Below are 1,153,433 nucleotides of genomic sequence, written 5' to 3' on the forward strand. Positions count from 1 at the left end.
GAAACTCGCCACTACATTTCAGTCTGCCCTAACTCTATGCCAATGTGTTAAACAAAGTGCCTCTGGTGTTGCTACTAAGAGCCTTTCTCTTTATATGTTGCCAAAGTGATAAGCAATAGGTTTTAATATTTAGCCTCACAGATTCAGAGACAAATGCTGAAATTTAAAAAAAGATGAATCATAACTTCTCAACCTTTGCATGAAGAGGTCACACAAACATGCCACACACAGAGATACATACACACATACAATGCTAATTAAAGGCATGTTTCAAAATAAGTTCTGAGGATTCTGACTCAAGTTAAGGACTCTCAGGAGTGGCTTCCAGTGTAAGACCTGCTGATATGAAAAGGAAGAAAACAGTGCTGTTAGTCTCCGAAGCCTGAACGTGGCCGAGGGATGGGTTTCATATTGTTTCTCTACTTTGAGATTGAACTGCAATAATTACATGGTGTTTGGGAGTGGCAGAACATTTATTTGTGCATATCAAAACAATATGTGATGGGCTAGCTTAGTATTTTCATTAAAAATTGTTAAACAGCCCAGCCGGCCTTGGCTCAGTGGTTGAGGGTTGACCTATGAACCAGGAGGTCACCTTGGATTCCTGGTCAGGGCACATGCCCAGGTTTCAGGCTCAATCCCCAGTAGGGGGCGTGCAGGAGGCAGCCCGCCAATGGTTCTCTCATATCATTGATATTTGTTTCTATCTCTCTCTCTCCCTCTCCCTTGCTCTCTCTGAAATCCATAAAAACATACATTTTTTAAAAAAGTTGTTAAACATATATTTCTCAGATTCTTATTTGCTTTCTTATATCTTTCTAAGCTACCATACTTATCATGCTATGCACCTGCTCAAGAATTTCAGAGACTCTGTAAGAGTCTAGAATAGAATATTTAAACTCTAAAACTATGCCAGCCATAAACTGTCTCAGTTTAGCTTTTTACATGTGCTCCACTTCATGAGACCTGCATTAGCGTTTTGCTTTGATCAGCTGTCTCATGTATCTCATCTGGTCATATCATGCCCATTTCTGTTCCTGAGCCCCCATCTAGACTTCTTTGTTATTTTTTCAGCCAACACAAATCTTACAAGCGGCAGATTAATGGAACCTTGAAGTCAAATAGGTTGAGCCTGGTCCTGACTACCACCCCAGCCATTGGACCTTGGGCAAGTTACCTAATTTGGCTGGACCTCAAATTCCTCATCTATAAGATGGAAATAATAATGATAAATAATGCTGAATGAGATCGTGAATATTAAGTAGCCCAGTAAGGAGTCTGGCTTACAGTGCTGAATGAATCTTAATTTGCCTTCTCCGTATACTCCTTTGAATTGAGAATAAATTCCACCTTTGGTGTAAAGACCATTCTCTACCTCTCACCTTGACTTTAGACAATGTTAATTTCTTCACCAATGTTGCCTGAGGGCACTTCTTGTCAGATACATTCATTTCCCTTAATTAAAAAAATAAAAGGTCTTGGGCTCTGTTAAATGACAAAAATCATATAAGTGTTTCACATAAGATGTGACACATAGTAAGCGCGCCATAAATATTTCTATGCCTGCTGCTATTGCAAAGGCAACAGTCACTGGTACCCCTATGGTCGTAGCTCCTCCACTGATGAGTTATTTTTATTCCAAAAAAAAAGAAAAAAGCAGTAGAGTCATGGTTAAGAACATATACCCTCTGGACCCTGCCTACAATCTCCAGCTGTGTGACCTCTGACAGGTCACTTCACCTCTTTTGATTTAGGATACCATAATAGTCATCTACCCATAAAGTTGATTTGAGGATTGAATGAAATAAAATGGAAAATGAATGTAAATAACCTGGCAAATAAAAGTACTTTAGATGCATTAGCTATTGCTGATTTTTTTTAACCGCTCAGGTCTAACACCCCAAATATTTAAAATTCCTGAGAACAGAGATGTATATTTGTATTGATCTTATCATTTCAGGAGGGTAAAATGAAAAACAGATGGCATAGAGTAAGCCTAGTACAATGGCTAGATCACTGTAAAAGCTCTGTCATAGCTACTTTCCTTCCCCTTATCTTACCTACCACATATAGCAAGTAGCTATAGGAATTGCTCTTTGGGCATTCTTTGAAGGCAATAAATGAATATTGATTATTCCTGTATGCCAAAGAACGTCATTAAGTATGGAGCATTACAATCCAAAAGACTGCCTGTTATTCCATGGAAATCTGGTTTGGTGAAATTCTGTCATGTTCATTTTATTACTAACATTATTTATTATATCCTGACTGCCCCAAAGCTACTTGTGTATTTTGTTCTGAAGCCCTGAGTTGTAACATACTATTTAAACGAGATAGCATCTTAATTTTCTTTTAGTATCACCTTAATTTCCCTCCCTGTTTTCTCTTTCCCTTTCCTTCTCTCTTTTGCTTACTTGCATTCATATTTAAACCATTGAACTGTCACTAAAAGGCAAAAGAGCTTTCCTTTACAAAAGGCTAGCTAGAATTGTTCTCAGCTGCTTCCATCTGCAACATTTTCAACATTTCAACATTTCACAGGTCAAGCTGTGAAATCAGCACAAGGCAAAGCAACCATCACTCTTTATGACTTTGATTCTGATGTCATCTCCAGTTAGACAAGTGTAAAGTTAACCCATGAATAAACCTGGAGGGTAATAAAGTATGGGATGACTCGGACACCAATTGTTAGGTTAACTCTGTAATCTTCCCCACACCCAGCATTACTGAGATATCATTGACACATAACATGTAAGTTTAAGGTGTACAGCATGGTGATTTGATATACCTATATTTCAACAAATCACCTCTACAAATCATGAAGTCTACAAATTATGACTAATTCAGGTAGAGATCTTTGCCTCTTAAGGACAGGGTTCAACTTACCAAACCAATTTCCACCAGGACCTTTACTCTCAGGGGAAATAAGCTCAATAAATGATTTTGCCATTAATCTTTCTGTATTTCTGTAATATAGTAATAATCTACTAAAAATGTAAACCTATACTAAAAGGACAGAATGTGGTATTTTAGATATTTTAACTATAAAATTTAAGTCAGAACACCACCCAAAAGGGTTTCAAAAGTATTTGCAATATATTTTACAGGTTGAAGCTAAGAGCTTTAAACAATTCATCTTCCAGATGTAGACACACTAATGAATTTAAGTGTATTAATTTTCCTCCAGCATTTACAATTAATTATTGGCTTGGTTTGGCAATGAAATGTTAAAAGGGGTTCAAAGTCCAAGTGAAATGATTTTTAAGTGCTTTGGGAGTGATGAGTTATATTCATTTTAACAATGCCAAGTTCCTTTAAGGCTCCATGCTATCAATGTTAAAGTTCTTAAATCAGAATTTTCTTTGATAAATACCTCACTGAAGCACAGAAAAGTCTAGGATAGGCATTTAGCAAAAGAGGGAATACATTAGGGTAATAAACTTACAAAAAAGGCAATGTTTTTAACATCTTCACTGATAACCGGGGAAATAAAAAGTAAAATCACAATGAAGTACCATTTGCTGCCCAAGAGATTGGTAAATAATTTTAAAATTTGATAATACCAAATGCTGACAGAAATATGAAACAACAGAAGACTCTTATGCACTTAATTGGGGAACACCATCACTTTGGAGAATGACTGGGCATTTCTTTGGTAAATTTGACTAAATACATACCGTACAATCTTGTAAATCCACTGAAAGTACATACCCTCAGGAAAGTGGTGGATAGTAACATCAGGATACATATGCCCCACTAGTCATAGCAGCATTGTTTGCAATAGGCAAAACCTAGACACAATTTATTATCCACCCAAGCATATGGGTAAGGAAATTGTGTTACATTCATATATTGGAACACTGTATTACAAAGCAACAGAAATAATTGACTGTACTCAAAATGGCACCAGTAAGTCTCACAAACATAATAATAAGTGAAAGAAAGCAGTCTCAAAATAATACGTATTGTATATTTACAATCATGCAAAATGCAAAAGAATTCAATTAAACTACATTGTTTAAGGATGCATGCATAACTGGAACAACTATAGAGAAGAGAGGAAAAAATCGAGTATTGTAGAAGTTAGGAGAGTGATTAATGCCAAGGGGAAGGGGAAGGGGAAGGACTATAACTGGAGAGTGGAATGCTGAGGCTTCTGGGTAGCTGGCTATGTTTTATTTTTTGACCAAAGTGGTGCTTACAGCAGTGTTTGCTTAATAATTCATTGCACTCTACTTTTATATTTTGTATCATATTCTGAAGATAGGTCATCTTGCATAAAAAAATTTCTTTAAATATATCAGGAAGATTCTATATAAATGATTAGGAACAGAGAGAAAAAGAAAAGAATAGATTAAAAAGCATTAAAAATGCATTACAATGCTTTTAGTCTACAAGTAGAATAAAACAATTAAAAATAATTGAGATGATAATTTGTGGTTATCTTTTAAAACAAGAAGTTTGGAAATAGGATGGCTCTAGGTTAGATTAATATAGGGGCCAAAGACTGTCATCCAAGCTTTTTTCATCTTTTCACCGCATTTTTCATATTATACTATCTGGTTGTTATAGGATGGTGGTCACAAAGGCAGAACAAATACTGTATCCCTTTTTTATTAGTTAAGAGAACCCTTTTCCATGCATCTCCCCCATCTCCCCCCAACACACATATACAGACTTTTCCTCTTGACTCATTGGCTGAAATTGCATCCCAGGATCATGTCCCCAATTCAGAAAGGGGCCACTACGGCTGACTTAGACCAATTATGTTTTACCCTCTCACCCCCTCTGAAACGAGGTTGAGGCAAGGAGTGCAGATAACTGAATACAACTGAGCTTCTGTTAGAAGGAAGAAGTCCAAGTGTTGTCTGCTACAAATTTAAGAATATAGAAAGTTTCCCTGAAAATCTTAAGCCTTGGGATCAAAGCGCTCTTAAGGGGACTAATCAACATTACTGAAAATAGCCCATATTCAAACATTTTCTAATGTACTTTTTTAATTTAAAATTTTAAATTACTAGTAGGTAAATATCATATCACCCAAAGAGAAAACTCAATTAGATTATATAAGAATTCAAATGTTAGAAAAGGAGGAACCTCCACAAAATTTCTAGGGCAAATCTTGTTTGTTTCTAACCATAGCTATTCCTGTTATGGTATTGTTTATAGTAAGGAACAAAAACAACAAAAAACTGTCAGAAATGCATAGACTAATGAATGTCACCACCCCAAGAACCTTGTTGGAAAGACATGCCTGAAAGGATGTTCTGGTTTTCTATCTATGAAGGAGCATATCAGATGGAAAAATTTAAGAACTGGGAAAGAGTTGTATGCAAAATAGCACTGAGTAGCAAAACTTAAAATTTATATTCAGCACTATACAGGAACAAGGAGTGACTCCATGAATATTAGTTATTTTAATAATTGTTGTTAATATTGTTTTAAAAATAAACTTTATTTTTGAGAACAGTTTTAGATTTACAAAAAATTATGAAGATAGTACAGAGAGTTCCCAAAGACATGGCACCCATTCCTCCCTATTATTAACGTCCCATATTAGTATGGTACATTTGCTACAATTAATGATCCAGTATTGATGCATTATTATTAACTGAAGTCCATAATTTATTTGGGGTTCCTTAGTTTTTACCTAATGTCTTATTTCTGTTCTATCACAATGCATTTTGTTGTTCTCTTTGTTTCCTGCTGGCTGTGACAGTTACTCAGACTTTCCTTGTTTTCTATAACTTTGACAGTTTTATGGAGTTCTGGTTAGGTATTTTGTAGAATGGCCCTTAATTGAAATTTGATTTTTTTCTCATGATTAAATTGAGTTTTGGGGAAGAAAACCACAGAGGCAAAGTGCTCTCGTTACATCATATTCCATGGTTGGAGCGGGTAATTGAGAGGACATGACCTCCAGGTTGACCTGTGAGCTGGCCCCAGGCATTCAGAGGCTCCTCAACGCCTCCCCTGTCCTTGCCCACAGTAGGAGCTGTTTCAAGGATGTAGCCTTGAAGGAGTAAGGTGCTGAGTCCACCTGGACGATATACAATGTTAACAAATGTACCACTCTGGTGGGGGATTTTAATAGTAGGAGAGGCTATGCATATGCGGGGAAAAGGGCATAAGGGAAGTCTCTGTACCTTTTGCTAAATTTTTCTGTGAACCTAAAACTTCCCTAAAATATAAAGTCTAAGTAAAAGAAAAACCAAAAAAAAAAAGTAGAGAAAAAAACCACCCATACCTATTATCAATCAATCACTCATCACTCATTCCTCACTATCACCAGCCCCTGAAAACCACAAATTTCCTTTGTCTCCATGGATTTGCCTATTCTGGGCTTCCATATAAATTGAACCATGCAGTATAAGCCCCTCGTGTCTTCTTTCTTTAACTTGTAATGTTTTGAAGGTTCATCCATGTTATAGCATGTATCTGTACATTGTTCCCTTTCATGGCTGCACACCCACCAACAATGTATGAGAGCTCCGATTTCTCTGCAGTCCTCACCGACACATACTATCGCCCATTACTTTTGTGCTTCTCTACCATGTGCACATCTTCTTGGAGAAAAGGTCTACTCAAAACTTTCGACAAATTTTAAATTTGGTTATTTGTCTTTTCTTCTGTTGAGCTGTGTTATTTACATCTTCTGGATGCAAGACCTTATCCCTATCAGATCTCTATGATTTGCAAATATTTTCTCCCATTCTATGGGTTGTCTTTTCAATTTCTGATAGTGTCCTTTGATTTTCAAAAGTATTCATTCTTGATCAAGTCCAATTTGTCAATTTATTCTTTTGTCACTTGGGCTTTTAGTGTCATCTAGGAAACCATTGACTAATTCAAAGTAAAATATATTTACTCCTGTGGATACTTCTAACAATCTTATAGTTTTAGCTCTTACATTAAAATCTTTTATCCATGTTGAGTTAATTTTTTATGTGGTATGTGGTAGGTGTCCAAATTCATTCTTTTGCATATGGATATCCAGTTGTCCCAGTACAATTTGTTGAAAAATTTATTCTTTCTCCATGGAATGGTCTTGGCACTCTTGCCAAAAATAAATTGAGCATCAATGTACAGATTTATTTCTGGACTCTATTTTCTAAACCATTAACTTACGTGTTTATCCTTATGCCAGTACTATGTAGGCTTGATTATTACAGCTTTGTAGTAAGTTTTGAAATAGAAAAGTGGGAGCTCCCTTAACTTGGTCTTCTTGTTTAAGATTGTACTGACTATTGCATTTCCATATCAATTTTAGAATTAGCATGTCAATCTGGGAAAAAAAATAAATAAGTGAGAGAATCTGCTTGTTAAACTGTATTGAAGATTATTTAGTACCATAGAAAAATGCCTACAATGTGACTGTGGTCCATGAGTATACTACTGTATTACAATCAATGTGCATAAATTTGAATTAAAAGTAAGGAATTGTTATTAGGAAGATGAGGATTATGCATTGTCTTCCTTTTCTTTCCATAATTTTTTGTTCTGATGTTATTTTACAATAAGGAATATATGCTTCAAATTTTTGAAGAAAAAATTTATTTCTGGACTCCTTAAAGCACCTGTCATATTGTATTGCACATAGTAGGCACTTGGTAAATATTTCTTGGAATGAATTTTGTGCCGTTCATTTGCATATAAAAAAGTGAGTTACTTTATATGGCAGGTAGCTCAAATTGCTCTTTCAAAACAACTATTCAATCAAGCTAAATTCAACAAGTGCACTTATGCAAACAATTTCCATGAGTCCATTGTTTTAGAGACATTGTTCATCCTTCATAATACTTATTTTTCTCTATAGACTCACATTTTCCACATCACTATTATTAATTCCCTGAAAATTGAGCTTTTAAGAAATAATTTGAAATATCAGGAAATAAATTTTTCATGTGGGCAGTGTGAACTAGATCTTACGATTTTTTTTTTCCAAAAAAATTCTATTCTTTGGGAGGTTAGTAACTCAACTCTTTCTGAGATATCAGAGTCTAAGACCCTGATTAGTGATGAAACTTTGGCAAACTATTAAATTATTCTTGGAAAGCTTTTCTTGGAAAATAATATTACACTAATTGACACCCTAAAGATTTGTATCAATCGGGGGACACGGTAATTGTGGGATACTCACAGATAGTGGGTTGATTTTACCATCACTAAGGAAAGCAGGTGAGGATTAGTGGGGGAGTGAGAGGCGAGTGGAAAACAGCCTATCTTTATGGTATTCTAGTAATACCACAAACCACTCCACTTTTACTTCCATGATTGATGACGCCACTGAAAACCCTCCATGGGATGACTGCTCTTTCTTGAATTTCAAACTGTAGACTATTTTATTCATTATGCTATATATTTTCTACCCAGGCCTGATGTTGATGTACGCTGTGTTTAATGAATTATATTTATCACACTCGGTTTCAGCACAAGATGTACTGTGTATCTTATGTTACAGTCACGGTCCAAGTGGGAAATGAAGCCAATGAGGTCTGGAAATAGAAATGGGCTAGAAGGCAGATTAGGGAGCTTCAGAGAGAAAACTTGGGCTGGAATCTCCAGCTGGAACTACGCAAAGCATTCCAAATACTGGTGAAAACCAACAGTGAGTTCCTGCCACCTTCATGGTGGGAAAATGATAACATCTGCAAAAACAGATCCTCCCAGCTTCAGATTATCATCAGAAGCAGTCCAGTGGATGGTCATAACAATTCCCCCAAGCATTGAACCCATGGGTATATAACCAGAGCCACATATTCTAACCCAAATGAAAATGAAATACTTATCTAAATATTTTAAAGGAAATTACAAATGGAAACTAAGGAGAGGAAACCATCCTTTGCATATTTCTAAGCTAGTGCTTTACCTTAAAAGAAAGCAAAACAATTAGACTTAGACATGGTGTTTAACCATGTATAATTATATTATAGCTTTTCCTCTGTCCCTGGCCTGGCTAATATTTCCAACATTTCAGGGCATATGACAGTCAGGCATGATGTGTCCTCAGGCAGTGGACAAGCCTTGCCAGACCAGAGTCATCACAGTAAACACTGGTGTGGAGCCTCCTCTAAGGTAGAGGAAATTACCTGAGGACACATCATAGAAGGCAGACGGGAGAAGTAAACAGTCCCAGTGATTACTGATTTATTGTACAAACTGAAGTGTAAACATGAAACTCTTATATTTCTTTCAAGCCACTGATTCCAAATGGGTATGTGAAATCTCTCTTCCTAACCAGGTAGAAGACCACGTAACAAGACAGATTTCATAACTTCTGGGTCATTTTCAGTTACTCCCTTACCTGTATTAAAAGTTCATCAAGTTTAAGTTTCTAGTTTTATCTCCAGTTCAGAGCTCTCTTCCTGGTCACAGGCCAGTCTTAAGTCTAAGGAGCCTTCAAGTTGGTAGGGGGGCACAGCCTGTGCTTATTTCTCTTATCAAAGCAGCACTAGGATTCCAGGAGAACCGATGTTTGGTTAGGGATATCTTTTTACCTTCTATCTTCAGAGCATAACTCCTTTTTCCTCTGGTCTTAGGGGCTGGGAGGGTAGAAAGGGGAGGGGCAAATTCTCAACACTGTATTTAGCTGCCTTGTGTGGATTGGCACAGCCTCTCTGGCTAAGATGGGCTGATCATTTATACATTTTCATTCCAGACATCAAAATGCTGGCTCTCCCAGGCAACAATGTTATGAAGACACTGCCAAATTAGCCTACAGCTCAGCTCACCTCCCCATCATGACTTGAGCTTGTCCCAGCCCCCCGTTTTGCCCCCACCACCTGACCCCATAGGACATTCTGTAGTGGCTTCCATCCGAGCCTCCCTTTCCCAGTGCTAACCCATCTTGGGTGGGGTTTCAGTCGCTCAGCTCATGCCTATTGTCCGGAATGGGAAACTCACAAATTGAAAAACTAAGTCAGTGCTCCACTCAGATAACCTCAAATCCTTTTTACTATTTTTGTGTGACATCTCACCTCCTCTAAATTTCTGATATCCCATTGCTTTAAAGAGCTGGCAACCTTGACTTTCCTTTGAGGGACTGCCCTCAAGCCACTGGAGCCTTCTGAAGTACCAAGAAGTTATTTCCTCTGGGAAGTGGTTAACTGTCCAGAAAATATATTGTCCAGAAAAGGAATATGAATGCCCAGCTCTCTTAATTCAGTTTGGGACTCTTTAGAGGTTTAACTTAAGCTCCCGAGCTTCCCTGCAGGTGGAGCCTTACTTGACTTCCAGACCCTTAAGTGGCTTTGTCTTCTTCTCTATTCTGCTCTCCAGTTCCCTTTGTGGTTTCCCTCAGGAGCACTTTCTTAATCAATCACCTGCAAGATTTCTTAATAAATCCTCACTTAGGGCCTGTTCCTTGCAGCCTGAACTAAGAAATCTTCCCTTGACGTGGAGTTGGGTAAGAATGGAGCTCTGTCACCATTGCCCTTATGATTCCAAATCTACAAAAAACTAAGAGTTCAAAGCCAGAATCAATTCCTGGAGCTAGCAGTGGAAGCCAAAGAGCCCTCTCCTGTTCTCCCCCTGGCAAACAATCACCAGGTCCTCCAGGATCCATTTAATAAGACCTGAAGCTGTGGAAAGTAGAGTAGAAAAAAGGCCAGGGAGCTCACTACAAATAATGTGGTAAGGCTACGAATGGCTAACATTCATTCGGCTTTCCGTTTAAGCCATGTTGTGACTTAGGAAGTTGAAACAAGAAGCCTGGACAACAGTTGGATAATTAAAATGGCTACATTGGCAGGAGATGGTTCCCCCTCTCTGATACACAGCCTTTATGAATGAAAGTGCTCAGCATCTCAGTGGCTCTCCTTTTGAACTGGCTCATCCATTACCGGGGTAATGATTTTCCGTCTGGGCAACAGCAAAGCCAAAGGCCTATTACACAGGCAACATAAAGTTAAAAAGACATTATGAATAAAACGTTGGCTCGTGCGGGCTTTTGCCAACTCCACAGAAGATTGCCTGGTGCCGACACGTGTTTATTACACTTAATAATGTTTACATAATTCTTCCTTGAGCTCGTTAGAGCTGTCAGATCAGAAGTAAATGTGTTCCCCCCTCTGTTTATCTCTAAAGACTTCGCAGTCAATAAAGCAAGATGAATGACATCCAGGGCGCAGACAACGTACTCCGTACTCTCCGGCTTTGCAAACACAGCCAAGTTAAACCCTCGGCCGGGTGGGCTCCCGGGCTTTAGGATTGCATCTTATCAGCCCCTTAGTTCTTGCGCAAAAGAGCAGTGCTTCTCCAACTTTAACGTACTTGAAACCAGCCCAGGAGCTTGTTAAAATACTCAATGCTAGGCCGCACCCCCGTAGATTCTGATTCAGTTGATCTGGGGTGGAGCTCAGCGTTTTGCACTAAGAGCAAGCTCCGGGTGCTGCTGCTGCTGCTGCAGGTGCATGGGCCACGCTCGTCCAGTTCTAGAGGGCATTCCCCATGCTCTGCTCTGGGGAGGCCCCTGGACAATTCAGGGCACCTCGGCCTACGGGAGGCTCCGGCAGCGGCGGCCGCGCCACGGCAGCGCGGGCAGCAGCGGGAGCAGCTGCAGCCGCCCGCTCGGCGCAGCCCGCGCGGAAGCCCCACTGGGCCAGCTGAGCTCCGCGCCGGTCCGCCGGGGCGGAGGGGCGGGGCCTGCGCCGGGGGCGGGGCCTGCGCCGGGGGGCGGGGTCGGAGAGCCGGCTCCTGCCGTCCGCTCGCGGCTGAGAGGGGCTGAGGGCGCAGCCGGCGGGCGGCGCGGCGGACTCCCAGGCAGCCCTCGGAAAGGTAACGGCGGGAGAGCGCGCCGGCGGGCCTTGCCGCCCGGCAGCTGCTGTCCGAGTCCCCGAGCGTCCCCGGAGCCCTAAGCCGAGTGTGGACGCCCCGGGTATTTGTAGAGCATCCAGGGAACGGCCGCCGAGCCAGGGTTTTGCGTGTCTCGCGGCCGGGCCGGGGCCAGGGGGGTTTGGGGTCTGCGGCGGGAGCCTGCTGCCCTCGTCCCAGGACAGTCGGACTGGAGACAACTTTGCGCAGCGGTCCTGCTCCCAAGTTCCCTTTATTGCTATTGTCTTAACGCCTCCAGTCTGACAGTGTCCCCGGACTCCAGCTTTGTTCTCCTCAGGCCAAGCCCGCGGTCCCTCAGGGCGTGAACTCGGGGGGCGCCGGCGAGGTGCACCTGCCGGCGGGCCCGCCCACGCCCCCTTCGCGCCCCGGCGGGGCCCGGGCGGTCCCGCGCACGCTGGGGCTGGGCGCTTGGAGACCTGGCGCCCCAGGCGGCAGCGGTCCTCGCCCCGTTCCCACGCGTGGTCTGGGATCCGGACCAGGGCGTCAAACCTGCGGGATGCGCGTGATCCGGGGCCGGAGAAATGACGAGAAAAAGTTTGGAACCTCGTCTGGGGTGAGGGAGCCGGCGGCGCCGGGCTGCACGCGGCAGCAGTTGGAGTCGGTGGCAGGGGCTTGGCGCCCCGCAGAGGGACTGGGACAGAGGGACAACCTGGGGGACCGAGGCGCCCAAGCCTGGACTGTCAGCGGAGGTGGGGTGCTCCTTGTGCGCGCGTGTCGGCGCGGAAGGGCTGTGTGTGACTGCGGAGGACACGGGTGGAGAGAGGGAGGGGGGGAGGGACGGAGAGGTTCTGGGGGGGGTGTGAGCGCGGCGCGCGGCGTGCGCTCCCCGCCCCCTCCGAGTCTTGGAAAAGCTATGCGTGGGGAGCGTTCCGGTAGCGAACTCCCCGAGGTGAGGGTGAGGGTAAGGGTGGGGGTGGGGGTGGGGGTGGGGGTGGGGTCGGGGAGGGATAAGTTTTACCCAGCACTGGAGCTGGCTTTGAAAGCGAACAGGTGACTTCTTAGTGTGCGCGCGCGCACGGCGGCTGGGGACGCCGGGCCGCCCAGCCCCCACCCGGCCCCTTCCAGGGGGCGACCGCCCTGCGAGTTTTCCTGCTGCTCCCCGGCCGAGGGGTGGCTGGCGGGCGGGAGCGAAGTGAGGGTCTCAGAGTGCGGCAGACAAAAGGGTGCACTTGCAAGACCCCCTGAAGGCAGGCGGCTGGCGTGTGTCTGTGTGCGTGTGTGTCTGGAGGGGATCCCTTTTCTGCCAGCCAGGGAGAAAACCCTGGTAGCGGGGGGATGAGAGGGAGGGGGAGAAGAGACAGGTGAAGGGGAGCCCATGAGAAGGAACCAGACGGGGGCAAGGAGGGAGCAGAGATTTGAAAGCATCTTGCCTGATTGACTGTCAAATTGTAAGTGAATTTTAAAGAGATGCTGCTGGGGGGGGGGCGGGGGGGAGCGGGACCCTGAAGCTAAAATCTTAGAGGGTGGGGCGCAGTAAGTTTGCTTGATGAGAAGGTCCTTGGGGAGCGATGTTCGAGCAGGCCTGGAGCCTCACTGAAGTTCATTGCTGGTTTCAGATCATCTCCCCGTCGCATCTTTCCAGCACCTACTCCAGAAGTACCTCTCGACTGTCAGAAAGAAGTAAAAGGCATATATACACAAATAAAGTGCAGCTAAAACGAAGTTTAAATGAAGCTTTGAGCAGGATTAAATGGCTTGTGTAACTGCTGAATGTTGCTAAAGTACTGTCAGGGCTATAAAATAGCCAGACAAAAATAAAGGGGGGAAAAATAATTGTAACAAGAAAATGAAGGCTTTACAAGAACTTCAGTAATGAACACATAACAATTGATGGTATGATGCAGTAATTATTTTCGTATTTACGCCATTAACGATTGTAATTTAACGTTAATGTCTTGGTATTTTATTCCTTCTCATTTGCAGACAAAAGCACATCTGAGACACCATCAGGGAGTAATTTGGTAATATAAAGTCATGAATAGAAAACACTAAACCATGCTCAGAACTCTGACAACATAAAGCGTGAAACAAAATAACCTCATTTGCTGTTTATTATCTGTCTTTATAATTCTGTTTACTATCATTTGCATAAATGAATAGCTAAATTGTATAGTATATCCCCTTTAGGAAAAAAAAAATACTTGATGCTTATAGATAACTGAAGGAAATTGGTAGGCAGGTAATCTTTACATTAAGCACAAAAAAGATTTTTTTAAAACTTTGTAGCATTAGAAGCTGTCTGGAAGTAATCAGAACAGATTCAGCCTGCCTAGGTACCCTTATTTTATTTAACTTGGTTGAAGTAGTTTTGGACAATATACATGTAAATAGTCAATAGGCAGACCCTAAATTTCTTTTCTACCTAATCTTAATGAACTCAAACCAAACCAATCCAATGTGATCTATTTTGTTAACCTGAAAAACTCTTTTTTTTTTCCTAGTTAAACTTTCCAAGGGTAAATTTTCTGAAACTGAGAAGGAAGATGTTTATTGGAGGAAGCTCAAAACAAAATTCTTTCAGCAGAGACTTAAGTTATTAACATTTAAGACAAACATCAGTTCACACATTTTAAAACTTATGCATGATTTTAACCTTAGGAACTTTTCTAAAACTGCCTTCCTCATATGATTGAGGGAACGATTAATACCTGTATTAAAAGAGCTCTGAAGTAATATGCCAGCAAAACAGCTGAGCAGAACATGCAGTGGTTGAGAGGAATCAGTCAATCACATGAATGCTTAAAAAATCCATTTGTCTTGCCAGGCACACAAAATATCACAATGATTGAACACACTTTTCCCTTTCGTAACAAATATGCTGGCCTCATGTGGAACAGCACAATGAAATCACTATTACCTGAGAATGGATTCCATGTGGGATTAAGGACCTTGTATGTATTTTAAGTGCAGGGGGGAAAATAAGTGACATGTGAGTGGTTCATTATTGTGGAGACTGGTGATTGTGTAAGATTAGGGCAAGTTCTTTCTGTTTTGCTGGTCACAAACTTCAGAAATGCAACGGTGTGAAGAAAGTACATTTTGAATACAGGTTTAAGTGTTATATTCAGCCTTAACAAAAGCCATGATTTCTCTGTGTTCTCACAATATTCCAAATATTTCTAAGGCTGTCCAATTTTTCTGTATTTCTACTGTTCTTCATACTATGGCACTGTAGAGAAGTTCTGTATTTTTTCTTTGTTTTAAAGGCTAGAATTTGACTTTTGGTTAATTCATTTATTTATTTATTTCTGCACCATACTTATTAAGTGCCCATTATTAACTACCGGATGTCACATTAGGTGCTGGGGATTCAAGGATGAGTTAGACTCAGTCCTTGTACTTAAAAAGTGAGGGAGATTTTATATGGATAAATAAGTGCAATAAACTGTGATAAGTGGCAGTGTATTTTAGGGCTTTGGAAGGAGATAAATTGGGTTCAGATTTTAGCTCTGCCTCTTCCTAGCTGTGAGATCTGGATCACATTTTTTAACCTCTCTGAGCCTCAGTTTTCTCATCTGATAAATGGGGGAAAGTAACATCACTGGATCATGGAGTTGTGAAGATTACATATTAACACATTTTAATATCTTATATATTCAAAGCAAACTCTGGACCCCATTCCTGTCAGCATCCCTTCTGTCATTTCTCTGCTCCAGGCCATTGTCCGATTTCTTGTGAGCCTTGTCTCTATGCATGTTATCTCTGCTCCCTCTCTCCTTTCCTATCCATCTTACTCCACCGTGGCCTCTGGCTTCACCACTTATGGAACAACTTTAGCTGTAATTGTTATTTGGTAAGATCAAGTGAGCTGTGTTCTTACTCAGCTTCTAAATAAAGGGTGAATCTTTCTAACCTTGGGCCTTCATCCTGGGTCCTCTTCTTATATCTTCTCTCCATACCCCTCCTTTAAGTAATATTTTTCATTCTCCTGGTTTTAAATCTTATCTATGTGCTGACTCAGTTTGCATCCCTAGTTTGTACCTGGCCTCTGAGCTCCAGAAACATTTATTCAACTGTCTACTTCTTCATTTGATTATTTCACAAGCACCTATAACTTCTTACGTTAGAAATTAAAGTCTATATTACCGCTATCACCAACACTCTACATTTAGTCTTTCTTTAGTCTTTCTGATTTTGGGAAATGGCACCATCATATACCCAATCATGAAATCCAGAAATTTTACCCCTTTACCGCCTACGTATTTCTTAATTCTTCATCATGTACTGTGTGTTTTGGGTAGGTGTTTACCTGACACATACAGGTCTGCCTACCAGTGTTGATGGCTTATATTTGCATCTGTTCTGATTGGCCAGTGACTTGACCATACTAGCTGATAAATATGTTTTACTATTACTCCTGCTTGTATCTATCCTACCTCTGTCCCATTCTACTGTAATCCCCAGAATCCAAGCCAATTATCACCTCTCATCTGTTATGATTAGTGTCACTATTTAAAACTAAACTGACTTGCTAAATTATACATATTATGTGAAATACATTTCATATAATTTAGTACTAGGAAGTTGGACATCAATAAAGGACATCTACCTTGTAAAACTTCCTACTAATTTAACACTAAGAGGTTGGATACTTTTAAAGAGAAATTTATCTGTGGATGAGGAAATATGCTTGGTTGGCTTCCACACCTAAACAACAGATTATGGAATTTCAGGCTGTCAACTTTTTGCCAAATTTGGAATACTATGTCTGCATTTAACTGGGAAAATGAAGTCAAAGTTTTACCACTAAAGAAAGTTTAATCGTAATCTTGAATGGTCTATTTGTTTCTCTTGTCCAACAGAGTCCATTCAATCAATAAGCTAATCTAGAAATCTAATTAAGAGGTGGTATCAAGAATATTAAATGTTGCTGTACATATATTTTGACAAATAGCAGCAAATAAAAGCAGAATAATTGGGTTAAGCTGTATAATCACTGTCAACTCTAGAATGGCTTGTCACTCCAGTCTTGCCCTCTTTTGCTAGGAGGCCAGTATTCTTGGCAAAACGGATGTCCTCGAGGACACCTCACTTTGTATTCACCTCACTTGTGAGTTATAAGGTTTCCTTCAACAGGATAGCAATAACGTCCATGTAACCATGAAAACAAAGACTCAAGTAATTGCTCAGTGATGTCATTGGCATTTAAAGATCAAGAAAATCCAAACCTTCAGTTTTCTAAAGATAAAGGCATTTTCATTCACAGAAGAGGCCCAGGAATGTAAGAAAAATGTGTTCGATTGTGAATGTGCTTCGTGTTCTCCGTTAGCCTTACGGTGCTAGTCCTGGCGTTTACCTTCGGCCTACGCTGGGCCGCAGACTCAGCCTTTTGTAACCTTCCATTCTCCTTTCCTTTGTCCCTCGCTCTTCTTGCCCCCCCTTTCACTATTTGGTTTCTTCTTTTCTCTTCTTTAATCCTTGCTTTTTCCTTCTTAACTTTCTCTTATTCCTTCCCTTGTTTTCTCCCCTCCTTCCAGCCGTCCTCCCTTTTACTGTCTTTCACCATCATTCTTAGATAGATAAAAACTAAAAGAATGGAAAGATCTACCTGTGCCTTTGCCCTTGGTGGTTCCCCTGTTAGGGGATTTAATCTACCCCGTTGCCCCTGCTTTTTGTATCCGGCACTCAAACTCCACATCCTTCACTTCAAACTTATCTTAAGAACCTTAAAGTTCTTGCCTCAGTTTTCCCCATGTCAACAAATAAACATCTAAGAGGCGGAAGAAAGGAATTGGCTGAATTGCTTGTGGACTCACACTGCCATGCTCTAGAATGACCCTTTTCCAATAAGTAGTCTTTATCACCAGGTGATATAAAGGTAGAAATGCCTGCTTTCTGAGCTCAGTTATCATTTTGGAAGGTGCATGTCCATCTTCACAGTGAACATACCTAGAATAATGGTTTAAACGACGATACTATTTATTGAGTGCTTGCTATGTGTCAGGCTCTGTGCTAAATGCTTGATACGTATTATTTTATTGATCCCTCACTCCTAGTGGGCCCATATTGTAGACAGACTATACTATAAACAGACCAAACAAGGTGAAATTACTTGACCAAAGGTTGCAGAACTAAAAGTGTGGGAGTGGCATCTCAGATTTTCTTAGCTGCTGTGCTCTATACTATAGCAGAGGTACTTCCTCGGTACCCAGGCTCTAAACTTTGAATACATTCATAGTTATAGTGAGCAACAGGATACACTGAAGACATAGTATCTGCTTTAATAGGACACGCCTCAAAGAAATGATGGGTGGGGAGAGTGGCATTCATTGGCCCTATGCACTCAAATTGTATGGGAGGTCGGTTGAGTAAATCATAAAGTTAAGTTCTTCGCAGGAAAGCATGATAAAGCCAACTTAGTACAGACTCTCTCTCCAATGTGGTTACTGGGGAAGCTTGAAAACTAGTGGGATTTTCAGTGCGGGATGACCCAGCATCATAGTCTTTGGGAGAGTCTTAAGTGGCTGCCAGCAAATGCTCTTTTTTTCCTCTTTCAAGGCAGTGAACTTTTAAATTTTGGGACAAACATGCTATAGATAGTTTTTTATGAGAGTGAGTAGAGTAGACATTGGGTTTGAACAGAGGAGAAATAAGATAGCATGGTGTAGGTGAAATGAACCTTGACCTGGAATGAGCAAAACTGAACCCCTTATTCCGTAAACTGAGGCAGTTACAGTCAGTTGGGCTCTTTGATTTTTTGCAGTGTCAACATCCTATGATTCTATGCATGGGGTGGGACTGTGCAAAAGAGACAACAATTTATAATGAATGCTGAGTGTCTTACCACAGCTTCTAAAATTAATCCTGTGTTTTAATAAAATTTATTTCTAGCTTGAATTTCATGAGAGCATGAGCAGTCAGAAACCATGAGTATTCCAACAGCTTCCTGACTATGACCATGTTTTCATCGGTGCTTCACTAGCAAGGTTGGTCTTATTCAAATGGTAGTCACAATATGACACTTACTGTGTCAGAGTCCTCCAGTGGCCACCCATCTCTCACTCTTGCTAAAAGCCTAAGATCTTACAGTGGCCTAGGAGGCTCTTCCTGACTTAGGCCCCTGTTACTCTTCTGATCCCACTTCTTGGCTTTCTTTGTTGAATGAGTGAGTAAGTGAATGAATGAATAATATTGAGTGAATGAGGGAATAGTCAAGGTGCTCAGTAGTGCTTGTTGAATAAATAAAGAAGGGAAGACATTGTTTTAATGAAGACACTGGAGAAATTAAGCTTAGAAACAAAAGGCATAGGAACAATTTGGTGAGTGGATGAATACAATCAAAAGCAGTATAATCAGAACTGCTGGATGCTGACCTTGGGTTTTTATCATTTATGTCTTTATTTAACAAGTATCTATTGAGAATCTACTATATACCAGACACAAATCTAAAGGTTGGATGTCTAACGATCAAAAAGAAGTGAAAGTCACTGGCCCCTGTGGCCAACTTTCTATTAGGAGGCATATACTACAATAAAGTAGACAAAATTATAATTTCAGGTAGTGATATACCCTATGAAAAAAACTTTAGCATAGAGTTGGGAGCACGATAGGTTTAAGTGAAGATTCCATACCTTCGTGGTATTAAACACTGAAATGTATGGTCATCTGTCCCCATCTCTCCTCTGCTAAAAATGGTACATATTTCAGAGATAAGTATAGTTTAAACAGTCTTGTATTGAGAGAATATATTTCTTATATAAGATTCTTGCACTAGTAAAATAAGGCTTCCTTTTAAAATATTACTTGAAAACCAGAGTTTGACAAAAGAAGGTCCTGAATTGATTACTTATGTGAATGCTCTCTGCATTTAATTTTAAAACTGTAGCAAATGTTCTGCTGATACAATGGCAATTTTAGTGTTCTTTTGATAAATAATTTAATAAAGTCAAATTTAGTGTAGAAAGCTTTTTTCCCCCCTTGCCTTACACGTCAATACATTCAACATTATAGTTATAAGAGATCATTGTGAACATTTTAAATCGAAAAGGTTCAGTTTCCATGAGATTTTTACCTTACTTACTTAATTTTCTCAGTACCGATTTTGGCCTCTTTATTTTCTGGTTCGTGTTCATTTGTTATGGCAGTGATAGAAAATGATTACAGGCTCAAAATCAATATGATTGGCTTAGAAACAAAAGTGATTAATGACATAGTCACACCCGCAAAGAAATAATGATTGCTGTGGATGAAGCTTTCTGAGTCTTTCTGATACTACCCTCTGGGGTCACTAGTGACCATGGAGCCTGTGTTAGTACCCCTTTACTGCCTTAACAAGTCAACACAAACTTAGTGGCTTAAACCCTCACAAATGTATTGTGTAGTAGTTTCTGTGGGTGAGAATTCCAGGCAGCTTGATTGGGTACTCTGATTAGGGTCTCACAAGGCTAGACAAGTCAAGCTTGTCTAGCCTTGATCTTTGATCTAGAGATTCTGGGAAATAATTTTCCTTTGATCTCATCCAAGTTGTTGGTAGGATTCAGTTCCATGTGATTGTAGGACTGAGGTCCCCATTTCTTTGATAACTGTCAGCTGAGGATTCTTCTCAAGTTCTAGCGGCATTTCTTGGCTCATGGAACCTTCCATCTTCCAAAACAGCAAAGGTGGATTTGGTCCTTCTCATGCTTCAAATATCTCAGACTTCCCTTTTCCCACATCTCTTCTACCTCTCTAACCAGAGAAAGTTCTTTGCTCTTTAAGGGCTCATTTGATTAGATTGCTCCCAGCCAGATAATTCAGGATAATCTCTCTGTTTAAGGTCAACCAATTAGTAATCTTAATTGTATCAGCAAAGTCCCTTTTGCCAAGGAAGGTAGAGTACTCACAGGAATGATGACAGAGGGGCCAAAATTTTACCTATCCCAGAGCCTGTGAGATCTACCTCTGGGAATATACTTTTCAACTGAGATAGATTAGATAACCTGTCACCTAGATTGATTGGAAAACAATAAACTTTTGGGGAAGTGAAAAATTGTGTTGCTCTAGTACACTCTGTAACAGAGCCATTGCAGATTAAAGAAACCTATAGTATGAAAAAGAAAAACCTTGAGTATTTAATTTTGTAAGACATGACCTCCAAAAAGCAAGCTTAAATCACCAAGGAGACTTTCAGTCCTGGGGTGCAACATTCAAATGCCTTCAGGAGTGAGGACTCAGGAAGGGGGCAGCCTGGATGTGTGGCAATAGTGTAGATTAAGAATGTTAAGGAGGGATCCCTACCTCAGTTCTAGGTACTTGCTCTGCTCTGGAGCAATTTCAGTCCAGTAGTGACAAATGTCTGGCATGAAATGAGCGTTTCAAAATCTGGATTTTTTGTGTGAATCTGGAAATCTGCATGAAATCTCCAGGTTTTCTTTTTTGCCAACAAAATCAAAATTGAAAATAATAGGAATGCCCAGACATATTTGGGGATTAAATTGGGCATGTGGGCTGCCGATTAGCAATTTAAAGTTTTACTGACAGCAAATACTCAACTGAGGAACTGGCATTGACAGAGATATTAAAGTACTCAAATATAGTAAGACTAGGAAGTTTTTGGCTCCAGCTTCCAGATTTAACAGTGCCTTTAGGGGTCTACTTTTGTTAACCTATAGTAAAAATAAAAAACCCCACACAAACAAATGAGGAAAGTAATTAATGCTATAATGCTGTTTCCTGAGTCTTGAAACTCACACAAGTGTCTAGAATATCACTTTTTCTTGGTTTAGACTCTTCAGGTTTACACAGGCTCAAAGGGGTCAGGATAGAGTGTGATAAATTATCCGCTGAATTAGAAAGTGTGTGAACGGATAGTTTGGATAATTCAAGTGTGGATCCCCATTGGTACAACATTACATTTGTCTTTAGAGATAGGGAGACTGTCCTTTAAAAACACATAATGATTTAAAGGAAGAATTTATTTTACAATGTATAAAAAGACAGGAAGGGACTGAAAAAATTTATTGCACAGATTGAATCTGAGGTTCATAAGGGTTTTATAAATATCTCCTACTGGGTAGGAGCAGAGTATCTGATGGTGTAATGGCTGAGAGCACAGCTCTGTGAGTCAAACTAATTAGACCTTGAATTAGGGCTCTACCACTCAGTAGATGTGTGACCTTTGGCAATGTTACTTCACTTCTCTAGGACTCAGTTTTCTCACCTGCAAAATGGAATCATGAACACCTGACTCAGAGGTGGTTGTGAAGATTGAATGGACTGATGCATTTAAAGCACTTGGGTTATTGTTACATGATTCTAGATCTGGGCACCCAGCATTTTATCAGCTGCCATCAATTCTCACGCTGTGGATTTTAAAAAGACATAATGTGTAGCTGCTTAGATAGGACCTTGTTTATCGGTCCCTTATTAGATGAAACAGTGAGGGCATGAAGGAATAGTTTAGGTTTAGTTAGAATCTGAACTCTGGGGTGATGTTTTATCTCTTTGTAGCCTGTTGCTGTCTTATTTGAAGAAGATGGGAGGTTTCCTTTTGCCCAGAAATTCCCAGAATGGAATATTGCTGTGGTTTCATAGCAAAACTTGTGGATTTGGTGCATAAGTACCTAGATGCAAATACTGCTTTTACAACATTCCCGCCAAGCCACATGACTATGGGACATACACCTGAATTCTCTGAGCTTTAGATTCCCTTTGGGTGAAATAGAAAAGCAAGCTTTCTAAATCACAATAAGCTTGAAAGGATTGTTTGAGGCAATGTATATAAATGCTTTTCACAGATTTGGAATCTAAATTGTGTGTACTTGCTACTTCCCCTACTGGGCCATTTTCTCTGGTCTGGCATGAGTAAGAGCAAAGAAAATGGGAAGATGACACTCGGCACAGCCCCTGCTGGATCATTTAATAAATATTTATTGAGAATTTTTCCTCTTTTAGCTATGCTAGGTTCAGGGGCTATAAACTAAATAAACAAACACAAACCAATGACACAGTCCCTAACCTTTTGGAACTCAAGTCCTAGCCAGGAAGATAAACACCATAATACATTGTGATACACACCTTGATTCAATTTCTTGCAAAGTATTCTGGAAATAGGGAGACTGTCCTTTAAAAACACATAAAAAACACACAATGGGGCATTAGTTTGGGGAGAGAATCTAGGAAGACATCCTAAATGAATTATCATTAAAATATATTTTTGCTTGAGATCAGCATCCAAGAGATGTTCTAAAAGACAAAAACAATCAACCACACAAACCAAATATTTCTCTATTAGCTTTCCTGAACTTTAGTTATTGTACACCCAGTTGAACAATTCCAATTTTCCCAATTTTTCACCCTTGGTCAAGTTTCTCAAAGTATTACTTAAGATCTCAAAATACAACTGGAAAAGGAGGAATTTACCTATGACAGCCCCAGTGGTAACATCACTGTGGATTGTGCATGGAAATGCATACACACACCCTGTTTTTCAACCACAGCTCATGGCCATGGCCATGAGAGTCACTGTAACCTTCTCAAGCTGCTGTAGTGAATCAGAAAGTCCCGATTTAATTTAGGATATGCCAGAAGGTATGCTGTTGTGGTTTTGGTAGCTGTAAAATACCATATAGTATTTTGGCAAGTTCTCTAAGAACTAGATTTCAAAGGAGAAATATTAAAGCAAATGTATAACCTCTTACATCAAAACTGAATATTATTGTGTCCATCTCATATTTTATATGAGTAGAAAAATTAGACCAACAGAAGGCAAATAAATTACATGATTCTAATCCTAATGTCTTTCTTTAAAAGTGTCTCTAACATAACAACAAATAACTAATAAAATGATTTACTATTAATGAAATTACTAGCAAATAAATTTCATAATTATGAACAGGAGTCTTATATATTAATAATGGATGTGCAGTAGGTTTAGAAAGTATAAAATATACACATTTTAGAAATTATTATTTAAAATGTATTTATTAATGAATATATTTTGTGACTTTTATCTCCATTATCTTTTATATTATTACATGGAGCTAATAATTAAAGTTATACATGAAAGGACTTATTGAAAACTGCCCCCCTTTTTTAGTTTTAATAATCAGAACACAGAAAATATCTTTCTGGACCTTTGTTTTTAATTGATGGAGTCTATTTTTGCGCTCCAAAGGCCTAATGATGCATTAAGAATTCTTCATTTTCGTTGGTTCGATTTTCTATTGAGTAACATTCGTGAGAGTAATAGAATGAAGTAGAGAGGGAAAAGATTGCGAACTGCCCAAGATGGGCTACAGTTATGGAAATAAGCAAATGAATGCGAAATAATTCAGGTTATTTTCATTTTTCGTTCTTATCAGAGATTCATTGTATTTATATATAAAACATGGAAACTATCCCATTATAAATTCAGAGCTATAGTTCGATCAGCATATTAAAAACTACTTCCAAATGAAATTATTTTATCATTTTGAATTCTTTATTTTCCTTATAGAAAAATAAATGCCAACTGGGCTGCAAATTATAGAGGATTATCTTCTCTCCTTATAGAGTTAGAAATATGAATATTATTTTGTGCGGAATTTGATTTGGGAGCTGAGGGAGTGATCTTATTAGCACCACACTCCCTTGGCCTATAATCTCATGACTACGGGATATATATTAAATCTTTTTCTATTTATATTCTTTGGCAGGCCGTTACTCATTGTTATCGTGGAGATTTTGTTAAGTAATAGTTCTCCTGAGAAATCAGGGGTGCTTTCTCGAGGTCACGATTTCCTCTCGTCAGTTAAGAGCCCACTCTCTACCCATTTTCTTTAACACACACTTTATTTGTAAGATTTCTGACACTCCTTTCTTCTGAGAACTTAAGAGTGATATATTACTCTTTATTTTGTGAAGTCAAATTGATTAGAGGAAATGATAAACATAATTCTTTAAGCATGAAGCACGATATATTTTGAATACTTGGCTGAGCTGCCATGGCGATCGTCATGCGCTCTTTCTCCAGGGACTGCTGGGCTGTGCCAAAGGCCTCCTGGTAAACAGTCCTTACAGTATCTCTTCTTGTGGTGGGAGGAACTTCACCCTTGGCCTTTTATTTTTGTTTTGTTCTGACGTGGCAAAAATCCATCACCTTCCACATACTGATACCTGTTCGTTGCTGTCCAGTCATTGTCAGAAGGGGAAAATCAGCTAATTTGGTGGTGGTGTGTGTGTTTTTTACCACCTAGAGGTTTTAATAGTAGCTGTGTTTTTAAAAATTGGATTAATTAAGCAAAGCTGCTAAGCAGAGAATCACATATTAGAATTTACTGGGTTTTAAGACCCAAGTGAAGGCAACTCCCATTTCTAAATCTATGGCATTTCAAACAGCCTATTTCCAGATAGAAGTCGACCTAAAGGGATAAGAGGACCACTTAGGGGAGTGGCTAAAACAGGGATTTGAAAACATAGAGAGACTTAATTTCAAATCTTTACCTTGACTACTTACTAGCTGTGGGACCACAAACAAGTCACTTCATTGCTCTGAATTTTTTTCTCACCTGTAAAAGAGATGTAACAGCACCTACCTGTGAAAATTTGTTGAATTCAAATAGGCAAAGTACCTGGCAGGTCATAGACTCATTATAAAGATAGCTCCATACGCTCATTTCCTTCATGGGCACAGGTAGATTTGAATCAAATATCTACTTCCTACCTGCCAGCACAACAGCAGAGTAACATATCAGAGCAGCATGAAAATAAGGTGAGCCTCTGACTACTCTAAATGCGGTCCTCAGACCAGCAGCATCAGCATCAACTAGGAGCTTGTTAGAAATGCAGAATCTTGGGTCCAAACCTGGACCTGCTGAATCGTAACCTGCCTTTTCATAAGGTCTCTAGGTGATTGTGTGCACAGCTAAGTTTGAGAGGCACTGAGATGGACCACACCATTTTTTTTTTCCTACAAAGTCTACCCACTGTACTATTGGTTATTCATTCCTTTGCACCATTCACCTGTTGTTTTGGTGATGTCTTGGGGGACAGACGCACTCAAGATATTCTCTCAGCATCTGGACCCTGGGACAGATCCATGCACACGCACCTCCACACACACCAATGGAACATCCCTCAGCATAGGGCCTGGCACAAGTAGAGCCTCAATAAATGTTTATTGAGTGAAATAAAACAGCCAACAGTCAGACAAGCAGACTCTCCCATCTGTTCTGCAGACGCACAGCAGCCCTAGAAGGGCCTGGAGAGAGATGGATGTGCTTAAGGTCTTTGCCAGGAGGCATTACCCATGTCCAATGGGGAGGAGGGGTTTGCTCACTGCTGTTCCTGCCAGGAGAACTGCTGAGGTTCTGAAAGCCTGTCAAATGCGTGCAGCCAGAACAAAGACCAGGGAGCTGCCTTTCTTCTTTCTTTACCCTTCCTGGCGAGGCTGGTGCCACAGTTCTTTTGGTGATAGTCATTCTTGCTTATAAGGGACAAAGGAGTAGGTACAAGGGCACTGTGTCAGGGTCATATTTTCCCACCTCTGTGACTAATTGGGCTAGGTCTCAAAATGTCTCATTGGTTTCAGGGTTTCAAATTTCTTAGTTGCTGGTTCATAGGCTGCCATAGGGTGTTTTCAGGAGGAAGGAACCTGAATGTCTTTGTCTTTGTCTTCCTCTTAGCAAACTTCTCCTTTACTGCAAATTTTTCTTTCCGATCTTCTGTCCAGCAATCAAAACTCTTATTTAGCCAGCATGGCTGACCTCAGGTGGGAGTCAGGAGGAAAATAATCTGGTATTACCCAGAGAAAGATGAAATGGAGAGAGAGCTCACTGTCTTGAGCACTGTGGAAAATGGGAAACTGTAGGTTCTCGAAGGTTTGAGGAATGAATTGTACTGCATGACCTTGGACAAATCAAATATGGGACTTCCCTGATCTGTAAAATTGTGATAAACACATTTGGATCAAGTTTTGTCCACCTATACCCAGAGGGTATTTCACTAAAGTTCACACCAAGGTCCCAGGACCCTTGAGATCTGGAATCTGCCTCCCCAGTGATTTAACCCTCTAACACTCTTCTTTCTCTCTCCTCCCATGACCAGTCTTGGCAAAAATGTCATCAGAAGACTTCTTTTGGAGCCATCCTACCTTACTGTATAGCTGTTTTAGCCTGGAAATCTGATGAACTCAGAATGACAAATGTCTTTGTCTTCCTCTTAGCAAACTTCTCCTTTACTGCAAATTTTTCTTTCCGATCTTCTGTCCAGCAATCAAAACTCTTATTTAGCCAGCATGGCTGACCTCAGGTGGGAGTCAGGAGGAAAATAATCAGATTGGCACACATTTAAGAATAAAATGTCCCCTAATCCTTTTAAGGATATTTTTTTCTTTCTAACGTAGATGGAATCTTTATTCCTGAGAATTTGCAACAATCTGAGTGACATATTTAACTTAGCATACAACAGATTTAGGGATAAAAGGGATGTTGATCAGTATAGTAGTAGTTTGGCTAATACCAGCTGTGGTAACAGACAAATTACTACATCTCAGTGGCTTAAACAATTTAATTTTATATATTAAGTATGTAACAGTGTAATTATAACATACCTGGACTGAAGAGGAGCAGTAGGTCCACACAGTCATTCAGGGTCCCAGGCTGACATGGGCTCTGCCAGCTTCCATGTATGGTTTCCTAGTTACCCTGGGTATTTGCAACCAGTTGGCAGATGTGACGAGAGAGAGAGGGTCACGTATGGGAGGTATTTATGGGGTAGAATTGGAGGAGCGAGCATGACGTCTGCTCACTTCACATTCAGTCAAAAACAGATTCACATAGCCATGCTTAACTACAAAGGAGGCTGGGAAATGCAACCTCGCTGGGCGCCCAGTTGGGTGATCATCCATTCACCATTACTGCTGTGCACAGAGGAACTGCCCTCTTCCTTCTGGCTCTTTCTCCTGCAGCTCCCTAGCAAGGTTTGACATTCCCTCCCCCTCTTGAGAGTCAAGTTTCTGCAGCAGAAAGCCCCCCTCCACCCACCTGAAGAGCAGGAATAGAGTCTCGGCAAGTCACATTCTGAATGACAGTTGCCAACGATTAATCCCAGCTCAATTTCCTGTATTTCACAAGGATGTTGTGAGAATTAAGGAATTATTTTGGGTGATTATCTTCCCTTTGATCACTGACTTCATCCTGTGCTTTTACAGTTTACACGCACAGGCACAGACTTATACAAAACCTCGGGCAGAGGCACAGAGCTTTTCCCTACCCTGCCGACCACAGGAGGAAGCCGAGAGGCTCACCGGTTCAAAGGGACATTCTATCCAGTGCAGCAGGATCCTTCCTGGGTGTGGCACCCTTTCCATTATTACAGGTTTTTTTTCCTAAAAAAGCTATAATTTTATGGAGAGAAAGGATACGACAAGAGTGATGGTTTAACGTCTTTCTTATTTGTGGGCTGGCCCTGGAATTTGCTTGTTGGGTGACTTTGGGCAAGCTAATTAGCCACTCTGTCACAGCCCCCTAATCTGTGAAACATATTAGCAGCTACCTACTGGGTGGTTGTGTGGTGTAAATAAGATAGTAGATGTTAAGTGCTGAAGACACTATCTGGGACGTAACTTGTGCTTCATAGGTATTAGCTATTGCAGTGGTGCCTCGGTTTTCCAACGTCTCTGTTGCTGAACATTTCGGGTTACGAATGCCCTAAACCCGAAAGTCAATGCTTCGGTTCTCAAACACGCCTCAGAAGTCAAACCTGCCACACGGCTTCCGCTGAGGGCAAGATCCTGAGGCCTGGCTGTTGGCTGCTGGTCCCTTGGGTTTGGGATGTTTCCGAACTCGAACGGGCTTCCGGAACGGATCACATTAAAAAACCGAGGCACCACGATACTTTTTTAACTTTTGCAGGAGAATTGGTATCTAGTTCAGGGAACCCAAAGAAGAAATCACGGGGTATGTGGCCTTATGTACTGGCAACACTAATGTGGAGGTAGAAAGTGTGATGGCAGCCTTGCCTGTTTGCAGAAGGGAATGCGCTGCTTTTTAGTAAGACACACGGGGAGGAGTGAAACCTTCCTAGGAACCACAGCCAACAAATGCTGCCCCCCATTCGGAGGCTGCAGGAACCTGCAAAGCAGGGATTCTGAGGCACTGGCTGCACCAGGTGTCCTAAGGAGACCGTGGTGACTTCCCCTGAGTGGCTGCTTCCCTGGAGAGAGCAGACCTATGTCCCTGGAGCCAGTGCACCTGCTCTTCACCATCAGCGATAGAGCTTTCTCTTGTTGCTGCTGAAGGGAAGCTGCTTCATCCATTGGGCCAATGAATCTGCAGAGCTGTGAGAAAATGAGCTTTCTTCATCTTTTGTGGTTAAAATTAAAATATATAAATAAAAGGGAGAGCAGAGCTTGGAATACAGGCTCAGGGGAGATTAAGCAGTTGTATTTATACACAGGATGCAGGTTTAACAACCTCTGACAGTCCCTATGTGCATGCTCCTCCAACTTTACTGTGCAAGCGAGTCACTGGGGCCTTTGGGTAAAATACGGAGTCTGATTCAGTGGGTCTGTGGGGGGCCTGGGAGTCTGCATTCCTAACAAGCTCCCAGGTGATTTGAATGCTGCTGGCCTGGAACCACCTCTGAGTAGCAAAGTACTTCATTGCTTTGTTGTTGGGGCTTGGTTTGTTGGAGAACAGGGCATGGAATAAAGGGAGCCATTTTTCCCAGAATGGAGAAGCTGGGAGCCTTTAGAACAGTTAGTAGTTCACAAAGTGTGATCCCAGCCTCAGCATCAGCATCTTGTGGGAACATGCTAGGAATGCAAAATGTAGTCCCCCCATGCCAGACCTCCTCAATCAGCTAGTCAGAGGGTGAGACCCTGCAGTCTGTGTGTACAAGCCCTGCAGGTGATTCTGACATAACTAAAGGCTAAGAACCATGGCACTGGGGCAGCTGACCCTGGCTTTGAAAGGTCTGGTGATGATGTAACCAATCCCATAGCATGGTTCTGGGCTCCTGGAGCACGTCTCCTGGTCTCTTTCTGTTCAGTTTCAAAATCCTTTGGGCAGTTAATGTCCTGGAGCAAAAGGATTGGGTGTGGAGGAAGATTGTTTGTTAAAGTCTCAGTTTGTCTTATGAATTCTGGCCTTGTTCTGCTTTCCTTATGTGGGGTCTACACAAAACCAAATGTGCCTCCAAAAGCAAGCCTGGGAAATTGTTTCAGGGTGCAACGATCCCTCAGAGGCTGTGAATCTCAATTCTTCCCACTGAGAACGTCCTGCGGCTGTGGTATTGGGATAAATAGGTGACTAACGGTCCGGGTTGCCTTAGGATGAGAGGCTTCCCACAGCCCGGACTTTCAGTTCTCATGCCAGACTCCAGGCGGTTGATCTCCCTCAGTGTAGCCTACTGCTGCTACGGCTTTCAAGTGTGAGTCACCTGGGTGGCTTGTTAAAACACAAGCTCTGATTCAGTGCAATGAAGTGGAAGCTGCATTTCCAACAAGCCCCCAGGTGACGTCCTGCTGCTGGTCTATGGACCACACTTTGAATAGCAAGGCAGTATGTCACCCTTGGGATACAAACTTGGCCAATGTGCAAATACATTGGGTTCCCCATAGCCACTTGCCCTGCATTTGGGCTACTCTGCCCTGGTAAATTCAGAGGGAATTTTAAGGCTATCTCCAAGGCCTCAGGATTGTAGTTTTGCTTTCAAATATATAGTATCAATAAATCTCTGCCCTTCTGGGCTGTAGGTCTCTAACCCATCAAACTCAAAAACTCCGTTTTAAAATTTGTTCTTTACAAGTAGAGGTGATTGCTGTTGGCCCATGACTAGAACATTCTCAAACCTATTGATTTCTCCATTTGGGTCAAGTACTACTTAATGCTTCTTCTTGTTGGGGCTGAGCATCTGCAAATGAACTGGGATGGTGTCTCTGTCACTTTGGGTCTTGCCTCTGCCTCAGGAGTGGTACATGTGTCCTTCAGTGTACAGCCGTGGCTGACCACAGGGTTTTTGCTGCTTGCAGTGCCTCTGCTTTTCAGCATAATGAGTTCTGCTGTATCCATACCCCCTTTACAAATTGCAACACAGCAGCACATTCTATATCCCATCTGTTTCCATGATGGATTGTCTCTTACTTCAGGGTGTCCTCGAGAGTTACTTAAAAAAAAAAAATCCAGCTTTAGTGTGACCGTTAAGATCATCATAAATTGTGTTTGTATCTTGGTATATCGGTCTATGCCTTATGACCACCCAAAGCACAAGAAATAATTGATTTGATGTTGATGATGTGATTTCTCCTTGCTCCCCACTCAGGAAAGGCATGTCCTGAGCTTTGTTGCCTTGTGAGATCTACTTCATCCTGCCTATATCCCCCCAAACCAGTCTTTCTGGCTACATGCCTTACCTGTTCATGGATGAAGTAAGAGTGCATGTGGGAGAGCTGATAATGGCTCTCAAGAAGCTGCTGGTCATAGGACTTTCTGATAATGTGTAAAGTTGATTTGATATACAGTTAATTATCATTGTTCATGATAGTTATGGTCTATAGAGACACCTAGAACCCTAAATTAGTGAATACTGAACAGTTAGCCGTAGGGGACATACAGGGTTAGGTTTTTGGTCTTCTGTTCACAACATTTTTGTCGACTGATCAATACATAGTCTTATTTTATGATTGTTTCTGTTCCAAGATGCCTTATCTAATAGGTATTGTTGAGTCATTATATTGAACTCATGCCAATAGCACTATCACTCATGCTTGAATGAAGCTTATCTAACACCCATACATTTTCTGTAAGGAACATCACAGCCTTCTTGCACTTAAGACCAATAGACAGCTCTTCAGCACTAGGCTTGGGAGCCATCTTAAGCACGGCAATTGGGTATGACATACATAAAACCCTGAGGCCAGTGCATGGACCCCTGTGTTTTAAGGTGCTTACAATCTCCATGGAGGACGTGAGGCTCAAACACAACATGGTAAACATTAAGTGTCTAACAGGTGGTACAGACAATATTTGTTAGAAAATTTTAAAATCACCGAGGATTGGCTGTTTTTTGTCTTTCTTTAGACTGCAAGTTCAGCATCTTTCTTTTTACCAAGGTGTCCCGGTACCTAACATTATAGCAGTGGCTCAAAAAGTATTTATTGAATGAACATGAAAGTATTTGAGCTGATTTCTCAAGGTCTTACTTAGATCAGTTTTTCAAACTCAGTTAGATAAATTCTCATGGGATATTTATCAAGTGGAATTATACTTCACAAATCAATTGATTATGTCTCAGGCATATAGACTTTAGCTTTGGTATACTTTACCTTCCCCCCAACATTTTATTGTGAAATATTTCAAATATACAGAGAGGTTAAAAGAATTTTACAGTGCATATCCACATAGCCACCACCCATATTCTACAATTAACATTTTATTATCCTTGCTTTACCTATCGATAGATACTTATCTCTTTACCTATTCATCAATCCATCTTTTTTTTTTTTTGATGCATTTCAAGGTAAATTGAAGATATCAGGGTATGCATAACATTAACTAGACTTCTGTTTTTATTTTATTATTGATGACAATATTACAGATGTCGCCCATTTCCCTCCCTTTAGCCCCCCTCTACCCTGCTCCCACCCCACTCCAGGCCTTCACCACATTATTTTTTGGTGTGACTTTTTAGTTTGTTTGGGTAACAGTTTCCTTATCTATAAAATTATAGGGTTGAAAAATGCCCGTTATCCCTTGAGCTGAAATTTCTGTGGTTTTGTTAGTCTTTAATCCCTGGTTAGTTTAGACGGGATTAGACTGTGGGACAAGTTAAGAATAACCTATAAATTTTGAACCTTAGACCAGGAAAGTTTTACTAGACCACAGCCACACCCACTTATTTATAAAGTTTCTGAGTACTTTCATGCTATCTCAGTGGAGCTGAGTAGTTGCTAGAGACCATATGGCCTGCAAAGCCCAAAATGTTTAATGTTTATTATCTGGACATTTACAGAATAAATTTGCTGATCCCTGCTCTAACGAAATAAAAATAGACCTGGAGGAATCTGGAAATCAGAAGAAGAAGAATTTTAAAAATATTGCTAGAGTTGGCAGAGGAGGAGGGGACATTCCAATAGAGATTTCAAATGTAAGTGTGCCTCTAAGACTCCTTTCTCTAGGTGTGGTTTGTTTGTTTTTTCTTTAATTGGATAAGGGATAAACTATAGTGATTCAAGGTATATCTCTCAGCTTTTGCTAAAGTATGCTGTAACAAACTGACCTCAAATGTCTGTAGATTTCAACAGCACGTCTACTTTCCCTCCCTAGGTCGCCTTAGATTCTGCCCTGTGTTGTCTGCTCTCTGGACTCAAGCTGACAGTGCCTCCTCCATCTGGGTCATTGCCAGTCTTGTGATGAGAGAGAAAGGCTGGAGGGGGGGGCAAGGCATCAACTGACTCTTAAAACTTCTACTTAAAAATGACCCTTACCACCTTTGCTTATATTTCATTGGACAAAGCAAGTCATATAAGCAAATCTGAGTTTAACAGGATGGGTCTGTTTAATACTCCTGCTGGGAGAGGAAGCAGACAAACGTGAACAATAGTGCACCCTTCCTCACAGGGTGACAAGGTCAGGAGAGTTTTGTTGTTGAAGAGAGTGGCTTTCTTATGTTTGGAGGCAGAGAGAAGAAACCTATGAAGGCAAGAGGAAGTGCTTTCTGAACGATACATGTTCCTGCTCTTATTCCTGGTGAGGGCAGATTTTCAGCTGGGTAATGTGAGGTTCTGGGTCTGGGGGTTAGACATGGAGTCCATACCAGCTCAAGCTGAGGATCTAGCTAAAGTTAAGAATCGCCTGGGCAGATTGTTAAAATCTGATTCTGATCAGTTGGTCAGGGTCGAGGTGTGAAATTCTGTATTTCTAGCAGGTTCCTAGGGGATGCTGATGTTGTTGCCTGTCTGTGGACTATACTTTAAGTAGCAACAATCTACCTCACCACATAGTCTAAAATAAAACAGAGAAACAGGTATTCATTAGCAAAACATCTAGGTCAGCCAGGTAAATATTGAATCCAAAGGGAATAAAGGTACCAGTTCTTAAATGCTGAGCATTTCTAGTCAGTGTTCAGAGAGCATCTCCAAGACAGAAAAGAACAAGTCTTTGAGAGAGCAGGGTGTCCTTTTGAATGACAGTGAACAGATCAGATAGAGTTGGAGTCATGAGTGGTGGTAGGAGAGTGGGTAGAACAAGAGGTATGGACAGAGACGAGTAAGGTACCGATTTTGAGCTGGAGCAGTTGCATCCACTGATATCAGCCACCACCACTCTGCCAGCAGCATATTTGTAATGGAATGTGAGCCAGATGAAACATCAATACTTTTCGATCGCAGACGAGATGCCAGAAACCAGCAATAAATGTGTTTTGAGCACTCAAACATGAACAGCAGTTGTCAGGATTCACATCTTTAGACAGTAGCAAATGACTCAGTACAGTTAATAAAAACCATTCAGCAATTTCATGGCTATGAAGCATGTTTCTTTTGAGTTTTGATTGTCATAAATATCTTGCTAGTTAAATCTTCAATCAAAACTACAACTGTGGGATTTGTCATTTGAAGAGAAAATTTCAAGGTGAAATTATTTTCTAGAACTTCTAAAACTCTTCATTTTGTCAGTACAGTTTCTTCAAAAAAATAATCTGTAGTTTTTTGAAACAGATGAGTTTACTGTTTGTTGATCCCTCTTTTTGATGACATTAACAGAAGTGCCTTGGCCATGATTAATAAGATGAAACCCATGCTTATGTTTCAAATATGTCTTCACTTCTGCATGAATAACTCTTATATTTAGTTTAGTATCACACACATCTGGCATAGAATTCAGATCCTGCCACCTGCTTGCTGGGATTCCAAGGGCAAATGTTTAACCTTTATGAGCCTCATTTCTTTATTTGTAAACTATGGATGATATGTCATTGTGTTTATGATGGGCTAACAATAATATATTTAAAGAACATTACACAAAGTAGGCCCTCGACAAATGTTAGGTGTATTTTTATATTTGTGGTACAAATTTGAAATCACTCTTATTTCAACGTTTAGAGTGAACCATGTATGGCTATAGTAAAAAAGATAAGCAATAACAAGTGTTGGACAGGATGTGGAGAAACCAGGACCCTCATACATTGCTGGTGGAATTATAAGAGGGAACAGCCACTTTGGAAAAACGTTTGGCATTTTTAAAAAATGTTACACATAGATTTACCATATGATCCAGAAATTCTACTTCTAGGAATCTACCCAAAAGATATGAAAATATGTCCACATAAAGGCTTGTACACAAATGTTCATAGCAGCATTATTCATAATAGTTGAAACAAAACAAATGTCCATGAACTGGTGAATGGGTAAACAAATTATAATATAGCTGTTCAATGAATGCTGTTTTGCAATAAAAAGGAATGAAATACTGATGCATGCTATAGCATGGATGAACCTCAAAATAATATGCTAAGTGAAAGAAGCCAGGCACATAGACCACATATTTTATGATTATATTAATATGGAATTTCCATAAAGGCAAATCTATAGAGATAGAGTAGGTTAGTGTTGACCAGGGCTGGTAGTTGTAACTATAAATGAGCTTGAGGTTTCTCTTTGGGATAATGGAAATGCTCTAGGTAGTGGAGATGGCTGAACAACTATGTAAGTTTGCCAAAAATCATTACATTGTACATTCAAATAGGGGAATTCCATGTAAATTATAAATGTATATGTATATATATGCATATATACATGCAAATTTATATGTGTATATATATGCATATATACACATATAAATTTATATCTGTAAACTATAACTCAATAATGCTGTTTTTTGTAAAGAGGGATTCATGTTTCATTTTTTAAGATTTTAATTATTTCTCTGTAGATTTTTATTATTGTAAAATAAAAACAATCAGTGAAATGCTTTTGCACTTTCTGAAATGTGTTGGATTCTCTAGGCTCCTGTGAATGCTTCAGCTTTTTCATTAAGTAGGGAAGGCTTGGGCTTTTTTTAGGACAGCCCTGAAAACTAATCGCCTGCAGGCACAGACTGGGGATACAACATCTGAAAACAATAGAAAGCCCAGTCAGTAAATGCAAATCAATAACCCTGGCTGATGATTCCACATAAGTAAGAAGAGATCTGTAAGATGGAGTGTCTTCACTTTAGCCATTAAACTTCTCATTCGCCAGTTCTTCATTAAATGCCTGTCTTAAACTGGGCAATTGAATCTAAGGTATCAGACATGTTTGAATTATGGAGATCAACTGCTTCATTGTTGGCCTTGGGCACAGGATAAAAGGAACTGAATTTAATATTCCCCCAGAAAATGATGTCGGGAGAGGTAATTGGCAGCACCTGGAAGATACTCTCATAGAACGGCCGGCCCCAGATATAATGGGAGCACAAGTACATTCAAGAAGACACGCAGAGTCCCACTGTGTTAAATGGCTGGGGACCTTGCTTGGCAGGTGGTTGTAGGACCATGTAGTTCCATCATAAATAAATAAAAAAATGCAGAGATTTGCATTTGACTGTTTCTTTGGAGGGATCTTACTGTGAAGATGTAATCTGAGCATTCCCACCCTCCTCCCCTAGGCAGATAGGGGCATCTGGGCTAATCCAGAGAGGAGTTATTTAGCTTCCCTGCCAGGCAGAAATTAAGAAAACCAAATTATGTTCTCCGAATAAAAGACAATTTGGAAGATGAGGATTTATTTTTTGAGGGAAAGCTAGGATTAAAGCCCTCGACATATTTCCTTAAGATGGGCAAGGCAATATAATGAGAAGTATTTCTCAGTAGACCCTAGGACTTATTTTATCACGTAAAAAATGAAGAACCCAAGAAGATCACAAGATGTGTCCTTGTTTTTTTTCAATCTTCATTGGTTTGGATTTTAGCAGAACTCCTATTGAATCTGCTTTCAATTTGCTATCGAGTCAAAGACCTATCATGGTAGATGCACCATTACAATCACTGTCCATCAACTTTGAGAGTTCTTTTGCACAGTAAAGTACCAAGCTCACACCTGAGCCCAGTTAATGCAAAGCTTAGCACAGACAGGCTTTATGCACTCACTTGGTTTCCTCTCAACGATCGCAACTTCAGTGGAGATGTTCCAGGTTGGATCAAGATTTAGCAAAGGAGCTTGGTGTTTCCTCCTCATTGTGAAAAGAAAAAAACACGTCACATCATGGAAAGGAGGTGTCATGAGGCCAGGCAAAGACTCTAAATAATCAAATGTATTTTACATTTATTTTTCTGCATCGTGCTATTTAAGACTGCTAAATGAAGATTATTTTTATTGCAGGGTCCTGACTATCACCGTAAAGAGACTGTCACCCATCCTTCTCATCTAGACACTTGTTCTCAGGACCTACAGACAGGAGGTATGTTCAGATTTACCCCATTTAAGCTCCTAATACTCTTGTTAGCAGCCGTGTTGAGTGATTCCCTTTGTAACTGGCCTTATCTGGGTTTTGGAATATGTATTCCAGTTGGTTTGAACCATGACAATAGTTTCTTGGCAGGAAGAACTCAGAGAAAAGATAATTGATGTTGCCGTCCTATTTCCTATTGAAGTATCTCCTGAAACAAGGTTCTGGGGGTTGGACAGTTTGCCTGTTTGGGGTGGAACGTGAGTTACTACAGATAAAGTGAGGTTGAGTATCGAGGGGTGGAATTTTGTCTTAGAGCCTCGTGGTGTAAGAAAAAGTCTGTCTTTCAACTCTCATACAGTTTTAGTAAATACACATTAGAATGACCTTGCCATGCTGTTATTGTACTCACGTGGAAGTTAAACAGAAAACTCTAAAGCAGCTCTCTCACTTGGGAGGATTTTGGTCTCAAATTGCTGTATTCTGGCAACTCTAAGTGGGATTTAGAATTCTAAATCTTTCTAGGTTAGCATGTCCTACAAAATTCTAAATTCAGCTGATATCAGTGTGCTTTGCTAAATCATTAAGGGTTCCCAGGGTGAAATATGCAAAGATATTAAAATCTAAAACATGTGCTTTATATGCTCTGTGTTGGGGGTGGGGGATTTAGGAGTTTATATCAGATGTTTGAAAACTTTTCCAGAAAGTAAATATCCAGAAAGTAAATACTGTAGGCCATATGGTTTCTGTCACAGTTACTCAATTCTGCCATTATAGAAGTAAAGCTGCCCTCAACAAAATGTAATGAAGTGAGTATGGTGTGCCCACTAAGGCTTTATTTACGGATACTGAAAGCTGAAGTCTACATTTTCAGGTGTCATGATATTTTTCCCCCAGATAAAGGCTGGAATTTAAAAAAAAAAAATTGCTGGATTTGTCCCGCAGGTTGTGGTTTGCTAGCCTCTGAACTGGATCAATAAAAGCAGGCAAGTTGTCCTGTGAATCTCTGCTTAGCTTGTATGCCTTAACACTACAGAGACCTTATGTCTCCCTCACGGTACAGTAATGGTTTCCCAAAGAGAACTGGGCCCAAGTCAAGAGAGTCAGTGCCTCAAGGCTCAGAAAACGTATCTTCAGCTGTGCGTTATGGGAGAAGAAAGGAGTGTGACCTATGGAACACACCAGGGGCATTTTGGGCTTTGATGCTGTGGGACCTAGGAACACACCTCTTGCATCAGGGCCACTCCACCTTCCCAGCCTGTGGCCTTTCACCTGCTTCCATCTTCTCTTAGCCTTCTTTTTGCTCTTTAACAAGTTAGCAGGACTTAAGGGAGTTGGAAGTTTGGCAGCTGCTTTTCAACACGTCATATGGCAAAAGGTTTCTTTATGTTTTGTTTATTGCTTTTCTGTGATTAAAAGGTTTTATTTCAAACACTTGGTAAGGGTTGTTTGGACATAGGTATACATCAATGTAGGCAAGTTCAAGTATAAGAAGTTGTGTTCTAAAGATAGTTGTCAACTGAACGGTTAAAGATGTAAGTGAATGTGTCACAATTAGCACTATTTCACAACTTCGAAAAATACGGCTGAATATAAGAGAAAGGAAAAGAACTGTTTCTGGGGGCTTACATTGCCCATAGGGTTGGGGGTTTTATGTGCATGATTTTTTTGCACTCTGGTTATGGATTTGTATTTATCTATTAATAGGACTCCATCAGTCATCAAGTGTTTATTGAGTGATACTAAAGAGATAACTGATTAAAAAGTATCAGGCAGATAATTACAACTGTATGGCTTTTCATCTTTCACGTGATGAAATGAATGTCCACAGAGATCAGATGCCTTATCCAAGATTACCCAGCTAGGAAGTACTGCACTTGAGATAGAAAACAGATCTCCTTTTTGCATTATATTGTGCCATACCTGTGTTTGCTGCCCTTGAGCAGCTTATGTGTCAAACCAAATATAATTGTGAACTAAAGAGTAGAATGTAAATTCCAAGGGTGGTCATTCAGCTGCATAGACACTCGTGAAAACTGGAGTTACCAGAGAAAAATATTGGACTGCAGTGAAGTTGAGGCAAACTTTGAAGTGCAGAGGGGTTGGGTAGGAACAAAATAACACGGTGGAAGGAAGAACTTGGGGACAGGCACAGAAGCAGGGTAGCCTGAAAGGAGAAGAGCCTGGTGAACATGGAGGGGCCATGGTAAGGGAAAAGGAGGGAGGTTGATTGATGGGGTGATGGCAGCCACACGCTCTCTGAATCAGGGCCTCCTTTTGGGAGAAGGCTCATCTAACTGGAGCTGTGAATAAATGGCTTATAAAGAGAGCCGTCCTAACAGAGCTTTACAAGGGTTCCACCCAAGATTTTGGTCATTTAACTTCATGGATGAACCAACCAAGGGAGCTAACCAGCCACAGATGTTTTGTTTATAACCGAGGAGTTCATGTGAGCTTGGCGATGACATTTCCCTGTCTATAAAATGCTGATAGTTAAACAGTGATGCCGTGTGAAGCACTTGGAAATCTCCATCTTGAGAGGCAGTTCTTAAGTGTAATGGTTTAATGGTCATTTAGCATGATGGGCCTTCAGAGGGTAATATCATTTGCCTGCCAGTTAAAATGAACACTTCTCCGTGGGAAGTCAAAGATCATGTCAGCGTAACGTGGGTTAGGTGAAGGAGAACATCAAGAAGTGGATGCCAAAACAGAGAACAGGGAGTTAAACCTCTTGTATGTCCCGCCCGTCCATAAATGTGGTGTCATTAGAGACCACCACCAATTCCACTAACTGGGGGGAGGGGGGGGTATACTCTGAATTGGTGAAAAGCTTGACTTATTTTTTTAAAGACTGCTGCTGTATTATTTTCTCCACTTTTCTCATGTCCCCAACATAAAACCTTGCTAATCTTATTTGATAGCCTTACCGCTTATTTTGTTGATAAAGTTGAAGTTACCAAAAAATAAAGAAGCTGAACTTCTTGCTCAACCTGAAGCTTCCATGTTCCCCCTCTTCCTGCTGGTGTGGGGGGAAGGGATGTGCCTACTCATGCTTAAGGCTAGTCCCACACCCTAGGCTCTTGGTGCCACCCTTTCCCAATTCCTCGGGGACCTCAACCCTTCAAGTGTCCCCCCTTTCTCCTAGTCTCTTCCATCTGTCTCTGCTCCTGGATTTTATTTTTGTTTTCTCTTACTTAGAAAAGTAGAAATGTTTTATCAACTTCTCCCCTCTCCTCTGACTGCTGCCATTTAAAGGTATTCATTTCACCCAGACACTTAGCTGTGAGTACGTACGCAGTCACCCGTAGTGTCCTGACTGCAGGCAGGATGGCCACTACTCAGTGCTCATAATACTGTAGGGGCCAGAATCGACCACAGTCACATTCTGTCCTGATCCATTAGACAAAAAGTATGGAGCAGATGAATCCCTCGCCAAACATTTCAGCTTTCTAAAATGCATACACATTAATGTGTTCCCTCTTCTAAATTAGAATTATACTGTAAGTAGACAGTTCTCTAAGCAACATGTTTCCTGTCATTAACTATTCTTTGAAATTGTGATTTAAAAAAAAGGTTTGTGTATAGTCTATTATATAGATGTATGGTAGCATATATGACCATTTCTTTTTGTAGACATTAAACTATTTCAAATTGTTGTATTTCATAAGTATACAACAAATAGAATCGTATTTGTGTTTATACTGATTGTTCCTTTAGGATGGCTTTTTAGAGATGGAACCACTAGGTCTCTAAGTCAAAAAGGGAGTTTCATTCATACAGACAAAATACTTTTCAGATAAGGTAGACACATGGACACTGCTCTCAGGGTATAAGAAAGTGACTCGTTTTATGGCTCTGTTGCCAGTATGAAGTCTTATAATTTTTAAAAATGCCATTGGCAAGCCATTATCATGTGTGTCTCTATCTGGTTTCTCTATTTGGTTCCATAGATTTCTCTGTCGATTCATTATTTACTAAAACTTTATAAGCGTTAATAATTCAGTCGGTCTTCCTGATTACTCTTCTTGTCGTCTCCAGCACACTCCTTTTCTCACTTGAAAACTGGAATCAAGTTTGACTTATAGTTATAGTTCAGGGAGAATTGTCATCGCTGCAGTATTGAAATTCCAGTCCAGAATAGATTTGCCTTTTTCATTTTGGGGTTGCCCACCTATTATTTTCTTTTCTTTGAATCTGGTGACTTTACAAAAATATGCTCTAGTGTTGGCTATTTATTCTCTACCCCCCGCCCCCACCCCAACATCCACTATTCCCTTTTCATTTGTTGGTGCAGGCCTCTCTTTATTTCAGAAAAAAATTCTTTGAATATTTGTTTCTGTTCCTCCTTTTATTAAGAATAGACTGTATGCATTTCCTGTATAACCTTGATCTGACTTAGGCATCAGTAATCTTTTTCTCCATTTAAACATCTTAATTTCATTTTGCTCTGTTTTTCAAGTTACTGACCATTTTTTACCATGCTTGTCTGGTTGATTTAGTGTGATTTCATTTCTGTAATAGTTTTGTTTTACACTGCCATTCTTTTTTGAGCTAGTCTAGCTAAATTTTCATCTCTTTCTGTTGCCTTTAAAATCTTGCATCCCTTCCTTGTAATCTTGTTTCGTAAGGGTCATTTATTCTTTAATTGCTTTGAAATAATGAAGAATTTTATCTAAGATTTTCATTCTGCTTTGTAGATTAAATTTTCATAGTTTCTTTTTTCATGGCAATTATAGTCATGAAAGAATAGATATAAAAGATATGGAAGAATGTATATAAGAGATAATAAAATCATGAATAAAATACTTGAAAATAGTAGACAGGATAATAAATATAAATATTTAATGAAAAAATAAATTATAAAATATAAAATAATCAGCAATAAAATAATAAATAGTAAAATAATAAGACCAACAAATACAAGAAAAATCAATAAAGTAATTAAATAGTAAAATACATTAATAAAACAAAACTTCCATATCCCATACCCAGTTTAAGAAGCAGAATGTCATCATTACCTTTGAGACTCCTGTGTACCCTTTTACTTCCTCTGTTTCTTTTCCTAATGCAACCTTAGCCCTCTCCTGAGTTTTGTGTTAATTATTGCCTTGTTCATGATTCTGTCATGTGTATGTATGTTGGAATAATATATTGTGTATGAGTATTCTTGTGGTTTTATATATTCACCATCACTTTGTACCACTAAACTTCTTTATTTTTCCACACTTGCTTGGTGTAATAAAATATCTTGTGATCTCAGTTGGCATTGACCTAATTTATCAGTGTGGTTGTGCTTCTTTTCATGTTCAGTGAACATGTTCTGTCTTTTATGAAACATCTGTGATATTTTTCTGTCGATTTCTAGAAGTTCTTAAATATTCTGGAGACTAATTTCTTATTAATGATGTTTTACAAATATAAACTCCCAAACTGAAGCATATCTTATTATCTTTGTGGTATCTTTAGATGAACACAGCTTATTAATTTTGATGCATTGTAATTTTATTTTATAATCTATCTCAAGGAACTAAAAGTACTCTTATTTTCTTATATATATCTTGGTTTTTCCTTTCACATTATTCATTTGGAATTGATTTCTGTCACAGGTGTGAAATAGGGATCTATTTTTTTTCCCCAATATGAAAACCACCTTCTCCCAACACTTTATTTTATCGTCCGTCTAGCCTTATCTCAATAATAAATATCTTTTCCTCCATATATTTGTGTGTGTCTGTCTTTCTGGACTCTTCTTTCTTGTTTATAAATTTACTCTTTGTCAATACTGTTTTATCTAATTCTTGCTTCTACACTAAGTCTTGATGTTTGTTAGGTTAAGGCTCCTACTTTGTACTTCTTTGAGACTGTTTTGGTTTCCCTTTTACTTTGCTTTTCCTAATAATTTTCAGAAGCAGCTTGTCAAGTTACATGAAAAAGTCTGGAGGGAATTGGGTTGAAGCAGCTTTGTCTTTGTGGATCACTCTACGTGCAGATGTACCGCGTGAATATGCTGCTTCTCTCATTTTTTTGATTTCTTAGCATATTTCAAGAATGTTTATATTCTTCGACATGAAAGTGATATAAATTCTGCTTGGCTTATAATAGATACATTATTTTTATTATTTTTAATAACTGCTTTTTAAAGATCACATCTTATGCTTGTTTATAGTATATAAATATAGTTGACTTTTATATCCAGAAAATTTTAGAAACTTATATTGTGTTAAAAATGTGTTTGTAGCTTCTTTGAGATCCTATTATCTGTGGTTCTTGCTCCCCTTTTTCAATCATTTTGCCCTGTATGTTGGAGCAGGTGGGGGAGGGCGGATGAGGGCATGTTGCTGCACTGATTAAAACCTCTAGTACAATTTTTATAAAAAATATGTTTTCATTGGAGTTTTAGAGAGAGAGGGGGGAAGGAAGAGAGAGAGAGAAAGAGAAACATCAATTGGTTGCCTCTCACATGCACCCCGACCAGGATCAAATCCACAACCTGGGCATGTGCTCTGATTAGGAATTGAACCAACTTTTTTCAAGAGTAAGTGGCATTTAAAAGTTATATTGACCTCTAATAATTACAGCCTTTTATGTGCATCAGTTCTTTGATACCCAAGGGTGAAAAATACACATTTACTTGGACGTGTTTGAAACCAGACTTGCAATAATCATACCTTGGTATTTTTTGAGGCCACAAAAATAATACTTCTAAACTCAAAGGAATGGTGGTCTATGAAGCAAACAAACTTTAAAATACTATAAAGTGAAAGACTTGAGAAAGAGGGCAAAGCAGGAAAACAGTTGCTTTGACATTCTAATTATAAATACATTAGACTTGGCGCAAAAAATCATCAAACCATCAGTCTTGACGATGGTTAAGTTAATTCAGTTTTTGAAGTTCAATAATTCATCTGCGGAGTGTCAGCAGCTGGGTCTTGTTAATGGTAAGCCTTTCATTCCTGTTAAATCAATTGTAAATAATAGAACCCCTCAGAGAAAAATGATGAAATAAGCATTGATTTCCAAATTGGGTGTCAGATATAGAGCATTAATAAAACACATTGCAAGCAAACAAGTACCTAATATACCCTGATCACTGAAATAGTAATCAGAGGGGGGGAAAATCAATGATTTTTGTGTACGTTGCTAGTATTTTTACAATTCATTTGTATCTAGGTATCATATCAAATTTCTCACTTTGGACCCTCTGTGGTTATTTGATTCCCATCACCCTCACCAGCAACACCAGGGCTTCTGTACAATATTAGATTCATTTCTCCCTTCCTCCAAATAGGTGACAAGCATCTGGTCACATGGTTTTTTAGTTGCCTGACACCGATGATTTTGTTTTGTTTAATGCAATACAATCATCATTTACAGCAAGTCACATAAAACACTGCAGAAAAATGTAACAGCTCTAATAAAACTTTCAAAGGAAAATAAAGCTCTCTAGCAGGTGTCCATAAAAGTGCTTTATGCCCACAAACTCTATTAAATGTTAATGCCAGTGTCCTGTGACTGCCATGTGTGAAGTCTGGCTGAAAGTAAAACGTGCCTGTGAAGCCGTGATTCTGCAGCAAGAGGCTGGCAGGGCAATAGCATGGCATCTATTAGACTGAGATGTGAAAGCCATTAGGGCCTTTATTGATCGTGCATTTTATGAAGGACTAGTTTGAGGAAAAGTACACGAATTTCTTTTAAAGCCATCCATGGGACAAGGGTGGAAATACCGAGGGCACAACTTTCAAAAGAGCATCACCAAACTTCTCAAAGATACAGAGCACAATGTCTGTCCAAGGATGTTCTCTAAAGATTAAATAGCTGTGACACAGTGATGGTAGATTTGGGCTTGGTTTTTCTGTTTTAGTGCTGTTTCCTCACATCTCATTAATAATTACATCCTGCCTCTTAGTCTATTGTGGTTTCCTTTCTTCTGTAGATTTTTGTTTTGGTGTTGTAATTTGTTAAACTTAAATTCATTGGGGTGACATTGGTTAATAAGATTATATAGGTTCAGGCGCACAATTCTATGATACATCATCTGTATATGGCTTTATGTGCCTGCCAACAAAAGTCAGATTTCTAGTTTTCTTTACAAAATCTTTTCGTGAAGTTATTCAAATAATGTTTGAACTGTTACCAAGTGGTTAAAAATCCTTGAATGGGATGTAATGTCTTTGACCTCAATAAAAGGCTAACTCTTTGTAGGAACCTCATTTTGAAGAACAGACAAAAATGATCAACATTTCTGCAAGTCAGAAATAGAAGCTACCCCTCATCAGAAAAAAAATACAAGCTGAATACTTGATATGAAGCGACTGACTGTCAAATGTAAAACAATATATTCACACCGTAGGGAACCTGGATCTGATATCTTTTTCCCAAACTCACACAGAGACCAACTACTGTGTATTCAAAAGGAGAAAACAGGATGGTTGCAGAACTTAAATTATGCCACGTAAAGACTTTTTGAAGGCTATGGGAAATTTTAGCTGTGAGTAAAGGATGCTCAGACTCAGGCAGTCGACTAGCTGGTCAAGATCCATTATATTAGGATAGCCATTTAATTCATTTTCCAAAGGGGATGCCTTTGAGAATGAAAGGAAGGTTGTATTAACGATTAGGTTGGCACAACAATTATATACAAGGTCTTCACTGAGCAAACAAGTGGTGTGGTCATCTTAGAGAGGAGTTTGACTGCTGGTCTCAAAGGGTTTAAGTAAGATTAATGAGAGAGAGAGAGACGGGGGGGGGGGGGAAGGGAGAGAGGAAAAGGGAGAGGAATTTGTAAGGAACTCTTAGGTGGCTGAAATGGGATGCCTACCTTTGGGAATTTCCAGTTAGTTTCTCAAATACGATTATGAGGCCACTTAACATGGACATTTTAATGGGGATTTGAGCATCAGAATTATGGTTGGATCAAGTGAGCTTTGCTGTTTTTGCAAATCTTGAGAATCTGTGGTTCTAAATTTTAAACGAAGTCTCATGGAGAGCTGTGCATTCTAAATCAAGGTGTTTTAAGGTACATTCATGGACTTGTACTCTAGAACGGGTGCAGTCCAGCATGTCTGTAGTGAATGCAACTCTAAATCACTGACAGCGGAATGAACCTCAGCGTTGGTCAAGAATGTGCTGGGCAGGAGCTTCAGGATCCTAATTGTGGGCAACAGGACCTAATGTTAGGACAGGTAAACTAGAATTGGGTTAAGACACAAAATTAAGGTATAGATTGGAGACCTTGGGACTTGAAGAAACATTTCCTTTGAAGCAGAGTCTGTAATTCCTAGAGTGCTTTTCTACTGGACTTTTGAGAAGACAGTGTTTCAAAGAGCCCATCAGAAATTCTTTACACCAAAGTTGTATCATATGTGCATTTAATTGAAGCTATTTGAGCTATACAGATATATATTAAATAGTGCTATAAAACTGTCCTCCCTATTTGTATGTATTATATACCACCTACTATTTTATATGTTATTCTGTACTTTATAGAGTGAATTAGGGGATTTTCAAAGGTGGATCTTGACTTTGTGATTATAGTCTCATTTGCTGACATAGATCCGAATCCCTATACTAGGATACCTGTGACTTCTATCTATCCAACAATTCCTTTTTTTCCAGGTCAGCTCAAGCCCCATGTTCTCTGTGAACCCTTCCCTGCCAGACATGGCTAAGGCTGGGCAACCCTATCTTAGCACCCGGTGACACTTTTGTCTGAAAGACAAATTTTGGCATTGCAGTATGTCTGGTTTTATTTCCCTCCATTTGTAGCTTGGGTACCTCTGGCCTCTCCAACTAGACTGCACACCCTTTGCTGGGGGCACTGAGTCACTCCTCTCTGAAGTCCTCCAGGATGAGGTGCCGGGCTCACCTGATCCTTAATTGAGAAGACAGGGTTGCTGGAGCCTTGTGATGCCCAGTCCCCAGGTAAACGTATTTGTAGTACATGAAACTTGCTACTCTTAGGGCAGCCTGGACCACAAGGAAAGGCTAGTCTGTAAAAGGCAATGATACAAAGGAGACATTCTGTTTTAGTTTCAGGCTGCTTTCCTATATCAAGCTTCAGTGTCCATGATGTACTGAGCATGTGCTCAAAAAAGGTTTCTAATTATTCTTTAAATGTTCTCTCGTCCTTTGGGAATTTTGAACACAAAGTGGCTGACTTTATAGTTATGGATTCACATTTGAGATTCACATTTTACATAAGATACTGTATTAATATTTGAAAAGTATTCTCTCCATTAGAACCATAGATTTCTACTTCTCTAATACCTGCTGTTTTGAATTAATGCCACAGAGGCATGAAAATCGGTGCATTCTGATCACCTGCAGATTTAGGTTTCATAAGTAAGGACCATCAATTACAAAATAGTCTGTGCATAGAGGAATTGCAAAAGGATTTAAAGTCAGATGTCTTCTGTTAACTGGTGCACATGAGAAAAAATGATGTATGGTGTAAACTTTCTGGGGGCCAGGTGAAGAGACAAAAGGGTAATTCTAATACAATGGAAACTATTTTTTTTTCAGGCTTTTATCACAATGTTAGATTTATATCTGTGATATATTACAAAGTAAATTTTGGCTGAGGTCCATTTATTATAGCACATTTCTGCAATGTATTAACCCTGGGAAGTTCTTCAGGAAAGTTCACATGGAAGCTCATTTCTTTAAGTCCCCATGCCCCTTAGCATTAGGATTAGTAACTGGACCTTCTTTGAAGCCTAGAACTACTTATGAGAGAATATTGTGTGATATTTATTAAATGGCTGGTAAATGCTTTACTAAGAGACATAGCAGCAAATGAACAATAGATTGTCACTTATTGTAAGGAAAGAATATGACAGGCAGCCCAACTTCTGGAATAATCTAGCACCTTGCACAGTTGTACTTCTAGAAATGATGCTCAGTATTACAGTTGCCTGTACATTAAGATCTCTTAAAGATTATTTTTTCTTTCAATCATTTTTTAATGGCATATTCCTGTTCCTGGCCACTTGGGAGGAAGACACCATTGACCTGTAGCAACTCTGGCAACCTTTAGTTTTGCCATTGGTGGTATGACCTTGGCATTGCACTCTTGGCCAGCAAGAGGAGGAAGCTGACAGCCTCTGGGTAGAGGCAGTGCAGTGGGGATTGAAGCAGCAGAGCCCCAAAGGGTTTTATCTGGATCTTGGCCCATATGTGCTGTGTGACTGGCTGATCCTTCAGCATGGTTTGAGTGCCCATGGCATACATGGTGAATACTGTTATGATTACATGACACTCAGTGACTAAATTACCAAGGGTCTTCATTCTGGGAAAAAGAAACTCACCTTTGTTGCATGGAAATACTGGAATAGCCAGATATGACCCTTTTCATACATCCCGAAACTTGAAAGATGGGCTGTTCTACATAAAATATGAAATCGTTTTTTAAAAGCATAACAATAACAAGGATACAGGTAATAGTAAATACTTGGGTGGCACTTGGTACATGCTAAGCTAAAATATTTCACATATATCAATTTGTTAGACACTCACCATAACCCTATGAGAACTGAGGCTAGAAAAGTACAGCAACTTACACAGGTAATAATGGTGATGGTGGATTTTTAACCCAGGTAATCACAACTTTTTTTTTTTTTTAACAACCATGCATAGAGGTTAAAAGCTAAGGCTCTGTAATCAGCCAAAGCTGGGTTGAAGTGCCAACAATCCTGGTACTTGACACTCAAGCTTTTTTCTTCTTCTTTTCAATCAATCTATAAAATGGGTATAGTAGTAGAACTTAACTCTAACTGTGCCTTGAGGATTATGATATCTCTGGCATATAGTAAATGCTCAGTAAGTATTAGCTTAGTATAATTTTAATGATGGAAATACAAGGGCTATCAATTGATGAGTATAAAACAGCCTGGTGTTTATTTACATGTTTCATGAGCACACATGAAGGGGTAATGGTAGTCAGAGGCGGGATGGTAATCAGAGGGGGGATGGTACCTATATTGTTGTTTTGGAATATTTGGTTTAATCCACTCCCTAGAGTTACTCTAGCAGGAGTGTGTAGAGAAATTTTGCCTCCGGCCTATGCTTCAACTTCCTTCATTTTTAGCAAATTCACCTCACTTTACATCTGAGAGTCCTGGATCTTATTTAACTGGAAAACAGCAACTGTCAGTCTAATTTCCTCTTGATATTATTGTGAATTTCCTTCTCTAATTGGATAATAGAATTATTGAGAATTTTGAAAATAGAAAACGGGACAATCTGCTGAGGGCAGGAAGTGATAGCAATATGCTGAACTATGTAAGCACTCGCTGCAAACAATCCAAGCCACAAAATGTGTGCATTCATCAAAAGCCACAGAAATGTAGTCTGTCTCCCTTTGTTTGTACTTCCTGATGCTAGTGCTGTCACCACAAACCATCATCACCTCTTTTAGTAGTGTTGCTTTCTTTGGGCAGTTGAATTTCACTAATAAGATAGTCAGCTTCGCTCATTCAAATATGGGCTTCTCATTGGTGACTCAAAGGAACAGAGAAAATCTTAACTTTTGCAAAACCATGTTTTCTCAACCTCTAGTTACTGCAGTGTTTACATTATTTATTACCTGCTATTTGTCCAAGGGGTGAAAATTAGCTCAGGAAATACCTGGAGCATATCATAACATTAGTGTTTCCAAAGATATTATTATGTTGATGAAGAAATTATATGTACAAGTTGTTGGCAACTTTGGTGCTCCTGAAATCTTCATGGCAAATGTTTGTTTAGAATATTTTTAAATTTTTAGTTTCTACTGTTAGTGTTTGAGTAGTGTCTCTCTTCCTTCCTTTCCTCTCCAAATCTGTGTAGTTACATACTAATAGAGCATATACACACACACTCACACATACACATTTTTTTTTTCTTTAGTAAGGACACAAATTCTACTTTGTAGAGATTTTTAGGTTTTTTAATATGAGGTCCAAGATAGGAAAGGGTTCTGGAAATAAGAAAAGTTTCCTGTTATTAAAAGTGTTGTTGAGAATGGTTGGCAAACCATTCAAAGAAGTTACCTTCAAGCTAAGAGTAAGAATGTAAAAAAAAACCCCAAAAACCTTAAGTCAAAAGAGTTTCTTGGATTGCCATGAAAGAAAACCTTAATAATGTCAGTGTAGCACTCATTATTGTAATGTGATCAGTAGTACACACAGTCATTACATGTATGACAACTTTCCATTGCCAGGTGAAAATGGTGAAGAATTAGGCTCACCAAGATATGACCATGGTTTACTGCCAAGTGTCTTACCCTGTATGTTCCCTTTCCATTTTTTTCCTGGAGGTTATCATTTTTCTACCATCTAAAAGCACTGATCTTTGACTTTGGCCTTGCTGGTGCTGTCAATAACAGTTCAATAAGAATTGTGGTGACTCTCCTCTCTTCCCCGTTGTCACTGAGCATCAACCTGCATGATCTTTTAACTTGCTAAGTTCCTGACCATGCCTGGGGTTGAAGTTCCTTAGACTAGTCTCTCACAGTTATTGATGGGGTATTCCGGGAAACTCAAGACCCATGTTCATATCAATCAGGTTTTCTGGGAAATTGGACTTGTGTTTCTTGAGCAGCACCATGGAGAAATGTGATTTTGTCGTGTGTCTAATTGATGATAACCTTGAAATGTGGGTTCCCGTAGGATGGAGGGAAACCTGGCTAAACAGACAAATGGGAAGATCTAAGGAATAGCTGGCTGTATACAAATTCACAGGCCACACTTTGAGAACCAGTGCTATAGACTAGAGAAGGCTTATTTATCTAGGTGTTAATGTTTAAAATGGACTCATGGATTACTGTAAGATTTACACTTTTTTTCTATTTTCATATACTAATTATCTCTGTCCCACTTGCTCTCTACAAGTGGGCCTCTTAAGGAGAACTGTGAACACTTTAGGAAGGCTATTGGAAAATACACAGAAAATAACAAGTATTGATGAGGGTGCGGAGAAATTCGAATATTTACACACTGCTGATGGGAATGTATAAGGGTGCATATTGCGTGGAAGACATCATGGTAGATCATAAAAAAAATTAGATGTAGAATTAATGTGTGATCCAGCAATTCAACTCCTAGCTATATTCACCCCCAAATTAAAAGCAGGCATTCAAACAGATACTTGTACACCCACTTTCAACGTAACATTATCACAGTAGCCAAAAGGTGTAAACAAATTAAATGTTGATGGGTGAATGAATGAAGAAACAAATTTTGGTCCATATATAATGGAATATTATTCAGCCCTAAGTAGGAATGCCATTCTGGTACATGCTACAACACAGATGAACCTTAGGACATTATGCTAAGTCAAATAAGCCAGACACTGAAGGACAAATATTACAAGTTTCCAGTTATATGAGGTACCTAGGATAGTCGAATTCATAAAGACAAAGTAAAATAGTAGTTGCTGGGGGGAGGGGAAAATGGGGAGTTATTACTTAATGAGTACAAAGTGTGTTTAAGATAAAGTTCTGGAAATAGGTAGTGGTGATGGTTGTATAACATTGTGAATGTGCTTAATGTCACTGAACTGTACACATAAGTGTTAAAATTGTACATTTTGTAATGCTTATTTTATGACCATAAAAAAGGGGCACACACTCCCTCTTGCTCATCTCAGTCTTTTTCTAAAGCTGGACAGTCTTGCTTGAGTGACTGATGAACCTAAAACGGGAGCAGTATTTACTGCGACAGTGGAAACATGAACCTCTGCTTTAGATATGTCTTATCCCAAAATTTGAGCAGTTATGAAAACTGACCTAGAAAAGTAATGTCCACATTGAACTTGCCCAGATGTTAACTCTTCACATCCAATCTCTGGCCAGGCTTCCAGGCAAATAACATGTCTCAATTTGTCTGAATGGGAAGCCATTGCCTGTAAGCTTAGCGCTTAGGAAATGGCTGGAAGTCAGAGCCTGTCTGATTCGGCATCCCTGGTGTCTGTCTCTGACACTTAGGTCTAAATTAGACGGCTGCTAATTAAATAAACGTGTAAAGCCGGCATCATGCCCTGTCTCTCCTCCTTCATAAAGCCGGGCATTGCCATTTTGGCTAGTTGTCCAAATCCATCATTTCGTAATTTCTAACCTTAGGCATGGCTGTTTAGCTCAATTAAATGTGACCACAGTGAACTTTGTTGAAACACCTAATAGTAAAATAAATATAGGGAGTGAAACGCTCAGGGGTGATTTCTGCAACTCAAGTTAGGGCTATTAATTTCGAGCAGCCTGTGTAGGTCTTGATCAGGCGTTTCTCAAAAGAAATTTCTTCTTTTTGAATTATGCTTTGGTGAAGGGGAAGATTGTTCCTGAATTTAATACCGCACTTTTATTTTAATAAAACTTTTATTACATCAAAGTAACCAAGCTTATTAATCCTTAAAAATGCCATAACTGTATACTATAAAAGTATATTAAACATAGAAAACTATATTTTGAAACTGTAAATGATAAAGTTATTTGTTTAGGTCAAATATTGGGTACAAGATTAATATTTGATAACTTGATGTGGTTGTCATTCTTTTTCTGGGTCTTCCACTTCCTTTACGGTAGTCCCCCCTTATTTGTGGGAGATATATTCTAAGACACCCAGTCGATGCCTAGAACCACAGATAGTACTGAACGCTATATATATTGTGCTTTTCCTGTACTTGCATATCTTTTCACTAAAAAGAAGTGGGTATGCCTTCTCTTTGGCATACCCAAATGACCAGCATTACTACTCTTGTCCTTTGGGGCCATCACTAAATATAAAGGGTTACTTGAACACAGGCACTGTGATACCATGATGGTTGATCTGATAACCAAGACAGCTACTAAGTGACTAATGAGCAGGGATGTGTATACAGTCTGGATACGCTGGATAGAGGGCTGATTCACGTCCCAAGTGGGACGAACCTTGACAGTGTGAGATTTCATCATGCCACTCAGAATGGCCTGTGATTTCAAACTTATGAATTGTTTATTTCTGCAATTTTCTATTTAATATTTTTGGACTGAGGCTGACCATAGGTAACCGAAACTGCAAAAAGCAAATCCATGAATAAGGGGGGCCTATTGTATGTATTCAGTAAAGGCTTAAACTCAGAAGGGACTTTTATCTCCAGAGAACAGAATGTTCTGAGAGGTGTTGAGTTTTTTTCTTTGAAGAAAGTGTTGTTTGGTTAAATAACTTTGACAAATTTTGGTTTAAACCAAACTTTTTAAAATTACAGGACTTCTAACTGGCATTGTAAATTGAGAAGAAGATATGTGTCAAATTTAGTTCTTCTAAAACTTACTGATAATAGAACTTTTTATTTTCCTAGAGGCATCTTTTAGGGGTAGTGGGTAATAAAAAGGACTTGGAGAATGTTAGTCTAGTTCAACTTCCCTTATTGGAAAAATAAAGGTAGTAAAGACTGTAGACCTCATAATTTATTTGATGTTCTATGACCTTGAAAATAGATTTTTTCCCCCTGCTAATTTGGAGTCCAAAGGCATGAGGTTAGGAGTCAGGACCAGAGTTTGTGTCCCTACTCTGTTAGTTAGCTAGCTGGACACCCTCGGGCATTTCTGTAACTCTGATGATTCATCCCTAGATTGGGGCATTGCTCCCTCCCATACCCAACTCAGGATTGTTGGCAGCCAGTGAGATAATGCTAATGGCCATGCACACTGTGAAGCACAGACAATTTCACAGCATTGTTATGCGGATGGTAAGTATGACTGGACAACAGTTTGGGTATTTACTGTTATTGTGATTACATGTTTTTGTATGTAGTGTGATTACATAGCATTATCACAGCAATGTCTAAAAATTAACCCTATGTATAGAACAAACAAGATTGGAAGGCACAATGCCTAAATGTTAGCAATATTTTGTTTTGGTAAGGGTTTTGGGTGAGTACTTTTCAATTTTATATGGTAACTATAGTAGATTGATTTATTTTTCTGATCAGCTCTCTTTCTTAGGAAATTCTCCTTCCGTTACAGGAGAAAACCATAAAGTGGTGGCTGTTTTCAGCTTTCTGCTCCAACATGTCAGCATTTTATGTTTGTCCTCATTGTTGCAAGGTGGCTGCTGTAGCACCAGGTACCACAACTGCATTCTAGGCAAATGGGCAGGGGAAGGGCTTTGCAGACTAAAGAAGGGAGGCGCTTCTCAGTTAAAATTCTATTCACAATTTGTTTGCCCAAATTGTTTCTTGACCACCTCTTACTCGAGGTGGCTTAGAAATCAAGTATTTAGCATTCTGATTTCTAGCACATACTTCTCAAAGTGTAATCCCTTGACCAGCAGCATCAGCATCACCTAGGATCTTGTTAGAAATGCAAATCCTCCTGCTCTACCCTTGACCTTCTGTTAGGACTAGCTATTTAATTTGTGGGGTTCACAAAATGTCAAGTCTCAGTTCCAAAATTATTAAAAATTTCAAGACAGCAGCAGAGCAGTGGTAAAGGTCACAACCATGAAGTGGTCGTATCTTCTGTAACAAAGAGTAACAAATTCTCCAGGTGATTCTGAGGCATTCTCAGGTTTGAGAGCCCCTGAAAGAGAGGATTTGGCAGCCTAGAATAGGTACTTAATTATCCTTCCAGCTCCTTGAGAAACCTGCTGTGCTCCTTGTAGAAAAATTTGGTCACCAATCAGTCATGTGAGAGGCGGAAGGTTGGACAATTTTTATTTATTTTTTTGCCATTGGTGAAAAGCATCTCTTGACATCTGCCTCTCCCTCTCATTGGGGATAAAAGCCCAGTGGGAACTGAGTAGGACCCGGAGGACCTTCTGCCGGCCAACAGCTGAGGCCACGGATGAATTCCAGACTAATAAGCTGGGTAGTGTTGCTCCCCTGATAAATGGTCATTCCAAGGGGTGTAAAAAAAAATTGCAGATGAGCCTTCAATGAAAGCAAAATTAAAGTCATTTATCCCAGATCATTTGGAAATATCAACTCCCTCCTTAAAGAAGGAAAATATAATAAAGCTTCCTCATAAAGATATAAAATATTTAACATGTGACTTCTGCTTTGTACCAGCATCACCTCTTAATAGTCCCATTATTTTGTTACGTTTAACTTCAATGAAAAATTTAGGAGGCAGGTTGGGCAAATGTTTAACCCAAATCCTGAATTTTTTTTTTTTGCCTGAAATCTGTGATTACATCATTGGCACATTTATATTGCAAGACACTTTTACGATATAAGCATTTTTTCATTTGGACAGCAACCATAATAAATTGAAATAAAATTCAGTCTTGATTGATGTTGTACGTGTCACGTCCAGGGCAAGTCCCATCTATTAAGTGTGGTTTGCCGGGGCAGCGATAATAGTAGCATTTGAATGTTTTTCTTATTAAAGAGAAAAATGGTCAGGAACATTGGCTTGGTGGACTCCAAGGACGGTGGTAAATGGAAAATGCCTGCAGCGTGCACGACTCCTTCCCTGGCTGTAGGCCGAAGGTGGTCAGGAGGCTGCGAGAATTGTTTTCCCCCTTTTCAGAATTAGGATAAACTATTACAGTTTGTGGAATGAAAGAGAGAGGCTGATTACAACATAATGGAGTGTACTATATTCATCTCTTTGAAATATGACCTCAGCCAGCCTTTTCCATTTTACAATCGATTCTCTCATTCCCTTAATGAACCTTTGCATTCATGAGTCTTCCTTGGAAGTATGCACATGAAGTATGGCTGGAGCGAAGAGTAATTGTCTGCCAAGTAAGGAAGAACAAAGTGCCTCTCTTGTCGTTCAGCTCAATAACGTTAGAAACTGTTAATGCATCATGTTGGGCGCCGTATTGTTTTGCTTAATAATTATCTAATTTGCCAAAGCCTGCTTTAAGAAATGTTTCCTCAAAGCTAGCACAATAGAGTTGTTGGCCAACTTCTCTAGAGATGGCATGAGGGGGCTGATGTCGCTGTATTTAATGACAATCTTAGTCCTTAAAAATGGTGCCAGGCATGTCTAATCGGAGGCAAGTAACACATTCAGTTTAAGCGGCGATGGCGTGAAAGTGATGGTCTAATAAAATGATAGGGAAAAGTTGGGTGCTTGTAACCGAAGGGAATGTGAAACAATAAATAGCCCTTGGGTTTTTGAATAACTCATTCACGTAGTTGGGAATGCATACAGACAAGGCTCACTGTATGCATCTGAAGACAGGATGATAGGTTTCATGTAACCCAAGGCTTAAAATATGTTCAAGTCTCATCTTTTGATTTAAACGATGCTCTGTTAACTATTCGAGTTAGGTAGATGACTTGGTGTGAACTGGGTAAAGATCTTGGTGTGAACTGATGGCAGATCACATGAAAAAGGCAGGTAGGGGGTTGAGCTATATGATTGGACTTGTCAGCCACAGAACAGTTTCAAAGGCTGTGTCCCTTCCTGGGTAGCCAAGGACTACAATTGACAGTGTGTGATGGGATGTTTCCATTGAGCCCAGGAGTATTAAGGTGGATGGACACAACCAATGAAATAAAAAACAAAATCCTTCAAAAATAAAAAAAAGAGAGAAATAATGGGCTTTATCATGGTGCCCCTATTTGAAAGAAGGAAAAAAGATAAGAGAACAAAATGTAAGCCTTATGGGGATTTTAAAAATAAAAAGGTAGCCCGGCCGGGTGTGGCTCAGCGGTTAAGCGTTGACCTAGGATCCAGGTGACTGGGGTTCGATTCCCAGTCAGGGCACATGCCCGGGTTGAGGGCTCAATCCCCAATGACTCTCTCATCATTGATGTTTCTATCTCTCTCTCCCTCTCCTTTCCTCTCTCTGAAATCAATAGAGATATATAAAAAAAGAAAAAAAAGAAATGTTTTAAAAAAATAAAAAATAAATAAAATAAAAAGGTAGGCACAATGTTACCAAAGACTGTAATGGCCAATTCTTAAAATCATATGTAAATCTCAGCTCCATTCATATCTTATGATGGTGAGTAGGCTCCAAATACTAGGGACTTAAGTTCCAGCATGTCTCTTAGCTCCTCTTTATCTAAATTTTCTTGTGATGCCCAGTTGAGCTTCCTTCAGGGAGCCTTCTCTGAGTGGCCAGAGGAGGCAACATTTCCTCCCTAAGTTTTCACTTCTTTGGAAGTTCTCTTAAATTATACAATCATGAGGCCTTTATGTACACTGTATTTTATTGAGCATTTACTATACCAGGTGCTAAGGGTTCATACATATATCTTCATCTAACCCCTTAACCCCCTTACAAGACTGATGGTATTATTACCTCAGTTTCACTGAGATTGAGGAAGGTGAAGTGACTTGTCCAAGTTCCTGTGGCTGGAAAGGAACAGATCAAGAACCTGACTAGAGATTTATGTACCGAGAAACTAAGAGCACTGTCTCCAAAATACATCTCCTTATTTTTGTTAGGTTTTTATGTTAACCTAACCTCAGGGGGAGGTAAATCACTAGAGCAGAAAGCATACAAATTTCCAGGGAATCACTTTCAGGACCTCTGCGGAAACCATCTCTTCCTTCGCTTTACAAAAGAAACACCTCTTACCCTCCAGGGCTCATTGGTAGAGCTTTGCCATTGAAACATATTCTTTTGAGGACAATCTGACATGCTAAAATGGGTAATTTGCTTTATATTGAGAAATTTCTGAATTTAAATATATTATACAGACAACTGTGTATGATGAGACTATTCAACAACAACCCCCCTTTTTTTTAATTCTCACCAGAGAATATGTTTTTATTGATTTTTGAGAGTGAGAGAGGAAGGGAGGGAGAGACAGAGAGAAATACAGAGAGAGGGAGAGAGAGAGAGAGAGAGAGAGAGAGAAACATTGATATGAGATAGAAGCATTGATACGTTGCCTCTTGTATGTGCCCTGACCGGGGATCGAACCCTCAATCTTTTTGGTGTACTGGTCAACACTAACCAACTGAGCCATGTGGCCAGGGCACCTCCCCTTTTTCTCTCCTGACATCTCAAAGAACACTCGGTCCTTCTCTCTGTTTCTTTGAAATAGAGAATGATTATGGTGATCATAGGAATGTTTGTTGACATTCTTATTTGAGATAAAAACTCAAGTCCTACCTTTTCTCGTAAATGGAACTCTAATTTGGTTGATTAGTTTGACAACAAGGACTGACTTTGCTAATCTGGCTATATCATATTTTACATGAATTACATATACTCTATTTGTGGTTTAAAGGTTTTAGCAAAATTACAGTGCACATAAGATCAAAATATTTTTCTTTATATTGGTAAAGTTGTTTTTAAATTAAAAATACTTCAATTTTTCTAAATCTTGCAAAGTATATTGAAATAAACAAGGTACTTATAAGCAAAAGAGCAAGAGGCATAATTAATAGTCATTTGACAAGTCTTAGAGAAACCATTTGAGGTGCTTCCAAAGTTTACTGAAAAATTTTAAGCTCCATATCACTAAAATCAGTTTCCAATACATTTCTCCTTATGTTTAATAGCTAGAAGACTTTTTCATATTTTTTAAAATAGGATAACTAATAATAATTCAATCCAAAAGACTTTTTATTTTTCATAGTAGGACGACCTTTTGACCATGGGAAATAAAATTAAAATGATACATTGGACAGAGAAGTAGGATGAGACCATAACCATAAAAATATATTACATTAAGGCAAAATTTTATGTGAAGTAGGTCGCAGGAGACAGTTACCCTGGTCTTCTAGTAACTGAGAGCTTCTCTAAAATGCTCAGTGTTCTGTGTAAGTGATGTGTTTCTCTGGAAGCATTGAAATGATTTGACATATACTCTTTGTTTTTGTTCCGAGGTTGGCCTTGGTTTCCACATGTATCTAGTGGAATCAGTCTTTTCCCTTAAAGTGGAGGAAAATCAGAATGTTAATTCCAAAACTAAAGAGTTGGATCTTTACTCTTGCCCTTACTGATTATACAGGGCCTATTGTTGAACAAGTGTTTTAAACTTAACTCATCTCTAAAGTGGGAAAGAAAGCATTGACCTCATAGGACTGTTTTGAGGATTAAATGATGTACCATGTGTGTTAGTCTGAGCCCTCTGAGAGGCAGATGCCAAGACAGGATTAAATGCTCTAGGATATTATTAGGGGGAATGCCTGCAAAAGATGATGAGGAGGTAGCCGGGGAAGACGAGGAGGGCCGGAGACCGAAAGCTTGCAAGTCTGACCCCAAGGCAAGGACAAAGGGAGGAAGGCTGGGAAAGTTTCGGGCCTCAGTGCAGTCTAAGGCAAGCTCAGCACAGCAGCTGGGGCCCTGGGACAGGCGTAGTACCTGTCGCTGGAGGCCTGTGAGTTGCATTCCCGTGGCTGCCACAGTACATGCAGGTGTCGGCACAGAGCAGATACTCTGCTCCAGGTGCGTTGCTTTTTACTCTGTTGCCATCATGGCTCATTTTTCCATGGCTTCAGTCTAGTTTATTTTCTTAAGCTATATTTCCTTTACTCCATTAAAAGAAATTAATCAAAGCCTTTAAGGTGCTAACAGGGGCCGGTCAATCTGTGATTAATTCATTTTGCAGATGGTAGAGTGAAAAGCCATGTCTTCCTTACAGTGGGTGGCTCCTGATTTGGTAGTTTCAGATGTGACTAGAATGGTAGTAAAAATGAGTTTTCTAAAATTCGAATCCAATTATATCTCTTTTATTTCTCATTGTCTTAAGGCAAAATCCAACCTTTGAGCACAACGTGAATATCTCTCTGCCTCCTTTATGCATCTGACCACATCTGTCCTCACTCGGCTCATCTTTCTGCTCCAGTGGTAGTGTTGATGGTGCTCAGCACTGATAGGCTGACTCACGCCAATCCTCAGCCTCCCGCTCTTGCTCTCTGGGGATGGTCAAGCGACAGAGTCCTGCCCAGCACAACATCAGGGGAGACTACTGGGGTGAAACTTTTAGACAACTTTTCTCTTCTGTAATTCAAAAAAATAGAGTTAGAACAGGCAGGCATTTTGTCCTTTGTATCTCCACTCTTTTTCTGCCTGAAACCTGGAGAAGCAGCCGTCATCCTGAGGGAGGCAACAAGATTGAGGAACAGTCCCACGTCACAGGATGGTAATTGTAGACATTTCTAGAGCTCAGATCCTTGAAAGCTTCACTGGGGGTTGCACCAACCAAAGGTGCCTTTTTGACACTTCTTACACGAATTTGATTAATATCTATTTATACTGTCAGGTTTCCTGTAACAAATGCCGTTTTGACTATTTCACCAAGGTCATATTTCACCTCAAAGCACTTAATGCTTGGTGTTTGAATTGCTGGTTTTCCTGTCTAGACTAGACAAGACAGTGAATTCTCTGGTGACTTTTTTCCTTCAGTTTAGTATACTCAAAGCACTGAGCTAAGTCCTAGGATATAGAAGGTAAAACCCCAGCCCCTCTCAGAAAATAAACACAATTCAACAAAAAAAATGAGGCTGAACTATTGAGCTAGCCTGTAAAATGAGGATCTAATCTAGGCAGAGAAGGTGGAATGGATACCTGAGTATAAAAATAGACAGTTGGAGAGTGTGTGACAGTAGTAAGAGTTATGAGCAAAGCCCTGGAAGCCAGAGGATCATGTAGTATTCAAAGAAGTGAAAGGTTAGTGGGTAGAGTTGGGAAAAAACAATGGCAAGTGATGAAGAGGAACAGGAATAAGGGGGCCCTGAAGCCAATGAGAAAGCACTTGGACCTTATTTTTATGGGTAGTGGTAAAACCAGCAATTAAACACTCTTTGGAAATGTTCTCTCTGCAGTTCTAAACCTGACCATGATTTATAGGGGTCACTGGGGAGGGAGGTCTCATATGTTTATCAACCCCCCAGAAAAACTTGGGAATTGGGTGGAATTTCTTAGCTGAATCTAAGATTATACATAAGTCATAAGTACAAAGCATCCTACCTATGCAGTATTACAGCATATTCTAAATCTTAGGATGATGGACAACTTAGAGAAAATAGAACTGATTCTTGTCTAGGTATTTGGTCTCCTGGAAGTATTCTTGGATTTTTATCATGAGAATGATTTTAAAGCATTTGCTCCCTTAAGTTCTTTCTTTAAAAAATTATCTGAAGTTAAAGGTAACCTCCCTGTAACATACAGTACCTATATGATTTAATGTTACTTTTTTTTAAGCGCCTCTTTTCTTTAAAATATGTAGCAGTAAAATCTATACTAGAAGAGATTGTAGTCACCATATGCTCTGTGTATTGAAAGCCAATACACACAGCTTTAGTCAAGGCCAATCCATGAAGCAAGAACTTTAACTGTTTGGATCTTCTCATTGATAAGACTAATGCTTGTATGCAGCTTAGTTCAATGTAATGAACACAGGGCAGCTGCTCTAGCTTGGAAATGCCTCCTTGAAGAGCAGCAATGAGGTCAAATCAAGGCCCCCTTAGTGAGAGGAGGGTAAATTGGCTAGGTAAACATCAAGCCTTTCTAGCTCTAAAAGTCCATAATTCTTGAGAAGTAAGCAGTTCTGTGCTTTTGGCTAACCTGAAAGTTAACTCACATTGTATGGAAAATCTAGGGGGGAAAAATAAAACAGAAAAATGCATTGACCTAGCACTTAATAGACTGAGACTAACCCCATCTTACCTTTCTAGACCTATAAACTATCAACACTAACATACCTAGTTGACTCAGTATTATTTGAGTAAAATATAAATTTATTTTTTCACCAACTTTTGTGTCTTAATTCTTTCTACCTCCCCAGATCTTTCAGCTGTCCATGTGCAATCTCCTGTCATGATGCAGCTGAATCCTAATTTTTCCATAAAGTGTTTTTTGGCTGAGGACTTCAGCAGAAAAGCATACTATTAATAATACTGACAATTATCATTTGTATAATACGTTAGAAATATTGAAGCATTTTTCCAAAAGGTATCCTTTTTACTCTTCATGATAACCCTGGGAAGCAAGGTATTATCATGATGGCCTATTTATGGAGGAAGAAACCAAGTCTCTAAGAGGTTAAATGCCAATAGACTTGAGCTCGAGTCAGGATTTATGCTACAGATTTTATACTTCACCCTTTCCTACCTGGCTGTCTTTTTCCATTTATCCGTTCAATCAATATTTACTGAGCCTCTACTACATCCTGCTATAATGTGTGTTTCTGTAACATGAATTAGCACATACCCGTTGGTAAATAGAAGAGTGATGTTAGTAAACATGGTGTCATCTTGGTTTTCCCTGGAACACTAATGCTGGGCATTAATGAACTAACCCAGCTCAATGCAACGAGCGATGAGGGCATGTGGCCGTGTGCACGGTGCCCGTTTCCTGCTCCCCTCTCCCTGACTCAGTGTGGCGGTGAGTTTTGTCTTGGAAGGGTTAATTTGGCTAGTCTTCATCTTTTTGCGTTCTTACCTTGTCTCGAAGACTCAGGTTTAACCTTTCCTTATACCTACTTCCACTGAGCTATCCCCACCTTTCCTTTTTGTTTGTGAGTTAAAGTTCTTGTGTATACGGCAGTTTTGCTTACCTATCGTGTGTTTTAACTGGGCCTGTATTTTTATGAAGAATGTTATTTTTGCTTGTGTTCTGGTTACAGGGTGCGTACATTCTGAATGGTCTGCCTTGACCTATTTTTGTTCTGTCCCCTCCAATTTTCAATGTGTAATTTTTCAGGGCATAAGGATTTTAATAATGCATATATTGCATGTGCACATAAATGCCTATTTTTACTGAGTAACTGATGAGTATGCATGTGTGTATATGTCTCTGTGTGTGTATTCTCCACAGAAACATGTCTAACTTCCATATATCTTTCCCTAAAATATTTATGTCACAAAAGTAAAAAAAAAAAATGTTGGTTTCAGTTGTTCTAGATAGGATTATGAAAAAGGTACTGTGTGCCAGGTACTTCATCATTTTATTCAATTTCACAGCAAATGTAAATCTGGGTCTTTCTAATCCCCATTTTTGGGAAAGGATTTGAACCTGGGACAGTCTGACTCTATAACTCTTTTTTTAATTCCTCCATATTGCTTCTACCTGTTAAAAAGCTAAATATTGAATTTCATATTTTAAAAAATTGTCTACCTATACCTAGAAACTGGTGTGGGGGGAGCAGCAAAAATATGTAATTATTTGCCTTTCTTTCAGACTTTCAAGTAAATTTTATAGTTTTTCCCTCAGATGCAATACCTCTAACACTAACTCTTTTTACCCCAAAACTTCTAATATTCAAAGGTAAAAAACCTCAAGAAAAATCAAATTGCATGTAAAGTGTAAAGTAAAGAGTAAATGTAGCAAGCCTTGCAATGTCTCAGGACCCAAGGATATCTGTGCTTATAAATGGAAGCTGTGTTACTGAAAATAATACTAGCTGCTGTACAGATACACCTGTGAGCCCCTCGAGTCCCAGAGGCTTCCTTGAAGGAAGGGTTATTTGTTGCTCACAGAATAGTCCAACTTGGGCACCTTTGGTCTAGACCCTCTTTTCCAAGCTTGAACTCAAGGCCTCCATTTCCTTCCATTGGGTAATCCTACAATTTTTCGTGTATGGGCTTCAGTCTGTCCTGAGATTCATCTCTAATACTGCCAACCAGAAGCAAAAAAGACCATGGGGAGTTAAGAGGGAGGACTTCGTGCAGAGACCCCCAGATGGCGTACATGCCTGCTGCTCCATTACCCCAGCTAGCACTCAGCCACGTGGCTACTTCTAGCTCAAGGGAAGTAGTCTGTGAGCCCAAAAGGGAGAGGAACTGCATTTTGTGAACAGCTAGGCAGTTTCTGCCACAGGGTGGACATAAGTTCTTTAACAGCTCAAGCTTTACGTGTAAAACTATGGCTTCTAGCAGAATAAATTTCTCTACGGCAAGCTGTGATAAATGTTATGACTTTAGATTTTATTTTATAGCACCTCTGCTCCATTCCTTCGAAATTGCCTTATTGCGTTTCATTATGGGCGCTAATGATGAATTAAGTTGGACTGCTTAATAATTAAAAGTATCTCTAGGATAAAACCATATTTTCTCTTGGAACAAATCTATTTGGCTTCATTCACAGCTGCAATATTCAGTGGAAGATAATTAGAATTCTTAAGCAATGAACCAGCAGACCTCTCAATAAGTGACATTGACAGCCTTGTTCGGTTTGATTGTAAAAGAAAGGAACTTGTACAAAATGCAAAGAGGAGATTTTTACCAAGATAACACAAAAATGAGTAGTAAGAACTTTTAAGAACAATTTTGGGAATGCTAATTCTTGGATAAGCTGACTTATCTGAAGAAAACTCTAGAAACAACCAATTTCTGCTGCATATTTGGAGAAAAATGGAGGAAAAATAGTCCCATGAATTAGAGTCAAGCCTAAGTGTTACCTACTGTCAAAGAGTTACCTAGGTTTTATTTCTTGTTTGTTTTTGCCTTAAAGTAGTATCACTTAACACTGTAAAAATCTGAATAAATTTTCGCCTTTTGCTTCCTCCGTGGATGGCATCAGAGGATCTATGAATGTTATCAAGTTGAGGGTTACAGTGTGTGTCTTTGGGGTGTATTTTCTTGGGAAAAGAGTCCATGGCTTTCATGAGATTGTCAAAGCATCCTCTGATGGTCCCCTAAAAGGCTTAGACGCTATTGATATAAGAAGACTTGAGTCTTACGATTGGTGAAAATACGGAGCATGTGGTAGCTTGACAGAAATTCAGGTCTCCAGGCCTAGAAGATGACATTCCAGAATGCTAAGGAGCATGAACGTGGTACTCAGAACCATTCTGAGTAACATTTACTCAGGTGCATCATCATCAGGTATTACTCGAGTGCCTTTTTCATGCTGCAACCTGTGCTTAAATATCCCAGTGGATGAAGGGAAACGAGGCAGGGAGGAGACACGGCTCTGTAAGAGTGTCTAGGAGGTCGAGTGTTGGCAAGGCACCAAGGGTTCAAAGCCTACTTCCTCAGTTTATTATCTGCAGTATTGGATGGGTTAGGGAACCTCTCCTGCCTCCGTTTGTTCTTCTATAAAAGGAAGATGAATGTGCCCATTTCTTTGTATTGTTATGAAGAGTAAATTATACACCTAACATATTTAATATGATACACAATACACAGTAAAATCTCAATAGGTGGTAAGTAATATTTGGTGTCTTTACATATTTGTCAAGTATAAGTTGAATTAGTATTACTATAGGTGGCCCTGTGGGGAGAATGGAAGCAGCTACAGGAAGGCACAGTTCAGCTTAACATAGAGAATCTTTTAATAATTATGGAAATGGATGAAAGTAGAACCAGGGCACAGGGCGATGAGCTCTAGCACTGGGAGTATTTAAATAGAAGAAGCCACTAATTTTTCAACTCCAGCAAGAGATTGGAGGATAGTCAAGGAAATTATTCCATTCAGGTATATCATCTTTTAAGAAAGCTTGACCCTGAAGATCTGTGGTGACAATACACACATAAGGTGGTTATTCTTTGCTTAAAATGATGCACAACCTCAGTCTGCTGAACAGTCAATGTAAAACTAAGCCTGTCATGAACACTGGTCTTTATAGGTCATATTTTCAATGTTTTTGGTGAGAGAAGCTTCAGGATTAATCTTAATGATTGGCTCAGTAAGTAGAGATTCATGAATTAGCCTAGAAGCAACATGAGGGAATAGTGGATGTCTAGTCTAAACCAGTTCTCCAGCACTACCCACTGACATTCTGGGTTATTCACTATGTCTTAGAAACAGAATAATTTATTTTGGAAATTAAGTCAGCTTTTTGTAAAGCTAGCTTCTCTGTTTTATGCAATGGAGATAGGTACAAATCAACCGTACATGGAAGGTAGCTACAGCCAAAGGGAGGTAGATGGGCATGTTCAAGACAATGCCAACCATACAGGGAATTGTGTAGTTCATTACACTGGTTACACAATGTCATTAGAAAGAGAAGGGATCTGAGATACCATCATCCCAAATCTTATATCACTCCACCCTCTAAAACTCCCAACATATTATAGCTAAAGGATCTGAGGCACAGAATTCCTAAATGATCTAACATCACTTAGAGGCACACGAAGGACCCATTCAGGCTCTGGTGTCTTGACCGGTAATATTTTCCAGAGCTTTCCTGTGGCATCTCAGTGATGAGCAGAGTCTTGGATTACTGGAATATTGCCACTCACTGAAGCTTCAAAGCTTTTGAAGGTGGGAGATGATGCTGCTGCATTATTGGATGCAGGGCAGGAGGGGTATCGTGCCTTCTCAGATGGGCCTCACCCTGCTCATGGGACGAGGCAACTAAACTCTCTGGGTTTGGCACATGGAACACCTTATGCCAATTATATTTTAAATATAATTGGCCAGAATGATGTGGTGATCTCAGTACTAACAGAGATACTACTAGCCTGTCCTAAGAACATGCATGTTACAAGTATACTTTACTGCCATCAGTTTCTATAACACTGTAGATTTGTCACTCTGTCTATTAAAGTGGATCTAATAGTATGGCTTTGCATGGAAGACCTAGCTATCATGTGTAGCACTGTGGAGATCCATATTGCTTGGCTTTTAAAGCTGGTTGAAAGGTAGAAGTGGCCTTTTAAACCTCTGCACTTAGTGGAGGGGAAAGAACTTTCTCTAAGAGGCGTATCTGAAGCACTTATTCCCTTGGCTTTGATTGACACATGCTAAAGTTAAAGTAAACAAGAACAAACCATTTTGAAAGAAAGAGTCCATTAAAATGCTCTAGACCGTGCTGTCCAATAGAAATGTGATACAAGTCACATACGTGATTTTAAATTTTCTAATAGTCACATTGAGAAGAGTTTAGACACGGGTGAAATTTATTTTTAAAGATTTTATTTAACTTAGTATATCCAAAAATATTTTAACATGCAATCAATATTAAAAAAATGACTGGCGCTTTTTATCTTTTTGGTGCTGTCTTTAATATCCAGTGTGCACTTTACACTTACAACACATCTCAGCTCTGAGGACCTGCATCTCCACTGCTCAAAAGCCAATGTGGCTGTCATAACTAAAGGACATATTCCTAGCTTGCTGAGAAATCATGCCTGATCCATGGGAGCCGTTTCAGACTAGAGAGTAAATGTCCCAATTTTGTTTCACGAGAGAGCTTCTTAAGCCACTCAGAATGGGAGGGACGTTTTCAGGTGCTGTATTTGCCATACAGCATTGTCTGTGTGATATGTGACTTTGGATCTGCTCCAACTGACAAGTAAGATAAGATGAGTTTCTCAGCCATGGCGAGCTCCCAAAACAGCATTCTTCTGGAAACGTAATCAGTTGACCTGGGTCTGTATGAACGCAGGTGAGGAAGAAGAGCATTAAACTGAGTGATCAATCTGTAGACACAGCATCAGTGGAAGGAATGGGATTTCTGAAGCCAAGAAATGAAGTGTTGATTACAAAGCTGGCAAGGAAAGCCCTCGTGCCTCAAGGGAGAGTCTGAACTTCTAGAAGCTGGGCTCAGAGAAGGAGTCGGGGTGGGCGGGGGGCAAGGCAGAGCAGAGCCTTACAGCACTTCAGAACTAGAAAGTGTTCAGAAGATTTAAGGAGGTTTGCTGATTTTAGTGGACATGGAGAATTAATAGAAAATCAGCCTGTCAATATCAGTTTACTTCTGTGCAACGAGAACACAAACAGAGGTGTTTGTTTTTATGTCTGAGCTAAAGAAAAAATAGTTTCACAGAAAGCAGTAGACAGAGTGAACAGGAGGGCCCTCTTTAGGATTCAGAGGGTAGCACAGCATTCACCTCCACTCCAGCTCATGGGTGCAGAAAAGAGAAAGTTGGAAAGAATCATAGGGACCATCAACCTTGGCTCTCTTCTGTTGCTAATGTATTGAAGGCCCCATAGAAAGGCAGTAGGAGAGTAGGACTAATACGATCTGTGTCTCTTGATCAGTGATTTTTATTCAGCTTGTTGTGCTGAATCTTAGTGTCCCTTGCAACACCCGAGGAGAAAGTCCTGGTCCCCTATGTGTAAAATGGATGCCTGCATCAGTTAAATTACCCACTCCCTCTAGACATGTTATAGAATAATTCTTTTACCTTCTGTGGCACCCACGGTGTCTGATGTGAGTAACATACATTCCAGGAGAGTGGTGTTTCCCAGAAAGTATGTTGGTGGTGACGTGTACAACTGGGAGTTTCTTGTGTTGCTGATAGGGGTGTAAAATGGCACAACCACTTGGGTAAAAAGCCTTGCACTTTCTCAGAATATTAAATACACATCTATGTTATGACCCACCAGTCTCATTTCTGTTTACTGTCCAAAAAAACTTTACAAGGAGGCAGATAGAAGGGTGTTTCTACTACTACTCTAAACTGAGAAATAGCCCTCATGTCTGTCACAAGGAGAATGCATTAACAAAGTACATTCATACAATGAAATACTGTTCAGCAGCAGCAGATGCATAAATGTCAGTCATACTTTGAGTGAGAGAAGCATTACGCAAGAGTTCATACAAAGAGTACATACTATATAATTCCATTTGTATGAAGTTAAAGAAGAGGCAGAATCAATTTAGGTTAAAAAAATTAGAGCAATAGTTGGTGGAGTGGGGGGAAATGACTGGGAAAGGTCATGAGAAAAATTTGGGGGTGATAAATCTTTTAAATCTTGATAGGATATTGGCAAAAACTGTGTGTGAATTTTTCAAAGTGTGAAGAAAAGTATGTGAATTTTTCAAATGTATAACTAAAATTTGTTCATTTCACTGTATGCAAATTTTACCTTGAAAATAAAATAGAATTGAAACCATTTTGAACTCTAATAAGATAGATTGAAATTTACTTTAAAATGCATCAAAAAGTTAGACGAACTAATAGATGGCTGGGTATGTGGATAGGTATGTGATAAAGTGAATGCATCGAATGTTAACAATTACAGAGTTTAAGTGATAGATCTATGGGTATTCACTGTATAATTTTTCAGCTTTTCTGTGTTTTGAAAAATTTCATAAAGTCTTGCAAGGAGAGGAAAATGAAATTATTTGTAAACTCTGATACTTTAGTGGAAACAAATTTCTCTAGATTCTTACCCCATGCCATATGTAAAAATTAATTCAAAATGGATCACAACCCTAAATATAAGAGTTAACACTGTAAAACTTGTAGAAAGGTAAACTCTTAATGATCTTGGGTTAACCAGAGGTTTTAGATATGACACCAAAAGTATTCACAGAAAACAAAGACTGTTAAATTTATTAATTGTTGAATTAGTAAATTCAACACAATTTTAACCATTTATGCATCAAAAAATTAAGAAAGTGAATCACAGATTAGGAGAATATATTACCTTACGACTCAATAATAAAACAACCCAATGAAATATGGGCAAAAGATTTGAAGAGTCTCTTTGCTGATGAAGTCCACAAAACAATGTTCCATGTCATTAGTCTTCAGGGAAAACCAAAATCCACTTTATACCCACTAGAACTGTTATGATAAAAAAGACAAGGCAAGTGTTGGTGAGTATATAGAGAATCTGGAACCTTCATACATTGCTGGTAGAAATGTTAAGGGGTGCAGCTACTTTGGAAAACAGTTTGGCATTTTTCTAAAAAGCTAATTTATCTTGGCCATGCAATCCAGCAAGTCTAGACATGGGATGTGATGCAAGAGAAATGAAACCATAGGTCCACGTAAGGACTTTGAAAGGGGATGTTCAGAGTAGCATTAGTCATAAGAGCAAAAACTAGAAACAATCCTAATGTCCAAAAGGTGAAGGGATAGACAAATGTGGTATGTCCATACAATGAAATACGATTCAGCAATGAAATGGAATAAACTAATACATGCTATGACCTTGATGAGCCCGATGAGCCTCAAAACCACTGCTGAGTGAAGGAGGCCAGATACCCAAAGACTTCATATTGTAAATTTTGATTTATATGAAATATCTAGAAAAGGCTAATCTAGAGAGATAGAAAATAGGTAAATGGCTGCCCAGAGGGGAATAGAGGTTGATTGTAAATGACCAAGAGGGGTCCTCTGGGAGGGATGAAAATGTCTGAAAGCTGAGTTGTGGTATGCTTATATTCAAAGCCGTGAAGAATAGCATATGAAACGTAGACTTACTGTAGTCTCTCTAAAATGTTACGATAGTAGAGTTTTCAAATAATGAAAATGGAATGATGAGAATGGAATCTGGTATATGATTTTCTTCATCTTATTGTCCGAATTCTACAAGTTAACCTCTCTGGGATTTACTTTGCTCCTTTATAAAATAGGAATAACAGTAGTATCTACCCCATATTAATGCTATAAAAATTAAATTGGATACACAGTACTTTAGCACAGTGTTTAGCACAGCGCTGAGAGCTTAATAAATGTCCACTCTTATTACGATCATAATGATGATTTAGGGGAATTGACCGTGAACTCACTGTTTCTTTTTGACTCAAAGACCTTAATCTCAAATAATATTTGCCCCTAAGATTTGGTTTGGGGTTTTGTAGAGCTTCCTGAGAGAGCCCAGGATGGTATACTTTTCTAGTTCGTTATCTTCTAATTTTATTCCATCTCCCTCTTGGCCGAGGTGCCTTTAATTTCTTCTCATCAGACTTTTTAGTGCTCTCTCTAGCAGCATCCTGTTCCTCCTCATTTGCAGCGTCCTGTGGTGCTGCTGAACTCTGTGATCAGCCTTGATACAACTGTATATGAAAGTCCAGAAGAGCTAAATGAGGGCCTGAGGTCTTTGTCTACAAAGTCAAATGCTTGGGGTTTTAAAGGCTCATTTCATGATGACTTTGTTCGACACTCATCTGCTTATCTTTTGTAATGTAATTTTTGGTTGACATCAGTTGAGAGAGAAGCCTCAGATGAGACAAATAACAGGGTATTGTTCAATTTTGTTAGGGGTCCGTGGGTGTGGTGAGAGGATAAGAGTTAAATTTCTGTTCCCAGAACTTGGGAGAATGCCAGTCATACAAACTGAGGAGACTGAATTTAAGATTATTTGAAAATAAGAAGCAATTTTATTACTTTTCAAGAACACTAACAATGTGAACTAGCTGTTAACCAAGTGTTTTCATGAAGAGGTCCTGCTGGGACTTCTTTTAATTTGGCAATTAGCAGCGCCATTTACATACAAATAATGAATGTGCTGAAGTCCTTAAACAGTCCATTCACACCTCGAATTAAGGTTAACATCCAAAAGAAATCTCATTAATCCTATTAATTTGTGGAGCAAATATTTCCTAAATATATAATATAATGATAGACTTACAACCAGCTCTAAAAGGATATTCACAGATTTAAAATTGGAAAACATTGAATCAACACATGTAAATATTGTATTAAAAATGGTAGTCTTTCCCATACCCATTGTCACCTCTGACTTTCCAGGTCTCTCTTAAACATTTCAGCTTCAGCTGTTAGTTTCCATGATCTTATAAAATTAAATTAAAATAGGGGGATTAAAAGAATCTATTTCAATTTTCTCATTTTCCAGATAAAGAACTAAGGAGAGGGTGATACGACTTTGGGCAAGGTCACAACAGTAGTTGGCAGCTGCACCAGTCAGGAACTCTTCTTTCCTGACTCCCAATTCCGTTTTCTGTCCACTGCATTGTGTTGAGTTCTATATCTGGTTATACCATAACCCCTTTCCACTCTGTGTTTAGCTCCGTGGGTCATAAACTCCTCCAGAGATCCAACTTTCACCCGTGGCCCAGCTTTTTTCAGTCACCATTAGTCTTGCTCACCACTGGCAATTGTTTAACTGGGTGCTGCACTTATAACACATCCCCAAGAAGCAGAATGAGAGAGTCAGTCCTGCTTAGGTGAAAGGGTTTGAGGGACAAATCAGTGTCCCCTTCACTCCTAATTATCAGCTCCCTTAAGCCATCTATAGCATTACTGCCCCTCCTGAGGCCTCTAATTCCCACTGTTATAGCCATAGCCATGCCCTTAGGTGAGACGCCTACAAAACCCCAGCAGGTGAAAATGGGTCAAGGTGACAACTGTCTCTTCTGTTGGGAGCAGTTAGGACTCAGCTCCAGCTAAGTACTCTAAGTGTTGCCAGATTGCTCTAGTTTTTTGTTTTTTTTTATGGTAAATCCAGGTTTCTGTATAAAGTCTCCCAATTAGTAAATGCTGGAAGATTATTCCTAATTTTTTAAACACTGAGTAATCAATATAGCCAAAGCCAATATAGCCCAATGAGATTATCAGTTTGTGACTTCTGCATTAGGTTCATTAGGTTCATAGAGCTAATGAAAAATAATGCTGACTTCCCCAGTATAATAAACTCTGCACCCCTCTGCTCCCTCAAGCTAAGGGTTACTGGAAGTCCATACCACCCTTCCCTCTTTTCTTTCAACTTCACATAACTTCAGCCCTGAGCCAGACGCTGGAGCACATTTTGTCTTTGGTTGGATGAAAATGAAGCATCCCTGTGACCAGCATTCCTGTGACCTTGCATCAACACAGCCACCTCTGGTCCAGCTGACCATGTGCCAGAAGAATAAATGTGTTTACCAATGAGCTTCCTACCTTCCCCTTCAGTTCAGCCTTTGTTGCTCTGTCTTCTTTATCCCAGTACTCAAATCGGTGAGAAGGTCCCTGCAGCTCTCTCATTCAAACCCCTGGAGCCACTCATCCCCTCTGCCCTCCCCTCCCACATGGTCTAGTGCAAATTGTATCATTCCTCCCCAGAGAGCTACACTAGTTCTCTTGCCTTCAATAGTGCCAACTGCCATCTCCCCAATTTATCTTCACACTCTACCAGTCTGATCTCTCTAAGATACGCTACCACAGATTTTTTTAAAAAGAATTTAGAGTGGGCCGTTAGAGTTGGAGTTTTGTTTTAACTGACTTTGTCTTTCCTGTTGCTGAGACTTACTGAAATATTTCTGAACCTAGACCAAGAAGTAAATATAGCAGGAACAGAATTAATTCGTATAGAATAACTGCTATTAGTGACCCAATGCAGCAATTCTTAGATAATGCCACAATTATAAGAAATGATACATTTCAGATGTCCTGATTCTGGTATTGACTCATGCATTTGCTGACTTGGAGATTTCAGATTCGATGCAGCCTTCTGTTCCTGGCCCTACATTGCTTCTCTCCTCTCAGATCTCAGCAGACATTCCTATCCTGTGGTATGTATCTCTGGGTTCAGGAGTTGCAGTTGAATCTCTACTCTTGAATGTTATGATCCTGTGAGCTAAGGCAAGTTAATTTTACTAAGGTGCCATTTCCTCATGTAAAATGAGGATACCACTACCTTCTTTGATACTGGAAAGTGTTTTATAAAAGAACTTCTGTGTCAAATATTAAGAACATAGGCTCTAGAGTTTAACAACCATGTTTCAAACCCTGGTTCTTCCACCCCTGTCTCTGTCAGCCCATGAAATGAAGATGCATATGGTTCAATGAAAGAGTTTGCTAAGTGGTTAGCACAGCGCCTGGCACATAGGACTCTATATTGGGGGAGATGATGTGGATGATGTTGGCAGTATTTGGTTTTGCTGCTCATTGTATCCATTGTTTGCAGGGAACAGATTATAATGAAAGCTAAGTTGTGTTGAGCGCTTATATTTTTCTAGGTACTGCATCAAACATTATTAAATCGTTCAGTCCTCACATCAAGCCTATGCAATAGATGTTTATAGGAGGTATTCACTATCCCCATTTCACAGATGAGGAAACTGAGTTTGAAAGAAGTTAAGTATTTTATTCAGTCACACATACAGTGTTGGAGAACCAGAATATATAAACAGGGAGTCTACCTCTAAATCTACTCTCTTAACCACTGCATTAAGCTGCCTCATGGATGGTACAAAGAAAAAATGTATAGAAACTGGGTCAAATTTGAGCCTGAAATACAGAGCCTTGCATTCAGAATGGAAAGACTAAATGCTCATTGCTACAGCTGGCTGCTTCCAGCTCTGCTGAGAATATCCTGCTGAAAGGGAATGGGGAGGAGGGTGTCCTGGGTATAAACCCCCAGGGTCTCCATGGTCAGCATGGCCAGGAATAATGAAATCCTGGGACAACAAGAGAAGAATAAATGTATCAGAAAAATAACTGAGTAATTATAAATTTTAAAAAAGTAACTGACAAAGAGACTATATTTTTCTTTGTTCTCAGATTTTTTATTTATATCCTGCTGTCTTCCAAAATGATGACTTGTGACAGGTTGCAACAAAAGATACACAAACAATAGAAATGTTCCGACAAGGGTAAAAGGTCAAGAGACTGAGTTTTTAGCTACTCATGTAGCACATTGTCTTCCCAGATGGGAAATCTACTGCAAAACTGAACTAAGATCAGAAAGGGGCTTCATAAATATATAGGTTAATTCTAGCAATATATTTGAAGTGCTAAGATAGCAAACCTCTCCTTATTTCACTATAATGGCCCAGCTTAATTTGTCACCTCCTCCCCCCCCCCTCCTTTTAAAGCATTGCTGAGACTTTAAGATACTCATTGTGAATTAATTTGGGATTTGGCATAATAACACTAATCATGCTAAAAGAATTCATTTGACAGTAATGCAGTATAATTAGTGATGTACTAAATCCATTGAGATCTACCAATAATTATAGAATCGTTATTTTAAAACCTTATATAGGCATTCCTTTTTCTTTCTTCTTCTTCTTCTTTTTTTTTTTTTTTTCTATTCTGAATCTGCAGCATGTAGAGGCAAAGTCTCAGCTCTGCCAATTGGCTTTTTAAAATACTGAGCAAAGGTATCAAGATTAAACTCTAGTACACCAAGCACTAACTTTAGATGTCCGTTGATTAGGGCAAGGTGTAAGAATTAACTTAAAGAAGACTATATAATTCTAGAGATAGCTGGCCAAATTACATGGAATTGTTGGGATGGCTTCAGGAAATAATGTGGGACTGAACAGACCTAAGTTTAATAGCTTCTGCAGCTTAAAGGCTGTCAAAGGGTGAGGGAATACCTAGAAATTCTTATTCCTAGATTGTGGTAAATGTTTAATCTTTCTTAAAAGTACCAACAGTCAACTTGGAGTGGGAATAGGTAAATAGGGTGGTTTCTTTGGTTGTGGATTAAAAAAAAAAAAATCAACAGAATGAGATCTTAGAAACCCACAGGTCAAATTGCACCTTTCATATAATAAATGAGGCCCATTAAGATTGTATGGCTTGTTCAAGTACAAAATCTGGTGACTCGGTCAGGTCTGTACTCCAGCAGTCTGTACTCCAGTAACCATAGTCTTCTAATCATAGGCATTTGATTTCTGTTGGAGTTTAGAACCAGCCCTTCTCAACAGGAGGTACTAGAGAGAAGTAAGCCCCAATGTCCTGAAGCACCCTTTGCATCTAGAATGGTAGAACCAAGCACTATCTTTGAGAAAATTGTAAAAATAGTCATTCACAGGATTTACTGCATTTTTTGGTTCATCCGAGGAACCATGGTTGAGGAAGCCTTAGATTCTAGAACAGTCTAATAGAACTTTCTGTGATAATGGAAATCTTCTATATATGCAATGACCATATACGGCTACTGAACATTAGAAATGTAGCTAGCACGACTCAGGAAGTGAATTTTGAACTTAAATTCATTTTAATTCGAGATAGATATGATTGATTGCAACCATACTGGGCAGCAAAGCTCTGAATATTTTTGCTCAGTCAGTATATAAAGTCACATGAGAACTGTGTGTTGTGTAGGATAGTATAGTATTGCATTTGAATATATCAGTATTTTAGTCCCACTTCTGTATTTTGGGAGGAACGTAGCATTGTACTCTATAGGACATGATTTACTGGGCCTGGGTTCAAAATCTAGCTCTAGCAGCTGGGTACAACTGAGGCCAGTGTCTTAACTTACTTCTTGCAGAATAATATATCCTTACCCTCAGGAATTAGGTGAACTACTTAGCACAATGCCTGGCACATGCAAAATGCTGATGACAGTGAACATTACTCTTTGATTTCTGTAACTCAGATATGGCTTTCCAAGCCTTTAAAAAAATCATAACATTTAATTGCACAGATGATTGATGTACTGAGGAGAGGGGACAGACAGTGGCAGCGTTTGGCCCAGTGGCAAGGAGTGTTTTATCACCGAAATTGTTCAGACTTGCTGAAGCATTTGAGATCATCAAATGCAGATAGGCTTTTATTCAGTATTTTAAAAAATTATTTAAATTATCTACAGACAATGTAACCCCTTATCATCAGTTCCTGGACTGAACACGCCACTGTCCCCGTTTCCCTGACCCAATATCCTCTTGGCACAGATGAGTACTAGTAACAAGGTCGAATCTTGTCATTTTCACCTTTCCCCAGCCCTCTGATATGCGTTAATTAGTGAAAAAAAATTATATCCCTGCAACCTTATAGTCTACCTAACATACCCAAAGCACTCAAATATTTACTAAATGCAAGAATATATCATCCTCATTTTATCATTTCTAATTTGATGTTAGTTGTAAAATACTAGTAACCATATGAAAACACAGAAAACATGACAGACTCCACTTGCCCACAAAGGGTGATAGATTGTTAATATTTTGCCATATTTGTTTTAGACGGCTCCTTTTAAAGGAAATCTCATGATGGTATATAGGTTTGAAGGCCCCCCTACTCTTTTGGGAATGTAGCAGGTTGTCAATAAAAAGATATATCTTGGCATTTTCATGTACTGTGGGATTCCTATAATGTTGAGTCTTTGAATGAAGTGCATGAGGCAAAAGCAGGAGACATTAGAGTATTAGAAACTAGGTGGAGAGAAGGATCTTGTCATGTGGAGCCAGGTTGCAGTGAAGAGATATGAAACTGAAGACTATGTGGGGGTAAAGGTTACCCTAGCTGGTGGGAATCAAAGCGTGTTTCACAGCAACTAACTGATTCTCCATGACTGGCTTTGAATGCAAATGACAAAGTCCTTGCCTGCAAGTACAGGTTCAGCTAGAGTGAGAATACTGACCCCCAAATATATCTGAATTGAGAAATGGAGCAATTACCTGTGCGGTGGCGCTAAAATATCACTGGAAATGTGAGCAAGTCGCCAGGACTTGGTGACTTATGATATAGCTGTTAAACGAGAGGGATGAGTTAGTAGTGATGGCTTCAGAGTGTTTGAGCCTGATTGAGACAATGGGGTTGCCAAGGAAAGACGGGAAGATTAAGGGCTATTTTTGTGGTAAGAATGAGGAGTTTGGTTTTAAATATATCAGGATGGATAAGACAACAGGGAGAGCATAGTAGATACATAGCGTGCTCTTGAAAAAAATCAAAGCCCCTGGGTGCTTTTTCTAGGCTGCTGTAAGAACAAATTATACTGTTCAAATAGTTGTATCTTTAGATCAGAATAAATTACCCAAATGAAGCTTAATATGATACTCCCATCACTACTCTATTCTCAAACCAAATGTGCTTGGCTTAAGAAATTAAGTGAAAAGGCCAGTCTTAATATTTTCTTGCCATAATTCAGCTGAATTTCTAAACAAGAGCCATCGAAGGTTGATTTTATTAATTTACAGAGTACACACAAGACCCTTAAAGATGAGAATGGACTCCAGCCTTATTTTCATTACTACCGTAACAGGGTAGATTGATCCAATAATGTCATTACCCTAGCCGCCCTCATCCTTAAATTACATTTTTCTTGCAGAATCATTTTCATTCTTATAATACCAAATCAAATACTTCATCCAATGTCTATGTGTTTTACTAGACTCTTGGATCTGTACAGAAAATTTAAAACATGGTAATTTCCCTGAGGAAACTTAATTATCATTAAATTTATTTTTATTTATATAGGAATCACTTGTTCTTAGTCCCTCAATTGAGTCCTTGAGTAAGTACGGGGTGGGACAAAAGTAGGTTGACCATTGTTCATATGGAAAAGAATACAGTAATTAATAAATAATAATACAACAGTAAACTCTGTGTTTTGTGTCCTCACAACTGTAAACCTATTTTTTCCCAACCCTTTATATACTCCATTGACCCTAAAGGGAAAAATTTTTAAATGCCTATAGTATCCCTGTTTTTATATGAGGCAATCCTGCAGCCCACTTGGCTCTATGTGACCATGGGATGCAGTGACCATGCTCTTTGTCTTTGGTTAGGGTTGTATTGGGTTGATGGCTCTATGTAGTACCTGCTTATTTATCAGGTCTTAAACACTTGAGTGTCCGCAGCAGTTCTGGTAAGAGGCTGAAGATGTATAGTCAGAACACAGAAACATGCAAAGAAACCTGTAGTTTTGTTCATCTTGACTGAGAAAAGAAAAACAATTTACAAAAGCAAAACTCACCTCCTGGTGGTATTTTGAGGTTCACGTGGGTCTATGCTATTGGAAGTCAGTGGATAAAAAAGAGTCAGTGTCAATTGTTGATATTTCCATTGTGTGCACTGTGTCATAAATGAAGGGGTTAATGTACTTCTTACATTATCCCTGGTCTCAGTGGGCAGCAATTGAAAAATCAAATGCCCAGGGGTTATGCATATGAGCATGTAAGTTCTTAAGTTTATCTCTCCCCGCCCACTCCCCCACCCCCGCCTTCCCTCTGAGATCCCTCAGTCTGTTCCATATTTCTGTGTCTGTGGAGCTATTTTGTTCATCAGGTTTTTTTGTTTATTAGATTCCACATATATGTGAGATCATATGGTACTTGTCTTTCTCTGTCTGGCTAATTTCTCTTAGCATCATACTGTCCAGTTCCATCCATACTGTCCCAAAGGGTAAAAGATCCTTCTTTTTTACAGCTGCATAGTATCCCATGGTGTAAATGTCCACAGCTTTTTTACCCACTCATCTAACAATGGGCACTTGGGCACAGACATTGGTATGAGGAAGGCCTGGGGGTGGGGCGGATGCAGGGTGGAAGGGATCAATGGGGGGAAAAGGGAGACATCTGTAATACTAAAGGTTAAATAAATAAATATATAAATATAAATAAAAAGAAAGATCAAATGCTTTTTGTACCAAAAGTTTGATCCATCTATTACATGCCAAAGGTGTAATCCGTATTTGTACTAAAGCCCAACCCATCTGTTAACTGACTGCACCTTAACGTTCAGTGTACCATTAAATATAAAGATGCAAGGACCTAGGGCAACAGATAGTTCTTACCTCTTGAGATGTTTATGTACTTAAAATAATATATATTTTTCAATTTTAAAGAACTTTTCTTTTAGTTAAGTAATTGTTTCCTTTTTTCTATAGTCTTAACCATTTTTAACTTAGATTCAATCTCTAAAAATTCTTGTGGTTCTGATTCTTCAGAGCTAAGATGATTTCTCAACAAGAAGTATCATCTCACTGTCTGCTTATGCTTTTCAAGGTTGTTTAGAAACCAAGTGGGGTTTCCTGTCCCTCCACAGATAGATACATGTGGCTCATTCACATTCCCAGCCCCCGAGTCCTCACTCACACTTTCTCCAATTATAGGAACATCTTTCTTCTTTACAGATTCTCTCTTTTTTGATTTCGTAGATCACGTGTAGCAATTCTAAATAATCTGGTATAACAAACCATGCTTAGTTTGTATTAGTAATTCCTAGAAACTGGGTTGGTTTTAGAAACCAGCTACGTACTCAGGTAACAACACACCTTGAAACAGAAAAAAGAATCTTACCACCCAGAAATGATCACTATTAGTATGTTGATCAGGTTATCTCTTGGTCTTTATTGTATACATTGAAATGCCTATTTTGTTTAGAAAAAGGGCTTTTGAAACAACATGATGTAAAAGCAACATGAATATTTTTTCAACTACTATACTGCCAAATTAACAATATTCTTTGAAAATAGGATTTAATTTAATTAGCAAACACATGTAGAAATAGAAAGTATTTTCAAATATTTCAAGGGAAAACAGAGTGAGGACAATGGATGACTAATGGGATCCTCTAAGAGGTGAACCCGGGTACTAGCCTTACTTAATATTTTAATAAATGATTTGGAAGTTAGAGTGCATGGTGAAATCTCTGCGTTTGCACATTACCTGAGCTATTCTTATGGATAAATTATAGGCAGATCTCACCATGTTCTGAGAGTAAGCAGAAACATGACTGATGATCTTCAATAAAAATGCATTTTGGGGGAAATATGTCCTGAGCTGTAGCTTGTAATATGATGGTTTGGAACTATCACTTACGAAAGAGCACAGAAGAGCAATTTTATTCTGCTGTTAGGAATATGACTTTAGGCAAAAAAGCCAACAAATCATGGGTCATCATTCATTCATTAAACAAATAATTCTTTAATCTCTTTACATAATTATAAACACCATGGTAGATTCTGAAAATGTAGGGTTAAAACACACAATAATTTATGGCTCATATCTAACAGCTACATTGCTAAACTATTTCCTTTCTGTCTCCTTTTTATGCAGTTTCTAACATCTGCTTCTTAGCACTTCTAGAGGAAACTGAGCTTCCAAACTCTATGTGATGTTAATACCTATGTTGTCAATATGGCCCACCTAGAATACCTGGGCAGTGCTGCTACATGGACCAGTACTTCTTCTTTGGATTGATTTCTTGAGAAACATTTTCTAAATAATTATAAAAAATAATAATTATGAAGAAGTAATTATGAAGAATGCTTCTTAATTATGAAAACAATGTCTATCTCATTCTACCTATTTTAATATGCTGTTCTTATGTCTTTCTTTTCTTTCTCATTGTTAATGATAATCTGGTACACAATATGATAGCTCAAGCAGTTACAATTCTAGATATTTTTAGAAAGGACTATTGACAGCATTCTGGAATCTATCTCAAGATAGAATATTTAAATTTGGATGGAAAATAACAATGATGAGGTGTTTTCTCTTTTTTATAGGTCATAGTGTCAAAGAACATTCTAATGCACTGAGAACAGAAACAGGTCTATTAAAATAGAATTAATGGCAAGAGGAAGTATAAAGTAAAATTATAACACAACAGCTGTTTGAATTTAGGCGGAGTGCAGAGAACTCTCCTTGGAGGGCCATGTGCTAGGGGTCTTACCCTTTTATGGTTCTGAAGGAAAGGGAAATGGGTAAGAGGTGGGATGCATCCAGAGCTGGAAGCTTTACCACCGTTAACTTTGTATCTATGAGTCCTGCTGGAATTGAAAAATATGATTGTACTTACAGTCTTAAGATTCTCAACAAAATTCCCCAAACCAAAGTCATTTTAATTCACTATCATTAAAGAAAACCAAAAGCCATTTGATAGGGCCTTAGATGTTGCTTTGATGTAAATTCTGTCAGAGCAGGTGGCTCCTTGTCTTTTTATTCTTACATTGCCAAGTCTGGTAGTTTATGGGAGTTCAGTTAATACTTGTTCATCTACCACACATTTGCATAGTGCCTACTATGTGCCAGACACTGTTCTAATTGCTTTTCAAATAGTAACTACTTAATTCTTGAAGCAACTCTGGGAGATATGCACCCCGGTAAAGGCAAGGAAACTTACATACCAAAAAAGTTAATTTGCTTGAGATCACACAACTTGTAAGTAGTGGATCTGGGATTCAAACCCAGGCAGTCTGGCTGCACAGTCATGCTTTTAACTACTTGGCTGTGCCTCCATAAAAAGAATTTAGAGAAAGCCACTGATTCATATGATTAATGCCTCCATTCTCCATTCACATATTTTTAAGCATATACCCAATTATTTCTCTCTCCTGCCAGAAAATTGCCCCACCTTCCAACCACATAAGCTTGTACTTATTGGCATGTCACTTAAGTGTTTTCTTAATTTGACCTTGTTTACTTTCCACCTTATTTCTCTTTTGTTACCCTATGGCTAGAGTACAAGAATCATAAAATATCCCAATGGCCTTCGATAGGTCGTTTGATTTTATACCTCAGTCATCTTGTATATTGAGATATATTTGCCAACCCCAGTTCTACAGAACTGTCAACACCAGATTAAATGTCACCAGTTCTATGAAGTTTGCAGGGAGTTGTCTAATTTGTATACGTGACCCAGTTTCTAGCACTGTGTCTGGTATAAAGGGAGTGATGGGTACAGACTCAAAAGTGTGCACTGATAGCTTCTCTAGACATTACACGTGTCAGTGCAGTCATTTTCACACATACCTTGACACACATCTGTCTATGGCATTCCCATAGTCTAGGACATGAATGGTGCCTCCTGGACTTGGGCAGTGCAGACTGGCTCAACAAGACAGGGCAACACTGCTGGGAAACAGTACGGGCTCAATAAGCTTTCATAGAATAAGTTGGGCACTTACTTACTTCACAAGGCCCCTAGAGTGTGGCGCTGTCTTCCTAGCCGTTAATTGGGAAGTATTGAGCATGCAGTTTGTAGACTTATGTGTCTAAACTCATACCTCTTTCCACAAAATTTTACTTGGTAGAACAATTGAGGTAATCCCAACAGAATGCCAAGCTATATCTTTAGGTACCTTTGAATTCCACAATAAACAAATTCCTAAATTTTGGAGACTGTGTGAAAGAAAGGAAAAAGTTTTGGATCTTTTCACCTATGCCAAGTACCATATGCTCTGATGAGAAAGAAATGATGGTCTGTCAACCCAGGATGGTTGAAGCCATTTCCCTGATAGACAATACAGAGAAAAGGGGAAGGAAGGCAGTAATTCCCAGCAGTGTCCCAAAGTCATAAATCTAAAATTGAGCTGGGCCTCCCTCCCACTTTTGGAGCCCCAGCTTTAATTGAAGTTATTTCCCTGTATATGAATCTATTAAAAGAAAAGCAATGGAAAAATATAAAAACACTGCAAAACATTTCTTTCATCTAATCCTCTGCATCTTTTCAGTCTTATAAAGGAGAATTGTTAACTTTTGGTTTGAGGAAAAAGACCAAGAACAACAGTATTTCGCTATAAATTTTCTGCACAGATCTTCATGAAAATACTGTTTAAAACATTCATCTATTAGGAGAGAATATTGTACATCTTTTACATTATTTTTCTAAGCCTATTTCAAAACTTGTCCTAAAGGTAATTTTTGAACACTGATAAAGAATTTTTCAAGAAGCCATGTAAATAAAACTGAGTTTTCAAACTTGTTAGTTTTGTTAGGCTCTTTAGTGACCCTCACCTTTCACAGCCTTGACTCTGAGCAGGATTTTAACTGCTCAAAGCAGGACCTCTTCCAGCCGGGAGAGGCAGTGTGGTCTGATGGTTATTGCAAATCAGGACTCCACACCTAGCATGCGCATGCACAGCCAAGCTCATCAATAGCAGAAATGATTAGAACACTCAGAGAGCCCTGGCTGGGTGCTTCAGTTGTTTGGAGCATCTTCTCATACACCAAAAGGTTGCGAGTTCAATCCCTAGTCAGGGTGCATATGGGAGGCAACCCATCAGTGTTTCTCTCTCAAATTGATAGTTCTCTCTCTCTCTCTAAAGTCAATTAAAACAAACAAACAAACAAAAAACACTCAGGGAAACAAATGCCCTAGAAGGCCAAAACCCTTATTCTTTATAAAATGGCCACTTTAACAATTTTAAAACAATTTATGTAAGAAATAACACAATACGAAACATTTTTATGATCACTTTTCCATTGTCCCTTTTGTAGTATGTGATAACATGTAACATAGTAAGAGTATCACACAAATACTAAGAAACAAAACATATCAACATTATCAACTCAAGTACATACAAAAACATGTACATTTACTTTGTATTTTCCAGTAAGGTAATAAACTGCACACATCCTAATGAGAGAACAGAAACTTTTCTTAGTATCTGTGGAAACTTCAGAGAAGGACGTTTTTGTTTGGTTTTGTTGAGCCGACTTCCCAGCTTCTCAGTGAAGTTCCCTTTGAAGAGCATAATGATAAATAATGGAGTGATTTCAATTGTTATCTTGCGAAAAGGTATTGTCTGAGTTTTTGTGTTCATCGTGACTTGTGAAATTCAGCTGTGTCTTGGGCCCTAGCAGGCCAGAGGAGGAGAAAAGCAAAGCCACCCCTGTGTGGCCCTCTAGAGAGAAAAGTCAAAAGCCAAGTGTTAATGGTGTTAAGCTGGCAACTCTTTGCCTTACCATCCTGGCTGGGGTGGAAAAATTAGCTGCACATTTCAGCCTGAATTCATGTAACACAGAGGTAATCTGGCAGATCTTTCTGGTAAGAATAGCTCTTTTTAATGTATTGTTTGGCTGACTTTGAAGATTTAAATTGCCTTTATCTTTCTTACTTACACATCTGGTAAAGGATCATACCACTATGAATTTTTTACTTTTATTAAGTTGAGTTTGGTCTTGCTCTGTAAATTGTATATAAATAAACCTGAAATCTCCATTGGTAGAAACTTCTGTCCTTTTGTAGTCTAGTGCATGAAACTAATAATTTCACACCTCCTCTGCTACAGCTGTACTTAGTTTCAGTAAGTGTTTTGGTTGCTTTCATCATCAAAATAGGAATAAATTTTCCTGTCATAAATATATCAATTTTAATGTCAAAGAAGATAATGCTTGGTTGTATTTCTGCGTTGTTAGGACCAAATACCATTTCATTTCCAAGTTTTTTATTGATGAATTCGCTGCACTGGAAAAAGTTTTTGAGTGAGCTATCATAAAACATAAATGAATTTAGGGCTTATGAATGACAAATAAGATTTATCAAGCAGCAAAAAGCAAATTGGTACATTTAAAAGTTAATGGTATTTTGGAGTACCAAATTACAGTGGGGAGATGACAGAAATATTTCGCAATTTCGAAAAGCACCCTAAAGACTTGAAGTGTTTAACGAACCATATCATGCGGTATTATAATATTGGTTTACATTCCTTTTGGACTCTGATTGCATTAGCTTATGTTTTCCAGAGGTGGGTGTTTTTTGAAAGGCAGCTGTTTATTAATGTTTTGTCATTTTCTTCATAAAGCTGAGTAATGGGCTGTAGCTGGCTAATTTAATCTATAAGGCACTTTCATACTCTGTTGCAGGTTTTAAACAGAAGTCAAATTGCTTTGTTACATTTAGGTATAGAACAAAGGCATTATGTCTTTCTCTATGTATACATCCCACTGAGCTCCCATAGGTAAGAAAAAAAGGGAAGAAAATAGTACTTAATTCCTTTTCTTCTCTGGTGAGCAGTTGGTATATGACCTCCAAAGCCAACAAACAGAAATAACCATGCCTTTAAAAAAAAAAAGCAAAAGCTGTGACAGTAGATGAAAGCCTGGTAACCCATTCTATTCAAAATGTTACTTTCTCTCTGGGGCTGCTGCTGCTTTTTTTTAATCACTTCAACCCTTGCTTGGATCGTAGTCTGTTCTGATTTCACAGAAGTGAAATTAATTTTAAAATCTGTTAGCATTCTGAAACGCTCACACCCCTAATTCTGTAGGCAGATATTTGAAAATTAGGTTTCTGCTGATTTCTACAACCCTCGGGCCGCGGAATATGCTGCCATATGTTAGGGTAAGACGACTTGTGATGGCAAATTGGTGGAGTGTTTTCAAGCAGGCCTGTCAGGATGAGGGAATCTTGTTTAGATTCAAAAATTGGATTGTTTGTTTTTACTTTCTTACATGATTACTCTAATATGGCATAATCACAACTGAATTGCCACAACATGGCCGTCTGTTGGCTTATTTTTACTGCAGGCCCTGTCGGAAGAGAGCTCTGCCTGATTGTTCATTGTTTTTACTCGTTTTTTAAGCTTTCCTTGATTCCACCACCAACGAATTGGCATGAAGTAGATGAATTTTGTTTCATGATATTTTAGGAGAATGTATATAAAATGGAAAATTAATTTGAGGGAAACTGGATGTTGTTCAGAACTTAACTCTGGAAACAATGTAGTTGCTGAAGAGCCAAAATGTGCCTTAAAAAAATATCCTCTGTGGTCTCAAAATCATATTCTAGAGACAGTCCTCTCAATTAGTTTTCATAATGTGAATGGTATCGCCCTGCTCCTGTTTGTATGGAACATGACATAGATGCAAATGTTCACAGACAGCATTAGGATTTTGAGGTGTGTGATGGTGATTGGGGTTTTAGAATTTTTCCTGAGGTGCTATTTGTATTAAAAATTAACACATTAAGTAAAGAAGTTGCTTTTTTAAAATTTTGTGTAGTGACTCAATAAAAAGATTCCAAGACTATAATCTGTAACATAATTTTATACATTCTCAGGATACCCAACTTCAGATAATCTTCGTTAAAAAGTCATGAAGTAATATAGGGGATTAAAAGCCAGAAAGGCATTTTCCACACCAGCTTAACCAAGAGTCTTACCCACGGCAGCTAACAATCGGCCCAAATGACTAATTTGATTTTCTACCTCTCTTCCTTTCCCTAATCAGACTTCTGATAGAGGGATTAATTAGCAATAAAGCAACACGAGGAAGAGGGAAAGAAAATGAGGGCATAGATAATCCACAAACTATATATAATCATCCCTGCATAATCAAAAGTTAACTGTCATTAACATGACATTTGCTTTTAAAGCCAGGCAGAAAATTATGATTTTTGGCACTAACCTAATCTTTAATTATAGTGCAGTACCGTTTTTTCCCCCTTGTGTTCGTTCAGATAGCTATAAATTATATTAGTCTGGGGCTTTTGTGTCATTTCCTTTCCTTTTCCATGATTTATATAGTCAGAATACTGACCTATAATTAAGTGTACTTGAGAATGCTCTCCAGTTAATTAAATGCTGTGGAGTGTGTAGGGTGTACTTTGCCAAAATTCCAAAGGAAAAGGCCATCCCTGGGTTAAATATCTATGAGGAGCCTGGATAAGTCTTCAGTGCTAGTCTGTTCTGCTGAAGCTGTCATGAGAAGTAAAAATGAGTCTTTCTTGACTATTGTCTATAAAAGAATGCAAGATTCATCTTCTTGTATAATTTAAGGATATCACTTGAAAAAGTAATTGTTTCACTTGCAGGCATGCCCTGGGCTCCTCTTTTGCCCAGAAAATACTAATTGGGTCAGGAAAAAGGCAAATTCTTCCTAGATACTCTAATCAAAAAGAGTTTCATCAAATTTTGATCAACACTATTATTTCTCTTTTTCAAGCCCGTATGCAGCACTTTTTGGTCTCTTATGAACTATTCTTATCATGTAAGATTTACTATTGTAAAATTTAAATTCCTCTATGGAAACTACCACAGTTGATGAGCCTGTTCTTTGTAAAACTAAGAAAGTTAAATCCTCTGAGCTCCCATTCATTTAATACCGGAAGTTAGTTTGTTAGCACATTACAACACATACTACACAAATGCCTTCATGTAATCACACATGAAGAAGTGTGTTTTGAGAATGATACTAATACATGTGCATACACACTGGGGAATAATTTATACACTACAACCCACACACACAAGTAATAGTTCAGGCCATGCTTTCCCTTAATAAGCAAATGTCACTTGTTTTAAATAAATTTCACGATCCTCATCAAAACAATTCTCACTCATTTAGGCACACTTTAATTTTGTTATGTAAATGAGCTCTGGGGATGGCTGTGTAGCGTGAAAGTGAGCTCTGAAACTGCTCACTGTTGACTTCTGTAGAAAAGAAATGTCACTGTTGGCAGTAATCTCTACATGTCTCCTTTAAATGGTGGCGGTGGTCTGCATCTGCAGTCAAAGGTGTGGCGCATCGTTTCATCTGTTCATAGTACAAAAGGAGTTCATTTGACAATTTCATACCAAATAGTCCTTTCTAGTCAGCCATGGAAATAATGGGAGCAGCTCAGTGGGTGGGAGTTTCTTTACTGGCTCAAAAAAAGTCTCAGGACTGAGATACAGGTCTGTGATGTTGACAGCGTGGAGGAGATCCAACCTGGCAGAGAAGGAGCCATGTCTTTTGTTTAAAGACCTAAATTAATTACATTTCCTGTTACTTTTTACAATAGGATAAGAGAATAGAAAGGACTGCAAGCCATTTTAGTTTTCAAAATAATTATTCAAGTGAACTACCTGGCTGAGCAACAACTCAGATTTCCTCTCTAATTCCTTTCCTCTGTTTGCCCTTGTCTTGCATCTCCATGGCAATACCCCACGGGCACTGTCCTTTAGCTGGACCACCCGAGCTCCTGTCACCTGCTCCCTCAGCCTAGCCAGCCACTCAAACTCCACACACGTGGGGACAGGCAAGGGCCGGAGGATCCCACTCTGCCAGGCTGCGGCGATGGCACTTGGGGAAGCCTGGGCTCTGGTTACAAGACTCTGCGCTTGGGGTCCCATTCTGTTCCTTACTGATGCTGTCAACTTGATTAAGTCGGTTAACTTCTTAGTGCATTAAGTTTCCTCATTCAGTACAGTACAGAGATTTGGGAGAAAATGAGGATTGGGACCCAGGGAGAGAAGGAAGTCAGTGAAGAATTATCCAAAACGGAGTTGCCCAAGGGACTTTTAAAAGCAAGTCCAGGAGGCATTAAATTTTGAATTGTTTATAATTATACGCTGTAATGGAACCCCCTTCTCTTACTAATAGCTTGTAAAAAATGTATTGCCAATACTTTAGAGTGAGGATGAGTTAAAGGGGGTTCTGCTTCTGTATTAATAGAGCTGCAAAGAAAGAACAGTCATAGGTGAAGATTACAGGGTTGATCAAAAACAGAAAACGAAGGCAAATGATTATTAGGGGAAATGGGGCCTTCCTGAGCATCCTTGGAGATGTTGGACTAACTTTGGATTGCCCTGTTTTCTTATATCAAAGAGTATTTTTTTAAAGATTTTTAAAAAAATATATCTTTATTGATTTCAGAGAGGAAGGGAGAGGGAGAGAGAGAGAGAAACATCAATGATGAGAGTCATTGATCAGCTGCCTCCTGCATGCCCCCGACTGGGGATCGAGCCTGCAATCCAGGCATGTGCCCCGCCCGGGAATCGGACCTTGGTCTCCTAGATCCTAGGTTGACGCTCAACTGCCGAGCCACACCCGGCTGGGCACAAAGAGTATTTTTTTTAAAAATCATTCTTTCTTAAAATAAAGCGTATTTTAAGGCAAAAGTAAGAAATAAACAACCATAGAATAAATGAAAGACCTTTAAACCGAATTAAAAGAACTTCAAGGAATTCACTGTGTTGTCCTTAAATGTGCCTCAGTTTCCCAGCAGCTGTTGAACTCTTCGTGCCTGGGCCAGCGTTTGAGAATCTTAAGTTGAGATTCCAGTTCCTTCTTTTAAAGTGAAGGAGACTATAATTTACATAAAGTGCCTTGCCCAGTTCACATGGTTGGGAGGCTGAAAACCTAGGGGTAATTCCAAGTTTTAGATTTGTGGTTCTCTTTGTGTCTCATCAAACTTTCCCATGAGAGAAAAGTGTGACTAATCAGGAACCCAAGCTGAAGGATTTAAGGTTTTTTTTCCCCCCCCAAAGAGAAGATAAATGTTCCACAGCACAGGAATGATTTGGCCATGTTGATGTGGAAGCTTTCTCAGATTGTGTTTTGGTCTGAGCTCCTCTTTTACAGATGTTTTAACTTAAGTTCAGAAGAGTTAAGTGATCTGGTCAAGGTCTCACAGCCATTTTGGGGTAAAAAAAAAAAAATGAGACTGAAATTGAACTCATGTTTCACCATTCCCGGGTCATCTAGACATTCAACTACTTTAGCACCTCTTAGGTGCCATAACTGTGCTAAGTGCTGAGTAATAAAAATAAAACAAACTTTCTGGAACTATGGTTAGTTCAAGAGACATCCAGAAAGCAATCATTATAAATGTACCAAACCTTACAGTTAAAATGAACCTTAGGATTTATTTCCTCTAATTCATATCTGAGAGAGTAAGACACTACTCTAATGTGCTAACTTGGGATGAACAGACAGATTTGAGAAAACTTGGTGTTAAGAGCCAACAAGACCTGATGGTGAATTAACCATAGGCTGAAATTAGAGAAGTCAAAGATACACAGACAGAATTAAGAATTTGGGAGCAGAATAGTATGGCAAGTTAAAAGCATAGACTTTGGAGCTCTCTGCCATTACTACCTGAGAGACCTTAGATCATGGGACCTTAGTTTATTCATTTGTGAAATCAAGTTAATCTCAACTTCAGGGGTTTTGTAAGGACCAAGGGCTTTATTTGTTACATCTGCACTACATTGCCTGGCACACAGTAAGTACACATCAAGTGTTATTACCAAGAGCATTAGTGGTATTGACTTGTGAGAAAAAATGAGCTGTATTGGTTTAGGGAATTTCTTTCTCCATTAACTTAAGGATTCAGTTTTTAATTTGTGAAGTCTCTAGAACTTAGCTTTATCAATTAATGTTTTTATGTCTTGTATCCTCCGTCTATATCAAAGTTTTTTAATTAAGAAAATTTAGGGAAACGAGGCTTAGATTTGGGCTTCCAACTTTTGGAAAGGCCAACATTTGGAACAAGGATTCAATAAAAGATGAATTAGGAAGCTTCTAGTGCAATGCAGGCAAAGATTAGTCACTGTGGATTCCACAGTGTTGACTATGAATGTAGTGAATAATTCCAAGAGCATTTCTGGACCTAAACACCTACATCAGACCACGCAAGGGAGACTTCTGTTGGGGTGATCTTAGCGGTTAGCACAAGTTTGTAAAATACTTCTAAGTTTACCAGGAGAAATAGTAACCAAAAGCCTCACATAAAACAAACTTCTATTTCCTTTTATTGCACTTGGTGAAGGTTATTAAGAATGTAATTCTTTCTGCTTGCTATGTGATTAGCAGCCAAACCTTTTGGGGGTAAATTTCCATTGCTACGCTCTTGTTATCGCAAATGGAATTTGCATGCCTAATTCTCACCCCTCCATATTGAATCCATACCCCTTTAGGTCTAACGGCATGCTAAAAATGATTCCAAATCTCCAATGTTGATTGTGGGCCATATGTTAGCACTAATTATATAAATGAGACTTGGTGGAAATGTGACATGCTAAGCATTTGGAGCTTAAGGAATTATCTAAATGAATTCTAGCTTGAGTTAGTGCTAGCAGAGGCAAGGAAATGAGGGTGCAGGTTTTGAGCAGATGTTAACAGGTCTGCATGGCTCTTCATTGTCTTTATTTTTCTAACTATAAGGACTGCTGATGGAACATTGTGTCAGAGTATTTTAAGGTGCCATTTTCCTGAAAATTGCATTTTGCACCTACAGATGGATCCATTTTCTGAATAAGCAGAGTGGAATGACAGAATATCAGAGGCTAGAATCTGCAGTCTGGCTGTGAGTTTGAAAACTTAACATCTCTTGGGGTCAATTGCCATGGTTATTATGGTATTGAGGCTGGAGACTTTTAAAAGGATATTTTGTTTCAATATCAAACATTCTTGACTTTTAATTTTCAAGTGAAAATGAATGGAGAAAAGAAAAATGGTTCTGATTCAAAACATAAGGGAATAACAATATCGTGCGTATCTAACAGTGTCTCTGTGTGTATAACAATTAAGGAAGATAGCACCATGGCATGTACATTAATTGATATAGTCAAGGGAGCTTTGGGTCCCTATATTGTGTCAAGATCGAACTCCAGAGTGCCCCCTTTACCTGGACATGCTGAAGCCTTGGATGTGTTGATGATAGCCTGTTTCAGAGCCCATGGTAAACCTAACTTACATCCTTGCTTCCCTCAGAGGCGTCTTGAGATTGGATTGGACTGTTATTTAAAAGTGACAAAAACACACACAACTGATTGGTAACCAATCTCAAATCAATAAGCGTATTTTGAGCATCTCCTCTCACATGGCACTTATACCCCACTGTCCTGTTTTCTCATATGTTTTCCCACACATTCACCTCCTGAAGGATGTAAACTCTGCCTTTTCTTTCTGGGTCCCCAGCCCAAAGATCAGCACTTGACACAGAGCAAACATTTGCTGAATGAACATTGCTGAAATCATAGAAATAGCTGGTATTTATTGAGGGCTCACTATGTTTCAACTATTTGACTATCATTGTTTCATTTCATCTACACTGATGTGTGCTCCATTTGTCATTTTGCAAATGTGGAAGCTGAGCCTATGGGACGTTACATAGCTTGCCTACAATCACAGAAATAAACGTGATGCAGACAGAATTTCAGCCTAAGAATGTCTGACCCTGTTGTTCTGGGTGTGGATTCTGTCTTTTAGATACTCTGTGCTAAGCTGATTGTTTTCAAATTTGGGTCTCTGAGAATATTCTTGAGGGTTGGTGAGTTTCTTTTGGGTGAGTTGTTCTGTTTGTTTGCATTGCATTTGTAATCTAAGTAGAATGGATCTGAGTGTATTTTTGATCATCTGGATGACCATATTGTGGTGGTGTTTACTATCCTGCTAGTGCCAACTAGTATTACTTTAATTGCAGACCATTATTCAGGGGAGAACAGAGGCAGACTAAACATGGAGATAAAAATGTTTGTGCCAATGAAGGTTCAGTAACACTAAGGGTTTTTGAGTGGCTTAAATAGAGGACTGAAGTGGGAAAATTAATTTCCACAGAGCACAAAGCAATGGTGTTGTGACAACAGCATAGGAATTGGGCCGTTACAGTGAGGCCACAGTCACATGGGGAACCGTGACACAGTTTCAGCAATCTCATATCATCCGTTATGTTGAAGATATGTGATTGGTGTCATTTCTTTCACAATCTTAGGTGTCTGGTTTTCTTTAACTTCTCCTGGTTTTATGGCTGTAGAGCACTTCAGACATAAAGAGCTGACCATTTCATGTTTGTGCGTATTTACGTAATACGCTGCATCTTTCAAGAATGGGGAGGGACCTGTGATTCTTTATTCTCTTTTTCTTTCAAAAGGATCTCTATAGTCTTTGAGGTGATAGTGCCTACGTCACCCTTCGGGCATCATATGTTACCCAGGAGTTGAACTGAAACTAGATCAGGATAACAGGTGTGTGTGCATGTGCATGCACGCATACACACATGCACACATCCAGTGAAACACAAGTGGTGCACTGGACATTTGAGGGAAATGGTTGACTAGCATTTCCCAGGGCCCAGCTAGTTTAGGTCATGATAGAGGCAAAAATTCATGAAACATCTTACCTCTCCCATATGGTTCTTTTTCTCAGTGCCTTGTCTATTCCATTCCTATTTTCCCAAAGAAAGGTGGCTTCTTTGAATGAGTATATTTCCAGAATCTTACTCTTGGTGACCGTCCTTTGCCCAGAATTAAAAGGGAATTCCCTTGGTGTACTTGGTCATTGAAATGTCTTTATATGCTGGCCTCCAGCCAGCAGGCCACAGACTTGAACAACGATGTATTTCTTGTTCCTGACACCTGGTGCAATTCCCTGCAGCATTACTTCTCTCTGAAGTCAGTGAGGCGTCCATGGGGCTTAGGGATGGTGAGCAATGAGACCAGCTCACAGTAGTTAATATTCTGCTTTCAAACGGACACTAATTTATCCTGGGAAGTTTATCTGCCACTGTTCTTTTTGGAACTCACAGACTCCAACGTCTCAAGCCATCCTGAGAACCCCATAATATATTACTTAAGCATGATTGTAATTCAAGTGGCTGTATAGTTAGTGGACAATATTTTTCCAGAGTTGAATGTTATTTTTACTAAAATGCAGCCAGTTCTGAATTATGATTACATAACCAAATCTATTGCTTTTAGAAACTAAGGGGTGTGTGTGTGCAGTTTGGAACAGTCAGCACATAGTGAAGAGTATTATGCTTTCTCTGCAGAATGTGTTGCAAATAAGGTTACCTACTGAGCTAACTCTCACACAGACACTTTTGCTTTAATACAGTGCATACAATCTTGGGAAAACCTGGAGTGCTGAAAAACGATACATTAATAATGGCAGAATAGCCCACTCAAAAGAGATGCTATTTTGTCATCTCAATATGAATAAACCTAATTTAAAATGACTGGTGCCATAGTAATTTGAAACATGCTTAATTCCTCCTAAAAAAGTGCTTTATATATATATGTAATTTACCCTTAGAAAAGTGAAAGTGACTTGATGGTAAGGTTATTGCCAAGTTATGGAGCTCAGATTGGATGGACAGAACCATATGATTAGCCTTTCCAAGACAAAGCATGTGGCCAAATTGAGCTAAGAAGAGGAACATGAGTGAATTGTGTACAGTACATTTTCCCATAGCTTTCTGTACTAGAAGGTCTTGTGTTCAACTACTATTATTGACTAAAAATATTCATGTAGTGGGAAGAGTCATATATGAACCTATGTAATTTCTTCCTTAAGGTGATATCATTCCTCTACTTACCAATCCCATAGTGCTAATAGGGTTACAGGTGCACATTTTGTAGCAAACCAGACTGTGAGTTTATTGGGTTATTGGAAGGGTAATTTACCTGATTGAATCTCGGACATTTTATGTTTGAGGAAAAGTGTTGCTTCATTTTGAGAAATAGAACATGTGTAAATCATGAAGTCGGACTAAAGGGAGCTTCAGGCTATAAGCTGACATCTCCTCCACTACATGGAAACATGCACATTTTTATTTATGATATTTTTGTGGCAGCAAAGAAGGCTCACATATGCAGGTAACCTTCAATGAGAGTGGCTTGTGCCAAAGACTGTCCATCTATCTAATCTCGCAGGATTAGAGCAGCATAGTAGGTTTCATTACCCTAATAAATGGTCCTTAACCATAGCAGTAAGGTTACATATTATTTTTTCAAAACGTGGCTATATAAGTAACACATGTAAGGCTCCTTAGCACTACGCTTTGCTCCATCTAGAATGACAAGTACACAATTGATGATATCTTTACCATAGTCTAACTAAAACCCATGTGTCTCTTTCATATCATGACTCAAGACGCCGTTCTCAGACCAGCCTGGCATGAGGCATTATGCCAGATTACTCAAGATGCTTGAAAGGGTCTTTGAGAAGGAAGCACTGGCACCCTATGGGACTTAGTCTCAATGTGCCCATTGGAATGGCACCAGTTATAGAAGCAGACTCCTCTGCCCACAGTGATGGAAAGTCCAGGCAGAGGGGATGCAGCTATGACCAAAATTCTGGGTTCAAACCCTCACTGCTCCTTTTCTAGCTGGGTGACATTGCTTTCTCCATTTGCAAGTTATAAAAACTCAGCATGCAGGGTGTGGATGAACAGGAGCAGAAAAGATATTTGATTATGCCCAGCCTTTCCACTCGGTCCCTTTTTTTAGGCTAGGAAACCTCTAGGGCTTTTTTTTTTTTTTTTTTAAATTTGCTTTTCTAAGGCTGAAAGAAAATTTAAGAGGCAAAAATGCTCTCATGCTGTGATTCAGTGTTACTTAATGTCCCATTCATATAACTCCTATAATTGTTTCCCCTACCTGCTCTTGGTTTCAAAAACATTACCTTAGTTGTCATCTCTTTGTAAAGCAAGGCCAAGAGATATACCCAGATTGGGACCTTCCCAGCCCTGGTTACCTCGTGACCCACTTCACCAGCTGCCTACCAACACAGGAAACCTCACTGCCCATCCTTCTTGTCTCTTAGAACCATAGTTTTCCAATGTCAAAGCAGCAGAATAACTCCCACCCTAGAAGGAGAGTGAAGCTACTCCCTGCTGATGACCTCAGGTGGCAGATGGTTAGCTCCCTGAGAGGGGACAGCCATGATTGTCCCAAAGCTATGTTGCAAATGGTGCCAGTGAAAGAAAACAGTGTCACAGAATACAAACTTTCCCTCGTCACAGCTGATGCGGTCACCCCAAGCACCTTCTCTAGGATATGTAAAAAGTATATAATTCTCCTTTTCCCCCTGGAGAAAATCATGCAAATAGGTGGACCCCCCCCCCAATTCACCGTGTTGGAAAATGGTGACTAGTGAAACTGAAAATCAAATTGGTTGAAAGGCAAATTGTCAACGTAACGAACATTATGGCAATTTAGAGTTTGTAAAGTGATTTTACATGTTTTCTTGTTGCTCTCTCTGAAGACGTGTTACATTAAAAATTGAAAACAAATGTCGCTATTAAATTTTAAAATGAGAATATCTACTCCTTGAATCTTTTGGTTTGATCTAAAATTTATTTCAGTCTTTGATTGTAAGCATCCCTGGGATTTCCTCCATGCAGGACATTACTCTGGAATCTGAGCTAGAATGAAGTCCTCTTCGGTTTCAAAAGCTAGTTTTTAAATTTGACGTTTTCTGAATGGATGCAGGACACATTTGATTTGTCCCTTTAATTTTTTCTCCAATATCCAGCCACTGGGTAGAAAATGCTAGTCTAGGTTTGGCACAGGTGTAAGAAACTAATGCAAGATTCACCAGCCAACCATATTTCCGTGCCTTTGGAACACACCCAAGATCAGAGGGAAGAGGGAAGAGGCGGATTGCAGCACCCGCAACAGTGTGTAACAAAAATATTGTGCCATTGAGATGCTAATGCGAGTGAGCATCCTGTTGTAAAATTCGCATTGTTAGGAGGCAAGCCTAACCATTTGAATCACATAGACTGATTTTTATGGGAGACCTCTTATTTTATTCTTTGGATATTTCATTTTCATCCTGTGTTTTCTTTGGAATTAATAGAGCCTCTTAGAAACTGCTGTCTATAAATTTTCTCCCCTACATATGTCTCGAAACAGTTTCATTTCTTCATTTAAAACATTACAGCCATTTCCAAATGCCCTATTTTGTATTTAATTTCACCATCTCATATAAAATACATGTTCTTCCCATAATTATGTAAAAATGGGTTTGCAAATGCCCTAGAGATCCATATGATGGGCACATTATAGGATTCTAAGTAATAATAATCTCCTGTTTACATGAGACCTGATTTTCATGCCAGTTTTTACACTTTAATATATCCAGAACACGGCTTTGCTTGAATATGCTAGTTTATTCTGGTCCATGAAGTGCATTTGAAATATCACAGATTACTTTGCCTGGCAGAACGTGCAGCTCCATGTGGTATTTGAGAGGTGAACAGAGTGGAGCTGGAGATGGGAGCCATTGTTGTCCTGTCTGCTGTGAGCAGAGCTACACAGCCCAGCAGGGCTACTGGAAGGCCTAAGGCACAGGAGAGAAAGAAGCTGAAAAAAAGAAAAACAAATGGAAAAAAAGTAGAAGATTAGGCAAAAGGAAGCAAAAGAAAAGGGATGCTGTTTCATAAATGAGAGCTTGAGCAAGTAATACAAAGAAAGCAGAGTGGAGAGCAGTGGTTTTCAAGTGTGTTCCAGGGCTGGCAGTGCCAGCATCACCTGAAACTAACTAGAAATGCAGATGGTTCAGCCCTTACCCCCATCCCCACACTGAATCAGAAGTGATGGGGATGGGGCCCAAGAACCTGTCCTAACAAGCCCTCTAGATTATTCTGATGTGCCCTCCTTTACAACTGCCCTCTGCTGGTAGGTTCCAGCCACGTGAATACAGTGTGCTGAGTGTTTGAGATGCTGTGCGTGTGTGTAGGAGGGACACCAAGCCCTGCGGCAGGAGGGGGCGAGTCAGAGACCTGAAGGACACGCAGATGAAGAGCAGGACACAGCTAGTAGAGATATGTGGGAGGAGTTATTCCCCTGGAGGAAGAGCTTTGAAAGCAGCATTTTTTCAGTGACATCTAAGGTAACAGATGTCATGACAGGGTTAAGACAGGTACAGGAACCATGTGAAAAGCATGGAGAGAATCTTGTCCAGGGCTGAGGTTATGTGCTTACTCTCCCTACTCAGCGATGGTCATTCCTGTCTCCTACTGTGTCATTGCCCAGGTTCAAGTTCACCTCTAGAAGGGACAGCTGAAGGGAGAATCCAGATAGAACACACAGCCCATGCAGATGGGGGAAACATGGTGCCCTGGTGGGCAGGGCAGGAGTCAGTGCATGTAACACGTGAAAGGGTGAAGGGGCTGTGGCCAGGGACAGGGCCCTGTGTGCAAGGTTTAGGGCTCATTGGACTTCCCAAGGAAGAGAATGATGATTTAGGTCTTGTGAGAATTAAATGTGTGAAATAAAATGATTGTGGAAGTTTTGTGAGATTAATGTTCCCAGTGATGAAATTTTGGGCCTCATGGTAAATCGGTCGATAATTTCTTACAATCTCCTACTAGGCGCCTATTGTGGTGCTGTGGGGCCCATCTCTGGTGCACTCGCTCTGGAGCAACTGACTTTAATACAGTCCCAAAAGACTTGTCTATAGATATTTGAGAGAACGGAGCTCATCTAGTCAGTAGAAAACCAAAACCAGCACCCCCCTCCCCCCAAAGAAGTAGAAGATGCAGGAGGAGAGACGCTGCTCCTTAGGACGTTCCGTCCTTTTTTGCACATGCACGTATACATTCAGGGTAAACAGTTTATCAATTAACATTACAGGTAAAGTGAAGAGGGATTTGACTCATGTTTGCTTTCTTGTGAGGAATGCATAATTTCTGCAATTTGGAAACGGAAAATGTGGTAATACACTTTTCCTTTTTGTAAAATACACATCGCGATTAACTCTTTATTTGGGGCAGTTATCAAAATATTTTACCATTTAGCTGGACAGAAATAACAAATTCAGCCTTGCCCATAACTTTCCTTTTGAAAAAGTAGCATTTGCTTCTCTCGTGGTTTAAATTTAAACGACGATTAGGAAAATGTTTTGTAAATAATATTTGTATTATGAATCAATGGAATGAGTTCTCCCCCAAGTTTGTAGATCAAAGGTATACACATTTCCTGAGATTTTGTAAAACTTTGCTCCTCTCTAGAATTCTTTTCCAGGTTTTCCTTTCCTAAAATGCATCCTGTTCTCTACCACCTCCCAGTCCTAAGCACTACTTCACCCTTCCTTATGTTCAAATAGCCTCCTCTCTAAGTCCAATAAAGGCAAGGATGGATGGGCTTGGCCCGCCCTCAGCCTCCCAGCCTCTACCACAGTGCCTGGAATAGTAGGTGCTCAATAAACATTTATTAAACCAATTAATTACTAGGAAGACTGCTCTATGTACCTGCTTTTGGAAGCTGTTTTCTCTCCCATTAGCTCTTCCTTCTCTCTTCCCCACCTTGCCCTGACGGATTCATTACAAAGACATTAAACCCAGTCCTTAATTTCTCTAAATTGTTTATGCAACTCATTGAAGTATGTTAAAAGGTAACAAAGCCCCAAAGTGAAACTATTTTTTTTTTTGCATTAGAAGCTGTATAATTTAGGGATATAATATAGTTTACAGTGCACATTAATTATGAAAGGATATATAGTATATCCCATTGAAACTACTCATTGTGGCAAAAAAAAAAAGGCCCCCACAAAAACACACACAATCCTTTCTGATTATTTAGTGTCATATGAACTCCCTTTAGTTATAGCCCCTTCCAGGGAGAGGCTAATAGAGTGAGCTGGGGTTTGGGGGCATGTAGATGCATGAAGATAAAAGAGTTCATGGGCAGGGTTTCATGCAATTTGAATGTGAAGTGGTATTATGCATCTCTTTCATTTAAATAACCTAAAATGAGTAATTCACTCCCTAGAACATTTGATAAAAATCCTTGGAAGTTTGCCAGCAGGCACAGTGGGGGAAAGAAATGCATATTCAAAAGTAGGTGAGGAGGGGGAAAAAAGAGAAGATTGGGAAGCAAAAACCTGAAAAAGCAATCTATACCTGATTTATTTTCTAAAATAATTGGAGCATCTTGGTTAAAATTGCTTTAAAGGGCCGGGGCCTCCCTTCACACTGCTAAGCATTGCAGTCTTCTGGGAACACCACCTTTGTAACGCCAGTGCATTTAAGAAAGAACCCCCACAAACACTTTCTTTGCATTGTGTTCACCTCAGGTGACAGATCCCATGAACTAGAAGCTTGGTTCTGGAGTGTCAAAACACCTCCATGCAAAGGGATCGTTGCCATAGAGATAACCGGATGATAGATAGCTAGATGATAGATAGACGCTGAATAGATAGTAGATAAATGATTTCATGTGTCAGAAGAGGCCTTTGTGCCTAGGAAATTACAGATTTTTTTTCTCCAAAACAATTCTTCTGTCAAAATCAAAAATAGAACTCTCTTTGCTTTACTCCCACTCTGTATGCATTCCCTGACTCTTCCAAAGCTTTTCTCTTATTATCACATTTATGAAGTGTTCCGCCCATTCAATTCCTACTTGACTCCTTGTCTCGGAGATTAACTTTCTTCAGAGGGTTGAATGTGCTACTTGTGCTAGGGGACAAGAGGGTAGTCAGCTGACCACTAAAGTTTCTTTATTTTACAATAAATAAGGGCTTCATTTGTTCTTATTTTGTTCTTTTTTGTACTCAGACCAGCCTCCCCCCCGCCCCTTTTCCTAGTTCCTTGCTTTTTACTTATTTGTTTCTCTCCTTTTCTTTCTTTACCCTTATTTTCTGATTCCTCTCTCACCCTCTTTTTCCCATCTCTGTGTCTCCCTGATTTTCCTGCCTTAGTGTTTTCTGTGCTTGCTCTTTTTACAGGTACCTCTGTATATTTTTTCCAGTTTCAGATGTTCTAACACATTGTGATTCCACCTGATTCTTAAAATGACAATGGGCAGTTTCAGCCGGTAGAGCTATACATTTTATTAAGTGATAGTGAGCTATAGGACCTTGCAAAGCTATCTTAAAATTTGGCATGTGCCCACTGGTCTGAATCCTCGAAAGGACTCTGCAGAATAAATAGGTAAGAATGTGAGCTCAGTCCTATTATTTTCTCTGCAGTGTAACCTCTGACAGCCTGAAAAAGCAGACCCCATTTTATGGGCCATTAAATAGCAACTGAGTCCTGAATTGTGCTTGAAGCCGTGGGCAATCATGAAGAAATCAGAAGTCAAGGTGTGCTCCTTTGGGGAGCTTTAGAAAAACATAGAACAAATCCAACTCCTTCATTTTACAGATAAAGAAAAACTGGGGTACAGAGAGCTTTTAATTTGCTCAAAGGTTTATAACTGAGAATTCCAAGAATCTAGAACCTGGGTATTTCAGTCCCCCACATTACAGAAAGTTGAGAGCCTAGAGGAGAGACCATCGTTACTGCTAATGCAGTAGAATTTTGAGCCGAAGTTGGGGAAAGTGGAGAAAGGAAATATATATTAAAATTTTTTTTTTAAATAGATTTTTAGAGAGAGAGGAAGGGAGAGGGGGAGAGAGAGAGAAACATCAAGGTGAGAGCGATACATCAATCAGCTATCTCCTGCTCGCCCCCTACTGGGGATCAAGCCAGAAACCCAGGCATGTGCCCTGACAGAGAATCAAAGCAGCAACATTTTGGTGCACGGGACAACACCCAACCAATCTGAGACACACTGGCCAGGGCAAGAAAAAAAATATTTTTAAGAAAAGAGAGACACTCATGTTGATTCCGAGGAGGGTGAGAGAAGAGGGGAGACAATGAAAATAATAGTTATATATCTCAGTTTTATCATTTGTCAAACATAGATAACAATGTTTTCATTGTAAGTTGTCATGATCAAAGGAGGAGAACTTAAAGGGTTTAAATATAGAAAGCACTGGACAAATAGTAACTATTAGTAGCTATTGTTTGGGGTTTGGGACAGCTTTCTTTTTAACCAGCCTCACGGAAGAATAGTTAACGCTTATGCCTTAATGGTCTGGAGGCGCTGAGGCTGGTTTCCAATATGTTGAAGGTTATTGAAGGGCAAACTAATTCCACCCAGCTCTGAAATGCAGAATCTGAAACCTGGTCCCAAGCCCTTTGCCTTCTGTCCTAATCCCAGCTACCACTGGTGGCTTGCAGCTGTACCCAGGGAACATAACATACAGACAGGGCAACCATTTGTCAAACATGATTAACTGGTGCCACATGCATGGAAATATCTATAACTTGATCTCAATACTGATGAAGGCTGATATAGTGAATCTTCTTAACATTGTAGTGACTGATCATGGTCATAGGTCATACAAAGATTTAAGAAGTGGATTTAGTCAGCTTCCCCAGGAAACAGCAACCTTTCAGCTGGATATTGGCACACAGGAAGGCTCTTGGAAAGTTCCCTTGGGATCTATACCTGTGAGAAAATGAGGAAGACTGGATCAGGTGGAAGGAGAAATTCAATACAGTTGCAACAGTTCCTAAGGTTCTCAGCCAATCCCTTGCTGAGTTATGGAGCTGGGATGGTCCTTTAGAATTATCCAGAATTGAGGCAAAGGGGCTGGATCTTTGTGTTCCATTCAATCCACCATTAGATGCTACTGCCCCTGTAGAGGAAGAGTGACATTGAACAAGGTGTCTCTCTTCTGCTGAGAGAAATTGCCAGAAAGGACAACAGCCGACATTGCAGGCAGCAGAGGTAATGAGTGCTTCCCTTCTGAAGCGGGATCTGGACAGAACACTCCAGAACCCAACACACAAGGCCAAGCTGTTTTCTAAATAGATTGGAACGGCTAGAAGAGTGTTGGCTTGCATTTCTCAGGGTACCTCGACTTCTCAGAAAGAGACTAAGAGCCCTGGGAACCCAAAGAAAAAATATTATTTCTTCCTCTTTAAGGAGTCTAAAATCAGACCTCTTTCAAGTTTGAAGAAAAGTGGTTATTTTATAAACATCATTGAGGAAGCTAATGGGAACATTTGGCTGAACATGGGCCCATCAGAGTTGTTAGTCTGTGGCACTGGAGAGAATGCACTAAATGTGCTCCCAGTTTGCTTTAGCTTTCTATTGGGACAGTGACGAAATGGCAAAGGACAAGGTCCTGTGCGCACAACCGGAATTGTGAGGAAGAAGAACGGAAATGACTGGTTCTGTGTAAAGCTGTGATTACGCATGGAATTTAAGGAAACAAAATTCTTATCCAGATGCTAGGAGACTTATAGCTAATCTCTTACCTTGATTATTTGGAGGTTTCAAACAAAGTCATTTGCAAATTGTTAGACTTTTCCAGACGATTTATTTAAATTGGGCCTCATGTGATGTACATGGATTTAAGACCACAGCTCTAGTATTCTCGCTGCAAACTAAGCCATAGTCTTCTCACATATTCACCAAGAGTTTATATCCCCCTAAGACGGTTTTTGTGTTAACTCTAGTTTCCATTTTTGTGTGTGGCAATTTTCCCATCAGTTTTACTGAGTTAGTCCAACTTGTTCATCCATTGCACGAACAGAGTGAAATGAACGTAAAGCCTTTGGTATGGAGGAGTCAAAGCGTGTACAACTAATGTGTTGATTTCCAAAGGCAATTTGAGTAATTCAACCCCAGCCCTGCTTTTGAGACCAAATACTTTTGCCAGAAATATTATTAATAACATTTTTTTTCTCTCTATGGGATTGATTTGCCTAATAGCCACTCTTTTAGAAAACTAAACTGAATATGACTGAAATGACTAAGCTCCTCTCCTCCCTCCTCCCTGGCCCTTCATCTGCTCCTGCCTGTGCCTAGCAGTAAATACTTGCTGGAACCATTAATACATTCCATTTCTCAGATAACAGCAATGTCCTTGACTCAGTTACCAAAGGCAAAAATGTGGGGATCATATGAAACTTACTCTTCTCATGTACCTTGTATATTTCATATGTCACCAAATTCTGCCTGTTCTGTCTTCTAAATACCTCATCTAGAAGTAATTCGTTGTTTCCTTTTAACACCCCAGGATAAATTTTAGATCTCTGTGAATGTCAAAGAAGGCTCTTCACGACCTCACCCCTATCTGCTTCATTAGAGTTCCCCACTCTCATGGATTCCTGCTCCATTTACCCCAAACTATTTTTCCTCTCATCCCATGACATCTTCCACAGCGAGGCATGACCTTCATTCACAGGCCGAAAACTATTCTTTGTCCAAGACTCAGCTTACGCATCGCCTTCATGGTTACCTGTTCCTCTGATATCCCCAGCCCATGTCCCTTTCCTGTCAGATTGCTTGCCCCTCTGTGCTTTCATATATCTGTCAAGACATTCAGATTGTTTAAGAAATTTGGTCTATACACATGTCTTTATCTCCAATCAGAAGGGAGAAGGGCAGAATTATGTATTCCTCACTATTTACAGTGTCTAGAGCAGGGTTTGGCGCTTAGTACATGTCCGGAAAGTGTTATCAGTTTAGCCATTTACTGAATGAACATGCTATACATAATGCTCTTAGATTCTGAAAGACAGAGAAATTTGACTTATAATTATAAAACAATACTAATTTCTTAGTCAAATGAACATAAGGCAAAATTGTTTTCTGATTAGGTTAATTAATTGCTTTGGAGTTCTCAGAGCTGTGGATGAAAGTATTTTTTTTCTTCTATGTTCTACAGAAAGAAGAATCTATCAAAAGACATCCCTGCTTGGTTCATTCTAGAATTTAATATATAATTTTACAAAGTACTCTCTGGATGATTTTAGTAGGTCTGGGGATTTGGGGGTTTCTTTTTGTTTTTGTTCGCCTGCCTTTTTGTAGTCAGTGCTTCAGTTTGTGTCTGGTTGCATGAAAAGAAAAGCCCCTCGAGGTAACTCACATAAAGGGCATTTAATCCTAGGAGTATATGTGGGGAAGTGGGGGAGACAGGGCCCCAGAATAAGAGCCACTGTGCACTACAGGCTCAGGGAGTAAGAGGGCAGCTCTGGACCCAAGGCAGCTTTGGGAATCTCTCAGGCTGTATCATTAGTATGACTCAGGCCAGTAGCCAGGCAGCGGATTGGCTGCTCTTGGGTCACATGCCTGCCTGAAGTCCAATCAGCTGTCTGTGGGAGGGTCCAGTCACAGATACACGAAATGTGCCTGCCTGTGTAACACTTGAGTGGGCAGAGTAGATACCCTTAGAAAAGAGTGGGTAGGTGGGCAAAAAAGATTTGTGCCTCCAGCATAATTTCAGGAGTCTTTATTCCATCATATATGTTCACACCATGTAGATAAAATAGGTATAAATAAACTCAAGATAACAGTGCAATGTAACCAAAAGATTAGCAAATGAGTTTTGAAAAGCTATTACCTTTATGTTACTATAATTTGATTGGAGGTTTATATAATATAACTTTTTATTGGTGCTTATGTTTAACATTAACAACCTGCTCACCAAAATCCCCGAAAACTCAACATTTGGCTGTCATGAGCCAGAGCAAGCCAGCTTCAGGACACCACCTGCCAGGCCCAGGGAGCTCTCACTCAGTAGTTTAGGGACTCAGATATTTTAAACTCTGGTGTTCACGGTGAAGGGGGTGAGGCATCGGATGTGTTAAAAACACCACAGACTGTGAAGAGTACTTGTGCCTTCCCCAGCCAGGCAGAGATTTCCTCAACCATCAGAAAGCACCCAGCCAATTGGAGAATTAATAGTTTACTCAAACCTCTGTCTCCTTCTATGCCCTCTAATAAAGCAAAGAGAAAACTGCTCTTTCTGTTCTTAATTAGTCATTTGGTTCCTAGACGTCTGCCAAAGCGACCATAAAGGCAATTTAATTAAACAATAAACAAAGAGCCATTCAAATTCTCTCACACCCTGATTTTTAGAAATGCATGCAGCTCTCTTGGGGATTTCTTTTTCTTTTTTTCTTTTTCATGGGTCGGAAGTTTCCCTGTGGTTTCTTCTAGAACTACCACAGACAGGGCTAGATGCATTACACCATGAGGGGTAAACTTCACTGAGATGCCACTCTGTGAGCAGCAAGGACACCGAGCATGTGTTCATTTAAGAGGATTTATAGACTCCTGGAGTTCATGAAATTGAGATTTGCTAATTCGATGTTTCTTGAAGTCTGGTGGTCTTTGTACTAAGAATGTTTTGGCCATGAATGACCATATAGTCACTCTCTTGGGATTCGTACTTGAGATTTCTTTAGGAGTATTTTAAGTCAAAATGGTGGCGAGGCTTAAAAAACAAACAAAACAAAAATAAAATTGAATACTTTGACAGTGAGTTGTTTCATTTATTCTCATTAATAAAAGGGAGGTTAGAGTCAAGGAACAAGGGAAATGAGGAAGAGAGGAGAATGCACCTATTATGTTCCAAGCCCCCTATTTTTAGTCATTTTATTTCATCCCCACCACAACCCTATAAAATCAGCATTATTATCTTTACTTTTACAGTTGAAAAAAATGGGTACTCAGTGAAGTTAGGAGACATCTTCAAGATCTGGCACTTGATAATTAGATTTAGGGATTTGGGTCCCAGTCTATCCATAGAACTCAAGACAGTGGCTAGTCCTCAAAAAAAAAAAAAAAAAAAAAGGTATACAAACACCCAAACACTGAATGATCAATAAATCACAGCAAGAGAAAGGATGGTGCTGAGCATGTGGACATCGTTTTCTCTAATTTATCATCCACTATTTTTCTTTCAGGAGCTTCTAACCCTGAACACTTCCTGATAGTTATAATGGCATTATAGATAGCCTACTATTTTGAGGGTGGAAAACTCATCCAATACTTAAATTGAAGTTTTAGTGCATGGATCTTTGAATATCAGAAGACTGCATTTAAAATGTGTTTAGATGCATCTTATGAAATTAATCTATTCTAGGAATTTATCAGTAGTACAGTCTGCCAAAGTAAGTTGTACATCACAATGGCTTTTATAAATGTTGAGATGTGTTCCTGGGAAAAATAGTTTACTGCCCCCACCCCCAAATTTTTCTCACTGAAAAAGTTTTCTCCATATCTATGATGAGTTCATTCTTTCTTTTTAATTGACCAGACATCCTGTTAATTTGTGTGTGTGTGTGAATGTGAGCCCACATGCTTTTTATATGTGTACTTGTGCTCCGGGGCAGAGCAAGTCAGATGGGGTAGACCGGGTGTTGGCAGGAGCCCATATGGGAAATGGGAAACTGTGGCAGCCTTCCAGGCATGCTAAATTTGAATATGCAACCTATTGCTCCTGATTAAAACAAACCCAAAGTAAAATGCTGTGGATGAAATAATTTAATTTCTTATAGTGTAGCTACAACCATGGGCTGTATTTTAAATAATGGAAAATTGCCACTTTCAGTTGAGAATTAGGCTTTTGGATTTTTTTTTTTTCCATTTAGGAGTGTCATATAACACTCCTCATTTCTACATATTTGGAAGTTAATAGTAGAAAATTTTTATCAACCCAACCCTATCTTCCTCTTTTTAAATAAAACTTGGAATAAAATATGCGATTATTAGGACAGTATCTCCTGACATAAACATAAAATATGTGTGGTGGAACTGAGGACAGTGCAAGATGGGAAAGAGCAGGTTTCAAAATCTTGACAGTGACTAGCGGTGGTGGGGCAGAGGATTTAACTTCTCTTAGGTCTTTTTCCTTATTTGTCCAATTTAGTTAATGCAGCCTGTCCTGTTAAAACTATTACATGAGAGGAGAAATAAGAAAGCATTTTTGAAAACTGCAAAGCACTATCTGTGTGAGCTACGTTGCCATTGTAAATATTAATGATAAATAGGAACCTAAGGTTTGCTGTTCAGTAAATAAATATTTATTGAGCATCTACTATGCAAGGCACCCTGCTAGGGTAGTTATATAAGAGCTCTAATTTTCCTCCTCTTTTCCAGACCAGAAACAAATATTGTGTAATGAATAACTGGAAATAACATAATCACGTTCTCATTGAAATCTTAACAGACTAATGGCTTCATCACTCAGCTTTGTGGGTATTAACTGATGATGAAATTGATAAATCACAATACAATTGGCCATTTGCTGTATCTGAGAGAATTTGTAAAACGGGAATTAATATTTTTAGATCAAGCAGTCTGCTACTAATAAAGATAATAACTCATGATTTCTGTGGGAACAAATCATCTGCGACCCCACAGGTCATTTGGAGAGATGAATTGAGAGAAGCTCACCACACTGTGGGAGGAGTGTGGGGCAAGTGGTTCTGATGATGGTCAGCGTGTTTGAGTGTTAGACATGAAAGGCCAACTCAAAACAAGGGATGGCTTGGATAGTCTAGTCGGGAAACTGGGACTCCGAGAGGCCATTTGGCCACCAGCAAAGCATTTGACTACATTGGATTGTGTTATCTAGGGTGGAGAATATCCACTGTGCACTTAATGCCTATAAGAACAAAGTATTTTGTTTTCCAAAAGTGTGTGTGTATGAGAGAGATGGAGAGACATCTCTGTAACAGATCCTGTTTTATTAGGAGCATCTTTAAAAATATATGCTTAGATCAGGGTTTCCTAACTTTGGCACTGTTGACAATTTGGGCAAAATATTATTTATTGTTGGGGGCTATCCTGTGCATTTTTAGGATATTTAGCAACATTCCTGGCCTCTCTCTACCCACTAGGTGCCAATAGCAACCCCAGTCATGATCAAAAAATGTCTCTAAACATTGCCAATATTGCCTGGGCACAAAATCACCCGTGGTTAAAAATCACAGCCGTAGGTGGTCGCTAAGTGATGACTGTCATGTGCCGGGCACTCTAAGGTTTTTATATGTGTTAATTCATTGAATGTCATAGCTACTTTATAAAGTCTATTCTGTTGTCATCCCCATTTACAGATGAGGAACTGACACACAGAAAGGTTAACTTGCAGAGATCACCAATTATAATTTAATCCCTTCAGTCTGGCTATAGCACTCTACAATCTTAACCATTTATTCTTTTTTTGTTCTACCTAAGTGATTTGTGCCTACTAGTGAACCATGCATTTTAACACCCTGTGAACATCTCTTAGATACTATGAAATCTGCTGTTGATGTTGTTTCTATTTTTTAAAACAAAGGGATGGTGGGTCTCTCCTTGGCCTCTTGCCTGTTTGAAATGGGGTAAGCTCTGGGCAAGTTTCTTTGCAACATCAAGCAAAGGAATAAGTTCATATAAATGCCAGTGAATTAATTAAAGAGGCTCTCACAGGGGCCAGCCACTGGTAGCTCATCTATTTTTGTCCTTGGTCAGCTGTGCTGCATCTGAAGCATTAGCGCCTAATGGCTTCCCCTCCTTGTTGTCACGCTCCTGGCTTCTTGATCTAGTTTGCCTTCTCGTGCTTGCATTGGCCTGACGTTAGCCTTCTCTGAGAATGAGATTATTTTCCATTACATTATGACTATTATTTGCTTAATGAACCAAATTCAGGAAGCAGAATAACTTTTAGAACTAAACCCTCCAAATCCTGAAAACCGTAGCAGTGCTGGAGATTTCAAGTCACACAGCCAAGAACCGTTTTCTAAGCAGTAAGAGGAGAGGAACCCGGTGGCCTGGGCAGGGGGTCTCCACCAGAGCACGGTTCACAGTTCAGGCTCTCAGTCCTAGGAGTGCCCCGGGAGAAAATGTCTAAGAAAGTTAGGAAACTAGAATAAACGACTCTCTTCTCTTTAGAAAACAACTTATTTAGGTTCAATCAATATTTAATTAATCTTTGAAAGAAACTTCAGGGACAAGTCTAACTGCAATTTGGAGGGGGCAGAGTGGTAACCTCTACTTTCTCTTTAAAAAGTCTTTTCCAGAATTCTAGGAAATTGCCTTGTATACAAACTTGACCAGCAGAGGGCTTCCATACCTGACAAATGATGCTTGAACAGAACAAAAGGGACTGAGAACATTTCTTAATGTTGAGTTTTTACTCAACTACAAAACATTGAATTTTTTCTGCGTATATTGTATAGGGTACAATCAGGCTCCGTTTGTAAAAAGTAAGGTTGGCATGGTAGAAATGTTTTTTTGCTTATTTTATTAGAAAAAGCTGTGCCTAGAGTGATTGATATTTTCTAGGCATTTATAAATCAAATAGCTTCAAGAGAATCTGTTCACTGCTCACCCTCATTAAGAGAAATATCCCGTTTCTTCTACGTATATCACATGCAGCATTAGCTTTGTTAGTATTTGCCTCTGGCAACTGTTCTTGAAGCTTCCTTTCAGTACCTGGCAACCAAAGAAAATTTGTATCAGACCACTGCTTTCTGCTCCCCGTTTTATATTTAATCATTTTTAACATTCAGAAAACTTCAGATCCTGAAAAGACACTCAAGATTGTTAAGGGCTGATGCATGATTATTCTGAACATGTAAAGGAGAGTAGATTTGGATGGAGTGCAAGTATGTTGATCCCCCAAGTTGGTGCCCACCAGCCAGTGCAGTTGAAGTCACCATTAGCTAGTAGGATGAATTCTTCAGCACAAATGCAGAGATATGTAGAGGGGGACATCCTAGCAATCTTCTCTCTGCCAGGCATCCTGCACATTGTCATCAAAGTCCTCCAAAGGGCATGCCCTCCCTTGGTGTTCTCCCTTAAGGCACATCTCTAAGTCTCTAATAGCAAGTGCTTTGTGCAGGTTCCCTAGTTACCATCTCATAGGCAGGTGCTCATGTGTACTGGTCTCTTTTATGAGCTGTTTGTAGTGACAGGAAACGTTGACAAGTAAAAATGTGAAGGTGAATTGCTTTGATTCTAAAGACAGAACTGAAACTAAATTCTGGATTTAGAGAAACTATGTCTTTAGTTATATAATGAATTATCCATTTTTGGGGTTTTTTTCATGTTGGCTCACAGCCACATTTACTGGACTCATCTCAAGTAAGGGTATAGGATCTCATGACATCAACATGTGCATTCTCATTTTTTCCACTTTTTTGTATTGAATATATTTTTACCAGGTACTTTGTATATTTTGAGCGCCCAGGAGAGTATAAAAATAAATACAGAAATCCCAAATACTGGAGTAGAATGGTCCTGTCAAATGATTACAACAAAATCAAAATATTTGAGTCCAGAAATATTTTCACTGGAGTCTTTTGGGGAAGGCTGATGACATATTGTGTCTTAATAGAGGGAAAAAGTAGTTGACTTTGTCTTTCAGGTTCAGGAGTGGAACAGAATTTTTAAAATAGATTTTTGAATCAGGAAACCAGAGTTTGCCTTATGAAGAGGCAATGTTTTTGGTCATGAAGAGCATGGGCTCTGGGCCTGTTGGTTAATTTGAATTTTAGCATCATCCCAAAGGTCACTGGATGACATTGACCAAGTTACTTTACTTCTTTGTACCTCAGTTTTGTCACCTGTGAAGTACAGTAGAATTTATTACCTGCCCCATCAGGTTGTAAGGTTTAATTGAAAAATAATTCATGTAAAATGCTTAGAAAGGTGCCTGCTATATAGTAAAATCTCAATAAATCCTTTTTGTTACTATGACAGTTATCTGGTTCTGTCGCTTTTATTGGTATTGTCATTATAACTGAGTCCCAGTGAAGGGCACGTACCTGGGTTGCAGGTTCAATCCCTGGCCCTGTTTGGGGCACATTCGGGAGGCAACCAATCGATGTGTCTCCCTCACATCAGTGTTTCTTTCTTTCTCTCTTTCTTCCCCACCCTCCCTCCCTTCCACTCTCTAAAACAAAAAGAAAAGAAAAATCAATGGGAAAAATAGCCTCAAGTGAGGATTAACAACAATAACAACAAAATACAGCAGAAGCGACACCTTTATCTTTGAATACTTTGTTATTTTAGATTGTCATTAAATTATTTCTCTTTAGCACTGACTTTTGGCATTTTTAATACTTAATTGCAAAGACATTCCAAAGCAGAGAGTAGACATGTGTCTGCGATTGAATTTGAGGACATCAGAAGGAAAGAGAGAGACAGACTATGTTCGGTCAGCCAGGCATAAGATTGAAGGTGACTGAGGTGGGGAGTGGTATCTAATCGCTTAGGAGAAACAGTTCTAGAAAATGAAAGGAGATGCGTGTTGGGTTAAGGCTTGAGGATTTCTATTCATATTTGTCTCTATCACTTGTGCAATATCAGCAGGTGGCTTGCATTTCTAACCAACTCGCTCTCTCATTTCCTTAGTGATATTTTATGGTTTCCACACCTCTGTGTGTTTTTCTTAGCACACTCCTTGGTCTGATTAAGTACAGGAATGTCAAGGGTCATGTTAGCATTATCTGTGTCTGACCTTGGTTTACACTACGCTCGTCTCTCCTCTCTCTGAAGTCACTAACAAGAAGCAGAGCGGTGCAGATATTGGGCAGATGTTTAGCAGGCCAGGGATGGCTAAAGTAATGGATAACTCACTTTACAGAACAACAACAACAAAATTCAGGCTCAGCTTTTACCTTTTTTATTATAAATGCTTAAAATATTCCATAGATAACCTTAATATAGTTCAGGTGGTCCTTACATATGCTAATTAATAACACCCTGTGCCCTCCAGCTATTTTGATGCACACTCTTCCCTGAATTCACTGTACATTTTCATTCCTCTACTCTTTGCTCATCCCAGGATGCTTTCTATCATGAAAGTCACAGACCAGCTGTCTCAATTCCAAAGTAAATCCATTGATGTGGTTCTTTTGCTTTGTGTGTGTTTTTTTAATCGAGTTGCACATACTTCAGAAGTAAATGATTTCACATACACTTACAGATTTCCATTTTATCTTGAAAAATCAGAAGATCTGGCAACTGGCCCATGATCCTCCTTAGCAGTGGCCAGAACTCTGTGGTGGCTGTCACCTCTGACAGAGTACAAAGTCTCTAGTTGGTCATGGTTGCCCACCACTCCCATTTGTTTTTCTTTCCCTTGGCAGGATTCAGTCCCTTAAAGTATCTGTCTCATTCCTGTATGGTTTGCGTTTATGACCTTGGAGTAGAAGCCAGATCATCTCTCAATACTTCCTGGGTTTGCTCAACCCTCTATGTTGCCCTTAGCAAGTTGTTAGAGTGGGGTTTAATCCCTTCCTTTCTTTGATTTGTAAGGAGTTGCCTTGTAAATTTGTTTCATCAATTCACATGGTCATCCTTTCGGGGCAGAATCGAATCTCTTCACACTTTTTCTCTGATAGCAGCAGTTTCTCCCCCACACATGTGTCTTTCGGCATATTTTCCTGGATACAGAAGGAACTGGTTGAATGATAGGAGAGCCTCAGAATGAGTTATTACCCTATCACTGGCCTTTATGAGCTCCTCTGCAGTCATGTAATTAAGAAGGCATTCACAGTTTGCTTTATAGCGCTATCAAAGTTTCCAAAATGAATAAAATAGCTTCATCATTAATAATTTGGGTTCGTCATCTTTGACCCAAAGGCATCCCACACTAGAGACTACAAATATTATTTTAAGCAGTTTAATGGATTACCCGGAGAATAACTAATGGATTAACAGGTCAAATAAATTAATGGTTAAATTGATGTGAACATGTGGTTGAATGACTTTCCAATTGTAATTGTAACTGTAAAAGGCAGACACCCCGAGGGGGGATTAAGCAGTAGCAACAAACACTATTATCATTAGAGTTTCCTCCGGAAGCAAGCATAACAGACAGGATGTTTTCTAATGAAACAGTAAAACAATTATAATAGCCCTTTGGAGATTTGGTGGCTTTTTTTTTGGTTGGTTGGTTGGTCTTTTTTTTTCTCCTAGTGTATCCAAAGGAAAAAGCTGTGTTTGGAGTGCCAGCCAGTTAAAGTATCACAATTATTATAAATAACCATCTATTCAAGGGGCATAAGATGGACAGCGAAGTAGGCAATTAAACATGTGCTCCATAAATATGCATAAATCCAATACCATCTGCCACGTTGTCCAATTTGACTAGTTGTCTTTATATACCTACTACATAAATCAGTTTAAAAGGGTTCCCCTGAAGCAATGTTTCCTATAATGACTGGGTAAAAGATCTTCATTCTTTTGCTAAGACTATATTTCTCATGTTTCCCATGACAAAGATAATATCCTTTCCTTTTGAGGCTAGAGAATCAGTTAACTTTGCCATGTAATAAACCACCTTAGAACTTAATGGCTTAAAATAACAACCATTTATTTAGCTCCTGATTCTGCTGCAAGTTCTCCTGGGCTGGGTGAGGTTTCGTTGATTTTATCTGGGCTACCTCCTGCTTCTATAGTTAACTGACAGGTCAGCTGGGAGCTGGCTAGTCCGCTGTGGCCTCACTCATATGTCTACTGATTGGTTGGCTTTTGGCTAGGTTACCTATCTTTCATTCCCCAGCAGGCTAGGCTGGGTTTGTTCATACGGTGTTTATGGGGCTCTCAGAGCAGTAGGAGAAGGCAAACCCATTTGATTTAATTTTATTTTTAAAAAAATATTTATTGGTTTTAGAGAGAGGAAGGGAGAGATAGAAACATCAATGATGAGAGAGTCATTGATCGGCTGCCTCCTGCACGCCCCCTACTGGGGATCGAGCCCACAACCCAGGCATGTGCCCTCACCGGCAGTCGAACCTCAATCTCCTGGATCCTAGGTCTATGCTCAACTACTGAGCCGTGCCCGGCCAGGTGCAGGCCTATTTTAAGTTCTGCCTCACAATTGCTACTGAAACATTGGCCAAAGCTAGTCACATGGCCAAGCCCAGAGTCAGTGTGGAAGTGAACTACCCAATGACACGGATGCAGGGAGGCAAGAACCAATGAAGGGCCATTAAGCTGACGAGCTACTATAAGTATTCTTTTAAATTCATGCCAATTCACTTTTATTGCATGTGAATTACCTTGTATGTGCTAAGCAAGTTTCTGGGTAATTTTAAATATATTTGGCCATCCTTTTTAAAATGCACTTCCTATAATCAATGAATTACCTGTGTAGGCACAGGAAGGGGAAAAACTGATTTGTAATTCTGATACATTATTCACTCTGAATAATTTATAAAAACATATAAATGACAAGTGTTTTGAAGTTGTATAAATCTATGTATGTAAATGTTATATAATATGAAAATATTTGTCACATTTTTATGCATGTTTATTTCCTTCTCATTCCCAGTTTTCTCATCTGTAAAAAAGAATACCACAGAAGTGACTTTCCCAGAGAGCTGTTATGAAGACAAAATTAAAAGCTTAGCACAGCCCCCAACACGTAATGAACACTCTAAATGTTATCTGTGAGGGGCAATATGGAACAACAGTGATGCCTAGTTCTGCTGTTGTTATTATTGCTAAATAGTAGTAATAATGTCAGTTACAGCATCTTTCCAAGAAGTGAGATTTTGATTATACAAAAGCCACAAGTCTATTTAGACCAGCCATTGTTTTTCTATAACACGCCTGTCTTTCGGACATGAGGCTCAATCTTGGCATAATTGAGCGTAAGTTTTTCCTGGCCCTCAGTTATTTATGTGCCATTTCATTTCACCATACCAGAGCATAGATACTCATTATGTCTGTCTCAGTACATCACATTTTCAACTAATTTTGTTTTAAGAAGAGAGAGATAGAAAGTGGGTTGAATTTCAATTACTGCTTCCTCTCTAAGCCCTCTGTGTAATTCCCAATGACTGTGATGAGGCACAGAGTTCTGCTTCAAAGCTTTGGATAATAGGAGTTGTGGTGAAGATGTTTCCTCAGAGAGTGGCATGTCCATTTAGAGCATTACAGTTTCATTGTTAAATATAGTTTTAGCTATGCATTTCCTTCCCAGCCAAACCTTATATGTAGCTGAAGAGCCCTGTCTACTACACAATGTTCAAATCTTTCAGTAAATCTTTTATTGGACAGGACCTTATATACTATGACCTCATGTCACATAAAAGGAAAAAATAAAACTATTACCCACAATAGGAGTCAGCAAACTTTTTCTGCAAAGGGCCAGATAGTAAATATTCTAGGTTTTGTGGGCTATCAGGTCTCTGCTGCAAATCTGCTTTCGAAGCAAAAGCAGCCACAGACAATAGGTAAATGGGCGTAGCTATGTTCCAATAAAGCTTTATCAAAACAACAGTGAGTCAGATGATCAAAACAACAATGGCCATGGTTAATCCACCCTTGACCTAGAAGGAATTCTAAATCTTTTAAGCAGTCAACAGAGAGAAAAGAGCATGGCTAAGAAATTTTTCAACTCTAAGTATAATTGTTTTTGATGGTAAGAACTAAAACTACCACCAATGTCCCTGCTTTCTTCCTGAGTGTGGTGTCATTCATAAACATTTAAAATAACCAACAAGAAGGTGATTCAGTTTTAAGATTATTCCATTTTGGGGGGTCATCTCTGTGTGTCTTTCGCATTTGGAGATGGGTATTGATCATGGTCTATTTAAGTGAATTTCATAGACCTGTAAATTTAAATTGTAAAATAAGTGTTGGACAAATCCAGTTTTTGATTAAAATAAATTGTAGTTAAGTCATTTAAACACACACATGCACACCCTCTCTGCCAGTATCTACTCTAACACCTTTAAAAAGACATATGATCTAGTGCTCAAAGCAGAGAGGGCACACAAGGTAGTCCCTTCAGTTGGAAAAAGAGTATTCATACAATACTGTCTATATTTTCCTTTGTCATGGAGCCATTCTGGTGCATAAACTTGTATTTCAGACTGTTCCATCAAGACTGCTCTATTTCACCTACTCTATTTCCAAGTCAGAATAGGAAGTTTGCTCGGAGCTTTGTGACTTTAGTGTAGCTGAAAAACTTTCCATTGAATGCCCAAACCATTTTCAGTGAGGCCCCTCCTTGCTTATAGACATGCACAAGAATTATCTTTACAACTAACTGCTGGTTTGTCTCTTGAGGATTCTGATTGGATCTCCTTAAAAATCCTGTGAGCTTGGCATTCATTAAAGTAATTGATACAGGAGGAAACTGAGGCTCAGAGCATCTGAGCAATTTGCCTAATTTCATGAAATTTATTAATCTAAGCTGGGGCTCAAACCTACACCTCTGGTGCCAAGTGTATTTCTTTGGCTACTGCTGTTTCTGTTCCACAGCTGTGATGTGACCCTCAATACTGTGATTCAGCTCAGAGCTGGACACTTTCTGTTGCTTACTTTGGGCACTGTCAGTTTCTTACGTTGGATGTTATCGGTATCCATTGTCCTAATGCTCTGCTGAACTCTATTACCTGGTTGTACCAGTGCAGGAGACCTACATATTGCTTCAAAGATGGCAGCAATACTCAGAACCTAACAGATAAGATCATATAAATGACTTCCTACCAACATCTGTTGAAGGCTGATGATGTGTTGGGGACCAGGCCAGTTATCCTCATGCATTATGTCATTTACTTGTCACAACAAGTCTCTGAAGTAGATGTGATTATTATTATTACTCAATAGATGAGGAAACTGAAGTGAAGAGGTTAATCATTTAATCTTTAACTATTCATTTTTCCCTTGGGCTTATTGTTTGGACTTTAGCTTGCCGTTATCTAAAGATAAATGTGAGAAGCCAAATCTTGAACATAAATTATATTTTGGATGTTAATCACCCTTAGTTTCTGAACCACATTTAAAACTCTACTAATAGATTTAGAATAACAGTAGTGTTTTAAATAAGAAATATACCAATTCTAGTAATTTCATATGCATCTAATATTGTGAAATATCTTGTAAATGAAGCTGCTAGATAATTACAGCTTACTCTTTAAGTGCTGAAATTTAAATTAAAAAAATGAAGTTCTGTTTTCGGAAGCTGTCTCATTAAAATAGGTAGCACACACCTATCTACGAAAGTATTGATGAAGGAGATGAGCTTCAGGTCCGGGCAGTGGCTTCAACAGGTGGAGAAGTAGGGATATTACTCCTCTGGCTTTAATAACGTTTCAAAAATAGCATAACTTGGGCTTGGTGTGCTTTGGCTATTTGGTGCACAGATACATTATTTTATCCTATAACCTTCTGTATCCAGAGGGTCCGAAAATTTGGTGATTTCATGTGAAGCATGGAAGTATTTCCAATATCATGAATAAATATGAAAGTGTAGAAGACCTGCCTTTGAAAAGAAGCCCGCGTGGGGAGTAAGAGTTCAGCACAGTAGCTGTTTCATTCACCGTTTTCACTTCTCCTTGGCGCCAGCCTTACGGCCATCACAATGTCCTATGGAATGATCTGACCTGACTCAGCTTAGGCCTCTGAAGGGCAGGGGAAGAAAATCTCCTTATTTTATCCACTGTCACTTCAATCATCCCTATAAAAGAATGGGCTTCCCTTACAGCAAGGCTGAGTATGAGTTATTAGGATCCCGATAGAGGCGAGTTAACCAATATATGCATAGACAAATGTGCGCTATCCCTAAGTCTTACTATAGAAATACAAAAGAGACTGAAAATGGGTATCGGCAAATGTCAAACGTAAAGCTTTTTCTCAGTCGCTGCTCCACTAAAAGGAACACTCTCAACCATCAATATTTTGAAGGGGAGGAAAGCTTTGGAGAGGCCTTTAAAGAAGGCTAAAAGCTGTGTTTACACTCTACTTAGCACTGTCTAAGAGACTTTTTTTGCACTGATGGAAATGTTCTATAATGTTTGTTTAGTTTCTGGGGCTAAACTGGGGGAGCCGTAAGTCACATACGGCTATTGAATGGCCACTTTAATGTAGTCAGTGTGACTAAGGAAGTGACATTTAAATCTTACTTAATTTTAATTAATCAATTTAATTTAAATGAATTCCTGAAATGAATCAAGGATCCATTTGTCCTTCATTTATAGTGAATAGCATAAGGATTTGGGGCTAAAATCTGATGACTATCAGTTGAATTATTAAGGTTAAAACTTTGCTTTCATGGTGAGAGATAACATGGGTTAATAACTCCAATGATATACCCTTAATGTTGCTCAATAAATGATAGTTGTTGTTATTATAATTATTAGTATTGTTATTACTAAATGAATATTCAAGAAAAGGTTTTTGAGCACCTACTACATGCCAGGCACTGTTCTTGGTGCTAGGGATGTAACAGAGAAGAAATCAGATAAAATTCCTGACTTCTTGAAGCTTACAGTCTTGTTTATTATTATTATTGAATTAAATTCTAATTAGCTGATTCAATGAAGTGCAAATTTGCTCATGCTACACCAAGATGTGCAAAGAAAATGCTTGTTTAATTTTCCTACCATTTGATCTTATATTTCCCCTATCTTACAGGATGTGAGAAAGAAAATTTTAAATACTTAATTTGGTTCTATCCAGCAATTTTGTCTGAGACCAATGCAATAATATAAAGTTTTGATGGGTTTGAGGGTGAGGAGGTATCTTAAACTGAGCTTCGTTAGGTAAATATGCAGAGAGTCTTGTATTTTTTCCTTTTGCTCCTAAATTCTCTTAGATGGTGTCTGTGCAGCTGGATGAGTAGTAGTTTGGCTAGTGGGACTTTTGGACAGTGGGGAGAGGAAGGGATTCTTGGCTGGGCCCTCAGCATCCTGTGCTGTTCTCTGGGCCCTGGCAGACCTCTGCGGCAGAGGTATCTCCTGCCTGCCTAGTCACTGTGTGCCCTGCTGGTGTGTGCGGTCAGATGATATCTGCAGCTGGTGGCCTGGTGGCCTGTGCTCTCTCTCAGCTTGGTCAGGGCCCAGCTGTTCTTCTTGCTGACTTGGCACCACCTCTGCTTTCCCTGGCTCTGCAACCTCTCTGAGATTGGCTGTGCCTCTGACGTAGGTCACTCCTTCTAGCCTGATACTTATCCCTGATCTTGGCTAATTTCTACGTCCTCTCTCAGAGCATGTGAAAGTTTCAGGCTCCCTTCCAGGCCACAGAGGGGCTGATTTATGAAAGCTAAGCTCGGGCTCTCCTGCCTGCACACCCTGAGCTCCTCAGTGGGCTCCGATGCAGCCATTTTCCACGTGGGGTTGGGATGGGAGTGGTCTGGGGCGCCATCTCCTTTCAGAGTCCTGGGTCTGCTGGTTCCCTGCACCCTTGGCTTTCTTTTCTTATTTATGTAATCCTTTCTTCTCTGGGTATAAGAGACTGTAAGAGACATCAGAGTTTAAATCTCTGAGCCTTCTCCCTTTTATGCTCTTTCCATAATTCTCTGAAGTTGTTGGTGTTTTTTGGTTTTTATTAACTTTCCCTCTTTGGCCAGCTCCAACTTCCTCTCTGCCAGCAGCTCTTAATAATAATAATCCCCCAAGGCGGGGATTTTAGGTATGTGTTGGAGTGTTTTGTGGTTGGGGTATCATCATGATTGGGGGACTCTATGGACATTTGAGGGACATCCCTCAAATCACTAGATTCCTATCCAGCAATGCATACATCCTGTGTCTGCATGACCTTCAAATGTCCTTTGAGAAATTGGTATAGATAAGAAGCCTATTTAAAATTATCTGAGCCTATATTATAATTTCTTCTTACACATAAGCACACATGTATTAAATACATACATTAAGTTTTCCAAGAATCTAACAACCAAATAAATGGAAAGAGGATCTTGCTTTCTTTTGTTTGTAAATTTGCATACATCACTGATACAGTACCACTTCTGGTATTTCAGTTGCCAGTAAAACACACACGTGCTCATCAGCATTTGTACCTATACATCCCTGATGATATTGCATATGGGTGTATACATCTGCCAACCTCATTATGTCTTCTATTGGAATTGTACCTGAGCACTTCCGTACAAAATTATGCATTACATCATTATCATATACTTTTTGTTCATCCTTTATCCTGCTGTTAGAAACTATTAGTTTTTTAGAACAATATCTGTAGATAGGTTTTATTTTCTATGAATTACATTTCAGGATATTTTATAAATGTTTAAAAAGGGGGTACCTTCTGTCTGTCCTACCTCTCCTCCATGACCCCAGCCATGGCTAAATCATACTGTGTGGAAGAAAGTGATTAGCTTATAAAATATGGGGAGGGGGGAGGTCTTCACCTAAGTTTTAAAATAAGACACTAAAGAACATTAAACATTCAGAACAGGGTAAGTACAATTCCAAAAAAAAAAAAAAAGACATGTAGCAATAGACAATGCAATAAAATAAACCAAATGAAAAGCATAGGCAATTTCTGATTAATTCTATCTAGTTTTCATTTTTCATGATTCTCACTAATTCCACTTTAGCTGTGATGGAGCCGTTCTGCCACTACTCTGTTAGTATCATTATAGATTAATAAAATCATTTCGGAAAGCAATTTGGCTATATAATCCAGAGTCATTATAATGTGCATTACTATTGATTTGGTAATTCTTTTCTGAAAATTTAAGCTAAGTCGAGCAAAGGGGAAGAAATAAACCATACAAATGAAGGTATTCACTATAGTGTAAAAATAAGTTAAATAGCAAAGAACAGGTGGAAATATTAATAAATATATATTATATATTAATATTAATAAGTATAAAGTAATAACAACATGGAAGCAAGCATAAAACAATTATATAAGCTATGGAAAATAAGTTTTTGATCACTTACTCATTTGGTCCTTTATCATTTAACTAATATTTATTCAGTCCATACTGGTGAGAAACATTATGTTAGATTCTGGGATTATTAGAAGGGAAAGATAGGAGAAAGGAAGGGGCATGTTTTACAATTCACATAACATCTTTAGCTCAGTGAAATATAAATTCAAAAAGCAATAACCTATAACCTGCTCCTGATATGATCTCTACTGCTAACCTCTGAGTGTCCCTGGGCAAATCACGTCTCCCTTCCGAAGCTCAGTTTTCTTACCTGTAAAGTGGGGAGTTTGACTTACAGAATTCAAAGGGATCATCTCATTCATTGATTCTGCAAATATTTTAAATAAATATTTGATTTTTTTTTCCTCCATCGTATCGTAAACTGTCATATCCAGTTAATCATCAGTACTGCTTGCTAGTGTGGAAACGGTAAAGATTCTTTTCAAAAGAGTATCAGTTAATATGTTTTTCAATTCATAGACTTTTACTTGTTTATATTCTAACTTAGTAGCTATCAAACATCGCATGTTGGAATAGATCATAAGAATTTCCCTTCCTCACCATGAAATTTAATGGGGCATTGAGATTGCACATGAACATCTCACAGCCTTAGCAACAGCAATTGGACTTACGCTGTTTCCATCACTGCCACGACATTTTGCTCGTGGTTATTTTTGATGAGAATATTTCCCAACTGAACAATATTATATTTGAGTTAAAATAAGGAGACAGTTTATGTGACTTCCCCGCGAAACCTGAAGGGGATAAACAAACAACCAACACAGAAAAACCTTTGGTACGATAGCTTAGTTAATGGGTAATTTTACACAAAGCAATTTCACCTTACAAGTTTTCCTTATGGGAAAAATTGAAACAAGGATCATGATCCAAGAAACACAAAGTATATGTCAAGGGCTCTTTGGTTGGAACCTCTAGATGAGCAAAAGCAAAACGTAAAGAATTCATGTGTGGCTCTTGGAGAAAGGGGAGACGTGAGTCTTTTGTTTCCAGAAATTTTGTTCATTTTTTTCCGTTTTACGAGCCATGCCTTTTCCAGGGCAGTTCCACTTTTTTGTACTTCACACAGTAGCTACAACAGCTGTGTTAATTAAATAGATATGTCACGGCGCTGAGGCCAGTGCCTGCTGCCACGTTGGCAGCCAGGAGCCTCCATGCATGGCAGGCAGTACCCCGCTGCCGTCACAGTCACAGGCTCGGAAAGGACAGGGCAGGCGGCGAGAGGAAAAATAATAAACTAGGAGCAGAGACTTAGCGCTCAGCTGTGTCCATATTAAATATACCATAAAATATTTATGGGATTAAATATGGACGCACTTTTCTCCCCGGCCTTGGGATATTTGAATATAATTCTAAGAACCATGGGTAAGATCACCTAGAGTGGTGACAAGATGGCTCTAAGTGCTCAACAATAAATTGTTCGATTATGAACACTATGCTGTATTGTTCATTGACTCGGGAAATATTTATTGAATGTCTGTGTGTTTCTGCCCTGTGTTGAGGCTGGAAATATAGAGGTGGATAAGGCAGAACTTTAAGATTATACAGAACATGTTCAGTTCTAATCAATATTTCCAGTGTGGTAAAAATGCTAAATATATTGTGTGCGGGGGTAATCATTCAACATTACTAACAATATGCCCCACTTCTCTCCTACTTACTTCAAGAGAAAATCTGTATCGTGCAGATAAAGATCCAAGATCCAGAATATGAAAGTTATTTTAGAAATTTTATATATATATAAAATTCCCCATTCCGCAGTTGATTCTTGCCAGAGTTTTACTTTTCCAAAATTAGTCTTGGCTGTTTGTTGATTACTTTGGGATTAATGTCCAAATGGGTTTTGTGGTTTTAGTTAAAGAAATATTAATAGTAGTTAATGTTGTGTTGCTGAAATTTAATTTGTCTTCTCTGGATTCTGCTTGCATAATGCTATTTTTTGTTCTAATTGATTCATAAAGATCATTAAACAAGAGAATGAAAACAATTTGTAGTTAATTTCTGGGAGATTGCAGCATGCGTGTTTTATGGCTCAAATAACAGATGTTATTTCGGAGAAGCTGAGCGGTGCTGTAACTCGGTGGAGAGCAGCCTGGCGAGTCGCAGGGCGCACTGCCCTGTGCTCCTGGTAGCCGTGTGGTGAACTCCCGCCCTGGGCCGGGCGGACAAGCAACGTCAGCAGCTTCACCCCTCCGCAGGCCTCATGCCCCGGTTCGGCTGGAGAACCCCAGAGGAGCCTGGCGAAACCACATGACTTGAGAACGTTCAGAGCATCCAACTTTGGTCATCTTTCCATTTTTAGAAAGCTGATACTTAGAAAAATATAGGCTTGAAAATGCAATGCCTTTCTCCCAAGAAAATTCGGATTTAATAGGCCAGCTTTTAGTGCTGGGTCTGCCATTAGCCTTCAGGAAGGTACTTGACTCAATCTTTGGGCAGTGAGTGGAACATGCAGTCACAGTGCAAAGTGCAGAAGAACTTTCTAAGGAGAAGAAACCGGTAGCCGCCTGCTGTTTCTGCTGTGTCCCAACCTATATCTCAAAATCATCACCTGGCCCATGGGTCCCCCTCCACCATTTTTTATTAAAACATTTCAAGGTAAAGACTCATAGCCACTAAAACACCCAAGGGTCCTTAGGATGGAAGTCTAACTGGAAAGCCCTTTAGCGGCTGTGATCAGGAGACCAGCAAAGAAAAAAGGCCTCAGATGGAGAAATGATGCAGGGTGAGAAATGATGACCCGGAGGGGCAGATGGAATCTTTATCTTAAATACACACTGCAAGGGGGCGAGAAGCAGGAGAGAGTTCCTCTGATGGAAACTGTTATGCTATGAACTTGCTTCGGGGCAACGTAAGAAATATATTCCATTTTTAAGACAAGAGACATATTCCTCCTGAGGGAATGTACTGGACGGCGAAAGGCCAGGTTTTGAGAGAAAAATATATGTGGAGATTATTTAGGTCTAAATCCTGATGGAAAATGGAAAAGATTTCCAAATTTAACTCCACATACTTTTAAATGGGCAAGTTGAAAATAAGGTAATAGATTTGAGTTTTAGCTACGCAGCTCGCTCACTTCAAGCTCCTTATCTGTGCCCTCCTGCGCACCCCCATACACAAAGATCTCAAGCACACACGTGTGTTCACCCACATGCACACACATATACATGCATACACACAAAACCAGAACAAAATATAGCAACAAAAAATACAGCCCTTGACGTCTCTCCTTTTAACACTAATTTTAAGAACTCCATTTTTTCAGTAAATATTAGAGAACTTGAGAAGTTGTCTATACTTTGGAATGAACTCGGTTGAGATGCTGGATATAGTTGTTCCATATGAAACCCTTAATGATGTAGAGGCCCTGAAATGGATCTCTCTTTCATTCAAAGTAGCAAATGCATGTGCACCATGCTTTCTAAATTATAAAATATTTCAAATACAGGAAAAAACATGAAGACACTTAACATCATGCTCCTTTCTCTCGGACTTAATAAGCTTTAAAACACTAAATTTAACATCCACGTGTAGCTGAAGATGTGTCACATCCCATTTCTTTGCTTTGCTCCGTGGGGAGATAATGACACCCTGAGGTTGGAGAGTATACTCTAGCACACATGCTCCTGTGTTTGTACTTGGGTAACATTAGCTCATTTCCTTAAACAATATGTAGTTTGGATTCTTCTGTTTGGACATTTTACCTTAATACTATCACATTGCTCTTTCCCTTTACAACTTTATTTTTAAAAATTTGGTATTGTGTACTTGATAACATCACATTATTGGTAGATGTAGATTTAATTCTTCAGTGTATCTGCCATACAATAGTGACCTATTACGAGACTGTCCTGCAATTTTTCCACTCCCCTATGGATGGCCATTTATATTGTTCCCTTATTTTGATGATTTCGCAGTGCACTTTTTTGTATTTATCTCTTGGACACATGTTACTGCAGTGATAGTCAAACTACTTAAAAATCTGTACAGCATGAGTGCCAGCCCATCATAGTGGGGTACTGAACAATAGGAGTGGATGCCAGCCATAAAAATTGTCTCAGCTGTAATTAGGTGTGCCAGCTGAAGAGCCTGGTGTTCCGGAATACTTCTCAGGTAAATGGTTAGAAGCAGAAATTGTTGTCATAGGGAGGCACTCAACTACTCCATTAAGCTACCTTTCATCATTGTAGTATCCATTTACTCCTGCCAGGAACATATTAGAGTCCTCACTTTTCTACATCTTCAGTTATTGATACTGCAAGATATTTTAGTGTTTACCTGCTGATGGGTTTGAAATATAATCTCTTGATGTTTAATACATATTTTTCTGATTATCAGTGAAGGCAACTTTTCATTGCTCATAGCCCATGTCCAATGGACATTGGGGTATGGGGCAGATCCAGTTAAGGAATCAAAGCCTATAGATGGGTACTTTTGCGCATGTCTGCTTAAAATCAGTAGTTCATGACATCAAATTGTCAGACACAGGCGGAGAAGAAAGAAACATGGGTTTTTCTTGGACTGTAGTGTGTAAGCTAAGGACCAACAAGAAAATGGCAAAGTGAGAATGCTAGTACCCAAGACTCTTCTGGTTGTATTCATTAGCAATGCAACTTAGGCTTGCTTAAGCACAGAGGACTCTATTAGCCCTTGTAGTTAATCTCTCTAAGGGATAGAGTGAACTTTAGCGATGGCAGTATATGCCTCTTTCTCACTCCATCTCTTAACTCCCTTGTGTGAACTTTAGTTTCAGGGACATTCTCTCCACATGTAGCAAAGATGGCCCTAGACAGTTCCAGAATTACTTCTTTGTAGCCTTTGATGCAAGAAAAAGAGATGGGGGAGAGACAGGGAGTCAGACCCATTTTTCCCCCAACAGCCACATTAATCCAAGAAAATGTTTTGACTAGCTCTGCTTGAATCTTGAACTCACTCCTGAGATCTGTAACTAGGGGGAAGGGGTCACACAACCAGTTCAGTGGCAATGGAGATCAGACTTCAAACACTGGAATGACAGACAGACAATTTACACAAGGGAAAAAGAGGTGTTATATTTCCAAAAGAGAGACAGGATACTGAGAAGTCAAAACAACAGATGTCAACTACAAAATGTCTACTTTTACATGGGTGCAATGATTTAGGGATCCTGGTAGTTTCAAAAATTTAATGTACTGGTGCTTTACTTATTTCTAGAATGTAAGTTTTAACTGGCCCCATCTAATCTCAATACAAAGTAAGACAACTATTTCATAGGCCTTGCAAATTCGGGGGGAGGGGGGAGAGCAGGTGCAATAATATCATGGGCACTATCCAGGTACCTTTATGTACTCAATTAATTATCAACCACTGTTATTTTGGCTCATGTATTTTATTTAAAGAGAGACATCTTCTTTTTTGTGGCTTCTTTTATCTGGTTTTAGTTTTCCCCCCCATGGAAATCTTAAGTACTGCCTTGACCTGCAGGTCTGATTTTTAAAAATTAAATTACCTCTAGTTTGTTTTTTTAAAAAAAAAATTAAAAAACCAAAAAAAACTTTTGTTTTTGATTTTTAACTAGTAAATGTAATTTTTTCTATTCACCTGGATGTCATTAAAATTAAAAATGTCTGCTCCATGAAAGGCAATGTCAAGAGAATGAGAAGATAAGCCAGAGGCTAGAAGAAAATATTTGCAAAAGTCTTGCCTGATACAGGACTGTTATTCAAAATTTACAAAGAACACTTAAAATTCAACAATAAGAGAATAAACAACTCAATTAAAAAATGGGCTAACGATCTTAGCAGGCACCTTGCTAAAGTGGCAAACAAGCACATAAAAAGAATGTTGTACATTCTATGTCATCAGGAAATGCAAATACAAACAATAGTGAGATACCGCTGCACAGAATGGCCAAATCCAGGAGACTGACACCACCAAGTGCTGGCAAGAATGTGGAGCAATGGGAACTCTCAGTTATTGCTGGTGGGAATGCAAAACAGTAGAGCCACTTTGAACAAATTTGGCAGCTTTTTACAAAACTAAATATATTCTTACCCCATGATCCAGCAGCTGTGTTCCTTGTTATCTGCCCAAAAGAGTTGAAAACTTATGTCCATTCAGAATCCTAAACATATACGTTTATAGCAGCTTTATTCGTAATTGCCAAAAGTTGGAGGCAGCCGAAATGTCTGTCAGTAGGTGAATGGATAAATAAATTGTGGCACATCCAGACAATGGAAAATTATTCAGCACTTAAAAAAGTGAGCTATCAAGCATGATAAGACAGGAAGAAACAGATGCATACCAATAAGAAGCCAGTCTGAAAGTGCTATAAACATATAAACTATATGTCATTTTGGAAGAGGCAAAACTATGAAGACAGGAAAAACATCAGTGGTTGCTGGGTGGTGGGAGTGGGCTGGGATGAATCAGAGGAGCACTGAGGATTTCTAGGACAGTGAAAATACTCTGTATGATTTCCTAATGCTGAGCACATGTGATTATATATTTATCCAAATGTATAGAATGCACAACCCCAGGAGTGAATGGCAAGGTAAACTATAGACTTTGGGTAATTATGGTGTCTCCATGCTGGTTCATCAGCTGTAACCAATGCAGTGCTGTGGTTGGGAATGCTAGTAGTAGGGAAGGCTATAAAAGTGTAGGGGCAAGAGGTATATTGCAGATTACTGCATGTTTTTCTCAATTTTTTGTGAATCAAAAACTGCTCAAAAAAAGTCTTTTGAAAAAATGATGAGACAGAAATAAATAATCATAAAAAAAGATTCAGTGTTGATTACTTCTGGTTTAACGAAGGGTTGTTACAAAAAACCTTATACATTAATCTCAGGCAGTGAGGTTAAAAAAATAATAATAATAGGTTTGGAACATGGATTTTCATTCCTCTCTCTGTTCCTCTTGTTGAGACCATTCTCACTCCCGAGGCAGGCGTTACACCTTGGAGTTCTATTTTGAGTTTTGCTGTTTGAAGCACTTGTTTGATTTATAAATTCCCTAAATAGTCAGAACTTTTTCCCAACAACACAAATGTTTTTATGTACACAAGCTCCTTATGTGGAAGGGGATGGTTAGCGGTCTAATGTCCTCTGGTGTGATATTTAGTAAGAATCCATAGTACTCACCTACACCTCTTTATTTTCCCTGTCTTCTGAGTAAGAGTGAGTGTGAATATTACACGGAATCCTGAAAGGAACTGTGACTTTCAGCCCGGAATTTGATTTATACTTTAAACTTTTAGCATCTGCCAAGCTCAAAAGATAGAGCATAAGTGCAATGGTACTTAAGAAACCAGCAATAAAGTGAAAGGGCATGGGCCTGGATCTTCTGATGACTCCAAATAGGAAGGCAAAGGAAATTGCAACATTTGCCCTTTGATCTTACCCAAGTCAGCGGAAGTCACTGAGGGGTAACTAATGAATAAAGGATGCTCTTCGAAATGGGGGGCTCAAGGCTAGTGACCAAAACTACACTGGGATTTTTCTGAAAGCAGTTCATGCATTTGTTAGAACATAAAAATAGGGGAGAAAAGACAAGAAAACTTTAAAAAGTTCTAATAAGTGCTGGTTTAGTAAGCCTCAAGTGCCCACTGTGCAAAAAATATAATTCTCCAAAGTCACATTTTGTCTTTGGTTTCAGCTCAAAGATGTTTTGTCTTTGTTTCTGGATCTCCCACTTTAAGCTCTGTGATGCTATGCAATCTGTGTTGTTATCTTGGTGGTAGAGAGTGGTCTGCAATTGGGGTCAGGTGATCATAGCTTGATTCCCAGCCCTGCCACACACCCAGATGTTACCTTGGGCACATTACAGAACCTGGGCGATTATACCATGCTGACCATCCTGTGTATTACTCACAAGATTTTCATGGGTTTGTTAAAATAAAAAATATGTGTAAGGCCTTCACACAGCTTTCGGCAACTAAAATGCTCTTTCCTGTCATTTTAGCTGAATCTTAAAACTTGTATCTGTAGCTCTTATAATAGTAAATTATACACAGATACCTTCCCACAAGCTGAAACATGGCTCATAGAAGTGATTTGTTTGGCTAATACAGCTTTTAAGAAGTAGGAATTTGAATGTCTTTGCTTGGGCCATGCACACCACACCGTAGCAGTTTGCAGCAAACCCTATCACCCCCTGTAATTTTGTTGCTTTTGCATAGAAACCCACTTGGTGTACCCCTGACCCTACCCATTCCTCCGACCTGCAGATCACCACTGCTCTGAGCTGTATCACCATAGGTTCCTTTTGCCTACTTTGCCTCAGGAGCTTGGCCCCACAGGTCCTAGCTGTCTTAGCAGCTCTGAACTTAGGTTTGATCTTGTGAGATTGTGAAAGCTCTCCTCAGATTGCGTCTCTGCCTTCTCATCTTTGAAGCTTCTCGGGTCACTGCTTAAGTCTTTGAATGCCTTGAGTGGGAAATTTATGTCAAATATTGGGCTTGCCTCAATGGGGTTCCTTCTTGGTCCCCCAAGTCCTGGAGGCCTTGGTACTTCTCGAATGCCTTGGAACAGATGATGATGACCGTCTTCATCACAATTTTATCCATCTTTTTGAGACCTTGTCGGCAAAAAGTTTGGTTCACTGTAAGTGCACCATTTCAGAAGCAGACATTTTATCTCTTTAACCCTGTCTGACTCATACATATATTACCAACCTGACTCTAAGCATTTGATATGGCTACTCCCAATTTAATGCAGACAGTGGCAGTTTGGTCATGTGAATAATGCCCTTCCTCCTTTGTATGCTTTCCAAATTCTTATTTATCAATTCCAGGTTTTCATTATATGGAACTTTTACTAGTAAAAGATAATATTAAAGTCAAATCCTAATTGTAGTAAGTAGTATCCTCTTCAATGGTTTTCTCAAGATCTGATATTTCTAGTAATCTTGAATTTGCTTCAGAGTTAAAAACAATGAAACGAAATCTTCTTGCCCAAAGAAACCTGTTAAGAAGTTACCGATGATAGGGATCAGGAAACCAGATGTACGTTTTGCCACATCTGGTGTCTTTGAGCAACTAACTTAACTTTGGGTGTATCTGGCTAACACAGAATAAAATCTCTAAAATTTTATGACTTTAAGACAAGGACCATGGGTGTATGGGTGAGGGACAGAAAGACTGACAGAATATACTTATCTTCTTGGCTCCATAATTTCATAACTGAGTTTCATGGAGCAGTTTTCTCTTTTAAAATAATTATAAATTTCATTTTTTCATATTGCAAATATTCCGAAATTTTACCACATTCCACAGCTGAGTCTCCATGGGGTCCCCACCCCGGCCCCACCACAGCTGACCTCTCTTCACCAGGTCTCTCTTGCCATTTTCTGGGGTTGTGAGTTGGGATCAGCCTTGTTCCAGAAGGCTTCGGAGGGGGCTGGGAAATGTGCATGTTTGCCTTGTTCTGTCTGGTAAAGGTCAGAGTGGAATGACTGCGGTGTCAGGGTTAGGGGAAGCAGTGGAGGGGAGACAAGCAGGAAGGAAGGATAATTTAACTGAACCCAGTTTGAACCTTTAAGCAGTTCAGTTCAGGGACAGCACTGACGTCAAAGCTGTTTCTTATTTTATAAAAGCCAGGCTGTCTGATTCTAGGAGCCCCTCTTACCTTCTGCCTGTCCAAAGGGCTGGGTCATGACCCTTTGGCGGATTGTGTTTTATAACCTTAATTCAGGTAAAGGTTTTCTTAGGGTTACTTACCCCTTCTTTCTCCTGTGAGACAGGGTTCCAATATTGAGGGCCAGAGGACAGAGGCATGAAGAAAACCTAATGGGCTTTACTCCCTTACTCCATCAGACTCCGTATCTTAAACAACAGCCTCCCCTACAGTCTCCCATGCCTTCCTCAAACTGAACCTAAACATTCCTTTCTCTGCCTTGTATAACTAACACAGTCACAAATTTTTAAAGTTAATTAGATCACATTTTAAAGCATTGACATGACAGTCAATTTTATTGCTGTGTGTGCACAAGATTTGAAAAAACTACTTGCGTAATTTTAACATACAATGGACCTGATATGTATGTCTGACTTAGAGAGTATAATCTTTTACTTTGAATAGAGACTTTTAATCATATAACACAATATTTCCACTGTTTTAAAATCTATATCCACCATGATATTGGACACCATTTTTTTTAGGAGCAACAAATTATTGTAGGGATTCAGGTTCGACAGCCGTTGGAGAATCTTCCCTCTGGTTGCACCTGAGGTGGGCGTTTTCATTTAACCCTAAGGGTATCTCTGTAAGGGAAGTTTATGGTGTTCTGTTTTTTCTAGAAAACCAAAATGGTGCTCAGGGAGGTTTTGTGATTTGCCCAGAGTCACAATTCTTCTAGGGCCTACTCCCAGGACACCCCTCACAGCCTTCCCCAGTCCCCCTCTGGTCAGAATCAAATCACTCCTTCCTTTAATCTCACGCAGAATGCTGTCTGTGGCTCTGCTTGATATTTATGCAACTCTGCCTCTGATTATTGTCTTCTGACCATGCCTGTCTCTCCAAACTTCTCTCTTTCTCAATGTGGGACCATCAAGAGCAAGGCTTTGTGTCTGTTTTGCACCCTCCCAACGCCCAGCACGCGTCACACCTGCCTAAATGTGACTCTGTTTAGGTTTCTTGAATTGAATCGAGTTCATCTATAGCTATACCATTACTTTTTGGTGATTTCCTCACTCCACAGTTACCTGTTGAATACTGACAATGTATCTGGCTAGGTGCAAGGAATATAGAAGTGAAAAAAACAGACAGAAATCCCCGTCTTCATAGAATTTACATTCAAATGAAGAAAAATAAGCAGTAAGCAGAATACACAGGGAAATTGTGTAGTATCAGGTGGTGATAGGTCAGGAAGAAAAATAAAGAAGGTGAGAGGAAAGTTGGGCAGGGGTTGCACTTTTAAATGGAGGGGTCAGAGAAGATCTCACTGAGAAGGTAACATTTGAACAGAACCTGAAGGTGAGGGAGTGAGCTGTGTATATATACCAGTGCCATTTTATTTGTGTGAATTTAAAACATATTTTTTAAAGTAAAGCCAAACATTGGAGGATTTTTCCTTCCAGTTTTAGCTATATTAGACTACAAAGGACCTTAGGAATTACCTTGGCCTTTCTCATCTTTCTGCATTTTATAGGTAAGGAACCTGAGGCCTGAAGAGGTCAAGGGCACAAGTTTCTCTACTTGGCCTTAGATTGACCAATGAGATGTTAGCAGCTTGCTAATAATCCAACTGAGCATTAAGAGCTAGGTTATTCTTCCATCCGTCCATTCATCCACTATTCAGCAAGCTCTTATCTTAAAAACAACTTCACAGAAACCAGTGTGTCCTTAGTGGACCTTATTTATGATCTATACAGACCAGTCTCATACCTAGGATTCAAGTCTATCTAAGGCAAAATATAAGCAACACTGTGAATTCAAGTAATGAAAATCACTAAGGCTTGGGGTTGGTCAAAGCATTGATTCTTGATCCAGTACCTAGAGAAAAGAGACATTATTTTAGGGAGAGAGAAAGTCATTCGTTCCAAGTAAAGAACACAGGAGACTACAATGCTAATAGGGCAGGGAAGACTGACATCACTGAAGTTGGACTGGAAATCCCACACTGAGAAGCAGTGACAAACAGTTCCATCATAGCATATAAATTTAATGTCAGAGGAGAAAATAATAATTAAGCTTCATCTACTTTCTGACTTGGACTGAGTAAATGTCTGCATGTTTCTGGATTAAATTGGAGGAGCTAAACACTAAACAGGAAATCGAAGGCACTTCAAAAGCGTCGTGATGCATATGTTTAATATTTCATGCTGATATTAACATTCTAAAATATTATCTAAATGTGGGAAATTCACTTTGATTTTTAAAGCAGTTTGTTTCTGATAAAAAAGTGGTTCATACATCTAACAAGCTGAATCACCTGGGAAGTGTTTTAAAAAAATTCCTGCCTGGCCAGGCATGGCTCAGAAGTTGAGCATTGACCTAGGATCCAGGAGATCACAGTTCAATTCCTGGTCAGGGCACATGCCCGGGTTGTGGGCTCGATCCCTGGTCAGGGGCGTGCAGGAGGCAGCCGATCAATGACTCTCTCATCATTGATGTTTCTATCTCTCTCTTTCTCTCCCTTCCTCTCTCTGAAATCAATAAAGATATATTAAAACACACACACACACAAAACGATTCCTTGGTCCCACACCCAAGTGTTTGATTCAGAAGGTCTTGTGTAGGGCAACAGAATGAGTATTTTTAACAAGATCCACATGAGTTCAGATAATTAGCCAGCCTCAGAAATGCCCTGTAACAGAGGACTTCTCCTTGCCCAGGACTATTAGCTGCTCACATCAACATATTAAAAACTTGAATGATATGCTGATTTCAATTTTAACTGCCTTATTACACATAAAAGGCCTGAAAAGGAAAATGCCCTGTATCATCGCTTCTGCGGTTGGCATATTTTGACTTTCTAATGAGTGAGCTTATAAATGTTGTTTGAGGTGATTTAGAGTTCTTTCTCTTTAGGTAGGAGGGAAAATTAGACACTTTATCTTATTTCTAGGGGAAAAGTAATCTACACAAATAGTGATGTACAAAGTCTGTGGTCATATAATGGAATAATTTGATTATTTCAGGCTTTATTGCACATAAACAATATGATGGATACATCTGAAAAATGAAAATAATAAGGTCGATTCCATAGATCAAATAAGAAATTGATTGTAAGATATCTGGTACAGTTTCTGGTACATAGTTAGGATTTCTAAATAACACTATTTTATCCCCTTATCAACTCAAGCAGAAACAGAGCACTTTTTTTCTGGTTGTTGTGTAACTTAGGTCTTTATATGGCACCCTCCCCCCACCCCCAAAATGGCCTCTGATTCCACATACTCTTTTGCAAGATAACATTGTCTCTACTTCCATTAAGAGATGGAGTCCATTTCCCCACCCCTGGAGACAGGGCTGGTCTTTTTACTTGTTTGGACCAATAGAATGTGACAGAGTTGTGCTGTGTCAGTTCTGGGCCCATTTCTCAAGAGTCTTGGAAACGTCTGCTTTCACTCATCTTCTCCCTTGAACCTCCATGTAAGGAAATTAAGGCTATCCCTGTCGAAAGAGGGGCCACCTGGTGGGAGAGGACCTGGAGGGAGAAAGCATGTGAACAGAATGCTCTCAGGGAAGAGAACTTCGTTTCCCAAGCTGACAGCCAGTGCTAAGACCCCAGTTATGCAAGGGAATCTGCTTTAGGCCTTCCAGTTGAGCCCAGATGCCAAGGTGCAGCTAAGTGAGTAAGTCCAGCCAATGTCACACGAAGTGGAGATGGTCTAACCCCACTGAGCCCTGCCCAAATTCCTGACCCACAGACTTGTGAGCAATAAAATAGTTACCATTATAGCCCAGCCAGGCATGACTCAGCGGTTGAGCGTCGACCTAGGATCCAGGGGATTGCGGTTCGATTCCCGGTCAGGGCACATGCCTGGGTTGTGGGCTTGATCCCTGGTTGGGGGCGAGCAGGAGGCAGTCTATCAATGACAAATCTCTCATCATTGACGTTTCTATCTCTCTCTCCCTCTCCCTTCCTCTCTCTGAAATCAATAAAGATATATTTTTTAAAAATTAAAATAAATAAAATAGTTACCATTATAAGCCACTAAGTTGTGGGATAGTTTGTTATTTTAATGTTTACTCTTAGCAACTTTTAAATACACAGTACAGTATTATTACTCATAATCACCTTGTGGTAAGTGGCATCCACATTACTTTTAAAAAAAATAATGTTTCATTTTTCAATTACAATTGGCTTGCAATATTTTATTAGTTTCAGGTATACACATGACTTATTTATTTTATAATTGGAAGTTTGAACCTTTTGACTCCCCTCACCCATTTATCTCACTTTCTACTCTTTTTTCCTGTAGCAGCCACCAGTCTATTCTGTGTGTCTGTGATCTTGGCTTTTTTTGTTGGTTTCATTTGGTTTGGATTGGATTTGTTTGCTTTTGTTTCTATTCCATATATAAGTGAAATCATACATTATTTGTCTTTCTCTGTCTGACTTATTTCACTTATCTTAGTACCGTCAAGGTCCATTCCATGTTGTTGCAAATGGTAAGAGTCTAGTCTTTTTATGGCTGAGTAATGTTATGTTGCATATGTATGTACCACTTATCCATTCATTCACGCATGGGCACTTAGGTTGTTTTCATGGCATGGCTGTTCTTCAGTGAACATGGAGCTGCATATATCTTTTCAAGTTAGTATTTTTGTTTAATTTGATGAATACCCAGAAGTGGAATTACTGGATCTTACAATAGTTCTATTTATAAATTTTTGAGGAACCTCCAGACTGTGTTACATAGTGGCTGCAGCAATATTCACTCATACTGGCAGTATTCAGGGGCTCCCTACTCTCTAGTCCTTACCAGCACTTGGTACTGTCTTTTTATGATAGTCATTCTGGTGGAGGTGAGGTGATATCTCATTGTGGTTTGGATTGGCATTTCTCTGATGATTAGTGATGTTGAGCATCTTTTTGTATGCCTGTTGGCGATCTGTCTATATGTTATCTTTGAGGAAAAAATGTCTACTTAGGTCCTTTGCCATTTTAAAAATTAGGTTTTGTTTTTCTTGCTATTGAGTTGCATGAGTTCTTCATGTAGTTTGGATATTAACCCCTTATCAGGTATATGATTTGCAAATATTTTCTTCTGTTCAATAAGTTGCTTTTCATTTTATTTATGATTTTCTTTGCTATGCAGAAGCTTTTTAGTTTTAAATAGTCTGACTTCTTTGGTTTTGTTTTTGTTGCAAACAACAACAACAACAACAAAAACAACAACAACAAAAGGCTTTTGAAGTCAGATCCAAAAAAATCATACCAAGACTGATGACAAAGAGCTTACTGCCTGTTTTCTGTTAGGAATTTTATGGTCTCAGGTCTTACATTCAAGTCTTTAATTGATTTTTGAGTGAAATTGGATATTATTAGATTTGTTTTATTAAGTTGAATATTTTCATAGGAATAATTACTCAGGCAAAACCCTCACCTCCCCCCACCTTTGATTATATTTCCCTAACTTTGTCCCTGTTACTGTTTCTATATGTCTTTATGGAGCTTCTAAAAAGTAAAATCATCTCTACTTCCTTTTTTCATTTCTCTATGAGTGTGAGACATTCAGGGAAAGAGCCCTGTTTATATACAAACAAATTTGAAATGCTTACAATCAGAACTTTTTCACAATTTGTGTTTTGTTGTCTTGAAAAGTCGGACTTTGAGAGTATGGCTAGAAGCAAATTACTTTCTATACATAGCATGTTGAAAAGTCAAAATTCTGCAGCAAAAAAAATAAAGCATATGATGATGTGACTTCACCTCAAAAATACCCATTAATACTGACCACAGTAACTTATGTTAAATCAAAAAGCACAGGAGGGAATGAAACATGCTTATAGGTTGAGATCTCTTAAACACAAAGTATTTAAAATTCATGTTTTGTTTTTAGCTCATTCTAAATTTCTTATTATTGCAGTGTGTTTCGTGGAGAGGTGTGAGAAATACTTTATACTTTCCAGAAATAGAATCTTTCATGAGAGAGCATATTGTCTTTACAACTTGTTAAAACAACTGTGAAAAAAGTTGAATCTGTTAAACGTCGTCAGAGTGGAAGGGGTGGGTGACACTCTCCCTCATTTATGTTTGAGATATTTTTTTTCCTGAACAAGGCATCATGGGAAACTTCTTAATAGAATCTGTTGATAATTCCAAACTGGTATGAAGAATTCACTTATTGTAATGTTTAGACATTGCCAACAAAATGGGCCTGATTCCCATAGCCTTCCTCTTGATGCAGTCTAAAATTGCTAAAAGCCATTTATTTATTCCCCTACATGCTGTTAGTTATTCCAAGAAGGGGGCAATATTTTCTCTTTCTGGCCTTAGATGAAATAGATTTAGTGCATTTAGACTAAGTGCACATAAATATAAACTGCAAGCCATTTTTAAGAAATCAGTGGACCAGCACATAGAGTGAGAACATACAACAGTGTGAATATTACAAATGTTGACAGGCTTGATGCATGTTGACTTCCATAAATTAATCTAACCATATCATGTTGATTCTTCCCACCATAGCTTAAGTGGCCCCAATGGTTTTTGCCCCCAGATTTTTCTTTAAATCTATTTACAGAAAAGCATTCTATAAAAATTTGGAATATATTAATTTCTTCATTGATCTCATAGGATCTTCAGGTCTTTGGTAGAAAAATAGGTGCATGTGATTTGTTGGTTGAATGAATAAGTGGAGAGATTGGAGTTGAACAAGGATACAAACGGTCTTGATGAGACAGGAGTCACCTACCTGTAGTTTTGCATAACTTTGGGGAAGTGCTAGTATTGCTGAGTAATACATAGGGCGCACTGGATTTACAGATTTGAATAAGGAAGAAATGAAGTAGGAATCTGGGATTGAGATACTTTTATTTGTGCACATAAGTCTTCCTTACACTAACTCATGTCCAAGGAAAGCTATTGTGGGGAATTAGTTGCTAAGGTTTCTCAGCCTCAGTGGTATTGACATCTTAGACTGGATAATTCTTTGTTCTGGGAGGCTGCCCTGTGGATTGTAAGATGTTTAACAGCATCTCTGACCTTTTACCCAATAGATGTCAATAGCACCCTCTTCCCCCAGTTGCAACGACCAATAAATAACGTCCTTGGGCATTGACCAATTTCTGCTGGAGCAAAGTGGGAGAAAGGAATCATCTCAGGTTGAGTGCTATAGGTTTGGAACAGTCATGGATACCACACTTGTGGTTTTCAATCACATGTCATGAAATGCTCTGTAATTAAAACATCAATGATAATCATCATTTTTCCTACAAGGCTGGGCTCCAGAGAAAGTTAGTGCAGTGGGAACAATCATCTGACCACAGACTTAGGTGTGTCAAAAATATAGCTTTACTTTGGGGAAATTTTACTTAATTTCTAATGTGATACACCCTCCAGGCCCATTCCACTATGACAGCAGAAATTTAATCATGGTCAAAATAGTAATTGTTTTTTTCAGAGTATGTCAAGCCTTAGAGTCATAGTGCCCAGGAATCGAGGATGAGTTCCAACATCATTTGCCTATTCTAGTATCCTTTGCAATGCCCATCATTCCATCTGGACCTCAGCCATTGGTCTATGTTGGTCAGTATTAAATCAATTATCTCCCCTGTGTTGAAGTCTCTTCAAGATTTGGTTGCTCTCAGCTACTTTTGTGCTGTTCTTCGATATAGGGAAGTCTTTCTGCTGCTCCTACACCATCCTGAGAGGTGGGAAATTCCACAGGCTGTCTAAATAATTGGGATGGTTGGAATAAAGGTGAATGTTATCTTAAGACAATCACAATTAGGGGCCATTTTCATCTTTCAAGAACCTTTTGGTTAAACTATGGACTAGCACCATACTGTATGTGATTTTCTTGGTCAATATTGGGTTATGGGTTGTTTTCACTTTGTAATCAGTTTCCATAACAAATTTCTTCAGTAAGTTACTATCTCTACTTTCTCTTGACTGGTACCTAATTTAATTATCCTTAAATTGATCCATATGAATTCTTGTGTCCCAGTCTTTTCCTCCCCTTCCCCCTTCCTTTTCCCCCCTCCCCCACCCTCTCCCTTTCTTTCTCTCCCCCCTCCCTTTTCTCCTTCCCCTCTCTTCTGCTATTTCTTCTTCTCCCCCCCTTTCCTCATTCCTCCCTACCTTTTGACGTTGTCTGTATCCTAAATTGCCTGCGTTAGAACTCTTCTGTTCCACCCCCAGTCTTCCTGATGGCACTTCTAGAGCAATAAATATTGGTAATGGCTAACCAGTCACTAGCATTTTATTTACATTGCCTAATTAGATGCTCTAATGTCTCTGGGTTCTGAGAAAGAGCATTCATCTCAGAAGACCAAGGCAGAAGTTGCAAGGATTCTCTGACCTAGCCTTACAAGCTTCACACAGCATCATTTTCACTGTATTGGATTGATTAGAAGTGAGTCACTAAAGCCATCCCAGGTTCAAGAAGAGGAGAGTTAGACTCCAAGTCTTACTGGGGAGAGGTAGGGTCCCATTACAGAAGAGCTCATGGGATGAGAGAGATTGCTGCTGCCAGCATTGGAATATACACTTTGCCACATCTATGTTTGGATGCTGGCCCCGTTATTTACCAGTTGACTGGGTTTTTTGCCCCCTTTCTGGGCCTATGCTCCCAGATCTCTAAAGTGAGAGTTCAACTCAATTACAGTATAACTAATTTCTCTTCTGGCTATTAATAAAAAGCCTTTGTTTCCACATAGACTCCACATAACCGAGGTTATATCTTCCCAAAGTTTAAACAAGTCATTCATCATATAAAAAAAGGGGGGGAAAGAAAGAAAAATTCTGCCATTTTGATGAATCTATCAACATCATTTCAAATATAAAATTTAAAAAGAAACTGAAGGTCACATTTCCCCTAGAGCATTGGCTTGTCTGGAGCATTTCCCCTATAATGTTCTAAGAAAGCATTGCACATAATAACTATCTTGACTTCAGCTATTTGATTGATCAGATACCTTTTTGTTTAAAGATGAATATCTATATGACAGGAGATAAGAAAGCAACAGGAAGACAGCTTGTTAATACTGTGTCAAGTATAGTTCTTTATCTTTTAAGGTAGATAAAAGGCACTTTTAATAAGTACTACTAAACTTAGTGCCTCTGAATCAGAGCCAATCACTTCCTTTTTAAATGCAAGATCACAAAGAATCATCTCAACCTTAATATGTAGGTAGATTTGAAGTTTTAGAAGGCCTGTTTTTCAGTGTTTAACTGGGTGGATGGCATAATTACAACAGGCACAGATGGTTGCAGTAGAACAAACATATTGAGCACAGAGCATAACAAATACAGTCAAATCATATTTCCTGCAACTGTAGGCCATCGTAGATAAGTAGGTAAGTGCATTGTTATAAAAAATAGGAAATATAATAATTCTTCTCAATCTGGTCTCTCAATAGCTGGAATTCCAGTTGTTGAACTGGTTAGCATAGGTTGGAATCAATTATGGCAGTGGATGGGAAGAAAGTCAGTTTAGAAAGATTATTTTAGGAAATTGTCAAGCATTTTAGTATCTTGACAACATGCCTCAAAGTCTTAATAATTGAAAGATATCTCCTTTATCACAACTGATTCTCTCTTTGAAGGCTGTCACTAATAATAGGTAGTTGTTAAAAGACATTGACTCCTGTATCTTGAATCCTACGAAATACGAACAAGTCACATTGATTTAAAAAGTTAAGATGATGCTGTTCCATGCACCTAGAAGAGCCTTGTGTGTGAAGTCAGAACATTTTAAAAGTCTGACTCTAAGTCTGGGCGTCACTCACCTTGGGTAAGCACTATGCTGCCCAGGCTGAAGTTTGCTAATATGTAAAACTCAAGAATTCCTTTCATTTCTTAAGCTTTAGTTCCATTAAACTGTCCTAAAATAGCAAGTTTTCTTGGTGATTGATGTTATAAAAAACTTACCAGCACTAGCACTGGGAGCACATATGTTTAAACTAATTTCAGTCGTTTAGTCATTTTCCCCCTTACCATCCTCGTTCAAGAGTTGATGCTACAAACTCGTTTAACAAAGCTAAAGACTTCAATTAAACATGTTCCCACTTATGATTGGCATAAAAGTACAGCTTGTGTAAACCATGAATAGAAGGAAAAACAGAACTTGCTCAAGTACTGAGCTAGTTTTCAAGTTAAATGGCTTCAGCTGAGAGAGGACTCATGGGAAATCACCTTTTCAATATAGCTGTGGAGTTCCCATGTCATACCTCATTTGAACATTTCACTAGCAGCCACTGAGCTGTACTGGGCAGAGAGAATTTTATGCCTAGTATTGTTGAATGATTGTTATTTTTGAAAATGCCCTAAAAATGTTGAAACAAATTTAGAACTATATTTGAGTGTAATAGAAACTCAAGAAATAAAAGTAAGGCAAAAAAGCCAGCATTATTGTTAGAGAAGTCCAAGAAAAAGTAAAGGAAACAGAGAGTATGATATAGTATGGAAGGATAGGACAGAGGGAAATGAGATTATGGCTGGGGCTGGGTAAGGATTGGCATATGAAATCTGTTTTGTATAAAGGAGGGTGCCAGTGATTGCCAGATTCCCTTTTTCTTCATAGGTTTATAACCTTCTAAAAATAATTCTTTGTAGCTCAAGGTTCAGAAAGCTTAATTTGCATTAGTATATAATGTGTGATGAATGCAAATATGAGAGCTTTTTATCTGTGCCTCTGAGAGGGAAGCACAGACAATAGCCAGGCCTTGTAAGTAGCTCAAAAGACAGGCGGGCGTTCATTTCCACTCCCTTTGGCTGCAGGGGAAGGGTGGAGGGGGCCGAGGCTTAGCATGATGATTCCCTTGTTCTTTAGGAAGATAGCAAGCAAGGCACTCAGGGGCAATGACGGCATTTTGGCATGCTTGTTATCCAGCTGGGCTGACCCACGCTGCGTGGTCTGAGTTTCAGTTGGCTCTAAATTGTGAAATCTTCCATGGGGAACCTTGCTTCATAGGCAGCAGGGCAGAACTGAGAATTAGGACTTGGACATTAAAGAGACTCCAGGTCACTGTAGATTCTGAGAAAGTTGCCCAGAGGAGATATCCACCCATCTCGTAGCTCACGTCTCACACTCTGAACCCTGGGGAACATCATGTTTTTATTTACCTGCCCCATGGTGGCTTTTTCCAACCGCCACAGAACATGTAACCTTTTATACGTGACTCAATATAGAGGGGATTTTACCCCAAATTAGTTTTTAAAATAAAAGGCACAGATTTACATACTCAAGTCTTTATAAAGCATCTCATGTATGAGATGGTCTCATAGTCACTTTATACTGAACAACCAAGAGTCCTGTTTGGAGAAAACAGATTAGCCTAATACATTCTCCATTAATGCTGGTTTTGAATACCTGTAGGGGCCATGGGAAAAGAATCGCTTTTTCAAAAAGAGACAAATTTAACATGGTGTTGGATTTCACTGGCTGAAAGGCCTTTGAAGATCACTTTCAAATGCAACAGAGCAAGTGCCTGTGTTGTGATCACAAACACTTACAGGATGAATAAATAAGTAATGAATCCTAAGGTTTTACAAATGAGTGCTTAAGGCTTGACTCCAGTGGCATCATTTTACATGGACTCAAAAAGTCAGATCTCAAACGGAAATAAAATGACTCTGGAAATTCTTAGATGATTAAGGTATGGTTCTTTTGATGGCGGAGACATTTAAAAATGCATTTGGAGTTTCAATACTATAGTTTGAAATGATGAGGAGTATTACTTCTGAAAGTAATATATTACTAGTGTAATAGAATTTTACATCCTAAAGTAAGAAATATCCTAAATCTGTATTTAATCATTTAATCCCTAAATGATTCTATGTTCAAAACAGTCTAGCAATTTTTTTCTAGTGTTTCAAGCCTGACAAAGTAGAAGATTGACTTATTTATAGTCTTGTCATTTGGAAGCCATAGTTTATTACCTATTCCTTCAGTTAGATGCAAAGTGCCCTAAGGTGTCTCCTTGTAAGTTAAGAACCTGACAAACAAGCTGTAAACTCACAGAAACAACCAGAAGTTAATGGGATCTGGGCCCAAGAGGTGATGAGCAGTGGACATGGAGTCTGGCAGGATTGAGGAATGGGCTTAAATACTTAGGTATATATTTCTTCTAACCAAGATGGGTAGAATAAAATGGGTTGTTTATCTTGGTGTTTTTGTTCACTTGAGGGTATTGTATACCAGAAAGATACTTAATCCAACTTAATGTGCATTCAGTCTTCCACTCATTCAACAAAAGGAGGCACAAAAAATTGAGGACCTGTAATGTTCCAAATACTGTACTGAGTGCCTGAGAAATAGAGGTCAGCCCAAGAGACACAAGACACTGCTTCCCTCAGCCAAATATGTGCTGCTCTTACAAGAAGAGTTCTGGGACATAGGTCTTTGGCTCCTCAGTTTTACACTTTGGATTACTGAAGGTGGGTTGTATAACCAAATAATCAGAAATTTATACCAAATGTGAAAATGTGCACTCCTGCATTTATTCTTTTTAATTTATCAAATACTTGGTAAATAATGAGTTAGGTGCTAGAGAGTAATGACCTTATGGTCAAGTCTTTAAAGGGCAACAGAGGCATTGATCAAGCAATGACACAAATCAAGGTAAAAGTCTGAGAGACAGATGCTACAAAGAATAAGTATTTGTTATCTCCAGAACCTAAATAAAGTTCTAGAAAAATTTTATTGAAGTGTAATATACACATAGAAAAGTAAACAAATCATAGATGTCCAGCTTGATGAATTTTCATAAAGAAACAGAGCATCACAAGCATCTCAGAAGCCTCACATTGTCACCACTCACCCCAATACTGACCAATATCCTGACATCTAAATCCACAGCATATTGCTTCTATTTGTGAACTTTATATATTAAAAATCACATTGCTTGTATTTCTTATATCAACTTTTTTGCTCAACATTACCTTGTGAGATTCATCTGTATTATTGTGTATAAGTTGTACAGTATTCCATTCCATGTGTACACTTGAGTTTGTCTTTTCTGGTATGAATGGACAATGGCAGTTTCTCATTTTTGTCAATTATAAATAGTGTTCCTATGAACATTCTAGTTTATATGTTTTAGTAAAAGCAAGTAAATATTTTTGGTAGATATATGGGATTGACAAGAATGGAATTACTGGATCAAGGAGTGTGTATATTCATCACAAGTAGACATTGCCAAAGTGGTTCTCCAAAGTGGCTGAGCCGTTTGCATTTTCTAATAGCAATGTACAAGAGTTTCAGTTCCTCCATCTGCTCCCTAGCCCATGGTATTGTCCGTCTTTGTCATTTTAACCACTCCATAGTGGTATCACATTGTCATTTTAATTGCATTTCCAAAGAGGGAGCTCAGGAAAGGCTCCTGGGTTACTGAAAATTGAGCCGAGCGTGCAATGGTGAGGTACAGTGAACTAGAGGAGGAGGGGAACAAAGCATTCCATGGAAAGGGAACAGCACTGTGCAAGGATCTGGTGGCAGGGGCCAGCATGAGGAAGAAGAGCTGGCGAGGGGGCAGGTGTGGCTGGAGCAGGAGGAGGGGTAATCAGATGTGACGAGGTGGATATATAAGTAGTAGCCCAATAGACCAGAACCGTGGAGGTTCATCTTTATACTCAGGGCAACGTAAAATCATCATAAGACTCTAAGAAAATAAGAGCCCATCAGATTGGCTCTGATCGCTCTAGCTGCCTCACAAAATACAAATTAGAAGGGTGGGTGGGTAGAAAGGAGGGAGATGCATATGGAGCGGTTGCTACCATAGTAGCCCGGAAGGACAGCTTCAGGTCTTGAGAAAAAGGCTTCTTTCTGTGGCTGCATGGCTTGAGTGGGCCTAGAAGTCCATAGTAGGCCTAGAAGTCCATAGTAGGCCTAGAAGTCCATAGTAGACCTAAGTTTTGAACCTGATGTCACCATAACCTGAGGACCTTTTATAATATGTAACCTATTCCGCAAAACTGGGGTGGGGGGCTAATTATACTTCACAGTAATGTGAAATAAGTCTGGCCACAATCTTAGCACTGATCTGATTAACCAAGAACCTATTTTATGATTTCGAAGCACTTGAATAGGAGGTTGATTGACAAATGCAGTAAAAACGATGAACTCCATAGTCTTTTCTTCATTTACTAACATTGAGACGAAAGCTGGCTTTGCCTTTATATTGACTAAGTGATGAGACTGCGTGTTCAGTATGTGTTCCTGAGCACTCAGAGTATATACCGATGTAGCTGAGGTTTCCTCCAACATAAAGGAAATGTAGGTGGCCTGGCCTTATGACAAAGGGAGCATATCCTTCTTGCAGACTGATCAAAACCAGAGTCTGAGTTTGTGGTCTCTGGGTCACTATTACTAGGGACTTGAGATGGATTTTTGTCTCTGTGATGAGACATGAGCATATGAAATATGTAAATGTGCTGCATTGATGTTTACATACAATACAGAGTGAAAGGACATTGTGGACGTTCATGCTAGCTTACCTAGTGAAACCTCAGTTGATCAGAACAGCTATTTAAATGGGCATTAACTTGACAACATAATGATCTTGAGAAATTAATTTAGAGTAAATTAAAAAGTAATATTCAGAAATCTCTCTAGATGTGGATGTTTTGGGGATAGAGGATATCTGTGAGTATGACTCCGTGTGTGTGTGTGTGTGTGTGTGTGTGTGTGTGTGTGTGTGTGTGTGTGATGTTATTATGGACTGAAGTTTACCATTAACTCTGTGTTGTTGAACAGTTCATTGCCTCTCTCCAGACGTTGGTTTCTATGCCTTGAAGTAAAGGAATTGGCCTGAGATAATCCTTAAGGACTATCAAGCTCTAATGTCTGAGACTTCCATTATTAATCAGCCATGATAACATGCTCTCCAATGAGCCTTCCATAACAGCCTAATCCCTTACTCTCAAATTAGAAAATTAAGATAATTAAATCATGCAGAAAAAATAAGATTTTTGTGGATTTTTCTTTGCAGCCCCTAGAAAACCAAAGTAGTTCTATCTCTTTAATTTTTGAAGTGATTATGTGATTAGTAGATAAAGCCAAAATGCAATGATTTGGTTGATATTATTTATTGACTCTTAGTCAATAAAACTATCTGAGGATACTTTGGAAATATTTGAGTGTGTGTTACCCTAACTATGAGAATTTGGAGATACATTGTGTTGTACTTTTTAATCCATAGAAGCTGACATGATAAAAAGTAATAACATTTTAGAGTAATTATAGACTGTCATAAACATTAATTAAGCAACAAATTGAGCCTTTGAGGTCAATTTCTATTTTTCATCTTTGCAGATAATAAAAGGGGCCTAAGAAAAGTTTCTTATCAATAAAACAAACTGAAATAGTCCCTAAATATTAGGAGAAATAACCTAACAAGCTAGAAAGCCATTAGACAGTGATTTCAGCTGCAGCAAGATAAGAAATTAAATGAAATCCTCAAATTAAAAAAATTGGTTAGAGAAAACCATATCTGCCAATAAAAGATCTAAGCAGTCATATGAGTAAAGACTTGATATTCCTCCTTTGATGTTGTCCTTCTGAAATATAGTAATTATGACATTTTTATCTACATAGCACTTCCAAGATGAACTTTAAGTGTCATTTAATTGTATTCAGATGATAGCAAATGCTCATGGGAGTTGTGAGCAAATTAGTTCATTACTAACTGAGACCAGTTGGTTTGGGGTCTCAGAGCCTTTCTCCTTTTGACTTGTCTGCAGATATGAAGTAAAGTTTATATCATGTTGAACTTAACCGTATAGGGTTGTGCTAAGTTCTCAATAACCTCCCTTTCTGGGCTTGCACTCTTAACTCTGGGTGATTCATTATCTAATTTTGTATATATTCAACTGATTGATGAGATTCAACACAGGCAAGGTAGTAGAAAGTTAAAGGAGGAAATATATATTTCACAGTTACCAACACAGATATGCTTAAGGCCAGGCAGAAATTACAAATGAGTAACATGGCCTGCTTAAGGGACAGGGAAAATCGGGAGAGTGTGTCCCATTGTGAAGGATGAACTGCCAAGTGGGGCATGAGCACAGTGTTGCCTGATCTCCCACGTTTCAAACAAACCCAGAATGTCAAAGTCCTTAGGGCACTTAACTCAATTTTTAAATGTTGGGCTGATTAAAATTGCAAATAAACATGTTGTGGAACAAACAATATTTGTGACTCATGACTCTCATCCCTAATCTTCAGTTTGCTAAAGCCATTGTAAGAATAAGAAATCTAGGGGTGGTGAACACACAATACAATACTCAGATGATGTATTATAGAATTGTATACCTAAAACCTATCTAATTTTATTAACCAACATCACCTTCATAAAATTTTTTTAAAAAGAATAAGAAATCTAAAGAGGATCCAAGCTACATAGTCAAATTCCATTAAATTGAACCTGAAGACTTTGCCATTTTTATAGCCAAAAAAAAAAAAGTCAGCTATCAGCAATTTCTTATGATTGAACCTAGTAGTTTGCAATTCCAAATATTGAGAACGATAATCTGTGCTTTCAGAAACAATGTGCAAGTAAGAGAAATAGAAAATAAAGTGAATTTTAACTTCTTATTGGTAACCACCTTCTCTGATAAGTTTGTTTAAAGCTTTGGACCTTCTTAGATACCTGCACTTTTGCATAAAGTTGTGGGATACGGGGGAGGGGACTGCTAAAACATTGAAGTCAAGGATTTCAAGTGAAGGACCTGTGTGTGAGAAGGTCCAAATATAGTGGTGTATTCGTTTGCTAGGGTTTCCATAACTAAGCACTAGTTATGGATGGGCTTAAAGAACAGAAATTTATTTTCTCCCAGTTTTGGAAGCTGCAAGTCCAAGATCAAGGTGTTGGTTTCTTCTGAGGCCTCTCTCCTTAGCTTGCAGATGGCTGCCTTTTTTCTCTGTCTTCACATGTCCTCTTTTCTGTGTTTGCATACACTCAGGGTCCTTTTATGTGTCCAAATTTCCTCTTATATAGTCACCCTGTGAGGTACTGAGAATTAGGGTTTCAATAAGTGAATTTGGAGGATGGGGGGCAGAGCACAATTCAGCCCATAACAAATGGTGTGCTGGTAGATTGTAAACGAACGGCTCTCTGGCATTTGCCAATTTCTGTGGTGTAAGTACTCCCATCATCTCTGATTTCAGATTGCAGACATGACATCATTGAACACAGACTTGGGGCAATATGTTCCATAGCAATTTCACTATCCTCATTCAGTAGACAAAAATAACCTCAAGAGCACAGATAATAGTAAAGTGTAGTAAAATAATTAGGAGGAGATGAGTATTTTAGTCTTTATTATTTTGTTATTAATATCATTCATGTTTGTAAGCTGATATAATTTAATTTTTACTAGTGACTGTGTTGGTTTAACCATCAGCTAGCAAAATTCTTGAAAATTTAACAATGGTTACTCAAGAGCCAGTACAAACCCGCTCCAGCACACCACTGAGTCAGGTAAGTAGAATTCTGTCATTAGGAATGGAAAAATAGGGCAGCTTCCTGTTAAATTATCAAGAGAGGATCTATGGGACATGTGGACAGACAGAATATGGGCAAAAATCAACAGGAGCAATTCAAAGTGAATGAATGAGACCAGAAATGGAGTTTGGCAGGGAGAACTAGTTTTAGACGGGGCAGTGAATTAGTGGGGCATGATGGGAAGACAGAGCCCTGGAGTCAGGTGACCTGAATTCCTATCCTTATCTCACCCAACAAGCTGGGTAATTTGAGCAAGAGCAGCCTCTCTGAGCCTCAGTTTCCCACTCTCTAAAACGCATCCCCCTCTGGATGATTTCTCTGGAGCCTCTCGGCTCTGAAATTCTGGGATCCTATCACTTACTCTATAATTGCCAAGTCCTTTTCATTTCTGTCTCTATAAGCTAGTTTTCAAAAACAATCTAAAGGTCAGGTGTGTGCCTGTCCCTTACATATTCTATAGTCACCTGAGAAGATACATTCAATGGAAAGAAAAAACCCCACAATTCTATTGTCTCTAAAAGTATGCAAGATTTTTATTAAGAAAGTTTTTTTTTCAAAGCACTTAGTTCTTTCTGTGTTGGTTTTTGTTTGTTTGTTTTTTGTACAAGCCTTGGAAGCAATTACAAGTAACCCATTTACATGTGCACCTGGCTTAGAAGGACAGGTATGTGTGGGAACTATTTCAGAAATAGGGCGACCCCAGAGGAATTTTGCTTTCAGTTCATAGTTAAGCCTGAGTGTGTGCATGCTTTATGTTTTGACCGCATCACAGTAGGGAGCCTCCTGGCTGTAGTCTTGAAAAGGTTCTTTTAAGAGAAAAATGACAGTTTCCTGCACTTAAGACCCTCTCTGAAAAAAACCAGAGGTCTTTATTGGCTCATGGATTTTTTACTCTCCTACAAATATGCCTTCATAACCATTAGAAAACTGTTTTGTACATAACTACTTGTTGACTAGAAATGAAAATAACCAGCTTACAAAGTGTTGATCACCCCACCTACTTTATTTTGTGACATGACCCTTATCCCAGTACTTTTCAAAATATGTTCCCTGGTCCAGCTGCATTAATCACCGGGCAATTTGTTAGGCATGCAAATTCGCAGACCCACCCTCAGACCTGATAGGGGAGAACTTTGAGAGTGGAGTCCAGTGTTTGAGGGTTTTTTGTTGTTTTTGTTTTGCTAAAGCCCTTTACTTTTTCCCCAAGCCCTCAACACCCTTCCCTCTGACAGCTGTCAGCTTGTTCTCTGTATCTATGATTCTGTTTCTATTTTTTTTGTTAATTTATTTTTTTCATTAGATTCCACATATAAGTGAAATCATGGGGTATTTGTCTTTCTCTGATTGGCTTATTTCACTTAGCGTAATACTCTTCAGTTCCATCCATGCTGTTTGCAAAAGGTAAGAGTTTCTTCTTTTTCACAGCTGAGTAGTATTCCATTCTGTAAAAAAGGGTAAAGGACCTGAATAGACACTTCTCCAAAGAGGACATACTGTTGGCCAATAGACATATGAATAGATGCTCAACATCACTAATCATCCCTGATCATCAGAGAGATGCAAATTAAAACCACAATGAGATATCAGATCATACCTGTCAGAATGGCTGCCATCAATAAATCAACAAACAAGTGTAGGTGAGGATGTGGGGAAAAGGGAACCCTGCTGCAGCATTTGTGTTTTGATAATCCCTCAGAGTGACTACTGCAGGCTAATTGATGGGACATTCTATAGAAAATTTCAGGAAGTCATGCTTTCTCTCATTTGTTCATCACACTTTTCACCTTTTTAGGCCAGTGGTTCTTAAAGTGCAGTCCCTGAACTAGCAGTCTCAGCATCACTCGGGGACTTGCTAGGGATGCAGCAAATTACTGGACCTCACTCAGACCCGATCCATTGAGAATTTGGGAGACTAGCCAGTGTGGCTCCATGTTTGCGCATCAACCTATGAACCAGGAGATCACGGTTCCAGTCAGGGCACATGCCCAGGTTTCGTGCTCGATCCCTAGTAGGGGTCATGGATGGGGCAGCCCATCAATGACTCCCTCATCATTGATGTTTCTATCTCTTTCTCCCTCTCCCTTCCTCTCTCTGAAATCAATTAAAAAAAAAAAAGAGTTTGATAGATTGTGGGGTTCAACGAGAGAGAGAGAGTTATGGCCAAAGTATAATGTAAAATAATGGACTTGGGCAGCTCTGTTGGGATTGGAGAAAGGAGAATATTAGCCCGGCAAAAATACATACATTTTGGAGGAAGAGCAGGTTGAGAAGAAAAAGGAGGAGCAGTGAGAAAGAATGATTCTGTGGTTTCCAGAATATTAGGATAAAGGACAGTTGGGAGAGAGGAAACCTAGTTTAAGAGGAATCGACCTCGTGTAGGTGGAAGTAGAAGGTTAGGCTGTCCTTCCCCTTCCTGACCATACCACCCCCAGTCCACCCTGCCCTCGCCCGTCTTCCAGCTCTAGCCCACTGCATGTCACCAGCACAGAGGAGCCCTGCTTTGCCCTCAACACCATCCTAGGGGCAGGGAGTTCTCCAAAGTAAAGCACAGAAGTGCACATTCTTGTATTCTCGGACAGATCTCCTTGTAGAATCCTAACCACCATGCAGCATAGTCTAACTTTAACTTTAGGACCTTTTTTTAATCGGATAAAGCTTGTTTGGGGCACTGACAGATTCTATACTTATAAAAAGTGCATTTTACAGAGTAGGAAAATATCCTGGGGAAGACCCACTCATAATCTGAAAGCCCAGGACTTTTTCCCACCACTATCCTTCTGATTCTTATAAAAATATAGGTCAGTGTTGAAGAACCAAGGACTAGCATGACTGATATGTTTCCTCTTCTTAGTAAGCAGAAGCCCCCAGCAAATACATAAAAAAAATACATACACAAATAAAAACATAAATAAAACTCCAAGGCTAAGAAATAAATTAAACGAATTTGTCTTGAGTTTGGCCCAACTCTGATTTGCATAACTGCTTCAAAACTAGTGACCTAGGGATAAATTCCAAGTGGAAAGTATTTCCAAATTCCCTTTATGGATAAATGGCCCATGGGAGCCTTTTCCTTGGTCTTCACTGATGAGCCCTCTTAGCTTTTTAAAATGTGTGGCCAGTGGGGAGTTTCCTTTTCTCCATGTGATTCTGACCCATTTCTCAACCACTTCCCCGACACCCTGAAGCACCATTTAGCACTCCCGGAGACCTTGTGTATTAAAGATAATCCTTTGAGAGATCAGGGTCCATAAACCAGTGAATAAGTCACGTATGGCACAGCAGTGCTGCTTTTCATCTCAGGAATGGGCAATAAGGGTCATGCTACTATTTCATCCAAATGGGAAGAGGAAATTAACATGGGACACAGTAGAAGGCGGAAATCCTTTAGTTGCATTTAGCTGCCATAGAACAGTAGGTCCAAGAAACCATACCCAGAGTGAAAATATCTGCTTGATGATGTATGAGGCAGGGCTACTGAATTTGGGGACTCTTGGAATATGGTGTCAGGCAAGACAAATCACATCCTTCACTTATAGTGCAGCTGGAGAGCCCTGTATTCCTTTGAGAGACAGATATCTCATGCCATCAAATTGAGCTTTCAGTGCTAAGAATGGAGTCCTGCAGGGTGATCAAGTAGATTGCATTGCTGGTCAATACCTTTTCTATTATTATGTTACTGGAAAATAATTATTATCTTCTGCTGGAGCCTGTGGGAGATTGAGGAAGATCGGAGAGAGGAAAAATACTGCATTGTTCAACTTGAATTTTGTGTTCTGCCCCTACTAATGTTACAGCCAGCAGTGCTAGCTGAAGATTACTTTGTATTATTTTTTAAATCATCACCCTAGAGTAATTTCTTCTGCCTTTTTTCTATGATCATTTAGCTAGGTTGGGAATGCGATTCTGAAATTTATAATCACAGAAAGAGTATTGAACATATTAACATTTAATTCCATATTCTTCCACAGATTTGGTTTTGGTTAGAAACTTGATATCTTTGAGCTTTTTAATCACAATAATTCCAAAGCTGTTTCACAGAGCTTTTGAGTGAGAAAAACAGTCTTGAGGTTTAATTTAGTAAACTTTTATAATCTGTGTTATATTATCTTATTTCCCCTCCTTGCAGCTATCAAAATAAATAAATTGGGGCCTAGCGAAGTTCCAGGTTTTGGCAGTAGAGGTACCTAAGGTAACGTGATGTTCTGTCACATAGCTTTTAGACTTTCTGCAGCTTTCTGGAAAAGCTGTGGAGATGTCAGGCCTTGCTGAGAGCTGGTTGTTACTTGTCATGTTCTGGAGCTCTCTTGAATTTACTAGATGTGTCTGTCTGTTTCCTATAATCCTAAATGTAACTTCTTCAAGAGCTAGGGCCCTGCGGTATTTTTTCTAGTTTGTCCTCAGTGAATTTTAGATACTAAAATATAGGTTAGTTAGCTTTGAAACAAGCAAACAAAAATCCCTCTTCCCCCTTCAACAGGGATATGCAGCAGAAAGTCTCTGAATATTCTCGTTGCAAGATTTTATTCTGGTGGCTTCTTCCCAGTCACCTTCTGTCATAATTAGAGTAACCCTTTGTTGTGATGGGCTGTAGCAGGGTTTCTTGATCCAGCACTACCAACATTTAGGGCATGATAATTTCTGTTGTTCAGGGCTGTCTTGCTTATTATAGGATGTTTAGCTGCAGCAATCCTGGCCCTTACTCACCAGGTGCCAGTAGCACCCTCTTCCACTAAGTTGGGGCAACCAAAATGTGCCCAGACATTGCTCAATGTCTCCTAGGGGCCAGAATTTCTTCCCTCCACCCCTCATGTGAAGAACCACTAGGTTATCACAATGCTGCTTAACACACACAGGTCAGTGCTCACACTGAGAAACTCTTAGGAAACAGAGACACCTGGGACAGGCCCTGAGCAAGTTCTATTGTTCTCTTCCATCAGCTTTTCCTACAAGTGCCCAAGGGAAGAGAGCTGGTTGTTTTAATGAAAATATATGTTATAAGCCCCCCTGCTTGATAATAAAAACATTTTGCAGATATCTGGGGTAGGGAATTTGGGGAGGAGGTAGGGAGAATATACTATGGCAAAGAGAATGCAGTAGAGACTAAATAGGTTCATTGGTGTCCCCCTGCTCTGTTCACCTCCTGCTTTCTCTTACCTGATGAACACTCCCCCACCTGCCTTCACTGTGTAGCAAGCACTTGGGGTAGTGACTCAGAAGGGAACTGTCCCCGTACATCCTTGTTTTCATTAGTCACACCTGAAAATATCAGCCTTTTAGTCTTACCATGGTATGAAGTAAGAACTACCAAAAGGGGTAGCTGCAAATAATTCCGTGTCTTTATATACTTGTTCTAAACTCTTACTCCAATTTTAGGGGGTTAATATCAATGCTAATAAAACTAAAAATAAACCAAGCAATGTAAGGTTGGCCTGGATAGAATCCACATCAGAAAATATACAGTAAGAAAATTAATAAATTTGACTTTTCTAATCATTCTATTGTTATGGTTAATAATTTATTATTCTTGGGAGATTTTTGTCCTGATTAAAGCCATTAGAAAGATTGTTTTCCTCTAAACATCCACACCCATCTCCTAACCTGGTAATCAAGGCAGAGAATCAGTTAAACTAAAATTATTTTGTTTCCCCAAAACACTATTAATGGGTCCATAATTCACAAACTTGACAATTGTTTTTCTCTGCTACTAGCACTAGCCAGTGTTGGTGGCAGTAGCCAGTGTTGAATTGCATTGTAAAAGACTTATCAGCAATCAGTGAACTGTCTTATTTATCTTAATTAACCCATAGTCTGCATAATGCAGCCTGCTTTCTACACCTTCCCTTTACCTAATAGGAGTACTGGTAAAACAAAGACAGTAAAAGCTAATGTCCCTATGGGCTATGATAATTAGCAGCAACACTTTTTCTCAGAGCCAGTTCCAGTCATTAGTTGAAGTGCTACTTAAATGCTAAGCATCCCTTGTTGGTTTCTAAAGTTAATCCCATCTGAGGATGAGACTGGTTTATTGATTGATGATGTGGATCTGAAGTGAAAGAAAGGTGAGAACTTCAGGCACTACTGAGTATTCAAAAGCAATGCTCACTTTAAACACCATTGATATGCCATAGTCCCCATCAGATTGGCAGAGGTAGAAAAGTTATATAGCATTGGTCAGGATGTGTGGGAAACAGGCACTCGTATACACTGCTGGTGGAAGTATAGGTTGGTACATCATAAAAGGAGGGTGTTTCAGCAGGAGGGAAGGGACATGGGATACCAGATGCAGGAATCACAAATGAACCCACCCTTCGTTCCAGCAACTCAATTTCTGAGAATTTGTCCTACAAATCTTCTCACAAAATTTCACAAAGATGAAAGTACAAGGTTATGTTGTGGTTGCACTGTTTACAGTCATACAGAACAAAACAACTCAGTTGTCAACCATGAATGAATTACCTTGTGCCATGAATACAGTATTTTGCAACCAGACACTCAAAGAAGCCTGTGAAGTTGAACTGGAAAGTCACATATCACATCTCAGCTTAAGTCATTCTTTGAATTCATTTAATCAAATCATTAGTAAATGTCTTAGGGTTGCAGGTATTCACCTAGGTTTTTGCTACTGATAAAATTTGTGCTTTTGTTTTTAAAATAGAGAGATGATCTAATGGTACAGATCATAGTAATTGTATTTCTTTTAGTCAGTCAATATTTATTGACCAAAAAACATTATAAGGCTCTGGAGCCTTAAGAAGAAACAAAGGAGTCCTGGCTCCCCAGAAACTTGCAGACAGTTGGGCAGAGACAAAGCAGTGATCACTTACTATTGTAAAAGGATTCAGTCAGGGAAGCAGAGCCCACAGTGAGTCTCGGGATAGGGGATTTTATCACAGGAATTAGATCTTACTCAGTTGTGGGAGGAGCTGGGAAGTAAACCACATTAAACACAAAGCCTTCCCAAAGTAATGGCTGCCGCTTCGTCTCTGCCTTCCAGATCCCAAATTGTTCTCGACCAACTATAACTAGAGCCCATACAGAGAAGTGGGTTCTGGGAAACAAATTTCAGCTTAGCCAAGTTGGCTCAATACAAAATACCACAATATGTATTTGTTTGCTTAAGCCTTCTATCCCGCATTGCTGAAAAATGTATGTCCAACAAAAGTACATGGAGGTTTCTTCTCGACCTCATCTCGTGAGTGACTGAAGACTAGACAGTTTATACTTGCTAACTCTGTGTCTCTAGGTTATTGATTCTTATCATCGTTAAGTAATGCTGAGGCTGTGGGATCAGCCACCTTCAGCAGAACTCGTGTTGCTCTGAGTGTGTGTTTGAGCCTCTCATCCCTTGCTCACCACGGACCCAGCCTAGGGGTGGATGGTTTGGATATAGCTCAGGGCTCTCAGGTGTAGAGCGTTGTGCTTTGGAGGGTGTTTTGCACCATAGCTTAGAAATGCAGCCTCTTTCCCGGACAAGGTGCAGAATAAATGCTTGCATGGGTGTGAGCAAATGAAAACATGTATAGACTGCCATTTCTCTAGGCAGCAGAAGACGGATACAAGTGTTTGTTCAATATCACAGAAATACATGTGCAAAGATAAAACGGCACCAAAACAGATTATTTTATGGCCAAACAAAGGTGTTCTAGGTCCACGCCACCATCTGCCATCTTCCATGCCCGGTACAGAGAGTCCTCCCCCTTTCCTCTTTCCTCTCTTTCTTTCTCTCGGGCCAACATCAGTAACAAAAACAGGAATGAGACTACATGGATTGTTTTTGGCTCATAGAGTGATTTTAAACATTTTTCATCCATTACCAGCATTTAAAAATGGGAGGTTTTACATAAATATCCAAATGGCCGGTGTCTCTGGGAAATCCAGTGGAAACTGCTCCTGTCAGACCAAGTGCCCTCCTGATTGTCATGGCCCCCACCACTTTGAATTGTCACTTGGCACACAGGCTTCATATCCTTTGCCATTTATCATTCCACATGTGACATAATATGTCTTATAAGTAAGGAAATATTGATAGTTGATAGTAGTAATGCTGCCACAATTTCTTTAACCTTTTGCCATGTGCAAGGTGCTGTGCTAAGTGCTTTAACCTAATTTTTTATCTAATTCTCTCAGACTTACAAGGTAGCTGTTATTTCTATCTTATGGATGAAAAGCTGAGATTAAGGGAGTTAAGGACCTCCCCCTGCCCCCCCCCCCCCCGAGTCAAATCAAAGGAAATGATGCAGTCAGAAGTTGGTACAGAAAAGTAGAATCTAATTCAAGAGCCCAGGCTCATAAACAGTCAGCAGACTTTTTCTCTAAAGGACCAAGTAGTTAATAATTTAATTCTGCTTTCGTAGCTCTACAGTTTCTGTTGCAGCAACTCAGTTCCACCCTTGTAGAGTGAAAGTAGCCACAGACAATGCCTAAGGGAACAGGTGTGGCTGTGTTCCAGTAAAATTTTATTTACCAAAGCCGGCAGTGGCTGGATTTGGCCGATAGGCTATAGTTTGTGAACCCCTTGCCTACACCCAGAGCCTGTGAGCCTCAGTGGCTGCGACAACCAAGGCAGGTATACATTCAGAAACTGAATGAACTGCCAAGGAGGACAGTGGATGTCCTAACATGGTCCTTCACGTGATCCTCATAGGGGATATAATCGTGTGAAATTGCTGTTTGCAAATATTGGAAAGTTCATTGAGTTCAACCTAAGTGCTACTCCAGCCTGTGGATGAAAACTGGCTAGCATTTACTTTTAAGGTCTTTATTATTTCTGGTTCTAAATTGGAATTGTTTCTGGCTCCTTTTGTCTTTTAAACACTTGGCATGCCCCCATGGAAGCAAAAAGAAAAGTATGAACAGCGAAGGCTACTATGAAACAAGAACAGCCTCATTGCATGAGATATTGTTAGTTCCCTGGACTTTGGAGGGAACTGAGGTTCAGAAACACGTAGCACATCACACTGCTCACCAGTCCACAAGGTAGGATTTGAATCACATGTCTGTAGCCCCAAACCCCAAGCTGTCTCCATTTTACTGTGTACGCATCTAGAGTTCCTATTCTGATTCACCTATATCCCTGGAAAGAAAGTCCTAGACTATAGGTCAACTTTTCCTTTAAATATGCAATTTCAACATTATTTATTAGCGGCCTACTGTGTGCCAGGCACTGGGAACATGATGCTGGAAACAGTAGATACACAAGCCTGGAGGTTACATTTCAGTGGGGAGAGACAGCGAATGTCTCTAAGGGAAAAACAGTGCCAGCCAGCCTCCTGGACCTCAGGCTCTCTGCTCACCCTGTACCTGAGTGCGGCGCCCACGGCATGAACTCTTTGTGTGGGGGGCTGCTTTGGAAAGAGAGCAGGGGATTGCTAGGATGTCAAAAAGGCATCAAGACAAGTCATGCAGCCAACTGATTCCCAAGTGTGTGTGTTTGTATCCAGGGGATCTGGCCAGATTCTTTGGGTTTCTTTGGCGTTTTGTCCAAGAACTGCATTTTTTCTGTCTTATAAAACTGAGTATTGTCTTCAAACCTTTCAAGGTCATATATGCTAGGTGTCAGGTGTGCTCCGTGAAAATGGGGATTTACAAAAGTTGGTGTGTGTCATGGTTTTATTTCCCCCCTTTCAAAATTACTGCTGGCTCTAAAAGAGTCAAGAACTCAAACTTGCATGAACTCTTCAACACCTCTCCAAATTCAACAAAACTGACATTTATAGCTCCGTTGAAGCGGAGACATGGCATTTGGCTTCGGATTGTTTGGACTGTAGAGTGTCAGTATAAATAGCTTTGATTGACTTTTGTATCGTGCACATCTGGAAGCAATTTATGGCATTCCAGCTAGATTAAAGCGCATTTTAAAGGAATTTCACCAGCTCTTTTTTTTTTTTTTTCCTGTTGGCCATGGTGAATAAAGTTTCAAAGAAGGTTTAGCTGCTGTTCTTAATGTAGACTGCGGTGAAGTCAAATTCAGGGCAAATGTGGGGTGGGGGGTGGGGGTGGGGGCAGGGAGGGAAGGAAGAGGGAGGTTTGTTTTGCCAAAAGAGCTAAACACAGAAGTGACTTTTCCTCAATTGTTTTGTTCACACTGAAACGAGAGGGAAGACGTCAGGCACCGGGAAGCTGCTATCACTGCCCAGAAACCAGGAACTGAGTCATTTCTAAAGGCAGGAGCGAACTGCTCTAGGAGAGGCCGGAGGGGCTGAGTATGTGTCTCTTGGCTCCACAACCAGAAAGGCTGAGAACAGACATGAGCACTGACTTTTAGTTACTGGGTATGTGCCTACTGTGGCATTCATTCAGCAAGCATTTATGGGGCACCTACTATGTGCTGGGCACAAGAGAGAGCATGCAAGAAGGAGCAGAGGTAAGGATGGACTTGCTGCCTTCATGGAGCTTGTACTCTAGTGCAAGAAGGAGCAGAGGTAAGGATGGACTTGCTGCCTTCGTGGAGCTTGTACTCTAGTGGAGCAGAAAGACATTACCAGTAAGGCCCCTGCCCATCCCCACACATGATTTCATCGCCTTTGCGACCTAACTACAGGGAGAAGTGCAAGGTACCCTGAGCGCCTGTGGAGCTAACTTAGCTGCAAGACCAGGGAAGGCTTCCTGCAGAGATGTAAAATTTGACCTAAGACAAAGGGTGGCACTTCCCTGGGAAAGCCAGTCGAGGGAGAGGAAAGAAATAAGATTCCAGGCAAGGGGGTAGTTCCTGTTTTCATACCCAACGGTGGGGTATGGAACAACCCAGCATCATAGGTATCTTCCCATTTAGACCTGGGAAAAAGAAGCCCAAACTGATAAGAAACCTCTTCAGTGTCACTCAGCTGGTCACTGTTCTCCCCACCTTAAAGCATAATCTACCTTCCTGCCATTTCAACCATTAGCACCCATGCTCCGCATGGGTGGGGCAAGTCACACTACTTCCCTGTGCCTCAGTTTCTCCCTTTTTTGATGAGGGAATTTGATAGATGTTCTGTGAACTGACCCTCCCCCCTCCCCCGGGGAAGTCGAGGCATCTATGTAAAAACGAAGTTACGTGTAACATATAAATCATAATCGATAACGAAGGCAATGGAAACGCTGCTCTTCCCGACCTTAAGAGATAACAGTTTTCTGGTGGATAGGCTGGGAGGAGCAGTAACATCCTTAGGGGAAGTGAGAATGTACCCCCAAATTTCCCTAACTTAGATAGGAAAATGAAGTGTCCGTTATTAAGTCAGGCTCCTGGGCTTGGAGAGCCCGACCCCCACACATTGTTAGCACCGTAATATATAGGTCATTGTGGCCCTGCTTTCTCTTTCTGGTGCTGAAGGGAAGTGATGAAGTGGTGCCAAGAAAGTGGCAAATTGCCCTAAAAATCACATAAAAGTGCAATTTAGTGCACACAGTGCTGCCGAAGAAAACCACCTTTGTTTCATTATTAGCTTCCCAGGGATTTCTTTCCTTGGTTGGCATTTAAGTGTGGAAACTTGTCCTTTTTTTCCTTAACATAATGAGCCAGTTCTTATGTTTTAAGAACAATAGCAAAAAGCATGAAGAGTGATAGATACATTACTGGAGATTTATTAACTACCAACTGGAGCCTTATTGCCCACCTCTGGGTATGATTTGGAAAGACAAGGAGGCATAAACCTCTGTTGTTTTAAGTAAAAATAGAAAGAAGTCTAATCTATGAGACCACAGGATGAAAAATGTTCTATTAGGGATTTGCTTTGCTTCCCCCCCCCCCCCCCCCCCAATTCAGGTTTGGGCTTTGACCTATAGACAAAAGAGGAGTTACTTTGCTTAAAAGGCTTAGAACTAATAGGAAGGTAAACTCTGAAGTTATTTGTTGACACAATTTCTGGCAGTATTTTCCCAGCTTCTGTTTCAATTCTCTTTCCACTTGTCTGTACAGGCTTGACAAAAATACAGCAAAATAGAGCTGTGCTAATGTGGTCACATATCATATTTCCTGCGCCCTGTATTTGATATGAGACAAAGCAGGGTGAGGCAGGGGAGAAGGGGAGCCTAAGAATGTTGAGTCCTGTTGTAGTAGCAGGAAATGGTTGGAGCTGAGACCAAACCTCAATGGAAAATGGGCTATGAATTAAATAAGACAGTGGTGGGCCAGAGCAGTAAAGCCTTTTTAGTCTGTTGATTAAAAAAATATGCTTTTCTGTGGTAAACCCGGTCAAAGGGAGTTTATAGTTCAAATGATGCATTTTCTAATTTCTTAATTGTTTTAATTCAACAAATACTTATGAAGCACCTCCAATGTGGCAAGATTTATATCAGAGAATGGGGACACAGTGGCGAGGAGACAGATTGATCTTGGAGCTCACATTCTAGGTGGACATGGACATTAACTAAGCACACACTGGATTATGTTGTTATCATTATTTTGTGCATTATTGAAAGTTATGGAAACCTAAGAAACCATCTGGAGATGAGAGCTGAGACCTAAAGGTTAAGAAGCTGTTTTCTTTGCTTCCTTTATTATGGTTATTTTACAGAGAGAATTTGGGGCACTGTAGATGATTTTGGCTTCCTGAGTCTCATCCCTGTTAGAAGTTCCCCAGTCTGAAGACGTGTCAAGTAATGACGTAGGGATGTCTTTGGAGAAATGTAGGGAAAGTGGAGAATCATTGCAAACTTTTTTGCAGAAAATTGAATGTGGCTGCCGGGTGAGTTCATTATACATCATTTTTGCTGGATGGAAGACAAAACAGTCCTGTAGATTGGAATAGAAAGTGGAGACGCAACTGCTCACACGAGGGTTTCACTTGGCTCATAACAGAGAAATAGATGTTAACTGGAGAGAGTCAACTTAATGATGACATTCTCCTGATGTCCTGAGGGTAAAGCCTAGAGGCCAAGCCAGGGGCATTTATGGTAATGTGGGTTGCATGCTTATTTTTGTTTTCTGGTCTGAAGTGTTGTGGAAGCAGTGAAAAAAATTCTGTCAACAGAGACAAAATGAAATGGAAAATGTGGAGCTCTTTGGGGAGCAAATTATTCAGTTAGGATGTTTCTGTGGTGATGGAATCGAGACCTGATATTCAGGTCTCTGCTTGGCCTTTTTATATATATATATAGTCAGTGGAGGCACCATTCTTTCAACAGACTTGCATCAAATCGGGTTAAGATGAAGCCAATGGAAATATTTTATAGCTCATAGGAAAATAGGATCTATGACTATGGTTTCTTTTACATCCTGACTGGCCAAATGTGCTGGATCAGTCATTGACATGTTAAGAGTTTGCGACAAAAGTTTGCATAGCACTTTGATGTTACAAAGAACTTTTTCCTAGCCATTGTCTCAGGAGATAGTGACCATAGTCCCAGGTGGTAAATGGGCTGTGGGTCTGAGGTCTGTCTAGTGTCCTGGAAGGTGGGGTGGGTTCAGAGACAGTACATTGTTGGAATGTGAGCTCCTCGAGGGCAGGCGTGTTTGACTGTTTAGTTCATGCTGTATCACCAGCACCCAGAACAGTGCCTGGCATAGAGACAGAACTAAATAAGTGTTTGTTGAATCTATTAAATAATTAAAATTTTACTATTGCCCATTAGAAGTTAAAAAATGATGGGGTGGTGGCAGTGGGATTATCGGATGGTCTGTATTGTTATTTGATGTTTAAAAACAAAAAATATCTGGAGATGCTTAAACCTGAGATTGAGTTCTGTCTATTACTGATTGTCTCCAAGTCTGAGAAATGTCACTTACCCTGTTCTAAGTTCCCCACCTGTAAAATATTAAGTATCTCTTCCAGCTCTAACATTCCATGCTGAATTAATTTTTCTGCTGATACATTTTCTACCCAAATATTTTTTCAAGATTGCTATTTAAATATTTAAATCATTTGACATTATCATTAAAAGCTTGCATTTAGAAAGTTTGCAGAGCCAAGTTCATGGATTTGGCTCTGAAATGTATATTCTGTTCTTTGTCCCCTAGCCCAAATAACTTGCCTCCCATCCTTAAAGAGGAGGGGGAAAGAGAGAAAACATAGATAAGAGGGAGGACGTGACAAAATAGAAGGTCTTTACACTTGTCCTCCTACAAAATGTAGATCAGAATTAATGGTCTGACACAGGGCTCTTCAGCTAAGAATTTTCCAAATCCCTGCTACTCTCCTCTACTCTAGATTTCTCTTTCAGATTATGGAGCTCTTGAGGACAGAGACTGTGCCTTATTCACCTATTTGCCCACCCTAACCCCCAATTAGTATGAAATAATAGGTATCTATTGAATTAATAGATTCATAAGTAGCTAAAGGTACAGTTGGAACTGCAGCAGGAATGCATGGATTAATGAATATAGGTGTTCAGGAAAGTAGAGGAAGGCAAAATACTGAAGAGCCCGGACTGTCTGAATTAATGATGCAATGGAAGCTTGACGTTTGCAAAGCAGCTGCCTCCAAAGGCAGGCATGTAAAGTCAGTGACTGAAGTCTGCCTCCCCCATCCCCAAGGTGTAATAACATCAGAAGAGGAAGAGGCTATGGTAAAGTGGAAGGCACCCCCCCCCCCCCATTTTAAAGGGAAGCTGAATGCCACTGTGCACCTGCCAATGCCTGGGAATCTGAGAATATTGCCAGACCTTCCTTTTTAAAAAAAGAAAAGAAAAGAAAAGAAAAAGTTGGATATGTAGTTGCTTATGTCAAATTTGATTTGAATTTTAAGCTTTGGCAGTGATTTACAATAATTTTAAAGCATTGCATGGCCAAAGAAACCCTTCCAGGCCCTACTCATTTGCCAACAGATCTACTAATTAAAGAGAAATGACAGGACGATATTTAATGAAGACATTGGGAATGTAAATTAAGTACCAAAGCTGTGTTCAGACTAAGACTAAGCTCTATAGTCCTTTGCTTTGCAGAATGCCATAGTGTCTGCTCTTGACTCTCTCCTTGGCCAATTAATTTGAGCCCTTCTCTATTATTTGAAGGTGCCACTTTATGCTCAGCCTAGAGAAATGACATCAAATTAGCATCCAGACTTCTGATTTGATGAGACATCTTTATATGGAAATGTCACTTCGAAGAACTCTGGTTTGTGTCCCTTGACAGACACCAAATAATACTTAATGTAATTATAATAATATAATGCACTATATGATTAGTTGTTAAATACCCACACCCACCTAGCATGTGAGCTCCAAGATTATATCTATCTCCTCTCTACCTTGTCCCCATCACCTGATACCTTTTCTCAATTCTGATGTTGTGTTGCTTGTGTGGCAAGTTTCAACTGTCCCTCATCCAATACCTGTCTTCACAGATGAAAATGCTGAAAACATAAAAGCAGTTTTATCAATTGGATGTGCCTTCATAAGAAAGCAATGTGAGGGTAGGGGCGTGGCCATCAGAGGCCAGTGGGGTAGGAGGTTCTTGTGCTAAGCTTAAGCTTCCACATTTTTCTTTCTACAGCCTGATCATTTTCTCATGTCCTTTTTTTTATGGCCTTAACTCACCAAAACCATGTTTTGACAAATACTCATTCTAACGTTACTCGAATTCATTTCTTTTTTTAATGTTGAATTCACAAGCTATACTTGTATGACATAATTATTTAGCAGTCACATAAAATGTGTATCTGGTCATTCTTAACAGGCTCATTTATACATGGGCCACATAAAATTTGCATTCTTACACCAGCGACTCATTTATTAATGGTAATAAATACGCCCGGCAACAGTCCAAGCACACTTCAGAGGCTTGTAACCTGAGAATGGTCACAGTAGATGTAAAAGGTAATGTGTTTTTTTAATAACATTTAAAAAAAATGCTTTCAACAGGACTTGGAAATGAATCAGAAATAAAGAGAAGGGGGAGGGAGGAAGAGAAGGGGAAGGAAGGAAGGAAGGAAGGAAGGAAGGAAGGAAGGAAGGAAGGGAGGGAGGGAGGGAGGGAGGGAGGGAGGGAGGGAGGGAGGGAGGGAGGGAGGGAAGGAGGGAGGGAGGAGGGAAAGAAGGAAGGAGAAAGGGAGGAAGGAAGGGAGGAAGGAAGGGAGAAAGGAAGGAAAGAAGAAAGGGGAAACTTGGCGTTATGTATTAATAGATTCAAAAGAATGTCTTTCTCCAGAAAGAAAGCTTATTCCTATTCTTGAGTTCAGGGAGAGGGAAGGAAAAGTAAATGTTACAGAGTTTTTTCCTGAAAGAAATAAAAAGACATTTTATAATTACCTCAAGATGATTTCTATCTGAATACCGTAGTAGGCTTTGTAACTGCAGGCAGCCTTGAATGTTTTTATGACCACTCAGCATGCTCCCAAAGATGCAAAGAGGTTTGCCCGTGGGTCAGAAAGTATAGGAAACCTCAAGACCATGGTAGGAAGTTAGACATATTCAATAAAAGGCAATCATTTCATGAATATTGGTGAGAATTAATAGCACTTTATTTTGTGGCTCACTGAGGAAACGTGTGGTTGATGCTGTTCAGAAGTACTTCTCCATGGTTTTAATAGAAGCCATGTGCCTGAGTAAGGAACTGGAGCGCAAGTCATCCCAGATGGGAAGCTGATGCTCTGCAGACCTCTCAGGCTCTCCCTTTACTTTGTTTTACTTAGAATTTCAGTCCAATGAGATCCTCTCAAGTTAATGAAAATGAATCAACAGAAGGTAAATGAGTTCAGGGAAGAATCTGAAACAACAAACCCCTTTCAATCAGTTATTAGTAAATACTTCCCTTTCCTTTGACCCACTTCTGCTGAATGCTTCACAGCCCTCCCTCCCTCGCCTTCAAGGACTAATCACAATTATGATCTCCCTTATATGTGAAATCTAAAGTAGTCAAACTCATAGAACCAGAGAGTGGAACAGTGGTTGGTTGCCAGGGTAAGAGGCAGGGCAATGGGGAATATTGGTCAATGGGTCTAAACTTTTTCTAATGAGTAAGTTCTAGGGCCCTAATGTATAGCATGGTGACTATAGTTAATAATACTATATTGTATACTATGAAATTTGCTAAGGAAGTAGATCTTTAAAAAATGGTAACTATGTAAGGTAATGGAGTAACTTAATTGTGATAATCATTTCACAGTGTATATGTATATTAAATCATCACTTTATGCACCTTTTAAGAAAATCACATTATATAATCTAAATATATGCAATTTTTTTTTGTCAGTTACACTTCAGTAAAGCTGAGGGAGAGGGGGAAGATGTACCAAGGACAAATGATAGTTGCAGTTTTAGATGTTTGTGTGATTCTCACATTAACATCTTTTCCAATTGGGAAAAACATGAAGAAATTGGGTGTGTGTCCACTTGTCTAAGAGTCAAACAGATACTACTGGGTCTCCCCACTGTAGTATCCTCAGTGCCCAGTGTTCCACGAAACACACATAGACCCTTTATTAATATATGTTAGAATGATGGAAGGAAGAAAGGTTATTTTTATAGATTCTAAGGCTCCAAATAACCCCTCAGTCCACCCCTATCAGGCCCTACAATAGTAATCAGAGCCTAGAATTGGTACACCAAGGTTTCATGTGCAGAGTTCATGGTGTGTGGTCAGCACATGCCTGGCTTATACTCGAAATATATTGGGGAAGTGTATAAATTATGTCTCTCTGGTTCCTTGTAAATAGTGTCTGGAAAATAGTAGGTAGTCAACTTTTTGCAAAATGAATGAATAGTAAATTAAAGTAACTATCTTTCTAATATTACTGAAATATTCTACAACTATGTAAAACTTCTTACTAGTCATGATGGGATCTGGAGCAAGTGATAGTCAACGAAAAATCTAAGGCAGTCCTGGAATCTTTGAACCATGCCTTCCCACACAGCAGTCCTATTCCTCTTTATTCATCCCCTTTAGTCTCAGTGAATTCCCTTTTTACATGACAGTTCATAGTTTGAAGGGGAGTCACCAACCTGATCATCAAAATCTTCCTACCATTTTTGTTATATTTGGAGGAATGGACTATAACCAATGATTTCTGAAAGACATAGTTCAAAAATCCATAAAGTATAGTTTGGTGGTTACCAAGAGGTTTGAGGAGAGAGGAAGAAAGATGTCAGGTCTGTTTCTAGGACATCTCTGGTCTAAAAGTTGAGATAAGCCCAGGTAGAGTGCCTCCTTGCAAAAGCAACTTGCCCAGCTATTGGATGGAGAAAAGAGAGCCTTACGTTTCCAAGGTGGGAAGAGAGAATGCGGAGCGGTACATTTATAGATGTGCCAGTAAGCTTCCTGGCTTTCTTCTCTTCTTGCCTCCCCTAATCAACAGAGTGGAGAAAGATTAGGGGTCCAGGATGGAGCAGGAGAATGTTGATCAGGAGGCCCTTCCAAGAGAGAAAGTGAAGTAACTGTTGGTATCTGAGAGGTTAAAGTAATGGACAGCCTGTTGGCTCCCCTCCACACATTCCAAGCCAGAGCTGCCTCCCTCCAGGGCAGTGTACTGTTGCTGTGCATTCATTGTTTGGGGTCTCTGTTTGTGTCCCACTGTCCAAATGGCTTCAGTCTTGCTGCGTCTACTATAGCGTGTTATTTGGTTTATGTACCAGAAGAACCAGACTTGACTGAACCATTTTTCAGATTAAGTTTTTATAACACCAATGAAGCTTTTTAAAAATGTGAGCTGGGATTCTCTGGAATATAAAATTCATTGTCATGGACTTGAATCAATAATTACTTCAGTAAATTACAAGCATATTACTAGGTTCAGCTGCCCTAGTGAAGCTTCAGAAGTTCTTTAGGTTCAATATTTTTATCAGTTCTAAAATAAAATTTAATGTAGCCTTTTTATAAAAATGTTTTAATGAATATGAACTATAGCAGACAGTTCTAAATGCAGTTGAATTTATGAACATGACTTAGTATTTTGTTAAACATTGCAAAATGACTTGATCAGATTTAACATTGATTAGACCTAGCTGTTCAACAGCTTGGCTAAATATGGGTTGCTTTTTAGTAGAAACCCATCATACCCAGGGCCTAGGCCAGCATGTTGGCTTTGTAAATCATGTAGTCTCCCCAACCCTTTAGACTCCAGGCCAGAAAGAGGCTTTCATAAACCCACCATTGCTGGGGCTGGATGGGAAGTTAGAGAAAGAAGAGTCTGGAAAGGCATGAGGAGAAGACTTGTGTCTTTTGGTTTCTCAGCATCCCCGAGAAAATATCCTGGGGGTAGACTGATGTGTTCACAGGCTTTTATGATTTTCTTGCACATCCCTTTAAAAATGAAACAAAGGACTCAAACTGGGCAGTGTCCTAATCTATTCCCTAAGTGAATAGACACTGAGAGACTACAGGTCAATCATAGACAAATATTAGAACATATTGGAGACTTTGGTGTTCTAGAATGAAACATTGTCCAAAACAGGGTACATTAGGCTTCCACTGGGATATGGAAAATATTATAACTTCTACTGATATTTATGTTTTATCAAAATATAATATGCTTTTACTGATAGTTAATATATGGGTCAACCATAGCAGATGCATATAATTTATAAATAAATACACATATATCTGGGATGCTTGCTAATTTTTTTAACATATGAGATGTGCACTCAACCACTGTTGCTCTGCCTCAATCAAGAACACTCCAGCAGGGAGAACCTGCCTCATTAACTTACCTCATGCCCAAAGTCTTACAATTGTTTTCCGAATTTATTCGTGGTGTACCATTATACCACCCATATCACCAAGAACCCCAGTGCCTCGTGTGATGAAAGAGAACATTATTCTAAGTTCTCTCCTCTTTTCAAAGACTCCTGGAGAAATTTCAGCCTCGAGCTTTACAGATTACTTACTGAAAAGAGCCCGGGAGTTATTGCTATCCATTGGGTAATTAGGCAGTTCCAAGGAAAATAATAAAACTATTTTGTGCCTGGGAGATTAGAATGGCACACGGTGACTCATATTAGTCAGCTGAGTAATTATGTAATTACAAAAGAAGGGGAAGAAAACCCTTCAGATTGTTTTTCCTAAGAGGCCCTTTTGGAAGTGTTCCAGCCCATCAGGTACTTATGTAATTAGGTCAGGGGCGCAATCCATAAAGGAAAGTCTGGGGGGGGGGGTGGATTTATTTATCTTTTTAATGTTTATGTAAAAGAACCCAGTGGATGAAGAAAAGGGAGCTTTTAAAAGACTCACCCAGTCTGCACACATACTATGTAAGATGCCATAGCTAACATTAAGGATCGTGGTGTTCCATCGCAACTTGAGGCTATGTGTAGATGGGTGAAAGACACTGAGGAGCTGTGTAATTTTGGAGTAATCAACACTATTTATTAAGTCTATGCTAGGCGCTCTCTTCTAATAGCTCAATATAGTGGCTCTTGCTGTGGTTGTACTATTTCTACAGCTAAGTAAACTGAGAGGCTGGAAGGATTTGAACCTAGGCCCTTTGGGTCTCAACACCTCCTCTTCCCACTGCACCATGTATTTCTGGACTGAATTATGCGGTTGTTCTGCTTGTATACATTAGCAGGATCATTATCCATTTCATCTCTTCACTTTGTATAAATATTGTCTACACAGTGAAAAACACAAGATTGAAAAATAGTTAACTTGGTGATTTGGGCAGGTTAAATGATCAGTCTGAATTTCCTACATTGTTGGTGTGAATAGCTATATTTTGCAGAATACTTTGTACAAAGTAGCTCCACCTCCCCTCACCCAATATATAATATCCCACTTAAATGCATTCAACTATTTCAGGTTAACACATGTCAGTAAAATCAGAATGTTGATATTTTGATGGAATGTATTGTTATGATGTCAAAGGGCCTATTTCATTGCACAAGTTTTACTTAAACATATTCACTCAAGTTGTTAAAAAGTGTTTATAATTGTGTCTATGTATCTGAGACATTCTGTATGTGTTGATTAATCTTTGTGGCAGAAAACTGGCAGATTAGCTGGCCAAAGACTCTTAATCTCAGATTTCTTTACTCTTTATCTGATGGATGTGTTTCATCCAGCTATGCTTTTTTAGTTTCAGGGGATAAAAAATATACAACTTGAGAGAAAGAAATGAAGGTCATTTCTCTTCCCCTTAGCTAAGATATAATTGTGTGGTATGAGACTACAACCAGGCATAATTTTCAGCTGATTTGGAGAAGTCTTGTGGTGGAAGCCAGGTTGAAGTAGCCTCAGATGAACAGTGGGACTCCTTATGGGTGCCTGTGGAAGAACTGAGATACCAGAAACTGGGAGAAAGGAAATAGGTTTGGAAAAGCAAGCAAACGGTCATCAAGAAACATGTCCTTATGCCAATTCTAGACAAATGTGTCTTCTACCACAGACTCTAGCATTCGTGTCATTTGACTCAGAGTTGTCCAAGGTCTACCAAATATTGATTTAGAGTTTCAAGAATTTCAGCATTGAATTTGGTGGAATATGGACAATTTGGACTGGCCATCTGTCCTTGTTAATTTCTACCACTCAACCTTCTTTTTCCTTAAGATGCTTGCTACGAAAAGTTAGGAGACTTTCTGGGACAGGCTGAGAGATCCATAAAAGCAAGAGTGGATACTGTGAACATTTTAGCTCTGTTGATGTATTTGCCTGTATAACATGCCTCTTCTGTAGTGTTAAGAATTGAAACATTTTGTTTTAGCTCAGCATCTTCACATTGGTTGGACTTGCTGATGGTGGGCTGTGGATAATTTTCTGTGAAGTTGATGAACATTTCAGGTATTTTAAAGGAGCTGCCTATTTTCCTAAATCTATTTATCTGATAAATATTTTTGACACCGAATAGAAAATAAATAAAATACAGTTCTTTCTCTCAAAGTCTGTAATTGGTTATGAGTGGTGTCACGAGTACTTTAATCAAGTGGACATGAAGAGAACATCATTTACTGTTCCAGGAGGGAAAGTTCCATAGAAGAAGGAGCATTTAGTCCAGATATCAAAGACTGAGTAAGCAAGTGCCGTGGGTTTCTAGATTCACAGAATTTCATTCACAGAATAACACTTAGGTGGTGTATTGGCGTGACTGGAAGAACCAAGCCTAGGAAACTTTACCCCTCCTCCCCCCATTCCCAGGCTGTGACTGTGGATGGGGCCTAGCAGGTGGCACGCTCACTACCACAGGGTTAGCCTTCTTTGAGCACACGAGACACATTTCATGACCTTCACAACTGAAGTCATATTAAATGATTAATATGTTATACAAGGTTTAATCCTGAAGATGAGACCCACAAACTAATACCTTTAAAATAATTATTTACTTCCCAAAAGCTCATGATTTCAGAAAAGCTACGTTATGTTCGGTCACACTCGAGTAAAGTGGTTTTGTTTTCGAGGAGATGTTTCACAAGCATTGAGGTCAAGAAGGGAGGGGGTTCAACATGACTTAGAACAAAGCACAGCAATTCTGTGCACTACCATTTCCCAGCAGTTATTCCTGCTCCCTCGAGGCAATGCTTTTCAACCTTTCAGCAGTTGATTCTATTCTAATATTTCTAATTTACTTATCCATACTTTCTTGGGGGGGGGGGAGTGTTCAATTGTAGAAATTATTTACTGGCATCCAATTGTAGAAGACAAAGATATAACTTTCATATTATATTCATGGGCTCAGTTCCCATGAATATAGTTAAAATCTCGGTTCCAATATAGTTAAATCACAATTTTAACTTAATCAATATTCGATATCACACATGATTGTGCAAATATCACTTATAGATGAATATGCCATTTACTGTGATTACACTTCCTTCCATCACATAATTTGGCTTGGTTCTTGTTGACCGCCCACATCTCTTTGACACAACTCACAATTTAATGCTTTAATTCTCTCTGGTCTGATAAATTTTCCATATGCTTTCCAGCTACTAAAATTTTGTTGACATCTATCATCTGCTGTTGTCTCCTCTCCCATCTTCTTTAGCTTTGTGGATTCATGCTTTGGGGGCTGAGGTAGAGATAAATGTGTTTCTTTGATATGCCTTGTTTAACAAAAATAGAATAGAGTTTTGCATGTGGGGCCCCAGAAAAGGAAGGAGTCGGATTTTAAGTGAAGTGTTTCATCATCTCAGAGGAAAAGCAGGTGTTGAGGCAGAGCAGAGTTTAAACTGCCTGTCAGAGATAGTAAGTAACACAGATAAAGTACACGAATGGAGGAGGAATGAAAAGGTGTAATTGTCCTTGTGAACGTTCTGTTTGTAAATATAGGAGAGGAGTGTTTGCAATAAAAAGACAAGTCTTGTTCTGAGGGTTTTAAAGAAAGAAAAAAAGGAAGCTTGCAAATACTTTCGAAAGGTTGTCTAAAGGGGCTTCATGCCTAACAGAGTCAATTCCAGCCTCTTTGAATCTCAAGTGCATGGAAATACTAGAAGCAAGAGAGGAAGACAGAGGTACTTGCAAAAATTGACTTGTAAATCTTTGGAGTAGGACACTAGGCTGGAGCTACCCTTTGGGAAGAGCAATCAGGCAGCTATAGGTAAAATATATTTAGAACAGGATCGTACCGGAGGTAGGGTGAGAAGGCGGGATCCTGTGATAGCAGGAGTAGAAAGAAGACAAAGGAAAATGTAAAGCAGCTTATTGACAGTGGGTATGGGAAGATGGGGCAAACGTGAAGAAAGGGATAGAAAACCACACTCCACAAATTGCCAAATATTAAAACAGTCACGGATGTCAAGTACAGCATAGGAAATATAGTAAATAATGTTGTAATTGTGTATGGTGTCAGATGGGTATTGGATTTATCAGGGTAATCACTTCGTAAGTTATATAAATGTCTAATCACTATGTTGTACACCTGAAACTAATATAATATTGTGTTTTCACTGTAACTGGAAATATTTTAAAACACACACACTCTAGGAAAGTTGGAAGGGGGAACAGGGGGAGTCAAAGGTCAGTCATTCAAATTTGGATAACTGCATTAGTGATGGTTCCATTCACAGAAGTGGAGAAGTTATTAGAAGCAGAAACTAGAGAGGAAATGAGTTGTTTGTGGATATAATAAATTTGAGTTCTCAAACCATAGGAAAATATCCAAGAGAATATTGGAAATGTGGATTTAATTTAAGAAAGAACATCAGGGTTAAAGAAGAGAGAGGGTCTGCAATGAAACTAAGGAGCACCAGTAAATCACTAAGCCCCTTGTTTAACTCAACTGACCCCATCCCACCCCCCAAATTAAAACTACGTCAATGAAAAAGGTGATGTGTTGGTTTACATTGTGATTATTGCTCCTTGTCTCAATATCGCCTATCCCTTTTAGTAGCTCAGATACCATTACCAAACCTTTATAATGGAGGCTATCAATTAATAGAAGTAAGCCACTTGGTTTCCTTGGGCCTAGCTCCTCACGGATAAAATGAGGATGGTAAGAGCACCTCTTCCAAAGGGTTTTGTAATAATTAGATGAGTTAATATTTGTAAAGTGCTTAGAACTACATCTGACTGTGGTGAGTCCAAGTGTTGTGGTTCTTGTGTGGTTTTGTTTTGCTGTTGTCATTGATGAGGTGATGTATCCGATTACTTATTTCTGTGTTCCTCACAGTATTATCAAATTTGGCAGTAAATGCTCTCTATAGTGATTATTAGGATGACAGAGAATCATCAAGGCCATTTTTCTACTGATGTTGGGACCTGTGCAGCACTTTGCCAGACATCACAACATGAGTAAGTAGAAAGTTAAAATTTAAATGTAGGTCTTGTGATTTCAGAGTCAATCTCCTTTCTCACAAAAGCTAGGTTATTATATAAATTTCTCTAGTTTGGTCCCCCAGAATGTACTTGTCATTCATGCTACCTGCCCATTGTAAGGCATCCTGCTTATTGTACTTACTCAGGACCGGATGAATGGAGACTCCACCTCAGTATATGCCTCCATGAGCACTAAGGGAGGAAAAGGGGGAGGGACTTCCATACCCATTTCATTGGCCAAAGCCAATTGGCCACACCTAACTTAAACTTGACAGAGGACATGAATTTGTACCTTATATCCTGAGGAGAGGAGTGCCAGAGTATTTGTAAGGAGCGCTAGTTACTGTCACACTATGGAAAAAACACAGGATGCAAACTATTTTATGTATGATTCCAGAACTTCCACTCTGGATCATCATATAAAACTGCCTCCCCAGTTCTGTTATAGGCTCATTGAAACTCAATTTTGAGATGTGAAGTACAGTTGCCAGATTTAGCAAACAGAACACCAAGGTAAATTTGAATTTCAGATAAATATTTTTTTAGTGTAAAAATATCCCATGCAATCAGTGAGACACATTTATACCCAGTTACTTCTTATTTATCTGGAATTCAGATTTAGCTGGATGTTCTTCCATGTTTTGTGGCAACCCTACGGAAGACCTTTACAGATCTAAAATCTGGTAGGAAATATCTAAACTCTTTTGGATGGACAACCATACAATCATAGAGAGAAGTTGGTTAGATTCTAATTGCAAGTATGTTCCTGAAGGTTAGCAGGAAGTTCCTTCAGGGAAAAATAGTGAAAATGATTGAAACGTAACAATTACACCTCTTTCCTAAAGTATCTTTCCCTCATACCAAAGGCAGTTCCATGCTCTCCTGTAGAAAACAGCAGAAATCAGTGGCTTCTTGGGTATAACAAGAAAAAGAAGCCAGGCCTAGTAAGGGTGGGACAGCAAGTAAGATGTGAAACAGTCTGTTTCGGTTTTTGTTTTGATTTTTTTGTTTTGTTTTTTAAGAAAAAGAGAAAAGATTGTAGGACTTGGAGATGCTCAGGGAGAAGACTAGGCAGAAGCAACCAGAGATTGACCTCCCTCTGGGTTGCCTGCACTCAGCTTTTATTAGCTTGTTTACTGTTTTAGTTTGGGGCATTCCTACTTGATTAGACTGTGAGTTCAGAGTAGAACATCAAAAGTAATTAAAACTGGGAAGTATCCCTAATAAGAAAAGGCCAAAAGAGCTGAAATAGGCCAAAAGGAGAGATTATAGTCTTTAAGCAAATGAAGGCACATCTAATTTAGAAACAACACCACCCCTGTGCCACATGGGAGTGTGGCTTATGACAGGATATGATGGTGATTAATTTATTGGGTAAATATTATAGATACCCCCCTACATATACAGACTCACATAATTAAGAACGTGAGGACCAGGTCAGATAACACACTTTTGGGCCTGGTTCCTGGACATTCCATTGGTTACATGGAAGGAGACCAGACACTTATCAAAACTTTTCCCAACTCTTTGAATATACAGTAGGTTATGAAATTAAACTCAATCCCTTTACACTATCACATCAAGCATCTTGTTCTTAAAAAAAAACACTCTACAACTCCCCTTGTTTCAAACATAATTACTTACCTGTCTTTTCCCCAAGATTGCAAGCTTCCTGGGGGTAAGGATTTTGTTTATATTTACCTTGTTCCTAATCCAAATGCAGCTTCCCTTGCTTAGCAGTTCCACAGTAGATGCTCCTAAATTGAGTTGAATCCTTGGCAGCAGTCCCTAAGATCCAGATGCAGAGCATTTTGCTGCCTTCCAGCTGGGAGCCAGCTTCAGAAAAGTCAGATGGCCTTTCCTCTAGGAACCTGTGATCTATGTGGGGAAATGCTTATGACAGTCTCGAACATGACTTGCAAACAGATGAAAAGAAATCCAGTGCTGATAAATACAGCCCATGTGTTCCGTAAATGTTGATGGAGTGCTGATAGGTGAGTTTGGAAAGCACTTCGCTTTGGACGTTGGATAAAAACTTTCAAAGCTTCTGTGGAGTTCCTCAATCAAGTAGGACACAGGGGCAAGGTTAGAGTTTGTGGGTAAGGCTTCTGTCGCTCTCCCTCGATGACATTACCATGTGGCCTCTAACACAGTCATCCATGAAACACCCTGCCGGTGATCATCTTTTGAAATGTAAACTTTGAGACGGAAAATTGCAGAAATCCCAGAGTGCCATGATCCTCTTCACTCAACAGAAATGACTTAAGCTCCTGCTCTGGGCCTGGCACACAACACTGTCATTGTCCTGAGGAGTTGCAATCTAGTGGGGGCAGGGAGGGGACCACATGAACACAGTACCAGCACTTAATCGGGGCTGGAATCTATGGATATAGACATGCTCTGAGGTGAGTTGGTGAAACTTGTGTTGGAGGAACTAAAGTAGTTTCATGTGACTAAAACCTAGACAAGCCTCTCTTAACCTTAATGCCCATTCATTAATCCATCCATTGGTTTATTTATTCATGCAGACTTTTTCGGACAAGCAAAACAACTAAGCACTACATGAAATATATGAATGAATGGCTTGTCATTTGTGACCTTGAGAAGCTGATTGTTTAGTAGGGGAGAAAGTCATGTGAATGCTTCCTTTTTTTCATATATTTTTATTGATTTCAGAGAGAGGAAGGGAGAGGAAGAGAGAGAAAAACATCAATGATGAGAGAGTCATTGATCGGCTGCCTCCTGCACGCCCCTACTGGGGATCAAGCCTGCAACCCGGGCATGTGCCCTGACCTGGAATCGAACCTTGACCTCCTGAGCCATGCCAGCCAGGCTGAATACTTCTATCTAAATCAGCATAAAGAGGTAAAGGAGTGTGCGAGAGATACAAAGGCGTCCAGGGGGCAGCTGTGTGCTCTTCTACCTGGGGAGATCTGCAGAGGCTCTGTAGAGATGGTGGTCTTTGATGGGAACCCGGATCTCACTTCGTGGTGCACCTGGATGTGTAGGCAGGAAGCTACTTCAGGCAGAGGGCACAGGATGAGCAAAGGCTAGGAATCTCAGGTGTGTGAATAACTGTCTCCTATCACTTGTCCCTGGGGAAAGAAGGGGACAGGGGTGATAACAGCATGAGAAACCTGACAAGCAGGGAGACTGTGGATGCTGAAGAGGCCATGGCAAAAGGTCTGGGAGCATGCAGAGCAAACTGTGTCAACTCAGCCATTTTGCCAAAGGCCAGCTCCGCGTAGGAATCTGAAAAGAAAACAGATTATTTATGTGCTACCACGAGCAATATATCTGAGGCCAAGAGGAGCCGAGAGTTATTGAGCTAGTTCAAAGCAATCTCGATTATTGAAAATGAATGAAATTGAATTCCACTTCCTACAGAGTCATTTATTGAGAGACAAAAGCAATTAATATTGAAAATAAAATAATTGTGAACTTCTGAACTAAATTACCATGCAAATATAATGTACTGTCTCATCAGTCTTTAAATACTTCATGTATTAGAAAATTGTAACCCAGTGTTTGAACCAGCATCCTCTATAGCATTAGCATTTATTTATTCTGCTTTTGCCAGAAGGGGACTCTCAAGAGGAACAAATGAGAAACCAAAGTTTCAGAAATATAATTCAAAATTTAAAATTTATAACCATGACGTTTGGGATTTCAACTTGTAAATTAATTCTTTCATTGTGTAAAATATTTTAAAAAGCTGAACTGGTAGTGTGTCCCACAGTTCATTGATAGCAACAGGAATTTTTGCATTTTATTGAAAAGTTGACATTGTCATGGAATACCTGTTGCCAGGTGCCATGCATGCGTTTGATGAATGAATCTACTGTCAACGTCAAGCATCCTTTTGTAACTGATGTTTGTACTGAGAGATGTACATATAGTGTAACTCACACAAGTCTAAAAATTGCGTCACTTTGTTCTATGGAAACACCACAAGGTCTCTAGAAGGGTTGGTCACCCACTGTAATTATTTCTTCCCACTTTGGGAAATGAGCTGTCTTTAAGTAGGGGACCTATGCAAAGCTTATGATGAGGATTGGGAGAAAATAATTAGAAATAGTTGGGAGGCTGAAAGTGGAAAGAAAAGGGACGGTATCAAGAAAAGTACCCTGGAGAGTAACTTAGGTCCTCTCATGCTGGAGAGCTCTGGGCAATACCCAGAGTCATTGCAACCAGGAGTGAAGGAGCTGGTGTACTTATTCCTCTGATGTCTGATGATTCACCCACGAAGAATCACAGTTTGGCTATTGGGAGTGAAAGCATGTGGGGAGCTGATGTGTGGGAAGACAGGAAAGAGATCTGAGGGATTGTGGACAGTGCCCTGGAAGCTTCTGCCACATCAGCCATGTCAGATATTCTGTGATTATCGTTAAATGTGGGGAGAGAGTTTAATCTTACCAGTCCATGGGGATAGTAAAGAATTTACTATCATCTTCCTGGGAAACATACCCAGTTCTTGGCAGTTTTCTCAATTCAGAGCTTAACATGCAGGGAGAGGTTTCAAGGGGGCTAAGAGGTCGATTTCCTGCTGGTCACAGGCTGGTGGCAGAGGACCGACACATAGTAGGTAATCTACTAAGTTAGGAAAACAAACTAGGAAAGGTATGGTAGATATGTCATTGTGACAAAGCTTTCAAATAGCTGGGCTTAAGGCAGCAAGGAACAGGGGAGCCTCTGAAGAGCCAGAGATACACCCATCTTAAAGAGTACTGGCTCAAGAATACATTTGAGTGCACAATTTGGCCTGTAGCCCACCAGTTTGCAACATTGAATGTCTAAAATGAATGAGCTTCATATGTACATAAATATGGTTTGGACATTGATTGAAAACTTTCCAGAATATAGAAAGGGAGAGGAATGTTGAACCCACTAGATTCCTGCCATCTATTTAATAGTTGGGACTCTGCCTCAGAGAAATAGATGCTCTTAGTAGCAGGTTCCATTGTAGAGAAATCTTCAGTATATAGCCAATGCCTCTTGATTTCTTTAATACTTGTGTGTATCCAGGGAAGATAAATTAAACCCTTATTTTGGCTGAGAGTTTTGCCATCAGCATTTTGGGAAAAAGGAATTCTTTTAACTATTCAATTAAATGTAATGATGTTTGTCTTTAAATATGAAATAAAATACTGTTTCAGTGCAATCCTTCCTTTGCCCTTCCTCAGAGTCATTGGGGGAAAAGATCTCTTTAATGACCAATGCCCCACTAACGTCCATGTACACTGATTGAATGTAGCACTAATTCGTAAGCCTTGAAGTAAACCTTACATTAGTGTATGAGCCTTCATTGTTAGATCTTCACAGAGTTGTATTTTATAGTGGCGCTTGCCTGTATTGATCCCATGTACCACGCCATCTTTGGGGTTTTCACAGTGATTCACCATCGATGATCAGGCAGATCATTGAAATGCTAGCGTCTAATCTTTGGGCTGAGTATAAATGGTCCCACTGCTACATTTAATCATTATTAATGTTTCTTCTGGAAACTTCCATGCTTTTTGCATTCAACATGCAAACCAGGTCCTATTGGCAGTTACAAACCAGTAGGGAATAGACATTTTAGGAATCTTTTGCAGTAAGCACTCTTGTGTAGTACTGATTATGACTTAAGATGTTCCATTGTTAAGAAACTTATGGTTAGCTCCATAATTTTTCTAGTTATATTTGAGAATGGGAGTTGGGTTTTGATATCCTAGTTATTTTCCCCCCTCTTAAAGTTTAAAACAAAAATACTTACCTAGAGACCAAATTTTAAACACTTAATCTCTTAGAAAAATTATAGGCAAAAATAGGTACGAAAATAGAGCTTCAATTAATCTAGCCCTGGCTGAATTTGCCAGGTAGCTGAGTAACTTCCCACTACACTTTTTGTTTTGAAGACTTGGTGCAGGAAGGGCTTTACTCATTCTTAGCCCCAGTGGGATGAGAGCAGCTTCAAAGGAAATATGAAGACTTCTTTTGACCTTGGAATTATATTTGTACTTGCTTCTATATTTTAAGAAGATGATGACCTTTTGTTCACTCAGACTCACTAGAGGAAGACTAGTCCAAATGATGGAGAAAGCTAAACTGTCAATTATTTTAAAAGAAATAGAATATTTTTTACTACAAACAGTATTTTACTACAGACAATGTTTTTACTATGGAGCTTGACCATTAAAGTCTTTTTAGAAGGCTCTTAGAAAAATTGAGTGATTGCTTAGATAAGAATGATTTATAAAGGGTTGTTTAAAAAACGTGTTTCTTATGCTATTAATTTGCTTTGGAAGCCTGTCTTTATCGGTGATACAAAGATACACTTCTGAATAATTAGCATTATAGTTATATGTATTTTTTCTGAGTTAAACTATTTCTCCTTGACACCATCCAAACCAATGTTTAATTATGCATCTCCACTTTACTCAGGTTGTAAAAAATGTCTTTAAGGCATGAACTTTCTGCCCATTAACATTCACCTAAATGACACTGGGGTGCCATTTGGTTAATTACATTTGGAGTTCAAAATTTTGATTATAGCTGATTTATCAGAGGTAATCTTTTAAAGGCATAAAATTAAAATATGGGCAATGCAGGTAAAAAAGATTAATTTTCCCTAAATCATCAAGATTGGTTGTCTGGTTTTTCATAAATATACTGGATGTTGACATAGTATACTTGGCCTTTGTCTTGGTTAGGTTTTGTAAGCTCCAAGTGGTTAAATTTAGGGAATATTTTTCCAACCTTGGGTCATTTTAGGTTATAGGAACAGTGACCATCTAATGACTTGGCTTTAAGATGTTATAAAACTTAAGTAGTCCATTGAACTATTTAATGTGATCTATGCTAAATGAAGCAAAAAGATAAAACTCCTGCCCTCAAGGAGTTTACAATTGAGTGGATGGCAAATCTAAACCAAATAAAAAGTTAATGAATGCAGTTATTTCAATTTGTAAGAGAAGAAGAAAGAAAGCTTGAAAATTAAAGACCTAGTGTCCTAAGACAGAGGACGAGAGGGTGTGAAGCGATAGATGGTATTATTATTCTTTTCTTTATTGCTCATTATCATTAATTTTAATTTTCTTCAATACAAATAAAAAATGAGCAATTGATTATGCAATTACTTACTTAGATTCAGTTAAAATTATATACTTACTGAATCATTGAAATGATTGATTCCATAAGGGTCTGGTTATATGGGTAGGCATAATCTAGATATTTAAGTTATTTTTAGAACTATAATTTACTGCTCCTAAATAATTTTCATGATCATATAATATGTGACCAATGCAGAAAACTTGAAAATTACCAAAAGATCCACCTATAATTTTTTCACCAAAAGGGAACCAATATTAACATTTTGGCAAGTATCGCCCACTTTCTGACAAACGTATAAGTATTTCTACATATGCGTTTTTACGAGAAATAAAATCTTACTGTACACCTTTTTATACAGTCATTTTCTGCTTTTTAGAATGAACATTTTCCCCGTGACATTTTATATTGTTTTACATTATACTTTTAATGGCTGCATATAATCACATTGTTGCATCTTAACCAAGCCACTATTTGCATACATTTCAAGTGTTTCCAGTCTTTCACTTTTATAAAGAGTGGGATGCCTATCCATTTTCTTATTTTTAATTATTTCCTCTGGGAACACTCCTAAAAGTGGAATTGCTTGGTTTAACTCCCGAGGCCTTGAATTTAGAATACTACCCCTCCAAAAAAGCCGTGCTGATGTATACTTTCACCAGCTAGAGACATGTCCCTTCTCTCCACATGTCACTTTTACTAAGTTCTTCTTTTAACTTTTGTCATTTCAGTAGTCACGAAATGACTACAAAAAGAATTCTGTGTTTTTTATTTTGTGTGAAATTTGAATATATATTTAATAGTTGTTTAAGGTTTGTAATTTTGCTTTTAAAATAAAACTAGGAACAAAATCAAATTTAGAGGAGTTGGGAACTTCTAGGACATGAGCATTATGAAGACAAAATTGAAGGTTATGCTTTTTACGAAAGCAAGTCAACAAGGTACAAATGAGAACATAAGCAATAGAATGGGAACCAAAAAAAAGTATTGTTTAGAGAAAACGAACTTGGGCTCAGGGTCAGGAATCTTTGTCCCCAAGAATCAGTTTGCTGGAATTTCTGATGAGCAATTTATTTTTGGATTGAATTATGGAAATATGGTTAGAATTCCTATGATTACTCTTGAAAGAGATTGTAGTGAACCAATGGGAAAAGCAGGTTGTCTGTGAAGACTGCATTCCAATAGAAAGGACAAATAGAAAATCTTAAGTTGTATGTTCCTCTGCAAACATCTTTCCCTGTGACTGGTAGTTATCAAAATTAAATAATACTAAGAAAATCAAATGGCTGTATTAAATACAGTGACAGAATGTTAGAATTAAAAGGAACTGGAAAGGTCGTCTAACACAGCTCCTCATTTTACAGGTCAAATAGAGTAATGCAGCGATGAAGTGATTTGCCCAAGGACCCATACCTGGTGAGTAAAGAGAGAAGAAATACACACACTTGAACAATAAACATAATGAATATCTGGGGTATAGATAGAAAAGAGTTGGGTTTGAGTTTCCATTATAGCTGTGGGGACAAATGCAGCATTTTTGTACTTGCAAAAATAAAGCCCTTGAGCAAGGAAAAATTGACCAAATTTACTGTTATCTCAACAAGACAGACTTATATCTTATAGATCCCCTTAAAGGTCATATTTTCATATTGTTTGCAAAGATTGGGTAGATATGACTATACCAAAATGTTCCTGAGAAAAGATTAACAGGCTTGGCATGGAACTTTTGCAATAAAGGAAACACTGTAGTTTAATTCATAGTGATTTAAGAAGATGGGAAGTTTTTTGAGATAGGAAATCTAATTATAGTAAAAATAAAATTTCATTTACCCATCATTTCCTCCATTAGTCATTATATTTTTTATTGGGAAGATAAGTATGTACAGAGAATAGCAGGAAAAAAAATACATTAAAGTGTACTAGGGAAAAATAAGGAATTAATGTAGTGCTGCTTAACTATAAATTTCTCATATTATAATCATATGTTAATTTAATCTTCAAGGGAACGTATCAGGTAAGTTCAATTGGTTATTTTAAAACAGAATTCCTATAGCAGTTCCAAAGAACTGTATTGCTTTCTCTAATTCACTTGGAATTTAATGTATTTTTTTAATGACTTGATAACTTTATTTTCTTCTCTACTTGGTGTGGTTATACACTCAGTTGAATATTTTAAGATTTGAACACAGCTTCCTTCTGTTTTGTTGTTGCTGCTTTTTCTTAATTAGGACCTAGCTTTTCATCCAACTTTAAATGTAAACTGAAATACCCCATTAACTTATTGTTGTAGTTTAACACCAATGTATTGATTCATTTAATTTTATATTCCCGAAATCAAAGCATTCCATACTAATTAAATGTTGTTGTTAATGATGATGGCATATAATTTAGGGGGAAAAGTTAAGTGATTCAAGTTGTTTTGTTCATTTGTGAGAGTAAGTATGTGAATAGAGTTGAGACATTTTTTGAGAATGAAGAACTTGTCCAATCTGATATGCAGTGTATATTTTAATAAAGCTTAAGTAATTAAAAAATTTTGGCACTGGCTTAGGAATAAAGAGATCAGTGGAACAGAATAGGGTCTAGAAAGAAATTTAAATAGAGGGATTTAATATGGAATAAAAGTGCCATTTCAACTGAACAGGAAAATAATGGTACAGTCAAGAAGTAGTAAAGAGAAAAAAAGACATAAAAATGTAAAATGTCTTTATGGCAAAAGAGAAAATTAAAGGATTTTTGTCAACAAATATGGAACACGTACATGTAGACACATTCATAAGAATAGTATAAATAATTTAGGAGAAATAGGCAAATGATATGAATGGGATACTCTTAAAAGAAATACCATTGGCTGGTCAATAAAATTTAAAAATTGTTCAAGTGTACTAATACTAAAATACATGTAAAAATATATATAGTGTGTCTGAGAATTGATAACATTGAGCAATGGTGAGTCCATAGGGACATCGGCACTCTCATTTTAGGTGGAGCAAAATTGGCCAATTTCTATTAAAATTTCAATTATAGACATTGTATGACGACCCAATTGCCTAACTTCTCAGAAAATATTCTATGAGATTATTCAAGTTCATAGGATATATGTTCAGGAAGTTCATTGTACTTTGTTACAGAAAAAATATATATATAAAATAGAAGACTGGTTAAATAAATCATGGTACCTCAATATAAGGAAAATCTATTGTTTTTATTAAAATGCAGTCAATCTATGTCAGATGATGTGGAAATATGTCAATGGTGATTGAGAAATGCAAGGTATAATTTTTTGCTAAAAGTAACACTATAGTTTTAGACAATACTTGCCTCTGGGTTTGGAATTGGAAGAGCGGGTAGGTTATCTCTTTTATCCCATATTATTTTTAATGTGTTCTGATTATAAAGTGCTTTCTACTTTTTTATTTGATTTTGAAATATATAGTTAGCATATAAACATGGAAAATAACAGAAAAGTGAAAGTAGAACAGTACAAATAGTAGACACAGGATCTATTTTATTCTTGTACTACCTGACTGCAAAATTATGTTTTGATATATAACTTAGAAATGAAATATTCATCAAAAATGCATATCTTCAAGAAATTATAGTCCTAGGTGTATACCCAAGAAAAAATCAAAAGAGGCGTCTGCACAGAACTTGTATACATACTTTCATAGCAGCATTATTCGTAATATCCAAAGTGTGGAAACCACCCAGATTTTTACCAACTGATGAATGGATAAATAAAATGTGGTATATCCATAAAATGAAATATTATTGTAGTAAAAAGAAATGATGTACCAGTGCATACTTTAACCTGGCTAAACCTTGAAAACACTATGTTAAATGAAAGTAGCCATTCCCAAAGAACACGTTATTTAATTTACATAAAAGGTTTAAGGTATGTACATATAGAGACAGGAAGTAGATTATTGATTGCCTAGGACTGCGTCTGGGAAGGGGAGATAAAAAATTATTGCTAATGGGAATGGGATTTCTTTTGGGGAGATGAAAATGTTCTAAAATTAGGCCATGCTGATGGTTACACAACTCTGTGCATATACTACAACCATTGAATTGTACTTTAAATAAGTGAACTTTATGGCTTATGAATTATATCTCAATAAAATTTTTTTAAAATACACACTTTTAACACTTGAAATGAGGAGACTTAGGACATTCAACTCATAGAGTCCATGGAACTTTCCTTTGGCTTTTTAGACAACAAGACAAGAGCAGTGTAAATTAAGGCAATTTCTGAGATGGCTTCTTAGAAATAGGGAGTAATAAAGATTATCAGTGCTTCAGTAGTCAAGAGTTGAGACTGAAAATGTAGCACACCCTTTTAATGGTTACAGAAGTTTTCTCAGCAAATGGGATCTATACCAGTGGTGGTACCAGTGATTATTTAAATCATATTAAATCCTATAGTGAGGAAAATATTTTATTCCCCTTTCAATTGTCCTCCAAACCTTTAGATTCTCTTGGTAAGAGAAGCTACTTGATGGTGTTCCATCTTCTGTAGTTTTTGTTTGTTTTTTGCTTGCTTGTTTGTTTTTTACAAAAAGAGACCAGTCCTAAGACTCAGAGCTATCCTTAGGCCACCCCATCTAACCAGGACTCAATTACATTGTTTTGGTTTCACCTCTTTATTTTTACAATTTATCATTTACTTGAGTTAAGTGAAGCTGATTTATCACTTTTAGAGCATTATAACTTGTCCCTCGTAAACATTTATTCAAGTAAAACACACAAAAAGTGTGCTGACCTCAATGAAAATAATAAGAATGATGGCTGTTTGCCTTGTTAGGCAAAATTCATGCTGGTGGGATCTGAATAACTGAAATTTAAAGAACTTAAAGACTATAGCAGTCGTACAATCTTGGTACTACGGGACCTGTAGACCATTTGGTTCAAGACATTTGTTTGACAAATGAGATAACAAGGACCCTGGAATGCTGACATCTTGCAAGGAGTCACATTTTCACACCCAGGTTCAAGAGAAGAAAAGCACTGGTAACTCCTCTTACCTCACATCACTAGGAAGAAGTCGCAGGAGGTGTGGTTTAGCTCAGCTGCACCAGAATTATTTCCTCTGTGATTTAGCGAGACTTAATAAGGGAAGACTGTGATTACCAAATGCCAAATTACAATCTCTCCATTTCTGGTTGCAGTTGGGTGTTCTTGAACTTTTGTTGTCGGGGCAGACAGAGAGCAGAAAGATGGGATTCTGAAAAGGCAGGAAGGGGAGGAAGGGAAGACCTATCATGCCTTTTTGTAAAATGCCAAAGCTAATTTCAATGATTGCTTTAGCGATATAATGATAACCAAGATTAAAGCAAGCAGGCACCCACTTTAGGATATGAGAACTGGAATTTTAGATTTCATTATAAGATTGCCATTTCAACAAAATAGTAATATAATGGCAATGGATTTTCATTTTTTTCCTCCGTTCTGTTGAAACATTCTCATAAATATACTTAGATACAAAGGAGATCTCTCAATTCCATAAAAGCTCGGGAGCTCTGTTTTATTCTTATGCTGACTTATCTCCAGAATATCTTTTTGATGTACAGCTTCAATATTCTTGCCAATGTCCATGACATCAGCAATCGAAAACGGCATTATTTTTAGGAGTTTTTTTTAACGTATAGTTGCAGATTATCAAAAAATAGGGTGAGCTTCTGCTTAGTGCTCACTGAAACATCCTTGTACTGTTACTAAGGGATGTTTATGGCTCATGTAGCTAATTGTTCCAGGAGGGGGAAAATAACATCCATGAAAGGAGGCAGCTTTACCCAGTGCTACTCTAAAATGAACATAAGGCACAGAGAAGGAAACTAATACTTTTATATATTATTATTTCTTGTACTAGAAGAAAATGTTTTTCCAAATTATGTTTTAGAAAACTGATGTTCTGAGATCACAGAGCTAGAAAGTGACAGAGCTCTGTATCTCTTGAACCCAGTACACTCCCAGGTCCCCAAAGTGAACTCCAGACCATGTTCACATGGATCAGCCTTCCAAGGTCTCAGAAATGAAATGTTTTACCCACTGAGCCTATTAGCCTCAAAGGTAGTAATCAAATGTCATGATCAATGAGGTTCCTTTAGTTGAAGAGCATAGGAAAGCATAAATTAGTTAGGTATACTTGATCTTAACTACTCTCCTACAACTTTTCTTTTTTCCCCATTTCTGGAATTTAATTTTACATTAACTGTGAAGTCTCTTTTAGTTATTATTTTAGTTATTAAAAGCCCTTGCAAAGAATCTGAGATTCACCTGGTTTGCATATAATTTCTTCCTACATCAAATAGGGCTTTAGTGAAACTTTAACTGAAATGTTGGCATTAAAGAACTAGTTATTGGCTTACTAATTATACTTTTTCTCTAGACAGTCCTTTTGAAAAGAAATCTGAATATATTTTTACATTCAAAGAATGATGTTAAACTAATGTAATAAAATAAGTGAATCTCTGACATACACAAGCAGCACTAGCTATAAAGAGTGTTGATGGTGTTATGCTGACTCAAGCATTATAGAAGTTATTTTCACTAGATGTGCCACATCTAGTGAAGTTTTCTGTTGCTATACTCATGATCAAGTCACAACCATGACCAAGGTATGGACATGAGTATTCCCAGAAGTGGCTGCTTTCCTTACCACAGTGGGCAGAGACTAAAAGTCCCTTAAATAAATGCATAGTTATCAAACTCTGTAGATGTTATTAGGTACCATATCTGAGAATCTAGGATGTACACGCCTTACATAACCCAGCCAAACCTATGAAGAATAGTGTCATTGGGCTTCTTCCTGGATGGAATGTGTTGGCTACCTCACTGCTGGAGAGGGAGAAACTCACGGTTACCAGGCACACCTCATGATTTTAACACTTTGATAGCCCTTGAGATAGGTCTGTAGAGTCACTCTTTTACCATTAAAGGAAGAATTTGGTACTGCCTTCCTCTGTGATCCATTAACTAGGGCAGAAATGTGCCCTACCCCATCCCCAACAGGATTCAAGGATCGGGATATCAGTGCCTGCGTGTAGGATAATCAGGTTTCTTCTGAATGACCCATGCTTCCCATATTACTGCAGTGTCTAAAGAAGCTGCTGCCTTTTCATTTTAATGTGAGAGATGTAATTTCCCTGTTGTTTTCCAAGGCTGTCAGATAATAGACAAATTGCCTTTGATAAAGCATGCTTTCAATTTCTCCAATGTAATATTCAATTTTCATTTTCATAAGGGGTTGTTTACTTTAATGGCTTGAATTGGTTGACTAGGATGTCAGTGTCTAGCACTCATCAGTAAAGATTATAGTCTGAGTTATAATTCAGAAGGGCATATGTTACTATCAAATTTATTATCTCCAAGTACTTTTCTGTGCTCATTCTTGAAAATCTGGAGTGACAGGCCATTTGAGTAAATAATTTCTCTTTGCTCTATTGTTCCCTAAAAGTCACTTAGAAACAAAACCGATTTGGGCACTGTTTATTGAAGAATTTAAGCAATACTGTTTATTGAAGAAAAGTCTGCTCTAACTCCCGGAATTCCAGCTCACAAAATTCCTGCTAGTAGTTTCTGTTCCCCTTTTTCATTTCACTACCCTGCCTGTGTGTGTGTGTGTGTGTGTGTACATACACAGACCTTTCTCTCTCTTGCCCTATCAATACATAAAGCAGACCTCAAAAAACTTTAATTTTTTTAAATCCCCAATTATAAAAGTAGTATATATCCAGTGTAGAAAATTATGATAATATAGGAAAACAGAAAAAAATTAATCTGTTAAATCCCATGTATACTTCTTTTTCATCATCTCATTTAAACCACTCATAATTAAGAGATTATCATCTGAAAAGTAGTTCTCTTAGCTATTTTAGCTCAGCTGTTTGGCCATGTATTCACCTTGCCAAGGCAGAGTGACCAGCACCCCCTGTGGGATGCTGCTGCACATGCTCCCCGCAAGCCCTGCCCCAATGCCGGTCAACAGCTGAGCAGATGGTGAACCCCTACCACATGCCAGACGCCATGCTAAGCTGAGGACACAGAGCTGAATAATGTACAGGCCCTAAGTGGCACATACAGACAGACGCAAACTCATTGAGTAAGTGCCCCAGCAAGGCTGTGGTTAACCATGAATGGGCCCCTGGGAGAGGCAGGAGCTCCTCATGGGCTGCATAGGAAGAAGTCTGCCTGCAGACAAAATGTAAATGTTCTTAGTTTATTAAAGGTCATTGAAGCCAGAGGTTGAATGGCATCGCCTAAGAGAGTATGGAGAAGAAAAGTAAGCACAGGGCAGAACCTTGGAGAAATCACATTTAATGGTTGGCAAAAGGACATGAGCTTGCAAAGGTGTTTGAGAAGAAACAGAGGAGTTGTTGAAAAACCAAAGTATGTGATATGTAGTGAGCACAAGAAGGGAATGTTTCAAGTTGGAGGAAGTTGTCCATTGGGTCAAATGCTATTTGTTAACAATAAGATCTGAAAGATACTCATTGGTTTTAGCACCACAAATGTTATTGATGACACTGATGAGGGCTGTTTTAGGATGTGATGTAGGTAAGAACACCAGACAGAAGTGGATGCAGAGGTATTGGCAAAGTGTCTAAATGCCTATATCACATTTTAACATTTGATGTGCAGCTCTGATGTTTCCATTATTTAAAATGTAAGTTCCTCGTGTGCATTGACTATGCCTTAATTGGATAACCCTAGTCATAGTACCATACCTATTCTATACAAAGTGCTCAATAAATATTTGAATGATGAATAAATCTTCTGTCCTAAACCTACTTCTATATATCCTCTGCCCTATAGGTCCTTCTGGTCTTTGATTCCTTCCTTCTGAATTTCCGCATTTGATAGGCTGTCAGGTGATATCAATTCTTCTGCAACATCTTTCTGTGTGACAATTTTTGGCTAGGGACAAATGAACTCTCCCTTCTCCAGGAAATTAAATGTTAGTTAAGAATTAAAGTTTAACATATGTAAAATCCCTCCTTCTGCCCCTCCCTCTGTGTGAGTGCGTGTCCCTAGCCTGCCCCTCCGCCTGCCCTGCCCTCCCCTCTGAACTCCGCTCCCTCCCTCTCCACATCTCAGCCTGTTCCTACGAATCCCAGCGCCACTTTGAACCAGGACAGACAAGTTATAGAAGTACAAAAAAGTCACTAATCGCCGTACTTCTCTGGTGAAGATATTTGAAAGATAGCTTGAAGAGAGGGAGGAAAAAATAGATTGACATGAAAACTAAGGACAAGTATTAAAGAGGTAAATTTTGAGAAATACTTGAGATGCAACACAAAGGCTCAGCTGACTGGATGATGAAGAGTCTGCGGGTCTGCCAACTTCTCTTGTGATTAATGACATCAAGGGCAAATTTACAGAAGTTGGGAAATGGGGAATTAGCTGTTGCTTCCTTCGTTTTGTCTACGAAGACGTTTTAATCCTTAGGTAGCCCTGAGCTAAAAGGACTCCACTGAGTGCCGATGGCCTGCGGTGCAGGCCTGAGCTCGGAGCCCTGGGGCTGCAGAAGGACCAGCGGTTGGGCGGCGAGCGCCGCCTGTAGCAGGCCCGTCTTGAGGCCCTGCGCCCTCCCCTCGCCTCCTGCGATGCGCAGGGCAGGAGCCCTTATCTTCGGGATGGCCAATTCTTTACGGTTAGTATCAGAAATGAGCCTATCCATCAGCCACATGAGACTTCTAAAGGGGCACCAGGGCCATAAACTTTATGAAAAGGGCTAGAGATTGGATTCAGCCTCAAGCAGATACACAATTACCCTAAACCCAGTTCAGGGCAGGGAGACTAAATCTCCTTTAAAAACAAAAAACAAAAAGTGAAGACTTCCACACTCATCGTGACTTTTAGAGGCTAAGAGACAGGAGAGAGCAGTTGCCAGACAAATCCTTCCTCCTGTAACTATGCAAGGAAAAGAGTACTTAGGAGGGCAAGGAAGGGGAAAGAAATGGGCGGGAAGGAAAAGAAAAGCAGTTGGCTGGAATGGAAAGGAGAAAAGAAAGAAGACTGGAGAGAGGTTTTTTTGGAGTCTGTAAACACTTTCCTGCTTATGAGATAAACTCATTGATATTAAAGGATCTTGAAAAATCCCACTGATTATTCTCCGTAGGCAGAAGTTAGAGAAAATCTCATTTTCATGAGCTTTCCTTCCTATCACTCTGGTCCCTGGTGACACAGAAAGTAAACCTTTTCTAAGGGCTTTCCAAGACAGTTTGACATTTTGTTGAATTAACTGGCCTATACTGTACCAAATTTATCTGCTGCATCTTTCCATCCAAGCAAGGAATGATTTTATATTGAATAGAGTTCTTAGGCACCAAGAGAACTCTGGAAACTTCCCAGAGTAATCTTGCATTTGAAGTCTGCCTGTCTGCCTCAAATACCCCCACGGCTCACTGCCTACATGCTGGATATAAAACGGTGAGGACATTCTAAATCTAGTGGGATTTTTGTGACACCCTGCAAAAATCCCCTGAGGCTCCCTGTGTATATTCTGTTATAATATTTTACCTGGCTGACTTCAAGAACATCTGAAATATTGAGGAAAAGCTGTAAGAAGGGAACGTTAGATGAACAATAAGGCATCATTTGGGAACAACTGAGTCTGTTTTGACCCTCTAGAGGCAAATATTTCATGCATAAGTGTTGAGTCACAAAATGAATAAAACATTTTGTGATGTGGCCTCCATTTAGGAAGCTCGTGTCCTCAATTCCTGATAATGACTCAGTGAGGCATAGTTGTGACCAGTTTCCTAGGGCTTCTGGAACAAAGTTTTACAAAGTAGGTGGCTTAAAACAACAGAAATGTTTCATCTCACAGTTTTGGAGGCTAGAAGTCTAAAATCAAGGTGTCAGTGGGACCATGCTGAGACCTGTAGAGGCTAATCCTTCCTTGGACTCTTCCAACCTTTTGATTGTTTGTTGGCAATATTTGACCTGCAGCCACATAACACCAGTCTCTGCCTTGACCATTACATACTGTTCTTTATATCTCTCTGTTTCACATGAATGTCTTCATATAAAACATCAGTCATTTTGGATTAGGGGCCTACCCTACTCCACTGTGATCTCAGCTTAACTAATTGCATCTGCAATGACTTTAGTTCCAAATAAGGTCATATTTTGGGATTAGGACTTTGAGATACCTCTTTTTTTTTTTTTTTTTGAAGGGTGGAAAAACATTTAAACTCGTGACAATGACTGCAAGAGATGTTTGTCTAAAATCTTAATTGAATAGTCTTAAAGAAATATTTCTAATTCAATACAATATACACTTAACTAGAAATCATTGGTATTAAAGACTGCTAGATGCTGTCTGAGTTGTGATGATCAGAATAACACCTCCCTCCCCACCAAACTTCCAGGAACCTCCATGTACCTGAGTACAGCAGTATCCCATGATCAAAGATCTTTCAGATAAAGATATAATTATATAAACATGTTAACTTAAACAATATACAGGACACAGAGGATATAGTAGTGATTAATAATAATTGTAGCTAACATTCAGTAGCATAAAAATATTTGTCAGCGCAATTCTAAGTGCTTTACATTTATTTAACCCTCACAACAATCCTACATGGTAAATACAAGGAAGGTCAAGCCCTTTTCTTGTAGAACTTACGTTCTCGAGGTTTGTTTTTTAGTCCCTGTGGTCCTGAGTCATTTCATCTATAGACTGAGATAAAGATGAACTCCATGGTTGTTTCCTACTCTAACATGTGCAATGTCCTAGAATCTCTGTTTCCATTGCCTTGTTGCTGTAGTTTTGGGAAGAGGGAGGTAGTGGAGGGTTTTAGCATTTAAAACATAGCTGAAATGGATTTCACTGAAGGTCTTCTTTGCCCTGGCTGCTGAGTTGACATTTACCAGACTAAGTCCACCAAGTTTGTTCAAAATCTTGTGTGCCATTGACAAAAATGAGTACAAAGCTGAGTCACTAAAATAAAAGAATTATGACCATTCAAAAGTAAGCTCCACACCAGCTAGAATTTTTATCTGTTCACTGCTATTTCTTTAGTACCCAAAAGAGTAGCTGGCCCATTAGGAGATAAGAAATAGTTGTAGAATGAATGGATGAGAGCAATTAGCAGGCAATTCCAACTCAGGGAAAACAGAGGGTGTTACTGGCTTTTGGTTGTTATAAACACTTTGTTTTGGCTATAAAATTTAAAATACATATCATGTTACTTTGGATATACTGATCTGAGAGACTTTACTGAAGCAAAGCCAACAGAGAAAGTCAAGCAATACACCCTTTCTTCTACACCCGGACCAACAGTAATCTAAATGCCTCATCTGACCTAAGTGGTTGGTGCGTGTGTGGCATTTCTGGTTTAAACTCCTTTGTGCCTAAGGAGGAAAACATAAACAGGAAGCTGCTTCTTTGCAACTCAGTTATTTTACTTTCCTTTCAGGACTTAAGGTTACATCCTTTTGGTGACAATATAACCAGTGGACTTAGAGGGAAGATAATAATGAATTATGAAACACTTATGTGCGACATGACTTTAAAAAGGTAAAAGTTTCAAATGAGAAAATATTTAGAGAAGAAACTCTAATCTTACAGTACATGGAGAGACATTGCTGAAATTTACTTTTTAGCCTAAAGTGATGAAAAATAAAGTAAATGGTGGGACATTTTGGTTAAAAATTTTTTTTCTAAAGATGCTTGGGTGCCATCAACATGATGTCTCAAATGCTTCTGGAATCTGCTATTTTTGAGACGAGTCATGCTATGAGTGACATATACCATTTGGAGAATACGAGTGGAACATAGACAGGACAGGCTGTCTTTCTGCCATCTGGGCCCTGTAGATGCTCTCCTCTTGAAAAACCCTGGTTTCTGTGTTGATTATTTTAGTAGAAGGCTATATTATGGTTTTGTGCCAAATGTCCCTTGTGGTTTTCTGATCTTTCCCAATGCCTCCACTGCCTCAAAAGTTTGCAAACTAAAATATGTTTAATTATAAAATCTAGAAAAATAATTTATTTTCCAAAACTAAGACACTTTAAATCATGCAACTGACCAGTTTAGCATATCACCTCAGAAGAATAAGCATGATATTTTTGAACAAGAGGAAATAAGGACCCATTCTGGAGAGCCAGGAGCTTCCTTATGAAGGCTTCATACTGTGAAGACCCAGTGCTGTTTGCTGGTAAATGATAGAGTTCAGCCTGGAGCCCCATAGACCAGCAGGGCAGCCAATCATTGGAGTGTGAGCCTAAAAAGATCTGAAATATGAAATAAGGAATGATCCCATTCAGAAGTGAGGATCCATTTCTGTAGATAGTGATAATGTTTTATAACATCCTAAGATTCCTGTATTATTTTAAGAGAATTATGGATTTGCAAATGCAAAGAATGGGGCAAGTTTCTTTCTTTTCTTTCCTTCCTTCCTTCCTCCCTTCCTTCCTTCCTTCCTTCCTTCCTTCCTTCCTTCCTTCCTTCCTTCCTTCCTTCCTTCCTTCCTTCCTTCCTTTCCTTTCCTTTCCTTTCCTTTCCTTCCTTTCCTTTCTTTCCTTTCTTTCCTTTCTTTCCTTTCTTTCTTGAAGTTCAGCAGGTACAGAAATTATTTCTAATAGCTAAAAGGGGGGATTCATCTTTTTTATTAAATTTATTGGGGTGAGTTGGTTAATAAGATTATAGAGACTTCAAGTGTACAATTCTATGATACATTCTCTGTATATTGCATTGTGTGCCCACCACCCAAAGTCAAATCTTCTGTCATCATATATTTAACCCCCTTTACCCTTTACTATCCCCTGCTCCCATTCCCTCTGGTAACTACCATACTGTTTTCTGTATATATAAGGTTCAGTACTATCCTAGGTGTTAGCAATCTACTGGGGGTCTTGGAACATATCCCCCAAGGATAAGGGGACTACTATAATCACCTGTCTTTTTCCTGCCTTTTGAATACTGCCATTCCTATCTCCTAAAAGAGTGGTAGAACAACTAAATAATTAAGATACCCCAGGACAAGAATTCCAAAGCCACATATCTATAGGAACCAGGCAAATGATGTACATATCCAAAATTATCTGGGAGCAAGAGAAAGAGAATGCCAGAGCCATAAGGAAGCAGAGAAAGTGTGCACATTGTAAAGGGGTAGCAGGACTGATGCTAGGTGAGAATGTGGGAACCATTGTCGACAGAATGTGCTGACATTTCTCTTCCCACTCTCAGTGTGTGTGATCACTCAAGTTTAGCACGCCATTCAACTCATCAGTTTTTAATCTTTATCTTAGGATATTGTTCCAAGGATCCAATTCAGAACACTTGTTCTGAAAGAGAGCAAAAACCATTCAAAATAGGTTCCATGGTCAGGATGGTTTAAAAAACACCAGGTTAAACAGAGGTCATTGGGTTTCTTTACTGCAATGCTTGTCAGAACTTCAAATGTGTTATTTACAAAGTGAATCTCCAAGAGAAAGCTTAGGGTAGGAAGCATTTCCCAAACTCATCTGACCCCTTTCTGTGGATACCTCATCAAAGTACTTTGGAAGACCACGTAGTAATTCACTTTGCAGTGAATAATGTGAGTGTAATTCCTGTAAGTGAAAATCCAAGGGGAACAGATGTTGAAAACAAACAAGTAGCCTGGCTAAAATAAGAATGCCTGTAAGTGACCTTGACAAGTTAGAAACTAGGATTTCAGTGTATGAAGTAGAAGTAGGAAGCAGTTGTGATTTTTTTTCATCAACTACCTTGCAAATTAGACTTTCTTATCATTCATAGAGTGTTTGGATTTTTGAGTTTTAAATTGAGAGCATGACTAGAGGGTGGGAAGGGAAGCCTACTCTATAAAATAATTTATTCCTTAGTACATGACAAAAACTTGACTTCTCATATTCGTTCAACAAATATTTCTTACACACCTACTGTGTGCCAGGCAATATGTCAGGTACAGAATAGAATCTGGAACTAAATTACTGGTATAGCTAATGCCAGTTTTAATCTAAAGCCAGGGATCAAATTAAAATGTACATTTTTAGTTCATAACTTAGCAGAATGGAAAACTGCTAACAAAAAAAGAATGAGAATGGTGTTTTCTTTTTAAATAAATAGTTTGATGCACAACCATTTTCCAAGTCATATTAAGACCTGACTTGGCTTGTAGTTACATAGGTAGCTACAAACAGCATTTGCTTCCTCATCAGATGCTGAAAATCAGACTGACAAGAGTGTGTTCATTTTAGCCAGGACAGTCGCTACTGAGAATTAAGAATACCACTCCTCTTTCCTGTTAATCTCTAGAAAATCTCCACCTCTCTGTCTACTGCTTTGTTCTTCCTCGGTGTCATTCCGAACCTCCAAATATTTATAAATATTAAAGCTCCAATGACATGCCATATCTCTATAAAATCATCTTAACCCTTCCAACCGAAACCCTTCACCCTTTGAAGCCCACCACTCATACCTGTAATTTTTTTATGGTTGTTACTACTTTCTCTCTTATTAAAAAAATTAATACATTAATTTATTCAGTAAGTGTATATGAAGAGCCTATTATATCTACTGTACTACTGACAATTGGCAATGAAGTAGACAGCAAGGTAAATATGATGACTGCCAACCTGACTCTTATAACCTAGTATATATTTGAACATGTTTTTCCTCTGCCTGATTTAAGCTGTAAGATCATTGAGTCCAGGATCCCACCTCATATACATGGAGTGCAGTGCCTTGTGCATATCTGCCAACTAGTTTACTAAATACGGGCTTGATTTCCCCCACATTCCTCAATCATAGTTTCAGTCCTATGGTCTGATAATGCTTCAACAAACAAGGTTCATTTTCCTGAAAATATTGTCCATTCTGTTTCAAAACACTGTTGACTCCCTCTCTTTATTGCTCTCATTTCAATTCCATTTATAGGTATAAACCTCCTCTGTTCTTAACCATCAGGGACAAAAAAAATGTATTGCACAGTCTAAGATGCAGATGTGGGGTCCTTCCAAGGAGTTAGCAAGTGCCTGCCACTTGACAAGAAAATTACAGCTCAATTAGAGTGCGTCAACTCATGTTCTGTCCTCTAGTTTGCTAAGCTTGTTTGTTCTCCCACGAAGGTCCAGCTCTCCTCTCCTATACCCCATCTTTCTCTGTTAATGAAAATCGTCCTTCAATCTCTGTTTATCCTATAGCCAACAAACTAGTTTCAGTGGCAGTATTATGGCTACAGCCCACAGAAACCTTTTCTGTGCAGTAATTTAGCTGTCAGTCTGGGAGTGGTAAAGCAGCAGAAAGATGGATGCTGAGCCTGGGGCATGCCTGAGCATATACCCTGCATATCCCTGCTTGGATGTGCACTCATTAAAACAGATAGGAAAAATGTTTGCCCCAATTTCTCTTGACCACTACTGCATTATAGTGAGGGGGAAATATTTTTACTGGAATTCTGCTAATTGCTGAGAGCCCTCTTATAATCGGTGTTGAGCATGGGAATAAAGGGTGGAGATTATTTAGTGAGAGAATTGACCTCAAATAAAAACAACTAGAAAATAGAATCACAATGACATTTGTTGCAGAATCCCCTGATACAGTATTTTATCAACTCACTGTTTTGGAATTATTTGACAGGAAAGAACGTATGAACTTGGGAGCTAGCGCACAAAATAATAATAATTCCAGGTCCATTCATTGGCTGGTGTCCATGAGCAATCAACAAGTTGATAAATTACCTCTCTTACTTTGGTTTATAGACCAACACGTTATTTGATTGTGCTCTTAGATGTCTGAAAGAGGGTGCTGGAAAACCCACAGTGAGCATCTGGTCATCAAAGTCAATTTTTAAAAATTAATTCAGGTATAGCTTATTGCTTTGTATTCTCATCAAACTTGATTAGGATAAATCAATACTCTATTCAGGGGTTTAAGTCCTCGGTTAAATGAACAAGCCCATAAATTGAACACTCAGTAGTATCTACAGAAGAAGTTAATTTTTAAATTTGGGAGCATTGCATATGACTTATATGTGTAATACCAATTACTAGAGTGGTGTGTCTTTTTTTGACCTGAATTTGCTCACATTTAGTTTTCTTCCCTGTAGGCCTCAAGTGCACGCCAAACTTGACTCTGTCCTAAAATGTCCCAAGTGTGCTTTCTATGAAACAACTCATTGCTGACATTTTTAGTGAATAAATGACTCTATGTTCAAGTAACTTTGAAAGGTTCTCTCACTATGTTCCCATTTTTGAGGAGTCATCCTGAACATTTTCATATTAATTTTGTGGTCTTACAATAAATTAAATATCTTAAGTTTTTTCTTTAATTACACAAAGTATTTCCAAAACCTGTCAAGTCATTGAAGTCTTTGTTCAAATCAAACTAATTAATATGTGGGAGAGCAAGAGACCCTCAGTCTACCTTGAGAAATGGACTTACCTTAAGGACTGTGGTGTTTCTCATGAGGCAGAGGTTCTGAGGGTGGGGTTTCCAAACCAAATCTAAGATGATGGGAACTATAAATGGACATCATGGTAACCAAGGGCATCATATCTCTTCTTTGCTTTTCTGAGTCTTTTAGATCTTTGTGTAGAAAAAGAGCAATGTCTATTGGTCACTTACTGTGTGTCATCTACAACGAGCCAACTCTGATTTAGGCGTAAAAAGAATTATTGGTCTTCCCTCTATGCTCAAATGAAATATTGATAATTAATATGCTCCTCAAATGGAATGTTTTTCTGTTTTCTTAAACGATTTCCTATAAACCAAATACATTGAAGAAACATTTTTATACTTCTATTTATCATGCTGCAATGTACACATAGTAAAATGCGCAGGCCTTACATAGAGAATTCAGTGAGTTCGGACTCATGCATACGTGAATGCAAACAATGTTCCTCTCAAGATATATTTTTCTCATCCCAGAAAGTTCTTTCACTTTGGTAAATTTCTTTCCCTCCCCGTTCCAAGCCAACCACTGTTCTAGTTTCATTATCATAAGGTAATTTTGTTCTAAAACTTTATATAAATGAATCTTTCACTTTGTCTCTACCTTGGTGTAATGTTTTGTAGACTTCTCTATGATGTAATGTGTTCCAGTAGTTTGTTCTTTTTTACTGCTGAGGAGTGTACCATTGTATGAATATACCACAATTTGACCATATATGAGTGGGTTTATTTTGTGGACTCTCTATTTTGTTCTTCTGATCTATGTGTCTGTTTTTCTGTCAATACTACTGTACACTGTTTTAATTACTATAGCTTCGTAACAGTTTGAAATCAGGAAATGCGATGGCTCCAAATTCGTACTTCTTTCTCCAGAGTGCTTTAACTATTTGGGGTCTTTTGTGATTCTATATAAATCTTTAGGATTGTTTGTCCTATTTCTGTGAAAAATGCCATTGGAATTTTGATGGAGATAGCATGGAATTAATAGATTGCTTAGGGTAGTAAGTATGGACATTTTAACAATGTTAATTCTTCTAATCTATGAGCATGGAATATCCTTCCATTTTTTGTGTCTTTTTAAGTTTCATCAACATATTATAGTCTTTAGTGTATGTCTTTCATCTCCTGGGAAAATTTTATTCCTAAGTATTTTATTCTTTTCAATGCAATTTAAATGGGATATTAAAAAATTTTTTTTCAATAATTTATTGGTGTCAGAAATGCCACTTTTTTTTATATTGCTATGTATCTTGACACTTTACTGAATTTGTTTATTCTAAGTTTTTGGTACTCTTTAGAGTTTTCTATATGTAATATATCACCTGCAAGTAGACACAGCTGTACTTTTTTCCCATTTGGATGCCTTGTATTTATTTATTTTCATGTCTAATTGCTCTAGTTAGGATGACAAGAATTTTGTTGAATGAAAGTGTTGAGAGTGGGCATCCTTGTATTGTTCTTGATCTTAGGGAAGATTTCAGTTTTTCACTGTTGAGCATGCTGTAGGCTTGCTGTAGACTTGACATATATCACCTTTCCATTTTCATTTGTCTCAAGATATTTTTTTCTTTTAATTTCTTTTTGACCCATTGATTATTCAGCAGCATGTTGAATCTACACTTATTCTTGGTTTCTCCAGTTTACTTCTTATAATTGATTTCTAGTTTCATACCAGTGTGGTCAGAAAAGATGATTTTAATCTTCTTGCTTTTATTAAGACTTGTCTTGTGGCCTAACATAAAATATGTCCTGGGGAGTGTTTCATGTGTGCTAGAGAAGAATGTGAATTCTGTTGTTTTTGGATGAAATGTCCTGTAAATGTCTGTTAAGTTCATCTGAACTAACATGTCATTTAAATCCAATGTTTCATTATTGATTTTCTGTCTGAATGATCTATCCATTGTTGAAAGTGGGATATTAAAGTACCCTGCAATTATTGTACGGCTGTCTATTTTTTCTTTTAGATCTGTTAATATTTGCTTTATATATTTAGGTGCTTCTCTGTGGGTGCATAAATATTCAGTGTTATAGCCTCTTTTGGGTTGACCCCTTTATCATTATATATAGTGACCCTCTTCGTTTCATAGTACAGTCTTTTCTTAAAGTCAACTTTGCCTAATGTAAGTATGGCTACTTCAGCTTTCTTTCTGTTTCCATTTGCGTGAGGTATCTTTTCTCATCCCTCCATTTTCAGCCTCCCTGTGCTCTTAAAGCTGAAGCAAATCTCCTGTAGACATAAATAGTTAGGTCTTGATTTTTATACATTCAGCCACTCTGTCTTTTAGAGAATCTAGTCCATTTACATGTAACTATTAATAGGTAAGGATTTACTGCCATTTTGGTAATTGGGCTTTTTGAGGAGTGTCTGTTTAATAATTTGTTTCTTTCTTCATGTCTTGCTCTCTTCCTTTGTAATTTGATGGCTTTCTCTAGTGGTATGCTTAAATTCATTTTTCTTTATCTTTTCTGTATCTACTACAGGTGTTTGCTTTGTGGTACCACGAAGCTCAACAGGACACAGCTTATATTTATAGAAGTCTATTTTATGTTGATAACAGTTTAAGTTCAAACACATTCTAAAGCTCTGCATTTTTACTCTATCTACCCATGCTTTATATTTTTAATATCACAAGTTATCTTTTATCATGTGTATTCACTAAAATATTACTGTACTTACAGGTGTTTTTACTACTCCTGTCTTTTAACCTTCATATTAGATTTATAAGTGATTAACCTATCATCATTAGAACATAGATTATTCTGAATTCAACAATATATTCTTTACCAATGAGATTTATACTTTCATGTTTTCCTGTTAATAATTAGCACTCTTTTGTTTCAGCTTAAACAAGTTCATTTAACATTTTTTTAAAGCTGGTCTAGTGGTTTTGAATTTCTTCAGCTTTTTCTTATTTGGAAAAGTCTTTATCTCTTCTTCAATTCTGAAGGACAACTTTGCTGAGTAGAATATTTTTGGTTGGCAGGGCTTTTTTCCCCCATCATTTTTAGTGTATGGTGTCACTTCTTTCTGGCCTGCAAAGTTTCTGCTAAGAAAAACAATTTTGCCAATTCTAACACCTGTTTCATGTTTGTATTTCTGCATTTTGTTTTATTTCTCATGGTTATTTATTTCCCTGCTTCTGTTATCATCTATTAATTACTGAATATATGCTAGATATGATGACTGCTGTGTTGAACATCTCGGTTATATTATCACCCTATAGAGATGGCTGGGTTGGGGCCTGGCAGGTGTGGCTCAGTGGTTGAGCACCAGCCTGTGAACCAAGAGGTCACAAGTTTGATTCCCAGTCAAGGCTTGAGGCAACCTATCAATCTCTCCTTCCCTCCCCCTTCCTTTCTCTCTAAAATCAATAAAAACATTTTTTAAAATGGCTGAGTGTGTTCTAGTGGACTCTTAAGTAGCTGGAGTTTGGTTTTAGGTTTTATTGGGACAAATCTAAAGTAGAGCATATTATAGACTAGAGTTGCCATTTTTCTAAGGCATGACCTTTATAAAGTTTCACCTGGATGATCTTGCTACGCAACAAAGTCTATCCACTTTGAACAAAATTGAAAAATTTTAAAGTTCTATGTGACCTTTGAAATTTTCATTTATCTCCCCACTGCCAGTAAGTATTCTCTGCCAGACCTCGTGAGTTTCACCCTTTGGATAAAAATAGAATTTGGCTAATGATTAAATAATTAATCTTTCTATATAGAACAAACTATTCTCAGATTTTTTTATGACTAGAAAAATTATTGGAATTTGTGGAGGAGCATGTGAAATACTACTTAAAATGGGATGTATAAGCTGTTCTTTTAGAATTCATCAGAAAATGAAAGGGGATATATTTTCTATTATTTCTTTGACTTTAATTATATTACTCTTGTATTTTTCCCCTTTTAACATTCCACCTATTTGGGGTTTTGAACATTTGTTTCAAATTCTTTAAATTTTATTTCTATTTGTAAAATGTATATTTATTTTAATCTAAATTATTAATTGGATTTTGAAGTCAATTTATTTTGAATACTTTTTTAAAAGAGCATTTGCTAACTTGTATTTGCCACCATAAATCAGTTTAATTTCCTAAATATCAGCATTTATGCTACCACTTCGCGGAATGCTACAATACATTTTTATGTAAGAATCATAACAAATCAGAAATAACTTGTGTACTGTCCTTTCATTATAAAATTGTAAGTCAGAATTTACCGCCCTTTCAGTTGAACCTCCAGATTAAGAGGTTCCATTATTTTGAAAATGGCATAAAGTATGCCTCATTTCAGAAGTAGACTACCAAGAGACAATGACTACAGCTGTGCCACTTGATATTCAAAAATACTGGATTACTGTATCAATTGGGATTTATTCTTTAGCAAGCAACAGTGTCATCTATTTGAAGTATGAAAATAAAGCAGAATTTCTTTAAGAAATGTGGTACAAGCCAAAAAACAAAAAATCAGAAACAAAAATAAAAAACAGAATGATTAGACACCTTATCAAGGAGTATGAGGTAATCATTCTCAGGTTACCTTGTTTTCAGGTTTTCTTCTTTTTGTAATAATGGATCTATTTTTAGCAATCATATCATTGATGGAAAAAAATTGAATAAATTGTTTATGGAGGACTTTCTAGATTTTGGTAAGAACTGTTTGGTGGGATTATTGCTTTAATTTTGTTTAACAATTTTCTCATTTCTCTTGCTTGTTCTAGCCTCTTACCTGGCCCCTGCCAATATTTTTTACCCTCTTACCCATTGAATTTATTTTCTTTCTTATTTTCAGAGGACAAAACCAAAGATAAACACTTCCAATTGGAAAAATTTAATTTCTTAGTCTTGATTAGGGCCCACTTCCATGAAATTCTTGGCTTCATTATCTTTTTTCTATCTTACTTGTTCCTGACTCAGCCGCTCCATAATTATTCATATTTGTCCCCAAATCATTTTCATGATCTTAATTCTGACTAATAAAATAATCTAAACTTAAAGTATAGCAAATTTATTTGCATTCTTATTATATTAATCAGGGTAGTCTTAACAGCTGTAACAAATAGACCAAACTACATAAAGCTTAAAGCAGATGGGATTTTATTTCTTGTTTATATAACAATCCACCATGGGTATTTAGGTTGGAGGTAGCTCTCCTCCATACAATGATTCAGGGACCCAGGCTTTTTTCATCTTTGGTCCTTAATAAGTCAGCATGGTCAACACAGGTTGACCCATCCATGTCTCTTAGTAGAAGAGAAAAGAACATAACAGAGGGTCACTCACCTCTTAATGGTCTGGACCCAGAAGTGGCCCACATCATACCCACTCATATTTCACTTTGACTGTGTGAGTGATGAATTCTAATTAGGCCTGAATCATATGCCTACTACTTGTCCATTTCCTACCAGAAGAAGATGGAATGAGCTATCTACATGAAAGAGCAGTTCTGTTATTAAGACAAAGGGAGCAATAATGAGCAAGATAATTGCAGATGTTTTATATATCTTAAAATATTTCCCTTCTATATTTGTATACTCTATAATTTTGTTTCATTCTCACAAGTTGCTAAGGTAAGAAGATGATTGGGGCAAATATGAATATCTTTTCTCAGGAAAATTGTTTGACTTGTGAAGATTTTGAATCACTTTGAGTGATTTGAGGAAGATTTTTTTATTTTACTTTATCCCAAATGTAAGATTAGTTGTAGTGGTTAAGATCATGCACTCAAGAAATCATACTTCCTGCTTCAAAGCCAGGATCCACCATGTCTTACTTGTGTAACTTCTGAACCATGCAATTTCAGGCAAGTTAGCCTCTTTATGCATTACGTTCTTCTACCATGAAATTCAGAGGATAATAGTAAAAACTTCATAGGTTTTTTTCTGATAAATAAATAATACACATAAAATGCTCAATAAAAGTTATAATAGTAATGGTGATTGTTATTAGAATTATTTTTTATTCTCTCACCAAGTACATACATGCTTTACAGATGTAAACAATTTCTGGTTCTAAACGAGAAAGCTATTGAAAAATGTTGGATTTTCAGGATTAAAAAAATACCCTAGAAAACTATAGCATTGTTTATTTAATTTCATGCCTTCTGCGTTTGCTTTGCTTCCTGATGTTATTTCTATTTGTTTTCACAAAAGTCAATATTTTCCTGTTTCTCCTTTTAAAATAGATTTTTATGTGAGGCATGTAAACAGTATCTGAAACAAGTGAAATTAAATCTTTCAAAGTATAGAATCAAAATAAAAAGGAAGGTAAGAGCCTGAAGCCATGGTTCATGGGAAGGTTGAAATTTTGCTAGCAGAGGAACCAAAAGTAAGTAGGGAGGGAGGGACAGAGTGTGTTTGACAGAGATTTCACAATAAGGATCTAAAGCAAGGGGTCAAATTTATATGGATAAAAACATTATTTGGCTAAACTTTTGGTGATCAAGGAAGAGCTTCATTTAGTTTTATATTAGGTTATTCACATTTCTCTTTGCTGTTTTCTCAATCAATCCTCCCGTGACTTGATACACCATGTCTAATTCTTCATAAATCAGCTAAACTTTAGAGTGATATTGACAGTGGCTTTGCCGACTCCATTGTTTTCCGTCAGGAGTTTTATTCGGCTTCAAAACAATTTGCCATGAACGCCCTTGTTTGCTTGCCACACTGGTCTTTGTTTCGGCTGAAAACTTTGATTTATAACTGTATGTAATTGATGGCTGTGGGGTAGGGGGACTATAGCTCATGCTCCTCCTCTTTTAATCTAGCTTCGCCTAGAAATCCATGTAGTGGAGCATTCTCAAGGGAACTGGGCTGGGAAATTTTCCATATACCCAATGGGAGGCCATTAATCATGGTGAGGAGCGTGTTTGTGAAAGTAAAGAAAACAAAAGTCAGACCACCTCAAGATGGCTTATCAAAAGAATAGATGTTAAAGCTAATGTATTCATTGTGAGACATTTATTAAAAAAAAAAAAAAAAAAAAAAGCTGAGCTACTTGGTGAACCAGATATATTTGCTACTGCAAAAGCAAAATTTGACATTAGTACTTCAAATTATTAATATTGAAAAGCTGCTCCAGAGTCTCTGACAAGTTGCTCAGTCGCTGACTGGGGAGCAGTTGAAAGCTCTTTTTAAATAGCACGTCTTTTTCCCCCCTAATAATGAAAAAAGAAAGAAAATACATTTGGGGGGGAAGAGCCAGCTTCATAACAATGTAGCTTGTGGTACCTGTCATGCTAGTATTTGCTGAATTTAAGGCCATGCTCTCTCCTCATCCTGCCCCCTTTAGATGTTCCTAGTTCAAAAAGAGTCAGTGACATTTTCTCGGTTGTGCATTTCTTTAGGATGCAAAGATTGATAGTAAGGTTCTGAAAGTAATTAGAGATTTTTCTCAAGTGTTGGAAAGAATACAGTGAGCCAATTATTTTTTTAAAATATTCATTGTGAAGATATCAGACTTTATAATTCATTTTTAGTTTATTTTGGTTTTCTTCCCTAAAAATTATCCTGCCAGCTAAAGATATTTTGTGATAGTTCATAGCTTATTCAGAAGAAAAAAATTAAATATATATATATTTGCAAATAAATTATAATGCCAAATTAGAGTAATGTATCACTGAATAGAGTTGATTTTAGGTGGTTTATTTACACAAAGTATTTTGGTGATTGAGAATGTTGATCCAGCAGGGATAAATAAAGGAAGTAACAAAGAAAATCAAAGGGAGTTGTAAGCACTGGTGGGGACTGGAAAATATCCCGCAAAAACATCTCAAATTATGACAAGAGCTATGTTGAAATACTGCTTAATATCAGTTAACTGTATTTGCTAAGTAAACAGCTCTTACCATTGAAGTGGGACTTAAAGTGGTCTGAGGCAAGCATGCTGTAGTTCATTTTTTTATTTGCATATTGATGTAGGCATTATTTAAAGTTATTTGCTTTTTTTTTGCATTGTTTTATCGCGGTGAGATTCAGCAATAGCAAGCCTCTCCTTGGAAGAGAAGCCAAGAACATTTTCAATTCATTTCCTCCTCTTTAAAGGGGTTCAAACTGATAAATAGTTCCCATGTGAATGATGCTGAAGTCAGAATGGAAAGAGTACTTTTCGCAGATTGTACTCCTTGTTAAATCAGAATCTTTTGAAATTAGAAGAACGACAGTTCCCAGATGTCGGTACATTAGCACTCAGCGTGGCCACTTAATGACACAGGAATCAATGGACCTTGGAGAACAGTCCCTTAGCATTGACCTAATGTGGGCTGTAACTTCAATGCAGGTTTCCTGATGTGACTTATCAGAAAAATATTCATTAACCAAATGACAGGAAGCAGTAATTAAAATCCATAGTTAATCTGAATGAAAGCACAAAATAACAGACGTGGAACAACTCTGAAGAATTAAAAATCCATTTCCTTGAAAGAGGTGAGAGGCAAACTCTGATCTCACTTTTCATCGGAAAGAACTTGGCACCTTCGCATGTCAACAGGGGGAACTTCATTCAAAATAAACCTTATAGAGATGAAAAGTGTGCACTTCAGTGGGCTTTAGTTCTTTGCTGGGAAGCATAGTGATTGGAGGGAAGATTCTAATATGTGTAGGATATCTTTAAGCCCCTCCAACCTTCTGATATTTGTTCTTAATTCTAACAGTGTTGTATTTCAAAACCAGTATTTGACTTATTTTGCAGAAATGTTCTGATCTTAAAAACTATTTCACTACCTATGTTCAGTGTGTAACTTCCCTCTCCTTAAAAAAAAAAAAAAAAAAATCCCATCACTTTACTCAATCCTGTGCTCTTAAGAAACTGAAGCTTTGGAACAGAGTGTCATTCTGGAAGTTTTCCATTGAGCCACCTTCCTATTGTCTGATGCTGTCATATAAATGTGGATGTTTTGGCTTTGGGGGACAAGATTTCTTATTATACTTTTGGGATACAGTCCTTTAATATAGAGTCAATAAATCTCCTTTCACTTCCTGTATAAACAGTACAGATTAGGCAAAAATAAAATATTCATGGTACTTAGGAGACAAAAATGCTCCCCCCCAAAAATAAAGTAGAACATTTGAATCGTAAGCAGAGAAAAATTTCAGAAACAGCCAATATGTACTGAAATGAGTAATTGCCGTGCAGTGTATCATCACCAGCATCGCCTGTTCAAGCTCACACTCCATTTTTCATGGAGGGAAAGAGATGGTTTCCTTCACGAAATGTTTAAAATAATCCACGATCTCCAAAGTACTACGTACGTATTATTAAAATAAAATATGAAGGCTGTTGGCAGTGTTCCAGAAAAACTGAACTAGGTTAAATGACATAATGAACCATACTAGCTTTGCGTGCAATTCTTTAATTGGGGAATAGATTTTTCTATCACTGTCCCTGGAAGTAGCAGCCATTTGATCCCGAGGCTTGGATTAAACATTTCATCAGTAGTGCCTATTTAAGGATCTTTACGGAACAACAAGTCAGTCCCCTGGGCAAGCCCATGTCAACTGCAATAAAGGGATCCACACAAGTGAGTGAAAGGTTTTTGGGGGGTTTTGCAAGATGTACGGAGAATCGACCATGTGCAGTGTGCAATCCGGACTGCTTTCTGAGGTTTGAGGGAGCACTGTCTCCCAATGGCAAAGGTTGGAAGCTGAGCTCAGCCTGTCCCTGGGATTTTGTGACTTCTTTAGGAAAAGGAATTCTCAAGCTACTGCCCTCTTTCAAAGCACAGGTGAGTCCTTGGCAAAGAGGAGAATTGTGCAGACTCTGTGACTTGCCTTTCTTTTCCAGAAAAGAGCTGCTTCCAGACCAAATCTTAAACTGGACAGTTCATTGCTTTATGCCTTTGACAAAATCCACCATCTGTTTCACATGGGCTAGATGCAAATTTTATAGACTTCACAATTATCTCTTAGTTTGCTTTCAGTTTGGTTAGGTTTTCCCCACTTATTCTCTGAGTGGTCGTAGACATAAATGCACGCAGCTAAGTATGACTGGAATATTTGTGGAGTGGGCACTAAAATGCATTTGTCACATTAAAACAGTTGGATGCATTTAAAACCATTCTGGAAATTGAAATCTGAACATCTGTATAAAAAAAAAGGCAAACAATAAAATCTGTTGTTGCTACTATCAATAGCCATGTAAAAAGGTTTAATTTGGGGTTTATCTTCTCCTCTGTGATGCTGGGATCATATTGCTATGGTCTTAGTATTCTGCAAGCTATCTCAAAATTGATACAAACACATCCTGCAACGTGGCTGAACCAAAAGATGTTGTATGGAGATTTATTTTCAGGGTCTGGGGATGTGTTTGGGCATGCTGTTTCACTCAAATTAAGAAACCAATTGCAGCGCAGTGTTCTTTTATAGACTTTTAGTATTTGAATAATTGAATGGCTATGCTCTGCCTCACTATAGCTTAAGAGGCATCTTTTCAAGAGATTGGGGAAAAGTGGAAACAAGTGCTTTTACAGCCAGGCTCCAGGAATCTGCTGACGAGGCGCTTCGGAGGGAGAAGGCGGTCCTGTCGGCTGCTTAGAAAAGTTCACAAAGTCTCCATCCCATCTGTTAAGCGATGGAAAAAAGTATCCAACCAAAAAGGTTGCAAACTATTGTGATGTTTGAGCTTTTTTGAGAACAAGATGGCTAAGCAAATCCTCCAAATGCCTTGTTTTCTCTTAGCTGCACTTAGCACTCTTTGTTCATTTGTTTGCCCGAGATCTTTAAAAAAAAGGAAGCTCTGTTCCGGAATAAAGTGTCTCTATTCTGCTACTTTGCAGGCAGGCATTCCTCCAGGATTCAGAGAAAATGGAAGTAAAAATGGGTTGTCTCGTGTCCCTTTCATGTTTGCCGTTCTTTCGAAGGCCACCTTTCCCGGTGTGTCAGAAGGGTCGCAATCCCTGTCCTTTCCTGCCCCTGTCCCCTGCCGCCCCTGAATGGAGGCTGTTACCTGGAAATTGTCATCTTGACTCCAATTACATGCTTGCTCCTTTTGTTCCAGAAAAAAAGTAAGATCGCATTGCCAATTGTGCGGAAGCTTTATAAATACCTCATTTGTAAAAAAACATGTCTCTGCGAAGTATGTTGCTGTGCCATGGAACTGCTATTGGCTACGGGGACATTTTTCCCGAGTGGATTCCCAGATAGCAATGTCACCTGAACCTGAGTTCTAGGTGTTGCGGGAAGATATTTGAGACAAAGATCATTTTCCCCTATGCCCTATTCAGCCTCTAATGTTAATTTAGGGGCAGGAAGAGGGGGCTGTGCCTGCAGCTCAGAACAACTCCAGAACGTTCTTTATAGCATTACAGAGATGAGGGAAAGGGGACTTTAAGTTACAATATTCCAATTGCTGTGTTCAGTTAAGTGGCATTCCCTCCTCACTTAGAGTACAGGGTGGCTCAGAGTGGTACTGACTTTGGGTCAGTCCCCTGTCATGGTCATCCCTTGCTCTAAACAGGTGGTAAATTAGAATCCCCTCGCTCACAGTGAACATGTTCTTCTGCATGAATTTTTGGCTACTTTCTTCACTGGAAGATTAGGTTTTATTTGTTTCAGTTTTAGTTCTGTGATTTAGCACTACTGATAGCTCTGACTTTTCTCCTTTTATGCAAGCATCTGGACTGGAGTAGATTTTTGTTTTATTTTTACTTTAATTTTTGTCAGTGAAAGGAAGGAATGATGTTTCTCAGGACCTCCTGCGAGCATGGAGATTGTAAATCACCACCACAGTGTTATATAGACTAGAATATAGGACTCTTCCTGTGACCAGCACTGTGCTGGAGTTGCAGTATCTTTAGAGCACCTTCCTTTCTTGCTAAGGCACAATGAATCATTCATACTCTCGTTGGTTAATCAAATGCCTACTGTGTGCCTCTGGTGGGTGTATAGAGAGGTTTAGGACAGCTCTTTTCAAACTCTAACATGTGTTCATATCACCTGGGGGTCTTGGTAAAGTTCAGATCCTGGTGCAGGAAGTCTAGGGAGGGGCCTGATGCTCTTTGGTCCTGAAAACACCCAGGTGATGTCTATGGGTATGATCTATGGGCAGCAAGGGTACAGGACACCCTCTGTGAACTTACGGCATATCAGGCTATATGTGAACTTGTACATATGCCAGAGGGCAAACTGTGGGGAGGGAGATATTTAGCTAACATTGATCTCCTATTACATGTGAGTCACATGGTATGCTAAATGCTTATGGGATCATCTCTGATCTGTATGATACCCTCTAGCTGGTTTGAGAGACAGGCATATAAACCATTAATTGCCTTGGAGTGTGACAGATGAGGCTCAGCTCCAACATGGCAGTTGCACCAAGGGGAGGAGGCAGTTTTGCGTGTGTGGGGCAAGGAGCCATCACAGAAGTGAGTGACCTTGTTCATCTGGGTCTTACAGGGTGAGAGGTTTCCAAACTGACGAGGTAGAAAAGCACCTGTTCAAAGGCAAACAGGCACAGAGGTAGCATAGAATGACTGAGGGAGCCCACAATTCCTGGGTCAGAGAAATATATAATATGCCAGGCATTTCACATTTGTTAGTTCTAGTTTTACAACAAACCTGAAAGGAGGTAGTATTTTCCCCCATTTTGCAGATAAATAAACTGAGGTTCAGCGAGATTATGGAACTCTTTGTTAGGTACACAGCTTGTCAGAGGCTGGGCTGAATTTCAAGCCTAAATCTTGGCCACACCAAACTTGTATCTGTTGCCCTTCTGCCAAGCTTGGGAAGATCAGCAGAAGCCCGAGCACAAGGGACCTTATAAACTTCTCTAAGCAAGTTAAACTGGACCCTGTGCTCCGTGTGAAACCTTGGAAGACTTTTAAGTCGAGAGATGGAATTTGAATTTTTAAAAAATTATTCTGGAAGCTGTGTGGAGGGTAAACTAAAAGGGGGCATTGTGAAAAATGAGTTGAGAAATTGATGATTATCAAGCACCCAGAATTCTCAACCCATGGGTGTGCTAAGAAAATATGAACCTGGCCTGGCCGGGCGTGGCTCAGTGGTTGAGCATCAACCTAGGATCCAGGAGATCACAGTTCAGTTCCAGGTCAGTGCACATGCCCAGGTTGCGGGCTTGATCCCAGGTCGGGGGCGTGCAGGAGGCAGCCAATCAATGATGACTCTCTCCTCATTGATGTTTCTGTCTCTCTCTCTCTCCCTTCCTCTCTCTGAAATCAATAAAAATAAAAAAATAAAAAATATGAATCTTATGAAATTCAAGGAATTTGCTGACTCGTCCAGGAGAAAGAAATATCAGATATAAAATCTGAAGGTACCCCCGAATTCAGACTAACCACCAGTAAATACATACAGTGTCAAAGGATCAAACCAGCTTGTAAATGGGTATTGTCCAGACACAGGAGAAAAGGGTGGTAAAACTCTGTAATTCTAAGGACCCTGCTGCTTTAACACCCAGCAATAGAGTTGCTTAAACGGAGCTACATCTTTGGTCCCCACAACTGTCTATTGTTTGCTTATGGGAGATCTATTTGATAATGTTTTCTAGCCTTTCCATTGTTAATTTCACTAACCTCTCTTTGAACTATTTCCCAAGGGGATGCCTTCTCCATATGAAGGAATGATGACATATAGTATATCGTTCATCAACTATACCGTAATAGTCATCTCTTGAGCGTCCACTATGTCTCGGGCAAATAGCAAAATTTCTCTGGAGGAACCCCATGGGGAAGACAACAAACATGGAAGAGGAAACTGCAATGCAGAGTAATTAAAGTAACTTGCTCAGGTCACAGAGCTGCTCAGAATCAGGGTGCTGACCCAGGTCTTCTGAGGTCAAAGCCTTTGCATCTTACTCTGGACAATACTGCCTCCCTAGGCATGTGCTATATCTCTAGGCCGCTCCTAATTTTCAAAACCATTGTACTTGTTTTATGTTCTTTTCTTGCTATTGATTCTTGAGAGGAAAATGAAGGGATAGTCCTCTTGTTTGGCAGATTAGAAAAGAGAGACGAGGGAAATGAAATGATTGTCCCAAGGTCACAATTAGTAAAAGCTGTTCTTCCTTCTTCTGGCCGCTAGTCAGTTGCTCTTTCCCATTGTCTCTAGGTCCAGTGGTTCCCAAACTCTGCTGTATGTTGCAATAACAGGGAGACCTTTGAAAAGTACTGATTCCTGGCTCTGAAAAAAATGTGGATGCTTCCATCGATATGCTGATTTACTTGGTATAAAATGCATTGGAATTTCCCAAGCTCTCCAGGTGGTTTTGAGATGCAGCGGAGTTTGGGAACCACTGCCATAGCTTTTGAGATTGTAGGTTTGGGATTGGTTGATAGCCGTGGTTCTTACAGTGTGGGCTCTGGACCAGCCACATCAGTACTTAAGTGAACTTACTAGAAATGCAACTTTTTGGATTCCACACCAGACCTATATATCAGAAACTCTAGGGGTGGAGTCCAGAAATCTGTGTTTTAACAAGCTTTCCAAGTCATTCTGATGCAAGCCAACCCCCTTGGCCATACTTCCTCCCAACATGTTTATGGTGTGGAACATGGTGACCAGCTGTCTGCTATTTTTACTGAGGCCAGAGCTCAGGGGAAATATATTTAAACCCAAATGACAGTACAAGGCATTCAGCTTTGTATTAAAGATGGATTTCCTGGTAGTGTAGGTTGCCAACTGCAGGGATAAAAAACCGAGGGAGGATTTTGGAATCTTTCTGGGGGTGGCCAGAGTACCGCACCATCAAAAAGCAAAAAAAGGAAAAGGAAGAAATCGGCCTCTGGAGAAAAAGAAAAGCAATAGTATTGTCATCTGACTTTACTTTAGTCATTTATGGTCCTTCCTTCCTGTGCTTTGAAGTTAATAGTGATGTCTTCTTAACCCGCACCTTTTGTTTTCTCCTGAAGAGCTCCATGCGGTTGAAATCTGCATCTTCCAAATAGTTCCATGTTTATGGCAGAAAGCAGGCGCTCACTGCCTGAGAAGTGAAGGCCTGGGTTACAGATGGCAAAGGGACTTCTCCTCTGCCTCATTCCCATTACTGGGCTACCTAATTGCCATCATTTCCCTGCCACTGTAATTATTTTATTCAACATTATAATTTTAAGTAAATCAGTATATTAGCCAATTTCCATAATGCCCTTCGTTGCATGTTCATTCAATGTGGCTGGTTCTTGTCATAATTTCCAAGTATTCTCCACTGGTCTTGACTCACTAGATGCTTGGGTTAGGAGTATTACTTCTTTGACAGTGGTTTGTGAAATAATTAAGAGTCCAGCATATTGGGGTGGGAGAGGCATTAATGGCATATAATTATTAAAACTGAGAACTTGTATGAAGAGTGGGGACAGGGAAGGAAAATATTGATGCAAGGCTGGATACCATTGGAAAGTTTATAGGAGGAGTTGGGGGAAATTGTATCTAAATTTATTGTATAAATTCCAAAGAGCCAGCTAATGTTTGACATTAGTCATTACTCACCAATTCTAAGATGCTTTATAATATATGCAAAATATTTCCCTATCATTTAGTAAATTATTATTTTTAGTTGTACCATTTTCAACATGTGTTTTATATATTATACATATTGTTCTGCAAAGCTCCTGTTTTACTTAGAGATTTATCTTGGAGACCTTTCCATGTTGTTACATAATGGTCCAGCTCATTTACATTTTTTCAGTTTACCAAAACACAGGTATAAAAAGTTCATACTAATACTATTCCTAACAGCTCAAAACGAGAAAATACCCCAAACCCTCTCAGTATTAAAATAGATAAATAAATTGGGATATATCCCCAACAGTGGAATAACACACATCACTGAGAATGAACGAAGCACAACCACATACAACAATATGGATGAGACTCACTTTTATGATAGTACAAAGCGTTTGATTCCAGCGGGTAGATACACATATGCAAAACTAATCTCCAGTGTTAGAAGTTGGGGGGAGGGGAATTTCCTGGAAAAGTGGGGGTAATAACTGCAAGGGGAGCTTCTGCTTATTGGTCATCTTCTAGTTCTTAATCTGAATGGTGGTCACATGAGTGTTTGGTGAAAATTCATTCAGCTGTACATTTAGAATTTGTGAACTTTTCCATAAGCATATATAGTTTAATAAAAAGTTAAGTCCAGCTGATGTGCTCAGTTGGTTGAGCATCGTCTCATGCACCAAGAGGTCACCAGTTCAATTCCTGGTCAGGGCTCATGCCCGGGTTGTGAGCTTGATCCCTAGTAGGGGGCGTGCAGGAGGCAGCCAATCGGTATTTCTCTCTCTCCCTCTCCCTCTCTCTCAAAATCTATTTTAAAAACTTATTGAAAAGAAATAAAAAGTTAAAATATTTTGAAAGTTCTTAATGATGAAGAAAAAGTTAGTTGAATTCAAGGGTTTTACCCTAATGGTGAAATGTTTTCATAACTGCACAGTTTTCAGTGTCAGAGAATTTTTATTTGGCTCCCTGCGGTTTATACCACATGCACACATCCTGAGTCCCCGCGGAGAACCTGCGCACGACTACAAGTTATTCCTCCCGACCTAATGAGCTTCAGGATGCGCAGCCAGGCTTCTGAGACCTACTGTAAAAGGGAAAAAAAGAAAAAGAAAAAGACAGTAAAAAGACAGTAAAACAAGTGCTTTGATAGCACTTTTAAAAAATTCATAACAGGTATAAAAAGAAGGGACAGCTGTTTAGTGGATACATGTGCAAAACAACAACAACAAAAAGATTTATGGTGCTATAAAAAGCATCAGTCATATTTTTTTGCCAAGTAAGACTGTACTGCTTCTTCTAAAATAACAATCTTAGTTCTTTCCTTGGCCTTTTTCTTGTGAGTAATGGAATTGGCTGTTTATAGGCCTCAGTGCATTGGGAGAGAGTGGTTGGAAGAAAATGATCACCAAATTTGCATTCTCCTGAAATTCCCCTAGTATGTAGGGGGAAGAGTCTTCTAATACCTGCCTTGCAGTTGGGGTTGTCTCCATTCCCGGTGTTTTGACTTGTCAGGCTCCTTTTTCCATAGGCTGACTGGTCTGAATTATAAATGCACATTGGGTGATATAAAGCACATCATACCTACTTTCTCAAGTCAGTGTCATGAGCAGATATCTTCTTTTCTACACATTATCAATTTTAACATAAAAGAAAAATTAAAGCACACATTTCCCAAGTAAAGATATCAAATGTAATCTAAATGCAACCCCCAGGTAGTTTACATAGTAATATTAGTGTGACTGTTACTAATCCCAGCAGGAAAGCAGCGCAGATGAGTTGCACAGTTGACAGTATATGCCCCAAAATGACGAAGTGGAAAGGTAACTAACATCCAGAATGGGAGCCTCGGCAACAACTTATGAGGAAGAGCTCTTGTGATTCACATCAGTAGAAGTAGAAGAGGTTGCTTGTTCCAGGAAATGGGAATCCATTAAAAAGTGGAGACTGTTTCTGAGATTCTGCATTTTATCAAATGTAAATCCCATCGGAGTCTCCAGCAGGATTTATAGTTGTGATGTTTCAAAGGATGGTTTCTCAGATAAACAAATGCACAGTAATGCACCAGCATTTAGGAATTTGCCGTTTCATGTAAGTACATTTTCCAGCTAACTAAAGCATATTCCTTAGGCAGCAGGATTTTTTTAATGTTGACCATGTCAGCTGGAAAATATTCATAGGCATATTGTAACACTTTTCTGCTTTCTTAAACAGAGCTTAGGGAACATGACTTAACTTTTTGATAACGTAGTCATTATTACAGATGTCAACTATCAAAAGGAGCAATTATCCTGTGGATAGAGCCATGGCCCTGCACCAAGTGGCCCCAGATTGCATTTTTTTCTTACATGGTTCATGTGTTCCTTTGCCATCAAGCTATCAGCTGTCAGTTCATGCTGCTATCAGTGATCTTACTAACAGATAAATCTTTCTCTTTGTTTTCTAGTTTTCTCCCCCTAGTTGAATTTGAACTGTAAGACCATCTAACTAGGCTCATTTATGCCATGTGCAAAGTATAGAGAGCTTCTGAGGGATGGCCTGGAAAGGTCTTTCGAAGGCAGTTATAGGTGTTATGATGAGACCAGTTTCTAACACTATAGTAAGAGCTTAATAGATATTAGCTGACATTATTATTTTTAGTATTATTAGTGTAATTACTAAAAATCACATGTATATTCATTGAGGATAAATTAAGCAGTGGAAACAAATACACTCAAACATGAATGGCCCAGTCATAATGGAAATTCATTTCTCACGTATAGAAAAGCCCGGGATAGGGGTGGAGATCACTAGGTAGTTATTGTCCATGACATAAAACATCTATCCAGGCATCCTCCAACTTGAGCTTCTTCTATCTCCTAGGTTCTTGATATCACCTGTATCTACACAAAGGGAGAGAAAAAAGATGAAGGCTTGAGGTTTTAAGGCCCGATAAGGAAGTACCATATATCAGTCCACTCACAATACTATTGGCAAGGACTGTCATGTGGCCACACCTAACTGCAAGGGAGCCTGAGTAATGTAGTCTAACTCACTGCCCAGGAAGAGAGGTAGAATGGATTTTTATGGATGGATCTCAGTCTCTGCTACAATATTTTTTTAATACAGAAATTTTTAATATAGGGACATATCTTTATGATTATTTTTATGGTAGCTGCTGCTGTTGTTACCTAAATAAGGTAAAACTAACATAGCATTCTATAGTTTTTCAAAGGGCATTTGTATCTTTTATCTTATTTAGTGCTTTCTTCCCATCTCTGAGGAACTTGACAAATAAGGAAACCCAACCTCTAAGATGATTGAAATCACTGTGTTAGTAAGTAGAAGAGCCACGGGCTCAAATTCAGATATTTTAATTCAATACTCTTCCCTCTATACTATAAAGCTACCCTTTGAAAATGTTTTAAAAGCACCAATTGCTTCATTTAAAGCAAATTTTGTTTTAAATATTAAGACTTCTTAAGCCGAGAGAATGAAATGCCAGTTGACATTGTAAAGCAGAAAGACAATGCAATAAATTGGCTTAGTTTAGTCATGTAGCTGCAGCCTCAGAAGGCCGTAATTATGTCTTATTCTGGAAGAGGAATAATTGTTGGCTTTTCCCATTTTTAAAGATATTAAATTTCTAAATCTCAGGAAGAAGGAATATCTTGTATGTTGTAACAGTTTAAGCTGATCAAGCATTAGTAGTAAGAATCTGTTCTTAATTACCCAAATCAAATGGAATAACCTCAGCATTGCCCCAGGTATCAAAATATCCCATCCTTATTTCTCAGGGAAACAATGAGCTGCATTATGTGAAAGACACATAAAGCTCCAAATTTAAGTTTACTTTGACATAAATAGAGTATATTTTTACAAATGGGTAGGTATTATGTACATTTTTATGAGTTTGACAGAAAGGGGAACAGTGGGAATGGAGAGATATTTCTAACATCTTGGCTCTCCTTCCAGCCTCTCGAGTCTTTCTAAAACTTGGCAGGATTATTTTCATACCAGCTAAACACTTATATGGCCATGGCAGCAAGGAAGTCTAGAATTCAGAACAAATCCATCTTGTTTTTTCAGATGCAAGTAATCAGTCCTAATACTGTTTGGATTTCATTTACTGAGAGATATATTTTTATAAAGCTTTTGGAGGAAAAGTTAGTGGCATAATTTTAGGAAGTGCTTCAATTATATTTGAGAGTCAAATGATACTTAATTTTACTTGTAAATTACCAGCAGCTATTAAGTTCTCTACCATCTTTTTAAAAAATAACAATTGTATATACTTAAGGTATATAGCTTGATGATTTGATATACATATATATAGTGAAATGATTACTATAGTCAGGCTAATTAACATCATCTTCGCATAGTTGTGTGTGTTGTGAGCACCTGAAATCTATTCTTATGAAATTTCCAATATTCAGTTAGTATTATTAACTACCCATCATGCTGTACATTGGATCTCTAGACTTAATTCTACATAACTATAACTTTGTACCCTTTGACCAACATCTCTCCATTTCCCACATCTTCCCACCTTGGTAACCACCATTCCACCCTCTGCCTCTATGTATTTAACTTTTTTCGATTCCACATATAAGTGATATCATACAGGTATTTTTTTCTGTCTGTGTTTGCTTGTTTCACTTAGCACAATGTTCTACAGGTTCATCCATGTTGTTGCAAATGGCAGGATCTCGTTTTTAAGGCTGAATAATATTCCATTGTGTGTATGTGTATATTATATATAATATATGTCATGATATTTAGCCATTTATCTGTCAACAGACAAGCTGTTTTTATATCTTAGCTATTGTGAATAATGCCAATGAACATGGATCACAAATATCTGCTCCAGGTACCAGTTTCATTTCCTTTGAATATATACCCAGTGGAAGGATTGTGGATCACGTGGTAGTTCTACTTTTAAGTTTTTGAGGATCCTCCATCCATATTGTTTTTCATAATGTCTATACCAATTTACATTCCTACCAACAGCATGCGAGAGTTCCCTTTTCCCCAAATCCTTGGCAATGCTTATTATCTTTTTTATTTTTATTTTTTTATAATAGCCATGCTAACAGGTGTGAGGTGATATCTCTCTGTGGTTTTGATCTGCATTTCCCTGATCACTATTAGTATCTGTTTTAATCACCAAGAATGCTGTTGACAGCTGTAACCATTATTTCTTGTGCTGTGAAAATGCTCTCTCCCCTGCAGCCTAATTCACTTTTTTCATCATTTCTGACATGTCATGCCCTCTCATAAGGATTGTCCCAAAGAAAACTGACAGCTCTATAATATATGTTACAATTTAAGTTTCCTAAACTAAGACATCTCAATTTCCACCAAATTTTATCTTTTATCTTTTTTTTTTTTTACTCTGAAAACAAATGAAACATTTGATTTAGTTGTGATTTGAAGACATGCATTTGCTTTCATGTAGCGATTGTTCTTTGCAAGGTCACATACACATCATGCACACGTGTTTTTGTATTAGATTATAAACTTCTAGGGGGTAGGCGTCTGTATTTCTCTGTATAACCTAACCTGCCAATCCACAGATATTAGGCAACTGTTCAGTGTTTTAATTATGGTAATGCTTTTAAATAAAAGAGAGATCAGGCTCTTACAGAAGTTAACAGTTATTTGGAGATAGGTGATCTAAACCAAAATCCCTAACTGACCCCAGACATGATTCTGAGCTAGAAGTTGATCACCCTTTGGGTTCCACACATCACTAGGGAAAGACCCATCAATACTAGAGGCCACATGGTGAGCCTTGCTACTCAAGTCATTGCCCACAGAACTGCAGCCTCAGCATCACCTAAAAGCTTGTTAAAATGCAGATTCTCAGGCCTCATTTTAGACCTATTGAATCAGACTCTTCATTTACATGAACTCCAGTTGGTTTGTATACACTACAAAATCTGAGAAGCACTGATATCAGAGATATATTGACCTAGAAGCATTTTAATATTTATGGTTTCCTAATATTAGCGAGAACTAACCTTTCTATTTGAAAACATAATCCATGTTTTTAAACACCTACAAAATAAAGAAGAATCCACTTAAACTATTATGTACTAACAAAATTTCTCAAAATCTTATAACTTAAATCTGCATTTAAAATTTGATGTAAAAATTAAAAAGAGACATTTTCTTGCATTACATGCTAGTTTTCCTAACTATATTAGGGTGTATTAAAAATAAAAATTTTAAATGAAAGCTAAGATATTTTTCTATCCTGGGTATATAGGAAATTGATTTTGAATATGCTACTTTTTATGCAGAGACATGTTGGTCTGATGGTATAAAATTTATGGGACTGTAAAGTCTTCCTTGCACTTTCTTAGATTCATCTTCAAATTTTTTTCTGAATATTAAGATATTTTTCTTTTTATCTAGTAAATATCTATTTTTATATGGTTCTCGATATTCAGCATCACTGAGAGCCAGTTTTTTTATATGCTTTTGTCCTGACTTGCCATTTATTTTAAAACACAGCATAGTATAAGGTGATCTGCCACTTTGTTTATTTTTATTCTGATCTTTTTTTTCTTATTTCTCTTTCTCACTGAGAATTTCCTTGCTTTTGCCCCTTCATATTTGTATTATCTAAACTGACGTGGTCTGGTACCAATTGTTACAATTAGCAGTTAGCTTATATTCTGCATTCTCTTCAGGATTTCTTCTTAGACTTGGGCACATTCTGTTCAAAGTTTCTCTTGGAAGAGATGGAGAAGGAAATTAAATTACCTCTGGGTATGTTTCAGCATCACTGTAAATTTCCTAAAAGTCTAAATTTTCATAGTCCGTATATTTTGATAACCCTAAGAGCTAATTTAGTAATAAAATGTACAGTGTAAATATTTTGGGTTTATTTGTTTTCTTATTTGAAGAATAAAGTGCAAGAGCAAGACAAAGATAATTTTTTATTTCATAGAAAGGGAATAACTTACATTATTATTCCTTTTTGTACAACTTTCTGCTAATAATTGAGCTGCCACTTGATTTCCCATGCATTACCTTCACCAAATCCTGCTAATCTCCTTGGAACCTTCTCAGCTAGAGACTGACCCGGTCTTGTCACCCAGCAGGAACGTAGACAGTGGACTTAGGAAGGAATTTGGAATTAAAGGTGATAAGTGGAACACTGGCCAGAAATTTTCCCGGCAACAAGCAGTGGCCACCGAGGCAGGAAGAAAAGACACGGAGTGGAGAACAGGAAAGTTTGCTTGTGTTGGCAGCACCCCTTCTCCCCAGAAGGCAGAGGCCAAGTGTACGTGTATAAGGGGCCTCTCAGGATAGAAAGGTCTGCCCTGCTCCCCTAGAATGTATTGGTATCATTCCTAGACTTTATGTTTGAAGGAACTTGTGGATCAACCCAAAAAGCTTGAGAGATTCAAAGGTGGTGTATAAACAATCTTTTGTCAACCTTCACACCTACTTAACCGGTTTGTTTCTCGAATGTTTCAAATGACTGCAACTTGCATGAACTTTCTTTTTGTAAGGGGGGGGGCGGGAGAGGTAGGGCGATGAGATGTTTAAGCCAGTCGTGTGTCAAGTCTACTCTGTCCTGTCTGCCCTGTCTCTGTGTATCTGGAGAAGTGGAACTGTCGCCCTTTGGGAAACTTCTGCCTCCTCAAGATCAAGACAGCTTTCGGTGAAATTCCTTTTACTAAAGAAGATACATATGCACAAACCAGTTAGTTGGGATAGTTGTTCTGTGTTCATTATTTTACCACTAAGCTACTCTACTTGCAAGTAGCTGAGAAATTTAACTAGTTTGGGGATGCTCTAAAAGTATCCTTGAGTAAAAATGTGCTTTTCACAGAAGTGTAAATGAGCAAGCCTGTATCACCAGGGTTTTACTTCGTGTTTGTCTCTAACACTATTTTATTGCTTCCAAGATATAGTCTTCCCTAATGCATGCACATTCCATTCTCTCTAAAAGCAGGATGTAGTTTACAGTTTATGGCATCTCACAAGTGTCGTTGGCAGCAGCTGTGACATAATTGCCATTTCACATGCGTGAACATGGTTGTTATTTCTAGTCGCATGACTAGACAACCATGCCTTCTTGACATGTATGACAGCCATTTAAGGACCATTTGAGGAAGGAAGACTAGGTTATTGTCTGACCATGTTCTGTTGACACCTTCTGGTAAGATCGAGAAAGCTCTAGCATGAAAACTTGCCAAATGATGGTTGGCAGCTTAAAGAATAGTGGAGTAATCTTCTAAGAAAGGCATAATTATCAAAGATTGAATTAAAAAGTGATTTGCAAGGGTTGGACTCTGAGTGTAAAGATGGTTTCCCAGTACCTTAACCAATATATTAATCCAGCTTTCCCTTTTTATACATAAGAACGATAAATGCTAAAAATTAGTCCAAATCAAAAGAGCTATTTCAAGGAGTATAAAATAAAAAGAATACATGGTAAGAAAGCCTGTGTCACCATTTAATTGGCAGTATTATTTGTTGGTTGTTTTGTTTTGTAGTAGTGCATTTAAAAAGTATGCTTTACTGCTGATTGCATTTCAAGTCTATAAAATTCAGTAGTTAGAGGGGCAGGTAATACTTTGGTGAGTGTGTGTACATGTGTATGCGTAAAAGACGATTACTTAATTGAGCTGAATCTTTATGCAGAAGAAGTCAACATTTCTAATTATTCTTAGTATTCTTCACTTTTTCATTTTTGAAAGTTGTTTTTATTTCTATTTAAGGAGCCCCCTGATTCTCTCCCACGGAGATATCTCAAGACGTTATCCTCTTTACTTTCTCTGTGACATCCCGTACCTCAGATTGCCTGTGTGTGTCCTATCTTAAGGACTGAGTTTACCTGCTCTACTAGTTCAGATTCTCTTGGTTTCAAGTAACAGAGGTCACTGTAGAAGAGCACAGGGCATGTCTTAGAACACAGGCCAGAGATGCAGCCGAGTCTGAGAAATCGAGCTCTCTAGCCACCCTCTCCATTCACACGTAATTGCGTGTTAACTGGTTTGGAAATGTCCTATAGGCATCCTTGAAGTAGAATATTTATTTTGGCCAAAGTAAGAGTAATCGTTTTCTCTGAATTTTGTGGAACTCATGACCCACATGATTGCCACGTATCGAACAGTAACATCTCATAAGAATTTATGAATGAGCAAGAGTCAAGAGTGAAAGAAGTAAAGGGAGAAAAACCCAGTACCTATTGGTCCATCCTAAATCTACCTACATACATTCAACCCAAGAGTAGAATTTTGTGATATTGTCTTTCCTTGTAGTAGGTGCAGAAAAGGTAACAGCATAATTCATTTTAGTGAGAAGGTAGAAACTAGTGATGCCATGAGTAGGTGGCACCGTACTGGCTGCACGAGGGGAAAGTGAGATTGCCAGTGACTTTGGCAGGTCAGTGATATTTCTAAATTACTTGGTAGTTACCTCTCTTCTCTGTTTTTTCTCACACAGTCAACCAACCCCACCTTGAAGTCTAAATAACAGAGTATCCCTTGATAAGTGGAAAGATCTCTGAAGATTAGCTTTGTCTTTCATGGCTGCATTACCCTGGGCGATTGTGGCAGTTGAATAAGGGAATCAACCTAGAGGTGATGTGCTTGTGTGAATTCTCCTCTATTTTAAGGTGAAAATACTAGAAGATAGGAAAAGAGTAAGCAAAGGTAATGAAACTGTTTTACATAAAAATAAGCAGGAGCAACTTTGCAGGTTTTTTTCATTAAATTTGTGAATCCACTAAAGATATCCTTGGCCAGAAATCTTGTATTTTGCCCTTCCTAATTTCTGGTGCTTTAATGGTGATTTATCTTATTCTGTAACTCACTGAACCAGTATTTATTATGTTCCCATAATGTTCCAGGTGCCGAGGTGAAAGCAGTGAACACAAGTGTGTCCCTTTGCTAGAGTATAGCAGGGAAAACAGACTAGCCACTCATTATCTTCAAATAAATACAATAATCTGTACTTCCGAAATAATAACTGCTCCTGGCAGCACATACCTGAAATGTGTAATCAAATCTAAGATGCCAGAACACCTGCCCAAAAAAGGGAACATTTAAATTGAGAGGTGAGTAAAAGTGAGCCAGGAACATTGAATAGGACTATTCCAGGGAAAGGGAACAACAGCATGTTCAGATGTTCAAAAGAGGGAGAAAGCATTGTACTTTTGAGGAAGAAAAAGCTGTTCTATGAGTTAGATTAAAAAGTGCTCGTTCCAGATTTTCCAGGGATTTCATGGGTCTTCTAGGGAATTTGGACCCTATCGTAAAGCCAAAGGAAGGCCGATGTAGGGTTTCCAGCACAGCTGAAGTTCAGAGAATAGTTCGCATAGGAAAACAGCTTAAACACGAGGAAGTAAGACGAGTTAAGTCATTGCAGAGGCGCGGGAGAGAGATGCCGTTGGCCTAGGCGAGGTAGTGGCACTGGATGAATCTGCAGCAGCATGAACTGTGGGCGTCGGGGGGAGAGAGGAGTCAAGCGTGACTGTCAGGGTGTTTGCGGTAGTAACCGGGTCATTAGTGCAGCCAGTCACTGGGGCAACAAAACACCAAAGGAAATAATTGCTTATTCCTACCCTTCTTTGTTCAGAAACTCTTTCTAAAACGTGCGACTAAAATCTGATCAGTACAACACAATAAAATAAATAGATGAAGGAAAGAGATGATGCTTGACGCGTGAGACAGAGTCAGGAATTGGAGCAACACATGATTGAAGCCTGACCCCCTCTGTAGAGAAGGGCCCCACGTTTGACACTGAGTGCTTCAGCAGCCCAAGAGAGGAGGCAAACATGATTCACAGTGTTCATAAGTGAGATGAAGCCCAGTGCTCGCAGAAGCCACATCCTGCCTGATATTGAGACCAAAGCAAAATTTCTCCAATAAGTCTTTCTAGAAAGACACTGGATAATGTCACGAATGACATCCTCATTGAAAACGCGGTGATAACCTTCATCAACTCTCTGCTATACACTCTCTCAATATGGACCAGTGCATCTGCTATGGCAAAATTAATTGAAAATCAATTCTGTGAATGAAGGACTGTTTCCATCAGGTTCCACCTTATGTAGCCCCGATTGTCACTTTGTGATGGTCTGCCATCAATCCCCAGATGGACTGTGGCATATCTTTTTCTGACCTTGTGTCTGTGGGTATAAGTACATTCTGTGTATTTTATTGGATGTCAAAATGGGAAAGAACTTAATTTCTTCACTGTTTTTGAGGAATAGAAGTAGCTTTGGGGGAATCCTCCATAAGTACATCTTCTCTCTACCAAGTTTTTTAAAGATATTGCTGGATCAGTAACAAGTTTAAGGCTATATTCTTGGAGAAATTTATGAAGGACAGCTGCCCTGTGTTTGCCAAGAAATGCTAAGCCGTGTGCTTTTCCAGCCAAGCTAGGGGTAGAATTAATACCCTCCAATGGAATTTGAGGTGTTTAACTATGAGATATGCCTCAGTAGAAGTGGTTTTGCTTAGAACTGAGTAGTCCCAGGTAACCCAAGATCCTCCCTAGAAAGTCGTTTTAAGTCCATTATAACACAGTCAGATGGGAAATGAAGGTCCCAGAGTTCCCTGTTTTAAGGTACAACTTTAATCTTTATCTCAGGAAAATTTTAAAGCAGCTGTAACTAAATGCCCACTTTGGTCATTAAAAAAAAAATCTCAATAAATAGAGTATCCAGAGAACATCAAGTTTTAAGTAGTGTCATTTACAGTGTGGACTGAAAAAATATATATAGTAAAATTTTTAAAGTTTCCATTAAAATTTTTATCAATATCCCAGGTTCTTTAGGCCCAAGTATAGTAAATCTGTATTAACTTTTTCATTACTAAACAAGAATATGAATAGTTCTGGAATGCAGTATTGTTACATTTAGATTTTAGTATAAAAGGTGAATTAGTAGATTTCTAGCAATGCCTTGGAAGCCAGAAAGGGTTTTGCTCACCTCCCTTTCAGCTCTCATAATATGTAGGTCCATATTTAAATTTATTGAAATAGCTCCATTGACTCACTTTAATAGTTGAAAATAACACAGCTAATTGACATGTGAACTACCCAGTAAAGATGGACAATAAATATAGTTCCTAAGAAAAATGTCTAAGCACAATATAATATTTTTTTCTCAAATATTGATGTTGAAAACAATGGATATTTGATTTTTTGGCTTAACAAGATTTTAGACTCCAATCTGTGAAAGGAATGTGGATTTGTTTTTCCTAAGAATACTTTGCAAAGAATATATTCCATGTATGCATTTTATATTTATTTTAATATCCTGTAGTAATGTATGCATAGTAAGTGCTTAGTAAATACTTACTGAATGAATAAATAACCTATTCAGATTCATTTCATTCCTGCCCATTCTTCAAGATTTATCTATTGAACATTCCAGAGTCATCATTTGATAAGAGGACAAGGGAAGATAACACTAGAGGTATTTGGAGGCCTTTTGGAGGTTCACTGTGCTCTTTGGAGGCTTACACCCAAGACAATGCTGGTCACCTTCTTCCATGTCCTTCCTCATTCATTTCAGTTCGTTCCTAAAGAAGGCAGTAGTGTGCCAGGTAAACCCACGCCTTGTTCTAATTCATGTCATTCAGCTCACTTCCTGTGGTTTTCTCTGTAACTCACCAAAAGCCAATAACAAACATTTTCTCATATCTTCCTGGCCACAATATTGCAGTCTCGGACCAATCAGAACCAAGGATAACTTTTGAAAAATCAGATGCACCTCTTTAGTAGAGGTAAACCCTTCAAACTATGTAACCAGTGTTCAAGCAGGGAGGAGCGGGACAAATGTTAAGCACCTAAGTCCTTTACAGCGTCCACTACAAATGAGACTTGACAGAGCTGAAAGAGTCCCAGCACAGTCAGTGTTATGAGCTGAATGGCCTTTCAAAGTCTTTCCCAGCCTCAGACTACTGATTATTTAGAAAAGAAATTTGTGGAAAGCCAGAGAACACAAATAACTACAATTAAGCTTTCCTTTTTATCTTGAATGCATTCAGTGCCCCCCTTTTAAAATCAATACACTGAGCTCCTTCCAGTAATCTTGGCAGACAAATATATTAAACAGATGAACAGAAGACAAACTTTATTTGGCTATCCATTTTATTGCGATCAGTTTATCAGTGCCCCCCGTGATGTTAGCAATGGTGGGTGATGTCTTTTATTTCTCTAGTTCCTAAAGTTTCATTTATATCTTTATTACTTTATAATGGAAAAGTACATTTAGCAAATTAATAGGTATTTGATTCTGGACCAGGCATGGAATGGAATGTGCGCGAGAGTCCCTCTTTATAACCTTTACAGGCATAATGGATCTGGGCATTCAAATGAACCGTTAGAGAACTTTTTTTCCTTTGAAGCAAAATCGACTGTTTCAGAAATGTTTCTAAATATTTCCCCCAACTTCTCTGTGCGGCTCCCTGTGAGCCTGTTAAACATGTCCACTGAAATGCATCTTCGTTGGAGGTTTTGGCCTGGAGACGTGTTGAGATGGAGGCATTTGCTTACTCTTTCAATTAGATTCATGTTTCTTATCTGCGGGCCGTTGGTTTTATTAGCCTTCTATTTGTTGTCAGACTGGCTGCAGCTGTCCTGTGGTCCATGTACAAACCAGGACCCATTCCACTGGGTCGCCTCTAAGTTCCTTACGTATTTTCTAAATAGATCAGTCTTTTCGATTTTTTCTTTGAGTTATACCACTCATGTGGCTAATTTAGTAAAAGACAAATGATTTTCCTGGGAATTTTGGTACTAATTACTAGCACGTTGGACTTAATTGTTCAGCTCTTAATCACTGATAAAAATCTTTGGTGAGGATCACCTAGTTTTTTACTGACTTCCATATAGATTTAAATGAGAAAATCAGAAATTAAAGCCATAAAAAGTTTCTAATATCCCATGATTGTTGAATGATTGGAGAGCTGAGATTTAGATTCAGAGGCCTTAAAAATGTGCATTATCTTCTAGACAAATGCACTTTACCCAGAAACACATAGCACCGTTAAGTGAGTAAGTAGACAAATAAGAAACTTAAAGAAAAGTGAATTTTAATCAGGGCATCTGAAATGAGGAGGTAGTTGGTAGAGTAGAAAAGAGATTTGGACAGTCAGACACCTTCGTGTACTCATTCTGCAAATATTTACTGTTTGCCTGAAAGAGTGCCCCACTAGGTTGCTTGTATTCACTGGAGAGCAAATCAGACCAGCCCCTGTTCCCATGAGAAGTAGTCTAAGGGGAAGACAGAGCAAAAACAAAGACACACAAACTACAGTTAGAGCTTGTGTAAGTGCTGTGAAAGAACTAGATTAGATAAGAGAACAGCAGGAGCAAAAATTGATGTTCGATTGGGTGCACAGGAAAGATCTCTCTGAGGAAGGGACGTTTAAGCAGTATTGCTAGGTTCAGATCTTTAACAAGAGGAAGAGAAGACAATAAATTTAATACTCTAAAAGTGGGATTAAATCTCCATAGTTGTGAGCATTCTAAGTTTTAAGGAAAGTTCACTTCTTTTGTCTTTGAAATTGTCAATGTAAAAACTTCTCAATCAGCAACTTTCAGTAGCTCGTATGCACATAATTCAAAAAACGCCTAAGTGTTATAGGTGTTCAATAAATGCTTGTTGACTTGAATTGAACTTTGATTCTCTCCAAACTTTGATTAATAACCCCTGTGCAAGAGAAACAGAGGTATCAGCAGCACAGCTCTGGAAAACATCTTGATTTAGTTTTTAAACAGATGGCTTTTGCGTACAGTTTTTAGTGACTTCTCCAAGAAGGAAACCCAGATTTGGAGGGAAGTGCGCTTCTCAGTGAGGTCCCCCTGAACTCAAGTGAGCAATGAGCTATATATAAATGGCCCCATTCTCAGTAAATTCACTGCCTGTTGAAAATGTAGTTGAGTACATAGGTTTTTATTATAATTTTTTGCTGCTCTTGTGTGTGTGATATATTGAGGAGTTAGCTCCTTTGCCTTTTTTTCATTAAAAACATCATAAAACATTTAGGGGTCTGTGCAGAAATTGCTATGACCTCTATTTATAATTGAAGAAAGCAATGTTTTCTTTAAAATATTACCAGAGAGCAGTATTTCTGACCATAAGAGCCTGAAGTCTGCTAACCAGATTGTGCAGATTTCCATCCCCTTGGGTGCAATTACTAAAATGACAGGAAAGTAAGACTATTGGAAAGGGAAAGAAACCTGGTAAGGAGGCTTGAAGCAAGCTTACAAGAGCTAGCTTTAATGTTTTGTCTTATGGTGTTGTTCCATTAAAAGTAACCTCTATTTTTTAAGGTTACTAAATGAGCAAGGTGCCTCTGTATATTTCTTAAAGAATGAGGCCTCCAAGTAGTCAGAACCTCTCTTTGTCGCAGCATCTCCAACCTTAGTGAGCGTAGGAATCCCCTGGAGATGTTGTTACAAAGCGATTCTGATTCAGCAGGTCCGGAATGGGGACTGAGACTGTGCATCTCCCACCAGGTAATTTAGTGCCACTGTCCCAGACCACACTTTAAGTAGCCAAGGCTCTAAGTGATAGCTGTTATCTCCAGAACAGTAAACTCCATCATCGGTCATTCAAACACTAGCTTTGTGTTTACAATCTGACTAGTTTTCTCCATGTCCATGCCTTTTGGATAACTTGCCAGAATCACTCAGTTGAGTTATCAGCAGTTGCTTCCTTCATCTGAGAATTAGTCTTGAAGGCAACTAAAAGGCGAGACAAACCTTTAGTCGTCTTTGGTCATTCCTTCTCCTTCACACACCATATTCAATGCATCAGCAAGTCCTATCATTTGTCCCTTTATAATACACCCTCTGTCCAACCTGTTCTCTCCATCTCCACCCTCCCATCCCAGTCAGGTCCATTCACGTCTCTCACCTGGGCTCTGAAAGAGCCCCCTAATCATCTCCCTGCTTCCATTCTTGCCCTATAGCAGCTAGGTGATCTTTGAAGAGTATAAATCAAAATAGGTCACTCCCTGCTTAAAATCCTCCAACAGCCTCCCCTGTATTTAGAGTAAAACCCAAGCCCATGACCATGGCATAAAAACGCTACCTGACTGGACCCTCCAAATCTCCCTCACCTTGTCCCAGGGCCCTCTCCCCACTGAGCCTTACTTTAGCCCACAGCTTTCTATTTGCTGAACACAACTCACCGATCTTTTTCCCACCTCTGAGCTTTGCCCTGGCACTTTTTCCTGTCTGAGAGGCGTTTCCTGGTGCCTTCAGATTCTTCAGGTCACTTCCTCTGAGTAGCAGTCCCTCAAGGCCCTTTTAACTCACTGTGCCCCATTTCTCTGTGTTTCATCTGCCTGCTTTATTTCAGTTTTAGCCCCTATCATTGTCTGAAAGTCTCATTTTTGTATCTCTGTTTTTGTTTATTTTCTGGCTACCACCACCACACTAGAATATAAGTTTCTTGAGGACATTGCATTTAGTAGATGATAGAGTGGTGTGGAGAGGGATGGAGGAAGGAGGGAGGCAGGGAAGGAGGGAAGGAGGGAAGGAAGGAGGGAGGGAGGGAGGGAGGGAGGGAGGGAGGGAGGGAGGGAGGGAGGGAGGGAGGGAGGGAGGGAGGGAGGGAGGGAAGCAATCCTAACACCTTGGGTCAAAACATTCCCCTTTTTTCAGTTTGATACTGAGTACTATTAGAAATTATCCTTCTTTCTTATTCTAGGGAAGAGAAACCAAAATTACTATGTATAGTTTCTAGATTTAAAAATGTTTTCTTATCAAGAATAGTTCATTTCTGTGTTGAGTTTTAGTAACATCATTAACTTTTATTTCCACAAACACAAATGGATTGAAAAAGGCACCATTTGGGGATATTTGCATAAGAATGACACTCCTAATAAAGTTTCTCCGCTGTGGATAATGCATTCGTGCTGCGTGGGGATACAGAGGAAACAATGGCTAGGTGGTCAGCTAAGGCTCGCACGGTCCGTGGTCCGGGAAGGATGACGTGCTCTGGCTCACTTGTGTCTGTTCCCTGCCCTTGGCCTCCTTAGTGGGGTGTTGTAGCCTGCTGCCAACCCAAGACCCAGAGAGCCAGAATCATCCACCTCAGAGTGATCACTCCATGGCAGGTGGGACAAAGAATGTGCACTGTGGAGTCTATCAAGTCACATTCAAATCTCGGCTCGTCGCTCCTGAGTCACATGACTTTGAGAGTGTCCCTGAACTGTTCTGAGCCTCCTCGTTGTCAAGTGTAACATGAAAATGAGCATCTGTCACGGTGAGGCTTTGAAGTCTTTTAGATAAAGTACCCAGGCTTATATTCCTGGGGACACTGGGGACTACGCAGTTCTAAGAGGCAGCCCTTATTTTGCAGTCCATGTAAAGGAATCATCACTTCGGTTTACCTGTGTCCATGGTTTCCAGGAGCACCACACTCAGAGATGTAATTTTACATGGACCGCAACACGAATGGGGGCCCTGGGCTTGCACAGGGAGCCAGGCCTGTGAACCTGACAACCAGGAGGCCTCCCATTGAAAGCAACTAACTATGCTGGGGCAGCTCGAAGTCAGTCCCTGAACAAACAATAAGGAACTGGGGGAAATTTAAGAGATTTAGGGGAAAAAAGAAGAAGAAAAATTACAATAGTTAAAAATGAAAACAATGAATGAGATAATCAGCAGATTAGAACCTGCTGAAAGGAAAAGCAGTTAATGAGAAGCTAGAGCTGAAGAAATGACATGATTAGCTGAGGAAGGCAAAATGATAGAACATGAAACAGAAATTAAAAGGCAGGGAGGAGAGGCTGAGAAGGTCCAACATAGGATCTGATGAGGAAGAGGCAATGTATTGAAAAATATATAGTGTTTAACCCACCAGTGAATTAGAATTTGATGTTTTGGTAAATTTTTTTCCCCTTTTAGTGTTGCACTAGATTTATTTCACGCTGTTTTACTGGTTGTAGGCGATAAACTATTAAAGCAGCAGATAAGTTTGGTGCAAAAGGATTATACCAATCATTCCACATTTTTAATCAGTGTTTTTCCTGTGTATAAATATTAGAACCCTTGATTTCTATTTTTGAGTTTTCATACAAAGATGGACTTACCTTTTATCATCCTCGACAGATATTTTAAAGTTTCAGTTGAGTGTGTCTTTTTGTGGAGAAAGGGTTTCAGGTTTCCCGAGCTTCCATTTGTTTATATCAAAGTCTGGAATATAAATATATAACAGGAACATTTAGACTCAGATTCTGTAGGTTCTATTTATATTAAAATAACTAACCTCAGTTAGTCTCAGTCTCTGCATTTAAACTCATTCTCACTTTATTTGTCTCTAGACAAATTCTCAATTTGTCTAGATGATAGGTTAGAAAATATTTAATTCTAAATAAAAGACAGCTATTACTAATTCTCAGCATATAGGTAATATTTAATACATACTTGTTGAGTGATCGAATTAATGACTACTATAAGTTGATTTCAAATCTTCAGAAAATTAATTAAAAGAAAAAAATTAAATTAAAGGATGCTTTTACATCTGGTTGGATTTGCTGTCTTCCTAAATGTTAGAGTGATCATTTTTGGTGTTAAGTTACCTACTCTCTTGGTACAGAATCATAGAGGAAGAAAGTGATTAGAATTGTTTAGTAGTATTTCCTGACTATTAAAAGTTGATTTTGCCTGGCCGGGCGTGGCTTAGCGGTTGAGCTTCGACCTGGGATCCAGGTGATCGGGGTTCGATTCCCGGTCAGGGTACATGCCCAGGTTGTGGGCTCGATCAATGACTCTCTCATCATTGATGTTTATATCTCTCTCTCTCCCTCTTCTTTCCTCTCTCTGAAATCAATAAAGATATATTTTAAAAATAAATAAATAAAAGTTGATTTTTACATGATTGTATTTCAGAAGCTCCCCTTCATGTGGCCTTTTCTTCACCGAACCCTCTACAGTCCCCTTAGTCACAGTTTGGAACTTGAAAACCCAGGTTGGAACATCTGCAGGAAAACCCTATTAAAGGCGTTGTTGAGACTTGACTACCCCAGTATGGGACACTATAGACAAAATGTTCTTCCCATCCATGATGTGACCATGAGAGAACACAGACAGACACATGACAGGCCTTTTGGGTGTCTGGTCTGTTTTTTTCTTTTCCAGGTAGGAGGACAGAACAGCTGTGCCTTTAGTGGCACCAGTCACTGCTGAGTCCTTTTACCGCCTTGGAATGCCCTTCACCCAGGAGAGCCTGTCAAACCCTCCTAGTCTTTCAAGGCTCATCTAAAGTGCCACCTACAATGTGGAGACTTCTCCTAACGTTCTCAGCTGAACTCTTATTAAAATGTGCTGTCAGGTGGATAACACCTTCTATGACTAACTCGGACAATCAGAGGTTAGTGGCTTGTTCGAAGGTGCTGTGTTCCAGCACTTTTCCAGCAAGACTGACCATGTTGTGGTCTTTTTTTAATAAAATAGTGGCCAGATTAGTAATGTCTCACCTTGTATTTATTCTTTTTCTTTCCTGCCTCACTGATTTTTTTTTTCTCTCTCACTCTTGCTGTCCTGGGATTACACTGCCTATTAAGTATTAAAAGGGGGGGGAGGGGCATTTGCTTTTCTAGTTAAAAATCAAGAATGAATATCGTCACCTCTTGTAGTTACTGTTACAAATGTCCTGACTTTCCTGCAGTAATTCTAAGAGGCCAGAATTCTGTCTCACTCATCTCATCTCCCGCTGTCCCATCTTTGCATATAGAAAATGCATGACCTGGAAATTTTGAGTGAACAAATTGTTCATCTCTGCTTCCATCTCATACAGCATATCAATGTGTCCCAGCAGACACATCGGAAATCTTTATCACGAATTCTTCCAAAACTCTGTCTTTATTTCTGTGAAATGAACTTCTTTGTCTTCAGGAAAGCCAGCCTGAAGGGAAAGTCCTTTGAGATCTTAGGACACGCCCAGAAATTAATCCCAAAAGCTATGCAAGGTGAGGTGTACGCAAATGAAGCCAAGTTTTGAGCTAAGTTCATAAGCTTAGAGCCAAGGACAAGAAAAGCCAATGAAGGCCCGTGCCTTCCCCCTGAGCTTGTAATCATTTTGTGTTTAGCCTGAGTTCTTCACTCTTAAACATCAAGTTCTTCAGTGACTTGGCTCCTTCTGCCGATGTTGCACTAAAAATAAAGGACTTTGGAAAATAATCTTGGCACAGCCTAGTTTCTTTTTAAACATTTTTGATCAGATGTAGGGTTTTATGGTCTTATTGTTTGTGAAATGCCTTTTCTGTACATTTTTATCATGGCAGTGTTTATGTTGCATGTCTAATTAGCTTCAACATACCAGATGAATTGTTTAAACCCGTCTGGCATGCTATAATTTTTCAGTTTCTCATCTGCTAAGAAAAATATATTTGTAAAGGTTTTAGATTTCAGGAATCAAAAGTCTATGATGGATCCTGTTCACCATAGGAAATATTTTTAAGGGAGTGGGAGTGGGAATAGAGGGTAGAATCGTCTGCCAGGCTAGCTAGTGGGAGAGAAGACAGGGCCCAAAACACGTTTACAATTCTAATTTGAGAAACAGTGCCAAAATCGACATTTCTTCCCCTTCCCATTCCCCATCCCCCGCACCAAATTAAGGGAAACAAAATACTGAGCTGAGAAGTTTCTCACCATTACCAGCCCTAGAAAGACAGAGGAAATTGTGCGCTCATGGGAGAAAGGAGAGAAAATGGGATTAAGGCTACAAAAGCTGGTGAGGTTGGAGAAGAGGAGGGATTGAAGCCAAGAAAATAAAAAACAAGAGTCTTAAGACTGTGGCTCCATCAAGAGTCAAGTACTTGGCTGCTACACATTTCTCAGTCTTGACAATTTTCTCCATCTTGACACATTACACTGTCTCAGTGCAATAAACCTTATTGATACTCGATTTCAAAAAATCTTACAAGTGGAAGGAATCTTAGGGATGACCTAATATCAGTTCCTCCTCTTCTACTCCCCAGAAAAGGTTTCAATCTCTTCCTTCTTTCAATCTCTGCTTGAACCCAGGCAGTAAATCCTTTCTGTACCAAGGGCCTCATAACCGTGGGAGGCAGGATCGCTGTTTTTAATATACCACTAATCACTACTATAATCATAAACTATTATAGCATATTTGTTATAGCAGTTTACCATTTTGTGCTTTCATAAATATTATTGTTTGAATATCACAACAGCCCTATGAGATCACACAGGAAATTTTAGACTCAACTTGACAAGAAAACTCAGCATTCAAGACTTTTGTGACTTGCCCATATTAACACATACAGCAACAGTAGGAGCTCGCGTGTATAGAGGCCTTGCTGTGTGCTGGGCAGTGTGCTAAGGTGCTTTCCCTGCATTATTCCTTGTAATCCTCCCTGACGTACTAGGACAAGTACTTTTAGGTCCTCATTGAAAAGACAATGAAATTAAAAATCACAGATGCAAAGTAACTCATCAAAGGACTCGCAGGTAAGAGCAAGACAGTCAAGGACTTATTCCAGGTTCAACTAACTGATGCTCTGAGCTACTGTGTTATGGTATTTTGTTAAATCTAAGAGGGTATCCCTATAAGACACACCATTATTAGATGTACCAATGAGAAAAAAAGCTACTAGCAGTTAAACTGTGGCAATATGCTGTCTTATCACTTAGAATTTTTATCTTTATTGAAATAATTCTTTTAGACTTAATTTAGACAGATTCTTGTCATCTATCACTCTTAACCATATATAAAAGGGGAAGTATGAGTGAAATGCATGGTTTAAGATGTTTCTAGACTTCTGACATTTAGAGACTGACTCTTCTCAATTGTTTTTTTTAACTCAGAAGCACAGTCTTTCTAAGAGTATCACACTTTATGTCATCAAGAAAGAACATTGGCGATGCACATATATTAAAAGAAGGCTTCAGAATTTTTGCCAAGCCTCTGGTACCCACTGTGAAAGTTGTGAGATCCACACGTAGTCAGTAACGGCTACATCACAGCAGCATCCTTGAGGACAGGAACTGTCAGCAGAAATATTAAAGGGGGAACAGTTATGTGGTTTAGGATCAATGGCATGTGGTTTACTGCCTCTTTGGTTTAAAGCAGAGCTGAGAATAAATCCCAAGTATCTATCATGTCTCTTAAGTTATCCAAAAGTCAGCCTTTCTTTTTCAACGTATACCCATTTTTTTTAAAGATTTTTGTGTTCTGTAACCACACATAATCCACATGATTTTTATTTTGCCTACACAGCATCTTTTTAAGGATTCAAAGAGAGGCATCATGAAGATATGATAAACAGAGTTGTTGGTAAAGAAGCACACACACACACACATACATATTTCCAAGTAGAAAAGTTGATCAGCACTGATAAAAAATAAAAAAGTGTTTATGAATTGGGGAGAGGGATGAGGAATCATTGGGAGAACGATCATTTCCACTGAAACATTTAAGAAAAATGAGTATAAAATATCATCAGTATGTTGATCCAGCTGTGAAGTTAATTAAATATTACAGTCCTGGTTGAACAAAAACATAAACTGAGATTTCCTGGAAAGTACTGCTTTTGGGGTTTTTTTGTGTGTGTGTTTTTAAAGAGCCACTTTGCCATTATTTCAAAGAGCATTTCTTTCATTTTTCTTGCAGCAATCCCTGTCAGACCTGCTTTTTACTCTTGATATTTTCTGTCTACTTGCAAAGGCAGAGAAGTAAACCAATTGCCTAACGTTTTTTTCACCAAACTTCTTTGGTCTCCGGTACCTTACAAATCACTAGTTTAGTGAAACCCTTGCTTATAATGAAAATCAAGAGATCTGGAAACATCTGAACTGTTTTCTGAGCCAACAAAGAAATATTAAATGATATTTAGTAGAATTTTGGAACTCTATATTATGAAATCTTTTAACTGGTCAAAAACTGAATACAGGTACCCTCCTGACAGGTTTGTTGTAAGAATTAAATGAGCTACTACATGTAAAGTGCTGATACATAGTAATCAAAGGTATTAGCTAGTATGATAATTTGATAATATATGTAGATACTCACTGTCAACTAAAATATTTTATTTCCCCCAAAACTGGATTCTACATTCTACCCAATAACAAAATAGTCTATGTTAGGGACAAAAACAAAAAGATTATAAGATCCACATTGGATTAAAATTGAGTGATTTTTTTAAAACTGGACTTATGCTTGTTTCCAGTTAATATACCCATCATAGAAGAACTGGACCGTAAATAGGGATGGATTCAACCTTGACCATCACTGCCTCTCCCTGATTCTGAATCATAAAGCCAGCATTACATCTAAAGCTTTCTTGCTGTTACATAGACTTTTCCCCATAGTGGATTTTTACTCTATGAACTTTAAAAATATTAATATATACGAAGATTAAACTCTATGTTGCCTAAACATAAGGTAGTGAGAATTTGGGACAGGCAGACCCTTTGGAGCCCATCATCTCTTTCCTTTTAATAGTCTAGGTTTAATATGCCTAGAAACATGTTTTCCCTAGCCTCTAAAGCATCACTGTACAGCAAAACTTTCTGTGACTTTACAAATGTTTTTGGCACCATCTGACATAGTAGCCACTAACCATATGCGGCTGTTGAGCACTCAAAATATAGCCAGTCCAATGAGGTAACTGATTTTTAAATTTTAATTAATTTTATTTACATGTGGCTCTTGGCTATCCTATTGAACATTCTAAACATTCTACTTCATATTATTTCTGTTGTCTTGGAAATTGTAGAAACGATCCCTCTTACCCATCATCTACATTTTAGGAAATGTAAACATAATTCACTAGCTGAACAAACAGGTAAGTAGGAAAAGCCTGGAATGACAAATATTAATTAGCCTATGTTACAGATGATTCTTGGTGATGTCAGAGTGTTGTACTCAACACTTTGAGGATAGGTTGAGCTGCACTGGGACTCGCACCTAAACAATTGGGCATAAAATCAGACAGCCAGGAAAGGCAGAAACACATTGATTTCAGTGAGAAGATAAAGCTAAATGGTAGGAAAAAAGAGAGCAAAGACTTTTTTTAAAAGCAAGTACTGTATTAAGTCACTTTTTTGAGACAGGCAGTGTATGAAGCACAAATAATATAGGAAATAAAATAGAAATAGTAGACAGTAGAACCATAAGGACATATCAATCTGGGGCCATTATTTACCTAGGGGAAAAACTCCATTTAGGGCAAACTTCAGAGGTGGTCCCAGTATCATGGACAGTGTTCATAGTGTTAAAACTAATTCATCAAGAAAAAGCTTAAGTTATCTTTGAAAAATTCCTATTGTGGAGGCAGTAAAATATAAAATTGTAACTGTTTTATTAAAAAAGAAAATTGTTGAAGGAAAGTCTTGGCATTTGGAAGGATAAGCAGCATTCATATGTAGAACTACTCCTTTGTGACCCAACCTTCTTCAATTCAGCAAACTTAATTTCTGACTCTTCTGAGACTATGAGTAATGTAGTGTCTAAAACTCCAGAATACTAAGTATTTTAGGCCCACTGGTCCCTCAGCATGCCAGAACAGACTGAAACCTTGGCAGGCATATGTCATAACCAGAAGTTTTATCCTAAGGGCTCATTGAAGGCTCTATTGAAGATGGTAGGTGCTGGTTGTACTGCATGATCAGTACTTAGCAAAGCCAAGGCCAGGACACCTGTGGATAAGCTGGTTTCTTTATTTATGCTTATATATAAATATAAAGAAATTCCTTTCAAATTAAGAGATGATTGTATAAAAATTCATATGCGGTCCCTGTTTGAATAGGTTTATAGCATATTGTGAAAACTTCCCTTAGTTTTTAACCTTAAGTAGAACATCTATTTTGTGTTTTGGTTAATATAATCCATAGAGCACATTGGATTAATTTGTTTCATAAATAGCTGCATATCTAGATTATTAGATTATTGCATTAAAATATAGTGCATGACTAATTAAGTAGCCATAGAAGACTGCAATGGAAGCAGCAGCACAAAGCTGAATATAGCATATGCCTCATGTCCCCAGTTAACAGTACATACAACGGGCAGTGTGCTGAAATGAGAAAAGAAGATGGGTTAATAGATGTGGTGGGACTGGATTTCAGTACCGAAGGATGGAGAGAGGGCCTTGGGAGGACCATCACTGGCTTTCAAGTTGGGTTCAGGGCATGTTGTGGGAAGGATTAGGGCTGTTTTTATTGGATAGTTCAAGGAGGAAATAGAGTGATACATGTTCAGCAAGTGAGGATGGGCTGAGATTGCTAATGGACTGAATACCAAGCCGATCTGCTGAAAGCACAAAAGAGCCAGTCATCTCATTGCGCCTACGTTGTTGAAAAAGAACAAAGTGTCGCTCCCATCCTGTTATTCATAACTAGGTTAATTACAATGGTATCATAATCACTGAGGGGCTCAAACCCTGCTTTCAGAAGAAGGTACATCAGTCCCAGGATTTGTAATGTAGGCTGAAAGCTTTATTATTTTCTTCAAACACTGAATATTTTTACCATTTTAAAAGATATTTTACTGTAACTGAGTAGTGTTTAAAAGAATGGGCTTACAAAGCCAAAGAAAATAAGCTGTAAGCACTAAAATTCAAAGAATGCTTATAATTTCTTATTTCTTACACAGGCTGTAGGTTGGTATTGTATGTTTTCTGTTTCAGTAGCAAAATGAGTCAAGATTGTGATTTCTGTCTCCTCCTTACCTTTATAAAGCTTGGTAATGTTGAAATTCAGGAATACTGGGTCATGTATACAGTGTGTTTTGGTTTTGTTTGTTTGTTTATTGATGTGTTACAGTGGTTTACAGAAAACCCATTGAAATCGATTAGGTCAGATATAAAGAAAGCAAAAAGTTTTCAGTAGAAAATTTTATTTTCCATGTAGATGTTCAAGTTTGAAGAGCTTTCATGTTATAAGCACATTGGTGTTGAGCTTGACTGTGTTCCTGTATTTCTAGCAGAAATTAATACCTTACAGTAAGATTTACCAGACCTATGAGTGCCTCTTAGCTTTGTTTATTGCCACTTAAATGACTGTGTAATAAGAAGCCATGCAGTCCTGTTAAGGTCCCACTGACATTTTTAAAAGAATTTTGGCCAAAGAGTCCTTCCTTCCTTCTAATCCCAGTTATCCCTGTCTTCTCACCCTCAGCGGGACTGAGAGGCAGAACCATTTTGTAAGAACAAAAGGCAAGGGTTAGTTGAGTTTAAAAGAAGCGTTTGAATGACTGGAGCTCTCTAAAACAGCCATTGTCACAGGAGTAAAGGTGCTCAAAACATCCTTCTTACCTAAGATCAGACCTGAGATCTCATTCCGGGGAAGCATGGCCAGGCAACTGAAGAGATAAAGGACTCTAGCAGAACAAGTCAAGAAGGCTTTGTTTTGATTTCAGAGGCTATACCTTAGGGTTACAGGGAATTCCAGTCTTCAGGGAGCTACAAGCCTGTCTTTCAAGCTATTCCCCAGCATCTGGCATGGCCAAGAGTCAGGAGGCGTTTGGAGACTGTTGGGGAATGCTCAGATTACAGTTGTGCATAGATGAAAGCAAACATATCCCTGAAGGAGTTACTAAAAGTTAGCTATTTATATCTTTCCCTCAGGCTATGATGCCCTTTAAAAGGCAGCACCATCTTTGATGGGGTTTTTGTTGTTGTTGTTGGGTTTTTTAAAGAAAATTCTTCCAGTTTCTAAATTAAACACTGGTCCAAATAGGACCACTCATTCAGTTCCTGCTCCTGGTTTGTTACACCAAGGTGTACAGGATAATGCAAAACAGACAGTTAACTTGCGTATTTGTCTTACTGTTTCTGTTTAGGATTTCAGCCCAGGGTTCTGATTAACAATGTGAGTCCTCATTCTTGATGGATTTAACATGAGGGGACATTTAAAAACAATATTAGTTTCTAAGAAAAGAAAATCAAGGTGGCTGTTCAAGATTAGTTTATGTTATTACAGTGATTATCAATTATCTGGAGGAACTGTCAGCATAGATAATGTTTCTACATAAATCACTACAGTATTTTTAACTGAGGCCATGTATAAGCAAAAAAAAAAGAAAAAAGCCTATTAGTTTCAACCTTGAAGAAATTAAGTATTAGAATTTCTAATTAATAAGAGTTCTGTATTCAAAAAGTTTGTCTCTTTCATCATGTGATTCTGTAGAGCATATGGTTCTTTGAGAGAGAGTTCAAAAACACTGTAAACCAAAATCCACAGTATCAGGCAGGAAACTGATAAATTTCCTCAAAGATATTTGCCTTTCCCTAGATAACTGTTCACACTAGCAAATACACATCCTGAATTTACTATAGTAGATGTGTAAAGATGGTACAAATAGAATCAATTCTACGGTCTTTTGGCTTGATTTTAGCCTGATTTGTATCTCTAGTGATTTTTTTAAAAGCACCCAGCCTATTTGTTTGGACCTGTTCATTTACTTCCCAGGTGGGCACTCACAGGTAGAAAGATCTGCCAATTTTAGACTCTTATCCATTGAAATCTGCTTCCCATTGTCTAGAAGTAGCTAAAAAGCCTTAGGACAGATTTAGCCATTCAAATAGAGTCAAAGGGCTATCATTTCAATCTTGTGGTGTTTTTTCCCTCCATGTCCCAATTTAGATGTTTACCAGTTTAAATCATGAATGGTTTCCCATACTTTTATATTCAAAGTAGAACTTTTAAAAATAATTATTTTCCTAGTAGGGGAGCTTTCTACTTCTAGGAATCCCAAAGTTAGCTCTTTTCTAAGAGGTATAAATCAATTGGATAAATCCAGGTTTTTATAAAATTAACTTACCCTTATAATAAATGAAAGGTCTCCCAAACTTTCTACAGGTAGCATAGTGACATGAAAGTCAGGTGAGTGGGGTATACACATGTGACATATTGGGGGGTGTTAAGATTGGGTATTGGCAATACTAATACTTCTGATGAGGTCCGCACATAAAATTCTTAGCCTTAAGGCGAGCGTAGTCTGAGGACCAGCAATATCGGCCTCACCTGTGAGCTTGTTTAAAATGCAGAATCTCTGGCCCCAGAACTCCTGGATCAGAATGTGCATTTTAACAAGATCTCCAAGTGGCTGGAATGCATATTGAAGTTTGAGAAGTCCTGCCTTATAGCTTTATAAACTATGCCCAACACCAGCTCATTTATCTCTCACAGTAACACTATGAGGCAAAGCTACGATCTCTATGCCCTACCCTCTCTCACTCCAATCCCCTTCCAATGCAAGAAATCACTTTTTTAAATAGCCCATCAATGGCATGTCTGAGTTACATGGCCATTTGCCATCTGCGTTAGCTTTAAAAAAGGTAACTTTGGGTTAACAGGCAGATGGTGTTTCTGCCTTCTTAAGGGGGAATCCTACTTCTGAGAGAGCCTACAGGAACCAAGAGCAGAGCACAACAGTCAGCAAACAGGCTGTAATCCATAGCTGGCCACTTTGTGCTTTATCTCATGACCTGTGGTCAAGATGAGGGAGAAAATGGGACCACAGAGGAATTGTAGCTGCTTAGTAAACAACTCCAGACTATCTCCTTGGCTAGGCCTTTGCAGCATGAGTAGATCCAGCCTCAGAGATAATGATATCTACCTGAAATATACTTTTTTAAAAAAATATCCTATCAGTGATATGAATCTTCTAGACTGTTTCTGAAAGGGGGATTGAATGCTGGGGCAGGCAGAGAAGTTGAGCGTTTAGCTGGGGGGCATTTACTCTGAATGGAAGTTAGCCTGGAGTATCCACTGATATTAAGTAAATAGCCTCTTGCCAATGAATCCTTTGCTCACTCTGCCATTCTGGAATCTGTACTTACACGTGCTCTCCCAGCTCACCTAGCAGTCCGTTAGAGGTTCTAATTTAGCTAGCAGCTGCTAACACATTGAAGCAAATTCAAAGAGGCAGCTACTAAGCTTCTCTGACAGTGAGGGGCGATGAGGAAAGGTGCATTACTGAGGCACTTTAAAAATTATATTTCCTATGGAAAGCCCAACAAGATTAACCATTTCTATGACCTTTTTTATTTTTCCCTCAACATTTCTAACACCCCTCTGGTACATGACTTAGCTAAGCCATGCAATTTAGTTTGGCCTAGTATTTAGATAAATGTCAGTGCCCCCTGATCCAATCCACAATAATGCAGCCTAGATGGGGAGGTTCCCAAAGGTGTGTGCCACACCAGCTCAGGTGAGAGTTGGGGCACCTGGGCATCCTAACCAGGCCACTGTGCTCTTGGGCCTGTCTCCTTAACCCAGAAATGCCCACAGAATGCCTTGCTAGCCTCTGTAGGTCTTGAATGCATCCTTGGAAGACAGGGCATCCTCTGCTTTGCTTCTTTACCTTTCTGGGGCTTTATGGTTCTGTGAGAAATGGCAGCCCGAGCCTTGGGAGATCCCCTTACAATCTAGGGTATTCAGATTGACCAAATCTAAGACCTTAGTGCTGATGTTACCAAATCTGAACGTTCTAGATTGTAACATCAGCACTAAGGTCTTAGGTCCTTGGTTATTATCTGTACTCATGGCCTCACTTGGAGATCATTCAGAATGATAGCTTCTCCCCTGGAATGTAGAGGAGAGGTTGCCACCCTCTGGGTGAAGAGAGACTAACAGTCCTTTCCTGGAATCCTGAGAGAGAAAAGCATTGTGGAAGAGGGTTTGGAGTGGGACTAGGGATGGGTACTATAAGGAGAACTGTTCCCAAAGTGTAGCGGGGTAAGGGGGGGAGAAGGTGGTCAGCCTAGAATCAGACGCCAAAGTTCTCTGGTTAAAGAATTCAGATCAAATCTACATTACACATTTTAAGAACAGGAGGGGTGCAATGTAATATAGCAAGACCAAAAATGGAAAAGTTTCACTGACTAAGATGACTCTTCAGATAATATCTGAGTATCTGTCATGGCGCCAGATGCTAAATAGGCTTATCTCAGCTGAGGTAAATATCAAGTAGACCTGGTGCAGCTCTCCCATTGGTAACACCATTGTCAGCCCTACCCACAGCCTGACTTTGTATATTAAATATCTGGTATGCATTGCCAGCAAATAAAGCTAGAATGTGGTTCCTGGCAAACACGAGCATGGGGTCAGGCATCTCAAGGCTATATAGGTCAATCAACAATAAATTAAACCAATGGAGGAATTTTAGTGGGGTAGTAGGACTCAGGACTCTGCTCACCCTTCATTTACCTTGTCTGATTAGCACTTTGGCATACAGTATGCCTAACTTAGGGATATACAGTTTTGATTTAAAATTAATTAGTCCTTTTGTGGCTTTTGTCCTTGCACCTAAGATGATGTAAATTCTACTATTAGTGGTAGATGATCCAGAAGCTACCCCCAAGGCCCTTTTGTGGGCTAGATTATCTCAGCGTATAATTTATATGTTTTAATTGCTTTATTGGCTCCCTGTAAAGCAAAATATCAATGATAAAATTGCTATTTTTGTCTTACCAGCCACCGAGTGGTCTTTATTCCTCTTCGTTTAATGGCCGCATGCTCTCCTCTTCCCACTGCTTTGCTGTTCCCCTGACAAACAGCCACAGCCAACAAGGATTCCAGAATAATGTCTAATCTTTACCAGCAAACTGTCTATCCTGCTGACCGGGTGGAAAACTAGGAACATATTGAATATATCATTGAACAAATTAAGGGTGTGAGGCTTAATGCAGCCAAGGAAGTGATCATAATGCCATTATGTCTGGGAGCCGTGAATGATTCTTAGAGCTACAGCTCACAGAGTTACTCATATTGAGCATTGTAAATTTTAAAAAGAAAAAGAAATTGTACAGTTCAGCACTCACCATTTTTTAAGCTTGATCAGAGAATGAATCCTTTTCGGTCTGATTGCTCCAGTGGACACTAAGCACAAGGGAAAGACAAGTGGCAACTTAGATTGTTCAGACATCTGTCCTCCTGACTCACCATTGCTCCTCTTACACCTTGTCACAGAAGTCATGCCTAAGAGACATACTAATTAAATTAAAAAGGGACATTCTGAGGTCTGGAGTCGAACAGCCTGCATTTAAGTTCTGATCTTGTCTCTTGCTAGCTCTGTCACCCTAGATAAGTTTCTGAACATCTCAGGTCTTCCATTTTCCTGTTAGTAAAAGGAATAAAGAGTTAATAGATACAAGCACTCAGAACCATGCATCCTTTATAAGCAGAGCTTATTGTTATTATTTTAATTTGTTCACTACTCTCAGTCCAGATGTTCAGTGAGTTCAGGGGTTGGTAAGCTTTTTCTGGAAGGTGCCAGCTAGTAAATATTTTGGGCTTTGTGGGCCATATGTGATGTCTGTTGCAGCTGTTCAGCTCTAGGGTAGAGCAGAAAGCAGCTATAGAAAATGTATAAAGAAATGGGCATGGCTATGTTCCAATAAAGCTTTATTTATGAAACAGGCAGAACATGAGATTGGACATAGTTGGGATCCTGAATTAATTCCTTTGGCTGATTCAGCTCTTTCTCTAAGCAGTCGTACTTGCATATGGACTTCTATGCCAGAGTCTGCCTGTGTCACAGCCACACAGTAGAATTGCCAGAGATTTTTTTTTTTAAATACTAATGCTGGGCTGTGTGCTCTGATATTGTGGTTAAGGGTGAGGCTTCAGTCATTGGTGTTTTATACAAGTTCTCCAGGTAATTCTAATGAGCGGTTAGGGTTGAGAGCCACTGATGATAAAGTTTTTTGGGACAGTTGTTAAAAAAAGAAAATAAAATAGGTGTCCAGACCTCTGCCTGCAAATCCTGATTCAATTCTGTGTTTGGACCCAGGAATCTGTATTTTTAACAAGCACTCCAAGTGATTCTTATAGTTAGGCAAGTTTCCCAACCTTATTTCTTATTCTCTCCATTAAGTAGTTCTTGGCTTCTAGATTCTTCCAGCACCTAGACTGGGAGATCCATGCCCGGGCAGCCCATTGTTCTAAGGGGCTACGACCACATTTCTAGGGAAGCCACATACGGGGCAAAGGAGATACTCCAGAGTAAAGTAGGAATGTTGAAGTTTGTTCCAGTCTGGAGAGTATGGCCACCATGTGATACAGATTTTCCTGGGTGATTGGGTTGAAGTGATGTGTCTTATTTCCAGGATAAGAGTCCCAGTTTTATATTAAAGCAAAATGGTTACCATAGGAAGGGGGAGACAGTTTGGGGCTAGAAAGGCTTACCCTTTTTTTCTTAGGTATGGAGGGTAAATAGAAATAAATATAAGACCTGACGTTGGTTAATAAGTGATAGTAACTGTAAATGTGTGTGAAGATGACCCAGGCAGTCTATGAGTGGCAAAGGAAGTCATTGGAAATAACTGTTAGTGTGAATATAGTTATCTCTTGCCTCTCATCCAAAGTTTTAAAATAATAATAATAAGAGGGACTATCAGAGAGACTTATATCAGGCTTTGGAAATTTTTCTACAGTACAAATAAAGAGAGTAATGTGTATGTTGAAATCTGATATTACAAAATAACATCGTAATGTTAACAGCCTGAAACAAAATCCTCTTTTCTCATCAGCACATCAGAGAGGCACATGCTGCCCATTGCCAAGGGCCATATCAACCATCTTCTCCCACTAAACTTTCTTTGCTTCCACTAAAGAGGTTAGAAAACCATGCACTTTCCCAGTTTCCTCTGTGGCATGGGCTGGTCACTTGACATAGTTCTGGCCATAGAGACTTAAGCAGAAGTCTGCAGAGTTCTTTTTTTTTAAAGTATGTTTTTATTGATGTTTCAGAGAAAGGGAGAGAGAAATAGTAACATCAATGATGAGAGAGAGTCATTGATCAGCTGCCTCCTACACGCCCCCTACTGAGGATCAAGCCTGCAACCCAGGCATGTGCCCTGACCAGGAATCGAACCATGATCTCCTTGTTCATAGGTCGAAGCTCAACCGCTGAGCCATGCCAGCCGGGCTGCAGAGTCCTTTGGAGAAAGCGTTGGTTGTCCTGGTAAAAGGTGTACATATCCTTTTACACTCTCTCACGCCTTCCTGCATTGACTGTGGCAACCATCTGTTACCATGAGGCAGAAAGCCAACTTGCTAACAAGCTAGAAAGAAGATAAGGGGACCTGGGGTCATCGATGAGTTCTTTGAACTGTACTCCTTTTCTGATTTGCCTTGTCTCCAGACTGCTGTTTATGTCACATACTCAAACACTTTTATTGCTTAAACCACTCAGAAATTCTGTTACATGCAGCTAAAAGAATTCCTAACTGAGGTATGTAAGCTACATCTTTATTAAAGAGGGTGCAATGGTCAAGAGACATTTACACCCTGAAATGCTGATGTAACCTTCTCAGTGAGCCAGCCAGGAAGGCCATTTTCTGACAGGCTTTAAAAGCGAAAATTGTTCTATCTGCTGGCCAGAGGCAGGATTGCTTTCATTAATTGTGGGCAGAATTTTTTTGTTAAATGTAATTGTTAAATGAGATGGCAACTGCTTTACAAAAATATTGTTTAAATGCTCTTACAAATGACAACCTTGATGTGTTACAAAATCACTGGGTCAGTAGATGTCATTGAATCAGCGAGGTTGGATCAGTGAGAGAGGACCTTCCAAAGGTTTTGATGGCTCCCTGGACTGGATCAACTGTTAGTTTGACTTGCAACAGCCATTTCTACAATATTTAATGAGATGATCACTGATTACTAAGTAATAGGTATGGCTGCTCTTTATTGGAAGCAGTTGATGCAATGGAAAATGCAAGGTCAGACCCTGCTTAAAATTTTTCTAAGTTTGTGAATTTGAGCAGGTTATCTAATTTCTCTTTGTCTCAGTTTCCTCATGTGTAAAGTATGGATAATAATTCTGTGGCTCTTAGCATTACTGAAAGGTTTGAACCAAATTATTATATGCAAAACTACCAGTCATAGAGCCTTTTACCTAGTAAGTAGTTGCCCAATGTTTCCTTTCCTTCTGAAAGCCATGGCTTAGGTGTCCACCCTTGGACAGTTTAGTCAGTTTCAGGCAGCCCCTGAAAGTGAGGGGCTGTGAGCTGCGTCCTCTGCTTTCTTTTCCATTTAATTATCTTCATCATCTTAGCTCACATCAAATGTTCCTCTCTGTGTTGGGTCTATGTTCACAGCCCCTGAGTGGTAGAAAGGCACAAGATAGAAGAATTCATTTTATTTCAAAAGCTATAGATACGGACTGTAACCATCTAGTGACATGGCCATCCCACTACCTTTTTTTGAACTTCATCCAGAAATAACACTCTTGAACAGGGAAGAAAAATTAATTACTACCTGTGTGCATTTGGGAGAGAGGAGTGAAATGGGGGGAGGAGGGTGCATAGAGAGGATGATTTCATCTGTAGGAAATATTTATATAGCGGCATTATAGTGAAACTTCCACAAGATTCGGTTATAAAATCCTTGAAAAATGCCTCTATTGACAATTGAGTATTGTCAAAATTACCCTAGAAAATCAAATCACTCATAAAGAGGACCATTCATGTGCAGTTTGGCATCTACAGTCCTTTACAGTAATGTCTATATATAGATGTATAACCTATAGAATAATATATAGTATATAATAAAGAACGCATATGCTGACCACAGTTTTACCAGAAAATGTGATTGCGGACAAGTTACTTCTCTGAACTACTTTCATTATCTCCTAAGTGGGTTGATGTTATACACACACCATGAGAGCTGCTAGGAAAATAGGCCAACTAAAGATACGTACCATGGCTCCTGTTTCATGCTGGGACTGAAACACAAGCTCAAAAGGAGGAAAGATGATCACCATCTAGTATTAAATTGATTGTTTCTGTCTCCCACTTACCTCCCACATCCACAGTCCGTGTAGTTTAACTGTGCATGAATTAATGCATGTACAATGCTCTCTCTCTCTCTTAAATGAAAAAAGCCTCCATTTATATATCATTCTTTACCAACAATTCTGTTACACGCCTCAAACAGGTCAGCACAAGAATGCTGTTTATAAAGTTAACGAAACTTTAACACCCTTGACTGCATTCATTAGCATCAGAACATCATGAGCATCAGAATCTTAGACTTTAGACCTAAACAATCAAGTGCCCCACAAAGAGGCTGAATCATGTGACAGGCAGAGGTGCCAGTCTGGAGCTGGTTTCAGGAAGCAGGGGGCCCCCAGGGAAGAACAGCCTGAATTTGTAGCAGCTGCCCTCTAGTGCCAACTCCTAGAGCCTCAAGCCTGGGCCTGGCACCACTCAGCCTTCTCTGGTCACTCAAGACCATGGAAATGGCCAATTCTTGGGTTTCTCTTGGTTCAGATGCTTTAGGTAGGAAGTGGAATGAAGTACAGACTCCTAGGCATTCAGAAAGGCAGATGGAAAAAATATCGCTTCCATTCTGAGGCGTGGAAAACTCCAGACAAGGAAGAACTTTCCTCCTTCACCCTTCTGAGATATCCAGCCCAGTTGTGTGGTGGTGGTTGTTGTTGTTGTTGTTGTTTTTACATATCCACAGAGCAAAGCCATTTGAGAGAACAGTCACAGGTTATAGGTCAGTGCACTAGCTGTGTGTTCAAAATGATCTTTTCGAAAAGGATTACACAAGACCAGGAAAGAAATTCTTTGACTTTCAAGGGAGTAGAACAGTGTGCTGCAAAAAGAATCAGAACTGCTTAAAGAATCAAGGCTTCTAGTAGTTTAGGAATAGCTAACACAAGAGCCAGGACCTCAGTTAGGCCTCTGAGAAAGATGCCTAGACAGCTGTTTACATGGGAGCAAGTAACATACGAAGCGAACATCCACTAACCAAAAGGAGCTTCCTTTTTTATTTCTTTAAGGCAGGCTTGCGGGAGGTGTTGGATGGGGGAGCGAGGCCGACCTAGATAATATTTTTCCATGTACGGGCTTTGGGCAGTTGGCTCAGAGGCTCTCTGTATATTCTCAGAGCCCTCCCGGCTGGGTTGGCCTGGAACAGCCATTCTGTGTGCTGTCGTTTATGGAGGTACAGCTGGTCCACCTCCCGTTTCTCCCCTTGGCTTCCAATTTGGCAGACACCGCGCGCAGGTGCCGCATGTCATCCGGAGCGCTGCGCTCGCCTGGAGGGGGGGTGGCACCTCCTGGAAATGTTTAGCGTTACAGTTTGGGGGAGTGTCTCTGTCCTGCCCAATTACTTTGTACTGACTTCCTTTACGTTTTCCTAAGGCAAATGACCCGCGCATCTTTCGTAGCGAGCCAGCTTTGGAAACTGTTTGTCTACCTTTCCTTGAGTAGCTCGCAATGGAGAAAGCGCCGCTGTCGGGCAGGGAAGGGGAAAGACATTATGCGTCACTTGACCAGTAAGAGATCCTCCAACATCTTGGAATACTTTTCCTTTTAGAGCCTCATTTCTTCGTCTCCAGCTGCTTTCATCTCTTTGATACATAAGGGTACACTAAGTTGAATCTATAAACAGAACCCACTCACTAATTAAGAGTAATTGCTTCGGAGATTGGCCCAGACGATTCAACATCATATGCGTGTTCTTCTCAGATATCCATTAGCTGCTAATAAGATACTACAGATGTGCCCGTCTGTTTCCTGTTTCCGTCTATTGTACCTTTATTGCCATATATGGACCAATCGGATGGGCGGAACAATAAGTGGATGTCCTTTTGCTCCCTGAACATGTCTCAAAGGAATGTTTGTTATTAGATTGCTTTTTCTGTTTAGTTTCACATCAGTATGTTAATAAAGAAAACATAACACGGAGAAAGTTTTTGTTGCTCTTCTCTTCCTCACTTCTGCCACCTAACTGGTTTATTGTTTAATTAAATCCCTTCATTTAGGTTGTTGTTTTTTTTAAGTACGTAATGGGAATATGCCTGGGCAACGTGAGCAGGGGGAAAATGACATTCTTCCTCCCGCTCTCTTGAAAAGAAAGTTTCCAGCTAAATGTTTTAAGTACTTAGAAATTCAGCATGAATATCGTGTTGCTATATTTGACTGATTTACACTTGACACTTGGTAAAAAGCCTATGAATTATTCATTCCCAAGTGATTCTATAAGCCAGAACACCAGAAATCACATCCCCCGTTGGAGTTTCTAAAGTGAAATAGTTTAAATACTCCCTAGACATGTGGATATCTATAGAGTCAGTTTTCCTTGTGATTTCAAATCGCAGTGCTTTCCACTTACATGTCTTTTTACTTTAGAATAACTTAGCTAAAGATCTTACCCTTTTCTACAGGGCAATATATTTTTATTGGTACAAAATATTATGCTATAAAGTAGATTCATAATTGGTACCTTCTTTTCTCTTAGGTCCAAAGGAATCTTATTTTGGTACAAGAATAAAAAAAAACTGGGGGGAAATAATTATTGATGACTTCTTTTACTTGCATGGAACTAAACTGCAATTTATTAGATAGATTTAAACACTGTACCTAGGGAGGAAAAGAAATACATGATTCCATGAAAACTGTATAGTTATATGGTGCATGTACACACACACACACACAAACACACACACAGAAACAGTAATATCAACCAGCCTGGTACATTAAAACTACTTGTAATATTAAAACATTCTACATAGTCCCTATATCCTGGAGTCCACAAATGCGAGTCTTGGCAGCTAACTTTTTGTGGAAATACATTAAAAATCATTTAAAATGCTCCTTATAGCAGTAATGCTTTGGCCTATGTGCTTATCAGAATTCATAATCTGAACAAGGTCAGGTGCTGCCACGAGCTGGATGAGACTTCCCAAGAACATTCAAAGCCTCTAAAAACATGTGGGCCGCAGTAGTAGATAGGAGCTGTCTCTCCACGTTATTTTGAGTGGAACCATGACAAACGTTTGAGGGGAGATGAGACGTGAAATTCCTCAGGGAAAAAGTACAGAAGAGTTTTGAATCTATGGATGGGTGCCGCTCATTACAATGCTCATGTGTTTTCAGGAGACGAGAGGTGTCCCGAATTATCCTTCACCAGGAAATGTGTGTAGCAGTCACACACACACAACATAGTGAAGTGTTTTGTTTTGTACACATCATTCTCAGCCTCTTAATGAGAAATTTCCAAATTAGGTTAGTCATCAAAATTCCACCGGTAAACTCTCTGTCTGCCAAAATGTGGCTCAACATTTTATCCCCTACTGAGAACATGCAGAGATAATTTCTTCATTGAGTTAGCAATACAAAGTACCCTGACTCAAATTTTGTAAAATTTTAAAATTTGTAAAATCTTTTTGTAAAATTTTTGCTGTTAGCAAGGGACTGATCAGGAGGTGACAATTTGATGAAGTTAAGGTTGGGAAGTCATGCCTTGAATTTTTGTGGGCATTGAGCTATATATATATATATATAGCTATAATTGAGGAATGTCATTGTCTTCTAACTTGTTCTTATAAATGGTGGCTACTGTAGTTGTTAAGAATCCTCTGTTTTCAACACTCAGGCAAATTAAATACCACTATGGTCTGGGCACAGCCCAGGGCACTCAGGATGCAGTAGATCATCTGCTGGAAAGAATTTCTGTCCCCAGTAGAGGAGTCAGCAAACTCCAACTTTGTTTGCTCAAAATATTTTTGTTGGGTTCTGAAAGGCATAGACCTGTTGGGGGATGGAGGGAAATAATAGTGTTAATGAAAGTCAAAATACATACTTATGTTAAGTTGGAAATTACCCTTAGAGGAAGTGATATGTAAACCTGAGCTAATAAATAATAATCATCTTTCTCTTGCTAATTCACTGTAGAGCATTTGCTGAAAAGGAGAGCTCTCATTGTAACTATTGGTTAAACTGTTTTGAGGAGCCAGCTCTGTTCATGAGAGGGATGAATAATAATTCAGATACTGGAGTAATTTAGGAGGGGAAATCACTTTAGGGCTTTGATAATCCCTGCCTGGTTGTCTGCCTCCTGTGAATTACAGATAACTTTTCCTGAGCCAGGATTGAGATATGAGGCATGTAGGGTGCTCACCTCAGGTATACACTATGCAGGGGCACCAAAAAACTCGGCAATCAAGCTAATATTTTAACTCAATTTTTAAAAAAATAGAAATTAATGCAAAAAAATCCATGATGCAAAAATACCAAAAATTGAACAAGGACCAGCTCAGTTTTATCCCCCATTGTTTACTTTGACTTTGTCCTGTCCCCACCTACCTCTAAACTCCCGAAGCACTTAGTTCATTCCTCATCTGCAAGAAGGCTTCACTGTGTGTTACGGTCATTTGCATGCTTGTCCTGTCAACGGCATGGATAACATCTGACTGTCAGGGACAAAGCCAGGTCTGTTTTGATATTCCTCAATTTACCCAGGATTGAATATTGTATGTAACAGCTACTCACTAAGTGCTTATTAAATCAGAGAGCTGGGCAAATTAGAGTTCAGACCCTGTTGACATTTACTGTGTCTTCGGAAAGCTCTTATCTCTAAAGAGATATATAAAAGAATTCAGAGACCCTCCACTAATGGAAGCTTTTTGCATTTGAGGTTTTATCTTTATATGCTTTTCACTTTTATTATATTCATTCTGAATTACTCTGTTCTGTAATCATGCTGATTTTTAAGGAGCCTGCTATGTTGGGGTGCATAATTAGAGATATCTTGTTTTTCCTTCTTCTGCAACATTTTGACTTATTTTAACATCAGTTTGGGCTAATGAACATCTCTGCTAGTGTGCTCCTCAGGCACTTCACATTCACTCATCCGAAACTGCGTTCATCATGAGACCTGTTGCTCCTGAAGGGCACCACCCTTCATTTAGTTCCTGAAACCTCAGTTCTGGAGTAAGTCTTGATTCTTTACTCTCCTTTAATGCCCTGTGTCCAGTGCATGTCTTATTCTATCCCTAATACCCCATTAATATCCTTTGGGTTCATAATGACCTCAGACCAAGGACCAGCTCAATAGTCTCTCCTCCCGTTTTCCAGCCTCCAGTCTTTGCCACACAATTGCAAAAGTGGCCTTTGTAAAACGCAAATCTGATAACATCACTCTGCTACTTGAAACTCATTAATGACTCACTGGCTGTTACCTTCAGGAAAACAGTCCACTCTTCATAACAATGCCTCCTCCATCTAGTTCCTTCCTTGCCCGTCTCAATCTCACACTATTCCTTGGCCCATATCCTGCATTTTCTCTATTCTGTGTAGAAATCCCTTCCCTCAGTTCTGTTGTCCCACTTCCCCCACCAGCCCTCGGTTGGCTTAGGTACCCATCCTCTGTGCTCTCATAATATTGAGCACAAAAGTCCATTTGAGCATGGAGCAACCCTAATGGGTTGTTTTTCCCCCACTAGGCTGTGAGCTACTGGGGAAGGGGGCAGTGGCATGAGTATGTCTTTTGTTTTGTATCCCAGCATCCAGAGTAGATCCAGCAATCATGTGTTTATGAAACTTGCCCAATTCATTCAATCACTTGTTAAACTCATTATGTTATCTTCACTTCCATTCTCCTATCCATTCTCGTTGTGATCTAGTTTAGATTCTTATCACTTCATTCTCTATATATGTTTTATATTCCATCTAAATTGGACTAGTGCTAGTCCCAAAATATATCTGTAATCCGTCATCTCTATTTGGAGAATTCCTTTTTGTCTATTTCAATATTCATCTTCCACGTACTCTGCTCCATCAAGTTTTTCCTGCTTTCCTACATGTGCAAGTAATCCCTGCCCTCTTTGAACAGTTCTATCTCCTCCTACCGCACCCCCAGCACACATACACTTTATTTGCACCAGATTGCTATACATCGTGAGCGATGACCATTCTCTTGTTAAACTGTGGGTAGGGATTGTTCCTCCTTCTTTCGGTTCCCCCATGGGTCTTGCTCAGTGCTTTGGTCATACAAGGGGCTCAGAATTGAATTGGAACTGAACTGAATTGAATAAACTATCCATTTATGAAATAATTTGCTTTAGAGTTGCCAGAATTAAATGGCCACTCCAGTGACAATATTACTCTAACTCACTAATATCATTTGATCCACGGAGGAGCTAGTTAATTAAGTAGGTGGATTAAAAAATATAATCTGCTAGAGGAAGAATGTTTTGGCAGGCACCCATGCATTTTTTTTTTTTTTTCTGAAAAGCATTATGATCTCTCAGCTATAATTCCTCTTGCTTTCCACCCAAAATAGCAATAGGACTCTTTGCACATGACTGTTGATGGCTGGCTTAGGAATCCAGGCCATACACCTGTGTGCCAGATGTGTGCTGCAGCCTGTGTGCTCTCCCAGTCCATCTGCAAAGCATACCCCATGCTGGCTCCTTTCTATAGGAAAGAGGGCATTGGTCCCCAGCCTTTTTACATGATAGGTTCCCTGGTGCTTGCCTGTTTTCCTTAACTTAAAGCCCCCTCATTGAATTTCAATGTCTTGGATGACCTTTGCCAACACAGGAGGCCTTAGTCCATTTGCTTATCCATGAGTCTGCTTTTTCTCTGCGTGTCTGATTTTTGCCTGGTGATTTTCTGACTTGTATCACCAGTTGTGAGAATGTGGTTTGGTCTTCTGTTTACTGAACCAGCCACATCAGCATCAGCTGTAGTTAATAGCTGATCAAGTCCTCAGGATTTCCATGTGGAGGAGCCTAAAGAGGGTCATCTGATATTGAATGTAGCTTTAGCTGGAATGAATGGGGTTCGATAACGAATGGGCCCGCATTGATGGGCACTGGGGACAGGATAGCTTTGTGATCTTCTTTGTTTCTGTAAGAATGCCTCTGCAACAGAATCTGACCCATTTCTATGCCAATGTGCTAATAGTTGTGGAATTTCATTCATCTCCACAGAGGCCAGTTAGCCCTGGAACCCCATCTGTTTGAATGGATGCAGTAAAATGTCATGGAAATGTGGCCATCCATTCACATCACCAGTGAGAGCTTTCTCGCTGTTAATTTCTCTGCATTTTAAGTGAATCCAATTGCACAGATTCTTGAACCAATAATAATAATAGTAATAAAAGGTGGTGTTTCGAGTTTTCACTTAATTTTTTATTTTGATGTTTAAGTGTCGACAAAGAGAATTAAACAGTTATAAAAATAGGCACAGAATCTAAAAGAAGATGCTCTCCTCCCTACAACAGATTGAAAACAACGCCTCAGCCAGATTTTTTGAGTCTCTCTTAGCATAAGATGCCCAAGGCTGTGTTTTGGCCCAGAGGAATTCTTAGGCTGAATTTTTTTTTCCTCCTGAAAATAGAGTTTAAGCAATAGAGAAACAGGGTGAGTCTTAACGAGAGCAGGGGTAAAAGAGGTGCTGCCTCTTACAGATTACTGGAGTGACATATAGTTCAAAATGTAGCAGGCCTTCCAGTTAAACTCAGGGCTAGCTGGCCGGCAGAAAAACTGGGGCCAGTCAGGCTAGAGAGTGTGGTAGGCGCTTGTAAGATCACAGTAAGTAGGAAATAATGACCATTTCCATACATTTGTGTTTTCCTTAAGAAATTTCCTAAAATGATTTTTAAGTCAAGAATTTTGACTTTTAAAAAAGAATATATATGTTGCATTTGTGTGTACTTAAACATCTGATATAAATGGATAAATAATATAGGAGACAATAGGTTATTTGTCAAAAATAAGTATGGAGTAAAAGTATTTTTTTCCAGGCACCCGTGGGTATGAACTGGCTTGATCAATCTATTGAATATGCTTAAAATAATCAGGCACATTCATGGGCTCGACAACAGGGGGAATAACTGGCTGGCTGTTTCTAGGTACCAGGCCCAGCTCTAAGTACTTTGCAAACGTTCACTCGTTTGATCCCTGTCACAAACTGGTGAGGGAAGTACTGTTGTTATAGAATCCCATTTTACAAATCAGGCAACTGAGGCTTATTAAAATGAAGATTTTACCCTTTGCATCTCATAATAGCTTTATTGAAATCACTTGTTTCCTAGACTAAGCGTTGCCTCTTCATTTGCAAGGTATGAATTCACAAAGCAATGGGCCTGGCAGTTTTAACCCAACATATCAGAACTAATGCAGCAGACTGTTGTTTATCCAGGACGTCTATCATCTGACACATTCTGAATTAATAACTTTTCCAAAATGTGGGTCTCTTGACTTTGAAAGAATGCAACACTTGATAAATGGCATTTTAGTCCATAATATATTTCTACAATTGATGTTAAACACTTCAACTATAATTTCCTGCCCAAACACAGATACAAATAAGAAACATTGCAGCTCATGCATTACCAGCCAAACTGTCAAGATACTGCTGCTATATTTTCTTACGAATTTCCTTTCTCCTATTTTTATTCTGGGAACTGGGCTACCGTAATTTGACCTGGTGATCACATCATCACTTTACACCATACATAGAACCAAACCACACCACAATATTAGAATGTTAATTAGTGGTAATTATTTTTAAATATTATTTTTTAATCAATGGCTTGAATTTTTACTATGTTACAGTCCCTGATCAACTCAGTTATGTATTTAAGTGAGTGCTATTGGTTTCAAAGATGACCTTGGAGAAGCTATTTCGGTGGTGCTACCAATGCTTAAAATTTCTTTGGAATTCTTTTTAATTGCCTTTGTAGCAAGCATTAGTTTATTTTGGAAGGTGACCACTCTTCCTGCTAAGTATAGATTTGCTTTGAAAATATAATTTTACTTGGAAGTTTAGTCAGTAGGACAGAGGAGATTTGGGAATGAAAAATGGAACTACAAATATAGTCATGAATTCATTATTTTTATATGATCAATGGCTTTGTTAGCCAGGCTAACTAGAATATACACTTCCAAATTTCAGTTACTTAATTCAGTACCAATTTATTTCTCACTAATGTCACAATCCAATTCAGGTCAATAGTCTGCTCCATACAGCCATTCAGGGACCTAGGCTCCTTCTACATGGTGGCTTTGCTGTATCCTAGGTCATCAGAGCTCTATATTAGACCCTGTGCATCCAGCTAGCAATTGAGGGAAAGAGAGAACATGAAGAATTCCACAGCAAGTTTGGGGAACCAGGCCTAGAGGTGGCACATATCCGATCCACCCACATGCCACTGGACAGGGCTCAGTCGTGCCCCTACCTAATTGCAGGGGATGTGACTGGAAGGAAAAGGAAATGGGATTTGGTGAGAACATAGCCATGTCTCTGCCACATTACCTCTAGTGATGTTCTCTTCCAAAAAGGTGTTCCTAAAATGTCTTCAGTCATTGTAGCATAATCTGAATAAACTCTTATCACTGCCTTGAAGTAAAAATATCACTTGGAAGTACATTCTGGTAGATTTCTTATATTGGTTTTACATTTTATCCATGTCCCATATGTGTTTCCATTTAGATGAGGTAGACAAAGCAGTTTTGAGATTTGTCATCATTGATCTGTCACATCTTTTAGGGGTGGTCTCTTTGACAAACAGAGGGACAGACAGCAGGTCCTGTGATGGGACTAGGGACCACACAACAAAACTGCCAAGGGAGAAAAAAGCACTGAGATAACTTAAAAAGGAAATACCCCATTCCCTCAGGCAGAAGACCAAACTTAATGTTCAAGTGAGGTTAAGTGTTCCATTTTTCTTCTAGGCCTTGTCTTTTTTTCCTCTCTAACAGAATAAGAGAAGGTATTTCAGAAAAGTCCTTCTTTGTGGGAAAGAGGTTACTACTTTTCATTCTTCTACTCCCAAGTCTCTGGAAAACTACAGATATGATCATTAAGACAGTGAAGGAAATCCTTCAGCAAAAAAGAATAAAACAGCCCTGGCTGGTGTGGCTCAGTTGGTTGAGAGTCATCCTGTGCACCAAAAGGGCACCAGTTGGTAGCCAATTAATATTTCTCTCTCACAACAATATATTTTTCTCTCTCCCCTCTTCTCTCTCTCTAAAATTAATAAAAAACATTTCTTTAAAAGAAGTAAAAAAACAAGGAAACCCATGAAAGTTGCTATTTTTGTTTCAGTCTCTCTTTATAAACACACACATGCACTCACAAATCCTCTCATTCTTTTCTTTAACTGCCTCTGTCGCATCCGCTTCAGGTTAAACAGCTCTATCACCTATGTCCAGACTCTGGCCATTTTCAGGGAAGCTTTGAGGCTGCAGATAAATAAATGACCTTGTACAATTTTCACATGACATAGCAGAAAGGCAAAAATTGTCAAATAAACATTTTAAGCATTCGTTCAGGAATGGTTGCACATTACCAGCAAAGATACCACACTCTTGCCTCTTCTCTTGGCATGACTCTGACCCCTGACCTCTTTTTAAACCCACATCTCTACACCTGACATCACTGGGCTTCATCCCTGCTTTGGTTTTGTAGAACGTTTTAATAGACAGTGGTGAGCATCTTCAAGTTTCTCTCCCTGACCCATAATACCACACACTGGGATTTTTCCCTTGGGGGAGGTAAGTTCTATTTTGGCAAAACTGGCTCTTGGCTCAGGATGAGTAATATGGCAGTGCTTGCGGTTCGTTTTCTTAACTAGATCCTTCAAGATTTAGAGTGCGCTGGTGTATTAGTTCCCCATCGCTGCTGTAACAAATGACCACAAACTTAGTTGTTTAAAACCACATAAATTTATTGTCTTACAGCTCTGGAGGTCAGAAGCCCAAAATCAGCTGCACTGAGCTAAAGTTAAGGTGTCAGCCAAATTGGTTGTTTCTGGTTCTGAGGAGAGAATCTGTTTCCTGTCCTTTTCAAGCTTCTGGGGCTGACTGTATTCTTTGGCTCTCTACCCCTTCCTCTCCCTTTAAAGTGCATTACTCTAAGTTCTGCTTCCTTCGTCATATCACCTTCTCTTCTTCTGTAATCAAATCTCCCTTTGCCTCCCCTTTACAAGGATCTCTGTTATGATATTGGGCTCCCTGGATGATCTCCCCATTTCAATATCCTTAACTTTAATCACACTTGCAAAGTCCCTTTTCCCATATAAGGTAATATTCTCAGGTTCATGGAATTAGGATATGGACCCTTTATTCAGTTTACCACAGTTGGTTTAGGGGAGCTTTACACAGAGAACTAATCCTATGTATGCTATGGTCTGGTTGGTTTTGTACCCCCTCCACAACCAATACATGTTGACATCCCAAACCCAAGGCGATGGTATTAGGAGGTGAGGCCTCTAGCAGGTTATTAAGTCATGAAGGCAGAGCCCTCACTATTGGGATTAGTGCTTAGTGCTCTTATAAAGGAGACCCCAGAGAAATAGCTTGTCCCTCCCACAATGTGAGGACACAGCAAGAAGTCACCAGCTATGAACCAGAAAGAGGGCTCCCACCAGAACGTGACCATGCTGGACCTTGATCTTGGCTTTCCAGCCTCCAGAACTGTGAGAAATAAATTCTACTGTTTATAAGCTACCCAGCTTTTGGCATTTTGTTATAGCAGCCCCAGCAGACTAAGATAATGTCCTTTTCAGCTTAATGTAGGACTGTCATTCAGAAACACCTCCAGACTTAATTTATGGTCTCAATGGGCTCAGACATGTACAATTCTCATCATTCTCTTCTGTCCTTTTGCCTCCCCACTCTTCTTAGAGATACAATTTGGTAGTTTGTTGTAGGAAAGAGAAAAATAGGGGAAAATGTAAAATAATTAAACAGTTAAAGATTCAGGCCTCACCAAATTCCCAGTGCTGTTCTTGACACCATAGCCAACTTTAGAAGTGCAATTCCAGCTATTGTGACTTGTTTTATCTACTTTTGCAAATACCTTGGTTCTATTGTCCTCACTGTCTCATGTCTCTTGCTCAGTCATGGTTTCTCTAGCCTCTTGGCTTCTGCCAGCTTCTCCATATCTTTACAGGTGTATGCCAGTCTCCTTTCTATGTCTTCCTTGGTGTGTTAGGCATTCAAAACCAATTAATAGTAAGACTCTGATGGGATAGATGGGTCACCATCCAGTATGGAGATTCCTGGAAGACTACTTCTTCTAGGCTGCATCACAAGCCACTCACCAGCATATAGGTGGTTGACTTACCCTTGAAAACCAAACTCTAGTCCAGTCATTTTGCTTGGCTTGGTGGGATTCCATGATACAAAGCATGGAAGCCATTGTACAAGGGGTTGCCTGCTGCTACTATCCTTAAAAACAAACAATGGTACCATCAGATATTTGTTCCAACACTACTCCATAGATTATGTTTTGGAATCTACACAAAAAGACCCTAGGTATCTGACTTTTCAGGAGGTGCATGCCATGCTAGCATATATACCAACCAACTTTGGGTTGAATGTTGATTCCCTAAGAACCCATATTTACATTGCTTCTCACATAACTTTTTCAGTTAAATCTTAGAGTTCTGTACATTTTCCTGGATGTATATTTCTGCTAGTTATTTTCTGAAAGTCATATTTTCACTTTGTGTGTCTTTAGCAGATGGAATCTTATAAAAATGGCCTAAAAAGGAATACAGGGACATTTTGTATATGCTTTTAAAAATAGGTCTTTAATGTGCCAAATGACTTCCTCCTGATGCCGAGGCAGTGATTTGGATTTCACTCTCTGCTCATTTGGTGGTCTAAGGGATTCCTCGGACTGTGTTATTTCCTCTAAATAACTCTGTTCTATCTCATTCATTCCCAAATTAAATTAATAGGAGGTAAGAGATATCTCTTTTTGGTCAAATTTAAGTTACATATTGTGGTTTCCCTGGGCTTAAGTTGAACATAATTTTATCAGTAATATTTACGATGAAGATGGTGGATATAAGAAAGGCTGCAAAACTACCAGGCATGCAAAACTGACCTCCTTACAGCCATGTTTCTTTTCTATTAAGAATAGCAGTGAAAGCAACTGACACAATTTGTGCTGAGTTTGGAATTTTTGCTGAAAACAGGTATTTGGCTGAATGCATCTGAGAAATTCTAAGTGGCATTACCTGGAACCAATGCCTTAAATAAATAGGGAGGTCTGAGCTGAAAGAAACTGCAAAAAGAGGACAATGCAGGTAGTGTCTGTTGAAGCAAAGGTTTCCCCACAGCAAATTCTAAATCAGCTCACGAAACCCAGGAGAGTTTTCTGAGCTCCATCACAAGAAATTTAAAAATCTATCTTTTGTTCACTTCTGCCTGTTTTTTATGTTAGCCACAACAGTCAGTGCTGCCATTAAATTTTAGTAGGAGGAAATGGATACAATGTTTTCTCCAAAAATCTTGTCTGTTTTGTTGCTTGGACGACACTTGAAGCCACCACAGTAAAACTAACACTTCTTGCCATGTGAGAGTGTTTGGTTCCTGTGTCTCAAAGCAAACTCTAACGAGAGTCCTCTCTCCAAGTTGGAGTCTTCAAGAAAGCACATACAAAGTCATCTACGAATTAAATGGCATTTCTAATTATCCAGTATGCCTGCAGGTGCATGACTGAGGCAGATCAAATCCCACCTTTATTTGTTTATTGGTAGAAGGTGTTTGACAAAGCCCACAGCACGTTCGCGATGGCAGGTCAAATCTCAGTTTGTTGTTTAGTTTCAGATTGGGACCAGTACTGTCTTTCTTTTGCCATACACGGATAACAATTTAGACATGCTGAATTAACCTTATCTCAGCTGGGGACTGGAGCGAACCCCTTCCTCTTAGATTATTCTTTAATTCCCTTTTCATAGAAGGAATTTAGAGCTGAACAGCATTAAGGGATCATTCAGTCTAGGTTTCCCAAATTTATTGGCTCACAAGTCACTTTTTTAAATTTAGCGACTCTCCAGTGAAATATGATAGATGAACAACATGCACTTTCCCTTATTCCCTCCCAAATATTTACTAAAAGGATAGGAAGGAGATGGAAAAAGAAGAAACCACTGAAGTTAACAAGAACACCAGTGATGCTCACTGCAGACAGGAAATGGCAACATTTTTTGAAGATGGAAAGTGGATGGGCAGTAGTAATGAATACATTAGCAAAGTGCAGAATGCTAAGTGCCTAAAAAAGTTGATGCAAGAAAGACACAAGGAGATGCAAGCTGTAGGATTTGGGACAGTCCCAGAGAGCATAGGCACTGGGAGAGGGGAGTGATGATTGAGATGGAAGATTAAGTTAGAAACAGGGAGAAGATATAGCTGCTCTTCCAACTGTTACATTCTGGTGGTCACTGCAACCCAACCCCAGTGGGAAAGGTAAGTCTATTCTTTGAGGATATTGAACTAGAGAAGTTACTGAGTTCTGGACACCCAGTACCCATGTGGAGTGGGGAGGTGGTACTGGATGAAAACAGGAGGAAGAAGTGAAAGGCGACGTATTTAATAGTAAGCCCACCACAGCCCCAGGCTTACTCCCCCATTCAAATACCAGATGTATTCTCAGTAAGCCTCTTTCTTTCCTCCCCATCCTGGGCAGAACGTTAGAGGATTTCTCAATGAAGTTGCCAAAGAACCTGTGGGGGAGGAAAATAATCCCCCCTCTACCATTCTGAGTTCTTGGATGAAAGACAGATTAACAAGAGAAAAACAGGCAAAGTTTATTAACATATACACCTCATGTTTATGTTGAAGTAAACCAGAGGTAAATGAGTCCTTCCAGAGATGGCTTAGAATTCAGGATTAAATATCTTCTTAATAGGGAAAGGGGTGGGGATATGGAGCCTCTTAGAGCGCAGCAAATGACTTTTAGGAAAGATGAGTGGGCTCTTACCTGAATAGGTGGGAGGAGTGATAGTTTGTGACAGAGTTTGTGTGGGTATGATGTTGACTAGATTCTCCTCTCCGGTGATAAGTGACAGTCCGTGGTGGTTGATGAAACTTCCGAGGAGGAAATTTATGGTAACTGGATTCTTTTTGGAAGTTCTGTCTTTAGGCAGATTAGGAGAGTTCAGAAAAAGTCTCTTCCTGCTTTTACTGTTGTTGTTTTTGTGTGTGTGTTTTTCAAATGCCTACTTCTCAAAATAATTAATATACTAAAGCAACATATTTTGGGGGTGGCATATTCTCCCTTCCAACCCCCAAATGAAAAGCCTAAAACTCACATTTGGGGAATCCCACAATGAAATGTCCAAGTTAGATTACTTTTTCATGAAACTCACCCTTTTGACAAGGTTTGCTCATGAAAACAGAGCTTGCCATAGGTTTTCCCTTTCAGATATAAATGAACAAAACTAGAACTGCACAAATACAATTGAGAAATGCATATAGTATTAAAGGAAATAAAGCAACAGAAAAAAGTGAAAAGAAACAGAGTCAATGTAGAGAGCAGAATAAGATAAAAACTATTCTTAATGTCCTAAAGGTATTCAGGAAAGATAAGGCATTCATGACAAAAAGCAGAACCATAAATAGAGAAAAAAAATGGTAAAAACTCTTGTATGTTACAAATATGGTAGCATAAATATAAAAATTCAATAGAGTAAAGCTCTGGCAGGGTAGTTCAGTTGGTTGGAGCGTCATCCCAACATGTCAAGTTTGCAGGTCCATCTCTAGTCAGGGCACATATAAGAAGCAACCAATAAATGCATAAATAAGTGGAACAAATCAATATCTCTCTCTGCCTCTCTGCCTCTCTCCTTTTCCTTGCTCTAAAATCAATAAATAAACAATTTAAAAAATAAAAAATAAAACTCAATACAGTAATTGGAAGTTAAAGGTGGGGATATCTTGCAGAAAATAGAACAAATGGATGAAGAAGTAGAAGATGAGAAAAAACCTAATAAAATTAGAGACTCAATTTAGAAGGTCTATTATCTAATAAGACTTCCAAAAGGAGAAAACAAAATAAATAGTAAAAAAGATATTATCAAAGAAAGCATAAAATAAAATTCTCCCTAACAGAAGAACATGAGTTACCAAATTGAAGACCCCTCCCAAATGTCTTCATACAATGTAGGAAAAGATCCACAGAGGAGAAAGAGAAGATTGTAAAGACTTCCAGAAAAAGAAAATTATCACACACAAAGGATCTGAAATCACAATAATATTAGAAATTTCCAGAGTGATGTAGAAAGCTTGAAAAGTGGTGCAATGTACTTCAATTTTAACCTAGCCAACCCATCAGGTGTGTGGTGTAGCATAAATTTTTTAGTACATGCAAAGTCTCAAAATACTTTTTCCTCCCATGCACCACTTCTCAGAAAGCTTTTAGGAAAAAAGCCACCAAGATGAAGGAGTCAACCAAGAAAACGAAAGACATGAGATCTACAAGATAGAGTTCCAAAAAACCAGAAAAGCAATAATAGAAAGTTGTAGTTTGACAGCTATGCATGAGACTAGGAAAGCAGCCAGTCAGCCCTGGGGTGGGAGGAATGTCCCCAATTGTAGAACTCGTATATCATATGACATGTCTGGCAAAATTGTCAGAGAGTTGGGAAAGAATTATTCATAGATACAAAAAATAAATAAAAATTATATAAACAAAGCAATTATTAACTCCAGGAAAAAACAAAAATTTTATAAGAAAAGAAATGTAAATATAGGGCTGTGTGGCTCAGCTGTAACAATATTTATCGAGTCAGAATTATATAAGCATAATAATATAAATGATTGAATGATTTTTATTTTTTAAATTGTGATAAAATTATGTTGGGAGGAAGAGAGGAGGAAGAGTTTTGTATGTGTGGGCAATAGCCTGAAAGAGCTAAATCATGTTTACAGTAAAAAACCAATAGGTAGTAAAGAAAATTTTACAAAATTATGAAAAAAATTGTTTAAGTATATGACCTATAAATATAAACAACAGGAAAAAAAGTCCAGCTAAAATATTTTCAAGTAGTTGCTTGTAGGGAAGAGAGCTTAAGGATGGGGAAGGTCGATTGCTGTTTTTCTTTATGAACCTTAAGCAGGGTCAGAAAGCCATGGTTCATGGGCCAAATTTGGCAGGCTGCCGGTTCTGTAAATAATGTTTTATTGGAGTACAGCCATGCCTACTCGTTTATGGATTGCCTGTGGTTGCTTTTGTGCCCGAAGAAGTTGATACAAAAGCAGAGTTGAGTGGTTGTGACAGAGGCAGTATGGCCTGCCATCCAAAATATTTGCTTTCCTTGCGGGAGAAATTTGCCAATCTCATGTCTAGAGCAGTGGTTCTCTGCTTTTAGCTGAATCAGAACCATCTGGAGGGCTTGTTAGAACACAGATTGCTGGGCTCTCCTAGAATTTCTGATTCTGTAGCTCTCGGGTGGGGCCTGAGGGATCTGTGTTTCCAATAAGTTTCCAGGTGATGCTGATGCTTCTGGCTCAGGGGCTCTGCTTTGAGAACCACTGGGCTAAAGGAACTGTGTGGCTTTTAAAAAACTCATATGTAAGGGTCATGTTTATAAAATAAATATTTAGAAGTATAAGCTTGGAAGCATGCATGAAAATTTACTCTGAAAGGACTACAAAAACAACCCCCAGTGGATTAAATGTGACTTGAAATGATTAAAGTATAATTTTTTAAACCTTATATGGGAACAAAAACCTTAACAAATTGAACTGGAGAAAACATACTGTGCTTTATGGATAATGTGATCTCACGCATACAGGCATAGATGTTCACAAGTTCTGTGGCCTCCGCCACCGCCCTGGCACGTATCCTCCCAGCCACTGGAGAGCAGGCCTATGGCTCTGCCTCCTGTCATTCTACTGCTCGTCAAAGGCAGGCTGCTATATAACAACATCAACTATGCGAACAGTTATCTAGAAATCTTTTCTGTTTCCTGCTCTAAAATACTATTTTCAGCATTTTTAAAATTTCTTATCTCCTTATAAGACAGTTGTCTTCTGAACAACACGGTTTAAGAAACTTGATTTAAAACCTAATCGTCTTCTCTTGACCCTTTTCACAGACGAAGAAACTGACACCCAGAGATGATGGGTAGTAGAGCCAAGACCTCCTGACCCAGTCCCTGCTTCCTTCCCCTCCTGCACCCCAGCTCCTGTTTGTTTTGCCTCAGGTGGTGAAGAAAGAACCCTGAATGAGCCCAAACTCAAATCGGGCATGAAAAAAAAAGCACTGCTAATACCAGTGATCATCGTTTTTTCTAAAAGCCCGAAACAAAGAAAATTCTCTGCTTCCAGGAATAGCCTTAATCAGTCACATATGTGAACACAGACCCGGTGACTGTTCAGATGGTTTTCCACCAACATAACAGGATTTTCCCGACACATTGATTTTTTTTTTTCTTTTGCCCATTATCAGTATCAGTAATTTTTTTTTTAAGATCCTAGGCATGATACCAGACCTTTCAACCAGGCAGGCAGGATGCCAAAGATCTGAAGTGTTTGAAAGCAAAGAGAAATAAAGGCTATTGAGGGTAGAAATAGTCCCTGGTTGATAAAAACAAACAAACAAACAGCTTTAAAAATCTAAGAATTGCGCCCTGCGGGGGTGGGTTTGCTGAACTGTCAGCTCTACCAGTTAATGAGGCAGTTTGTCTAATGGAGATAGAAAAGACCACTTATAACAATGCTGAGCTTTGTGTGTGTGATTTAAAAATCAAATTGAGTGGAAATGCAGCAAACACTAAATGGTATTGTTTATTTTCTAATTAATTTGCTACAAACTACAAAATTCAAGTGCTAAATATGTTAGATGGTGTGTGATTTTTAGGAGAGAAAGCACCGAAACATTCACCTCTCATAGTCCATTTGCTTTCTTTTCATTAGAGAAACAAGCCATGGTTTGAAAGTTTGAAAAGGACATTGATATTTCGGATGGGACAACCCTTTTGAGTGTTACATAAGCCAACCAGGAATTTAGTCTCCTTTGTAAGGTTTCGAGCAGTTGCAGGGAGCCTGGGACCATATGGCCTGACTGTTGATGATGCTCATTTTTAATATTAATAGGCCAGGGATTCAAGGCCTGCGGAGAATGTCATCTAAGTGAGGACAACCACTTACATCACAACTGCTCACGTACTGTTTTTGTTGTGGGGTACAACCAGGGCAATGCAGGCCCTCAGAATAAATATAAGCACAGCATTTTTGAGGGGAAAGGGCAACGATGGTGCAACCAGGCAGATCTAGGTGCAAATTCTGGCTTAGCCACAGGCTGACTCTGTGGCATTGGGGGCAAGTCATTCAAACCCACTGAGACTTGGTTTTTTCCTCTGGAAAATAGGGATAGAAATAACTTCCTATGGGACTATTCCTAGAGCTACACAGCTTAGAGCCCATAAGTGAAGCACCTGACATGTGGTAAACAAATCAATTGAAGTTGTTACATATAAGAACATTTTAGGATTAGTAATAATCAAACTGGCTAACTCCACAAACTGAGGAATCCGTAAGCTTTTATGAGTCTTTGTTCTTAAATTTACCTAGATCCTACCTCTTCTTCTTTACTGTGATGACAAATGTTTTAGTCCTAACACCCTTCTCTTAGGACTACTGTAATGTGTTCTCTTCCCTGCCCTTGTCCATTCCAACAGGCTTGTCCTCAGGAGCATATCATTTAATGGGACAATACATGTGTTTATAGCAAGCTTTTGCCTAGTGTTTACTATTTACCTACTCTTTACTCCGCACCAGGTACTGTTCTTCTTTTGATATTACCTCATTTAATCCTCATAACATGCCTCTGAAGTAAATTCTATTACTATCTCAATTTTAAAATAAAAACGGACATATTGAGAGGTAGATAATTGCCCAAGGGGCAGAGCCATGATTTGAACCTAGGTAGTCTGAGTCTAGAATCAGGTTCTTAACTACTGGTCCTTATGCTGACCTTGACACATGGCTTACATCCAGGGCTTGCCATTCAGTGAGCTCCAGAATTTGAGATTTTTACAGAATATTGGTCATCAGGGTCAAGGTAAACCTCTGAAGTTCATAGCCAGCCCACCCTAGAATCTGTTTCAGTCTTCTTCCATTCCCAGTCTTGAGGAATTCTAAATGCTGAGCATCCTTAAAATGTCCTTTGCAAGGACAGGACAGGTTCCTCCTCCTGAACAACATGACCTCGATCAGGAGCTGTTAAAACTAGAAACTCCATGAGAACAGAAACCAGATTAGTTTACTCCACTCTGTTATCTTTGGCACCTACGGAAGCACCTGGCACATAAGAGTAAGTTGTGATTTGACTGACTGATGGGTGATTGAATGGATGGACACATGGATGATGGCTGTATGGATCAAATGATGGAGAGATGGATGGGTAGATGGTGTTCTTATAAGAAAAGTGTATATTGTTGACAGTAAGGAATTGACATAAAATATTTCTCTGATCCTTGATGACTGTATCTTGTACTTACCTTTCATTAGATTATAGCTTTCTCTCACAATTATATTTATCTTGTTGGGCATGTCCTTCCCAATGGCTGCATTAAAATCCAAAGTTCTTCTTATGAAACATGTAAGATCTTGGAAGCACAAAGGTTACGACAGCATTAATCCACTTTTCTAAAAGAAGCCAGAACATCATTTTTTCATTCATTTATTCAATAAATATTTATTGAGCATCTGTTGCCTGTCTGGTACTCTTATAGGAGCTTAAAACATAGCTGTTAACAAAACAGAAAAACTTTGCCCTCCTGGAGAGCACATTCTAATAGGGCAGACAGACAAAAACAAACACTCCCACTGTGTAATAGATCAAGTTAAGTGTCATGGAGAAAATTAAGCAGGGTGAGGACTGTAGGAATGATGGTGGGTGGAGATCGCTATTTAATAACAGGTGGAGTTATTTTGAAATTGTGTATAAGTTTCATTTTATATTAGAATGTGAACATTTAAGAAAATTAAAGTAGAGAGTGTAGGGGAACAACTGGGACAGATTAAAAGACAGATTAATATTATAGATTTTTCACATAACTTGATTAAGAGGATAATATTTTTGACTTGTGAAATATATACATGCATACATGTTTTTCTTACAGGATTAGCAGGTCTGGAGTTTTAAAGTGATAACATTTGCCAGCCTCAAACTGAAAAGAAAATAAAGAAAACAGACATCCATAATCACCGTGGCAAAATGAGAGGTGGGTGAACTGTGCTGGGAAGAAGCAAGGTCATCTGTTGAACTGTCTTGCCTTTGGTCCAGAACACAGCTCAGACTCAAGTCTTGCCCTGAACTTACCTCTCCAACTTTGGTTCAAGGCCTGGAGTGATGTGTTCCCATCCCAGAGCACCTTCCATTCTGTGAAGCCTGAAACATGACCACCAGTAGCCACGCATGTCCCGTCCCGGCAGTGAATGGACACATGACTCACTACCCAGCCGCACCCTACCCCTTACTCTTTCCGCCGGTCATCGGAGGACTTTCCCTGCCTCCCCTCCATGGCCTTCACGGGCACCCTCCTCCAAGTGGATGCAGCACCCCGTCACCTGCAAGTAAGTACCACTGGAATTTGCTCTTTTTTCTCTTGATTGGCTTAATGGACCTGAGAGAACAGGATAGTTCATATCCAGAGTGAGTTTTTATTCCATTGGACGTAGATTTCTCTTGGTCTAGAGTTTAGTGCCATTGGAAGAAATATGAACCCAGATAAATGGTGAATTTTAGAATTTGGGTAATTCAAAACCATGCTAATGTTTTGCTTGATTTTATAAAATGTAAACACAGAAAGTAATCAGCATATGTGACCAATATACCTGAAGAAATTGGCCACTTAATGATGTGAACAGTGAATTAGTATTTGGCGCCATAAAAATCACTAATGCTAATCCTGGATTGAAAATTGATTTGGGTTGTAAAGTTCCCTTTGAATCTCTTACTCATTTCCCAGTCACTGATAATATCCATAATTGTTCTTAACTTCCCAGGGACCTTTGCTACCAATTCATATCACATAAGCTTTTTAAATGTCCTTGACCACTTTTGACTCTACTAAGCTGTTTCCTACTTCCTATCTTCTCTAAAATGTTGGGTATAAAGTACAATAGAATAAAAATAGAGTTAGAATTCTTCAAGACTGATATGACTTACTCATAGAAAGCATCCATGTCATGTGATTTTAAAAAATATTTTGCTTCTTTGAGGACAAACTATGGTAGCCAGTGAGCTCTCCCACCTTTTCAAAGGTTGCCTGGTTTGGTATCTGGAGGCAAAAAGATATGTTGATTCCACTGTGCTGCGTCAGGAATCCACAGCACATATCCTAGATTCTTGCTGGTTCATAGCTCGACAGGAGCACTTCAGAGGTCTTCCTGGTGATTATTTTGCTTTTTGCAGCTTTTTAAAGAATTCCTCCAAATATTTGCTTGGTGCTTAGAAGCTTTTATTTTGAAGAACTGCCTTAATTTTTTCTGTATTGTGTTCTTTGTATCTTCTCTCTCCTACTACATTTTTAGCTCACCGGGAGCAGGGGGCCATCCCTCCTAACTAGGATCCCTTAGCTCCTGGTACAATAGTAGGGGATGTTTCAATGTCTGCATGTCTGGATGCATGGATGGACAGATGAGCGGATGGATGGACAGGTTTTCACTGCAGTGATGTTGGTGGCAATCACAGTATTGTCATGCCTGATAAACATAGACTTGTTTTCCTTCTTGGAATCACCTGACTATAACTCTTCTGTGTTTTAGATTTCTGATCAGAGCATGTGATCTATAATTATTTTTTAAGTGCTTAATAGCATCCTCCCATGCTTCTCAAGTTCAAATTGAGAGTAGACATAGTCAAAGTAACTTCTTGGGTATCAGGAGAGATAGAAAAAGTTCCTGTATTCAAAATATTGTTCAACTATTGTAAATGATATAATTAAGTTGCTTTCAGCTAACACATAAAGGGAGTCTAACTAAATGATTGTTAAAGCTGTTAAAATTTCACCCAAGAGCCTCTGTATCTAATTCTATAACTCAGCCAGCCTGATGGACAACATGTCTAATGCATTTCTTTCCCAAGATCAGAAGTATGTTTTGTAGATATAGCCAAGGAGTTAAGCAAGACATAAATATTCTTCCCAGCCTGTACCCTAAAGGAACTGGGCTGTATCATATCTAAATACCTCTAAATACAAGACTGTTCTTTTCATTTCACAATTACTAATAAAGCACACGATGCTATCACTCCTGGGTTAAACCACAAGACAATTGCTATTTTTCTATACCAAAATAAGTCAAACTGTGGCATTTTTATACAATTCAACCTTTAGAAGGAGAGGGTTTGCAGTTCAAAAAAGGGGGGTACCTAATTGATGACAGTTTTTTCTGAGGGCCTTAGGGTGCTAGGTAGCTGCACCTTGAAGGTGGCTGGGGAAGGAGCAGAAAGAGAACTGAGGGACAGAAAGTTCAGGCTGGAAACCGTAATGTTGGCTTACTTCAAACCCTGGCTAATATGTTTTATTCCTTGTAGCTACAGACAAAGCACATGAAAGCCACTCAGATGAAAATTATTGAAAGAAGTTACTGTTACTATGCCGTCAGTTGGCCCTTGGGTAGGGAGTTGTCCTTGTTAGAGCTTGTGGTGTGGAAAGACCGGGGAACAACGATAAGGTCTTAAAAGTTACACGCAGACTTTTTCTTGGCTAAAAATAAACTGAGAGTTTTATTCATGTCCTGAGGTTAATTAGGGCGGTAGCCAAATTCTATAAAGTCTCAATAACTAGCAAAACCCATGCTTGGGTGGAAAAGCCGGCTAATCTGGGATGTAAAGGGAACAGACATTTATGGGGTCATGTCATTGAACTATGGGATTTGCTGGCGTTTCTTTCAAAATCAGTACCTGTCCAGATTCTCCTGCCCTGTAACAAGGTTCTTTTAAGTATCTCGTATTATAAAAGCTCAAGAACTTTCCACCTCAAAAGGGAGTGAGAGCAATTTCCATATGGCTGCCGATGTCACACCCACTCCTTACTCCTCCGTCAATTCACTTCTGATTCTCTGGTCACCTGTCCTCGTGGATTAGAACCTGAACTCTGTATATTTAATCACTCTTTCCTATAGTACACATGTCTCCATTCCCACATATAAAGACGTCCTTGACCCTGCGTATCAGCTATATAACCTCTTGGAATTTCTCTCCCATCAAGTATAAAATATTTTTTATTTAAAGAATAGTCTTCTTTAATTACCATGTTCAAATATTTTAAGGATGAAGGAGGGTATAAATTAGAAAGAAAAGTTGTACTATAAAGGGATGAAATCAGATCATCTCCAAGTCCTTTTCAACTCTAGCAGGAGATGTATAGTCAGATTTTTTCTCCTGGCCCCCAAGCCATTTGCAGGCAAACAACCCATATTTATTTGGTTGGTGCCAGTAGTGGCAGCATGAAATTCTTAGCTGTTGGTGTAACCATTTGTCACCATTCACAATTCAGAGGGAAAGATGTGGCCACTTTTCAGATACTGTGTTCTCCAGAACCTTCTAACCCTCAGGAGAGGGGGGGAGAAAAAATGGTTTTCAGGAGAGAGGTGAACTTAAAGCATCTTCTACGTTTACACATTCTTGTCTTTGAGTTCTGACTTAATTCATGTATCATGGAGTCTCTACAAGCTTAGAAATCAGGAAACATATAAGAAAAGAGGGAGTTAAAATAAGTAATAAAAAACTGCTGTGTATCAAGCAACTCCTGGATAATCCACTGAGCATAGTATATAATGTATATCATTCTTAATTTTTTATAATAGCCTCCTAACATTGCTCCCAGGCCATGAGAGGCAGTCCCATTTTATAGATGAAGACCATGAAGCTTAGAGAAAGTAAAGAGCTTACACAGATAGTTAATGTTGGAGCCAAATTCCAAGCTCAAACCTTAGATCCACAATGAGCAATTAAAGGATATCTCTTTCTCGTGATGCTTCATGAAGTCCTTGGAGATGAAGGACATTGAAAGGATCTCACAGCCTCTTTAGTTTCACCAACTGCTGTGGAAGCAGCTATCATTTTTCATGAAAATGAAAATGGGGAGATGAGGGTTGACCCTATAGTCAAGGAGTCAATTTAGGGCATATGCCTCTGCTTAGCTCTATCCTATGAGCAGAGAGCCTGTCACCTCCAGGCAAGCGTGACGTCCAACAAGAGGGAAACTGATATGCCATGCCAGGGAACACTCAAAATTTCATGTTCCTGAGCTCTGTGAGAGTTGGACAACTGTCTGTCTGTCTCTTTATGTTCATTTCATGCTGCTTTTTCTGTTTTACTGCCACACATGTGCTTTTTTTATAGGTTGTTGTAAGCTGGAAATATTGTTAAAAGTTTTGGCTGTAGAGCTGCCCTCAAAATGATCTCAGTTTAACTTCAGCATCTTAAAATGAGAATTCTTTCCCCTGCTCCTTTAATGATCAGAAAGTGCTCCCTGTCAAAATTACAAAATGGGGAATTCGCTTAAAAAAAGCCCAACATTCTGGAGAGACAGACTGTGAGTCTCACAATTACCGACAGGACATAAAATGAGTCTTATTTCTATAACTTGTCTTAAACTAAGGGGAGCCTTGTTACTCAACTTGTCTAAAGCAGCATGTGTGGCCAGATTAAACTTTCTTACTGCATGTTGAGGACAATTGGCCCAAAGATGTTGATTCTGTTTCAGATACATGCAGATCAATGGTTACTGAAACCAATGCATTAATTCCTAATATCCATCACTCTTGCTCTGTGGTCTTGTCTTCTTCCTACTGTGAGTTATAATTGTCCTTAAACATACACAATGACCCCACTGAACAAGGATAACATCTAATTTTAAGATGTCTAGTATATCGTTGGTATTTAGTGAATACCAAATATGTATATATATGTATACATACTTAGGTCATATATATGTATCCTTCCCATTTTTAAGCCAAATAAAAATAAGGTAAAAGAAAGTGAAAGAAAATTGTTATAACAGTTTGGCCCATTTCATCTGCCTTTGGTCATTGGGTACTTTGAAGTTCTGAGACTGAGAGAGGTAAATGCTTTTACCTGAATGTTTTAGAAATAGAGTTTACATTTTTGGGATGATTGAATCGTTCTAGTGGTCTTGCATAGGCCTAGAGCCACATGTGTATTATATGAGTTAATTTCTTAAAGGTGGACAGGTAGTGATTGTTTGTGTACAGTGCCTCTCTTGCCCTAAGATAAAGGAATTTTTGTGTCTTCTTAATATCTCTACAATTTCCCCAGACTCTCTGGTTGAGTACAGTGTGTAATTCTCTGAATAGTTCTAATGAGAAGCTGGGCTCATTCTGTTTGTTGAACTTTACTCCAAAGGGATCAAGAGTATGTGAACATGAATTAGAAACAAAAAGATTATTGTTCAATTTTATCAAATTAACTACAATGCCCAAAGGAGAATCTCAACTCTGGAAGTGTGTTCTTCAATATAAATAGGCTTTCAGCCCACAGAGGATATTATAAAAACAGTAATGGATTTATCTCTAAGTTTCCTGCCAATGATTACTCCTAAGGAGAGCATGTTTGGAAAAATATACAAAAAAAGAGAAGGAAATGGAAAATGGAGAAAAGAGAGTGATGGTTCAGAAGTTATATTAGAATACCTTTTGCTGTTGTACTTATTAGTTAAATTAAACAGAGACATTAAAAAATTTTTCTGACCTTATGAAAATTGAACCTGTAAAATTTGGAATTGCCAAAACAGTTGACTATGATATATGAGAACTTGGATGTGATCCAAATTTCTGTCTTGATGAATTCATCAATTTACAGCTCCTATATATTTCATATGGTCTATTTTTCCCCTAATGAAGAAAAACCCATTGAGATGAACTTGAGTGATGGGAGATTAACCTCTGTACAGGTGGATGGACATGGGGACAGGTAGAATCGCCACCAGGTGGCCACCCTCTGGACCTTCTTCAGGGCGTATGTCAGGCAGTCCAGCAGAAGCTCTAGAGATTTATGCTGTGTCATTAAAATGATGTCATTCCATATTCCATCTTTGCTTCTCTGTTTTTCTACTTTTGCTCCTTCTGATATTTGAATGATTCTTGGTAATTTAAACTGGAAACAGAGAAGAGGAGAAAGAGGGAGGAGGCAAGGAAGGAGGAAGGGAAAGAGAAAGAGATTGACAGACAAGAAAAGACAGAGGGAGGCTAATGAATTCTGTTCTTTGAGCTCTAGGCCACCTCCAAGAACTTGAGGCCACCAGGCCAACCAATTGCCAGGTGGTACCATCAATTCTCTTGCTTTTTTTTTTCTTTGTCATGAGAATCAGTATTAAAAGTAGTTACCATTTATTTAGTGTACTACATGTAGTTATCTCTGTCTGCCAACTGGAAAAGAGAAATAGACCCAGGTAACCAACTTTCATAAGGTTGCTCAGACAAAAATGGTGAGACTGGGTTTGAAATCTTCTTGCTCTGACCGAAATCAGTCTTCTTTTAACAATTCCACATTGGCCCAGGTGGAGTGGCTCAGTTGGTTGAGCAGTGTCCTGTGCACCAAAAGGTTGCAGATTCTGTTCCCAGTTGGGGCACATACCTGGGTTGTGGTTAGGTCTCCAGGGTTGGGGCATATACAGAAAGCAACCAATCAGTGTTTATCTTTCACATCAATCAGTCTCTCTCTCTCTTTCTCTCTCTTTCCCCCTCTCCCTCCCTCTCTCCCTCCCTCCCTCTCCCCTCCTCTCTCTAAACATGTCTTCTGGTAAGGATCATCCCCCCCCCCCCCCGGACACACACACACACACACACACAAAAGCTGCATGTTGGCTGTGAATATCAAGGCATTAAAAATATTTTTAAAACACTGTATCTGTCTTCAAGGATGTTGCACTCCTACTGGGAAGTCGTAATTACCTAAAACCATTTAGATCTAAAACCATGATTGCTCTTTGCCTTCTAATGCCTTGATTTTGTAAAGCCTGTAACATCCCCTCCCACTTACACACCCACTATGCATGCTTTGATTTATAATACATGTTCTATTCTGCTGTCTTTAGTTGTTTTCATAACGTTTCCTCCTCTGCTGCTCTGTTAACCTGATGCCTGACACATGTGGAGGTATGTAGAGTGACTGACTCAATGGTTCTCACTGGTCGAGGATTTGGGAAATTTGGGGATGTGCTTTAGGATGTCACAATGAGGGAGCTCTATAGGCATTTAGTGGGCAAGGGCCAGGAGGCTGAGTGTCCTGCACTGTGCACAACAGTTGCAAATAATATAAAGAATTATCTCACATGCTTGTGACTTCTCAATGTCTCACTAGACAGTTGTGTTAAGAGCTCCCCAGGAATAAATTATGATTACCTAAAACCTAAACCATAACTCCATTTTATATATAAATGTAACATATTGTGTGCTTTTATTATACCCTGAATTATTTAGGACTGCAATTGCCATGTAAATCAAGCCTCGGCTGATCTTTTATTTGAACATTTCTGAGAGTCATCTACCATTTCAGAAAATCACATCACTGATTATTGCTATTCTTGGTATTTGAGTCACCAATACCATACGTTCTTTTTGATCTGCATTTGTAGCTAAAATATTCCTATAATTATGCACATAGGGGCAGGTATCTTATACTTCTTTATGTCTAGCCGTTACATATTGAAATAACTATTATTTTATCACAAATTACTTTGTTTGAATTCATCCTTGATATTGTAGTTAGGGAATTATATTAACCACTTTGAAATTATATGTGTAGGTGGACTTTATTATCTATAACTTTCAGTTTGAAATAGGAAAGTGGGTGTTATAAAATATATTACTAAAAAGAAGCACGGATTCCAAAATGTTAAAGATTACTGGAATGGGTGAATAGATGGATAAATACATGAATGAATCAGTGGAAAATAACTAAAAGTGTCAAGTAAACTGCTTCAAGAGTAAATTATCTACCAGTTGAGAGGAGAAGAAGAAAGTTTATAAGAGAAATGCATAGGGAGGGGTTTGCAAAATCAAAAATCCATTAATTATGCCAGATGTGGGACAATGGGCATGGCCCTGGAAAAAGCCATATTCAGAAGACCCATAGAAAGTAGGAAAATGTTTTAGGTTTCCCATCTTGGATGGCATGTAAGGTTGGCAAGGAACCCCCAGCCCTTGCCTCCATTTCTTGGTGTGTTACCAGTGACCCCAAGGTAGACAAAAGGGCATAAGTGTACTGTTGTTCATGAATTCACTCTTCCAATATTTATTTAACACTTATGTGTTAGGTACTGCAGTCGGTACCTCAGAGTCTGTCCTATGATTTGCTGGGTAAATCCATCAGAGTGATTGGTTCTCACTTGTGCATCATGTCATAGTCTACCTCTAAGGAGATGTCGTTTTAGGATTTACCAGGAAATACTTATGGGGCTATTGTGGGTTGAATTGTGTCTCCTCAAAAGATATTGATGTCCTAATCCCCAGTATCTGTGGATGTAACTTGACATAGATATAGGGTCTTCTCGGATGATCAAGTGAAGATGAGGTCAAAAGGGGATATTTGGATGTGGGAGAATGCCAGTGTAAAGATTGGAGTTACTCTGCTACCAGACAAAGAGTGCCCCCCGAGATTGCCAGCAGACCACCCAAAGCTAGGGGAGAGCTGTGGAATGGATTCTCCCCTGAGCCCTCAGAAGGGACCAACCCTGCCAGCACCTTGATTTTGAACCTTTAGCCTCCAGAACTGTCTGTGGTTCTTCGTTATAGCAGCCATGGGAAACTAATAGGAACTATACCTTCCTGTCACCGAAGAAGAAAAAACTATTTGATCTTTGGCCCCTCTGAAAGTATCTGGATATTCACCTCTCTGGTTATTTGCATAATTGTATCCTCATAGTGACTTTGTTTTTCTGTTATGTGGCTCCCTTGGCATGTGATGCTTATAGTAAGGTACATTTCTCAAACATTATGGTTTTGCTTCTGTTAATACCAAAGTACTCTAATGTTAATTGCTTAATGGTTGCAAAGTGGGCCAATCCACAAAAAGACACCTAAAGAAAAAAACATTAATAATGACATTTCATACAAGCAAATAGCACTTTGGTGAGGACTGCATGGTTACAAGGAAAGCTACCCTTCAGCATATTTAGTAAACCTTTTTTATCAGAATGGCCTGAGGGAATATTCGACAAAATAGGGATTTCCTTGAGTTCTGATGAAAATCTCCGAGATATGAAATGACCTTTACACCATCCTGGACTCCTGCCCTGATTTCCTGTAGGTAATTTCAGGATTTCTTTTTTCTTCTGCAAGAAATCTTATTCTAGAACTAAAGCCAATATAACAAATCAAAGGATGCATATGCCACTATCGATACTATTTTTTGGTTCAATTCTGAATTCCCTAATAGGTTTAAGTATATACACATTGCTGCAAAGGTTAACGTCATCTTTAGTACTTTCCACAGTCTTCTGATCTCCACTTTGAGAACAGAGAAGAGGCCTTATGTCCAGTATTGGGAAGTGCTTTGGAATAATGGAAAAAGACAAGGCTTGACTCCAGAAATTCAGCACTCACATTGCCAACACAATGAACAAAGACAGAATATATAAAGGATATGTAAAGAGATTTTACAAATCAGAAGGAAAAGACAAATAATTCAAGCCAAAAATAGACAATAGACTTCATTTTACTAAAAAAGAATTCAAATATCCCGTATCAATCTCGCATTGGTATTTAAGGAAATGCTAATCAAGATCACCACGCAATGCCATTTTGTATCAAAGTTGCACCAATTAAGAAGTGTGGTGACAATACCAAGCACTGGAGAGAATATTGATCAACAGATACTCAGAGAGAGATTGCCCCTGAGAGTGTAAATTACTACAATCACCTTGAAAATGTCTTAGCACTATCCTGTCAAATTGAATATGCAGATTGCCTATGACCAAGCAATTTGTCTTCTAGTTTCTATTAGAGAAACTCTTTACTATGAATACCAGGATCCATGTTTAAGAATGTTCACAGAGTACTGTTTGCAAATTGTTAAAAAAATAAGATACCATCCCAATATCTATGAGCAGATGAATATAAGGTTAAATCATGGCATAGTCACTAAATTCAATAATGCATCAGTGAAAATGAAGTTACAGGCAACAACATGGATAGATGATAGAAACATAATATTGAGAAAAACAAATTATTTAAGGCTACATATAGGATGCTAACATTTTTATAAATCTAAAAGAAGCATTGTTGAGAAAAATAGACTTTAAGAAATCAAAATATACTTTAAAAATATTCTTGGATGATGCTCCATTTAATTTCAGTGATGTTTATAGTAAGGTACATTTATTATTCAAGAGAATAATAAAGGCCAAATTCTAGATAATAGATATCTCCTAGGAGTTAAAGGGGATAGGTAAGTGGATGAGATAGGGGAGGAGCACACGGGAGAGGGGAATGCAGCAGAAGTGTTAGAGTGCCGATTCTTAAATGTTCCTTTTACTTATGTACTTCGTACCATATGCATATATATGTTACATTTAATTTTTGTAGTTATAAGTACATAAAAAGATAAGAAAAAGTATGACTACATATATCCTTCATGTGTTAGCAATAGACAAGAGAAAGGAAAAGTAGAGAAAAGAATGACAATAGCCTGGAACAGAAAATTTGCATATTAAAAAAAAGACAAAAGGCCAATAAAAAAATGTTAGCCTTAAAAGTAATTATACAAATGCAAATTTTAAAATGAAATGCAAATTAAGATTTTATTTCTTGTTCATGAGAAGACAGAGATTTAAATGAAAGTTGCCATTGTTTTCCAGGCTATAGAGAAATAAATACTCATATACAGCCTTGATGGTGAGAATGAAAATTGATAAATCCTTTCTATGGAATAATTTTGCAGTAAATGACAAAAGCCTGAAAATATTCAAAATGATGGCTTTGCATTTTTGCTCCAATTAATTTGTTCCTAAGAAGTAAATGTTTTGGTGTGCTTGGGAGAACACAGATATTAGCGCAGACTTGTTTATAATTAAAAAAAAAAAAAAAAAAAAAAAAAAAAAGCTGGAAACAACCTTCCTGCCTAATAAAAAGGGATTGAATAAAATATAGATATAATGAACATACTAAGCAGTTCTTTAAAATTTTGATGGAGGAGTAAATATATTGACATGAAAATGTTCAATGGGAAAAACTAGTTATAGAACTAATAGAATTTAGTTTTAAGTATTAAGAATACTTATTCTTTTTTAACAGATATAATATGTTATATGTTCATGGGTGTTAATTTGGGTGTAGGACAAAGTCTGGGGAGCGTATTAATAGTATTTGTTTCTAGGTCACAGAATTATCCATGATGTTTTCTTTATCTTTATTCAGTGATCATGATTGTCTTGCTCACTGTGGTATCCTTGCTCTTAGGTGCTTAGCACATAGTAGGTGCTCACTAAATGTTTGTTGTATGAATTAATGCATTAAATAACTTGTGTAATTAATTAAAAGAAGGGAGACCTTTTAGTGAGTTAATTCAGTTGTATTCAACTGAAACTAGTGTCTTACCTAAATCAGAATTCTTACTTTTCAAGAGCTAAGTAGCATATTAAAGGTATTCATGTCTGATTCCATTTCCAAGGAATTAACCCTTCCAAGGGACATTTGCATTTTGAAATGGTAACTTTTAAGTTAAGGTGCTGACTGCAGTGGTAGAATTTCCAAATTATTCTATCAGCTTTTTCAAAGACTTTACCATATGATAGCCATGTAATCCATCTATGCCCAAGTCCCCTTCTGCTTAAATAGACTCCAGCTAGATTACAATTATTATTAACATTACTGCCTATAAAAATTATAATTACCTCCTATATGAGAAAGTATATCCATCATCTCATTTTTTTCTGCAACAAATATGTGAGGTATTTTTAAAAATTAACTTATGTATATCCTATTTTATTTGAGAATAAAGACCTTATAACAACTTATACAAATTACATGTGCAATTTTTTAAAATCACAAAGGAGTACCTTTGGGGATAGAGAAAATAAGTATGGGGAAAATTGGTTGAAACCAATTTGAGGCAGGTGCATTAAAATATATCCTATGAGGTAGATAATAGTGTTGCTCAGATGACCTAAAAAAAAAGCCTATCCCAAGAAGAGAATTCACATGCTTATATAGTATAGGGTTCATAACATGAAGTCACTCAGCCACCCAGACAGGCATAGCCTAATAATATTGTAAATCCAACTCTGTTTATGTATGTTTGTGTTTTTAATAACATCCCTCAATGTAGATCCAATTAATCATTCTAAAGCTCAGTCAGTGAAAGCAGGTCCCTGTGGGGATCCCAAACAATGTCTCTAGGTACATAGCTCTCTCACAATCTGAACTTAATCCAAAAATAAATATTAGAGTGTCAAGATAAATAAATGGTCTTCATAGCCTTCAGGCACTTCTCCATAAAAACCATTTTCCTCAGCCAGGGATTTTTGTGAGCGCTGAGAACCCATGAATTTGAGGTTATACTCCCTTAACAAGGACCCAAGGAGCTGAAGGCCTGTCCCACCCCTAGAAACAGGGATTTCCCTTACAAAATAACGTTGAATCAGCTCCAACAAACACCAGGCCATGGAAAATATTGAGCAGCATGTTTATTTATTTATTTTTCCTTTTTTAAAAAATTTTTATTGAATTTATTGGGGTAACATTGGTTAATAAAAGTATATAAGTTTCAAGTGTGCAGTTCTACAATACATCTGTATATTGTGTTGTGTGCTCACCACCCAAAGTCAGTCTCCCTCCATCACCATTTATCCCCCTTTACCCTCTCCTATCTGCCCCCACCCTCCTTTCCCTCTGCTAATCACCACACTGTTGTCTGTGTCTATGAGTTTTTTGGGGTTTTTGCATAATCCCTTTACATTTTTCACCTAGCACCTCCAAACCCCCTTCCCTCTGAGAGCTGTCAGTCTGTTCTTTGTATCTATTAGTGTTTCTATTTTGTTTGATTATTTTGTTCAGTAGATTCCACATATAAGTGAGATCACATGGTACTTGTCTTTCTCTGACTGGCTTATTTCTCTTAGCATAACACTTTCCAGGTCCTTCCATGTCGTCTCAAAAGATAAGATTTCCTTCTCTTTTACAGTCAAGTAGTATTCCATTGTGTGTATGTCCCACAGCTTTTCTAACCACTCATCTACCGATGGGCACTTGGGCTGCCTCAGATCTTGGCTATTGTAAATAACCTGCAATGAACATAGGGGTGCATACAGTATTTCCAACTAATATTTTGTGTTTCTTCAGATATATTCCCAGGAATGGAATTGCTGGGGCATAAGGCAGTTTTGTTTTTAATTCTTTGAGGACCCTCCATACTGCTTTCCACAGTGGCTGCACCAGCCTGCATTCCCACCAACAGTGCACGAGGGTCCCCTTTCTCCACACCCTCGCCAACACTTGTTTGTTGATCTACTGATGATAGCCATCCTGACAGGTGTGAGGTGATTTTTCACTGTGGGTTTTTTTAAAAATCTTTATTGTTGAAAGTTTTACAGATGTCCCCTTTTCCCTGCCATTGACCCCTTCCACCCTCCTCCCACCCACTCCCCAGGTTTTCACCACACTATTGTCTGTATCCATCGGTTATGCATATATGCATATAAATTCTTTGGTTAATCTCTTCCCAGCTCCCCCTCCCCCCATTTGTATTTCTCTGATGATTAGTGACTTTGAGCATTTTTCTATATATCTATTGGCCTTCTGTATGTCCTTTTTGGAGAAGTAGCTATTCAGGCTCTTTGCCCATTTTTAAATTTGATTGCTTGTTTTTTTTGGTGTGGAGTTGTATAAGTTTTTTATACATTTTTGATATTAACCCCTTATCAGATGTATCATTGGAGAATATGTTCTCCCATTCAGTAGGTTATCTTTTCGTTTTGTGATGGTTTCCTTTGCTGTGCAAAAACTTTTCAGTTTGGTGTAGTTCCATTTGTTTATTTTTCTTTTGTTTCCCTTGCCTGAGGAGATATATCAGAAAAAATATTGCTACAAGAAATGTCTGAGATTTTACTGCCTATGTTTTCTTCTAGGACTTTTACAGTTTTGAGTCTTACATTTATGTCTGTAATCATTTTGAGTTTATTCTTGTGTATGGTGTAAGAAAGTAGTCTAGTTTCATTTTTTTGCATGTACCTGTCCAATTTTCCCAACATCATTTATTGAATAGACTATCTTTACCCCATTGTATGTTCTTGCCTCCTTTGTCAAATATTAATTGACTGTAAAGGTGTGGTTCATTTCTGGGCTGTCTATTCTGTTCCATTGATCTATATGTCTGTTTTTATGCCAGTACCATGCTGTTTGGATTATTAGAGCCTTATAGTATAGACTGATATCAAGTAGCATGATTTCTCTAACTTTGTTCTTTTTTCTCAATATTACTATGACTATTCATGGTCTTTTGTGGTTCCATATGCATTTTTGGAATATTTATTCTAGTTCTGTGAAATACACCATTGGTATCTTGATAGGAATTGCATTGAATCTATAGATTGCTTTGGGTAGTATGTACATTTTAATGATGTCAGTTCTTTCTATTTGTGAACATGGTGTATGCTCTCACTTATTTATATCTTCTTCAATTTCTTTCTTCAGTGTCTTATAATTTTCTGAGCACAGGTCTTTTGCATTCTTGGTTAAATTTATTTCTAAGGCTTGTTTTTTTATTTTGTTTTGTTTTATGCAATTGTAAATAGGACTGTTTTCTTAGTTTCCCTTTCTGATAGTTCATCATTGGTGTATAAAAGTGCACCTGATTTCTGGATATTTATTTTGTATCCTGCTACTTTACAGAATTTATTTATCAGATCTAGTAGTTTTTTTGGTGGAATTTTTTAAGGCATAGACTTGGGGGTCAGAAGCACCTCCATTGTCACTCAGTTGTGTGACAATTAGACAAATTACCTCAACTCTCACTGTCCTCTTGGCACTGCCATACCCAAATTTTATCTGCCTGAAGTAGGTCAGTGTGAGGACTGAATGAAAGTATGCTTGGGGAGGACTTTGCATAGAGCCTCACTTAGGCCTAATTTATCCCTTTACGTGGGATTAAATTTTATTTTTTAATAGGGAGACAAGGAGTTGGGGAAAATGGAAAATAATATCCAGAAGTAAGACTCTTTCTCATGGAAAGAAATGGATTCAAGGGTGCATTTTCTCCAATCAGGTTATTTCTATGGACACTGGAAGAAATTGTCAATGAATGTACTCCATGACCCCCTTGCCTCTCTCGGCCCCATCCCCAGAAACACACACTCAATAAAAACACTCATGGGAGGAGATGATTTATGTTTCCAAAGGATGATGCCTTGTTTTTGTGTGGTCGTTAAGGTATAGATACATGTGACAATATGTTGTTGGTTTTTTAACTTGGGGGAAATATGAAGTATTTCCTAATCTTATGGATCTTGCATTACAAAGCACAGCAGAGATGCTTAACTGGCAAGTTCCCTCTGAGGTCTCTATGTGCCACATTTTTTCATGGAAAGCTTCAACTGCTCAACTAAAGAATACTTTTCTATAACAGGCAAATGAAAAAGAAACTGTCTGGTGATTCCTTGAGGTATGCTTAGTTAATTCCCACCTATTAATGATGGTAATTTTCTAGTTTCAAATGATAAATGGCAGCATTTTCTAAAAGGCATCTCAAAGAGAAAGGATCTTCCTCCCACCCCCACCCCCCGATGTTTTTTTTTTCCTTCTTTGTCCTTGGCTACTTCTGTCCATTGCTGCTCAGAATGAGCTCACATCAGTAACAGTCATAAATGATTTACAAAAGTAATTCCTGTCTAATCACTTGGGACCTGGAGTTTTTATGATGTTGCCAGATGTGCCATCAAAAAATATCATCCGGTTCAGAAACTTGTGATAGATGGAGTCAGAGTCCCTTAATCCCCTGAAGACAACTGGTTGGTTTGCATGGGTTTGTGTTGGGGGCCTCGCCCATCTTGTTGCTATTCTCCATCCATGTGAAGAAGACAAAAAGAATTTTGTAAACTCAGAGTTACTGGAAGGTTGTCCATGTGTATTAAAGACCCTAGCATAATTTCTGTGTTTTTCTCATGTGCTAAAAGGACATTTTAGTCCAATGAAAGAGATAGGAGGAGACAGTGTGAAGAACCCCAGACAATCATATTTCTCATATAGCCTGTCACTCACAGTGCTGGCGTTAGCATCGCATAAATAACGTAGACGTTGCCTGTGGGATAATATTTTCCCCTTTTGGATAAAAGTTCCCTTCAGAATTCATGTTTACTTCCTCTGGACCCTCACCACATGAGTTCTATGTCTGTAAGAAATAATGCTGCTTATTTCACCTTATAATGTGGTCAGTGGTTTAAACCCATGAAATGCTCATCTAGCTGAGGGTAAGTCCCACATTATGTCTGACTTCACTTAGGATGATACCTTTCACCAGGGAGATTCTCACTAATTTTGTTGAATGAAAGAAAAATATCCAAAAAATGAATAACTATGAATTTTTGTTCCAAAACATGTGGGGGAATAAGTGGAGAGATCCTACTGAGCTTTTAAACCACTTTTCTGGGTTGTGTTACAGTCACTGAGTTGAGCAGTCATGAAGCAACTTGCGTGAGGGGGAGACCTGAACTTGGTTTATATCATCTGAGCAAGGACTTGAAATGGTACCTTCCCGAAGCAGGAATTCTACATTCCTAAATCACAGCCTCTCAGTGGAGATTAAATTATCTATAATCCAGTGTAACAAGGCACAGTAGTGTGCTTTGATGACAAATTAAATCTTTGGGAGAAAAAATTTTTCATGTCTCTGATTACATAGTCAGGGCATCCTGTGAATTTGCTGATGTGTACGTTTTCCTTTAATATAAGCAGGCAAGAATGTGGGGAGGGGGCATGGAGAAGAGGAAGGGGTAGAGGTGGGAACATGGAGTCTCTTAGGGGAAGAGACCGAGTGTTGACATGATACAGAGTCACAGCAGTTACTCTGCAAGGGCTTATTTAAACAGCTTTGCAGAAGTGCAACAATGACAGATGTTTGAATGCTCAAAATCTAGTATTTACGTAATTCTTTTTCTTTGGATCTTACAGGACATAAAGGTAGTATTATTGCCCAAAGACTTTGTAAATATCAGAATAGGAATCAGAAATCTTTTTGATTGCTTTATGTACAACTAAATAATGTCTCATAGTTAAATAATTTATAGATCAAATAGAATGAAACCCTGTAGCCCCTTGGGGTCTCTCATAAGCTAATTATTCTCCAGATTTCCTGCTACCCTTTTAAAAGATTTTGATTGGTAGACATCAATGTAATTATTTCAAAACTATTGGTCGGTCATTTTTGCGGAGTTAAGTACGTTTTCAAGAATGATACAATAAAGATAGATATTAGCCACTACAGCTTAGATTATTTTCTCGTGTTTATTATTACATACTATAGCCTGCAGTTTATTTCAACACGTGCGTTTATTGAATAGGATAAATGCCCCAATATTGAGTCATTAGAATGTAATTTGTCTAAAATATTACCCTAGAAAATTAAACTATATTTTCCTTGCTTTTATTTTGGGCTTGGTTCATAGGCATACACAATTTTATGTCGTTGTAGCCATGAAGCAAAGACAGTTGTTCCTCATGGTTTCCGCTTCTCTTTCTGTTACCGAGGCACACTGCCGCTTGTTGCTCTGCTGCATGTTGCTGCGGATATGGCCTGCTGTATATCCACAGTTCTCTTTATGAGCCCTTATAGGGGAAAGATCTTTTCTGATTTCTGCAGCACAAATCATCATATTTCTGGTGAGCGAAAAAACCAAAACCTTTTTTATCTTATAACCACAGAGACCCACTCGATGACGACTTTTCCCTTTTTGCATTGCTCCCTAGAAGGCTTAGTCACCTTTGTGGTCTGCTTTACATTCAGGACTTACGAGCAATGTTTTCCATACTTGCCTCCCTTCGCGCATCACATTTTCTTTCCCTCCTCCAATTCTACTTTTTCAACCAATTTTCTGTGTGTTTTTTTAATTTTGTTTTATGTTACATAAGGCACTTACATAATCCTTTATACAAGAAACTCTTTCTTTTATTATTATTATATACGCTTCAGAATTATTTTAATTTCTGAATGACATTTTATAGAGTAGAGGTAAACTGTTATATGCATCTTTAGTACTTATATGGTTTCTAACTTTTCTACTGTTGCAAAAAATTGTAACTTTCACAGCCAAGTGTTTTCTTTTCCCCATTTAAAAAAATTTAGTTTGGATAAGTTTTTAAGAATGAAATGACTGGTTTAAAAAGTTGAATGCTGACAACTAATATCAATTTTGGCCTTTTTTTGAAGGTAGAAAGGAAGATAAATCCATGGTACACCTGTATTTACAGGTTTACTAAGGGGTATAATTATTACTGGAAATTTAGTTGTCACAGGAAGTCACTGGACCTTCATGTTCCAGTCTGCGCAGTGAATATATCACTTCTATGTAGAGTTGGGCCGAAGTGAATCTGGGCCTTAAAAGTCTGAACACAATGTAAATATTCTTCTTGATCAGTGAAAGAAAAATTACTGAAATTAAGATACATCTACTCAATAAAATAACAGACACTAAAAGTGAACTTTTAATATACATGTAATAAGAATTAAAACCTTTTTATAAAAGCATTTGGAAATACGGAGGAATTTTTTGGTTTGTCATTTACAGCTAAGGGCTGTCACTGGCAACTAATGGATACCAGCCAATGATGTTCAGCATCTGTATTGTACCAAACAATCTTGTGCCACAAGAAAGAAAGAAAGAAAGAGAGAGAGGGAGGGAGGGAGGGAGGGAGGGAGGGAGGGAGGAAGGAAGGAAGGAAGGAAGGAAGGAAGGAAGGAAGGAAGGAAGGAAGGAAGGAAGGAAGGAAGGAGGAGGAGGAGGAGGGAGGGAGGGAGGGAGGGAGGGAGGGAGGGAGGGAGGGAGGAAGGAAGGAAGGAAGGAAGGAAGGAAGGAAGGAAGGAAGGAAGGAAGGAAGGAAGGAAGGAAGGAAGGAAGGAATTGCTCTGCTCAGAATGCCAGTAGCCTGCATCTGTGTTGAGAAACACAAGTGTCTGTGGGAGCAGGTGATTGACTTGGAGCCTGGTCCATTGTAGACAAACACTGAGCACCTACTGTGTGTCTGGCACTCTTCTAGGCACTTTGAATACACATACATCTGGGAATGAAACAAAGGGTCAGCCCCTCATGAAACTTACGTTCAAGAAAGAGGTTCTTAATCAATGCTACTGCAGGCCGTGTAAGTGGAAAAAGCAGTATGTAAAACTTCATTCACTATTGAGCCAGATAAATAAGCAAAAGGAAACTTTGAGTTACAGGGATGGAGGCCTCAAGTAGTAGCTATTTCCCTTATTCCAGACAATGGAAAAGCATTATATCACTCACTCCATTAACCCCTCCACTTTTGATCTTGACCATTTGGGCTTAGTTGTGTGTCTCCCTTTTCCACTGATCCCAATTTCTCCCAAACCCTCAATTTTACATTCTGCCTAATCCAAAGAAAATTAATTTCCCATGGAATGGAATCCAACATCCCACTGGTATTTAGATACCTCAAAGATTGTTCCAACGTAGAAAGAAGTCTTTTAAAAATTAACTTTCAAGCAAAAAACAAATCTGTTTGCATGGGAGTAAAAATATAAGAACATTAAGACCCTAAAAAGTTCAGGAATCACTTCTCTGTTCCATCAAACTGCAATCTGATTGTGCTTTTTATTGTTTTATATGTCTCAATTAACTCAATTGTAATTGCTTGTCAGCATTTTATTCTAAGCAATAAATTTGTCATAAAAAAGAGTAGAAATAATCAAATTTCATTGTTCATCATTTTAGTGTTTATTTCCCTTATCTGTTCATGCAACTTTGGAATATATTCTCTTGGTAGCAGCTGTTGTGATGTGTTTTGTAGGGAGACATTTTAACAATTTCCTTTCTAATTTTCTTTCAGTTTTATATGTAGATTATTGCTTTTTAGAGTAAGAAAGAAAATGATCAGATGGGAAAGGAAGATGGGAAATGGAGGAGACTATATAAAGCATGTGCTGTGATCATTTATATGTTTATATGACTTATTTTCATAACACATACTTATACTCGGTTTTTAAATATATAGCAAAAATATTTAAAATTACATATGTGATTAACCAGTTAGGAAAATTATTATTTAGCTATTCAGTTTAGACGGACACATTTGTGTATTAAGATAAGACTGTTCGATATTGTTGATATCTGTGAACCACAGTAGCAAAAAGTGACGACAGTTGTTCTGGGCTGAACCTCTTCGAAACTCAGTGGTGCTCTCTTCTCCTGACTCCCTCTCTTTAAGGCATGCTCAAAGGATACAAATTTATACTCAAGGACAAATGACTAATAGGGCCTACTATCATACACTACCCATGTGTTTTTGTTTTAACAAAAACACAAGTTTTAACCAAAAATATTAGAATGTGACTCTAAAAGTGCATGTTTGACATCAGCCAGTCTTTGAAAGACTAGAGATATTTCTCGGTACAAAAGGTCTTTATGGTACCACTAAAATCACACCACACAAACTGGTGCCTGTTCTCTCTGTAGGTCTTGAGATGAGAATTTCTTTTTCAAACAGTTTCACCTGCAGATATTTATTTCTTGAGAGCCTACTAATTCCTCATCAATGCAGGCCTTATTCTTGAAATAAAATCACTTAAAAATATGCAGTGTTTTATATACGCAATTTCTGATGCTGTAATTGATAAAAAGCTTTTTATAGTTATTTATGGCAAAGGAAATAGATTTTTAACATCATTGGATTTGGTTGGTAGGTTTTAGTAGTAACATGCTAAAGTAGTATTTCTTAATATGATTCAGACATTCAAAAAAAGTACTTGTGGCATTAGCTCAGTTATTCGTAATATCATGTTCAGTTTCTGAATTTATTCCAGATAAATTTATCAAATTTCACTTCTATTACTCCTCTTTCCATTCTTTACTGAACTCTCAAGCATTTTCTTAGCACCTTATAAAGTTCAGTGAGTTCAAAATGCTTTTAATGGAACAAAAGCACATTAGAAATTGAACTTGATAGTGAATTTCAGTGCAATGGATTATATTTTACCATTGACTTATTGTGAAATTATAGCTTCATTCTCAGGATAAAAAAAAGGGGGAGTATTAAGTCTAATTAAAATTATTTGTAGAAATTTTATGGATCTAATCACATATTTAAAGGAAAAACCATGGCTTGATAAAACATTTGCAGTGATACATCAAAATATAAACAACTTCCATAAAATATCCAAAACTGTACATATCTGAAGTATGTGCAGTCTGTTAATTTTCTAGAACCAGTGACTCTATTTAAATCAATTCTGTGTTTAATGAGTTCTTGCATACAAGGTTGCTGGGGAGTTTTGTCATTATATTTGCTTTGTTCTCCTGTTTCCTTTGAGCCGTTAAAAAACTCTTTATCATGGTCTGCTTCTACCTGCAAAGTAGGTCACCAGGTGTACCAGTAATAGAATTTTTATTAAATTTTCAAAATCTCTTATATATGTAGATGAAATTTTCTCCATAGCACTTGACTTTTAAGCAGGACATTCTTATGCCTTACTATTATTATATCTCTCAAGGGGAGCTATTACAGGCCAGAAAAACTAAAGCATACCAGAGGCCTCTGTCAGTTTCTTAGTTTGGGTTCCCTTAGAAACAGACTGTGAGACAAAGATATGAGGGCAAGTAGTTATATTAGGAGGTGCAGGCAAATGAGGGGTGTGGGGAGTTAAAACAGGTAGGAGAAGGAAGCCAGTGAAGTATGCATTATCATACAAATTACCATGGGGCAGAACATGCATTTTTCAGTTACCCCACCCGAGGGGTAAGCAGCTTGGTTATTTACCCACCATCTCACTAACTGAGATTTTGGGGAAAGATGCTCAGTGCCCAGTACATCCAGCTACCACACCCACAGCAGAAGTGGGCTCAGGTAGCAGAGAAAGCCCTCTCACAAAGGGATGCAGGTGCTGGCAGTGGGGATGCTGTGAAACGATCAGTGTCGACATGGGCCTGCCTCTTCTAGGGAGGGCATCTGCATCAGTTACTAATTTGTGGCCACCTAGCCTTTTGATCATCAGAGAAATAGTCCACTGCCATTTTCCTGTAAAATGAACACTCAACTCACCACAAATAATTTTAAAGCAGGATAGATACTACCTACCCTCAGGTGCCTTTTCCGGTTTACCTAATTGCCCAAATGCCTATATACTACAGATGCTAATACAGCTTAGTGTTTGCCCAACTCCACTTACCGGCAGTGGCCATATTTCATCTTGGATGGTCCCCATCCCTGGTTCTGTTTGCCCATGCAGTGTAAGGCTGCCTCTAGAATTTAGTTGCTGGTATCCTGTCTTTATTTGCTATTTTAAGTCTTGTCCAAGTGAAATTTCTCATTCTAAAGAGGAAATCTCTATTGCTTACTCAAGTTTTTACTCCTAAATCATTCAGGTCACATTTTAACTTTCAGGTAAAAATGCATAAATCGCTGATGCTTTCCAGTGGAAATTTTGCTGGTCGTCAGGGAGTAATGAGGTCATTTGCCTGGGGATATAGTGCCAGCTCAGGTCTCCAGAATATGTTTTTATTTTGAGCCTTAACTGAAGAACTCCCTCAGAGTCATCCCCCGTGCCCATCTTATGCAATCCAGACAACCCTTCTTTCTAGCTTCAAGTGTGCTTGAGGAACCATTTAAAGAGAAGTAGATTGCCAAATTAATAGTGTTTGGATGCAGCACAGTAGCAGAACAAGACACATAAAATTTATATTGGGATTCATTTTGCAGATTGAACTTGTTCAGTTCTTCCTGAAAAAATAGATTAGGGTGAGTACTGCCACAGTGCGAGTGTGCTATGGAGCCCCTAACTTCCAAGAGATGCCCTAAACCCTGGCTCTACTTTTCCTCACCCATGTTTACAACTTACCTAGACTGACAGCTACCCTGAGTGTTGGAATCTATTTTTAGGAATTTTGCGGTCACCCATCCCAAGCTTGTGGCTCGGGACAGTTCTTGCACTCATAAGCCACTCAGTCACGGGAGAGTGAGCAACAGTGAGTTTCATAACGGACGGGATTTTGCCCCCGGCACCTTTCTTTTCATGGTTGTTTAATTCTCTCTGATGAAAGTAATGATTCCTTCTTAGAATCACCGAGTCATGATCAAGTTCAATGCCCTTAGGCTCATGATGAGGGCATGAGATTGAGAAAGGTCATAGGCTTTGCCCAAGGAACACAGCCGATCTGGGCCGTGCTCTCACATCTCCTTTCCTCTTTTCTAGTTTAATGTTTTGCCTACATACTCAGCATAGCACTAAGCAAAGCACATATCAAACACATACAACAAGCAATCCTTCTCTTTTGACAGGTAGTAATAACTAGTAAAATTGCAAAACAAAGATCAATTAAAATGCCAATATTCCTCTTCCCTCCTATTTCATTCTCTCTGTGCTTAGACCTCTCTGTGCACCAGCGCATCTGCTTATCTTGTCTTTCTTTTTCTACTAGACTGAAAACTCTGAAGGAGTAAAGACATTTGCCTGTTTCATTCACTGAGGTCCTGCAAGCACTTAGAACAGCCTCAAGGAGCTCAGTAAATATTTGTCGAATGAATGGATGAATGTAATCCCGACTCTTCATAGAGGTAGCATATTTTATAGGGGTTTTTATTAAACCTGAAGGATCCAAAGATCCCTGTTTCTATCAGAGGAAGCTAATTATAGAATAGGAGGAAGCTCCTGTTCTAATATTCTGAAAATTTGAATTCAGGATATCAGAATAAATTCTGTTTGAAGATCTTGATTCATCAAAAGGCTCACCCACATATTGACAGTTAGGAACTGATTGCTCAGCTTTATTCCAAGGATTCAGTAGGATTTCTACTGCTGACTTTTCAGGCAAGTCATGTGCTATCATTTTACATTTCTTTTTTTTTAAATTTAAAACTTATACAAATGCATTTATCTAGATATAGATAGATAGAACATCTTCTTTATCCATTCACCCGCTGATAGACAGTTTGTTTCCATGTCTTAGCTATTGTAAATAATGTTTCAGTGAACATGGGGGTTCAGATGTCTTTTTGTGATTTTGTTTCACTTGAATGAATATCGAGAAGTGGAATTGCTGGATCTTATGGTTCGTTTTTTGATTTTTAGGAACCTCCATACTGTTTTCCAAAATGGCTGTACCAATTTACATTCCTACCAATGGTGCATAAGGGTTCCCTTTTCTTCACATCACTGCTAGCACTTGTCTCTTGTCCTTTTGATGATAGCCATTCTAATAGATTTGCATTTCCCTGACGATTAGTGAGGTTGAGCATCTTTAGATCAGTCTGTTGGCCATCCGTATGTCCTTTTTGGAGAAATGTCTATTCAGACCATCTGCCCATTTTTTAAGCAATTTTTAAATTTATATTCTTGGATATGAACCCCTTATCACATAGATGATTTGCAAATATTATCTCCCATTCCTCAGGTTGCCTTTTCATTTTGTTGACGATTCCTTTGCTGTCTGTATAGCATCATTCTGTCTTTAAAAAATAGCATTATTTCCTACCATTTTTGAATTTATTTCAGTCTTCTTTTTCTTACAAAAGAGACAGAATATCCCCTGCACAGTGCATTTGATCCAGCCTCTGACATGCCACTTTTGTCTCTTCTTCCACACTTGTGTTACAGAAGAACTGCTTTTCCTCTCTTAAACAATGTCGTGGGATCACACTGAGCCCCTCAGATTTGGCTGCCAGTTCCCAAGCTGCTGAACTTGTACCTTCTCTTAACCATCAAGGGAAGGTGACCTGGACACAGGGCCAGTCGTCCTCCTAGGAAGCTGCTCACTCTTTCATTATCCTTGCAGGTCATGAAAAGGTCTTTCCTCTTATCAAGGAGCTCTTCACTTAATCAAGTGGGCCCACAGAATGCGTAAGCAGTCAAGTGCCCGAGCTCCGTCTGACGCTAGAAAACAAACATGAATCACGGCTCCCTGTGTTGAGACAAGGGCTTTAAGTTAAAAGGAAGCAGAAGGCTGAGGACGTGCCACCTATTCTCACTGTCATTGTGACAAGTGACCACAAATATATGAGTCCACAGGCCAGCTGAGTCTATACTCTGCTGCTGTGTGTCCCAACCGCTGGACCCCCTCATCAGTCAACTGGAGCTCCATGTGCAGGTGGCAGAGTCAGTTTAGTTAGGCAAAGATCACTGGAGACCAAAGGAAGTTATTGACTCCTCCCTTTGTTTTTCCTGGCTTACTGTTACTTCATTTACGTCTTCTGTTTGGAAGCACGAGCACCCTCTTAGGTGTACAGTCATTCCTTGGGTGGGTGTTGAAGATACCTTGACCTTTCTTCCTAACAGGCACATATATAGATGCGATGAGGACCTGTAATCATATAGGGTAGGATGAAATTATACTTCTTGTCCATGCACTCATAATTAACACAAAGATTTGCCCAAGTTGCTTTTTTATAAGACAGTTGATAAACCATGGGGTGTCTTTATGAGACCCAAGAAAGGAAAAATCCTGGAGGGAGGGAGACCCCATGGATGCATGGCTGGGACAGTGCACTTCAGCCCCGCCACAGCCCCTTAGCTGGACCTGCTTCTGCTGGGAGCAACATACACAATTGTACAGCATGGACATTCCTAGCTCTCCTGTTCCCCACCACATCACTTTAGAAATCAAAAACCACTTGGGCCCAGCCGGGTGTGGCTCAGCGGTTGAGCATCGACCTAGGATCCAGGAGATCGAGGTTTGATTCCTGGTCAGGGCACATGCCCCGGTTGTGGGCTCGCTGTCCAGTCGGGGCATGCAGGAGGCAGCCGATCAATGACAACTGTCTCATCATCAGTGTTTCTATCTCTCTCTCTCTCTCCTTTCCTCTCTCTGAAATCAATAAAGATATATTTTTAAAAAAACAAAATACAAAAAAAACTGACTTGGTTCTCTAACTTACAATGCAATCCTATTTAAAAATAAACTAAAGAGTCAGTGAAAACATCTCCCTCCCTTTTGCTGGAAGGTTAGCTCATCTTCAGAATGAATTTTAGACCTTGTGCTCCTATCCGCCCTGTGGTATAACTGAAAATACTACCGGAAAGCTTTCACCTGCCATCTTCCTACATTTAACTTTGACCTTGAAGTTAAAAAACAGAAATTCTGTAGTAAAAAGTAACTTTGACTATCCCATTTATGACATATTATTGTAGAAAACATGGCCCTGAAATTAACCCACAGGGCTCTCTTGGGTATCTTTCACCAACATTTGCCTCCAGGGCTGGTTCTGCTTTCTGGAGATGAGGCTTCTGGACAGGCTCCCTAACTCTCAGGTTATCAGTTTCGGCCAGATAGTAATAGAATTAGATACTAGCTAGCAGATAAGATTTGTGAAGCCAGACAACTGAGGATGGATTTTCAATGACAGTCTACACTGTATTAGTTGAATCTAGAGAGAATATTCCTCATTCCCATCCAACATACCCAGCACAGTTCTAGGCACATAGGATAGTAAGATCTGTAGGTTAATAGGAATATCTAGACCAAGGATTGGCAAATTACACCTGTGGGCCAGATCTAGTCTGCAGCCTGCTTTTGTAAACAAGATTTTCTTGGGACACAGCTGTGTCCATTGCCTTGTGTATTGTCTATGGGTGCTTTCTCGATACAAAGTCAGAATCTGCGAAGAGAACTCATCTGACACTCAAAGCCTAAAATATTTTCTCCCTGACCCTTTATAGAAGAAAATTGGCAGACTCATGCTTTAGATCTACTGTTCAATAAATATTATTTTTTAAATATCAGTATGAATTTAGTTTCTGGTCCAGACCCTGATTAACTGTAAAGCTTTGGCAAATTACCTTTCTGCACTATAGTTTCCTCATCTTGTCAAAAAGGAGATAACCATACCTACCTGATATAATTGTGAGGATTAATTTAGTTAATAAGTGTAAAGCACTCAGACCCATGCCTGGGACATATTAAACACTCAGCAAATTGCAAAAGTAATGGAAGGCGTAATGCCCTGCATGTAGTATATTTTGCAATATATTGCAAGAGCTATTATGGTCTAACGAAAATTTATTAATAAACATCAATAACATAGAAAAAGATATATGGAATTTTTTTCTATACCCTGAGAGCATCAAGGGATAGAACAGCTGCCTATTTCATCTCCCCATGGTTCAAATCTAAAATTTGAAATCTAAATGTAAATTTTGTCATTTAAACCAGGGGTTGGAAAACTTTTTCTGTTTATGTATCATTCAGCCATTAGTGGACAGACATTTAGATTATGTCACTACCTTGGCTACTGTGAATAGTGCTGCTATGAATATGGGGGTGCAGACATCTCTTAAGATACTGATTTCATTTCTAAAGGAATGAGTATGTTGTTAAATGAGACAGTGTGCTATCCAGATCATTGTTACTAAATCTTCATATCATTTATCAAATTATGTCCCAGTCTGGTGCTTTTTTAATGATTGTGCCAATTACTTTTTTATGAATGTGAAGAAGAAAAAAACAGCTTTAAAACCTCTGATTATGAGCTTGAAGTCCATATCTGCATGAACTGAAAAAATAAAGCAATTCCACCAAGGAAATTCTAGGTAAAGCTATGTATAGTAAAATCTTAATTATCAGAGATTATTTACTTGGGAACCCAAACTAGGGCACAGAAAGGAAGTAAGGGATGTCCCTGAGCATCATGACAACTAAAGCTTTTGTTCTTGGCTCAGAAACCAACCTCTCAGGCTTTCCTCAGAGTTCACATAGTCTTAATTCAAATAGATTTTTCTCTGTGTGTTTTTCTTGCTCATTACAGCTCTTTATTTTCAACATTTTAGGGAAGCATACCACACATATAGGAAAATATACATTATATATAAACAGTTTAATGAATTCACAGTTTCCGGGTCAGAAACCAGATTCTCAGCATTCTGGAGCCCCTTCCCTCTCTCATCACTGCCCCCCAAGAGTCTCACTGTCCTGATTCCGGCAGGATAGGTTTGTGCGGCTTGTTTTTGTGCTCTGTGTACTGCGGTCACACAGTCTGGGCTCTTTTGTGTTGGCTCCTTTGACTCAATGTTATGTTTGTGAGATCATCCATATTGTTGCAGGTCCCTATTGTTTCTTCTGTTTCACTTTCTTAAGGTTTTCCATTGCAAGAGTATATAGAGTTTTACTTATCTATTCTGTTATCGATGGGACTTTGAGAAGTTTTCCATTTTGGACTATTGCAGATATGGCTTCTATGAGCTTGCAGGACTTGTCTTTTGGTTTCCATATATGCACATGACCACTGACTATACACCTGCAAGTGTAACTGCTGAGCCACAGGGTGTGAATATGCTCAGCTTTAATAGTTTCTATCGAACAGTTTTCTGATGCTCACAGCAATTTTTAAACAACACATTAGAAATGAGTCCTGCTAACGGCAGGCATGCAGATGGCAAGTGATGAGAACTGGAGTAACATTTAGGAGTGCTTAGAACAGTGTTTACCATAGGAGCATTGCTGTGCTTTGGCAGAGCAGCAATAACTGATCTTAACTATGTTGACCTTGACTGAGCAAAAATGTCAAACCATGGTCAATCACTGCTGTTTAAAATCGCAAGGAAGAACACCTTTGAAAGGCAGCCGTCATTTTTAAAGTCTCCACCCTTACATTGATAAATTTATCTTTTAAAAAAAGTCATTTTTGAAATCCTTCATTTTCCACTATGCCTCACTCTTTTTTGGTGAATAAACTAATGAATTCTGTGGTATGTTCCTAGACTGTTGGCTTATCAGAGCATGGAAGTACTAGTAAAAATATGACTTTAATAATCCAGAGGAGCCAACTCACCAAAAATATGCATACAGAGCATTTTAGATATTTCTTTGAAGCTGCAACATTTCTATTATAATTTTATAATCAGGATAGAGGACTTTGATATATGGAAGTTCTGAGGTCAAATGTAATGTGTGAGGTCTCCCAACATAACAGAAGTTCAGAAGTTTGGAACTCAGGCCTGAAAGCACATGCATGTAGGAGGAAGCTCTCCATGGGGCCCTGTCCTTGGCTTTGCTGATTTCTTTCTCTTTGTTCTGGAAGAACTTGTGTTGACTTCAAAAGGAGAGCTTCTGGCCTGGTAAAAGAAGCATTCCGGAGGGAGTGAGATGAGCCAATGGGTTGTGTGGGAGCATTTCCCACCAGTAAGGGCTCTTGCTAATGGAGAGCACTTTGCTAACTTTGAGGAGTGCTAGTTATAGGTATTTCAGCCACACACAGGGGGACTTCATCTGAGCTAATAGAGTTCAGTGGCTTTTTGCCATTTAAAATAATACAAATAGATATCAATTTAAATATAAATATGTGATATACATATTTGTGTTTAAGTCTTACATATTTTTCACATTGGGTTCATGTGACTGCAGAAGAATTTCAATACTGTAAGTATCCTGAGCACAAATTTGACAGGTATCAGAAAATGTATCTGAAAGGACTTCAGGGATTGAGTGGTTCTGGCACAAGTTACAGGCTTCCCAACGGAATTATAAGATTCAAAGTTCCCATGTTCTATGCTCTGACTATGGGCCAGTATCATTTTCTATCTTCACAGTAACCCTGAAAGGGTTACTTTATTGCTCCCATTTTACATATGCAAAGGCAGAGGCTAAGAGGGGCTAAGCCACCTTCCCAAGGTCATGTAGTTAGCAAGGAATAGAGCTGTGACCTTTACCGATTCCCTTCCCATTATCACACTCTTACCTCGGGGAGGATTTGCAGAGGCCCTTTCTGAGGGTGCATGTAAACCACACACAGCGATAGTCAGAATGGCTAGGGAAGGAGCGAATGGTGGTTGGAACATAGGTACAGTGACTACGAAATGGGAAATATGCAAAGAAATAAACACCTGTCAGATGGGGCTGATTGATTTCACCCAAGCTTGTGAAGATCCCAGCCAGTGGCTGTCAATCGCAGCTGCACACAGAGTCACCTGGGGCCCAGGCTCCAGGACCCGAGTTTCTGTCTCATTTGGTTCAGGATGAAGCCCTGGCAGCCCTGGATTTGAAACGCTTCCCAGGTGATTCTCTGCAGCCAGGGTTGAGAAGCGCAGATTGAGATGAAATGCCTTTGTAGACTAAGCAATTAAATCTAAATCATGAATGTGATTTTTAAAAAAAAGCTTGAAAATGAAATGAAAGCATCAGTGTGAGAGGGTTTGACAAAGTGCAAACTGTTATACATAAGGCATGTTAGTGAAGAGACAAATGAAGAACATAATTTATGAAAGTAATTGGACACCTGGTGGGGGGGGAGACGGGCATGTTGAAGGCTACCAAGGAGAGTTTTGTTTATGGGATGATTTGAAGCCAGCGTCTCCCGTGACTGGCCCATCACAGTCCCTCTGGCCTTCAGGCCTTGGAAAGGAAACTTGGAGTGAAGAGAGACCAGTGGTACATAAAGGTGGAAAATAAGAGGCCGCTGGGTCTCAGAGTCAGCAGAATCAGCGGCTTTCCCTGGACTGTTCTACCAAAGGAGTTGCTCTGTGATTTAAGAAAGTAATTCCTGATGTATTTTGGTAGGGGTCTCTAGTATTTGTTAAACCAAACTGGAACTAATGGTTTATAAAGAAGAAAGAACCTTGAATTTTCATTTTAAATAAGCTAGGTTTTTAAAAGGATTCTCCCCAGAAATGCACTTTATACTCTAGGCCATTACCTAACTCTTTTAGACCTCAGAGCCCTACACTACTACTTGAAAAGATGTGCTTGCAGCAAGTCAGAGAGGAGCAATCACACACACACACACACACACACACACACAGCCGTATATTTAAAAAACACCTATTATTGTTCAAGTAACAGATGCACAGCTTACTTACTAAAATGGACACCCTTATAACCACCACCCATGGAAGAACCTACACTTTGCTGAGTACCCCGGGAGCCCTCCAGCTGCCTTCTCCCAAACACAGCCCTCCCACCACCCCCAAGAGGAACCACTATCCTGACTTTATGCTAATCAACTTTTTACTTTTTTTCATAGTTTTATTATCCAAATGTACATCCCCAAACACTAGAGTTAGCATTGCTTGTTCTCATTTTTCAGTATCATTTAGCTGTCATTTAGTCGATAGTTTTGCCCCATCATTTCTCTTTTACCTCATTGCAATTAATCTGTTGAAGAAACCAGGTCATCTCTTCTGTACAGTTTGCCTCACCTCAGTTTTGCTGGTTGCATCCCCACGCTGTGGTTCAACATCTGTCTTTGGCCTCTGTATTTCCTGCAAGTTGGTAGTTGAATCTAGAGGCTTAACCATATTCAGGTTTGATTGTTTGGAGGAAGACATGTTCTTAGGTGTTGTGTTCTTTATCAAGAGTCTGATCCTTTTTTTGTCTTGGAAACAGCCACTGACTTACCCTTCACTCATTATGGGGTAAGGGTTGATATTCCAATTCTATCATTCTTTCTTCTTTTATTTATCAAAATATCCCTGTGAGGAAAAATGTCCCCTCATCTACTATTTGATTACCTAGTGGTTCAGTTTTCTCTCTAGCATTCTCCCAAAAAGGTGGCGAATTGATTTTTGGTATCCTTAGGAATTCCTAAATAAGACGTTTTATTTGTTTTAATCTATCACAGTTGTGATTTATCATCTCTTCTGGAAGAATGCTTTCATGGCTACACAATGTGCAAAACTATGCTTCCACTATCCTTGCAACAGTCGTGAGGAAGACTAAGGCAACACTTCTATCCCCATGTTATGAAACAGAAGACTGAGACTCAGCGAGGTGACTCGGGGTCACAGAGCTGCTAGAGCCGGGCTAGCACTCAGCTGTCCCTCCTCCCCATCCAGTGGTCTCTGTGCCCCCCACCCTGGGTCTCTACTTATCTCGGGCAGTGTGAGTTTCTAGCCTTGCCCCTGGTGAGATGGCTCCTGGCCCCTGCACTCGAACTCCCAGTTGATACAGACGCTTGAATCTGATCTTTCCTTTCAGTCTACCCATCAGGCAAGGGTCCATTTATTCACCTATAAGTATTTATTCAACACCTACTATGTGTCAAGCACTATGTCCCTGGTAGTAGGGAACCAAGTACCCTCAAGGTGCTTATAGTCAAGTAGAAGAATGATCATATATGTATGTATATATAATTATATATTATTATATATAGTAATTGATATATTAAATATAGTAATTGATATATAATTATATATTATTATATATAGTAATTGATATATTAAATATAGTAATTGATATATAATTATATATTATTATATATAGTAATTGATATATTAAATATAGTAATTGATATATAATTATATATTATTATATATAGTAATTGAAGACCCCTATGAAAACCAACTTTTAATGATCTGCTTTCTTAAAAGGAAATTAATTAAAAAATTGCCTCGAGGCCAATCAATCAATGCATATCCACACATCACCTTGTATTAAGAGTAAGGATCTCTGAAGCCGCTTTCTTCTCATTTTCTGGCTGCTTTGGTGAAAAAAAAAAAAAAAGAGTGTGCACATTCACACGAAGTTGGAGAGTAAGCATGTAACACATTTAACAGCTCTGAGTTGTTCTTGGGCCTGAGCCATTTTGTCTTTACAATTTGAAGCGACACTAATGTGTTGTTTGTGACCCACAATCAACAATTTGCTTTCCAGAACCTAGTGGTTCTTGGTGCCAGGACAGGATCTGCAGGGGTCTGTCCCTTGCTGTTATATCACACGGGCCAAGGGGCTGCACGCTGCCCTCCTCCCTCCCCACGCCCAAACCCTGTTTTATCAGAATCTTTGGATAAAACACGTGCTCGCTGTTTTTGTTTCAATACATGGCATTTTCTGGACACTCGTGTTGGCTCGTGAACCACAGCGTGAGGCCTCAGGAAGTCCCCGCCGTTTGTCCAGGACTGACTCGCCCCTGGCGTGGCTGAGCACGCAGGCGGCTGCACACTCGCCCGCCGGCCTCGTAGCGGCGTGTGGGCTCACGCAGAGGCTGGGGTGCGAGCCCTGAAATGGAAAGAATGTCCTGCGATCGGAAACAGGAGTAAATCTGTATAATGTGGCGCACACACCTCATTTAAAAACTAGTATCACTCTGCTCAGAGTAACACGTTTGAGAAAAATATGTTGATTTGAATTCTTTTTTTCTATAGACAGTTATTAAATAGGGTTACAGAATGATCTCAAAGAACGTGTCTGTATCATCTTACATAAAAATCAGCCGTTTAACATGTTTCACAAAGCCCTCATGTGCAACCATTGATTAAGTGTCGTAACTGAACTGCCTTTGGGCTCCTTCGCCGTGACTCTGGCTCAGTCACTCCGACAGCTGTGTCTCCCTAACCGCGTGGTTCAGCAGACACCAGCCAATAGACCGTTTGTTTCTCTTTAGAAAAACAGAGCAACCATTTTTCTATATATGAGAATTCATCCTGCACTAGCTTAGCTCTTACATTTCTAACCAGTATTTAACAGTTATCAAAACTCTCTTGATTAGTGCTGTGATTCTTTTGGAGAAAGCCCTCTAGAAGAGAAAGAGAACTGACTGATCTTGAGGTTACAAGACCCAGGTTCAAAAGCTAACTCAGCCTCTTATTCCTGATGTGATATTCGACAGTCATGTATTAAGTGCAGATGGCCATTCATGGTCTTGGCTGTCTAATGGGGTCACGGATGCAGGTCAAGTGAGATGAATAAATAGCACTTGCAGAAGTGTAAAGCGATAAGTAGTGTGAGACATTCTTTAGGTTTTGTTTTTACACAGAGAGACACACAAACACTCAACAGCTTTGCAGATCTGCTCCTGTTTTAGTTGTAGCTTATGCTCCACTTCCAAAAATTTTTTTTGAAGCGTCTTATGATGCAGGACACAGATATAATAGAATCAGTTGAACAAGGATGCATGAGCAGCAACCAGATAATGGAGGCAAGAGAAATCAGAAAGAACTACCATCAAGGAAAATAAAATTTCCTAAGCTTCCGAGCAGTTGAGACAACAGGGAAAACACACATTTTGCATAGCCTTTCCAGTCTGATTGAGAGACCCCTTGTCCTTTCACTATATCTTATTTAAAATACGACCTGTGTTCTTCATGTACTTCATTTGGTAAAGTGTTGTTGCTGCACATAAAACTGATTAATTTTTTGTGACTCAGTCTTGCTCAAACCTATTTTAGAATATTGTTAAATAAAAGCCACCTTTCTACTGATATGTCCACATGTTGAACGTATGGAAAACACCCTTGTAAGAATTTAGGTTGTGCATTTTCATAACATCTTTATATCATATGAGGGGCACACATATGCCTGGCATGTCTGCATTTGTATACTCCAGAAATGACCTGAGCAATGAGTTATATTCATAGCTCTCTATTTTTTTTACTGATTCCTAGTGTGATATCTGGACCTTAGAGGGGATACTAAGAAATTTAAAAAATGAATTAGATTATTACCAAATTCAACCATATACCTGGGTTCAAGTTGAGGAGGAAAGTTAACCTTATAGACCCATGAAGTCTTAAAGGCTGCATCCTTCATTGGAGAGATTCTGGTTTTACAGCCACATAGACAGGAGTTTATATCCAAGCTTTGGAATTTACTGGGTGGCCTTAAGAAGGTCACTTAGTATATGTGATCTTTAGTTTCCCCACCCGCACAATGGGACCACCAAATCCTACTTGTTGTTGAGTTGCTCTTTGAGAGGTACAGTGCCTGCCATCAGTACATAACAGTCATTACAGTTCCACTTCCCTTCTCTACGATTATATATGTCCAGTATTCAGAAATATTTTTTATAACTCACTTGACAGCAAAATCTGACCTATAACTCAAGTATAACCTAAACCTGAACTGATGAGTGTCTTTATGGTCTTTTGACTATTAAGTGGAATTTTAAAACAAAAGCAGAAATATTTTTAAATTAGATTTATGGGGATAACATTGTTTAGGCAAGTAATAAATGGTACTGTTTATTATTAATAGTTTCATGAATAGCCCTCCTCTTCCTCATTATTATTATGTTTTTATTGCTTTCCCGATAATGGTACTATCAAAATTCTGCACAAGTCTGGCATTGGTGGGTTTATTTTTATGTCAAATCTATATGAAAGAAATCTGTCATTGTGAAGAGAACCTGTGTAATAAATAGGTTCTGCCAGTCTTGAAGGGAAGTCACTCTGTTTCTCCCCCCGCCCCTTTGAACCAAATGCAGCTTCCAAGACAACTTGATTGACACAAGCACTCAAATCTATATCTTTCAGGCTCCTATTTAGAGATCCACAGTAGAAATGTGTTTGTTTTTCCAGCCCCAAAACCAAGTAGATTCCAGAGTATCTTGCCTCTCATCTTGAGACTGTGTGTCCTATGTGAATGTTTCCAAGTGTGCAGAGCAGAGCCATAAATTATATTTTTATCAGTGCCAAAAACTTGGTGCCAAAGAACATCTTGACATTACTATTAGCGTATGTTGTATCCTGTAATTAAGCAGAGTCGGCTTGTAGATGAGCTCTTCTGAAGACAGAGCCCTCCTTTCATGGGAGCGTAATCGGAATGAGCTATTGCTCTCATTAAGTTACTTGGCAATACATCACCAGTGTGACCTGTCATTCTAATGATGCATTAGTGTAATTCATCAACAGAGCGAATCCCACTAATAAGGTGTTATTCCAGAGGCAGGGCCATCCAGTGCAGAAAGCCTCCGGGGGCAGATTCGGCATGATACAGCCTAAGGCCCAAGAGGCTCTGTATAATGGATTTCCCCACCCTTCTTCTTACCCTATGAAGTTTAGCTATTTTTAAACTATTCAGATCAATGCCCATCTGTCCTCAGACTCTTCTGATTTTTCTATTCTGACTAATCTCAGGTTTCTTTACTGGTCTAGAGATACCCAACTTTCATTCCTTTGGGTGTAGGAATGAGCCATTGGGTCTTTCCTGAAGAGTTACACTTTGAGAATATTTAGTTTCAGAGCTGTCATCATTGAAGCACCTCTGGAATTCTGTCTGATTCCTACCCTACATGATTCTAAAGTGGATCCAAATTTTTTTTTTAAAAAAGAAACCCATACAATGATGCCACTCCAATAAAAAGAAGGTAGGAGATAATGATACTAAAAATCAAGGCCTTGCCACTAGTAGGTAGTAAGTCCTGGAGACCTAATACATAGCACAGGGATTGCAGTCAATAAAACTGTAGTATAAACATTACACTTACTAAGAGACTACTTCAAAGGATGATTTTTTTCATTGAGTTTATTAGGTTGACGTTGATTCACAAAATCATGCAAGTTTCAAGTGTACAACTCAAAAAAACATCTGCACACTGGGTCGTGTGCTCATCCCCCCAAGCAGTCTCTTACCCTCCCTATCCCCTCTTTTCCCGCCTCCGCCTGCTCCCCCATCCCTTCCCTCTGGCTAACACCACACTGTCTGTGTCTATGAGTTGTATACACGGGGTTTTTTTGCTCAGTCCCATCACCCTTCACTCAGCCTCCAAGCCCTCTCCCCTCTGACACCTATCAGTCTATTCCATGTATCCATGCTTGTTTCTATTTTGTTCATCAGTTTATATTGTTCATTAGATTCCACATATAAGTGAGATCATATGGTATTTGTCTTTCTCTGACTGGATTTTTTCACTTAGCATAATACTCTCCAGGTCCATCCATGCTGTCCCAAAAGGTAAGATTTCTTTCTTTCTTTTTTTTTTTTTTTTACAGCCAAGTAGTATTCCAATGTGTAAATGTACCACAGCCTTTTTTTAAAATTCATCTACTGATAGGCACTTGGGCTGTTTCCAGGTTTCGGCTATTGTAAATAACCCTGCAATGAACATAGGGGTGCACACGTTCTTTCACATTAGTGTTTGGAGCTTCTTCGGATATATTACAAGAAGTGGGATCGCTGGGTCGAAAGGCAGGTCCATTTTTAATTTTTTGAGGAAACTCCTTACTGCTTTCCACAGTGGCTGCACCAGTCTGCATTCCCACGAGCAGTGTCCTAGGCTTCCCCTTTCTCCACACCCTCGCCAGCACTTGTTGTTTGTTGATTTGTTGATGATAACCATTCTGACAGGTGTGAGGTGATATCGAATTGTGGTTTTAATTTGCATAAGAGGCTATATCTTAATTGTTCCTATTACTAGAAGAAATGATTATGTGACACAATAAGGATGTAAGCTAATACTACAATGGCAATCATGTTGCAATATGAATCTATGAAATCAATATGTAGTACAACTTATATTTATACAATGTTGTATGTCAGTTACATCACACACAAAAATAAAAGATTCTCTTTTAAAAAAAGAAATCAAGGCTAATATGGCTGGTATTATATTTACCTCTGAGCTTCCTGACAGCAAAATCAAAAAGGCATAATGGATTGAAAGGATAAAAACCAATTTTTTTTGAAAACTTACTTTTTAATAGTCTAAGAATGTTTATTTAGATGCATATCTTAGGAAACAAAAAATTTACTGGCTTTCCCTTCAATGGTAATATCATTGAAAATGCAGTAGTATTCTTCATAATGATGTCTCACTCTCATTTTTTGATAAAGTCAAGGATATATTTTAACTAAAACATGTTCATTTATGTGGAAAGCAAAACTAATATGATTCAGCTATATAATTTATTTTTGGAATAGAGTTAGAAACCCTGTAGGAATGAATGGAACCATTTCTTTCTACTATTTTTTCTAATATCACTTCTCTCCTCTGAAATTTTTTTGGAGGTAAATAACAATTTATGATTTTTTTAGCTTTATCGAGGTATAATTTACAATCAATAAAATTTACCCTTTGTAAGTACACGTTTTGATGAATTTCAGTCACTGTATGCAGTCATGTGACCACCACCACAGTCAAGATGTTGAACAATGCCATCACGCTAAAAAGTTCCCTCATGCTCCTTGGCTGTGGATCCCATCCCCAAACACCCAGCTCTAGGCAATCACCGATCTCCTTTCTGCCACTGTAATGTTGCCTTTCCTAGAACTCCATATAAATGAAATACACATGTAGTCTTTTGTGTTTGACTTCTTTTATGTTGCCTCTAGGTTGTTGTATATATTCATGGGTTGTTGTTTTTTTGTTCTTTGTTTTTTCATTTTTATTGAGGAGTAGTATTTCATTAAGATTTATTTTTACAAGAAAAAAGTTTAAAGGATATTAAAAATATTAGCTAGAAAGAATACCCACGTAAATTTAATAACAGGCATAGAGGTGGCAATATGTATTCTTGTTTAGAAAACGAATGCCTCTATTCCAGTATATGTAACACTTTACAGTGGCAGTCTTGAAAGCTAAGTGATGGCAAGAACCATGTTCTCTCGCTTTGCTGTTAATCTGCAGTATCTACCCAGTGCCTGCTTTTACTAGGTACTTTACAAATCATTGTTAAATGAGTGAATGAAGACATTAATAGACGCTCATCATCCATGCACAACAGCCATGTGAAAAGAGCAGTCCCTCAAGAGAAGGAATAGTAAAATATAAAAATTACATTCGTTACCACTTATTGAGCACTTAGCATAAAAGTGCTTGCAAAGTGACTTGGTGCTCTGTACATATTTCAAGTTCTTTACAGGCCTATTTTTAGCTCTATCACCTGTGCATTTTTAAAACCTTTTTGTTCCAGTGTATTTTATCCTGAACTGCCAGCTTTAAGATAATCAGCTCAGGACATTTATTATGCCCTGTCCTTTTCTTTGCCTTAAAAGTATTTCTAAATATTTAGTAATTTTCTGAATCATGCATTCTCTTCACTCTTAAGAGTTTTTCTAAACATATAAAAGTATAACCAAAGGATGCTACACTTGGAAACAGAACACCGTAGAATACTAACACTTAAAGGTGGTTTAGTCTAATGTCCTCATTTTAACAGAACAGGAAGCTGAACTCTCAAAAATGAGTTGCCACAATTCACACAATATTTGCTGGTGAGTTTTGTGAAATCAAAGATAATTTTTTTAATGGGCTATTCATCCCAATAAGCAAGCAGTTATTTTGCAGAACTGAACCAAAAACAAAGGGGATCTCTTAGTTTGCTTACTAGTTCATATTCAAACTTGACTCAGGAGAAGGGGGAGTGTGCAGTCTATTATATTGATTGGTATTTTAGAATAAGTCGAGAAAAAATAGCTTTCACAAGAAGCTACATACCTTGAACTAGAATCTGTGCCAAGGCAAGTAAAATAGATAAAAGAAGGCCAAATTCTATACTGAAACAGGCTAAACCTCAACTCAACTGGATGTCTCAGTAGGTGTCAACATTTATTAATTATATGTCTTAAACTAAACCTTTGCTTGGCCTTTAAGATGTATTCTCTTTACCAAATCACTAAATATTCCAGAAATTTCAAGTGGAATGCATTGCACCTGAAATCTTAATAGGCTAATTTCAGCTCTTGTCATACACTCTGTCTATACAACATAACATTCACAAGGATTTGAATTCAGCTGATACAACTTATTCAGATTTAGGTCTCTTCAATACTATAGATTTCATAGATGTGGTAAATCGCTAAGATACAACTGATCTGTGTTGGTTTTACAAATTCAGTAAGATTATGCCCAAATCAGTGCTTTAGTGTTCCCTTGCCACTAGATAAAACTCTGGCTCGCTCCATCCATCCATCAACTCAAAAATTACTTATTAAATATTAAGTGCTTGAGTGCTGTAACACAGGAAGGAGTAATGTTCTCTAGTAGTGTTTTTCTCTGGAAAAAAACAAAGGGTTGCAATGTGGGAAGGGAATTAAGGAAGACTTCAAGAGAAGGCAGCATGTGAGCTGGGCCTTGTACGAGGTGATGCATTTTATTAGGTTAACATCGTGAAGGTGTTCCTGAGGATGCAAAGGAACTCTATGCAAAGGGCAATAGCAGGCGTCTCCTCCCTGGATCCATTTTGGAGATGCATAAATGCTTTCAAAGGGAGTTATACATCATATTTGGTCAGATTTAAATACCAAGCAGATGAGACTCCCATACTTTCTGGAATCCTTAAATTTCTAATAATTAATTTACCATAACAAAAATGTTGAAGTCTCTCAAAATGAGATATTGATAGAACAGAATATCATGATTTGGCTTTAAAAAAAAAGAGAAAAAAGCATTACCTGGAGCTTTCTGTTATAATGTTCAATTAAAAATAAGAAATAATTTCATATGCAACATGACAACTAGATATAGATGATATGGACACGTATACACACACACGCACACACACGCACACTTGAATGGAGATAACCACACCAATATTGACAATAGTAATTTCTGATCAATAGGTTATTTTCATTTGCTTCAATAGGATATCTTTGATTGGACTTTAAAAAAAGAAAAGTTGGCCCTGGCTGGTTTGCTCAGTGGTTAGACCGTCGGCCTGTGTGCCGAAGGACCCCGAGTATGATTCCAGCCCAGGGCATGTACCGCGGCTGCAGGCTCAGCCTCTGGTTGGGGGTGTGCGGGAGGCAACCAATTGATTGGGGGGAGGGTCTCTCTTTCCCTTCCACTCTCTCTGAAAAGCAATGGAAAAATATCCTCGGGTAAGGATTAAAAAAATAATAATAATAAAAGAAAAAGGAAAAAAGAAAAGCTAGATTTGAACATCCTAGCACCCATTACAGATTTATGTGCTGCGGAGTTCTTTGGTCACCTTCCAAATAAGGATGCATTTATTACCCCTGAAACCAGAAAATAGATAAAGCAATTTTATCTATATAATAAAGTAATTTTTGAGTCCCTGGTTGTTTTAAATGTCCATGGATAGCTATAATTGATCAAGAAAACTGTAGCCTTTTCAGGCAAACTGCCCACATGAACATTCAGTTTTATATGATGCGTCAGGGAAGGAGGAGGTCCACTTTTCTAAATTATTTGCCTTTGGGTTTTTTAATGTTGTGTTTTCCTTGTTCATTTAGAGAATCCATAGAGTTATAAATATCCTCGATTAAATTTCATGGTTACTCTATAAAATTAGGCACTTCTATTATATTATTGAAGTTTTTTTTTAATTATTAATTTATTTAGAGAGAGAGAGGAAAGGAAAGAGAGAGAGAAAGAGAGAGAGACATCGATTTGTTGTTCCATTTATTCATGCTCTCATTGATTGATTCTTATATGTGTCCTGACCGGGGATGGAACCTGCAACCCCGGTGCATCTGTATGACGCTCCAACCAAGCCACCGGCCAGGGAATTATCGAAGTTTATTTTAGTAGGTAGTACAAGAGCCTTTATTAAACAAACAATGGAGCTAGGTTACAATTACTCTAAAAGCAGTGAACTTGCTCTGACTTCAGGATCATCTAGTTTTGTCCCCAAATAGCTCCATTGCACTATTTCTCTTAGGAAAAAGGTATTATGACCCCATCTCTTTTGAAAGGGAACTTAAAATCAGCTTTATGATTAATTTTACCAGCACTTTATGGAGCTCTCTATACAAGTTTTCCTGTTTTCTCTGAATAAAACCTGCACACCTGCCAATTCTTATGTCTTAATATAATCTCTGCTACATCTATGACAGGTGAACAAGTACAGCATCTGCTGAGGGACATGAATTTGATTTTATATTCTACTTGTCTTCGAGCACGTTGGCTGCTGTATGAATTGCCAGCGGGAACTCAATCAAAAATAATGTCTCTCTTCACTTTTCTGGCAGATTCTTCCAGCCTCCATGTCTCACCTCAGCAGACCGCTCTGCGCTCAAACACAGGGAGACACACTAGAAACGGATCAGGATGTGACAGGTTCAGAAAGGCCGAAGGCAGGGACTTTGGGAGGGCTTACAGTTATCCACAGTGTCACCCCAGGAAGACTGAACTCCATGATCTTCCTACTGATTCAGAAGATGTCAGAAGAGACCGATTATACCATAGCCCACAACATTTAAACTTAGCATAATTATTGTTGATTGACTTGATTAGGTGCTTTGCTTTCCTTGATGAGCCCAGTTACTTTCAAACTCTAGGGTGTGGTTTTTATTCCAGAAGCTGGCAGTTGGACACTCTGACTATTTTGTTTACAGAGATCCCCAGTACTGGGACAGCACATGTCCAGTTTAAAAGATGGCCATTTGATAGGTTTCTGAGCTCACTGGCAGGTAAATAGTTCTCCCGAAACTACATTTAGAAAATATAGAAACTAGAGAGAAATATAAGTCTGAGTATTTTACCTTGAGTGAAATAAAGGAAATATTTCCAGCAGAATAAGTTGTGCAATGAAACCGCTCAAATCATCAACTTGGCATTTTGATGAAGTGTGGAAGGTACAATATTTATCCATTCAAAGGGGGATTTCGTTTGATATTAATTATAAAAGTGCTGCAGAAATTTCATACTGGTCATAAGTTCTACTTAAAAGATCTTTATTTTACCAGTCCTACCCTTCCCCCTCAAAGTTCACAATTAGACTCATATACTCTGTGCCTGGTTTTTTTCACTTCTCATAACACAAGTACAGTCCATGCTGACACACAGAGGTACCTTTAGAGGTAATCTTTACATCTGGCTATGGAAGGCAAAGAAAGTGGCTCAGTTACATTTACTCCCATTGAAAAGTGACTGAAATCTGCATAGGGTATAGTAGTTTTGTTTTTCTTTTAATAACCAGTAGGCATTGCTTCATTGTCTTCTGGGACTTAGTGTGGCTGGGGCAAGTCTGAGGCCAGCCTGATCTTTCTATCTTGTCACTGATATAATACTTTTTGTCTCCGTATCCTCAGATTTCTTTCTCTATCCTTGCAGTTCAAAAACTGCCTCAAAATATATTGTTACTAATTATTCTGTAACTATTTTTTTAATGAAAAACAGCCGTGCCGTTTGGATCTACAGATACAGAACTTCCGTTTTCTCAGGAAATTTTTCTTCTATTAGGGCTGTGAGGGTTTTTGGATTTTGTTTGGTTGGTTGGTTACTCACTTGCCAGTTTCTTATTTTAAGGATACTTCGGTCTCTGTCTGCCATACCTGATATAAATAACTTTTAATGATTTTTTGTTTTCCTTTGCATTTATGCTGTTTCCCTGTGCTGTCCTCCATGGCATGGCCTCTATTTTTAGCAGAATCCATTCCCCTTCCGGCTGTTCTGATGTGGTTTTCTCTTCTTTAGTAATTGTTTTATTGCTTTCTTTCATTTCTTTCCTAACCATGGCCAGATTGCTTTACATCTTTTTAATTACCTCATCTCTTCTCTCATCTCCTATATTGATTCTTTGATATTCCTCCCACCTATCAAGGATTCCATGTTTCTTTCCATTTTTTAAAAAAGTATAGAGGAGTATTTGTCTGTAGTCTTCTTTATTTCCACTCTGCTGAAATTTATGGATTGCTTTTTATGTATCTTTTTAACTTTTTATTTTTTTGTAGATGGGAGACAAGGACATGTAATGGCAACCACGTGCAGGTGTCATGCTGGATCTTTGTTGAGTACCTGTCATCTGTGTGTGACTTTCTGTTCTGTCACCACTAGCATAAGCCAAAGCATGCATATGGGGAGTAGGCTGAGACTAACAAGGACACTCTCACTAGTGGACCTTCTGCTCTCAAAGACTCTTTCTCCCCTGGGGAAGCAAATCACTGAGGTGGAGGTTAGGTGACTCATAGTGAGGTTTCCTCACCAAGTTCCAGTTCGTTTCTCTTCATTTTTCCTCATTTCTTCTCCGTTCATCTCACCTCTAGTAACTTATCTCAACATTACAAGGAACTAGACGTCTGCAGGGACATTTTTTGTCCTTGATATCCCATCTACTAATTCAGTCCTCGGTCTTCCAAGGGAGAGACTATTACCTGGTCTCTCAGGACTCACTAACTCACCGTTAGGACAGTTTGTAGCCTGCTAAAGAGGTTTGCAAGGATTTATTGGCATTTTTAAAATCACAATTTGGAACCAATGTCACTGTCTTGGGTAAACTATCTTCACAGTCCTGATCTATGGTTATATTCTAATTTAATTATGAATTCTATTTTCTACCCTATTTTTAATTCCTTTTGTTCATTTCCATGAACTTTAGGAAAGAAGATACATATACTTGTACTTTGTAATCTCTGTATGAGTTTCCTGTGACTTCTTGAAAGTGTACAAATATAAAGATTCCTAAATTTTATTTGATGAATATAAAAAAAGATTTAAAGTCCTCTCTCAAATCACTGCTATACAATCATGATTCTCCATCAATTACCATCATTTGCAATGACCTTTACAAATTGGTATCTTGTATCTGTTCACCTTAATCTGTAAATAAGCATTCTGCCCCCATAATCATGGGCTATAATGGTGTAATGGTAAAGAGATGTGTGGGTCTTTTGCTACTATTTCTCTGTTAAAGACAAAGTGATAGACATATACATCAGTAAAATTTAGTTTTGTGTTTTAAATAGGTGACTTTAAAAAAAAAAAAAAAGGCAACTGACTCCCCCACCCTACCTCCCCACCCCCAGTAGTCATTGTTAGAAAGCATTAAATTGAGCATTTAAGATTAATTCCCTGGCAGGTCAAAAGGAGAACAGCATGTAGCCAATCCTACCTTAGTGTTCCTTCTTAATGGTTCCAGCACAGTGTGAAAAAGTAAACAGTTGTGACAAGAGCTGTAATGGATGAGCTGGGTGTAGCAGGTCACCCAACTGAAGCTCATCCTCCCTCCAAGGATACTTGGTTATGAAGTGTACTCTAGTCTTTCAGACCACCAAAGACTTACGTCGCAAACCATATTTCTGGAGTGAGGAAGGATCTTCAGTAAATACATTATGAATGATGGTGCCTAGTGACACCAAAGGACTGAAAACAAATAATGAATAAAGTACGCTTATCCTGAAGTTTTAGCCTAGGAATCTCTGGTATACATAAGATCTCCCTTCTTTCTTCTACATTCCTACTGCCCTTCTCTCTTACATGCAAACACACTGTATTCCAAATGCTTTCATTTCTTCATAGTTATTTGGAGAAGAGTGATTTTATAATTATTATGGACAATATAATAGCTATAAACTTATAGTTATTTTTTTCCAAAACTCAACATATATCAAGCCTCTTCACACACTGGGAACACAGAGATACATAGAAAATGAAGTGAGATAGTGGTCAAGATTTCCCTCCCCACTTCATGAAATTATAAATAAAAGTGAAACATTTCCCCCTTCCCCACTAATCTCCAAATCTCAGGAAGAAATCAAAATAATGCCCTATTCACCCACATAAATTATGCCTCCAAACTGGAGTAGATTCTTTCAAAGACAAGCTACATTCTTCAGTTGAATTATACTTGCCCAGTTGTCAATTTCTAACAATAATTATCATTATAGTTAAAATTTATTTAGTACTTATTTCATGTCAGGCATGCCAATAGGCATTTTATACATACCACCTAGTTTCATCTTCCCAGATAGGAAGCACTCTTTCTTCAGTTTACCAAAAGCTGAGGTTAGCCCAGAATTATAGGATGGAAACCACAGTCTTTGTCTCTAGACTATACTATTGCAGTGCTGTCCTATAGGCGGTAGCCACTAGAATGTGTACCTATAGAGTACTTGAAATGTGGCTAAGGCGAGGAGAAGCTGAATCATTTATTTCATTAAAATTTAAATAACCATATAGCACTATCATATTAAATACCACAGATCTAGCTGGTCTTCTATAAGATTAATTTTTTTTCTGTTATACAATACTAGATAGCCAATGACTGAACAAGAACTGTGATATCTCTAAAATTCCTCTATTGAAAATCTTATGAAAATAAGAAAATCTTACCAAAATACAGAACTTGCCTTACAAGTTTGTTTTATTGGCTCTCAACTTTTGGGAAATAGCCCCCTTCTTAAAACAAACAAACAAATATTTAATACCCAGTATCTAAGAACAAACTTACACTTTGCTGTTAAATTTGAAGGGTTATTCCAGAGAGACATTTGAAAGTAAGAACTCAGTAGTTCTGGAAAGTTTAACTAAAAGACTGTTCGTTAGTAAACAGCGCAGCAAGGAAGTGCCTGCTCTTCTCAGAAAACAGAAGAGCTGTACCTTCTTATTTGACTCTCCCACAGCAGTTCTCCTTCTGAAGCCACAAAAGCAAGGTCCCTTTGATTACTGGGTCTGCTCCAGCTCATCTGCAGTCAAACCCAGAAATGCTTGTCATCCACACATCTTCTTTGAGGGATTCTGGCTAAGGCCCTGTAAATTGCATTGACAAAAGACAGAATAAGAAAGAAAATCATACAAACTTATTTATTATAGGTTATATATAATGGGAGCCTTCACAAGGAAATGAATACCTGAAGAAATGGTTAGACTTGAGCCTTTTTAGACTAGGCTTGAGGAAGAGTGGAAAGACATGGGGAAATGGGGTAGAACAAAATGGGGGGAGCTAAGGAGAGAACCGGGGAAACTCAGCAAGGCCTGTTCCCTTGGGCTCCTGTCTGCAGCCTCCATCGTTGGGGATGAGGGGCTCTGTAGGGGGCCACCGCTCGCCACAGGGTCTTGTGAATTGCTTCAGGGGAGAAGGGCGAGTTCGGAGAGTCCTTCCTGCACCTGTCGTTCCTCCAGTTCCTGCAGCTTGAGAGTCGGTGCACCTAGGTGCATCCTTTGGGGCAGCACACTCTGAATCCTGTCATTTACGTTTGTTCCATGCGTGCATATCTGGGGGGTGACCTTGGGACCCGTATCAGCTCATAATACAGAATTCATACTGGAAATGAGCCATTCCAGTTTTTAATAACAATTCCTGTTGGTAAATGGGGCATTGCTTTGATTTCTACCTGTCAGTCCATCTTCCTGAGATGTGGGGATTAGTGGGAGAAGAGGAAGGGTCCCATTTTTATTTATAATTCCATGAAGTGGGGAAGGACAGCGTGACCACTGTCTCCCGTCACTTCCTCTGCTTCCTCTGCGTTCTCGGTCCTCTCCTCGCTGGGATGTTTCCATATTCTCTAGTTCCAGCAAGACCCCTTCTCTGTCCAGAAAGATGGGTTTCTCCCCTTAGACTCTTGCACGTTTCTGAACTGCCACATTCACCACTGGGGGAAGGAAGAAGAAAAGGGGTGAAGGAAATAAGTAACAGAGGTTTCCCCATGCTCTCCAGACTTCAGGGACCACCTTTTCTGGTTCCTGTGGCCGGAGAGGCAAGTGTTCCTCTTGGAGTTTTGTATACCCAAGTCCTGCCCCTACCACCCTCATGACTGGGACTGTCCTCAGAGCAGTGCTGGGTGAGGGGGAGAAAGCTCTGGTATTCCTCCTATGACTTCTGGCTCACAGGAACCCCTTTTTCTGGTCCTCTGGCCAGAAAGAGGGGGTGTTCTCAGTTGTTACTGCATAAGCCCGTTGCATAGCTCTGCGGCTCAGGCCTTCAGGTTGCCCTCAGTGAACCAGAAACTTCAATGGCCTGGTCATGCTTCAAGTCTTGACTTTCCTCACTCTCTGCCTACAACTGAATACTTACTTTCCACAGTCCTCAGGGAGTTGCCTTTTGTATCCTCTCTGAACTTTTTGGCTGTAATATGCAGAGAGAGAATTTCTTACAGACTTATTCTGTCTTGGCAAGTAATGCACATTTTTGCCATCAAATATTATAAGCAAAATTCGACTCAGAAGACCAGAAAAAAAAATTCTTCTGGAAGTGGAGCTTAGAATGACAGTCAATTGAAAGGTTGACAGACCTTTGAGGTGAGTTAGCATCTTTCTTGTCACCAAAAGGAGATTGGGTTTAGGTTCAGAGTCTCAGAAAAGGTGGAGGGTGTTCACTCTTCACTGTGGTTGCAGTTCAGCTGCCTTTTCCTGTGTGCCTGTGATAGTCATCATGCTTTTTACTCACTCAAATCACAGACACAACATTCCGAAGATGTAATAAGCAAATCGCCTGTTTCATGTGGCTAACCACTCTTCTATTACTTATTACAGCCCCCAGTGAGGTTACGAGGTTACAGGGCAGACAGAGAAACACATGCAGATGCACACATGGGGGAGAAATGCTTTGTTACAAAAGTCCTTCTTTGACTAGTACTCACTTTTTTATTTGTGCATTAAAATAGAAATAGAAATCTCAAGATTTTCCTCATGGTGCTTGTATCTGTGGTGCCAAAAAGTACTGCAATACTTATTCAGATACAAGAGACTTTGCTCACTTCTGTTTTTTACATTAAAATCAACTCTGGGGTCATATAAATCAAAGATCTCCAGATACCCTATAAGATCGTCAACCCCAAGTCTACATAGCCTGAGAAAAGAGAACATGGGAATTGTTTCAGGGGATCTTAGCTTTAATTTCATCTTCTTTGGCCTTTTTGTGTATCCCCCAGACATAGTCACAGTTCTGTTGAGGTCATGATGTGGTTATCTCATTATATAAACGGATGGCCTTATAAATATAGCTGTATGTCTCGCTACATTCATTCGACAGATAGTAATTGTGCCAAGAACAATATTGATTATTAGAATTAAACAGTAAGTAAAGACATTAATGTGGTGGAGGGGTGATGGGGAGTATAAGATAGAAGGAAGGAAGAAAAGGAGGGAGGGAGGGAGGGAGGGAGGGAGGGAGGGAGGGAGGGAGGGAGGGAGGGAGGGAGGGAGGGAGGGGAGAAGGGTGGAGGAAAGGAAAGGAAGGAGTATTATTTTTTCCCCTCACTATGCACTTTAAGAACTATGAAGGAGCTAGTGCTTCAAGCTATAACATGAATACATACATGTGTCATAGAGAGAATAAATGCTAAAGTTTGCATCAACACTCTTCTATTGTTTCAATGATCTAGCATTTTATATTGAATTTTGTATTTGGTAGAGGGTATTAGAGAAATAGATCAGAACTCTTCCTCATATAATATTTTTTTATAAAGAGTAGTAGGACCATTTTTTAATTTAGACATTATGATTTATCTGGAAGATCTCACATCAATGCTTATATGGTTAATGTACTTCTTTAATATTATAATATTCTTTAATATTGTCATTTTCATTTAAAACCTCAGGGATTATGAAAATAACATGATTCTGATATTTGTCTGTGCTATTATTCTATTTCTTTACCTAACTCTAAATACAGGTTAATAAGTTTCCAGTACCCAACTAATCAGACTGTGCCCTTTCCACATTTGATAGTTTTTCTGTACTTTTGGTCTTGCTTAAAAGCAGATATCTTATGCTATTATCATAATTGCCATCTTTCCATTTATTAAAATTCTCTTTTTATCTGAAAAGATTTCCTTTAACAGTTAAAAGCTTTCTTGCATTAATACCTCACAACAGAAGAATTCTATATAGAACAATATTCAGTATACTTTGGGCAATCCATTTAGAGAATTTGGTTACTAAAGAGCTAAAATGATCTTAAAATAAGTTGGTGCCCTTTATTAGACAATCTTTCAGGATGGCTTCCCAAGACAGCATTAATAAATGATCTGAAAGTAACCAGAATATTATTTTAATAAATATTCTGTTTCTTTTCCCTTTTGTCATTTATTTTCCTCTTTCAACTTAAACATTTCAAATACTGTCTGGCATTTTACTATATCTTACGGAGAGGGAGAGATGTATACTATAAATAGTCCTTTGTTTTACATAGGCAGGTAATTTTTGTTTAAAAAGCAAATCCAAAAATATGATAATGTATAAGCTTTTCCTCAGTAACTCAGATATACTCTTTTAAAAAAATAGCTTTATTAAGATATAAATCACATATCATAAAGCTCACTATTTTAAAGTAAACAATATAGTGGATTTTAGTATATTCACAAAATTGTGTAACCATCACCACTATCTAATTCCAGAACTTTTTTATCACCCCAAGAAGAAACCCCATACCCATTAGCAGTCACTCTTCATTCCACCTCCCCTTGATCTTGGCAACTACTATTCTATTTCTGTCGCTATGGATTTGCCTATTCTGGGCTTTTAATACAAAAGGGCTTATACAATATGTGGTCTTTTGTGACTGACTTCTTTTACTTATAATAAATGTATTCAATGTGTTGTAGCATCTATCAGTGCTTCATACGTTTTCATGACCAAATACTATCTATTGTGCAGATACAGGGTTTTGCTTATCCATTCTTGAGTTAATGGATGTTTGGGTTTGTCCTACTTGTTTCCTGTTATGAATAATGCTGCTATAAATATTTATGTACAACTTTTTGTGTGGACATATATTTTCAGTTCTCTTGGATATATACCTAGGAGTAGAATTTCTGAGTCGTTTGCTACCTCTGTATCTGTCTGTTTGAGGGACAAACTTTCTCAAAGCAGCTGCACAATTTTGCATTCCCACTAGCAATGTGTGAGGGTTCCATCTTCTCCACCTTCCCGCCCGCATTCGTGCTTGTCTATCTGTGGTTGTAGCCATCCTAGCAAGCCTGCCATGCATCTTGTTGTGGTTTTGACTTGCTTTTCCCTCCTGACTAATGATTCTGAGCATCTTTTCATGTGCTTATTTAGCTATTTTAATATCTTCTTTGGAGATGTCGATTAAAATACTTTGCCCATTTTTAATTGGGTTATTTGTCTTTTTGTTGTTGCATCATAAGAGGTCTTCATATATCCTGAATAAAAATCACTTATCGGTTCTATGATTTTTTCAAATACTTCCTCCCATTCTTTGAGTTTCCTTCTCACTTTTTTGATGGTATCATTTGAAGCACAAAAGTTTTTAATTTTAATAAAGTCCAATTTATCTTCCCCCCCTTTTTTGCTTATGATTTTGGTGTCATATCTTAGAAATCATTGCTTAATCTAAGGTCACAAAAATGTACACTTATGCTTCCTTCTAACAGTTTTCTAGTTTTAGCTCTTACATGTAGGTTTCTGATCCATTTTCAATTAATTTTTGTATATGGTGTGAGGTATGGTCCAAACTCATTCCATTGAATGTGGCTATCCAGTTGTCCCATCATCCATTTCATAATGGATGAACTTAACCTATCCAGACCAAACACCCTAAGACAAGAGTGTAAACGTGTTACTAAAATAGTGTATTCTAAGGAAGATATGGTAAAATGATCTGAAATAAAATGTCAACCTGTTGGTTCGCATGATATCAAGAGACATGTAATGACTCACAGAAAAAAAGAAAGGAAATATAACATTAAAAATTTGTCAGTATTTCCTGAGCATAAATTAGGTCAAGGAGAAAGATGTAGCTGATACAGGTCATCAGAGAAAAGATATGCATTTATTGTGGAATGGACATAGCTTTCCAGCCTTTCTGCAGCCTGGATGATAGACTTCAGGAATATTTCCTCTGTTCTTTGATTTCTCTGGTACCTTTACTGCTGAGAAGCAGTTCTCTGGAGAACAAGATTTATATCTGTGGGCATAGGTAGCTTCTTAACTTAGTAAATGAGTATCTGTGTTAGTATGCAGTTTTTTTGCAAGTTTGGTGATTATTAGTTAATGACCTATGGCCTGATCATCTCTGAATGAGCTAATGACATCACACTTCTGCTTTTGCAAAGCTAAGAAACTGATGGATGTCACACCAAGACAATGCCATTATTGAGGGCCTCCTCTAGCAGCCAATTGGTTCTTTTCTTCCCTTACAGCTTTCCTTACATGCATGACCTAAAAAGAAGGCATTGAAAACATGCTTGAAATATTTAATGTCAAGGCATGGCCTTGGGGTATATGTGTAGGAGACAGGGAGGGTGCTGGATAATTTGGGTGGGAGGGAACCACCTCACAAAAGTACTTGGAACTGAATCTGGGCAAAAGGAGGGAGAGTACAAGATTGAGGTAGGATGAAGCTGAAGACAGTGTAATGATATTCAAAGAGATTCTAGGCTCTGCCACTAACTGACTTCGTAACACTGGCAACTTCCGTGTTTCTAGGATGTTTGGTGATCTTGTCTATAAATTGGATATATTAATGATTACTGAATTAGTTGACGTGGAACAGCACTATTCCTGATACCTAGTGCATTCTCCACCAAAATTCATTTTTATGGTTCTCTCTCAGTCTAACCTTGGAGCTGCCCTCAATATTGGTTAAGAGGTCAACTTTGCTGATTGATTTAAATTTGGTTTTAGTTTTGGGTTAACGCCTACTCATTTCTGTCACCTAGAATGAGAATAAAGTGAGTGCCTGATGAGTTCTCTCAAAAAAACACCACCACCTTACCCCCATCTTCACAGACAAATGGGAATTTCCTCTGGGGATCAGGACTTTGATGTTTAATTTGTTGTTGGAACACAAGGTGGGTCCTTAGACCTACAACTCTCTAACTAGTGGGGGTGATTAGAGATCATTCTTTGTGAAAAAACAATTTCTTTCCCTCACATGTTGAACATCATTATAAATTCTTCATAGACTATGTTATTATCTGCTTTGTGTCGCTTTTGTGAATTTCCTCCTCTGCCTTTCCCATCCCTCAGAAAGGGTGCAATTACAAATTCACAAAACAATTGAACTTCAAGTTGGAAGCAGCATTTCACCCTTGGCAACAAGAATTCTTAATCATTATGCACCTTGTAAGTGAAAAAATAAGAGCTAATATTTTACCCTCATGAATAAGTGCCATATAGGTCTCTTACAGAGCTGATAATATGCATGGAAAAAACACACATAATTTTAGATTCTGGTTTCAGTGAGATTTTACATCAGATTAGAGTGGTTTATGCAGTATAGTTCTATTTTTTAGTTGAGCTGATAAAGTCCAAAGACAACCAGAACCTGACCTTTTAAATGTACAACTTTTTAAAAAAAATAAAGTGATTATTTTTATAACTTTGGGCTTAGCAAGTAAAGGCCACTGTGGGTATAGGGGTGTGTGTGTGTGTGTGTGTGTGTGTGTGTGTGAATTCATAACATTTATTTCATATAGGTTTGCTGACTTTTCATTGAGATTTCTTTTTTTAAAAATTGGAGTCTAATTGACATAACATTAGTTTCAGGTATACAACATAGAGATTTATTAAAAGTGAATTTCTACTAAATTTTGACTTATTTGTGACTATTTCTTGATCAATCATGTAAATGTCTCTATGTTTATAAATATTTATATGAGGAATAGTGTTACGGTTATATTGGACTAATCTCCAAGACCTTAATTGCTTCAACCAGTAAGTAAAGTATGTGTGCATCTAAACATTAAACCATGTTGTTGTTGAAGTTGTGGTTAGTTTATCAAAAATATTCACAGAGCCCCTATTGTGAGCTTAACACTCCAGTGTGATAGAAGCAAAAGGACCAATATGCCATAGAAAAGATGTGGTCCCTTCCTGCCATCAAGAAAATGCCAGTCTACTTAAGAATTATGAACTGCATATACATACATGAAGAACCCACAGAATATGCTGTTATGTTTACGTAGCTGTCTTTCCTCATATTGCTCTCTCAGTCTAGAAAATCCATTTCCCTGTGTTGTACCACCCTTGTTGACATAATCTCCTAGACTGGAAGAGTGACAATGAGGGAAACTTGTCTAATCATTAAGGAGGAATTAAAGGAATTGATGAAAGAGGTAGACCCTCCAAGGATAACCCTGTATTTCTGAAATTTATACCAAAAAACCCCCCCAAAAACCACAAAACACTATATTGGCAAGTGGCTCATAATCAGACATATAACCATAACTTCATACTTTTTAAATATTTGAGCAAACTTTAGTAGAAATTTATGAACAATGACTCAGAAGACAGCCTTCTCACAAAGGATAGGACAGTGTCAGAAATGAAATTCCGACTCTCTAGTCCAGGGAGTAGAAAAGATAAAGAAAATTCAAGAAACTAATTTGGCTGCTTCTGTAGTTCTCTCACGAACCCAGATATGAAAATGAAAGATCTTAAAATATGGGAGAAAGTGAGAATATCCAAGGTTGAAGATAAAAAGTGGCACAGACAGCCTGTGTTTGAGGGGTCTTAGGTGGCAGCTTCTGCAGCTCTGTCTTAGCCTTGTCTCATTACCAAGAACTTAGAGGAGGACATTGGCTTTGTGTGTATCATGCTTGTCCAAGACATCATAAAAGTCGAAGTACTTTCCTAAAAGCTCTTGACAGCCTGGAAAAATAGACCAAATCTTTTACCAAGGGAAATGTAAATGGATCAATATAAAATTACACTCTCACATTCAAAAACCATCTGCCCCTAAATGGAATAGGGAATGAGCTTACCAGCAGCACTCCTGATGATTGACAGGAAGTTCAGCGTGATTAGTAACGCGGTATGTCTGCTCGGTGACTTCATTTGATGCTCGAATGCAGATCAAAGATTGTGCTGGTGAACCACACTTGGAATAGCATGCTCCATCTGGGTACCACGTTTGAAGGGAAATGTTGCCTGACTTGAATACGTCCAGCATAGAGGACTGTGATAAGAAAGAATAGGGGATTAAAACCACCCTCACAGAAAACACATGAAGAGGGCATTTAGCCTAGAAAAGAGAAGATACTCATGGAGTCATAACAACTGTCTTCAGATTCTTAAAGGGCTGATCTGTGGAAAAGAAATTATGCTCAATCTACACGTCTAGAAGAGTAGAATCAGGGCAAAAGTGTAGGAGCTATGGTGAGACAGATTTGGGCTGAATATTGAGAAGGCCTTCACAACATCTAAAGTTGTCCAAATATAGCCCAGCCGGGCGTGGCTCAGCAGTTGAGCATCGACTATGTTCCAGAAGATCACGGTTCGATTCCTGGTCAGGGCACACGCCCGGGTTGTGGGCTCGATCCCCAGTAGGGGGCCTGCAGGAGGCAGCCGATCAATGACTCTCTCATCATTGATGTCTCTCTCTTTCTCCCTCTCCCTTCCTCTCTCTGAAATAAATGAAGATATAATAAAAATAATAATAATAATAAAAATAAATAAAATTGTTCAGATATAAAGTTAGTTTCATCACAACGTCTGTATCATTAGAGATTTTTAAGCTGAAGACCCTGTTTCTAAGTCCCTTCAAGCCCAACAGTGTGCTTGCTGCCTCCACTCCTTCTTGGGCTCTGTATGCTCTCTGTTTCATAGGAGTTCTCCCAGACCTTCCCTTTCTATCCAACTTCTGTTCACCTACCTTGTTCCCCTTCTATCTTTTCCAGGCCCCTTATTCTTTCATTTTTAGACCCCTTCCCTCCACCAGGCCCTTATAACACCTGTAGTCCTTCAAGCCCATTCCTATGATACCCCTCCTACCACCCTACCTTTTCAATTCTGGAAAATTCAACCTTTTCCATCAAAGTACAACTCAGTGTCTACTCTTGAAGCTCATTTAGTCCACCCCTTATTTGTATTCCACAGCAATCCCTTCCTGCCTTAGCTATGGCATTTACCTACTTATATTGTAAATATCTGTGTACATAGTGATCTTCCTTATTAAATTATGAAGTCAGTAACTGGTGTTCATCACTCCATTGTCCTCAGCTTCAAGGAAGTGCCTCAGGACATATGCTGTTGATTAATAAAGGTTGAAGGATTGCTGGCAGAGGCATGATAGAAAGGGTTGAGCATTAGGTAGAACATTGGACTAAGGAACCTCTGAGGTTCCCTCAAGTACAAAGAACATTTAAAAGAAAATTAAGACATTTATCTTAATTAATCTGTACAACTCCAAATAAATGCTTCAATTAGGATGACTTCTACATATAAAAATAGAGCTGTTAAAGCATTTCTGATTTTTTAAAACAAAACTTATTTTATTTTATTCATGAACCGAAGCCATCTCTTTTCTCCATAGAGTCAGAGCTCTTGGTCTCTGACACTATTTTCCAAATAAGACAAGAGATTGGAGCTCATTTCCTGGGCTAATCTAGGGAAGATTTTCTCAGGCTTTGTCTCTCACATTCATGTTGGGGGCCAGTCAGTGTGGAGCCAGCCTTTCAGCCTGCCTTTTTCTCTCCTCATTTTGTTTTTGGAACTTTTTTCCCCTTTCTCCTTCCCCCATGGTGTGAGTTCGTGTGTGGCTCGTTTTCTTGGGCACAAAGCCCAGCTGAATATCAGCTTTGTTTGTTGTTTGTACTGTCTCTGCTCTGAGATCAGCCTCTGATACCCAGTGCTCAGAGTTCCCTCGAATAGGGGACCCCGTTTGCATTCCTTTAAGTCCAGCTGGAAGACAGCAAATGCAAGAACCAGGGCTTTGCAAGACTTTATTCACAGAGAAGAAAGCTGCGGTATTTTGTGTAGCATGAGAAAAACAGATATGGGTTTTTAGATATGTGTTTTCATGTTCTGATTTTTTAGATATGGGTTTTCATGTTCTGATTTAAGCCAGTAGAGAATTCCTAATCTAAAGGAGAAATGTCCCAGATATTGGCCAACCATTTGGTTATACATGAACCAAATGACCAAAAAGTTCACTTAATTGGGGTTTGTTCACATTCCTTGATATGGGGGGGAGGGGGGAAAATAACAAAACTCCAAAGGGTAGGACAGAATGTTCCATAATCCAGCAGGAGACAGAGACCCACCAGGCTCTCAATCAGGAGTCAGAGCACCCATACCCAAGGGATAATATCAAGTCAGAATTGAATCAAGTCTTACGTAACAGACACCCACCCCCAACCCAGCTCAGTTCTTAGGTGGACTGGATCAGCTTTTCATCTTATCTGCCAGATAAGAGGAAAGAGGGACCCTGTGTCTTAAACAGAAGAGAGGGGGGGACCTGTGTCTTGTGAGAGATGTCATCTGGAACTTCCTCCTTCCAGTTATAATGGTGTTAATTTCAGTATGCAGGCTGGTTCATTCAGCCTGATCTCACCTGTCCAGGCCTTTCCCTGGAGCTGGCTGACCTTGGACAAGTTACTTAATTTTGTTATTCCTTGGCTACATTATCTGTTTCATTAGGATGGCAGAACCTACTCATTAGCTACTGTATGGCAAAAATTAAATGAGATAGGGCATGGCCAGCAGAACTTAAGGTTAATAAAGTAGCCTCTAGAGAGTCTTGATTCGTTGCTTACTGAGTAATTTTGGGCAAGTCACTTAACCTCTCTGTTTCTATTTCTTCATCTGTAAAATGGGGCTAGTAATAGTTTCTACCTCATAGGGTTGTTATAGGAATTAAATGAGTTAAAACTTATAAAGCACTTGGAGTAGTTTCTGATAGGAAGTGTGGGATATGCATTGGTTAAATAAAGCACAGTACTTGTCTCATAGTGAATGATCAGGAAGTGTTAGTTGCTATTGTCATTGTTATTACAATTATAGGATGGCAATGATCATGGCCACCATCACCTGTTACTATTTTTCTGAACCATGCTACAGTTGACCCAGTGTTCCCTTTCCTTATTCTTAAAACTATTTCCTTGGCTCCTGGGACGCCACCCTTGCTAGTTTTCTGTGTTTGCTGTGACAGATTACCACAACTGCAGTGTTTTAAAACAACACAAATTTATTATCCTACAGTTCTGTTGGTCTAAAGTCTACTATGGGTCTCACTGGACTAAAATCAGAGTTTCTGCAGGGCTTGTCTCTTTCCTTAGGCTTTGAATTGGATCTGTTTCCTTTCCTTTTTCAGGCTCCCCAAGCCACCTACATTCCTTGGCACATGGTCCCCTTCCTCTAGCTTCAGTTCCAGTGATGGCTGGTTAAGTCCTTCTCACGTTGCATCCTTTCTACTCTTCCGCTTCCCTCTCCCACTTTTAAGCATCCTTCTGTTTACATTGGACCCACCCACAAAATTCAGGATAATTTCCCTATTTCAAGGTCAGCTGTTTAGCATCCTTAATTCCTCTTCGACAGGTAGATAGCATACTCATAGTTTCTGGGGGTTAAGACATGAACATCTTTGGACAGGCTATTATTCTGCCTACCACGATGTCCTTTCCATGTTCCCATAAAACTCTATTATCTCTATCATAATAAATATCATCATAGTATTTGTTCCTGTTTTTTTAAAATTGAGATGTAATTGACATATAATGTTGTGCAAGTTTGAGGTGATTTGATACATTTGTTGATTTGATACATTTGTATATTACTTCAACATTCCTGTATCTGTCTGTCTCCCTGACTTAACTTTGACCTTCTTATGGTCTTACTCATTTTTTAATTCCTGTATTAAGAACAAATAGTAGACCCTCAATAAATGTTTTTAAAATAATACAGATAATTCAAATACCTAGACATAACCTAAAATCTCCTTAAGGACCAGCACAGAAGAGGGATTAACCTGTGCTCAGTAATTACAGTTATTCATGTTAATAATTCCATTTCTATGAAAATTGGTCAACGAATATGTGATATTAATAATATAAGTTGCATTACTCTTATTACCATAGCTAACATTTATTTTTTTATTACATGTAAGACATTGTCCTTTGTGCTTTTCATGTGTTAATTCGTTTAGTTTTTATAACAGTGTTCTGGTATAGGCACAATTATTATTGCCAATATTATGAATGTGGAAACTGAGGCACAAAAGAGTAAATAACTTGCCTGGTGTCAGCCCACATGGTATACAGTTAACTCTGAGTTAACCACTTTATTCTGCCAACCCAAACAATCCCTCCTGTGACCAGTCTACATGAATAGGAGGTCACTGTAGTTAATTTGAAATTTTGTTTATTTCTCATGAAACTCAATAGCCTGTAGCCTCATGGGTTTAAGGAAAGAACTGAGTGAATTAGCTGGCTCCATTTGGCATTTTTCAGCCGGCCAACTTCTAAGACACTTAGGATCTGGGCCTCAAGTGTAAAAATGAGCTGTGTATTATCTTTCAAAGCCACCTTGGTCTTCGGGAAAATCCTTGGGCCTAACCATGAGTCCACACATGATCATTTTGTCAGTTTAATGAGAGTCAGTCCCAGGGGAAGGCCAGCGTGCAGGGAGGGAAGGCGGAGGGAAGAAACGCATTAAATCTGTGGTTGCTTACAGCATCTGCCTTTGATGCTGTCTCTGGGGGACACACTGATCGCTTCCTCATAGTCAACAAATTCTGTGTCTTCTCAGCAGTTCTGAAGGGGGAGAGGCCTTTAAGGCATTTTGTACTGACAAGCTTATTTCTCTTAGGGCTCTAGAATGTAATAGAAGCCATCAAAGGGAAGGGATATTAGGAGGTTGCTTGGCGCGACAGCCACAGAATTCATATGTTTTCAGGCGACTTCCTCACTTTTTTGGTAGTTCAATTAGCGGCAGGGTAAACTAATAAAATATATGTTAGTTTGGGTACTTTTGTTTTTTTAGGGGTTGATTCTGTTTTGTTGCAGACAACTTTGTATATAAAGCTGACACTGTTTTTCACTGAAGTCAAAGCTCTTGCTAAATTGTAACCTGGTCAATCTGTGACCTGAGGAAATGGGGAAGAAAGTGTAAAGGACTCAAGGGGTACCATCACCCCAGAACACCTTGGAGAACCCTGAGGCAAAGGGGTGCTTTTTTCCTTCATTTTACAGGTAGGGTGGGCAGAAGCCACTATTTTGTTTTCTAATGTGAGAGAAAGGCTAAGATATGACTTCTCGCAAAAAGCTTGAACAGTGCCATGAAAAGTCCACATTTCTCCGGTTATGTGGGTATGTGTGTGTGTGTTTATTGGCTTAGAGAGAGAGAAAGGGAGAGGGAGAGAGAGAAACATCCAAGCGACACATCGATTCGCTGCCTCCTGCATGACCCCCACCAGTGATAGAGCCATCAACCCAGGCACGTGCCCTGACCGGGAATTGAACCAGTAACCTTTCGGTGCACAGGACGACGCCCAACCACTCAACCACGCTTGCCAGGCCTCTCCTGGGTTTTTGTTGCTGGCATCTTCCAAAAGTCTGAGAGAACTAATTGAACAGCTTATTAGCAATTAACTTACTCTTAATTACTTTAGAGACAGAATTACATATTGCTTTATTTTATTTACTTTTAATTACTTTGGAGCCAAGTTTACATATTGCTTTATTTTATTTTAGTGCAATCCAATGAAAATGTCTTCCATAAAATAGAAAATTAACATGTTTATGAATTTTTATAAACTCGAAACATCACAAATACTGGTAGAAGCTGACATTCTCCTCTGCTCCCACCTCGAGATGGAGGAAGGGTTTGACTCTCAGTATTTATTAAGCACCTGCATTTTCTTCAGACTTTAATTATAGATTATATAATATTAATTTTGAGCAGCTATAATATAGTAGGCATTGTAGGGAAACGGTGGCAACACAGCCTTATGTGATTGTTCACATGGCAAAGGGCTCTCTTTAGCGACCAGGTTGCGGTCATCAGCCCCACGGTGGCCTTTAGCGAGCCTTGTGTCCACCTCACGCTGCTGCTGCGAATCCTCTTCCCAGATGATTTCATCGTCTTTATTTTTAGTCTCTCTCTGTCTCCAAGTTTACACTCCAGGTTTTCCTAACTCTTCCACCTGCTTCTTTGATCTGTCTTCAACTTGCCACCTCTGGTTCAGGATCTTCTGGTTTGTAAGAAGGAAATTCCATGCTCAACAGCGGTGATTGGGAGCTACCACCCTACAGAAACCTTCCTTTCCCACACTTGACTGGGGGTGTTTTTATTCCACAGCAAATACGACAGGCTATTTTTGCAAAGAGATTTTTAATGTTTGGGTATTATTCTGAAATACAGTCATTTAAGTTGCTCAAATTTGGGAGTTATCTAGGTGGGAGTTCATTTTATTTGAGCTGAAGGGCTATAATTTGTGGTTACTCCAGTATTTGGTTAAGTATATAGTAAAAATCAGGCCATTATATGTAATAATGGCATAGAATTAAGTACTCTTATTTTCCAGTGTTTATAGATCGAGATATTCAGAATTAACTCTGGAAATCCAATATGGAATATTGGCAGAGGTATACACATACTACTGAAACTAATATACTTTCTTAATTTTGATAATTTCTCAAAGGTTTTGTCAAATGCTAGAAGAGGTATATATTTTTTTTTGAATTATCTGTGGTTTCCAGTGTTAAATTTCTTGGAACATATAGTTGAATGGTAAAACTTTTTCAACAAAATTTTACCCAAAAATAAAAATAAAAAATCTGTACTTGGACTCAGACAAACCCTCACACATGAATCCCCTTCTTTTAATCTTTTAACAAATCTCAACTATAGGTTTCTTTTTCTTTCTCCATTTGAGAGGTTTTGGTGACCATCATTGGTTTTTTGAAAGAGCAAATGCATCCAGCATTGAAGGGCTTATCATTTGATATAGAAGAAATAACTCAACTTCCATTTGGGAGTGTGCATGTGCAGGTAAACACATACAGTATCTTTAATCCAGAGAAAAAAGTTTTTCTTTCATAACACTTCTGAATCATGGTTGCATAGAAAATAGAAAAATAATCCAGATTCTATATGCTCTACGAAAGCGAATTTATGTTTTCCATGTTATTTCCCCATATATTAGATATGGTGTATTTCAATACTGGCCCCCATCTGGTCCGTGACTTTTGATAAATTTCATTGTTACCATAGAGAATTCAAGGAACAGCAGGGTTAATATATTTCAACCTCCTTTTCACTCTATTCCACTCACCCTGGCTTCCTTGCTGTTGCACAAACCTTCCAGGGAGGTTCTTGCCTCAGGGCCTTTGCACCAGCTGTTTACTTTGTCTGAGATGCCCTTTACCAATGTTCATTTCCTCATTTTGGTCTGGTCTCTCTGAAACATCATCTCATCGTAGAAGCCTTCCCTGACAGCCCTGTCAGTCCCTCCCTGCACCTTAGAAACTCTCTCTTCTCTTACCTGCTCTACTCTTCTTCCTACTCCCCACCATTACTGGATAATGAAATATTTATGCAATCGCATGTTCAGTGCCTGTCATATCTCCCTTCACCACCCATTAGAGCAAGGCTTTTTATCTTTTTATCTGTTTGTATGCCTGGAACCTGGAATAGTACCTCGCACATGAGTCAGTCAATAAAGATTTGTGGAATACATGGAAAAGGTTTAATGTCTCTTCCAGTATATAAGAATGCTCAATACCAAACACAATTATGACTTAGCTTTTCCGTCTAGTAAACTGTCAAGCCAAGACAGTATGGTGTTTAAAAAAAAAAAAAAAAAAAAAAGACAGTATGGTGTTGAGGATATAACTTTTCAGGTATGTTCCAAAATATATCTCATCTTTGGGATATTAAATAATAGCGAATGATAGCCATATTGCTGGATCACTTCAGAAGAACATAGAGTAGTCATAGAAATGAGTCCATGAATCTCCTTAAGTATTCTGAAATGAGAGATCATGAGCAATAACCTATTATTTATTGTTCCTCTAACATGCATGTCCCATAAGGTTCGTCAGCGGATCATTGAGCAGCATCCATCACTGAGAAATAGTAATGTGCAGTGGTTGAGAACAAGGGCTTTAGTCTGACTGCCTGAGTTCAAATCCCACTATTTCCACTTAATAGCTGCATGGGGCTTGGACAAGTTACTTAGCTTTGTGAAGTCTGTTTCCTTAACTATGAAATAGGAATACTAACAAAACTTGCTTCACAGAGCAGGTGTGAAGATCCAACAAGTCCAAGGACATTATAACTTTGCTGGTAGATCCTAAAAAAGTATTTTTTAACAAAATGTGTATACACTCATTGGCATGAAGAATGCCATGGTTAAATGGTCAAAGGACTTGAATAAAATTTTCTCCAAAGAACATATACAAATAGCAACAAGCATATGTGAAGATGTTTAACATCACTAGTAAGTAGGGAAATGCAAACCAAAACCAAAATGAGAATCCACCTCATGCCCATTATGGTGATTATTAAAACAAAAACAAACAAAAGACAGAAAATAAGTGTGTGTGAGAGCATGTAGAAAAATTGGGATGTTTGTGTATTGCTGGTAGGAAAACTGTGGCATTACTCTAAAAATTAAAAATAGAATTACCAAATGATCCAGCAATTCCATTTCTGAGTATAAACCCAAAGAATTGAAAACAGAGACTGAAACAGATATCCATACACACACATTCATAGTATCACTAGTCACAATGGCCAAAAGGCAGAAACAACCCAAAATGTCCATTGACAGATGAATGGATAAACAAAATTGGTATATTCATACAATTCAATATTATTTAACCTTAAAAATAATGAAAATCTGGTTCATGCTACAACATGGATAAAACTTGAAGACATTACACGATGCAGTAGGGATGCCAACTCCCCCACCCAACACCATAATTGAAAGTCTGCGTATAACTTGACCCCCCTGAAATGTAACTAAAAGCCCACTGTTGACTGGAAGCTTTACTGATAATAGTCGATTAACACATATTTTGTACGTTATATGTATAACATACTGTATTTTTACAGTAAAGTAAGCTAGAGAAAATCATAAGGAAAAAATACATTTATAGTACTGTACATATTTATGGAAAAAATATGTAAGTGGACCCATGAACCATCAATCCCATGTTGTTCAAGGGTCAACTGTATATTAAGTTAAATAAGTCAGACACAAAAGGACAAATATTTATATAATTCTACTTATAATGAGGTACCTAGATGAGTCAAATTCATAAAGACAAAAAAGTAGGATGGTGGTTGCCAGAGGTTAGAGCGGGGGAAGGGAGGGAGGAATGGGACCTTTTGTTTAGCGGGCAATGGGTTTCAGTTTGGAAAGATGAAAAACTTCTGGAGATGGTTGCACAACACTGTGAGTGTACTTGATGCTCTTGCACTGTACACTTTTAAAAGTTAAATATTAAATTGCATGTTCTGTATATTTTACCACAAAATTTTTCTTTTAAAGAATGTTATGTTTGAAGCAAATGGAATGTGTACATACTGGCTCATGTCCACCATAAACCCAAAAAAGAAAGGTTATATACAGGACTTACTGGGAGAGGAATTGGCTGTGTTATCCCACACTGATAATTCACACCTGGATAAAACCTTCAGTTTACAAAACATGAGAACACACATCACCTCGCGTTCTCACAGCCCCTTGAAGTAATATTGTTCCTACACCTATTGTGTAGCTAAGGAAAATGGATCTCAGAAAAGCTAAGTCCCCGAGGTTACATTACTGGTAAGTTTGGGGTCAGGATTTGAACCTCAGCCTGAGGCACCCACAGCCATGCTGTCTTCTAAACCATCCCTTGACCAGATCTTCTTTCATTCCAGGAACGAATCGCCTATTCCTCCTTTCAGTGAAATACAAAACATACTCATACCCCCGCTGACAAAGAATCAGGGGTCTCTCATAACCTCTGGTTCTACAGTAGTAAAGTGAGGTTGGTCAGTTATTAAAACCACCAAGTATGATGGGATATGGCTTAAATTTACAATTCCTCACTTTTTATTCGTGTCAATCAAGAAACACTGTCAAATATTTAAGAATGAGATAAAATACCAAGATAGAGATGGCAGCAGGTTTGTGTTTCCATCAACATGATGTGGTTTTTCATATGAAAAATAAGGTGCTAACCAAAAATAACTTAACCGTTGGAGTGTCATATAGGATAAGCATTCCAACGTCCCAAAAATCTCATTGCAAATGCAGGGCCTGAAAGAATGTCTGTTTCTTGGACTGAAAGAAGTGATCAGAAAAGTTTAGTCATGTTCCTTGGCCAAGGGCCTCTGTATTAAGAGAATTTGTTGCTTTCTGTGCTCCTGAAAGAATAAGTTGACATTGGCATTCAAATAACTTGCTTTTGGAAGAGTTTCCACGGAAAGGTTGTCATTAGCTCCATCATTCCTGCAACATAACTCTTAAGCATCTAAGAGCAAGGCAGTTGCTATGAGACCCTCGCCATTCCTAAAACTTGTTCTCATTATAGACTTTAATATTCCAAGTCAGGAATTTTCTCACTCGACTCACTAAGCTTGCTTACAAAGGAAAACCAAATGCTCAAATGGCCTTCTAAAAATTAATGTTACCTGTGCCTTTATTGTCACAGGCCACTGTCTGCTAAGGTTGTTTGTTTGTTTGTTTGTTTGTTTGTTTGTTTAATGTCCAGTCCCTCTGAGCAAGTGAATGACATGCACGTAGAATGAAAGGACAACAATGTAGTTTAAGATTAAAATGCTTATTCTTGTCATCTACAAATTCTATATCACTTAAAACAATCCTAAGACCTTTTTTTTCATTGTTCAATACAGTGGTCACTAACCATGTGTGGCTATTTAAATTTAAGTATAAAATAATTAAAATAAAGTGAGTTAAAATTCAGCTTCTTAATTATACTTGCAACATTACTCAGTAGCCATGTGGCTGGTGGCAGCTGTATTAGTGCAGATATAGAACATTTTCATCATTGAGGAAAGTTCTGTGTACAGTTCTACGCTTGCTTTAAAAACTTGTTTAACTTAGATTATGTATCACACTGGTGACATGGGGTTGGGGTGGGAAAATCTACCATTGCCCCACTAAGCACAAAGCTGGCATCAGCTGGTGGGCTGGTAGATATGCCATGATCTCCTACTATGTGCACCAGTAAGGTGACTTTGCAACTCAGCCAGTATCTAACAAAAAAGTTTTAAGGTCAAGATAATATTGCTGGTATGAGCTCCACCTTCTCTATAGCAGAGGCCTCTAGATGGATGTGGACATGACAGTCATCTCAGGCAGGTGATGCCCTGCCTTTGAAGGCTGGGTCTCCAGGATCGCTCAGGTAGCCCATTGGGCAGTAATTCTCAACTACAAATTAGAACCACCAGTAGAGCTTTTAAAAAATGAACATGCTTAAGGTCCATCCCAGAGAGTCTGAATTAATTGCTCTGGTTTATAACCAGGATTTTTAAAAAATTCCTCCAGGTATTCTGGTATGCAGCCAAGGTTGAGAACTACTACCCTAAGACCTGTTCCAAGCATCTCAAGTAGTTCTGTTCTAGGACATCTCAGCCCCTGGGTCAACCACAGGTAGCAAGTTAAACAAGAACACTGAAGAGGGACACAGGAGACTCAGGCTTCATTTCCAGCCCTCCTACTGACTTGTGGACCTTGGATGTCACTATCCCTCCTGGGCCTCAGTGTCTTCCCCTGTTCAGTGAGAGGGTTTATCTTCACTCATACCCAAATTCTATCAGTCTGTGGAACACCAGTTCCTACTTAATCTGATCAAATAGAACTCTTCATAATAATTATGGATAGAAATCTTTTATCTTTTGATATCCTAGCTACTTCATATGCATTTTATATTCATCATAAGATGATGCTATGCAAGCCAACTAGCACCCTGTGTTTACCCAAATAGCACAGCTGTCTCAGCATGCTGGGGGGGAATGGGGTGACCAATACTAAGTGGTTTCATCTACTGTGTTTAGATTCCAGCTGACTATTTAGCGTCTTCTATGTGGATCCACATGTTGCATTGAGTGTAGCATCATCACGGATGTTTGCATATCTAACAAAGGGCTCTAACCAGCCTCAGTTATTGTGCATGATCAGCTAATGTTTCTTTTTATATCCCAAGTCTTTCCAGCTGCTCATTTGTACAATCATTCCATTTCCTTCTCCAGGAGTGTTTACAACTGGCCTTTAAAATCATCACCTAATGGGCACTGAGGTGGAAGTCATGTTTACATGACATTCTAATCTGGTTATGCCTTCAGTTTCTTTCCTCTTGCCTCTTACCAAAGCAGGCTGGCTCTCTTAGAAACGGCCTAATACTTCTCCAAATGGGCCCATAGCTCATGGTGCTGTTAGAAGTGACATCTCCCTGCTCAGCCCGTCAGAGACGGTGATGGGATAACACCTTTCAAGGTGACAATGTGTGTGACAGCAGGCAGAGGGGCAAGTGTGCTCACTGGCAAAGATAAGGAATGTGATATCATTTGGTCTGTGTGTTTCATCACCATAACTGCTTATAGTTTCAAATTGCCCATGAATCAAGCTGTAAGTGCCTTAGAATAGGAGAGCGGTTGCTAGCCTGCACTTGGCTCCACTATTACAAATATTTCACGTCCTTAGTATCTTCCAGTCTCCTCTGTAGTCCACCACCAAATGTCTGTGCCGTGCACTGGCATCCTGCTTTTAGAAAGATCCTTCCCAAGCACTTCCAGGATACAGCTGCCACCTTAAACATGGTGATCAGGTCTCAGTATCCTGCCTCCGGGAGTCCTCCTGGCCTGCCACTGCCCGCACTGCTTGCCTTGTGTGCCCCAACCAAGCTCCATGTAGTTACCCGCCCCCACCCTGGGATAGTTCTTACTCTGGACTTTGCTTGTGTTGTCTCCCTGGCCTGAAAAGCCCTGTAGGCCAGAGCTGCCCCGTAGACATATGCTCTGAGCCACCTATGAATTTGTAAACTTTCTTATTACACATTAAAAAAAAAAAAAAAGTAAGAAGCAGGTGAAATTAATTTCCATAATATATTTTATTTAACCGGGCACATTCAAAATACTGTCTCAACAAGTAGCCAATATAAAAATTAATGAAATAGTTTACATTCCCTTTTTCATACTAAGTCTTGAAAATCCAGTGTGTATTTTATACTTATAGGACATCTCGGTTTGGACAAGATACATTTCAAAGTGCTCCGATGTGGTTGGTGGCTATAGACTGCCCTACTGGACAGTGCAGTTCTAGCCCTGCCCCACCCTCATCTTGTAAGACTCAGATCAGGCATTGCACTTAGGAAAACATCTCGGACCTCAGCTCCCAACACACCCATTGTTCAGGGGTTCTCAGCTTTTGCTACACATGAGAACCACCCCAGACGCTTTTTTAAAGCCTGCAGACCAAGCCTCTCTACAGATCAGTTTGATCAGAATGTTAGTGGGACCCAGGCTGCAGTTTGGGGTGAGGGGGTATTAAATTCCCCCAAGTGATTCCAGTGTGCAGCCATGACTCGGAACCACTCTAGACTGAGTCACTCAGTTGCACAACAAAGTATATATTAGCCGAGCAATTCCCAGTAGAATAGAGGATTGAAGAGGAGGCAGGAAGTAAATAAATACAGCATGTGTAAAATGGTTTTCTATAGCAGTGATTTTCAACCCTTTTCATCTCATGGCGCACGTAAATTAATTACTAAAATTCAGCAGCACACCAAAAAGTGCGTTATATTTTTTGCCAATCTGAAGGGAAAAAAAGTATAATTTTTATTTATTCACACCAGACAGCTATTGCTGTGTTGGCTGTTGTCTTTTTTTTTTTTTTTTTGACAATCTAAGGGAAAAGAGGTCAGTGCCTCTGGCCAAATAGTCAGGTATTGGACATTTTAAAAATTCTTTCAGTATACCGGTTGAAAATCACTGTTCTATAGTGTAAGGAAAAATAAAGCAGGAGAAAAAACAAAGAGTAACTGAGATGGGGGGATGGAGAGGGACTGCCCCTTTATACCAGATGACCGGGGAACAGTGGGCCTGCTGAGACAGTGATGAAACTGGTGAAAACGGAGCCCGGCTGTCTGGAAATGGGGCGCAAGGCACATCTGTGTGTATTTGCTGTAATAAGGCTGTGAAACATACCCCAAATCCCCAGGGTTTGTAACAGCAGGCATCTTTTGGCTGTAGGTCAGCTCGGCTCTACAGGGCCTTGCAGGGCTTGGTGAGAGTGAGGGCTGCGCCCAGGCTCCTCCTGTCTCCTTACTCTGTGACCAGCCTCTGCCTCTTACATATTCTTCCCACAATGCTGCCGAAGTATGAGAGGGGTAACAGGAAACACTTAAAGCATCTGAAGACTTGAGCTTGGGACTGGCCCACTGTCACTCTTATACACAGTCCATTGGCCAAGTCAATGAGCAAGACTGACAGCAATGGCATGGGGAAGGCCCTGGGCCCACAGAGACCATGGCAGGACAAAGAGGGAAGGAAACGGTGTGAGACTGTAATCAACTCCATATTCCATCTAAGGATAACTAGCTGGTCAACTTTTGCTTAGAAGCTTAGAGATGTTGTCTTTTAAAAAAAGTAACTTCTGAAGTGTCTCTCTGCCCCATGCTCTCAGGTGCTCCTCCCCTGTGCTCTCAGCGACCTGCACGCCTCTCAATCATAGCGGTTACAACATTGTACTCACAGGCTCTCCATGCAGCTCCCTTAAGAACTCAGAGCCCTAAGTCATTAGGTTCTGGATTTTTCAGCACCTGACTCATTGCCTGAAACATCCTAAAGCTGCCGCCTTATACTGTCAACCACAGGAGGACTCTGCTCTGCCCTTTGTGACAAAATGCACTACGCTCAGAATCGTGCATGTTCAATATTTGTACACCCTATAGCCTAGGAGCCCATGAGGGCAGTAACTGGGCCCACTTTGTTCATGGGTGAATCTCCAATGCCAAGTTCAATGGCTGGAACACCATGGGTTCCTAGTAAGTGTTTGTTCAGTTGAATGAGATTATCCTAAAATGAGCAGCAAGGCCCTAGCTGATTTGGCTCAGTGGTTAGAGCATCAGCCCTCAGACTGAAGGGTCTCAGGTTCGATTCCAGCCAAGGGCAAGTACCTCGGACGCAGGCTCGATCCCCCATGTGAGGGAGGCAACAAATCGATGTATCTCTCTCACGTCAATGTTTCTCTCTCTCTCCCTTCCATTCTCATTGAAAAGTAATGGGAAAAATATCGTTGGCTGAGGATTTAAAAAATATATAAAATAAAATGAGTGGCAAGGTTAGAGCCATATAGATGGCCTCATGAAACCAAAATATCCCTGGGTTGCTCGGTTTCCTATTCTGTAAAATGAGGTTTATAAAATATAAAATTTACATCGTGGGGATGATGTAAGGATTACATGAGATAATTCATGTAAAAGCCTTAAAATATATGTGTAGAGCAAAATCCTAACAAATAAATAGATAAATAGGTCTCAGTGGAATGGGAATATAGAAAACCAAGTGAAGTGAAACATATAGAAGGAATTTTATTAGACTCGTTCCACATCTTATTTTCCTCTCTCAATAACTAGAGAGTGAGTCTTAGTAATCTCAGACTATTTATTAGCTACTTATAAAGTTTCTGGAAAAAGAGAGCATGTCAAGATGTGCCCCTCTACTTTCAGAGAGTGATCATAGAAATGATGGGGGACACTTAGCCTGGGAAAGGCCTTGGGACAAACAAGGCCGGCATTTCCTTTTCTACTCTGTGTTATAAGCCCCCTCTGGATGATTTTGCCCCAAACTTCAGTAAAATTATGTTACACATCCTGTGTCAGTGGTAGGCTAAAAAATAAAGGAGGAGGGGTTAGGCCAGCCTTTAGGTTGAAGAGGGAAGATCAGAAGGTCAAGTGTCCCAGGGGGCAGGACAGGAAGTGGAGGTGGAGGGCTGAGTCAAGAGAAGAATGCTGAGTGGAAATAACCTGGACCTAAGCCTCCTCAGAAATACTTTGACATGTTGGAAAGGTCACTAGGCTTTCTGCAGAACATAGGAGATTGGGGGTCAAATCATATTAAGGGGATATTGAAAAAAGGGGTGATCCCAGAAAACTGAAAGACTTAAAGACAGTGGTTACACCAATATTTACTGAATTATTCAAATTAGGATACAAATACCTCAATCTTTGAAAAGTTTGCAGAGTTTTATTTTGCTGTTACCCATTGTTCTTCATCTACTGAAAAATGACTCACTCTAACATTCTTTGCCCCCCCCCCTTGCTTGCCTGCTCACATGACAAACCAAGGCGACATGCAAAGCCAGAATCCTATCGGTGTGGATTCTACCCCACCCTGGGTCTCAGAGTCAGGTATGTGTTTAAGGGAGAGAAAAAGCAGGGTCACAAAGAGAAGGAAGATCACTTACCAGCTTAAGGACAAACTTGTTTACTCTTCAATATATCTTTTTTTCCAGAGTCAGCAAAAGCTAGAGTCATCCTGCCTATGCAACTGCATTTGCATTTATAGTATAAATAAGAAAAATGAATGTTAGCTAGAGCATGTCCTTAAGGAGATTATAAATCCACTCTCTTGACTGGCATGCTGGGCAGTACTTTGATTGGTATATGAGGATGTGTGTTGCACTTGAAAGTTAAGGGAAGCGAGAAATTTGGGAAGGAGCCAGGGGGGACATATTACCATGAAAACAATTTAGTCACAGACAGCCATCTCTGCTATTGAAAACTGCTTCTACCTGGCTAACTCTGTAGACATTTATTCCGCAATGAAGCTTGGCTTATGGTGGGTTAATAATTAGATACTCTTTGTGTATAGTTCAAGTGAAGGCCACTAGCTATGACTTCACTTTGGCTGGGGTTTCCCTGTAATCCATTTAGCAAATTAAAGAGATTACTTTGATTGGTGCCATTATCTCCTATTCTCTTGCGGGTGAACCACTTAACCTGTGCTTAATTGAAAGAGATAGAGAGTGTACAGTAACAAATACAATCAAAAGGAAGGGGCAATAGGATCTGTAGGCCAAACAAATGATCGGCACTGGGCTAACAATAGCAGATTAGAGGTGAGATCAATTAATTAGAAGCTATTGTAGGCGTTGGGTGGTTGCCAAGGTTTCTAATAGCCTAAGCCATCCTGCCAGCTCTGTTTAGGAGGATTTTAATGACTGGGAGTTGATGTGGTTATTTCAATAATTACTTACTTTTATAATTACTTCATTAGAATACTAAATGGATTACTTCAGTAAGGAAGATCTTTATCCCCCCACGTACCCAGCCCTGTTGGAGGCTCCATCTTCCCATAGAGCAGCCTCCTGTTTGGAAGAGGCAGTGGTTTGGATATGACTATGCTTGTGTTGTCAATCATTTTATATCACGTTCCCACTCTGTAAGGCCTGGGCTAGCTGTTTGGAGTACAGAGATGAATGAGGCACTGTGTTCGGGGTGGGTGGGTGCAGACCCAAAGCATAATTTCAATGCAGTCTGATAAAGGCCAGGATAAAATTGTGCAGAGGGTATGTCAATCACAGGTTAGTAGAGGAGAGATCATCTTAGTTGTTTCAAGCAGAAGGGGATTTAATATAGGGAAATAGGTATCAGATCTGGGCTTCTGGTACCTGACTGACCTCATCTCCTGTCCTCTCCCGCCCTTCCCTGCCCTGCTTCAACCTCACTGGACTCCTCCCTGTTCTTTGAATTCCCCAGGCACACTCCCACTGACTGTTCCCTTAGGAATGTTCTCTCCTCAGAGACCATGGCCAACTCCCCTTCCTTCAAATCTTTCCTCAGATGTCCTTTGCAGCGAGGCCTACCCAGCTGCCCTCTTTAAAATTGCTACTCACTTTCACTTTCAGTACTTCTGATGCCTTAGACCATTTTATTTATTTTTTTTGTTTTTCGCATCGCTTAACTTTTAAAATACAAAATATTTACTTAATACGTTTATTCCCACATACATAGTAGAATGTCAGGTCTGCACATACGATTCTGTATCCCTTACTCACTGATGCGCCCCAAGGGCTCAGATCCATGCCTGGACTGTAGATGGTGTTAGATAAATATTTACTGAGTGAATTAGTTGCTTATAGCATCACTGGAAGACCTAGTGGAGAGGAAGCCAGGAAGCTACCGCTAGAATTACAGGTTCAAGGTCCCAGCACCCGGAGACTATGCCAATGTCCTGCAAGTGTGCCACTGGGACAGCCTGCCACTCACGTCTTTGGGAGCTTCCTCATCAGCCTTCACAGCCAGAGGACGGTGGCTTCTGCTTCGCTCCCCCCTTTCCAAACCTCAAGGAAGACAATTGGACAAGTGCGGTATCTATATTTAACGTCTCGAAATAGAAGGCGGTATAATGAGGTCCAGGGAAGCCAATCCCACCATCTGCCGTAGGACCTTATGGGCACGTGAAGGAGGGCCACTGTCACCCTTTCGGATGGGCAGGCTGAGGCTCAGGGTTGCATAATATTGCACAAGTCATTCGCTAGGTCAGGCTCACCATCCGGCCTCCGCATTCTGAAGCCCTTGTTTCCCTCCACATCATCTCTTTTGGTTGCTCACAGCATAGTCTTAATAAAGCCACAGTCAAGAGCCTAAGTCCCCAGGAAGGCTTTGTTCTCTGCTAGAATTACCACAGTGACCCTAACTCTTACCAGTGTGGACCAGACCAGAAAGCAGGGCTGGGCTTGTGGAAATGAATCTGAACCCTGAGAATAGCAACTGACAGCGTGAACCTTTTCCATGGCAGGTTCCTTGCTAACACCCAGTCTATTCAGGTCGAAGAACATTCAATGACCTCCCTCTCTATTTTGGGCCTGACCCCCAATGGAAATGCTCCGGTTCCTCTGTATCTAAGCGCTGGTGTCACATCAGTCTGACAGGAGGCCACATAATTGCTGAAATTAGTGCGTAATACCTGACACCTCAGAGGTGTCTCCCTAGAGTGTATGAATATTTATTTAATGGAAATGGAGTGAGCATGACCTTGCTGGGTCAAACTGACTGTTTCTCTCCCTGACACACCTTGTGAAGAAACAGAGAAAGTTTAAGCTGTGAATCAATAAGGTCATGTGCTGTGGGGCTGCCATACCAAGCAGGATTATTCCATTATCAAGAGAATTCACACACATTTCTAAGGGGCCAGTGTGTGGATGGCACTGGGTTAGGTGCCCAGGCAAACAGGATTAGGGTAGGGGCTCTAAGGAATTCCACCTTGGGCATTTGTATGAGCAGGGCAGGCAGCCTTCTAAAATGACTCCCAATGATCCCTCCTCCTGCCATTCACTCCCTGTATAATCCTCTCCCTTTGTGTGTGCGGAGTGGACCTAGTGATTTTCTAATAAATAGCTATGGCAAGAATGATGGGGTCCTTTCCAACATTAGGTGATAATAGACTGACTTGTGTCCTGCTGAAGCTCTTCTCTGTCTCTGTCCTTTCTCTCTCTGTCTGTGTCTCCCCCTTGTTTTGATGGAGCCAGCTGCCATGTTGGAGAGGTCTACATGGCAATTAGTCTTCAGCCAATATCCATTGTGGAACTAAGGCCATCAGTCTAACAGCTCCTGAGGAACTAAATCCTGCAAAGATACACATGAACTTGAAAGTTGATTCTTCCCCAGTCAGGCCTTAAGATGACCACAGCCCAGTCAGACCTTGATTGCAGCCAGTAGGGAAACCTAGGTAAGCCATTCCCAGATTCCTAACCAAAAGAAACTGAGAGATTATAAACGTTGTTGCTTTAAGCCTTAGCTTTGCGTAATTTTTTTATGCAGCAATAGTAAATATAATGAGGGAGGCAGCATTCTAATATATGGGTACTCAGTGCTCTATAAATTCCTATAAGATGAAAAATAGAAGAGGGTCTCAAGATACTTAGTAAAACCACTTGGATGTGCATTCAGGAATATTCAGACTTATTAATCAAAATCTTGACTCGTGTTTGAATGGTAGTTGCATTTACCAAGTGTCCTTAGAGAAGCTCTGTGAGATAAGTGCCCCAATAGTCATTCATACATGTGTTTATTCATTTATTTACTCATTTCTTTACCTGCGTATCTCCAGGTAGTGTGGGGCCCTTGTGGAGCTTCCAGTTTTACAGGTGAGAGCAGCATTGCCTCAATGATCACAATAGTGAATGCATAATTAAAACCTGAGATGAGTTTTTCAAAGTATGTGAATAGTCCTGATAAAGGAGACTGAGCCACATGTGTGATCAGAGACTGCTTCGCTGAAGAAGCTCAGTTAATGCCAATAAGGGAATGAATTAACTAGGTGAAGAAGGAAAGGGGCAGCTTTCCACTCAAAGGAAATAGTATATACAAAAGCCATGTGTTGGGAGACCCCTTGTTTGATGCAATCACAAGAGAGGAAAAGAGATACATGGGCACGTGGTAGTGAGATGATCAGAATTATATTTTGGAAAGATCACTCTGGCTGCAGTGTGGAAAACCAGTCAGAGGGAAACTGGAGCTGCCCCTGCAGCTCTCACCCTGATGCCAGACAGTTCAGTTCCTCCCCATATGTCCTTGGTGCCTTTCGGCTCCTGCGTCAACACTGGAGCTCAGAGTGAGTGAGTCCAAGTACGTCCATGTGCAGGCCCTTTAAGAGGAATGCCTGGGATGCCAGCAGCCCCCCATCTGACTCAACCATAATCCCTGCTGTTTTTGTGTGGGGTTTTGCCCGTTCATTTTCAAATTATAAGAGAAAGTTTATTTAGAAAGTTACAGAGGTAGTAGAAGTGAGTCATCTGGGCTGGATAGGCTCCAGAAACAAATTTCAGAAGCAACAGAACACCCCCTGAAGCTTAGGAGAGGAAAAGGCAGAGGTAACACGCCTGGGGGGTACAGAAGAGGGTGATGGGAAAGGCGCAGGCCTGCTCCCACTGGTTTTTACAGCCAGAAGTTACAGGGACTTCTCTTCCTGGCACTGGAACCCCGGGCTGGGGGACATGGTATGGGGCTGGGATTCCTCACTCCTCAGGGGTTGCCTCTGCAGCTGAGATATTCCTCCCAATTTTTACCTGCCACATGTGGGTGTGGAACCAGCCCTCTCCCCATCTCCGCCCCTCCTGTCAGGTTAGCATTTTCACATTTCACAGAGGAGTAGATCAAGGCTCAAGGGGTTAGACCCCCACAGTGAGTGGCACCCATACTAATTCTCTTTCAATACTCCTCTTTAAATACACCTGTGTTTTTACTTAACTATATTTAAAACTTTATATATCATGGCCCTATCCCCTATGAGACTAGAGAGGTGGTTAAGACTCATTGCAACTATAAAGACATTCTCTGGACTACAATTAAATGCAATGAAAGAAGCTATTTGTTTCTCACTGTGTGACTCAATTTTGTCATTTGTGTTTGTGTGCCACATAAATTAACTCAAATCCTACCATTGATGCAGGTTTTGTGTCTTGTGGAAAAAAATGCATTGATGAAATGCACGCCAGCCTGAACAAAGTTAACCATCCTAGTGCTCTTGTATAGATCCTGGTGTTCTCTCTCTGCAGGCAACGATTATACCACTCTCTCCACCTGAAATTCATTTCTGACTTGGCGTTGTTTCTCTCATGTACTCTTTATTCCAAGCCACATTTTCTCCCTATGTTTCTACTTATAAGAAAGAGAAAGAAGCTAAATTTTTGGAATAAGCAGTTTCTCTACAGAGAGTCCCAAGGCTGCACTCATATCAAAGCTAAATAACCTCTCATTCTAAGGGATGTTGGTCCCGCCGGCCAGAACTGAGGTCATTAGCAGGGCAGAAGGAGGAAGTGTGGATGGTAAATGCTCCCATCCATCCTGGTCCACACATAGACAGACACCCTCAGCCTCCCTTAGTATCGGGCCAGCAGCCTTCTCCAGCATCAGGAATCACCTCGAAAATTCCAGCTCCTTCTGTATGAGTTGAAAAATTTTAAAGGAACTTCTGCTTTGTCAACTGATGAAATGCATGGAAAAATCTTTTGTAAATTACAGAATGTTCTGTGTTGATATAATATCTTGTGTATTTCATATTTTTCCCTATTTAGTTTCTTTTGAAAACTAAATCCAGGAAGGATGCAAATAGACATCTTGAGAAATAATTGTAGCTTGTGATAGGAACATTTCTCTTCCATTCGTTGTCAGTCATATTCATTAGAGCTTGATAAAAGCAGATGTGCATGTAGGGGAACAAACTGAGACATTCGATGGGCATTAAAAAGCCAGGAGGGGAAAGAAAGTTTTCACCATTAAATTTTTTAAAATAAAATTTATGCTTAATAAAAATAAAATATTTTTTCCATTCATACAGTTAAAAATATTACATTTAGTATTAAAAGCAAATGGCCAATATAGCAAAACATTGTCAAAGAAATTCAAGCTGCAAATACTATAAAGCATTTACAGGAAATTGTCCACTGTGGTTTACAGGCAATACTGCATTTAGCAATCAATTCTGTTTGTGCTGTAGTCCAGGCTTGGGGGGGGGGGGGGATGGCTAAGATGCCCTGGAATATAAAGAATAAATAAACACAGAGCCACAAAATAAATGATGTAGGGAGACTTTGGAACTGAGTTCAAAAGCAGATTATAAAGCAGTTGATCACTTCTTCCCCAGCTAATCATGCCAGGCTGGTGGTGGGAGTTACTGCAAGATTTGGAGCTAATTGAGGCAGAGAGGACACAGACAATGTGCTAATTTCTTTGGTCCAAATCTTTGGTGCAGAATAGTCTCAGTATTTTTTGCTGCCCCTTGAAATCAAATACCAGCTGTGCATTCATTTAAATACCCCATGAGCGCAGGACTTGACTCCGGCCAATTTGCATGTATGAGGAACTCTACCCCAGGTGGTATCCATTTGGTAAATGATTACCTGGCCACAGACTGTCTTTGCCCTGGAAATGCTTCCACTCCTGATCACCAGCAGAACGCCCTACAGCAGAAACAATGAAAGAGAGCCAAGTAAAATCATCCCAGAGCTGCCACCTTCCAAGAGAATGTGTCATCCTCTCTTCCTTTTCTCATCTCTTAAGGACTGAAATTTCTGTTTTTAACTGCCCCTGCAGAAACTTGAAACACTGATCTTTCCCCACCTGTCCCCTTTTCTATAACCCTCCCTTTTATGCAAATTCCCATCCATTGGTCATTTTCCAACAGTCCAAGGATCAGAAACCTCCATTATCCCTCACCCTTCCTCCTTCACCTGTATTTGGAGGCCTTATGTTTGGGAATAATAATCCCATGAGCCAAAGATGATGCTAATTCAGTTTACTGTTGCACCATTGAGGCAAGGCTTTATGCCGTCCAAATGCACACCATGGCCGAGAGCAGCAAAGAATCCTTTTCAGATGGGTCATGTGTTGGGTTAGAGCCCAGGTTTAGAGCCAAAGAAGTTGAATTCAGATATCAGCTCTGCCTCCCACATGCTGCAGTACCCTGGTCAAGTTTCCTACTGTATCTGACCCTATTTCCTCATTTGCCAAAACGATAAATAAGGCATCTCTCCCAGGGATGCTCGGAAGTTGACATGAGAGACGTGTGTAAACACTGAGCATGATAGTGGACACTTTGCCAATGCTCAATGAAAACAGCTTTACGAACTATAGGCTATCAAAGAGACAACCATATTCCTCATTACTCCCATCTCTCAAGCACAAAGTTCCCTTTCCAAAAGGCCAGGCCTGTCCACAGATGTCTTTATCATGTATTCATGTATGAAGTTTGACAAAACTGAACTACAGGGAGGTTTAGATCAACAGAATGGCATGTTATCATTTATTAAACTTTGGCAAAACACACACACACACACACACACAAAAACCCTAAATGATTCTGTTCTCTATAACTCCCAACCACTTGAGATAATCTCACTTGACTTCATTAAGCTTGAAGAATTGCACTTTCCCTTCACCCCTTTCTTCCTCGTACTTACTTAGCCTCTACAACTCAAAAGATAATTGCTCTATTAACAAATGTTTATAGCATAATAAAAGAGTGGGAGGGAGGAGAAAGATTTTTTTTTTCCCCCCTGTCTGGGCCATTCCCTTGTTTCTTGGAAGTACTAGAGAGAAATGGAATAAGCCATAAATTATTTTTGGAATTAAACCAAAGGATTCATTTTTCAGCCACTAGCAAGCAGTTCTTAGCCAAAAGACTCCAAGATTCCTGAGGCTACCAGGAATTCTGAGGGGCTGAAAGGATGTCACCACAACTCTGAGCTGTGAAGAAATCCTGGCTTTACTGGAAGTTAGAAGAAGGCTTTGGCTGGTATTGGTAGGGGCTGTGGAAATCCCCCTATGGGGCTTGGAGTTGGGGGTTTAGGAGAGCCTTCTAGAGAATTTTCCTTTCTTTGGGCTGATGAAGTGCTCCACTATTCCAATAGACATCTCTTATAACTATGTGTTATGGTCCGAGTCGTGTCTCCCTAAAAACTCATCTGTTAAATTCCTATCCCCAGGACCTAAGAATGAGACTCTATTTGGAGATAAAGCCTTTAAAGAGATAATTAAGGTTAAATAAAGCCACTAGGATAGGCCTTAATCCAATCTAACTGGTGTCCTTATGAGAAGAGATTAGGACTTAGACACACAGAGGGAACCGGTCATGTGAAGACACCCAAAGAAGACAGCCATCTACAAGCCAAGAAGAGAGGTCTGGGAAGAAATAACCCAATCAATACTCAATCTTTGACTTCTAGCTACCAGGCTGTGTTTAAGCCACCCAGTCCATGGCATTTTGTTATGGCAGCCCTAGCAAACTCATACACTGTGTGTTAAGGGACTCATGCAACATACCCTCTTGGCTGGGGAAGAAGATTCCTTCATGGTCTCCCCCAAAATATCCAAGAGGCTTCATGAGGAGTAGCCCTGACACAAGGAAGCTCTAACGGGGTGCATGGTAAAAAGGTTCAGGAATCAGAAGTGACCCTACCCATGCAGGTCACCTCCTTGAAGAGACTGTGCTTTCTTGGTTGATAACCGGCCCCTGGCTGTCTTGACCTCTTTCCAGGACATTGTTGCCTTTCTAAGGACCTTTGACAGTGAGGAATGCACTCAGCTTTCTGCTCACTCACTCCCCTGCCTCTACCCTTCTCCCCCTCTCCCCCAGAACATCAGCTTTGGTTTGTGTCTGACCCATGGTAATGTTTTCCTTGAGAATTATATGTAAAATTACCCCATCATCAATGTCTAAGCCCTCTCCTCACCTCTGACCCTGGAATTTTCTATGGCTTACTCATGAGGTAGGGGATGTGGCAAGAGCATTGTTAAAGGGACAGTCTCTGCCATACTGCGTATCATCTATGTCACCCTGGGACATTCCCTCTTTTCTGTAAGACCTCAGTTTTAACTTCTGAAAAATAGAGGGTCAGGGTCAAATTATCTTTAAGATCCCTCCAGCATTGACATGCAATGATTCACATCCATCTGCTCAACAAAAATACAGACACATGCATCTCTCCCCTCAGGTCATGAAGGCACAGCCTGTGCTTGAGGATCACTTTGAATTCAAACTCCGAATGCTGTGTCGTCTGTAAAATTATTTAAGCAATAAGCTTCACTTGCAGAAACCAATCATTAATTGTCCCAAATAGAACAATTAACTTTGCTTTGTACTCATGTTTGTAAGGGCTGTAAAAAAGCTTGCCCAAAGTCTTGCATATAAGTCATCATTTAAGAGAGATGTGTGAAAATGCTTGAGCCAGATGTTTGATTTTTTTTTTTTTTTAAACACACACAGCTTGTTTGCACACGGCCTTTTACCCAGCTCCGCGGTTTGGCCTCTGAGGATAACTAAGAAAAACCTCTGAGATTGTTAGAGGGGAGCTTCACCTGCCAGTCTGGGCTGCAGGATCTCTATAGCAACCAAACATAAATCAAGGAAATGGCCCCTTTTGTAAGTTGGTTAATAGGCACAACATGCTTCTTTAGAAAATCCAACCATTCTTTCAATAGACTTTGATTGAAAGTCAGCCTTTTCTTCAGACACATTCACATTCACATCTAGTAGCAGCTTGTATGGCTGTCCACGGGCTAATTTATTACCCTTTAAAGATCTGGCTAAGAAAAAATGGCTCTCAGAACAATGTTTACATTCAGAGGCATAAGCACAGAGCCACAAAAGAGCATCCTTTTGTTCTGAACTTGGAATATTAATCTTTAACCAAGACTTTAACCACCCAACCCCCCCGGGGGTCCGACAGAACCTCTCCTCTCATTAAAATTTTTACCAATTTAATAGGACTTTGTTTTTAATACGTGGGAAGGGGGAGTAAGCCTTCCTCCCATTGTTTTGCCAAACCCTGATAGAGATGAATTGTTTCTAGGCCTCCCCGCCCTTGCTTGGAGAATACTCTGTTTCAGGGACTGCTGCTGAGGGAAGTTGGCTCTCTGGTCCCCAACAGGAGAATTGGGCTAATTAACAAAAAGACAAGGGATGCTCCTCGCTCCTCTTATGAAGAGAAGGGCCATCAGATGGTATCTTGGCCCCCTCACACCCCCATCCCACCAAAATGTAATTTGGAAATGAACCCAAGACATGCCCTGCATGGAGCCAGTCCTCCCCAGTGTCCTAGAGTATAAACACAAAGTGGGACACACTGAGGGCTTCCTTTCATGTGGGCAGGGTCACATTGCTAAATAAATGGTGCGCTTTCTCTTGGGGTGGGGGGAGGCGGCAAGCGCTGGGCCCTGTCTTCTTGGAGGCAGGGAGAGGAGATGGGGAAAAGCCTACAGAAACAAACCTTTGTAGTTTTTTTTAAAAAGTAGATTATGAGATGAAAAGGTACTTCTAAAACAAGAGGGAGCTTGCGTTGCTCTGTGTAGCTTCATATCACAGATGCAGTTGGGCAAGAAAAGATTTATATTAATGCCTCCCTCTTTAGCTTTCTTAAGTCCTCAGAAATCAGACGCTTCAGGAGTTCCCTTCCCTTTGATATGGTCAGCTGTCCCCATCGGCAAGAGGGAAATAAAGGCCCGGTTTCAAAATGTGCCTGTGTGAACTTGCCCGTTATTTTAGTCGGAGCTCTGTGTTAAGAGAAAAACTTATCTCATGCTATTCAGGGCTGGCCACTCAGAAATAGCTTGTGTCGTAGCATTAGCCTGCAGGCAACTTTGGGGGTCTGTGAAACTGAAGAGCCCCCTAAAAATGTAAGCAGAATAAGTACAGTGTGTTAGAGATCCCCTCGAGAGCAGAAAAAGATCCTAGACATTCAGTAAAGGGAGTCAGGTTTTGTTTTCTGTGGCCGGGGGCCACGTGGAGCCCCAAGGTTAGCTATGCGAGTTACTTACAGCCTGGCCGTGTGGTCACACCACCAGATTACATACTTCGTGCCTGATGTTTCACCACATGCCTATATCTGTGCTCTGATGCACCTTGGAGAGGCTGTACAGGGCAATCGTCAAAATTGTGGGCAAAGTCACTGAATTGTCAGTGTTCGAATCCTAGCTCTGCCTCTTACTGATTTCGTCACTTCTGGAAAGTGATGCCACCTCCCTGCACTCAGTTTCCTCATTTGTAAGATAAAGTTATAATAGTACCTACCTCACAGAGCTGTTAAGAGTATTCATCATGTTATAATAAATCACTTAGCCTGGCCCATCATTAGCCCTCCAATGTTAGTTCCTATGAACATGTTTAATGTTTTCGTTGTAGTTGATGCTGTTGTATTGTTGACATTGCTCACTACAGGAAGGATGCACATGACATTACCCAACATACAACACAACATTTTCCAAGTTCAGGTGACATTTTGCAGAACACTGGACAAAAAGAAAGTAATTTCCCAAGGCTGGAGTCACTCACTAAGAAAATGCAGAGCTAGGAATCAGCTTGAGTCTATGGCAACAACTCATCCAGTTTGCTAAAACCATCACAACCTGGTATCCCCATCCCTTTCTATAATCCTGTTTGATGGAAACACCTCAGGCTCTGGGGTTCTGGCTGTGTGTGTGTGTGTGTGTGTGTGTGTGTGTGTCTAGCTGTGTTTCCTGCCTCCTGTCTGTTCTCTGCCACCAAAATAAAGAGCTGGCTCTCCGCACCTACCCTTGCCAGTCTCACAGGGTCACAGCCTAGTTGCATTTTCACAGTCTAAGCAGAGAACGCTGTCCCCTAATTTCACATGTCATAGCCAGGGGTAGCTACTCAGGACCCATTCGCCCTTACCCTGCTGGTTTGTTTGAAGGGCTTTGTTCCCTTCAGTCAGCCTCCTCGGCTTCAGCCCAAGTATCAAGGAGACAATAACTTCCCAGGAGGTAAGAAGGGATGCTCACCAAAGGATTCACCAAGGAAAATGCAGCCTGCTTCCCAGGAAAGGACCCCACATTTATAAGAATTTTGTGAACAAATCAGAACTTGCCAAAAAGATCAAAGGAAATGAAAAAATGAAGAAGACTAAGGGTTTTTTAAAATATGTATATTTTGTCATCAGTTAAGAAGTGAATTTTCATCTTTGGGTACTCGCTGGAGCAGCATGTTCTAACTGGAAAGGTTTAGGTCTTGTAGAAAGCCATGTGAACCCCAAGAACTTCAGTACTTATTGTGTGGCCTTAGTCAAGTCTCAGTCTTGAATTCATCCCAGCTGTCCATCAGTCAGCATTTAGTAAGAAAAATAAACACCATTTCAGCTATTGCTAACAGAAGGAATTTAACATAGGAAACTGATTGATGGAAGAGCTGAAAGAAGAACTTTGGAAGTTGGAACAACCCAGATGTTAGCTTCAGCAGGAAACTGCTGAGGCTGAAGGGACGGTAGGAAGAGATGGTGCAACCTGAGCCTAAGAGCGGGGCAGATGGTGGGAGCTAGAACTCCAGAGGAGATCCTGTCACATAGGGAAGCCACCTAAGGCAGAGGGAGAGAGGGAGTGATGTCCTGGCTTCTTCCCTCTGCTGCACCCCACCCATTTGTGGGAACTCCTGGAAGCCAGTCCTCAACTTATTAATGTTTTCCCAGTCTTTTCCCCTCCTGCTCCTATAAAAGTAAAAGAAAAAAATCACAAGTTTTGCTGATTTGCTCTCAAATCCATTCCCTGTCTTTCCCCCGCTCTGCCCCTTATCACAGGACACCAAGGCATATAAGTAGATAACAATGGCCCAGTTAACCCTTCACTCTGTGATCAGTCCTCTACCCTAACCTCATGGGATACCAGAAAGTATTTCTATATGTTTTTCTGTAAAGACAGTCTTAATCTGTTCATTTTCCCAAAGGACCATATATAACCCTAAGTGGTAGACTTACATGTTACCATTTACCCTGTAACTCTCTTATGCTAGAGAAGCAGTATCGTGTCAAGGTTAAGAACAAGACTGCTTAGCATTTGGGCTCAAATCCTGGCCATGTCTGCTGTGTGATGTTGAGCCATTTAGCTTCTCTTTTCCTCGGTTTCCTCGTCTGTAAAGTAAGATTAAAAATAGTCCCAACCTGATGGCAGTTTTAAAAATCTGCCTAATGGTGAGGACTGTGTTCTAAGTATTAACTGAAAATTTTCTGAGGCCCCTCCTAAAGTCGTGGCCTGTCCATGTCCTGCTTTAATTGATGTGATAGGCCGATGAAATGGAATTTTTAAGGTACCAAAATACTAGGTATTAGATACCAGCCTAAGCGTGAGGCAGGCCATCAGAAGCAGAAAGGAACATGTTGAGAACAAGCTCCATGACTCTTCAACCCCCTCACCACCAGCAGCCACAGGGGAATGAAGGGGAATTAAGGTCCAGAATTCCCACCTGCAGAATAATCTGACCGATAACTAAAACATAGACTATTAGAGAAAGGAGCTTATCATCAACTCATTTAAACCTGCAGGCCCCCCCTTCCTACCCTGACATTACAGGTAAAAAAAACTGCGGCTCCCGAAGCCACTTTTCTTTTTTCCAACTTATCATTTACTTTTCCTTTTATTTTGGATTTAGACCGGTCAAAGGCTTTCCTGCCTTCTCTACCAAGATGTAATACAATATGAACTCATAAGAATCATGGTTTGTTTGTTTTCTTGTAATCTGAAACAGCTTTTATCAGAAACCCAATTCATGAGAAGGTAATCATGCAGGAAAAAGCAGATCCTTGTGGGTGTTTTTTGTTTTTTTTTCTTTCCTTTAAGATATCAGAACTATAAAGTATTATATTTTTTTCCTTTGTTTTCTCCCCTATTAAAAGCAAGAGTCGATCCAATTTTCCCCCCTCATCCTTCTGTCTAGTGTCACGCATGGGATTAATTAGACAAGACGAATCACTGAAGGAACATTTATCTTTATCCAGGAGATTGTTTTCATAATTTTTTGATGTTGTCCTAGCATTTCCACTTTTTTTAGTGGCTTTTTGTAATGACGGATGGGCTCAACTGCACTTAATGCCTGGTGAGGCAAGCATTCTCTTATGTGTGTGTATGTACATATGAGAAACATTAATTTTTAATTTACTCTGTTTACCTTGAGAAACTGCCAGTGGATGATTCAGATATTCCCCAGAAAAGGGCTTTTCTTTTGTATTATAGGACAAAGGACAGCTAAGCGTGTGTTCTTTCTTCAAAGAAGAGGTTCTGAGGGAGGGGGCAGTCGTATTTATTTGTGCAGCTTACAAAAGGACCATTTTGACTATGTAAACACTCATATAATTTTATTAAGAGTTGCTACCAGATCTTTTCATCTAGTATAGTTTAAAAATTCGGCTTAGATACAGTGATAAAGAACCAGCACAGGCTGCTCTAAAGTTCCCTTAATTCAACAACTTATTGTGTGTCTGTGTCTCAGGAACGTGTAGTGGGGAGTTTAGGCTGATCTCTGATGTCCTGTCCCAGGTGCTCTGATCACACCAACATTGGGAATGCGCCCAGTTTCATCACCTGTCCTGGATTCGAGTGCTGCAGGAGGCAGGATGCATGGGGCCTGCTGATTCTAAGGAAGAGCAAAACTTCCCAGCCTCCCTGGGAGGGCTTGGGAATGAAAACTGCAGAATTCCAAAGGCTTTCCAATAACTGCTGTATACAACCTGATTCTGGCGGTAGGAGGCCTCTTCAACTCTCCCCAGATTGTCCCAGGACTATTAGGGCTTTACTCAGGCGAAGAGAGTCAGTCCTGATTCCATGGGCCGGGAGAGAACTGGAGAGACTGAGTGAGTCACTGCTGGTGCAGCCGGGAGGGGCCTCGTGCCAAGGCTGCCATGTTTGATGTGTCAGTGTTCACGGCACATCTAAGGGGACACCCTTCACATCGTAGATATCAAGGACTTGTGCAGTTATTAAAACAGTTTTCTGGCAGATGGCATTAAGGTGACTTGTTCTAAAAAAAAATAAAAAAATCAGTATATTAGCTCAGTTTTAGGTAATATGAAAACAGTTAGTAGTAGTCCAGCTTTTATTTTTATGAGAAATTACATTTAGTGAGCTTGTGCTGGAGAATGGTGGTTCATTGCTTTTGGCCTCTCCCTTCAGGACAGGCTTCTTAACATAAATTCGGAAGATCAGTCAACTTTGATAGGAAAAAAGGATTGTATCTTCATTATCAATCACTCCTAATTGAAATTGAAATTGTTGCAATATCTCAAAATATTATTCATGCAAAGTCACTATTTCAAAGTTATGCTAATTGTTAAAAGCTACCAGTAATATATTATTTAATGAGTTAATAAAGAGGAACATATCACACATTTTTAAAAAATATTTTAACTGTCTTTTAATAAAAGTGGTATCCTTTACAATCCTATATATTTTATCTGATGAAACATTATTCTGAAGGGGGGTTCATGGTCCTCACCAGGCTACTAAAAGGTCTGTAGCACCAAAAAAAGAGAAAGATTTTGATAAAGTTAAAGACTAGGAAATATTAATTCCTTTGTCTCTCCTTTTGAGAATCATTTGCCCTCCTCGGCTGACTGTGGAAAAGTCATCATAATTGTGTGAATCCACCTGAACAGTTTGCCTTTAAGTCTAATTGCCATTCAGTATAATTACAACTACCCATGGCGTTAAACATATATCAAATTGATTTTTAGTTCATTTGATTCGATTTCAACACCGAACTGTTCATTTCAGCAGTCTTTATAGTTTCATAGTCCATGCCTTAGTAAGATATGGTGCAGGAGGAGATATCATGCGAAATCACTTGAGAATCACGACTCTGAATTTAACCTGTGCTGCCATTACCGCTGCTGCAGTCTATGATAAACACTCTCCTCTGTGACAAAAGATGACACTATTTTCTACAAAATATCCTTGCATTGTAATTTGTTCAGCACAAACAAAGCTTCTTGATGTGGAAAACTGATTAAAACCCTGCAAAGTGTGGCACAACTTCTAGATTGTGCTTTGTCGAACATGTGCCTGAAATACTCTGATTTTTCACAGCACGTAAGACGTTCTCTCGTGCAAAACACAGTGTCTGCGTAGTTTCTCAACCCACGTGGTCTCTTGGATGGACCATTAGCAGAGACAGCCTAGTCTCTGAATCATTCATTCCAAATTCTAGAAGAGAGAATGTGACTGTCCAAGTCTGATGTGCTCCTGGGTCCATGAGGGAGGCCAAGGGGACAAGGTCCTGCAATACAAGCAACCCTGCAGGGACCCCTCTAGGTGGGCAGTCCTCTGAGAGGAATGGAGGGAGCCTGGGCGGGATAGATCCCTGCCTATGAAGGCTGACAGTACATCCCCTTGGGGGGCCAGACTGATACAGAGACTTTAGCAGGAGGAGCAGGCTCACAGTTCTTTCCATGTTCAGGTATATACTCAGGGAACATAAGAGGGCCTTTTACATGAGTGACTCTGTGTTAGGTCATTTTTATGTACATCGTCCATTGAATCCTCAGATTTCTCCAGGCTGCACCTGCTGGTATTTATCTGATGGAATTTCTTTATGGGATTCTAGTCCTTCCCTTTAATGCTGACTATTTCCAGGAGTCCCGGCCTCATGCACAAAACAATTTCCTGGCACCCCCTGTGGGTGTCTGACATCCGCCTGCCAACCTCCCCCACGTGGGCCATGTTCCTTCTGCGTGGCCTCTTAAATGATGGCGATGGCTGGGCCTCCTCTGTTTCAGAGGCTGCTGGAGGGTGTTTCTCTGTCACCATGACCCCAGTGCTGATGAAATGTTCTGGAATTAGACAGTGGTATGGTTACACAACTTTGTGACTCCTTACAAGCACTGAATGTGCACTTTAAATGGGTGCATTTTGCCCTGGCTGGCGTGGCTCAGTGGTCAGAGCATCAGCCTGCAGACCGAAGGGTGGAGATTTGATTCCAGTCCAGGGCACATAAGTGGGTTGCGGGTTTATTCCCCTCCCTGTCTGGTCGCATTTGGGAGGCAACCAATCAGTGTGTCTCTCTCCCATGGATGTTTCTCTCCCTCTCCCCCCACCTCCCTCCCTTACACTGTCTCTAAAAAAAATCAATGGAAAAAATATCCTTGAGTGAGGATTAACAAAATAAAATAGAATAAAAAATAAAAGGGTAAATTTTATGCTGTGTGAATTCTATCTCAGCTGTTAGAAGAAAACAGTGAGTTCCCACCAAAGCGGGGCTGAGCCCCGTGGCGATCAGACTGGGTCCTGGGAGAGTAGCTCCTCTTATCCTGCACTTTTATGGTTTGGGTGTTAGAATGCTGTTCTCCATGGCACACAATCTGTGTACATGTGAGAGAGAGACAGAGAGAGACATAGAGACAGAGAGAGAGAGACAGAGAGACAGAGAGACAGAGAGACAGAGAGAGAGAGCTTTTCCAGTATTTTTCTTTACATCCACATTTCCCTGGTGTTAAAGGGGCTGGTCTAGAAGAGACTCTGCATGCAGGCTCCCTGCTTTCCTTCGATTGACTCTGCCCATCGACGGCCGGCAGCCTGACTTCATCCCCTTGAGTCCCCCCCCAGGAGGCTCCTTGGCCCTTTCCACAAGCAGCCACATGGCAGGCGCGGCGGGCCCGGCCCGAAGCCCAGCAGCCTCGGCAGAACGTTGCGAGGTCTTATGACCTCCGTGTGCAGCTGAGAAAACCCGAGCTCAGAGGGACTGTGACCCAAGAAGCCAAGAAAACTGACACTGGGTTTTATCCTCAAGTTTGCCGAGCCCCTTTCATCTGATTCAAGTGCGTTTAACAATGAGCCCCTGTTGGCGAACTTTGTCCTATGGCTTTCTCTTCGGTAATCACCCCAATTAAGCTAGAACATAATATTTGACAACAGTAGCAACGCTGAGCTTCAGCTGGTATTTTTGAGCTAGCCCAAAGAATATGTAAAACAGAAGGCCACGGCTGGATGAAAGCCAGCACGAAGACCCCCGTCCTGTCTGTATTTGGTTTTTCTCTCTAATCCCCCACGATCTGTAGCTGGGCGGGCACCAGCAGGCACCCACCACAGCGCAGAAACCTCTCCAAGTGAAAGTGATTTCTTCTCTGCCTGGCGGTTGGTGTTCAGCATCCCTCTTCCCTCGATAAAGGGCTTGTTTAGATGCTCAGGTTTCCTTCTCTGTGAAACTCTGATACAAGAACAAGTTGCCACACTCACTGGCGGAATTTCAATAGAGCTACTTTTTGAACCCAGTCGAGCCACCGCCAGCCTGGCAGCGTGTTTGCATTTTATTTTATTTTGTTTGGTCTTGGTGTGTTTTTTTCTTAATTGCAGATTACAGAGTCCAGGGTTCAAGGATGCAGTGGGACTGTGGGTGGCCCGCTTGTTTAACAAGGCTTGGGAATGCTGCCAGGGCATAGCCAGTACTATCCTGAGGCTTAGTGGTACCTGGTATGAAAAAGAACACAGAACAGCTACACAGTTCCAGAGAAACAAAACGTGGAAGCCCCTCCTGGGTCCATCTCACCTCTGCCACAGGCACATGGAGACGTGGGGGAAGACACACTGAACCGCCTTGTCCTCAGTAACACGGGCGCATGCACGCCATTCCACTGCTGATCTTAAAAATATCCTTAAAATAAGCAAAATAAACTTGAGTGATTCTTAAACTTTGCTGTACATTTGACTCAGAGCAGAAGAGCTGAACAATCTTGCTGCCCAGGCCTCATCCCACATCACTGAAATCAGCACCTGTGGGGCACTTATTTCTAAAACTCCCCAGGTGATTCCAGTGTGCAGCCAAGACTGTGAACTAGTGCTTGGCCCAAAGTGACATCTTTAAGATTTACATTCCCATATCCAAGGCAAAAATTGAGAATAGAAAAAATTTACTCTCAAAAAATCCTTTAAGTTGCTCATGAACTAGCATATAAGTGGCTCTACATCTGTAGCCCTGAAGGGTTAATGTAAATGTAGGTGCTTAGTGCACCCAGAAATGCAGTGCATATAGTAAATGGTGCATGTGCAAAATGTAATTACATAACCAGAAGCACACATTGTGTTGAATTTAGGTTAGTAAAATGCACAAAAGATGTGTTCCACTGTCCAAACTTGGAGTCAAAGCAGTATTCATGTAAAGGAATGATCTTTAAATTTTAGATGACCCAATGGGAATTTTAAGGTCTGAGTGTTTTCATAACATATCTCTGGTCATATATTTACAGCAATCCAGGGGTTCATAGAATAAAGTGGCCTCTAACATGATGCACAGACCATGGCTGAACCTAGAAGCCAGTGCCCAGACGCCCAGCCTGTTACTAGACGGGAGTACGTCTGGCAGGTAGTCGAGGCCTTTCAAACCCTGGCTACACCTGACTCCTTTGGCCTTATTTTTATTGTTTCTGAGCAAAACTTCTCAATTCAATTCTGCGAGTCTCCTCCTTGCTTGACATTAAATGTTTATTCCATTCCCACACCTTTGCTCAAGTTTTTCCTTCTGATTTGAATGTCCTTTAAGTCCCCACCCCTTGGCCAGGATCTCAAACCTGTCCACCTCTTTGCTCCAGGCATCAGAACCTACAGTGCTCTAGTACTATCTCCTTAGGCCACCCAGAATGGCCTGTTTCTTCATTATTCAGCTGGCCTCTCATCTTCACTCCTTTGGACTTTTTTTTATTGACCTTGATCAATTCCATTTGCTCCATCCACCTCTGGAATAATCTTTGGCTCTGTCCTTCTCTTCATTCCCCAAATCTAGTCCTGCCACAAGTCTATGGGCTACATCCTGAAAGCCATCCAGAGTCTAACCACTGCTTACCACTGCCACAAGCCCAAGGCTCCATTTGATCCCACCTGAGTTACTGTAATAATCCCCCAATAATTCTCCCCTAATGGACTGGCTTCCACATTATCAGCCAGAGTGATCCTTTAGATTGTAACTCCAATCGTGCCATTCCCCTACTCAGAGCTTTCCAAGGCTGTCACCACCCATAGGATGAAATCCCAAATCCGCCAAGTTCTGCCAAGCCACCCTAACAAGTCAGACTTTCTCCACTGAGTTTTACTATTCACATTAATAATAATAGCTAGTATTTAATGAGTGTTTACTGTTCTAAGCCTTTTACATGTTTTACATGATTGGAAACTGAGGCATGAAGAGGTTAGGAAACTTTCCACAAAGTACAAAGCCAGTAAGTGGTGAGCTGGGATTTAAACCTAGTCCATGGGCTTGACCACTGCCCCACCCTCCCTCTAGACAGAGGATACACTAAACTGTGGCAAAGCCATACTGTTAGACCCTCATTTTAATTTTAGATGTTTCTGTAAGGAGTCCAGCACTCTATTTGTTGTTTTATGTTTGCAAATGTATCAGTGTGTGACTTAAACTGTTGGAGGAAAGGTTTTAAGGAACGGGGGGGGGGGGGGGGGGGGGAGAAAGTCTGGAGCCAGAATTAATTAGGGAAGCCCAAGTTGCTCAGACAGCAATATCCCAGAGCCAAGCTGGAAGCCAAGAAATTTGTTTTAAAAATATGATCTCCCCCAAGCTGAAGATTACGTCAAATATATGGTGATATACCACCCAAAAGGCAAAACCACAGTTTGCTTGTTTAAAGGCTGTTTTAGGTTGGCTTGGCGGCTGCTCAGAGCTGCATCACAAGCAGTGGGCTGCAGGTCCTGGACAAGAGTTGAAAAGTTGTCTAGAAAAAAGGAACCGTGGTCCTCCCAGCCCTGACTTTCTGCCTTTGGAAGACCATCCTTGGCTTGCAAACATCAGGCTTTCGTTATTGCCACACCTGAGGGATAGTGTCCTCCACACTCTCTACCTTGTGAGGAGGGAGAAGTCCATTTGTTGAGTGGCAGGCTTGGGCTTCCACTAGAATTCCCCAAGAAAGAGTATACTATCTCCCAGTGGAATAATAAACAATGACAGACGCCCTAGCCGGTTTTGCTCAGTGGTTAGAGCGTTGGCCCTCGGACTGAAGGGTCCCAGGTTCGATTCTGGCCAAGGGCACGTACCTTGATTGCAGGCTCAACGATCCCAAGCACTGGTTGGGGCACATGCAGGATGCAACCAATCAATGTGACACGTCAATGTTTCTCTCTCTCCCCACGCCCATTCTCTCTGAAAAGCAATGGAAAAAATATCGAGTGAGGATTAAAAAAAAAATTAAATTAAAAAACAATGACAGAGAAGGGTCTTTGGATATCCTGGTAGAGGTGTCACTCAAGTGTGAGGAGTAAAAAGCAAGTAAGTGATTGGTTGTTGAAAACATTCAAACAGGCGAGTGATTCTACCTGTCTGGGGCCCACCTTGTCCTGAGCGTCCCAACTCTTTCTGTCGTTCCTGTACTTAAGCAACACTCAGGTGGCCCAACTGGAGCCTTGTAAGTATCTGGAAGAAAGAGTTTCCAAGGCTTAGCCTGGCCCCTCCTCGACTCTATTATAAACAGTTCTTATCTGAAACAATTGAGAACATGGGAAGAAAAGGCCAATTACACACCGGGAAGTCCAGCGCCCCATTTTCGGCGAAGGGGAGTGAGAGAGCATTGGGTTTCATTGATTGGGTCTCCGTGGCGGGCCGGCTGCCCCCCAGGAAGGCCTGGTATTCCTGTCCTCTCCGTGAACCTGCCTGAAAGGGATCCAGGAGTTATTGGGTAATCAGGACTTGTCAGCACCTCGGTTATGCAGGATGGTTCAATCCGATAATGTGAATGGAACCTGTAATAGTGCTGATGAAAAGCGCTCCAGTTTCAAAAGGGCCTTGAATGATTTTTTGTTCATTTTCTGTTTACATGTAATGTGTTATTGATGTCATTACCTTATAATACAGCGGCTTGTTTCATAGAAAAACCAGGAATTATTCATTCTTTGAAAAAAAAAAAAAAAAGACTCAGAAGGAAAAGAAAGGAGGAAAGAAAGAAACCCTGTTACGTGAGGAAAATTGCATTCGAATGCGGCAACTGAAACATATTGATTTTCTGGCACCAGACTTTTTAGATTAAAAATGCCAATACTAAATCCTTTCATGACCTATAGTTCATATGAAGTTCGCATGTCATTTACTATTATTCTGAGGGAAGAAAAAAGCTGAATCTTTAATGAAAACATAGTTGGAAGGAATGCCTGCCGTTTCTCCAATTTGCATGCCATTAGAATAATGCCTGAGGATGAGCTAAACATTGCTGATAGCAGGGTGGGTTGCACGCTTTTCTTAGTTTAAATCAAAAGCCATTAAACTGTTTTAATTGCCTGCTTGCCTTGGCGTCACCCTTGGCGAGAGGCATGGATGTACAAACTTCAACTGTCCCGGCCTGTTGAGGTTGGCGTGTTAAGCTGACCATGCTAAGGCCCATTCCTTCATGTTCTCCTAGGCTCGGAGACCTACGTCTGGTCTTCCTGTGGTCCAGAAATCGCCGATGGCCCCTATTCGTTGTTCCTCCAAGTTAGTTAAGAACTATAATATAGCCGCATACGTTCCTGGCCTAGTCCTGATTTTATTACACAGTTACTGCCCATCTCTAAAGTCCTTCGGCCAACAGGCAAGGCCTCGATGGTATCTCTGGTTTTTGTTTTCTTAAGATGTGCCATGAGCCAGGTTTGAAAGTCAAGCAAAACTATCTCTCCTCAAATCCCATTTTCTTTTACTATACTCTCCTGTGTTCTCAAGCCATTATCACAAATATCAGTGCTTTCTACAGAGCTCTCTCTACCTCTTGCTAAGCCAGGGACTATTAAGTTTCCTTGTCTTCAGACAGAGAGCAGTAGATCCTCTGACGTTTTTGTTTCAGTGTCTTTATTACTAGAAGGAAGGTGAGGCACTCAGAGAGTGTCAGTTTCTTGGACAAGCAGCTTCTCTAGCTAGAATCCTCCTCTGTGTCCCCAGCAAATTATGATTCATGAACCAAATCCACCTTGATACCTACTTTTATAAATAAAGTATTATTGGAACACAGCCGCTCCATTTGTTGACATATTGTCTGTGGCTGTTTTTGCACTACAACACCAGGGTTGATAGTTGCAATAGAGACTATATGGCCAGCAGAGCCTAAAATATTTACTGTCTGGCCCTTGGCAAACCCCTGCCATAGAGTATTGTGTTTCTTCAAAATCTTCTCCTACGTCACGGTGGCCCAGGGTAGCTGCTACTACTGTTCAGAGCTGCGTCCTGAGAAGTAAGTGTAAGAGTAGGTTAAATCATGAATTTAAAACCATGGATTTTTGAATGAGTGTTTACTTTCTTTATTCCTTTTATGGTAGAGTAGCAAGTCCTTTATCTGCCCAGTCACATTCCTCTGGATGTATTAATCCATCACCAGGTACTAATGCAATATTCCAATTGTAGTTCTACCAGTATGGAACTAGGTAACATCATTACTACCATCATTCTAGCAGTTACATTTCTGTTACTGTAAACTAAAATTTAGTTTGCTTTTGGGAGACCACATCTCACTGTTGATTCAGACTATGCATGAAATCAGCTGTCTTGGTCAGCTCTGGCATGGTGACCAGCAGCATTGAAGACGGTAGCTATTTATCAGTCTGGCTCTCAAAATATGCTGGCATGGAACAGTCTCCTGATAAGTCAGGATGGACATAGAACCTGAGTGAGAAATGATTGGTTTTATAAGTGCCTGTATTTGGGGGTTGTTTTTGCAATATAGCCTAGTCTGTCTGACTGCTAATCACATTTCCCAGGCACTCATTCATTCAACATTGGGCAACTCTTTGTCTGTTGCCTACTATATAATAAGTACTTGGCCTAGCACAGTAAACCAAACAACAGTCTCTACCCTTGTAGAAATAGATGGTTTGATCATTTAGACTTGGGCTCCTCCAAATACAATGTGGCAGACAAAATGTCACATGTTCAGCCTGAATGTCTTCAGGTGTGTGGCTATCAGGGAGTACATGAGAGAGGATCCCAGCTGGGGACAGAAGTGCCAGGGCCTTTAAGTGCTAGCTTTGCCATTTATCTACTGTATGACTTTGGGCTGACCGCTCCATCTGTCTAGGCCACTGTTTCCTTTACCCCTTTTCAGTCATGCTTAAATCCACTCTATACCATTTATACCAATGATGCCCAGACTCTGCTTGAATGTTTTCAGAAACGGTGTGCTCACTGCTTCCCGAGGAAGTGTTACATCCCTGAGCACCTTTATCTGCTTGAATGTTTTTTCTCCAAAGCTCCCAAGCCTTGGAAGCCAGGAAATGTAAGCAATTACACTTTGTGGTGAAACCCCCAATGTCAGAATTTGCATGTGAATCAATTTTTTGACTGAGCTCCTATTCTGTGCAAGTCCCCCCTTGGACTAGACACTCTGGAGATTAGAGAAGTATACACAATGGCCTGAAACTTAAAATTCAATTAGGCAGATGAGACTGACAGTTAGGTACCAGGACACGACACAAGGTGTGACATTGTGGGTCAGAGTCAGGGAAAGGGAGGTGTAGTGGGGATGAGGGTGAGGTGATCGAGGAAGGCTTCATGGAGGGTGTTGGACTTGTGCCCAGCTTGGAAGGACTGTAGATTCTAGGTAGGTGGGGGACATCAGGGAGGGCCATGTCAGACAAGAGGAAAAGCAGAGAGGGTGAACGTGGTGTATTGTGAAGCGGAACAATGTCGCACCCTGCAGGATCAGAGACTGGGAGTGAGCACCAGATTCTGACCAGCCCTGTGTGGACAATTATTGGAAGAGTCCACTGATACAAATTTTGAAAGATAAAATACCAGCCAGCCATACTATCTAGGTCTGTAGTGAGAGATATCTTCATTAATCAAAAAGTCTTACCATAGCTGAAAAAAAGAGTTTTGCCTATCTGGGCCTTTTCCTTTTATCACAGATTCTCTGTTTATTTACAGTTTTTATTTAATTAACAATAGCTACAGTATCCAGTTATAGATGTACCTCCCTGGACATGCCTTGCATTGGTGGCAGATATTGCCGTGTCAGTATAAATGGGGCCATCGAGGGCTCCCACTGGGAAGCTGGGGGAGAGGCCGAAGCCAGTCACTGCGCTGCAGCGAAACATTTGGAGAAGGGAACTGCGGAAGGAATACCTTTGCCAAATGGGGTCTGTTCTTCATGTAAGCGATGGGTTTATTTTGCCTTTCAGTGACAATGGCTTTCCCCAGGGCACATATGGCACGTAGACAGTTCAGGCTCGTGACACAAACTCTGAAAACAAAACTCATTACTGCTGTACTTGGTTAAATAAAAAAAAGAAAGAAAGAAGAAAGAAAAACAGAGATACGTGAAAAAATAAATGCTGTGTCCAAAATGTGAGTTGGGACAGATGAGTTGTTTCCTGCGGTGTAAGGGGAAGTATTTAATGAACTTAGTGAATTTAACGCAATCATTTCTGAAATGCCAAAGAGGATGGCGGTAGAAGCAGAGACAGAGGGAAAATTATTGTGGTATTTTCTATAAATGGAAGGGGGGAATTTTGGCTAATTAGCTTTTGGAAAATTAAGGTTATTATTAAAATGATATACTGACTTTTCTGTAGATCATGATGGTTTTGAAAACATTCAGATCCGTTTTTCTGTTTGACTTCCGTCACAAGCCTGGAAGGTAGGTCGAGTTCTGTGGGGAGGGGTTAGTCTTCATTATACAGATAAGAAGCTAATATGAGAAGTTGTAGGACTCACTCAAGATCATGCAGCTAAAAAGTAGGAAAGCCAGAACTAAAAACAGTTATTCTAACTCTGGTCTGGACAAGTATAGAGGAAAAGCAAAGCCTGGAAGTTAACAGTGGGTGTATAAAATGCTGTCCACTTAAGAGAGGACGTGTGGCAATGTAATTCAGTGGGCAAGGGCTCACCCTGGAGAAGAAAATGCAAATAGAAGCCTAAGGTCCTAATCTAGTAGCAGATGAGCTTGCACAATTATGGCCCAAACGATATTTGTGAAGTTCTTAACATTTTTTAACAACATTTAAAAATCAGGACAGTTCACAGTAAAATCAAGATTTTTATTCTGTTTCTTAAAAATCACCGTATCTGTCTCACAGACCAGTATTCCCCCATGGCCACAATCAGCAAGAGCCTAGGAACAGCTGTCCCTTTCTGTCGCCATGAGCGCTCTAGTTTGCCACAGTCCCTACCGCTCTCTGTTATCCCCAGTCCTGGAGACCAAGGATTAGTTGAGATTGCTCATCTCACCTGTGCTGTCATTTTGCCCCTGCTCATCTGCATCACCCCCTGGATTCTGGAGGCGTTTGAATTTGTGTCCCCAGGTCTGGAGGCAGCCTCCTAGCTCTACCGATTTCTAGCCATGTGAACGTGGGCAGATTGCTCTCACTCTTTAAGCTTTTGTTTTTATTTCAATTTATAGTGGATATTTGGGATTTTTTTTTTCTTTCAACATTATTTCTTTCTTCCCCATCTTATGAAGATAAGGAAACCCATGTGTTTTCTAAGCCTCCCTGGTATCAAGGACACAAGTGAGTGACCCTGGCTCCTCTGATCAAATGGAGATGAACCAGAACTTAGATGTGACACCTAATGACTCAAAGGAACATGCATGAGTGTGGTTCATCTCACAAGAGCTGCACTGCACCTCTGGCGACAGCTATGGCAGATGTGTCAGTGGTGCCACTCAATAACCCCCGTCAGCATTTGGCAGTGCGGGCTGGGATGTGTGGCAGGATAGGAAGCAGCTGGGCTTTTTCCGGTTCCTGGTGTGAGGTCAGCTATTACCTCTGGTTGTATAACTTCCAAGTCCGTTCTCTACCCCCACAAAGAAACTGTGAGCTCCTTAAGATCCTGTAGTCCTGTCTTCTGCCCATTGGCTCTCAGATTCATTCCCATCCTTCCCCTATTCTACTGTGTCACACAAAGCAACTGCTGTAAAGTATATTTCCCAGGCTCCTGCCTCAGCAGCTGTGTATGCAATTTGGGGACCTTCTCATATAAGAATAATTCAGAATTATGAACACAGGGTTATGTACAAAAGGGAGGATTTTAATGAGGAAAAAAATTACAGCAAATCACAAATTTTTAAAATTTACTTAGAATGAGAAAAAAATAGAACAAATGGAAAATTAAGGTCATATTTTTATTAGTTAACTACTGAATTATGTCTCTCATAATTTTTTCCCTAGAACTTTTGACTTTATACTCTTTTGTTTGTTTCTTCCTATGACAATAATTGCTACAGGAAAAAAAGCATAAATATAATTCAATGAGCTGACTGGAATAACTTTTATTTTAACGTGGCAAAGTTTTTCTTCTCAATTCACTATTAATGTGGTTCTATAAACTTTGGGGATCATTGTTAATTATGGGCAAACCTCTACCAAGTTGCTATCAAAGAAGAGCTGTAAAATTTTAAGTCAGTTTAAGTTTCTTATGCTGCTGGTTGTCAGGAGTGTGCTCAACTTAAGACATCTGAGCTGAAAACCTGGTGAAATGGCACAGTGCACAGGTGTGTTTCACTGCAGGCCATTCTGACACCGTGCAAAACCTTTTCCACCCGTCTGAATGTCCGATGGGACATTTCAATTCATGCAAGAAGTAGGAAAATCCTTAGGAGTGTGGGACCGTCTGGCGTCAGCAGGCTGTCCAGCCTCTCCAGCCTCTACATACTTAGTGGTACTACTAACCCACAACTCTTGTGGCAACCACAACCAGACTCAGCTCTACACAGAAATAAATGTGAGCCACATACAGAGATCCCACCAGACACCAACTAAAATCAACCACCCTAGCCAGCCCCTAAATGTGCCCTGGCAACTCTAATACCACCTAACTTGAGAGAAAGTCTGATGATAGGGGTGTCAGAGTACAAAGAGAAAGCAGTTGTAACCAGTTAAAATAGCATCGTTTTCAAACTGTATACATATGACCGTGTACATATGTATACAAATTGCTAGTATACAATTGCTAGTATAGGCCTTGTATAAAGGGCCTACATAGTGAGAGTCCCTTAAGCCTCGGCCTCACTAACTCCCCTCTCAACCTGCTGCTCCCAGATGGGTTTGGCCTTTGTAAGCACCTTCTCTTCGACTTATCCCTCCACCCTTAGGACAGGTAGTGGCTTCCTACCTATGTTAGTCTCCATCACCTTCCCCTTCAGTTTTTAGCTCTTACAAAACAGCTTAGACTAGTTACTATATTCAGTTCATTCCACTGGATCACATGGAATGGGATTGTTTTCCTAACTGGTCTCCAGTCTGTACTCTATTTCTGCTTAAAAGAATATGCTTAAAAATTTTTGTATTATTTCCAGATGTGACCTAAAGATTTTGTATAGGGAGATGCCTAATGTCTCCAATAAACATTTTATATGTGGCACCTAGTTGAGCTCACAGGTTAATCTGAGGGCCATTACATCATGTGTCCTTTTTATATATTTATATCATTTCTATTCTATTTATTTATTGAGAGATGGGAGTGTCATTTTTCTCCATAATTGACAGACACACAAAAGGTGACATATTGTATTAGAAAAAAACCTTAATTCTGGTTGAACACAGTTCAGAACCCCTTGAAAGCACCAGATATATTACATGTAATAGGGCCAAATTATAAAAAATGATACAAAGTGGTATTTATAAATATTTTAAGCCAAGGAATCTAGTGGATTAGAACTGGAACAGAAAATGAAATTTTATTTCATTTGGAAAAGCATGCCCGGGGGAAATATATATAATTCAGACATATCAGTAGAAGGGGAAAACCCAGGGTGGTGTTGATGCCGAAAGAGGGTTAAAATAGTGACAATGAATTTGGTGTTAGCACTATAATCAGATGATAACAATTTTTAACAGCATAACCTAGACTGCAAATGGATGAGAGAACAGCAAATCTGATGCTAGTAGTAAATGGTAAAAAGAAAAGACAAAGCAGTTCAGATTGCATTGCCGAGGACCAGCAAATATGACAATGATGAAATTGTGTACTTCTTTTTTTGTCGTGTGTGTGAGAGACATTTTCATTAAAGGACAGCAAAAGTTATGCAATCCTAGAACTTGAAAAGGGATCCTAGAAACTACCTGGTTAACCCCCTTATGGTACAGATGAAGAATAAATAATTCCTATCAGGTCAGTTAATCAAACAAGGTTCTCTCTTTCCCCTGAGAATTTTACGTTATGTGTGGACTTACAATTCTATAAATGTTGACTGAGGAAAAGTTCGTACCTAACCATACTCTTTTGATAATTACAAATGGTGTGAAAAACCACATGTTTGAATAGGTTAAAAATAAGATAATCGTCAAAGGTAGAACAGGTCTCCAAATAATACCTTTCTGTTATAACATTGATGAGAGGCCGTGGAAACCTAAGTCTTGTTTATGTCAGTTAGCCTGTGGTGAAATTCGTTTTGTTATATGTCATTTTGCTTAAAGTCACAGACCCTCCCCACCATGTTAAGTGAGGTTAAATAAGCTTGCACAGTTATGGCCCCTTAGCGTATCTTGTTACAAAGGGAGCTGCTGTGTCTGGTTCTTCATTGTATCCTTAGTGCCTACTTTGTGTCTGGCACAGAGAAGGCATCATAGATGTTGTATATTTATTAGCTGGATCACTGGTTGATTATTAGATGGTTGGGTGAAAGGAAGGAAGGGAAGGAGGGAGGAGGAGAGGGTAAGAGGGTGGGTCGAAGGACATGTGAGTGACCTTCAAGGGGGAAATTTAATCTGGGCTCTAATTTCAAGGAAGAACTGACCTTGGCGATTCTGGGCCATGTTCTCAGATTGAATACAGCAGTGAACACACTTTTTAACAATCCTAAGCAGCAAGTACTTGGTATCAGGTAATACAATAAAACCAGTCTAATTTTTATGGTCACTAGACTTGAGATTGCCAAGAGAGGTGCCCAAGAGTGTCAATAGCATGGATAAGTAATCACTTGCATAAATTACAAACAAGACCTCAGTATTTATGACTAAGTGGAGAGATACAAAATTAGTGGAGAATGGGAAGTATAGAACACAATCTTATGGCTTTTAGATACCTACAAGAAAATGGAGTAGCCCAATAAAATTTTATCTAGAAGAGATCATTGGGAAACTCTTTTCATCAGTTGATAAGACTGTGTAACTAGCATCTCAGTTAGAAGTGAAAGGATGCCTTCTACAAACTAAGGATGCTTTTAGACAGTTATCTGGTACCGAAATCTTCTCCTGGGACTTCATTTGCACTATTAATTAGATGTGCAAACCCTTTTCTTCACACCACCTGGCCTCTGGCTGAATTTTCACAAGTTTGGAATTAGTGGATTTAGTCTAATTTGATGAACTTTCCAGGACTCCACTATTGTTGGAAACAATAGACATCCTGTTGAATGGTTAACTAGAGATCTTGAACATATGTTACTCAGAAAAAGTTTCATTTGAGCATGCCTTCCCCGGGTGAATTTTGTCTGTCTCACTCACTAATTGTGTAATTATTCATCTTATACATTTTCAAAACTAATGAAGAGAAAATTAGAGGAAAGTGCCATTTCCTTCTCTCTCTGTGTGTAGCTAAGTTCAGTCACCATCAGCACTAAATTCCATTCAGAGTTCAGAACCATCACGACAGCTAGTGCAGTTTTAGGTTAAGCATATTTTATCCATAAATTGCTATATTTGGTTCTTGAGTTATTATTGCAGTTCCTTGGGGTACATTTAAATCCACCTTATTGTAATAGATTATGGAATATAGTGGCTAATGTGTCTAATGTAAAATAAATAACTATAATGATTTATGATGCGACACTTCAATTTTATTGAACATAAGGATCATTGTACTAAAATGGATGGTGTATTGCTGGTTTAGCATAAAATACTGAGTAACATATTCAAGAAAATGAATGGCTCGGCCAGTTCATAATATTCTGCCCCTTCAGCTGAGAGGTCTTTAATAAGCAAGAGTGTCATTACACTTGAAAATGTATGTATAGGTAATCTATTATCTAGAACAGTGACAGGGATCTGCTCCAGTCCTTATTAAAGGAGAGACTCTTTAGGGAGGAAAAATGCAGAGTTCTCTGGTCTTCCCAAAAGAATGATATCCACCCAACCATGTGGCCACTATAACCGTTCTTAGAAAAATTGTAAGGGGCCCCCACATTTTAAAATTATCATCTTGAGACTCTCTCATGACCTGCAAGACAAAGGGAATTTCAGGAAGGTTTTGATTACTTTCAGCATTGTCCTTAGGCCATATCCTTAATGTCCTTTTCTCTCTGTGTCCATTTGCAAACCTTTTACTTTAACTCTTGCGGTGCCCAACATTTGTGGTAATTCATGCTGCATCTTTACCCTGAGCTCCATGTTTGAGCTGGATTACTGAATGATAGGTAGTTTTATGAAGACCTGATTTAGCTGTTAATTCTTAGTAACTACAATATCAAAGGTGGTTTTTAATGATATATTGGGCCAATATATTTGTGTTCTTGGGCCAGGGAGATGAAAGGAAATTCTTTTATGACTGAAGACAGGTTTAAATGAATGGTACCGTTTTATCTTCCAAAAAGTGGGGGCATATGAGGAATAATGAAATTTACATAAATGTTTTCAGACCCTCCCATCCATGGGATCCTATGTTTCTGCCATCACAGTTCCATGACCCTCCTGGGATACAGTTTGATGACATAGGCAATTCTCACCCAATTACTAAATCTTCAAAGAATTACCTTAGTAGTATTTATCTCGTTCATGGGAAGGAATACTAGTTTTTTTTTCCCTCTTGTGGAGTGGCCATGCTGTTCCCAGGGGTGAGAGAACTTGAGTATTTTGAACCCAACTGCTGCATTATGGGTAGGATGCTCATGAACTCCTTACCCATACTACCCCCATCGCTTTCTGAATTTATACCCATGGCTCAGCCCAGACAAGCTCCTCTGCCAGCCATCACTGAGGAGTCGTCAACCACCATGCAGGCCAACGAGTGAGGGGCCTTCCCCCGCAGGCCTGGGAACTCACTTCAGCAGAATGCCATGCAAATGTGGCAGTTTTAGGTTCCTTCTCTTCGACAGCAGAGTTCAGTGCCTGAAAAGGCACGGTCATGGTGAGAATGCAATCTGAGGATGAAGTGAACACTGTGTTTGTGGAGTTAAGGAGTTTTACATTCCATAACAGAAAAAAATAATGTTGACAGTGGATTCGGCACTGTGTGGATTTCAGACATTTATTTATTCAGGATACACTCTCAGGCCATTTTTTTATTATTATTGTTTTGAAAAGGTGACATAGCCTCGAACTATTCAGTGCAGAAAGTAACTGGAGATATCTCGATAACCTTACTTAATTTGGGAGGTCAAAGTCTTGTTGTACATCAGTCTATTTCTGGAATAGTGTGGATATTTTCTCTGGAATGAGCAACTAAACATGAAAGTGATAAGGACCATCTTTTTACTAATGAATATGTTGCTTTTGGATCTCTTGATGCATCAATCTAGAAAAGAGCAAGGCAAGAGGTGCCAAGATACTTCTGACCCCAAAAAGCTCCCAACCTTAGAACTCGCTGATCCCCAGGTCCTAAACTTTAAGGTTCCTTTACACACACACACACACACACACACACACACACACACACACACACACACAATCTACGCAGTCATCAGAGATTGCCAAGATGTTTCTGTAAAGAATATTAGGGTGTTTTCTTTTTTCCTCACACCTTCACTAGTTTTCCTCAAAATATTGTAGTAAATTTAAATGGTTCATAAGGCCTGACCGCTGCCGCATAAGACCTTGTTTTCTCTGCTCTGTTCTCTCACACCAGCTTCAGTTTGAATTTCTGTCTGATCACCTTTGGGAACTGACCCACTGTATTATGACTCAGGAAAAGAAGCTCATCAGGGCCAAAGCACACAATCTAAAGACTCGCCATTGAGGGGCCTTCTTGCCCTGACTTCATCCCAATTGACCATCCCACCTGCCCAGTGTCTCCCACATCTTTTCTCCTCTGCCATTTCCTTGTACTGTGCCACCCCCATATCACTGGGTTTTAAATTGTTCCTCACGTCAAATATCTACTTTATTGCTTCTAAATTCTTATGTCTTCCTTGTAGTGCCAAAGTACCATTTAGAATTAAGGTTTTCATTTATGTGGGTCCATGGGTGGAATTACTGATGTTAACATGTCTCTCAAAAAAGTACTAAAGGGCCTTTTGCTGAAATCTAGGATTTACATACATATTTGCACCAGAGGGATTATTTGGCTTCTTTCCCAGTAAATTAATCCAACTATTTCTTTCTTCATTCTCAAAGCACATCGTAAGATCCCAGGTAAAGCCCCGCTGTTCATCATTTAATCCCTTCAACACACTTTGATTTATAGAACAGAGGCTTGTACCCGGGAAATTTTGAGGTATCCACACAACACTGATATTTAAAAGTGTTTTTTTTTCTTTATATTCTCCTTTTAATTGTGAGCTGTATAAGCCCGTCAAAGGAACTTTAGGCTTCTCTTTAGGAGCGCTGTTTGCTAAGTGTTACAGTGCCTGTGTGCAGATCTGCCTCACTGTAACAGGCGGACCTTTTAGTACTGGGCACAGTAAGTTTGAAAACCATCAAGGCTGTCAAATGCAATTATCTCTGAGCTAAACAGGACAGATGACTCATTAAAAGTTATGTGTGGCACATTTCAACTTTGAGAACTTGACTGAAATGCCTTTGAAACATATGGGGGAAAGCCATGGGTGTTTACTTGGATAGAGCAGTAATGTATCTGCTTCTTTCAAGCCGGAGCTAACTAAATATTTGTATTGTAAACTGTCTTTTTTTCCTTTTTCTTTTTTTACCAAAAAAGTTTAAATATCTGGAGATAAACTTAACAGAGATCAAATGAAAAATTTTAAATTGTGTCATCAGCCATTGTGGTTCTTGGATACATGCAGATAGGTCTTGTTCTTGGTAAGAGGGCTCAGTGTTATAAAGTTGTAATTCTCCCCGGAATGAATTTTGAGCCCAGTGTGATGCCTTCCAAACTATGAAAGATGTTTGAGGAACTTGTAGACACAGGCAGCTGGAAGATGGATACACAATTGATGCAATGATTCTTAAGTTTATCTTGGAGAATTAAAAAGATGTTAATAGTTAAAGGGGAAAAAAGTTTGTAAAAAGAGACAAAGAAGAGAGTTATTTAATGATAAGCAACCAATGAACTTATATGCATATATGAATAGTCCATGGGCAGACAATAGTGAGGGAAAGACCCGGGGAGGGAGCAGAAAAAGGGTGGAGGGGACTAATGGGGGGGGAAAAGGGAAGCTATCAGTAATACTTTCAATGATAAAGATAAATTAAAACAAAACAGCAAAAACCACTAAATTACTGGTACAGGAACAGCAAGATGAGTAGAACAACATTGACTCTAGAGGAAACCCCAATACATATGAAAAATCAGTATATTAGGTGGCCATTTAAATGAGTGGTAAAAGGATATACTATTTAATGTTGGGAGAGAAAATAAAGCAAGCTTCCTACTTCATTCCTCCCACCAAAATAAACTTCAGCTAAACCATATAAAATAAACTTCAGATAAACCATAAAGGGATAAAAAATTGTTTTGGAGGAAAAGTAGAAAGTGCAAAATTCTAAAAGAAATCATGGATACAATTTATGCTAAAGGAAGGAGGACTTTTCTAGGAGTGACATGAAATGCAGGAGCTATAAAGTAAAATATTGGTACATTTGACCACAAAACAAAATTAGGCTCTCATCAAGAGTCAGAAAACAACAAACTAATACAACATATTTGCAATACATAGTTCAAAGATCTGGTTTTCTTACTGAGCCAAGTAATTCATTTATATATGAGTATACATGTACACACAGAGCCATTTTAATTTCTCCCAATAGATTCTTAATATTTATATACTCTGGAAGGATATCCACCAAGATTTGTACCATGCCTTGGAGACAATCTTTTATTCAATTTTGTAACCTCGTTTTAATAATAGTACAGACATATTATTTTGATAAACAAAAACTAAAACCTGTGTCGATACCCTATTTAACTTTGAATGACCCATACATCAATGGCGTGCAGTCTTTTTGGAGAGAAGACTCTTTAAGAATCAGGTGAAAGCTGTGGACTCCATCCTGTGAAAAGTACACATAGGTACAGACACCCAAAATGCTTCGTGAGTCACGAACCCCTGCTCTGACTGGTTCTTCTAAAGTGAGTTAGTCACAGTTTTCATTGCTGCATGACCACCCCCAAACTGAGTGGCTTAAAACCTGAACCATTTTATTGCTCATGATTTTGTGGGTCAGAAATTCGGGCAGGACTCAGCAAGTACAGCTTGTCTCTGTTTCAGGTGAGGTTGTCTGAACATCACTGAGGTTGGAAGATCCAAGGAGGCCTTACTTCCATGTTGGGGCCATGGTCCTGTCTCTGGGCGGGGGTGCCTCGTAATCTTCCATGTGACCTCTGTTCAACAGCGTGCACTGGATTTAGCTACTTGGAGGCTTAGAGCAAACACAGAAGCCATGTAATCTCTGAAGACCTGACCCTGGCAGTCACACAGTGTCATTTTTATCACATTCTGTGGGTCAAAGCAACTTCAAGGGCCAGCCCAGATTTGAGGTGAGGTGAAATAGACTCACGGTGGGAGGGCTGGCATAGTCATACTGCAAAAAGGCACCTGGGATGTGGTGGGGATTGCTATGGCCATTTTTTAAAACAATCTTCCACAGTACGACTCTGAAAATGTGCCACATTTCCCCGAAAGATAACCTTGTCCATTTGTGCCCCAGTATTTATCCTCAACAGAAATAATCTGGGAGTGACCATAATCTTTAATAGTAGCCTACTCAATTTAAATACCCAACTTTTATTCAAAATCCCCCAAAATAAGAACTATGACAGAATGAATGGAATAAGGAAGTAGATGCCATAACTTGGGCTGATATATTACATTTCATTCATTTTGATACAAAGTATTTTGCCCATGACTTGGAAAGCTCTGGTTTGGAAACTCTTCAGAATCCCTTAGCTGTCCTGAATAATGAAGGATCACATTTTTATGCCGGACCTCTTATGCCCACACCAAGAGGAACAGCTGGGAGAAAAAAACACAAACCTCGGCCTTTAAAATGGATTAATGTGGTGATAAGATTTAAAAATTAAAGTGAATTTATGATCTCAAAGTCCAAGAGACCTTCCAGTTAAACGTGATAAATTTTAACCACAAGTTTATCTTTCTTCCAAAACCCCCCTCAGACTCTAGTACCTCACTCTTGAATGACAAGAGACAGTCAAGAATCACCGAGCATTTAAGGAAAGCTTCTGGTGTGAAATAGCATAAACAAACAAAAGAGGAACCTGAAAGAAACAGAGATGATAAAGGCAATGGAAGAAAATCGTGAAAATGACTAGTTTGTAGGCTCAGATTATTTTGAAGATATTGTTTGTTAATAAAGTGCAAGAAACTGAAAGAATAAAAACACGTTGGAAATAAAAATACAATTGCTAAAGTGAAACAGGACATTAAATGAGAATTTTCTTATGGCCTCAGTTTTAGCTAAATCCAAGATCAACAGATTCCAGATCACCTAGTTAGCCCACATAAGAGAATATAAGGCAGTTTTGCATCACTCACCTTAAGCATGTGTGAGAGGTGAGTAGATTTACGGTGAGAATGTCTTTAGAGTGAGTTACCAGTGTGTTCTTCATTGCTCCTTTCCTTCTGGGGAGAGGAAATTAGCTTACACAGAAACACTCCACGCTGTTGCCATATGTCTCCCTAAAATTGTTTTGGGGGACAGAGTAATTGGTTCCTAGCTGCCCCAACTGTAGAATCAACAGAAAGGCTGTAGTGAGAGTAGCCTGCATGCCGCTGGGTGTTGAACAAAGCTTTGTGCCTTCCACAGGTCACAGGTGGGAACTATGGAAAGGAGCAGAAATTGAGTCATCCTGAAGGGGCCCTTAGGCACGATGTCCCCAATTGTCTATGAAGACAATTGTCTGATTGAGACTATTTTTAATACCTGGAAATGGCCCAAATTTCTTTCAAAGGCAGGAAGAAAATATCAAAAATAATGTCATTGACAGACTATGGTATTTAAAAAATTAATTAATTAATTTCCCAATTTCAGCCTTCTAAGTCCAACTTTTTTTTTCAATAAACTAGCTACCTTGTGGTTTCATCAGCCTCCAGCATCTCCTTAATGGATCTGTAAGTTCTGTTGTCAGCCCCTGGAGTCTCTCTTGAAACTTGGAGACAACCTGTAAAGTCACAATTAACATTCTTTAATAGAAATTAGAATAATTAATAGGTAGGCTAAATTAAAATATCGTGAAGCTCTCCATAAATTGTAGAGTAAATACCATAAAGGGTTTGTATGAGAGGGAAAAAAAAAAGATTTAAATCAACCCAGAAGGTTTAACGTTTGACTGTTAATAATTCCAGAAAGAAAGAAAATGGATGAGAAGAATTTTTTTTAAAGGGGGAAAGTTTCCAAGATCTGGAGGACATGAAGTTCCAGACTAAAAGGTCACAATAAATGCTTAGGTAAAGTGATATAAAAATCAACAAATAAAAAGATACACACCAACGTACATCACTGGGATATTTTAAAATAACAAATATAAGAAGATCCAAAGTATTCAAAAAAAGGGGGGGGGGGAGTCGTACTCAAAGTAATTGGAATCAGAAAGGCATCAGACTTCCTATTAGCCACATTAGAAGAGAGGAAAACATAAAAGCAATATTTTTATAATTCAGAGAGGAAAGAGTTTCACTCTAGAATTCCACGCCTGCCTAAACTTTTAATACAGAGTAAACATGGAATAAATACATCTTCAGATATGCAGGGTTTCAGAATATTTATCTCTCTTGCCTGCTTTTCTAATCTGATCCATGAGGTTTAGCTTTAGCTAAATGAGGCAGTTAACTAAAACAAAGGATCAATGAAATAGGGTATCCAACATAGGGAATCAAAAATGTAAAACAATATCCAGATGATGGGAAAGCTTAAGTTGCAGGTGACAAACTGAACCATGAGTCTAGAAAGAAAGGAGTTCAAGAGAACAAGAGAACAAAGTGCTCTGGGAAGGACTTCTCCAAAGGTGGGTGAGGAGGGAGCTAAAGAAAATCGATGTATTATCTGGTCTATTTGACTATTAGAAAATAATACTAATAATGGGGCATTTAAAAGAAAATTAAAGATGGATATATAGAAAACAAAGCAAATTTTAAGAGAGAAGCAATTACGAACAGATTTGTATTAGAAATGAAAAATAATCATAGTACACTCCTTGGCTCTGCAGGAAATAACACACGGTTCTTAAAACACTGTTGATTTAACAAAACATTATTAGGAATTATAAAATATTCTTAATTTATTATTAGAAATACATATATTTAAAAATAGGGTGAGGATAATAGTATAAAAGCTAGAGTCTCATGTCTCATAAAGGATATCAGTATACAATGTATAAAACGGATACACTAAGGAATATCAACATAAGCCACTTGGCCATCTGGAGACCAGAATAAATCTCCAAAGGAGATTGAAAGGAAAGAGATGGGAGTATAGGGAGGGAGGTGGAGTTTAATCGCTCTATTTCTTTTGTCACTGTTTTTTTAAACTATGTATATGTATTACTTTGACAAAGAAATTAAAAGGACACAAAAAGAAGGATCTCCAGCATGGCTTAATTCGGTTCAAGCCAACATTATTTTTGGTCACTTTCCTGTTTTCAAATCAATGTGAGTTGTGAAGGATGTGATGATAAGACACAACCATGTTCCTTTTGGGGGTCACTTCAGGAGGGAGAAAGATTAGAATCGTGAAGAGCATGGGCCCTGGCTAACCTCTCTGTGCCTCTGTTTTCTCATCTGTAATATGGGAATGGAACTAAAACAAGCATATTGTGTAGGTTTGTTGGGAAGATTAAAAGAGTGGATACATATCTGGGGAGTGCTTCAGCTCCTAACATATATAAAATGCTCCGTAAGCAGTAGTTATCACTATATTTCAGTTAATAACACACATCATAAAATGTTAAGTGCATGCTAGAAAGCCATCCACAATGCTTAGGAAGCAAAGCCCATGGACTTTTTAAAAAACAATTTGCTGATAAAAATAATTGTTAGTTACAGGGCCCTGATTATGAACTGAAAAGCTCTGCAAAAGCAATCCACTGTTGGGCAGACCTCCTGAGCCAGCATGTGGATGCGTATGTGCTTGGCTTCGGCCTCCTGCATTTTGCACGTCAGGCCAGGTTTGTCACTTCATTACCTTCTCTTGGCTCCACTGGCTCCACTGGTGCCGTCGCCTCCGAAGGATTCTGCCCCGGCATCGCTGCTAACAGCAATCACCCCATCTTTTGGCTGTCAACTGAAAGGCCACCGAGAGTTGACTTCCTGAGAGGAGCCCTGCTGGAGAACAGATAACCCAGCCAAATAGGCAGATCCCACATGTTTACTTTTTGCAAGGGCAGACAAGCAAACACCCAGCTTCTGCCTCTAAAGACCTTGTCTCTGTGCTCCGGGCTGAATTCTTTTCTTGATATTTTCTCACCTATGTGACCAGGGAAAGCAGAGTAGTCTGTATGAAGCATGCAAAGCCAAGAAATTTTGCTGGAGTATGCAGTAATAAATACAGCCGTAGGACAACTTTCAAAGTCTAATTAATAAAGCTTTTATTTGATTACTACTTAGCCAATAAACAGAGGTTTTAAAAACATGTGAAACATGCTACGATCTTAAGAGGAAAATAGGAAATAAAATTATGTATTCCATCTGATCTTATCTATGTAAGGAGAAAAAACACACGCAACTGGAAGGAAATAAGCCAAAATGCTAAAAGAGGTCATTCTGGGTTCAAAGATTATGAATAGTTTTTATTTCCTTCCTTACTCCCTTTCTTTTCTTTGTGTTTTTATTTAGAACGACTGTTATTTCATCATGAGAAAAATCTATGTGATTAAAAAATAAGTAGTAATAACCTCTAGATAAATAACACAATTAAATTTAATTCCGCAAATACTTAAGTACTTGTTTTCTAATACCCTGTTGGACACGTTTAGGATTCAGTGCACTTTGGTAATGAAATTTACTTTATTCATTTAGCATTTAGTTTAATAGCATCTTATTAGTACTGTTACCTCAGTAGATTTTAAACCTCCTGCAGGCAAGAACCAGGGGTTGTCTTCTCTGTGACACAGATGCCTGGCCCCATTTTCTTCTGATGTTCAGTGCTTGTAAATCCCCAGCTTTGGAGAGGGAGGGCGTGGGGTGTTCTCTCTGCCCACCAGCTTAGGATACTTGGAGCCAGTTCTCAACAATGGCAGGAACTATTTGGACCAAGGGGGCCACCTCTCTCATTACCCGGAACTCCACTGAACTGTTCCTAACTTTAGTGCCAATTACCTAGAGGTTAATGTGGCTGAGCAATACCAGGGGGATTGGGGTTTTTCCAAGAAATGGCCTGTAGCACATTATGTTCAGGATGAGAGGGTGTGATTGGCACCGGAGAACTGCTCGCTGGCGAGACCCAGAGTGTCCTGTGGGGTTCCTCTCAGAGTCGTGTCCTAGTGTGTGAGGCTTAAGGGAGGAAACGGAAATGACAAGGAAGTAGGTGAAGCTGGGCAGAGTGTGGACATGCATTCAGAATCTATTTTCAAGTCCCCATGGATACAGTGATAAACAAACCTGCCCTCACGGAAACTACATTCTAGTGGGGAAACTTCATAGATCCCAGTCTTTTGGAAGGAGATGCTGTGCAACAGTGAGAGTGTGTGAAAAGGGGGAGTGGGGGCTCTTCAGTAAATCAGAAGAGGCAGGAATCAGAAGTGCATGCTTTGCTCTATCTTGTGTTTAGTTCTGAGTCTTGATATGTCAACAACTAGCACCACCATACTCACCTCTCTTCCCTCACAGGAAAAACAAAGGGAAAATTAGAGCATGTTCACTATTGAATCATATGGGAAATCATTCTAGGTAACAACAGTAATAAAGAAATTTTTTTAGGAATATCATTCTCCAATTCAGTAGCCTGATCCCCACATTTGTAGCTGAGGAAACGTTTGGTTCTTCAGAGAGGACTTAACGGCATTTATTTGAAAAGTCTCCTCAGTCTGATGGAAGGCAGGAGCTTGAGCGGCTATAGCAAGAGCAACATTTCCCCTCATGTCCTACACTGGCACTTGTTCAGTCCACTCCAGACACTGTGACTTGAATGCACCAGGCTCATTCCCACCTCAAGGCTTTTGCTTTTAGTCCCATCTATGCTTGGAACGCTTTCCAGCCAAGTAGCTACAGGTCTCCCTCCCTCAAATTGCCCAGTTCCTTGTTCAGAGGTCATCTCTTTACAAAGGGCTTCCCTGACTGCCCCAGCTAAGGTATCTCCACTCTCTGGCTTAATTTGCTTTAGAGAACTTACTATTACCTGATCATTGTAAGATATGTATTTGCTTATTATTTATCTATTTTCTCTCTAGAATAACTTTCATAAGTATAGATTTATTGTTTGCTCTTCCCTCCTATATCCCCAGAGCCTAAAAGAGTAGATAATGCAGTGGATACTCAATAAATATTGGTTGAGTGAATAAATGAATTAATTGGGTTGAATTGAGTTTACCTATGGAGAATAGTTGAAAGCTCAAGAAAATTAGATCAAAAAATTGTAAAAGTTCATTCTACAAATAATTAACGCTGTATCTTTCATTGAGTCATAGGCTTTAGAATGAAATCACCATTACTGAGCGCCCTAACACACACACACACACACACACACACATACACCCCTAAACGGAGTGCCAAAACAAAGACATTTTCTTGAGCCCATGTGCTATATTTTGGTCACACAGATGATATAACCCATAATTTCCAAACCCACCCAACTGTGAGTTTCAGCCTCTGGTGCAGCAGGCATCCCATGGGAGAGCTGGAGATAGCATCTAGAGTCTGTTTACCAAGGGAATGCTCTGGTCTGAAGGTCCCTGGCTATTGTTACACCGTTTGTTGTTTCGTGATTGGAATGTGTGACACTATTTGAGGGTGGGCTAGTGTCTAAATTGAATGGGTGAAGAGAAACAGGGAGACATTCTCTTTGCCACCTTTGTAGAAAGGCGGCTGGGGAATATATGTACTGAATTACCCGCCGTCAATTATTGATAGCTTTGGCTGGAATCATTTAACCTCTCTAGTTACTTTGACATAGGGCCAAAAGGCAGCTGCTAGCCTACTTGGCTCTTCACAACCTTTCATCCATAGAAAAGTTCCTAAGAGAAGCTTTGACAAACTGAACTGACCCTTAGAAGCTTCTATGGTTTTCTAGAGGTCTCTGGACAACTTAATTATTCATAAAAGCAAAAGTCACTCATCCATTCATTTAATTTCACCCAGGAAACTAAGGCTGGTGTTCAGCCATTTACACCAATATAGCTGTACTTGGTTATTAAAATACTGAAGTACTTGTGTCCACTTGGCAAGTATTCTCCATCCTGAGCCCCCTCCTACAGGGTCACCTGGGTTTCCCCCAACAGAGTCCCTCACCAGACCTTCCCAAAATCACCACTAAAATATTGTTGCCTGGCATAGCAGGGAGCCTTCTGTGAAAGACTAGCTGAGGTCCATTCTGAGTAGCAGGGCCCATTACCTTCCACGTGATAAATATTTGAGTGTCACCCTGCCTGAGATGTAATGGCAATGAGACTTTCATTTGAAAGTTTTATGTCCCTTACTTCATAATAAATCCAAGAGTAGCTTAACAGAGATGGAACTCACATAATCTGAAAATATTGAACTGTTTTGAGACATCCTAAAAGAGAAGTCATCCAAGATATGTTTCTGTGGCCTTGCCCTACCCGAACAAACCTCACACACTTTGCCAAATTTGAGAGCAATTCTAAAGAAAGGACATTCTGCTTTCAACACGTACACCCACAAATGCAGTGGGATCTCCTCCTCCGTTGCTGAATTGCCTCTGCAGCTGGGATATATGAGCCCAATGTATTGCATTCCCAGGCACCACAGACTTGTGCTTCCAGAGAAGGTCTGAGGACTGGGTCCAACTAATAATATATATTGCAATGCTTGGCAACCTGTTCATTTTCTGGAAAAGAACTTTGTCCTCAGCAGTTTCCATGTAACACCGCTTGAATCTCTCATAACTCTGGCCATAGTTTCTATGCTGTGATTTACATGATTTCTCCGAAATAAATGAATCAGAGCCCCACTGTGGAGATGAGCAGGAGCTTAAGGTAAGCAGGAGATCTTGAACTGGTTGAAAGGTCCTTGCATGGACATCTGAATACAAAGACCTACTAAATGGTTCGTATTCAGCCTACTAAACCATTGGAAAGGAACATGTAAAGCAAGGGGGAACACTTGGGACAAATGTCATTCATTGACATTCAAGTCCAAAGACCTGCTGATATTTTTCTTCCTCTGAGAAAGTGAGGTGTGTGGGTGCTGACCTCACTCGTCACACTGCGCTGACTCCACAAAATTCTGAATGGCCAATGGAAGGAAAGGGGGCTCTATTGTACCGCTGTGCTTACCTCATTGCACCATTTTAGTGATCTTCTTTTCTTTAGGAGCTTCCTTGATGAGTTGCTTTCACCTCCATCAGATAAAAGTTCAATCTCCCAATTATTTGAATTCCAATTGTACCTATCTCTCCATTTTGAGCCCTGTTTTCTTTAAAATTTCAATTTTATTCTTCAGTACACACGAGATGAGCCACCACCATCAAGCTCCCTTTTGTAGAAAAAGGGAATAGAAATGTGTATTCTTGTCAGTCTTTATGCCTCTGGTTTTATTTTATGAACTGCTTGGATGTGTGAATCCGTGTGTGGTTCTGATCAAAAGAAAACATTAATTAGAAAGCAAAAGAGTACTTTCTAAATGTTTCACTTCAAGTATCTGGCCCCACAAGGCAGGAAAGAAGTATTTTGCCTCCCTTTAGCTTTCCTGTCCTTGGCAGTTGACTTGGCCAGGCAGGCGATGAACAAGAGAGCTTTGGGGGGAAGGTCTGTCTTGGGGAGAAAGGATAAGAAGGAAGTATGTCAGAAGCCTAGCAAGGAATTTTTGGAGAGGTCTCACTTTGGGAAGGTATCCATAGAGCTTGAAGCCAATGAAAACCAAGTCTTAATTGATTCAGCAAATAATTATGAAGAATCATGCCTAGTGGAATTGCCAGTTCAGCTGCAGGTTGTCTGAGTGAGTTGCAGAATCACTGTCATTAATCATTTAATATCAGAGCTATCAATCAAATCTGCTAATATTCTCTTTATAATGTCATAGGTGCTGAATCATGAGCTAAATAGGCTTTGCTCTGGCCTCTCAATCTGTTTTCATTCAAAAGGACATACAGGTATCAGAATACTGATTGAACACTAAAGGTTTGTCTCTACAACTCAGTATTGCACCTGAATGAAACAAGAGAATAAATTCATGGAGACCACAGGTCTTTCCTTATTTATATTTATACTATAACATCTAGGACAGTGCCTGGTGTGGAAACAGGCGCTCAATGCCTGTCTGTGGAGTGGTCAAAGGAACAGGAGTAAGTACACAGGTTGTCCATGAAGTCCAGAAACATAGACAAATAAACATAATCTCATCAAAGACATCCTCAGCCTGTGAAAGGTGAAATAACATTGTGTTTCCAGACTTCATACTTTGTAGCTTGTGAAACAGTAAGTAGAAGAAAAGGCCATAACATTTACTATTTATTCAGGGTGCGGACCACAGGGAATTTAGCACCTGTTTTCTAGTTATTCGACAAACACTTTTAGAAGAAGTGATTTTTAAAGCTCTTTGAATAAAGCAAGAGGGTTTTAAAAATTTACCAAAGGAAGAGGTTTAGGTGAAAGATGAACTCTCTGAATTGTTGACCTCTCCCTCTTGGTGTAATAGAGTCTCCTAGTCATCTTTCAAGGCTTTGTTTAAGTCAGTGATTCTGAACTGGGGACAGTTTTGCCTCCAGGGAGTATCTGTCAACGTCTAGAGCTATTTTGGGTTGTCACAACTGGGAGAGGCGAGCTCTTGGCATCTAGTGGGTAGAGGCCAGAGAGGCTGCTGAACCCCCTACAATGCACAGGGCAGCCCATCACAACAAAGACTTATCCAACCCAGAACGTCAGCGGTACAGGGGCTTAGAAACCCTGGTTTCAGTGTACCTTACAGAAGGATTCCCTGACACACCTCAGACTGTACTAACTCCCCACAAATCCTCATCTCATTTTATACTTCCCCTTCATAGGATTTATCACAATTATAATTAAATACATTATTTTGTTCCTTTCATTAAAAACGAAGCCTCCTGTAAAAAGAAATTATAATTCATTCACCACTGTATCCTAGCACCTATCAGAATGCCAGCACCTATCACTATAGTAGAACTCCAATAAATCTTTGTTGAATGGATGAATCAACAAATGACCAATATTATAAAATGAGCAGAACATACTCAGGTTGTTAAGTAGAGCTGTAGTTTTAGTCATCACCTGAAGTGTGTCAGATAGTTTTGGATCATTCCTCTATTTCAGTTTAAGAAAGTGATGAGTTCATGGTGTGAAGGGGAAGTAAAACTAATATTCAAACACCTCTGTGTATAAAGTTTTAATTTATAGACTTATTGAGTATTTCAGCATTTTAGTGGTCTACCAGTAAAAGAACTTGGATATCAACCACCACAACAAAAAAATCTTTGGAAGTTGAACCAGGAATGACCTTGTGGCAAAGACTTACTGGCTCCCATAATACCTATCCAGGTTCATTTTCTTATGCTCTCTCCCTCCCACAGCCATGTGACACGCTCTGGTCAATGGGCTAAAACCAAGGTCTGCTAAGATAAGAGTTCTGGAAAAGCTTTTGCTTTCCTCATGAAAGGGAGAGGCAAACAGGCACCAACCTTCTTTCTCCTGGCTGGACCAACATCAGCAAAATGATTACGTCTGGGCTGATGGTTCAGTGAGGAAACTCACCCATTTTGCTTCAGCCTCTACAGTCAGAGTTTTCTCTTACCTCCAACTGAACACAGTCCTACCTGATGATACAGTCTTCTGCCTTGGCAGCTAATCTTCCTCCGTGATCATTTTAATGATGCAAGGGTAGAAACGGAGATGGTAGCTAGCATGACTTGGTCTGGGCTTAAATCTTATCTAAAGCACAAAGTTAAAAAAAAAAAAAAAAAGAATCTGAGGCAATAGAGGTTGTGGCGTTGAAATGGGGGAATCCAGTCTCCACTGTGGTGAGTACAATAGGGAGATACCAGAGCTCGAGGTGTAAGTGGGAAAAGTCAAATACTAGGGATACAAAGTGTACCTGGCTAGCTGCCCATTTACATTTTGCAGGCCCCCTTTTTTGGGTAGTGAGTGGGTGTTAGAAAATGAGAATTTCAGATGCAGGTTTAAAGGTTCTGCAGGGAGGGAAAGACCTTAGCATGAAGCAGCTGCTCTACAGATTTGCTGGATGCGGGCTTCAAAGTGCACCTCCTTCTGCGGCTCTATTTTCTCCACTAGACTGTGAGCTTCTGGGAGACAAGGGCCGTGTCTTCTTGCTGTCGTCTCGGTTCCAGGGAGTGCCATGTCTATAGGACATTTTCAGTCAGTATTTTCTTAGTTGAACACTATGGTTTTTTCCCTTTAGTCTTTTAAGTGCGTAATTGTGAAGGGACACCATTCTTTAGTTTAGGAAATACTGGCTTTAGCAGTTACTGCCTTTGAGATGCTAGTGTGTACTGTGCCTTTCTAAGAGGTATATGGTTTGCTGCTCTTCAAAACCCTATTTACTTGGGAAACCCGAAAAGGGTCCCAGGACGAAAAAATAAATTAAAAAATCATGGATTAATGATTACCAAACCATTTCTCCCTCGTGGCAGAGTCTGGGAGCTGCTGTCATGCACCATCAGGCCTGTAATGAGGAGACAAGGGGCTACAGGAAGAAGGACTGAAAGGATAGAAGAAGGCAATTCTAGAATAAAATGGAAAATTCAAGCCGACAGAAAGACACAGAAGTTCTAAGAGGAAAGTTTGAGTTCTGTGCCTGCTCTGACAGTCTCTAAATGTGTGGCTCAGTGTGGAGCCCAAAGAAAGCATTTGGCAGAAGTTTTAAGCTAAGCATGAAGAGCCTGGTGGTGTGTTCCAGAAACTTCCTCTAATGACTTAGCCACGTCTCTAACCCGGTTGCCTCAGGGGTAAGGGGATAATTGAGCCCCTTGTGCCTTCTTTCACATACTTGTATTTGAAATGAGTTAGAAGCTCATGTTTGTGGAGAACTTTAGAGTTATTTTAAGAAGAGCCAGATAACGTATGTGTCAAGAAATGGTACTTTGTGAAAAAACAGTTGTGTTGATTAATTTTTGTCTAAGGTCCTGGGATCTTGGGCAAGTTTTCACATTAACAAATCAAGAACAATTAATTTCTGAGTAATGTTTATGTCAGAGAGACTTGCCAGTGGTTGGGTCAATTAACAAAGAAATGAAATGACTTAGGAAAATGCATCCGCTGCACGCTAGTGTGGAAGGGGAAATGATCACTGTGTCAAAGTGGTAAACTGAGTCAGGATCGGGCCTAGAATTCATGTTTCAAAAGTATTGTGTTTGATACCTGGTGACAAATTTTAAAGTTCAAATAAACAAACACATGATTTTTCCTGTTGACTGAATTTGAAAGCTCTAAAATGAGTACCCTAAAGCCATAAACATTTACACAGCTAGGCGAGCTCCTCATTTATGTAAATACTTTGTGAAAACAACTTCGCTCCATAAAGTATTAATGCTATTTGATAAAAATCAGTTTTTGTTTGGTGTGTCTTTTGAAGCTAGTGTAACTCCCTGTCATTCTATATGACTATAAAAGCTTTTTGGAATCAAATCCTAATCCCAACATGTTTTTCTTGTTCATTTCAACCTTTTATATACTTGTGGGAGCCAGGGAGAGTAGAAAGCTTTTAGGGCTTAAGCTGAACTTGTTTGTCCTCACGCATGCTGGCTGAAAAGTATTCGGCATGTTTGTGTTGGTAAGTTAAAGTATACATTTGTGTTCTTAAGCATTTTCTTTCTTTTTCCCTGCCTGCTTGTTTGGTTTACAAATAGAGACCATCTTGATATGGGAGGGCAGACATGTTGAGGTTTGGATTGTTTGATTTACCACCTTATAAAAAATAAATGTGGGTGTTGATTTGCTAGGTTAGTCCCTGACTCAAGCTTCCAAAAAAGAAAGAGTGTTTTTAATTTTGTTTCAAAAAGAAGCAACTGAGACTACCGAGCAGGTATTCATAGTACTTTATTTTCCCCCTCTGGATATTATGTCTAATGGCCATATATTATGTCCATCACAGAAAAGGGTTAAGCTACATGAAGTTTATGAAAGGACTAAATTTAAATGGACTCTGGAAAAGCTTAAAAAGATTTTAAAGTGTGTTGAAGCTGCAGATGGAAGCAAATAAGTATTTGTTTCTCAAAAGGTGATTATGTGAAATGAACTATATTAGTTAGCTTTTGCTGTATACGGAACATCTGCAAAACGTGTAGCTTAAATCAAGCAATTTAATAAGCTCCTGATTCCGCAAGTCTGCCCTTTGGGGTGGGCTAAAATGAGTGGTTCTTCTGATCTGGGCTGGGGCTGCCTGATCTCAGTTGGGTTTGTGCATGAATCTGTAGTCAGCTGCTGTTAGTTGTGGGCTATCTGGTCTACAATGGCCAAAGCAAGGACAGCTGAGGCCTCTCTCCCTGTGCTCTCTCAGCCTGGTCTTTATTCAGATAAAACTTCCATTTATTTTTAATCTGTCCCTGTCTCTAAATTCCTTCTGTAAGTTCTTCAATCTGTGCCATATTAGAACATCCCCAAGCGTAACACCCTTGAACCTGGTTGCCTGGATTTTCTTTGAGACAGGGTAGGGAGAGAGCCAACATTTCGTGTGACTTATTTTTAATAACTTTTGGGGATGATTCTATTTGTGTCTTTTATGGCCATTGGCCCCAAATGCTTTCAGGAAGGAGCCACAGTCTAAACAAAACTAATTGACTGATTAATTAGATGGTCAAATGATTAAAAATTGATGGCGAAATGAATTAGCATCTTTATTGAATTTCGTGCTTTTTATTTCTCCTTCCCATTTCCTGTATGTCTCAGAGAAGCTCACCAGCCCCTGGCAATTTTGCCCTTAGAAACTTTATTCCATGGCTAACATGGGACCCCACTTATAAACTCTGCAGCCACTGCAGAATGTGCCCTAGGTTTCCCTCACCAATTAATCAGGAAACTTGAAGTGACTGATTGCAGCCTCCATCAGCACAGGATGTTGTGACACAGCTGTTTAGACAAGAATGTCTGAGGCCCCCTATAAGGCCCGCTGGCATTTGGGAGAGGGACTCGGCCCAAAGGTCAGGGTTTGAAATCAGCCGCTCCTCTCTCATGCAGCAGTAAATATTCAGATACACACTGGAGCATCTACCCTGTGCTAGACCCTGAAAAGGAGAGGATGGGGGGCACAGCAGATGCCAGCTGCCCTCATGAAGTTCTAGCCGAGCTGACGAGAGCATTGTTACTAGTAATCTTCCAAATAGGTCAATACAAGCTGCAATGAGTGCTGTGAAGAGAAAGCACTGGAAATACAGGTTTGAGGACAGGGAAGGAGGGTCAATATTGTGGTTGTTGGGAATGAAGGAGCAAGTTAACCAGGAAAACATACCCGAGTGTGAGATGGTACAACTGATGCCATGAAGCTAGCGTGAGTTTTCTTCTGCAGGGCTCAGCTGCCCCAGTGCAGAGCCTAAGAAAAGAGATAACTGGGTATATCCAGGGTCAGGGTCATGCAAGTTGGATTCTGAGGAAGTTGCCAGGGTCCAAGGTAATTTAAAGCATGGGCAAGAGAGTTCTGAGATGATGAAATGTGAAATGCAAGCTCAATCATGTAAGTGAAAAATGCGTGAGGCATCCCACCCCAATGGCACTCGACCAGTGATCTTGAGCCTGTGAAGAGAAGTACAGAGTGTCATGTTCAGTGGAGTCGCCCATCTAATGGAGCCGTTGCCCCTCGGCTGAAAATGACACTTGATGATGTTATAAAAAATGATCAGTGATCGGTAATAAAGAATATTGTCTTTAAGTACGCTTAGATTTTTAAGTGAAGTTTTATCTTCTCTATCTTATTTATTATCACGTTTACATAAAGTTCGCTTCGTTCGAATTTATTTTTCCAAACACAGTGACAAGGGAGTCTAAGTTAGCAGTCCAAAAGCAGAGGGAAGATATGGTAGTAACAAACTTTAGGTGTGTTTAGATGTTTTGTAAAATCAGCAAAAAACGTGAAAGCCCAAGCTGGTTAAACCCATGGCAATTTTCAGGATTTGTGTTTTATGAAGAAAGAAATCTGTGGTGTTAGGAAAAGTACAACTGCAGCCAATCATACATGTGCATTCACTGCCTGCAAGACAGGGTGAATCCTATTAACCAGCCCTGGTGATATTGTAGGAGAGACTCTTCTCAGGACATTTCTACCTTCTCTGGCCTTACTGTCAACTTGTCCAAAGTCTTTGTAGATTCACTGCTGGCCCTGTATCCCCAGAATTCATTCCAGCTCTCTGATTAACACAAGTCTCCAGCCTGGTTCCAATCTTCTGTGGCCCACCTATATCTTCTATCATGATCTTCCTGAGAGTCATGGGCTAAAAGGCCTCATTTAGGCAGGCAGGCCCCTGACTGGGATCCAATAGATGTTCCACAGTTTAAATCTTTCCCTTGGATTATTTTTAAATTGAGATATAATTGATATATAACATTATTTAGTTTCAGATGTACACCATATTGGTTCAGTATTTGTATATATTGGAAAATGATCAGCACATAAGTCCTGTTAACATCGATTGTCACACATAGTTACATTTTTATGTGTGTGATGAGAACTTTTAAGTTCTACTCTGTTAGCAACTTTCAAATATATAATGCAGTGAGTTTTAACTATAGACACCATTCTGTACATTACATCCCTAGGACTTATTTATTTTATAAGTGGAAGTTTGTACCTTTTAATGAATTTCCCCCCATTTAACCCACCTCTCCCACCCTAGCCCCCAACTCCAACAACCACCAATCTCGTCTCTGTATCTGAGTTTATTTTTTTTAGATTCATAAACAAGTGAAATTATATACTCTTTATCTTTGTCTGTCTGACTTATTTCACCTAACATAATGCCCTCAAGGTCCATTTCCCTTAGATTTTTGATAAATTTATGTAAGCTCTGTGAGCTCAGTTTCCTTACCTGTCAAATGGGGTTGATCAAGTACTGATTTGAAATAGGTAAAAGCTAAATCTCATTCTTATATATAAACTATCCTAAATCCTACACATGATTGTTTTTATGTAGCAATATCCACTAATTTTATGGCATTGATTCTGTGAACTTTAACCATCTTTCATATTTTATGTTTATATACTACAAAAAGGTACCCAAGTGCCACCATTTCCAAATTGTTTCTGATTATTGTATCTGATATCTTCCACTTGCCTTGGATAAAAAATGTACGTTAGCTGTACAGTCTCGAGAATTTATTGTGCATATCTGCACACTTGCTACCGAGAAATTCAATTTAAAAGACCATGATGGAGTATATCAGTATATCCTATCAATAAAAGGTATTTGAGAATCAGTTCCCAAGATATGTATAGAATATATAAAAATGTACTTCTGTGCTAATATATTTTATATTATCAAACCATATAAAATAGATATATTAGGAGATGATACAAGGTGAAATAAATAATATCTTAAATATTTTAAATTTTATTATATTGCATAAAATTTTATTTTGGTCCTCACTAAAATATTTTCAATAATATTTATGGGAAGGGGATAACATTGTGGCTTGTAAAAGTGTGAGCAGATTGTAGGAGTTGATTCTGCCCATTTTCTTATTTGCTCCAGCTTGGCAGTTTCTTTGCAGGAATCCTTTAAGACACTTGACCATTTGAGACAGGTAAATGAGCTTAAAACTAGGTACTATCATTTGCAAATACACCAGTGGGCGTAACTAAAGAGTAATGTTTTAAAAGAAGCTAAAGATGAATGAACAAGTCGGCATAATAATCTTAAATCCTTTGGGCTGTGGAAACTTCATATCACATGACACAAGACTTCAGAATCAGATGAGAATAGGAAAGTTAACTGCATTTAAATGTTAGGAAAGCTTACTGTTTTTCCTTTTAAAATGAAAAATAAATATAAGAAGATGTTCTAATTTTTCTTCCTGAGTGGCAATACATTAGTGGTTCCCAAACTTGAGTGTGCATCAAAGTGAACTGGAAGGCTGGTTAGAATACAGATTGCTGGGCCCTGCTCCCAGAGTTTCTGATTCAGTCAGTCTTAGGTAAGGCCCAGGAATTTGCATTTCTGATAAGTTCCCAGGTGATGCTAACACTGCTGGTCTCAGGACCATACTTTGAGAACCAGTCAGTCTATCATCTTAAAGACCCCTGTGGGTTGTTTCCTGTCCCAGAATTTTGATGCATATGACACAAATATAGTTAAGATCAATGCCATCAAGAAGTGATGTTCCCACTATATTCTGGTTTACATTATCCATTTGTGCCCTAAATGGATAATTTACCACCCTTCCCACATCACCCATTGCCCTTCCCCCACAATGGAGGCGGAAAGGGCCCAGAGGACAAGGGAAGGATGGCGCATCCTCTCTGTGAATACAGCTGACAGTTTGCACTACCTGGCGAATTCATAACCTCAGCATGTTTCCCCAGAGTGAATTAATTACTCTGCTTTTCCTTTTCCTTTGCATAAAGCCAGGCAGATTTGTCCCCTGTTTAGACAAGACTTTCTTGCCAGCACTTTCCGAGGATGGCCAGAAAGTGGCTGCTGTAGGAGGTTGATAGTGTTGTCAGGAATTCCAGGGCGGGGTGCTGTCACTTGAGTTGGGAAATGCTAACTGAGGTCAATTCTAGTTCAGCTTCCTACCTACAAAATTATGGCAGGACGTAAGTTTGGCCCGCATGAGAGGAATAGGTCAGCAGAAATGTATTCTTGTCTTCCTAATAGCAGACGTCCCTATCTCTAAGCCTTAAGTCATATTTTCCCCCCTATTTGAGATCCAGCAATTCATGTCCTCAAATGAGGTATTTTAAAATGAAACACATAGACAACAAAACCAAAAAAAAATCAAAACCAGAAAAAGGGTTTTTTCCAAGGGAAAACGGTGCATAAAAAGTTATTATGTTTAGCATCTGAAATTAAAATTCATTGCTTTGGTTTACTAATAACAAAAAGGCCCCCAAATTTAATGGCTTAATCTAACTATCATTTTCTTTGTTTTGCTCATGTTTCTGCAATGTGTACAGTGCTCCCTAGAACAGCTTGCCTCTGCTCCAGGTGCGGTCAGCTGGGTGCTCGACTGGGGCAAGACAGCCGACGCCAAGTTGGCTTCACTCACCTCCATTGATGAGTTGGTGCCGGGGCTGTTGACTGGCGCCTGGGTTTTCCTCTTTGTGGTCTCACCATATGGCTAGTTTGGGCTCACAGCAGGATGGCCTCAGGGTAGTAGAACTTGTTATAAGGTGCAGTGTGCAAAAGCAGAAACTACCAGCCCTCCTTAATAACTGAGCCTGCCCTGGTCAGTGTGACTCAGTTCGTTGGACGTCATCCTGTGCACCGAAAGGTTGCTGGTTCAATTCCCTGTCAGGGCACATGCTTGGGTTGTAGGCTTGATTCCTGGTAAGGGGCATGCAGGAGACAGCCGATCAATGTTCGCTCTCACATGGCTGTTTCTCTCCCTTCCTCTCTCTCTCTAAAAATCAATAAAAAAAATATTTTAAAAATCAAGTTTATAAAGAATTGAGCCTGGAACTGGCATAACATTGCTTCCATCACATCCTTTTGGTTAAAAGAAGTACTGGGTCAACCCAAACTCAAGAGGACAGTCTATACAGGGCATGAACTCCAAGAAGGGTGGGTCATTGGGGCCACCAAAGTGACAGCATCTTCTACTCCCTGCTGCTTGGGAGCTTTGCATTCCATTCCATTGTCAGGCACTTCTGCACAAACAGGGGCAGAGAATCAGTCTCGAGATGGACATCAGTGCCTCCTAAAGAGGGAAACATAGCTTTGACTTTATCTGAGAATTTTCAGAGTGCAAGGACCTGTATCTGCTGAACAGGCATCTCTGTTTAACTTCCCACTGAAACATTCCTCCAGTAACTCTCTCTGCCGTATCTTGCTGCCTTTTTTTTTTTTCTTCCTTCACAGCACTCACCACCACCTAACACTTCACTAAGTACTTGTTTACTTGGTTATTGTCTGTCTCCTCTCAGTGTAAATGGAAAACTCCCAGGGGAAGGCACTCAGTTTCTTTTGCTCTCTGCTGGATGCCCAGCCCCGACAACAGAGCCTGGCACATACAAGTCTCTGCAAAAATATCTGTTGAATAAATGAATACAGAAATGTCCTGTTTAAGAATATGCCTACGAGGCAGACAAGACAATTCCGAAGTTTGTTGTCCTGATGCAGGGCCATGGCTGGGGTTTGCGTCTTCTCCATCGGGCTTGGGCTGCGCCCCTTGTTGTGTATGGTGTGCACCTTCTGCCGGTTCCCAGGGTGTCATTGTTCAGAGGTGTCAGTGGGCATCAATCATGGGTTTAGAGGGTTTTCTATGCAGCCTCCAGCTCCTTTATTTGGCCAATTAGGCTTTGTGCTCCTGTTTCCAAATACAGAGGTGAGAGAAACATGAACCTGGCTTTATCTAATGCCTTCGTTTTAAGGAGCAGCCTCTGGTGCAGTGCTATATTATTTCCAATTAAACCTTGGGTAGCCCCCTCCTTGCTAAAACTGGTTAGTGGGCATTAGCTATTCATTCCTAAAAAGAGGCTTAACCACATAGCTTTTTTTCATTATGCTCTGCCTTTCACTGGGCTGTGGGGAGGGGGTTGCTTTCTTTCTCCCCCCCTCTCTCTCTTTTTTGCTTCCTACCAATTTTGTTTTCTTTCTGTGCTGCTTTCCTATAGCATTCCCTTGAAATCTGGTGTTTTGGGTTTGAGTCTCTGTTTCTGCTCAGTCCTCCTGTCCATTTGTTCTTTTGATTGTTTATCGATCGCAGAAAAACAGATCAGATTTGCTTAATGAATTTTACGTGCCTGCTTCTGATTTGGTTACAGGTCACCTATATCTGTCACTTGGGAGGCCTCTCATTTGAATGCCCAGCCTATTTATTATCTTTTAAGGAGTTTCTTTATCTGAAACCCATTCATCCTGGCTCCGTGCAAAGCAGCCCTCAGTGCTGCGGTTTTCAACCATTTCACCAGCCCAGAAGGCATCTGTGTGTGTTTTCAAACAAGGTTAAGTAATTGCTTTGAAAAAGCATTTTAAATGTTTCTCTTGGATTGCGTCCTGGTTGTTTTCCTCCACGTCTTTTTGTTTTCCCATGTTCCAGCCCCCACCGCGTGCCCATTCCCAGCTCTGCTTGTGTTACTGGAGTGTGACAACTTCATCCACAGGCTCAGAAGCACTAATGCGAGTGTTGTTTGTGATCATGATGACCTTAACCAGCTATAGCCGCGCATCAGAGTTTTCTGAGACATCTCAGACCCTATGCCTAGAGATGCTAGAACACAACGTGTGTTTTAGATCCGAGTAAGAGACCCTCATGGCCTGTGGAGTGTGCACCCCGTATGCAAACACCACTCCACTCCACTTAACCCAGAAACAGCTTTGAGTCTGTGTGTGAATCTGGGATTCTGCATTGAAATAGTTCAGTTGAGCTCCTGAAAGCAAACCGAGACCTGGCCATGGGTGTGGCAGAACCTCAACAAGAATGTGAACCTCTATCCCCTTTGGAATCACCCCAGATTCCTTTCTCCCTCTCTCTCTCCGTCTGAATCCCCATCTTTCCTGATGTGAACATGCCCCTTGGCTCTTCAGAACTAGGACAAGAAAACAGTCCCAAATTCTCTTGGGTTTGGCAACGGCCTTGAAGCCTCTGATAACAGAAGCGTCCCAGAAGCTAGATTAAAACACCCTGTTATTTATTTCACCTTTGGCAAGCAAGTCTCTTTTGAGTTGCTCGTGTCTGATTTCTGCAGGTTTAACCTGTCCCAGTTTTTAAGGAACATAATTTTGTTTGTTTGTTTTTTATAGTTTATTGGTTTTTAGAGAGAGAAAAAGGGAGAGGGAGAGGGAGAGGGAGAGCGTGTGAGAGTGTAACTTTGATCAAATGCCTCCTGCATGACCCTCAGTGGGGATCAAGCCCTCATCCAGGGCATGTGCCCTGATCAGTAATCAAACTGGCAACCCTTAGTGCCCAGGACAATGCCCAACCAACTGAGCCACACTGGCCAGGGCAGTAATGTTTTTTATTTATTGTCTTTTTCTTTCTCTCCTTCTGTCTGGTTCCATTTCAGTCACTAATTAGATTATTGCTCATTTCTGTCAAAACTGGCCCATTTAATGTCAGCGGCACAGAATTATGGGCAGCTCTGAACAGGATCAAGTCCAGCTTTATAACTCTCATCTTCCATGATTTACTGCATCCATTTCAGGGGGGTATAAAAAAATCACTCCTTATTTCCCACCATCCTGTTGGCCTGTGCGTACCAGGAGCTGAAAGTCTTGAGTTCTAGTCATGGATGTGCAGTGTGTGATGGTACCTTTGGGCATCCCCTTACCTTCTTTAAGACTGAGTTTTTCTCATCTGTATGAAAGGAACAATCATGATTACCCTGCTGCTGTGGAGTCGTTGAACAGCCAAGTGAGAAGTAAGAGCTTTCATCTACTCAGCAAGCACTAATGGTGCATTTATTATGTACCAAGTAATATCAGGCTCTTAGAATTCAGAGATAGAGGAAAGGTCCTTCCTGCCCTTCAGAGGGGTCAACGTCAGCAGCAGCAGCACACAGCTGCCTTCACTTTAATGTTCAGACCCATGAGAGCATGGGGCTCACAGTTTAGCTTTTGGTCTCATTTACCTTTTCCACTGATCAGTGATGATGCAGTTGACATCAACAGTCAGGAAACCTGGCTCTGAATCCCCACAGTACTTTATTGTCACCCCTGGACAAGATCTGTTGAATCAATTGAGTATCACCACACCATAGAATCTGCCACATAGTAGAGTCTCAATGGAAAGTTGCTTAAAGGGATTTATGAATAAATCATAAATGAGTGACTGAATGAGGAAATTTTATCCTGGACAATTTCAATTTGCTTCCTGTGCTTGGAAGTATCAATGAGGATTTCTGGGAAGGTCTTATTGCCCTTTTTTAGCTGATTCCAGTTAGTTTTCACTGGAAACTGATTCTCTCTTAACTTGTTCAACTTAACTGTAAGGTTGAACTTCTCTGGGGGAAAACTACTGCTGAGATTATTTTGTCTTACCCAAGTAGATTCAGTAATGTGTGTGAAAAATACAATTGAAACCAAAACTCAGATTATTCTTTGCCTCTCTGATAACAACGTTGGACGTGGCCGACCATCGCTGGGTGTTTTCATACTTCTTACCCATAGATTTTTCTCCTTTGGCCCCGTGATTATGGGGAGACCAGACAGTTGCAGTCTTTGACCCAGTTGCAACAGTAAGTCCAACCTTCAAGTAGTTCTATACGATCATCTTAAACCATCTATGGAATTCCATTAGGACCTAAATATATCACATGGTTCCTAAGGACAGGGAGTTCATGGGTTTGTGAGCCCCGTGGAATAGAATGCAGTATATTATGACTACATGCCCATGCATTTTTCTAGGGAGTGCATTGATGCTCCCCAGCTTTCCTCAGATTCTCACAGGGATCCGTCACCCTCCCCACTCCCACCACCAAAAAGAAAATGTGAAAAATGATTGATGGAGGGATTCTGGGCCACTTGGAGAATAGGAGTTCATATTTTCCTTTTCCCAGAACTGCTATGTAGCAGTAATAAAAATGTAACCCTCAAAACTGCCTGGTGGTAGGCTTCAAACCAGACAAGTCTGTCCTGTGACTCATGGAACTTTCTCATGCTTTTACTTTCAATAATCAGGAAAATCCCATGTAACTTTTTCATGCTTCTGAAGACAGTAATCAGGAAAATCCTTGAGGAGACTGTGGTTTTAAAGGATGCTAAATCAGGTTAGGATCATGTGTACCCTGATGTTATGTTTTTCCTCCCTGAAATTTCTTCTTGGGGGTGGTCTGTTGCATTTCTAAAACTCGTATCAACATCCTCTTAGACCCTGAAATGTAAGCTACCAATTTATTTCATTTTATGTTATTTTGTACAATGGAGAAAAGGAACTATCATAAGCCATGGAAAACCTGCCCGTGGTGTAAGCGAACCAGGTCATTAGGCCTCATAACGTGTAGAGCTGGAAGCGGAACTCACTGGCCTCCCCTCAACGCCTCTCTCAGCCACTCAGTGTAAACTAAACTGTGCATCCCTGTTTTCTATTCCGCGTTAAATGCCCCAGTTATTTTGTTATTGCCCTTGTTGCATTTGATGAATTGGTAAAAGAGTTTTACACACTTAGGGGACCGAAGGTACTAATATTACAAAACAACCTATGCTTTGCTGCAGCTCAGTGGTTAAAGGATGCAGCATGCTCACTGGGAGTTTCATAAAGTGGGAAAAGGAGAAGTTTGGAATCCCATAAATTCACTTGCATTGTCTTTTACCCATTTCCTCCAGCACAGGCTAGTCAGTGACCACGAGCACACACTCTGGATCCAGAATGTCTGGGTTTGAAAACCCCGGCTCTGCCACTTACTAGTTGTGCAACTTTGGGCAAGTTATAGGACCTCTCTGTGTCTACAGTCCTCATCTAAGGAATAGAGATACTAATACTGCTTACCTCATGGGGTTTATAGGAAAATTAAATATTTGCTAAGCTCTTAGAATACTGTTTGACATGCACAAAGTGCTATATATGTATATTTAAAAATAAGTCAGACTGTAGAGAGTAATATGGGTGTTTATATGGATACATCCATCCAGGATCAAGCCCGAGAAGCCTGTTATCACCATTGGGCTGGTTGGTAGTAGTGGGGGTTTTTTGGGTTTTCTGTCTTTTGGTGTTTTGTTTTGTTTTTAATCTTTTCCATTCAACTCTATTGAGGGCAAGGTTTTCCTTGGCTGGCCTCCACTTGCTCCAAGGGCTTTCAGATCTGAGACAATCTGATGGAATCCCTGTGTTTTAACCCCTTTGTCATACAATGAGGCACTTCAATCAAAGTCTCACTTAGCCTCTTCTTGACAGGAATTTCTTTAGCCACAGGGTGTTTTTTGTTTGTTTATTTGTTGGTCTTCCCCTCTCCACCTGTGGTTGACTTCCCCTCCTAACCACTGAGCCTGATCTGACCTTTTTACTTTAATTATCATTAGTCTAAAGAGAGTCCCTAAAGTAGTTTTGAGAAGAGCCATTTGCAAGTCACCATGATGTTCATGATTAAATATAACCCTCTGTTAGCAGACTTGAACAAAAAAGAAAGCAAGACATTGTGAACACAATACTTTTCAAAACCTCATAATTAGCTAAAATAGTTTTAATGGAAGAATCACAAGATTCAGTTTAGTCATGCAAATTGTAGCCTAGAGTCTCATGAAATACTCTTAGGCCAGAACACAGAGAATAGTTTTGTTTGCCTTGTGATGGGTCTCTTATTGTTTTATGAGATGGATCTATAATATACTTCACTATCATTAATTTTTAAAAAATAGTAAACAGAAACTTGGGAAAATGACTCTTTCATTCTTCCAAAGAAAATGCTCAGTGTCATTCTTGGAAACTCTCTTGTATTTAAAAGAATATTCTTTATTTGCAAGTTAGTAGAAAAGAGCTGTAGCGAAGATTACTGAATGCAAGATCTATTTCTTACTGTTGTTGATTCTGATCGCATGTTGTTTAAAGCAGAATAAATGATGCATCTCCAGCAACTTGAGTGATTTAACAGACCCATTCTGCATTTTTCAGAAGAAGTGTTTGTAAAATTTTAGATCCTTCTAGCCCAGTTTCTTTATCTTTTGGATGAGAAACTTGAGACCCACAGAGCTCATTGCACCCAGCTAAGTGTAAGCAGAGTACAAAAGCTAATTTTCAGGGAAACTATAAGAGGAGAATTTTTTTTTTTAAGTTCATTTTTTCCTTTTGGACATTTTTTTTCTTGTTTCATTTACAATAAATATTCGTAGTGTTTTAAAAGTAGTCTATTTTAAAGAGAAAATTGGCTTGAGAAGAATGGAGTCACATTAGAGAGAAAATGGATTTTATGGCAAGTCTTGATGAATAAGAAGAAAAATCTAAATTATTACTTTCAATCCATCGACAAGTCTTGGCAATTGACATATGAAAGTCTCATGGAGAGGAGCTTAAATCAATATTTTTTTTGGAGGCAGAACAAGGGATTCAGAGTTGGATACGACACAACTCTGAGGACTTTCTTTCCCTGTAAGGAGAGTGAGAAAAGTATTTAGAAAACTATAGTACTAAGAAAAATGAAAGAATGTTCACCAGGAAAGTACATCAAAATGTTTCAGAGGATCGGAGAGGGGATGGAGGCTGTTGGGAATGGCTGTCCTTAATAGCTACAATAGATGACTCCCAAATATTTGTCCCCAGCCGAAACTTTCCCTGGAACTCCTGACACATAAAGCTGCCAGCCTGACATCTCCACCTGGATATCTAATGCAGATGCCAAAGCGGAATTCCCAACCTCACCCCGAAACCTGCGCCGTACAGTCTTCCCCATCCTAACTGATGGCCAACATCCTTCTAATTGATCAGGCCACAGACCTTGGCGTCGTCCTTGGCTCCTTTCTTTCTCTCTCACACCACATCTGATCTATGAGGAAATCCTATTGACTCTCCCTTTAGTGCCCTTTATCCAGACTCGGACAACTTCTCCACTCCTGTCATCCTGGGCCAAGCCACCACTGTTTCTCATCTAGATTATTCTTAAAGTAACCTACTAGCTGCTCTTTTTGCCTCCACCCTTTCCATTTCTTGTTGCTTTTTCTCAGCACAACACAGATCAGATCCCATCATCTATTTTTCTGAATTCTCCTAGGCTCTGTTTCTCTCGAAGCTCTACGTGATCAGCAGTGCTTCTCGCTCTCTTCTCCCACTACTCGCACCTTCCCTGACTTTGCTTCAGCTACATTGGCCTCCTTGCTGTTCGTCTTACATACCAGACAGACTCTCACCTCAGGGCCTTTGCACTAGTTTTCCCCACAATCTGAAATGCTTTTCTCTCAGATATTCCTATGGATCACTCCTTTACCACCTTCAACTCTTTGCTCAAATGGCATTTTCTTAATAGTGCCCATCCTAACCATTCTGTTTAAAATAGGAATGCTCCCACCTCCAACTTCTGATTCTCCTTATAGGCTATTTTTTCCACAGAACTTACCTTTTAGCTTACTATATAATTTTTTGTTTATTATGTTTTTGTCTACATTCTTCTGCTAGAATATCAGTTCCAAAAGGGTAGGATCCTTATTTGTTTTGTTCACTGCTGTATCCTAAGTGCCTGGCATATAGCAGGTGCTCAAGAAATATTTGTGATAAATGAATAGGGTGACTCATGAGGGAATTAGAGTTATTTAAAAAAAAAAAAAAAAGAGGTAGTGAGTACTATTTAAACAACTGGATCACAGCCCCCTTTGTAAGTCTGGTAAATCTTATGTACCTCCTTCCCAGAATGATATGCATATGCAAATTTATGCAAAAAATTTGCATGCACTTCCAGGAGGCTCACACACACCCTGAGACTCATCCATGAACCCAAGATTAAGGACCTATGTCCTAGGCAGAAAGAACAAAGGCTCAGTGGAGGGAATGTGTGGCTTGTGTTAGAGACTCAGCAGGACCCATTTGGCTTGAATATGTAATAAAGGAGAATACTAGAAGGCAAGTTTGGGCTGTATTGTATAGGGCCTGGAGTGCCAGGGCAAGGCCATTTCTATTGAACATGGAAGGTGATAGGGAGCTATGAGGAGCTGCTAATTCTGCCCTGTACTCATCTCTAATTCAGTGTGAAACTTTGCACAACTTGTTTGTCTTCAATTTCAGAAATTAATAGAATTTCTGAAAGACAAGCTCCCTCTTGCAAAAGGCGTGGCTGCATACTTCATCACTATGACAATTAACATGCGCCCATAGCCCATGAAAACTATTCTAGTTTATCAGCATACTCCCATTACACTTGGGAGAGCATGTCTCAGTTGTATCATTCCACTAGTATCTGATTATTATTATGGCTGCCATTTGATTCAATGAGAACTAAGTTTTCAATTTGATATTGTCCATCTTGTGCTGTGTTTTGATTGTTATTTGGGGGATATCTGGAAGAATTGCCCCATCACCTGAAAGCCCTAAAAACCCCTCCGAACATGAGAATACATGAAGTGAGACCACCTGGGCTCCTAGCTTCTCTCCCGGAATGTCCTGTGTACCTTAAGAGAAATGAACCATCTGTGTTTTCTGTCCCCCAAATTAAAAATATGTTCCATGTTCCAGTTACAATTGCTGTGTAACAAACTTCAAAATCTGGTGCCGTAAAGCGACCATTCTGTTCTGCTCACAGATTCCAACTGAAGAATTTGGGCAGGGCATATCTCTGTTCTACAATATCTAGTCTCAGCCGAAAACACCTGCGACAAACAGGCTGGAGACTGCGATCACGTGGAGGATTACTCATGTGCGACGCCTGGCTGGGGGGCTCAAAGGCTGGGATTGTGGACTGAAGCGTCTAACTTCCCATGTGATTTGTGCTTCCTCACAGCATGGAGGCCTTGGGGTAATCAAATTTATGTGGTGGCTACATTGCAACTGTTCTAATGAACAAAGTGGAAACAGCATAACTTTTTATGACCTAACATTCACAATCACATGGCAACACTTCTGTTCTACTGAAGTAGTCACACTGTGCCTCCATTCAAGGAGAGGAGCAAAGACCCACCTCTCTGTGGGAAGAGAGTCAAAGAACAGTATGGCTCTTTGTTTCTTTTAACACCACACTCTTACAAATATAAGCAGCATCTTTATGGAGAGCGTAGGACATATTACCTATTACAGACTTTTCCCTATAGGTGTGAATCTCAACTATACTCACCATTTATTCAGTGCCTGCACAAAATTGCAACTAAGTCCTAACTGTGTGAGATAAATAATCAGATTAACAGAAACAACCTCTGTTTTGAGGGGCTGTAGAATCTATGTGCATAGCACTAAGATTCCTAGAAAATTTAAGGAGCCAGATCTCTGAAAACTGGGGTGGGTTTGGGAGGGACATGAGTTGGACAATTACAAATAAATAATTTCTAGACACAATCAAATTATTTATAGCTCATGGTTTCTAAACAGCCATCAACTACTCTTGCCAAAAGTGTACCTTCGTGAGGGCAACTTGCTCTTATTAATCTATATTAAGAGTTGTTATATTGTCTGCATATGTTGGGTCTCTGTGAGTGTGAATGAACTCTCTGTGGGACAGAGAACATGGGTCTTGAGTGAGGGCATTTCCTAAATATTATCTATACACACAGAATGGTTCATGGGCCTCACTTTACCTTACGAGGTAAGCAGATCACTCCCAGAGTGGCGAACATACGGACAGGCCCATATTTAGCCATTTTTGCCTTTCCTGCTGCAGATCCTTGGGATTATAGCAACAGACAGATGTCCTAAAGAAATTTGGATTGAGAGAGGGGAAGGAGAGAATGACTCTTAAACTGGCAGCCTCTCTCATACCCTCTTTAAACCAGACAAGAGTCCATACTCCCTCGTTTCCTTCCTGTTAACCTAAATGTGTAAAACTAGAGTTCTAAAAAGGTTGGAATACCCACCAGGAAAAGCAAAAGATGGACATGCTTATTAAAGTTTACTTGAAAATTGGGTTTTCAGCATTGGCATAGAGCTTTCTTTGACACCCGGAATAATGACATCAGTCACACTTTGTCATCAGAATTTTCTTTCCACTCTCTGGTTTTTGCCAGGAACTCCTCCCCCTGAAATGGCAAAAGCGAGCACAGGAATGAACACGTCTTAACTTACAAGCTAGCATTTCTGCCTTTGTAGCCTTTGGCGAAGCACCTACCTCAGGGCTGAGCGCGTAGTAGGGCCTCTGTAAATGCTGGTGGAATTGCATCAACCTTCTCGCCTAACTGTGGCTGTATTGGATTTCATAGAAGAAACTCAGGAGAGCCCAGGGTGTATTGAAGCAGCCAGGCTGGAGAGGTGGTTTCTCAGCACTGTGCCTGTGCTGGGGCTTGTGGGCGATCAGGTTGACAGGGCTCCTCTGTGAAACAAAAACATATAAGGAAATCTTTCTGTAAACCTAAATTTTTTATAACCTTACATTTCTTCAAACTAAAAGACTTCCCTTTATTCTGAAAATGTCCTTCTGAGCTTTTTGGGTGGTGGAGGGCATAAAAATCTTTCCTTTTATGAAATGGTGATGGCAGTAAATGATAGTTGAATTTCTTTTTGAATGTCTTCCTTTGGCGAAATGAAAAGTTGGCCACTCTAGCAGACCCCGAAGATCTGAGAACTTGTAGATCAGGCAATTGAGAATTTTTGCCATGCCGTTTTAGAGAAAGCAAAGAATTCTTTAAATAGTACGCTTGGCAACGAAGTTGATAAGTAGCTATAGCACCTTACTTGGGAAAAATAGTATTTATCCTTTATATATGCTATAATTCGGATGTATACAGCACCTATACACAAGCAGACAAGTTCAAAGATATTCATTATCATATGTTATTTAAATACGCACACACTCTCATAAAGCTAAATACCAAAAATATATCTACAAGTACAAGAGGTGACAATCTGCTTACAAGGGCTCGTTATGTGTTTTCATTGAAAACCTCCCCCATCACAAGGCATTCCTGGCCCTGCCGTCCAGGCTGCTGACACACGGGCCTGGCCTTGCTGGATGAGCTCCTTGCCCCTTTCTGGCTGCGAGCACATTTCCATGTGTGCTCCTTACATTCTAAACAAAATCTGCCTCATTTTATGTGGTGCTAGCCCAGGGATCAGCCGGTGGGATCCATTGCTCCTCTTGTCTTACCACCCATGTCTATTTCTTACCTGTAAATTCTAACCGAGGATCTGGACGGACCCTGCTCACTGCAATCAGCTGTCCACATGCACCACGGTAGGAACACAGGGGAGGAAGCTGAGCCACATCATAGTTACATGCTCTTGAAAAAGCCCTACTTATGTATTTTTAATTACATATTTCAAATGCTGGTGGCATTTTATGAGTGGATTCTGAAATCTCCAATTATAATTGTTTTCAGTTGGGCAGAGGAGTAAGTCAGGAACATAGCTTCTATTTTTTTAACTACGTAGCAATCTCTTTTGCTTATGCTGATTTTGATTAGCCCCTAGAAGGAATCTTAGAGAACTGAAAAACAGGGTACAGTTTTATACAAATACTTTGTTATTAATAAATATTAATTCTTAAAATATAGTAGCATAAAAATTAGCACTATAGTAAAGGTGGGTACTCCAAGCTGTGGAGACTCCATAGGGGAGTAATTGGTATAATAAGGGTAGAAAGATGCTGAAGAAAAAGTGAGAAACCAGAAAAATATAAATTGGGCCTTGAAATATGAGTAAGAGTTTTCTGGCTTACCTAGAGTGGGAAGGGGTAGACGAGCAGGGCCGGCAAAAGGACCAGCTGAATAAGCATAAAAGAAGAGGGAACATAAATAATCCCATCTGCCTCAAGCATGGCTTGTGTGCCTGGGAAAAGGTGTGGCATGTGGAAAGCAGTGACAGAACCTGGAGATGAGACTGGAAAAACAGGTAGAGGCCGAAGCCAGGAGAGCCTTGAGTGACATGCTGAAGAACTAGATGTGTATTGTTAAGGTACTTAGGTTAGTTTCCTGTGGCTGCAAAGGAGATTACCAGAAACTTGGTGGCTTAAAACAAGAGCAATTTTTTCTCTCACAGTTCTGAAGACCAGAAATTTGAAATCCAGCAGGACCATGCTTTCTCCAGGAGCCCTAGGGGAGAATCCTTCCTTGCTTCTAGCTTTTGATGGCACCAGGCGTTTCTTGGCTAGTAGCTCCATAGTTCCAGTCTCTGCCTCTACCTTCACATGGCCTCTTCTCTTCTGTTTGTAGGTCTCTTAAGAAATGCTAGTCATTGGATTTAGGGCCCACCTAGATAATCCAGGAGGATTTCATCTAGAAATTATTAACTTATACATCTGTAAAGACCCTTTTCCCAAATAAGGTCAAATTCATAGGTTGGAATTAGGATGTGGACAAGTCCTATTGGGCTGGGGGAGAGAGCAGAGCAGGGGGACACCCCAACCCATTACAGGGCTGATGGGGCAAATCGTAAGCAGAGAAGTAATATTATCAGATTTCATTTCTTGGAAGCTGGTACAAGCAAGCCAAGCCTGAGTGTTTCTCAAGGACTGGAGATGTTTTTGTCATTGTTAAGAGCAAAGCACCTTCCATGGTTTCTAACATGCTGATTATTAAAATACTGAACAAATGAATGAGTTTGCAAGCAAACCAGTAAAGGAAAGATTGTAAACATTTAGAGATGAGAAGAGTATTTGCCCTGTGGAAGGTGCTCATTAAGTGTTTTTGAACAAATGCTGGTCCTGGAGCAAAACTTATTCTTGCATGTAGGTGTTCCTTATTAGGCCGCTCAAAAACACACAAAGCCAGTGAAGTCTTACTGTACAAACATAAAGTTAATTCATTCAACAAATATTTACAGAGCATTTACTGTGGCGTTCTAAATAAAGGGTGAGAATGTTCTCAGCTCTCATGAGCTAACAAGCAATACATAAACAATACGCAAACCAGAAAAATATAGCAGAGTAACAAATGCTAAGAGAAAATAATATATGACAGTGTGAGACTGGGTGGTCAGGAAAGGCCTTGCTAACCTTTCCTGGAGGTGGCATGTGACAGTGAACCCTGGGAAAATCTGGGTGATGGACATTTCAGGCTCACAGCTACTATCAGTAACTTGAGGGACAAGCATAGCCTGTCTGAGGGACAGTGAGAATGGGAAAAAGGAGTATGTGATGAGGGATCACGTCATTTAATGCCTTGGAGGTCATAATAAAAAGTATGGATTTTAAATACAAGCTGAAGCCATTGGTGGATTTTAAAGAGGAGCATGACATGATATTATTTCCACTTGAATATGGTTCCTCAACCTTGACACTATGGACATTTGAGGCCAGACAATTTTTTGTTTGGGGGGCTTTCCTACACAAAGTAGGAAAGCTGCCTTCTACCCACTACATGCCAGTAAAACCCACTTTCCCTACCTATGACAACCAAAAATATCTCCAGATGAGAACCATTGATTTAATAAATCACTCTCTCGCTACCATGCAGAGAAATATTTGTAGGGGAGGTAATAGTGGAAGCCAAAAGACCAATTAGGAGGCTGTATTATGCCCCAGCAAGAGAAAATAGTGGTTTCTAATTGCAGGGAGAGAAAGAAACAAGTAAATTTGGAATACGTGCTGGAGGTAGAGTCTCAGGATTTCCTGGTGGATTAGAAGTGTGGGTGGAAGAGAAAGAGAAGACTCAAAGAAGGTCTGTGGCATGGGCAATGGGGTGAATAGCGTATCTATTACTGACATGAGGAAGAATGACAGAGGACCGAGGTTGGGTGGAGGGCACAGTGTGGGAAGGAAAGTCCACGTTCTGATTTCTGAAAGTCACGTGTTTGCTTGCAGCACCTATTAGACACCCAAGGGAGAAAGTAAGTCAAGTAGGCTACTAGCTATCCAAGTCTAGAGTTCAGGAGAGAGGTCTAGCTAGCAGTATAACTTTAGGAGTTTGGGGCATGTAAATTATCTTTAAGGCCATGGTCAAGATGAGATTTCAGCGAGGGAGGGGAGAGAGGAAAGAGAAGGATGACTGGAAGAGAGGAGAGAGTGTAGGCGTAGGGTGGAGGAAAGGGGGTTACCGGACTGAGCTTGGGGTCTCCCACTCTTGAAGTTGTGTTAGAGGAGAAGCCAAAATAAGAAATCAAGAAACAGGGCCCAGTGAGTAAAGGTGGTTCTGAAAAACAACGGAGGATCTTCTAAGGCTCATGGAAGACCTTACACTTTTTAGCTGCTGCTTTTGTTGAACCAGAAAGACAAGGAGAGGTAAGCATTTCCCAAAAGTCAGAACGAAAAACCTTAGTAGCATTGAGAGATCCAAAATGTTTCTTCTCTCCGAATCACTTCAGCTAAAAAGTCTAGTCTGTAGATGAGATGCCCGATGTTCTAAAGAACTATTCTCTTCAGATTCTTAAGACCTGCGTTTTCAAGTATTATCCTTTTCTGGTCATTGAAAGGGGTCTTAGACTCCCTTCTACGGTCATAGCAAGGGATAGACCATGTAAATTCTCACAAAGCCTTCTAACTCTGTGAATCAGTGCTAATACCCATTAGTCACCCAAACTATGTCAAAACAGAGAAGCCATTTTTCTATGTCTTGGTTTGATGTTCAGCCCCAGGTGATGGAAGACAAATAGACAGGAAAAGAATGAACCAGAAATCAGAATAGCTCACAGATGAGAAGCCAGAATAATACCTGGACGGATATGATGAGGAAATCATTGTATATTAATTTTTTTCAAAAGTGAAGGAGACTCATGATTGCATTAAGTCCTCAGGTATGTTTTAATATTTCAAGCCACTAGCAAACAAAGTCAAGCTCACATTGGAATCATACTAAGCCTTGAAAGGCCCAAGCACAGGCAGGCAGGAGCACGGTGACCGGCCAGAGTGGGAAGGCTGGGTGGACAGAGCTGGATGTGGAAGTCAGGGACTGGGGCCAGCATCAAAATAGCATAGTCAGACATGAAGATACATTTATACACTATGCTCACGCTGTGCACAAAGTAGTGGGAAACAGGAACGGGGTCCAAGGATCGAGAACAGATGAGCAAGTCTCAGGACCAGTGATCCCAGAACAGCATTTTGCATCAGGTAAGTTCCCAGTAGGAAACAGGTTGGCTAGTTGAGGAGAATCTGAAGGTGTGGGAAGGGTTCAGAGAGATCAACAGAGATGAAGAAGCATCCTGGTGCTAGCAGTATCAGGGCTTCATTATTATGTGGGGTGTGAGAAGGAAACACTTATCAGATTGTGGGGAGGGCACACCCCACAGGAGCCCCGGCCTTCTGAATTGAATGCAGCCAACCTGCTGCCCCCATCTGGGAGGGATCTGGGGAGTAAGCATCTCAACCTCAGTCTCCTGATACCTGCCAGTCAGCCAGAAGCCGGAGTAAATGTTAGCTTCTTGGGACACAAAGAAGAGTGGGGAATATAGACATAGAGGGAAAACGGAAGACTTCCCCCACAGGCTCCCTCTGGTATGAGTGGATTCGGCCTAACATGTATGTTCTGCTCTTCGGAGTGAGTAGGGTGTCTCTCTTCAGATGCTAATGATTTTAGCAGAAATTTAACCTCACTAAGCAATTCTAACCTGGACTTTGCCTAGGAAAGAACTACAGGACCACATGCAGGAAAACTCCACGGGGAAAATTCTAAGATTATTTTGTCTCTCCTTTTTTTCCTGAATATCTTTTCTGAAACCCAAACTATTTATTTATTGCAGGAAGCAGTGATTATCTCCCAGGCTGAGAATAGCCTTTTCCTGATAACTTAAAGCAGAGAGAAATAAACCAGGATGTCAAAAAACAACGAGAAATCATTACTCCAAGGTGGTAGTCACCAAAACTGTTAAGGGATATTTGCCAGGGAGAAAATAAAGCCTGGAAAATTATCCTCCATCAGCATATCTCACCCGTGAAAAATCATTAGCTTCAAACAAGGCAATAAAATAGGACCCTACGCATAGTAGGTGAGCCAGGGCCCTCTCGATGATAATGGTGTATTTCTACCACTGTGTCATTGGAGCTGAATTACCTCATAATGATGATCTATTTCATGTCTAGAAAACCATGGTGTTGTAGTCAACATCACAACCATCAACCCTCAATCGTTAAGTTTCCTGTACTAAGTGCTATTGTTGTTTTAATACCAGTGGTTACCGCCTTACTAAGGAGCTCTGCAAAGATATGATGACAGAGTCAGGGAAGGTGATTTTTTTTTTGGGGGGGGGGTGGTCCTTTGGCTTTTATGATTAATTGTTAGGATTGAATAAGTACCATTTCACACTTTTGATGGATAAAGGGACTAAATGGGGCTATTACATATCGGTTAAATAATGAATACATTTGTCTCAGGCAAACTTGGATCCTTTTGTGATCCTTCAGTTTATAAATGGACACCACCTGTTAGATGAAAGAACCTGTACAAATCCCTCTGACTACCATAAACATACAGACGGATGCTGGGGCCCATGTGCCACGGTCAACGTTGCGGTTCTCTCTGTGATAAGCTACAAGCGTTTAGCAACACCGTTTTTCTTTTAGTGAGAATGATGAAGAACATGGACTCCAAAGCCAGACTTCCAGGACTCAAGTTTCCACCCACCACTTACTAGCTATGTGTCCTTGAGGGGCATTACTGAGCCCCCTGTGGTCCAATTTCCTCATCATTGAGATGGGGCTAAAATTACATCTCCCTCTTCAGGATGAAGGAAGAGTAAATGAGCTAATCCATGTAAAGCTCTTACAACCGTGGCCGACTCACAGGGGTACCCTGTCACTGCTAGCTCTTAGAGTATTATTTTATTGCAGGTCTAATGCATTGCCCTGTTTATTAAGAAAACCTCGAAGACAAGCTGTGAGTATTGTGTAGAACCCACTACATAAAATGGCATTGTTCTCACTCCACCTTGGATATCTTACCATGCCTCTACCACCACAACACTACCTCCCTATAGGCCCATTATGAACCACCCCAGAAAAGTGCCTGATGTGTGACACAGAGTAGGGACTCCATTAATGTTTGTGGGATGTCTGTAGTCCAATAAGACATGATTCCAATTAGTTTCAAAAGGTTATCTTTTGTTAGTGCAGAGAACACTGAAAGAAAAAGAAATTTTTGTCTCTGTCAGTAATTATAGTCCTGTGGCCCCAGATACAGCCGTGTCTTTATGTCTTTTTATGTCACCTTGTAATCCATGCTTGTTCTAAAATGGAAGTCCTCCTGGGCAGGTCAACAGAACACATGCTGTTCCTGAGTAGTAGGTTTTTAAATTTGGAAACAGTCTTTGCTGACAGATGTGTAAAAATGCAAGCTACCTGTATAATTCCCTCTTACCTTGGCAGCTGTGGGTAGCAGGAAAATACACCATTTCTTTCTATTTAACACTCACAGACCCTGGAACCTCTCTCCCCAAGTCTCCCTGTTTCTGATGGTATCAGTCTGATCCAAGCATTGTTCAGCTCAGTGCATTCGTTGGGTGTCCCACGCCCCTAGTGAAGCAATTCCAACAAATATTGAAGACGTGCAGACATGAACTTCTTTTTCCTTCTGGAGGAAATGAGAACTCCACCGGGGTGTCCCTCCTTAGGCGCTGGTCCCACTTCCAGCCCTGCGTGGCCCCCAGAGCCTACCTGGTACACCACGTGTAAGACATGGACCTAGTGGGACCTGGGTGGGCTCATTTCCCAATAATGAAAAATGCCTTGTGTTTCTTCTGTGTAATCTTCTTTCAATCCATTATGTTAGCCCTTTTTTTTTCTTTTCGGTGTTGCTTGAGAAATACTGAGTAAGTGATTAATAACCCCTCTTGGTTTTGCTCTTGCTCTCACTGGCTTGTAGAGAAATAATGTGAACTGCGAATGTTTGGACAAATAGTACATTGTGTTAATGACAGATTCCGCTCAGACATGCCCCACGCAATTGAGCTTATCAGTGCTGAAAGAACAGGTATTCCTGGATTTTGTCTAATTGTCCTTTCTTTGCTTTTCTTGTTAAACTAAATACCAACCATATTGAAAGGGGACTGAACAAAACAGTGTTCAGAGCGGTGTGTTGCTTTTGTCCTGTGCAGGGCAGACAGAGGGGAAATGTGCAGATAGGCAGATGTGGACGTCACATAAACAGTCCTAACAGAATACGAACATTCTTAAGTGCTAGGCATGGCATTGCATAGGTCAGATATTTCTTCAAGTAAAAATAAAAAATAAAAAAATAATTTATCTAAAGTATGGTAGTAGGAAAGAGGGCCTCATAAGCAGATAAAAATCACCAGGCAGAGTTAATTAAGTCATCTTTTATAGTACTGTATGTAGTTTCATTTAAAATAAGTGATTAATGATAACTGAAACTCTCTGTGCTGGTTTATATATAAGGTTTAGCTGGGATTTTAGAGTAAAGGAAAGGAGAGGAGACATAAGTTACCAACTGAGTCATGTTCCCTAGATAAGAAAATTCACACGGCTTAGAGTTACCCAAGAGAGGCATGTGGTTAACATTTAGAACTCAGCTCTTTCTGTAAGTGGCCTGAGGTCCCCCCTGAAAATGGGTCACTATTCACTTGACCTAGAAACCCCCCACAAAAAACATGCAAATCAAGAGGTTCAAATCTTCGTGTTCACTTTAAGAACACTCATGAAACTGCCCAGGCCTTCAAGGGTATGCATATCCGAAAGCCATCAAGAATGTGAAGGATGTCACTTTACAGAAGCAATGTGTACCATCCGTCATTAAAATGGTGGAGTTGGTAGGTGTGCCCAGGCCAAACAGTGGTGCTGGGCACAGGGTCATTGGTCCAAAAAGAGTGCTGAGTTTTTGTGCACGTACTTACAGTTGCAGGGAGTAGTGCTGAAGCGAAGGGTTTAGATGTAGATTCTCTGGTAGTTGAGCACATCCAGGTGAACAGAGCTCCCCGGGTGCAGCGCAGAACTCATACAGCTCATGGGCGGCTCAGCCCCTACATGAGCTTCCCTGCCACGCGGAGATGATCCTACTGAAAAAGAGCAGATTGTTCCTAACCCAGGAGAGGCGGTTGCACCAAAAAAAAAAAGAAAAGAAAAACTAAAAGCAAAAAGCAAAAAAAATATATCACAGAACACAGAAGAAACTAAAGAAACAAATCTTATGGCCCGGGAGTAAATTTAGCATAAAATATATGCTGATGAAAGTTTAAAAAAAATTAGAACCCAAATTTTAGAGCTGGCAAAAATCTGAGTACCTTCATCCAACATGCCCATTTTACAAATGGGGAAAGGGGCACAAGAGGGTTTGGCCACACTGCCAGGGTCGTGTGGCTCATCGGTAGCCTAGCAAAACCCAGAACGCACTTTTTTTTTTTTTTTTTATCTGAGAGTCATATTTTTTCCACATTGCTGCCTACTGCCTCTTCCTAGTCACAGTTTTTTTAATTTAAAAATATTTGTTAAGCCCATAGTACACACAGGAGCGGAAGTGTGGCACAAAGATGGGGAAATAGAACGTGAGGGTTCATCACGTCAGCATCAAACTTATGTTTTTCATCTGCAAAAGAGAGACAGCTGCAAAGCATTTGATCTTAACAATGGCAATGAAAACAGACGCTATTTGAAGCTGCACAATCACCACATTGCATTAGCGCAAGACTCCGGCATGTGTGCGCGAGAGCACCTCGCAGATGTCTTTCAGGGGCTCCGTGCACGCAGGCACTCGAGGGAACATATGGAGCCTGGGGCCTCCGTGGCGAGTGGATTTATAGCACCCCCGGCACGGGCCAGAGCGGCCCCTTCTACCTGAGGGAGCAGCTGAGGCGATGCGATGCCTCTGGTCTGTGACTCAATGGCACACAAGCCCCTTAAGGAGATTTTGTCCACAGCGGTACCTTTGGCTTCATCCTGTACCCCCGCAATGCATCATGAATGGGCGCTTGATGTCATTTAAAGATCCATTTTGTTTAACTTTATGAAGATAACTAAGCATCACCCAGAAGGCTAGGTGGTTAAGACAGAAGCTCACATTAGTCTAAATGTTCTCTGCTTTTATCGTCAACCCAACACAGTTTTCTTTTTCTTCCAACTTTTGTATTTAGTATGTATGCTACATACTCTCTTCCCCTGATTTCTCTCTCCCCCAAAAGCACTTGAGATTAGAGAATGAAAGGAAAATACTTGTGAAGCTGAGTTTCATGAAGACTCTGCTAATAAGTAACTTCAGGGTCTTTAGTCTATAAAATACTAGTAACAATGTGTCTTGGTTCCTTATAGCATTTCAGCATCTCATAAAGAGGCTATCAGAAAAGATAGCTGGTTTGGAGAGAAAAAAACCCCCCACACAATATCAAACAAAAAAAAGATCAATGAAATGAATGCCAAAGCTATTATCGAGAATGTAAAATATCCTCTGTATGATGGCGTCTTCCTAATTATTTAAGATCGCTTGTAAAATTGATTTTATGTAAACACAAAAACACTCAGCAACAGCCAGCTCCTTGCAGGCAACATAAGTTCTTGGGAATTTATTGACCTGTCGTTCACATGTGTTACTTTACTACCACTTAATGGTCTGTTTAGATAGTCTCGGTGTGTACAAACTCCCTGCCATCAGCTCCAAGCACCACACATTGACAGGTAGCTGCCACAGAGATAAAATAAGGGACCCCAGCAGGGACATGAAACCTTCCTTTTTTCCAACCAACTGCAGGGTTTTTCTCAGCAGCTGGAATGTATACTATTTCTTGGATGTAGAAAGCACAGGAAAAGGCCAGACTCAGACCTGGCTTTAGATCTTTGTTTCAACTCGTATCGGTGCTGTGATGTGGGTACATCAGATCGTGTCTCCGAGCCTCAGGCTGGTCAGCTGTAAAACAGGGAAAATTCAGTTCCTGCCTAGTTCCTAAGTGTCCTGGGAAAATGTAAGGGCAAGACGGGAATAACATGCTCTACAAATGCATATTCAAACACACACATTCAAACTCTCCTCTCCCTCTCAATTCAAAGTTGTTAGCAAGATAGCTTGGGAAATACAAACAGCTATTTTCTGCCTTGGGGGTGGCTTAAGAGTCATGAGACTAAGGCACAGCCAATATGTGCAAAGAGCTTACAGTCCAGTAGAGGAGATGCCACATCCCTCGTTTATTTAACATTGTAACCTCTCTGAAATTGAGCATACCTGATAACCGCTAGTGTATCATGGTCGAATAAGCAGACTTTTTATTTTCTTGGTGGCACATGAAATAAATGATGCCTCTTCCTTATACTCAGTAGTGCCTTAGAGTCAATGAAACGTAGTCACATGGCCTCACAGATGACTCTTCTTGGATTGAGGGAGCGGAGGGAAGAGGGCAATGGAACCCTGGAGGGAAGATGCTAAAAGACTTTGCAGGAAAAGAGACTTTGTCAGCTCCATGGCTGGAAAATTAACTTTTGAGCTGGGTAGGAACTAGTTTGTGGAGGAAGGTGATAAATTTTGCGAGCATTCCATTGTAAAATTCAACAGTTTCCTATGACATCAAGAGAGAAGTGTAGATAAAAGGATCTGGCAGGTAAGGGGAAGGAGGCAGACTGAAAGGTGGACGCTGCCTCCCTGCCACCCACCTTCCTTTGCCCCACTGAGTGGAGCGGTTCATTCCTAGAGACGTTCCAGAGCGATCAGGTGCCCCATGCGGGACGCAGGCCCTTAGACCAGAGCTGACATCACCCATACTCTTCTCCGCGCTGTACCCCTTGCGTGAACCCGGCTCTTAATCTAAAACAGAACGTTCAGAGGCTCAGGCCCTGTGACCGGCCTCCGAGGCGACCCCAATTCAATCCCAGGGCAGAGCAAACAGCCTAACTGCAGGTTTAGTTTTCTGCAGGCCTTTGCTTTCAGGAATGCAGTTATGTGGCCATTTCCCTGACCCGGCCCTTGTCATAATGAATCCTTCCTTCCCGTTGAATTATTTCCCCCTTTTCCTCTAAAAGATTTATCCTGCATGCCAACCTTTAGTGCAACTTCTTTAGCTCAAGAAAAAATAAACAAGCAACCAAGACTCCAGTGGCCAGAGTTGGGATAAAATCGAATGGCGTTTCCTGTCTTTTAAAAGCTTGCAAAATATTTTAACGATGAAAAAGAATGTTGATATAGCTTAAATGCCCGATTATAACAACTGGAGTTCAAAACCCAATTAATGGCATCGGTTGTCTCCCTCCCCCTCTGAGTTTCCCCTCCTTCTGTTTCCTGCATTCTCCCCTCTTGACTGGTGTTACTTGGAGATTTTATATTTCTGTTTTCTCAGTGTGACATCGACCCAGAGTTTAACTTTTCTATCATGCATGTTTAGTTTTTGGGATTTTTTTCTTCTATAGAATCCTTATTTCCCACGTTTTATCTATCTCGACCTTTCCATCTGGTTATTTTTACCCTTCTTCCTATTGCTTTATTATTTTCTCTTTCCTGTTTACTATTTCTCTTCCTTCGCTCAGGTTTCCGTTTTTCTATTTGTCGAGCAGTTCCACATCCCTCGTAAAGTAACTATTGAATCAAAGATACTCCCAAAACGTCAGCGTGTAGGTAAATGAGAAGCTGTGCTCTGTTATGGTTAGTGGGTATTAAAAATAAACTGGGCCAAGACCACCATCCTGCAGCCTTGAGGCTGCTAGCACTGCATTTAGGAGACCCTCCCAAGGAGTACCCCCTTAAAGGAATGTTGTCATTTACCCAGGGAAGAAGACAAGAGGAGGTGGGAGGGCGAGGCAGTGTCATATGATGGCCGAGGCCCCCAGGGCCAGGCTTCCTGTGTCTAAACCCCAGCTCTACTTCTCACTTTAGCTGTGTAACCTTAGGAAAGTTACTTCTCCAAGCCACATTTGCCAAATAGAGATGGCAATATAATGCCTGTCTTAAATTAAATGAGTCGATACATTTAAGCACTTAGGACCATGCCTATAACACTATAAATCTATATAGAATTAACTATTATCATTTGTCTAAGTTACTTAAATTGGTCTCAAACCTAAGAAAATATACACTTTGGGAAACATATTTCATCTCGCATACGTCCACCTGAGATCAAGTTTGAGAAGGCTGAAAAAGTAGTGGTTCTCAAAGTTTAGTCCTTGGAATGCAAACTCTCAAGCCCTACCCCTGACCCACACCCTGGCCAACTGGATCAGAAACTTCAAGACTAGAGACAGGAAATTCGAGTTTTAACAAGCTCTTCAAGTGATTCTGATGATGCTGAAGTTTGAGAACCATGCCCGATGGTAGATATCCTCTCTGCTCTAAAAGTGTGTCCAAATACAAAATTTAGCCATACCCACCTCTCCCCAACCACCACCAGCAGCATGGTGAGCCTTTGTATGGTCCGTGGCATGCTCTTTGGAGCAACTTGAGTAGCGAGCAAGCTGTGGGTGTGAGGTAGCAATATTCTAACTGTATGGTGTCATCTCCTCTCACAGTAAAGAACCTGTCTCTTTGGGTCTAAGAATAGAGCTCCTAAGTGTTCGGTAGCTGAAGACAGATCAAAACAAAGAGATGGCCTTCGTTCTCAAAATAGGCAACTCATAGTCCGGACATAGGCTTCAGCATTGGCCTTTCACCTCTCAAAGTAATCAGGTCACCTGGCAGTGAATGATCAGATCACCTCTCTTTCATGTTCTAAGTTGTCCACTTTGGTTTATGTTTGGGACCTGTTGAGGTTGATACTTTTTAGGGCAAATCATTGTGTTCTCCTTAGGAAGCTCCTTGGTGGTTGGAGACGGTCCTCTTTCAGGGACATTGACTAGGTAGCCCCATCCATAGATGTGACCCGTGTGGCATTGCCTATGTCCTGATAAGCACCAGGTGATCCACCAGCACTTGTGAAACTATCTGTTGAATGTGGGGGAGGGTCACATACATCTCTCTTATTAATTGCATTAAAAAAACACAGCTGACACCTGCTGCTAGAAACACCCCCAAACACAGGCAGACTTCCCAGAAATCCTCAGAGAAGAAACAAAGTGAGAACATCTAGGCTAGAAGGCTCGGCGTGCACATTTTAGTCTTAGAGCAATAATTCCTGAATGCAGGTCATGGTGCAGCTACAAATCCATGACCTCTGAATCCCAGCCCAGGGCATTTTCCCTTCCACTACATGGCTCCTCTCTGCCAGCCCACAGCACGGAATGCCCTGCAGGTCTTCAGCATGAAAGGAGCATTGCTGCTCCAGAGGGAGGCCCCTTTTTGATTCTAAGAAATGAGAAAGTAATTTCCTTCCTAGATTTGGCAGCCTACGTATTGATAGCCTCTGCTAGCCTCCCAAACTTCAACCTGGTAGAAAGAGGGGCTGTAGAGGATGGCCACATTAGTATGTAGGCGTGAAAGCCAATAGAACTTTTGCTGCTATGGAAATGTTCTGTATCTGTGCAATCCAATATGGCAGCCATAGATGAGGAATTACATTTTTAATTTTATTTCATGTTAATTAAAATAGACCACACAGGTCTATAAGGTCATTTTTCAGTTGGGTGTTAGGATGGGTTCTACTTGGAAGAAGAAAAACACAAAAACATAATTTAACTGCTGTCCCGTCAACCTCTCAAAACAAATAAACAAAATCCACTTTCTCCCAAATATCCAGCATGTCTATTTAGAATGACCTGGGGTCCATGTGCCCCCAGAAGAGCCCCCATTGCTGCATGGCACTTGTTAAATTGTCTGGTTGTTATCTGAATAGCCAGACAGTAGCGCTCTCTCTCCCTTTCTCTCTCTCTCTAGCTTATTTATTGTTGTTATTTCCTATTAACCAACAGGGTGGGGCGAGAGTCATTGTACAGACTAACAGGGAAAGACTTGTCCTCTGTGTTGGGCAGAGGCCTCGCATTAAGAACTATAAACTGGACTCTTGAATCCTGCCTTTAAAAGTGAAAAGGCATCAGTGGTGAAGGTCATGCATAGCCATTGGGTGACAGCATGTTAGAAATTAGGGCAGGGACCAGCCCCTCAGCCTTGTCCTCTTTAAAGCGTCGGAGCCCGGGCCCAGTGGTCACACCCGCACACAGGACTGGCTCCCCTTCCTCCGGAATCCTCACCTGAGACTGATCTTTTCTCAGCTAGGAGCTTGCAGTGGCAAGAGGGGGGCTGATGTGTGACATGTTCGGCAGCAGTGAGCTGTTTATTTCAGCTCCAAAAAAGAGCAGTTTCAGACAGTCCAGCCTTCTGTATGCTTTTAAGAGTAGAAGACCAGCCAGCCAATTCTTAAAGGGTTGGGGGGGAGAAATTAGAGTGCTGATAGTAAAAAATTGTGAGGTGCACCAAATTATTACATTGCACAGCATTTACAATCTGTTCTGTCTTAATGCTTCATAAACGTTTATCTTTGGGGTCATATATTGAGTAGTACTGTGGCCCTAACAGATACCTTTAGGCAAAATAAAACACACACCTTTCCCTCCAGGCTGCTCCCGTTTCCCCTCATAGCTTGTGGCTTGCCATGCACTCCACATATGTGATACTCCAGACACACACATCCACGGGGCATCTACAGCAGACTCAGACTCTTCCCTTTGTCTTGAATGCCTTTTCCTGACCTCCACTTGCCAAAGTTTTGAAGAAAGAGAACTGGACTCCATACATCTACTCACTTATTCAATTCACATTTAGGGAGCATCTGTATTGTCAGTCGCTGAACAAGACACAGACAATGAAAAGGTGACAGACCAGTTACCTGTGTCCAGATCAGGCCCTGTCACCATCTACCTGGAGAACTTTGGGGCACTCGAGTTACTAAACCTCTTTGTGGAAAATCCTAGGAAGGCTGCCTCCCTCTCGGATGTGTAGGGGAGGGCGGTGACAGCCCGCAGCTTGGTTGAATGGCTGGCACGAAGTAAATACTCAAAGTTGCTTCTTTCTCCTTTAAAGTTCTGCTTAAATCCCACCTATTCCAAGGACACCTCCTAAGTTTACTTGATTGGAATTCATCTCTCCCTCCCCATCATACCAATAGCTTGTTGCCTGGACTAAAGGAGAGCATATTTCTTCCTTTTTCGTACCAGTTATTTTCATGAAATTCAGTCTACTCAACTTATTTCGAGTTTTTAGAGGAAGTGGTTTGAGTGTCTGCTCTCTCTGTAATGCCCGAATCACTTACATTAAATGCAACATGTAATTTTTGAGTGCATTCTGTGTGCCAAGCACTGTTAGACAGGCCTATGGAAACAGGTCAGTATTCCATATTTCCTGCCTGCACAAAAGTTAGGCCATAAGCAGGGAGAATGTAATGGGCATCATCATTTTTGCCTGTTTGGACCTATTTCATCTTTGGAGATTATATCACCCTTCCTTTGAAAAATTCTTCCTGTAATTGGAATCATTGGTCCCCAGTCTTCACCCCCTCCTGTATCCATGCCTTTTGCCTTGGGACTGTGCAGTCCCTCCCACGGAGGGGACAGTACCTTTCCCCAGCCCTTGGCGTGGTGCTCAGCTATGTGAGTTGATTTAGCCTGTAGAACACAGTGTGCCCTTTCGGAGCCTGGTCCTTAAGATCCACTGCAGGCTTTCACTTCCTCCCTTGTTGCCCTTGTTACTGCCTTAAGAACTTCTCCTTCAGCCTGGGCACCAGAATGAGGCTTGTTAATGGAAAAGGCCTGAGTTTGACCCACCACAAGGAGCCCAGCTCAGCCAGACCTGCAGCTTGAAGCAGAGTCCCCTGGTCTATACTGGCCAACACCCGGCCAACCTGCAACTGCATGAAAAATCAGTGCTTATTGTACTTTCCCACTGAGATCTTGTGGTTGCTGGTTTTGCAACTATAGGTGATCCTATGCTGACCCCACCCTTGCCCTGTCCTCCTAGGTGCTTCTTCCCTCTACCCAAGAGCTTGAAATGTGGTCCAAATGGAATTACCATCGCCTGACATCCTTCCTGAGTCAGAGTCACAGTTTTTGGTCCAGAGCAAGTATGAGGCCCAAAGAGGAACAATCAGACTTTCCCTAAGACCTTTCATATTAGAGCCAAGAAAAATGTGAGCTTAGGCCCCTGGCAGACTTGATTCCATCCCTCTGATAAGAGTGAACATGTTGTTGACAGAGGGAGGGGTGAGAGACAGACAGACAGAGGCAGGGAGCAGGAACAGACTGACACACCCAGGCCAGTCTTCAGGGCCCTGGTGCAGAATCTGGAAGGGACCCTAATTTCTGTTTTCCTCAAGCTTGATTGTTCAGCATTTCCTTCGGCTCTGTAAGCAAACCCAGTCCAATAAATTTCCTTTGTAGTTTAAGCTGATTCGAGTTGAGTTTCTGTCCCTTGCAACCTTGAAAAATCAAGAGACAAAAAACAACAAAAGAGTAAACAATACAGTCTGACAGAGCTGTCCCAGGACCGCAAAGGAGGCTACCTGACCCAACTTATAGAGTCAGAGACGGCTTCTGGAGGAAATGAGCGATTAAGCTGACACCTGAAGGATGAATAGGAATTGGCCAGAGAGAGGAGAAAGAGGGAACAGTCTCGAATGCCTGGAGGCTTATGGTGAGAAATGGGTTTGGGAAGGTTAACGGGACTAGTGTGGGAGGGCCTTGTACATCAAGCTAAAGAAGTGGGACTTCTCCTGATGGCAGGCCAGGGCCCTTGAAGGACTTCAAGCAGGGGAGTAATAGCCTTTTAGAAGGCTTCTTTTCTGGCTGCACAGTGGAGATTGAAGTCAGGATACCCACTGGGAGGCCGTTAAAAGCATCCAGGCATGAGATGAAGGTCTCCTGGATTCTGGCCAGCCTTAGGCATTCAAGTAGGGCTTCCTCTGAGTTTGTGTGCATGTGGTATTTGTCAGCTGCATTGAAAAGAGGGGAATCAAAGCCACTTTCTCAAAGCTCCCTTTGAGGGGAGCTGTGCCTTCCACTAAAGATTATGAGAAATCTTCATGCTTTGACAAGGGGACAATTGTTTGGCCACTTGTTCCATATTTCTCCTCCTGGGAGACTCTTCCGAACATGTATAACCTGGGTGTCACCACCCTCGGGCCACCAGCTCCTTCCCATTGTTCAAGATGTGCAGTGTTGCATTTACCCAGAATAAAATGATCCTCATTTACTTACCTAGCAGCTGTCAGAGCCTGAAATTTCATTCTGTGGGCGTAAGCAATTTTTCCCCCATCAGTGTGGCTTCATCTCCAGTTTGTTATCTGCCAGCAACAGTGAACAGAGGTGCTACAGTCTCCCTTCCTCTCTCCTACGAGCAACAATTACAGACCAATTCTGCCCGAGCACAAATGCATCTGTTAGCGATTGTCACTCTTGAGTCATGTGCTCGAGAGTTTTAATAGTTTTTCCGGAAGACCTTCAGTTGAAGAAATGGCTTGGTGATATACAACGGAAACCCAAGAGGAGAAAACAGGGGCTTAACTCCTTTTGGAGCTAGCAGGGAAGTATAAGCCTGTTTCCTGGGCAGACCAGAGAACACTGGCTCTGGGAGAACTCAGGATTCAGTTCCTTATTGAGGAAGATGGATTCGAAAGGAAGACATAAGGGAAAGTGCTTAGATGAGCAAAAATGAGTTCACCCAGGATGGCCTTATCCCTCTAGCACCTGTGGAGCAAAGCACATTGGCGGGATCGAATCCAGAGGCCTGAAGTGAGGAAGAGGTAAAGCAGGAAGGGAGAAACAATTGGTTTCTGGATTGTGCAGGCAATCATTCTGGTTTTCATAGAATCTGTGGTATCGCATTAGCATTTCCCTGCAGGCCCAAGTGTAAACAGGAACAAGATCTGGATACCTCCCAGCCAGTCTTGGGGACACAGGAGGGCCTTGGCTTTGAAACCCGCACGCAGCAGGCCTCTGTGGGTGTAAAGTAGCTCACCATCAGGTCTTCTTCCCCGACTCTTTAGGGCTTTTGACCACACACATAATGAGGTCGCACTTCAGCAATGCCTTTGTTCAACCCCAAATGATGTTCCCACCCTTCTGACAAAGCAGCTTTTGTGTCTTATGTCAAAATAATCACTCGCCCAAAATGATGGGCTAGACTCAGAAATATCTCTGCTTTATCCCTGGGGAATAGGGTGGGGGGGAAAGAGTGTTAAATGTTTAACCTGGATTGATGAGGTTTGCTGAAACTATTGGATAAAATAAAACTTTCCTAGAGGCATAAATCACTGGGGAGATTTTTTCCCCCCCTCTCATTGACTTTTGGCTTCGGTTAATGATCCCAGCACTGAGAACATAAGGCTGGGTGGAAGTTAAAGAAATGGAAAGGCCGCATTAACCTCTAAATTTTACCTATGTGTTGGTTTTTGACAGTGAAATACTATAATTAACCCAGACTCCTTTCCCAAGATTTAATTTTTTGCTGATGTTCAAAAGTATGGCAGAAGACCTGATTCCTAATTATTCCATACAGCATTGCATAAATTTCTTCCTAATTAAAAAGCCTCTAAATTCTAAATAATCAATTTACGAAGACTTGGTTTTGAAAAATTAGGCATTTAATTTCTAAAGATTTATTAGTAATTTGTGCCTTTAGCTAATTAATTATGGTTATAATACTATTGCAGTCATAGCAGAGATTGATGTAATGATACGATTGCAAATTTATTTTGATATGTCTTCTTTAATATCAGAGGATTACAATATACTTAGTTTCCAGTCCCTTCTTAATTATGCTTGAAAGCATTAGTTTAATGAAAGATAAGAGGGCTTGATAAGTGTACCATCAGAATTTATTTGAAAAACTATTTTCAACATGAAACAAACATTGATTTTTGCCCTGGCAAAACGAAATTTGCAGTTGGTAATAAATTAGCAGGCAGCAATGCCTTAAAATTAAATCGTATTTGATACAGAATGTCCCATTAACCATTGTGACAATTCACAGAGAGCATGGCATGAGAAGGTAGTTAAACTGTACAAAGGAAGCCTGCTGACAAAAATGAACAGAACTGAACGTAAACAATGCCGGCGTTGTAAATATTCACAGACGCATGGGCTAGGTGGGGAAGATTTTTTTCCTATTTCCTTTGCCATGTGACTTTCTAGGCATTAGAAAAAAAGAATCTAGAAACTGTTTTGGATATTAACTGTTTTTCTTTGAACTTGTCAGAGGAGAGAGATCTTTTGATTTAGTGGTAGAAAATCCACTGATCTGTTTCATTGAATAGAAAAGCATGAGCCCTTTGAATAAACTAGGCGACAGAAATGTGCTGGTTGCAGGAGAAAGGAAAGGGAAGAGGGTAGAAGCAGTTTCACAGGATGTGTGGAGCCAGCTGTGCTCAGAGAGCAGCGTGCCAGATTCAAGTTAGCTAAAGGGCACATTTCCACATGGAGGGAATCTGGAAGGGCTTCTTGGGGGAGGCAGCAAAAATTCTTAAGCTGGAGATCTTTCTGACCAAATTCCAGGTATGAGAATTGACTGGGTGGCCTATCAGTTCTCTGGCTGCCCTGCCCTTCCTGTTTTACACAGTAATAAGCTGGGAGTTGTTGTTCTATGGCTTCTTTATGGAAATCCTGGGTTTGGATGGCTTTTGTTACTGCTGTGGCTTTTACCGGGCAAGGTCCATTTGTTTCACGGTTCTAGTTTTTCCACAGCACACCATTCTGAATAGCTGTTTAAGTTTGAGAAAATCATTAAACATCCCTCAAGTCTGTTTGCTCTTCAGTAAAAAGGTGCCAGTAAGAGAATCAGCTCCATTGGGTTGCAGTGGGGATGAAATGTGGTCGTGCATCTAGCCATTGCTCTGCAGCACATAGGAAGCTAACTAACGTAGCCTGTAGAGAGGCCCAGTGAAGAGAACTGGGTGTCTAGTCTGTGGGAGGGCTTGCCATTTTTCATTTATTCATCTTACCAGTAGTCACTGTCCATCCAGTCTGTTCTCAGCAGGGCTTATTTACTGTGGACACAGAAATAAATAGACTGTGTGGCTATCTGCCCCCTCAGAATTCACAATCCAATAGAAAATAAAATTGTGTAGAGAAATAATTGAAATACTAGTGGTTAGGTTTGGGTTGCATGGGGCACAGAGAAGAGCCTTAGAGCTTGAAAAGGCCTAAAAGAGAAGATGATAGGCATCTGAGACTTGAATGAAGGCGCGCCAGGTGGGAAGAGCACTAAGGCAGGGGTCCAGCAAGACTAAAGGTCTACACAGATGAGCAGCAGCTGTAAGAAATGTGACTGGGCTGTGGCTGGAGAGGCACCGTGAGGCTGGTGAGAGATGGGGCTGAAGGCCTGGCCAGGGCCGGGCTTATTTATCGGGTAAGAGGCAGCCTGTGGGACGTAAAGCGCCAGATGTACCTGGGTATTAGTAGACACATTCATTTTTCCTCTTCAAAAAATAGCACGGGTTTTTTAATATGTAGTAGAATAACCAAATACATAGTCTGTCATCTTTATCAAGTTTGAGCATCACAATAATAAAAGCCACCATCAAAGGAAAAAGTAATGTAGCTTTAAAAATTACTCTGTTGGGGATATTTTATCTTGTGCACAATAAACTTTTAACACCCTTCCTTCAGTCAACAAATGTTTATTCAGCTCTTATTCTATGCTGGGCATTCTGCTAAGCCCTATAGGACTATTATATTAGTTTTACTTTTCCTAGTACTTTCAGTAAAACATGAATAATTTTGATTAAAATTTTTGTATTAGGTTAGCTCTGTCCTTTGCATTTAAAAATCCTAAATATTGAATTTATTTTAAAAGTATTTATTGAGTATCCATTCTGCCCCAACTATACATATATATTTTCCCAGTGGTCAAATTCCACATTATTATAATGTTTTCTATATCCATGATCAGGGATTAGAACTATTACTTTAGGTAGTTCATGCAACCACAGTTGGCCTCAATTTCCTCATCTGTGAAGTAATTCCATTATTACAGGGTTTTTTCCATCTCAATAACTGTGTGATTTTTTAAAAATAGGTGGGCTCTTTTCATTAGGAAAAAATATGCTTCCTTGTATAAGTCTCAAGAGCTTATATATACAAACTTTAACTGAAAATTATCGCATTTCATATACTCTTTCATGAAAATTCAGACTGATACAAAGGTAAATCTTTTGGGTGAAACTTCCCCTAATTTTAGATTTTGGGTGCCATACAATTTTACATGAAATTTATTATCATTCCATCTCACATAATTTATGTGTCCATTCACTAGTTTCCGCCAAAATAAAAAGGCAGAAAAAGCTCCAAGTTTGGGGGACTGGCTAAAAGAGATATGGGCAGGCACCTTTCATTCCCCTCTGAGGGTTTAGGTAATTGAGACAGGCTCCTGAACTCCAGGTGGTGGTTTCAAGGCTGGTCCATCACCATTAACTACAGGAGCCACATAACCACCCCGTATGCCCCAGCATAACTCCCATTATTATCGATAAAAGTTACACTACTATACCGAGGGGAGAAAAAGGCCACAATAAGGCTTTTAAAAAGCTATTTAATATATCAGCTTTCACAAAGATAGACGACATCACTAAGACACAACGAGAAAAGATGTGCCAACTTTACAAGGTATTGGCACTGTTAATCATATTTTGAAATATTGCTGGCATATATCTTGGAAAACACAGCACAGTTGCCATATTTCCAATGAGAGGGATGACAGTTTTAATGTTCAGATACACTGATAATTTCCAGCCCTTTCCCCCCATTATATGGGATGAGCTAAAGAAGTAAATTAGGCAACCAGGTGGGTTCCAGGAGCTGAAGTAATTATTAAAACTGAGCATTGCAAAATCCACTACATTCCACTACGAAGAATCACAACATGTTATTAAACAAGAAACTGTATGCATATGTGTATGTATGCTGTAATGTTATAAAATTACTACATTCATATATTTTTATATACAAAAGTTAAAATGTTATAAATGTATATATATTTTTAGATGAACTTATAAAAAGGTTTTTAAAATAATTAGCTGGGTTCCATTTATACTCTTCCATTTTTAGTTTTTAAATATGTCATAAGAAATAAGTAAAATGCAAAGGTCAGTAGATTTCAAAGCTTTCCGTGTTCATTATGGTGACCCGCCCAATTCTGTGAAGTGGGCAGGACCCATGTATTGGTGCCCATCTTACCGATAAGGCATGCGAAGTTCATATCTCGCCCAAGGCCCCCAGATTATATGTGGCAGCATGTGATCCCCATTCTTCTGCTGCTGCTGAGTTCAGGGCTCTTCTCGCTGTACCATCATGGCTTTAGGACATGAGGTCATTCGCGGATGGGGACATGCCCAGACATGACCCAGGAGGCTGTGGATTTCTTCCTCTAGCTCCGTGTATCACTGCGGTGCGCACTGAGGACTATGGTCTACTGCACCTGCTTCTTTCTGATGAACTTGTCTCCTCTAACTTCAATTAAGACTTTAATAACTGTGGCAGATCCTTTGGGTTGCTACTGTCCTTTCTTCCTTATGAAAAGAACCTGGCTTTTCTTCCGTATAGAATCTACCCATTTAAAATATTCCACCTCTGGTGTCCTTTGTAACGAGGTGCAGCGTGTCTGACCTAGTCCTGGCCAACTAGATGGAAAGGAAGTCCCTTAATGGGGCCTCGGAGAAAGCTATTGAAATGGGAACCCAATGGTTGGCTTGACGTTTTATCTTCTCCCCTCAATCATTTTCCTTCTTACCTGACCTGCAGACAGAAGGCTGGAGAGGTAGCAACCAGCTTGCAAGTGTGATGATGAAAGTTGCATATGAACCTAACAGAGCAGAAAGGTGGAAAGAGCTTGGGTCCCCCAGGGCGTTAGGGAGCCACTGGATGAGACCTGACTCCCTACCTCCAGAATCCTCCTTCTGCGACAAACATAAGCCCCTAGCTCATGAAGCCATTGTAGCTGCTGTGACTGAGCTCAGGCCTGATCGACAGAGTAAAACAAACTAGAAAGGAAAGGAAAAAATGTTAGATGGAACCAGAAGAAAATTCAAGGTTTGTCACTCAGGCAGAGAATATATATAGTCAGCAAGTCTCCCATCAGCTATCCACCCCTGGCTGAGCCCCATCGCCAGGATTGCCTTGAGTTAGGATGAGGGACCATGGCCAGGAATGCCTTGGGTTAGGGCCTCAGCCGATGTTTCCAGAGAGCTGAGCCTTATGGCTGGGTTTTGTAATTTGCCGCTTTATATCTCTGTTTCTTTATTTGCAAAATAGGGATGTCAATAGAGCCTACCTCTTAGAATTGCTTTAAAGATTTAATAACATAATACATAATGTGCTTAGAATACTGCCAGGCATCCTGGAAGCACATAATAAATACTACCCATTATTACTATGACCTGGGAAAAGAAAGGCCAAGCATTAACAATTCTGCATAGGCAAAAAGAACTGACCCTTAGCAACACAATCCGTGCAGTTCTCCCCTTTCCACAGACAGGATCCCCATAAAAATCGCCACTTCCTTCTCCCCATTCTTTCCCGCACAAAAGATACTAAGGGTGTGGGAGTTTGCCTTAGGAGCGATCATGATGAAAAAAAGAAAAATGCCAAAAAATCTATATTGGGTGGATTTGGAGGTTTCGGCATAAGTATCAAACGTAGTTCTTGTCTTCAAGAGAACTCGCAATCTGGTGGGTGAGGGAGCAGGGAACAGCGTGTTAAACAGCTCGCACATTGTGACATGCTGTTCTACAAGGTGCTAATAATAAGTAACAAGGTGTCAGAGAAAGAGGATCTTCATATTTGCCCGAATCTCTCAGCAAAGGTTTATTGGGGGTCCTGGACTAAGTATTAAAATGAGCAAAAAAGAGAATCAGTATGGAATGGAATCAAGGACACCCTAGAAGAGGCCTGATAGGATGTGAGCGCCCCTGGGGTAAAATATCATCTTACTCACTTTGAAACTCCAGTACCAGTATACTAGAGTGAAGTTTCCCAGTTGGGTTTTTGATAGTTTTCTGCCTCTGGGATTTTGCTTTTGCAAAAACCACAGTTATTCAACACTTCTACTTCTGGCTCTGATGAAGTAGCTTGTAGCAGACTGATGATCTCAAGAAAAAAAAGAGGCCAGAGAAAATTAAAATAAAATTCTGTCTGAAGGCATCAGATCTGCCAAGGCATCCAGGACTTGAGGGGACAAACCTGCTGAGGAAGAAAGGCCCCGGACTTTTTCCCTTTTAGTCATTTTTTATTTTTCATTCTCAATTGTATAAGGCAAGAGGTTAAAAAGCCGAGTAAAAGAAAAGCTGTTAAAAAGCAGTGTGGGTTTTCAGAATCTCATGGTACTGGAAAGATAAAAATTCAAATTCAGGAGGAGAGGCTCATATAATATCTCAGGCTCCTCATGGGACCCCTAAAAGGCAACACCATAGGAGTAGGTGAACCCAAAGATGACCAGGTCTAAGAAAGGTAAAACTCTCTCTGGTCAACTGAGTCTTTAGGGAAACTAGGTTTACCTAAATATCTAGATTTACTTTTTACCTTCAGAGAGGGTAAATATTCTCTAAAGAAAGAAGACATCATCCAGAGCCTCTAAGATTTTTCATACTCAGTATCCCTCATTCTATCAAAACTTACCAAATATACTATGAAACAGGACCAAGAAGAAATAGATAATAGAAACAGACCCATAGGTGATGAAGATATTGTACTTATCTTTAAAATAAATGTGATTAGTATATGCAAGAAATACATGGTAGTATGGAAAATTTAACCAGCAAACTAGACTTTATTTTAAAAGAATCAAGAAGAAATTCTGGAATAAAAAATATTAATGGAAATGAAGATCTCAGGAGATAAGTTTAATTGCCCATTGGACACAGCAAAAGATAAGAGACCTGTAAGATAGATTAGGGAAAAATATTCAGAGTGAAGCATGGAATAAAGCTAAATAGATAGAAATATAGAAAAGTAACATAGGAAACAGTGAAAATTTTATATAAATTTGGATTCCCAGAAGGAAAAAAGAGAGAGAATGGGACAGAAGAAATTTTAAGGAGAAAAAGGCCATGAATTTTCCAAAATTGATGGAAAACATCACTACCGGTTAAAGAATATAATCTGAAACCCCCAAGCTACATAAAACCCAATTACTCAAAGCCAGTTTCATCCAACACTATTGATTTGTTCGCAGTTTAGAAGGAAAACCATGTGAAGCTTCATTGAGTTCATGGTTCATGTGATTTTGGCTGGAGAATGAGGTACTAGAGTTAAATTTGACCTCAGCTTTGCCTTTAAACCTGAGTAAACCTAGGAAAATCAGGTTAAAATAAAGTTACCCTGGCTTACCTTTAGAATCAGAACAAAAATGAAAGTTTTAGCTCTGTGATTTTATTTTTTTTGTATTTTCTCTCATGTGAGAAGGGGCTATGTCCCAAACTGTACTGCCATCCTAATAACTTTTTCAGCTTTTTTGATCAGTTCTGATATTTTCCTGCAAAATCTTTTCTTCTTTGACATTTAAGTGCTAGTATTTTAGCACTTTATTTCAAATTATTTTTCTTTTAAGAAATCAGCTATCGTCTTTATTTTTTTAAGATGCCAGGTTTCACAAGCTGTGAATTCCATTTTATAGAAATATTTTTAAACTAGATTCCCGCCCCCCCCCCACCACCACCACCACCAAGAAGCCAATAGTTGAAAGGCAAAGCTTCCCTAATTACTTTTTAGTGAATTTCTTTTTTTCCTGGACAGGATCAGAAGCCTTTCAGAGGCTGCTGATAAGGCAAGGAAAAGCTTAATCTTGGACTATGAAAACTCTATTTAAAAAATTGCTCAGCCTTTCACTGCTTGATTCTGATTTGAGGAAAGCGGGGAGGAGTGAGATTTGTCGAAATGTCAATGGATTCTCAGGTTGTTTTACACTTTCTTCAGCAATATTTGTTACTTCATTTTTTCCAGAAGTCTATTCTCACTGATGAGTAGTCTTGGCAAAGTCTTGATGGTTTCCTTCCATGAGCACAAGGTGTTGGCTGCACTCCATCTCACATACCAGCAGAGTTAGCTTAGCCGGCCTGGAGTGTTGTGTAGCCAACAGTAACATACTCCTTGGTAGAAAGTTGACTTGCTAATGCTTGTCCCCCTTTAACTCACTGGAGCCACTGTTTTTTTCTAAGAGTTATTGCTTACTAGGGCAAAAGAAGACAGGATGGCTGACTTCCTCTCTTCCATTGTTATAAGGGATATGGTTCTAGGGAATGGAGACTTGGCCCAGTGTAGAGAAGGTAAGCAGAAATATTTCTCAGCATTCTCTCCTTTTCATTCTCTAACAGACATTTTGATCAGTAATTATTGGCAAGGTCCCACAGTGGAGGGTAAAGATGGGATGGGGAGAGGGGACCACAATGAATTAGGCAGGGCCCCTGTAGTTGAAGGATTGCCTACAACGAGAAAGATCCTCATGGATAATACATTAATGTTAGTTACAGTCACATAAAACGAGTGAAGTTTTTCAGCATTTCTGTCCTGGAAAACACCCCCCCCACACACACATACACTCTTCTTTCACACCCATCCTTCCTTTGTTGATTGCTTCTCAAAGAACATAATTTTCTTACTATGTTTTGTCAAGGATCTCAACAGGCCTCATGCCCAGTTCCTATTTATTGTAAATATTTTTCAATCCATGGGAAATAAAAGTGATTCTATAGGACCAGAGAAAAAAATACAAGGAGTATAATCCTAAGTCCCTTAAGGCAAACTGCAAATCTGGCTAAATGACATTTACAGATCTGAGAGGTGGGCTTAGCTTTATTTCTCTGCTTACTCCATGTTGCAAAAAACTGTCAGAGTCTCATGCATATACTGTCCCCCTGGCCTCGGTACACCAAAGGGGCAGCTTATGTGAACACCTGCAGTTCCCTGTCTCCCTGTCTGAAGGCATTCTTTCCTGGCCATGAGAGCGTTCTTCACTCTCAAGCAGCCCAGCTGGAAGACTCGGAAAATTAAACAGCCCTCAACAAGGGCAGATGGGAAGTTGATGGATAAATCTCCAAGCCTTTCTGTCCTTTTGGGGGGATAACTCTCAAGTGTATTCTACCTTCTCTGCCAAGATCCCAGCAGGATTGAATCCCAATTGCCCACAATGGCAGTTTCTCAACAACAATGTCCCTTCACCATGGAATTCTCCTGCATTAACTATATACACTCAAAGCCTTCTCTCAATGTCTGTTTCTGGGGGAACCCAACTAAGACAGTAACCTAACATGTGCCGTCTTTCATCAACTACACAGAACAGGCTTAGTCTCTCACTTCTTAACTCAGCAGTAACACCCAACATAATGGACTGCGGACAACTGGTGCTCACTCCAGACAATTGTCACGAGGAAGTTGGGAGCTATGGTTCATGTAGTGTCTCCAGCACCACCAGAGTCCTTTTTCCATTACAGATTGTTAAAGGGAGACGCGCCTAGCTCCACAAAGCAGGCAAAGCAAGTAGTGCCATGGTAGATGCCGCCATGGCTTATGAAACAGAACAAGAAAGGCTGGGATGCTATAAAATGCTTAAGACTGAGTGTGCCAAGGCAGCAGGTTCTTTGCGATTCTCTCTGATGACCTAGGACCCTCTGGCCACAGTGGCCTAAGCCCACGACTATAGACTTTCTCCATTCCTGTTACCGGAAGAAAATGCATAGCTCATGAATATCTTCTACTGACACAACACAATTTTTTTTTCACATTTACTTTCTTGTTGTTTTTCCCAAGAGACTGTACGACTGACTTTGCTCTTGTCATTGAGCATCTGCTAGTGAAGGCTCTGCGAACCTTCTTTCCCCCCCGGGTCGCACGCCATATGCCGCTATCTGCTGGGCTTGTGCATTTTCCTGGTGGACAGTCACCGTAAACTTGGGCATGTCTGGAACACATTTATCATAAACTCAAGGCCTTGTTCAAAATTGTATTACCTCTACAGGGCCATGGGGTGTAACAACCTTCTGGAATCAACTTGAATATTTGGGATTTATAGAGAAGGCAAACAAAATCCCAGAATTTGATTGGCCATTAGAATATCTAAAATGGGACTGTGCTTGAAATTTCTCAAGATTTGAAAGCACTAAAGAGGTACACAGAGTATAAACTGTACAAAATGTTGCTTTCTTTATTACAAAGGACTTGGTGGTGGGGTCCCCTTTAATCATATGCAGAATTTAAATTAGCCAATCAAATGTAGGGTTCATGTCCAAACCAGCTGAGCAGTTCCCCCATGTTCACCCACCAGAAATGTTACTGTTCAAGTCCCCATAAGGACAGAAAGCACTTTCATGCCTTGTACACAATGGGGTCTTACTTCCCTGTCACAAGAATTCTTCTAGCAGGGAGTTGGAGAAACAACAGAAATATTTCTGATTTGGACCCCGGACAGGTTCTAAATCAGACATGTATTTGCGTTAGACAGTTTCTCATTGCTATAGCTCTAGATCCCTTTTTCACGTTCAGGCACCATTCTCTTAGTCCATAATCCATCCATCATTCTCTCGTGCTGAGATTTTGTACTCTGGCCAAAACACACTGTGCTGATCCCTCCGTCCTAAAAAGTGACTGGTAACGAAACAACTGAGTGTGAGCTATGTTGCCACTCACACTAGATTGCTGTTCCTTTCATTTAGTGCACATTCACAAGCTAAGGGACAACCAAGTACGCCTGGTCTGCCACTCATGAATCCCCATTACCTGGCTAATTAAATGGTGCTTTTCCAGGTCCTGTCCTTAATAGTTTCACAAGTCTAAACAGTTTCACAAATCTGTCTCCAGTGTTTTCTCTCAAAGTGGCAGCAGAATAAATGCTGAGAACATATTGCCATGTCCTCTAGCTCTCATCTGAACAAGGCAGTTCTTTTATCCTGGAATTTCAACTGATATCAGCTGACTTGATAAAGAATTATTTAATTCATGCTTGTCTTCACTGCCTTTGAATCTTGGATCAGTGAACTATCTGAGCCTAGAGGCATGTGTTACCCATATATGGTGGTGACTTGTTGAGTTTTTTTATTTTTTTATTTATGTTTAATTTGTTTCATGGTCCCCTGAACCCTGTTAGAGAAAATCTAACTTATTCTAAAGTCCTGTTGGAAAAAAATAGAGTGGTGTCAGGGCAGAAATTTGATAACTAATGGGTCCTCAGGTCCCCTTACCTGTATAAGTTCATAAGAGCTAATATTTGGTGTATCTACCCAACTCTATGTCCAGTGATGTCATGTTAAATGATTCTTAAAATTGGCCATGATCAAAGTATTTACACCATAGAAATCAGCATGCACTGCAAATCTGCACTTCTCCCCCAAAGAGAGCCAGTCGTTAAATATTTACCAGCACACCATTGGGCAAAGGTCAGTCTGTATTTGGCATAAAAAGTAAAGATCTTACAAAAGCCTTTGGAAATTTTTCAAAGGAATTGGAGCTATTTTTCTATACCAGTGGATCCCAGCCCTTTGATACCTAGTATCTCCTTTGTATACTAAATATTTTACAAAACATCCCCTATATTATATAACCTATGGCTACAAACCTTTTTTTTTTTTTTAAATCAGCATCATATCCTAATGATAATATAAATAAAAATGAAAAGAAAGTTAAGTATAATAGATTCATTTATATTTTGATATGTAAATGTTTGGGCATGACTACACTAGAAGATAAGGTGCCAAATATTTATACCTTTTAGAACCAGTATGAAAGCAGAATGCCGACTGGCAGAGGTGAGGTTGGGTAATCAATATGATTTTCTGGAATGATAAACAACTCTTGGTAAAATTCCGCTCCAGACAAAATACACTCTTCCTTCAATCCACAAGGTAGATACATCTTGAAAGAACAAGTACATATTAAAACCATGCAAAAATAGTTTGTGTTTATGTACATAGGAAGGAATTTGTGCCCGGCCAGAGTGGCTGAATTGATTGGAGTGTCATCCCACGCATCAAAAGGTTGCTGGTTTGACTCGATCAGGGCACGTACCTGGGTTGTGGGTTTGATCCCAGGTCAGGGCACATATGGAAGGCAACCAATCAGTGTTTCTCTCTCTCTCTGTTTCTCTCTCTCTCCCCTTCCTCCCTCCCTCTCTCCCTCCTCTCTCTAAACATGTCCTCCAGTGTGGATTTAAAAAAAAAATTTTTTAAAGAAGGAATTTGTTTCTAGGCTCAGGTAAGTAATACTTACATTCTAAAGTCCTGTGGGACGTGGGTAGCTGTACTTCATTCTACAGAACAACTGACATCTCCAGCACCTCCCACTAAATGCCAGTAGTTCCCCAGTTAAAGAGGCAACCAAAATATCTTTCAAAGCAGCCTAAGAATAGCACTGCCCTGGGTGAGAACCATACTCCAAATCAAGGCCAAAGATTTGCCCTGGAGGGCCTGGCCTTGTATGTACCCCCTTTAACTTGACGAGCTTGTATCAAAAAGGAATTTCTTGGCTGAGAGTGATACCTAGGCATCCAGAGAGGAGGTCTCAAGCTACCCAAACTCGCAGCAAGGCCAGAGGATGCGGAGATAATGGGGAGAGACAACAGGGAGCTCTAGGGAAAGGGACAGTGCAGAAAGGCTCCTTTCCAGCAGGTCGGTGCAGCAGGAGCCTGGGAGCTGGGCGGCTGTGTGAGAAAGAGGGCAGAAGCAGCGACACTGGGGAAATGGCAATCAAGTGGAATCACCAGCCCTGCTTAAAAAATTGTCCGTCATCCAGGAATTGTAGGTGGCATGAGGAACAATCATTAAGGGGCATTACAGAGCCAGGGACTCCCTGGAAATGACTCTAAATTATCCAATCATTCTTGGCTTCTTTTAATACATTGTGGTTAAGGTGCTTCTTGGTGGGGAATTGATAGCAAACAATTACCTAGAGGAAAATGCATATCTTATTTTCCTGTTGTCCTCATTTTATTTTTTCCCCTGAATCTGATTTCTTAGATATTTATTTTAAAGATAAAAATTATATCCTGATATGCTGAGGCTTTGGTGTTTCCTTATTAGATGTTGCTATTAAACCAAGGAACCTGGTTATATCGATGCTGACATGAGGTTCCATCAAAATGCTCTTTGTACTTTAGAGTTAAATATTCAAAGCTAGTTCTGCAGTGACTTCTAAGCTCCCCAGCCCTCCTTCCCCCAACTGTTTGATGTGCTTATGGTAAGAGCTCCTCACCCTCTCAAGATTGTTGACAGGAGCAGTTGTTCTAAAACTTTTTCAATCCAAGGACCAATTGAGAGGAGTTAAAAATAAATCTGAGAGTCATCAGTCTCATCCACTCTTTATTTTTTAAGTAAACACTTTTATTGAAATATACATAGAAAGAAGTGCACAAATTGTAAGTTCACAGTTTGGAATTTTTTTTAACAACTGAACATACACATTTAACCAGCACCCAGATCAAGAAACAGAAAACCAAGAGCCCCTTTGTTTCTTCTTCTAGTCACTAATCCTGACCCAAGGGTAACAGGGATCCTGACTTCCAAAGGCATACATTAATTAGACCTATTTTTGAACTCTATATAAATAGGAGCATAGAATTATACTTTTTTGTGTGTTTCTGGATTCTTTCATTCAACATCATGTTTGTGGCATTTATCCATGCTATTGCATGTGGTTGAAGTTCATTTGTTCTTATGGCGGGATAGTATTTTAAAGAATGAATATATCATTTTATTTATTTATTCTCTGATTAATGGATATTTGGGTAGTTTTCTGGTTTTTGCTATTATGATTAGTGCTGCTATGGCCAGTTTTTTGTACATGGTTTTTATATGAACATATGTATTCATTTCTACTGGGTATATATACAGGAATGGAGGTGTGTCAGATTTCAGTAGAAATTGAAAAATGGTTTTCCAAGAAGTTGTACAAATTTCAATTCCACTGGCAGTATATGAAAATTCAGATTTCTCCACATCTTCGCGTATCCTTGGTATCACTGTTCATTGGTTTGTTCTCAGCTTAGCTGTGCTGGTGGGTGTGCAGTGCTATTGTAGATCAGGTCATTATGTTATACACCTGAAACTAATGTAACATTATATGTCAATTATATCTCAATTAAAAATTGTAATAATGAACAGATCCACCACCTTCCCCAGAAGTTTCTCTATGTGCTTTTGTAATCTTGTCCTCCTGTCCATCTCTGTTCCCCCAAATCCTGTCTTTAGACAACCACTGATCAGCTATCTGCTACAATATATTAAATTTCCTAGAATTTCCTTATATAAATGGAACCATACATTAAATATTATTTTGTGTCTGTCTTCTTTCACTCAGCATAATTATTAGGAGATTCATCTACATCACAGTACATATCAGTTCATTCCTTTTTATTGCCAAGAGTCTTCCATTGTATGTTTATCAATTCACCTCTTGATGGACAGTTGGATTGTTTCCAGTGTTTGGCTATTACAAATAAAATTTCTATGAACATTCATGTTATTCACTAAATACATACTTTAATGTTTCTTGAGTAAATACCGAGGAGTGGGACGGCTGGATTATCTGGTAGGTGCATGTTTAACTTTTCAAGAAATTTCCAAACTCCTCTCAAAGTCTTGGAGTGGTTTTAGACTTCTCGTAGTAGCGTGTGAGAGTTTCAGTTCCTCCACATCCCCAGCAACACTCGGGGGGGGTGGTCTTTATAATCACAGTGATACGCAGTCAGTGGTATTTTATTGTGGTTTTAATTTGCATCTCCGTAATAACTAATGATGTCAAGCATCTTTTGAGATGTTTGTTGTGATTGCATTTTGTCTTCAATGACATTTCTGTTCAAATCATTTGCCCACTGGGGGTGAAGGTGAGATGCTTTAATTATTATTATTAAATTTTGAAATTTCTTTATGTATTGTGGATACAAATTCATTTTCAGATTAAGGGGAAAACCTTAATCTGTTATTTGTGTTCTCATTTTTTTAGCAGAGTTTTTCAAAGGAAAGACATTTTTAATTGTGATAAAATCCAGATCATCAATTTGTTTTTTATGTGTTGTACTTTAGTGTCATATCTAAGAAACTTGTGCCCAACCCCAAGGTCACAAAATTTTCTTCTATTTTTCTTCTAAAAATTGATAGCTTTATGTTTTAATTTTTAGGTCCATAACCCATGTTGAGTTAATTTTTGTACTTGGAGTGAGCTGCAGATCATTTGTTTATTTGTTTGTTTTTTGCAATGGATATGCAATTGTTCCAGGGCTGTTTTTTGAAATGACCATCCTTTCTCCTGGTCTGCATATAGGTTAACTTCCTTATCAGTGAATTGAAAGTATAAGGCTTATGCCATAGATTTTATTTTTTAAATGATGTCTTTTAACAATTAGTCCTAATTTTATTTTACTTTCAGTGAGGCCATTCTAATTGCCTTGATACACTAGATTGTAGTTTCTGCCAATTTCAAATTTCTATCAAGTTGTCCATGGCTTTATTAATCACTGTCTTCTAAGAATGACATTTGTTTACTCACTCATTATTTATTTATTCAATATATTTATTGAATGATTATTATGTCATTATTATTTATTATTGGGGCCACCACAGTGAACTGGATAAGGTTGCTGCCCTCAAGGAGATAACTTTCTCTTATCAGAGACACACAATAAAGAATAAATGTATGCCAGGTAGTAATAATGACTATAAATTTTGAACTGTAGAACCAAGGAACAGATAGCGATGAACATGACCTAGAGTCCTATTTTAAGTAGGATCATTAGTGTTTCAAGTAAGGCAGCCTATTCATAAAGAAACAGAAGAAAGGGGTTTAAGAACTCATGTTGATATCTAAGCAAAGAGTATTCCTGGCAGAGCAAAAGGACACTCAAAGATGCTGAAGGAGTATGTTTGGCACATCTGAAAAACGGCTGCAGAGGGTTCTTGGGGCATTTTAGATCTTTGAATTGAGAATTTTAGATCTTGAAGAAACCTTCCATAGCATCCAGTTCGGGGACTGCTGGTCGAGTTCACCTTCAAAGCCAATTCAGATGGATTGGTAGTGAATGCCCACAGAGGTGGGGTAAGCAATTCTTTAAAATAAAGGTGCAGGTCATAGATATTTTCAGCTTTGTGGGAAACACCGTTTCTGTTGCAACCACTCGACACTGTTGTTTGTTGAAAGCTGTCATGGACAATCAGTAAACAAATAAATGCACACCTGTCCTCCAATAAAACTGTTTCACCACAACAGGTGGTAGGCTGGGTTTGGCCTTGGAATCTGCCAACTTCTGGGCTAGCCTGGTGCTGGGCAGCCTTACCCAGGCCTTTCAGATACACATTAGTAATTCTGGCGTGGGCTTGGAGGAGGTACTCCAGCCATGTATTTGCCACCATGAGTCACAACAGCTCCTCATGTTACTGATCACACCAGACAAGTTCTCACAAGCTGTGTGTGTTAAGATAGACCTCTGGCCTCCCAACTCAGTTCTGGTACACTAGCCTGTCCTTACCCCTCCAGATCTACCACAAATTACATATATGACCAAAATAGAGCTTTGAGGGCGGCCTCCCTCTTCAAGGGCAGCCCACACGGGCTAGAACGAGCCGAGGCCTGGATGGGAGCCCTTGCTATGAAGCTCCTGGTAATATTTAGAGTTGTGACACATTCTGTAATGCCACACAGAGAAACTCTGTCATTTTTTCTTTGAATCTAGAACATGGAGTGGATATCAGCTGTGGTCTCTAACCACTGACCAGTCCTCCCAGCAAGGAAGACGAGACCTTGGGCCAACTAGGGAAGAAAAACAGGGCTTTAACCTTTAGACCTCACAGGGGTTGGGCAGTTGCATGCGGAATATTAATATCATCTTTTTTCTTATTTTAAATTTTAAACACATCAAAGGAAATTTGATTAATTGGAATATAGAGACCCCTCCCCCCCAAAAAAACCTATGATGGCATAAGTAAAGTAGAAGTATATTTCTCTTGGTGTAATTGTCTAGAGATAAATCGTCCAGGCTGGCAGGGTAGCTCTTCTCCACAGGGACTCAGGTGCCTTCCATCTTTTTGCTTTGTCTTCCAGGTCCCACAGCATTCCAGCTGGCAGGGAAGGGAAAAGATAGCAAGTTAAACACGGGAAATCGCTTTTTAAGGAATGATGATCATATTTTGTCAATAAGAACATAGGCACATAGCCACTACCTAGCTGCAAAGGAATCTGGGAAACATCTCTATCTGGGTAGCCATGTGCTCAGCTAAAAATCGATTGTGGATTTTTAAAGAGGATTATGAATTATGAGGGAGGCTGGAGTTGACAGTTTGCCACAGAGTTTATAAAAAGTGGTGAAAATATTTTTCTGTCTGTTTTTACCTAAAGTGTGAATAGTAATGTCTAACATTACATGATACTTTAGAGATTTATAAAGTTTTTTCTCACACATTATTTCATTTCATTCTTCAACATTATCTTCCTTTGAGGTAGGTAGACATTATCATTTGAAGTAGACATCGTCTTCATTTATTAGATGACAAAGTAAGGCTCAGAAGGATTGTGAGAATGCCCAAAGCCACACAGCCACTAAGTACAAAGCCAGGGCTTCCCTCCAGGCTCAGAGCTCTGCCATTTCCATGCCTAGCAATTCCTTTTTCTTCACACGGGTCCCTCTAAAGGCCTGTGTCTTGACATTCACCAAGTGGACCGTCCCAGCAGAGCGGAGGGTCTAACACTTTAGTGTGCAGAGGAAATACCTGAGGACCTTGATTAAAATGCAGACTACTTCACCCCAACCCTAGTAATTTTCATGATGTAGCTCTGGGCGGGAAGCCCTCGAACTGCAATGCTTTGGGAATCATTGCAGTGATCTTATATTTTATCATGGCACTTGACTTAAACAGAGAGGGAGATGTTTCATAGTTCTCTTAGTTCACTTTCTTGCCCTCCCTTAAATTTGTTACCTTAAATTTTAAAACTGTTGCCTTCTGAAAAACCTTTGCTGCTCTCTTTAGGAGCACCTCTAACTCAAAACAAAAAAAAGCAAACAATGACAAAATGTCAAAAACTAATTTTGGAAGCCACAGTGGTACTGTTTGAAATAGAAGTTGCCAAAGCCCTTGGTTGAAGTAGATGTTGAGGGGTGGCTTTATACCCTGCTGTTTGAAAAGAGAGAGAAAATGACATTTTTTCATAAAAATATTTATGTCGTATTCCTATCGTGTGCATGCGCGTGCGATGTATGCATAGACATATCATTGTTTCCCCGACAGAAATTTCAGAGAAGTTCCTATCTGGCTTTTTGTTCCCCTCACAAGTCCCCGCGGTCACACTGGGCGTTTTCATTTTCCTTTTACCCTGTCAGACACCAGGGTGAATTTAAACTCCAGTCCCTCTCAAATGGCTTCTCCGAGGCATTTGTGACTTTTTCCATCCCTTTTGCTAGTAGAAGCCGATGGAAATTCCTCCAGGGCCTTCAGCTTCCCTGCGGAGTCAGAAACTTTTGTGTTGCTAATAGAACTCGGCCTCATTAGCATTTCAAATCCGGGGCTGCTGTTAGGGATCAGCGTTAGATCTGGGGGGTGCCCAGCCACAACCGCATCATCAAACCTGTTTAACTGAAACCTCCAGGGGCCAGTGCCTTTGACCTTATTTCTGCCAGCACATCTCACCAGGAAATCCTTTTCAAGGATTCTGGAGAAAGACACGTGCGTAATCTGAGGAGCTTTACTTTGTGCCTCTCCCTAACTCTGCGCATGGCCTGCCAAAAAGCCACGCTCTCTTTATCGGCACCGATCAGAGCTTGGGGTAATGGGCAGCTGGCTGAGTAAGGGGGCAGGTGCACAAGTGGGTGGGTGCGTAGCTAGAAGGGTAGAGGGTACCTGGGTGGAGGGCAGGCGGGTAGGTGTCAGGCGGATGAATGAGCAGGTGGATGGGGTTGATGGATGGAGGGACGAGTGGGGCGATGGGTGGAGGGAAGGAAAGATAAGGTGGGATAGGACAGAAAACACAAGCCTTCCATATTGTACAATACCTTTGCCATTTTAGTAGCTGTTATTGGGCTGATGTCGCTGAGGCTAAATACCACTTCTGCAGAAAACACCAAGTCATGTGATGTATTTCCTGCCTCCGGCTGGAGCAGCAGGGTGGGGCTGGTCACATAGCTCCCTGCCATTCTGACTCAGTGTCTGCTTTGTAAAAGAAAAGAAAGCACCCTCCTTTAGACTACCCATGCGTGCACTCACGCACGCTTCAGGGCAGTGGTAGGTAGCCTCTCTTGGAGAACTCGCCCTAGTTGCACGCGCCTGAGCCCCACAGCCTGGAAGTCGCGGCCTGGTGGAGAGTGACCGCCTGGCGGGAGACTGTATGGTGGCACTAGTATTTGAGCTATGGGTTCCTGACTCCATTTTCTCCTTGCAGACCTTCCGCTAACATTTTTAAAAATTTATTTTTATTGTTGAAAGTATTACAGATGTCCCCTTTTTCCCCCATTGATCCCCTCCACCCCACATCTGTCCCCTCCCTATCCCCCACAGGCCTTCTCCACACAACATTTTTGAATCGCTTATATCTCAGGCAATGCTCTAAGTACATTTATCTTGTGTTGCCTCACTTCATCTTTTCTACAGCCCTGTAACATAGGTACCATTCGTGTTTCCATTTTGCTGGCGAGAGAATTAGGCATATAGAGATTAACTTGCTTGCCGAGGGTCACACGAGTAGAGGGGAGCCTGGGATTCGGGCACAGTCAGTTGATGTCCTGACTCCATGGTCCTGCCCACCATGCTACCCTGCCTCTCTGCTCACTGAGCTGGCCTTTGAGAGCACTGTGGTCCAACAGAACTTTCTGCTGTGGTGAAAATGCTCTATATCTGTGCTGTTAAAATGGTAGCCACCAGCCACATGTGGCTTTTGAGCACTTGAAATGTAGCCAGTGTGACTGAGGAACTAAGTTTTTAATTGTATTGAATTTTAATTAATTTAAACAGCAGTTTCAGAGCCAACTTATCGCCTCTGTTCATACATAGGATCTTCAAAAAATGAAGTGTTGAGCTAGGAATTAAGTTAGGCATCTCAGCTGTAGACATTATCTTTTATTAATAATATTAACATGAAATAATTGCAAAGCACTCTTAGGATCCTTTCTGCTTCTTCCCACCCTTGAAAGAGTCTCGCTGTTCCTCTCAGCCCTCTGCCAACCGGGTGGCACATCTAATCTTAGCTCAGTGGGGGATGTATTGAGATGAGACGTTAAAACAGTTCAGGCAGAATAACGCAGGGACGTCGTGGGCATGTTGTAGCATGGTGGGGCCGCTGACATGTACTCTCAGGAATCGCTGTCAAATCTTCCATCTCCCCAATGCTGCCGTCATCTGTTGAGGGGAGAGAGGGGCTGAGGAAAAGCATAGGCTTCAAAGCAAGGGTTGGGGGTGGAGAAAAGGAAATACGGGGGCACCTGGGCTCGTCCGAAGGCAGAAATGGAATCTTACCTTTCCTTACAGAAGGGAGGTAAGACAGTGAAGTAGGATGCGGGAAAGTAGGGGCCAAGACAGAAGGAGAGGTGATTCTAGATGAAGGAATATAATAAAGACCCAGTTATTCATGTGGTACACACGCTGAAACTGGGTGAAGTTTTTAAAGGAGAAGGCAGATTAAAGTGTTAACAAAACCCCAATGTATATAAGTAGGTTTTATAGGGATAGAGACAAGGCAATGCAGAATTGGGTGAAATGTTGATTTAGAGCAGAGGTGGACAAGCTGCAGCTTCAGCCCACTGCTAATTCTTATAAAGTTTCCTTGAACCCACTCATTCCCCTTCATTTACATATATATGTACCACTATATATCACTATAAATATGTACATGTACATATATATACCGCTATATATATATATACACCACTATATATATGTATATATATGTATACACACACACACACATATATATGTAGTCTACAGCTCTTCCTTTATACTACAGTAGCAGAGTTGAGCAGTTGTAGCAGAAACTTTACAATCTGCAAAGCCTAACATATTTCCTGTGGCCCTATATAGACAAGTTTACTGACCCATATTTTAGAAAAAAAGGGGAATACATATTATATTAGCACCACCATCCCGGAGTACAGTTTTGTGGGACCATCGAATTTAAAAATGCATATCATCTTTGACCTGGCAATATTGCTCCTAGAATTTTATCCAGCAGATGTTTTAGTACACATATGCACAGTACTTCTTAGAATACTGAAAAGCTGGAAACAACCTAAATGTCCAGTAGCTGGACACTGGTTAAATGAATTAGAGCACATTAATGCAGAGACTCTGTTTAGTTTTTTGTTTTTTTTAATTCCTCACCCAAGGATATTATTTTCCATTGCTTTTCGGAGAGAGTGAAAGAGGGGGAGAGAGAGAGACATCCATGTGAGAGAGATACATCGATTGGTTGCTTCCAGGCCAGGGATCGAGCCTGCAACCAAGGTACATGCTCTTGACTGGAATTGAACCCAAGGCCCTTCAGTCTGCAGGCCCATGCTCTAACTACTGAGCCAAACTGGCTAGGGCAAGTTTTTAAAAGAGATCTCTATGTACTTGTTTCTTAAATGAGAAAGTCCTGTTTATCATGAAAAGATGTTCAGGAAATATTGTTAAATAAAAAAAATGTTGCAGAACAATATGTATTATTTGATTATATTTGTGTAAAAGCAAAAACCAATCCTCCCTAAGAGATATACAAGTATGTGCCCAACACCTATCACAGTGACTGGCACATAGTAGGTGTTCAACATTTGATGAGTGAATACATAAAGGATATATATATCCCTTTATATCTTCCAGACTAGATAGACTCTCTGAGTTTTTATGAAATATGTCTTACTTTTTTAAAAATCTAAATTAAAGAAGAGGGGAAGTAAATAAGAGGAAATAGCCAAAAATAGGTCTCTGCCAAATTGATCATTGAGGTGATGCCACCAGCAGTGGCCGTCAGCTGAGACACGGCCGGCAGCTTATTGCTCAGCACTGAGGCATTCAGGAGGGGATGTATTTAAGTTTCAAGCTGGCACCCACAGAAACTGTTGGGCTTGAAGAGGTATCTTTATGAGTCATGCACAGCAAAAGCCGAGAGGTACTAAAGAAAACAACTCAGAAGTTGGGGAAGAGAGAAGTATGCCCCTTGTCTTGGGGAAAATGATGTTTTTAAGTAACCAGGAGGAAACTGGGAAAAGCAGGAAGCTGGAGAGAAAGGAGCCAAATAAAAGAAAGACACAGTGGCCAACACTCAAAGTGGAGAGAAGTGTTTGAGGAAAACCAAATGCTTCTTGGGGCCCTAAGAGGGCCCAGTCTGCAGTGATGCGGACAGCCACCTTGCAGGTTCACGTTTGGAAAGTGCTTCGGTGTCTTCTGGTGTAAGATCCACGGACACCAACAGTCCTGGTACGTTAGCAGGTGCTCCGACTGCAGGGCCTGGAGCAGGGTCTGTGTGTGACGATGTTAGAACTTCTCCCAGCAGCTCTGCTGGTGCTATGGAGGCCCTGGGAGCAGCCTCAGCACTTGGCTTGTGCTGGCAACACATCTCTGCCTTGGCCCCCCTGTGAAACACGCACATCACTCAGTGCTAGCCATTTGTTCTTCTGGCAGCATTGTGGCAAGAGCGGTTTATATGAGATTAAGGGCAAAAATAAATAAATACTTTTTTTTTTTTAAACTTGAAAGAGGCAGGTGTGTCTTTTTAAAACAGTCAGTGTCCACCTCCCTCCACAGCCCCCTCCCGTGAGCTCCTGCACTTTGCATGACTTGTGCCTGGGTTGGATGTGTCTGCGCCTGTAAGAGTCACTTTATTTAGACATCACACAAAGCATTCGACCAATTTTGAACACGGCCGGCTGCAATACTGTTGCACAGAGACGCCTGTTCTTTCTTCACAAAACTGCCCAGTTCCAACATGTTTGCAAAGCATGATTCATGGTGTTTCCTTCTGGATTGTCCAGTGGGTAATTGCTGTGCGAAAACCAGAGAAACAGATGTAGACCCTGAACCCTGGCTATAAATTTTTGTTTTATGATTATGGGTTTCAAATGTGCTGTGTCACACTGACAAATACACAGTTACTCCGAAACAAAATGGCTTTTGGTCTCAAACTTTTGCCTTTTTTGTTTGTTTGGGTTGGAAATACGTTTATTAGAGTTTCTTTTATCATGGATCAAACACAAAGGAAATACAGGTCCTCGAATAACATCATTTCGTTCAATGTGATTTCGTTATGATGTTGATGAAATGTATTAGAAACAACTTGTTTATATCAATTAGCCTATGGTAAAATTGGTTTTGTTATACATTGTTTTGCTTACAGTCGCAGAACCTTTTGACAACATTAAGTGAGGATTTACTGCAGAGGAGATGACATGTATCCAAATCTTATTTTATTCTGTATACCAAGGGGATATTTGGGAAAGGTTTCTTCCAACTGATTAATGTTTAAAAGAGGTGTCAATAATTTAAACTTCATTATCAAGAAATAACTAGGCCATTTTTCACCTTCTACCTATTCATTAATCTTTCTAATGCATGGATATGTATTTAAAGAATTGTGGTTTATTTGTGTGTCTTTCCTTAAGATGAAAATTTGGAGTAAGAATCAAGTTTTGAAGAAGTATAAGAATTAGATTTACTGATGAAGAAATGATAAGGAACATGTGGCTAAATTGTGGGGCTGCTTTATAAATTAATACTTGGCTTAAATAATAGTTCTCATAATTGCTTTCAGCATAATTAATTCATGATGAGAAATGATGAATAGACTGAACGCTGCTGCAGTATAAGAAACCCATAGTATTCTGTTCACAGGGATTTAAATACCGATCGTTCATTTCAAGGCCCAAGTTTATTTCTCTACAGTCAAGAAAACCCTAAGGTGATTATAAATTTTAAATTTTCCTTGTGCAAAGAAATCTCCAAATCTCCCAGCCCCTACTACACACACACTTTGTTACTGTTTTTGTGCTATGACATAGTTTTGAGGGAAGAAATTTGGGAGCAGGTGTGTCCCTTTTGAGATGAGGCTGATTCTCTAGCTTCAGAAATGAGAGTGAACAGAATTCGGGGGACACTAACCCCATCTTCATTTCCCTGTGACCAGTGCACCTTACCCTGTGGAAGGATATTGAGTAAGAAGTGCCACGGCCTCTCCTGGTAGCAGATACCTGTACACACACACCTGGCAGTGCTGCCCTGTCTCATCTCTTAGTTTCTGCTGTACTTTAAATAGAGATGCTTCCTCCAATCTCCCTCAACAACTTTTCACCCACTTCCAGTATCAGTTATAAAATGAGCCCAGTTTCCAAGGAACTCTGAGGACCTTACATAAACATTTAGAGCTATAAGTCCCATGGACCACAGAGAAATTGCCACATAATGTTGTGCTTTGTGTATCTTTACAACTATCTTAACGACAGTGTGTTAAATGTTTTGTAAATTCTTCTGAACTCCTTGTTTAAAATGTGTGTTTTCTTTGTAACTAAAGGGTTTCTTAAAAGAGAGAGAGAGAACATAAACACACAGATGCAGCAAAATCTCACCCCTTTATCACTCTGGACTTTTCAAAAGCAAGAACTGAGATTGCTGGGCTGAAAATTGTTTTAATGTACTTTCATAAAGGGATCTTGAACTTGGTACGTGTGTGCAATGCATACTTTTCATGTTACACCCCAAGTGCCACTTAGCAACCCCACTAGACAGAGCAGCGTTTCAGTGTGGGGCGGGGTGCCCCCCAATGGGCTTTGTAAAAGCCTGGATGCCAGTGCACATCCCAGCACTGTCCACGGAAAGGAGATGGGAGCAGCATTCTTCCTCACCAGGGCCAAGGAGGCTGTCCACTTGCCTACCCTGTTTTCTGGGAGAATTCTAAGTAAATCTTGGAGAGGCGGTGGAAGAGGTAGGGTGTTTTAATTCCTCCCCAGAGCTCCCTTTCTTTGAAGGACAGACAGTTGCTCTCTTTAAGCAAGTTATGCAAAATGGCTGCAGGGTGGACTGGCTGTCCCCTTTAAAGCCCTCTGTCTGCCTGAGTTTATTTGTAAATACTGCATCTGTCCCTCTCAAGGTTTTAAGACTTGGTTCAAAAGCTTCTCCTTCCTCTAGGTAGGGTCAGTGTAGGAAGTCCAAAAATAATTCTTTTCTCTTCAAGCTCTTCTAAATAAGTAGCCAGATTGGGGACAGGGGCTAGTGTTGGTGAAAATTGGCCCTTGGAAATACAAAACCCTCACACTTAACCAGTTTTCAAAACATGTATTTAATTTGGTGGTGGTGGTGATTGTGTGATGAGAGAGGCCACCAGTGTGCTACCGGGGTGCAAGGCTGTGGGAACAGCAAAGTAACTTCTGCATTACACTGCGATTCCAGAGAGCTGGGCTCTAGTTGTCATTCTGAGCTGTATGACCTCAGGCAGGTCTCAGCTTCCCTGGGCTCTTATTTCCCTGGTTGAAAAATAAGAGGGTGAGGCCCTGGCCAAGTTCAGTTGGTTGGAGTGTCGTCTGGATATGCCAAGGTTGCGGGTTCAATCCCCAGTCAGGGCATGTACAAGAAGCAACCAACGAATGCATAAATAAGGGGAACAGCACATCAACGTTTTCCTCTCTCTCTAAAAAGTCAATAAATAAACTTAAAAAAAAAAATAAGAGGATGACTCACAGCTAATGTTTATTCCAGGATATGTCCTAAGTGTCATAAAAGCACTATTTCTTTTTGTCCTCACAGCACCCCACTGAGGCGGGTGGTAGTATATCCCTATTTTACAGATGAGAAAACTGAGGCCGGGAGGTTAAATTCATGTCCCAGATCCCACAGCTGGTAAGTGACAGAACAGGCACTGGACTTGGGAATCTAGTTCCGTCTGACTCCCACACCCAGGCTCCTGACCACTGTATGCGATGTTGGCTCAGGTCGGGGCCTGAAATCCCGCCTGTCATTGTTTGCGTGTTTGGGGCGGGAGTCGCTAATTCCTGACCACTCCCTATGCTTGCCCATAGACTTGAGAGTTTTTACAAAGTCACCGAATCCAGAAAGCTGGCTTTTTCACTCCAGCGCCAGTGCAACGCCTTCGGCCAGGGCTTGCAAAGGGGCATAAGAAGAAAAACACTATGAAATGGAAAGTTTCTCATCGCAAGGCTTCCCCGAGGGGTGGCTGTTCCCTATTCTACAGCTCAGGGCTTGCCTGCGCTTTTCCCGGAGTGGAAAAATACATGTTACAAGGCATTTAACAGACAGAGAGGCGCACAGAGGAATTTAAAGGGTGGGCTGGGGGCTGGGGGCTGGGGGCTGGGGGGAGAGGGGAGAGGGGAGGGCGAGGGGGAGCGGGCGCGGGCGAGCTCGGCGGCTGCAAATAAAAAGGCGAAAAGGGGGAGAAGCCGGCGCCCAGCGTGAGCCGGGAGCGCCCTGCTGGCTCCTCCCCCGCTCGCTTTAAAAGCTCTTCTTGCATTGTTTTTAAGGTGAGAAATGGGAGAGAAAGAGGCGGCGGGCGGGCGCGGGGCGCGGGCGCGGCGCGGGGCGCGGGGCGCCGCCGGCTGCTGCGTCTGCGGGCTGCGGGGAGGGTCTAAGCGCTGTGAGAATCCTGGGAGTTGGTGATGTCAGACTCGTTGGGTCATTTGAAGGTTAGCAGCCCGGGAAGGGTTCACCGAAAGTTCACTCGCATATATTAGGCAATTCAATCTTTCATTCCGTGTGACAGAAGTAGTAGGAAGTGAGCTGTTCAGAGGCAGGAGGGTCTATTCTCTGCCCGAGGGGGGACCGGCACTCCCCCACGCGCGCCGTTCAGGACTGGGATGCGGAGGACGCGAGCGAGCCGCGCGGGGCCGGCCTGGGCGCCGTCGGGGTAGGACCCGGACTGCATTCGGAAGGCTTTTTGCAAGCACTGGCTTGGAAGGAGAACTTGGGATCTTTCTGGGAACCCCCCGCCCCGGCTGGATTGGCCGAGCAAGCCTGGAAAATGGTAAATGATCATTTGGATCAATTACAGGCTTTTAGCTGGCTTGTCTGTCATAATTCATGATTCGGGGCTGGGAAAAAGACCAACAGCCTACGTGCCAAAAAAGGGGCAGAGTTTGATGGAGTTGGGTGGACTTTTCTATGCCATTTGCCTCCACACCTAGAGGATAAGCACTTTTGCAGACATTCGGTGCAGGGGAGATCATGTTTGACTGTATGGATGTTCTGTCAGTGAGTCCTGGGCAAATCCTGGATTTCTACACTGCGAGCCCGTCTTCCTGCATGCTCCAGGAGAAAGCTCTCAAAGCATGCTTCAGTGGATTGACCCAAACCGAATGGCAACATCGGCACACTGCTCAATGTAGGTTTATTTTTTCCCTTCTTCTACCAAGAAAAAAAAAATTAATTGTCTCTCTTGCATGCAATAAAGACATTGGAAACAAACTGCACTGGTAGCAAGACAAAGGATTTAATGATTTAATGCTGAAAGGGTGTGATATGCTGGCGTGTGCATATTGATCCCCTCTGCTGAAAATTTCCTGTTAGATGTTTTCTTCCCAAACAACCCCTCCGGACCCCTGCTCCCCTCCTTGCCAACCTTACAATCTCTTGAAAACAGTTTTAAAAATCTGCATGGAGGGGGGGAAAAAAGTAGAGGGTGACCACAGGACTTTGAAACATTCTTCAAGTGAGGCAGTTTGACACATTGTGCAGTTTTTACTGAGATGTATGCAGAGGGGAATTTAACTTTGCTGTTCTTTGGATTAGCTACCAGTTGTATATATCCCCCCACCCCTCCCCGTGTGTTTCAACAGTCCAAAGTAATTAAAATATGACATCTTCCTTGCAAGGAACTTAGCCTGATTAAGATGGCTTGCAGCTCCTGAAGTTCGTAAACCACCAGTTAAAGCTGCAGCCTCCAATGTTTTCCTTGCTAAGGAAAAGCAATATTTCTTAGCATTGACCCTGCTGCCACCTTTCCGAGTCACTTTGTTGCTCTAAGAAGTTGCTGTTTTGCTAGAAAACTACTGGCAATGATCACCCCTTGGGCTGAGCCATCCATTATTTTCCATATCTTGCAATTCAGTCAGGAACCTGGACATCGGTTATAGGAAAGGGAATAAAAGTGGGGTAGCCCAGCTTTTTAAAAAAATACTGACTATTTGGTTATCTGATGCTGACACGGTGCCGAGGCACGCATCTGGTCAACAGTAGCCTGGCTGCAGGCTTGAGAAATGACCAGAAGTCCCAGAAAATCCCACCTTCGGTGGCTGTAGTGGGAGCCTGCAGGATGCATCTTAGTCCTGACAGTGATTTAGATAAATGGCTCAGCTATCTATCAAAATGTTTTTAGTACTTTATTTGACAATTCATTGGAGCATTAGCCTGAAAATGACATTTTAAATCTTTGTTTTCAAAGAGGTCAAAGTTTAACTGGGAGAAATTGAGTTTTCCTAATAACATGGTGGCTTATCTAAAGAGAGAAGAAAGAGGAGAGGGGACAATGACAAGATTTAAATTGCCCTCTCTGAAACTTTTCTTAAGGATAAAGACTTGCTTCTTGGGCCAGGAAATCAACAGGTTTGCAGCTGAAAAATCAATAACCATTTGATGCCAACAGTCTGGCTGGCTGACTTAATATTTCGTAGAGCCATAACCAGGGCAAAAAAGAATATTTTCAGAAGGCGTCTTAATCTTCAGCTGCTCCCCAAATGCCTTTTCTTTCCTGCTCCCTAGTTTCTTTGCAGAAACTTAGTGTTACAAAATAATTTTCCAACTCACTGATGGATCTTTTAGACCCGTCCTCTCTAGCAATTAAAACTGTGAACAATCTCACTTGGGATCTCAGGGAACTGGGGCTCTCTCAAACTTTTTCTTATAGGAGAAAGTTCCAATGAAACATTTTTTAAGAAGGGGGAAAAATGCTGAAGACCCTGGCATAAAGCTATTAGACCTAATAGAGCTTTTACAAGCAGGCATTCTCCCTTTTGTAATTAAGCCTCCAAACATGCCCATTAAGTTGTAGGAGTAGGGGAAAAAGCTTTGTTTGTTCTTGAGCAAGTTAAACAAGGGATTTGCCTTATCTAGGAAGAGGAGCGGTAAATGTGTCATTCGCCTAGGGCCAGTCGATAAGCAAGAAGTGTTGATAACAGCAAAGTTCAGCTAATCAAAGAAACTTGCATTAGGAAAAGTAAATAAAGACATTTGACAAAGGGATTTCAGAAATTCCAGTGTCTCATTTTTGTAAGCAGGGCAATTAGTGCTCATTGTGGTCAATTTCACAAGCGTTTGGATCCCACACCCTAACTTTAGGTTAAATGAATACAATATAAATATTGCTTATGCCCCATTCAGAGCTGCTTTCTCTCTCCCATAAACCTCTCTAAGACTGGTCAGTTTAGGTGTTCAAGTGATTAACTTTTTAAGCATAAATAAAAATTCTACCAAATGTCTGCCACGGGGTGTTTGGTCCAGAGGACGTAGCTAGTTAGGGCTTTTGAAATAAAAGCATATTAGGGCTACGTTTGTGTAAGTAAGAACATAAAAGCCACAACCTTTCCATTTTACTTAATGACTGTTTTGACGAGAAGCAGATCTGTTTGTGCTCTTAAGGCAGAGGAAACAGTGGGCAAGAAGGAAAAAAAAATTTGTACTAAATTCCAACCAAAACTATTTTCTGTTTTGAGATCCTACTGATTTTTTAATGGTGTGTGTGTGTGTGTGTGTGTGTGTGTGTGTGTGTGTGTGTAGGAATTAGAGTAACCCTTTGAACACAAAAATACCAGAAGCTTTCTTTGAAAAGTGTTAGAATATTCTTTTTCTTAATTTTTAATTTTAAAGACAGAAAAATGATATGCCAACCAGCTGCTGTTGGAGTAGGGCCTGTGAATTGCTGGTTATAAAAATGCGAAGTCAGGATTAGTGGGCTACTAAGGGAATGTACTTTAAATAATACGATTTAAGACTGCCCCTGGAAGGTATGGAGTCTCTAAGTTTCTGTTCAGATGTCTCCTGGATTATCTTGGTTTTAGGCTGCTCCAGATGTTTTCAGCATTAATTGCTCAGTGGGCATAGGATAAATCCTAATATTTGTGGTCTAAATATAGTTGCTTTCAGTGAAATGAGTGTGACAATTTCTTGGCCCTTTTCCCTGTCTTCTCCCTACTCAACACATCAAAAGAAAAATGGGGAAAAAATTCTTTTTGAAACAGTATTTTGCCCATTAATGAGAAGAAATAAACTGGGGGTTTTTGTTTGTTTGTTTTTTTTTTAAAACCCACAAAACTGTGGCTATGTGTGATTAAGGAACGAAAAAAAATCCCCTTCTCAGAGCCCTGGGACCTGAATTTTAAGTATTAAACAGTATCTAAACCCTCTCCTAGTGAGATATAAATTGGGGTCAAAGTGGCAAAATCAAAGATACCCTCTGAAAGAGAGACTAAATAAAGACTGACAGCCACCTTACGAATTGAATGGGGTTTTGAATAAATATTTCGGTGAAAAGGCTCAATTGTTTTTCTAAAGTAGGACATAATTTTCTGCTGCTCGGCCACATGACGGTGGTAAGTAATACCATCAGAACAGAAGAAAAGGGACTTTTGCTTAAATCTCAGAATGTGCAGGACAGGATCGGTTGAAAACAAGTGGAAGAGTCACAAAATTTTCTTCCCTGTATTAAAAAGGACATTTACTAAAATAAGTATTGTCAGTATCCAGATAACTTGGTGCTTTGGGTAGGGAGGTATTGATGGGCAACTTAGAAGAAAAAGTGCATGAGTTCAAATTTTATCACCAGTAAAGTATAGTTTCCAAAAGTAAAACAAAACAGTAGGAGCGGTAGATAAACTTCGCCTATGGAATTGATTTGAAAGCTCTAGTCAGTCTCCAGCCCAAATGCAAAGCCCTCGAATTGGAACAGGCCTTTTTTTTTTTTTTTTTTTTTTGTAGATAAATGATCAGGAAGAGAATTTCTGATAAGTTAGCTGTCCTGAATCAGTTTTCTTCTCATTTCTAGAAGCCTGGCTTTGGCCATATATCACCAATCAGTATTGTCATGAACTTTTCTTTACAGCATAAAAGTAAAAGAAAGTTCTTCTGGATATCAGATGTTTATAATTTACTTTCAGCATGTTAAGCCCCCGAGTTGGCTGAAAAGAAAAGGAAACCTTACGATTTTCTCCTTTATATAGTCCACAAGCATCAATAAAGGATTTCAGAAGGGAAATACATGATAAATGATAAAGATGATAAATTCTGCTCTCGAGGAATTTATTATCTTTAAAGCAAAACAATTTTTTAAGGGCTTGAAATTTTTCGTTAGAAAGTAACTCTCTGGGAGGCAGATGGAGATGTAAAACCAAGATGCAAAATATAAAACTTTTTTCAACTCGCACAGGACTTACTAGAAACAATACGTGCAGTGTTCAATTTAGAACATCTTATAAAGAATCTTCTATAGAGTTTGAGTTACATGTAACTGCCAATAAATTTATCCTTAAATGACATTTTTATACTTTGAATGTTCTAATATAAATTCAGTTAACTATCAATTAAATAGACCATTTCGGAAATGGGAGTTTTGATGAAGGTTAATCAGAAAAATCTTGGCTAAAAACCTTTCCAAAAGATATTAATGTGGAATCTTGCCTTTCAAATTATAGGGTAGTTATGGCAATCATATATCTCTGGCTCTCTAGAATAACCCACTTTCAAATATACTGCCACAGTTCCCACATAAATCATTGAAATATGCCAGATATTTCAATATTACGACATCTCCTAGGCTGCCCCTTGATCCCAGGAGTGGCACAGAAAGTCTTTGTTTGGATTCTATGGTCAATATAACTAGAGTGCTCACAGCTTAATTTTTACATTATTACTGAAGATCTCCTTGTGCTTCTGGGTCATTCTTCTGAACGTGAATTCTTTTGGGGCAATTCCTTTTGTGTAAATAGAAGACATCCCTTGCAAAATGCATTTATGGATTGTGATCGTGGTTCTGACTCCAGCGCCCGCGCGCGTGTACTCGCGAGTGTGTGTGTGTGTTGGGAGTCAGGGAGGGGGTAGAATTATTAAATTGAATTACCGTGAACAAATCTGTATCAGTTTTTCTTCAGCTTCATCTTAAAAAGTTGGAATTGGGGGTGATGGAAAGAGGAGAGCAGAGTAAACTCGGGTTTCAGATTTATCAGTATTCTGTCTGTAAGTGTCTTGGCCTAAGTACCTCATGTTAAATAGGAGATGAGATAACCTGCCCCATCTGTAAGATCTAATAACACAACCTCATCAGTCAATATGTTGCCCTGAATTCTCCTCTTCCTTCCCAGCTTCCTTACTTCATAATCAAGAAGCATGATTCCTGTCCCATCCCATCCCCCTAAACCCTTTTAAATGAATTTCTTTTTTTTAAGTTGCAGAAGTTCTCTGTACCTAGGAAGCAATAGAGGGTGACTCTGCAGGCATTATGTTATTTATCCTGAGCTTTGGAGCTTCTTAGATGGGAATTCGAACAGGCGATGGAACTGCTGACTTGATTTTTCTTTGGCCTTGCAGGGTGGGGAGCTCAAAGGGGGCCATTCACTAAGATAAGACCCTTGGTCCCCAGCATGATAAGGCGGGGATAACAGGAGCTGACGTCAGCCAAGCAACTCAGGCTGGCCAAGCCTTTCCTTTCTGCAGGGCACAGGGACCCCAGGAGCCCCCAGGCCTCCCACAGCAGCTGCTGAAGTGAACCAGCTCAGACTGGGAGAAGAAAGTTCATTTGAACAGGGGTGATCGTGGGTGACAGTGTCCCTCATTCCCAAAAGGAGATTGCTCTAAACGGAACAAAGAATTATTTGGGCGGAAAGGAGTGATTTTAATAAAAACACTAAAGATTATAATGGCAGTTGGTATTTGTTTCGTGGCTGTCAACAGTTACCCTCCGATGTCTCATGAGACAGCCTATCCAGCAGCCACCAAATATTATCACCCATGAATCATGCCAGGTCTCCATATAGAGCAAAATGGGAGGGAGTTCACATTGTCAGAGTTAATCCCTGGGACTCCTGTTTACTTTTCTAAGTACCAAGCACCCACCCCCATCCGCATCATATGACAGCGTCGTCAAAGCCGTTTCATTAGGCACCAGCCCAGAAAACACTGGGCAGATTCTCCTCCCCTCTTTCCACCTTCCTTTTCTCTTAAGCTCCTTTCTTAAGCTCTTTTTTTTTTTTTTTTTTTTTTTTACTTTCGTAAGCATATCCAATTGGTGGTTTGGAGAAGGAGAAATTAGAATAGAAGTGTCCTATTTTATTTTTTCAAGTTCATAGGTTGTCTTCAGTCTACTCCTTTCGTAAAGACTCTTTTTTTTTTTTTTTAAGTTTTAGTTTTGAATAGGAGTTAGTCTCCTAATTTGATAAGACTCAGTGAAATGTTTGTTGTTGTTTTTCATCAATTACTGTTCGCCAGGAGGATGAACATCTTACCAAGTCAGGAAAAAAAAATAGCTGAATTCAAAATACTACGATAGAAGTAAGGCAGATAGGACCAGTGCATCCGTTTACTGGGACGTGGTAGGGATCACATTTATCACAATTTTTCTCTGATTTACAGAGCAAATGAAGACCTCATAGAATAAATTCCTGTTCTCACAAATATTAAAGCTTTCAGGGCTACAGTACCTTTGTCTTGTCATCAAAGTCCATAATTATGAAAAGGCCGATGATCTCAAGGTCATTTCAGCTTCAAAAGATTTTTTAGGGTCTGGTCTATTGGAAAGCTTGGGGGTATAATTAACTAAAATGGAAATGGAGGCAAGCGAAATTTAGTTCCTGATGTTTTAATTTAGCTCAGTACTGCCATGTGTTATTGAAGAGAATTCTTAAAGGCAAACATAATTATTTCATTATGGGCCTCAGAATGCTTTCATTGGCTTTAATGACAAGAAGCTGTATAAAAAGGCATACATTTTAATTAGTTCTCCTTATATTTACATCAGATAAATAACAAATAATTGATGAAAAACAAGTCTTTGGAATGGATGATTTCACATAGTGCGCTGGTTACAGTTTAATGATGAAACATTTCTCTATTGCTTTGCATTTTAATTATCCAGACATTGCAGTGGTGGGGCCAGTGAGCTAAAATACCGTTGTTGCCATTTTATTACAAAAAAAAAATCATGATTAATGCCTATGAATAGGAAGCTGAAAAAGGTAGCTAGAACCACATCTCAGAGGAAGTAAATTGCCAGTCCCATTAATTTCACTACATTTGTTAGCGCTTATTTGGATCACTTTTTATCTTTCACGCTTCATCTTTTAGGATTAAGACTGTCAAGGGTTTCACGTGCGTTTTTATGGCCACATCTCCTCCTAAGTACCTTTCTTTCTCTCTTGCTGCCCATCTTGAAGACTTGCCTAAAAGGACTTTGCCAAGTGTGCCCTGGAAATGCAGGGAGCCTTTCTCCATGGTTATAGGCCCACTTCCCCTTTGATTTTATATGAAAACCCATTTCACATGATTCATCCGTTTTGGTGTACAGAACACTAATTGTTATTATTGATTTTAAATTCCGTGACCATTACAAGTAACCCAGATGACTGGCAGATAAAGGGTAATAATCCATGGAATTCTGGAACTGTTTCATGTTTGTCTGGAGTACTTTATGTGATCAATATTAACTGCCCCATTGAAACTAACTGCTGTATCAAATAACAGTCAATCAAATGAATGTACTTAGAGATTATTTATTGAAAGCTTTAATTGTTCACTGGGGCCCTGCTTATCAGAGGAAACAATAGGAACTCGAGATAGGATGAACAGGTTTGGCTTCTGGAGAGTTGGAAGATGCTGAGGAACAGGCATCTCTCTGCTAATTGAGCGAGAGTTTCCAGAAACCCATGTTGGGCTTCCAGTAGGCAGACGTTGCAAATACTGTCACAGAGGTTGTCCTGTCACCTGTCCGCCGAGAGCTCTCTAGAGAAAGGGTAATGATTTCCTCGCCCTGTGAAAAGTTGTCACTCTCTGAGAGTTTTCCTGCCTCTCCCCTGCACTCCCACTCACATCCGTCACCCTCCCCTGCACCTCTCCACCTGTAGCCCCCTCCCTGCCTGATGGTCTGAGATAATGGAAATAGTCCAACTTGACACAGGATCGATTTCTACAGCTATGAAATGGGAATAATAATGTCTACATCGCAGGATTTGTGGAAAGATGAGAGATAAAGTAAATGAGGTTCCATTCTTGTCCTGAAAACACACATGCGCCATCACTGAGTAGCCCCTCTGCTCAGATTCCATAACACCTGTAGCTTATGTGCCTTGGCTAATAGTGAACAGGTTTTTTTCAGTTGGTCTCCCTCTTCCTCTGTGCAATGGTTCCTCTCTCTGCGGCTCATAACTTAGGTGATAGTCCTTCCCGTTTGTCACAGTTTGGATAGCACTGTGGTCCTGATTCAGCGCCATCCGTTCAGCCAAGCCCCCAGATTTAGTACAAATAGATTGACTTTTACAAGTGAGCATTGTCACCTTCGAAGTTGTCACAATACACATCGCCCAAGGATGCTGTCAGGGGCGCAGTACGTTTTTATTACTCGCTGATGGATTAGATCTTGCAGCGTTCCATTCAACAAAGGGCTCTTGGGTGTCTGCCATGTTCCAGGCTCCCTAATACGTTCTGTGGGGGACACCAGGATGAATGGCTCTCTCCCTGCTCTCCCAGGACTCCCAATGTATGGGACAAACTTGTGCATACAGTCCTTGTGATACAGCCCCTTTATTGCACAAACACAAGAATCTCCTCAGAGCTTTGAACCTGAGTTTCATTTTGGTAAGAATTAAAAACCACTGAGAACCACAGCTGGTGCGTAAGGTGAGGGATCAAGTGGGTGACACATTTTTGTCGCAAGGAGCAGGCTTGAAGTTTTCCGGTGTGTAGGCCTCATAGGTGATTTCTAAATGTAATTCACAGAGCAGAATTTTGGGCTTATCTTGAGCAACAGAATAAGTGCATACCTTCCAAACATGCTTCCTAAAGACTCTCATATGAATGTTTCTGGAGTGTTTGTTAAATAATGTTCTTTTGGGGTTGAGCCTGATTAGGTGAGGTTTTAAAACATCTCTTATTTCCTTATGATTGTTTCTGTGACATTTTGCTGTGTAACAAACTTCCCCAAAGCTTAGTGGCCTAACATCATTGTCTCATGATTCTGTGGATGGACCGGGCTCAGCTGGGCAGATCCTCTGTTCCACGTGCTGTCAGCTGAGGCTGCATCAGCCAGGCCTCAACTGGACGGGAAGCCCCAGAATGTCCCCTCCCCTGGCTGGCAGCCGATGTTGGTGCAGAGCTCAGCTGGGGCCGTCCACTGGAGTGGCTGCGTGTGTCTTGCTTCTCGCAGCATGGCACAGATCTTCCCAGAGGGAGCGTTCCTGGAGGGAGGAAGCGGAGCTCCCAGTCCTCTGAGCTGGCACAGAGTCCCTTTCATCATATTCTGTTGCTAAGCAGCCACGGGGCCAGGCCAGTTTCGGTGAGTCTAGGTCTCAGTGGGGGAGGGACAGAGAATGTGCAGCATCTTCAGTCCACCATCACAGTCATCACATATATGCCCCAGGGTAACAGAAATTACTGTTTTCTGACAATAGAGACTAAGTTGAGGCACAGTGGGATTTTAGTTTGGGGTGTGTTTTTTTTTGGCTGGTCAAATACTTAAAAAAATTCTACTCTCATGACTGTATATACATTATTGTCAGTTAATCTTCACAAACAATTCTGTGAGGACAGAATGGTTAACCTCGTTTTACAGAAGAGGAAAATGAAGCTCAGAGAAGGTGAGCGACGTGACCGAAGTCACACAGCTCTGGAGCTGGGTTAAATCCCAGGAAGCTCTCCACGCTCCACGTGCAGTTACTCACCGAGGGGTCATCAGCTTCCGCTGTCATCTCTGTCAGCTGAGTGAAGAATTCCTGAAACACTTTTTATGCCCTAATAATGCCAAGAAAGGACCACAGTGTGTTTTGATTTGGGGGCAATGCAGAAAGGAGAGAGAGAAAGAACTGTAACTCCCATAATTCCCTCTGACCTTATCTCTCTAATAGAAGCTCCAGCCTTTTAAATTGTACAAGAACCTCTGAAGCTGTTTGGCTTTGTTGTCCTTATTTTTGCCTCCTGTTTGTCGCTGAAGTCTGTGCTGGCCTAGCCCTAGGGCTCACTGGCGTTGGGTCAGGGTTAGTGTTGTATTCATCAGGAAATCAGGAAAGTGAGAGATGAGAAATAAAGGGTTCATGTTACCCTGGCTCACTCGTAACCCTCATCTAGAAATGGGTACCAGTGGTTCCTACTAGCTGGTGTCTCTTAGTTAAGCAGCACAATTGTGTCTTCTACCACTTTAAAAAAGGGGAGGGAACTTCCTAAGAGGCGATGGAGTTGAATCAATATTTTAGTATTTGCCTCCTATTTTAAGTGTCTGTTTTGTTTAGAGTGCCCCAAATCCAAGAAAACTATTACTATTTCATGAAGTTTACATTAATAATAATGAAGTTAGCCTCTTGCATAATGCTTTTATTTTGGTGATTTTAAATATATTTTAAATGCATATATTGTTTGGGATTTTTATGTGCCATATTCTACCTGTTCCTTTTGTTTTTGTTTGAAATCTAATTTTGAATTCTGTATTTTGAGGAAGTAGAGAGACAGACGACTTGAAGTGACTTACTAAAGGTCATGTAGTGGGTTGTAGATGGAAGTAGATCTAAATCTAGAAGGTGCTGCTATGTGCTACAGTGTGTCCAGCATGGTGGCCTGCAGTGGGATACAGTGGAGCTGGGCGCTCTTCATGCTGTGCCTCTGCTGTGGGAGCTGGAGCTCTGAGTTGCCTCAGTGTTTTCATCCATAGAATGGATCCATAATGCTTGCCTCGCAAGCTTATCATAGACTTAAATAAGAAAAGATGTATTTAAAGGACCTGATATATAAGACTCAGTAAGAGATTTTTCCCCCCAATACTTTATTATGAAAAACTTTTTAAATGCAAAAAAGTTGAAAGAATCCTATAGGGAACCCCAGATACTCTCACCATCTATCATTAAAGTTAACAGGTTTGTTTTCTACCCATTTCTCCGTGTGTGTGTCGGGGGGGGCTGTTTTATTGGTTGGGGTCCCTTACTCACCTGGGAAGTCTTTGAGGTTAGATCATGTGCCCTTTACTTCTGCTTTTCCGAGGCAAGTGGAGTATTTGTACCTACCTGGTCAGTACTCAGTTTACTCTGGTTGAGTCATGGGCATGTTCAAGCATATCACCACTTACTCTGCTGGGTATTAGCACTGTCCAGTTGAACTTTCTAGAGTGATGGAAATGCTCTGTAATTCTGGGTTGTCCAATACGGTAGTTGCTGGCCACGTGTGGTTCTTGAGCACTTGAGATGTGGCCAAATGTCTGAGGAACTAAATTTTTAATTTTATTTCATTTCAGTCTGTTTAGCTATAGGTAGCCACATGTGGCTAGTGGCTACCATATGGAACAATGCAGCCCTATCTACGTCAGCTGTTAATATTTTTTAAATAGTTGTTCATTCTCTAGTTCCCTTTTCCTCCATTCTTCTTTCCTGTTGCCATTACGGAGGCCTAATTATCTCTTTATGTAGCTGGTAAATAGACTGGGGGAGAATGTAAACAGAAAGCTGCGGGATGGTGATTTCAGTCATTGTTTAACTTGCTTTCCTTCTGGGTGGAACTGTTTTTCCTGGGGCCTGGCAAATACTTAGCACATATTTTGCTAGCACTTGCTTTGCCAACACTTATTTTGCGGAACTGAACCAAGATTTGCACAGGATCCCAGTGGGCTGGGCTTAATCCTGTTCTTTGTAGCAATCCTATCAGGGTGGCATACCTTTTCTAGCCCTGTGCTCCACTCCTGCTTGGTTTTCAAATAGACACAGAGTATCTTCCAACATTTTTTCAGCTGCTTTCAACTTAAACTTCAGAGAAGCAGACAAAAACAAGCTGTACTCTATGGAAGCCTCAGTGTGCATTCTAGAAAATTCCATGCTCTTTCTCCCACGGTGCCCTCTCCTGCTCATACATATGTGCTCTGCTTTGTAACCGAGTGCCTGGCACACAGTAGGTGTTCAAGAAAGATACTGAAAGTAATTCAGTGACAACAAACTTAAAATTGAGAACATAACAAGTGGTGTCAGTTTTTGTTTATTTGCGAATTTGTGGATGACTCAAAACACCTAAAGCAAACTTGAGGGCGCTATCAAAACTTAGGAGGTTCGAGTTGGCAGTTTTGGAAGCTCTTATAAATGTATTAGCTGGAAAATGGGCCTGAAGATACAAGAGTGGAATATTTCCCTGAGCTTCTGGCACTTACTTTGATTCCCTAGGAGTAGATTTTTTAATTGTGTTTCAATTAACCAACATATTGCTGCTCCTCCCTACCCCACCCCACTGTTTTTTTTCTGCCCATCCGTAGAAATGGTGTGAAGAAAGTAAATAGAAATAGTACCAAATTAAGAGGAACTGTAAAAATATATATTTTCACTGATTTTCAGAGAGAGAGGAAGGGACAGGGAGAGAGAGAAACATTGGCTGCCTCCCGCACGCCCCCCCCCAACCCCCACGCATGTGCCCTGACCGGAATCGAACCAACAACCCTTCGGTGCACTGGACGGTGCCCAACCACACTGGCTAGAGCAACAGGAACTTTTGATTTTGTGTTTTCCCCCCTGAATGTTTGCAAGCTGTAATTTTTAAAAAATGAAATAGTCACTGTCATCCTCATAATTAATATTAAACGCTTATTATCTGCCAAGTGCACAAAATGGCTTATGTCATCTAAACGTCACAGCCCCCTGAAGAGGAGGCGCAGTTATTTCTCAACTCTGCCGATGAGAATTCCCAGGCACAGAGCGGGTCAGGTACCCACTTCAGATCTCTTGAATAGGAGAAAGTGAGGTGGAAGCTCCCCGCCCAGCTTTGCATAATGTGGGTTCCCATCCCTCTGCCAACTATGCAAAGTACCCTCCTGTTTTCTTTGTGGGGAGGGGGAATGAGGAAGGTTGGAAGCCTCAGAACCCACAGAATAATAAAAGGGTTTCCAAGTGAAAGCTGGAAACAATACATTTTTTTAACAAAATGGGCAGTTACTCTAATTGCTTTGCCCCTACTGTTCAATTCCTTTTTATGTCCTAATTCATTAAATTATGTGCACACACAGGCTTATTATTTACAGATGTATGCACTTTTAACTGGCTCATATGAAACAGATGTTTCACGAAAGGTAACAGAGAGCAAGTGATCTAAACCCTCCTTAGTGGGTATCAAGTGAGTATTATGGCTCATTACCTGCAGGTCTTTTGCTATTATTTTGAGTTGCAATGTCCAGTGTGGGGAGGCTAATTCAATCTGTCCCCTGGAGGAACAAATAAAAAACAACGACTCTATAAGGAGACAGCTGCATTTCAAAATAAAATGTGTGCAGGTGATAGGCAGGTGGTGTTCACATGTGGGCTCAGGTGGATATGAGTGAGTTTTAGAAGCAATTTGAGAAAAAAATACCATTGGATTACAGTTGATATTTTTATTTTTTAAGGGCCTTGTTCCATGATGTTTTAATCATTACAGCCTTTGAATTTATAGCCAAGCAATTATCATGCTCTTTTTTTATTTATCTAGAATGTCTTAATTCTTGATTTTTTGATGGAATTATCCCATTGCTCTTGTATCTGGCAGGGATGCATGTTAAGCTTGGACAGTGCATGTGGTGTCAAACCAGGTTCTGGAAGAGTTGAGGTGGGCCCTCACCACAGGTTCTTCATGGCTCCACAATAAATAATCTTAAGTTAATAATAACTATAGAATTAATTTCAGTTATCTATTGCTACCTAATAGACCAACCCGGTACTTAGTGGCTTAAAACTTTCAAGGTTCCATCTCTCTTGAGGTCTTTCATGCGGCTGCAGTGAGATGGTGCTGGGGCTTTACTCACCTGAGAGACTGACTAGGCTGGATGCTCAACATGGGTCTCCATTCACATGTCTAGTTCCTCAGCTGAGATCCATGGAACAGCTGGACACTGCCTGAGCATCTCTGTCTCCACATGGCCTCCTCTTGTGATGTGGGCTTCCTTACAGCATGGTGGTCCCAGGGCCCTTTACATGGCTTTTCCCCCAGAATAAGCATTACAGAGAAACCCAGATGGAAGCTGTAGGGCTCCTTATGGTCTAGCCTCATGTGTAACACAGAGTTGCCCTCGCCACATTCTGTTAATCAAAAGGAAATCACAGTAGCAGCTCAGTTTCGAGGGTAAAGGCCCACACGATGGTGTGGATTCCTAGAGGTATGGTTCATTGAGCAGGCTGTCTTCAGAGCCCAGATACCATGCTAACAAGCTATAGAAATAAATGCACTCAAAACAAGGTAACATGGCCTAATAAAAATAAACAAGGACCAATTCAGATTGCCCACTGGGTGGCATATGTCAGTGGACAATTACGTCATTACTTTTTCAGAAAATTGGGGAGCATTCGTAATCACCCCTCAAAGTCATAGTGAGATTTATTATTTTTGAATTCTCAGGAGTTCTCTAACCAAACAAACAAAAGTTGGAGAAAAAAGATGGTTGAAATTGTGTCATTTTGCACATTGAAAGCTGGAAACCATCACACTGAAATATAAAGTGGGATGTGAAATATTAAGTGGCATATCAGGTTTATTGCATGTATGACCATGAGAGTGCATTTTATTTTGTCTTATGGAGCTCTAAAAAATCCATGTAATGGATTAAAGGTATTAAAACCCCCATATTCTGCCTGGCTCTAGGCCAGGGAACAAGGCGTGATAAATAATCTCAATAGACAGAATATGTAGGGAGGACTTTTAAAATGAACTTATGATAAGACATATTGACCTCCCTAACTAATAAAAATGTATGCATGAGGTTGGTTTTGAGGGAAAGGTGCAGACCTTACACATTTATGGTGTATATAAATATTATATACACTGTAGTGTGGGCATCCTAAAATATTTCCCACATCTCTGACATATGGCTATCATACTGTCTTTACCCTGGAAGCAAAGAAAAGCATGGATTTTATAGTAACATGTGCAGTTACTATATGAAGAAATAGTTTTAATATCTTAGCCCTGGCCCAGAAGCTCAGTTGGTTGGAGCATCATCTTGATAACCAAGGTTGCAGGTTCAATCCCCAGTCAGGGCACATACAAAGAATCAACCAATGAATGCATAAATGGGTGGAACAGCAAATTGACCTCTCTCTCTCCTCAATCTCTAAAAATCAATTAAAAAAAAAATTCTTTATCTTAAAGCAGAGGTTAGAAAACTGAACCAAATCTAACCTGCAGCCCGTTTTTATAAAGTTTTATTGGAACATGCCATACGTGTTCATTTAAATCTTGCCTGTAATTGCTTTCCCCTGACAATGCCAGACCTGAGTGGCTGTGACAGAAACCAGCTATATGGCTCACAAAGCCTAAAGTACTCAGTATCTAGCCTTTTACAGAAAAAATTTGCCGACCTTGTCTTAAGACATTAAAAAATTCATAGGACGGCTTAGAATATAAATGAGTGCTTTGTTTCTCATTCATAATCATCTTGTCTGTGGATTCAGGAGGCCAGTTCTGGATCAAACCACTTCCTAACTGTGTGACCTTGGCCAAGTCACTTACCTTCTCTAAGCTTCAGTTTCTTCCTGCGATAACAGAGATTTAAAAACTGGTCATGATAATAGTCCCTGCTCTTCTTTACACTTCTATCATGAGGGAGCAAGTGGGGTGATGTGAGCGAAAACACCTCAAGTCACCCACCCCCACATAATGTGTGCCGTTGGCAGATTCTGCTGAATTGGCCAAAACTGCTATTATTCCTTTGATATCTATGCAGATTGCATTCTTTTCGCTCATTAATTTTTTTCAACCAACATTTATCATGCTCACGCTCTGTACCGAGCACTCTTTTAAGCCCTGGGTGTTTAAAGGCAAGGCAGCCGAAGCCTCTGTGTGTGTAATATGCCAGGTCATGGCAGCCTCAGGCACCCTTCAGGTCCTTCTTCCAGGTTGGGCCGTTTTTACCATCTGGTATTTTTAGTTGTCCATTTGCGTGGGCCAAGAACAGTGTCTTCTAACTTCCCTATAACCCAGCCTTTAGCACGGTGTCTGGACCTGCCAGGTGCTCGATAAAGATTTGTCAGCAGCTGGATGTTGTTGGTTGGTAGTCAGTGCCCCGTGCTGCCCAGCCTCCCCATTCGGCCCATCCAAAGGTCTGCCACTTGGGGTTTACAGCAACTATGGAAGGCTCTCCAATGACAAATTTCTATGGTAAGGAGTTGTTTAAAGAAGCTGTTTCTGAGGCTTCTAGGCATGTGGGTTGGGGATGGGCCAGGAAAACCAAGAGGAAATGGTCATTGCAATACTTTAGATTAATGCCCGAGAGGCTGGGGAGGGACAGTTGAGAGTGTAAGGAGGCAAAGATGATTCAACCTGCTGTATTCATATTAGCTTGTACAGAATCTCTTAGACACATCAGGAGGGACTACTATTCTGATAGGGAAATGGAAGTGAAGGTCAGGCAATCATGATATTAGGTTGATGGGCAGGAGAAAGAAGGGAAGGTAACATTGAGATTCATCAATCCTTGATACAGTAACAGTGATAACTGCATAACATTGCTACATGACAGGCATTGTGTCAAGTGCTTTACAGTGCTTTATTATTTAATGCTTCCAATGATCTGAGGAGGGATATACTGTCATTTTATATAAGGAAAAATTGACTCTCAGAGAGGTTAAGTAACCTGCCCAAAGTCACACAACTAGTAAGTAGGAGAGTTGGAATTGAAGCCAGGCAGGCTGGCTCCAGAGTTCACATTTCCAATGACATGCCTCAATTTTTCTGCAAAGATAGAAAGTTTCCTAGAGGAAGAAATATCCCAAAACACTTGAGCCTTGGGGCCTGCTCATAGTTGGGAGATTAGTGAAAATGTCTTTGATTTTTTCAAGTTTTCCTTAGCAATTTCTTCTTTAAGAAGTAAAAGTAAAGCACTTTGAAATCTTCATTCTTCTCACATCAAGAAGTCTTGAGAAATCACTGTTATGAAAGAAAAATAATGAGTGGTATAGCGTTTCTCTAATATGAACAATTCCATATCGAAACTTAAGAATCTTTTAAAACAAAATATCCCCAAGTGTATCCTTTTGAACTGATGTGTTCTGCTCCACTCCAGCACTACCAAAAATCTTCATATTGGTCAAGGAGAAGGTTTGGTAAGGATGTTTATTTACTATCTTTCTGCTTCTAGTCACTCCCACACCCCCTGGGTCTCAGGGAAGAGAGTAGCTCAGCCCCCCATGGGGACATTCCAAATCTGCAGGCAGCGACAGTTCTCCACGCTCGTTTCATTCTTGTGCCAAATACGCGCTGGCTGAAGGAGTGCGTGTGGCCCATGGAAGAGACGAGAAGCAGCTTAGGGGCAGGGGCGGGCGGTGGTGGCGTTTTAGAGTCCCCCACCCCCCCAGAGCCCGAGGCAGCTGGCCGTAGGCTGACCACATTTGGCCCGAGTTGCTGCTCCTCGCAGCGTGGAGTCACCCGCCCTTGGACCGCAGCCAAAGGCCTTTGGAACCTGGGTCTTAGCTGCTGCCATTCTGCCTGCTGGGGTTGGTTTCTCAGCGGGGAAGATGCCGGAGGGGTTAGAGGGGGTGTGTGTGTGTGTGTGTGTGTGTGTGCACTCATTCCTGTGTTTGCGTCTGGGGACTTTCCTACTTGATTGCTCTGACTGGAAAGAAAAAAAAAGGGCTTTATTTCTGTCCCCTTAGGTTCTTTTTAGCATTCCAGTTTAACTGTTGGTCCTCACCGTGGGGTAACCGTGTGTCTTTGACTTGGACATAGTCTATATGTTCTCAAACTTGCTGCCAGATCTTGCCAACCTCTTGCGAGAAAGTCCTGTGTAGTCCTAAGAGAGAATGTCATTGTCTTCTCCCAACACCTGGTTCACACCCATTCTCTTGAATCCAAGACCAGTTGCCTTCAAATCCCTGCTCAAAGTTTCTGTCTGCATGGCCTTCAGCAAGATGCTGTGTCTCCAGTTCTTTCTAGTAAAAAAGAGAAACTAAGAGTAGCTATCTCAGGATCATTTGCGGGTCAACTGAATGAATACGTGTAAAATGCTCACAGCAGAATGGGGGGTGGCTACCCCACAGTGCACGCTCGCTCCGTAACTGTTATTAGTATTGTAAGTTATTATTGCACTAGGCTCTGGAGATGTTTCTGTCGTCTTCTAAGGTCATAATATCAGTCAGATTAAGATATGACTTACCCACCTTTTGAAGTACTCTAATAACGAAGTGCTAACGATTATTTTTATGTGTTTTTACGGTTTTGTAGTTTACAAAATGTAAACCCTGAAGTGTGGTATGAGTACTTGTCATCTCCGCCTTTCAGATTAGGCAACTGAGGCTCAGGCAGGTGAAGCGACTGCCTAGAGGCAGAGTTAGGAGCTGAGCATATGCATTCTGTCTTTTTAAAAACTTTTTATACTCACCCGAGGATACGTTCATTGATTTTAGAGAGAGAGGAAGGGAGTGAGAGAGAAACATGGATGTGAGAGAGGAACATCAATCAGTTGCCTCCTGTATGTGTCCCCACCGAGGATAGAACCCACAGCCTAGGTTTGTGCCCTGACCCGGAATCAAACCCACAATCTTTTGGTGTATGGTGTATGGGAAGATGCTCCAACCAACTGAGCCACCTGGCCAGGGCTCGTTCTGTCTTCTTGGCTGTGGCAGTTCCCACTTCCCTGGTGCTACAGGAAATGATTTTATTTACTGTCCCACTCATTTGTCCTAAAATCTCCCCACAAGTAGCATCCTTACCCTAGATCAGGGCTTTTCAACCTCTGCACTATTTATAATGTGGGCCAGATAATTCATTGTTGCTTTTTGGAGGGGGACTCTCCTGTGCATTGTGAAATGTATGGTAACATCCCTGGCCTGTACCCACTAAAAGCCAGTGGAGGCCCCCAATTATGATAGCCAAAATGTCCTCAGACACTGCAAAATGTCTCTTGGGGGGGCAAAATCTGTGTTGGTTAAGAACAGCTGCCCTGGATTAAGGAAGTAGAAGAGAAATGTGTGTGTGTGTGGGGGGGGGGAGTGGGGGAGTCAGGGTTGGCTATCACTTATTAAGCACTTACTGTATGTATGGTGTCAGGCAAGTTGCAAATACTGTCTGCCTTTCACCAATTCACCAACAGGAATTTTAGGAGTGTCAGCATGTTCAGGAAGGAGACACTAGGGCCCAGAGAAGTAAAGTGACAGAAGAGGGACTCAGATTCAGGCCCATCTGGCAGTAAAACCTGTGCCCTTCCCATCGCTTCTTGCAACACAGTTTTCTGCAGGTTCATGGTGTTTCAGTTCTTTTTTGGAACTAAGAAAACCCACACAGTGAGGATTAAATTTGTTTTGAGACCACTAAGATGAATGTATACCTATAAAAAACAAAACAGAAAAGATCCTTTGCAGCAAACATCACCGAGTAAACAGAGCATTATTTCGTTAACAGGGGTTTGGCTGAATTCTGGTGTAACTGCACTTCAACTTTCTCAGACCTCAGAAGAGTGGCAAGGATTCCCATGTGACAAAGCAAAATTTCATTTGCATCTTCCTTAAGCATTCCAAAAAGTACCTCCCCCATTGCTTTTCTGTAAGGCTGCCCCAACGTGGTTTAAAAATATATTTACAGTACAGAAGCCACGAATTGTGTATCTGAGATGATATACATTTTAATGCTTTCCTATTTTAATCTACTTTGTGTGCAGGAAATTTGAACAGATAATAGAATGTCATTTATTAGTGCAATAATAGCTTTTTAGAAATGATGAGATTCCTGATTAGAATATGGAACTGAATCGCTTGGTATGGAGATAAACTCTTCAGGGGGACCTTAATATTGCGATGCAATTAGCTTCATGCACACACGACTCCCGAGGCCCGTTCCAGCATTTGTTCAGTTAATACAGTTCCATTTCTGATGCCCCTCAGTTCAGATCATTAATAAGTACTTAGACGGGTCTGCCTGTTAAGTGATTTTAAGGGAGAATTTATTTGAACCCTGTCAAAGCTACCTTAGTATGCCCTAGAAAATAGTGATATAAGGCATCGTCTGTTAAAAACGTCACCCAAAACAACCTGTGAGATAATTTTCGACTATATTCCTTGAAGCAAGAAAGCACATTATAAAAATGAAATGTAGGTGTTGAACGTGTCATGGTCCCTTATGAAAATATGACAGCACTTCCCATGCTAGAAGTCAGTCCCAGAAATAATTTCTGCTGCTGGCCGGGAGCCCAGGCAGGTGTAGCTACAATACAGTGATTAGTGGATGCTGAGCCTCACTCTCTCTTTTAAAGGCCCAAACGATCTTGTTAGATATAATCATGTCTGGGATCAAATCGGTGTTTGGAAAATTATAACCGTGAATTAAAGGAAAGGAAGGGATGCAATTCTGCAGTTCTCAAATTTGGGTAAATAAGACCATACCCAGTAATGTTTCTAGCAAAGGAAATAAATGAGGGAGATGGAAAATGAGAAGTTAAAGAGCTGTGGGCTCTTGTGAAATAATAGTAGTATGTAGGAAGCCGTTTAAATCTCTCCTGTAAAGGCTGAGAGAGGTGCTGTCTTTTTAAATTTCCTAATTCTCAGGTGCAGAGTTCCTGGTCGTCCCCCCCCCCCCCCCCCCCCCCGTGTGGTTTTGGGAGGAGTAAATGAGTGAAGGGTATTAAGCACTTAGCACAGCCCCAGGCACACAGTAAGGGCTCAGTAAATAGTAGATACTATTAGTTCAGGCTCTTCCCGTGCAACTTTGAACCCCCTGCCAACTCAAATCCACTGCCAAAATTCCGTGGGACAGGACGAAGGCTTCTGGTTTCTGGTGAGCATAAACACACACCCAGCTTGGAGATCTTAATATATTAAGTACTTAACAAGGTGGGGCATTTAGCGAGGACCTGTGCAAAAGGGAAGCTGACTGAGTTCCCATGCCAGATTGACTCAGCACAGTGCTTGGGATTCTGGGGAGGCGAGGGCAGTAACAAGACAATTTTATAAGTCAGGGTGTCTCAGATGTTGTTCATGCTCCTGGGAATTAATTGAGGATTTTCTTAGGATGCCTGTTTTGATGGACAGGCGTTCCTGGGTGGAGCTGAGAGCCCCATTTTCACCAGTTGCCAGGTGATGGTATTGCTGCCCGCCCTGGACCATATTTTGCAAAACAAGGCTTTCTTTAATGGAGTGAGAAATCAAAGTCTCCCCCCTGGCCCTGCTTTTGTCCCCTGTCAGGGTTCCGCACCTGTTGCATGTGTGGTCAGAATAGCAGGGATTCTCATAAGCCAGCTCCAGCGCTCCGCCAGGATCCCGGGTGACCCGGGCAAACACACACTCCTGCAGGGTCACGGGCAGGTTACTGAGTCAGGGCTGCCAAAGCCCCACAATGATGTTTTCCTTTTCCCAACACCCCCTCCTTCCCCTGCCTGCCCCAAACCCGGCACTAATCTTGGAGCTGCTTAATAATAACAAAGCCAGCAGCGGTGTGCGGCAAGGCCATTTTAAAGCCGAGTTTTCCTTGCTTGGCAATTCCCTGATTTCAGAATGCAGTTCCCAGGCTTGCAGAACCCGTGCGGGTGGAAACAAACGCTTCTCCTGAAAGTTGATTAAAAGCAGAGCCCCTCACGAAGAGGCGACAGGAAAATTAAGTGAGCGACGGGATGGAGTTCTTTTGCCGCCACCCTAACATTTGGAGGCATGTAAATTATATTTTAATAAAATATCTATACGCGCCGCGCACACGCATGCGCACACGCATGCAGAGGACAATCTGGTTCTAATTACTTGTACTTTAGTTGAACTTTGGCGTTTCCTTTGACTTTCTCCCTAATGTATGTGAGCTGTGGGCCTTGCAATCCTGCAGTGAATCCACAGAAAAAGAGGGGAAAAAATCCAGACCGGCTCTCTTTGGTGCCAACAAAAATGAAGCCCAACTGAATGTTTTGACCAAATGCAACACTTTGCTCGTCTCCCTTAATTAGCTGAAATTACTCCCTCCCACAGGGTCTGGAGCTCTGGGCTAGAATTCCCTGGGGGCTGTGCAGGAAATGCCTTTTGCTTTACAACTCTTTTTTTTTTCTTTTAAGGCTCAGCTGCCCAGAGAGTGCATTAAAAGACTGTCTTAATCATGGAAGGTTCTAGTAAAAAGGCAGGGTTTTCATAATGCGAGATGCCTGCCTCTAATCAGGCCCAACATAAAATCCTGAAATCTGTCAACATGGTTTAGGCAGCAGTAAATTAGTTCTCACAAAGAAAAAGAAAAAAAACCTGTATACTGAGCTCTCTCTTAAAAATGGTATCTGCTACTTAGTCTAACCTTTAGAAAAATGCCAAGCATGTTAGGAATTGTGAAGGGAGCTATTGTTGGAGACTTTCTGTGTGTTTAAATGACACTCAGGTGTGTTGTAACAACAAGGACATTTATGCTGTGTTTTCTCAGGTGAGTTAAGTTTGTAAGTGCCAAGTCCTCTTAACAGGCAGCAGCATTAAATTTGTGGTTTTCTTTTGAATTTCGGGAATGAATTAACCCCCAGAACTGTGGCCCTGTTTCAAGAAGCTGTGTCACTGGCAGTGCAGGCATTCTACCTCGCACCATCTCTGTGGGTGGAGATTTTGTTTAGTTTGGTTTTGTTTTGCCTGCAAACAACCTGAGTTTGAAGTCCTTCAGAGCAGTGCTTCTAAAATGCCATCTTCGGACCGGTGTCCTTTCCTAAACTGCCTGTGGCCAGTCCATAGTAAGTGCAGAAACTGAGAGCAAGTGTTTAGAAAATTTTACTGTAATTGGACAGAGTGATCTTATGTCTACTAACATTTTTTTCTAAGTTGGAGCTTGTGTGTTGTTGTTGTTTTTTAACACCTTAATTCCTTTTTTCTAGAGATCCATTTTATATATTTTTTTTCCTAGGGATTTGTTTTCACTGAATTTTATCAATCCATGATGGATTTAGGGTGGGAGGGGGTAAGAAATGGTCTTTTACCATAGATAGAGTGAACATTACTAATTTAAAGCACCCCCCTCACCCCAGGAATTCTCTTGCTGGTTGCTGGTCTGGAGCACACCTTGACGAGCATTGATTTAGAGACAAACAAGACCTATAATGAATTTTTATACAAGGAAAGTGATTCGAGCTTCATTTTTTTAGTGACAGCCATCTCTGTGTTGCAGGGATGGAGGGGTTTAAAATATGGGCTGGAAGCTTGTGTCTGTCTGTGCAGGTTGGTGCAGCTTGCTGTCTCCTTCTGCATGTGTGCAGCCCAGAGAAGCCCCCTCAGCACCTCTGGTGCTGACTCTGCTCTGGGCAGGACCCACGGAGTCAAGCAGAAGTTTCTCGGTCTTGACCATTCCCTGACGAAGCAAGGCAGCCCATCTGGTGAGCAGTTTAGATGCCACATCGGAGGCTGCTGCTTGTCTGGGATGCAATCACCAAAGAGCACTGAATAGGACTATAAGTAAGCAAGGAGATAAATAAAAAAGCAAGAGGCAAAACGCAGATCCAAATCATTCCTCAAAGGCTGCTTCCCCAAACTGAAATCACATCGGGATGGCCGGAGTGCAATTGTTTGATTGAATGACACAAGCCTCCTTTTTCCCCCCTGGGAAGTCTAAAAACTGCTTTTTTGGCCTGCCCGAGATAGCTGAATGAGCTAATACAGGACGCGTTGTCTGCTGAGCCTGCAGAGTTTTCCAGCAAAAATTTTATCATTCCATAGACTGTGATTGCGCTTGCCTGGATAAGGAACGGAATGTTTGAGGCCTCTCAAGGGCATTTGATGAATCTAACTCTAATTTAAAGGGACTAATAGATTATTGATTTAAGCGGGATGACAGTGAACAAATCAATGGCCAAGCACTCTGTAGCTACCTTAAACACCAAAATGACTAGTGAAAGGGGAGTCATTAGGCGCCCTGCCTCCCGTTTCCCGCTGCCTTTACTGGTGCTGGTGGTGGGAGGGGGCGGAAGGGAAAGAGGAGCACTAATAAACTTTGCCAGAGTATTTTGCTACATTATCAAAAAGGCCAGAGGTTGCATTCAAGTAGGAATCTGCTTTTATATTGAGGCCGTATCCTGCCCCTGATTCTAGAACTTGCTGTGGAGAGTTTGTTTGAGACTAGCTTTGGCAGTCTGACTAGACCACTGAGACTTTTTCTTTATTTCTTGTTTAGTTTTGCATTATGCTCAGTGTTGTAGGCCACACAGGAAATAAAGGACCAGGGATTACCAGTTTAGAGGCTGATATTGGAGCATATGAAATCACAAATATTTAATTCTTTATTACCGGTAGGGAATTTTTTCTAAAGATGATTATTTCTTGTCATATGTAAAACGTCTCTGTTTATGTTTGTGTGGGATTCGTCTATGGCATTCTTAGGATTCAAATTCAAACCACAATAAAAGGAATCAATTTATCCTTCAAAACACAGCCTGGTCATCTCCTCCGGGAAGCCTCCCTTGATTTGTCCTGGGCAGAATAAAGCTTGCAACCACCTTTATTATTATACCAGTGGTTCCCAAACTGCTGCAATTTGGATTCACCTGGGAGTGTATTTTTTAAAACACATATTCATGCCTAGCTTCCACTCCCAGACATTCTGTCATAATAGATCTGGGATATAACCTGTGCGCTAGGATGGTTGAAAACTCCCCAGGTAGTTCTAATAGATAGCCACGTTTGGGAACAATTGTTATAGTCTAATCATTGATTTACCCTCTGTTAGGCCAAACTTGTCAAGGCTAAGGGATTATACCATGCACTGCCCATGGCATATGACACAGTGCTTGGTATGTTATAGTCACTCAGCAAAAATAAACGATCGAAGATGTGAGCATCCGTTGTCCAGATATGGGAAAGTTCGTACCATTGCAGGTGGAATCCCCACAGCTTTAATAAAAGTCCAGAGCCCTCACAATTGACTGCTTACAATAGAACATTTCCAGTCATGGCAGTCATTCAGGAAAAGCCTTCTAGAGTCATTCATTTGTTATCAATGGCTCTCATCCATAGAAAAAAATCTTTGTCCAACCTTTGTAAAATGTTTTGGGATTTTTGAGGTCTCCCTCTTTTTTGTGTACTTTGCCCGGAGTTTCTTGGGTATTAAATTGCCTGCAGTTCTGTTCCTCTCTTTGGGAGGGTGAAATGCTGGACTCCCTTGAGTACATGTATTTGAAGTGGCATATTTATGGAAATTACCACCCACTTTTGAAATTCAGGGCATAGCTCTGACAGCTGAATCCAGCCCTAACAATTCTATTTACAACTTCCCTAGTCAAGCCAGATTAGCTGTTCTACATGAGTGAGTAGGACATTAACTCCCCCTGCCATTGCTTCTGTAGAGAACACAATGCAGGATTGAGTGGTGGTGAGGACAGGGCTCTGTCAGAGTTGGGGGAGCACTTGGGTAGAAATAGAGGCACACAAGTAGAACCAATCTAAAAGTTTTGAGAAGTATCTAGGGAGGGACTCATTTATTGATTTTAGGAGTGTTAATGGACACAGCCTTTCTAGAAGTCAATTTACCCACATGAATTAAAAACTAACAAAATATTTTTAAATAACCATACCATTTGAATGAATAATTCCACTTCTGAGACTTTATCCTAAGGAAATAGTCAGAGATGTGCTGAGATTAGCTGAAAAGATCTCCATCCTAATGGAATGTTTTTTGGGGAAATATTTTTTTTTTTACAAGGAAGTAAACTCCAGACCGAAAAAGTTAAACAGACTAATTCCCAAATAGACTCTACAGTATAATTCCATTTTAGTAAACAAACAAACAAACAAACAAAAAATACTTATATGCATAGAAAAATGGGCTGGAAGGTGTATGCCAAAATGATAACAGTGATTTTTCTCTGAGTGAGAGGATTGTGGGTGATTCTGTGTGTGTGTGTTTGTTATTTTTGTTTTGGTTTTAACAAAGTAGTATATTATTTTGTACATTTTGTTGTTGTTAATGCTCACCGAAGGATATTTTTTCCATTGATTTTTTAGAGAGAGTGGCAGGGAGGGGGGGGGAGAGAGAGAGAAACATGAATGTGAGAAAGAGGCATTGATTTGAGAAAGAGGCATCGATTGGTTGCCTCATGAATCCGCCCTGACCAGAGCCAGGGAACAAACCTGCAACCCAGGTACATGCCCTTGACCAGAATCGAACCCGTGACCCTTTGGGCCGCAGGCTGACGCTCTAACCACTGAGCCACGCCGGCCTTGGCTTATTTTGTACTTTTAACAAGTACTGCTTTCTTCTTGATGTCATTAGTACTCTTTTGTTTTCAGTGACGTTGATTACTATGAGGAATGCTTTTGCCTTCACAGCCTAATAAGTGATCTGATAAGCTTTAGGGACACCTCAGATGCCAACCCATCTGTAGGACACTTGACATAATTGTGCCAAGCTATGCAGAGTAAGGGCTTTCTTCGTCCCAGATACCGAGGTTCTAACCAGTGAAGACTCAAATAGGTTTATCTACTACTAGACCTGTGCTACTCTAATGAATTCATTCCAAGATTTTTCTGAATTATGTAAATTCTATAATAGTTGGTTCTATTCCAAAGGGATAATTAATTTTTTAAGTAAGTAAAGGAGTGTATGAAAGCTATTCGATTTCCAGTTTTATAATTTCATGACTTAAAGGGGCACTTAGTGTTTGTAATGAAGAAGAAAATGTTTATGTATTAATTCAACAAATATTTATTGATTACTTACCTGTTATGGACCAGGACCTCCTCTAGGCCTGGGGCACAGTTGTAAACAATGTAGATAATTCCTTTAGCCTCATTAAGCCCATACTTGAGGGTGTGCCAGAGGCATAATATAAAATTATATACAAACTTTCTAAAGGTAGAATTTGTTAGAGAGTTTTACAGAAAATAAGATAAAATAATGGGATAAAATGACCAGGAGTGAGGAATGGGGTAGGGCATTTTACTTAGAGAAGTCATCTTTGAGAAAGTGACATTTGTTCTAAGAACTAAGAGATGAAAAGGAACCAGGGATGTGAAGGTCTGAGAATTTCCAGGTAGGGGTAATGGTTAGTATTTAGTTGCCTTAAGTTGGTATAAGAACTTGGCCTATTTAAGAGAGAGGATAGAAGCCAAATGTTTAGAGGTCAATAAGTTAGGAGAATCATTGATGTCGCTAATGGGCCACATCATGTACAGCTTCATAGAACATAGTAAGGAGTTGGGCTTTGATCTAACTGGTGACTACCAGAGAGCTTTAGACAGGTAAGTGAGAGCGAATGAATTAAAATTTTTGAACAGTTATCTTACTGCTTGTTTGAAAACTGGACTCCAGTGTAGAGGAGTAGGTACAGTGAAGAGGCTATTGCAGTAGTTGAGGCGGATTCCTAGCCTGCTGTAGCAGCAGGATTTCGAGATGAGGCTTAACAGTATGTCTAGTGGGACAGTTGACTTGACTTGCTGAAAGTTTGGCTATAGGAAAATTCAGTCAGCAGAATATCCAATCTGGGAGCCTAGGGGCAGTAGAACAACTGGAAATGTTATACCTGGGAAATCTGTATGTTGTCAAGTGGTTTGGAGATTGGAAGATTCTGGAACATTTTTTGATCACTTTCAATCACTCCTTTCCCCATATCCATCATACTTTGTGAGCATTTTTGCCTGTGATTGGAGTAGGCTGGGCTTTGCTTTGACTTTGTACATAAAATCTGGAGAGTAGGGATTGGAGAATACTTGGATCTTAAGTTCTACAAATTCCTATTTCCCCTGGAATTTGAGTGATTAAACAGTGAAATGGGGGAATTATGTATTTTTAAATCTAGACTAAAGAGCAACATGAATCAGTGCCATGGTCAGTGCAAAACAGTGCTCCTCAAACATTAATTGTACATTTGGTGTCCTGGGGGTTTTGTTAAAATGCAGATTCTGATTCCATAGGCTTAAGATGGGGCCTGATACTATGTTTTCTACTAAGTTCTGAAGTGACGCTCATGCTGCGGGTCCAGGGAGCCGTCTTTGAGTAGCAAAGGTCTTGCCAATATTATTATTGATGAAGATTGGTTATGGACACATGCCAGAGGCCCTCCTCATATACTTGCTGAATGGCAACTTGGGGCATTTTCTTCATTTGTCCTCAGGAAATTTGCTTTTGGTTAAATGAGCAACAGGGTCAAGCAAGTTATTTCTGAGCCTCTAACTAAATCAGAAGCTAGTGGAAACAAAAGGGTAGAAAGAACCTGGGGTCTGCAGTATGAAGATCTGACTGTATCTAGGCTCTACCACTGCCCTATTGATCTTGGACAAGTCACTGTGTGCCTCAGACTCTCAGTTTCTCTTAAGGGTAAATGGTGATAAAAGCATCTCCCTCGCAATGAGAGAGACATATGGATCGCTTCATAAACTGTCGGGCACCCCATCAATGTGAGTCAGTATCCCCACTGCTGTGCCTACTGTGATGACTGCTTTTGTGGACCCATCTTTGCTAGCGTTATTGCTGAGTTTGGGACAGAGTCCTATGAATTCACTGGTAAAACAGAAATGAACTGAAATCCATTTTCTCTGTTTCTCCCCTGCCCATCTCCCTTGTAGCGATTGAAACACAGAGCACCAGCTCTGAGGAACTCGTCCCGAGCCCTCCGTCTCCGCTTCCTCCCCCTCGTGTGTACAAACCCTGCTTCGTCTGCCAGGACAAATCATCGGGGTACCACTATGGGGTCAGCGCCTGCGAGGGCTGTAAGGTGAGTGCCACGGCTCTGTGCCTGATGCGCCCATTCTCCACGTGCTCGGCCAGGGTGACCTCCCGGCTCCGGAAATGGGCTGCTTTGACATCTGTCACATCACCTTCCATTAGTGTGGTGGCCTCAGTTGCATTTCATGATTTCACTTGTTATATCTCATTAGTTAAAAATTCAGAAACTTCCACAAATGACTGATGGGGGCCAAATGTTCTAGGGCCCTTAAAATAACACAGAACAGTCCTTTTCAGGTAACAAGAGCCTTTTGAAGGAGTTCTGAAAAGCATCATCCTGTTTCTCTTTAAAACGTGCCGTCTGGCGTCTCTGTAGTTTTATTTTATTTTTAAATATGACTGACAGGCCACTGAATCAACTTGCAGAGAATCCAGGGTTGAAATTGGGATTTATCTTCTGGCTGCTTCCTCAGCCCTGTGGCCTTTGAATTATAGTTTGATTTTCAGCCTGTAGGGACTTGCTACTGTGTGTGTGTCATAAATTCAGGGGGACTGGATTTAAAATTCCAGCCTTCAGAGTAGTGGAGGCTGAACATGTGTCAGGGAGGCTATGGCTGCTTTGAATCAAGCTGGACAATTGTTATCGAGTCCAGCAGGCTTAATTGAGTGAAAGAGCTTTTTTTTTTTTTTTTTTTTTTTTAAGAGAGAAAAGAAACAAAGAATGACTTCACAGGCAAATCTAAGTCATCCATAGACAATTTTTCAAAGGAACTATGGCTGTCTTGAGCCAGCCCTTCTCTAGATATACAGCATCTTTATGTCTTCTCCAATGGGTGTTCAGGTCTGCTGTTTATATACCTAAATTGCATGATTCATTTGTAATCGTAAACATGTTGGAGTAATCTTACAGGTGCTTTATGGCATTTTGCATTTGGTTCATCGGAGTTAGCACTTGTTCCTGTGTGTATTGGTTAGGCACTATTGTGTAACAAACCATCCTAAAACTGAGTGGCTTAACACAATAACTTTTTATTTAGCCTACAGTTCTCTGGGTCAGCACTTCAGGCCAGGCTCCTCTGGGTGCTTCCTCTGCTCCTAGCGGTGCTCCACTGTGTATCTCTGGTCAGCTGCAGATTAGCTAGTTGGCTCTGCTTCTGAGGGTAGTACTTCCTGTTGGCTGGGGACCCTCAGCTCAGCTTTCTTCCATGTGGTCTCTCATTCCCCTTGGGCCTGGCTGTTCCCATAGGCAGAGTTCCAGAAGAGAGGACAGGGGCACACAGGTCTCTGAAGGCCTAGGCTCGGAAGTGGCACACTGTCATTCTGACATGTTCCATTGGCCAAAGCAAGTCATAAGGCCAGTCCATACTCAAGAGGTAGGAACATAAACTCAACTTCTTTATTCAAGGAGCTGCAAAGTCACATTGTAAGAGGTAGGAATACCGGGGGAGGGAAATTGGGGTTGTTTTGACATTCACTCTACTATACTGCACGTCTAGCTGCCTATGAACACACAGTAGATAGGACTCGAGCTCTGTTGCCCAGCACCTCACACACAATCTCTCATGCAGGGGGTGCTTAAAGATGCAGGTCGAACAAACACATAAATGTCACTCAGCCCCTCAACGAAACTATGTGTGCTTTCCCTTCTTTCAAATCGTTTGAGTAAACATGTATTACTTTACAGGGTAAGGCCAGTTTGAGGACATTCATTAAAGACGTAGGATCATCTCTCTGCCTCTGGGACTGTGTTGGTTGTTTTAAAGGAATTCCCTTTCCTTCAGTAGCTTCAGGAAAGTTAACACGGCAACCAGTTGGTAGCTGAATAGAAAGCAAACATTTGTGCCTCTCATTATCGCTCTATTATTGGTAACCTCTAGCTGAATCTAGATGTATCCTGAGATTTGGCAAGACTTCAGAGTACCAGTTCACTTTGTCCAATATGTAAATAATTTGTTGTGCAATATTAACATTCTTTTCTAATACTCATTTGAAAGTTAAATGAAAAGACACTCCTTTATTTCAAAAACTTTTAAGTCATCTCATGTCCAGAAATCTTAATGAGGTTGGTTATAACTCAGCTTACCTGCTCCCATTATGCTGGGAAAGAAATTTCCCAGCCCGACTCTTCTCGTGCCAGACCCCAGGCCCTGCATGTCGAGCTGTTTCACAATCTGCATGGTACAAACTGTTGTAATCAGCCTTTAGCTAATTCCATGAATCTCTTGTTTTAATTTAGGATTCTGACTCTTTTTAGGAAAACCCCCAATGAAAACAAAACCCATATCAACACAAGCAACTTTGATAAACTTGGTTAAGCTCTTCCAAGTCATGTTGTAATAAATCTTTTAGCAGAGCTACAAGCCCGGTAAGGTCAGATGAGCTCACCAGCCAGCTAGTTGTCAAATTTGAGGATTTCTGCCTTATAGGCGGGTCTCGGAAAATGGGGACTGCCTTTTGCCTTTGGTAAAGACTGGTCAGCATTTTGTCTTGCTGGGAAAATGCAGTGACACAATTCACAGAACTGAAAAACGAGAATGTGAAAGTATAATGTAACACCCAAAGAAAAAAAATAACTTTTATTATCATTTTTTATAATTACCAATACAGTGCAGAATTTATTATATAAAAAACTACAAAACCAAAACAACCATAGTTCCACCCTGGGAGAGAACCCCCCCGACCCTGTTTTTCTATGTGTATATTTTTTTGTTTTTTACAAAAATAGAATTTTACCTTGCACATTGGTTTTTAACCTGGTTTAATCTTTCAGGACCAAAATTTAAGCTGCATAGTTTTTATGGTTATACCATTAATGTAGTGGTTTATGGTTATATCATAATTTATTTAATTAATCACCTATCGTACAATTAGGGTCTTTCCAGTGTTTCTTTGTTATAACTCATGCTTTAATGTATAGACTTTAAGTATGTATGTGGTAATTTCCTTGGGATAAATTAGTACAAGTAGAATTTCTAGGTCATTGGCTTTATACAGTTTTAAGACTTTTGATACAAATTACCAAAAGACCCTCTAGAAAAGGTATATAAATTTAAGCTGTTAATCTGTAACGACTAATCTTATTGGAAACTCTCTATTAGGAATTTCTCCCTTGTGATAGTAAGGTAATGAGTCAAGAAACAACTTCTATTCTGGAATTCTGCCTACATTTAATGTGGTTGTTCATATTGGGCCCCATGCTTGGTACCATGTTGGGATACCAGCATCCGGGCCCCTGGTGGACCTGTAAGAGCTGCCCATCCTTTGGCTGGAGATCAGAGGTCACTCCTCTGGGCAGAGCCTCTGCTCTAAAGCAGGGCTCCCAAACAGAACCCACTTGATAATTGTAAGAAGTAATGGCCTTCTTAAAGAAGTGGCTTCTACCTGTCATTACCAGGATGACCATATTGATTACTGTTTGGGGAAGAGAACCTTCTGTCTCTAGGAACCAGGTGGCAGTCTCAACCCCAGAGAATAATAGGTTGTAGTCCGCCCATGGGAATGGCCAGTGGCTGCTGTGTTGACACAGCATCACCCCGGCAACATAACCACTGGATGCGCTGCCATAGGGATGCCCCCTTGAGGGGATTTCCAGCTGAGCAGTGACAATTTTTTGCAGAAGACAAAGCGTACATAAAATGAACATGTGGTGTGGTTAGCCAACAAGGTTTAATAATATAAAGTAATAAAGCTGATTTTCATGTAAGAAACGGTCTCATTGTTCATGGCTAGAATTTATGCACAGTTTTGGCATTCTTCATATTTTACATTTCCATTTTTGTGGCTTTCAAAAGAGTTTGGAGTCTGGGGTGAGACTACCAGGGTCCGAATCTTGGCTAGCACTTGCTAGCTTCGTGACTCTGGGAAATCATTTTTAATTCTCAGTGTCTCTCTTTTCTCACTTGGAAAAATGGAAATGATAATACCGTGAAGATAAAATGAATAACTATGAAGCATATAGAATAATATCTGGAACATACTATGAGGTATACGTGCTTAGTTATTGTCATTAACTTACACTGACTTTTGCACACACTGATGTAACATTGGTTATCATCTTAGTATTCTTTCTTATCATGTTCTTCCAACAGTTCCCATTTCTTTACACCAAAATGAACACTGCCTCTTTCCTTCAAGACTCAGCTTAAGACCCAATGACTCCATGGACCCTCCCCTGATTACTAGGGCAAACTGTTTCCATAAAGAGCCAGATAGTAAACTCTTCAGGCTCTGAAGGCCATATGGCCTCTGTTGCAACTACTCAACTCTGCCACTGCAGCATGAAAGGAGCCATAGACAATATGTAACGGAATGGGCATGGCTGTGTTCCAATAAAACTCTACAGAAACAAGCAGTCGGTCACCTTTGGCCCTTGGGCCTAGTTCCCTGGCCTCTGCTAAAGTATACGGTGGTGTGTCATTTCTTACAGTTTCTGAAACTCAGAACTCATAGTCCAAAGCACTCATGCCAAAGGCGGCAGGCCAGCCGGTTCTGGTGGACTGCAGGCTTGGGACTGCTGCTCCTCCTCTCCACTGGCTTCAGGAAAGTTGCCTAACAAGAGCTGGTATCCGCTTGCCCAGGGCTCTGTGGCGGGAGCTTCAAGACCACTGTCCCTGTCTGGTGTTCCTCTACCTCTTTTTTCTCACTCAGCTCCCTCTTATCTCCCAAAGTCAGAAAAATTCATAATTTTCTTATAAGTCAGAAAGTAGCTTTTGCTACTATCTAAAGCACCTGGTATCTTACTTTGGAGTGGTTTGGGAATGTATTAGATCTTCCTGCTTAAGAAATAATCCAAATGCTTGTTGGCTTAAAACAATACATTTACTTGCTCTAATTCTGTGTAGGTTTTTTGGTCTGGCTGGCTTGGCTTGGGCCAGGCGGTCTAGGATGGCCTCGCTCCCATGACTGAGGCTTTGGCAGGATGACTGCATCTTCTTCCCGTGTTGTCGTTCCTCATGCATTAGCCTAGCCTGGACTTGTTCACATGGCGGTGGATGGGTTCTCATCAGTAAGAGAAAACATCACCAATGTACAAACCCCTGGTTGCATCACACTTGCTAATGTCCCCTTGGCCAAACCAGTTACGCGTTCAAGCCTGCATCACGGGTGGCGAAATAAGCAGCATCCCTTAAGCGGAAAAGTGGCAAAGTCACTTTACAACAGGCTGAGTATACCCGAGGTGGCATTGATTGTGTGCTCTCTTCTGTTTCCCCCGGTTTCATGAGTAAGTCTCTTCAGACAGCTATATTCACCATTTCGTCATCAGATCTTTATTGAAGACCCCCCAAGTTTCAGGTCCTGGGCCAGGTGCTGGAGATACAACAGTGAACCCCACAGACAAGTTCCTTCTTGTACAGGAAGGCAGATGATAAACAGTTCACAGGGGGAAGGAAATGAACAGAACCGTGGGGTAAAGAATAATGGAAGGGTACCTGATTTGATAGGGGTCAGGTGAGATCTCATGGCTGAGCAGGAACAAGATGTGTGAGTAATAGGGGAAGGCATCTTAGCTCAGAAACTGAACACTGGATCGAGGGCCATTTCTTCCCCTCTGGGCTGTGTCCATGGACTTGTCTGGGCCTCAGCAAATCTGCAAAACGAAAGCAAATCCACGAGTTTGAACCCAGTGCTATGCCAAATACGAACACTAAAAACAGTGAACCCCCAAATTGAACTGATTTCTTGTTAGGGATGGCTCACGGGGCATGGGAGTCCCTGGGGTGGGGGGAGCAGGGAAATGCCCGTGTTAGATACCTACTCTAACCCAGGCATTTGGGCATTTTATGCCCATATTTTATTTAATTCTCACAGCAGCCCTGCCAGGGGGTAGGCTTTATAATTTTACAGAGGCGGAAACTGACGTTCAGAGAAGTTAAGAAACTTGACTGAGGTCACACAGCCTGCCTTTGTAAGGGCTAGGATTGAAATCCTGTGCCTGTTGGAAAACACCCCATTGCTTCAGCCACTTGGAAACAGAAGGTAGGAAGCAGTGGTGTGGTATGGCCTGGGTTGGGGGTTTCATGGGGCAACAGAGTAAAAACAACAACAGGTGGGGGCATCCTTAAAAGAAAAACAACCCTATTGTTTTGATCATTTCATAAAAGAAACGGCATCTTTACAACAAAACATAAAAAAGGAAGAGCTCACAAGTCAGCCTTTTTCTAAGAAGGGACAGTTAACAGACAGACCCACCCACGGGCACCCTCCCAACTGGTGCTTGTCCTGTTCCCTCTGCTTGGCCACTGATGGGTGGAAACTTCCCATCCACAAGCAGCACTTGGGAGCCACTGTCCCCCACATGCGGAGCCCCTGGGGTGAGGCCGGGTGCAGCCCCGGTGGCGCGCCCGCTCCGCTAGGGCGCAGAGGAAATGCTTGCTCAAGGTCACATTGGCCGCCTTCTATTTAAAGCAGCCTTTAGGAGATTAAACTCCACCAGCCCCCTGGGTCCCTCCGGGCTAATTTTGTCCATTTTCTCATCTGCCTTTGTTTTCCTTGCCTCTGAATGGGGGAGCCCTCATCTCCATGACGGTGTTCGGCTGCTGGGCTGTTTTTTTCCTGGCAGACAGCAAGTAGTGTGGTCAGGCACAGAAAGTTTTGCAATCAGGAAGATGGATGTCTGTGCTTAATTTTAGAACTTCTATTAAATACTATAAATGTGCTTAGTGATTTTATTTGACCAAGGCCCTTTCAGAGGACATTGTTTTTTTAATTTTAATTGGCGTGGGTAAACATGAACATTCTGCTCTGCTTGGAACATTTTTTACTTTGTGCACCCCAATAGTTGCTTCTGTTTAGTTGTTCATCACAGTATTGGGCCCCCAAAACAATATAACACACTAAAGGCAATAATGAAAACAGGACAGCGTCTGCATGCTGTAGTAGCTAAAACTGAATTATGAAGCCTGCCATCAAGTTCATTATTCTGGTCCCTGAACCAGGGTAGTAGATCCCCTTATAGACCCAAAGAGCTGTTCTCCTTATTAAAATCGACCGACAGAGAATTTATTTATTCTCTCATTCATCAGACATTTATTAAACATCTTCTGTGAGACAGACTCTAGGTATAGGAATTAAAGATGTGTGTGTGTGTTTAAGACATGGGGATGTTTTATTGCGTAAGTTTTAAATTTCTTAATTTAAAGAAAACTTTCTGAGCTGTGACCCATGGTCACATCTGAGTGGACTGTGCTTTGGTTTGTCCTCATGGCCAAGTCTCATGGGGGCAGCTTCTTATGGATCAAAATACGTAGTGAACTTTTATATTGCATTTTAATTTGTGGCTGCATTAACTTATACAAGAAATAGGCAATAAAAACACCTTAGATCACATTGTCTTGAGCTCAAATAACGTATTTAAAGGCCTTGAATTGACCTGTTCCTTTATCTTTACAATATCACTCTTAGATAGGAGATCTGAAGTTTAATCTCCATTCTACAAAAATGAAATCAAAATTAAAACAGAATTAAATCATATACACACAAATCCAAAGGTTTTTATGTATTTTGTTCCCAGCATTGTGTCCCATTGTTTTTAGAAAGTACATAGAACAGTGCCTGTTAAATAATAGGCGCATAGTAAATATTTATTGAATGTAGGGATAAGTGAATGGGCAAGGATGTAAACACGCATGTGCCATGTGCTGTGATTCTTGTCGTGAGGGGGCCTGATGGGCTCAGAGGAGCCTCAGATCCCTCTGACGCCTTCAGGGAAGGCTTTATGGAAGAGACAGTTAAAAGGGGTGTGAGCATTTTTCAGATGAGGAAGGGGAGAGGCTGTTTTAGGGAGAAGTTGTAGATGAACAGGAAAACAAGGGAACTTGAAATAACCTATAAAAAATTTTGTGGAAAAATGCCCTGGCTGGTGTGGCTCAGTGGGTTGAGCATCGACCTGTGCACTGAAAGGTTGCCGGTTCAGTTCCCAGGCAGGGCACATGCCTTGGTTGGGGGCTCGATCCCCAGTAGGGTGTGCAGGAGGCAGCCGATCCATGTTTCACTCTCATATCAATGTTTCTATCTCCCCTCTCCCTTCCTCTCTCTCTAAAAAAAAAATCAATAAAAATTCTTTTGAAAAAATATTGTGGAAAAATGGAAACTCACCCACACTGTTAACATGAATTTTGCATAGATCTGTGCGAGCAACTGTGAATCAGCCAGGCATTTGCTCAGATGGGGCTCATTACATATCATTTCTTCAGAGGTGCCTTCTCTAGAACCCCCAGGATAGGTCCCCCCTTTTTTTACCTTTTCTGTTGTTCTACCTTGTAGCACTTAACTGTGGTTAACTTATTATTTATGGACTCATTTGCTTGATACCATCCCCTTCTGTCAGACTATAAACTCCAGGAGGGCTGGAGCTGGTCCTTCATCACAGACTTACTACCCATGCCTAGCATAGTGCTCTACAAATAGTAGGGCCTCAATGCATTAGTGTTTTTATCAGAAATTACATCTGAATATATAGTAATTAATATAGTTATAAGTGATGCATAATAAAGCAGATATAATTATATGATAATGCACATAATAGTATAAGTTTATATATTCTAATTGTGTAATGAATTGCATCTCATATAGGGTTTGTGATGATATATACATGTAAACTTTTGTGAAATTTTCCAAACTGGACAAGGCCTTTGGTGGCCAAAGCCCAGGTCATTTTCTCAGTAATTTCTGCCTCCCACCTCTGAGTTAACCCTTCACTGCAAAAGATCTGTTCTCTTTGAGGTGTCTTTAAGCAAACTGTTAAGGACTAGCAACTGGAATGATGTACTCAAGAATGCTGTGGGATCTTAGTAATATAAAGAAAATAAAAATCTCAACATCTAGAATATACCTCCAGATCTGGTCACATCAGAACTGCTGAGATGGTGGTCTAGTAATAGTTCCTACAGGAAAAGAAAACTTTTTTTCTTCAGGATAAATGTTGTTCTAAATTGAGAAATCATTTTGGGTTGGAAAGACAGGAAAATCTGTCTTTTTTTTTTTTCCTTCTGGTGCATAAATAAACAGGAAGTGGAAAGTGAATTCTGAATTAGCCCACAACCCTGAATTTGTGTGTGCGTTGGCCGGGTGATAATAGTTTGTTTAAATTGTTGGTTTTAAGTGGTTTATAAATCTTTTAATAGTTAAAAGTTTATAAATGCTTATTTAAATGCTTTGTTGTTTTAAAATATCAAGAACACTTTCATTTGCTATTTTTGGTGAATCAAGCAAGCTAAAAGTCTGCAAGTTTTGGTAAAGATTTTACCTTTGATGTGCAGTAGAAAAATAATTTCCAATATTTGTAGTTAACCTGTCGATTGAGGTCTCAAGCCTGTTTCATGAAGTTTTGGTCAACTTTTAAAAAATATCACCAGAAATCAACACTGTTTTCTGATTTACATCAAATGAAGAGTAAAATAAGTTACTTTTACAAAATTCCTAGGGACTGACCATCATCTAAAAATGAATTATGGCAATGCATCGCGATTACACCAAACAAAACCAAAAATGTGTTTTCATCAGAGAAATAGACGTATACTTTGGGGGTTTCCTGAGAGTGTTTATAAATTATGACTGAAAATCATTCCTGTTTAAATAAAATGTACACCATCATAGGTAACGATTTAGTTACTTTTGAGAGAGGGGTATTTCAGCCTTCCCTCTTCCTAAACCTTTTACTAGAGAGGTTAAATAGAAAGCTTTCAGTTCTGTGTTTCTTTTCCTGGGGGAGCTCTAGGAAAGAAGTAGTAAGAAGTGAAATGTTCTGGGAAGCTCTTCCTGTTGTATCAGCTCCTGTATTTCTCTTCATGAGGACACGGCTCTTTGCCCCCCGTCTTCCCACTCTGCATGGTTGCCTCTATCCCCACCTGCACAACTATAAAACCATAGAAACAATAAAAATATCTTACATTTCTATTGCTTCTTAGTGTTTCTAAAGTACTTTCACATATGGGATTAAATTGGGCTGAGCTTAGCCATGGTACAAAATAGGAACCTCCAAAATGTGCAGTATCTCATACAGAATTCCTTTCTATCTCATGCAACAGTTCGAGGCGTGTATTCCTGGTTGGTTTTCCACGCAGAGATTAGGCGGCCAGGCTCCTTCCAGTGGGACAGCTTGGCGTCCACTAGGTCCTTAGCGTGGCCTGCAATAGGAAGGAGAGCGTGGAGGAGGCAGTGTACCTGCTTCCTAGGGCCCAGGGCCCAGAGTGCAGATGTCACTGGCTGCAGCTGCTCACAGGACCAAAACCAACTGCAAGAGATGTCATCTAGCCACGTGCCCAGGCACAGAGCTATTATTACAGAAAGAAAGAATGAATTCAGTGAAGAGCTAACAGTTTCTGCCTTGGGTTTAGTATTTGACCCTCATAACAATTAGAGAAGTAGGTGGAATTAGTTTCCCAGATGAAGAAGCTAAAATAGAGTTCATGGGACTAAAATTTACCCTCTGAGCCCTTGATTTATAATCTGATTCTGTCGCTGAAATGGCTGTTGTGGAAACAAACATGGATTCATTTCTGCACTTAATTTTTCCTGAATCTTATCAAATTATCTTTTTTTTGGATGATTCTAAACATCTTCATATTCCTCATATGTTCTGTTTGACATTTTGAGAGGCTGGGAAAGCCTTACCCAGGAGAATGCGACCTTTATCGGGTTTGATTCCAGTGACATCTCACAAGGCAAACATCGCATGTAGTCGGAATGACCCCAGAAAATCCCTTTGGTAAGCAGACAGTTGGAGACTGACATATGTCTCTTATTAAGCCCTGCAAAGCCAGTTCTTCCTCCAGCTTTGGAAACAGATTGGGGTTCGTGCTGCGGAGCCCCAGATGAAATAGTTGTTTTCTATTGTACCAAAAATATCTGCCCTCATGCACAGGCATCAGACTAGCACAACACAGTGCTCATGTCACGAAAACCACTCATCCTTCTAGATATTTCCTTGTCACTGAGCTTCTCTTACCATAATAGTTTCTCTGGGATTGGAATTTCTCTTGATCCTTTTACGAGCTGTGTCTTTTTGATGATGTTCGGTATTTTTCCGCTTCAGGAAGGCAGCTAGATGTGTCATGCGGGTAAGCAGTGCCAGGATGGGGAAGATTTTGTCCTGCGGATCCTAGAACTCATCCCTGAAAAGAACCTAGAGAGGGCAATGAAAATCTGCGTGCATCTCCAGCCGGCACAATGCTGGCATTGTCCGGGGCGAAGGGGAAAAGCTGGGGTCCTGGCAGGCCTGCCCCATTAGAGTCTTGTTGCTTGTTCCATGCTGAAAGGATGGCATTCCTTTGCTAGCAATGTCCTGCCCGGATTTCTGGCACCAGTTCTGTGGCCAGCGCTGTCGCCTGGGGCATTTTTGTTTGCGTTGGATTTGTTTTACTTCAAAGCGGCAAAGTGCAGGCTGCTTAAGTGTACAAGGTAGGACTGTTTTTATAAAGTTGGCCATGCAACTTGTCAGGACAGTCAAGGTGGCCCGTCTGCCAGGGCGCCTGCTTCCTGTTCGCCGGTGTCCAAGTGTGAGAAGCATACACAGTAAATTTAACTCATTAACTTGTTCGCAAGTGTCCCAGAAGCGGCTCGTGGATTTTAACATGGGCACCCACCCCCCTTTCGGGATTTCACGTGATGCTTCATTTATAACAGAGATTGCTGGATTTGCAAAGTAAATATTCCAATAAAAAAAAAAGGCAAAATCTTGAGTGACCCCTTGAGTTCTGCATCTGTCGAGGCTTTTTCTGTGCCTGGAAAGTCCTTTATATTGGTTGCAGCTCTGAACTAGGGCATGTCAGATGCAGTTCCCAGGTTCTTGTGAGCCTGAATATAATGAGCTGTAGAAAACGCTAAGGTAGGTCAGTGAGGGGGAGAAGACTTTAAAGGATTGTCATGGTTCATCAAATTTGGAGAAACTGGAATGATTAAGCTGTGTGAGTTCTCTTCTGTGCTTCTGAATCTGAAAATAGCAGCATGCTAAGTACACAACACCACCATTCATGTGGGCCTGGAAAGTCCCCCAAATCAGGAAAGTTGTCCTTGTAAGTCCAGCCCAGCAGGGATCATCAGACTGCTCCTCAGGGAAACGAGAATTTCAGTTTGGATCTTATTTCTGTATGTTGTACTCAAATTGTAGATGAGCTGCTCTATATCTGGGGACTTTGAGCGTGTGGCCATACTCTTAGCCCAGAAATACTTTTGAAAGCTGATGATGTAATTTATATTACTCCTTATTAACATAAAGAATTAGTTACTGGATAATAAAATTTGGTGGGGAGACTTGTTTTTTTTAAAATATTCATCAGTTTCCAGAGTCGTGTCCTGCTGTGTAAGATGCTCCTTTAACGTTGGACCCTAAATTAGCAAATGTATAGATGCAGTACTTCATTATATCCTTTGATGGCATCTTTTCCAGTTGAATGTATAATATACTATGTTTAAGATTCCATCAAAAACATTACACTAAAATGCTTGAATAGCTTTCAGTATATTTGTTGTGTTGAATTGTGATAGAAAAAGTCTGAAAGTTATCAGTCCAATGCCAGATATTATGGAAGAGGACATAAGAGTTCGAGTCCACTAATTCTGCTTATTTCTCTGAAATAGAATTAAATGTAAAATTTCTCATCCAATATTGTATTTTGGTCTCAAATGACTACTTCCTGCTTTAAGAGTGAGGTGGGAAATAATGCTCTATTTAGATGATTATTTGGTGCTAATCCTTGCCTGTTGACCAAAAACATATAAAGATAATGAATTTATTTATGTAAATATTTATGGCAGAGAGCATCTGCACAAAATTATAAATTGCATAACAAAGCCTAAATGAGTGTAATTATCACCACCTAATGTAGTTGGTTTTAAACCCAGACTCATAATGAAGCCATTTCTTTTGCTATCCATATGATGGGATGTTTGCTGTGAGAGAGTTCACAGGATTGATACCATGGAAATGGTAGTATAAGAAACCTAAAAGAGTATTTTGATTTAGTGAGTCTAGATCAGATATTCCTTTATTATTTGATTCTACTTCATCCATCTTATCTTTTATGAGCTCTGGGCCTCAGAAGTAGCATTGCCGTTCTCAACTGTGTACACTAATAGCAGTAAGAGCATTGGACGAGAGGGGACAATAGTGACCTCCAAGAACTATTCTTTGCATGTATTATGTCAAGGTTGGTGGGCAACTGTCAGTTGCTCTAGGCTTACGGTGGAAACTGAAGATGTGTTTAAGTATTTTAGTGTTTAGTATTTTAATAACTTATTTTAAAATAAAAAAGCTGAAATCCCTACAAGGACATGTAAAACAAATTGGATAGAGAACATGATTTAGAGAGTTTTTGGAAACTCTCTAAAAGGATCTAGAAGGAGAATGGGTCTAGAAGGAGAATGGACAATGTTGATGAAACATCTCTAACGTTGAACCTGCTCTGCTCCGAGAATCACGGCGGATTGTTTCTTTCCCATATTCATGTGACTGCCAGTGCCGTAGTCTCATACATATGAACATATGACTGCATTCACATGCTGTGGAAGGAGAATTCTCTCCCCATCGGCATCAAACTCTGTTGGTTTATGGAAAGCCGCTCGGGTAAAAACACTCTTAATTGCCTGTGCCTTCTATTTGCTACACCATTCTTCTCTGCCAATTTTTTTTTTTTTACAGGTTCCTTAAGCATAGTTCACAGGATAGATTCAGGAAAAACTGTTATGTTCCACCCAAAATTTCCTCTCTCTGAACTGAGTTTGATCATAACATATCTCTAATTTTGTTTTTTAATAATTTTCCCTACCTCTCTAGGGAACACCCCAAGAAGTTCAAGGACAGTTTCTAGCCCTCTCTTTGTGTGAGAGCCCCAGCTAGGACCACAAGCTGTCCTGTTCTGTATAATCACCATTTATCCAAAGTGGCCTGTTGCATCTTCATTAAAATAAAAGTGCTGATGGCCGTCCTTCGTGCCAGGGTTCCCGTAGTGTTCCTTCCTGTGTAGTATTTCCTGCTGTTTGAAATTATGTGATTGACTGCTTTGCGTTCACTGTTTTTCTCCCCCTCCCACTAGTATGTAAGCACCATGAGAATAGGGGACTTGTAAGTCTTATTCTGTTCTGTATTTTCAGCCCCTACCACAAAGCTTGGCATGACGCAGACACTCAGTAAATGTTTGTTGGAAGGAATCTGTAATAGATAATATGTGGAAGAGGTAGGGGAAAACCAAACAGGATTAGAGCGCATTCGCGCCCAATGATTGTTAGGTCCAAGCTGTCACAGGGAGAGGCGAGGGGACAGATAGAGACGTGGTTAGAACAATGTTGCTGAGAATGGATTAGACAGGAAAGACGTGAAGAATGACAATTTCAGGAGGCATCATTATTCACCCATTTTTATTTTTAGGACGCACGTTCTCTGAGCACTCAGAAGTGTGCAGGGGGTTCACTCCATCTGTCTTGCTGTCTTTTCCCCGCTACCCATTGCCACACTGCTCTTGGGTGTGGAATAGATGACCAAGAACGACATTTGGGCTCTGTTTGCTACCTGATGAGATGGCTTGCTGGTGTCTGCCAAGGGTGACTTTTCTTATCAATTATTAAGGTCACTTCTTAGCCTCAAGTTGAACTGGTTTTGAATTTCAAATATTGGTCTTTCCCCATTTGTCATATACACCAGTGAAATACAGATGCCTTTTCATTATGAAATGATAAATCTTACAGGGTATACTGCAGCTTACTTCTTGCTTTTTATAACTCTGTTATATAGGTAGGACAGAGAGAGGGGATGCCTTCTTCCTTTGGATTTAATTTCTAATGTAAGTGTATGAGATAAAAATTATAGAGATAAAATGACCCTTGATAGTGTGTTCCAGTTATCATTACCACATAACAAACCATTGCAAATCTCAGAGACATAAAATAACTGTCTGGGAGGTGGAATCATTTGGAGGTGTCTTAAGTTAGGCATCCGGTAGTTGATCTTGCCTATTGACCAGAGCACCTCCATGTAGCTTCTCGATGTGGCTTGGGCTTCCTCACAAAATGGCAGAATCAGAGCATCAAACCTATTACGTGGCAGTTCAGAGGTCCAAAAGCTAAGGCTGTAGAAGACAAGGTGGAAGCCGCATGGCCTTTTATTTCCTTGGAAGTCCCATAGTGTCCCTTCTGTCAAATTCTATTATTAAAGGAGTCATAAAGTCACCTAGATTCAAGGGGAAGGGACATAGACTCTTTTCTCATTGGGATAGAGCCAGAGTCACTCTAGAAGAGAATCTATAAGTGAGAGATACCGTGGTGGTCATCTTTGGAAAATCCAGTCTGCTTCAAACTGGGTTTGGTTTTGCACCAGAGGCTCTTTCTCCAGGTAGCTGCCAGATGCAGTGAGTGGCTTGTCCGTAGGAGTCTATTGTAGGAAAAAATATGCATCTGTAAGTAGTAGGAAGACACATAGCTCACTTTGTAAAAGAGGTGGGAACCTAAAGGGACTGAGAGAACCGTGGCTTCCTGCCACCAGCCACCAGTCTTGCCCTGTTCGGGTGTGTGCTCACTGAGTTAAATGGTGGGGAGCATCTGGCTACCACCCACCTTTAAAGCTGCTCTGAGTGGGTTCCTGCTTCACAGGTAACTTAAAACATGAAATACACTTAGTGTGTACATAATGCCTGTGACAACAGAGAAGGAAAGAGTAAACCAGAAGGCCCAGGTTGAATCCAGCTCTGCCAGCTTTACTGAACCAGACTGCCGGCTGATCTCCCAGGGAGCCAGCCTCAAGTTCATGCCCCCTGCCCTCCCCTGGCTTGTGTCAGATCATATGATTATCATCTTATTGATTCTGGGCCACTGAGTGGATTTTTAGTTTCACGAAATGTGGGTTCTAATGTGAGATACTCTCTTTCCTGTGCTTCCCTGAGCTCCCAGCCGAGAGTTATTTATTCCTTTTTGGGCACGCTATTCCTGTGCATGGTCAGGGTGCTGAACTCCCATTGACTTGGACCGAAATTCTCTTTGGCCTCAGTTTGGAAGTTGTCTATGGGCCCTTAATTACACCCTCTGGCAAAGGAGAAAGAACACTTGAAACACGCATAAATTTTGTACATATTTCCAAGGCTGGGCTGTGTAAAAAATGCTGTCTGTCTTTCTTCTTCTTTTTCTCTTTGAACTCGGACATGAATTTTTATAAAGTACAGCATGTCAGGGTAAGGGCAGTGAGAAAATATGCAGGGGTATTTACTTGAAAATTACTCAGTGAATCCATCATGGTATGTTCATTGGTTTTACTGTGGTAGACTGGATTATTAAATGAGAGATGTTTTATTGTATTTTAGATGGCTGCTTTTATAAATCTCAACCTTGCACCCTGGCCGGTGTGGCTCAGTTGGTTGGAGTGTGGTCCCATACACCAAAAGGAGGCGGGTTCGATTCTCAGTCAGGGCACATACCCAGGTTGAGGGTTTGAACCTTGGTCCGGGCATGTATGGGAGGCAACCAATCAATGTTTCTCTCTCACATAGATGTTTCTCTCTCCCCCTCTCTCCCTTCCCCTCTCCCCCCCCTTCCTCCCTTCTTCTTGCTAAGATAAAAAACAAAAAGAATCTCAGCCTTGCTGTGCAATTCATGCCCTCTCTGACCATATATTTTATTTTCCTTTTTTTACATTTCAAACTAGATTAGAAGCCCACAACCTATTACTTAATTAATTTTTAATTGAATTTATTGAGGTGGCATTGGTTAATAAAATGATGTAGGTTTCAGGTATACAATTCTACAGTACAACTTATGTACATTGTATTGTGTGTTTACCATCCCAAGTCAAGTCTCCTTCCATCACCATTTATCCCCCCATACCCTCTTCTATCTGCCCCCTAACCCCCTTTCTCTCTGGTGATCCATCACCATGCTTTGTCTGTGTCTATTAATTTTTTTTTTTTGCCTAAGTGCTTCACCTTTTTTACCCAGCTGTGTATTAATTTGCTCCTATTTAAAATTTAAACACAAAACCAAGTAAAACGTGCTCAATTTTGTTTTTCTAAATAAATACTTGCAGCAGTGACTTTAAAGTATTAAATTTTGTGGGTTTTAAGGTGATCTATAGAATGATGGAAGTGTTTTGGGGTGACTTTTAATTGTTACTTGGTTAGGCAGAGTTGAGGGAGCTCAGACGTCTTCAGATCTATTACTGGTCTCAAACGTTTCATTGGATTACCACCTACCTAGCCTCCACTCTCTGTTATAAAAGAGGCTGGATTATCACTGGTCACAGAGTCCACAGGTCATGTTGCTCCCACCGGATGTTTTGCGTTACAGCCAAATGGAGTGAAATAGACTGATTTGACTTCTCTCCCTTCCCCTGTTCACGCATTACCTGCCAGGCGATGACCAGAAAGCGGGGGGAAATTTTGAATGGCCCACAAACTGAACATTATCTCAGAATAACAAAAGATGGGTTGTATTTTTTTAGAAAAGAGAGGTTTGTATACGTCACAGTGGGCTCAATCTTGGTGAGATGGAACATTGCAGTGGTGTGGTTCCTGCTTGTCCTATTGCTGGTTGGCGCCCCCTCAGCCTGAGCTCATGATTTTCATTGGACTGGGAACTGGGTTCAAATCCTGCCTCCTCTCCTTTCTTGGACAAGCCACTGAAACCCAGCTTTGTTTCAAAGAATGGGGAGAGTAACTCATCTGAGAGTTAGATTTTGCGAAAGAAACACTGTAGTGTAAGCCCAGTGTTTCTTTAGTGAGAAAAGCACTGATCTAACACTTACTATGTGCCAGACACATATTTTAACTCGGTTCATCCTCACTACAGCTCTGTGAGGAAGCTACTGTTGCTGCTCCATTTCGCAGGAGGTGTAAGACCTGGGCCAAGTCAGTGGGCCCCAGCTCACTTCGCTTTCTCTTTTCCTTTAGGGACATGATTCGGCACCTGTCAGGTAAGCCAGGAGAGTTTCAAATAATTACTAAGGTTACTTACTTTCATCTTTGACATCCTCTGATTCATTACTTCTTGAAAGGAGGGCAAGAATGCATTTCGGTTATGTTTCATGTAATTCGGAATGTAAAAGGCACTCCATATTTCATTCCATTGAAATTGAGTTCAGGGTAAAAGAATACCTGATCATTTTCTGCAAAAATTAGCCCCATCGAGCAGTTGTATTTACTTTTACTGTTTGGAGTTGAGAATTTGGGTTCCTTATCAGGAGGACCAGGAGGTAAGCTAATTTGGCACAATAGAGAGTGGTGGGGAGTGTGACAGAGACAGCAGCTATCTCCTCATTGATTGCTACTGTGTATTAATGGAGTTCAAGCTTCAGCATGGGCCCCACTCACCAGGATGGCTTGTTAAACTATAGATTGCTGCACCACCACCCCCAGGAGGTCTGGGATAGAGCCTGAGAATTTGCATTTCCAATGAGCTCCCAGGTAATGTGGGGTGCTGGTCTGGGGACCCCATTTTGAGAGCCACTGCCCTATGGGAAACGGGGACGAGCCTTCCCAGGGTTTCCAATACTTTAAGTGATTCACTCTATGACTTGGGGACTGTGGTTTATTCAAGATCTTGTCTGGTTCTCTTAAGACATTTCACTCCTGGAAAACCCTCTGACCATACAATGATTAATCAAGATAATATTAAGCAGAAACATTAAGCCAACCTCTTTTGTAATTGAAATCTCCTACTTTTTAAATGCTGGCAACACATTTTAAAGTTTTTAAAAGACTGTGCGGGCCTCCACCGCCTGAGCCAAAATAAACATGTCTTTTGGCTTGCAGATCAGCAGTTTGCACTTTCTGCTTTGGATGCTAAGAAGATATCACTGATGGGAGTGAGAGAACGAAGCTTTTTGAATTTCTTCCCTGCGATTAAAAATATGAAAAATTTTACATTAAGGGAAAAAAGCTAGTCCAGAAACCCACAGCATGTACTTTCCTTTTAACCTGAAATGCAAATTACGAATTGTTAAAATTAAGGTATTTCCCTGGGTTGGCATGTGCAACCTGTGAGTCATGGTCAGTGAAAAGCTCAGCGAGGGACAGGCATGCTCGTGTGAAGGAGCCTAGCAGGACAGTGTTTCTTTTCACCCTCGCCTTCCTGTACCTTTGGTACCTCCCAGACTTTTCCCCCCTCTTCTCACCTCCTACATCTAGCTTTCTTTTTTTCGTGGTCTCATCTTACTTTTGGTTTCAGCTTCACTCGCACCTTCTGCCACTTCCATTTGCCTCGTGTAAGCTGCTGTCTACCTTTAAAGGTGGACAAGCAATAATAATAGCTAATGTTTTTGAGTATTTATGTTTTTTAGACTCTTAATCTGTTAGCTCCTTTCATCTTCATAACAACCTCATGAGATAGAAAATATTACTTTACCCATTTTAAAGACGAGGAAACAAGGCACAGAGAGGTTAAGTGACTTGTCCAACATCACACAGTGAATATCAGGCAGAGGTGAGATTTGAACCCAGGCAGTCCAGCAGCAGGAGCCAAGCCCACAACCACTAGACTGCCTCTACAGTAAGGGTTTTAACCCCTGAAAATAGGACCTGGACGGGTGAGCAGGCTGAGCACACTGCAGCCCATAGAATGATTTCTACTTTCCCTCTATCTCCAAGTAAACATCTGGTTCATTGAACCTTTATTGCAATAAAAATATGATTATGCATAGCCTGCAGGCTGAGACCAGGCTTACTGCTCTTTGAAATGCCTGGAGTTGCCCGATGGGACTCATGAAGGATTTATTTGATCAAAAGCTTTACTTGATTTGGCCTCTTAGTGATAATCATTTTGGTCAATAACAGAGCATGAACTCAAAAAATTTCAGGCATCATTCCATTTAGGACCCACTACACCAGCACTGTCCAATAAAAATATAATGTTAGCCACAAATGTGACTTAGATATGTAACTTAAAATTTTCCAGTAGCCACATTTTTAAAAAAGTAAAAAGAAACAAGTTAATTTCAATAATGTATGTCATCTAACTCAATAGCCAAAATATTACCATGTCAACAATGAGTTCGTATCAAACTATTGAGAGATTTACATTATTTTTCTTACTTGGTCTTCAGAATCGGAAGTTACTTTCACACTTATAACACATCTCAGTTTGGACCAAAGAGATGTGGGAATTACACACAGAGCCAAGCAGCCCAGTGAGAAAACCCTGAAATGTCAAGTGCGGGGGGGGGGGGGGGGGGGGAGCACAAGGCAGAAAGGGATCAACAAAGCATCTGGATGCAATTGTTTTAAAGAAGTGGTTTTGGAAGGAGATAATGGGAAACTTTGGGGAAATTTTGCTAATTGGTGCAGTGAAAAAAATACATATATGTGTGTGTTTATTCTTTACTGATTTATTTGGTCAAGTTAATTTTTGTTTGGAGCTAGGAAAAAATTGCACAAACCACAGTCGAGGATGTCAGATCATAATGAGAGAGAACTTCGGAAGGAATTATTTGAGGACCAGAGTTATTCCATTTGAGTGACTTAAGCTTCTTGACCTCTAGACCCCTTTCAGTTTTTTTAGATCAGAGGAGCATAATACATTTTAAAATCATATTTCTTTTTTTTTTTCCCCCTACTGGTGAAAGAATGTGCACCCTTAGCTCTTACAGAGCTTCAGCTTCAGGTGGTACAAATAAAACCGTGGTGGTGTCCTGGGCTCTTTTTTTTTTTTTTTGGTAGTATGGAAAAATAAAAATAAAAACAGAGATAAGAGCCAGGGAGACTGGAGAATGTGATTAGGAGTAAAACTTCTCTGGATGCATAATGTCAGCAGCACAAACTGTTTCATTCTCCGTGTTAGTGAATGGCTAATGTAGACTGTTCTGCCATCCGCTGATAGAGCACAGTTTAAAATATTTTATCATTAATGTGACAGGGAGTTGGGTAAAGAAAATGAAGCGTGATTATCAAATGCTAATTATCGTTCTCAAGTGCATATTGGGCACTCACGAATATTTGCAGCATAATTTGCTTTATTTATTATTTCAGTTTGGTTATAAATGTTAATTCGATTGCAGATGGTATGTTGGCAATTTACAGAGCTATAAAGTTATTTGGAAATCCTAATATTTTCTTCCAAAATGTTCCATGAGTGATGGATGAACCAAATGAAAAAGGCCCTGCTCTTTAGAGTTAAATACATTAATTGGCAAGTAGGCTGCAGGGATTTGCAGATCTGAGCTGGCTGCCTTAACTCCTTCAAGGAAGCGAGGACCTGGTTTCTGATTTAGAGTGGGAATTTTCTCCATGAGCAAGGAGGTCTTTCCTTCCATCACCCTCATAACGCGTCTTCAGGGCAGATTTCCTTCATGTTCTGGTTCACAGCACTAAAGAGACACGCTTGAAGCCACATTCTTTCTGTACTACATCAGCGGTGCCAGAGACCATGATGTTGGTAATTAGGGTGTATTTGTGTTTAACTGTGAATGCGTGTGTGTGTGAGAAAAAGAAACAGAGAGACAGACAGAGATCCTGTTTTCTCAGACCTCACTGACTACTTAAAAATACACATATGCTTTAGACCAGAGGTTGCCAAACTACAGCCCACAGGCCAAACCTGGTCCACCACCTGTTTTTGTACAGCTGAAAGCAATGCATATCTTTTTGCATTTTAAAAGTTTGAAAAAAAAATCTTAAATAGACTATTTTATGACACGTGCCAGTGGGGTGAAACCAGATTCGGTGTTTATGAGTAGTGGTCTCAGAACACGGCCAGGCCCGTCCATTCGGAATTGCCCGGGGCCGCTGTCCCCGTGCGGAGCTGAGGGTTTGCGGCAGAGACTATGTGGTCCACAGCCCGAAAGGCTTACAGCGGCCAAGCCCTGGCTTAAACCCCCTGGGTGTAGTTTACAAAATAGAAGCCTTAGCCTTTTAAAACAACTTGATTACTAAATGTATAGAATCATAAGAACTTTGGGGGAGCAAAGAGGTTCAAAACACAGCTCTTCGTTTTTGAAAGCTGAGGAGGAAAGGTAAGTAGGAGCCCTGGCTCCCTTCTTTTGTGGCAATATCAATAATGAAAAGAAGTGCCAGTGTCCCAGTGATGCCAGTAACTTTGTGCTTCTACCCACAGTGTACTCAGAACGTTCTCTTTGCCCCCAAAAGTAAGGATGCGAGTAAAGACTGTTTTCTTGTCAAATTAAAAACATAAACTAAGCCCCATTCCTGGGATGCTCTATTGGTGTTAACAATTAAGGATTGTCCACAGCAGCTCAGTAATGTCAGGAAATACAGCTACCTTATGTAACTCGTTTGGAAAAATGTCATTCTTTCTAAGAAATACTGTGCTTAATTAATTCTTGCTCCTAGGAGGTCAACTTGGGGCACTCATTATGGCCTTAATTGGTGGTATAAATCCTGAGACCCGAGAGGAAAACACATGGCGTGGTTAGTGGTCTTTGGCCCTTTGGGTGAGCGAGCACCAGAGCCGGCCCCATTTTGGAGGGGGATCGCTTCTGGTTTTGATGGCTTCGGGTCTGGCCACACTGATATTGGGTTTAAAGGCCAATCTGCAATAAGAAAAGAAACGCAATGATTTGTCCCGGTGTTTTGCATTAAACAGTGTGAGACAACCCACTACCTCCTGACTTGGAAAAATGTGTTCCTTTGAACTCTGGTTTTTCGTATTAAATTATATTCATTATACAGCCCATCTGGAATCTCCTGCCAGGCCAGAAATCATCTTACAGACATTAGCAAAAGGAAGTTAAATGTAATTTTTTTTAATTGTATACTTTTCATTTCCATCTATTTTTTTCCTTTTTATTGGAGAAACCAGATGGAAAGGAAGGCAGGAGCCTCTCCCTCGCTCTGGTGCCCTTCGGGAGCAGAGGCAGAACATTCCTGGCTGCCTCGTCTCTCGCACGCTGGCTGGAGGTGATGAGGGGCTGTCTAGATTCCGGGGATAATTGCCGGCGAGGTCAGGAGTTCAGTCTGAAGCTCACAGTGGATTGGGGTGCTGAGGTTTGGAGAGTAAGAACAGCGTGGTGACTAACTTTTGGCTTTCACTGAAGTGGGTTGCCACAAATTATATTTGACAGTGTGGAAATGAAACTCACACATGTCACATGGGGTGCAGTTCATTTTCTGTGGCCCGGTATTGATTTGGTTATTTTGCTGGGAGTTGTCTGTCTGCTGGATTTTGACTCGGTGCGAAAAGCACCCATATTTGGGCTCTCTCCGCCTCCTTGCGTTTACCGAGCCAGACACATCACAAAAGGTACAGACCTGAGGCTCACACTGGGGACATGAGAATGGTCGTCTCCTTGTCCAGACGCGTAGAAATCTCAGGTGTCAGCGCTGGAAGGCGTGTAGAGATCGTTCCAAATGTGTGAAATGGAATCGCAAGAGGAGTTCAAGTTTGCCTGGGGCCCCAGAGCCAGTTAAAGGCAGAGCGTAAAACCAGCTCCCGGCCCTTGGGACTTCCACTCGGGTACTTTTTTCCTTTGGCCACCCCACCACCCTGCAGAGGAAGTTTGGGGACCTGAGTCACTCCCCGTGCAGCCTCCCACCCATTCATATGCACAAATATTTCCCAAAAGCCAGATAAGTTACCGGATTTGGTGCTGAGGATACAAAAGAGTTATGACGAGTCTTCAACTTAATAAAACTACATCAGAAAAAGCTCCAGCCGCTGTCTGTATACACTCTACCGCTCATCTGTCAACGAGCCAAAAGGAATTCACGAGTTGCTGTGCTTGGAAGGGGTATTTTAAATTCAGATAATGGTGACATACGTTGGGCAACATGCTGATGTGCCCCGTACCTGTGGGCACTTCTTGCTGCTAGTTTTCGGGGGTCAAAAGGGACGGGAGCGATCAGGGCTCCGTTTGAACTCCCAGTACCGCATCCTTGCATCCTATGTATAATTTTATCGCAATCAGTGATTAGTAACTTTATTATCTAAATCTCTTTCCATTGTGCTAAAGATTTCCTTCAGGTTAGGACAGGGTCTTCACCCACACCTGGAGAGGATCTCATCCGATTTATGATTTCGTGCTTTACAGCACGCCTGAGATTAGAGGGCAGACGGGGGAGGGCGATTCCCCTTCTCACCCACACACGATGGCTGCCTTTGTGCCTGGGCGGTGACACGAAGGGGCTGCTGTCACCGGCTTCCTCAGCTAAGAGCTTCTTTAGGGAACCCGGCTCCGTGTTAGCTTCATTCTTACGTGGCCCAGTAATAGATGCATCACAAACGTAAAGAGCAACCGCACATTCCCCTTCCTTTGGCGCGTGTTAGAGGCACGTCCACTAAGTGGGCGACTTTGGCTTTAAATGATAGACCCCATAGCTTCTCGGCTTCCCGGCGTGAGCGGTGGTTTCACATACCACTCTCCACTTTCCACAGAGCAGATAAGGTAGCAACACAATTAAAAGTGAAAAATAATCTGTCTGCTTCGCCGGTAGTGAATGCTTACAGTACACACACTGATACAATAGATTTTAAATAATTTACGCCCGGCACTTTTTTTTCTTTTGCCATCTGTAAATGAGGACACCTAATGCGGAATGGGTGGCGTGACACCCTACCCTTCCCCCATTAAGATAACAAGATGAGGGGCAATGATTCAGATCGGGATATTTTTGGAGCACAGCGCGTGGATAAAAATTAAAAATTAAAGGGGATGATGCTCTGAAATGCTTTGGATAAGCAAGCTCCTAAAAGCCATTTGGAAACCTGAAATTACAAATTAATTCAGACCCTCCTTGTGAGGGGCCCCTAAAAGCCCTTTCCGTTTTCTTGGCAGGATGAAAGCATGATTTTGTGGCACCGCCTGGTGTTTTCACAAGGTCTGTTCTAATGCTCGCTAAGGTGTGATGCTCAGTCCTAATGTGTCTCTCGCAGCCGTCTTTGGTCTGAACCGAGTAAACTTCAGGTGATGTTAAAAACAAATAGGAATTAATAAGTGATGCCTTTTACCTTCCCCCATAGACAGGCTAAATCTCACATTAGCAGGACGATGTGATTCACAACTTATTTTCCAGTCCTGAGCGGGTGGTTGATCCAGCCCTGAAGGATTCTTCCAGCTGCTGGTGGCAGTAAAGGAAATTGCCCCACAAATCCCCGAAGTCTAGGGACAGAGCTGTCTCACAGAAACAAAACTGCTAAGCTGTTTACAAAAAGCCTTTCAGTCCTTCGGTGGTTAAATGTAGCTTGGTGAGGATTTCTGGGGGCCCAACTCTTTTCCCTACACCTGCCTCTGGACATCTTTTAATTATCCATTGGAGAAAACTCTGGGTAAAAATATGAATCCTGAACGTGTGTGTTCCAAGGATGAAGGCCAAACACATCCAAGGAAATTTCTAGTCCTGTTTGATCTGAGAGGCATAATTCCCCAGTTCCATACACAGGCGGATGCTTAAGAGAGACTGAAGTGCTTTTAGATGAGTTCAAAATAAACACGCCCGCCAAAGTTATTTTGTTTGTCTTTCTGGAGAAAATTCGGAGGGTAAGTGCAGTTTCATGGAATGACCATCTGAAAAGAGCAGAAATAGGACAAAACACCCTCAGAGCTCCCTGGCGAGGCTTCCCGGCCAGGGAGCAGGGGAGGAGGGTCTGCTGGGCCGTTTGCTGGAGCAGGTGGCACATCAGGCACGGCCACCCCTTAACAAGCCCGACCTGGGCCGCAGGAAGCGTTGGGAAGTAGCCACCAAGGAGAAAAATGTAATTTTGATACAGGAAATACAAGAGAAACGTACCGCTTTCACTCAAGATATATGTTTCTTCTGTCTAAAGCCAGCAATTTTGGAAAATGAAGCTGAGTTTAAAAATAAGGGCTCTGTCAGGGAAAATAAAACAGGTCCCCCTACATCCATTAGGCTGCCTTTAATTGAAAACTGAAGTACAATCTAACTAATTGGCAGGTACCTCTTTTATTACGAGGACCATCTTTCCCCCTTCTCTCTGGTGGAATCAAGAGGCTGCCATTCTCTTTAGCATCTAAAGTCAGGTATGAAATGGAAAAGCGGAGAAGAAACACTTAAAAACTTAATTGCGTGTATTCTGCCCGATTTTCTCTTATAAGATCAGTATAGAAAGGAGAAAAGTCAAGTTCCCTCAAAACAGCAATAGCTGCTGGCGTGTATTTTTATACACATGGTACTTAGGTAAAAGCTCTAATGTGCTAATTGTGAGCAAGTTCATGTTGTTTAAAAGAGCTTTACCTTTTACTTTGGGGACCTATTTAATTTCAAGTCTTGGCACCGTGCTGACATAATATAGCAACTTGAATTTTAAAGATCAAGAAATAGGAGCTATGGGTGAAATTTGAGCCTATTTCTTGCTAATTTGGAATCAGAAAGAAGGGAGGTTGGGATAAATCATGAAGTTAGTATTTCTGTCTGAATTTATGATACTAGAATTTCACTGTTGAAAATATAACTTCCCTTTTCCCTTTTCCTTACATTTAAGGAATTTGGTTGGTGGTTATATTTATTGAATTTAGGTTTCTATGTTGACCTTTCATTTCCTCCCTTCCCTTCTACACGGAATCTCCATATGATATTTAAAAGGCAAGATAACTTGTGACGTGTTATTTTTAAATTATAAACCTTGCTCATGTTCCATCACAAAGATGATTAAGATACATCCCTCCCTGCAAAGGACTCCTGTTGGAGGAAAAATTAGGCACAAAAATCAGTCATTGCAATGTTGTAGAATGAATGTTGCAACAGGATATACTAGGATGGCAGGTCGGCATTCACAGGTGCCTGACCCCTCTTGGGGGCTATATCTTGGAGCATCAGCAGGTGGAAACCAAAGGATAAAGCAGGGAAAGGACTTTTGAGTTACAGGCAATAGCATGGCACAGAGGAGAGAGAGAACACTCTAGGTTTGGGGTCCTGGATAACTATGACTGGGCAAAGGGCATGTGCAACTTTGAGGGCAGGCAGACTCTAAACCATTCTGTGGATTTGGGATAATTCACTGGATCAGGTCTTAGCCCGGAGTCACCATGGCTTTTCCATACAAGGACAGAATCCATTTTGAAAGCTGGAGCTTAAGCAATATTTTCTCCATAAACTGTTAGTGAGATCTTTGCACTGTCAGAGCAGAGAAACAGAAGGCGACATCCAGTAAATGCCCATGATTTTAGTTGTCTGGCTCGTGAAGACTTCAGTGTAAATGCCCGACTGGCTTCCCTTCTACTCATACCTCCTCTGATTTCTTTTCACTTCAGATTCAGGATGTAACCACTTTTAAAATGAGTGAGAAAAAGCTTGAGTGAGAAGATCTCAGAATGACATTGAAAATTAAATTAACTTGGAAAAAGGACCACAAATTGTGGACAAGCATCTCTCTTTTTTCTAATTTAGGTCCCTTTTAACATCATGAAACAATGCAAGTACATCATAATTATTGGTGCCTGTGAAAGGCCTTTGAATTATGTGATATGTGGTTGCCGTGGTGATGGACATTGTCATCAATCTGCAGTTATGACAGAGCTAAGTCCTGGCTTTGTTGATGGCAAAATGTTGCATACCAAACTTCTAAAAGAGATTTTAAAAGTCATGCTCTTCTGCAGAGTTTAAATAGATTTGAGCACGTTTTGGCTCTGTTTTCTTCTGCCTACCTTTTTTTCCCCTCTTCAGTCCAGATGAGAATCTTTAATTTGGGGCCAGATGAGATTTAGTAATTAATGTGCAAAGCAGCTGGGGTCTGCTAACTTCTGGGCTGTAGCTTAGGAGCTATTTTGGTGCATTTTCTCAGTAAAATAATTGAGAATTAAAAAACTTAAAATGCATTGGCTTTTTGCCCTGTTATATTTAGAGTAATCCTGATAATAAATCGGTAACTATGGGTTTCGCCATGGAAGGGCACAAAATAACTGACCCAAGTAATCTAGAAAACAGATGTCTTTAGTTGGTTTAAATTCTCAAGCCCAGATTTAAAGAAAGCTACATGGAGCCCAGTGAAATCATCCATTTTAGTTTTTTCCTGTCTTAAGTTTTTTTTCTGCCACATCTCAACTCAGATCCTTGAGAACAGGGGAAGTGGCCCCCAAGCTGTATTTATAATATTTAACCTGCTGTACAGAAATTCTTTGGATAACAGATTAACTTCTCAAACCCCCAATCTTCCCCCTATTTCTAATTCACTCTTTATTTAGATGGCTCCCAAGTGGGGGTCAGAGGCAGCTAAAAGGTCTATGAATGAGCTGCTGAGCACCCTCCCGAAATTGCACCTAAATATATATGCTATTAGGGAGGAAATTTTATCCAGTTCTGAAAAAGTTCTTTGTATTCTCCCTGTTCCTCCCAGTCCCCTCCAAAGGCCATTATGCATGTGGGAAATAAAGTCCAGTAGTAGAACATAAAATACCTCCTGAATGGCTTTTCTTTCCGGTTCTTGCTGGGGTCATGGAATTGCTCTGAAGCTTCCAGGGGGGTCCTGAGGGGACAGTGTGCTTGCGGTAGACTTGCTTAATTCTGTCTGATCTACAATCTTAAAACTAGCATTAAGGTCAACCAGAGGCGAAGAGAGGCTATCCAAGACTTCCGTATCCTCACGAAGGAAAAAGGCTGGAAACCTTTGCTATAGATGGTATTCTAGAGCCAGGACTGCTTCTTAATTTGCAAGAAGCAATGCAAAATGAAAATGCTTGCCTCTTGTTTCAAAGATTCAGAATTTCAAGACATTGACTACAGAGCAATAAACCATACATGAGGTGCTTCTAAGTACGGGGCCCTTAGTGACAATACAGGCTGCACACTCCCGAAGCTGGCCCTGCCTGTCACTGGTCCCTTTTTTAAAAGAGCTGGTTTAACTAAAAGCGTTTCCTTGCCTTAGGAAACTTTCTACCCCAAAATTTTGTTTGGAGATTACTGACCATAAAACCTGATGGATTAGTTGCCTGCCAATTAACGGTTATAATAATCAGACCTATAGGATAGCCGGTCACTTTAATATATGATTATTTTAAACAAGGTCATGTGTTGGAAATACAAAAAAGACTTTCTTTTTTAACCTAAATCAAAAAATACTTTAGCGAACTGATTAACTGGCTTTGCTGCTGGTTTTCAGTTTATATTACCTAGTAGCATTTCTTCCCTGGATTGTGTTCCTCTAAAGTAAAGAACATCATGACCTGAATGCATTGGCTCACTGCCCTTCCTGGGCCATCTAAACTTTGGCATTTTAGGCCTTGATCTCTGATGTTGTGAGTTCAGGTTCTCAGTTAAGAACTTGGGCCGCCTTTTCATCAGTATTCCCAGGGAGTTTTAATTAATTGGGGATTAAAAGGATTGAGAGCATTGGCCTTTGGGTCTAGCAGAGGTTGAGCTCTCAGGGCTTCACCTGACAAAGTCCAGGAAAATGCTGTGATCACACTCTTCCGGAAAGATTAGTTCTCACGGAGACGATGTTTTGGCTAATTCTGTAGTCATTGCCTTCTTTAGAACCATCTGTCCGGGCATCTCCCAAAATAAAGGCTCGTTTTTCTAACCTAGGCAAGAGTGAACGTGCTAAGGAAACTTCTGGTCCGAGGAAGTTGAAAGGAGGCAGTGTAGGCCTAAAATACATGGTCAGGTTCAAAAGGAAAGGACAGAAGAGATGTTTTCCCAGTTAGCAGGCAAGAGGCGCTGCAGAATAAAAGTAGGGAAATCACTTGTTCTGATTATAGGAGCCATGGCTGTTAGACACCAGAGCACTCAATCTTCACTATTGTCATCCATTCATCTTCACTAAATTCTTAACAGTGAGGCCTTGTCCTGGTGCACATTTTTTTTTTTTTTTTTTAACAAAAAGTAAACAATTCTAAGCCTCTATCCCTTGGGAGAACTCAGCTTCTCAACTTTCTTGTTTGGAGTAAGAATCTTACCTTGTTTTCTTTTTTGTGGCTCAGAGTGCGGCCCCTCCCTAACTGGGTTGATTCAGTGTCCTTTGTGGTACATTCATGCCCACCCTCCAGGCTCAGGAGGAAACTCTAGGTCTCTCATCAGAATAGGAGGCTGTTTTTCTACTTTCTCCCTCCCTCTTACCCATTGTCTTTCAATGGGGTGAAAAGGTCTTTACTTTTCTCTTTCTCCCTCCCAAATCTTGCTATTAATAACTTTTTAGACGTTGTCACGCATAGACTTCCACTCACTCCGGAGGGTGTTTTTTGTTTGTTTAAGGCAACGTGTTTCCTGGTCTGAAAACTGTTTCCCAAAGTGGCTGTGATGGGATTATTCCATACTCACCTCCTACTGGCGGCCGCTTTGCGTCTGGTTGGAAATGGGAATCGCAGCTCCGTGCAGGCCTGGGGTCGCACCGCACTGCGCTCCAGCCTGTGGCCGGGGTGAAGGGCTATTTGGGGCAGCCACCTGGTTACTTTTTGGTTGAGATGGGATTGAAATCTTTTTCTTCTAATGACCAAGACAGAACAACTGATTTCCCTACTTTCTTTTCTCTTCTTTCCCTCTGGCAGGAGAAATTACCCTTTTGAACTTTACATGGAATAGAAATTAACTCTGCAAAAGCCCAACTCAGACAGATGTGCCTCCCACACTATTTTTGGGGCGAATCTCTTCTGAGCCAATGCTTTTTATGACTAATATAGTGCCAAGTTGCCTTTATTTTTAAAAAAAGAAATAGTTTTTACTCTGTCCCTTTCTTCAGATGATCGTGACGCATTCTGCACATGTGAAACCTGTTGTCAGTGGTTTTGATGCTAAAAAGCAACTTCCATTCAAAACACCGCGGTATGAATTCTCACAACGTTATAATTCAAAATGCATCAGCAGATTGCAATGTTATTTCAGAAATCAAGGCATCTTGGTCTACATTTCTGCCCAGATTTGAGGGCAGGCTTGGGGTTTCAGGTGTTTGTATTGATACCCAGAGTTCACTATCTACTTTATTATGTGTAAAAAAATAGCATGAGGAAAGCAGTGATTCACAGCTTTCTGAATAATCTTGGCAGAATATAATTCTGACCCTAGCTTTCTCCTGCACGGAAAAGGAAATGCCTCTCCAGTAAATGCCTTGTGTAGTCTTCATGATCTTACTCAGTCTGAACATCAGTCCAGTCTTCCAGCTGTCTGTCTGTCTCTCTTGCTCGCTCTCTCACACACACACACACACACACACTCCATTCACATCTCTGCTAAACTGGACCGCTGGCCCTTTCCTGTGCTTTCTCACCCCCTAAGTCCTTCGGATTCTGATGGTCTTTATGGGTGCCTACTCTATGCACCCAGGCACTATCCTGGGCACTTTTTCACTTTGTGCTTCCATTAAAATTATCACAGTGCTTGGTGTCGCATCTGCTACATTGTGTTCACTTGACTGCCACTCCTGGTGGACTGAGAAAGGGCAGAAACCATGCCTATACAGTTGACCCTTGAACAATATGGGGGTTAGGGGCACCAGCCCACCCATGCAGTGGAAAATTTGAGTATAACTTTTGACTCCTCCAAAACTTAACTTCGAATAGCCTACTGTTGACTGGAAGCCTACTGATAATATAAACAATCGATTAACATATATTTTTTAGGTTATATGTTTTATATACTGTATTCTTAAAGTAAGCTAGAGAAAAGAAAATATTAAGAAAATTGTAAGAGAGAAAATATATCTACAATACTGTGCATATTTGTTGGGGGGAAAAATCCGTGTGTCAGTGGGCCCATGCAGTTCAAAGCCATGTTGTTCAAGGGTCAGCCGTGCATCTTGGTGTGTCCAAGAGGCCCAGTTAATGGGCACTGGAGGGAAGAAGGAGCGAGCAGAGATCGAGATGGCCTTTGGAATCATGAAGCTGTCTACCCACGACAGCCTGTACTGTCCAGAGATCCAGCAGAGTGTTCTATCCTACTCGGGAATCTTGGTTTTAAACATAAAGTACATTGAAAATTACTCAGAAGAAAGCTTTGAAAAAAGAGGTTTTGTCAATAACCATAGATCCCATTCCTGGGCACTTGCTACGTGTTGGGCATTGTGCTAACACTTCACATGCATTCCCTAACTGGGTACACTCCGTCATCCCATGAGGTAGGGTTTTGTTTTGTTTTTTTAAATATATCTTGATTGATTTCAGAGAGAGGAAAGGAGAGGGAGAGAGAGAGAGAAACATCAATGGTGAGAGAGTCGTCATTGACCGGCTGCCTCCTGCACACCCCCGACTGGGGATCAAGCCCACAATCTGGGCATGTGCCCTGACAGGGAATCAAACCACGATCTCCTGGATCCTAGGTCGATGCTCAGCCACTGAGCCATGCCCGGCAGGGCAAGGCAGATATTTTTATTGTCCTTATTTTACAGAATAGAAAACTGAGGCCTTAGTGTAACTCACTCAACATCACACAGGTAGTAAGTGACAGAGTCAGAGTTTAAGTACACATGTGCCTGAACTAAAGCCTAATTCTTAATCACTAGGCCATATCTAAACTGATAAAACTCACCCTCTGTGGGAGAAGGTGGAAAATGTGATGTGTGATAACATCTGAAAACCAGAAGGTGAGACAGTCTCCATGAATGGGGGGAAAAAGACATTATAAGACCTAGAGCAGTGATCTGAGAGTATTAGCAGAGAAAAGGTGGCCCGACTTCATCTCATATCAGAATAAGGAGTGACATAGACCACTTTTAGTTTCTCCATGGTCTCTATAGATTTGGGCTTTGAGACTAGTTCATCAGGGAATTATGAATTTTAGATTTTTAGGTATAGAATATTTTGTTTTAAAAGAGACTATCTTTCCTTCTGATTTAGAATTGTTTCTGCCCTGTAGAAAGTCGTGATTGATTAACAAGAGTCATGATTAACCAACAGAAGTTCTGATTGGCTAACCTGATTACAACTCAAATCAGTGGATCTTCTATTAACCTCAGAGATATCTGGTTGCTTTTTTTCTTGTTTTCCCTGTGTCCCATATATTCGTTTTTCCAAAGGCAACATTTGCAAAACCGTAGTAAAATAGCATTGGTTGCTTGTTTTCTTAGGTACAGATAATATCACCCTCAAGGAATACGTTTCTATTGAAGAATTTTTATGGAATTAAGATATAATACATCCAGGACTGTCCATCTGGCTTTGGTTATGGCCGAGGAGTTCATTCATACATTCAACCAACGTTTATTTATTGATATCTACTGTATGCCAGCATCTGTCCCACTCTTGGGGATATGTACCAATACAACTTTATTAGGTGTTGAAGTATTGAAATACTTTCCTACCAGTTGTTTAGTAGCCGTTGCCTTGAGTCTCTCCCTCCCCTTAACCATGCCCACTGTCTTGATTCCAGAGAAACCATATAAGCAGTGCCCCGAGACCATATTGGAGCCCACTAAACTGTCCACCTTAGTTCTGGGCCCCATGACTTTTCTTCCCCTCTGTCAAGGAGGCCTGGATCCCAGCAAGGAAGATATCACACTTGGTGGTGGTACCATGGCATCTTAATGTGAAAATATATGATCCCATTTAGCTCCCTGAGGCTGTGACCACTGGCCACAGGCTGGCATTCCCCTATGTTGCCCATGGAACCTCAGAAGTAGATATTTCTATTGTTTAATATCTTCAATATCATACTTAAATAGTTGTAATAGAGAAGGGAAAGCAAAATACCAAGGTTGCTTAGAGGAAGAAGCATTCATGTGTGCTCAGATCTATCAGAGAGAGCATTGTGGAGGAGGTAATGTACATCTTGAAGACCTGATAGTAGTTTTCTGGGTTTACTCAGAAAAAGATGTCCCAGGAAAGTGAAAGAGTGAAATTGTGGTGTCAGCAACCCTAGACTTGGTGTCAAAACCAAACCTGAACACTCTCTGAAGACTGACAGCCATGAGCTTATGGGCCATTTAGTGAAGTGTTCCAGCTTCCATCTAGCCACCTGTATCTGCCTGAGGTCCCGCACAGAGGTGTTGTGAAGACTCAGTTCCAAGATAAAGGTAAAAACCATATGAAAGCACTCATATGGGTGTCTGTTAAGCCCCAGGTTAGTCCCAGGAAATTGCCATTTTGCCCACACGGGTGGAGGGTCTTTCCTTCTTTAGTCTTCCAATACCTCCTCCTCCTTGGCCTTTATCTCTGTCCACAGGAACTCCCTCATTCTCAACTCCGAGGCGATCCCAACTTGTCACTCCCTGGTGTGATTCCACATGGGAAACCCAGAAATTTATTGCTGGGAAGGATCTTAGAAATAAGCCACCCAGCTCCCTTTTCAGCAAGGAGTGAGGAGACTTGAGGCTCTAAGCCCTTAGCAGATCCAGTGTCCATTGAAAGTAAAATAACATCTGATTATTGTTTGGTGTGACTTCCATTTTATTTATGAGTGCCTTCTAATATCAACAGTTGGGGTTGGTCTTCCAATTAAGCTAGAGTTTAAAAGTTTCCATTTTAAATAATGTTAACTATAAAAAGAGTCAACCTAAACAAAAATATTAAGTAAGTAAAACTTAGCATGTGTGCACACACATACACTCACTAGGTCTTCAAGCCAGAGGTCTGAGAGGAAGCCAGTTTTATGTAACAGTTCACAATATCTACTAGAGACAAGGAGGATTCATACAACGGAAACCACTTTTTGGCCTTACAGGGCATTTCTGTTTGCCTGACCCAGGTATAAAACTACCTCACAGCGTATAGTTTCGTCAGCAAGTATTCTACCTTGGTGGAAATGATTTACTGAAACTTAGACCTTCTCCTGAAATCCAGCCAAAAATCTGATTTGGAAAACCAAGAAGTCCTATTTAGTTTCTGCTGTCATTGTTACTGAACCACATTGACTGGATAATTAGTGACATATAAAGTTCTGTCTTCTTCTTTCATCCCAGCATCGTGAGGTTGTTTTTCTCTCCTCCACGGTCACTCACTGAGAATTTGCTGAGCTGAATATTCAGTGTTTAAACGGAGGTCAGCTCTGTCCATAGCTCACTTGCTTCTCACATGCGGGAAAGACTGGGTCTTCCATTGGGTGGGTGGTTTTTGGCAGGAGAGCAAGAAGTTTTTGTAAAGTGAGTGTGTGCATGTGGCAGCCAAAAGGGTCCTGTAGGGGTTTTTTGCACAAAAAAATGTGTTTGGAGATGACCACTCTGCACAGATTCAGTGAGGGTTTCCGAGTATTTGCAACCTGTTATTTTCAATTCTGGGCATATTTGTAGCTCCCGAGGTATAAAAATAAACTGTGTTTTCTTGGAAAATGTATGTGTCTGGGATGTGACAGGAGCAGTAACCTTAAATAAGATTTCCAGGCGTTTACAGTTGAAGCATGCCAGTAAAAATATGTTTATTTAGACATTAAGATCCTAGGGTGCCCACGTAAATATCCTAAACAATGTGCTACATGAGCTTTCTTCGCTAATGTGCTTTAGCTTTGAATGTGTTTAGTTCTGGCTCCTGGAGTGTTAATGTACTACAGGGAAAGTTGAACTCAGATGGCGAGTCTTATTTGCCGTTCAACACATTTAGATGGTTGTTTCTTCCATTCAAGAGAATTGTTTCTCGTGTAGGTAAAAGTTACATGGCAATTGAGAGTGTAAAACTCCTTGCTTTTAATACTCACAGTGACATAGAGGTTTTTGTTGGGCAATAGAAGAGAGGAAAGGCAGCGGGTACACCCTCACTCCCTGTTCGTCCGTCTGCGTGTTTCACCAGCATCGCTAGGTTATCTGTTGTCTGCAAGGCTGTATCTAGAAGTGGGGAAGACAAAGAGAAGGCCAGAACCTGTGCTCATGGAGCCCAAGCCTGCTGTATTTCATCAGTGCTTCACAAAAATCAGCAAACATCTCTTCTGTTGTCAAAATATAATTTTCAAAGAGTTAAAAAACAGTAATTCATCCAAATATGCAGTAAGCACGCATTGAAGACTTATTTAACTCATTAATGAGGGAACCAGTGACTAAACTGGTCCTAGGTAGGTGGATAGGTAGGGTGGGTGGATGGATGGATGGATGGATGGACAGACGGATGGAATAAAAGGAAAAAAGAATGCTGGCATAAGATTGCAAAGTTAGATATAAAACTCGTTAATGCCCTACATGGCAATAAAACAGTAATTTGGGGGGATATATTTCAACCAAGCAGAAATCCTTTGCACCTACACTAGACAAGTATTATCTGTAATTTCCCAGTCTTCTACAGTCCTTGCAGAGTTTGGGTCTAATCAGTAGTAAATAGGAAATCAAACAAAGTAACATTTCTCAAGAGCATTAGATGACTCGGGTAAGCTTGTCAGTCAATGATGTAGTAAGTGCTGCCCAGTAGTACTTTCTGCAATTATGAAAATACTGTGTATATGTGCTGTGCAGTGTGGTGTGGTAGCCACTGGCCATTGAGCATTTGAAATGTAGCCAGTGAAAATGAGGAGTTGGAATTTTAATTTTATTTAATTTCCACTAATTTTGATTTAAACAGTCACATGTGATTGGTGGCTATTATATTGGAAAGACCAACTCTAATATGCCATTAAACAGGCAGTCATTTTGCTGTTTTATTTTCTGGATAATTTTTTTCTAAACATTTTATAAATTATATCCTGTTTTAAATATAACAGGAGTTAAATATGTAAAAGAACTCAGAGAAGACTCCTTTGAAAAGATCTAATTCTGTCCCTAATCAAATCATTTCTTTTGCAAATCTGGTGCCTCTTATATTGGGTTTCTTGATAGCGGACTCATCTGAAATCATTCTGGCCGGCAAGGGAACCACTTACGAAGTTAGCCTGTTTGGAGGGAACCCAACTCTGCATTATGTTTTCCAAGTGAATCAGCTTGGTATTAATTTCCTTTAGCAAGATAATAACAGTCAGGTCTAGTTTTGATTAAAAGGGGCTCTCTGGTTTGCAAAAAAGGGAGAACCGACTATTAATATTTCACAAGGACTTTCAGGCTTAACTAAGTTAACATTTCTGCTGCCGTCACTTCATTACTCAGAATGAGCCATTAACGCATCGATAAGGTTGCCTTTGATTTCTCACGAAGCTCCGTAGTTTCACTCAGTTTTCTCTTGCTTGCTGACTTGCAGGGGTTCTTCCGCAGAAGTATCCAGAAGAACATGATTTACACTTGTCACCGAGATAAGAACTGTGTTATTAATAAAGTCACCAGGAATCGATGCCAGTACTGTCGACTCCAGAAGTGCTTTGAAGTGGGAATGTCCAAAGAATGTAAGTGGATCTCAAAACCTTTTTTCCCGTTTGCCTTATCTATAAATATGATTTGCTCCGCTTCCCAAATTGAGTCATGGGGGCATCAGCATGTGGAATTCAGACGTGACACTAATGATATATTGCCAAGGGCAGGTGTAAACAGAGATGGCATGAAAATAGAATGACTGTGGGGATTTTTTAGATAAAACTTGAGTGGCAGTTGGTGAAAACATAGGAGTTGGGTGTCGTGGACGGCAGATTTGTATTCCAGAGCAGTTACTCACTGGGTATTTCAGAGCCAATAGTATCTCCGACATACCACACAGCTTCTTGGAGACCCCATTTCCCCATCTTGACAATGGGAATAAAGAGTTTTGCTTGTACTGGTGAGTATAAAATGAGGCATGAATATTGACAGTAGCGATAATTTGCCCTAATTTTTTAGAGGGGAGAAAGCGTAAAATTTTTGTTGTGGAAGAAGCATGGAGAAATTTGGCATGTTGACATTTTTCCAAACTTGATGTAGATTTCTTTTCTCCCAGCCACCCACTCTTCCAAACAATTATACAGTTTATTAATGCAAAAAAAGAACACTTTAGTAGATTAAAAATTAGTGGTCTATAAACATCATATAATAGGGGTTTGAATTAGACGTGCTTTAATGTAGACAGAGTACACAATACTTCACTCTCACACTCTCTCTGATGCTTTCAAATGCAGGGAATAAGAAATTGGTGGGCAAATGGCTTGGTTCAGGCAGCCCTAAGGAAGACGCTGGGATGTGTGCCGGTGAAGCACCTAATGGGATTGCTTTCGTCTCATTCATCCCATCACGGGTATTTGGCAAAGGCAGACTGTGACTTGGGCACTGGGCTAGGTCTGTGAGGGGACTCTGGAGATGACTGAGACATGATCACTGCCCTCTAAGAGTGTGGGACTAAAAGCCAGGTGTCTTAGCCACAATCCCACAGTGGGGTTTGAAGACTTATGTTACCAGTTAAGGGCTCTTGGATTTGGGCACTGGGAAGTGAGGCCACAGAGGAGGACTCTTACTGGGGAGGCAACGCCCCATAACCACGCAGCATGGCTCTGAGGGTGCTCACCTAGCAGACGGGCTCTCTGCTGGGATCTACTGCCTGGGGATGTTTCTTGGTGTCCTGCCCAGCATCCTAACTGTACCCAGAGTTTAATTTGCTTTTCTACCTCTTAGATTTCTACACTTCAGGGTTGGGAACAACTCAGTTGAATCAAACCAATTAGCACTTTCTATGTCCCAGACACAGTGATTGGTTCATGCTGTGAACATGTAACCTAGTCTAGTCCAATGGGAATGAATTTAAAACTCATGCTCATGATCCATAAAAGAAAAAAATGATAAATTAGACTTCGTCAAAATTAAAAATGTCTGCTCTCCAGAGGACACTGTGAAATTCATGAAAAGACAAGCCACAGACTAGGAGAAAATATTTGCAGACATCTGATAAAGGCCTTGTATCTAGAATATATAAAACTCAATAATAAAAAAGCAAATAGCTCCATTACAAAAAATAGCCAGTCCCCTTAAAAAAAAAAAGTCAAGATTATGAAAGACAAAGACTGAGGAACTCTTCCAGATTTAAAGAGACATGACAACTAAATGCAATGCATAATCCATATTGGATCCGAGATCAGAGGTAAAATAGCTATAAAGGACATTATTATGATAGTGAAGTTTGAATATGGACTATAGATTAGAATAAGCATTGTATCAACTTTAAATTTCCTGACTTTGACCACTGGGTTATTGTCATGAAAGAGAATGTTTTTGTTCCCATTTCTGCCCCTAACTCTCCATAGTTCAAGGGTTGTGTGTGGGTGTGGGGGGGTGTATGGATGGGTGTGTAGCAAAGAAAGAAAAAGAGAAAGAAAATGTGGCAAAATATTAAGAAATGTGAATCTGGAAGAAGGGTATACAGGAATTCTTTGTACTATTCTTGCAACTTTTCAGCAAATTTGAAATTTTATCAAAATAAAATTGCCAAAACAAAACAAAAGACCTCATGCCTAGAATATTGAGACAGACCTGCCCTCCCTTCCAGTGCACATGAACAAGGAGGCAAGTAGCCACGAGTAGCTGTTCTCCACCCCAAGGGAAGTTCACTGTGGGGCAAAGCAGGCAGTGTGGATGGGAGAGCAGAAAGAGAGAGAGAAATCACACCCTGAATGGCATCATTGAATTGCTCAACAAACCAACCCTGAAACCTCTGCCTCCAGATCATTTTGTTATATTTGCCAAGAAGTAGCCATGAAGGCAGTTGAGGTTGGGGTCTTGTGCATATTTTGGGTCCTGATAAAAAAGAATGGACTGGGTCATCAGATAGGAAAGCATCCTACATGTGTCATCCCATTTGAGAGAGTCTTTTTCCTCTGGACGGTTCTCTCTAGATGATGGATTAGTTGACCACATTTAAGCCAGCTCCTTTTGATCCCTCCAAACTTTAGAGCTATTGAATTACTTAAAATCAGTGAATGTGAAGATATGAAGCTAATATTCACTTAGCTCAGGCCCCACATCCTATCATTCAAGAGAAAAGCATGATATTATCTGAAATAGCCATATTATTTATAGGTGCAAGTGGGACTCACAGGATGATCACCTAATGCTCCATTTTTGGTCTGACATTCGGTGTGACACTTGGCGTAACATGGGTGTCACACTGTGGCTCTGTGGGAGACTTTCAGTTCAAGATGAAATTATAAATGAGTAAGCCAGATGTGGACTCAAGGAAAATCAGTACTTTTGCATTTATTTTGTGTGGGTTGGAGACCCATTTCCTGCTTACATTACTTAAAACCCATATCCTGCTGCTCTGTAAAAACTGGCAACTTGGTTAGCAATTAAAAAAAAAAAATGTTTACACCCACAGGAAAACTCTAATTTCAACTCTCAAGGAATGTATCACCTTAATTAGATTTAAAAATATAGAAATGGAAAGAAAATGGGATCATTATGCCCAAGTACACAAAAATAAATATATTTTCTGTAGAAGGCAATTGAAGGGAAAGAAATAAACACTTGGAGTATAGGGACAGAGGCTCTAATAGAATATTTTAAAAGTTGAAACAGGAGGAAGCAGGAAAATGTGAGAATCGGTAACCATTTATACCACAACATACGTAACTGAAAGGAACCCAAGAATAATAGAGACTCGTGGAATGTTAGAACTGAAAAGAGATCTCAGAGATTGATTTTCACTCACCTCTCTCATTTGACATACAAGTACACTAGGACCCAGAAAGGTGAAACGGGTTTCCCAGCGATCCCCAGCTGGCTAAGACACACCAAGATTGCAGGTCACGCCTGCCACCCCTCCTTGCCATGCTTCCTTTGCAATACCAAGATTAGCAAGATCCGCATTCAGTTGTAGTCACAGGGCAGGGCAGTTAGTTAGTTATGTGTCAGAACTCTTTGACTGTAAGTAACAGAAAACCCAGCTAAACTGGCATAAGCTAAAAAAAATAAAAAATAAATCGGCACGTGTAACTTAACAGTTCAGGGTAACACAGCTGGATCCAAGGGCTCGTGTTCCTTTTCGGGACGATGTTCTTCGTCTGTCACAGCTGTTTTTTGCCATGTTGGTTTCACTTCCAGGACGATTCTTCCTGGGGCCCGTCAAGATAACTACCAGCAGCTCCAGGCCTGTAGTCTAGCGGGCAGCTAGGGGGACTTCACCAGTGCCCAGGGACACTTAGGCCATGTGCCCCTCTAGGAGCAGATTGCCCTGGGCTGGGCTGGGAGAGGGCTGCTGTGATTACCAGGTCTGGGTGATGCGCCAGCCCCTGGAGACAGGGTTGAGTGCCACCTCGCCCAGACCAGGCCCGGCGTGGGGAGGCCTGAGAGGCAGGAGGCAGGAACTAGGTTGCGTCCACCAGGATGGTCACACAGTGCTGTCGCCAGGATATCCTTATTCTTTATGCTGATGCGAGGGGGAGGGGCAGGGAGGGGAGGGGAGGGGAGGGGAGGGGAGGGGAGGGGAGGGGAGGGGAGGGGAGGGGAGGGGAGGGGAGGGGAGGGGAGGGGAGGAAAGCAGGAGGGGGAGTGGGATGGGGAGAGAGAAAGAAAGAAACCTAAGAATCATATTATAGTAATAGCTAAGAGAAGGTGTTTCCTATGTGCCAGGAACTGGGTTCACCTCTTCAAATACTTTGTCCCATTTGCCACTCACAACAGCCCTATAAGTTAAAATCTTCCCACCCCCCCCTTTTTTTTGGCAGATGAGGAAGCTGAGGCACAGAGAGGTTAATTAACTTACTCAGGGTAACACAGTAAGGGGATTTGGACCCAGGTAGTAATATACACTGCATGCTATAGAAAGCAGCTTTTAAAACTCTGAGTTGCCTTTTCGACTCCACCTTATTGCCAGTGGTTATTAATAAAACAATAATCACCCTCCTTGCTCTATATTAGAGATAAACCCCTGGAAAATTATGTGCAAGTTTAATTTTTATAGATCCAATTTGGTTTTAAATGTATAGGGGGATTTACTAGGAAAAGAAATCCTTTAGTGTGGCCCATCAGAAAAGCATGAATATTTTTTCATTCTTCTGTAAATGCAAGTTGGTATACCTTATATTTTCCAAGGGGTTTGTAAGGCTGGGGGAGCCTTTTTACAGAGGAATAGCTATTTGTCAGAGCATGGAATTTGAAAGCGGTAACAGCAAGTGAAAAAAATCGATTTTCAGCAGCATTCTAAAAGTGGTACAAAAATTTATGAAGGACTTGGGAAGGAGGCAAAGGAAGCAAAATGCCTCAGCGTTGAGTGATGAGCTTCTGCTGGTGGGGCGGGAGGCTTATACCAGTGTCAGCACAGGCAAGTATGTGGCTAAGCCCTAAAATAAAAACAACAAATGAAAAAGAGAAACAGTACATGAAGACAAAATTTGGGATTGAGAATGAGATGTCTGGATAAGCTTATGATGCAGATAAACAGCTAATTGTCCGAGATGGGGAAGGAGAAGTTTTAAGACGATGCTGCTTAGAGACTGTAGGAGGATTGAAAGTCTGATGAAGGCATTTGAGTCAGTTACAGAAATTCAAATAAACAGTTCAAACCTTTAAGCCAGGGATCAGGAAATGTTTTTTAAAGGGCCTAATAGAAAATATTTTGGGCTTTGTGGGCCCTATGATCTCCCTCAATCACTCAACTCTGCCATAGCACAAAAGCAGCCATAGAAAATAGATAACAAATGGGCGTGGTTGTGTTCCAATAAAACTTTATTTACAAAAGCAGGGGAAGGGCTGGTTTAGACCGAAGGCTATAGTTTGCCTACTTCTGCTCTAAGTAGCTCACCCAAAGGCCGGGATGCCACTTATGGCTGCTGTGTGATCTCCTCTCCAGTTCCCACTCTCATCTACTCATCTCCTACCAATGGCCACTGCAGCTTCCAGCCCCCCGGAACCCTGGGACCCACGAGCCTCATACCTCCATATTTTCGCAGAGGCTGTTCCCTGAGCCCCAAGGCTGCTGTAATGTCCCTTCCTCTTTGACACCTCCATTGGACCCCACCCCACCCCGCGCTCTAGGCAGTTATTCATTCTTCCCCGTGTCCCTGTAGTGCTTTGAACACACCTCTGTGAACCACCTTTATTACAGTGTGATTGTGCACACACCAGGGAGGCGCCCTGGCTTGATTTAAACCCCTAAAAGGCAAGGATCAGTCTTCCTCATTCTGTAGTCCCAGGTAGCTTGGTGCTTTGCTCAGTGACAGGTTGGTCACGTGGTTCAATGTGGCCCTTTGAAGACAGCCAAATCCAGCATCTCCCTGGCTTTACTTTCTGAAAAGCTGTCAGACTCAGAACAATTCTGGGTGTGCATCTGTTCAGCTCTCAGCCATTCTCTTCTTTGATCCAGGCCCAGAACAAGTAATTCAGCTTCTTTGGGTTTGTGTTTTCTCCCAGGATCAGAGGAACATCAGGGTTGACTGAGAGCACGGGCATGATGTGAGAATCGATGCTTTTAATCCTGTTTAGACAACAGCGTTTCTATGATCTGCCTCCCCTCGCCAGCTCCCTCCGCTAGAAGACACTGCAGCCTCTCGCGCGTTTGCTGTTGAAAACGCTTGACCGGAGCAACTCTGCGTGGCAGGGGCCCCGTTCAGGTCGACAGGCGGCAGTGGACAATGGTGGGGTTGGGGCTCGCTCACTTTCGCTACTCCTTGGCTACCGAGTTGCTCATTGACAAAAGGAGAGGACCCAGGGACAGGATAGGACAGTCATCGGGGTCAGGAGGCCAGTGGGACAAACGGAAGATAAGAATTAGGCCATGCGCTGTGATGAAGGGGAAAGTAGTGGGCCCTGGATACTTCTAGCGTTTGACCAGTTCCCATGGTCCTCTGCCCTTCAAGATGGGGTGTCCCCCACCCCGTGTCTGTAACAGAGAAACTTTGCAAGGTATTGTGGCTGCCACCCCCATTCTATTTCTTTTCTTCCTGAAGACCACTGGCCATTGATTCACAAAGGAACTTCAGGTTGCTCTTTGAGCTTAGGTGTGCGTGACCCCTGCCTTTGAGTGGCGGGCAAAGCATGTCTTTGATTTTGTTTGAGAATACCGTTTAGCGTTTATTTCACAGCATTTTTTCCTATGACAGTTTCATAAGTGTACTTGTAGAATAGAGCAATTGAATAATCTCTGAATTTAAGAGTCCCTAAGCACTCATTGACACCTTCTCATTTGGGGCGTATTGAGCTTAAAAACCGCTTTTTATAAAGTCTCTAAATTCCGATTTATACTTTAGACAGGAATGTCCCCATGGGTCGATGGGATGGAATGAATGAGCTTTGTACGGATGCTTAGATACTTCCATGAGAGGTTTCTGTTGTTGTGTGTGTCTCTCATTTCCCCGTTAATGTTAAACTTACATTAAAACAAACCTTTTGGATTAAAGGCACTTAACCTCAGTTAAAATCACTTTGTTGGTGCACAAATTATATTGATGTGCGCATTGGTCCTACGGCTGGATTTTACTGGCTTAATAATGAGGAAATTCATATTGTAGGTTGCCCTGTGTACTTGGGAAATTACATAAAAATCATCATCAGGGCACTTAATGTCTTTCTAATTTTAGTTTATTTCTTCATTTGTTCCCTAGTTACATCCTAGCCTGTTACTGCGTTTCCAGGGCTCACTGTGATCATTTTGTTCTGCTCACCAGAGATGCAGCATTAACCCCCCACCTTCTCCTTTCCCCAAAGAGCCCCCACAAAAGTAAATGAAAGGCTGGAAACTTTATATTTTTATATTTTAAAATGTCATTGGAGCTTGAAACTAAAAATCTGCTGCCCCTTTCCACTTGCCAAATGTTAATGTTTTCCTGCATCTGTCCAGGAGATTAAAAAAAAACCCACAAATTCCGTTTGGGCACCGACAGCCCAGTGATGTCACTGCCACCGTGGGACTTGAAGCCCATTAACACTCAGACTGCAAAGGAAGTATTAAAATTCCTTCAGCTTTACTAACACATTTCTCCCTGCAGCCTGTATCCTGGAAAGGGGATGCTCAGCACATTCTCACCTTAGAAAAAGAAGTTTTCATTACACAGTGGGACAGAGCAGAGGAGGGAACCAAGGGCTTTGGGGTTAGCCTGAGCTGGGTTCAAATCTGACCGCACCCTGTAGCTGTCTCATCTTGGGCAAGATGTGTAATTTTGCTTCAAGTAGGACAAGCTAACCCACAACATGGGGCTTATGGAAACTTTGCAGGATTATGTTGTGCATTGAACTTCATGAGGGTAATGCATTTAACACCATGCTTGGCACCCAGTAGGTGCTAAATAAATGATAGCTGTTCTCTTGGGCTCTTCCTCTAGTGGTGACACAGGCCGTGTTCCCTGCTCTGGCTGCTGCTGCCACAGCTGTGGGGTTTTTTGGTATTTCGGGGGGGCGGGGTTATGTCAGGAGAAAAGTGATGTGTGGAGACTCTATTCACTCTGAATGGTTTATAATGCCACAGTGTAGGTGTACAGCCCCAATATCAAGTCACAGCATTAAAAATAAAACTTGAAGGCATCGTTTCCAACATAAATATCCACCTTCCTCGGCTACTGGAAACTGGGAGGCAGATGGTTCATTTGCCTGGAGATGCTGAAACGTGTGTAATCAGAGAATGGGACAGGATCCTGGTATCGTGGAACCCAACGCCAAGGGGAAAACCGAACTGGGGTGTTAGAAAGGACGCCTGGCCCCCTTCCTGCATCAGTTAGCTCAGGCTGAGGCCATCGGGGTCTCCCAGGCAGTGCCAAACCCACACCCAATCACCAAGGAGGCAAAGTCTCCCTCCCTTGCAGTATCTCCCTTTGTCACCCATTTGGAAGGAAGGCTGGGGAGGACATTGGTGATAACAGGATAGCTGATGGTCACAAAGTGTTTTACCATCAGCACAGTCTCCCAAGACTTCAGGTCATCCAATGTGGCAGGTGGGACAGGCATAGTATTATGATCCTCAGTGTCCTGAGATTCAGAGAGGCCAAGAAACCTGTCTAAAGCCACAATGCTGGCTCTAACCTACGGGTCCTACCCAAATCCAGTCCCAGTATTTACAAGTAGAGTTCTTGTGTGCTTTTAGTGCTAAAAACTTTTCAGAATCTTCACCCATCTTTGCTCCCAAATCACGTATTCTGATTTACATACATGATTTGATTTATGTACTAGTTTAATGCAGTGTTTTCCCAAGTGCAAACTCTGCACACGGTGATATGAGACATAATTTTAGGGAGTATTGAATTTAGCACGGACTAATATCAAATCATGTAGTGATAAAGTTATTCCCTTTTCAGTATTCAGTCTTTTATTGCCAGTAAGAAAATCTCAGTTTGATGCCAGAACAGTCTTAATTATTAGCTCTTGAACTTTTATACTAATCCCCCTTTTATACAGAGAGAGGACAGGTAGCCATACCTAGTCAACACTAAATTGTATTTATTTCAGAGGCCTGTACACTGTTGCTTCAGCAGCCAGATAGCACGTATTTTAGGCTCTGCGGGCCATTCAGTGTTTGTTGCAACTACTTGACTCGCTCTGCTATTGCATCATGAAAGCTTCATGAATGAATATGGCTTTGTTCCAATAAAACTTTATTTACAAAATCAGGCACTGGACCTGAAAACCCTGTTGACTTTTTACCTTCCTCTTTATGGAGAGTAAACGATTTTTTTATAGTAGTAATATAAAATTCTCTAAATTTTATTTGAGCAAAAAAAATCAATTTAGACAGAAGCCATAAGAGTATAGTGGAAGTGGAAAGGCCATGTGAGTGTGTGGAAATGGTCAAGATCGTACTGGAAGTACTGAAGTTCGATGAAATCTGTTTTTATATGTTAGCTGGTCAAGTGTTCTTGTATCCTAACAGGAATAGAGCAGAGTCTGGGGGAGTCTCAGCCCCTCAGAGCCCCCTGTAATGCCTCAGCTGTTTTTGGGATCCACTGAGCCACCCCTCAACCCTTCCCCTATCCTGAGCTGTACACAACTCGAGGATGGGCAGCTGGGTCTTGCTTTTCTTGGATCCTCAGGCTTTAGTCCTGTTCTGTACAATGAAGGGTCGATGAATGGGTGGAACTGGTAGTGTGGGATTCAAGCATTTAGGTGAACTGATGTGGGGAATATGAGGAACCAGGGAGACCTCAAGACCTTCTGAAATCCGGTAGGGTAGTGTTGTGGCATAAAGCACAGACTTGAGGGGCAGCTGGATTTGAACCCAGCACACCCCTTAGCTCTGTGTGATTTGGGGCAGGTTATTGAGCATCTTTGTGCCTCTGGTTCCCTCTCTAATAATAGGACCTACCTCATGTGGCTGCTGGGAGGAATACATGAATGAATTTCTGGTAGGAACTAAAGACATGCCAGCTCTGAGCCAGATGATCCTGTGCTAGGATTCCTGGCCCTTCATCTCTTTACAGAATCATCTTCAAGTGTGTCAGAGTGGGCAGAGCCCTGCGTAGCTGCTCAGCCTGCCCCAGCCCACCCAGGACCCTGTCAGCTCCCCAAAACGCCCCCCATACCAGCCGCTGCCTCGCCCTCGGCATCCTGTCACGGGGTGCAGCCTCCAGGTGTGCGTGCTGTTCTGTCTGCCTGGGTGCACAGCCCCTACCCTTCCCCCTCATCCTTCCGCCACCTCTCTCCTAAACACGCAAACACACAGCTCCGACGGGGCGGGTGTGACCTACTCTCACCTCTCCACAGTGTGACATGTCAGTGGCACCTCCATTGGGTGACTTTGAAAGTCACACCTATTTTTGAGTCCAGGAGGTAGGCAGGTATGTAAGTAGGGGTGTGTGTGTGTGTGTGTGTGTATGTGTGTGTGTGTGTGTGTGTGAGAGAGAGAGAGAGAGAGAGAGAGAGAGAGGGAGAGGGAACGTGCACAAGTGTTCTCTGCACTGGCTGTGAGCGTCTTAAGGGTAGGCTCAGTCTCATTCTATTCCCATTTGGTTCCTCAACTGTAAGTCCAACACCTTGTACTTAAAAGACATTTCTGGAATGGATTGGAAACAGTGCGCTTGAGGAGTAGAGATGCTAAATCAGGAACTTTTGTCTGATCTTCCCAAGAGTTAGAGAGTTGATTATGTCCCACTGATACAACGAGCCAGTCTTTGCCTTTTCCACTTTGCCGCCTCCTCTAATTTGCACCATATGGATACTAGCATTTTACCCCTTTGATGACATGAAGTCTTGACCTGGTGTGTTCCATGGGGGACATGATCAGACAGGGCTTGTAAATATGTCCTAATAGAGAAGATTCGCTTCCTCTCAAAGCTGAAACACCTACACACCATATTTCATCAAATGTAGAATTTGTTAGGTGCACTGATTTTTAAGTACCACTAAAAAGCGAACAGCAGCAATGAAACTGAGACACACTGAAGGTTGTAAGACAGATCGGGAGCGAGGGAGAAACCAAACATCAGCCCTGTGAGAAAAGGAAGCATCTCACACTCTAGGCTGGAGATAGCCTATGTTTTCATCTTGAGCTGTTTTTTCATTCTGCTTGAAACAGACTTTGGTAAAACCTCAGAGCCCAAAGACAATCCCCAGCACAGAGAGCGGGCTGAATAAACATGCAAGCGCTTCTAAAATAGCTGGCAGAGAGCCCTTGGTTTGGAAGCAGATGTCTCCGTGAAAACAGGAACCCGAAATTCTCTCGCAGTCCCTGTGTTCCAGGCGACGAACATGGCCTTTAAGTACCGTCTCCCAGTGACAGCAATTCTCTGGCGGGTGGCTACCTAAATTGCTCAGTAAATCCATGCGTCGAGTACAGTCTGGAATTTGCTCTTCTTGGAGTGGTATTGAGCACTTACCACCCGTCTCCTTTCCCTCTGCCCTCACAAAATATTAACTGCCACAGTTATTTCTCTTACTCATCTCCCTTTAAAACTGGAAAACAATGATTTGATCAGTTATTCGATGAGCTAGATTAGTGGAGACAGGCATCATTTTAGTACTGGGACCAAGGAGAGTGAACACCCAATTTCCTCAAGAGAAGGAATGTTTTTGTCCCAAAGACACACCTAATTGTCCCAACATTTCATTGCATCGACTTTTTAAAACTTTCGGATTGCTTTATGTTCAAAATGATTTTAGGACAGAAGTGTTGTTTTGATGTTGGAGAATGCAAATCCCCCACTTTTCTTTGTTTCTGGGGGGCATTTTATAACATCACTCGGTCAGGCCTGTAAACAGTATTTTGATTCAGCAACATTGTTTAAATATTAAAATAGAACTAAGGGATTTCACTGGAGCTTCTAAACGGGCCCCCTTTGAAGCCAGTCATGATCGGCCCTCCCAAAGAGAGTGGTAAATGTTGTTCCTTGTAAAGTCTGTCGGCTCAGGAGATTTAATGAGGACAGGAAGAGAGTCAAGTGTGAAATGTAATGAGTGAAGGATTCCCACTTTGTGTGCCGAAAGTGTCCGGACAAAATGCTTGAGCAGTTGTAAACTGAACGGAAACTTGGCCGTGGTGCTCTTGGACTTTGAGCTCTCAGAAATGTGAAAATAGGCAGGCTGAGAATGTACCCCCAACCCCACACAGGGGTGCGGCCCAGCGCGTGATTTCAGGATGAGAGACACCAGGACTTCCTCGTGCTGGGCCCTGGGGCTGCGCCGTCCCTGGCTCCCCAGGGTGACGATGGCATCCAGTTCTCAGAAGGCAAAGCCCTGTTCTCCAAAGAGTGCCTTGTGCCTGGCTTTGTGTTCCTGAATAATAATCATGTCCAGCAAATTGAAATGCGGTGCTGACGTTAAAAACACCGACAGTACCAAGTGTTGGCAGGATGTGAAGCAACTAGCACACATGGGTGGCTGGTGGGAGTGTAAACTGAGCCAAAAGTATCTGTGTGACTCAGTAATTCCCCTCTTGGGAACATCCTCAAGAGAAGTGAGTGCAGAGGCCACCAAAAGATATATACAAGAATGTTCACAGGAGCTCGGTTCTGAATAGCCCAGAGCTGGAAACAACCCACATGTCATCAGCAGTAAAATGCGTAAATAAGTTGTGACAGATTCAAATAACGGATATGCGCAGCAATAAAGAGGGAACTAACTACTGGTAAGTGTGACAGCATGGAGGAATCTCAGACACGTAATGTTGAATAAAAGAACTCAGAATAAAACAGAGCATTCTGTGTATTTCCATTTGTATAAATGAGCAAAACTAATCCACATGATAGAGTTGAGCATGGTGGTTGCCTTGGCCCCAGGAGCCTTGTGGGCATATACACAATTATGTATGTCATGTAAGTTTTATCTCAATCAAAAAGAAAAGAAAAGATTGGAACGTGGAAGTGGTGTTGGAGAGGGCCATGGGTGGCCATTCCCTCCTGTGGGTAGAGAAATCATGTTATCACAGATGAGAGCTATAACATCCTCTCTTTGGAAGAATCTTCCCTTTTAACACATTAACATTTGTTCAGGAGGTGTTTGGACCTCTCTGTCTTTTGCCTTTTCATCTGATCTGGACCTTTATCACAGGCGGCTTGGAAGGCAGCAATGGGATGTTATCCCCGATTCACTCTGAGTTCTCTGAGGATGGTTATGTAATACCTGTAATTGCATCAACCTACCTAACGAGCTTTTCCCTTCAGTGCCATGCCCTGCAAATTAATAGCCATGGATCCATTTACAGCATGTTGTGTTTTGGAAAACTATTTCAGCCATCAAATAATAAACAGCTTTAAAAAAAGATAACATAAGAATTGTTATTTTTAAATGATGAATTGCCAGTAGTGTCAGTAAATTCCTCTCAGATATGTAACATAGTCAAAGTAGGATTTAAGAAGCTGTGTAGAATCTAGTTTAATAATTAGTTGACTATTCCACTTTTCCATAATTAAGAAGAATCCCAATAAGATGTCTTTTCATGTTGACTCAATCATTAAAGCCAGTGAGACTTTAAACTAGTAAGTGTTCAAATGGAGACTGGCTTAGCAATGTTAACAAGAAAGTCTGGTAGAATAGACAACCTACGTTTTTTTACAGCCACCAAAAGAATTTCTCTGGGAGACTGTTCACATTTAAAGACAAAGCTCTGCATTTACAGAAACTCATCTTAATTTTTTAAAAACAGCCAAAGGATTTTTTTAAAAATGTTAGACTAATTGACTTAAGGGAACACAGGAGAATTAACCTTGGAGTCCGATCCGAGCACCGAGTGAGTATATGTTGGACAAGGGCATCCATTTGGTTCTGATGTTCCTGGTAGAGCAAAGTCCCAGGCAGGATTCTCTGTGTCCACAAGATGAAAACAGCCTCAGTGTTCAGGAGAATCACAGGTTTTCCAGATACTGATGTTGGGGATGAATGTCTCCTGGGGTCCTTATAAAGCGAGAACTGGGAGATGTTCTTTAGGATGTCCTTGACATTTTCATTGCTTTTCTTTAGGAAACCCCTCCACATCGTTAAATCTCGTGTTTTCCAAATTGGAATATAAAGGGCATAGAAAACCATGGTGCTAAATTAGAAAATATAAAACAAAACTCTGCACAGTTTGATCTCATTTATAAAAACACAGGTTTGAACGATACAGCTCAAAATACCTTGTTATATTCTTCCTTGGGCTTACCTGTATTTTTATTTTATTGTTTCAATTCCGTGCACATTTGTTAGTTGTATGATAAAGAAAAGAAGAAACGCTATTTTTTAAAAATCGGGTTTGCCCCTTAGGTTGAGGCAGAACTTCTGTTTTTCTATTTATCTAGCACTTTAGGCTAAGGAACATTGGGTGCTGACAATGCTTTAGATAGAAACAGCCGAGAAAATAGACGCCGCTACTGTTTTGCATTTGTCTGTTTCCCCCGGGGAGCAAATCCGTTCCTGTACATTCACACATCTTGATGCCTGAGGATAACGTCCATATTTACCTCAATTTAATAGACCATAAAGCAGGGGTCAGTCTGTGAGCCAAACCTGGCCGACTGCCTGCTTTTATCAATAAAATTTTATTGGAACACAGCCTCGTACATTCATTTACATATTATCTACGGCTGCTTCCCTGCTTTAACTGCAGAGTTGCGTAGTTTCGACAGAGGCCATAGAGCCCACAAAGCCGAAAATGCTTAGTATCTGGCCTTTTACAGAGGAGTTTGCCAACCCCTGCCATAATCCATTCACTCTTTAAATTTTCCATTTTAATTCAAACAATGGTTATGAGAGTTTAGTTCAATGGCAAACATATGTGCAGTTTGTAGCCATACCTTCATTTCTGTCCCAATTCCTATGACCTGCTCAGTGGTTACGTGCCTTGCAGACATGTCTTGATAATTCAATAGGGACCACATCTAATTTCAATTTGGGATTGAAAATTCACAAACAAATCATCTCCCAGCACCCCTCCCCCCCCAAATCCTTTCATGTTAGGTGCAGGAAAAATGAAAGGATTTTGTTCTGGATAGAAATGCAGCTAACCATAAAGTCATGTAACTTTTTTAAACACACACAGGTGAAGAAAACTTAAACATCCAACCAGTAGCTCTTTTGGGGGTGAAATAAGTAGAAACTGTGAATAAATGAGCTTGATTTTCTTGCCTAGAAATTGGCTGTGAAAGCTGTTCTAGACGAAGAGAGGAAATTGTTGTGCGCAGGGGCACCAGGGTTGGAACAGGTAGTGTTTCAGGATGACATCTTTTTGTCTAAATGGTCACGTTATGTTAAACCCCATACGTTATATATAGTGAAATGCTTTAACATTTACATCAACTCATGGCAAATGTATTACTCTTCACTGATGCCTTTTATAAACTACCAAAGAGAAAATTAAAACAAGCATGCTTCAATGGGCTAGCATGGTGTCCTGGCCCATTTTAAAGATGGCAGTTACAAGTTTTGTAACTTGTAATATCAAGATACACATTCCTACCCTTTTCACATCTAAGGGAGTTTGTGAGAACAAAAGTTTGGAAAAGTGAAAGTCCTTTGCCAGATGACAGTGCTGGAGAAACAGAAGATAGAATTGTGATTAATTTTACTGATCCAAGGCTGCAGAAGAATCTCTGTCTGGGGACACCCCCCCCCCCCCATCAGACAAAGGACAAGGCACTACTTTTCTCCTGCAATCCCAAGACTTCCCATCTGCGCAATGCAGAGCCCATCTCCAGTGGAGCAATGTACTCTCTGCATATTCTTGTCCCAGAAGAACTTTCCCGACCTACTTAGCTTTCAAACTTTGCTCATCTAAAAGACACAGTCATCTCCCTGAGAATTTCTTCCTAGAGTCTAATTATACAGAACCAGGGGTGCTCCAAACATTGCCTCACATCCGGTCTCATCACAGAGGGACCTGCTTCAAGGGTAAATCAACATGTGTTCTTTGCTGCTGCAGGAGCTGACAGCGTCTCTAAGATATTCCTGGTGCCTCCAACAGTTTCTGGGATGTTTGAAAAAAAGGATCCACTGGGGCTTTGGTTCTGCTGGACTGTAATTCATTGATAAATGGAGAAGAGATCCGTGCAATAGTCATGAATACACCCTCTGTGGTTTAATGTAATAGCGGCCTGTTAAAAAGCACCTCACTGAGCATCCCCAAGGTGAGACCTAGAGGCTAGCTGGGTGACCATGTACAAGTCAGTTAACCTCTCTGGGTACTACACATCTGTAAAACAAGAGCTTCAAGGCAACAATTGGTAGGCTCCCTTCCAGGCATCGCACAATCCGAAACAATAAACTGTAACATCCCTTTAATTAGAGTTGGTAAGACCTCTTCATTGAAAATCACATTTGCTTCCAGGACACAACTGCAGCGAAGCCTAATTCATCCTAGGCTCTGCCCCTCATAAAATTTTCGAACATAATGATGTACCAGGGTTGACTTTTCTCACTGCTTTTTCTTCATATGTCAGTTTTTAATGCGGGGAGTCTCTGAACGTCCCGTCATGGCCAGCTATAACAGAGTATGATCGTTTTAGAGGTGAAATACCTGAGACACAAAGAGGTTAATTACCTTGCCCAAGAAGAGAAAGAAAATCCTTCAAGCGGAATGGTCAGGAGGAGGAGCTCTATGCCTCGATGGACAGTCAGAGAAGGACAGTTGTAATTTTACACTCTCCGATTCACAGGGATCTAGTGGGAATGTATAGATTTTAAAATAATGAGAAGACTTGCACTTCTTTGTCCCTAGACTGCCCCTAGACTGTAATTGGGAAGGGAGAAACTAAGGAAATGGATGTCAACAACCCCTCGGTAGTCACAGGGAGCTGGGCATATCTAGGATTAGGTGACAGTTTACACCCATCCCCAGCCCCCTGGTCCCAGGCGAAGCCCGCCCATCGCCGGCTTCCCCCCTGGAAGCATTCTTCATTCCGCAGGCGGGTTCTCTGTATGGTCCCTGAAGAGGGAAGCTGTCCCGGGAGAGGTGGCAGGTCACTTTGGGGGACTTCAGAGGAAGTCAGTGTTGGCTCCGTCGCATCAGTGCACGTGGAGAAAGAGGAAGGAAGGAGAGTCTGAGGGGCTTCGGGAAGGCCTGGAGAACGCAGGCAAGGCCTGGCCTGGAGGCAGCTCTGGCCTGGAAGCTTGGTCCAGGGGAAGCGAGAGGTCCGGGGGCCTTCTCAGAGCCTCCCCAGCATCTCCACTCCTGAGGTGGCCCTGTCCTGCCCCCCTCGCCATGTCTGTAATAGACTCTGAGATATGTTTGGGGATCATGGTTATGGCCCCGGATTCTTGGCTCAGGGCTCTGTACATAGAGCAGGAGACACAGGCTGGCTGGTCCCCAAGTTCCCGTCCAGGGCATGGCCCCCATGGGCGCTGCATGAGGGACGAATGTACACACGCTTCTGGTCAGAATCCAGCTTCTGGTCTACACGGTTATGGTGTCATATTTAACACAGAGAAATGTTTCGATGGGTGACAACTTTTCTCAGAAACCCACTGCCCAACACACAGTGGTGTCATAATAAACAAGTGCCTGAATGCACTGAGAATATCACTGGTTTCCAGCAAGTTCTGCCAAGGTAACCAGAAGCATTCTCTCTTTATGTATGAGAAGCTGAGAGATGTCTGCCTAGCGGGATGGCTCTCTGCCCTTGTACTCGCTTGACTTCTGGCCCCTTGCAGGATAAATCAAGTCCTCAGAAATGGGGAGGGTTTTTTTTAGGTATAGGGCGGGGTGGGGCAAGTTTTTCGTAAAGTGAGGGATCCTTTTATAACAGGAGCAGTCACCTTCAGGTAACTGGATGTTGGCAAGTATCATGTGAAGCATGCAAGGGAGATACTGTTTTCAAATCCTATTTAAAGACCTAGGAGTATAAGATTTACAGAACCAAAGTGACTTGGCTGCTGTCAGTGGCGCGCGGTGGCTGTGCCAGGAATGGGACCTGGGAGCCCTGACTCCGAGGGGAGCGTGTCTTCATTTATTGCCGTCGCGTCCTGCTCTCGGGAGTGCATGTTCACCAGCTGCTCTGAGTAAACTACAAATTGGAAGCATCTAGAAGTCGGGGGCCACGTTTGCCCCATGTGCTTGATGCAGTGCCCTCAAAAATAAATAAACAAACGCTTAACAAATGCCTTTTAAACATGATGGGAAGATAGCTTGCTTGCCACGTTCCTATCTGAAAAAAGAATCAGCCCTTACTCACACTTTTCAGGATTGAAAAGGAGAGAGAACGACCATAAAACTTTCACAGCGATTCTTACGAACTCCTTTTCACCTGCACAGGACCTATTAGTAGCACGGCATAATTTTTAAAATGGGCCATTTTTAGTAACAGAAGTAAGGGGTGGGTGGATCTCTCCATCCCATTCCCATAGAAAATACAATTTGAAAACTGCTTCTTAAAAAGCTATAGCTTTATATCCTATGGGCAATGCCCAAGGCTGATGCATTTAATTTTCTGTGGGGTTTCGCTGCTGTGTCCTCAATACAGTATAGGAGACTCCTTGCAGCCAGGAGGGAATTCGTTTAAAAAGTGAAGGGATTTCTGAAGGTTGCCCAAGAAGCGTTTTGAAGGCAGAGCTAAATGGGGCGCTGCCTTTTCGCGGGCCAATGCTCGCTTTCCTTCCCGAGGAGTGCCAGCCCGGGCCCTTACCCACCTGCCAGTTCTGATGGAGTCAGAAAGACGAGCAGCCAAATCAGGGTGACCTACTTCTGTTACCACGGCACCCAGCATAAATGTTCTAACTCCTTGAAAAGTCAGAATGCACAACAACAAGGAAAGAGAGGTAAAGTGCATTAGTGCTTTTAAGGTCTCTTTAGTCAAGGTGTTGGCCAGAACAAAAAGATCAAAGGAGAATTTAATCAGAACCTTTCCCCAGGAGAAATTAGGGTTAAGTCGTCAGCAGCCTCACTGCTATCACCATTCCCTCCGTCTTGATTGGAATAAAGGTGAGGCTCCTAAGTAATTTTGCACAAGTCTTTTTCATCTCATAAAGGTAAGAATTAAAACCTCAGATGAACACACCGCCTTCAAAAGGAGTTCTTGTCTTCGCCCGCTCTCCATTTTGAGAAGGTTTGCTTTTATGGCGCTGGGGTGCAATCAGAAATTATACTTGATGTGGAACATTTTCAGTGTTCAGCCCCATGAAGTGAACCGACAAAGCTCTTCAAAGAGCCTGCAAGCTTGTGGTGGTAAATGGATGGGGGAAAACACTTAAAAATCTCTCTATCATGAAAATAAAACTCCAAGGGTGCTGGGGTGTGCTGGTGTGGGAGGAGTAGAGAGGGGCTGGATGCAGACAAGGTGGACATTTATGTGACTCCAAATTGCCCCTGTCTCCTGTCCTTAATAGCGAACCCCTTGAAGTCAGAAATTTTGCCTTCATTGTCTTTACAGATGCGTCAGAAAATCGTTTCTGGCTCATGCTTCCATGAGTTCACTTAATTATGCACATAATTCCTGAGTATTTGCCATTTTGTCTTTCAACAAAAAATACGTATTCTGTGTCTGTTATATGCCAGATACTGTTTTAGGTGCAGAGAGTCAACATTGAAGCAAGTCTCTGATGTCATGGAGCTTCTCTTTGGGGCAGGGGAGAGGGTAGACAGATATTAATAATAAGCAATTTGATGTAATACATCAGGTGGTCATCACAGTTTAGAACTGTGTTGTGCAATATGGTAGCCAGTACTTATGGCTACTGAACATTTGAACTATAAAGAAAAATATAAAGCAGAGCATTATGGGGCTGAAGGGGGCTATTTGATAAAAGATGGTCAGAGCACATCTATCTGGCACGGTAACATTTGGGCAAGGACATAAAGGAAGCAAGGGAGTGGGCCATGTAGATATGAGGGTAAGGGTTCCAGGCAGAGGAACAGCAGGTGCAAAGCTCTGTGCTTTATGCTGAGGGTCAAGTGGTAAAGGAAACAGATATAATCATGGACATGGTCTTGGACCTTTCATTTTACAAGTCAGGTAGACATTAAACTAGGAATATACATATATAGTAAAAGTACATACATAGTTCAGCATCACGCTGTGATAGGCAATAAGTGGGAGAAAGGATTCAGGGTTGCCGATGAGAGGAGACCTCAGTGAGGAGGTGTAAAGTCAGGAAAGGAGTTGATGCAATAGAGGGGTGAGGTCTTTAGAGGCAGTGGAACAGCATGAGAGAAGGTCTTGCTGCAGGGATAAGTCGTGTCTTGTGGGAGCCCAAATGAAAGATGACCAGTGGGGCTGCGCACAGTGAGTGAGGGGAGGAAGCCAGAGGGTAGGTTGGCAGGCTCTTGTAGCCCGCTGGAGGAGTTTGGCTTTATTCTCAGTGTAAAGCAGCGCACCATTGATAAGTGATAAACATCGAGCAACAGGATCACATTTGCAGTTTTAAAATATTGACTGCCCAGTGTGGGGGATGGGTTAGGGAAGGGGCCAGCAATGAGAATGGGGGGACCAGTTAAGAAGTCCAAGCAGGAGAGGATGATGGCTTGGACTGAGACGGTGGCAGTGAAAAATAGAGTTTGAAAATAAAGAGAAGTGGGTAGATTTCGATAAATAAATTGGAGATAGAACCAACATTACATTGCACGTAAAAGGCACATGGGGAATGTTGGACTGGATGGGTGGGTGGGTGGATGGATGGATGGATGGATGGATAGCTACTAGTTCTCTGGCCTTCAATACAATTCTGGCAGGCCAATCTCAACCTTTAAAGAGAATTGGGTGATACACCTTTAAATAGGGTGCTAGTGCCCAGTGATGTTCCCCTTCCTCAAATGGGTCCCTAGATTCCCATGATTCGTGACTCATGATTATAGTGATGGAGTTCTGCTGGTGAAGGTATATTGTTTTCCACTGATCTTGCCAGAAACCTGATTTGTGGTTAAGGAAGCAACTAGCTGCATGCATGTGTGCGTGCTTTCACCTGAGAGCAGGGTATGTGGAGAACCAGCTTTTGTGGAGGCTTGTATTGGACCAGGCACGTGGTGACTGTTTATCACAGGCTGCTTCAGGGCTGCCCAATGAGGTCGACACCATCCAGCCCCTTGTATAGGTGAAGAACCTGAAGCTTAGAGAAGGCAGAGCATTTGCTTGAGGTCACATCAGGTCAGTGGCAGGAATGGCTCTCTCTCTGACCCAAATTGGAACCTTCAAAGTCTACTCTATCCAACCCTCCAAATTTCCTTTTTCTGTGTAATTAAGTGACCAAAATCTTGCACCTCAGCATAAGCATCCACTGTTCTAGCGTCGTTCCTCAGACAAAGGCTCCAGGGATTCCTTGTGATGTCAACCTAGTGGTGGCCCTTTGTGACTCCGTTTCCTCTGTGGGGAGACCTAGCTGGGAGACCCTCCATTGAGAAGCACTGAAAATGGTAGTGAAAAGTAATTGTATGTTTCAAGTACACCAATTCCTTGTAGCATAGAGGTCAAGGAGACCGGGCTTTGAAGCAGCTTAGCTGTGAGTTCGATTCCAAACAACCCCAAGCTGTCAGTGAACTGGAGTTCCCGTGAGTGCAGAATGGGGCTAAGCCTACCTCAGTGGTACGTTGTGAGAGGATCTGCTTGTATAGTTAGTCCAGATCCTTTCAAGCACAGGGTAAGTGGAACAAAGGACAGTTATCATCTGCTTATGTTTTGAGGCAAGGAGGGGTTTTTGGAGGGTGACTGGATGTTCTTGGCATTGCTCTAACAAACCTACATGTGATTATTTCTCCTTGAGTGGATAAAAATTAGCTGTAGGTAATTATCTTTGCCTCTGCAGAACTTAAGAGAAAAAGCAAACAAACAGTTCACTCTGTAAACCTCAGAAGAAAAGCTCTTTCCCCCCAGATTTCTCACTGTTTGTTTCTGTACCCCAGTCTCTCCTATTCAAAGCATAATGGGCCCTGCGTTTGCTCCCGCGACAAGGCCCCTCACAGAGCCAGCGGGAGGCCTGCAGAGGAGGGAAGCTGAGCCAGGGCCTTAGGAAAACGCTTGCCAGGCACTGATGTTCGACTAATCGGTAATGTCTGGGGAGTTGGCACCAGGAGAAAGGAAACTAAAGAGGCTGGTGGACTTTGAGGAAGGAAGACAGACTCAAAGCCAGGCATCGAGATCCAGGAGAAAGAGCCTGGCCAACATGGAGTCCAAGGGAGTTTGTCAAACAGTTTTGAAATGGTCAATTAAACCGCTGAAGGACAGCGTGCCTGGAGGGGCCCAGCATTAATTACTCCTAGCAGAGCTGGACTGTGGACTGCCTAGCAGAGCGGGGCAGGGACTGGAGCCGAGTCTCAGGTGCGCCCTCTGGAGGCCAGATGACTCCGTGCACCGGCGGCCTGAGATCCTGTTAGGCAGCATTTTAGGGGCACTGAACTGGGGTGGGGGGCCAGGGGCAATTCCAGCACCAGCCACACACTATGCCTGGAGCCAGCCCTCCCCTGGTGTTGAGCTGAGGTAACGCACACGCCCAGATGTTTCCCTCTTTCAAGCTTAGTTTCATCTGGAGAAGGAATGGGGGAGGGCTCGCTTTCTACCATGTGATCCCATGTGGTGGGAAGGCCAGGGAGCTGGGGAAGAGCAGACGGCAATAAAGAGGGTGTTACAAGGTATTTACCCATGTGCAGGTGGAACTTAACCTGGGAACCATGAGGGGCAGCGGGAAATATGAGCCTCGGTTATTTCCCAAGAAGCATTAATTTTTGGTTGAGGTGCGGCTCTTAGGGGAATTTATTTCCCAGTCCCTGTGGACCACTTGCACTCCAGGGCCAAAGAAAGCCCTCAAGCAACGAAATGCAAGTGTTGGCAGTTGGCAGTCAGGCCAGAATGGGGTACGTACATATATATGCAGAGCACCAGCAATGTCTGTTACACTTGCGTTGGAATTTTGGAAATCTGAACGTAGTAGAACAGCGATTTACAACCAGTGTGCCACAAGACTTTGTAAAACATCCAATACCTAACTATTTAGTTAGGGGCACTGACCTCTTTTCCCTTGGATTGTCAAATAAAAAAATGACAACCAGCAACACAACAGTAGCTGTTCGGTGCAAATGAATCAAAATTATGCCGTGTGTGTGTGTGTGTGTGTGTGTGTGTGTGTGTGTGTGTGTGTGTGTGTGATAGGCAAAAAAATAGACTTTGGTGTGCCCTAGAATTTTAGTAATTAGTTTATGTGTGCCATGAGATGAAGGAGGTTGAAAATCGTTGTAGTAGAATCATGGTGCCGAGTGACTAAATGGGTTCCTTTAAGGAGAGTTCAGGAGCTTTCCAACTTGTATTCTGAAGGATTCTGTAGAGAAGTCCCGGGCTCCTAGCAGGAAAGTCCCTAACCCATCCCTCCTTCAGCCGAAGGCACTCACTTTTCTCTTTTTTATGTTGATAGATTTTATCTGAGAAAAAGAAAAGATACAGACACTTAAAGGAAGAAAAAAAAAGAAAGAAAGAAAAACACTTTCTTGGTCTACAAGTTATAAAAATTGTGTGTCAGGACTCTTTCCTGCCAGGTAGGAATTTGAGGGAGGCAAAGAAGAGCTCAGTTTAATTTCCCTCGGGGTCTTTGCTGAAGGGACAAGAACAGAAATCTGGATTTAGTTTTGTTGGTAAAAATAATCTTTCCACCCCCAAAATGTGAAAAGTTCCATCATTCAGAATCTTTGGACTTCATTTCAACACAGGCTGGGAGGGAGGAGTGGGGAAGGGAGATTTCAAGCTGTTTAGTTTTAATGAAATGTTTAAGGCTGGAATAATGGTCCTATGTAGCTTTTGACATAATTTATTCTACTGTGTGTCAATTTGCCTGAAGAGTGTAGTGTTGTGGGGTGTTAGAGCTTTAAAGGGCTCTTGCCGAGTCATGGATGATAATTTACATGTAGAAAGTCTACATATTCCATAATTATGGTGTGCTATGAATTAGTAGAGTAATATTGAATATCTCCAAACCCCTTATTATGGCTTCTCTCTTGAAATATGTGTTCAATATACATTTATTCAGCAGTGCTTAAACATGGCAAGTCATAAACACACGCTTTTTAAATCATGTGACTGCATTTTCTTCCTGCTTAAATGTAAGATGAGATGTTGTTAACTGGGGAGGGGGAGGGATGAGAGAGGAGCTGTTAAAAAACAAATAGCATTTTTTATTTTAGAAGAAATCTCTCCTATTTATGATACTGTTTTTCCCAAAGCGAGAGAGGAAACTACTTAGAGACTTTGGGTAGTTTCTCTGGAGACCATTTATTTTCTTTTTGAAGCCCTTTCCTTCCCAAGAGTAATATTATGTTTGAAACCTGCCATATATTACATGAATATGCTTGACCAACTGATTTGGTTAGCAAATGCTCTCTGGCGAAGATCCAGGTAGAAGAGTTAAAGATCCAGCTCTCAGATAATTAAGAGCATGGTCCAAATGGCTGGAGCCTTGACGAGGCTTCCTATAACTGTCTCTAAAGTGAGAATTTAACTTCGTTCTTAGTGGAGAGTAGCCCAGGCACTGAACCACCAGATGAGGGGATTCTTCCCAGGGAATGCAATTAAGTAATTTGGAAAGAGGCACTGCTCTCCAGAACATTTAAAGTTCATTTTAGAGGCTAGCCTCTCCGATTCCAGCGCTCCCGAACCTGCTTGAGCCCTATGCTTGCAATTTCAGCATGGTGACACCTGGTGGCAGGCAGTGCCTAGGTCATGCCAGATGTCCTATTATACACAGCTAGGGCTGACTTGAAAGGTCTTGAGGAACCAAAAGAGAATTATTTATGAAAGAATAACACTCCCTAAAAATACTACAGAGGCCTCCTCCACTTTTAGATCCAATGGATTCATTGTAAAGGCTATGTCAGTGCATACCAACAAAAATCATTGAAAAGAATTCTAATGTGGTTTTATAGGGGGGACATTATTGTGTTCATGGAAATGTACTGTGCTCTGTACAAGATGTAACAAGTTCTGGATATATGGTGGTGGTTTACTAATTTTGAATAAGAAATCCCAGAGATAAAATAAATATATTGGTATCAGGAAATAATAGAATGTAGCAAGGTTACAATAGTACTAACGTAAGTAAATCTAAAACATTAAGATAATGGGTCACACTTAACGTCTAATGAGTTGCCTGGCTTGTGGTTTGTTATTTCACAAGAAGGTAGAATTGTTTATAATTTTACAACTTGGATTTTTGGTTTCCATGGGCAGTACAGACACACAGAATGGAGGATAATGTTTTGATATGTTTTATTGGTGGGAAAGGAGAGGGCAGATTGCATTTTATATGCCAGCAAATAAAATAAGAACTTACTTTGCAAATGATATATCTAAGTTTCTACTTTGCTGCTTTGATATGCTCAATTATTGGCAGAAATCATAAAGTGATCCGAAGGAGCAAAAAGTAACTCAGAACTCTCAAGTAGACAGTGCTAAATGAACGAAGAAAATCAGTTATAAAGTTTAAGGTAAAGCAGGGACTGTCTGTAATAAAAAGTTATTAAGTTATATAAGTGAGAGCATGATTTAAAGAAAACTGAACTCCTGGGCAAAATCAAAATGTTTTACTATTTAACACTAACATTTTTGAATTAATCTTAAATTAAACCCTGGTTCTCTCCCTTGCGGTAGTGACATTGACTCCTGCTGAACCTCCAGTGCTCTTCTGGGGCTTCTCGGAGTTCCTTTAGAGAAGCCAAGACCATTCCTTCCTCATCTTTTCCATGTATCCCAACTTAAGAAATGCTTTTACCATGTGCCCCTTGAAGAAACCCCCAGATTATGTTTCAATCAACTCAGCCCTAACTTCTTCCAGTATTAAGGGTTAGATTGATTCTTTCATAGACAGTGAATGGAAATCCCAAGGAGTATAGACTTTGGAATCAATCCATTGAGTTGGAAACCCCTCCTCACCACTTCCTGGCCATGAAATCTTGAGCAAATAACCAAGAATATTTGTAAAATTAGAGTAAAAATGGTACCTACCTCAAAGGTAGAGAAGGTTGGATGGGAACTTACGTGCTTAGGTTCTGTGTACCTGTACCTGGTACATGCTAAGTACTCAACTCAGTAAATGTTGGTTATTTTTATTACTTTACCATTATGTTATTTTTATTACTATTATTATCATTATCATTAATTTTAGGTGTTCAATGACCTTTTTTGAATCTGAGGAATACTCAGGGTTCTCAAACTTGATTTTCTACTTTAGGTAAAAGCAGAGAGCGGTCCCTGCTTCATAAATCCTGTGGGAATATCGCCCGTGCTTTTCCCACTCTCCCCTTTCCATTAAGCATCTGGTGTAAGCACACAACCAGTGTCCTGGGCCCCTGTGGCACAGTGTTTGCTGAACACTCCTGTTTGGATGCAGCCTTTTTCTTGTCAGAGGCCATATTTCTTTTCAGAAAAATGTTATAAATGCAGTCGTGTGTCGCTTAACGACGGGAATAGACTGAGAAATGCACCAGTAGGCGATTTCATCGTTGTGCGAACATCATAGGTAGAGGGCACTTACACAGACCTAGATGGTAGAGCCTATGACACACCCAGGCTGTGTGGCAGAGCCTGTTGCTCCTGGGCTACAAGCCTGGACAGCATGTTACTGTACAAAACCACACAAGACTGAGTCAGGCACAAGAGAAAATGGTGAAATCAAGAGATGAGGTAGACACGAGATGTATGGTGTGACGTGGCATCCTGTTTTATAGCAGACTTTTTTTATTAAGTGGAAACATTACACTCTAAAATAACAATAAAAATTATAGTATAGTAAATACATGAACCAGTAACATAGTCATTTTTATCATTACCGAGTGCTATGTACCATACGTAATTGTGTGTGCTGTGCTTTCACATGACTGGCAGCTCAGTAGGTTTGTTTGCACCAGCATCAGCACAGCCACGTGTGTGGCGTGGTGCCCTGGGACAGCTGTGATGTCACTGGGACTTTTTCAGCTCCGTTACAGTCTTATAGGATCAGAATCATACATGCAGCTCATCATTGACCAAAACGACCTTGTGCGGTGCATGACTGTAAACACATCCAAGCGTGTTTCAGATTTGCATTTTGATTTGTGTAGAGTCCTTTGAGATCTTTCTAAAAGAACAGAAAAAAGGCAGCACAGCCAGTGCACTGAAAACTGGAGCAATTCCTGCCTCTGCTGCTGGGGTGGAGTCAGGGCTGCATTGGTCCCTCCAAGGCCTCCCCCTTAGGAGGGCAGGAGCATGACCATGAACCAAGAACCAGAGGAGCCCTAGAAAAAGAAAGTTGGGGAGTTTTCCCATGAAACTTTGGCTTGAGAAAGGGGAAAAAACCCTACATTTTGCCAAACAAGATGGCAGACCGGATTCAGAGAAATTGAGTAAGAGACTCAATTCCAAGAATCATGAGGAAAGACTCATCCAAGACGTCCCTGAGGAGCACCCGGATCAAAACGCTGGCTCGGGGGATCTCTGCAGGTTGCCGAGGGAGGGCCTGCTGCAGTTAGAGGCGGGAGGTGGTGACTTGGACCTGAGCCAAGGAAAGACCCCAAATCCACAGGGACTGAGGGAGTTGAAAATGTGGTTTGGCCTAGTGGGAAAGAAGGGAGGTTGGTGAAGAGAGGCCTGCTAACAGAAAAGTGGCTGAAAACGAGAAGCATCTGGAAAGGGCCATTTGCTGCTTTAAACTCATGCCAAGCTAATTGAGTAATGTGAGCTGTGCTCTTGTAAATTATTGCAACTGTGTATGGAGCTTTCCCTGAGGTTGCCTTACCCTGCAGGTCAGGATTGGTTGTGTTTGAATAGGCTCTGTGTGGGCTGTAACTCTGCGTGTGCGGGTGTGCGTGTGCGTGTGCACACACATGGTTTATTGATAATAGTCTCTATTCCCAGTACTGCGCACTGACTGATTCAGTTTTCACAATTCATTATTTAACGTGGCAGATACTATAATTCCCATATTGCCGGTGTAAGGGCTGTTTGGCTGCTGCACTTAATTCCTAACCCCACTTTGCCATATCCTTAAAATGCTTCTGGAATGAGAGGAATGCATGTCCCAGCGTGTATTTCTGAACTGTTTTATCAGGAGGATCTCTTCTATTGGCCCAACCTTGAATGGAGATATCATTTGACTTAGGAACTCCCTGAAAGCTGGGGACAGACCCCTGCAGTTCACAAAGCAGAGGATGGAAATTTTCATTAGAATCAAAATAAGGAATCTTGCTGATCACCTAGGACCTTGCCCCAGCCCTGATCTCCTACCTTTGCTCTCCTCACAGACAGCTCCCAAGATCTCAGCCTGCCTGTGCTGTTTCTGCATGGAAGTCAGAAAATCTAGGTCAGGTTATCCATGTAGAAAGTGTTATTTTATTGAGTTAACTGTGCAAACTGTGCCTTGATGCTTTAGAAAAACAGAGTCCCTAGTGTCCAGGGCCTTTTCTTTGGAAGTTTGCAGAGGCCTCCAAGTAATCACTTAGATTTAAAATCAACAATGAAAACCCTTCTTTCTTTTTTTTTTTTTTTAGAAATACTGTTTCCCGGTAACAAGTGTCTATCTTTTTAACGGTTTTGTCAGACTCTAAATCAGTTCAGCCTTTTCGATTGTGAAAGGACTTTAAGTGAAATTGCCAAGGCCAGTACATCAGTGTCCAGGGAGATCGCCATGCGTCTGACAGAATGGGAGGCTGGGATCCATTTCATAATTATGGACTTTTCCTTCTTATTCCTGTAATTTGACCCAGTAAATATCATTAAACTCACACTGGTTATCAAAAGAGAAGGGGGGCCTTTTGGTTGCTACATATTATTTTGAGTTATATTATCTTCTCATTTGTGTTTTAGATTCTGTCTTACAATTGTGATTTTTTTAATGTTTTCACATTCCAGTAATGCTGTTGTGTAATAATGCTTCTCAACATTTTAGAGTCAAGCAACTCAAGATGGGGTCCGTGGACCAAAGCTGGTCCCGAAACTATTACCAGACCCGATGACGTAGGTACAGAAGTCGAGAGTAGACATTTAGAAACTTTCAGCAACTTATTATTGCTTCAACATCCAAGCAGCATTTCATTTTTCTAGCGATTCCTTTTTATTGTATTTTGTAAAAGTATTTGTTATGGATTAGAAACAGGCAAAAAAAGATCCCGGTCCTTCCCCACAGGTAGTTGAGGAAAGCTGTGGTTACAGCATCCCTCATCTCACCTGATGCTGCGAGTGTCACGAGGGAGGTGGGGATCTCATTGTAAGGCCCATTTTACAGATAGATAAACCTGGGCTCAGAGAGGTAAGAAAAGCTAGCCTGTCACATGTGTGGTGTCACCTTCTAGCTCTACTCTAAAGGAAGCTCATCTGCAAATATTCTTACCTAAGCTTTGTGAAGGAGGTCTCTGTGTACAGTTGACCTTGAATGGCCTGTGAACAAATAACATTTGCGTTCTAATTCATAAAACCATTGAGACCCCAACAGACTGGCTAATTTCCTAAAGCAGTTAAAAGATTGTAACTGCTTAAATGCTCAAGGTTTGGAAGAGACCCTTGAGGTCCATGCGGCCCCTTGGCATTGATTTGTCCAGCGGACAGTCCATGTGCTGTGGAGAAATGTGCCACGGTACACAGCATTCAGTAGGGACAGTTAAAGTCCTTCCTTGTGTCGTGCCCACCCCTACCTCTCTAACTTCTACTTTTGGCCCTAGATCTACCTCTTCAAGATACTGAGAATAAGTCCCAGTACTTGGTCTTGGGCACGTGCCCCTCCCGAATCTCCATCCTTGCCCCAAGCCGAATATCTCTGGTTTTTTAATGGTTCCTCGTGTGGTGTGGATTCGGTGCTCCATCCCCAGTCTCACCCTCTAGCCACACTACATTCTCTGTAGTCGGTGTCCATCCTAAAACGGGAGAGTCCTCCCAAAGTGAAACTGGCGTTCCCAAGGTGGCCTGTCCAGAATATAGGAAACCGACCATCTCCCTCAGTCCACATGCTGTATTTCTTATGATGCAACTTAAAACTGTTCCCTATTTTGCAGCCACATCATCTTGCTGTCTCATAATAAGATAAAAAATGCTGTCTCTTTTATACGAGCATCTTCATTGGGCGAGTTTTTCCATTTATTGACCCACTAATTTATTAATCGATTCATTCCTCCCTTTGCCCACCATCCAGCCCAGCATCCAGCCAGCCAACCAACCAGTGGAATTCTACAATATCTGCTTCAGAATTTTAATCCTATAATTTATTTTGAGAAAAAGTCATGCCCAGTGGAAGGAAAGCAGTTCCATCCTTTTAATCTTCCCAGTTAATTTGATCTGGAGCCTCAGTGTCTGGGTGGGCACCTGCTCTTTGGTCCACACCTCAGGGTATGGTGAGCCAATTAACAAAATCCCAGCTAGCTGCTGAACTCTCCAGAACATGAGTTGATCAGCAAGCCCCCAAGGTGGACATGCCATTGGTTTTGGCTGCCTCCCTCATCACCCTTCCCTTGGAGAACTGCTGATCAGGGAGGTCTCTTTGCTGTGACTTCGTGACATCTGTTTCCATAACATGCAGATTGCGCATCTGATTATACCCAGCACCCCAGCCTCTGATGGCATGGTCCCTGTGGCCTAGGACCAGACCACACAGTTTATGTGGTTTGCCTCAGGGGGCCAGGGATGGAGGAGGAGTGGGCAGGAGACCATTAACATCGTTTCACATGTTATAATAAGCATGTATGACTCTTGTAATTAAGGAAAGTAATAATAGAAAAGATTAAAGGGAAAAGAAAGAACTCACCCCTCCTTGCTGGTTGACTAGAGTTCAGTTCATAGTGGAACCCTCCTTGGGGGCTGCCTGACTTACTCTGACCCACTCATTTCCTAACTCCCTACATGGGGCCTCTACCCTAACCACACTAGAGGGGGGGGAAAAACACTTTCCCAAGCCTGCTAATGACCTAATTCAGAGGTCACCAAACCACAGTCCATGGGCCAAAGCCAGTGGGTCACCTGTTTTTGTAAATAAAGTTTTATTGGAACACAGCCATGCCCATTTGTTGACCCTAATTGTCTGTGGCTGCTTTCCCAATACAACCACAGAATTGAGTAGCTGTGACAGAGACTGGATGGCCCCCAAAGCCTGAAATATGTACTATCTTGTCCTTTACAAAAGTCATTTTGCTGACCTCTGTTCTGTTACTAAATCCATTGATCTAGCCTCTCACTCGCTTCAGCCTCTCGGCTGCCTTTGGTTCTCCTGACCACTATTCTTGACAGTGTCTTTTTTTTTTCTCCACTGTGACAGTGAATCCTTATCTCTCTGACCACTCTTTTTCTGTCTTCCATTTTGACCCTTACTTCAACTGGAAACATACACGAAGGCACAGATTTTTGTCTCTTTGTACACTTCTGTCTCCCCGGTGCCTAGAACAGTTCTGGGCACATATGTGTGGGAAATGGATGAGTGAATCTAGCTCTGTCTGGAGGCAAGCTTGGCCAGAGCTATTCCTTTCACATCACCTTGTATAAAAGTCACATTTGGACTTCACAGGTGATTTTGTCCCCCAGACACATTGGCAGGATCTGGAGACATTTTTGGTTGTTACAGTTGGAGTGACTTATGGTGGGTAGAGGCCAGGAACGCTGCTAAACATCCTGTCATGCACAGGATGCATGGACAGGCCCCATGACAGAATTATCTGGCCCCAAATGTCAGTTGAGCCAACGTTGAGAAACCCTGATGTATATACATATGGATGCGTGGTTTGTGACCTCATAAAGTGCTCATAGTGTTCGGGGGTCTGAACGTGCACATGAATTAGCTCTTAGAAGATGAAACTCACTGTGAGTAGAAATCAGCTGTTAATATTTTCTTAACTGTGAGTTGTCGGGAAGAAATCTTGCTCCAAGACCCTCCAGCTTCTACTCTCTCTTGACACACATCTTTCAAAACGGACAAAGGTCAGTGGGTCTGCTCAGGCAGTGAGACTGATTAAAACCCTCGGTTTCAGGATGGGCCCTCCGTGAGCACCTCAATAGCTCTGTGTGGAGAGGCAGCCTGGCAAATCCACTCCCTCTGGGTGGCGGCTGTTTGCAAAGCAAGGCTGAGGTTGGCCGAAGGGGTCACCGTTGTCCTGTAATCAGATTATGTTGCTATATCCGCTCATTGGCCATCTGTGGCCCAATGGGGAACTATTAAGCCAGCAGCACTGACCTAAGTGAGATGGACGATAGCAATGTTCTTTGGAACAGTGGATTGACTAAAAATATTGTGTAATAGTCCTGCTAACAGGGGTTAGCAGATGGGCCGTTCTGACAGGAGTGGAACTTGTCTACTCCCCACAAAGGTAAGTGAGATTGGAAATGCAAAAGTAACCTCCATCCACAGAAGGTATCCCATGCTCTGCAAAGAAAAGCAAGAACCAAGCTTATGGCAGATAAATGCCCACTGGACACTAGAAACTGCCTGTATTTGGCCCTGTATTTCAAAGGTCTTTACACTCCCCCTTCCTGGAAGCTATTTTAACAAAATAGCAATGTATGCAATGATAATATACAAAGATGTTCATTGCAGTATTATGTATATTAGCAAAAAATATGGATATGAATATCTTTATATAGGCATGTGCCTGTTGGAAGATGCAGCTCACATGTGTGGCCCAGTGGGATTCTTAAACTTCACCCCCAAATCATATAAGCTTACCTGCCCTGTCACAGGCCATGTTGCTACCTGAAAGCCGCCTCCTACAGCAGGGCCTGCTTCTGGGAGCTTCCACATCATGGAGAGCAGGCCCGTGTGCCCTTTCCTGCAAGGCAGGCAGATAGAAAGAAGGCCTGGAAGGACTTGAACCCAGAACACTAAGTGTCTTCCCTTAGGCTCACCAAGACAAGTCATCCCCCCCCCCCCCCGGGGAAATGAGAAAGTGAGGTGGGGAGGAAGGTTAAGAGTGTCACTCTACTGAAGCAACTGCACAAAGAAACCCAAGGCTAAGGACACAGAGGTGCCCTCCTACCACTGAGGATGTAATGGGTAATGAATGTCAAGTTCTTGGTCATGGGAAATGTTCAATAAAAGTCATCTTCCGCCTTCCCCTGCCATTTCCAGGAAAATACCAAAATTCCATAAAGGAAATATTCACATGTGCGAATCTAAGGGACCAAGTCGAGTTAATGGACAGTTGTTCCTATTTGTGCCAACCTAGTGAGCTCTCTGCATGTAGGATGAGTTCAGTAACTTTTCTTTGGTCATAATTTCATTAGCCATCCTTCTGACCTTGTATACATTCAGATATACTCAAGAGAAAAAAGAGCTCCAGGCTGACCAGTCTTTTGAAACTCAGTTGGAGTTCAATAATGGTTATTGATGGATGAAAGGATGGATGGATAGATGGGTGAATGGATAGATGGGTGGGTGGATGCATGCATGCATGGATGGATGGATGGATGGATGGGTGGATGGAAGAAAGGAAGGGAAGGAGGGAGGGAGAAAAGTTCAGGATGGATGATAGGAAGGGTAAATTAACAGTCATTGTACTGTTTCTTTTTCTATAAAGATGGCGAGGGGAATAGTGTTTTTATATAAGCCAATCTCTTTTCCTCTTTTTTCCTCATATGAAATAACAACCCAATATGAAAATCCCTCATTTCTGTTGCAGGAAAGTCAGGGGAGCCACATTATGATCTAAGTAGCATATTTTGTCTGTCTGAGCTGGGGGGTGGGGAGAAAGATGAGTGATTTTCTAACTTGAGTGACATAAATCTGTATCCCCCCCCAATAAAATATATTATTATTGCTGTGATTCATTTGGCTTTTTTTAAAGTGGACCATGGTTTGTGTGCAATGGATGAAGTAATTGGATTGAGTGCTTCTCCCTAGAGACAGAATCAATCACCGTTGTAGAAGATGGTGACATTTTAGAAAGAAACTCTGAGGAAAATGTCATGCTTAAAAAATTAGATTTAAACCCACTGGCTCCAGATTGATTTTTATTACACTCAAATGGATACCCTGATTGATTATCAGTCTTACAAATGTTTAGCACATTTCTCACTTCTCTAATAATCAGAATAATCTAATTTTCAATGTCATTTAATGTACTCTATTCAAGGTTATAATAGATCATATTTCTCATAAAACACAGCAATTATATAATGAATAATACAGGAGGGCCGACATTCGGGTTCCCTTGATTTTTAAGGCACTGCCAAGGGAAAGTCTTAGGTAAGCCCATTCCTTGAAATGTGAAGTACCTTCTAAGCCTTTGACTGCATTATATAGGGTGTTTTTTCCTGCTCGTGATCTGAATGGAACTTTGCCAGACCTGACCCCCACCAAAAAAAATTCTCGGGAGGAAGCAGCAGGATTTGAATCCTTTAATATATGATATTGGTGCACCTGGAGAAGACTGACAGGCTGCCAGGTTATTTATTGAGTTTCTCTAGTAATTGCTGCTTTCTCCCCATTTTTGATATACATCCCCTGGAGAAATACCATATTTTAGTTCTAAATATTTTTCCAATATCCATTGTAGCAGCAGCTGACATTACGGATGTTTCAGGGAAAGCCACAGGATATCTAATTTTGAGGCGGTTTGACTATATTTAGAGCCTAATACTTACCTGATTGTGCTTCTTGGTTTTTTCTAAGAGGCCTGACTCACCTGGGGAAGTAACTTGTGCTTTTTATAATTGTGGCTTCTAACCAATTCCAGTCATGTCGAAATCTAGGTTAGTAATGATGGGATCCCCTATTGTGGCTGAGTTGGATGATCTGGCATGTATGAAATGATATCAAAACCCGGTCACCCAACAAGCAATAGCACTTCGGAGTTGTCCCTTTTATGAGCTCCAGTGGGAGCACCTAGGGGCAGCAGGCAGAATGAAGGAGGCTGAAGAGCTTTCAAGTCTCAGGACATTTAGAGACTCAAAAGGCTTCTCCTACAACTGGTCCCAGATATGAACCAGGCGGAATGAGAAGTTCTAAAGAACCAAAGCTTCCAGAAGGTCTAAACAGAAGCAAACGATGGGCTGGTACACACAAGATGCCATTTATTAGAGGCGAACACTGAGTCTTGATTCAGAGTCAGCCAGATCAGGAGCAGAAGGACCGGCTGGGGAAGACCAGAGCTGATGATCTGAGGGCCACAGGCTTGCTCTGAACCAGCTCAGCATAGTAACATGTCCTCCCTCTTAAGATCCTTGGTTAATCAGATCACAGAAGACTACCATAGTTCTCCATATTTGTGGCTGGTCAGAGCACATTTTGAAATATTTTTGTTGTTTGTTCCAAGCACCTCATTTGAAAAAGGAAGTTACCTAGAACCGAGAGCATGATCCAAAGCAGGGTGACCACGATGGCGTGAAATCAACACGCTGTCTGCTATGAGATAGAACTGAACTCGCTGAAAATACATAGGGTGGAGGAAATCAGATATAGGGAGAAGATCATTGCTCTAAACTGCTTGAGGGGCTCTGAGCAGAAGAGGAAAGTTTGCCATCATTTATTGAATGCTAGATCTTTGTAACCCCTCTCTTAGATTATTACCATTTCTTAATGGTTATTGCCATTACCATGGCAACTAACACTGAGAGGGACCAGGTCCGTTGCCCAAATTTACTCAACTACTGAGCCATCAAGTCAAGATTTAAACCCAGGTTTCTCTCACCCAGCCCTTGTGATCTATGCCATAACCAGGACTCTCCATAGACTGATTCTAAATGATCACGAAGGCCCCTTCCAACTGTAAAATTCAGTAGGTCTCCACTCAGGATACATATGCACAGTCATTTCTTGATATTCAGAAATGGTCCCAGCATAAGGAGGGAGTACTCTCTCATCGCACCCAAGTAAAATGTTAGAATGAGAACACTTGCTGCTTAAATAAGTGTGGCTTGAGAGAGAGAGGACCCGTTGCACTTAGGTACTTGGCAGTAAAAGCCAAGTCAGGTCACCCTGCTTTGGATCATGCTTTCGGTTCTAGATAACTTCCTTTTTCAAATGAGGTGCCTGGAACAAAAAACAATTTTTCAAACTGTTTTTCTGACCAGCCACAAATATGGAGAGTTGTGGTGGTCTTTCATGATCTGATTAACCAAGGATCTGAACCATTGAAAATGGCAGTTTCTGAGGCTGGCTTACCATCCTGCAATTTCTTAGAACCTTAAGGAAAGGGACTGTGTGTGTGTGTGTGTGTGTGTGTGTGTGTGTGTGTGTGTGTGTGTGTCTTAGGGGTTAAGAAGGAGATGGCTTATAATATTAATGAGAAAAATCATTGTGGACTTTAGGGACAGAGTTTTAGCAGATAGTACTTAGGTGGGAAGGAGAGGACTTTAATTGATGGCCTGTGGTAAGGACCCAAGGGTATCAGAGAGGTTCACAGGATTTTTTTATTTTTTTTTTTGGTGCCCAGAAGAGAACAGATGAGGACATCTGTGGAACCAGGCAGCCTGTAACAGGACTACTTTTACTTTTTATGGTATTACATTGTATTTTGCTACCTTTTCAGATGAGCTGGTGTCTGCAAAGCAGTAGTGGGTAGGCAAAGTGGACCTTGTTGGGATACATAGGACAAGGGACAGAGGAGGATGACCCTGCCTCTCTCACGGGGACATGGGCCCCTGGATGGGTTACGGTTCCAGTCACTGAGATGACAGCACCAAGGAGGAGTCATGTAAGGACAGCTGAGTGCCCCTTTTTGGAGAGGATCGATGTGAGGGGCTGAGATGTCTAGTGGGCAGTCGGAGACACACACCTGATGCTTAGGAGAAAGGTCTGGGCTGGAGATGGGGGATTCGAGCCTTCTGGACACACGTGCTTGATAGTGGGGTTCCCTATAAACATCTCAAGAAAATGAATGAATGAACAAGTACATTAACAAACTGCTACTGGAGCTCATATCTTTAATTCATGAAAAGCACTTTCCCCCCTAGTCTCTGAGGCACCTTCTGCCGCCAGATATCCACAGTACGTGCTTCTTCCCTCCCTCATCTCTTCTCAAACGTCTCCACAGAGGCCTCTTCTGCCCACACTTCATAACCCGACCTCCCCATCCATCTCTCCCCGCATGACTTTTCTCCATAACACTTATCATCGTCTGACACTATATTGTATATGTATTTGTTTATTGTCTGCCTTCCCCAAGGAGAAAATAAACTCCTAGAAGTCAGGAGCATTGCTTGATTCACTGTTACATCCCCAGCGCCTGGAACAGTGCCTGGAACATAGTGGGCGCTCAGTAAATATTTATAAATTAATGATCGCATCTAGAATCAATTGCATGCAGTTCAGGACTTCATTGTGTGTCCCCTCGTTGTTTCTTTGGGTGTGAGCTGCCGTTGCACTAGATCTGAACTTACGTCCCCAAGGTAGGATTGCTAATAAATAGGAGGCCACGGGGAGGCTGGAGCTCTCCACCGCCTCCTGTTCTAGGCACTGCCTTCCTCTCCGGAGTCCTGAGGCTCCCTCTCCCCCAGAAGGCGTTAGCAGATGTCTTTTTGATTAAAAGGAGAGAAAAGCATGTTGTGGATGTGGGTGTGGGTGTCAGAGGAAGGGAAAAGGAAGGGCAGAGGGAAGTGAGTTGTGCAGGTCTGGCAGGAACGCTGCGTTATCTCTTGAACCTCTGTGTTTTTTTGACTCCTTAGCAGAAGCATTCCCGGGAATAGAAACTCATTTCTCCGTTCATGTCAAACATCCAAGTATGTGGCTGGGAGCTATGCAGAGAATGGTGAAGATGGCTTTATTTCTTTCCCCAATGACTCCCCAGAGAAATAAATACCTGAGAATTAAAGTTCTGTAGGCCAGAAAGAGTATTTTTTGCGAACTAAATAGGATTTTAGCAATCCTTCGCCGATGAGGGCAGTTTGGGATGATCTATTTATATTGAGAAACTGATAAGTTCACTCGGGGGAAAGCTAAGTTGGCTCCAATTCTGGCCAACACTTCACATGCTGAGATTGACTTGGAGGCTGTGGCTTATTTCTGCTGTTTCATTTGTAACATTTCCTTTCAGTCACACGTGTGGCCTGAGAGTGACCCCTTGATGCCATTCAGGGCAGCCAAGACCAAGGAGGAAATTTCCTTAATTACAGTTCTCGTGCATTCTTGTTATAAACACTAATCTTTTTTTAAAAAAGCAAACCATTGTAAGAATCATTTTATGAGCAGTATATCATTGGGAGTTAGAACCGGGTTCGAATTCTGACCCTTTCAGTGACTGGCTAGGTGACATCTAAGGTCCCTTAGCCTCTGTTTTCTGGGGCAGGAGTAATAGTACCACCTGCGTCGGGTTGCTGTGAGAATTAAATGAGGTAATTTGTGTAGACCACTTAGCACGGCACTGAGAAGCCCTCCTGCTGAAGGGATGGGGCTGGCCGTGGGGGTGACATTTCCTATTATCACCAAACCGTCCTTCTGGCTGAGCCCTGGTCTGAGACAGTGAGAGATTCTGAGCTTACCACCTATGTTTACTTCTGGTAGTTTTATCGTTTCAGATCTTAAATTCAAGTCTTTAAACCATTTCAAGTTGATTTTTGTGTGTGGTGTAAGAGAGTGGTCCAGTTTCACTCTTTTGCATGCGGCTGTCCAGTTTTGTTTTGTTTGTTTTTTAACACCATTTACTGAAGAGACTGTCCTTTCCCCATTGTATCTTCTTGGCTCTTTTTTGTAAATTAATTGACCATATATGCATGGGTTTATTTCTGGGCTCTGTGTTCTAGCCCATTGATCTATGTGTCTGTTTTTATGTTAGTGCCATTAGGCTTTCATTACTGTAGTTTAAAATCACGGGGTGTGGTGCCTCCAGCTTTGTTCTTCTTTCTCAAGATCTCTTTGGCGACTCGGAGTCTTTCATGGTTCCATACAAATTTGAGGATTATTTGTTCTGTTTGTGTGAAAATGTCATCGGAACTTTGATAGGGATTGTATTGAGTGACTCTCTAATTTCTTTGGGTAGTATAGACATTTTAACAATATTATTTCTTCTGATCCATGAGCACAGAATATCAAGTTTGAATTTCCATGATGGGTCAGTTTCTTCCCTCTTGGCATTTCAAAGCCAAGGGTGAAGACTAGTCAGTGTTTTCTCATAGACAGTTTCTGATATCCAAGGTAGACCGATAATGATATGGATTCACCCTATGAATTTGAATAAGGCACTTCTCATTTGGGGGTTTGTAGACTACACTTTAAAGAAGTTTCCCTTTGGGTGCTTTGCTCCTCCGTGGTATTGCACACACACTCACACCATGCTATTTCCATGAAAGCAGGGACTTTAGATTTCCTGCTGCAGCCCAGTGCCTGACACACAGAGCTGATAATTACAGCTAAGGAATTATCAGTAGAATGAATAAATAAATGTCGAGTTCCAAACTGCTGAGTTAACTTCTCATTAAGTCAGAATCCAGAAGACAAGAGCTGGAAGAAACCAAACCCAGAGGGACTGAGCGGTTTGCCTTCACTTTCCATGGCTACCGTCCCCATCATAAGTGGATTTTCCCTGGGACTGTCTCCAGCCAGTCACTGTCCTGAGCCCGAGTCCCTGATAGCCAGCTGCGTACCACACACACCAGACACCACCACTTGGACGCCACACGGACACCTGGAAGTTAGTACATCCTTTCCTCCCCCGTGTCCCCTCACCATTGTCCAATCCAGAAAGCAGCTTGTCACCCTTGACCCTCCCCACCACCTGGCACCCCGTCCCTCCCCCACAGTCCCTCCCCAGCTCAGACATCCCTCTTTTCTTACTTGGGACTTCCAGCAACCACCTCAGTGATCTCTCCAACCGCCTCCCCCCCCCCAACCATTTCTTCACCATGAACAGAGTGAACCTTCTAAAATGCAACTCTGATCATGCCACTGCCACTGTGTCCCCAAATGAACCTAACACCCCAGTCTCCTTGGCACGCTTCACAAGATCGCATGAGCTGTGGCCCAGCCTCAACTCCGAATCGGGGGCTGGTCCTGCTCTTCGCAGAGCCCCGAAGCTGCCCCGTCGCTCGCGTGAGTGCCTTCAGACCTGCTCCGTCTCTGCCTGGAAGCCCTGCCACCGTCTGGCCTTCGGTTAGCCGGCCGAAGCCTGCCCGCGTAGACAGTTCCTACGCGAGCGCGTCTCTAAGGCCCTGCTCCGTGCTCACCTTCCACTGAGCCCTTACAAATGAAGCCACATTCCCTGGGACCGTCACACAGCCTCCTGGTGTCTGTAAACACGGGTGCTTCCGCTGACCTCTCGTGCAGGTTTGATTACAGAAAAGCAAGTTTTCCAGGACCTGGACCCTGGCTTATGTCCGAGGTTGACCTTGAAGGTCTCTCTCTGGCCTCCTCTTAACCTCCCCAGCCTGCAGCCTGGCTTCCATTCTCACTGCTCTGCTCTCAATGTTCTAGAAGAGTCACCGCTGTCTCCATGGCTGAAACCCACGAGCGTTGCTCCCTTCTTCATTCTTTCTGACTGTCGGCTGCATGGGCCTCTTGGCCGGGCTGCTGCCGCGAAATTCTATTTTTTACTGGTTTCTGTGATTTTTTATTATCCTGCCCACCATTCATCCTCTTCCCTCACTGAATTCTCTTCTCCACCAACTACTGGCAACCCCCAAGGATCAGTTTCTCTTTTTTTTTCTTTCCTCTCATCATGAGATTGTTCATCCCTCTCATGACTTCAGCAGTCATCGCTAAGGTTTTGGTTCTTAAATAATCTAACCTCAGACCTGTTCCCTCACCAAGCCCACAGTGCCGTCTCCCTAACAACCTCTGAGATTGCTGTCTGGATTTCTGACTCCCTTCCCCTCAAGCCAAGCTCATTTTTCTGCCCCAAACTGGATTCCCTATTTCCCACCAGCCTCCCCAATTTCCTTCTCTGTTGTGATCCCATCAGTCCCAGGACCGGTGTTAAAATCTGACTGTTGCCTCTGAGTCTTCCCTTTTGTTCCCCACGTTCATTACCGAGTCCAGCAGATTTCTCACTGCAGTGCCTCTCTCAGATCCTTCCTTTCCCTCCTCAATGCACCGACCTTATCTTTTCTCCCCGCCAATCCTTGTCTTCACTTCTTTTTCCAAGATGCTTCCCAGACCTCCAGGGCCCATTCCTTTAAGAGAGATTTGTTGAGCATCCCTTATGGAAAAGACACTGTCCTGTGCATGGAGGACACCTGAAGGAGTGAGACCTAGCACAGTCCTGTAGAGCATTCAGCTCAAGATTCCTCTCTCCTGCGATGCTTTTTATGACTCCCACAGACTGAGCTATCAGCTCCCTCGTCTGTGGGTCTGAGTACCATCTCATAACCTACTCCTTAGTTTTTGCATTCCTGTTGCTTAAATTAGTAAATGAATATCTCCTTCCTGATATCGCATTCACTGCATGATAGTTATTTGTTAAGGTGACTGTATCTTTTCTGGAATGGGAGTCTTTTGAATAATACCTTCTCATTCTTGGTTCTTTAACATTCATCGCAGCATCAGGTGCATTGTAAGTACTCAATAACTGTTTGAACACATGGAGAAATAAACAAATGGATGGATGGGTAGACAGATGGATGAATGGACAGGTGGATGGATGGACATTTGGATGCACAGAAAAATTGATGAGACAGATGGACAAATGGATAGATAGGTGGATGGACCAATCAATGGAGGAAAAAATGAGATGGATGGATGGATGGATGATGGATGGGTAGTTGAACAGAGCGACAGACAGCTGAATGGAAGGGCAAATGGATAGATGAAAGAATGGATAGATGGAAGATGAATGAATAGCTGGACAGATGGATGGTATAAATAAACAAATAAATGAATGGATAGATGGATGAATAGATGAATGGATAGACAGACAGATGATGAAAAGAAAAGCCTGCAGTTAAGAGAGACCTTAGTGGTTATCTCCCACCCATCATAAGAGTTCCATTTAAAATAACCTTGAGAGTTAAGTCAGCCTTCAAAAACAGTAACAGTAAACTTAAATTTATCCATAATTAATAGGAAAGGAGGTTATGGTTAATTGACTAGCCATATCCAATAGCTGGCTAGTATATATCTCATACATGGATTGCCAATTCTCTAAAAATTAAAATTAATAGAATGTATTTAGAACAAAAGCTATACTGAACAATATTCTTACTTGATGATTCTGAAAACCCTTAGGAACATTAGTGTTTCAAGGACCCCCGTGAGAATCACTGAGGGGTATAGAGGCTGACATAACCCTTTTAAATGTCTTAAAGTGAGATTTTTTCATTTAAACTAAGTGTGTACACACATTTATTTGACAATGTGCAGGAGCTTCTCTACATTAATATCTAAGTTGGGTATTTGGCAAGCATTGGGCAGACTTGCAGAACATTTGTCTGTCTCTCAGATGCCTCACTGATAAATGCATGGATGACTCAGGCAGAGAGTCATCAGATGTGTCAAGTAGTATCTGAAAAAGCTGGATCCCAAGGAGGTGAACATGGTCATATCTGTTAACTAAGCCAAGTTTACATGCAAAATCCTACCATAAAAAATGAACCCATTGAAAGTTGTAAAATTGTCCAGTTTTCCTCTAGGCTTGGAAATGGTACAACATTACTACCACTGCAGTTTAGCTGTTAACGTGAGTCATGGCCATCCAGGTACAAGGGTGTAGAAGAGTCTCCATCTATCGTTGGGAGAAGCTGCAAAATCACAATGCAAAGAGCTGCATACAGGGAGACCGGGAGGATTAGGGTCATCTTTGCAGTTGAGCCACCATGCAGGCACAGTCCCCATTTCCTGCCACTCTCAGCCTGTCCCTCTGGTTCTGCACAGTTTGCCAAGGGTTTTAGCCCCCAAGGGGAATCACAGAGGCTGCTTCTCAGAAATTTCTCCAAGCTAAGAGAAGTACCTCATTTCTATTTTTAAAAACATGTTAAGAGGGAAAATATAGGAATGTCAAGGAGAACTGCAGTTCATTTTCTGAAAATTAATTGGGTTTAGAGGAAAGGAGGCATGGGACAATTTGGTCATTAGAATTCATCATGACAGAGATTGTTGTTAAATATTTGAAAGCTCATAACTTGCTGTGAAGAATATATATTACACAGGGAAGGTTGTAGGTTTACCTGGAACAGTCTTCTGCTGGGAAGTTTGTTTTTGTCGTTTCCTCCCCTGCCCCCCTCTGTCTCCAAAAATCAATAAATTTAAAAAAAAAATGCAAAGATTGTTTTGAAAGTCTGATTAGTATAATTTACCACTTTAACTAGAAAGAAGTGTTTGGCACTTGCACATCCTGATATTCAGGCATTTTCTATAAGTGCTTTGAATAACTAAAAGCTGAGTTGGGCCGGTAGATCCCTGTTCAACTCTCCGAATGCTACGTCCAGATTATTTCCCCTAAGACTTGCATATTTAATATGCAGTAAAAATGCTACCTGTGCTCTGTACTCGGCCGCTGGCACTGTGAACGCTAAGCCGTCCCTTACACTCGGCACTGTGCGGGCCATCACTTGCCTTCTGAAGTCCTTGCACACATGCGGCCACGCAGCAGGGTTACAGCAGTCCTCCGAGGATGCTATTTTGACCTCTGTTTCCCAAACCCTGCAATCGAGGTCCAGTCACAGGACTGTATTCATATAACAGACACTCGGGACCATGCCTTCAGCTTGTTCCCAAAGGCATGCGTCTCCTCAGTGACAGAGAGACAGAGAAAACTTAGCCGTCTAAGCTTTCCAACCTCCTCTCTCTCTGTATTTGTTCAAATTTCTACTAGCTTTAATAAGGCAAGTACTCCATTAAGAGATAGACAGTCTCCACCTTCAAGGGGATTCTGATCTTGGAGTATTAACTCACCCAACTCTACCCAACTCTACAGTGGGAACCTGGTATATCAAATGCTTGAGCACCAGCCCCCAAATCCTGGAATTATGGGATAATTATGTCTGTATCATAGGTCCACCTGGCTTCAAATCCATGGGTAGCCATTTGCATAATAAATTTTTAAAATTATTTTTAAGCTCAGATTAAAATATTTTTGTGTTTTTCTTTTAAGCCTATCTGTATGTTAGTGGCAGGCCCTCTCCCACGGATGGCAGCCAGATGGCTCTAATCCCCAACCGTGGCCCGTGATTCGTACAGTTAGCAAGGAGGCCAAGAGTCAAGATGAACAAATTCCAGACTTTGATATTCAAGTGAGAATAAATAGACCATTGTGCCTCCTTTGCTAAACAAGATATAGAAAATTTTATGGACAAAAGCACTGTCGATTGTATTTTCCTTCCTTTTTCTTTTGCCATGAAGAAATTTTTCATAAAGCGTTGTTTTCTGAATCCAAGTGAAATCCACATCTCTTGCATGTTTCCTGCATTGCTTTTTTATTGTGCGCATGGAAATCAATATTCCAGGTACATGCACAAGTGCACACATTAAAATGAACATGACTTCATTTATTTTCATGATTAGACATTGAAATAAAAGTGCTGGGGTGTCTGTTTTCATATTCATAGGTCGAGATCCGTACATCAGAGGTATTTGTATAAGTGACACTTTTATTGCATTCATTTCATTTGCAATATGATAGTGGATCATAAATACGTTACTTTTATGCCACCAAATCTGATTTGTAGCACTTAGCCCTCACAAGGAGAATACTTGATATTTTATGGAGCACCTTTCGTCCAGGAAGCGCTTGGCCGACATCGGCAGGCTTCTCCCAAGTGTGTAAATCATGCACTCGACCCTTTGGATGCCCCACCTGCTTTATCAACCTCCTGACTCCTACCTTAGGGTGGAGAGTGGGGAGTGAGACCTCTGCAGGCCCCGAGGGGATGGTGTGAGCTCCGTGTTGTCACACAGAGGCCCTGACAGCTGACAGAATCCCACATTTGGTCACCTGCTCATCTTCACAGAACTGGTTTTAAGCCCCCATTGTGGGTTTGACGCTGTATTAAGCCCTGAGGACACAGGTGCTAGTAAAATCTGGCCCTTGCCTTCCAGATGTCCACAGATGAGGAGGGAAAGGCTGTGTGGACAGTAATTGCCCCACTCACCTTGTGATGTGCCCCTCCCCTGCCTCCCATGCCCTCCCAGTGACATACTGCCCCTGAAAGCAGTTTGTTAGAGCCCTTGATTTGTCTCAGGGGTATTGGTGCATGTGCCAGCCGGTTGCAACCAGAGTGAAAGAAGGGCCCAACCATCTAGCATCGCAGGCAGCGTTTGGGGCTGAGCATCAGTTTCAGAGCCCAGCTCCCCGCCCACCATCCCATCCTTCCCATCATTAATTCACCCCTCCCCTTACCCAATATCAGCCCCCTGAACCTGGACCGTCCCTCCACCCCCTACACACACCTGTGATACAAATGCGGAGCTCCTGAAGCATCCTTCATAGCACTTGCCACACTGTAGAGTCATGTATGTGTGTGACAGACCCAGCGGAGCACAATGGTTAAGAGTGGGGGCCCTGGGCCAGGTTTTCTGAGTTCAGATCCTGGCTCTGTCATTCACAGAAGGCATGGCCGTACGCAGGTCACTTACTTTTCTGTGCCTCCGTTTTCTCATCTGCAAAGTGGGCGTAATAATGAAATTTCCTGTCAGGTTTGTGAGGATCGAATGACCTAATACAGGGTTTCAGCAAGTGCCCCGGAGCGGCTATGTAGTTGTAATGAACATTTGCAGGAGTGTGATGACGGATTCTCCATCTGAGTCACAGAACGTGTGACAATAGTGACGTCAACATTACGCTCATTATTTTGTTACCATCACTGTTATTACAGGATTAATGTCTCCTACCCTAGCGAGCTCCATGGCAGGAGCAGCCATCTGTGGGCTCATCATTTTATCCCCACAGCAGATGGCACGTAGTAGAGGCTCAAATAATAGTTTGAATGAATGAATGAATGAATGAATGAATGAATGAATGGGCAAAGCAATGAGGAATGAATGAGTCCTCCCGCTCACTTGCTGTTGCTGTCAGACGGCTTCTTCAAAAGCAGCATGGCCACGCACAGCACGGGCCCACAGCAATGCCCACGAGTCCTCCGCGTCTGGGTTCCCCCATTTCCACAGTCAGGGGCCCTTACCCCCCTCTCCCTGTGTGACGGACCTCCGTTAGCCTTTACAGCAGCCCCCCTTTCCCACCTAGCGCGCGTCTGGGAGGGTGCTCCCATCCAAGGAGCGAGGCTCTGACTCCTGCGATGGAAAGCAGTGGAGCTGCTGCTTGTGCCAGGTGCCCTGCCCCCGCCTGGGTTACCTGTGTCACCCCCTGCCTGGTCCCAGCAGCTGCTGACCGTGAAGCCTGGAGGCTGGACACAGCCACGGTGCTCAGGCCCGCCTGGTGTTCCGGGCACCGCATCATCTCCTTGGTTCTGCGGGCTCTTGGCAGCCGTCCCTCACTTGGCCCAGATGCCATGTCTGCATTCCACAGCAGTCTGAAGCCACTGAGCAAAGCAGCTGCTGAGGCCACGTGCGGAGAACATGTGTCCATTAACTTAGGAACCTTTGCACAATTGGGGCCTAGTCATGAGGTGTCGCTGCATTTTGCAGTTGTGGGGAGTTCCTGAGAGTCCCAGGAGTCCTTTAGTCGCAGAGACAGTGGGGTCGTGGGGAGGCACTCTGCCTTGGGAGAGCAGGAGCCTTCTGGAAAGGAGCATGAGGCTATACACTGGTCCCCTGGCCACTGGTCAACTGCTAAGAGTTCCCCAAATTTGGGCCCCAAATCACAGAGGATGGAGCTTTGGCTTTGCAGCTATTATATTGCAAATGGTGGGAGCTGTTACTGCACAACCCAATGCAGTGCCCCCCCCCACATCCTTGCCACAGCTCCCTGAGTTCCCCTTCCCCCTGACCTTGCCTTTCACTTTCTGGCTTGGTGTACATGCTCAGTGGTGGTAACTCAGAGTGTCCCTCCTTCCATCCCTCTCTCCCAGGTAACCCTCCAAAGCTGTGGTGGCTCATCTGAGTTGTCCAGGGGGCCCTGGTGGCTCGGGAACAGTGAGGCAGAAAGCTTAGGAATGCAGACACAGGCCCGCAGACCTGCCTGGGGGTCGGATGACTGGCAGTTTGGGCTGTCATTCCTCTCTCTGCTTTTCTGTACATTCCCCTGAAATCCCGACTTGATTACTTACAAACAGGGTGATCTTGGGCCTCAGATTCCTAGAGTATAGAAACGGAGTTGGAATGTTCTCCTTACCTGGTTCACTGTGGAATTTAGTGAGCTCGATTTCTTTAGTTGCTTAAAGCCATGACTCGCCCTTGCTAAGCAGTCAATAACTGGCATGACTGTGACTGCTGGGTGAGGTGGTCCTAGGTGCCATTGGCTTCTGATTCTAGTCTGAGCAGTTTCTGGTGTCCAGTGACCTGTGGCCTCCCCCGGGGCTCTGGGTTTTGTTGTTGTTTAAAGGTATAATTCAAACAGTATAACATTCATCATTTTAAAGAATTCAGTGATTTGTTGTATACTCACAAGGTTGTACAACTCTTACAACTATCTAATTCCAGAACATTTCATCTCCCCAAAAAGAAACCCCATACCCATTAGCATCACTTCCCATCCGCCCCCACCCCAGCCCCAGGCAACCACCGATCTGCTGTCTGGGAATCTGCGTATTCTGAGCATCTTATATAAATACAGCCAATCAACATGCGACCTTTTGTGACTGTCTTCTTCACTGAGCACAGCGTTTTCAAGGTTCATCCATGTTGTCGCATGAATCAGTATTTCATTCCTTTTTCTGGCTGAGTAATATTCCTTTGTATTCCTTTGCATTACCTTTCTCCATTCATCAGTTGAGGGACACGTGGGTTGCTTGTACTTTTTGGCTGTTATGAACAGTGCTGCTCTGAGCATTTGTGTACAGGTTTTGCATGGACATATATTTCCTGTTTTCCTGGGTATGTATCTAAACGTGGAGTTTCTGGGTCCCTTGGTAACTACATGGTTAACTTTTTGAGGCGCTGCAAACTGTCTTCCTCAGGGCTCTGTTTTGGAAGGACTGTCGTTACTCTGATGTGACTTTTGTGTTGGCTAAAGAGGACGGTCATTGGCAGGACCCAGGAGAGGAGGAGGTCTTCTAACCTGCACCGAGAGCCACTGTGCCCACACACAAACCTTCAGGCCTCGGCCTCCGCTCACAAACCCAGACTCCGTCCCCGTAGAGACACAGGGGCGTCCCTGCCGCCACGAGCTGCCTGCTTCCTCCCTGATTGTCTTTCCTTTGCTGACTGTTGTGTTCTCCCTGCTGTAAACCACGCCACCCTCAGCCTTCACCCTGTGTCCTGAACCTCGGGGGACAGTCTGGGGATGTGGAAAAGACTGCCTCTGAGGCTGGGGTACCTCCCACTGCCTTTGCCCACTCATTCTAGATCAGGAAATGTTCTGAGCCAAAGAGCAGTGTCATTTCAGAGCCCCAGGGGAGGACAGTCACTTTGGAGGTTTTGTTTTCTCCTCGGACATCCACTTCCTTAGGAATAAGTGAGTGTGAGGGAGGGAAGAACTTGTCAGCTGCGTAAACGTGGGCACTTTAGCCCCTCTGAGGCTCAGTCTCTTTATCTGTAAAATGGGTGTAAAGTTGCCTCCCTGATAAGGGGGTTAAGTGAGAGACACTGCAGACGTTCTTATGCTCAAGATACTCAAGAAATGTGGGGTTTTTCCCCAGCCACCCTGCTTTCAGGTCAGACATGAGCGGCTTATATACACACTGGTATTTTTCAGTCCCCTTCATTCCCTCCCCCTTTTTTCTCTCTCCCCCGCCCTCCCCATTCCCATCTCTTCCCTTTCCTGTTTTCTCCTCTCCCATGCCTTCCTTTTATTCTGCCTTCAGCTCCAGCTCCAAGCAGGGCCTCGGATCCCCTCCCCCGTGTAGACCCAGGGAACTGCCAGTTCTCAGCTCGCCCGGATGCTCTCAAGAGGCAGCCCAGGCCCCATCCTCTTAGGGCGATTGGATTGTGCCCTGGGTCGGTTGGCAGCACAGATTCCCAGGTCACAGTGGTGGCACACACAGCTGGTCAGTGTCCAGCCTGGCCACCCCTGGGTCCCCAGGGAATGTGGATGCCCAGAGGGGGGCACCTGGGCTAGTTTTACCTGTTGGCATCCCGGGTTTCAGTTTCCTTCCCCAAGAGAGCCAGGCCAGAGGCCAGAGCTTTGAGTTACACCGGATTTGAAGTCACCTGAGAGGCCTGTGCTGTGCGAGGAAGCACCAGCTTCCACAGCCCCAGGATCCTGGGCCTCAGCTCTGCCCAGTACTGAGCTCGGTGACGCCTGCAGAGCCCAAGGCACATACCAGCTGAGGGTCTGGGCGTCAGACAAGACATGGAGCCGAGCGTCTGTGGATGAATAAGCGAATGAATGAATGGTTTTCCAGGTCCAGGGTTCAAAGTGCATAGATTATTATTTTTTAAATAACTTTATAAATAATAAAACATGATTAATACAGAAAATTCTGGAGGCAGAAAAGCATGAAGGGACAAAAACCATAATCCCATTACCTTTAAGATGAATTTCTTCGGACGTGCCAGTTAGTGCATTGAAAAACTAAAAAGCAAAATAGCAAACCACAAAGCTTAGCTTGGAATCACCGAGTATGATGCCACCAGGGCTCTGTTTGGGGATATGTCTCCCAGGCAGAAGCGGTTCCTTTGCGATGCCTCTCCAGCCATCCCCCCTGGAGTTGGGGGAACATGCTTGGGGAAATTCTGTCCATAAGGACCAGTCCACGTAGAAAGCTCTCCCCACACACAGGGACTCTCGGCCTTCTGGGCGCGCCCAGGCTCTCCTTCAGAGGCAGTTGGCACATGCACACACAGCAAGACCAATCTCGGCTCTGCCTGGCCCTCCCGGCCGCCGAGCCTCTTCCTTGGGAGATGTGTTTACAGCACCTTTCCCCGCTGTTCCTGTTCCCAGTGCCAAATGAACCCAAGGCGTGGGGAGCTGGAGCCTCCCGCTCAGGCAGCTCAGGCCCAGCCGCCAGTGACCCCTGATGTGCCCTGTCTCTCATTTCCAGCTGTCAGGAATGACAGAAACAAGAAAAAGAAGGAGCCTTCGAAGCAGGAATGCACGGAGAGCTATGAAATGACAGCCGAGCTGGACGATCTCACGGAGAAGATCCGAAAAGCGCACCAGGAAACCTTCCCCTCGCTCTGCCAGCTGGGTAAATACACCACGGTAAGAGATGTTTCCCCCTCCCTGGGCTGCCGGGGGGATGGGCTCAGGCCCTTGTGCACACATGCATGCATGCACATGCATGCGCACATACACACACACACACACACGCACCATCTGCCCTGGGTCTGGAGGGGACCTCCACCCAAACTCGGCCCAGGACGTGCGTGCTGGCTCTGGGGCCTTGCAGTCGCCACCTTCTTCCTCCTTGGAGTAGCCTTTGGACACTCTCTGAGCAGGCTGGTGTTTTGTCCGACTCAGTCACTCGTGCATGCATTCACTTAAGAAACACTAATTGAGCACCTGCTGTATGCCAGGCCGTGTGGGAGGCACTGGCGACATGAACCAATAAGGTAAGGTTGCTGCTTGCAGGGACTCAGGGTCTGGGAAGGAGACAAGTGAAACTAGTGAGGTGTTACTTGGATCAGAACAGACACCTGTACAGAGCCCAGTGGGAACCCAGAGGGGTAAGGGCTCAATCTTTTAAAAACATTGACCCAACTGTAAGATCCACCAGAGGTTATTGGGGTCCTCCCCTGGGCCAGGGTCTGGCGTGAGAAAGGGTTTGTATTCAACCCCTAAGCCAAGGCCTGGAAAAGTGCAAAATAGGTGTGGCCCTTCCCCAGGTAGGCGGGTGGTCCCACTTTGTTCCCAGGGTTCTGCTGGGAATGGCTTTCACTGGGGTTAGAAATAAAGAGAAGGTGGAGGGAGAGAAAGTGGGATCAGAGGAGGCATGTTTCCTGGTCTGGGGTGAGCCGGTAGAGACGCCATGAAGTGCTTTACTTTTTTAAAGTGTTTTTTGCATGTATTATGTTCCTTGATGTATAGTCCTAGTTTGTGGCACTCAATGAATATTTGTTGAGGGAATGAATGAATAAATATAACTAGAATGGTGTTCTGGCCTAGATGTTAGTAAACGTACTTTTTTAAAAATGCAAATATTGCCGCATTTGCTGGTTCGGTGACTGGTGTGCTAGGAAAGGACAGGTGAAAGGTCACAGACATAAGATGAAACGGTGTTGCTGGATAAAAACAAACAGTGAGTGCAGGGGGTGGGAAGCAGTTCTTGGGGCACATGCAGTCATGCATTTGGGTGTGGGTGCTACAATTTTATCTGTGAATGAGGCCAGGAGCAGGCCCAGAGGGTTTGCTGTGGAAATTGTTGCTAGAACGTGCCAGGGCAGCTTCTCAGGTGAGCATGAGACTGTGCAGTTGGGTGGCACCAGCTTCCGAAGGGCTGGCAGTAGTCCTAGACAAGTCCGCTGGCCAAACCAACCACTGGCTTAGGAAACAGAGGAAGGACCTAGAGCCCAAACCTCAGCGTGCTTATGAAGCACCTGGCATTCTTATTAAAAGGGAGGTTCTGATCAGCAGGTCTGGGTGGGACATTTCTAATGAGCTCCCAGGTCGAGCTGATCCCGCTTGTATACAGACCACACTCTGAACAGCAAAGGCCATGAACCTACTCTGAGTAGCAAGACCCAGGATGACCTTCAGGGACACACCCAGACCCTTGGTGTCAAGGAGGAGAGACCCTGGGGTGCCCTACTCTCTAATCTGTGAGGCTGTGGACCTACCTGCCAGGCCGAGGGAGGTGCTGGACTCAGTGGACAAGCCCTCATTGAGCTTGGGGAGCACTGTCCTAGCCCAAAGCAGACACAGAGCTGGACAAGGCTGAACACCATACGGGCACTTTCAGTTTAATTCGGGAGATAAAGCAGGCCCATGAACCAAGAGGGGGTGGAGGATAATGCCCCCTCTCTCCCTCCAGGCTTCTGGGATCTCCTCCCAAATAAGATGTTCGCATTCAAATCCCAATCTCACGGTCTGCTTCTGCAGGTGGGTCCCTGAGGACCTCCAGGGCTCCTTCCCATTCACTCCTCTTTGGGGACAAGACACCATCAGTCCCCAGTCGGTACCTGTTGTTCTAAGCACTTTGCAGGGACTTTGTGCACCTCTTGACCCAGCAGGGAAAATGGAAACACAATTTCGATCTTCAGAGGCTGATCCCCCAGCACAGGGCAGCCCGACCTCCCTCCAGGTGCACACGGCCTGTTTGCAGGAGCAGCAGAGGTGCTCCAATAGTGTCTCCTCCGGATGTCTCTTGATTTCTACTCTCTGCACACAGTCCTAGCTCTGTTTTTATTGTAAGCAACTTCAAATCCTTTCTGGAAGTAGGTGGCGATATAAATAAATAACAGCAGCCATAACACATTCTCTGCAAGCTCCTAGTTCCGAGGCGAGCATTTTTTTATAGAGAGCTTTTTTTAGCTAGGTGGTGGTTTCCACTGCCAGGAAACTTCCTGCCATGTTCACCAGCCTGGCATCCCTGTCGGATGCCTTGGGAATAAGTAGGCAGAGAGGAATTAAAACGGCAGCTAGCCGCCCCCCTACAGGTCTTTGATAGAGTACTTCCTTTTTCTTCCCTAATTTGGGTAGACTTGAGAGCAAGGATCAGGCCCAGGAGGCCACAGGAATGGGTAGGGGAGGCAGAAACATATGCCCTCCACCTTTTGTGTCCAGGCCTGGGCAGGGTGCCTCAGAGCTAGTCACTTTGGGAAGATTTCTAACCAGTGATCCCTCCAAAAACAAAGGGGAGGAGGGGGACTCCATGTAGAAAGGCGGTGGCAGGATCCTGGCTGTCTATACTGAACTCTGCAAACGGGATGAGAGTGAGAACAAGAGGAAGCATCCGGCTCCGAGGGTGTTTGCTCTGCTTTCTTGAGACAAACCCTAGTGACTGTCACTTAGGCTTTGGGGCCCCTTAGACCCAGGTTCAAATCTTGCCTGTGCTACTTAAGAGTTTCATGACCTTGGAGCATCCTTGGAGCCCCAGCTCCCTCATCTCTATAGTGGGGTTTAAATAGTAACTACCCGATGGGGTTGCTGGGATGGTTAAATGAGATAAATATTCCAGAGCGCCTCGTGCAGTTTCTGGCACAGGAATGTGCAGGATGAGCAAAGCTCCTCCTCGTGGCCCTGCTGTGAACATCTTGTCATTTTTCAGAGCCACGTGCCCAGGTTTTGGAAAAGTAAAGGGGAGGGCGGGAAAGCGAGGGGTCCAGGCGTCCCGGCCCCAGCCTGGCCCGTGGCTCAGAGCTGCATCTGCTCCGTGTCCCACTGCAGGGCCGTGTACAGCCCTCCATCACCTTGCAGAGCTTGTGGGACATAAGCTGCCCTCCGAGGGGCTCGTGAGCTTGAGCTATGGAGATTTAAGGAGCCTTGAATCTACTCAATAAAAATGACCGCCAACAGAATCATTAAACCTCCCAAAGACTTTCCAGGAGATGAGTGCTTTAGAAAAGGAAGGATGTTGCGAGAAGTTCCAGCCATGTGTGGACTTGGCTTTCATCTTAGCAACTCACACTGTGATCAGCCGAGAATCAGAATCTAGCATCTCCTGAGCGTCCAGCACTCATCTCCACCCTGCATCCTGCAGCTGGGCCGTTGCGAAGGCCACCCCCCTGCGCTCCATGAGGTCTCTGAACCCTGGGGTACCAGGAGTGGAGGGGCTGCAGCTGTCCAGAGGGGCCCCTCCCGGCTCCTGTGCCAGCCCAGGAATCTTAGACAGAGGGGGTCCAGAACCACTCCTAAAGCATCACCTTCAGGGAGGTCCTGCAGCATCCCCTTGCTTTTAGCCAGACCTCCAGGAAACATTTGGAGGTCCTTCGAGGTCCTCGCTACCTGCCCCTTCCCGGGGCCCAGAGCCCTCTCCACCCTGGGCTGCGCTGCGCCTTTAAGACGTCGCCTGTCTTTCCACTCACAGTCGCAGGGTGGCTGCCAAGCCGCCTGTGTCCCCACCTGTTGGAAGCAGCCGGTTCCGAGGAGAGTGTTACATATGCCCACTGATGGACACACCCAGCTGGAACATTCCAGAGGCCACGTTGTCATAGTGCCCGGATGTGTTTGTTGACCACAAAGAGGTGCTGGCCTGGCACGTAACATTTCCTTCACAGCGATGCTGGGTGTCTTTTCGCCACCGCCTGGAGGCCAGAGTTGCAGCCAGGAGGGAGGTCACAAATCAGCACGCTGCAGGAGCCCGGGAGGCAGGCTGCACTCCGCCCCAAGCCCGGGAGGGGAGCCCGATGCCGCAGCCCGGTGCTTGGTGCGGATCCTGCGCCCTCCACCTAACCGCTGGGGCGTCTTGTACCAGTTGCTTAGCCTCTCTGGGCCTCAGCCTCCGGGGATGGCAATGGTACCTGCCTCATGCAGGTGCTGTGGGCGGGAAAGGGGCTCCTTGTGAGGCACCTAAGGAGCCTGGCTGGGGCCAGCCCAAGGAAGGGGTGGCTCCCTGAGAAACATGAAGGGGGGAAGGCGGCCACCTCGGCGGCCGTGCCCAGCGTCCCCAGGGAGCCTTGGCTCTTTGAAGAAACCGAGGGTCCTCTTTAGCTAAAAAGGAGCAGGTGGCAGCCCTGCCCAAGCCCCAGGGGCTGGCCCAGCCGGGGGGTGGAGACACTGCCGAGTCCTCCGGCACCGACGGTCTTGTTCTGAGCGTGAGGCCAGTCGGAACAGCGGCACGTGGCTGCACAGAACCAGGAGAGGCATTCGGCTGCAGGGCAAGAAACGGCCATTTAATTGGCTTCAGAGTGGGGTTAGGCTCTTCTGCTGCTGAAGATGGCCCTGGGGGGCCTCGGGAGGTGCCGCCCGTCTGGGCCCCTGGGAAGGCGCCCGGGCGCCTGCCTGGAGGAGGCTCCCCTCCAGGTTGAAGGCAGCAGAGGCAGGGTGGTGAGTTTGGGGAAGGCCTGCCTCGCCTCCTCCCGCTTTGCCTCTGCTTCTCATTAGCTGCCAACAGCCCCCCCCCCCCCCCGTGCCCCATTTCTCCCGCCCCTCTCCTCCCCCGCCCTGGCCTCAGAACGGCTGCAGGAAACCCAGGCGTCCTCCGAGCCCCCTGCAACCGCCTTCCTCCGACCACACCAGGCGGCGCTGCCCACTTGCCGCAGCCGGGAGATCACATATAAGCCATTTTCAGCCCGTGCCCATGAATCCAGCAGCCAGTCTAATAAAACACCAGGTTATTTTGTGTTTTATTAACTGGCTCTTGCCTTCAGTTTGCATAATAGTGAGAGATTTACATGCCGTAGAGACGGGCGCGTTATTTTTAACAGCAGGTGCGCAGGCCGCGCCCGCTCAGCCGGTGGTGGAGTAGCCGCGTGGGGTGCTGATGGGGACCCCGCTCACGCGGGCCGCGTCGGGGCGATGCCTCGCTTCCAGATGGGTACCCCACTGTAAAGTGATTCCCCGCGGTGGGCTCGCCTCTCTGCCCCCTCAGCCGCGTCTTCCTCCGAACCGGATAAACTGCCTATTAAATTTAATTACAGCCCGAGTGGCGCACATTTTGATCTCCGCTCCCTCGAGTGCACTGCGTTCCGCCAAGGTCCTTGCGGAGGGAGCACAATAAATCTGCAGGGCGCGGGCCTGCTTTCCCGAAGAAAGCTGCAGAAGGCAGTGCTGGCTCCAGCGTTTTAGGGCGTGGATGTATCCCTTATGCAAACGTTTCTTTCGGGCTTTCCTCGCCTGCATTCAGAACAAGAGCTGGCCCAGCTGGCCGGCTCCCTGGTTGAGCGCTGACCCACGAACCAAGAGGTCATCTGTTCGTTCCCGTCAGGGCACATGCCTGGGTGGCGGGCTCCTTCCCCAGGAGGGGGCCTGCAGGAGGCAGCCAGTCGATGTTTCTCATCATTGATGTTTCTATCTCTCTTTCCCTCTCCCTTACTCTCTCTCTAAAATCAATAAAAATGTATTTAAACAAACAAACAAAAAAACCCCCAAGAGCTAGTTTTACTGACTCTGGAAACTGATTTCCACTGAGGTGAGGCACTAAAGACATTGATTGGGATGCATGGTACCCTCAGCTGAACTACTGACGTTGGGTAGAGGCCCCAGTGCCCGGCTGGGAGCCTTGCCTGTCACTGGATGGCTCAGTTCTGCCTTCAGAGGCACCTGAGGCCTTGGGGAAGCCCAGGCCACAGTCCAGGACAACTATGGTGTTTTCTCTCCCTCTTAGAATTCCAGTGCTGACCATCGAGTCCGACTGGACCTGGGCCTCTGGGACAAATTCAGTGAACTGGCCACCAAGTGCATTATTAAGATCGTGGAGTTTGCTAAACGTCTGCCGGGCTTCACCAGCTTGACCATCGCAGACCAGATCACCCTGCTGAAGGCCGCCTGCCTGGACATCCTGGTAGGTGCCCTTCTGAACTCCTACTCAGGGGCTTGGGGTGCGGGGAACTGGGGACCGAGTTGCCTTGAAGACCTCCAGAGGCTTTGGTTTCCCAGCCTCTCTTCCTGCCACCGCCTTGGCCCATGAGTCCCGTCCTCCCTGCCAGCACTTCAGCTCAGTTGCCAAAAGCTCAGAGACCCTCTGGAGTTGGAGAGCCCTTCCAACCCTCTCTACCCAGTGTGCGAACCCCCTCTACGTGACTTTGGGAACAGGCCCAGCCAGTCTTGGTCACAGGCCTTTGGTGACAGCTTGCTCACCCCCAGTCCCTTCCATGGGACAGCCTGTGGGTCTTTGAAAAGCCTCCAGGCTAAACCGACTGGAGGTGGCACATAGCAGCCTTGTCCCACCCCCTGATCTCACACCACTGCCGTTGGTGGCCTTGAAAGTCTTTTTCTTCCGTGGGCCTCAGTTTCCAAACGGCAGAGGGGATCCCTGATGCCCGTCCACGTCCTGCTAGTCTCGCATTGTGGCTCCTAGGGCCCTCGGATGGGTCAGGGCACTGTCACACCAGGCCCTCTGCTGGCTGGATGGCCGCCTCTCCCTGTTGGGGGCTTCAGGGGTGGGGCGGCCAGTGCTGCCTGGAGTGGTTTTCTTACACAGGGAAGCAGCTCCCAGGCTGGCCCCAGGGAGGCATCAGAAATCTGGAAAGGAAAATGAGCTTTTGAGATACTTTAAAAGGGTAGATTTTTCTTTTTATTACATCTTTGGGTGTGAACAATTCTGCAAAGCAAAGAGTTACTTACTATAATTAAACACACACGCAGCCCTGCTTAGGAGGAGAAAGGACCCTGGGCAGGGCAGTTGTGCAGGAAGCGTGAATGTTTACGGGTCTTTCTGCTCGCAGGTTGGATCTGAGGGGGAGTGGTAATGATTACTCGGTAACCTACAGGCGCCAGGGATCCTGAGAGTGTATGTGGTATTTTTTTCTTCTCCTAAAATCAGAGGGTTTGGGATGAACCTAGGAATGTTCAGAAAAAAAAACAAAAAACATCAGAGCAGCATCAGTCTGTCACCTACCCACACCCTGGAGAGTTTGCAGATCTCAGCTCGTTTGTGCCTCACACAACTCAGTGAGCCCGGGCATAGACATGCAGCCCATTTTACAGATAAGGAGCTAGAGGCCATGTGAGTGACCCAACTCGGGTGAGTGCTGGAGCCAAAAGTCAAGCCCCAAACCTTTGGACTCCAAAGCCATGAGAAGTGCAGACACAGGAGGATTAGACGCATAAACAGGACATGATGTGGGAGGTGTCGGCCTCGTAGGGAGAACCAGCCAGACCACCAGAGATTATACAAGAGGCAACTTGGGCAAATCAATAATGATGTTAATAATGATCTTGTAGAATAATTACCTTTTTAATGCTTGGTTTACAAATGCTTCAGATGTATTGCTCAGTAGAATTTCCCCTAAGCCTCAGAACACCCCCCAGATATTAGTGGAGACTGGAGCGATTGCCACATGATTAGAGAGAGGTGCCCCAGACCCCTAGAGCGGCTGAGAGATGGGTGAGGTGACACACAGCTAGTCAGTGTCTGCACCAGGGAAGGCTGTGGGATTCTGAGTCCCCTGTATCACGTGGCCACCCAGCGGGGCTCGGAACCTTCTGGATGCTCAGGCCCCTACTTTGGCCCTCAGCTCATTTCTTAGTTCCCCGTTTGTCTAGCTGCCAGGTGGTGACAACCTGTGAGTCCCTCGACTCCAGCCCTTTGGGAAAGATGGAATGAGAGGGATGCTTTGAGATCGTCCAGGGAATTACCGTTTCTACAATGCCACCTGCCTCGTGGTCAGATCCCCTCTTAAAATCCTATCCAACTTCCAGCAGCCATCTCCCCATGTCTCTTGTTTACACTGAACCCTATGGTGCTCCCCAGGTTTGCTCATGGATCTCAGGCTCAGCCCTTAGCTGCTTGGTGAAGAGAGAAAAGGGACTAATACTGTGACGTTCATCAAGTTATTTAACCTCTCTAAGCCTCAGTTTACCCATATGTAAAATAGGAATACAAATCAATAGGGCATTAACTAAGGTAATTCCTTAAATGGGCTTAATCGCGGTCATGGGTATAATGGGGCATATAGTAGGTCCCATCAGTGGTTTTGAAAACGGGCAAAACTGGCACAAGCCCAGGGAAGGGCAGAGACCTGCAGTCATGTGACACAAGGCAGAAGGAATACTTATTTGGCCCCAGAAAAGAACTTATTTCCAAGAATTTGTAGCAAAGGCAACTCATCCAAGATCCTGAAAATGTACAACTTCAAAGAGCATCTGTTGGTTGAGAATGTCAACTGGCTGAGCTGTTTAGAAGAATCTTCTCATCTAAACCATTGATGTACAGATAGAGTGAGACAGACCAGAAGGATGGACGGGCGGACACAGGCTGAGGTGATTCTCAGCCCCCGGAAGGGAAAGTAGAAGTTGTGCCGAAAGTCACTAGCCGTGACCCATTCTCGGCCACCAGTGCGTCGTGCATTGTGTGTGGCTGGTCTCGATGGTCGCCTGAGGCCCTGGCAGGAGAGTTGATTTATAATCATGAGGTGGGAGGCCCTCAGGAAACAGGTCCAAGGGGAAGGACAGCCTTCCTCCCTCTTCTACAAACACTCACTGAGGACCTGCTGTGCGCCAGGCGCCGTTCTAGGCTCTGACAACAGAGCAGCCAACAAGACAGACCCTAATCCCTGCCCTCGTGGGGCTGACCTCCTGCTGTGGGGAGACGGGTGTCAGGCAATGTCTTAAGTGCTACAAAGGAAAATAGAAGCAGGATCCGGAAAGAGAGCATGACTGGGGGGCAGGAGCTGGTTCTACAGTGTGGTTAGGGAGAGGTGACCTTTGGAGAGACCTGAATGAGGGGACAGGAAGAGCTGGAACTAGTAAAATCACTCGTTTGAGAGGGGTACAAGTAGAAGGGGGGCCTGGAGAAAGTGGAGTTCAAGGGCCGCAGGGCAGGGGAGGCCCTGGGAGGTTGATGAACAGTGAGGAGGTGAGTGTGCCTGGAGGGGAGTGAGTGAGGGGGCAGGAGGGCCTTCATCCGAGAGGAAAGGGGGCCAGAGATCGCAAGTAGATGATCAGTGTCACAAGGAGTCACTGGGGTTTGATCAGAGGTGAGCTGTGGTCTGGCTTTTGTTTTACATGTTCATTTGTCTTGTCATACAGCATGAGTGAGTGTAGGTTGAAGGAAGAAACTCCACACGTATTTAATGAGCACTTACTATGTGCCAGGCACTGGGGATGGGATGGTAGAGAGGAGAGTTGAGTCTTGCCCCCCACGAATTTGCAGCCCAGCCCTTGAACTGGCCCTACACCTGCTCCTACTTTTACCATAGAGCGTGTCCCTGCCACCCTCCCTTCCCCAGCATGGCTGCACATGTGTCCAAGCTCCCTTCAGCTTGTTCCAGCCGTTGGTCGTAGTTGTGAGTGTGAGCCCTGACGCCAGCTCGCCTGGGTTCAAAATCGGGCTCTGCTGCTTACAGCTGTGTGGCCTTGGGAAAACTACTTCTCTCTGAGCTTCAGTCTCCTCACACTGAAAACGAGGGTGCTAATGGGCGCTTCCTTCAGGGCCTGGGGAGAATGAACCGAGCACACAGGGGCTTGGCAGTGCTGGGAGCCTGTAGGCCTCAGCTACCTTACATAGTATTGAGCCTCACTGCACCGTCCCGGGGATTCTGTTACCATCCCCGATTGCAGACAAGCCGTCAAGGCCCAACGGGAAGCTAAAGGCCCCCAGGGCTCCCCCGAGGATTCCCTGATCTAGAATACCCTCCCTCTGCCCCCCTCAGCCCCCCACTTTTTTTTTCTGGCCAACTCCTCATTTCAGCTTAGATGCCACCTCTTCAGAAAAGCCTCTCCTGACCAGCCCCTCGATTCTTAACCCTCCCCGCTGGTCTCTCTCGTTGCACGCAAGACATGTCCTGTCGCTGGGAACGTGTTTGCTGGGTCTGCACTGGCCCGCTGCTCAGTGAGGGCAGGGCCACGCGGGTTTGGTCACTGGCAGAATCCCAGGCACCAAAGAGGCATTTGCTGGATACGTGTGAATGAATGGATGGATGGACGGATGCGTGAGCAAAGGAATTTAGGATCAGAATCGGAATTGCAGAGCATGGACTGCTGTCCGAGGACTGCGTCCACAGACGCCTCAAGTGTGAGGTCTTTCCCGATGGGACCCGGGGCTTCCCTGGGTCCTGCCACCTGCTGCCTTCACTCCCCCCAGGAAAACGTTCCCATGCCCGTCACAGTGGCACCTTGCTTCCGGTGACGCAAAGTGACTGCCCTGCCTGACTTCAAAACATGATTTGGGGCTCCTGGGGCCCTGGGGACCAGTGACTGTGCAGCGATGAAGGGCCATTCCCACGGGGACCCGGCCTCCTCGCCTTCCCAGGGACTCAGTGGAGGCGCGAACTCTGCACTCGGGCCCCGCAGCCTGAGTTCAGGCTTCAGCATCGCCTCCAGCGCCGGGCCGCTGGGAGGAGGTCCCGTGTCTCTGAGTCTCCACTTTCTCGCCTGCAGTGTGGAGCAGTCACCCTGCAGTCACCCGAAGTCACTGTGAGGCCGTGCTCACACACGTGTGCACACGCACACACGCACGCACACACACACGCGTGACCTGTGCTCTCCAGCACGTTAGCCACGGGCCACCTGTGTCTGTTGAGCATCTGAAGTGCTGTAATTATAAAAATACACACTTGATTTCAAAGACTTAAGTGTTTAAAAATGTAAAATATCTTTTTAATGATTTTTGTATTGATTAGATGTTGAAACAAAAATACTTTGGATCTATTCAGTTAAATAAAATATTCTATTAAATTTAATTCCACATAATTCTCTTAGCATTTTAAAATAACGGCTCCTGGAGCGCTGGTCTGGAAGCAGTAACAGTAGGACGAGACTGCTGCTCCGAGCTCGGTTCCTTCTCAGGAACGGCAGGCTGGTGGCAGGTCCCTCTGGGAAACAGTTTGTTCCCAGGAGCTCATACAGTAGGTGCCATGTGCTGCCAGGGAGGGCGGCTGTGCCAGCTCTGTGCGTAATTGTTACTATTATCATGACTTCAACATTCCCACAAGCACTGGGGGGTAAACGGTCAAATCAGATCAGGATCTGCCCACCGGTTGCCAAACACAATTAGTGCTCCGAATGATCTGGGTGAGCCATTTCAGCTTCCTCCTTTGCCTAAGAACAGAAATCCCCGGATGCCCCTGCAGGGCATTACAAGGTGGGAGAGATTCTGATGGGGCACCCAGTTCCTTTATTCCACAAATCGTCACGGGCCGTCTGCTGTGGGGGTGACACTGCCCTACTTGCTAAAGAGGCGGCAGGGAGCAAGGCAACAGCTCTGTCTCCTTCGAGCTCATCGTCCCGGGGGCGATGGGTCGGTGCGCTCAGAGGGGAACGGCGCTGTGGAGAAAAGGAAGCAGGGCGGTGGGCCATGCTGTGGAATACTACACGGCGATGAAAAAGCGCCGCTGTTACGTGCACTACCTGGGGAATCTCGCGGATGTGATGTGGCGTAAAAGCCAGACACAGGAGAGACTGCTGTGTGATTCCATCTGTCTAAAGTTCAAGAACAGGCAGAACTAACCTGCAGGAAGAGAAGTCAAAGTTGTGGTTACTTTGGGGGAGGGGTTTGATCGGGAGGCGCCCAGGGAGCTGACAGGGGCCAGAACCATGAGTGTTTTGATCTGCGTGGTGGTTACCCAGGCGTACTCTTAGGGAAAGGAGTCAGCTGCACTTGAGATGTGTGCACAGCTCAAGACCAGTATGTGGCAGTTATCTGTTGCTGCAAAACTAGTTGCCACAAAACTTAGCAGCTTAAAACGATAATTGTTATTAGCTCACACAGTCCCTGGAGGTCAGGACCTGACTTAGCTGGGAAATCCTGGCTCAGTGTCTCTCGTGAGGTTGCAGTCAAGCCGTGGCCTGGGGCTGCGTCAGCTGAAGGCTTGACGGGCTGGTAGGGTAGGGCTGCTTCCAAGGTCGCTTATTATGTTTGCCTAGTGAGTTAGTGCCTGTTGGCAATGGAAGAGCTCAATTCCTTGCCACATGGCCCTCTTCATGGGGCTGCCTGAGTGTCCCTGTGACAGGTCAGCCAGCTCCCCCTGAAACTAGAGCAAGAAGGGAGCCATGATGACTTTCGTGGCCTCACCTCCGAAGTCACGCCCATCACTTCCCCCGTATTCTTTCAATAGACTCGAGTGACTGGGTCCATCCCACACTCAAGGGGAGGGGAATGAAGCTTCACTCTTTAGAAGGACTCTTGGCAATGGATTTGTGGGTGTATTTTATGATAGAAGGTCATGGGTGTTAGGAAGTGGTGTTCCTGTGCTTTCCGAGGGGGTGACGCAAGCTGAGCTCTGGTGGGAAGAGTCAGCCACGTGAAGATCGGGATAAAAGCGTCAAAGGCAGAGCCAGCAGCAGGTGCAAATGGCCTGCGGCAGCAACGAGTTGTTGGAGATTCAGAAAGGGCCCTCCTTGGGTGAGCCAGCCTTGCCTGGGCTCTTTTGCACCCATCTCGTGGCGTTTACATCTTCTCTCCAGATGCAATGCCCTCCTTTCAAACAAAGGGTGTTTTAATCCTGGGGAAGCACTGGGTATTTGCCACTGGCATTTGAGGTTAGTGTGACAAAATCAAAGTCCTTGGTTTCCCTCCAGCGGCAGCCTGGCCAGAGCCGAGAGGGGGCGCTGCCCAGTGGGCCTGGCGAGGGCAGGGCGTGGGCACAGGCTCCCTAGCAAAAGAAGACACTGACCGTCCTTCCATCTGAGGCCACGCACCTTCCTCTCTGGATGGCCCGTTTGCCCTTGGTTTGGGTTTTGGACTTTCTAGGGAGGAAAGCAGCTGGGCCTAGTTTAAATGCTTCGTCAGAACCCAGATTCGAGAGCGTGTGACGGCGGTGTTTGTGCCCTGCAGTTTGGACCTGGATTCTTCCGAGCCACTGGCAGCTTGTAGATGGCGGATTCCCAGCCGCCTGTCCCTTTCCAGCGAGTCCCGGCCTCTTCCCTTCTTGCAGGGACAGAGCTCATGCATTCACATCTTGGCAGCCTGCTGACACTACACAGACTTAATTCCAGATCAGACCCGTGTCTAGAGACTTTGAGCCATGGACACTGAGCGTACTGACTGCCCATCACGTGGTCGCTCCCTGTGTGGGAAGCGCTTCCTCCTGTTTCTCCAGGAGGTTGAAGGAGCTGGACTGGGCATTAGGAGTCCCGTGTTTGCCCTGGCACCGTTATTGTGTGATCCCGAGCACCGTACTTCACCTCCCAGGGCTTGCAGGGGGAGGAAAGGCTGATACACAATGACCTCTGGGCTCCTTTGCCGCTCTGACCTTGGAAAGGCTTCATCCCCATCAGCCGCCAGCATGAAGCGCCACAGCTCAGCCAGTCGGGCTCAGAGGCCCCTGGGCAGGTACCTGAGAGCTGAGGATGAGCCCCAGCCAGTGAAGAGGAAGGAACCTTCGTGATGTTTCATAACCATTTCATTCAAGTGCCACGTGACCATACAATAGGAACATCAAGAGGTGTGAGAACATGTCTCAATTTAGAAACAAAGTGAAGTTTGTAGAATTTTCTATCTCGAGGCCACAGGCCATAGGCTCCCATGAGCAGGGAGCTGCACAAGGCCCCCAGCCGAGGGGACAAACGGGGCTGATCTCCAAATCAGGGCCGGCCACCGCAGCGCAGAGGTTAGGAGCACAGGCACTGGAGACAGACAGCAGGTCACGCCACCAAGGACAAGCTGACTGGGCTTGTTTCCCCATCTGTAAAACGGGTAACAGTAATACCGGCTCCTGGGCCGATGAGAGAATTGGGTAACATAAAAGTGCAGCACAGTAGCTGGCGTGTACCCGCGACCAGTCAGACGTTAGCTTCCGTCCTGTGTTGGGGGCTGAGTGCTAATCCCTCACCCTTCCCCGAGGAGATGTCGTCTTCCACCCAAGAAGACACCCAGTCAGACTTCTTGATCACCTGAGCACCAGCATCCGGGGAACACCCCGAGCTCCCCGCACCTGCTGGGTTTGTCGCTTCTGTCCAGGCGGGTTCATTTCTGTCTGTGCTCCAAGCAGCTCCGAGCCTTTTCCAAGGGAAATTCAAGCGCAGGACCCTGGTTGGCAGGTTCACAGTTGGCGCAGGAGCGTGCCCTGGTGGGTGAGTGCCCTGGGCCGCACGGAGCTCGGTGCCGCAGTTAGGACCCATAGGGCAGTGGAGCACGAGCCGGGGTTGTCCGTCCGTCTGTTTACAGAGCGAGACCCAGAGGCGCAGTGCAGCGAGCAGGTGGCTCCTGGGGAGCAAGTGTCCTAGGGTGGCCCAGGGCCGTGCATGTACCGGGGGCCAGTCTGGTGGGACTGGGAGCCTGCGGCAGGGAGACCGGGCTTCTTGCCTTAGAAATCCCACCATACGCCTTTCTCTTCATAAGTCCGCTCCGCTCCCTCCTGGCTGTGTCTGAACTTGCCTCCTCCTGAGCTCCCTGGCTCCCTGCTGGGTCCGCTTCTCCCCTTGTTGTCTGCGGAACTGTGTGACCAGAGGCAGTGGAAGAGGGAGCCTAACGGGTGTGAATCCAGTTCAGTCACATGTTGACTGTGTGACACTGGGCAAAATGGCTTAACATTTCTGAGCTTCAGCCCCTCATCGGTAAAATATGAATAATAATTCACTTCACCGAGTCATTTGAAAGTTTTAATTAGGGCATGTGTATCACTTGATATACACTCTGCACTTAATAAATGATAGATATTGCCCCCCCCTTTTTGTAGGCTGTAAGCTCTTTAAAAAAACAGACTCATTCATTTTTCTCTCCTCAGCACCTGGCATAGTGCCTAGGATTGTAACTAGGTACTTGGTAAATGTTTATTTGACTCAAATAGATTACTTTTAGATATTTCTTGTGTCCTATTTATTATTCCTAAAATAACTTTATCCCGTGTTGTGACTTCTATACTCCAGAAAGAGCTGGAGGAGACGTTCAGCATCCGAAAGGGGGGCAGGAGGCAGGAGCACCTTGGAAATCCTCGTGCCATCTCCTGCCCAGGTCTGAGTGATGCTCAGGACAGGCTGGCTTTCACGATCCATCAAATCTGGCTTTTTTTTTTCTTCCAGATTCTTAGAATTTGCACCAGGTATACCCCAGAACAAGACACCATGACTTTTTCAGATGGCCTTACCCTAAATCGAACTCAGATGCACAATGCTGGATTTGGTCCCCTGACTGACCTTGTGTTCACCTTTGCCAACCAGCTCCTGCCTTTGGAAATGGATGACACAGAAACAGGCCTTCTCAGTGCCATCTGCTTAATCTGTGGAGGTACCGACTACCTAGAAAACCCTCTCAAGGTTCCAAGAATAACACACTTGTCATTTATGGGGGAAACTTCATCTCCATTTTGGAGTTATTTTACTTGGAAAAAGACGTGAATAAAGCCAGGCATGCATGCTTGGGGTTTGTTGCATTTTTCCATATTGTTATAAATTAAATAAAGGTACGTGGGGTCCTTCAGCTCTAAAATATTAAAATGCTATTTCTCCCATTGCCACAGGTTTGTTTTGTTTTTTAAGGTAGGATTGGACTATGGGATAAACTGCCTAGGGACATTTTAGTGATGATCCAAGGGACCTGCATGTGCTGTTTGCCAACTTAGTGGCCGGGAATACAAGTCACTGGGTTGGCCCCGTACCAACCCTGAGATGACTGGTATAAAATAAAAGCTTTCTTCTTTGTATTGACCCCTACTGGCCTCCAGGAGGCTGAATCATAGTGGCTAAAACGTAATGGTTTTAATGAGGGGGCCGACTTACCTCGCGTTCATAACCGTCCTGCTCAAGGTTTGCTTTAATTCAGTTCAGTAGTGACACCTCCTGGTCATGAGAAGTAACTCCCTGGGACAAAAGCAACCAGCCATCAAAATGTGCCTTCCACCAGCAAGGGGGACAATCATTTCCAAGTATCACTGCCTAAAGCAGTTGCATATATCTTCAAATTCGTATATGTGATTGAATCATCAAGTTAATAAAGACATAACATCGTTGGAACCAGGGAGAACCCTCTAGCCTGGGAAGGGCAAAACTCAGTCTTGATACTAATTGTTTAATACTTTATTTCTGGTGTCTAGACCGCCAGGACCTTGAGGAACCAACAAAAGTAGATAAGCTACAAGAACCACTGCTGGAAGCCCTAAAAATTTATATCAGAAAGAGACGACCCAGCAAGCCTCACATGTTCCCAAAGATCTTAATGAAAATCACGGATCTCCGCAGCATCAGCGCTAAAGGTATGTGTTCAGTCTGCGCTGTCCTCCTGACCGGGAGCTTGCAGTCCTGACCAGGTCGTATTGCTTTTCTAAACCCTGTGTTTTCATTCAGGATGTTTGATAATAGCTGCTTTTGTGTTGTTTGTTTTAGAATTTATTTCTCATTGTAATCAAAAGGAATTAAATAGTACCCACTCTTAAAAAGAAAATAGGAAATTTTACCCGACTCAATCTTAGATTATAAGAGCTTTAAAATCCGATGACTAAGAACTGGAGAAGCTGTTTTAAGAGAACGTATGTACTAGCCATAGGGTGCGTCTCGGTTGGTTGGAGCTTCGTCCTGCTCACCAAAAGGTTGCCAGTTCGATTCTGGTCAGGGCACATGCCTAGGTCGCGTGTTCGATCCCGGGTTGGGGCCCATATGGGAGGCAACCGTCGATGTTTCTCTCTCTCTCTCTCCTTTCCCTTCTCTCTAAAGTCAGAATATATCCTCGGGTGAGGTTAAAAAGGGCACGTACCCTATGACAAGCTTTTAAATGTGCTAGTTTTATGCATCTCATTCCAGCTTTCCACACACGCTCTGGTTTATGTAAACTCGCCTCGTTTTTCTGAACATCCAAACGTCCAGAAAAGTGACTCGTGCTTAGTGTCGTCATTGGTTACGTTTCTCTGTCAGCCAGTAGCCCTGCTCTCGTGTGTGGACGCAGATTTACTTCTGCGCGCTTCTCAGCAAAGGAATTCTTGCTTCCCTGAGAGGCATGTGCCTGGCCTAGTGATTTTCAGCATCTGTGGCAATCCGAGCAGTGACAGAAGTGCCTGGAGCCCTGTCACAGTTGCGTGAGTGCAGGGTTTTTCCAGGTAGAGAACACGGCGGCCATCCCTAGCGCCAGATCCTGCCTTCTCCTTCCCATTAGCATCCTCTGTCCCCGATGACCTTGGTGGGCCAAGGAACAAGCTCCACATTTCAGAAAGCGCGTCGAGGCCCCGTGAACTTGCTTGACAGAGTCTCATTCCCTGATCTCCTAAGAGGTGTCTTCAGTGAGGTGATGAGTTCGTCCCTAGCATGGGATTAAAAGCAGGGCAAACAGTAGATACCGGTGCTTGGCCACTGTAATTACGACGTCTCGAACTTTAAAGCAGGGCGGCTATTTGACGTAACATGGTCGTTTCCTGTATCTAGCTAGACCAGTGCGAATAGAATTTATGTGATTATGGAAATATCCTGTAATCTGCATTGTCCTATATGGTAGCCACTAGCCACCTGTGGCTCTCGAGCACTTGAAATGTGGCCAGTGCAACTGCGGCACTGTCCTCTTAATTGCATTTAACAATTCAAATATACAGCGCCACACTGAACAGTGCAGTGCTACATCACATTCACCATCGCCACACTTTCATCACTCAGATCGCTCCCTCCCTCCGTTTGTTGGTTACTGGTGTCCTTCCTACGGTCTCATTTTCAAGATACATACTCATTCTGGTCTTTTATCAGGAACTTCTTTGTAAATTATGTCAAGTAAATACATACTAATACTGTTTCCTGAAACCCACTTGAGGCATGGAATTACCAAATTTAAACACGTCGCCCTATCTACAGATCAGAGTAAACCTATTTTAATGTAAAATCAACAGAGGTTCTGGGAGGCACTGGTGACACCATTTTCAATCTTGTTCAATTAGATGAAGGTTGATCCCTAGTTACTCACTTAGCTTCACTCCTTATCTCTACCGGGTTCCTATTATCTCTCTTTAAAAGGTGCAGAACGTGTAATTACCTTGAAAATGGAAATTCCCGGATCAATGCCACCTCTTATTCAGGAAATGCTGGAGAATTCCGAAGGACATGAGCCCTTGACCCCAAGTTCAAGTGGGAACACAGCAGAGCACAGTCCCAGCATCTCGCCCAGCTCAGTGGAAAACAGCGGTGTCAGTCAGTCACCGCTGGTGCAATAAGACACTTCCCAGCTACTTCCAACATTCCCAGTACCTTCAGTTCCGGGATTTGAAATGCAAGAAAAACAAACATTTTTACTGCTGCTTAGTTTTTGGACTGAAAATATATTAAAACTCAAGAAGGACCAAGACGTTTTCGTATGTATCCATATATACTATACTCCTCACTGTCTAACTTACCTAGAAATACAAACTTTTTAAATTCTAAAAATCGGCCATTTCATGCAACCAGAAACTAGTTAAAAGCTTCTATTTTCCTCTTTGAACACTCAAGATTGCATGGCAAAGACCCAGTCAGAATGATTACGCCCTGGTTAAGTTTCTGAAGACTTTGTACATACAGAAATATGGCTCTGTTCTTTCTATCCTGTATGTTTGGTGCTTCCCTTTTGTCTTGCATACTCAAAATAGCCAAGACACCAAGGTCATGAAACAGACTACTGTACACGTCCAGCTGAGAGGTTCCGCAAGGTAACTGTTGCCTTCGCAGGAAACCAGGACATCAAGGTAAGGCAACGGGACTGGCGTACAGTATGAACAGATAAGGCTAACGGCATTCTAATTTAGTTAGTGTGGAAGCTTGTCCTTGCTCTTTCTGATGCTCTCAGACTGCATCTTTTATTTCATGTTGCCCAGTAAAAGTATACAAAGTCACTGTACTAGCAGAAGAGAATTCTGTATCAGTGTAACTGCCAGTTCAGTTAATCAAATGTCATTGTTCAATTGTTAATGTCACTTTAAATTAAAAGTGGTTTATTACTTGTTTAATGACATAACTACACGATTTTTTAAAAAAGATACATTTTTACAGTAATGATAGCCTCCAAGGCAAAACACTTTTCAGTGTTAATAAGTTTTTGTTTACCTATTCACAAGCCATTAGGGAAATTTCTTGGTATAATTAACAGGCTGGTCTACGGCCTGTCCCATGTAACTAGTGTCCTTCCTGACTCATGCCTGACACTGGGGGTTTTCCCAGCCTTCCTGATGTCCAGGGGCTAACCCTAACTCCCAGGGGCATGGGCGGAGAATATGCATTCTTTGACCTTGTTCAATCACTATGAAGCAGAGTGAAAGCTGTGGTAGAGTGGTTAACAGATACAAGTGTCAGTTTCTTAGTTTTCATTTAAGCACTAGTGGATTTCTTTTGGATATTTTAGCAAGTCTGTGATGTACTTTCACTGGCTCTGTTTGTACATTGAGATTGTTTAACAATGCTTTCTATGTTCATATACTGTTTACCTTTTTCCATGGAGTCTCCTGGCAAAGAATAAAATATATTTATTTTAAAGGTGTGTGGGAGCCTTCATTACACTTTCATTTTCAGTAAAGAGACAGAAGAAACAGTTCCATTTTTAATGTTTAAATTTCATTTCAAAAAGCAGGTCTGTAGTCTGCAATCATGACAGTTAAAATCTGTGCTAATGCACGGCAATCTATAACAATACTACAAGCCAATCAGACAGTACATGACATTTCAATGAGTAAAAAAGAGCATAAAACTGTATGTGTAAGAACAAAATGTTAAAAGGCCTACCACAATAATAAAAAACCATCAATTACATCATCACATTAAAATAAGCCAGATGTACAAAAGTCTGAGACAGAAAAGACAAAAAGACAACACAAGTTATCTGCTGAAAAATGTTTGTGCTCTTTGGGCACTTAATTAAACATTGCAAAGTCAACATCTTCTTCTTCATCAGACTCTACAAAATATTTTACTTCTTTCCTAGCTCGACCGGTCCGTGGCAGAGAAGGTGGTTCAGAAGTGAAGTCTGAGGGGAAGATGTCCACATCTGAATCCTGATCAAAAGATGTTTTCTTCAGTTTCTAAAACAGTAGATTCAAAACCCCAAAGTTGAGAAAATAAAAGACAAGACTACTAGACTACTGTTAAAAAGAACTCTCATTCCTTACACTTCACTTACATTTGGGAATTATAAATAATGATGCTTTTAAAATTAGAACTGTAATAACTTAAGGATTTACCTAATCATCTTTATGAAAGGAAAAAAGGATTGAGTATAATAATTTGCCACCTCAGTAATCTTGTATTATCACCATTACTTATTTCTTTCAGAATTTATATATCACTCAGCAAATATGCACAATGACCAGATTAGTAAAAATTCAAATTGTCTAATTTGTAAGTACCTATGAGTTCATGAGAGGAAAACAAGACTTATGCACAGTAAGTCCTGCACACTATGTTTATAAAAATGCAGAGAAAAGTCACCAAGACGGACCAGAGGTGTAGAAGACTGGATGGAAGAGGTCAGTGTGGAAAGCAACATAAAGCTAAAATCACTTATGTTGTTAAGTTTTAATGGACAAAAGGAAAAAGGGGGGGATAGTTGATGTTTTTCATTTACCTAAAAGAGATAGTTACTTCTGGAGAAGGGTCAGACTAATTGGGAAAATTAGCCACAGTCAAATAAATTTAAGTTAAAAAATTAAATTAGCGCTGATCAAATAAAGAAACAGCCTTTATTTGGTCTAAGAAAGTAATATTCCAGACAAGTAATATACAATTTTTACTGCTCATTGGATGAGATACTCTTAAGTAGGCTAATTTATACCACACTTTTATCCAAGAAATAGTCCTGATTATATAGATCTAGACTTGGATGATTCTTTAACCATACACAAGCCCCCTAAGGATAAAGATGCTAGGTTTAAAGTTATTACAAGACATTATAGTAATAAGAAAACGAAGCCAGTTATAGATCATCTTAAACAAAATCAAGCATTACACAGATGCTCCTGGTTACCTTGCTTGGTGGTCTGGCTGTTTTCCTGCCAGGGTTATAATCGCCTTCATTTTCAGAGCCAGATGCTTTTCTTTTCCTTGCCCCTCGGCCTTTACCTTAAAATGATACAAAGGGGTTTTTTCCCCCAAGGTTAAGTACAATATAGAAAGACAAAAACATTACTTCTTTGGCATCCCTGATCTCTTGATATGAATGGTGTAGAAACAATTTGGCAGCATCATTTCAGTTCTGGAGTTGACATGATGAAAGAGTATTTTACAAATACATTTAAGGTCCTCATGACAAATTTTAATGACCAAGCCCCTAATGCATAAAACATTTGTATTTTGCACTTGTCATCCTTGGGCCTTAAAAGAAAAATGTCTTAAAAGAGTGCTTTTTAAATTGTATGTGATGAGAAACAAATTTAGTTTCTAATTTGTCACAGACCAAAATTTTTAAAACTATAATATGAATTACTAGAAAGTAATACATACTTTAACACAAAGTATAAAGGTTTAAATCCTTACTCTAAATTTTACTTATCACACACTAGTAACAACCAATTGCAGATCCCACTTTAAGTGGCACAATCTTAGAATAAACCCAAGTTAACAAGGAAATAATCTGTCAAATCTATATCCCTTCTCAGACCTAGAATTACCACATGTAGCCTATTGCTTTCATCTATCCAACTTCTTACTCTCATCATTGGAGAAGGGGAAGAGGTATTTAAATGTTCTCTATTCTAATGATTCCAGTGAGTGCAAGAAAATGGAACCAAAATGCAATTCTAAATTTGTAAAATTTCCTTAACAGCTGTGACCAACTAGATTGTACTAGTAAGGAAAGATAGCCTAGATGACCTTGGGATGTCCTTGGGATTCATGTTTGATGAACTGAATCAATGAAATGGCATTTTTGTATTTATGGACCTGGTTTGAAACCTTGTTCAGCAGTGACGCCCCAATCACAAGGTTCCTTTTCCACCCTGCTCTTCTCCCTGCTTTTCCTGTAGGTCTACCTCTCCTTATCCCAGCTGCCACTTTAAGAAATAAAATTAACACAGTTGGATAAAAGGCTTAACAGCTACCCTTAGAGAAAGTCATGTCTTAATATTTTTGAAAGATCTGTAAGTACTTTCTAAATATTGAAGGCAAAGAGGGGTACCAGGGAGAACAGGTGCTGGTGCCCCTGAGCACAGCTACTTCATTTCCTAGATCAGCAAAAGGCTCCGGTCCAGGAGTCCTAGCCCCCCCCTACCCCTCTGGCTGTTACACTCTCACCTACCATTTTAGTAACTGCTTCCAGTGCGCCCGCCGCATGGGGTCTTTGAACCTTACCTAGATATGCAGATTGCTTGCTTACCTCTTTGAGTCTCCATTTCTTGATTTGTAAAACAAAGTGACTAAATTGCTACATTTCCCTTTGGATTGATTCAGCACTGATTCTTAGATACACTGCTTATTGAGGAGTAAAGCAATTTAAAATAAAATAGGTACCTAGTCTTTCTAAATTCAATGAGTACAAAAGACTAGATATTTTCCACACGGCACGTTTGAGGGTTATACAAAGATAATCCTCACCTTTTGGTGTTGTAGTCTTCTTTGGAATGCCAAATTCTGAATCTGAGTCAGAGTTTATAGTCTCCACTTTCTTCTGTTTGGGGGTTCTCTTGGGCTTAGGGGCTGTATCTGAAGATGGTTTTCCTATTAAGCAAATTTCCATTGCTTAGATCAATGTAATGTACTTACCAACAAACCAAGCTGAAGTGAGTCCTAAAACAATGGAATTTCTTACAGCTGACATGAAATTGAATAGCCTTAAGTAATAAAATGGTTCTCTTCACTTGGTGCCAATGTAAAGGCAAACAATTTCTCATAGATGATAAAATGCTTTTTATTTAATTATGCATTTTCATTTGCTTTTGATAATTCAAGTGAATGTTTTAAATAAGGGCCATTAAAAAATGAATTAAGCAGTAACTTAAAAGGTGGTAAAAATGCAGTATACTCAAGACAATAAACTATTTGACATATTAATTATAACCCAAGTATAACCATATATTAAGTTCTAACTTCTAAAATATTTTAGAGGAATAAAATCATTTTTATGTGACCCTCAAATACCAAGAACAGAAACCAATTCACTTCCACTAAGTTGAAATTCAGACTTGGCACTTTTATGTGGAAAAAAATATGAAAATTCTAGAAAAGTAGGCAACAGACCCAAAGACATTTGTTTTGGTGAATTTTGTTTTAAAAATACATCTTGCTTTGAGCTTCATTTACAGTCAATGTGAAAATTATCACTGATCACTTGTGTGATTAGTAAAACCTAATTTGAAAAAAATTTTTTGAATTAACCACAGACTTCTATTTAAAAACAAACACGCTAATTCTGTGGAAAATGTATTTCCAGTGCCAATTTGAGATGCTAGAGCTAAAGCCCCTTTTTAAAACAATAGGAGGAACCCATACTCTTGTGGCTTTTCCCCTTCTGAGTCCTCATGCTGAAATCTACCACAAAAGCCACATAGCAGCTCCTAGCAGAAGTATGGCCTTGGCATAGCAGGGTGTTCTAGGGACCACCTTTTTTCTTCAGAAGGGTTTCCAGGCTTATAGTGTTAGGTGGCACTTTCAACTGTACTGGGCAAATATTAAATCATACATCAGAGTACTATGAACAGCCTTTTTCTGTAAACTTACTGGAGCTACAGAATTTAACTTGTATATTTATGTGTCTGGAGTTAGCATACATGATCCCTCAGAGGGACATAATGCACCCTCTCCTTAGTATTTTGTGGGAACTGTATTTTTGGAGGAAGGTTGAGGGCTTGCTGGGTCCCTGCAGTCACACCACACAGGTGTCACTCAGTCAACTGACATAAGGCTAGTTCAGCTCCTGGTAAAACAACCAATGATATACATCCTTTTAGTTAATGCTAAACTCTAACTCTTTAGGTTAAATAGGAGTGAATAGCTTGAAGGAAACAGGTTGATATGTTGAAAGAACTGATAAGGCTCCCAAGTTGTCAGGGTTGTTAAAAGATGCTAATATGAAGATTGAAAAAAAAAAAAAGTGCTAAAAGGGAAATAAAATAATAGGGCGTCTGGATTTGAGTTCCCCAGAAGCAGACCCCATTTGATCATAGGACAAAGACTCAATCAAGTACTTATTTGGAAGGTAAAGGAAAACGAGTACAAAAATGAGACGATGAAGAGACGGCAGCCAGTGATTGGTACGTTCTGTCAAGACTGTCATTGATCTGGGAGCCTAATCCCATGAGGAATCTCTTGGAGCCAATGTAAAACCTATCCCAGAGGGTCAAGACCAGCTTTCCTCAATCACTGGTAGAGGGTGGCTGGGTGGGGAAATGTTAATATTCCAGCATTGCAATAAAGAGCAAGTCCTGAGGCAAAGAAATACAGACATTGGCCCATGTGCGCTGAAGTAAGGGCAAGGGGATATGGGCAGGGCACGCAGTATGTTGGCTAGAGAGGCCCCTGTAGCCAACCAATTCTCACCACGTTCCTAGTGCATTCAGAATAAGTAGGGACTTTTATTATTGTTCTGCTACATCTAATACATTTGTTTCTACAATAGTGTTGTCTATTGTGCATTTTTAAGGTCCTGAAGGGACAGTCCATACTGTTTGTTTACTTGCTGTGTAAGTAGCAATTATCTTTTAAACACAAAACACTTAATACTTAACTTCTTCAAAAACACCAAGGTATGTACCTTGGTACTAGTAACAGATTCATGAATCAACTTAGTGTTTCATAGACTATCTAAGGCTATGGAAAAGAAAGACGCCCTATGACTCAAAAGAGGAACCCAACTGAACTGACCAGTCATTCCACACGAGAAGTTAAGGCATGACCCACATAGATAACACAATCAGGCTACAAGCAAGACAAAATTTTAATCTACTTTACAACCTAACAACTACAGGAGAGCTTTACTATCTGTACTATCTTAGTATCAATGCACGGGATTATCCTATAATTACAGCTTTAAAACAAGGTCTTAAAATCATTTTAAATTACCTCACATGGTTAGAAAACAAGAGGACTTCTCCTTATACACATTTATACTTTATATTCTATTGAAGTCCTAGTGCAACTAGTTTCAAATTATATTAAATTTCCTTTAATATCAACTATCTCTACATGGTTTATGCAATGCTTACAAAAATCAAATATAAGTACATACCCTTTTTAGCAGCTACTGTTTTACTTGGAACTTTATCTATTTGTTTCAGACCAAATGATGGTGAAAAAACAGAAGCAGAATCTTCTTCATTACTGTCAAATTTAGCTGAATCTAAAAATTACAAAGCTTTTTTTCAGTAAAGAGATTCTGTAAGGATCACATAAAGTTAAACTTTGATTCTTTTACTGATGACTTCTCTTTAGCTAGATAATTGATCTTATAAGTTTCTATTTTGTGATCTTATAATCCACAATATACAAACAGCTGAAAATAAAAAATATAACAATGTTATATTTCAAAAATGCTAACTCTGTTTTAAAACAGTATAGAAATGCATAGAGTAATGAATTTTTAATAGTCTTAAAAGCTAATCATTTAAAGTTAACTGACCAATTAAAAAATAAATACTGATGATTTATTTAAAAATGAAATATGAAAAAGCTCTCACTGTGGTTATTTTAGTATCTACACATCTAATGCTATTAACCATTTCAGGAATTAAAGTAATAACGGTCAAATCTAAGAGAGTGGTAATTATTCTTTTTAAATCAATTTTAAATCATTGAAGATTAATTTAAAAGGCATGTAGGCTTGTATTCAGTTTACTTTCACATTCAAATTAATTCCTCCTTCTATTATCCCCATAGGGATTCTTAAAATGGCTACTTTTATATAACTATTTTGACATGCTGTCAAAATGCATAACTATCTATACATATAGAACATGTACCAGATCTATGTATATCTGTCTATATGTATGTGTGTATTAAAAAATTCAAGACAGTAAGTCAATTCAGTCTAACCAGATTGTTTTGACCTTAAAAATTCCACACACATAAATACAGGAAATAAAAAATACACACCCTGATTAAATTTGCTTCTATGAAAGGTTTAGTCTTTCAGCTACTAGGGTTTAGTAAAACAAATCTGCATATTGGTACCCATGTAGCTTTAAAATATATTGTCATATATACATTCATGTTGCTATGAAAATCAGATTTCAATCTTCCAGAATTTCTTTCTATATTTTTTCTCTAATTAAAACACTACCCCCACACCCATACTCCCTACACACACACTGATTAGCATCTGCCTATCCACCTAAGTGCTTCCATGATGCCTATTTTTACCAAACTTTTCCTGTGATTGGGAAATCACCTCAAGAAAAGTAAATAAACCTTATTACATTGAGGAAAATGTAAAAAGAATGTAAGTTATCTAGTCAAAAAACATCCTGAAATTAAATCATGACCTAATGATTTACCTACTGTTTTCTTCCCCACTAAGTCATAGCAATAATATAAGTGACCAGTGAAAAGATGAAATGAGCATACCATCTTCTGACTTCTGAGAGTATGAAGGAAATGAGAAGAGATTCCCAAAATCCTGAGTTTTTTTGTCATGTGAAGATTTTCTATTAGAAAGAAAAATTAAACACCACAATATAATTTAAATATCTGGTTTCAACCTTGGTAAATTATATATAATATATACTGCAGGATTATAATCATAGAACAGAATTTTGTTTTTCTCTCTGTTAAAGATACAGCAACCAAACTTTTTCTCTAATACGCACAGATGCGCGTACACATACAGACACCAGACAAACCAATGATTTAATGTAAGAGACTGGAAACTGAGTAAAGGCTTAGTTATTAAAAAATGTCACTAAATTAAATTTTATGGTTGGTAAAATCATTCCAGAATTTAACATCAGTAAATTATTGGCAAAAATCCACAAAGAAAGTCAGAATCTCCATCAGAGTAGACAATAATGCTATTTTTGATCCTAGATTGCATGTGGTAAAATACTTCCTTAAAAAATCTTAACTAGCTCACACACTTCACATCCTTCATGCAAGAAAAATCAATCAAGGCCAAAGCTAGGAAAGAAAACTAAACTTCCCATTTCTAAAGATTTATTAACTTTTCTCTGAACCAGAGGGTTGTCAAACTATGTCCCATAAGCCTGCTGCCTATTTTTGTAAATAAAGTTTTACTGGAACAAAGCTACATTAGTTCTTTTACATATTGTTTATGGCTGTTTTCTTGCTGCAACAGCAGCACTGAGTAGTTGTGGCATTGACCATATGGCCAGCAAAGCCTAAAATATTTATTATTGAGCCCTTTATGGAACAAATTTTGCCAACCTATGTTCTATAACTATAGCAACAGTTATGTAAACAGCTGCAATACTAACCAAATGTACTGCTTCATGAGGAGGACCTTACCTAGAATAGTAACAGTTTCTTAGAGAGAGGTTAACTAACTGCTCCATATAACTGAAAAGCTTCATTACTTACTCTGGAATAGCTTTTGATTTGCCTGGTGAAAATGTATATTCATCTTTATCTAGGCCATCTGAAGGAACAAATTCATCTTCCCCATCATTCGTTATGGGAGATGCTTTAACTTTTAATTCCTCTAAGTCATTATTGTCATCATCATCATCAGCATCATCATCCTCCTCTTCTGAGAAGTCGAATGTGTACTTAGGCCTCTCGGCTAGAAGAGTGAAAAGTAATGTAAAAACCAAATCCAGCTTTACCCACATGAAATGTTATGATGAGTAATGCATTTTAAAAATATTCCAGCTATCTCTGAAAACACTCAAGAAGAAAAAAGAGACAAGCATTTAGAGAATAAACACCAATAACTTTATTTTAATAGTGTTGACATCTATCTTGTACTTCTCAGGAGGCTATAGGGTAATAAGGCTGTGTATGTTAGGAGAGCATAAACTGATGAGATTAATTATGAGGATGTTGCTTGTCATAGTTAAATGTTACTCAAAAACAGGGAAGTAGTCCTTATGGCCACTGTAAAAGTGACTATGAATATAAGATTTCCCATTTCTAAAATTACAAAACACAAATTTTACAGGTGTTTAAAAAAATGCTAATCTTTCTCTTAACCTTTTGCACAAAAACTTCTATCTTATATATATGATAGTTTTACTACAAAATAACAGAGATCGTAATTTTTCAGAAGAAAAAGTAGAGGTAAGACCTCAATATGAAAAACAATAATTTAATATAATATATTTAAAAAGGTACCAGCTGTGGGGAAAGACACATTGGTATAATACAAATAAGTTTTATCACAGTTTCTAGCATATGCTATGACATAAAATTTAAAAAATCATTTGGATGCTATGTAAGTTTTTACTTCATTCTAGATATATGGAAAAAGCATAAATATAATTTTGAAGAATATAATTTAATAAATAAATTTTCATGTAACTTAAGTTACACATGTTAAAAATTCACACATATTGCACTACCTGTGCACATTAGGAAAAGAAATTCAATCACTTTGTGATTAGAGAACCAAAAAAGTGTAAGGCCTGAGATATAATTTAAAAAGTATCTCCCAGAGGTAAAAAAACCATAATGCCCTATTATTCATTTTAAGTAAATTAGGACTTAAAATTTGAGAAGAAGTATAAAATAGGACACTCATCAGTTTTTAATTATTGGAAGACTTCAAGTTAATATTCAGACATGATCAAATCACATGCTTAACAGCAATATATAATAACAAAATGGGAATCTGCAGCCTAACTCTAGGCTCCTAAAGTAGGAAACTAAACAAAAACAAAACTATGAAGTACTTCTATTGACCTGCCACACTTGGTATACTACCAAAATACATCTTTTACCAAAAATCTTCAAACCATGGAGGAAATATAACCCAAACTTTATAATAAATATCAATAAGAAAACAATGTGACTTTGGGTGGTGGGCACACAATGCAATATACAGATCATGTATCATAGAAATGTACATGTGAACCTGGGAAAATTTGTTTTATGTCCAACTTTGCTAGAAAAGATTCTATAAAGCAATTTTTGTCTTCATAAACTATAACTTCTGAAATACTAATAGTTTAGTACTTTAATAACATAAATACTAAGGATACCAATTTATGTGAGTAATATTTTGTCAAACTACAATATACAATAAAATAAATATAAAATGTATCACAATACCAGCTGCTCTCCTAAGCAAAGAATCTCTTGGAATAACCACAGGTTCTGTTTCTTCCAAGTCACTTTCTGACTTGGACTCATCATCTGACCAAGGATTCCGCTTCTTCACTTTCTTTGTACTGGTTTTGCCAGATGATGTAGATGCTTTTCTTTTTCTCACCCTGGTACCTAAGACCAAAAGAACAATAATATATGTAACAACACATACAAATGCCATTAACAAAAATAAAACTGTTCTAATGAAAAGTCCATTATAAAATAACAAATGTTCATGAACATTGGAGATAGTACATATTAGAAAAAAGCATAATAAAAAGAATCTAGTAATCTGTATATATAGATTTTCTCTCTCTCTCTCTCTCTCTCTCTCTCTCTCTCTCACACACACACACACACAACACACACAACACACACACACACACACACACACACACACACACAAAACTTGAACAAATCCTCACCAGGCTCCTTCTTCTCCCTTTTGGGTTTGGGACCTTTATTTATAGGCACTGACTGGATCAATGCTTCTTCTCCTGTACCTTCTACTGGTGTTCCACTGAATTCTTCATCAAATTCCACTTTTACTGCTGAGGTATCAAGATCACCCTACACATTAAAAACAAAATAAACCATGAATAAAAATGAAAGTTAAATTAATACCATGTATTTTAGAGATACATTTTCAGCCAATATATTGCTTCTTCATATTAAATGAGAATAGTAAAATGTAATTCTATTGAGGTCTTAACAGATAACTTTGATCAGACCATATTTTACTTCATTTATCTGTAGTAAATGGTATTGCTTACCACTCTAATCTTCTGGTAAGCACTATGAGATGACAGCTACTTAAAAGCAACCATAAAAAATAAGAAAGCCACTTTTGATTATCAATGGGACTTTAAGACCAATGGCTAACTACACCATAAGTTACCTGCAAAATAAGTTGCTATAGCTCTGGTCTTTATATATTAGAAAAAGGAAAATAAGCCACACAAACACAGCCATGCACTGCTAGCCAGGCATTACAGGACAGAGTCCTCTGCCTCTAAGATGAGAGAGAGGGAGAGAGGAGAGAGCAAAAGAGAGAGGAGAGAGAGGTGGGGAGGGAGAGAGAGAGAGAGAACAAGTCATTACAATACATAACAGTGACCCATGGGTAGAAGTGAGCAACTCTGCCTAGGGCAGGGTGACAGAAGACTACATCAAGGGGCCTTTATGATTGGGTTTTGAAGTAATCACATTTGTCCGGTAAGGAGAAGGAAGGAAGAAAGAGCATCCTGGGCAAAAGACACAGTGGAATGAATTGCTACATTGTTCAGAGAATTACAAATAGTCTGCTAGGATTCAAAGTAAGGTGAGAGGAAAGATTAGTCATACAGAAACACAGGGAGGCAGGCAGGGGCTAAATCACTGTGTACAGGAGTCTGTGTGTAGTCAGCAGAGAATCACTGAAAGCCTTCAAGCACTTGTATAATAATCAGACTTACTTTTTGGAAATATCACTCTGGTAGTAAGAGAGAAGACTGAGAGGAATGAAGTGGAAAAAGGTAGAATTCATGATTAGATGACTAGAGACAGGAAGACTAGTTAAGAGGACCACTTTAAATTATCTCAGAGAAAACAGAATCCTAAGGCAGTGTCGATGGGAACCGAGATAAGGAGGTGGATTTTGGAATTGCTTCATAGGCAGTCAGTATGATTTAGTTACTGATTAAATGGGAAAATTCCCAGGTTTTTGGCTTATGTTAGTGATGGCTGATAGTGCCAGTAACTGGGATAAAGCAGAGAGGCGAAAATCATGGTTTTGGAATTAGGATAGTAAGTCCAGTTTCAGAAATGCTGAATTTGAGGGGCTCTGGGCATTGAAATGGCTGTAGTAGCCTGGCACTCCTGAAAAGCTTAGGGACATAGATGTAAGAGTCATTGTATCAGTGGGAAAAGCTCTGGGCATAGATAACGTTACTCAAGGGAACTATGTGAGGTGAAGAAAACAGCGCTAAGCTCTGAACCTGAGAAACACCAACTGAAGAGAAGGCATTTTCCCAAGGAGAAAGCAAGTCCATGTTTAAATTAACCTGTGTGGTGGGGAGCCAGGTAAGAGAGAAGTAGTATAGATTTCAGGTTATTAGAACAGTAGAAGAGAAGTGATCTCTCTGATATCACAATGCTCCTGTGCTTCAAATATTAGGTCTGTACAGAACATTCTCCAATCTCACTCCAGCTCTTAGGCTCATTTCCCAAGCTCTAATTAGACTGTTGGACCTACCTATCTGTATATCCCCTGGGTTCTAAAATCAACATGCCCAGAAAAATTAGCCTCTTTCAGAACATCAGGCCTCCTGTTTCCTCAGCTCTGAACAGTATCCTCAATGTTTCCTTCCTCTGGCTAACTCTTGCCCATATGCTGGAGGGTAGGTAAGTCTCATACTTTTAAATCCTCAATGCCAATGGCATAGGATGTGCTTAATGATTTTTTAACTAATAGTAAAAACAAATAAATAATAAAACATGGTACCTTATTTTAACAACCAAACAAACCCTTTTCCGCTGTTAAGACTTTCTTAATTGGTCATGACATAGTACTAAAGTTTATAAAGTTTATATACATCTTTTGTTGTTGTTCCATGATTTTAATTTAGAATGCTGCTGAGTAGAGTACTTCTATCTCTCATTTTAAAAAATGGAATCAAGCAGGTAGCTCTTTACATATATGTGGGTCCTTGACTAATGTTTTCCTTCTATGGATCAACTGCTCTTATACAGCAAATGCTTTCCCATTACAAGTGAATATATTAGAAACAAAATAAAGCATTATTTAAGCAAATAGTAAAGCTAAAATACATATATACATCCTTATGGAGGTGGTTTTTACTAATGAGCTAAGAGATACGTCATACCTTTTTCTTCTTCAGCAACTTTTTGCTGGCATCTGCCTTCATAGCAGTAATTTCGGGAACTATTCTCCTCCCATAAGGTGAGGGCATTGTCTCTTCCAATTGAAGTTTCTTCACCTTAGGTTTGCCAACTTTACCTTTTATTGCTTTTCCAGCCATTCCAGCCATTAAATCTTCTCGTTCTTGCGCTTCCACTTTCTAAAATACAATTATAAAGGAAGTGGGGCGAGAACAGGTGCATAAATAACTCATTAGAAAAGATAATACTACTACATAAAAAAAGAAAACTAATTTTATTCACTCAGTAAGGAATAAAGCTTTCCTTTCAAGTGATCTAAGATAAGTAAAGGGAAAAAATAACAATAATTCTAAGACCTGGGTTGTAGTCCCAATTCTGTCTAACTAGCTTCTCATTTGTAATACAAGAGTAGTAACTAAATGACTTATATGGTCCCCTCCAATTCTAGGATCCTATGTTGTATTATGGAATCAAAACTTCTGATGATATGGTATCACCAGAATCCTAGCAAATCATCCAAAAAAGGCAGTTCTGTTAAGCATGAAGCTATTCTTTACTATTGCTTTAGCAGTAACAGAAAATATGGAAAAAAAATTGTTCATAAACAAAGTCATAAAGTATGAAAATTAAAAGGGCCAATATAGTTAGATCGAACTAAGGAGGTCCTATGTAATAATAAATGAGGATATATAATCATGATTAATGTTTAAAATTCTTTATTTTACAAGATTATCCCTTCAAATAATTAGCAAACTTTGAAAGGTACTAGGGAAAATGCCATCTTAATCTCTTGAAAAGTTATTTAAGAAAACCTTATAGTATGATAGCTTAACAGAAATAAGCTTTGAAACCAGATCTGGATTCCAATCTTAGCACTTCCACTATTAGTTATAAATCCTTGGGAAATTACATTTACAATTCATATGTGCTAGGCATTAAAAATCATGTGATCCCCATTTTATGGATGGGGAAGCTGGGACTCTTGAGAGGATAAGTAATTACTCTTAATCATAATGATATAATTCCTCTTTAAGTCAGTTACTTAACCTCTCTAAGCTTCAGGATCTTCATTTGTGCACCTGTTCTCACCCCACCTCCTTCATAATTATATTTCAGGTTAATAATAAATAACCTCTCTCATTTTGGGTGGTGGTGGGAGTGAGTCACTCTAAGGATTATAAAGAATGCAGTGCCAACAGACAATAGAGATTCAATTAATTGCATCATTAGACTTTAAATGACATGGATAAACATGAAATTTAGGTCTAAATATTTTTAATGTAAAAAAAAACATATCCAGAATAAATTAGTTCTTTGGATCTACTTTGCTAACTATCAAATAATAAAATAAGTTGAGGAATTTAAAAAATAGTGTTTTATTCACTGGGATTATTTTGAGTGATGCCTTTTCAATAATAAGGAAATTTATAGGCATAACCACAAAAAATTTCTATGGCTCATGTTAGTAGCCAGAGATCAAATCTACACTGGTGGAATGGGTCATTGAGGAGATAAAGGGACATTTGTAATATTTTAAATAAAAATAAAATAAAGCAATATTAGAATGTCATTAGTATTAATCAGGAACAATACTTTCCCTTTGAATAAATATATGATTGTTTCATATTTAAAGGATATTTTTAAATGTATGTCAGCAGATTAAAAGGGTCTCAAATTTTTAAAAATGTAATTCATTGACAATATAAGAAAAGCATGAGTCAAGGCAAACTCATGTTTGTGGCACCTGGAAGATCACTAAGAGAACCCAGAACAATAGCATTAAAATATTCCAGAAATTTTATTAGGCAACTAACATACCACACTCATTGTTAATAGTTCTGATTCTGACTTAGGCCATGAAAATAAAACTAGAGTATGTGAAACAATAACAAATTTTTAAAAATTAGTATCATATGAGTAATAATAAATATTAATTACCTTGTGCTACTCAAAATCAAATGACCATATTACTACATTAATTTAATTCTATAAGTTTAAGTGAGTTAATTGCTTAAAAACAAACTGGCCAATTTTAGAAAATGTTTACATTTTATATCTTTCTCTACTTTTTTAATTTTTTTTAAAATTAGAATTCTACCTGGAGAAAAATAAGTTACAACAAAAAATATTAAAATTGTTCTGTTATAAACCTAAAGAGACTATCATTCTACTTTCTGAAAATCAAAGTACCTATATTCTATCATATATACATGATAATTGCTCTTTGGGGGAAAAACATTAAACTGAAATCATCATTAAGCTAATTTGAAGTCAGTTAAGAAATTTTAACTAATGAAATCTTAACTAATGGAAATTATTAGTATTTAATTTAGTCTAAATTTCAACTCAATAGCTTTATATATTCATTCATACCAGACATAACTTTTCTTTGTAACTTCATAGAAGCTTAATTCTAATGCAGCTTATACACACATTAACCTCAGAGAGTTAAAGGAAACAAATAATTAAAAAGAATTTTCATTCTGGTTTCATGAATATTACTTTTCTAAATATGTCTTAATGGAGACTTAACCTACATCCAGTTCTTCAACAAATGCTGCTAAGTCTTCTTTCCAAAGATCCGAAGGAGATTTTCTTTTAAGATCATTAACCTCTCGCCCCTATGATAAAAAAAGTAGTATGATTTAAACATCCAATAATTGAAAAAATGTATAAATGGTAAATCAAAATACTTATTTTTGAAAAAAGTAAAAGATATGGCTAACACTGAAATAGTTTCAATTTATTTAACCCACAAAGGTTCATACTTTTGTATCTCTCTGCTTAATCAGTTCTTCAACTTTTTCTTTAGTAAGACACCACAGAGACATATTTAAAATATAATTAAAATCAGGGCCTGAAGGAGTTCCTGAATCAGAGGAACTATCATCATGCTGGTTTTGTGTTTCTTCCTCTTCTGTTGCCTGTAAAAAAATAATAAACTTTATATTAAAGTCCTGTATAGCATAAAATCATCGTTGAATTTTATTGAATACGGATTTTAAAATTCCACTAATGCTATACTCTTAATGCTACATCTTCAGTTAGTGGAGTTATTTTACATTATCTTCAAAATTACCTAAAAAATATATTTCCTATAAAAAGTTTAAATTTTCTAAAAATATATAATAAAGTCTTCAAAAGGAGTGGTATATTCAGTCCCTATTTATCCAGGAATGTGATAAAATATTAACTGCTTTGCCCAGGCACTATAATTCACAAAATGAGAAGACACGACATTTTAAAATTAATAGAGTGGAACTAATGTTTTATCACTGCATCTTGTCAGATTTTTATATTAGAGTGAATGAACAATTTGTAACCCAAAATAAATATCCCTTATGAAAAATGTTTTACAATTATACTAAATATGTTGAGGTACAGTCAGTCTAAGGATGAATTCTTAATAAAAATTCTCTAAAGCAAGACTAGTCATGTAAGGACCAAGAGAAAATTCACTTAAGAACTTAAGAGCTGGTAAATAAGAGTATGAGATATGAGGGCTATTCTAAAGTTTGACTCATAAGGTCTTTTTCATAGAAAGGATTACAATAAAAATCCTCATGCTAATATTAAATTTCAAAATCAAGTGAATTTAATAGAAACTGTAGGTGATATCACCTTTAATTTTTTTAAAATAACAGCCATTACATAAAATTGCACCTAAATTACTTAAGGCACGTAGATAATTAAAAATGACTGAGTTAACCATGACACTCCATAAAACAAAAAGTTCACGTTTGATAACCAAAAAAAAAAAAAAAAGCTTTACAATTTAACTTAAAATGTTCAGTAAAATAATATATATAAATGAAGTCAAGTTTAAGTAAGTATACTCTAGAAGCAAAGGGATAAAAATTACAAAGCAAGATGCCTCATTATATAAACAAAACTATAAATTAAATTAAGCAACAGTAGCCAAATAAGGAATACTGTTGTTGAGCTGATAGATGATTAATAAGTACCTAGATAACTCATGGTAAATTAATAAATTCTACAATTTTAAAAAATTCATTATGAAACTGTGTTGCTATGGAATATTTAGATTGTTACACTACTATTAAAATATTATTAGAGTGTCATAAAATCCTGTTTAGAAATCTATGCTCTAGGTTTTGATGACACCAGAGTATTGTTTGTTAGTGAGCACTCTAAAAGATGTGTATCTATCATTGTTAACTTGAAGGTGACTAAGGATACTTTCAGAAATAAAAAAATAAATAAAACTTTTCAAGTTCCAATGATCAAATTCTATGTTTTTGAAAAAAACTATAATCTTCTCCAACTCTACACAATAGGACATGCTTGTCAGGGCAGCTCCTTTTGTTACTCAAACCCACAAAATGAACCCATGACCAAGATGCAGAGAACATTTTGATGGTGGCAATAAAATCATTAAAACCAAGTCCTAGATTTTACCCATCAAGTCTATTTCCACCAGAAGGGAATTCTCAGACTCTAAACACATATCTTTTAAAACTAAGCATTAAGTTCATTAGCTCACTAGTTAATTTTTTTAATATACAGTTTAAACCAACAGTGACACAGAAGGGCAAGTAGTCTATAAACTATAATTTGGGGTTTAAGAATGCAATAAAACACATTGAAAGGAAAGCAAATGCTTAGGTCATCTTAATTCTGAATGCTCCCCATGTTTTCCTACCCTTTTTTCCTCAAATGATGAATAAGTCTATTAATATGATTTGCAAAATATATAATTTACTCAAATTTTACTCACTCTAATGTATAGCATTGTATTCAGTGTTCAAAATTGAAAAAAGCTATAAGAGTGTAAATGAACAGCATTTCAATGTAGTTTGATGAAAAATCTGAAAAACATTATGGTTGAGAACTCATAAATGTAGGGAAGTTTAAAGTTTCAGGTCAAGTTATGTCACATAATCATAACTGTATTTTAAAGACTCTAACATTATCAGTATCATTTGTATTAATATCCTAATTAAGTATCAAAAAATGAATCATTTACCATTTTCTTCCTTTTGTACATTTGTGTTCTCAGTCATAATGTTGTACTGCCTTTGTAAAATTTTCTTTTAATTATACATGACGGCAAGAAACTAATTCTCGAGAGGAATGTTAAAGTTTCAATATTCCATTCACTGAACTAATATTAGTACTTTATGATCTGAAATGGACAACTTAATTAAAACATCAGACTTTTAATCTGGAGTTCCAGGCTTTAAATCTCCAGCCAAAGATCTAAGCCCGGGACAGAATACAGAAGAGATGGTGCTTGATAATTACTATAATATTGAACATTTTGCCTCTACGCTTCCCAGAAAAAAATGAAACCAGATCAAGTGAATGTGACTGGATACCATGTTGTGACCCGAGACTGACCAGTGTGAAATGACTTATGTATACCAGTGTAGTTCCCAGAAAATATACATGCACCTCACAAAAACCACCACCATAACTGTCACCCTTTAATGGCAGGCTCAGAAAAAAGGCCAAGGAGACTGAGCTACCTTCTCACACCTGGAGCCATTTCTCCAGGCCCCGGCTGAGTCACACTGGCAAAGTGCTTTGTGGTGGGTGTGCACTGCAAATTCCTGTACTGTATCTGTTCTGTGGATAAACAGAAGACTTCAGTCTCCAAACAGACAACTCAGCACCTTAAGCAGTACCAAATTTAAATTTTAGGGGTTGGGTTTTTTGTTTCGGAAGTTGCTTTTAAAAGCTTCTCTGAATGTCTTGTTCTGCAAATGATTACCTTTTCTTGTGCTTCTTTCCAGGCTTTCACTGGGTCAGATTCATAACCTCTCTGGACTAACATTTGAATCAAATCTTTCTTTGACCTATTCTCTATGTGAGGGAAAAATAAAGTTAGGATCAAGAAAAGAGATTCAATTTGTATTTGTTTATATTCTACTGATAAAAATGTCTTCTATTTAATAAAGATTTTTTTCCATTTTAACTAATGTTCAAATTTTTAAAAGTTGTGTCTTACCTATAGTAATTTTCCCTTGTATCTTCTCTAAAATGAAACGAGCTTGATTGTTAAGCTTTGTAGATTCTGCACCCAACATCCCTACAAGCCACTCCTTACGTAAACCATAATAACTTAATCGCAAATCAAAGAATTCTTTCAAAATGTCTTGTACAGTTTCATACTTCTTCAGACATCCCATATGATCAAAGAGTACCTAAGCAAAACACAAAGTTTTTGAAGATTACATAAATCTGTACCAGTATTTTTAACTTATGTGACATCTACAGTACTTAAAATCTTAATACACTTATGTAACACACACTACCCCTAAAAGCCATTAAACAAAACCAAAACTATTAACATTTCTGTAAGTGTTTCTTTCATGAATCCAAGAAACTGATGAACTGAATTCTCAAAACTGTGAAAATATTTAAAATAGAATTAATTTTGAAAGGTAAAAATAGGTTCTTACAAGAAGGTTCTTATTTAATGTGGCTATAAAACCACCTATGAAAAAAGATTTTTCAAACTAAAAATAAACACATTCTAAGTTTAAAATTGTTAAATTTAAAGTCCTCTCTCCCATATACTCAATGGATGTGCATTTTCCTCTTTCTCTTTGTTTTTATGACTGTGCTATAATTCACCCAAACTTTCTCAATTTTTTTTAGAAATTTTACTTCTCTATCGTTTTTCTTCTTTTTCTGTCAGGTTTTCTTGACATTTTTTATGGCACTTTTTCTCAGACACTGTACTATTGCTGGACTTTTTCTTTTCTTTAAATCTAAAAGCTAATTGGGAATGGATGGGAATGGAGGGGAATCAAACATACTAATTTTCTACCTTCCTCCACAATTATATATAAACACAAATACACAAGTTTTAATATCACAGGTTAGAGTTAGGAGGAGGTAAGTACTTTGTAATTAAAGTGCTAATGGAGACAGACATAAGGCAAATGAAAAGCCTGCAACAATCACTCTCATAACTTTTAGTCAGTGTGTGTATCCTGTGTGTGCAAGCCCAGATGCACAAATGCAGAGTTGGGATTAAGAGTAGTGGATAATAGTAGAGGAAAAGGCATAAATGTACTTCTGGATTCTACAGCAAATGTATGGGGGATGCGTTCAGAGTTACTATAGCCACTCCCATCATGAAACCAGTTACAAAAATACAACTTACGGCATGCAAGAAAGGTTAAGTTAATAGTAAATCTAAATAGTTACCATGGAATTACAAGTAAGAGTAGTTTGAAGTTTAAAAACTTTGTGCAGTCCAGCAGCTTCTGCTTGTGCTAGTTTCTCTTCAGTCATTTTCACGACAAATTTCACAGTTGTATCAGTGTGATATTCTTTATAATCAGAAATTAATGCTGGTGTTTTATCTGTTCCATTTAGCATAGGTTCTAAAACCTGCTCTTTGTATACCTATAAAAGATTTAAAAATAAGTAATGTTTTTCATGACACACTCATGTTCTCATACCACAAGTCATGCAATTTTTTAAAATTCTCAGCTCCTGGCGGGGGGAGGGGAGAACCACCATCACTATCATCTCCTGTCCAGTCACCATAGAAGACAGCCACTATGGGGACCTCAATAGTGAAAGAAAATATATAAGATAATGGTTCTGATTGCTCATACTCCAAAGGGTAAGGGAAAGGCTGAGCATATAAAAAACGATGACATCAACTAGAACTGACAAAAGATGACATGCATACCTTTAGATTTGTAACAGCTGATACTGACATGAATTTATTGGCCATATTTATAAGGGTTTAAAACTATTTCTTACATATATTCTACTAATTTCAAGATAAACAAAGATAACAGTCTCTTCAAAAGCTAGCTTAAGTTATTCTACATTTAGAGAAGTTAGAAAAACTTTAAAATTACTATTTGAATCTTCAAAGCACAAGTTCAATGGAATGGGTCAAAAATGTATATAGGAATTTTTAAACACTATACAGACTCAGGGCAAACAAAGATGGAATCATACATATTCTTCCCAGAAAGAACTGCTTAATGCAGTCCCTCTTCACAGACAGCTCACATACTTATACTAACCTGTGTCCAAGTCCTAACTGGAAGCTCTGTAATCTCCACTGTGTTTCTATCCACCACAAAAATTTCACCACTGACTGCATATTGGTTCTGACCAAGTTCTTGGATTGTTCCTTTAAAGTTTTTGTAGTTTGGAAGCTGCAAAGAAAAAGAAAAATAACTAAGGCTCTGACTCCTGTCCTGAGTTCCAATAGCACATCTGAATGCCTCTTAGTCTATGGTCTACTGCTACTGCCAGATGAACATAACTGAAACTCAATTCCTCATCCTCCATAGTCCCTCTCCAAAAAAAATCACTCATTCTTGAATTCACAGCTTCTATTAAAATAATCTGAATATCCCCCATCTCAAAACCTTAGCATCATCTTTCCTAGTCTTCCTAGAATATTACCTTTGTTCCCAGCCTATAGTCTCCATACCTCCTTCTCTGCTAGACTAATAACCCTTTCAATTCAAACTGCTTGGACATTGCTTTGAAAGCCTTCCACAGCCTTTATCCAATCTAACATTCTACCTCTTCTCCAGTGATTTGCCTTCCAGACCACTACTCTTCTTCCATATTTTGCTATTCTCACTTTCACTCTATCCAGAAGCCCTGACACATATTTAGCTCTCCACACCCAATTCATTTATAGAAATCTTACTCATTTTTCTCAGCCTAATTACAAGTGCTCTCATCCTCTTCTAAAATTCATATTTGTTATATCACTAAGAAGTTGGGCATATAGCACAGGACACACTAAGCAATGATCTTTTGTTCCTATAAACTTCATGCCCTGATGTCTTGTCTTGTTAACAGATTATCATTTTGAAGACAGAGATCACAGTTTTTTATCTCACCACTTAGCACAGTGTCTCAAAGATAGATAAATTGATAGATGATAGATACAGATCAAGATAAGTAGATAAATCAGGCATACAAAAAGTATGGAATGGTTAATTACATGGACTTAAATACTCTAAAATATATCTGAAAGAATTAAACACTATAATCATAAAGTAGTTTGATGGCTTCTGTTAGAAATATTTTTAGATACTTTGAACTATTTAAGAGGGAAAACAAATTTTAAATCATATAACCTAATTTTTGTTTTCTTTTAAAATACAAAAATAAAACTTGTAGAGAAATACATTAAAATATTAAGATTGTTTCTATATGGTAGGTTTATGAAGTATATTTCCTCTTTGCTTATTTATATTTTCTACAATGAGCATTACCATTTTTGCAATAAAAATACACTTATTTAAGTGTATCATGATAAAAAGAAAATTTCCAGATGATTTTAAATCATGTGGAAGAGGGATGGACACTTTTTTGAGAGGTTTTTCTTGGAGGGAGTTTTTTGGGGAAGAACTGAGCACAGTGAGTGATGTAATAAAAGGGCAAATATAAAAAGTATGGGATACATTAAAATATATACAATGCGTTTTTAAGCATCCTCACAACTCTAATATAACTCAGTAGTTTGAGAACATATCCCAAAGTTACATAATTTTGTCATAAAAACATTATTCTCTATATACTTTAGACATATAAAAGCCTGAAATACTGAGTATTTTTAAATTTCAATAGTGTCTCCCCATAAACCTTGTCTCCAGGTCTAGGCTTTTTCCAAAGTTTATATCTTTTACAATAAGTACATATCAAATTACACACTAATAAAGTGGTTATTGTTTATAATATGTTCTAAAATAAAAACGGTTCCATTACTTTACTAAAATAACTGGGCTTTGTAGTTTACACATTACTGTTTGTTAAATAAACAATATAAGCATAAAATCTAAATAATTACCATGGGATGGGGATCCAAGCCATCCAGCATTCGCCTGACATTGTTCACAATTTCCCTAGCATCATAGTTGGGTAATTTACAAGCCCATCCAGTACCAATGCCCTCAGCACCATTTATTAAAACCATGGGAATTATGGGAATATACCACTCAGGCTCTACTCGTTGATTGTCATCGTAAAGGAATTTAAGCAGGTTGTCATCCACAACAGGAAAAAGCCGTCTTGCTAAAGAGCTAATGAAAGGGGGAAAAAGGGGGAAAATGTCATGGTTTTTGGAAACAAAATTTTATACATAATTAAAGACTATATTTCAAAACAATCTTTTTAAAAGAACGCATTTTAAAAATTTTGATTACATGTGCTTCATAGTAAATATTACCTAGCCTAATTACTAGATATATTTTTCTCAGACATAAAGCCAGAATAAAATAACTCAATTTTACTTCAGTACTTATCTACCTAAATTCTTAGTACTGATAAATAACTTTTTTTTAAAAATATATCTTTATTGATCTCAGAGAGAGGAAAGGAGAGGGGGAGAGAGAGATAGAAACATCAATGATGAGAGAGTCATTGATCGGCTAGCCCGCAACCCAGGCATGTGCCCTGACCGGGAATCGAACCCTCATTGCCTGGATCCCAGGTGGACGCTCAACTGCTGAGCCACGCCCGGCCAGGCGATAAATAACTTTTTAAGAATTTCCTCTTACTCTGACTAAATCATAAAACCCATCTTCAGCCTAAAGAGTAAAGTTGGGTCAGAAAAGATCCTTACATTCATTACGACTGGTTTCACCAATAATGCATAAAACTTTAGATCAACAAACTTCATTTTATTTACTATCAAATAATTTAAAATATTCATCCTCAGTATCCCCAATCATACTTCTCCATACTTACAATTCTATTAAATATTTAGTTCCAATAAACTTTAAACAAAACCTTATACTATGACATTAGCAAACTGTTACCTTAACATTGTGAAAATGTAACGAGGGCTTGCAGCATCTTTGCCACCATGAAGCCGAGTTCCAAACTGACCAATAGGTTGAAGCAAGTTAATGTTGTTACTTCCCACAAAGTTCTGAGCCAAATTCACAATAGTCATCATCAATGCTTGCTGTAGAATTGAAACAGAATATAACATTAATATTCTGAATTTAATTTTCTATATGTATTCCCTAATTTTTATTAAAATCCAAACTCTCAATTCTTTTACATTTTCAAAGACCTTATAAAAGGAAAAATACTTTATGCTTCATTATCATTTTTTATGCCTATAAGCATAATTCTCAATTGACTCCAAACTTAATGCTTACTTCTCCATGATGATAAGCAGACATCTCAGCAACAGATCCAGCCAGCTGGGCAACTTTAACTTCGCGTTTGTCATTCCTTTTGAAACAGGTAAATAAAACTTTTCGTTGGCCTGGTTTAAAACCTATTTTTAAAAAGAACAATCCTCTTTTAAAAATATTACTTAAAATATAGTTGTAATGTTTCTTTTACAACTATATATTCAAGAAAGAAAAAGAGTTTGCTTTTGAAAAATAACTAAAAATAATTGAGATTCTCTAATAAAGTGAGTACAAACTAACATGTTTTGTTATCATTTCAATCTATTCCAAAAGTGAAGTACTAATTGAAAGACCACCTTCTGATCTTAAAGAACTGCTCAGTGGCACCAAACTTCTTTCATAGGAGAGTTCAAACACTCACATGTCCCAAAATGTCAGTTGTAATTAAAGAAGCAACAAACCATCAATGACTCTGAAACTTTTATTAGAATATCCCAAATCAGGATAACCTTTACAAATAAGAAATGTATGTGGAAGTTAATAATGCAGGGTTTAGAATCTTACTAATCTGGATACTCTTCTCAGCTAGGCTATTTATCATGTGCCTTTGCACAAATTACTAAACCAGTAAGTCTCGATTTCTTCATCAGTTTAATAGAAATAATTACCTTCCTAATAGGGTGATCATAAGGATTACATGAGATAATACAAGGAGAGCACTCCGGTTCCTTATCATTTTTCTTGCTCTAGACCAATGAGCATAGTAATACATTTTTCAGTATATGCTAGCTATAGTCATCATCATCATGGGCCCAGAGCAATGTAGAAACAAGAGGATAATAACATGGCCCCTTTCCTTGAGAATTTTATAATCTACTTGAGAAGGCAAAATTAACACAAATAAAATAACAGGCACACAGTTATTGGCACAGAAGTTTAGGCATCTGAGACCAAGTTAGACTGAAATTGTTAGGAAAGACTTCATTGAAGGGATATAACTTAAAGCTAAAACTTGATGGGCAAGTAGAATCATTTGCTATTAGCTGAAAAACCAAGGAACACAATGATCAACTTACTTGCTAAAAGTTATAAAATAAAAATTAAAAAGTGCTAGATAGAAGACCAAAATCTGCTCTAATCACAAGGTAGCAGTTTCTAAATTTTCATTTTGTCAAATAAAATAAAGTATTGAAGTATAAAGGTGTTTTTAAAATTTAGTTTCTAATAAATATTTTAGAACTTATCAAAATCCCATTTTACTATTTATTTTAGGAAGTCTACAATCAACTTGAGTCAAGAGCGTTTAAATTTTGCCTTAAAGTTAATTTTCCTGAAAAATTCAAAAATGGTTTTAAAAGATTCAAATAAAGAAATATAAAAGATTTCAGTCCTACATAGTATCTCTAAAGCAACTTCTAGATTTTAAAATTTATTATAGGGATGACTTAAAGTACATGAAATTAAATTACACTCAATAATATACAAAAATGAGAAAAAAATTTAAATGACAGCTACTTACCATCAACAAGAGATGGTATAGATCTTTCATTGTCTGAGTTTGAGAAGAGAATCAATTCCTTATTGATGAAATCATTGTATGTCAAATGCTTTGTTGCTGTACCATATAAAAATTGCTAAGAGAAAAGTTATATAGCAATATTATCATTATTACTTTATCAGTTTTATCTCTTTCTTTCTCCCCCCAGATCACCACTCCATATGACTAACCTCTGGTAATCCATGTAACCTACGCTGTCTCCGATCTTCCATAAAATTTGTTAACCATTCTTTTCTGTCATCAATCTTCTTTTTACTGAATGCCTGAAAGATTTCAGGAAATTATTTCACATATTAAAAATAAATTTCATTATAAAATTAAAATTTATAAAGGCAAATAACTAATTAATTTCTTGGAAATTTGGTTTTTCCAATATACTTTTATCAAAAATACATTTGAACAGAGGTATTTCAGTTAAAGACTATGAAAACAGGGCATAATCAGGGAAAAACACTAAAATTAACTAGTTTGGGCATTAGAATTCAAAAGAGACTTACTATAAAAAACCCAAACTGGGAAGAAACATATAGAAGGTAGGGAGATGGATATGAGGAGAGACTTTTTAAAATTAGCTTTATTACCAGCGTAATGGCAGCATCGTCTTCAGGACCAGCATATCTGAACAAGATGCGGTGCCTTTCCATATCAGCAAAATATTCCTTTGCTTCTTTAGCTGTACTGGTACCCAACCCTGCACAGTTTAAAAAATAAAAATGAAAATAGCCAGACAGAGAAAGACAAATACTGTATGATCTCACTTATATGTGGAAACTAAAAAAGTTGAACTCAGAGAGTAGAATGGTGGTTGCCAGGGGCTGGGGAAGGGGCAGGGGAAGTGAGATGTCTGTCAGAGTACAAACTCTGAGTTATAAGATGTTAAGTTTTGGGGATATAATGAATATCATGGTGCCTATTGTTAATAGTACTATATACTGTATACTTGAAATATGCTGAGAGTGGATGTTAAATGTTCTCCCCACATACACAAAAAAAAGGGTAACTATGTGAGGTGATGGATATGTACATGTCTATCAACGAATCATGTTGTATACCTTAAATGTATACAATTTTATCTGTCAGTTATATCTCAATAAAGCTGAAAAAATTTTTAAATAAATCATGAACATCAATGGTTGTTTAAAACCATTATGTGAAAAGCTGATGGCTCAAGCTGGCAACAGTTGTACCAACTGATTAATTTTAGTGGACAAAGAAGGACAAACCATATATTACATGCCCCCTGACATAAGTATACAACACAACTTATTAAATGTTTTTGCCACATAAATCTAATCCACACCTGATCAAGTCTCCAATGTAACTACCAGCTATCAGAGAATAAGGGCAGAGGAATGTAATGACACTACAGGGACACTCAGCAAAATCAAGAACGTGAAAAATGATACAGGACAATCAATCTAACTTTTTGAACAAATAAATTACAAGAAAAATATGAAAAGAGAAACAATATACTAAGATTTAAGAAACTTATCAACCAAATGCAATGTGTGAACCTTGTTTGGACCCTGACTCAACATAAATAAACAAAACAAAACATTATAAACATTTTTTTAATACAAGCAGGAGAATTTTAACGGTGACTATTTTAGATTATTAAAGAAAGATATGAAAATGGTATTATGGACTTTTTAAAAAACATTAAGCAATACATATAAAAGTATTATAGAAATAATATAATATCTGGAAATTACTCCAAATTAAAAGGGTGGCAATAAGAAGAGTTTAGTGAAACAAGATTGGCCATGAAATGGTGACTGTTTAAGTACATGGGAAGTCCATTATACTACTCTCTGTACTTTATAAACTATTCCATAATAACTATTTTAAAATTAGCAATAGCTACTTTTAAAGTCTAAAAGAGACAAACCTTCAAAATATTTTATAATGCTCTAATAAAAATAAATTTATGTCAGTAGTAACTTCACAAAAATTAAATATTTTAAAATACAAACCTTTGTAGTATTTTATTTTCCAGGCTTTCTGGTTTTCTATATGTTTTTTCCACTCATCAAATTCAGGAATACTGTAGAAGGAAAGTTCCTGCTTATTTTTGCTTGCCTTAAATTAATAAAATAAAAAAAAAATTAGTTTTCCTACTAACCTTAGGACAACAGTATAAAAATATATTAATGTAAATAGTACCTTTACAATTGGAGTAATGAACTCTTCAAGAAAACCATGCTTCAAAAGTGATGGCCAATTGTGGTGGATGAAATTAATAAGCAGGCCTTTTATGTGAGAACCATCTTGATCCTAAATAAATGTTAGTAAAGAGAGCTATAATAATTTTATGAAATATAATTACTTATATAATCAAATTTTAAAATGTATTAATGCAGCAGAGGCAAAATTCCATTCAAATTTTACAACAGCATGTTACAAAACAGTAGTTGTTATTCTTTAGATTATCACAGTCATGAATTTTTCTTAAAATTCAAATAAAAAATATAGCTAATAATAGATTGAATCTTCCTATGATTACAAAATATATTATCATTATATCTGTTTTATGGTTTACCCAGATTCCCCTAAGCCATACAGAAAACATGGTTATAATGCAACTTCACTGGGCAATGGGAGGCAAAATCATCCATGGAGAACAGGTATTCACAAGCCGCCTTTTGACATAAAAACTGCTATATTTCTGCTTAACACTGTAAGCAGCTTTTTCAGTTGAAAATTTTTCTCTACAAATGCTTTTAATTAGAGTACATAAAAGAAAAGCAGTTGGATGCATATAAAATTCTTCCTTTTCAATTTTCTAGTTCTTTCCTAGTTACTGTCATTTTACTGTTCAAGTCCTTCTAGTTTTTGTGGATACGAAATTATGCCATCATATAAAAATATTAACCAGTATCCTATTGATTAATCTTTCTTACTTATAAATTTCATCATTTCCTTCCTACTTATAGGTAGGCTTCAACCTTTTAGTAGTACAATATGTTCTACTCTTCTCATATTTGTCATATTTTAAAACATTTTTATAATAAATAACCAAAAAAATGGTTACCCAATAAATTAGACAATGTAAAATGTGCTTCACACAAACAGTGCCATTAAACAATGTTTTCTTCCCCACTGATGTACAATTACTTTCACTTGTACTATATCTTGGAGCAAGTCTCATTAAACAAATATTGAGAGGACAATCTGAAAAAGATATTAATTTTAAATATTTAACAATTTTTAAACCAACCTGATCAGTCATAATCATAATCTTTCCATAGCGCAAAGTTTTCAGAGATTCTGCATCATCATAACTTTTCTTGTATTGTAGACCAACTATTTTAATAATATTGTTTATTTCTGCATTTTCCATGATCTGTATATAAAAGAATGGAAAGTATTTTAAAGTATTGAAATATGCAAAAAATGAGTCACAATTTACATTAAAAAATTCAACAATTTCAGTGAAGTATGAAAATGTCATACTTTATATAACGTGTGAATACACAAATATATACCTGTTTATGAGAAGCTTCCCGTACATTAAGAATTTTTCCCCTGAGTGGAAAGACTCCATATCTGTCTCGCCCAATCACACCTAATCCAGACACCGCCAGCGATTTGGCAGAGTCTCCCTCTGTTAATATCAGTGTACAATCCAAGGAATGTTTGCCACCTGAGAGAAATTTAAAAAGACATATACTCCACATTCCTCAATTTTACCAATGAGAAAACTTAATAATCACAATAATGATAGTGAAAGACTGTAAGAGTCATCTTACATTACGCTCAGTATAGTTTAAATATTATATATTTTATTGAATTCCTATCCCCTGAAAATCAGTAAGATGTGGTACATGTAGCAATTTTAATTAAGTGAAATCAGACTATAGGGTTTTATGTTCATAGTATAAATGTATGTGGAAAATGAAAATTTTCTATAACTGGATAAATAAAAACTTAAATATTTTTTTAAAAATCTAAATCTTACCAGCATCATTTGCATCATCCAGTTTAGGAATACCTTTGATTTTACTATACTTTACTGATGAACACTTCTTGTTTAGCTGAGTCTGAGCCTTAAATTTCACCCAGTTCAGGATACTTTCTACAATGCCACAATTAGAGGCCTAAAAATCAAAGAATAATGATATACAAACAAGCCAGAAGTTCATACACTTACCTAAAATTAATGTAATACTTGCTATCTGTGCAGTTATAGGGCAAAACAATAATGATGATAACAATGGTACGTGCTAGTAAATTTTATTCTAACTATAGTAAAACTAATTCTAGCAGTAACTATACTGAAATATAAACACATGAAGAAAGGGTGACTTTACTAGATATGAAAAAATTCATTTATAATAAACTCCATGGAAAATATACATAGCTTTTCTTACAAGCTAATTTTGCTAAAATTAACACAGGTAAAGCTGATCCACCCTTGAATTTACCAGCTGGTAAATTCTAGACACTGACATTTTTTATATCTGTCAATACAAAAATATGAATCTTGAATTTGCTGACAAATAAAAAATATTAACATGAAGGGAACATCAGGATAAATTCGAGAATTTATGAATAGTCCTTATTCTTAATAAAGTTTGACAATGAGCATTTATTTCAACATTGCAAATTGTGTCACTCTGCAATTAATCAACACGTTTACCCAAAAAGAAAAAAAGTGAAGCACCTCCAAGTGGGAGTTATTTATTTTTCATCATCCTGGGTAGTTTGATTTTAGGTGTATGGAAGAGTTTTCTGGAATGTTTAAGATATAAAAAGAGGTGAAGTATATTGCCAAATTTAAATTTAATCTGCCAAAAATAAAAGAGTATAAAATCTAAAATCAAATCAGTTCATAATGAGAACTTATATGAGGGCATAAATTTGGGAAAGCATTAACATAGGGTCATTTGTATTCTGAATGGATTATGATCAGATCCAAAAGTACTATTTCTATAGGCCTTTTTTTTTTTTTTTTTTTAGAGAGAGATAGAAACATCAATGATGAGACAGTCATTGATCGGCTGCCTTCTGCACGCCCCCAACTGGGGATTTAGCCAGCAACCCAGGCATGTGTCCTGACCGGGAATCGAACCCTGATTGCCTGGATCCCAGGTTGACGCTCAACTGGTGAGCCACACCTGGCCAGGCTCTATAGGCCTTAAGTTACAATCTAAAAAAAACTTTTGTTTTTGTTTTTGAGAACCTACCATTGAAATTCTGATAATAGAATTTCATAAGTATGTTACCACTATCACAAATTACTCCTCCATCAAACTATAAATTGCCAAACTGGGGGAGCTATGATTTATTCAGCCTTACATCCTCAGTGCAAACTATTTAAAGGAACTTTATATATGCTTATTTAACGTGTTTGTTGTTACGGCTGAATAAGGGAACTGAGGAAAATCTCACTTATAGACAACAAATTATAAGAAGCTATTAGCAGTCACAAATCTTGGTTATAAATCTAAGATTTATTATTTATTTGTACTCTCACCTGTTTCAGAAGGGTTAAGGCAGCCTAAATAAATATGTGCAAAGTAAAATAAAATTTTAAAATATGTAGAATAAAAAAAATTTTGTTATACACATTACCACAGTTTTTTTTTAAAACTATGTAATGGTAAAAATCTGGACATCAAGTTGAAATGAGTAGAAAAGTTGAAATCAGAAGTCCTATAAGGACCTGAACAGCTGTTAGGGGATATCTAGCTTTATAATGGCCAATGCAAAGTTAAAAACACAATTAAATACATGATTACCTATTTTAATTCTTGGCAAAATAATCCATTCTTACAAAACAAAGGTTACCCTTTGAAGTCTGCAGAATTAAGTGTATTAGTTTGTAGTATAAATACACCTATACCTACAATTAATATAAGAAACTAATCACAAACAGAATAAATAAAGAAAACTACTTAACTCTCAATAAAAACACACTGAAAAATAATATAAGTTTTACTTACTGCTTTGAAAAATTTTTCTGACAGTTGGCATTTGGACCCAAAACTTTTGGGCTGCAGAGTCATGTTTTCCTTAGTCTGAGAATCAAAAGTTGGGTTTTCAATAAGGCAATTAATAAAAACCCATATATGATTTTTTACCTGTTGAAAACATACATAAAAAAAAAAAAAGGTCAACATCAGAACTGATATTATTTACTATTTTAACAGAATACATAAACCATCACTTACTTGAAATGGTTTCACTGATACACCAGCTTTGTTCTTTTTCTTGACTACTTCAATCAGTTTACCAACAACTTGATCAACTACATAATCCACATGTCGTCCACCCTAAAGAGAAAAAAAAGAATCCAAAGTCTTCTATAGTAGGGTAGCAAAGTACTTAAATATTCATTTTTTTTCTAAAATGAGTGTTTAATCTTTACAACAACTTTGTGAAGTCAGTATTATTAAACCCATTTTCCAGAAGAGTAATATGAGTGTCAGAATAGCAGAGTTGGGATTTAAAAAATAAGGTTTCTTTGGCCAGAGTCAATTAGCCAATTTCATACAAAGTAAAAACAATTGGGGGGAAAAAGACATGGAAGTGAGAATGAATATTGGCATGGGGGTGGTAATGACATTCACAATATTTCAACTTAGGGACTGTGGCAGCCATTGGCAGTTGTCCATCCAATATCCACTCTCCCCTTTTACTTTATTGACAAATCCAAATTTTTTTGTTTTTATCTGATGACATGCCCAATTACAAATATTCACCAATCTGGACTCCCTTGCAGTTAGAGGTATCCACATGACCCAGTTCTAGCCAGAGATGTTAGTAGAGGCCTACTGGATGGGGCTTCTAGAAAAACTATTACATCCCTGATAAAAAGGGAGAAATTTAGTTGGCATGTGCAATTTCCCGACCCGATTCTCTTTCCCTGGAACTTAGAAATGAGACGTAGAGGTGTAGCAGGCAACTTAAAAGGCATGAAAATAAAAGCCAGATACTAAAGGTGGCAGAAAAGAAAGCCAGGGAGAGCATAAATCTCTGATGATGCTGTGGAGTCACAGTACTAAACTAAGACTGCCTACCCCTGGTCCCTAGATAAAGGAGGAAAAATAAAATCTTTACATGTTTACATTAGGTTTCTATTACATATAATAAAATGCAATCATAATGGATGCAGTATTTCTGTTGACCAGAGAAAGTGATGCTAAATTATTTTTAAAATTTAACATTAAAAAGTTAAAGCTTAAAGAAGAGTGACAAAGTAATAAATTACTGCTTTAGATTATTCTAAGGATACATGCTTGCTTGTATTGCCTAATAATACTTTATTATGGTCATGGATAAATGCTTTTAAATGAGAAGAATTTCATTTAATTTTGAAATCCAAAAGCTTAGAGGGTTTAAACTCTGTAGAATGGCCATCCTAAACACATTCATCTCCTATTAGTCTTTCTTCTACATTTTAAACTAAGAACACAGAATAAGGAATTTATCATTCTAAATTTCAAAAAATATAAATGTATTTAACTATAAACACTAATAGTATAAACTTATTTCTCAGTGGATAATAAATTATAAGACAGCTATTTCACAGACAATAAGCTTTCATTTTCATAAGTCAATTTTGATTTCACCAAAGCAGCTTTGGGTGGTTTTTTTTTTGCTGTTGTTATTGTTTATCTTCTTGTTTTTAATGAAGCATTGTTCTATCACTGACTTAAAAATAAAAGAGAATTAGCGTACTTACTTTTGTCGTTGCAATACTATTTACAAAGCTGATTTGCTGAAATCCTTTCTCACTCAGTGTCAGGCAAACATCCCATCTTTCATTTGCGAGTTCATGAATAACTTTCAGGGCCACTCCAGTTTCATCCAATTTGTCTTTCACATAAAGATCTACATAACTTCGAAACCCATTTACCTATTAATTTGAAAAACAAAAACAATAAACAATCTTACATTGGCAGCTCAACTGGGTGAGTGCCAGCAGGTACTCTTATACTTCCATTTCCCCTTATTCACAACAGCTTATTCAGCAGACCCAAACCTTCATGACTTTCCCCTATTCTAATCCTTGATCCTTACCCTTTAAAAAGCAATTCATTTCATATGTACTTGATAAAGAAAGGTTATGAATAGATAGCTGGACAAAGTATTATAAAATCTTTCAAAAGTTTAAGTTTTTTAAATAACAAAGCAGACTTCTAGTTTGAGTTCAGACATGGAGAGGGCTGGGGGAAAAAAAGAAGCTTCTGCCCTTACAAGAGCTGGTCAGGCAAAGTGATAATTTATGAACCCTCAAAAAATTGAGATCACAAGACATCTGGCCATCCTGAGTCTGAAGAGAGTCAGGAGTCTGTAGGAGACAGAACCTAAACATTTGCTTAACTGGGCCAGAAGCTGTGTAATGTCATATAAGCCAGTAGGAACATTAAACCAGAAAATTTGATAAATTGCTATAGGACAAGTGTGGACCAATATGAGTATGTGAAGCCCCTGAGGGCTATAGTCATAAGGGGTTCCCACTCTTTTGCAGGCTTTTCCTCCAGGAACCCCAGCAGGTTCTCACAGGGAAGAGAAAATCTTTAAAAAGATCCTCCAATGGTGCTGGCTGGGGGAGGAGAGAGCAGCCCCTGGAAATTCCACCCATACCCATCTCCCTTACCAATAAAAACCTTTATTTGCCAGGAGAGGGATACTGCTGGAGAGCATTGGCAAAAATATCACTGTAGCTGGAATGAAGTAATTCTGCCCAGGCTTACCCCATCCCACCCCCAAGTCATTTAAGTTAAAAACAAAAAGAGACTTATTATTCTGCAGGGCAGGGAGCCTCAAGAATACTGAATGAGAATACTGGCAGATAACTACTGCAACTAGGGAAAGGAACAGAGGGCAAAGAAAAATCTCTACTTCTAGAAGAGGAATAGAAATATTTTTAAAGGCCAAACCCTTGAGACACAGACCCACTGTACACTCCAAAGTCTAAGACATTGTCAGGTATAACCTACCACCATGCTAGCAGGCCTGCAATAATAATGGTAGGCTTCAGCTGGAGGAGCTGCAAGAGATATACCTCCTTGAGGGGCAACTCAAAGGGAAGGCCCAAATCAAAGAGGAAAGACAAGAACAAGAAAGAATTTGAAGTCTCTGTTGCCCACAGTAACAAAACTTCAATCCCAGTAACTACAACAACAACAAACTGCAAACAAATCCCACTTCCTGTATAAATTAACATAAATCCTCATACTAAAGCCTATTTATTCCATATCTACTACCTATATAGCATGGCTGTTTTTCTACAAAAACTTGCAGGGTATGCCAAAAGGCAAGGAGAAAAACAGTCTGAAAAGATAAAGCAATCATCAGAATCAAACTCAGATAATGTCACAAGTATTTTAACTATCAGATAGGGCATTTAAAATAACTGATTCATATGTTAAAGGCTCTAATGGAGAAGGTAGGCAACATGCAACTTCAGCAGAGATGGATGCTATAAGAAAGAATCAAATGGAAATGCCAGGATCAGAAACAGAAGACATGAAGAATGCCTTTGGCAGACTCATCAGTAAACTTGACACAATAAAGGAAAAAATCATTAAAATTAAAAATAGGGCATAAAATAATTAAAATACCATTTCATCTAAAAAAAAAAAATAGGGCAATAGAACTGAAACAGAAAGAAAAAGAATGAGTAAAGCAGAGCAAAACATCCAAGAGCTTGGAACAATACCAAGTCATATAACATGTGCATAAATGAAACACTAGAAGAAAAAGAAAGAACAGTACAAAAGAAATACTGGAAGAAATAATTGCCAAAAATTTTCCAAAATCAGTGACGGGCAACAAACACCAAACAGAATAAATGCAAAAACACACACACACAAAAACACCCATATACACACCTAAGCATATTCACACTCAAAGAAAACAAAGACAAAGAGAAAATCTTCAAGGCAGCCAGAGGAAAATGAAACACCTTACCAACAGAGGAAGAAGGATATGAACTACAGCAGACTTCTCATCAGAAACCATGCAAGCAAGAAGACAACAGAGTGACATCTTTAAGTATCGAAAGAAAAAAATGTCAACCCATAATTCTGTATCCAATGAAATTTCTATAGTCTTTGAAAGTGAAGGAAAACAAAGACTCTCTCTGACAAACATAAACTGAGGGAATTTATTGCCAGCAAAAATGTCCTACAAAAATGTTACAGAAAGATCTCCAGGCAAAAGGAATATAATTAAAATCAGAAACTTAAACCTACACCAAGAAATTAAGAGCATTAGAAATGGAGTGAATGAAGGTATTGTATTTTTAATTTCTCTAAAAGATAACTGAATGCTTAAAGCATTAACACAACATTACGAACAGTGGGAAAATATCTGCAGTCATTTTCTCCAATGTTTCCTCTGCCTCATTCTCTTTCTTCTTCTGGTGTTTACACTATATGTAAAAATGAAATGTATGACGGCAGTGACACAAGAAATGAGAGGAAGAGTCTGAAGATACACTGTTATAAAGTCCTTTTACTACACATGAAGTGATCAATTATGTGAGAGTAGACTCAAAATATTTACAAGTGAAATTGTAAACCCTAGGGCAACCACTAAAAAAGTTTTAAAAAGAGGTATAACTAAATGTAGGTGATAAAATGGAATCATTAAAAAATGCTCAATTAAAACCAGAGAAGGCAGAATAAAAGGAAATAAGAAATAAGGAACAAAAACAATGAATAGAAAACAGCTAGCAAGATGTTTTAATCCAAATATATCAATAATCACTTTAAATTGAATCACCTCAACACACCAGTTAAAAGAAAGCGGTTATGATATTAGATTTTTTCAAAAATCTAACCATAAGACATCTACAAAATAACAAAGCATTAACTATTTTAGAACATGCTTACAGGCAATTTCTTTCCATTAAACATAACCTTGACCCCTTTGCATGAACCAGCCAAATCATACGCTCTTCTGGTCATGAGGGCCACAATATCCTTGTCAAGTTTTTCCATCTTAAATTTGGACAGATCTGGTTGGAATGTTATGCATGTGTAATCTTCACCATCAAAATGTTTAATTTTGGCTTCAGAAGTCTTCATCATATTATTCATCCATGTCTTTAAAAGAAAAAATATTCAAATATTTTATAACGCTTCTAAATTTTATAATACGTAAAGACTCAGTTCATGAAATACAATTACCACAACTATATACATTTTTCAGCTTCACAATAAACCAAGCAAATTTTTGAACCTGATATTAAAGATGAAAAAATTTTAAATACTACTATTAAAACAACCTCATATTGAAAATAAGCAAAATAAACTCCACAACTTTATACACTATTAATAAAATATCAAGTTCTTCAACATGACTACATAGAACTTTACAAAAATAAATAGGTATGGTGCTTTCCTAAGAAAATTATTTTAGCTTATATAAAATTTCAAACTATTTCCAAAGGCATAGAAGAGTAACATAAGTTAACAATTTTTAAATATGAATTTCATGATTTAAGGAGGAATTTTTTGAACATCCAAAGTGGATATATTTCTATTATCTTTGAGGTTCAGAGGATTTTCACTAAAGCTTAACTAGGTTCAAAGAAAAGTCTGTTAAATAAAGTACTTTGTTTTCAAGGAAAAGGAGAAAGATAGGCTTATATAAAATCTCCCGGGCATTCTAAAGTCTTTTATACTATGATCATGTGCTTAACACATAAAAATGTGTGTGTGTGTGTGTGTGTGTGTGTGTCACTGCAATTTACCTAAGGTTCTATTATCTTAGCAAAGCAACAAAACATGATTATTTTAAAAAATCAATTAGACACATTTCTATCATACCTGTTTAAAACTATGTTTGTATTCTTTGCAAGCAGTTTCTACTGTAAACTTTGTACTGAAAATATTACAAAGTTTTGCACCATAGCCATTTCGACCACCTGTAAGAACAATTAAATGTAAAAGGTTTAATGAAAATGATTTTAAAGGAACTTTGTTAACTTACCTACCACAGGACAGGTCTGTTGCAAAACAGTTTCACTTATTGCACTATCTTAACAATCATCAATTGAATATTTCAGAATACAGATTTTTTCATTTAAATAAAAATACAATTAAGATTTAGCATATATAGTAGTATAATTAAAATATGCATTTTGTACATTCATTATCTTCATCACAATTTTTAACATTAAGCTTGGTATCTCCTATAATCCAGGAAAATCCATGTTGAGTACAAAATTTAAACTTTTTATCAAAGTCACTTCTCTATTATAAATTTTTAATTTTTGGTTTTAAACACACACACAAAAAAAACTAAAAACTATCAACCTCCTTGGGTAACATAATAAGTAGGAAGACATTTGGTTGGTCTGGTTAAAACATTTTCAACTCTGTTTACAGACTCTATATTTTCAGTCTTGACCCTCTTAAAGATAACAGTTTAAGAGTAATTTAATTGATACCAAAATACATGGTGTTTATGAAATAACAAACTCACACATACAGGGATCACACATCTTACTTCCCTCAGTAATTCAAAACTCAATCTGTCAGCCAGCTTAGAGTTCCAGGAGATCTAACATTAATCGATGTACTATCAAGTTCAGCTTTTAAAACATCTATCAGACTATAATCAAGACAGTGCTTACACATGATAGTTTTGGAATTTTTCTCACAATAAAACTACACAGGTTTCCTCTTCTGTAATATTTTATATGAGAATAATAAGAGCTTTTATGTTGAGAGCAATATTTTTTAATAAAAATTCTAATTAGCCATTTAGACTTTCTTTACCTGTTACTTTTTTCTCATCATCATCATAGTTACTGGATGTTAAAAGCTGTCCAAAAATTAAGGCAGGAACATAAACTTTCTCTACTTTATGTTCTACTACTGGAATGCCTTTCCCATTATTCCAAATGCTTATAATGTTAGATTCACTGTAAATAAATAAGCAGAGTTTAGAGTTTAAATAGTTTAAAGACATTAATTTCCACCAAAAGCAAAGTAATCCAGAGTAGACCTGAATAATCAGAAGCAAAACACCAGTCATTACTAATTAAAAGACACTCAATCACCTTTCCAGAAACTACTTACTGAGGAAATACATTTCTATCCCTGGGTTATAACTCAAATTAAGATCACTAAGATCTGCAAGTAATACTGCAAAATTTCTCAGGAAAAGTTCTTCTCAACCTCCCAGAAAAGAGTGAAAGCAGTGAAGCTTTTACAGTAAGAAGTCAGCCAGAGATTCCGTTTTCTTTTCATGTACATTACCCATGATCTTCCTGCTTCATTCTACCAGTGAAACAGCTACGAACCACAAGCTAGCTCTGAAGAGCCAGCAGCCATTGTCATTTTCCTTTCCTACCAAACTGCTGCAGCAGTACAGGTGATAAAAGGATAGACAGCCTGAACTATATTCTATTTTCATGCTAAATATTAGAGGGCTATTTGTATTGTAGCAATCACTGCACTAGACTAATTTTAATGGTATTATACTATGTAGATGCTGCCAATTTCAGGTTCTTTTAGGTTTTTCTATCACAAAAAAACACACATTTTAGCTCTGAATGGTATGGAGTAGAGGATCCTATAGCTAACAGAAGTTTGATATAGGCAGTAGTCCCGATGAAAACTTTTGCCTACCCTGCTGTTTTAAGTAGTATATACTGCAGTTCCTTTACTCATTTAAGATCCAAAATTGCAAAGAAACACAGCTTCATAACAAACACTACGAATTTGCTTAAAAAGCTACCATTTGCCAATCTGATTCATATTCTTAATACACTTCACATATAACTTAATCTCTAAATAGTTATTAGAAGTAATTATTGCAACTTAAAAATGTTATAAAAGTCAAAGTGAAAATCAAAGATTCAAGAGGAAATTAATTGAATAAAAAAGTAATTTAAAACAAAAAACTAAAAAATGACTTTTAATACATTATCTTCTTTCCCCAAATCAGCAACCAACTTTTCTTTCCTCCACTTTCCATATATAGGTTCACTGTCCAAATCTCATAAGCTCAAATTTTGTATCTTTTTTATTTTTTAATTGATTTTTGGAGAGAAAGGAAGGGAGATAGATGACTGATATGATTTTACAAAAATAAATAGGTATGGCCCAGTCGGGCATGGCCCAGCGGTTGAGCGTCAATCGAGGATCCAGGAGATCGTGGTTTGATTCCCGGTCAGGGCACATGCCCAGGTTGCGAGTTCGATCCCCAGTCAGGGGTGTGCAGGAGGCAGCCAGTCAACAATGACGCTCTCATCACTGATATTTCAACTCTCTCCCTCTTCCTTCCTCTCTCTGAAATCAATAAAGATATATTTTTTAAAAATAGGTATGATCTTACTCCCATATAAAAATGTTTGTTGACTGAAAAGGGAGTTAGAAAGAGAGTAATAAAGGCATAGAATTACTCCTTGTCGAGAGCCTGTAATAACCCTAAGGTATCATGCCTCCAAGAGCTATTATTTGATCTACAGAGTTATTTTATAGTCCACTTCCTGATCACTCTGTTATAATGGTATTCTTTGTAAGCTCTTTTTAAAGTCCATGTTGTTGGATTAAAGTGGCCAAAACAATGAAAAGAACCAAACAATCATAACCATGTTCATCAAGAATGTATTTAAGGAAAGCCCCTTCTTCCTTAGTTTTCAATCAGAATCTTTCAAATCTAAATTTTAAAAATGCATAAACTGTCCTGGCCAGTGCAGCTCAGTTGGTTGGGCATCATCCCTGTGCACTGAAAGGTTGCCAGTTCAATTCCCAGTCAGGGCACGTGCCCAGGTGTGGGCTCCACCCCCGGTGAGGGGTGTGCAGGAGGCAGCCAAGATCGATGCTTCTCTCTCACATTGATATTTCTTTCTTTTTCTCTCCCTCCCCTCCCCATCCCTCTCTCCCTCTCTCCCTTCTTTCCTTCCCCCTTCTCTCTCCCTTCCCCTCCCTCTCTCCTTCTCTCTCTCCCCTCCCTCCCCCTCTCTAATCGATATACTATTTTTTTCAAAAAAATTAAACATACAAAACATTTAACATCTATTACTCCTAACTAAGTCTCCTAAAACATAATAAATTATAGTTTTTAACAGATAATTTCTTAAATATGGAAGAAATGGAATCTTGACAGCTAAAATTTTCTTAAACTTCTGTATATGTTGTAATTTATAAGTATCTTACATATCTTACCATATAAATTCTCAAGAATAAATTCATTATAAAAATGATCCAAATTTTTAAAAATAAATTAAAAAAGAAAAAGAAAAATCAAGAACTTTAAAAGCATAGTTATGTGGTAATTATTTCATATAAGATACAGTTAATTTCATGATATAACCAAATATAAATTATATTTTAATTATATCATTAATATTAACCATGCCATCTGAAATCAGATTATTGACAGGAAGGCTATACCTAAATTGTTAAATTTTCATGTTAGAGAGATATCTTAAAATCATGTTAAATTACTAATGAAATTATAAAGGATAAATGTAACGTAATATTGAATAAAAGGCATGCTAATGAAAGCAAGATAAATGTAACAACTATATTTCTAACTTAAAACTTCAGCCCTGGCTGGTATGGCTCAGTTGGCTGGAGCATCATCCCATGCACCAAAGGGTCACTGTTCAATTGCAGGTCAGGTTTCAGTTCAATCCCTGTATGTACAGGAGGCAACCAATTGATGTGTCTCTCTCACATCAATGTCTTTCTCTCTCTCTCCCCCTCCCTCTCACTCTCTCTGAAAAGCAATGGAAAAAATATCCTCAGGTGAAGATTAAAAAAAATATATATATATAATGTTCTGGCTAAAAGGAGAGAAAATAAGAAGGCCTAAACAATAGGGACACTACAGAGCACTGATAGTGTACATTATTCATTTGAGGAAAACTCATAAGTTGGGGAATATCTGAATAAAACAACTTAGCATAAAAAATTAAACTTGAAATATACTTACGGATCGATGGAAACTTTAATACAGGTCATGTTCTTATCTCTCTGTTTATTGTCAGCTGCATTAACTATGAAATTAAATATTTCAATAAGTAATCAAAAATGTAAAGTTATATAAATAAATACATGGACACAACTGCATGTGCATCATGACTTAATATAAACATTTACATATGGTAATAGTTAATGGAAATAATTACTGTTAACTTCTAATACAAAACCTTATTTTCCAAATAATATTCTTAAATTTTATATCATACCAAATTACTCTCACATCTTCTATCACAAAACAAGGAATGGGGACTATTTTATGATATATAAAAACAAATTAAATAAGAGCAAACATCTGCAGTTACAAACCCCCTACTCCAGATCTAACAGCAAAAAATTGGATTTAATTATATTTTAATCTTCGCAAAAAATAACCACTTTCTCTTGATCTCCTTCAATAAACTAGTGATTTTATGGACAGAATGAGCTAAAGCCAATCAGTTATTTTTGAATTACAAAGGCCGTCTTTAGCATCCTTAGAAATCTCTAAATCTTATGCACTATAACTAATAATAATATACTTATATACATTAATCACTGCTTCAGTAAATCTGAATACAAGCTAGCTGTCAAATTAAACTTCAATCATAGAGGGAATACGTTCCTGATAAACACCTAAAAGTAAAACTGGGTGGACAGTTGGGAGGCAATAGTGAAAAAAACAAAACGTAAGTAACCGGTTTTACTCTCCTATCCTCCCAAAGACCCACTGGAAGAAGCTCAGACCCACACAACTCTGCTGTCTAGGAAACCTCAGGTGGCACTGATGAGGACACAGCACGGTCTCTAGAAAGCCCTTGGCTAAAAACATTTCCCAAGTGCAAGTATCCCTAGGAGTCAATTAGACTAGGAACTTCATTGTGATTTAATTAATAATGTGATTTGGAGAGGAAAGAGGTCATTCAGAACTAAGGTTGTTAAACTTTACTGCCCAACAGAAATACTTAATTTGTTGGTGAAAAACATGTTTCACCTCAAACTCACTGAATCTGCAAGACTCAGGGCCTGTAATGTCTATTTTTAACATGCCCCCAGGTGACTGGGATGCAAGCAACTCCCAGATTATTGCACATACAGGACCACGAACCAACTTGGAATTACTAATCAAATATAACACATTCATTTTACAAATGAATAATTAAAACACAGAGATATAAGCAGATATGAAAATATTACAGCAAATTATATAAATTTTCTGAAGAATGTTTATATCCAACATAAAAAAAGAACTATGCCTTTAAAATGTATAGTGTAAGTCTGGCCTTAATATGGCCTTATAATGACATCAGTAGAAACAGATGCATCAAATATTAAGCAAGTACTCACCCAAGATTTCATCAAAGATCTTGTATAAACCTGGCACAAAGGTAACCTCTCTGCAATTCATTCCTACATCTTCATCATACACCCACATTAGCTGCATTGAGAAAAATTCAAAAGGACTTATGAAGTTAAAAGTGTTTACCATCAATTTCACACAGTATAAACCCACATCTGCCACTTCTGATGTAAATACTTAGATCTTCAAAGTAAAAAACAAACAAAAACACACACATATACTTCAGTGACAATGTCATTGTATTCACAATCAATTTAAATAACCTCAAAATTGAAAAATTTTTCATTTTTTAACATGTGTCTTATCCATAAAATTAGCTTTAATATAAGGCACCAAGGATTGTTAGAAACAGTATTTAAATAAAATAGGAAAAAATGAAAATATCTTATATTTACTTTACACTTTTACTTCAAGCTATATATCTTTCTATTGTATAAGAAGCTGAGAGTAAAATGATATGAACACAGCATGAGTGGTGTCACAGAGACCCAGCTTTGAATCCCAGCTCTTCTTGCTAATTGTAAATCTGAGCAAGGTACTTTAAACTTCAGTTTCCTCACCTATAAAATGGAGATAACAGCACCTACTTGGCAAAATTGTTAAAATCAAGCAAGGTAATATGTGTAAACCAAGTCCATAGTAAGCATTAAATAAGTCATTAATGTGTATGTATAAATTCTAGAATTTAAAATATCTGTAAACCGCAGCATGCATGAACTTAAGCACTTTTTAAAATATTCATATATCTATTTTACTCTATACTTCTTACCTCTGGTAGGTTTTATTTCCTAGGTTGTTTCTTTTAAATCTCTAACAAAAAATAAAGACATTTCTACCTCTCTTAGATCCCTCTCCCTATCTTGCTTATGACCACAGAGACATGAAATTATGTACTTACAAAGCATATAATCTTAAAAATTTTATTAAAAAGTAGATGTAAATATACATATCCTAATTCCAATAAAATTTAAAAATAATTACCTGTGTCAGTGGCTCCACTGACCCAATGTATGTATCAGGACGAAGGAGAATGTGTTCAAGTTGTGTCTTTTTCTGATACACTCTCTCAACAGACAACTTCTTTGAAGAATCATTTCTGTTTGCAGTTTCTGACTCTTCTTTTTTTGCAGCATTGTTCTGATCAAAAAGAGTCTAAAATTAACCAAAAAATCAAATTTAAATAACCTACCAAGGGGTAAACTAAAATGTATATGGACACATGACATAGGTTTTCTTTTTAATAGCAAAATTATCTTTCAGGCTCACTGATTTTTAAGTCCTAAGAGAACAATCTGTTTACTGACAGTGAAGTTCTTTTTATAATATAGTATGAAACTGCAGTTTTTACTGAGCTCAAAAAGTAGGTATACATAGTAACCAGAATAGCTAGAACAGGCTGTATCTGTTCAATGCAGAAATCTAAACATCCCCCAATTCTATATGATAATCAAGTTAATTTTTGTAGTTCTCAAAACTACCCAAGAAGTGTTAGCTCTGATCAGGTTACAGGTTCACAATGACTGAACCTGGCTGGCTGCAAAGGTCCCCAAAACTTCCAAATTAAGTTCCCTGCCATTAACCTACTAAAGATCATAGTAAAGAATGGGCAAAAGTAACTTACATAAAATAGTAACCTATGTAGTTAGTATATACTAATAGGGCTTAGAATAAATACTAAGCATGGCTTATGAAATCTCAAATTTCACACTTTTGCAGGTCATGTCATAATTCCTTACATTATCAGTGATGGGTGCCCCACTATTGAAGCACTCTATGATTCTAGTTTCTCTGCTAGTTCCAAGGAGGCAAAGTTTGGTGATCCTAATTCTAACCATTGCAGCAGATAAGAACCCCAAACTCAAATTCCCAACATCTGGAGATTTCCCTGTCTCCTTACAGCATCAGAGAATACCTCTCTCCTTCTGGAATTCACTAATACTGACACTTAAGAAATTCCACCAAAAGAAAGGTATTATGAGGCCTGTTTTTTTCAGAGTCAAAAAAATAACTCATATATAAGACACAATGAAAAAATGAGGTATCTTTGCAGGTCTTTGAACTTTAGTAGTAATGAAACAATCAGAAGACAAACAATGGAAGAGAGAGAGATTTTGTGCATTTGAACAAGCAGTATACCACTTCAGTTCAGGTCCTAGACACAGCCATACCATCATCGTTAAAGTTGTTTTCTTTTAAATGTCATTACATAGCCTTTACATGTATGTTTAAAAATCAAAATATAGAACCTATGAGGAGTCTGAACCAACACAAGAATTGTAACATACAAACCCTATGAAAATTCAAATGTTAATTATAATATTCTAATTCCACAAACTTAAAATCAAAGAGATTTAAATATTTAAAAATAGTAAACAGTATTATAACTCATTTTCTAGATTTTAAGCTATATTTTTATACATTCTCTCATTTATAAAGTTACCCATTAACCCTGCTCAGAGTCGATTAAAAATAGCTTTGGACCAAAGAAAATAATTCTGTTTCATAAAATCTTCATAAAGTCTTATATTTCTGACAAGAGTTAGATTATGAACTAGCTGGCCAGAAATATGAACTGTATTTTTAAAATAACAGTTGCCTGGATAGCATGGCTCAGTGGCTGAGCACTGACCCATGAACCAGGAGGTCATGGTTCAATTCCATCAGGGTGCATACCCAGGTTTTGGGCTTGATCCCAGTAGGGGGCATGCAGGAGGCAGCCAATCAATGATTCTCTCTCATCATTGATGTTTCTATCTCTCCCTTTCCCTTCCTCTCTCTAAAATCAATTTAAAAAACCATATTAAAATAAAATAAAATAACAGATAGTCTCCATATTTTAATTATGTTCCTTGCTTTTCATGCTGAGATGATTAATTTAGAGAAACAAATCTAATGATGAAAACAAAATAGAACAAAGATCATAATGACTAAGATCACACTCTTTACAAAAATGTTTTAATGATGATAAATGCAATGGAACCCAAGGTGGGTAACTTCTTACCATTAGCCTAGAACTCTTTGCAATTATTGGCGTGAAGGTCAGGAATTTGTAATACCATGCAAGTAAAGTCCTTTTTTCTATTCGAGGCTACTCTTCCAAAATAAATCCCACCACAAAGAAAGCATTTTAACGATTAGACTCAACCAGAGATTCACGTCTCCTTAATTTGGACTTCTGCATTTGGCCCTGATGAGTTACACTGAACTAAAGTGGCTCACAAGTATGGAAAACAGGAGTGAAGCTCTACCTAACTGCTTTTTCAAGAATTTACAACTTTCACCACAACCCCTTACTACCAATTGCCACCACCTCCTCCCAGATGGATACACGAAAATAAGAAATGTCTGGCTTGTACATATCAGATTCTTATAAAGTTCAAAAGGTTGTCTTTTTTGCTAGAATGTCTCAAAAATCAGACAGCATGTGAAGTGTAGTTGGCTTTGTCAGATTACTATTTGTAATTTTCTCTAGGAATAATACCGGGCGGTCAAAAGTAGGTTTCCAGTTGTTCATATGGAAAATACAATTAATAAATAATACAAGAATAAACTGTTTCACGTACTCACAGTTATAAACCTACTTTGCCCACCCCTGTATTTACATAATTAGAAATGTGAGAATATATTTAACACATTTTGTGCCACAATATATTTTCCTAAGTATCATGTGACAGGTGTTGAAGAAAAAGAGGTACCATTCTATTTAAAGTAATGAAAACCATTAAGGAATACATATTATTTATAGAATACCATAATAAAACAGAGGTTTTGAGGTCTTTTGTACATATTGCAAATCAACTCAATTATGATATTAAATAATTTCTAAAACTTCACATAAACACTCTTTCTAATTTTCTACAATGTACACATATAGAATTATTTTAAAAGCTTATTAACCTATTTATGTAAAAACATAATTAAGCTAGAATAAAACTGAAGGTTTCCTCTATCCTGAGGAAGTTTATACCTTCTTATTACTTCTGCTGTCCCAACTTTCTAACTAGAATCTTGGCAAAAAGGTGAGTGAAACCCAAATAATGTTGGTAGCCTTAAGAGAGCAGAAAGCAGAAATTCACAGTGCTGTCCAATTTGTCTCCCTCCCCATTCTCAACAAATGGTAGTTTGCAGTGTTCACTGGCTCATGAGCAACAAAGAAAGACGGTTCTCTCCAGAGAGGTCTGTAAGTTTTTCTTACAGAAACCTAGAATAATGGTCTCTTTCAGCTCCTGTTTATTAGCAAAGTTGCTACCTGAGTAATGCTCATTATGCCATTAAAAATCAAAGTCTGGGGGTAAAGCAAGAGAGGACAACATCCCTCCCCTTTCAGTGGGATGGTTCCATCCCTAGAGCAGGTGTGAATACAAACAACCACAGCCTAAGAACAGAGAAATTAAATGAGAAAATATATGTTGCTCACCAGATGTAATTATCACTATCTTCATCTTAGGAAGGAGGGAAGGAAGGAAAGGTCACCCAGAGTAGCTCTTCAGTTGCAACAGTTACTGATAATATTCAGAAAAAAAAAGATCAAGAAACTAGCCGGAACAAAAGCAGACCAGCAAACTCATACGTACACGTTTATAAAAAGCATGCTCGATCCACAGATGATGGAGGAGAGTGATATGTACTTGATATCTGTAGACTAAGAGAATTATGCTCATTTTAAATATTGAAAAGAAAGGTCTTTTGATTCAAAATGATTTAACCTTTTCTTTTTCTTATACGTTCATAGTAATGATACCTTGTACTATAGTAACTACGCTAATTATTCCACATTGCCTAAAAGTTAACAATATGTCCTTAAAGATAATCAATTACCAAAAGCATTCCAAATAAACTTTCATCAAAGTTTGATAAAAACTGAAAACATATTATTTAAGTTTACTTGTAATTTATTTTATTCATTCTGTGGTTCAATTACCAAAATGTCTATAGTAATAAATAATTCCAGCACCCAATCACACTGGAATCTAAGAAATCAGAACAACATGTTCATTCCCAGGTAAATTAAATACAATAAAATGTTAAGTAATTTCATATTAAGATAAATATCCTTCAGATATCTAAAAATGTTGTTTTAATTCTATTCTTTGGTGATAACATAATTGACTCTTTCTAAAGTTCAAAAGTTGGCTGCCAAATTAAATAATACATTAATAGGACTTTTAAATTATAACAGAAGCATCAAAATAATACATAAAATCTATTTTAAAATATTAATCTATTTTATAACACTTTTGCAATACCTCTAACTCCTAGTATAAGAATACAGATTTCATACTTATGCAAGACACAACCTTTATCAAGAATACTTCTCAACCACCAGAAAAGAAAAACATTCCAATAAAATGAACTCCTTATTTTAGAATGAGTATAAACCAAGATCATTTTGTAAAAAAAAATATTTTTCTTGCACAGAGTTGTCACCTAAAATATAGCAATTTGGGGCAATCACCCACAGTTCCTGTTTTTCTAAGGAGAATAAATTGCTGCCAAAGAGGAGAAAGGAGATGGTCTGCCAGTTGGTGCTAAAAAGGAACTGAGCCACTCATTCACATAATCAGCACAGACATCTCACCATTCTCAAGCAAACAAGAGTGGGACTAGCAAAAGCTTTAGCAACAAGTCTCTTCTGTCTTCTGTCGGATCCCCTCAGACTTTCGATTACCTTTTTGTACCATCTCCCCTTTTCTCCCTCAAGGCTGCCATGCTTGATATCCATGTTAGCCATATTTCACCTACATAACAATGGCAAGGGCCATGTTATCTACCCACCATTATTGCAAATGAAAACCATCAATTTGCCTTCCATCTATGCTCCTCCAGAAATGTCATCCCAAGGACAAAGACAAGGAGAAATGTGGAAGATGAGGGTTACTTAAGATCATAAAAAATGCTAAAATGTCTACTGTGAAAATAATAATAATAAAAATACTTTCTGTAAAAGGCATCCAAATCTGAAAGAAAAAAAAAATGATCACTATTTACTGATGACATATCATATATAAAAAACCCTAAGGACTCCACCAAAAAACTACTAGAGCTAATCAATGGATTTAGTAAAGTTGAAGGATACAAAAGCAATATAAAAAAATCTGTTATGTTTCGGTTCACTGATAACAATCAATCAGAAAGAAATTAAGAAAATAATCCAACTTGAAACTGCATCAAAATGAATAAAATACCTAGGAAAAAATTTAACCAAGAAGGTGAAGACCTGTGTACTGAAAATTATGAGACATTGATAAAAGAAACTGAAGAAGACACAAATCAATGTAAGATATACCATGCTCATGGATTGGAAGAATTAATATTATTAAAATGTCCATACTGCCCCAAAGCAACTACAGATTCAATGCAATCCCTATCAAAATTCCAACAGCTTTTTTTTTCTTCACAGAAATCAAATAAAAGTTAAGTCAAAATGGATTAAAGGCTTGAATGTAAGATCTAAAACCATAAAACTCCTAGAAAAAAAAAAATAGATGGTAAGCTCCCTGACATCAGTCTTGGTGATTTTTAGACTCTGACACCAAAAACAGAGGCAACAAAAGCACAAATAAACAAATGGGACTACATCAAAATACAAAGCTTCTTTCTACATAGCAAAAGAAACCATCAACAAATGAAAGGCAACCTACCAAGTAGGAGAAAATATTTGCAAATCATATATCTGATAAGGGGTTAATATTCAAAACATATGAAGACCTCATACAACTCAATAGCAAAAAAACAAGCAATCTGATTTTTAAAATGGGCAGAGAATCTGAATAAATATTTTCCAGAGATATACAGATAGCCACCAATCCATGAAAAGGTGCTCAGCATCAGAGAAATGCAAGTCAAAACCATAATGATATCACCTCATATCTGTTAGAAAACTATTACCAAGAGGACATGAAATAACAATTGTTGGTGAGGATGTGAACAAAATAGAATCCTTGTGCACTGCTGGTGGGAAGGTAAGTTGGTGCAGCCACTATGAAAACTGGTATGGAGATTCTTCTAAAAATTAAAAATAGAACTACCATATGATCAAACAATTTCACTTCTGGGTATTTACCTGAAGAAAATGAAAATAATGACTCAAAAAAGATATATGCACCCCCCACACACTGCAATGTTATTTTTCAATAGTCAAGACATGGAAGCAAGCTAAAGTGTTCATCGATTAATGAATGTATAAAGAAAATCTCTCTCTCTCTCTCTCTCTCTCTCACACACACACACACACAGAAATATTATTCAGCCATAAAAAAGGAAATCTTGCCCATTGTGATAATATGAATAAACCCTGAAGTCATTATGCTAAGTGAAATAAGTCTGAGAAAGGCAGATACTATATGATCTCAATTATGAAGAATCTAAAACAAAAACCCAAACTAATAGACACAGAGATTGCCAGAGGTGGGGAGTAGAGGGGGAGAAGGGTGGAAATAGTCAAAGTAAGTCCCGGAGGTATAATGTACAGCATGGCAACTATAGATAATAATACTTTATTGTATATCTGAAAGTTGCTAAGAGAATGGTGGATGTTAACTTAGAGTTATTGTGGTGATAATTGCTTAATATTAAAAAATACACTTTTTCTCAGACAAAAGAAATGAAAATACCTATCAGTGGATTTAAAAGAGAGAAAAATTTTTGTTTGAGTACCCATTTGAGAGTTTACTATGTGCCAAGCACTATAGGAATTATATGAATAATCTCAATTAATCCTCACATTTTCTTTACACATTCATAAGAATTCATAAAGTGGACATCATTATTATAACACTCTTTTTACAAGTGAGGAAACTAGGTCTGGAGAAGTTAGGTATTTTCCCAAAGCTAGCAAAGCTAGTACTTAAATCAGATGATGTGATTTTATAGCCCATACTCTTAAAGAGCATTATGCTATACAAAATTTATATACCCCATAAAGGAAATGTACTTCCTAGCTTTCTGTGTGAATGAAAAAGGTTTGTAGAAAAAGATACAGGTATATCCCAGAAGGCTTTGTTTATCCTACCCCATCAGGGTATAAAAGATAAGCTGTTTGGGTTCTTAATGTTTTCAAATGGGGGTGGCGGGGTTAGAGTATATAATGGTTAAGAACATAAGACTGATTTAAATCCCACCTTTGCCTTAGCCATGCCCTAATATTTTGTTACCTGATCTCTAGGACTGTTTCGTTCTCTGTAAATGGGAATAATTATACCTTTTCTTTAAATAAAAATCACCTTTTCTTTAAAACGGGGTCATATTTGTATTTTTTTTAAATAGGCTTATTTAAAAAAAAAAAAAAAACATACTTAGAAAAATGCAACTGTTGTTATCACCTAAGTATTAAACAGATCTGAAACCATACAGATGAACACACTCACTTCTGTTCAGAAAAGCTAGCACAGTTTATAAAAACTGTTACTAAATATTGCTATTATGTTATTTGAGAATGTATCTAAAGAACACTGCTACATGATTACTTGTTCAACTACTTGATTAACTATTTTCAGGAAGTTAAGTACAATATTAACTATCCAATTTGTTAACAATAACTGAGGTTGGATTATGTATCCAGCTCTTTGCTAAATACTATAAAGGACACAAACTAGTAAAGTACATGGACTCTGACTTCGGGAGTTTATAATCTAATTGTTAAGACAAAAGTATCCCACATGAAAGTTACAGAAAAAGACATTTACACTTTATGATCCATAGGAGTAGCAGAAGAAGATGAGTATACACTGGAGGATACAAGGTTGGTGAGACTCTCACACAGAGTAATTAAGATTTAGACTGGTAAAGAGAGAAGGAGACATTCCCGATGAAAGGTAAGCATGCAAAAGCAAACTGACCAAAATAAATACGACATGCAGGAGAATGTGAAGGGATAAATCTGACTGAGAACTACCTGAAATATATTTTGTTTAGGAGGGCACATAATTTATAAAAGAAATGGCTTTGAAAATCTGTTTGAGCAGATTAGACTTGTGATAATGAGCCACTAAAGCAAGGTTCTTAAAACAAATCCTAAATTAGAAATATTCACCATCAAAACAAAATTATGTTTCATATTTCATCAAAACTTTAAAAATACTACAGCCCGGTCCGGCATGGCTCAGCTGTTGAGCATCAACCTAGGATCCAGGAGATCGCGGTTCGATTCCGGGCCAGGGCACATGCCCGGTTGCGGGCTCGCAGCTGATCAATTGCAACTCTCTCATCACTGATGTTTCAACTCTCTCTCTCTCCCTTTCCCTTCCTCTCTCTGAAATCAATACATATATATTTTTAAAAATGCTACAGTGTTGTGGTTTAATATTTTTTAAAAAGAAACATGTTTTAGAAATAAATGCTGAAATATTTACAATGTGATATAATTCTAGGATTTACTTTGCTTCAAAATAATGGGAAAGGGAAAGGTGTGCGACCTTGAATTGATAATTTCTGAAGATTAATGATACAGGGAAAGTTTTTATACTTTTTTGGCCACCACTTTTTTTATATGCTTATATTTTCTACTACAATATTTTTAACCTTGCCAAATTAGAGTATTATTGGGGGGAAATATTCACAAAGTGATTGACTGTATTCTAATCTTTCCACAAATTTATTTTTTACTACCACTTAAAGGTGATAAAACACTGGCATAAAATAGACTATTAGGGTCTACTAATCAAAATTTTACAAACTAAAAGTTAATTCAAGAAACTCTTCTTGGTTCAGAGAAGTCTTCATAGCTATTTTAATTCAAAATAGTTTTACTGTATTTATATTTTTCACTCCTTAAAATTTTAGATAACTGCAAATTCAACACTAACCAAATACACTATTAAGAAGTTAATCTCAGTCTTAAACGACTTTGCTTTGTGGTTTCAGATATTGTGATGTAAACTTTCATGCAGTGACAATGTTAACACTACATACTGGCATGCATCTCAACAGAAGTCAATACCAGGAACACATGGCATTACCCACCCATCCCCAAAATGATGATGTCAGAGGCTAATTCCATTTTACTTCTTCCTGTTACCCACAAGCAGGTGGCAACATAACACTAGTTTCAACAAAGCAGACAAAGTTACCCTTCTTCAGAAACAGATGACCACTGCAGCAAACCCCTGAACTTAGCAAAAAATAATAATTTGGTTTCACCCTGGCTTAAAGATATTTTATGTAAGATAACTATCATTCTGATTGTGCATTTCTTGAACTTCACCAATAAAAAAATAAATAAACATTTATTAAGCCCAGCACTGTGCTATGTATATTATCTCAATTTTCAATGTAACCTTATTTTACAGATGAGAAAACAAGCTTAAAAAGATTAAGTTCCTTGTGCAAAGTCCCGTTGACTATGTGCTGGAGACAGGATCTGAATCTACATCAATCTAACCTCAAAGTCCATGCTCATAATCACCTCACTCTATCACTTCCCACAAAATTAAGCAAGTCTGTGATCAATGGTATATATTATGGACATAAAGATGCTCAGATAATCTGACTTAAATAAAGCATGCATCAAATCTTAAAGTAGACTTCTTGGGTAATTATCTTTTTAATAAACTAATTCTTCAAAAGAATATAATCTATAAATAAAATACCAATTTTTTTCTTCTCATTTTACTACATTTCCTATATTATTAGTTTTATAATGAAAAAAATAATCAATACATCAATTTCAGTTTCAAATGAATTTTTCTGATACTGAATGAGACCCTCTAAGTTTCACAAACTTTCTTATATAAATGAAAGTTTCTTACGAAGTTTCAAAGAAAAAGTGGTTGTTTAATTTACTGCTAGTTAAATAGCAGTAAATTAAAATGTTGCTATCAAATGTTAAAGCCAGCGCATTCATTCAGTCTTGGAGCAACATGTTTACCATTTCTCAGAGGTCCTCAGAGAAAGCACTGATCAGGCCCCAACACTTCCAAAGAGCCAATGAGAACCACCTGGCAAACTAAGTCCATTTTTAGAAGTTGTCTGATTTTAGTAACGCTTAAGGGCCACCCACCCATTTAAAAGGTCATTTTTTGTGTGTTTATACATCCGCCCTCTCCCCGGAATGTCCACATGGACCATTATCTTATGTCAGATGACATTTTACGTCTCTGGCCTCCGGTCTGCTCCTGTTGCATTACTGAAGTAACGCACACGTTCTGGGGAGATTCGGCAGTGAGCGCCCGGCGAGGCACCTCGTGGCACACGTACACAAGCGGTCGCAATGCTGTCCTGCTGCCAGCAGCATGCTTTGTACACGGAATACTTGTGCACACGGCAGAAGGGCCTCGCAAACTCACCTAAACCTCACCCAAGCAAAGAGATAATAAAGAAGAATGGAGTAATAAAAATGCCAGTCTGAAAGTTTCCTCAGGTGCTTCCAGAAAGGGAGGGTCTGTGAAAAGTCCCTGGAGACCGTGCCGCTTTTCCCCCTTTCTCCTGGGTACCCAGTCAGTTGGCTGAGCTGCGTCCTTTTCGGTGTCGGAAATGACCCCGCTGTGAACTCTATGCTGAGCCAGGGAAACGCCAGTGAATTATCGATCCGCCGTGGGAATTGGGTCTCTCTAGGTCTTCCCTCCGCTACCGCTTCCCAGCAGGACCTGCGCGCGGGAATCCTTCAACTCGGGGACAAACCACCCCAGTCGCTCCCACCCTCCGCACGCCCCGCCCCGGCCCCGGCGCGCCCACACCCGGGAGCGGCGAGCGCGCTTTCAACCCTCGGGCCTGACAGCCCGAGCCGGCCGCACAGTCCCGGCTGCGAAGCGGCGACCGTCCCGAGCTGGGCTCTCGGAACTGAAGTGTCAGCTGCCGCACACGTACACATCCCCCCGCCGAGTGAATCCATTCTTCTCAGAGCGGCGGAAATGGTTGCACGTTCCATACACACACACTTTCCTCTGGGATTTTCTTAAGCCGCACGGGGAGAAAGTGCTGACCCACAGAGACAGCACATGCAGGTCGCCACCCCCGTGACCTCGTCCCGAGTACCCTGGAAGAGTATGGGACAGCGGGGGGGGGGGGGCTGTCACGTCCAGGGTTCGTCCCCCAAAGTTTCAAGTGCACATTATGCTCCTGCAGCCGGAGCCTCCGCGGAGGTGAAGAGAAGAAAGAAAGGGGGCGGGGAGCTGGGGGTTCCGCTGGAAGCAGCCCGACCTGGCCCGTTCGTCCCGAGGGCCGGATTTCCCTCTCTCCCCTTCCCCCCACCCCACCCCACCCACCCCACCCACCCCGTGGCCCGGCGGAATTCCGGCCCAGCTGCGGGCCAGGAACAATGCCGAGGCCGGACCCCCGCCCCCCAGCCGCCCGCACTCACCACCCAGGTCAGCGCCCCGTTGCCGCCGGCTCCCGCGCCGCCGCCCGCCTTGGCCATGGCTGTGCCTCCGCTCACAGGCCCCGAGGCCCCGCCGCCGCTCCCGCCTCCCTGCGGGCCGCTCGGCCCCGCTGCTCCCCACCGACCGCTCCGCTCGCCGGGCTCCTAGCGACGTCGCCCCCCGCGCCCCATCGCCGAGACCCGGGGAGGACGCCCGGCCGAGCCCGCCGAGGAGGCCGCGCCGCCCGCTGCCCTCAAACTCGAGGCGCGGCAGCAGCAGCGTCGCCGGGGCCTAGCGCCGCCGCTGAGGAAAAGGCGGAGGAGGAAGCGGGAGGGCGCCAGGCGGCAGCTCCGCTACAGCGGTGCCTCCTCGTCCTCGGGTCGGCGCCTCAGCGAGCGGGGCCGAGGTCCAGAGGTGCAAGCGGCGAGCTCGGCCGGGGAGCCCGGGGCGTCCGGACGTGGCGGGGACGCAGAGGCGCCTTGTCCTTCCTCGCGCTCCGCGAAGGCGGGCTGCTCCCGGGTGCCGGAGTCGACGCCTGTCGCTGCTGCCTCCGAGGCGGACTTCGTGGCCCCGAGCTGCAGCCCCGACTTCCTCACATCCACACACCGAGAGGGACAATAAACAGAGCCTCCGCCGCGGTCGCCTCCCTCTTGTCCGGCATAACACCACGCGCACACACACACACACACACACACACACACACACTCGCACACCAGGGAGGGAGGGTGCGGCGGCCGCCCCCGCTGTCAGTCAGCACCTCGCCGCCCAATCGGGGCCTTGTGGCCCAGCCTCTTGGCCAATCCCAAAATTCCAAGCCCCTGAGGGGCGGGACCCGAAGGGGAAACGTCATTGCGGGTAGCAACCGAAGGGAAGACTTGGGGTTTTTTGTTTGTGTGTGTGTGTCGGTGGGTTTTCCATTTGAAGAGAGATCAGGGGCTGCTGTCAAGGGTCATTTGAGGGCAGCGGAGGGAAAGGGTCGAGTCCGCCTGGGGTCGATTGTAATCCTCCGAGCGTGCTGTTTACGCTAAGACCTGCTCAAAGCCAAGGCACGTCTTTGACTCGGGCTGCTGGAGGGGGGAGGGGAGGGGAGGGGGAGGGGCAGGAAGCAGCCCCGGGCTGTCCCAAAGGGAAAGTATTTTTAAAGAGCGGTTGTAAACCACAAGCAAGACGTTGTAGATCGCTGGTGCCGGGAGGGCCCTGTGACCCCGGCCTCCGCGAGGCCCCAAGTGGCCGCTGCTGCCTAAAGAATGCTTTGCTCAGACCTCCCCTCCTCCACCCCTGCGTCCCGAAAGGCAGGGTTACGGTCCGTTTGCAGACAACTGCATTGAAAGTGCTTAAATGCTTAGAGACCCGGCGTTCCCGCCGGTCGCGCCGGGGGCTCTGCCGCTCCTCTCCGCTGACCTTTCTCTCTGCCCTGAAACAATGCGGAAATGTCACTGTCCCTTCTTCCTTCTCGGTCCAGGCCGTGTGCCTGCTCCCTCTACGAAGGCGCGCTGAGTATTTCCAATGCCCGTCCCCGCGCTACGGCACCCTTCACCCGCGGGAAAGCTTTCTAAGAACAGAAAGGCCCCACGGGCCGCGCCGCAGTCGCCGGGGCTGCAAGGCGGCGTCGCCCCCGCGCCGGGGGCTGCGTCCCGGCCGCTCAACAAGTCCCGCGGGCGCGCGCCCCCTGCCCCGGCCGGCCGCGCGCAGGGACGGCCGCTGGCTGCGGACCCCGCGCAGTCGGGCCTGGGGACTGTCTCAGCTTCTCTTCCAGCTGGGCTTTGCCTCTGGAGGGGGAGCGCGAATGTCTCGGGCGCATCTTCCAGCGGCCTTCCGACCCAGAGAGGTGGGGACCTCTAGGACGTGGGAATGCTTTAAACACAGTTTTGGGTGTTTTTTTTTTCTTAATGAGCTCTCCAGTGGCCATGTCATCTCGGCGTATTTGGAACCTGGGTTCAGAACAGGGAGGCCTTTCTTTACCTTGAACTTGAGGTGCAAGCTTGTAAATCAAGACACAGCAGGGCCCAATCTGGGCTCTGAACCTGACCGGCTGAAGGACCTGGGCCTGGCATTTAACTTCCCTGAGCCTCCGCGCCTCGTTAACATGAGGGTTTTTGCTCTTAGACTTACTGTGGCTTTAGATCTTCAAAGTGCACGTATTTTATAACTTGGAAAGGGGGTAAATAGTTTTAAAGGCTGTGAGTTCTTTTTGTGTTGTTTTTTTTTTTTTAATAAAGATGCATGCACTAAGTAAAAGCCAAGCTATGAAATAGGTAGCCTTCTCATTTTTTTTTATTTTTATTTTTTTAGAACTTCATGTTTCCAGGCTCCTCAGCCTCAGATTTTGAAGTGAATAAACTATATTCGAAGTCAAGTAGGTTAATGCATGAAAGTCACGGTTATCTTTTCATTCGCCTCCTATGTGAGGCATTGAGTCTGTTTTCTAAACAGAAAACAGGCTAGTAAATGTAGCTGGCTTGACGCTTATGAAAACGCTAACTTAAAAGAATCGCAGATAAAAGTTGTTGATTATATGTGGATGCGGATCACCAGTTTAGAGCAGAGATTTGTGATAAATGAATGGGAGAAAGCGTCTAGATCAAAAGTATCTCTTAAGGTGCAATTTGCCAGGTTTCTCTACAAAAGCTACCATTATTTTTCTTTGTAACTAATACAGGGGTGGGCAAAAGTGGGTTTACAGCTGTGAAGACCTGAAACAGAGTTTATTCCTGTATTATTATTAATTATGGCATTAATTATTTGCATTACAACTCTGAACCTACTTTTGCTAAGCCCTGTAAATATTATATTCCCACCTAAAAGAAAAGAAAAAAAGTATCTCAGTTCCTGAAGAACTGTTAGCCTTTGCAGCTGTGTGCAGCAGACTGAACATATCTGTGATAAAATTGGCTGTACTCATCTTAAGCACAGCTTTCCCTTCTGGGGTTTTGTCAAATAATTTTCATTTACACAGTAATTATAGCAATAATTGCCACATTAAAAAGCTTCTATATCAGGTTTGTCTTGTTTGAAATACTACTTTATCCATACGTGTATACTATATTTAAAGATAATTTTCACTCCATAACAACACCAGCCAAAATAAAGAATTACAAAAATCAAAGTCAGGTCTATGAACTGTAAAAATAAAGGCCTTTATTTAATTAAGCTTTCTGAGTAACTTCCATGGGAGCTTATTCTAACAACTCTAGAATTTTTATTTTTAGATCTTACATTTCCTTATTCTAGTAATCAAAAAAAAACAAAACATATTTATTGTGCCTACTATGTGTTAGGTAGTCAGGACCTAGGAATTCAAAAAAGGGGTGAAATTAGGCCTCTGTCTTGACTTTACACCTTGACTTACATAGTTCTTAGCTAATCTTCCAAATCAAAAAGCAAGTTTATATTTATTCATCTGCTATTTAATACATAGTTTACCTGATGAGTCACACCTATTATGGTACTTTTTATAAAGTAGGTAATTTCATCCATTAAAAAAAAATTTGTCTAAGAAGACAGTAACTCAAAACTGTATGCCTCTGTAACCTGACAAAGTTTCAATAGTTTTCATTCAAATCATGTATTGTTCCAACATTGAGATTCCCTTGGAGCCTGGGGGACTAATCTTTACTCCAGTGAGCACTTAAATAAAATAACATTTAAATTCAAAATTCAATGTCTGCAACTTTACCTCTCCCTCTCACTGTGTTAGTTTTTATGGATCCTTAATGTAGCCAAAGTTGCTATGCTAAGAATGAGAAGAAAACCTAGAGCTTACAGTTAGCTCAATAAATGGTTATCCAGGTAATGACTACTAAATGTTTTCAGTGTAATTTAGTTGGTTATATTTTTTAGAAGTGAGCTCACGGTAGGAAAGGAAGCTACTCTCAAGCTTTGGGTATAAGTATTTCTATAGTAACTACTATAATAGATTATTAACTCTAATTTTTGTGACTATTTAATTGCTCTGAACATTTCGTAAGTATGTTTTTACTTTTAAAGGGGTATTTAAGCACCAAAGGTAACAGGTGTTTATGGATGACCGAAGACATCAATGATCACCACATTTCTGCATATTATCACCACTGGGAAAACATTTTCTACCTATAATAAGTATGGGATATTTGTTTTGTTTGACTTTTTTGGTGTAGAGAAGTTTGTTTTGATTGGTTGTGACCAATTAAGCTATAATAACCCTCCAGTAATGTCTCTAATGACTTGTACAGATGGAAGGGATGTTTCACTTGTTTTAGATTATATGGATTAGCAATAACTCAGGGCTCTTTTTTAAAAAAAAATAAACAACAGAAATTTATGTCTCACAGTTCTGGAGGCTGCAAGTCTGACATCAGGATGCCAGGGTGGCGCAGTTCTGGCGAGGGCCCTCTTTCCGGTTTCAGGCTGCCTATCTCTCATTGTTTCCTCACCAGGTGAGGATGCTCTTGGGAGGGCTCTTAACTATACTGAATTACATATCCTGGAGAATATAATTAGCACATGCCTTAGTTAAAAAGGCTATTCTTGACCTTTGAAAGGGCCTAATATTAGGTTTGGACTTTCAAAGAAGCATTTTGTTGTAGGAAAACCCAGCTTTGGGGGAACATTACATGCCATCATTCACCTAACTTTCACCAATAGATTCTAGCATGTGGATTGCTAAATTGTATTTGAAGTTTCTGGTTCCCCAGAGTCATCTGATTCAGTTACTCAGTAGGTTTAGAAGACTCAGATCTAAAGAAATAAGATAGCAGTGACTTTCCTAACTAAAATTGTTTCCATTTCAGAAGAGCTGGGGACTCTAAAGCTTGAGTTGCCAAGTTATTTTCATTCTGCAGTATGTTAAAAAATTTTAATAGGGACAGGGGAAGCCCAGGAAGTGTGAGAAATATTTACAAAAGAAGAATTTAAGATATAAAGCCTTCAAGTTAGAGGGGTTTCTGGAACAGAACCAAAAAGGCACCTGCAAGTTATCTAAGGTGATAATTAAAAAATAGAACTTTGAAAAGGTACCATCTTTTACTGTGTCGATTAACAGCAACAAAAATGCAACTGTTCCTATTTTCGGAACAGTTAAGCCCAGATGTGTTACATAATACTAGCCAAGATCTTTGTCTATAAGCTTCCTTCTTTACTTTGAAAGTGTTGTCTGATTGTCAAAAGACCCAAAAGCATGCCGACTCTTCAAGGAATATTATCTCTGCTTTAAATGGCGTTTGAGAAAAGTATAAGAACAAGACCAGCCTGTTCATGGTACACTGTGCAGTGTTAACTGACCCTAGAAAGCACCTGGAACATAGGAGTTCAATAAATAATTGCTCGTGGAATGAATTTGAGGCAGATCGAGAAGTTCCTCGAATTAAAACATCTCACCCACCGCCCCTGATGGTGCTGACACTTGGCCAGGATCCTTAAGTCTTTGGTTTTTCCAAGTGTTCTTGGTTGAATACCAGAGAGCAGAAAGTACCTTACTCTTTACCTGTTATCAGTGATCAAGAATTGGTTGAAGCCTGGCTCCTCTTTAGGAATGCAAATCAGCATGATAGGAGGAGGGAAAGAAGCCAGAGGTTATGGTACCAAGAGAAAGAATGGGGGGGCAGACATCCGAGTAACAAAGGCACCCCATCGTGTGAAACTGAGTGGAGAAAGGGAACGCATTCTGCTGGGGGGCAGATCAGCCGTAGCCCCCTCAGTGCTTACTCTTCAGTTCATTGAGGAGGAAAAGCCCATTTCCTGAGAACGCTGCTATCTGTCTGTTAATGTACCAGGCGGGCGCTTTCCTACCTATGAGCGTAATTAACTTTCAACAACCCTAAGCGAGGGATTATCATTCTTAGTTCACAGTCAAGGAAATGAAAACTCAGAAAGCCACATGCCCAGTGCTTGGTGGAACTGAAATTCAAACCCAAGCTTCTCTTACTCCAAGCCACACCTATTTGTCACACTGACAATTTGGCTAACATACTTGGCAATATAGCTTCTTTGGCAAGGGGCGAGGAACTTGGCGATACTGGTGAATGATTCTGGCCCTCGGTAGAACCCTTTGGTGGTTAAATTTTATTGTTGAACTATGATGACATGCATCTACAATTTGTATGACTAACTAGAAGTTCTTTGAAACCAGCCTGAATCTGCTTTTTCTGACCTCGTTAAAAAAATAAGTTGCTTTTCAGAGACAAAGGATCATCAAAAAACCTCAAAAAACCTGTGGGTCCTGTGACATCTCTCTACCCATACGCTTGTAAGCCTTAGACTCTAAATCAGTGTTATAATGATAGACTCTCAAAGAGCTAACCTTCAAATGTAAGAGGAAAAACACAGAAGTACCATGGGACTGGACTTTTGGATTCATATTTTGGGCAACTAAAAATTCATAGTAGAAGATCCTTAAAGCAGCATAAAAAAATTCTCAAAAGTTTTCAGTCATATAGGGAGGACTTGTTCATAGACACCTATTATAAGGATTATTTGCCTTTTTGTGATTTATTTTTATGTATTACATTTTGGCATCTCCCATTCCAATATTTTGCAAATGACGTCTCTTAGTATACTAATTCCTTGAGGTATAAATGGGTATTTCGGAAAGAATAGGTCCTAGAAACCATGCACACTATTGTATAGTACCCATGCATAAAGGATTCATAGGACAGACACATTAGCATTTTTGAGTCTTTGAGCAATCCTGCGAAAACCAAGTTAAACTTGCTTAGCTTTGAAACTCTATTTTCAGGAGTATCTATTAATGCCCTTGGAATTTTTATTTTAATGAAAAGACTTTGAGAGATACTGCCACTTTTTATATTCTCTCTGTTATTACAACATGTTTATTTTCCAAGTTTAGAAAGTATACATAAATATAAAGCAAAGAACAAAATGACCCACAATTCCACCACTCAGATAATTACTATTCACAATTTGATGAATAGCATTCTATTCCTTTTATAAATCTAGCTCCAGTAAGTGATTTAAAATTTTTAAATAAGCTTATTGTACCAGAATGGCTAAAATGAAAATCCCAACTGTTGGCGAGAGTGTGGAGCAACAGGAATTCTCACATACTGCGGCTACTATGTAGCTTAGTAATGCCATTCTGGAAGACTGTTCAGTAGCATTTACTAAAGTGAAACATCCACAGAAAGTATGAACCAAAAATTCCACTCCGAGGTATACACAAATAGAAATGCACACTTACATGTACCAAAAGACATGCACAAGAAGATACATGGCAACAATGTTGTCATAGCCCAGCCAACCCAAATGCCCATCAATGACAGAATGGATATATTGTATATACATAGACTGGAATAGTGCTCAGCAATGAAAATGAGTGATATGCTACACCTAACGTGTGAATTTCACAAATAAAGTGCTCAGATGAAGTCAAACAGTAAAACTATACTGTGCGATTCCCTATGTGTGCAATTTAGAAACAGGCAAAAGTAACCTATGACGTGAGAAGTCAGGATGTGGTTACCTGCAGGAGGAAGATTCTGGGTGCTGATCATTTCTACTTTTTGAACCAGGTGGTGAATATATTATTATATTCCTTTTGAGAATTCACCCAGCTGTATACTCTTGAATTTTACATTTTCCTATATGAATATTATCTTTCAATTTGAAAGTTTATTTTTAAAAATGCTGTATTGCCAACACTTGACAGAAATAAGGATGAGAGTATATGGAGAGACAGGGCCATGGATGCCTCTCAGTTGATCAGCGATTTAGAAGATTTATACGCTAAATGTGAAGTGGTAGGAATACCATTACCAATTCATTTCACGTATGTTTCCTTTTTATGGGTACATGAAATGATAAGGTTGAAGAGATCTTTCAGTGAGCACAAAATGAAAAGTGATTAAAAAAAAAAAAATGCTGCCACAACTGAAGCTCTGCAAAATCATTAGTGACACCTTTTAATTACTACATTTACCTGCATGCCTTCACTTCCTGAGCTAACTTCCTCAATTTTCAAGAAGAAAAAGTATACAATTTTCCTAGTAACAAACAATAATTGTAACTATTTTTTATTGGCGGTTGCTACATACTGGCACTGTGCTTACACTTTGCTTGCATTATGTACTTTAATACTCACAAGAACTCTTTAAGTTAAGAATTTATTTGCAGAAGTTTTCCAAATTATAAATGTAATACCTTCTGGTTGTAAAAACCCAATAAAAAGTGTGTCCAGTAAGAAATGCAAACATTCTTTAACATGTCTTTCCCCCATAAATGTCACTGATTAACAGGTCCATATGTGTTCTTCCAGGCCTTTTATATGTGTGGGGAAATACACACGTGCATACAGAAGAGAGCTCAGCAATTAATGGGATCATATTAATACATCTCTGTGGGTTGCTTTACTTTAACTCGATCTCCTAGAAATCTTTCTGTCTGCCCATGGATCTAGCTCACTTTTTTAATGACTGCAGTGATGGTTTAACCATATCACTATAAATAGGCACTCAGCCAGGAACTCTATTGACTTTTTAAGCTGGATAATTCTTTGAAGACCTGCCCTGTGCATTGTGAGATGTTTATCAGCATTCCTGGCCCCTACCCACTAGAAGCCAGCAGCATGCCACCTCTCCCCACCCACCACCTACCCACCCCCACTGTGACAAACAAAAACGTGTCCAGGCATTTTGTCCCCTGGGAGACCAAATCCTTCCCTCCCACCACTCTCACTGGCATAGAAGGATATTTATGTTGTTATTTTCAACAAGGCAAAAGGGATTCACTGAACATCATGATATTATTAATTTTACAGAAGAATAAACAAAGGTCAGGAAGGTTGATCTGCCCAAGGTCCCATTGCTATAGGTAGCAAAAGTGAGTTATGAACCTAGTGCCCCCCCCCCAAGTTTGTCATTTTAATGTCCTTTCTAATTCTGTAATGTTACTACCCTGCGGATTGTTTTAGAGACCCTCTAAGGGAGATCATCAGAACAGTGAATATCACTACTTGTTGAGCACAAAATAAATAAACATTAAAGATCTCTTAGCTCTGACAAACATCCTTTGGCTTCTTCGGACAGAACTAGGAGTTAAAACTTTTCAGCTTTCTAAAAGTGTCCATAGCAGAACAAGTCATTTATAATAAACATTTAAACTAAACTTTATGAATTTTAAAACAGATAGTTAATGTAGTATCACCACAGTTAATGTATTTAACTATGAGGCAGTGCCCCTGGGAGAAAGCCTAGTTTAATTTAGTAAGAGGCCCAAGGTCAGGGTTCTAGATCTTTATGGCCCAAGCAGCTTTGCTGTCACCATCGTTAAAGATTACAGATGTGTATCCCGCTCCTACTGCATACCACCCCAGATTTCACCCCCAATGCTGGGCAGATAGCTTGTAACCCCAAACAACTGATGATAAGGCAAAGCAGGAAACCGAGGGAGAGGGAAACAAATTCAAAATGAATATCGCTGTTAATATGGATTATGTATTCTGCACCGAGTATTTAAATCAGCTATTATTTTGTTCCACAAATATTTAAGCACCTATTATGTGCCGGATGGTAGCCCAGGAGCCTCAGATACAGGAGTAAACTAGAGGCACAAAACGTGCCTCTATGAACGTGTGTGAAAGACATTAAGTAACTGGTTCTTTCAATAACTGTGATTAGTGGGGGCAAGCATAATGAGGCAGGGCATTGGAGAGGATTTCCTAAAAAAAATAAGTTGGGCCCTGAGATGGAATGTGAATTAACAGCCAAGACCAGCAACAGCATGCGTGAGACTCCCAGGCAGGGTGGATCACGGTGTAGCTGAGGGAGTGAGAGAAGACATCTGTGCTCAGGCCAGATCAAGCAGGGCATATGGGACGACGTTAGGGACTTTTCTCTTTGGTCCTAAAACATCCACGGAAAAACAATGAAGGATTTTTAAGCGGTGGAGCATCATGATTACATTTGGACTTTCCTATCCTATTTGCTCTAATTATCACCATTATCTCGTTCTCAGAGAAAAGGAAATCAGAGACCAAGTCTTAGAAATTAAATAATTGGCTCATTACAATAAATTATTTCACTACTAGAAAAATGAAATAAAGATGGCCAGGGTTATTACCGCCTCCCTCTTACTAACAAGTAATGGCTCCTTTAGAGTATTAGCCTTAAATTTGTTGAGGATCATGGGACCTCTGCTTAAACAATGAACCAAGGCCTTGAGAACTTAGCAGAGGATATGTTACTATTGAAGCTCTGCTTCTAGTTTGTTCTTCAATTCTGAGACCTGTAGAATGAGACGATGCCTTCTGATGAATATTCTGATCGGGAATAACATGCTGAATAAAGAGTGATTGCTAACAGAGTTCTAGGAACAAAAAATTCCCAGGGATCCTGATACCGAGTCCAGGCAGCCAGCCTTTATAGGCTGTCATTTAAAAACCTGCCTCCCCGAATGCATCATCCATAATTTCCCTGCTTTTTTACCTGCGGTGAGGTCACCTCCTGATAGCTGAGCTGACCCATCCCAGAGGGTCTCCGACAACCACATGGCGACGGCCTCACCTGACTGTGGACATCTGATACTAAAGAGCAGCAAGGCCAGGAAGTGTCTTTGCCATCACGTCGGTCACGAATTTCTCCCAGGAAATTTATTATACCACACCATCTCCCACCTTCACTTCTTCGCATTACATTTCTTGTTTGTTCAACTGTCTGCAGGAATTAACCTCGCATGATGTTTTTCACAGCCGTTTTTTCCTTCCCTGGCCTCAGTGTTACAGGTTTTCTTTGTTGTTAAATCCACCGTTTCAAAGTATAATTTCTCTGGGTCTCTCGTGTCTTCATCTTAAAATGTAAGGAGTTTGGCTCCGATACTTCCTTCAAGCTAAATAGTTCTATGAATTTTTTACTCTCCTCGTGACCCAAGTGTTAAGAGTAGTAATTTGAGAACATGACAAATGAGTTGCCTTCGCCCCTCACCGCTTTAGAGAACCTTCTTTTTTTGTCACTTGATACCAAACATTTCACATTTTGCCCACGCTGCTGGCTTTTGAAAGAATGAATGCAGCCAGGCTTCTTTCAACAGCCCCGAATGACAGCCCCATTGTTTACCAGCAGGCCTCAAAACTCAAATATTCTCATTTAAAATTAGGAGAGAGAGACATGTGACTGGATCCATTTTGGGTGTGGTCTTGGCAATGTCAAAAATGAATTTTGCTGTTAAAAAAAACATCATTTTGTTATCTTGCCCTTAGAGTGTCCTCATCAGAGGTCGTGGTGGGGAACAGTCATCCTTCTGGGGACTAATTTCACCTGACGTCATCACCCCGCTTCCCTTTCCACTGGAGAGAGCTGAGCCTGGAGTCCCCACGAAAGAAAATTCCTAGTGCTTAGGGCTGTCCAGGCCCCGAGAGAGCTCATCACTCATTTCACTTCTGAGGAGCAGCCATCTAGACTTTGCCTGCCCCTTAGAGGCCTCCACATGGGCTGGGTGAACTTTTATTGAACGGATTTGTTTTTATTTCTGAAACTCCCTGTTCTACCCCTTGACTAATTTTTTTATGTCTTTATTGATTTTGGAGAGAGGAAGGGAGAGGGAGAGAGAGAAACATCAATGATGAGAGAGTCATTGATCGGCTGCCTCCTGCACACCCCCTGCTGGGGATTGTGCTCAAAACCCGGGCATGTGCCCTGACCGGAACTGAACCGTGACCTCCTGGTTGACGCTCAACCACTGAGCCGCACTGGCTGGGCCTATGTTAAATTTTAATCATCAGCTTAAAATAAGTCACAAAATTGTTTTCTAATAAATTTAAACTGTAAGAAAATCAAGAGTAAAAAAAAAAAATCAATGCCATAGCCTTCAGTAATTTGCTTATAATTCTATTTTCATGCCAACAAGTATGTTTGGAGAGTTATCTCTAGTACAAAATACCTTTTGGAGATTGTAACAAGAAAGACTAGCGGCCACATTGTTGTGCTTTACTGTTGGGCCTAAATTCTACTAATATTTTCGTCTGTCTACTTAGTCTCCTCGTGAGCCAGCTTTCCTTTCCTCCTTCCCACCCCAGCTTCCTAACACCAGACCTCAAGCCAAAAAAGCATCAAAAATCTGAAGTTAATGCTTTCCTTCCCCAGAAAGTTGATGATTTAGAACCAAGCAGATGAGGTGGAATGGGATTATTGGTCATCAGGCAAACATAATGAAACCGGAGCATTAGGAAAGGATCATCTCTTCAAAATACCTTCTCGCTACCCTCCTTGACAAAGTTCCAAAATTTATTTAACTAGAAATACTGCCTTGCAACCCACGTTTAGAGAGGACAGAAAAATTGCAATATCACTGCTACAGGTAACTTGACTCAATTTTACTTACCATTACGCTACGGTGTGAATGTTGGTGTCCTCCCAAAATTCATAGTGAAACCTCAATGTGATGACAGTATTTGGAGGTGGGGTCTTTGGGGAAGTGTTTAAGTCCTGAGGGCACAGCCCTCATGAATGAGATGAAGGACCTTATTAAGAAGAAGCTTAACAGAAACTGAATATGGGATGGCCTTGCCCTTGAGGAAATCACAAACTAGGGGGAACAATCTACAAAACTAATTATAGTCTTAATATTTGTTTATTCATCAAAAAAAGACTACGCAAATTGCCTTGCACCATCCCATTGGTATACACCAAGAAGTTGGCATTCTGCCACCCAGAAGAGGTCCTTCCCTGGACACTGAATCTACTGCCACCATGATCCCGGACTCACCAGCCTCCGGAACAGTAAGAAATACGCGTTTGCTGTTTATAAGTCACCCATTTTGTTACAGCAGCTCAAACAGACTGAGACACATTAGTCTTTCAGGAATTTGGTTTTGTCAGGACAGACTGGTATTTTAGAGAGAAACAGCAAATGTGTTACGGAACAAGAAGATGAAAAAAGAGTTGGGGGAACACTGGAGATAAATCCCCTGGGTACAAATTTTGCCAAGGGCCGTCTTTGAGTTCAAATAGGTGGAACACCTGAATCCACTCTCTTTAGCCCAGGAACTGGTTCCAGAATTTAAGTTCCAGTGTTCCTTCACATCAGACACAAATCTGAAGGATACAGCTAAAGCAAGTGCGAAATGGCATAATAAATACCGTATCCCTGCTTCAGGGAACAAAGCCATTTTACATCTGAGTTATGTATGTACCGTGCCATGTATTTTATTAAGTGATATAACTATTAAGAGCATTTTTAATGTGATGCAAACGAGATTTGGGGAGGCCATTAGATATGTCCCCTCGAACTCAAGCCATTCAGATAGAGCTAAGAGTCGATATGAGTATGGTCATCTCAGACCATGTTGCTTTTTTATACCTTACTTTCCTAGACTTAAAGTTACTGTATGCTTTTCCATCTACTAGTTCCCCAAGGTCCCATTTCTCCAATCTTAAATATCCTACTCTGGTCATTATGGAGTATTGATATAAACATTTAGTTAGAATTCTATTTAGAATACTTAATCCAAAGGAAAAAATCCAATAAAAATCAGAACTTTACTGGCTGAATTTAAATGTCACTTTTAAAAAAGAACTATTTTCATTGGCACCAAGAGTGCATTTTACAACAAATATCCTGACCAACTATTAATGTCTCCTCTAGGCAAAATTATGAAATAGCCTAACTTTGTCTTTCAAGATCTCAGCCACATAAATTCTGTGTCTTATCACATCTTAAGAGGGATGTAAAAATCATCTGTATTCAGGAATAAGTACTTCAAAAGAGACAAAGGGCTTTGCTTGTTATAGGACTGAAAGCTTCAGGGTGCTGCCTGACTTCTCAGGCCCATCTATATGTTTACAGGCATTATGAAGCTTTAAATTATTTGACACAGAACACTTCTTTCTCCACATAAAATCTCAAGGAATGCGTTTTGAGAAATGCTGGCTCATAGGACACGAGCAAAGTTTTCCATGCAAATACCAACAGTTGAATTTTCCTCTGTGTGTCCTTACTGAGTAAAAACAATGAATGAATGGTCCAAAAAGAAAATTAAGGAAATAAAGCTATTTTCAATGGCATCAAAAATGATAAAATACTTTAGAATAAATTTAACACAGGAAGTTCAAACTTATACTCTAAAAACTTCAAAACAGTGTTAAAGAAATTAAATAAGATCCAAGTCAGTAGAATGACATCTCATGTTCATAAAGTAGAAATCTTAACTCTGTTCATATGACAATACTCCCCAAATTGATAGATAGATTTAATGAAATCCTTAGCAGAATACTAGCTGGCTTCTTTGTAGAAACTGACAATCTGATCCTAAAATTTATACAAAACGAGAAGGACCCAGAATAGCTAAAATGATCTTGAAACAAACAAGCAAGCAAAAAACAAAGTTGGAAGACCCCCCCAAATCCCAATTTCAAGACTTAATACAAAGTAACAGTAATCAATACAATGTGGAACCAGCATAAGAATAAACATGCTGGTCAATGAAATAGAGTTCAGAGCCCAGAAATAAATCCTTATAATACAGTCAATTGATTTTCAGCAAGGGTGCCAAGATCACTCAATAAGGAAAGAACAGTCTTGTAGACAAGTGGTGCTGGAACAACTGGATAGCCACAGCGGATGACTGCAGTGGGACCCTTACTTCACACCACATACAAAAAATAACTTAAAAAATGCATCAAAGATCTAAATGGAAGTGTCAAAAATATGTAGAGGTAAATCTTCATGACCTTGGATTCGGAATGAATGTTTAAATATAACACCAAAAGCAGAAGCATCAACAAAAATGTAGGCCACTGGACTTGATCAAAATTAGTCACTTTTATGCTGCAAAAGATACTAGCAAGACAGTGAAAAGACAAGCCACAGAATAGGAGGAAATATTTGCAAATCATATACCTAATAAGGCATTTATAATTCCTGATAATAATAAAAAAACCCCAAATAATCCAGTTTTTAAAAGGGCAAAAAGATCTGAATTGACATTTTTCTGAAGATAAACAAACGGCCAATAAGCATGTGAAGGAAATGCTCAACATCATCAGTCACCAGGGAAACTCAAATCAAACGGAAATGAGAAACCACTCACACCAGTAGAATGGCCACACTAAAAAATCAGATAGTAATAAGTGTTATCAGAATGTGAAGAAAACAGAACCCTCACGCTCTGCTGATAGGAAATAAAATGGTTTGGCCACTTTGGAAAACAGCCCAACAGTTCTTCAACATACAAACACAGAATTTCCATTTGACTCTGCAGTTCCACCCAAGAGAACTGAAATCGTACATCCACACAAAAGCGTGCACAGGAAAGTTCACAGCAGCGTCATTCACAATAACCAAAAGGTGGAAACTGCCCATCTGCCCATCAACTGATGGGTGAATTAACAAAACATGTCCGTACAATGCAATATTACTTGGCCATGAAAGGAATAAAGTACTAACACATGGTACAACGTAGATAACTTTAGAAATATTATGCTAAGTGAAAGAAGTCGCAAAAGATCATATATTATTCTATTTATATGAAATATCCAGAACAGGAAAGCATATAGCGACAGGAAGTAGATTGGTGACCAGCTTGGGGAAGGAGGGGTGGGAGGACTGGCGGGTGATAGGTAATAATAAGGAATGTTAGGATGTACAGTCATACCTTGGAGATATTGTGGGTTCAGTGCCAGACCACCGCGGTAAAGTGAGTTGCAATTCTTTTGTTGGTGAAGGGTCGTGCCTTCAATTTGTAAAAAATGCAACATCTGTGAAGCACAATAAAGGGAAATAAAATGAGTTATCCCTGTAATAAAATTAAGTAAAAGCTGTAGTTTAAATCATTTTCAGCTTTTCTCAATTTAGTGTTGTAGAGGTGTGTGTCTATCAATGCGTTACAGTTAAAAAGTTTTCAATTAGGATAAGTATTGTGTTAAAGAGACCTATGGGTTAGGGTTAAAGTTTAAAGATAGCTACAAACATAGGGGGACTAGACCTTAAATAATCGACAACCTACAAGTATTTATTGAACACTGAGCACATAACGATCATTATATAGGCACCATGGAGAGGAAGACAGATTTAAAACATTGTCCTTGGTTCCAAGGATACTATAAATATGGAGAGACAAGGCATTAAATAATAAATGAGAATCATTTATTCATTCAACAAACATTTACTGAGGCTGAAGACTGATGAGCAGGAAAGAATAGTTATTTTGTATCTGTTTTATTATTCTTTATGCCTTTTTGTATGTCTGAATAGCTCATGATAAATGATTTTAAAGCAGTAAATTGTTCAGTTTTAGTGCTGGTGGATAACTAATAATCGCTAATATTATTGATTTCAGGTTTTGAAAAAAAAAAACTATAGCACTCATGGCCGAGTTAGGATTAATACTGAGTGGAAATTATGCCTTCAATTTAATCCTAAGGTAAAAAAATCTGGTAATGACTTTTAAAAAAAATATATATATGTTTTTATTGCTTTTTAGTGCGAGAGAAAGGGAGAGGGAGAGAGATAGAAACATTGATCGACTGCCTTCTGCACACGCCCTGCTGGGGATCGAGCCCACAACCCCAGCACAGGCCCTGAACAGGAATCCAACCGTGACCTCCTGGTGGAGGGGATGACACCCAACCAACTAAGCCACACTGTAGCTGGGCTGGTAACTGCATTTTGCTTTTAATTACCTGTATTTACTTTTCCTTTCAAGGTGCCTTTAGTACAAACTCTATTTCATTCATCCCAATACGTAATGGCCATACTGCCTGGTGTTGTTTGTACACCCGTATGGTGTGTATCTTGGTCTCTGAATTGAGCATAGAGAAGGGGCCCTATCTTATGTCTCTTTGTTTTCCAGTCACGCATTGTAGCACCATGTCCTAAGGATTGCTAATAATGATTTATTCAAATATAAAAGATCCTTGCTATGAAAACAGTATAACTGGACAGCGTAGTGCTTAGACTATTTGCTTGCCACGTTATTTCAGTCCTTTACTGGACAGAGTTGTGTTTCTAAGAAAGTCGGTGATGCCTTGTTCAAAAGAAAAATAAACTTTGAAATAATAGGATTACCCTGTTTTACTGAGAAAGAATGATTAGATTCATGGATCATTTAAGTCCACCTACTTGCCCGGAAGAAAAGTACTTGAATATATTAATCGGCCAAGCTCCCTGTGCAATGTAGGACTATATAAATGCTAATCTCAAAGTAAAATCTCTGCCCAGCAGAAATTTCAAATCCAGAGCAAAGATAACAAGGGACAAGGGAGTGTTAAATTAAAAAGAGAGAGGATAAGAATTTTAATGCAGCCCGGCCGGGCGTGGCTCAGCGGTTGAGCGTCGACCTAGGATCCAGGAGATCGGGGTTCGATTCCCGGTCAGGGCACATGCCCGGGTTGCGGGCTGCAGCCGATCAATGACTCTCTCATCATTGATGTTTCTATCTCTGTCTCCCCCTCTCCCTTCCTATCTCTGAAATCAATAAAGATATACTTTTTTTAAAAAAAAGAATTTTAATGCACTCAGTTTAACTTTTGTGTTTAGAAAGTACTATAAACTGATAGTGGGCAGTATTTTTCCTTTAATGTTTTATATATAGTTGTAGCTGCATTTCTGTCTCAGCCCCCAGGAACTGCATCAGTTGTTTCTGATCTGTCTTGCCAAGCACATCTGATAACTTGCACCTACCTGCTTTACTCTCACCCCACCAGACGCCTTCTCCCACCTTCAAGTCCTCCATCCTCATGAGACCAGTAGCTCCCTGCTTCAGCGTCTCCTTTTAAGCTCCTCAGCTTCCCTTTCCCCCATTCCTTCTAGTAAACCCACCTGGCAGAACCCAGCCCTGGCTCCCATTTTCCACCAGCTCCCACTTTCCCCCAGCTCCACTCTGACTCCAGGGCTATTGAGTGCAAAGCCCACCTCCTAGCAAAGGGCCTCGGCATCGGCGCCACCTGCGAGCTTACGGGCCTTGCAGAACCTCAGCCCTGCCGCAGGTCCACGGGACGGGAACCTGCACTGTAGCAAGAATTCCCGGTGATTCCCGTGCACATTAAAATGCGCAGGCATCGACTCAAAACACTGGTGCGGCTGCAAGAGTCATGGTCTCCGGTCACAACTGGCTTCGGCCGTCGCTGGGCACCCTAGGCAGGCTTTCCTAGGCAGCGCGTTACCCCAGTCCCAAGAGCTGTGATTTCAAACTTGATATAGCAGCCCCCCCTTATCCGTGGGGAATATGTTTCTAGACCCCCCACTGGGTGCCTGAAACTATAGATTATACCCACCCGTATATACACTATATTGTTTTTATACATAACTACCTATAATAAAGTTTAATTTGTAAATTAGGCTCAGTAAGGGATTAACAATAATAACTAGTAATAAAATAGATAACAATATCTTGTAATAAAAGTTACATGACTGCGGCCTCTCTTCCCTCTTTCTTACAAAATATCACACTGTACTCAAATTTTCCCTTAAAGGAAACACTTGACAGCTTCTGTTTGGCGTATCCAAATTGCCAACATCACTTCTCTTGCTCTTTGGGGCCATTATTAATTAAAATAAGGGTTACTTGACCCCAAGCACTGCGATACCTCGATAGCTGATCTGATACAGAGCTGGGCCCTAAAAGACTAAGGAGCGGGGAGTGTACGCAGGGTGGAGATGCTAGACAACAGGGTGGTTCACCTCTCGCGAGGGACAGTGTGCGAGGTTCCATCAGGCCCTCAGACCTGCGCTAAACTTTTGAAGTGATTGTTTCCGGAACATTCCATTTCATATTTTCAGACTGTGCTTGACCGTAAGTAACTGAAACCATGGAAAGTGAAACCATGGGTAAGGGGGGACTACTGCACTCTTTGTGGAAATCCACCCATTACTTTTTCCTTCTTGTCAACAAATAGCATTACCTCTTCCTCTATTGCAAAAAAGTAAATAAACCGAGGGCCCCAGGCAGGACGTCGTCTTGCTGCTCCCGCTGCCTAAACGCTGTCACAAGTTTGCTTACATCTCCCTCTGCTCAACAGCGGAGGAGATGTGGTCAGGTCGTCTGTACCCTCAAATACATTTGTCCCTCCACCTCCCGGGTTTCACTCCATCGGCAGACAAATTTAATCTGCCATCTTCGTTTAAACATTTTGTTACTGACTCAACTAACCGGCCTCTCCCCTGGCCACCTCTCCTCTGCCCCAATCCTCGATGCTGGAGATACAGTAATAATTTAGCATCCCCTCCCCCCTGCACTGAAGTTCACACAACCGGAGCCTACAGACCATAAACAAGCAAACAGACATTGGATGGTGGTAAGAGCATGAGAAAAAGAAAGGCAGGTAAGGAAAAGAAAGGAGGCTGGAGCCAAGACAGTGGGACGAGGTGTGTCGTTTTGTTTGTGGTGGTCGGGAAAGGCCCCTTGATAAGCTGGCATTTGAGTAGAGAGCTGAAGAAAGCGAGGCAGTGAGCCGCGGTGGGGGCGGGGAGGGGTGAGAATTCCAGGCCGAGGGAGGAAGCCCGAAGCCCCGAGGCAGAGGTGTGCTGGTCTGTCCCAGGAATGGCCAGTGGGAGCCACAGGGTGCAAGGGAGGGAGGGGGGAGGTGAGCCTGGAGAAGCAGCAGTGACCGACCAGCTGGTAACAGGGTCCAGTAGGCTGTAGAAAGGACTTCAGTGCTTTACTTAGTGACGTGGGAGCCACTTGAGTTTTGAGCAGGAGGGTGGCACATGCCAACTTGATTCGTATCCACCCAGACTCCACAGTCCCCAGGCTGCTCTCTCCTGTATTCTTCACCTTAGTGAGAGGCCCTTCCGTCATCTTGACTCTTACAGTTTTCCTTCTGATTCATAGGCCCCCACCCTCCACTCCAATAAAATACTCCAGTTTAAAGTATACCACTAGGCTGTACGAGGGATCCTGGTGGCTAACAGCTCCCAGTCGGTAATGCCGTAACCAGAGTTTTAACATTAATTTTCCACATCCAACAAGTAATAAAATTACTTCAAATCTAACGACTGTTGTGTGTGTGTGTGTGTTGTTATTTTTTTTTAAAGAAAACACAGGTATTATCTTAGAATCAAAATAACAGAGATCTTAAAGTAAGATAGTTGGTGTTTCTGTATTGGGAAAACATATTTGTCACACAGCAATAAATTCCCGAGTGTTACCATCATTTGACACAAGAGGAAACCAAAGCTGGAAAAGTAGAGTGACCTGGCTCAGATCACACAGCTCATAGGAACATAAACCGGCTTCTGGATCCTTGTTTTCTCCACTTTAACATATCCCTGCAAAAAAAGCCAAACCTCGACAGGTGCACCTTTATTTTTGGACAATCTTTGTTGGAGAAGTAAAAACGAAATCATCACGGTGTTCTTTTGTAGAGGCAATGGCAAGACATGTTCATTGCTGCGGCAAGGTCAAGGCACGCTAGGAGGCCGTCGGAACTGTGCTCGGACAAGTGCGCGAGTCTCTGCAATCATGGTAATCAAGTCACAACAAGGAACCTGCCCACAACCTGAAAGCTTCTCATCTAGCTCAGCCCTTCAGGCAAGGCCTAATCACACCTGATCTTACAGTTCTTTCCTGGCTAAAGCATATGATTTTTCCCCCATTCAATGTGACATTTATTTTATATAAATCCCAAAGGAAATCAATGGTCTTCTTTGTGGCCCCTTTTCGAAAGGTATACATTCAGGGTGATGCTTTAAATACAAATTACTCCCACGGTAAGAGGGTGGAGGTGGGTAGTGTACAGATGTTTAAAAGGAGTGTGCATATCCCAGGGAGACTGGTTATTCAAGAAATATTTAACATACCCCAGTGCATATAAAGAAACCAGCACGCCCAGGCATTCTTTGTCTAAATAACTCTCCTTATCCAGGCCCATATCTGGCATCATTAATGATACCTAATAAATGAATGAACATGTCCCATCCTGAAACTTTGAACTTCTGTGCACAATGACTTAGATCATAATGTTGCTGATGAAAGCATGAGGCGATGTCAGCCTAGCTTTCAATGCACTAGGCTCTAATTAGCTTTGGATGAGGGGAAGAGGCTAATGATTCCAGGTTCTTGGCTCTTGATTTCTTGGTTTTTCCCCCTCTAGGGTTTATTAATTAATTAATTCATTTATTTATTATTGTTGATACTATGACAGCTGTCCCCCATTTCCACTACCCCTTTGCCCCCCTCCACCCAGCCCCCACTCCACCCCAGGCCTTTACCACATTATTGTCTGTGTCCATGGGCATATATGCATGGACATATATGGCTAATCTCTTCTAGTCCCCCCTTCCCCTTCCCCTTCCCCTCTGAGACCCCTCAGTCTGTTCCATGCATCCATGCCTCTTGTCCCATTTTGTTCGTCAGTTTATTTTGTTCATTAGGTGCCACATATAAGTGAGATCTTGTGATGTTTGTCTTTCTCTGCCTGGCTTATTTCACTTAGCATAATATCCTCCAGGTTCATCCATGCTGTCCCAAAGGGTATGAGATCCCTCCTCTTTACAGCTGCATAGTATTCCACGATGTAAATGTCCCACAGCCTTTCTGTCCACTCATCTACTGATGGGCACTTGGGCTGTTTCCTGATCTTAGCTATTGTAAACTGTGCTGCTATGAACATAGGGGTGCATACCTTCTTTCTGACTGGTGTTTTGGGATTCTTAGGATATATTCCCAGAAGTGGAATCACTGGGTCAAATGGCAGCTCCATTTTTAATTTTTTGAGGGAACTCCACGCTGTTCCCCATGGTGGCTGCCCCAGTCTGCATTCCCACCAGCGGTGTACCAGGGCTCCCCTTTCTCCACACCCTCGCCAGCACTTGTTTGTTGATTTATTGGTGGCAGCCATTCTGGCAGGTGTGAGGTGATACCTCATTGTAGGTTTCTTTTCTTTCTTTCTTTTTTCCTGCAAGAACCTTTATTGTTTCCATTTGGTCCAATGCATGGGACAGGGCTCCAGGGTGGTTAAAAGAATGGCTAGTGGTTTCAGGGAGAGGCTCAGCAAAGCCAGACCCCAGGGGGACGCAGAGGGGCCCTCAGAGGCCTCTGGGCTCCGAGGGCTCCTCCCGGCGCTTGCGGGTGAGCCTCTCCGGGAGACACCGGCCGGCCCAGCCGGGGCCTGCCCGCTGCGGAGGCCGGGCAGCTGCTGCCCCGCTTCCCCATGAGCTCCACCTGCCCGCCCTGCAGGCGGCTCTCCCGGGGCTCCCTGGTGCGGGCTCTGTGCGGGGGGAGCCCAGGCCGCAGGCCCCGGAGCGCCCGGCTCAGGCGCTTCTCCAAGGCCGGGGCGCCCTGAGTTTTGCCCCCCTCATGTTGGGGAGGCTTCAGCAGGTCCTGGAAGAGACCCCGGCCACCTTGCTGGTTTTGTATCTTTAGGAGCCGCTCAGCGCCCTCACGCAGCTTTTCCACCAAGCCCAGGGAGCAGCGGCCCGCGGCCTGCAGAGCCCGTCCTCGCGGTGGAGCAGCGGCCCGGAGGTAGGTGTGGGGGGCCTGCAGATGCAGGGTGGCCGGGTGGCTGAAGGCGGCCTCCACCTCGGTGCAATAATTCTGATGAGTTTGGGAGCTCGTGGTTGTTCGGCAATAAGGAGTTAAGGTAAGAAAACGGCGTTGGCTGGCCTCGGAGGCTGAGGGTGGCTGAGGGGGTTCCCAAGGCGGTGCCTGGAAAAGAGGCCGGAGGGTGGCCAGAGGCTGAAGGGGCGGCTCTGGGTCTGTTCCTTCCAAACACTGTTGAAGCAAGAGACAGATGCGGGGGACCGCTGAGGGCACTACCCCTCATCGTAGTTTTAATTTGCATTCCTCTGATGATTAGGGACGTTGAGCATGTTTTCTTACGTCTATTGGCCACCTGTGTGTCCGGTTTGGAGAAGTGTCTGTTCAGGTCCTTTGCCCATTTTTTCATTGGATTGTCTTCCTGGTGTTGAGTTGTATGAGTTCTTTGTGTATTTTGGAAATTAACCCCTTATCAGATGTATCATTGGCGAATATGTTCTCCCCTACAGTGGGTTCCCTTTTCATTTTGTTGATGGTTTCTTTGGTGTGCGGAAGCATTTTTGTTTGATGTAGTCGTATTTGTTTATTTTTTCCTTTGTTTCCCTTTTGTTAGGAGATGTGCTGGCAAAAATACTGCTATGTGAGATGTCCGAGATTTTACTGCCTATGTTTTCTTCTAGGGTTTTTATGGTTTTGTGGCTTACATTTAAGTCTTTTATCCATTTTGAATTTATTCTTGTGTATGGTATAATTTGGTGGTCTTGTTTCATCTCTTACTTTTTCGCAAGTACCTGTCCAATTTTTGCAAAACCATTTATTGAAGAGACTGTCTTTACTCCACTGTATGCTCCCCCTGGGGTCTTGACTACAGAGAGAGTTGTGGCTTTGAAAGAGAAGTAGATGAGTCCTGTCTGAATGTCTAAGTATCTCCACTGGGAGGAAATGGGTCTCAGGACAGAAGCTGCTCTGCAGACGAAAGTCTGCAACATGCCAGCACAGGTTTACTAGGTGAAGCACTAAAGGTAGGTACACTGGCCCGGGAAGAGCATGCAAAGTGGGAAGAGGCTGCAAGGCGATCAGTTTTCACCAGCAGCCTGACAAACCCCAGGTATGCAGGGAAAAGCAGACCTGAGGAGAGACGGGGGTTGGTAGGTGAGTGAGGCAGAAACCGAAATAATTCAACCAGAGTCTAGGCTGGGCAGGGAAGGAAGCAAAGCCACGGGCAGGTTGAGAAGCTTGGAGCAATGGAAGAAGTCAGAGATCAGTTGTAGGTGTAACACTTACTAGCTGTGTAACCTTGAACCTGTCCCTTAACATCTCTCTCAAAATCGGCCCATCCCATGCTCAACTGTGCCAACGTTCTGGCCTCTGCCATTTCAGATGACAAATCAGCTATCTGATCAGCATGTTAAGAGGCATCCTCAAAGCTCAGTGTCTCAACCCAAACAAATAACTCTAAGAATGGAAAGTCATTTGAAAAGAATGGGAGGAGGGAAGAGGGGAGAAAATATTTCAGAATATAGATAATCTTTCTATCTCCTCATTGACTAAGTTACACACAAGTAAGTCCGACCTCAGCCGGCTCACTTATACCCATCAGGGTCCGTGGATCCTTTCTTAACATGTCTTGCACAAAACTTAGGAGTTGCAAGATACACATTTCTGGCAGCAGCAACCAGCAGAGAGGCCCCCTACTCCCATAAACTCCACATTCTTCTTCCAGCTGCATGCCAGACCAACAATAACCAAGCTATACTACTCCCTCAGGACAGGCAGGAATGTGAAAATAGAACAGAACTGAAACCTATTAAGATTCATATCCATAGGAGTTTTTATGAGGCTAACAAAGGACGTTAGAAGAAACTAAGACCAAATGTAGCTCCATCCCCCGTCTTTAAATTGCTTAGAGGTTGAATCAAAGTGCTTGAGTTAATTAGAATTTCCTTTTTGGGGGAGGAGAGCACAGTTCAACAAACCTATTAGCTGTTTGGATTTGGGGAAAGAAACCCAGTAATATATTATGCTTTGGAGAAAAGTAATAAAACCAACTCATGATCTGAATCCTGAAAACCTCAAAACCCCAATTTATTTAGTCATGGGCTCTGTTATTAAAATGCTGTGAACAATGCGAAAGGAGAAAAAATAAAGCCGTATTTCCTGTTCTTAAAAACTAAAACCTCTACCCTACACATTTGTCTGTATGTTGTTTCAGCCTTGTGCTAGAGCTCTCCAGAACTAGAATGCAAAGTTTTTTTCAGGCTTTTAAAAACTTCGAAAACACTTTAAAAGCTCTTTCGAAGATCCTGATAATCATAGAATGTAGCTGAATTTTAGAGAACAAGATGCACTAACTCCTGATGCTTCAAGAGGTACCCTACTAACAGTTGGTCAGTGGTGAACTATTACGTAGTTAATAACCAAAAGACCCCAATCTGAGTGATGCAGACTTTCTGGAATTCCCCCCACCACTCTGGTTCTGAGACCTTCCAGAATATGTGTGCACTGGTAGGGGGGTGCTGTGGTCTGAATGTTTTCATCCCCCCAAAATTCGTATGTTGAAATCCTAATGCCTGATGTGGTTTTAGGAGGTGGGGCCTTTGAGAGGTTCTTAATCATGAGGGTGGAGCCCTCAGAATAGGGATTAGTGCTCTTACAAATGGAAACTTTTAAAAAAAATTTTGTTCGACTTGGTTTTAAATAAGATAGGATGAATCTCCAGGCTGCTCCACAAAAACTCAAATGAGTTTAGTAACACAGTGTAGTAACCTATATTTCTAAATTGTGACAACTGTAGCTATGTCTACTACAGCTTAATCTATTAGTGTTGTTAAATACTATGTCCCAAGCCCTATACTCTGCATTTTACATATATTCTCTTTAAACTATCTAACAGCTCAGTAGGGAAGATATTATTCCCTTTCCACACATGTAAAAAGAGGTTCTGAAAGGTTAGGGACCTCATCCAGTTAAGAAACAATAGAACCAAGATTTGGCAGGGTCTGGCTTACTTAACAGCCCTTGGTCTTTCCACTCTGTTGACTAACAGACTTCAAACAAGACTTATGGAACACAACTTGTGGGTAAACTGGAGCCTGTATTTATGAATAGCAGAACCACTGATTTATTTTTAAAAAGAAAGAAAAAAGCCTTCATAATATATAACTTTTCCAAAAATCTCTGCAAAACATGCCTCCAATTATTGCCTTAATGCTCTTGGTTGTCTGGTACAAACAGAATCAAATCAATAATGTACATTCTTTTGACATTTTCTAATTCAAATAACAGAACAGCTTTGATAATACTAAAATAAACTAGAAAAGGCTTCTGAAGAAGGCAGTGCTCCCCGTGTAAAAATAAAAGATATTAAACATAATTCCCACTGTGAGGCATTCAAAGGAAGTCCCTGCCTCTTTCATGTATCACATCACATATTCCTGCCGACTCCCACTTGTTCAGAGGTCGCCGTCAGGTGTTTTCAGATTCTGCTACAGGTGTTGTCTTGTACCGAAGGAGAAGCTTGTAGTATTATCACACTGGCTGGAGGCAAAATTGTCAAGAAACATGTAGTAGAACTGGGCTTGACGCCCTTGGAACATATAATTACTCTTTAAGGTTCTAATCTACACAATAGCAATTTCCAGGAGCAACATCACTCCAGCACATTGCGAGAAATGTTAAACTTAGCTTATTGGCAAGAAGAATCTACCGTAGCTTAAAAGAGCTATACACGTTTTAAATAACTTTGAAACATAAGCTGACTTCCCACATTTCTTCCCAGTCCGCTTGGAACGCGGGCAACTACAATTAGAAAGCTCAGAGCGGGCACTCGGAAGAGCTAGAAGAGCTTCTGACTGCGCACCAAAGAAATACACATATTCCAGTCCATTATTAGGGAGTTAATGATCCAGAATCATCTAATATTAGCCAGAATTGATCTGGTTAACCTACTTTACTTCCCTCACTGGCAGCCACTGGTCAGCAAGTTGTACATTTTTCAGGAGTACTTACAGGAGTTAAGCTGAGAAAACAGGAAAACTTTCCCATCAGTGAATAAATATTTAGAGTTCTAACGCCTGGCTGTGGCAGAGGCTAGCAGTGGTTATCAGCTGGGATCGTAGAGGAGAGAGAATGCACCAGATTCACCTTCGGAACTGTTTCAACCCGCTCACAGATTTGTTCGACTTGTGTGCTCTTTGAGTCATTTTGAGGTGCCCTATGGCATGAAGGACTCCACAGAGATGTGGGGTGAAGCGCCCAGCCCTGCCTGGCAGTTCAGGTAGAACAGGGACCTGTGACACCTCAGGGCAGACACACATTCCCATACATCTGGGTAAGGAAAGATTGCTACCTAGGTTTGCGCTCTATCTTTTGGACAACTCCTCTGCCACCTGGCATTTTCAGGCTAATAGCATTTTATTGATAAAAATATCACATTTTTCCTTAGTGGCAAAGATGCATGACTTGATTGCATGACCATTCAGTGCTAACACTCATTCGTGAGACGAGTTGGGTCCAACTGAAATTACAGCACTCGTTTCTTCAGCCATGAATTTTTTTTTTTTTGTAATTCAACTGCTTCCGGGATTCATTTTACAAAGTCCCCCCGCCATCATTCCCCCTGAGCGTTTAATCTGTTTCAAATTTAAGTTTACAAGAAGTCTCAGAGCTTTGATGGTTCCATATTTATTAAGTGAAGATCAAAGGCTCTCTTTGCTTTTTTTAGTCTTTTACATCTGCGAGGGATGACATAACGTTTCAAATGGACAGTATTTCTTTCCACCAAAGAATGCGGCATGAGGATGCCTTCATTTTCAAGCACTTATTTCTCCCTAAGCTGAAACATCTCCAAATTACAGGCATGCTGCCATCAGGCATGGAATGCCAGTCAGGCCTACATTTCAAGAACGCCAGGAAGTCGGCACGATTCTTTATTGCCACCAGATACCGCTTTGCCCCATTTCTTCCCACAAAGCCCTTTTCCTAGTAAGACTGGCTTCGGGGGCTTGTCTATCTTCCTAAATAGGTCTTGCAGGGGAGACGGCTTTTTGTTGTGCTATGTGGTGTTTCTGACAAAGGACCATCGACAATATTAAAAGACAGGTCATATGTGCAGAGAAATACATAACAGGCACATAACTGCTGTCCCCAGTACACAAAGAACTAAAAAATCAGCGAGAAAGGACAGCCCAATAGAAAAGGGGGCAAAATATTGGACTGGCAATGACAGAATAGGGGATCCAAATGATCAATCTAATGTGAAAGGCTCCTCAAACTCATCAGTAGTCAGGGAAATACAAAGTAAAGCAGCAAAATACTATTTAACTCAGATCATAATGGCAAAAATTAGGACGTTTAACGGTGCTTCGTGTAGGCCAGGGTGCAGAGCAGCAGCGATCTGAGTAAACTGCCAAATAACACTGCAAGCTGGCGCGGAACCCCTTGGAGGACACTTGGCAATACGTTTGAAAAGCCCATAGCCCGTGACTCAGCAGTTCTATTTCTAGGAATATATCCTAGAGAAACTGCATTTATCCACAAGGAAACACAGCCAGCATCGGTTGTAATAGTAACAATACCTGCTTGTAATAAGCACTGAGAATAAGCCGACAGCCAGGAGGTTGGCAAGGGGGGAATAACCTAGGGAGCTGTTCAGTGATGAAACCCTTGCAGGAGTTAAGATAGGTCAATCTGTATCAACACAGGTTAGAAAATGACTGAAAAAGCGAACTGTAGAACATTATGTACTATTTATAATACCACTTGGGTAGATTCAAAAGTACCCAAGTCAATATTAGGTATTATTTAATGTACGTATAGAGTAAAAGTTAAAAAAATAAACTCTGAATTCCTGACTATAGTCGCTTCTGAGGAAGGGGAAGAAACAGGGAATGGGACTGAAATAAGGTCCACAGGGGGCTCCAACTTCTTAAGGGCTGCTTTTTCATTACAAGCATAAGCAAATGAAACAAAATGATAATATATTTCACTTTTGAGGGGAGAGGACACTGGATTTTTGTCACTTCATCCTTTGGATTTCTCTGTATCAGAAAAAAGTTAAAATAGTAACAAGGACTAGCAGGGGAAATGTGAAAAAACAACAAACTACAGATGCTAAGTGCTTTTTAATGCGAGTGACACGGTGGGGCTGGCCAGCCTGCAGAGCTAGTGTCACAAAACGCAATGGTGGTATTTATAAGCATTCTGAGAAGCAGTCATTATTCTTATAGTATCCAAAGGTGACTATAAGAAAGAACTAAATATATTTGCCTCACAGAAAATTGAAAGAAGCTGGGAAAGGCACACATTTTAGAAATAAAGATTTAAAAATAAAGTCTTGTACATTTGTATTTGATCATGGAGATAATTCCTACAATCTTAAGTTATTGATGGATTCTAAATTCCTGAAAATTCAAAGACAGTCTTCTCCCCAAAGGCTAGTCAACATGTCAAATTATCTTGCTTTAAGCAACTTGTAATATAAAGCAATTACTTTAAACTCGACCGAAGTATGCACAAGTGAAATAGTACATTCCCTCAGGGTAGCTACAAACTCCAACACGTACAGGCAGATAACTTTTATGAGTAAAGCGACTGTAGGTAAGAATAAATTAATGAATAAATAAAACCATGCAATCCATTTAGCCTTTGATTTTACAATTTTCGTATACGTGAGAAAACGGAAAAATATTTCTCGAAGAAGAGCGAATAGTGCTAGTATTAGAGTAAGCGGTGGCTGACGCTGGGCTTCGGCATGGAACTGGGGCAGGGTGTGGGGATACAGGTCCTGTGAGGCACAGCTACCGGTCTGCCACTATGAGCACAGTGCTGTCACATCATGCACTTTTTCCACGTAAGTTGAAACCCAGATTTTGTTAAATCTACTAATAGAACTTTAAATTGTTGTCTGCAAAAGGCTGGAGATAGCCACTCGGAGGAATGCTGTGCGCCTGCAAAAGGGCCGAGGGAGCTCTTAACACATTGTATGCGGGAAGCGTATTTATACGTTTTACGTTGACTGGTAGTAGAGCGCGCGATAAAAACTACCCGCAAACAATGTTAAATACTGAGCGATCTCATGAGGCAGCAAGTAAGAAAAGGCAATGTGCAAAACAGTGTCTGTAAGACAGTACAGTTTTTATCATGATGAAAAGGGGGAGGAAAGTTTTGCTTACATTAAAAAAAAAAAAGCCCAAACAAACCAAATAAATGTGGTTACCCATGAGGGTGGGTGTGAAAGAAATAGGAATAAGCAAGTCCGCTACAGCAGTGGTCGCAATCACAAAAACAACAAAAAGTGAAAAACCGAAGTACCTGTAAATAAGGGAATGGGTACAGGAACCCTGTGGCACAGTTAAAAACCAAGAAAGATTTCTAAATAATACATATTGTTAAGCAAACAAAAAGAAAATACACTTCCACTTACATAAAAAGAAATAAATTTATGAAAACCGATTGTGTGTGTGTATATATGTACAAATGTGGAAGTCTACAGTAAAGCTCTGGAAAGACATAACAATTTTGGCAGTTACTTCTGAAAATGGTAGTGTGTGGGGACTGCAGGCAGCACTTTTGCTTTATAATATTGTATTGCTTGAATTTTTAACAAAAATGGCTTTAAAAATTTAAACAATCGGTGAATAACAGACTTTGAGAACCCCAAATGCCCTCTTCTACGAAAGAGTATGGGCTTTACTGGTTAGACTTTATTTTAGCTCTTCAGAGGCCCTTTCTGCCTTATGGGTTTTTAGTTGCTGCCACAATTTCATTGATCTCAGAGCAAACCTTTAGAAGATTAAGAGAAGCAAGGTCTCAACTTGAGCCTGTTTCCACTTGTGGTGTAAGGAAGAGGGAATGGCAGTTGGACCTGGACAGTAAGAGGCTGGCTCTCAGCCTGTTTCATCATCTAAAAAATGGGGATAAGCCCACTACCTACTGTACAATGCGATTATCATCAAGTGAGACACTGGTCATTGGCACTTACTAGACACTCGAAAGGTGGCCGTTTTAATTTAGGTCCTTTCCAAATCTCTTCTCAGAAATAAAGCACTGTTTTGGCCAATGTGAAGAGGTGACGGAGTCCGTGCTGAATGGAATGAAGCCAACCATGACCTGTGTTGGTTTCCTCTTTTTCTTTCTCCAGGAGTACGTAAGGAGGAAACACCCCCTGGGCCAGGCCAGCACTATTAGTTTATGAGGGCACTCACTCTAACTACAAAATCAAAACCCACTTTAATCTGCTGTAGAGGAATCATAAACCTTCAAAAGTTATCACACAAATACAAATGCATCCATATCTATTCTACCATCAAATGAAAATGTATTTTCCAGAAAAGTTTAACTATAGTTAGAAAAGTCATTGGTTCTAATATCAATTTCATTACCTCCTCAAATAGCATGTTCCTATCAAAGTATCTGTATTCATGACACACCTACTAAACCAGCAACCCACACCACAGGACTCTAATTCCACAACCCTGCAACGTGATAAAGGGAAAGACAGGTGTATATGTGAATCCCGCCTGTGTTACAAACCCACTGAATTGTTTGGACGATGGTCCTGCAACTCCTCCGGGCTTGAGTTTACTCAGTGAGAAGTGAGGAGTCTGGGTGAAGTGATCTCTGACAACCCTTCCCCCCTCAACAGTCCACGATACGGTGTTCTCTAGCCCTCCCTTCATCCGAGGCACCTTCTCTCCTTGTAAACTGATCAGAGCACCAGATGTTGTCTCCTGTTCATCTTGAGAATGTGATTTTCAGCAAACGACTTACTTTAAAAAACAAAGACACTGCATCGGAAAACAGACTGTGAAACTCATCATGATGGGCTCAGACCTGATACCAAGGAATAAATTCTTTTTAAACCATGAGCAGCGGCAGCAGGCTAATCAGTGTTTCAAGAATGGGGGGCAGTTATGTCTTCAGTGCTTTGCACTCATTCTTTAGTCACAACAGACCAAATGACGGCTGTGAAGAGCGACCCCTAATATTGGCGCCAGTTTGCTGAGTGCGTCGGTCCTAACGGCCGCCGTTGCCAAGCTGCCTTTGCCTGACCAGTTCACCGTCACTTAGCTGGATACATTACCCAGGACTGTTTTGTCCCGTACCTTCTCGGTACGATTTCCAACCTTTCTCTGTGTAATAAAGTATCTATTAACATGGACTGGGGTGGAAACTCCCACGGAATACATTTGAGAAGGGTGTGCAACTACCTTTTCTCTTCGGCAGTTCAGCTCTGTAACATGTAGGACATCTGAACTCCAATCATTTTTCTGCTCAAAGCCACAGTAAGAATTACAATGTATTCTTTTTACAGATAAAATACATTCAGTGGAATTCCCCACATTTTTATTCAGGTGAGTTCCCCATCTTTATAAAACTGCTGTAGATCCTCCAGTTTTTCTCATGAGGGTTAAGAGGGCTGGTTCACTTGATCATCAAAATACTCACGTGCCAACACCAGACAGACACCTCAAGACAGAGAAGAGGCAAGTCTCCAGTTTTAGGTATTTGGTATCCATATGATGCTATTAATTCAAGGGTCTTGACAATTCCTGAAAACTTTCTAACATTAAAACATATTAATAACTTCAGATGCACAAACGACTTTTTTTGAAATTAAACTTTTTGGCAAGAAAGTGATCCTCAACTGAGTTTGACTATGATTAAAAAGCAAATATAAACCTTTGTTCTGGGATCGTAGTATATATTTCATAATACATGTACATGTTTTACTGAGGTGCACAGAGTGAGAATCTCAGAGAATGTACTTCTCTTGTATGAAAAGTGTTCTTGCAGAACATCACGAAGGCATTTGGAGGACAGGGGCTGTGCCTTCTTCCCCACTGCCTCCTTCCCAGTGACATCACAACGCTTTTGCACACACATGCTAATAAATGTACACTGAGTTTAACTGGAGAGGTTATATGAAACACATACAAACAACTCTTGATACAGCATATATAAGTACTGTATAACACAGTTACACAGTTTCAAAGTCAAGACAGAGTTTATTCAATGAGGTAGATAAAAATGCTCAAAACGAAAATCAGGTAAAGCATTTTCTGAAGTGTCTACATATTATGGATTTATAATATATCTGAACTTATGCAGTCAATGTAAAATGTTTTCATAACTCTTGTCTATTCAAGCAGTTTCCAAGATTTTTATTTAGGCAGAGTAACCACTAAAAAGATATAAAGCAAAATAATTCATTTTATTTCTTAAATGCCTATGTATTTACAATCATAAAAATTTTCATGCATTATAACTTATGAGATATGACACTTTCAGTTATTAAAAATTAAAAATATTAGAAAACCTGACTTAACTTATGAAGAAATTAATGGCTGAACAGAAAATATCAAGTTACTATTATTAGCTTAAGATTTTACCATAATCATGAACAGCATTTAATCATGAATACCTTCATTTTACTTTTAAACTATACTTACACTTTTTAGATGAAAATCTCATATTGGGGCAATAAGACTTTACTCCAGATTATAGTCACATATGGAAGGGAGCTTTTAATTCAAGGTTTCATTATGGTCCATAGTACAAAGATATATTTTCATGAGGGTTACATGATGGATAGCCAGCAAAAGAAATATGCTAGCGGAGGGTAGTAAATTGCCCACTAAGCATGCACTGAACCAACAGGCTAATTTAAAACACGGTAAGTCCTTGATTATTGCCAGCTTTTCTATAATGCTCAGGTTCTTAAAGGTCACTGAATTTCATAATTATCTCCAAACAATTTTCTTCATGGTCATTTAAGCTTTGTCTAAATAGTTGAGTATGTTGCCAAGCAACAACACCATCTCCTCTGCTCAATTCTGCTTCCAAAATAACTTCAGTGGCACCAGAAAAATCATCATATGAGCGAAGAATTCCATCTGTTGGAGGAAAGAAAATACCTTTGCTTCTGGAAACTTAAAGAACATAAAGAGTTTTGGAATGCACTTTATACACCTTACTTGTAAGTAAAAATCAACCCTTAAAAAATAAATAGAAATACAAATTATTCTTTATGGAGGAAATGCGTCCTTTGAAACAAAGAAATTACTTTTCTTCTTCCATTTGTGTTTCACAATGAAACACAAGTCCTTCTACAGAATGAGGTTATACAGGTTTAGTTAACATTTGTCTGCAACAGTATGAGGAACTCCTGGGTATCAAAAGCTCAAAGCTACCTCTCAGGTAAGTACAACTCCTCCGCATAGTGTCAAACATACCATTGCGACTAATTCTCCAGGCAAATGCTTACCGCCCCGCAGTTCTACTTGTGCTGTATCAGATCGCAGTTTCCACTGTATTTCTCCAGTCTGAAAGGTCTGACTGCTTGTTCTAATGGAAATGCTATCTAGTTTTAGGCCAACCGACCCACACTCAAACTTCCAGGAAATATAAGCAGAAGATGATCCTTCTCTTCGGGCTAAATACACCTACAAGGTAGGAGGAAAGAGAGGAATTGTCAGAAAAAATGAAATAGTACAGAAAACACATATAGTCAAAGTGGAAAACACATATAGTCAAAGTCCTAGTGTTATAGGGCACTATGTACAAATGGTTATTAAAAACCTAATTTTTTCCCCACTGAAAACATTTTTATGGCTAAAATTTTCATTAGCAGTTTTTCCTACAGTATCTTTAGCTGTGGAAGGAAGGTATTATTTGAATACAGGCAGCCCAACAAGTACAGCCCTTAAGGGCCACATGCTGACCAAATTTTGGTAAGTTGTATTTTTTAAAATAAGTCCAGCTATTTAAAATAAACTTTATGATGAATCCTGCTGAAAATGAAGAATCCTTTTAAATACAATTATTTCTTAATTTGTCTTCTTTTCAAAGTCTGGACTTTCATATAAGCTTTCCTAGAAGTGAGATGGGCCATATCCTCTAAATAAACAAACAAACAAACAAACAAAACCCACCTCAGTCACCGCTAAGTAATGGTTTAATAAACGGTAATAACCATGCTTGCCTCCTAAATAGTACACTCTGCACCCCCACTCCCTCCCCATCAATGCCCCTTCCCACTCTGAACCTATACTATTTAAGGCATCCAAGTTTATTGGCTCCTTCAGCTTGTCTCCTCTGTTTCATCTACACTCTTCAAAACGATGTGATGACATGAAAACTGACATCCCCACAGCCATGGTCTTTCATGGGTAACTGCATTCACCCAGGCTCAAACCCCTAAGGATCTGACTCTTTAATCATTAGGATTAGAGAGTCCTCAACAATAATCTATGCATTTTAAAAAAAATAAATCTTGTAGGGAAAAAAGCCCTTTCTTCATTTATACTGCACTTACCACCGCAGTCACGACTTTGCCTCATCTTTGTGCAACTGCCTAATTAATGTTTATAAAACCCCACTTCCTTCCTATCATTTGCCTGGTCTAAAATGTACAGCAAGCACCTGGCTCTTGCATTAAATCCAAACTCTTAGCTTTCATGGTCCTCCAGAATTTTACCCCACCTTGAACTACCAATATTCCCTTACTCAAATGCAACTATTTTACTTTTGTACTTGTATGATCTGACTTAGCCAAATCATAGCTCTCTTGGGGCACAGCTCTGAATGGGAGGACTTAATTAGTATTTAAGTATTAAAAATTACACACACATATTCTCTTAGAAATGCTAAATCTACTTCTCAGGGGCAAATAGCTGGAAGTACCATATGAAACACACCTGCATGAAACTGTCCTGCTCCATGTCTTCAGTCATCAAGTAAGAAATCACTGCCAGCATTCTATTGATACTCTACTGTATTTGGCAGCCTATGAATATTTTTCTTCCTGGTTAAATGTCAGTTAATCTAATTTTAAAGTTTTTTAAATCAGTGAGCTGGAGATTATAAAACAACTGAACAGTCACCCTCCAAGGAAAATGATTTGAACTCCTTAGACTAGATCTGTACAATCAACAATTGTTCTGGATGGCAAACCTAGATGTATGGCACTGTCAACTGCTCCACTGAAGTTCAGGGCAACCTCACTATAACATCCTCTAATGCTCACGTGTTCCTACTGCATGCTCCTCTTATAGCTGTTAGTAAGGAGAACCTGGGGCTCAGGAATGCACCCATGCTCCCCTGGGAGTCGTTGGTTTCACCTACCCTAAACTACGACTATCCATAGCTTAATTACTCCTTCAAAGAAGAGGCTAGTAAAAGACATTAACTCGAAAAGATGAGCTAAACAGCAGGGTTACAGGAAGGGGGTTGGAAAGAATTAAAAGACTAGGGGAAAGTAATCTTAATACAGAAATACTTTCAAATACTTAATACAGAAATACTTAATACTTTCAAATTCATATCTCAGTATATACTTCTATGTAATAGATTTTTCAGAGCTCAGTAGTTTTAAATGTTCCCTGATAAGTTTGGGTATAAAATATGATAGGCTGAAGTCGAGTAAATTTCAGATTTCTAGCTTACTCCAAGAACTGTCTTTATTATATCATGTGGCTCTGGGCCAGAATTGTGGTTTTAACTGTTACAGGAACACACAGCTGTTGAACGTGTCTGAGAGAACTGCTTGCTCTAAGACTTACACTTGTCAATCCTAAAGGCATCACCTTTTACGACTCTGAATAGTTAAATGATAAGATAGATCATCATTGAATTCTTAGAACACTTAATGTCACACATACTGTGGGCAAATAAAAGGTCTCAGGCCAAAGACATGGTATATGGAGATAAAACAGACCCTATTTATATTGAAAACTCATATCATCTTTTTCACACAGTCTGTCTGGAGCATTTTAACCAAATTATTCTAACTCAGCATTTTTAGAGGTGGTAGGAAGTTACCAAGAGCATGCATACTCAGACTGGTGATTTGAAATAAACCAAAACAATAGGATTTATATAAACCTCCAAATGTGGTCCTGTAATACCAACAGAATGAATAATTTTAACTTATTTAGAACAATATAAGGTCTCAGATATTCAATTTTTAGGTTGAGACCCCCAAAAAGCATTTTTGTAACTGCTGTACGTCTCTAACTTTCTGAAGTTATGTTAGACAACTTTTTGCCTGTCGGCTTTTTAAATTCATAGGGGTCATTATCGTATATAGTTCTGCTTCCTCGTTTTTGCAGTTTATGGGACTACTAAGAGGTGAGTGCTGCTACCCCGTTGGCAGCAGTGATATTACAGAAGCCATGGAGTTGCTCCCCTACTGCCTGAAGTCTATGCAGCAGCCCCAGCGGTCCCCCCTTGCCCTGTCTGGCATCTGTAAGGACAAGCAGGCACATCACACCCGTAGGTGGGAACAAGACCATGTGTCTGTGGCTTAAGGTCTAAGTTACAGCACTCGCAGTGTACACCAATGAAACCTGTCCTCTGGGTTGTGCCTGTAGCCACTGTTTTCAAGACGAACAATTTGCATGTCAGCTTTTTTACATAGTTCAGGTTCTACAGGAGATCTTCACCTAGAGATTTTCTGACAACTACCTGCCAGGCTGCTTTGCCAGCTGCTACGGATTCCTGGAGGCTCCTTTTTACTGCACTATTTGAAGTTGTTCTCTAGGATGCTCTTAACATTATTCCTCACTTAGGCTGCTAGGATTCACTCGAACAAGTTCACCGTACGGCAGACACCGTGCAGGCAGTCATTCCTACAGATGCCCAGCAGAGCAGCTGTACTTCAAGAGATTCTAGCTGGATGCAGTAAACTGGTTTGCTCACGGGCCTTGCATTTGGTTACTCCATTTGGTCACAGATCAGACCCCACCGTCATCTCTCTGGACGACGTTTCTGATTCTTTCTGCTTGCAGCCTCTGCAATTACCTCTGGAGCCCTGGAGTGATCATGTCCTTTCCTTGCCTGAACTCTTCCATGGGTTTCTACTACATAGCTGCAAGGTACTCAACATCCAGGGTACCTGACAACTGTTTACCTCTCTACTCTCACTTCCCACTATTCTGCCCCATGCCCCCTACTACGCACCCTTCCCTGGATGTCAGGTGTTTCTCTCCTCAGTGCCTTTGCACATGCTCTTTCTCATGCCCCCAAACACCCTCCCCTTCCACATCCTGTCCTTACACTGAGAATCTCTCCCTCTGGCGCCTCCTCCAAAAGCCCACTCAGATATTACTTCTTCTGCAAGGGCTTCTCTCAAGAAGGGACAATTGCTCCTCCTCCTGTCTTCTCTCCCTTAGCATCATATGCTTCTGCACTTACCTTACTCATCTAAACTGCTGGTCCATGTGTCTTTCTCCTACACTAGCCTATGCTCACCTTGACGCTTGCCTTTTCTTTTTTTTTAAACCCTCACCTGAGGACATTTTCTCCATTGATTTCTAGAGAGAGTGGAAGGGAGGAAGGAGGGGGGAAAGGAGGGGAGATGGGGAGAGAGAGAAACAGAAACAGAGAAACATCGATGTGAGACACATTGACAGGTTGCCTCCCACACAGGCCTGGACAGGGCAGGAAACCTCCAGCCGAGTATGTGCCCTTGACAGGGAATTGAACTTGCCATCCTTTGGTCTGAGGGCTGATGTGCTAACCATTTAGACATACCGGCCAATGCTTTTTTTAAAAAAAGACATTAAAAACCATCATATCCTAAGTGTCAAGTGTCAAACTCAATGTCTGACAAAGTGCATGTTTGCTGAATAACTAAATGAATCAATTCTTGATATAATGCCATACATCAAAAAGTGCTAAAATGACTCTAGCAACAAAGAGAATGATAAAATTGCTCAAAAATGCAAAGTATCTAAGACCAGTCAAGCGACACAGTCTGTGGTGGTCTACGTAGCCCTAGGGTGATGAAGAATTTATGCCATGTACACTCAATCATTCTTTCTTACATTCACCAAACTTTACTGAACATTTTTATATATCAGATACTATTATAAATATATGAATACTGAGAATAGTACCAAAGTGAGTAGAAAAACACAAGGTCTCTGCCCGGGTAAGGTTTATAATCTAATAGGCAAGATGCAATCTATTCCTACACATATTTGTTGAATAAACATCATGAAGGAGAGGTACATGGCGTAGTAAGTCCATAAAGGGAGAAATTAGTCCAGTTTGCTGGGACTAGAGGAAGTAAGGCTTCAGCCAAGTTCTAAGGGCAAGAGTCAGTTAATCTAACAAAAAAGCAAGTAAAGGAAGTTCTGTGGAGAGGGCCGAGGGCAGGGCAGCTACAATGCAAAGGGGAGGGTGGAGGGCTGGGGGAGGGAGGAGCACGGTCGGGGTGAGGCCAGAGAAGCAAGGGCCAGACTGGGAAGACACTTGAGCTGTTTCTTGCCCTAAGAGCATTTGGTAATGATTGAGGTTTTGAAAAAGTTTTTATGGCGACAGCAGAGAGAACATCTTTGAAGGGACCAGGACAGATGCAGGGAGACTAGTTGGGAAACTATTAACATCACTTTTATCAAGGTGTTATCACTTGCCTCCTAAAAAGTATACCGGTCTTCTTGATTTAGCTTTTTATATTCCTTTCAAGTCCACATATCACTGAAGGATGTACTTGCTAAGTAGTACAATGCAGTAAGTCCCAGTGCTCCTGGAAGGCTACCACACTGAGAGTAAGAATCTGTTCCAAATACCCAAGAGCAGGCTGCATGTGATCTATGTTGATTCCATGCCGGAGATTACTGAAGAAAGGTGTGGTGAGAAATAGACTTGAGAAACAGTCCAGGTGAAGGTATTAAATACAAGCTGGCAGTTACAAAACAGTCACGGGGATGTAGAGCACAGCACAGGGAAAATGGTCAATAATGTTGTGTTACTATGTGTGGGGCCAGGTGGGCACTGGGTTTCTCGGGAGAATCACTTCATAAATTATATGAATGTCTAATCACTATGCTGTGCACCGGAAACCAATATAAAATACTGAATGTCAACTATAATCGGCAAAAAAATTAAAAAGAAAAAAAGAAACAGGCTGCTTCTCTTCCGTGGAGCTAGAGAATCCCTAACGGGACATGCTAGTAGAGAACTAAAAATGCTGAGTTAGGGGGAAAATTCAAGTTTTAGTGGCAATATATTATTTCTGAGTTATTAGTCTCTACAATATAGTTAAGATTCTACTATTTTTCTTCATTTGGCACTAAATATTATAACTGAAAACGGATTCACTCAACTTTGAGTGAGAGCCTGTTTTTCATTTAATGGCCTCTGCATCTCATTTACATTATTTAAATCTTTCTCATGACGATACATCCCCTGGCCGCAAGGCTCTATTTAGAAATCTCAGAACATGCCACGTACTCCACGCTTTTCCCCTGCCGTTCCCTTGCCTTAGGAACGCTCCTCATCCTTCAGCGTCAGCTCAAGTGCCGCCTGCTCTGTGGGGCTCATCCCGCCCTCCTGGTGTCTCCATGGCGATGTGCTGACACCCTCACTAGCGCGCTCCTCGTCACGGTTAAGACGGCTGTTTATGCTTCAGTTTCCGCAGACTGAGAGCGCGGAAACCGTACCTTCATTTTTTATCCACGTGGCTGACAACAATGCCTAGTACGACAGGCACTCAGCATGTGTCTGCTGAAGAACCAATGAGTGAGTCACACAAAGAAGAAATAAGCCACAGAACAGACTTTCTCAGCACATCGCATCTTCTGCCATGACTTTCTGCCTTCACACTGCTGGTTACAAGAATGGCGTGCCAGGCGAGTTTAGGTCTTGGATAGAACACATGTCTATTCTATCCTGCATCTGTTCAGAAAAATTTTTAGGCCAAGGACAGTCTTCCAGAAGTTGCTCAGCGCCTCTCAACTATGTAATCAATTACAGATACAGATTCAAATCTTTTTAAAATTTTATCTAGTTCTATTTTTTTATGCCCTTCTTTACCTAAAGAAGACAATTCCTAAATCTACAATTTTAACAATGCTAAAGTTATTCTTGGTTTAATACAAAAAGATCACCAGGATGAATTTTAAAACAAAAACTTATGATTGGAATAAAGCACAGGGGCCTCATCTCTGTACATCTTCTGTATTCTGATTAAAGCCAAGGACAGTGATACGCATGGAGTAGATGCTCATCGCCCTAGCGGCTGTTCATCTGTGACTCATTCTTTAATCTATCCAATGTCTTACAAGTGAACAACTCCCTTCCCACTCAGACACTTGCCAAGTTAATTTTAAAAGCTCCCTATATAAGTTATATGCAAGCTGCCCTGTGGGAACCACTATAGTCCTAGCAACCCACTTCTTCATTCTTCAAGACAAAGTAGAAATAACTAACATCGCTGCTCAGGCATCCACATTATTATGCAGTGAAGGGGTGTTAAATGGTTAAGCTCTTAGGAATTTGACCTAATGCTATATTCCACAATAACCTGCAATCAATACATATCTATGAAGAAATTAAATAACAATATACTTTATATATTTATGCAAAAATGAGTCACATGGATTGGTCATATACTGGAACATTTTTCCCCACGAAAGCATTAAACTCAGCCTCTTTGATGAAAACAGATACTTCCTTGTTTTAAGTGCACAAATTTCTTATGGTCTCTTGATTTCAATGTTGGAAACAATTTTCTTCTACAGGTTTAAGGAATACTAAAACTAATTTTGACATACCAGTTTTCACATCATGCACAACCGAAAAATGAAGCCAATCTATACCTGTCTAAACAATGACAAAGGTTTTAAACAGTTTCATGCATTAAGTTACCATGTTCCAGTCTGTTTCAACTTTTCTGAATATGGATTCCGTTTTCCACACACCACTTTCCCATCCAGAAGTGGTTTGATGATTATCTGAAACTCGAATGTAATGATCTTTCGCAATATTATAACAAAGGTGAAGCTGTTTAGAAATCTTCTCATTTTCAGAGGGGGTGAACATGGTTTCTTTTTTCTTAAAAAGAAAGAAGAATTAGCCTTTTTTCAAGATAATGAAATATATATATATATAAATAAATATGGGGCAGGGAGGGAGGAGGCGGGGAGAGTGAGAGACTGTTATGTATAACGGTAAGAGATTCCATCAACTTGAAAATGAAATGCTGGTGCCATCAAAAATTCAGAAAATCTTTTATAGGTTAAACATGATCAGTATAATGTTGATATAGAACCAACTGCTACAAGACAGAAAATGAGAAGTACAAATAATAGATCTGACTTATGTTTTTGTGATTTTACAAGTGCATCTAAAGTAGTTTCTTTTTCTTCATTTCCACCATCACCATCTTCTAACTGGACTATTATGAAATTGATTCCCACCTTTCAAGTTTTACCTCTCCTGTCCATGTTCCACATAGTCATGAAAGTGATTTAAAAAAATGTAAATTGCAATATGTGATTTCCTTGCTTAACTCGCTACACTGACATCCACTGTACTTAAACTCTAAACCGTTACCAAGACTTACAGGGCCACATGACCTGTCCCCTGCCCACTTCTCCAACCAGATCTCACGTTACTCTTCCCCTTTGTCTCTATGCTCCCACCTACTACTTCTCCTTTAGTTTCTCAAAAAGACCCAGCCTATTTTTGCCTCACGGCCTTGACACATGCTGTTCCCCCCTTCAGGAATGCTGTGCTTTCTACTTTCCATAAATTTGATTCTTTCTCATCCTTCAAGCCTAAACCTAAAGCCATTTCATCGGAGTGTCCTTTCCTAATACCCTAAGGTAGAAGAGTGTCTGGGAGCTTGAAATAACAGTCTGCATGTGTGCAATTACTACAAAAGCTCATGTTTTACCTTAAAATTCCAGGCAAATTGTGTACTCTAGCCCCAAATAAATCCATGTTTGTTTTAATGTAAAACAGTCCCCAGAAATCCTAAAATCACTGAGTGAATCTAAAGTTTGAGAAAGATGATATATTCATCTGGTCTTTACGTACCACTGACACAATGGTCCCTCTCCCTTAGACATGGGCTTAGTAGCATTTTGAGTCAGATAATTCTTTGTTGTGGGGTGCCCTATGCCTTGCAGGTTGTTTAGCAGCATCCCAGACCTCTGCCCACTTGATGCCAGTGGCTTCCCTCCTCCCAGACATTGCCAAATATCTCCTGGAAGGCAAAATCATGCACCTTTGCAGAACCAGTGCTCTAGTCTGTGTTAATGTCTTGCTACAGTACTTACTAATCAATCAAGATAGTAGGCAATGCTTTTCTGGTCAACACTGCGTACTAGGTATTAAACATTATAAAAACTTTGAATGTACAAGAATCAGTAAAAATATATATTAGAAACAGAGAAAAAAATAATTACATATGTATATGTGTAATGATCACTGTTAGAATGACAAAATAGTAACATTAAATGTATAAATAAGATAATTCCCTATAGAACCTGTGAATATTACTGCCATAAAGGTAAAATAAAAGCAGTTTATTATTTTTAGAAATTGGTATTATAAATTAGTGTACTATACTTCAAAACAAGCATGTAAAAACAAAAATATTTCAGAGTCAACATAAGCCAAATGGAAATAAAATTTAAAGTAGCATTATCTATATTTTACAAAGGATAACTAATTGCAAAAGGGAAAAGAAAAATATATGTTACTAAACATAAAATGTATGCAATTGAACAAACAATCTGGAGTAACAATATTTCATAAACTCTCTTAAATCTAAAGTTAAGATGAAACTTCTTTCTTGAAATATCACCAATGTTTTCTTCTTTTTCCAATTCATTTCAAGGTATAGTTCCATAATTTTTTAGGACTGACATTTTTCAATTTACTTTTAAAATAAGCATCTATTGCTAAAGAGGAAAATGACACTTTAAATCCATGGCCCTAATACAGTAATTGAGAAATTAAAAAAAAAATCAGTAATTGAGAAATTTTAAAAAAATCCAAAAGGGGAAACAATCTGGGAATGTGACCCAGTTCATATTTTAAAAGTTTAATCAACTTATATGCCATTCAAGAGGAAGCACACCCATCCATAAAAAGAAAAAGAAATGAAGACCAAATAATATCAATGTTTTAAATTGAGCACAGCTGTGAATTAAATTAGATCTTTTAAATTGGCTTCATTTAGATTTATACTTGCAACTTGCACTGCATCAGCAGTGATTTGAATGACTTGTTGAATTTAGATTTTGTAATTCTATGGCTGAACCAACACTTCCAACTGCCTGCTAAAGATGCTGGGGTAAATTAAAAAGCAAACAAAGTTACTGGGGATAATTCACCCCTTTTGGACACATTTTTTACTGGAGAAATGAGTTGCAACAATGGCAAATTTAGAAAAAGTAGACATAAAACTTTAATTTGTTTAGAACTGTCGATACTGATACTGTGATGGGTTATTTTCCTTTCAAGCATTTTCACCACATATCATCTTAGACCTTCATGTAAAAATACTTTCTAGTGAGTCACCTTTAAACTCCCTAAGGGCAAGGGACAGTCATTGTATGTACTTTCTTCTTTTTTTTTTTTAATCCTCACTTGAGAATATTTTTTCCATTGCTTTTTCAGAAAGAGTGGAAGAGGGGAGAGAGAGAAACACTGATGTGAGAGAGACACACATCGACTGGTTGCCTCCCCCACATGCCCTGAACGGGGATCGAGTCTGCAACCGAGGTATGTGCGCTTGGCTGGAATCAAACCCAGGGCCCTTCAGTCCGAGGGCTGATGCTCTAACCATTGGGCCAAATCGGCCAGGGCTATTGTACTTTCTTTATGTCTGTCAGAGCTTTTCACTAAGCCGCTAATTATAGACATCATATTTCCATTATTCATTATTTAATTTTGGGAGGTTAATCAAGAGATATCTTAAAATAAGTTTGACAATATAATAGTAATCATACCAGAAGCAATAATTTCTAGCCAATACCAGATGTATGCAAGTCTATTTCTTATTCTGGCTGGTGGTTACATGGGTGCTCAATTTGTAAAAATTTGTTCAGCTGTACACTTACAATTTGTGCATTTTTCTGTATATACTTCAGTAGAAGTTATACTACACTCAAAATTTACCTAAGATAAATAGAAAAATCCTATTTTAAAATGTTTTGCCAACTCTCTTGTATGCGATTAGATGTCAGTCACTCACTGCTTTTCAAATGTTTACATTTTTTAGTAATTAAGCTGAAAATCGAAAGGTCATGGCCAATGCATTTTTCAGGAAGTAGAGAGCATAGTATGAGAAGCAGGAAAGTGAGAAGATTATCATTCTATAATGAATGAAATACCTCTAGGCCCATTTCACCTCGGGCTACTCTCCAAGCCACTGACCCAGATATTCGTCCACCAAGTTCTCCAGGTTTGGGGGTTTTGGGAGATATAAATTCAACAAGCTCCACAATTATCCTCTGGAGAAGTTCTTTTCTTCTGTTTTCTGACAAAGATATTTGCCTCTGCAATTTGTGTTTAAAAAAAGCAGTTATCAAAGGTAGGAAAAATGTTGAGGTCCATCTCGAAGTCAGAATATACTTAAAACATTTGTATTTTAAGGGAATCTTAAAAGAAAAACAAACAAACTTTATTTTCATATGTATAATTATTTGGAAAATAAAATGGACACTAGAAAATTCAAAATAATTTTATAAAACTTATGTAAAGAGATCATTGTATACCCATATCCAACCCTGCATGACTTTTACTGTCCTAGATTTAAAATGAAGGTAGCAACCTCTGTTTTTGGCCACAATAAACTAGCTTGTATCAGACCAACTGTCCTGCTGAGAAAAGCTAGAAAAGGGGGAAAACACACACACAGATATACATACAAACACCTGTTTGAATGCAACAGAAAACTACCAACGTAGCCAGAACTGAAGAAGCTAAGACCCCCAAGAGAACTAAACAGGTGGACCAAGGCTGCACCTCTTTCCCTTCCAGGCACTTGCTAATGATTAACTGAAATGAGGAGGAGAGGCTCAGAAACCAAGCACAAAGCAGAGGCTAAAGCACTGAAAAACAAAGCAGAATTTTTGGCAAAAACAAAGTGCTGGAAAATAAATAATTGGAGTTCAGAGCCTTCCAAGGTGAGGGGGGTCTCTAGTAAATACTTTAGGTTTTCAGCTTAGCATCTCTGAAGAGCTACACCTTAGAAGGTGAAATTCCAAACAGACTGAAACTTCACCTTCGACTTAATCACAGAAGCGAAAAAAAATCATACAAGTATAAAGTTAAAAAATTTCACTACCACCAAAGGGGTACGAAAATAAAAACTGAATCTTCCCTCTTGGACCCCCAGGTCTTCTCAGAAGCAGTCACTGTTAACAATTTCCTGTGTCTTGTTTCAGAAATTTCCATACTTGGACAAGTGTGTATGTATAAGTACATTCAAGACACAATTACTTGGATAATAAAACAACATACTTTTTGTCAAGTATTATATATACTTAAATTTTGTTTCACTGAACTTTAAGAGACATGACAAATTAAAGGAAAAAAGTACAATATATAAAACAGGTCATCAAAATTTTCAATGAACAAAAAGACATTTAACATTAAAATATTTCTGCTTGTAAAAGAATGCTACAACTTAAAAAACCAGCTCTTGATTACATAAAAAATTTCTAATGTCCTCTCAAAAAGGACAAATGCCCATCACCCACCTGCTTATTAAGTCCATTAATAGTTTCTCGAAGTAATTCTTCTTTAATCTGAGTTCTTCTGGAAATCACCTCTTCATGTTTACAAGAATATCGCCAAGTGACATCAACCACCTCCAATTACAGAATACAAATACTTAATAAGTTACAACCATCAACCTTAAATACCTAGAATACAATTCTTAAATATAAAATTTAAGTGCCATTCTTTGTTACAAGTTTGAAAACCTGTGGAGAACAATCAGAGAACATGCCTCTTATTCATTTTCTAAGGGGCGTGCTTCCAAGAAAGACTGTAGTAAGATGAAGTTTTCAGAACATTTAGGCTTTTTAAAACTTATCTACAAAGTTGACTTCACAAAATTCAACAAATAAAAAACCTTTTCTATCTTTACTGTATAAAATTATATGATAGAACTAATTTTTGATAAAGGTACAAAAGCAATTCAATGGAGACAAGATAATCTTCTAGAACAATCCATTATCCATATGCAAAACAATGAATTTCCGTCCACACCCAAAGTACACACAAAATTAACTCAAAATGGATCACAGACCCAAGTGTAAAATTAAAAGTATAAAACTTCTAAAAGAAAAAAGACTAAGGAGAAAATCATTGTTTCTTGGGTTAGGCAAAAATTTCTTAGATACAACATCAAAGAGCATTTGTCCTTGAAAGAACAAACTGACAAACTGGACTTCATCAATTTCTTTTCTTCATTGAGAGAATGAAAAGATAAGCCACAGATAAGGAGAACATTTTTTGAAAAGCATGTATCTAAGACTTGCATTCAGAATATATAAGGAGCTCTCAAACTCATAAACCCAATTAAAAAAAATGGGCAGAGTGGGCATGTGCATAGCAAATAAGCCCATAAAAAGATGCTCAGTACTACATGGATACGTGGAACAGACGGACGGACCTCAGAGGGGAGGGGCGTAGGGGGACTGGGTAAAAGGTGAGGAGATTAGCCAAAGAACATATACGCATGACCCACAGACACAGGCAAGAGCGTGGTGATGGCCAGAGGAGGGGGGGTGGACAAAAGGAGGAAAATAGGGGACATCTTTAGTAGTGTCAACAATAAAAATATTTGTTAAAGTAAATAAATAATGTCCATCAACAGGTGAATGAATACACAAACTATGGTAAAGCCATACAACGGAAATTCAGCAATAAAAATAATAACCATTGATACATGAAAACACACGGACGAATCTCAAAATAATTACACTGAGTAAAAGAAACCAGACTCTCCCCTCCCCGCCCACCACAGAGGATAGAGGTGCTCCCTGACTTGTGATGGGTTACATCCCAGTAACCCCATCATAAGCTGAAAATACCGTAAGTGGAAAATGCACTTAATACTAGTCCACTATAGAGTACTGGTTGGGTACCGTGTGGCTCAATGGTTTACTCGGAGCTGCAGGTCACTGCCTCTGCCCAGCATCAAGATACTGCACATCACTAGCCCAGAAAAATATCAAAATTCAAAAATTCGAAGTACAGTTTCTACTGAATGCGTATTGCTTTTGCACCTTCACAAAGCTGAAAAATTTTAAGTCTAACCATCTGTATATATGATTCCATTTGCATAAAACTCTAGATCTGTGTTTGCCTGGATAGGGACAAGCAGCAGGGATAACAAAGGGACATGTGGAAACTTCCAGGGACAGTGGCCATATTCACTTTCCTCATTTTGTAAAGGTAATTTCATAGGTGTATATAAAGGATAAAATTTATTGAATTGTACACTTTAAATATATGCCATGTTTTGTATGTCAACTATAATTTCAAAAGCTGACAATTTTTTATTTTATTCTTTTTTCTCTTATGCCCTACCTCATCTTTAGAAAATGCTAGGATGTAGGACAGCTTCTTGCCCCACCCTACTTCATAGAGGAGAGGCTTGTCACAGACATCTTCACAGGCATCACAGTGCAGCCACCGCTGCTGAGAAGGAGAGTAGACTTCTGTCCAGACATGGTCTACTCAAGTGAGACGAGAGAGCAACAGGAAAAAGGGGGGGGAAAAGTTAAGTTTATAAAACCACAATGACTTCCAATAACTATATACATACAAACTCCTGAGAGAAGAATCACAAATAAAGTTATGTGTAATATTCTAAATTTTAGTTAAGACTGAACATTTTGTAGCACACAAGACTCTAGAACACTTGTTTTCTCTGTCTCTTTGAAATCCTTGAAAATGTTTGTGGAGTATCTCCATTAGTACGGTCAGTTTTAGTCTTAATTAAAAATGATGTAAGCTATAACTTTAAAAGATGGTTAACATATTGAAAAATAGCATAAAGAAACCAGGGATCAGTTTGCTAATGTGAAGATGTTAACGCCACTTGAAAATGCAGTCTCTCTCAGCCTTTATGATCCAGAACCAGTTCTATCAGAGGATCTCTGGTTATTGATGTTCTACGTTTGACTGTAAGAGAGCAATAACTATTAAATGAAGCTTTCATTTTATTATTTAAAAAACAACAGCAATGAAACACAAGTAAAACACTGAGGACAAGGAAAACAACTTTTTAATGTGTAGAAGACAAGTCATTTCTAAAAGGGACAATATAAATTTCACATGGCTTTAATTACCTTTTTGTATATTAAGATTTAAGATTACTAAGTCTTTTATACTAATCCCTACAAAAGTGAAGATTTCTATAGCACATCATTACACATGTTCTTATCCACACTGAAACACCATTACTAAAAATGTCATGGTAAATTATTAATAAAAGAATGTTCATAGTGCAAAGTACTAGGCAAAATGCTAAGTGTACTACAAAATCTTGTGATCCTCACATAAAACCCGTGAGAGATTAGTATATTGTCATTTTACAAAAGGCAAATGGAAGCTCAGACCGACAAAGCCAGAAAGTAGTAACAGACAGAACAGAACAAGCCCAGACTGTAAAGCCCAGTCCTTAAATCTGCAAAGCCCAAATGAGCTCTCTGCTCATTCCAGTTCTGTACCTGTGTAATCCCAGACGTAGCGAGCTTCAAACCCTAAGGCTCGGCAGCACAGTGTAAAACAATTGGCCCACTCGCCACACCGTCCACGCCTCGTTTCCAAAAGTTTCTCAGGGTGATTATACCTGGTTTTAAATAACAACAGAAAAAAATTTGATTCATTATAAAAAATAAGAATTTTAAAGAATTCATGTTACCTCTGTGCTAAACAGTAATATTTCTTTCATTTGTAACGATTAAAGAGCCTAGAATATATGAGGCAGTGTACTAGAATCTTTGGAAAAAATGATTAAACAGTGGTACAATCTTCAAGGAGTTTACAGTTCTAAGATGGAGAAGGGATTAACATGACTAACTTTAATACACAGCAGAATGTGATACAGACCATACAATAGGTCAGGTTAGGGTTACAGGAGAGTGGTTGCGGGGGGAAAGCTTGTATTTGAACCTGCCTTGAAGGACAGACAGGATTTGCACAGGCAAAGGTTCTCCAGGAAATCTGCTTTGGGCATTAGTATTATCCTAACAAGTAGTATAAGTAGCTCATTGTATTTAGAAGGTAAACAACTTTAACATACTCAATAAAGCTCTTCAGCTAGGTTGAACTCAATTTTACTTAAAATACTATTTTTGTCTCTAATGATTATTTTGATTGAAATGCTCTTCTTCTGAACTACTTAAAGGCGCTAATTCGGAAGTTGCTTTTTAAAAGATATTTGCTATGTCTCCAATTATAAAATTATCACAAAACTGGACAAGAGCAAATTTTGCATTTGTGTTGAGAAGGACTTTGAGCTGATAAAGCTAAGTGCCCCAGCTGAGCAAAAATGCTGGCCTTGAGTCTGGGAGGGAAGGACAGAGTTGCATGAATGAACTGACTCTGCAATGAGAAGTTTGTCTTAAGCAGATGCTCTTGCTTAAGCTAAGTTAAATGAATTTATAATTTAGGTAATTAAGTCATGGAAAAGTTATAAATTTACATTAAGAAGTAACATAGCAGAATCCTATGCCTCCATCTTCTGTATACTACTTGTGCCAAGTTGAATGACCAACTCAGCCTCTAAATACAGTGCTCATCATCCCAGCCCTATACAGAGAGCAGCTAACAGTGCGAGCAAATGCTTAGAAAGAAAAAATGTAACACTGTATAAGTATCTTTGTTAGCCTGGGCCCCTGCACACTACATTATCAATTTACATCCAATTGCCTAGAAAGAATTTATGAAGAGAGGGATTTAATTATATATGTATATCTTTTATCTTCAAATCTTTGCAAAATGTCTGTGCAAATGTATGCTGAATGAAGAAATAACTTGTACAAATTTTAGATAATTATTGGATATTGGGTTTTGTTTATCCTATATTCTGTGTATCACAGGGATGGTTCCCATTAGGAAAGTACTAAGTCCCTAAGCCCTCCAAATTAGGTATCTCAAACACATGATATATTTTCTTGCCTGATACAACCAAACTTTGCAAGTATTGCCAATTAAGAAAACCTGATAAGAGGCCTTTATATTAATTAAAAAATTAATTAAAAAGTTCAAGCTTCCCTAGTTGAAAATTTAAAGATATGAGGCTAGGTTAGGTTGGGTGGGGGAGGCACCTAATTAGAACAAATTTCTGTAGTTAGAAATTTATATATATATATATATATATATATATATATATATATATATATATGATGGTACTCTCTCTCTATATATATATAGTATAAATTTATATAGTACTAAATTTATATATATATATATGATGGTACTATACTTTCACCTTCCATATTACCATCTGATGATAAGGTACAGCATTGTATTTGCTATCACAACCATCAGTATTATTAATGTTGTTAGTAGTATTTTTATATTCTATCAAATGCCAATATTAAAGTTATCAGAAATTTCAAATTATTCCATTAAAAGAATACAAAATTAATAACATTAAATGCACTAGGACTACACTCAATTTATATTCAAGAGCGAGAGTTGAAAAGCTTTTCCTATAAAAAGACCGACAGTATTTTAGACTTTGCAGGCTGTATAATCTCTGTTACCTGTATTCAACTCTGCCACTGTAATGTAAAAGTAGTTATAGACCACACATAAATGAAATCAGCCCGGATGTGTTCCAACAAAACTTTATTTACAAAAACAGGATGTGGGCTGGATTCAGCCTGCTAGCCAAAGCTTGTTGATCCCTGTCCTAATAATTAAAATGAAGATTAAAAAGTTCATTTAATAAAAATTCTCTTCTACCCATTACATTAAGACTTTCCTGTCTAGTGGATACCCACCTCGGGAATCGATTGCTGAACTGGCACACATCACAATAATGATCTTCCACTCTGTTTGCACCCCACTTCAACTCATCGTCAGTGGGAAATAACGCTTCACCTCTAGACTTAGTCTTGCCACCACATTTGCTGCACAAAATGTCATTCACCCATTGAAAAAATTCTTCCTTAAACCAGTGTAAAAGCTCCAGCAAAAGAAAATCCTCATCACTTAAATTAGTACCTGAGAAATTAACACAGAACCAAGTAAGAGCTAAAGCTTACAAAAACTAAAAACATCCACGTATTTTATTCTCAAATATGAGCTGAAATATATGAAAATATAAGATGATCTACAAGGTTTGCATAAATATTGATGCAAGAAGGAAACTAAACGTCAGTATACTGTGAACGAAGCTGGAATACACTAATGATACACTGCACACTTAGAGCAGTAGGACATCTACACTTTGTACCTTCTAACTGACATTACCCATTAACCTATGAGCTGAACACAACAATCTCCCAGGGAACTATCAGTTTGGAATTGATTCTGAAACACATGGGAAGTAACGAAAAAAGCCTGATTTGGAAAAACATTTTAAAATTACTATGTTAAATTTGTCAAGTACATATACAAGTAAATATGAAACAATCACAAAAGCACAGGCAGAAATCATGAAATTTCAGACACTTTAAAAATCATCTTATTAGCTTTTCTATCAGTGCTTCAACATACAACATAATTAATGGATACTCTCCACAAAACACATAAAAACACGAGCATGTCTAACCTCCCCCACCGCACCTGCCCCGGCAATCCCCCCACCCCTGAGAGCTGTCAGCCTGCTCTCTATCTATGGGTCTGTCTCTGTTTTGCTAGAGAGTTCATTTTGTTCATTAGATTCCATATATGAGTGAAATCATATGGTACTTGTCTTTCTCTGACTGGCTTATTTCACTTAGCATAATGCTCTCCAGGTCCATCCATGCTGTCACAAAGGTGGATTTTCTTCATTTTTATAGCCAAGTAGTACTCCATGGTGTAAATGTACCACAGTTTTTTTATCCACTTATCTACTGATGGGCACTTGGACTACTCCCAAATCTTGTCTATAGTAAATAATGCTGCAATGAACATAGGGGTGCATATATTCTTTTGAATTAGTGTTTCAGGTTTCTTTGGATATATTCCTAGAAGTGGAATCACTGGGTCGTAAGGCAGCTCCATACTGCTTTCCACAGTGGTTGCACCAATCTGCATTCCCACCAACAGTGCACGACGGTTCCCTTCTCTCCACATCCTTGCCAATACCTCGTTTGTTGATTTATTGGTAGCCATTCTTACAGGTGTGAGGTGATACCTCATTGTGGTTTTAATTTGTGTTTCTCTGATTAGTGATATTGAGCATCTTTTCATATGCCTATTGGCCACCTGTATGTCCTCTTTGCAGAAGTATCTATTCAGGTCCTCTGCTCATTTCTTAATTGGATTGTTTGGTTTTCTGGTATTAAGTTTTATAAGTTTTTTATAAATTTTGGATATTAACCCCTTGTTCTCCCATTCAGTGGATTATCTTTTCATTTTGTTGATGGTTTCCTTCGCTGTGCAAAACCTTTTTAGTTTGATGTAGTTCCATTTGTTTTTTGTTTTTTTCTTTTGTTTCCCTTGCCTCAGGAGATATTATCAGAAAAATATTGCTACGAGAAATGTCTGAGATTTTACTAAAATAAACTATATTTAATAAAGTTAGTCTTTCAAAGTAGTTCTAAGAGGATGGAATGTTTAATAAATATTGGGACAGGTAGCTATCAAAATAATGGATCCCAACTGTACTTAATTCATCCTAATATGTATATATAATTTTTTTTTACAGATGTCTCCCTTTATTCCCCATTGATCCCCTCCACCCCACATCCACCCCACCCCCAGGCCTTCCCCATACCAATGTCTGTGTCCACGAGTTATGCTTATAAACATGTAAGTTCTTTGGTTAATTTTATATCTTTGATATATTACATATAAAGAGGAAATACTATAAAAGTATTAGAAAGTAATAGAAGTTACAAGAGAATATGTTTATAACTTTTGTTCATGAATATGTTTATGATCTTAACCAAGACAAAAATTGTAAAATACTGAAAACAATTAAATTTCTTATAAAATTTATAACTTTGTATATGAAAATATATACTAAGTGAAATTAAACAAAGAACACTGGGGTAAAAAAAAAGTAACATGTCTAACAAAGAAAAGTACCCAGAATATATAAAGAACTTCTACAAATCAGTAACAATACTAACAAACCCATCAGAAAAAATTTAAAAGTCCATAAAAGAAGTTCAATACTTTCATTAAGTGGAAACCAATACTTCTCAGGCACTTCTGGTATAAACTGGAAGTCGATTTCTTTGGCAGAATCCACTATAACAAACACCCACTACACACTCATGACACTTCTATATCTATCTCAGGGAAACATTTGTGCACATATACCAGGAGGCATGCTTTACAAGAATCTTCACTGAAGCAGCATTTGGAATAGAGAAAACTGTTAAAAAATCTCAATGTCCTTCGATAGGGAACTGTACAAACAATAGTATATGCATACTATAGGACACCATGGAGAGTTAAAAAGATTTCTAAGACATAATAGTAAATGAAAAGCACCAAGGAGCTGAAGATACATGGGATGATAAATTTTATGTAAACCCACACAACTTAAACTATTAATTTTTACAGATAACTGTAAATGAGTAAATACAGAGAAAAATATATGAAAAGAAACACATCACGAGGTATTAGCTGTTACCTATGGAAGAAGAGTAGGACTGGCAAGGAGAATTTAGATTTTCCTGCATAATATGAGTTTCCCAACAAAAAAGATATTCATGAATGTTAGATTAAAAATGAACTTCTAGAAATATAGCACTGCCATCATCTTTCTCTTTAGAGTCCCTACAACAGCCAGATAAGAAGTACATAGAAACTCATAGTAAAATGCTGAAGTTGGAATAATTTAACAACTAAAATCTGAAGACCATTAATGATAACATATAATTATTGGTAAATGAATGTGGCAGGAATTGTTCAGAGCCATTTCCAAGTAATATCTCATTTATTTCTTAAAATTATCATCCCCATTTTAAAATGAAGAAATTGAGGCATAGAGATTAAATTACTTGCTCCGTGATGTACAGTAAGTGGCAGAGCTAAATTTATATCCAGGCACTTGGCTTCAAAATCTACATTCTTAATTAGTAAATAATGTCTCTCTCTTAACCAAAGTGAATCAACGGTCTAATCTTATGAATTGTGAATACGATTTCTGTCAAATTCACATTAAAATTAAAATTCGCTAATAATGCCATCATATATTCCATGGACTCAAGTTCTACTATACCTAAAAAAATTCACATACCAATGATTATGATTAAACTGCAAATACACATTCAGGTAAAAAAAAAAAAAAATGTTAACAGATGTGTCCATTAGGTATATGCAATACAGTTATGCTGTTATTGTATTCTTTAAAAATCCAAATAGAAATAGGTTAGATATTTACAATGTACGCAGCAAAAGGCTCCATTTAGTGTTTCTGTTTATTTAGTAATGATGCATTTTTAGCAATGAATGGTTATGGAAAGCCACTACCTTTATCCAATTTTCTAGCTCTAGATAATTTCTCTTGAGATCTCTCTTTTAGTTCTTGGACTGGAATACAAGCCAATGCTTTCTCCTGGAGAGCAAGATTCTCATAGACCAGTACATGCTGAAGGTTGGATCGAAGAACTTTCAGAATGATTGAATCAGCAGTAATCTAATAGGAAAAAAAAATTGAAATTAGTTTTTTTCTCCATATTCTACAAAAAAAACCATAAAAAACACTGGATCTATGATTTCATAAAGAGGAATATATGGATTTACTGAAATAATTATACTTAAAACTTTTACAAAATTAGTATTAGGAGATAGCCATATCTGTGTCACAGTCTAAGATATATCTACTTTTTCTCTTTGAGTATCTTATATTACTGAGAATATATTTAAACAAGGGTACTATGAATTCTTGACCAGAAGCTTGGATCATGACAATGCTCTGTGCAATGCATAGGACAACCCCTTCCACTTCAAATTCCTGTAAGTAATAAGTAATATAACTTTTTAAAACTCTACTCAGCATTAGCAAAGGAGAAACACTCTTAAAGAGGAAAGGCAGATACAAATGAATTAAAGGAAGGAACCACAGCAATATATCCTCCAGAGAGTGTTTACAAAAACTAAAAAATGTTCTCAAAATAATCCCAAAGGCAGAGGAGCCACAGAGTCCACAGAGCAGGAAGAGGCCTTGGAGTAAGTAAGCCTTAGGGAGACTGGATGGGCCCTGCAAACAGAACACCTAGACATTTTGCAACCCTTCACCCCAACACTCCTTGTCAACAAAGAATATGCCTCTGAAAAGTGCTGGGAGACGCTTAGATTCTTAAAAGGAGTGTGCACGCTAAGAACAATTAATTCTTGCAGAGCCCACTTACACAAAACAAAAACTGAAAGAAAGAAAGAAAGAAAGAAAGAAAGAAAGAAAGAAAGAAAGAAAGAAAAAGAAAAAAACCAAGAAAGCAGGAACATAGAAAATACAAAATAAAATGTCAGAAATAAGTTCAATTACAGTAAATATGAATTGGTTAAATGAGTGTATTAAAAGGTAGAGATAGATTAAAAATAAACAGAACCATTGTGAAATACTTACTTCAATGTCAGGTACTGTATTAAGCACTGGGGATGAATGCACAAGACAGACATGATCACTTTATGGTCTATGGGGGAGGGGCATTAGCAAAGAAGAATGACAGAACCAAAACAGACAAGGACATTATCCTCAAAGAGTAAGTCATCTATGGATACAGAAACAAACACACACTGAAAAACAATGTTCAATTATTCAAGCATTTAATGACCTTTTATTATTTGCTAGGTACTGGGGATATAATGGTAAATTAGAAAATTTATTCATAAGTATGATAAGAGTTACAAAGCAAATAATGAGGACAGTGAGGCTTTTACAGGGTTCTGGCCCCAGCATTCCCTGAGTATAAGATGTCTGTGGTAAAATATGAAGGAGGAGAAGCAGCTCGTAAATAGGGAAAGGAAAAGACCATTTCTGTCAGAGGAACAGCATGGAGGTAGCTAGGGAGCATGTGTACAGGGGATATGCCTATTAATAAGCAAAACTTACCCTCAGAAGCAATAAACCACAAGTTAAGATTTAAAAGTATAAACAAAAGAAAGCCATTTCCCCCATTTTTGTTACAAATTTGACAATTTTTTAGAGTTGGGGAAATTTGGATGTATTAGAATAGCTGAGGCATAAATTCAGGAATAAGTCATAACATATTTCAAAGCTTTTGCTGTTTCAACACTTTATAAAAAACAGTTAAGGAAGGTTTAATTCTAACATTACCATTGGAGCAGATGGTGGATTTGATGACCGCCCTTCACTGTTCCTTGCATGCTGGGTTAACCCATTAGGATTTGAAGACTGTGCTGTAGGAAGCTGGGTACTAGCTACAGGTTGCTGAGATAATTCTACTTTGTGGCTCTTATTTGATCCATCCAATCTGCTACTTCTCTCTGTGGCAATGAGGTCACGAATTTTTTGCAGCTGCTCCACTGACGCTTTCTTAGGAAAGATAAGGTGTGTTTCTCCCTGGAATTTATAAAATTAGAAAAAATTTTAACCTTCGCTTTATACTGATAGTCATTCTTTTATAAATATGTATAAAGGAAGCCAATACTATAGAATATGTCATATTTTAATAATCACTCTGTTTTCTTATCGTATGGCACTTTTTAAATATATAAAGGTAATGCCTAACAAAAACCAGAAAATTAAGAAAATTTGGCTTTTTGTTAGCATATAATGCTAAAGCCTATTTTATTAGTTCAAAGAACATTCAGAAAAATATTTATCTTTTCAGAAAGCCTCATAATTCCACCAAGATAACACGAAGTACACCCTGATGGTTAATTCAAAATGATGATTGTTAACAGCAATACTTGTTCCAAAGACTAGAGAAATAAAAGCTGATATATACTAGTCTACTAAGAGCATATCTTTGGTCCAAACAAAACAAAATATCAATTAAAAAAATCCAATATTTTATGTAGTTATTCATTTAATAAATATCCATAATTTTATCAGTGTGCTTTGAGATACAATAAACATAACAAAATTCACAATGTAAAATAGCAAATTACAAAATAAGAAAAAAGGTGAAATGAAAGTATGTTCAATCAATTTTCAAAGTGTTGAGAAGCAGCAGTGTTACAACACTAATTCTACCAATTGCAAATGAGATGAAACAGTTGTTACAAAGTGCAGCAGACTTATAGACTGTAAGCATTTAAATTAAACCCCACAACTGAGAATAACCTTATTTTCCTGGTGATGGCAGACCTAAAGGAATTAACTGGCCAAGATATTACTCAATAATGACATGAAAATCAGTTCCACATGAATCCTTTTAAAAAAACTGAAAGAGGCCAGCAAGTTCCATACATTACTCATAATAGCTATAAAAAAGACTATTTCCATTTATTGTGTTTATGTGTTCTAGCCTTGTGCTAAGCTCTTTACATATATTATCTCAAGTAATTGTCACAACCAGCCTGAGAGGCATTAGGTTAATCTCCACTTTTTATATGAAAATATGAAAGCTCAGAAAAGTTAACCTGCCTGATGCTACAGAATTGTCAGAGCAAGGATTCAAACTGCATGATCTTAATTAAGCTATAACTGACTCTTAGACTGAACACAGACCAAAACCCACATGTCTATACAGTTGGGAGGGCTGAGCAAAAATAATTTTTCTACAGTTGTGATGATAACCTACATGATAACTGAAACAGACTGGAACACAATGATTTTTCCAACATTAGAAGGAACCAGCTCACATCTATGATGAGGTCTGCAAAGAGAAACCAGACATCTGGTTTAAGGCCAAATATAGAGGCTTCTGATCTCATACTGCTGTTAGTGGAGGAGCACTGAGTAAGATAGCTGACACCATGGACAGCGATGGAAAAATAGCTGACAAGTATCTGGGACTGTGTCTCAGTCCACACGTCAGAGAGGCTCCTGATAAGACAGAGATGCTGCTCATGCCTTGGCTCTCTTCCCTCCATTCTTTTCAGGACCAGTTCTAATAGAACAAATGATTATAGCCAAAGTATCTGTACCAAACAGGTTTAATCAACAGCACTATATTTTCATTAAAGGAAAAAATTACAGGCTTAATGTAATAGATCCAATAACATTTTAAGACGTCAATGAGAATTCTAGTATTTAACAAACCTGTGTTTCTCAACACATTTTTGCTGAGACAGTTCTCGTTGCCAGATGTTAAGCAATTGTGGTCCCCGCCTGCCCACTAAATGCTGGTAATTAATATCTTCCAGTCACCAAGACAACCAAACTGCCCTCCTCCAATGCCTCATGTCTATTATCTGTCTAACCTACTAGAATGCAAGCTTCACGTAAGAAAAGATCTGTATTTACCTAGTTCAACACTATATCCCCAGGGCCTGGAACAGAATGTGGGGCAGCCAAGCAGAGAGGCAGGAAGGAAAAGTATATCCTATAGCAAATCAGCATGTTTCTTTAACAATTTCTACAGCCTTGTCAATTCTGACTGCTACTGACGACAGTCTTCATAACCTGGTCCAACTTCTTTCAGCATTCCATAAACTATAAATGGTCAAGCATATACAAAGAAAATTCACAATCTTGATGACTACTTTCATTGTGTCATAAAATTAAACTATGCCCCAAATGACAGAAGATGGAAACACCATACTTATCTTTTGACCTAAAACAAAAAAACACACAGAAGTTCTTTTCTCCTGTTACAGAACTTATATGCAACAACTAAGTTCAGCTTTTCTGTGTTTACTCTTTTCATTTATTACTGAGACAGTTGGTTGCACCTTATTAGTATTCATGTGTTCTCACAAATCAGGTTTTTGCTAAAAGTTTAAAGTGAGGCATAATTTAGTACTTGGGTTGCATGTCTCACCTCACAATTTGGATGGAGACTTTTCTCTGTGGGAGATTTGTTATATTTTACTGTGATTTTACAGTATATTTATTGTGACTTTTAAATGTTTAATAGGTGAAGAAATAACTAGTTCCACAGATTTCCAAAATATTATCTTATTTAGGTAATTATCCATCAATATAATAGTGAATGTTTTGTACATGAATTGAGGAGAAGGAACCCTTAAAGAGACTTACCTCTTCAAAGCCCATTTCAAATAGACATTCAACTGCTCCTCTGACGGGCAGGAGTCTAGTGGAAAAAGCTGTGTTTCCAATCCGGATAGATCTGTATTTTTCATCATTAGGGTTTCTGATTTAAAAAAAAAAAGTCTGATTACATGTTATATGTAACAGTTAATATTTTTCACAATGTTTTTTGCATTCCTTTTCACATTTTATACTAGCTATACTCCTACAGGGTAGGATAAGTCCCAACTTTAAAGAAATGGGGAGCACAGTCTGGAAAAGTGCATTTTGTGATTTGTTTCTCACTATCCATTTACTACAACCTCACTGTTTAACTTTACAGATGAAAATATTAATGCTGCCATAAGGAAATCCATGTGACATTTTAATTCTGTGCTTTTAAAGTGAGATACCTTTATGAGTTTTTAGGTTGCTAAGGAAAAAATCCATGTCAGCCTCAGAGATGTGGGGGAGAAGGTTTTGCCTATGTTGTTTTGATGGATTTCAATGATCAAGAATGGTGTATGAGCCAAGCCAGAGTGGCTCAGTGGTCGAGCATAGACCCATGAACCAGGAGGTCACTGTTCAATTCCTAGTAAGGGCACATGCCCAGGTTACAGGCTCCATCACCAGTAGGAGGGTGTGCAGGAGGCAGCCAATCAATGACTCTCATCATTGATGTTTCTATCTCTCTCTCTCTCCCTCTCCCTTCCTCTCTCTGAAATCAATAAAGACATTAAAAAAAAAAAAAAAAAGAAAGAAACACTGAGAATTAAATATATCTGATCATTTACTAGCCCTCTCCCTCTTTGGAACACAAAATCCAAGGAGGGTTCACATAAATGGAAACCTAGTACATGAGTACATCCTCTACTCTTGTATTTTCATTACTAATCACAAAAGTTGCTTTGTAGGTCATTTTGAAAATTATTTCTAGTCCTTCTGAAAATCTGTTATTCTGAGATACACATAAATTTCCAAAATATCTGCCTTAGACCCATCTCTGGCTCTAACTCTACTCATCCTCTGTAGCTGGCAGCAAGGGAAACATACAGGTAATCTAGCTTTTTTAACATGAAAAACTGAGTAACAACAATAGATGACATATGTGCCAGATCCTTTTTTCTATCTTTTGTAACAATCCTACAATGTAGGTATTTCTCTTTCCTTTTAAAAATGAGGAAACTGAAGCCCACGGAATTTACAGAAATTGCCTACAATCACACTTATAGGAAATGGTTGACTGGGATTTAAACCCACCAGCCTGATTACAAGCTTACATGTTCTCCACCATGCAAGATGCCAACAAACTCCCCAATCATTTAACTACCCTCTCTCAATGTCTCCAGGTGTCCATAGTAACCTAGAATAGAAATCTGAAGTTATTTCGGTCGTCTCCTCCCATCACCAGTTCTCCTTGCATTCAGTCATCAAGAATTGCCAATCCCTGCCTATAATACTTCTCTCTCCATTCTATCCGCATTTATGCTTATGATTACTGCAAGAGCTTCACAAAAGAAATCCATGCCTGGTGTCTTCTTACATCATTATTCTACACAAACCTCCTTCATATGCTTCTCTTTCAGTCTAGAAACTAATCACTTTGTCTTGCCTATCATGTCAAATATATGTTCTCTGCTACTCCATCAACTGGACACATCTTACCAAACCTCTGTTCTCAAAACTGTTCCAAGTTAGGTTCCCCTGCTATCTCCTCACATAAACATGTAAGTGATTAAACATTGTCTTGGAATTGTTCTCTAGATTTTATGCTGTGGCTATTTTCCACACCCGTGTCTTTCTCCCAAACATATTTATTTTCTTGGAAGGAAAAAACCCACTTTCCATTCTTGCTTCCCAATCATATATAGTGCTGTCATAACCAATAACTGTGTGAAGTTTGCAAAAGAAATTAGTGGAAAATAAAAAATTTTAAAAAGAACAAATGGAATAAATTATCTAAGAAACCCATGTGGAATGCCAGTGAAACGATTACAGATTTTTGAGAAAGTAGGTATCACTGAAGAAGGACCATTTTATTTAGAAGTCAGTGAACTGAAAAAAGGTAAGAGGTTCAAATCCATGGCCGATTGTGTATGCAAATTAGCATATCTTTTATTCTGCAATTTCATTAGCTTTATGACTCTTAGTTGGGGGAATAGGAAAAACATCATCCAAAACTGAAACTTAAAACTTGGCCACAAGTTTTATTTTCACTTGTGCGTAGTGCTAAGTATCAGTGCCGGAAAAAACCAAAACACTGCTAATGAAATTCTCATTTCAGCTCTTAGTCTATGAAATACTATGTCAGACTCTGAGGTAGAAACAAGAGATATCAAGACACCACTTACAGCCCCTTATCCCTAACACTAACAGATTTCCCCAAACAATAAAAGAGAAAACCTTGGTGTTCTCAACTCTCAAATAAGTTAGATTAGCAGATCTGTAATGTAGTGTGGCTAGAAATAAAGAAGAAATCTGAAGCTTTTCTGTTAAGAGGTTAGCAAGTCACTGGACTTGAAAGAGAAAGGAAAGGTAGTGTTCCCTCCCTGACGCCTGCAGGAGTTTAAATTCTAAGAATATGAGGACAGCCACTAATACTATTACTTAAAACAAACTAAAAGGGTAGCTTTTGTACCATCTCCAGTTATAGGAGTTCCAAACTCCAAATTCCCTTTTTAGATAAACACTTTTTAAAGATTAGAAACACAAGACTGTAACATGAACTGACAGCATGCCAGTTTTTTCTGTGAGCTTGGTAAACATTCATAATGACGACCATAATGCCAAGACATTTGCGTGCAAAGGATCTCCTTCCTCAAAATACCTTGATCTTAGAATTTTTTGGTTTCATCACATTGAAAGCAGAAGTAAATCCTCATTTCAAGGCTGCCTCCCTTTTCTGAATAGTGGGGTTTAAAAAGTTTGGTGGCTTTCCACGTAGGAGATGGGGTCTGGAGAACTCAACCTATTGAGTTCACTCATGCACAGTCCACTGGCATCCTCCTGGCACTCCGAAGACCCCTAAGGGCGAAGGTGAGTTGAGAAGGGGTCACAGAGGAGGAAGGTGGTCCCACAGAGGTCACAGCTGTGTAGCTGTGTAGCTGTGCACAGTGCGCACGCTGCACCCCATGTACCACCTGGCACCTAATACAGGGCTTGCTCTGCTTTTCCTTTCATTTACTTTCAAATCATTAATGTTACCTATATGACGACTATAACTGCCAAGGGTTAAAACACTGCACTTGCAACTAATGTCTCTAAAATTGAGCCACGTGAAATCTGTAACCGGAAACTAAGGAGGGGTTTCCTTTTAGACTTCATGCCAACAACGCCCACCACTTAGAAAATCAAGTGCACTCTGGGCGAGAACCTAGGCCAGCATCCTGACCTGATAAACAGGCAGCAGGCACAGCCCCGGGCGCCCGGAGCTCCTTCAAGCTCGGTGCCACCTCCCTCCCCCGCCCACCGGGTCCCTCCTGGGGGCGCCACGTCGGTCCGTCCAGGGGATGGGGCGGTAATGGTCCCGAATCAACGACCACACTTGCCCCCCAGTTCCCCTACAGGCCCCTCAGAGGCCTAGAGCTGCAAGTCTGCTCACAGGAGAATGAAACCAATTACTCTCACCCAAGGCGCTCACCTTCCCGAATCACTATTGAAAGAGGCGCGTCGACGGTGGACCCCAGATGTGAACATGAAAGCTGTAACTTTAAAAGCAATGCGGCTAATAATGTTTCAATCGCCAAAATGGGCAGAGAAGACCATAAAAGGGTTAAAAAACCCCCAAAAACCACCTCACTAATTTGGTATGATGCTTAATATGTTCGCAAAATGTTAGGAAGAAAATGTCTGGTGGCTGCTAACTTCTGATAAGCACGTGGAAATGGACGGCACCCCGCTCGGCACAAATCCGGGCAGTGGGCACGAAAGGCCGGTTCGCTGATGTCCCGTCATGTGAAAGTGTCAGACAGGGGGGTCCGAGGCCGAGCCTGGGGGCGCGCCTTCCCACCTCCCTCGCCCTGCCCTACCCCGGGGCCCTCCATTTCGCCCAACACCCCGACGTCAGGTGCCAAGTCGCAAGTGCAAAGAAACTCCCTCTTCTCGGGCGGGTGGGGTCTAGCCCGGACCTCCAGGCCCCCGGAGGGCACTGAGCCAGGGCCAGGCCCCCAGCCTCTCCGACCTGCCGCCCTCGGGGGCCCGGGCGCCCCCAAACCCAGGCGGAGCAGGCTCCGCGCCCGTCCCCACAGCCCCGTCCGACCCCGCGGGGGGCAACCTGAGGATGTTGTCCGCGTAGGTGAGCAACAGCTTGGAGGCCTCCAGGAAGGTCTCGGGGCTGTTCTGGCAGAGCTCGGCCACGGCCGGGGACGCGGCGTCCGAGGAGCTGCCCAGCGCCGCCGCCGCCATGCTGGAGCGCCCGGCCGTCGCCGCCCCTCGCGCGCCGCGTCCCGCACTGAGCAGGCGCCGCGGCGCGGCCGCCCCCGCGGCGAGCCGGGAGGGCGGGGGCCTGGGCGCGCGGAGCCGGGAGCCCGGAGCCGGGGCTTCCACCGGGAAGGGGGGAGGGGCTGCGGGGACGCGCCGGGGCTCAGCCGGGAGCGGGAGGGCGGGGGCCTGAGGGCGGAGGCGGGTCCTGGTCGGGAGGGCAGGGGGCCTGACCGGCAGGGGGCGGGCGGGAGCCTGGGAGGGCGGGGCCTGTGGGGGCGGGGCCTGGGGAGGGCGGGGCCTGGGGCGGAGGCGGGTCTCGGTCAGGAGGGCAGGGGGCTTGACCCGCCAGGGGCAGGCGGGGGCCCGGAGAGGGCAGGGGCCTGGGGAGGGCGGGGCCTGCGGAGGAGCCGGGTTGCGGGTTTCCGAGGGGCGGGGTCCTCGGCGTGGCGGGATGGGGGGCTGCTCCGGGAGGGTGAGGGGGCTCTGACCAGGGAGGGCAGAGGCTTGGTTGTCAGGGCTCGCGGGGCTTCGACCGGAAAGGGTGGGGTGCTTGCTGGTGGGTGTCCAAGGATGGGGGGCGGGGACTGTGGAGGACTGATGGGTTGGCTTGTGGTCAAGGCCGGGGGTGGGGTCTTCCCGACTTAAATAGAGCCAGGTACAGAGGTGGGGAAGCCCCCAGAGCTCCGGCCACCCTTTTCCCCCAATGACACAGCCCGCGGGCTTCCTCCTCGGCGAGCGGCAGCCTTCCCGCGGAGACGCGGGGCAAGACTCGGAGCGAGCAGCGGCCGACGTGCGAGAACCACCGCCCTGCTGGGTTCCTGGTATACGAATTATTTCTAGAATTAGGCGAAGAATTTCTTGAGTAAGTCCCAGCTCAGATAGCGTGACGGCTCTTTAAAGAAGTGTTTTTCAGACCGCAGGTTGCAATACAGTGTCTCGTGGACTCAATTTACCTTGTGGTGTGACCCGCACAGAACACATACATACACAGTAAGGACGAAGTAGAAGACAGTGGGGGGAGGGGAAAGGCGGTAAAAATACACATCCCACAGAGTAAGGGCAAGCATGACTTTGTGGCTTTGTTTTGCAGGTAGATGATGTGATCAGTGTCCATCACTCCTTTTAGGAGACGAATCCTAACCTCTCTAATCCATTCTCTGCCTTTTCCGTGTCCTTGAAAACGTACAGTACTGTACTTCCGTCTTTGCAGAAATTCCTTCCCTAACCTCAACAAATATTTGTCTTGACCTTATGTTTTTAAGAGAAGCTACTTGCCTAAGTAACTTCTTTAACTGTTCTTGATACTTATCTTCTGTTTGCTTTTAAAATTTGAAATTTTCTCCCAATATCTATGAGCAAGACCCTGCCTATGCCATCTACTTCAGTTACTGTTCACATCTGCCAAATATTTGTGAGAAGTTTTTAATATGTAAGTGTTGGGCCAGCTGCCAAGAATAGTTTGTTTAATTGGTAGTATGTTCCTAGCTGCTATAGCTAAAACTTTCAGTGACTTAACACAAGAGAAATGTCTTTCTTGCTCACATAACAGTTTAATAATGCAGGTGTCATTAGTCAGAGGGTTGCTTTCTTCCATGTAATGATTCAGGGGCTCAGGCTCCTTCCATCCCATAGAATGGAGGTCAACAAATACTTTTTGTAAAGGACCAGGAGTAAATGTTTAAGGCTTTGTAGCCATAGGGTCTCTGTTTCAACTATTTAACTCTGTCTCTGCAGTTCTCCTTCCAGAGACAGTACTTTAAAATGTATGGGCTTGACTGTGTTCCAATGAAACTATATATAAAAACTGCTGGATTGACCTGTAGTTTGCAAACTCCCGGCCACAGAGAGATTTATAGAGACGTCTGCATTTAGTTAACGGTTGAGCAGAAAAAAGGCCTACCTGCTTAACCACATGGGCCCAGAAATGACATACAGCATTTTCTCTAGCATGCTGTTGGCAAAAATGAAGCCCCATCTACATAAAAGGAGGACAGGCTGGGAAATGTAGTCCCTGGCTGCACAGGTACCACCTACTACTCTATAATAAATTGTTTCCTGTGATTACTCCTTGCCCACACTCTAAGGTCAAATGGTGTCAGGAACCATGCAAGTAACTTCAATGTATAAAGTGGCTTTGTTCAAGTCAAAAAGGAGTAGCAGGGACCCTGGTGAAGGGAATAAATTTACATCTTTCCTAGAGGAATATAGATTCAATAAATGATTGCAGTACAAATTAGACCAGGACTGTCTATCATCTCTGACCTACAGGCTCTAATCCAAAATCTTCAGCATGACACCCAAGACTTTTTGTGATTGGCCCCTGCTTTACCCTCATGCTTTTATTGTTGTTTTGTCCCATACCTCAAATCCAATATTGGCAATATTGAACTACTAGTAGTTTGTCTCCAGGCCTTTGTCAGGATGCTTTTTTCCACCCAATTTTCTAGGACAAACATTTACTCGTTTTCAAGATGCAGCTCAAAGACCACTTGTTTGAAGGCTTTCCTGAATTTGGAAGGGAGCATTGACCTACTTGTCCCTCTGTGTTATTATAATACAAAATTCTATTATATTCTTTTATGAAAGCACCTGTTTCAGTACTTTGCACATATGCTTCCATGGCTGTCTCCCTCTATTAGCCTGTAAACTTTTCAAAGGCAAGAGAGTGTCCTACTCATTTTTGTATGCCAGCTTCTAGCACAAGGTAGGAGGAAAACGGACACTGAAGAAAGAAAGTATGATCAAAGATACAAAGATGAAAAAGAAAAGCTAAAGTCAACCCAAAGATAGCGAGAAGATTAGTTTTGCTGGGTGGAAGTCTATTTAGCAGAGAATGGGAGCTATATCTGGAAAGATAGTTTGGGATAAGATTATAACATATTTAAGTAAACCTGGGAAGTCTGAACAGAAGGCTATGGTAAGTGGAGCACTTTTGAAGATTTTGATGCCAGAAAACACCATGGTGTTATGTAGCGAGGAATGTGGTACTAAATCACATATAGCTATTAAAATACAACATTTTCCACCCCTGTCCAAACAAAGGGAAAGGAGATCAGAGGTAGAATGAAAAATGAAATGACTTTTTGTGGTTTTACTTTTCTTTTTGAAAGAATTTTGATTTTTCAGTTCTTATCCAAGATAATTTTGTGATATAAATACACACACACACATAAAACAGCATATTAAAACTATGTTTTGTATGAGTTTGGCTTTAAAGAAAATATTGTAGTTCTTTTCACACTGTGATTTAAAAATATATTAAAATGAAAGAGTACAACTTTGGTTACTTATCAAGTTTTAAGTTATTCTATAACTACATGTGTTTATCTTAAAGTAACTATTATTATAGAAGAAAGGTCATGCTAAGAAGTGACTGAATGGGCATTGGATCAAGTATGACTTAAGGTCATACTGGGCTTCACAGAACTATTTTTAGACAAAGTACATTTCTAAACTCATTTAAATCCAGTACTAACCAGAAAGAGCTAAACTTGACCCAAATTCTTCTCTGGCCTGGGAAAGAAGGTTGAGCACTCTAATTGGAAGCGATCACTTCGAGACAGTGCCGGCCGTGGCCAGGTGGCTGAGCTGGATGGAGCATTGTCTGTACACCACACAGCTGTGGGTTCGGTTTCCGGTCCGGGCACATACCTAGGTTGCTGTCTGATCCCTGGTAGGGGGGCATCCTGGGCAACGGATGGGTGTTTCTCTATCACATGTTTCTCTCTCTCTCCCCCCCCCTTCCTCTCTCTAAAATCAATAAAAACATATCCTTGGGTGAAGATTAAGGGGAAAAAAAAAAGAAACATTGCCCAAAAAGAGGCCAAATGGTTGGAAGGTTCAGGTGCAGATTATTTAGTCAATCCTTTATCTAAAGGAGGAAGAATAATACCAAGCTCACACCTTGAGGACACGTGAGCAACAGAGATGCTTATCTACATGCCACCTCGATGATTTCTTGCCTTTTAAAATATTTTCATACTGCATTTCCCATTCACAGACTCAAAGCCAGCTCTGAGCAAATAAAAATACTGAATTTTTCAGACACTTAGAAATAAGCTTCTCCATTCTTCTGTTGTCTTTATTTTTGTCAGACATTGGGTGTGATATTTTGAGCACTGCTCCAGATCCAACAATTTTTAAAAAGTAAAAATAACTATTATTGCAAAAGCATTATTTATTGTAGAAAACATATTTAAAAAGGGGGGAGGGCGATAACATCACAATTATTGTACATCCTTGCATACTTTAAAAACTCTAAAAAAAAATGGATAAACACTTTTTTGTAATTTGTATCTCCTAACCCAGTTTCAATATCTTCCCGTATTAATAGTCATTTATAAAGTTATTTTAAACAGTTGCACAGTATTTCGATGTCCTCACAGAATACACCCCCAACTGCCTGGCACTGGACATTTCGATTAGTTCTTCTTTATTATTATCAATAACTCTGGGAGGTAGGTTAACAGCTTTAAGGCTACAGGAATGTCCTTCTTTCCTAGGATTCCAGTAGAATTGAGCGCGTTCTGCTCCCACGACAGGGTGCTAGGTGGGCATAATCATTACCAAAAAAAAAAAAAGAAAAAAGAATTCCGTTGTGATGGGCAAAAATGCCACGGCATCCGGTTCGGTGCGTGTTCTCGAGCAACTTGGGATCCCTGAGCTTGAAGGCGAGGCGATGCCTCCAGGGCTCCAGACCCCAGCGCCCCGCAGTCTGACCTCCGCCAAGGTGACGCGGGCTCGGGCGGGCCGCGTGCCTCTGCATGCGCATGCGCGGGCGGGCGGGCGCGCGTCTGCGCGTGCGCATGCGCGGGTCCTGCGGCTGCGCGAGCGGCCGGAGCGCTAGTTAAAGGTACCGGCTGCTGGGTGCTCTGGTTATTCCGCCCCTTCACCGCCGAGTCGGGGCGCTGTTAGGGCGGGACGGGGGAGTCTAAGGACCCGGGGTCTGGCTTCTTTTCCTCTCGCCTGCTTCCTTCGGGGGTGTGTGATGCCGCTTGAGAGGCGGGGGGGGGGTTGGCCACGCCCCTTAGCTCCCCGCCCGTGGCCGCCGAGGGCCCGGAAACCCTGGCTGTCTCTACTCTTTGAAAATCAATCAAGTCTGTTAACTCCTTCCCGCCTCAGAGAATATAGGCCCTGAAACGTGTTTAGTGCCCCTGGCACCGGAACTGCAGTTTGGAATAAGGCCTCGGTGATCCCGGAAAGGGGTGCTTCCCGCGGCCCGATCGGGCTCGCAGGGTGTGTGTGCTTTTTATCCTAGGGCTCTGCCTCGGTGAGTGAATGAACCGTCCTGTCCCCTCCTTCTCTCGGAGTGTCTGAGGGCACTTACAGCCTAAAAAGGAAATGAAGCCCAGGCAGGTGGTCTGATGCTATGTAACGTTATGTTCCCTGTGCTCGTTCCCAGCTCGCCCGGCCCGCACCAGCCCCGGAGCCTGTCGTAGGCCCGTCAGCTGCTCGCTCCGCCACCTCCCGGGCGCCCAGGTCCGGTCCTGCAGTGTTTCTGATCATCTCCATCTCGGCCATGCTTTCAAGCTGCTCGCAGAATATCGTAAAAATTACAACTGCTCACATTCTATATTCAGGATTCTGCCACCGGGTAGTAAATAAAAGGAGGTTTTTCGGAACCGGGCCGGCACCCGGGCGGCGCCGGCGGGTTGTGGTCACAGGCATTGGCTTCGTGACCCCGCTGGGTGTTGGGACTCAGCTGGTGTGGGACCGGCTGATCCGCGGGGAGAGTGGGATTGTGTCACTGGTTGGCGAAGGCTATCGCGGTCTCCCTTGCAGCGTGGCTGCTTTCGTGCCAAGAGGTGGTGATGAAGGTCAGTTCAACGAACAGAACTTTGTGTCCCAATCCGATTTGAAGGCCATGTCTTCTCCAACCATTATGGCCATCGGGGCTGCAGAGTTAGCCCTGGAAGATTCTGGCTGGCATCCGCAGTCAGAAGCTGATCAGGTGGCTACTGGTGTTGCAATTGGCATGGGCATGGTTCCTCTTGAAGTTATCTCCGAAACTGCTTTGATGTTTCAGACAAAAGGTTACAATAAGGTCAGCCCGTTCTTTGTCCCTAAGGTTCTGGTCAATATGGCAGCAGGCCAGGTCAGCATCCGCTACAAACTCAGGGGCCCCAATCATGCAGTGTCCACGGCCTGTACCACAGGAGCTCATGCTGTGGGAGACTCTTTCAGATTTATAGCCCATGGCGATGCTGATGTGATGGTGGCCGGAGGTACGGATTCTTGCATTAGCCCTTTATCTCTTGCTGGGTTTGCGAGAGCCCGCGCTCTGAGCACAAACCCTGATCCTAAGTTGGCATGTCGACCGTTTCATCCAAAGAGAGATGGTTTTGTAATGGGAGAAGGGGCAGCCGTGCTGGTGCTGGAGGAACATGAACATGCTGTTCAAAGAGGAGCCCGCATCTATGCAGAAGTTTTGGGCTATGGACTCTCAGGTGATGCTGGTCACATAACTGCCCCCGACTCTGAAGGAGAAGGTGCCTTAAGGTAAAGATGGTTTTTTTCTTTTCAGTCAAAATATTTATTCAAATAAGACATTTTATCGGAGTGTCAAATGAGGGGAAATTGTACTCTCTGGCCTTGGTGTATGGTATCTCTGTTGTTCCATTTTAGACTGCACATAGTGTTTTTGAGTTCTTTGCTTTAACATGTTTCAAGCATTTGAAAGCATTTGGATTTTAGTTAAGGCCAAAAGTGGTGAAGAAGACCATGTATGTCTTTGCTAACTTATCATACCTCTGATTGTGCTTAACAACTGTCAGACTGCTTCCTCCCAAAACCCTCCTCTTTGGCCCTTCATCAGACTTGGACAGTAAAGTCAACGCTTTCCTCTTGATGTGTCTGGTCTGTGCTCCATTTCTGCAGGGTTCTGCTGTTATTAAATTGGCCTTTACCAACCTTTAAGCATCCAGGGATCTTATTAAAATGCAAACTCTGACTCTATAGGTCTAGGGTGGTGTCTGAGCTTCTGCATTTCTGACAAGCTCCCAGTGATGCTAATGCTGCTGGTCTGAGGACCATACTTTGAAAAGCAAGTTGCTAGTTGCTATTGTAGAAGAGATAGTGAATTAAGTTAAAAAAAAAATCCCTGTTAATGTGTTAGCTAATAGGTTACCCTGCTTAGATCATATTATATTGTAACCAGTTAAATTAGCTAAAGGTTGGCAAACCTTTCTATAAAGGGACAAATAGTAAATATTTTCAGCTTTTTGCTCCATAGGGTCTCTGTCACAACTACTCAGTTCTGCCTCTAGTGTGAAATCATCCGTAGACAGTGCATAAATGAATGGGCATGTTCCAGTGAAACTATTTACAAAAACAGGCATCTGGCGGGGGCCATAATTTACCTACCCCTGAATTATACTTTTGCGTAGTTGCTAGTGCTAGAAATGTGATGTAGCCAGCTAGATGAAGAAGTAGTTATGTTTAGATGAAACCTTTCAGCAAACTTTATATTATATTCTGAGCTGCCTCTTAAGGAAATATATGCAGCCCAGAGATCAGGAACTAAAAAAGAAGGTGTTGACATCCATGAAATTTTCAGTGGTTCTTCCTGAGAAATGTTTTATTTTTGGATTTGTTTGTTTTTGGCTTAGCTTTGAACTTCATTTATTTAGAACTCTTATAGCCCAAATAAAGAGGATTTTGAAAGGTTATTTGAACCAGTGAAGTAATGGTGCAGACATTTTTAGATTATTGGGACATATGCCAAATTTTATATTTAAATATGAGAAAAAAATTAAAAATTTTTCTCCACATTTCAAATCTACACACACACACACACACACACACACACATGCACATAGGCACCCCCCCCCCCACACACACACATTGATAAAAATTCTAGGAAGAAAAATTATTTTAGGCTTGAATCAATGTGTTCCCCTCCCCAAGGGAAAAATGGATAATATATTTTGTTAAGATAAATGGAAATATATTTTGTTAGAGATTATATAATCCATAGGTTTATGTGTTTATGTCTTCATGATGAATCAGTACAGGGTACTGGGGGTGACTCAATATTCTCAAGCAGATGGCTTTCTAACTCACATGGTAATCCAAGATGGGGTTCTGTTGTTAGACAAAGGATTATTTTCATCCAGTGTACTTGGGTATTTCTTTCACATAAGCCATACAGATAATGAATCCCATATTAAAATTAAACTTAGTTCTGATAAATTTCTTTTGTTATTTTATTAGATGTATGGTTGCCGCTGTAAAGAATGCAAATGTACAGCCTGAAGAGATATCCTATGTCAACGCACATGCTACTTCCACACCACTAGGAGACGCTGCTGAGAACAAAGCTATCAAACATCTTTTCAAAGACCATGCACATGCCCTTGCCGTTTCCTCAACTAAGGCAGCCACGGGACACCTGCTGGGAGCTGCAGGGGCGGTTGAGGCAGCGTTTACTGCCCTGGCTTGTTATCATCGACAGCTACCACCTACTTTAAACCTGGATTGCACAGAACCAGAATTTGATCTCAATTATGTTCCACTAAAGGCACAGGAATGGAAAACTGAGAAAAGACGTATTGGACTCACCAATTCCTTTGGTTTTGGTGGTACTAATGCAACACTTTGCATTGCTGGCATGTAGGACAGACACATCATTTGTAATTAAACATTGCTTTTTTAAAATGTTATAAACTATATTAAGTGGAGAAATACTATGTTTATATAAATTTATATATTTATATATTAGCACCCAGATACCATTTATTTATGTCAGGGTTTCTCAGTCTTGGCACTACTGATATTTTCGGCTGGATAATTCTTTGTTGGGGAAAGGGCAGTTGTCCTTTACATTGTAAGATGCTTCACAGCATCCTATTCTCTGCCCACTAGATTGCAATAGCAAGCATCCCCTTCCCCTGTTGTGACAACCAAAAATGTCTCTAGACATTACCAAATGTATCCTGTGGGGCAAAACAGCCCCCATGTGAAAAGCACTGATCTAACTTTTTCTAATACTCTAGATCAAACAGGTCTTTATGACATTTCACCCGCTCTTGTCTCTTTCCTAACCATTTGGTGAGTAGCTGCTTTGCGCTAGGTAGGGTTACCACATGGTACACCTCCAGGCATGCCATTCCCATACCATACATAGGAAGGGGATACAGGTATAACAAAGCTTGTATCATCGATCAACATTCTTTGAGTAAAGCAGTCAGCCAGCAACGATCTTTTTACCCATTACCTGTCTCGTTCTCTTTTCTTCATATTATCTGTACCGAGATTCAGTAAATTAGTGGAATTTTCCTAAACTCCCAAGCCATCAGTTCTCTGAAAGAAGGAAGTGAAATTGGTTTGGTTTTTCTTAGTCTTTTTGTATTGATGGCAGCACCTAGTGATTAATGGAGATGAGGGTCCTTAGGAAGTGGAACAGAAGTTGGTGATTCAAGACACATTACCTTGTTCCACCTCTCACATTACTGCGGCTATAGTAGATAGTTTTTTGTTTCCTTCCACCATCTCACCACAAGTGCTGGTGTTACTACTCTTCTACCTTGAGGCTTTCTCTAAAGCCAATGGGTCACATTCATCTCCATTGGCTGGAAGTGTTTGGATGGAAAAGGGCACAGATTCACTAGGGGCAACAACCAGCTTCTGAAGGATGGGAGTTGGTGGATCCAGATGTCTTTCCATAAATGCTGACCCCACAAGGGCTTATTTGTGGGTCATAAGGTCTCAGTTGCAACTTCTCAGCTCTGCTGTAGTAGAGCAAAGGCAGCCTTAGACCATGCAAATAGGTGGGTGTGGGAAGATTTGCCTGCAGGGAGGGGAGAAGCAGAGTTGGCCAATGTGCTGTAGTTTGAAAACTACTCTAACTCTTCAAAGAAGCACATTCTCTGAAAGGTTTAGCTAGCTAATTTTTTGTGTTACTAGGGTATCCAGAAATTTTGCCGTGTAAGATTGGAAAATTGGATTTTGGTACTGGAATAATAATTATAATATCAATAGTTAATGTTTGTATAGTACTTACATACCCAGCATTGTTTAAGTACCTTTCTTAATATCTTTTCATTTAATTCTCACAACAACTATGTGATTTAGTAATATAGGTGTCCCATTTTATGCATAAGGAATTTGAAATTTAAAAGCTGGTCCAAAGTTAACATAACAGTCAAGCAGTGGCAGAGCAGGGACTCGAGTGACCTCTGATTCCAAAGAGCAGGCTTTTAAGCTCGTAAATATGTCAGCTGCCCAAGAGCAAGGATTGAGGCTCTCTACCAAGGGAGATCCTCTGGGGAGGGGCAGAGCTAACTCATTTCTGAGTTGGAGGAATGAATGAGGCAGAGTTTATTAAACGTCTCCTTTTGTTTGAAAAAATAATAAAGATGCAGGTACATTATATTAGAATGTATGAAGTCTGATAACCAAACCCAACTTTAAACAAAATGATCCTTCCCTAGGTATAAATATATGTAATCTTTCCAGGTTTAATATATGTACATTTTCATTTATAATTAAAACCATCATAGTATCTTAAAGAAAGGATGTATTAACTTATAGGTAAAAACACTGATGGTATATTTTTCATTTACCATCAGATGGTATGTGGTACATGCTCATTTTAAACAATTAAGGCAGTGCAGAAGAATATAAGTCAGCCTATTCTACACTACCCTCACACTGGCTAATAACATAACCTCAAAGGAATTAAAATGTGTGTTGCCATTTTGGTCTTGCCTAACTTTAGCAAACAGCACATAAGAATTTTCTTTATCATTTCACTGGTTAATTCTACCCAGCCAAGTCCTATCCAAGGCAGCCTGGTGGCAAATAACCCACCTGAAGATCTTGCTTTCCAGCATGATATATGATGGAGAATATGGGAGATTTGGACTCGATAGACCTATGGTTAGTTTTTGTTTTTGTTTTTAAGTTTCTTTATCTTTATTGTTGAAAATATTACAGATGTCCTCTATTTACCCCCATTGGTCCTCTCCACCCCGCATCCATCCCACCCCCAGGTCTTTCCCAGAGCAGTGTCTGTGTCCATGGGTTATGCTTATAAACATATAGGTTCTTTGATTAATCTCTCCCACCCACTCCCCACCTTCCTTTTGAGATCCCTTAGTCTGTTCCATGTTTCTGTGTCTCTGGATCCATTTTGTTCATCAGTTTATTTTGTTTATTATATTCCACATATAAGTGCGATCATGTGGTATTTGTCTTTATCTGACTGGCTTATTTCACTTAGCATAATACTTTTTAGTTCCCTCTATGCTGTCCCAAAAGATAAAAGATCCTTCTTTTTTACAGCTGCATAGTATTCCATGATGTGAATGTCCCACAGCTTTTTTATCCACTCATCTACTGATGGGCACTTGGGCTGTTTCTAGATCTTAGCTATTGTAAATTGCGCTGCTATGAACATAGGGGTGCATACATTCTTTCTGATTGGTGTTCTGGGTTTCTTAGGATATATTCCTAGAAGTGGGATCGCTGGGCCAAATGGCAGGTCAATTTTTAATCTTCTGAGGAAACTCCATACTGCTTTCCAAAGTGGCTGCCCCAGTCTGCATTCCCACCAGCAGTGAACTAGGGTGCCCTTTTCTCCACATCCTCGCCAGCACTTGTAGTTCATTGACTTGTTGATGGGGCCATTCTGACAGGTGTGAGGTGATGCCTCATTGTGGTTTTAATTTGCATCTCTATGATGATTAGCAACGTTGAACATTTTTTCATATGTCTCTTAGCCATTTGTATATCCTCTTTGGAGAAGTGTCTATTTAGGTCCTTTGCCCATTTTTTAATTGGATTGTTTGTCTTTCTTTTGTTAAGTTGTATGAGTTTCTTATATATTTTGGATATTAACCCTTTATCAAATGTGTCATTGGCAAATATGTTCTCGATAGATCTAGTTTTAAGTCACACTCACTGGGCCTCAGTTTTCTCACCTGTAAATAGAATCAATAGCATTACTTTCGCAAAAATGGTTTTGAGCCTCAAATAAGGTTGATTAATACACTAAGTGTAATTCCCTGTACAGAATGGCTATTATGTTAAGAGACAAGTGTCATCTTTTCCATATTAATAAGTTCTCTAGGAGCTTGGTTAATAAGTCCAAAAAACTTGGTTTAGGATTTTATTGTTTTTATATCTCTATATCTCTATTGATTCATGGTTATTATTATTATTAATTGTTATTGCATCATCCTTGTAACCTGTTATTAAATGATGAAAAGCTTTGTCAAGGTAAAAAGCATCATTCCCAGACTTTAGGAATTTCCCCTAAAATAAGTGGTGTGAAGCGTAGAAATGTTAACAAAGAAGCTTATGAAATCCCTTCTGAAGAGATAAAAGGTTAGAAAGCTGCCTCTCTTGGCTGATTCAGGCCCTGCCCTTCCTAGCAGCTGGGAGAGGAGGGATTAGATGACCTCTCAAGGTTCCTTGTAGCCTGTGGTTTTGTTTTTTTGATATCTATTTAAATATTATGCTAATACTGCTGATGTGAAATCCTTTGTACACAGTGATGGTAGAAAATACCAGCTCCTGACCTGAATCTGTCCCTGCCTGGTTACAATTGTATACTTGAGATTAACAAGACTCAAATGCTTATGTTTTATACAAGCCATTGGGTCTTTTTTTCTCTCAAGAATTTTTTAAAATTGGATTTTAGACTGAAGCAAGAGGGGGAAGGTTGATTAAAAATGCATTCAGAAACAGAAGGATTTAGATTATTTTAATAACTAAGCTTAGTTATCATATTGCAGTTCAGAAAGATGAATAAATAATAATGTAGAACGCAAAGATCCAGGAGGTAAGCCTTGAGACAAGACATTACTGGAGCAGCATATTAACTAGAAAAGAGTCATTGTTAGCAGAGAACAGATAATTCTGCTTCTTTAAGAGCTATGATTCAGGGCTGATGTAGAAAAGGGATCTGGAAGTCTCCCCGGGGTTTGATCTTAGGGTCATAGAGAAAGCTCCCCCTACACAAAATCACTCTACTTCACCCTAGCTTGTCATGATATTCTATTTGAAGTTCTTAGATTAATGATACCTTCCGTGAGATTTCAAAGGCCTGTATTAAAGTACAATTTTTTTCTGTTTAGGTTCATCCTCACTTTATAGATGAGGAAACCAAGGCTTGCAATAATTTTGAGACAGCCTTAAAGTCAGTTAGTAAATGATAGGCCTGGGATTTCTGGCTTCAAATTTTAAGCTCATGGTACTATAGCAAACACTAGAGAGGTATATGGTGAGCTAAGGTGATGGAGGGAGTGTTCTGGGCAGCTAGGCAGATAAGAAGGAAATTACACAGGAAGCCCCAGTTTTCCCATGTGTTTCCCTGGAGCTGAGTAACAGGGACAACTTTGTAGAATAGGAGGAACAAGGGCAGGTTAGTACTTGAGCAGGGCGTAGACCAATTAGAAGAACTTGGGAAGGGGTGAAGCTGAGAGCCCTACTGGGTGGGCTCTGCTTGGAAGCACCAGGATATCTTGCTTCAAACTGATTTTCAATGGGCACAGCCTCCAGGGCATCAGAGAGGAATGTGTCGGGCCCGTGATGGCCCATCTTACCTTACACAGGGTGGCTGGACCCAGCTGAACTCAGGTTGCAGCAGGTAACTTTGCTGCCCTGGTTTTGGCTAGAAATGTCTAAAGAGCAAAGATTCTGTTGGTTTATATTCTGTTCTTTGTGTCTACACTGGAGAGGGAGTGAGATGCAATAGAAAGAGACTAGGCTTTGGATTCAGAAAAAGTTTCTTTAAATTCTGACTTTGGCCCAGCTGGGCGTGGCTCAGCGGTTGAGCATCGGCCTAGGATCCAGGCGATTGGGGTTTGATTTCCGGTCAGGGCACATGCCCGGGTTGCGGGCTCGATCAATGACTTTCTCATCATTGACGTTTCTCTCTCTCTCCCTCTCCTTTCCTCTCTCTGAAATCAATAAAGATATATTAAAAAAAAAAAAATTCTGACTTTGTCATTTACTACCCAAGTTATTTAAGTTCACTGAGTCCCACTGTTCTTATCTGTAAGGAGTTCACAATACTTACCTTGTGTTTATTCATTGAGCATTTATTGGGAGCTATTATGTATAAAGAACTGTACCTAATAGATATTGGGGATAAGATAATATATAAAGTGCCTGGTGCACAGTAGTTGTTCAATAAGTCATAGCTATTATTACTGTTATTATTATTAGTGTGCATAAGTAAATCAGCAATAGGACTTTCAGAATGGTGGTAGTATAAATACATCATTTAGCTTTCCAACTGACTAACTAGAGGCCCCAGCCTAGTATCTTAGTGAAGCGTTATCTGCCTGGGAAAACATTGTTTTTCCCCTCTAATTGGAAGTACCGTGTCTTTTTGCAACAGCTATGTAACTTCTGACATCCTGGTCAACCGTGTCCCTAACAAAATGAAGCTGATTGACCTGCATATCATTCTGTTTCACGATGGTTAATATAGATTTGCTAATAATTTTGATTTGGTAAAGAGTCCATCAGTAGAAAATTAGAAATTTTAATGAAGATTCTCATTAGCTGTTCTTCACAAATATGGGGCTATAATCCAACTCAAGATTCTTGGCAAAGCAATTCTTATTTCAATTATCACAAGTGATTATTAGTTAGTGTTTATATCACTTTGTGCTCCTTAAATGCTTTCAATTATTTTTTCCATTCTTTGGGGGGAGAAAAAGCTAAAAAAACAGAAAACAAACCCTTTGAGGTATCTCAGAATGTTAATCTCCATTTCACAGATCAGGGAACATGGGACAGTTCTTGAGCAAACACTGATATATCCTGTTATCCTTACAAAAATAGTGCAAAGTTCTCTTCTAATGGTTGGCCACGACTAGCACCTACTATTTAAACAAACATATTTACACACACACACACACACACACACACACACATGGGCACGTGTGGTAGAAAAGATGCTCTTTCATCAATGCTTGTTATGCTAAGTGAAGAAATGGACTCCATGCATGATTTGTGTCCAGAAAATTCATGTGTTGAATAAACATGGATTAACGATGATGACTCTGTCACTTCTTTGCTGGTATCCTGCCTTCAAAATTCCCATTCTCTTCCTTGCCTCATCTTCTACTCTTTTAATTCAGTGTATCAATAATTCAGTCAATGTTTGCTGTGTAACAATCACAATTTCAGTGGCATACAACTGTAAGCATTTGTTTTTGGCTCATGCATCTTTGCGTTGTCCGGGCTGGTTTGCTGCATGCTAAGGAGGCAGTGTCTACCCAGGGTATGCTTTTGTCAGGGCAAAAGCCTAAGTGTAATAGAATAAGCTTAATGAAGAAGCACATTTTAAATTTTTGCAGGTGGCCTAGCTCACTGGCCAAAGCAAGGCACATGGCTCTCCCAAAGTCAAGGGGCAGGGAAGCTTACTCTTCCCACCAGGAGGCCATAGCAAGGGTTTTGGATGTATCACTGGTGGGAGCTGAGAGATAATAAAGTCCTGCAGACACAGGCAGCGTCTCCCTCTTTTCGTTTGCCCCATCTTTTCTCAGACTTGCCCTTTAGAGTGTAACGGCATCTGCAGGATTGGGCCACAGTAAGATAAAGTCACAGCAAGAACATGATCCCCAAGGATGTGCCAGGTAGGAATGCAATACCCAAGGAGGCTATCCAGGGATTTCCTATATATGTTAGATTTATAGCTAAAACACTCTAATAATATCCTACCCCAATATTTAAGTCCTTTGCCATGTGACTTTGAAGATATTCTCAAGAGTTAAGAGTTCATTTCCCTGCCTCTTGAATCTGGGCTGACTGGTGACTCGGTTTGGCTAATAGCATGCAGGGGACCTCACGGGATGCCAATATCAAGCCTGGTCACCCAGGGGCTTTCTCTCCTTGCTACCATCATGAGAATAAGCCAAGGCTAGCTTGCTAAAAGGTGAGAAGACCATTTTGGGGAGAGCTGAGACCTCAAAGTTGTTCCTGCTGAAAAAGCCATTGGTGATCAGCCAGTATCTAACCAACCTGCCCGTTGACTGCAGACACAGAAGAGGTCTCAGCTTAGCAAACTGCCTGGCTTCCCCGTAGGTGAGTGAGAAATAACACACCTGTTTTGAGCCACTAAGTTTTGGGTGGTTTGGTAGGCAGAAGTACTCATTTAAATACCCTGGCACTTCCCATCTTGGCTGCTCTGTACAGTCGTCTCACTTTCCCAGACCCTGCATATTTTGTGGGCAGGCTGGAGGTGATCAACTATCCCTTGATGCCTTCTCTTATTTCCCAAACCTGCATCCCCAGTGTTCATGAGATTTTTGTGGCTGGGGGATACGCAAACTCCATGACTCTTCCACAGTAAGCATTTATAGTGGGTAGCTATTTCTTTAGAAAGAGTATAGAACACAAATTGATTTTGGAGAAAGTGATTACTGAGACGATAAAAAGGAAACCAAAGCACACAGTACTTTCTGTTCAAGCTGTCAGATGCATTCCAATTTCTGTAACAATGGTAATTAATTTTAGCTGGGTAGAAAATCCATTTTCTTTGAGGAATCAGTGAACTATAGAGAAATTTGTCAGTAACCATTGTCTGGAATTTTAGTCTCCAGGAGGCACAATCATTTTACAATGACAGCTAATATACAGGAAAATCAACCCAAGATTGAGAAAGCTATTAGGCACTATTGTATATTTCTGTGATAATGGGATTGAAATCAAATGAAAAGGTAAGAGGCTTGATATCAAAGATCTACTTTATTTCTCTCCTGTTTTGTTTTATCAGCACTAAAATGTAGTCTAAAAAGCAAACTGTAAAGAGATAAGTGTGGTGACTTGCAGTTCAAATTTTTGCAATGATCAAACATATTTAAGGGCATGATCTTTGGGGGGTGAGGAAAATATCAATTTATGAAAGTGTCAGGGGAACGCTCCATTTTCGCAGTTCATCTGTAACTCCACTGTAAATTTTCTGCGGTTTAGTGTTTTGTTATCAATATTTTTCTGCTCATCACTGAATTCTAACAGACTCACTTTCACATTTGTGGGCATGTGTCACTGGTTTATTTTTTATGGTGTACTATGGTAGTTGAACTTTGGTGCTGGTCTGAATTAGCCTATCAAAGCAATGGGGAATTTATCACAAGTGAAATGTGTATAAAAGAAAAGATGTAATAGAATGTTTCATAGTGTTTTTATGTGTGCTGATGAACCTATTAATCTACTTGGAAAAAGTTTCTCAGACGTGGGGGTGGGTTTGCACTGTTCCATGCACATGACCTCCTGTCCCTGCTGCAGGGCCACAGATGTTATTATTCTTTGTGATGTCAGGGTATATATAAGCCCTGAATAAATGCATCAGTCATTTCAGGCTACAAAGGGGTCAGCTGCCAGCAAACCTCTTTGTAGGGACAATGGGAACAAGGAGCCGGGCCTTCTTTGCCCACTGACCCTTGCTATTAAGTTTCACCTAAGTGAAGTCTTTTCCTTGAAGTATGTCATGTGATGTTTTGGAATTCTTCCTGAGCCCTGTAGCTTGACAGGGACTTGATCACAAAAGGACTTGATTTGCATAAAAATCTGTTTTTTAAATGACTCATTAAGGGGGAGAAAATAAATGTTTCTATCAAGAATGTGAATGCAGCAATTTTTGTGTTTTGTTCATTGCACTATCTCCAGTGTCTAAAACAGTACCTGACACACAGTGGGAGCAATAAACAGCTGTTCAATGAGTGAAAAGAAATTTGAAGAGAATAGAGACCAAGAGGTCTAGGTGAACTCACACACCAGCTGAAGAAACCTTGAACAGTGACCTTTTCCTTAGGTTTTCGGGGGGGACACTAAGGCCTCGGAGAAAGGGCTACATATCAACTATTAAGATAAATGTGCTTTATGTCTCACATTACTTTCCCTTTATCTGAATCCCAGTCCTCCCCATCCTTGTTGGCTTAGGTCAAGTTCAACACCAGCTCCAACATGAGTTCTTTTATGATCCTTCCTCTCTCACAGGCTCCCCCTTATCTGAACAGGGGGGATCAGATATGCTTGTGCGATTATACTAAGTTTGCTGTGGCTACTGTGCAAACAAGTAGAGATGTCCAGTGAGAAATTTTATATATGTGGATGAAGCCGAGGAGAGAGAGCTGGTGGGAGGTGCACATTCGAGAGCCGTCAATGCATGGGTTGCGACGAAAGTCATGAGTGGATCGGATCACGTGGGGAAAATGTGTAGAAGGAGGAGCGGCAGGTAGAAAGCAGTGCTTCTCAAACCTGAATGTGCTCACCAGTTACCTGGGGACTTTGCTAGAATGCGAATTCTGATTCAGTTCTGGGGTGAGGCCCAACATTCTGAACATCCACCAAGCCCCCGAGGCTGCTGGTCCAGGGACCGCGCTTACAAAACCAAGGAGATAGATGATTAAGACTTAAGAAACGGCAACTTTTAAATAACAGACAAAGGGGGGGTGGGAAGCTGCAAAGAGATTGATAAGAGTAGCCCAAATGTAAGAAATCAGTAGAGTTAGTGGTGCCATGAAGTGAACGGTAGAAAGATTTTCAAGACAGACAGCATTTTCAACTCTTACAGGTTGCTGAGAAACAAGAGCACAGAGATAGGACAGCCTCTGTTGTATTTTGCAGGAAGAGGCGTCTGATGGTCTTAGGGCAGCTCTGATGGAGGAAGGTGGGTAGGTTGCTTAAAAAGGGCCCAGAGAAAGCCAGCAGTAGCAGTAACTCGATGTATGTGATTTTCAATAAACAGAAATTTGAGTATGTTTATATGCTGAAGAAAAACTGAAGCAGAGAAGGAAGGTTGAACGATCAGGGGGTGGTGAGTTGACGGAGCAAATCCTGAAAAAGTTGGGAGGTGGCTAGAACTGGACTTAGACAGGAGGCAAAAAGGGACGGATAAAGGTTGAAGTCTGAAGGAGGAAACATGTAGGGAAATGGAGCGCTTATGTGAGGCTCACGTTTCTCTATGAAGCAAGATCAGAGTTGTCCATGGAAAAAGTGACAGAAGGAGGTGGGATGCCCAGGTAGCCGGCTTAAGGGAAATGGTGAGGGTGTGAAATAGCTGTTGAGGACCCGGGGAAAGGGAATTAACCAGGGCTTTTGGGTAGTGTGAGTTTCCAGTTGAGGTTTGAAGCCTGAATTTGTGATGGTACCAATGTTCAGACCTGTGTGATTTTTCTCCAAGAGAGACCTCAGCAACCTGGGTGCAAGTGCAGAAGAGATGATTCAAGGTGTGTTTTCAGTGGGAGGGGTAATAGTCCCCAAGGGGTGTCTCAGACACTCGGCACACAGGCTTGGGTGCACCCACACCCACATGTAACCTTGGAATTTTCCATTTAAAATACCCAGGGTGGAATTTTATTTATTGTACTAATAAATGAAGCTTTGGATTTAAGGGAATCACGCCAATTCTCAGCTCAAAGAGATATTAGGGAGCTACCAGCAAAAATTAAAAACCAATAAATTTTATTCTCTAGACCTTCACTATCCAATATAATAGCTGTAAGTATAAAATACACATGGGGCCCGGCCGGGTGTGGCTCAGCGGTTGAGCATCGACCTAGGATCCAGGAGATCGGGGTTCGATTCCGGGTCAGGGCACATGCCCAGGTTGTGGGCTAGGCAGCCGATCAATGACTCTCTCATCATTGATGTTTCAGCTCTCTCTCTCTTCCTTTCTCTGAATCAATAAAAATATATTTAAAATAAAATAAGTATAGTAAAGTAAAAAAAAATAAATAAATAAAATAAAATTACACATGTGGCTCACATGATGTTTCTGTAGGACAGTGCTGCTCCAGATTCTTCTTTGGGTCAATTAATCTTCCCTCTCGATTGTTCCCCATTTGTGCTTTTATGCTAATCAGTGTTTCAGTGAGATAGCTAATACAAGTCATTTCTAAATTCTGCCTGAATTTAGACAGCAGCTGACTTGACTACCCACTTTTTGCTGGCTACTACTTGGAGGAGCAGTTGAGTCACATCCTTAGAATAACCAGTGACTATTTGCCATAGATCACTTGGCTCCGTACCCTGCTGGTTATGCGTGAGCTAAAAGCCTGATCCAGACAAGGAAACGCGTTCTTTCTCTGTGCTGAGCTGATTCCCTCTTATTGGAGACAGACTTTTAAAAGCATTCACACAGTAAGCCGAGAGCAGGATTCTGTGTCCATCACATGCACATTTGGAAGCAATTTGCTCCTGGGGTCAGGAGGATGTTTCGCTGGACCGGTTCAGTTTGGGTCACATGTCCAGGCCTGTGACTCGTGTGCAGAGTTTGCTACCAGAACAAAGGAGAGAGGAAAGTGTGCATGCTAAGCAGACATGAACAGTTAACTTGGGCCCGCTGTGAACAGCAAGGCCGAGCCCCGAAGGGCAGCTTGAGCTCTGCCTCTGCGTGTGTGCATTTAAACAGGCTGGAGTTCGCCCGCACAAATGCGTGAACGTCGAAGGCCAAACGATCCTCTGTGGTAGATTGGGCAACCTGAAAGTGAAACGCTTATGCTTTTCTTGAATCAGTTGCTCTGCTTAAAGTCTGTTCTATAGCATTTGCATGGTTTCATTTGGCAAAGGCATGAAAAGTACTTGGTGTAAATGCTGAGTAATTATATGCTCTTGTAAGTGACTGAGCCGACCTGGCCTAGGAAAACGGCCTTTGAATTTATCCTGTCATTAGTCTAGATTTGCTACAACTATGTTCTAGAAAAATGTCTCTTGGCCAACTTTCAAAAAATTTAAGAAAAACACAATTCGTATTATTTAAAATCATGTTATAGTATTAACATGAAAAAAACCAATTCTTGGAATTGGTCAGAACATACAGAATCAAACCAAAGCCTCCCCCTTTCATTTCTCTTTCCTCCCCCTTTCCGTCTCTCCCCCCCCCTTCACATTCTTTCCTTCTCCCCTGTCTTCAATTAGGAGGTCCATCCCTCAGAGAAATAATTCTCCATAGATCTCATTTTCCAGACCTCGGTTAATTCCCTAGCTGCCAGCAAGGCTACAAGAGTAAACATCTGGCACTTGCAGCCTCTCACCGGAGCCAGGTTTCTCGGTGACAGATGACAGTATTGGGAAGTGAATGGTGTCTACTGCATCTCTGCAAAGTTCAGAGCTCTTGTAATTTTATCTCATCGGGTTTATTTTTTAATGCTCAGAAATGGAAATAGAATTAGAATTTTCCGGGCAGCGCAGTAGGTATTCAGAAGCTTTAATAATTAATAGATGCTTGTCTTGCCTTTAAGGAATATATGATCAATGAAGGAAAGCAGGGCCTTGAAAGGAAAGAATTTAAATTGTAAATTAACATGGAAGTGCAATTGTATTGAAAAAATGAACTACGGGAGTTTAGAGGGAAGAAACAAAAGTGATCTCTAACTGGTATTTGCTGTTCAATTACTAAAATGAACATACCACCAACTCCGTATTCCACGAGGAAGTCTGGCTGCAATATGTTGCTTCATGACGATGCCAAGCTGTTGCCGACTATGTTAACATACGGATAGCTGGAATCGCCAGTTTTGGTAGAAAGTAGAGGACAATGCGTGAAAAATGTGACAGCTGAATTTGTGTGCATAGTCGATCTAAGGCAAGACCAAGGTATATACGTTAGACTCTTTTGATTTGTTTTGGCCAATGGGATGTTAGAAATGTGATACAAGCAAAGTCTTGAAAAGTGTTTTTGCAGTTGAGCTTAGGCCATTGCCCTGAGAAGGATGCTCCTAGCTAGTCCGATGGTTCCAGAAGGACAGTGAAAACAGAACTGCCCAATTAAGTGGATCCAATATAGCTCTGATCCATCAGAGCCACCTCCCCAACCCACAGACACTTGAGTGAGCCCAGCAAGATCAGCAGAACCCCATGGCCAACTCATGGACACGTGAACACTAAATGCTTGTTGTCTGCCAATGAGACTTTGTAGCTGTTTGCTCCACAGCATTAATGTGGCAACAGAAAACGGATACATTGTGATTTAGCTATATATTTTTTATTGGTACATATATTTACTTGTAGTTTTTTAAACCTTAATATATTTTTCTAGATTTTTTCCCCCAAGATAATAAATGCACTTTAGCTGAAGTGATGATGTACACCCATTACCAAAACAAACAAACAAAAACCTCCTTAGTAGTTCCTAGACTTCATTCCTATTTGTATTTACCTGGGCTATTTATTTTTCATGTAGATGAAAATATTTTCAGTGGTAAAAAGGAAGATCAATAATTACTTGTTCAATTACAGAAAGAAAATGGAAAAGTAAAATTACTAAGAACAAGGGAAAATGACTAACTCGATAAGCCAAATTTATTTTGAAAGTTGGCATAAAAGATGGTTAATTTACTTATATTTTTAATCAGACTCATCAACCCTTAAAATGCTGTGCAATTTAGTTTCTGACCACAGTGAGCATTACTCTATATAAATTTAGAGCCATGACTCTGACTTCATTTTTCGGGCCCTGCCCATGGGCTCGTATTAATATTTATGCTGAACTAACGGAAAGTTTTTGTCCGTTCTCACTTTAGACTTTGAAATGAGATAATTAGTTCCCATAAGTTAAAGCAGGATTGAATTTCATTCCATATTCAGTCCAATTATCCTTGAAATCCACAGATAATCCCCAAACCTCATTTGCGTGATTAGTATCCATGTATTAAATACCAAGCCTTCCATTCAGAATTGTAATAAAGCAGTAAGATGAACCTTTTTTTTTAAAAAAAAAAATTCTTTTGAGACAGGAAGAGAGAGAGAAATATCGAGTTGCCTCCTACCTGTGCTCCTACCAGGGATCGAATCCACAACCTACGTATGTGCCCTGCCCTGGAATTGAACCCACAGCCTTTTGGCGTATGGACGACTTTCCAGCCACCTGAGCCGCCCGGCCAGGGCAGGGGTGGGCATTTGAAAGTTTCACCTCCCTGCCTCTTCTCAAACCCATCACAGGCCGCTCTTCTGGTCACCTATTGAAAATGTCACCCTCTTACCCTCCTCCTGCTCCTTACCTTTCCTGTTTTCCATCGCATTTCATCACCTTCTAACATACTATAAAATTTACTTCCTTAGTAGGTTTATTAGTTATTTTTCTCTCGACTTTCACAGAAGGCAAGTTCCACAACCGCTGGCACCTTTGACTGGTTAGTTGGTGAATGTATCCCAAGACCTGAAATAGTGACTAGCACATAGTTGATGCTCAGAACGTTTAATTTTTGATTAAGAAAATGAAAGAGCACCCGCTCGGTGTAAATCAGTGATTGAGCATCGGCCTAGGATCCAGGCGACTGGGGTTTGATTCCTGGTCAGGGCACATGCCCGGGTTGCGGGCTCAATTCCCAGTTGGGGGCCTGCAGGAGGCAGCTGATCAATGACTCTCATCATTGATGTTTCTCTTTCTCTCTCTCTCTTCCTCTCTGTGAGATCAATAAAGACATATTTAAGAAAAATTTTTTTTTAAATGAAAAAGCAACACTCCCTGGTGGGTACACTGAAGTGAATTCCGCCCTCAGGAAAGGGGCTCACAGTCATGCTTTTTTGGGCCCACATAGCTTGTAACCCGCTCAGCACGAACACCAGCTGCCTGGTCCTAATGGGAGCAAAGACAGAGATGGGCTAGAATTTTAACCGAGACCTTCCTTAGATTGAAATTCCAGAAGAGCAGTGGTAAAAACCAAGCAATTCGTTGGCCTAACAGATTTCCAAATGACACACCACGGCTGAGAGGCTTTGAAAGGAAGGCAGAATGTGTCCCAGGAAGGAAAAGGATCATGATTGTGATATATTTGATCGTGATATATTTATACGATGCTTTAACTTACTGCATAGCCTCTAAGTATTATAACAATCATTTGCCATAGGTAGGGATTACGATCCCCACCATGGAAAGACATGTTTTGATATATTTGTACTTACAAAAAAAAACCCACAACAAAAAACCAGGTAAAATTTGCAGAATATAAATTTAACCATTTAAAGTATACAATTCAGTGGCATTTAAAATCATCACAAATGTGGTGCAACCACAGCCTCTATCTAGTTCCAAAACATTTTAATCCCCTCCTAAGGAAACCCCGTCCGTCAGTCTTCATTACTCAGCTCCGTCCCTGGCAACCGCTGATCTGCTCTCCGTCTCTGTGGGTTTATTTAGTCTCAATATTTCATATAAATGAAATCATAAAATATGTGAACTCTTGTGTCTGGCTTCTTTTGTTTAGCGTAATGTTTTTCAAGGTTCATTAGGCTGTAGCATGTTTAGTCTTTCATTCCTAGTAACAATCGACTACTGTTCCAATGTATGATACACCCCATGTTGTTACCACATCTCTTCCTGGACATTTGGGTTATTTCCACCTTCTGGCGCTCGTGAATAGTGCTGCTGTGAACACCTGTGTACAAGTTTGTGTTTGAACGTCTGGTTTCAATTCTTTTGTGTATATGCTTGAGAGTGGGACGTACAATTATTTTTACCCATTTATTTTTCATTCTGGAATATATTTCCTGTAAGACACAAACTTTTATAGTAGTAGTCAATATGTTAGCTAAACAGGATATTAGATAACATTAAGAAAGGTTGAATGTTGCGATGAGAAAGCAAAACTTTCAAATGAAAACTTGATAACCACAGGTTTCACACGGTTGCTACAATTAAGTTGAGAATTTGACTCCTAAGCACCTGGCAGATGTCAAAGGCTTTTTCCCCACTAAGTTAGAAGTGAAACCCAGGCACACAATGTTTACATAAGCCATAAAACCTAAAAGACAGGTTTGACTACATAAAAATGAAGAAATCCTGCACAATAGAAGAGCGAAAGGGAACTAGGAAGCTAAAGGCAACTATTTGCAACATGAGTAACAAAAAGTCAATGTCTCGAATATGTAAACAGTGCTGACAAATCATTAAAAATACAACCCAATATATTGAAGGGTAGGAGGCATATTGTAAAAATAAGATATTTGGGACGGAGAGTCTAGGAGATTGGAAAAAAAAAAAAAAGACAGATAACATTCGGTGTTGACGAGAATGTGGAGGAAAGGCCGATGTGAAACCGTGTTGGTGGGAATAGATACCGGTGAGCCTTCCTTGCAGGGTATTGGTGAGAGAACAGACACAGGACTGATGTGGGGTAATGAACAGAATAGGGAACTCAGAACTAGACCCTCACAGATCTTCGACAATGGAGCAAATGCAGTTCAATAGAGAAAGGACAATCTTTTCAACGGATGGTGCTGGAACACTTGGAGGTGCATATGCCAAAAAAACCAAACAAACAACAAGAAGCCCCAAGGCACTAGACCTTACACATTGTAGTAGAACCCCAAAACACTAGGGCTAAAAAGAAAGTCCTAAAGGCTATGATAAAAAACACACCAAAACACAGTACCTACAAAGGAAAGAAAATCAGAATGACATCATAGTTTTCATCAGTATATTCAAACCAAGCGTGCGGCATATTCAGAATCCATGGGAGGGTTCTGTGGGCACCAATGCAGCTTGTATACGCACCGTGTGGCTCTGTTGCATCCAGCAGCTTAGAAGGCGGGACCTGCACCTGGACAGACACCTAGAGCCTGGCCTGAGCCTGGGGACGGGAGCACAAGGCACTGGTAGGAAAGAGAAGGGAAAGCAGGGCCTGCGGGGGAGACGCTTAGTGCATTCGGTCCTGGCTAAGCTGGTTAAGTAACGTGCGTCTGGACAGCTATAATTTCCTCAGCTGTGTATTTGTTCTCTTTATACCAATAGTGGCAGAGCAGTTTTCAAATATACTCGTCTAAGCCCTGCGCCATACTGTGCTCTGTCTAGAGCCTGGGACAGCTGCCAGGTTTACTTTCAAGGCCTCTGGCGGGGTGATCACTCGGAGCTCGGAGCACCGCAGCTCCTTCTGCCGTAATGTCCACAGAAAGGCTTTTGCTCGAAAACAAAGTGGTTCAGCCTAGTCACTTAACCCCAAAGTATGATGCTTGGAGGTGCAATTTCGTCATGTGGAACACCGATGCGTTATCTCATCCACTTACCACGTGGGGCCTTGCGATGCAAATCACCCCACTCCCACCAGGTGGAATTCGGGGTGGGCAGAGAGGCCTCCAGCCCAGCCGCCGGCTCCGCCTGACGTCGGAGCAGGAGAGCTGGGTTGACATGTGAGTGCTTGCCAGGCAGCAGGCCTCTCTGTTTAGCCAGTTCTGTAAACAGGGCTGGAGGAAGGCTTTGTACCAGGCACGGTGCCGGGAGGAAGCCCTGCTGCTGCAAAGCCCTCTCCTGGGTCAGGGCTGTTTTAAGTTTCTGGCTTCCTTTCCAGTTTTGATTTGATTTAATTTTCTTGACGTGTGCAGAGGCGCTCTCTCCTCCAGCCACCGTGGGCACACAGAGTAAGACCTCTGTGGAGCTGGTAACCTTTGGAAAGACCTAAATGGGCAGAAACAACGGGATTTTAATTATTCAGATATATTTAAGGTCAACTGGTAGGAATTCTCAAGAACTGGTTAAATAATTTGCAAAATGAAGAATCACCACGTGCATTTTGGTTGTTGTTGTTTTCTGGCTCCTTGAAGCCAAATCCAATTCCAGAAGAAGATGAACATGGAACATCCCATTGGGACTGTGTGCAAATGCTCTATACTTGTGTCCAAAAGTTGTCTTGGGGACCCCCATGCATTGAAAAAGATGAATTTTTATGGCTGGAGAGAAATGTAAATTCTGAGAATAGTATGGGACTGTGGAAGAAAATCATTTTGAGCACAATTCTCGGGAATGAGTGGGGAGAAAGAGTAGGAACCCGTGGGGGTTTTCAGACTGTGCTAAGTGAGCTGTTCTGAGAAAGGCTTTCAAGGGTTGAACAGAGGTTTTCACTTCTACCGGGGAAGCTGCACCCCCCCCCCCAGCCCCTGCCCCAGCCCCTGGCATGTAGCGTCAAGCAGACAAACTCAGCTTTAGATTTTGTGCTTCTGCCCCAAGTTTCATTTGGAAAAGAGCTAGTTTGCCTGAAAAAATGTGTGAACACCACCCACTTCCTTGACCGAGAGTGACTTTAGCAACTTTAGTTCAGGGACAACATAGTTACTTTTCTGATTTTGTAAAACTCTTTTATTTCAAACATGTGTAATTTATGGTTCCCTACTCTCTTTCCCTGGGCATTTAGCAATAAAATTCCCCTGAACCGCAATCATTTTTAACAGCTTCTCTTGGAGAATAGAGAGGAAAAGTAAGAAATACATGGGTAGGTACAGTTACCAAACTACTAAAAAAAATAAGGTGCCCAATTGTTAATAATACACAAAACAGCAGATTTTTTATATAAAAGTACTAAATTTTATATAAGCTATTAAAAATTTATATAGAAAATACAATGAAAGAGTATATTCTGTTCATATTTACATCAAAACCTGTAAGATACCCATAAATAAACTTAACAAAAAAGGTAAAGGACCATTTGGAGGAAAACTGTTAACTCCACCGTGGGGCTATAAAAGAAGTCTGGAATAAATAAATTAAATACTTTGTTTTGAGCTAAGACTCTCAACATTTGTCATGCTCTTGTCATTTAAATACAAATCCTGGGGGTTCCTCTGAGACAGTAGGTGAATTATAACGGTGCTTTCATCGGTCGCATAGAACCTTCTTGAAGGTACACCCGACCATATCAGTCCCTAATGGTAAATATTAGATTGTTTCCAATTTTTCTGCATTGACAACAATGCTGCAAGAACTTGCTCATACATTTATGTCTATAGATCCACTAAATACATTTCTAGAAGTGTATCTCTGGCTCGAAAAGCCTACATATTTAAAATTCTGGCAAATTATGTCAAACTGCCCTCCAAGAAAGGTTTATTAATATACACACTTGCAATGCCTTTTTATAGTGCCTTTTTCTTTATATTCCTATTAACACTGAATGTTACCTATCCCTTTAAGATTTTTTCTCAGTCTACCAGGCTTTCCCCAATATATATATTTCTTTCAGAGTGCCTGCTTACACTTCAGTATATTGGGTTGTCTTAAAAATGATTTGTGGGTGCTGTTTACATATTATGGACATTGGCCTTTTGTTACCTATCCTGCAAATAATTACAATTTCCTAGTTGTCTTTTAACTTTGTTTCCCTTTTGTTGTGCAGAAGTTCTTCATTTCTATGTAGTCAAACCCCTCTTTTAGGTTCCAAGGCTTGTGCAAGTGTTTTACTTCTGGGTTTCATTTCTCACTGACAAAAGCCTTTGCCACCTGCCAGGTGCCTGGGGGTCCAATTCTCATTCTAATTGTAGCAAACCACGTGGAGTGTAGCTACCAGTTTCTGACTCCTGCGGCTTCTGCTCCAGGTGAGCAGGGTGTGGCCTTGGGTCCTCAGGCACCTGCCTCTCCAGATGCCAGGGTGCTCTTTGCCCTCCGACCTCAGTTCTCCGATGGGTCTTAGAAAAGTCATTGATCTTCAGTTTGTTCAGGCTTTTCTTGTTATAAGGTAGGAGTGACGTCTTCCCATCATTTTCCATATTGGAGCTGAAATCGGGAGCCTTTTACTGTAAATCGCTTTTATTTAAGTGCTGCATAGGTTTACATGGAGGAGGAACAGGCCTTGGGGTGCGATATCAGGAATCGGTTTTAAATACACAATGTCTGAAAGGGTTTTTGGACAACAGAGGAAAGATAGTGAGTGGTTGGGTCTACAGGTTTGGGTCAGGGAAAGAGTTGGGGCTGGAGATGAAAATTTCTGTATCGGCATCACTGTGGTATTTAAAGCCTCTGGGGGTTTCCTGCCCCCCAGCTCAAGCCCTGACTGTGCTCCCTACGAGTCGAGATGACCCGGCTCTTGTCATTTCCCTGACCCCCACCTCTCCCCTTCCGGCCTGGTCCCAGAGTTGGAGTCACGCCACCTCTTCGCTATTTCTTAAATAAACAAGGGCTGCTCCTGCCTCAGCCTTGGCCCTCGCTGTTTCCTCTGCCTGTGATGACTTTCTTCTGGTATCTTCCCTCGCTTTTTCCAGGACCCCAAAATCACCTCCTCAAGGATGCAGTGCCTAGAATTGCTTCCCTAAAACTCAAGCCCATTGTACTGGGGCTTCCTATCCCGCTCCTCTTTAGAATGTGTCACTATCTTACAAACTTTATTTGATGTCTGTTGTTTATCTCATACATTTTCCCCAAGACAGTGTAAGCTCCATAGAGAAAGGAGCGTTTCCTGTTTGCTTCATATCTCCAGGTTCCAGGTTCACATTAAAAAGTAAAAAGAAACAGGTGAAAATAAGTTTAATAATATACTGTGTTTAACTCATCATATCCAAAGCATGATCATTTCAACATGTAATGGCTATAAAAATTATTAAGGAGATAATATACATTCTTTTCTGTGTTTTAAGTCTTCACAGTCTGGGGTATATTTTACACCAATAGCACATTTAATTTGCACAAGTCACATTTCAAGTCCTCAACAGTCAACCGTGACTCAAGGCTACTGTACTGGACAGTGCTATGTGGTTTGCTGGGCTGGCATTGGGATATTTTTCTTAGGAGAAGCGGGATGTTATTGAAGGGTTTTAGGTAGGGTTTAGGAATTGCACGATCAGTTTTATATTAACACAAATGACTGTGGCAGCAGAGTGGAGAGTGAATTGGGGGAGTCGAGAGTATACACAGGGAGTTGGGTTTAGGAGACTCTGAGACAGGTTGGCTGAGCACCAGACACAAGTTCCTGGATGAAGGTGTTGGCAGTGGGGGAAAGACAGAAAGTTATAAGGTCCCAGTTACCCGGTCAATTTTACAGGGCCTGACCATAAATGGGTTCAAATCGGCAGGCTAACTGTGTAAGTCAGGTAGTAATTTGGTTATCATAATTTTTTTGTCCTATGTCAGACGAAGAACAGGCTCGATGGAAACACAGACTTGAAGTGTTTCCCCTTTGTTTTCAGATACTGGTTGTGATTTTGGGGGGAAATACATTCATTGGCTATGCAGAATTTACTTGAGTTTTTAGTGGATAAATCTAAATGGCCACATGATGGCGCCAAAAGCTTGGTAGTTGATACAGCTTTTCAGAACTGCCTGCAAACTCCTTCTACAGGGATGTTGCTACCCTGGCTGTTTATTTTATTTTAACACACAAACAAATTCATTGAGCACAAATTAAAAAAAAATTTGCGTTTTCAAAGTAATGTTTTATTTCTAATCATGCTCTTACGTCGGCAGGTAGACCTGACATTTCTCATTATTTTATTGTTGTAAAATTAGAGTTTTCTAAACAGAATATAGTGCATTCTCAGGGTGGTGCAGAGAGAAATACAATCCTATAGTTATTTATTTAAGAATGAGACCAGCAGAATCTGTATCGAATAGCATTCCCATTCCTTTGGAATTTCTATATAGTACTTTGGAAGATATACCAAACTTCAGTAAGAGGTATTTATAAAGCTAGTGAAGCCAGGTGCCTTGGCACAATCGTTGAGGTGATTAGTTAGAAGTCCTGTACTCATCCATAGTAGATTCTAAATTAATATGTGCTGGCACAGTGACTGCAAGTATAAATTAATGAAAGCCAAACTACCTGTTGGCCAAAATCTGTCACTTTTTCCAAATTAAGTAGCTGGCTTTTGCTGAATACAAGGCATGGAGTGTAGAAATTTGTAAATATTACAGCTATAATTTTTAGCACACCTTGGCAACCCAAGAAGGGGTGATTGATTCATTCAACAAACATTCTTTGAGTATTTACTATGGACTTGGGGCTATGATTTTAGGATTAGCAAATGACCCTTAATGCCATTAAACAACAACCTTCTAGAAATGTAGATGCCACCAGCACTCACAGCCAAGGATCCCCAGGGGCAGAGCCGCAAGTGCTGTCGAGGTCTAGAATCGTATGTGCCACTGAGCCCCAAGACGCCTTTACCACGTGCTGGTTCCTTAAAGTGCCAGAAAACACCAGAAATTAGAATCAGATGTGCCATTTAAGTGTTATCAAGGGCCCCAAAGTGCCAAGACAATACCAGTGTCAATGAAGTCTAAGAGCGTAAGTTCTATCAGCTCCTAGGCCAGGGGACAGCCAGTCCTGGTCAGCGGCCCGACGCCTGCTTTGGTCAACGCCGTTCCCTGGGAATGCAACGGCGCCTACTCATTTACGCATTGTCTGTGCTGCTTTTGTGCCCTGCTGGCAGAGGGGTAGTTGCAATAGAGGCCTTTTGCCTGCAAAGCCTATAAAATCTTTACTATCTGACAAGTGCCGTAATTCCTAGAACTAGATTTGCCTCAAATACTTTAAATCAGAGCTGCTATCAAGTGCAACCAGAAACACAACTGTGTCCACGAGTGAGCCTACAGAAAGCATCTTGGAGGAGTGATTCAGCCCTAGGGAAAGCTGCCCAGAAAATTTGTAGACTCTTTCCTTTGCATTGCATTCAGAATGCGATTATAGAATATAGCCAAAGATGATAAGTTTCATCAAAATTCTCATGATTGCTATTGACGCTGTAATTTTGACCTTTCTTAGGGATGCTGATTTTGTAAAAGAAGAAATAAAGAGGAGGAAGTAATACATTTTTTTCATACATGAACTCTTCTTGGATATTAATTCTCAGTTTCAGAAGTAATGATTTCATTAACCTTGAAATATCAGAGTGCAGATAAAAGACTATGAATATCAATGAGTTCATGTTGGCATCTACTTTAAATAGCAAACGCAACAGTGTCAGAAGGGAAAGGGCTGTTGTGGCAAGTTTGGTGACTCGGCTGATAAGAGGGCTTGAAGCCAGAATATTATGTCATATAATGTTCATTTGTTACTTGCTTCATTTAAAAAAGAATATGAAGAAAAAAAGCGTCACCTCTGGGTTTGTGTAGCAGGTTAGAGATGGACCGAGACGGACCTCAGCTCCATGAGGAACAGATGGGCCGATGCCTGGGATTTCTAGTCAGTCCGCACAGGATTATGCCCCTGAGAGTGATCAAAACTATTCTCACGTTCAAAGCCCTGGGAGATCCTTGGGTGCCATCAAAGAGAAACAAGAAAAAACACGGATCAGTGTCTGAAGCGCTATTTCCCCACGGGGTGGCACTGGGCAAGACCCTTAAGGCTGAGCCTCTGCCCTTTGTAAACCAACTGAAGCTCATCGCGTCATCACCACCTTCATCATCACCATCACCATCACCCGTGTCACTGTTCTCCTCAACATCTTTATCACCATGATGTCTTCTCCAGTGTTTGGAAATCGCTTATACGGGTCACCTTTACATGGGTTACCTTTTTAATCTTCAGGGAAAGCGTAGATCATTTTCCTCCTGTGACACGTGGGGAAATGGAAACTGAAAGGAGAAGTTACTTTCCCCGGTTCACACGGGAGAGGCTGACGGAGCTGGGCTGCTCCGTGGCCCGTTCTTCTAACTCTGCGCTAATGAAAACTCTGCTTTGGTATATCCAGGCGGTGCTGGTGGCTTTGCTGTAACTTCTTTGAAAGAAATTTCCAAAGCATATTAAAAATCGAATAGTGTTATTATTCTTTTACCTGTTAATATTGTTAATATTCTTCAGGAGGTCTATTTAGTAAAACACTGTAATGCAGAGATTCGTTATGTGGAAAACAGGAATATACCTTTCTCTCCACATTATGATGGCAATTCAGTAAAATTTTGCATCCATATGAAAAAAGGGCAGAGGAATATAAAGCAGATGTCAAATATTCTTTTCCTGAGGTGGATATTTGGGTGCATTTTTCTTCTGTTATATGTCATTATAATCTGTACAAAAATGTATATTGCATTTCAAATTTGCTCATATTTTGGTATAGATGATAGCAAAATACCTCAGAGGATCATTGTGAAGACAAAAACAAGAGAATATGAGTAAGTGGAAGAAAATTAATAAACTGTAAGAAAATTCAAATACTACTGTTAAAGTGCCAGGCCTGTCTGGCTGGAAGAAGAGCTCTGTACTCAGGCTGAATGAAGCCCTGGGAGACCAGGACAAGCAGGCTTGGCTGCTCCTGTTATCCATCCCCACGATCTCGGCCAGCGTTAGGCAAGCTACGGTCCACAGGCCAAATCCCGCCTGCCTGCCTGTTCTGCTAAGGCCTTTGAGCTAAGAATGCTCATCACGTTTTTAAGTGGTTCCAAAAAAATTCAAAGAAGAATATTATTTCACGACATAAAAATTATATGAAATTCAACTTTCAGTGTCCATAAAGTTTTATTGGAACACAGTAACATGTATTTATACGTTAGCTGTGGCTGCTTTTGTCCTACAACAGCAGAGTTGAGTTGTTGCCATAGAGACCATATGGCCCACGAAACTGAAAATATTTACCCTCTGCCTTTTACCAGAAGAATTTTCTCATCTGTGATCTAGGCCAACTTCAGTTCTCCAGATCTTATCCTTGCCTTGTGAGAATTTTATTCTTTGGATTTCTCTTAATTTCTCCTAAATAGTTAGAAATAGTACCTTTTCTTAATATTTAGGCTTTAAAAATGTTTTCACAATATTAGAGATGGGAGCCATTGAGTGGCCATGACATTGATCCTGGTTTTGTGGTGATGTTTGCTGACCTGCAAATACCTGTTGTGATAGCCACTCAGTGGGAGGTATAAGACCCGTGTTGGGCGTCAGAAGATCCAATCTCTGTTTGACTTACCTGCACCTCTGTTTCCTCATCTGTAATAATGAAGCCGACTGAATAATTTCTGAGGCCCCTTCCAGCTCTACACTTCTCCAGGGACTTGTGTCATTTTAATAGTTGGTGGTTCTTCGTGGCCATTACGCGCGTTTCTGCTTCTTTTATAATCTTCCTGATTCTGGGACAAATAACTAATCAAGGTTAATGTCAGGAATCAAAATGTAAGTGTTTCTCCCTGGCCAGTGTGGCTCGGTGGTTAGAACATGGGACCATGCACCGAAGGGTCGCTGGTTTGATTCCCAGTCAAGGGCATGTGCTTGGGTTGCAGGTTCACTCCCAGCCCCAGAGGGAGCTTGTGAGGGAGGCAACTAACCGATGTGTCTCTCTCACATTGATGTTTCTCTCTCTCTCCCTTCCACTCTCTCTAAAAATCATTGGAAAAAATATCCTCGGGTGAAGGTTGAAAAAAAAAAGTAAATGTCTCCATGGCTCAGACAAGTCAAATAAATGCTAGAACCACCTGAGGCCATAAAGAAGTCGTGTTAAGTGTGACAGCAAGCTGCCGAGCGCTGGCCCTGTCTGAAGGGAGCAGCTGCAACTAGACTCCAGCTGACTACTATGTGTCACTAGATCTTTCTAATTTCAAGAGATAATAGAAAATATGGATTTTGATATAAAATCTAATGTTTGAATGGAGGCAATGAATTAAAAAAGCTAAAAATACAGTTTAGCTCCCGCACTCCCGAGTCTCTGATTACAGAATGGCATCTTGGCTGCCATTTTAAAGACTCTTGCCTCTGCGTGTAGGAAATTCTTCATACCTTCCCACTGAGCATGGACAGCAAAGTTTTTCCAGGAACCCTTGTCCATCAGAAAACCCTTTCCTTAGAGTGTGACATCAAGCTGTGGTGGCTGAACATGTGTCTCCAAGTGGACTTGGGCCTTGCCATCACTTAGAACTTGTAGGATTTAAAAGCCCTTTCGTATCATGGCTCTGATTCTTGACAATGCTTTTTCTAAAGCTTTTCATAAAGAAATACCTTCTCCCCTTTGTACTCACTTTGAACCTGGTCTTTTTGTTTGGCTTCATGTTGTTAGCTGGAACAAACCATTTAGCTCAATTAAAATGGGAAGGAAGAACCTGGGCCTGTCATGTAAACAACTTCTGAACACACTGTTCTTTGATTTCTTTTTTTGGAGTCATGGGGACATGTGATGGATTCATTTATTAAACAAATGTCTATCCAGTGCCTACTATGTGCAGGAATTGCTGCAGGTGCTGGGGATACAGCAGTGAATTGAATAAAATCTTGCTCTGACAGGACATGAATTCTAGAGGGGAGGTACACTATGGATAAATACATATAACATTAGATAGTGACAAGTACTAAGATAAAAATGAAGCCAAGTAGGAGAATTGAGAGTATTATTTTCGATGGTATGGTCATGGTCATGGAGGGCTTCCTCCCGGAGGAGGTGACATTTGACCAGAGACCCAAATGAAATGAGTAAGGCATTAGAATATTTCTAGGCAGAGAGAACAGCAAGTGCAAAGGCCCTGAGGTATATTTTGCACTTGAATTTGAAGAATGGTGGATTTGAAGAATGTCAAAGGTACAAGTGTAAATAGAGAACAGTTAGCCAAGGGAACACTAGTAGGAAATGTGGTCCAGTAGGTAGCCACACACCAGACCATACAGGGAGTGTGGTTTTAAAATGTAGGAAAGTCATTGGAGTGGTGATGCCATCTGATTTACCTTTTAAGAGGCTCACTCTGGCTGCTATAGGGGCAAGAGTTTGCAGCAGGGATACCTGTTAGAAGCTATTGCCAGTAATCCAGGTAGACGGATGATGGACTAGGTCTGTAGAGGTGGATGTGCTGAGAGCAACTGGGCTTGAATATATCTACAGTGCATAGAGGTAACTTCTGTTCATTGTTTAAGATAACTCAGAAGCTATCTCTGAGAAATGTTTCTTAAACTCTTTCTGTGCTAAGTTGGGTTTCCCTCTTCCATGATCCCCCAAGCAGCCCATGTTCCATTCCATTAGGCATGTGGTATTGAAATGCTTTGTTATGCAGCTGTATCTGTCTGCCTGTGAATCCTTTTTGTGGAGATCCAGGACCATGCCTTATGTCTTCCTAGGGCCCGCCACTATGCTTGCGTGCAATTCTGTGTAATGAATGTCTGTTGAGTAGATATAGAAATCAATAATTTAATAGAAAATATTGTTAGAAAGAAGGAAATTGATAGGAAGATAAGTTGAATCAAGTATTGTAACATCAGTGGCTGGTAATTCGGGGGGAAAGTTTTTGTGAACCTCAAGGAACCTGATTTGCTTAGTGGTCAGGCTTTTCTTGGCAGTCTTCTTATATCCCAATACAATAAACCGAAAACTTTCCTTCATATAAATAGAATCTCAAGACACCTCCTGCATCTAGCACTCCATGATACAGCAAATTACTGAATATGAAACTTCTGATATTTAATGAAAATCTTTCAAATTTCCTCTGCCCTTGAGAACAGAGAGTGATTTGAAGCTTATTGATGGCGGAGGAATAATTATAAACATGCCATTTATCTCTCTCGGCTCCTCTGAAACGGAAGCATTTAAATAACATGCTATGTACTTATACAGCCCCGCACGCCATGTGTCAGATGTTTCTCGCCTTGAACATGAGAGATGGGAGAGAGAAGTGTCCAAGTGACCTTACTAGACAAACACCTGACTGGAGGAACCGGGCGTGTCCTTTCTCCTGGGCAATACCGTCAAAGGACCCGTGGGAGTGTGTGTGTGAAATGAAGAGGAAGGGGCAGGGGAAGAGGAGATCTGAGGCAGAGGGCAGGCTCCAGGCCTGTGCCCTGTGGGTGCCGCACCAGTAATGAAGGCTCCCCTCGGACAGAAGCCTCTCTACCTGGGTAGGGTGGCCCATAGCCGCGAGTTCTCTTTAGAATGGAAATGACTGGGGGGAGCATGGTCTCTAAATGGTGTTTCTTTTTAAAAATGTATCTTGATTGTTGGAAATATTACAGATGTCCCCCTTTTTACTCCACTGATCCCTTCCACTCTGCACCGGCCCCCCAGCCCCCCACCCCCTGCCTGCCCCCCAGGCCTACGCTGCACTGTCCTTTGTGTCCCTGGGTCGTGCATATATGCATGTAAGCTCTTTGGTCAGTGGTGTTTCTTATGCGAGGCCCTCGCTGTTGCAGCTCTGAGTGTGGAATCTGCGCTGGGAGATCCTAAAGAGGGCCCGCCTTGTGTTTAGGGGAGGAGGCAGCTCCTCCCGGGGAGCAGGTAGGTTTGCTCCCTCCCCTCGGTAGGATGGGATAAAGGGGATGGGGCTTCCATGGCTTTAAAAGTACATCATCCCCCCCTCCCGCCCCCTGGAATTTGATGATTATATCCATCATCTGTTTTGCTTTCCATATGTCTTCCCATATGTCCTTGGCAAACAGTCCCCTCACCTGGGATGCTCTTGCTGGTCATTTCTTACTCTCAGGTGACTGCAGCTAATCAAGAACGGAACTGAGTTTAGCTCAGTGTTTGCTTTTAAACAACGAAAGTCTCTTGATAAAGTAAATGCCTTCAATACACCCCAGGGTGTACTTTGGCCGCGTTGGCATGCGGTGGGAGAAGTGTTTGGGAAGGAGAGAAGAGCAGGCAGAGAGGTCAAACCTGCTTCCACCTAATTCAGCTTGTACCGTGATTGTAGGCAACTAAAAAAAATACATTCTTATTCTTTATAAGCACAAAGTCTAATTTGTTTTGTTTCTTTTGATTACTGCAGATTATACAGTTTCTCTCTCGCCAATCACACTCTTCTTAGCACACAACCACCGAGCACTCTCAGAGATTTCCAAACGTGATCGTGACAGTTCCATTAAGAGAGGAAAAGCAAGCCATTTTGGCATGAGCATTCCCGAATCAAAACCATTATTAAAGAAATTAAATGCCTTTAATGGGGGTCTAGGTGCTGTCAACAGTAATCCCTTGCTTTTGATGAGATGACCTTGTTTTGATTTTGTGTTTTATTCTTTATATTGTATGTTATAATGTTAGTTGCTTTTGAAGGTTCTGAGCAAGGTCTCAATTATTTTGGCAGACACTCATCATCAAAAGCAAATTGCTCTTGTTAGAAACGTGCTGTGTGTTTTGTTGCGTTGGAATCATCCTTCACACGGTGAAGATAGAGAGGCCTCCTCATTGAAGAAGTTGCATTTTAATTCTGAAATAATTGTTTTCTGATTATAAAAATGCTACTTAATTTATTGTGGAAGCTGAAAAATAGAGATAACATACATATGCAAAGTAAAAATCTCCTAAAACTCTACTACCCGGAAAAAGCCACTGTTAATATTTTGGTATATATCTGATGAATATTTTTAAAAATGTGTATATAATTTATAGATATGTTATATATAATATATATGTTTGTGTATATAAAATTGTATAGATAATTACAGACAGTCTCGTAATTTTCCCTTTTCACTTAATTATTCAGGACATTACCATTCTGTTATAGCTACTTTCTAGTGGTTGCAAAGAAATTTAACATGTGGATGAATCAACTTTCTTTATACAATTGCTATTTTTGCACATTAGGTTGTTTTTTATTTTTTTTGTGTGTGGGGGTTTGTTTTTTGTACTTTTGTATAAACATATTACTGTTTATAGTTTTTGAGGTCTAATTTTTATCTTAAAATCCATTCCAAAAAGTGCAAGTGCTGGGTCAAAGGGTAGAGAGACGTTAGGAGCTTTTGATACTGCTGACTAATTAGGGCACAGAAAATACATAACATTCTATACACTCACTTGCAATATTTAAGAAAGCAAATTTTATAATATCTTTCACAAACCTGATCATTAAAAAAAAGACACAGAGAAGACTTGTAGTTGGATAGACAAATAGTAAAGTTACTAATAAGCATGGATATATTTTCATACATTTATTTGCCAAATGCACTTATCTTGTCCTTTGCCTACTTTTATTGAGGCATTAATTTTTTTCTGAATATGAGCTCTTTATTAAGAATAGTAACTGTCATAAATATTATAAACATGATTTCTAGTTTAACTTTATTATTGGCTCATACATAGCTTTAATTTTTCTGTAACGTGATGTATCAATTTTTTCTTCATTGTTCCTTCTTTGTATTTAGGTTTGATTATTTTAATTTTACCTGAGACCAAAGTTTCCCTCTTGGAAATTTTAGGCCCCAAGCAGTAAGCAGGGCAGCATTTTGGGGCTACACATTTAGGGGGCAGAATAATTTGTGTTTACCTTTATTTGGTGTCACACTCTGGCTCCAAATAGGCTATTGTTTCAGCTTCAGACTTTCATATAGTATTAAAAAATTCAAGTACCTCGTGAATTTTTAGTAAGCTATTTTAATGCCCTCTAATGTCTTTTCTAAGAATTTCGTGTCAAGTGTCAAAAATGTGGGTAACCATGCGGTGGAGAAGACATATACTTTGGGGTCAGGTAGACACACTTGAACTAGAATCCCAATTTTTCTACCTACTAATTAGTGATCTTGGGTAATTTGCATAATCTTTAGTCACAGTTTCTTGATCTGAAAAATGAGGTTGGTAATACCTGCCTCATGAGGTACTCGTGACATATCGGGATGTAGTTTTCCTTTGTCTTTTCCTGTCTTCTCTTTCTCTCCTTCTGTTCTCTTTCTCCTCAACCTTCCCTCTCATTCGTTTCCCTTCCTCTCTCCCTTTCTCTCTACATTCCTGTTGCATTAGTAAATGGGTCAATGATACCTGAGATTTAGGTTATTCAATAAGTAAAAGTTCCCATTGATCTTTTAGGTCATAAGAACATCTCAGATCTTTATCTATTGGAAATTACCTTCAGTGCATCCAAGATTATATTCTGTTAATATCTTAGAGCCAATGGGTTTCCTACCTTTCCCTTACACTCCCCGACATCCGGCTGTTGGCCTTTTATCTCTATCACCTTGGCTTATGCATACTCCGAAGATCTTGGTTTACCTGCAAATATGAGGGGTTTTTTTTGAGCATTTACTCTTCACATAATATATAAAAGCTTTAAATACTGAACCTATCTTGCTGTCTGGAGAGATGTCTATTAACTCTTAGATATTTCTTTTATCCAGAGCAACTATTGTTTTTCTCTAATCCACATCAATGGAGCCACTTTCTGGGGCATCTGCTCAACAACCAAATGTCCCTCTCACTGCCTCTTTACCCACAAAGATGGGCCCCAAAAGATGGGCACCATGTTTGTGCTATACGATCCCTGACCTCCAGGCCGTTGCTGATCCCACCAGAGTCAGCCAGATAATGGATGTCTCCTGGAGCTTCAGAATGGGAACGAAGGGGTTTTAGCTTTCTCTGATCTGACATTTCAGATGGGAGGGAAGTAAACTGAGGGTTGTGAGGGGGCCATCACACAGAGTTGTGTGGCCTGAGAAACAGCAAAATGGGAATGAGAGAGAGAGAGTGTGTGTGTATAAAAGAGAGAGAGAGATACAAAGAGAAGCTACGAGGGCTTTCGAGGCTCTGCTCTCAGTCCCTTCTGGAGGCCAGATTGCACTTGAGCACTGGGAGCTTGTGAGTTATCACTTCATCATTATGACACGGTCTCATTTGTCTTAATCCAGCTTTAATGAGCTTCCCTCCCATGCAGCCAAAGAGGCCTTTCTCTTTCCTCTTTTAGCTCAGATATGTTCTATTTGGTTAGCCTTTATTGAAGTCTTCTATTAGCTCTCCATATTTTGATTCCAGAAAGTACTCCCAAGTGGAATCTATCTTTCTCCCATTCCCTACAAATGACTCTCTTCACTTCCAATGATTCCCTAAAACCAAACACAAGAAAGAACATGTCCGACGTGGGTTTGGCTCCCATCCTATTTGTATAAAGTTGAACGGAACCATTTCTAGACCTATTTTACAAAGAGCTACGGGAAGGAAGGCAACGGGGCTTGAACTGCATTTGGTTCTCTTTGAGCAAATCTTCGTTCGCATTTCCTAGGCCCTTGCCTTGCACACACCCGCTTTTCATAATCATAGAGCTTGTGTTTAGAGTCATTGTCTGATCCCTGCCACGCCCATGCTCTGTTTTCTCAGAATCATCAGGCCCATCTTGAAGCATCCTGTGACTTCCCCCTCTGATCACAGCTTTGGAAACCAATGGACTCTTGGCTCAGCCTGGGACACTCGGCTTTCCTCTCCCAGAGATTTAAAACGCTAACCCAGGGACGATGTTCGTGCTGAATGGTCACGTCGCATAAAAGTTCACAGGCCGAGAGACCAGAGGAGGAGCTGGGTCTGATATTATGCTCCTTTACCTCGCATTTTAGAAGTTCTATTTGCTAGAGGTTCTCTTTTGAACTTTGCCGTTGTTCCCCACCCCTCCTGCCGGCCTGTGCTGAGACTGATATCGCCCCAGTAAAGTGTGTTCCTCAAGGATGGCTGCTGAAGTCAATTTGTGCACGGCCGTTACCTCATCTCCGCACAGTCCGTGTGCTCTCTGACTTACACACTCTGCGTGCTGGTGTTGCACCTCCGGTGATGCCTGGCGCACGCTTTTAGGATTCATTATACGGGGGATCGTAGACTAATTTCTTATTTACCTCTTAGTGTTCCCATAAGATTGTCATGTGCTGTGGAATGAAACTCGATTCTTCATTTCATGCCAGCTGCCAGTCGGCAGCCGGGCACGCGACGCGCCACTGAGAGGGAGTGGGGACCATCTGCCCGGAGGCAAGGTCCTCTGGCGAGTGGGGAACTCAGCACCACAAAGGTTTGTAATAGGTAGAAATTACACATTGCGGTGCAAACCATTTATATCTGCATCCTGTGTTGCATATAAACTATGAAGCGGGCCCGGCCGGGCATGGCTCAGTGGTTGAGCAGCGACCTAGGATCCAGGCGATCGGGGTTCGATTCCCGGTCAGGGCACATGCCCGGGTTGCGGGCTCGATCAATGACTCTCTCATCATTGATGTTTCTGTCTCTCTCTCTCCCTGGCCTTTCCTCTCTCTGAAATCAATAAAGATATAAAAAACACACACACACACACACACACAAAAACAAAAAACTATGAGGCGGGATTGGCAGGGATCTGTGTGTCTACATCGAAGGCCCGCATTGGGCCAAGGGCTGTGCCGATGGCCTGCGTGCTTTAACCGGCGCCACCCAGGGGACTCTAATAGTCAGTACGGTCACCTCGGGCCACTTTCCCCCTTGATACAGAGGGGGGCCATGTTTTCCAGACGAAACTCGGGGCACGCTGACAGGTAGAATCGGCATTTTGAGAACAAGAGGAAAACGCTGTCAGCAAATTCCGGGCCGTGTGGTCACGGCCCCTGTTAAAAGGCCCCGCGTTCTTTCCGCTTCCCGCCCTGTTTTAGTGCGCCTGCTGCTATTGGTGTGAAAGAGCTGCCCGTTTTACCCCCAAGGGTAGGCGTTTAGCAGACAGGTGGAGTTGTGAGTTAAAGAAAGTAGAAGTTTGGCCATTTAAGAAAAATGTAACTTTTCAGAAAGCTAAATCCCAGAGACACTGCTTTATATAAAAACAGAGCTGAACTCCGCATTAGGAAACCAATTCTAATAGAAACATGTCATGATGGAAACAGAGGATTAATTCCAACCTGTTTGATTCCAGACTCTATCCTCCTGATTCTAATGTTAAGCAGCAAAACAGGAAAAGGGAGCGAACCCAAGTTGACCTCGGAGCCTCAATTTCTTTTTCTATAAAATAAAGATAAGGGTACCTCATAGAGATTCTGCGGGGATTAAATTAGTTAATGCGCATTAAGCAATGGACACACAAAAGACAATCTGTAAATGTTTCTTTTCTTTCTCCCATCATCTAGCCCAGACCTTCCTGACAGGTGATTCTGATTCAATATTTAGGTTTCAACCAACTTAGTTGTGATGTTAGCAAAATTATAATTAAACAGATTGCATTTCCAGATGTGCCCAAATGTCAATGAAGCCAATATTTAAACAGAGCTCTGTTGGTATGAACTGTAATTCCATAAGCCTTGGATAATTGAGAATTGGCTGTAAACTGAGAATTACTTTGTTCTGCACCATGTCCCCGAATTAACAGGGACTGAACAAGTGAAGGATTGGAGGCAAGTGAACTAGCTTGGCACCCATAATATTTCAGGGGGAAATGCAGCAGCATCACAAGCAGCTTGGTTGCTGGTATTAATTATTTGAGAAAGGTCTGATTTATCTCCCTGGAAAATTTCCCCCTGCGAGTGCCAGTTATCACCAGAGTGTGGATTCTCTAAGGTGTTCAGTAATTGCTCAGTTATCTCCAGTGCTCACTCCCCATCCTGGCCTTTTTTCTATGTTCCCCTCCCCCCATCTCAAGGATATGCTTTAAAATTTTTTAAAAAAATTTTTGAGAGAGAGGGAAATATCGATGTGAGAGAGATGCATTAATTGGTTGCCTCCTGTATGGGCTCCAATGGGGGATTGAACCTGCCACCCGGGCTTGTGCTCTGACTGGGAATCAACCTGCTACCTTTCGGTGTATGGGAGGATGCTCCAGCCAACTGAGCCACACTGGCCAGGGCCCCATCCTAGCCTTCTCGTGTAGACTGATTCACATTTTAAATTGTTCCAAGTTCTAGCCAAATCTCAATTACAAGCAATAGGCTTTATGGGGACATTGCAAATCCAACTCCCCAGACATCCCCAAATCTCATTTTAGCTTTGAAATTCTTCTTCCACCAAACTTTTTATTGAACATCAAAAGAAGTGGGGTGCGGGGACCTGAATGAATTTCCGAGTCTGCTGGAGGTGGTAACTGTAAATGACATGGCCCCGCTATTATTAGCTATAGATAGAAGTAATTTTCAAAATCATCCCTGCAACTCCAGGTACTGATTATCCTTTGCTACATAACAAGCTATTTCAAAACATATGGCTTAAAACAACAATTTATTATTCTCTCTCACAGTTTAGTGGGTTGACTGGACTCAGCTTGAGGTCTCTCATGCAGTTGAAGTCAAACAGAGGGTGAGGCTGCATTTATCTGAAGGTTCAGGGGAGTTGGAATGTCACGTGGCTGGCAGTTGATGCTGACTCCTGAGCGCTTTGCTGGAGCTGCCCCCCTGAGTACCTACCCATGGCCTTTCCATGTGACTTAGAGCCCTCAGCACAGCAGCAGTTTGCAGAGGGAACAGCCCAAGAGAGACCTACCTGCTCAGAGGCCCAAGGAGAAGCTATAAGGCTTATGATTCTGTCTCCAAAGTCCCAGAGTGCACCCGGTTGGACGTGGCTCAGCGGTTGAGCATCGACCTAGGATCCTGGAGATCACGGTTCGATTCCCAGTCAGGGCACATGCTCAGCTTGCGGCTCGATCCCCAACTGGGGGGCGTGCAGGAGGCAGCCGATCAATGACTCTCTCATCATTGATGTTTCTATCTCTCTCCCTCTCCTTTCCTCTCTCTGAAATCAATAAAGATATACTAAAAAACCAAAAAAGTCCCAGAGTGTCACATCTGCCACCTTCTACAGGTCAAGCAGGCCACTAAGGCCAAGTCCAGGTAGGCTAATGAGACTTCACTTCTTGATGGGAAATGGCAAGGTCACATTGCAGAACAGCATATTCGATGGGAGATATTGTGTTGACCATCTTTGGGAAATATAATCTGCCAAACCCAGTTCCTCTGCTCCTCTCCCTGCTGCCAACAGAACTCACCTGTACCTGGAATGGCCCTGGCTCCAGCTAGTTTAATCACTTTACTTACCTGTGACCTCAGAATAATTCACAATAAGTGAAATGCAGAGAGGAAATCAGAGAGTATCAGTTTCGGATATATGTACTGTTGATTTCACAAATCAGTCTTACACTCTTTTTCTTGGTGCCAGTGTCTTGACTGAGAGGACATTCAGAATTTTATACTTATATCTACTTTTGCCACTGAAATCCAGTTGCCTTTCTTACTTCTGCTTTGACTTATTTGTGTTTCAAATGCTTCACTTGCTCCTAATCCCTGACACCTAAGACACTTAGCACCTCTGTCTTCAAAGTTGGGCTTCCAGACCTTTGGATTATACCTGATAATTGTTAGTTTAGGTTCTGTAGCTTCTGCCTTTACCACTTGGCTTACCCATAATTGCCTTTAACGTGGTAGAAACCTTAATATTCAGCTTTCCTATCTCAGTCCCACTCCTTCCAAGTCCTCTCCAGGTTTTAATTTTATTAACCTGGTCCAGTTGGTGTCTGCTTCTACCAGGATGGAGATAACATTTATGCCTACAATCTAAAATTTTCCCTTCAGTTGAAATCAAAGATTCTTTGCCATGAACCTTTAGTGTCTGGGTCTTAAGGCTTCCCAGTGTCTTCAGCCTTCAAAACATCCTATATTATTAGGCTATTGTTCTTTCTGTCTAGATGTTTGATATTTCTGTACTTCAATGACCCAGGAAATATATTTGCTCTAAGTTTCAGTCATTTAGTGTGTTTCAGCAAGGATTCAGCAAAACCTTCTGTTACTCATTTAACACATAGAAGGAAATACTTTTAGAAAGGGAAGTAGGAGAAACCCCAAGGGTTTCAGTAAGTATTTTAATGGATTGAAAATAACTCTTGCAAATGGAACATAATTAGATAAATGGTCAGAGTCTGTAACCTGTACTAACTCCTCATGGGTCTGCAACCTTCGGCTGGGACGGTGTTAAAATCCATTGGTAATTGGAGACTAGATTTTTTTTCTTTCATGAATTTTCCCATTGGTGGTATCTTATTAAATTTCCTCACCCTTACATCATTTAAATTCTCTGTTTTGTATAGCTAGAAATTATTATACACAATATAAAACATATTGTATAAAATATGTCTTTTCCAACTTGGGAAAACTGGAAACAGTCTAATTTATTAGGTAATAGTTTTATTGACCTTCTTTCAACTTCTGAATTAAATTAGAAATTTTTGTTATTGATCATCTATCATGATTTAGGCCACTATAGGTATCTGTGAACATGTGAGTGAGGGACATCATTAAGATATATAATTCTTGCCCTCAATGATTTATAATTTGATAGAAGATATAACATGCTCACCCCAATAGCCAGGATACAAGCACTATGTGGTGTTTGTTATTGAGAACTATAATTTTTGTTAGGTACTATTTGAGAAGTGCCCTGAGAATTGGGCTGTAATATATGAGGGGTAGATGGGGAATAAAAAAGGCCTTCTAAGAGGAAAGAGCAGCTTGAATAAAGGTATAGAGGCAGGTCTGCACAGGTGTTTTTAATGGTAACTAGATGAATTTTGACAGGATAAATTACATTTAGAGAAATAATGGGCTGTAAGACTAGAGAAGTAGGTTTGGGCCGCTGGGAATGGCTTTGAATGCCTTAATTGAGAGTGTCTATATTCTATTGGCAATAATGGCTACTGAAAACTTTTGTGCCGTTTTAGGCCTCTTGTCTAACTTAAATTGGGAAGTGTGTTCACAGTACATTTGTGGTAGAGAGCTTCAGGAATTCCAGTTAGAGACAAAGAATAGTGACAGCATTGGCTTGCTGGAATCTTGCAGGGTTACCATAACACGTATGGTTTGACCCTGAAGGATGTTGGGAATCTGGGCTAGTGGGACAGGGTCAGAAGTGGGAAAATTAGAAAGCCTAGGTCTTGGTGAACTAGTGTGGAAATAGAGTTGATCTGGAGAGAAGTGGCCCACAGCCTGACTTGCAGTGGCCAAAGAAGGTGGCCAATGCATGCCTGGTTTGCATTTCTTGGTCCTAGAAGTCTTAGTTCTAGAAAACTTCAGTCAGAAGAAAAACCAGGTCCATTGGGAAGCACCACCTTTTTTCTGGAAGGCTTATCCAGTTTGAAATAGGATCCCAACCAGAGGCCTGAAGATACAGATAAATCTCCAACTAGAAGCAAAATTCCCAGGATTCTCTGCCTCCTTATGTATGAAAAGAACTGCAGGCCAGTCTGACATCCTGCTCCTTTATTGCTTATTTCCACTTGCTTCTTGGACTCGCTTATCTCAATTTTGAATGTACCATATTTTAAATATTCCTTTAAAATATTTTATTTATCATTTTATGTTTGAAACACACGGTTCTCAAAACGTAAATGAAAGGAGAGCAAATTCATTTAAGGGCTAACACCCTTCTAAAAAGCTCACGCTTATTTTGAAGAGCAGATTCTCAGCCTTTCTTGTCTGACTTTCTGCGGTAACCTTGGGTTATCCTTATACCTGCTATTAATTTCTAACTTTGCATCTGGACTTTGCTTACCCACATAACATAATGCTGTTGAGTGGTTCAAACATTTAGGCTCAAGAAGCATTTAAACATTACAGTTCTTGTCTCAAGGAAATTGTTGCTGATTATTTTTCAAGGAAAAAAAATCGTGTGATGGTTTCCTTTGTAAATTTAAGGTAGTTCTCAGCTCGCTCTTAGAGCCACTACTATTTGCAGTATGTTTTTGTGTTAGATTGTAGAATGGGAGTATCCAGCTTACAGCACATAAAACAACATATTAATGAGAATTAAATGAACAAATAGGTTAAGACACTTTGTAAATTTTAATGCCTTATGCAAGTGTGAGTTAATTATTATCAGTTCCATGCAAATTATTCTGTTTTGATTTATATGTGAAGACTGTGTTAATGGATTTTGTTCCGTAGTCAGTTTATACTTGAAAGTTGTTTTAATGGATTTGTTCTGTAGAACAAAAGTTCTGTTTCGAAGTCATAGAAAAGTATCTGAATTATCCTGGTCTGCATTTTAACACTGTCATTAAAGCTTAATTGACAATTGTTAATGTCTTATTAACCAATGAGGTAGGCAATTATCATAAACTTAAAACTGTGGGTATTCATAGTTCTCAAATTAATAGCCTTTAGATCGGAAAAGCTGGGTATTTCAGCAATTTTTGCAATAATAGAATTAAAACATGCTGGAACTTTGAGGGAACTTGGAGGCTGAGCATTGATCACCTAAATTAGTTTTGCTTTGATCAGGCCAATCCAATCATTGGTTATTCCCATCAAAATTTAAGCTGCTGAACTAAATTTTGACCCAAGAAACCCAAAGAAAACATGACCTTGGTCTAAGCACTGTGGTTTTTTTTCAACTCAGTGTAACTCAGGTAGAGCTTTCCAGGACCTTGTTAGAGCACTGCTGCTCTTGAAGTCAATACGGGGGCTGCACCTTGAGTATTGAAGCTGACGTGTATGAGTTTCTTCTGGCACTTCTTTAGCTAAAGCTTTTTTGGAAGGGGGTCTGCAGTAGACTAACTTAATGAAAACATCTGCTCCTTAGGGCTCCCACTGCAGGAAAATTGTGAAGCATGACTAAGTTTATCTTTTTTTCCTCCAATCATGCCAGCACCCTGATCTCAGACTTCTCAACTTTCAGAACTATCAGGAATAAATTTCTGTTGTTTAAACCACCCAGCCTATGGTATTTTGTTAAAGCAGCCCAAACTGACTAAGACACACATATAAGTGGAATCACACAATATGTGTTCTTTTGTGTCTGGCTGACTGCACTTAGCATAATGTTTTCAAAGTTCATCCATATTGTAGCACGTGTCAGAATTTCATTCTTTTTTAAAGCTGAGAAATATTTTATTGCATGAATATTTCATATTTTGTTTATTTATTCATCTGTTGATGGGCATGATTTTTTCTACTTTTTCGCTGTTGTGAAAAATGCTGCAATGAACATTGTTGTACATACCTGTTCAAATCTCTGCTTTCAGTTCTTTTGTGTATACACCTAGCAGTGTATGACGATCATATGGTAATTCTATGTTTAACTTTCTGGGGAACTGCCACACTGTTTTCCACAGCACCTGTGCTGTTTTACATTCTCACTAGCAATGCACAAGGGTTTCATTTATCCACACTTGTTATTTTCTTTGCCCACACTTTTTATTTTACGAATGGCTGTGAAGTGGTATCTCAGTGTGGTTTTAATTTCATTTTTCCAGTGGCTAATGATGTTGAGCATCTTTTCATGTGCTTATTGGCTGTTTGTATATTTTCTTTGGAGAAATATCTATTTAAGTCCAAAATAGGCAATTATTTTTTAAATAGATTATTAACTTGATTTGGACTGTAACTTGGGATTCCTTTATCTATAGAATTATCTTGCTGACCAAATGATGCAATACTTGTAGAAGTAATGATATTGAATTAAATTAGTTTCATTTCTTATCTAAAATTGGGAAAATATTTTCTTATTTATATTTTAGTCCTGATAGAAGGCTTGATTATCAGATATGATTCTGTCTTATTGTTAATAGTTTTCAGACAATCAACTTAAATCAGCATCACTGCTTGGTATAATTTTTATGTTCACAAATAATTGCATGTTTTCTTACCAGAATCATATCTTAAATATGGTAGAGAAAGTTGCCATTTAAAGAATTCTCTAGACAGACATAAAATTACCTACTAATTTTACCTGTCGTCTATCTGGAATTTTATACATTATTTTTGCTCCAACTGAGACATGCTCCATCTCTGATACAATAACAACAAATACCAAGAGTCTTTCAAAATGAAATCATAAAATACTGGTTTGTGGTAGATCCCCTCCTTCCTTCCTTCCTTCCTTCCTTCCTTCCTTCCTTCCTTCCTTCCTTCCTTCCTTCCTTCCTCCCTCCCTCCCTCCCTCCCTCCCTCCCTCCCTCCCTCCCTCCCTCCCTCCCTCCCTCCCTCCCTCCCTCCCTTCCTTCCTTCCTTCCTTCCTTCCTTCCTTCCTTCCTTCCTTCCTTCCTTCCTTCCTTCCTTCCTTCCTTCCTTCCTTCCTTCTAGCATACTGTTTCTGTTTAGTAAATATTTCAACATCTTGATTATTCTATGAGACCCCATGGTACTTAAGACAAACAATGACATTCTGACTTTCTCTCACTGGACTATGCAAGCAGGTGGGCTTTTAAAAAGAATCCCCTTGAATGTTAAGGATTCTGGAAGGCCTACTTGAATGTTCCTTTCATCTCCAAAGCCATGGAACATTCAGAGAAACATCTAAACGAGAGTTAATTTCCAGCAAAAAATATTCCTGCATTCACTGCCAATTAACTCTAGCCTAGAGCCAATCAATATAATGGGGGGATGAAACTTTTTTGCAACATAATACACAAAAAGCAATTATAGATTTTTTTTCTTACAACCAGTTAGAAGGTAGAGGAAACAGAACTGTTAGTAATTATTCCACTCTGCCCAACTTCCTCCATAATTTAATAGGCATAGGAATTTTTTAAACTCCAAGTTATTCAATAATTTAGCTACTTTGTAAACTAGATAAATCACCTTGCATTTTGCTAGGTAAACCATTTAAAATGGTCAAGTTAAAATATACCACATCTAGAGAGAGCTTTTCTCAGGAGTGTTTTACTTCTGTATTGAGTTTTCTGAATGTAAAATAATCATATTTAGAATTTAAAACATATAGGCTTATCTGTATCATGACTAAGTAAAAGATCTTGTAGAATTCTAGCAATCAATGGCAAAAAGAACTAGAGATCTATGTGTTTACCTTGGTCTGAATTTAAAAAGAAAACTGCTTGAGAAGTGGAAATGTCTTCTTCAGTCTCTAAAGTTTGCCATTTTAAAAATTGAGTGGCGTCCAAAATACTGCTGATACAAATGCAATATTTTCCATTGTATTTTCATAAACTAAAGCAACCATTTTCTAATCATAGCATAAAAGCGACTTATAAACTTATATTTATGATTAAGTTGACTCCATTAAGACTATATACACTATTTTTTTTTTTTTTTTAACTTTTAAACAGAAATCCTGAGAGAGGTATGAGAATGGAAAGTGAGTGGCTGTGAGAGTGCAGGGAGAACAGTGATTACAGGTTCAATAGTCAGGTCTACATGGGGATCGCGTTAGCTTTACCAATCAGCAAACCCTCCAGTCAAGCTTTCCACAGCTAGGGAATCTTGTATATTTTGGTCAACTCTGTCTTTGGCTTCCCTTCAACGCTTCCTTTGGGTTTGTTTCGGAGGACACATGAGGCCACTCTTAAGGACCATGAGCGTATGCCGCCTGGACAGCGCTCTGGGGTCCTGCATCACGCAGGTGGGAGCAGCAAGCCAAGGCAATCTGGCTGGTTTCTGTTACAATCCAGTTATGTAGATTTGCTGTGCAGATCAAACAAATGTGATGGTGTATGTAACAGTGCCAGATGAACCATCGAAAATGATGATGCAAGTGCAATTTAATAAGAGGTGTGTGGGTGTGCAGGAGAAAAACATTGAAAGCAAAGTTGGCACATCATATCTCCATTCCACCAGCATGCTCCTCTGCCCAGCTTTCTCTGATTTCAAGTACTAAAAGTAAAACTGGAGAAAAGAAGGAATAGCAAACCTTACCAGCTCTCACCTACACTATTGCAACAGCCTCTCCCTCTGGAGTAATCTTTATAAAGCGAATCTGTTCATATCACTTTCTGCTCATGGTAGACATGGAGATATGCCACCCAGATCCTCCTTCAAGGGAGAACTTGACTCACTACAGAATGGTCAGCTCTTAGCTGCCTCAGCTTCCGAGAGCTGCTCCTCCCTCCACCTCTTCCCATTCACCCAGGTCACACCCTTCCCCTGGAGGCCTCCACCCCGTGCTGAGTGAAGTGGAGACGGCTTGACCATCTCTACTGGAAGCAGGACAACTCTGAAGGGTTATTCTTGCCCAGGAGCTCCATGCCCGCTTGGCCTACGCTTTGTTGGGCTTGCATCTTAGCTCAACTTCTCCCTCTATCCATTTGTGTTTTCTCTTTCTCCCTTCCCTTCATGGGTATTGATCCTTCATAAACATCTTACACCCCAAACTCTGTCTTAGTACCTGCTTTCAGAAAACTCAACCTGCAAAGCCATCTTTAATCCTTAAAATGGTTGCTCGTCTCCTCCATAGAGCTTTTCAGTAGGGACATTTTTGACTCTACTAATGGAGATCTATATGTTTTTTCTTGCCGCAAAGTTTTATTTCTTAGAAAGTATTAGCAATATGATTATACAAAATATAATTTCCTACTAGAACAGGTAATTTCAAGAAGACTGTCTTATGATCACATGAAGAATACAGGATGGTGAACCCAGGGCTGTACTTTTTAGAGGGCAATTTCAATCTTTGTTTTTGCAATGATGGGGACATAACTTTTGTTTCATACTTTTATCGTGAAAAAATTGATGCTTAGCAACAATATTGGAAGCTTCTTTATTCCAGAAATATTTGAGGTAGACCAGAAGATCCAAATCTGCCTCTCTTTTTTTTCAAGTGATATTTGAAGCTTTCATGCATATTTTGGGAAAACAACTTTCTCATTAGCTTGGTCTAAAATAAAAGCCACTTAGTCTTTTGAACATTTTAATGAGTTATTTTCTTGGTTGCTTGGTGGAATATTTCTTGGCAGATGAGCAAATATATTAGAGGCAAGTACAAAACTGTCAAACTTGGTGTGTTGACTTTACTTAGAACTTGATTATGAATAATTTCTTAATAAGTGGCTCTATAATCCTCCTGGTTTTGTAGACTGAACCGTCTTGATATCAAAAGAAGAAGAAGAGAGAGACAGTAACCCCTCCTATAAACACTGAGAGGAAGCTGGTAGGAGGCTCTTTGGCCCTGATGTGGTTTACAAACTACATCAAAGGGGAACAGCAGGAAGTAATAATTATAAGCAAGAAATTGAGACTGTGGGTGTTTTTCTCTTTTGGTGGGAATCTTACACTATCATACCATTTGATAGTAATGGTTGGAAATAGTAATAAATAAATTTTATTACTAAGAAGAACTCGGAATCATTTTATTTTAATTTTATGACAAGTAGGCAGGCCTGGAAACTGTATCTGTCTTCTTTTTCCCAAGAAGTTTTATTGACCTTTTACTGTTCTTTGCAATAAACTCACATTCTATAGGTTAATTAATTCATCTGCTCTATTTGCAATGACTGTATGTGTCACAGTGTCATAGAATGACACTAAGAGCATGTGTGTTTATTTGTCAGTAGGGAAAGCAAATGAAATTACGGTTGTTTGGATTCACCAATACAAAATTTGCTGAGAAAGACTCTGCTGCAGATAGGATAAGGGAAAAGAATAAACATCATTTGAAATCTTTCTAAATGCGCAGTGACATTTTATAGAAAATATAGTTAGCTGCCTACTTTTTGAAAAAGCAAAGATCAGAAGAGTGGAGTGTGGGAGTGATTCTATTAATGTTTCTGCTAGAGTTTATTCTTAAGATCTGATTTTTTCAGATACATACACGAACAATCGTATGAAGAGGGCAGAGAAAACAGCAATTTATGATGATGACTGGACTAAGTATTCTGGCATGGAACAGAGAAAAACAAGTGTCTCCACAGATGGGAATGTGGCCACATAATGTTTTCAGCAACAGATTTCTATGGAGGATTTTTGGCCTGAGCGATAAACATTCGTATTGCTAGAATTGCCATATGACTTACACTGGGGGCTATTTTAAGATAAACTGCAACTTGTTAATTATTTCTTGGACTCTTTAGTTCTGGCTTATGTATTGAAGGATAAGAAAAATATAAATTATTAGGGCTGGCATTTGTGGTTTTGAAATAATTTGAAAATTAAAAAATCCTGTCTGGCGTTTGCAAGACAGAAGGAGTAAGGTGAATCGATTATTCCAATGAAGGTGTTCTGATTAAGTCAGTTCTAACTGGACGAAGCAGACGAGAGCTCTCAGGAAGATGGGAGAGCCTTACCCCTGCCAACTTCTCTTATCAGAACCTCATGAGGGCAAGGTTATAACACAACGTCCTAGTATGGCTGCTATGAGAACTAAATGAGGTTATGTATGGAAAGAGCGCTTTGTAAATGACAAGGTGCCAAATAGCAGCTATAATTATTTCTCTTTCCAACCAGCAGCGTTACTTCTGGCAAATGCTTAAGATGCACTGCCCTGCATCCTGTCAGTCCACCTGGTTTTAGTGCAGCTGAGGTGGACAGTGCCCTGTGAGTTACCAGCATCCCTCACCAAGTGTAGGAGGTGGCATCTCTCTACTTTGCTGCCTTACAGGACCTTTTCTGAGGCCACAGAAGGCTGATCAGCCACACACAGACATGACCTGGAAGTGTGGAGTTGTTAATACCCTGCCCCCAAGGCTGATGGGAGCCGGTGCGTACATGTCCCCGGCCCCTGTCCTCTGCTGAGACAAGTCTGGTCCACGTGTTTCCGCAGAGGCTCCTCAGCTGCAGGGAGCTCCAGTTGCCCACAGAGGCAACCAGCACGCTAGCATGCAATTTTATTGTCTTTTCTCACTCTCCAGTCTTGCTTTCCCCCCCCTCTCTCACTTCTGCTTTTCTGGAACCACCTCCCATAAAACCATCTGTACCCCGGCCCTTGTCTCAAGCTTTGCTTTCTGGAGATACCTCCCTAGCCTAACTTCTCGTTGACATTTTAGCATAATGCTAAAGAAAAACAGACATCAAACTACTGCAGAAGGAGATATTTCGGTAGGCACCCTATGGAGAGAATTCCTGGCTGTGAGATTTACTACCGTACTGGAGGGATGAGGGATTGCTGTGATGATAGTCAATGTACTCAGCATTTCTAAAGCTTCGGAGCTGTTGTCCTCAGTGTTTTGCAATACTTTAACTATAGGAGGAAGTCCCAAATGTGGGGGGCAGAAGCTCAATTGGTTCTTTTTGGGTCACTAAATATTACTAGGCAAAGTGCTGCGGTTATAAAGCTCTGAGGATGGGGTGACTAGCAGAGGAAGAGCAAAGCATCGAAGGAATGAGACAGAAAGAGGAAGAAGAATAGTATGAATGACTGAACCCGAAACTTTCCTTTGCCTTATGTTTCAGGCTCCCTCCCCATCCAGAGTTTCTCCTGTGACTGCTCTGTCGCAAGTTCCACCAGGGCCTGGAACTCTGTGGATTATTCACACCGTGTTCCCGGCACACAACCTGGAACATAGCAGCTGCCCCATAAGCAATATGGCAATGAACAAATAAATTAACTGGTTGAAGTTTCCCCATCAGGACTGTGATATGAAGGGGAGACCTAGACCCAAAGGTGGCAGAACTGTTTTAAGTCTAGGATTTGTTATTAACCCTGGATATGAGTTAATTTTGGCAACTCAACTGGCCACAGTGGCCTGGGGTGCCCAACACTCACACAAAGGCCTTTCACTGGTCAAAGAGTTCTCAGGAACCAGGCTGAGGGACTGACCTTTGAGTCAGGCAGAAGTGGATGTGAATTGGGCAAATCTGAGGTGTGAGACCCTGTGAAACTTAGTTTACTTTTCTAATCCTACAGTTTTGAATTTGTCAAAGGGATATAATGATACCTTTCTCCCTGGGTTGTAAAGATTTCATGTTTATAAAGTTTCTGTTAGATAGTAGTCAATAATATTTATTATCCCGTATCATCTTCTTGAACTTTATTAAAACTCAGGGCATTTTATCTTGGGTTTTCCAGATTCCTATTGCCTCGTAGCTTTTTGTTTTGTTCTGTTTTGTTTTCCCAGTTCTCTGTCTTTGGTTTTGACCGGTATCCTGTTTACTTTTGTCAGAAGCCTCACCTCTCTCCCTCCTTTGGCCCCGAGGGCTTTGAGCCTCCAGGGACTTGGTAGTACCTTGTGCGCCTTCTGTGGTGTGGGTGGTACCTTGGGAAACATTCTCTGGTGCTTTTGTTCTTGTGCTGACCTTTTCTGCCAGTTCCTCTGCTCTCCAGCCCCCTCCATCAGAAGGAGCCAAGCATTCATTTGTCCATCAAGCGTTTTATTTTTGTAGCTCCTGAGTCTTTCAGTTCAGTGGATGCATTCCAGGCCAGAGGCTGCCTAAATTACTTTTCAACAAACACTGTCTTCCAAACTCTCCTTCCTGGGTGCGAACTGAAAGATTGTTTGATGGGAGTGGGAGTGTCTGGCAAGAGAACTCAGAGGGAAAGCTAGTGATTTGGGTAAACAAAGAGCCTAGCTTTATCTAGTTAATATGCTTAGATTTGTGAAGACCCTTTGGGATTGGAAAGAATTCTTCTTCTCATTCCAAGTTAAACCCCATACAGAGAGACATTTTTGCTCAGAAGGATTACTCATGTCTGTGGCAGACTGCAAACAGTTACCATTTGTCACCTCTCCCTGCTTGCCTTCCCTCTGCAATGGGGAGCCATAAAGAGGCAAAGTCCGTTTCTCCAAACTGAACCTGGGCTGGGCTCATGACTTTCCTTCACAGAGAGAATACTTCTGTGACTATGTGTGAGTTAAGAGCTGGACCTCAAGGGACCTTATGTGCTTTTACTCCTCTGGGAACACTGCCGGCCACCGTGGGAACAACCCTGGACGGCCAGATGTAGGATGAGATCCTATGGGAAGTCATTCCAGTTTCCCAGACTAGGCCTCAGCTGTGCGAAAGAGCTTAGCTAAGACCAGTGAAGCTTGGCTCAGATCAGGAGAACCACCTCGATGACCGTAGACTGGTATAAGAAGGGTTGTCTTATACCTCTATATTTTGCAATGGTTTGTTATGCAGCAAAGCCTAATGCATTTTAGGTTTTATATACCCACCAGTATATATTATGTTAAAATGATCACTTAGAGTCTAGGGAGACAATGACAAGCATGGATAGTAATAATTAGCAGAGCAGAGATGAGAGTAGATGGCAGAATTTCAGTATGGGTGGTTTTTACTTGAACCTACTGGCAGGCAAATCTGAGGATTCACATTTTTTACTGCCTTTTATAGTACAAAGCTCGTAGAGTGTCATCAACTGCTATACCAGCTGAGGAGCTGTCAAACCCTCGGCTTCCACTCTCCTTTCCTAGGACTTCTGTGTGTCCTGGGGGATTGTGAAAGATGGGCACTCAGGACAAATTAGATGAGAACTGACTTGGTCTTAAGGGACTGCTGTTGGATGGCTAAGGTCTATGAGAAATTTATTGGAAACATTCTATGTTATATCTTATATATCACATTAAACTGTATGGCTTTCATAAATTATTTTTCAAAAAATTATTATTATTTTTTGCTTCCAAACAACTAAAAGACACAAGGAAAATATATAAATACATGGTTTAGCTCTCGGTCACTCAGCACTTGATCTTGTGATCACTGGCCCATACATGACGCCAAAAGTCTTTGATGTCGAGAGTAAAAACAACTTAAACAAATTTGGTGTAGTAATTTCTTCCCTGAAATTTCTTTTCTCAGCAAAATCCACAGAAAGTGAATACTATGACTAAGGCTCCTTCCTATTCAAAAAGTTTGACAAAAGCTATTTCCTTCATTAGGTGGCAGCACCCAGATTTTATTGGCTTTATCTGAAAGAGGCAATATTTCATCACTAGCCAAGCTCAAACTATGAAGAATAAAATTTGCTAAACTCAAGCAGAAGTGGTGTCTAGGTATTTGAAGACATTTATATGTTTTTTCTTTAGGAAACTTTAGGACTAATGTAAATTAATACTTTTTATCTAAGGTGACCAGCTTTCCCACTTAAAAATAGGACTGCAAAATATTCTTTGCTTTGGAAAGATATCTGAGATTCAAGAGAGATAAAAACTAGATAGAGAAAAACACTGTTGTGAACCATATGCTTTCAAAAAGGAAAATGTTCAGATTATCACTGAATTGCATACTGCTCGGCTGGTCCACTGGGCCAAGATGAGTTTGGAACTGTGCCCATCAGATTCCTTGGCTTCCCTGAGCAAGCGAGCCTTGCTTGTACCAATGCTAAAATAAAATTCTTGCTATTTATTTAAGACATAAATCAACATAGAAGTGTACATTTTAGGCCTAGCGTATCAGAGAAGAAACTAGTCCTGACAAATTGGTAACATTAAAACTTTACTTAGAAGTCCATGTTCAAGATTCCTTCCAAATAAAGGTATGTGTAGACATTGCCCAGTGATTATTATATGTCAAGAGTCTGATGCCCATATTGGCTACAACCAAGAGCCTCTCTACCCCACCTCCTTGCTAAATGCCTGGTTTATTTCTGCCTAGTTGTGCTATGTAGTATACTTATAATCTAGGTGGAGAGTGTCAAGTAATGTAAAATTTTCCTTTAGAGGTTGTATTTGTATCCAAAGACAGATAACAGGTCCTCATGGAGGATCTTTTGCTTCCAGACCCTGAGCAAGCAACACTTGCATGGAGTTCATCTCAAATGGCCAAAGGACCCTTTCTTTACAGAGAACAGTTAACCTCCATTCCCAAGCTGGTCATTTCTGATCCTGTCAGTCCTCAGTCACAGTTTTTCAGGTATGACTTCAATAAATCACGTTCTAAATCAGCCTTAAAGTCGTTGGTTTTTAACTTGGGCACCCAAGGAATGATTTAGGGGGTCTATAAAACTAACGGGAGTATACTCATAACTCAGTGTGATGAAGCATGTAAGTATACTTTTCTAATGAAAAATTCCAAATCTTTCAGATTCTCACAGGGAAGCACCGTGCTCCCTCAAAGTTAGAGCACTATCACTTAAACTGGCCATTGTAATGAAATGTTCTTCACTCATTGTGACTCATGGCTCCTTCAAAAGGGATTGGCATAAAGGAACTCACTGTCTAACAGCTTTTAATTACCACCCATAACACAATTACCAAAAAAGTTCTCAGCAGATGGTACTGACCTTAAGTATAATAGAAGGGTGGACACAAAAAGTTATGTAGTCTGTGGAACAGCTTTATGGAGGGCATCAGACTTTGCATCTTTAATAATAATCCTAGTTAGTAGCTAGGAAATTCTTGATTGTTGTTAAGACAACAGATTATAAAACAATTCTATGCAGTGTTTAACTACAAATTTTAAAATATCAGTTAGGAATGATTTTTGGCTGCATTTACCAACCACCTACTTAATGATGGCTTAAATAATAAATGCACTTTATTATCTCATATAACATAAAGAGTGGAAGTAGATGTTTCCAGAGTTCTATCAGTGGCTCAATAGTGTCAGAACTTGTTATGAACTGAATGTCTGTGTCTCCCCAAATTCAAATGATGAAGCTCTTACCTTCAACGTGACGGTATTTGGTGATGGGACCTTTGGGAGTAATTGGGGTTAGATGAGGTCGTAAAGATGGGGCCCTCATAATGGATCAGTGCCCTTATAAGAAGAGACACCAGAGAGCTTATTCCCTCTCTCTCTGGCATGTGCACAAAGAAGAGGTCATGTGAGCACCCAGCAAGGTGATGGTCCCCTTCAAGCCAAGAGGAGAGGCCCCAAATGAAACCTGCCTTGCTGGCACATTGGTCTTGAACTTCTTAGCCTACAGAACTGTGAGGGATAAATTCCTGTTGAGCTACCCTGTCTATAAGGGTGTTTGTCATGGCAGCCCGAGAAGACTGGCACAGAGCTCTGGGTTGGCATCTCCACCATTCTCTGTCCTGTTCCTCGTGGTTCTAAAAGGGCTACCCAACTCCTCTTGGTGCCACATCACATAAGTGACTGTAACTAAGGGCAAAAAGCTGGGTGATAGTTGTAACAGGAAACATGATTTCTCTTCTCATTCTTCTCTTGTTTGATCAGGGAAGGGAAAACAAAATCTTTCCAGGAAACTTTTCTTTACATCTCAGAATCCAGAACTGGGTCACTTGGCCGTTCCCAGAAGCAGGGGGTCTGGGAAAGTGAGTCCCTTGCTTTGTGAGCCTTTGCAAAGGGAAATGGGAGATGGTGAGTGTGTCTGGAATGGCTATTGGGCAGCAACAATAAAGTCTCTGATGCGACTGACAAGATAAAAAAAAAAAATCATGAGATTTTATTTAAATCTCTAAATTGCATCTTTATTTTTTGAAAAATGAGAAAATGTGGAAATGCTGGCTACGCTGGCATAGAAATCCTAAGCCGGCTCTCAGTAGCAGCTGTTCCATTAGGATGGGGCAGGAGAATTGATTTTGCCACAGGCCTCATTGTTTCCCATCTTCCCCCTTCCCCCATCACTGGGACCCTATAATATGGCATTTTTTCATTGTTCGCATTATTGCTCTTACAACATAAAGAATCTTTTTTTGTTCATGGCACCTGGTATACTTTTGTAGGCACATCAATTGAATTGTCTTAAATGGTAGGCCTGGCGGGAAAAACTGCACCCCAGAGGGATTTGTTAATTTGGGCTCCAGGCTATATGAAAAGTTTTGTTTGTAAAGAAGAAAAATCTAATTTTTGAAGAGATCATTTAGAGCCTTAAGTGTTGTAGATCATGTGAAAGTAATGGAGATGTCAGCTGGAGACGCCTGGAGATGCCAACTTGTCATGTCCAGCAGGAAAAGTTAAAGAAGACAGAAAAATCAATTTGCATCTACCTAGAGGATGATCAGATTTGGAGTAAAAGTCACATAGCTTTTGAAACAAAATAAAACCCAATCAAATTCCCTTTAAAAAAGAGTTAGCAAGCGTGTTCATAGGAGAACAGTAATGGGAAAATACTACTTACACTGATTTCAGGAGACTGTAATGGATTCCCATATAAAAATCTCATTAAAGAACTTAGAAAACAGAACCATAAAGTTGGGGAGATTTTACTTACATCATTTATCCAATGGATTTTTATTTATGTATTGACTTCAGGAACCCAAACTGTCAAAATTGTACCATTCACTTTGGAATGACGTGGCAGACCAATGCTTCCTAACTCTTGAAAGTGAAGGAGATGGACAGGCTCATAAGGCTCCAATGGTCTCCTAACTTATATACATTAATTTTTTAGACTATTACATCAGGCTTTATTTAATTCATTTGATTTTAAAGTGCTGTTTAAAACATAATTACTCAGGGGATGTCTAAACAATATATTTCAAAAAATACAATATGGAATGAAAAATAAACCAGGTTCCAATGGAATATAAAATTATAAATCTTGGGATGCCAACTAACTGAAAGAAGGTTATTGAAGATTTCAAGCTTTGGAGGGGTGGTTTTTAGTGTAGAAGGGGTTAACTAATAAATGTGATATCCAAGATACCTTTCAGGATTCTAGGATTCTGATCTTTAATATTTCTAGAGGAAAGGTAAAAATATTTCCCAAAGTTGCTTAAAATGTCTATTAACATATACAAACAACTTGCCTTTACTAGGGAAAGAAGAACAATGTTGAAATATTTGTGTCTCCCTGTAACTGAAAACAGCAATTTCTGATGTTCTGCCACCTGAGAATGTGCTGCGTTCACTTAATATCAGTGCTTTACATCAAAGTTTATCTCAATTTGGAATTACAGAATTCTCCCCTGAGATATGTTGTTGCATGGAATATTTCACTTACAAATTCATATGCATTAAATCTTATCTCATCTCCCCAACTTACAAGGTCTGACCCCAGCTATCCACTCTCACATGCTCCTTCATTATTATCTTATTGATTCCTTTCACTCCAGAAAGATTAATTTCTTTACTGCTTCAGGCATGCACTGGCCATATTTTTTTCTGTTTTATCTTTATTTCTCCCCTGCCTCTGGGAAGGCAGTTGTTTCCCATTCAACCCCTATCCAAATCAAAACAAATTTTCAAGATCCACCTGAAGACTTCTCCTCCCCCAGGAAGCTTACCTCATCTTTGGCATCATTAATGCCCCTTTTCATTGAGTTGCAACACTCTTTACAGCCTTGGAGAGAATGTTATTGCCCTGAGGGTGGGACGATATGCTCATCAAGGACAAGCATGGAATGTATTGCTTCCTTCGTAGCTTTCACACTGCCCATCCCAGCACTGGTACAGACTGGGAACTCATTAAGTGCTGGTGAAGAATACTCCCCTGACACTGGCAAGCAGAATTCAGTGCTCTCTTTTTTTTTCTTGTCTTATGAAGACTTGTTCAGAGCTCTATTAGAACAGTTGGCTGTAAATACATGTTTATAACCTGTCTCCTATCCTAGACAGTAAATCCTTGGTGATCTGCAAATATATTCTATTTCATCCTCAGATCTCCAGTATCTTCCCCATAGTAGGCTCTTGATAAATATTGATTGACTAAATGTGTGCACTGTATTTTTTTTAGGTTTGAATAACTGAGATCATGGGAGATAATTCAGCTAATAAAACGACATTTACAATGCTCGATTCTTGGGATGTAGAAATGTATGAGACTGGCAGTTCTGATCAGGAGAAGTTTGCTGTATTGAAAGAGAATGTTAGACTCTGGGACTCCACAGACATTTTCAGAGGACTCTGGACTTCCTGGGTCATGGTATAGGGACCGAATGTCATATTAGCTAAATCTTAAGGGACCGGAGTCCTCAGCAGACAAGCGCATTGAATTTGTATCCCCTTGTAGCTACTATACGTCATTCTCACTAATATTTATATCCCTAGCAACTAGCTCAGAATGAAACAAATAGTAGGGGGACTGTATATTAGTTGAGTCGTCGTTTTTATCTTTTACTTTCTGGTTGTGTTCTTAGTACTCTTAAATGATGTTCCAGAGAACTGGAGGATCCCAAGAGTTGCTTCATCCTGCTTTTTGAAGCACACTAATGACTCCCAAACCCATAGCTTCATCCTGGATCCAACTGCCTAGTGGATGTCACCAACAGGATGCCCCATAGTCCCTCAAGTTCACTCCACACCAAGCTTGGGGTTCATGTGGCCACTTTATAAATAGCAAAAAAGAAGAAAGATTCTCTTGTTCCCAGAAGCTGTAACAACCTTGAAAGAGGGAACACTCCCAATCTGTGCTTGGATCGGTTCTGTGTCTAGGAAGGTGGAATAACCTAATTGGCTCGCTTGAGTCACGTGAACTTCCCTGGCGTGGGGGGAGGCAAGACAAATCCCTTCGATTGACAGCTCCATTAGAGGCTGACATGGATTAGGGGAGACCAGTTCCCCAAGGGAAGTACTTAAAGTGGGGCAGATAAAATGACAGATGGTACCTATGCTAGGAACTCAATAAACGCTTGTTAAATTGAGTTGTGAAGCATCTTCACAACCAAAACTTGTTCTGAACTTTACAAAGATTATTCTCGACCTAGCTCTCAATATGAACTTATTTTTTTGTTGAGGCAGCTTGTTCATCCTTGAGAAAATTCTTGGTTTAGAAGCTGTCACACCAAGTTTTAGTGCAGGCTATCTTGGGCAGATTTATAACCTCCTGAGATTCCAGCATTATAATGAAAATGCTGACAGCCCTGGAGTTTTGCTGACAAGAATGGCACAGCTGTGATAAAACTAGAAGGTTAATGGAAATACGGTGCTTCACCCTTGTGGAGCTGTCTGAGTTTAGGTCAAAGAGAAACAAGTCCTTAATGAGTCCAGGGCTGGAAGACCTTCCAACAAGTGAGTCCTACATTGGTTTGAATTAAATTCTTTGGGTATTTTCCCAGATTATTATAAAACAAGCCCCAAAGAGTTCAGAGATTATTATTTATTGTAATATAAACTATATCATGTCTGATTATCATATATTTTATTATCACTATTTTATAAAAATCATTTTACTTTTAGCTTTATCATTGAAATAAGAGGTCAACCAACTAGAACTTATGGAACAAATGTGGGCCACCACAAGTTTTTGTAATAAAGGTTTATTAGAACACAGTTATGCCCATTTATTTACATATGTATATGTAATAGTATTGTGTTACATGAATATACATAATATATTCATCTATCCTACTCTTGAAGGATATTTGGGTCTCTTCCAGATATTTGCTATTATGACTAGTGGACTATGAACATTTTTGTTCGTGTCTGGCCAAAAGTTTCTATTGGGGAAATTCTTAGGAGTGAAATTGTTGGGTTAGAGGGATTGCATGTCGCTGTCTCACAGGGGTGCCTGTTGCTGGGTCATAGAGGGTCCGTATGTTCAGTTTTCTAACATTCTTGCAAAATGCTTGTATCAGTTTGCACCCTCAAGCAGTGCATGAGAGTAAGTTGCCGTTGCCGACACTTGATATTGTTTGTATATTTAATTTTAACCATTCTTGTTGATGTGTATAGTAGGGACCTCACTGTGTTCTGAATTTTCATTTTGCTGCTGGCTAGTGAAGCTGAGTATCTATTGATATGTTATCTGGATAGCTATTTCTGTGAAATATGTGTTTCAATCACTTGCACATGTTTTTCTATTGAGTTTTCTCTTTTTTCTTATTGATTTAAAAAAATTATTTAACTATCCTACATGTATGTTCTTTGATAGCTTTAGGACATTCTTAGGGGTCTTTTAGAGAGTCCTTCTAGCATTCTGCAACCACATCTGTTTAAAACTTATAATAGCAAAAGAGCTTTATTAGTACAGTATCTAATCTCCAATCCATCATCATAAGCTTTGCTATTATTGTAGACATGCAAGTGTAAGCGTCCAGAAGAGGAACACAAAAGGCATTTTGCCCGTGTAAATCAGCATTTACATTTCAGCCGCTCTGTTTACACGCCACCGAATGTACACTCCAGCGTGAGGTAGAACCACAAGGAGACAATAGCACTGCGCCTAGAACTTGTCCAGGAGCCATGCTCCGTGCTCTTTACGAATGACCAGCAATCCGCTCTCCGCTGGTGAACTCAGAGAGTAAGCAGGGCCTGCCCTGCCTTTCAGACATGAACCCACACCCAAACGCCTGGGAAATGGCCTGCGGAGAAACGCTCCAACCAAATTCCTAATCCAACGCTATAATCTTTATTGTGGAAGCAACGGCACAGCGCATTCCCAAAGCATCCTCCCACTCACTGACCGGGGGCTTAGACATACAGAAGAATAATCCAATATTCCTTGAGTTTGGATTTGAATGGCTTCCCCCAAATTTCTCATCAAGCCTAAACCATGTGAATTAGTATCACCTGAGGAATTTCTAAACAACATCGATGTCAAATTGCAGTCCTTGGAGTCAGATGTTGTTTTTAAACTCCCTGGCTAATTCTAATTGCTGCTGGAGTCGAGAAGCAGTGCTCTACCGGATCCAGTCTGCATCTGGTGCATTTGGGAAGGAATTCTGAGAAAGAGTCTCAACCTATTTGCTTCACTCCCTGGCTCCTCTACAGGGTGGATGCAGGGGTCTGAGTTTCCTACTTTTGGGGCACCCTGCGGTCCACCTTTTCAAAGTCAGTTAAGAATCTTGGCACGACAAGATTCTGGTCCTCCTTGGGTTCTTTTCTCCCAGCCCCTGTTTTTTAAAATAATCTCTTCGCTTTCTTTTCTTCTTCCCTGCTTTTCTATCTCCTATCCCAGGAACCTACTTTTCTTTCTTTCTTTCTTTTTTCTTTACTGAATTTTATTTTATTGTGGTAAGGACACTTACCAGCAGATATACCCTCTTGACAAAATTCGAAGTGTTCACTACATTACTGTTGACCACAGGGACACTGCTGTAGGGCTGATCTCTAGAGGTTATTTGTGTTGCTTAACTGAGGCTTTATGCCCATTGATTACTACTCCTGATGCCCCTTTCCCACCAGCCCCTTTAAGCACCATTCCTCTCGGATTCTATGAACGTGACCTGGCGGTGCTTCCGATGCCGCTGAGATGGCAGAGCCATTGACCTACGGCCTGTGTGCTGGTTTTTGCGGCAGGCAGATCACTCTTTCCCTCCCCCTCCCCACATCAGCCTTATCTGAAACGTCGGGAAGAACCACTCTCAGAAGCTGATGGCAGAGAAACGCAGGGTGTCGGGAGTGGCCGACGGCATGCTGGCAGCCGCGGCCTCCAGGAAGAAAGCGCCCGACGGCAGGAAGGCGAGGCCGGGCCGTGCATCTGTACCCGGTGACACGTCCCCACGGAGTCAGAGAACCGGAGGCCCAGGAGGGCTCAAGGGAGCGTGACCTCAGCGGAGCGGAGGGCGCTGCTCCAGGCGAGCGGCCGCGAGAAGCCTGCAGGGGCACTGGAATCTTCTGTGGTCAAAGACTGGGATCAGGGCGAGCAACGCCTCCTCACCGAAGACGAAGGAAGAGAGAGTCCAACCCACAGCCGACACGGGGCTAGTGGGGAAGGACACAGAGTAAGAGGAGAGGACAGGTTCGGGGCGTCTCTGAGGAGGCCGCCTCTGACCGTGACCTGCTGTGACATTCAGGGCCGCGAGGCCGCCGGCACTCTCCAGGCCCGGGCAGGCTTCTGTCTGGAGCAGCAGCCAAGCAAAGGCCCTGGTGACAAGGCGGGAGGCGGAGATAAAAGGGGGGGAGCTAATGCTAAGAAGGACCTCAAGTCCATGAAGAGGTAGAGGGTGGAATTCACGTAGACCTTGGAGACAAAAAAGCGATGATTGAGCCTTACAGGAAATCAAGTCAGTGAAGATACACTCTCCCAGAACGTAGGAACAAAGAGTGAATTTGATAAAAAACGAAGAGAAAGGAGATGATACAATGGAAGGCAGGGAGTAAAGATGCGACGAATGTATAATTTGTGTTCATGAGAGGGACACTGAAACCAGAGAAGGAAATGTAAACGTCATAGGTGAACTGAAGAGACTAGTTTAGGGATATTGAAAGGTCCCACTATGACCCTGGAGAAATAATTCATAAGAGATCGGTGTTCAAACTTATCCCGACAAAAACATCCTGCACTAAAGGAAAAACAAGCTCATAAACATGTGGCAGGGAGGAAAGAGGTCTACACGGATGTAAAAATCGATGGCTCTGGAACCAGAGCTGCAACATGGTGGCCCAAAGGTGAGGCTCAGAGCCTAAGACGAGGGCTTATGGGAAAGATGACGTGACGGCGGTGCCGCTGGAACTAGCGTAACGAGACATAAATAATTGTTGCAGATCTTCTACATAACTCAACACTTGTGTTAAATTAGTTTTTTGAAACGATGTCTACTGCAAAAACAACAATTTATTTGAATAAACTTAATATTTTATGTATTTATGATTAATAAGTAATGCATTCAACCACAAATTAATAAATAATAGTGCAATAACCATACAGATTAGAGTGCATTGTTAGTTTATTGCAATCAAGACTGAGAACTGGGTGCTGAGATAGCAGGTAGTTGGCGAGGAGTCAAAGAGTATCCCCATAAAAGCGGGGCTTGAAAAGATACCCTTTTATTCTTGATGCTGAGAAGTTGAAGAATGCAGGTCCAAGGATAATTTTGCCAAAAAAAATTAAGGTAACTGTTAACAAAATTTTGAAAAGGAATATACCTTTTATATATTAGAGTATGGAAAAGCAAAGGAAAATAAATAAGAAAAAGGGAAGCAAGAAGGCTTAAAAAAATAAGCAAAAACCACAGGAACAAAATAAACTAAATGTATCATTTGAGCCGACTAATGAAGTGTATTGATCCTCTGTGAAGTGATTAGAATCTGCGGGTGTTGAATCACTATCATGGGGTTCTGTCCTGTTTCTGTCACTTGGCTAGCTTCAGTTTCTTAGTATCATTACTGAACTCCACTAATTTAATAAAGTTTTCTAATCTGCTAAAAGAGGGCAATAAGACCTACTTCTCAGGGTTGTTCAGAAGATTAAGTGAGACTTTATATAAACAAATTAATAAATATTATCTGCTGTCTGGCATACTGAGCAAAGGGCACAGTCTCCAGGTTCAGAGCCTGGATTCTAATGTCTGGAAGATTCTAACTGGCTCTGTTACTTACCAATCTTATTTATCAGACTAAAGGCAAGTTACTGAGCTCTCCAAACGTTCATTCGCTCATCTGTAAAATGGGGAGAAAATATTACCTACCTCATAGGATTGTCTTGAGTATTAAGTGAAATAATACAAGTGAAATACTTGGGACAATGCCTGGTACAGATAGCTCTGTTAAATTCACTATAATTATTATATCACATTATCAGCTTTAAATCTGAAACTTTAAAATGCACATTAATAAAACTAGCATTGTTAATAAAAGAGCAATAGTAACATTTAAAAATATCAGACTGCATTATAAAAACCTAAGCAAGTAACAATAGTAAGGGATTGCATATATACACTTGGTAGTTTCCTATGATCAAGTGCTACACAGTCATTACATGATGTCAAACAACTCATATGGAAACATTTTATGATATATATCTGAAATGTTTATGTTTAATTATGAAAAGGAATTAAACCTTTGGAAATACAAGGTGTTGTTCTTTATGTTTTTCTGATAATTCCTAAAAGTCTATAATAAACGTGTTACTTTAAAGTCAGTAAAAACATGTATTTTAATAGGTATGTTTCTGAAAATGTTTGATTAAACTGAGGGAAAAAACTTTAATATCATGAAAATACAGATGTGAAGTTTTATATGCAAAATTTAATAAACTGTGTAAGAAGGTACTTGGAAAAATATTAACAATGCTGTTAGCATTGCTATTTCTGTGCGATAGGAATATTATTAAATTTTTCTTCTTCATACTTTGTCTACTTTTCCAAATTTTCTGCAGCACTCAGAAAATACTAATGGAATTGGAAAGAGAAAAGTAAAGTAATAAGAAAAAATTAAGTCCTTCATAAATAAGCTATTAGCTTGGATGTTGGCAAATAGAGTTTAATGGAGCTGAAGGGAAGCCTCGAGAGCAATGTTCTGAGTCCCATCCTTTTATTGGTGAGGAAATGAAGCCAAGAAACATTTAGTGATTTGCTGAAGTCACAGAAGTGAGTGAAAGAAACAGTTATCTGTTTGTGTAACTTTTCTACTAAATCATGTGGCCCCTCAATTAGCGCAAACTTTATGAAGATTTACATAGTTTAATGTAAACACCTAATTTCAAACGGCATAAGTGATTCCTAATTTGTCCCCAACTTTAGGAAATGTTTAGTTACCATATAGAAAAGCCTTTCATCAGAGTGACAATTCACAGAGAACAGTGCAAACAGTAATAGCTGTTCACCTTGACCAGGTGGGTGCCTAGAAGCAGGCCCTGAACAGCAGATCCAACTGAATTCTAGGAGGAAGGGCTTTGTTGCTATTGTATTGTGAACCGGCCCCCTGGGTTTCTGCAGTGGCTTCCAAGTAAGTGCAAGTCCTCAGAAGTTTGTAACTGAGCTGAAGTTTTCACCATCTGATTAAAATTTCCCCATGTGAGGCAATGTAACCAAAGTAAGGATATATAGCAAGTTATTCATAAAACTAAGTTTATTCACTCTGTTGGAGTTAAAATGCTCTTCTATAAAATGATGGTGACAGGTCTATGTGTGTGTGTTTAATGTCCTTATTTAGGAAAATGAAAAGTTGGTATTCTTATGTTGACCTCCAGAATATTTTAAAATTTTACTGGTCTGTGGAATTTCAAAATCCGGGACCTACTGACTTAGCATTACACATGAGAGTTTGGGATTATAAGAATCAGAGTTTAAATCCTGGAGCTGCTACATACTTTGAGAAATTTCTTAATTTTTCTGAGCCTTCCTTTCTTTAGCTGTAAACTAGGGAAAGTAATATGTATCTCAAGAAGATTAAATATTCTTATAAAACCTCCAGAAAAATTGCCAGAACATTTGCTGCAGATATACTTGCTATAAACTAATATGCATACAAAGTAAGGGCGTAGTAGAAGACAGTAATGATTTGGACATTGGTTGTGTGAGATAGCTTATCAGTCAATAAATATTGGTTCCATTTCCCTTTGTCATTACTTGACACCGTATAGTCATTAAAATTTCCATTACATAGAGGTGTCTTGAGGAAAATTATGCTTTTTATCATATCTGTACTTTTCCCCCACAAGATCATATATCTTTTAAAAATTTGGTCTAAAAGCTTTTAGTGTAGGTTTCTGGTTGCCGTTTTCTAATAACTCTTTATATTCTGAAAACTTTAGGCTTACCTCGGAGGGATTGTTGTCTTAAGTCACAGTCACATTCCGCTCTGTGTGGCTTGACTTTGTGGCAAGTGTCTCCAGAGCAAACAAAGGGAGACGTCCGTCCTGGGTGAAGTGCACAGCACCGCTGGGAGCAGTGTGTGCATGTTTGTGGAACGAGAGACTATTAGAGGCCGCCTCCTAGCTTTTCCTTTTTGGAGACGTTGCTCACGATGTTCCAGCTTCCTCTGTCTCCATTGCCTCCCCTCTCTCTCCTCACTGCTCCATCTAGCCCTTATTACTTTTTTCTTTTTTAAAAATACATCTTTATTGACTTCAGAGAGAGGAAGGGAGAGGGAGAGAGAGGTTATGTGCCCTGACCGGGAATCAAACCGCGATCTCCTGGATCCTAGGTCGATGCTCAACCACTGAGCCACACTGTCTGGGCCCTTATTACTGTTTTCAATGGCTCAGCTTGACTCCTGCCATTCGCTCATCCTCTAGGCCTTTGAAATACCATTTTAAGTCTTTACCAAAGTTTAACTTCTAACAAAGAAACTGTAAGTCCTCATTTATTTAAGAAGTCATCCCAAACAGACTGTATGTCAGGTTAGAATTTTTTTTCCTATTGTAAAAAATTCATACCCAGCCCGTCTGGGTGTGGCTCAGCAGTTGAGCATCGATCTAGGATCCAGGCGATCGGGGTTTGACTCCTGGTCAGGGCACATGCCCAGGTTGCAGGCTTGATCCCTGCAAGGGACGTGCAGGAGGCAGCCGATCAATGACTCTCTCATCATTGATGTTTCTCTCTTTCTCCCTCTCCCTTCCTTTAAAGACATATTTAAAAAAAAATTCACACCCAACCCCTTCAAGTAGGAGTAAATGTTTATTTTACTATAGTCCAGAAATACCCATGTTTGGGAAGTTGTTGTTGATGTTGGGGATATTATTTTCAATATTATTTTATCCCTTATTTTTCCTTATTTATTTTTCTTCTTGGGAAGAATTTGTGGGAATCACCAGGTGCTTGTTTGATGTGCAAATATAACACAAAGAAACAATTTACTCCCTTTGATACTGGGAGTGGGTTGTCTCTTTCGTGGAACCAGGATTTGTTTAACAAGTGGTTACAAACATCTATTATATGTAGGACATGCTGGGAGAAAGAGTTGAACTCAACAAACTTGTAATGCCAACCAATGAGTAAGGTAATAAGGATAGATACTGTCTTCAACAAGTCATAGTTAAAAGCGAAGGAGGGTTTTTATCTTATTTTATTAGGACACAAATCCCACATGGTTTGTAATACTAGCCAACTGGTTGTCTGAGTGTTAGTCAGTTGACATAGAATAAAAAGTTCCCAGGTGCGGGAAGAGCCAACTCTTAACACGCTCTGGATGTATGTTTAGTAGCTAAGGTCATGGGGTCAGAGTGCTGACCAAGGGGTGTCTTTGGGAGAATATTTGAAGGCAGACTTAGAAAATGGTGTGAAAAAGGTTGAGGAGTCCATCAATTTATTAAGCACCGACTATGTGTCTGGCATTCTGCTGCATCTTGGGTATGTAAGAGAAATAAAACAAGCTCTGTCTTTTGGACAGGTTGGTGTTTAGAGGTAGAAAGAGAGGTGTAAACAAATAATTGAAGAACTATGAGAATATCTATATCAGATGTCTTTATTCATATCCCAGTCTTATTTAAAAGCTGGATGTCATTTCTTGGAAGGTTTGGTTGAAAAAAATCTTTCTTGACATCTGTTTGGTTGTGTTTTTTTTAGGGCTTTTGGATTTCTTAAACCTGATACTTTGGGCTTATTCTTGGTTTTATTGTTTGATTTTATTTTTACGAGCCTGATAAATCCAGTCTTTTCCACTGACATAAGCCTGAAACTATGTCCCGAGGTACAGCATAAAATGTAGCCATTCCTGGGGTCCAATCGCATGCTCTGATGGAGCCAGTGGACCAAGCCCAGAATGCCAGCAGGTATCATAAAATTTCATTCTTGGCCAGGTGGTTTAGTGCTTGCACACGGTAGGTGTCACTAATTCCAGATGCCCAAATGGAAGGAGCAGGACTGTATTCTTTGGTTCAAAGTGGGTGGGCAATTTGTTCAATCCCAGGGGCCTTTGGACTTTGAGGTGTAGTCTGAGGGAGCCAGTTATTTGAAATGAAGGCAGCTGGCACGGACAGGCTGAGGGCCCAGCAGGGAGGGGAGAGAAGAAGCAGAAAGCCTTCCAAGAAGAAGCTGAAAATTGACCTAGTTATTCTGATGGCACACTCTGCTGCTTTTCCCTCCAGGCCAAGTCCAGATGCCCCAACATGAAATCGAAGCACTCACTGCTAAGGACTTAATATTTGGGGATATTTCAGCTTTCTTTCTTTCTTTCTTTTCTCCTTTCTTTCTTTCCTCCTTTCTTTCTTTCTTTCTTTCTTTCTTTCTTTCTTTCTTTCTTTCTTTCTTTCTTTCTTTCTTTCTTTCTTTCTTTCTTTCTTTCTTTCTTTCTTCCTTCCTTCCTTCCTTCCTTCCTTCCTTCCTTCCTTCCTTCCTTCCTTCCTTCCTTCCTTCCTTCCTTCTTCCCTCCCTCTCTCCCTCCCTCCCTTCTTGCTCCTGTGCTAAGAATTCCCTATCAATTAAAGAATATCTGACCTCCAGCTGAAAATAGCAATGGTAATTAGGATTATTTGTTTTGAGTCAAAGAGTCCAGTGAGGAGTGGACAAAGCAGAAGGCGAGAGGCAAGGCCATCTGGCTTCCATGCACCACTCCCTTCAGGATCTGGAGAGCCTCTGGGGACATATGGGGAAGAGCGTGGGTAGAGTGTGGGGGCTGAAGGAATGGAGGGAGGTGTAGTCCTGCCCTTTTATTCTCTTGGGCTCTCTGCCAATAACACACAGCCCCTCCAATTTAGTGATAAGAACTTTTTTTTTTTGTCCTAACTCTGAATCTCCATATTTCTTTTGGGCCATTTCTTGGGCTTGTGGGTCAGCTATAGTATAAGATTTTTCAACAGCGGCACTATTGACATTTTGGGCCAGACAGTTCTTTATTGGGGTGTGATGGTTGGTGGTGGGGGCTGTCCTGTGAATTTCATCATTTTCATCAGCATATTTGACCTCTACCTCTACATCAGTAGGCCCTGCTCCTCTCTCCACCCCCATTTGTGACAACCAAAATGTCTCTAGACATTAACAAATGTCTCAGAGGGAGAAAAATCACACTCTTTTGAGGACCACTGCTAAGGAGGCAGTCCTTCCTCCTTAAATATTCTGAACATGGACCTTTATCTTGCTTAATCTGGAGCAGAAAACCCTCCACATTCTTTCTTCAGACTTTATATGCCATGTATATGCAGAAATACTCAGAATACAGAAATGTTTTAAAGACTTGATCTTTGAGCAATGCAGGCGTTGGGGCACTGACCCCCAGTGCAGTCAAGAATCCATTTATAACTTTTGAATCTTCAAAAATTTAACTACAGTCATCCTTTGTAATCTGTGGGGGATTAGTTTCAAGACCCCTCTGAATTCCAAAATCGGTGGATGTTCATAAATAAAATGGCATAGAATAATGTATACAGTTGGCCCTCCACATCCTCGAATTCCCAACCTTGGATTGCAGATATATACGTTTTTAGATCCATGGTTAGTTGAATCTTCAGATGCGAAACTTGTGGAGGGACTACTGTGTATACACTTAACTTGGAGGTGACATTTTTAATAGCCTTTTAATTCTGAGTAACTTTGAGATGGGTGTTTTGTTTACTTGAGAGGTAACTCAAGATAATTGCCCAACTGTAGGTTAATGTAAGTGTTCTGACTAGTTTTGAAAAAGGCTAGGCTAAGCTATGAGTTTGGTAGGCTAGGTGTATTAAATGCATTTTTGGCTTCTGATATTTTCAAGTTATGAAGGGTTTATGGGGATGTAACCCCATTGTGAGTTGAGGATTATCTGTACTGCCCTTGGAAGCTTGCAGCCTGTTTACCTGAGGAGCCAAGGTTTCATGCAAAAAGATCAGTAAAGTTCTAGGTAACACCCGTTGTGTGAGATGCACAATCCTATATGTGAACCAGATATTGAAGGATAAACAGTGGTTCCTAATAAACTGATATGAGCAATAATTAGCCATATCTTAGAATGGAAGAAACACAACATCGCTTGCTTTTCACTTGTTGCTAGTGTGTATAATGCTCTATTCTCATCTTCTTTATTAGAATATAAAGTCACTGGGGAGAAAGGTCAAGTGCTTTGCCCCTTTTATATCCCCTCCCCCCCAACACGTAGCACCATACTAACACCTAGTAAAGGCTCAATAAATAGTTGCATAAAAATGGACACCGATTTCTGCTTTTTATTGCTCAACATTTGAAGAATCATGAGGCTGGGAAAGATCTATAAATCACTTGCAAAATTCCAGAGAGAGAAAAATTGTAGAGATCTTCACATTATAGCTTTTAATCCATTTTGGTGTTTAATGCCTCAGAACCTGTGCACAATTAAACTAAAATCATCTAGACTTTCATCACAAGATCTGTGTTGTGTTTTGATGTTTTTCAGAGAGGAGCAGAAAACCTCCAGTTACTCTTTTCTGTATAATTATCATATATATTCTTCAAACACATAAATGTTGCCACTGCATAGAAATGCTGTTGGCCTAAAGGATTAGGATTTTTACAAATCCTCTTTATTTAGCCTTAGCTTTATAGCTGGAATCCACTAAATCAAGTGCTGCTCTTTCCCTAAACACATTTCTTATGAGTACTCCCGGCACGGAATTATAATAATAAATTTAATCAACAGAGCTCTCAGTGTTCAACATTCAGTCAGTGGCTGGTACATGAAGATGATAAACCATTTTCCATCCTGTGTGCCACCAGGTTGCTGCTCTCTGATTATATTTCTTTTACTTAGGAGAGATGAACAACTGAAAAGTTCTACCAGTAAGTCTTTCTTTGCTCTGTGACTTGCTTCGTTACTTATTCACACTGGACTTGGCCCCACGTCCTTGCATTCCATGGGGCATTTCTAACTTGACTGCTGATTTTGGCTCATAGAGCCAGGCCTGCTGCACAGAACCAGCAGGCCTCCTGCCAAGCTCCCTTGTGGCATCATGGGAGTGCGGTGGGAATCTTCTTTTCTATTAGTGTTGCCATACTCTTTTCTTTCTCCCTCTATAACGTTTTATTTATTTACTGGCCACAAGTCATTTCTAGTTGCATTCCCATCTTCCCCTTCTTTTCCCAGCCATTTCCCATAGTCCAATTACATAAATACAGGACTCTGCGTTTATGTTCCCCACCAGTGGTTGGTGACCCAAGGTGCATACTGGGCTTACCTATGGATCTTAAAAATACAGGTACTTAGGATCTACCCCAGGAGAGTCTAAATAAAAAATCTGGATATTTGGCTCAGGCATCTGTGTTTTTATTTTTTATTTTTTTTTAGGCATCTCTGTTTTTAAACAAATGTCAAAGGTGATTCTTAACATACAAGCCCCTGTGAAGGCCACTGTCTGAGACACCTTGCAAATGCATCCTTGAGTTAAGCTTTATGTGCCTTGGACTTGGTAGGAATTTCACTTAAAGGCCAATGTTGTTCATTCCTTTACTATATAATAAAAATTTTAAATGTTAGCCTTTCCTCAAGTTTTTTTTTTCCTTTCTAGAACATTAATTTTATTTAGTATTTTCCTCTAACTTCCCAAGTTATCTGCTTTTTTTTTTTTCCCCTGAACCAAGAACTGTTTATTTTTCAGCGAGAGTTTCATAATATCTGTGTACAATGAGGTGATGAATACCTGCAAATATAAAGATCCTAAGATATAAATAATACCTTTCTTCTTAAATAACAGACTACATGGAGAAGGCCATTTCCTTTGCCTTCAAATTAGACTGTCCTTGACCCAAGTCATTATATCATGCAACTGTAGGTGTAAAATCAGAGTATACCACGCTATCACAATGTAACCTAAGGGCATGACTTTAAAAATGCACTAGCCTGTGCCATTGCTTGGAAGATAATTGAATAAACCAGCATTAGTATTCCTCAGCTCTTTCTACTTCATCATTGGTGGAATGGATATTGGCTGCTTATTGTGAGAGTGACAGAATGTATTAAATTAGCTACAGGCCTATCTTTTTATTTTTATTTTTAAAGGGCGATTAAAGTTCTGGCCTTGGTTACTATATATCCTAAGCCTGTTGGGATAAAATTTGAGCAGTGATACATCTCAATGAGTAATTGTCCAATCCTCTTCAAGCAGCTTACATGCTGCTAATGGCAGTTATATTCTGCGAATTTCTCTGGCTTTGTTTTTGACTGAGCCGGCAGATTTGTCTACGGCCGAACACTCACTGTCTGGCGTTTAGTAGGTGGCTTGGCCTGTGATCACATGATCACCATCCATTTAAATGATAGTCCCTTGAATGTAGCTGAGGAAGCCTTGAATAATTTTAATGCGGCCATATCCCTACCTGAAATAATTGTGTGTTTCTTAGAGCAAAACACAGGTGCCTTGTTCTCTCTTCGATCCTGTATTATTGGTCACGAGGCTGCTGCCATGCTGTCCTCCTGAATTCATTCTGAAGACTTCTAACGCTTGAATGAGGTTGAAGTAATTGCAGATTAATGTTCCTGAAATAATATATAATTTCCTTCTTATAAATTATTCAGTCAGCACCTATTTCTGTAGCGCTCACTGGTGCTGTATGAAATATTGCACGGTGTGTATGCAAATGTCTATCGTATTTTATTTCTATGTACTATTTAGAAGTTATTTGGCAAAAATAAAAATCTCATCCTAAAACAAAAAACCTTTTAACTTTCATATGCAGATTTTTCACTCTCAACAAAATTAGTCATTTGAACAATAGCACATCTATTTTTCATGCTTCTCTCATACTTTTACCATTTTAAGTCATTAAATGTGTTAAAATCAAATTTATTTTCTTCCCACTTACTTTTCCCTCAATGAATTATTGAAAGGTTATTACTGCTGTTTCCAATGGAGACACTGCACTTATTATTAAATTCCTCATGAATTCTGTGTTAGATATACAGGGTAGAATGGTGGCAGGATAGAAAGAAGCTTAGGGCAAGTGGAATAGGGAAACTGAGGCAAGAAAATTAAACAAGGCCAAACAATTTGAACAACTTAACAGCCAGCTTGCGAATCACAAGGTCTTATCTTCCCAACCAAGGACACTTGAGAGCAAACGGTTTATACCCCCCTCCTTAACCAAAGAATAGTTTAAATCACCCTTGTCAGGGAAAGAGAGAGAAGAGAGACCCGATTAATGCCATTTGTGCCAGCTAAACCCACGGACAGATGAAGATGGGGAACAAATAACAAAAACCCCATTAGAGCTAGACAGACCCAAGATAAAAATAAAACAGTGACGCAGACCAAAGAACAATCCTAACCTCTCCTATGCACTCCTTTTGATGCATCAGCATATGAAAAACGCACCTGGAAAGCTGATGAATATTCAGCAGAAATCCTCCCCTAAGAGTCTCACCCGCAGGGAAAAAAGAAAGAAAGAAAGAAAAAAAAAAAAGATGACAAGCCCTCAGGACAGACTCAGTGCGGGCTGGCTCTAGAGGACGCCCATGCCCCTTCCTGGGATGAGCTTTTACTTCCTCCTAAGCTGTAAGGGTCCCCAAGAGACCTGCAACCAGGGGAGCAGTGGGCAGTGGCTGCTCATCCCGGGTTACCCCCGATCCTGTCTTCAAGGCCCCCTTCTCTCTGACTTCCCGGTGAGCTAAAGCAGCCCTCCTGGGCTCACTTCTTTCCTATAACTAGGGAGCCAAACCAGAGCACTGTCTAAGCTCTCTCCCGTTGTTTCTTCTAAGTCCTTCCTTTGTTTCACTGTCCCCAGGGGACTGCCCGAACTTTATTTAATTGTAAGAAAACATCAGGATTGCATACTATTTTCTCTGTATTACTTTAGAACCCTTAGAGTATAAAGGGAACAACAGGACTGTTGAGTCAAAAAGATGGGGGTCTGAATCCAGGATCTGCCCTCAATAGCTTTGTATCCTGAGGTCCCGGTAAGTAGTCTCTTTCTCTCTTAACCTAACACCAAATGCCAGTATTTACTGTTCCTGTGGGACAAAAAGTCATAATGGCCAATAGCAGAGAAAATGAAATCTGAGAGGCCGTTGGCAAGAGAGAGCGCATCTGCTCCCGGTGCCTCTTGCTGTTTCCTAGGCCACAGGCTCCACAGACGCTCAGTCCCAGGCCCTGGCACAACCAGCTCGAGGGCAGCCGGGGCTGCTGGCTGCTGCAGCTGCGTGGCTGCAAGACCAAGACGAGGGAGAAGAAAGAGAAGAGATTGTGATCCCATGTAGCATCTGGGTCCCTATTTAAACCATTTAGAAAACAGAACAATCAATGCTTCGGAATCCAATCAATTAAGGCTGATCTCCTCCTTGGTGGGGCATCATTTCTTGACTTGATTCTGACCTTTGAGATAGAGGCAGGTAGGAAGTGGGGATGGGGTGGTAATGAGAGGCTTTGAACTTCTCGAAGCCAGTTGTGTCATCTGGTTAATATTAGTTTCATTATTAAGAGACTCAAATTTCCATTTTTGTTACCAGAAAGCAGAATTTCTTTCTTAGAATTTATTTAAACTACCCAGACATCTCCTCCTTTTTATATGCCAGCTAATTAAATCCCAGAAGATTCAAATGGCTTGTTCAAAGATACTCAGCGATTCTGACATTTGTATGTCAAACCAGTGTTGTAACCCTTTTTAATTATGACACCATTTAGCAAACTTAATATTCAAATATCAAATATCTAGAATAATGTATCATAATGTTTAGTCATAACACACATGTTAAATACAAAAATGCATAAGAGAAACTATTTCTGCATAAGCTTTTTTATTGGTTGTGGGGCCTTTTGATACCTTTTGCAACTGTTTTCTTCTCTCACAGAGAAGTAATGGTGTGCGTGGCACATAATAGCCTGTGCTTCTAAAGTACTGCCTTGCCCGGCTGGCGTGGCTCAGCGGTTGAGCATCGGCCTAGGATCCAGGAGATTGCGGTTCGGTTCCCGGTCAGGGCACATGCCCGGGTTGCGGGCTCCATCGCCAGCAGGGGGCGTGCAGGAGGCAGCTGATCAATGACTCTCTCATCATTGACGTTTCTCTCTCTCTCTCTCTCTCCCTCTCCCTTCCTCTCTCTGAAATCAATAAAGATATAGTTAAAAAAAGTAAAAAAAAAAAAAAAAAGGAAACTACTGCCTTGCCTTTGGAGTTGGGACATGTATTGAGATGACATCATCGGTACAATGAATGAGTAGAAAGGGGAAGAGAGAAGTGAAATGTGTTTTCTAGGCAGTGTGAGCGGAGGCAATAGCAAAGGGTTCAAATAGCTTGAAAATGAGTCTCCTGGTAACCTGCTAAATTTTCTCTTATTATAAGTTTTTATGTCAAAGTTATACATATACGTAAATTAAAGTTTGTTGGCTATGCATATTCGTTAAGACAAACAGTTTTTCTTGTGCTCACTGCCCCACTCCCATTTTCCCAGAAGCAACCATTTTCATCTCTTTTAATTTCAATATGTAAAATTATGTGTGTTATTTACTCCCATAGCAATAAATTCTTTGATTTTATGAATTCTTTGTTATTTTATTAATCCGGGCAATGTCCATATACTTATTTCAGAAAATGAGGATTTCAGCTTTTTTCCTTCTTCCATCCCACCGCACACACACACTCACACACAAACTTTTATGTAAAATTAACATAATCGTTTACAAAAGTGGTTAAAAATAGGCACATTAGTTCTTCAGAATTCAAACTTTCAACTGTAATAAAGAGAAATATCAACCTTAAGGAACATATTCACGTTAAACTTAAGATTGTACCCACCTAGTTGGGGGACAGACGCCTTCTTTGGGGATATCATGGTGGATTCATGCGATTTCCTGGTGGGTGAGAAATTATTATTGGGAGAGGAATGTGAGGGTTAAAATGTCAAGTCAGGGGCAGGAATTGGTGAACTATTAGAAGTGCTAGGTGCAGGGAAGAACTAGTATTAATCAAGAACTTACTCTGTGTCAAACACTGGGCTGCAGGATTTTAGTAGAAAGTGCTAATACGGCCCGGAGGGGGCCTCGTTTAGTAGGAGATTGAACCCACACCAGCTTACGTGAAAGGGAATTCAAAGGGAATTTTCTGAGATGGAGTGCACTTTGGCCATGACCAAACTCAGCGGTTAAATGTGCTGCCAAGGCCCTGGTTCTCTGCCTCGGAGCACTGCCTCTGTTGCCTTGGTTTCTTTGCGGTGAGCTCTTTGTGACTCTAAGATGTCAGCAAAGCAGTGGATCAGCAGTCCTTCTTCCAGAGTTGTTACTATTTTAACCTTAGGAAAAAGTCTGGTTGGCCTGCTTGGGTTACCTGCCTTCCCCTGTTCGGGGGTGACCTGCCTTTACGGTAGAAAGCTCCTCCATGGACATACAGGATGGAGATTTTTCAGAGAAGGAAATACTTCAAAGACAAAAATAGGCTCCTACCCCCAACTTCGCGGGGCAAATATTGTCATTTCGTTTTTCCACACAATGAAGTAGGTGAGAGAGACAAAACCACTTGTCCCAGTTCACACATACTCAATACAACTGGGTCCAAAATGTTACCACTCACACGTTTTACTCCATTTAAAACTGTGCACTGAACAATTTTACAGAAATTCACTTCACTGCTTATCTTTACCATAACCTTGGTAAAATTTTACTGCTGCGGTGTAATGTCTGAAATATTGTGCACTTGCTTATGCAAATATATTTTCAAAAGGGCTTTGGTATCTGAGGCTGCATGATGTAAACAAATAGGACAATAGTGTTAACTAGAAAAATTATAATTTTGTACAACTATGACCATCTTTATGGGAGACTATTTATCTCTCGAAGTGAGAGGCACATGAAAGTCTGTAAGAGACGCTGCCAGGTGTAAACAGGCCCAGGAGCAGCGCTTCGCCAGTGACAGACAGGAGCTGGTGGGGAAATGCCCCAGCTTCCCACGCCTCGGGGGTGCGCGTTCCACGCTGCGTCCCACGTTCCCCAGTGGCACTGGGCTGCCAGTGCCCTTGGCAGTCACGTGCTCAGAAATGTACCGTGTTAGCTTCTTTCCCTCTTCAGTCTCATGTACCTATTCCCCCGGACCCCCCCCCCAGTGCCCCCTGGGATCACTTTCCAAACAAACTACGTGCTCTCACGTTCTTGTCTCAGCGTCTTCCTAAGATAAGGGCACTTGAACATCGCATGTATGGGGGACTCCGGTTACATCAGTCAGCTCATCTTCCAAATATCTTTCTTTTCATATGTTCATTAGTCAGAGTGGTGAAATATCACCAACTAACTGCTGTTATCCAATTTCAGGTAAAAACTAAATTTAGTCAAAATTAATAAAAATATTCACATTGTTGTGGTAACTACTTTGCCTTAACATGGACCCTAGAGATGGATGGTTTGGGCTTGAATCTTTTTTAGTAGTGGTCCTTGGGCAACCTTCTCAGCTTCCCTATGCCTCAGTTTCCTATCTTAGGTAGATGGTAAACATCTTAAAGTTTTCTAAGAGCAGTAAATGAGTTAAAGTTTGTAATGTGCTCAGAAGTGTGCTTGGCATATAGTAAGTGCCATGTAAGTGTCGGTTAAACACTTGAATACAAAATTAGGTTGATCATGGTTAAAGTTAAGGCTACACTTTCCCAAGGAGGCACAGACTAACCATTGCATTAACAAATTATTTTATTTTAATAATACATTCTTTTTCATATTAATTATACATTTAAAACCCGAGCACAATTATGTTTTAGCTTCATGAGCTAGCTGTTCATCTTTAATGAGTACTGTACTGAGTTAATTAGCAAGACCTGTCTTTTTGGGCACTGCATCTGTTCTGCAACATTCAGCTTGGTATTCATTATTTTAAGACATCAATTCTCTTTTTCAAAAATATTTAGAGAAGGAAATGAGCAATTACTCTGCCACACTACATCACTAAGTTTCAAAGAACCAAAAATTGGAAGAAATGCGTGTGGGGCATGGATATACCTGAGAAGTGACTCCATATTTTATTATGCATAAGAAATACTTTCTTGCTTACTGAGTTGGCACAGTTCATTATTTTTTCTCCTCAGAACTATTTTTAGGCTCTTTTCAGAATGCTTATTGTGCCTTCTTTTTGTCCCTTGAATGTCAATCTAACTCTATTCTTGTGAAGCTGTAAATCATCCAGATTTTTTTCCATTCTCAGAGGTGCCAATCTTCAGTTTACAAATTAGGTCATCATTGTTTTAAAGAATTAAAATTTCTCCAACAATGATCCCTCATCTAATTTGCAGTTACATATTTTAGCTGTCAATAGCAGGGATTGCAAATAATGGCCCATGGACTGGCTGATTCAGAATCACACACACTCACACATGTGTCACATAAACATACAGGTACAGATCTACAAAGTACACAGATACCGAATACGCACCACTCCTAGAGATGCTGATACTGTGATCGTGGGCTGAAAATTAGGAGTCGGTGTTTTTTTGGGCATTCCTCAGGCAGTCCTGTCCTACAAAAAGTCAGGTTTTGGGAGTCCCTGGACAACAGCTCATCCATTGGTTCACTGTCATTTCAAACTGATTCTATAACTTTGCCAAACTTTCCTCCCTCATTTCTGTTCACATAATTACAGTTCTTCTGTAACTTCAGGCTTAAAGTTTTAGAATTAAATTTGACTCTACCTGCTGCTTCATTTCCACTAGCAGTCATCATACCATCCAGGAGCCCCTTCCTCCTCACCTCTTCCTTGTCAGCTCCTCATGTTATACATTATTTTAGAGTTATTTAAGCATATGTCTTATTTCCTATATTTGAGCATGAACTCGTGGACACAGGAACCTATCTTATTCATACTTAAATATGCCTCAATCTTGGCACCCAGCACGGTATCTTGCATGGAGTAGGCATCTAATAAATGTTTGATGAATATCATTTCACAGTCAGTCTCCCTGTGTCCAAGATTATCTTTCATTGCTTCCAACATGGCTTAGACCCTCAGCTTTGCACTTGGGAAAACATACGGTAATAACAGAGAGCATTTTAAATATTCAGTCTGGTCAAATTGCATTTTCACTGTTATTGATGAATTAGCCAAAAGATCATTTTATAAATCAAGGGTATGTACTAAATTTTGAACTGTTTGTGTGATGGGTTTTTGCTGTTAGCAGAAACCATCAGGAAGTTGGAGGTGACTTTCAGAGTGATTTTTCTTTTCATGTTAAAGAGAAGAGCAGGGCAAGAGTCAGTTAGGATGAGAGGTGATGGCTTTGTCTTGTATCAATAAAGCTCCTGCTTGTTACCCACTCACAGTGGTTTCTTCCAAGTGGAAGAAATTCTACTAATGCGGCACTTCTGACACCTCTCTGCTTTTTTGATGTTGTTGTTCACAAGTGATTTGCTTGTTTGGTAAAATTGGAAATAATTACTGGGCATGCCTAGCTCAGCGCTGCCCTTTCTTAACCTGATCCAACACCACCTGGTCTGGGTGCATAAACATGTTTAATTCTGGTCTCTTTGGCTTTCATGCTAAGCTATGTCCTCTAATTAAACCGCTAGCAATAAAAAGATGGTATTTTGACTTCCTCTGCCACTTCATTGCTTTATACATTAAATTGCACAAAAGCTGGGGCATATAATGCTGTTTATTGGGATCAAGTTGTATGATGCACGAGAAGCCTTCTCAGATCTTCTAGAATGGGTTAGATACAGCTCCCGTGTGCGTGCAGAGCTCCTTGTGATTCCTCCTTTACAGCTCTTAACACATTTACTGTTGGTTCAATGCCTGCTTCTTTGTTAGAGTGTGGTAGTGACCAGCTCTGTCTTGTTTACTTAGTATTGCTAGGACATAGCCCAGTGCCTGACAAATAGTAGCTCCCAAATTGTTGAATGAATGAATAAGGCAGCTCCTGCTTGAGAAAAGATTAGTTCCTAATTTATGTGGTGAATGAGCAAGTGGACTCCAAATTTGAAATACTACGCTCAAAAATAAAAATAGGTTGTAGACACCTGTTGTTCTTCCAATACCTCAGTTTTGAGCAAGTCTAATTAAAGCTATCAGAAATGTGTATCTTCTTTGATGAGTCATGGCTGAATTGAGCTGGGAAACTGTGGTTAAACCTTGACAGCTTCATTGTTGGTTTTTTTTTTACTCCTCACCTGAGGATGTTTCTATTGATTTTTAGAGAGAGAGGAAGGAAGAGAGGGAGAGAAAGAGAGAAACATCAATAGGCTCCCTCCTGTACAGGCCCCAACCGGGGATTGAACCCCCAACCTAGGTGTGTGCCCTGACCAGGAATCGAACCTACAACAGGACGTGCTCCAGCCAACTGATCCACCTGGCCAGGGCAAAACTTCATTTTTTAAAATAAGGATTAACGTTTCACTGATGTCCAACCCTCATCCCAGCATATTGTCAGCTCAGCCTTCTAGACGCTGTTCATTTTCATCCCCTAGAATCTTGCAAATGAAAATACAGAAAGTTTACAATATAGAAAGTGCTTGATGTGACCCATTGCTGAGTAACAATAATATTTCAGCATATTTTAACAATACTTAAAAAAATTAAGAGGTAGATATAATTGCCTGGAAAGATTTAGCTATTTCTGCATGAAGAAATTGAGGGATAGTAAAAAATTAGATTATTGCGATTGTTTTAAAAGGAAGTAATAGAATCAATTTCTAACCAGAAAACATTGGATTGAGATCCTGAAATAAAGCTGGTAGAGCTGGAACCCCCACTCTAGGTTCATTTCTATATGGAACATAAAACAGGAGTAGAAAGAGTACCTATTTTAGCTTGCAATTAACTACTTCTATCATTTAGGTTATTTAGTGCACAATAATAAATTCTCAAGGATCTAGGGGTTGCAGGGTTCAGATGGATGATTCTTGCTTTTGGACCCTCACATGATGGCAATCAGGTGGTGGCTGAGGCTGGAGGCATCTGAAGGCTTCTCATTCGCTCATGTGGTGCCTGGGCTGGGGCGGCTGGAATAGCTGAAGGCTGGTTGGTTGTGTGTCAGCCTCTCTCTCCTTGTGGACTTTCTATATGGCTGTCTGGAGCTTCTCCACTGCATGGAGGCCTCTGGGGAGCTGGACCTCTTATGTGGAGCTTAGGTTCTGTTGGAGGAGGTCATCTAGAGAATGTGACCTCCAGTTGACCTGAAAGCTCCATCCGGGCAATTGGAGGCTCCTCACTCCTCCCCCTTCCTTATAAGGTTCCTTCCACCCACCGTTCCCACAGTGGGAGCGGTTTTCAAGGACGCAGCCTTGAGAGAGCAAGGTGTTGTTGAGGCCGTATGGACGGAATACGTGACTGAACCCGGTTAAGGCCTCTGTATAAACGTTTAATATTCTGGCGAGCAGGTGAGGAGCTCTACTCGCCTGCGGCCTCTGGAGACAAGCCTTGCATGTAAGTTCCCTGGTTTGTTATAGGAGCCACCTACTAATCTCGGTGGCCTGCTTCTTTCTCAGGTCTATTCTTGCTTTTCATGTTCAGGGGCCTGTTTCAGATTGCACCCGGGAAGCTCCAGAGTTTTCAAACTGACAGCTTTTGTGGGAAGGAGTGTTCCAAGAGAAAGGAGGTGGAAGCTGCCAGTCTCTTATGGCCTGAGCTCAGAATATTCTGCCATGTTCTCTCTGAAATCTCATAGAGCCCACCCATTTTTAAACGGAAGGGATACAGGCTCCACCTCTTAATGGAAACAATATCAAAGAATGTGTGGCTTTCCTTTACCTGCACTAGTTGTTAATGCTTCCTCAGCTGAAAGTTGTTTTCACAAACATCAATTGATTCAATAGGTCAATCAACCCATTGATTGCCAAGATTTGATTAAGTGGATCTAGCTTCAGATTTGTCATATGTGTAAGGGGGGTAGGAAAGGAATATCACAGCCCACAAAACCAGGTGTGCAGAAAGCGTAGCTTTCTAAATAAATGGAAGGTGTTCACCTAAAATTAGTTCTTAAAATTTATGAATTCATGAAATCAAGAAACATTAAATTTAAAATACTCATCTACATTATGTGTATACTGTTCATTGATTCTGTAGCCCATTTAAAATTCTAACTGTAAGAGGTAAGAAGAAAAAAATCGAAGGTAGAATAAATGAGATCTAATTTTCTTTCTATCAGTTTAGGAAATTAATATATATCGTAAGGCCATCATGGCTGGTGAAGTGATTGCATGTAATACCTCTGAAGATTTATTTCCCCCTTTTAGGTCTTTATATTATGCAAAAGCAAATGATTTTGGTGCCTTCAAATTCCTTTTTTTGTCTCTAGAGAAAATAAACTTACATATACGGTTCATTCCTTTCTCAATTAGAGATGTTTAGACAATTAAAGGAGGGATTTGCAAAGCCCAAAGCAAAATTAATTTTGACTTGGGGGAAAAATTCTTGAAATGAACTTGTGCTTTTTTTGTCTTCCAATTTGAAACCCATGAAACCAATATTTGGTGAACGTTTTCCCCTGTAGGCATAACCTGGATTCGGTAGCTCTACAAAATCCCAGCTCTTCTGAGTGATATGATTTATTGTCAATGCTATGGCTCTATTGTGTATATCTTGCTAATAATAATTAAATAGTAACTAATATTTGTTGAGCACAAACTGTGTACTATGCCAAGTACTGTGCTAAGTGCTTGTTTTGCTTTATTTCTATTAATCATCTCAACAGCTCTGTGAGGTAAGTCCTAGTATTAGCCCCATTTCCCAGATTAGGAAGTGGAGATGCTCACAGGTTATGCCACCTGCCCAAGTTCACTTAACTAGTAGTTGGTGATCTGGGGATTCATAAATAAGTATATCTGATTCTGGAGATTGTGTTCTTAATTGCTGGAACATACACCCTCCTAACACATTCATTGACCTCAAGTTAAGTGGCTCTCTTACATTTTTGACTGTGGTTAATATAGACTGGGGAAAAACGATAATCACTAGACCCACATTTCTGCTGAAAAAGGCTTTATAATTAAAATGGAAGAGCAACAAAAATTGAAAAGTAGTGATTTGCTTGCTATTACAGTCACATGTTTAATTTATGAGAAGAGTTTAAACCTATGCATATAATTGTTAATTATAAATAAGCACCCTATAAACTAAAATATAACTTAATAATTTTATTACATTTACCTTGATAATGTGTTACTTAAATAACCTAAATTCATAGGCAGTGTTTCACTAATAAAAAAGCTAAACTTACATGTAGGCATGCCTAGGCTTTGAAGGTAGGACAATTTCCCTTTGAGTGGAAACCACTCAAATGTGAACTTCTGTGACCTCCAACTTTTGGGTTAAAATTTTTTCCTTCTAATCTCCATCCAGAGACAGTGTCCCCAAATAAAGCCTGAGGCCATAATCAATACAGCTGGCAGCAGTCACAAAATCGACCTTATGTGTTTGAAGGCAAGTAACGTGGAAGCTATGAGAGAGCAGAAAATTCATCTTTTCCACCCTTTGTGCTCCTAGCTGGCATAATGGCTTATATACTCAATAAATATTCTATGGATGAATTAATGTGGAAAAATAAATTACAGACACATTGGATATGAGGTGAATAGCAGCAACTCATTGACTGCCAAGATTAAGTGGATCTAGCTTAAGATTTGTCATACGTGTAAGGTGGGTGGGGAAGAAATATCCCAGTCCACAAAACCAGGTGTGCAGAAAGTGTAGCTTTCTAAATGCTTCGATAACTCAGTCTAATCTCTTTTATGAATCTCTGTTTTGTCAGTGGTAGGAAAATAATAATCTTAATAAATTCTGTAAAACTTTATGTATAAGATTGCCTTTATGCCCCAAATCACATCTTTGTGTCACTTCTGATTTAAGCCCAGTTCCATATGGGCTCTGACTTACTTCCAACTGTCAGCCACTAGTCTGAGGTCTGCGGGCTGAGTCTGTTTTGTTTTTTTCACCCAGGGATCCCTCCAAACTCATAAACATTGGCAGGCACTCGCGTGGCCTGTAGTGCACAGATAGCTTGGAAGTGCAGAAGAATTAACGCTTCTGAGGGCGTGCCGGTTCATTTTATGTGTCAACTCGACCGGGCCACAGGGTGCCCAGAGAGCACACATTATTCTGGGTATTTCTGTGAGGGATTTTTGGGATAAGATTAATATTTAAACTGATAGACTGGACAAAGAAAATTGCCCTCCATAGTGTGGATGGGCCCCATCCAAACAGTCGAAGGCCTGAGTAGAATAAAAATGCTGACTTCCCCCTAAATAAGAGAAGTCTTCGGCCTAATGGCATTGCCTTTTTAACTCCGTGCCTTGTCTTTTTCTGGCCTTCAGAATGGAGCAGAAACATGGGCTCTTCCTGGGTCTCCAGCCTGCCCTTCTTCCGATTGGAACTGTACCATCAGCTCTCCTGGGTCTCAAGCTTGCCGAGTCACCCGCAGATCTTGGGACTTGTCAGCCTCCCTAGCCACGTGAGCCAATTTCTTATAATAACTCTCTTTACACACACACACACACACACACACACACACACACACACACACAAACAAGAAAAGCTCTTCTTGGTTGAAAGTGTGCCTGTAATCCTCCCTCACTGGGAACTTCTACTCCTTCCATAGCAACCAAGCACTCTGAGGGCTTTAGCCCATCTGCCATCCGCGCCATGAGGGGCTGTTCCCTGGTTCCGTCTGCCGATGCAAATAGGCCACCTGCAGGTGCTCGAGGTGCATGGAGGCCAGCTCCTGCTTAATGCAGATGTGGGGACGCGAGCAGCCAACGAGCTGCTGTGGGCAGGCGCCGACATTAGCAGTCAGGGAAGACTGATCTTGTGATCTGCTGGGTTTATGACTGAGGAACGTGCTTCCCGGACCTGCTTTTGATTAAGTCAAAGAGCAGTGATAAGGACATTCTTTTGTTAAATGGGCGAGTCTCTGTGATAATCGATAAACATCGAGTTGGAGGAATCAGCACTTTCCTGTGAACACGCTGCACCATTATGAAGGGCAATTAGCATGTGCCAAGGTCATTCATGACTCCTTCAGATAACTGGTTCAGTGGGGGGAAAATAGGGTAAATTGCAATGAAAGGGAGGCAAGTTAGCCTAGAGATATAGGTCATTCCTTTAAAAAAGGTCTATTTTTATCATGTAGAGAAAATTAGAGAAGGAGCTTTTGGGAGACATTTTTGGTTAAAATTATCCCCAAAGCAGCCCTGAGATAAGTATTTGAGTGCACATAGTTTAGGAAGCACAGGCAGGGAGGTGGGAAGTGCAATGAGGAAGGGAAGGAATCGAGTAACGGATGTGGTATCAAGCAGGTTATCACTTTGGGCAACTGGGGCTCCATTCAACTGGGGGATCCTGGGAGACAGTGAAAAACATGCTATAGAGTGATCTCCCCACCAGCCCCAGCCCCAGGAGGTGAGGAAGCTGGGGCATTTATTGTCCAACCCTTATCTGTCATTGGCTGAGGGCTGCTTTCTGAGGCCTTGTAGGGGCCATCACGAGGTGCCACCCAGGTCCTCCTTTAAGGAAGGACATGCTCCCCAGTTCCTGGGGGGTGCTGTCAGGACACGTCCACTGTCAGTCCATTCAGTAATTGCCTCAGCTGCAGAGAGCCACCATGCCATGGTCACACCCTTCTGTGGTAGCCACTCCAGTGACTGATTGAAGTGGGGGCCTGACCACTTTAGCTCAACTCAGGACAACTTTAATTCCCTCCAGAGCCTCCCATGAGGCTGACCAAGTCTATCATGGGGTCTGGACAACAGTCTGGCTTCTCCCTCTGTCCACTCCTGTTTCTATCCTCTCTGTCCACGGGTGCCGGTCCCAACGAATTCCTTCACGAACATCCTGCACACTGCGGCCACATACATAGTTGGAATAACCACTTTTCTTCATGCTGATTCCAGTCACTTTTTAAAATTGAGATACAATTGACATACGATATTATATTAGTGTCGGGTGTCCAACATAATGTTGCAACATCTGCAGGTACAACTACAAAATCACTTCTTTCTTAAACATTATTTCAGCGAGGTCACTCCTCTGCTCAGAAAATCGCTATCGCTCCCTATTGTTTCTCACATCAAGTCTAGAATGTGACTGGCTTCCAGGACCTCCATGGGCTTCTTTTGTCTTCCCCATTCATTGTCAAACATGCATCATCTATAAACAACAGACAAGTCATTTCTACATGCATACTTTATTTCGTTGACACTAAGATGCTACCAATTGAAAAATGGACTGTCATTTTAACTTATTACCATCTACATGTCTACCTCTTTTTTAGAAAATGATGCCAATTAAGCTAAAATACTCCACTGATTAAAAGTGTGTTCCAGTTTCAGAGTTGTTAAGATGTGAAACGATGTACATCTTAGAATGAATGCACTATAATATATTTATAAGCTGTGCTCGGCTCAGATTCCTCCTAGGGCATGAAGCGCCCCTTGACTGATCTTGGAGAGATTTCCTGAGCTCCTTCAGAACTTATCAGCCTTCTACCCGTTTCCTAACTTTGTTAAATGTTTTTCTTTTCCTTCTTCCGTTTCATAGGTGATGATTGCGCGCCTCCTGTGTGCCTGGCACTGGGCATACAGTGAGAAAGAGCTTCTAGTTCCTTCATTTTTTATTTATTTTTTATAAGGAAGTAAAGAAATACATGAGTATTTACAAGCTAGAAAATGCTATGAAGGAAACAATACCAAAGATAGAGAATAAAAAAGGGGCAGTGGAGATAAATCCATTTAGGTAGAATTTCTTCCACCTCAGCCTCACCCTCCATCCACATGTCCATCTGTTTCTCAAAACCCAGTTCAAAACCTTCATCTTCTCCCCAATACCTAACTTATTTCCCCCCACATACTATTCTACTTTAGGACCTCCAGAAATCACTCCCTCCTCTAGCCTGGCATCTGTGCTTTTCCTCTGAGGGGGACAGCATAGCATGGTGTTGACCGTATGGATTCCTAGAGCCAGTCTCCTTGGATTCAAATCCCAGTGTTGTTTTTTATTGACTATATAATTTTTGGTAAAAAAAAATAAGTCTCTTTGTGCCTCAGTTTCCCCATCCCTAAAATGAAGATAATGCGAGTGCCTGCATTACGATATAGCTGTGGGGATTAAACGAATTTGAACATGGGTAGTGCTTAGAACAACGTCGGGCATGTGGAAAGCATCATAAGGATCATTACATCTATGCTGATTACTCTTGCTTGTATCCATGTTTTATCTCCCCTCTGAGACTCTTAAGCTGTGCATGGTGAAGAGCAAAGGATTCTGGCTCGGGATAGAAGGAAATGAAATTTTGGTTGAACAACTTTTCCAGATGCACAAGCTTGGATCCGCCTCTTGACCTTTCTGAACCTCATTTTCTCTGTCATTTAAATAACGATAGCAATGCCTGCGTTTTAGGGTTATTTAGAGGAACAAATAAAATATGCAAAATGCTTGCTACATTACCAGCTCTCCATGGAGACCGTTCTTACCTCAGTTCAGGAAGGGTAGAGACCATCTTACTCACATCACTCACAGCATGCACCATCTAGATGTCACTGTTGGCTAAATGTTTGATCACAGCTCGGTTTATGAAATAGTGAGGGAGCCAGCGGCAGGGTCCCCTGGAGGCCCTCTCTTGGGATGGGCGTAATTCATAGCCAACTTCTGCTACTTTATTTTCTGGGGACAAATGACAAAGAGTGTGGGGTTCGCTTGGAGAGGGAATCTTCCCCTTCTCGCCTCGTCCTTCCAGGTCCCTCGGGCAGCACTTTCTGCCGATAAGCAGATTCAGCGGGCCATGCAGTCACCTCCTCCTGTCTGTCCTGGTCTCGACACTAGTGGGGCTTTGGTTAGGAGCGTGGGAAACGCATTCTTTTCTCATAGGCTGAAATTTCCACTGGAGAACGCAATTACCAAGATCCAGCAAAATATCTGCTTCTAGTTTTGGTTTACAAACTGGCACTTATGCATTTGAAAGCTCTGTGAACTCCATGGAACATGATTATAAGCCTTGGACATTTTTACTCTCAATAAAGCAGGTGTCTGCGGCCATGACAATGCATGACATTTGTATCAGCAAATGGGACATTCGATTCACAGGCCCCTTCAGCTCTTTAGTGTCACTGTAGCCATGCTACGCTGTGACTTCCCATTAAACCCGGCATCTGGCTTTCTGGCTTTTATTAAGTACTAATGTTGTGGCCGGGGCGGGTGGGGGGACAATTTTCAGGACTAATTAACTGAAAGCCATATCCATATGGCTCTGGGAAAACATTTTTCTTCTCACCTCACCTACAGTATAATGTTTAGAATAAACTGCTTCATTAAACAAGATCTCAGTGATGGACACGTGTCACAAGTTATTACATCTTGCGACACTCCCAAGAGATCAGTGTAAAATCAAACTGAAAGCTAAAATAAAAATGGGTCAGTTTTAGCAATAAGTAAATCTCAAATATACGTCATACTGTTCTTATATGATGGTATTTTCTCCCTCGAGTCACTGTCTTTGATAACAAAAACATTGGTGGTTTGCAGCTCGACTGCAAAGCAAAAAGAGGAACAAGTACACCTGCCCTTTGGCTGGCCTGGCCTCTCTCTGTCCTCTCCCCACGGCCTAATCCCCAGCCGCCTGCACCGTCTCCTAGTCTCTGAGATGTCTGCGGTTGGTGTCTCTCTCTCCATCCTCACAGTGCAGGCTACCGTCTTCTGCCCTGGTTACTGAAATAGTCTCACCAGGAATTTTACTCCAGGTTGGCTCGTTCCCTTATCCTGCCTTCCTGGTCTGACAGTGATTCTTCTCTATGTTAGGCTGGCTGCTTTCACGGTTCCAATTCTTCATCCCTCCCTGTGTGCACATATTTACCATATGGCTGCAGGGCTCCTCCCTGAAGAGGGAAATCAACCTGTTTTTCCACTTCTTAACTCTAGGCTGGCTTTGTGACTTTTTAGAAACTGATCATCTTGCTTAAAAAAACAATGACAATGCTGATTGCCTTCCACATAGTCTTTCTGCCCTCTTTTTCCTTTGGGTAACAGAACCTAATTTTGTTGGCAAATTTTGTTAAGAGTCAGACTCCCTTGCCACTTATGTTGGTTATGTGACACGGTCCTGGCCAATGATATTTAGACAGAAATCACTTGAGAGGAAGTTCTTTCTTAAATAAAAAGATAAAACTTCACTAGGAATATCCATTTAAAAAGTGATAGACTTGATTTTATCAAAAATTTAAAATTTTGTGTTTCAAAAGACAGCATTAAAAAAATGAAAAGAAGCATCAGGCTGGGGGAAAATACTTTTGAATCACTTATCTAAGGACTTATATCCAAAATAACTAAAGAAGTTTTAGAACTCAGCAGTAAGACAATTAATCCAATTAAAAATTTGGCAAAATATCTTAGCAACACTTCACCAAAAAAGATATGCAAATAGCCAATTATCATGTGGAAAGATGCTCTACTTTAGTGGTCATTAGGAAGATGCAAATTAAGACCACAAAGAGATACCACTTTATACTTACTAGAACGGCTGTCATTAAGAAGACAGACAATAAAAAGTGTTGACAAGGAAGTAGAGATAATGGAACGCTCATACATCACAGGTGGAATATAAAAAGGTGCAGCCACTTAAGAAAAGTTGCAAATATCCTTCTTTTTAAAAAAAAGATTTTTTGTTTGTTTGTTTTTTAGCTTTTTTGAGATAATTGACATTATGTAAGTTTAAGGTATACACATGATGGTTTGATACATGTATTGCAAAATGTTTACCCAAATAAGGTTAGTTAGCACCTCCAGCACCTCACATAATTACCTTTTTGTGTGTGTGTGGTGAAGACATTTAAGACCTACTGTCTTGACAACTTTCAAGTATATAAGACAGCATTGTTAACTAGAGTCACCATGCTGTACATTGGATTCCTAGAACTTCTTTATCTTATAACTGGAAATTTGTTCCTTTTGACAGCATCTCTCTACTTTCCCTACCCCCCCAGCTCCTTGGTCTCCATTTCTCTTATATTTTTGCTGGCCTCCTGCTCCATTAAGATCCCTCCCAATCTGGTCCACGGACTTGACTCTCTTCCTTCAGGTACTCACCAAGAGATAAAATTCATACTGTAGAGGATTTAAGGCCTCTAACCATCAGGTCAGCATAAGTCATCTGGCTTTCTTATTCTAAATTATTCCAAATCCCAGGCTATTTTTTTTTTTTTTTTGGAGGAGGGACAAGGGGGTGTTCTGCTAGCCCTTCTTCAGCTCTTATTTTTTATTTTCAAAGGCATAAGGAAATTTCAGCTGTGTGGGCACCCATGAAAAAGCCAGGGTTGTCACCTGGCACACATGTTGCCACTCTTAGCCATCCCTGCTGTGTTGATCCCATGCCACTGTTTTGTGAGGGACATAAGTAAGGCAGCCAGTTTCAGGAAGGACATGTGAGGCACAGATCTCTTGGCCTGGTATCCTTCAAACTTATCTAGGAGACTCCATCACCTTTTTCTTTTACCACTTCTAGGACTTGGAGAGAGTGTCTGTGGCACAGAGATGGACCAACAAGTGAACTTTTCCCTCTCTTTTTATAGTTCACAGCTCAAATAGTTGGGGACAAGGATCCATTTTGTCTGCTTACATATCCATGACATTCATTTTGGTCTTCTACTGGCTTTACATATATAAAGACAAAGCACTGGAGTATTGCTATCTGGCCTAATTTGAGAACTTATTATTTCTGAGGGATAAAAAGGAGATGGTAAGATCAATCCTGAAAGGAGTAAAGAATATGAGATACATGAGCTAATTCTTCATAATATTACCCTGTAACAGTTAGACTCTAGCTCCCACTCTTGCTTTTCTGTGTCCTGTTTTAATGGAGCTCTTGGAAAGACCCAGCCTGGCAACTGGCATTGATAAGATCTCTACTAAGCACTCCCGAAGGGCATATTCCATTCCTACTTATCCTCGGTGATAAATCTACTTTGATTTTTGCTATGTCTCTTTTTAAATTTAGACTTTTTGGATCATCTCCTTCTTTAAGCTGCATTTTGTTTATTCCAGAAACTCCAGGAACCCCTCAGTTTGTCCCTCCTCTTAGTCCCAGCATGCCATGCAGCTGGTGCAGCTGGGAAATCTATGCCTGCCCCTGCTGAGGAATAATTATAGCAATTAAAGCCTAGACTCGTATTTCAAGGGAGCAGAATGTCTACATCATTGTTAAAACTGATTCAATTTGATATGTGGTTTGAGTGGTAAACACTTTTCAATATTCTGAATTTCAAAACATTCTACTCTCAGTGCTACAGAGATCTGAAAAATGTATAGCTTAGGATAGTGCATTTAGCCAAAATACTAACAACCATAAGGGCTCTGGTTTACTGTATAAAATATTATAGCACAGGTCAGATGTCTTAGGAAGGAGATTTGGCAATTTGAGCAGAGAAATAAGAAATGCTCTGTCATCAGAAAGTCAGATAAAAACACACACCAAATAACCATAATAGATAAAAATTGGAAAGAAAAATAATAACATGCAAACCATAGTAATTTCTTTCAAATAAAGGCAATTGAGCTTGAATAGGAGTCTTTGGTTCCCATGTAATTCAGTCCACCAAAGGATGAATTTTCTTAGACTACATGTTTTCATTCATGGACTAAATTTCCCTTCAACTGATCCTTTTCTCCTACTTGTGTTCACAAATTTAATGAGACACACACACACACACACACACAAACACAAACTTAGCTAACAGAATGAGAGTCGCTCTATTCTTTAACGGCCCTCAGCTAATTATGATCCCAAAGAGCTAATGAGTTCCTCAAAAGCATCAAATTTATAAACCATGGTTATGGTCAATGGAAAACTAAGTAAAGTGTTTCTCTTACTGCTTTGTTATACTAACCACACCAACAGAAACCCTAGTAAAGGTAATTTCACTTTAGAGAAGAGTTTCTTTTAAATAGCTTCATTTGTTTCTATAACTCATTAAGGAAAGTGATAAACTGGAATCCACTTTCTCTCTCATAACTTGTTGAGGGTGTTAGCAAGTCACTTATAACAGGATCTAGAAATTTCCTAGTTTAGGAAAATTGATCAAATTACTTCATATTACCTGAAAACTTAGCTATTTCTCTTTTCTTTATTTGAGCTAATTTTTAGACTCGGGTCTTCAGCAGGAAGTTTCCCATCCCCCTTTCTTGAACATAGCATGTATCAATCCACTACTGGCATGATATAACAACAGCAAAAATCTTGAAATCTTAGCAGCACACATGACTAAGCATCTGCTAAGCTCATGATCTGGTGCATAGTCTGGGAGTCAGCTGATTGAGACTGGGCTGGACTGTGCGGCTCAGCTCCACTTGTCTCTTATTTTCCTTATGAAATAAGCAACTAGTTTAACACATTCTCCTCACAGCAGTTGCAGAATTGCAAGAAAATTTGAGTGACACCGCTCAAGACCTCTTGAGCTTGTGATTAACAGGGCAGCTGTCATCTCACGGTTCGGAAGAATCCACTCCCCAGCTTGCTCACTGGCATGCATGGTCCTTGGTAGGACTGAGTTCTTGTGGTCTGTTAAACTGAGGCTTGGCTTCCTCGTGAATCGTTGGCTGGAGATCTCTCAGTTCCTTGCCACGTGGGCTTCTCCATAGAACATGTTACAGCGTGGTGGCAAGCAACCAAGAAGGACGAGCGAATCCTAGAGAGAGAGAAAGTGGGATGAAAGTCAGCCTCCTGTAAGCTAATCGCAGAAGTGATACCCTGTATTCTGCTTGTTGGAAGGAGGTCACTGGCTTCAGTCCGTGCTCAAGAGGAGGGAATGACACAGAAGTTATGGAGATCAGGAAGAAAGGGCTCATTAGGAACCATTTCAGAAGCTGCCTAATGTTCTCAATCATTTTTCAATTTATGGAGCCTCTACTGTGTACAAAACCTTGGGCTTGGAATGGGTGTATATAGAGAGGAAAATACCGTAAACCCCGACTTTAAATAGTCTGTTAGATTCAGTGCCATAATTTTAAAAACATCCATTCAGGCCCTTGTAACTTCGTGCCTGGATTAATATTTTACTATAGTATCTTCAAATTTTCATTGTACTTAGAATTATTCACTGTCTCTATAACATTCAAGATAAAATTCAAGTTCTTTAAGTTAGGCCTTTTGACCCAGCACCTTCTTATACATCTAGTCCCAGATTGTCCCCATCTCTGTCCCCTAGGCTGCCAATTCTACGAGCTGTTAATAGGATTTTGTATTGAGTTTGATAAATGCTAGTCAAAAAGATCAAACTGCTTTGCACACCATAGAGTTTCTTAGAACTTTCAGTAGGCTAAAATGTGAATGTAATCAGCCTTATTTCCCAAACGTATTAACCACTGAATCCTTTTGACATGGAGCATTTTAGGAGACTCATAATTTTGATGCATACCCTTTGGGAAAGAGTATTCTCAAATCAACTTTCGTGATTGTGCCTCTTTGATCCTCTGACCAGCTCGTTTCTGAAATCATCATGCTGTTAGTATATTCCAAGTGTCCTCACTTTCTAATTTCTCTGCCTAGAACATTCTTTTACCTTCTATCATTTGCTTAAAAACTCAGCTCAAAAATCAACTCCTCCAAAAATCTTCCAGCGATTTTCCTTTCTCTGTGCTTTAATCATAAGCTCTGTACTGTGCTTATTAAACGATGTCATTGTTTGATAGGATTCTCACCTCTCCTCATTTTCCTAAGTTGTAATCTCCTTGAGGAAAAGTCTGTGTATAGCTCAAGTTTACAGCTCTGGTGTGTGCAATATCAGACCTACACCAGCCGCTAAATAAAACAATGCTTTCTAGATGTTAGAATGAAATAATAAAACCTGGTTCCTTTTTTCACCTGTTGGTGCAGAGACAGTTGGTGCTCCTCCTGCATTTCCCAGTCTCCCTAGCAGTTAGGTTGAGGACATGTGAAGTGATTTGTTTTAACCAAAGGGCTATGGGGGTCATGCACTGAGATTGCAGAACCACATATGTAAACATCCTGGATCCCTATGTGACTGCATGGGGAAGAGCTGCCTTACATCAAACAGGTGGATGAAATATAAATGAAATAAACCTTTGTTGTGTTAAGTCACAAAAATTACGGAATTTTCTCTATCTTGACTAAGGTATTACACCAAGGCTAGCAGAAGTTTGATGCAGGTAGGAGAGTGAAGCATAAAGACCTTTTTTTAAACACCATCCAGGAGACCCAGACAGGTGCCAAGAGGTTGCTTTGGAGTTGCCTGAATTCTTTCTGATGTTAGTCATCAAGAAGGAGGTAGAGGCACATCTCCTCAGTAAGGATACCTGGGGGAAACTCATAGACGAGCTAGCAGTTACTGCTGGATTCTAAGTAGAGATGTCTAATTTGACTTATTTTATATATAAATAATTTTGTGTGCGTGTGATGAGGACTTTTTGATTCTACTCTCTGGGCGATTCCAAGTATACAATCCAGTGCCGTTAACTATATTCACCATGCTGTACATCACATCCCCAACTAGTCATTTTATAACTTGAAGTTTGTGCTCTCCAACAACCTTATCCCTTTCTTCCTCTCCACCACCCTCCCTCCCCCGTCCCCTGGAAACCAACAATTCAGAATCTGTGTCTATGAGTTTGGTTTTTTTTAGGTTCCACATATAAGTAAGATCATACAGTATTGTCTTTCTCCATCCCACATATCACTTTAGCATAATGCCCCGCAGGCTCATTCACGTTGTCGAAAATGGCAGGGTTTTGAGAAGTTGAGAATTTAGGGCTTTATTTCATAAGAAAGTGACTGTGCAGAAATCCCAAGGACTTTGTTTTCAGTCTAGATTCTTAGTTGCAAATAGCAGAAACTGACTGAGCTGAAAAGGACTATCTTGGAAAGAAACTGTATAGCCCATAGAATCTGGGAAGTCTGGAGATCCAGGCACCAAAATGTTTGGGAGACTGTGGGAACGATTTGTAAGGACGCCGTGTGACTGCATGCTGCTGCAAATCCAAATCCAGAAATAGTGATTATTCCAGTGCGGAAAAATCAGCATCCTACCCCGAGAGAAGGGGTCTAATGCAATCAAGCCAATCTAGGAGCTTAGGGTTGGCTGCTGCTACTGGCAATTGGAGCACTCATCTATGATAGTGACCAGGTGACTTTCAAGGGGAACTTTCTCTGTCCCTGTTGTCATAGCCACTCAGTACATGGGTTCACTGACTGACTGCCATCCACTGGATGGATCATCTGATTTTTAAGTTTCCTTCACAGTGGGACTCATGAAGATTCACATGGGACATTAGTATCATCCTGGGTCTACTCTGAGAGTTCTACACCCGCACTCCATCCCCAACCCTTCTTGTACCAGTTCTTCATTCTTGATCCAGCTAAACTATCAAGCCACTCCCTGTGAATTAACTGGTCTTGAACCATATCTTGAGCAGTCTCTCTTTCTAGTATAAGTTGAACATTAATATATACTGCTTATAATCTATATGTGGTGGATTATACTATTTTTTTCTAACTCTCCACACCCCATCCTATTAAAAGATTATATAGTCTATCCATTGTCATGCGGCTAACAGCTCCTCCTGGAAATATCATTAATTAGGCTTTGCCATGTGACACGTTTTGTCCAATAGAACGTGACCAGACATAACATCTAACACGTTCAGATAAAACATCAGGGTTGCACTTTGAACTTTGACATTGCCTTTTCCACCGTCTGACACAAGAATGCAATGACATAGATAAGAATGCAATGCTCTTTCATTCTGTATACAAGACCTAAATTAGAGCCCATGCTTCAGGAGGCCTGGCAGGGGTACATATTTGAACAGGGAAGGCTGTGGGTGGCCTTACAAAGTTTGGAAGGAAGCTAGAAATTATTCAGTCTCTTGACAATTAAGGCTGTTTATTTCTCTCAAAGGCATTACTCTTAATCACTGTCAGTATTTTGCTCATGAGTCCTTCTTTCCTTCTCTGGATTTGATTATTGTAATTCTTCATTATGTGCACACTCTTTGGGAGCGAATCACCTTAGGTAAACTCTTTAAGTCGAGCCAGATGCTTTTGATTTAGAATCTGACAGATAAAACAATTTTAGTTCAATTATGGAAAAATAAAATATTTATTTCCCTTTGGCTAGTTGATATTGAGTACAGAAAAGTCATTGTGATTTCAGGAAGTCATGCTGGTGGGATAATACCAATGGCGCCCACAAACATTTTGAGAAAACTTGGTACTATTAAAAATTAGGTTGGAATTTATCCAAAAGTGACATATTAAATAATTTTTTATTTCTTTTGCCAGTAATCACATATAAAATCCCTGAAAAAATTTGAAATGTTTTTAACATTTCAAATATTAGTGAGGACAGGCTTCTAATGAAAACAATTTAATTTCGATAAATATTTATTAAGAATTTACGATGGGGATTATGGTTCAAATAAGTCCATTGGACTCTTGAAAGACAAAATTGACATTTTAAAAAGCACAAGAAAGTTATGGTCACATAAGTAGCAAACTGAATGAATCAGGATTTAAGCAATTAGTGAGAGCGAGGGAAGGACAGAAAACTCATTTGACCTCGTCATTAGGAACATTGCTCTTTTTAGTGGCACAGAGATAATTACATTGTGATCTTAGGGAAGGAAATTTTTCCATGGTTTACAAGGTAGCTATGCTGTGAACAATAGAGCAATAATAATAGAAATATTGTCTATTAGTTTTCAACATTGAGAGTTAACTACATGTTTGGCTAAGTGCAAAAAAATATAAATGTTTCAGAACAGAGTGTAAATATTATCAATCTTGGCTATGGAAAGTTATGATAATCCTAACTGATGTTGAGAAAGAGGGAGGAAATGTGAAGGGAAGATAAGGTTGCTAAGATCCTTATCTTGCAAATGCGGAGATTAAGGAGATTCCCTCTCTAGCTGCTGGAAAAGGACCATATTGCATTAGTGATCTGAGCTTATGAAAGTAATCAATAGGAAAACTCAAAATAATGACGTAAGCACCAACAGTTCTGAGATTTGGGGACAAATAAAATAAATCTTCATCTCTCATTGCAGTAAGGAAATAATGATGTCTAGATTTGATAAATGAAGAATTAGTGATTTAAGTGTTCTATTTAAAATGTGGAGATAATCCTTTGACGAACCCACAACATAAATTACTGAATGTGGTTCATTCTGAGGAATAGAGGGGATGTATTTAATTTTGTGAATGCTTTAATTTGATAAAAAATTAGAATTGAAAACAAAAACAAAAACAAAAATGAACCAAGCAGTGAGGAGAGGAAAAACGGTTACACCGGGTTTCCTGGCCTGGAAGAAGTCACTTGCTGCGTGTCCACTTACTATGTGACCTAGTGAAGCATGACAAACTGTGATTATCTATACAGAGTAGACAGCAGTGATCAGATGTGTTCTTTTATTGATCTATATGGGGCCTTTTTTTCTTTTCAGTTTGATTCTGATAGACTTTAGTTGTCATAGGACAAGAAAGGGTGTTAGTAAGGTACATATTAAGGCAGATAATAAACACACTTAAAAAGCTATTTTAATATTATGGGAGGAAGTGACGTTAGCAAGAATGGTGGAATAAGAAACTTCAAAAATTCTCTCTGCCATTAAAGCAATGAAAACAGTGGAAAAAAAAATAGTAAAAATCAACTCTTTCAAAACTCTGGAAATTAACAGGATTGTAACAATTGTAACAATCCGGAGGGTGGAAATTTGAATCTTAGAAAAAATAGCAAGCTTTGTATATTTTAGTCCTGTCTTTCTTGTGTCAGCTCATATCCCCTGCCTATTTTTTAACTGGGTTTTTTGGTATTAAGCTGTATAAGTTCCTTATATATTTTGGATATTAACCCCATGTCAAATGTATAGTATCTTCTCCCATTCAGTAGGTTGTTTTTTTATTTTGTTGATGGTTTCCTTCACTGTGCAGAAACTTTTCAGTTTGATGTAATCCTAATTGTTTATTTTTGCTTTTGTTGCCCTTGTCCAAGAAAACATATTTAAAAAGATATGGCTAAAACTGATGTCAAAGAATTTACTGAGTATGTTTTCTTCTCAAAATTTTATGGTTTTGGGCCCTATATTTAAGTCTTTAATCCATTTTGAGTTTATTTTTATATATAGTGTAATAAAATAGTCCACTTCATTTTTTTTTGCATAAAAGTAGATCGTTTTTGCATGTCCAGTTTCCCCAACACCACTTATTGAATAGACTGTCTTTTTACCCCATTGTATTTTCTTACTTTGCTGTAGATTAATTGACCATATAAGTGAGGATTTATTTCTGTGCTCTCTATTCTATTCCATTGATGTATATATCTGCTTTTATGGCAGTGCCATGCTGTTTTGAATATTGTAACTTTATAGTATAGTTTGAAATCAGAGAGGATTATAACTCCCACTTTGTTCTTTCTCAAGGTTTTTTGGCTATGCAGGGTCTTTTGTGGTTCCATATAAATTTTAGGATTAGTTCTAGTTCTAAGAGGAAAGCCATTGGCATTTTAAAAGGGATTGCATTGAATCCTCTATATTGCTTTAAGTAGCAAGAACATTTTAACAGTTTTATTTCTTCCAACCCATGAACATGGTACATCCTTCCATTTATTAGTTTCCTTTTCAGTTTCTTTCTTCAATGTCTTATAGTTTTCATAGTATCTCTTTAGCTAAATTTATTCCTAGGTATTTTATGCTTTTTGATGTAATTGTGAGTTGTGTCCCTAATTTCTCCTGATCATTTGTCATTGGTGTATAGAAATGCAACAGGTGTGTGAATATTGATTTTTGTATCCTGTAACTTTACTGAAATTAATTCTAATAGTTTTTCTGATGGAGTCTATGAGGGAATTAAAATCATATACTAGAAAGCATGTATTTAACACAAAAGAAGGCAGTAATGGGAGGAATAGAGAGAAAAATGCATAATACATATAGAAAACAAATGTCAATATGGCAGATATAAGTTCTACCTTATTAGTAATTATGAAAAATGTAAATGGATTAAACACTCCAATCAAAAAGCAGAGTTTGACAAGACAGTTTTAAAAGATGATCCATTTTACAGAATTTTACAATTGAAACTATATAATTTTATTAACCAATGTCACCTCAATAAATTCAATAAAAAGTTTTAAAAAATTTACAAAAACATCCAACTATATTCTGTTTATAAGATACACACTTTGGATAAAAAAACACAAATGGGCTGAAAGTAAAAGGATGGATGAAGCTGTACCATGAGAACAGTCAGCAAGAGACAAGGAGGCTATTCTCTTGTTAGGAAAATAGACTCTAGGACAAAATTGATGCTAGAGACAATGATGGATATTTAAAAAAAATAAAAGGTCAACCCACCAACAACATATAACAGCATATATTCACTCAACAGAGCCCCAAAATACATTAAACAAAAACTGACAGAATTGTTGGAAGAAATAGGCAATTTAACAATATAGTGGGAGACTTCAAAATTCTATTTTCAATAATGGATGGAATAACTAGACATATGATCAACAAAGAAATAGAAAAGTTGAGCAATACAGTAAACCAATTAGTCCTAATAGCACGTATACAATACTTCACTAAACAGCAGCAGAGTACACATTCTCCTCAAGTGCACAGGGAACATTCTCTAGGATAGACCATTTGTTCGACCATAAACAACAACTTAACAAATATAAAAAGATTGAAATCATGCAGAGTATGTTCTCCGACCAAAATGGAATGAAATTAGATTATCAATAACAAGAGAAAATTGGGAAAATTCACAAATATGTAAAAGTCAAACACACACTCCTAAACAACCAATAGATCAAAAGAGAAATCACAAGGCAAACTAGAACATACCATGAGACGAATGAAAATAAAAATACAACATATCAAAACTTTGAGGATGGAGGTAAGCAATGGTGTTTAGAGAGAAATTTATAGCTGTAAATGCTATATTAAAAAAAGAAGTTCAATAATCTAATCTTTAATCTTAAGAAACATAAAAAAGAAAAGCAAACTAAATCTAAAGCAAGTAGAAGAAAGGAAAAAGTACCAATTAGAACAAAAATAAATGATGCAGGTAGTAGAAAAACAGTAGAGAAAAATTAACAAAACCAAAAGTTGATTCTTTGAAAGTGTTAACACAATTGTCAAACCTTCAGCTAGACTGATGACTTTAAAAAAAGAGAAGACTCAAATTAGTAAAGTCAGGAGTAAAAGAGGCAACATCACTATTGATCTTCAGAAATAAAAAGACCTATAAGTGAATGCTATGAACAATTGTATGCCAGCAAATTAAATAACCTAGGTAAAATGGATAAATTCCTAGAAATTCAAACCTATTAAAACTGACTCAAGAAGACAGAAAATCCATATAGACCTACAACAAGTAAAGAAATTGAATTAGTAATCAAAAAGCTTCCCACAAAGAAAAGGCCTGCGCCAGATGGTAGATTCACTAGCAAATTCTACCAAATGTTTAAAGAAGAAATAACACCTATGTTTCACAAACTGTTCCAAAAAATAGAACAGGAAGGAATACTTCCCAATTCATTTCTGGGAGGTCAGTAAAACTTTTATACCAAAACAAAAGATAATCACAAAACAAACAAACCAAAAGATCCCAAACAACAACAAAAAAATACAGACTAATATTTCTTACGAATGTAGAAACAAAAATCCTCAACACAGTACAAGTAAACTGAATCCAGCAAGGTACAAAAAGGATCATACACATTGACCAAGTGGGTTTTTTCCAGGAATGCAAGGTTGTTTCAAGATACAAAAATCAATCAATGTTAACACACCATATTAACAGAACAGATAATCAAACTCACATGATCCTGTCAATTCATTTAGAGAAATGATGTAACAAAATCCAAAACACTTTCATGATAAAAGCAATCAACTAAATAATAATAGAAGGGAATATCCTCAGTCTGTTGAAGAGCAGCAATGAAAAGTCCACAACTAACACTATACTTAATGGTGAAAGATGGAAAGCTTTTCTCCTAAGATTAGGAAGAAGGCAAGGATGTTGCTCTTACCACTTCTTTCAACACTGCACTGGAGCCTCGAGCTAGGGCATTTAGGCAAGAAAAAGAAATAAAAGGCATCCAGAGAAGAAAGGAAGAATTAAAACTCTATTCACAGATGACATAATCTTGAAATGAGAAAATCCTTTTGAATCTACACACACAAAAAACTATTATAGCTAATAAACATACATCAAAATTTCAGGATCACCATACAAAAATAAGTTGTATTTCTACATAACCACAAGGAACAATCCAAAAATGTAATTATGAAAATCATTCTGTGTAAAATAGCATCAGAAAGAATAAGATACTTAGAAATAAATTTGACAAAATTAGTGTGAGTCATACATCAAAACCTACAAAAAATCTTTTAAAGAAATTTTAAAAGACCTAAATAAATAGAAATACATCCTTTTGAGGGGTTGAAAGCATTAGTATTGTTAAGGTGGAAATACTCCCCAAACTAGTCTCTGAATTCAGTGCAATACTTTTCAAATTTCAGCTGCTTCCCCCACCTTTTTTCCTTTTTTTTTTTTTTTTTAGAAATTGGTAAGCTGACCTTAAAATTCATAAAAAACCTGGGACCAAGAATAGATAGGCATAACAATTAACAAAACACACAAAGTTAGAGGACTTATAATTCCCACTTTCAAAACTTACTACAAAGCTACAATACAAATGCTGTGTAGTACTGGCATAAAGATAAATATATATATATCACTGGAATAAAATTGAGCATCCATAAATAAGCCTTTACATTTATGATCAATTGATTTTTGGCAATGACGACAAGACAATTGTGTGTGTGTAAAATAGTCTTTTCAATAAATGGTGCTGTGACAACTGAATATCCACATGTAAACTAATGATGTTGGACTTTACCTAACAATATGTACAAAAATAAGCTCAAAATGGACCAAAGACTTAAATGTAAATGGTAAAACTATAAAAATCATGAAAGAAAATATAGGCACACATTTTTACATCTTTGAATTAAGCAATCCTAATTCTTAGATATGATATCAAGAGCACATGCAACTAAAGAAAAATATGTAAATGAAAACTTCATCATAATTAAAACCTTTTGAGCTTTAAAGGACACAATTAAGAAAATGGAAAGACAGCCCACAGAATGGGAAGAAATACCTGTAAATTATATATCTAAAAGGTACTATCATTCAGAATATATAAATAACTTTTACAACTCTATAATAGAGAGACAAAAAATCAAATTAAAATTTGGGTGAAGGGTTTAAGTAGACATTTATCTAAAAAGATATTTAAGTGGCCATTAAGTATATAAAGAGAAGCTCAATGTATTTTTATCATTAGATAAAATTTTTATCAATACAAATAAAAAACAAATGAGATGCTGCTTCACATTCGCTAGGATGGCTATAATTTAAAAGATGGACAATAACAAGTGTTGACAAGGATGTGGAACCACCATATGTGCCAAAGGTAATTGATAGATTGGAATTTCTATTGTTTTCCTGTTCATGGTATTGTAAGAAAGACCAATCTCTTTTGGGTACTAAGACAATTCAGGATGCTGCTTGGGGTCCTAAGAAGGGAATCTACATTTCCTGATAATAAGGCAGGTGAGGGTTTGACTGATTATTTGAAGAAACAAAGGATGGTGTCCTAATGTTACTTCAAGTTGGTGAATCAGGGCAAAGTGATTGCAGGGAGGAGTGTTGGAAGACTGAGAGTAGGTGGTGAAGTATTAAAAAATCCTTTGCTCAAGTGGTACATGGCATGATAGTAAATGGCACGATACCATGATTTTCATGTAATTCATGTTTCTTGTCATGATGTTCTAGTCAAACCAGTTAAGGTGGTGGTATGGATTTTTTTTTTTACAGAATCTGGTAAGGGAGCCATTTCTGGTCTAATCCCCATGTTCCCAGGCTGTCATTCTGTTACCAGACTGTTCCCTTGTTTCTCATGCTTCCAGAGGGCCTGCTATACCATTTGAGTGCAAGTGTAGCATGCACAGAAACCACTCTGGCTAAGGCATGATGAATCAGCCTAACATTTTGGGAGAGCTTTCTTTTCCTCTTCTACCTATGTCCTTCTTCCTGAGAAATTGAAGACATTTGAAAACCAGAAGACTGTCACACAAGCAGCAGCCTGAATCCCTTTCCCCTTCTCCTGACTGACAAACACTGGAGCTCTGGGGGCACCTGCTTTTGTGGTGCCAATTGCCATTACGAGGAACTCATCAAACGCTGAAGGAAATGCTTGACCTTGAACAAAGACCTCTGATTGTGTGGTGAAAAACAATGCTGCAATTTTACCTTTTCTAAAGGCCAGTGGTAAGGTCATTTGTTCTTTTGTTGTTTCTATAGGTTTTCTGGGAGAAGAATTTATGGCAATTTCTACCCTGGGATTATAAGACATTTCAGGGACATCATGATTTCACATAGGCCTGTAAGTGGAAAGTTGTGTTTTTTTTTAACAAATTTTTTTTCAAGTACTTATAACTATTTTTTTTTTAAGTGCATTTTTTTGGATACTGACTTACTCTGGCTTTGTTCCAACTCTAGTATCAGAAGGAATATGGATCTGTGGCAAAGTTTTCACATAATTAAACATTGCAGGAGCTTGAAACAGATTGATTAAAGTGGATTGATCAGCATGCTTGCTGAATTTAATATCCACAAGCTTTATAAAGACACTGTGCTGTGTGTTTTCCTTTGTGAAAATCCACAGTTGCTGGACTCTTCAAAGTCATGTATTATGGCAGGAAACTGCAGCAGGGATGTGTCCTGTATTAGGATGGTGGCCCCAGCCTATCCTGAAATATGCCAGTTTAAAATAGCTCTACCTAAGAGCTGTCCAAAAAACATACATAAAAGGGACAAACGCCCTGGGGGACTGAATGCTCAACTCGAAGGAATAGTAAGGGCTACTTTGCCTCTCCCTTTCTCCTGTTGTTCTGTCAATCTTCGAAACTGTATTTGTTTTCAGAATCTCATTCTGTGAATTGATGCCTTGCCACTGCCTTTCTCGCCCTTCTTGTCATTTGTTAAAAAGTCAAGCAGTAGGTTTTTGAGCAACGGAATAGCCAACATATTTATTATGGATGTTTTTGTAGTTTGTCCTTCAGGGAGCCCAATATCAATAATTTACACCAGCAAAATCAAGATTCAAAACATTCCCTTCAAGCTGAGGCATCTCTCAAAGGGTTCCTTTGATTCTGTTGACTAGGATACTTACCTGTGTAGCTGTCAGACAGCAACTGGGCCTTCCTCCTTCAGATCTAGGGGAGATTGGTTCAGACCTTAAATATCTTACCCTGGGGTGGTCTACAAGATTCCTGAAAATTTCCAGAGGGTATTTCACTCTGTAGAAATCCTGGCTTTGAAAGTCTCTGACCCGCTCTTTATGGACCAGTGTGCAGTCCCACAAGCGCCCACTGTTCCCTCCCGTGTGGGCATAGACACGAATCCCTGTGCCTTCCTTGGTTTCCACCTTGACTTCTTTTCACAAGGCAGTTTCTGTGCCCAGTAGACTTAAGTGAAGATTTGGGAGTTGGAAGAGGCTTGCAGATTCAGAATTGAGGTTTATATTTCAACAACACGACTTCAAATTGAACGTGACACGTGAACTTTTCTCCCCCCGCCCCTCCTCTTACTCCTTTCCCTCAGTTCTTTTCTGCCCGTCCACGCAGGAGCAAGCCCGGTTTCTTCCTGTCTCATACGCAGTAGTCCAGCTACTCTGTACCCTGAACATCCATGCCTTTAGGTTTTACCTATTTCTCCAAGTGGCACATTGCAAATAAAGACACTTTCCTCCTTAGAGAAGTTAGTTAGTATATGTGGTTTTCCTTTTCAATTTATTTTAGATATTCTAGGTCACTTTCAATTCCATATAAATTTTGGAGTCAGCCTGTTAATTTCTACAAAAATCCTGCGGCCATTATAATTTGGATTGTGCTAAAAGCATAGAATAATTTGTGGAGGAGAATTGACATCTTAACTGTATTAACTTCCATTCTATCAACATGGTATGTGACTCACTGTATTTAGGTGTCGTTTAATTTTTCTTAACAATGTTTTGCAGTTTCAGTGTATAAGTCTTACATGTCATTTGCTGAATTTATTCCTAAGTATATTGTTTTTTGTTGGTATTGCAGAAAGAGTTTTTTAAAAATTTATTTTCTAATTTTTGATGATAGAATATATATGTATAATATTAAACTTGTATGCTGTGGCATTGATCAATTCATGTATTACGTCTATTATTTTATAGATTCTTTAGGAATTATTATAGTAAAAAACTCATGTAATCTGCAAATAGAGACAATTTTATCTGCCTTCCTTGCTGATTTTTATGTATTTTATTTATTTTTCTTGACTTTTTGCATTGAAGATGTCCTCTTAAAATACAGCTCTAATAGCATCGTTTTTTTCTTGGAAACTTCTGAATGTTCCCACTATCGTCCACTTTATGAACTCCTGCCCCCAGATGTATCTCTCTCTTGCTTTTACTCCCCCTGCATAATATGCTTCCTCTGTCATATATGGCTTTCCTTGATGCCATGATACAATTTATATGTTTGCTTTATCTACTTAAAGTGAGATGCATTTCAAAATCTGTACAGGTAATGTGTTTCCTCTACATCCTATAATGTCGATAGTGCATCCAATATTAAAAGGCTAGCAGGAAGGTGATAGCCTTCTTGGTATATGGCAAGTAATGCACATACCTGTGAGGATTTGCTCAGACCATTTTATCAGCTTGGAATGTCTCTTGCACAGCTGTGCCTGTTGAAATTCTGTGCATTCTTCAAGGACCAGTTTAAATGCCACACTTTTTCTGAAGCCACTATTTATTCTGGTAGGTTGGGATTAATCTCCTGTTTCTCTATATTTCGATAATCTGCTGTGTGTGTTTTTTACCTTATTGTAATATGTATCAATTTTGCTTGGCAAATGTTGTGTTACATGTCTCAATAACCTCTGTATCCTTTCTGGTACCTGACACAGCACATACGGAGAGTAAGTGATTGTTTCCTAAACAGCCCTGTCACTGATTCTCTTACTGCTGTGTCTGAAAGAATCTCAACATTAATATATTGACCTATTGTGTTAATGAATTGGGTATGTGAGGCCATTTAATCAAACGATAATTTGAATTACTAATTATCTCCAGTCTCAGAGGACCCAATTGAGCATGACGGGAACTTGGGGGTCATCCTGAATTCCTCCATTTCCCTCAGCTCCTTGGCCAACAGTCATAGTTCTAGTTTCTAACTGCCTCTCAAATCCATCCATTTCTCTCCACTTTACAGAGTCTTGTTTAGGCCACCCTGAACATAATATCGATAGCCCTGAATTATTTATTATAAGAAATACTCTCTGCGTCCAGGCTAGTCTTTCTTCAATCCCTTGTGTCCATGTGTCCAGGTGGCTCTTTCTATAACCCAGACCTGGCCATGTCGCTCTCATGTTTAAAGCCATCGGGAGTGCCTGAATCCCAAGGGTCATTGTGACAATTGCTCTCCAGCTGTGGAGACTCCATGAAAGACCACTGCTTCCAGATTTCTTGCTTCATTTTGGAGACAGGGTGGAGTGGGGCTTTTTGTTGTTTTGTTTGTTTTTTTGTGTGACATGGAAGCTGAGCGATGGAGATAGAGAGCTTGATTAAGAGACAAAGGGGAGAGGGGAGAGGGGAGAGGAGAAAGGAGACTGTCACTAACTGTCTGCCCGCAGCATCTAGTTTCTGGCGAGGCAATTAGCATGCAGATCAGCTGCCCGGGTCCTGCACGAACAGCGGCTTTCCAAGCCCTTCTCTGCTTCTTCACGAATTCGCACACCTTCTGGCTGCTCTGACACAGCCCAGGCTCAGAATCCATTAACTGGAGATTTAGTCCATGAACAAAAATGATTGTGCGTGCTCATGATTAATGACGAAGCGATTTCAAAATCACAACCCGCCGTACTGGCTAATATTACTTCTATCATCGTCATATCGAGACACTGCTTCATCGCACCAGAAACAATTGTTCCAATTCGCTTTCTTCTATAGAAAGTGCATTGTGTATCATTGCAAGTATTTTCTGATGTCTTTGACTTATGAAGACAATCATAACTATAGACAACTGTGTGTGCTTAGAGTAAGCAGCCCATGGCAGTTAGTTATTTGTAGGCCTCGATTTAGTTAATCCTCACAGCCCCTTTATAAAGTAGATATGGATACTATCTCTATTTTATAGATGAGAAAACTGAGGCTCAGTGTTTAGGCCATGGATAGGTGGTAAATGGGAGAACCAGGGGGTTGGATTAAAAGAGGTGAACTCATGCCAGAGCCCACACTTGAACTCTTACCCTGTGCTGTGTTAGGAGAGGAGACCACTCATTAAAATAGATTTTTTTTGTCACAGTCAACAACACCCTTGACCAAACTGTATGTTGAGACCTTCTAGTGGGACAGATGGGGCGACTGATGCTATGCTGTGCACTGTTGCAAAAAAACATAGCAGAAGGACAATATATGTGATCTTCATCCCCATCTAGGATGAAATTAGCAGCTAATATTATGATCAGGGAAGTTTAGTGAAATGTAGTTGAATGTGGAATTTTCCAAGTATCTAATTTGAGGGAGGGAGAATGGGAGCACGGTTGTGGATAACTAGATTACCAGCAAACAAACGTTCTTCAACTTGAGGCCAGAGTGAAAGGACGGCTACCATAAGCAGCATCTGAGAAGAGCTTGGCTTTGGCAGATAGCACCGTGGTTGAGGGCGCTGGGTTTGGGAGTTACACAGAACAGAGACTTAAGTTCTTGCTCCGCCATTTATACTGTAAAGTTGAGCAAGTTCCTTAATCATTTCAAACTATAGTTTCCTCATCTTTGTAAAAAGAGGTTAACTCTCTCTACCTGAAAGGGTTATTGAGGAGATTAAATGAGATAAAGTTGATGAAGAACCCAGCACAGCCCAAAGCGAAAAGTAGGCAATTCTTAAGTAGAGGAGCCTTTAAACAACAATGATGACAAGGATTATGATGATAAAATATGGTTTGGGTTTCAAGCTTGATCTGGATAACAAAAGAGAAGCAATGTAGGCCCTGTGTGTAAGAGGTATGGTAGACGGCAGGCGGTAAACCTGTCACCTGTAGAGGGCGTGGCTGAGGGAGGCTGCATCCTACCTTTTTTAGGTCCCCTAGTGCCCCAACTATGCCCCCATCACCAAAGGCAAGACGGGAGCCTCTTTGTAGGTACCAGTTACCACCAGGAGAGTATTGCCTACGGTATTGCCAAGCACTGGTTGGGTCTTGCGCTGGATTATGCTTCCAACTCTGCATAATCACTGCTCCCCTCTATGACTGGGGTTTGCGTTTTCCAGAGTCCTTCTTCCTGTCTAATTCTGGGTTAGAGTTTACCCCTGGGAGGAACTTAAAGAGATTTGGAACGGAAAAGGAGGAGGCGTTGTTCTCAGAAGACATTGACTGTCAGACATGGCAGCTCGCAGACCTTTCCACCAACTCCCTCTTTGAGGTTGTGAAGCCAGATGTAGTGAGTGGTTCCTTGGAGATACCCATGAGCTCTGCTGTCTCCACCCACTTTTGTGCTTCAAGCTGAAGTAAACAATGGCAGTTTCCTTAATCCTCTGACAGCACCTTCCAGATCTTTGTTCTTCCAGCTCCTTCCGCATTCTTGTAAGCCTTGATTTCTATATTAAGCCCTCTACTATATTATAGTAGCTCTGTTTTGCTGATCTAACTCAGAATGATATAGCATATTACTCATTTATTGCCTGGGTGGTGCTTGGTTATCTAGAGGAGGGGTTGGGAACTTCTTAAATGAAGATAATACACATTTTAGCCTTTATGGGCCATTTGGTCGCTGTTGCAACTACTCAACTCTGCTGTTGTAGCCTGAAAACAGCCATCAATAATATATAATGAATGAATGTCACTACAGCCCAGTTAAACTTTATATTTGGATACTGAAATGTGCGTTTCAAATAATTTTATGGGTCATGAAGGACCATTCTTTTTTTAAATCCATCATTTAAAAATATAAAGTCTACTCTTATCTCATAGGCTGGATCAAAGCAAGTGGCGAGCTGGTTTGAGCTGTAGTTTGCCAACCCCTGACCTAGAGGAGGGCTGATTGAGTCAGCCAGATCTGCACATAAGCCTTTGCTTACTACTTACTATGTGATGTGGAGAAATGTATTCAATCTTCCTGAGCCTCACTTCTAAAATGGAGACATTTACACCAACATTATAGAGTAGATTGTGTAGGGATTAAATAACATGTAAATCTTTAATTGGTTGCTGGGCACATAGTCCATGCCCACCATTCATCACCATTGCTGGTTTGTGGAGCTGCTGTTTGTGCTTGCAGCTCACTCACACTGTAAAAATGGGACTTAGGGCAGTTTGCAGGCATTTAGACTTGTACTGATTTTTTCCACTGGCAAGGTAAAATGATGCCCACGCAAACGAACCACAGGAGAATTCCTAAGGCTTTGCAAATTATCCACCATACTCGAATGAAATATTAGCATGTTGATCTAGAGTGCTGGTCAGTAATTCAGTCATCAATCACATTGTTACTAGTGATTCTTTGGAGCCGCAGTGGGGATTAGCAACAGGGACAAAGAGACTGGAAGGATGGGAGAGGCAGAAAAATGGAGACCTTAACTCGATCATATCCTTGTGCTTAAGGGGTGGGATGATGGGTGAGATTTAATTTTTTGGTTGTTTTTATTTCTCTTCTACTAAAATGTTAAAGCTACGCTGGGAAAGAATATTTAAAAATAGAAATAATTTCATAACATTGAATCAATAACATGTTATAAAATATGTAAAGCTCATTGTTTTTAAAAAAGTATAAAAACATTCTAGAGTGTTCAAAGTAGTTTGGCTACTACTTATCTTTCAGATTTCATCTCAGATGTCACCTCTCATAAGAAGATTTTCTTGATCTAAGATATCTCAAATAGCCACCCACCTCCATCCCTCAATTACTATGTCTCATTGCTCTGTTTTCTTTTCTTCATAGCACTTATTACTGTCAGACACAAGTTATTTGTTTACCTGCTTGTTGTCCATCTTTCTCCCACTAGGATGTGAATTCCCTGAGAGGCACCCTCTCTGTCTCCTTGTGACCCAGAATGGCATTCTTTTGACTGACAGGCTGGCCCCCTTATTTCCTAGGCAAGGAAGAAAGTAAAGCTCTGTGTTCTAGAAGGTCAGGCTGCTGCTGCAGTTATGCCGGGTCAGCAGTTTTCTTGGTGACAGATTGTGTTCATTCACCCCCCCTACCCCCCTGCCACTAACTTTTAAAGAGGAGGAAACATCTGGAAAATTGTCCTGGCTACAGAAAATAAAAATTGTCCTGGCTACAGAAAATTGTCCTGGCTACATTTGAGGCAGATGGTACCATTAAGTAACAACATCTGGAGCTGAAAATCCAGCTGACAACAGGAGTAATTGTCAAAATATTGAAGACTGTCCAAATTGTTCATTTCACATTATATCTTCGCCCCTGAAAAATTTATGATTCAGTCATTAGATATTGATTGACTTTCCCCTGTGTGCATATAGAGGCCATGGACTCCTTCATCCACTGAAAATGAGAGTTGGCCTCATTTGTGCTAAGGCCTGTCTGTAGATCCAAAAACGAGTGTTTGCCTGAAAAGTCTTTTTAAGATCAACACAGGTTAGGAAGGAAAATGCTTTTAAGATATTAGATTTCAGTGCATATCTTTAGCAATGGACTTGCTGGAAGCCTTAATCTGCTTTTCTTCCAAAGGGATGCATCTTATTATCTTTAAAATCATCTTGAAATGTTTTGTTAATATCCTTGAAATGAGGTGGGATGGTGAGAAATACGAGCTGTTTCGCCTTAGAAGGCTTTGCCTTGCTAACTAATGCATTTGGTTGCTGAATTAGGGGAAGGAAAGCTGTCTCCAAATGAAGCTCTTAATAGATTAGCTCGTAGGTATTAGATGCATCCTAGTTGGTTTTCAACAGAAGACATACTGTTTATTACAGTTTGGCCTTCACCCATTCCAGGGCTGTTGACGTTTCTTTGGTGTCTATAAGCTGATTAGTGTTTTAGCTGTTTCTTCCAAATAATAATTATCTTCTGAAATCTCAAAGCTATTCTTGTCCCAAGAGGGAGCTTGTCTTATATCAAGAGAAAAGTATTTGGGAAGTTGATCTTTTAAGGCTTCCCAAAGAGAAAGAGTTTAGACCATTTTTCACCCTATGACCAGTTTGAGGGATGTAAGAAGGGAGCTGGCCAATGTCTGGACAGGTGGGAAAAGAGAAGATGAAATCTTCACCACTTCTGGATGTGGGGTCCCGATTCTCCTTCTCTGCGTGGTGTGGGAACTCCTAGCTGAATCATTTACTTCATGTTTTAATATTTTAGCAAAGATAATTTATTCATCTGTTACTGTTATTTGTTTAAAATAATGCAGGAGAACTTACAAGCTTTGTCAGTTTTGTTAATGAGCACGTTTGTTAATGGGCTTAGAAGGGAGTCATTAGGATCTATAATAGCATGAATTATTTAAGACAGATATTGCTTGAGCCATAGTTCTCCTTTTGAATCCGAATCTGGCTGACACTTGGAAAGCTCTACCAATGTTACATTCCAAGGTTAAAACAGCCCATCAAAGGAAGTAAAGAAAAGGCAGTTTTCCTCTCCAAACAATGTGTATTTGTCATTCATAAGCATATGTTTTTCTCCTTGGAGACTTTGTAACCCAATGGAACAGATGAGTGTCATTAGGATACTCAGAATGTTCATTAGTGACATTCTCTCAGCCAGTGTCTTACTTTGAGACACATATGGACAGACTCATGCTAGAGAGTTTCTATTTTTATTTTTAATGAAAAAGGAAATGTTATTTTAGGAACATATATATTTTTACTTAGTTTAATTTATTGTTTATCCACTGGCTTTTCTCTTTGGCTGGGATCTGTAGTTGTCTCTAGTCCTTCTGGGAATTTTCATCTAATTTTTTCATCTGCTCCAATTTACAGTTCCCAAAGCTTATTTCTATAATTGATTTCTCGTGTGATTTTTTGCACCTCTGTGATTTTTGCATTAGGCTTCTCTAGTGTGCCTGTTAAGACTATTTGCAAAGATACCTCACAAAGAATTAAATAAAAAACATATAAACAGATTTATTGACTTAGTACAGCCTTTTCTTAGTTTCAACCCAATTGCCAAGCAGTCCTACTTGGCATTTTAAAACCACACGGTGATTTAAAGCCCCTTTGAAGTAAGCTGGAATCATTAAGATGAATATAAAAATCTCTTGGCATTTTTCACAGCAGTTTTCTTAACTGTATTGTATAATTCCTATCCATGGTTATGACCTCAAGCCTAGGTGCGATTTTTTAGACAAAACCAAACTTTACCTTTGTTTGGGGAGAAGGAGGATTCTGGAAGACCCTTTCCTCACAGCTTGGGGGGGTGCCACCTCCAGCTGTGAGTTTTTGCAAGTGTTTCACATTTCATCTTTACAGCACTGCCTTCATTTCATGTCGGCTCCACTGTGCAAAAACCAAAGCAGGCAAACACCCCGGGATTCTAATAAGCTTCTCAGTTTTGCCAGTGGTGTGACTTTTCTTACTGTGGAACAAGGTAGCAAAATGAAACTAAACAACAAATTCATTTCCACCAACAAAATCTGTAAAATTGTGCAATGTCAACTCCAGCTCCACAGGCTTTAGATTAGCCCATGTGAGAATCTCATCTCTTGCTTCCTTACTTTGGAGAAGACAAACTCATTTCTCTTTGTTGCTCAGTTTCTCTTACTCTCCAAGAAGGCTATTGGGTTTCAGGTAGAGGAAATATTTTGATGGCACATGATGAAAGTGTCATCAGTGGGGAGCTCTCTACATCCCCATGGGTTGCTGGTGGGAGAGGGCTTCTTGAGATGTCCTGAGAAAAAGAGTTTTCTGAGACTCACAAGGGAGGAAGAGATATTGTAGAAAGCTTTATTTTTGTGGAATTACGCCCCTGTGAGTTTCCAAGGTCCCATTTCCCTCTGTCCCACCATAGAAGTGTAGCTGTGACTCCAGCAGAGCTAGGAACAAAGCCATTGTCCAGCTGTATTCTACAGGCCTGTATAAATAGTAATGGACAAGGACCTTTTGTTTTCTTTCTCCCTCCCTTAGAAATAAGGGTGAATTGTCATCGGATTATATGACTATTTTTAATCAGCAGAAAGAGAAGTAGAAAGATGAAAATCACGTTGTGAAAAGATGTCAACAACCAGTAAGTCTAACTTCAGGCTTCAAGGTTTCCTTGTTGCCTGGAACCTGGCTTGTCTCTCTATATAGGTGATTGACTGTTAGTCCTTCCACACTGACTCACTGGGAAGAGTCCCAATTATAGGGGATGATGTATTCTTCAAATTATTTTCTTATTAGGGGAAGTTGAATAGATTATAAGCAGTAAAACACATGTGTGGGCTTGGAGTTGAATTTGATTGAGACCAGTAGCAAAAGAGTCACTTTTGCTAACATGCCACCAAAAAGGCAGCAGATAGGATTCTGAGAGATCGTGTAGAGCACACTGTCTGCTACATCAGGGGCGAGTTGGTAGTTAAAACATCCTTTTACCTATTCACAATGATGCAGGTAGGGGAACTTGCCCTGCGGCAAACGGGAAGGCAACAAAGATCTAGGAACAGATGAAATTCTTTTTACTTGACATTGTAGAAAGCTGCTGCAGAAATGACCACTTTGGGGAGAAAGACATTTTAAATAAATGACTCTTTGAGAAGGGGACAGTATTTTATACTGACATTTCATACTGAAGAGTATTTCCACTTTCTCAAATATTTTCTCCTATATTTCTCATGGCACCATGATCTCAGGTCACTGCCTATCACTCCATCCACTTCTCAGCCTCTTCTTTCTTTCCCCATCCGCAGGGAACACCTTAAGGTGCTCCTTAAGGCTCCACCACGGGTGCCTCTGCTCCCCTCCTGCCCTCTCCCCTCGGTTCTTGTTTTCTTCGGTAGCCTCAACTATGGTTGAGTCCCTGAGCATCATGATCCTCAATCCCAAGGTTCTACTGTTTATCCATTAACTCCCAAACCAAAACTCATGCCTGTCTCCCTCTCTTGAGCTTCAGACATGTGTTTACTCTGGCCTGGTGGACATTTCTATCAGGATGACCTATAGTTATGCCTTCTCATTTCTGTTTACCAGTTTCAAGGCTGGTGGCAGGCAGCTGGCTGATTCTGTCGCATTGACATGCTATGTTTGATGGGCACACTTTTGTTTGAATTTCTAAATTGATTTTTAGTATACATTCCCAAGTTCATCAATGTCCCCACCAAATCTTGACATTTTATACCTTCTAGTTAGCATATTTTTGTTACATGTGTCTACCTGAAGATATTTGAGCTTGGGACTCTAGCCATAGAGGCATTTTCAATTTTTCTTCTCGCTACCCAACCACTTCATTAATGTCCTTCCCCATCACCTTATCTAAGCAGTTCCCAAGCCTTATTTAAATCATTTCCTCAGTGTCCACCAAGTCTGTGCTGTTCTTCCCATTCCTCTGTCAATTATCTGAACTTCTACAATAGAATTGGAGCTCTGTCTGATGATTTGCTTTAATCTTTCTGAAAGCTTCCTCAGATAGGGGCCATTCCAGTATCTAACATTCTTAATTGACTTCACATTTTGACCAGATTAAATCAATTTGCTTCATCCTGGCATTAGAAGGAGTCCATGGAACCCACTGTCACTTGCCCCAGTCACCATTTGCCTACTTTTAAATTTATCTTCTTCTTCTTTTTTTTTTTTAATATGTCTTTATTGATTTCAGAGAGAGGAAGGGAGAGGGAGAGAGAGAGAGAGAAACATCAATGATGAGAGAGAGTCATTGACTGGCTGCCTCCTCCACGCCCCCTACTGGGGATCAAGCTCGAGCAACCCAGGCATGTGCCCTGGCCGGGAATCGAACCTGGATCTCCTGGGATTATATAGGTTGATGCTCAACTGCTGAGCCACACTGGCTGGGCTAAAATTTATCTCATTCTTGAGCTCAAGTATATTATTCACATTTCCCTGAGCATAACCTGCACATTTCTACATCTGGTCTTTCCTCTCCAGCTCTTTGTGTTGACATTCTTTCTGTCCTGTAAGACAGACTCATGTGCATATAGAAGGAGGCAGGTGAAAGAAAGCAATGAAGCTGGCCAGGGGTTGAGGACTGCAGCCAACTGGCAAGCCTGTGTCAGTTTAAAGGGACAGCCACTCTTGCACTCTAGGTAGTTAATGCCAAGCTGGAGGTGGACCCAGAATTTTCAGATCTGATTTTGCAAAGGAAGACAGAATTCCAGATAATTTATAAATATTCCAAACTTTCAATATGAGCAACACATTTACAGAAAATATATTTTTAAAATATCATGTGACCTGAGCAAAATCCTTGTATGGGCCCCATATAGCAGGTTTCCACTGGCAGCTTGGAATTTAGCCATATGGGAAGCTGTTTGTGGTTCTCCATCATCACATATCCCCTCTTCTTCCTTTGACACCACAAAGACCCTTGTCTGTCTTGCCCTGGGGTACTTACCTGCTGTGTATATGGGTGACTGCTGTACTGATTTTCACCTCACCATGCAACCTCCTTGAAATCTGAGACTGGATCTTGCTCTCAGCCCTAAGTCTCAAAGCTGCCCAGAAATTGGAAGATGCTTTGCATACATTATGCATGTTTTAGTAGGTACATTTTTAAATGGACTATATAGTGGTAACCTTGCATTATATATTTCTAAAACTTAGGACCCAATCATGGGGAAGACTGGATACATCAGATGATGAAACTGTATATAAACTTCCCAATCCTGGCCCTTCCACCAACATTTTGTACCTGTTTTTGATGCCCCCTCAGTGCAGGAATGCCCCACTCTCTAGGCAGAAAGTCTACTACTTAGGGGGAAATACTTCACACCCATATTTTCCAAGTCTCTAAATTTTTTCTAGTTCACCTAGATTCTGGATCTCAATACTGAGAAAAGTAGGGTTGAAATTTCCATATTTCATCTTTACCCTTAAAAAGAGGGCTTGTTCTTCCTATCATAGTATACTTTCTGGTGGGGAAGAAAAGGGCTTAATGATAATGCCTCATAAAATAGTCTTAAGCCCAGCCAGAGTGGCTTAGCCGTTGAGCATTGACCTAGGATCTAGGAGATCTTGGTTCAGTTCCTAGTCAGGGCACATGCCCAGGGTGCAGGCTCGATCCCCAGTCGGGGGCGTGCAGGAGGCACCTGGTCAATGACTCTCATCATTGATGTCTCTCTCTCTCTCTCCCTGCCTCTCTCTGAAATCAACAAAGATATATTTAAAGAAAAAACACAACAGTCTTAAAATGTTCTGCTTCTTATGTATGGGTTTAGGTTTGGGATCTCCCCCGTTCCCTTTGGCTATTTAATGCGTTAGTATTCTGAAACCCAGAGCTGAGGGTATTTTGAGGTGAACCTCATAAAAATTTACTTCCTGCTTCTCTTGCTTTGTTTTTCATGAAAGGAAAATGAGAATAAGGTCAAACTTCAGTGCTTTGCATTAACATTAACACTCAATAAAATCTCACGTCTTATAAAGCATAGGAAAATTAAAAAAGGGAAGCTTTCTGCTGCAAAGAGGGAAGGGCAGTGGAGGAAGGGTGCCATTCCTGCAGGGTGGCTGCTGGGCAGAGCCGGCGAGCCCCGTTCCCCACGGCCTGCCGAGACCGAGCAGTGGAGATGCCACACAGCCCACGGGTCTGTCTGGGCTGTGAAATCCCACACGGTCACCCCAACGCCAAGGGCAACGGCTGAGAGAAACCGGAAAATGCTGAAATGTGATTGATTGTGCTTGGGAAAGACGGCAGGGCTTGTTGAAGCTAGTGTGAAAATAACAGAACATGTAACAGCCCCAGAAATAATCACGGTGCTGAGCCCAGGTCACTTGGTGTGAAATAACTCAGGTATTTCTGATTAATCTGTCCTCTTGGCCGCATTTGCTAGGAAGTCTGCTGTGTGTGTGTGTGTGTGTGCGTGCACTGTGCATACTGATCAGGGATTTAGTTACTGTGGTCGGCAGGCGGGAGGCTACAGCCTGGAACTGATTTAGAGGGTATCTCTTTTTCTTAATTGACCAGCCGTGGTACAAATCCCATTCTGTGAATGTGGAGGCTTTTGCATAAACATCAAGTAATAAGGATCTTCTGCTTCAGGTCAGATTTTGTTCCTTTTACATTCTGTAGTCCCACCCTCGTCTCCCACGGCGCTTTACAAAGGTTGAATTTTTAACATCCAGTCTGGTTTTTTCTTTTCCTTCCCAGAGCTGCCTCCTTCTGAACTCGGCTGTTTTGCTTCAAGAGGATTAGATGTAGGTTTCTTTCAACAGACAGATGCATTCCAAAGGGCCCTCGTCATGTGTCCTTCGTTGTATAAGCCACTGTGCCTCAGCCGCCAGCCGTAGACTCGGGCCCTGGGGAGCCTGGGCGGGAAGGGGATTTGCAGGGAGGAGGCAGGGTGCTTGGCAGAATGAAAGGGAAGGCAGGGCGGCCTGGCACGGGAGGGAACTAGAGGTTTCTCTGGGAATCGAGGCAGGGAAAACGAACATTGTGTTTAGGCACCACTGGCGGTAAGTCAACTCCGGCGGCCTTCCCTGTAGGGTTTCACCGCTTGAGGTGACTGACAGTGGGGAGAGAGACTCACGGTAAGTGGACACGTGCTGCTTCTGGAAAGCTAGGCTCAGACCAGCACCCTGCCACTGTTGCTCCCATGACAAGTGGAAATGGGGAGAGGTAGGTAGTTGTGGCCAATCATTCAACCTGCCACGAGGTCATTCTCCAAAGAGAATACGGCGTCCTGATAGCAAGAGGGGGAGCGCATGGAGGCGAGCAAACGAAGGTCCTCCATGGGATAGCGGCGCCGTTTCTGTGTCCTGCATCCTGGGGGTGCTTGCGGAGGTCTCCTGATACACGGTATCATGGGTATGAAAGGAAGGGGTGCGTGACTTTTGGAGAGCAGAGTTTCCCGCCCCTGCCTGGGTTTGTGGGGAACTATTTCTCGGGCTGGACAGTGGGACGTGGTCCTGGAGTTGCCCCTCTCATCTTTGGGGGGGGCAGAAAGAGGTTATTCTTCTCACCATGGCATCCGGCGCTGCAGAGGCCAGGCGCTCAGGACCAAGCGTCCAGCCAGCTCTTAGACATGTGCTCATGACATCTGGATGCTCATGTGATGCAGCTTTCACCCTCGAAGTTTGCTCTTGGCACTCATTTTAACACTTATTTCCGAAAAGGTGTTAGAATGATAAGCGTTACAGTATGGGCACACATATCCTTTGTGGGTGGTCTAGTTATCTGTTGTTTAACAAATTACCCCAAACCTTACTGGCATGGAACCACCATTCGTTATGCTCATGGGTTCTGCGGGTGGGGAAATTCAGCCAGGGAACAGTAAGATGGGACTTTAGATTGAAGACTGAAGAACGGGAGGTGACTGACACTTGGGGGCTAGAGTCATCTAAAGGTTCTGTCCATCACTCACATGCTTGGTGATAGATGCTGGCTTTTGGCTGAGATCTTAGCACCTTGGAGCCGTGGGCTGGGACATTACACACTCCCTCCCTCTCCATTAGCCTGGGCATTCGCTCCGCACAGTGGCTGGGTTCCCAGGGTGAGCACCTAAGACAGAGGACCAGGTGGAACTGTATTGCCTTTCCAAATCTATTCTCTGAAGTTGACTTATAGTGTCATTTTCACAGTATTTTATCCATTGAGGCAGTGACAAAGGCCTTCTGAGTTTCAAACAGAGGGGAATAATTTTGCTGTTCGATGGCAAGATAATGAAAGAACATTTGGAATCCAAAACATTGAGGCAGCCAGCTATTTTTATAAAATACAATTTGCCACAGTCTCCCATCTGGTCGCAATAGCCATCCCTTCCACTTACTCACCTTTCCCTTAATATCCCTAAAGTTTCATCTGATTGTGTCCTCAAAATCAGATGTGAGGCCCAGGACTCTGTCATTTAGCTTAGGCCCAGGTTTGGGAAGGGCGTGATGCAGGAACAGCAGCCCTGTGCCCTGCTTACCTTCGTATCCACATTTAAGGATCACCCCCAGCCCCCACCACACCGAGGTTCATGCATGGGTCAGTCAGAAGTTGGGGAGATATGTCAAGCCTGTACCAAACCAAGTGTGGCAGTCTGTCAAAATTCAACATTGGTTTCAGGTGAGCCCAAGATCCAGGCCCCTTCAGCAGAGAACTGGAGCGAAAAGGTGGTAGAGGGCAGAAAGCCAGCTGGGGGAGTGCACACGTATTAAAGGACAGTTAGGAATGCTTAAGTCACATGCTTTCATGGTTGTCTCAGGGACCTGGGAACTGCTGGGCCTATTAGATACAGAAGCGGTAGAGACACACGTACTCAATGTTAATAAGCAATTTTAGGCAAAAATAGAACAATTGCTAGTGCTTTTCTGCTCTTCCTCAAATCACAATCTATAGGCAACTGCTACGGCATTTGCTTTGCTTTTCTGTTTTTTTTCCCTCTTCCCCCCCACCCCCGTCCCCTTTTTTTGACCAAGTATATTGGGAAAGAAAAAAAAATGAAGATATTAAAACTTTCTGGTATTACTTGTCTCATCAACTCTTATGAGACTTTGGAAACATTTGCATTCTAAAAGATTATAGTTGTAACAATGTGACTCAGTCCACAAATTCAAGTAGGCAAAAAACATTTCTTTCCTTTAGTTTTAACCAGCACAATTTGGACTGTGAAGACCGTCTTTCAGGCTGGCTGGAAATTCAGCCTCTGTCCTTCTTGAGACTCTTCTGGCCCCTGAGGTCGTGCTAAGGTTCCAAGGTCTTCGGTGGTGCCACCATTGGGGAGGCTTCATCTTCCCATATGCTTTGTGCCATAAGGTCCCTTAAAGTTCGGTGGCCCTGTTACCATTCCATTTGGGGGCAAGATAATTTTTCACAATGATGCGAAGAACCTCAGAGCTTAGGATATAGTCTTCCCTGGAGCACCACAGTGATCTACTTCTGAGGCTTTGCCATCTGCCTGGGACCTTTCGAAAAGCAGAGCGCCCCCCCCCCCACTACTCAGGAGACCCTCCCCTGCGCCCATCTCACTCTCTGTGACTTGCCTTCACCTCCCTTGTTGCAGCGCCTCAAGCAACGTAGACTTTAAAAACCAAAAGTGAAGGTGGGAAGTGTGTTGCACAATCTCTACCTTCCAACTGGCTGCCTTCCTCTGCCTGCTTGACATTGGAAAGGGGGAGGGAGCGACGCAAGGGAAGACACAAATAGCAATATTTCAAAAATTCAGTCCTTCTGAAGAAAAATCCGAGAATTGCTCTGTCAGGGGGAGTCCTCCCTACCATCAACCAGAAGCAATGACTGGACTGAGTTGTTGTCCATCATTCCAGGAACATTTTATCTCTGACCCACTATAGCCTTGTCCTCTTGAGGCCAAGGAAACGTTTCTGAGTGTAGGTTCACATCTTCAGAGAATTTCACCCTTGCTTCTGTCAAAGAGGGGAGGTGGGATGGAGGGGGGCTGGCGTTTTCAACTGTCTGGACTGACCTAGAATTTCTAAAGCTAGGTGATTTAGCAACTGTGCCCGAGGGGATAACTTTATGTGATTTTATTTAAGTTTTCACAACTAGCCAGATTCAAATTCTATTCCTTTTGGTGTTACTCCCTTTTGTCCACTCCAATATAAAGATGAAAGTTATAATCATGTTTCACTTCCATGGTGATAAGATGTATAACATTGTCTTTATAAGTCCCCTCTGTGTGCATGTGTATATATACATCTATGGTAGAATTTATATAATTATAAATATATAATTACTTCTATACTTCTATAGAATGAACAATTAAAATTATATGTATACATTTTTTAGTCTCCATAACATTTCTTGGGTAAGAGGTTCTCAAGGTGGTGTCTCCAGAACTGGATTCTATCTCTATATCCCATTTTCTCTTACAAAGAGAAGTTGTATGGTTGTGCTCTGAGCCCATCTGCCCGGGTTCTAATCCTCACTCTGCCGCTTGCTAGCTCTCTGATTTTGAACAATTTAAGTGAGGTCTGTGCTTCTGTTTCTTCTATAAAATGGGAGCAGTAGTGACCTCATTGGGAAGTGGCGATGATGGAGTGAGTTAAAGCAAACCTCACACTTAGAGCGGTGCCTGGCGCCTAGAGGAGGTGGTAGCTGTTATCCATGCCCACCACTTTTATTCAGCATTTGTTGCCATGTTGTCACATTTACTTTATGTGATGTGTATTTTATTTCTACTGAGTCATTTAAATGTGTCAGACAGCATGACACTTTATCACTAACATTTCAGCACGCAGCTCTCAAAATAAGGACAAACTATCTCGTAACCACCGTGCAATGAAAACACCTAAGAAAATCAATAGTGATTCCCTAATGTCACCTACTACAGGGCTCACATTCGGTTTCCCCAATCGAGGGAAGACCATGTCTTCAGTCCTATTAATATCACAGTGGAGAATATCACTTTCTGTTGAATTGAAGACTGTGAGTGCTGCTAATGTCATTAGGAAGGTTTAGGAGCCTTTCTTGCAGAAAGTAGCCTTTTCCATTGAGCTATGAGACTTGTTTCTATGGGGTTTTTTAGCCTTAGCTTTGATTCTGTCTGTCTGTCTGTCTGTCTGTCTTTCTGTCTCCCCCAGCACTCTAATGCTATGGAAATGACACTAAGTAGTTTCATTTAGAGATGGGGATTTTAGGAAGATTGCCGCAATCCTGTTCTCTTTTCTGAGACAATATAATCAACTCGAATCTGGGGATTGTTTAGTCAACTAGTGGATTATGCAGAGACTTTGCTTATCTCCTTGACTTCTGTTCACCTCCAGGCCATTTCAGGGACAAGTATTTTCATGAAGGTGAAAATCAAAGGAAGGGAAACTTACTTTGTTTGCAGTTCTGGTCAGAGTTGGTAGTGACTGAATCCCCAGCAAAATTTAGGTTGAGGATTATGGCTGAATTTTCCTTTTCCAGAATCTCCTTGTTCCTATTAGTGAGCTGCAATGAACTATTTGGAGCTATTACTGTTGGAGTTTGACCTAGCAAATGACAAAAATGAACTTAGTGGTTTTCTGAGCCTTTTAATCTCACAGCTGAAGTCCCATCTGAACCTAAATGAACATTATATTGCTCCAACTCCCATGATGTATGACCCTGTGAATGCCATTGGTCACAGGATCAATGGGGGTCAACAGAAAAGGTATGGCACCTCCAGTGTTTATTTTTTACATTAAGTACAAGTAGTTCTTTGAAGATAAAAAACTCCCCTCTTAGATCTCTAGAGCTAAGGAAGCTCCAACAGAGAAATCTGATATGAGCATGGCACTCTCCTCTGACCCCCAATTATATGATCCTTCCTCTCTGTTTCAGCAGAACAGGACGTCCCTTTGCACTGCTTCTTGCAGTAGGCGCTGAGATTCTGAACTGGGAAGAGAGCCTAAGATACCAGGTTCAGAGCACTTCCTTCTCAGAACCATCCAGCTTGCTTCCGAAAGCAGGGTGGCAGTGTGTGGACTGTGGTTTACCTTCTTCCTCCCACCCACAGAGGGAGAGTGTGTGTCTGCCTAGGCCCAGGTGGATCAGACAGTCTGCTCGCTGTTCAGTTCCACGGGGGCCATGCTGATGATGTCTGGTTTCAGAGAGGAAAGAAAGAAAAGAAGAGCTCAGGTTTTGAACTCCACTCAGACCCTCAAGCAATGCATGGTTCAGACAGATAAGCTTTAAGGATGACAAACAGGTGCCTGCTTTCCTGAGGGTAGGAGGTAAGGGGAGTGAGAATCAGAACCCTTCCCTGGCTCTCGTAGGCACTTTCTGATTCACTCACGCAATAGGAACTCACCAAGCTCTTCCTCTGTGCCCAGCACTGGGCTCTGTTCGTTGGCAGTTTAGTTAAAGACTTTGAGCTCCTAGAAACTCTTATCAGCTCTCCTAAGCAAAGACTGACCCCTCCACAAACATCCAGAAAAGTGCTTTGGCTTTGCTGTCAGAAGGACCCGGGTTCAAATTCAGTTTCTGCCATTTTGGACTCCCCACCCTCCTTCCTACCAGCACATGGTTTCCCTTGGAGGGAACATCTGTCCTGCTGTGTGGCCTCTCTTAGTGAGAGTACAAATCTAGGTGTACTGCCCTTTCCTAAACCAAGCTAGGACCATGACTCAGGATTTGAGTCTTGAGTAAGGAGCAAGGTCTGACAAAAATGGTAGACCTCATTTATCCTAACAGAAACATCGGACAAGATGTGTAATTCCTGATGCTAGGACCTGTCCCGTTTTTGTCTGTTTTCTAGTTCTCTATGAATGCAGGGAGCCACCAGCATCCTGCCAGTGTAATCCCCTTTCTGCTTCTTTTTGCCAGAGAAGGTTTCTATAACCCGCAGACAAAGAAACCCTGGCCGATACACCTTTGGGCCAGTTACTTAAGTCTCCCTTATTGTTAGCTTCTGCGTTTCTCAAATGGAAGAAATAATGCCTACCTGACAGGGTGGGGTACGGATGAGATGAGCTGGCCTGGTAACGACCTGCCAGACCAGGCTCAAGCTTTCCAGTGATAGAATTCTCCGGGGGAAGCTTCTTAAGTGCAGATGCCAGGGCTCGCCTCTAGATATTTTATTCATTTGGTCTGGAGAGGAGGCTGGGGATCACCCCGATTCTGACGCCTTTCATCAGCGAATTGCACTTGGATAGATACTGCCCTGTATTATATTGTCATTCAACAGACCGTAGCTTCTTTAAGAACAGCTCTGGGATGACCCTCATGGTCAGCTTCAGCATCTTCACCGAAAGACAAAAGTAATGAAATCGACCTGGATCCCTGCTGGGCAGATGAAAGAACATGCCGCCCGGCAAGCAGTGCTCCTGACTTGCAGAAACTGCTTTGTAACCGATACTTCCCTTTCCCAACAAAGCAGAAAGAATCGAAACATTCAACACTACGAGCTTCCCAGAGCGGCCACGTACGCGGTGAATCACTTACCCGCCCTAAGTCAGGACTAAGGGACAGAGAAGAGATACAGGGATGGCGTTTGCCTAAGTGAAGAATAAATAGTGGGAACGGAAGGGCAATGAATCATCAAAACAAAGTTAATTGGGAAGTAAGATCATCTTTATTGCTCAGGTAGTCCGGAGGAATCTCATCAGTACCAACTCCACTGCTGGTCGTCGTGTGACTGTGGTCAAGTTACTTCTTTCAGAACATCACTTCCTTCAGCTATAAACCTGCGATGACAGAACCTTCTTCACAGAGTTGTTGTGAATATTAAATGAAATAAGAGTATACAGAGGAGTCAGCATGAAACTGGAAAGTTATCTGGCCCATAGTACATATGTGAAAATAGTAGGACTGGAAACTAAGATAATTTTATAACCGGGAGAATTATTGTTATCATTACCATATCTTGAACCTGAAGGAGAAATAGTACAAGCTCATAATCCTTGATAGGAAGCCCTTGAGATCAGAACTTTTGGATTTTTAAAAGGCGATATGGTGCATATACCACATATCACATAGCACCTCGGGGACTGGACAACACCCTGTAAACAAGCACCAATTGTTCTGCAGTGAAACAGATGTATATTCACACTAAGTGGTAAAAGTAGCCCATGTCAGTACAGGTCAGGCTTTGCTATTGAATGCTTTATGAAAAGCTTTTAGTTTTTATAGATTTTTGAATCTTAGATTTGCAGACAAGGGGTTATGGACCTAATATTTCCATTAACTTTATCCTCCCCGGATGCTACTTCCCAAATCATAAAGTGGGCACATTAGTAGCAAGCACAATGTGATATAAATTAATCAAGTGCATTTTTATAAAAATTGGAGTTTTATAGATTATTAACTAATGGGATGAACTGGAGGATTAGATTGCACTATTTCTTTTTTCTTATTTTGCAAATTTTAAAAAGTGAAATAAAATTGAGAAAGTTTAGAAATAAGAGGGAGAAATTACCTCTATTGTGCAAGCATCCTCAAACGCAACTACTACTTTTTGCACATTCATTATAGTTTTTAATATAAATTTTTGTCTAAGTATGAATAAATTGGTCATATAATTTCCTATCTTGCTTAAAAATAAGATTTTCCTCTTCCTACAATACCTCCATGGGGGTCACTTTAAGGTTTGCACAACTATTGCATGTTACCGTCGTTACATAACAATTCCCTTATTGGTGGTAGTTTTCTCAGTTACTCAAAGGCTCTGATGAGACACACTTGCTCTTAACCAGGTTGATTTCCTAGGATTCATCTTAGCAAGCGTGATGATGCAAACTTTGGGTACAAAATATATAAAGATCTTGGACCAAGACTAGGGTAGGGGGTAGAGGCAGGCAGAGTCAAGAGCTACAAACCACATGGAATGCTGGGGGTGTTTAAGTTCATAAAGGGGAGTCTTGGGGATTATTTCAATGTTAAGTGAGAGAAGTTCATTCGAAGCTGAAAGTGTGAGGAGAACTGAGCTTAGAGAAATGAGGGGTGAGCAAGGGCCATAGAGAGCAGCCAGGCAATCATGTGGGACAGGTGTTGTCAACAGCGTGGTCTCTGTGGTTCTGTAAATGGGCTACTTCACTTGGTTTATAGGCATAGAGGCAAAATGACCTGCCTGGAATGTTCCTTTCTTCCAGCATTGCCATTATTTCTGTTAAGTGATTGCTCGAAGTTGGTGTTATCTTTATATGATCTTAGTCAAAATTACCATCAGCTCTCTCCTGGGCTTCTGCAAAGCCATCCCAACCCTTTCCCAACATTCACCCTGGAGGTTCTCTAATCCATTTCCCACACAGCAGCCAAAAGATCTTTCTGAAGTGCTTATTGCTTATAATCGAAAGAGTCTGATTGATCCACTTTAAGTATTTTTATCTCTGTCCTAGCAACACCAGGAAGACACTGAAGGAAACCCTTCCTATTTTCCCCCCACTGTTTGATATCCCTAGTTAATTCCTACCTATCCTTTAGTCCTTTCTAACTAGGTAAATCTGCTATGTCATATATATTAACATTACCATGTTTGTCTCTTTCAAAACATTTACCAAAGATGAAATTTGTGCTTATATGTGTGATCATTTGCTTAACGCCTGTATGCCCATAGTTTATTAAAAACTCCATGAAGACAAGGACTAGATTTATTCTTCTTTTTCCTTTAACTTTTCCTCTCTCTTTTTTCTTTTACATAATTTTTTCTTACCATTTTAGACCTGGCATCTAGCACAATGCTTGGCAAATATTAGAATGTCAAAAATATTTCTTAATTGAATATATAATTGGATGAGTATTATAAGTTAAGATTATACCCTCAAGGGTACCCTGAAAATATGACTGCTTGTCATACTAGTCTTTTTTTAAAAATTAAATTTATTTTCTTTTTACTAGTCTTATTAGCTATAGCTCTGGTCCATGTCTGTGTTCCTCGGCGTATTGTGATAGTGGAAGAAATTGGTGGGGTAACTTGGGGAGCAGATCTAAAAACGTATTCTTCTGTTGGGCCAAATAAAAGATAAAGTGACAAGTCCAGTTTATTACCAGGAAGCCATACATTTCTTCTGGTTGCTGCAGTTGGGGTAGAAATAATTTTTTTTACAAATTTCATGACCAACATCACCTTTCCTCTATGTGTGTTATTGACTGAGAGTTAATGGATGCTCAGGACTATGCCTACTTATTCATTTATTAATTGACATACATTTATTAAAGACCAACTATATTACAGAACTTATGAATGTAATTGTGAATCTACATGCAAAGGAGAGAAATCTAGAAGAAAATATTTGCTGAGGAACACTAAGCATATGAATGCGCTAGTTGGAATCCTGTTAATGTCTGATATTTTTGTCTGTAAAGAACAAAAGAATCTGTTACTGAGGTTTTTAAAATACGCTTTCTTTTGATATAAGCTATTGAAGAGGAGGTTGAGTCGCAGTGTCAAAATGAAAAATTTAACCTTCTGCTGAAATATAAAGAAGAATATTGGAACTGGAGGAGAGAGAAATACGATTCAATGTAAATGATTCTGTCTGCCGCAGTAAACAATTTTATGTGTTTCTCTATTCTACAAGTACTTCCATCTTCCTAAAATGATGGCTCTTTCACTTTGAATAGGCTCAAGGCTTATGTGAAAGCCAGCCACAGAATTACAAGAAGTTTCAAAATTTATTGAGGGACTACAGGAAGATCACCACTGGGTGAAGAGGCGGGGCGATGAACTTCAGGGATTCAGTGGCTCTGTGGTCCTGGTGCTAGCTGGGGAAAGGAAACCATTCACCATGGTCATCCGAAGGTAGCAAAGTAAATTGCATTGAGGGCTCCAATTCTTCACACTTCCTTCTATTCATGTCCTTTGTCATGTTTGTTTTGGGGTTCCCTCCCAACGTGGGCTGCATGACCAGCCCTGCTGCTTGACAACTGGAGTCGGCCACGGAACTTGCTTTGGCCAATGTGATATCAGCACCAGTGCAAACAGAAGAGGCTTGACTTGGGCTTGTGCACTGAGGCTTGAACTTCTTGAACTTCTGCTATCACCATGAAAGCAAGTCCAGGACATCTTGCTTGTCTCAGGAGAAGGGTGAAGGACATGTGGAGCAGTGGTGTGCTGAATCAGTTGAGTCTAGCCTAGATTAATCCAGAACAAGTGAAACCCATGTGAGTGATCCTATCCATAGACAGAAAATGTGCATAGAGAATTCCCAGGTGACTGCAGATGAATGGGAGATAAATGCCTACTGTATGCCACCGAGGTTATGGTTGCTATGCAACCACAGTTAACTCAGACCAGGTATGTTGACCTTTTAGACCTTCATTTGGCTGCTTGATTGAATCTGGAAAGGCAGTATAGGGTTTGGTGGAACACTCAGGAACTTAACCCTCCTTAAGTACTAAGAACAGTGTTCTCACTGAATTCAAGGTTTCAACGGTATAATTTAAAGAGAAGTGGTCTGGGATCCAGAAAATCTGAATTCAAGTACTGATTGTTTAACATATGACCTGTTTGTTGCACTTTGGATAGGTCTCTTAATGTCTAACTTCAGCCTCCCCATTTCTAAAATGGGGTTAATAACATTTGCTTCGGGCATTTTATGATAATTAACTAGCATCACACAGGTAAGATGAACGGATGTACATCTAAAACAAAATATATATGTCACGGGTCATATTGTATTCCTCCAAAAATATATGGTGAAGTCCTAACCCCAGGTACCTTTGAATGTGACCTTACTTTGCAATACAGTTATTGCAGATGTAATCAGGTTAAGATTACAGAGGCCCTAATTCGATGGCTGGTGTCCTTGTAAGTAGAGGGAGATTTGAAGACAAAGAAAAGGAGTAAGGTCTTGTGACGAAGGCAGAAATTGGAGTGATGCAACTGTAGACCAATGGGCATGGGCATGAAGGAGTGCCAGTAAGGACTGTGCCAACTACCAGAAGCCGGGAAGAGGCAAGGAAAGGGGCTTCCCCAGGGCCTTCAGAGGGCACATGTGCCTGCTGACAACTTGACTGTAGACTCCCCGCTTCCAGAACTGTGAGGGAATACATTTCTGTTGTTTGAAGCCATTTAATTTGTTGTACTTTGTTAGAGCAGCCCTGGGGAACTAATACAATATAGACGTCAGGTTATGAATTTTACAAAGAAGGGAGTTGACTTGTTTATGAGTACATGTGAGTTATCTTCGGGGACTGTAGAAATATCACAGAGGAGGATCTTTTTTTGGGTTATGAGCTCCCACAAGTGAAGTAACTTGTGGAATTTATATATTGATCTTAATGTGAATTCAATTGTATCCACAAAAGAGTAAAGCTAAAGGGATTGCAATTATATATAATAATATTTAATAATCACTAATTTCATCAAGTTCTAAGTACTATTGTCAGTGTTTTTATGTGTTAACTCATTTAAATCTCCCAAAAGCACTCTGACATATTAGATCACTCAGAGTTTAAGCAGGTCTGACCAGGAAAACACGTTTTTGAATATTTAAAACTGAGTAATAGAAGGGTACATGCCTGTGGCCATTCAGCTGGAGCCTAGATTTGAACCCAGCCTGTGCTCCTCCCGAATCCAGTACAGCTCCCCACAATGGTGTTGTACCGGATTCAGGAGGAGAGTGGAGGCAGGGAACCCAGGGCGGAGGCTGTTGTGAGCATCCATGGATCAGGAGCCAAGGGCCTAGGTTACATCGGTATTGATGAAATGGAATAAAACAGATGTCTTTGAGAAATAATACAAAGGAAAAGATTATTTGTTAGGACAATGAGAAAAGAAATAACTTTTTTTTCATACAGAAGTATTTGAAAAGAGAGAGACCGTTTGTTTTAACCAAAACAGTATTCATTTTCAAGGCAGAAAATAAGTGAAACAGCATGATAGGATAAAAATTTCCCATATTCACTATAACAAATTTCACCTTCACAAAGTAATGTGAGGTGTCGCTGAAAGTCTGCATTTTCTTTTTCTGCAACTTCCAAAGTTTTTTCTCTTTTATGGTTCCTGTTTATCATCTGCTTCAAGATACAAACCAGTTATGCTATTCTCAATAAATAACAGTATTCTGAAATATTTTTTTTCTTTGCACCTTGGAACCATAAACCTAAGATGACAGCAGTAAAATTAGAAGTGGTGTTTTATGCACAATTTACATTTTACTCTAGGGGTATAGAATAAAATAAGAGATGGGTAATTCATTGGACTAGAAAAAACTGTTGCATTTTTCTTTTTTAAATTATTTGTTAGCCAAGTTTAATTAAGAAATCAGCAAGTCTGTTGGAAACTGATAATTATTGAACAGTGGGTGATACAAATCCTTTCTGAAGATGTAAGTTGCAAAAAGGAAAACCCAGGTAAAGGTTGGATAAAAGTTCTCTCTACTGGATGTGGCATATAGTAGAGAGAATGCACATAAAAATTAAGTGAGCGGTTACTTCAGTCTGGATGATTCAGGTCACCCTGAACTCCCTTTTATTTCAACGTGAGTGCATGTGGATGTCAGAAGCTATTAAGACAATATGAAGTCAGTTAACCTGTTATTGTGAAACTGTAAAGGCTGAAAAGAGTATACAGGAATTACACTCCAAATTCCAAATAGGAGATGTGGATAACTGAGGCAAAGTATCTATATAAAGTGGTTTATATACACCATATGACAAACAGAATATTTAGATGTACTTCAATGTTTCAAGGTACTTTATTTCACCCAATCTAAGACATTATATTAGCCAGGGTCTGTGAAACATACCAGGTATTTCTAATGGAGGCAGCTTAATACAGGAACTGGCTATGGACGACTAGATCGCTAAAAGTGTAAAAAGTGGACACTGAAGTTACCTAGATATTGAAATTACAGTCAGTGGCTACCATGGTAGGGAATATAAAAAGGTAGGTTCACCAAACTAACCACCAAACCAGAAGCTTGGCCCTGTACGGCTGGTGCTTGAACCACTGAGGGGCTACCATGTGGCTGATGTGGGCATGGCTGGTCATCGCTCTGGAGGGCTGCTCTGTAGATGGTTCTGGAGCTGCCAAAGGGATCTGAAGGCTGAAGCTACAACTTTCTTCTGTTATTGGAGCAATGCTGGTGGCAATTAGGAAGATAGTAAGTCCTTTCTCCTGTCTTCCCAGTTCCCAGTCTCCCTGTCAGGCCATCATCCATTGGCAGAGCCTCCCAGGGAGCCATGTGTCAGGGAATGTGGGACCTATGGTTCCCACACCCTGCCTATCTCAAGCATCACAGAGTACCTAAGAGTGAGTTTGATGCTGAGAGGAATAGGTAAATAATCTGCACAGATGCCACTGATTGTAAAATAGCTCATTGCATTTTTTTCCCCAACCACAACATAGAGCTTTAACATCTTAGAATTTCCCACAAATCACTGCCCTCTGTGCCACCAAAGTTTTGCAAAGCAGCATTTCTTAGAGTGCTTCCCTATTGTCTCAGATTTTCCCCCTCCGTTGCAGACACCCATTCTGCAAGCTTTGATGCTGACACCTTCACAGTCTTACAGGAAGATGTCTACTGATGGTTTTCAGACAACAGCCAAAGTTAAGGGCTGAATTGTGTGTCCCCCACCCCCAACCTCATATGTTGAAAACCAAACCCCAGTACCACCGAATGTGACTATATTTGGAGATGGGCCTTTTAGAGGAGTGATTAACGTACAGTAAGGCCGTTATGGTGGGCTATAATCCAGTATAGCTTTATAAGAAGAGGAAATTTGGACAGAGAGAAACACTCGGGTGCTCGTGCACAGAGGAAAGACCATGTAAGGACCCAGAGAGAAGACGGCCACCTGCAAGCTATTGAGAGGGGTCTTAGAAGAAACCATCTATGCTGGGGCCTTGATCTTGGACTTCTAGTCTCCCAAAGTGTGAGAAAATAAATTCCTGTTGTTCAAACCACCCAACATATGAAGGACCAACAGTTCACATAACCTGCTGAAGTACCAATGATGTGAACATGGATGACGAGGTTCACACCTGTGCAGGCAATGAGAACTACCTCATAATAGTAGCCCGGCCAATTGTAGGATGCAGCTCAATTTCTGAGATCTATAATGGGAAGAAAATGTTCACCTTTGACTTAATGAAATGCAGTCATTCCTTCAGTGTTTTTACCTTTCACATTCCCCAATTCCATGGCAGGTCTGTTCTCTCTAGAATCTGGTCTTTGTTTTTCCTAAACACTTAACATCCAGCAAGTTCTGAACATGTGTGTTTGTGTGAATTTAAGAGCTGTATCCTTTACGGGGTCATTGACTCAGGAATCCAACTAAGAGGAAATGAATAATTTAATATTGAATTGCAAATTAAAAGCAACCTGAGTAGGTGCAATTTTAATACACAAATCAAAAAGTCCCCTTACCACAGAAAAATTTAATCTGTGCAAGCAAATGGGATCCTAACTGGTGTTACATGAAGGAGAGCTACGGCTCAGGGAGGAATAAAAGTACAGAGATTGACCCAAGTTCTTTCTGGGAAGAAAGAAGACTGAAGTGGAGAGCTTTCCTTAGTAGCATAAAGCAGCAATTTGTGTTGTATTGTTTTACATAGACATTCAGATGATCCAGGAGATTGCGGTTCGATTTCAGGTCAGGGCGCATGCCTGGGTTGCGGGCCGGATCCCCAGTAGGGGGCGTACAGGAGGCAGCTGACCAATGACTCTCTCATCGTTGATGTTTCTCTCTCTCCCTCTCCTTTTCTTTCTCTCTAAAATCAATAAAAACATTTTTAAACAGTTCAGTCTTTAACATTTAAAATAAGTGTTGTAATTATAAGATTCTGCCATACCCAGAATGTGTATGAAAATATACACTAAGTGTCTTTCATTAAGCTGCCAACTCTCCATCTGGTCTTTATTCATTTCCTCAAAGGCTCCTAGAAAAGAAACCTTGCATTTTAAAATAATAATAATTATTATTTTATATATATATAAGCACACTCACCGAATATTATGGAGCTATCATAGAGAACAGTAATCCTTAGACAAGGCATTTCAGCTTTTACCAGTTTGAGAACAATGATTAATTTTCTTCTTTGCAGTCCCTTTGGGGTGAAATGTTCCCCTTTACAAGTGCTGTCCCCAAACTGTAATTAAGCAATTATCTTCTAGTTTCCAGCACTGAATTTTTTCTTTGTCTTCTGGACTCCGTTTAAATTGGATTATTTTCGGATGCATTCAATCCTCTGTCCTGGTGCCCAAAACTCCATCAGCCTTTGGCTTCTTCATGCATTCAGTTCATTTGATACTGTGTCCATTAGAAGCTTTGGTTGCAAGTAAATGAAAATGGGAGTCAAACTGGCTTCAACAATAGAAGGGATTTATTGGCTCATATTTCCAAAACGTCCAGAAATGAGGCAGGTCTTGGGCATGATTTATTCAGGGTTCTACTTTCTTTCTTTGTGATTCTCTACACTTTGCTCTTCTAGGTTGGCTTTCTGATCCTTCATGATCACAAGATTGCAACCAGGAGAGTGTAGTTTTCCACACTTACTGAGCAACATTGTTGAGTACCGTGCAGACTGGACTGCCCCAAAGCAAATCTTTTTTTTTTTTTTTTTTTAAGATGAATACCTAGTAGGCAAGAGCCAAGATATGAAAATAACTTAAGTGCCACCAAAGGATGAATGGATAAAGATGTGGTATGCATATACAACAGAATCTTACTCAGCCACGAGAAAGAAGGAAATCATGCCATTTGCAACAAAGTTAATGAAATTTGAGGACACCATGCTAAGTGAAATAAGCCAGACAAAGAAAGATAAATACTGCATGGTATCAGTTATATGTGGAATCAGGAGAAAAAAAATCAGACTCATAGAGTAGAAAAGTGGTTTCCAGGAACTGGGAGGTGGGGGAAATGGAGAGAAGTTGGCACAGGGTACAAACTCTCAGGCAGAAGACACATAGGGTCAGAGGACTAATGTAAAACATGGTCGCTACAGCTGACTATACTGTATTGTATAACTGAAATTTCCTAAGAGAGTAGAGCATAAATGTTCTCACCAAAAAAAAATAAAAGGGGGGGAGGGGAGAGAAATATGTAGCTGATGAATATATTAATTAACAATGTATAAATATATCGAATCACCAGTTTAAATATCTTACAATTTTGTCAATTATACCTCTCCAAAGCTGAAATTTACAAAAGAGAAACATTTATTTGGTTTACCTGGTAAATCACCTTTGACAAAGGTGTTGGGATTTGTGTTATTTGTTTGCCCCATCAGATCCTGCCCTGGACCTGGGACTGGGGCTTAGAACAGATATTGGGAGCTCACCACAACGCTCATCATGTCTTACTTCTTTTTATATTTTTTCTCATACTCTACAATTTTTTCTGACTTTTTTCCATGTAACTAATACTTTATACTTGTCTCCAATTTTCATTCATTAAATTTCTTGCCACTTGGGTCTTGGAACAGCACAAAGGGTCCTGGCTAGGTTTCTTCCTCCTAATCAGATGGCGACCTGCTGATCCTGAACTCGGCCGTTTTAGTCCCATTGTCAGCTTAATGACTGTTTTAGCTGGAAATCGGTTCGTTCTCTTCTACCAAGAGAGCACACAGGGAACAAGGGGAGCAAAACCCAGTTTTCATTGCTTACTCTCTCATCTCCTCAGACACAGTGGCGAGCAGAAGGTGTGAGGAGCATGTCTCAGCAGCCTGCAGGTCCTCTAGGACCTGGTCTGCCTCAGCCTGTCAGAGGCTTCAGCAACTGCCAATAGGCTGCAAGTGAACTATATAGAATATATTCTTTCTTTTCTCAGGGTGCCTGGGAGAGAGGGCCAGGGTGTGTGCCCATTTCAAAGGATATTCAACTAAAGTCAAAGTTGTTAAGAATGGCCCAGAATTCAGGGGCTACTCTGGGAAAACAAACATAAAACAACAATCCTATCAAATTCCATTACTAGTGTCATTTTATTCTTGAAATTTGAACATAGCTTTTATCCTTAAATAAAAACTCCAGCATTATAATCATGTTGCACCCTTCTTCTTGTATCTTAATTCTGGCAGGCTTTGACTAACGGGGACTGGTCTGGTGACCATGCTTTTATGAGTATCTCATAAGCCATCCAGTGGAGCCAGATGGTTATTTATAAAATATTAACACATTAAATTTAAGCATTGCACTATTTTATTACCAATACTACCAGCCATGTTGTTCCAGCCATGTTGTATTTTTTAGAATCAAGACTTAATGAGTTCAAAGATTAATCCCTTTTTAATTTAGTATTTTTAATCAGAGTAATGTAGGTGCATAGTTTTAAATATCACAAATCTAATAATGAGAAAGAGATACCCTCAAATTCTCCCATTCTCACCTCTGAATCTAGCCACTGTCAACTCTTGGGTCTTCTTTAGACATTTACATTCATATCTAATATAATTATACTACTGCATTTTGCTTTTCTACTGAGAGAATTTAGTTTTCTTACCCCCTTTCCCTAACCCAGACTATGGCACGTACATGTTCTCTCTTTGTTCTTCTGATACTTCCCTGCCTCCTCGACTCTCCTGATTCAGTGTGGCCATATCATAATATCATGTTAAATCAATACCGTGTTTCCATTGTTATATTTATGTAAATATTACTACTAACTGAGCTAAAGTGTGTAATTTGATAACATTTCCTTTCTTTGACCCTCAGTTATTTTACCCTGAAGTTTTAATAATATCCCCACCCTTACCGTTGCTTAGTTTAATCTTTTGTTGTTATTAACTCTGCTCCCCCCCTCCCCCCCCAGTATCTGACCTTGATGCAAAGTTCTTTTCCACACGGCCCTGCCATCAGCCGCTGTCCACTCTGTTTCCCCCAGGGAAGTCTGTGCTGAGCCCTGTGTCCCCCGGCTCCACTCAGGACTTGTTCCTGAGGCTGCTGCACAGCTGTGGCCCAGGGGCCTTCTCTCTCCAATGCTTGGGATTCCTGAGAGAGCAAAATTTTATCTTGGAAAATACAAAAAGATTCTTTCAGAAATCTGTCCCTGTCACTGTTGATGGTCACTGGAAAGGCTCAAGACCTAGAAAATGAATATTAAAGGCATGTTTTTATCAGAGGGAACAAGACATATGCAGAGCTCATGGTTGAAACAAGCAAAAAAAAAAACAAATCCCAACATGCTATGTTTTCCATATTACTGTAGCTTATTGACTATCAATATTTTGTGTTCCTGTTGGGTTTATCCAAGTGAATCTCTTCTTTATTCTTCATTCTAATGTTCTATTTTTTTAAATTCTGTCTACACATTTTTTTAAGCCACAGACTTTTATATTATTTCTGTGATCCAGTTGATCACTCCACTAAAACCTCAAAGTTATCATGCATTTTTTATACTCCTTCAAACTTTTAAACCTTTGATTAAATTAGCAAAGCTGAAAATAAATGAAAAGCTTGATTAAGTAAATATTCATATATATACAATTAATATAAATATTTTATGTACTATATTGGGTTCAAAATAGCATGTGTTTAATGAAGCACATTATCAACATTCCAAGTTTGATTTTAAACATTTAGAAAGATACATGCTCAGAAATACTTGTAAAGTTATTCTTATCTGTCACCTATCAATATAGACATTTATCAATTAATGGACTTGATCTTCACAGTACCACTGGATGCTTACCTGTCCATTGACTGGTGTGCTCCTATGAAGTTCTCTCTTAACTGGCCCCACCTGAGTATACCTGAAACATACCTGAGCATGTAGATGAATAAATATGGACAGAGAGAGCTTGACAGCCATCTACATTCATGGAGCTCTTACTATGTGCTAGGCACTGTTTTAATTGCTCTATTTGCATCGACATAATGAATTTTTATAATCTTATGAAACAAGTATTGCTATGGCCTCCAATTTAAAGACAGGAAAACTGATGCTTAAATGTCTTATCCAAAGCATTAAATGGTAGAGCCCAGATTCTAATTCCTATCTGCCTCACTCAAGTCTGAGCTCTCAGGTGGCACTACAGAGACGGGTTACAGTGTAACAGTGACCTGGAAGCTATAGATTGGGTCTCATATGCGGAGTGTTGATTTCCAAGCACTGCATTAAAACTTATGTATATATGAACACTCCTTCACACATCTTTCGGTGAACATATGCACGCATTTCTGTTGGGTATACCTGACAGTGGAATTGGTAGGTCATATAGTAAGGATAGATTCAACTTTAGTAAATACTGCTCAAGATTTTCTTAAAGTAACCATTTATACTCCGTCCAGCAGCAGGATTTGAAATTCCAGGCAGTCCCCATCTTTGTCAACAACAGATATTGTTGGCCTTTTTCATTTTAACCATTTTGGTGAATTATTAGTGTAATCTCAATGGAGTTTCAACTTGCATTTCCCTGATGTCTAATAAACTTGAGCACATGTCTCATTGGAGTTTCAACTTGCATTTCTCTGATGTCTAATGAACTTGAGCACATTTTTCATGTCTGCCGACCACTTGAATACCTGCTTTTGTGAAGTGTGTGTTCTAATTCTTTGCCCGTTTTTTATTTGATTGTCTGGATGATGATATTTCATTGCCTAGATTATAATTTGGAGCCATATTTTAAAGAGAATGGAAAAATCTCACTACTGTAGGGCTAGACACTTTGCCTGTATATAGTTGTTGCAGCTTGTTGAGTGTAACTGAGTAATTCTACCAGTTGCCTAGGGGAAAAGATGCCTCTTCACCTTTGTCCAGAGATTAAATGCTGTCATAAGCAATATATAGTTTTGGCAACTGGTATTTAACACCTGACATGTTAGTGGGCATTTTCTTTTATCCCAGTGACCATATGCTCCCAGGTGACAACTCTGAAAGCGCTTACCTCCTAGACAAATGCTGACCTGTCACCACTTGACATATGGTGAGCAGTAGGGGGACCCTTGCTTCCCTATAAGGCATCTGCTCCCCATTGATTTCCTGGAGAGGTGTCAGGATGCTTTTGGGCATATGCCTATCCCAGTACTATAGCAGTGACACTCTCCTTCCCAAGGGGGAAAGAAACAGCCTGTGTCAGTGGTTTCACCAGGATTTCTTTACATGGCACAAACTGGGAAATGATCTTATAAAAGCAAAAATTTGAGTCTTGTTTTGTCATTAAAAGGCAGGAGTAGAAATAACAGGGACATTAGTGGTAAATAATATGGATTGCTCAACTTCTGTGAAACTCGGTTTCTTTATCTGTAAAATGGGGACCATGATACAGGAATCACTTCTCAAAGTTGTTGTGAGATTAGAGATAATGTGTATGGCATGCCCAATCTGGGGAAATATTTCACTTTTGAACAAAGGGCATAAAAGGCCTGTTTAAATGATCTATAGTGCATTAAAAACCACACTGAAATTTCGTGGTCAATTAATAGGCAATGACAAGACATTGGCTAGCTGGCACTTACCTGTAGGCTTGGGGGAAGAATGCGTTTCTAAGCTCATTCAGATTGCTGGCAGAATCTGTTTCCTTGCTGGAGGAAGGAACATTAGGAGCCACTCACTGATTCTAGAGGTAGTTGCCCCTCAATCTTCAGTCCAGCAAGAGTGCACTGAATCCTTCTGTCGTCTTCTGCCACCAACCTAGAAAGCAGGACTTTATCTTACAGGCACTGAGAGAGTGGAACCCTGCCCATATACCTTAGACCATTTCAGTATGCTTAGTGAACTTTCAGTTGCCAATATCTGTATCTCTATGCCTGGAGGCTTTTCTGGAACTTTGAAAGGTTGCTCTGCCTGTGCATGAAAGTTAGGAAGAATTGTGGGTTTAACTCTCATCAGTCACTGGTTGGGCAAATAGTAGTATTTAAATACCCCAGACCCTTCACTTAGTGTATTAGTTTCCTAGGACTTCCATAGCAAAGTACAGCAATCTGGGGGCCTGAAAACAGCAGAATTTTATTCTTTTATAGTTCTAAAGGCTAAAAGTTCAAAATGAAGTTGTTAACAGGGTTATGCTTCCCCTGAGACCATGGTAGCATCCTTCCTCTTCTAGATTGTTCTGGCTGCCATCAGTCCTTGGTGTTCCCTGGCTCCAGCTGTATAAATCCAATCTGTCTCTCAATCTTTTCATACATTCCTTCTTCATATGTTCACATTGTCTTCTTAGAATGACACCAGTCATATTGAATTGAGGGCCCACATCATGCCAGTATGACCACATCTTTATTTAATTATATCTGCAATGACCCTATTTCCAAATAAGGTCACAATCTGCAGTACTGAAAAATAGGACTCCAACGCATCTTTTTGAGGGACATAATTCAACCTACAACACTTAGGGTGGGAAAATTCTTTGGTATGAATTTCATGCCATTTTCTAGAGTTTCTCCACTCTGGTTGCCCCTTGTGGTAGTTTTCTCTATAATGCTTCTATGGACAGACTTTCCCTCCTCCTGTCGCTTCCCTCCTCCCCAGCTGGTGTTCCCTTCAAGTCCTGAATAAACTTCCTACACTCAAGTCCTTATCTCAGAGGACCCAAACAAAAAATAATTTGTTTCTGGGGGAACCCAAACAAAATTAACGAGTCATGAGGATTTTTGGTGGTAGACTGAGAAGTTCAAAACTCACCTTTTGGATTTTAGTTGACAATATAACAATGTTTGGGGAGAAAGGGTGGAACATACAGTGAAATGGAGTTGAATAGAAGTAGACAGAGTGAATTGTGGGTGAATACCGTGACGTCACGTTTATTTCCATTCTTGACTAGATATCAAAGAGACAGAACTTGTTAGCACCTGTTTCTCAATTTCTGATTAGAACCAGAAGATTGCACGATTCCATCAAGCACATTGACAAACAGCTTCGAGCCCTTAATTGCAATGATCTGAGATTTATGCTGCTTATAAAAACTGTCCTGCTGGGGGCTCAGCTGTGGTCAAGTTAAGGATCACGGCTTTATGTGGATTAGCCTCAGAGTTTCCTATACTCTGAGTTTACCCAAAAATTGCTGAACATGTAATTTCCAAAAAAAAAAAAAAAATGCTTCTTGTCTAAATCCCTCCATTGATTTAATTTAATGCTTATTAAATATATGGCAAAGAGTTGTTATTTCAAAGCAAGAAAGCAGAAGGCAAACTTTCATTCCTTCAGACAATAAGTAACAATGATAATAATAAGCGAAACCATTATAATATCGAAGACAGCCATGGTGTGATATCAAAGAGCAGGAAAGAAATGGCTGGTAAAGGGCAAAATGAGGGTATTTTCACAACTCAGTCTCTGCTTCCTGCGCCTGCCAGGGAATCACCCAGTCACCACCATGAATGCAACAGTTATAAATCCCTTTCACATGTGAAGAATCATCTGTGACAACCTTGAAACTAAGACCTAGATGAGCAAAGAAATATGTAATCAACTCTTTGACCCTCACATGATGGTCCTTTCTGATTTGTCTACCAGCTGAATCCTGGAGAATGTGCAGGCCCCATATTATTAGCCAGTTCTCTGGGCACAAGTGGAGTCCTGTGCCTGTGAGGTCAAGTCTGTCTGGAGATGGCATCTAAGGTTACACCTCCCCCGAGCCCTGCATTTGTCTAGCTGTGGCCGCATTAGCATCAGAGCAGAGATGAGGGACCGCAGAGTCTGGTTTCTGGTTAGAGGTGCTGTTTTATGCTTCCATGGCTGATGGCTCGTGCATGTGTTACATCAGCCATTGCATTCTGTCTTGTGGTCTGGCAATGGATTGTTTATACATGTGTCCTCAACTCTAACACAGGGTTGACAGGAAGTGCTCAATACATGTTTATTAAATCAATGAGTTGCTTAGAAATCTTCTAAGATGAGGTATATGACAGATGATAAAACTGTGAGGCGTGAGCTTGGAGTTGAATATACGCATGAAAGATGAGATTGGCCACCAGGAAAACAAGTCCCGTATCAGATGATGAGAATTTTGAGTGTGCATAAAGGAAATATGAAAATAGCCCATGAGGAGTCCTAGCTTTGTCTTGGTCCCTTTTACTGGAGATGTGCTTGTGAGCTAAGGTGGGCAAGTGGTGGCATTCTCCTAAAAAGTGACCTGGGAGGAACAAAGAGGAAAGAAAAAGGAAATGGGGTGAAGAGGCCTCGGCAAATGTATTTTGTTCGGTAGTGTGAGGGACGCTCTCTGTCAAACAGCTCAGTTCTAGAGTATGTTGCCCCTGTGTTGAGAAGCATCTGTTCTATCCCTGAGAGAATGTGTGTGCGTGAACATCACACTAAGCAGTTATAAAGCCAACACGGGCGCGGAATGATTGAACGGTCATGTCTCTCTCATGCTCTCCTTGTGGCAGCTTAGGGGTGTTACTCGGGGGCCGGCACGATGTTGCCCGAAGTCAGAGCCATCCTGGGCTGGGCGAGGGGCTGCGGAACAAGCAGAGGCCTCAGTCGTTCCTGGGTTAACAAACAAAGCGGGTGATCAGCATTTGGCCTGGCGTGTGGGAGAGGCAAAGCTTCTGGGAAGATGACACTGAAGGAGCATGCTACATGGTTGCAGGCGCAGAACCCAAGGATTATTTTCAAATTGTAAAAGACCCTGACACAATATAATAGGCACCGCGGGTAGCGCTCCTACTGACCGTGTGTCAGACGTTACACGTGCCTCCTAGGGCAGCCTCAGTACAACACTGTGAAATAGGTGTACCCACATTTCAGAGCTGGGACAGTAGATGTGACGTGAGCTCCAGGGTGCAAACAGAACAAAGGCTCAGATAAAGTTTTGTGATCCCACAGATCTGAATTCTTTGCCGGGCAGTGCCGGGCAGCGACAGTGCCGAGCAGAGCGGGACAAGGCTTCGTTTGATCCGCTGAGCAGGGTCAGCAGGCTGGCGAAATGGAAGAGGGACCCAAACCAGACGATGAGCACAGCAGAGGGTCAGAGCTGCCATCCGGTCTCTAATAAAGGAGCAACTTGGCCTGGCATTTGAATCCACTGACTATTTTTATGCTTTGTAAAGTAATAGCTATTTTTATCACTTAAGAATGCATACATTTAAAGAATCCTTTGCAGGTCTCATCACAGATATTGACCTTACTGGACACTGGGGATCCAAGGTTCTGGTCTCCCGAGCAAACCCTAATCCAGACTGTTGTCAGCACCGGCTTGTCCCTCTACAGGGACAAGTTTGTCTTAAACAAAGTAGCTGTCCTGGACGAACTGCTACTCTATGAATAACAGCCTTAAACTTACCCATTTCCACATGAACTCCTGTAGGTTGTCACACAATGAGATTAAAAGGCTGCACGTTTATAAGGGACGTGTGGCTGGTCTTCTCGTATCCCATGTAATATGCCTTTAAGACTGATTGATGAGATAGAGTCCGTAGAAAACCGTTTAGTAAGATTTATTAAAGGGATCAGCATTTAAACAAGTGAAAACAGCACCATGGTTGCATCAGCGAGACCACAATTTATAAATATGGTTAGGGGTCATCATTCTGTTTCTGGACATAAATTGTTCACTGGCTAAGTCAGGAAATCTCCTCCTCCCACCTCCTGGGCAAGATATTACAATTCTCCCTTCCCTTTCCTCAACCTGGCCTTGGCAGTTAGCAGATGGGGCTCTGTGACCCGTAGGTCAGTGTCTATGAGCAACAGAAAACAGAAAGTGTCTGTAATCAAGCTGGGAGGAGCTGTTCCGAGTCTGAATTTACCCAAGAGGATCTCCAGAAAGAGCAGACTGAAAGCAAAGGTATGCAAACAGAGCCAGGCAGGGGGAAAGATTAAATGTTGCTATTTGAATGCATAAACCTCTTCATGTTTAATAAGTACTTACAGACCTGGGGAAGAAAGTTGCAGAGAAAATAGTTATAAATAGTATCTCAGCTGAGCAGCTTGAAGCCTGAGGCCAGCACTGGGGTCTCTGAATTTATGGTACCAGAGCCGTGGTTTTGGTTTCTGGGTCAGTATCTTAGTTTGTCCAGGTTTGGACTGCTAACCTATACTGCTTACTACTTTTATTGGCTAAGTGCTTACTACTACCCTTTTCTGGTATAATCATCTTGAGTTTCTTTAGGTAACTGTTCTATTTGCCCCCCGCACCCTCCACCCCATTCTTTCAGATATTTTACATGGAACTGGCCTATTCCTTGCTCCCAGATACAAGAGTAGGCAAGTGACTCAGACCTGACGGCCTAGTGCATTCTACAACTGATGAATTCCTTAACTCTGATTAGTCTAACATGGACACAGGGCCCAAGTTGGTCTAAAGAGACTAAATTGTGAGAATATTTTTTTCCTAGAATTATTGAGAAGGAGATGCTCTCTTCCTGTCAGGGTTGATTACTGAGCTGGTAGGATGTAGACCTGGAGTTGTGAAAACTTTGCTGCTGTGAGGAGGAGCCAACATACAGGAAAGCTGAGTCCAGCAGTAGAGTAAAACTGTGTCTTGATAGCATTGTTTGAGCTCTTAGATCTTGCTTTACCTGACGCTGGCATATTTCTGGATTTTTTAGGTACAAATTCTAATAGATTATCTTTCACTGTTTAAGCCACTTTTGGTTAAGTTGCTGACAACTGACAGGATCCTGATAGACATGCTTTTTAAGTCTTTTCTAGAGACTAGAATTTGCCCATGACCTTCAACCACCCAGAATCCTGCTGTCAGACCTCTTTGATTCTTAGGATCTCCTTAAATTTTCTACTCCATTCCTTTAGATCAGTGATTTTCAACTAAAGCTGACATATGGCAATGTTGGGAGACATCTTTGGTTGTCATGAATGGGGCCAGGTGGACACAGGCATGGAATGCTGCTAAATATCCCACCATGCACAGAATAGCCCCCTACAAGAAAGAACTACCTAGACAAAATGTCAATAGTGCTGGTGATCTTGTGATTTATAATAATAAATATATATTTGGTTTTCCAGGTCCTGGGAGAGAGCTCTTGGAATTTCCTAAATCAAGGTGTCTTTTGTTATGTTAATGAGGTGACTTTTGGAAGGCCCCTAGGTAACCCAAGGATGGGGGATGGTTACCTGTGGAGCTAACAAAGGGATTAGAGGGTTGAAACTTTCAGCCCTGACCTCTAGGCAAGGGGGAGGGGCTGGAAACTAAGTCTCATCAGAAATGGCCAGTGATTTAATCAATCATGCCTATGCAATGAAGCCTCCATAGAAACTCAAAAAGACAGCATTCAGAGAGCTTCCCTTGGTAAACATCTGGAGGTGCTGGGAGAGTGTCACTCAGAGAATGCAGAAGCTCCACACTCCTTGCCACCTACCTTGCCCTACTCATCTCTTCCATCTGATGGTTCCTAGTTATTTCCTTCTAAAATAAACAGGTAATGTAATAAGTAAATTGTTTTCCTGTGTTCTGTGAGCTGCTCTAGCAAAATAACAGAACCCCAAGAAGGGGTGGAGAGAGCCTTTGATTTATATAGTCAGTTGGCCTGAGTGCAGGTGACTTGAGACTGACATCTAAATTGGAGGGTGCGAAAGGTCTTGTAGGACGGAGACCTTAACCTGTGGGATCTTATGCTACCTCCAGGTAGATAGTGTCAGAATTGTGTTCAATTGCAGAATTGCTTGATGGGTAGGAAAAAAACCCCACTGATCTGATGTCAGAAGTGTAGTATTCAGACAGCATCATGTCTAATGTAACAGGAAACAACAGTGTGTTTTTTCTTCACAGTGCTCTGTTGAGATACTCTTCCTTTAGATATTATAATTCACTCATCTTCAAGGCCCTGGTACTTTCCACCATTCATTAATTCTCATTTAACAACCATTCACTAGGGGCCCTGAGGTCAGCATTGTACTAATGGCAGGGATACGGCATGGTCAGGGCACAGCCCTTGCTGTCGGGGGAACTCAACCCCGCTGGTCCTGTACTCTAACTGCTCACCTCAGTTAACCTGCCTGAACCCCAGATCCACCCCAGGACCTTGTCTGGTATCCGGGTGTTGGGCATCCTGAGCATGGTTCATTCTATGGCCTCTTGACTCCGATCATGAGTAGCAACATTCGTCGTCCCAAATAGATATTTTTAGCACAGCACTGTGTCACTCATAATGGCAGTGGAGGGTTTTCTCAGATTTTGGGTGGTCTAAGAGAATTTGAGCTTTTTTCAGTTTATTTTTGTCTTTCCTGGGAATCTTTCTCTGGAGAAGCAGCAGCCTGCAATTATGTCTATTTGGCCCGGTGATGTGGTGAGTAATAAGCGCTGGTTGAAAGGAGACCGTTTACAAATGGAGGGGAAGTGAATGCAGATCCGATGTCCTGTCTAGCGTATCCGTGGCGTGAGATGCTGGGAAATGGCTTGCTAATGTCTGGTAGCTGGCCTCTCAAGGTGTCCCTTTAGCATTCTTATGCTAGCAGTGTCGTTCAGAGCTCCAAAATTTCATTCAAAGGATTTGATTTCCGTGTGCGAACAGGAGGCAGGAAAAGAAAGACAGGAGTGTGTGTTTTGCTTCTAGGTGATTCAGGACAAAACAGGTGGCTGTGCACTGCCTTGTGACAGCGATTTTGAAAACCTGGTCGTGTATTTTTAGCCTTTACAACCTCTGTTCTGACACGTTTCCTCCTGGGGACCCGCTGCGGCCGCTGGGAGAGGGAAGCCCAGGCGCCGCTTTCTCATCAGGGAGCAGCGGGCCACGCGGGCGGGCGAGGGAAGCCCTTCGGAAGAGGAGCTGCAGTCATCCGAGAATTTACAGGGCCCAGACTTCAGCCCTGCAAAGTGAATTTAACATAAAGCAAAGGTGCCCCGGGGTCAGGCTGGCTGCCAGCAAGGTCCAAGCAGCGGAGGCGGAGGTGATAAAGGAGTGAGGCCTGGGATCTAATAAAGTCAGGGCATTGCTCCTTTAGAGGATCGTGTTGATCATTCACAGTTGGAGGGCGCCAGAGGCATGACCCCAGTCGGCTTCTTAATTTGTCATCATTCAATAGCCCTACGCCCAGTGACACCAGAGACATAGTTCAGCTTTCCACACTTTCTGCAGAGCTGGGGGGATGTAGGAAACGAAGTCTTTGCAAGTCTTTCAGCCAGATCATTTATTATGAGCTGAATTCAGATGTGTCTTATGGCTTTGATCATTTATGAACTGCAGTTGCTGTCAGATTAAAAATATCTTCCTCCTTCTTTTTATTTAGTGCTAACGTACAGAAGACGCTGGAAAGGGGACACTGATGAAGATGTCTAAGGTAAGGAAGGCACAAATAATAACTAAAATGTATTTCACGCTTACTGTGCCCCAAGCGTTGTGTTGTGGGTGCCACATTCATTACCTAATTTAATCTCAATGAAGGAGGTGCAATTATTTTAATGTTATTGATGCAAATGCCATTAAGAGTTGTCTTTGGGCCTCATGCACCATGGCATCTATCCTAGAATAGTGCCTGTAATGTGGAGGATGTCCGATGAATATTTGCTGAATAATTTATAGAAGAAATGATGGGACAACTCTGGGTAAGAGAGATGAAGCAAGTTTTCTCCCCACTTCTTGGGATGGTAGAATATCTGATTGCAGGTATATTTTGACTGGATAAAATATTGACAAGATAATCGGTTGGAAGTAAAAAAAAAAAAAAAGAGTTAGTGGTTAAGTCAGCTCTCTCTTAAAGAAGTCACAGAGGAAATCCTGAATTGAAAGCAGGCATAGGGATGTGTGCCCCCAAATCAATACTTTCCTTTCCCTTTGAGACAAATCCCACCCGCAGCAGTGAGGAGAGCCTGAGAGGCTAAGAGCTCTCGGAAATTTTCCAGGGCTCAGGTGTAAGTACTGGAGCTCACTGCCCAAGGAGACCCAGAGGCCCTGTACACACCCTGAGGATGCTCAGGCCCTGCAGACCAGATTCAAATCCCAATTCTTTCTAGCTGGCACATTAGTCCACACTTTTTTGGGTTGTTGTTAAACTTTTACGGAAACCTCATGAGTGTACAACTCAATGCGTTAGCATAAATTGAACACACCCATTTAACCACTCACTACTCAGGTGAGATTTAGAACCACAGAAACTTCCTCATGCTCTCATTATCCTGGCCTCTGATACCATAAACTATTTTTACATGTTATTTTTTAAACTATATATAAATATCTATCTGGCATTTTTCATCAGCTTTATGTCTGAAGGATTCATCTCTCTTGCTGCATGTGGCCATTGTCATTCATTTTCTGTCTCTGTGTATACCATTTTATAGCCCAACATAAGACTCTGCCCTTACAGCCCATAGTTGCCAGTGTAGGCATGCCCTCCAGAGAGGCATTTCCTAGCACTGGAAAATCAATGCAGATTAAAGCAACTTTAAGTAGTATCTTTGTAGAATTGCAGTAACCCTAATTTTTCAGGTCCATACTCCTTGCTTGAGGTGAGAAGAGGGCCTTCCCTGGGTAAAGCAATGATCCAAGGGACCTTGGAAGTAAATTTGGGCATGAAGAGTGGGATTTGTAAGTTGGAGGACCTTCTCATCTCTGATCACACCCTTTCCCACCAAAATTTTAGGTAGTTCGAGAAGCCTGCTTCATGCTGCAAATGTGGCTGCCAATTTCTGTTCAGTATGTGCATGACCATCTGTCCCTCGTCTTTTCTTTGTCAGCACCTGGTCAACTCCAGGGCTATGTAGATGCTCCTGTGTTGCTGAGAACAGAGCATTTTTTCTAAATAGAACTCAAGGGCCAGGTCGTCACCTGCAAGCTCCCTTTCATCTTACCTGCAGTAGGACTGGGCTCCACACCTTTTCTGGCTTTAAAGTCAATCTCCTCTGGGAGCACTAGGCCTTTGTCTATCTAGCAATTCACACTTACTTCAGTTCACTCCCAGGGACACTTTATTTACTTGCCCTCTTCTATAAACCCAGTTTCCCAGTGGTCCCTTAAAGATCATCTCTTTTTCTAAATTTTATTTTAACCCTTTCAAATAGGTACTTTTCTGAAAGACTCTGTGGTTCCATCCTCTGTTTAAAAAGCATAACTGAAAATAGTGGATTTATTTTATAATTTAAAATTACCATCATGATCATCAACGTTTGCACTCACTTTGATAGTACAACACTCTTGTGCTTTTGAAGTGTCTGATGTTTCACGAAATGCCTCCAGTCTATTGCATTCTGATGTGGGCAGCTCTGTATCCTGCCTTGCAGTTAAGCCTTAGCAACGGTAATGAAGCTCTGACTCCTTGATTGGCGCCCTGTTGAATCCAGCAGAGCCATGTTCATATCCCTTTCTGAGTCACGCGTGGGCTTTGGGATAGCTGTGGGCATGTCCTTTTTCTAGATAGTTGCACTTGCTGAAAGGTTGAAACCTACCTTAGTAGATCTGAGAATAAATCACAACAGAGAGTAGCAGGTGACCTTTCAGAAAGGAGGGGATACATGTCTTGGGCTTGCAGTGAATTCTGTCTCCTTGGTTAATCATTCCTCTATAACTTCTCTCCCAGATTTTCAAGATTGTCCCTAACTTATGTTTTACTCTCGCATTTGATATTCAGAGTCCTAAAATAGTAGGTCTCTTGGTCTAAACTGTGTATCAAGAACTTTAAAAATCCATAGATGAACTTTAGTTGCTCTCCTTGATCTGTCTAACCCTCAAAAGTAGTGAAAGAAGCAATCCATTTTCAAAGACTGAAAATAACCTTCCTTCAGTGAAGGAGGTATTTCACTTTCCAGAGTTTAACTTAGCTGATCCACAGAATCCACACCCTAATTTCCCTTTTGGCATCAGGGTATCCTATGGTCTCAATAAAGAAAAGGACCTGGGGATGGCAAAGCTGATATAATGAGTAAAGCCCCTACACCAGCCACGGTGACAAGTTTCAAGATGCCAAAAGATGCTCCTCAGCTGGTCCTCTTTGTGGATGGGCCGCTCTCGCTAAATGGCTGACTAATAGAGCAGCGTGAAGGCTTGGTTCACTTTCCCCAGCTTAAGACAACTGTTGCGGACCCTCCTAGTTACAGAGTTCTGTGTGAGGTTGACTGAGCCCTTCGCTGGGACTACATCACAGCCCAACTTCTCCCACTGTCCGACCCTGCTTCCTTCCTTTCCCTTTCACAGGCATTGATCCCAATAGCATTCCATAATAGACATCCTGTGTCCCAATCTTTGTCTCAAAGGCTGCTTCCCAGGGGACCCAGCCAAAGGCAATCACCTAGAACCTCCTTTTGTGTTTGAAGTTTGCCATTCTGAGCAGGTTGAGGTGAGATGTGAGGATGATCGACTAGTTTCAAGATTAAAGAGCAAAGTAGAAACTCAAGATGTGAGGAGTCTTTCATGTCCATATATGGCCTACAATGCTGAACAAGTACAAAAGGATTGTCTTTATGGGAAAACTGAAGTGTGTGTGGACTTCGGGCATGCAGACAAAGGCCCTAACATTTCCTAGGTTAGATCACAGCCACCTGGAGCTCAGACAGGCAGCCAGTTGGATCTTCAAGCTAAGGTGACAAAAATTGGTTTAGAAAGTGAGCTGAGGTCTATAAGGAGAAATCCCTTAGAAGAAGGAAGGCACAAGTAGACAAATGAGCGGTGTATGGATGACCGCTGGATGCTGAAGTCCACTGGGGCAAGAACTGATATTTAAAGGAATCAAAGCAAGAAAAAATGTATGTGTTCCCTGAAACAGGGGAAAGGTACTAAGAAAAAAGAGTGAGCTTATTAGCACCTAGGATTTCTATAGAATGATGAACTTCGCCCAAAGCATGTTGCTGAAGATCAAGCAATTACAGCTGGCATCCTGACAAGCCTCAGAAGGGCTCTGTCGGATCAAGACAGAGGCAGAGTCCTCAATCACTGCCCCTCGCCTCATGTCTACAAAGCCAGGCTCTCCAACCTCAAATGCACGCGGTGGGCCCTGCCAGGCTATTTCAGCCCATAACTCTTGATAGCATTTACAACAGTGCTTTATGAAATGTAGTACAGTGGGAAGAACATAGTCTATTTCTTTTCTTGGTTCTTTCATAGCCCAATGAAGGGCTCTGGGCCTTGAGCTTAGGGCATTACAGTTGTATTATGTGGTCAGGTCCTCCTCTTGTGCCATAACACAGTTGTTTTTATGTTTCTCTTTTAAATCCAGCTTATTTCCATGGGTACTTACCGATATACTTGATTAACTTAGAATAGATCAGATGTCTAAAAGTGTTAGTGTTGAGGGCTAGGATGATAGTTTTAAACAATGGACTCAACTTTTTTGGTACATGACAGAACCAAATGTTGGGATGTTTTGCTAGCGCAAAATTCAAAATAGCCAAGACTGAAATTATTGTAATACAATCCCATGTACGGTAGAGCTTCATCTTGCAGCATCTAGAAAAACATCCACACTGTTCATTTTGTCTTCTTTGGCATCAGGCTGTTGTTAAACAGGACTGCTTGCTGCCCTGATGTCAGGTATATGTGGAAGACAGAGTCTCCGTGTGCCAGGGACAGTCCTCCAGATTCACGGACCCCATGCCTCTGCCTCTTGACTCAACACCAGGACAATCACACATGTTCCCAGAAGAAATAAAAAAATACAGCTTTATTTGTTGCTCAAAACAACAGTGTGCTGGTGAAGAATTCTAACTAAAGCATTAGACAGGGTGGAGCAACAGTAGGTTTTGTTGACCATATTTAGTTTCGGTGGGAAAATCTGTAACTGAGTATGAATTGTTATCCTCGCACTCCCATAGTTAGTATTATGTTGTTCATTTTCACAGATGAAATAGATAAAGAGAATCAGGTCCTGAGCTTTGTGATTTCAAAAGCCTGATAATTATTATGTGCTTTACAGATCATAACCTAGTATTGTGTATGTAACACTTAAAAATCCCCCCCAAAAGGCAGTATACACTTGATCAGCCCCTCCTTGTTGTTTTCTCACTGCGTATGATATCCCGGAGTGAGATCCATTTTAATACAAGTAGAACTACCTTATTTTAAAAAATAATTTTACATGATTACGTTTTACAGAGCTATCATGATTTATTCAATCAGACCCCAAATGGTAAACACTTCAGTTGTTTCCATGCTTCTGCCACTTCAAACAACACTGCAAGGAATGTTTATATATTAATTTACAGTCTACAAACTGCATATAAATGTGACATCTGAATTCCCCCAAGTCCTGGCTGTATTCTCCTGGCTCTGTAACACAACTTCACAGGTAAGAGGAGAGAAAGGAGGGTGGGAGACCTAGTGGGGAGCTTAACCTCCCTGACTCCAGTGCCTGCCATTGTGCTCTCCACCCCTCATGTTTATTTTTTATCGATGCATCACTACTTGGCACTCTCCTTAACATGACATGACACGACATGCTGGTTCCCAGCTCCCCGCTTCCTGCCAGGAATGCTCTTCTGCATTGAGCACAAATTTCTACTCATCTTTAAAAACCTATCCACATATATCACCTCTTCTATGCAGCACCTCCCTCTCCTTCCAGAATCAGTCACTGCCTAATCTGCAGTGCCCTTCGCCTTGTACACACGCCTATTACTGCCCAAATTGTGCTTTATTATAATTATGTGCGTACCTGTTCGTCTTTCCTGTTGGGTTCTGCGTTTCTGGCAGGCTGGGGCTGGGACTTATTTGTTTTCCCATCTGTAATACTAGGCAGACTTTCTCTGACATATAGACCCTTGACTAATGTTTGCTAAAAGGCACAGTGAAAAATTCTAAGTAAACCTGACTGTATTTAAAAGAGAAAAACATTTTGAGCTGAGAGTCAGTGGTCAGTCTCAGGTCTTTAGGGGAACAGTGGGGAGCATCTATGGTAGAAAAAGCCATTTGCAGAGATGGTGACGCCACCTTTTTTTCCTGTCTGCTCTGTGAGTTTTTCACATTTTCTTTTCTCTGACATTCTTCAGAACCTGCATCTTTGGATGCTCTGTTAAGTTATTCAGAGATTTTCAAGTGTTGAGGAGCCATAACGAAGTTGATAGAAAGGACAGCACTGATATGAAAGTAAAAAATCTTTGGCAGGAAACAAAGGGCAACCAAAAAAGCTCAAGAGACCTAAAAATACTCACATGTAATGAGGTTTGAAAGGGAGCATGTGTCTGTATGAGATTATCCAGGGAGAAATTCTGGCTCTAAGTGTGCTGAGTTACCATTCATTTGATTGGAACAGGAATAAATAATTTCTGCTCTCAATGTGTGTGTCAAACATTCTTTTTCAGATTTTAGTATAATTATTCTCTAAATTTCCAGCATCCTCCAATAATATTCTGAATTGATTTTTTCAAAACTACGGGCAATTGGAAAATAAACCCTCAACTTAAAATAAACCAAATGTTTACTTGACAATGCCATACTTGATTTTTTAAAATAGTTTCAACCATGCAAAGGATCAACTTCAAATACAATGGAAATTTCTAGCAATTAAATGGAAATTTCTCCCAAATAAGAGTATTTTGAAGTCACATTTGTAGCTATCACTGTAGCGACAGGCAAGAACTTTTAAACCAATATATTAATGATTGTCTTTAATGTGTTAGATTTATAATTAGAATTTGTTCCATTTAGTATGGGTTTAATACTCTGTCTCTTCATATCCCACTTAAGCTTATTCAAACCCCCTTTAAAGAAAATTTACCATAGTGTTATTACTTTTGAATTTTTTCACATGCTGCAACATTTTAAAAGTACGAAGGAGTAGACAATAAGAATAAAGTTTTATCTTTTGTCTGTTTTGTAAGGAACTCATATTTATTCCTCGAAGGCAAGTGCAGAACATATCTGTCATGCTTTTACTATGTATTCTTACCATGTTAACTCATACTTCACAAGGGGTAACATACAATATGCACACTGCCTTGCTGTTGTTTTTTAGCACTAGACTTGCAAATCTTTTTCTAATCGTTCAAACAGAGCTATATATTTTTACAATTGCATTAGATCCACTCATTGGTTTTATCATAATTTATCTTAGTCTTCTGTTGGTGGACTTTTGAATTGTATGCAATCTTTTGCATGTAGGGAATATAACATAAATTCATCACTTGGCATCTGTGGGAGCAGGAATGTAATTACGGCGCCAAGGAAGATGTAATCTTAAATTTTGATAGATAAAGCCAGATAGCTGCCCATAGAGGATGTTCCAAATCAATATTCCTCCCAGCCACAAATAAGAGGGCCTATTGTTCATGTCTTTATCAATTGGGTGTGTTATAAACGTTTTCATCTTAGTCGATCTGAGTTGCAAAAACGGTATTACATTATACTTTTAATTTGCATTTGCTCTTTATAAAGAAATCAGACATTTTCATCCAAACAGACATTATTTTTCATAAGATTTATTAGTCATTAAAAAAGCCACAACTTTATTGAGGTATAATTCACATACCATAAAATTCTCCCCATTTTAAGTACACAATTTGAGTCGATTTTTTGGGGTAAGTTTATAGTTGTGTAAATATCACCATGACCCAGTTTTAGGACATTTCCAGTACCCCAAATGTCTCCTGCCTATTTTCAGATAATCCCCTATCCCACAACTGCCCTAGGAAACCATTGACCTGTTTTCTTTCTCTACAAATTTCCCTTTTCTGGATATTTTATAGAAATGGAATCTTATAATATGTAGTCTTTTGGAACCTCTTTCAGTTATCATGATGTGTTTGAGGTTTGTCTGTGTTGTATCAATACTTTGTTCCCTTTAATTTCTGAATAGTATTCCATTGCATGGATGTACAAGCTTATTTATTCATTCACTATTTGGTGGACAATTGGATGATTTCCAGTCTTGGGCTATTATGAATAATTCTGCTGTAAACATTCACTTACAAATATTGTGTGGTAAATTTATGCTTAACTTCATAAGAAACTGCAAAAACTGTTTTGCAAGGCAGCTGTATCATTTTACCTCCCCACCGGCAATGAGGGGGGGCTACAGTGTCTCCACACCTTTGCCTGCACTTTGGATTAGTGTCCTTTTCATTACAGCCATTCTAGAGGTATGTAGTGGTGTCTCATTGTGGTTTTAATTTGTATTTTCCTAATGACTAATAAAACGGAACGTATTTTCATATGTATATTGGCCATTAGTTATTTTTTGTGTAATGAATCTCTACTCAAATATTTTGTCCATTATTTCTATAAAATTGCCCATTTCCTATAATAACTAACTCAATTTTAGTAAAACATGGAAACTTTCTTCCAAAGTCGCTCTATTCTCCTCTCTCCTTTGTGCTGTTATTGTTAGATATATTATATCCATCCTTATCAATCTAACAAAACAGTGTCAGAACTATTACTTTAAATAATCTTATGTCTTTTAAAGACATTAAAGGGGAAAATGAAAAACAAAATATGCTTTTAGACTGTTTTATATTTACCCACATATTTTCCATTTCTGGCTCGTCATTTCTTTTGTGGATTTGAGTTACCATCTTTTGTCGTCACAGTCTAGGATTTGTAAAATTTCTTTTAACCTTTTAAATGTTCTTTCCCTTTCTTCCCAAGTACTCCAAACAGATGAGTAAGCTCATCAAGATGCTCTCAGCAACAATAAAGAGACTTGGCCAAGGCGATAGGCCAACTCTTAGCCTGGAAATCAGGGTCTCTCCCCATGTTTAGGGGGAGCTTGATTATGACCAGACAGGAGAAAGTTAAATTCAAGTTCAAAGTAGGATTCTGAAAAACAAATTTATATTCTAGCTTTAAGAATACTAAATTCACTGTCACATGCAAAATGGGGATATTCTTGCTTGCATAAACTGTTTTAAGAAAGCAAAGAATTCTCTGTGATTGATGATGATTCTGCCCCATTAGGTAAATATGGGCAGACAGCCATGGTTTACTGGCTCCATCTGTACTATAGGTCAGAATCTTAAACCCATGATTAAATTTCCCAAGAATATTGTCAAAGTATTTAAATCAGACATCCGAGGAACCAAAAATGTATGTTTGAAAAAGCATCCTTTGAAAAGTATGTCTATATGAAGGTTTGAACTAAATTATGTATTAACCAGGAGGAGACAACAAATTTAACAAAGACAAGCAAACACAAAATTGAATAAAGTTCTGCTCATTTTTGCATTGTTTATCTCAAATAAAGCTAAGGCTAAAAAGAGGAGAGAACCATTGTCTTGACAAGACATGAAATTAATTACCCTATAAGGCTTTACTCTGAAAAGGAAGCTTTCTTCCCCAGATCAAGTTGTGCCTCCACTCCTATGTGACACTACCCATGAGCGCCATACTTGGTATTCACATTTTTTGAGTATTGACTCTATTATTAATCATTCTGAATATCATTATTACTGTTACCAAGGCATACAAAGGGTTTGTTTTTAAGTTTCAGAAGTTCTATTTTAAATCTTTAGCTCTACATTTCTCTTGGTGACACTTTTGTATTTCTTCAAAATTTATATTCTTGTCTTTTATATTTTGAGAAATGTCATGAAGTATTTTATTTCCGTTAAGTTTTCCATGCTGCTGGAAAGCTGCAAAGATTTGTGAGGCTGAAATAAATTCCTTCTTAATCAATTTAGACATTTCTACAATAACATGTATATGTAATTTCCCAGTTCTGTTGATTCATTGTACTTTAGAAACACTCCTTTAAGTTAGTGGATGTTAGTCTTATTTTGTGGTAGAAGAAAAAAAGTACAGAGGAGTTTGACAGTTATTTGAACACAATGAGAAAATTTTGTATGTGTCGGGGGGGGGGGTAGAGGGAGTGAGCTTTAATAAAGGTTTTTCATGTACTCTGTTGTTGCTTGAGGAGGCAGGGCTACCAAAAATGGTGGGTTGTGGGTTGACAACGTTTACTACTTGTAGAAGAGGCTTCAGGAACCATAGGATTGAACGGATCATTCAGGGAAGACTATTTTCTTCTAGGCATTCTTTTGGATTTTGCACTAAGGGTTCTCCAGAGTCAATATAGTGCCCAGAGAATTAGCATATAAACTGACTCTTCTCTCCCCATCTCAGTGTCACCCTCTGCCTTATGGTTGACATTATTACAGAAGTTCACTACCTACAGAACAGCTAATTCTATTAATGTGCCACTTGAAATAGGTTACTTAGAATCCTGATCCTATGGCTCACCAAATTCACATCATTAAACAATAGATACATTTAGCAAGGGAGATAAAGAGGGGTGTACATGATATACTTTATAGGACTTAATAGGTATTAATTTAAAGCCTGTCATTTTTTTGCCTAAGACTGGTATAACTAGAATGGCATTGGTTCACTCTCTATCTAGGAAAATGCCAGACTAAGGACATGTATTTATTCAACAAGTATTTATTGAATTAGTGCAGGAGGCAGCCGATCAACGATGCTCTCATCATTGATGTTTCTCTCTCTCTCTCTCTCCTTCTCCCTTCCTCTCTCTGAAATCCATAAAGATATATATATATTACTGATTTGTGCATTGTTGTATGTGATAAAAGGAATGCTCCTAATATTCACAACAGGAAAAGAGAGTAATTTTGCCTTTTAGTGTGGTGCTATATGATTTGTTTCTGGATGCAAAGCTAATTACATATTTGTCAAATTAAAGTGTGCTATCATCAGCAATATTATTACCACTTGGAAATAATTTATCACCTTGGTTTGCAGAGCTACGGTGTAACACTGGAGAATACAATTTTTCATATTCAAGAGGCTTGTGATAAAGATAGTTTTGTAGGTTTGAACACATTTAGAAATAAAAATACAAGAAGAGCAAATAAAAAATCTATCTTCTGTTTCTTTTCTGCTGCGGCTACTAGCTAGTTTTAATGTCAAATGCATTTGAACACATCTATTCCAGTAGGCATGGCTTTGTCTCCATAAGAAGAGAAAAATATGTAAATGAATCACTAGTTTGTAAGTGGGGCAGAAGCTCAGACCACTTCTAGGGGACTTCTTGTACCCTTCAGTTGCCTGGACAAGCGAGCTAAGTCAATGGTTATTTTCATTTTCTTCTAATTTTTTTATGGATTAGTTGAACTAGCAAAGAAACTTAAATGTGACTTGTAATATTGCATCATTCCATAGCAATCTGCCCTGCTACTCTTTGATAAGTTTGTTTTATCCGAAGGCAAAATCTACCCTTCCTCTCTCCCATGAGGGAAGTCCAGGAGAAACTGCCCCTCCCCCCCCTCGCCCCCAATGCCGCACTTGGAAGAATGACTTCACGGGTGGGAGCGTGTGAAATGTGGAACCTCGTACCCTTTTCCGAAAGCCATTGCTGGTTGCGAGGCCCTTGGTTTAACCTGGATGGGAGAGCAAACCAAGTGTTGCATGAATATCCCTTTTTGAAAGTCTTGATTGGGCAGAACTCCCCTTATGGTAGACTGTGTCCCAAATGATTTGATTCTGACCCTTGGAAAACTTGTGCATTTTGGGAGTGATATTGTCTTCAGGGGACACTCGGGGCATTGGTTGAATGGTGATGTCTGAGGCCCATGATGTATCCGGTTGAGCTCATCGGAGGTCAGGCCTTTTGAGTTCGCCCTCCTGTCCACTCACCTGCCCTTCTAATCCCAACACAGGCTTTTTCTTAGTATTTAGTGACTGAGGAGCCTCGTTTGCTGTGTTCAAATCCTATATACCTTGCTCACGTACTTGTCACAGCCTACAAAACGCACTGTGAACCCACTTTATAATAAAAAAAATTATTGAGCACGTATGATGTGTCATGTACTTTCACAAGAGTTTACAAACATTCTCAGCCAATGCTCTCAATTGCCCCACAAGACAGTGTTGTTATCCTTATGTTGCATATAACAAAACTGAGACATAAGAGATGAAATAACTTGCTAGCTATTAGGAAATAGGAGGACCCAATTTGAACCCAGACAGGCTAAGTTCAGAGTCTAAACCCTTCACCACTTGACAAAACTGACATATGAGCAAACTCTGTCATATTAACAGTTAATACTTATTGAGCATCTTAGCTTCTGCTTAGTGAAAAAGTCCATCTCATGTAGCAGAAAGTCTCAGGAACTCACATCTGGACCTCCTTCAGGAGGCCCCAGGAGAAGGTAGGCTGATCTGGTAAGGGGGAGCCCCTGTTTCTAGTTCATTTTTTTTATGCAGAAGGAGAGAAGTGTTATAAAAAGCCTACTGAAAGGAATTGTGAGATGCCACACCAAATATTGGCTTTATGTTTCCTTCCTCCAGTGCTGAGATATGGTACTTAAGCAAACTGGAAAGAAAAAGTTGGTTCTGGGTTTCAGAGTAAATAAGTCTAATGCGGTGTGAGTATGATGAAGAATTCCTGTGGGCTGGGAGGAAAGAGGAGGCCTTGGATCCGGCCTCCATTCTGCTACTCACCAGTAAGCCTTCAGCAATTCAAGACTTGCCTCTGTTTCCATGCTGTTAGTCTGGGATAAGCAAAACAACTAAGCTACAAGAAACTTGAATGTGTACAGCCTAGATCTTGAGGCCCTTCTAAGCCTGTAAGATTTAAAATTTAGGAATGACTGAAGACCAAGATGAACAGAAGGTAAAGGGAACAGAAGCATCTCTCTTGTCTAATACTTCAAAATTCCTTTTTTATATACATGTACAGTTAAAATGAACTTAGTTGACAAAGAGCATCAATTATTTTGGAAGAGCTTGGGCTCAGGACCTTGCCTGATGGGGAGTGTTTCTAGGGGCCAGTTGCAGCTCACGAGGAAAGCAAGATGATTGTCACCAGTGATACGCCTACTTGCCTGCTCTGAATATTCCTCCTGTTATCTCCCTAAAGCACTCATCTGTGATTTCAAATACCATTAAGATTTCCATGGTAAATTAGCTTTCAATTATTCTTGGTCTGTCTGAGGCCAGAGAATGTCTGCTTAAACAGAACTGTCAACACCCTTTGAAGGGACAAGATGCAAACAAGCCATTGAAACAAGTGTAGTTATTTTAACATTTCTTAGAAGAAAAACACAAAGATGGCAGATGTTTGTTTGTATTTTTCAAAGTAACTGTGTATGTTTACGTGGCTGTTCATGGCATGTGCCACAGAAGGCACTGCTAAGTAATGTTCTTGATCGCATTGAACATTTCTGGGCTCGAGACCCCCGTGGTGAAGTCATTTTTTGAACTGATTGCTATTTAGAGCCCATGCTGTTTTGTGAAAAATAAGGCTCCAGGTATCTAGAGTCACTTCCCAAGTCAGTTTTCTCTGTTTGTTTGTTTTTTTCCAAAGTAACTGAATGTAGCTTCATGCCTCCAGCAAAAAGAGGCATCAATAAATTTAAGCTTGTTTCATGAGTAACAGCAAGAAAACCTCACAACACTCTCCCAGGACAGTTGTATTGATGAGCCTCCTTTCACTCCGGCTTCCCGCTATGTCACAGAACATTAAAGAGTTGGGTTGTAGGAGACCTACTTCCACCACTGCTTCTTGCTGTATTTAGTCAAATAAAAGAAAAACTAGTTTGGGGTTACCCCATGTTGGGTTGGCCCAGATTTTGTATTTCATCACAATTTTATGCGTTCCACAGGATGAGTGGATATAAATATATAATTGACAATGAGGCATATTTTCACAAGCATGCAGAAAGAAAGAAAGAAAACAAAGAATGAAGTGAAAAAATGATAAAATAAATACTGTCAATATACAATAGAAATAAATGAGCAGGGTGCTATTATTATAAAATATTTATAAACCTACCCGAACGAGCTTACTGTGCACCCTTTTTAAGGCCTGGATTTGATACTTTTACACAAAAACTTATAATATTTTAATTAGATTCAATATGAAAAGTGAAATTTGTCCTTTAGGACATACTGAAAAACAATCATATATACTTTTGGAATATACACCCATATATTTAGAATTTGTGATGAGTTCAATAAGGACTGGTCTGAAATCTTGCTCTCTGTCAGGGAATAAATAGATTCCTCGTTCTGTATATGAGCTCTTGAATATTACTTTTTCCATCGACCCAAGAGTACTGACAATGTTCTGCGGAAATGGATGTGTTTGTGTGGGCTGATTTGTAGTGAATGATCCATCTGTCAGCATCCCAGGTGATAAAAACGGTGTGGAGAAAACAAGGGGAGATAAAAAAAGAAAAAAGGAAGTAGAAATGATTCTGCTATTAAGAAGCAGTAGATATAAGAAAGCAGCGGAGACTTCTCTTTTGTAAGGATCATTTAGGGTCGTGGCTTGTAGTATTATAAGTTCTACAGAGGGGAGAGAGAAACACGCATTTGAGCACATACTACGGTCAGGCTGTTTTGTGTAACTCTTCTCTGTCTTTTAATTTTTATTGTTGACACAATTACAAATATCCCCATATCCTCACTGCCCTCCTTTGCCCACCTCCACTCAGCCCGTGCCCCCCAGGTTTAAAATCCCATTTCATAAGACATAAAATAAGAAACTAACAGAAATCTCTGTGAGATTATGTAACTGTCCAAGAATTGCACAATTAAGAAAGGAAAGAGGTGGGATTTGAACTCAGATCCATCTGACTTTTAACTCTTTGCTATTGTGGCAAAATGTATTTTCCAAAGAAGGCCAAGCTCTTCTGAATGTGACCTGTCCATTCCCCATTAAGAGGTGGTGTCTAATTCCCCTCCCTTAGAATCTGGGCTGACCTATGTGTCACTTGTAACCAATAGAAGTAGAAATGATAACCTTGCATGACCTCCAAGTCTTGATCAGAAAAGAAGCCCATGCAGCTTCTTGGGATGCATGCTCTGTGGGAAGCCAGCTGCTATGGCAAAAGACTGCTCTGACACTGCCACCTTAGAAAGGCCACATTAGAAGGTCTTGTCAATAGTCCTAGCTGAGCCCAGCCTTGCAGCCATTCCTGCCACAGCACACAGTCATGTATGTGAAGCCTTCTTGGTTTCTCCAAACCAGCAACGGCAACCCCTGAGTACCACTGAGTACTCTCAGTCAACACCATTTAGAGCAGAATAGCCTACCCAAGCCCTGCCCACATTCTTGACACGGAGATCGTAAGATATAATAACTTTGAGGAAGTTTGTTAGGTAGCAGAAGGGCTGCCATTTGCCCTAAGGCAAGACAAATAGAGAAAGGAGAAAAGACCTGGGAGAACCTTGACAGCATCCTCTCTGAGGCTAATTAGAAACTGGATGAAACTGATAAAAAGAGTTTTCAGGAGGCTAGGTAAGGAAGGAGTTTGGCCAAGCACAAGCTAGTGGGAAGATCTAAACTAAATAAGATGTTACATTTTTGCAATAGCTCCAGGTCGTCTTCACTCCCTTCTCCCCTCCGATAATCTTTCCCAGTTCTAACCTTACACAATTATCTAAACTCAGCTCAGTTGGTTCCTCCTCTACCTCAAAATATTCTGCTCACTTGCCCATGTCTATAGAATAGAGTCTAAAGTTCTCACCTTGTCAGATGAGGCAGAATAAGGACTGAGAGGAAAGAGTTTGGAGTCAGAAAGACTTGGGGTGGCTAAATCTCTAACCAGAAAAACCTGTGGTCTGTCAATGTTATCATGTGGTCTGTTTCTGGATATGCGGCATTTAATATGACCAAGATCATGTTTTCTGGAATAATGTGATTTTTCTATGAAAGGCATCCTTATAACAGATAACTCATGTTGATACTTAATAATTTTCTTGAATTCCTCAATAAATTTCACTCTTGGTCACCCTTCCCAAGATAATAAAATTATTCCAAATAATTTAAGGCCTCTCTGAGATTACAGACACTTATTTATAGCATTTGTTCAATCAAGAAAGGTATCAGGGAAGTGTGTATACATTAAAATTGCTAGAGAAAGTTCCCCAGTTAATTCAGGGTTATATTTCTCTTCCAAGTTCATGAAGAAGTGCATTATCCAAAGTACGTGGAAAAGTCCTCAGGCCTACAAATGCTGTGACATGGTTAAGGGTGAGCAATTCTCCCCGCTTCCTGCAAAAAAAATTATTTTGATAGACTTCTGATTGGTACAGATTTTATTTTTTTTTAGTTTTAGTTTTCTTTAAAAAAATATGTCTTTACTGACTTCAGAAAGAGGAAGGGAGAGGGAGAGACATAGAAACACCAATGATGAGCCTTTTGCACTCCCCCTGCTGGGGATCAAGCCTGCAACCCCAGGCATGTGCCCTGACTGAGAATCAAACTGTGATCTCCTGGATCCTAGGTCGATGCTGAACCTCTGAGCCACACCCAGCCAGGCTGATTGGTACAGATTTTAAAGGCAGTTGTAGAGATTGTCAGGGGACCCTCTCATCTTTGAGCAGGACAGAAAAGTCGATTTGTACCCCACTGTCTTTGGTAGGTGACAATGTTGTGGGAAATCCAGTGGCTACTTCAGTGCTGATAGTAATTTGTGACTAAGTTCAGTGGTCATATCATAAGTTGAAACATTAGTGGTAAGAAATGTGGGTTGAGCTGATGCTGGAGCGGGAGTGCTCAGCCTTGGAGATTGTTTTAAATACATGCTCAGGGTTAACACCACAGATCTTCTGAAAGGACCCCATCAGAGACTGTAACCCAAGGAAATTTGCCTGGACTTTTGGCTTGCTGTTCATTCCCTAAACCCCATCACCTACGATTTTGGATTAGATTTTATAGTATCTAATTTATTATTCTCAACCGCACTTGAATTTGGCATCTTCTTTTAATTGACTTATAAATGATTTGGCCGACATTCTACTTTTCTCTCACCATATGCCAGGTTCTGAGAGGCCAGCACATCAAAGCATTTGAGAGCTTTATCTGTGGATTAGATCACTTGGGTTTGATTTCAGCTTTGGCTTTTGTTTTGGGGCAAATTATTTAACCTCTCTGAGCATCATTTTGTATTGCTTGAAAAGTGGCTTAATAAGTGTACTTGCTCAAGGGGTTGTTACGGTAGTTGAAAAAGATCGATACTGTACACGCTGTCAAAGTTCAGGTTTGCAAACCCATTTCCTTCTGCATGAAGCATAATGTGGCGATAGACTGGAGATGCTGAAAACAGGTGCAGAACAGCAAACGGAGTCCATGGAATTATGACAATAGGCAAAGGACCTGTAGGAAAACACTGTTGCTGACTTACTTTTATGCCAAAATGAGAGACTCCTTCTGTCCTGCACAAGAGGTATTCTTACGAACTCTATTGCCAATACCCCATCACCAGGGATATCGTGCCCTGGATATTTTGTGTAGGGCATTTCTTCACCATCACAGGAATAGTCAAGATCACGCAGTGCCTTATGGGGAAAGTGATATGGTTCCTTAATTATGATTTTTTAAAAATAATACAATTTCTTAAAGTGACCCCGCTTCTTTTATCACCTCAATCTACATCCTAAAATCAGCATATAGACCATGGATGTTGGCCTCCCAATCTGAGCACAACTATGGATATGGTGGGATGAGCGTTTTCCATGCCTGCTGACCTGTGCTATCTAATTTTGTGTCATGGTATTTATCTGTCATAGGTCATACTGTTAGTCTGAGTATCCCTAATAGCTCTGTCTTTAGGAGCACATATTAGGTGATACAGTCATCCTGCTAAAAGTCTTCTCTTGGGCCATCACAACTGTCAGTGCCATGAAAGGACTCTGCCAGAAACTAGACATGTTGGGATCCCACAGTGTACTGTCCTGTAAATCTCAGACTTGATATGCTGAGTGGGCTGATTACTGCTGGTGAGAAGTGTATGTTCAGAGATAAAAGTAGATCAAATGTTTCAGTCTAAATGGAACTGAGTCTGAACCTTTCTCCTTTGTTATTTCCCAATCCCCTTGGAATAGTTGGTTCAGTGGGTCTTGATGCCTGAATTGATATGTTTCACTAGAGAGCTAGGGGGTGCTGAGGGCCATAAGCACAAGAGAATGGCAAAAGCTAAGGGAAAAGTGAAGCCCAGAGGCTGAAGGGAAATCAGAAAGTCTCACAATTTGGTTCAAGTTCAAAAACAAGTCTGGGGCTCGTCGCTTGGGTTTGAATTCTGATGCTGCCTTTAGTTGTGTCATTTTGGTCATATTATTAATCTCCCTACCTCAGTTTCCACATTCATGGAGAAAAGAGCAACAAATTAAATGATACAGATGTACAGAATATATGTGTTAACTGTTAGTGTTATTTTTACGTATTGTTATCAATATTACTTCACCCAGGGGTAAAACCAGGGACCTGAGATTAAGTTAAAGCCCCTTTGCTATTCAAGTGTGGTCTGTCAACCAGCAGCCGCACCTGGGAGCTTGTTAGAAATGCAGAATCTCAGGCCCCACCCCCAGAACCTGCACTTTCACAAGGCCCTTTGCGTGACTCACGTGCACACTGAAGTTTGGGAAGCCCCGGCCTAGGTCAAGGGGCAGGTGGAGGGAAGGGAATGGGCGCGGGATGAAGCATAAGGCGGTAAGTCAATGTCCTGAACAAGACCTAAGGCTGGGTTATTTCCACGGGCTGGAAGGAGCCAGCGGAAGGGATGGTTGCCCTGGTCTCACTGGAGATGGTAAGGGGTCTTAGAGCGAACACCCGGGGCCTACAGCTTGGTTTTCTGTTTAAAACTCTCATTCATGTTTCCTTAAGAATCAAGTCACAGAATATTGTTTATCAGTCTTTCGTGAGAAAAAACTACTTTGTCTTCAATTTTCTACCTTTTTACTCTGAGTTTCACTAGAGGATCCCTGGCTAGAGGAGGCATAAAGCTGTGTAGAAAGAGGATCTTTACCTCTGCAAAATATATCCCTGCCCAAACCACAAACTGCTGCAGCACTTCAAGGACACGGAAAGTCGCCCTGGTGTTGACACTGAACCGTGGCCTCTGCTCCCACTTTTTGCACAAGGATCTCGCCAGGGGAGGGATGGCCTCAGGGACAGACAGTCCTCCTCCTTCCTGCCCAGCTCTCTAAAGACATTGTCCCGCAAATCAAACAGGTAAACTCCATTTTAAGGAGAATGTTTAAACTGCTTAATAGAACAAATTGTTTTTTAACACCCTTCAGCAGCTGTTGGAATCAATTTACATACAAATAATGAATATGCTAATTGCAAATCTTTCTCTCCCAGTCATTAAAAATAGTCTCCTTTGGGACTTCTAAAAGGCAGCTTAGTGTTGTTCTTGTAGTTACTACACATACTTGGGTTCACCCATTTAAATATCTTTACAATATATATGTTTTTGCAATTGAGGTAGGTCTTCTGCACACACGGAGTAGAGTTTGTGAGATTCTGCTACATGTAAACATGTACAAAATTTGCAAATAAATTGTTAAATCTATTGTGTTGCAGAATAATTTTACCAGTGTTTGATTTTTTTCACTCGGCTTTCTAGTCTATCTAGTTTATCCTAGTCATGGTATATCTGTGGAAGTGAATATTAAGAGCCCACGGAATTATAATATTGCTTTGGGTCATAAATTGGATTATTACTGATATTCCTATACTTTCAGAGTGTAATTTACTTTAGGTGTAATCTATTTCTTTTGGATATTGAACCAGTGGGATTTATTAGTCTTTGTTACTAATTTGCATTTATATGAATGGGAATACTGATTATTTCTGAATTACTCGTCACTTATGGATCACTATTTGAATACAACTGCTTCCTTAAAAACAGCAAATATAGTGTTTATTTATTTTGTACAGGAGGCAGTTTTATATTTAAATATAGCAATTAAAATAAACCTAGGAGCCCGGTAGGGCATGGCTCAGCGGTTGAGCATCGATCTAGGATCCAGGAGATCGAGGTTTGATTCCTGATCAGGGCACAGGCCCGGGTTGCGGGCTCGATCCCCAGCAGGGGGCGTGCAGGAGGCAGCCGATTAGTGACTCTCCCATCATTGATGTTTCTATCTCTCTCTCCCTCTCCCTTATACATCTTTTACAAATTTATAAGTCAAGATGTTGTTCACCGTGTCACTGAACACCCTTTAGCTAGATGGTAAATCCATCTTTATGCTTAGTTTCAAGGTTTGTTTACAGATGAATGTTAAACGCTTGTTCAGGTTATGAAATGTTAGTTTTTCATATTAAACTCAATAAACATGTATGTGATTGTGAAACACACATGTTAATAGGTTCAGAAAAGAAAGAAAGGAGAGAGAGGAAGAGAGAAAAAAGGAAAGAGTAAAGGAAGGGGAGGGGCTTTTAAGGACAAATTAATACAGCCTGACAGCCCAGCTTGTTACTAAAAATCTCCAATTGCTTGAAACTTATGACAACTCTGAAAGTTAGTTTGTTTTCTAAATAAGGTGCAAAGGTGGAAAAAAAAGAAAAACGAGAATTTAGAAAGAGCTGTAAAGAAAGTCACACACGAAAATATTTGCAAAAAATACAATCTCCAGTCTGCAAGTTGATGAGAATCCAAGGAAAGTATATTTAGCCCACGCGCTATAAGAGATACTTAGTTAGTTTAAGGGAACAATGAAACTCAGTGGAAACTTCCCTAATCCTGATCATAAAAGGGGCAGGAGAGCTCATCAACAGACGTCCAAGGGGCTTGAGTGAATGAGTCCATTTTGGAGAAAAAACGTTAATATAAATGAATTAAGAAACAATTTTAGTTTTTTAGGTTTTTCATTCTCAATTTTTTAGATTAGTTTATTATTTATTCTTTGTTATATAAAGCTGCATTTTGGAATTATGCATACATGATTAGATTTTGTCCATAACTAGACAATAATCATGGCTTTGAATTATTTCAAAAAATCTATTTCACCTAAATATTACCTTAGTAAAAATATTATAGGTATGGCTGATGGTCTAATTTAATAAGGGGATGATACTTGAAAAATTCATGAGACCCTAGAAAATAAAGTATATATCTTAAGCAAGCATTCAGCAAGTTGAGTGAAATCATGATTAAATTTTCTAATATGTGTCTATAGAGCCATAATCATAACATTTAATAAATGTTAGGATCTCTTCTGAAATTATTAACAGGAAAGAATGATATGTCGCTACTGACATAGTGTCAGGGCATTCACCTCTATGCACACACATGCACATGCAGTGTGAATATAAATGCACATGAACCCCAATGTGGAATTTAAATGTATACTCCTATCAGGATTAATATGATGAATAAAGTATTTTATTGCAGCTAAAATGGGCAAAGTGAAGGGAGGAAAAATAAAATTCTCCCAGGCAAGCTGAGATTAATAAGGGGCAAGCTGAGATTAATAATGGTCATTAAGAACAACAGAAAGAGGTTTTCAAGGAAACAGCATGGAGTCTAACCAGCCTAGACTTCGATCTCTGAGGACATATCCTTTGTAATCTTCTGTGCTCCATGTCCACCTGTAAAACAGTCTTACGACTACTTTCATCTCAATGTTCGAGTCAGCCAGAAGACTCTGTGACACCAATATAGCAAACAGTGATGAATCTTCAGGGAAAAACAGAATATCCATGCAGAGCTGAGCATTTTTTACCCCATGGGATTATTGATTTGTGCAGTGACTTTTGTCCTTGGTAAATCTCAATTTTCAGTGGTGTGCAATTTTGTAAGTATAAACCAAACTCCTGGGGCCTTTCTTCAAGTAATACCTACTTTATTCAGAAGCTTGTCTTTCTCCACAGGAGTTCACTCTAGACAAAATGAGATTTTGCAAAAATAAATAAACTAAAATGATGAGCTAATGTGAAGGTCAAACTAGCTTTAGGTTAGCCTCGCAATTAGTTTTCATTAAAATTGGAAACCAATTTTTTATTATGAATGGCCACATAATACTCTAAAACAGTTTCTCAATCTTGTTATTACTGATACTTTGAGTTGGGTAATTATTTCCCCCTGGGGAGCTGTCCTGTGCATCACAGGATGTTCAGTAACATCACCTAGACTGTTCCTTCTAGATGCCAGTAGCACCCTAGCTACCAGTTGTGACAGCCAAAAATCTCTCCAGAGAGTGCCAAATGTCCCCAGAGGGCAAAAACATCCCAAGATTGAGAAACACAGCTCTAAAGTATTTTGTGACCTCTCTTGCAATTCACACGGAAATTTTGGTTTATTACAGTTAGAAATCCTCTTCATCTGATCCAGGATCCCTCATTGGGCAAGTTTTTTTGAAACTGAGCCTCAGTTTCTTCATTTGTTAAGACGTCTAAGTAATCCTCAGTTCTTCTGGCCCAATATGCCTGCACTTATTTCTTCTGATGTACAAGTCCTTAAAGTACTTGATTTTAAAATGGTGAAGGGACAAAGAGATCACTTTCGCTTAAAATTGACATATAAAACCCCTTCTCATTGCAGTGAACTCAAGTCACTGACCACACCTAACTGTAAATCAGGTTGGAAAACAGAGTCTAGCCGTGTAGCCACTTGCAAAAGAAAACTGGTTTTGACAATAGCCTCTGCTAGACTCAACTCTTCCAACGCATCTGGTCATCTAGCTTTCTACGGGCTCCACCTACCCTCTTGGTTTTGCCTGGGAACCAAAGTGGGCTCCATCGAGCTCTTCTCCTTGAACGCAGTTCCCTTGCTCCAAGGAGTACCTGCTGTACTTGCTCATCAATCTTTGCCGGTGCAAGCTTGAGTCATCTCCAGGGTCCCCTTTCCTCCACTGTCCCCCAGCTGCAGAATGAAGTAACGGCTGGTGAAAGTGGTGGCCCTTGATTCATTTCCTGCTCCCCAGTGCTGGCCTGATAATCTTGTATCCATTGTGGTTTGAGGCTGAAAATCTTTCCAGTTCTCTGACATCATTTTTGTAATAATTTCCCCTAATGTCCTTTATTCTCCTTAAGCTACAATCTTCTTTGCCTTGCAACTCTTGATAGATGATCTCTCGTCTACTTTACTTTTAAACCAAAGATTATTTAAAGGAAAAATGTTCACCTACTCTTTTCTTTACCTAAAAGCCTTTCGGTAACTCTCCTCTTGTCTTCTTTCTTTTTCTTTGTTGGAGAAAGAGATGCTGCTCTTTTATGAGACCCTGCCTGATAAAACGGACACCATCACTGAACACGTGCTAGGATCATTTTTTTACATCATAGATCATAAACATTTTTCCTTTTCAAATATACATTTATATAGCTTAGTGACTGTATAATTTTTCATAATTTAATTAACCATTGTCTAGAGAAAACTGCAATTGGCAGACGGGTAGACAAATCCTTGCTCACATCTTTATTTTTTCTATAGGACACATTTGGAGAAGTGAAAGCACTGATTCAAAGGGCATGAAGATGTTTAATAAGTCTGGCCAACCAGCGTTGCTCAGAGAGCATCTTCTTGGCTTCCTCCTTGAATTGAGCAAGTACGCAAGAGGCTGTTGTAATGCGCCAAGCCCTATACCCCTGTTTCTGCAGTCTCTCCACTCCCCAATCCATTTCTCATTCTACTCGGTTAATCTAGCTTAAACCTTGTTTGCATCTGTCATTTCCCTGCTTGGAGACCTCACAAATACACTCAGTTTAAAGCCAAGCTGAACTCTCTAGACTGCCAGTCAGGCCTTACCCCCTTCCACACAAATGCTCGCACACATACACACTCCAGCGTGACGCCTCTATATCCCTCTAGGCTGGTGCCCCGTCCTCCTGACATTCCCTGCTCATTCCTGATTCGGAATTTTTACATTCCCACCCATCACTCTTTCAAAGATTCAGAAAGGTATTGCAAGTGTCCTCCTCCAAAAGCACACTCTATCCCAGTGGTATATTTTCTTCTCAAACTTTGATTAGTTCTGCCTTTGCCACAGATTTTCTACCTAATTAACCACCATTTAATGTTATCCCGGGGTTAAGGTATACTAAGCTCCTTCTAGGTAGGAAAGAAATAATTTTCACCTTTCACTCTTCTGAACAGAATGACATGCACTCTATTTAGAGCCCATAAATGTATCCAACATTTATTGAGCATCTACTATGTGCTAGTCACTGTATTTGGTTCTGGGAATGCAGTAACTAAACAAGCTATGGTCTCTACTTAAGAGTTTGCTAAGTTTTGGCTTTACAGACAGACCTACCTGTTTAAACGTACCCTTAAAACCTGTATCTCCCCCATGGACTCAATTATGGATTGCTGTTGCTCTACCCCTTCCTCAAAACTGTTTTTGATAAATTTCTTTCACATTGAGGTAAAAACATGGAGATTAATGAATAAATGCAGCTCGTTCCATTATTTATGAAATTTAGTTCTGTTTTATCTGGCCTATGTAGTGTAATAAATGTAAGTATTCAAAGTATTGCAGGAGTGTTGGAGCCCAGTTGCAAGGACAGCTTCTCAAAGTCAATTCTATGGCTATCCATGGAAAGGGTTATTGCACTTTAAAGAGAAATACATACAGTATCTTCTTATACTCCAGTTTTCGAGTGTTAAGTAACACTTAATGAAAGTAAACACAAATTATACAAAAAGATATCAAAGTAAATGGAACTTGGATACAGCAGTGAAGGATTTATATGCTGAACAGCAAAAGCAATGCAAATGTTATAACTTTTAGTTTCAGTGCCCAAAATATGGGAATGAGTTTACTTTGGGTGATGTCTCAGCTCTGAAAAGTCCTTTGATTAAGAAAACTGGAAATTCCCAGGCTTTGATAGGTATTTTTAGATTCTATTCTGCATTGTGAAATATGCAATTTTATCATGATCCTAACATTTAAGAAAATTCTTTTATATTTAAGAAAATATCATAATGAAGGTGTAAGTACTGAGGTCTCTGGATCGTGATTTCCCTAGTTATCAAAATCTCCAAGACCATGAGCAGGAAATGCTGGGGATGATTAGGGAGATTTTATACTCTCATCTGTAACAAATAATTCACAGGGAAAGAAAGGGAGAAATCTCCCAAGTAAAAGACAAAAATCCAATTAGGGATATAAATGGTCAATATTTTCCTTTGACTAATCTAATAGTAAACTCAGGTCCAAGAAAAAAAGAAATATGGAGCACGTATGATGGTAATAAAAGAAGAGAGGAAAGGAACAGTGATGATGATTTATTTACAAGTACCCAGGGACTTAATGAGAAATTTCCTTGGGCATAATGACACGATGTTTATCATGTTTAGTCCTCAACTTTCTATTCAAGAAAGTCTTTAAAAAATATATGAGAATCAAGACAATTAATGAATGTTTTTCAGTTTCAATATTTTATATCTGAAATTTTGAATGATAATTTAAACTAAGGAAGACAGAATTTTAAAGGTAGGATTATTATTTCTTCTTGATTTAATTCACTGGAAAGTTAGAGAAGTTGGTTATTTAGAGACTAGTTTCTGAAAGCACAGAGGAAACGTTTAGTAATATATATAAAATAAATAATACATGTATATTTACAGAAAGTAGATGGGTCTACTTTAGGCATAAGGACAACTTTTTGACTGATATAATTTTCTGTGTTTCTGTTTGCTTTCTCCTTGCCTCACAAAGCCTAGAATTTTTCCATGGTGTTCTGAAGTTTTCAGAAATTTTTGTACACCTTTTATTGTTTTTATACCCTTTGAGCATAATTCTCACTTTATCTTCACAGTTCACGTGTTTCCAAGGCCCAAGATAACCATGTCTCCCTGACATAAATCGCATATATATCTTCATTGACTGGCTATCATTAAACTGTGAGTACAAAAAATGGTTTTGCCCATCTATTTACCTAGTTGATTTTGTTTTAAACTGAAGCTTAACAGTGTTCTAAATAATACATTTTGTTTTCAACCTAAGACAGTGTTCTCTCGGCAGCAATGCTTTTAGAAATATTTCTTCAGACCTCAAAATTCTTACCAATGAGCTGAAGTGCAAAGATTTGGAATTTGGAGAAAGTAGGGGTGAACTGTTGCAGGTCACAGCTCTGGCCCTTGTGGGCCGCTGCAGTTGAATATCCTCAAGAAAAGGCTGTGTTACCATGTGGAAGCTGTGTTTAGTTAAAGATGCTTTGCCATGAGGATGTCGGAACTAGATTAATAGTTTATTTTACCTTTATTTTTGTTCTTTGGGTCTCAGGTTCAGAGCTTATACTCCTTAAGTTACAGCATTGGGTCATTGTCATCCACTCAAGGGTCCTTTTTCCCCCCTAATTTTATTTTTATTTCATTTCATTTGGCCTTTGGTTTCTTCCCCAGTCCTCATCTCCATTTAATTCTTTTAAATTAGAATTCACTCAAGTGTACTTAAATTATCCTTAAATATGCATATATTCTTATCAAGCGTGTAGACTCCATGAGCATATGTGTTTTAACTGTGCAAAATGGTGTTATTTATCAACCTCATTTAGTTTCTTAATATTACCTATTTACGACTGATGCATGTTCTATCTAGCTCATAATTAGTGGTTTTACAACTTTTGTTTTTGGCTACAGAATGTTTTGTTAGAATAAAATTATATAGACCATTGGAGATGACAGACAGATGAAAGCAGGGCTGCTTTGGCTGCAGAGGGTGTGTGGGTGTCTGAAGCGTCACTCTGCCTGCTTTCCCGTCCCTTGTTCCCTAAAGTGGTTTCTGAATCACCTCTTCTGAATTAAGGGCCACTTTGGGACACAATATGGAAACTCTTGAACTAGAAGCTTTCTAAACCTCACCTTCCCACTCCTTTTCCAGGATCTAGCCTTCCATAAGCGCAGTCCAGTCCTGCCCACACGACGACTTTTCAGTCAACGGGGAACCGCATATGTAGCGGGGGTGTCATAAGATTAAAATGAAGCTGAAGATTCCCTACAGCTTAGTGACAGTGTAGTTCCCTTAACGTTGTAGCAGAAGGCGTTATTCAGGTTTTTGTGGTGATACTCGTTTAAACAGACCTACTATGCTGCCATTTGTATAAAAATAGAGCACATACTACTGTGTACAGTACATAATACTTGATAATGATAATAATTGACTGTTACTAGCTTATGTAGTTACTATACCATACCTTTTATCATATGAGAGTGTAACTTTTAATTATAAAAAAAAAGTTTGCCATAAAACAGGGTGCTGTGTTATACCGGCAGTGCCCCCGACATCTCGTGTCGACCGTCTCCTGATTGCATCAATTTCTCTTGTGCATGATCCAATCTCATGTTGTTTTATAAATTTAGTGTAGCCTAAGTGTACACTGTCCATAAAGTCTACAGTAATGCACATTCGCTCGCCACTCGCTCTCTGACTCACTCAGAGCAACTTCAAGTCTTGCAAGCTCTGTTCAGGTTCCTATACAAGCGTACCAGTTTTTTAATGTTTTATACTGTATTTTAGTGTACTTTTTCTATGTTTCTATACATGAATACTTACCACTGTGTTACAATTGACTAGTTTTCGGCGTACAGTGACATGCCGTACAGGTTTGTAGCCCGAGAGCAATGGGCTATACAATATAGCCTGGGTGTGCAGTAAGCTCTCCCATCTAGGTTGGTGTAAGTGCACTTTATGATGTTTGCACAGGGATGCAATCGCCTAATGATCCATTTCTAAGAATGTATCCCCAGAGTTAAGCAGAGCATGACTGTGTATACTTTAGTTTATCTGAGCTTTTTGTCCTGCCAGTTAAACTTTGTGAGCAAGGTCTGGTTTTGATGTCTTTAATAGATCCACTCAGGTCTCCAAACATATATTAAGGGAGTGAGTGGGCCCGATCCTTATTTCAGTTGACAAAGAGAGACACTGTGGCATATACACAAATAATTAATAAAACAGGCTGGAAGAGTGCTTTGGAAAAGAGAAGACTGCAGTAGGTTACCTCATTCTATGTGAAAAATTTCTTCATTCTTATTTCAAATAAATGAGATATGGAAACTGAGATCCTAATGAGATAGTGCATGGAACCAAACCTTAATAAAAATTTCTGAAAACTTAACAACTAAGCATATATATGTAATATTTAACTGGAAGTCTTTTGGAAGTGTGCTCCACAGATTTCTGCCTTTATACACAAAATATAGAGAAGAAAAATAGGAACAAGCTTTTCACCATGCCATGGGAACTCTGGGGCTGTGTGTTCCTGCGCTAAATCTCCCCAAGATGCTAGGCTTTAGAATAGGTATGTCTTTCTTTATGTTTTCTGTTTCTGTCTTGTACTGCTTGCTAATGTCAGTTTGTCCTTCATTAGCAGCCAGACTTTTCTACCTTCCCTTAATTGGCATTTCTAATATGTTATTAATTGAGAAACCAGATAAGCAAGCTTTGAAACATTGGCTCCAAACTACACACTTCTGTTTGAAGGCCTTAATCTCCCCTGAATAAATTGCACAGTGTTTAATGTTTTGATTTTGTGGCTGCTCTTTTGGTAGCTCAGAGTTTTTTTCACTTACTTTATGGGTCCTGTCTCTCTTCTGGACAGTGGAGGTTGCTACCTGAGCGCCTGAGGGACTAGGCCAGCTTTCACCATGGTTGTCTTTGTGAGAAATACATATTCAGGGACATCACAGTTCCCTTTTTTTTTTTTTTTTGCTTTCTTTTGATTGGGATTAATTTGTCTTGAAGGCCCAGATATTTTTTGAGAGTAGCTAAAGTATTTTTGGTTTACTGAAGTAGTCAAACTGATTCATGAATGAGTCTTAAATTTACTCATAAGAAGCTTCTTAGATAATTGGTGATTATAATTTATTGTTTCTCTCATGATAACAAAAAAAGTCCAAAGAGTCTCAGTCCAAATCCATGGGGCTATTTCATTGTTTTATTGTTAATACCAATTGTACTAAATAAATGTCTTTCAAAAGGTAAAGCCATTATTTTGATGACTTTATCATGCTGAGTTATTAGTATTTTAAATAATGGTGATGTCAGTGAAGCCTAATAAATGTCTTACTAACAGGTCTTCCAATAGCAAGGATTTGCCTGTATTCAGTTCCCATTTTGTAGAAAACAGCTCAATGTACAGTGTATCTCAGTACAAAAGAATTTACAATAATTCTTGTACTTTAATGGGGTTCCATCATATTCATTTAAATAACAACACTGCCATAGTCTTAGAGAAAGGATGTTCACATCAGTCTTGTCAAGTTCCAGCTAAAAGCTGATGCCAACATGAAATTGTCACTGTCTAGTGTCATTCATTCTGTTTTTAATACCTGATCTGAATCAAGAACCACAGAATTTACACAGAGTCCATGCCCCCCATTGATTTGTTCATTGTTTATTTTTTTTCATTTCCAAACTATTTGTTGCCCTACTTTGCTTTGCAGCCTCTACTGATTCCCTTCTGGGGTGGAACATTGGAATGAAAAGGCAAGAGCCCACTTTTCTCTAGTAATTCTCAATAATTTCCATCAGAAAGGAATGAGACAGTGGAACCCCATGCAGCTGTTTAGAAAAGACAAACAAGGTGGAAATATTTGTACCTATGGCAAGAGTCCATGATACATGATTAAGTGGAAAGTGATGGTTGAAAAACAGTATTTTGATCCCCTGTTTGTGCAACAACAACGCATAGAAATAACAATGCAACGATGCATTGGTATATGCCTGAAAGAAAAAACACCTTACTTATAAAAAATGCTATAATTGGGGAAGGGGGAATCAAGAGGAAAATACTTGAGGAATGCATAATTCTTCATTGTATGATTTTATAGAACAAACATGCATTACATTTATAGTAAAAAAAAGCCATTTGAGGGCTATTTTACAGAAAAGACTGCAGAAGCTGAGTGATAGATTTCTCTGAGCACATAAGAAAGAGTTGCATAGAAAAGACAGGTTTTTCTGGCCAGGATCACTGTTAGATGCACACTCTGTCCATGCCAGGAACACCATATTCTATGGGCTTACCACTGGGACTGTCTAGCTGACGGCAATTAAGTGATAGGATTGAAGAATAGACTTTCTGTCACCCTCCAAATCACTGAAAATAATTGGACTGACCCTCTGATTGGGCGAGAAGAAACTCTCATAGAGGTGCATTGACCTAATTCTCTACAGTCATTTTCTGACAGTGGTTGGGTTGCTTGTATTTAATTGGATTGGAGAGATGAAAGGAGTGGAGTTATATATTTAGAACCATGTCTATCTGGAGATGAGCTCCCTCCTGGCATGTATGGACCTGGGGTTATTCTCAGATTGACCACTGGGAAATGATTCAGTCATTTTTCAAACATTGCTTTTCAATATCATGGTCTACAAACTGGGTTTCCAGATAACCCGACATTACAACTACCATGAACTATTTTTACAGTTCTGAGTATGAAAAAGCTCTCTTCATTTATTTAATAAAGGAAGGAGTCTATCTGACTCTGTCTTTCTGTGTGTTGAGCACAAGAAAATAGCAAAAACTCTTCATTACAATTGTAAATTATAAAAAAATTTTTTTGGCTTTAGAATCATCACAAAGCGGTCAGCTAGAAAAAATGCCCTTTAAGTGTTCTTATTTAAAAAAATGGGTTGCAAATACTCAAGAAATTTCATATACTAGTGGTAGGAGAGTGGTAGATGGTATAGCACCTTGGAGCTCAACTGGGGAGCACTGATTAAGAATGAAAATTATCATAGTTTATTGTTTCAGATATTTATTGCTACATTAAAAACCTCAAAATTTAGTGTTTACATGTTTACTATTATTTCTCATGGCTCTATGGGTTGACTGGGCAGACCTGGGCAGTTCTCATTGGAGTCTTTCATGTAGTTAGTTGCAGGTAGATGTCAACTAGGGCTGTAGTTATCCAAAAACTTAACTGTGCTGAACATCCAAGAAAGATTCAGCTTTCCCTTGCATTACCTATTCTCTCATAATATGTATGGTGACTCAGCTTGAATACCTGGAACAGATGTGGGTTGGGTGCTCTCTCTGTCCTTTACATGCCATTTCCAAATGGTTAGCTTGGGCTTCCTCATAGCATAGAAGTCTCAGGGTAGTTACACTTCTGACATAGTGACAGGCTTTCCCCACGTGGTAACTACAAGGCTTCTTATGACCTTGCATCAGATGTTCAAGAACATAGTTTCTATTTGTCAATTAACTAAGTAAGGCCAACTCGTTTTCAAGGAGAATTGTGTTATAGTTTACCCATTGAAGTGAAGAGCAGCAAGAGTTTACAGGGAGGTGAGAAATTGGTGGTAGCCATCTTCAGATACTATTTACCATGCTTTTGAACGGGCAATTCTATGTCTGTCTAATTGCCCTATAAAAATGAATGCACTAGAAAAAAAAGAATGTAATTTTACTCAAGAAGGCATGTAGCAAAATATTCACTGTAGCATTGTTTATGTTCGCTCCCCCAATTAGCTTAAATACCCATCAATAGGTGGATGCATAAGTAAACTGTGGTAAATGCATGTTAAAGCTAAAAGGGATACATTAAATATGTATAAAGAATATCGATATATTTCCAATATACATTATTGAGGAAAAAAAGTTTCCAAAACATATGTACAGTATAACTCCATTTATGTAATACTACATAATTTCCATGCAATCTCTCTTTGTAAATATATAGTTATATATCCAAAAGCAAGGACACATGATCTGGAAGAAAGCCTGCCACAAACTGGGAAGTTTGATGATAGTGGAAAGATTGGAATTGTTCATGGGGTTGGAGAAACTTTCAGCTTTATATGTTGTGTCTCAATTTTTTCTTTAAAGAAAATAAGATTTTACTTGACGAGGTAAAAAATAATTAAGAATATACAAAATACATTTGAACAATTTAAGTGCTAAAGCCCATTTATACCCAATGGCGTACGCTGGTTAAAATGGCATCTAAATTAATATATTTCTTTTGTAAGGAGTTTCTAAAAAATTTAGATAGGTAGAAAAATATGCAGAGACAGAAATGAATAATGCTCTCTTTGCACACACACATGCAGGTGGATTTTCTATAAAGTGATGTGCTTTGTTTTGTGAACAGTCAGGTCAATAACTGGCTAAAGATTAATTAAGACAGAGTGCTTTAAAATGTTTCCACAGCTTAGAACTAGATACATCTTTTTCAAGCAGTCAAAAAAAAAAAAAAAAAAAAGGAAATAAAAATAAAAGGTACTGCAGCTGCCACAGGGAGAGAAGTTGGCTTCTCATGTCCCTTCTCTTTTTCTCCCTCCAGTTGTGTCTTTCTTAGCATCTCTCTCTCAAATTCAAACTTCTGTTAGTTAAACACTAATAGGCCTAATAATTGGGCTGAAATATGGAGATCTGATATTCAAGCAAATGTAGGTAAAAGCTAAAAGGTTTTTCATTCTGCTTCTCCAGTTCCTCACACTCCCCATTAGGTCCTGCCAGAATCTGCACAATAAAACATACTTTCTAGGAAATTAACCAGCTCTGACCTAGTATTTTTCTTCTCACAATAACCCTACTTTGGACCTGGAATGTGCATTTCTGGATCTGTTATCCAATTTTCTCTCCCCTTCTCTGTTCCATAGGCTGATGTGTATGGATTTCATTATAAGGTTCCCACATCTTTTGGACTCTGGTTGGATTTGACCAATGGGGAGACTCAGTCATGAAAAATTACCTTGGGCTGGCTGCGTCCATCAACCGGCTGTAGGGAAAACTTTCTCTACAGTACTCAGCTCCCCCCAGTTTTCTTCTTTCTGCCCTAAGAGTGGTAATGACTTGGCTGCTATGATCCCAGTTACTGTATTAGTCCTTGGTATCAGCCAAACCCTTAGAGCTTTGTCATCGCCTTTTAAAAACCTTCCACAAATTATTTTATTATATGTCCAGTTTTGAGCGTGCCATTTGTTTACCATTAGGATCTGACTGATCTATAGGGTATGTATGTGGTGGGAGACACCATTCCCATCTCACCCAAAACCCTTCATCCATCATGATAAAGACATCCAATATATACTACAATAACATATATTTATATCACTTTGGAGTGTTATAGAAACAGGAGATGCCAATAAATCTGAAGAAGAATATGAGAATTTGAAGACATTCTCCCAAAAGGCAGACATCAACCCACCCAACTGCCTCTGTTGCTAATCTACAAAGTGTTTAGTACTAATGAGATAGTTGATGAGGTGGAGGGTAGGTGGAGGGGGGCAAAGCTCAGTGGAGAAGAGCATGAAGAGTTGCTGACTGAGTTGACTCAGTCAAAGTCAACTTCTCTGAGTAGGGCCTGACACAGGGTACATATAATCTGCTTCCATTTTCTATCATGTCCCATAAAATTAATTATATATTGAAAGATTTTACAAGCTAGACTGATCTTTGTTTGTACTATGTGTCCATGGGTTTTAGAGAAATGGTAAGGAAGTGAGTGGAGGCAGTAGGTACCTGGTACCTTTTTTACCTTTTTTCTAAATAAGCTAAAAGTCTTGGCTTATGGAATTTCTATTTTGTAATCAGCACCAGGAAAAGTATGGAATAATTTTTAGCAAGAGCCAACTTCCTGTGGTTATAGAGATTAGCCAGAGAGCATTAGTTCTGGCAGAAACAATTAATAATAATAATAATAATAACAACCTAGTATTTGTTACGCATTCTATTATTTAGGAGTTTTTGCATTTCAAGTAACAATAGTCAATTAAAGTGGCTAAACAATAGGGTATTTAATTTTCTCACACACTAAAATGTCTACAGGAAGGTGGCTGCAGGGTTTGTTGATACAGCAACTCAAAGATGTTAGGCCTCTTCCACTGGCTTCTCTGTAGCTCTCTTAGCTTTCCTCTCATGTTAGCAAGTTAGAGGCCCCAGCTCTAAAAACTATGTCCATGGAAGACAAAACAGGGCAGCCTTTTTCCTCCCGAGTCTCTCTCTCATCAAAGAGGGAATCTAAGAAGCCCCCAGCAGAATTCCTCAAGTTTCATGAACTGGCACTGAGTCTTAAGCCTCAGTGTCAAAAGAGTTCAATACCTGGGTGTGAAGGATGGTTCACCTTCTCTAAGCACACTGCTGCCCAATACCAGAGTAGCACGTAGCATTTATCAGCAAGAATGGTGTGGGGTAGGTAATTAGTATTGCCTACCACCAACTCTTTCTATGGGCCAGGCATGCTGATAAACATTTTATTTTATTTTTACATTTTTTTTAGAAGCATTTTAATCTTGTCCACAATCCAATAAGGTTTATATGATTAGCCACATATGAGGAAACTAAGGCATAGGGAAACTATATAACTCAGCCAGGATCACATAGCTAGTGAGTAATGGACTGGAGAGTCTTTCATTCACCGAACATTTATTAAACACACGTGAGAGAGTTTTGATAAGCAAAATAATAACGGCATTGCAGGTGGTAAAGGAGCTCATGCAGGTGTGTATCTAGCCCATCAATGGCCCAAAAGAGAGGGCAGGTCCCTCTGGATGAGTGGGTCTGGAAAGGTTTCCAGGAAGCCTGACGTGAACAGGGTCGATCACCCAAAGCCACACAGAAAGATGGACCAGGACAGAGAGGGCACTTCAGGCCAAGGAACAGCATTGGAAAGGTTTTGTTCACCAGGAGAAAGAATGTTCCTTTTCTGTTTGTCAAGCTTTTCAAGGTTAATTGGAAGCCGTGTCTCTCAGGGAATTAGAGCAGCTATAAGACACAATGATCCTAAACCAATTTAGAAATGTGCTCCTACACCTTTGTTGAAATGACTGCTTCCAAATTATATTAAAGGTAACTTTTCTCATGATCACATCTAGAAAGAAATTCAAAGAAAGGGAAAACCCCTTTCCTAGACAGACTCTTTAGACAGCTCCAATCTGTTTTCAGACAACAAAATAATTAGTTGTAAATTCCAAATGGCACACAATTTTATCATTTCTCCCACAGAGTAAATTTCCTCAAAGAAGAAATTACTGATTTTTTCCCACAGTTGATTCGAGAGGGATTGTATAGAAATGTGGTTAGGGAGTAGGAGGAAAGGTAAGAGAGAGGTGAGAATTAACTTAAGAAAAACCAAGAAGACATTTTCAACTAAGATAATTTCAAGGGCATGAAATAAACCTGCTTGAGCAGGGCTTTAAAAGACCATTGTGTTTCTTTCATGTGAAGTAACACCCTTCAGTGATGAAAATCATTTCGTAAAACACCAAAAATTACTACAAGGAACAATAGCATTTCCCCTCTTACCTTTATGTTCTGCAAAATGTTCAGTGTGATAACCTTTGCCTTTTTTATACCAGAGTTAATGACTTCTAAATGACTCCCATATCACTCTGTCCCCCTTGCCAGCCCTTCCTACGATTTTCTTGTCCCAACCCCATCCTGTAGATGGGCCAAAAGCATCTAGTGTATATTGGTTGGCAGCCTTCACTTGGAGAGTTTGATCTTTAAGTGAAAACAACTGGAAGAATCCAACCAGTGCATTTAAGAGAAAGGAGCACATGGTGGTTGGGTGAGGGTTCAGGGACTAGAAGTCTGGCAGTCATTTTATATGATAATAAATTGTAATCCAGCTGTTAGTTCATTGATTAATCAGTTGTTTGCTTATTTGCATTGTTGTGTTTTGTTTCTTTGGGTGGATAACAAATTTAGAACTGGCTCATGAGAATTGACCCCCCTCCACTGTTCTTGAATACTCTGTCCTTACTGAGTTGCCCACCAGCTAAGGAGGCCTGAAGCCATCACATAAGTGATTTCTTATAGCAGATCATCTCTCACACCATCATAGATCCAGGAGAAAATGACATGCTTTAAATCCACCTGGAAAATAGCCCGTCACGAAGGAGGCCTTTGAGATTACGTAGGGGTCGGGAAAGAAGGTATGAGCTATAGTTTCAGTACCTCCCAACTTTATGAAGATACAAATTATTTAAGAAAACATTCAGAATTTAATAGCAATATAGTTGGGGATCCTGAGAAAATAAATTATATTTCCTTCATTGGAAAGGACAACAGCATATATTCAGATAATAATAATATTATTATTCACAGAACCCCTTAATGGAAATATGGTAACTGTGAGATGTGGGCAGGTTTGCACTAGTTTATTGTATTATATAGAATGAATAATGGTGATAGATCCTACTGTAAAAATCAAGTTAATGATCATGGAGTCCTTTAATGATAAGTGTTACAATCTTTCCTCAATAAAAATGGGAAATACCATGACTGATGATTTTAGAATAAACAGTCCTACCTCAGGGGTTCTCTGGCACAATTGGCCTTGGCCAGATATATTCGAAGAGCTAGCAATCAAGATGATTGTGGATCCTGTTGCTTATACCATCCTCCCCTGCAGAATTTAATTCACCCTAAATTAACTAGAGTTTGGTGTTAATGATGTGGTGATAATGGGAAAGACTATTCTGTAATTCCTGTCCTGGTCCCTTCTGTTTACTTTTGCTACAATCCATAAGCAATCAGGTAGTTTCTGAGACAGGTCAGTATCCTCACTTATGTTTAGGCACAAGAGTCCAGATATTAAAGAATGTGTTCCCTGTCTCATGGAGCTCTGATCCCATCATGCAAATAAGATCTAACATAAGAAACTTTTAGAGACCTAAGTAGTACACAATAAAGTGCCAAACGCAGACTGCATGGAAAGTTTAGAATTCAGAGAAAAGAGAAATTCCTATAGGCTGGAGCAGCTTCTGATGGAAATGATAAGAGATGGGGCATGGAGTCAGGTGTTGCTGGAGACTGAGCTAAGTCTCTGACCCCCAGCACTGAAGTTCGAGCCCCACAGCAACACCCCAGAGTACCCTATTTTATAGGTTGAGTCACTCTAGGCTCCCTGTTGGTATTGTACCTCCCTGGAGTTGTGGCCATTTCTCTTCTTTCTGTTCCAGAAGATAAACATCCCTGATCCTCTCAAAAACAATTCTTCCACTGTTTTCCAGGTTCCGTCTCTCTCAGACCTCCCTCCCCAGTTTTAATGAGAAATAATTGACATACATCACTGTATAAATTTAAGACATACAGCATGGTGGTTTGATTTATGTATTTTATGAAATTATTACCACTATAGATTTAGCTTACATCCATCTTCTCATACAGACACAGTAAAAAGGAAAGAAAGAAAAATGTAAAAGAAAATTTCCTTGTGATGAAAACTCTTAGGATCTACTATCTTAGCTTTCTTATATATCGTACAGCAGTGTTAACTATAGTCATCATGTTGGGCACTATCTCCTCAGTGCTTGTTTATCTTATAATTCAAAGTTAGTACCTTTTCACCACCTCCCTCCAATTTCCCTTCTCCCATACTCTGCCTCTGGTAACCGCAAGTCTTATTTCTTTCTCTCTCACATTCTTCAAGAATCGCTTCCTGCCCGGTGGGTGTGGCTCAGCGGTTGAGCATCGGCCTAGGATCCAGGAGATCAGGGTTCGATTCCCGGTCAGGGCACATGCCCAGGTTGCGGGCTCGATCCCCAGTCGGGGGCGTGCAGGAGGCAGCTGATCAATGACTCTCTCATCATTGATGTTTCTATCTCTCTCTCCCTCTCCCTCTTTCTCTCTGAAATCAATAAAGACATATTTTTTTTAAAAAAAGAATCACTTCCTCATCTATACCCTCCTGTCCCCTTCATAGGCAGTGTTTCCTGCTCTATTGAATTCTTCCTGTGGATGTACAAATGTGCTCTCTTATCTCCAAACAAGAGCAACAGCAAAAACACCTGTAGACTATGGTCCTCCTCTACCGACCTCTCACTTTTTGTGCTCTCTTTCGCATAAAAATGTATTCAGTTAATATTGCCATTTTTTTATTGTCTTCCAACACCAGCCTCCTTAACTTGGACTCATTGATGTCAAGTGATCTCCTTTTCTTCCCAGTCTTCTGATAGGAAAGAAGGTGACAGTCATGAATGGCCTTTGTATTGACAATCTAGTGGTCATTTGCTGTTATGATCTTTCTCACCCTTTTAGTGGATTTGGACAGAGTTGGCTCCACCTGTTTTTCTGACACATTTGGTTCTCTTGGTTTATTTGACACCATGCACTTGATAATTTTTCTACTCCTCTGGACTCCGTATTGAACTTCCTTTTCCTTCATCTCTTTTTATTATTTTTTGGGGGAGCTGTCACACAGCAGTTATAGGGTCATTATTTTCCTTTGTCTCTATTCTTAGGTGGGCTCATCAAGTCTCATGGCGTTAAAATTATATACATCTGGTCTAACCTCCCTCCTGAGTTCCAGATTCATATATCAACCACCTATTGCATAACTTCATTTACTAGTGAGCTCTTAAAATTTAACATGATTAAGTGAAACTCTCCATGAGTTTTTCCTCTTTTCACCCCTCTGGTCCTCTGACTTGGTGGAGAATGCCACCATCTGCTTCCATTCTATGGCAAAAAGCCTACCAGTCATTGCTTATCACTCAGTTTCTCCCACATAACCAATCTGAGACAGTGTCTTTTGCATCTACTTCGAAAGCACATCTGAAATCCACCCATTTCTCTTAATTTACATGGCTACCACCCTATAATTAGCCACCATTGTCTATTGTCTCAGTTACAGCAATAGCCTCCGGACTGGTTTCCCCAGGCCTGTTCTAGTCTTCCTGCAATCACTTCTCTATGCAGCAGTAATCTTGAGTTGTACACTTGAAACCTGTATGGTTTTGTGAACCAATGTCACCCCAATACATTTTTTAAAAAGGAAAAAACAAAACAAAACAAATAAACAAACAAACAAAAACATGAAGTAGATAATGTCACTGCCCCACTTGAAATACTCCAGGTGAGTTTCCAATTGCTCTCAGAGTAAGAGCTGAGCTCTTGACCTTTGTTGTTGTTGTTGTTTGTTTTTCACCTGATGAAGCTTAGGGCTGAGGAGAAGCCAAGCAAATTACTCACCTATGATACTGAAACCACCTCCCGATACACCCCAAACACACTGGTCATGGTTGTGAAATTGCTAAGGAAATGGCTAGCAAATAAGCAACTTCAAAGGCAAGGAGAAGAACAACTGGGATACAAGGTTCTCCTCTTTTCTCTTTTTCCTCAATGAATCATGATGGAATAGGCAATTTTTTTCTCTACCTATGATAGCTAGAAAGTTGGGAATATAACGTGAGCCTTCTCAAGACCATCTTCCTAATTCTATTTTCAGAATCTTTTTTATTCTCTCACTTGAATGTTTCAATTGTTGTGAGTTATGAGAAACTGAAGGTGTGTTTTTACAACAAAGCTTGGAAGATAATCCCTAGGACCAAGAGTATGAGGGGTCTGAGATCCAGAGTTCGGCATAATTGTTTAGGCTGTTTTCCTATTTGGTCATTAAATATTTAAACATAACAGTCCAAGGTAGAGGAAACACATTTCTAAAATGTTACAGAAGAGACTTAGTTTATCAACTACTTGCCATGAATGTCACATGTTTCTTGTAGCACAATGAATCCCAGGACTCAGCTAACAAATTTTTGTTGCGGTGGAGTGGTTTTCAAAAATCAATCATCACAACGCAATTTTAGTTTTTTGTGGGCTTTTTTCCTTCAATTTGAGACATAAAAGATAAACCCTGCTACTAAAATAGTTAATGTCAGCAGCAATCCCTTAAGACTGATGATTTGAATACTGCTGGAAACTCGACTTAGAGCCAACTGCTCACTGTATCCTGAAAACAATAAAAAACAATCCCTGGCCTTAAACATAATCACACCAGACACCTTAGCAAAGATGAAAGCTGCTGCTGGATCCTTCAGAAGAGAGGAGAGAAAGCATAGGGTACAAAGCAGGCTTAGTCTAACTGTCATTGGTTTTGAGTGAAAACTAAGTATATCTCAACATTTGGAAGAAGATTTTTGTAAAACATTTTCACAGACTTTGAGCAAAATAAGGTTGCATGTTAAAGGAAGGATGACCACCAAAATATTATTAGAAAATATACAACATTCAGATTCATTTTCAAATGTAAAATTATTCATTACAGGATTAAATTAAAAGTGTGAAAGACTACTAAAAATGTAAATTTTCACCAATAAGTAAATGGTTAAGTAAATTATGGAATATCCACTCAGAAGGTTCTATAATTGTTATATTCTGTTCACAAGAATATAGGAACATGGGAAAAAGTACTGTTCAGTATAAAAAGGAAAACAATATAGAAAACTATGTATTGTATGAGCATACCTTTATAATACCCTCAATTACAACACAAAAAATATAAAAACCATGCATGGAAAACACAAACTAGGAGAAAATACATTCATTTATTCAATAAATGCTTATGTAGTGCTTTTATATTAGAGTAGAGTAGGCAGCGATAAGAAACAATCCCAAAGCTCATAATAGCTTAAACTTCACATCACAACGCAGGTATTTGCGATTGGAGGAAGGCATTGCCCCCTGTAGCGACCCAGGTTAGCCTGATGCATGTCACTGCTCGCAGCCAGTGGTTAGAACTGGTCAGACAGCTCTAGGTAGGTGCAGAAGAGTCTGGGAAATGTAGCTCCTGGATGGGCAGCTACTCCCTTTCTACTAAGACAAAGTTCAGATGTTTGCTGGAAAGTTAGATGTTTCTGCTAAACATAGAAGAATAAAATAAAATCAGAACCCAGGTGTCTCTGACTCCAAAATCTAGGCTTTTAACTCCCATGCTGTTTTGAGGTTGAAAACCTAGGACTTTCCCTACGGTTTACAAATGGGTAATGACTTTCAAAAAAGCACCTCGATGTCATTACCGTTAATGCCTTAGGAGACTGTGTTATCCATTAGAAACCCAGGGCGGGTGCCAGTGCCTGTCGAGTGACCCACTTCCCCTAGCCACTGAGCCGTGCCAGTGAGTGCTTAGAAGTCCTGCCCAGAGCCCGTCAGCGGGTCCAACAATGGAGGAAGCTACTGCCCTGTAAGTAAATTGTCACAGCTATGAGGGTTCCAGATCTCATGTCAAGGAATAAAGAGCCACTCTTGAGGGTTGAAATTTATTGAGTTGATGATTGAATGTGAGCTACAAGACATTGTCCAGTCTCCCTAGCAGCACCTCCATCTTTCCTTGAGGGCCAAGATACCAAAGTTCCTTCACTTAGGTAGAGAGACACCCAGAGGGTAGTTGATACCTGATTTCCAAGCACAAGGGGATTTTTCCTTCTTAGATCCAATATTAGGAGTAAGGCTCTTAGAGAGTTTCTGACTAGATTTTTTTTGCCCAGAGCGCTCCCCAGGATGTTGCTATTGAAGTCATGAGTTTTAATAGAGTAATATTATAAGTAGAGAATATGTTGTTTCTCCTGTCTCTTCCAGAAATACTACTGAGGACCATGCTGCTGCTGGTGCTGATAGTCCACAGCTACTTTGTCATGGTCTCTAGGGTAAAATTTTTTTGTACACTTTATTTTATTTGATCTTTGGAAGATGTCTGCAGAGCAGATGTTATTTCCATCATTATAATTTTACAAAGTTAAACACTGAAATTTGAAGAGAGGAAGTAATTGTTTCAAAGTCACACAGCTAATAAGTGGAGTCTAACTTCAAAGCCCATGCTCCTTTGCTAGATCATTTGTCATTGTAATTTCCCAGAATCCTTCCCCATTTCTCTTAATATTCCAGTTCCTTTGGGAGTTTATCTGTCTTGCATCTTCTTGGGGTGAGGCTGCTCATTTCCCAGTATGAAAATGAAAGAAGCCTGTCTTTCTATTTCTTCCTGATCTCTGCGCACCCCAATGAAAGAGTGTGATCTAAGCATGGCCAACAAGATGTTGAATCTTGAGTAAAGGACACAAGAATGAGGAGGGAGTCATTTAACTGAGATAACTCTGGTGACACCCTATGGCTTTCTAAATGATGGCTCTCTATGGCCTCTGAGGTTCTGTAGTTTCCAAGCCTGATCGCTCAGATTCTAATCAGTCCTGTGTTCCCTCAGGGACCCACTGTATCTCCTTTAAGTGATCTAGAGCTGGATTCTTTTACTTTTAATTAATATTATAGCAAATGTATAACTAAATTATATATTTGTCTACTATTGGCTATAAGTAACAGGAATCCCAAACTTAAACTGACTTAGAGAAAAAGACATTTTATTAGCTCCCATAAAGAAAGGCAAAAAAGTCTTCATGGGTTTCTCGAACCTTGGTAGATTGACCCAATCCACTACTGCCCAAATACTGATTATGGAATTCTTCTCCTTGGCTTCCTTACTTTCTGGTCTTAAAATTCACAGGAATGATGAGTCATGGTTGGAGTCAATGTTGATAATTAAAAGTTGTAATGTGGAACACATATCATTTTAATGAGTTGACTTACATTGTCTTCTCTGGTGACAAAAGGCCTTGTAAAACCCGAATTACACATTTTTACAGTCTTACTTCACAGGGCGAAATGACATTAGGGCTTAGAGTTGGAGATGTTTATAAGAAGTTTTATATTATTGCTTTTCCTAAAACATTGAATTATAAAAATTCAGTACAAGAAGTTATATTCAAAATGCGGGGGGGAGGGTGGGGAGAAATAGCCCTATAGAGTCAGTAAAATACAACAGTAACTTTTTAATTAACCAAATATGTGTAAATAGGCCTCGTTTCCCAGATTCTCCCAGCAAGGAATACATAATGACTGCCAGATCTTTCTCTCCCTCGGGGCATGAAATGCAGCTGATTGCATTCTCTCCTGCAGAGCCCTTGCAGGGAAGAGCTTGGTTCCTTTTTCCTTGTATTAAGGGCCTCTGGGAAAGAAATACTTTAAAAACACCTAAGTGAAAGTGATGGCTTTTTCCTCCTTTCTCTCTCTTTTTTTTTTTTTTTTTAAGAGAAATATAAACCAACCTTAACTTTCCAAGCTAAGAGTTAGACACATGAATACAAAGTAGGAAATGCAATGTTCCCATTTGAAAGTTTGATTAGTTACAGAAAGAAAGTGGAGGGGAGTAGGGGAGGGAAAGTGACGCCAAGAGGGAATGACAGCAGAGAAAAGTACAAGAGGGCCTCTTGCACTGATCCCTTTTTACCTAAAGAAACTCTTACCCGGAGGCCAAAGAAGGCAGCCTGCAGAGCAGCTACACATACAGAGAGAGGGACCACCCGGGGACTCATGTGGCCAAACAAAAAAACCTTCTTTGGAGTAATGTTACTACCTCGATAATGTTCAGGCTCTTGCTAACGTTCACTTGGGAAATTGGGTTGTGGTTTTGCAGCCCTGCATAGACTTGGGGACAGAAATGGTGAATTCCATGCTCTCCCCTTTGCAGATACTTATGTAAAGTTGGGAGGAGCTCATTCAAAAATGATGCCCCTTCTTCCTCGGCTTCTTGTATCAGAATTCATCAATGAGAAAAAGCAAACTGTCCCCTGTTAACGACTGACAAACTGACAGAAGTATTTATAAACAACTGAGGCTAAAATAGCTTCCTAAGTTCTGCCAAACAAAATTAAAGTTTTGTTCATTCAAAGACCAGGAATTCTGGTTGAAACCACGAAGGTACAGTTATAGCCATTTGATAGTGATCCGGGCCTACGGGAAGAGAAACAGAATACAGTTTAATATTGGGACTAAATAAACAATTTGACCTTTTTCAGTGTGTTCTGCTTAAGATATGAGGAAAAACTGTCAGTGTCCTAGGAAACTAATGCTGTTTTAAAAATAATTGCTGCCAAAGGAAGAAAAGTGGTTAACTTACTCAACAATAATTGAAAACTATGGACTTCTCCTGTGTTTGTCTTTCCTTTTCTTATTTCTCTATTATTTATGCCAACTAAGATAATATCCGGGTATGTAACAGAGGTTGAATGCCTTTTTAAAAAAATTGTAAATGAAGTGTAAAGTGAGCTGTTTCTTAAGCAACAGAGTTCTTATTATATAACAAATACACAGCTCTTTTACCACCAGAAAATATCCATCTGCTAACTCGGGTTTGCCTTGCACACAGCAGACTTCGAAAAAAACAGCATTATGTCATTAAGTTAGACATGTTGTGGATGTGAATACTTATAAGCAATTGGTTCTACTCTGATCGACACAATGGGAAAAAAATCATAATTAATGGAAAACGCACAAAGAGTGACCCAGGCAGTTTAGGCCACAGCAATCACATGACAAACTGTAATGGGAGATGTTTTAATGGAAATTTTCAGTTGGCACTGACATTTTCTCCAATTATCAGCAGTCGCTCTTCCCGTATTCAGCTGTGCTTTCACTTTTACTCCACATTGATCTCTCCCATCCACTTAACCCAATAAAAGCAAAAGAATTTTTGAAATTCTGACTTCACGGTGACATCCCCAAAATGAACAAAATCATTTTAAGGATTTGACAACAGGCAGCCTAGAAGGCGCATGTAACGATTGTCCCTTATCTACTCCATGAGTAAGGTTTAACACGATTTGTGGTGTCCCTGCGTCTTGGAATGTATCAGGGGATCTTAGGAGCAGAGGCTCAGGGAAGCGGATCTCTTTAGAAAGGAGAGTGCTGAGGAGATGGCTTGCTCAGCTCCCCAAGGGTACACTGGGAGGGTGACGCAAACCTTGCAAACGGGTCTATCTGTGGTTATTTCAGAAAAAGTTTGAAACAGGTAATTCCTCCAAATAGCTGCCTATTGGCCAGACATTTCTTCAGCTGTCCATCCTTTCAGGTTTTAAAGCTTTTATTTAACTTTTGGTGTTTCAGCTGTATCTTTTCATAGCAGACATTCTTTTTTTTTTTAATCCTCACTCGAGGATGTTTTACTGATTTGAGAGAGAGGAAGGAGGGGGTGGGGGAGAGAGAGGTACGAGAGAAACATCCATTCGTTACCTTCCTTACAGGCCCCCAGCAGGGACTGAACCTGCCACCTAGATATGCGCCCTGACGGGATAGAACCAGCGGCCTTACGGTTCACGGGACAATGCTCCAGCCAACTGAGCCACACCAGCCAGGGGGACATTCTTTTTTTTCTTTTTTTAATTTAAAGAAATATATATCTTTATTGATTTCAGAGAGAGAAAGGGAGAAGGAGAGAGAAATAGAAACATCAATGATGAGAGTCATTGATCGGCTGCCTCCTGCACGCCCCCTGCTGGGGATCAAAACCTGCAACCGGGGCATGTGCCCTGACCGGGAATCGAACCCCAATCTCCTGGATCCTAGGTCGATGCTCAACCACTGACCCAAACCTGGCTGGGCCAGGGTGATATTCTTTATCAGATCACCTTTCTATTAATAATATTTTATATATATAATATTTGCTTTCTTTTAGAATTACTTATTTGATTTCTACCACAATCCTGTAATTTAGGATTATTATTACCATTTCACATTTGAAAACACTGAGACTCAGAGTGGCTGGGAGTTGCTTACATAAGCCTGACATAAGAACCCAAGGCTTCTGGCTCCTGCTCCAGGCTTCTTTACCTCCACAATTCATGGTCAGTCTCCTCTGGAATTTGGGTGTGGCCATGTAGCTGGCTTTGGCCACTAAAGGAAAAGCAGGAACCATGTGTCACTTTCAGTTTGAAGCTTTAAGTGCTAGTGTGTCTTTCACCACACTCTCTCTTTGCCATTGTGACCTATAGCTTTCCACATAGAGGCTATATTGCCATCCTATGTCCTTAAGTGGGAATGAGAGACTGACACGGAACAGAGTTCCAGCTAAACAGTTAAGATATATAGTGTGACTGAAGAAAAAAAAGAGAGAGAGAGAAAAAAAACACCAAAAATGTCTTTTATTAAGCAACTAAGATTTGGGGGGTTGTTTGTTATTATAGTGCAACTTGGCCTATCTTGACTATGACCTCCACCTGATAAGGTCTTGGTGGGGGGCACAGCCTCATTCACATAATAGAAGTACAAAAGGTTAGATAGTTGCTTTCCTTACCTTCTTGTAGGCACTTCATCTAAAGTTGATCAATCAGTAAGTAGATTTACTTAAGTACATAAATTGGGAGTTAGAAATACAAAGGAGTAGGAATAGCAGGTAATACATTTCCATCTATTCTGGTAGTAGCAGCAGTGGGGGAAATACACATCTGGGAAAATCAGGTGCAGCAGGTACAGTAATAACATCTGGAATCTAGGGCCCTTGGTGAAAATTTTTATAAACTATTGGGCCTGGTTTTCAGGGACACCAGCAGCAGTCTTTATTGGATACTCTTCATTGGAAGGTAGTCTAGTATCCCTTGTTCTTGATCAATTTCCAACCTTCCTAGCAATTCAATTCTGCAAGCAGCTGATATAATTTAAAATCATTAGTTTCTGATTAAATCAGCCCAAGTGTAATGCTTGTAAATAAGATTCCTGACTAACACAATACGTAAATTAATTTTAGAGTATTTTTTTTTTTAAGTGCAGAGTTATTTTAGTATACTTCTGGCAGTTTGAATTAGTTGCTCTGAATGCCATTGCTTGTCCATGCCAACCGTACACTTATTTTAGAAATGCCCACACTTTAATTCAGCAATTTCTTGTCAAGGTATTAAGTCCATGGTTTTTAAAAAGATTCTTAATGAGTTAAAGACAAATTTCACTTAGGGTTCAAATTATATTAAAAATCTAATAGTCAAAACCACTTCTTTTACTCTTTCCCTCTGTGAATGATTTTTCTGCATTACTAAAAAAGATTAATGAATCTTTGTTTTAAGTAAAGCTCACACTGTTCTCTTTATTTTGAACTTGGTTCAATCTAGATGACCTAGAACACCTCTGAAGTTTCTTTCCAGCTCCGTAATTCCTAAGACCATGATTTAGCTACAAGAGTTAAAATTCCCTGTGAGGAAGATTCATTTGGTTACTTGGGTAAGATCATTATACTTCTAAAGGGTCATTAATCCTGACATGGCTTGAGAACTAAAATGAACTGGAACCTGTGTGCTGGGGGAATGGGAAGAGATAGATTCATTGCAAGTACCTAGCAGAGATGTAATTTTACGTGTCCTGGGTTTATTTTTGAATCTGTCAGGAAAAAGCAGGAAGGGCAGATTTATTCCTAGTGGGTGCACAAACACAGTAGCTTCCTTACTGAAGTTCACAGCCAAGGGTAATTCTGATGTGCCTCTTTGCCACTATTTCAACTGTATTTCACCAAGTCTACACAAAAATAATTAAAACAAAAACCAGTGGAAATCAAGCAGCTAGAGAGAGCTAGTCTATGCGATCACTGTAGAGAAGGGTTAATAATTATTTCCTCTGCTCTGAAGTCTTTGTATCTGGAAAAGTAGAGAAGGAAATGAGTTTTTCCCAGGTCTTGCAGGGTGCTTTCTATTGAAGGCTCAAGCAAGACAAAACAAGAAACTTGTAAAGTTGTGAGACGTGGAGCAACAATGTAAGCAGGCTAGAGGTGACTGCTGTCCATTAAAACAAAGGCTTTTGATTTCTAGAATAATCAGTTGAATATGCTTCACAATATTCTAACCTGTGGGACGTGAAACAAATGGAACAGAAACCAAAAGAACCCTAGTGACAGATATGTGGCTCGTTGATGGAGAAACGCACAATCCGGAGCAGCCTTAAGTGTAGAACACAAGCCCTACGCGTCAACTTCAAGACCCGCTCGCTTGTGTAACTTCTGGTGGAGTTTGTTGTGTCGCTATAAAGGGCCTGGCTGGCCAGTCAACAGATTTCCCTGGAGATCTGAGTGACGTGAGAAAGATCACAGATTATGTTCTTTAGGGAAAGAATCTTTCCTTAACGTATAGGTAGACTAAGGCCTGGCGATGTCAAGTGACTTTCCCGAGGTCACACAGCTTGTTCAGAATGGAACCTGGACTGGGCTCAGGCTCAGATGGTGAGCACTGAGGCCCTGACGCTATCGGGTCTGTCTCGGTTTCATTCTTCTTGGCCCCCTCTTGCGTACAAGGGATACTTTTCAAATAACCGTGTGTCGGGTTTAATGGCAGGATCCACTCCTCTCCCTGAAGATATTGTAATAACTCATAAGGGTCACATGAAGAAATAGGTAAACTCTTTGCATGCTTCTTAAAACTCATTTTTTATTCCAAACTAAGAATGTAAAACAGAAATACCAGAGGACTTAAGCATCTGGCTCAGGACTCAGCTATCCTTGGATTTAGGTTCCAACTCTGCCACTCACTCTCAGTGTCATCTTGGAAACGTTACTTAATGTCCCTACATTTCATTTTCCTTACTGTAAAGTAGAGATAATAATGGTATCTACTTTATATGGTTGTTTCGAGGATTTATTGATGCAAGTAAAGAATGGGGCAAAGTATGAAATAAGAGTTTAATAAACTCTTATTTAAGTATGAGAAAAGAGAGCCAGGTATGAAAACAATAAAATGTATAATACATAGTAAAAAAAGAAGAGACACTTTCTCATAATATTTATTAAATTCCATTTTTGCCTTAATGTTTATTAAACTCTATTTCTTTTCCTTCCCCCATTGCTGAATTGCACTTTTCTCAAATATGCTTACCCTGCTAACTTTCTTTGTGGGGGCCAACTGCACACCCAGTTCAAAAGTAGAGACTCCAAAAATATATTCTTAATCCTTAGAAGTTTGCCCTTGGAAAAGTTGACAGGAAGAATGTACCCAGAAGTTGGAAAGTGGTGATTAAACCCACAGGGACTTAGCGCAGCTAAGAGAGGAAAGGGAAAGACTGTAGCCAGAGATTTGCAGCGTTTTAGAGCTGGAACTGGCCTTGGAGGTCATCCAGTTGACTCACTTATTTTAAAGATGAATAAAAAGAAATCCAGAGAGGTTACTCCGGAACCTGAGGTCTCACAGCGCTTCCACTTGGAGGACGTCACTCTCAACTCTCCGTATTTCTGTTTATCTCACTTCAGCGGATTTTCATGCTCTTGGATGCCCCCCGTGCCAGATTGGCAGGGGCACCCTGGAGCTTCTGCACACATTGGTTCCCACCGTTTGGTTTGCGGTGGGTTTTGCGGGGCCCTGCCAGGCACTGCAGTCCGGGCATTCTGGGTGAGTGAACTTGCTGGTGGCTGCTGCCTCACTCCTGCCTCTAAAGTTGGCAAAGATTCTCCACTAGCCTGTGCCATGACTATGCGTTTCCTCCTTGACGCCCTCTCTTACCCTGAGCCCATCTCCTGCCAGCGTCCAAGAGGCCAGGTAAGAAGCAAGGACAGAAGCTGGAACTAGTTGAAGAGGTCTCTCCTTAAAACAGGAGGCACGTTCTCTTTGGAAGACTTTTCCAGACAGTGGGACAAAGTGTTTACAGGAGGGGCAAGTCCCAACGAACCGCTGCACAGACGAGGCAGTGATGTGTCTGTAGGTGGGAACACTGGCTTTTTCTTTTTCTTTAAAGCCTTAAAGCCACAGTGAAAAAACCTGTATATCATGTGTTACCAGACCGGTAATGGCTTTGTGAGTCTAAACCATTATCCCCATAGCATCCAGCATTTATGGAGTGGTTACAGCTGCTCACTTGGTGGTGGCAGGGTTTCTATGAGTTAGTTATACCTTAGACCAATTACTCACAAACTTCAGCATTTCAGCATCACCTCAAGGGCTTGCTAAAACTCAGGTTGCTGGGCCCTCACCCTAAGAGGTCTGAGGTGGGACTGATTCTGCTGGCCCAGTGACCACACTTTAAGGACCACTGCTATAGGAGAAACAGGTCTGTCTTTTCTGACCTTTCCACCTAATTCCCTGCCTCAACCCCACACTCATACACAAATGATCACTGCAGCTTAAAGTTATAATTCCCTCCAGACATTTATTCTGTGATGGAGCATTTTGATGAGCCAACCTGTAGAGGTTGCAGGCACAGATCACAGCTCTAGCACCTTCCTTAGTACCTCTTTGTGTGCACTGATGTGCATGGGGACTTCTGGTTTACGTAACTGAAGATGGTGGGTGGGAGTGAAATTTATTGTAGGTAGGCTTCTCAAAGGGAAATGGGTCTACCGTGAAGAATGGCATTTTATCTCTTCTTCAGCAGGCTCCTGGGACCGAATCTGAGACCCCTTTGCTTAGAAGAAAGGTGAAAGAACAATTTCATGGAAATCTTGGTGGAATTCTAGACACAAACAAATCTGTTTGGGGGTCTGGGCAAAGGACGGGGTCTTTCCTACGCTGACACCTGCCAGTCATTGCTTCAGGGCTCCTCAACGTGGCACATGCATGTTTAGGTGCTTCAGGCTCTCCCTTCCAGTAGCCTGAGGGAGTCTTGAAAAAACTTGCTGGCTGTTGGGTTGTAAAGCACACCAAAGGGGTGAGGAGCATGCACACACATAGTCAAAAGACATCCCAGGGAATTTGGGCAGAACCCTGGCATTGACTAATACAACAAGGAGGCTTCAAACAAGCAGATAAAGCAGTTGGCAAGGAGGGTGCATGAGACTTCTGGAAGCCATACATTTATTTGACTTTGAGGACATCTCATCCAACTTGCCCTTGGAAACTGTTCATGAGTCTCTGAAGAGGAGTAGGATGTGTGGAGCAGAACTGTCCACCTAAGAAACTCTTTTTCTGTGGCTCTTGAGTGGCATGGGGTGCTGGCTTGTTTGGTAAGTGCAAGAATCTTAGTGAGGGCTGCCAACGCAAGGCTTCTTGAGGCTGAGGTTAGCAACCAAGCATTTAAATATCTTGCTATGTTGCCTGATTCTTTCAGGCAGAGCGCCCAAGGGTGGTATGTTTTCTGGGACAGGCTGCCAGCTGCCTTTCATGCTTACTTTCCCTTAACCCAGGTAGCCAGGTGCCCCCCTGAAGCAGCCAGCTGGGATTCAGAGGCATCCACAGACATGAATTTTGCAGCATCATTTGCATGTTTAACCTTCCTCTGCTTCTCTTATTCTCAGACAGATGCAGGCAAAGGCATTTCTGTAGAAATTTCCATGCCGCTGAACAAGGCTGGCATTTTGATGAAATAAATAATTGTTAGGACTGTTTGAGTCTTACTGCACTAGGTCTGTTTTAAGAAAAGCATTTTTGAGCAACCGTGTTATAAAGATATTTCACAGGGAACATATCTTGGAGTTTTGTTTCACCCATGACTTAAGGACCATTATTACATTTTATCTTCCACATTCACACAGAAGTATTGAAGTTGTGCTTTTTCATTGAAAATAATACTGATCATGAAATTAGAAGACCTGGCCTCCCACGCTTACAAACCTAGTGACTTCCTCTGTGATGTGGGCTAAGACTTTTTTTGCTTACTCAGTGTGGTCATTGTGAGGGTCAAAAGAAAATAAACCTACCTGTGGGAATATTAAGAGCAATACAAAATAAAGAATTTATAGCATAAAAAAAATCATGTAATTATTGCTTACACTGGGCCATTGTAATCAACATCAGCACACCCATCTAAAAGGGATCCGCCTCTGCTCTCTAGGTGATTTTTATATCTAGACCTGGGCTCAAATCCAGGCTATTCCCCTTATAGGCTATTTAACTCTGAAAAAAGATATTGCAGCTCTCTGAGTATTAGTTTTCATGTATTTGCCTTTTAGGACATGGTGAGGATTATAGCTAACATATATAAATTCCTGAAAGAGCTCCTGCAACCCAATCAATAATATTTTATTACTATTTTATTTTTTTACTTTTGCCAACTATGAAGGAACTCTTTGGTACTACATAGGACAAACTCTTGTATGTGCCCATGTGACCAGTTTTACCCTGGGACACCTGCGATGATGTTTCTCAACCAGACTCTCAATCAGAGTCTCCTGTGTTGCTTATTGAAAAAATGGGAATTCCTGGGCCCCAGCCCACACATCATAAATCTCTGGTGAGCAGGTCTCAGGATGCTACATTTGGAATAAGCTTTCCTGATGATTCTCAACCACCCTAAAGTTGGAAAACAATTGGCTCAGTGGCTTTTGGCAGTTGTCAACACACACTCTGGGCATGGGAAGGGGGGAGTGACTCAGGAAGCTTCCCAGGAATCTCCCAGAAAGGATTTGTGTTGGGAACTTTTACAAAGTTGGGATCATGGCACCACTAAGAGGAAGGAAAATATTTAGTTGGGAAGATATGCAAAATGCCCATAGCTTGTCTCCCTGCGCACAGTGAGGTAAGAAGCTACTTGTGCGTCGATCGAGGACCTGGCAGCCTTCCCTTCCTAGTGTTTGTACCTCTGTCCTTCTCTGTTGGCAGGAATTCTGACTTTTGCATTCCCTTTGAATCACAAAATCGTCCCTTTCAGTGTGTTTCTTTTTGCCACAGCAGGCTATTTATAGAAGAACAGTGTTGTGGATTCTTTTCTTTTTTCCCAAAGATATTTGAAAGAATTCTCTCCCTCTGGGTTTGGTCAGTTGACTTTATTACAAGGACAGATGACTAACAGTATATGTAGGGATGTGCTAGTTAAAGGGCAAATAAAAAAAAAATTAAAAATAAACTTTGTTGGAAAAGTAACTAGAATTAAACCATGAGGGAAAAAAGATTACCTCTGGTATATATCAGCATTTCTTAGAAAGTGCTTGCAAGGAACAGCCCAAGTCAAGCTGGTTGTTTTCTTCCATTCCCAGAATCACTGTGGGTGTTGGAATGAGAAGCACTGAGAACTTCAGAATACTGCCTCATGATTTCACTGTTTTCATCTTAACCTCACAATCTGGGAAGCTCTGAGGGCAGAGGGTTTCAACTATTTCTTTGGTGGATTAAAAAATGTCAGGCTTGCAAATGAAATAAAGGAGATGTCAATTTTGAGAGACAGTTTTTTAAGAACTATAGACTTGGGAGTCTGGGTCTGTCAAGGTAGGTTCCTGGAATTGCCAGCAGAACCTTCTATTATGTCAGACTTGTAGCTGGTTGTGTGACTCTGTGTCCATTCCAGTGGAGGTTTCTAGTAGAGTTCCACAGACTTCAATGCTTGTTCCCGATTTTTTTTTTTTTTTAAGCCAATGGCTGAATGAGAAGATGCAAAGCAAGGAAGGATTATGGTTAAAATAAAAATTCTGTTATTACATCAACAAATTAGAATGGTGACTCTAATGCCCAAAAGGAAATTTAAGAGTGGTGAATCTATGCTTCCTAATTTGCTTCAAAAAGTTAACCATGGGTGTAAAAATAAAGAAGACTTGGTTTGGTAGCAGTTTCCGAAGAACATCTGTGGTTTAATGAACCATAACCTGAACAATATTAGATAGTCCAAAGACAGACGCTAACTAAGAAAACATTAGACTGCTTAGCAGGAGACTATGAAAATGATTGTGGAAATCAGGCCACACAGGGAACTCTACTGTGTTCTAGAATGATCTTCTAAGGAGAGACATGATCGGCCTGGTGTTAAGATGAGAAGGAAAATGATGGTGGGTTGGTTTAGAAACCATGTCCTAGGAGAAATGTTTGAAGGAACTTGAGAAGAAAAAAAAAGGTACAGTAGGCTTGGTGAATAGCCTCCTTAAGATTTTGGAAAGGTTATTACTTAAGAAGGGTTGTTTTATACCAACAAGTAAGATGGGGGTACAAGCTTTTTGGACCTCACAGCAAAATACTATCTAACAACTGAAACAGCACAACAGAAGATCCTGTCTATTGAGAGCATTTACATGCCCTAAAGAGGTTGGATCAAGGATGTTGAAGAAGGGATTTATTTGATGGAGGGTGAATTAAGTCAAAATGTCTCACAGCTGGTTGCTATCAGAATAAACTGGAAGCTATTTTTTTAAACATACGAATGTCAGGAATCCATCTCAGAGTTGCTAATTAAATAGATGTAGGGAAGGGCTCATAAGCCTAGATTTTTAAAACAGAAAGTTTCTCAGATGATTCAAATTTGGAGTCAAACTTGAGAACCCCAAGGCCTCTAAACGTTCTTTTCAGTTTCATGGTTCCAGATGAAGATAAGGTCCATGGGGGGACGGTCTCCACAATACCTCCGTGAACTTGCACTTGCTCTGTGTCTAACTCCTTACATGTTGTACAGATTCTATCCAAGTCAGGCCCCGTGGCAAGCAGTTTACATAGATTATCTCAGTTCTCATGACAGGCAGTGAGGAAGGCCTTGTCTTCAGAATCATGTTAGACTTGTGGAAACTGAGGTCGAGAAGTTAGATACTGACTTCGGAGGGTTGGGATTCAAGTCTGGATAGTATGATGGTGAAGTTGGTTCTCTCCACTGATTTACCTTTGGCCTTCCACTGTGCTGTCCTGCAAACAAAGAGTGTCCGGGCCTAACACACATAAAGAGTTGTGTCCTGAAAAGAGTAGGAAAATGACAGATGTGAGAGATGCTTCTTGCTTTTCCTTTATATCAACCCCTCTGCCGACCTGTGCCTAAGGTTCTTCATTCTCCCTCTGACATGTTATAAAGCATGTTTCTTTCATCCTTAAAATGAGATTTCTTTATTACTTAAACTGTCAAAACTTTCCTGGATTCTTTTTTTTCAAATCAACACTAACGATATTGCTGTGGTCTACTGAGAGCTTTATTTGTCTGTGCAGAACTTACCTGAATGGGTTGGAAGGAAAGATGCTGTTTCAAGAAATAGTCCCAGTAGACGTGACCACCACACCTTTGTCCTCAAAAGCATCGTGTTATAGGTGACAATCCACAACAGGTTGCAGGTGACATGACTGCAGTTAGAAACACGTAGAAAAACTCCCCCAGCTAACCACCACCGTAATGTGAACATTTTTAGTGAAAATTCCCCTGCAAATTAAGCACAGTGTGCCTGGCCATACACCCTTTCTCTCTGAGCTTTAGAATAGTGCATGGTTAGCAACATCGAGCAATTGTTCAGAGAATCATGTTTTTCAGCTATAACAATACTATCTATCTGCCTATCTATCTTTATTGTCTACCTAATTTCTATGGACTTGAACTGATTAATTAAAACACTTGAGTTGGACCCCGCGGGTGGCTCAGTTGGTTGGAGCATTGTCCCATACACCAAAAGGTTGCACTTTAACTATGAGGGCCACATAGCTGGGTTGTGGGTTCTGGGTGAGTACAGGAGGCAGCCAATCCATGTTTCTCTCTCTGTCTCTCCCCCCACCCCCTTCCTCTCTCTAAACATATCCTTGGGTGAGAATTTAAAAAAAAAAGCAAAAAAACACTCGAGTTGGGATTCTAATTTCCCCAAGCACAACTGCTCGAGGAGCAGATATTCTGAAGGTATCTGTAATCAATACACTTTTGAATAAGCTTCATAAACACAGGAAAACCTGCCCCAGTAGCTGTCAGCTCTCAACCCCTCTCATCCTAGTCCCCGCTGACCTTTGAAACACAAATCACACAGATCAAATGGCTCCTTCACGCCAAGCACAGGTTGAACACATTTTTTTTTTTAAGCCTCTTTAAAAATACAGCACACATAAATAAAATCTCCAGGCGGGTTGTTCGATGGTGTCTGACATTTTTGTAAATATGAAAATCAAGTTCCAGTGTGAGCGCTGTGCCCTGGTAAAAAGTTCTGCCATGTGGAATGGGGGTCTCCAGGCAGAGGCAGGTGGGTGGGTGCAGGCCAGCTGGCAATCTGGGCCGCCTCGCCAGGGCTTTTTAATAAATCATTTTTTGGCTGTAGAATTCTTTTTAGGCTTTTCTCTTTGTTCACATTTAACTGCTCACGCTCCCTCTTCACAGCTACTTCTCATATAACATCCTTAAGCTCTTGGTGGAGACAGTGAGGTTTGAATTTCCTCTAAGCATTGGATTTCTATTAAATTTAAGAAGGGAGCAAAACGCAGAGGCGGAGAGGAACATTTGATGGAGACTGGGCACGCTGTCTGATTTCCAAGCTCCATGAGAAATCCTGCTTCTTTCCAGTCAGCTTACGAACATCTGTTGAGCTGTGACTTGAGGACGAAAATGGCACAGGCCAGAGGCTAAGGAATGGGGTGGGGAGTGGCATCCTTAGTGCTGCTGGGAAATGGGGGGGGGGGGGCAGGCCCTTCTCCTCTAGGCATTGGTTTCCTTCTCTTTATAATCAGGATGTTGAATAGGAAAATTTTCTGGCTGCTTTTGGGCTGGATGATTCTAGTGCAGGGGTTGGTAGATTTCTTTATAAAGGGTGAGAGATAGTAAATATTTTTGGCTTTGTAGGCCAAGAGGTAAAATTAAGGATTTTGTATAGGTATTTTTTTCTTTTAAATATGTCTTTACTGATCTCAGAGAGAGGAAGGGAGAGGGCGAGAGAGAGAAGAGAAACATCAGTGATGAGAGAGTTGTCATTGATGGGCTGCCTCCTGCACAGCCCCTTCTGGGAATTGAGCCTGCAACCTGGGCATTTGCCCTGACTGGGAATCGAACTGCGATCTCCTGGATCCCAGGTCGACATTCAACCGCTGAGCCACACCCGGCCAGCTTGTATAGGTATTTATTTAACAGAAGAAAAATATAAATGTCCCTAAATTTTTATTGAGTTAATTTAAAATATATTAATAATAATTGAGTACAAATTTTTGTAATGCAAATCCAATGAGGAGAATGGAATTTGTTGTTTTGATGGGGGGATAACATCTCACTTAATTGGTTTTCAAAGTCAGTGTTCCTTATCATCATATTGATTGCAAAGGTTCATCTATAGAAACCATTTTATATATTCATGGACCAAACAGAAACGGAGTGGGCCTTATTTGGCCCATGGGATGTAGTGTGGCAACCCCTGTCTCTTGGTGCAGAAAAGCCTTTGAAGGAGGTAACCCCAGCACTGGGGACTGAATCTTGAGTCGTCCCAATCAATCAAGGGGGTCTTGTGTCTCTTGCTGGTGACTGATTGAAAGATGAGCATGTAAGCCGGTTGTGCTCAATGAGAAGTGTACTGAGGGCTTCTGAGAGAGTTTGTTCCTTAGAAAGATCTTTGGGTGTAAATGTTGTCAAGTCTGGATGTGAATGCTTGGATCAGCTGCTCCCATCCTGAGACTGTGAGGGAAGCCAGACTGAGGGCAAAAAATAGATAGCAGAGATGGCAACTGGGAAGAGAGGTAAAGTCTTGAGATGTGGTCCACTGTGTGAATGAAATCAGAGCCTGCCTTATATCTGGGCTTCATGTTACATAAGATAATACTTTTTCCCTCTTGTTTAAGGAAGTTTGAGTCAGGTCTTGGTTACTTGCAACCAAAAACATTCTGAAGAAGAATGAAATACCCAACAAATGATAAGCCATCTTGAGAGGCAGCGGAACTATTCTTTGTTCGAAAGGCCGTGATGGAGTAAATACAGGTAGGTCTTTCTTTCTCACTGGTTAAGGGGCACCGAGGGACTCCGACATGTCAGCTGGATGCAGCAGCAGCAGAGTCAAATAACGGGACACTTTTTGTTTGTTTTGTTTTTTAATCTCCAGGCTCTATTCTTCTCATTGCCAACTTTTCTTTTCCTACTACGGCAGAGATAATGGAAAATACCTTAGAGGTCTGTTGTAAAGATGCAATGAGGTGTTGTATTTCAAGCCCCTAGAACAGTGCAGTCAACAAATGTCTCCTTTTTCCTACAGCTTGCTTGTTGACATCCCTTCAATTGACAAAAATGTACTTTTTCCTATCATGGTAGAGGTTTTAACATTTTTGTAACTGACCATATATGTATATGAGACCAGTATAGAAAAAAATGCTAACTTTACCCAGTTGCAACCATAACTCAATAAGCAGTATGAAATAAAGCAGAATCAGGAAATTCTATGATTTTACAATTATTTAAATTTAGCTGTAATAAAAACATGTCGTCAACTGTCTGAGATCTTTTCATATTGATATATAGAATTTTTGCCATAAATAAAAATTAATATCCAGGGTATGAATATGGGGTATGTCTATTCACATGACCTGGCTCATTTGAGATTTGTGGATGCTAATATCCTAGAGGTAACAATTACTTATCTTCTTCCTCAAAATTTAAATACTTTCACCAGGCTATTTTGACATGGCATAAATAATTTACATGAACTACATGGGTACTTATTAACTCGAGCAGTTTAAATGTTCGGGATGCCCTTGGTTCAATCAGCATGGCTGGACTTATCCCACATTGGACATGAGTTTATGGTAAGGATCCACAAACTGATTCCTCAGCCTACATTCCATCCAGCTCTTCTGTCTCTCCCTCTCTCACCCCTTCTCTTTCTCTCTGCAAATATACACAAAAATGCATACACAAAGAGTCTTTTTTGTTGTTGTAAGAATGAGGAAATTGGATCAGAAAATTTATATCTTATATACTTTCCCCCTTTTAAAATATGGATTTATTTCCACATATTCTTATTTTAAAAGGTTGTATGTGCTTTGTCATCAGATTGCATCATAATTTATTTAGTATATTTCATATTTTCCTGTTGATAAAGATTCATATTATTTTCTCCATTATAAACAATAGTGAAACGAAAACACTGGTACACATACTGGAAAGTTGCTGAGCAAGGGGGTCAGTTACAAAATGAATATATAGCAAAATCAATAGCTTTCCTAGCATACCAGCAGGAATCATTCAGAAATTTTAATTAAAAAGGAGATCCCACTCACAACAGCAACAGAAGCATAAACTACCTAGGAATAAATGATAAAAGGTGTCTAAGATCTATGTAAACAGAATTATGCCATCCTGTAAAGAAAATATATGAAAAGAAAGAAATGTTTGTTCATGTATTGTAAAAATGAGCATTGTAAGGGTGTAAATTCTGCTTAATGTTATCTATTCTGCCTTCCTAATCCCCATGGAGTCCCAAATGTATTTTTACGCAAGAGGGTGCAGAGATGGACTGAACACAGTGTTTCCACAATGCACCTGTAGCGACTGCCTCCCATTCCCACTCAAAGCTCCTAGAAATGACACAAAACACATTATTTAAAAGCAAAACTATAGCAATGCTGCAAAACTAGAAGGGATCCTCTAGGTGGACAGGTGGACTTATGTTATAAGAAATCTTTGAAACAGTTCAGATTGGGTGGAAATGGGAAACCTGCAGCCTACAACATGAGCAGTCATTTTTCTTTACAAAACAGGAGCAGTCTCAGGACAAGCTCAAAGTCAAGAGAGGCAGAGGGAGGAAGAGGGAGCGGCCGTGGACCCAGTGTGGTGCCACACAAGGAGAAGCCAGGAGGCTCAGTAAGGCTCCCTCCCCCAAACTGTGCCAAGCAGTTCACAGCAGAAATATGTGCCTGCCCCCGTCCCTTGGCAGAAGCAATGCGCGGGGCCACCTGAGAGAAAGGGCAGTGCTGCAGGTAGCTGCTGGCATCGCATGGAGAGGAGGGCCCAGAGATGGTAAGACAAGCTGCAGGCCCGCCTTGCCAGGGAGCACCTTCTCTCTCCGCAACGAGTGACGGCAGACATGGTATTGACAGGCAGGCCAATCGCGGATCTCAAAGTCAAGGTGCGCACTGCTAAGAATCAGTAAACAGTTTGGAAAAAGTAACACTATGAAAGAAAGCCACCAGAATCAACAGTTAGAATAATAAATACAAACAACCAGAATGAATAGAGCAAACAGAAACGTAAAGCAAGTATGTTTTAGAGTCTTAGTCAATTTAATGTCCTCTATTGTTTTTACCACGTGAGGAGTGTTTCAGGTTGTGCCACATCTTATCTAACCATCCCCTTGTTGAGGACAGTTAAGTACTTCCAGGTCTCCATTGTCATATGCAATGTGAAAAGATGGCCTGTGTACAAGCCTTTTTGAACATATATGTGAGTGTAATAAATATGAGTGAGTGTAAAAAATATCTTCAGAGAAATGTGGTAAGATAGTGTAACCACTAAAAACTCGACTAGCAAAATGCATTTCTTAAAGAGGGGACACGTCAACCACTCTATGAGAGACATTTTAGGACCGCATTCCTTAAATTTTAATCATACATTCCATTCTAATCCCATCCAACAGTGCCCTAATGCAACAACTCGAGGAAGCATTTGCAAATACTATTTTCTTGGAGGAATTAATATTATTCAACGTCTTCTTTCTTACTGTATTCTGATAAGGGCTATCTTACTTCGATAAAGGCGAGCGTCTTGTTCTGTACACGCCTCAAGATTTTCAGAGCGCTGAGCGTTGCTCCCATCGCCATAGAGTAATTCAGCATGGGTCGGAATTCGGGGCCTTGTGCACTTAGTCACCTGTGACGGAATTGATTCCGAGCTATTTTCCGAGGAGAAGCTTGGCTGGCCCTGCCTGGAGCTAATGGGAGAAAGGAAGCACTGCGGGTTACACAGGTCCCCCGAGCAGCCCATTTGTTTCCTCCCCGGGCACTGTGAGTTGTGTAGCTGGCCTGGCTTTCCCTCTTCCACTGGCCGCCAGCCATCGTGGGCCACAGGTTCGCACACAATCAATTGTGCCCTTAAAACTTCATTCCAGTTCTTTGTTTCTCTCTCTCATGTGTTTTTCTTTTTAGATCTTTCACTTCGCTTTCAATGTTTGCTATTTCTTATATTTTATGTCCCCTATAAACCCTTTGATGTTCTTTTTGAGACCAAGTGTGATAGAGATTAGTAAATAATATGAGCGCCGGCTAAATAACAAATAATAAGCAACCATACAACATACAAGCCGCAGTTAAACTTCCTGAGTGTTGACACCTTTAAAACGTTTACGTATAAACTTGTCTCAGTTCATGTCGTCAGTGATGAAAGCATCTTTGGAATTCCCCCTTTAAGAATTTCCTCCTAAGCCTTTGGCACAGGGTGTAAACATTTTCCATGGTTGTAAGGCTTCGTGGGTCATTTGGTTTTTGGAAAAATCCCAGATGTTTCATGGTGAAGGTTGCTGAAGCTAGATGGCTCATTAAGCTGGGTAATCAAAAAATTTTTTCAAATATAAGGTACAATATAAAGTAATAATACTATTTTTTAAATGTAGTTAATAAATTGGCATTGAAAGCGTATCCCAAAGAATAGCTTCAGAGCAGTTTATGCTGTTAGAAGGGCAGCCCTTTGAGGAAGTGCATTCATTGGCATGGGTTTGTTCTGATGTGTTTATCCAGAAGCATCTCACCGTCGCCCATCCTTACAATCTGAAGGAGAGAGGTTCAGTCTAGTGTTGGCCATGGTGATGAAGGTGATGAATGTATTACAAGGAAAATACTTATGGGCTCCCTCTCATTTTGGGAGAATCGAGATAACTGCTTGGCACCCTGGGCATTTCCCCATCCTTCTCTAAGTCGCCTAGATGCCACAGGAGAGATGGCAGTTTTGTCTGTTGGGCTGTGGACAGGGCTTCATGCCTGTCTTTCCAATGTTGATCACAGTGTCATGTAGTCACTCATGGGTAGAAAAAACCACTTTGTTCCAATGAAAAATGAATTTTGCATTTCTGCTTGTGTTGGAACATAAGTGCTGTTCATGCACAACAAGTCTCTTTTGCTGTATGTTATACTTAATATCATTGCTGTGGCATCCAAGGCATTATGTGGAGTGTTGTAACTGAAAGGGGCCTTAGAGGCCACCCAGCCTGTTGGGCTACAGGTGGGGACAAGTATTGTGCACAGTGAGGTGTGTCATTGGGAGGTCTTTTGCTTTGTGTTGAATTGTATGCTTATGTTGAAGTTACTGCAAAAAGTTGTAAAGCATATGATTGTTTAACAATTATCCTTTATACCTGAAACAAATACAAAATAATCTCGAATTTAAACTGTAATTGAAAAAAATAAAAATAAATTTTAAAAAAGGAACTGTGACATAAACTCAAAATAAATAGTAGTGGAAGCAATGAAAAGGAATGGATCTCAGTTTCATCATAGACAAGGTAGGGGGGCTGGGCAGTGGAGGAGAGGACAGGGACTGACAGGACCAGGAACCATGACGAAAGTGGCAAGATTATGACGTGTGCAATTCAGCCGAAGACAATTTCTGTGTCTAGTTTGGGGGATAAGCTATGGCTAATTAAACATGGGGGACTGAGATGTGATACCAGTTCTTGTAAAGAATGGGATAAAACATCAAAGCAGGAATGGCCAGCGGTGGAGTGGGGCTCAAGGAATAAAACGCTTCTGTGCAGAGTGCTGAGTGGCATGTAGAGTTATCTGACTAGGCTGAATTGGTGTTGCCAAGAGAAGTCCTCAGCTCTATCTGGATCAGACTAATGAGGACTGAGATGTCCTTAGACACTGACACTGCAATCTCAACCCTGGACTGTAGGAGATACCAGGGAGAAGCAACATAACACTCAATTTTCGAGGAGAAGAAACTGAGACCAAATAAATGAATAATTAAAGTGAATGGAATTGTTGGGGCAGAGGTGGAACCATTAGCTGGTCTCTCTCCACTCCTGTACCTTCCTAGGGCTTCCTGTCCAGAGAGGGAAAATTCCCTTTGGAAGTTTTCCTAATGTTGAAACTTCCTGTCCCTGGGCTCGTTGACGCTGATGAGTGCTCCCACACTCTGCTTTGCTGAGATTTCCTTGTTCTACTGGAACCACTTAGGAGCTTCAACTTTGGAAACATTCTGTAAAAGAATTCTGCCTCGCATAATGCTGATCCCCCAGGCATCATATTTCAGAGCAATTATCTAGTCCACCCTTTGCCCTCCTGTTTCACAAACATCAACTGAAATGGGGGGTAATTGGATAGGAATGAATGCTGATTAATCTTCACCTGCCCTTTGCCAATGCTTAGGTTTTGAGTGAATCGATTGTCTCTGCTTATTAGCAATTTACTTTTGAAAAATGTCTCAGTGACTTTTTCTTTATGCCCAAAATGGGTGTGGGAAGGGGTGAGGAGTGGGGTGTAGGTGGCAGGGAGATAACGAATGAGGAAAAGAAGACCCACGTTTACCTCTGCTGTTTCTGTTTCGGACCTCCAGTTTTGAGTTCTGCAAAAATCATTTGTAACATTGAAGAGACATGTCTTAAAATCCTAGCTAGATGGGTTTGGGCCAGTCACTTACCTTCTCTAACACTTGTTCTTTCCTCTATAAGATGGGGGTAACAATAATGCATATATCATAGACTCATTTTGAAAGATAAATGAAAAATGCTTAGATCAGTGCCTGGCATTTCGTAGATGCTCAGTAGGAATTGGCTATTATTACATTGTGCCCCAAATAAGAGAACTTGCTGCACATTTTAGAAATGTGCTTGGAGTAATTGGAATAATTGGGATATAGAAAATCATATTGAATGCGTTGGAAGACGTGGCATTTAGCTACAAGAGTCATTGGGCTTCATCTGAGTCAGGTAAAGAAGCTCATATGTTTTGCTTTTCTGCTCTCGTCTGCACTCAATTGACACAAATTGAGATACAGCTCAATCTCAATGAATCCTGCTCATCATGTCTGTTGTACCTTCATCATCTTAATGAATACCCTCCCTCTCCAACACCAATCATGTAATCTAAATTGGTTGTATTTTTAAATGCCCCCATCTTTCTGGCCACCAGGACTGTACAAGGGTGAATGCTTGAATCAAACCAGGCAAGCCATAGTTTCCTCCAAAGCAGCGGCTCTCAACAGGAGGAAGTCTTGCCATACCATAGGGGACAATTGACAATGTCTGGAGACACTTGTGATTGTCACGATAGAGGAATGCTATTGGCAGCTCATGGGTAGAGCTCAGTGATGACGCTAATCATCACACAGTGCCCATCCCAGCCCAGACCCTCATAACAAACAAATATCCATTTCAAAATGTCAATAGTGTTGCTGTTGAGAAAAGCTCCCCTAAGAAATTTTTTACCAGCAGCTGGTAGATGAGGGTTTTATATCCCAAGACTGTAATATCAGAGAGTGATGTTCCTGGGACCATGCCCTTCACCATCTGGAGAAGTCAGTACAGAGGAGGAGAGAAAGAGCCTTGACCTTGTTCAAGCCCATGGTTCCAGTCATGATAATGCCAGTCCCAACCCTTCCCTCTTAGTTTTTGGGGGTAAATGAATTCTTCTATTTTGTTTCAATTTGTTCAAAGGATGCTTCTGTCACTTTAACCTGATAGCTCTAATACTCTGGATAAGGCATACTGAGTACAACTCTGCATTCAATTAAGTGAAGATAAAGCAGTCAAGCTGGAGTCACTCTGGTGTGAGAGGCTGTGTAAGCCTTGCAGCCTCTTAGATCTCACCCCTGCAATCTTCTATCTCTTCAATCTTCAGTTTCCTTAATGAAAATGGGTACAGTCATACCAAGTATAACAGATATTGAGAACTTTTATCTAAAGTTCTGAGTATGGTGCACGGAATATGATAGATGCCTATTACATGTAAATTCTCCTTCTTTGCATTACTTACATACTAAGGAATAATTCATTTTAAGGAAAATACTTTGAAGCTTAGGAGTGATATGTTTTGGTGTAGTTATAATGACCTAACCAAGTTTACTATAATATATGAGGCCATAAATATTTGGAATTTCCATAAATGATTCTCTTATGATGAGTGTGAATATTTGATATAGCCAGATTAGCTGGGTATATTTATTTTAAGCAGTGAAACAGCATGTTTCAAGATTTGGGGTTTCCAGTGGGGGAAAAAGTAGTCTATGCATTCTGAATGTGGAAGTAAATTCTATCCAAAAAGTTCATGTCTGGTAGGTATTCTTTCCTGGATATCTGATCTGAATAATCCTAAAATTATAGTTCAGTGACCTCAAATATGAATTTGTAGCAACAGGTAGCTTGATATAGTACAATAACAGGAGTCTGTTTTTCTTTATAATGTTACCAAAAACTTGTGTTTTCGAAGATTCTTTATTAAATTGCAATCATTAAATGATAATTAATTAGCTTTTGCTGGGTTATTGCTGGTTTTACTTCAAGGTGAATCCAGATTAGCACCAATGATTCAAGTTTATCATAATATTATGAAAATGCATTACTTCATTTATAATGCTACTACATGTTGATGTTAAGTGAGTATACAGGCAATAAAAACCATTCATTGCTGTGGGTAACCTTATGTTAGCTGTCTCTGCATTTTAGTCTGAGTAAGCAGGTTTTCTATTTGGATATGGATGTCTTCTGGACTTGTGCCAGTCAGATCCTACAGTTATGTCCCAGAAAAATCCCATGATGAGGTAGCTTGTTAAAGGGCAGTAATTTCTGGAATCTTTCTCAGAATCTTTTTGGGGCATCTTTTTTTTGTTTGTTTGGTTTGGTTTTTTAGCATGAAAATATCCATGTTACCATACTGAGCTTCTATAATTCTGTTCTGGGTAAAACAAAGGAAACTATAGAATTTTTAAATTTGTCTTCCATAGCCTTAATTATGGGAAAATTCGCGTTAAACCTCTAGAAATACTGAAACTAACTTATAAGCCTGTGCTTTTCCTCACTCACTAACCTGGAACCCTAGGCTGAAAATCACTGGTTTAGCAGAAAAAAAAACAAAAAACAAAGAAAAAGGAAACCAGATGAAAACTGTGGTTCTCAGGCCAGTGCAGTTATTAATAAACCAAGTGGCCTATGACACCACTTCCTGTCTCTGAGAAACCTTAGTTCCATGAGGACATTGAACAGATGACATCATTGGGTCATCCCAGCAGTGAAAAAGTTTGTTTCTCTTCCTGTGAAGTTGCTTCCTAGGGCTGTAAATCCACCATAAAAGCTCTTATTTGTAATCATTTCCCAAGAAGAATCTTTTGTAGGTATTTTGCTTGCTCTAGATAATCCTCATTTATTTCACGGTATTATGGAAAATTACACAGAGAAATGACATATCTTAAATTCTGTAAAGAGCTGGGTATAGGAGGGGACATTTTCTCTCTCACAAATAGCATATCTTGAACTAATGCATTTTCATTTACAATGCTGTTCTTAATCTCTTCAGAAATGGCAATCTGTTAGGATCTGTTAGCTCCGTTAGGATCTGTTGAAGTAGTTAAAAATATTTTTCTGCTTTTTAAATGTAGGAGACCATGGTTTATACTCTTCCTATTTTTTTCTCAAGATGTAAGCTATCTGCTTCAGAATAACCCAGAGAAGTTAAAAAATGCAAATCTCCCCAAGTAACTGAATCATATGTTTGGGAATCTGTATCTTCAATGATTCTATCCTAAGAGACTACCAAATGAAGAGTGCAATCGTTTTTGTATATTGGAACTGGTTTTGGTGCATTCTAATAAAATCATTATTTACTATTCAAAGGGTTGGTGCATATTGGTACAGCTCCCTAGAATGTCTAGCAGAGTGGAAGAGGAAAGATAATGCACCAATTTTTCAATAAATATTCATTATCTGGCCTCATGTCATAAAAATTTTAAATATAATAACAAAAAATGAGCGTAGCTACTATGTATGAACCTCTGCCATTTGCTAAGCTGTTGTCAGTTGTTCAACATACATTATCTCCATTGGATTGTCTCAGTCACACTAAGGAATAGGTATTGTTAAATTCTCCATTTTACCGATGAAGAAACTGAAACTAATGAAGGTTAATCAATGTGATTTGCAAAAATCCTCATAGCTAGTGACTTAGTGAGGGCTAGGACCTGTTTTTATAGTAGCATTCAGACTCAAACCCAGATTCCATTTACTATATATTTACAATTTATCCTACTTGCCCATGGTGAGAAGACTAAGAAATGATTATTGTTTCTTTCTAGATAGATTCCTGGTGGGGGTTTCCCTTTATCACTTGGCAACAGGTACCACTTGCCGAATATCCTGCTGTGGTGGTGATCAGCTCAGGGTGCCACCCTGCTGCTGACCTGTCTGTTGCTCCCACCACTCCCACGCTGTCTGATGTGGCTTCCTGTATTTCCTATGACCTTAACATACATCCCTGCTATCCCTGCTTTCTTTAATCCCACTCTGTTTTTCCCTTACTAAAATTGATTGGAGGCTGGTCATTTGTTCTTGGAATAGTCCTCTCACAAACCCTTGGCATCCTGAGCACTGATATTACTGAGAAACTGGTGGCATTTTGAAAATGTGGGCAAAATAAGTACAATTTTATTTCTGGCCCAAAGTAAATTCAGTGGTGCTGAAAAAAGATCTTGATGTTCACTTGTAATATGATGGCAGATTGGAGAAAAGGATGTTTGGTTTGTCCTTAGAAAAGCCTTCTACTTCTAGACAACAAGTTTGTGCTCAAATCGACACCTTTCGCATTAGAGTCCGGATGGAGTTTCCTTGGTATAAGTAATATCTAGGCTAATTTGCCTGGATGAGCGAGCTGTGATTTAATATTTAATGAGAAATTTATGGCATTAATCCTCATGTCAAGCTAAATAAATGAACTCGATTCAGATGAGGCATTCATTTTGCGCTCATTACCCAGGGCGTTGCATAACTGCAACACCCCGGTGCTTTTCTCTTCATAACGAACCTCATTTGTGTTTTGTTGATTTTACCTTAGGAAGTATTTGGGGTTTTTTTACTTAATATTCCTCAGTCTGTTTACATTTGCGGTGGATTGAATTCTTGGCCCTAATATTTTGCCCCTTGCTCGTAATTTTGCGATTCCTTTTCCTTGACTTTGGACTTAACCATGTGACGTCTCTTGGCCAATAGGAAGTTAGCATATGCAACACAAAGAAGGGCTTTAAAGATGCCTATGCAGTTGGGTGACCCTTTTTTACACCCCTGCCATCTCCACGAGAACATTATCTGGAGAGCCTATCTATGATCCAAGATAAATGAGAGCCAAGTGAAGCAAAAGCAGCCTGAAGATCTGCAGCCTGAAGCAGAGGCAGCCCAGCTAACCCACAGATATAGGAGAATAAGCAATGATTTTTAAGATACTGAATTTTGAGGGTGATTTGTTACACAGCTATTGCTGACTGATACAATATTTTACTAATCGATTTTCATGATATACGCAGGAGAGCACTGGATAAAGGAACTAGAGTCTTGACTTTTATCATTGTTCTGTCACTGCCACAGTGGTTTTATGCAAGTTACTCAACTCTTTGGATTTCAGTGTATCCTCATCAGTGAACCAGTTTCACGGAGGCAGAGGCAGAAAACATTGCTGATCTCTAAGGTGGGAATATCACCAATGTGGTAGTGGTGTAAAATTTTTAAAGTAATGAACATACATAAATCAAAGGGACCTGCTCTTTTGATAGTAAGAAGTTGCACTTCCTTTCAGCAGGAAAATAGAAGTGTTTCAAAGATTTTACTGACATAAAGCATGGTGTTTGAAGATTTTAGTTATGTGTACCTACCATTTTATCTCTTCTCACTTTGGCAAGTCAGAATCATTGAATGATGTGATGAAGAAAACCACTAGAGACGTGGATAATATTTCTCTGTTTGCCTTATTCCTTTGATTATTTACGACATTCAATTTTAGAAGAATCTAAATAAAAAGGATATCAATTTCCTAGTCATGGATAGAAGAGCCCTCATCACTGTCATTTATTGCCTCAGTTCAGCCAGTTTCACGTGTCTGTCGTGAAAAATCTGAATGCTAAAATACTTTCAGTTCAAACTAAGAAATAAGGTTTGTGGCTCATTAACTTAAATTTTCAGAGGTGGAGCAGCCTTTGGGAAAAGTTAAACCGAGGTAGTGAATCTGTTTCTCTGAAATTCTCTTTGCTTTACTCCCCCCCCTCCCCCCCGAGTGTTGGCTGGCTTCCTTATGGACACAAGATGACCACCAGCAAGAACTTAGAATTTGTACTTCTGTGTTCACATCAGGGATGGGAAGAGCATACATTCCCACAACCATTTAAACAAGTCTATCTTCTCTCTTCACCTCTCCTAACCCAGTCACTCTAGAAAGAGGTATGGGATTTTCTTCACTGCCTTTGACCAATTGGGGTATATTCTGAAGCTTGGGGTGGGTCATTCCTATCCAAAATCAGAGTGTTGTTACACAATGGGGATAGCAGGGAATGAATGTTGGGGAGTTAACTACCTGTCCTCTACAAAGCAAAATATGCATGTTTAATATATTTCAATGTGTGAAATCACTAAGCATATGTGTTGTAAACATTCATTGAAAGGGTTAAGTGAGCTAAGCTTTCAGATGAGAACATTTTGATACCCAAGGACAGCAAGAGTCCAAATTTGCTGGATTTCCTGGTACTTTATAAGTCTGATCCTTGTCACTGATATGACACAGCAGCACTGGACTTGAAAATGCAGGAGGTCATAGAAAACATTGCTAACTTGTTCAGCAAACCCCGAGTTAGAGGCTATCCTCATTTCCTTTTGGCAAATTGTTCTCAGAGCAAATAAATCATAGAATTTTGAAGAGGAGAATAACAATCTGTTGGAAAGGCAATCATAATTTCCAAAGAGATTTATTTATTTCACAAACACGTATATAGCATTTACTATTTGCCAGACATACTTCTAAGTACTTTACAGATATTAATTTACAGCTTTCTGTTTCTGTAGCTGCTTTAGGGTGCGTCTAAATTATAAAACCTCTAAATTTAAGAGGACCTAAGCTAAAGAATGCTATGCCCACAGAGTAAATATGGTGTCCCTGGAATTTTAGAAATGAGAATTTTGAATCTCAGAATTCACATAATTGCTTTTTCCTAAGTGGGCAAATTTTTAGCAGTGTTTAAGCCCACCTGGCTCTACGGAAGTACACTCCCTGATACAACATCACGTAGATAAGTAAAAAGTCAGTATCAATGACATGAGCACTGAATTAGAACAGAGCTATGCAAGTGAAAAATTTCAAGTTTTTTGAGAATAGTTTCCTTTGCTAAATACTAATGTTCTCTATAAATATATGCCTTTTAATTTATGCCTTACATACATTCTTTAAAAATATATTAAATTAGGTTGAACTAATCTTGTACTTTTTAATTCTAATTTTAATATTCTGGATCCGAAGCATAGATGAATTAAAATTCTTAATTACCCACTTTCAGCATTTAAATATGTAGAGCATTATTTAATCATGTATTTATTTAATAATATAATAACCACTTACAACACTGACACTAAATCCAAAACTAATTCATTAACAACTTAATCATCCTATGTTTTTTTCCTCCATGATATCTCTTTATTTTCCTCCTAGAGATCATCACTATTTTGTTTTTGTGTTCATCATTTCCACTCTTTGAAAAAAATATGGTTCTGTCGCACATATATTTTCTTATGTATCTAAACATTGTTTTTAAACTTAAAAACAAAAGGAATCATACTGTGTGTGGTATTCTAGGACAAAATACTATGGCTCTGGAATTAAAAACTACTTGAACTCCTCTAATGTGGTTAAACTTGAATTGCATAAAAACTTGAATAAATGTGATTGCGTAAAAGGTAACCCAAAAGGTAGCAGGCATGTATTGCCAACATAAAAGTTTGCCTTGGGCTGCCAACCCCTGTTGGGTTTTATGATAACAATCATCATCATCATCATCATCATCGAAGCTCTTTTTTATGGTTACCAACTCATTTCCAAGCTCTGTGTTAAGATGACTTATTTGCATTTTTATTTGATTCTTCCATCTTATCAGGAAAGGATTATATTTATTCTTGTTTATAGACAAAAAATATGATTCATTGACAGTAAGTAACTTTCCCCAAAGCCATACAGTTAGCAAATCGAGGATCTGGAATTCAAACCTGGGCAGTCTAAACAGGAACTGGTTCTCCAAGTTGGATTAACCTATACAAGACTACAAAACCCACTCGGAGGCACCCCTTGTTCTTTACTCATGGACAAGGACCACTTGCTACAGAAACTATCCAAGTAAAGGTCCATCTGTCAGTTGGCTTGGAAGAGGGATCATAACAGAGAAAGCCCTAGATTGAGAGTCCCAAATCAGCCTTAGGACTTGACTCATTTTCCTAAGAAAATATCTGTCCTGACGACTTTTAGTGAATAGTTATTGGAATCAATATATATATAATGTCTGTAAAAGCATTTTATGAAATATAAAGCTCTCTACAAATATTAGATAGGAAGGGGCTTGGGGCATAAATTATTTATGTTGAGAGAACTGAGCTCTTTATTTAAGATAAAAGACAATATTTTGTGACTTTTCCCATGTACCTTCTTTTTTATTCATTCTAGTTTTCAGTCACTTGCCTTATAATTTATTGCCTGTTGTTCCTACCAACGAATAAGCGATTTCTTTTGAGGGAGGGGGCAGTTCTGAGAATATTAACAAAGGGAGAGCTGCAGGCCTTCGGTGACATCATTGGTTTGGATCAGAATGTCAGCTGAAAGGGTGTGTACAGTCATTCATTTCCAGTCAGCAGCTGCACTGATTTTAGCAAAAAGTAGACACCTGAAATTCAGAGTGCATTTTTAGGCTCTCAAATGCCTATGGAGGTTTCCAGCTGTCTTCAAATCATATCATGAGGTGGCTGGATTTTCAAGTGCTTTTCCGGAACCTCCTACCTTGAAAACCCTGGGCAGCCTCCTCTTGGCAGCGCATCAGTGTAATTTGTATATGCTGCTCTCCTGGTGCCTGGGGAGTGAGTGATGAAATATTCATGCTGGTGACCATTTATTTTCTCTTCCCTAAGAGCCTGTGCTACCATCCTCCTGAAAGGGAGTGATGGAATTTGCCTGCTGCTAAATATGCCTGTGCTTTTGTGAAAAATAAAAAACAAATAGGGTTTACAGAATCAGTTTTCAGTTTGAATCAGGTGCTTTGAGTGGGTCCTAGGCAAAGTCATAAGAGCCTTTCCTCTGGCTCTCCTTTGTTGTTTCCAACCCCCAGCTGAAGACATGGTTGACTTTCTGTTCCTAGAGCTTCACTGTGTTTGGAGATGTGTTTCTGTTTATCAGGTTAATAAGTTTGCCAACTCAAGTGAAACGGAGATGTGTTATATCTCACTTTCTAACATCATATGTTATATCATAACATCATAAGTTTGGACCCATTTTGGATGTCATTGAGGGACATCCAAAACTGTTTAGAACTTCTGGATTATCCTGGAGGTGACTCTCATTTAAAATTATAAGACCAAAGTCACAAAAATCAACAGTCAATTTTAAGTAAGTAAATCTGTCACTCAAATTGAAAACCACCTGTTTTATCTTCAGTGCTGTAAATGACTTTGCTGTCTCTAGGGACACTGGTCAATCCATGTTCTGCTGTATGCAAGTCCATTGTGGCTGAAGGCCATTGCTCTTGAAATTTCATCTGCCACCCAGACAAGCACATAAACAGAGCACAGCAGTGCTGGTTAGAGCAAGTTTAAGCTGCTCCTTCACCCATCTCCGCACCCAGAGGTCCTTAGGACCACATGCCTATCCAACATGAGTGATAAGGTCTACATGGGTCAGTGCTACCATTGAGCTCCTTGAGCCCTGCCAATCATTAGAAAGGACGATCCTTTTCAGACGGGCAAAGAGTGTGCCCCGGAGGGGAAGAAGCCCTAGGGTGATACTCAAACATCAAATCTGTCATTTTCTGGTTGGGGGTCAAGCTCTTTGGGGAGCTGCATCAAAACAGGTGAGAGATGATGCCAAAGCTTGTCCAAGTGTCTGGTAAAGCCCAGGTCTGTACATGGGCTCCTTAAAGCTAAGGGCTGGCCCTGCGGGGTTGCTTTTGTTTATGCCTCCTCTGGCCCTCTGCCTTCACTCTTCCTTTGTGTCTGGGGCTGAGAAAGCACACATCCTTTCACACTCCCACAAAGTGTTTCATACATGCTTTCACAGTTTTGCAAAGTATTTCCTAGATGCTTTAAAATAAGAAGTAACTGGAGAAATTTCAAGTAACCATTGTCGCTGGGTGGGGCAAAGGTCAGGGAAGAAAGGTTGGTGCAGCCGGGGAGGCACTTTTGCTGCAGTAGAATCTGTCTCTGCAGTTTGTGGCTACACTGGAGACATATGATGCATTTTGGAAAATATACACGAGCACAGCGGGGAAAATATCCTGTGGCTAAGAATGTTGCTTTCGGTCACGATTCTTGGCATCTGCCCTTGGAATGGAATCGTAGCAATCTGTAATCATTTGCAGAGGCCATTTTCCATCCTCTGACTTCTAAGAGGGTTTTCCATCAAGTGGCAGGGGCACGTTCCCAATAGATGCAGGTGGTTCAACCTCCCCTTTTCAAAGAAATGGCAGGTAGGGGCAGGGGAGTGAACAGATAAAATCATTAAGAGGCAAAACTTGTTTTGCCTGCCATTTCACATGAAAACACTTAAGCATTCTTCTTTAAATCCGAACCTCTGGACTCCCTTGCCCTGTCAATTTAATGGGTTTGTGTTCCATGTATTCAGATTTGTGGTTTTCATGTAAAGATAAATTAATCTTTTCTAATAGATGTACCCAAATGCAGAACTCTTTTAGATCAGTTTGAAAAGAAATTGATTCCTGTTAAGCCAGTGGTTTTCAAATTTTAGTGTTCAAAAGAAAGGTCAACTTCAGTGTACTGAAGAAAATTTAATGTGTGAAAGCTTATTACAACTGCAAGTGACCAGGCTCTCCTTCAATCTACTGACATTTAATTTTGATAGGAGGTGGTGGTAGAACTGGGGTTGGAGAGAAACTTGAAAGCCTGGCAGCCTCAGCTTTAATCCATATAATCCCAGTGCAGTCTTTGTATCAGACCATGGGAAACACTGAATTAAGTGATCATCATTTCAATAGTGGTCTTCTGTATCTAAGAGAAGAGTCTACTTACACTTTATTTTATCTGAAAATATTTAGTTATAGAGACAAGATATGGACTCCTGGTTAGCAGTTTTGCTGTGACATTTACTTGTTGTATATCCTTGGACAAGTTGCTTAATCATTTTGAGACTCAATTTCTGCATCTGTGAAATGGGGATGAGATTACTCGGGTAAAATGATTGGCACATTTTTGCTTGGACCTATTATTAATGAATAAGTGTAGACTAGAAATGAGCTAGAGAGTGTTTAGAGTCATACAGATGTGCGTGGCTGGTAAAGAATCACCTCTTCTGACTCACCATGCACAGAAGTGTCAGGTTTAACCCAAGGCCACTGACAGACTACAGTGAATTGCAAAGCTCTAAATAAGCACTTGCAGTGGAATCTTAAGAGAGATAAAGTATGGCTTTATCCCTTCACTTATTTGACCCACTGAAACCAGGTAAGGGTAGGAGAGGTGGGGATGGGGTGTTCACATTATTGTTAAATGTTAAATTCAACCATATGCTGAGAGAAAAGAAAACCATTCCATTTGGACACCAAGGTTAATCATGTAAACCATTGCCTCGCCACTGCTTTGAAGTCCCTTGTCTCTACCTTTATGTAGCATCAGTCTGACAAAACCTCACCCTGAGAGGAATCTCAATGCACTGTCTTTGAACCTGCCCCTGAGCAACCAAGTGGCACTGGGGGAAGCCACAAAGCCAGGCAGACTGGTGTCACTGACAATTCATGATCTCTCAACACTACATAACATTTTTCTAACCAACTCAGTCCACATGTTTCAAAAGGTTTAACCTATTCTCAAATATTCACTTCTCCTGTATCTACCCACCATTCTCAATGAGTGAATTAACTTCCTACAGTCATAGAAATTTGAAGGGAATTTATGGGCACATCTATCTTCTGGATGTCACACCTGCAGACCTGCCTACACCTGTGCTCACTGTGTCCTAATTCTCACCTGCTACGCTACAGAAGGGGGCCCTAATCCTATCTAAATCTAACCTCTCTACCTCTGCCTCTTTCCCTTCTTAGGAACCAGATATCACTGAGGATTCCTTCTTTCTTTTGTTTATACACTCCTCAGACCTAGTCACCTTCTAGAATTCTTTGGCTAAGCTGAACACATCAAAAACTCCTTGGCATCTTCCTCTCCCTCCCTGATCTCCCTTACCCAGCACCACCAACCTGCCCCCACGCACCGCAGACGTTTAATTCGGAGCATCTCGTATATGTCAGTGTCTCTTTACGTCCATCGTCACTATCTTAGAGAAAGCTACCGTCATCTCTCACTGAGATTACAACAGTGTACAATCCAGGCTTCTTGCATCAACTCTGGGCTTTCTCTTTCAAAGCTTTCCCTTTCTTCAAAGCATTCCCATTTCACCTTTAACCTGAAAATAAGGACCGCAATCTTTACAATGACCTATGACGCCTTGCATGCTTCCTACCACATAACCTTAGTACAGCCAGCCACGTCTCTCCATCCCAACTGGGTAACTCCTCCCCACCCAACACATCTCAGCACAAGTTACTTTTTCAGGGACGTGCCTCCTGCTTCTGTTCTGATCTTGATCAGACCCCTTTATTATACTGATGGAACTGTATTTCATTTGTTTCCTTGCATTTGTCTTAGTTTAGATATCCTTTAACGTGATTACTTAAATAGTATTGGCCTTCCCTACTAAGCAGTAATCTCCATGAAAACAGGGATCGTGTCTATTGTTTTATTTATCGTTATTTCTCCCGTGTCAAGCACATAATAGGTCCGCAATAAACATTTGTGAAATGAATGCATGAATGTTTGCCTGTCAGCCCACATGTGCATTGGGGCAGAGACCCTATCTAATTTTCATTCTGGTCTCCTTGTCACTAATCACTCTGTAGTTATTCTGTGGCTAAGAATACAGTGGACAGACATAATCTCCTGACTCACTGTCACTTTTTTGTTGCATGGAAATTCAGGGGAATTTATTAAGAAAATTACTTGACAAAGTGAATAGCACTATTTAGAGAGGAAGAAAGAAAGAATGGTAAAAATAGCCACTCTTCAAAAATTTAGAGTGTCCAGTGCCTGACACTTTGGAGGAGTGTTCAGAGAAAAGTATGCTTTAATGTAATCGGTGGAGACCCAAAATAGATGAAAGGTTTTATATTTTACAAGACAGGAGATGGATGATAACCTGTGTTTCTCATTTCTTTTTGCTTTTGTCTTGAGGGAGACCAGCATTCTAACTAGAGTAGATTTTTACACTGTTTGGGCCCTGTGGCAGGGGATACAAAATTAGTTCATATTCACTGAGCACCTACTATTTTTAAGACACTGTGCTATGTCCTTTTGATGAAAAATGGCCCCTGCTTATGATTTGGAGAGCTATTTTGGGAAGCTCAAAGGTCACCCCTACCAAACACACATTTTATGTAAGTAAGAGAACCGAAGCTTAAATAACTTCCCCAAGATCATCTAGCTAGTAAAGTAGGCCTGGGTTTAGCCCAGGTTTATGCGTTTCTTCCTCTAAGGGACTTGGGGCATTTTCAACTTTGAGAATTCATGAGGTTATTTAGGAAGAGGGCACTAAGTCAATGCATTATAAGGGTTTAACATACAAGCACTGACATGCACACACATTCACACACAGGTCTGTTCAGTGCTTTTAAGGGATTGTTACACTCTTTACGTAGAGAGCCTGTGCAACGATGCGAACCACACTTCTAGCAAATGGTTGATCTGAAACAGGTCACTTTCTGGAGCCCATACTCTGCTCATCACACCATTTGGTCCTTTCTCAAAGTACAAGAAAAGAGAGAGAAGGCTGAGTGCTTATTCAGTTATAACAGTAGAAAAACATGTTATCAAACTTTAACACCTGCCCTGCCCTCCTTGTGTCACTACCACATTGCCAGGAAGCAAAAAATGCAATATTAATAGAAAGAAAAGCTCACTTTCGTGCCAAAGTTGGCCATTGTCACCAGTTCTACACACTCCTTCAAAAGGACCATAAAGATGGTGAATCATCATGGATAACACCCTGTCTCCTAAATCAGATAATTTTTTTTCTGGACCTGTTATTTGTAATAGTGAAGTCTTAGGAAACTGGAAACGCCACTGAAATGATAAGAATGAAAGCTCTTTTTAAATTTTGCAGCCTGATTGAGATTTAAAATATTTATTGCCAGGATTGCTTACCAGGCTGCCACCAGTTTGACTTGGTTCCATTACTTATGATGCTACTGACCGATCTCTTGCAGGATCAGTACTAAAAATGTAAATCATTTGAGCTTAAAGAGAGTTTTAAGGGTTGTCATAGAAAATCAGGGCTGGGAGGAAGGATAGTAATTATAGAGTTCAGAGGCTTAATTTTGTGGAAGCTGAAATTAAAGCCCAGAAAAATGAAGTGTCTTTCCAGAGTTTATTCCCTGAAATAAATTATCTTTGGTTTCTAGCTGAGAGGGGATTCCACTGTTACGCTTGTCAAAGATACTCTTCATCAAACAAACTTACGAAAATCAAACAGAACACACCAGACATCTCTCTATTCTTGGACCTCACCTTTGGAGTTGAAAATTTAGCCATAGATGCACCTAGGTCTAGCTTAATTGCCTTTGTTTTCAGCTGCATATTGTCTCTAGAGACTTGAGAGTCGTTACAGCAGCCCTGGTTGAATAATTGGCTTTCTTACAAAATGATTGGTTTCTAGTTTCCAGTAGAAAGAGATTTATTCTTTTTTTTTTTTTTTTTAATTTTAGGGAAAGGAAGGGAGAGATAGAGATAGAAACATCAACAATGAGAGAGAGTCATGGATCGGCTGCCTCCTGCACGCCCCCTACTGGGATCGACCCACAACCCGGGCCTGTGCCCTGACTGGGAATCGAACCCTGATCTCCTAGTCCATGGGTCGAAGCTCAACCTCTGAGCCATGCCAGCTGGGCTTATTCTTTTATTTGAGATCATTTGGAACCCAAGTATTTGAAACTCTGTATTATGTGATATTATATCTTCATATAAAAATAAGATATTTTTATATTACCTACATGTCAAAAATGATGAAAATGGGCCCTTGGTTTAAAGGTAGCTTCTTTCAGTAACCATGTGTCTGCACTTCTAGTTGAAGTTACAATAAAGATGGGGGAACCTCATTTTGAACCCTAATTACTTACTTTTGCCTCTGCTCATCTTTCCTATAATTTATGGTAATCACGGTGACATCAGCTTTTCCTATAATATTGAATTGTGTCAATGAAAGTGCCTCTTCCCCCATATTAATGAGGAAAACTCTTCAAGAAAATAAGAAACAGTTCTGTACAAATTAGTCCAAAATACTCAGAGTGGAAATGAAATGACTAGTATAATACTAGTGCCTATGAGTATTAATGATCACTTTCCTCGGGCTTTGGTAATGTCATATACCGGATTTGTGGGTGCTGCGGTGGCCACAAACACCCAGTTAAGGGTGTGACCTACGACAGGCCTGTCCATCATGGTGTTAGCCAGCTAAAGCTTGCTCGACGCCTTCAGAAGCCTTCAGTATGTTGCCGAGGAGCGAGCTGGACGCCACTGTGGGGCTCTGAGAGTCCTGAATTCTTACTGGGTTGGTGAAGATTCCACATACAAATTCTTCGAGGTTATCCTCATTGATCCATTCCATAAGGCTATCAGAAGGAATCCTGACACCCAATGGATCACCAAGCCAGTCCACAAGCACAGGGAGATGCGAGGGCTGACATCTGCAGGCCGCAAGAGCCGTGGCCTTGGAAAGGGCCACAAGTTCCACCACACTATTGGTGGTTCTCGCCGTGCAGCTTGGAGAAGGCGCAATACTCTCCAGCTCCACCGTTACCGCTAATATAAGTAATGTTTGTAAAATTCTAACCTAATAAACAATTTAGGACTGTAAAAACAAACAAAAAAATCAGAGAGATAAGATTTGAGAGGCTAAATAATAGCTTTGAAAAGAATTGAGAAGTTTTTCTAAGAAAGAATTACACTAGGAATTTTGGTCTCGTCAGTGGGCAAGCAGTGTTCTTTAAGTTTCTCAAAACCACTCTTTCTATGCTTCTGGAAGGACAGACTTTTATATATAAAATCCAACAAGAGCTGATGCAATTGTCTGGGAATTTCAGATTTAAAAAAACACCCTAATTCCCTTCTCCCAAAAGGCCCAACAAAATAAACAGAAATGAACCAAAATTGAAACCCAGCAAAAATATAATACAAGGCTATTGATTTTTATTGGTACTTCCCTTCTATGGTCATGGGAGACAAATAACTTTCTCATTTACAGAATCTTAGGGAATTTTATTGCCTTCCCAATTCTTCAACAACACCAGGTCTGTGAATGGTGCAAAATCTTAAGCTCCTTTCTAAAAAGCAAAACCTTCTCTATGGTTCATTGTTGTTGTTTAGCTTTTATTTCATAATCATAAACTTAATTCTGCAATCCAGCTAGACTTGGAAGGGGTAGGGAAAATATGGAACCCAATGAACTGTGGGGAGAGCACGAAGATTATAGAACATTCCAAGCAGATGGGGGTGAAGGGGGGCTCTCCTGAGCTACAGAAGGAATGGTCTGGTGGTTAAGATAAAATGCAAGTAAAATTTATTAGAGTTGTCCACAGTCAGCAATGGTGATCTTCTTGCTGGGCTTGCCTTTCTTGGACCCAAAGCGCTCCATGGCTGCCACAGATCCACGCCTTCTTTGACCTGGCCGAAGCACATGCTTGCCACCCCACCAGTCTGCCTGGGCAGTGCAGATGAAAAACTGGGATCGTTTGTGTTAGGTCCTGCATTTGGCATGGACAAGATGCCAGGACCCGTATGCTTCAGGATGAAATTCTCATCTTCAAATTTCTCCCCATAGATGCATTTGCCGCCTGTGCCACTGTGGCGTGTGAAGTCACCACCCTGGCACATAAATGCTGGAATTATTCTGTGAAAGCAGGAAACTTTATAACCAAATCCTTTCTCCCCAGTGTTCAGAGCACAAAAGTTTTCTGCTGTCTTTGGTACTTTGTCTGCAAACAGCTTGAAGGAGACGCAGCCCGAGGGCTTGCCATCGACAACGATTTCAAAGAACACGGTAGGGTTCCCCATGGCTGGTCACGGGTGGCTCCAGGGTGGTGGCATTTGCAAAGCGCTCCAAGGTTTTATAGCTCTCTTATGGTAATATATTCCCCCGGCTCTCCCAGACTCCACAACCTCATTACCATACACTCCACAATCCTTAATAGCAAAAGCAGTAGGGAAGGCTTCGGTTTTGTTTGTTTTGTTTTGTTTTGTTTTGTTTTGTTTTGTTGGAAGGGAGTGATATGGTGCTTAACTTTAGTATTCTGAAGTCAGAATTTCTCAGCGATCCAGGGACTCCCAAATATTCTAAGACATAATACTTTAAAGATCTCAAAGGAACTAAATTTAATACAACAAATAATGGAGTCACACATTCCAATGAGAGGATTGTAATAAAGGGTATAAAATGAATAGGCAAAAATATTTTGAAACACTACTCCAAGGACAGTAGTGATCCATCACATAAAACTCAGATCACTTAGCAAGGCAGGGTCCTGCTCGGGATCTAGAGAACGAGGGAGAGGAGGTAAATTGTAAAACATTCACTTCTTAGTCCCATTATCTGTTTCTACGTAGTTAGCACTAAATCTAAGACATTAATATATAATTGTTATGAGAGATGTTGGTTACATTCCTTTAAGCATTCTTTTTATTCTACACTAACATGCCCTAGGGTCTCTCTCTCTCTTGCTGTTGTAAGGAATCAGAAAGACTGGGAGTTGAGAATATCTTGGCCTCCTTCATTCTCCTGAGAATTATTTGCTTTTGTAAATGGCTCCATGTTTAAAGCCACACAAAGAGTTTCAGTGACTTATCCTATGGTCAGGCTCCAAGTACACTTCTTGTTTAAGTTACCAAAATTGCCTGAATTTCTACTGCTCTGTCTCAGAGGCTTGTCCTCAGAAGGCCACAACCAATGGGCACCAGATCAGTTACAGCCTTTCTGTAAATGATTCTCAGCCTACTCTGTACCCAGCACTAGTTCCAAATATAAGAAAAATGCAAATGGAAGTGATTAAGAAATACTTAGTTGTTGATTCGCTGGTCACTAATGTGCACAAAAATGAATCACGTGCCACTTTGCCAGAGACAGTAATTCCAGAGCACAGGGAAGATGAGAGAAGTTACGGGCACCACATCTCTTCCATGAGCAGAGTAATTATTTTATTATCTTTCAACTGGGTTTCTTCTTGAGACCACCTACTAAGGCCTCAATGGTAGAATGGAATATTAGGGTTGGAGCACATGTTAACGTGGCTTTCAGCAAAGACAAATACATGTAAAACCAGATTCTCATTTTCACCATGTGGCGACAGAAGTGTGTGATTTAGCTACTAGAGTTTTTAATACACAGGTTCATTTGGATTCTTTTTTTCCTCTATCCACGTGGTCCTTGTTTATTAGAGCCTACTCTTAACCAACATGGGGAAAAAAATGAGTTAAGACCCCACCTTCAAAGTGTTTTTTTATTCTATTTTTTAAATAAAAGTAACACTAGAAAAATAATTACAACTGCAATTGATGGATTACCTCTTATTTTCAAGGCTCTGTACTCATGGGTTGGCACATATGACCTTGTTTAATTCTTACTGCAATTCTATCATGTACTTATTACTATTCCCATTTATATGTAAGAAACAGAGATTCAGAAAGTTAAACACTTGCCCAAACCAGTTTTCATGCTTCAGATTTCTTTGGCCCTAAATCTTCTACTTTTTACACTATTTCAAGCTTTGTCCCTTAATTTATTCTATAATTTGAGAGATGAGATGAGACATATAACCTCATGTAAGCAAGCTTTGCAAGCCAATGAATACAGATGTGGTTCTATTAACATTAATATCTAAATCTCTATGTTTCTGAGCCCCATGTGTTTGACTACAAGTCTTTTACATCTTTAGGAATCACCAGGGACATTACTTTCACTTGTTGACGAACCAGCCCTTTTTGTTGGAACTAGCTGAGGAAAGATTCTAGTGCCCCATGCCCATGCAGTTCCTCAGCTCAGAGGTCACAATCCTTTTTCAATCGTCTTAGCCATTAATCCCCACTAGATGCCGGGGCACTGGGAATCTCTCTCAACTTACATTGGTAAAATTGCAATACTGGAGTTTTGGTTATGATATGCATGCACAGGTATTGGGGGAGTGCACTGATGTCTCCAAGTTACTCTGAAATAGGTCAAAAGTAAGACATAGTAATGAAGGGATAGATGAATCAATATGAATAAAAGCAAGTATGGTAAAATATTAATTGCATTCTCTTAAAAGTGGGTATATGGGTGTTTAATACAACAGTCCTTCATCTTTTCTTTATATTTGAAAATTTTCAAAATAAAATATGGGGGAAATTGTAATATTTTCATTGTGCTTCAAAGCTTGATAGTCAAGTTTATAGTCAAGTTGCATGATAAAAAGGACATTACTTTTCAATTTGTCACATTTTAATTTTAGGATAAAGAGATGCCTCACTGCAAATTTGCTTTTCCCAAAAAGTATTATAATAGTAAATCAGTTTCTTTATTTCCCAGATGCAGCTCTTAAAACACATTTGCCACCATGGTTGGGGTGAATTCAGATAGCAGGTGTCTCTCTCCCATGAGTCCACATTCCTCTTGGATTCTTAATTTCTATTCATGAGTCTTTCCTATTGTACCAGATATTTTAAAGCAATTTTGTCATAGAGTCTCATTGTCCCTTTCTGTAACCTGCCTTCCATGTGACCACCTCAGGCTATCAGATATTTAGATATGTCCGAATCCTATCAGTGAGCAGAGTTCAAATCTCCTTGTAGATGGCTCGGACACCTTGTAAATCAATGGAAGTAGATGATTAACCAGGGGAGGAATGTTGCTAATGAGCCCTTTTTGGAGAATAGGAGTCCCAAGTCTTTCCCAGATAAAATAACCTTACAACAATGGAAAGAAGGGCAAATGACTTGAACAAAAGGTGATATTCAAATAGCCAATAAAACATACAAAATGTGCTCAATTTCAATAGGCACTGGAGACATGAAAATTAAAACTGTAATGTGAAGCCACTGTATACTGACAATAACATTTAAAACTTTTTTTGACAATACTAAATGTTGGCAAGGATGTAGAACAAGTGAAACTCTTTTAAACTGGTGGTGGGAATGTAAATTGGCACAACTAATTTGTTATACAAACCCAGCAAGGGGCAAGTTATCAAACCTGCTGAGTCTGTTTCTTATTTAGAAATGGGGTTAGTAATAGGTCTGTCATAGACTTGCAGTAAGAATTAAATAGGGTTAGGTGTGCAAAGCAAGAGGGAAGGTAGGTCATGCAAGCCCACGTGCAGGTAGGAGGTAGATGCTGTGATGGCAGCTGTGAGTAGAAATGTACTTAACAAGATATTATTGTGTGGCAACTTATGCCAATGTTATAATTTCTGGGAAGTGTTAAAATTTCTGAGAAATGTTAGTCTTTTACATTTACAAAGTGTTTTAATAGTCTTTTGGGGGAAGGAAATAACCAATAACTGATTGTAAGGCACTTAGCAAATGCCAAGGATTTTATGGTGAAAGATTTTTCAAATTTTTCCTTTTTTATGTTTAAAGATATTAAAGCATCCTTCCAGCTGGAAAACCCAGACAACATCCCATTAAATGATGATAACTCTGCAACTGTATTCTTCACATTGAGTATAAAGGTCAGTTCCAGGGGAAAATATTATTTTCTACAGACATTTCAGTGAAAAATACAAAGTAACACATTAGGTTTATAGAACTATTTCTCCTTCGGGTTATTTTACTTTATTTATTTTTTTTGCTAACAAAATCAAATAATACATACGCACATGGCTAAACTTTTCCTATACCATCGTCTGCTGGTGCAGCTTCCTCTCCAGAGATCACAATAGTCAAAGGTTTTGTGCATGTTCTTCTGCTCATTTGCTTGTGTGCTGAATGTGCATAGTTGTACCTATGGAAATACAGTGTTTTGTATGTGTGTTTTCTTTAAAAAGGAATAATGGAAATGGTATCATATGTTATATATTTATTCTTCAACTTACTTTGTTAACTTCACATGTCTTGGAAATCTCTCTCTATAGGACTCTATATAGAACCACTCCATCTTTTTAAACAGTGTTTTTAGCATTCCAGAGTATAGAAATATCATATTTTGTTTTAACCAGGCTTCTTTTGGACATTACTTAGGTGGTTCCCATATATTTTTGTTGCTAACAATGCTGTAGTAGTCTCCTGCAACAAACCTTATGTAACCCTTTTCAGGGAATTATGTAAGGCTTCTCTGGCTAGATTTTGAGACACAATGGCATGGTCAGAGGGGATACACACTGTTAATCTAACAGCTAGTGCCAAAAAAGCTCTTCAAAATGAATGAAGGAATGAATGAATGAATGAATGAATGTTCTTCACTCTCACCGGCAACACAAATGAAAGTTTCCATTTCCCCACTGTGTTACCAACATTTAATATCATTTAAAAATTTTTGTTGGTGAACTGGTGAGACATAATATTTCAATGTTGCTCAAGTATGCAAGTCTCTAAATGCTACTGTGAGCATTTGGGCATACATTGTTCTGATTTCTCGTCTACCTTTGCCCATATTATTGCTTTTGATTCTTCTGTCCCTTTGGGTGGACTCTTGAAGGTAACCTAAGCCTAGGAGAACTTCCGAGTCAATAATTCCAATCCTAAGAACACATCTCCACACCAGGAAAATAAGCTCTACTTTCTTCTGGTCCTGGGTTTCCTTGGCCTCAGTGTCAAAGATAATATCTTGCCAATTTTCTTTAGACTCCACCAGAAGTTTAAAAAACAGTAAATGATAAAAGACATTAGGTTTACATCTTTGTATGCCTAAAATCATCTCTAAATCTGAACTTGAAGTGCCTATCAATGTTGAAAAATATCAGAATGTAAATTTTCTCATAACGAACTGAAATTAAGACCAGTGGGAGAAACATGTTTAAACATCGTTGCTACAGTGACACATAATTATGGTTCCCTACATCAGGGCACCATTAGCATTGAACAACGCCGTTAACTTTAGTGCGCTTTTTGGCTTGAATTTACCAAGTAATTGCCTCAATTATCTGCTTCACATTGGCCACAGAATCTCAGCCAAGCCCTTTATTCTTATTTTCTGCTGGATCACAGCTTAGTGACCTCAGTTGAAACCTCATCTCAATGTCAAAGTATTGGTGAGACTCTCAAAATAAACTTTCATTATTATTGTGGCTGAGACATCAGTCTTCTGTCTCAAAGTAGTACAACTCTATTGGTAAGCAGAAAGTTCTCATTTAGGGCTGTTATAATTACATGCTGCCACAGTGAAAATGGGCAGACAGGAGATTTTTTTAGATGCTTATTGCTTTCCAGGAAAAATTCCTATCAGATTGGATAATTGTCAATGCCTGGCATCTCCCCCGAGCCAAAAGAAAACCCATCATATTATCAGTTAACATGTTCTGACTGGAAGAGAGCTCAGTACATTTTATTTACAATAGACATCTCAGGAACTTATCGGGAAATCTAAGTACAGGCTGCAAAATTAGTCATCCAGAGGAGGGGGGATGACGTTTTACCTCCCAATTCCATAGTATCTGGGAGAGAGAGATGGAAATTTTAGGACCTCCAAATACCCTCATTTGATTTTCATATTTGAAAAGTATTTGTGGGAAATCTATTTTTACATATGTTTTATTTAAGTTTCAGCACAGCCCTGTGAGAACTACTCACACACACAATGACATGGAAGAATCTCAGAATCTGTTGCGTAAAGAGAGCCAGAGTCAAAGGGTGCAAATGGAATGATTCCATCTACACGAAGTTTGACAACAGGCAGAAATAATTTATGGTGATGAAAGCCATACTGTATACTCTTTAAATTATTTCTCAAATTACAGAAAAGAGAACTAGGTGAGATTCACTATCCTAGAGTCAGTTTTCAGCTCTGCCACTCACTAGCTGTGAGAACTTAGGTATATTTTAGCTCTTTCATCTCTAAAATGAAGTCCCCCCTCCAGCTCTAACTTCAGGAATATTATCTACGAAACTCTTATCTATTCTTCCTAAGGTGATTGACTGAATGGGGACCGAGGGAACTTTGTGGGTGATGGACATGTTCTGTGTGTTAACTGGTGTGGTGGTTACACAGGTGCGTATGTTTATTAAAACCCATCATGCTGTGCATTTAAAGTCTGTACATTTTACTGACTGTAAATATGAAAAAAATGTAAAAAGAAAAGCTTTATGAGTTACTCTTATGACCCATATTTTACTCATGAGACACCTGGGACTCAAGAAGCGAAGCGATGATTTGCTTATGTTCGCTCATTCTGGGAGCTGGGAAACCTGTGTTCTTCAATGAAAACTGCAAATGTTATCGTTTAAAGAGTGGGAAGGTTTTCACCAGGCCATTCGTTATGAGCCTAATGCCTTTGTACTTATATTAGAAGAGAGGAACACAAAAGCGTAAAAACGTTTCCCACATTGTGCTCTGTTGATGTGCACACTGCATTTCACGGAGGTAACTGGCAATGAGTCACTGCCTTTCCCTTGGAAAAACAAAGAGAGACTGTCCTGCAGGGGAGGCCGTGATGATGTCACTCAGCCAACAGTGTTTGGAGACATCCACTATGTAGAGAATGCTGATAGATGGTTTTCTTTACAGAGGTGAAAAATATGACACAGCAGCTTTCACAGCCTGTGAAGTAGCTTCTAGATAAACACTCCCTGCACTACTCACCTAGCATCTTGTTAAAAACACAGATTCTGATTTAGTGGGTCTGACAAAAGTCCAACAATTTGCAATTTTAATAAACTCCTAGGTGATGGTGCTATTTTTGGTCCTCGGGCCACACTTTGAATGGCAAAGACGAGGTTATTAAAGCTTAAGTGGAATCTGCAATTCACTTAAGGTCTCAAATTCAAATGGCAAGTGGAAACCAGAGCCCATGATTATGAATCCCTAGATTTTCCCCCCGTCATGTAAGAAACAAAATGAGAGGGTATATCAAAAAATATAAACATGTGAGACCAGGGAAAAAATTTGCTGTAGCCTTTATTCAAATTGGATGTTTAGGATTATGTGATTATGAGCAATTTATTGCATTTCTATTGCTGTATTTCTATGTACAAAGCTTTAGGTTAATGTTTTTCTAAATTCCAATCTAGAAGTTACTCTTCAAATCAAGGACACATTTGTAATATTGGAAATTCTAGGATGAAATAGTGACCCACAGAAGTGTTTGATGACCACACACACACACACACACACACAGGAAAGTTAGTTGTTGATTTTGTACCCATCCTCCAAAATGGCCTTCAATAATCCTATAGTCTTTGCCTCTTGGCACCCCCACTATGGTGTAACCCTTTTCCACATTAAGCGGGACTTACCCTGTGAAGCCAAGGGCATAAAGGTGTGTGACTTACTAAAGCAGATCATAGAAGACAATCCGGCTTTTTCCTTGCTTGCTCTAAGGTTGTTCACCCGGCAGAAGCCAGCCACCAGACTGGGAGGATCCTCAAGCAGCCCATGTAGAGCCCCACCTGGGAAAAAATGAGAGAGTGAATTATCTCAGAAGTGGGTCCTCCAGCTCCAGGTTTGAAGCACTAGATAATTAATACAGTGTTTGAAAACAGGGACAAACTGTCTATGTATATTTGGCAGATATAAGACTTTTGAGTTAGAAAGGTAGATTCTGTAGTAAGTCCAAAAACTATTACCTAAATATAATCTCATCTTATTTGAACTAACTAACCCTAAGAGTTTTCTGATTTCATGATTACCAGGTCTCAGTTCCAAAGAAATAGTTTTTTCAATGGAGAAAATAAGACAAAAAATTTAAAATTATAAATCAGGCCCTAGCCAGTTGGGCTCAGTGGTTAGAGCATCGGCCCATGAACTGAAGGGTCCTGGGTTCAATTCCACCCAAGGGCACATACCTCGGTTGCAGGCGCTATCCCCGGCCCTGGTCAGCACATGAGCAGGAGGCAACCCATAAGTCTCTCTCTCTCTCTCTCTCTCTCTCTCTCCCCCTTCCACTCTCTCTGAAAAGCAGTGGCAAAAATATCCTTGGGTGAGGGTTAAAAAAATATTTAAAAAAATAAAAAATACAGTCATAAGTTGGCGGGCTTACAGTACACTAATGAATAAAACCCGTAAGTTCCATGATCTGTTATTTGTTATGTTCTATACGCAGGCGTGTCTTGGTGAAGACTTAGGGATGCTGGCAGAGGAAAGGGAAAGATAAAGGTGAATTATTTTTAATAATTGATAGGGCTTCATAATACATCGACTTGGTGCATAAAGGAGAAGGGCAGATAGAAGACACCTTTCAGAAGACACCTTTCAGACACCTTTCCAATTCTATCTGCCTGTTAGGTTCAAGAGCAACGACAAGCACTACCGAACGAACTAGATTAGTTGGGATGACGAGGCAAGATTTTAGAGATGGGAACAGGGCACACGTTCTATTTTGAGATATACTGAGTTTGACTTACCAAGAAACCCTGGCAGAAGATACTTTTTTCTTGACTGTTAACTGTCCCTTTGTACTGCATAATGGTGATATTTTTCTTATTCTTAAACCCCATCCCTGAAAAATAGATATGGCCAATATATTTGTTTTATTTTTGAAAGAAACTTAGCAAGTGAGAGTTTTAGCAATATGTACAATACTGTGGAGTTAGGGATTGTCTAAAACCCAGCTTTCCCCCAGTAGAAGCTCTGGCTCATCCCAGCTGGGGCACATTTGATCACTGAATAGCTTTCTTCACCTTGGCTGCTGGCCCAGGCCCCTGAAGTCAGAATTTGTCGTTGTTTTGAAATGGGAAAGTGTTTGGCTACGTTTCTGATAAGGTTTCAACTGTCCCTTGATTGGCAGCTGTAGGGTTGAGCTTTTAGCTTTGAATAGTAGGAACTTCAATGCGCTAAATTCACCAAGGACTTGTAAGGCTTTGAGAAGTTTGTCAATACAGCCTCACTCGTAGGAGATTGATTCGAGAAACTGAACACCAAAGTGTTAGTTCACAAATGGGCGTACAAAGTTCTAATAACTGGAATATTCAAGTGTCTTTTACTACACTCCACCTCTGGAAGTGAGTTTAGCAGCTAGAAGGTTACTTGGTGAGTATAAAGTTGGAAGCGACTCAAGCTCTACAGAACAAGTCATACAGGTTGTGGTGGGGTTTGTAGGGTATTTCTGCTCTACTGCAGACATAATATTTTTAGCAACTGGAATATTTATGCCTTTAATATTCATTGTGTTCCCTTGCACAGGGCTACTCCAAACAGTGTTATAAAGCAAATCTATGCACCGGGAACTGTTCTAGGGGTTGAAAATGCAGTAGTAAATAGGAGACAAGGTTTTACTCTCAGGGAACTTATATCTTAGCAGACAACTGAAATCTCGTTAGTTTCTAGATCTCCTTTTTTAGTTATCAACCTCTCTGTCTTCACATCACTTCTTTTAGTGACTTTCAATTCATAGTTTCTCTTCCATTAACTGCACCTTTAAAGCGCCTTCCTGACGAAATTTTAGGAAGAGAAATTATTGTAATAGACAAAATGTTTACAAATAATATTTTTGAGCTAAGTTACTTTGGAGAAGGTGACTTTTTGGCTTTTACTTGTCTATTTTGTAATAACTTTTTCTTTTTAGAGCATAGACTGTTGTTCAGCTTCCACAGTCTTACACCAGTGGTCCCCAAACTTGCCTTTATGTTGGAATCACTAGAGAAGGTCCCCAAAATGCTAATGTTACTCCCATCCTAGAGATTGTGATATAATTGGCCTGGAATGCATGGCTTGGACACTGGAACCTTTAAAAGATGCTCAAACTGGAATGTACAGCCAAGTTTAAAAACCACGGCCCTGTACCTCCTTTATTGGTTCCGTCCTGGTTGAAAAGTTTTCTTAAGGTCCCATCCTATCCAATTTGAGGTTATAGTTTTCTCTACCTATCAATTCTATTTCATAAGCTTCTTATTTTGCAGAAATTCCTATACATTTATGTTTCATTAATAACATGTGTTTCCTTTTTTCTCCAATACTGCTACAGATTTAAATTTTATTCTTTAAATCTTCCCAAAGGAAAGTATAATCCAGGTAGGATAGTTGGATGTTGGTTATGGATTGGCATATCTTTTACTCTATTTTTTCTCTTCGGCTGTCCTTTCTTCTTCCCACCATGGCCAGATTCCTCAACCCCAACATCCAACATGGTGACACCAGTTTTCAACCCCTTGTTTTCAGCTCTTGGTCTCTCTGTTTGAATTCTTGTATCTGTTGGCGTTCCTGAGGACTGCAGTGATAGGGTTTTTCAACAATGGCACTGTGGACATTCTGAGGCAGAGAATTCTTTAATGCAGGTGACTGTCAGACTTTAGCAGCATCCCTGTCCCCCTCCATATGTCTCTCCCTCCCAGTTTGTGATGTAAATGTTTCCAATGTTGCCCAATGTTCCATAGGGGGCGAAACTCCCTCTGGGTTATGCAAGGCTGAGCTATAACATTGTCAGGCATTCTCAATGGCTATTCAACACTGCAGTCAGGGCATTTAAAAAATATCATTTCACAAGGGAGACAGTCTTTTTACTATCTTCATGACAGGTCCATATATTTTTTGTCATTGATTTCATTCTGGGATTGTCCTGAGTTCATGAAATTTTATCTTTTGCTATTAAATGTTCAGCTCATACAGAATGAAATGTCATTTAATTGTTATGGGTTTGGAAGGCTTTTCATATGAAGAAATTCAGAGGGAGGGGCAGAGAGAGAGAGAGAGAGAGAGAGAATGAGAGAGATATGAAGATCATAGCCCAGGGGTCTCCATATTAAAATAAGAAAAAGTGGCTATTCCACTAAAGATCCCTGTTTGGACTGAACTGTGGTTAAAATGACCTCTCCCGGAAAACAAGAACACATTGACCAACATGCTGATCCCTCACTTCTGTTACCAAAGTTAAGTGTGTGAGGATTCTGTCTTTATTATAGTCCTTTTGAGATGAAAGGAGTGTATGTTAGAATATGTCTGCATGAGTAGACTATATATATTTCTTTTATTTCATCCCAGGGAACTTAGCTTAGCCAATACTTTCTTAAATACTTATAGCTCCAATGAACCAAAGGCCCTACAGGAACACATTATGAAAGCAGATCATTGACATATAAACAGAAGCAAAGGTCCCGAGCTTCCTGCTTCCTTTCTTGCTGATGGAATTAGCTGGAGACAAGACAGATCTTAAGTCTACCAGCCACAGGACACAGGGAGTAGTATTCATGGAGGTGAAAATCCATGTTTGCAAAGGGGAACTTCATCTCAGGTACACAAGTGTGCTTCCTTTAAGCTACATTTGATATGATTCATTCACAATTTTCAGCTAAGACTTTGTTTAATGATGATAGTCTTCCATTCAGTAGAAGAAGGCTGCCCTGGCCGCGGGCTCAGTAGGTTGGAGCATAGGCCATGGACCAAAAGGTGTGGGTTTGATTCTGGTTGGGGCACATACTTAGGTTGCGGGTTCCTCTCTCTAAATTCCCCCCACAGCAGGACACTGGCAGCCCCTGCCCCCACGCGCCCCTGCTCTCCCAAGGCCCCTCACCTTATGACATTTCTCTTGCTTATTTCCCCCATCCTTCCTTAGTGCCACTTGCATTTTTCCTTTCGCTGCCTGTCACCCCCTGGGACGCACAGTTTGCCTTAGGTTAGCATCCTTCCCTTAACCCAGGATTCTAGTGAAAAAAAATCTACACTTTGTTTTATGTATATGAAGAAATGGAAGCAAACAGATTAACTTGCCCGGATCCCTCAGCAGAATCCGGGTTTGAACCAGGGTCTTTCTCACTCTAAAAAACTGTGCTCTTTCCTTCTAATTCTTTTCCTTGTGACTCTTTCATCTGTAGACGATCTTTTTTATGTCAAGGTTTGATGTCAGATTTTATAAACGTCTAATCAACATTATTTGAGCAGAGAGGTTACTTGGAACCCGAGTGGACGAATCTAAGTGTGCCCAGAGGAGTTTAAAATAGGTAGGAAAAACTTGTTAATGCAGTTGTTTACTTAAAAAGGAAACAAAAATCCCTCGGGTTATACAGTTGGAGGCACCATAATTAAACAGGCCTTCCAAGGTGCATTCTTTAAAAATACTTTCTGGACTAAAAGATCTCTGCTTCATCCACCCACACCACCGTTACTTCTCTAACTGATCTGTAGGGAAATCAATACAGTTGCTCAGCATCTCAGCATCTACAGATGTCACTGGCCCCAGGGCCTTAGCTTTTGTTTGGCCCCTAGTGAGTGAGCAACACTGAATCAATGAGATTTTATTGTTGCTGTTAATGTAATGAAAACACGACTGGGCAGACTCATGTAGCTCCACTGCACAGGCTTCCACGTGGTCTCATGGGGGTTTTGTACCCTGTCAAATTTTCTTAGCTTGTTCCTCCTAGAAACACAGTTCAGGCTCCACATGTCACCCCATTAGTCAATGGTTCTCCATTTGGGTTGTGTATTGGTACCAACCAAGGAGGGACCTTTTTTAAAAGAGTATTGGTGCCTAAACCCCATTGCTAATCAATTAAATCAGAATCCCAGGGCTTGGGGAGGCGTCTATGGTAGAGCCCCTGAGTTAGATGACAATTACGTTAGACTGAGTCACTAAATTCCCTTGATATGATTCCTGGCCAGGTTGGCAAGGGGTACAGTAAGTACAAAGCTAATTCATTAAGACCTAAAAGGGCCCCTTTCAGGAAACCATGGGCCTTCTTTCTCTTAGGGGCACTTTATCTATTTTATTTCAGAAAATGTATTAACTAAGCAGACTTAGAAGAGCCTGCTCCCTGCTAGAGCCCCAAAGGTAACTGGAAAACTGAGTGACCAGTGATAATAGGAGGAGGGAGAGAGTAAACTTGTGAGAATACGCCTGTGCTGTCGTGAATCACAGTCATTTCGTTCTATAGAAGTGTGCTCTGTTCTCTTCTGATCATTTCGGGATATTTAGCAGGGCTCTATTTGCTCAAGGCCATCTTTTTCACAGCAAACTCTTCAACTAAGCACCTTGTGTTGATTCTTTCTTCCATTCTGGAAAGAAATGAAAAAATCTCTGCTTTTCTGGCTTTCTCTAACCTTTATGGTCCCCTGCCCATTCACTTTGATTTTTTTTACCAAGTCAGTTCTTTTATTTCCCCCTGCTCTTTTTTCACTTTCAAGCTTGGTGAATCAAATTACCTCCTTCAGGTCAAGAAGCAAACAAATATATTAACACACAGACGGGGGGGGGGGGGGGGGGGGGAGGGCTGTCCAACTCCACACCCCTCACAGAGAAGTCCTGGTGTTTATGTTTCCTGGGAAGTACTTATATGTGAGGCAAGGATGATGCCTGAGGAAAAACCAAAAAGGGACATTTGCAAATGCATTTGTGTGTGTGTGTGTCTGAATCTGGCTGCTCCCTGAAGAGAGCTATGTTTATATTTCCAAAGTAAGCTCTTATTTTTTCTTTATTGTTAAGGGCGCGTACCCTGACCCCCAAAGTCGTTCCCTGTAAACAACTTCAGTTCTAATGACTATCGATTGGGGAATCCCAGCCTTTCACTGAGCTGCCAGCTCCCTCTGGCAAGTTAGAAATAAATCAATAGCAAAGTGGGAGGCAGTTGCTACAACAGGGAGCGTATCCAGTGAGCTGAGGTGGTTCCCATACAGTCAAGTACTTCCCAGGATTAGAAGCGCAGGGACTTTCCTAAGAGGGCTGTGGCCTTGACTTTGACCGGGCTCTCTCTCTCCTTCCCTCCCCCCCAGCCGTGTGTGTGTGTGTGTGTGTGTGTGTGTGTGTGTGTGTGTGTGTCTCCTGTTTTAGCTGAAGGAAGTCATTGGAGTCACCCATTTGATTCACCCAACTTGAAAGTGAAAAGGGAGCAGGGAGAAATAAAAGACCTGACTTGATAAAAAAAAAATCTTAAAAAATATAAGTATGGTCCATCTTTTTAATGAAAGTGACTGGACTGGGAAGCAAAAGGTTTAGAGAAAGCCAGAAAGGAGAGTTTTTCTCAGAACGGAATAAGTGGAGGAATTTGTTGTGAAAACAGATAAGACAGGATCCCATTTAGAGCATCATCAAAGATCTAAAATACCCAATCAGCTGTCGATCCGACCAACCCTGCAATCATCCCAGCAACAAAATGTGACAAGAGAGACCAGAAATTACATTAAAAAGTACTTGATGGAGAATTTAAGAGATGATTTTAAAAAGACATTCAAAATTTTTGCATGTAAATAATATAACTATATTCCCTGGACATTTAAAAATGCATGGAAAATTTAGAAAAGCAATACCGTGGAAATTCCATAATCTAAACTTGTGTTTTCTATCAGTTCCAGATCTAGTTAATGTGCCCTATTTCTCTCTGTTCTCTTTCATAGGCCTTTAACCGGGACAGAAATTTTTGGGAGTATATTTAATTAGCTTGTTAGGGATGAGTACCTAAAAAGAAAATTTGTTACTCTCCAACATTCATAGTTCCTAATTTTGCCCTGCAGCTTAAAAATCTAGAGGTAAGATCAATTAAACACTATATTTAGAACAACTTGATGAGATTTCGGGTCTGGTAATTCCTTTTAGGAAATGAACTCTAATATGTTACATATTTTAATACCTCTCACTCATTCTAACTCTGTTCTAACCTACTTCGAGATCATTGTCTGACTTTTCTAGGCATGCCAAATATAATTTTCCTGCCCATATAGGCCATGAATGCTGAACTTAATAACTCATGCCAAAGGTGTAGCCACTTGTGTTAATAACAGGTGAAATTTCTGACCAATTATGGGACGTAGCTGGCAACAGAGCAGCAGTATCAGGTCATGCCCATCAGCATGATGACAATAGGAAGTTGAAAATGAAAATAAATGAATGCTTTTTACTTTGAATTGTAATATGGAGTTTAAAATATAACTCAGCCCTCTATAAGACAGGAACAAGCCTTCAGAAGAAGAAAGCGTTTTATTTCACTATTCAAAAGCTCTGAAAAAATAATAAATTCATTCAAAAGCCATTTTATTAAAAATCTACCGAGTGAAAGTTCCTGTGCTAGCCTGCTGAAGATATTGAAATAAATAAAAGTCTAAGTCTAGGGGGAGATTTATAAATAGAATCTTAAAGGGAGTACATGCTATAGCTAGATAAACGAATAGATGATAGGTAGGTAGATGATAGATAGATGATAGATAGATGATAGACAGATAGATAGATAGATAGATAGATAGATAGATAGATAGATGATAGATAGATAGATAGATAGATAGATAGATAGATAGATAGATAGATGATAGATAGGTGATAAATGATAGATAGATAGATAGATAGATAGATAGATAGATAGATAGATAGATAGATAGATAGATAGATGATGATAGATAGATAGATAGATAGATAGATAGATAGATGATAGATAGATGATAGATAGATAGATAGATAGATAGATAGATAGATAGATAGATAGATAGATAGATAGACAGATAATGATAGACAGATAATGCTATGAAAGTAAGGAGCCCAGAACACCTAATTTTGCCTGGAGGATTCAGGGAAATCTATACAATAAATATATACTTGAGCAGGGTCAAAATTCAGCAGGGTGAGAGATAAATGCAAATATACCAAGTAGAAAAGGGAGACAGAGGCAGGCATCCCAGGGGAAAGAACAGCAAGAACAAAACTGGGCAGGATGAACGAGGAGGGAGTGCGGGCCATGCACCTGGGAAGGCGGCAGGAGACAAGCTGGAGCGGCAGGCTGGGCTCGCTGCAGGGAAAGGCTCCCTAAGCCACGATAAGAGGTTCGGACTTTTCCTTCTGGGCCAGTGATTTTCAACCCACGTGCCGCAAGAATTTTTAAGACATGCAATACCTGACTATTTAGTCAGGGGCCTGACCTCTTTTCCCTTAGATTGTCAAATAAAAAAATAGCAACAGCCAACACAACAATCGCCATCTGATGTGAGTGCATCAAAATGATACCTTTTGTGTGTGTGTGAGATCAGCAAAAAATATAATTTTTGGTGTGCCGGAGAATTTTAGTAATTACGTTGTGCAGTGAGGTGAAAATGGTTGAAAATTGCTGTTATGGACATTAAGGGGCACCCTGGCAGTTTTTAAGTGGGGGAATAAAGTGATTATATTTGAGTCTTAGAGAAAATAATGTTAGAGATAAAATGAAGGATGAAATGATATTATGCTATGTGAAATAAGCCAGACCGAGAAAGACCAATACCATGTGATTTCACTTACATGTGGAAGCTAAAGAGCAAAATAAATGAACAAACAAAATAGAAACAGATTCATAGACACAGAGAACAGACTGATGGTTGCTGGAAAGGAGGAGGGCTGGGGGGCTGGGTGAAAAAGGGGAGGGACTGAGACGGACAGATTGGCAGTTACAAAATAGCCCCGGGGTGTAAAGTGTATTACTGAACACAGTCAGTAATATTGTAATAACTATGTAAAGTGCAGGTGGGTACTTGAGTAGCTTAATAGTCATGTAAATATTTATTTTATTTTCTAAATATCAGCTCTTTGATTCATTTATTATCCCTATTTTTTTCTAATTTATTTCTCATTTTTAGCTTTGTTAAATCAATTCCTCTGCCTTAGTTTAATCTACTTGTTTTCCATAATTATTTTATTTAAATATTAATGAATTGATTTTCATTATTTCTTATTAATTAACATAAGTGCTTAAGACCATGGATTTTGCTCTGAACATGGATATGACCATATTCCATAGATATTGATGTATAGCAGTTTCAATTATCATTATTTTCTTTAAAATTTGAAATTGTGGTTATTTGGACCATAGTAAACCAGTAGGTTTACATTCAGGACAACATCAAATGCTTTATGGATAAAGTCTTGTTTTAATGGAGCTGTTCACAGGGCACAGTTTCCATAATCTTGCGAGACAGAAGTTAGCCCAACTTTTGAGAAGTAACCAGAATATTGTCTAAGAAGATCTTGGGTTTTTATTTTGGGTGTCCTTAGAAAACTTGGTGCAGGCCACCGTTTAAAAACATACAGTGTGTAATCTGGGTTTTACTTTCTCCTCTGAAACGGCAGTGTTGGGTGCCAGCTGCGACTCTCCAGGAGCTGGCCCCACACAGTCCCGAGAAGCGAGCGTCAGTGTCCTCTGGATCGTTCAGCAGCTTTCGCTTTCAAAGAACTGGTGAAAAATACAGAGTTGAGTTGAAAGTCATGTTTATTTATCACTCTTGTTTAGTTTTTGTCCCTCAGGGATTACAGATCCCCAGAGATAAATCATACTTGAAACATTTGTGCAGAGAAAAACAAAGATTTCTTTGAAAGGAGGGAATGAGGGACACAGAGGGACTTCTGTGTTCTTGAGATTTTGCCTTATTTTCCACTAAGTGATTTACCACCATATTTCCTCACTTTCTTCCTACAGTATCATTCCACGTGGTTTTTAGTATTTAGTATCATCCAGGGTGATTCCGGCTGATGCTAAAGAATAATATTTTTACTCTATTGGCTGCTATGGAGGGCAAGGTATGGGGAGAAAGAAAGGAAAAAGCAGGTGCCTGAAAGTAAAACAAAGGAAAACTAGCCTTTCAAGTAGTTTCTTTCTATCCAGGGGGAAAACAAGAATATTTGCTGCTGCAATGCGATCTGAGGTATATCCATAACTGACATTGAAGGGAAGGGCATTCTTGGTGGGCTGAGGCCGATTTCATTTCGAGCACTTTTCAGTTGGGCCTCTAACCCATCACTCACGTTCTGAAGCATGACTGTTCTGAGCCGCGAGCTGTCGTGAGGAGTGAGCCAGCACAGAGTCCTTGGAAAAACAAATCTCTCTCCTTTTAAGCTATTTGCACATGTAGGTAGCTGATCTGTCATTACACTAATTCCTAAAGAAATCAAATAAGACAGCCACTCAATTTACTCTTTAATTTACTCATTAAGACAGAATGAGCCTGAAGGGGACCACTCAGTCTGGAGAGAACAAGAAATCATAGCATCAAAGTAGCAAAGTAATTCTACTCATAAAAAAGACTTCATTTGCTGTTCCATGTAGTAAAAATAAGTCCTGGTGTGAGTTTAGAATAGATGTAAGAGCCTGTTGACACAAAAGTAACTTCTGGAGGCCCCAGAATAATCAGCCGCCGGTTGGACTGCTTTCTTCCTTTCAATTTCTTGGTAGGCCAATCCATATGAAATCACATACCTGGTGTTAAGATGTTAAGAAGCACATATAATTATGACAAGAAAAATAGGTGGTTCAAGTGACTTCTTGGTAAACAGTCCCGGAAATTTCCTTTCTACTTCTATAAATTATTAAGAAAAAAGAGAGACTCTAGGAGAACCTCCCAATCTGGCAAAGACCATTCATTGAAACCTTGGATTTTCCACTTTCTTTTCTATTCTTGCCACTGTGGAATTGGGCAGGTTCCAATGAAAGAGCAGGAAGGACAAATGTGATATGTTTTAAGGTTCAAGTACACAGCTAAAGAGTCCTAACCCAGGCTCTTAAAAGGAAATTTTTTTAATTTGGAAGCAATACAATTTGCTTCCCTCCCCTCCCCTTCCGGTCCCCTTCTTTCCTTCATCTCTCCCTCCCTCCCTCCCTCCTCCTCTGTCTCTCTCCCTCTCCCTCTCTCTTCTCGCTAAATGGACAATCTACTTTTCACATGTGAAGTTACTAAATGTATATAATAAACTTCTAGAGGGCATGAACTGATAAGACTGTATTACTTTCCTAACCTCCTTTCCCTTTATTATCCTCAGCTCCCCTTTCTCACGAATTATCCAGCACCCAGTGTGACATATGAGTGAATATAAGTCAGTCCGTTTTTCAAATGATCAGATAACATGAGCATTTTGAAGTTCACCCTTGACTCTGGGTGGTGCTGCAGGTGTTGTAGCAATGATGCCACGCTGAAACCATTCGGGATCCTCCACTTCAAAGCGTCAGAAGGCTTCGCTGACTCAGTGTACATCTGCAGGGAGTGAGCTTGAACTTTGTAGAGGAAAATGCCATTTCCAGGGCCCGCAACCACCCTGAAGAAAGGATCGGAGCGTTGCAGGGCACGCAGAGCTTGTTACCACCTGAAGGGGCCCTGCTCCTCCCACAGGCCTGTCCTTACAGCCTTCCTAACAAGCGAGAGCCTTAGGCAAGGCCCAGCAAGCATAGGATAATTTACAGATGCTAAAAAAGCAAGGGAACCTCAATATTTTGACAACCATTCCCTTCTCTTATTAGGATGTGTGCCGTTTCTTTCTGATTTTCCTGACTGTTCATTTTGGCCTTTAAGACTTTTGTCAGTCATTTTCTCTCTAGGGGACTTTGCCTACTCTCTTCCTAGAGCTGGTCCTACGAACAGCGCATGTTTGTTTTTGAAGACAAAAACCAAAACACCATTCTTAGATTTACCTTGGCCAAATCACCATTCTTTTGACTCTCTGTAATAGTCACTATAGCTTTGCCCTCTCTCCCTCTCCCTCTCCCAGACCCTCTCCCAGGCCCTCTCCCTTTCATTGAAATGCCTGAGAAGAAAAAGCATTTGTAAGACAGCCAGTTAGGTTCCAAACACGGCTCAGTTCTGGAACCAGGCCTAATGAATCCCTCCCCTGTTCTGGGTTACATAAAAAAAGTTAATGAGACATGCTGCTTCCCAGCAAAGGATGTCTTTCCAAAGAGGATTTGATTTTGGAAAACCATTGAATATTATTCAAAGCCAAATAGAGAGAATAATTTAGGTGACCAGGCTGAGTAATCCGATTACTTAACTGGTTTGTTTTATGTCTAAAAAGCATTTATTCAATAAATTATTTTTTGAATTGTCAGGCTAGGTATAGAGCGGTAGCAAATAAATAAAGCCTGACATCTATATGTGTGGAGTTGATAATTAAGAGAATATACACATACTGAAAAGATAATGTTACTACCCTCAAGGGCCTCTTTTTTCCATAGGATGAAAATTGTGTTTTCCGGGTCTTTGCTACAGTTATTTACCGCATTTATTTACAGCAGTCCTGACACTTTTCAATTGACTTTGATTTATTGAATTTCATTAGTTCTGAAAGACAACTTATATAAGGCAGGACTCTATATAATTAGAACTATTGCTTTGGGGTTAAGCTATAGCTTTCCAAGGTAATTATTATGCTGTTTTGCCTTTTTCGTTGCTGTTATGTGACTTACTGGTGGGAAAGCAAAAAGAGGTCTAGGAATAATTAAATCTTTTGGACTTTTGCAAATTGGAATGATTTACCTGGGCCCATGATTGCTCTTGCACTCGCTTAAGACAGAGATGGGGGAGGGGTGAGAGAGAATATTAGAGACAGTCAAAATCATCTCGCATGTTTTGTGATTTCAGTACTCTGCTATCTGGCAAGGTATTCTTTAATTGCTTACTTGAAGTATTGTTAGACTTCTGTCACTTGGGTTCTCTGAGAAGCAGGCACTGAGTTATGGGTGCAGGAAGTTTATTGGGGGGGGGGGTGACACCTGTGTAAAATGCAGGGGCGGAAACCAGATGAGGCAGGGAGAGCCTCAGACCATGATGCAGATCTGACAAAGATTCAGTCTAGTGTCAACCCAACAGCGAGCTCCGCAGCAAAGGTTGCCCTTAGGAGGAGTCCTGTTTGGGGTGGAAATAGCCAAGCTCTAGAAAGTCACTATGATCAGTCACTGGCTGGAGAAGCCCAAGAAAAGCAAGGCCTGGGTTCAAGGTTCCACAGGCACTACAGCTAGAGGCTGCTAGCTAAGCTCACTCCTTAGAGATGTCACACAGAGGTACAGAGAAAGGGTCGAGTGTTGGCTTTTGGGTTCCAAAATAAACTTTTGATATGCATGACTATGACGGTTGTTTGGAAGGAAAGTCATTGTGTTTACCAAGAGCCTGAGTCATACTCAGTGAAAGAGAGAACAGGACAATTCTGGGTCCAGAGAAAGTTGTTGCCCCTTCGAGATGGGAAGGAAGTAAAGTGAGAATGAAAGAAGAAATGGAAGGAGCAGGCTCGTCTGGGCTGAATCCTGGCGGGAAAGGCCAGAATCCGATAACCCAGCCAGAGGAGGGATCTGAGCACCCGGCAGGGACAGGCTGCACGTGGCTGTTCAGTTGTGCCTGTCCCCAGGTCCTTGGCTGAGGGACTGTGAGTGGGGCCGACACCCAGCTTGCACAAAGCTCCAGAGCCATCAGACCAAGGGGCAGAAGTCTTCTGCCTCTCGGTCTGTCCAGAAGATGTGCATCTTGGCAATCTGTCCAAAAAGAAGCAATGCTTTTATTTCTAATTCACACAGTGTTTCTTGTACACCAGCAGGGGCCCTGCCAATGCATTGCTCTCTGGATGGAGTCTGAGACAAACCACAAGGTCTCAGAATCCTCTCCATCCAAGCAAAATACAGGTGAGGAGAGAGTGACTGTCTGGCGGGTGTGCATGACCATGGGCCTGAGGCGTCCTCCCCGGGACTGGTAGTGCAGTCCTGGGAAGGCTAGAGTTCCTCTCCTCCATGTCCAGAGCAGTACTGATGTACTGAAGCCAGAAGACGTGGAGAGGCCTTAAGTAGAATAAAGAGCTTTTCTGAAGAAGTATGGAATCAAAGAGTCCAAGAGATATGAGAATTAGTGGACAGCAAGTAGAAAAGTAGTGATGATCCATCATTGTTCCCCTCTGAGTAGCATATAAACTTTGAGGACTCAGTGACAGCTCTGGGGAAAAATGGGAAAGATCTTGTACTGACAGAGACTCTCTTGTATGGATTAGGTTACCTAAATTCACGAAGGTTGTATTTCTGCCTATTCCAGAGGAATAGGGACCCAAAGTAGTGGGAAAATTAAGATACATACATTTGCTTTCGGTTTAGGTTGTGACCTGACAAATGAGAACCTCATGTACTTTCATCAATAATCGAGGTTCCAAGTTGAAGAGAATTTCCCAAAGTCTCAGAAATCAGCAAGAGGAAAAGCTTTCAGACTCCGGCTTTCTGACACCAACCCCAGTGTTCTTTAACTAACAGCATCCCACTTCCTCTCTGCAACTTGTGAGGCTATCACTGTGCAGGGTTTGGCACACAGCGGGTGCTAGATAAATGCATGCTAGTGAATGTTAATTGACTCATTTGCTGCATCCCTGAAGGTCGAATTAGCTGAGCACACAAAGCTGAGAGGCTCTAGTCCTGTGCCTTAATTAGCAAACCAGGATGAGCCTAAGTGCTTTAGAGAAAGGGAGAGAGGCAGTTGAAACCAGGATTTTAAATGATCAGAACCGCTGATCTGTTTACACACACGGTGCCAGAATCTGGCTGGTGAATATTACAGGAGCATCTTAACAGCCAAAGCGCTGTGCACAGAGCTAGCACCCTGCAATGACTGAGCTGGCTGTACCTCTCTTTCTTGTGAGGATCCCACCTACCATGGAGCTCAGACAGCAAGCTCTCGGTTCTGAGGCTCGTTGGACATGCCATGTCCCCTCTACTGTCTACTCACAACTACAAAGTCTGAAGTCTGGGAGCCAGACCAATTTATTGTATATTGCCAATGCAAAATGTTTAATGAACTTACATTGATTCACAAAGTAAATTCTAATTTAACTCTCCCCTCACCCTCCGCCAGCAAAATATGCATTTGCTGACAGATTTCTTTTATGGACCGATTTTAAACACTCAAAATTTAGGTAAGTGAAAATTCAGGACTCAGACTCAGTACTAAAAGTATAGTGCTTACAAATGAAGCTGTTCAAAAATACAAACAGCCCAGATGTCCATCAGCAGGGGAATGGATAAAGAACTAGGGGTATATTCATGCATCGAGTGCTATGCAGTATTATAAAAAAACATACAAATTATTCATGCATAAATAGCATGGGCAAATCTCTAACCATTCATGCTGAGCAAAAGAGGCCAGGTGCAAATAAAATAGCACATTTACATAAAGTTCTAAAATAGTCCAAACAAGTATTTGGTAAAAAATAAAATAACGGAGAAGCAGTTGCCTCTAGGGCGAGGGGTGACTGAAAAGGGGCATGAGAGAACTTTCTGGAATAATAGAACTGTACATTTAGGATCTGTGAATTTTACTGTATCTAAATTGTACCTCAATGAAAATGAATGAACTGAATTTAAAAAGTGAAGCTCTAACAAGGACTGGAGAAATGGCTGTAGTCAAGACGTTGAGAGATGGATACAGCAGTGATGCCATTATTTGCATTGTCTCCGAGACCACACTTACTTTCTTTGGCAACGCTGGACTCCATTGAAAGAAGTGCTGGGGAGTTTTCTTACTGAGCAGATATTAGGTAATATAATTCATTGGATAATTGGTCACTGGCTACATGGAGGATATTGAAAGTCATTTTTAATTGAATTTAGTGGGGTGACATTGGTTAATGAAATTATACAGGTTTCAGGGATACAATCCTATAGTACATCATATGCATATTATATTGTTAGTTCACCATCCCAAGTCAAGTCTCCTTCCATCACCATTTATCCCTCCTTTTTAGAAAGCTTGTTTTCTACTTTACACAACCAAGAATATCAGATTAGAACAGGTGTATGTCATAAAAGCAAATTAAACCTTTTTTAAAAATCACTTCTTTTTCTAAAAAAAAAAACAACAACAACATGAAAGCAAAGATTTCAGCTGAAGTAGTGATATTTTAGTCTTGAGTGACTCCTGGTTTGTTAGTCAACTCTATCATCTTACATAGAATGGTCCCGAGCTGGGATTGTTATAGGATCAAATCACATGTCCTATGTAACGGTGCCTTGTAAATCATAAACCACCATGCGAATAATCGTAGCTGACAAGCACCGGGCACTTCACGGGGTGTGAATGCAGGAGTGTGCCCCAAAGGAAAAGGCCACTTCGGTCCCTTTCAATCGCAGCCTTGGCTTGTTTCAGTGTAAAATCCTTAGGATTTTCATTTTTTGCCTAGTCAGCCCATTTGCTTTTGTTTTTTTCCCCCTCCGGTCATATTCTGATGGCTGCATTTGCTGAGCAAATTTTACTTGAGCTTCATAAAAAATGAAGTATCAGGTAAATGGAATTTGGCACCATCTGCCTGGAACTCGGTCATGAAGTATGGGTGCCTTTTTCTAGATGATAAAAACTTGGAAATGCTAAGTGCACACTGAAAGCAATACTGCAGTAATTCAATGCACAGGTGTCGCAGGCACTGCTGGCGAGAGGGACAGGGGAGTGGAAAGGCTGCATGCTAACCGCCTTAGGCTTTAGGAAATTAAAGAATTCCAGCGAGAGAAGTTCCTCCAAGTTTCTGGCTTTTCATATGTAATTTATGTGAAAGATCTCAGAGTACATTTAGTCCAGATCATTTGTCAAATACTTTTAGGGATTGTAGAATTAATCGAAGAGAGCAGATTTGTGTGATGTTCATATAAGCTCAGCCGCTCTCTGTGTAAGAGAGAATGGTGCCCAAATCCAAATGCTACAGAAAGATACGGCTGATAACTTGGTGTTAAGAGGAGAGGCAGTTTGGGATAGTGTTTTCAAGTGTGGACTCTGGAATTTAACAGAATTCTCCTCAGATATTTATTCTATCATTTCCTTGATATGTGATCTACAATTAATTAAACTCCCAAGACTCAGTTTTCTAACCAATAAAATGGGTATATTCGTAGTAACTATTGCATTGTTGATTGCTGTGAAACAAGCCACCCCATACTTCGGGGCTTAAAACAATTTATCACGTGATACTGTGGGATAACTGGGTGGTTCTTTGGCTTCATGTGGTTATCAGCTTGGGTACAAGAAAGGTTAGAGTTGTCTGGAGACTAGACTGGGACCTCAGCATTGTGTGCTGACTGGGGGTCCTTGGTTCTTCTTCACGTAGCATGGCATTTGAGCTTTAAGAAATATCCCAAGAGTGAATATTCCAGGAAAGAGAAAGTTGGAAGATTTTAGGCCAGTTAAGGCTTAGGCCTAGCATCAGCACAGAGGCATTTCCACTATATTCTATTAATTGATCATGAAGATTCAATGAAATAAAATTTGAACATTTTACACAGATGTTAGTACATACTAAGCCTTTATTCAGTTGTTACTAATGTTGCTGTTACCCCAATGAACGATTGTAACTTTGATAGCTTAAGTTTTAAGACCTAACATTAGGGCATCTAAGGCTAAGGCCTGGAGACTGGCAGCCTCACAGGGTCCAGCCTGATCTGCTTTCTCCCCACTTTGCAGCTTCTTCTGTAACTCGTCCCCTCCTTGCTCTCTCCTTTCCAGCCACACCGGCCTCCTTGCTGTTTAGCACACGCAGCAAGGAAATTCCAACCTTGGTGTTTTGCCTACATGATCTCTTCACTTGGCACATTCTTTCACCAAATATCCACTTAGCAACTCCTTTGCTTTCTTTCTTTAAGTCTTTGCTTTAAATCTCTTCTTCTCAATGACACCTTAACCACCTTGTTTAATAATGCAGCCTATTCTTACTTCACACTCCACCATAGTCCCCACGCCTTTTTCTGCTCTACATTTTTTTGTTTGTTTCAGCACATCTTCACTTGCTAATTGGTATGATTTACTGATTTATTATGTTTACTGTTTCCCAACTTGAATGTAAAACTCAATGAAGTCAAGATTATTTAACCAATATATTCCAAGTGCCTAGAAGAGTGACTAAAAGATAATTGCTTAATAAATATTTATTGTTGAATGGACCATTTCTAGAGATAAACTAAAAGGAGCTGCGAACAAACCAAGAAAGCTTCCTCTAAGGCTGCAGTGTCTAAGTGGATCTTATCCACTTACATGGCTTTAATACAAGCTCTACACAGTGACTCCCACAATTACTTTTTCTAGCTCCTATCTTCCCCCCCCCTTGCACCTAACTTCAATATTCAACCCCATAGCAGATAGTTTCATATGTCTGTCCCAAAGAAACATAAAAATCAATGTGAGAGAGAAACATCCATTGGTTGCCTTCCATCCATGTCCCAGCTGGCCACCCAGGCATGGGCCCTGACCAGGAATTGAACCGGCGATCTTTTGGTGCAAGGGATGACACTCAACCAACTGAGCCACTTGGCCGGGCTCTAAATGTTTTTTGACCAAACCCTGGGTCATTGGCTTTCTAAATCAAATAACTCTGAGGCCCATACTACCTTGAGAATTTCTCCTTACATTGGAGAACAAAATTTTTAGCACTTAAAACAATTTGAGGTAGAGGAGTTCCTATTACTTGCTACTGAAAGCATCCGAAATAATCTCTATAACATAGTTGGTCCTTAAACCTGCCTGGAAGAAATAGAATTTTTCAACCGCATAGCTCATTGTTTCCAAGAGGTAAAACAAAATCTGTATTATAGGCGCTTCTTTCTCTTTCTCTTCTTAATTTATTCAGAGAATTGATTTTAAAAGCAGTGAAAAATCATTTGGAAAAAATTGCATGCAGCTTTGTTGGCTCAACCAAATACATATTGATTTCTTTGTTAGAGGGAAGGAGAAACAAGCTCCTATTTCCTGCAGCTTACTGGTAGGATTAGTCTTTTGTTATTTCTAGACTGACCCATTATTTTTAATATTCCTCACCTCCTTTTTTTCTTACAATGGGCAGCAACTGCTGTTTGGGCAGCTGCACTGAGGGTAAACCACAGCTTTTTAGGGAACATACTCAACGATTAAGACAAAATGACCTTTTGGTTATCATAAGAAGGCAAATTTCTCTCTGGAGCAAGAGCTCTCTGAATCAATGATCAGAAGAAAGGAAGCACCAGCTACTCTTCATGACCAAGTTCACAGTTTAGGTTTGTCTTTGAATTACCAGCCACAGGTCGAAACAATCTGTACAGCGGAAACCAGAGAGTGAGGTAAGGAGAGCAACTTAAAGCTGCAAATAAAGGACTTTTGCCCAGGTCCAGTCTTTTTCGTGCATGATTCAAGGTGTAGCCTACTTGAAAGCTCGGGTACAGGGATGCGCCCTTGGATGTGTTCCTTTCGGACCAGCCTTCGTCTAGTAGGTCCCAGGGGACCAGGTTTCGGTTCTGCAGATCTTGATGGTGTCCCTTGAAGAGGAGAGGACACCGGGCTGTAAACCTCCTTCTGGGACATGTAGATGAGGGGGAATCTACATTCCTTTGAAGGCTGTTTGGATATTCCCGCGCCCTGAAATGCAGTCATTCTGTTTTAAAGGCACTCAGATGACTGAAATGGCCTGGCAGCAAAAGGAGTTGGAGGGACAGTGAGAAACTGCCTCGAATGGCAGGCACGGAGCCTCCAGGTACTGGAGGACCTGAAATTGTCCTCCAAGGGTCTTGACGGCCACCCCCCGCCCTCCCTCCTCTCACGCAGGAGCCCCCGGGGAGCCCACCTGCCTGCAGCAGGGCGGCCGCCCCGTCTCAGGCAGCTCCGTGGGCACAGTATCCCAATACTGTGGCACAGCAGCCCTCCCTGCCTTTCTCAGCTTAGCTCCTGTATTTATCGGAGTAGGAATGAGAAGGTCTACAGTTTGCTTTTTGTAAAAAAAATGATTTATTATCTCTTTCCATTCTCCAAGGGATTAATATTGTTTATTGTTTCCTGTAAAAACCCGGTGGACATTTGTCTTTTCTCTCTCTTTCCTTCATTCCCTCTTTCATGTTCTCCCCCCTCCCCTTCCTTCTTGACTGCCTGGTGTGTAATTCTCTTTCTCTTGTAACCGGTTTCTTAGGCGTCACTGTTGTCATAGTGTAGAAGTGACATTAATGGATACCCTCTTTCTGCACTCGAAAGCATCCTGTTTCCTTTTCTCTTGTCTAGAATCCTGTTAAGAATCAAGAAGCAGATGTGATTTTCCCTCCCTCCCTCTCCCCCTCCCGCCCCCCCCACTCCCTCCACTGAATTGTCAAAGCGGTTTTTATAGTGTCGAGGTTAAGAGCTCTGACTTTGGAGGCAGAGGGGCCTGTGTTCTGATCTCTGGCTCTGCTGCTGCAGTGCTGTGTGACCTTGGGAAAACTCTTCACCTCTCTGAATCTCATTTATTGTCCTCTGCAAATTGAGTATAACAACTATCTCAGAGTGCCTATTTTGAAGACTAAGTAAGAAAACAGATGTTAAAGGCACAGAGAGTGGGCCATGGAGCAATTTAGTTACCGATGGTTGTTTCTGACTATTACTATTTATATATTCATTCTGAATAATTATTAGTGTTCTTTTTTGTAACACCTACCAAAATCTATAGTAGTCTTTATTTATTTGTTTTCTCCCCTAAGAGAACATAAAACCTTTATTTTTGTGTGTGTGTTTTCATCACTGTATCCCGAGTGTCCCACATAGAGTAGGGCTAATATTCAGAGAGTAAGTTTTACTGCCGCTATTATCTGTTACTCTGCCTAACGTTACTGCTGTTGTATGCCACGAGGCCGACATCATTCATATACACATGCTGAGAACCAAGCACAGGGTTCAGAATAGTGTGAAAACTCAGCATCTATTATTAAATGAATGAAGAAAGAAACTAAAGCAGCATTTGTCCCAATTATCCTCCTAAACCGACAGATTGTGGCTTATTCTTTGTGTCCATGGAGCCTAATAGGCATCCAGTAAACACTTGCTGAATTAACTCTGTTAAAATTGAGAGGAGGGATTTGTGACTTAATTACGGAATGGAGATGAGCTGAGTTCATTTCTGCTGGTCCTTCTATTTTTTGTCAGGCCTGGTTTATTTCTAGTCTCGGCTGCAGAATCTGGCATGAGAATCTATCAACAGGAAGACACGAGGGATTAACTTAATAAGAACAGAATAATAGTTCCCAATAAGACCCAACAACGGCCCTTCCCGATCCCTGCTCAGCCCCCGCAACTGCATCGTGGCAGGTGGGAGAAGTAAATGACACTGTGTTCCTGCTTCCTCACCTGTCGTGAATTTGTTCGTGCCAGTGACAATGAGCATGAAGGACAGACCAGAAGTGGAAAGTAGCTCATACAAGAGCAATGGGCAGCCTCGGGCGGTGGCTGGAGGCAGGGATTGGATTTAATTGGGAGTGGTTGTGCTATCGTGGGCCGATTAGGTAAACGCATCTGTCCTGGGCCCCGTTGGACACCAGCTATTTGTGCCGCCGTCTTCCCCTGAAAGCCTGCTTTCTGACTCCCAGGGCAGGGTAGAGAGGAAGGGAGAAGTCTGACACTGAAGGGAGTTCGCTGCTTCTTTCCACATCTAGAGCTATTGCTCTGGTTGCTTTACCCAGAAAATGATTTGGCCTCCGCCAGCAGCGATAAAGAGCTGGCTAATGCTCTCCTGTCAAGACATCAGCCAGGAGTAACCAGCAGTGGCCACCAGCGTGAGGAGCAGTCGTTGCAAAATGAGCTGCCTGAATCCCCCGGTTAGGATGTGACTTGGAATAGCGGTTCGTTCCCACCTCGCTCTCACCCCCTTGGCTAGGCACCCTAGTGAACAGCGACCCGAACAACACGAAGGCGACGGGGGTGCCAAACCTCCCAGGCTCTAGGATCGCTGCGAAGGCCTCTTACTAGCTGTGTGACTTTAAAAAAGCCACTAAACCTCTCTGGGTCTCAACTGTAAATATAATGTCATACCTGCCTGAAGATGCTGGGGTTGGCTTGGGTTTTTGACATCTCCTGTGACTCTCAGTTATGTTATCATGAAACCGCTCCGGATGGTCCCAGTCCAGCGTAGTGGTCGGCAGTTAAATGGGGACATATTGGTGGTATTCTCACGGGGGACCTCACTCTCCTTTCCAATTTCCCCCCCAAACCTGGGTTATACATACATGGAAACAAACATCACGTCAGAACCACATGCAGGCTTGACAAAAACTAGAAAATACGGAAGGGCCTCTGAACAAGTCATTTCCCCGTGTCCTCTCGGTGACGAACAGAACCTTAAAGGCGCCTGCGTGACAAGTACAGGAACATTTGTAGCGGGGTAATCGCAACAGCCCACAACCGGAAACAGCACCAATGTCTGTCAACATAAGAATGGACAGAAAATTTGAGTTATATTAATACAATATAGTAATTAAAAAGAACCAACTAATGATACGTGAAATGCGCTGATCAGTCTCACCGACGTGAGGCTGCGTGAGAGAAACCAGACGGCCGGGAGCACGTGCCCGCAAAACGGATGAGCAGCGGCGGAAGGGCGGTCACCTGGGGGGCGGGAGCTGCGGGTGTTGAGTCAAGCACCGGGCTAGGAACACATCCCCACCTTGGTCTGCCGGTGGGTACTTGAGTGTTTATGCGTAAAAAATCATCAAGCTGTGTACTTAAGATACAAACAAAATATATGTTGTGTTTTTAAAAAGTATGTGTATATATTTATACATATGCATATAATTACTCAGTGATTTGGAATATATATATGTGTGTGTGTATATATATTCCCCCGAAATTATATACACACTTTAACAACTGGTAGCTCAATTTTGAACATGAAATGTATTTTAATAAACTCTGTCTTTATAATTATTCAAAGTGTATATATACATTAGAAATACAAAATATATATATATATATATATATATTTGTTTTTTCCCATGAAGGAAAACAGGAAGGGGAGTACAGAGGTCTCTTCAGTGAACAAATCACATAGTAGTGTTACCGCCAATAAGAAATGGCATTTGGATTTAGATGCCTAGAGGCTAGAATATATTTACGGTTATTAGGAAATTATTTCTGAGAAAGGCCAACCTCTACTAAATCACCAATCAGCCTCTGACTAGTGACCCTGAAGGTATGAGCTAAATGAAATTTATTTTGACGGGATCAAATTGTATTGACAATCTCAGTAATGGTCTCATTGCCTCATTAGTTAGCACAGGAAAGATTACAGTCAATGATCAGTCACTGAAGCTCATTCAGAACCTTTTTTTTTTTTTAAATATATCTTTATTGATCTCAGAGAGAGGAAAGGAGAGGGAGAGAGAGAGAGGGATAGAAACATCAATGATAAGAGGGTCATTGATCGGCTGCCTCCTGCACTCCCCTGACTGCTGATCGAGCCCGCAACCCGGGCATGTGCCCTGACTGCGAATCGAACCCCGATCTCCTGGATCCCAGGTTGACGCTCAGCCGCTGAGCCATGCCCGGCCGGGCCAGAACCATCTTTTAAAATGTGGAATCCTTGTGTTAAAAACACAGTGAAGTTAACTAGGAAGCAGTGGATGTCTCTCTGATCTTTTTTTTTGGTAATCATATAATTTGATATTTTTGACTCAGAAATTAAAGGCCAAAGGTAAAGAAAATTATTTTCAGCAATAATTATTTTTAAACTTTCTAAATGAATGTAGCTCGAGAGCTTGGCATCCTCCCCCACCTTCTAAAGCAGCACAGAAGGCCCGGCCGGGCGTGGCTCAGCTGTTGAGTGTCAACCTAGGACCCAGGTGATCGGGGTTTGATTCTGGGTCAGGGCACAGGCCGAGGTTGCAGGCTCCATCCCCAGTCAGGGGCATGCAGTAGGCAGCCAGTCAGTGACTCTTTCATCATTGATGTTTCTCTCTCTCTCTCACTCTCCTTTCCTCTATCTGAAATCAATAAAGATATATTAAAATAAATAAATAACTAAAAAATAAAGCAGCACAGAAGGAAAGAAAACTAGAATGCTTTTTCTCAGGAGCAATCCTTTGTAGAAATGCTAAGAAAACAACATTGTGTTTTTCCCAATAAAGAACCCTTTCCCCATTCCTCAGGTAAGTGTTATACCCAATGCATGTCCACAAAGAAAGAAGCCACAATTGCGTTGAGGTTATGGTGCAAGGAAATCAAATTGCTTTTAAGATAATTCTTCACTGTTCTTTGATTTGATCAGAGAGAAACTTCAGAGGAGATTAAATCCCATCCTTGTCTGGCAAATGATGAAGTTTTAGCCAGATAGATAGGTGCCTGCCCAAGGTGACCCCGTTGCAGTGGTTCTCAAAGCTGTCTTTGTCTTGCTGGTGGGTTTAGAAGTCTGTTTAATACAGAGACAGGAAGATGGCCAGAAGGCCATGCAGGAAATGGGCCAGAAACGTCCCTCCAAGATCTGGCATTTGGTGACAGGGTAACCAAATTGCATACAGTGTTTGCTTTTTAAAACATCTTTTCTAACATTTGTCTAATGGGATAATAATCGTGTCCTCAGAGGGTCATTGTGAGAATCAAGTATCTGATATGCAACAATTGTGAGGTGGTTTCCATTGGGTTATCACTCAGTAGTAGCCAAGAGGTATTCCTTCCTTTTCTTGTGTACTGTTAGGGAACCGAAATCCTGTTTTTTCAGGAGTATATCCTTCTTACTAAAGATAAATATTACACAAAAATAGCTAACCAATTCTCCACGTAGCAAAGGGCAAAAAGGTCAGTCTTCTTTGCCCAGTCCCTTAGGTTTTCCTAATAGGGAGTTTACTAACACACAAGCAAAATTAGAATTTAACTTGCTTTGAAGTCAAATTCTAAGATATGTGTTGAGTAATTACTGTAATAGACAGCAAAATTCAAAAGGCTTAAATAATCTGTAGTGAAATGCTCAAAGGCCATTGGTCAGCAGGGTGCCTATTTCACAGGTAACTTTCTCTTCTTTTTCTTGACAATCAGATGGCATAATTAGAACCTCTGTGACACGTTTGTCTTACATGAATGTTTTATCATCTTGCATTGCTCTTTTATCTTAAAACTAGAACTTGTCCTGCCATGAACATGTATCTATCTATTCATTAGTCTGTCAAAATGTCTGTAAACATTAGATTGCTTTTGAAAAGCAAATGCCTAATTTGTAATCCAAAATTTTATTTGGATTTTATCTCAATATATATATGTATCACATAAGACTTGAGATGTGCAATGATTAAATGAAAATGTTTAATGAAAGTGGGATAGTCAACGGTGTTACAAAATAAGTGAAAATAGGTGGAGGGAGTTCCATTTTCCAGAAATGACTCTTTTTTGCCAGAGGGAATTTATTTTTCCTTTCCAGTCGTCTAGCAGAGCATGCTGATGGGACACTCTGCAGGTGCGGGGGTGGTGCACTTAGCTTGCAGGATGGATAGTATGCAGGGATGATGCAACATTTAAGTTAGAGAGAAGGTGCCTTTCGAGGGTCATAAGCAGAGCAGACTGCAGACATTTTGCAGAACATGTTGGAAAGAAAATCCCTTTTATAGGGAAATAGCCCGTCTGCCATGTGGTGACTGTTCACTCATTCATTAATCCCTTTTTATCCAATGTGTAAGGACTAACTAGAGTTGAGTTCCACCTTAGCCATTTACTCACTGTGTCCTGGGGAAATGTATGCCACCTGTGCCTCAGTTTTCTCATCTGTAAAATGGATTCCTCATAGGGTTTTGTGAAGGATTAAATAAGTCGATACATGTAAAAACTTAGAATTATGTTTGGCGTAAAGTAAGTGTTGAGTATATCTTAGCAATTTTTATGAGTAGTTAAACATCTTGACTCCAGATTCTTGAGTTTAGATGTACTTACCTGAGCTCGGGGGAAAATCTGAAGTCTAAGGGCCTAAAATGTAGACACATTTGTTCATCATCCCCTGGAAACTTATTTTAGGCACAGTTTCAGTTAACCATGTACAGGCATTACAAATAACATCCCCGTTTTCTAACTCCATGACAGAAAACATTACTCACTCTGCGTAAGTGTCTAATTGTGAGAGTCCGTACATTACCGTGAGGGTCTTGAGCAATCCAAACCATAGGGACTTGAGAGCTGTGTTCAGCAGTAAAGACCTCTTTAAAAGGTTAATTATTTTAATTGTTAAAGAGACTGTCTTTTCAGGACCTTCTGAGAAGAGAAATTTCTTCTTTAATTTTCTTTCTTTCTTTCTTTCTTTTCTTTCTTTCTTTCTTTCTTTCTTTCTTTCTTTCTTTCTTTCTTTCTTTCTTTCTTTCTTTCTTTCTTTTTTCTTTCTTTCTTCTTTCTTTCTTTTTCTGTCTTTCAGGTTATATTCAGCACAGTCTCATTGGCAAATAGCCATGCTGGGCAGGCAATGTGAAAGGAGTGTACAGTCTGCCACATGCTGAGAGTTTATTGAATGTATTAAAAGGCTAGCAGCTTTTCTATACAGAATGTTTCTATACCTGGGGTACAGGTTACCATTCAGACTGCTCCTTCTGATGAAACCATCCTCTTACACTCTGCCTCTGTGATCAGACCATTCATGATTACAAGCGAGGGCTGGTCATCCACACCATCCTATCATTTCAGAAACTGCTCATCGGGCCCTCCAGCTCACTTTCAGGGCTTGTTTCCCTGCTGGTTCTAGTGTAAAAAAATACTGACTTGCCCCCTGGGAAAAAAACACCACTATTATCCCAGAATCACACAAATTTCCAAGTATGTGAAAAAGTACACTTTTCAGCAAGACCCCGAACACTTAGTGTCAGTGTCTTTCTTATGACCTCTCAATCTATGAATCATTACATACCACCTGCAATGACAAATGAAGGATACTTCTAATTGGGAAGAAATTGGAATAAAAATATTGAATAGTTTTTAACTTTAACTTGAGAACCTTTTCATGTCGATGTTATTTTTTCCCCTGAAAACAGAGTAAAAAAACCGGAATTTGGATAGTGAATCTGTTTTTTGGTTCAAAATATATGTTGAATGAAATGATAATTTTGTATTTATCAAGAGGACTCATCCAGAAGGATGTTCTGATTAATTAAGCTTCTCTTTCTAGTAAGGTAAAGCAGTTGAGTCCATGCTGGTGGTTGAAAGCCCTCTGTATAAGTCAGTATAGGTAAGACAATGTTACAGTAACAGGCACAACAAAATATCAATGGCTTCCTAAAAACAAATATTTATTTCCTTCTCTTGAAAAATCTGCGGGTCTTGGTGCGTCCCAGAGCAGCCACCTTTTATGCAGTGACTCAGTGACTTGGAGTCACCTCTATCTGAACATATGTTTTTATCTTCACTGTAGCGGGGGAAGAATAGCTGATGCATTGGATTACCACCAAACGCACTGGTCAGAACTAATTATGTGGACCTACCTACTGCAAAGAAGGGAGGGGGAGTGTAATGTATCCAGGGAGGGAAGGAAAACTCCAACTATCAGTGAGGTAATATCTGCTATTCCTCCCCCACTTTTGCTAGAAATTTCAGGAGAAATAAGCCAATGAGAGATAAGTCCCTTTCTGCTATTACAATCTTGGGGTGGAGAAACCAATGGAAAGCTTGCTCAGCTCTGATGGACAGGAGGGGGGAAAATCATGAGTAGATATGGGCCCAGCTGACAGACAAAGCTCTTCAGTCGGTGTTATAGCCATTGCATCACTCACTCTCCGTATGTGTTTAATTCTGAGGGTCCATACACAGTAATCAGAACCATAGGGGCTTGAGAGCTGTGGGCAGCAATAAGAACCGCTTTAGTTGAGAGGTAGTTAATTATTTAAATTGTTGGGCCACTGCGAGACTCCAGCCTTACTTGTCCAGCACCCTTTGGCTTCAGAGGGCAGGTGCTGTAACGTCAGCTGCACCCAGCTTACCAGGAGGCAGGGTATTGGAAAGTGGGGTGCCTGCCCCTATTTCTATCTTCTCCCCGTTGCCCACAAACCTCACAAATAAGCTTCTTTCCCTGTGTACATGTTTGGTATTAAAGGAAGTTGAATTCAGTTGAAGCTCAAAGATTGGCTAGGAAATGCCAAAGTAACGTTATAAATTGTTTGAGTTAGCTCACAAAAAGTCAGTCTTGGCCTTAGTTTTATTTGCATTACAAAGGAATACTAAAAGGCACAAATCCTTTACCCTTCAGTTACAACAGTGAAGCATTAAAGCATATTTTCACTACTCCCAATATTGATGGGGACACAAAGATGACCTGGGCAGGGCAGAGTTCCTTAAAAAGACCATAGTGTCAGGCAATGGCAGGAATTCTCTGGACACAATTACTGTAAACAGAGGGACAAGGCCAAGGTACTGAGGTGGAGAGGAAGAGTGAATTAACTCTGGTGGGTAGGTGCTGAGCTGGAATCAGGGAAGACTCCACAACAAAGGGTAGGGACTAAAAAATGAATTCATATTTTTCCTCTCACCTTCTAAATTCTTCTGGCTGAGCTAATAATCAAATTAACAGAGACAGATTAACAGAAGAAAATCAAAGTTTTAATACATATGCTTGGAAAATTCATATAGGCATGAAAAGTCCAAAGACAGTGAGACAAAATTAGGTATATAAGACACTTTTGGACAAAGGAGGGAAGACTGATGGGATATAAGATTTCAGAAGAAAAAATGGGCAATTTACAGGTAGTTGAGGAAGAACAAAACATACAGGGCAGGCAAATCCTTGCTAGGCGAATCAGAAACAACAGGCCTGAAGCCCTTTTATTAACCATAATTAATTCAAATTATGCTAAGGCAAAATGAAAAAAAGAATTTCACTTGCCTCTATTGAGTTTGAGAGTCCCATGGGAAAGCTAAGTTGCGAATTTGTAGCGCAGCTGAGGCCAGCAGGCCACAGGGCAAAGGAGGTGAGATGCAGTTCAGATAGAGAAGGGGAAGAATAAAATCAAAAAGGGCTGAGAGACCAAGAGAAAATGATGGAATCTGGAAGATTAATATTTTGTCTGGTGGAAATCAGTAATAGTTGAGAACGAAGAAAGGGAAGTTGTGGGCAAGACTGTGGGATTATGGAATTTAAGAGCTCTTAAGAAGAACCATTGTAGGTGGTAACCAGGCCCAGGATATGGATGGAGCTGTTCATGGAGATTGTTGGCCATGGTAGTTGTGGTAAAGAAGGTTATAATCTTGCCATGAAGAGGAAGATTCCTATGTGCACTGAGTATGTGAGAATGATCTGTAGGTTGTAGGTAGGTAAGGGCATGGACAGGTAAAGCGCACTGTGGCCAGGTGTTCAGAGATTCAAACGAGGAGATTTCATAGGTGTATTACAACAAATGACATGGAATCAGATGTAGGAGTCAGAGGTTAGGAAAAACCCTTGTTTAATTTAGAGCTTAAGGAGTAAGTGGCATTCCAGCATTCCAGATGAAACAGAGGTGATGGGAATAATCTTCCCTGCCTAAATGCTTCACAAGGCTGACTGTGAACAAATGAAACAAGAAATATTAAAGTACTCAGCAGGAGCACAAACTTAGGAGGTATTGATGATAGTGCACCAATATTCTATGCCCAAATTGATTACCCTTCTCGCTCACCCAAGTTTGCTCATCGTGGCCTGAAGTTGTTTTCACAAGGCCAGTCATGCCCCCAGGAATCATAGCACTGGCACAGGATTCACTGATTCATGATGCATCAGTACGAACACAGAGCACAAGCTGAATCTGAGAACACTGGGGAAAAATAATATTAAAATTGACACGGATATATGAGAGAATAGAAGTAAAAATTCAGTTGCATGTTTAAAGGAAAGCAAAGCTTTATAGAAATTTCAAGATTTCTGTGGGTACTTTTGGCCTACCCAACCATACTTGGGGAGACTGTGCTTCTCTTCTCCATGCCTACCAGGAGAAAAGTGGGAACATTCGTAATCACATCCTTCAGAGGCTGGGGCAGTTCTGAAAGACAACACCGAGAGTCGCCCGTTGAGAGGACTGCTGGTATAAATGGACAGCTTCCCCAAGTGTTGGCATCAAACGCCCAAGAATCTTTTGGAAGTTTGAACTCCGGAGAGTTTATGGAAGGCATCAGGAACACGTGCCCGTCAGACATAATCCAAAGGTCTGACAACAGCAAGGTAACTAAACAAATTACAGCTCATCTTTATAATGGAACGTTATTAAAATTACGATGTAAATACACAGTTATATGGAAACATGATACATGGCTTTTTAAAAGGATATTATAAAAATGTCTCATATAAAACGGAGTGATTATTCATAGATATGTCAAGGCCACAGGAAAAATATGAAGATATTAACATTGGTTGTTTGGGAGTAGTAGGATTTGTGAATATGTGTTTGCAGTTTCAACTATGTTTCTTTTTGTGCACAGGTATTTTCTAATTTGTCTACTACAAAAACGTATTGTTCATGTGATAAACATAATAATCAAGGGAAAATAAATAGCATATCTATGGGGAACTCACCATAATATTGAGCCCCAGAAAGCTATTTCGGGAAGAACAGAGGACACCTCTCATAATCCTACCCTGTGACACGGCCCAGCCAGCTTCATGGTGGTTGTCAGCTGTGTAGGTAGAGCATTCCCTGTTGGCATGCTCTCATTGTGCTCTGCAAAATACACGAGACTACAATACCTGCCAAACTTTGAAGGTCACTGATAGCTTCCTATTATCTAGTGCAAACTGGCTTTATACTCACATGTTATTTTTTGGCTCTGCTTCTGATCAGAGTCTTAAGGGAAAGTCTTCCAGCCAGCTTTAGAAGGAGGAGCTGCTGTCATTTGTGAATGCAGTTAATTAGAATAACATTTGCTTTTAAGCATTCAATATTTGGCACGATTATCAGACCTAAAGGTTATGTTGTTCTATCAGATAAGTTGGGCTCCAAGGGATGTCTGTTGTCTCCCCAGACTGGTGCTGGCTAAACATAGGAATCCGAGGTGGATAGGAATAATTGCCTTAGATATTAAATCTGCACATTGTAACGACGAAGGTTATTTAAGTCTCATGGCATTATTGGCAGATGGATTTCCTCTGTCGGGACGACTAGCTCATAGCTCACAAAATTTCTTGGAAAGTGCAGGAGGAAAAGGTTGATTCCCTTGAGCACCTGGGGAGCTATAGTGGGTCAAGTTTGTTGCTTCAGAGAGGAAATCAGCCCACTTGGTTTGGGCAAAGGCTATTTGACTATTGACAGGGCCTGGCATGCATTCCTAAGTGGCTGGCAATCAAACTGCCCAATTAAGAGAAACATCCCCCATAGAGAGCATGAAACCCCACCCCTGCCCTGATTTCAACGATCAGCGGCATCCACCTGACTGACCTGGTCCAAGCATAATACATGCCTAAAGTGGGAAATAACTTCTCTCCTCTCTAAGGATTTGCTGAGAAAACACCTAACATAACAGTGACTGACCAAGGTTCCGAGCCACACATCAGGTGGAAATGGGGTGGGAAGCTATTGTTTTCCTCTTTAATATAATTATCTGCCTTGGAAGACAAAAAAGAGAGAGAAATGTGCTTAGTATCTGGTGAGGGGCCTGGGAAAGAGCAGCAAGGAAGCTAGGGTGGGAAGAGCGCCCACTGATTCAGGCCGTGTGCCTAGGTTATACCTCTCACCCCCAACACGAACGTGCAATGTCGCTCAGCAACTGTAGTTTATTGTAAGAGATGAAAGATGCATGAGTAATACCAGCGGTAATGCTCAAAGGGGCCAGGCTCATGAATACTGTTAAAAGGAAACCCTGGTTGCTTTGATGGCTTCATTCATCACGTTCTGGAGGAAGAATCCTCGTGTTCTGCGTACATTTCTGCCTCTGTTTCTCTGTTTCTCATGGATTTAGTTTCTGCTCCGTTTTTTCCCTGAGTTCCTAGCCTGGGTAGGGCTGAGAGAAAGCTTAAAAGCAGACTTCTTACTGCTTGAGAATTTGCTTTCAGCCCTGTTGACGGTCAGATTTTCTGAGGCCAGAGTTACCAGATTTGGGTGTTCTTGAACTGGGCCAGTCCTACACACTTGTTAAACTGGGCTTCTCTAGGCCCCTCCGTGAAGATCGCAAGTTTGATACCTGTGTCTGTTCAGCAAAATTTTTCTTGAGGCTGCTATGTCCTGTGGATTGTAGAACACCACCCAAACCTTGGTCTCCACCCTCAAGGAAATTAGAGGCTGATTAGCCCAAGTCAAAGTTGTTATCCTCACGTACATACATGAAAATGCAAGTTACAAAGAGAAAAATAGCAACATGGCCTGTAAGAGAATATTCTAGATCACATATAGTTAGTGGTAAGAACTATCATTCATTCGCGCCCAGAGTTCCCAGGAAAGAGAAAATGCCAACCAGAGCAGTTTCTGGAAGGGTCTGAGAGTGGAAATGGGGATGTTAAGAATTTACCTTTCCTCTTAATTTTTACTTTCCTGCAGTTGAGTGGCACATGCCCCAGGCGTTTCAGAGGTTAGAAGGAGCTGATTCCATTGCAAAGGTGGCTATCAGGCAAAGGACTGAAAGAGTGGGTTAGATAAGCTGTTGTAGAGTGCAAGAGAGAGAGAACTCGGGTTTCAGCTGAGGACAGGTTTCAGCTGCAGGTCAGGGGTGGTGGGGACCCGAAACGTCGCTGAGGATTAGGGAGCACGCTCAGAGCTCCGTGGCACTTGGGTGCTCCACCCTTCCCATGATTTAGCTTCCCATTCTTTTCAGTCAATATACTCCGTTTCTACTGGAAGTTCTTTCTCTTTTCCCCTCTTTACTTATAGTTTCAGCTAGAGGTGGCCTCTATTGACTTGTAAATTTTGCTGACTGCCTTCTTTCCTCCTCAGGAAAAGAGATGGTTGGTTACTGTTTGGTTATCTATCTACCTATGAAGCCACAACTATTTTATTTTCTCATTGTTGTGTGGGTCAGGAACTCACAGGGTCAGCAGAGATGGTTCTTGCATGTTCCCTGATGCCCACGGGGACAGGAGCATGTCAGGTAGCTGCTTCTCTCACATGTGTCCCCAATGAGGGAGGCTCATTGGGACAGCCTGCCTGGGGTCATATGTATGGGATTTATTTCCCCCTGTTGTCTGGGTTCCTCATTTCTCTCCAAGCAGCCTCAGGAGCTCTCCCTTCCTATGGCTTCTCTCCTTGTGCCTGCAGCTGAGTATCTGGATTTCTTGTGTCATGGCTCAATGCCACCAAGGGATCAAAAGCAGGAGCTCTTCTCAGATAAGCAAAGCCGGACATTAATTAACGTGGCAAGGATAGATTTACTCAGTAATAACTACTGCAAATTTTGAAGACAGTCCAGCATGAACTGAACTCACCTTCCCTGAATCCAAAGGCAGGAGACAAGGGTGCGCACGGGGAAGGCACTGAAGGGTGAAAGGGGCTGTTGGTGCACAGGACTAGGCCTCTGGCTTTGCTAATTTGCACTTATCCGGAGGAGAAACACACTTCTATCTCTATGACAGGAGACAGTGAGGTGAGTTGAAGGCAGGCCTTTGCTGAAATGAGGCCCTTATCTTTCCCCTGGAAGTAGGAGCGGGGGTAACAGTTATCTCCCTGAATGTTTGCATTCCAAAGAGACAGCTCTCAGGTCCCTGAGGAAATATCCTGGGTAGTAAATTTACATCTCAAAAGGCACAGAAAGGATTTGTAATTGCAAGCCTTCCAAAGTCACTTTTCTAAGGGGGAGTTCAGGGGCCTGTCTATCATCAGGCTTAGCTGGAACAAACAGTAAATTCTCCTGGCAGTGTTGAGAGTTCTCAAGCAGGCATCTGAGGGAGTGGGGCTGGGGTCATCCTAGTACGTGGCCTTATGCTGCCGGAAGCCAGGCTAAAGTTTGGTCAAGTCCCGCTGTAAAGTGCTGAGAGTTTTGTAGGTCTCATTGCCAGACATTCTGAGGCGCTAGGCCCAAAATTCCAGTTTCTCTGCTACCTTCCGTTGATTAAAGTTAGTCAACAGGCCCAACCCAGATTCAAATGGTAGACATTGCATAAGAATATATATTAAGAGGCATGGATTATTGGGTCCACAATTGTACTAACACCACAGTTACATTTGTCACTATCAAGTGTGGACCATTCTTATGGGACAGAATATTCGTGCTGGGCCACCATCCAGCTCATAAGCAATTGTTTCTCTCTTAGGCAGGAACCTGGCTCTAACTCCCTCAACTGTGACAATGGTGTCTGAAATTATCACCATGAAATCCACAGTAAGCATGAAAATCTACACATAAAGCACTCCCCCTGGCAGCTTCTTTTCAGATAAATGTTCTTGGCATAACAAGTATTCAGCACTTCACAAGGCTCCTTAGAAATGACAATGAGCCTGGAAGTCAGCTCTGATTTGGACCTCAGAACACTTAGGTGTTGTGTCTCAAGGATTCAGAGGTAATTGTTGCAAATTATTACTTTTATTTATTTACTTTTCTTTATTATTAATTTTATTGGGGTGGCATTGGTTAATAGGATTATATGGGTTTCAGGTATACATTTCTATGATACATGATCTGTATATTGCATTATGGCCAGCATTTTGGGGGTGGTTGTGGTTATTGCTGCTGATTTTTACTGCTTCGGGGAGTCAGCGAGAAAGAAATACTGGCAGGAACGCAGAATCTTAATCCTTTGACCTTTTCCAACTCAGGTCAGTTTTATTGGCACATATGACCTATATTGATAAGCCAATTAGTGTTGACCCAACTTAATTTGGGGGGCACTTGAGGTCAGATTTATATATACTCGAGAGCAGCATTCTCAACACTTTTTCCGTGGTGGCTCACCTGAAGGATGATGGCTCTATTCTGCAATTCCCAGAATGCTGTTCATAACTGAACCCTTTCCCCCAACAAGAGCAAGCAACTTGGTGAAGCTTCTGGTGCTGCAATGAGCAAGGTGTTCTGGGCCTGCAGGAACACTCCTGTGGCCCGAGTGAGAAAGAAGTAGTAGGGGGTCCTAGAAAGAGAGGCGGAGGCTAGGTCATGCAGGGTCTTGTTGGCCGTGGACAAGAGTTATGAGGTTATTCAACGGCAATGGAAACGCCTTTGAAGTGTTTTAAGCAAGAGGCAGCATAGTAAGACATATGCTTGGAAGAGATTACCCCTATTGGCAAGTCAAGGGTGGATTAGGGGGGTAAGAGTGCAGCTGGGAGAACATTAGGAGGTTGTTTTGGTGGCTCAGGATAAAGAAGCCTGTGACATGTACTGGGCTACTGAAAGTAGAGATGAGATGCAGCGGATGTGTTTCATATGTATGACACCCTTTCCAACCTGCTCTTATAAACACTCAGACATTATCTCCCCTAGAAAACTGTTCCAGGTATGCCAGACTAGGCTAAACCACTCTCCTCTGTGCAAATCAGCCTTAGAATCCAATAAAGATATCATAATTATTATCATGTAATAGAATATATATTTATATAGTTCCCATAATAAAGATTTCTTCTCGTTAGATTAGATTGTCAAGTCTTTGGGGGCAGGGACAGCATTATACCTTCATCTTCAGCCCTGTGGCTCTGTGCTCTGCACAAACGCTTACAACTAACTTGAGACGTTCTGTGTTCCTCATGGCTTGAGATCAAATCTCTCTTCATGTGAAAACCTGCTTCTCTCCATCAGAAGATCTTTTAAATATTCATCCATTGCTGAATCTCGGAGGCTCTGTTCTGAGGTTTTCTCTGTAATTTTTTCTTTGTTTGTTTCTCTTTCTTGAAAAATACATAGAATCACATCCTTGTCAGTTGAAAATTTTATCAGCATTCTGTGTAATCATTCATTAGCAGGCAGGGCAGGATTAAACAGCTTGAAAGCTAAACTTTATTTTGGTCATGAACACATATGTGTTATTGGACCCGATGCAGAGGGCTGTGGTAGAAGAAACATGTCAGGTCTCCCTCTCTCTCTCCCTCTTCCCTCCTCTCTCTCCCTCCCCCTCCTACTCTCTGCCCCTCTCTCTCTCTCTGAAAACCTCTATTCCCTTTATAGGCCTGTCAACCTCCCTCTGGAAGGCAGTTCCTGTGTCATTTCTTGTCCCTGACAAAGCACAGCCACACTTTTATTGGGTAGGTCCATTCACAGTGGGGTTATCACAGCACCAGACTTACATGAAAAAAATCATCAGAAACCTGGCATGACGCTTCTGACTTGCCACTGACTCCTAATTTAGATCCAGAAGATACTGACTGGATTATGCCTGTGAATTTGTCATTTGCCTTATGTCAACTAGAGTTTATTACTCTTACTCAGTTACACAGATTTCTCACCTGAGGGTATGATACTGGTTGGAAACTTTCAGTGTGACACAAGAGTTATCAAAGTAAGAATTACCAAAAGTTTAGAGAAAAAGATGTTCTATAAAATCAACTTGTTTGGATTTAACAGCAACAGAAAGGTAGAATGGCAAGAAAATTTAAACATTTCAGTTTTTTAATTTATATTCCATGGAGAAGAGCCAAATGTTCTAACTGGTATTTTTCAAAATAAAAACTTGGACAGAGGCATACTATACTGTATAATACATTTCACTGATCTGTAATTTTTTGTTCTTCACTGTTAATCCATAAAAAGAAAAATGTGAAACATACTTGAAAATATATCACATTGAATTTTACTCTTATCAAGTATTAACAGCAGAATGGCAGAGTGGTAGAGAAGACGAAAGGCATGACTAGAGGCACAGGTGAATTTCAAGATATTTCTAAGGTCAATGTAAACATCTGCATGAGACAGTTTGGTCATTTGCTTTCACGGAGTCTTGAGGATTAATAAGCCCTTTAACAGGATTTATTGAGGGTCTATAAGCAGGGAACTTATAACATGTCTCTATGAGCCTTGTATACCTGAGGGGCCATCTCACAAGTATGACATGTAAACCAAGAAATTCTCCTGAAGTTGCTTCCTTTCAGGCCAATTTCTAGGACATCTAGAAGTATAATCATTTCATTCTAGCTGTTGTTCTGTTCTCAAGTTAACTACATTTCTTTCACCATTCAATTTTCTCTAAAATCCCTGGAGGAAAGTAGCCTAATAAACTCATCACGAAGATGCTTATGGTTGAAACAAGGACAGTCAATATCATTTATGGAGTCTGAACAATGTTCCAAAATTCATTGCTGAACATCACAGAAGAGGTGGCATTGTTTATCCTTAAGCTACAGCTAAAGAGACTGGAGCTTAGAGAGACTTCATAACATATTCAAAATCATAGTTAAAAAATAACAAAGTTATAATTGGAAACCAAGTCATGTGACTTTGTTTTAGAAATTATTTCAAACATTTACAATTTTCACTTTAGATGCAAAATAGCTCATAAAAAAAACAAAGCATTGAACAACATATACTGATCCTTTGCCTCTTATATAGACATCAGCCTTTGGTATCTGCTTTTACGTAATTAGATAAGAGGAAAAAAATAAACTATTATTTCTCTCCAAAGGAAACAAAGTTGCAGTATTCTGTTTAACAGATGTGGATCTCCATCCAAAAATGGTTTCTCTATTAATTAATAGCCTTGCTACATGCTTTTCCAATCGCTTCCTTCTAAAACTGACAATGTTCAAAATCACGTTCAGATGACCACCATTCTAGGATCTTTTCCGGAGAAAGAAATGATTTAAGGCATGTCCAGTTAAACTAATGAAGGTTATCTCTAATGATGGAATTTCAGACATTTGGTAAATGAGCATGGAAAGATTTCTTGGGACGTGGTAGCCCGAGAATATTTAAAAGCACAGTATAAAGGCAATCGCTGTGTGTTTAAGTGTAATTTTGGAAACACAGTGGAAGCGAGGAACCCGGCTCAGCACCTTGGCCCTGCTTTCCCTCATCACTTCGCCTGTTGCCGTTCGTTGTCCAGCAGAGAGGTTAGATCTGGACCAATGGCCAATTTTATTTTGCTTCAACAATATGTCTTTTTTTTTAAATTGAGCTGGTTGTCAAGATTTAAAAATATCTTTATTATGCATAAATCATCTTATTTCTAGTTTCTTAAAAAAATTGGAAAGTCTAGCAATACTGGGCTTGCATCTCCTCACGGCAACAAGAAGCCAGAGCTAAGTAGTGGCTGGGCCCGCGGATGGGCCTGTGCTCTGCCCGGTTCCCCACAGCCCTGGCCCGGCCCGCTGCCCTCGTTCACGCTGCCGGCCTCGCGGGGCCTCCGAGGGCAACCCGCACAGCTCCGCAGCTGCCCACCTTCTGGAATCGCTGGGGATTCCTGTTATTTATCTCACGCGAGTTATGTCTGTAGCATAGGCATCTTGGCAGCCAGGGACTTGTCTCATATGAGATTCTGAGCTTCAGTGGTCATCTACTGAATGCTGAGAGCGTGGTTCTCAGACCTTACCATGCACCAGAGTCACCTGGTGGGTTTAATAAAAATAGGCACCTGGGCCCAGTGGCAGAGCTTCTGATTCAGCAGTAGCGGTGAGCCCAGGAGTTTGCAGGTCCAATACAGTCTTCCACCACCTTTGTTCCTTCCTATATAACTTGCTTCCTGATTTTGCTTAATAATATGCTTTATTTTCCACCAAAATAAAACTCTTCTTTAAAAAAAAATTTTTTTTTTCCTGGAATTTCTCCAAGGCAAGGTCGACAGTCATCCAACTGGAATGGCTTAGAGACAGGACAGAAAGTGCCCTTGGCGACACATAGATCCCCTTTCCTGCCTTGCTTTTATGACACTTTTCTTCTTTTATATTATATTTCCAAGTTCTGCATCATGGTGACTGCCAGCTGGTGGCTGCTGTCCAGATGCCTCCTGCACTGCCACCAATCCCAGGCAGATTGGAAAACGGAGGGCTTTTCCACTTCCAACAGATCACAGTCCAAGTCCATTATCTTCTGCTAATCTATTTATATAGACTACACAGATGGCTGGAATCATCCAGAAGAGACACACTTTGAAATATGGAGAAAGTGAATGTACCGTAAAAAAAAAAAAAAATGTTTGGCAATTTCTTTTTTCTCCTGGTCATTTCCCGCTGCGTGTATTTTACTCCCTGTACATTGCTTCTCGTGTTCTTAATCATCACTGTTAAACTGCTTGTCCCCAATCCGCGGCTCATTGCTGAAACCTCTCTGTGGCATGTGCCCCAGGCCTTCGGATCTTTCTCAGTTCAGCTCAGATAGAGGGGGAGAGGTGTGGAGAGAGTGGGGTTGAGGGGCACTGAGGAAGGGGAGCCCGCGTGGAGGGGCCTGCAGCTCGGCAGCGAGCCGGGCAGAGCCTGAGCGCCAGAGCCCCGCGTGTTCCTTGCATTTTCCCCGCCTCGCCCAAGGCCTGTAAACGCTGCTGGTCCAGCTCTGACCTTCCGAGCCCTCCTTACATTTAATGGGTGGTAAAAAAGAAAAGAAAAAGAAAGGGAGAACCCTGGAGGCATGCGCCTATTTGTTAAGGGGTTCATGGAACAGGAATGCTTTATGAGATGAAGATGTGGGGAAGGCCAGCCAACACCAGGGGTTTGGAATTAAGAGCCAGTTTTAATCAATAATATCCCTTCAGCTGCAACTGTGTGCAAGGCACAGCAGGGCACCTGGCAGAGAGATGGCAGGCAAAGTGCAAGTACATGCCAAGCAAACAACCTAGGAATGGAGGTGAGGTTAAGCACCAACCTGGGACCAGGTTCCATAAAAATCATAGACTTTTAGCCCATCAAAGTAATTTCAATTTCTATTGAATTATAAAGACATACGTTCCTGTAAAAACAACAACAAAAAAAACCCTTATGTAACCATTAAATTTTATGAAGCAGAGGATTTGGGTTTTGACCACTCATTTTGAAAAATGATTCTGAGTACAAAAGTATTCCTATAAATAGAGAGTTTAGCCTAGTGCATTGAAATTTTTATTTATAGGTCATTAGCTCTTTGATTAAGAGGTGGCACAGGACAGAGACTCGAAGCTAAAACCATTAGGATTTCAAAATGAACATAAAGAATGTCTGAAATCATGGAGTTCGTTTCTGATGACTTATGATTTAGGTTACAAAGACTGATTAATGCAATGTTTCAAATATACCTTACCACTGGGTAAGGCAAGTATCATTGAATTTGAAAGTAAGACACCATTTGCTATGGTATTATTTTCCAGTGGCCAGTGGAGGAATACAGCGTTTCTCCAAATTTTCTCCCTCCAGTGCTGTTTCATCGCGTGTTAGACATAGTGCCCTCTTTTAGTGATAGGTACTTACATTTCAGGACAGCATTAGCTTCCTTTTATACTTAGTTAGAAAAAGGATCAGAATGTCCGCTTTTCCTTTCTCACTGTCTGTGTCTGAAAAAAAAGAGCGAGATACATCCAGGAGCTGGTGTCAGAGAGGAAAAGTTTTCTAATGTGATCTGAACGGCCTCGGTAGGGATTTCCTCTTAACAAGGTTTCCATAATGAGGGTTCACCGGCAGGAGGAGGGAGAAGAGGCCAATGATTTCTACTTAAAAGTCTTCTTTCTTCCTTGCCACACAGCGAAGCAATTACTGAAGAAAATGCTAGGATGGTTCTCAGGATCTTTCAGGTCCACAGTCTTCTTTAAATCATCGCCTGGGGATCATGGTTCTCCCAAATGGAAACATGGGCATGGAAGCATGGAGGGGAAAAGTGAACTGGTGAGCCATCCGCCTCTGGCTTCGATTAGCCAAGGTACTTCAAAGCCACTTCTTGCTTAAAGGTGTTTCCTCCCCCCCTCCCCCTTCCCTTCCCCCTCCCTCCTGTTCCTCCTCTCTCTCTCTCTCTCTCTCTCTCTCTCTCTCTCTCTCTCTCTCTCTCTCTCTCACACACACACACACACACACACACGCACACACACACAACTCTGGGAGAAAACACAGTGCTTCCTTGGGAACCCATGCTTTTTCTCTCAGCTCTTGGTCATTAATATAGTTTGGTGCCAGGATGAGCCAAAAGGCACACAGTGCAAAGTGTCCCACAAGGTGAGACAAATCAATCTCCCTCCAGGGTACTAGAAAGCTGTGGGAATGCGTGTGCACACGTGTGTGTGTGTGTGTGTGTGTGTGTGTGTGTAAAGCAATTTGTTAAAGGGCATCCTGGTCGCCTTCATTTTCCTGATATGGGGGAGTGCTTCATTTGAATTAGGAATGTGTTATTGGGGGGTATTGACTGCTGTAGATCAAGAGTCTTTGGCTTCTTGTACCTTTACTCTATAGTCTCAGGACTAAGAACTGTCACTATGTATCAGCCCCAATCTACTTAGATAAGTGACAGTTTATAATAGATTTTATTTTCTCACATGCTCTCCTTACCCTATACCATGAATGTAAGGAAAAGCAGGAATCTGCGTCATTACCAACTTGGGTCTTAATTTCTCTTTCTAGGACAAGTTAAGTGTGAATTTTAATAGGTTGACCTTCTATAGCTAAGAATTGGTAGCAGCCTCAGTTGAAGGAGTAGGGAGGGGGCCCAGCCAGGGCTCAGTAGAGCCAAGGGAGTGAAAAATGGCAAAGGGTTGATCAATATACATGCTATTAGGTCAGTTGCGTCTGCTAGCTGGCAATAACCAAAGTTAGGGTTCTACCCTCTCACAGAGACTGGGAGACAGAGGCCTGAAACAAATAGTAATATTTTTTTTTGGTAGTCTTGAGTTTTCTCAGGCAGGCACTTTAAGGGAGATTAGAGTCATTCTATGCAGGTGGCCTTGAGCTGTTAGAGACTAGGATGGTGTTTTCTTCAAGTCTCTGTAGGCCAAGGTTGAGACCTAGTCAAGAAGAGGGCTCAGAAGAGCTCGACTAGAGTTTGGTTGAGGGGAGACTCTTTGTCAGCCCTCAGCAAATTTTCTAGTACTGAGATTTCTGCCTGTGCTTTAGCCAGAGTCTGGTAATAACTGTATGAGAGGCCATTTAAAATGCTCTTACCTTGAAAAGCAGGTTTCTTTCATTTTTGTTAAGTGGTGAGACCCAGCTTCACAGCTGCAGTGCTCCCCTCTGGTTTGCAAGTTGAAGGGTATGTCTTTGTGCACAGGATGGCTGGCCACTCGAATTCCATCTGAGTGCTCTGAATTTAGTAAGCGAGAGCCACTGTATATAAATAACATCATTATATGCAGTGCGTCCACTCCACTCCTCTTAATGTTTCTACTACAACCAATATTACCTGTGTTCTATTGAAGTGGACTGTGGTCTCTTTGGAAAGAATCAGAACATCAACCTCTAATAAATGCCACGCTCTCTTAGTATCACATTGTCACACTCAGCACCTGAAATAGCATCAAGAAACATGCGCTGAAGGAGCGGACTTGTGTGCCATTGTATTTGTCAATCTCGAAGTGATTTAAGCCTTAAGTATTCCAGTTCCTTCAATAATCTCTTCTACATCTATCTTTTTGAAGGCTTTAACCCTTTTTGAACCTAGTTAATTATTCAGTCATCATTAGCTCTTGGATATAGTGATTCTGTAAGTTCATCATCCACTAAATGAAACACAACTTCTATGTATTGCCCCAAACACAACTTTATCGAGTTCAAAGTCATGACCTCTGAGTGCACAAATAGCTCCCTTTTCCTTTTTCCAAGAGATGGTCTAACTTTAGACCTATTTCAAATTGTTGCTTTTGCCTGTGGTGAATCCCCATCTGCATTCTTCTGAGCCTAACTGGAGTCACAAAATAGAGGCAGCATTCTCACAGAGCTGAAATCACTCTCCTAGATGTACCTTCATTATTTCTATTTAAGCCACTTTGTTTTCTGTTCTTGGAAAATGCTTTGAAAAGTTTAAAACTCCTTCTCCCCTGTAATTTTGGCTCAGTCTGTCAGAGGGCTGAATAAGATCCATGAAGGTAAATACACTTTTTCGTGTGTGTTTCTTTTTAAAATCACATATTCTGCCTCTACTTTCATGTGTACTCTTTTCATGCACTGGGTGATAGACTACAACAAAGGCTACTGAGTACATACAAATATTTTTTTACCTGTTCTAGTCTACCCCTGCACTTGTTACTGTCTTTTTTTTTCAGTTTTATATCTATACCACTCTTTTGCCTTTGTTTTTCTTCCAGATTCTAGTAAAATGTAAATGTCATCATCACCCTATACCTGTATTTTCCTCAGTGTTGCCATGACTTCCAAGCCAGCTGGCAGGTTTCTAATCCATGAATGGTCTGTTGGGTGAATATCTAAGGAGAGGAATAGAAGGCTAGACAATTATACTTATAAATAGCCCCTTTCTGTTTAGAGTTCTGTAAAACCTAGTTAAAACTGTATCAATTATTTTTGTACCAAACAGCAACTCCTGTGTTTAACTCAGATGTAAATTTATTATTCTTAATTTGATGTATAAGACTACATAATTTGATGACTCTAATGTATTTGTGGTAGGGATACGGACTATATGGACTCTAGCAGCAGAGTTTCCATTTTCTAAGTAAAGCTGACATCGACCATTTAGGATCTGAACTTGATAGTCGTTAATACTATAAATTTGGTTCAGCAGTAATAAAAGCTACTGAACCACATTCTGTGATGGGAAAATAAAAATGAGATGTGAGACACTGGAAAGAGTCTCTCTGGGGAATCCCATGCAGAGACACTAATGAGGACAGAGAGGTCATTCTATTAAAAACAATAACGCGCAACCCACCGACCTAACTGCTCTAGAATACCTACCCTGGAAAAGTGCCTTATGACTATTCATGAGCCACAGCTGCTAAAGGAAATGGGTAAATTTACTCATTCTGTGTAAATTATAATCGCAAAAGTTTAGCTTCCAAAGACAAGGAGTTGAAATTCAGTGAACTGATCAGGTGGGGAAAAATCTCTCGTGATGAAAGGACAGTCAGAGGACAATGATGCCAGCTATTGTCATAGCACATACCTCGTTCCTGCTCTGGACTGTGGGGGGGAATTGTTATAAGACAGCGGACAGAGGAATATTCCCAGGGCCTAGTGGGCAATTAGCATAAAGCCATCATGAGGAATCTGTCCTCTGTAAAGTCCTACTATCTAATGAGCTATTATTGGTACCTACTATCTAAGACAGTCTGTTACATGTCAATGCTAGCTTGGGCTTACTTACTACTTTATAGTTTGCATTGTACCTTTATCTCATTGGAATCTTAGACTAGCCCTGGAAACATGGAAAACAGTTGTCCCGCAACACATAGAAAAATTGAAACTCGTAGAGGTCATGTGACTTTTCATGGTCACATGAAATCTTAGGCTCTGATTGCTCACTTGGCTGGCTTCCCACCAGCATCTTTTTCTTAATATAGAAGTTACTGTGGGAAGACTTAAACCCAAGGACTAAAACATGAAGAAAACCCCCACATTTCATAATTAGGAACTGGGGTCCCTAAATAAAGGCTGTATTTCTTTAAACCAGAAGTTGGCGAACTATGGCCCATGGACCAAATGTAGCCCATTGCTCATTTTTGTAAATAAAGTTTTATTGAAACACAGCTACACTAATTTGCTTATGAATTGTCTGTGGCTCCTTGAGCTACAACGGCAGAGGTGAGTAGTTGCAATAGAGGCCGTCTGGCCTGCAAAGCCTAAAATATCTACTACCTGACCCACTACAGAAAATATTTCTCACCCTCTGCCTTAAATAATTATCTAAATCATGTGTCATCTCTTTAAGCACATTGTATGAGTTAACATTTACATTTAAAGGACAGTTCTTCAATTTGTATACTATAAGTTCCTAGGAAAATGTTTTCTAACAATTTACTGAAACTTTGAGGTTCCAATTTGAAAAGATGTAAATATGCATGGTTTATGGTCATAATGATACTGAGTAAATTCTAGAGAGCAGCCTTCAAAATTCAAACTGATAAAAATCATAAACGTCACCTGAGCAGACTTAATAGAATTGAAATCAAACATGAGGAATATACTAGCATTTACTGAACGGCTATAAATAATCACATTTCCATCCTGGGTACCTTCAGGAAACAGAGCCAGCCACCCCTGGCCTGCCATCCCGTGGAACCCCTGCCCTGTAGACTGCCATGTGGGATTCTATCTTCCTGCTATGTCTGAATTGGCAAGTGTTATGGAAATTAGAAACTATGGGAGATTTTTATGACCATATCTGATTATTCCTAATACAAAAATCTTGTCAGTTTAAAGTTCTCATGTATCAGTCTATTGACTATCTTAATGTGCGTATGTAACTTTTCAACTCCTTGAGGACAATGACTTTTATATTCTTATGTTTTTATAGTGGCATTTGCTTAGAGATCAATTGTCTAGACAGTTTACTGTGAGCAGGCTTAGGAAGCCACATTAACTTAGGATGTTCTAATAAAAACATTCTGTTCTTTGCTTGGTCTGTCAATCTCCATTGGCGGCCAAGAGTTTCCCACTTTAAAGCAACAGTTCTTTTCTTAACTGAAAAACAGTAACAACAACAAGAAACAATGCCCAAGCACTTTGGCCCTTTGCTTGATTTGAAACTGTAAAAATGCTAGTTTATTCAAATTAGTCTGTGCATTTTTATGTTAGAAGAGAGACCTTCTGCCCCAAAGACAGTCTGCAGAGCTGTAACAGCTACGATTGTGATGCAGGAACTGGAGCCAGGGAGGCAACTCGCTGAGCAGGCAAAATTGGCCTCCTATGTTCTATATCTATCCTGTATTTCTATTTCTGTTTCTTCCCTTTCAATAGCTTTTACTGACAATGCTACCTCCAACTGCCTAAAGCATGTATGCTGCCTATATCCCCTTTCCCAGTGAAAAGCTGATCAGGAAATCTTAATAAAAACACAGTGTTAGTTAAATAATAAATTAATTTTCTAAGGAATGTTTGAACAAAATGATGAAACTTAATACATCCCTTTAAAATAAAATAAAAGAGACAGAAAAATTTCCCTAATGGTGTGGCCAAGAGGAACCTAAAACTTTAGAGAGTAGATTATGACCTAGAATGGGTAAGAAAAATAACCTTTTTGCTGACTCACTTTATACCTAGAAGCATGCTGCTCACACACAGGCTGAGGTGTGCCAGGAGGGAGGCAAGGCCGTAGCTAGAGTAGAGGCTGGCAGGTTGTCAAGGCTAGGGGACCACAAGAATATGAAATAGTCTGCTGGGAGCAACACTCACATTTGCACATATCACTAGGGCAACTAACTCAATCCTACCTGCAATAACCTAACACAAAACTGTAGCTTGTTTACTTTTCTGTTGTTATTTAAATGAGAAGTTGAGGTTGCTTGGGCTTGAGTCTTGCAGTTTCTGGTAGCCAAGGTAACACTTTTTTGTTTGTTTTCCAGAATAGCACACCACTCTGAAGCATAAATCTACAATTAATCCTTCCAAACAACCCATGATAATGTTCTGTTTGGCATCATCAACTTCTGTTTTTTTTCCAGGTGCCATATACATGGAGCTCTTAAAATGTCCCAGGCAATCAAAATGCCATTTTGGGATATTTCCTTCCAATTGGGTTTTAGTTTTTCCCATCACCTTTCTAAACTGGAAAAGGGGAGATGAAGAAAGGTAAAGAAAAGCAATTCTGACAGCTGGAGAGTAGAAGAGAAACCCACTTAATTTTTCAAATGTCTTGTAGTTGTGCTCAAGTTAGTCATAGGTTTTTGTACAAATGGGTACATGGCAGTTTTTGGAAGGGCAAGTCTCTGATGTCATGTGCCCGAGGCCAGTGAAACTACTGCTGTACACGACAGGCAGCTGCTGACCAAACTTGCCCAGAGCAAGCCCTCCAGCTGAGTTCAGTATGTGGGTTCCTAGTTGCAGCGAGTTGGCCATAACTGGCCAATTCGAGTATTTGTAAAAAAAAAAGCAGTTGTCCCAGACTGCACCTTTGCTTGAAATTGAAGTCAATTAATGCTTACTGAGTGCTGTTGGAAGGCACGGAGCTGGAGCAATTCACCTGCAGGAATAATTTGGATTTCTGGCTTAGCAGAAGTGGAAGTCCTTCAGGGATACAAACTTCTTAAGACAATGGAGAGTCACCTTTATTGGGACAATTAAAAGAGCAAACAAAAATTCATCACAGCTGAACAAACAGCACGCTGGAGGGGATGGAGAAACAGGGATATGGCTGACTAATCACCATTCAGGCTGGTTCTCCTGTTGCATCAGGGGAAACATTTGGGGCCGCATGACCGCCAACAAGGCTGGTCTTCAAACAGGAGGGGTGCAGGGCGAAAGAAAGCAGGTATGAACTGCACACGTATGCATGATAGACACACACACACACATACACACGTACACAGGCACCCAGCCATCTGCATTGGGTCAGGTTATCACGGCCTTGTTTGGAGGCCTCTCTGGCTAATTGCAAGAACATGCTAGGAACACAAGAATCAGGCCCAGCAAATATCTGCCATCTCAACGTCCAAAAGGCAAGTTCAGAGAAAACGCCGGCCATTTCATGGTAGTTTTTGAGGACTGAGGTGGGAAAGGAGGCCACCTCTCTAGGTGTTTCCTCCCATTAGAAGCACCTGGGGAATCAGTGCCTCAGTCCATCCCGAGGGACCAGGTGACATACCACAGGGTGCACTCAGCAAACAGCCATTTTCCTTGGGGTGCTAAAGTGTTCCATTGTATGTGCTGCAAATAAAAGACAGGTCTTGAATTTTCTTGGCTAAAAGGTGTTGTACTGTGGTTTTAGAATCTATAATTGGTTCTACAATTTGGATTTAATTTGTTATAAAATGCAACTTTTTTTTTTACTTGAGATAAATAGCCTTAGAGAAAATATATCCTTTTTGTGAAAGTTGGAATAATTGAACAGTGTTTAGAAAAAAAGAGAATCTTTTATTTGCTCAGAATAGAGAAATAACAGGACATTTTTTTTCTATGTTAAGATTTTCAGATTCCTACTTATTTTTCTCAAGTTCACATAAATCTTTCTTATTATGATAAATGATAAGTGACATTATTTCAACTATGGCAGCATTGACAATTATAAATTAGGTTGTTATCTATTTCTGAATCTTTAGCTCATCATAAATTGGAATTTTATTATTTTCCTCAGTTGTTTTTAATAATTGACTATAGGAAATTATATTCCTTCCAGAAAATTATCACAAACTCTGACCAAAACACTGAATGACATTAAATGTATCTCTGGTGAAAATGATAAAGAACAAAACTTGTGAAAACAGGAGAGGTTTTGTTTTTTTTTTAAGAATAATTAATTCAGCAGATAAGTTAGAGAACAGATGTAGAAATTAGATGTTTTATTCTTTTTTTCCCCTAAGGGAGAGAGGTGGATTGGGGGAAATAATGAGATGTATTGCTTGGTAAAAACTATGATCTACAGAAGGACATAACACTAGAGTAGATCAAAGGTATGCTGAAAATATAGAATAGAAATAAATGTGGAAAGCCTTTGTGGCCATAACTATTGAAACATTTCTTAGAATTTGGTAGATTTAGAAGTAAATGTGCCTATAAAATAAAAGGTTATTACACCAGTCACTGAACTGCTAACCAAGGAAGTTTAGGATCCAACTGGAATAATTAACACAATATGAAAAAGCTCTTGTATGTGGATGTGTGGCAAATGGGAGAGAAACGGGTACTATATGTATAGAGGCAGAAAAATGTACTGTTGATTGAAAATTATTTTCAAATGTAAAAGTTACCCATCCCAGGAAACTCAGTTTGGCTAAGCAAACACTTATTGAGTGTTTATTACTGTGTTCTGGTCATTCTGCTAGACAAATGGGTAAAACACCCAGACAAAGCCAATTAGAGTCAATACTGGTACTCCTCATGAAGCCAAAGATCAAAGGCAACCATTTTCATACCAGTGAGACTCTGGTGTTTTGAGTATCATATAAAACATGACCAGATTTTTGTAGGACTGTAAACTTGTGCGACAGAAAATATTAAATTACATGTGAATACATGACCCCCACTGACCACATTTATAAATAAAACATAAATTTTGAATTTGTTTTTGCTTACTACACACTTACTAAAATATATAGAAAATCATGGCCACTAAATAATAGATAAAACTAACCATTTCTATTCACTGTATACTTTTTTTTACTTTTTTCTGTCATAAAAATACTTGAATAAATATCCTTGTACTTAAATGTTTTCTCTAATTATGATATTTTCTTAGGATATATTTTAACAAATATAATTAGTGAGTCAAAGATAGAACTTTTTAAGGCATTTAATAAATATCACTAAATTACTTCCCAAAAGATTCTACTAATAACATATAGTATTATATGTAGTATAGTATTATATGTATATAACATGTAGCTACCAGAAATATATTTTCAAAGTTTTGTATTTTCTTTCTGGCTATAAGCTATGTTATAGTGTGTATATGTGTGTGTGTGTGCACGCTCGTACACCTGTGTGTGTAAATCTAATTAATTTGAGAGACAAAATGGCATCTCATTTAAAATCACATTAATTTGCCTATTAATGAATTGTTTGTTCCAGGGGCGGGCGGGGCAGGCGGGCGGGTGTTTCCACTCCCTGTCCACTGGCCAGCTGCCCTTCTGTTATTCCCGAGGCTCACATACTCTCCCTCTCCCCCTCTCCCCCTCTCCCCCTCTCCCCCTCTCCCCCTCTCTCCCTCTCTCCTGTCTTCCCGTCACGCTGTCTCTCTGCTGTGTGAGAAGGTAGTTGCATTATTAGTGCATAAGTCTAAGCTACACATTCTTTCTTTCTTTTTTTTTAAAATATATCTTTATTGATTTCAGGGAGGAAAGGAGAGGGAGAGAGAGACAGAAACATCAATGATGAGAGTCATTGATCGAGCCCGCAACCCGGGCCTGTGCCCTGAGCGGGAATCGAACCCCGACCGGCCGGGCTGCACGTGCTCTCCTAGCCGTCCCGTTTCAGGCGGGTGAAGCCTACCCGTGCAAGCTGTTCCCACTCACGCTCCAGACCAGGGCGAGGGGAACGTCCAGCTTTATTTGAGCTTTATTTCCCCCTACAGAGTATGTGATCTGGTGGAGGTCACGTTTTCTCTTGGTGTTAGACTTTTCAGGGGACAGTGTGGTTCTCCACGAGTCCCCTTAGGTCCCCCACGTCGCCTTGTGTCTCGGGTTAGCAGCCGTCCTGCTCACCTGCCGCGGCCCCGTGACGCGCCCCGGAGCCAGGTCACTGGACGTGAGCGGGCCGTGCCTTGCGCCTTCGCCTCTGCCTCGCCTTCCCTTCTGTGGTTCAAAGCTGGATCTCTCCCCTGACCCCCGACTTCTCTAGGCTGCCGTGTCCTACACCTTCCTGTTCTTGGAATCAAAGTTTTGTTAGATGGCCCTTCAGGACTGTGACACTTACTTTCACAGAGATGTTTAAAGCTTGTGTCAGCTTTGGCATCATGGTTCGTTGTGCTTCAGATTTACTACAATTTAGATAGAATCCCTAAATGTCACTTGAGTTTATGAGAGCTGCTTTGTATCACATACTATAGAAATTTCTTCTCTACTTTTTCTGCCCTTTTAATGAATTTAGAGTAATAGAATAAAAACATCATTGACCATCACTCTAGGTTTAGCTAAAAGTTCTCAGCCCTTTTCAAAATGAACCTAACTAATATGGCTATATTATTTTTAGAGTTTAAAAATAATAACAATGATTTTAAAATTAAGAAAAAAATTTTCTTGCTTTAATCACTAATCATGACTTGAGGCTAACCTATGAGATAAATCATTGTTCCAGTTCATTGAAATTTAGATGAAACGTAATGCGTATACCTTGAAATGTAAAAAAATAAACAGAATTAAATTTCAAAGGTTTCCTGAACCTTGTGAAAAGGTTCCAAAGCTCATTGGAAATGCTATTTGAATTATTTTTGAATAAAGCATGAAATGGCATTGTGTAAAGGTTTACATAAAAGGGTAGGAAGGGTAATGAATTAAGATTTTTCTTATTAAAACAGACTAAAATAGCAATAGAAAGTTGTGACAAGAACAACTAAAATATTGTCAACTTATGGGTCATTGGGAAAATATTTTTTAAATAAAAACTTAATTAGAAATAAAATAAAGAACTGTCATAAAAACACTCTCTTTTGCCAAGAGAGCTGTAGTGGTGACTACATAATTTTTATTCCAATGCAAATTATGTCTTGCAAAACTTGAATAGATGTGTTTTACTTCATGTAGTTCTTAACATAGTTGCTATTTTTATTTTATTATTACATTTTTATGATCCTAGTCTAGACAGAGCATGATACAAAAGAGCTTCTTTTGATTTCGAGATTTAGGGCAGTTTTGGAAACCAAATTAGTTAAAAATATATCAGTGATTTTCATCTCCAAGAAGAAGCTTGTTTATAAACATACCCCTAAAACGGTGGCCTGACACGTAATGCCATTCATCTGTATTTCTGTCCATTAAAGATGAGAATTTTCCAGGAAGGGAACATGGGCGCGAATAGAGTCAGTATTATCAGGAAGAGCATAAAAATCACAAGTTTTGTGGTTATCAGAAGGAAAAGCAATTTTCTCTCTCCCCCGGGAGAGCAAAAAGTATGAATGTCAGAAAATGAGCCTCTCTATTTTCTTTTGCTGTTCCTGGACATCGCCGGTACGAGGCTGTAAAGGTTCGGACAGGCAGTGTATGCTTTACCTTTCTTGGGCTGTTTTTACAGGAAACAAATAATTTAACTTTTCAGGCAGGTGTATGCCAGGACGTAAGAAAAGCAGGAAAGCAGATTGATTTGGAAGGAAATGAGTTAGATGCATTCTTTGCACTTCAACAGATTCTGTGAAATGAAAGTACATCTGCTTCTGAACAGTCCCTCAAACCACAAAGCAGCTGAAGGTCAGCAGAAGGAAAGTAACAACCAAATAGGTGTCAGACACATCTAGAAATTGGACTTTCAGAGGGCTCTAAACAAAGTCAAAGAATGGCCACATAAATGATAGTCTTACACTGCTTAGGTAAGCTGCCTCAACACTTTTCTAAGTGGAACACTCTTGGTCAACTGAAAATGATGGGATATCATCTAAGTGACGTCTTATATGCATGACAAATTCTCACGAGCACAGAAGGACCTGGCCAGCACAAACAATGAAATCAATATAGGTTTATCTCCTTTTTAAATCCTGAAACTGCTTTCAAACCTTGCATTACCTCTAAATGACACTAATGTTTTATTATGCTGATAAAGAGAAATCAAGACTCCTATTTCCCGGAATGTTAATTAAATGAAACATTCGGTGAGTAAGCATATAGAATTGTTTGCTGCCTCTAGTCTTAAAAAACAAAGAATGTGATTGATTTAAAAACCTCATTTTACAGATGAGGAGACTGAGGTCCAGCTGTGGTGAGTGGCGTTCCCATTCGCCCACCGGCTCGGCTCTCTGCTGCTCACGTGACGTTGTCTTTCCTGACAAGCCCCCCCGTGTAGGGATGATATTGGGGATCCCGTAGCCCCCACATCCATGGTTTTGCTATCCACAATTTCAGTTCCTCGTGGTCAACCATGATCTAAAAACAGCATGAGACTAATTCCAGAAATAAAGAATTTATAAGTTTTAAGTGGCACGTTGCTCTAAGTAGCGTGCTGAAGCCTTGTGCGGTCCTGCTCAAGGGGACACCTACCCCTCTGCCCGGGGACACCTACCCCTCTGCCCGGCACATCCACACTGCACCTGCTGCCCCGCCTGTTGGTCTGTTAGGAGCCTCTCGGTGACCAGAGTGACGGCCGCGGTGCCACAGTGCTTGTGTCCAAGCCATCCTTGGTTACTTATTAATGGCCCAAGAGCAGCGATGCTCACAATTCAGGTCTGCCAAAGAGAAGCCGTAAAGTGCTTCCCTTAAGTGGAAAGGTGAACGTTCTCGATTTAATAAGGGAAGAAAAAAATCGCATGCTGAGGTTGCTAAGATCTACGGGAAGAAGAAATCTTCTATCCTTTCAATCGCCCAATTTGTAAATTAAACTCTATCACAGGTAGATATGCACAGGAAATAACATGGTATATACAGGGCTTGGTACTATTCCAGATTTCGGGCGTCTCCTGGAGGCCCTGGAACGCATCCCTCGTGGATGAGGGGAGACCACTGTACAGGGTGAGGCGTACCGGATGCTGTGCTAAGTAAACGATGACAAGGCCACTAAATTAGTTAATAGACATGAAAGCATTTTATATACTGTATATACTGCTATAAATGATGAATCTATAATTCCAAATTCGGGTTGTTTGTCATGAATAGGCCTTCTCCCGGCGTTAGCAGCTTGCCCTCCGATGTTCTTCTCTATGGCAGGCCAGGTTATGTATTTTGCTGCATGTAAGTAAAACAAACTCACCACCCCAAGTTGAAATAATAATGACATTTCATTACCTTGCATAGCAAGATGGTGCCAATTAGACCTCCAAGTGAAAATGTCAGGTTAGGCAGCAGGAATTTTGAGTCTGGAGTTGTGAGAAGGGGTCAAGGCTGGAGATATGGATGGGATGAGATGAAACTGCTTAGGAGAAGTGAATAGAGAATAAAAGGGGAGGCTGGAGGTGCGCCTTGGCACCCCAATATTTAGAGATTAAGAAGAGTGGGGAGAACTGAGAGGGAGGGTAGAGTGTGAACTAGAGAAACCCGGGAAGCGTGATATTCTGGAAGAGATCTCAGGGAGGCAGCGGTCTGCTGTGTCAACAAAAGAGTGAGCCAGTATAGTATGCGTTTCATATTTTAAAACCTCTTAAACTTAATGGATAGTTTTAAATATTGGGAATTTTGATCATCCTAGTTGTTGATTAAAGGAACATATTTTTGGGTAGGAATGAACTTTGTAACCTTCAGAGCTCACCCTCAAATGACTATCTAGACAAAAATGAAAATAAAAATGGAATCTTCCAATATCTCAGGTAGAGAATTTTTTTACTCAGTGACTTCTTAAATACAGAAATGTCTCTGTGAATGGCGTATTTCCAAACTGTTTTAGAAGTAAACAAATGGTATTTCAGAGAGGTTAAGTAACTTGTCCAAGGTCACACAGCTAGAAAGTGCTGAGATCAGGGTTTGAACACACACCTGTCCGACTCTAACTTATCTTATTTCTCTTCTTTACTACAGGATCTATTGCTCCCATGGGGAAGGGAGCCTGGAATCTGTATTTTACCTTCTTAGGCAGCTTTCACACTTTTAGGATGTGTAGAACAGCAAAAGAGGGGTTCCTCGCTGTCCAGGACGGTTTGGGTTCTCTTTCGAGCTGAGGCTGTTCATGGGCAAGAGATCTTAACTAATGATTCATTCAGATAGACCTGGGGCTTCAGGAGCGTGCAAAGGGGAGCAAATGCAGGCAAGACTCCCCAAGTACACTGGAATCCTGGGACAGGAGGAGAAAGGGTGCTGGACCCTCAGTAATTCTTTCTGTTTTGAACCCTGTGGCCTTTAAGAAAGCTGCTTCTCAGACTTGTCCCACAGCTTTAGGGCACTCCCAGAGAACCCCAGGACTGCAGGTGTCACCCAGGCACTGCGGAGGTGGCAAGTCTGTGGTGTTTGGGAGCTCCTTCATCACAAACTGCACCTTAATGAGGTCATTCTCTCCCCTTCTCTCTCTCTCCCCCTCCCCTCCTTTCTATTTGTGTGTGCCTATATATCATCATCTCTCAAAATGCATACGTTGAAGTCATAACTTTCAGTCCCTCAAAATGTGACTTCATTTTAAAATAGAGTCATTGTAGATGTAAAATGAGCTCATTAAGGTGGGCCCTAATCTAATATAACTGGTATCCTTATAAAGATGGGAAATCTGGACACAGAGACAAGCACACAGACAAAGGTAGAGATGCTTCAGTCAGCCAAGCAATGCCAAAGATTGCCAGCAAACGTGTGTGTGTGTGTGTGTGTGTGTGTGTGCACTGTTTTTTCCTAGTCAGTTTTAGTTTCTATTGGAAAGTTCTACATTGTCAGGGAAACCACCTCATCTTACAACCTGCTTACTATGGTTTTATTTTAATCATAAAATGGTCAGCAAATATAATATGAATTTGAAGTCATCTCTTACTGTTTTGGATATAACCAGGCTGTATACTAGAGTCAAGTGATACGAGTTGGAGCAAGAGTGAAAGAGAGCAAGTGAGAAGGGGGGGCTGCGTGTGGGTCAGAGAGAGAGCACCTCAGTTTTCTCCCTGACCGAGGCGATGCTCCATGAGGAATGAAGCGCTCTGTTCAAGGAGGCACTCAGCACCTGCTTCAGGAGGAAGGCGGCTCCCCTCTGGGCCCTGGAAATGACAACCAACCTCAGACAGGCAGGCTGCTTCTTGCACACGGGCGCACCCACAGAGCGCCTGGTCAGCTCTCCTGGAACAACATAATTGGGCCAGCTGTCTCTTCTGGCCTTTGAAAGTTTTTTGACACAGGAGGGCGTTCTGATGCTTTCAGAATCAGACTGGGGGGCTCCTGGCGAACGTGGTCCTTTCTTGCTGCTTCTCAGACCCTCAAGTATGTCCTAGAAATCATACGATTGTAAAATAAAAAGCCTTAACCTCTGCAGGGACCCATTGGTGAACATCAGATGAAAGTCTGGACCTCCACAAGTTATGTGCAAAATATTTTCTCTATGTGTATGTGTGCATTTTCACAGCGAGACTCATAGTTTTCAATGGATTCTCCAAAGGTTCTATGGTCCCTTTACTCCCACAAAAAAATAATTAAAAAAACATAGGCAAGCACCATTTAAATTCTCAGAATACGTACACTATTTGGCCTTATTTTTCTTTTTGCTGAATAATATAAATATTACACATAATCAGTAAATTGGGAGAAACAAAGGGTCCAATGATAAAGTCAGATTTTTCCAAGTACCTGTGGAAGGTGATTTAATGCAGGTCATACCTGGCTAGTTTCATAAAATAAAAAAAGTGTGTTATTGCAAAATGGTTCTACCTCTTAGGTTAGATTCTTCTGTGCTCATCACTTCATCCACTGTTACATGGCCAGTGGAAACCCTTATGAAGTAACTAAACACAGAATGATTACTGCAGCCAAAAAGTAGAAAGAACATGAGTTTTACTGAGCCTAGCAGCAAGATAGAAACAAACCTCTTCTAATTGCTATAGATTTAAAACCTGTGGCAAAATGTGCAGCATTAGCTGACCCTGAAATAGTCTCGTAAAGATTTTAGCTGAGGTCTCAGAAATGTTTTCTTCATAGCAGCCACGTAGCTTTGAAGGGAAGGAAAGAAATGGGAAAAGCCTGGTAATGTCTTACTTGGCTTTTATTCAGTGAAACAAATCCCCCCCCCCCAAAAAAAAACAGATAAAATTTTCACTTAGACATTTCTATGAAACACTTATTGGATGTTAGTTTTTTTCTCTCTTTATTCTTCATGCCATTAAATATTCAGCAAAAGTAATTGCATGAAAACCATGATTTTATTCAGATTAATGAATATTTTAGCAGTCAACATTTACTACAGTCATAATATCTTTTAGAAAATAGAAAAGGAATAAAGATTACCATTATCTTCCTATTTAGAGGTAATCACTTTTCATATTTTTATGTATTCTAATCTGTCTTTATATATATAGTATTTTTGCAAATTGGGACCCAATTTCACAAACTGCTTTATAACTAGATTTTTATTTTTCATACTGCTTTGTAACTAGATTTTCTGACTTTTAAATCAAGAAGCTGTGAGTATTTAAAATATATTCTGGCCTGGCTGGTGTGTCTCAGTTGATTGAGCGTCGCCCCAAGCACCAGGAGATCGCCGTTTAGATTCCCGGTCAGGGCACATGCCCGGGTTGTGGGCTCGGTCCCCAGGAAGCACTTGAGGGATGTTTCTCTCTCATCGATGTTTCCCTTTCCCTCTCCTTTCTTTCTGAAGTCAAGAAAAATACATTAAAAATATCCTGAAATATTCTTTGAAAGAAAAAAATAACTACAGAGTATTTCTTAATTTACTCAAATGCCCCTATTCTGCAAATGCGTGAAGGAGGAATCCGTGATCTAGGCGCTGTGAGAATACCCTGACTGGTAAGATACAGTCTCTGATCCCAGCCAGCTTATATTCTAGCAGTGAGAGGGCTGGAGAGCAGTAAACAAATAAAGATGCCTCCTATGAGGCATGGTAGGAACAGAGAGATCCAGGCCGTGTTCATGAAATGTCAAGAGATAAGAGAGCACCTTTGATGCATAGGATCAAAAGGCAGTTATAAAGGTCAGCCGATGAAAGAATGTTTCTCATCCAGTGTGGCTGTGTCAGATTCAAATGAGTTAACACCTATTAACTGCCTAGAATAGCACCTCTCGTATTCTAGGCGCTCCAAAGGCTTCGCTATTATTATTGTCCTTGTTATTGTTAATACCATAATGAATTATATGGCGACTTGAAGAAAACATTGGCTATGATGCTATCGGTTTGAGCCCTCTCCCTACTTCAACCCCCAACTTCAGGAGGCCTTGCATTTTGTGTAGCAAATGGTCTTCAAGACTCAGCCACTGTGTCCACTGATGTCAAGAAGTCAAGCTGTCTCTCATCCATTAGGCCCCAATTCACAGTTCCCCTCCACTTTTCAGTTGCCTAAAATGACCGCAGGAGCCATAAACCTGATGAGAGTATTTAATTCCTTCAATGAAATAGGCCCATGGCCCTCCATGCTGGTTTAATAACTGCATTTTCATGCATTAGAATCACTTACAGTATGTGTTTTAACCAGTGACGCTTATTTCCTTTTATTATTGTTCCTGCTCCTTTAATATGTGTTTATCTTGGTTCAGTCTCTGCAGCTTTGAAACAAGTACTTATTAATCAGAAGCCATTTCAATGCTGATATGCCATGTTCTACATTAAGGAAACGGATAGAACACCAAGCAGCCAAGTAAACATAGGTTCCTTTTCTCCTAATTAAAAGCTGCTTTGTTCATATAATTCCTTTCCTGGCATGTTATGCGGAGGTATTAAAATTAGATTCAACTAGGGTAGGGTTATTAGAGGCATAACTAAAGTTTCACGTAGTTGTGTTTTAGGGATTTTTCTCAGCGATAGATGACAAGTTAATACATTGTGACTGGTTGTTCGCTAATGGACGTCTGCAAATTTGTGGAACTAAACCTCTGTGTGTAGAAACGATGGTTTCTCCTCCTGGCTTGGAGTGCGAAGGACCCCAGACACACTCACTAGCTTGGAAAACGTCTCCAGGCCTGTGTTTTGATTGGCTTTCAACCTTCCTGCAAGCCTTGATGTGTCTCTTGGAGGTTTATTGGTTTGTGAGCCAATACAAATTCTAAAATGCTTTATTTTGATGAAGTTAGTAGTTAGAGCAAAGGGACTTCCTAAGGGGCCAAAAAATCCCTATAAGCACAAAAATGTAGGAAACAGCAAGAAGGTCTTGTAAATAATAATGTAAGTTTGCCTCATCTCTAGATAACACATTGACAGTAAAAACCCTGATGACAAGAGGGGACAAGCATCCTCTATCTTAAGATGCCCAGAGCCAAATTTTTCTATTCTTGCAACAAATCTCTTTCATGGAGCAGCACACAAGGTGTGGGAAATCTTCAGGGACAAGCATGTTGGGTGTTTAGTGAGCGTCTGCCTAAGAGGTAGACCCTGTGGAAGTCTTAGGAGTAAGTCTTGGAAGTAGCTCCTTTACCCCACCCTGGTACACACACACACACACACACACACACACACACACACACAAAGCTGTGGGCATCATGCTAGATTCTTTACTGGGCTGAAGCAAATTGGGGTGGTGCTGTGCAGCTTAGAGGGTGTGTCAACAACTCAAGGACTCCTACAACATCCTAACATGAATCTTCATATTGTTAAAACAATATGGGAAGGAAACAGAGACATCTTCTGGTCCAACTTCCTATTTCATAAAAGAGATTCAGGGGGGGAGGTTTGTCTGCCCCCAGGATATACAATATTAGTACCTGAACTGGAAGACAAACTCAGTTTTTCTCATCTCTGGTTTTGTATATTTCCATTACATCAAACTGATTAAAAAACAAAGATTATTCAGTGTAGACTCCCCTGAAAATGACTTTCTTCACTTCTGAATAACTCTCTTTGCATGAAAGACCCTTCCTTATGAGAAAGGAAGTATAAAAACTTATAAAAAACCCCACAAAACTGGACTAGGTAAAATGGGAGTAGCAGGATTCACTCCAGGAAAACTAGATCGCCCTTTCTTTCAGTGAGTTTTGCAGAGGAGATGAGCCTCACTGAACAAAGATGGTGTTCAGAATCAGACCTTTAAAAACTGAGCCAATGAGTAACGCACAGTGATTTTGCTTTGCCTTTTTTTTAAATGTAGAAGTTTCCTTTGTGGTCATGCTAATAGAAATTAAAAGTTGCAAAACCAAACCCAAAAGTAAACAGAGACTTAGCAACATTTCCTCCATCCAAAAGGGGTCAGTGTTTGCACTCCGTCCCTGGCTGATGTCCATGGCAAATGCACCCATCATTATACCTTTAAACACTGATGCTTTAAACACTGATCGTCTTTAAAGATAGCTCAAGAATTTCAGCGGAATTCAATGTCTAGACATCAAATAAGCCAGTTTCTGGCGAGATCCACAAACAGGAAATAATGTAATTTACACAGAAGAATCTAGGCTGCTTGTTTCTATGGAATCTGATTTGCTGTCTGAACTGTATACCTGTTTAAATATCATATTAATTCCCCAAAGTTAGAGACTTCTAGCGCGGTGGCAGGCCAACTGGGGTAGCAAACTACCTAAACACTTCACCAGCACAGGTTTGGAGCTATGAACACTAAAATAGCAGGAAGCGGCTTTCTATAAAGTTCAGAATCATAGCAACAAATTTTCCTCTCACATCTTATCAAATCCCAGGCACCTGCCCATGAAATTGGCAACAGCAAGATTTTCCCCGCTGCCAATGACAGGCTTCTCGTCTTGCCAACTTGCTTCGTCTCCATAACCTGGCAAAATATAGCCACTGGCAGGAAAGTGAATATTTGAAAATGATTACAGTAGAGAGGGACTTTTGGTTCCATAATGTTTAATTAAGTGATTTAAACACTGTTTTAGCACCAGGGATAGATTTGCTTTCTACTGTAGAGTATCCAGAGTGCTCTGTAACTTGAGCCTTTTGGCCACCGGTCCCTCAAAGAAAGAACTAGAATAGGATCCTCCATGAACATTATCTGTAACAAGGATAACTCAGCTAAATATTAATGACCTGTTAAAGGGTTCCACTTTCAACGAAAGAATGTTTATTCTGAAAGGAAAGTATTGAATTGGAAGAATCTGGAATATCACTAATCAGCGGGTCTGAGGTATTTCTGTTCCTCATGGGAATAGGGCACTTAAGGAAACTTAGGGAGTGTTAGTAAGTAAGTTGTCTGCAAGCAAGATGCATGCATTTATTACTATGATATGTACTTTTGTAACCTTATGGTACAATGCTTGTATTTTTTTTGCTACCCAGAATGCTCTCTGGAAATCAAAATATTTCAGCAAAGAAATGATAGAATTAAATAATTTTAAAGGGATCTTAAAATTGTGAAAAGTGCTCATGATGTTTTTACAGTTTGCCCTTGGAAGCTCCTCCACCCTTCCACTCTTAGCGATAAATCATCAAACAGATTTTCCAATGGAGGCCGGACTCAGAGCCCTGGGGTGGAGGGGGTTTGGCAACATTAAAATAGTGGGGAAATTGGGAAGAGTCAGGCAGGAATTTCATATTTGAAGACTCGTTTAAGCCAAATGAATATGCTGGGCCTAAATTTAGGAATATACAATAAAACAAAAGGCAAAAAAAGCAACGGACTTCTTTGTTACTAGAATTAGTCAGTCTGCACTGGATTTTTCAATTACTTCAACACCAAGAGCATGATCGTGGAAAATGAAACCAATGTACCTCAACTGAAAACTATTAAAAGCTCTTTGGAGATGTCTCCAGGCAGTATGTTTAAATATTTATGAACAATTTTTATAAATGACTGGTGGACAGTTGTAATAATTAGGTATATTCAGATGATATAATAATCTCAATGCCTGAAAATGTGCTGACTATGTAACACTCATCCTTTAAGAGCTTTTACTCAGTGTAATGACCTGATTTTTTTTTTTTCTTTCTGGAAAGATTGGATTTTATTTTTAGTTAATTTTTAAAATTTAACTTTTATATAAGTTAAATTCTCACCTCTGTATGTATAGGTCAGTAAATTTTTATATATGTGTATATCCATATGACCTCCACCCAGATAAAAATATTTCTAGCACCTCAGAAGGTCCCTTTTCCCCTTCTGAGGAAATAACTCCATTACTAAGACAACTATTAATCTTACTTCTATTACTATTGATTGCTTTTTTTTTGGAACTGATGTAAATGGAATCAAATAGAAATGATGTGTTCATGACTGGTTTCTTTCACTCAGAATTATGTCTATGAGATTTATCTATGTTGGTGCATTTGGTACTAGTTTGTTCCTTTTCATTGCTGTGTAGTATTCCATTTCATCACTATATCACAATTTTCTTTTCATGGGCATTTGGGTCATTTCTAGTTCTTAACTCTTATTAATGAAACTGCCATGAGCATTTTTGTGCAGGTCTTTTATTGAACATAAACATTGGCTTCTCTTGGATGTAAACCCAGGAGTGAAATTACTCAATCTAAGGATATATGTTTATACCCATACATTGTGTGCTTTCAAGACAGGCCTTCCTCAGTCCTGGCTACCTAAGGATGGTTTGTTTGTGGTCACTTAGGTAGGGCATAAATGCTCTAGACAAGGAAGTTTTTCACTTGTTTTATTTATTTTCAAATTCAACTAGGTATATGCCCATCAAGGAAAGAAGGCTCGTGCAGGAAACAATTTTAACTGCTCCAGAACCAGCAAAATTATTATTAGATATCCATGTCCTTGGGTATAGATTTTTCTTTATACTGAGCAATAGACAGGACCAGCTCACCTCTTAGAGCTCTCCTAACCCCCAAATAATACATTTCTTCTTAAACCTTCATTTTTTTTTTTAAATATTGAAAAGTATCTATAGAACTTTTTCCAAGCCTATTCCAGAAAAATAAAAAAAAAAGAGGTCAAGAAAAGTATACATTGGCTTAACTTCAATAAAAGTGAAACAATGTTTTTGGGGAAGGGGAGTAATAAGTTGGGATAAGGGCTCAGCCATGATACCAATGCCAACCTTACTTCTTATAAGATGGATTCACAAAAACATTATGGCAAAAACCTACTTCAGCTCCCACTATCCCATCCTGTAAAGAAAAGGAGAGGTGTGTAATACCTAAGACTCTTCTAGTTCATATAGTTGGTGATCCATAATTTGTTTTTGTGGGCTCTCATAACTGTTGTTTTTACTTGGAGCAATTGTTGAGAAAAAGAAAGGCAAACTATAACCTGAATGACAAGGACATTTGAGGAAAGGAGCAATCGCTGATGGTGCAGTAGATATGCATCATCATTTGGTGAGGTTTGGGGCTCTTAGCTTTGGTTCAGAATTGATGGTGAGAAATACTTATTCATGGCCATAAACTGAAGAGGCATAAATCAGAAGGAATGGGTGGACTCTGAGCTCCAGCTTCTTATTATATGGAGAAGATTGAAAGGTACTTTGCACTGAGTTCTTCCACTCACCTTCCATGAATGACAATGCTCATTGATAGGTTTCAGCGATTTTACTGACTACCAAGGCAAGCAGAAATCTCATGTGAAAGATTATTTGCAGAAACATCCTCAATTTCCTCCAAATAAGCCATATTATAAGGCACTTTAGCATTAAAGTGAGTTTTCCTTTCGATTGCTTGCTAAATTGAAGCTATTGAGAAATGGCATGCCTGCCACACAATGGTGTATACAAACACTGTAATATTTGACAGAAAGCAATTTTAAAGCTTTTATTTTTGCATTTACATGATATCAAAGTTCACCATGCACTTTAGATTTCGAAATAATTTTATCAGAAATTAATCTTGTACACTTTAAAAAATAGAATAGATTGTAAGCATCACACTGATCCCTTTTTAAAAAAATTTATCTTTATTGTTGAAAGTACTACAAATGTCCCCTTTTTCCCCTCAGTGATCTCCTCCCCCATACCCCTCCCCCCAGGTTTTCACACCACTATTGTCTATGTCCACGGGTTATGCATTTATGCATATAAGTTCTTTGATTAATCTCTCCCCACTCACCCCCGCCTTCCCTCTGAGATCTGTCAGTCTGCTCCGTGCTCCTATGTCCCTGGATCTATTTTGTTCATTGGTTTATTTTGTTCATTAGATTCCACATATGACTAAGATCATGTGACACTTGTCTTTCTCTGCCGGGCTTATTTCGCTCAGCATAATCCTCTCCAGGCCCCACCATGCTGTCTCAAAGGGTAAGGGATGCTTTGTTTTTCCAGCTGCATAGTATTCCATGGTGTCCATGTCCGAGAAGATGCTTGATATGAATTCAGTCTTCTTGAATTATAGAGTCTTGTTTTGTGTCCTAACATGTGGTCTGTCTTTGAGAATGTCCCATGTGCACTTGAAGAGAATGAATATTCTGCAGCTTTGGGGTGGAATGTTCTGAAAAAGTCAATTAGATTCACCTGATCTAGTGCATCATTTAGAGTCACTGTTTCCATGTTGATTTTTTGTCTGGAAAATGTATCCAGTGAAGTAAGTGGGGTGTTAAAGTCCCCTGCTATGACTGTCTTGCTGGTGATCTCTCCTCTAAAGTCTTCCAGAAGTTTGTTGTTTTTTTCCAACCTGTGTGAGTCTTCTGTTCTGAGGTGGGTCTCTTGTAGACAGAATATATTTGGGACTTGTTATCTTATCTATTCAGCAACCGTATGTCTTTTGATTGGGGCATTTAACCCATTTATACTTAAGGTTATTATTGATAGGTACTTATCTATTGCCATTTTATTTCTTTATGCCACACTGATACCTTTTATAAACTAATGGTGGTGTGCATGGTGAGACAGTCTATAGTTTGACGCTGCTTTAAAATGTAGCTCTGAAAACCATCAACTCAGAAAAAATGCTGAAAGAGCACATGAGTTTCCACCTTACGCTATCGCATTATTTTCCTACATTTTGGGTATTCCACCTGTCCAATTTAACCTTCCCTAAAGCCTTAGTAAGAGAAAAATTCTTAGTTACTCTTGAGAAAAATCATATTAGGTAAAGGATTGGTGATGGAAGCCCATAAATGGCAGCTAATTGTCAGTATTGGTTGCAAATCAGTAAATTTATGCTCATGTAATTTTGCTCGCAGATTTAGTATGACTTTGTCATGTTCTGTTATTTTTTCCCAATTTAAAAAAAAAATAAATTAAAAAAAGAACTTGGTTAAGTTAACAGGAAATACACACACACAGAATAATTTATGAACTTGTGGGAGTTTTGTGTCAAACTAAAGAAACTTTTTCTGATTGGTGTCCCAGACACAGAATAAGGTAATTTTTTGCTATGTGAATTCACAGAAGGCTATTGAATTGGTAGGAAATAGGAAAGCCACTGAGTGTGATGGAGAGTGTTAGGAAAATCTATACTCCTCTCACTAATTTCTCATACGATGCAGAAGGGATCTCCTGTGGTGAAGTGGAAAATGCAGGGGCCCTGAGGCGAAACACATCTGTGCTCATTTCTAACTGCAGTGTAGGGGCTGTGTCATCTTGACTAAGCTGCTTTGGTCCTCCTGAGCTTCAGTTCCCTCCTGTATAAAATCAGCATGGACATACCTACTAGGTGGATCTGTTAAGATTAAAATTGATTAACATGTATATGCTGTGCCAGACTTAGTGAGTATCCAATAAATATTATTCCTTTCCCATATTTTCCTATTACTAATTCTAGCTATTTTACCAGCCAGCCGAACATTTTAAGCATTGCTAGGGATCTGGAGTCTTCCAATATCAAAAGCCTCTGGAAGAGACAAGGTTTCGACCATTAGTAAAATGAGTCTTCTCTTTTTGCTTCATGAGAGTTCATTACTGAAGTGGGTGGTTTCATGGCAGGAGTGAAACAGAGACAGCTCCAGCTGCATCAATCGGAGCATTATTGATAATGCTTCACTACTAAAAAGATATATGCCAATTTTAGGAAAAGATACCAAAGTATAAAACATTTTGTTATCTATTTATTTATTTTAAATTTCTCTTTATTGTGGAAAGTATTACAGACGTCCCCTTTCCCCCACTGAGCCCCTCCACCCCGCATGCGCCCCGCGCCCAGGCCTTCGCCTGCTATTGCCTGTGTCCATGGGTGACGCATTTATGCGCGTAAGTTCTTCGATTAATCTCTCCCCACCCAGCCCCCACCCCGCCTTCCCTCTGAGACCCCTCAGTCTGTTCCATGCTCCTATGTCTCTGGATCTGTTTTGTTCATCAGTTTATTTTGTTCATTATGTTCCACATACGCTGGCGAGGGTGTGGGGAAAGGGGGCCCTAGTACTCTGCGGGCGGGATGCAGGCTGGTGCAGCCACTGTGGAAAGCAGCATGGAGGCTCCTCTAAAAATTAAAAATGGACCTGCCTTTTGACCCAGTGATCTCACTTCTGGGAATATATCCTAAGGAACCCCAAACACCAATCAGAAAGAACTTATGCACCCCTATGTTCATAACAGCACAGTTCACAATAGCTGAGATCTGGAAACAGCCCAAGTGCCCATCAGTAGATGAGTGGATAAAAAAGCTGTGGGACAGTCACACCATGGAATACTATGCAGCTGTAAAAAAGAAGGATCTCGTACCCTTTGGGACAGCATGGAGGGACCTGGAGAGGATTATGCTAAAGCATTCTGTTTTTACATGAACCTCAGTTCCAGGGCCAGAGGCCCATTTGAGCATTCCTCCCCTAACATCCCATTGCTCTGTTTCCTCTTCATCTACATGCTCACTTCTTGGAAGTGAGCTTTAAATCAAAATCAGATTATTTCTGTCTTAGCATACAAGGCTGGCTAGACTATAAATTCTGTATGAATAATAGACTGTTAAATCATTGCTCTCCTGAGTTTGTGTCGTCCAAATACTTTGGTTTTTATGCCTATAAAAGATGCAAACGTGTTGAAAAGTTAGACTTCATCATTCACTTAAATGCTGGTCCTACCAATCATCTATCACATATTATCAATAATCAGACTCCAGAGGTGAAGAAAGCCAGCACCGCTACCATTGAAGGACCTGTGAGTCTTCGCAAAGGGGCCTCCAAGTGCAATGTTTAGAGAGCTTAGAAGGTGATTATAGTGATCGATCAAATCTCAAGCTAAATTTTCAGAGGAAGGTTTAGAATGATTAATACCATCAAGGACTAATTTTTAATATAAATCATAATGGGTTTTTAGCCTAACTAACATTAAACATACCATAATTAAAGGAGTCTGAACAGTGATTTGGGTAAAACTATGGATTCCAAGTAGAACTCACTTCCTGGAACTAAAATAAAAGATGAAACATTTATCATATCTTTACTGGTTTTTTATTGCATTTAAAAAATAGCTACATCGGGGTGATTTTGAAAAATATTCCATTCTTATGATGGACAGACCATTTCTTACTTTTTTTCACATTTTTATTAATAGTATTTGTGTTTTACATGAAAATATGATTTTTATAGCTTGTTTATTTTCTCTGAGAAGTTCATTGTAGATTATATAGAAAATACAGAAATTTATAAGTACAAAAATAATAATCTCTTCACCAGATGTAATAATTATCCTTATGTTAACATGTTTCCTTCCTACCTTTTCTGGTTTTGATTGTTTTTATTTTTACGTAGTCATGTTCATTTTAATATACAACTATATAGTAAGATATTGTGACTTTGCTGTTTAACACATCTAACACGCCTTTTTCATTTATCAACTTACCATACATGTGACAGACTTGAGTTTGAGATAATTGCTCTGGCTCCAACGTAGAAAAAGGGGTGCGGGTGCAAGAATGAAAGCCGGGAGACCAGAGAGGAGGCGTCTATAAGGGTTTAGATAGAGTTCTATCTAAACTGGTGTTGGCTTCACTTGGGAAGGTAGCAATAGAGATGCCAAGGCATGAGTTAATTTGATATGCTTTTAAAGTTGTTATAAAAGTATTAAATGCAGCCCAGCCAGGGTGGCTCAGTGGTTGAGCATCAACCTAGGATCCAGGAGACCGAGGTTCGATTCCCGGTCAGGGCACATGCCCGGGTTGCGGGCTCGATCCCCAGAAGGGAGTGTGCAGGAGGCAGCCGATCAATGACTCTCTCATCACTGATGTTTTTCTCTCTCTCCCTCTCCCTCCCTCTCTCTCTAAAATCAATAAAAACATATTTTTTTTAAAAAAAGTATTAGAGACAGAGGGAGGGGTAAGAAAGGGGAGGGCAATAAAAAGTACTGTTGTGTTTCTGGCTGAAATGTCGAGGTGATGGCAATGCCATTCGTTGAGATGAAAGACAATTTGGTTTTCAAGAACTTAAGTTGATTTTTGAAGAACTTACACCTTCCAGATTAGAAGGTTTTTACACCTCCAGCAGTGACTTAGAGTATTATGACCCTTTGATAGTGCCCTAAATAAACTCAAGAGAGGGCTCACATGGCAAAATCAAATACTATAAAAATTACCATTTGTTTTCAGGGATGAAAAAAAACAGGAAAAAGACAGAAATTATTATTTGCAAGTAGAAGCCATTTTATGGACTAGGTAAGGACACAGTTAGCCTAATCCTTAGCAAAACCCAATTTTCCTATGAAATGCAAACATTAACTTCAGCACTTCCCAGGCTCACAAACATTAACTTCAGCACTTCCCAGGTCCTTTATTTGTGGCTTCAGAAAGCATAGCTCAGAATCTCTTGGAGGACTGTCATTACAAATTGAAGCGTGCCCATTCCTTCCCATTTCAGCTGAACTGTGGCGAGCTACCCTCCCAAAGTACCTGCTCCACGCATCGAGGTCTACAGAGGCTTTTCCACTTATGCTTAAACCAGGCCCTATTGCATCATTCATTTCCCACCGGTGAAAGGTGCACCTAGAAATGGTGGGCTGAGAGTAAAATAATATTAATAATTGATGCATCTGCGGTTCATTTAATCTTTGAATCCCACAGCTAAGTTGTCATATCGTATTATCTAAATTTCAAGCAGAACACCTTCACACTGATTTGCACATCAAGGTAAAGAGGGAGCTTGGGGAAACCTGAGGGGCTTTGGGGTGCTCTCCAGCAGTTTCACAGGCAGGCTGGGACTGGGTGTCAAGCGCGTGAAGGATTCTGTGCATCAGCCTTGGGGCAGCCAGGCGTGGCTCCCGGCTTGGTCATCTCGGGTTCCGAGCAGCCTCTGAGCAGTGTCTGATGGCAGACCCCGCAGTTCCGTAGGCGGTGGGCATGATGGGTGCCTTGCGGGTCCCGCTGCTCTGCTGAGATCAGGATAGGTGTGAATGCCATCAAGGAGATGATCTGCCAGCAGCAAAGCATGCCACTATCCATGGACAAGGGACCCATGGTGTGGCCGAATGTGTTCCTTTTTCAGGTGGCCAAGGGCAGCAGTGGGCATTCCAAAGCCAGGGGGTGGGGAGGGAGTGGAGGTGATGAGCGGAACAGCCTGGGTGGGGGCTTCTGATGGACCCGCTCCAGGCGGCAGCCCTGAATCTCTCTTTGATTCTTCTGTCAGTTTGGTTTGATGGATGCTTTAGTGGAATCCAAGCTAGCTACCAAGTGATCACTTTAACAATGTATGTCATTCAAGGCTTATTCTTTTGAGAAACTTGATATAAAAAGTTTTCATCAGTGTCCAGAAGCATTTACATTATTATCAATCAAACCCATGCTATTTTAATATATTGTCAACCGTTGTCAACGTTGAGTGGTTAAAAATGTATTTGTTTTCCCATCACTTATTTGTGCAAATAAATTTCTCTTCAACATAAAGTATAAAATTCAATATAAAAAAATTTAATACAAAGTTCAATATAAAACTCAAAACTTGCTCAATAGAAAATCTTGATCAGGAATTGCATGTTAACCATTTTTACCATGAAATTTGATGTGAGAAATTATGTTTATACATATTCTTGCGGGTTGAATTGTGTCTCTCAAGAAGACATGTTGAAGAGTGGACCAAGGTCCTGAGGCAATCACTGTGACCCTAGCACAGTTCATAAGGGCTTTCCTCACTCTCGCAGAGTGAAGCTCCTGCTGCCAGAGTGCTACCCAGCTGCATCTCCAGCCTGGGAGCACTTAATGAGTCATCTGTGTCATTCCTTGTCATGATTAAAATGTGAGCAAAGATAAAATTTGGCTGTCTGCTCCAGGGATCTTCCGAGAATTGACAAGTATCCATTTGTCTAGTTTTCAATCGTGATAAATGTCAACTTAAAAAATCCCCCAAGGCACAATAGCCAGGCATAGAGTTCTGAATCTATGTAACAGGCGGGGTGGTTCAACATGGGGAAAGAACTCCGCTTCTTAGCCTGCTTTTGATTGGACATGCTGGGTAAATGGTCAGCATAGAGGGAACCAGAGGTATATGGGAAAATTCTTTTTTTACTTTGTCCCTGTACTTTTCCTTCATCTATGAAATTCAAGGACTTATTCACTCATTAACTGAGTAATTAACTATCAAATAATTATTTTATGTTATTATTTATTTCCAGGGTTACCTTCTATTCTATGATCTCAAAGATCAGTCTCCTTTTTGGTTACTTAGACTTATATCTGGTGAGCCAGAGCAATACTATCAGATTTTCTTGTTACTCTTCCCAACCCAGAGAAGGGCCATAGAACAAACCCAAATAGCAGCTACTGACAACTGCATAGCAACATCATCCAAATGGCCCTGGCCACTGCAATTTTACATGAATGACAAGAAACTCACTTTTGGGCAGCCTGGGGTGGAGTGGGGTGATCACACCTAGTACCTACCCATTCTCACTCAATGTAGTTTTGGGGGAAACCTTCGTATCTGTCTCGATATTGCTTTGATGTGGCCAATTGCTAAGGCAAACATAGAATGCTAATTTCTTAGGTTATGGTGCCTAAATATTTCTTATGCACTGCTCTAGGGGAGGGCAGATTTGATGCTCTTATCTCCTGAGCAGAAATTGATTAAAAATATTTATGGAACTTCAACATTTTGTCGTATCAATTAAGAAAAAGAAAGGGGGAGATAAAGATGAGACAAGAACAAGGTGAACATTAATAGTCTGTTAGAGAAGTTACCTAAATTCTAGAGTTAGGTTACCATACAGAGGTTTTTTTTCAATAATTAATTAACATCAGTTGACATTGTCTGACTGATGTATTAGCTCCAACCAAGGCTCTAGGAGAATTCCAGTAATTCATTACTTTGTCATGGGTGCAGATGATAATATGGAAACACAAGTGCCGAGAAGGGTTCCCACAGTGGTTCTCAAAGTGTGATCTCTGGAGCAGCAACGGCAGCTGCAGCACCTGGGAACTTGTTAGAAATACAGGTTCTCAGGCCCCACCCAGACCGACTGAGCCAGAAACTGTGGGGGAGGGGCCCACCAATCTGTCTTAATCAGCCCCCAGCTCTCTCTGATGCATGCTGAAGTTAAGACCAAGCACCAAACTACCTACATTTATAGAATCATCCCAAACAGCAATTTCTTTGCAAAGATTTCTCATTATATTTGCCATCTTAAAAACCTTATTTTATTGCCCTTCAGTTTTCCCATGTCCTATTTTCTTAATCCTTAAATTCAAACAGAAGGCAATTTTAGAATGAGGTATATTGTGCCGGAATTTCACAGGGGTGCCTTTGGGGAAGGTGCAGTATTTGAAGCTGATAGACATTTTACATATTCAAAACAAAGGGTAATGTTGCCAAAATCGTTATTGAAAACCACAGAAAATACCTGGAGTGAGGGAATCTTAAAAACAATTGAAGTTCTCGAGGTCAGGAGAATTGAATTAGTAGGAAAGGGTTGTGAAGCGTACCCCAGAAAGGGGTTCTGGCCCTCATTATAGCCCTTGGTAATCTATCATGCAGAAAAAACTGCCCACCAACTTTCATGCATTGAGCAATAACTACTTTGCATGCTCTAGATGAGGCAGAAATTGGGACAGAGCACAGCAGGAATAGCTTATCCCTCTTCCACGTGATGTATGTTGAGGCTGGAATATCCAATATTGTTCCCTCCTTCATATAACTGGGCCTCCAGCCTGAACAGCCTGAAAAGCTGGGGCCTCAGCAAGCATCCGCTTCTCCAGCAGTGTGAAAGGGGCCACCAAGCAGAGGAGACAACACTGCCACTTAAAATATAAGCCCCAACCTGGTACAATATCACTCCCCCATATTCTATGTCAATGTAAGGGGTTGAAGAAATAAAGTCCATATTCTGATAGGGGAAGTGAGAAAGAATTTATTGCCATCTTTAATCCCGTATGTCAAAGGCTAACTTCTGTCTCGTTGGAGGGTCTTACTAGGTATTTTGAAAAAAGGAACAAAAAATATATGTTACAGGAATTGCTTAATTGCCGCACTTAATGAGATCTACACAATGAACTTTTCAAAGACAGTAGCCAGGTCTTTCTCATCTTCATAGTCCCATTGCTAGTGCTGTGTCTGGCACACAGGAAGCATTCAGTGAATGGGTGTTGAGAGAATGAATACATTTTGTAAATAAGGGAGTATCAGTGTATCCTAGATTGTGCTGTTGTAACAAATAATCCCCAAATTTTACAGTCTGTCTCAGGTGAAGGGGAGTGAAAGCTCTGTTCTAAGTGGTCATCTTTCTGGATCCCCGACTGAAGGGACAGGCACTCCTGAGACATTGCTGCCTGGCACAGGAGGGAAAAGAGAACATGGCAGAAACCCAAGTGGCTCTTAAAGCTTCAACTGGAAATGGCTCGCGTCACTTCCGCTCACATTTCATTGGCCAAAGCAGTTTAGCCACCAAGCCTGATACCAATAGGCAAGGATGTGCAATCCTCCCACAGGGACAAGGAATGAGTATTTTGAGTAATAACATAATTCTGTCATGAAAAAGATGCCTACATTGCTAATAGTCCATTATTACTGGCTTTACTTTTTCTAAACAACTATAAGAATGCAAAAATGATCTTTCATAAGGATTGTTAGGGTTGGTTTTCACCTGATATCATTCCAGATGCTCTTCAAAAAGAATTAGGGAGATCCAGCTCTGTCCTTGAAAGAAGATGTTATTAACATGTTATCACGGCAAAAGAAGCCTATTAAACTGGGGCTCCGGTAGATAGTATCAATTGCTAAATGCTCTTAAAGGTAACCTTTTCGTTGAAGTTAATAGAAAATAAAGAACATATGTTAAGTCCAACACTACAGTTTGTGTCCTAAAAATGAGTTGTCTTGAAGGGACAGGTTTGCAACCAGGGTGGGCCAGATAGCGTGAATCAGTTGCTTTGATTTTTTAAAAAAATATTTCTATTAACTTTTAGGGAGAGAGGAAAGAAGAGGGAGAGAGAGAAACATCGATGTGAGAGCAAAATGTGATTGGCTGCCCCCTGCACTCACCCCCACTGGGGATTGAACCTGAAGCTTAGGCATGTGCCTGGACCAGGAATTGAACCAGCAACCTTTCGGTGCATGGGAAGACGCCCAATCCACCGAGCACACCAGCCAGGGCTCGTTTTGATCTTTCAGTTGCCTTTGTGCAATTCTGACTTCTGTGAATTCAGCCAAGTTATGAACAAAGCACACCGAAGCTCTGAGGAAATATTCCACGTGTTGGGTGACTTCAGAACGGGGGGGACTTCTGAAGTATGTCACATGCAATGGATCTGAACTTTGCTGAAGCATGTCATGCTCTGTTCCTAAATACATGTAGTGGGTCATTATTTTGGAATTTGTCTACATAAGATATTTCTCTCCCATAGGTTTTGAAAAAGAATCTGATTGGCTTTAGAAAATATTTTCAAAAAATTAGACGAAAACGCTGCATGTACTCTGGAAACATGGGAAATCATGAGGAAATTTCATTCCTTGCAAGAGCAACTTACATTCTTTTTTTCACTTTCTGCCTTTGGCACAAATGGCCACAATGCCTGGAAAGGAAACAGTTTCTTACTAGCAGGTGCCTGCGCCTGTCCCATCACCTCCCTGCCTGCGTGGCTTTCAAAAATGGGAAAAGCAGTTCTGCCAGCCAGAGAACCGACTGCTGCTCTGAAGTTGGTTGGCAGGTTAGTTTACAGATTAACATTTTGTCGATGCATATTTATGGCCTAGAATCCCAAGCACTCACTTTATAATAGAACATGTGAGAGGGAGATGATGAAGTGGTACACTCAGCACATCATCCCCATGGCAACCGTATCACAATGAAAAGTGACTGCCGGGGTAAAGGCAAGATAATTTCCTCCTTGATGCAAAATATTGCCTGAGAAGTCTGCAAACTGGGAAGGGGCTCAGAAGAGCTATTTTCCTCCTTCTCTCTCTTTTTTTTTCTTTCTCAGCAGCTTTCTTTTGTGACTTCTCACCTCACTAACCTCTCCTCTCTTTTATGTGGCCATAAATAGTCCAGGAAAATAGCATCTTTTTCTAACTTTTTCTTTATCCCTGTGCTTAATAGCCATGAACACAGTTTTTAATAATTTAATTATTAGAGAGGAGGCCACCTCAGAACCGTAGATACCCTATATGTTTGGAGGTTTTATTTCCTAATGAAAAACAGAAGTGTTTGCCTGATGATTGCTCTGCACGTCTGTCATTTGTCCGGGTGAATCGTTCTGAGACTGAAAAGGGAGAGCTCCCATTCATATTGATGGAAACATATAATGTGGTCGGTCACATAGATCTAGAGTGTAGGGGAAGGAACCTGATATTATGAATCAAGTGTTATTTCCTCAACCCTGTACAAAAGACAGATTTGTTGACCCTTGGACAGTGTTACAAATGATTTCTTGGTGGAGATATTGCTAGTTTCCCTGAATCAAAGGTTAGCATTTTCCCTAAACTTGAACTAACTCTTCCATTAAGTACTGGATGGTTGTTTCTCTTCTATGTGTTTGGTTGCTTTCCTCCTTTTAATATGTTGTGCATTCAAAGTACCCCCTAATTTCAGATGATGTTTTAAATCTGTTGCCTCTGTCTATATTGGAGAAGGGGGGAGGGACAAGTCCTTTACTGTTACAACTATATAAATGCAATTATATATGTGAATGCACATATATATTAGACACTTATGCCAGTGTTTACTGATAATAACCACCAAAGACCTGCTCTTTTCTTTTTGCTAAATGCATACTGACAATTAGACAATAACATATCAATTAGCAGCATCGCCAAGCACTAAATGTTAGGCCAGAAATGACAAATCAGTGGTATGTTTCCACATCTCCAGATTCATCATGGACATTTCGAACCAGTTTCTGGCCCTCTCTCACCAAGCACAGACACAACCTCAGAATTCTCCTTAACTCAGCTCCCCAAGCAGCCACTGACAGCTCATTAGAACTGACCTGTATCATAAAACCTATTTACTATTCCTAAATAAGGCAGTGCTTCAATTTTAAAAGGCTGTACAGCACTAGATCAAATCCATGTAAAAATGAAACACAGTTAACACAAGTTCAGCTGCATAAAGGAAGCCTAAGTCTTTGTTACTAGGTACAAATTCAGCGGAATCATGGAATACAGCAATGAATAGAAGTGGTCCCCATTCATAGTAGATGGTAAGCTCCTCAAGGGCAGGGTTCATGAGTTATTTATCTTCACATTCCTAGTCTCCCACCCCAGTAACCTGAAATCGTTGCACTTGGTTAGTACTTTTTCAATTGCATTAAAATTCCAGAGTGGTAATACAATGAGAACACAGTATGTGGAACATGTAGTCATTTAGGAAAGCAGGTGAGCACTAAGATAGGTACAAATCAGGTGACTACTCTGCTTAAAGCCATCTCCCCAGTTGCAGCATCTGTGCTATCCTTCATTTCCTTCTACCAGTTCCAACTCCTTCTTTGCCATAAGAGTGAACAAATGACCCATTCAGGCTAACCTTAGAGTTTTACCTCATGGGATGGAGAAACATCCAAGGAAGAGAAATATAACCTAAGCAAGACCAATCAGAACCCTTCACTGAGATTTTTCAAATTGGGGTATATGTAGAAGCCCTCTTTCCCATCTGATGGCTTAACCATAAGGATAGTAAGTCCGAATCTCTCAGTGGACACACCCCCTACTAAAGAGAGAAAATTAACATAAGATGAAGCTAATAGAAGGCCAAAGAGGGCCTTGAGGGAACTTGAGAGTCTGGTTCTCATTTTTTCGAGCCCAGAATGCCCCTGCTCTTTGTATGATTTGACTCTGCTGGCGGACCCCTCCTTTTTTCATTAGCTAGTTTGGGTTGGATCTCTATTTCTTGCATTGAGAAGAGTAGCCGACATTGTCATGGTTTATCAAGGGGTGTCTTGCAAGTGTGTGAAGCCCTTAACTAAGCATGTCTACAAGTTAGCAGTTATCTGGGAGCTTTTCAGCCAGGCTGGTTGCCAGGCCAGACAGGTGGGGCAGCAGAAAGCAGGACCCAAAGCTCCGGGAATGAGACTCAAAGAAAGGACATGAGTGTTTGAAAGTAGAGAGCAAGGCAGCACCTTGAAAGGAGTGGCCTATCAGGCAGATCATCAAGAGAGGCATTTGTCCGGGAGCTGAGTTACAGGCTTAGGCACGTCTCAGAACAAAGAGAATCCTGTCCTAAGAGCTGGGCAGTGATGTCAGAGCAGGACTAGGAGCAGAATTTGTTGATCCTTTGCTGCCCAGCTATTGTCTTCACTGTTTTATTCACCCTAGGGCCCAGTAACAGGACTGCACTCAAAGCCTAGGGATGAGTCAAGCCTGGCCGAGGACCACATGGATTTGACTTTCAGAAATTTCAGCCCTGTTGCCACAGGGTCTCTTCTGTTAAAGTGAGGGCATGGACATGTTTGTTTTAGCATTACTCACTATAGCTAAGATGTGAAAACAACCTAAATGTCTATCGTTGGATGACTGCATAAATAGGATGTGGTACATCTATGAATGAAATATTATTTGACCATAAAAAAGGAAGTCCTGCCATTTGCAACAACATGAATAAATCTTGAGGGAACTATGCTAAGTGAAATAAGTCAGACAGAGAGAGACAGATGCTGTATGATTTCATTTATGTGTAGAATCTAAAAAAGTTGAAATCATCAAAATAGAGACTAGATTGTCAGTTGCCAGGGGCTGGGGGTGGAGGGAAATGAGGAGTTGTTGGTAAAAGGGTAGAAACTTCTAGTTTTAAGAAGAATAAGTTCTGGGGATTTAAGATACAGCATGGTGACTATATTAACAAGAAACTTGTTAATAGAGTAGGTCTCGACTGTTCTCACTATAACAACAAAAAAGGTAATTCTGTGAGGTGAAAGATGGGTTAGCTAACCTTATTTTGGTAATCATTTCTCAACACATGTGTGCATCAACTCACCATATTGTATACCTTAAACTCACAACTAACAGGTCAGTTATATCTCAGTAAAGCTAATCCTTAGTGAAGTTGGAGATAAAGTAGGATTAGCTTAATCTCTCCCTTTTCTTTCTGTTTTCTCTTTCCTGTCACTTGTGCCTTCCAAGTCTGTCTGCAGGATAATCCTTCCATATAGTACTTTGGTTTCTCAATCTAAGAGCATTGCCCAGACATCTCAAACCATATAACAGAGTAATTGAAAGGGAAAAATAGTTCTCATTTTAACAACTATGAAAACTCAGACAAGAAACCACACAGGCAAACACTGAGACCTAACGCATTCATTTTACAAAGATCCAGCCATGAATTCAAATGGAGCTTGAAGTTTTACAAAATATTTCGGTTTAATCCTTGTGGACTTGTCTTTTGCTCTTCGTTTTATGGACTTTCAACAGCACCCAGCATCATGCAGAAGCGCTTAGAATACTCCTGAAAGCAATTACCTGAAAGAGCTTATTTTGCTGTGGTTTCTTGAACACTCATTAGCAGCTGGCTTTCCAAGGGGGTAGCTGTCAGTTCTCTCTTTTATCTATGAAATGTGCTCTCTAACATCAGTTCTACAAACCTGAGCATATCCGCAGTTGCTTCTTCCCAGAATTCCTTCCAAAACACCACTTGGAACCAGGATCCTGTATCTATCTGTGGCTGCATGGATTCCAAAGATAAGAATAAAGGAATTTTAAGTGAGACCCTCACAGAGAAGATGGGCATCAGTTACCCGCTTCTAAAATATTTTCTGCCAGCAGGAATTTGAATATTGGCAGATGTTTAAAGAGGATGAGCTATTTCAGACCAAGGAGGACAGGGGATAAATTTACCTTAGGAGATGCTGCCAATAGAGAAAGGAATTCAGAATGGATTTTCTAAAATGTGCGATGAATGAAAATGTCTGTATTATTTTTGTGTCTGAATGTTTCCCCTTCACTAAAATGCAACACAAAGAAGTTTAAAAAGAAATCTCAACACTTCCCTGTGGGGTATTTTTAAAACAGATCACTGCTTTCACTAAGGAGGAAGGAAGAAAACCGAGTGTAGGGCTAAAGGTGTGACTTTCCCAAGGTAATGAAATTCCGATCTAAGGAGACGAAATCATGAAAATTATATCTTCTTTCACATTTCGTGAAGTGAGAGCACCTTGATTAGAAATATTGATGGAGATTTTTATCAATTATTTTCAGATTGTGTTTCTGAAGATATTCATGCTGCTAATATTTATTAAATACATCAGATGTTAGGCTTGTCACAAAGGCAAAACAGAACAAAGGAGATACGTAATCAGCTTATTCACACAGAAACTATACTATGCTGGGAAAAGAGACCTGGGATCTCCAAAATCCTCTCAACGGTTGTTGATTATATTCACCAGATAATAGCCAATTTCTTCACTTTAATTTGTCTTTCCGTTTCAAATTATCAGAGGCTATCCGAACAGGCTCTGTTCAGGCAAACACAGCATGCTGATCACCCGCTGGCCAACAGATGGGACCTGTTGCGTCCCCTTGTGGAGATGAGTGTCCACGCATCTGCATGCACCAGAGTTGGTTCCTTATGGTTTCACTATCCCATGTGTTTCCCAAATTACTACGGACTTTCAAAAATAAAATTAAAAAGTAAATGTAGAATCTCTTCTAAACTTAAAAGCAATTTACATGGTAGAGAATTGGCGGTAAGATAACTAATACTTTATACTATACGACCTTGAGATGTTTAGAACATTTTTATGTAAAATACCGGCGCCCACCACAGTACTGAGGGCAGGGAAAGAGAGTTAAAGCAGAGATGAGAGGCATGTTTTAATAATCATCATAATAGCCATTAATTTTGTGCTGTGTGCTAAGTGTCAGGCACTGTGCTGGCCAATCCCAATGCCCAGAGACATACGATAGAGTGACCCCATTGTACATTGAGACAACTGACTCTCGAGTGACTGAGTATCATTTAGCTTCACGCAACCAATAAATGACTTATCCGAAGTCAAGGCTCTTCCTAAGGTTGAATGTGAACTCTGTATTTCTGTAGCTCTTTCACAGGTTGTTAAAAATCCGATTCCGATTGAGCAGGGCTAGGGCATTTCTGACAAGCTCTCAAGCGGCTGGGTTGTGTGGGCCACGCTTGGAGGCTTTGAGTAGCAAGGATCTAGGGCTCTGCTTCCAAGAGTCAAAGTTACAGTGTTGAATGTGTTCTGAGCGTTGCTGAGGGCATCCCCACCTTAGGTTGTCAGGTGGATCCCTGGGTGTGGCACCCCCAAACCTTATCAGAATATACAAATTGGGGCCAAGAGGACAGCGCTCTCCAGGGGTGTCTGTTCAGATATGAGGAAGGGGGAGATGTTCATTCCTCCCGCTCCCCAGTGGCGGCTACAGGATTGAACCACTGGGTGTTATAAGCTCACAGCAGAATGTTCACATCAATACCTGGCCCCAGGGTTATGTTCTATAGGGCTGGTGATTAAGTTCTGTTGTAAGATTAAGAGTTCACAGCTGCATGCCTGGTAATGGTAAATAAAAGATCCCTGACTATTTTGTTTAGCTTTTCCTGGAGGCCAAATAGAGACCAGGTGCTTTCACATTACTGTGAGTGGCAGCGCATTTCTCACAGAATTCCAGGAGAGGAGGGACTGCAGGCTCCCCTCCCTTACACAACCGATGGGATTTGTAAGTTATCTTTACATGGAGTTTGTGTAATGTAATTTTCTCAGTGATTTACCCTGATTTCAGTTTGACCTGATTTTATATTACTGTACAATAGCAATGAGCCTTAGCTTATTTTTTTTTCTTTTTATATACTTGTATAATCTTGAGCAAACTGTCACCTTCCTTGAGGACGTATATAGTCGAGAAGGTGAGAAACGCTGTTGCGCACACACAACACACAGAGCTCTAGGAGAGTTTCCTTCCTCGTCTGCCAAAGGGCCAGGTCTGTTCCCCCTTTATGAATGTGTAATATTAGAATTCCAGAACAATGCTTCTTAAACTTTAATGTGCATGATTCACTTCGGGGGCGGGGGGGGTTATCTGGTTATAGTGCAGGTGCTGAGTTAGTAGGTCTGGGTGAGGAACCTAGATTCTGCATTTCTAACAAGCTTCCAGGGGATGACAATGATGATGGTACATTGACCAAAGCCTGACTAAATAATTTTGATGCCTTTCTCTTGTCAAGAAATTAACAGTTTCTTTATATTAACTGGGAAATATTCACTTAGGAGAGTTCTTATTTAAAGAAACTCAGATGAACCTTTGAATATCATTAAAACAACAACAACATAAAAAAATCAACAATTACCATGGTACATCAAAGGAACCAATGGAAAGAGCTCCCAATGGCCAAACAAACCTGCAACAGTTTGAGCAAAAAACCAAATCAGGTCATATTTGATTATAATTTTGGGTATAAAATAAATTCTCATAGTTCCACTGAACTTGCAAAAATCAAGCACGATTATTTTGAGGCTGACTTGGATGGACAATTTGCCTTCATAGCAATCTCTTTACTTACTCTATCAAGTGAATATTTGTCTCCCCTGTTCTGATGCCCTTTGAACATAGATTCTGCTAATCCATTAGCCAGTCACTCTAGAAGTGGCTGAGCCATTGGTACTAAAACGGCTTCCTCAATCCCCTGGGACAGAGTTGCTCGGGCAGAAAGGAGACGAAGAAAATAGTTGGTTGCAGGGATAATTTTGTGACAGAATCCAGTTCAGTGGATCCTGGCTGGTAAATGTTCAGTCATTAGTCTCAGGCAGGTGTTCTCACAGAAGCACAGGCTTACAGGGTATTACGGCTCATCCTTTGTAAGAAAGAATAAAGGATTATGTAAGACTAATATACGTGATTATCCCCCAGGTCCCCATAACCCATCTCTGCTTCTGTCTGGACATGCTAATGCTTCCATGAGACATTTTCGCCAGACAAATGAAACTCTTTGAGGGAGCCATCTTTCTTCTTTATTGTGATGTTCCAGATCTCTAGCTTAAGGAAACAGAAGTAGCAAATCATATACTTTTACCACCCTGAGATATGAATTTTTTTTTTTTACTCCGCATGAATCTCAAGCTAATTTACTGGCTTTGATTGGTTCCAACTTGAAATGAGGCCCAGGTAGCTCAGGTGAACAGTCTCACTGGTCCAATTTTCATCCCTTGCACACAAGCTACATCCTTCCTGTTTGGAAAGTGTGCTGATGATGTTTTGTCGCTAATAACTCCGGCCTGCTGGGAGTCTCTGAGGACAATAATGGTCTTAAAGGGGATTTTAATTGTTAGACTCTGCTAATGCTCCTTGAGATCTTTGTTGTGCACAGCGGTTACCTAACACCACCAATGTGCCTAGAGAATTTAACGAAAGCCTTCCTGTGCCATCTGGTGTATAAGTAATGTTTTCAAAAGGAAAAGTGAACAAAACCTCTAGTATGAAGTTGTGATGCGGTTACAGTTTAACCTAAGAAAAGAAAAACAGGAGTGACAATTTAATGAAGGGCAAATATTTAGTAAATATCTTTGCATCTAAAATTCCACTAGTGAAAACAATATGCACAGCCGTAGAAAAGTATAGTCTCTGACCTTGGTGAACTCACAGTTTTATGGGGAAAACAGATGCATAAAAGCAGACTGTAACACAGTGAGAAAAGTTGCTAGTGATAAAGCTAACGAGGACTGATTCTTTATGGGTAAGAGATGGGGCCAGTTGAGCAGGGAAATTGTCTAGAATGCCTTTATCAATAACTATAGCCTAACTCATGTTTGACTAGACTTTGACAGCAGGTAACAGTGGAGGAAGCTGCTATATCCTCACAGAAAAGAATACACCCACCACAATCCCAGAATTGCCACGTAAGCAGAGAAAATCAAAGATGAGGCCCCAGAGCACAGTCAGGCAGGCCACCCCTGGGCTAGACACCCCCAGCTCCAACACAGGCCTTGTTCCTGATGGACTGCGCACTTATCACTTACCAGTGTCTGGTTTATTCCTCATGTACCTGACTTAAGCTTGAGGATGGATTCTACTAAACTGGGCTGACCTTGGGATAACCCTCTCAGCATCCAAGGGCATGGGATCAAAGGTAGAGCAGGAACCTTTCTCATTCTGTTATTTCTCAATTGACATAAAAAGCAATTCTGGCAATACCAGCCCCCGACTGCCAACACCCATTAGCCCATTCCCTGTCCTCCTATCCCCAAGCCCAGCCGCTGTTGGTCCCCACCCGATCTCCAGTCTCAATCCAGAATCCAAAGTAGACGCTATCAAACAAGAAAAGAAAACCTGTGAGGCCTATGACCTGTCGTTTCTGTAAGAAGGCACTTCTCTTGCAGAGGTGATGCTTCTCAGGAGCTTCCCCAGCATCTCTTTTTCTTTACAGAAGGCTTTGAATGTGCCGAGCCCTGTGGTTTGGAAGGGAATGTCTTCATTCTCTTCTCCAGGTATCAACCCTATTAGTTAGGGTCCAGAGATTAACACATGTTCCGGGTTGGACCAATCAGGGAAAATGCCTTCTCTTCCCACGAGCATCACATTAAAGAAGCCTAGAGCCCCCTGATGCTTGCAGTCATTGCACGGCCACGGGAGGAAAGCATCACTGATGAAGAACCCTTTAAGGGAAAGAGAGAAACTGTGTCCGTTTCACATTGCTTGGATGCTACATTTGGCCAGGCTTCCAAACCACTTTACCATTTTCAGTTATAGGAGATACATTAAAGTAAGACAAACAAGATCACCATCTTCTACCACTTTAGATACTATGTTTTATTAGTTGCAACCCAAAATGTCCTAATACACCCTGAGATCTTCCTTTGCCTCAGCTGCTGGTTCAGATCACCTGGAGTACACTGTTGACTACCCACCCCTCCCTCCCTTCCAGCATGAGTACACACAGTGGTGACAAGACTGTCTATAGGCAGCTTGGAAATATAAAGTTGTGAGTAGGTTATACCAGCAACATTATCCTACACAGTTGGGGACAGTGACAATCCTGAGTCATCATGTTTATGGTTAAAGAACTGACAATTTTCTCTTTACATTGAGTAAAACCCAAATCTTTTCTTAACTATATATAAAATTTTTACATTTTTAATTTTAAAATATGTAGCCAATAAACAATTAGTTTAACCACAAGCTTTGCTGATCTGTCTACACAATCACACAACAAGTTCAAGTTTGATGGGCAAACATAACTGCTGGCTGAGTTCTTTACCCAAAACTTATATTCATATAAACTTCACTTTGAAGAAGTGAGGTTATTACTAAAGATTGCTCTCTGCTTTCCTACCCCTTAAACACAAATAAGTAGATAAAGAAACCATTTTAAACCTATTTGGAGGAAATAATTTACAAAAATGCACAGAAATCCTTTTAATGGGAAAATTCATCCAGCAATACAATATTGATTATAGGCTAATTTGCCAACATTTCTCATCATTTAATTATATTCTAAACCTAAGAGATCATCTTCCTGAAGAGTGTTTATTTTGAACCAACTTCAAAATGACCAGAATATCCATTTTAACCCTACCCTGATGCAGGCATACTAAACCACACACCGAGAAACACTCTCACCAGGACTGAGCCCACCAAATAAATGACACATTGGGGGAACATGCTTCAGAGATGGGGGCTGAGAGGGTTACTAGATTTAACATTATTTAAGTAGAACCTCTTGGGGGAATAAAAATATATCCACATCAACCAGGAAAATTTTGTACCGGGAAGTCTTCCGGAAGCAGCATAGTCTAGTGGCTAAAACATTGGATTTAACCCGTTTTTGAGATGTAGACACTTTTGATCATCTGATGAAGCCAGTGGGCGTCTTCTTGGAATAATGTTTTCAAATCCATAAAATAAAACACAGAAGATTACCAAGGAAACTAGTAATTATATTTAAATACAGTCATCAAAATATTTTAAAATTATAATAGAATAATGTTTTCTTCCTTATTAATAATTAAATAGCAAGATCTAGCAAGGTCTGGTAATTATTATAATTTCAAAGTTGTGATGAGCGTTAACAATATCTCATGCTGTGTAAAAACTCTGTGATCTGAAAATGTGAAAATGTGTGTTTTCAATCTGTGACAAAGTTACAGGTACTGCTAATAGGACCGTGGGCTGTTATTTATATTCATAATGAAAATGAAAGGAAATACAAAATATCACTTACAAGTAAGTGAAAATAAAGATGTGGTAACTTGTTTCCTATCCAAGTTCAAGGATGCCCTGAATTCCAGGTCAAAGGCCTTGTACTAAAAGCATAGGCTCCAGGACTAATGCATCAGTGATTCTAGCTTTGTGGACTTTAAACTTTAATCCCTCATATAATTGAATTAAAGCTATGAAAACTTTAAACGTTAAAATGCACATGATCGAGCATTTGGAAATTCATAAGCAAAAAAATGAGCTTTGATCCATAACTTATAAAACATAAAAAATTAACTCAAAATTCATCATATGCCTAAATATAAGACCTAGTAATATAAAACTCTAGTTTAAAATGTAGAAGAAAATATTTGGGGTCTGCAGTTAGACAGAGTACGATCAATAAAAGAGAAAAAAAAATATTGAACATCAGATTTTTGAACTGCTTTTTTACTATAAAGAAAATGAAAAACCACAGCTGGGAAGAAATATTTGCTAATCAGATACATATAAAGTCTTAAAGAACTCTCAAAAACTCAATAATGGGAAAACAAGCAATAAAACAACAGGCAAAAGATTTGAATGAACACTCTACAAAAAAATAAAAAAGATACATAGATGGTAAATAAGCACTCAACATCATTAGTCCTTAGGGAAATGCAAATTAAAACCACAAAGAGATACCACACAGACCCACTCACAGTAAAATCACTGACCACCCCAAGCCCTGGCAATGATGTGGAGCGTCTGGAGCTCTCACACACGGCTACTGAGAATGTAAAAGGACACAGCCACTTTGGAAAACAATTTGGCAGTTTCTTAAGAAGTTAAATATACACACGCCATATGATCCGGCCATTTCTCTCTTACCCAAAAGAAATGAAATCTTATGTCCATACAAAGACTTCTACGTGAATGCTCAGAGCAACTTATTTGCAATTGCCAGACACTGAATGTCCATCAATTGGTGAATAGATAAACAGATTGTAGTCCATCAATACAATGGAAAATACTCAGCCCTAAAAAGAAGATAAACTATTTATACATGAAATAACATGGATTAATCTCAAACTAATTATACTGAGTTTTAAAAGCCAAGCAAAACAAGAGTACATACTATGGGAGTCTATTTATATATAATTGTGTAAAATGCAAACCAATCTACAGTATAGAAAGTGATAGATCAGTGATTGCCTGGGGAGAGGGGGCTGTGGGGAAGGAATTCCAAAAGGTCATAAGGAAATGGGGGGGGGGGGGAACAGATCTATTCACTCTCTTAATCTTAGTGATGGTTTATGGGGGCATTCACATGTCAAAATTGATTAAATTGTACAGTATAAACATATGCAGTTTATTGTGTGTCAATTAAAGCCATTAAAATATCATTATGATGAAATTTCTCCTGATTTAAGGATGGGAGAATTGCCAGTACAGCGTCTTCCTCCCAGGTAAGGCAGGTCTCAAAGCGTAGATTGTAGATGGCCACCTATTTTATCTGCTCACAAGGTCACATTTAATATACTCCCTCCAGATCTCTTATAAAAGGAATGTCATTAAAGGCTCTTTAGCCAAGAATCTGCACACGTTTATATCTGCGCCTTTGCCACTGCATTGGGATTAATGCTTCACAGATCTCATCTTTAGGCCATTAACCCCAGGTCCAGATGGCACTGTGTCTGGAGAGAGACTGAATTTCATCCTTCCATCTTTAGAAAACTGGACAAATAGCCCTCCTCGGAGATGCCCTGGGCCTCCTTGCAAAGAAACATGCTCATCGGGAAAAAGTTCACCCGTAAAAAAGAATCCTACTTTTTGAAAGTAAAGCAACCCCCTAATTTGTGGCACATGTTTTAAATGCTGCGTGTCACATCCCACACTGACCTCAGGGTAACCGTGGTAGACAGTTCCACGCACTGGCACTGATGCCATCCCCTCCCAAACCCTCTGGTTTCCCGTTTCTGGGATGTCTGCTGGGAAGTCCCCACGGCCCAGTGACCAGGCACAGGGCAGAAGTGAAGGGTATTTAACGCTCCTGCGGGCAACTGTCAATGAACAGAGCATGAGCGTTGGTAGAAAACGCTCCCGACGTTCAGAGGGAAGGTTCTAAGGCCATTGTGTGCGCCTCCTCCGCGGTTCCCAGGACGCACTGTGAGCAGACAAGGTGTGCACCGGGCCGCCTTCGGCACCTTCCCTCTTTCCCCGTGCCTTCCCCGCTCCTCCTTCTGGGGCTTTCTCCCCAGTACAGTTACCTACGTCTTAGTCCTGTGTCAAGCTCCGGTTCTCATCGTTGCCCCATCAGAGTCTGCGCTTTCAAACACTAAACAGGTTCAGCATCTGGCTTATGGGTTAGTCTATAAAACAAGCTGAGCAGCCCTGGCCGGTTTGGCTCCGTGGTTAGAGCTTCGGCCCTCGGACTGAAGGGTCCGGGGTTCGATTCCCGGTCAAGGGCACGTACCTCGGTGGCAGGCTCGGTCCCCATGCGGGAGGCACCCAATCGCTGTCTCTCTCTCACATCGATGTTTCTCTTTCTCTCCCTCCCTCCCACTCTCTTTAAAAAGCAATGGAAAAAAAATATCCTTGGGTGAGAATTAACAAATGTAATAATAAGTTGAACAAAGAGCTTTGGTCGTGGAGTGTTCTTTCAAAGCCCTGATGCCTGAACATTTTTTTGACATTCTTTTTCCTGAACTTCTTAAATAACTTAAAATGTTATTAAAAAGTTAAAGAAAAAAATATCAAAAAATAAAATGTCATTAAATAAAATTTTGACATTCTAGTCACGGGTTAAAAAATTACTTGAGCAAGGAAAATAAGGAACTCATATTTGTGTTTAAAATCGGGACCAGTTTTACAAGAGAAACTTCAATCAAACAGGGCCCCTTAGGCCCATTATCACTTGACAGTCAATGGCACAGATACACATAAAAACATGCTGCTTAGAAATCCCACTGCAGTGCCCACATTCACATGCTGATGTTAGAACCCTTATTACACACCACCATGTCTGTTTCTGCCTCATATATTGACTCTGTTTTTTCCCAAAGACTCCTGCTTTCTTTAGATACAACTGAAAACTGAAATTGAGATGCCAAGTGTTAGTCTAATCTAGTATTTAGAATAAAAAGCATAGCTGTCATAATGCATTTATGATGATCATTGATTATCCTTGACAGAAATGGGCCCATAGAAGAACATTAAACAGTCTAATTACTTCTCTGCATGTCTAAATGAATCTTATGTTTGACTGATGAATACATTGCCATCCCCCTAAATAAGGATTATTTTTGTCAGCTACGCATGTAGAACTGGTAATTTAGATATAAAACAACCTTTACTTGGGGTATGCTGGTCATTATGGTATTTGACGTTTCATTTATATAAAAATCCAACGTTTTTCTTATTTAAAAATGATCATAAGGAAAGTTATAGAAGCACGGATGAAATAAGAGGTTGGGTGAGAGAGAGGAACAAAATGAAAGGTGTTTGATATTTGAGTGGTTGGGTGTGTGCTGGTGTTTCTCTGTTTTCTGATATGGGGAAATTTGTGACTTGCTAAGAAGTGAAACTCTGCATCCAGTCAAGCTTCAAGTCTAGGAATTCCAGAAATGTCTGCCCGCAGTTCCGAGAGTCTAATCCTGAGACATTAGCCCTGCCTTTCATGCGTGTCCTACAAGAATGCAAAGCAGAGCCGTTAAGAGCCAGGGCTTCGGTGTCACACATAGATTCAAATCCAGGCTCTTTGCGACAGAACCTTGGGTAAATTACTTAACTCCCTGGGCTTTAGTGTCCTTAGATCTAAAATAGAATTTATACCTATCTGATAGAAATATTGGGATAATTAAATGAGTTAAGTCTGCAGCATGCTTATAAAATGAATGGCAAATAGCAAGTATTCAAAAATTCTTCTGCTGACCTGAAAAAGTAGCCATTATTTGGCTGCCTTATGGGTGAATTGCATTGCCCTCCCCACATCCCAATTCACATACTACAGTCCTAACCTTCAATACCTCAGAATATGACTACATTTGGTCATAGGGTCTTTAAAGTAATTAAGTTAAAATGAGATTGTTAGAGTAAGCTGTGGTCCAATATGACTGGTGTTCATATAAGAAGAGGAGATGGAGATTAGGACACAGGCACAGAGAAGGAAGACCACGGAAAGATAAGAGAGAAGAAAGTCATCTACAAACCAAGGAGAGAGGCTTCAGAAGAAACCAACCCTGCCAAACCTTGACCTCGGACTTCTAGCTTCCAGAATTGCGAAAAACAAATTCTTGTTATTTAGAACACCCAGTCTGTGTTATTGTGTTTTGGCAAAACCAGCAAACTAAAACACTGCCCATTGACTATAAGCAAGTAGAAAACTATAAAAATAAATAAAATGATCGCATTGGACAACAGGAAGCAAAAGAAAGTAATCCTTGTGAGAAGGGAAATAAAAGAGCTGAGCCCATTTGTCACCCTGGCTTTCTGCATGAGGCATTTTGGAGAATGCAATGCAGGAAGAGGGAACATAAGCAAAGCACAGTCATTTTTTGAGTTCAGGAGGCAGAGATCAAAGTTCAGGGAGTCTGGAATGAATAGAATTTGCCTACGTGGAATACCAGAGAAAGGGCGTCAATACAGAGAAAGGGCCCCAGAAATATGAAGTTGGGTCCCTCAAGTCTTTATGGAGGGTAACATCGCATGAGGCCAGAGCAACTACTAGCTAAAGAACAATGTTAAAGAAAAGAACAGTTACCAAACTGAACAATTTCCAGAATTCACACAGGGTTGTTCAACCGGAAAGGTGAGAGCTCATTAAATGTCCAGGACATACAGTAGAGACAGCAATAGGATCACAATTTAATAACAGGGATAACTTAGCTCTAGAGAAGAAGCTGCCATAACAAATCTTAAAAACAAGCACCAAAGATTCAGACTGCTCCCTAAATAGCTTAACTATCAGCAAAAAAATAAAAAAAATTAAAAAATCGCCCTGGCCAGTGTGGCTCAGTTGGTTGTGTGTCCTTCCATGCACCGAAAGGGTGCAGGTTCAATTCTCCCTCAGGGCCCATGCCCAGGTTGTGGCGCAATCCCCGGTAGGCGGTGTGCCGGAAGCAGCCCATTGATGTTACACTCTCACATTGATGTTTCTCTCTCTCTTCCTCTCCCTTTCTCTCTCTCTCAAAATCAATTTTAAAAATCTTAAAAAGAACAACAACACCTATGCTTTGAAAATAAAAATCAACACTCTGAAGAAAGACAAATTCCAGACACTTAGCAGTATAACATTTACAATGTCCAGCACCTAATAAAAATTTACTAGATATGCAGAGAAGTAGGAAAATGTAACCTATAGCAAGGATAAAAGAGTTCATAGAAACATGGCCAGAGATTATGGAATTACACTGAGTGAAAGAAGCCAGATCATGAGAGTACATAGTATATGATTCTATTTGTGTAGAAAATGCAAACTAATCTCTAGTAATAGAAAGTAAATGAGTTGTTGCCTGCAGATAGGGGGTGGGCTGGTGGAGAGGAGCAGAGGGAAGAATTACAAAAGAAGCTTTTGGGTGTAAAAGATTTGTTCATTATATTTATTGGGGTGATTATATCCAGTCGTATATGTAAGTCAAAACATCAAACTAGAATAATTAGGATTTGGGGAATCAAAAGTTTTATGTGGATTTTCAACCACATGGGGCTTGGCCTCCCCCTAACCCCTGTGTTGTTCAGGGGTCAACTTTAGGTTAAATGTTTTTAGTTAGTATATGTCAAATATACTGTTAAGAAGCTATAAAAATATTTGCATAGTGGCATAAAAAACTGTTAAAATGTCTGGTTAGGTAATACTTATTGATCTTTGTCAGATTACATACATACTACCTAAAACCACGCACTTTACATAATTGGGTGTATGCCATTAGTATCATCTCAAATAAGAAAGTATTTGAATAGAAAAATGCCGGTAAAAGAAACCTGAATAAAGAGAAAGATTTTGGTAATTTAAAGGGGAAAAAAAAAAGGCTTGATACTTGAGCTCAATTCTGATATTACATTCCCCAAAGTGGGACCTGAAAGCATATAAATTGAAAAGAAAAAAAAAAAGACGCTAGACAGATTAGTTAATTTACGGCTTCACTATTAAGCTGGTACTCATGGGGGACAAAGTCGTCTGGGGAAACTAACACCAGCGCCTCCAGATTCTCAGCTCTGACCGTGCTCTTTAGTTTTCAGAATATTACACGTGGGTCTGATGCGTGTGGTCATCGTCTTCATACAAATTAAAAGCATTAAGCGCCCGTTTGTGTGGAGTCGACTCTGAAACGAGAGCCTGTTGAGCACAGCACACAGTTATTCACAACCTCTGGGGATTTACTGTTTCTGAGAACATGTATGAAGTCAAAACTGAGTAGTCTTCTCAAGAAAACACTCAGCACTAGATGCGTGGCAATGACACCTTTTCCCTGGCGCCCCCAGGTCAGGGCGGGGCGTCAGTCGGAGACAGATCCGCTGGCTTTTGACAAAATGCTGTGTTTGTGCGCATTTGGTTAGAGAGCCTGCCTTCACTTTAACATTTTCCTTAGGCTTTTAGTGAGGTGTGCGAATAGCTTTTCCAATCAGCTTTGTATTTTCTATGAATATTGAGAGCAGTAGCTGATAAACCTGAGGCAGACCGAAGGATTTTTAGGAAATCTGTAGCCTATTGATGGAGTGCCTAGAAGGCTGCGACAATGAATCTCTAGTTCCCAGAACATTTCCTGGTACATGATGAACATTCCATGAATGAATAAATGGATGGATGGATGGATGGATGGATGGATGGATGGATGGATGGATGGATGATGGAAATTTTTAAAAAATGCTAGGTTGGCACTGATATAGAAGCAAAGGAAGTGGGTGCTGTGAAGGTATTTATCCAGGCGAGGGTGAGGTCTAATGAACCTTCTCCAATAGCAATTCCCTTGGCCAATGGCCAGAATTCTTGTGACCACCAGGTAGGTTTAGGGACTCTGTCTGCAACAACGGTTGACTATCAAGTTGTCATCTTTTAGCCCAATTTTCTGTCCATTACTCCTTTCATCTGAAACATTCCTTCTCTAGATGAAACAATCTACGACCATGCTCCCTGGGACCCAGCATCCCCTCCACCATGTGGGCTCCTTTGATTTTCACTCCTGGAGGACAACCTTCTTTTCAAGTATTGACTAGATCCCTCACTGGTGCCTACAAAAGATTTTTAATAATGTTTTTAGACATCACTCTCTTCAAAAACAACTTAAGGTTGCTCACAACAATGCCTAAAATACCACAAGAGAATAGAAATTAGAAAAAGGTGAGGGGAAATACAGGCAAAACCTAGGAAAGTGTCACCAACAAAGCTAGGAATGATGTTAAAAATCAATGTAACAGGCCATTTTAATTCTAGGTTTCCTTAACACCACAAGGGGTGAGTACAGATAGGAACCCACAAGTGGGAGTCCAGTCTTCATGTCCCCTAGATATGGACGCCTGTTCTCTGTCTGCTCATTCGCACAGCACCCTCCTTCCAGGTAAAGGGAGCGCAGGTTCAAAGACCTTACCAGCTTCCCCGCCACCTCCAAGCAAGCCAGCCGTAATAAGCAGACCTGTTGCTCTGCCTTCCCTTCCCAGTCCGAGAAACAGAGTCGGAGAGGGGCTGGGAAAATAAATGGACTTAGCGCTCCCTCTGTATTTTCAAAGGCCCCCACCTCCGACAAAACAGTAGCTGAAGCCCTTTGTCATTTGAGAAGAACTAGGCTGAAAAGTAGAAATGGCTTTGCTGTTATTCAAAGAAATGCAGGCACTTCCACCACCCTCCCAACCTCCCCTCTTCCCATTTATTTTCCTGGCCACAATTGCCAGGGTTTTTCTCTTTGATTCTCTTATAATGAAATTCACTAAACGGGGAGAACAGAGGCTTTCAAGGGGAATTATAAGCTTGACAGACTATGGTCGTTTAAACTATTTTAATTAAATCCTAAATGCTTCGAGAGAACATAGCACACCAATGACAACACAGAGAAGGGCCTCGGCTTTCCTGCCAGCAAATAGATACAGTGGAGTAGCACCATCCTGTCCGATATGAGCCTTCCTCCCTTTATTACTCAGGCTGCGCTCCTATCAGGCATGTCCTGGGTGTTTTTTGGTTTTGATTTTTTATTACGTGGCCTGCTACAGAGCTGCCCAAGAAACAGCCTCTTCTTCTATTTTCATCTTTGGGAGATGAGGTCTTTACAGGCTGAAATGCTGTGTCCCGCGTCTTGTTGTTAGAAAAGGTAAGTGTGTTTCAGAGATGCATGGAAACCTTACTGTGCAGGCTGAGCTGTGGGCCCATTTGCGTATAACCACAGGGCCTGCTCAGGGACTGCAGTGGCCAAAGGGCTCTTACTCCTTGACATTTAAAGTTAACCATTGTTCTGCTAAAGTAGCAGTTAAAACTATACTCAATCTCCGAAGTTTAAAAAATGTAAAAGAGAGAATATTATTGTTTTAAAGGGCCCAAACCATTCTAAGGGGTTGTGAGACATACTAAGGTGTTTCTTTAGTAAGCCTCAGTTTTCTCAGTAATTCTCATTTTCCATGTCTCTATTAATAGTGGCAAGGCCAGTACCTTATATGACTGGAGTGGGAATTAAAAAAGAAAAGAAATGTAAAATGCCATGCACAGTGTCTGATGCACAGCAAACAGCCATTTAGTGATATTTATTAGTAGCATATTTAAAATGGTCACATATTGATCATATATTCTGTGTCATACACTATAATCAATACTTTTTTTTTTACAGTTATCTTTTATCCTCACAAGAGCCCTAAAAATGGGTTCTTTCAAATTTGCCTTTTTCTGATGATAGAATAATACATACTTTGTAGAAAATTTTTTAAATGAAGAAAAGTATACATAAGGAAATAGAAATTATTTATATTTTACCACCTAGAATTAATCTTAATTCCTACCAGTCTTAATCTTTTAGTGTGTTTTGTCCCATTTATTGCCCTTATGTGTAAAATATATATACTTTACAAAATTGAACTAATACTGCAAATAAACGTGACTTCCTATATTCATTTAACTCTACAGCATGAGGTTTTCCCAGGACAGTCAATATTTTTGGATAACATTGGCTATCATACATGTCGTAAAAAGGATGTGTAATAATTTAGTTAACATTCTGCAAGGTAGCTATCGTCCTCTGTTTACAAGTGGGGAAGCTGAAGCTAGAAAAGCTGAGTAATGTGCTGAGGTAGGAGGACAGTTTATGGGGATCAGTCCCAGAATTCAAAACCAAGCCTGGTTACAAAGCAGATACTCAGGACCCCTCCCATATGCCCTTGGTCTCCCTGAAGGTCAACTGCAGGCATTCCTGTACATGCCAATGGTTTCTTGCAACTCTATCTGAAGGTGCTCTCTAGCCAGAGGGAGTGTGTTTGGCCCTGCAGGGGGAGAAAAACATTTTTTTCTACCCCTCTTAAGGTCTCTGCTGGGCCCCTATAACAAAGGACAGATTAACAAGAGAATATCAAACAAGTTTATTAGCATGTGTATCACACATTTAACAAATGGGAGTACCCAGAAATGAGTAACTCAGATAAAGAGCTTAGAACTCTGGATTATACAGTATCTTCAACAAATAATAATAAATTTATAGAGAAATGGCAGGGAAAAGGAAAGTTGTTTTTGGCTTCCAAGGGTGACAGACTGAGAAGGTAAATATATGGGAGGAAACTAATGGAGTAAGGTTTGTTTGTAGATTCCTCTGGTGTCTTCTCCAGTAAAAGAGAATTTATATCCTGCCTGTAGACAGAAGAGGGGGAGGGTAGAGAGAGCTTTTCCCGCTTTGGCTGCTTAATAATTGCCTTCAAGTCAAAGTCATTTTTTTATGTTAAAGAAGTATATTTTGGGGTGACGTATTCTGGTTTCCTTTAACGCCTACATGTCAAAGCATGGGAGTGTCAAGAGTTAAGGCTTCAGGTATTACCCTCCTGGATGGGGTGGGAGTTGATGACTAAGTGCCTGAACTTCCTCCCCTCCAGTGGACAATTCTGAGGAGTGCTGTACTGAGTCCTTCAGAGGGTCCCCATGGCATTGAGCCCCTGGTGCCCACAGTGGCACAGTGCTCATTTCTGCATCATTCATTGCTGTCCTTCCTCCCTGTCTCCCTTCCCCACTCCCTCAGAGCCCTTTCCAAAGAAATAACATCAACAAAAATCCCTTGCCTTGGTGCCTCCTTTTGGAAGACATGCAAACTCAGAAATCTCAGACATACCCACACTCTGCATCCCTAGGAGTTGCTTGGCGATCTGCCCACTAAATACACCTTTGCCTACCTTAGCATTGTGCTGATAGAAGATCAGCTTCGTGGTGATCATAATATTTACAGCAGTGATAACTTTCTTGACTACAGGCTTAATTGCTTAGAAAGTTCTTTCATATGTTATTATATTTTTTTTAGTTTTAGTCTTCATAAAAAACCTATTAGATGAGCAAGTCAGTTCCAATCAGGCCCATTTTATAGACAAAGTAAAATTGGCCCAGATAGGTTTGTTCTATTACTCAGAGTCTCAGAGAGAGATAATGATTATTTTGTACAATTTCCTGTTGAATCCCATTACATACTGATTCTCTGCTAAGTTCCCCTGTACTGCTCTATATTTCATAGTCTGAACCATGATTGATCGGCAATTGGAGGAAAAAAATAATTAGTAAATTAAAAATAAAGAAAATGGTTAAAATTCTTAACACTATTAAGTTTCAGTATTTCTTCCCATGAATTCAATGGATCAGGAATGCAGCTTAAATAACAATGAGTTTAACCTTACCTGCTAAAAAACAATGAATAAAATATGAAAAATGAAAGGTCATGTTTTTAAAAGGTAATGGTCTTTCCCTTTTTTAGAGACATTTTTTTTCCTCCCTGACAAATGTTCTGTTAGGGCTAATTGGTCAGCGTAGGGAAATGTGAGTGAGGCCCAGGGCAGGTGGCCTCAAGATATTCCACATGGCATATTGATTATTGCAAATTAAAATCACATGAGAAACAGCAGGAGTCAGAGAAGCTCCCTGACTCTCTCTCCTCTGTCTCTCTAAACGCAGACAGCAAATGCCTTTATGACAGGCGCCCTCTCTGCTCCTGAGGGCTGAGAGACAACCTTATCACAAGAGTTAAAAAACCCCGAGTCCAAAAGCCTGTATAAACCAACTTTGTAATGCCTTTTATTAATTTACTACCCTACAACCCCAAACCTGCCTTAGATCCCTTTCTAATAAGCACTAACTTTCTTTGTCCTGTCAGTTTCTCACAAATTGATTGTCTCTTTGTCTAAAAAGTATAAAGAAGTTGCCTGGTTTGATCATTTCTTTGAGCCTTGTTTTATGATGTGAGCATCGTATTATGGTTCTCCAGTGTGCACATATTAAATCAGTGTCTCTCCTGTTCATCTAGTCTTGTGTCAGTTTTATCATTTTATTACTAGTCCAGCTGCAAGAACTAAAGAAGAATAGATGGGGGGGGTCATTCTCTACGAATGACTTGTGAATTGGTAGTATAAGATGCAGTTGCTTTGGGCAAAATCTAAATAAAACTGCATTGAGGTATTTACACATATGAATAACTACAGGAGCATGTCTCTCACGCCCACAGAGCTCACCGATGACCTCTTCTCCTCCTGAGGCCTTTTCCCAGACTCTGTGCAGCTCTTTGCTTTTTTCCCACAGGTTCTCAATCTTAGAAAATCCACCCATCATTCCCATCATTTCAACCACCCTCTTCGTGGATCATTTTTTCAATCTAACACTCGAGATGCTTTTTTATTCTGACTCCAGCCTCTTATCTTCGACGAGGGATTTTTATTTAGCTGTCCTAGATTGGCTTCAAACTCAAAGTGTGCCAAGCAAATGTCTGCGTTCCTTTCCAACATCACTCACTCTGTCTATACCTTCATTTCCCCTGTAAATCTTTCATCTTCTTCGATTCATGCCTCTTCTTTGTTCTCCATAACCAAAGACCAATTCTTATCATTTTTCCCATTCAAAAATAGGGTCCCCTGGCCACAAAGTCATGGAATCACAGCGGTTTGAGTCACCCTAACAGCCTCCCTCAGACCACGCAGCCCACCCCCTTCCCTGCTCACACTCTGGCTCGAAGCAACATTGGGGCATTTCTTGATGCCCCTAGTGACTCCCTTTACCTGGCGTAATTTCCTCGGTTGAATTCTCAGGACTCTTCCTAATATGTCCCCATTTTGATACAACTTGGTTCTTTCTCATTCTTTTTATTTAGGTCAGTGTTCAAAGTCCCAGAGATGACTGGTTTTTCAATTCACAGTTTTTTCAGGTGCACAAAATAGATGCTGAAGGCAGGATGTAGCTCCTGTACTCTTCACTAAAGTGCCTGGTACAATGTTAAGCACAGTAAAAGGTCAACAATTATTCATTCACTCATTAAGTTTAAAGGCTAAAACCTTATTTTTGAGAGTAGGGAGCACATATTATAGGTGCCAATAAACAAATCCATTATACCAATATCCTTAAAGGTAAAATAAATTTTTAACTTATATGAATTCACTGTTTCTTTGTGCTTTGGCTCTTGTAACTATAATAGTTGATATATTGCCTCAGGAGTTTTTGGATGAGGGGGATCTTTGTCGCCCATTCCCCAGGCAGAAATGCACTGTTGCACAAATCAAGGCTGTGGCATCCAAAGACTACAAAGTCCAGGCAACACTGAGTGGGCACAGGGTCTAGTTGACTCCCTGCCCATTCCCCAGATGGCTTCATCAGATGTTGTGGGTGGAAACCTGAAGAAGAGAGTACAACTCGCTATTTTCTCCAAGGGGTAGTTGTGGGGAGAACCTTGCCTCCAATCCCCTCTCCCCCACTCAACCGAAATCTCATCCTTGCTCAGTTAAACTCCTTTCTTTTGACTAGAGAAGAACAAGAAGATTCATGTTGTACCTGGAAAAAGAAAACCAAATTCAACACCTCATCAGGGCTCATTTTACAAGTTAAACCCCTTATACACGAGTCAGGTGTTGCATGAATTTGACTACTTAGAAGCAAGTTTTGAACAGTAGAGAAAGGTGAGTTTGATTTCCAAGTCAGAGCTCCCCAGCTCTCACTGTTCACCGGGGCCGGGAAGGTGGAGGGTTACTTTAAAAAATACCAACACCTAGGCCAACAGGTAGCTCAGAAGTGAGGGTCAGGCATGTGCGTGTTTTAGAAAGCTCCCCGGGGAATTCTGATCATCCAGAGATGGAAACCATTATTTTAGACAAAGGAGCATAGGGCGTATGTACATGTAAGTTCCTTTCTGTCTTAGGAGTTTGTAATTTTACTGAGTCAACCAAGTGCTATATCAAAGGAGGCACTTCTGAGTTAGAAAAGCATGGCTTGGTAGAGAAAAAATATGTTCTATAGACCTTATCATTAATTTCGATTCCCCCACAGAGCAGCTATATGTTTAAGCTACTCTCTTTCCAAAGGTTAAAGGAAACAGACCTGTTGGCTGACATTGACCTTATGGCTTCTGAATGGCCACCATTTTCACCTAATAACCTCGTACCCAGGGCTAAGAAGTATTTTAAATCTAATTAGAAACATCTTTTTGAATCTTTTCAAGTAGAAAGAGTTCAAAATTTAATCAACAAGTAGGAAAGGTTCAAGTAGGAAATTTGTCAACAAGAACAAATTCGATGGCAGTCCACGTAAAGGAAATTGACATGTTTATAAACGTGGGAAAGAGAAACCGCTACTTTCTCAAAACAGTGAACGCCACAGGTTCCTTTTCATTCCCGGAATGTTTATCACTTTCTCTTGTGTTCCCTCCCATTTCTCTATTCCAATAATATGTTTGAATTTCCATATGAAATATCAGATTGCATCACTATTTCAGCCACTAATAAAGTTACTAAATGGAAACATTGTGATCTTCCAGAGAGCCTTTATGCACTTTTCCACTACCTTTAGTGGGCTTTCCATTTAAAGCATCACCAAATGAGTTTCCACTTTGAAATAGATGTGATCATTTTTAGAAACAGGAGAAGGAGTTTATTTCAGAACCGAGTTGACTCTACAGCTGGATTTGAAAGTTTGAAAGTGCACTGCTAGCGATGCTCTTGGGAGTGCCTTTTATAGACCACTCTGCCGAATCAATGAAACTTTAGTGCCTTGTGTCGGTTGATTCAGGGCAGCCTCACAGGAAGGAAAAGATATACTTCCCACTTCGAAATAAAGCCCCAAGGATCGGAAGATCCTGCACATAAGATAGTCATTGCTTTGGATTAATTTGTTGCTAAACGTTAGACCGTTAACCTTTTCATAGTCATTTACACCATAGCGTGAGCTAGTTTGTTACTCACTTTCCGGTGTGACTGCCAGCGGCTGTTTTCATTTGGATCCACCTTATGTTTTCATAAGGTGGATAGTGTCATTTCCAGGATGTACCAAATTGATGCGATGACCATCCCCTCGGAGGAAAGGGCAGACATTCCACTGTAGCAATTAAAGGTATCTGTCCGAGCAGTGAAGTAGGACAGCCTTGGGCCAAGGAAATTGTTCCTCCAGCAGTACGAAGAAATGACCTGAGATGCAAAGGCATGCACTTAGCCTCTAAGTTTCTCTACCCCACTGAACCACCAGCTGGAAACAGAAAATTGGTCAGCTCCCGAATCCACACCTGGAGATGTGGGATTCTCCAGGTGAATTTTGTAGGTCCTTTCCCTCCTGCGCCTGGTTTTCCTTTTAACCATTTCTTAACTATACAACAGTAGTAAAGTGGGGATGGTGACACATAGAGTGTTTTGTCTTCTGTGTTGTTGGGATGGTGCTGTAGGCAGGGTGATGGGTTTAGAGAGTGAACTCTTCTCCAGGTCTGGGGCATCCTAAGGCCTGAGCATCCTGGAAATTAGCAGAAAGAGTCTGGGAATCTGGGGGAAGATGACCAGGCAAGTTCAAAAAAGAGAAGTGGGAACATCACCTGCAGAATTCTCTGCCTCACTGTGGCACCATTGTCTTTCCCTCTCACCCAAGGCGACCCCTTGGAAGTAAACACAGATTCTTTCTTTGCATAGTCCATCTCGAAGCAAATCCATGTCCCCTGAATAACCCATCAGTAGCTTCTCTCCTCCCCAGCCCGACAACCCTTCTCAATCGGACAGACACTCATCACCTCTCACCTGGGCTATGGCGGTTTTCATTTACCTGATCTCCAGGGTACCAGTCAATATCCAAAAATCCGCACCCCAACAGTGTAGCTAGGAAGATGTTCTAAAAGGGTAAATTTCCTCCCTAAAGCCCTTCAAAGATGTTCCCACCACCCCAAGACGGTTTCCCTAATTGTAGGAGTCTTGCCACCGATAGCTCTGAAGATGCTTTTAGAGACTCGTGGTGACATCCTTACCTGGCATTGGGTTCCTCAGCAGCGAGCCCGCTCCTCTGCCAGCTTGTCTCCATCTTTCTAACTGAAAAGCTTGCCATATGTGCTCCATGGCTTTCACACTCCTCGAAAACCTACTGATTTCCCTTTTTAGACAAGAGACAGACAGTAGGCTCAGAGCCTTTGCAGGAAAAATTATCTGTGAGAGTTTACTGATATCGTGTGTTTTCTACTTTACTGCTTGTTTTACCTTTAGCTTATGTTTATGGCAAAATGATATGGGCTATTATTTATAATAGTAAAAGGTAAATCAATTTAAAAAATATTAAGTAAGAGGTTAAGGAAGAGATACTGCATGACTCACGTCTGGCAAAAATTGTGAAGGTGATACTGACTGGAGTTCGGAAAACACGGACCAGATCGTGCTACTGAACATGCCGCTCAAGGCCTCCAGTACCAGTTCCCACCGCCTCTCCGGAGTGTTCAGTTCATTACGGCCTCTTCGCCCCTCACTGAGTCTTGTCGCCTCGCAGGTGCCCGGAGCCCTCCCTCCCGTCAGTCACTGGCCCCTCTCTGGAGTGAGTGCTCTGGCTGCTCCTGCTCACCTCACAATGACTTTTGCATTCGTTGAGGCTCAGCTTATTTTCCTCTCTTCCAAGTAGTTCTCTTGCCATGATCACCCCCCACTCCTGTCCAGTAGGAGAGTTGGCCTTTCTGGGTTTATTTATTCTTCATTTACTCCTTCTGCCCAATTCCCAGGGTCATGCAGTCTAGTGGGGCTGAGAACCCCAGGTAAAGGAATGATACGATCGCAAAGGGATGCGGTAATCACAGTGCTGTCATTAATATTTATTGACTGTATAGTATGTGACAAATACTCTCCTTATATGTTGTAACTTAAGTATTCTTCAACAATAGTACCCCAACCAAGGAGGTACTTACGAAGGGTACCATTTTACAGATGAGAAGACTGAGGCATAGAGAGGTTAAATAACTTTCTCAAGGCCACAGAAGTACAAACATAGCAACTGATCATGCCAGGGAGGCAGTGGAGAGGGGGACTCTTTGGACCTGTGCGGTTGGTTCAGGGCACATTTAAATGTAAGTGCAACTGCAGATGTCACCTGGACACCTTAGGGATCATGACTGTAGAAGCAGATTCCATTTCCCTCAGATTCTAAAATGACTTGGCTATCTCTCATGTAGTCTAAATGCTCACTGCTTTAAAACAGCAGTGTGTTTTCATGCATATTATCTCATTTCTGCTCACATCCATTTTGTGAAATATGTTTTTAAACCCCATTTTACAGTTAAGAAAACTGAGGCTCAGAAAAGATAAGCACTCTGTCCGAGGTCACAGAACTGCTTAATGCTAAGAGCTGGGGCTTGCATCTGAACCACTGGTTATGAAACCAATTAATGTTTTATTGGGGTTTTTTGAATTTCATTTTTCAATTACAGCTTACAGTCAATATTAGTTTTGTATTAGTTTTGTATTCGTTTCAGGTGTACTGCATAGTACTTAGACAATCATATACTTTACAAAGTGTTCCTCCTGATATTTCTAGTACCCACCTGGCAGCACACATAGTTATGACAATATTATTGACTATATTCCCTGTGCTGTACTCTCTATCCCCATGACTATCCTGTAACTGCCAATTTGTATTTCTTAATCCCTCATCTCTTTCACTCAGTCTCCCAAGCCCCCGCCCCTCTGGCAACCATCAGGCTGTTCTCTGCATCCGTGAGTCTGTTGCAATTTTGTTTGTTCATTTAGTACGTTCTTTAGATTCCACCTATGAGTAAAATCATATGGTATTTGTCTTTCTCTGACTGACTTATTTAACTCAGCATCATACCCATTAGGTCCATCCATGCTGTTGCAAATGGTAATGTGTGACATTCTTATTTGTTTATTTATTTTTAAAAAATGTTTTTATTAGATTTTTCATGAGAGAGAGACAGAGAAAGAGATAGAAACATCAATGAGAGAAACATTTGTCGCTGCCTCCTGCATGCCCCCCCTGGAGATCGAGTGCAACCTGGGCATGTGCCCTGACCCGTAATCAAACTGGTGACCACTTGGTGTATGGGATGTTGCTCCATCTACTGAGCAACACTGGCCAGGTAATGTGACATTCCTTTTTATGGCTGAATGATATTCCTTGTATATATGTACCACAACTTTTTTATCCACTCATCTATTGATAGGCACTTGGGTTGCTTCCATGTTTTAGCTATTGTAAATAGCACTGCAATGGCTTTATTGTTTTATATCGACATCATATCTGTTCCCCTAATGCACAAATGAAAGTTTTATTATTTTGAATTCATGTCACCTCTGAAATTGGCAAGCCAGCTGGCTGAGGATGATTTCTAGTCTAAGATGGTGTGGGAAAAGAATGGGATCATTAAAAACAATCCCTAGACCTGATACCTCCATGAACCACAATTCAAGGAAACATGGGCTCTCTATGGAATGGCTGTGTCCAGACTGGCGTTGCTGTGGCACATCATCACTGTCTACGAGAGACAGAAAGGATTTTTTCCTGCATAGCCAGGCACCCTCTCTGCTTCATGATCCATCAGTCTCCTGCCTGAGGTTCAGCCCCTTACTGGTCTCTCTTCTGCTGCTCATTTCCCATCATCGAGTCCAATCCAGACGTCTGGGACACTCGCAGTGTCTAGAGTCCCAGCAGCTGGGCTCTGTGCCACTGTCTTCAGACAATGATGCAGAAACCGAGCATAAACCATTGGGAAAAGGCTGGGGGATAGAATATGCCTATGTGGGCCACTCCCTCCATGCTTCCTTCCCCCCACTTCCCTCTACCGTTGGGCTTGCATTTCCATCAGGTTGTGGGAGCAAATGGGCCTCCTTGAACCTGACCCTGTCCAGCTTTATCTCTCGCCACATCCCCATGCCTTAACCACACCAGACCCCTTCTCATCCCCCTGGGAGGTTCACGACTCTCAGGTCCTCATTACCTTTGCATTTCTCACGTGAGAATGATGTGCTCTACCTTTTCCACACGTAAACCCTGCCCATTCTTAATCCTCAACTCAAATACCGCCTGTCCGGGGATGTCCTCCTCATTCCCCCTCTGCCCCTTCTCTGAAACTCTATAACTCCTTAGTTCTGATGCCACATATCACAGAAGTTACAAACATTTGCCTTAGAACCATATAGATCTAGACTTAAAACCCAGTTCTTCCCATTGCTAATAACAACACTGGAAAAGTTATTAATTGCTCTAAATGTCTCCTCACTCGTCCTAAAATGGGAATAATAGTAACAGCTTCCTCAGGAAGCTAGTTTGGAGTTAAATGCCATGGAACTACACATATATATATATGATAGTACCACAATGTCAACAAAATACTGTAGCATTTAATTGTGTTTCTTTTGCTACAAATAAGATTTCCCAGTCTATGCTTTGTAGAGCAGTTACTTGGATACATGTCATAGGATGACTGCAGCCTAAATTTCTCCAGTGGGTTCAGTCTTTGGCTCACCCAAAGGGAGAGAGTGGGGAGGGAGAGAAATGATGAGGACATGGAGATAGAAGTCTGCATAACATTTTACTTACCATCTTCTTCCCAGCAGAAAGCTGCTGTAGACAGGCCAAGGCCCTCCTGCTCCTCCGGGTTGTGGTCACATAGGCAAGAACATCTGTAAAATTGTCAGTACAACAGCTTCCTGCTCAAGGCCTCTGGTGCTGTGAGAATCTGAGATGCTTGGCTCTTGTCCCTGCTACCTGCCAAAAAGCTTGCAACTCTGGCTTTCTCCATGGGCAGCCATAAAAACTCCTCATCTTCTCTCTTGGAACCCCTCTCAAAAATTGCACTTTGGGCTTTCCCTTTTCTGGGCCCTCATTTTAATTCCCAAGGCCCAAGATACTAAAATATTCCAGTGGGATATTTTAATATCTCTCTGTGTAGACAGAAGTAACTAGTACTTACACAGAGCTCATTTGGGCCAGGTATCCTTGTGAGCACTTTGCAGACATTTGGTTCTCATAATGATCATAGAAAGTAATCTCTGTTATTATCCTCATTTTACGGCTGAGGAAACTGAGGCATTAAGAGGCTCATTTACCTACAGTTGCACAGCTAGCAAGTGTCAGCGCTGGGATTCAAACAAAAGCCCATGACTATAATCTCTAAGCCACCCCCCCTTAATGGACAGACAGATAGAAAGTCAATTATACAGATGTGGATCTAAAGGCTGATTTAACTTTCTCTTTGAGACTCAGCCGCAGTACCACTTCCCCTTGGAGATTTCTCCTAGCCCCTGCCCATCCTCTCCCTGAAACCGAATTAGGTGCCCCCTTCTTTCTTCCCTTATCATTCTGGATCCACTTCAGACCTGACCCTCCACTAGACTTGTGTGCGCCGGAGAACAGACAGCTTATTTTATTTATCTTTGCCGCACCAGTGTCTCTAGCACAATGCCTGACACAGCAAAATTTGGTGAGTGAATGATTAAGTGGTTGGGGCTGTGTGTGTTTATTAAATCTATGGGAATTGATCAATAATATTTCCACTTATAGAAAGCAGGGCCTGTGCTTTGTGCATTTTTACATGTGCTTGGGAGCCACCTCCTAATAAAGGCTACCTAGATGCTAGTCCAAGGACGGGAGGAACAAACAGCCCTTTTCCGGGACCCCCTGTAAAATCCGCCTCTGCCCCTCTCTCTCTGCTCGGAGTCGCTTTTGTCTAACGCTGTTGCCCCCACAGGCTTCATCTGTGCAGCTAATTCATGTTTAAAAATGAAGATGACACTCCGCTATCTCAGAAATACTCTTGACTCCAACTGCTGTTTTTCAAAGGGACCAGGGCCATTGTGGTTACAGATCTATGAGAGGAGCAGCAGGAGTTTATCATTTGTTGGTGCCGTGGAATAATTCCAACAATTATGGCTCATCTCTCCCTTTCCCATCCCATTGGTTTTCCTCGGTTCTCAGGCAAGATTATGTCCTGCCATGATATGAGAAAGACAGTGCTAAATCTCACGGTGGGCCTGCGCTAAGGGAGTCTGGAAAAGTTAGTGCTCTCTCTCTGTCTCTCTCTCTGTCTCTCTGTCTCTCTCTCTCTCTCTCTCTCTCACACACACACACACACACATCAAAAATGGGTGTGCGTGTCCTGAGAAGGGTTAACTACCCTCAACATATCACACTCAATCAGTGCTACCCAAGGCACTGGAAAGGATACAAAAATAACTAATTTACATAGCTCCTCTCTTTCCTTTTTCCTGGTCATCTCTCAAGAAAAAGATGCCTACGCAAGCCATTCCCTACATTGTAAATGCTGATATGTAGCAAGTAGGGAGACCTGGGGCCAAGGGATCTGTTGGGTCCCTTTCATGTGATAACTTCACCTCTGGCAGGTGATGATATGCAGCCTCCAAGGCGGCCCATGGGAGTCTCTGCCTCCTGGGAGTCGCAGGCTTGTGCAGTGCCCCGCACATTCTTCTAGGGTTGGCCTCTGTGACCAATCGCATTTTATGACAAATGTGATGACACATCACTTCTGAGATTAGGTTAAATGCCTCCTAGAACTTTCACCTTGACATAGGTCTCTCTCAGGTCATTCGCTGTGGGGGAGCCAGCTGTCATATTGTAAGCAGCCCCTAGGACCAGCGTAGAGGGTGAGGAGCTTACGCATCCTGCCAACACCCACGTGAATGGGTTTGGATTTCTCACCCAGTGAAGCATCAGGGTGACCCAGACCCAAACTTCTTGACTGCAACTTTAAGAGAGACCCTCAGTTGGAACCATGCATCTGAGATGTTCCCTTATTCCTGACGCTGACCCAAGTGAGATCATCAATATTGGTTATTTTTAAACTGCTGAGTTTTGGGGTAATTATACAGAAATATTTAACTAGTCCAGCTTTGTAGTTGGATTGGAGAGTTGAAGTCAAGCAGGTTGAGCTGGCATTGCCACTTTCTAGCTGTGTGACCTCTGGGAGGTCTTCACCTCTCTGAGCCCCCGGTTTCTCATCTAAAAAATGTCAACTCCACCTCACCGCGCTCTTCTATTTTCCAGCAGGCGACTTCAGTGTGAGTTCCAGCACCATCATTTTCTGCTCTTTGGAGTGAAAAACTTAACCTTTCTCTGCTCCTATTTCTCATCTATGAATGATAGTCGTAGCTACTCAAGAGATCTTTCACATGAAGTCTTTAACAGTGTCTGCTACATAACCAAGCATTCAGAAAATGTTCTTTTAAATTATTATTTATGTTCCCAATATACTTTCCCCAAAGGATAGTTAGTAAAAACCGAAAGGGAACAGGTAGAAGTGACATCGTTTCCAATTAGAAGGAAGCCGTTTTTTCTCTATCAACCTTAGATCTTTGAAGTAAAACCACGTTTCCTGCCCTAATTTGTGTCAAGTGGTCCTCTAATCACTTTACTACCTGGAAGAAGACAAATCACCTTTGAAAGGATTTTAGTCCAGAAGTAAAGAAACTCTCTCTCTTTCTGTCTCTCTCTCTCTCTCTCTCTCTCTCTCTCTCTCACACACACACACACACACACACACACACACTCGCACTGACTTATGTGCAGGGTTCTCTGCTGCACCGACCCTGGACAATAGATACTATTTGCATTTCACCCGTGAGAAAGCCAAGGTTGAGGATAACTTTTCAGCTTGTTCAACACACATAGCTATTCGATGGCCCTGCCATGAGGCCAAAGATTATCCTGGGTTCCTTTTGCTTTATCAATGGTTTCAACCAGGGGCAAGTTTGCCCTTTAAGGGACATTTGGCCATGTGATGGGAGAGGTGGGGCATGGGTGTCACTAACATCTAGTAGGTAGAGAGGCCAGGGATGCTGCTACACATCCTATGATGCAGAGAAAAGACCCACATTTTTTGTCCCCAAATGGATATGGAGCTGAGGTTGAGAACCCTGGGCCGTATCATGCTGCTTCAGAGATTTTTTTTTCCCCCTTAAGGAAAAGAAATGAATAGAAAATATATGTGAAAAAGATTCCTAAAGGACTTGTTGAAATGGTTTCAGCTGATAATTATTCAAACCTGTCGATAAAATGGACTCCTTTTAGAAATCTTTCAGTGGCTTTGACATCTATTTTTAACATTTTCCACTGTTCTCTGAGACTCGTTAATATGGCTTTTTGTAAAATGCGCGGAACATTTGAAGGAGAAAGGGGAATGCTATTTGGTGTTGCAAATACCGTGTTGACATGTCCCTATGTTAGCAGAATTTCCTTAGAAGAAACTCGAGATGCCAGACGAGATTCTCAAGGCCACTCGGAATAATGCTATTCCCAGCAACCATACTGAGAGAATGTGTTCCTGGGGGTTTATTTTAAAACTGTGATTCATGTCTCCTTGGGACTGGCAGACATGAAGCAGATGTTGGTGCCTTGTCCAAATCCCCTTTACAGGCGAGGGGCACCCCACTCCCAGCTTCTGTGATTGTTGCTGCTGAGGGTACACAGCTGCCCCCGGGGAACTCAGGCCTCACCTTGACAACAAAGGTTCGAGACTGAGAACAAAAGGGTGCAAAAGGCTGGTCCTCTTGCCTTAAGCAGGACCAACTCCATGGTACACTTCATATCCCACAGCTCCCCCTGGGATCAGGCTGAAGCTAGACTCCAGCCAAGAGTACATCCTTGCTTAGATTTCTTCCCCTGCTCTGCTTGGCCTCCCACACTCCCCTTCTCCTGAGAGCAGCCCCCCAGAAATCACTTTCACCAAAGTGCCCACTAGGGCTCTTGGTCTACGGAACCTGACCCAAAACACATGGCTCAGCACATCCAGGCGACACTGATGAGCCTCCACAGTGACGTTCTCCTTGCCCCCAATACGCTTCTATTGTGCCTCAGCCAGGGGTAAGGAAGGTGCAGGGGCAATCAGGGCTCAGGAAAGTGCGGTCAGAGAGGATGCCAAGCTCTGTCTGCTGACCGAAGGACAGCTGGGAGCCTGTCTTCCCAAAGGCAAGCTTTTCCCCGAGAGGAGCGGTTTGTGCCCTTGGCCTGAAACCAGGCCTCCAGGCAACTGCAGTTTTGCCACATTCCCAGCTCCCATCAGAGTTAATGGAGAGATATTTTTCTTACTTCATCATTTCTATTAACTGTACACATTTAAGATTGTCAGCACAAAGTAGTCCACGAACCTTTGCATTCCTTAAGAAGACTCTTAATTGTATCTAATGTGAATTGGTCGTTTTCTGGTCTTTTTCTTCCATGATTCCTGAAGTTCTTAAAACATATCTTGACCTATTTCTACTACCGGGTCCACCATAACAGATTTTGGTCAGCAGATAATTAAAATAATAATTAAAACTATTTCCTAAGTAGAATTTTCTAAGCAGTCTTTGGTGAATATAGGATTTTTTTCTCTCCCAGAAATGTTAGGGTTTTTTTAAAACATACAGCCATCAAGTTAAAAGGAAATTTATAATTTTCTCTACTCTGACCACACACATTTCTAGAGGGTTTTTGGGGTCCAAGTGAAGACACACATTTATTTATTAATTCCACATGTATTTATTTATTTAATACTTTCCGTGTGCCAGGTGCTGTTTTAACCACTGACAATACAAAGATAAGCAAACAGACAAAAATCCCTCCCCTCTTAGAGCTGGCTTTATAATGGGGAGACAGATAAGAAAACAAATACAGTGATAAACATGTTATTATATCAGAAATTGATAAATGAAAGTAAGAAACATTTAGCAGAATAACACCACACCTTAATGAAGGGGATACTAATTTAGATAAGACTATGACATAGGGTTTCGGGACCAAGGCATATGGATATTTGGGGAAGAATTTTTAGGCAGGGAGCAGCAAAACCATGAGACTGAAACCTGATTGACAGGTTCAGGGGCATCAAGGTCAGGAGCAGGAGCACAGAGAGCAAAGTGAAGAGTGGGGTAGGCAATGGGCTATTGTATCTTACCAGAGGTGTTGAACAGTTTGGGCAAGTGAGTTCTTCGTAACACCCGACTTATTTTACAACCAAAAATATGTCCTACTCGTCTCCAGTAGCACACTGGCATACGGAACCGGTCCCTGCGCAGGGCTAAGCTTTATAAAAGGAAGTGACAGTCAGCTTTATATTGCTAAGGTCACTGTGGCTGCTGAGCGACACGGATTGAACGGGTGGAGAACTGAGGGAAGTGCACCATTCACAATGCTGGTGCAGTCGCCTGGGTGGGAGACAATGGTGGCCGGAGCTAGGGCGTCTCGGTGGAGGTGGTAAGAAGCAGCTGGTTTGGGAACATAGTTGGAAAGTGGCTTTGGATGGACCTGCTGATGCTGGAAGCGGAGTGAGCAAACGAGACGTGTCATGGGCAACTCTAAGGTTTGCTCTTGTTACTATTGTTCCTGTTCTGCTTATAAGCAAGTGTTAGAAATAATGTATATGACTACTCTATTCTTTTCTGGTAATTGTGTTTGCACGTGTGTGTGTGTGTGTGCGTGTGTGGCATGCAAGCCTTTGCATTTGAATGTTGCTTCTATCCCTGGTTTCTCAGCCTCAACACTGTTGTGTTGGGGGCACTGTTCTGTGAACTCTAAGGTGCTTACTAGCAGCATCTCGGGCCTTTATCCCAGCAGCGTATGCAAGTACTACCTTCCTCCTTGTGTGACAACTAAAAATGTCTCAAGACATTGTCCAACTAAGAATCACTGCTTTAAGCAAAAGTGGCCATGAGGCTGTGGTCCTGGTTCTGCCTCTAACTGGGGGACCTTGGGCAAGCCACCAAACTTCTCAGGGCTCTATTTTTTCTCCAATGTGTTTATCAAAAGTATAAGTAGAATGTCTGTTAACCCAGTTGGAGACTATAAATGAGTTAACTAACTTCATTTTCCTGAGGAATTAACTTCCACTGACTTTCAAATGAATAGTCTCAGAAATATCTCACCAATATAAACATAAAATTAGTTTTCCTTCTGGGAGTGAAAAAATGCCCCACCAATTAGAGCTGACAGGGAAAATTTGCTAATAGGCAATCCCAGATTCCGAAATAGCTTCTGCAATTTCCCTATTTGCAAAGGACAATTGGGGACTTACAGCCACAGCTGTCTCTGTATGGTTTTTTGTGGGCCTTATTGGGCAATTTGGTTCAATGAAGTCTAGCTTTTGGTTGACAATATTGAATTATGGCAGGAGCTGCTGGGGATTATCACATACGCTCCTTTGCCCACATAAAGCTGTCCATAAACAGATGTTGTCGAAACAGAAAAAACTCATAGCAACCTCTTCTAAATTATCTCGTAAATCTCTCAAGATTTTTGTGAAACGATTTCCTCTAAATAATGGGATGGTTTTTCTTATCCACCCTAAAATTTGAAATTGAGGGGTGTGTTATATAAAAAGGATGGTACTCATTTGAATAAACTGAGGCTGACATGATGTAGGCTCACCTCTCACCTCTAATCAGAGTGGAGTTGGGACCAGGGTCTAGGTCTTTTCTTAGGTTTTGAGCTGTGCTCACCACACCTGCAATGCCTATTGCTGTGCCAGAGATTGAGGAAGCAGGCCAGCACCCAGATATATGGCTGGTTATGAAGGTTTATTTATAAAATCATGGATAAAATAGTAAGTCAAACCATATTGCTATATATTAGTGTTTGTATTATAAGATGACAAAAAGCTATTCTGTGTGTGTGTGTGTGTGTGTGTGTGTGTGTGTGTGTGTGTGGTCTATTTGGATGACCTATAAGCAGGGCTTCTACTTTATAAAATCTGTGGATGCTTTTTATTAAATGAAAAAGGTAAATCAATTTTCTATATTTATCCCAGAATTCTAGCTTCACTAAGCTTGGCCACTGCCAGAGCCTTTTAATAAAAGCAGAGTCAGCTGAATGAGCCAGCCCCTTTTTGGCTTTTCCTGAATTCTAGACAGCCAGGGATTTCCTTCCTGGCCATATGCAGTGGTTAATGCTGGATGCTAAATGGTGAATTGATTTGTGGCATTGATTACTCTAAATTGAGCACCATATGTATAGAATGATCCCAAGAGGGCTAGGTTTAGTGCTTTGATAAGAGAAACCTTGAGATGACTTTCATTATTCCAGTGACAATAAGGCAATTAAGCTTTGGGAACATGGCAATGATGTGGCCCATCATGTAAAAAAGGCCTAGGATTTATGAGCGTCTCAACTCTGAAGAGCTCTGTGGAGCAGGGCTCCACCTGGAAAAGTGGTGGAATAAGAAAACAGAATAATGCATTTATAGCCTAAGGCAAGATCACCAGCATACCTTAGATCCCAATGGCTATTTATAGGAGATTCTCAATTCTCATTGGCCACAGGAATTGCAAAGAAATTATTATTCTCTTTATTATTTTGTTCAACAGATATTTGAATATTTGTTTTCACATAGCTTAATGTGAGGCAGGAAGGGGGATACAAAGGTCAATACAACATAGGGCCCACTCTTAGGAAATGTATGACATCATATGGGTCAGACTCTCATAGATATTCCTAACTGTATTACATGAACATGGCAAAATAAAATGAATACTGTGATAAAAGGTGTGGTCAAATATTATAAAATAACATAGGAAAATACAATTAATTCACTTATAAAAGCTCTATATAGCAAACATATTAATTAGGATGCTTTCAACTGCAAGTAACAAGATACCTAATTAAAAGTGGCCTCAACTAGTACTGGGGATCATGTAAAATGCAGACTCTGATTCAGTATTTCTGGAACACTACCCAAGATTTTGCAGTTTTAACACTTTCTAGGTTATTTCAATATAGGTGGTGCACTGACCACCCTTTTGAGTGGCAAAAACTTTTAAAACAAGGCGTTGTATTATCTAATATCAAAATTTTGCAGGTAGATGATTACAGAGCTCATTATAACTCAAATGACATCAATAAGAACCTAGGGTCTTTCCATTCTTTCTCTCCTCAACATGACGGCTACTGTCTTGAGGCTTTTCCCTCATGGTCTCAGAACGGCTGCCACGGTTCTAGGTATCATGCACAGGCACGACTCAGTGCATGACCAGTAGAAGAGGAACATATTTTTCTCTTGTGGCTCTTTTTGAATGGGAAAAAGGCCTTTACTAAAAAATTACTAGTAGCAAACTTCCCCTTAGGTTCCATTGATTGGAATCATGTCTGATTCCCATACTTCACTGCAGGGGCTTCTGGGAAAGCAAGTTTTCAACCTCTGTAGTGAGATATGGGCTCTGTTGAAAAAATGGTGTGGAGGAGAATGGTCATTTAGTTGGGTAGCCAATGGCATCTGCCACAGTGAGGCTGGTGTTCTCTTGGCCGTGGACATCTTGAAGCGCTCATGATACCCCACAAAGCTAGCACATGGAAGGGATGATTGGAATCTGTCATAATGCGGTACTTAGATAATGTCAGATGCCTTAATCTGCCTCATCACCATCTCCCTCTATTGGTCGATGACTTACTATCCCCCTTTCTATGGTATTGATTCAGGACACTCACATTTCTCACCTGGAGTATTTTAATAGAGTGCTAAACGATCTCACTATCCCCATCTCTGTATTTACACCTCCCATCCATCTTGCATGCAGCAGTCAGAGACTTCTAGCCTGCAAATGTGACTGTGATAGAGCTTGTTCAAAAGTCTTCAATGGTCCTCCACATCCTTCATGATAAAATATTAACTCCATCATATAGTGATCAAGTCTCATTATAATTCCCTCTCTGCTACCTGCCCAGCCTCACCATCCAACACTCCCTACCAAAAGTCAAAGCCATTGATTTAAATAGAATAAGAGAGTAAATTTCCCAGGACTGATGATTAAATTCTATGGGTATAAAGTCATCTACTTAAGAATTCCTTTCCGTATCTGCACAGATCATGAAGAGTGATGAACGGGATTCCCCTGATTCGGAACATCTATTTTTTTCTGATCTACTTCATATCTTAGATGCTTAATCATCAAGGTCATCCTCAAATATCCCATGAGGACTTACTACTGAGGTCTCCTGGGCCGTTCCACTCACTGAGAGTGGAAGTCATTAGAAGTCCAAGTTCGTATTTCCTTAATATTAACTTTAGTATGCCTTCGCTTCCATGATTTATTAAGTTCTACCCAAGACTAGAGGACTCTCTGGCTTATTGAATTTTCACTCTGCATAATATTTTATTATTATATCTCTGCCCATCCTCTCATTAGTTTCATCATTCTGCCAGATGTAGGTCACAAACTGATTGCTTTCCCTTCCTGTCTACCGCCACCCAAGATCACAAGCATGAAGCCCGACATATATTAATAAGTGTTTAGTAAATGCTCTTTCCCTTCTCTCCCTTAGACATTTATTGACCACCTCTTATCTGGTTTGGTGGTAGAGTTGAAAATCCAACACACGGTCCCAGCCTTTAAAGGACCAGACTTGAGTTTACACTGACCATGGTAGTTGGACTATTGCCATATTGAAAGCATGTAAGTAGAACACTGGGAATGGGGAGGAACTAGTCTTTCGGTCTTCCTGGAGAGTTTGGAAAGGCAATTCAGGGGTGATACGGTAGGAACCCCTAAAAGGTTTGGAGAAGCTGGATGCAGGAGGTTAAGATGTTGGGCAGCATCTCAGCGAGAGGCACAAGAGTGTGTTGAATTGGGTGGGACCGTGAGAAGCTCCACTTCGCTGGACCCTAGAAGGGGAGGTGGCAGAGGGTGGGGCTGTTGACAGAGGCAGACACAAGATGATCATGAGGCTGCAGGCTGTGTAATGAAGTTAAGATTTTATTATGAACCACTGAAGAATTTTGAGTAAGGTATGTCACAGTCGCATTTGCAGATTAGGGGATCACTCCAGCTGCCGTGCTGAGAATAAAGGGAGGGTGGGTGGAGAGCTGGGGACAGTGAGACTTTTCGGGAGGGCATTACAGTACTCAGGGACGAAAATGATGATATTCTGAATCAAGACAGCAGTGGGTTTGGGGGTTGATAATGTGGTATAGATGATTAGAGAGATATTCAAGAGGTAAGCTTGGTTCTATTTGGTGGTGCATATGGAGGGTGGGATAAATACTATTTAGGGGTGAACATGTAATGAGCAAAGAGTAGAATTTGAGTTCCCGTTTCCTTCATTATGCAAAGATGCCCCTCGCTGAAACTGTTGCACGGCTCCTGGTGCACCAAGCTGTGTGCCAGACGTCGCCAGCAACCTGCAAACAGAACTCGGTCTTGATTCCTGGGAAAGCTCCCTGGCAAGTGCCTCTCCCCGTCTCACTCTTGAGGAAATGAGTACTGTGGCTCCTAGAAGCAGAACATGGGCCACATGTGACTACCGCACGCTCCTCTTGAGTACGATCTCTATTTTTATTGAGCAACTGTCAGTAGGCCACGCAGCACTGCCAACACCACACTGGAAATAGAATGACAGCAATTACCTCAGCGGAGATTAACGCCGAGTAAAACTGCACTTATGTAATCTCATCTCCCAGGCACCCAGGCCAGCCTTCCGCTGGTTTTTCTGTGTGGGTTTCAGCATCCTAACAAAGCGACACAATCCCTCCATAATTCCCTCTTCCTGTGTCCTCCAAACCTTTTCTCAGAGCAGACACCAGAACACAGAGCTGTTTCCAGGGATTATTTCCCATCAAGATGCTGCAAACAGATGAGAGATAATATTAGCTAACAACACATCAGCACTGCTCTGGTGTTTGGCAATACTTGTCAGTAAACGTCAGGAAAAAATGCTTGCATTTCAGAGTATGTCAGGACTGAGAGGAACTCTAGAGATGATTCAGGCCGGCCCTCTCACCTGATGGAGGAAAGCACTGAAGCCTGGGGGAACTAAATGGCTCGTCCATGGCACCCTTTGTCCCATAAACTTGGAGAGAGAACTGAAAACCCAGCCTCCACTCCAACAAAGGCATTTCCCCAGTGCCCTGGGCTTCTTACAATGAAACAGGGGAAAAGGGACAGGGGAAGCTTCCTTGTCACATCCCTAACACCCCCGGTGGGTGGAGAAAACTTCAATACAAAAGAAGAAAATCAACCCCATAATTACATACAGAACTGACTCCAGACCAACGAGCAGAAATATTGTGCTAGCTTCCGTGAGTGCTACAGAGGAGGAAAGGGAAGCCTGCATCCGCAACCACAGGCTTACATGTGGGTCTGACACCATTTTCATAAAACACAGATCGTAAAGAGAAAAGCTAGGATGGGATGCAAAAAATTAAGAACAACTAATTGCTAAGGAGGGCCTCTTGGGCAGCAGTTGTTAATGTCACTCTCCTTCCCCCCTCCCCCCAAAAATCTCTGGCATTGAAAACTGAGCTGACTCATTGTACCTATTAAATTGTAGTAATAAGAATATGAACCTCATTGCTAGAACTCTGACCACGCCTCGTCAGGACAAATCTTACATCTGAAATGAACAGGGGAGCATGGATGATAATGGAGATCTCAGGAGGAAATGAAATGCCTGAGACACAGTGGTAATTCTGACCTATGAACCTAGGTTCCTATTTTGGTTAAATAGGGAGGGAAGAAAGGGGGGGGGGAGACACCATTTGCCAGATACATTGCACACCAGTGTTTGTTTTGAAATAGTTCTACATTTACAGAGGAATTGCAAAGATAAGAGTATTCTCATATACCTTTCACCCAGCTAAAGAGGTAGACTGGCAAAGAATTAAAATCTCTGTCCTCAGGAAGCCACCAGTCTAGTAAATCACAAATACTGAAATCCTGTTTGTATATATGTCAGGCCCTATTTTTATTGTCTGGAAAAATAGGGTTTAATTTATGTTATTCTTTGGGCTTTTAACTTCTCAAAATATAAGCTTCATAACAAAACGTCCCCGATTGCTCTCTCTCTCCAACCTTTAATCAAACACACTCTGAGAGGCATTTCTCAAGTCTTTCTTTGATATTGCATTAGGTGGAATTCTTTTGGTCCCAAGTGACAGAAGACAAATTTGAACTAGTTGAAGGAAAAAGGTGGATTTTTTGAAAACAGAGGATGCATAAAAAGCTGTGGGAAAAGCAGACATGCGGCTGGCCCTCCAAACAGCTGGGACCAGGGACTGAGAGCCTGCAGAGAATCACTGTGCCTCTCACATCTGTCCCTGTGTGGCAGCTTTATCACTCACACTGCGGTGTGGCTTTCTCCATGTGAAGGACAGCATGCCTGCTCATGGCTCCTACAGTGCATATCTTGCGGCTTTACCAGCAAAGAGAATAACCCATCTCTTTCAGTTTTCTCCCCTAAAATTCCCAGGGAAGAGATTCTGATAGTCACAGCTTGAGACAGGGATTCTCTATTGGATCATTCAGCTTTGTAGTTACCAGACATTTCCCACACTAATTATATGGCTGGGGGACTAAGAGTGTACTCCCAGAATCCCATAGGTACCCACACTACCTGTCAAGACATGGAACCCCCAAAAGGCTGATTCTCCCATCACAGGCACCTTTCTGGCAGAAAGCATGTGTAAATAGCAGCTCTGGAAGCTGGAGAAATGAATGAAACAATAGAGCTAGAAGAGGCCCCCTCTTACTCAGTCCACATAGGTATCCATGGGTAGATTACTTCCTGCAAATTGGTCAAGCATATTCAAAGCAAACACATTAAAATGGATTATTCACCATTTATGTGTCAGAGAAGTAATAATACCTTTATTGCACATATAAATGTTCTTGAGTGCTTCCAAAGTACTGTGGAACTTCAAAACATTTCCCAGTTTCATAGAATTAATTGGCTTCCCTGTGGAGCAGCTCAGGAACAATACTGCCATTTTGGAGATGGAATGATTGAGTTGGAAAGGCAAGGGATGCTGAATTATTCATCTTTTCAATAAGCATGTATCAAGCACCCACTCCATGTGTGGCTCTGTGCACATGGTTTTGGGGGGTATAAACTGATTGAAATAAAGTCTCTTCTCTCATGGAACTTATAGTCTAGCAGAAAAGGTGAACTTGTCAACAGCTACAACCTAAGGCCCAGATAAGATGGATAAACATGACAAGCTAGAGGAAGCTGAGATAGGGCTGGGAAGAAAGTTAAATTGCAGAGGCCCATGAATACCATAAGGAATTTGGTCTTGGCTATGTACAGTCTATATACATACACATACACACACACACATCCATATGTATATACATATATACATATATAAATTCATTTAAATGACTAGTCCTCCAATTATTTTTTAAATAAATAATAAACCCATTTCTCTAGTCCCCACTCCCTGCTTCTTACAAACACCAATCTCTACTCTATATCTAAGAGTTTGCTTGTCTGTTTGTTTTTTAGATTCCACATATGAGTGAGATCACATAATATTTGTCTTTGTCTGACTTATTTCAATTAGCATGAAGGGTATTTCAATACCTTTGAAGTCTGTTCATGTTGTCACAAATGGCAGGTTTTCCTTCTTTTTTATGGCTAAATAATATTCCCTGCGTGTGTCTCTCATCTTCTTTACCCTTCCCTCTATCAGTGGACATTAGGTTCTTTCCATGTCCTGGTTATTATAAACAACGCTGTAATGAACATAGGGATGCAGACATGTCATTCTACATAATGATTTCATTTCCTTTGGATAAATACCCAGAAGTAGAATTGATGGATCATATGGCAGGTCTCTTTTTAATTTTGGGGGGAAACCTCTATACTGGTTTCCATGGTGGCTACACCACTTTACATTCCCAGCTGGTCCTCCAATTCTTAATGACATAATCTCAATAAATGAAAGAAAAATTGATCCATTTGCCTAAAGCATTCAAATGGTGAGCTAGTTCACTAGTTTACGTTGCCCTGTGAACTCTGGAGTAAAATTTATTATAGTGAGTGAAGGCTGGATTGTCTGTATAATGGGCAACCATTATCGTTCAGGTTTTCATTTCCCAGGGAAGGTCTGATTTCTATTGGGGCTCTCTTTGTGAGCCCAACTGCCATGAAGTGAGGAAACCCATGAGAGACTGTGTAGAGATGCCCTTGGAGAAGCCCATGCAGAGAGAAAGTGAGGCCCCTGGTCCTCAGCTCCTAGTGAATGCCAATGGCCAACGCAGTCTGCATGCGAGTGGGCCATCGGGAAGCTCACCTCCAGTTCTGAGTTCAGTGGCCCTAAGCTGACCCTGAGTGGGCCAGATGGGAGCCTTCCTCCCTGAGCCTTGTCCAAATTCCAGATTCAGGCTAATAAAAGATTATAGTTATTTCAAGCCAAGAAGTTCTAGGGTGGTTTGTTACTAAGAATAGTTAATTGGAACACCTTCCACAAAGAATTCATGACAGTAACATCTTTTTGTCTTGATTCCATTAATTCATTAGACAGCAAGGTTTAGAAACCCCAACTATTCATATTTCAGAAACTTAACTCAGGAGCTCAAAGGAATGCATTTCCATTTCTCTACAGAGTTTCAAAGGAGAATGCAATTCAAAATTCAAGGAATTTCCTTTACATGGGAAATCTCTAAAACATTAATTTTAAAATGATGCGCTCCTATTTCTAAAAATGATGAAACTAAAAACACCAAAAAATGGCATTTGCCTCTATATATCTATAACATTTGTAATATACACCAATAAGTTTTCCAAAATCTCCACTTCTGATTCAGAGGGGCCACTACTATAGATGCGAAGGTCATTGAATCTCATGACCCTTCAATGCTAGGCTTTCTTCTCTAATTCACTAATCAAAAGTTACAAATATAGCTTCTGATACCTCCTCTCTCCTCTTTCTTTTTATTGGCTGTCAAGACAAGGCAGGGGAGCAACCAATCAGCTCTTTATATTAAACAGCGCATTTTGCTGAGCTGGACTTGACTCTCGGTTGCTACAAAACAAATCTAAGTTTATATCAGAGGTGACAAACTCCATGCCCTGTCATTTATTCTTTTTATAGCAGGGGTGACACCAATAGTCAGCAAGTCTTGCTGATGATTATATGAATCAACTAAAGCAGAAAACATCTAAGTTTACCGATTTCCTGTGTCAATGGTCAGAAATTGTTTCTTTAAAATAAAAAGTTAACTAAATTAAAAACAAATTCCACTTCTAGTGATTACTGTACAAATTTTTTAAAGAAACCCATAATCTCAGTATTAACAGCCATAAACACTATTAATACTGAGTGTGTATTATTCTAGGCATGAGCTAAATACATATATATGTAACAAAAAAAATGCACTATATCATGAACTCACCTTTATACATTTAATGATTGCCAGAAACCCCAAAACATATTGAGATCTGATTATGTAGTAAGCACTGTACTAAGTGCTTCATAAATACTATTTCATTTAAAGCACAATAACACACTGAGATAAATAACATCAACCCGGTTGTCCAGCTGAGGTCTTGCAGGTCAAGGTCACAGTTAGCGAGTAGAAATGTTCAGCTCCAAACCTAGATTTGTCTAAACCAGATTTTAATTTTTACACTTCTATCTTTCATCTTGCGCACCTGAATTTTTAAAACTAAAATTGTATTATAACCATCATTCATGACAATACTCGCCTATTCACTTAATGTCTCACTAGCATTCCATTTACAGTTTTTCAACATATTTCACCATTCCTCTCTTGCTAGACATTTGAGTTTGGGTTTTCTTGCGTTCTATTTTCTACCAGTATAAACAACACTGCGATGAATATCCTTGTAGGTAAATCTTGTTGTACATCCTTAATTATTTCCTGAGGATCGATTTCTAGAAGCCGAGTCATTGGGACAATGGCATGCAAAATTTTATGTTTTCAATAGTAATGCCACATTTCCCTTCAGAGAATATATACCAAATTACGTTTCTGCCATCCATATGTACCCATGTCTGGGTCCTAAAACCTCATTTTAAAAAGCAAAATAAAACAAGATAAATAAACAAAACTTCAAACCACGAGCCTTAATCTCAGTATCATCTTAGAAATAGAAGATATCTTAGTAGTCATTTTTGCTAATTTCCTACACATTATGGACGTTTTCATAGTGCATCCCTGATCTAGGTTATCTATCCTATATAATTTATACGAAGCTCTGCGGAAAGAAAATTTTAAAAAATTATTTTAAACAGTCCTAAACTACAAAGCATTTTTTTAATTGTTTTTTTTAACCTCTCTGCAATGAAATACTGCCCAAACGGTGATAAATTTCATCCAGAACAAGAGAGTGTCACTGGAAATGAGGAAACCTTGGACGGCTTTTAACATACTTGACACGGGTCATGAAATGATGAAGATTTTTTTGGTCAGTCTTCACCTGGAATGAGTTTGCTCCAGGTGTTGGCAGCTGGGTACATATCTCTTGCTCTATGCAGTTGAGCCCACAGCTTGGCTTCCTTTGCCTTTGGGAATTCAGCAAACAGGAGCGGGGCGGTCAGTGGGAAAAGAAGATTGCCTAGAAACAAAACTAAATTAGATTGTTTCACATTTCTAGGTCAAGGGGCTGTGCGTATAATGGTATGTGTCCTTTCCTCCCCCAGACTCTTAAAAATTTCATCACCGAGCCCCTTTAAATCTAGAGACACTGGGGTTTAACTGTTTAAAGGAAAAAATGACTTCCAATTGGTTAAGCTTTCCTTCCATACCCATTAGATAAAAACAATGCTGGATGTTGGAGTGGAAACCAAAAGGAAGACAGAGGGAAGGAAGGAAGGAAGGAAGGAAGGAAGGAAGGAAGGAAGGAAGGAAGGAAGGAAGGAAGGGAGGGAGGGAGGGAGGGAGGGAGGGAGGGAGGGAGGGAGGGAGGGAGGGGGGGAGGGAGGGGGGAGGGAGGGGGGAGGGAGGGGGGAGGGGGGAGGGAGGGGGGAGGGGGGAGGGAGGGGGGAGGGAGGGAAATACAAGTGAGTGAAGCAATAAACTATTTTAAAAAAATCTATAAATATGTAAGTTCTGCAAGTGATTGGCAAACACAACCAATCAGCAAAGACAAGGGGAAGGTTAATTCCGCCTGGGGTAAGGGGTGAAGTGTGGGGGTGGGAAAGGTCTGTAAAAAAGGAGGTACTTGTAATGTCTGGGCAGGACAGTTCCTTTGGCCCAAATTGTTTTTTTGTTTTTGTTTTTGGTCGCAGATCCGATAAATAACTTAAATCATGAAATAAGAACATTACTAAAATTAATAATTTGCTTTAATCTGAAAACACACACTTTCTTAAGGGCCATACAGCCTCCCTCTCAGCTGCTCGTTTACCGTGATCTCTGGCAGGCGAGGAAAAATGGAACATGTAGCACCTCCTTCGGCTCTGGAGGCTGAACTGGCTGGGGTTCGAGACCGGGGGCCAGGACTCAGCCCCAACACTTTGGACTTCAGGGACTGCAGGGGATCATTCTGATTCCTGCCCATGGAGCCTTGGGGGTGGGGGGTGTCTCACCTTCCCCACCTTCCCCCCGAAACTAGCCTGGCGCAGTCCTGGGCGCCCAGTGGGCAGTCCCTTGCCGGGTGGATTCCCAGCTCTCCTTTTTCTGCCACAGGGGACCAGCGACCCACGTCGCGCTGCGCGTCCCTGCCCGCTCCTCTCGGCTCTAGTCTCAGTAGTTAGCAGAGCGGGAGCGAGGACGCGGCCAGCGCCTCCTGAGCCGCGAGCTGTGCTGCGGGGTGCGAGGCGGCAGGGCGGGGGCGCAGGGGTGCGGACACGCCCCGGCGCAGCGCCCGCCCCCTCCCCGCCCCGGACCCCCACCCGGAGGTGAGAGGTCGGCGCGGGAGGCGGCGGCGGGGCTCCCGCACGTCCCTCCCCTGCCGCTTTCCGCGTCCCCAGCCTCCCCGCCGCTCCTCCTCCCTCCCCAGCCCAGGTTTGGAGGCGATGCCCCTCTGGTGACCGAGCCGGCTGCATCCGGACGAGCGGCGCTTCGCCTCCCTCGCGTCTTTGTCTCCTGCTCCTGCGAGGCTCTCGGACCCGGCGCAGGGTCTGCAGCGGCCGCCGCAGCAGCCGGAGCCAAGCCGTGCACCGCGCGGCCGCCCGGGGCCGCACCCGCGCCGGAGGACGCCCGCGGAGACGCACCGCCCGCCGGCGTCCCGCGCTCCGGGCGCCGCGCACCAACCGCGCCACCGCGGCGGCGGGGCCGCCGGCCCGCCCAGCCCGCCGGGTGCGGGTGGACAACGCCGCTGGCCGCCGGGTGCGGGTAGCGGCCGCCGCAGTTCTGGCAGAGCCCCCCCCCGCCCCCCCAGGCGTACGCTCCCCGCGCCTCCTCCCTGCGCCACGAGGATGGAGCTGCCGCCCCAGCCCGGGACTGGCGCAAGGTAAGGTGCGGCCGCCTGTTGCTTTTCGCCACGCGCGGTATCGTCCCTCTGCCCGGGTGCCTAGGTCATTCCTCCGGGAGCAAGGAGGGAACTATCACACCCCTTCTGAGCCACGTCCAACCCCCCTGCGCCCCCTTGGCGCAGACCCTTGGAGACCCCTCCCGGCGAGGGGGAGTCGACCCTCCCTGCTCGCGTGCGGCTGGCTGCCCAGCAATAGTCTGCAAACTTTTGTGCCCCCTCCGTGCGCGGTGCTCACCCCGCGCCGTGCAAGTTGCACGTCTCGCTCCCCCGTGCGCCCTTCCCCCAGGCCCCTCCCCTGGGTGTGCATTTGCCCGTTTCACTCCGGGTTCTCGCCAGTCGACTTTTCACTCCCTGCAGCTCCCGCTAGAGAGGCGAGGGTCTGAGACCCAGCCGTGCTCATCCAGCCTGTAGGGGCGGCTTAGGAGCCGAGGTGGTGGAACAGGAGAGGTGGGGAGGGGGAGACGGCTGCGGCCACCCCTGGGGCTCCGTCCTTCGCGGCGGGAGTCTGTCCATCCTCGCGCATGCCACCCCCAACTCGGTAATGAAACCCTTGCAGGGGCTTGCGGCGGTGCGCCCTGGGAACGGCCAGTGCAGATCCGGTGGGTGAAGTAAGTGGTTTGGGGAGGGAAACGTTGCTCGTGGGGGTGGGGGAAACTGAGTTTCGGGCATAGATCTGATTGAGGGGAGACCAGAAGGCTCTGCTGATGGGGGCTTGAGGCCAGTCCCGAGCAGGCATCTGATTGGCAGGAAAAAGGGTCTGAGTCTGGAAGGTGCTGGCCCCAATGTGTAAATACAGATGGGGGAGGGGCTGGGTGCCTGGGGAGGCGCAGAGAGACCAAACGGAGCCCCGGAATGCCGGGACCCCGGGACCTTGGGCAGGCAGGCTTCTGGGTGACCGGGGTGGGGAGATCTCCCTCTCCAGGAGAAGCAGACCTCCCGGAGATCCTGAATGCGTGGGTACCCTGGGCGGTGACTGAGCGGGGCAGCTCGTGGGCCGGGGATGCTTTCCTTCCCGGCTGCAAGAGGACCTGCCGTAGTGCCCCCTTCCCAGGCACTGGCTTCCACACCCTTCGGTCTCCTCAGCCGGCTCTGAAGATCTACAGACCCACGCCCACCTCCCCTGCGCGGCGCTCGCGAGTTAAGGGTGTCTCCATAGCCAGGGTGGGAAGGGGATTCCTGGCTCCCTGGGGAGACTTGTGCGCGGGGGTAAGGGGAGACTCCCCAGCGCCGAGGGAGGAGACGGGGTTCGAGCCGGCTGGAGGAGAGCGCAGGGGTGGAGCTGCAGGGGGAGCTCCCTCCCTCCGCACATCGCACCTGGGCGGAGCGAGGGAGTGCGGGAGCCCCGCCGAGCAAAGCTGCGGGGCGCGCAGGGCGAAGGGGTGTGGGCATCGGGTGCGGGAAAGCCCCGCAGACCCGGGCCCCGCGCAGAGGTGGGCTGTCCCCTTTGCAGCCCCTAGGTAGACCCTTCTGGCTGTTCCAGGCGCTTTGGCAAATGCCGGAAGGCGAGGCTCTTTTCTCCTTTGCACCCCAGCCATCTGGGATGGAGGAGCATTTGCGGGAGGGGGCCTAGGCTGCTATTGCAAAGAAAGGGACAGGGCCCCGGGCCGCATTTATCCTGGCGGGGAAACCCTGGGCTCCGAAGGCCTGGGCGCACCTCCTTTACGCCTTCCCGCTGAGGTGGTGCACGCCCCTCGCCAAGCGGAGCCTTGGCCGGGAGTCAGGTTCTCGGTTCCTACTGTACCTGTAAGAGGAGAATTTGGAGGCTGCGTGGATCTGGAACCGAGTAAAACCCTCTGGTCCTCTCTGTTCAAGGCAACCACGTGCAGGCGTTGTAGGGGCACAACCGTCTCCGCGGTTGCCCTGTAGCTGCCTCTTGCTTTCCCGAACCAACTGGGAGAAAGCCCAGCTCAACGCATTTGGGGGGGCCCCACGCCTTGGCCAGACCCTCCCCAAAGGGACTTCGTGGTCGACTTGCAAGGGCTCGGGGGAGGAGTCCTGAGGCCGGCCCTCCCAGCTCAGCTCGGGGCTCCCCCCCCCCCGCCCTCCGCCCCCGCTGCAGCGAGTTCCCCGCAGCCCAGCCGCAAGCTTCAGAGCCCGGGGGAGCGGGAACGGGGATTCCCTGGAGCGGCTCCGGGTGCAGCTCCCGAGCGCCAAGGCCACACCCTCAGGGCCGGGCACCCGGATAGAGCGCTGGCTTCTGTACCTGGATACCTGAGGTAGGACCCCAGCAGCAAGTCCCTCGCTCCGCAAGGTTTAGCTTCCACGCCCCAGGGGCCGATTTATTCCTGAATGCTTGTCACCTGGATGCGTGCGCAGGCCACTTCCCTTTGCTCATAGAAACAGGTTGGAACATGTCCTTTGAGAACTCTGGAAGGAAGGTTTCGAATCCACACCAGGGTGGCTTTCTGAGGTGGCTGACCTATTCCGGGGTGACAGGTAGTAAGTAATACTACTAATAATAACCAGTGCCAGCCTTTATTGAGCCCTCACTCTGTGCCCAGCATTATCCTAGATGTTGTGTGTGCACTGTTTTAGTCTGAATCTTCACAACAGCCCTGGAAGATAATGTTATTTTTTCCATTTTATTGGTGAGGAAACTAAGGCATGGAGAAATGATCTGCTCAGTCAGCCATCCAGTAAGCAGTGGGGCTGGATGCTCTTGTGAGTGGAGGACACTGGGTGTGTCCCACACTCCCCCACCCCTATTTGGTACTAAGGGCCCTTGTCCCACAGGAAGCGTGGGTGAGGCCTCCAGCCCATTACTCCAAACCCCAGGGGTAGTTTGCCAGCCCTGGCCTGTGAGCCTCTTGAAGGAAGGTTTCGAATCCGCACCACGGTGGTTTTATCAGTGCCAGCCCTGGCCTGTGAGCCCCCGTGGCTGTGGCACTGGGGAGGCTGATGGCACATCTCACACTCCTTAGAGTCTGTTGGGGTTGGTCTTGGTAGGATGGGATCCTGGTACTGAAAGCAGATTTAGTGAACCGGCTGCTGACATTGGACTTCTTTTCTGAACCTTCTGGTAGACATTCCCTTCTGAAATGTGAGGAGAAATGGAAGGAGTGATCAAAATGTGAGCAGAGATTTGCTCTGTGGTCACAAATTGCAGACGCTGTGCTGTGCAAATGAGTCTCTTTCTAGTGATGGAATCACGTAATATTAGAGCTAAAGGAATCTCAGATATCACCCCTCCCAAGCCAGGGGCAGGGAGGAGATTCAGTGATGGGCAAGACCACTCCACGTGTTCCTGGCGTGGCTGGTACTGGAACCACTGTCTTCTGACCCCGGTCAAAATAAACTGTGTTTGTGTGTAAATACACTATGTTCACTGCTGCTGTTTCTCAGTATCTTGAAATTAATTAGGGAAAAATTAATTAGGGAAAAACGTTTGTTCAAAAATAGATCATTTTGCTAATTTTTCATAAATGCGTCAATCAGTATAACTGGGAAAAGTCACCATATATAATAGATAAACCACCACAAATTGCCTGCTTTGCAAAAGATTGCAGTAGAATATTTATATTTTCAAATCAACAAAATCAACTAACCACACAACCTTTTTAAATGATTCTAGGTAAAAATTAAATGGATTCTCAACCATTCTAGCTGTCCTTCTGTCAAGTTGAGTAGGTCTGTCTTGCCCCACTCCCAATTATTGTTGAAAATAAGAGAAAATGTATACATTAAAGGGAAAAATCTTTTTGAATCCAATGAAATGATTTGTTATTATTTCTTCTGGATGTCTGGCCATTGGGTTCAACTTTAGGCTGATGTAAATCTGGGGCAAAACACACTTAAGGCTCAGGAAGGGGAAAATAATTCTTTGCCACTTTCTCACCCATCGGGCCCCTTTACAAAGGGAACTTTCTCCAGGGGCTTGGGATTCCCATTTACCCCAGGCATTCTTGTAGGACGGAAACCTGGTTTCTAAGAGCATCCCATGCCTTTTCTCTGTGGCTATAGAACCAGGATGTCCTCCCCCTGGAGACAAACCAACAGGCAGCTGCAGTAAATAAACAGAGAGGGGGGAATAGGAAGAAGCTGTTTCTCAGAATCACATTAGGGGGGTAAGAATTACAAGCAGATAGTGGAAACTTGGTGCATTTATGTCACCTGGAACAGGACCTTCATCCCTGATGCTGTGCCAAGCCAGGACAGCGGCCCTTCAGCAGTCACTAGGGGTAGAGAAGGAAGGGGTGAGGGTGAGGGAGCAGTGCTGGGGAGGAGCCATGGGGTCAGGGAGGAGGCTGGGCTGATCAGGGGCTCTGGTGCAACAGAAATGGCCCTGGAGGGCCTGCCCTAAGAGATGCTCTTCTCTCCTTCCCTCCTTTCCACCACCTCAGCCTGCGTTCTGTGTTGGGTTAGCTGATCTGAATCCCAGCGTCCTCAGTTATCTCAAGGAAAACAGTCACTTTCTAGAGAATTTATTAGAAATGAACATTGTTTTTACGTAAGGAGGGGAAAATGTGCCCAGCTGTCCCACCCTTCAGGAAAAACCAGTAAACATCAGGTCATCCTAGAAGGGTAACCCTCTAAAGGTGGGGATACTGGCTTGATTGGATTACAGCGGTGTTAGAAGAAAAAAAAAGATGTAACATTGAAATCATGTATGAGAAAACCTAAGAGAAATGGTCTACCTTTCAGGAACCACAGCAAGAGAATCTTTTTGCCCTTGGGTGTCCATCCTGTTTCCAGTTCCTAGCTTTTCCTGGGTGATAGAGGAATTAGCTGTAGCCTCACCCTATTTATGGGGTCCTCCTTCCCTCTGGCTGTTTTACTCCTGTGTGGCGTAGTAGTAAAGGGCCCACACAACTCTTCTGTTGGAATAACAATTACTACTAAGCAACATGCTCTGGGGAAAAGGTTATGAAAAAAAGACAACTTTTTTATATAGAGCACAGCGAATAACTATGCTTATGCAATACATAGTATGAATTAAAATTCTCAGTTTGGGTTAGATATTAAAAATGAAATAAAAATCAAGAATCGGAGCATCCGAACTCAACCTATTTTTAATAACAAGAAAATCCAAATAATAAGATTCTGTGGTGTTTGAAGGAGATGTTTGCAAAGGGGGGGGGGGGGAGATGACTAAGTAGAACCTGAGAGACTTCACTCTCGTGGGTTTTATTTTAAATAAATATATAATATCTTAATCTATATTTAGATTTGAGTAACATAAGATGGATAAGTTTAGTGTTTTATCTGCAGATTGCCACTTTGATGAGCCTTAGTCTACAAGTGGTTGGGAACCAGGATGGAAGCTCATATATCCGATACACTAGTTATAGCTGTATATGCTTTATAAAAACGTAATGAATTAAAACATTGCAACTTGACACCTGAAATGCCCTTTTTATATAAGAATAAAGTCTGCAATCTTTTCAAGAGCTTAAAGGCTTGGAGCATATTTTCCCAAAGGGACTACGTCAACACGAAGAACCCTGTAATTCATTTCATATAAATAATTGAATAAATATTAAAAAGAACCACACTGATAAAAACAGTTTTTCTTTAAAAGGATAAATGAACAGATCAGTAATGTTGATAAAATTTCTGGTTTTATTTTATCCTAAGCTCTCTGAGCTGCTTTTTATGTTAACACTCACCCAGTGCAAGTCACTACACTTCAGTTTTTAGAAAAGGCTTTGCACCTTTTATTAGAAATAAAATGGAAACAAATATAAAAAATAAAATATTGTGAGTCATTCTCACACTTAGAGTAACACTTAATAAAACTAAGTATGTTTTCAAATGCAGATTGGTTTCCTTTTTTCTCCCTTCCTCCCTCCCTCCCTCCCTCCCTCCCTCCCTCCCTCCCTCCCTCCCTCCCTCCCTCCTTCCCTCCTTCCTTCTTTCCTTCTTTCTTCCTTTTTTAGGTCACTGAGAGACTTTTCAGTCTGCATGTAAATATCCAGTACCTGGCTGGGAGAGATGGCCATTTCAGGGCAAATATTTCCCCTGGTGAGGGCAGGGAGAAGGCACGGTACACTTGAATATTTGTCCAAAGCTAAAACACAAAGGTCTTGAAGTCACACTGGCTTTTTCTCCAGTCCTCTAACCTCAGTTCTGCTTTAGAAAAGCGTTCCTTGTAGGCCTGCTACAGAGGGCTCACCCTGTTAGCAGTGACTAAGCAAGTACACTTTCCTTCTGCCAGACTGGGAATTTATGCTCTGAGAAGAACCCAGCCCAGTCTGCTGACCTCCCCTACATGTCTGGTCATCAGAGATTATCAAGAAGAAATGTTTTCCATCCTTTCTACAAATTATATTCAAACTTGAATTTCAAAGTTGCATGGTCTCCTGCCATGATGTGTTTCATGGTTGTTTATTTGAGTGGTTGGTCGAGAAACAAAATTTCTAGTAACAAAATTAATACCCTTCCCTAGTGGGAAAGATAGTATAGACTCTTGGTGCCCAAAGTAGCTGCTACAAAACTCATGAAAGAGGGGTGGCTGATCACCAACCAGGTCTTGAGGGCCCAGAGATGCAATGGAGAGGCAGCTGGGGTAGGAGTTAGGGGAAAGGAGGAGGGATTAGAGAGGGAGGTCATCAGGGAAAACAAGCCACCCAAAGGAAGAAAACCCAGTGACTGGCACAGGAAGGTGACAAGATATTTGAGAGCTGAAACTGAAGAATAAGGGAGAGAAAGGCATAAAAATAGGGGAAGATAAAGCCAATAGGAGTGCTAAAGAAGAAGTGTGTGGGCAAAATAACACAGCTAAATCATTCCTCATGGTCTTGATAATGCAGAGGCAGGCTAGCTCCTCAGCTAGAGGACAGGGTCTCTTTCTCACATTCCCCTGTCCCTTGTTATGTGGCTTCTCAATCACCAGGTCAAGGCTCTTATTCCTATTTATGCCTTGGTGCCCTTTGGTGGTCTGACAAGCTTAGGGACCTCAGAAGAATGTGTTTAAATGCATATAATGTAATATATAAGATTATTGTACAAGTTTTATTGAGATAATGACATCGAATATAGAAAACATCGTGAACTATCCATGTCATTATAACAAGATATAATCGTGGGCCCAATGGTTACATCATTTTGAAGGAGGGATGAGCATCATGCTACTGTGAGATCAATCCAGCAACTGTGCTATGATAGGAAAATATCTAATTTATATTGCTGACAAAATCGTTGGCACTGCCACTGCATTTGAGGTTTGTGGCCTGCACTCATGATAAAATGAAATGCTAACTTGTCCCTCAATGTTAGCAAACAAATGTGTGATTGTTTTCCATTTGAGTTCACGGATCCCTTGAATTCTATTGATAGGTGCCTTGGAGGTTTGTGACCCCAACACCCTGGACTGGGGTGACTGTCTGATGTACTGTCTACAACTGGGGTACTTTTGAGAATGAAAGGGATCATAGTTGTTACCCTAAGACAGCAGGTGTAAATTGGGACAGGCCTGGGAAAATTGTAACTTAAGTCCTAGCAGCTTGTATCTCTCTGAGGTCTTTCTTCCCAGACCAGTTTTCACTTCTCTGGCCCAAGGAATTGGCTTTCTCTGCCCTGTTCGTGGGGATGATGGCTGTGGATACTGACTGGCACTGGGAGCGGAGCAAAGCTGTAGCTGAAAGAGGGACCCGTGTCAGGCTATGGCATGCCTTTGTAAGAACCGGAAAATGGGCTGCATCGGACGGAGCAGCAGGCCCTGACTTCTGGCTGGGTGAACACTGGCCTGTATTTCAGTTTCCCGTGGCCCCCTTGGCCAGGCGCCCTGTAGCCTTGGCCAGTTTCACCTGAAGTGAGGTTCAGTTATCAGACTACACGGCATTTCAGCCAAAAGTTTAACTTCCCTTCTAACATTTACTAGTTTTTTTCAAAGCAGAGCTGCCACAATGGCTTTTAAAGGTTTATTTCCTTTTCCAGCCCACTTCCTAGTTATCAGGAAATAGCCTTTGTACAGGCAGGTGGATGGAAAAGGCCAGGATCTAGAGAATTCTTAAACTGGACAGTAAGGCCTTGAGTGATAGGGAGGCGACAGTGGTCATGCGGTTTCTCCTAAACAGATGGCTCATATTGTCCTATGTTGGGGGTAGGATGACAGGATGTCCCCGCTCCCAGGTATCACCAGGTTTCTGTCTGTTCTAACTGGTGAAGTGGAACCTGCTCAGCAGAAGAAAAAGATCTTTTAAGAAAGCCTTTGACTTTGCCAGGGGAAGACAACGCCTCAGGAAACACTCTGTTTATGTGCATGTAGGGTATTTGACTGGGAACCAGGCGACCTGGTTCTAATTCCAGCTTTGGTTCTAACCAGCGTGGTGGCTTTGGGTGGTTCAGTTGACTGCCCACCTCTACACTTCCCCAGTAAGAGGATGATTGGAAGCGAAATGGTTCCCAAAGCCCAGTCCAGCTCTGTGGTCTGTAATGTCAAAGATGTGTCTGCCATTGTTGCTTTTATACTTCATATGGTGGCTTCTCTGTTTAACCTGGCTCAGACCCACTTCTTTGCTTAAGCCTCCCAGCCCTTACCTGCCACAGATGCTACAATGATAGGTGGACACTACAATCCTGAGGGCCTAAGACACCCGGAGCACTTCCCTCCCTCCCTCCCTCCCTCCCTCCCTCCCTCCCTCCCTCCCTCCCTCCCTCCCTCCCTCCCTCCCTCCCTCCCAACTGTCCATCCACCAACAATCCACCCATCTATCCTAAGATAGACAGACTCAGTTCTAATTTCTCTTTTGCCACTTAATAGCAGAGTGAGTGACTCAGGGAAAATCCCCTAACCTTTAATATGCCTCAGTTTTCTCTATGTAAAATGGGTATAATAATAGATAGTTGTGAGGCTTAAATGAGTTAATGTGTATAAGGTGCTTTGAACAGCATCTGGCACATTAGAAATACTACGTAAGTCTTTGTTTTTAGAAATTATGACAATATAATTGATTGCTTACTATGTGCCCAGCATTGAATTATGTACATGTGGTGTGAAAAGAGATTCAAGAAAACAGGCACAAGAAACTGTTCAAGACCCTTGAACAAAGCCTGGTTAGTTTTTCCAGAGATGTTGGCATTGACTTCATGGAGCCAAGGGCCTTTGAACTGAATCCTGCAAGATTGATCACATATACCCACCAAACTGGCAAGACAGATAGAGGCGTCCAGGAGGAGGGAAGTCATTTGAGCACAGGCATGGAAGAGGGAACAGCATGGCCTTGTTGGAGTTGTGTGTAGCTGAGAGATCATGGAGGGAGAGGGAAGGGGTCTTTGATGATATTTGGGTGATCACAAGACCCACGGAGAGATGAGCAACAGGCCCTCACTTTCTGTTGCGTGCCCCAGTACAGGTCAGACCTTTGAATTTTCCAAAAAGAAAGTCAGAAATACAGCTTTTATGGGAAACCTCCTAATGTTTAATCATAGAATCAGTTCAACTAAAAACAAAACACGTCCACGGGCTCTGTGCAGCCTCCCGCAGAGCACGCAGTCCGAGGTTCCCAAGCTTGTATCGAGATAAGATCTACAGTTGGAATTCCTGGTTTTGAATTTAATTCTGCCATTAGCTGTTGGACCACAGGTGAGAGTGCCTTAAACTCTCTGAGCCCTGGTTTTCTGCCAAATGGCTATCATATTTCTTGTCCTATATACCTTGCTGTGAGGAGCCTTTGGACTATGGAGATAAAAGCCCTTGCAAAGAACCAGACACGCATTGGCATTATTCGTCTGCCCTACATGCTGTGGCAGAGCCCTGCACTCGGTGCAGCCCCAAGCCTTATTTGAGGCACCCAAAGAAACCTGAATGTCCTCACCTGCCTTTATAATTTTAACAATAGATGGGGGAAGAGAAATGTAGGAGTCGTTTTCCCTTTTCTTCTGTTAAAAAACATCACAAGGAGCTTAACATTCCATTTTGGAAGTCTGTGTGTCAGAGATCCAGCGCAGAGTTATTGATTGCTTCTGCATGGGTCTGTCCGGGATCACCGGGGGAAGATGCACGCGGCCTCTGCATAGTGTGTGTTATCATTTCTTTGAGACGAGGGAGGATTCTCTGAGGAGAAGCCAGCCCTAGGTGTTCGTCTAGGTCCTGTCAAAACCTGCACCTGCATTTGTGTAATTTCCCCTCTTTTGATCTCTTTCCATTTCAGGCTGGCTTTGATCATGCAGGCTTTTAAGGGAATGATCAGACCTTAGAAGAGTTGAATTATGTCTAGTTGAGGGCTGAGCCTGGTGGATGTCGGCATTCGCACAGCAGAGAGGGGGCTGTGTATCCAGCCTACTCCGTCAGGCCTGGTTAAAAAGCACTGTGTAACTGCAGCTTTGCAAAAACCCAGGCTTCTTATTAGACATCAAATCTTGGTGTTATTCTGATTTTGTGTTATCTCTGTGTTTTGTTGGATCGCCTGATTGGACTTGATCCTGAGAAGCTTCAGAAGTGCAGGCAGGCCTTGAAGTAAGGATACCTGATTTATTCAAGCACATCAGTTATGGATTTTGACCCCACTGCACAGATCTCACCATGTCTGCTTCAGGAGCTGACCTGAGCCTCAGAGTCTATAGTTCATTCTCTTCCAAGCCCTAAGCCACCTGGGCCCTCGGTACCAAGGTGTCTGATGCTGCTGGAACTCTCATCCCCTGTTGGTGTCTGGAGCCCTGTCCCCCTTGTCCACTGCAGGAGCGGAACCCCAGAGGAGCCAAGGTCCCACTGTTCTGAGGGGGAGTGGAAACATTTAGGTCGATTCAATTAACATTATAGGTGAAGTAACACATTTGTTGGTAAGGGAGTGTTGAAGCCCTAACTCCTAATGTGATGACATTTGAAGGAGGGGCTTTGGGGAGGTAGTTAGGTTTAGATGAGTGCATGAGGGTGGGGACCTCATGATGGGATTAGCGCCCTGATGAGAAGAGACCGGAGAGCTTGCTTCCTCTCTTTCTACCTACAGACACAGAGGAAAGGCCATGTGAGGATTCAGCGAGAACATGGCCATCTGCAACCTGAAGAGAAGGCCCTCACTAGGCACTGATCTTGCTGGCACCTTGGTCTTGGCCTTCCAGTCTCAAGATCTGTGAGAAATACATTCCTGTTCTAAGTTACTGTAGGTTAGCCTGGGTTCCTAGCCACCTTGTGAAACATCTCATTGAACAAAAGTTTGCCTGCTTTTTGTACCACTGTACCTGATGTTCACCACCAGCCTTGCACATAGTAGGCACTCAGTAGCTACTTGTTGAATGAATATGAACACTAATAAATGGAGTGAAAACATTCAATTTCTGAACAGACACTTAGAACACAATTCATTCAAGTGTTAGAGATTTTCTGAAATTATGATTTGAGATGAAGGACAAATAATTTTTTTAAGTATGTTTGTGTGTGTGTATAGACACACACACACACACACACACATATGTATGTATCACCAAGCTTTTAACAGCCCTGCACTTTTTTACTAGCTCACCCCACGGAGACGTAATGATAGTAAAATAAATACACTCAGCATGGTTTCCTGTTTACCCAGCATGCAAGCAAATGATGCTGAATTGGGCTGCTGACCTACCCAAACCTAATTAACTTAAGTTTAGCAAAATAAAAAAAGTAATTTATTTATAGGAGAATCATAACCCCTCTATATTGGAAAGGCCTTCTGAGGGCCTTTTCATTTGAAATCCCCAATAGACAGGTGCCATAGAAAGATGTGATTTTTCTGAAAACGTGGTAGCTGTAAGGTTTTCCTGTCCGTCTAAGAAGTCCCTCAGACGCTGCGGGGAGTCTGCTCCAAGGCTTTGCCGTTGGAGAGTGGAGAAGCGATTTCCTCAAGATGCCATTCATCTTTATTCATATCTGGGTGCAGATGAGTTCAGAGTGTGTGGGTGTGGGATTTGAAGTCTGAAGTGCTTAGGTAACAGTTGTGCCAGTTGTATAATGAAGAAAATGTATTGACAATATTAAATTGTAGGCTGAATCTTGTTTTTGCTGTTAAAAAAACAACCACCCAGAACAAAATCTCTAAAAGCGACAGCGTCGTTTTAATACCAGGGTGTTTCTAAATGTTGGGGCAAAAGTGCTGAGGAACACGGGCCTTCAGCATTCTCCCTGTCTTCTGCCTGGCCCGATTTTACCATGTAAGCCCGCATAGCTTGCTTTTTAATTGGTGGGTGCTGTCGTGTTTCTAAATATACATGCATATTGTATTCAACCGACAGAGGGAAATAGCTTTGGTAATGATAACAGGCAAGATTTGAGGTCACTTTTCATATTGAAGGTGGAAGAGGCAGCTGGCTTCCAGGAAAATTAATGGTAATTTATTGAGTCACTAGAAGTCACCGCTTGTTTTCCAAGCTTCCAAACCTCTAGATCATCTTCAACGTCAAGGGCTTTTGCATGTGAAATGGTGCGCCATGGCTTTTTGTAAAAACTCATGTTCCTTTCTCTCCATTTGTGTGTGTGTGTGTGTGTGTGTGTGTGTACTGACAATAGAAAAGGGATACAGAGAAGCCTTCTTTCTACCCAGTCGTGGGTGGAGTGGGACGTGTGAGCATGACTGTGACCAGTGCGAGGTAACATTTGCAGACTCCACATGCAGCAGGCGTCCCTAGTTAGACACGTGGCTGTTCGGGGTCCTCGATTAGTAAGGTAACGCCTAGGTCAGGAGGTTTTATTTAACTACTTTTCCTTTTAGCAGTCTAGAGACACCTGTGTACCCCTTCTTAATTTTTAAAATGTCAAGTCAATATTTTTTAACTTGTTTACATTAAACGTAAAAATGTTTTCAAATGTAAAAATTTAAGTACATAGGATTACAAAAAAAAAATCCACGAAGCACAGTGATTCTCACAGAAGTGACAATATTTTGCATGACCTATATCTCTGCCAAATCTGCCAAAAATATTTTTAAAAGTTACTTTAAATAACACACTTCTGTAGTTAACTTACCCATCAGATGTGTTCGAACTTGCTTTGCCTAGACTTGTAACCCACATGCCTATCATATTTCAAAAGACAATAATAGCAGGAGAATTAAAAATTCTCATTTGTGTCATTTAGTTTTGCAAAACTGTAACAAATCATTTAAGTGGCTGACTTCTTTTCATGTATCCATAAAGAACAAACAAGTGTCCATAGGGAAGACCGTGCAGCACCTTAGATGTCTGGGTCACAATGAGACGTTGCACCTGCCCCCTTTTGTGACTACCAGGTGAGAAGCTGACCAATACTTGCCTCTGTATATTATGAGGGGCTATAGTCAGAAGAATTAACTCTAATCGTCTTCAAGTCATGATGGTAATAAATGATATTTCAGGATTTCTGGAACAACTGTGTTGTCATAGGGAAAAAGCTGTGATTTTTATCGGTGGCATGATAGGTACTGATAATAGCAGTGTAGTCTGTTGCTTGCCTTTAAAGTGAAAGGAAATATCAAATTCCCATTGAAGATCAATGGGGAAAAATCACAGTTTCGCCGCTGTGGGTCCGCTGCCTTCCAGCCGTGACCACACCGGGAGACCCTGGGCCCTGAGTTACACACCTTTGCTCAACGTGCGAGTCAGCACCCGACAGTGGGATACTTACACTCAGAGCCATTTTCAGACAGACGAGACCCTCAGAAGGGATTATAAAAGAATGCCATTTTCTTTTTTTATAATTTATGTAACAAACATGCCAGAATTCAACCTAGAGAGAGTGGTTGGCTTCAGAACTGGCTCCTTTGGCTCTCCAAAGGGAAAGATGCTGCTGCTTTTTTTCAAAATAGTATTGGGTCTTTTTTGAGAGGCAGGAGTGAAATGTTCTGGATGGTCTCATCAGTGTTAATTCTCAAACTGTTTTGGAGCGGGTCTAGTGTTCCTAACTAAGCCAGCGTCATCCGAAGTAAGGCTACTGAATGAAGAGGGTGACCAAGGTGTAAGCACCAGACTGGGACTTGAAAATCCTAAGCCATCAGCTACCCTGAGGCTGCTCCATGGTGGGCGGAGGAGGGAGGGGATGAGACCCTGGAAAGATTGCACTTCCAACATGAGTGAGTCCTTGGAATCAGCCTATAGCCCCCTGAAGCGGCCCTTGTTTCCCCTCTATAGTTACATTCCAAGATGATTTCAAAATATTCAGGGACAGCATTTGGTCACCACATTCTACACACTCTTCAGTGGAACTTGCCAACAGAAATAGAATGCTAGCTCCTGATGTAATTTAAAATTTTCCAATAGCCACAGTGGACATGTGAAACAAAACAGATGAAATTAATTTTAATAATATATTTTACTTAACCCAATATATCTAAGATTTTCACTTTAACATATAGTTACATTGAACTTTATTGAACTTTCTTCTCATGCCGAGTCCTTGAAATCTGCTGTGTGTTTTATATGTACAGCACATTGCACTTGGGCACTGAAATTTCATCAGAAACACTTGACCTGTATTTAGAATTCATAAAATCTGCAGTTGAGAAAAGCAGATTTATATCCAAGCTGTTTCAACTATACTTAAACCTTTCCCTGTTACTGAATCAAGTATTAGTTTTTAGATTAAAATTTAAATTATTTACAAACAAAATGAAACATTTAGCTCCTCAGTCTCACTAGCCACATTTCAAGGCTGGGTCATGACATATGCCTGTGGTTACCAAATTGGGTGGTGCAGGTGTGGGTTATGTGAGGAAGTAACTGGAGAGGAACCCATAGGCACAGTGGGGACAGTTGAACACCGAGGTTGTTCCCATACCTTGGCAATTTGAATAATGCTGCAATGAACATAGGGTCATATGTCTTTTTGAATTAGAATTTTTTTTCTTTTTCTTTAGCTAAATACCCAGAAGTGGAATTGCTGGCTTGTATGGTAGCTCTATTTTTAGTTTTTTGATGGACCCCATATTGTTTTCCATATTAGCTGCACCAACTATCAATTGATTTGTATTTCCCTGATGATTAGTGATGTTAAGCATGTTTTCATACATCTATTGGCCATTTGTATGCCCTCTTTAGAGAAATGTCTATTCAGGTCCTCTGCTCATTTTTTAATTGGGTTGCTAATTTTTTGGTGTTAAGTTGTAGGAGCTCCTTTTATATTTTGGCTATTAACCCTTTATTAAATGTATCATTTGCAGATATCTTCTCCCATTCAGTAGGTTGTCTTTCTGTTTTACTGATGATTTGGGATAACATTTTTCTTGGGGAGCATGCTTACATTGGTGCAGGGACTCACAATAGCTTCACGGCTGTTCCACTACTAATATTCCCTCTGTCAAATAACCATTGGTCAGTCATAAAGTTGGTCTGTGGTCAGCAGAATTGAGGACGAAGGGTTCATGGTGACTTCCTGGGTTCTAGCTTGCATTGGCCTTACGATTACAGCTGATAAAACAATACTGTTACAGAATAACCTCTGCTCTGGTATAATAAGATTTTTGTGAGTTCAAAAGTCCTTCGATAAATATTTATTGAGTGTCTGCTGTGGCCCAGGTATTGTTCCTAGGGGCTGAGGAAGACGGTTAAGATCCTGCTTCTCATGGAGATTGCTTTCTGGAGTGGGAGGGATAGAAGCAGCCAAGCAAGTAATGAGATGAATCGAGTGATATAAAAAATTGCTAGGTCTTGTAAAGAAAAAAAAGGGTAAGGGGAACATGACTGGGAGCAATGGAGCAGGGTGGTTGAGGAAGGCTTCTCTGTGGAGATGATCGATCACTAACATCACAAGGAAGAGCTGTTTTATTTTAAATGTCTCTGCTGTTTATTCCAAATCCTCATCCCCCCCACCTTTGAGCTTGCCCCTGATGTCAAGGTCAAGGATCTCCTGAAGCCTGACTGTTCTGCTGGGCTGCCACAGGGTCGGTGTTTCTGGGGCATTTTACGCCAAGTGACTGCCGAGCGGGCCAGCACATGGGTGGGCGCGCTCTTGTCGCCCTGCCCTCTTGTTGATGAATGCAGGTGTTCTCTGTGCACTTTTCATCTTTATGATGGACTTTTAAGGAAGTTTAATCCACAGACCACGGAAAGCTCATCATTTGCTCATACTGACACAGGGTGATGAAAGTGAGTTATTGTTCCCAAATAATGCTGCAAGGAAGCTTTCCAACCAGCAATTTCCAATAATGCCACATTGGCACCCCTCTGAATTACTATCTGCTTTGGATAATTCAATATGACAGGTCTCTAAAGCAATTTGAGTTCATGGGAAAGCGGGGAGAGAGGGGGGAGGTATTGAAACTTACTCAAAGGAGGGCAAGGGAAAGAATTTATATTGCAATCTCCTTGTAACACAGATGGAGATCTATTTGGATTCATTTCCTGGAGGCATTAAAAATGTTTTACTTTTCTTTCCTTTTTCAGTCACCTTTTTAGTTACATCTGATAATTGCATTCTATCAGCCATGCTTCAGTTTACCCCAGAGTATAGAATTCGTAAGCTGACTCTCCAGCTCAGAGGCCAGCAAGGATAGGAAGTGGAAACAACACTTCTTAGCATTAGAGAACTTCCAGTTCTTAAAAATCAGGTCAACATATGTCCCTCATATAAAATCACTCAGGAAACAGGCCGACAGGTAACAAGGATCCTATGTAGGATTCCGAATATCAGTGTTCCTTCTCTGTCCCTTTTCCACCTGGGTGGACCAAAGCTGCCCTTCCAGATGGCGGGGTGTGGACCAGGCAGCATGGCATTAATATCATGATGTAAATCTGAGGGATTTAGAGTCAGAGAACCTGGTTGCAGGCCCAGCCGGGGCACCTAGGACTGTGCACTTGGCTCATTGTAAACATTTGGCAAATATGAGCCCATGTCCTCTGTCTTCGCTCTTCATGCCTGGTCACACTCGCTCAAGTAGGGAGGCCCTTCCCTTTCCGTCCCTCAGCTGCAGTCGGCATGCTGGCCTTCTTTCTGCCCCTTGAGCAAGCCAGGCATATTCCTGCTTCAAAGCTGCTGAACTTGCACTGCCTTCTGCTTGATATGTCCCTCCCACAGATCGCCCCATGGCTTTCCACTCAGTTTTAGTTCTTAGCTCCAGCGCCACCACCAAGAGCAACCTTCCCAGTCTTGGTCACTCTCTAACGTATTACCCTGGTGGGTTTTCTTCATGGCTCCTCTCACTGCCTTAAGTCACCTTGGTGATTTATTTGTTGGTTTTTATTATCTGTCTCCCCCTTTCAACCCCGAGCTCAATGGGAGCAGAGGCCTTGATTAGCACTCCCAGGTGTATATGTATAACCAGCACCTCGTTCGTATTAGGTGCTCAATAAATACTTGTTGCATGGAAGTTATTGGGATCTCCCCGAGAGACGGAAGAGCCTTGCATGCCTGTTCTGAAGGTCAGGTGATACAGGCTTCGGAGAATCGTTTGGAAATTGTCAAACACTTATTATTAAGTCTTCTCCACCTCATCCGTGAAGCACCCCTTCCCATTGTCCCAGCCCGAAGTGGCCTTTTCATATTCTCGTGGCATTTTCTGTAAAGGTTTCGCTTTTCTGACGCTTAATTTAACTCCTAGTACCTTTCATTGACAGGCGTTTCAAATGAAACTTGGAGGAATTTGAAGCAAGCTGAAAAACTCTCCAGCTTGGAAATTGGTACTCAGCACACAGTTTCTAGATGTAAGTACACAGAGCAGGCAGCATTTAATCAATGCCCCCCATCAGAGGGAGGCTGTAACACGAACTCCAGCTACGCACAGATTTCCTGGGCCAAGTTAGGCATAAAGAAAATAGCCTCATAGGGCCTGGGTTCGGGGAGACAGAAAATAAATGCAGAGGGTTCACACTGGAAGTGGGCACAGTGAGGCCACGGCCACGGTCCATTTTTGTTCCTCACGCTCCTTCCAAACAGCAGCTCTGTGATGAAGTAGAACAGGGCTGATAATGAGCTGCCTGGGACGTCTTGCCCATGGGCAGTAGAAAGATTTTTTTTTTTTTTCATCTACCTACCTTTGTGGAAAATTTTCAACCCTTACTATTTATAACCTTTTCAGTCTTCAATCAAGCTGTAGTACGTTGGCTTTGAAAGAGCTTGATTTAAATTGTGGAGGGAAAGCAAGGGGGGTTTTCAGAAATCTCAATCCATTATTCATGATGTTTAGAAAGATGTGTTTTTCTACAAGTGAGAAAATCATCCTGAACCAGGTAGCAAACTGTGTTGATTTCAGAGGGTGAAGCCCCTCCCTCGCTGCCACCTTGTAGACACAGTATTCAAGGGCACTGTGCCTTCTCCCCTCCCCATCTCAGTTTTTCCAGGATACTAAAAGGGGTTATTTAAGTGTCAGTGGAAATGGAAATTTCTAGTCTCGGAAAATGAAACCAAATTTGGGGAGAATTACTTGACCTGTGGCTCTCAAAATGTATCATCTCCCTCCCTCTGTTTTGAAGTATAAGAATTTTGGTAAACTGAGTCATAAAAGGAGAGTGCACATCCGATCTGTTTTCTTACCTTCCCTCCCCAGAGGACCAGAATCCTGCACACACCTCCTAGGACATGGGGTCTCTTGCTTAAACTCCCAAGAGAAACCCTCACAAAAATGCTTATATCTACTGAAAAAGAATACAGCACAAGGATTTTAGGCAAAAGTATTTTAATTATATCACTTTTTATTTGAGTGACTTAAAGAATGAGTAATTGCAACACCGAATTTATAATATGGGCACTGCCTTCAAATGAGCACATTATCTGTAATAAAGACAAATACACTGACTGTCTATAGTCTAACTTCCATTTCTCCCTCAAGGCAACTCAAAAATAAGACTGGGCATTTTTCTCTTTTGGAGAACTGAAGATTTCTTAGAATTCTGTTCAAAGAAGAGAGGTAAATTAATTAGCGCAGGAGAAATCACAAATTAAGTGCATCCTGAAAGACAGCTCATTCAGAGGATTTAAACACACCTCTCTTTCTTGTTTGTTTGTTTTTGAAGTTCCTTATGTCTTCAAGAAAACAATTAGAAATAGAAGGTAGGTCTTAAATTCCTAAAGGGGTCCTAGGGTTTCATATTGTATCATCTAACTCAAGGCCGGGCTGTCCCAGGTAGGACTAACCACCAGGCAGAATTTTCTTGGAACATCACACAAGAGATTCTTTGGCTTGTTGGCTTGTTTTTGAGGATGAGAAGCTTCCATTGGCTTTTGTGAAGAAACTAACATTTGAGCTCTAAGGTTCAAAGAGAATGCTTTGCCCCTCCGACTTCTCTGTCCTGTCTCTTTGGAAACTTTAGTTCAGAACATTTCGTCTTTGGCTCAGAACATTTCGTCTTTGGCTCAGAACACCGCATCAGCAAATTGAGACAATTTTCCTAGATGCCAGTTATGTGACAATTTTCCCCAGGCCTTTACCTTCATATTCCCCCAAATTAAAAATAAATAAATAAATAAATTCAAACTCTGAGTTTTAATTTTATGGCGTTTAACCTAGGATCAAACACCCCATTGAATTTGAAGGAGAATTCCCTCAGTTCAGGTCTCGATCAGTTTATGCCTGCTCTTTACCTTCTCCCTCTACCTCAGGGCTCATGTTACCACCAGATTCACTTTCCTAAAATACCACTTTGAGTTGGTAACTTTTGGTGACCCTTAGCTATCTATTAAGTGACATCCCTCGAGCCGGCATTCAAGGCCAACTGTGCTTCTCCTTCTCGTAATGTGTTTCATGGTGCATCTCAGTGCTCATTCCCGACGCCATCCTCACTACCTGCAGACTTGGAACATGCTCTACGTTTTCTATGCCCTCGATGTAGCCCCTGCTTAAGGAGCAGCTGCCCGTGGGGGCAGGCGATAAACAGGCCCCTAGAGAATTTAAAACTCTCATGAAATCAAGTGAGAGTTGTTGTGCTCCTTTATCAGCAAACACTAGTATTTCTAAACAATGTCAGTAGTGAAATACTTTTTCCTCCCGAAAATATGCATTTCTGTTACTGTTAAATTATAATAATACAAGTGAGCTCCAAATTAGCACATTAATATAAATATTATTATTATTATTGAAGAAACGCTGTATTCTACGTGGAAGTTAACTCAGAGAAGTCCCAGCCATGCAGACTGGCACACACAGCCTCACTTATCCACCCAACATGGAAGACAAATTATTCTAGACCCTCTCTCGCTTCAGGCACAGCTCGTGGCTCCAGCCCTGTGGGGTCATGTATTCTTGCATTTAAATAGTAGGTTTGGATCAAACAACGGAGCACAGTAATTATGAAAATAAATAGACCTTGAGTTAGTTACTTTAATTCTGCCCTTCTCTGTGACCCCTTGTGGTTTTTGTCTGCGCTTGACTTTCGGATACTTCCAAGTACATGATTTTGTTTGGTGAGTGCACATTTTGGTTTATACATGAAATATATTTGTTTCTTTTCATGAATACCATGGAAAATCATTTCTTCTATGTAGATGAGGGGTATATTAAAAATGACTACTCCTAGAGGCACATATACTAAGAATTCCCCTGCATCTTTCTCAGGCCTCCAGACAAGGCTCTATACATCTGTCACCTTAATAAGAGAGGTTTTCTCTGTGACCATCTGAGATATGTGATCACACTCCTACCCCCACCCACCCTAGTCTTTGTCATTCTTATTCCATTTTGTTTTTCTCTACAGCCTGTGTCACCTCTGGCATATTATACATGAGTGTGTGTGCGCGTGCGTTCACTTGTTAGTATTCGTCTCCTCTGCTAGCCTCAGCTTCCGTGGGGTCAGGAAATTTGCTGTATCATTTCTGTATCCTGGACACCTAGAAGGTGGTCTGACATGGAATCGATGCTCAATAAATACTTGTTGAGTGAATGGATGAATGAGAGAAGTGTCATAATACATCCCATAGACTCCTTTCATTTATTTCCTTCTTTCTGGAGCCCATCTAAACTGACCTTCAAATAGGTTATGGAAGGACCTTTTTGCTTATCTTAAAGAATGTGGTTTTCTTGAAATAGATGGAAAATTGCCCCAACTTCCTTACACATGGATTCAGCCTGCAAGCCAAACTCAGAAGGTGATAGCATAGTAAAAATGACCATGTATTGAGAGGTTACTATAGTGAGGCCCTTTAATATGTATTATCTCAATGAATTCTCAAAAAGGCCCTGTTGTAGATAGAAAACGACAACACTCATGGGATCATCCAGGCCTGTCCTGTCCCGGGGACCGGGAAGGAAGGACAGCTGGGGCTGCAAGGCAGAGCCCAAGCCTTCGTGGCATCCTCCCCATTTGTCACCGCCTCTGCTGCTTTGGCACCCGCTTCTCCCAGCGTCTGCTGCCGGGAAGGGTTAGGTGTCATCGCATCTGTGAAGTGGGGCAGAACCGAGAAGCAAATGCAATAGCACGGAGGAGCCAGGGAGCTAAACGCAAGGCTTCGGAGGGTGGGGGAGCAGGCTCAGCTCGGGTCCTGCACGAATGAAGGTCCTTGGGAGGAGGGCGCCGGGATCCTTCAGTCCCGAGGTAACTGTGCGTGAAGAGGATGGGCCATTGCAGATGTCCGGGCCTAAGTGTGCCCGGCGCTCATTATTTTATCTCACACTTCAAGTCACTCACCCACAACCTTACTTTTTGAAAACAATCCATAAATGTTTTAGAGGCTTTAAAAGTACATATTTTTTATTTAAAAGTTTGAAGTTCACCTAACGCAGTTATAACAACATAACAGAGTTGTATCTACACTGAGGAAAGTAGACAAAGCATCTCCCTCAATTTTATGATGCTGCGAGGTATTTTCACTTTTTTCTGGGTTCTTGTCTGTCCAGTTTTGATCCGTGTGCATGGACATTTTTATTATGGCAAAAGCCTGCATCCTTCACATGATGGATTCTGTTTCTGGAAGGAGTTGTTTTCACTGTCACCAGTGCAAGGCATTGCCAAGGTCAAGGAGGCGGGGGAGGAATGAGAACATCCCTGGTAGATACATGCTTAGGGAGAGGTCGCCCTAAAACCAGAGGCTGAACTTGTGAGATAATAGAATGCACGAGGCGCCAGCGGGTATACGAAGGAAGAGAGAACAGGAGCCTGGAAAAGCCCTGGCCGGGTGGCTCAGCTGGTCGGAGCATCGTCCTGTCCACCGCAAGGTTGCGGGTTTCATTCCTGGTCAGGGCACGTACCTAGGCTGTGGGTTTGGTCTCCAGTCCGGCGAGTATGGGCGTCAACCGATCGCTGTTTCTCTCTCACATCTAGGTCTCTCTCTTTCTCCCCACTTCCTCTCTCTGTAAAATCAATGAAACATATCCTCAAGTGAGGATTAACTAAAAAAAAAAAGACTGGATAAAAAAAAGAATTGAAGAGACATAGGAAAGACAAAAATGAGGGGACAAGAAGCTATTAGTGGGAATTAATGAAAGGAAAATGGCTTGTGTTTCTCTGACATTATGTTTGGCTGACTTGCATTATGTCGGGATGGTCTCTCTGTGAAATCTAGAATTGCTGTCATTTTTCTACTGGCAGGGTAACAGAGATGGCAGGAAGACTGATCTGAAATATTCTCAAAGATGGGCTTGGTTATACATGTGAGTTCAGAAATTGGCCTGTCATTAATAATGTTTTCAGAGAAACTGACATGTCATCTCCCACTGATTTAAGCCTCCGGGAGGCTGAGAGAGGTGGAGTATGAAACAAAACCTGTAAACTGTCAGAAGGAAGAACTCGCAGAACACAGGGCTGATGGCATCCTTTAAATCACAGTAAGATAAGCTGAATTCTGGCAGAGATTTGGAGAACTGATCGTGCTGGATGTATTCGGCCATTAAGTCATTTCTCAGGGCCGGGTGTTAGATTTTACTATCACCTAGAATGTTTCCCATTTAAACTCACTCTGGTTTGTTTCTGAGATCAGGCTGCACCCCCATGTGTGCCAGGAAGTCTTAGGCACAGTCATCCTGAAAGACGCCAGGTTGAACACAGTGGTTCATCCAGTTGGTGGCATTTAGTTTACAAAGACATGAGTTGCGTTGTGCGGGTGGTGGAGGAGTTTGTAGCGTCCATGTGTGGGGGCACCAGGCGGGTCTAAGGAACAACCTGAAAGAGCCTGCGTGATACAGTCCTAGATGCGGAGGAAGTCCAAAGCCCGGCTGGCTTTGTGATGCCTCCCCGTTTCCTGCGATCGGTCTCTGATAACCTGCCCTGTAATGTGGTAGGATCATGATGGAAAACTCACGAGAGAGGAGGGCCCAGACCCAGATCTGGTCAGAAAGCCGCAGTGGATTCGTGAGTGTCTCCCCGCTGCCGTTCCACCTGTACCAAGGCGAACAGGCGTAAAAGGCTGACAGTCCAAAGCAGGGGCCTCGAGAAGATCCTAAGTGTCTGGAGCGATGGTTCCCGAACTTTGCTGCGTACTAGCGACTCCTGGAAAGTGTCTAAAATCCTCCAAGGCCCAGGATATAATCTGTACACACTAAACCAGAATGTTAGTCACTCAAAACTCTCCCAGGAGGTTGCGGTGCACAGCTGTAAAATGAAGTCAGGTGTAATAAATGCTGAAGCGCAGTGAGGCTGTACCCTAGGAGTGCTTCAGGGGGGAGAGAGAGCAAAGGCCTCTCTGGCAGGGCGTGAGGACGTGTTCTAGGCAGAGGGACACGCACAAGCAAAAGTGGAGATGAGAGCGTGTGTGGTGAGTCAGAATAAAGTTCTTTCCCGCCGTAGCCTGGAGGCATAAGGAACAGCGGGAGAGTTGCAGGGAGAATCAGAATATGCTGGAAAGGGGCTGGATGCCAGGCCGTAAAATCCTATGTGTGGTTTCATAGGCAAAGGTAACCGTTGGAGAGAGAGGGTGTTTTGTTTATTTGTGTGTTGTTGTTTTTTAATGAACACAGCACCAGTTTAGAAAAAAGCAGCAGCTATAAGCTTACATCAGATTAGAGGGTTAATGTTGCTTTGAAATTACATTTTCTAACTTTAGTTATTACCTTACATCGCCATAGTTTTTGTGTGTGTACACAATTTCCTAATGTTTTTTCTTTAAGTTGACTTATTTTTACCTAAATATATCTTCAAAGAATATATATCTATATCTATCCATCTATCCATCAAATCCTTCTATAATGCCCTTCATGGAAAACTAGTACCACTTTTCATAAATAGAAGTTTAGTGTTAGGAAATAATATTATAAAAATAAAACAAAGTTGCTTTTTGTTAGATACGCTCACCTGCCAGTGACTTTGCGTTTGAGGCCTAGTCTCTACTTGAAAAGGGAAGATTTGCCAGTGAGGTTCCAGACAGAGTAGCACTGAGCTTGGTGGTGGCCATGAGGATGGAGAAGAGGGACTGGAAATGAGACAGTTCAGAGGCAGACACACCCAGTCTTTGGCGGGTGGTCCTTGCTGACTCTGCAGGGGGGTGATGAGCATTTTGTCAGTGTTATCCCAGAGAATGGAGTCACAGTTTGCCATGCACCAGCTTTAATGCTAAAATACTGGCAAGGGACGAGTCTGAGAAACACAGTAAAAATCACAGCAACGAACCTTTGAAGGTGCCGTCAGATCTAATCATCGCCTTTCACTCTGCCTGCAGAAAAGGCAGCTCCTGAGGGCTTGGTAATCCCAGGAAGGATAGACTTGTTCTCAAAGTGAATAAATTTAACTGGTAGCATATGTCACTAAATATACTTGGACTTAGAGATTGTCATTTTTAAAATGCAATATTGAATAACAGAATCTAGAATGCCATGGAATTTGAATATAGTAGTGTACTGTGTGGCTGTCGTTTTATATCGGCCTGTTTTATTTGGGTGATGATTTGATGAGTTTAGAAGCAGTGGAAAGTCTTTGGTGTCCATGTGTGTGTCTGTAGGTCTGTGTTACGTTCACTAAACACTACAGTAAATGGGAAGTTTCCAAAGTCAAGTTTTAAAATTACTAGGCAAAGATTGTAATGAAAGAAGTCATCCTGCAGTCACAGAGCAAACATTGACCCCATCCTAAAGCCAGTGACCAACCGATAAGAAAATGTAACTCCTTTTAACCCTCTGGAGTTCTCTTAAAGCCTCTTGGAAGCATAATACTGTCTGTATGTTGGGTAACAGGCTGCTTTGTTTACATAGGCTATTGGTAAAATCCAATCTAGAGCCTTCTTGATTGCATGATGTGGGCATTTTGCTGATAAGTAAATCTTATTTGGCAGGTGGGTCTAGGATGATTAGTAAATCCAGTCGTGCTGGAGACAAATACGCTTCTGTTCATTTCACTAACTCATCTCTTGTTTGCATCAGCAGCACTTACCTTTATCTTTTTGTCTTAACTATCTTTCGTAGCTGTATCCTCTTTAGAATACAAAATGAAGAACTCATGTCTCTATTATTGACAACCCATATTACCTTCAGCTGCAATTCAAGCTGCTGACAGCAAAGGTCAGCAGGGCACATGCTAAATATGTATCAATAATGCATATAGATTACCAAGTATCCTTTATGTGGCGGGGTCTGCGCCACGCATATCATATAAGTTGTGATATGGCTTAAAATTCACCATAACATTATTCTGCTTGTTATCATCATTTTATAGATGAAGAAATGGTACTAAGGGACCAGGCAGAGTTTGCACAGCTAATAAATAATAGAGCTGGGCTTCAAATTGAGATTTGTTCGCAAAGAATGATCTTGTCTACTTCTCTACACTCTCTTCAATGGCATGTCTGGTTGCCCATCTTCCCAGGATATTTTGACTCAGTGATTAGTGGGTGTTCTTCATAATCACTGCAGGGATGGATTTGATGGTCTCTGTGAAGCAGAGTAAAGGGTACGTGGCTGCTGCTGCTGCTGCCCCCGAGAGCTGGCATGCAGGGCTGGTTGTATATCATAGCCAAGATAATCCAAATACTAGAATAGATTCACCCAAACATGTCGTGACTCAACACAACAAAACTTTATTTCTTAATCACATGATTGCACAGGGCAGTTTGAGGTTGGTGGTGAGGTGGAAGGGGAAGGTGACTTTGCTCCATGCAGTCACTCAGGGACCTAGGCTGACCATGGCTCTGCTAGTGTCAATACATGACTTCCAAGAGTGTCCTTGTTGTCTCCATTCCAGTTAGCCAGAGGGGAGGAGGCTTAGTGGACTGTGCCTGTGATACTTTTATGGACCAAGCCTTAGAAAGGCATACATCCTTTGCACTCATTCTGCTGGCCAGAATTAAGTCACATGACTACACCGAATTTCAAGGAAGGTAATGAAATATAGTCAAGCCAAGTATCCAAGATTAGGAAATGGGTTGCAGAGAGTCCTTATTTCAGGGAAGCAGAGGAAAGCTCCCCAGCCTAGGAACCCAAAGATTGGAGTTTCAGTTCTGAGGACCCATGGCTAGAGCCACTGGACAAGCTTCTCATCTGAAAATCAGAACACCAGACCCTAATGCTTTCTACTTCACAGGGTTTAATTTAAGGTCAAAATGAGAGTGAAGGTAAGGTATGTGGATATTCTTGGCAAGCAACTTAGGACTTAGCTTGGGAGAGTCGACAAAGACCTAGATTGGGATATAGAATCCAAGTTCAAATCCTTTTTCTGCCCCTTCATGGCTAGGAAAGCATGACTCATTCATTCACTGCTCTGAGCTGCAAAGCCTTTTCTATTAAATAAGTGGGAAAGACACTTCCCTTATCTCCTTTATAGGGATCCAGAATGTATACAAATCAGTAGCCTAGGTGTAAGTGTTCCAAACTATTAAATGTCAAAGAGATATTAAAATTTTTGTTTTGATTTTCACCAAGCCTGATGCTTATGGACCTATTGCCTGGAGACTGCTTTCTAAACCCCAAACTCCCAGCTTTGCCCTCCCCTCCTCACAAAATGAAGTAGAGTATGCATGAAAATAATTTTTCCCCCCACAAAGTTGTAATGGAGGCTCACTCTTGACACACACCATGAGTGACTGCAAATTCCTTAGAGAACAGCCTGAATCACCTCCATGTTTGAAATTCCCACCATACTAGGTATACAGTTGTTGCCCGATTGACACTTATTGAATTATATTCAATTTTAAAATACACTTTCTTGCCAAAGACGAAGTGCCCAGGCGGCTGGCACAGTAACGGATAGTTACTAACTCCTCTAGGACATACCTGGAGCTCTTGCAGCTCCCATCTCTCTCTTTGAGGGTAGATTTTATCCTGAGTGATCACATTACAACTTGATCTGCTAAGTCACTGCTCTGAATTAATGGTGTTAGTCATTTGAAAGGACTCAAACTTTCTTTCATGCCTTGAGTAGTTCCAGAGTTAAAGTGATTCATTAAGTTATTGTCTCCACACACACACCCTTTTTTTCTACTTGCTGGAGTCTCTTGGAACTTCGTTGCAGCCAAGGTGTTTATCACCTCCAGGTTGCTGCCTTCTGAGCCCAGTTTTGCAGAGGGATAATTATCTGGCCTGGCTTTTCATTCATTTCTGGGCTCATCCAGCTCTGAATCTACAGGCAAGGCTGGTCTTCTAATTATGGAGTGGGATGACTCATTCTTGTATTTTTCTGGGTTGTGGCAGGTGAGGCCACATCTGCTGTCTCAAGCTTTAATAAGTAAATAACAAGAGACATTAGAGAAAATCAGGAAGAGACTGGCTGCTTTTAGTTCTAGAATGGTTGCTAAAGTGTATTATAGGTCCATCAAATTTCAGCTATTCTTGACTTTACCCAGCCACTGAACAACTAGCAGAATATTATTCTTTAAATGGCCCTTCCAGCAAAAGAAATTGCAAATAAACCACCTGCAGAGAGGTAGCCCTGTGCACAGGAGCCTGGGGTCCTTTTGAAATGCAGATGCTGATGTAGTAGGTCTGAAGTGGGGCCTGGGGTTTGGTATTTCACACAAGCTCCTCAGGTCCTGCAGGTCCTGGTCCTGGTACCACACTGAGAAGAAAGGAAGTTACCAAGACTTCATTCTTTACCCAAAAACATTTTCAGATGACGTGATCTCTGTGATAAAGAGTAAATACCAGGCTGCACGTGTGGAAACAGATGAAGATTTGCAATCAGGGGAAAGTGGGACCTTTTATGGTTTTTCAGTCTGCAGTATTTTATGAAGTGCCTCCTCTGGGTCATTGTGAGTTTGCATAATTTAGGCAGCTCCAGTTCTTTTTTCTTTTTTTTTTTAACTTCATTTTATTGTTTATACTATTACAGATGTCCCCATCCCCCCCCCCCCCCCCCCCGTTTGCTCACCTCCCCCCTCTGGCCCCCCCCTCTGGCCATCCCCACACTTGCCTGTGTCTATGGGTTCTGCATAGATGTTCTTTAGCTAATCCTTTCACCTTCTTTCACCCAGTCCCCCCCCCTTCCCTCAGACCGCTGTCAGTCTGTTCCAGTTCTAAGGCTGCATCTATGGTGACGACAAGCAGGAAGATTAACAGCTCCCATTCCATCTGAGAGACGGGATGGGCATGACCATAATCAGCTACCCGACAGAGGGATGGTGAGCTGTGAGAGCAGGAGTGTGTCAGGATCCACAGGCAGTTAAGGCTCTGGGTGGGTGTCAGATGCTAACTCGCTAATGATTTTGCTCAGCACATTGAGTTTTAGTATATACAAGTATAAATATTGGAAGCATGGCTTCACAAATATATATTTTTATGTTTCAAAGGGGAAGTGGAACCAAGTATTTGCACGTATGTTAATAATAACAGCCACATGGATGATGCTTAGGAGGTGCCAAGCACTTTGCAAATATTAACTCATTTTATCCTTACAACAACCCTATGAAATAGGTACTACTATTATCTCCACTTTATAGATAAAGAAACTGAGTCACAGAAAGGTCCATTTCTTACAGTGCCCAAATCAGCAGAGCCCAGATTCTGAATTTGGGCAGGCTGGCTGCTGAGAGCACGCTCTCACCATGCTTTTCCTGAATTCCCATGAGGCAAGGGCATGTGAGTTCAAGTTCACATTCCACAGTGTGCATTTGTCCTTTACTAAAAGTCCCCTAGTCTCGCTGGTCAGTTCCATCATCTATGAAATGGGCCTAATGATGCCCTGGCAACCTCTTGGAATTGTTGGGAAGTCAAAATAAGATGATGCATGTGAAATCTTACAGCTTATATACAACTGTGCAGATACGACCGAGGATTAGATGGAAGCATTTGACTATCATTGGATATTTTAAATGATATTGTGTAAATAGTCAACTTATGTTTCTTTAGTTTATATTTCAATATTTTTGCTGCTTCCTCAGGAAGAGCTTGTTTTGCCTGGACACTTCAACAAAAAACAAAAAATCTTTTTGGATCTGCTTTCTTTAGGTTTTCTGAAAATAGAATGTTCCATAGAGGCCGAAAATCAATGGAAGACCCATCAGCGGATTTCATTCATTCCCATTTTGTGAAATATTATTCCCTATAGATTCTTCCTCCAGGGTTAGCCCATCTGAAATGAAATGATTCACCAATGCCTCTTGCATTTAGCTCTTCATTTGGAAAGGTGTTTCATCATGAAATCAATTTCACCATAGAATTTTACACTCCGATTTAGCCCAGGATTTATTTATTTATTTTTTTTGGTTGCCTTGTCTCATTCTAGCATATTTCTCATTCTGCAAAAGTCCTCACTTTTCTTAGAACCTTAATGTCCCAGCTGCACATACTTTTCTTTCTCTGAATTTTAGTGGGAGATAATACAGGGCTGCCCTCATCACTGTGTTACTCCATCCCTACTCAGCCCAAGAATTCAGGGGACTTGGAACAGGGAACTGTGTACAAGGAGGAAGAATTTACAGGGGTTTGTGTGTGTTGCTTGGGCCAAGATTTATTTCTATGACTCTGGTTCCTGTATGTATTGGTGGAGGTGCCTCCTGATTATTCAATTAAAAAGTTATAATTAGAGATTAATTTTCTTTTCTCTTTGTCAGAAAACCATGGTAGTAAAGTTAGTGAATTTTAAATCAGAATTTTATTCTATTTCATTTCATTTAGCCAGATCAGAATTTGTTTCCTTTTAGGCAAAAGATCATGATAAGCCTTTCAGAGTAAATGTTAGAGTTGGGTACAATTAGCTCTCTTAAATAAATTAGCAAATTTAAAACAGAACAAAGAGGGAATGAATTTTATGCATGCAAATAGGTAACACTTTAAAGATGATTTAATACAAGGAGAACCCAAACTATTACATCATCATTTTTCTTTAACTGTGCTTGATGCAGCTGCCATCAATTTCTTAACCGCATTTTCTGACTTTCTTAGATTCCTCTAGCTCAAGACCAAAGTCCAAAGTTGGTCTCTGACATTTCTATGTCTTGCAAAGGCTGGAAGGTCAGAAAAGTGCAGATAGATCTGGAATGGAGAGAGTTTACTCATCCAGCTCAGATAACTTGCCCCGATGACTGTGTTCTCCACATTGTAAGTTCTGATCTCTGTGACCCCTCAAAAACTTCTAGTAATTATCTGAGGATGCCGAGGCTTTTCTGAGAAGTCCTGTTGTCCTTAACATATCACGCCAGCATTTACTTACCGCTTCCAGAAAACTGGCCATATTAACCTCACCATTAAAGAAATATGAATTTCAGATCTTTTAGTAAGAGTCCTCCTTTAACCTTCCCTTGAGTTAGATAATTGAGTCATTTCTTCTGGCTATTAATGCTAGTCTGCCCTCTCTGTCATTTTTGTTTTCTAGATCATTATGGTCAATTTAATTCATTACTGTCCTTAGACTCTCTTTCATGCCCTACTTGGGCTCCAAATTCTGGGATCTGAAAAGTTTAATACAAGAAAAACGTTCTTCTTTGCTGGGACAGATATTCATTTGATACGCTTGGCTAGCAGGTCAGTTGTTGAAATATTGGAATGCATTAGTACTGATTAATAAATAGTTTCTGTCTCTGTAGCCTTTAAAGGGCTGCCGTTTAGCCCCTAACATCCTCCCATTTCCATTATACCCTGGCAACCCCAGACCCTCCTCTGCCATCTCTCTACCATCCAGCTCCCCAACTCTGCTGTAGCTGTGGCATTGTTCATGCTGATCAGTTTCTGTCTGTGTCTTTAGATAGATGATAGATAGATAGATAGATAGATAGATAGATAGATAGATAGATAGATAGATGATAGATAGATAGATAGATAGATAGATAGATAGATAGATAGATGATAGATAGATGATAGATAGATGATAGATAGATAGATGATAGATAGACAGATAGACAGATAGACAGATAGATAGAGATAGATAGATAGATAGATAGATAGATAGATAGATAGATAGATAGATAGATGATAGATAGATAGATGATAGATAGATAGATAGATAGATAGATAGATAGATAGATAGATAATTGATGATAGATAGATAGATAGATAGATAGATAGATAGATAGATAGATAGATAGATGATAGATAGATAGATAGATAGATAGATAGATAGATAGATAGATAGATAGATAGATAGATGATAGAATGTGTGTTTATAGTATGCTCGGCTTTATTCAAACCGGGATTTGCATCGGTAACTATAAATTTCTTGGAGAGAGTGTAGCTCCTTCGGTGGTGGGGATATCTCTTGATTCCCACCACTGCCTCTTACTCTTACCAACCCAGCCTCCTTCCCTGTGAGACAACCTTTTCTCACATTGTGATGAGACTGAGACGATGAGGCCCATTGACAATTTTGTTATTTTTGTGAAAGCCTGAAATTGGTCTTTTCTGTTGCTGTTTCTCTCACTTTGGATACCAAGGAGTTGAAGCCAAATGGAGCCAGAGGGAAAAGCAAGATGTGATTATGTGCATCTGTGTTTCTCAGGGGGTCTTTCTAAGACTCAAGAGACTGAACCCCTGCGCGGAAGGGCAACTGAGTTCTTGTGCTCGCTCTGCCATTCTGTCACTTTTGCTCCCAATGCATCAGGGGCAAGAGGATGGGACTAGTTTGGGTTCTACTTTAGGCCAGTAAAAAAACCTCTTCCAAGCCATATCTTCAGGCTTTTCCCTTTTTGCAGAAATCTTTAGGCTTGGTCAAGAGAGTTTAATACAAGGAAAACATCCTTGTTTGCTAAGACTGATATTCATCTGATATGCCTGGTACCGGCAGAACCGTTGTTGAAATATTGAAACGCATTAGTGCTCATTAATATATAGTTCTGCCTGATATTAAATAAAGCTCTGGACTGATTAATAAACCATGTTCTGCCTTTGAGAAAGGAACACATTTGGTGGGAATATTTATGTTCCAGATTTAAGTGTTGTCTTTTCTTCTGTCCAAATAGTAATTTGTGGGATTCATTTTGCAGTCTGACATGTTGACAGCCCACATTGATTTTGTTTTTGTCTTCCCCACATAACACGCACGCGTGCATATATCTTCATTTTACTGTTTGTTCTCTTAGTAAACTTTTACATGTCTCTCTGTCTAATTTCCTCAAGACTTAGCATTTTATTAATTAGGAAGTACTGAACATTTTCATAAACTTGCTGTTTAAAGTAAGCGTGCATGAATTGTGCTTAACTGAAAGGGCTTATTGATTGTGCCTGGTGTTTTTGTTGGTTTAATTTAACTTAATTTATTACTGTTCTTAGACTCCTTCCATACTGCACATTCTGAGATTTGGAAAATTTAATATGAGAAAACATTCTTGTTTGCTGGGGCTGATGTTCATCTACTATGCACGGAACCAGCACACCAGATGGTGAAATATTGAAATGCATTAGTACTCATTAGTAAATCGTTTCTGCCGCCGTGTCCCCTTTAGGGGTCCCTATTTAGCCCTTAACTTCTTCCCATTTCCGTTATACCCTGGCAACCCTAGCCCCTTGAGATCAGTGGCAATTCCGTATAAGTGCTAATCAAGCCGCCTCATGTCTTTCAGCTCTGACAAGTTTTCTGTCAACTGTTGATTTCGAATACTGGTTGCATCTAAGGTAGTGGAGCAACTCTTAGCATGACTGTGTGGTTCTTATTTTAAACTAGCAAAATGGAAATGATTACGACTCTGATTTAATTTTATCACTCAAGCCAGAAAACCTGGCTTTGCCCTTGCCTGGCTCCTCTCTATCGTTCAGTACTACATTTATTCAAAGTCCTGCCCATCTCACATCCTAAATATTTCCTGGGCTCCCTAGCCTCCTCTAGTTCAGGCCCTTGCTATGTCTTGCTTAGACAATCACTATAGTCTTTGACTTGGTCTCTCTGCTGATAGAATTGCCCCCTCTTCATTCAGCCAGAAGAATCTTTCTATATACTTCTGAACATGTTACTCGCATGCTTAAAACTCATCGGTGGATATACCCGTCATCCACATAACAAAGCCCTCACTGCTTAGCAGGGTATAGAAGTCTTCCTATGCTTTAGAACTTTCCTGTTTTTTTCAAGTTCAACACCTGCCTGTCTTCAGTGTCAGCTGGACCCCACATGAGCGCCAAAGGATGCATGACTTTTCTCTGTTCCTCTCTGTTTTCTTAGTTCATTGTTTTGGCTGAAATATATTATCTTCACCTTTCATACCCCAATTCGCTAACGCTTGTCTACACTTCAGCGGTTAGTTTGGTGTATTGCCTTGTTCAGCAATTTTGGGGAAAAATGTTTCCTTAACACTGCTGAAAATTTCAGTATTGTTATATTGACAATATCCACTCGTGTATCTGCTCCCCATCACTGTTACCACTAACCCTGAGTTTTCTGAGGACAGAGAGAGTCTTATTTATCTTGTGATGCCCAGCCTCTGGTATACATAGTCCCTGGAGTCTAGTAACAGTTGGTAATGTAATGCCAAGCCACCGACTGTAACCAATGACGTTGAAATTTTCAGTGAAAAAGGTATTTTTGGTTTAGTCTCCTAGAAGAAGATTTGATGCTAGAGATGTTAAATGATTTATTAGGATGTGGTCTTACGAAAAGTTGGTAAGGAGTTGGGGAAATGAAGGAAAGAAGCTCCAAGCAAGGTTGTGCATCAAGAGAGTGCCATAGAGGGTCATTTTGGTTCAGTTCCACAGGGCAGTTCTGGAGACAGTTTGGGTTCCACTTCTGATTTGTTCCCAACAGGGGTGAGGCAGCCAGGGTGTTGATATTCCCACATTTATTGGCATTGGCTAAGAGCTGCCTCTTGCCAAAAATATAAACTCCCAGTCACTTGGCTTTCCAATCATGGTCAGTGAAGCTAAAACTTGTTAAAATGCATATTGTTGAGCCCTATGCCAAGAGTTTCTGATTCAGTAGGTCTGGGGTAGGGCCCAAGAATTTTCATTTCCAACAAGTCCCCAGGTGACGCTGAATCTCCTAGTCTGTGGATCATGCTTAGAGAAGTACTGGGTTAAGCAAAATGGGTTACAGCATCCTGAGGGCCATCCTACGATGAAGGCATGAGTGTATGTTGTGGGGAGTGGAAGCACACCAGAAGCTGGTGTGCGTGAGCCCATCACGGGATCCATGGAACTGGGACAGAGCATCTGCTTCCAGGGATTGGTCCTGACTAGTGCCCAAGAGGATCTGAGCTGCCCAGAGCAGACACTGCTGGCCCCATTTCTCATCCAAGGCCAACTGGGATTTGGAGGACCAACTTACCTGAGTATTTAACTTCTAAATCACATTTCACTTTGCTGTGATTAAAAATCACATGTACTAAAATATTTCTTCTTATCATCTTTGGTTTTCCTCTTGTGTTCCTCATTCAGTTTTGCTTAAAGAAAATATATTTCCCAGAGTCACTACTGCTTTGTTTTATTGATGCGTTTTTCTTCCCAGTTGGCCCTGTGTGTTCTCTTTTATCATAATTTACCAAAACAAACTTCAAAATGTTGTTCTCTATCATAAAAGACTGAGATTTGTTACTGATAACTATAGAAAAGAGAATTGAGACAACAGATGATAGAATATATATGGTGTAAGAAATCTATTACCAGACACTAAAATGGGCTAAATGAGCAAGAAAGAACCTAGAATTTTGGGGAAAAAAAGGAAAAAAAGTAGTGTATTGATTTGTCAGACACTCTTTGGAAATAAGTGAGGAATCTTCTAGCAATTGTGGGAATTCTGGTCAAATCTTACATATGCTCTTATTTTACTAAAAGGGTTTTCTTCCCTGTTTTCTATTCTGGTTGTTTGGCAGAGTTCATGGAGCTCCCAGAGGTGGCTCATGTTCACAAGAGTATCTCATGTACTGGAAAATCTGTCTCACTTGGTGCTTTGAAATAAATATGAGAGAGAGAGAGGAGTTTAGTATTGTAATTAAATCTGACATCATGCTGAAATGTTTGCAAAGGTAAGAAATCGTTCAAGAATCATGAAACAATTCTTTTGCTGTAGTCCATGTTCATTCATTTAAATCAATTTAACAGAAACATACTGAGAACCTGCTGTGTGTGAAACAGGGAGACAGAGGGAGGACCATGGAAAAAAGAGGAATTTTGTCCTCAGGAAGCTTCCTATGGGATGCTTTTGTGAGGACACTTAGAATGACTCAGATCCTGAATCTAGTCTTATGTGTAGAATTTAGAAAGACTTAAGAGAGAAAAGACTCCAAGGAAGAATGAAGAGTAACTATGAAGAAAAGCTGATGACAAATTGATAATTGATGGTAGAGAAGAAAAGGGCAGGAGAACATCTTCAAATTTATGAAAGTTTAAGATAAGAAAATAAGTTTTTCAGCCATACCAAGACAGAAGTACATGTCAAAGAATTTACCCGATTACAAAGGGGTCAGTGGAATTTAAGGGTTCACTTGGAAAGAAGGATATTGCCATTTATTGGATCCCTTCTACAAGCCCCTGGCTTTATACCTTTTATCTCAGCCAATCCTTTCAACCACTTATCAATAGATATTGCTATTTTTTAAATAGAAAATTTAGATTTAGAATGAACTTAGATGTACAAAAAAGCTGTAGAGAAAGAACAGAGTTTCTGTGTATCTTTGCCCAGTTTCCGATTATTCACATCTTGTATTAGCTTCATTTGTGAAAATTAAAACTCCAATATTGGTACATCACTATCAACCCAACTGCAGGCTTTATTTGGCTGTCACCACATCACCATTACTTGTCCTGCTCCCTTATCTCCTCTGGTCTGTGACAATTTTTCAATCCATCATTGTTTTCATGACCTTGACAGTTTTGAAGAACATTGATTAGATATTTTGTAGAATGGAAATTGCTATTTTTACATTTTATAAATATATCAACTATACATTATTTTTTTCAAGATATGGATTTAGGCTGAAAAGAGAGTTATCACTAATAATTTTTGCCAACAACAACATTAAAACTAAGAATGAATTTTAACTGTTTTGTAGTGATGCCTAGGCTCCTTGAATTCTGGAGACTCTCCCTCTGTGATTTTTTTCACTGTCAGTAAAGGCTCCCTTTCAAGAAAAAAGAAAAAAGAAACTCAGTTTAGACAGACATACACAATCCCATTGTCTTCCAGCCCCTGGGAAATTTGATGATGATGCTAACTTTCTAAAGGAGTTGCTGAGCATCACTAATACATGATATTCACCAAGTAAACTTAGTGCTTTATTAATTTTGCTAAGGGTTCTAATTCTTCATTCTGCTAAAATGTCTGGTTGTCATATAAAATTTCATATTTCCTTTAAGGTTAGGTTTTGTTACAAATATAGAGATCTTAAAAACGAAAATTTCCGGCAAATACCAAGACTTAAAGATTTATTCTTTTCTCACCTGGAAACAATCCAGCTTAGGCAATCCAGAACTGGAATGAGAGCTATGGAAATTATACATTCAGGGACCTAATTTTTTCCAACTCACTGCTCTGTCATTTCTAGAGCATGTCCCCATCTTGATGGTCCAGAAGGACTTGAAAAACTCCATTCATCATGTATCACATCCACGTTCCATGCAATAGGATGGAGCAAGAGCGGGTGTGCCTTCTCGTGATAAGATTTTCTGGACCTATAGCACAACTCAACACTTGCTCTTTGTATCTCCTTCAGGAGAACTTCGTCACATGGATACGCCTGACTACAAAGGAGACTGGGCATACGATTTTTATTTTAGGTGGTCATGTGCCAAGCAAAAATTGACTGGAAATTGGGAGATAAATAGTGGTCACTACCATACTTGGTGCTGTGGTACAACCCCTCCTGCATCTATAGACACAGATAATTGGGTTGCTAACAATTTTCAGTGCATCATCAATGTTGAATTTTTGGACTTAACATTGTTTTGGACCTGTCATTAATTTTTGCATAAATAGTGTTTTGGAACTGCATATCTGTATTGCTGTTAAATCTTTAAAAAAATGGGTTTGCTTTCTTTGTAATCCATCTTGGGAATGCATAGAATAATGAAGCTATCTTTTCCTCTACATAGCAAGCCCTGTTAAAAGAACTGGAGAGCGTTTGTTCCAGAGGATGTGCTCTGGGAAATGCCTAGACTCTTTCAAGAAGTAGCAAGCAGCAAGGCTCTGAACGGCCATGACTGATCCAGAGTTGGTTACAAAGCAGGAGTTTGGGCATGAGGCTAGGGAGGTTAGTGCGGCAGGATCAGAAAGTTTTGGGGCATGAAATTACCCTGCAGGTCAGTGGGGGAGCCACTGAGGGACTTAGGCAGAAGCAGGACAGGATTACTTTTGTGATGAAATGTAGTTGTTCTTGCAGGCTTTGTTTTTATAGAATATGCCGTGGTAATAGAATACACATTTAGATTTCCATAGTTCCCCAAATCACTTTGCAGGAAAGGGTCCCCAGGAGATAGTGGGGTTTGTAAGTTGGCAGAGGACTGCTAGGGCCTCCTAATGAAGTAGTGTGGACACCTTTGCTTGCATTTTTTTTTGTTTAGCTTTTTTGTTGTTTGTTTTTACTGTGACAGGGACAAGTAATTTTTGTTGAAAAGTTGGAAAACACAGAAAAGCAAATAAAGCTCCCTCAACAATTCTAAGCCAGCAATGAATACTGTTATCATTTCAGTGTATAATCCTCTGGCTCTTTTTCAATGCATGCAGACTGCAAATTTTTGCAAGATAACGTGCTGGGATGCCTTCTAAAAACCTATTTTTGTACCATGAAGTCTTTAGTAGAAAGAAAGGGTTTAGTAGTTCCCATCTGGTAGCTGAAGACTCCCGGGGAGCCGCAGATTACTTGTAAGGTTCCTCAAATCCATCCATTTATCAAACCTTGTCTGTAGACTGAACAGTTTAATAGGTCACGCACACGTAGGTTCAACCATTGGGTAAACGTACTAAGATGTTGTTTGTTGAGATTAATAAATGCAAATTTATTCAAAAGCACGACTGAATTTAGAGCACCTTGCTGCCATTAGTTATTTTTTTCAGTCAATGAATATCAAATAAGTTCAACTCTTTTATGGTAGGTTCACAGACACATTGGTGTTCCCAAGAGGTTCAGGAGCTCGTGAAGGTGGAAACAAACATCTGATGAGGGGACGAGTGACCTGCAGATCACCGCTGCTCCCACGTGTCACACTGCAGCCCATGGCAGTCACCACCGCCCCGGCCTTCGACTTTGCGTTTATTTTCTTTCACTAAGGAGAGCAAATTGCTCCCATAGCCGGGTGCTGCTGCTTCCTCAGTTGGGTGAATAAACCCGAGCTGCCTTAGCCAGATCCGGAAAACAAAAGCTTTGCCTGCTGCAGCAAAAATATCGTCTAAATGTACCAGTATCTATAAAATAAAGAGGTGGCAATTATTACCCCTTTACCCCATTATGGCCCCAAGAGTCACGGAGCCGAACCCCAGCTCTCACCAGTTGCATATTACCCCAGCTCTCACCAGTTGCATGTTGTTTATTCTTTCAGATTTATTCTCCTAGTCAAACCTGTCTCATCTGAAGTGAGCAAATCAGTAACTTGGGAAATAAAAGAGGTTTTCCATTTGCCATTTTAAAGAAAAAACGATTGCCTGCTTCGTTGCTTTCTTACTTCAGGTGGAATCCCACTTGAAGCCACAGGGCTGCCGGTGGAAGATGACTCCTTGGATTTCGCATAAACAGGATGTGTTCCCAGGGCCCCTTCCACGCCAGTTGTCTTAGTTTCGGTCGTCGGGGTCCAGCTCTGTTGCTTGGGGAGTGGGGACGGGCCCGGTGAAAGATGGAGCCCTCTGCGCCCCCCTGGTCTTCCAGCCTCAGCCACACTTCCCTGAGCCTGCAGAGGCCCTTCCTTCCCGCGCACGGCTTGGCTTTCTTTGTTCGAGTCACTTGGATTAACATTCCTCCCTCTCTAGCTGATTGAGTTTGCTGTGGGCTGAGCGCCTCATTCTAGTAATTTCTTTCCTTTGTCCCATCGGTTTCATCCTGTGGGTGCTGTTAATTAATCTATGAAAGCAACACAAGAGAAGGGAGGCTGGGTGGGGGGATGTCCATCTCCTGGCAGGGCCTCAGCTCCAGAGGGCAGTCATGTCACCCCCTCGCCTTTCAGAAGCGAGAGGCGGGACCCGTCTCCCAGGACACGGGCAGACGTGGTAGCAGTGGCATCTCCCAAAACACCGAGAGGCTTTGATCGGGAGCCCCGTCCCCTCCCTCCCGTCTCACTGCGTACGTGAAGGTCACCGTGGGGACACAGGAGGCTGTCGGTTGTGCTTTTATTCCGAAGCCTTGACTTCTCCGTTCGCTCTGGCCGCTTATATCTCGGGGCAAATCGTTTCTTCTTTCCAAGCTTTGGGTTTTTTAATCTGTGAAATGGAGCCAATGATATTTCCAGGTTGTTTGGCTGCAAATCTCATGAACTACCCCCGGTGCTATAAACATATCAGGGATTAGCCCGGCTGGCTGGCGTGGCTCAGAGGCGGCACCAGCCTCTGCACCGGGAGGTCAGGGTTCGAGTCCCGGTCAGGGCACGTGCCCGGGTTGCAGGCTCCATCCCCCGTCGGGGGCGTGCAGGAGGCGGCCCAACAGTGACTCTCTCTCATCATTGATGTTTCCGTCTCTCTCTGCCTCTCCACTCCTCTCTCTGAAATCAATAAAAAAAATATTAAAAATGTGTTGAAAGTATCAGGAATTATTATGGAATCAAAGCTTTTAAATAAGCTGAAGGCAAAAGTCATTTATTTATTTTGTTTGTTTGTTTGTTTGTTTTTGGAAGGAGATCATGAATCCTGTATAAATTCCCCAGTCCTACCAGCTAACTGTGTGACCTCTGGCACGTTATTTGATCACTTTGTGTCTCAGTTTCCTAAAGCTTAAAATAGGGATAATCATAGTTACCATCTCATGAGGTTAGGAGAAAGAAAAAAAGTAATCTACATAAAGAGTTCAGTGTGATATTCGGGACATAATAGAAGCTCAGAACCATTATTGTCTATATTATTACATAGACAGGACTAGTCAGAGAATTCTGATATTTCAATGCTTTCTTTTAATGCGCCTTCACCGTATACTATGCCAGCTTCGTCATAGTGTGCTCAGCAGTGGGAGAGGGGACCCAGCCCTCTTCTCATGTATCTTACAAAAATAATTTCTATATTTAGCATATCAAGACTAGCTGCACTTTGCAGATAGAGAAATTGAGTCTCAGGGATATGAAGCAAATTATTTTAACCAGGACCACATTCTGGGCCTTCGAGTTTTTGTCTTAGATTTTTTTTTCTTCTATGTTTGCAAACTTGAGCTTCACATCCTTCCCTAACAGAAAGGCCAAGAGTTAAAATGTGGTGGATTTCAAACACAAGATCTGTTTTCTTGCTAGAAAATTGAAAACCCAATAAAGGAACAATGACTCATTGTTAAACTCATTTTATAGACCTTTCGGAAGCACGGTGACTGTGCACTCGCCTTCTCTCCAGCTCTAGGCTTCAAGTCACTGAAATAAATTGTCCAGTAACCAAGATGTTCATCCCACCAAAACAACAGACAAACCAAAAAAAAAACAACCACACTTACTTTCTGGTTAAACAACTATGTCATTCTGTATGTTTTAATTTACAGGAAAAAATTGAGTATAAAATATCTAATATATACACACATAAGTGTTTTTATTTAAGTGTACATATTATACTCAATATATACATATATACATAAAATACAATATATATATGGATAGATAAACAGATATCTCCTCTGGCAATGTCTGTCTTTTCAAATGCAAGTCTCAAATTTAAAATTGAGTAAGTTTTTTCAGAAAACAAAATGCATTTTGAAGAGAATAATCATGATTTTTCAAAGGGCAGGCAGAAGATATCAAGGAAGAGGGACACAGCTTTTAATTATGTAATATTCTAGAAATCAGAGCCAGTGATTTATGGGGAGGGAGGGAGGTGGTGACAGGTTGGTTGCACCAGGCCAAGCTCGGTCACCTGTCCGATTACTCATTATTTGAATTCCTCAGTCACTAGGTCAGTTCTTAACTGTTTTATAAGAGTTAATTATGATACAGGCATATGGAATGACTCCCCATAATTTCAAGTTAATTGTAAAGAATCATAAAGAGAAGACCCTTCACCTAGGTGCTTGCTTAAGGAAGACCGCCTGCCGTTGATAAAGAACATTAGTTCTACCATCCACTTTCTGGACTGGAAGCTCCTGCTTGTCTCTGCTCCCAGCCTCCATCCTGGTGAGCCTATAGGTGCTGGACATAAAATCTCAAATGTACTATCCAGCTTCTATCAGAGACTGCAACCTGAGCCCCAAGTCTATTGCTCACGTTATGGTAGCTACATTCGCAGCTACTTAAGATTGGTGTCATTGAAATAGAATACATTTTTGTATTACAAATAATACATTTGTAATACTATATATCCAAGTGTTTCTTGAACAATTGAATTGAGAAACAGCTTCATAGCATACTTTCTTTAGGGGCCACTTTCTGGAGAGTAACAATATTTTTATCACTTCATCAAAGTGACTGTACAAATGACAGACCAGTTGGGCTGCACATACAATGAGGATGCTGGGTGGCAGGCTAGGGTTACTCACTGTTCAAAAGTTTTACTCCACTCACCCCACCTCATAACACTTGGAGTTTCAGTTCTAGCCTCGACAAATGTAAATATTATCACGCGAGATGAATCTTAGAGATCACTCTTGAATAGTCCAAACGAGGGACCGTTACTGTAGTGAGTAATCTTTTCTGCACCAATATCAAATCAAGAAAAATCAACATGCACATAGATGGCTTTTATTTTTTTCTAGAGCTCATACATATTATTTTAAAAACCAAAACATGAAGTATCTAAAGCTGAGCTTATGCAGTCTTCTATTTCTTTTATGCTAAAGTTTTTATTTCAAGCAGTAACCGTAGTGCCGTGCTGTTAGATGTACTTTGAGTGAGATGAAAACCCAATAATGCTGAAATATGTAGATAGGGGAAAAAAATAGGGCTCCAGAGTTGACCCACAGTACAATGAAAATTCACTTCTGTTAAGGTTTTTTCAGCTGCTTGGGGAAGTTTTGAGTGGCAGACTCAGAAAAAGGGGCAGTGCAGTAGGGTGGGGTGGATACAAATACCTACTAGTGACTTCTTGCCTGTTCCATACCCATCCCCAGTCTACGATATAGACAGAAGAGAATATTCCAGCGGTCCCAGGCCCCTGGCATGGGGTGGGGTTCAGTAGTGTCCTCAGTCTTGCTTCCTGGCTTGAGTCTCGTTGGCTGCTCTCCTTTCTAGTGTGTCATACGTTCTTGAGATTGTTCCCATCCTGGCTTCAGCTCATGGGACAGCAGCCTTCTCAGTGAAGAGTCACCAGGCCTGACACCTGAATCTCAACGTGGACCAAGTCCTGTCCAGTGTCCCTTCTGACTATAAAATAGCATGTGCTTAAGTACAATTTCAAATGGATTCAGGGATTAAGAAGTACAAACTGGAAGTTACAGAGTAGTCATGGAAATGTAAAGTACCAAGTAGAGAACATAGTCAGTAATATTGTAATAACTGTGTGTGATGCCGGGTGGGTGCTAGGCTTGTTGGAGGAATCGCTGTGTAAGTTGCGTAAGTGTCTAGCCACCTGAAACTAATATAATATTGAATTTCAACTGTAGTTGAAAATTAAAAAAAAAAAAATAGATCCAAAGTAGTTTTATATTCAGCTATTGTGTTATGTCCCGTGACTAGACTTGAAATAAGTGGAAACACCTTGAGATATCACAAGTGGAAAGGACAAGAACCCCTCTCTCATCATTTTATAGTCTTTGATGTATCTTTTCTGTGTACTTTAGTAGAATGTCTCCCCTTTGGAGTTCTTCCCTCCTGATTTCTGGTGCATATACTGTAAGTAGATACCTCTGTAGAAAGGTAGATACCATACAGTAGGAACTTACGTAATTTTGTTAAAATAAAATGAGGACGTTGAAGCATTGTGTGTAAACAAAGCCAATGATTCATTTTTTAAAAAAAATATATCTTTATTGATTTCAGAGAAAGGAAGGGAAAGGGAGAGAGAGAAACATCAAGGATGAGAGAGAGTCATTGATCGGCTGCCTCCTGCAGGCCCCCCACTGGAGATGGAGCCCACAACCTGGGCATGTGCCCTGACCAGGAATCGAACCTCGATCTCTTGGATCCTAGGTTGATGCTTAACTGCTGAGCCACGCCCGGCCGGGCCAAAGCCAATGATTCTTAAAATCAATCTACAACGTAAGTGCCTGTGACAGCGGATCAGATGAATTCTCCACCGACAGGGTGATAGGGCTGTAAGTCAGGCCGTGGCAGCAGCCCTGGGTCTCAGCAGAGGTTCTGGGTGCTGCACCCCCCTTCCTGAAGCACTTGCTACTTTCAGTCAGGCGCACACTCTGCCGACTACCCACTATCTTCCTGGCGCCCCAGAGAGAGAGAAGAGAGAGAGAGGGTCGGAAAAAGTGGTGGCCTGGAAACAACGAATTCTCAACTTCTTTCCGTTTTCCCAGAATATTCCAAGCTGTGTCAAGAAGCGCCAGCGAGTGCCATTTCCATTTTTTGCCAGCGTTGTGAAGTTGGAGGTTTGATAACAATATTGATAGGATATGACATTAATTGGAATAACTGTTTTTTCTTGCATCGTTGAATATATATATTCAAATTGATAAACCTGTGTCAGCAATTATATACAAAGCGTAGTTAAAGGAAAATTGTTTTTCTTTTTCTGCATTTTAAACTTGAATATTTAATCATATTTTTTTTAAGTAGTGAGAGAAAATGGTTTAATGGTTGTTTCTTGGGAAAGACTAGCCCTTATTCTAAAATGTCTCCCTGCTTATTTTAAAAGGTGTCACTGCTTTTAGGAAATAATGGTGGTAGCTGGCAAAATAAAATGTGGCAACTCTCTATCAGTTCTTGGTGTAATTTTGAAATTCTGCATGTCCATGAACACTGGTCTAGCAGCATGGTTTGGGAAGCAGGGAGCCTGGCTGCACTGCAGGCGCCCCCTGGGTAGATGTGTGGCATGGAGGTGTTTGTGTATAAAGTAGGAGCTGGTGAGGTGTTATGGTGAAGCAGAAATGGCACTCATCTCGGGTCAGAGAGCAGGATTCTTGTTCCAGCTCCATCACAGAGTAGTCATGAAGATGAGTCATTAATCTCATCTGCAAAACAGAGACAAGAACCCTGTCCACCTTACTCATAGGGATGTTGAACAAAGAAGGAGAATATCATGCATGAAGCACTTGGGAAATTGTTCAGTACTACACAAAAATGAGGCATTAATCACACCAGGAGCGAGAACACCGAGCTTTCCTTTGGGGAGAGTGGGAACGTGTGTAGGTTGATATAAAAAATATTTAGTCACAGGTGTTGTGCTGCAGAGACTGCATTTCCCATGAGCTTTCACATGGGGATGAGTCTGAGGGAGGGAGGGTCAGTGACTGGCAATGGTCACAAAGGAGGGGGAAGGATATGTGTGTGTCATGGAGCTAACATGACTGCCGGGGGGTGGGCTCCTGACTGTGGTTCTGGCCCCTCTGGAGAGGCTGGCGAGCTTGCACGGGAAGAAGGGATGGTCTTTGTGAGTCAAAGCAATTGGACAGTCGGCATTTGTTTGAGGGACACTGGGAGCACCCCTGTGCCAATGCCATGGACGTTTGAAAGTTATTCAGAGCATGTAAGAACAATAATGCTATAATTCCAAAGAAGCACATTGTACACATGAAACACGTGCTTGTTACTAGCCAAGATTGAGCGACCAATAGGATGAGAGGCCAGATGAGGATTTTTAAAAGTTGTTTTAGGTACATATGAAAGCCCCAGAGAGGGCTTCTTGGGGAAACTGTGTGTGGGACAGTGTTAAGATGTTACAAATCTTATATCTATGGTGTCAAGCATTCTTTATTGATTGCCCTGAAGATTTTCTTGCCAGAACAGGAAAGTATCTTCGCCCTGTATTTATAATTAACATGTGAAGGCTAAAGAAGATGCATGAGAGACCACATGGTCTTGCTTTCATTTTGGAAGTACGTTCACAGAATCTCAGTGCACTTAGGTCATCTGCCCAGAATCACACTGCCGAGCCTGGACTGCAAGTCCAGCAGCCTCGAGCTCTTTCTTCTCTCCACGATACCTTGTGGTCACTAAGATGCAGACATAGGACCCACTTGTCAAATACAGAGGTGGTGCCCGTCTTGCTTGTGTGAAGTCTATAGTCTTGTGAAGGCAGGGATTTGTGCTGTTGTATTTATTTCTGCATCCACAGCTCTTTAATCGGTGCCTGACACATAGTTGACTCCCAATAAATAGTGGTTGGGTGAACGGATGCCATTACTATTTGCTAAGATGAATATTCCCTTTTCAGGGGAACTGTTCTGACTCAGAATGCAGCAATACCTGTGCTAAGAGTGGGGCGCACTGTGGTTGTGTTTCACTTGGCACATTCTTTCCCTACAGTAGCGTTCCACATCCTCTTTGTCTCTAAAGGGCTGCTCTCTTCTCCATCCCAAAACCCAAGACACACAAAGAAATCCCTGGCACCCTCATCCAGGATCCCTTATTTCAAACCTCAGACCATTGCTCTCCCACTGCCGCTCCCTAACCAGAGGCCCAGAAGAGAAGCAAGGCCTAGCCCAGAGGCAGGCTTTATGGAGGGGAAGCTATGATTTAGAAAACGAGGCACCAGTTTACCACCTACCCCTCACAATCCAGTGTGAAAATCCGTTCTTTTAGAACTTCAGGGATGTATTATTAGAGTAACACAGGTGACATCCATGGAATGTCTGTCAGAGTGCAGAAAATAGCTACTCTGAGGATCCAGTTCACTTCAAGTTATTTATTATTATTATTATTATTATTATTATTTTACTCTATGAATGGGACGCTCTGAGCACTACCTTTGCAAGAATATCAAAATTTTCCTGGCCCACATGAGATTCGCTTCCATTTCACCTGCGGACTTGGATCCCAAGTCCTTACTGCTCTACTTAAGAGTCAAATAGAAAATTAGGAGAATGACTGTGGAAACAGATGAGTAAATCTTGAGGTAGGGACAGTTGTTGTCCTCATTTTGCAGATAAGGAAACGGAGGTACAGAGAGATTAAAGTATCTTGCTGAAAGTTACATAGTTGATAACTTACAGATTCTAGCTTAGAATAGCTATTTTGTTTTTGTGAAAGAAATGTCAAATGTACTTAATAGTTAAGTCTTTTTTTTTTCTCATTGAAAAAGCGATGTACAGAGCTTTACTATTAAATAAAATGGCTAGGAGACCTCAGGAAATTTCCCATAAGAATCTGAATCTCCTGGTTCTTGCTATGTAAAAATTGTTTCTTCATACGTTAATCCAGATATCAATAAATAATGATCATTGTCCCAAGGTCTCAAGAACTTTTCCACAAAAAAATATTTGCTAACAGAGAACTGCATTCGTACATGCTCTACTTGAACTTTCTATGTTTAAGGATCCTGCTAAGTTGTACTTTTGAACTATGTCTCATTAATCTACTTAAGAACAAACTATGTCTTTGTTTAACAGTTAAAATAAAAAATAGTTTGGATGGCATTTCTTCTGGATGAGATCTAATGCCATGGGCAGAGATTGTAAACTTCCCGATTTTACATCTTATCCGTTTGTTGGAAGGGTAGCTCAGAAATGTCATACTTAAGCTACCTCTTTAGTTTCCTGAAGCCTCACTATGTCACCCCATGCAGCTCCTACTCTGCAGCAGCCCAGAATTGATTGGTCAAACGATTGACCTCTTGAGCTTTCAGACAGAATGCCAAAGCCCATGTAAAAATTGTCTGGGCATTGCATTTGGCAAACTCTAGCTGGCTCCTCCATCTCGGTCTCCAAGATCTTTTGTTTCATTGTCATCTTAAGAATCAAAGTATGGTCCAGCCCAGAAGGGGGGACCTATTTTGGCATATCTTAAAACACAGTTTTCCAAATATTTCAGAAAAGTCTCCTAATTTAGAACTATGGCTTTATCTTTTCTACTTCATTATTAATCATAGCATATTCCTTTGAAAGCTACAACCCAAAGGTGACATTAGACCGAGAAGAGAAAACCTAGCCTTTTGTTTTCTCAAATATATATTTTTGTCACATACTACACAAAACAATTTAAATAATGTGGTCTGGGGTAGGCCTTTAAAAATACAGCTTTTGAAGGAGTGAGGGAGCTAGGGAAAGGTTAGAAAGCGAGGTCATGAATACAGAGTTTCTATTCTCACTGGCACTTGCTGGTCCTGTTTTCTTTGTTCTTTTGTGCACATGGAAGTTCTTTTAGGCAGATATATCCTAGTGTCAGCCCTTTGGGATTGCACTAAATTGTGCTAACGAACATAAAAATTATAGGTGTGGGTTTTATGGTTAAGTGTAATGTTGAATGTGTAGTTATAACAGGGAACTCAATTTGAAAATCAAGACTAAGTAAAATGTATTTATGAGACCCCATTGGTAGCACGTGAAAACTTCCTTCTTCACCGTCTCATAGAAAAGAATCGGCACGAACCCATTCCTTCTGCACAGCAAGAGGTAACATCCCCCAAGATTTACGAGCTCAGACTCCGCAGTCAGCATAGCTGGGTCTGCAGCTGACACGAGCAAACTTCTCTGAGCCTCGATTTCCTCATCTGTAAAAGGGAACCATAGTGGTTCCCACCTTCCAGCTGATGTGTGTAAGGCATGGAGTCCAAAGTAAGGACTCAGTAAATGTCACCCAGGGCAATCCTAATTATCGTTACCGCCGCGTTGTCATTAATGGCAGTCACTGTCTGCAGCTGAGATGCTTTATGAACCTGGTATCAACAAAAGTATTTTAGAAGCGGGCAAAGGCTCTGGAATTGAAAATGGAAAGAAAACAATTCATTTAATAAATCAGTATGTGCAGTGCTCACCAGATTTAGCAGCTCACCAGATCCCTTTCCCACCGTAGCCAAGCTGCACTGTTCACCCCCAATCTCTTCTCGCTCAGGACGAGGCAGGAGCTTCCCAGCCGGCCTCTCCTCTGTGTCCAGCCCATTGGTTTCGTGCTGATTTTGTTTTTCTTAGACATTTCCCAAGATTTAGACCCCCTTTACAGGTAGCCTGTGTCTCATCCCTGCCACCTTTCCCTTAAAATTTCTCAAGTTTGCTTCCTCTCTCTGCTTTGCTCCCCACGCCCCTCCGCCTCGGCGTACACGCATTGTCACCTGCAGGAGAGAACTTCTTTGGTTGCTCCCTAGTCACCTGCTTCACTGCATAACTACATTACCTTTTGCTTTTGTTCCTGGTGGGAAGAGCTATTTATTTTCCCCCAGGAAGTCCTGTCACTGAGATGGGAAAATATGTTTCCTGGCCAGGTGCCACCAGAAAGATAGTCCCCAGCCTGGAGAAAAACCAAACATTCTCTTTGGTGGTGACCTTGTTCACTTTAAAGCCCCCTCCAGACCTTCATGAAGCCCCCCCCCCACTTCAGGGTCTCACATGGGGGTGTCATTACCCCATGGGCTGCTTCTTTGCTTTGCCTTCCCATCGGTACCGCATGTGGTGTTCACCCACAGGACGTTAGCATCAAAAGATTGCTGTTTTCCTTTCTCCTCCAGCAGTTAGCTCTCTCTTTTTTATTTCACTTCTCCATTGTGTTTACCCAAAACAATGCAAGATCTGAGATTTCCTAATTTACACCCTGTGTTTCTCACACAGGCATTCTGCAGCATGTATTTAAAAAATGTCATGCAAAACCAATCTGTCTTCATTTTTTTTATATACCAGTTAAACCCGAGCAACTCAATTTTGAGACCTTTTATATTTTAATCATACTTAGTCCCAAGGCATGCTGACACTCCAGCCATACCTTTTGGAAATGGAAGGAGGTTAGGAAAGGCCAGGGTCTGGGAAAGGGAAAGGAAGGAGGCTATAGGGCTTCCCTCGCTCCATCCAGGAAGGAAGGAGTCAGCAGTTCAGCTCATACCCACAGGGGCAGGGTAAACACTGGCTTGATGCGGGATGGCAGTCACAGCAGTCACGTCGCTGGCTGGGTAAGGTGCAGCGCCAGCAGCTGGACTCCTAAATGTGGGCAAAGCCAGAATCGAGCAGTTTCAGCATCGCAGTTCCTGGGGCCCCATGGGTTTCCACCAAGCCTAAGGTCTTGAAAGGTCTAGAGAAATGAAGAAGGGGTTGGCAAGGATACACAGGGAGTTGGATCCCCAAGGAGCAGAGAGAGGCATGGTGGAGCCCCACCAGGGGCCATAGGATCCGCATCAGAAGTGAAAGCACAGCCATTTCTGAAGGTCCGATATGCAAGGGCCGTGGCTACGCGGACCCAGAGGTGCCTGAGGCTTCTACCCTATGGAAGCAGCGAAGCCGACCCCAGATTCCATTCCTAAAACACTGCCTCTTCGGAGCAGCGCAGCTTCCACCACTCCGCAGCCCAATAGGCCTCAGTGCTCCTGGCTCCAGGAGCAGCCTGGCCAGAGTTCATTTTGTATCCCCCTGCTCATTTACGCAGAGCTGGACACTCACTTTTCCTAAATTACCTGCAGCAGAATTTCCCATAAATAAACCTTTGTTCTAACTTTCCAGCAATTAGCCAGTCAAATCTTGGTCCAGCTCTTTGGGCTCTTCTGAGTGTCAGGCATGGCGGTGTCTGGCATTGGCTGATCCTTAGTCTACAGGCTTGTTCCTCTCAATACTGTCCCAGGATGCTCTGGCTGGACTGTCAGCTGCAGATTTGTCCCATTTTTGTTGGCGGATCAGCCAGCTTAGATGGCTTGCTGGTTATTGAGTCAAGATCATGGCTGGATGAACACTCCCTTGCAATCTTTTTTTTTTCTTTCTCTTTTTAAAAATAAAGTTGGGAAAGTTCCAGCCCTCTCTGGGAAGGCTGTGCATTTTCTGATAGGGCCCAAGGACCCAAAGGTGAAAGCAGATTGCATGGGATTGGTCAGTCCAGCGGGTTCCCATGAAAGCAAGTCTGCGTCTCAGTCTGTGTGGCAGTGAAAGGATCGTGTAGCACCAGGGATTGGGTCGGTCAGTAGGTAAATCTTGATGAGGTCTTGGCCTTGACCATGGCACATGCTGCATCTCTGCTTACACTTTTCTATCTCTTCTCTGACAATTTCTGGTCCTTTGCTCCAGTTCTCTTGGTGACTTCCTATAAACGTGTTTAATAAGTTGACAGTGAATTCCGTATTCGTGTGGTAGTCAGCACTCTGATTCCACCCTGGTAAGCACTTTAACATCCCCCCACACACTGGATACTTGCACTTGCTCAAATATACCTTCTTGCCTTCTTGACATTGCTCAAGTTCTTTTTTTCTAAAATGATCTTGGCCCTCAATTTCTGCTTGTCAAAGGGTTTTCCATCTTACTAGTATTTGACCATGGACAAGTCATTAAACTTCTCTGAACCTTTGTTTCTTTATCTGTGGAAAGAGGTTAAGCAACTGTAATGGTGAAGATGGGCTTGGTAATGTTACAGTAATAAATAAGCCCCATTTCAGTGGCTTAAAAAGACAAAAGTTTATTTCATTCGCACTATATGTTCAGCATGAATCCGTGAGGGTATCTGCTTTTCCCATTTACTCATTGACCCAGGAAGATGGAAGGGGGTGGGTTGCAGGGGGGAGGGGCTTAAAATCACCCAAGTTCACCCTGGCCAGCGTGGCTTGGTTAGTTGGAGCGCCATCCTGTGCATGGAAGGGTCTGGGATTCGATTCCCGGCCAGGGCACATGCCCAGGGTGTAGGTTCAATCCCTGGTTGGGGTGTATGTGGGAGGCAGCTGATAGATGTTTCTGTCACATCCATGTTTCTCTCTCTCTCTCTCTCTCTCCCCCTTCTTCCCTCTCTCTCTCTCCGTCTCTTTTCCTGTCTCTCTGGAATCAGTGACGAGCTTATCCTCAGGTAAGTATTAAAAATAAAAATCACCTAAGTTCTACTCAGAATTCATTAGCCAAAGCAATCACATGGCCACACCTAACTTCAAAGAGAGGGGAGAAAGACAATTCTGCTTCTTTCCAGAAGTAGCACTGAAAACTTTGTGAAGCACTGTACCGAGAGCCACAGCTCTGTAAAACACGCGGCGAACCCTAAGACGTCGCCCAGATGTTAGGTGGTGTCGCTATGCTTCCTCTTTGCAAGGGCCAGTGTGCTGATGGGAGAGAGAGAGCAGTTCCCTTCCTGGCTTAACCACTTGCTAACTCTGTGACCTTGGGCAAATTAATTAACTTCCCTATGCTTCAGGTTTTCCACCTAGAAAATGGGGACTATATTTGTAAACTTCTTGAAAGGTGGTTATGTGTGTTAGGTGAGTTAGTAAATGCGAAATTATCAGATGTAGTTCTTGATGCCATATACATACTTGCTGATTAAAATGGAATTATACTACCAGGCATACTAGTCTACAGCCGGCTTTTTCCCTTTTAATATTAGGCGGTGGTAGACTTCACATACGTGTGTATGTGTATGCATGTATACAGGTATGTGTATTCACCTTGTTTTAAAAATACTTGCATGTTATTCTGCCTTAAATGTCTTAGGAAGTGCAGTTGATGGAAGATTCCTCTAAGCCAATTCAGGAAGGTCTTGGTTTCATGAATCTCCATTGAGTGAGCTGTTTTCTGTTTTACTCCTCTCAGACGGAGGGACTAAAGGCTGTGTCTAATGACATTCAGTGGGGAGTATGTTCAGATCAATCAATACTTTAGTCCGGTCTCTCTGCTATTGATATCTTTATCTGGTGGCAAACATTCTCTGAGATGGTGCTGCAAGCAGTTCCCCCCAATAGAAAATATCATGTTCTTCGGTTTAGCCAAGAAAAGGTTGCTTGCCCATTAGCGGATTCACTGTGGTAGGGGATTCACACAGACCATGCCCCTTACCTTCCCCAGGCAGACGCCTTGCTGTGCCCTTCACTCTTCTCTTCCCAATGCTTGGACCTGATACGATGCCATAAACACTTCTTGACTGATGTAGCTGTGACTTTCGAGCGCTCCATGTTCCTTATGGTTACTTCCACACTGTTTCTCTTAATATTAAATTTTGTTTCCATTTGGCTCATTGAAAACCTCTTTCTTTCCTGCGTTCCCCACTCTCCCCACCAATCTGCACTTCTTTTTTGATGTGTTTCATAGCTTCTCTTCTTGTATGTACCAACAGCATACACCAGCGTGAATCTTAGGCTCAGCGAAAGTGATAAGCAGTAGACATATCCTGGGCAGGATAAAGAAGAATTAGTCATCACTGCATGATGAGCTTCTAAGAGAGAAGGCTCTGGAAGTGGGATTCCACATACAAAAGGTTTATTAAGAAGTACCCTTGAGGTGAACATGGACTGGATGAGACGGAGAAGTCGAGCTGTGATGCAGACCCAGCAGTAGCCTCAGCCAGCCCCACAGGCAGCCCTGGATCTAGAAAGGCCCTTCGGAGCTGACCCAAATTAGGCCAACGTGGCCAGGCCTTTATCTTCCTACATTGGTTAGTCACTGGATGTGGTCAGTCATTTGGCCAGAAGGCAAAGTAACTCTTTGCCATGGAGACAATCCCCAAAGGGTCTGATAGCTGAAAATTCTCTGCCAGCAGCTGGGATAAGCCCTTCATGGCAGGACACCTGGGTGGCACATCTCAGTGCCCGCCACAGAGCAGGACAGGGCCTTGGTAACCATAGTCCAACCCCTTCCTGTGTCCTAAGCTCAGAGAGAAGACATTTTCTTCTGCTCAAGGTTCCACCTCTCTCTGCCATCCTACCTGTGTTGGTGATAGTGGGTTTAAACATCTTAATGTATTTTTTCTTTCTTTTCATTATATAAGGTTTTGAGACAGTCTTTGCTTGTTCCTGCTTTTGCTGTCCTGGACATAATCTTTTAAGGACACTCTCATTTTCTTTGTGCTGCTATGACAATCGGCACATCCTCTGCATTATAATTGCTCTAACTGTGGTCTCGGCATCCCTGTTCTTCTAGTTCTGAGGGGATAAGATGCTTCCAAACATGAGTTTGTTTAATAAAATTTGGACTAATGTGTGTGGCATGCTGCCACTGAGCATATAATTCCCTTTCCTTTTCTTTGAAGAAGCTACTGTTGGAGAAAGATTCCCCCCTCCTTTCTTCTTCCATCCCACAGATCATTTCCATGCAGCCCACTCGATATTGCCTGGCAGCAGGGGGGACCAAAATAGCACGAAGAACTGAAACCCACAGATGAGCTGCAGCCGCCCCCCCCTTGTGTACTTGGAGCTGAGCTGCTAACAAGTGGCACAGTGGATTCCTTTGCATTTCACCTCCCTTTGTTTCCTCTGCCTTCCCTCTGGTGCTTGTGATAACAAGCAGTAAAAGTGACCCAGGGCCCGGGAGGCAGGTGGAAGGGGAAGAGAGTCCAGGGGATGAGATAATCCATAGTTTGAATAATCTAGAATTCGCCCTGGCTCCTTTATCTCCCACAGCTTTGTCTCATGCGGCCACTGGACTGTGCCACCAAACAAGGAGACGTTCCACAGGTGGCCTCTGGAAAGATTCCTGTCCTTTTGTTGACACTATAAGGACACCTCATGGACGCTTCCACCTCGCTCATCTCAGAAAAGGCTCAGGTGCCCCAGGTGCACCTGGGAAGACAAAACATGAAAGTTTTACAGTGATAGATTCATTGAAAAGGGGTGAACCTTTAAAAATATTCTCATACCCAGACACCCAGGCACTTGTCCTTCTCTGGTCAGCAGATAAGAGAATGTTCCCCTGCAGAAAATAGGCACATGTTTCAGATAAAGGATCACAAGAAAACTGTCGCTGCTGCTGCTTTGTGCCAGGGGCAAAAGTCCAGCCTTGTCAGAGAATATTTGCCAGCACCAGTAGAGAATATGACCATTTCCATCTTACCCCCATAATTACTGCCTTCTCAATCACTCCTAGTTGTGGCTATAGAAGGGCAAGGACAGCCTCTGCTGTATATAATTATTGATCGGTTAGAACAGACATACTTGGATCCCCCCAAACAGACAAGAATCTACTAACTGGATAGTAAAAGAATCAGCTCTTTCTGTGGCCAAGGCCATGGTTTCCCCATCATGGGATGAGTGCCATCTGTTTCTGCAGCTGGAGAGAGCTCCATGTCTACAGCCCTGCCATGGTCGCCTCTCCTCCAGGGAGTTCCCAGCAGCTGAGGACAGGGAGGCCTTGTAGACTCTCAGACGCTCCATATCCCTAGGGGTTGATGATGCGGGCTTACCTTCTAGAGCTGAGACACAGTACAGGCAAATTTAAAGTGAAAAATCCACTTAGTGCAGATTCAGTCTCTCTCTGCCACTTGCTCCCCATAAATACTTTACCTTCCTGTCTTGACTATGTGTTTCTGGAACTCATGGGCCAAGCCAGTGTCACAGGTTTGAATGAACAAGTGTCTGGGACACCAGGACCCATGCAACATTAATAATAACACGCCATCTCAGAGCATGACCTCCTGTGACCATGGCCATCCCTGGGTGGTTTGTGGGGAGCAAAGGCGTCATTCTCTGGCTCGATGCCGGTTTTCATGAATTGGATGCTGCCTTCTTCATTTCCCCAGTGTGAGAGGCTTTCTGTTTTGATCTTGAACCTGATTGCACAAGAAGCAGCTCACAATTAGTGGCTCTCTGTTCTCCTCCATTTCCATGGAGACTGCCATATGGATGTGGGGCGGGGAGAGGTAGAAGTCTGCGCTGGTAAGGAGAGGGTGGCTCACTTCCAGGATTTCAGCCCTTGCCCCATCATGCTCTTAGGTTCTTGAGAAGCTTTTGCTGTGTTTTCAGCCTTCCAATCTTTCATTGGGCAGACACGTCCTGAGCATCCACTATGTTCTTGGCCCCATTGTAGCTGTGGGCATTCCCACAGCTAACACTTTCAGATGGTCCACAGACTCACCCACACATGGGTGTTTTGCTCTCTTCTGTTCGATACTCCCGTTTATGACTTTAGGAATTGCTGAAGTGGAAAAACAAAGGGAAAGAAGTGCTGGGGTGAGGAGTGATGGTCTTCTTTTTAAAAATTATACAAGCATTTAGAAGAGACAGGATTGAGGTTTATGCTATCTTTTTTCTGGAAATGGCTCTCTCTCCACTGCTTGACTTTCTTAGCTTTGCCTGGACCAAGTCTTATTTATTGCTGCTCTTACCTGGCTTGTTGGTTCACTGAACTGGAGTAAATGTTAGGATGGAGATTGTCTATTGAGTTTTATTTAAACTGGAGTATCAAAAACAAACAAATTGGTGTATCATGTCTGAGCTAGGAGGTAGGTGAAGTTCTACTGCATCCTGCAGACAATTAAATGAGTTTGGAAAGTTGTATTTGGCTTGTTGTTGACACAAACCAAGAGCTAAGCCCCTGGGTAGCTGTTAATTTTTCCGGGTGATTCCCAGAGGTAAATCAAGACACACATTTCCCTGTGGAACTTCAGTGAACTTAAGTATGGAAAAGATGGACTGTAAGTCTTAGTTCTGACTTCCTTTTTTGTTTTGTGGAGTCTCTGCTATGAAAGGAAGATTTCTTATATTTGGGAGAAGCCTATGTTTAGCTGAGAAGGTAGAAGACTCAGGTGGAGACCAGGAAGTGACAAGAATATTTCTAGACTATATCCAATCCATTAATCTAAAAAGGACTACCTCATCCATCCATTAGCATAGTTATGTAAACAGAAGGCAGCCTGTCTGATGACCCTCCTGGTAGGCAGGCTCTTCATATGACTTTATTGTTCTACAGATACTGGTTGGTTTTTCCATTCTGTCTTCTTTAAGGAGGACTTAAGTTTTTTAAAAAAATACAGGATAAAATAAACGAGGTAAACTTTGATCGTGCATGATCACCCCTGTGATCATTGGGAAAGTGAAATTTAAAAGTGCTTAACAGAATGAAGAATCTAAATGTGAAATCAAGGGCAAATTACATGAAGGTTGGGGATGACTTATACACCATTTGTTTTCTGCTAAAAAATTAGGGTAGGAATTCTACCTGGTTTGATAGACAGGGGTTCTGGAAAGGAAAAATTATAAGGTTCTAGAAGGAAAGATAATCTGAGTGCACATAAGTTCTCTATTCACCTTTATTGAAATTTGGGTCCACAGGTCAGCCTCAGGGCACCAGCCTGAATTATTTGGTGAGAATTTCTGTGAAAGCACAAGAGTAGGCAGGCTTGTTGATGGGTGAGTGGTCAAAATAAAATTGAAGAAGGCAGTCCTTTGGGGTTCTACCCTTCATGCCTGTGTAACAGAGAGTAGGTTTTGTTTGATGGGAACCTTTTGCAGACAAAACAGGTGTGAACCTGTAAGTATCAACATGCTGGCCATAGGTCTGAATTAACACAGTTATTTATTTCAGTTCTGTCTCATCACAGTTGCTAAGGCATGACATTTAAATTCTTCACTGAATCTCTAGAAACTCTGCTGTCTTTGTAGTTGTCTTTTTGATGTTTGTCCTTGTGTTTGCAGGATAGCTTCTGAAAGCCTGAGAGAACCAGCAAACACTAGGATGTCTATATACACATGCCCAGAACTATTGCACAGGCTCTGTGTCCAGGAGTGTGTTTAAAACAAAAATCACTCAACCGAGAGAAATGACCAACATTTACTGTGTCACTTACCCAAAATCTAAGCATCTACCTTTCAGTTTCTTGTTGCTGAGTCCTTCTGCCCTACCAAGGAATCCTAGGGGACAGTGAGACAGGACAAAAGATACTCTCCATTGAGGATCTCATTCCCCCAGGTGGCCATATCTGACATGTAGGAAATAGGTTCCCATCCCTTCTCTGACAAACTTGGGAAGTAAAAGCTCACCCCAACATCAAAATATTACTGAATTTAAGCACCAAACAATGAGTCAACCTGGTTCTTATTTTAAGACATTCTGCCCCCAAGCAGGGGTCATGCAATAACTCTCTCCTCTTCTTGGGGAGATGACAGGATAGGTATCTATTGAGGGTTTTTTACCCTCAAAGTGGACAAGGAGATGTTGGATTCACAGCACATGTATCAACCAACCTCCACATGGCCGCTTGACACCTCACTTTGGATTTCTACATCCATTTAACCAGGAACCTAGTCAGAATTTCAATTTTACCATCCTGTTAAATGAGGTCACTACTTAATCAATACCTGGCATTTAATAAATGTCAGATAAATGACAACTGTTTTATAATGAAATGAGAATGGGTCCTAATTCATTTCAACAAATATCTATTAAATTCTTACCATGGGCAATGTGAGAACATAAAAATGGGTAAGACACTGACCTTACCCTCTGAAATCTTATGGTCTGCTAGTAAAAAATAAATAGATGTCTTTAATTTGAGTAGAAAATGGTAAATTACATAGTAGGGGCTAGGATGTTAGAGAAGGGAGAATTTGGAGGTTTGGGGAACTCCCTGCATTAAACAATTCTGGACCTGCAAGGAGATTATACTCTTTAAATATAAGGATCCTCAGTTTTCTCCTGTATCTGTCTACCTTATCAGTTTATATCCTTAACCTTTAAAAGACGGCATTTAAAAGACAGCATCATACAAACTCCATATATTTTCCAGGATCAACTGTACAAATAATAGTTTCTTTCCTTTTGCCTGTGAAAAAGAACGTATATGCTTAGGTTTCTGAGTATTTAACTAAATGATCATCCTGCTGTCAGTAATGGTCCGCCTAAGTGACTCATGGTCATAGTCAGATTTGAAACCAGGAAAACTATTCCAAGCTGTAGAGCTCTTCAGTTAGGATGACTTCTGATAAATCTCCTATTTCAAGTGCCGTTCATCATCGGCTTTCTAATCATTAATCTACATTAATTGAGCTCAAGTTTCCGGTTCTGGGTAAGGAAGTGTGGTGGGAAATAGGATTGGAACAGGAGGACTGTTATGGACAACAGGGGCTCAGTAAAGTGTTTTGACCAGCGGGAATACAGGGTTAGAGTGTTGCTTTAACCTGACATGAGAGGGGAATGGGAGCAGGGCAAGGCCCACACAGGCAGTCCCGATGGAAGGCTTCCCTGCTTTCTTCTAGAATAATGTGCTGGAGGTTTAAATAGGAGAAAGGCAGTGGAAATAGATACATAGGAGAGATAGAAGGAAGGGTAAAAATGAAAACTGTTTAGAAAAATCAGGAGGGAAGAGCTAGTGATTTATGGCAGGGGAGGAATGTGACTGGGTGGTAATAATGGGTGAAAATGATTCTACCTTTAGGTATGCCCAGTTTGCTCTCCTGGTAGAGTCTTCTGGTGAGAGCTGTTGTGAATAGAAATGTAGAACTAAAATTCATGGCAGGCTGCAGTGCTTAAGATGTGAATTCAGGAGTTGTATCTACAAACATGATCTCAATGAGCAGCAGTAGAGAAATGCACTTATACAGTCATTCACCTGAATTATTCAAGCCCCAGCTCTCCCTAAATTTTTGTCAAGAATCACACACGTCGATGGCTTATGCAACCCATAGTTAGTTTACAGAAAATCTGAGCATATTTTAAAAATAAGTATATAATTTCTATTACAGGTTATAAGGCTAATTTTGGAAATGCTGCATTGAAAATATCACGTACTCAAACTTTAATGTTTGTGAAAATAAACAAACACTACCCAAATGAGAACATGCAAAGGCCATTTTTTCCAAGCTTTTTATAGCAAGGAACGTAGCCACAATCCCTTGCATTTGGCAGGGACTCAAACACAGGAAGGAAAGTGTAAAAGTTTAATAGCAAGGGTAAAAGAAAAGGTTTCAGAGATGCCCTGGTGGAGGCTCCGGGTGTGGGGAAGCTGGCGGCAGGCACCCTCTGAGGTTGGCCAGGGGAGAAGAGAGGGCTCTCCCTGGTTACTCCAAAGTTGGAAACAGAGGCAGACATCAGGAAAGCTGGCAGTTACTGACCAACACCTGGCTGACCTGGGCTGCTTGCTGCAGGCTGTGAGTTCGACTTCTATTTCTCCATATGGCCTCACGATGGTCCACTGGTGTATTCAGTCTCTCTTGTTGGAACATGTTCAGCTTTTAAAAATTCACTGTCTTCTCATTTACTTGACCCTCTTGGCCACCACTGTCCAACTCCTGTATGTGCTCAAAAGTTGCTTTCTGAGGTGTACATTTGGGTTGGTTTGCCAGCTGATTTCTTCTCCTTTTGAACTAAATCTTTCAAACCGTTATTGTAAAGCAAAAACAAACAAAACACCTTTATACCATAAGGAGTTCAAACCATACCGAGGCTATAAAATGAGAAGACAATTCTTTTTCCCCTCCGGCCCGAGTGCCACTCCTCAGAGTTAACCACTTTTAATGGGTTCTTATACCTCCATTTAGAAAGGGTCTCTGCACATGTAAACACAGAAATTCCATACCTACAGTTGCATATTTACCTCTTCTTTCTAAAACTTTTACACCAATGGGATTACACTCTAAGAACCTTTTTTTTCAAGCTGCTTTTTGTGGTTATTTTTGGCGAACTTTACATCGGTGCAAGTCAACCTCTCTTGTTCTTAAATTTTAAATCTTCGGTAGATTTCCTAAATTGCTGATATAGAAAGAGTCCCCAGCTTATCCCCTTATCAAGCACCTGAGAATGCTCAGTTCTTAACACTTTTATTGACGTTAGATCTTTTTCTTAATTTAAACCAAGATGATAGGCACGTTGATTTGAATTTATTTCCCTGTCAGTGAGATCGAGAAGCTTTTCATATGACTTACTGCTCATTTGTTTACACCGCTCTCCTTTCCATCTTTCCACAGGGTCAGTTTCTTTGTAAGAACTTCTGCGTGTTAAAGCCCTTTATTTTATCATCTGTTCTTTCACTTTGTGTACGGTCTTACTTTTTGCCATAGAGAAGTTTTCATTTTAACTATTTAAATTTATGTGTGTTTTCCCCCTCATTGATCTGAATTGTATGTTCTGAATTGAAAAGGACTTCCTGCTTTGCTTCTTTTGTTTTTTGCTTTTTAACCAAATTATTCTGTTTGGTAGCAGAATTGCATGAGATGTAATTGGAAGAAATTGGAGTGTCTGGTGTTTCTCTCTGAATTGGTGCACTCTGTCATCTCAGAAGAGCTAATGAAAGCATCAGGGTTAGAGGCCCTGAGTGTCCCCTAATGATGAGTAGAAAGGAACAGGAAACAAGACTCAATTGTTGATCAGCCACTGAAAGAACAGTCTTCTTGGGCAGTCTACTGAGGGCACCCTTTTTTTTTTTCCTTCTGGAAACAGTATTTGATGGTTGACACCCAATTCTGGCATTAATTCCTATAGCTCAGAAACATGGGTGACGGGGAAATGTGAGCAAGGTGTGGGTCCAGGGCTAAAATGGCACAGCTCTTCCCGGGACACCACATCCAGAGGTGCGGCCGCTCCCTGATCGCCCCAGACCTGTTGGAAGGGAGTGACAGAGAGGAACAGGGAAGCCTAATGAGTTGAGAATTGCAGGCGGGGGGGGGGGGTAGGAAGTAGGAAAGATGCTGTCGAATTCGCTCTGTCTCTTTGCTGGGTCTTGTTGCTTATCAGGACAGGCAGTGGGACCTCGGGCCTTCTTTATGTTCTACCCGCTCATTCTTAAGTTTGTAAGGAGGCACTCCTTTTCCCCCCAGCAGGATAGCTTGTTTGCTACTTTGGGTTTGTGGGTAGACCTGACTGGAAACAGCAGGAAGGAGTTGTAGGTTTCCAGGCTTCCCTTTAGCCCCATACTCTGCTGCACAATAGCCTATATCAGAAGAACACCCACTGTTTTGCTCTGAGGCCCATCTCCCCATGTCTTCCTGTTCCAAGAACCACTGTCGACCTATCCAGTAATTTAGGGTGATGACCAGATGGTAGTCTCTTTGGGAAATAGTATTTCGACATAATAGATGGGACAGGCAGCTCTTCCATCCTCTCTGCTGAAGATGACCTTGACTCAATATCATTCGCCTTACTGTCTGCCTTTTGGACATCCAAGGGCGCACTTTGTCCTGGCCAAGGGTGGAGGCTCTAGAGGCTGAGTCACAGCAGCCCAGCAATCTAGCCAACCCCAAAAGTTTTTATTGCTCTTTTATCAATCATCATAGAGAAAAAAATGAAATGCTTCATTTGAGTCCAGCCTCTTGGAATACAAGGGGTACTCTGAATTTGCATTCCTAATAAGCATCCCATGCAGTATATAGGTGGACCATTTGGGGCATGAAGGATTCCCTTTCAAGAGGGATTGCACTCTGATCTGGAGAACTCAAGATGTGCCCTAACCATTCCTTGTCTCTAACCATGACCATTGGATTGACCATTCTGGAGAAACCATGAGTAAGTCTAGAGGAGCCTATTAAGAAAGAATTCCATTCTGCTTTTCATCAACTAGGAGCCTGCACTCAGGATTTTCCCCAAAACCATCATGTTGAGGTGTAAAACCCACAGACATCTCATGAGCCAATATTTATGTTAAAAAATAATAAAAGTAATTACCATAGGGAAGCAAAAGCACAGCTAGATTCTTTAGTACTTCACTGGTTCAATCATGCAATAGATATTTAGCTCTTACTACATGTCACGCACTGTGCTAGGAATTATGGATGTATCTAAAGCTAACAAGTATCTATTATGGATGTAACTATAGCTAACAAGTACCTATTAGGCATTGTGCTAAATGCTTCAAGTGGATCATGTCATATAAGTCTCAACTCAACCTTGAAATTAGGTGTTTTTTAAATCTTTATATGACAATAAGGGAAGTGAGGTTCATAAAGATTAAAGCTGGAATACGAACCCAGTGTGTAAACTTTCTGTTTACTGTTGTTTCTACATGAGGCAAAACAAATACCTGCCTTCATGAAGCTTATAGTCTAAATCAGAGAACACTTTTCTTCAGGTAGAGTTTTAATTTGTCTCGGGGATAATATAGAGTGTCCTCCAGAGAGGGCTTCCCACCTTTCCCCACCTTTCAACAGGACTTAGGCTAGCCATACATACTCAGTTGATGGAAGTTGCTTGATGACATGGACACCCTTTATTTTCTCTAATCAGATTCATTTCTCCCATCTCCTGTGTCCTCATGTACTACTAGCATCCTTTGCTTGTCCGCTGCTGCCCTCTTTCCTGTCTGAATGTCCTCCCCTCCATACTGGTTTTTTTTTTTTTCTCTCTCTCTCCCTTTTAGACAATTACTACACTTCCTAAATGCCATGCAATGCTCTTTTGAAGGAAAACATGAAAGGAAGAGAAAATTTCACTGCAAATGAAATGAGCTGTTGATGGATGGCTTAGTGAGCCTAGGGGTCCTCCTTTAACATTCTCTGGCATTTAAGGGACTCAGGATTCCAAAAGCACATCTGCACTGCTCTGCTGTCGCTAATCTCATTTTTTCCATGATTAACAACCCAGTTCATTATATTTTCATCTCACATTAATCTTCTCTTCTGTGAGTTTGGTAACATTTGGAGTCATTTCCGTCTGTATTTATCCATCTGGGATCTTTAGAAAAGATAAGTTTGCAGAAAGTCATTTGTTGCTCGTGCTGGAAGACGTTTGTTGGCTCACTGCTGTAAGAGGAATGAACGTGTCTCCGACCCTGAGAGAGAATCCGCTGAAGTCAGGCATGGGTTCTGTACGCAATGCAGAGAGCCCCGTCAGGGGAACGCCATGGCATCCTCCAGGTGGGACTGGCTGCAACGTGACAGGGTCAGAGATCACAACAAACCGTGCTCCCTGGACCTTGACTGTCCCCGTGGAACAGATGGATTCGGAAGAGAGCTGTGGAGGTAGTGGAAGGAGCTGCAAGAGTAATGAGTCAGAACAATGCCTTTGTCTTGAGTACTTTCTTTACTACCTACAAGCTATTTGACCTTGGGCAAGTCACATAATCTCTCCAAGGTCCGCTTGCCCCCTCTACAAACTGGCCCCAAAGATGCCTGTCCTCTCTACATGAGAGAGTAGTTTTGAGGATTAACCTTTATTCTCATCTGTGCTTTTGAGTAAGCTCAGAACCCTGCTCATATTACTTAATTTTTGTAATTTCTGAGACCCCTTCGAACGCTAATAATATACAAGGTGAGGCAAAAGTAGGTGTACAGTTGTTTGTATAGAAAATAATATAATAATTAATAAATAATAGTACAAGAATAAACTCTCTCTTTTGTGAGCTCATGACTGTAAACCTACTTTTGCCCCACCTTGTATTTATGATTGAAAAAAAACATAGGCAACCGGGGAAGCTGTGGAAGCTAGTATTTCTTATTTCTCATCTTATATTAAAAAAAAAGCTTGGAGGTATGTGTCATATTTGAAGATCTACTATGGAGGGAATATGTTGTTTAGAAAACAAAGAGAGAATCCTTTGGAAATTCAGTTAAGGGCATCCTCCCAGGTATAATGTAATCTCAGGAGGCCACAGGGGAGACTACTCTTTTGGAGATTCTGGGTTGTCAGTCCCTCGCAACATTATGTTGTGAAGGTTGGAATGTAGTCATTCATTCATTTCTTAATTCAAATAAGATACTTTAAATAAGAATCTTTAGAGAAAAGATTCCAAATTGGAAATCCATTCAAAAGCCATGACAGATACTGCCATCTATGGTCATTACCTGTGAAATAATATTGTTATTTCTCACTGCTGCCCAAATGCAGGGCTAAACTGCATCCATGCATGTTATTGTAGGAAGGGAGAAAGGTGTAATTAAATTTTACCGCCGTAGAATGTAGAACGGGTTCAGGAGAAGAACCAGTAGAGACAAGAGAAATCTGGATTGCTTGCTCTAATTCTGCACAACTGAAAACAAGGTGGCATAATTCAGAAACGTTGTGATCTACTGACGGTTTTCCCCAGCAACTGGGATTTGAACAGGAGACTCCCCTTACCCAGATAACTCCCAGTGGTATTAATGGGAATGACCTGCATAACCAACCCCCTGCCCACATAGGATGCCAGACGCCTGAGAGCACTTTTAGTTGCAATGCACCGCCCTTTGCAAAAGAGCTAATTGCATCTGCTTCTTTTTCCGTTAGGTATCCAAGCAAGGACAGGAATGATGAAGAGACACATGCGTTAGTGGCAGCCTTTTGAACCCCACACGAGGGAAACCAACAAATCAGTGTGGACAGGGCTGGAACCGTTGCCACGCCTGCTTGTTGGAGTAAATGAGGAATGGGCCTGTGATTATGCGGACATTCCAGCATGAATCTGGTAGACCTGTGGCTGACCCGCTCCCTCTCCATGTGTCTCCTCCTACAGAGCTTTGTTCTCATGATACTGTGCTTTCATTCCGCCAGTATGTGTCCCAAGGGCTGTCTTTGTTCTTCCTCTGGGGGTTTAAATGTCACCTGCAGCAATGCAAATCTCAAGGAAATACCTAGAGATCTTCCTCCTGAAACAGTCTTATTGTATCTGGACTCCAATCAGATCACATCTATTCCCAATGAGATTTTTAAGGACCTCCATCAACTGAGAGTTCTCAACCTGTCCAAAAACGGCATTGAGTTTATCGATGAGCATGCCTTCAAAGGAGTAGCTGAAACTTTGCAGACTCTGGACTTGTCTGACAACCGCATTCAAAGTGTGCACAAAAATGCCTTCAATAACCTGAAGGCCAGGGCCAGAATTGCCAACAACCCCTGGCACTGCGACTGTACTCTCCAGCAAGTCCTGAGGAGCATGGCATCCAATCACGAGACGGCCCACAATGTCATCTGTAAGACTTCTGTGTTAGATGAACACGCCGGGAGACCATTTCTCAACGCTGCCAATGATGCTGACCTTTGTAACCTCCCTAAAAAAACTACCGATTATGCCATGCTGGTCACCATGTTTGGCTGGTTCACCATGGTGATCTCCTATGTGGTGTACTATGTGAGGCAAAATCAGGAGGATGCCCGCAGACACCTTGAATACTTGAAATCCCTGCCAAGCAGGCAAAAGAAAGCAGATGAGCCCGATGACATTAGCACTGTGGTCTAGTGTCCAAACTCACTGTCACTGAGAAAGAAATTTGTGTGCAGTTGCAGTAGAATAAGTGGTTTACTTCTCCCATCCATTGTAAACATTTAAAACTTTGTATCTCCGTTTCTTTTGAATTATGCCACTGTTGAACTTTTAACAGACATAACAACACAATGAATGATTTTAGTTTAGGTGATCCACCCCTTCCTTGTACCCCCAGTGGTATAGTCCCAAGTCAGCTACTATCTGAACATTACTTAGCTCCATCTCACTATTTAATAACGAAATTTATTTTTTTAATTTAAAACCAAATAAAAGCTTAACTTTGAACCATGGAAAACAGACTGACTTATTGGTCAAGAAAACAGTATAGTCATTCCATTGCTTTAAAGAGAAACAGACAACCCCTGCAAGCCTAAAGAACAATCATAATGAAAGATGTGTTATTAAACTCTACTGTACACTGGGGAACCATAGCCGAATTATTTACCAAGTAAAGAATCTGTCAGACTAGAACACTGAGCCTTAGTAAACCCAGGTGAGAATACACAGTATGGTGTCCTGCAGAGACTTAATCAATTGGAGGCCTCTGGGTGTTTGTTATCTAAAAGTTGGTTTGTTTAGCTATAAAGGTCTTTTTATGGCTAAACACACTACTTCTACTCTATTCTAGAAACACGGAAAAGAAAAAGACAGTATTCTGTCTTCAGCATTACCTTCTGGTGAACTGGGGTGTGTGAAAAACCCAGAAATAGCTATTCTGGAAAGGGCGGTCCTAATAGTCATCAGCTGTGTGCAAGCACCGTGCGAGGCATTTTTATACCACGATTATGTCTCTAAACCCTCACTACAGGAGGAAAAGGGGACAACTGTACCCCATTTATGTAGGAGGAAACTGTGGGTAAAAGTAGTTCACTGACCTGCCAGGTAGAAAGTATCAGAATTGAATTGGAACCAAGTCTTCCTCTCTCCAAAGACTGAGGTCTTCTCATTATGTTCCTATGGTTTAAAGAGATAAAAGCTACATACTTTAAAATGCACCCGTATTAAGTGTATAGGTCTATAAAGTTAAACAAATGTCCATACCTCAAGATATCATGTCCCTGATATTGTACAGAGATAGGAGAAAGCTCATTTAGTTCTTGGAGTAGGGAATGGGGGTGGGTGTGAGTGTTCAGGTGCCATTACAGATAATCCTTGACATTTGGGTGGGATCTCATCAGATGCTGATGTAGCCAAGGAAGGGGCAGGAAGCAGAGGGAGCAGAGGGGTAAAGGTGGAGGGAGGCATTTGGGATGAAGGAGTCCATGTAGGAGAGAAGGGAGAGACCAGTTGGAGCCACGCCTTGGGGATCTCAGCGCCGGATGCAGGAAGAGTAACTGATAGCATTTCTAGAACACTTACTATACATCAAGTACTTTTTGGAGGTTGTCTTATTAATCCTTACAATTACCCTGAGAGATAGTCTTTTGTGAGTGAGGAATCAGAGACGTAGGAGTTTAGGTAATGAATTCAGGCCCCTAGCGCGTATAATAAATCAAGCAGATTAATGAAACCAAATCAGCCAACTCCAGAACCTACAGGACTCCTAACCACTGTGCTGTATTACTTTACAGTCATAGACTTTAATACATGGAGTTGCTGGATTCCCCGACCTGGAAGTTTGCATGCTCCTCAGTGATGTTTGCATTTAAAAATAACAGAAAAAATAGCCCTTTGTGGGGCTTAAGTAAGAAGGAGGTATCCTTTGCCAAGTTGACCTACATCGCCTTCTCCAATCCGTATTAGGTTATCTTTGGGCCTCCAGGAATCACATTTCTGCCCTTAGAAAGCACTACCATTTTTAAACATATCAATCATCTTTAAAAGGGTCACTGGCGTAAACCGTGAGGGTCAGCCAATCCAAGACCTGTGGTAGGGCATTCAGAGCAATGTGGCCGGGCTACATTGACACCCTCCGCCCCCCAAGGCCATGGGCTTTTCATGCTCCGTCCCCAGTCTTTCTAAAAAGTGTAAAGCCTGGCCTAGAAGCCTGAGATGTGGAATTCAGGATCTGGGCCCCAGAACTCCTGCATTCCAGTAAGAAGGAAGCTAGACTGTCTGCTTTTGCTAACTGGAATTTAAGGCCTTCTAGTGCATTTGGAGCTTTGCTGAAGACTTAACGCCCCCTGGAGGACAACATTATAATATATCTCTGTAAGCACTACTCCCATAGAAAGACGCCTACCTGAACACATTCCCCCTTTTCCCCTGAAGCATAGGACAGTCAAGCCTTTGCTAAGATAATCCTTTACATTTTCAAGTAAATTGTATTTATTTGAGTGTGTGAGTCACATTCGCTTTAGAAAACCTTTCACAAATTACATAATCCATTCAGGTTTCTCCTTCTAAAATATTACTAATAAGAGCTTATTTTGCTAACGGCCAATTGCATTAGTCAAGTGAAAGTACCTATGTAGGAAAACCCCCCGAGGAGTATTGTAGTATAGTCGGATTCCTGTTCAGATGTGGAGAACTTAAATGCCCGCAGTTTGGTTTGTAATTCTCTGCATACATAGAGTTAAGAGATGCCTCCTAGGTTAATAAGTATCCCCTTGCTTGATTTCTATATGTAGGTTTTCAGTTAATAGTGTCATAAGTGCAAGTGCTTTTTAAAAAATAATAAGTTAAATCCATTTCACTATTTAATAATAAAAAAACATTTTTTAATTTAAAACCAATCAGAGGATAAAGTTGATTCTTTTTTTTTGTGAATAAATAACAGGCTACAGGGTCCCTTTGTGACCATAACGGAAGGGAAACACTCTTTCCGTCAGCTTGTAGGGATGCTGCAGCCCAGTGGACCAGCAGCTCCTGACAACGCCGAAGGGGAAGAGCTTACTGAGCTTCACGGCTGTTCAGAAAAAGGTCCAACGTGCATGCTCAGATTTCGATCCCAACATGCTTCCTAATTTTTCCAGCCTTTACCGATGTTTATATACATAGAGAGCTACCTATTTTAGTACTGTATTTTCTTTCAAAATTAACTCTCACCTCATTATCTAATGCACATACCTTCTTACCTTCTAAATATTTTAAATAGCAGCTTCTTAGCTCAGCTTCCTCCTTTAGCATCATAACCTTAACCTTTTCAATTCCAAAACACCTGGGGATTTGAGTCTCATCATTGACAAGGTGCTAATCTCTGAAGCAAGGGAAATCATAAAACATGCCAACCCAACTGGAACATTTTTAAGAAAGCATTGAAAAGTTATGTAATGCAAGATTTAACTTTCAAGAACACTCTGGCAAATTGTAACGTACTGATATACGAATTCTGCCAGGTACATGCTGTTCTTTCTCAGGTCTTCCTCTGATTACCCACAATAATTCTTGTTCTGACATCAACAAGCATAAGGCAGTCTGGGGTGTGGGTAGATTTTCCTTACCGGCTCGAGACTTTCAATTTATAGAGTAAGTTCTCTCATTTATCTGGCCCAGTTAGGGAATAAAATATTCCGCTTAATTAAATGTTCAGGGTACTAGAAATAGGCAAAGTCCTAAAATGTCAGGACTGGAAGAGTCCCAGAGATAATCTCTCCCACTGATTTTACAGGTGTTGAAATTGAAATTCTTGCAGGTTTGGGGATTGACACTCATGTCTCCATAGTCTCCATACAGTCCCCCCCCCCTTTCAGGACACCAACTGCCTCTCCTGATAAACTGCTTCTCAATCTTTTTTAATTATTATTGATTTTTAGAGAGAGAGGAACAGAGAGGGAGACAGAGAGAGAGAGAAATATCTATGTGAGAGGGAAACAGATCAGCTGCCTCCTGCATACCCCCTACTAGGGATCGATCTCGAAACTCAGGCATGTGCCCTGACCTGGAATCGAACCAGTAACCTTTCAATGCCCAGGACGATGCCCAACCAACTGAGCCACACTGGCCAGGGCCTGTTTCCCAATCTTCAAAGAAACAGAACAGTGTAACGTTATACACCATGAAAATGTCACTGGCTATATGCAGCTGTTTCTTTTGAGGATTCAGAGGCGTTTAAGGTTTCTACATTGTCACAGGGTGGTAATAAAGAATAGCTATGATTCTAAAAGCTTCTTTTTTCTTCTAGATATGATGAGAGGATCCATTTCCCTTTCACCAAGAGCCCTGGGTGACATGTTCAATGCTGTGCATGGTCTGGTTTTCCAGAGGAGACATCGAGAAAATGATCTTGGTGCAACTTCCTGGGGAGGAAGAGTTGATTAGTGTTTGTTCCCTTGAGCGGTTAAGTGCAGCCTTGCAGGCAGGGGGGGAGTGAGAGCCATTAAACAATGTTCTCCCTTTCCAGAGCACTTGTCAGCCTGGCTTCCCAAAGTGGTGTCATTGATTCATCAAGTTGTCTGGGTCTGACCCAGACAAAGCAAACCAGAGGCAAACTCATTTACGACACATTTGGAAATGCCCTCCCCTGCCCTCTCCCAAAGCCAACTAGATGACCCAGAATTTAGGGAAAAGGAAGACCTGAATTCCTCATTCCACATTTGCCCACACTTGTTCTTTGGATGGTCCCAAATGCACCAAATGAATTAATGGGTCACACAGACACAGCAGGGGGAACTTGTCAAGGTCCAGGACTTCTCCATTCCAACCTGGGAAAGAAGAGGAATGTCAGGAAAAGGAAATCCACTTCTACTTATGGCTCTAACTTCTTCAACATTGAAAGAACCAGAGCTAGTGTGAATCACTTAAGAAGTGTGTGCATACGTGTGTGTGTGTGTGTGTGTGTGTGTGTGTGTGTGTGTGTGTGTAGGGGCACCTTGGAGTAACATGGAGAATTAGGTCCTGAGAGCATTTGGAAAAGAGAGAAAAAGAAGAATAAAAACAAAATCTGCGTGTCAGTAATTTGGTTTAGGGGTGGCCCAGGTTTCAGGTTTCTGGGGAAATTATAGATGTACTTTTAAGGTTGTTCCCCAAGTTCAGTGAAAACATTTATGCTTCTCACTAATGGTACCTGAGTTGATCAAGTTTGTGAGCGATGCTCCTTCTTCAGCTGATAAGTGTTCTAAATTGTGCTCAGTATTTTTTAAAAAAGAATCAATTCATTTAATTTTTTCGCCTGTGGATGTCTGAGCATCCAACTGACAAAAGTTTTCCAGATCTGACCTTAAAAGCTAGGCCTCAAAAGAGACTGTGGGTCTCTTTAAGGTTGGGACCAGCAACCTATTTTTTGCATCGATAGTTCATTTGTTATTTTTCTTCAGAGAAGAGATTGTAAAATGAGGGCAATCTGAAGTCTGGCTGTTGGTCTAAAGGTTAACAAGCCAGCTGTTGAGCTAATGGCATTGATTGCTGAATAGATCTTTTTAAAATGGCCCCTAGCCAGTAGGATGGCGCTAATCCACTTTCCTTAGGGTTGTCCACATTTCTTTTGGAAGAAAAATACATGAGAGGGCCCAGCCGTTGTGGCTCAGCAGTAGGGCATAGACCTATGATCCAGGAGATCACGATTTGATTCCCGATCAGGGTACATGCCCGGGTTGTGGGCTTGATCCCCAGTCACAGGCATACAGGAGGCAGCCGATCAATGACTCTCTCATCATTAATGTTTTTCTCTCTCCCTCTTCCTTCCTCTCTCTGAAATCATTAAAGACATGTATTTTTTTTTAAATCATGAAAGGTGCTGGTCTGCTCTCACAGTCTTTCATCCTCACAGACAGTCTTGCCAATGCCCTGCCTGTCAGAGGAGTGAGCTGCAACAGGAGGAGAATGTGAAATGAGAAACAAACAGAACCTTAGAAAAGTGCTACCCGGGAGCAAGGCGTTGGGGGAACAAGCAGGACTGACTTCACCTGACATTTTCCGCATTTCACCATTGACAAGTCCTATCCTCACAGTGAAACACGAACTGAGGAAGTCCTGTGTATAAATCACAGATTAAGGACCTTTTACACCTGAAATAACCTTTCGTCAAGTAATTTCACCTTTCCCTAACTAAAGTTATCATTTACTTGGCATAGTGTCCCTTCCATCTGTTCCTACCTTCCCTGGTTCGCACAACAGCCCTGCCAAGTAGACATTATCGTTGTTCCCATTTTACAGATGAGAAAACTAAGACCCAGAAAGTATTCTGCCCAGGATCACACAGCTAATAGTGGAGCCAGGTCCAGCTACCTGCCAAGTCCTTTGTTCCACCTAAGCCATACTTCCTAATGCATCGTCCTTTGGTTTTATGAAGTTTCATCTTAAGACTCATGATAATATATGGGGGAATATAGGGAAAGACATTTTTCTTAATTCTCTCAAGAGAGAAATGAGGTTCAAAAGGAAAAAGCCAGCCTTAACATACTCAGCCAGTTAGCAGACCCTGGTGTTGGGGAACCTCAATGGTTCCTCCTCTCTTCACACCCATCCCTCTGCGCCCAGACCTGAAATCCCATGTGTACCGACAGTAAACCATGCTCTTAGGAAGGGCAGACATGTATATAGCTCTCAGTCGTGGAAATGATGCCCCCTGCTTCCATAGTTGCTCCTGGGATGGTGGGGTGTGTGTGTGGCGGGGGGTGATGTCCAGGACATTGCTCTGTGGCAGCCACATCTACCTTCCTCTTACCACTTGCAAGCTGGCCAGCCAAATTCCAACTGGCACCTCCTGCGTGCATCCACATGAGGGTTTTCTCTGGCCACCACAGCACACTTTGCCACTTACAAAGGAGGCTGGCGATGCTAAGGGAGTTGCCACCCTCTAAGAGCAGCCCCCAACTGAGGACTACTGAGGACTTGGTGTATAAACACCCTGCTCCTTTGCCCCTGGAAGCATGTGGCCTACGCTGTGTGACAGAGTTTCTCTAGCGCGATGAAGCTCCGCTTGCCCATCATGGTAACGGGCTTGGTGAGGCACTATTGTGGGGTCTTTTCTCCCTTGTTTCATGTCTACATTACCTTATCAGCGTCTCCTTCACCTCCCAAGTAAACTCTTTGCACTCAAATCCTTGTCTCAGTTGTCTGCTAATCGCAAGAACCTGAGTACATCCTACATCAGCGTCCCAGTGATGTGACAGATTGAGACAGCATTTGGAAGATACAGGCACCTACGCCTGACCCTACCTACTGAACTGTATGTAGTCCCTGGAGGTTGGGCTCAGGCCTCTGTGTTTTCTGTTGGCTCCTCTCTTCCGTGGCGATCGAGGGTGATCAGGCAGTGATCACCGACCAATAGGACAGCCTGTGCTGGGAGTTTCTTCTCCAACATTGTGCTTGACGAAAGTTTGCTGCCTTAAAAAAGTAAACTGCTGTCCCGCCATGGAGAGAGAGTATAATGTGAACCCATGATTAAGGTCCTCTTTTGCCTCACATGCCAGGAAATTAAGGGGGGGGGGGGAGGGAAGAAATCCGTGCTCTAATTTAGTAACTGTATATCATCTCATAACCCATCACAGCTACAGTTTAATTTCCTCTACTTTTCATCTGCTGTGACATGTATGACATCAGTTATTCTGGCTGTTCTAAATTTATTATTTGAATGTTTCTATTTTATTATAATTGTCTCTTTAAGACCCTTCAAACCCTTTATGTAATGAAACAGAAAAAACATTTATGTTGATTTTCTGCCTTTTACATTTTCCTTACATTTATAGCTTGTTCCAGATTCATTTCCTGTTCTGTATTGCTTAAGTTCTGATTTCTTATAATTTGTTTCCCCTTGCTTTCATGTTCCAAAACAGTTTGATATCCAATCATCCTTTTCTATGAAACTACCCCGAATCACCAAGATTTAGGATCAAACACAAGTTTAAGCCTCACAGTCCCATAGGCCCCAGTAGCTATTTGTCATATGATTCCCCCACCCGCTGTGGAAGGAAGGAGATAGAGTGTATGACGACATCTTTTTCCAAATCAGGGAACTGACGTTCAGAGATGCTAAGGTGTCTCCAGGTAACAAGTGAGAGAGCTGGGATCTGCAGGAAGCTCTGTTGACAACAGTGCTCTTTCTCTATCTACTTCTCAATCATGAGGCATGAGTACCTTTGGAGAAGCCTCTACTCAAAGAGGGCAGATTATATTGTCATTGTTCCTGATATTATAAGACAACAAGCAACAGTTAGTACTTTGTGGGGCTTTTTCCCATTTACTCTTTCCAACTGGTGCCATTGTGTCTCTCCCAAAGATTGAACTTCCAATACCCAGTGTCTCAGAATGGGACTATATTTGGAGACAGAGATTTTAAAAAGATAATTAAGCTAAAACGAGGACTTTAAGGTGGGCCCTAATCCAATATGACTGGTGTCCTCATCAGAAAAGATTAGGACATACAGAGAGACACCAGGGATATGTGAGCCAGAAAGGACATGTGAGGACACAGCAAGAAGGTGGCCATCTGCAGCCAAGGAGAGAGGCCTCGCAAGAAATCAAACCTGCTGACATTCTGATCTTAGACTTCCAGAACTATGAAAAAATAAATTCCTGTTTTGTAAGCCACCCACTCTGTGGTATTTTATTATGACAGCCTCAACAAAGTAATCCATCATATTAACCCCTGATTTCCAAGGAGCATTTTGTGGGAAATGCAATTAATCAATGCCATCACACATCTGGATTTTTCTGTGTTGCCCTTAGTGCTTATGGACAATTTTGTTTTTGAAATGGATCTACCTCTGTCCTCTGGAAATGCCCCTCATGCTGAAAAGTAAGTATAATAGCTCTGAGAAATGTCAACATTTATGCAGATATACAAAAACAAAGGAGACAAAGTGAATATATGCTCAGATTGTTCTGGTTTCATTTCCAAATAACTAAGACTATTTTCCAGGGAAAATTGGCCATAGGTAATAAAGCATCTTAATTGGAAGAATGGTGTAATTATCTGTGTGCCACATATTTAATTACCAAATTACATCTAAAACCCTTCACCACCTCCTGTCCCAACTTTATTAGGAATTTTCCTCAGAGCTAAAAATCCCAACAATTTTAAACATTTGTCCTGAAGAGCAGGAGTTTTAAAATGGAAAGGTGTTTAATCAGTTTCTTTCTGGCAGTTAGCACAGTAGATTAGCTCAGTTTATAATGCCAATGATCAATTCTCTGATTAGGGGCTTCGAAAACTCTGACCAGGATGGTAAAGGATGGCTCTCACCTCTCACTCTCAATGAGCAATAACAACACTGTAATTAGAATTGGCTTACCATTTGGTTGATGACACACTATCAGCAACTCCAACTGAGCTAGTAAGAGACTCAAAAGACTTCTGCAGGCAAGAAAATTAGAAGCCAGAGACAATGGGAAGCCTATATAAGAAAACAGTTCATTGGGCCACAGATTTGGCTGCTGTAAGAGCCTAAAGCACAGAGAGGCCCAATTAACCCTGCATTTTAATTTTCCTTGTGGTGTGGTAAAAAAGAGCACATGACTCGTTTTATTTTGCTTGCAAAATGAAAATAACTTCAATGTTTAAAAATCTGAGAATATAGAATCATGTAGAAAATGAGAATAATACCAAAGAAGATGGAGAAGAAAGTATAAATTACTCCAAATCCCACCACTCAGAAGTAACTACTCTTAATATTTTGAACTCTCACCCTGGCCAGTGTGGTTCAGTTGGTTGAGTGTTGTCCTGTGCACTGAATGGTCACAGGTTTGATTCCTGGTCAGGGCACATGCCCAGGTTGGTCCCAGGAGGCAAGTGATGGATGTTTCTCCCTCCCTTTCCCTTCCTCTCTCTCTAAAAAAAAAATCAATAAAAACATTAAGAAATATATATTTTGAACTCTCTTCTGGGCCTCTCTCTGTATACATACATATATAAAAAGATGCACTGTGCACATTGTTCAGATACATTAGATGGCCCCCCTTTTCACCCTCAATAATGTCCAGGCCCAACTCCTTAATGCTAACATGGTTTTTCCTGATCAACCGTGTTCAGCTTCCAGAATGTTCTCTTGCCTCTATCCCCAAAGCCCACTAGGTTCCTGTCTTTCCCATCTTGGACTCCTGGAAACTACCCCCAACTCTTCATGGGATCCTTCGAAGGGCTCCAAGCTGGGAGGAAAGTGGGATCAACTTTACATTTCTGGAAGCTAACTGGCAGCATTAGTCAGAATGAATTGTCAGGGGCCAGGTGATAACTGAAGATACAGAGCCCGTGTATTTCTTGCACTAAATCCAAGTAAAAAAAGCTAGTGGCCTGGGCCGGGCTTGTGGCAGACGAGACAGAAAGCAGGTGGATTTGGGAGATGTTTGGGAGACACAATCAGGCGTGGGGTAGATGCTGTCATCGTTATAATCATCGTCGTTTTCATCATTATCATCATCATAGTTATTACTGTAGTTGTGTTCTGGCCCTAAAGTTTAATGATTATATGTGAAAATAATGGAATTAATCAAATTCATGGAACCAATGAAGCTTCATAAAACCAGCCTAATTATTCTAGCTAGGCAACATGGTTTCAAGTTTAACCTGAGGTAGCCAAAAATAGATTTGATTTAAACTTCATCGGAGATTAAAGAGTCTTAAATCTGGTTGTCAGAAAAAGATGAAGTTCATTTTATTTGAATGACCTCTTTTAATGAAGGCTTTAAATCAAAAACTGTACCCACTTGTCATCTTGCAGGGAAAGGACTGAGCTCATGTTAATGCAGTTTATTAAATTTCTTGTCTAATCTTTGACCGAAGAGTCATAATCAGCTGGAATCTCTGTCCTTGTAGCTCCCCCCACATCTCCACGCATGTGGGGACCAGTTCTTAGGCATCCTGGGCAACCTCTGAGCTTTCATTCAGAAGACTAGGACACAAGATGCTTGTAACTTGAGCTCACTAAAAGAGGTGTTATTTAAGGGTGGATGAAAACAACTGGAATATTCTTTCCCATGCCACTCAAATCTCATCTCACGGAGTCTAAAAGGCCAATTAAACTGTTGTTAAGAGGTTAAAGTCTAGTTGTCAAAAAATAAAATGGAGTGCATTGTTTTTAAGACTCAATGAAATAAAATGCTCTCTGGGACCCTTGTATTGCAGAAATTTAACACGTACCACAAAATAATGAAAGTAATTACTTTTTAGTTGACAACATTTATTAAGCAATTAATATGTGCCAGGTATCATGCTAAGCACTTTTCATGCCTTTCTTGGTTACTCTTTAGAGCAGCCTTCTGAGGTAGCTACTGTTATGTTCCACATTTTACAGATGAGGGAACTGAGGCACAGAGAGGTAATTAACTCATCTGAGGTCAGGCCTTCTCCAGGTGCCGCAGAGATTTCCGTACAAGCAATCCAACCCCAGAGGCCACACGGCCACACTGCAGCCTCACAGGGCTGCTCCGTGCCAGCAGAGCACGGGTCTACATGTGTCATCATCATAATATTTAACACTTGGGTTCCTTCATTTAAAACTGAGAACACTATACATAATTATCACCCTCATTCTGTAAGTAAGGGTCTATACCCCAAACCAGGGCCCCTGAGCTAGTAGGGCAGAACAGGGACCATAACCTTAATCTCCCGGTACACGAAGTTCTGTGCTTCATCTCCCAGTGCCAACATCACATATCCCATCCCAAGTCTGACCGTCACTCCTGAAGTTAGCTACCACCTGTCATGGAGAGGCATAGCTGGTCATTTTGTAAATTAAGGGAAATTAAACTTCATCAGTATTAATCAGTTGTTTGTCTTAACCAAGCTGCCATGACTTAATAACTCTCGTTCATCATAAGTAATAGACTATACAATTTAATCACTACATGACCGTTTGATTTTCACCTATTCTACATTACATGGCCAGTGCTGAGATACTCTAGTCAAAGCAAAGGTTTTGCTTAAAACAATCAACTACAATGATCACATTATGGGTACATGCTGAATCCCGATTGCTCTTCTCTATCACATAGTGAGTACGTCAGCCATAACATGCACTCTTTGGGGGGGGGGGGGAAATATGCAGTAAATGTAGTTTCTGATTTTTCCTAAACAAGAGAGATATCTCCAAAACACCACTTTGTGATTCATCTGGGGGAAAAAACACAAAAAATAAGAAAAATACCTTTGGGGATGAAGTATTTTCTATATAATGTTAGTTCCTTTTTCTTAGAGTTTTAGCCCTATCTAAGTTAAATGACATTTTAAAATGGCTTTTCATATATAAGAATCAGAAGGCACCATGTAAAGAGCCAATAGGAGGAAAACAAATACCCCTGTAGAGACTGGACCATGATCTCATGCCCTATGACTTGCAGCACCTCTTCCAGTACAGAAGTAACTGTGGCCAGGCCTTAAGAGACATCAAATGCTTCCACTCACCCCCTGTGCTCCTGCTACTCATCATGAGCAAGACATATCTGAGGCAGCCACTGCTCCATGAGAGACCCATGGAGTAGACTTCCAGAAACAAATCACCTGGTAGCTTGAAGCAGAATCACCCCTGCTGACCTTCAGAACTGTAAGCAAGAAAAACAAGTGTTTCCTCCTTGTCTTAGTCTGCCTGGGTTCTATAACAAAGATACCATAGACTGGGTGGCTTAAATAACAAACAACAAACTCTCACGGTTTTGGAGGCTGGAAATCCAAGATCAGGATGCCAGCAGGTACATTATCTGGTGAGAGTCTACGCCCTGGTTCATAGATGGCCATCTTCTCGTTTATTCTCACATGGCAGGGAGCAGTCAGAAGCAATCTCTCTCAGGATTCTTATGACAGCTCTCATCTAATCCTAATTACCTCTTTCAAAGGCCCTACCTTCTAATGCCATCACATTGGGGGTTAGGATTTCAACTTATGAGTATTAAGGGACACAATTCAGTCCACACAAAAATTTTAAGCCATTGAGATATTTATATTTGTTGTTACGCAGTATTATGGCAACAATAGCTGACTATTACCATCCACAAGAAATAACCCTGAAAGTTCATCTAAAGCTAAAGGTATCAACAAAAGAGTTCTTTCAATAACTGTTTTTGGTCTGCTGCTTTAATTGAATAGTCCCCAACATAAATGGGGAGGGAGAACAAGATTAATGCTGCTGCATGCTAAGCCTGGGGCACACCCTTTATTTTGAGAGGATATGGACTATGTGTATCATATGCGTAGACACAATCCAAGCTCTTCCTTTGTAAAATTCTTTGGGTAAATCATTAATACGAAACCTCACTCTAGTGTGTTCAATCTGATTCTCACATAAAAGGCAAATTACTGTAGGCATAAATATCAGCAAATGCTCAGCTCGGTTCCAAAAATCACCATAGATAAGTTGTTTAGAATTATCCCAAGTCATATGTCTACACTTTATCTGAACTATCTCCTTGAGATTGCCTGAAAACTTCATAAAACTGAAAGGACACATAATCCATGGGGAATGGAATATGTTGAGGTTTTGCAAAATAATTAGCACTTTGTGTAAGGACCAAAGTACTCACTGTCCCCAAGGGCTTCCCATCTGTGGAGCTGCAGCTCATTGAGAAGATACTAAGTAGGTGGCAGGAACATCAAGAATTTCCATTTCACCTTCTCATTCACAAGCTGGTGTCAAAATGCACTGTCAGTCCAAAGTGTGGCCTGGTGTGATTCGGAAAGAATGCCTCACAGGCTGTATGACTTCGTATGTCACAGCTGTGACCCATAATGTAAAGGAAACAGAAATTTTTAAAAAACAGGTTCCAGAGTCACCATAATTGTCCCAGCACATCTCGGGTACCCGTCCCCACTGTGATCCTATGGGCCCTCTGAGGGCTGTGTCAGCACCCTGGCTCTGTTGTCGCTTGTGTCCTGGCATCCGGGAGCCAGGTGGGGGGAGCACCCTGAGTGCACAGGGACCGCCCCGAGGCCTGCGGAAGGTAGAGATGAACTCAGCGCGTGGCCGGTTGCTGGCTGCGACTGCTTCCTCAGGAACACTTCTTCCAGGCTCAGTCATTGCACTAAATAAGATGTAGTGACTGTGCTGTTCCCTGTGGCCGGCACAGCACTTAGTGTGATGCCTCACATTTAGAGGGCTCTCAACAAACATGAATTATTGATGGAGTAAATGCAAAAGTAAAACGAATTTACTATGCACCTGGCACTGTAAGAGTGTAAGATTTTAAAAACATGGTCCTTAAACGTAAGGACACAAAAACCAAAAACATGTGGAGCTGGGGGAACTCAGTGTGGGAAGAGTTGGTGGTGGCTCCTTGAAGAAGTTGGGGGGCTGAGTCTGAAAAGACCTAAAATGAGAATGAGAGAAAATCACAAGTCAGGGGGAGAGGGACAGGGTGAACACAGGCCTGGGGGTTCCCACTGGAGCATATCCTCTGTGCTTCTCGCCTCCTGTTTCCAGAAGAAAGAAGCAAAAATGTAGATGACTGGGCACATGATGTCCTGCAGGAAATGCTTGTGATCCTTTAAGACGAGTCACCTTCTGCGCGTCATGCTCCAAGCATGCAAATTAAATCAAAGGAGATCATGTGAAAAAGACAGCAATTTTGTCCTATTTAGCTTTCTTGGGAACAAGTAGCATTATTAATTTTAAATGTTCTCATCTGTGAAATTTAGTACCCAGTGTGATACTAAAATATCATTGATATAATGTAAATGAATTCCTGCCTCAGGATAAACTCATGAAAAGTGTCAGTTTTCCCTCAATGCTCTTTTTCATTATGTGCGGAATAAAAAGGGAGCCATGCTACAATGACGACTTGACAAAGCAATGTGGAGGTGACAAATATCTGAGGCACTGAAGTTGAAATGTGACATAAAATACAATCGCTAAAGGGAAATAATGGTTTCTTTCAAACTTTCCCCAAAAACCTCATTATAGAATTAAGAAGCCAAGGGCTGTGCTTTTAGGAAAAGACCTGAAGCCAGTTCTTTCTCTTCTACTCTGCGGGTGTGGTTCTGTGTCAAAATATTGGAATTAGACGTTGAAATTCTGTCTTAAAAGCCTGGATTAATGGACACAATTACATTCGAAACTTAAAAAGAGATGGTAACCTTCAGAATAAATAAAAAAAAAAGTTACATCTTGAGAAATTGCCCTAATGCCATTGTAGATAGGAAAAATACAGGCACTTTACCAACATTTTAAAAATGTTTTATGGCTGATGTAAGTAGCTTCTGAGTATCAGTTTTTAACGTAAACACACACACAACATTCCCTAGTTATTATTTTGGAACAGAGATTTCATTTTAAAGCAAACTGACAATTTCATCTGTTTGTGTCTGATGGATTTGCCTCAATATCTCACAATTCCAAATAATCTGAAGTGTATAAGTTCTTCCTTTAGTTAGAAACTCTCCTTGACTAACATCGTGTGTTGCTGACTGGGACTTTTTCAAGGATTCAGGGTTTGTGGTTTGGGTTTAGAGTCTCATTGCCATGGTAATACGAGATATAACTTAAGGAAAGCGGTGAATGTTTTCTTGGTCATTATAATACCAAATTATTATTTCCTAAAAAGTTAAATGAATATGAAGAATAGTTTTTTCAAGGTGTCCAGACTTGAGAATCCAGGGAGGAAATGAAACCTTGCCATAGCGTGATGTGCAGAGACACCTTAGCACATATTCCATATATAATTTCTAGAGAAATGTGATGTGTGTGTTTTTCCTGAATTTTCAAAGCAACAGCTTCTTTTCATGCAATCACATCTCCTTTGCCACAAAATGTGGCATTTGGGTTACAGGATGCTTCAAGACCTCTCAGCTTCTTTGGATCTGCAGAGGAAGGGGAAGCATGGAAAATGGTGACTGGCAGGAAATGTTCTATTTTTAGCTGTGAAGCTTCCAGTCCATAGCTCTGCTGGTAGAAGATTTTTATCACTTTAAAAGTTTCAAGAGGACAAAGATTGATCCATTTGCTTTCTAAAGTAAAAAGAAATCCACAGCAATTGTTACAATCTTGTAGAACGAATGCCCTTTCAAGGACAAATGGCTTTCACTGGAGAGGTGTCTGGGATTCTACAGCGTTCTCCTAAGAGGATGATCAGGTGTCCAAAGGATAGAGATTGTTATAACTCAACTGGGGGCCACCCGCCAGGGAAAAAGGGGTGAGCTCCAGGAAGACCCACCACGGTGGAGTTTGGCACTTGCAGTCAACATAGCCAAGAGCTATAGCTCAGCTTAGGGTCAAGATACAGCCCGTCTCCCTTTTATGTAGAATTATCCAGGAAGGAATTATTCTGGCCAATTAAATATGTTGACCGGGTTACTCTAAATGCTACAAGTTAATTCTACACCAGCACTCACCACATTGTACTCTATGCCTTTTCTTCCCCATTCAAATAGCTATTCACTGCTTGAAAACAAAGATGTCCTTTGCAACTGCCTACCTGCCAGGACTCTTAAGGAGGTGCTTGGTAGATATATGAGTGTTCTATAAATGTGTATGAATATGATTTCCCCCTCCATTTCCCCAACAGGATTCATGCCTGATTCGTGCCCTCATAGACAACAAGAAATCAGAGAGAAGAACACACCCAGACTCTTCTGAGCTGCATGGGCGCCTATCCTCACTCCCCTATGATATGTGTACTCCACATCTGCAGCCAAAACTCTCCTCCTGATTTATGAATTGCAGGACTGAGATGAACAGAATCCTGCACTGCAACAAAGATAGAATCATTCAGCGTGGAAACAGTAACGAGTCACTGCTTCAGAGATGCCACAGCGTCATTGTGCACCTGGCAGGGGTCAAGGGTACCCAGGGTTCCTGTCATTTGTAGCACATAATTTGTCCCTGTAAAAGCACGTAATGCCAGATACACACCTTTACGTGTTCAGTAAATGCTTTACTTTAAGGGGAAAAACTCTGACAGAGGGAAATCTAATATTTATGACATATACTATGTATTGCTTTACTCAACACAGATGCTAGCTTGCTTTCCTAAGCTCTAGAATGTGTCAGATTAAAAATTGCATTTTAAAAATTTCAGGAAGGTAGAAATCCACAGATGAACTAAGTTTTACCACGCAGATATAATCCCACATGACTTAGAGGTCTGGGGAGAAAACGGAAGCAGTGCCCCACATTGGAAAGACCCAGCTTTTGGCTATTAGATGTATGGTCACTGTAGACCATAGGGACTGTACCGAGGCCTAGTCTTTGGCATCATATTGCTGACTGGTAGGTGGTCAACAGTGATGTTTCTAGTAGAGAGCTCCCTGGTATGTTCCGATCCTTTTGGCTGCATTGCCCGGCACTGAGTGACATCTAAGCCTGAATCCCTGTTTACTGCTTCATACCACCTCATCTCTCTTTCTGATTAATAGCCATAGTGGATTCTGTTGTCAGTGACTAACAGCCTCAACCAAGAGTACTCCATCATGGCATCCTTATGAAAATGGAAAAGAACCACTGCATTCAGATTTAACCCAACATTTGGAAAAGGTCAAATGAGGTGTGGTTTTTTTGTTAAATAAATATAAATTTGATATATAAAGATAAACATAATGAGTTCTATGTAACTTCTCTAATATTATAAAGTTGAGAGAGAATTAGAGTTCTTTTTTCTATGATTGGAGTCAATATAGTGCTCTATGTATGCAGGTTTTATGTAGTCAGAAAGTTTCTGAGGGGGAGGAGTAGAGCCTATTTTTCTTTAATATTTCCAAACCTTTCTCCTAAACCTGTATCTTCAAATTAAGAACAGCACTTGTCTGCTAAAAATTAATAGGGATATTTTAATTAGTGTTAGGAGAGCCTCCTAACTTGCAAACAGATATTTTAAAATTATGATTTGTAAAATTATATAGTGTTCACCATATTTTACCCTTCTGGAGACTTTCCACTGGAGGACTCTTAGTTTTTCAGGTCCAGGATTTTGAGGTACTATATATAAATCATGGCTTGAGTCTTGGAAGAAATGTAAGAGGCAGAGATACCAGTATTTATTTTAGACATTAGAGCTAGCCAAATATCATTATTCTAGCAACTGGATACTGGGAAGAAAGAAGAAAGAAAGAAAGAAAGAAAGAAAGAAAGAAAGAAAGAAAGAAAGAAAGAAAGAAAGAAAGGAAGGAAGGAAGGAAGGAAGGAAGGAAGGAAGGAAGGAAGGAAGGAAGGAAGGAAGGAAGGAAGGAAGGAAGGAGAGAGAGAGAGAGAGAGAGAGAGAGAGAGAGAGAGAGAGAGAGAGAGAAGAAAGAAAGAAGAAGAAAGAAAGAAAGAAAGAAAGAAAGAAAGAAAGAAAGAAAGAAAGAAAGAAAGAAAGAAAGAAAGAAAGAAAGAAAGAAAGAAAGAAAGAGAGAGAAAGGAAGAAACCCTGTAGTTACAGAAGTTGGACATTTGTTCCATTTCTTTTAAATTAGATCCCTGTTTTATTTTTGTTCGAATTCTCCAGACCACAGTCTTTCTTTAGACCTTAATCACTTTGCTAGGAAACTGTAATCTGTTGAAAAAAGTCAAAGGTGGTCTTCCTATCTGCCTAGAGAAATGCTTGCTATCTTCTCATAATTAAGTAATCTCTGGTAAGACTGCTATATATTCACCACAAACTGTTTCCACTTTGTGGTTGAAAGAATGAGGCCCCCTTGCTAAGATGTCCAAGATGTCTACAACCCAATTTCTGGAACCCATGAATATGTGGCCTTATGTAGAAAAAAAAAAAAAGGAAATTTCGAGATGTAGTTAAGGATCTTGAGATGAGAAGATTATCCTAGATTATCTGAGTGAGCAAAATGTAATCACAAGGGTCCATACAAGAGGAAAGGAGGTGATGTGATGACAGAAGCAGAGGTCAGAGGGATAGAAATGGAAGACTCTACACAGCTGGTTTTGTAGATAAAAGGTGCCATGAACCAAGGAATTCAGGCAGCCTCTAGAAGCTAGAAGAGAAGTCAAGGAAACGGATTTTCCTTAGAATCTCCAGAAGGAATGCAGACCTGCCAATGCTTGGATTTTAAAACTCTGACCTCCAGAACTGTAAGTAAATAAAATTGTGCTTTTTAAAATTTATTAAATGTGTGGTGATTTGTTGGAACAGCAAGAGGATACACATAGATTCCTATTGGGCACACAGTTGGACCACATTTCCCAGCTTCCTCTGAAATGTGGTCATGTGACTGAGTTCTGGACAATGGAATGCCTCACACACGTCCAGGTCCAGGCAATCAATCCCTTTTAGTTATCCTCCATGATCTCCTTTTGCTAGATGTATGAAAATGATGCAGCAGAGACCTCTAAGACTCTATGAGGGGCTAGAGCCAAAATGTGGAAGGTCCCGTACCCCTGATCTCCACATGGTAAGTGGTCTACCAAAGAACCTCACTGAACTGAAATATAAGCGCAAAAAAAAAAAAAAAAAATTTCTAATGTGATCAGCCACTGAAGTTTTAGGTATAAGATTTTGTTATTCAGTAGTTTTCCTCCCTAGCTACTGCATTACTTAATGAATATTTATTAAACACCTACACTATACTAGGCTCTAGTAAAATGGCAAAGAAGAGATAAACATGATTTTTCCCCTCATAAAATGTAGAGTGTTCTTAGACATCTTTCTGCTTACTTAGTGAAAAACCTGCCAGTAGCTCTTTGTAACACTAAAGTATGTTAAAGCCTATCATCTAGGTGGTAGTTGTGGTATGTAAAGAAAAATGTGAAATACTGTTGACTCAAGGACACATTTACTTCCATCTTGAAGCTCCAAGGTTCCTTGGGCAGCCAAAAATGCAGTGAAGAAAGTGTGAGGAGGGTACACAGGTATGTTTAACCACCTAGGACCAAGGATGGGCACATCACTTACTATTAGCCAGAAATGATCATATCGTTGTCTCTAGATGCAAGGGAGCTGGAAAATGTACTCACTGTTGGAGAGTCATTTTCCATCAATTACTGGGGATGGTCACTGAGCCATCTCTGCCACATAATCAGTAGGCAACCCCTTTAGAAGGATTTTCTCATTTAATATTAAAGAAACTCCTTGAGATATTGTTATTATTTCTCCTAATTTACTGGTGAAGAAAATAAGTCTCAGGAAGAAAAGCTCACAAGGTTATACAGACACTACAGGGGACAAAACCAGGATTCAAGAAAGTTTTCAGAGAACTTTGCATCCTGAAAACTTGTATGGTCTTACATAACAATGAAGCAGAAAAGAGACAAGTACTTAAATTTACTGTTGCAAAGATAGATAGCACCTCACTTTCAGAAAGGATTATTTACGGTTTTAGAGACTAGGAATGACTGTGAAAGGCCAGTGCCCAAATGTTTTGTTTGCAGGGCCAGGGGGATGGTTGTTCCCGCTCCTTTAGTACCCCAGGGAACTCATCCCATCCTCACAACAGTGTTGCCTAGTGTTGGGGAAGCTCTGCCCGTAATTAAACCTCCCACCACAGCCTGTACACTGCCTGTATTCTCCCTTGGAACTTAAAACATGAGAAAGCTTTAATGCTGAAAAACAAAAATCAATCCAGGTGTGAGCAGTTCCTTAGCATTTTGCTTTCTACTCTGTCTCCTTCACAGCAGTGCTAGAGGGTCCCATGGCTTCCCACAGGATTTTCCCTCCTGCCATCCTGGAGGAGAGGCCTAAAGAATCCCAAGTTTTTCTTTTTGGTGCCCCACACTGGGTGATTAGGTTGACACTTATCATTGAGCTACAGGAAATCGGATGCAATTCTGCAATGCCGGGTGTGGAGCTCCAGAGAAGGGGAAGACTTCCTTTCCCAGAACCTCTCTTTCTGGGAAGTCTTCATTAGCCTTTCCAGGCAGAGATCATTGTAGCCATCACTTGTATCTGACGGCATGGGGCTCTTTGTGTCGGCCTGGTTACCAGCTCCACTGTTAGGCAGGGCCAGGTACTTAGAGGCAATTTTAAATCCAAGCTCACTGTATAACAGTGGCTCCTGTTCATAATGGGAACAGTATTTCCTATTTTCTCTGCTTTAACAGCTGTCTGTACTGACTATACTGTATTGTCAGTGTAGTGAGAAGAGGAAAAGAAGGCCTAGTTTAAAAGTTGATAAAGAGAAGGGGACAAGGGCTGGAGAGTAAAAGGAGAGAGAGACCTCAGGGGAGGTTCCATCTACATATATATGCACATGCAATTCCCTCTTCTTGACATTACTGCCCCCTTCCGTGGCAGGGCCCCGGCTCCTTTTCTTCCAGAGCTCCAAGTATACAACATTTTCCTCTTGGAGAGTTTATTCCCTCCCCCAACCCCATTTACCAGGATTCCTGATCCTGTGTTCCTACACCTCTCCCTCAATAGAGCCATTAAGATGTTCATTACACTCTTTTGTGCTTGCTGACTTTCTCATCTCTCTCCTACACATAACTGTATGGAGAGTAAGGACAATGTCTTATTTACAGTTTTTATTTAAATTTCCACCCCAGCTCTTAGTGTGGGGCTTGACGCATTGCAGATCTTTAATAAATACTTTTGGAGCCCACAAATGAAACCAGAACTAAGAACAGCACCTTGAGTCTTATTTAGTTTGTTTTCCATCAGGAAAAATCTAATGTTCATATTTTAAAAGGTAGAATCAGTCATTTCATCCCACTGTTTAGCAAAAAGGACATTTCCCAGCCCCATTTGAGGTTACTAAAAAATTGTAGGAGGGCTTTAAAGGTTTTTGAAAACCATACTCGATACAAAAGGCATTGCAAAAGAAGATAAATGAGCATTTACATAGAAAATCTGACAATGGTATATTTATGTGGGAGTATTCAGAGTTCCCAAGGATTCCAGCCAAGAAAAATACTAGCTTCTTGTGTTCTTGTCTCAATCTTGTTACTTTATTCAGAAGTTTCCATTTTCAGTCGATTTTGTAGCATGCTGCATGAACACCAAACTGAGCAGATGTGCTCCTCTTTTAGACAACTGATATACCCAAAGTCTGATTCATTGAAAAAAAAAAAAATCACACAAGGTATTCTTCACTTAATAAAAAGATTTACCAACCATATCTCTCTATGTAGGACTCAGTACAACAATGAAAGATTCTCTATAATTTTCAATCCCCAGGTGCTCTCAAAGATCCTAGGAGTCTTGCAACATAAAGAGATTTAGCTTGGGAGTCAACCCAATCCTGCTTTAAATTGAAGCTTACCACCTCAGACCTGGGATGAGTTACTGAATATCTTCCAACCTTAGTTTTTTCACTTCAAAAAATAGGGATGAAAGTATCTCTCTTGGTTGGCTACCATGTTGACTTAAGGAAATCAAGTGTATAAAATATCTAGAAAATGAATGGCCCATAACTGGTATGCCATAAATGTAAGTTCCCCTCTTTTTTCCATTCATTTTCTATGACACCCTGTATCTAAAAAAAAACACACAAAGTGGATTTGTACAACCCAGTTCCTAAGAGCTCTGTTGAACTGAGGTCACAGTGATTTTCCACATGACGCATAACATGACCATTTGGAGCTGCTGGCTTCCAATGGGTGGATTTAAGAAGCCAAAGTTAAAATGTGAGGAGCTCACACTTCAAATTTCTGCCTGACAAGAAGGGACTACAGGCAGCAGTTGGCACCAGTGACCCCTAGAGAATTTAGGTGAAGATAATATGAAGGAAGAAATGAAGATCAAAAGCTGGGAGATCAGAATCGTTTCAATGCAGGCGTTTCTGGGAGCAGGTCAGGGTGCTCAGTACTTGGTTTGGATGTGGTCTTGGAACTTGGGTGTGTTGCAATATTTTGTGGAATACATCGTGTAAAAGGCCCGAGCGTCGAGATTTTAGTAAATCTTGGCTCAAATAATAACTGTCCAATATTGAAAGAGAAACTTTGTTTACTGAGCTTATCTCCTGGCTTTCCAAATGATTGAAACTGAACGATATGAAATGGCCTTTGTAACACAAGCATCCTATGATCCTAAGAGAGAAATGGTTCATGAAGGCCTGCCTACTCATTTCATCTCCCCAATCAAATCTTGTCTTCTCCATGATTCCAACACTTGGAATCCTTCTGCCAAACACCTATAGCAAATGGTGACTTCTACAAGGGGCTCAATCATCCCTCACCTTGCATTAGAACAATTTTAGCATCTCTTATATTTCTAACAAAACTAGCTATTTTTTCAGTGCAGGAACCCTGACTGATACACATTTGAACTACAGCCCCTAGCACTAGGCCCTAATAGCACCTACTAGATATTCCGTAAGTGTCGCAAAAAACTGAGCTGGACTTTTCTATTGTCCCAGAATTTGCAATCAGGCCCCAAAGCTTGGGACAAAGAGACTCTGAGTACCAATATTCTGCTACCCTGGATAAAAAAGAAACACCGATCTTCCTTCAGACAATATGGGAAGTTGACCATGAATAGAGAAGAGAAAGATGGGGGAAAGCAATCATTAAAGTCAGAAATTGGCCTAATAGGGAGTTGTGTGGATGCTCTACCTATCTTGAAAACAAGTGAATTCAGATTTAAAAACCAAAGCAAGTCTTATATAAAAAAGGTGAATACCTGCCAGAGAGTTAGAGCAGATATTCATTTCCAGTTGGAACATAGAATTAAATTGTCAATCACCCTCACAAGCATCACAATTTCCCTATTTGAACAATGAGAGAAGAGATTGGAGAAATGCCAAATTCATGGTATGGGACAACAAAGATGGGTGAGTTTCCCTTGGGCCAGGTGAAGGTTGCTGGGTTTGAGCCAAACTGCAGAGACCTTAATCAAGACAGTGCACAGAAACATCGCTTATTACTGATTTATTATTCCTCACTCATCTCTAACATAACAACCATGAATGCAAACCTCTTGCACTAAAACCGCTGTGGTCCAGGAACTACCGAGGAATTGGAAATACTGTTTTCTAAACATACAACATTTGGTGTAAATATGGCTGTATAAGTCAGTAGTTTTCATCTTTGCTTCCTGAGTATCTTACATATAAAACAAAAATATATAAAACTAATTTTCAGCAAAACTACAAATCAAGTATATATAATCTGCAGACTCCAAAATATGTCTAAGGGCTACCAAAACAAACCAAATTGTGCAAAAGCCTTTCAGGAGAACTAAGCAGTTCAGAGGGTGGGGAGCTGGCCAACCAAAGGCAGATGTCAGGACATCCAACAGAAACATCCTTCGTGAAGGTGAAGGACTCAGCCTGAGGAATAGTCTTCATTTGCAACAGCCAGTGTCAGACCAAGGTGAGCAGGACTAGTGGCAAAAATCCTCACCCCTGCTCCCCTGCCCAACGATATCGAGAAGAGGCAGCCTGTCTCTGCAGCAGCAAAGAAGATGAGAACTTTTGGGTGTGATTTGGCAAGTTTCTTCCCCCAAGTAATCTCCTTCAACTTATTCCATAATGAGCAATGAAAAGGGATGGGTCTAACACAGAAGGTAGCTACTATAACAGAAAAATATGAGAAAAATAGCCCAAACTTAGTAAGAAAAATGCTGAAGAAATGTATTATCTGCACCATGGTTATAATATTTTCAGAAGTAATGGAAAAGAGAGGAGGGAAGAAAAACTTTGGACCCAGGAAGAGGGACTGCTTAGCAGAAAACTTAGGTAGAAATTTGCATTCGTTTTTCTGCAGCGCTGGGTTGATGGGTTAGCTAGGAATTTGACACAGAGGACTGCGGGGACAAGAGAGCCCCTTTGGAGGAAGATGGCACTGGATGAAAGAGGAGGAAGCCTCAATGAGAGAGAGAGAGAGAGAGAGACAGCGAGAGAGAACATACTGAGACACTCTGGAGCCAAAGGCCCCAAATTAATTCCCATGACTGTGCTGGAAGCTTTGCCGAAGCATCATCAGGGTTTGTTTTCCTCTCCTCTTTCTTTATGTTGCCAAAAATATGAGGTTTGAAATTTCTTAAAGTCTCCTCTTTGCCCTTTGCTCAAGAGCTTCGGGAGGCATAAAAACCACTAATAATGAAAAACATAGCAATAACATTAGCAGGAAGCCATAAAAACAAGTGCCCCACAGCCTAGAAAACCTGGCTGGCAGGGCACTTGCTTGGCTGAATCCTCATGAGGTCTGCCCTGGCTGGGCTTTGTGGTGACATGCCGGCCAGGACACACATCACAACACTGCTGGCCTCCAGAGTTGGTGAGGAGCCACCAGGGATTCTGATGTCCCCACGGGGCCCAGGCATGACTCTGTACCAAATAGCCCTACCTTCCACCAGCTTCCTGGACCATTATTGAAGGCAGACAGTAGCTCAAAGTGCCCCGGGCTTTCATATACTGAGCAACCTGTGAGGCTGGTATTAGCCTTCAACTTTGCGGACAAAGTTCCAGAAGTTATGACCTTGCCCTGGGACACTTACTGTCTAAATATGAATCTAAAACTGGAACCCAGACTCAAATCCAAATTCGGTTGTTTTCTGGTTGCAGTTGAGTGGAGAATGCTGTGGGCATAAGGTAGGGTCTGGTGATTGGGAGGCAGGGCAACATCCCAGCCAGCCTGAGGCTCAGATCTCTATAGTGGAAGTACCTACAGAGACCACTCTCTCTCCCCATGGGCTCCTCTAGTCTTATTCAGGAAAGACCTAATCATTTAAGAGTTTCAGAAGTCAATTCCCTTAGCTTGTTTGTACATCAGTTTCATCTTCCAGAAAAATGTTTACAGAGAAGAAATGAGAAAATGCCAAAAGAGCCATCAGAAAACTTTGTGATGGCCTCTTGATTCATGGAGAAAGCAGTGAGTTGTCCCCACTTGCCCTACCTTTCCTACTGAGACCTGGTGTAGTCCGTTTGATTCCAAGTCTTCATCTTCCTGCTATTCCAATAACACCCTCTGCACACCTAGGCTCATTGTCAGATTTGACTCTGCAGCCTAACCTAATGCTAATTTTAAATTTCAATCACCTAGCCAGTTCTCTGCAATGTGTGGATATTTATTGCCAGCATTTAATTGCTCTAAGACATTAAAATAACTCAAAATGCCAAGCCTGGCAGACATAGCCTATTGTCTGTAAATGGCATTTTCACCAGTTACTTTAAAGGGCTCAGCAGCTATCATCACATAGGCACTAGCTGGTCTATTGCTTTGGGAAATATCAACTCCTCCCAAGACAGAAACACATTCTGCAGACATTATCAATGCCTCTCATTGGAAAAATAATTGCAATACTTTGCTTTTAAATCATTGTTCATAACTTACAAACCTATCGATGTATTCATTTGATCTCTTAAAATCTGTTTTTATCTTTCCCATTTAATATAAAAGAAAACCATGATTGTTTCAATTATTCGTCAGATACTTAACTCCCCTTGTATCTTTTCTTATCCTTATTGATGTCAGGGTTGGTCGTGTGTCTTGCTTTGGCCGATGGAATATTTAGTGTCTGTGATGCAAGCAAAGGCATATGAATCAAGTTTGTGGTGTTGAGCATGCCTTCCTGCACCACTCCCATTGTCATATGAAGAGCTTCACCCCAATCGCTGCTATGCCTTCAGCCTAGGCCTCAGAATCCACCCATGTAGAGAAATTCTAATGAGGAAGGCAAGCCCAGCTCACAACCTGAAGCAGAACCACTCAACTGAGCCTGGTCAATCCACAGTGGACCTGCTGACTGGAAACATGAGAAAATACCCACTGTTGTAACTGACTTTTGTTACAAAGCATTATAGCAATAGCTGACTGATACAGAACCTGAAGTTTAGAGAGGTTAACATTTTTTCCAACATTGCACATCTGGTAAGTGTTTAAGGTGAGATTCACACTCAGATCTGTCACACTGAATAGAATGCTTTCCCTACTGTACTGCTGGGTGTGTGTGTGTGTGTGTGTGTGTGTGTGTGTGTGTGTGTGTGTGTGTGAATAAAATGTCCTTTGCCCTTATTCTTTCACTGTTCTCTAGAGGCACTCCCCCCCTCCATGCCCATGTCCACTGGAATGGCTGTGTGGCTCTGTTTCTCCAGGTCAGAGCAGATTCTAGATGAGACAGGAAGCCATTTCCTTCATGTTTTCTTGATGGCAGACTCGAAACCATAACTCTAGAGGTTAGAGACTGAGGAAGGGATATATCATTGCAATTAAGAGCACAAATGTTGGAAATGGATTCAGGTTTCAATTCTGGTTCAGCATTACATATATGGAATCTAGATGCATGGTTTAATTTTCTTCAACTTTAATTTCCTAAAGTATAAAATGACTTTAGTAATATGGACTTTAAAGGTGGTCCTGAAGATACGAGCTGATATCAAAATAGGGTCTGACAACTATTAATATTAAGGGCATTGGTTCTGGAATTAGACTGTTTAGGTTTATATGCTGGCTCTTTCATTTAGTATGGGAATTTAGGCAAATTCATAAACTCTCTAGTTTACTTTTGTATAAAATGAGGACAAGTTTGCACCTATCTCTTCGGGTTATTTCATAGATTAGATATGATAATAAAGAGTCTGACATACAGTATGTACTCAATACATATTAGCTAGTATTTTCCTTCCTTAATAAGAGCAGAATAAATAGTAGCTTATAAAAATTTTATTATGTGTATTTCACTCTACAATGCTGTAGGGGATTGCAAAATTCTGATATATCAATCTCTTTTGCATAGAGACCCTTTAGGGTATAAATCCAGTGCTGAGAATGAAAAGGAAATTTCCAGTGAACAGATTTTTAAAACATAGACTCATCAAACTAGAACCTTGAGCAAATGTTATGCGAGCATGTTTATGTTATAGAGTGTTACAGTTCAGCAAAAGACCCTGTGAACTTCTCCTCCCAATTGCCAGGAAAAAAAAGATTGTGTGTGTGTGTGCATTATGTTGACAAAACAAGGCATATCTACAGGCTACATTCTGCTGAGTCACCAGCTAAGATCTCTCTTTTGGGGAGCAAATTTGTGTCATAACTCTTACTGGTAATAGATGTTAGTAAGACATTTCTGTGTCCATGGAGACTTTACAGATGTCAGTTCTTGAGCATCTATTTGCATGGGCTGATGTCTACCCAGAAGACATGCACCTGAAGGAGGTACCAGAGGACAGATCTTCAAAAGGAGAGGTGAGCTTGCTATCCAGCCCCCTGTGCGGGAGCACTGTGCACAGTTGAGCAGGTTGGGCACCAACTAGGACTGTGTATAAAATCACATGTATATGCAACGGCCCTGTAGCACTAGGGACCATATATTTATGTGTGAGAAGGCTATTTTTTGAGAAGCTCTGTGACCTGAGCAGTACTATGTGAGGCCCTGTCTAACAGTGTGTAATACAAAAGAACCGACAAGTCTTCCCTCACTGCAATAGAACAGACAGCAGGCGATTCTAGTGAGAGGCAGTGTCTTCCCCATGGGGAAGCGTGAGGAAAAGAGTGTATCGTTTGCAAAACTACATTCCAATATGGTTTAGCTATTTGACTGTTTTTCATCCGTTCAAGCAACTTTCAAGAGAGGTAAGGTATTATTTTTATCCATGTATTAAAGAAAGCTGAAGCCCTATCATGTCATGTCAGCCATGTCATCTGAGGCTCTTGGGTCTAGTATAGACATGACAGATTCCAGAAAATGCCTGAGGGTGCAGACTTGTTCTGGAGCATATGGGAGCCTTCCCCAGAGGGCTCTGAGAAATTCATACTTCTCAAGGCCTGAGCAAAAGGTGCGAAAATTAAGGAAATTTGAATTTGAATGTCACTGTTATATTTTCTTCGTCTGTACCCACAGGCTGGAAAGTTCTGGGAAAGCAGGGAAATGTGGTCGTGATTTTTTTTTTTAAAATATGCCTTTATTGCTTTCAAAGAGAGGAAGGGAGAGGGAGGGAGAAACATCAATGATAAGAGAGTCATTGATTGGCTGCCTCCTGCACGCCCCCTGCTGGGGATCGAGCCCAAAACCCGGACATGTGCCCTGACCGGGAATCAAACCACCATCTCCTGGATCCTAGGTCAATGCTCAACCGCTGGGCCAAGACGGCCAGGCTGGTCCAGATATTTTAAAATGTCAGTGAATGTTATATAGTTTTATATAAGCTAGTTATTAATTTAGAAAAAATATAGACATTGCCACCTTGATGGTGACATGACAAGTTCTGCACTAATTTATTTATATATATATAGATAGAGAGTCCCAAAAAAATATATACACACACTTTGACTAATTATAAAGGCAGTGTTTATTAAAATGCATTTTATTTTCAAAATTGAGCTATCAGCTGTTACAATATATATTTTTGGGACACACACACACACATAAGTACCCTTCAAACTGAATACTGTTATCTACAGTTTAAAGATGGAAAAACAAAGGCTTAGAAAAATAAGCAACTTGCCCAGAGCAAGGATTGCAACCCAAGCCTGAATGACGCCAAAGCTTGCTAATACCTCCTCTCTGCTTCAGTGATCTTCAGACCTGCTGTGTAGACCATATTGACCATAACATTGGCACCACAAACTGGGTTATGGAGAAGAGATAGCCTATTGCCCTGTTATTATTTCCACTGCTGATCTACGCTGAAATTATGCAGAACCTACTCAGCCTTCAGGTTCACTCTCTGTGGACACAGCATTGTTTTATAAGATTCATTAAGTTCGAAACTGAACCTATTTCATCAAGTCTGCTGGGCCTTGGAGAACCTGAGTCATCAAGGACCCACTGAAGTGATGGCTATGATGTCATCTTTTACCCTTCATCAGATAGCCAAGTGTTTGAGTATGAATCTGAGATTATTTTAAGTAGGGAGAAAACCCTTCCCTGACTTTGCAACAAAGAAACATAAATTCACCAATATAAATACACACCTTTACCAAGAGCATTTTACCCTTCACGTTTAACGGGGACAGAAATCTGTTGCATCTTTTTAACTCGGAAGAAATTCTTTTTCTTTTTAACTGTGGGTCCCTGCTTTGTCTCATTCTGTTCGGGTCCTTTCTTTTTAAAAAAAGAAAGAAAGAGTTTTATTAAATAACTTCATTAAAATAAATCGATATACAAAAAACTGCACATATTTAATATAAACAATTTGATGTTAATGTATATTTGATTTAATGTACACAGTTTGGAATATGCATATATCCACCTGTGAAACCGTTGCCACAATTAAGGTAATAGACATAACTATGACCCCCAAAGTTTCTTTGTGTTTTTTGGTGTATGTGTGTGTGCTTGTGGGTGTTGTGGGTGGGAGGCAAGAAGAAGAAAACTTGGGACGAGAGCTACCCTCTCCAATTTGCAAGGGCACATAGTGCTAACTATAGGAACTATGTTGTATAGCAGATCTCTAGAACTCGCCCATCTCGCGTAACTGAAATGCTATGTCTATTGAACAATAACTCCCCTTGTGTTGGCCTTTGCAGAACATTCCATTTGGCTCAAGGTGATCTTTGGGGGAGACCCTCAGAGTCTGCTATGGAGCTAAGGAACTAATGTTGAAAAAGGAATTCCACAGGGCACATTTACTATTCCCCTGCACCCTAATTCCCAGAAAGTGATTAAAAACATACACAGAATAATCGTATAAGTGTAACATTTAAAAATGCATGACCAAGAACTTACTGTTTGGCGAGGGGAAAAAATAGGTTTGGCTATACAACTTTTCCAGGAAGAAAGAGCCTCAAGAAAGAAACGGGAAGTGTGGAATATGGTTGATTTTGTTTGTGGGGACCTTTGGCACACTCATCAAATGAAGGGGGGGGGGCTGTGATGACTCAGCACCTTTCAGTTCTGACAGCACAGCAGCCTTGTTTCAGGAGGAAAAGTCCTGAATGCTGGTTTCGGTGTCCCAGGGAGCGAGATAACTGAGAAATATTCCACCTCAGGGTGGATGTGTATCTAATCCCAGGAAGGAATCTTTTTAAAAAATGGTTTATTAATTTATTTTGCACGTCTCTACTCAGCAGCTGAAAATCTTCCTGGACGGGAGCCCTGAGCCACACTCTGACTGAGCGCCAATTTCCAGTGTTTTAAAATGACTCTTTCAACAAATACTGATGTTC

General features: G+C 40.6%; 5 protein-coding genes and 1 pseudogene across 16 annotated transcripts; 3 read left to right on the forward strand and 3 right to left on the reverse strand.

Annotated features, from left to right (window-relative positions):
• Positions 1–11,675: 11,675 nt before the first annotated feature.
• Positions 11,676–583,119, forward strand: RARB (retinoic acid receptor beta). 4 transcript variants are annotated; one of them, XM_081159689.1, is made up of 12 exons: positions 11,676–11,775; positions 32,743–32,877; positions 37,088–37,166; positions 180,953–181,004; positions 268,043–268,496; positions 476,438–476,586; positions 513,424–513,565; positions 563,273–563,433; positions 569,435–569,611; positions 578,731–578,935; positions 579,741–579,899; positions 581,635–583,119. In XM_081159689.1, the coding sequence occupies exons 5-12, from the start codon at positions 268,319–268,321 to the stop codon at positions 581,829–581,831; spliced, it is 1,368 nt and encodes a 455-aa protein (XP_081015815.1). In that variant the 5' UTR covers positions 11,676–11,775; positions 32,743–32,877; positions 37,088–37,166; positions 180,953–181,004; positions 268,043–268,318; the 3' UTR covers positions 581,832–583,119. The 4 variants fall into 4 exon arrangements, with proteins under 4 accessions (XP_081015815.1, XP_081015814.1, XP_081015817.1 ...); XM_081159688.1 differs by lacking the exon at positions 32,743–32,877 and having other exon boundaries at positions 11,695–11,775; XM_081159691.1 differs by lacking the exons at positions 11,676–11,775; positions 32,743–32,877; positions 37,088–37,166; positions 180,953–181,004; positions 268,043–268,496 and adding an exon at positions 447,175–447,301.
• Positions 583,120–583,173: 54 nt separating this feature from the next.
• Positions 583,174–638,096, reverse strand: TOP2B (DNA topoisomerase II beta). Of its 2 annotated transcripts, none has more exons than XM_081159687.1 (36): positions 637,961–638,096; positions 626,647–626,802; positions 625,653–625,743; positions 624,280–624,343; positions 621,111–621,256; positions 620,157–620,254; positions 619,218–619,430; positions 616,058–616,231; positions 614,544–614,645; positions 614,316–614,453; positions 612,329–612,467; positions 611,856–612,013; positions 611,588–611,713; positions 610,534–610,644; positions 610,344–610,449; positions 608,952–609,061; positions 608,541–608,633; positions 608,332–608,446; positions 606,834–606,955; positions 606,486–606,634; positions 605,516–605,747; positions 603,726–603,860; positions 602,887–603,087; positions 601,679–601,874; positions 601,442–601,533; positions 598,476–598,631; positions 598,245–598,328; positions 595,692–595,886; positions 593,253–593,397; positions 592,792–592,959; positions 591,103–591,304; positions 590,134–590,213; positions 588,800–588,910; positions 586,171–586,293; positions 584,606–584,700; positions 583,174–583,664 (listed from the first exon to the last, which is right to left on the reverse strand). In XM_081159687.1, the coding sequence occupies exons 1-36, from the start codon at positions 638,015–638,017 to the stop codon at positions 583,497–583,499; spliced, it is 4,851 nt and encodes a 1,616-aa protein (XP_081015813.1). In that variant the 5' UTR covers positions 638,018–638,096; the 3' UTR covers positions 583,174–583,496. The 2 variants fall into 2 exon arrangements, with proteins under 2 accessions (XP_081015813.1, XP_081015812.1); XM_081159686.1 differs by having other exon boundaries at positions 626,647–626,817.
• Positions 638,097–670,315: 32,219 nt separating this feature from the next.
• On the reverse strand, positions 670,316–701,870 carry NGLY1 (N-glycanase 1). 2 transcript variants are annotated; one of them, XM_081159353.1, is made up of 12 exons: positions 701,667–701,869; positions 697,403–697,517; positions 694,571–694,816; positions 692,764–692,929; positions 689,130–689,352; positions 686,847–686,968; positions 685,702–685,847; positions 683,862–683,972; positions 682,491–682,655; positions 679,012–679,197; positions 671,624–671,801; positions 670,316–671,252 (listed from the first exon to the last, which is right to left on the reverse strand). In XM_081159353.1, exons 1-12 carry the CDS (start codon positions 701,795–701,797, stop codon positions 671,077–671,079), a joined length of 1,965 nt encoding a protein of 654 aa, XP_081015479.1. In that variant the 5' UTR covers positions 701,798–701,869; the 3' UTR covers positions 670,316–671,076. The 2 variants fall into 2 exon arrangements, with proteins under 2 accessions (XP_081015479.1, XP_081015480.1); XM_081159354.1 differs by lacking the exon at positions 671,624–671,801 and having other exon boundaries at positions 670,322–671,252; positions 701,667–701,870.
• Positions 701,871–706,604: 4,734 nt separating this feature from the next.
• Positions 706,605–711,027, forward strand: OXSM (3-oxoacyl-ACP synthase, mitochondrial). 2 transcript variants are annotated; one of them, XM_081160693.1, is made up of 3 exons: positions 706,605–706,667; positions 707,217–708,313; positions 710,027–711,027. In XM_081160693.1, exons 2-3 carry the CDS (start codon positions 707,334–707,336, stop codon positions 710,427–710,429), a joined length of 1,383 nt encoding a protein of 460 aa, XP_081016819.1. In that variant the 5' UTR covers positions 706,605–706,667; positions 707,217–707,333; the 3' UTR covers positions 710,430–711,027. The 2 variants fall into 2 exon arrangements, with proteins under 2 accessions (XP_081016819.1, XP_081016820.1); XM_081160694.1 differs by lacking the exon at positions 706,605–706,667 and adding an exon at positions 706,892–707,084.
• A 217,788-nt stretch (positions 711,028–928,815) lies between these two features.
• Positions 928,816–929,318, reverse strand: LOC308567820 (peptidyl-prolyl cis-trans isomerase A pseudogene; annotated as a pseudogene). The gene has a single exon. The product of its transcript is annotated as a peptidyl-prolyl cis-trans isomerase A pseudogene (transcript).
• Positions 929,319–1,057,539: 128,221 nt separating this feature from the next.
• On the forward strand, positions 1,057,540–1,123,002 carry LRRC3B (leucine rich repeat containing 3B). Of its 5 annotated transcripts, XM_081160356.1 has the most exons (5): positions 1,057,581–1,057,714; positions 1,068,622–1,068,744; positions 1,070,780–1,070,871; positions 1,075,169–1,075,255; positions 1,121,742–1,123,002. In XM_081160356.1, exon 5 carries the CDS (start codon positions 1,121,911–1,121,913, stop codon positions 1,122,688–1,122,690), a length of 780 nt encoding a protein of 259 aa, XP_081016482.1. In that variant the 5' UTR covers positions 1,057,581–1,057,714; positions 1,068,622–1,068,744; positions 1,070,780–1,070,871; positions 1,075,169–1,075,255; positions 1,121,742–1,121,910; the 3' UTR covers positions 1,122,691–1,123,002. The 5 variants fall into 5 exon arrangements, with proteins under 5 accessions (XP_081016481.1, XP_081016482.1, XP_081016480.1 ...); XM_081160354.1 differs by lacking the exon at positions 1,075,169–1,075,255; XM_081160357.1 differs by lacking the exons at positions 1,070,780–1,070,871; positions 1,075,169–1,075,255.
• The last annotated feature ends 30,431 nt before the right edge of the window (positions 1,123,003–1,153,433 follow it).

Source organism: Miniopterus schreibersii (assembly GCF_964146895.1).
Source record: "Miniopterus schreibersii genome assembly, chromosome: 15".
Lineage (NCBI taxonomy): Eukaryota > Metazoa > Chordata > Mammalia > Chiroptera > Miniopteridae > Miniopterus > Miniopterus schreibersii.

Excerpts from the sequence above, each read along its gene's own strand:
- RARB (XM_081159689.1), top strand. The coding sequence starts at position 268,319 with ATGACCACCAGTAGCCACGCATGTCCCGTCCCGGCAGTGAATGGACAC. Across the intron at positions 268,497-476,437 it reads CAGCACCCCGTCACCTGCAA|CGATTGAAACACAGAGCACC; the intron begins GTAAGTACCACT and ends TCTCCCTTGTAG. Across the intron at positions 563,434-569,434 it reads AGCTGGGTAAATACACCACG|AATTCCAGTGCTGACCATCG; the intron begins GTAAGAGATGTT and ends TCTCCCTCTTAG.
- TOP2B (XM_081159686.1), bottom strand. The coding sequence starts at position 638,017 with ATGGCCAAGGCGGGCGGCGGCGCGGGAGCCGGCGGCAACGGGGCGCTG. Across the intron at positions 612,468-614,315 it reads CAGAAAAATTTTTCAAAGCA|GCCTCTAATTGTGGCATTGT; the intron begins GTAAGTAAAACT and ends TTTGATTTTTAG. Across the intron at positions 610,645-611,587 it reads TTATGATTATGACTGATCAG|GATCAAGATGGTTCTCACAT; the intron begins GTTGGTTTAAAA and ends ACATTTATTTAG.
- NGLY1 (XM_081159353.1), bottom strand. The coding sequence starts at position 701,797 with ATGGCGGCGGCGGCGCTGGGCAGCTCCTCGGACGCCGCGTCCCCGGCC. Across the intron at positions 697,518-701,666 it reads TACGCGGACAACATCCTCAG|AAACCCTAATGATGAAAAAT; the intron begins GTTGCCCCCCGC and ends TTTTTAAATCAG. Across the intron at positions 689,353-692,763 it reads AGCTAGAAAATTGGATAAAG|GTACTAATTTAAGTGATGAG; the intron begins GTAGTGGCTTTC and ends TTAATTTCTCAG.
- OXSM (XM_081160693.1), top strand. The coding sequence starts at position 707,334 with ATGCTTTCAAGCTGCTCGCAGAATATCGTAAAAATTACAACTGCTCAC. Across the intron at positions 708,314-710,026 it reads GAAGGAGAAGGTGCCTTAAG|ATGTATGGTTGCCGCTGTAA; the intron begins GTAAAGATGGTT and ends TTATTTTATTAG.
- LRRC3B (XM_081160355.1), top strand. The coding sequence starts at position 1,121,911 with ATGAATCTGGTAGACCTGTGGCTGACCCGCTCCCTCTCCATGTGTCTC.